This window comes from Lycorma delicatula, chromosome 7, assembly GCF_047948215.1.
Source record: "Lycorma delicatula isolate Av1 chromosome 7, ASM4794821v1, whole genome shotgun sequence".
NCBI classification, from domain to species: Eukaryota; Metazoa; Arthropoda; class Insecta; order Hemiptera; family Fulgoridae; genus Lycorma; species Lycorma delicatula.
This window is the reverse complement of record NC_134461.1, coordinates 19,880,658-20,793,481: the sequence shown is the minus strand read 5'-3', so window position 1 is coordinate 20,793,481 and position 912,824 is coordinate 19,880,658. Positions and strand designations below refer to the sequence as shown.

General features: G+C 31.0%; 5 protein-coding genes and 1 long non-coding RNA gene across 32 annotated transcripts; 3 read left to right on the top strand and 3 right to left on the bottom strand.

Moving 5' to 3' along the window:
• Nucleotides 1-57,036: 57,036 nt before the first annotated feature.
• On the top strand, nt 57,037-98,516 carry PpV (Protein phosphatase V). 3 transcript variants are annotated; one of them, XM_075370382.1, is made up of 7 exons: nt 57,037-57,139; nt 85,402-85,497; nt 87,229-87,436; nt 91,254-91,333; nt 95,311-95,416; nt 96,668-96,829; nt 98,140-98,516. In XM_075370382.1, the coding sequence occupies exons 2-7, from the start codon at nt 85,450-85,452 to the stop codon at nt 98,328-98,330; spliced, it is 795 nt and encodes a 264-aa protein (XP_075226497.1). In that variant the 5' UTR covers nt 57,037-57,139; nt 85,402-85,449; the 3' UTR covers nt 98,331-98,516. The 3 variants fall into 3 exon arrangements, with proteins under 3 accessions (XP_075226497.1, XP_075226495.1, XP_075226496.1); XM_075370380.1 differs by lacking the exon at nt 57,037-57,139 and adding an exon at nt 83,182-83,280; XM_075370381.1 differs by lacking the exon at nt 57,037-57,139 and adding an exon at nt 83,309-83,462.
• Nucleotides 98,517-143,997: 45,481 nt separating this feature from the next.
• Nucleotides 143,998-181,601, bottom strand: Mps1 (dual specificity protein kinase monopolar spindle 1). Its single transcript, XM_075371417.1, has 10 exons — nt 181,368-181,601; nt 175,526-175,630; nt 171,271-173,083; nt 166,007-166,155; nt 158,671-158,837; nt 155,008-155,201; nt 152,811-153,194; nt 149,603-149,698; nt 145,950-146,084; nt 143,998-144,461 (listed from the first exon to the last, which is right to left on the bottom strand). Exons 2-9 carry the CDS (start codon nt 175,621-175,623, stop codon nt 146,040-146,042), a joined length of 2,946 nt encoding a protein of 981 aa, XP_075227532.1. The 5' UTR covers nt 175,624-175,630; nt 181,368-181,601; the 3' UTR covers nt 143,998-144,461; nt 145,950-146,039.
• Nucleotides 181,602-182,044: 443 nt separating this feature from the next.
• LOC142328124 (EEIG family member 2) lies at nt 182,045-710,983 on the top strand. Of its 9 annotated transcripts, XM_075371645.1 has the most exons (11): nt 182,045-182,192; nt 195,076-195,948; nt 639,942-640,062; nt 643,696-643,886; nt 645,396-645,547; nt 653,237-653,531; nt 664,075-664,242; nt 677,916-678,269; nt 681,892-682,116; nt 698,865-699,064; nt 700,906-710,979. In XM_075371645.1, the coding sequence occupies exons 2-11, from the start codon at nt 195,806-195,808 to the stop codon at nt 701,019-701,021; spliced, it is 1,965 nt and encodes a 654-aa protein (XP_075227760.1). In that variant the 5' UTR covers nt 182,045-182,192; nt 195,076-195,805; the 3' UTR covers nt 701,022-710,979. The 9 variants fall into 9 exon arrangements, with proteins under 9 accessions (XP_075227760.1, XP_075227764.1, XP_075227765.1 ...); XM_075371649.1 differs by lacking the exon at nt 677,916-678,269 and having other exon boundaries at nt 700,906-710,982; XM_075371650.1 differs by lacking the exon at nt 677,916-678,269 and having other exon boundaries at nt 681,985-682,116; nt 700,906-710,981.
• An 18,548-nt stretch (nt 710,984-729,531) lies between these two features.
• On the bottom strand, nt 729,532-770,520 carry Xrcc2 (X-ray repair cross complementing 2). 7 transcript variants are annotated; one of them, XM_075370856.1, is made up of 3 exons: nt 770,382-770,520; nt 768,902-768,971; nt 729,532-731,852 (listed from the first exon to the last, which is right to left on the bottom strand). In XM_075370856.1, the coding sequence occupies exon 3, from the start codon at nt 731,849-731,851 to the stop codon at nt 730,994-730,996; it is 858 nt and encodes a 285-aa protein (XP_075226971.1). In that variant the 5' UTR covers nt 731,852; nt 768,902-768,971; nt 770,382-770,520; the 3' UTR covers nt 729,532-730,993. The 7 variants fall into 7 exon arrangements, with proteins under 7 accessions (XP_075226971.1, XP_075226975.1, XP_075226968.1 ...); XM_075370860.1 differs by lacking the exon at nt 768,902-768,971; XM_075370853.1 differs by lacking the exons at nt 768,902-768,971; nt 770,382-770,520 and adding an exon at nt 750,529-750,790.
• Nucleotides 770,521-773,489: 2,969 nt separating this feature from the next.
• LOC142327764 (uncharacterized) lies at nt 773,490-903,480 on the top strand. Of its 11 annotated transcripts, none has more exons than XR_012757080.1 (8): nt 773,536-773,665; nt 793,418-793,545; nt 801,011-801,149; nt 820,854-820,917; nt 824,272-824,392; nt 854,985-855,088; nt 895,503-895,628; nt 903,249-903,480. XR_012757080.1 is itself a non-coding variant. In XM_075371075.1 (7 exons), the coding sequence occupies exon 7, from the start codon at nt 882,631-882,633 to the stop codon at nt 883,537-883,539; it is 909 nt and encodes a 302-aa protein (XP_075227190.1). In that variant the 5' UTR covers nt 773,516-773,665; nt 793,418-793,545; nt 801,011-801,149; nt 820,854-820,917; nt 824,272-824,392; nt 854,985-855,088; nt 882,169-882,630; the 3' UTR covers nt 883,540-883,885. The 11 variants fall into 11 exon arrangements, 5 of the variants coding, with proteins under 5 accessions (XP_075227191.1, XP_075227190.1, XP_075227192.1 ...); XR_012757079.1 differs by having other exon boundaries at nt 773,537-773,665; nt 895,503-895,624; XM_075371075.1 differs by lacking the exons at nt 895,503-895,628; nt 903,249-903,480 and adding an exon at nt 882,169-883,885 and having other exon boundaries at nt 773,516-773,665.
• LOC142327744 (uncharacterized) lies at nt 780,809-788,917 on the bottom strand. The gene is made up of 2 exons (XR_012757075.1): nt 788,627-788,917; nt 780,809-781,111 (listed from the first exon to the last, which is right to left on the bottom strand). It is a non-coding gene; the product is annotated as an uncharacterized LOC142327744 (long non-coding RNA).
• Nucleotides 903,481-912,824: the final 9,344 nt, after the last annotated feature.

The window sequence follows — 912,824 nt, the reverse complement described above, 5'->3', positions numbered from 1 at the left end:
TCTAATTTTAGATAAATTGTAATTTAATATCTTTCGAATATAAATAATACGATGTAAAAAACAGTTTCCCTAATTCAATGTAATCCTAAATTCTAATATTATACCAAGTTGTTTTACAAACATAAGCAATGTAGATTGCAGTTCATTTATTTTCGATAAGATTTATATTTTTTCATACCACCAAAAAAATGTTTGTTTCCTCTACGAGAGATATTCAAATACCTGTTTGTTATTAAGGAACCAATCATTAAAGATTTATAAAAGGATTCCGTTTTAAATTATATTAATTTTGTAATAAATAAAATGCACAAATTTGAAAATAGAGAAAAACAGCTTAAAGGAACATAAAAAAAAATACGTAAATAATTATTTAATACATTATTTATTTTTTTGTGTATTTCATTATTTTATTTACGCTAAATGATTTAGTTTTTTTTCAGAAGGAAAAATTTGATAGTCAAGATTTACAATAAGTTGATAAATATAACGAGTTTACTTTACAATTATTATGTATAACCTTTTTCCTTTCACTTTCTAATAACTAAATACATACAGTATTAGAATGCAATCAATCCATTTACAAGACTGTTACTAAGATTTCGTGTTCTAATATATGTATATATATATATATATATATATATATGTGTGTGTGTGTGTGTGTGTGTGTATATGAAACAAATGTAAAGAAATTGAAAAAGAAAAATCATTTATTAAATACCCATACGATGTTGTTTTCAATTTTTTTTTCTATAATTAATATTTTTATTGTAACTTTTATCAAAATTACATGAATATTGAATATATATAAAAAAGAGAAGAAAATAGGCCACATTGTACGCACAATTTTGGCTGTCTTTTAATGCGCAAACTCCATTGACAATAAGACGTAGATTGGTGGTGGTGATGTTGAATCCATCCTTGTACTGCACGCGTTTGCGCTTCTCGTTAAGGAATTTTATAGATGTTTGAACATTTCTTTATCATTATGTTTTTAGCAAAATGACAGTTCTAAAAAAATTATTTTTCTTTTAAATTTAATTGATCGTAAATTTATAAAATGAAAGAGGTTTAACAAAAAAACTAAGCCTGAATCTAACAAATATTTAATTACGTTTCTACACTACTCATATCATTATAAAAATAATCCTAAACCTTGAATTTACATTCCAGTTTTTTGGGAAAAAATTAATAGCGAAAATTTGGGCATTTTTAAATACTTCAGATAAGCATATGGTCCTCAATTCGATCCGTATCGGTTGAAAAAAATTCACCGAATTTCACAATTTTTTCTTTTTTTAATTTATAGAGGGACTTTTTCTACTGGTCTCGTTGTAAGTCTTTCCTTACAAGTGAATTTTTTTTTTCATAGATAATTAAAAATTTATTTTTGTTTATTCTTTTTTTTAGGATAGAATTTTTATAGTATCATCATATATAACCTGTTCCATTTAATTATTCAACATATTTTCGCAATAATTCAAAGAAACTTTTTAAAATAATTTATGTGTAAACTCTGATGTGGACACCACATTACTACCTTGTACACCTATTAAATTACCTATCATTAAAAAAACACTTTTTTTTAATGAAAAGTACATAAAAATCTTATTTCATTAATAACTTTTTATATTTTTTTTTATTGTTACTATTGAATTATTATTTATCATAATTTTTTTTTAGAAAGGTTAGTAATTATTAATAAATCAATATGTTTAAATTTTAAAAAAATTAAAAAAAGAAAAAGGAGATGAAGTCTCATTCGAACCGATGTCCCTTTCCCTTGTAAGATCCAAATATTTCAATAATAAAATTTTATTTGGCTATAACTCTGGAACCAATGAAAATAAGTACACTTAAAAATATCCTTGAAAATCTCTCAATGAGGGCTTATTACTGCAGTTAAGAAAAAGTCCAAGAATCAATTTTTTTTATTTTGGGCTTTTTGGACATTTTTGGTTAGTCGATTGCATTCCAACGGAGAGGTGAACAACTAGATGTTATAACAGTCCTAAATTCGAAATTTCAACATCCAACGGCTAATAGTTTTTGAGTTATGCGAGATACATACGTACAGACGTCACGCCGAAACTAGTAAAAATGGATTCAGGGATGGTCAAAATGGATATTTCCCTTGAAATCTGAAAACCGAAATTTTTCGTTATCACAATACTTCCTTTACTTCTCAAAAGAAAGTAAAAAAAATACAAAATATTCTATATTTTAGAGAACCTTAACTACGTTAGTAGTTTCTTTATATTTCTGCATCCCTTTCCCTTATTTTTTTCAAGACGTAAGTTTCATATTTTTGTATTTCTTGCGAAATCAAGTAACGATTATTTTTTCCAAGTCCCTTCCACATTTTTAATAAAAATATAAACAAAAATAAAATTAAGTTAAAAATAAATAAAGTAAAAGTTATTTTTAAAAAAATATTTAAATTTTCTAAACTTCGATATTTTGAAGTCGACACCAAGTTAAGTTTATTTGCTTGTTTTGAGTTCACCCGACTTTTTAAAAATTAAAATTTAAAGAAGTTATAAATGTTACTTTATTTAGTAATGAATATTTAAATTAAATAATTGATTATAATTTAATTAATAAAGATATTTTCATTTTTCAGGCTACAATTATATACGCTGCGACAACTATAATAAAAGGAAATTTTGGTAAAAACTATGGTTTTTTTTATTTTGTACCTCAAAGAGACAGTTTTTTAGAAATTAACAAAAAAAAACAGATTTAAATATATTGTAAATAATCTGCGAAAAAGAATTTTCTTATTTCAATACTCCCAAGTCGAAAAAATCTATATTTGTCAGGAACGGAATAAAATGCAAGGATAGCAGGAGAATTTGTATCGCCCTACTAATCCCTGAACCTGGACATTCATTTATCGGGCGGGTAATTATTTATTTAAAGGCGATTATGTTTATTTTGTTTTATTTATGGACAGAATTATTTACTGCGTTCCAATCCTTTAGAACGGGAAGAAATAGTTTGATCGGGGCTGACCTTGGCAGACTATCTATATAAGCGCTCTTCCGGCGTGATTCCACTTCAGTCCGTCCCCTAAAGTCCTTTCGGTACTAGAGCCTTCCGACCTAGCAGGAATGCGCCTTTCGGGGGCCATAGTGTTTGGAGGATGCAATGCGTTCCCCTTTCCGAAGGGAGTCGCATGTGCTGGCGGTAACATAATTGTAGGAATTAGGATGGTTGGTAAATATTTGTCAGACGGACGTTTGTACGTATGTTTGTTGGCCTGTATTCAGTCTTATTACTGTGGAATCCCGTTGACGATTTTCTTCAAACTTGGTAGACAGGTTCTACCTTCGGAGGCCAAAGAATGTATTAAATTTTTACAAAAATTTGAAAAAGAGGGGGAGTGTTTTAACCGAAACAAAATTTTAAATCTTTACTGGGGCTCTTTAACAAAAAGATTTTCTTACAAAATTTGAAGTATTTTGTATTAAGATCACAAATTATCAAAAAATTTTATTTAATATTCACCCCCAAAAAATGATTTCATGTATATATATTTTAGCTACATGTTGTTTCAAAACAGGTAATGAAAGTGTTTTGTATATATATTTTTTACATCAATAGGCCTTTAAACCGTTACAAAAATTTGTTATGGTAAAAAAAGATTTGTAGTAACAAAAAAATATTTTTTTTATAATTAAAAAAAATGTTTAATTTAAATATATCTTTTTTCTGTTAAGCCTCCGGAATCATCGTAACTTATTTCTTCAGAGGATGAATGAGGATGATATGAATGAAGGTAAATGAAGTGTAGTCTTGTACAATGTCAGGTCGACCGTTCCTGAGACGTGTGGATAATTGAAACCCAACCACCAAAGAACACCGGTACCCCCACGATCTAGTATTCAAAGCCGTATAAAATTAACTGCCTTTACTAGGATTTGAACCTTACTACTCTCGATTTCGAAATCAGCTGATTTGCGAAGACGAGTTCACCATTAGACCAACCCGGTAGGTTCCTTAAATGCATCTCGTAAGTTACCCGTTGCATTTAAAATGTAAAAATCTTAATTTATTTTATAACCCTTACTCTTCAGTATTACTTGAAAATAAGAAATTAGCCAATAATGTTCAGCCCTTTCTAGAAAATTACAACTTTGTTTATTTAGAATTGTGACTGTATCTTTGTATTTTTTAAACAATAGAAAGATCTTTTTTAAATTTATTATCACACTTGAAGATTATTTTCTTAAAAGTTAATTTTACCCAATGCTTCCCCTTGAGTATGGGAACTCCCAAAATGAAAAAAATATTTTTCGTAATTTCAAATTTTTTATGCTCAGAACGTATTTTTTTAAACAGTAGTCACTAAAATAATTTAACACCCCTCCCCTGATGGGAAAGCTATCAAATTTTTAAAAAATCAAAAAAAATTTTAATTTCAATTCTAATTTATTTAAATCAATTTTAGTGAATAATATCATCATGAAAGATAACATGAGCCTCAAATTTTCAAAACGTCGAAAACATATTTTTAGAAATTAAGTTGCCAATATTCTAATATTAAAAATTGATCATCGTAGCCGGGAAAATTATCAGATTATTTTCATTGCCGGTTTTTCTTTATCTAATAAAACATGTTCAAATAAACAATTTTTAATTTAAAAATATTTAGTGTTTATTTCAGAAACTTTTTGAATTAATGATCATCAGAATGCTTCTAGATTTAAATCCAAATCAATCTACGCCATTCGCATAAAAACTACAAATTGTAAGCCTTAGACGATAAATATTTTTATTGATGATTTTCTCAAAACGGTACGGGTTAGTTTTTCTAGCTGTTTAGTAACTTTGGTCGTATTTTTTTACTCCTGAGTACAATTTACAGAAAGCTACTGAAAAATAAGCACTTCTTTAAAATACCCAAGTACAAAATTTAATTTTTACCGCATCGTTGGCACAGATGATAGCGTGATTGCTTGCTACACTTGAAGTTACGGGTATGATTCCTGGCTACGGTCAGGAAAATATTTAAGTCAATTCCAACTTAGATTCTAATGACCTTAAAATAAAAGAGATTAAAAATAAAAATAAAAAATAAATTTCGGTGTTTCAATTATGTTCGCCTAAGCTTTTACTTTATTTTCGGTGTTATTAAATTGTCTTGCGTTTCCGAAATTTATTTTTATTTGTAATATGATTTGTTTAATTAATTTTTTTATTAACTTGATTTGTTGCAGTTAAAAGACGAACTTCAAGGCTGCTGCTGATTTTGGCGTTTAATATACAGAACAAGAATGAATTTTTATGCTTCAGTATTGGTGAAAAGATAATAACGATACTGCTATAATCCTCGAAGAATTCTACAGATTTCCTAATTTTCTTCCGATACAAACCCGTCAGTATTTCTTTTAGATGAACAAGAAATTTGAAAGTAATGAAAACGTTGGAGATGCTCCACGATCAGAGACCTAAAAAAATATTTATACTTCAGAAAGCAATTTTTTTGCGGGTATATTTAATAAAGAGCTTTCAAATGTTTCCGTTTGGCTGGAGTTACCCACAACAAATTTATGAAAAATTTTAAATTATTGTTATCAGACAAAATTACTTTAAGCCTTTCGTGAAGATGATTTCGACAAAAGGGTGGAATTTTGCGAAGAATTTATCATTCATAATGAAGTAGATCCTCATTTCTCTCGTTCAATCGTAAAGTTTGATGAACGATACTTCAAATTGAATTTTCTAGTTGTCTTTATCGGCTGATGGCTAGACGTCTAGAGATTTTTCATTTTGGGGAATCGTCAAAGATATGGTATTTTCTTTAAATCCAAATGATCCGAACCGTCTCAAGCTATCAATTAAAAACTCAGTTGATCTTATAAATTGGAAAAATATTTTTTGGGAAATTTATTTTTATATATAAAATTTAAACGACTTCATAAATGTGGTGGTGGTGGCACTCACTTGCACGGTAGAGTTTTCTCAGTTTACCAGTCAAAAATTATAAAATTTTCTTCAGCCATGGTTAGGTTAAAAAACAAGAAACGTTGGCTTACCTAAATTCTAATAAATCAATATTTGTATAAAAAATATTAGAATTGCAGAGTAAGACAAAAATTGAAATATATACATTACTGAAAATGTTGAATGTAATATAATAAATAATAACGATAAAAGTTAGCTCAGAATAGAAGGAACTAGCTCAATCCACCGGGTTGGTCTAGTGGTGAACCCGTCTTCGCAAATCAGCTGATTTCGAAGTCGAGAGCTATAAAATTCAAATCCTAAAAAAGGCAGTTACTTTTATACGGATTTGAATACTAGATCGTGGATACCGGTTTTCTTTGGTGGTTGGGTTTCAATTAACCACACAATTCAGGAATAGTCAACCTGAGCTGTACAACACTACACTTCATTTACACTCATATATATCTTCCTCATTCATCCACTAACTAGAACTAATACCTGAATGGAAATTCCCGGAGGCTAAACAGCAAAAGAAGGAAATACCTCAAATCAATCAAATGACGTTTCTCCCAAAAAATAATTATTAAATTATATTTAATAAAAGTATTTTTACTATCCGTTTAGATAGTGCTATAATAGAGCTATAACTGTAGAAGGGAAAGTATTATAATCGGTCCAATTTGGGTATATGCGGTTTTCACCAGATATTGACACCTAAGGAACCCAAAAACCGGATGGAAATTTTCCGGATGTTCGTATGTGCATGTGTGTGTTCGGTGTCACAGTCTAAATCACCTTATATTTCCAGAACTACTCGACCGATTTAGATCAGATTAGTTGGGCAGATTACTTCAATATATGGGGGAATTGATGCCATTAAATTTTCAACTTAAAAGGTCAAAGGAGTGAAGTTGAAGTGGAAGGTCATTCACACTCAGTATCTCAAGAATTCGCCTAAATGTCTTGTTTTTCTTAGGCACATTTTTGCTTTCTAATAGTAACACAAAGTATTTTTTTATATTCAATAGTTCTTAAAAGCTTCCAGTCTAATATTATGATATCTTATCTTCTGTAGTGATACGAATAAGAGAAAAAATCTACAAAAAATCCGATTTTTCTTGATTAAATCAAGAAATTTTCGTTAATTCAGGAATTTTCAAACTCGAACTAAATAATCATTTATAAAATAATATTATTTTGCATATTTTATGAAAATTTGATGAGAATTTATGAAATTATCATTAAGACATAACTTACCTACTCTTTAAGATTGTTCTCCGTTATTGTAGAAATTATATTTCAGATAAATATATTTCAAATTTTTTTTTTTCTGTGTTCTTTGTTCTAATGAAAATATAATCAAACCTATTTTAATCAGATTTATACGATTAGAATTCTATTTCATAAATTTTTCTTTGGAATCTCAGTCCTTTCTCTTAATGAATCAGTTTTCTCACTCAGGATGCATTTCATTAAAAATACAAAAAAAAAAAATGTATTTAAAAATATTTCTTTTTATTATTTTAAATTTTCTGTTAAATTCTTAAGGAAGGCTTTGCCTCTTCCAACCTAGAAAATGGTTTTTATATTGTCGCGTGCTCGCGGTTCAACAAGAATACTGATAGACCAAAAATACGTAAAACATTCTTATAAATACTACATATTACTCTAAAGATATATAAAATAAGATAAATAACAATAAATACATGTAACACAGAAAGTAGTAAGTCAAATAAAAAGACAAAATTGATTTAATGACAATTAAATTATAAATACCAAAATACAGTCCAGTTTACTAAAAATGTTATAATGACTGATAGAAACTAATACTGCATTAACAATAAGATAACAGAAGAAAAATGTAAAATTCATACAATTCACTTTCTGCAAGTATTCACTTTACTGTTTACAAGAGAGCTAGCCTACACTTTATGAATGAATAGAATAATTTCACTCCGGTTCAGAAATAACTAGCCGAACAGCTTCTTGTTTTTAACAACTGTCCAAAATTAAATGCTCGTGACGCACTCTTCAGTCGTTGTTATCGAACATTTATTGTTATCGCTTTTATCGCCCGCTGCACCGAACTCGAGTTTGTCAAATTACTAACGTTGTCCGCTGGTCCCCGGCAGTACCCCTGGCCTGCAGAACCAGTACCCGCACGTCCTTTTTATTTTTCAAGCGTAATAATTTCCATTGTCCACACCTTTACGATTTTCTATAAGTTCTTTTTTCGGTCCAGTAGCCCTGGTAATCCGTCTGGGATAGAAGCTTTTGAAGATGCCACTGTCTGTATTACAAAGAACAAGTTGTTAAACGAACCAGTTATTCTAAATAAGTAATCCCTTTTAGTTCCTTCTAGATTGTTTTTTCTTTATACACTTTCTCTTTCTTCTTAACTGGAAGAAACCCGTTACACTGTCCTTGTTACAATATATTTGTTTTTTTACAAAATTAATATTCTATGCTGCTGAATTTTTCCGGTATTTTTAATTTGTTGAACTCCCTTAATATTTTATTTATTTATTACTTTCCTATTAACAAAAAACCTGATGTGGACACCACATGACTTCCTTTTACGCCTATTAAATTACATATACGCATTTTTTTAAAAATAAAAAATACTTAAAAATTTATTCCATTAATAACTTCTGATATTTTTTCGTGTATTTTCTTTTTTTATTGTTATTATTGTATTATTATTTATCGTAAAAATCTTTTTACAATCAGAGGTTAATAATAATTAATAAATCAATACGTTTAATTTTAAAAAAAAGGAGATAAAGTCTGATTCGAACCGATGGTCCTTTCCCTTGTATGACCTAAATATATCATTAATTAAAATTTTATCTGTCTATAACTCTGGAACCAATGAAAATAAGTACCATTCATGATATATCATTGAAAAGCTCTCAATGAGGGCTTATTACTGCAGTTAAAAAATAATCCAAAATCCAATTTTTTGGGGATTTTGGGTTTTTTTGGACACTTTTGGTTCAGTTGATTGGTATCAAAAGGAGAGGTGCAAAACTAGATGTTGCAGCAGTCCTAAATCCGAAATTTCAACATCCTATGGCTAATCGTTTTTGAGTTATGCGAGATACATACGTACAGAAGTCACGCCGAAACTAGTCAAAATGGATTCAGGGATGATCAAAATGGATATTTCCCTTGAAATCTGAAAACCGAAATTTTTCGTTATCACAATACTTCCTTTACTTGGTACAAGAAAGTAAAAAAATGTTGCAAAGAACAAATAAATTTGGTTAAAGTAAGGTTAAACAAATTAGTTTTTTCCAATTAACCCCATTTGACTAGATTCAAGAAGGGGCTGTGCATCCTCCGATTTCTCCGTAACTCTTTTTATTGAAAATATTGAACAATTTTTAAAAAAAACTCAAAAACTAGTTCAATATTTCTTTTGGGAGTGGAAAAGAAAGTTATGAGGATTTTTCAAATTTTTTTTCTCTAGCATTAATAATCTTTAGAAAGTGTTCCTGTAGAGTTTTCACTAAATTTTACCTCAATTGAGACAATAGTTGTGGGTTTCATACGGACACCCCAATGTTTTGACTAGTTTTTTAGATTCTTTTTTTTTTAATTTATTTATTTTGAGCGGAGGTAGAAGAGAATAAAATTAAACTATTTTTTTTTCTTGATAGTCTTCGGAAGTTACTTGAAGATTTCACCAGAATGCACCTAACTAAAAATAATAGGTAAACTTATAATCAAAGTTAAAGGGGAACTTCTACTACAAGACCTTGATCAATTTTCATTAAAATTTAATAACATCATTGCCCTGTATATAGTCACAACCTACTACAAATATTTCATGTTATGGTAGAAAATTGATGTAATTTTTTGTCAAAATTATTAGGTCTATAATTGTGAAAAAATTATTAATTAAGTTGATACTAATTTACAATACTAGAATTAACAATTAATGAAAACAATTAATATTTCGTCGAATTGAACGTAAAGTGGAGGACATGAAAACAGACAAATTACATAAATTTTTTGCCATAACTCTGCTATTTGTTAACCCATTTTCAAAAATAAAATGTCATTTTGTTCAAAATGAAAGGCTTAATATTTTATCAACATAAATTTTGATAAACTTAATATTTATGGAGATATAACGGATTGAAAAATAAAGATGGCCGTCATTTTGTAATTTGCAAAGGTATTTAAGTCGTGAATTTTTGCTAATTTTAAAACTTTATTACCAAGACGCTTACTAAATATTAATCTGATTCGTCTATCCGAACTTGAGATATAAATTATTATATAAAAATAACAAAATGGGGGACAGGGTATTTTTTGTTTAGTTTTACAAGTAGAATCCGAAAAAGTATAGCCAGCCCACTATTTTAGAAACACTCTGTATAAATATATATATAGCATAATTTCAATATATATTTTAGAGGTAATATTCATGAAGTAATATTCGTGTAAGAAGATGCAAACGCAAGCGTCTGTATTGCATGTAGCACCTAACAAAGTTAGATACAATAAATAATATTACACAGTATAAATACAATGTACTGTATTTTTTTTTTTTTTTTAGAGATTCCTGCAGAAATAGAACATCGCCTACAATATACAGGAAAGTACATTCATTGACCGTTATGAAAGTCCAGCTACGGGAGAACGATTGCGTCTCCCGTTTTTTATCATCTTTACTTTTTCTCTCTTTCTCTCTCTCGTTCTCCGATTCCCTTTCCCATTTTTTCTTACTCCCTCCGATTTATCTTCTAGCAAGATTCTTGATCTATTTTTCTATTACTACGTGCGTCTTTTAAAACCTTTTCTAATGAGAACCACATGCATCAACGAATTAAAAAGTAAAAGTAATATTATCTGTCACAACGTATTTAATTTATTTGAATTCAACCGTAAAATACAGTATAGTTGTAAATATAATAATAATAAAATTAAAATAAATAAAACTAATTAGTTATACAAACTGCCCTATACATAAATCCAAATCTATCACCAAAATTTCGTCCAAAGTTATAAAAATACCCAAATTAACATGATAGTAACTCCCACTCTTTACAGTTTTTACTAGAATAAGAAACAAAACAATAATATAATTTAAAATGTTTGCTTCAAAGTACTAATCGAAAACGAGCATAAAAAGCCTAGATGATGTACTATTAACCGATCTACAAACATTAGTTTCAGCCGCTTTGCGAATTTATATTATTCTTAGCGTAATTTTCACATTAAAAATATATAAATTAGAAACATTTAGTAATTAAAAACAAACACAGTGCATTTTTATAAAAAAAAACCATTCTAATTATACAAACCTCCGAATAAAATTAAGAAAAATCGGATAAAACAACGAGATATATTTTTTTTTAAATTGTAACATTGGCTTTCTGTTGAAGAAATTCGGTTCTATCCTTGAAAATATTAAAGATAAAACTAAATCTATTAAAACAAGCGTCTATGAATTGACTCACACTGACAATAATTCAAATTTTAGTTAAACATTCAAATTAAACAAAGTAAACATTGAAACCAGAATAAAGAACTATTTGATTATCATAAGTATGACGATCAGAGAAATCGGCCGTTGCCAAAACTTACTTGGAAATCGGTTATAAAATAAATTTATTACAAAAGAAAGTTTAAGAAAAACATTTTCATAACAAGAAAGATTTAAATAATTGGGAAACTTACTTCATCAATATCGTTTCAAAAACGTTATTGTTGAAAACGGTCAAGGACCATTAACTAGCAATAATTTTACAATTTTTGTAAACTTTTCTATCATAAGAACATTAATATTTATCTTCCCTAAAATTTGTTTAAAAAAGGGAATACTTTATAACGAATAAAGAATCATGATATCTTTGTCATTCTTGAGATAAATTATTATTTCATCCTAGACTACTTAAGATGCGTGGATTAAGTAATGTGAATACTTAAGTGGTGAGTCCGGTGGAGATTTTAAGTAATTTACAATGTATTTTAAGCTAACATCATACTTTCGACTTGAACGACTTGTGTCGGGATATCTAAAATTATTTTTTATCGGTTTATTTTTTATTTATATTTATATATACATTTTTTTCGCCGAATGGGTTCGACGGTACGTAGTTCATAACCTTGTGATGGCCCTGAAAAGGGCCGTTTTTTTGCGTTAGCTCTGAGAAGAGGTGTTGGGTCCGGAAGCTGGTCTCCGGCGAAATTGGGGAGTTGCGGCTCGCCATTGAAGTCCGACCGAGCTTTCCCTCAGCGGCAGTTGGGTCCCCAATACAGCGTGGCAGAAGTGACTACCAGACCCTTGCAGTGTCGAGTCGGCGTCGTTCGTCCTTCGCCGCCACGGCCGAGGCGGTTTTCCCCGAGCGATCCCACGCTGGGCCGGCTCCTGCTGCTGAGTCCACCGGCCAGGGCGATTGAAGTCCGTCGAGCTGGAGCTGGTGCGGGAAGGTAGCTTCCGCGTCCAGCGGCTCCCTCGGCGGGCCGGCCAGGCCTGCTGCTCCGGCAGGGATGTTGGTATCCGCCGGGAGCTCCTACGTTGAGCAGGTCAGGGAACTTCTTCTGTCTTCTTCCATCTTCTTCTTCTTGGTCTTCTCCAGGTGGTCGTCGACGATGTATTGAAAATTCACTCTCGTGCACGCTGTTTTATTGTAGTCAGAGAGTGGTGGGGCTGCAGCGCCGCTACGATGGGAGAACTGCGCGGTGGTAGTGATGCTTGTATCAGCGCGTCTGTGTACTGTACGCTAGCTCACATCTGTGTTGCTACATCGTGTTCGTCCACCGATATTAAATTAGGCGGCATATATGTTGTAACAATATATATACGAGGTCTGTAAATAAAGTAATGAGACTAGTTTTTTTTGGCAGCCCAGGTGGTAACACTGTAAAGTTACTAGTATACATATGGTTATATGATCAGCTGATTTATATTAGATATTAATATTTTTAGTCTATTGTTGCCACGTGAGACGTAAACAAACTTTTCGTGAAAATAGTTTTTGTTGTGCGTTACAAAAACGAGTGTTATTAATTAGCAATGTTGTGCGATCAAGTTGTGTGTTAAACTCGGTGAGAATGCTACTGAAACTTTTTCAAAACTGAAACGGGCGTATGGAGATGACGCTCTGTCACGAGCCCAAGTTTTTAGGTGGTTTAAAGCATTTTCAGTTGGCCGGGAATCAGTTGCGTACGATTCACGCTTTGGAGAACCGTTAACGTCAAAAAGTGGCGTTTAGCGAATCAAAGACTTGATAAGGTACGACCGGCGATAAACTATCAGAATGATTGCAGAACAATTGAATTTGAACCGTATCATAGTCCATAAAATTTTGATAAACGAATTGGACATGGAAAAAGCTTGTGCAAAATTGGTCCCAAAAAACCTCACTGTTGAATAGAAAAACAATAGGTGGAAGTGTGTCGCGATCTTTTAGGGCGAATTGAAACCGATCCTGATTTTCTAAAAAATGTTATTACTGGTGATGAATCTTGGATATTTGAGTACGACCCAGAAACAAAACGCCAGAGCAAGGAGTGGCACTCTTCAAATCACGAATCATGTAAACCACTTTGGAATTAATCTTTTCGATAACAGCAGAGACGTCCGACGGTTGAAACGTGCCCATGTTCTCTACTTAGGGTCTGCGTAATAGTTTGGAATCTATCACCGTCAACTTTAGTGGTGTCGTATCTAATTTCTTGTTTCTTCTCTTTCTTTTTCTTTTTTATTTGTTATTGAAGTTTGTTTTGTAGACCATATGGTGCTGAAATTAAAGGTTTGTAATTTATAACTGAGCTTGAAATTTCATATTGGACTTGCAACTATTTATTGTGTATTACTTATTTTGGGGGTTCCTTAAGGACCTCCTTATCACGTGATTTTGTCAGGAAACTTACTTATGGCTCTGCAAGGCAGCCGATTGTAATTATAATTGTTATTGAGCAAAAAAAAGAGGTTAATTATTAACCTTAAATAAATCAAAAAATTATTTAAATTAAAAAAAGGAGATGAAAAGTCTGATTTGAACCGATGTGCCATCCCCTTCTAAGATCCAAATATTTCATTAATTAAAATTTCATGTGGGTATAACTCTGGAACCAATGAAAATAAGTACCACTTATGAATATCGTTGAAAAGCTCTCAAATGGGCTTATTACTGCAGTTAAGAAAAAGTCCAAAATCCAGTTTTGGATTTTGATTATTTTAGATACTTTTGGTCAAGGCGATTGCAATCAAAAGAGGAGGTGCACAACTAGATGTTACAACAGTCCTAAATCCAAAATTTCAACATCCTACGGTAATAGTTTTTGAGTTATGCTAGATACATACTGGTACGTACAGACGTCACGCCGAAACTAGTCAAAATGGATATTTCCGTTGAAATCTGAAAACTGAAATTTTTCGCGATCATAATTCTTCCTTTACTTCGTACAACGAAATAATTAATCCTTTTGCTTCATATTACATTTCTGTCACCATGGTAACAGTTAGGTTACGAATTTTTCGTCGTCAAAGGTGTGCGTACTTTAGTTATCATAGTTACTACTACTCTGTCTTTTGTAATTTAGTTTCTTTTTCAGGTTTTTATAAGTCCTGAATACTTTAACTGTTATTTAATAGTATTATTCTCACAAGCATTAAGGTAACGAACACTGCGGGAAACCAGATGCAAATGGAAGTGGTAAGCAGATGGAAATAGTAAGCGGAGCGAGCTCTGCGGCCCTGTGATTAGCCCCGTGTCTCCGGGGTTCGCGTGGGCCGACCTGGGCTCCGGGGCCAGGGGACGGAGCACCGTGGCTAGACGGTCGGGTGAATGAAGCAAACCCCGACCGTAATATTAATTGCTATTATCTTTTTTCTCATTAAAAATTTAATGTAACAAACTTAACGACCAACTTACAATTTTTTTAATTATTTTTTTTATAGACAATTTAAATGTGTGTGAGTGTGTGTGTGTGTGTGTGTGTGTGTGTGTGTGTCTCTTTTTTAATCAACTCAATAGCCTGAAAAACAGTTTATTGATAGGGGTTTTTCGTATTGCACTAAATCCTTCTATAAAAAAAAAGTTGAAATATGATTCATAATTCTATGTATGATATCATCCATTCCCCGGGGTAAAATATAACGAAAGTAGAATAGTCTTCCCCTTTGTAATTGACTGTTGAAGTATACTCTTTACGGAAGTAAAGGTTAATAAACTTTATAAACGCGTATTGCGTACAGAATATTATAGGAAAGAAAAAATATTAGAAAAGTTGTATGGGGAAATACCATGTAAAAATAAACTAAGATATAATTCGTTAAATATAGGAGATTTATATTTTTTTACTCTAATCCTTCGAATCCCTGTCATAAAAAAAAAATATTTAATATTGAGTTGAACTATTTTACCTTCATTAATAATTAAAATTAGGATCAATTAAAGTATGATAATCTTAATTTTGGACAACGTATCCAACTGTTAAACGTAATAAGGATTTTAATTTTAAACCTTTGGTTAAACATGCATACTATATATTAAATTACATCTACGAGTAATTAGCAATTTATTTATTTTTTTCATATAATTGGAAAAAACATGAAACAATCTAGAACGCTTACCAGTTTGAATGAATATCAGAATGAATTAATAATTAATATTTTACATTTAAATTAATTTAAATACTAATAAAGAATAATGGATGGCAGTCGTTGAGTATCAAAAAATCTGATGTGGACATCAAATGACTTCCTTGAACGCCTATTGAATTAAATATACACATTTTATTCAAATGAAACGTACATAAATTTTATTTCATTACTAACTTATTATATTTTTTCATACTCTTTTTTTATTGTTATTATTGCATTATTATTTATTGTATTTTTTTTTTACAGTTGGAAGTTAATAATTATTAATAAATCAACATTTAAATTCAAAAAAAGAGATGAAGTTGGATTTGAACCGATGTGCCTTCCCCTTGATCCAAATATTTCATTAATTAAAATTGTATTTGGCTATAACTCTTGAACCAATAAAAATAAGTACCACTTATGATATTTCGTTGAAAAGCTTTCAATGAGGGCTTATTACTTATTAATGCAGTTAAGAAAAACTCAAAAATCCAAATTTTCCTTGATTTTGGGCTTTTTTGGAAACTTTTGGTCCAGTCGATTGCAATCAAAAGGGGAGGTGCACAACTAGATGCTACAACAGTCCTAAATCCAAAATTTCAACATCCTATATCTAATCGTTTTTTAGTTATGCGAGATATATACGTAAATACGTTACGCCGAAACTACTCAAAATGGATTCAGGTATGGTCAATATTTCCTTTAAAATCTGAAAACCGAAATTTTTCGCGATCACAATACTTCCTTTACTTCGTACAAGGAAGTAAAAATCAATAATTAAAATTGTTTGTTCGTATACAGTGTTATTGAAGGATTAAAAATTTCATTACTTCTCTAAATCAGCAACAAGGTTTGATACTACATTTTGAAGATGAAGAACATTTTTTTTAAAATGGTTCTTATTGTGTCACAGCTAAAAATTTGTATTCCTTCCGTATCAGACATCAGCTGTCTACATTTTTCTGACGTAACCGATTTTTTTTTAACCTCCGGGACCACCGTTAGATATTATTTTAGAGGATGAGATGAATGACAATTTTTGTAGCGTGTGAAACTGCCATGCCTGACTGGGATTCGAACCCCGAACCTCCGGATGAAAGGCCGAGACGCTATCACTCGCGCCACGGAGGCCGGCTATAATGGAATTGATCATTATCTAGTAATTCTGATAGAAAAATTATATATTGTTTCTTACACCAAACATTAATCACAACCTTTTATTCCCCTGTTTTTTGAAGTTGAAGTCATGGTGAGAACGTAGTTGCCGGACTTGTAATGCGTATATATATATATATATAAAATTCTTTCGCTCAATCACTGTGTTTTACATTGAGAACAGCCAGAATATAGCAGTTACCATGTTAATTGATACGATGAGCAGTTTAGGCCGCATTATATGGTTATCCGTGCGTGACGAATTGGTTACACATGATGGTGCAGAGAAACGGGAAATTTTGAATCTGATGTTGGCACCCCTACAGGTGTACCATAAGTGGGAGAAAGACGTTAAACTGTAGAGCAGTAATGGGCATTTAGATGTGATGGAGCAGTGGAATAGTTTAGAGTGTTCGGTTGCCATAACAGGGTTTTACAGACATGGTGACAGTGTGACCGCTGCACAAACAGTGTTTTGGCGACACTGAGACCCCGTCCCACGGTCAAGTTCCTTCTTCACACGCAATCAAAATTTAGGTTCCTAACTTTGAAGAGACTAGTATAAACTGAAGAGACAGTTATATATAATCAGGTAGTAATAACATACCGGTGTTCTTTGGTGGTTGGGTTTCAATTAACCACACATCTCAGGAATGGTCGAACTGAGAATGTACAAGACTACACTTCATTTACACTCATACATATCATCCTCATTCATCCTCTGAAGTATTATCTAAACGGTAGTTACCGGAGGCTAAACAGGAAAAGAAAGAAAGAAAGGTAGTAATAACATGTGATTGCATCCGATGCATATGTCGTAGCTAAATTGCTTTCCAGCAAAATCTTGCTTCCTTCTTCTTTGCTATGTCCTCATCCCATTTCTTATGAGATCAGTTCTCCTAGTTCTCTTTCGCCCTTTCTATCTTATTTTTAACAACCTCAGGATTTATTTACATTGTCAACATATATTTCTCTATACTTCTGGTCTAAGTTTTCGGGGGAATATGGCCTCTTCTCTTACAAAAACCAGTCTTTCAATTTTTATTCGTACAGTCTGATCATACGGTCATCATCTAGACTAACGAAATGGCCGTACTAGCTTATTCTCTAAGTTTTTTTACTTCCTTGTACGAAGTAAAGAAAGTATTGTGATCGCGAAAAATTTCGGTTTCCAGATTTCAACGGAAATATCCATTTTAACGATCCCTGAATCCATTTTAACTAGTTTCGGCGTGACGTCTGTATGTACGTATTTATCTCGCATAACTGAAAAACGATTAGCCGTAGGATGTTGAAATTTTGGATTTATGACTGTTGTAACATCTTGTTGTGCACCTCTCCTTTTGATTGCAATCGACTGAACCAAAGGTGTCCAAGAAATCCCAAAATCAAAAAAAATTGGATTTTGGAATGTTTCTTAACTGCAGTAATAAGCCGTCATTGAAAGCTTTTCAACGATATAAAAATAAGTACCACTTATGAGTAGTACTTATTTTCATTGGTTACTGAGTTATAGTCAAATAAAATTTTATGTACATTTCATTTTTAAAAAAATGTGTAAATGTAATTTAATATACGTACAAGGAAGTCATGTATGAATTGTCCACATCAGATTTTTTGTATTAGGGCATTTTTGAAAGATCAATGAAACTATTAAATTCTGGTTTTGTCCGACTCTTTTTTTACTCTTCCGGCCCATTTCAATAGACGCTTCTCTTTGGTATGCAATTTTTATTCATCAGCTTTTCGTATTACCCAAAAACCTGTACAGAAGAGCTGGTCATTCTGTTTGTTTATATATAATTTCCTTAACTGGAATAGGAGTTAAAAGTAAAAGTTAGAGTTCAAATTTATTTTATTACACCTCTGAATTTTATTCAGAGATTTAAGAAAATTAATCAAACTGTAGTTGTAGTATTGATGAGACTCAAACCAGACTACAGAGTAATTCATAAATAATAATAAAAAATAAGCCTCGCTGTGATGCAGCCATATCGGAAAGAATTTTTCTCGATATTCCAGAAATTTAAAACTAGACTGAAGTATAGCTGTTGATTCAAATAGTTGAAATAACGAGAACAACCCAACAATTTCCCACTAAAATTCCAAACAAATTATGTTAACAAAAAAAAAAGCCTAAATTCTCTGAAATCAAATTAATCTTGTTTTCCGACTAACTCATATTTCCAGTTAATTCAGAATCTGTCCTTAATTCTCATATTCAAATCTGTTAGAGAATTCAAAAATAAATAAAAAATTGTGAAGTAATACTATTTTAAAAATTTGGAAAAGTTGGATTTACTAAACTGTATAATGTCAATGATTAATCAGCAGGTAATATATTTTAAGAAAAAGGTATGAAAAAATTTCATATTTTTTTCCTATTTTTTTTCTAGTTCACCTCTCATTCTACTTCTCCACCATCATCTTTCCCTATAATCTTTACTCCCTCTTCCTCTTCCATCATCATCTCCTTCTCTATCTTAATCTCTTCCACACGCCTCTTAGTTCCTTTTCTTCTTCTCCTTAACGTCTTCCTCTTCATCATTCTTCTCCTTCGTCCACTTCCATCCTTCGTTTCCTCCTTCTTCTTCCCTGTTCTTTTTCTTCAAGTTTTTGGATGGAATAGCTCACTGCTAGATTTTATTTAAAAAATTCTTTAATTCAAAAAGCGGTCGATATTTCGCATTTACATATATGAACAGTTAAAATTATTAAAAATGATTTTTTTTTTGTAATTTTAATCCCTTCTTTAAATATAGAATTTAAATTATTTGATAAATTAATTATTATAATTTGTTTTATAAATAATTTAAATTTAAAAAAACTATTTTATTTTTTAATTTATTTTTTATTATTATTTTTAGTTGTAGTTTAAATTTTGAGAAAAATCGTTAAAAGAAAACATTTAACTGCTGGTGGCCAAGAAAGTATTTATTTATTTATTTGAAGTTATTTCGTTGAATGTTTTAAAAGGCAGAATGAATGCCGCATATGCGGGCTTCAGTTAAAGCTTTATAGTACTAAAGGAATAACTAAGCCGACTGCTGATTATTTCAGCCATCAATAACTTGTGGTGGTTCGAATACACTACACTACTGTACTATGTAGAAGTAGTAATAGTAATAATAATAACAGTAGTACCGTACTCTGCTATATGTTACGTTGGAACATTAGGAACACAGCATTGTTAGCATCTTTTATTCCCTCTACTCTAATTTCCAACACCCTCCCACCCTTAGTTTCCTACAATACTGCAATTTCGCGCCATAATTATACGACCTTGAATTTAAGAAATTATTTCTAACCTTTCCATATTCTTATTATTCATTTAATAAGTGAGTATATACCTTACAAAGTAATAGGAAAGTATTATTTAATTATATTTATTTTTAAATCGAAGTAAACCTATTCAAAACAAATTAAATAGCAACACGGGAATTATCCACCTGTCTTCTAGTTATCAACTTTTTTCAAAATTATTTTATAAATGTTTTCCCAGAAAAAATAAGTCGTTCGTCACAAAATCGATTTTGTATTTAATTTCCAACTTAATTCGTTAAACATCATTCAGTAAGTTCTTTTAACCGGGGTATTTATTCTATGGAACTTATCTGATCCTTACCCTTTCCACGAAAATCTACCTTTTATGAATGTTTATTTTTATTTAAAAATTCCAAAGAAAAATTATTGAAAATCTTTTTGTCAAGATAATTCTAGAACGACGGTACATAATTTCATGAGATAGGTATCAAATTACAATATGTTCGAGAACGTAACCCTCCTTGCAAATAACATGTCGCCGCTGTTTTGAAAATAAAAAATAATTTCTTTGCCGCGGTTGGTATACCTACTCTCAACATCACACAGTATATTCACATCCTTTCATTCACTCTTATTTCAGTTGTTCAAGGCACGGCTAATGTGAGCGGATATAACTAGTGTTGAGTGGTTGTAAGTGTGTTTGATTGCATGAACGACGACACAAGGTAACAATACCACATAATTAATGCAGTTTGTGGACACTTTAAGAAGGATCCGCCTCAAAAATAAACACTGCTCAATCAAATTTAAAAAAAAAAAACATTCAATCGAAATCATTTCGAGCAACTTTTATGAATGAATTATCGGGTGGAAGCATGGAACCGCCCAAGAATATTATTTTCAGATAAATGTGCATTTCATCGCAGTTCACGAGCCAGGAATCTTTGTCTATAATCGTCACTTTGTGGGTGAGTTACATGTCATGATGTGGATCGTGATGACATCGCAATACTTGTTCGGATCATTTTTTTTTTTAAATATATGAATGGTGGTTCTTATTTGCAAATTTTGGAAAGATGTTAACACTTCGAACTCAAGAAACGTGTCTGTTTACAACAACATGGTGATCCAGCTAATTTTCCTCTACTAGTGCGCGATTTCCTAAATGAACAACTTCCAGGCCGCTGGAAATTGATCGTCTGTGGTTCACAAACATCACCAGCCTCATTCCAGTAGCACTATAAAGCCCCCATTTTACAATGCCTGACAACTCATTGTATTAAATAATCAAGGTCGATAGAAAAAAAAATGAAGAATTGCATAACAATGTAGAGGAAGTCTTTCGAACCATAACACCGGAGATGCTTCGTAAGATGTCAAGGAGGTCGTGGAAACGCATGGCTCTGTGCAAACCATTTTGCCAGAAAAATCTACACAAAATTTACTGGATCACTAATTCGTAAGTGCAAATATATATAACAAATCCACAACGTACATTTGCCTAGAGATACACGGACTTCTCGGACGTAGATTTCATCTTAATATTTGCAAGTAACTCTGGTTACATAAAGATTTGAAGTAACGATAGAGGGTAAATAAATTAAGTACAAAAATGGTAGACAGATAAGGTAAATAAATAAATGATTTGAACATTAATTTTTTTTTAGAGCGCTTAAAAATCTTGAATTTTTACGAGTGTGGTATCAAATGTTTCTTCTAAGTCCTGTAAACGACAGTGGATACAAGCTATATAAAAAAACCAAGCTAGCTAGAATATATAAAGAACTATTAACAGCCATATGCGAACAGTTGTATAGTTTATTCCCTAGACCAGCGTTTCTCAACCTGGGGGTCGCGGTGATACGAAAGGGAAGTCGCGAAATTATCCTATAACTTTACACGTAAACAATCATGAAATCACTTTATGAGGAAAAAAATCATTCAATTTAAAAATTTTACTTACATTTATAAGTAGAAATGTAAAGAAAATAAATTAATGAGACAGTTTCGTTTGTTTTTCACTTAAAAGTTTCTCCATACGTTCATCTATGTTAAAAACACACAAAAGAAAATTGTTTTCAAGCGATAAAAGACGATTGCTATATTTAGTTTTTAGCGCAACCGTAGAAGAAAACCCATTTTTAAAGAGGTAAGACGTGGCGAAAGGGATTAATATTTTCAATGCTTCTGTAACAAAATTTCCATATTCACTTCAACGAGCAAGCAGAACTAATCTAAATCTTTAGATGTGAATTGTAGTTGTTCCGTTTTATCGACAGACATTTCAATGAACCGGTCGTGAATCTCAACCGATAACTTAGCAGCTGCAACAACATTTTCACTAAGTGGATTCAGTACCCATCTCTTCGAGAAATTATTTTTATCTTTCGGGAAATACTCCGCCGACTGAATTTTTTTTATGTTCGAACATGACCTTTACAAAGCGATATTATGCAAGCAGACCAAATTACAACGAGCACGTACACAAGATGGAACCTGTAAATTGCTAATGTTTGTACACTTCATACATGCATGTTCATATCCGTCGCTACAACGCAGCTAAACAGTTTTAACTAGGTTTCATTGCGTTGGTGGGTCAACCCAATGAAACCTTATAATATCTTATTTTCAAGAAATACTGAAGAGTTATAAAAAAAATTAAGATTTTTACATTTTAAATGCAACGAATAACTTACGAGATGCATTTAAGAAACCTACGGGGTTGGTCTAGTGGTGAACTCGTCTTCGCAAATCAGCTGATTTCGAAGTCGAGAGTTCCAAAGTTCAAATCCTAGTGAAGGAAGTTACTTTTATACGGATTTGAATTCTAGATCGTGGATACCGGTGTTCTTTGTTGGCTAGGTTTCATTAACCACACATCTCAGAAATAGTTGACCTGAGACTGTACAAGACTTCACTTACACTCATACATATCATCCTCTGAAGTAATACCTGACGGTGATTCCCGGAAGCTAAACAGGAAAAAAAAGGTTTCATTGAGTTGGGGTTGGGGAGTCGTGAAATGTTGATTTATATATATATTTTTTTTTTACTTTTTGGGAGTCGTAGAGCTAAAAAGGTTGAGAATCACTATCCTAGAGTAAGATTTGGTCTAATGATTAATTTGATATTTCCACATACCACAAAAATTTTAAGTACAATTTTTATTATTTTTACTTCCTTGTACGAAGTAAAGGAAGTATTGTGATCGCGAAAAATTTCGGTTTTCAGTTTTCGACGGAAATATTCATTTTGATCATTCATAAATCCATTTTGACTAGTTTCGGCGTGACGTCTGTACGTACGTATGTATCTCACATAACTCAAAAACGATTAGCCGTAGGATGTTGGAATTTTGGATTTAGAACTGTTGTAATATCTAGTTGACTTCCTCCCCTTTTTATTGCAATGGACTGAACCAAAAGTGTCCAAAAAAAGCCCAAAAAAAAACAAATTGGATTTTGGAATTTTTCTTAACTGCAGTAATAAGTCCTCATTGAGATCATTTCAACGATATTTCATAAGTAGTACTTATTTTCATTGGTTCCAGAGTTATAGCCAAATGAAATTTTAATTAATGAAATATTTGGATCTTACAAGGGGAAGGCACATTGTTTCGAATCAGACTTCATCTCCTTTTTGTAACTTTTTTTTCAATTTAAATATATTGATTTATTAATAATAATTAACCTCTGATTGTAAAAAAAAATTTACAATAAATAATAATTCAATATTAAAATTTAAAAAAAAATGAAAAAATATTAGAAGTTATTAATGAAATAATATTTTACGTAGTTTTCATTAAAAAAAAAAAAAATGTGTATGTGTAATTTAATAAGCGTACAAGGAAGTCATATGGTATCCACATCAGATTTTTTTTTTTTTGTTAAGACACAATTGTACGAGTGGGTGTAGATATTCTTAAGGTAGCTGAGACTGTTTTTGGGCAGCTCTTTAGAACCTAGTGATAAAAATCTCTGTTGGTTGACACAATATTTAATCATTAATTAAATTCAATCATGAGAATCTCTTAATAATAATCTTTTAAATAATTTCTCTTAAATATCTCTTAAATAATTTTGTGTGGACTGAATACTCACTACCCGTATGGATTGTTGTACATAGTTTCTCTCTGGATGACATTAATTTTCTAGTTTCACGTTTGTATTACTGTTCCTTTCTCAATGTTTGTACCCCTCCTCATTATCGTTAATCCCTTTCTCTCTAGTGATGTTCTAAGGGTTTTGACTCGATGTCGACTGAATTCGTGCAGAGAATGTGAGAAGTTTATTTACAACGTTTTTGGCATTCGCATACTTCAATGAAAACGGCTCTACCGGTAGATCTTTTTTTTGGGTTAGCCTCCGGAACCACCGTAAGGTATTACTTCAGTGGATGATATGTATGAACGTAAATGAAGTGTCGTGTACAGTCTCAGGTCGTCCGTTCCTGAGATGTGTTGTTAAAAGAAACTCAACCACCAAAGAACACCGTATCTACGATCTAGTATTCAAATCCGTATAAAACTAATTGCCTTTACCAGGATTGAACGTTAGAACTCTCGACTTCAGAATCAGCTGATTTGCGATGATGAATTCATCACTAGACCAACCCGGTGGGTTTCTACCGGTGGATCTATCTGGTCCTACTTGAAGCTGAGGTGCTGACTTGAGAAAATCAGAACTTCTAATCTCTCCTATTACATACAAACATAATATGGACGTCTTCCCGCTTCTTTATAATAAGAAGTAATCTATTTAGAACATTTTTCTATATATTTTTTGACATTATTTAATAAAAATCGACTGTAATGTGAGTTTTTTCATAGTCCACATGGATTCATTGTTTAATTTTCAATACTTTACTTATTGGTTTAATTTTTTTTTAAATTATTTTGTAAAATTAATCCCGAAGGACAAGCGCCGAAAAAATTCAATCTTGCTTATCTAAACTCATCTTGAATTTCTTTTTTTTAATTTATTTGTTTCTTCAGGTCGTGTTTTATCTTTCCCGATGAGAGTCTAAAGCTTGATGATTCACTCCATAATCCTGGTAAAACCTTTATAATCAATCCTATTTATAATAGTCAATATTTTTATCCCCCCTCCCATTAATATAACTTTTAAAATTCCCAACTTCATTTGTTATCTGTAATTTGTCTTTAATTAATTTTACTACTTTAATTTGTATGATTAAATGATTGACAATATACAATCACTTTCGTAAGAAAATGATTACTGGAGTTTTGCCTTATGACCAACAGTGTGTTTCAAAATGAATATCGGGGTTTTAAAGCTATGTATTATGGTTTAAAGCTGTACGTGAAATTTCTCAAATTTCACGTACAGGGATTAATTACACATGTAATGAAAGAGCAACTCAAAATATTTTAATTGTTCACAAGCTCAAACTATTTCCTGCACCTTCCGCTTGAAAGTGCTAGTAGCAAAGATGGCGGCCCACCACAAAGAAAGCATTCTATGTTTTGCAGTGTGCAGTGCGACTCTGTGACTACCGTTCTACGTGCGTTACGTTGTAATCCCCCGAGTGACAATAACATTTATAGATGGTATAAACAATTTGAAACCACTAGCTGTATTTGTAAAGGGAAAAAAGAGTTCAGGACGACCGAGTGTGTCCGAAGACAATGTCGAGCGTATAAGATAGTCTGTATTGAGGGTTTTAAGGAAACACTGACAACTGCGCCCATATCGTTTACAGTTGTTAGAAGCTATAAAGCCTACAGATTGCGTGCTAGCTTCGCAAATGAAATGATGCACTGTGACAATTAAAAAATTCTTTTTTCGGGTCGTATTCAGTGACGAATCAACATTTCATGTCAATGGAAAAGTAAATACTCATAATGTGCGAACCTGGAAATCAGAAAATCCTCACGAAATATTGCAGTGGGAACAAGACATCCCAAACTGAATGTTTTTTCTGCCGTATCCCGACAGCGAGTTTACGGGCCATTCTTTTTCGCGGAATCAAGTTTGACTGGAATAAACTATTTTGATATACTCCAACTACAATTGCAATTCCTCAATTGCAATACGAACCGCAGAACTTTATTTGCCAACAAAATGGTGCGTCTCCTTACTGGCATAACGCTGTACGTGACTGGTTGAATGAAATCTAACAAAAAATAAATTGGTTACCGTGGCCTCCACGTTTGCTCGATCTGACCCCGTACAATTTTTTTGGGGGGGATTTATAAAAGATCAAGTGTATGTGTCATCGTTACCAGCTTACCTAACCGACTTGAGAAACAGGACTGAAGTAGCTGTCGTATCAATTACTTCAGATTTGCCGATTAAAGTACAGGATGAACTCTCCTACCGGCTCGATGTGTGCCGTGTGACGAATGGTGCACACATTGAACACATAGGAAATACTGTTTGACTTGCTCTTTCTTTCATTTATAATTTATCAATGTAAGTAAAACTTAGTAAGTATTACATAACTTTAAAAACCCGATATTCATTTTGAAACCCACGGTATTTAATATAAAGCCTACTTTATAACGTGATTTCTACAGTAATTTCCTTTCTGTGTAACTCAAACTACCAACTACTTTAAAAAATATTTTTTTCAGATATCATTTCGTCCACGTCTTAGTTACGGCAACTTTAATATCTTTTGTTATTTATCTTATCAAAATGAATCATGCATGTATTTAAATTTACAGAAATATTTATTACTGGTCGATAACTAGTAAAGTTTTAGTTCAGAGGCGCCCATACTAGGCGAGAACAATGAGAAAAGATTCGTTACTAAGTAATTTATTTATTTATTTTTGTATACCACGTTAAGAGTAACAGCACAATGTAGCATGATGTCAACAGTACTGTGTAGAGATGCCAAGGCATCTGTTCACAGTTTGGCATTTAAGTGTAAATGTACCGGTAAATGTGTAGTTAACAGACTTATACCGACAACTCCTAAGACGTGTGTGATTAATTGAAAACCAACCACCATAGAATGCCGGTGGTATCCAAAGTCTAGCATTCAAACCCATATAAAAGCAATTGCCTATACAAGGATTCAAACCTTAGAACTTTCTTTTTCGAAAATCAACTGATTTTGCAATGACGAGTTTAACCACTGGACTTGAAAAGATATATATTTTTATAACGCTTTTGCATATGTCATTCAAGAGTACAGTCCTGCTACATTAAAGTATAATAAAATAAGGCTATATTTCTTCAGTCATATAAAAATAAATTTCAGTTTTGAATGAAATTTTCAATTTAACAGAAAAATGTTCGGGGATTAAATTAAAACTACCCTGGATTTTTTTAACGTAATTATGAAACACATTATTAATATTAAAAATTATCAGAAAAGATACAATTATTTTTCAATAATGCCGTGGAAAATTGCTCTAAATATCTATCTATTTTAATTATTTTGTATAACAGGTAGTCATGTAAAAAAATTGCCTAATTTCGAGTTCTAACAACTTGATGATTGGGACACAAATTTCAGAATAATTTGCTACAATTTAGAGTTAAATGAAAATAATATAATGGCAGAAGCATAACTAACAAAAAAAAAAAAAAAATATATATATATATATATATAGAAAGAGAGAGAGAGAGAGAGAGACAGAAAAAGCGAAAATGACAAAACAGAAAGATAATATTCGGTTGCAGTTTGCCTGCGTAGGATAAATATGAGTAAAAGGAAATGATAACAGTGAATGAATGTTCATGATAAGGTAGAAAAATCTCATACGCCTAAAATAATAAATTTTATGTAAATAATTTTCAGTGAACAAAAAAATCGATTAGTGACGTAATGGTATTAGATAATATAAATTTATATTACTATAATTCAAATCTATTGATACATCACATCACTCTGAAGTAGATCGGATATGTATTATTTATCTCATATTTACTGAATAAAAACATTTCATGACAGATGAAAACCAGACATGAAACAGCAAAACTGACATTTAATCAATAATAAAAAAAAAATCAGACGTAAAATTTAAACAAAACATTGACTTTTTTCTGATAAATCTTAATATACATTTATGAAAGAAATGTAATTAATTTTTAAATCTATTTTAATATATAAAAATAGATGTAGGATGTAGGATGTAGGGGGTATACCGAAATGAAACGACTAGAAATAAATATGGAATCTTGGAGAGCTGCATCAAGCCAGTCAAATGACAGAGACAAAAAAAATTGAATCAATGTAATAAAACTTATTATCAGGAGCAATTTAGACATAAGTAAAATGATAGCTGTCCGGAGGGAAAAAATTCGGCGGGAAATTCGGGGAGAAAAAATGATTTTCTTTAAAAGTAGCTTATTTTGATTTTAATAAAACTAAATATAATGAAATTATTTTATAACAAACTCGAGAATTGGGTAAGGATATGGTTAATACTTATGATGTAATAACAAAACTGTAGTAGCTGCTATTTTAACTAACTCCATCAGCTTTCATATGAATCACACATTTTTTTTTTAAATTTACATCACACCAATACATTTACGTGGTGTGTTTAAGCAGACATTTTATTAAGTTATTATCTAATAATACTAAAAAATATTATCTGTAGTGGCATTTTTTTATTTATTCGGTTAAATCGAATACGGATTTTAACCGCAATGTACTTAAAAACGTGTCTATATTCTTGAATGTGACAAAAGTGTAGAATTATATTATTATCCTGCTTCCAGCTATTCTATTTGATTCATTTTTTCGGTTCTTTTATTTTACAGAAAACTTTAACCAAAAAGGCCCAGAAAAATATTTTCTGGAGCAACACCTCCACTAATTTTAGCTACGAGCCACCACTGTTTACAATTCTTCTTTACCCTGTTCTTATTCCATTTCATTTCAGGTAGACCATCGACGTTCTTGTCATACGATCATAATCTCGACGCACGACATTGCCATACCGGCGCAGGCGGTGTTCTCAAAGTTTATTACAAAGGATGAATTAATTTCTAAAGTCATCCGACCTGTTTACTCCTCCGACTCATCACAACACATTCCTATGTTGTGCAATTTTTATTCATCAGCTTTTCACATCGTCCAACATTCCGATCCACAGAGATCTACTGCTGATCGTACTGCTCGTCTATATGCATTTTCCTTAACTTAGACAAGTAACCTTGAGTCACAGAATAATCCACTTTAGAGATCGCCATTTCACCTAACCTGTTACTTATTTTTGTATCCCAATTCGTTTATTTAAAATCGGTGCCAAGAAGAAACCATCAGTAAATAGAATTAAAATAAGCGCTTGATAAGGGTTTTCCAATAAATCCCCTCAATAAAATATATTCCCCTCAATATATATATATATATAAAAGACATTATTTCGAATATAATATAAATGTTAAGACAATATATAAATTCAAAAGACAATCGTTGATTTTGTATAAATGCACTTAAACAGATTTACTTCATAAAAAGTGCAAAAGTCCGTAAATCCTAAAAAAATCAAATAATATTACAAGACAAAGGAAAATAAAAATAAAACTCACGGCATACAGAAGATACTCATCATTTAAGGGATGTCGTCCCAGCCTAAGAACTCAGACTCCCTCAGATCCAACACGTGAAGGCGTTTGAGTCGCCGGACATCCTCACTGTTGCACACCTCTTGAAGATTCAGCGCTAGATAGTTCACAGGATTACTTAACCGTTGTTTGTAAGGTGAACCGAATCGCTTGATTTCCTCACGGACATAAGGCAATTCCAGATAGTTATGAATTTCTTCGTTCTGTACAAACTACGGCGTTTCTGTACTGATTTTCACCAACTTATTATTTAGCGTTGTATAACCTCAATGTGGCTCAATCTCGTCGTACCTTTTAGCTGTATACCATAGTCCAAATGGGTTTCAGAATACCTTGTATATTAAAAGTTTATTGGACAGTTACAAAAGTGAATTGCTGCTTAGTAACCGATAAAGATCCTAACACCTGATGTTTAGCTGTCTGTCTTCTCATTCACATGGTTCTTCTATGTTAAGCGACGATCAAGGTGGAGCCCAAGGTACCGTACTCGGTTAGAATGCGGGATGAAAACGCCGTCTAGGTTGACTCGAGGACAGTCACCCCTCCTTAAGGCAAACGTGACATAACTCGATTTATTGTGATTTACTTTTATTCTCCACTTTGCTGAACACTCGCCGATCAGGTTTAACGCCGATCGAAGCCTCCCGAAGGCCAGACGAGGATCTTCAACAACAGTCAGGATCATTGTGTCATCAATAAATGAGATGATGGTTTCAGAACCGAAAGGGCCGCAATGGAGCAAGGTCCACTTTTTTTGAGCACTGTACCTTCAATGTGAGGGCGTTCACTAACGCTGGGAATTGATCCGAGAAATTGCAATGCTTGTATTGAGTATTCTGTTTGCTTACCGGAAAGTCTTCTGTGGTCCAATATATTTCACCATTTGGTTAAATTGTTTTTTATCTCAGTTAGAAATTGTGCTATAAGATCTATGTCGTCGACATATAATCTCCATAATATTTTTCTATTTTTTTAAAATTTATATACTAGAAACATGCTCGAAACGGCTTATTCTAGATTACTATTTAATTACCTCTTAAAAGGGCGGAAGCGTTTTCATAAAATATTCCTGCTGAAATTCGAACGCTAATTAAATCAATATAACGGCATTATGTAATATTTATTAAATAATGTGGTTCTTTTCTTTATTTTTCGTATTAAATTTCTAATGAAGGACTATAAAAAGAAAATATTCATTTTAATTTTAGACTCGTAGAATATTTCAATAGATATTTTTTTTAAATTGGTCGTTTAGCTTTCAACTACTATCATTTTGTTACGAATGTTGAGTATTTATCAATTTACAGAGAGGCTTTCGATTAAAATTTTTTTGTAATTATTTCCCTGAGTTATATATGTATAATTCGTTAACGTTAGAAAGAGTAAAAAAAACAAACAGATGTGCTCTAGTTCTACCTGGAGTAGAAATAGTAATGGCATTGTAGAGGGATGGTCTCCAGCGATACGCCGTATGTAGCCAAAAGCCAGTCACCGGTCCAATAATCCATCCTCACCTTGCGCTTTAACTGAGCTTTCTAAACATTGACGCGTAATGACTGACTAACAAACTGTATAGTTTTCCCCAGGGGTCCTCTTGTATCTTTTGAAGTACTTTCTAACATTCTGTCTTCCTAGCTTTAATCATCCTGGGTAGCTCCTTCTTCTTTGCCTAGTATACAGCCATGTATATTAACCTAGCTGAGCTGTAGTGCGTTCTCACAGATGCCCGCCTAGCCGATAAGCAAATAAGTTTATCCGCGATTTCGACCGTCCACCAATAAATTACCGGGCGGCCTCTCATGATATATTTTATAGGGAGCTGCCTTTCAGACGCACTTACCAACGAGTCAGCTAAACAATCGGCTTTGTTTTCAGCGTTACGTGCCTCGTTTACCATCCGAAAATTCAGGCTCTCGACAAAGGCAGTCAAGTCCCTGGCTTTAACACTCTAGCCTAACAAAGCAAACGTATCCCGTTTCGGCTATCGCCATGGTTATCGCCGAGTGGTCGCTCCAAAATTTCAACATCCTACGGCTAATCGTTTTTGAGTTATGCGAGATACATACGTACAGACGTCACGCCGAAACTAGTCAAAATGGATTCAGAGATGGTCAAAATGGATATTTCCGTTGAAATCTGAAAACCGAAATTTTTCGCTATCATAATACTTTCTTTACTTCGCATAAGGAAGTAAAAATCGATTATAAGCGTTATTTCTTATAATTATAAATATAATCTAACCAAACTTAACCTACGCTGGCTTCGCTCGCTAACCTTGAATAATTAACTAATAGTAATGTGTTGATTATTTAAATAATATAATAAATAATTGTAATAATTACTGAATTTATTGAACCGAGCTTAGGTTAAGTTTGGTTAGATTATATTTATAATTTCTCTGCAAATATCTGTGCAAGTACCTGCTGATTTGAAAGAATTCTGCCTCTATTTTACTTTATTTTTGAAAATGAAGACTCGTCTATTTGAACCGTCATTTCTGGACCACTTACCTTTTTTAAGTTTTTTAGTAAACGATCAGCACAAACACCTTTCTCAGGTACATTTTCCAATCCGTTATTACTTCACTTGACATTAACCCACGCTCGCTAACCTTGACTAATATGTTAATATCTAAAATATGTTAATAGGTTGAAAATGACCGCTATAAAACGGAATGTTAAATGTGTTTTATCTAACGTTTTCTTCATCAATTATTATAAATAATATTACATTAAGTAACTTTTATGCAAAAGAATGCGAAAAAACGTTGGGAACGTAAAACGAAAAAGTATCGAATTGTTTTTTCTGTACTTGTTTCCATCGCGATATTTTTTACTTTCTTGTACGACGAAAAGGAAGCATTGTGATCACGAAAAATTTCGGTTATCAGATTTCAACGGAAATATCCATTTTGACCATCCCTGAATTCATTTTGTCTAACTAGTCAAATTGGCGTGACGTCTGTACGTATCTTTCTCGCATAACTCAAAAACGATTAGCCGTAGGATGTTGAAATTTTGTATTTAAGACTATTGTAACATCTAGTTGTGCACTTCCCCTTTTGATTGCAATTGACTGGACCAAAAGTGTCCAAAAAATCCCGAAATCCAAAAATTTGGATTTTGGAATTTTTCCCTATTGAGAGTTTTTCAACGATATGTCATAAGTGATACTTATTTTCATTGGTTCCAGATTTATAGCCAAATAAAATTTTAATTAATGAAATATTTGGTTCTTATAAGGGGAAGGAGAATCCGTTATACGTTCGAATCCGATTTCACCTCCTTTTTTTAAATTTTTTTTCTATTTAAATACATTGATTTATTAATAATTATTAACCTCCGATTGTAAAAAAAATGTACAATAAATAATATTCAATAATAACAATATATATCTATATATGAAAAAATTATAGAAGTTATTAATGAAATAAAATTTTACGTACTATTCATTTTATAAAATGTGTATATGTAATTTAATAGGCGTACAAGGAAGTCATGTAGTATCCACATCAGATTCACATCAGAAGAAGTGCAAAAAAAGAGAATATTAAAAATTAAATTCAGTTAATTTGTTCTTTTACGTTTCATTCAGTGGAATAATATTTTCTTGACATCTTAAAGGGGTTATAGATAGCGGTGAAGATTTCACAGGGCATAGCAACCGTGTGAAGAATATAAAGCAACCAGTTTATAAAATATAATTTACTTTAACACCGGGTACGTTTAATAAATAAGTTTCATATATGAAATGTTAAAATATATGCGAGGTTTGTGACTTTATAAACAATAGCGAATCGACTTTGGAGACAATGCCTTTCTTAAGAGCTTAACCTAAATACAGAACTTCTTTGTTAAAATTCCTCGATAAAAGACATACATTTGTTTCTTTATAGATAGCAGTCACTATATCGGTAACAACTGTGAAAGTGGGCCTTTCCTGCTTTCCCACTTTCCACACAGCAATGTACTGTTAGCAGAATATGCGTGCTCGGCACGCAAAACATTACAATCTTGAATTGAAATGCATTAAGTTATTTCTTTTCACTTCTTTCTCTATCTTACCGTAGCGTATTGCGACGTTGTTCTATGCGATAGCGAACAATAAATCAACAGATGCATCAGTATTTATCATACAGTCAAACCTGTGGAGTGCAACGATTATAACATCCTAACTGCGCCGCCGTTGCCACCGCTAGTTAACACTGTACATAACTAACAACAAAATCGAGTGAGGCCTACCGCACCGGTCACAGTGACTGAACAACAGTGAAAACAGTACGTCATTGAATTATATATTAAAGGAAAAAAGTGAACGATAAAAATCTGTATATAAATATCTTATTACGGAAAAAATTCATTATAATTATCGATCTTTATCAAATTGTCTAAAAATACTTTCTTTTTTTTTAAAAGAAAGTAAATAATTTTTAAATAAGTAGGAAGAGAAAAAAGAAAATCGTATTTTTTTTTAAGTGGAATTATTTTAGTTCGTAATGACCGAAGTGGGTGTTCTTAGATAATTTTATTTGTTTACTTATTTGTTTATTTGGCTCTCCGAGCGGGATGCCCTGGTGGGTGACGTCTCGGAATGGGATTATTAGGTATACAAAATTGATTACCTCTTGTGTAAAAATATTTTTTTTTAATGATGAAAATTGATAAAACGAAAGTTAAATTAGATTTTCAACTGTAGAAATTGATGCTAATGAATCGAGATTTTCCGCTAGTGATCGTTACATTCTGGTTACTACTACATTTTGGTTATAGTTCATTATTTTATGAAGAAAAACAATCACATAAATAAATAAAAATTATGTAAAAATATTTTCAAAACACCACTCTTAAACTAAACGCACTAAAAGGTAAAAAATAATTTTAGGTCGGCATCTCAGAATGGATTTGACAAAAATCTTTCATGGTGACATGTAAAATTTCGTAAATTCATAGCTTCAAATTAAAAATTTGATGTTTTTGCTAATTTTTTCTTCAACGTGTTTGCACCCCACTCTTTAACCCAGTTCAACATAAGAAAAGATTGGAAAGAACATAAAATTTTTAATTTGAAGCTGTGACTTTCACATTATCTTACATATCACCATCAAAGCTTGTCAAATCCATTGTGAGATACCGCCCTAAAAATATTTTTTACATTTTATTGTATTTAATTTGAGTGGTATTTTAATTTTTTTTTTTACATGTTTATTTTCTACTTTTCAGTGCATTTAATATAAGAGTGGTTTTTAAAAAGTTTTTTCTATATTTTTTATTTTCTACTTTTTAATCTTCATAAGTTTATACTTTACAGCTGCCCTAGCGCAGCTGTAAAGGTTTGAGCATATTTGGCGAAAAATCGGATCGGTATGTTTCACGGTGTGAGAGTGCGATCGGAACGTAGGGCTAAACGATTTAATTTCCGGATAACCAAGATCCGATCGATCAAAAGTGTATCCGATGCGTTAAACAGTCAGCGGTTGACCTGCTGATACTTACGCCGTTTGAATCGTGAAAATCGGACATGTGGTTGCCGAAATATTACGGTGGGACCCCATTGCACCCCTTCACCTTTTCTCGAACGGCGTCCCGGGGGCACTTGAAAATATTATCATCCGACAGGTACAACTGTGGACAGGTACAACAGAAGGAATTACCTCCTAGGGAGATCGAAAAAATTTTCAGAGCGCTAGGACTGACCGTTTTCCAAATATTTGCGATTTTCCTCCGAAAATTCCCATCGTGTTAAAAAGTACTAAATTTTCCCTACTTCGATATATACGGTAATAATATCGATAAATAATAATACAACCAGTATACACCTGATAACCATGAGGCATGTACTAACGAGTCGGAATTTTCCGCTAGTGATCGGTACATTCCGGTGCTAAGTTACGGGGGACGCACACACAGACACACATTACATACAAATGCCGTTTAGTAGAGTAGGATTAGTGCTCGCAATTACAGGCTAATTTTCAATTAAAATTGGCGTACTTTTTTTTGAAGAGATAAATTTTGAAGCGTATGAAAAATCCCTAGCCTAACCGAGATAGGAACCCGTAAACAAATGAATGAAAAACAAAACACTACACCTCCGCCACGGAGGTCGATGAATACTAAATTATATTTTTTAATTTATTTCTTGATATCGTCAACCCATTAACTTGGCGTACCTTATTAATTAAAATTAATAATGTTTTAGTTAGTATAAAATTAATTATGAAACTGTATTTATTAATTATAATATGCGATCTTTTTACATTAATTTGTACTTCCTTGTACGAAGTAAAGGAAATATTGTGATCGCGAAAAATTTCGGTTTTCAGATTTAAACGGAAATATCCATTTTGACTAGTTTCGGCGTGACGTCTGTACGTACGTACGTTACGAAAAGTCGTGACTTTTTGATTAGCTGTAAAATATAATTATGAATTTTATATAAGAGTATTTGCAGGTATACTGTTACAAATTACCTCAATCGGGTTGATAACACAATGATAGGGAGGTAATCGAGCACGGTTTTGCCACTGGATCTTACTAACTCATCAAATTTATAGACAATAAAATTACTTTTAACACGCGAAACCTTTTGCAATAATTGGATCTGAAGTTCGTCCTCTTCAAAATTCACCCATTTTGACTTTTTTTTTCGAGAGGATATGAAAAAATAGTGCACTATTATCAGCTGAATCGATATCAGACATAGTGTCAAAATAATGGTATAACTCAAGTCAAAAAGGTAGAGGTTGCCACTACGCCTGCGACAGGAAGAGGCGGCTGGAGGCTCCACGTTGTTGTTCAGGACGTGGACGTGATCACTACGAAGGACAAGTTCCTAAAGGAACTTCGTCAGGTTACAGGGAAGTCGGTCTCATTAGATGTACTATCCATGCGACCGGCATTTGGGGCGACACCTTGGCAGTGCCGCCCATCTTGGTAGACAAGCTTCTGTCCGATGGGCGAATTCGAATTGGGTGGCCGGCCTCGCACAAGACTCCATGGTGGAACCGGATGGGAGTGCGGGGTGTCCCCGGCTCCTGTTCGGACCGGAATGAGGTTACATTCCCCTTGTTAGAGAACCTAATTTGGTCGACTTATTTGGGTGTAGATATGAATTTCTAGGTTGCGTAAAACAAACCCACCGGGTTGGTCTAGTGGTAAGCGCGTCTTCCCAAATCAGCTGATTTGGAAGCCGAGAGTTCCAGGGTTCAAGTCCTAGTAAAGCCAGTTATTTTTACATGGATTTGAATGCTAGATCGTGGATACCGGTGTTCTTTGGTATTTGGGTTTCAATTAACCACACATCTCAGGATTGGTCGAACTGAGAATGTACAAGACTACACTTCATTTACACTCATACATATCATCCTCATTCATCCTCTGAAGTATTATTTAAACGGTAGTTACCGGAGGCTAAACAGGAAAAATAAAGGTTGCGTAAAACATAATTTTGATTGGTACAGGTGTAGCACTGATTTAACGTACAACTCGTTCGTTTTCTGAGGCATTCACAGTCACGAACAGTGTTATCAAATTTGGACTAGTCACGGGGTCCGCGCTTCCGTGATCTCGGTTAGTTAGTTTGAGGGAATCATGCTAGGTTGGAGGTGAAGATGTCCGTTTTAGACCTACTGAAGGCAAAATTTGATTTATATTTTAATGATACAAATGTCTGCCGAGGCATTTACATCGGTGGCATCCCGACTGAGGCCTGACTGATATCTGAGATGTAATCAGTTAGAGGGTCTAAGACGATATCCGGTAAAGCCCCTCAGGGCTCGGAACGCAGGGGGTTGTGTGGCGACCGGTAACGTCACAAGGTGGGTCCTTCCCCACGGGATTGGGATGGGTGGGTGGCCTGCCAGGTGATGAGGCTCAGCTTTGATGACTTATGTTTTCGGTGCTGGAAGCCAGTTCACAGGACCAAATTGCGTCTTGGACCAGATCGCAGCGACCACTGCTTTACTTGTGGTGAGCCTAGCTAATTGCGATAAGACTGTATGCAGGAGCCTCGGTGTTTCACGTACAAATTACATGGACGTGCATCTGGAGGCCGTGGATGTAAGACGACTTCGCTCATGTCATGAATCCGCTGAAGTTTGCACAATGAAGACGCGGTGTCTGTAGGGGACAGCCCCATCCTGGAGGAGTAGGAGGCTCCGGCGTCCCACAACCAATGATCGGATGGGGACTACCTTGCAGACGCCATTGGCGGAAATCGCCTTATCGCCTTATTGATAGTCGACTAGAGATAATAGTCCCAAACATCTTACAAACATGACGTTACTGTCTTATTGACGTACGAATTAATTTTATTCTCGACGACCGACTATTATGAACATAACAGTTTAATTTAAAAACGATTGTTGATTTGAATTTAAATTAACATTTTTTTTAGAAAATCCCTGAAGATAGAGTAACAGCTTCAAAAGTACTAGGATTTACACTTTTTAAATTGTTGGTAAGTGGAAACTTAATTTTTACAACTGGTTATCTAATCTCTTAATAATTAGGTTTCTAATTAAAAGCCTAATTCTTCAGGTTTGTAATTCTAATAAACCTGAATTTTCTGCATCCTTATTAAAAGCGAACTTGAATACGTCTTCAAATATTTTTTAATTAACACCTGCCTCATATTGCTGTACTCCAAATTGATTTTATTTTATTATTTTCAAACATTTGCATCACTTTTATTTTATGTAATTATTTACCTATTTAAAATAATAAAAGATTGACACTCAATAATAGTTATTTATGGATAATAATGAATGTTGTAGCATGTGAAAAATTCCATTCCTGATCAACACTCGAACCCGGAACCTCTGGGTGAATGACAGAGACGCTACTGCTCCGACACGGAGATCGGCATTATTTTAATTAATTAGCGTAACATATGAAGCCGTTTCTTTTTGTTATTCATGAAATAACGCATCTACATCCCTGATGAGATGTTAAATTATGTATAACTTTGTAATCTGATAAAGATATTTAAAATTTTAAATTATTTTTCATTATATCCTAATATCATTCATTAAATGAAATTTAAATTTATTTTAATTATTACTGTTTGTAATATTTCCATGAATATATTTACTCAAAGATTATTTATATATACTCAAAAATATAATTTTTAAATTGATGCGAATAATTCACTGATAGTAAAATCTATAATACAAATTAAAAATTTTATTAATACCTCAGTTTAATTAATGAGCCCCTTAAATATTTAGTAAATATGTGATTAGTATGTGATGAAATTAGTATAAAAAAATAGGATGGCTGAAAAAATGCATTCAACCGATTAGATTTTATGATGTTTTATCAATAATTTGATAACGATGCGAGATAAGCGAATCTAGCCAATCACCAGTCAAGAGGTATAAAACCTTTCTTTCATTTGGTATTCTCCTTTCTTTTTTCTTTAAATTCAATAACCATAGAATAGAATTTTTGTTAGTATAAAGTAAATGGTATTCTATAAATAAATAAACATAACTTTTTCGGTTATTTAAGACGCAAGAAACGATCAATAAATTTTCTGATAATGATAAGATTGATGAAAAATACAAGAATCTTGGTTGTACGTAAACTCATGGCAAATGGCTTTAGAATAGACTTACACTTCGTATTGTTCACTTAAACTTCACATAAAACCTATATTTAAAAAGTTTAGAATTCAATGCGTTTTTCGATTAACAGCCTCAGAAAACTTTATTACGATTCAACATAGTTGATTTTGTCGATTTTCTATTCTGCGGACTTTAAATTAATCATAAAAACCAATTATATATTAATTTTCATAATGAGAGGTTAATTGATTGCTATGAATTTCCCATTTTTTACAGAGTAGAATCTTTACAGTTACGAAGAACGCAATTTTTAATGATTTGAATAGTATTGCAAGATATTTCAGGTATCTAGAACAGCTGTGTCAGGATTCGGACAGAAGCGTCCCTGGTCCATCTTGAAAGCAAAGAGATCGTTACATTTTTGGATAGTCAGGCAAGTTATGTTGCTTAGGTTAACTGCAACCTAACAACAGAATAAGGTCGTAAAAATGATCGAAGACCCGATGACGTTGAAATATATTTGGTCCTGCTGAACTTTGAATTGCATACCTCCCAAATAGGAAAGCAAGCGCTAGTTCTCTGCCTCACTCCGGAACAAAAGAAAGCATTGGAACGTCATAAAATATATTCAAAAAATATAAATATATATAAAATATATTCATATGGAACAAATTTCACATTTTGGTAGATATTTCACACCTTTTAAAACCCCAAGAAAATAATAAATTCTGTATTTATAATCACCTACTCGGCTCTTCTTAAAATAATAACAATGGAGAACAAACTAAATTCGCCTCAATTGTGAGAAGTTACATACGCATACGCTACGTAAGTAAACGTTTATAAATAGCCATCGTATATTTATGTCACTATATCTGCAAAACACGCGCACTGATTTTCATTAAGATATCAAACGATTCGTCTCAATCCTGCAATCAGTATCGATTACATACTTACTAACTTAAAACAAAAAAATAACTGACTATGTTCGTTATTTTATTTTTTATGAAAGTCACATAATTTGTTGAATGATCTCGTGATGGATTTCCATTGATAATTCTAAAATTCAGTTTACAAATAATAATATTTATGAATTTTAACAACAAAAAATTATAAATTAATATTTTGCTATGTATTGTTAAATTATATTTTGCAATCAATAAATTCATAATTTCATCAAAATCGAAAGAAATAAAATAATTTTAATAAGAAAGTCTTCCTTCACCAATAAATCTAAATTAAAATAATTACATAGTTTCTACACTTAAAAAATAATAAAAATTAAAACGTCATTGTTTTTAAAAATTACTATTAATAAAAATTCTGCTCCATTAACTATTTCATAAATTTAAAACATAAACGCACGCTTCATTCTTCTTCTTTACTAGTAATATTTATAAAGTGGAAACGAATAGATATTCAGCAGTTCTGCCTGGATTGTCTGAAATAGTGTTGGCACTACTAATAGTACACTGCAAGCGGATATATAATGTAACGCGAAAAAATATTTTAGGTAGCAAGAAATCGTCGGTCGATCCATCCCTCACTCTGCGCGTCAGCTGAGCTTGATAAACGTTGATGAGTAAGGCTTATACGAGGTATATCCAGAAAGTAAGTTTCGTTTCTAAATATTCTCGCTGCAGAGTTACGATCGCGATTCTACGCATGTGTCGCTTTGGGGCTTCCGCTGATGGGGGTGGCTTCCGCTGGGGTATGTTTACAACCGGGGGCGTGACTTCCCTCCGCCGAAGGTGGTCGTGATCGTAACTTGGTAATGCCATCCGAGACACCATGATTGGACCGGGTGGGGTGCGGGGTTTATACCCGGTTCCTGCGCGGACCGGAATGAAGTTGCGTTCCTCTTGTTAGGTGACCTAAAATTGGTCGACTTAATTGGGCGTAGGTCTGAATTTCTATGTTGCGTAAAACATAATTTTGATTGGTATGAATGTAGCACTGATTTAACTTTAAACTCACTTGTTCTCTGAGGCATTCACAATCACGAACGATGTTGTCAAATCTTTACTAGACGCGGGGTTCGCGCTTCCGCGGTTTCGGTCAGTTAGTTTGAGGGAATCATGTTAGGTTGGATGTGAAGATGTCCGTTTGAAGCCAATGTGAAGGCGAAATTCGATATGTATTTTACTGAGCAAATGAATGTCTGCTGAGGCATTTACATCGGTGGCATCCCGACCGAGACCTGGCTGATGACTGTGAGATGTAATCAATAGAGTCTAAAGACGACCTCGGCAAAGCCCTTCAGGGCTTTGAACGGAGGGGGTGGTGTGGCGACCGGTAACGTCACAAGGTGGGTGTCTTTCCCCTACGAGGTTGGGATGTGTCGTCTGATATTTTAGGAAGGGATTAAAGGCATAATTTTAGTCGATTGTATATAGGCTAGCTATACGCTTGTTAGTTTGTGTTAATAAATGTTTAAAAAAGTCGAGATAACAGCCAAACATGAAGTTTGGTCTGTAATGTGTTTCTTGAACCGCTTGAAATTCACTGCCAGATTTTCAAAGATTATGAAGAAAATACAATGAGTGATTCCATGGTATGGAGATGGGTGTGATAAGGTGATTAAGCGATAAGGTAAACAATTTTGAACGAATCAGGCGATCGTCTTTAATTACGGAAAATCGGGGTATAATTAATGACAAAAGCAGAGAGAACAAACGATTCACCATCACATCTCTTTACGTGCATTCTCCAAAAATTTCACGTTCTATAAAAAATTGTGGCTGAGACATTTTAGTATCGGAAACAGCGTGAACGCTGGGTGCCACAAAATGCTTGCGGCGCAGGCGGCATCATTTCATGATGAATAGATACAATTCATGGTGCCCAGCTAAATTCCTCAAAAATGGCAGGAAAATTTTACGAAAGTATTTCTTGACTTTTTTACTTTCCCGTCTAGATAACGCTGTAGAAAAGCTATAGCTCTAGAAGGGAAAGTATTGTAATCGGTCCAATTTGGGCATATGTGGTTTTCACCGGATCTTGACTTTTGATACCTAAGGAGCCAAAAAACCGGATGGAAATTTTCCGTATGTTAATGTTCGTATGTACGTGTGTGTGTGTGTGTGTGTGTGTGTGTGTGTGTGTGTGTGTGTTCGATGTTGGCCTCTAAATTACCTTATATCTCCAGAACTAATGGATCGATTTTGACCAAACGATTACTTCTATATATATATAGGGCATTATGCCGTTAAATTTTCAACTTAAAAGGATAAGGGAGAGAGGCTATAGAGCAAGGTTAACCCAAGTATCTAGAGATTTCGCCTAATTAAGGTCATATTTTTCTTAGGCCTATTTGTTAACAATTAAAAAATAACAATATTTGCAAAAAGGATCATTTTTTCAAAATCGTACCCCCATCCCAAAAAATGCTGTTGTGTCGTCTGCTATATTGTAATGTCACAGTTGAGGGGTAGAGTTAAATAAATATTCGAATAATATTTAAACTGTAAAAAAGTAAATCGGTCTGGCTGGGTCTCAAATCGAACGCTCGGTTGACTCGGTACTGGTGCGTTAAGCCTCGCGGCTACACCAGTCTGCCGACCGTACAATTGAAATTTTTCTATGGAAGTTTTGAAATTACATTAGTTTAGTTAGGACTGACGGTCGCCGCTAGTACTGCCACGCCTGTGCCAATTAAATACGGTAAGCGCGCGCACGCTTTAGTTACAATCATAGAATTAAATAAACGAAAAAATATTATATTTAAATAAAATTATAAATACTTTAAATTAAGTTGTGTGTGTTAGCCGTGCATCAGAAACAACTCTCAGTTGTAGGACTTTCCCGGAATGTCGCTTTAGCCGCGTGACGGGAAAGTTCTACAACTGTGTTGTCAGCTTTTCGGAAGTGCAAATTAGTTGATTTCGAAGTCGAGAGTTCAAATGTTAGTAAAGGCAGTTATTTTTATACGAATTTGAATACTAGATCGTAGATAACGGTGTTCTTTGGTGGTTGGGCTTCAATTGATCGTACATCTCAGGAATGGTTGACCTGAGACTGTACAAGACTACATTTCATTTACATTCATACATATAATCCTCATTCACCCTCTGAAGTAATACCTTCCAACGGTTCCGAAGGCTAAACGGAAAAAGAGAGTCCTTCGGAACTTACTTTCTGGATAACTCGTATATACTTCTACGTATGAATGATTAATTTCTTCCTCTTTCTCTAACCGAGAGTTTTCCTTTTTGTTTAGTCTTTCTTTGTATTCTTAAAATTTATCAGTTATTTTTTTAGTCTGTAACTGGTTTTCCATTCGCACTTCTGATACTAATACAAAGAAAATCTATTAGAATTGTTTTTCTATTAATTTCACATTTATTATACGGACCTTCCCGAAAATTATTTTCTTATCTTTAGCCTAATATTTGTATGAATCTTTCTTCAATGCTATTTCTGATAGATTTAGTATAAAATAACCGAGATGCCTGTCGAGTCACAGAAAATAATTTACGTTGTACTGTATCACGCATCTATTATGGTAAGCCCGAGGATGCATTTATGAACCTAATGTTACTTACAAACTTCGGAACACTAGTAATATCTCTCAGACTTTGCTTTGAAATCTTCTTAATATTTTTTTAGGTTGCTGTTGGAATTATATTCCATAATTCCGGATTGTTTTTTACAGCAGTACGTTGATATTTAAAGGCAGGGCCCTTTTTCTTCCCATAATTTCTAAAAATAAATATTTTATCTAAATTTTTCCCAAATACTTTACGTCTTATTTTTTAAGTAAGTCTTCATTACTTAATTATAAGTAAGGATAATTTATCTATTTACTGAAATCATCATTTGTTCGAATTAATTCCAACAATTAATTTCTTGGAATTTGATTAATTTTAATTTTCCATACTTATAACCCGATTGCAACTAATTAAATAATTATTTTTTAGTTTTCTTTCTTTGAGAAGTTATATATTTAGATTTACTCTTCTTAAATAACTGAATAAGTGTACTGCTAACAAACGTGGTTATTTTTATTCTATCGGTTTCCGAATGAAATAAAATAAATAACTGCAAAAGAAAAAATGTTATAAATAAATACACAATCTTCTTATAACAATGTATTAACTTCACAACCGTAATAAATTTAAATAATAAAAAAATTTAGTTCTTTATTTAATCGTAGATTATTAATAACAAAAAAGAAGAAAGGTTGTAGAGGCGTTTTGTCATCTGCATAATTATTCTACTGTAAAGTGTACTTAATTAAATGGAAATAAAATATATCTCTTTGATTCAAAATATAAAATGTCGATAATAAATAATACTGATAAAATATTCATAATACAAATTAGTAGTATAATGAAATCGTTCTTATCAATAACTGAAATCATTTTCGCTCTTCAGTTAATAAAATGAAAATATTTTGTTTAGAAAAATATTATTAAATAATTTATTCCAATAATAATTATATTCATCAGTATTTGTTATCTATAACCGATTTAATTATATGTTTTAAAACAACACATTTTCAACAGAACGAGTCCTAACAAAGTATTTTTATACACAATACTTCCAAAATATTTGTGTTTTGCAATTCAATATTACCAGCTATTATTAAAAAAGAATACGCTTACAAAATTATTTTCTATGCTTCATTTACCTACCATAAATAATTTATTTTTATCCTATTTAAAACTGCACGATAATAAAATTCATAACATTAATATAAATAAATATTATACAAACATTTTCGTAAACGCTTTGTTTACAAATTATTGACAGGAAATATTTCGTCCTGATTTCTAATGAAAAGATAAAATGAACCCTATACTGATATTCTTTGGATCCCTGATTAAAGCGTTTTGGTAATTTTATGTTTTTTGACTTAAAAAATTTAATAAAAAGGTTCTGGAATTTTTTTATTGATTTTTTAAATTGAATTTTCTAGTAGTTTCCAAGAAAACTGTTTCAAAGTCAAAAAAAATTAGAATTGAAAAAAATCTGTTTTTATTGTTTTATAAATTTGTTTAATTATAAATAAATAAATATTGCTAATAATATTTTTTAGAGAGCACAATGCGAAATAAATTACTGTCAAAAAAAGTGTCAATAAAAAACAAATACAAGTTTCAGAAATTCAACTTTAATTCAAAACAAAACAGATCAAGATGTAGCAGAAAACGTCGTAATTTTAAACAGAATAAAATAATATTAAAAAAAAGGTTTACCAAAAACCAACGTAAGATTTGATATTTTATTTTGTTTACTGAAAATTAATAAGAGAAATAATTTCTCTTATTAATAATTACCTCAACTAATTTTAAGAAATGGGGTTCATTCTGTTCACAATAAAAGGCTTAAAATTTTATTTAATAATAAATAATTCTATAAAGATAACATTTACGAAGCTATTAATGACTTTAAAAAATTAACTGCTACCATTTATGAATTTTCAAATGTAAAATTTTCAATATTATTATTTATTTTGTAGAACACTCCTACATTTTTGAGTACATACACACCAATTTGATTAAAATATTTCTATCAACTGGTCTAAAGATATAAATTTTTATTGAAAAAAATCTGAAGTGGGCATAACACCTTTTACGCCTATAACACATATTTATACATACGAGGTGCATGAGAACAGTAATGAGATTGGTAACACTGCGAGCGATCTGGCAACGCTGTGTCTACCGGTCTGAGCTAGACCGGTTTGTTCATCTCTTCCACGTGCTCAGTACGAGTTTCAAATCCGTTCAAATAACACATTATTTTTGACAGTACCATCAGTAAAGTTGTGTTTTTGTTGTGAGTTACGAAAATGGAGCATCGGAATTTAGAGCAACGTTGTGCAATCAAGTTTTGTGTTAAACTTGGGGAATCCGCGAGTGTGATCTTTGAAAAGTTGAAACAGGCCTATGGGGAACATTGCTTATCAAGAGCACAAGTTTTCCGCTGGTACAAATTATTTTTGGAAGGCTGAGAACACGTTGAAGATCAACCTCGCTCAGGGAGACCTTCAACTTCAAAATCTGACGAAAAAGTTGAGCGTTTAAGGGTTCTTGTGAGATCAGACTGTCGTTTAACAATAAGGATGATGAATGAACAGTTAAATTTAAACACTTTCACCGTACATGAAATTTTGACAGACAATTTGGACATGCGAAAAGTTTGTGTAAAATTGGTGCACAGAAACTTCACAACGGAACAGAAGGACAATCGAAGAAACGTGTGCGTTGATCTTCTTGAGAGGATTGACAATGACCAAGAATTCTTCAATCGTGTGATCACAGGTGATGAATCCTGGATATTTGATTACGATCCTGAAACAAAGCGGCAAAGCGAAGAGTGACACACTCCGTCATCTCCTCGACCGAAAAAATGTCGAATGAGCAAATCAAAAATCAAAACCATGCTGATTTCCTTTTTGATACCAGGGGTATCATGCATAAAGAATTTATACATGATACCCCTGCATGATATCCAAGACAAACTGTCAACCAAGTGTTTTACAAAGGTGTCCTTGAAAGGCTCAGGAAAAGAGTGATTCGCTTGAGACCAGACATTGCAGACAAGTGGATGCTTCATCATGACAATGCCCTGTGTCACACAGCCATTTCCATTAGAGAATTTTTGACTTCAAAACGCATTCTTACGGTTCCTCAATCCACCTATTCACCTAATTTGAGTTCTTATGACTTTTTCCTTTTCCCGAAATTGAAACATGTCTTTTTGAAACATTGAAACACACAAATTTTTATAACAAGTTTTTTAAAATCTCAAAATGTAGATGTAAAAGTCTAGGGACGGGAACATTTTTCGTTAAAAATTTTATATTTATTCATATTCATTTTCATTATAAACAAAAATTCGGAAAGCTTTCAGCAATGGTTTTTTTGTACTCCAATCAGCTTTTGATAAAACAAATCCTTTCCTGGAATGTATATTAGCAAAATTACAAGTATCTAAGAAAAACGTAGTCCATGTAATTAGTAACCGTTTTTGTACTTTTATAAAAAAAAATCACGAAAAATTTCGGTTTTCAGATTTCAACGGAAATATCCATTTTGACAATCCCTAAATCAATTTTCATGTATCTATCCATTTGTATGTACGTATGAATCCATTTTTATGTATGTGCGTATGTATCTCGCATAACTCAAAAACTATTAACAGTAGGATGTTAATCTGCTGTTGTAACATTTAGTTGTGCACCTGCCTTTTGATGCAATCGACTGAACCAAAAGTGTTCAAAATCCAAAAAATTTGAATTTTGGACTTTTTCTTAACTGCAGTAATAAGCCCACATTGAGAACTTCTCAACGATATATCATATGTTGTACTTATTTTCATTGGTTCCAGAGTTACAGCCCAATAAAATTTTAATTAATGAAATATTTGGATCTTTCAAGGGGAAGGCACATCGGTTCGAATCCGACTTCATTTCCTTTTTTTAATTTAAATATATTGATTTATTAATAATTAATTATTAACCTCTGATTGTAAAAAAAATTACAATCAATAATAATTAAAAAAATCAGAAGTTATTAGTGAAATAAAATTTTTACGTACTTTTAAAAATGTGTATATGTAATTTTAATAGGCGTAAAGGAAGTCTTGTGGTGTCCACATCATTTTTTTGTATCAAGAAGCTTCCACTCTTCTCTTACCAAGAATTGATTTTTTACAGTCTAGGTTGAAAAATATAAGAGTCTATTCAGTGTTCGAAACATTGAACAGGCAGTAATAGTATGAGTAGTAGTAGTAGATGAAGAAGACATTGCGCGTGCGTGTGTGCCGCTGTATGTGTGTTTTATCTTTGTTAATAAAATAATAAATACAACCTATAGACATACTTAATGTATAAAGATTTTAAAAAGGTATCATTCTTGTTACTTTCTCCACATTTTCCTCGTTTCTTTTTCATTTTTACTATTTTTTTTATTTGTATTTTATTTATACAAAACCTATACATTCATATTTTTTTAAATATTAAAATTCATAAGTATTGATTCTTCCTTATATACCATCTTTGAAAAAATTGGCAAATTGTCAAATAATGAGTACTTGAACAAATATTAAATATGCTTAATGTAAACATCAATATGACGAGACTAACTAATACAACACGACCCGCTATTCGTTTTGTTACCATTTATATTTTAGAAAAGGAACAATCGATAAAAATATAACCAAAAAAAAAATCTGATGTGGCCCCACATGACTTCCTTGTACGCTTATTAAATTACACATATGCATCTTTTTTTAAATGAAAAGTACATAAAATTTTATTTCATTAATATCTGACATTTTTTTCATTTTTCTTTTTGTTATTATTGAATTATTATTTACTGTAAAACTTTTCTTTCTTATCAGAGGTTAATAATTATTAATAAATCAATACATTTTCAAAGATGGTCTTTTCAATGTATTTTCAAAGATGGTATATAAGGAAAGAATCAATACTTATGAATTTTAATATTTAAAAAAATATGAATGTGTAGATTTTGTATAAATAAAATACGATATGCCTTCCCCTTGTAAGATCGAGATATTTCAATAATTAATATTTTATTGGGCTATAACTCTGGGACCGAAGAAAACAAGTACCACATGATATATTGTTGAAAAACTCTCGATTTATCTGTTATTATTTATTTGTAGAGTTTTTACTGCAGTTACGAAAAAGTCCAAAATCCACATTTTTGGATTTTGGGCTTTTTTGGACACTTTTGATTCAGTCGATTGCAACCAATAGAGAAGGTGCATAACTAGATGTTACAACAGTCCTAAATCAAAAATTTCAACATCCTACGGCTAATCATTTTTGAATTGTGCGAGATAGATACGTACGTACAGATGTCAAGCCGAAACTAGTCAAAATGGATTCAGGGATGGTCAAAATAAATATTTCCCTTGAAATCTGAAAACCAGAATTTTTCGCGATCACAATACTTTCTTTACTTCGTACAAGGAAGTAAAATTTATTTAAGCGACATTTTTAAAATCTATTTGCTTTAATAAATATTCTGCATCATTCCCTTTATTTCAGTAATACTATTTTTTATTATTATTATTATTTATTATTATTATTATGTCATTTTCCAACGAGGAACGCACTCGCACGTTCCTCGCATGGCAAGAGACCTGGAACCACGAAACCAGAGGACGATGGACCGCAAGGCTTATCCCTCTGGTCAGACCGTGGACGGAGCGACGGCATGGAGAAGTGGAGTAGTACATGACCCAATTTTTAACGGGTCACGGGCACTTCCGCGTTTACCTCTATGTCGTAGAGAAAGCGTTGTCCCCCGACTGCATGTATTGCCCCAGTGTACGGGACGACGCTGAGCACACCTTTTTCAAATGTGCTCGGTGGGCGGCAGATCGAGGGACACTAGATGCGGATCACGGAGCACTGAGACCCCACAACGTGGTAGCGATGATGCTCTGTAACCTGAGCAGCTGGGAAAGTGTCGCCCCATTCGTCGGCAACATTCTCAGGGCCAAAAAGGTTGATCTGGATAGTCCTGAAAATTAGGTAGCACCTAATCACGCTAGTATAGGAGGACTCGACCGGAAGTAATGTGTTAAACGGTTCCGGATCGAGTCCTGGTAGAAAGGGGGGTGATTTTAGTCGGTAGTCCTGATAGTGATTGGATAATACCATCAGCGGGAGCCCGACACTCCGTGCGTAAATGCATTTCCACCTCCCTTCTCAAAAAAAAATTAAAATTAAAAATTACAAAAAATATTATTATTATTATTATTATTATAATGCTTTCTTAGTAAGTAAATGATCTTTTTAATCGATTATTTCACCCAATGGAACTTCCTTTTGAAATTAAAAAAAATTTTCCGGCTTTGTTCTTGACCGATTTTTATTTCAAATACTCCGTAGAGTTTTTAAATATTAATGAATTAAATACGCAATTAAAAAATATCAAAGTTAAACCTCTGGGTCCGATTTGACCCCCTTGATCAAATGACGTTTTTACTTTAAAATTTGCAATATTATAAGTATCGGATTTGCATATTAGATCATGGATACCGGTGTTCTTTGGTGATAGGGTTTCAAAGTAACCACACACCTCCGGAATGTCGACCACAGACTGGAAGACTACACTTCATTTACATTCATACACATCATCCTCTGAAGTATCCTTCTGTTTGGCCTCCGGAACCACCGTTTTTCAATCATCGAAAAAGAAAGAAGTACTATAAGTATAATTGAGAAAAAAAATAAAAATTCTTAGTTTAAAATGTTGACTCTCAGTTGATCCAATATCTTTTTTTGTTTATTTATTTAGTTAAGGTAGATAGCTCGACAGCCAGTTCATACAACAGTCATTACTTGAAAAACAAAGTATTGAAATCAAATAAATTCAAAAAAAAATCTTTTATCTTAAATCGGATCCCATGAAAACCTCGTTTTTCAAAAAGCTCCCATTTCGTCCTCAAATTTACAGAATAAAGTTGGATTTTCAATTTTGAAAATTGAAGTTTAAAAGTTTATTTAATAGAATATAATTATTTACTTCATTAAGTCGGGCCAATTTTGTGTAGTGTTATTCAACAAGGTTAACAAAAGGTTATAGTTTGCTAAAAAAAAATAATATGCACACCCTGATGCCCCTTCTCCGATAGAGTAGAAAATCAAATTTCAGCTTTTTTAGTCAACAGATAAAAAGGAAAAATATAAGATCGAGACTTATGAGATGCGGGTCTTGAGGAGGATGGAAAAGTTAAAATGGGTAGACAGAGTATTAAGAAGAATAAATGAAGGTAGAACAGAAGGAGGATCGGGCGTATAAATAGGGGAAAAGGAATTATAAATACAGTTCTTGAAGGCTCCGTTGAAAGTTAAAAAAGAAGAAGAAGGAAAAGAACCCTTTATTTCTTCCTCTTCTTTTTTGAAGGTTATGATGAGACGAAAAGAAACGCATGGGACAAAAACAGATGGAGACAACAGTGATGCCAGGGACCTGCCAGCAGGCAATACACCACATCATGACAAAAAAATTTTTTGAGTCATTTTCGAGGAATCTACTTTTGAGGCATTGAGAGATTAATAAAAAAACAGGCCAACACACATAAGTCTTCTAGAAATTTCTTTAACTTTTTTTTGTTTTTGAACAAAGGTCGTCAAACGTCAACGTTTACAAAAACTCCGATAACCAAAATATTGGCCGATCGCTATACTTTCCATTTAAATCTGTGCTATTTCAGAAGCAATAGAGCTATAGTCAGGAAGGTAAAAATGTTTCATAAAAAAAATTATTTAATATTTTATGTAATTAAAATTTGTTCCCAAAATATTATTGTTAAAATACAGCCTTATTAAAAAATTAAAAAAATAAAATTTTTAAGAGAAGGCGGTTGCTCGTATTAATAAGTTTCCAATAAACATGCTTCCCAGATCGATTCCCGGTCAAACAAATAAATGTTTAAATGATCTGAAGTTCAATCATTGAATTTTCAATGATATCTCAAGTATCATCATAATCTCATGAAATAAAGAATTAATTATTAAAAATAAAAATAAAATGTTTATTTTTTGTATAATACTTATTTTTGTTTTTATATAGGTTACATCCATTTTATACATGAATGAAATAAAAAAGAGAAGATATTTCCTTCGAGAGATCGCATATCCGTTAAAGATAAATAAAAATAATAATATTAATAAGAGATACACAGAGGAAAAACTAGCTGCAATATAGGAATCAAGACAAGGATATAGCCTAATTCCGTTGCATTTTAATTCATTAAAAAGATAATCCATGAAAGAATTTGGATATTTTGAGCAGAAAATAACAAAATCTTAAGATTCGTTTATGATATTGTAGCGTGTTAGCGGTTCGAAAAGGATATTGAGAAATTAACGACCATACAAATTTCTATATATACAATATATAAAATGATATATAAAAATAAGTAGTAATAATAATAAATATATATATCATACAATATAGTAATTCAAATAAAAAGACAAAATTGATTTAATGACAGTTAAATTAATAAATACTAAAATATAATACAATTTATTAAAAACGTTATAATGACTGATAGAAACTAATACGACATTAACAAGATAATAGAACAGTAAAAATTTCATACCATTCACTTTCCGCAAGTATTACTACTTTTACTGTTTATAAAAGAACTACCCTACACTATATGAATGAATATAATACTGTTTCTTTCATTACTGTTCACAAATAACTTTCTTTCTTTTCTTTTCTTTTCCTGTTTAGCCTCCGGTAACTACCGTTTTTAGATAATACTTCAGGGGATGAATGAGGATGATATGTATGAGTGTAAAAGAAGTGTACATTCTTGTACATTCTCAGTTCAACCAATCCTGAGATGTTGTGGTTAATTGAAACCCAACCACCAAAGAACACCGGTATCCACGACCTAGCATTCAAATCCATGTAAAAATAACTGGCTTTACTAGGACTTGAACGCTGGAACTGTCGACTTCCAAATCAGCTGATTTGATAAGACGCGTTCACCACTAGACCAACCCGGTGGGTTGTTCACAAATAACTTATCGAACAATTTCTTGTATTCGCCAATTCTCCACACTGATATACCCGTGACGTACTCTTCACTCGTAGTTATCATAAGCTTACTGATATCGCTGTTATCACGAATGCGCCGATCACGGCCTCGCAGAACTACTGACTCTTATCGCTTGTTATCACGACTGCGCTGAACTCAACCTCGCCGAACTACTCGTTTTGCTAGTCCCTGGGAGTATTTATATCCTCTGGCCTGCAGAACCAGTACCCAACTCGTCTCTTTAATGGTTGAAGCGTAATAATTTCCGTTGTCCGTGTCTTTACGTTTTTCTATAATTCTTATTCCGGTCCGGTAACTCTTCTGGTCGAACAGCAGCTTTCGGAGGTGTCGTTGCCTGTATTACCGAGAACAGACTGTTAAACAGACCTGTTAATCTGAGAAAATATTCCCTTTTAGTTCCTTCTGGATTCTTCTTTTCATTATTATTTTCTATTTAATTGGAAGAAATCTGTTCCCCTGGTTCTGTTACATTATTTTGCCTTAAACTAGCAACAAATTAACGAACGAATGAATTAATTAATTAATTAATTGAATGAATGAATGGAAAATAAACTTAATTTGTATATAAACAAATTTAAAACAAAGAAATGAAATGCAACAGGACAAAGAATAAGGAATAGTTAAATATTAGAATAAGAAAACATAATACACTAAGAAGTTATTACATTTAGTTATTTAGGTAGAAAAAATTTAAAAATTAACGAAGTAAAAAAAAAATATCAAAAGCACGCTTACCCAAACCAGAAGAGATTTTGTGCAGAAAAGAAATCTCAAACATACAGTTACAAAGAAATTCTTAAAATTATTTCTATGAAATGATAACTAAATAAAAATAAGAACAGAGAACTAATACGAAGAACAGAGAAGGCAAAAAAAAATAAAGAAAGGTTTTAAAATTTACTGATGTAGATGAAGTTGAGTATTTTATGGATTAATATATTTTGGAAAATTTTTAAGACAAATTTTTGCAGAATCTGTGGCAAAATTTGAATTTTATTAAAAGAATTGACGGAGGCTTTTAGTCATATACTTATCATTCCTGGTCAGTGAATTTTGTTCTAAAATAAAATAAATGTAGAAGGTAAAAAAAAAAATTGAAAGTATAATACAACAAACAAATAATTTATCTGAAGATGTGCCTCACGAAATTATGCTCTGAAATTCAGGACGTGTTCTGCAAGTGGAAATAAACAGAAACGATCATATAAAATGGGTCCGGAAACGTTTGGTTTTCGAATTATAGCCTGTGTAAAACTTCGCCCTGACTTCTGTTATCCAAAATTAAAACGAAGCCACACTAGAATTCTTAGAACTTAAATTAAAGGATTTCATAAGATTTTGGACCTGAAAAGTCTAATAAAACAGATCCTATAAAATTTTCTAGTAATTTTTGAAAAAAAATTTGGCAAAAGACAAAAAAATGGTGTCACAAAACACTTGATACATTAAGAGGCATCCAAAGAAATTTAATTGAGCGATTTTTTCCTAAATAAAGGAGAAGAATATTTTTAATAATTATGGTAATAGCAAGTTTGTAATTATTTATTAATTTTTAATAATTAATTTTGTTTCTAGATATTTTCACATTATAATAATTAATTTTCAATTTAAAATTATAATAAAGCATTTTTCTTCCAGTCTCATTCGGTACGTTTTTAATCATCTGCCGCCAAGGATTAAGTTTTAGATCTGATCCGCTCATCGTAACCTCGGTCTTCCAATCTTTCGTCTTCCTCTTGGAATGAAGTCCGATGCACGTTTAGGTAACCTACTACCCTCTATTTTATAGACATGAACCAGCCAGTTACCTCTGAGCTGTTTAATTGTTTCATTGACAGCCATCACCTGGAGTTCGTCCGGAATTCTGTTATTTCTGTATCTGTCGAACCTAGTCATTCCCGCAAGCCGGTTCCAACATTGCTGCAACCGGTCCCAAGCACGGTTCCATCACTCAATAAGATGGGAAAATGTGGAAGAGAAGGAGTAGCATTCTCGTTAAAAAAAACCTGGGTCCATCTGACTCCGGTTCGGGATACAGGTGGAAACTGGTCAACGACCTCGAAAGCGGATGAGGAAGAAAGTTCCAACGGTGAAGAGGGTGGAAGAATCTAGAGGAGAAGACCCCGAAACTATTATACTCATACATATCCTCTGAGTAATACCTGAACGGTAATTCCCGGAGGCTAAACAGGAAAAAAAAGAAAGACTCAGAAACTACAGCCTGCAAGTTTAAAAGCAGTGAGGTGGCAACCCTACCATCAAGCTCTCCTTGCGCAGCGTTTGTGCCCCTACCAGGGAAGATTTTCTTACTGGCAAACCCGAGAGAAGCCCGAGAGAAACATTGATATGTTTTTAATAAAAGGCAAATTTTTTTAACTTCTCTTTGTGTTCAGTTGATGGTATTTATATAAATTTTCTCAGAATTAAGTATCTACAAATTTTGTTACAAAAATTTATTCGTTTGCCGGCAGTTTAATGAAATTATTTACATAAAACCTAAATAATTTTATTGCTACACCAATTTTTATTTTTTTACTATTATTTTTTCAAAACTTATTAGAGATATTGTTGTGAGGCCTGATTAATTCAAATTTCCGGTTAAAAACCATACGATCTCGTCGAATTTACCACTTGGAACTTAAATTAAGTTCCTAAAATATCAGTATGGCTTCATTTTCTCTTGAAAAAGAAATTTGGGATAAATTTTTCGCGAGTTACAACTAGAAAACGAAGCGTTTTAGGACCCAAGTTCATATTAATTATTTTCTTTATTTTTTCTTGTAAAACAAGTCCTGAAAAATGTTTCCGTTTCTTCATGAAACACTCTGTATAGTGAAGGTAAGAGCTTAGCACATCATAGAAAGGATTACAGAATTGTAGAAAACTAAACCGCTAATGACTAACAATGATATTTTTTACTTCCTTGTACGATGTAAAGGAATTATTGTGATCGCGAAATATTTCGGTTTTCAGATTTAACAGAAATATCTATTTTGACCATCTCTGAATCCATTATGACTAGTTTCGGCGTGACGTCTGTACGTACGTATATCTCGCGTAACTCAAAACCGATTAGCCGTAGGATGTTGAAATTTTGGATTTAGGACTGTTATAACATCTAGTTGTGCACCTCCCCTTTTGATTGCAATCGACTGAACCAAAAGTGTTCAAAAAAGCCCAAATAAAAAAAAAATGTATTTTGGACTTTTTCTAACTGCAGTAATAACGCCTCATTGAGAGATTTTCAGCAATATATCATAAGCGGTACTTATTTTTATTGGTTCCAAAGTTATAGCCAAATAAAGTCTTAATTAATGAAATATTTGGATCTTAAAAGAGGAAGGCATATAGATTCGAATCAGACTTCTACTTTTTTTTAAATTTAAATGTCTTGATTTATTAATAATTATTAACCTCTGATAAGTAAGAACAATTTTACAATAAATAATAATTCAATAATAACAATAAATAAAAAAAATATGAAAAAATATCACAAGTTATTAATGAAATAAAATTTTATGTACTTTTCATTAAAAAAAAATATATGTATATGTAATTTAATAGGCGTACAAAGTTATGTAGTGTCCACATCAGATTTTTTAAACGTCAAAAAATGATCATATGTTATTATGTTGCCTCTGTGAACAATATTTTGTGACGTATCATAGATTACAGTCAATGATAAAATAAATAAATTAATATTAATAATTTTTATTAAAATCATTTCAGCTGTTCGTGCGTTAAAAGCAAATAAATCGAGATAATAACCTAATTTCCTTCAGTTTGTATAAAACGCAAATACGCTATAAAAACAGTTTAAGCTAAGCTAAGCAATATAGGCCAACAAATAAAACATTAGTTTTATATAAACCAGGCTATAGATGTTTAAAGAGTCCGTCAGTGTACATACTAATTCATAATCATACCATTGCATAACCGAAGTAGTGTATAAGTGACTACAAGCTGACGTATACATTTCAAGTAATAAAAAGTATAATTAAATTATTTTTTTTAAATCGCTTAAAAGATAACTCATACTTTATAATCTGAAAATTTAATTGCGAATTCTACTGACAATATTTATTTCTGTAGTTCTTCAAAATAAGTGGAAAATTCGATATTACATAAGCATAAAACAATATAAAAATGGGTTTCTTTAATTTCTCCACGATTCCAAGTAAATTTACTTGGAATCGTAATATGAATTTTCAAATTGCAGTTAATTAAGATTGCTTTATCTATAATTTAAACTATTTTTTTTTCTTTAATTACATATTTATTTTTATTTATTCTTTCCTTCTTTAACTCCCTCGTTCTTACTTCGATCTCTCTTTCTAATGTTCAACATTATATAATGTACGTCGACTGCTCGCGTTCTTGAATCGTTTCACCGTTACATACTGTCTTATACGTCATGAAAAAGGTGCAACATAACACATACTTTTAATCCTTACATAGAATGTTGTATTCCAATGTACAACAGTCAAGGTATGTATAATTGGCAAACAAACGTTTTTCCTTTATTCTATTTACATAAACATTTTATTTATATTTATTGAAAAGAAATTAAACAATAAATTTTATAATATTGTAAAAATAATATTATAATAAATTAAGAATATATAATAACTGTAGATTTAGAAAATGTTAAAATTAGATTGCACCTCTCAAGGAAACATTAGAAAAAGTTGGTCTACAGATTTCATTAGAAAAAACATAATACAGCATATATCAAAAAGAACTACCCGATTTCAAAACAGTACATCTGTGTAACTTCGCGTTGCCAGCGAATGAAATTCGCACCATTTGAAAGTGCGCGTCCTAGTTTCAAATACCGGCCGCCAAATTGCAATACTAGCGCTCAAACGTACGCTAATAATCTCAGTTGTAAACAACACGGTGTTTACGCAAACAGAAGGCGTTTTGTGTTCTACAGTTAAGCAAGAAAGAGTCAATAATAACGGTTCAGCGTGCGTTTCAACAGAATTTCAGGATCAATCCACCGTCGGCTAAGAACATTCGTCCCCGGGATAAACATTTCAAAAATCGGGATGTTGATGTAAGCGGAAGAGTTCAGGGCGACCACACACTTTAGAGGAAAATGTACAACAAATTTAAAAGGGTCTTCAATGTGTGAAGCGCGAAAAAGTTCATTTTTCAAGGTAGTCAAGAACTTGCGATACCATATACGACTCTTTGGCATGTGTTAAAACGATGCTTGCATTTCAGGCCGCACCGATTGCAACCGACCACAAGCTCTTCGTGTAATTGACAAAAGAAGAAATAAAGATTTCTGTGATACGTTCTAAGTCGATCTGGAAGACGATATGTTCTTACCGATAATTTTCAATGATGAACCAACATTTCATTTAAGCGGTAAAGTTTCACGTCACATTGTTCGCATATGAAGATTTGAGAATTCGTACGAGATTGTACTGCAAGAATGAGATTCACCAAAAGTTATTATTTTGTGCGGTTGCGTTTTACAAAAATGTATGGCATTTTTCATTTATTTTTGAAGGAGACACAATAACAAAGCTCAACAACAACAGAGCTGACGACGTCTCATAGGTGGGTGACAAGAAGGTAAGAAAAGCATAATTTTTATGAAACATAAGGTATGAACGGCCCCTTTTTAAATTGTAAATTTTTACTTTTCCGACTACAACTCTGTTGCTGCAGCAACGTATAACTAATGTACAGCAATGGCTAAAATTATGGATATTGAGGTTTTTGCAAATTTCTACATTTCAAGACCATTACTCAAGGCTGAATAGGGTGTACGGTAGCCCAAGACTTGGCATTTCATTCTTGGCCTTCAAGATGTTCAGGCATAGACCTTGTGACTTTTTTCTTGTATATGTGAAACAAAACGTTTATGTTCCACCATTACCTGCTGATTTGGATGAGCTCAAAACCAAGGTGGGAGATAACTGAAAAAAATATAAAATATTAGACTTCCACCACTAAAATGGAATAGCCCAAATACATAACTACAGTAACGTACTAATGTTATGAAACCATCTAATTACCACAAGAATGTGACTTTGGGGTTTGAGTAAAACCAAAAGCCATCAGGAAATTTCTTAACTACGTAAGGGGCATTAAATTATTTGAAAAAAATATCTACTCTTTGATAAAATTTTGATGCACTGAAACAATAATGTCCGTACTCTTTGCTTCCCTTGACCGATTGTAAGGCAAAATTAAATGACATTACACAGAAATATCACGCCGTATACAGAAATTATCGTGAAAACTTTTATCCGATTCGATTCATAACACGGAAGAAATATGAAGCAAAAAACTGGCCTACATATTCGCAACGTACGTGGTACCACAATATTTTATTAAAATTTTGTTTTTTTGGTTGGACTGGATCATGAAACGTCAAAATCTGCAAAAATTTCGATATGAAAAATTTGACCCGATTAACAACTTTTTTTGTATAGTATAATTCATAGCCGGAAAAATAAAAAAAGACCATTGCCAACAACAGCACGTAGTTTTTTTTTATTAAATTGGGAGAAAAAGGTAATAAATACATTTTTTCCTGTTGTACTATTTTTAGCCTGAAAAAATTAAGATAATGTTTATAATGATAGATAAAACAGATTAAAAAATTTAAAAAAGTCTGAAATCTTAAAAGAATTCTATTCATTATTTTTTTTTTGTAAAAAAAAAACAATTTTTTTGTTTTTTTAAATATTATTCTTGAACTAAGTGTTACATAAAAAATGGAAGAAGAAAGGAAGAGTCTTCTAAATACCTGACGACGTCTCATAGGTGGATGAGAAGAAGGTATGAAAAGCATAATTTTTATGAAACATAAGGTATAAATGGCCTCTTTTTAAATTGTCAATTTTTACTTTTCCGACTACAACTCTGTTGCTGCTGCAATGTACAACGGTGGCTAAGATTTTGAGTATCGAGGTTTTTGCAAATTTCTACATTTCAAGACCCCCTAGTCAAAAAAAAAAAAAAAACGAAAAAGGTTATAGAAATTTCCAGAAGATAGTTACTTTGTTGTACCTTTCCTTTTCTGTTCAGCTTCCGGAACCCCGCAAGGAATTACTTCAGAGGATGACTGAGGATGATATTTATGTAAATCAATATGTATTCTATGTAAATAAAGTGAGTCTTGTACAGTCTGAGGTCGACCATTCCTGAGGTTATTGTACCTGAACTTTGATTAACATCTCCGGACTGGCACAACGAATTTCGAAATTCTCTGAAAAAAATTCGATTTAGGAATATTGATGGCACTAAATTATGGCCAAAATTAAAAAAAGGAAGACGTAGTATTCGCCACTAGTTATTTTTAACTTTTTATGTAGAGTCGTAGAAACTTAAACTTCAGTACTATGGAATTTCTTTAGAATTCCAAAGTTTTGAGTCGAAGTAATCTAGGAGTGGGGGTTATAAAACATTATTTTTAAACAGTTTTTACCTCTCATTTTGAAATGCTGTTGACCAAAAAAGTCGAAATTTGTCATAAATATTTGACTATTTATTTTGTATTAATATAGTTTGGCCTGATTTTCGACCTCGTAGGAAAAGAGGACATCAATATCTATATTTTTTTTTAAAAATAAACTATTTTTACTTTCCCGTTTAGATAGCGCTACAGTAGAGTTATAGTTTTAGAAGGGAAAGTATTGTAATCGGTCCAATTTGGGCATATGCGGCTTCCTCTGGATCTTCACTTTTTCACACCTAAGGAACCAAAAAATCGAATGGAAATTTCCGGATGTTAATGTTCGTATGTACGTGTGTGTGTTTGGTGTTGGCCTCTAAATCATCTTATATCTCCAGAACTACTGGGCCGATTTTGACCAAACTTGATCAGATTACTTCAATATATGGGGCACCGAAGCCATTAAATTTATAACTTAAAAGGTCAAGGGGTGGGGCTGTAAAGCAAGCTCATTCTCAGTATCTCGAGATTTCGCCTAATTAAGATCACATTATTTTTAGACACATTTAATAACGATTAATATTTGCAAAACAAATTTTGGAAAATCGCACCCCATCCCAAAAAATTGCTGTTGCAATCGACTGCTATGTTATGACGTCAAAGGAGAGCGGCAGAATTAAATAAATGAATAATATTTAAAGTGTAAAAGGTCTGGTTGGCTGGGTCTCGAACTCGATCGCCCGGTTGACCCGGGACCTGGTGAGTTAAGCCTCCCGGTTACATCAGTTTGGCGACCGTACAAGCGAAATTTGTTCTATGTAAGTTGTGAAATTACATTAGTTTAGTACCGACCGTCGCCGCTAGTACCGCCACAACCGCGCGAATTAAATACGGTATGCGCGCGCGCTTTTGTTAAAATCATTGAATTAAATGAATAAAAAAATATTATATTTAAATTAAATGATAAATATTTAAAATTTAAGTTGTGTGTGTGTGTGTGTGTAAGCCGTGCATCAGTAAAAACTAACAGTTGTAGGACTTTCCGGGAACGCAAAGCCGCGTTCCGAGAAAGTCCAACAACTGTGTTATCAGCTTTTTATTTTCGGTACCTATTGAATAACATACATCAAATTGGGAGAACTTATTGAAAGTATATAATTAAAAGTAAAATGTTTCAATAATAAATAAATGTTTAAGCCTCAAGCAAACAAGGTGAATGGAACCCGTATTTAAAGCAAAACTTTAATTGTCAAATCTAACTGAATCAAGTATGACTTTTTTTTTTTAATTTCTGATACTTTATCTGTTTTTTATTAAAAAAGTTACATGAAGTAGTTGTCCAGCAAAGGGGTCAAATGGGATCCAAAATTTGGCAAATGTTTTTTTTTAACTATTATATTCTAAATGCGACATAACTGTGATGATAAAAACGTCATTTTGGTCATCTTCGCAATTTAACGTTAAATATTGCATAACTAAGTCATTAATATTTAAAAACCCTATGAATTATTTGAAATAAAAACTGTCAAGGACAAAACTTCGGAAGTTATTTGATATTTTGCCGGCTTTTTCAAGCCGGTGTCAAATTTAAAACAAAAAACTAATGACATGTTATTAATCTTTAAGTTTTTGCCGACTTAAAAAAATGGAAAAATTTGAAAATTTGAAAAAATTGTTTATCTTTAGAACTATTCACAACAATTTGTTTTATTTTTATTGTTATCGATTTACACCAATATTGTCAGAAATAACATTTTATAATTATCAAAATACATTACAAACCATTTGTTTCTGGAATAATAAAATTACTCCAGAAAATTCATGTCATTTAATTATAAATAAGTCTACCTTTGATGATAAAATAATACGCAAATTATATTATCACTTATTTAGCGGCTCTATATTTGTGCGTCGACAAGTAAAAAATAACGATAAACGGGTTAAAATGATAACCTCTGGTATTTTGGAAGAATTATTAATGAAAATAATAAGCTAATATATATTATTACACGACTGCCCGAAAAGGAGTGTAATGTATTTACGGTGTATGTATGTATGTATGTTTGTTCTACCATAGCAGCTCATCGGCTGAACCGATTTAGATGTATACCCCGCGTTGGAATCCTTACGTTACCGGGAGTGTCATAGGTTATATAAATATTTATGTAATAGTGGAGATTTGGCGGTTAAAGCGCAAACTTTAATGAAAAAAATTAATGAACTGTGAGCCTCGATTACTGTATGAGCTGGATTTGAACTACATGATTCGAATCAATTGAATGAATAATATTACAAAAATAAGATAATTAAATTTACGTTAAATAAAGTTTAATAATAATGGACTTCCTGAGAGGACTGCCTGTGAGGCTAGAGTGGTAAGGTGATAAGAGCACTTAGTACGAGACTTGCACATCAACACCATCAACTGGCAACAAACGTGGTGCCCCTAGGCCGCTGTTTTCGGAGGTGAAATAGGATCCTCTTATAACATATCTGCAAAAAATCGTCCGATTTTCAAAATTAAAACGTAATATTTGTTATTAGGTTGAAGGCTAACTTTTGCATGCATCAGGTATACGCTCGATCTAATAGATCACGGTTATTCGGAAATGTTGTTATATCTTCGGAATCGATCTTTCGATTTTCAATATTCAAACGGGGTATTTTTCCTAGTATAATACAAAATCATGACGGAACCAAACCAAAATAAAAATTAAATGATATACTCAGAAATGAACCTTATTTAAACGACTGCCCTAAAAGGAATGTAATGTGTTTAGGGTGTATGTTTGTATATTTGTTCCACCGTAGCAGCTCAACGGTTGAACCGATTTAGATGTATAACCCTGCCTTAGAATCCTTAGTTACGAGAATGTCACAGGCTCCATAAATATGTGTGTATATATGTGCATATACGAGGTGCGACAATAAAGTAATGAGACTGATGTGAAAAAAAAAATGTTGCTTACCGTTTTAGTCATGTTTAGTGTTGTCTCGTTCAAAGTAGTTCCCCTCTGATTGCACACACTTATTTCAGCGCTTCTGCCATTGACGGTAACATTTCTGGAACTCATCTTCTGTAATATCCTCCAAAGACCCTCGTCACAGCTTTTTGGACATCTTGTGTTGTTTGAAAATGGTGTCCCTTGACCGCCATTTTGACTCTTGGAAATAGAAAAAAGTCGCACGGAGCGATAGCTGGTGAATAAGGTGGCTGTGATAGTACTGAAATTTGTTTTGAGGTTAAAAATCGCTGTACTGACAGAGCAGTATGGGATGGCGCATTATCCATATATGGCGGATTCCAATTATCAGCAATGTTGGCACGGACACGACGAATTCGTTTACGAAGTCTTTCTAAAGTTTCTTTGTAGAAATATCGGTTAACTGTTTGTCCAGGAGGCACCCACTCTTTATGAACGATTCCCTTGGAATCGAAGAAGCACACAAGCATGCGTTTCACTTTTGACTTTGACATGCGAGTTTTTTTGGCCTGGGTGATCCCTTTGAGCACCATTGCGAACTTTGGCGTTTTGTCTCTGGATCGTATTGAAAAAACCAACCTTCATCACCAGTGATACGTGTTATCACAACACTCAACAAATCTGGATTGATTTCCGTTTGCTCTAACAGATCGGCTGCCACATTTTTCCGTGTTTCTCGCTGTTGTGTGAGATTTTTGGGGACCATTTTTGCACAAATCTTTCTCATACCAAGATCTTCAGTTAATATTAGACGAACCGTTTCTCGATCGATGTTGAGTTCTTCTGCGATCATTTTCACGGATAATCTTCGATCAGATTGTACGATTTCACGCACCCTGGTCAAGTTGACATCTATCCGTGAGGTTGATGGTCGTCCACTGCGGTCTTCATCTTCAACATTCGTTCTGCCTTCCCTAAAAATTGTATGCCACCGAAAAACTTGAGCTCTTGACATAACCTCCTCTCCAAAAGCCTTCTGAAGCTTACCGTAAGTTGTCGTCGCGTTTTCACCCGATTTAACGCAAAAAGAAATGGCATACCGTTGCGCAATATTTTGCGGTTTCATTTCTGTGACGAGAGACACAAACACGTGTTCACTTATTACGGCACAACTCACGACTGAGCAGTTGCATCAATGTGCCGCTTGGACTAGAAGTAGCTTATAGACCAAGGTCAAAGATGGTGTGCCTACGCAAGCTGCAGGGTTGCCACATCTTGCAAAGAAAAATCAGTCTCATTACTTTATTGTCGCACCTCGTATGTATGTATATGTTTAAATAAATTTTTAAAATTTGAAAAAAAATCATACTATATAGAAAATTGTCACCCACCCTCTCTTTATCTTATATAAAAGAGCAATTTTTTTTTTTGGCAGTCGTCTTTTTTAATCTTTAATACTTATCTCTTGTATTAAGTAATTATTTTTTTATAAGTAAGATAATTACAAATTAACAAAATCGATTTATTAAATGTCATAAATAATATTGAAATCTCTTTTATACCTGGACTTCTTAAGTTAATAAGTTGATAAGTTCTAGAACTCCAGAGGATTAACCTCACGTCTTTCAAATAATTGTTCTCAAAATAAGTTAAGATATATTACCATTTTGGAAACTAAATTTTTTTCTACTGATTTTTAAAAAAATAACCATCACAAATTTTAACTTTTCGTTCAAACCGTGTGTATTCATTATCTGTTATGAAATGCCTTAATCTTTATGAAATGCATTGATTTTTTCCCAGTTAAGCCGATTAAGGAGATATATCACAAATGTTTACTGTTTTGGCTTTTGATCTTACGCCAATATTGTTTCAATCAGTAGGAATGTTGTTTTTATCGCTTTTCTGTCCACGTTTTCCCTGTTTTTAGTTTATGTTTTTCTTGGAATTTTGGAGTTTGTATTATATTTCTGGCTTTTATTCCCGCCTCTCTTCAATTTTTACTTTATTTCCAAATTTTATCTTCTTTTCAAACAATCGGCTGAATATTTTCTTTGTCAATTTGTTATCCGTTCGATAAATTTGATTAAAAACTAAATAAAATTTTCTTTTTCATTGTCGATGTGATTTTTCTATTTTTTTATCAATTTCCTTTCATTTTCTTTTAGCCGAGCATTTTTCCAGAATTCTTCTTTCTGTTGTTTCAATTTTTTTAAGTACTTATGTCGCTAAGTATTCAGATGCATAGAAACATTCCAATTGAATTACTGTTTTACAGCTTCTTATTTATTAATTTTTATTGTACTCAACTTAACTTTAACAAAGTTTGTAGGTTATTTTAATTTTTTATATCATCCTTCGATAGCTAATTTTTTAAAAGTAATTCTGTCGGTTAATTTCATCCGAGAATTAATTTTTTCAACTTAATTCATTTTTTCAGTCTCTAATTCAATTATTTTCAAGGATTTTTAATATTTATTATAAACTCCTTTTTTTAAGTAAAGTTGTAGGTCTGTTTACATAGTAATTTATCTAATTTTTTTTAAATAATATTTTATATAAATATGATTTTTATTTTTTCTATGGGAAGTTTTTCTTTCTCTGTTTTTTTAGAAACTTACTACCACTTTCTTAGTAAGAAAAACTGAACACATTTATTTTCTTTATCTTTATTAATACGAATTTATTTTTTTTATATAATAACTGTAAGGGTTTTTTTGTTTAAATTACGAGTATTTTTAAAAGTGGTACAAGTATTAAATTTATTATTTATTGTGTTTTTAGTTTAATTTAGTTGCCTTATACATGAGTGTGCATGCGTGTCTTTTGAAAAAAAATTATTTTTTACACACGATATAAAAAAAAGTTAAATCGTTTATAAATTTGACGGTAACAGTTTGCGTAATTTATAAGATTATTTTGTATCAAATAAAGAAATTTCCCTAGTCTTACAAACAAGAAAATTATACGTATTATACAGGCTTAAATAAATGACCGTGTATTTCTTCATTTAAAATAATAATAGTTAATTATTATGTTTTGACGCAGCAATAATCACTGGTTAACATTGGTTATCAAGGTAATGAGGGAATCCTATCCATTGTGTTTAGCCTATTATTTATTTCAATAATATGACGTAATGCCCGGTTAGGTTAAAAAACATCAGTTCTATGAAATCATACCCTATATAAACAACGTTATTACATAAATTAATTTCTTCGAGCTGTATCAGCCAAATTATTTCATTTTTTTTTTATAACGTTTTGTTTAAATCCGTTTACAATCGTATTAGTCAACTCCGTTTTCACCACGACAATCGACTAATACACTGAGTGTATCTTTTCCTTTAAGTAATAGTTTTTCGATATTACAAGCATAACTTTAAAAAACAATTAAATCAAAAAAAAATATATATATATACATTAAAAAGAATAATCTGCAGCATATTCAGATTGTATTTAAATATCTGACTCGAATGGATCCTCATTTTGAACATTTTATTATTAAATCTACACTAAAAAACAAAAAAAATAATATTTTATTTTACTCAAAAATGGTCTACTTTTTGGAGTCGACACCAAATTAAAATTTAACTATCAAATACTAATAATCTTAGATTTGGCGTTGGTTTAAAAGAAGAGAAAATGTATTATTTATTAGATTAAGATTTAGATTAGATTAGATTAAGATTTTTAGAAAAAGTAGACAACACATTGTAGGACTTTCCCCTAAGGAAAAGTGGATTGTTTCTGATGCACACACAACTTAATTTTAAATTTTATCATTTTATTTAGATATAATATTTTTTCGTTTATTTAATGCAATGATTCTGACTAAAGCGCGCGCGCATACCGTATTTAATTCGTGCGGTTGTGGCAATACTAATGGCGACGGTCGGCACTAACTAAACTACTACTTTAGTTTCACAACTTAGAACAAATTCGCTTATTAGTCAGCAGACTGGTGTAACGCTAGGCTTAACGCACCAGGTACCGAATCAACGGGCGATCTAGTTCGAGACCCAGCCTAACCTGTGACGTCACAACATAACAGTAGTTTACAGCGTTTTTTGGAGTAGGAGTGCGATTTTGCAAAAATACTTTTTGCAAATCTTGTTATTTTTTAATTGTTAACAAATATGCCTAAGAAAAATATGGCCTTAATTAGACGAAATCTCGAGATACTGAGGGCGACCTTGCTCTATGCCTCATCCTTGACCTTTTAAGTTGAAAATCTATGGCGTCATATATAGAAGTAATCTGACCAAGTTTGGTCAAAATCGGTCCAGTAGTTCTGGAGATAAAAGGTGATCTAAAGGCCAACATAAAAGACATGTGCATACAAACATTAATATCCGGAAATTTCCATCCGGTTTTTGGATTTTTTTGGGTTCATAAGGTGTCAAAACGTCAAGATCCATTGAAAACAGCATGTGCCCAAATTGGACCGATTACAATACTTTCCCTTCTACAGGTATAACTCTGCTATAGCGCTATCTAGACGGGAAAGTAATAATAAAAATAAAAATTTTATTTTAGTTTTATTTAGAATAGTAATAGGCCTACAAGATACAATTAACCGTATGAAAAAACCCATTCGCAAGAAATACAAACGGCAAAAAAATCTGCTCTTTGTATAAATCAAAAAAAGAATGCTAATTATCAACATAAAGAAATTACTACAAGGTGTGGTATGTATGCCCTCTAGAATGTGCAGTATTAGCAGATTTCATTAGAAAAAGGTTTTTAATTGAACCCATTTTTTTCCACTCCTTGTTCTTCAATAAACGCATATATGAAATAAATTGTGATGTTTTCGCATGAAAATTGGAAGAAAATAAAATAAAAATAATAATACTTTAGGAAACTTTGGATAAAAAATAATACCTAATCCCGGATACCAAAGTCTTATCTGACACTGAGTAGCAGTCTCTACGTTGTTTCTATTCCTTTTATTAATTTTTATAAAAATAAAATTATACTGAGTGATCGTAAAATCGTGCAACCCAAATTTTTCTGCTTTGTAGGAATGATAGTTAAATTTGTAAAAGATATTTTAATTGGGTAATTTTTTGTGTGACAGAATAGTGTATGGTAGCACTGCTAGATCACGCTTCCGGGCTGGCATCAAGCAGCAGTTTAGTCCGAGCAGCAATATCTTTTGCGCAAGTACAACACGTCTTTATTGTTGTGAGTTGCTGCGATGGAAATCGTACGCGAAGTGTCAAGAAGATTTTTAAATGCTTTTCCTGTTGATAATGTGCCAAACAAATCCACTATATGTCCTTTATTTAATCGTCTTCGGGATACGGGTAGTGTGCATAACCGTAAGCGTACCAGTCGTCCAAGTGTTTTAATTGACGGCATTCTGGAGACGATAAATGAAACACTTCGTTCTCCAAAAAAGTCTCTTCGAAAACTTTCTAACCAGATTGGACTATCTTACGGAAGTATTCATGAGGCTACTAAAGTTCTGAGATTACATCCGCACTGGTTTAACGTAATTCATCGGCTCCAAGAACCAGATAAGGAGAAACGAATACAGAATTGTCGGTGGTTTGGAAGTTTCATTCGAAATGACATATCTGTTCTAGGCAAGGTTTTTCACGATGAGTCTTGGTTTCATCTTAGCGGATATGTTAAAAGTCAAAATTACAGAATATGATCCTCAGAGAACCCACATGTGTTCCATGAACAGCCATTACATTTGCAAAAAATTGGGGTGTGGTGTATCTCGTCGGACAACTGTCAGGCCTATCTTTTTTCGGAGACCATCACAGCTGAACGGTGTCAAGAAATAATCATGCAGTTTATAGCTTTGCTATATACTGATGAACGTGATTGTTGGCTACAACAAGACGAAGCAATTGCACACGGCGAACGGTAGTATGCAATTTCTTCGATGACCGGATGGCCTCCTCGTTCACCGGACCTAAGTCCTCCCGATTTTTATTTGTGAGGCTTTTTGAAACAACCCGCATACATCTGATGAACGAAATACTGAGGACTGTTTATCAGATATCACTGCTGCTACATTGAAAAAGATCGCATACAATGTATGAAAACAAGTTGATGCACGCATTGAAAATCATAATGAACATTTCCAGCACTTGTAAGTAATACATTTGTAAATGTTAATATTATTTTGTAAATTAATAAAACGACTTTCAAAAAAACAATTTGTTGTCATTTGGATTACGCGACTTTACGATCGCCCGTTAACCATACCCTGGTATTCCAGATAGTTATAGTCCAAAGTTAGATATAGCAGTATCTTTCATGCCATCTCTTTGCATACCTTTTTACATACGGGTTTCTCATCTTAGCGTTTCTTGCAAGTAGTTTTTGTTTTTATTAAGGGAGAGTTTTTTATAGGCAACTCTTATTTTAAATAAAAATGGAAGTAAAGAAATGTAAAAAAAATATTTGAAAAAAATTAAAATAAAATTTTCTTCTAAAAAATTACATCATCTGCTGCCAAAGATTAGGTACTAGACCTGTTTTGCCGAACGTAACCTCGGTCTTCCAGTCTTTCACCTTCTTCCTGGAATACAGTCTGATGCATGTTCAGGTAAACTACTACCTTCCATTCTCTGGGAATAACCAGCCAGATATCTCTGTGCTGTTTAATTGTTTCATTGACATCCATCACTGGGAGTTCATCCCTAATTCTGTAATTTCTGTATCTGTCCAACCTGTTATTCCCTTCACTCTTCTTAAAAATTTCATTTCAATTGTCTGGATATTTATTTTTCTTTTTTTGATATCATCCAGTTTCACTCCCATAAGGAAGAGTAGGCAATGCTAATGTTTTTTAAAACTTCATACTGGTATCGATACGAGATATATTTTTTCAAATTTCGTATAACTGTTCCACAAACTTGTTGAAATCTATGAGTCTTATTATCTACATTATTACTTTTTAATTAAGAAATATCACATCCTAAGTAAGTAAGTAAGATGTGTCACTTATTCCAAAATCTGTTTGTTCATGACTATTTTAGATCAAACAAGTTTATTGCTAAAAAAAGCCATGACTTTGGTTTTCATGGTGGAAACTTTACAGTTGTATTTTCCAGCTATCCTAGTAAATTTGAAATCAAGCAACTGGGGTTTGTCTTCTGATTCCCTAACATAACCAAATTATCAGCAAACAGGAGGGAATTTATAAAACAATTATTACTAACTTGCATACCCAAAGGTATGGCCTTGGCAGTGGACGAGGAAATTCCCAACAGTGAAGAAGGCAGAAGAACCTAGGCAAGCAAACTCTGAAACTAAAGCCTGCAAGTTTGAAGGCAGTGAGGTGGCAGTCCTACCATAAAGCTTTCCTGCAATCCTTTCACTCTATTTACAACTAAAACACACCAGGGAAAAGCAACCTAGAAATTGAAGGATATGGATTAAAAATAGGATGCTGCTAGTAGTTGAAGCTGTATTTAAAAACCAGTTAGTTCCTGTTAATTATTAAGGTTAAAAATAGAACTGGAAAATAATTATATATAAAACCAACTTTAAGTACCTAACTAAATCTGGATGTCTTAATAAATTACACAAAAACTTATTTACAAAATTTACTCTTCTCTTAAATAAAGGACTTCGTATAGTTTATTTATATTCACTAGTTTTGATGTTGGTTTTATTAAATATATATATTACTTATGTATTATTAATGTTGAAATTAATTTATCAACATAAGAATAAGTTCATCATTTCTCAGACAAGAACAATATTAAAAAAACACTGTTGAAAATTTATGTCAACATCAGTAATACTTATTTTCTAAAATTTATAAAATTATTTTCATAAATATAATGCTAATCGTAGCATTAAATAATTTATTAGATTTGTTACTAAAGTACTGTAATTAATTGTATTCTCATTTGAAGCTACATCCTGTCTGTCCAGTATAAAATTTTAAACAATGCATTTAACAGTTTTGTTTGAACATTCCTGGAACACTGTGTTGGATGAACTGAGGATTACTTTCTGAAACCTTCAACAGATCTCTTAACCTTAATTATATAAATTAAAATAAACTATATAAATCCATAATTATAAAAATAACCTTGAAATTTAGATAAAAATAAACATTATTTAAAGAACAAACTGAATATAATAATTATAATTATTTTCAAAAAATACATCATAAAACTTAATCAATTTTTATTATATCTTCAATGATTCTGAATTTTCAGCTGGAAAGCAACAAAATTCATTGACATAAATTTTAGAAATATTTTAACATTGCTTTAGTCATATAAAAATTGATAATTGGATTGATATTTCATTTGATTTTATACTGTTCTTCGTTACTTAATATTTTGTGCTAAACCTTTGATATTAACATATTTAACGGTACCTTTTATCTTCATATATGTTACACAGTACATGAATTCTAAATGTAACACAAGAGGTCAGCATTCTCCATGGATTGTAGCAGCATCAAATAAGTAAATAAACAATATATCTTTAGTTATCTGTTTTAAATATTCCAATATTTGTTTCCTCTACAATTCTTATCCTTTACATATCCCTCTATTATGAAATTAACTAAAACTGGATCTTATTATATAGTCTATCAACCTAAATTACCTCTACAAAGTTCTGCCTAAATTTCTTTTATTTTACTTGATCTATTAATTTCAACTTCATCCATCAACCTAACTTTCAAATTCCCCTTATTAATAACAGATATCAGACTATATTCTTTCCATGTCTGTTTTTCCTATTGTTTCATTATTTTACTACCATAAAATGCTACATTCCACACAAATATTTTCAAAAAGTTTCTTTTCTAATTAGATTTAAATTTGATACTGGCAGACTATCATTTGTAGCCAGCTTTGCTTTTGCCAGTCTGGTTTTGATGTCTAGCTTAGTTTTCTATCCTTTATTTTAGTACCTAAAAAACAAAATTCAAAACAAAACAATTCTGTAACTTCTTTTAGAACATATTATTAATTTTAAAACAGAAATTGCTCCATGGAATGGTAGATAAAATTAGCATTACAAGTAGAATGAAAAGCATGAAAGTAGAATGAATCCAGTAGAAGCATAGACTAGCATGGAAGTAGAACGAATCCATCTATTATAAAAAAAAAAAAAATAATAATTACAATTTATTTTACTTTAATGGAAACAAAATGTGAGGTGTTAAGACCATAAGGAAGAAGAAATGTAGAGTGGTTTGTGATCAGGAAAATTTTGAGCTGGGAGCAATCAAAGTGAAAAAGATAAAATTTGTTTTTAAAATTTTCTAAACATTAAATAGTAATTAAGTATACTTTTATATAATTTCAGTAAAACAGAGAAGCATGTATAATCTTTAAATTAAATTAATTGATCATTTTAAATAATATTTCTATAATTTTTACACTCTTGATCTAAAGTCAAATTCTGTTTTTACTGTAGATTAATAATATCGGATTGACAAATTCATATCAAACATAATAGAACTTTTAAATATTTATTTAAAAGTTATTTTTTTAAATATTGTTTACTACTAAGATTTATTATTATTCTACCTAACCATAACAGTTTACTAAATACATTATTGTCATTGAATATTATTTGTTGCTTATAAAATGTTTGCAAACAATCATTTTATAAGCAACAAATAAATTGTAGCAGTATTTTAGTATAAAATCTTTTATATAAGAATTTTCAAAGGATTATAGAAAAGAAATGAATTCTAAATGTAAAGGTCATGAGTTCAACTTTTCAGACAGTAATTTTTTTATGTAAAGTATAAATTCTGTATATAATCTGATTTATTTATTTAAAGTGATAAATGAAAAAGTTATTGCTGATATGCCAATTATTTATAATACTGTACACTAATAAGATTAATCAATTTGTCTTTGAAATAAATCAATTAACTAATAAAATAGATATCATGGAATAAACATATTGTCATTATCTCTTTTACTACATGACAATATGATAAAAAGAATAAATAAATATATCAGTTCTGATGATTATCAATAACAACTCTAGAGTCATTTTATTAAATTATAGATTCCTTGAAAATTTTTAATCGTTAGTTTTCTTCTTTTTTTCTGGTCACTTTTACCTTTACTAACTCAACATTTAATTTTTTTCCTAAATGCATTCTGAGCCAAAAGTAATCTCATCTTGTGAATAAGTTTTCTTTTTATATCTTTTTCATTATTAGGCAGTAGTTTCTATCACTGAAAAGTGAAAGCGTGCTTTTTAGTTAGAATTCTTAGAACTAAGTGTCATAGAAATTTCAACAGTATAATCAGTTTAACCACAGCTCATATTACTAATTCATTATTTATATTTTTATTTTGGTTTTAATTTCATTTATCTGTTTTTTTTAATTTTATTAACATAAATTTTAATCATTCTACATATTTTATTTTAATATTCACGTAATTAATTAACTTAAATAAGGAATTACATAAGCAATATTGGTATTATTCTGTCTGAAAAATCAGCCTTATTGTACTATCACTGCCATTTAGATAGTAATCAGTTATTTTTTGATGTGCTCCATTGTGCTGCACTACACATTTTCCTTTTAATTGTGATTGAAGAGTGGGTGTAAAAAATCAATTTTCAGAAGAGTGGAAGTAGAAGTATGGGAGGCACCTCAGGCTGGTGACTGTAGAGTTGAACAGGCATTTTTATACTTTGTATATAGTTTTAAAAAAAATGTTATGAGTGAACAGAAAATATTTCTTCTTAGTATTTAGCAACATAATTTTTCTCAAAAGATGTGAAGCAATAACCACCCAACCATGGTGGTACAACCATGATGTGTATAATTGGAATGCACCTTGCTAAGTCGGTTGCAACAGTTTGTTACATGGGTAATTAGAGTTCACTATGCTATAATGACTGCTCTTGAGAAAAACTGCATTTACAAATTTAAAAAAAATATTTTTTTACTAAGGATCAGCATTTCATTTTTTATGTTTTGATTATAATAGTATTCTAGTAATTTCATATAACAATATTTATCGTGAAATATATTTATATTAATATATTACAAATCCCCTATATATTTAGGGATGTTTTATAAAATTCACCTGAAAGATAAAATAAATTTAAAAGTGTTTAATATTATCTTAACCAGTACTTTAAAATAATCACTATGTTATATAACTTTTTAAAATATATTTTATTAAAAATGATTAAACAATTATAGTTTTTCTTTTGCACTCGTACCATTTCCGAAGGTATAAAACATCTATATCACTAATGAGTTTTACACTATTTCAGTCACCAGTATAGATAAAAAAATTATACATATATTTCTACGAGATGACACATGAATGAACGATACAAAAACAGAAACAGAAGAATAAGAAAATAAGCAAACATTATTAAATTTTCTTTTGTTGATTAAATCAAAGAAATAGTTTATTTCTGTTTTGCAGCTGAAGAATTGTCGTCATACATACCTCCAACGATAACAGAAAATTTTCAAGAAGATAGAAGGATATTATGTTATATACTACATTTGTTAAAATAAGGTAGTCAGTTATTCATAAAAATATATTCATTTCTACCGAACCAGACAACAGAAAAAATATTTTCATACAACTTAGCACAATACTTTGGTGTTCAAGAAAAACCCTTATTTTACTAGCATAATCATTTTTAATAAATTACTTTTAAAATATCTTTTCACTGATTGATTTTTTAATAAAATTTAAAAAAAATTATTTTAAAGAATCAGTATTACTCTGTTAATGATTTTTCAACTAAAATTAATTTTTTAGATATCTCAATTTTCTGCTTTTTCATTTACATTTATAAATAATATGTTCTTACTTGAATAATTATCATCAGAAACTTTTTAATTGTTATTTTTTATACTCATTCTATTTATAAAATATCTTCTTATATTTCATTTAGTTTTACTTCATTACTTATTATTTTGATGAATTAATAGACTTTTATTTATTTATTTTTAATTAAATGTATATTATTTTAGAATTGTCTAGAGCTAAAGTTAATTATTGTTGAATACAGATAAGAGTGTTTAAAACATTTGTAATTTTTTTTTTAATTTCTGCAGTCTTTAAAAATTAAAATTCTTTTTTCTATTTCATAATTGATTAGAATACCTCGACTCCGTATGACAGTTTGAATTTGTGCTGCAATGCCATCTTATACAAGCAGCCTTTCATGATTTGATAAATGTGATAAAATAACATTTATATACAATTTTTGTGATAAGTTCCAGATCAGACATTTTAATTAAAACAAAGCTTTTCAAATTGAAAAACAATTTATTACAATACTAAAATTATATTATGTTTATTACTTTTTATTGCTGTAACAAATCAGGTAGAAGAGATAAAGTGTTAACTGTAAAATTAATTTGATTGCATTTACTTAGTCAAGCAAACATCATAAAAAAAATATTACTCTATTAAATTCAATATATAGAGCATTCATTTTATTTTTTAAATAGATGTGAAGTTTTTCAACTTATATTGATAATAAAAATATAATGATTAATTTAATTAATCATTAGTTGATAAATGATGTAAACTAAGTGTACACATATGTGAAACAATCTTTAAATCAATTTTATTACATAACAACTTAAGAAAATTATAAAAGTTCTACCAGACTGAGCTAGCTTTCATTCTAAATCAAACTTTTTCAATCTGTCCCTGGTAGCACTGATTATTTTTGTAGATGAATATGTTTGTGTAAGTTATGTAGCACTGGAATTTGGATTAGGTTTAGAAAAGTCTTAGTTGTTAGTGATAAGTGAAATTTAATTATGTTTCTTCTTTTAGAATGTAGTTTTAATGGTTTTTTTATCTATGCTAATATATTCCTGAAACTCTAATAAGCTCTCACAATACCAACAGAGCACATCTTTGCACGATAATATAAAAAACACATATAGATACCGCTCACTCCAACACAGAATTCACTTCTGCAAACCACCTCATTCATACACAAACAGCAATAAGTTGCTGTGAAAGACTTGCAGCTCCGCAGAGCAAAGACTAGATACTTTCATAGCATTAGGTCCTACAACCGTAATTCCTGGCGTTCCTTTGTTCAGGAGCAAGGGAATAGAGACCCTTGGGCCTAAGCGCAGGAAAGATGTCCTCCTGTCAGCTTTGTCAACCCGCGAGGGTGTGGTAATTGATAAGGACCATGTCCTTAATATTTTGCTGAATGATTTGCTCCTGGATGACACTATGGTGGGTGAGGTTTCATACCACCGGTGTGTCAGGCGGAAAGTTGCAATTTTCGAGACCAACATACAATCTTCTGAGATCACTGAGGTGGAAGTGCGCCAGGTGATCTGTAGCATGGCACGGCACAAGCCCCCAGATATGATTGTATCACAGTGGAGTTCCTCGTCTGAGCGCTCTCAGTGGTCCTTATTTCTCTAACTAGAATATACCGTGATGGTGCGGTGCGGTAGCCGAAAATCGACAAACCAGGCTTAGGGGCCTCCATATCGCATGAGCCATAAACGGAATAGTGCGTCAGACGCGTTTCCGGGGTCGCGAGTGAAAAGTTTTCGCGAGTTATATAGTTTGAAGACGTCAAACACGGTAAGTCGCGCATAAAACAAAAACGCGGTCTAAATTTAAAAAAACTTACAGTAAAACAAAATATCCCAGCAATTGCGACTCCTCCGGAAAAGGGGACGCATTGCTCCCTCCTTATAGCTAGTGCCCCGTTGTGGCGTATTCCTGCTAGCCTATTAAAGAGTTAGCACCGAAAGGACTTCAGTGGACGGTCTGAAGGGGAATTACGTCGGGAGGACAGGCTTTATAAGCCTAGCCTTCCGCGGTCGGCCCATGAAATGGGTTCGATAACGCTGGTTTAACAACGGATTGGAATGCAATTAAATCCGTCTTAAATTCACTAAAATAATAATAGACAAAACTTGAAAAATTAGATCCGAGATTAAAAAAAAATAACCCTTTTAAAAACAAGCCCGATTAGAATGATCCAGCAGCAAGGGACTCTGTCCAGGTTCTGCGATAAAGTAGGGAGTAATAGACTCCTGCCAACTTTGCATTCCAACTAGAATATATAATAGGTTGCTCTTCGTCAGCCACTTTCCAGCGTGTTGGAAGCGTGGAGACTTGGTGTTCAAAGGTGGTGACAAAGATTCTACTGTTAGTTCTTCTTACCGTCCACTAATGCTCTTGCCCGTGATTGGTAAGGTTTTTAAGATGGGCCTATATTTACGTATTAATGTTAGAGAAGCCACTGGATCATTTGCTAATGTACAATCAATATGGTTTCCGACCAGGCAAGAACACTGATGATGCCATACTAAAGGTGATAGATATAGCTTCCTCCAGTCCATGTAAACATGTATTAGGGATTTTTCTGGACATATCCGGGGCATTAAACAACTTATGGTGGCCCTCAGCCCTGTTTCAGATGCAGAAGAGTAAGTGTACACGAAATGAAGTAGAAAGTGCTCTCAAGCTCTTTAAGCCGTAGGACCGTTTCCCTGCGTGATGGCGGCTCAGAGGTTCGTAAGATCTTAACTAAAGGATGCCCTCGGGGCAGTGTTCTGAGTTCCCTTCTTTGGATCATAGAATTCGATTCGATGTTGCATTTAAGGTTGTCATGTGGTTGTCGTGTCATCGCTTATGCTGACGACGCGCTGCTACTGATTGAAGGGGAGTCGCGTAACGAGGTAGAGTTCCGAATTGCTCGTGATTGTGAGACACTCCGACAGTGGAGCCTTCAACAAAAAATGATTTTCAGCCCAGAGAAAACCACAATGACGTTGCTTAAGGGCCGATTGACTGCTTCCCGACAAATCCGGTTTCGGATGACTAGTCTCCTCATTTTGTACGTTTCGACTCAAAAATGCCTGGGTGTTATAGTTGAGAATTTTCGGTTCAAGGAACATCTACAGTATGTAGCAAAAATGATGCTTTTTGTGGAATCCATTCATCCCGATTGGGAGTTGAAATACCGTACCATGCGTATCCTTCACAAAGGTGTCAGCGAAGCTATTATGCTGTATGCTGTGCCTGTCTGGGCTCACCGTATGGCTTTTAGGTATTGCGCGGACATTTTGCTGCGGGCCCGGCGACTCCTCTTGCTAGCTGTTTTAGACGGTTACAGAACAGTCTCGCGGGAGGCAGTCTGTGTTATAACCGGAGTCAAACCAATAGATATCTTGGCTAATGAGCGTAAGGATCGCTTTATTTCTAAGTTAAATAACCTATTGACGTCAGAACGAAAGCAGGAGATTGAAGACCGGGGCCTTGCGTCTTGGTAGGTCAGCTGGGGCGAATTCCCCACAGGTCGATATACGCATGGTATATTTCCTATAGTGTCTGATTTAGGTGCGATTGGATGGATCTCCCCAATAGGTATATCACAGTTTCTTTCCGGGCATGGTGCCTTTCGGACGAGTTTGGCTAGGTTTTGTTTGGTGGATTCGAGTCAATGCCCGGATTTTGGGACTGATGATACAGTGGACCACGTCCTCTACGTCTGTCCCCGATACGAGGTCGAACGTACACGAGCTATTAGGGAACTTGAGAGAATACATTCTTCCTTTCTGGATCTCCGTATTAACTGGATGATCCGTGAGGAGTGGAGTATAGTGGCTAGTTTTCTTCGCGTCCTTGGGGTGTGTAGGTCTGTAGAGGGAGTTTAATCAAGGTACTCGTCGTGGTAGGATCCCGGGCGGTTAAGGTTTCGGCTTAGGCATTAGACTGGTTGGAGATAGGCCCATTGGCATCATGCCACGGTTATATTGGTATTGTTTGTAATTCGCTTTGGGGCTTCCACTGGTGGGGGTGGCCGCGCCGCCGGGGTATGTTAACCCGTGCGACCGGGGGCGTGGCCTCCTTCCGCCGGTGGCGGTCGTGAACGTGACTTGGTAATACCACGCGAGACATCATGATGTGACCGGGTGGGGGTTGCGGGGTTTGTCCCTGCTACTGCGCGGACCGGAATGAGGTTGCGTTCCCCTTGTTAGGTGACCTAGACTGGTTGACTTAATTGGGTGTAGGTCTGAATTTCTATATTGCATAAAACATAACGTTAATTGGTATGAGTGTAGCACTGATTTAACTTTAAACTCGTTCGTTCTCTGAGGCATTCACAGTCACATCAGTTGTCAAATCTTTACTAGGCGCCGGGTTCGTGCTTCCGCGGTTTCGTTCAGTTAGTTTGAGGGAATAATGTTAGGTTGGATGTGAACATATCCATTTGAGGCCTACGTGAAGGCAAAATTTGATTTGTATTTTACTGTCAATGTCTGCAAATGTCTGCCAAGGCATTTACATCGTGGCATTCCGATCAAAGCCTGGCTGATGACTGTGAGATGTAATCAGTTAGAGGGTCTAAAGATGACCTCCAGTAAAGCCCCTCAGGGCTTGGAACGGAGGGGGTGGTGTGGCAACTGGTAACGTCAGAAGGTGGGTGTCTTCCCTTTATGGGGTTGGGCTAGATTAAGGTCTATTTCATATATAATTATATTAATTTCTAAAGGGTAATTTTAAGAACATTAAAAACAATTTATTTTGAAAGTTGATGAATTTTTATTTCTATAAATTATCTTTTTATCATTTATTTGTAAATTACTACTCCATTTATTCATTAACCCATTCAACCATCAGTCTTTGTTAACTGTCACAGCTGAGGAAATAACCTTTCATGTGAAACTGCTTATCCTCTACCACAATGCCACATTATTTGAGTTACAGCGCACAAGACACATTACTCTCTCTGTACTAGTCACACTGTAGCTTTACAAAAACTCATATCTTTTTAAAAACTGAACAAACGCATAATTTTTGGATTATATTATAATTTTAACTCAATTTCACACTTAGGTAAAATGTTAGAAAAAAAATTAAATATGGGTTAATAATTTCCTAATAATTATTTTTTCTCATTGTGTTCAGCAAATATGAACATTTTTGTATTTTTATAGAAACAAATAGAACCATCTATGTAGTACACTTGTTCATTTGGTTTTTTATTTATTTTTTATTGATAGAGCTACTAAATGTACTGCCATTATAAAACAATGCAATTGTTTTAAATTCTCTTCTGTGTTATTTTACCAAATTATTAGTATATGTATATTACAGTGCATTATTTTAAAATTGTTTACTAGTATATAAATGCAAAGGTTTGTGGCACATTTACCACATTTACCATAGCATCACGTGTGAACTAACTGATTACTTTCAAATTTTCAGGATATATTCATGTTATCCCAGGGAGGGAAACATAAAGTTGTGAATTTTTCCTTTTGGATGACAATCTAATGACATTTTTGATTTTGTTTTTAGTGTAAAAATAATAGACGATGAATTTTATAATATATCAGATTTTCAGTTCTCTACGATGACCCCTTCCCAAGATATAAGGTATTCTAGGGTAATGGAAAGGGGAACCAAAAGGAATATGTTTCCTTTCCTTCTGATGGATAATAGAAGTTCAACTGTATACTGTGACTGTTATGTATTAGTTTACAATATTTATTAGTTCATATCTTGAATGAAAAAGTAAGTCTTTTTGTTCAAAATAAGCTAATCTGCTATATGATGAAAACCTTTCATGATTTAATCATGAAAATGTTTGAGTTATATTAAAGACTCAGTGAAAAGTTAAAATGTTACTTATAATAAAAAAAAATCACATATAATAATATTTAACAAACAAAATGTTAAATTTAATCCATTGTGGAAAAGTAGATGATATGCTGTTAATGTGTAACTGAATTAGAAGAAGAAAACTGGATTTATGATTGTATTTTTTTAAATTTATATGAAAATGAATCAATTGCTTATTTATTTTTAAAAATTTTTATTGATCTAGAGATTTCATAGCGGTGAAGATAAAACAAAAATCAAAAGTAAAGGTGTTACTTCATCTGGTTGACTACGCATTAAAGAGACAATTCCATTATAAGATAACATATTAACATAAACAAAAGTAAATAACAAAACTTGACTTGTTTCTTTAGACATTTTAATTAATGAACATATATTTGCAAATTCAAACTTCTATGTTCACAAATATAAAAAAATAGTAAAAATTTTAGTTTAAACTAACAGAATGTAAATTGAACTATAATATAAATAAGTACATTTGAAATTGTTGTCTACCAAATTAAAATAATAATTTATTATATATATTGTATGATTGTGCCAGATTAAACAAAATATTTTGGCAAAAGAAATATGTTAGTCAATAAAATTATTTTCAACATTTCTACATTTAGCACAATAGATAAATGTGTTATGTGATATATAAAAAAATTAATTTAAAAGATTTTTTAGGGTTTCATAATTAAATGGATAAAAGTTTTTATATTATATGAGAAAATGAAAGCTTAACAATTTTTGAGGTGTCGAAACAATTTATAAAATTACAGATTCCAGTACGGTTTACCTATCCAAGTAATTATTTATAAATATTTAATTTATCTAAAAGAGCAACAAAAAATATCAAACAATATATTCAAAATTTCAAGGTTCATTTTATACAAACTCATTCAAAGAAATTTCAGTCCTTATCGAGTCATAGGGTCAACAGTGTATAAGGTGTACCCTCAGCAAGATCTATTTTTGGACTCCCAAAAATATAAATATGCATGCGCATCCACTTGTAACACAGCATATTCTTACAGTAAGTATTCGTATCTGGTTCTGTCCACTTATCTGTTCTGTGTGCATTTAACGTAAAAAAAATTTTGAATTAAGTTCCCTTGGCCTTCAGACACCTTTAGTCTACAGACCTTCCTGCAATATAGGGTCTGTAGAAATTTAACTTATACCTCTGATATCATATAATAAATTAAACTCTAGATTGTCTGACAAGATTTCTTCATGTAAAAAAATCATTAAAACTGATAAAAGTTTTATTTACATCTAAAAAAAAGATTTATTAAAAATAAACTAATTACGTCAATAAAATTTAGTTTACAGAGGACAAAGCAATGATATGAAATAGAAGTATATCATCAATAAATATTGATGACAATAAATGTAATAAGTTTATTTTAATTCAGTGGAATGACATAATTAAATCCTTCTTTCAAATATATTTTCTACACTTTAATTATTTATTCAAATAAGTATTCCAAAATTGGACTGTCAGTCCAGTTAATTGCTATTAAGAATTTGCTAGTGATTGTCAGCTTAATCAATGTCCACTTTTAAGGTAAATAAAGAGAAGTTGAAATTTTTTTAAAAATTGTTAAAAATTCTGTGGCAACAAAATTAATTTTTTCTATTAAATAAAAATACCATAAAGTAAATAATAAATCAATGCTTTTTCCTTGTTTTACTTTTCTTAAATAAATTTTAAAAAGTTTTTCTTTTGAATCTGTTAAAAAGTTAAGATAAAATTTAATTTCATCTAAAAGAAATTTCAGAGATTTGAACCCGTACAAGCTAATTAGGAGATCATCATGCTGATCTAACCATTAACCATATCATCTTTTTGGAATTTTTTTATTCTATCATATTTCTCAATGATCTTACTTTTAAATAAAAAAGTACCTACACGGTATATTGGCAGGTTATTTATTTTTTTTTTTTGTGGCTTACATTAGCCATTTATTGGTGAATGTGTATTATGTCATATGAGCACATTGCAATGTTTTAATACGTTTACTAGAAAAATAGTATTATTGTTTAATCATGTAAATTTTAGAAATATACAGTTTTTCAAGTGTTTATCTAGTTATAATATAAATTAAACTAAATCGTAAATTTTTAGTTTATTATCATTTTACACTTATTATAATTAATTTATAAATTAAATGTAGTTAATTTGTAAATTTAATGGCAAAAAAATTGTTTTTTAAACAGTTAATAGTGCAACAAATTGTTTCATATAAGAATTCCAAGATAAAAGCTCAGATGTTTTAATAGTAAAATCGATACAAAAGCGCGATTGCGCGTGTTGGGACCTCCTTTATCCTCAAGTGACTGACCCAGATTGAAATCAAAAATTCTGGAAAGCGAAACAATGAATTCAACAAAATGAAAACAGTTCCTTTGAAAAGTTTAGTTTTTAATCTAATTGGTTGAGTACACTTTAACTAATATTAATAATGAACTGAACGATCAGTTTCAAAATTACTACCAAATAATATTTATTTTTTTCTATCTATTTTACTTGAAATAACCGCTTTTAACATCTGAATGAATCGTATGAACATCGTGCCTGTAGAGGCGCTATGCTTCAGCTGTTAACGTGTTCAAGATGGCTGACCTAGACAAATGGATTGAGATAGCAAAGGAGTGTAAATATTTACCTGAAAATGATTTGAAGGTATTTATCTGTTTCACTTGACGTTTTAAAGCACACCAGAAATATTTTTCTCTAACTTCTACCGCTATGATCAACGTTTTACGTATTAGTATCTAAATTTATTGTTAAAATACAATGTTAACCTAAACGACGGATCTGCGCCGATTGCCTTTGTGTTGTGTACTGTCGACTTAGAGGTTAAGGTGCATTTAAAATTAATAGCTTTTTAATGTTTTAGATTAATTATCCGGTATTTAATTATATTAGCATAAACTTTTCCACCCAGATTTAGTTATTTGCATTATTTATTACCTTGTTAATTGTAGGTTTTAAATTCTCAGTAAGTGGTTTATAAAACTTCATGTTAAATTGGCATAATAATTTATAGCTTTTACTGACGTTTCGTGATATAAGATTTACAAGGATATTTCCTGAACAAGTGACAAATCCGTGTATAGGTGTGAATTGTGAAAGTTGAATATTTATTACAATTACGTAAAGAAATTTGTTTATTTTTGGTTTTTGAGTTAAGAAGGGGAAAATTTTTCTTAAAATGTGTTTACTCTCTTAAATTCTACATTAAAATGTGTTTGTGTACCTTTTGTATGTCAGTTTTTTGACTGGCTCAGGAGTTGATTTGTTGAATGTTTATATTCATGCTGCAGTAGTATAAAATTGTTTACTGGTTTTATGTTATTTATTACAACCTGCACACACTGACATAAACCTGATTAAATACCAAGGTGAATACATTTTTCCAAACATGTAAACTTAAGTATGCAAGTACAGGGATGAAAGGTTTTGTGTAAAAGATGTTAAAAAAATATTTTATTCAAATTCACAATTATACATTATATTAATCACTTCTGGAAAGAATAAGTATGCTAATTCATAGATAATAAAAAGAACTACTCTACTAATTTACCTAGAATGATGGAGAAAAGTCATGGCAAAACCTTGATCAGAATATTATCACAAAATACAAATTTTATTAATCTGTAAAAGTAATAAATGTATGAAATAATTTTTAAGTAAATATCTGAAGATAAAAAGTAAAAGCAGTACAAAATGAAATTTAGGAGGAATTAATTAGTTCAGTCTGTACTACTTACAAGTTTTAAAATAAGGATACAGAAAATTCAGTTTTTTGTAGTATTATTTAAAACACACCAAAAAAATAAGTTAATTTTGTAAAAGAAGATTCTTTAATTTAGTTTTAAATGATTCTCCGAAAGATCATTTTGATGGGTTAGTAATTTAATAAAGATTAAAAGTGAAGCGCCTAACAGGTTGAAGCAATGTGCTGCATAAAAATAATTTTGTAATCTGGTTTGACATAAATGTTTTTGTGGCAAAGAACCATTTTCATAAAATTTGTAATTAAAATATAGTTATGTGAGAAAATTAAAATTTGCTAAATTCAGTCTTCCTGATTCTTAGGTGCCTCAGAGTGATTAGAAATCCAGTATTTTGTATTCCAAAAACTGTCACATTTTTAACGAGTCCCAAGATATATTTTGGATGGGAATGTATGTAGATAATAAATATCTAATAATTATGATAAGCTTAGCACTTCATTTAAGATTTTGTTACAAACAAAATGTCCTAGCAGAATTTATCATGTTAAAACATGCAAAAAAATTTCATATTATTGTAAATGATATGATAAACTGCTATTATAAGTACTTGCCATAAATGCTGTATGCATATATATATATATATTTTTTTTTTATAACTTCCAGCATAGAATTTTCGAATCTTTTCTGATATAGTTTCAGTATTATGATACATAAAGAATGATCAAATATTTTAAGAATAACCCTTCTAAAAAAGATATTTAGTCTGAAAAAGTGTTTCATAGAATTGTTATAGAGAAATGAAATTTCAACTGTTTGTTTACAAACTTTTAATGGTATACTAATTTCAACTGCTGTTAAGGTACGGTTAACCAGCTTCTCTAATACCATAGTAGTAGAAGTTACAAACACATTAAAATAGTATAAATTAGAAATTATATATAAAACAGCTGTTTTTTGTTAATTAGAATTGTAAATTTTAGATCTTGTTAGAACTTTTAAGTTACAGTAGAAATTTTTATTTTATTTTTATGTAATTAATCCTGGCTTCATTTATATTTTACAGAAATTATGTGATATAGTGTGTGATTTGGTTCTAGAAGAACCAAACATTATGCCCGTATCAACACCTGTAACTGTATGTGGTGATATTCATGGACAGGTTTGTTTATTTATTTTTTTAATAAATTGCATTACTTCATTTTAAAAAACCACTTTGTTTTAGTAGACACTTAAAAATTTATTTGTTTACTTATGTCTTCTCAGTTGCAGATATCTTCCAAATAGCCATCTTGTGGCTTTTTTAATAAAAATAAGGGTTCTTTTCCATTATTTTCTCCTCAACCTTCTAAACTCATTTCCATGAAAAATATTAACTAGCATATAAGCAAAACAATCATATAATAAGACATTTAAAAAACCATAATAATAATTATGATATTAACAGTTTATGTGGTATCTATAAAATAATATGCAGTGACTGATAAAATTTATGATGGGAAAACGTAACAGATCATTTAGAGCAAGATTTTCAGAACATTTTAGTTATTATAAAAACAATAAAGTAGGATTCTCTAATGTTGCTGACCATCTAATAATAAATAAACATTCCATTACTGACTTAAAAACTAATTTGAAAATGATTGAAATCACAAAGGAAAATGATTATAATAATAAAAAACTGAACATTTCAGAAAAATATATACAAATACAAACGGAAATCCAGCTTGATTAATCTGCAGACAGAGTTTGATAATGATTCTCTTATCAAGTGCTGTATTTAGTGGCTGGCCATAAACATGTGTAATAAATTAAAGAATTTTTAATTTTTAAAAAATTTTAATTTTTTACTGCATACAACAAAATTTTATTGTGTGATTTTGATATTTTTACAAAATTTTAAAAGTAAAGATTTTTTAATTTTAACCAACTGATGAGGAATTCCTCAAAAGTATTGGTGTATAAATGAAAAAATAAAAATAAATGAGGTAATAAATTTTATTTGATTCTGTACTGTTGTGGATTGTGCTGAATTTTGTTTTTCCTTTTAATCATTTGGTACAAAGGAAGATATGGACAATAAAAGAATTGATTTTACTAAAATATTACATTAAATAAAAGCCTGTTATTTATTGAAAAAAATTAAATTTGATCAGAATATAAAACAAGAATATTTAGTATTGTATAGCATATATAATTTAATGTTCAAATTAAACTAGTACTGCCATGCAAGATGTCAAATTATGCAGGTTTCAACATGTCTATATTATCAGTCTCTCTGGTCATTCACTACTTAAAAGTATGCAGTTGCCCATTAAATTGCAGAATGAAAGTTGGCTTGCCTTTTAAAATTTTTTAAGCAGCTAGTTGGAGTTTTTTTAAATCTAACAGATTCATTTTCAGAAAATTACAAAATGAACTTCCATCTTAGAGCAATCTCATTTCATTCTCATAAATTTTATATTATATAAAATTCTTTGATTAAATTAATCCCGTAGATTTCACAGTTGCTTAAACACGTTTTTCTTTCAAATTTTTCCTAAGTCTTAACTTATAACAATATTAAATAGCAGAGACTGTACTAGCTGTGAGTGGTTCTATAGTAAGTACAGGACTGCTAGAAATATTACTGCCAGTGTAAACATGAAATATTAGTATTATGTGCAAGCAAGCAAGTTGCTTTAAATGATGTCAAACTGTGGGATTTCATTGCTGGTGATTGTTGTCCAGTCTGTACATAGCTTTATAAATTTACATTGTTTGCTTTTATTACCTACTTTTCAAACCTTTTTCTTTTTCATGTCATATATATATATATTAAGATTGAGACCTGTTATTTATCATTTTGATTTATTTTATTTTATTATTATTATAATACATATTTTTGTTCTAGTTTTATGATTTAGAAGAATTGTTCAGGAGTGGAGGCCAAGTACCTGATACAAATTATATATTTATGGGAGATTTTGTTGATCGTGGTTATTATAGTCTCGAAACTTTTACAAGGTTATTAACTTTAAAAGCCCGATGGCCTGATAGAATTACACTACTTAGAGGAAATCATGAATCTAGACAAATTACTCAAGTTTATGGTTTTTATGGTGAGTCGATAGTATTTCCTATTTTATTTACCTGAAGGTAAATTATTTATAAATAAAAGTCACTTTCTAAATATTTGGAAATATCACCTTTTCTGAACTATGTGGTTCCTTTTTCAGTAGTGTTGCAGATGATTGTTTATAGTTTAATACAAAGTGAGCAACTTGAAACAACTGCTATAGTCTAAACAATGTCATGTCATATAACATTAAAATTATGTAACAATAAAACGTAAATTAAATTAAATTTTATATTTACATTAGCAAAAGTTGACATATTTACCATATTTTTAGAAGAAATGTACAAAGTGAGCACCCTGTGCAGCATTGCATCTTTGTGCTCGAGTGATCATACCTAGCACTTGTTGCAAAACATTTTCTTGTTGAATGTATGCCTTCAGTTCATTGATAATGTGGTGATTTTATTTGTAAACTTATCCTTTAAGTATCTCCAAAAAAAAGAGAAATCTGGGGAACAGGGAAACCACCACTTTTTGCTGACAGTTCATTCTTTTGTCGGTCAGAATTGTACAGTATACTACTGTAATGACAATCCGATCAAAAAATATTAGCCCCCCCATTATACAATTACCAAAAACAGCACATCATACACCAATTTTCTTGTCATGAGGTGGACATTCAAACAACTGGTGAGAATTTTCAGTCATCCAATACCTGATGCTCTGCAAAGCTGTACATATCCAGATAAATGAAACATTCCTTGTCTGAGATAAAATACAGCTTTGGCTCTATCTGTCTCTCAACATTGTTTTTGAGAAGCCTGTCACAATAATTAAAATGTTTCAACTCCTCTGTTCTCTCAAGTTGTTGCACAATACGGTTTCAAATTTAAATTATGAAAAATTTTGAAACTGGTATTCTATACCACTCTGTTGGTATAAAATTTAGCATTCAGAGATTTTTCTGCCGAATATTTGAAGTGTTTCTTGAAAGGATCCACAACGTGTATAAGCTTCCACTATATCAATCTGCTGCTCGATTGAATAAGGCATTTTAGAAAATGCAACTACAAAGAATGAAACTATACTGCACTGAAGGATGAACAGTTTACAATTGACAACAGCAGATGAGAGTAGTAGCATACACAACCAGTAATGGCGCTAGTAGTAGCATAATTTAAGGTAAGACTCAAATAGCTGCAATTTAATCTGACTTCTTCGGTTTTAAGTTGCTTACCTGGTATTAAACATTAAGAAATCTTATCGATCAAAAATACTTCATAAAAGTACTTATTTAATTTGTAATTAAATTTTATAAAAAGTACTAAACAAACAGAGATGGTGCAGATCAATATACTTGTTGACTTTATAGATTGTGTATCCATTAACTTAGGTAATCACTGTAAAGCAAGTGCTATCTATTATACCATCGAGGAAGAAACTACTCATAATCTTGAAAAGATTTTCTGTAAGTATATTACATATGTAGAAAACAAATCAAAGTTTGATAATAAAAGAAGCGTGATTATAAGAGGTTTTCTAATAAAAGCTTCAGGGCATTGTTAGTTTATGCCTGTCAGATGACAGCACTGTTTGATTGTAATCTTTAAAAACTGTTCGATTTTGATCATTGTTATTTCAGTTATGAAGTAATGTTCAGTAGAATAAATATGTTTTAATAAATATGATTTTTATTTCAGTCTAATAACTGCCCAGTATACATTAGTTAAACAAAACAGATTTTTGATAAATTCAAAGAAATTTGAGCTGTAAAAGATATACAATTATATGAATAGGTTTTTCAGGTTCACAGCTGTTAGACAATATAAGGTAATTTTAAGTAAAGCTTTAGCTGTACATCCATATGACTCAGTTAATATTGAAATTGAAGCCACTACAACAATCTTGAAAAAACTAGTTCACAACAAATCTTGCAAGAAAATAATTTTCGGTGATGAAGCCCATTTTTATTGTAATGGGAACATACTAAGCTAAATTGCTACATCAGGAGTGATGAATATCCAAAAGAAACCATGTTTCATCCCCGTGTCACTATTTGGTGTGGGTTATTGGCTGGTGGTGTTATTGGGTCCATGTTTGTGAAAATGATAATGGCCAATTACTTAAAATGAATGAAAAATGTTAGATATGAATTTGGACAACAACTGTGCAGACAGCCACGTAGCCAATGAAATGATGATATTTTATTAACAAAGTTCAGATATAGATTTTTTCATGAAACGATGTCAACTGTCCTCCTGAGATTAAGCACAGATGTCATTCAAAATTTCAATATGCCTAAATGACTTTTTGTCTGAGAGTAAGTTTATACATTATTGTAACAATTTCCACTTTTTATTGATATAAAGATGTTAAATGTTTTTTTAAATAAAGTGTCTAAAAGAATTTAGTACTATTGGAAAACTCTGTATAACATGTGAAATTAGTTTTATTAATAATATTGAGAAATTAATTTCATTTCTGTTATTTTAAATTGGTGGCTACAAATTTTTTTCCTTATTTTTGCTTGATGATGATATCGCCACATACGCTTGAAGCTTGCACATGATTCTATAGAAATGGAATTTTTGCAATATATGAAAAATGCCATGCCTGACTGGGATTTAAACCCAGGACCTCTGATAAAGGCTTAGACATTATAATTTTTTCTAGATTTCATATTGTTCAAATTCATAGTTTTTACTATCAACATCAGTGTCGGGTAACATTGATATATAATTTATAGAAATTTATTAAGTATAAATAAACAAATTTAAATTTTGAGTTCATTTTTCATCCAAATTTCTTATAAGTTTGTACTGAAGCTTAGAAGGATTTTCACAGATTGCAGATGTTATATGATATATTTATAGAAAGGCAAGTAAAAAAATTATCTACCTTTCGCTATAACACATCTTCATGGTTGTCATACTGCCTTCTGTGTGTATGTGCTTAGAGTTTGTACAAGTGTGGTGACATGTGTGAAATTTTATCCCGATCATGTCATCTGCTTTGTGGCTATCACAGCGTAATGTCCCATCCATACTAGTAGTTTGCACCAAGGAGGAACAATGAGCAGTGATCTGGTTTCTCTGGTCAGAGGGTTTGAAAAGGGCTGAAATTCATTGTAGTCTTTTATCACAATATTGAGACAATGCTTCATCATGTAAAAATGTTTTTTCATGGATTGAGAATTATTAAAAGTGGCTGAATTTGTGTGACGCATGAAGAGGGAGCAAGACACCTGTCATCCTTTACCACAGATGATGAGATTCAGGCTCGAGAGATTATTCTGGGGATTAGGCGAGTTGTCATTGATGAGTTAGTGTCTTCTTAGAACATCAGTCATACTCCTGTTCATCAAATCATCCAAGATGAGCTCAGCTTATGTAAAGTCTGTGCATTATGGGTACCAAGACAGTGTTGTTGTTGCATGACAACGCCCGCTCACCACCCCATTCAAACCATCATAAAATTGAATTTTCAGGATTGGAACATCTTCCCTACAGCTCAGACCTTGCTCTGTCTGACTTTCATCTATTAGGGCCGGTTAGGATGATTCATGAGGTCGTCATTTTCCGCAGAGTTAGACATGCAGGAAGTGGTGCAAGAGTGGATTCTTGACAAACCAAAAACCTTCTTGGAAGGAATACGTAAGCTTGTAGACTGCTGGACCAAGTGCATTCCCAAGGGAGATGATTGTGTAGAAAAATTATGTACATGTTGATCCCCTCCTACCTTTGTGTAAGTAAATTGTAGAACAAAGAGTGTAGATAATTTTTTACTCATCCTTGTATAAACTATCTTGATCGTTTGTTATTTATTCATAAAGTTAAAATATTCTCTTTTACCATTTTTAGATGAATGTCAGAAAAAGTATGGTAATGCAAATGCATGGAGGTATTGCTGCAGAGTGTTTGATTTACTTACAGTAGCTGCTGTAAGTATTAAAAAATATTTAGTTACTATTATGTAGGAATTTTAAATTAGGTAAATGTTTCATTACCAGTCTGTATGTCATTTAACTGTAAAAGGTAGCATCATTTGATTTTCTGACAGTTTATTTCAGTTGTAAAGCAGAACTGTTGGTTTTTTATCCCAAAATTTGCATGCATAGTAAACTTTTCAAAACTTAAATAAGGGAGCTGGATCTCATTTTGGAAGAACACAGTTTTAGATAGTTTATTGATATTCCTATTTTTAGATTTAGAAGTGAAAAAAAAATATGTAGCATTGTTACTTGCTGCTATTAGGAAGAAAAATATGAAAATATGGAACTGGCTGTTGCTTGAGTTTTTGGGATGATCACAGGAACTATTTTACAACAATCCAGTTTGAGCAGCTGTTGATAATTCCAATATGGGTCAAAAACCGCACTTAATCAAAAATTTATGTCATAATTGCTTTTAAAAATATAACCCCAACATAATTTTAAAAACAAATATAATTGTATAATGGTAAAAAAAACCTTGTCCATGATGAAAGTAAAACTTGCAAAAATGTTCAGAAAAAACCTTGTCTATTATAAAGTAGAAGTTGTAAAATACACAGAACAAAAATTGACCCATGTTTTTATTATACATACAGTAGAATCCTAATATAATGCAGTTCTTGGTGGACATGATTTACCTCCATGTTGTAAACTTACTGCAGTATATCAAAATATGAATGTAAATGCGACAAAAATTGATCAAAATGTTTGATGGAATTAAGTTTTGTTTAACAGACTAATGCACTATATTTTTTCTCCCTGCATTTTTTGATTGTATCAAGGTGGAGGAGATGAATGCTGTTTGATTCATTTTGCTCCTCTATCCATAAAATCACCTTGTTCATATGAGTTATCACTTCACAATCATCCGGAATGTCTTCTTCCGCCAAATATCATTTTCATCACTATCATCTTCTTATTGTTGTGGACAACATCAGTTATATCTTTATGAGATCTACTCTGAAATTAGCTCAATCTTGTTAATACCTACCCAGTTATTCAAATTGTCAATTGTGATTTATTAGTGCAGAACACTACATGTTGACTGGATGTCACTGCTCAAGAATTCTGCAACTGAACAGTTTCTGCTGATGACAGTCATCTTCACCTGGAACATTTCTTCCAGTACTTCTGAATTATAGCCAGAGTAATTCCTTTCCCGTGCAACTGTTAAATTGAATATGCAACTGTTTTGAGATTGATGAATTTAAGGAAAGTTTCCATTTCCTCATTACAGTTCACTAGAACACTGAGCAGTTCATTGTGGTAATGTAATGAACAATTTCCATCTTGTGTTGTAGCATATCAGTGGTGGATACTCTGGACAGTAGTCAAGACTAAGGACAGCTCTCTCTCAAGTTTAAGTGACCACAGATATTTCCTCACTAATGAAACAAATTCCTCATGAAACCTGTTTGTGAATATTTCAGTAGACATTTGTACAGAAATGGTAGTGAAGTCATATTAACATGCTTAAAACAATTTTTAAGTAAGACTTTCCCTATCCAGACTTGTTTAAGTTCATGACTTTCTAATTTGTTTACTGCTAAAAGGAGAGTCACTCTATCCTTGCTTATCTCTATTTCTGATTTATTAACAGCGTTCCTCACGTCCAGAGTTTTTGAAGGAAAAAGTTGTTAATAGATGCAGTTATACACTTGTTGGTTGTTATCAATCTTAACTTAGTTTAATTCTTGAGGAAAACATTCTGCAGATTTTTCTATCACGTGATCAAGCTTCTCCCTCATGCTGGTTTGACTTGTACTGTGATGAGATTTCCACCGCAAAAACAAGCCATCAGATGCATTAAAATCATCAGTCCCATGCAAATCTTTATAGAATTTTATAGCTTGAGCTCCAGGGATGATCTGGGTCTAGGGAGTGGGACTTAATTATTTTAAGAACTCCCTATATAGGCACTCATCAAGATTGCACCATTTTTGTTTAACCATTTAATTATGTTGATGATTAATAGCCCCCCCACCCTAACAATTTCCCAGTAGTAATAGTAATAGAATTTAGTGTTACTCTACATGTGGCTAGACTTTATTGTATGGATTATTTTATTAATTCACAGCTGATCGTGCTCTTGAACTGTAACTGCATGTATTTTACTTTATATTCATGATACTAGTAGAAAAATTTCAATATAATTACATAATATAACTGTGTAATATTACGGCAAAACGTGTTAAAGGGTTTATAATAAATAACTATTTTATAACCTTAAACCATAAACTAAAACAAGAAAATAATTCACATATAGAAACATCTGTTGTAAACGGAAACAAAATTTAAGCTTTATTACCACATCTTCAGAAAAAACCAAACTAAAATAATATAACACGAACTTTGAAAATCAGTAAAAAAATCACTAAAACACCTCGTATATGATAATATAACCAATAAACTACAAATCAAATGCATAGGAGAGTCAAACTACAGAACAGCTGATTGGGAGAAACATGGAATGAATAAGAAAAATTTTGTTCCTTTCAGACTTGATTATTATTCATTGTATAATAGTAATTATAGAGAAAAAACATTTTAAACCATATTACATTTAGTCTAACACCTTTTAGTACAAATTGCAGTTGCTAGAGTGTAGAATCTGATGGCATGACAGAATGCATAATATTACGGCAAAATTCATTGGAATGCAATACTTGACTGTGTAATATTCAGCAGAACACGTTAAAGGGTTAAAGTTTTCCTTATTTGCAGTTCGATTTCACTTTCAATTGTGTTCACAAAATTTTTTAATTTATCCTCCTTTATCGATCCCCTAATTGTTCTGTCTGTGATAAATTTGATAAACTTGTTTGGTTTCCCCGTTTTTTTATATTGCTGATAGTTTTCAGTATTAACTTCAGTAGGTTTTAAGAGTTTATGGTAAGTCCAGAAATGTTGAATATATGTTGAAGTAAACTATTGATTCCATATCCTGATCCTTTTGTGAAATCCTTTGGAATTCATGGATGACTAACTAGTGGGGGTGTGGTGAAGGCGAGACTAACGGTAAAATTGTACTGCACAATCACTGTCTACAAATTTTTTACTATTTTAATTCATCTTTCAAAATTAAAAATTTTATTTAAAAAAACTGTGGTATTTTTTATTGGAGGACTTACCTCCATGTTACATTCAAATCCACAGTATTTCAGGCTTCTATATTTGATTTTCCTTCATCACTTTATTTAAGATCAAAACCAATCAGAGGCAGATTATTTATGTTTAGTTCAGTTAAATTAACAGGATATTTGTTCTATATTTAGATTATATGACTAAAGAACAAAATGCATTGGTAAAAAATGGTTTACAATTATAGGCAATATGATATATATTGTAAACATTCTAATAGTAGGAAATGATTTTTTCTTAAAACCATAAAATTTGAAATTTTAACTACTGCTTTCAAGATAAAAGAATTTCCCAATAGTAATAGTAATAGAATTTAGTGTTACTCTACATCTGGCTAGACTTTATTGTATCCTCACCAAGTGGATTAAATTTTGTTGTAAAATGTGTTTGGAAGTTTGAAAGCAGGATGGGAGCAAGTGCAGAGTATAGGTTTGCTGAATATGTATTTTTTTTAGTGTTTGTAGCAATTTGTTTGTTTTGTAATTGTTAAGGGTACATATATTTTACTTAATTTTAATTGTGTCTGTTGCATAACATTCCTAAGTTTTATGTCTGTATTTCTGGTTTCATGTTATTGTGAGATGTTCAGGAGAATCAGATTAATGTTTTGATGATGTAAGTTTTTTATTTTCTGGTTTTATAAAAAGTAGTTTGTGTTAAAATTAAGATTAATCAAATATGTTTGATGGTTTATATGTGTTGATCATATTTTCGATATACAGAATAAATAAAATATCAATATTTATAGTAAAATTCTTTTAATGGCCAATAAATTTTTTTTTTAGTTAATAGATGAACAGGTGTTTTGTGTTCATGGTGGTTTGTCGCCTGATATCCAAACATTAGATCAAATAAGAGTCATTGAAAGAAATCAAGAAATTCCATATAAAGGTAAAATGTTTAACTTTCATACATACATATATATATATATATACTTATACATGCTTTCTACATGTTTACTGACGATTATTTAATGATTTTTAACATTTGATTTTAGTTACTATTTTTATTTACCATTGTAAGATATTACATTTTTTAAAGTATAATAAAAATTTATGTTATAAATTAGAGTATCACAATTTTCTTAAATGTAAGGTGGACTTTTTTTATACTAAGAACTTCAAACATTTGAGTATGCCTTATTGTAAAAGATATAAACATTTTTATTACTTAGTATTGTAGACCCTTCAAATCAAAATGTTTAATCAAAACTAAATAAAATGAAATAATTTGTGACTATGTTACATTATTAAGATCAGAACAAAAAATGAAATTTAGAATTTTTCTTTTTATATCTTATTGCTGCAAGAGCACTTGCCTTGACTCTACAGTTGATCTCTAATTGGGTAAATTTTGTGATTGAAAATTTAAGTTGGTAAAGTATGATGTGGCTACATGTTTTACTTTATGGAAAGAATAGTTACTTAGTTAAAAATTAATTGCTACTTTACTGTTATCCATACTTCAGCCGATTGTGTCCAAAACAAGAACTGCCATATTTGTTTTATTGCCAATTATGTAATTTTGTCAGTTTTAAATTTTCTTTGTTGTATGCTACGCATATGTTAGAATTAGATTTTATTTTGAACGGAGCTTTTCAACAGGTGTGAGAAGATGATATCTTTATATTAAAAATTTATAAAGAAAGCAGAAGGGAAAACCTTCAAAGATCAGCTGATTTTTGCCAGTCACAGTTTCAAAGAGAACATAATTTTTTTATTAGATTTTATTAACTTATTTTTACTATACTATTGCAAAATTATGTTTTTCAGAAAATAATTACCTCCCTGATTGTTTGCCTAAAATAACTATTTCTGTCATTCAAAGGTCAGATAGTTCAGCTTTCCATTACAAAAACTTCTAGTCTGTTTTATCTTTGTGTTTTTTCCTTTATATTTCATTATTCCTAATTCTTAGCATTACCTGACATTTCATAAAGTAATATTTACTTCGTTTAGAATTTTTAATTGTTACATTTTGTTCCTGAATACATGAACTTCAGTTTTAATAAGGTTGATAAGAAGTGAACTCCGCAATTAATTTTTTGTGTATTAAAAACAACTAATACAGAAGTACTAATACACATACAGAAGTATGTGTGAAATAACATTTAGTGTTAACATAAATTTTTCCTGTTTTTAGGTGCATTCTGTGATTTGGTGTGGTCTGATCCAGATGAAGTTGAAACCTGGACAGTTAGTCCAAGAGGTGCTGGTTGGATATTTGGTTCAAAAGTTACTGAAGAATTTATGGACATAAATAAATTAAGCCTTATCTGTAGAGCTCATCAGTTAGTTCATGAAGGTAGCAGTATTTTTCATGCTTGGTCATGTATGCTATAATTTTTCATGAATTAATATTTTTCTATTTTGTTATATTCAGATGTCATAAGAAAGTTAATGTCATTCAGGAATGTAGAGGTGGAATAAAAAAGCGTTTGTTAAATATATGGTTAGGAACATTTTGTTTTGTTTGTTGAAAAACAAACTCTGCAAACATCATGCAGCGAAATTTCAGAATAAAAAGTGACCTCCAACAAGATAATTCATCTTCGATTGAACAAAATAATAGAAAACACAGGATGTGTAAAAATAAAAATAAGGAAGGCCTCCTGCATCAGAAAAACAATGATGTAGGTAATCAACTAGATTTAGGTCTCACTAGATCTAGGTCTCACCGCATTTAGAAGTAAAAATTTATTAGCTGGAGTAAATTTTGCAGAAATAGTTGAAAAGAAGGCCTTAGAAATTACAGTTTAAGTAATTCTAATAAAATCTTAGTAAGAGATTTCTATATGGGCATGCAGGAATGTGTTGACAAAGAAAATCCTTTCATTTGCCTAATTTTTGATGATAAGTATACACTTTACATTAGTAGAGATACAAATAAGTAGAAATAACAACATATAAATATGAGAAAACCTTAGAGAAACTGTGAAATATATATTCAATTCACCTAAAGTAAATTTATTTTGACATTAAAAAATTAACTTAATTAAATCTCAACCTAAGATAAACACAGAGAAATTCATTCCGGTACAGAATGGAGCTCCACTTCTCTGGTACATGGAGGTTAAAATTATCTGGATAAACACGTTCCAAGAGGTCAGATTGGCTATGCTACTGACAAATCCGTGACATTGATCACCAAGAAATCCAAACTATACACCTTATGACTGACTACTTTTTGTGGGTTTTTATAAGAGACAAAGTTATTGTTTCTGTCTGTCTTGTAGATGTAAAAGATTTTAAAACTACATATTACAAATGCTGTTGCTAGTGTTGATTGGGATACGCTTTCACATGTTTGGAATGAACTGATTACAGTGTTGATGATGTCTGTTGTGTAATTCGCAGCACTTATATGGAACACTATTATAGATACAAACTTTAAGAAATTTCCTGTAAAACCATGTAAGTCATCTCCATATTTAAAAAATAAGTATTTTACAAATATTCAAAAGTACTTATTTCATTTGTAATTGTCCTTTATAATTCAAATATTATATAATTTAATTAACCTATGGTTTACATAAGCTGTACTTTTGACACATTGTATTTAGATAATTTATGGATTTATTTGTTTATACTGACATCTATAATCTCTTTTTACAGGTATCAAATACATGTTTAATGAAAAATTGGTTACAGTATGGTCAGCACCAAATTATTGTTACCGATGTGGAAATGTAGCATCTATTTTACAATTTAATACTGTTGATAAAAGAGAACCATTAATTTTCAGTGCTGTTCCTGATTCAGGTAGAGTAATACCATCAGCACTTACTACTCCATATTTCCTGTGATCATGAAAATCTGGTTAAAAAACATTCATTCTGCTACTTTTTTCTTTTTTTTTTTTTTAATTGACTGTGATTATTTATTGATCTATTTATGAACAAAGAGTGAATCAATTTATGTACAGTTTTTACTTCAGGTATTTTCTGTTGGTAAAATATTCTAAATAAAAAAAAATCGGATTTAGTAATCTATTTTATGGTTTTTAAGTACTTCAGTTTCCCATTTCAGTGAGAATAAAATTAGTGTATATTTTCAACAGTACTCTGGTTTTCAAAACTTTTAGAAAGATTTTATTTTATTTCAGGTTTTTGTTCCTTTTTTAACATGATTACCTCATTATTTTATAGGGTAGAATGCATGTTATTTTGTACTATTGAAAGTAAAATGTATACAGTAATTAATAAATGCCTTATATCATTGTATTTTTCTTTTTTAAATTGTAATGTTTATCATATTATAGAATAGTTTCATTGAACCATAAAAAAGTTTTAATACTTATTGTTTCCTCTGTGAAATACATGAAAAAATATATGCGATTGAGATTTAATAAATCAAGAACTTGATTAGAAAAATGTGTGGCCTATAACAGAAAGTTAGATGATCAAACTTGAACTATTGATAATAAGGTACAAATATTGAAAGAGATAAATAACCTTCTCATTCATTTCATGGTTTTGAAGTTTGCAGTAAGGAAGATGCAAAAGTAATAGCATAATCAAAAAATAATACTCACAAAACAGGGTTCCTACTTTTGAACAAAGATGCAATTGAAATTTTGTAATAATTTTAAAAATTATTCCTGTACTGATAACGCTGAGATTACTCATGCTTTCAACTGCCTTTTGATGTGGCATCTTGAAATTAGCATCAATCAACTTACAACTGATGGACTATTTTTGCTAATGTAAAATAAACTTACAAAAAAGAAATTAAATTGACAAAAATACATCCAAAAAATAAAAAAAGAATACTTTTCAACTCTTCTTTATGCTTAATATTTTACAGGTTTTCACTAAATAAAAAATTATTTTATACTTATTTTATTTAAAATATTGATACGCCTATTAAAAGTGCTGCCCACACAAGTTATTCAATGAAATTCAAAGGTGAGAAAGCCTTTTTTTTTGTCTTCAGTCATTTGACTGGTTTGATGCAGCTCTCCAAGATTCCCTATCTAGTGCTAGTCGTTTCATTTCAGTATACCCTCTACATCCTACATCCCTAACAATTTGTTTTACATATTCCAAACGTGGCCTGCCTACACAATTTTTTCCTTCTACTTGTCCTTCCAATATTAAAGCAACTATTCCAGGATGCCTTAGTATGTGGTCTATAAGTCTGTCTCTTCTTTTAACTATATTTTTCCAAATGCTTCTTTCTTCATCTATTTGCCGCAATACCTCTTTATTTGTCACTTTATCCACCCATCTGATTTTTAACATTCTCCTATAGCACCACATTTCAAAAGCTTCTAATCTTTTCTTCTCAGATACTCCAATTGTCCAAGTTTCACTTCCATATAAAGCGACACTCCAAACATATAGAAAGCCTTATACTAATAAAAATACCAAAAAAAAAGAAATGGAAAGAAACATGCACACTTCTATAGTTGCCCCAGAAAATCTACGAGCTTGTGACGTCATCTGATGACATCTCATTATATTATTATTGTTTTCTAAAACATTATTTTTGCACATAATTATTATTTTATTTCATTTTTTGATTTACAAACAATATGAGTGCCCAAACAATACATTATGTTGTTGTGTGTTCAATTCTTTTCACTTGAGTTGATTACGTATATAAAAATGCTTAATGACTTGATCTTGTAAAGAATAACAATTCCTTAATCAATGACTACTGCTCTGATTAATATGTACGTGCAGTTAGAAATGATGTCTTTCATCATGATTATAATTAGATCTGTCATATGTAATACACAATGTGTGTACAAAGAAATAAACTTTAGTCCAGTTTATATCGTGTTCAGTGAAAGTATTTGAATAGCAGTTTTGTGCAGTCATGTTATTTTATAATTATTCATTGTTTTTCACAAATCTTTTGTAATATATTATTCTTTGTTTTATTTTTGTTTGTATATTATTAGTGCAGTTTGTTATGGCAGAATTTAAATCTGTAGTTAAGAAATAAAACTTAGGAGTCAAGCACATGAAATTATTATTAATGTTTATGATTTTATGAAATAAGAAGCTCTAAAAGTAAGTAAATTAACTGATGACAAACATATAATTGGCAATCTAAAATGCAAAGAAACAACTGCTGATGCTTGTAGGATATCAAGAACACAGGTTCAAAAACTCAGAAGAGAAAAAAGACATGATTCTTCAATCAACATCCCAATTGTGTTCTTTCAGCATGCCGAAAAAGTATAAACGACATTCGAAACTTGTCAGTGGACTGCACAGTTTTGATTTAAAAATTGTTGTTTGATTTAAAATCAGTTTTGATATAATTAAAAAAAGAGTTAATTTCATTCAAAGAAGAATGAATTACCTACTTCAAAAAAAAATAAATCAAGAACTTCAGTCATCTATTGATTTTAAAGGCAATGCCTTACAATTTTCCTTTTTTGTATATTTATCTCTTGGGAAATCGTGATTAGAAAAAACGCGGCTAAGACAAGATTAATCTTCATTGAATCGGTTGTAGTTAACACTCATATTTCCCAATACAATTACTGGTATAAATTTAAACGCGTTTGTACTGTACAGTTTGACAGTTGACAAAAAAGAAAAACAAAAGAAATATAATATTTTTTAATAATTTATCTTAGCATTGTTTATCAAAGTTTTTAACTGATCGAATGATTTTTAAATCATTAAAGTCGCTTTAGTTGTTTCAACTGCGATGCATGTGTACTACTTTCTATGACAAATGCAACATTTTTTAATCCATTTTTATAATAATATGGCATGCTTTCTGATAAAATCTAACAATCACTAAAGAACGCAAAACATAAGATATAACAAAAATTTATGAATAATGAGTGTATAATTTTCTTAATAGTATGAAAAAGTACATATGTGTATAAACCAAAAACTTATAAATGTTATAATTGACAGATGTTTTCAGAGAAGACATTCATTATTTCTACTACTAGTCGAATTCAGCTCATAAAATTAAAATTCAACAGGTTGGAGAAAAAGGATTTAAATTCAACATTTCAGAAAGTTGTATCTTACTGTATTTCAGCCGTTTAAAAGGAACTGCAATGTTAAAAAACCAAAAAGCCCGTAATGCAACTTATCTTTACTAAATAATGTGAATGTATGGTAAACAAACAGATGTATCATAAAATAAACAGAAAGAAAAAGAAAAAATTTGAGTTCAAATTACGAGATTCTCCAATTTAAAAATAACTGTTGGAGCTTCACGAACGCTGAATAACATTTCAAAAATATTTTTAAATCCGGCTACACTCAATATTATTTAAAAAAGCAAGTCCTAAAAATGATGAGTCTTATACGTTACTTGTAAAAGTAATATAAAATGTGATAATACTTTTATAAAATCAATTAAATTATGTGTTATTACCACTTCCAGCTGGACGGTTAGTTAAATAAGCTACTTTTACTAGAAAAAAACTGATTTCGGGAATGAGCAGGAGGTTGATTCTTAAGCAAGCAGTACCTATTCTAAGGTCCTGTTGAATTTCAAAGGAAAAAAAATTTCCTAAAAAAAATTTGATAGCAAATTGCTCATCCCAAAATCATTATTCAGTAACATGTGATGATCCCTGCCGGGGAAAGTATCCCAGTAGATTGTAGATGAGATAGAACATTTTGTTTTTCTGGATGACGTTCTTCGTCTCTTACTACTCCTCCAAAATTACATGTACTTTCTCTACTACAATTTTTCATTCTCTAACTGTTGGGAAGGAGGAGTTGAATATAATATTTGACAGATTTAAGTATTAATACTGGAATGTGTTCCTGGAAATTAGTTCTAAGAATAATTATTATGTTGAAACCTTTGTTCTTCACGTAATTTTAATTGTTCACTCATTAACATGTACACCTAACGTTTTATAATAGTTTATTAGAAGGAATATCTAATAATATAAATAGATTTCTGTAATTTTATGTAAAATAAAATGTTTTTCTATAAATTCAATATCGTTAAGAAATAACTTGTATAAATTGTGTATTGGTGCTCCATAAAGCCAAGCAAGCCAAATGTAATTAATAACACTTATAAAATATTTACCAAATGTAATTAATAACACTTATAAAATATTTACTGATTTTAATATACTATTTTAATTTTTTTTAATTGTTTAATTTTATTGAAAATGTTTTACATCTTCTTCCAACAAGCTTTTACTCCTTTAATTATATTTGTGAATACCGTTTGTAATTTAATCCAGTAGAAGCTCACAATTCTATTACGGTGGTTCATTTGCGAAATAACACACTGAATCTCACAGACAACGTGATTATAAAGACTACACATCATTAATTGCCTGTAAGGCATTCCTGGAATCATGGGAGGCAAACATGTATGTTCTATGTCAACCACAAAAGCACAGTCCGCAGAATTAACATTTTTAGAGCCATCCGTATAAACTGAAAAAAAATTTGTATAGAAATCAAGTAAAATGGAATAACATATCAATTGACAAGAAATCTGATCACATCAGGATTTATAATATTATAAAATTTGTTTCACAAAATAATCAGATTTGTGTTCTTGTTATTGTACTGACAAAGATCAAAGAAGTAATTAACAAGAGAAGATCACCAAGGGATTTCTTTTCTTTAGAGCTGAGGAAAGCTGAGCTCTGATGTCTAGCAGAACAGTAGATCTAGGCTGTTCCTGTAACGATTAAGATACTGGTTTGAGATACCACAACAAAGATTGGATGATTTGGTTGCGCTTTATTGTCTCCCACATAGGAGCATATCATTTGCTTCCATCTATTACAAAGAGATGGCTTAACACTATCCACCAGCAGACTTACCACGGGGCTTGACCAAAATGCATCCATGGTACTATGGATGAATAAATGATGGACTGTATTGAGAATTTTTAGAGCAATGGCCCGTGCCGATGAATAAGCTACACAACTGTAGTCTAAGCGGGAACGAATAGAGCTCAATTGAAGCGCAACATGCATATATGATCAGCTCCCCAACAAGTATTAGGCAGAACTTTCACCATGTCTAACATTTTTAGCCATTCTACCTTCAATGCCTTCAAATGTATTACCCACATCAGTTGTTGGTCAAACCCGCTTGTATGCCTCAAATTGTTCACCATGTAAATATAGTTAAGGGTTAACATGTTCCCTCAACTGGGAAAAGTAAATGCACTTTGCTTTTCCGGAGAACCATTCATTCCAATACCTTTCATAGAGTACTGGTCAAGGAAAGAGGACGATGCAGGTTTCAGTAAGAAGGGGGTCATCAGTGCCTCTGACCAAGAATCTGGAAACACCTGGTCAAAGAATATTCTATTATAGATGCACAAAAAATGTAATAGTGCAGCACTATCTGGGAGGTATGATAACATATTGAGCCTGATATTTTTGGGGGAAGTGTCATGAAAATTATTATTCAAGACATACCTTAGCTCATTATAAGAAAAAGTATGTTAAATTCATTTTGTCTATCCCCAATCACCAATGGGATATTTTCTACCTGGAACTTATATCTCACAAACTCAAGACAGTATAATGAGGTAAGTGAAACTACCCTGAAGGACGTTCCAAATGGTGTTCAAGGATGTAACAAGGTGTTCAAACTCATGTATCATTTCCTCCTTATTATTTTATAAATAAGAAAACTAACAAACAGCCTTCTTCTTATTCATGTAAAGTATATTGTTAACAGTGATATTGTTTAGTCCAAATTTACAATTCAAACAGTACGTGCAGCAAATTACATATAATACATTCTTCAACAATGTAATACAAATTAAATTAAAATGTGAAACATATAATTATCATTATAAACTATGAAAATATATTCTTTAAACATAACTGAACAATGTATTTTATTTAGTGCTAAATATGAACCAGTAAGGTTAATAGACAGAATAAATATACCTAACCAAGATGTGGCACCAAGGCGGTTTTTATTTGACATATTTAGTCATCTGTCTGCGGATAGAGAAAGGAATTATTGAAATTCAGACATTATTCAATATTGGAACTGGGTTCGCAACAATTAATATTATTATATCATTTTAATTTAATTATATTTCATTTATCTTTGTTAATATTATCATCAAAGAGCAATTGCTATATAGAAAGGTATATTTCAAAACTTTAATTAATATTTAAATATAATGAGGAATGATACTGTAAAACTTAACATTATTTCAACTATTTTATCCAACTGTTTTTTAGTTACTGAATATAATATTAATAAACTAATTTATAACAATACAGGAGCAATGCCACCATCAAAAGGATATTTTAAATTAACTTTCCTTTCTATAGTAGTAATTTATACCATCGTAATTATCATCATGTCAGACATTGTAAAACAGAAGCAAATATTTCTTGTTATAATCACATTAAACAGTGACTCAAAACAAACTTATAGTAACTTATTGAGACAGATTTTCTTGCATGAAATAGAAAAAAATCTTGCATTAAAATGAAACCAGGTGTATTAAGAATGAACCATATACGACGTCCTCATATATTATTTGCAAACAAGTTTTCTTCAGACAAGTTTATTTCCTTCAAATATTCCATATTATAATCCTACAACTATTTCAGAATTAAAAACATGATTCAAACATTGTTTAAATAAAGAGAATAGTTTAGAATTTAAATATTTTGATCAAAATAGAAGAACAAATTTTAATTACAGAGAAGATATCTAAAAATGTTAATGTTGATTTATTGATTTATACATATAAATTGTCTAATCTGGGTAGTGAGCACAACCATGTATTTGATATTGACTGAAATGACTATCAAATTCCATTGGTTTAAACAGTGGTGGTTCGTAGCTAATATTAGTGGGGGTGCACTGCTCCAGAAAATTTTTTATTGGGTCTTTTCAAGTCCATGGTTAAAGTTTTATGTAAAATAAAAGAACCAAAGAAAAAGAAATGAATCAAATAGAATAGCTGGAAGAAGAATAATAATCTAATTCTACATTTTATCACATTCTAGATATGGTACACTAAAATAAATAATATGGAATAAATGTCAATACAGATAATATTTTTATTATTATTAGATAATAACTTAATAAAATGTCCGCTTAAAAAACTGTAGTCCAATGCTTAATTTAAATTTCTGTGTACACAGAAACAAATATAATTAGTTTTTATTAATTACCTTCTCTTTCGTCCTTCCAGACAGTAGGTAGTGTTGATCGTTTATTGTATGTCGTAAGGTCAAAAATAAAATTTATAAGATTTATTCCTCACGGAGGATATGAGCACGGATACTATGGAAAGAATGACGGTGTGTCGACATTTATATGCTGCAGCAGACGTCGGGTACGGACACCTACAGGTGCAGTACAACGTGGACGGTCCTCATACTTTCCTAAATTAGGATTTCTAAGGACTGAGTCAAAAGCCGGGTAATTTGCCAGTCCTTTGAGACGAGCAAAATAAGATAATAAAAGTTGGTCTCGTCTATCCTAAAGTGATGGTTCACCACAGTCTACAAGTAAGCTCGCGACAAGGCTTGACTTAAACGCGCCTTGGCAAGCCGAAGGAAAGCATTATGTACACCAATCAGCATTTTAAGCACGGTTTGACGAGCTTAAAAGTAGGCGACACAACCATAATCTAAACGAAAACGAACAAGGGAATAGTAAAAAGTACCATACATGACCGATCGGCTCCCCAGTTGGTGTTACTAAGGACTCGCATCATATCTAAAAGTTTGGAACATTTTGTTTTTAATTCTTTTGTATGTTTGACCCGGGTAAGACGGCTATCAAAAAATAAACCTAAAAACTTGACGTAAAGAGAGATAGCAATAAACTCTCCGTTCAGAAAAACTTGCGTAATAGAAGGGTTTCGTAGCCGAGAAAAGACTACTTATTTTGTTTTGTCGGATGAAAATGTGAAACCAGTAATCCTGGACCAAGCTTCAAGGTGAAATATAGTGTTCAGTAGTAGTCTCTCTGCTTGAGGTTCTGCTTCCTTGAGGGTGTTAAGAATACCACGTCGTCAGGCCGTGTCGTACGCCTTTTGTATATCAAAAAAGATAGCAACGAGGTGCTGGCGGTTTAGGAAAGCGTTTTGCATGGCTGTTTCGATTGACACTAAATGGTCAATGGAAGATCGTCCTTGTCAGAAACCACACTGTTCTGAAGATAGAAAGCCATGTCTCTCCAAGTACCATGTAAGTCTACAGTTTACCATTCTCTCCATTATTTTACATAAAACGCTTGTTAAAGAAATAGGGCGGTAGCTTGAGGGGTTGGTTTTGTCTTTACCAGGTTTTAGTACTAGTATAATAAATGCTTCTGACCAGCCGGGTGGGAAGACTTGTTCGGAGAATAAACCATTGTAAATATTCAAATGATGTTGTAGTGACGAATTAGGAAGGTGTAAAAGCATACAAAGGCGAATGTTGTCCGGTCCAGGGGAAGTGTCACGTGCGTTTTTAAGCGCGTGTAACAATTCCTTAAATACAAATGTGAAGTTTAATTCACCAACCGAATCGCCAATGTTTAACGATAATACTTCTATTTGTATCTTGTACCTTTGAAAGTCATTATACGATGAAGTGAGAGACACCGAGCGGAAAGATTTTGCTAAAGTATTTGCCACAGCCGAATATGATGAAAGGAGTTCTCCTTCATCAATAAGACCGAGAATAGATTGTTTCGGTGACCCGAAAATTACGCGGATATTTTCCACACGGTAGACGTGGGAGTAGTGCGTGAGATAGTGTTCACGTATTTCGTCCATGAATTCCTCTTAGCGTTCAAGAGTACCCGACGGCATACCGCTCTAGCCCTGCGGTATAAATTTAGTGTTCAGCTGTAGGCCTACGATTAAATCTGCGTAGTGTTTGCCGTCGATTCCTAATGGTATACTTGCAATCATCATTCCACCATGGAACGGAAGGACGTCTAACATTACCCGATGTTTGTAGAATATATCTGTTGGCATTCTCAAGTATCATGGACGTAAAAGAGGAACATTGGTCAAGGATGTTTGCATCATCGTCATACTGTGATTGGAAGGCTTTATGATATCCATTCCAACTCGCCTTTTCAACAATCCATCTGCGTGGCCTTCTTTTAACCTCACGGTCTACACCGAAACCAATAATGATTGGTCTGTGAAAACTGCCGTGAAAGTCATTGCAAACAGACATCAAACAAAGTCATTGCAAGTAAAATGAAGGAGTAAATTCGGTGAGCATATGGAGAGATCAATGTTAGATACAGTACCAGATGATAAAGACATCAATGTGTGTGATCCATTATTCAGTAGGCAAAGGTCCAAGTCTTGTATCACTCCGTTTATCATATTTCCTCAAGTTAGGCAGAAGGTTGAGCCCCAAGAAATATGGTGGGCATTGAAGTCTCCTAATATTAACAATGGAGATGGTATTTGCGCGAGGTGATTTGAGATATCTAGAGCACTGAACTCAGTGTTCGGTGAGAGATACAGATTTAGAGATACTGCAAGTGATACAGTGAGAGATACTACACTATCATTGATAGAATGTTGCTGTTTTCTCAGAACGTTATGACAATAATTATTGTCAGCAATAACAATGATAACAATAATAATATTTTATTCAATTAAGCAATGATTTTTTTAAATCAAATGTTTTATGGTACTTGATACATTTAATTTTTTAAAGTTTGTTAGTCGACTTCACAGTAGTAATCGATCGATATAATAACATAACCATCATCAAATTTAAGTATCTAATGTAATTGACCCAACCTCCTCTGCATAGTCATACAAAAACTTCCATAATTGAGAATTTGAAAAATACCTGGTGATACAATAACTATTGGATGAAAGAATTATGTAGCCAATGGTCGATTATGAAATCAGTTTGAAGGTATATTCTTCTACAACCTCAAAATGTTCAACTTTGTTCAAAATTTATGTGTAATCATGATCTCAGTAAGACATAAAGCATATAGATAATAGCACAGCCTATTATTGGAATAAAAATTCATTTAACTTAATGTACAAAACCTTTTTACACTGGTAAATGAGTTTTTAGTAATTTCATGAGCTGAATAAATATTTTTGAAGATAGTAAATCTACAGTTATGAAATGTCTAATTTTTAGTATCTGGAATGTACACTATTCCACCAAGTCTTTAAGTCTATCACATCAATTTCAGTGGATTTAAACATTCATCAAATCTAAAGAAGTAATTTTCAACATATCAACAACAGTATTCTAAAGAATCAAAATTTAAATATAAATAATATTATTTTAACAAAACACAAATGAATTTACACTATATTCTTAGATTAATGCATATTTTTAAGTTACTTAATTTGTAAATGGTTTTTACATTAAATACCTTGTAAACAACTTTTTAGTTAATCATTAAGACCTTTGATATTTACAAACCAATGAAGGTAACAAAAATAATTTGATGTAGTTTATGACTCATATGAAACAAATAAATAGATGTTATATGACGATTTGTCTCCTTAATTTCTGAACCTGATCATCATTTGATGAGATCTTAAATTATAAGTGCTGTACTCCTTCTATCTTTGTGATCATACATTTGATGAAATCTGCAAAGATATAAATGGGCTTTAAAATACTTTAGTTAAAAAAAAAAAAACTGATAAAATAAATAAACCTAATGGATAATGTATCCATCATTTCGCTGAGAAATGGATCAGTTGTGGAGGTCCACCTTTCTGGCCACCAAGAACACTTGATGTAATACCTTTAGAATTTTCCAACTGGGGACGCATGAAAAATATTGTATATAAGACAAAAATACATTCTCATGAGAAATTAATTGTTTGCATTAGGGATGCTGCTGAGAAACTTAAGGATAGCCCTGAAGTACTATAAAGAGCTACAAAAGCAGTACAGTACAGAAGGGAAGTTATGAAACTGGTGGGCTTGGTTTTGAATATTTATTATAAACTGGTAGGTACGATTTACTGTATTGTTTCTAAACTGAATTCTAATTTTTCTAAACTTTCTTGGTTTATTCGACTTACCTTGCACTATTATGTTCAGAATTATATTCTCTACAAGTCTTATTTAAAGGTTTTACATGTTTATTACCCATTTAACAAAGTTATTGTAGATCAAACATAATAACGAGTTTTTTACTCTTAAATTATTGATTTTCATCCCAGATTTCTTAAAACCTACTGCAGATACTGTTTTGGTAGCTATTTTATTCAATTTTAAAGGTAAAAACCCACAGAAATCACTAATTCTTCCCCTTGATTATTGTCCTATAAATTTTCGGTACCCCCACTTTCACCGGGGTTGCTGAAACCCGAGCGAAATCTTTCATTAACCATTAGTTACAAACGAAGCATTTTAGCCTTTTTTAATAAAATATTTTATTTTTTTTTCATTTCAGAAGCAGAATAGGTTATGAAAATCACGGAAAAAACTTTGATATACACGATCTATATAACGTGATCTCAATTTCTATTTTTTTTTCTGTAATCTCCGTGAATCACCGAGGGTATTACGTCTGAAATAATAGTAATACAAAGTAATACTGAGTAATACAACTTTCAGAACGTATTAATATGATTTGATTTGAACTCGCGACTACGAAATCAGCTGATTTGCAAAGACACGATCACCACTACCAACCCGGTTGGTATAATCTCAATTTAAAGAAAAAAAAATAACATAAATAGTTATATTTAAAGTTCTATTACTTTTTAAGTTGTTAACTTTTTAAAAACATATAAATTTTATACACAATAGATAGACAAGATGGGTATAGTTTAAAACGCGAAAACTGCCGTCTACAATATATTGTTATGACCAACCGTTCTTTTTCTATTAGAGCTAAACAACATAATAATAGTATAAAGAAAGGCTGTTTCGATAAATCCAGTTATGCTAAACACATTTTATAAAATAAACATAATTACAGCCCGGATAATTTCATTTAAATATTAGATTTTCCAACAATTTTTATAAAACCAGGAATCTCAACAAAAAAATTATATATATATCGTGATTTTCTATTTAAATTAATCATTTTCAAGTTGTCTAACTCGATTAAATTCTGTACTGCCAAGAAGACCTGTTCTGTTAATATATAATTTCTTATTTACGTTTTAAGTTTTAAATTACAAAAAAATCTCTCTACTGTGGATAGTCAAATGATCCAAAGCGTTTGAAATATAATATAAACTGTTGGTAAGATAGATTTTTGTAACATTATTTAACCTAACTTTCTACTTTATAAATAAATGGTTTTTCTGATCGGAACAGAGTATAAAATTTGTAAAACGAAATAGATGTATTTAAAGTTCATATTAATTATTTAATCAAACACATGAAATCACGTTAAGGTAAATAAATTAATTATGAATTTAGTGAAAAATTTTTAAAGCTGCAATTGTGAAAGTTTCTATCCATTTTTGTAATTATCTTTAGAAATGATTACAGCGGTATCATCTGTGAAAAGAGATGTAATGAAGATCAAGATTTTGTGCAGATCATTAATAAACAATAAAGAAAACAAAAAATTTTCCCCGAGGCGCACCAGCATACTCTACATCTTGAAGCGAGGACCTAAATTTACACGTTTATTCTTGGCAAATGATAAAATTTCTACTACTCGTATACAATTTGTGAAGTACGGCTTGAAAAGCAAGTTTCTTTTCAGATACTGATACCACAGCTACTAAGTTTTATTGGTATAACTAAATGTTTTAGAAATATTCTAGAAAATAGAAAATGAAATTTTTTATCTTAAAGAATTTAAAACATTTTCCAGAAACTGGGAAATGGCGACGTCTTGTTAGACGTGTTTGCTAATATAAAAATTAAATTACCTTATAAATATAATAGTACACTTGCTGTTAAGCTGTCCTGTCAGTACACTGCACAGTAATATCTATCCAGAATAAACATAGTAATATAAGTATACACTTTCTTTCAATTATCATGGATTTGAGTATGATATTTTAAGTACGTTATAATACACATCTTACTCTGATCAAGTAGCATTTGGATAGGTAATGCAGAACACTGTAAGAACAGATTCTGTGTATGAAAAACAGAGTAAAAGTCCATTTATTACCATCAACTGCTCTATCTAACAATCAATTTTTTCTCTTCTTTTTTTTGTTTTTTAAAAATTTATTTCTCATTAGTAAGTTCTGAGGTATCTTGATAATATGTGATGTACTTGTTACATTTGATGAACTAGTAGATCTATGACAAATACAGCTTCATTTTGTAGTAAATTTAAAAATAAATAAGCTCTAAAAAGAGATAGAATAAGTACAGTGAAAATTATAAAGTGTAAAATGGGATTATAGTTTGCGATAGTATTATAATTTACATATAAATTTATAGTAACAATATTTTAAAAATAACAACCACTATATCCCCATTTTTTTGGTTTTGTTCACAAAAGATATTTATAGGTATGAAAAATAATAAATTTATAAGATTAGGGATTTAATGTAGTACTAAGAACAAAGTAATGCTGTATTATAACAGAATGATCTCAAAGACAAATGTTACATTTGAAGGTGTAACAAATCATGAAAGTGTATTTTCTAAATATTGCTGAGAATAGATTGGCAGTGACATGTCGATGGTAGGCTACATCAACAGCTGCTGTAAGGCGAGTTAATTTTTTTTTTAGAAATTATGGTATAATAACAGAAACTTTCCCACCACTGTACCTCTCCTGAACAACATTACAAAATGCCAAATGTTTGGTTTAAAATTGAATTTTTCTTTACTAGTTAATAAGTAAACTGTGATGATTACGTTAATTTTCAAATCATTATTACCTCTTCATCTCATATGTTCTATTAAAATTATATTTTTGGGCTTAACTGTTAAAAATTCTCTAATGACAGAATGACATCATTTATTAAAATATAATTTTAAATTAAGGCAGGTACAGAAATTTTTAGTGGATAACAATGTAAATTATTTACTACCATAATTTACAGGTTACAAATAAAATTCATGCCTGAAAGTGAATTAATGATTTAAAGGTGTTTTCATTTGACGAGCTTTATTCTCTTAACACTTATTAAAAAAAAATAAGTGATTTTTTAGTTTTAGTTTGAAAATTATAATATTCCAGCAAATTTTGTAAATTCTGTTAAAGAATATCGGTGGTTATAAATATAATTTCCCAACAGTGAAAGTGTAAATGTCACTCATCCCAAAAAACTTAAAAATTTTCCCTTTAAAATTAAGCAGATCGTTTGTTTCTCTCTTTGGTAGATACATTGAAACCCGCCAGGATATGCTTCATCTCTTATATGAACTAATCTAAAAGACTTGGAACTTTTGATGTTATCCAAATTAATCGCTTCGTTACTAATATTGTATTGATCTTCAAGACAAATTATTTTTCATATATTGTAATTTAATTACATTCATAAGCTTCAATATAGAGCAAAACCTTTAAATATTATAATAAAATAAACAAAGATTTATAGAATCAAGAAGCGATGAGTTAATCTCAAGTTTTCGTAATCCTTTTAAATGTTTCCTCTGAACTTAAAAAACCTGTGAAATATTTGTTTTTCTTAAGAGCCCATCTAATCTTTTGTTACAACTGTCTTTCCAGACACTTAATGTACGTTGATGTTACCACTTTTCTACATAAACTTTTTAAAGGTTTTTACTTTTTGCATTGCACATTTTATATATTATAATAATTAAATTAAAAACTCACCGATTTGCTGTTTCTTCACCAATCTAATTTAGTGAAAATGAAGATTCTATTTCTGATTAAATTCTGGGATAAAAGTCCTCCATATCAGTACTCCTTCTGACATTGCTGAAAAAGAAAACTTACCTGTTTAGTTATTATTGAATTATTGCAAATAATTAACAAACAAATCTACAAGTTGTACTAGTATAATTATTTGTTTAATGACATACAGTTCACGCGTAAGTCAATCCACAAATAAATAATATAAAATTTATCTTTATGCTTTCTGTTATGAAGAAATTCGGTGAATTAAATTATAAGAAATGTAAATTAATTCATCAAGATATCAAAGTCTAGTATGTTGTGCTTTCAGTATAATAATTTTCCTGGGAAATAAGTTTCATAAGCAGACAGATATCACTCTGTTAAGGGGAAATTAAGAAAGTAGCTATTGCCTCAGTCTAAGAGATAAATCCAGAATTATATCAAGGACAAAGCTCAAAAATGTAATTGATATTCACGGAATCTATTTGAGGAAAAGGGATTCCAATCGACTCAAGAAGTCTAATTCACAATAATAATAATAATAATAATAATAATTAATATTTATATGTCTCTGAAGGTATCACAACTTAACAGATAACCTGACATGACACATATCTATTCCCAAAAAAACGCTGAGCCAGTCTTAATAAAAACTCAACATCACGAGTTACGCTTGCTGAGGAAAATGGATATTTCAATTGTTTTTCTGATGCTGTTGCCTCAAAATTATTGCATACCAGAACAATGTTGACTAAACTGTAGCTGATATTCAGCCCTGAAATTGGTCCTTTTACTCTGTTCATCACATTGAATGGTTATATTGTGTCATAATAAATGTAAAGAAATCAACTTTATATGGTATCACTTGTATCTTGTGTGACTTGTATAACACAGAAGTCACAGATCAGGAATTTATAATGTAATCACTTGTTCAACCACTTCTTCATTCTGTTTAGTGCTGGTAAAGCAGCAATTGATGAAAGACATGATGATATCGCTGTTTCCAACTTGTAATTCTGTGTTTTGTAATTCATTTTTTGTGAGCAAGCGTACAGTGAAACTAAAATCTGTAGATGATAATCTCATATTTATACTAATATTACGAGCGACATAGTCATGATGCCAGAAAATCAGAGAGAAGTGACCCATACAGATTCAGATGATATTATTGAACTGAAAAATGATTGTCACAACATTTTGGGAACAAAAGAATCTACTAGCAGAATTGATGGAGCTTGGGACGGCAGCCATATCAGTCTTATTATGAATTGAAGTATGTTAGACAACTCAAACTGTGCAGGCTGCTCTCAATGGCTGTTATTCTTCTGAATGAAAATGCATAACCTTACACTTTAAGCCACTCAAAGGCTTTAGTTGTTGGTTCACGATGGAGATTTTTATTGTTACTCCTACTGTTTGGATACTGCTTGAATACCTTCTCTTTATTAAGATAGATTTGTCTGTTAATCGGTATAATGAAACTAATAAGGGGCTCAGAAATGGATGGGTGGTGGATTTTAAAAATCATTTCTACAAAAGTTGGTATTGTGTTGCAAGTGCCCGAGAGTGGAAATCGACTAGAGGAAACTCTAGTGCAGATATGTTTTTAAGATACAGCGATACAAATAACAAAATATTTAGACACTGTTTTTTTTTTCTTACCAGAATTCATGTACAAGCCATATTTGTCTATACATTGTGGAGAATGCACTTTTCACAATAGCTTTAGATTTTTACTAATGTAAAACTTGCCAGTTTTTGTCCATTTGTCCTAGCATTGCATAAGGAGATCTGAACAATTTTTTGTAATTAAGAAATTAAATCTGATTGAAGTTTAGATATTTATTTTAGAACATGATAGAGGCACCACAGCTATTACGGTAATTTTTTTTTTATTTCTACTTACCTAGGAAGAAATTGTAGTTTGAAAAAGTCAATAAAATAATTATGACATTTATATATGTCATTTGCGATAAACAAAGTATTGAATGCGACAAGATATGAGATACAAGTCCCTCAAAACAGCACTGCCGTTCTCAAGAAAAAAGCATTTCATGCCGGGCTTAATAAGGAAAACGAGGGCTGAAGCAATTACCCATTGTCTTCTACCCAGAGTAGGCCAAGCCCACTAAAACACAGGAAATCTTTCACCTGTTCAAGCGACATCTTCACTCTTCAACACTGGGACTGGTCGCGTATGTAAATCAATATTCTTAATGAAAGCAAAAGCAATTGTTATCTCTTGCATCTGTTGTGCTTATTTGCATCTACGCATTATGATTGCGACAGATTATGTAATTAAACCACTTAAGATACAACTTCTGCTAGGTCACAGAGAATGAATCGCTAAACATTCCTCACAGATGGGAACAGTAGCATCGATTACTCTTTTACCAGCATTAAATCGAATGAAGTGAATGAACATGTAATTAGATTATGCGTAGCCGATTGGTGTTAGCACATTATATACTTTGCTTCTACTTACTAACAATGTAATTAATTCTTATGATCTACTATCACTGCAGATGTAAAATAGTTAATTAAAATTATTTGTTTTAAATAATTAAATGTTTTATAAAATTTAAATAAAACATTGTTTAAATTTAAACATATTGTCAAATGTTGAAATAACACTGTCGACGCAAAATTTGTATCTAACATGTTACACAACTTTCCTCACTGTAATCTGGTCCCACCGATGACTGTTGTTGATTTTTATTTAGAGAAACTGATAAAACATCATACGAGAAAACATTTGTCAGCTTATTTTAAAAATTTAATTCCAATGATTTAATAGTTTAAAAACTGTATTGAATATATTTCAATTCATCTGTATTTTAATAACGAAAACTTAGCTGATTTAAACAAATTATAAATGAATACACATAAATAATATTTTTTTTGAAATATTGGTATGACACTGATTATGCATTTATTGGTAAATAAATCGTATGTATCTAAAAAATGCAATATATTACACAGAATTTTGTAAGTTTTTAATTCAGCAACCAATATTTGTTAAAATCATCATGCCCAATTCTAAGTGTTTTTTTATATTTTGCTGCGTTTTAAAAATTCTATTAGACATTTACAATACTTACTTTTTATTCAATCCAGATTTGAAACTACAGTTTATAGTCACTTTAACTAAAATTTTCTTTATCTTCCATAATCATTTTCCGCTTTCAATATTACATTTGAGAATCAGTAACCATTTTTTTTTGTCACTGCTTCCATGAATTTAAACGTACTCCCGGTACAGCACCTACAACTCAAAATCACTTGGCAAAAAGATTAGTAATGCACTTAATATGAACTGTTTTTTTTTGTGTAGGAGGAGGAAAAGCTCTACCAGCCACCGTCTGCGCCCGCAACAGACGGTAGTGTCGGGCTCTCACCGACTAAAAACCTCCCCCTTAGGGAGGAGAACCCTATTAGGGATTGGGATCGCGGACGCGACTTAACTAACTAATAATAAAATAATATCTACGTTGTACCTGAAAAAAAAAATACACAGCATATACAAAATTTAAATCTATTTTCATAAAACTTAATTTACACTGCTTATCTAAGTAATTTTAATGTAAAATTTACATTGAACCTGAAACAGAAACATACACAAAAATAGACATAAAAATTCCCTACAGGAAAGTTCCTATCAGGGGACCCTAGTGGGACTAGGCATTGGGATCGCAGACGCGACTTAACTAATAATAATATCTACGTTGTACCTGAAAAAACATACACAGCATATACAAAATTTAAATCTATTTTCATAAAACTTAATTTACACTGCTTATCTAAGTAATTTTAATATAAAAATATGTTGAACCTGAAACAGAAACATACACAAAAGTAGACATAAAAAATTCCCTACAGGAAAGTTCCTATCAGGGGACCCTACTGGGACTAGGGACCTACCGCGATTTTACCAGAATATTATATTATCAACTTAAAAACTACACAACTTATTTTTAACATGCAAATTTATAATATTAAACAATAATAACAAAAGTAAGTACCTTTAGTAGAAAATTATCCTACAATAAAAGGGAGTACCACAATGTAAGGAGGGCCACTTACATGGCAGCTCTCCCTTAGAATATTAAATGAACCGTTGAGTTACCTGAAACAAAAGAAAATAAGACAGATTCAATTAACGGTTGTGAAATTAATATAGTTTTGTTTTAGTTATTAAATTCATTTCATTTATGATAACATTGAACTTTTTCTAACAAAAATATTTATTAGGAATCATTAGGTGGTCTGTAAATATTTAACCTGACGTAGAACTATTTATATAGACATTTTTTACATAAATAGAGTCGCTGGCTAGGTAGGTACATAAGAAAAGCTATACCCTCCTCCAGACTAGATAGATACCAAGAACACTGAATTTTTTACGTCCCCCACATCATTAGATATCCAGCAAGATATCATTGAAAAACACCCTTTTAGCAGATCAAGGTGGAAGAAAATAAAGGAAAAAAGTGGAGGTTAGAAAGGAGTAATCCACAGAAGATTGCTAAACAAGACAACTCGCTCAAAAAAATTCTAAGCCCCTTTTAAGGCAGCAAGGATTCCTCTCATACAAGATCAGAGTGCTTTACCAAGAATAGAAGCAAAAAATTATTCTGAAGTAAGGTTCACTGATATAGATGGTAACAGATCTATATTGCATCCAGGAATGTGTGTTATGTGAACTTACTTGGCCGAGCTAAAATTTTCAGCTAAGAATAATTGTAACAAAAATCGATACAGGATATCTGTATACCACCTGATGCTTTTAATAATTTTTATAATTCTTTTTTTTTAAATCATACTTAATATTTTTAAAGAATGAAATGCATCATTTATTTTCTTATTATTTTTTACAATTTTATGTAGGTTTCCACTTGCTTGGATTGCTCTGGTATTTAAAATTCTTGAAATATTTATGTACAATCTACTTTGTAAGTATATTCTACAAATTTTGACAAAGAGGTGCAAGCATGGTTTCATTAAATTTTCAAACTGTCTGGCAAGAGATTCATTGCCAAAGCAAGCAAAACAATAAAGGACCAAACAAAATTTACATGTCAAAAAAGAAAAAACTTGTGAAACCACTTCTAAATTTTCACACAGTATATCTTCTATTACAATAATACGTTAAATGAAGATATTGCTTTGTTTCATCTATCAAAACCCATCTCTATCTGTAAACATACACAAAATTCATTTTTATTATCATTAAAAGTTTGGGGGTATCTAAATGAAAAGATGACTATCACTACAATAATTTGATTCTTATTTAATTTATTTTACACGATGAAATTAAACAAAATCATTTGCCTTTCATGGCTATTCTTTACATTATAAAAGAATAATTGAGTTAAATTATAAGTGCATGTTGCATTGAAACATAAGCCAAGAAATGCACATAATAATATTATGAAGTTTCATTGCTGTAAGTAACAAAATTCATAAAAATTTGTATATATGAAATATAAACCACCTAAACATAGTAATTAGATTATTTATACTTACCTTATTTATTTACAATAACCGGTTTGTGCAGTATCTTGCACCTTCAGTTGCTATTAAATTCTATCTTATTCTTTATAATTTATTTTTATTATTTTTGTGTAAATTATAAATTTTTTCACAAGTGCATTTATGTTCATTTTTTTGTCTTCGGTCATTTGACTAGTTTAATGCAGCTCTCAAAGATTCCCTATCTAGTGCTAGTCCTTTCATTTCGGTACACGTTGTACCTATTTATGTTCATAATATCATTTAAAATTTCACAATAGATAACATTATAATTTATCATAAAAAAAGAGATATCATTAAAAAGAATAAGTTTTAATGTAATAAAAATAGAATTTAATACATACTGGAGATGCAGGGTACTGCAAAAAACAGTCGGTGGAAATTAATATGGCAAGTTTAACTTATCTAATTTCTGTGTTTTGGTGGTTTATATTTCAAATAAAATATTTATCAGAGACAAATTAGGCATTGACCAAATACTGGCATTTCTTGATATGTAACGCAATTAAGTTTCTTTTCTTTATTATACTGTTGTTTCCTTTATTGCATTTATTTTGTAATTTGCCACACAAAATTTCTTTGTTTCGCATGACATTTAATGCCAGATCTACCTAAAATTTTAAAAAAATTTAGAAATAAAAGTAACTGCAGTATCAAAAGAGAAAGTTACCTATCAATGATGTAAACTGGAGTCTAAACTAATGGCCCTGACCCTCTCTTTTTCTATTTAGCCTCTGGAACCACCATGAGGTATTACTTCAGAGGATGGTATGTATGAATGCAAATTAAGTGTAGTTTTGTTCAGTCTCACGTCGACCATTCCTGAAGTGTGTGGTTAATCGAAACAACCCTACCATGAAAGAAAACTAATATCCACAATCTAGTATTCAAATCCATTTAAACGTCTTTACTAGGATTTGTACCTTAGAACTCTTGACTTGCAATTATGAGTTAACCACTAGACTATAGTCTTAATAGATACTAGTATTATCATGAAATTATATGATATAGTAAAGAATTAGTAGTACCTTAATATTTTACCATTTGGCAACACAGCTTTACATTTATCGCCACAGCTAATCCAAAGATCAAATCCATCGAGCAGCTGAAAGGGTCGGTCGATCTGGTAGTCTGAAGAAATAGGATGCAGGATGAAGTGAAGAGTTGATGAGATGTGGAATGTAATCTGGTAATCTGTATTATTTCTAGTCTCATTTTTATATTTATAGTTTGTAAATTTGTGTAGTGAGGAAGATAATGTTAATTTCACACTTTGATCTTGATCGCACTTCAATTTCACACTTTATTTACACCAATCACTTATTTCCCCCACAATTTCAAAAATATGTAAAAAAGATAAAATAATTACACACTAAAAACCAGGGTCAGTTCATGTCTTTTTAATATGCAAGGCAAATATATTACATATAAAAATGATTAAATTTTGAAGTAATTTGGATTTCTGTGTTATGCTAGATGGATTTTTTCACATTCTACTTAGGATTTTACCACAAAAAATGGTTAATTTTCCAAGTAAGTAAAAAATTAGCGAATAAAATGAAATAATTTATTATGGCACCTCTAAAATCAGCTGACCCTGGTTTGAAAAAATTAAACTACCATGCAAGCATGCATCTTCTTTGAAGCAGGTGGCTGAACGCTGATTGGGGTAAGCAAAGGGTTATTCAAAATTTAAAATATTTCAAATAAAAGAAAAAAAGAAAATTTTTAAAACTGTAGTTAGATATAAAAATGCTAAACCTTCAATTAAACACCTACCAAAAAAATTTAGGAAAAAGCTTATGTCAAATAATAAATATCAAATAAAAAAAATATATTTTTAAAAATAAACATATTATATCCTACATGAAACAGATTTAAAAGCTGAATTTAATTAAGAAATTGTCTCTATATATTTACTTATTTTTTTAATTTCATGAACTTATTTAAATGATTAATTTTGTCAATCAAATGAATAAAATTTAAATAATTTATAAGAAAGGGAATTTAAAAACTCGCTCATTAATATTTCAAATTAAATTTTATAAAGCAATTTAAAAACTACACAAAGGAATTTTTATGTGATTAAATTTAAAATTAAAATATAAATTTAAATTATAAAATTAAATTTTTTATGAATTTAAATTGATTTATAAGGAGGACTTCAGCCTCTGGTAGCGAAGTGATGAGCTGAAAAGACAAAGAAACATAATAAACATACAATAATTATAAATATTATGAATAAAATATTTCTATATATCACCCCCCCAATATAAAGACACATTTATATACACAGCAACCCCCAACCGGAACCCGATCAACGATATCGGGTTGATGAAATACGGTCGCGACGCGGTTGACGCGGTACGAATGCTTTATGTACCAAGCAATCGCGAAAACTATTCATTGCATACAACATAGATATTTACAATTTCAATATGTAATCAAGAACTATATTAAAAATAATTGTGCATCATATTTGGTACCTAATAATCTAAGATGTGAATAATACACCCTGATCTGTGTAAGAGCACATCGAATTTACTATCCGTTAAGGAAAAAGTTGTAATATACCGTGAACTGTGTCAGCAATTTGCGTTTTGTGAAGCAAAAATCTAAAATAATACACCCTGAACTGTTTCAGAGCATATCAGATTTGCTATCTGTTTAGCAAAAATCTAAAATAATACACCCTGAACTGTTTCAGAGCATATCAGATTTGCTATCTGTTGATAAAAAATCTAAAATAATACACCCTGAACTGTTTCAGAGCATATAAGATTTGCTATATTTGAGCAAAAGTCTAAAATAATACACCGTGAACTGTTTCAGAGCATATCAGATTTGCTGGGTTGATAAAAATCTAAAATAATACACCCTGAACTGTTTCAGAGCATATCAGACTTGCTATGTGTTGATAAAAAATCTAAAATAATACACCCTGAACTGTTTCAGAGCATATGATTTGCTATATGTTGAGCAAAAGTCTAAAATAATACACCCTGAACTGTTTCAGAGCATATCAGATTTGCTGTGTTGATAAAAATCTAAAATAATACACCCTGAACTATTTCAGAGCATATCAGATTTGCTATCTGTTGAGCAAAAATCTAAAATAATACAGCATGAACTGTTTCAGAGCATATCAGATTTGCTATATGTTGAGCAAAAGTCTAAAATAATACACCCTGAACTGTTTCAGAGCATATAAGATTTGCTACATTTGAGCAAAAGTCTAAAATAATACACCGTGAACTGTTTCAGAGCATATCAGATTTGCTGGGTTGATAAAAATCTAAAATAATACACCCTGAACTGTTTCAGAGCATATCAGACTTGCTATGTGTTGATAAAAAATCTAAAATAATACACCCTGAACTGTTTCAGAGCATATAAGATTTGCTATATGTTGAGCAAAAGTCTAAAATAATACACCCTGAACTGTTTCAGAGCATATCAGATTTGCTGTGTTGATAAAAATCTAAAATAATACACCCTGAACTATTTCAGAGCATATCAGATTTGCTATCTGTTGAGCAAAAATCTAAAATAATACACCCTGAACTGTTTCAGAGCATATCAGATTTGCTGTGTTGATAAAAAATCTAAAATAATACACCCTGAACTATTTCAGAGCATATCAGATTTGCTATCTGTTTAGCAAAAATCTAAAATAATACACCCTGAACTATTTCAGAGCATATCAGATTTGCTATCTGTTTAGCAAAAATCTAAAATAATACACCCTGAACTGTTTCAGAGCATATCAGATTTGCTATCTGTTGATAAAAAATCTAAAATAATACACCCTGAACTGTATCAGAGCATATCAGATTTGCTGTGTTGATAAAAATCTAAAATAATACACCCTGAACTATTTCAGAGCATATCAGATTTGCTGGGTTGATAAAAATCTAAAATAATACACCCTGAACTGTTTCAGAGCATATCAGACTTGCTATGTGTTGATAAAAAATCTAAAATAATACACCCTGAACTGTTTCAGAGCATATAAGATTTGCTATATGTTGAGCAAAAGTCTAAAATAATACACCCTGAACTATTTCAGAGCATATCAGATTTGCTATCTGTTGAGCAAAAGTCTAAAATAATACAGCATGAACTGTTTCAGAGCATATCAGATTTGCTATATGTTGAGCAAAAGTCTAAAATAATACACCCTGAACTGTTTCAGAGCATATCAGATTTGCTATCTGTTGATAAAAAATCGAAAATAATACACCCTGAACTGTTTCAGAGCATATCAGACTTGCTATGTGTTGATAAAAAATCTAAAATAATACACCCTGAACTGTTTCAGAGCATATCAGACTTGCTATGTGTTGATAAAAAATCTAAAATAATACACCCTGAACTGTTTGAGAGCATATAAGATTTGCTATATGTTGAGCAAAAGTCTAAAATAATACACCCTGAACTATTTCAGAGCATATCAGATTTGCTATCTGTTGAGCAAAAATCTAAAATAATACACCCTGAACTGTTTCAGAGCATATCAGATTTGCTATCTGTTGATAAAAAATCTAAAATAATACACCCTGAACTGTTTCAGAGCATATCAGATTTGCTATCTGTTGATAAAAAATCTAAAATAATACACCCTGAACTGTATCAGAGCATATCAGATTTGCTGTGTTGATAAAAATCTAAAATAATACACCCTGAACTATTTCAGAGCATATCAGATTTGCTGGGTTGATAAAAATCTAAAATAATACACCCTGAACTGTTTCAGAGCATATCAGACTTGCTATGTGTTGATAAAAAATCTAAAATAATACACCCTGAACTGTTTCAGAGCATATAAGATTTGCTATATGTTGAGCAAAAGTCTAAAATAATACACCCTGAACTATTTCAGAGCATATCAGATTTGCTATCTGTTGAGCAAAAGTCTAAAATAATACAGCATGAACTGTTTCAGAGCATATCAGATTTGCTATATGTTGAGCAAAAGTCTAAAATAATACACCCTGAACTGTTTCAGAGCATATCAGATTTGCTATCTGTTGATAAAAAATCTAAAATAATACACCCTGAACTGTTTCAGAGCATATCAGACTTGCTATGTGTTGATAAAAAATCTAAAATAATACACCCTGAACTGTTTCAGAGCATATCAGACTTGCTATGTGTTGATAAAAAATCTAAAATAATACACCCTGAACTGTTTGAGAGCATATAAGATTTGCTATATGTTGAGCAAAAGTCTAAAATAATACACCCTGAACTATTTCAGAGCATATCAGATTTGCTATCTGTTGAGCAAAAATCTAAAATAATACACCCTGAACTGTTTCAGAGCATATCAGATTTGCTATCTGTTGATAAAAAATCTAAAATAATACACCCTGAACTGTTTCAGAGCATATCAGATTTGCTGTGTTGATAAAAAATCTAAAATAATACACCCTGAACTATTTCAGAGCATATCAGATTTGCTATCTGTTTAGCAAAAATCTAAAATAATACACCCTGAACTGTTTCAGAGCATATCAGATTTGCTATCTGTTGATAAAAAATCTAAAATAATACACCCTGAACTGTTTCAGAGCATATAAGATTTGCTATATTTGAGCAAAAGTCTAAAATAATACACCGTGAACTGTTTCAGAGCATATCAGATTTGCTATCTGTTGATAAAAAATCTAAAATAATACACCCTGAACTGTTTCAGAGCATATAAGATTTGCTATATGTTGAGCAAAAGTCTAAAATAATACACCCTGAACTGTTTCAGAGCATATCAGATTTGCTGTGTTGATAAAAATCTAAAATAATACACCCTGAACTATTTCAGAGCATATCAGGTTTGCTATCTGTTGAGCAAAAATCTAAAATAATACACCCTGAACTGTTTCAGAGCATATCAGATTTGCTATCTGTTGATAAAAAATCTAAAATAATACACCCTGAACTGTTTCAGTGCATATAAGATTTGCTATATTTGAGCAAAAGTCTAAAATAATACACCCTGAACTGTTTCAGAGCATATCAGATTTGCTGTGTTGATAAAAATCTAAAATAATACACCCTGAACTGTTTCAGAGCATATCAGACTTGCTATGTGTTGATAAAAAATCTAAAATAATACACCCTGAACTGTTTCAGAGCATATAAGATTTGCTATATGTTGAGCAAAAGTCTAAAATAATACACCCTGAACTATTTCAGAGCATATCAGATTTGCTATCTGTTGAGCAAAAATCTAAAATAATACACCCTGAACTGTTTCAGAGCATATCAGATTTGCTATCTGTTGATAAAAAATCTAAAATAATACACCCTGAACTATTTCAGAGCATATCAGATTTGCTATCTGTTTAGCAAAAATCTAAAATAATACACCCTGAACTGTTTCAGAGCATATCAGATTTGCTATCTGTTGATAAAAAATCTAAAATAATACACCCTGAACTGTTTCAGAGCATATAAGATTTGCTATATGTTGAGCAAAAGTCTAAAATAATACACCCTGAACTGTTTCAGAGCATATCAGATTTGCTGTGTTGATAAAAAATCTAAAATGATACACCTTGAACTGTGTCAGAGAATATAAAATTTTCTGTCTGTATAATACAGTCTAATCTATGTGTTTTTACAGTTACATAATTTGAAGCTGTATTTCTAAAAATGAAACCAAATTAGAAGATTGAACTAGGGAAATATTAATCAGAAGATGTTTGTTTTATAATTTTAATAGAAAAATGTTATGGATTTGAAGAAACATAACTTAAGGGATTTTTCTATTATTTTCAATATTAAAAATAGAAGATTTTTCAATCAGTTACTCAGAGAGTATTTAATAATAATGAATTTACTTGTATTTTACATATTTCTTTTTTTCCCTTTTGTACTTGGCAGGTGTATGCATTACTATCCAGACCTCTTAATTACCCCTTTTAAGATTCTCTTAAGATTGCATTTTCACAGCATAATATGGCCAATCCTGGCTGGAATTAAAAAAAAGTCTATAATTTATATTATTGAAAAAAAGGTAAGTTGCTAATGATAGCAAATGGAATCAAGTTGTGATTGATGACAATGCAAGTGAAAAGGGGGTATTATATAATGCAAATACTAAACGTAATATTGAAGCTACCTTTATCTGTCTGATGAAAGAAAAAAATTAAATTTTATTATTCAGTAATCCATAAGGAGGTCTTTTTTCATCAAAAATATGAAATATAATTACAAAGAAATTCTATATGTGAACAGTGGGAGGTGCAGAATGATTAATAGCAGGCGACAGGTACCGATTAAATTACAAATTCTAATCTCGTATAAGAAAGAGAATGTGCTCAATTTCAGTGTTACATGGTTTTGGAAAATGGTTTATAAAAAATATACATTTATAGAAATAAACTAATAATTTCAGTGGATAACCACCAGGCAGCATATGGCATATACTACTCTAGAAGACTAAAACCAGGGGGTTTATATATATAGTTTGCTCATACGAAAGGTTTAATATAGTGTATTTTTAGGTTGTAAAAATTATCAAAGGTAACACTGACTGATTCCTGATGGATATACTGTAATAGTTCCTTGATGGTTCTCTGCAGAAGTCCAGTATACTTTCAAATACTGTTTGATGGTGTCAAAAATAGATTTATGAAATGTTAGATGGTTAGGGTGAAAAGTTTTTTTAAATTAATGCCAAAAAACTGATGTGTTGTATTCTTAAATTTGTTTACAATTATATTATAATTTAACCTCTTTGAAGACACAGTTATAATTTAATAATTGATAATCGATTTATATTACATTTAAATTTAGATATTCAACTCAAATGCAGCAGAATGAATGATATACATAAAATACCCATAAACTAAACTTAAATTAGTGTGATTAATGTTAGTAAGTTACTCAATGTTAGTAAAACAATTTTTTATGATAAAACAGTTATATTTCTAAGCTACATAAAAAGAACCTGGAATTACAAGCCACATGAAATTACTAGCTACATAACAAGTACATGCAATTACAAGCTACCTAATTATTTTATGTATATTATTAAAATTACTGTATTTGAGCCAACAAAACCGTGTAAACATAATTTGTATACAAAATATACATAGTAAAAACATTTATCTCTCTCCAAAGAGGTTAAATTTAAATATTTGATTAAAAGGTTAGGAAACTAATGCTTATTAATATTTTTGAAAAAATTGTATTGTTTGCATTACATTAAAAAACAGAGAATTCACATAAAGAACAAGATTATAGTGTACTACTTGTTATTATGAAAATAAATGGAACCTTTACAGTACATGGTCATTTCACTATTTTCTTAAAGGTATGCATATAAACTGGGATTGCATTTTTCTTCCTGTATGAAGTTTTACAAACGGCTATATATAATTAAATTCAGTAAAGTAATTGTAACTGAAAAGAAAAAGCAGAGTAAAAAATTGTAAATGATTTCAATGAAGAAATTATTTGAAATAATTGGCTAACTTTTTGATATGAATGTAGTGACAAAGGAGGTATATGACATCAGTAACTTAACCACCAAAGTACCTAATCAAACAAAGTTAAGAATTACATAAAAAATATATTAAAGCGTAGACTAAAATTCATTTAGAAGAAAAATGAGTAATTAAAAAAATGATGTCCTTATTTTTTTTTCTACCTAGTCATCTGTATAATCAGAATAAATAAAAAAATTGCACCTGCTTGAAAATAATTAAAAAATACGATAAAACCTTTTTGATTGTATTACAGTATTCAGAAATTTGTGTGCTGGTTGGCAATTCACTACAAATGATAATGGATCAAATGAAAATATTGAAAATGGATTAAGTATTACTTGGATGGATACTTATTAAGTATATTAATGGATAAGTATTACTTGGATTTGAATATTCTGTTTTTATTTATTAGTGAGCTGAAAAAAATTAAAATAAATTTAGCTTAAACAGGTTTGGTTGATTACACAATAAAACAGCTTTACAAAAGATTTCTTTTTCAGGTTACAATCGAGAGACCCAGGAATGAATGCAGTTAACTACAACTGACGTCCAGGAAAAATTTAGAAATATGGGAAACAAAAATAAATTTTAAATTATCTTTAATCAAGATAAAAGATAATTTCTTATTATTATAAACTCTTGATAAAGGAAGAATACCTCTGCAATAATGGGAAATATTTGTACAAGTGATAATTGGCTTTTATTTCTAAAATTTTCTAGAGAATTACAGAAAAAAGAAATTGAACAACATAGATGTGAAAATGTGAGGATGTCCAATAAGATTTGGTTCAATGATTTTGTATGAAAGAAAATTAAGATTGTTCAAGTGGGGAAATAACACAATTATTATGATCTGAAAAAAACTAAAAAAGAATAAGAGTATTTTAAATATGATACATAACTGCACATTATTGTTTTTTAATTCAAACTACAATCTTATCTTAATACAGTTTCTAAAAAATATTTCCTAATAATTAAAGTGTTCGATACATCAAACAATAAAATTTGATAGTTCCTGCAAGATATTCATCGTACTAAGGTATTGTACTTCTTTTCAGTAGACATTAAAGGTAGCCAAGCGCAAGAAAAAACATGCCTATTCAGTACATATAAATTACACTTAATTATTTATACAAGTAATGTATCCTGTAATATAAAAATTAGGCAATTTCTATAAAATTATTGAAAATATTCATACATTTTATAGCATTTTCTTGAATAAAATTCATTTTAGTTCCTACACAAAATTCATCGGTAATTAATTTTATAAAAATTTTGCCATGTTGATGAATCCATTTCAAAAAAAGATTACATCACCCCAATTTTTTTTTGAATAAAACAGATTTTGTAAAATGGAAGATTATTATTTATCTAGAATAGATTTTAAATTTTAAAAAAAAATTTCATAAAAAAAGAAAATCTTTTTTTCGTAAAAAAGATCATTTAAACTGTAGCAACGTGCTTTAAAAAATCTACGTTAAATTTAATTTTCATTAAACTGTAATTAAGAAAAAAAAGTTTAATTTAAAACCGATATATTAAAAAAAAATAAAACTATGTTGTATGCAATAAAATAAATGTCCCTCACTTTAAAATAATGTCCTAAATTATGTGGTTATCTAGTCTAGAAGATTGTTCAGGTTACCACAGCAGATGTACACAGTTCAACGTTTTCGGCGATACTGCCTTTTACTTCGTATGAGGTTACAAGATATTGAAAAACAACTAAATTATGTTCTGCGTCTCTGATTGGTCAATCATATCGGAGTGTTTCGTTACAGACCCGAGCGACTCCCTCGTGACATATCTTATCCGTCCAACGTTAACATTTTGACAAACAACTGTGTTTGTTATAAGAGTTGAAAAACAAGTTAATTACTTTTCTGTGTGTCTGATTGGTCAATTGTATTACAGTTGTTTAATTGTTCTAATGAATCCCTCCTGACTTAACTTAGTAATCTTCAATATATATATATAATCGCTTTAAAATATATATTTGAATTTAAAATAAAAGAAGGAAGCAATTTCAAAACGTTTTTTTTTTTTTACTTTTACCTGTATTAAAATATTACTTAATAAAAACAAATTACGTCATCACAATTGCCGATGTAGTCGAAAATTAACAGACATTTTTTTTCAATAGTAATTTACAGAACTGAACTTTTGTTTTTTGCACCGATATATTTTTTCAGAAAAAAAATTGGTAATATTATGTTCTCTAAGACAGAATAAGCTATTAATTTTATCAGCGAAAATTGCTAAATATAAAATGAATTTTGTTATAATTTCCAGACATAATATTTTTTATTAAATGGGATATATTTGGTCCCGCCTTTGCTAACAGCAAAGGTTTCACACAAAAATTATTCCTATACCTAACTTCAATTAGACGATGCACTCAAATCATTTTTGATTGTGTCTTTAAACGCCAAAAATACTATCCTCATGCCAACAAAACAAGTGTTGCCTGCAACAACCTCGGTTTTGTCCTACAGTTTAATTTACTCAGAGTCCTCGAAACAGACTTACAAAGTAAAGACGCTTAGTAAGCGTCTGATAAAAACATACCCTTCTCTCTTTGCTCTGATCCGTATTTGGGAGTTAGGTCAATGCCTTATCACAGACAATGACTCGAGGCCTCCTTGTACATTTCTGATGCACCTTGACCTTCAGCGTTTTACTAACGACAGATTCTGAAATGACTGTCATTTCTGACTGAAAGCTCGTTTCGTCTGTGCTATTCGGTATTTTATATCGCTCCTGCTTCATCCATCTTTAGTAATTCTACTTCCCAAATAACAGAATTCTTCTACCTCCGTAATCTTTTCTCTTCCTATTTTTTAAATTCAGTGGTCCCATCTTCGTTATTTCTACTACATTTCATTATTTTCGCTTTGTTCTTTTTTATTTTCTTGCGTAGGACTTCATCCACGCTGTTCATTGTTTCTTCTAATATTTGTTACTCTCGGCTAGAATTACTATATCATCAGCAAATCGTAGCATCTTTTTCTTTATCTTTTTCTTTTGCACTGTTACTCCGGATCTAAATCGTTCTTTAACATCATTAAGTGCTAGTTCCATGTAAAGATTAAAAAGTAACGGGGATAGGGAACATCCTTGTCGGACTCCCTTTTTTATTACGGCTTCTTTCTTATGTTCTTCAATTATTACTGTTGCAGTTTGGTTCCTGTAAATGTCAGCAATTGTTCTTTTATCTCTACACTTCAACCTTAACTTTTTTAAAATGATGAACATTGCATTTATACCTGGCGATTATGTTCGGTACTTTCGTTATATGCCACCCAAAAATTCTTTCCCAAATCACTCAATAATAATTATCATGTTAAAAACCAATTTTAAGGATTTTCCGCTAGAATCAGGATTTTCCGCTAGTGATCGGTACATTCTGGTGCCTACATTTTGGTTAGAGTTCATTACTTTATGAACATAAATAATCACATAAATAAATAAATAAAAAGTATGTAAAAAAAATGTTAAAAAAACACCACTCTTAAATTAAACGCACTAAAAAGACGGTATCTCAGAATGAATTTGACTACAAGACTTGATGCTGATATCTAAGATTATGTGAAATCATAGCTTCCAATTAAAAATTTGATGTTTTTGCCAATCTTTTCTTATGCGTGTTTCAACCCCACTCTTTAGGCCATTCATCACGCATAAGAAAAAAATTGTCAAAAACATCAAATTTTGAATCTGAAGCTATGACTTTCACATAATCTTGCATATCACCATCAAACCTTGTTGTCAAATCCATTCTGAGATAGCGTCCTTTTAGTGCGTTTAATCTAAAGTGTTGGTTAAAAATATTTTTTTTTATTTTCTAATTTTTAGTCTTTATAAGTTTATACTTTACAGCTTCGCTAGCGCACATGTTTGAGCGTATTTAGCGAAACATCGGATCAGTACGTTTTACGTCGGGTGAGTGCAATCAAAACATAGGGCTATACGAATTAATTTCCGGATAACCAAGATCCGGTCGATCAAGAGTGTACCCGATGAGTTAAACAGTTAGCGCTCGATCTACTGATATTTACGCCGTTTGAATCATAATAATCGGACTAGCGGTTGCCGAGATATTACGATGGCACCCCATGCACCCCCTCCCCAATTTCCGAACGGCGCCCCAGGGGCACTTGAAAATATTATCGTCTGTCGGGAACCACTGGGAGCCGATGGGGTTAGCGTCCAGGGGGGTTGAGAAAATTTTTCAGAGCGCTAGGACCGACCGTTTTTGAGATATTTGCGATTTTCGTCCGAAAATTCGGATCCGGTTAAAAAGTACTAAATTTATCAAAAACTTTGATATATATGTATATCGATATACCGCATATATATCGACATATATATAATATAGCAAGTATACATCTGACCACCACGAGACAAGTACTAACGAATCGGGGTTTTCCGCTAGTGATCGGTATTTTCCGGTCAGATAAGCGGGACACATAAACCCACATACAAATGCTCTTTATTACGACAGCATAGAGTAAACAATAAATGTTACTGCTCGATCTTTAATCGATTAAAGATACTCTGTTTCGAAATTGAATACATATAATAACGATTTAAAAAAACTTTCATTTATCTAAAACATCGACCTAGATAAGCTCGATTATAGATTGTTTGAACACAGATCACAGTACTTGATAATGGTTAAAGCCGTCAACATAACCAAAAAATTCCCTTTCGGCAATCCCGAAGTAGATTTTACCGGTGCTAAGTAGGGGATAATAAGATTTCCCCCTTAAACTTAAGAAAAACTTCAAATTTGCTCAATACGACAATGGTTGCATGTGAAAAAAGTTTCACGTGCTGAGCATACGACAAGCCCCATCTTCTTACAATTTCAGCAATATTTTGGTCATCCCTTGCCGTAAGGGTTGGTCATATCAAAACGTTTTACGTAATGTTTGGAGAACTAACGACCACTTTAAACCGATTCGATACTGTGCCTATTACGGAAGGAATGATTTTTTGTCTTCGAACTCCATTTCTTCCATCCCCTGGGTCAGTGGTTGGTGATATCAAAAAACTTTACTTAAATAAATTTTAGGTACATACAACGTCAATTTTATATCACTATGTGCACTGTAATGATAGGTCTGTAATACAAACAATTTAAGCAAAGGGCAATCAACAAAGGAATATTTTAATAAAAATACCAATAACGAAAGAAAAAATTAAAGACGTGAATTTAAGGTTCAACTTTTCATTTAATGAATTTATTTCACTGTAAAATTTGTTGTATATTTCGAATCGGTTAGAAAATTTATAAAAGCCTTTATTTTAATTTTTACCCTCAATTATACGAATATATACAAAATAAATTGAGAGGGAGTCGAATCATATTATTATTATTTCTACGGCAATAGGGTATACTTTTGATTTACTACAGTTTGTTTTGTTATTATTTTTGTACAGCGAAAAGTAAATGCCTTGTGATACGATAAAATAATTTGAACTTCTAAAAAGAGGTTTTATTTCAATTTTCCCAACAATTATGCATTCTTGACCCAATTATATTGAATTACGTTAAAAATGAAGTAAATTTTCGTCGTTAATTTATTTCGATGTTACAAGTTCTTTTCATCTAGGTCTTATTCAGTTAGCTTATAGAGTTCAAGCAAAAAAACTGCGAATATGAGTGTTCAGGTGACCGATTCACAAACATCTCTTGTAAATCCTGATGGATATAAATAAAAACTACGCGACCAAAATATTCATTAACAACGCGCTCAGTGGCGGCTCGCGTATAAGCACTGTGGAACTGCAGCACCTCGTATTTCCACTTGATATTATCGATAACATATAATATAATGAGTCTTTTTTTTAATTCTTTTTTTATACTTGTACAGTATACAATCCTCAAGTTTAATGACAGTAGCCATCCCCCAGCTTATGAAAAAGATATGAAATCTTTGTATGGAACTGTGCAATTCACAGTTCCAGCGGCGTGGTGTTTGGCTGTTGTGCGCATGCGCACTTACGAATGTGAGGCTACGAGAATGAGATAGCACTGTTGTTCCCGCAGTGACGATTCCGGCGTACTAGAAGGTTTTTTTTTTTTACTTTGCGTGCGTGTGGAACGTTCCTATTTCTATTTTTAGTGGAAGGAATATGAAAGCGGTTTAACTGTTTTTTCAGTAGCGATCAGAAGATGGCGAAAAGCAAGGGCTCTTTGATCTCAAAATCTGTCCGAAAACACGCTGGAAGGGCGAAAGAGAAGGTTATTAGAAAAAACTAATTATGTATTTGTTTCTGTGTACATAGAAATTTAAATTAAGCACCGTTGGACTGTGGTGTTTTTAAGAGGACATTTTATTAAGTTATTATCTAATAATACTAAAAAATATTATTTGAATTGACATTTTATTATTTATTCGGTTAATCCGAATACGGGTTTTAAGGACAATACGCTTGAAAACCGTGTACTATATTCTTGAATGCGATAAAGTGTAGAATTAGATTATTTTCCTGCTTCCAGCTATTCTATTTGATTCATTTTTTCGGTTCTTTTATTTTACAGAAAACTTAAAAACCTTGGCAATGAAAAAGCCCTGAAAAAAATTTCTGGAACGAAATCCCCACTAATTTTAGTTACGAGTCCCACTGAACTAAAGAGCCTCAAACACGACCCGATTTAAAGAAATAGAAACAGATCTAAAAATATTAAACATTTCTAACGATTTATGTAAAGACAGAGATAAATTTCGAAAACCGATATGAAAATCTAAGTTTCCGGTGAAAAAGAAAAAGAAGGTTATAAGCCTGAATAGATGGACCAAAGAAATTGGCGACCCAAATAGATGGACGGCGACCCCCCAACTCCCCCAGTTTAGAGATTTAATTAAATATTTTTTTAACTTCAAAGTAGTTTTCTTGTATTCCTCTAAGTTACGATACTCTTTCCATTGTCTTTCATGATGACCTCCTTGATGTACTTGCCTCAATACTGAAAAAATCTGATATGGACACCACATGATTTCTTGAGGAATTGAATATTTTTTCTAGTCAAATTGTGGTCTGGTTTTCTTGATTTATTTGCTTAAATGTTAAAATAATTTGGCATAAAAAAATTGTTTTTTTTTTGGTTTTTTTTTGCAAAACAGTTGATGAAATAATGTACGCCCCTTACATATTTTGGCGTTTCCTTTAGAGGTACTGACTTTGTCTTGTTCACTGTCAATTCGATCTTTTATATTTTTTTTTTGTTTTCATCTCACTTGGGTCTCCGCTGCGATATTTGACATTAAAGCTTATTCGATCGCAATTAAACTTGGCAGCTCCTGTGCAAAAGGTTTTTCCTTTTCCTGCACACCTACGAAAAATAGCCTAACTTACCTTTTATTGGGGTGACTGTTTTCGCTTTCAAAAAATATAACTGTTGTCACGTCGCTGGAACTGTGAAGCGCACACTTCTATACAAATATTTCTATATCTTTTTCATAAACTGGGGGATGGCTACTGACATTAAACTTAAGGATTATATTGTTCAAGTACAAAAAAACAATTAAAGAAACAAGGACGCATTATATCAAATGTAATCGATAATATCAAGTGGAAATGGGAGTGCTGCAGTTACACAGTGCCTATACACCAGCCGCCAGTGATCAAAAACGATTACCCGTAGAATGTTGAAATTTTGGATTTAGGACTGCTGTAACATCTAGTTGTGCACCTTTCTTTTTGATTGCGATCGACTGGATCAAAAATGTTCAAAAAAGCCCAAAATCCAAAACATTTAGACTTTCTCTTAACTGCAGAAATAAGCCCTCATCGAGAGCTTTTTAACGATATATCATAAGTGGTACTTATTTTCATCGGTTCCACAGTTATAGGCAATGAAATTTTTGATAAATGAAATATTTGTATCTTACAGGAAGAAGGCACATCGGTTCGAATCCGATTTCATTTTCTTCCTTTTTTTTATTGAAATATATTGATTTATTAATAATAATTATTAACCTCCGATTGTAAAAAAATGTATACGATAAATAATAATTTAATAATCTTAAAATACTTAATTTTAAGCTTATATTTTAAATCATTTGTTCTTCGTACGAGTGTTTTGTAGTCCTACTGAGGTGAGATTTCACTCTAAAAAAAATCTCAACGCGCCGTTCCGGTTGCTACCTCTTGGGTGGTATGGAAATGCAACAACAGTCTAAACCCCATACAATAGTGTAAGACTATTTTTTTAGAAATAAAATTTTGTCGATCGGCATTACTGGATGAAGGTTCCAAGGACTGCGGTGTAATCCGACGTCAGATTCACCATCTGTTATCAAATTACACTCGTGAACGGTGAGGAGAGTGTTTAACACATATATGCATTTATTTGGGTGCGGTAGTTTTTGCGCGTAAAATTTAACGGTTTTCTTTCTTTTACAGAATGGATGAGGGTGCGCGCGCAATCACACGCAGTCATCGCACACTCTGGTTCACAAAATGGTGGAATCTTTAAAAAAAATTTCGCAATCGTCGCCTCCCGGTGCAAACGCCACGACGACCAGGGTTATCCTCGAGGTACCTCCGCGACGGTCGGTCGATCTTCAGATCTTCTTCGGGATCCTGGAGTGGCGGGTAGCGCCTCCCGGTGTATACGTCACGACGACCAGGAACATTCTCGACGTACGTCTAAATTTTTATTCACATACACTCGCACATTGACATTCAAATATATATATATAAATATTGGACGGTAGGTGTGCCGTCACATACTAACAGCGGGACTATAATAATTAAAGAAGAAAATTTAACGACATTGTCATCGATCAATTTAATTTTTATTGCCATAGAGGCAGCATTTCCTTCCTTGTGTTGGAGTTCTGTCCTCTATGAGGGAACGCCGCAATTTTCCCGTAGCCCTGCAGGCCGTAGTAAGAGACTATCTAATCGCTCGGCTCTGTATCAAGATGCGCACCTAGTTGTAACAAGGTCCGTCACCAGAGGAAGCCCGCAGGGTTCCGTAATCGGCCCTCTGCTCTGGAACCTGGTTTTTGAAGGATTTCTGGGTTTGACATTCCCAGAAGGGGTCACGGCCCAGGCTTTCGCCGATGACTGTCTCCAATTAGTTCGTGGTCAGATCGAGTATTTCAATAGCTCTAAACCTTCTCCGCGGACCATTTGCAAAAATCCTTTCCGAAAATCGTTCCAGTAGTTTTTAAGTCTATAGCGAACACATACGAACGTTGCCTTTTATATATATATATATATATGTAGAAGAAGAAAGTCTGTATATTTGTTTGTTCCGTAAATATCTCGACACCGGCGCCAGCTAGCGGGATAGTTTTTGCAAAAATGTTTCTTTTCACGTAACTAATGTACATCCTGAATATGAGCCAAATCGGTCCATAAATACATTTTTTCTAAACATCACGATCCCAGCGCCACTTAGCAGGTCTAAACTAATTCAGAAATTTTCGCGGGCATGCGCACAACTCAAATCATCGCAATCGTATGAGTGGTACAGGAACACAAACAAATATTCATTTTTATATATACGAGTGTATACAGCATTTAAATGATATCTATATACTTATAATAAATTAAATTATTAACAGTAATTAGGCCAATTTTAGAATAACTCAAATTTTTAAAGAAATCACCTCGAGTCGATATTTCTAATAAAATTTTTATATTCTATTAATCGATCCTAAATATGTGCTTTTAATGACCGCATGGAATCATTAGTTCTGTTAAACTAAAGTTAAAATAATTTTAATTAAATAATGTTACGTTTACAGAAAGGTATACATGAAATTTTAAATTTACATTACTCGTTTCGATCTTTCTAATTACAGTGATACATAATAAAGGACTTGAGGTAAAATGGGCACCGATATGAGTCGCTTTCTCTGAAAGTAATGCCGTTCGTTTTTCGGACAATCTCGTGTGTCGATGTAGAACGAAAGTGCTACTCAAAGGGTTGAATATTATTAGCATTCTAGCGGTCAGGCATATCAATATACAATCATATAATTGGCTCCACGAAGAAGGTAACGACAGACTGCTCTTCATCTTCATTTTTAAGCCCGGTATGGTACGCTTGTTATTCATAATGATGCCTTTGCGATAGCCAGGGGTTACTTAATTCATTTCAGGTCATCTCCAGACATTACGGTTATGATGTACTATTTGATTAAAATATTGTAGTGTGTTCGCAATTCACTCAGGACATTCAGAGATTGACAATTTAGAATGTTTATATAATTACAGTTTATCAGTTTGTAAGCATAATTACAAGTTATTCCGAATGCATTACTAACTTGGAAATGCCAGCTTGAAAAGTGGCGACTACCATGACAACATGAATACAGACAAATTCATGAAATGGGTGTAAAAAACTGATCTTTCACCAGTGTCAGTAGTAGTTGTTGATAATGCTCCTTATCACAATACAAGTATTGATAAAGTACCAAATTCTAATTTCAGAAGAAAAGATATCACCGATTGGCTGGAGAAAACTCATATATTGTATAGTTCAAAAATGCTGAAACCATAGTTATATGAAATAGTTGTTACATAAAACAAAAGTACAAAAATATCACTTTAAATTTTTTAAAAACCATGGACATCATGTTCTTAGACTCCCACCGTACCATCCTGATTTGAATCTGATCGAGATGGTATGGTGAGCTGTAAAAAGACATGTGGCGAGTCATAACAACATTTTCCTTCTCAAATGTTGAAAAATTAACTGCAGAGAAAAGTAATTTCACGAATAAAGATGACTGGAACCCCTATAGTGAAAAAGAAAAAATTTTGAAAAAATATGAAAAACTGATAGATGAAATGACAAAACATTATATTATTTGTGTAGACTTAGATAGTGAAAATGACAGTAATAGTGATTTGTATAGCGAGGATGAAGAACTTGCTGGACGTTTGAATTAGATGCATGAAGAAAATTCAAGTAAGCTTTTGTTTATTATTAAATATTAATAATTTAGTACAAATAAAAGCTATAAAAGAATTAATTACGTATTATTTATAATTAGTAAATGTAAATATGATAGTTATTACCATGTACAATATGATAATAAGTAATATTTTGATTTTATATGCGGAGTTGATGTTTTCAGGCAGAGTATAATATATGCAGTCTGCTTGTGGTGTCACAAGCTCATAGATTGGCTGGCCTAGTATACCTTGCAAGAGCTAAAGCTCTCTGGATTGCCATATATGTATTACTTGTTTTATGCTGTTTTCAGTTAACTTTCTTGATTTTCATTCAATAATAAACACTGTACATCAGGATATTTTAGTATCATACTTTGACAATCCAATATTAAGTAATGATGACAAAAACGTCATCTGAATAACTTTTTATTTTAAAAAATTGTTCCTAATTACCTGAAAATACGGAGCTGGAAGATGAATCCTCTGGTGGTAAAAAAAAAAAAAAAAATATTTTTTAATCTGTGGAAAATTAAGAGATCTTTCACTAGCAAAACATATTTAGAAATGTAACAATTATTTCTAATAATTTATTGTTTTAACTTTTTTTTGTATAATCTTTTTCTCACTAAAATCTGTAATTTAATTTTTTTATTTATATACTTTGGCTTTACTGATAACATAATTATGTACAACACCAACACTGAATAAATTGAAACAAAAAATTAAGATTTTTGTAAAAAAATTCAGTGAAATACATGTATACTACTAGGTACCATTGTCATCTTAGCTTTGTCTTGTTATAAGATAGCTTATCTTCTTAAGTCCTTTAATCATATTTGAATGACCATGCACTGTTCAAAACTGGTTCACTCAACATGAAGATATATTGCTAACTTGTAACTGAGCATAGAGCCTCTTTTGAAATGACATATTCTTAAAATAAGAACTTCATGATTAACAATCTGTATTTTCTCCTTATTTATTTATCTCTTGCACAATAAACTATTAAAATCATAATGCATTGAAACAAAAATATCATGAAAAACTTGATAAAAATAAAAACTGCAGTTTTAATAATTTTATTACAAATTATATATTGTATAAGAATACATCAAGAAGGAAAGTTAGATTTAAAACCCATTGTTTTTATTTACATAAATAAAATATTTTGCCCCTACTTCTGTGTACAATTTCACTTGTTCCAACTTTTAACAAGCTTTTTGACCACCTTATAGAAAAAAACTTTATCTAATTTAGGCAATTTTGTGTTATTTACATAATATCACCAGGATGAAGAAAACTTCCTCATAGCTCTTCTTTCAGTGAGCAAAAAAAAAAATTGCTTGGAGTAAGTCAAGATTATATGGTGGTTGGTCCAGCAGCTCAAAATCGATATCAGTGAGGCCAGTTGTTATCCTGAAGCAAAATCATACCTTTTGAAAGCTTACCGTGCTTTTACGATTTAATTTTTCCCTTGATTCTTATTATTCTCAGTATTCAAAGAAAGTCAGGTGAATAGAAACTGGTCCTTATGTATCCCAGAATATTATCTACTTTCTTGCAGGTGTGATTTTGAATCTTTTTTATCAGAGGTGAGTGTATCTAGACTGAACTTATCTGTTGCTCTCAGGTTCAGTTATGGTACTGTGTTCATCAGTGGTTATTAGGTGCTTCAGAGATGAAGTGGAATGTGCACACTTTCCATTATTCATTACAGACAAAAAACTTACCTTTTTTAAAGCGATAAGTTTTTTTGTAGTTCTTGTACTCACTCGAACAACTCTTTCAGTATTTTTGCTGCATTTTGTAAATAATATTGATTTCGTATACTTTTGATATTGAGAAAATTTATCATTGCTTGCATTTTATCCTTTATGCAATTTAATAGAACGATCATTTTAAATTGACTTTTAAATACAACCACAAACAGCTAATAATGAAACAATTTTGCTTCTGGTGAACAGATATTACGAGGTATGAATTATAGCAGACCAGTAACTACTGTGAGGCAAATAAGAATGTCCCTTTACTTTTTCTGACTTTAAAACACTTTTACTTTCTGCAGAACTTCCTCTTAAAGCAATACCATGAGATAGAATAACTGTCTCCAACAAAAATTTTGTAAGAATCTAGTCAAACTATAAAAACAGACAATTTTGATTTATATAATTTTAATGAATGAGTATTAAGAAATAGATAATTTTATTATAATGACAAAAATTTGTTGATACCCGTAACGAAACGAAATGGTGTCTTCAACTAATAAGTATTGATCATTTTCCCTATCGTTCTAATATTAAATGAAAGAGGAAGTTGCAAAAAATTCAAATTTTGTACAGTCCGTTTGAAATTGTGATCAAATGTGTTTTTAAATACATTTAGATAAAATAATTGACCATTTTCAAACTGGAAAATTTTATTTTGAAGCAGTCATGAAAACTATAATGAAACTTGTTTGAAAAGCAAGGAATTATAAACATTAAAAAGAGAACACTTAAAAACAAAATGTATTAACTCAAATCATCTTGCATTACTAAAACCTTTTTACACATTTTTCAGTAAGTTTGCTGTAGTGGATTGTGATGATGTGAGTTTTATTCTGGTATTAAAATTAAATCTTGAAGGATACAAAGCATTGTTTAAACATTGTTCTTCCTTTGTATTCTAAAGTGCACTTTCAGAGCCTTTCAAAAAGGGCAGAAGTGTAATTTTGGTATTAATGAAGAAGCAATTGCAGATAACCTCAAAGCCCAAAAATTAAATTATTGGGAATGTTGTTTGAAGAAATGAATGAAGAACATCTTTGAGTACCTGCAATTAAATATTTGTCAACTATGATGAATATATCGCAGAAAAGTCTAAAGTAGCAAACTATACATTAGAATTTTGTTCATTTCTTTTCTAAAAATTTTGATACAAGGAATAAGCTATGTATGGTTTGTTCAATGCTTCACAAATGTTGGTAAGTAAAATATAATACATCATTTTACATCTTGAAAATAATGCAAAAATTATTGCTATTACATCAGATGGAAGCCAATCAAACAAAACCATTCGATTAACATTAGGTAACAGTAGAAGAAGAATTTTGTATTTTATAGCTGTCGTTTTAACTAATAAGGTGTGATAGTTGTATATGGGTGTTTACTAATGTCATGCATTTATTACAAAAGTTATGAGATTATTTTCTTTGAAAAAGACACAAGTATAAAAATGAAATTATTGATCACTATTAGGGAAACTCATTTCTTGCAGACAAATCAAAATATCCAGTTTAGCAAAGTGACAATAAATTAATGTTGGCTCACATTAAGCCTAGCCAAAACCTCTGAACGATAAACATTTCTGTTATTCAGGTGAAATGCTGGTACTGCTTTATACAATTAACGAACTCTGCATCCAGAAAATCTTTTTAATTATATAAAGCCACTGAAAAGTTTTTTCTTGAAAAAAAAATACAATAATTAATGACCATAAAACATACTTTTGATTTTTTTATCTTTTCAACTATGCTATAGGAAAATTCAGTCTAAATCCTTTGAAGATTTTGGAATTATCCAATTAAGAATAATGATCATTTGTCAATAGCTGATTTTACGCAGCTGCTTACATTGCAAGCAATACACATACCAATAAAATAATATTTTATTTTCTGCTGAAATGTATCTTCTGGTTGATCATTTATCTTCAAAATGAGAATAATAAAGTGGGACTCTTAAAAATATAATTGAAACATTTTATTTGGAAGTAAGGAAAAATTTAAACTACGATTCCATAGCATTTGAAAGAAATGAAAATTATTTAAAAAAATGTCTGCTATGTTAGAAAATTTTTCTTATTTAGTAATTTAAAGCTCTATTTGTATCTTTATGATAAAATAATTTCTTTTTATTGAAAATGAATAACCAAAATTTTTTCTAAAAATATTTATTTCTAATTTTAAGATATGTAGTTAAATAAATAGAAAAAAATTATTATTTCTATACTTGTTAAACATAAAATTACTTCTTTGAATTTATTTAAAGCTTTTAATTTTTGAAGCCAAAATGCTCAACAAAACAGATAAATAACCAAAATTTTTAATATTACTATATTAATTAGCATCACAATTTCAACAAAAATATGTTTTCAACTTTTTGAAAATTTAGGGGCACCAGGTTTTTTTTTAATGATTAAATATAAAATATCACTAAAATTGATTTTAAATTAAAAAAATTAATTTTTGGTTTTCCTTTTAATTTAAGAGCTCCCCATTTGAGGAAGGCAATTCAGTGAATATTATTAAAAGAGTATGTTGTGAGATTAAAAATTAGAAATTGTAACAACATTTTTTAATTTTTTTGTGTAAAATTAATTTAAAAGAAAATTATCCTTAAGTGGTGATAATATAGCCATAATTCTAAAAAAACGAAGTTGTAATTTTCTAGTAAGGGCATGAAAGTTTCTGGTTAATTTTTTTTTCAAGACATACTAAAGAGTAAAGGGCTATCAAAAAATTAAGATTTCTACATTTTAAATGAAACGGGTAACTTGTGAGATGAATTTAAAGTTAAAATAAATTTATTATTTTTCTTTCTTTGTGTTATTCATCTACCTTAAACCATCTGTTCAAAATTAAATTCTCTACAAGTTTTGTTTAAAAGTTTTATGTGTATTATTCATTTAACAATTTATTGTACGTCAGCATAAAAAACAGGGATTTTTACTCAAATTTATTACTTTTCACCCCAGATTTATTAAAAACTAACTAAATACGTTTCTGGGACATATTTTATTCAATTTTTCATGTCAAAAACCTTAAGACATTACTAATTCTACTGCTAAGTTAATCTCCTAAAAATTTCAGTAAGACCACATTTCACCAGGGTAGCTGAAATGAAAGCGAACTCTTTTATTAGCTGTTACTCTCAAATGAAGCATTTTAGGACATATCTTTATATCAGTTTTTTCCATTATTTTCATGATTAGAATAAGTTATGAAAGTTCACAGAAAATTTGTTTATACAAAAACCTGTATGTATATATATATATATATATATATATATATATAAATTGTTTTAAATTGTATCACAAAATTTTCTATGATACTTGTATAAAACTGTAATATAAAACCATATAAAAAAATGTAATATAGAAAATATATATATAATTAACAGATAAAATTTGTATACAGCTTAAAAATATAATATAAAACATCTCCATGCCCAAGTGGTAGTATCTCTAATCAATAATTAAAAAGGATATAACTTGTTGTAAACTCTTCAAAGATTTAAAATTTTATCACATTCAAATTTTTAAAAGTTAATTTGCCAGTCATTCAATTATGTCAGTTTAAAAAAGAAATTACCAAGAAATTTCATGGGGTGAAAGGGCTTTTTGTAATTGTTGATTTTTGTTAAGTGTTCCTTCTTAGTTGCAAATTCGATTATTACAAATTAAAATTTTGGTATTCTTCCAATCAGTGGTGTAATATATTTGATTTATAAAAATTACTTTGAAAGAATTTTCTGAAAGGTCTTGTAAAAACCAATGAGTGAGTAATTATGCCTTATTTATTTATATAAATAGTTTGATTATTAAAAACATTAATAAATTATAAAATTTAATAGCTCATATAGAACAAACTGAAGCCCAAGTATGTAAACATATCAAAAGAGCACAGATGTTTATGCTCACTGCTATTGTGATTTCAGTATTCTTCAGGCTGATAATAATATTAAAAATAATCTTTCCAATAATATTAAAAATCATTATCAGTGATACAGGAAAAACAGTATAAAATTTAATCTATAAATACTATCACATTTGTGAATCTACTACAATAATTCCTATTGTATTGCATTTGCTACCTTTTGCCACTCTCAAAGCAGCACAAAAGATCATTAAAAACTGCTTGACCCATGATCCCCAAATGTTAAAACCAAACATATTTAATGAGTGTACATTTATTAATATTTAGACATTACAAATAAATATTTTAAATTATAAAACATACAATAGAAGTCTTATTTTAAGAATAAAAAAATGAAAATTGTAAAAATGAAGTAAAAAGTCAGTCTAGTAATTCTATTTGATCTGATTAATTAAAAAATTAGTTTAAAATAAAAATATTTCTTTAAAATGCCATTAATGTAAACTATACAAATTACATAATTAAATACAGAAGTAAACCTTATTTTACTAATAATAATAATAATAAAAAATATCTACAAATAATGTTCAAACTATAATCCTCAGGAAATTAAAATTTCGTGGAACATTTTCAAAATTGAATTGAAACTTCTTTTACGTTGTTGGTTATCTGAAATACAGAAAGAAAAAATAATAAATTCAGTATTGAAGGATAATACTTCATAATAGGTAATATTCCTTATACTCAATCCAAGTTTGACTCCTGCAACCAATTGGAAGCTGGACTGCCATGATAGCAGATTTAAAAAATGATAGTTTAGACTAATTCACAGCAGTTTGTAAGATTGGTTTGTAACAGGTTAAGATTCAATTATAGTATGGTACTTAATTTTCCCAGCTTACTGCAATATTTTTGAGACTGTCGTACACTGAACCCCTATGACAAAAGTAAATGTTAACAGTGTACAAATCTGGTAAAAAAAAAATATACGAAACATTACAGAAAAGTTGGTAAACAATGTACACTTGTCTCACAGACAGGTTAAATTTTATAATAAAAAGGACTTCCTTTTTCATTAAAAACCATATTGCGCATTCTTATTATGGTAAACACTGTTTTGTATCAATACATAAAACTTTAGTGGCTTCACTGTTTCTATTTCATTTCAACTGTCAAATTATTTTAATTTTAACATTATAATTCAGTTTACTGATAAGAGTTATTGACTAGATATTTAATTTCCGGTTCATCATTAACTTACGTATTTCATTTATTCATTGCCAACTGATTTTTTCTAAGATTAATATAGTATTTTATTTACGCCACTTTAAATTCAAATTAAAGAAAAACTTTCTCTTCAATTAAGAATTTGTTCACATTGGTCCAACAAAAAATCCTTCAGTAAACACTAATTTGAGCTAATTAATTTAAAAACTTCGGTGTAGAAATAAGAAAAACTAACACAAGCTTTGTGGTATATATTTAATAAAATTATTTATAAGAACAAGTTCCTGAAAAATTCTTAACAGCCCTTTTAGTGCAGAAAAATCTGTTGTGTATAGCACTAGTTAAAGTGTACCTTGACCACTTCTTTAAACAATACTTTTTCTTTAGTACAGATCAAGATATGTCACTAAGAATACCATGATTTATACCATCCATATAAATGTTTTAATTTATATTCAAGTAAATAAAACAAACTAAATGTCATCAAATGATACAGAATCACATTTCCAATATCATTAATTAAAGTAAGGCTAGCTTTAAATAGCATCAGAGCTATTGTATAAGTAGAAATAACTATTTTTATATACATCTGTTACAAAAACAGCATTTTAAGCTCATGAAAGAAATTTCAACTCATCATATAAAGTCCAAAACCCTTACCGTAAATTAAAAAATAAAACCTGTTATTTATCACTAACATTAATGATATACACCAAAAAGGTTCAACACTGAACATTCTAAATGATGTACAGTGTTAAAGTTTTATTTCTTTCAAGCACATTATAAAGTTAATTTATTCTTTATGCAAACTGACAGTAATGGCTCTACTTTAGTTAAAAAAATAGTTATATTTTCTTAAAACAAACATTAATTTTTACTGTTTTATCAAAATTATTTATGTAAAACTCAAGCTAACAAATAATTACTGACCAATGTGTTTAAAATATTTCATAGTTATGCAAAGTGCTGTTGTATGAAATAAGAAAAATTATTCTGGCTTCAAATAACATCATAAAATTATTATGCTGAAATTTTAGAAAATACCATTTGTGATTCTTCAAAAATCTGCAACACATATATATTTTTTATCAATTTTCTGAAATACATAAGCAATTAGAATAAAACAAATTTTTAAACAGATTATTAAAATAAAAATAGACGAGTACATTTTAAAATAATCCAAACACAGCATTCACTTCATTTTATTGATTATCAATATCAATAAATGAACCACCTAATAAAACAAATTTTACAAATAATTTTGATCCTCTTCAATTTCTGCAAATAGTAAATTATGTTTAAATCATAACTTTCATGTTTTAGAAAATATTTGTGAGCAAGTTTCTTTTTTTCATATTATTTTTAGTTACATGTATCAACAAACTGAGAACTGAATGTAATAAGTAAATTATTTTAAAATATATATTTTTTCATCACTTCCATTAGAAAAAAATTCTAAATATGTGTTTTATTCCTCTATATTAATTAATATTAAGAAAAACTTTGAAAAAGGAAAAAACACAAACTGTATATCATAAACTTAGAAATGTAATACGTCACCAAATAATGAAATTCAAATTACGGTTCACAAACATTATACATAAAACATCAATGTTGTAAATGTACAAGAATTCAGATGACTGTTTGCATCAATGACAGGATAACATGAAAATTACTATATTCATTAATAGCAATGGGAAATGACAACTTATTCAATCAAAGTTAAGAGCAGATAATACCTTGATGATAAATAAAATCTTTCAAACCATATAAACAGACTAAATATTTATTTTTGTCTATCTATTTACAGATTCTAATTTAAGTTATCTGAAAGAAACGTACTAATGGGCCACTAAAGGAACTTCAACTACAAAAGAAAATTGAGAATCTTTTACTTTGTGAGCATATGGAAGGACTATTTTCATATCTGAGGGTTCAACAATAAACTGATTTAGTATCTGTAGTGAAAATATATTACACCACTTTAAATTAAATAAAACTAGAATTTGTTTAACTGGGCACTAATGTAAGAGATCATGAAAAGTAACAATCAGTTTAAGCTGAGTTTACAAAAAGTTAGGGGGTTAAAAAATATCCTCCCTGAATAAAATCAGTGTACCTAGCAAAATTAACACCAGTATCTTTGAAAAGTAAATTATTCTAGATTTGTGGTTCAGGGGTTATTAGTATTTAACCCCCCCCCCACAAAAAAATATGTGAGCTATCTAAATACTGAATAACAGAATTTCCATATTCATCCATAATAAATTTCAAAATTTCCAAAAAACAGTTTCCACAAATCATAAATAAATATGTTTTAATTATAGAATTCAACAACTGAAGATGTAGGATCTATTGAAAATTGATTCTTGGAATTAATATAGTAAGTTTAACTTTATTTATTGTATTTTGGTGATTTATATTTCATTTAATATTAAATTTTATTAGCACAGTGTGGTAAATACACACGTGCGCGTGTACACACACACAGATGTTCATACATAGAATACATAAAAGTAAATAATAATAAATAAATAAAAAACTGGTTTTCATAAAAAAATATTTTGCTATATATGGAAACTTATGAGATACCTGTATACACTAGTCGGTTAGGGTTCACTTTGTTTGCCCTTTCCTTCTAGTTGGCCAAATTTGTTCATTATCCTCAACCCCAAAGAAGCTGGGGCCTCAATGTATGTATGAAAACATGAATGTGCTCGACAAATTTTAAAGCAATCAGTCGGTTGGTTCTTGCACGATACTGTTGCAAACGATTAGAACTGCCATAAACTTTTATATTATCAATATATTATTATACTACCTATATATTAGATAAATATATATAAACTAAAACTAAATACATTTGTCTACAAACATTAAAGACATATACTTTGTAATCAAAAAACTTCAAAGTACCCTTATCAGGTACTTTTTCTATCAACCTTTGCTTGATCACTCATAAATCACATGCTATGGAAAATTTTTCAAGAGATAGAAGTTTTTTTATGTTTAGCCTCTAGAACCATCGTAAAGTATTCAGAGGATGAATGAGGATGGCGTGTATAAATGTACAGTATCAGGTTAACCATTCCTGAGATGTGTGGTTAATTGAAACCCAATCTCACCAAAGAATACCAGTATCCATAAAAAAGTAACTGACTCTACTAGGATTTGAACCTTAAAATTTTCAACTCAAAATCAGCTGTTTTGCAATGACAAGTTTACCACTAGACCAACCAGTGGGTTTCTTAAACGCATCTCGTAAGTTACCCGTTGCATCTAAAATGTAAAAATCTTAATTATTTTTATAACCCTTACTCTTCAGTGTTTCTTGAAAATAAGAAATTAGTCAATAATGTTCACCCCTTCCTAGAAATTACAACGTTGTTTATTTAGAATTGACTGTATATTTATATTTTTTTAAACAATTCTAAAAAGGTCGTTTTAAATTTATTACCACAGTTAGAGATTATTTTCTTAAAAGTTAATTGTACCCAATGCTGACCCTTGAGTATGGGAACCCCCAAAATTGAAAAAATTTGACCAACTCTGTGGGCTATTACTCATAATGTCATAAGTAATATTACACTTTTCCTACAAAGAATTAGCAACAGATAGCTTAGCTGTAACAGATTTTTGGTAGCACATAGAAACTTCCAAGGCATTTCACAGTAACTTGGGCATTTCCTTGTGTATAAAGCCACATCAATTTTCTTTATCCATTATAAAAATATTCCTTCAAGTTTTTTGAGATAAATATCACTACAAATGTTCTTCTTCATGTACATTCATTCTGCCGTTCCAAAACATATTAGACTGTTCACACCAACTTGTTTACTTTCAACTGGTATTATAATTTAAATTAAAAAAAAAATATCACTGCCTAAATTTCAGTCAGCAGTGACACCAATTGTTACTTATTTTAAAATTTCCTCATGTTTAAGTCACCTCCTGTTCTAAATAAATTAATGAAAGGTAATCTCATCTTTTAGAAAAGTCGCAAAATAATAAATTAGTATATTCTTATAAAAAAAGTAATGAAAATACAAAATAGTATAAGTGCATAAGTGAATGTCTATTGGTGAACGTGTCTTCCCAAATCATCTGATTTGGGAGTCGAGAGTTCCAGCGTTCAAGTCCTAGTAAAATCAGTTATTTTTACACAGATTTGAATACTAGATCGTGGATATTGGTATTTTTTCGTGGTTGTGTTTCAATTAACCACACATCTCAGGAATGGTCGAACTGAAACTATACAAGGCTACACTTCATTTACACTCATACATATCATCCTTTGAAGTATTATCTGAATGGTAATTACCAGAGGCTAAACAGAAAAAAGAAAGTATAAGTGAATTATACATTATTAGTAGAGACTAGTAATCAAAGCAGTTAACGTGACTTAAAAATTATTTAAAAATAAATAAACAAGATGAATAATAACAGTCCCTTAATTAACAAATTAAAGAAATACAAAAGTAAGTTAAAAATTTGGGAAGAGTCTCAAATTCTATTTAAGCATTTATGTACTAAATAACAGCACTAGTGTTGTAAATCTTAATAATTATAATTTATTAACTTACACCAGCAATTTTTTCCCAATGTGATGGCAAAATGAATTTTATTTCTTCAACAACCTCATTGATTATTCTGTCTATACCATCCAATCTAACTAATATCTGAAAAAGATAAAAATTTTTTTTGGGTTCTGAAAACAAGTAAATCTTGGTTTACATTGTCATAAAAACAATACAATTGCAAAAGTGAGGCAAATATATTACTTGAAACTGAAATTATGCTGCTCTATTTATGGTCAGCGAGACTGATGACTAATCAGTCTTTGTTAATGTATTGTTCAAATGGTGTAGTGGTTAGCATGCTAGCTCCTAAATCATTTGATCTTGAGTTCAATTCTGGACATGAGTGTGGCATTTTTTCACCTATAATATCATCTTTGAAATTAAAATATATGCAAAGCATGTTCAAGGTCGTGTAGTACAAAAAAGGTGTACATTTAAATATAATTAAAACAATTTTAGATTAATTTGAATTTCAAATGGATTGTGATATTTAGTTAATCATTTAGAAAGTACTAATCAACATCAATACTCCTAACATACTTCTATATAAAAATACATGAACTATAGGAATATTAAACACAAACAGTTGGAAAATGGAGATGCAAATAAACTTGTGGAAAAAGTAAGAGAAACATAGCTACCACTACCACACTGGCAGTCACACTTCACTTATATATACAAAGTATTCTTTGATCACTGGTGTTAAGGGTGTGGTAACAGTTAATTCTCTGAAGTAAATTTACCCTCAGAATAAATAGAAAATATTGAAAAGTAAATTAGTTATACTATACAATGTACATTTGTAAAAAATACAAATAAAGTTATTTTCCAAGTAAATATGCCCAGAAAGCATACAAATGACTTCAACAAAGTTATTAAAATCTGATAAATGTCATAATATTTATAACAAAAGATAAAGTTTTTCTATTACATAGTTATATCATATAATCTACTCAATAAAAAAAATTGAATTTTACAACACTAAAAAACATGATATTTTTTGCATTATTCTTATTCATTACAATTTATTTGATGATAACCAGTAGAAATTATGATAAATTGTTTTCCCACTAGTGTTATTTCAATGTTCCATAGTTTCATCTATAGATTTTATGAAAAATCTAATGTTTAGGTATATTTCATAACTTTTTACTTTTGTCAAAGGATAAAAAAAAAATCTTTTCTGATGGTCGGTTCAATATTACAGCCATTAAAAAAAAGTGCCATCAACTCTTACTGAAGACAGGATTTTTTTCACTGAATTGTATATTTTATCAACATTATAACAGTTTTATACTTTACATAGTTTCACGATTTTAATTAACAATTTGCTGGTAAAATGGCTGTTCAGGAAAGAATTTTCAATTAAACTATTGTTTAATTATTTTTAATTATTCAATTAAAATCTTGATCATTTGTTTATTTAAAGAACACTGTTGCTTCAATTAAGTGTGCAATATATTACAAAAAGCTTAGCTTGTCTGAACATTGTTACATCATGCAGAATTTGTCATGCGACTATTTGTTAGATCTTCATGACAGATCCAGCGGATTAGAAATTATAACACCAGTGTCCTGGCACGGTTATGTGGTTATGCACATACAGAGTGAGCTATTTAATACTATGCTTGACATTAGAGAATAAACACAAATGAGACATGTAACATTTTATGAATGGAATGAATATGTCAATTTAATTAAATTCTGTATTTACATTAGAAATAGTTTACATATTTACAATATTTAAAAAAAAGATGTTTGAAGTGAGCATCCTATGCAGCAATGCACTTATGCGATTTAGTGACCAAATTTATAATCACCTGATGCAAAATGTTGTTGACAATGCTGTCAGTTTCTTGCTGAATTTTCACCTTCAGTTCATTGATAGTTTGGGTATTTGATTCATAAACTTTATCCTTCAAACAGCGCAAAGGAAAGAATTGCAACTAACCATATCTGGGGAACAAAAAGGCCAGCATCCTCTACTGACAATTCGCCCTTTTGTAAAAGTCACACAAACACATGCTTGTGAATCGCTTGATGAAGCTGTACTCTTTTTCAAGATCTGTTAACTAAAGGTAGAATTCTTAAAAAATTGTATGCTACACTTCTATATTGACAGTGCAGTCAAAAAAGATCAGCCAATATATAAATAGAAGAAATAATACACTGTACACAGATTTTCTCACTGTGGAGTAGACACTAAAAAAATCAGAGAGGATTTTCACTCAACCGACCCCTGATAATGTGTGAATTACATCTCCAGTTAAACTATGAAAAACATGCCTCATCTGACATGAAATACAGCATCGAGGCTGTCTGTCCATTGAAAATGTTGTTGAAAACAAGTTGCAATAATTATAACATTTTGGTTTGTCGGTTAAATAAGTTGTTGCACAGTCATTTCAAATTTAAATCATAAAGAATTTTACGGCAAGATATTTATTTACACCCCTTTACTGTGATAACTAATGTACTTTATTTTTGATCAGCAGGTATTCTTTATTGGCTATAGCCTCTTGAGTCCTAATGGAGGTTGCCTATTTTGTTTTCTGTTTGAAACAGATGACTGTTTGTCAGATGCAGATGACTGCATTGCCAATTTTTAACCAAGCCATGTTACATTACTCGTGGCTGTGATACTGGCATTCAAAAGTTTAACATGTTTCTTGAAAGAATCTCTAAAGCACATAAGTTACCGCAAAGAATGAAAGAATACTGCACTGAACAATGAATAGTTTACAACTGACAATAGACTAAAAGTAGTAAAAAAATAGTAGGGCTAATAGTAGCAGTAACAGAAACAACATTAAAGGTGACATTCTAATAAGTGCTATAAAAGCTAGGTCGGTCAGGTTTTTATAACTTAAAATCTAACTCTTAAGTACACACAAAAATGTTTTAGTAACTTTACATTCGCATTCACATTATAATGACAAATTTATATTTGTAAATAACCAAAAGTACTTTTTTTCATCTTGTAATGAAATGAAGTTCATAGAAAAAGGCTATAGTGAAAGACAAGCATGTACATATTATTTTTACAATTTAGAAGTCTAGAAGAGATTTGAAATAAGCATATTTAATATGGCAACTGCAGCACTGTTTCATTCAAATTTCATTTAGTACGTTAAATAGGCTGAGCATTATAATGTTTATAACAGATGTTTAAAAAATAGAATAAAATAAAGAACTTAAATTATTTACTTACATGAGTAATTTTTTCTAAATCTTCAGGTGATAAAATATTTACTAATTTTTTTATAACATTATCTTTTACTGATCTACATAATGTATTTTCAATGTTATCTTTGGTCAAGTTATGTGATGGTTCATAACATTCGCTCTCTAATAATTCTTTTACTGAAGGACGCCGTTTAGGATCTCTTACCAAACAGTTTTTCAGCGTTTTTAATATAAAAGCAGGTATAAATTCACCTCCTTCTGTTTTTTCTGGAAATTTTATTACATGCGATTCATCAACAATTGCTGTTAACTTACCCCATGTACTTGTTATATGGGAAAATGGTGTTTTTTTATAAACTAAATTATACAAGATACAACCAAGAGACCAGACATCCGATTTGTAATTGATCTGAAATAAATAGAATTTTATTAAACAATTCTTATATTCAAAATAAATTGCTTATCATATTTTTACAGTTATACACAGTCATAGATTTATTTTTAAACACAGAGAAGTGAAGCTATTGGATGAGTTAATAGGCGATAGGAGCCTTAGAGAGCAATAACATTCAAACATGAAACCAAAACAAAAGTTTATGAAAAATAGATCACAATAAAATAAAATTCGAAATAGCACAGTTGTCGTTTTATTCATAATTAAAACTACCTTTGTTGTTTTTTTTAGCATTAGCATAGTAAAATTCCAACTCAAGCATAAGCAAAATTTTTCAATTTTATTTAAACTATCTTTTTGCAGGTTCATTCTAAATTTCAAAAATTATCCATTTTGACTTTACTATTTATTTGGTCACAATAGTAATCAAAATTACACAATCTTTTACGATGTCTGAAGAAGCTAATAAAATCAATCCTCTTTCAAAAGGACTCGCAAAACATTTATTACTAAGAGGGAAGTAAAGAGAATTATGAGTATACTCAGATGGTATTTGAGGAGACAACAAGTGATAAAATTAAAAACTTTAAAATCCCATGAAGCCGTTTTGAAGAAACAGCTGCAGCATCCCCTAGTGGCTTATAAGCATAAAAGTAATCTAAGAACCTGCTCTGAGGTGATATCTATGTAATGCAACAAAAAAAACTGCAGCGAAATCGGTCCAGTAGTTTTTGAGGAAAATGGTAACAGACATACACACACAACCTCTTATCCCAAACACATATACTGTCTGGGGCATATTTGTTAATTAAAATAACAATATTTGCAAAAAAAAACTTTTTGCAAAATCACACCCCCTACCCCAAAAAAAATTCTCTAAATTACTGCTATGTTGCGACGTCACAGGTGAGCAATATAATTAAAACAATCAATAATATTTAAGTGTAAAAAAGGAACTCAATCTGGCTGAGTTTTGAACTCGATCACCCGGTCGACTTGGTACTTGGTGCATTAAGCCTCATGACTACAACAGTCTGCCAACTGTACAAACAAAATTTGTTCTATGCATGTTGTGAAATTACATTAGTTTAGTTAGTGCCAACTGTTGCTGCATGTACCACTACACCAGTGCGAATTAAATACAGAATGCATGCATGCTTTAGTTAGAATCACTGAATTAAATAAACAGAAAAATATTAATTAAAATAAAATGATAAATATTTTAAATTAAGTTGTGTGTGTAAGCCATGCATCAGAAACAACTGACAGTTGTACGAATTTCTCGGACCATGGTTTTAGCCACATGACGGGAAAGTCCTACAACTGTGTTGTTAGCTTTTTTTCTTGAAGATGAAAAATTAATTTTTTAGCATATGAAAAATGCCAAACCTAACAGATGTAACTCAGAACTTTCTAGATGAAACACACAATGATGCTAAAACAGTAAACCTTGGAGATCAGCAACTGATAATTAAATAATTTTTTGAAGTTAAATCATTAACTTTCCAAATTTGTAGCAGATGTGATTGTGTAATGCAAAGTATTTTTGTATGTGGAAGTAATGCTTAATAAATTTGCTCTGATTAAACATATTAAACAGACAAAAAGTACAATTTCATCAAAGCATAATTTCTAAGGCCAAAATTATTTAATACTATTTATTTTTTTTTTATAAAAATTTGGAAGAACGATTATTTTTCTCAAAAACATTAGAAAAAAACAAAAATATTTTTTAGGAGGGTCAGAAATTATTCATGGACCATGCAAATCTTATTTTTTCTTAGTCAAGATTTTATAATGAATGATCACATAAATAAAATAAAATTACCTTGTGTCCATGACCAGAATTCCCATTATTTCTTATTGCTTCTGGGCTCATGTAGTTCCAAGTACCAGTAGTCACATCCTTTAAAACACTAGTCATATCACCTTGCAATGATGATGCAATACCAAAATCAATTAATTTTAATCTACCACATACCAACAAAAAATTAGCCGGTTTTAGATCAGAATGTATGATACCTGAAAAGTTCATTAAGAAACAATACATATATAAAACAATAATATTTCTGTTTGAATAATTACCATTTTTTATTTCATACATAAATAACAGACTGTAAATGGACTGTAAATAACAGACTGTCATAAGTACCTAGGTGTACTGTTTGATGAAAAGTTACTGTTTAGCAACCACATTAGGCAAGTAGCAGCAACGCCATCTCTGTGATGCACAAGCTTAGGAGGATTGCTCCAAAAGATTACAGACTGTTGGGCCATCATTTGTACATGGTGTACTGGGGTGTCTTCAAAACTATGACCTCTTATGCTGTGTCCATTTGAGAGCATAAGTTGGACAGAAATCAAGCACTTACTCAAAATTTAAGGAGTGCCAAGCGCAGAGCTTTAATTGTATGCACTGGTGTTTTTAAAATCTCCTATGAGGCTACCACCATATTGGGAAAGGCTCTCCCAGTTGATTCAGTGGTGAAAGTTTGGGTAGCCATGTAAAAGTTGCAAAGAGGTAGGGAGGCCAAGGCATATGGGATGTGGTTTCAAGCTGGCCAGTACCAGAGCAGAATGGTGATCGGTTCTAAATTTCAAACAGTTGCCCATCTCCCACCTGTGGAGAAGGCTTTACAGCTTCATGATGGATGCATGGCAGCAAGAATAGAACGCCATGACTAAGGTTAGGTCCTTGTATAGATTTATACAGGACTTGGGGGGATGGTACACCTCTAGCTCATTTTTTAGGGCAACAGGAGCTCAAGCGTTCTCCAACCATGTGAACTAAAACCAATATTTGTTTCAGTTCCACCTAGCAGCTGATGAGCTGTGCACCTGTGGGGAGGTCCAATCAAACGAACACATGATGTTCGACTGCCCAGCTCTTGGGAGGGCTAGAACTCAGGCTACCTGAAACTTAGAGGTCAAGGGGAAAATTGGCCACTCACAAGTGGCGAGAGCCGCACTGTCGGACCATGTGGGTGTTCCTTGATGCCGCTGCTTTGTACAACTGGCATCAGTAGTTTATCTAGGTAAAATCTCCTACCTCGCTGCTGTGAGAAGCTACCCGAGAATTACAGCTAGCCACCAGTTTAAAGCTCCAAGCGCTTTAAAATGATGGGCAGATACTTGCTAACATTCAGCATCCTAGGCGTAGCAGCGCGAATTGCTGTCTTGACGATATAAATTTATTTATTGAAGTCATATATATTGCTAGTAATTCACAAAATGCACCTACCCATTTTAGTTATATAAGACAAGTGAGCGGTTGGGACACATGCTGGTGGTGTATGGCACCACACTTACTCCGCTCATGCTGTTAAGAAAGCTCTAGAAGCTATTAGGATACTTGATAATGCCGTGCAAGCTCCATAATGGGATCAGGTGGGAGTGTGGGGTTTGTCCCCGGCTCCTGCATGGACTGGAATGAGGTTACATTCCCCTTGTTAGGTGATCTAAATCAGTGTAGCACTGATTTAACTTACAACTAATTCACTTTCTGAGGCAATCACAGTCACGAATGGTGTTGTCAAATTTGGACTCGGCGCGGGGTCCACGGTCTCGGTTAGTTAGTTAGAGGGAATCACGCTAGGTAGGATGAAAGATGTCTGTTTGAGACCTACATGAAGGCAAAATTTTATTTATATTTTACTGATGAAAATGTCTGCCGAGACATTTACATTGGTGGCATCCCGACCGAGGCTCGACGTTGTCCCGATGATGATGAGGCATGAGGACTCTTGACCTCCCGAGCCCAAAGGCACCTTCGGAGTTGTGTCATGCTTAATTGCTGATCCAACTCCGGGGAGGAAGAACTGTGAACTAGGAGTTTTAGTCAGTACGGTGCGAGCACACAAAGGTAAATCTAGCAGAACCCGTGCAAGTCTGACAGTCCCCCATTTGTGTGGGGAGTGTCTCTGCAACATCGATAACAAAAAAAAAAGTTAGGTTAGTTGTGACCGTCACGAGAATTTAATTGGGGATCAAAGATCAAGGTTAAGCCAGAAGGAACATACCCTAACTACTAGTCTCCAATATAAATAGAACACACCTTCCATAGTTCTTTATATAACATTTAGATCAACAATGACATTAAAAAATGAAGAAAAAAGAAACATCCTACTTTCTCTTAAAAAAGTTTGAGTTAATTTAAGATTTCCAACAGATTATAGTAAAAATTACATAGATAATTTTGTTTCTGAATTAGTTTTAAATGGAAATATTTATATAAAATAACTTTTTCTATTCATTTTGGAAGTAAATTATTACAATAGGAACAATTCAATACTAAATAAAATCAGTTAAATTTTATTTAATACACAACTTTTTTACTTAGTATAAAAAAAGTGGAAGAAAACACTTTTAATATAAAAAAGTAATATTTTATTTTTTATTTTATTCACTTAATAAAGGCTCATTAAAAGTTACCAATTAAAGCTACTCTATCCTATTTTCTTTGATGATCAGAAACATTTTTTGAAGAAATGAAAAATGTCAAGCCTGACTGGGATTCAAAATTTCCAGATGAAAAGCAGACACAAACGTCCTGTTACAGAGATTCTTAATACAGCAGACTTAATTTCTCTAACTAATAAGTATCACACAAAAATATACTGTAACATAATTAGATATTACTGGGCTGAAATAATGTGATGAGCATTCACAAAATGTATGCTGACAATTATATATACATAAATAAATATAATTACAACCTACACACACACACACACACACACATACACACCACAATATACATTTTTAAGAAAGATGCACCTAAATCTTTTATTTGGATTTCAATGTAAAGACATGTATACAATAAATCTATTTTTTTTATTTTTTCAGCATTTTACACAAGGATATACATTACTAGGAGAAACAGTACTAGGAGAAACAGAATACATTATCCACTTTTTAGTAATTTAAACAAATAGAGCAAAGAAAGATTTTCAAAAAATTCTCTGACATTTTACATATTTATTTAGACCTAGAAATTCTTATAAAATTGTTTAAAAGTTGTTTTATTCTGATTTAGTTAGTACCTACAAAAGGTGGCTATTCTACAAATGTCCATCAGGGATCTCATATAAGAATACTTAAGACATCTCATCCATGCATGTAAGATTTAGTAACCTCGTTCTTTCATGCTTATATAATCAAACCCCTATGGTAAGAATTACCTCAGGTTTGATTATACCTGAAGTAATCAAACCTCAGGTTTGTCAGGTTAGTAATAAATGGGGGTTTTTATTTATTACTAATAAGCAATCTATTTTTAAAATAATCTTAGATCATTAAAGTTATTGTAAAATAAAAACCCAACATACACAGTTACCCAGCCAGCCAAATATAAATAGCATCCAGTGTATAACAGTCTCTTGTGTTGGCTGTGGCTGTAACTATATTTTGTTTCACATCTTTTTATTTTAAAGAGCTTTTTGACAACATGTTTTATGAGTTACAATTAAAATAATTAAGATTTTTAAAAAACCTCTATGATGTATTTCTTTAACAGCATTCAACATCTCTGTCCAATAATATATGATCATTGACATGGAAATCTTCTTTTTTCTTTGAATATCACGTAATAATTTTGATAAATCTGTATCACCCTTTTCCATAACTACATACAACAATTTCTCATCTTCAATATATTCACTGAAAAAATAAAAAAACAACATATATTTGAATAATGAGAAAAAGATGAGTATTTAGAAATACCAATTAAATATAACAAATACTGTAATAATATAATTAAAAATATACAGGACTGTACATACAGAATGTATCACAAAGTTCACTGAGATATTCATAACCTATTCTACTCGTGAAAATAATGAAAAAAATTCATAAAAATATTTGTCCTAAAATGCTTTGGTTGAAAGTTACGACTCTGATTTCAGCAACCTCAGTGAAATGAGATAGTACTGAAATTTTTTGGACATTAATTCGGGAGCAGAATTAGTAATTTTTTATGGTTTTTGATCTGAAAAGTCAAATAAAATAGATACCACAACCGTACCTGCCGTAGTATTTGAGAAATCTGTGGTTAAAACCAATAAGTTAGAATTAAAAATCCTGTTTTTGTTTTTTTTGTTTCATGTACAATATTGTTAAATGGGTAATAAACATATAAAACATTTAAACAAAACTTTTAGAGAATTTAATTTTGAACAAAATTGTTTAAAATAAGTTGAATGAAACAAAGAAAAGATAGAAAATTTTGAATTTTATTTAGTAACAGTACATTAGACCAAGGTGCAATATACATACCAGTTTATAATACACGTTAAAAAATGAGCCCATCATTTTCAACACATTTTGTGGCACGCTTTTGTTGCTGTTTTAGTTCTTCAGGAATGTCCTTAACTTGCTGAGTCACATCCATAATGCAGACAATTAATTCTTCACAAGAATAAATTTTTGTTTTGTATATATTTTTTATCCATCCTTAGATGCAAAAATCTAAAGGTGTTTAGCAAGTGATCTTGATGGTCAGGAATATAGACCTCCAGAACCAATCCATTTCTCAGGGAAATGATGATTTAACTGAGTGAAACTGACACAAGAGAAATGGGGAGGCGTGCCATCATGCTGGAAGTATACTTTGCGTCTCAACACTAGAGGAACATCTTCAAGCAGCTGCAGCAATTCTTGAAGAAAGTGTAAGTAGACATAAGCATTTAAGCGGCTAATATGAATGGTCCAAACAGGTGATTGTGAAAAAGATCACACCATACATTAATGTTGAAAATTACCTTTCACCATTTCATGAGAATTTACTTCTCCCATGTACGCTCACTGCGCAAATTATTGACACAATCTCTAGTGAAATTTGCCTTGTCACTAAACAAAACATACTTGCAGAGTTGTCGATTTGTATTCCATCAGTTGTAGAACTCCAAGCAAAGTGGACCATCTCCTGGGTGTAGATGTTGAATTGGCTGTTAATGATAAGGATAAAACTTGTTTTGTTTAAGTGTCCTCTAAACCATAGAATGCGAAACTCTGATCCGCTTAGAAAGACATTATGTACTGACGCCCGGACTGCACTGAACTGTATTGATAATTATTTCATTGATAGCAGCGTAGTATTGGACAGATTGTTTGTAGCTGGTGAAAAAATAGTGAACCTACTTTCCAAAAATTGTGAAAAATCATGCTTATTGTTTTGGGTCTGGAATCATGCGATTTGGAAAACATACTTCATATTCTATCGCTGCAGCTGCAGCATTACCATTGTACACACCCAAAATGAATACCATATCAGCATATTCTTCTGTTATACATAAGTATGGCATTACTTCAATGACGAACCAATCACGTTCAAACTAAACTTCAGAAAAAACCTTCACTGACAATAGCACAGTTCACAGTACCCAATATACTTAATGTACCTTATAGAATGATTTAAACACTAATACAGTATTGTGAATTAATGATCAGCTGTTGTTATTTTACTGCAAACTTTGAAATAATACTTTTTCACTAAACTTCAGAAAAAACCTTCACTGACAATAGCACAGTTCACAGTACCCAATATACTTAATGTACCTTATAGAATGATTTAAACACTAATACAGTATTGTGAATTAATGATCAGCTGTTATTTTACTGAAAACTTTGAAATAATACTTTTTCAAATAATTTATTATATTTCTGTCAACAATAAAAAAATTATTATCCCATTAATTTTTATTTATTTGTTTTTATTTTACAATTGCGATTTTTAACAGTAAATTTTATTTTTACAAATTTTTCACATCACCAAAAAAGAATTTAATTTTTGTTTACATTAAATAAGTACTTTTCTGAAAAATGTAATAATGTACTGTTTCTAAATAAAATTCAAATTTATCTAGTTTTTCTTTGCTTTATCTTATAACATTTTGTTCAGAATTAAATTCTCTATAAGTTTTATGTATTTATTACCCATTTAATAAAGTACATCAAACAAACTCGTTTTTTACCCCAGTATTGGTTTACACCCAAAATGTCTAAAAAAAAAATTGCTACAGGTATGGTTCTGGGACCAACTTTATTCAATTTTTCAGGTCTAAAACTGTAAGAAATCATTAATTTTGCCCCTTAAATGACATTCTAAAAATTTCTGTACGACCTCATTTCACCGGGGTAGCTGAATTGCGGTTGAGCAAAATCTTTCAATAGCTGTAACTTGCAAACGAATCATTTTAGAACATATGTTTATATGAACTTTTTTCATTATTTTCATTAGTAGAATAGGTTATGAATGCACTGGAGAACATCATGATACACTCTGTGTATAATTGGTTAACAACAAGAACCTGTATGAAAAACTAGTGTTACTGGATGTCAACTACAAAACTTACTGGGTTGAGAACACAAACTGAATCACAGCATACAGACAAGATAAAATTCACTTCAATGATGTGATAAAGAGCCATGAATAATGCGTAAAATTCAGCAGTGAACATAGCTCAACACACATGGTAATTTAAACCAAATGTATAAAGTTTGACCACAGATGAATAAATGATGTAAAAATTCCAAATTAAAGCCACAAAAATAAGATTAATTATCATACTATACTCAAGATTAATTATCTTTTACGTAATTTTAATTGGGTACTTTTTTTACATGTAGTGGCACACTGACAAATAAAACACTAGTAGTAAGTTGGGACCACACAACTGTAAATTAAAAAAAATAAAATAATTTAAATAAATTTAATAATTAAACAAATACGAGTATGAATTTACTTGAATACAAACTTCATGTAACTACATAATGTAACAATTGATTGTTTGTATCCACAAACAATCAAGTCTAATTTACATTAGACAATAATAGAAATATCAAAATTTGGAAAAGCAAATCTAGTAACGTGGAGCTATTAAAATGAATTGGTGAAAACCAGTGTTGTAAAATGTAGTTTAAACTCATAAATTGGTATTGCATAAATGCTTGCAAAATGTTCAACAACAATAGACAGCACTGTGCGTGTCATTCCTAAAAAAATATTTCAGCACAACTTTGATTTCTACAAAAGACGATAGTAATTATACAGCACTCAATATTTGTTATCAACTTTACTTCGGCATTTTGAGGCTACTCACAGAAATTTGAAAATATCTAGTTGCAGAACCTGCTTAAGGGAGAAATAACAAGTGGCTATTTCAACTTTCTCATTACTAGAAACCTGTGGCTAGAAACCCAATAGAAATTGATAGGTGTATTCCAGTAACTGAGATATACACAAAATGTCCACAATTACTGGACGTGCAGCGAGTGTGTAAGAGTGTTTAGAACACAAACATAATCTCAGCAAACAGACAAGATAAAATTCATGGAATGATGTGATAAAGAACCATGAATAATAATGCATAAAATTCAGCAGTGAACATAGCTCAATTCACAATGGTAATTTAAACTAAATGTATAAAGTTTGACCACAGATGAACAACTGATGGAACCATCCAGATTAATTCATAAGTGTAATGAAAATTTATGTTTGTGCTCACTCTGCAATGAAAACAATTATTTTAAGAACAGTTTTCTTATGATTATTTAGTTGAAGATGACAATTAAGTGGTAGAAATCTCAAGAATGAAAAAGAATTAACAATAAAGTAAGACGGCATAGAAAATATACAGATTTCAAATACTGATCACAATTGTACAATAATAGTTTCTCAATAGGAATACTGAAGAAACTGACATTTAGCATACTTAAGCATTATCTTGGAGAATGCTGATATATACATATAAGTCATTATTAGCTGATTTCTTTGTTGCCAGATATTGAATATTTAAATGCACTTTCGTTATCATTGTGCTATAATATAATAGGAAATCTTGCTTTACCCAATGAGCATTTCAATCCCAGGTTGTGCTTTTTATACTGCCACAGTAAAGATCGGTAGCCAGAGACATTCTCCCCTATCAGATCACTTCAAACAAGAAAAACAACCCTGTAAAAGTTCTCTGCAGGCTTTGAGCACCTGTTTGCAATTCCTTAAGAGAATAAGACATCTTATTCGAATGAGATCATATCAGCATACTACTTATCAATAATTTTCTTTCAACCACCTTGAACACAACAAATAACTTTCTTCCGGATATTGAAGAATCTCCAAAGAACAGCTACAGGCTTCCTAAGGAAATAATTTTGTCTATTCTTTGAATTGTGTGGCATGCAGAAGTATCCAACTGAACTATAAACATCTCAACCAGACCCTACCCTACTGGAGTATGTTCATTATTCAAGATTTACACTTATCTCAATATAATAGAGATCACAACAGAAACTCATAGTAAATCTGTTTTTGAGTGGGATGTTAATAACTTATTTTTTATAACAATAACTCTATATGAGGTCTGTTCAGAAAATAACTGAACATTTTTAATTACGCGCCAACAAAGATATTTAGTGACGTGTGATTGGCAGCATTGAGTTCCACATAAACTCCACTGTAACCACATGTTCTTGGACTTTTGATATCTCATTTGGTTTTTGTGTTATTGTTATTTCGGTGCAACGTGTTTTAAGTGTTAGTAGCAATTTTTGGGAGTAATGGTACAACATAAAAAATTGCATGAAACTGGGGAAAACTTTCACAGAAACGTTTCAACTTTTGAAACAAGCTTACAGAGATGATGATGATTTGGGTCATACACAATGCTATGAACGGTTCTCACAATTTAAAAGTGGTTGTCAGTCAACTGATGATGACTCTCGACCAGGAAGGCCTTCGATATCAACACCCACATTAAAAAAATCAATGATTTTACAGAAATTCAACAATCTTGTGCATGCAAATCACCGATTGACTGTCAAGAGAACTTGCAGAAGAGGTTAGCATCTCAACTGGATCATGCCATGGCATTTTGACTGAAAAATTGAGCATGCATTTAGTTGCAGCAAAGTTTGTTTGTCGTTTGATAACTGAACAGCAGAAAGAACTTCAAATGGACATTTCTCGGAAACTTCTTGAACAAGTCAAGGACAATAAAAAATTCACGCATAATATAATAACGAGAGACAAAAGCTGGTTTACAGCTACAACATTGAGACAAAAGTTCAATCATCACAATAATTGGTAAAAGATCTCCACACTTCAAGAAAGCCCTTCAGTCTCGATCCAATATTAATATGATGGTATGTCTTTTGTTTCAATTTTAACTGAATTGTGCATTTTGAATTCTTGCCTCACAGTGTACCATATCAAGGTGTATATACTATCTAGGTGTTTTACAACGGTTACGTGAAAAAATCCACAAAAAGAGACCATAGTTGTGGTGAGACAACTCATGGTTTCTTCACTATGACAATGTGCCCACACACTCAGATTTATTAATTCGTCAGTTTTGTGCCAAAAGTCAGATGACTGACATCTGACCCTGCTCCTTGTGATTTTTTCTTATTTCCGAAATTAAAATCAGTGATGAAAGGACACTGATTTTGAGACTATTGTGACATTAAAGCAAATTTTTCAAGGACCTTAAAGGCCAATTCAAATGAAGATAACCAGAATTTCTTCGCGAAGTGGAAACACAACTGGGAAAAGTGTGTGAATAGGGGGGGGGGGGACAAGGACCAATGATCTGTAAAATTAATAATAAAGTTTAAAAAAATAAAGTTTGGTTATTTTCTGAACAGACGTCACAAACAATTATAGAAAGGAATTGTAACAAAGGCAACAGGATCTAATCCTTACATAAAACACAGACTTGGCTGAATAATATTCACTATAAGAAATAATATTTTCAAAGAGAAAATATTCAGATCGTTCAATTTAATGATTGCTTTATGATTTTCCAAACAGATAATTAATTTAAAAAATGGCGCTAATGACAAAATATAAATTTAAAAAAATACTATTTTTTTAAATCATAAACTAATCTTTTGCAGGGAAAACATAACTAAAAATGAGTGATTTTTAAACTAGTGCACCCATATTACTAGTGTATAAAAAAAATTCAAACAAAATTCACTTTTTATTAAATATATAGAAATAAGCTTTCGGAAGATTTGGAATTATTTTCAACTTCGTTTGAGAAATAGGCATTCAAGTTGAAGGAACAAAACAATAGTAATGAAAAGACTTCTGGGTGCTTTTTTTTCCATTTACAATTCCTGATATAAATCTGTTATGTGTTTTATAACCCCCTCATAGAATCTTTAATATGAATCCAGTTTTACTATCGAATTTAAGATACAGTATTTTCTTCTTGCCTAATCTGCTTGGTGAACTGTTTTTAAATTAAGTATTTCAAAATGTTTGTTTAAGATTTCTGTTGCCAATCTTTTACACTGTGTTGTCTGCTACAGCATTATTTTACACTTTTCTGTTATTAAATATTCCTTATAATTCTTAGCTTTATTAAAATAAACTACAGATAAAAATAATCAAAATAACAAAATTCATGCTTCTTCGAAAGGTTTCCTAGCAAAAAATATAAAATTCAAGCTTTTCTAAGATTTTAAGGGAATATAACAGACTCAACAACCAGAAAATGATGTAATTTAAAGCAAACTCTCAATTATTTTACATTTTGATTAAAAACAATTGTCAATCTCTTTTGAAGCAATGAGGACTGTAAATAATGAATGTTTCACCTTGACAACAACCAAATATGTGGAGAAAATGTTGCGTCAATTAGATGTCTGTTTACGATCAAAATTTTTTTTTCTACTAAGTCCATTTCAAATATTCAGTCCCCTATAATTAAATGTTGTTCCTAAGAGTTCAATAAAATAATGCTAATTTAAAACAAGTACTAAAATAGCAGTTAATTAATTTTTTTTAAATTATTTAAGTGAAAAGTGTTTTTAAAAATACTTACTGATCGTACATATGAATAACACTATCACATCCTTGTAATTTTAGTAGCAGTTCAACTTCATTTAAATAGCCATTAGCAATTGTTGTTTCAACAGATTTCAAATTTACACATTTAACAGCCATCAATTTTGATGAGTGAGATTCTAAAACCTACAACAATAATAATATATAATTAAGACAACTTCAAATATTATCTATGAATGATATGAATTATATCTTACGGTGATCCCTAGGGATAATGAGAAAAGGGACAGAAAATTAAAAAAAAAATTTCTCCTTCACAATATACTTTTTTAATTATAATGAGAAATACTGTGGATACCTTTTAAAGTAATCACATCAGAAAAATTTGTAATTTGGGACTGATTTTTTACATTTTTACTTTAAATACATAAATAAAAGCAATTTCATGCAAAGTACAGCAAAAATATAACATGTTAAAAATAGGGTGTAACTCTATTTATTTAGAGTTATTTTCAATCAGACTTTCAGCTGTTGTGAAGTCAGATGAAAAAAAAAATTATATGACGTAAACATACAAGGAGAAAAAAAGATTATCTAATGACACAGGTCTCTTGGCCAACCTAAAAATGTATTAAAAGATATTTTTAAAGGTGTGGCTTTATCAACAGAAGAGAGACTATTTGAAAATAAGTAAAAGAAAGATAATGAAATGCAACTGAAAGTTGGATAATGACAAATTCTGAGGTAGCAGATCAGGATATACTAAAGATCCAGAATTTTATTTATTTAGGTAGTAAAATTATAAAGGATGCATGAAAATGGATGATGTTGGAAACTGGATGGTTTGATCAAATTCAAAATGAAATTTGTGACAGAAGCCTGCAGACCAATAATTCTTAAGCTTTTTAGCTTCACGACCCCCCCCCCCAAAAAAAAAAATATACAATATTAATCTGATACTTGGAAACTAAACATCCAGATCATAAAAGCAAACCCTTGAAACCTTTTGAAAGATTACATACTTTGAGAAATCAAAAAGTTTTTTTTTGTAAATCAAGCCATACTGACAAAAGTGCATCTTATTTTGTAGCATTAAGAATAGTTAAAATTTCCAAATCCCATACAATTGCAGAAAACTTTGTATTGCCCACTGAAATTGGTATGGTAGATAAGCATGGAAGAAGCTAAAAAACTGAAAAAAAAAAAGCCGCTTTCCCTTCCTAATAGCACAGGATCAAGGCAAATTGATTACATGGCTGCTGACATTCGTGATCAGATAATTCAAGTTAATATTTAATTTGATGAATCAACAGAAGTGGCAAACAATCTCAGTTCTTATGTTTTGTGAGATATCAATCTGACAGGGACAGATCAATCAAAGAAAACATGTTGTTTTGCAAATCAATAGTTGGTCATGCAACAGGACAGTCTTTTTGACGTTTCTTATGAAGTTACTAAAAACTATAACATAGATGGGACAAAATGTACTGCAGCTATGTAATGATGGTGCAAAGGTGAGAACAGGAAAGAACAGTGAATTTCTGAAAAAATTACAAGATTGTCTTATACCAAGGGCAGAAATGGACAAACTGCTTTCTTCACAGACACGCTACATTCTTGCACAAAAAATATGCCAGGAAATCTCAAACAAATTCTTTGTAAAGCTGTAAAAATGGTTAATTTTATTAAACATCATCATTATAGAATATGCTGTTTGCTAAAATAAGCAATAAAATGGGCAAAAACAACTGACTGACACTTAAACATTGGACTTCTTTTCTACACAGAAGTCCAATGTTTATCACCAGGGAAAGTGTTAATCCAGTAACTGAAATTGCACAATTAATTAATAATAGTTTTCCAGGATAAACAAACGCCATTCTCAATGTTTTTACAGAATTATGAATATATGTTGCTTTTTACTTACTTAGCTGATGTATTTTTGCATTGAAACGACTTGAATGTGAATTTATAAGGATATAATTTAAAAAATGTATTAATGACAAAGTTCATGCTTTCGTTAAGAAGCAAAACAGAAATTTTGATATGTTTCCACTCACTTCTGATTATATTGAGAGAAATTTAGATGAAGACACTATTATTCACCACAGTTTGGATAGCATGGAGACGCAATTGTGTGAGCTACAAATTCAGTTGGTGAGTGTTTCCTGGAAGATAAAAATGATTTCTAGAAAGATGGGTAATGAATCTATTTAGTGAAAACATTGTTGCAGCTGCTAAGTTACCAGTTGAGATTCACGACCAGCTCATCAAAAAGTCTGTTGAATGTTACAACCAGAATTCACATCTGAAAATTCAGATACATTCTGGCTTACTCGTCGAAGTGAATAAGGAAATTTAATCACAGAAACATTAAAAATATTAATCCCTTTCGCCACATTTTACCTCTGTGAAAGGGTTTTTCATCTATGACTGCACTAAAAGTTAAATATAGGAATCATCTATTATCACTTGCTTTTGTGTGTTTAACATAGATTCATGTATGGAGTAACTTTTAAACGAAAAACATATGCAACAATCTCATTAATTTATTTTCTTTACAAGTATACTTATAGTATACTTGTTAGTACTTATAGTAAGTAAAATGTTTATAATAAATGCATCTTTCTCTCATAAAACGATCACATTGTTGTTTACACGTAAAGTTGTAGGCTAATTTCACAACCCCCCTTTCATATCATCGCAACCCCCAAGTTGAGAAACACTGCTGTAGAAAACCAAATTAGGCTCATCAACCTTATAATAAAAATTCATATTTGGTTAATTGGCAATAGAGAAATCTGTAGAAGGTAAAAAGTGTACCTAGAAACAAATAGTGAAATTTATAAAACCTGTAACTGAAGGTGTGAGTAATTAAGTTGAGGTTAAAATAGTAGCAAACAACTGAAAGTAGTGAAAATACTTTCAATCAATAAAATATATCATGATTGAAATAATTCTGTTATTGTATAAAAAATTGAAAAATAAACATATTAAAATTGCATATTAATTTACATGAGTACTGCTACCTGTTGGAGTTTTTATAAGGCCGTCTCCCTCAAATACTGATGGTTTAGCGAATTCTATTTGTATTTATGAGTATGTAATATTTTTATAATATATTTAATTTTATGTCATCTTTATTAATTCTAACATTTCTAAATTAGTGTTTTCATGTCAGAGATAGAATGTTTATTGTTTATTAAGATGTCTGCCATATTAGATAAAACCTAATTTATTATTTGTGTCATTTCTATAATTTCAAGAAATCTAGTTTTAAAGGATGTATTTGTGTCACCTATATAAATACAATCACAATCATCACATTTAATTCTACAAATTCCACACAGATTGTGTATTTTATTATTATGTTGTTTTTTAAACATTTTATTATCAGGTTATTATAGGTTTGTATACTGGTTTAAATATTTCTTTATTTTAAGTTTTATTAATGTTTTCAATGATATTATTAGTGTAAATACTTCATGTATATTTTTTCACTCTTTTATGCCTTATAATGGATTGCTTGTATGGTAGTTATTTTGTTACTGTTTGAAAGGTTTTTTTTTTTTTTAATAAATATTGTGTACATTATACATACATTGTTTGTAATAAGTTGGAGGTAAATAATGACCCAAACAACAAATTTCTAACAGTGAACAAAAAGTTTAATATAAAGATTCAGATCAATTTCTAATTATAATAATAATAATTTAAAATATCATTCTAGATTATATCCTTTTGAACTGATTGCCCCTAAATTAAGTGGACTGCTACAAATTTATAAATTAAACTTCCTAATGCAATCTTTAATCAATTTTAAATCTGTCCCCTGTTATATTATATCTAAAATAATAAATAAAATTGTTCGGAATAAAATTAATTTAACTAATACATTTAATATAAAAATAATTATGAATTAAACATCTTAAATGTAAATAAAGACACTAGAATGGTTAGCTATAATATATACTACTATATATATCCTAAATTACCTATAGACCATACCATAAAAATGAAAAATAAATTAAAAGTAACTAAGAAGATCCAAAATTTATTAAAGGTATCATCACTATTATAAAAAATATATTTAATCTAATTTATTTATTTATACAATATTCAGCATAATAACTACCCTAGCTGTTGCTTTGTAGTAATGAGATTTTACTGCAACATGTGTAATTGCATTAATGCAATATGTATACATGACTAAATTTGTTAGTCCTCACCAGTATTTATGTAACACTTTATCATCAACAATGATTAGGGGTCATGTAATTAATCTGTAAATAACTCGATTCAGTCTAAGCCAAATGAAAATATCAAACATAAAACATCAAAACACATAAATTTATATGCATGCTTTTGAGACAATGTCACGTGGTTTGTTTACAAGATGATAGCTCTTAAAGTGAATCGAGTATACACTATTCCATTCCTCAGAAATCATTCATGCAAGTTGAAGCCTTCATTCACTGTTGTTTTTATTTTTATAAAAACCTAATTTTTATTTGCTAAAATGAATTTATTGCAATTGACTGCTCACATTCACAACGAAACAGCTATTCAATTCTTGCAAAAGAAAGGTGTTCTCAGTCTACACTTATGGGCTAATAAGCGTGAAATGAAATTATACACTCGAGGTAAAAAGCATTAAGTTTGTTCCAGAAATGACCATTGTGAGCCTAAACAATTAAGACATTGTATGCTACAATGGTGTCATTCCAGCTCATACCATGGTGCATTTATATTATTCCCAACAAAATGCAAATGCCGCCACTTAACGGAATAGATTAGAATAAAATATAATTTAACAAGAGGAATAATATGAATCTTAAAAGGATTAATTTCAGTACAATAATATGTCGAGAGTAATTTATAATCAATGCTCAGCAAAAACTACTGAAAATAAACTGATGTGAATTTATACACATTCTTTTTACAGTTTAAGTGCACACTAAGAAAGGATTTTTTTGAAATTTGTTTAAAGAGTTAATACTGAATAACAATGAAATTTACTAATGCTAGTATACAAAAATATAAATAATTTTTTTTCACATATTTATATTCATACATATTACATAATATTTTATCTAATTTTTAAAATATAATTTTAACTATTACTAACTGTTTCACATCTTTCAGTCATTACAACAATCACTCATAAGAATGAGGTCATCAAATTTTCACTTAATTGTCTACCATTTAACAGTCTCTACTAAACAAAGATGTTACCTGTTAAACATTTGTTAGTAACAATTTTCTATAAAAATTAAAAAAATAAATTAAGTCATTACTTACCAAAAAAACTTCACTGGAACCACCTTTACCCAATGTGCTTAAAATAACATACGGTGTATTATTAATATATAACGTTTCACGAGATGAAACCACTTCTGACTTAAAACCTGGATTAGACCTATTATTTGAACGAGTTCTTAATAAACTAGATTTAGATGTTTTACTGATTCCACGAGTCTGTTTAATCAATGTATTAGTTGATGGTGGAGCCATAAGCTGTTTCTCTTGTGTACTAGACTGCACCGAAGTAGATACTGAAGGTGGTTTCAGAGGAAGTGCAGAACCATTACTACTTGGTACCTTAAATTCTTCATTTTGAATCTCTGGTGTCACACTCATATTTTTATTTTGTTTTTTGTTATTACTATCAGAAAACATTTGTTCTTTAATATTATTTATACCTGATGATATTTTATTATCATTCAATTGTATTTCTTCACTTTTTGTACACTTCTTTATTTTTTTGCCATCTCCATTAGAAGCATCGTTACAGGTTATAGGTTTTAATGCTGTTGTAACTTTCGGTTCACTTATTGTATTGCTCCTATCTTTAAATGATGAGGGAGGAGGTGATATAATAATAGAAGGTATAACATTTTCTCTGTGTTTATTCTGAATGCAATGTTCATTAAATGTTTTGTTTGGTGGATTACATTCATTCAATATACTTGGAATGAATTGAAAATCAAAAGGGTTTGCTTCTATATTATTCAAAGATTTATTATTAGATGGTACAAAACCAGGATTCTTACTATCTGAAGTAAAACAATTAAAATGAACTGGTTCTTGCAATTTACTTTCTCCCCTTTCTTCACAGACACGTTCAGTTGAACAACCAGAAAATAAATTACTTACATCAGAATTTTGGAATGAAGAAGTCACACCAGATTGGCCGATTTGATTTTGTTCGATAGGTAAATGATCTTTGTCATTATTAATCTTAAGATCCTTAACTTCATGTTTATTATCAGAAGATATTTTAAGTTGATTTTCAGATAAATTTAAAGGATTAACATCATTTGATATGATATTATCAAATAATTTATAATCTGGTCCAAGATTACATTTATTCAAGGCATCGATGTGACTTTGTCTTTTCTCGTGAAACATTTTTTCAAATGGCAATTTATAACCAAATTTGTTGAATGTGTTTGCATTATTGGATGTAAATCGAAAATTCAAAGACTGAGAAACAAAATGTTCATTTTTGGCTTCTGTATCAAAAAGATTGCATATGTTTGGCGTTTGAAATAGCTGAGATATACAATTTTCTTTATCTTTAACCAGTTCACTTTTCTTATTTTCTTTTTCTGAGCGATTTGAAAACCCCATTTTTGAGCCAGGTGTTTTATGGATGAATTCAGTACTTTTTTTATTGGCAACATCCTGTAAAACATTTGACTTTTGTTCACAACTTTTAAACGTTAAGCTTCGTTTACATTCAGAAATGAAGACAGGATTTTCAGATCCATTAGGTTTGATTTCTGAAAACTGATCGTAATTTCCCGATATAGGCGCAATCCCTTCAATATAATTTACTATAGAAGATTTTTCAGCATGAGTCTCCGAAAAATGATTTACAGAATCACTCGTTTTTTGTGCAAAAGGCGTATTTGAATTGTTTCCTGATTGTAATTCATCTTTAAGTGGAATTTCATGTAACCAACTTAATACTGAACTGCTTGCTGGCCCTGAATAACTGTTTGAATCATCATTAGTATGTTCTTGAACTTCATCATTCTCTGATAGGGAGAGTTGATTCCTATCTGGGTGTTTTGGAAGAGGAAGTCCTCCCCTTCCAAGTCGTCTCACTCTGTAATTAAAAAATATAGATTATTAATTAAGGAAAAATTATTATCTTAATATCATAGCCTGATGCATGCAGACATTTTCTGGGCATTCTTTATAACATTCTAATAATATAACTGGCTTAGTAATTTTCAGAGGGTGCACAGAAGAAATTAAGTTCTGGGAATAGAAGTTAAAAGAATAAATTTACAAAAAGGGAAAAACAGATTACTGAAAAAAAGCTGAAAAATTCAGCATAATCTATTTTGCATAACCATTAATTTTATCTCAGAAAAACCTTGAATCTTGTTAATTCAAATAAATTTATTTATTCCACTGTAGTTGTAGATTACAAACAAGTTAAATAATCAAATCAAATACAGTTGAGGCGACACTGACAGCAATGCATAAGTGAACTTCAACTAGGGTGGCAAGGGTAATATGTAACTTGCAATTTTAATTAAAATGATACACTGATCTAAACAGATTTACCATGAAGTATTCTTAGGTGAAATGTTCTAAGCAATGAAATATTCTTATGTAGAAGCTTAAGGCTTTTTACAGTCAAACTTAGGATTTTTTGTACGGCAATATTTCAAACTACAACACGATTAAAAACTTTTCGACCCCAGTAAAACGAAAACGCTACATAGGTTTCAGTGTTTAATGTATGTACCACAAATTACTTGCAAAGCTGCGATGTTTTTCATGATATTTCATGCCAATAGATGTCTTTCATCTGTACTTCCATGGATATCTGTTAAATTTATGTATCCATGTCTAAAAATTGTTATTTTTCATAAATTACAAACTCAAAATAAACCAATTCATTTGAACTTTAGTCGGCATTGTTAGAACTTACTGAAAGGTGAATATGTCAACAGAAGATCACTGTCAAGTGCACTGTAGGTTAGTTAATTACTTTTTTCAAGAAAATAAATAGCAATTATGTGACATTGTAGCAATATTGAAATTTTGTTAAAATCCGAAGCGGATATATTAGAAGTTCAATTATGGTTCCAACAAAATAATGCAACTAAATATACAGCTACACAGAATATGGCTATTTTAAACCTTTGAGAGCTCACTAGGACAGCATGAGGTGGATATAGTTCATATTACATGAGGTTGATGTATCAGTTACACCTTGATAAAATATAAATGTACAGATAGACCAGTCTGTTTTGCATATTCAGTGTAAACGCTTTTTTTCTTCATCCCTTTAAATTTCCTGTGTTTTTCTTTAAAAATTATGAATAATCTGTTTTACAATGAAAAATCTGTATTCTTTTCAAATTTGTATAAATGATAAAGATAAGGTTAATGTATCTATTCAAAATAGATACATTAACCTTAATAATTAAAATATTTATTATTTTAATTAATACTATATTAAGACTAGCTTGGATTATATTATTTTTCAACATTCAATATTCGTTTGGTATATTTAAAAATACCTTTTGAACAAACAAAATGTATAAACTGCTCAGGAGATGAAAACGATGAAGTCTGTGGATAGGGACTTTATTATGACAATGATAATGATACTTCATAAATTGATTAATATTATTGCTGTTATATAACAAAATTTTTTCTTTGATTGACAGATCTATTAATGCTCTTAGTTTTTCACATCTTTAATTAATAAGAAGTAGAAAAAATATATACCTTCAAAAAGATGTTAAAATATAAAACACTACCATTCATTAACATAACAGCATTCGTGGAATCATTTTTACCACAAGCATAAAATAAATACAAAAAACAAAGAGTAAAAAATAAGAAAAGAAGTCTGCTAGAATTAGATGTAGATCTAAGAATTTGAGAGATATTCTTAAAAATATATTACGGAGTAGCACTTTATGATAGTGAAAAATGGATAACTAAGGATATAAGGAACAATAATTATGTTGAGCTTAAAAGAAAAACATATAAAAGAAAGTATAGAGATTATCATCAAGTCATTACCTATTTGTGATTTATATATCATCTTTAGTTAGCAGGATAAGATAACAATTCTACTTCTAAAATTACATTGGACATGTCTCTTGTGTAATTTACATTGCAACAAAAATTACAAATTTCAGTAAAAATACCTGTCTTTCAGCTATTTTTACTTAGTTTTAATATTGAAGGAACTGCAGCACGAAACAAACACCATGAAAGCCCCTTCCAGTTTTACATCATAACTATTTTGTCATATAAAGCTAAGGTGAAGCTCACCTGGTATCCAGTTTGAAAATCTTCTTTCTTACAGATAAACAGCTCTCTGAACAATTTTATACTACTGTACTTTTGGAGAGGGGAAAGGTTTTGTTTTACATGCCTTCCTTTATTTAAAAGCCACTCTACTGTCTGCTGCATTTCATATTTTATAGACTGTAGGAAGTGACACAAACAGTTTAGGCGTGCTTAACTGCTGCAAATACCATTATTGTAATGACAAAAATGTTTAAAACAATCGTACCGTTTTTGTTTTCCTGACTGAGATAAGTTAGGAAAACTTCCAGAATCTTCATCTTGAGTAGAAGCTTGAGCTCGAACCATATATGTCCCATACATCATTCAAAATCTAAAAAAAAGAAAAATAGATTTTAATCATAGTCTGTTATTAAATTCATTTTTTGATAACATTTTATTGAAACATCACCAAGCACAGTTATATACTGTAATTTTTCAGCTTATCATTAATTTCTACAATTAACATTAACCATCACAATAGTTAATTTTAATACCACGTCAATACAATATCAGTCACTAAAGTTGTTTTAATGATTTATGCTCAGAAACATTTAGTTATTTGTACAATTTTATAAGCTATTACAACATGACCAAGTTAGCATTGTATATAGAAACAATCTGAACAAAAACCTACTAAACCACCAGTTGATTCAACAGTTATGGTTACATGCATAGATGAGTTCCAAGTGTCTCATCAGTTATTCTCATATTGCATAGTTATTCTTTTTAATTATTACTAAAAAAATATAACAATTTTTTCTATTATTTCTGTTTTACTCATTACAAGTATTAATATTTAATTTTGCATATTTATTTACACGATTTTAAATTATTATATTTAATCTAAGTTCTTCTATAATTTTATCATGTATCTCATTGTCTTTTCAGCATTTAATTTGCAATGTTTAAGACTGAAAAAAAGGTCTAATCCACAAATATGAGAAAATCATATATTCATAGCAAAGGTAAAAATATTATTACCGATGTTACTAAATATGTAGAAAACGAGAAAAAACAGATAAATTACTTCATCTACTTCAATTTCAAGCCTTTATCTCAAAATTTTCTTGCACATGAAGTTAAGCTCATTGCTCTGTATATTGATGATTAGAGTGCAGTGTCAATCAACTCCAGATGCAATGTTAATTTGATCTACTATTAAATTATTTTTATTTTTAATTAATTTTTGTTTTGTGCGACTCCTATTTTACCAGGACAAATCAAACAGTGAAGAATGAAATTGACAGGTACATAAGAAATGAAATACTAAATTTGAAAGGGTCTTAAAAACAAATATCCATCAGGATATAATGCATACCATTTAATATTTTAAACAATATTTAATTCAGTAACTAACACACATTATAAGCAGTTTATCTTTAGAAAGATACTTCCCATATAAAAGGGGAAAAAGAGTCGCCAATGAATTGCATAACTTTTCTGGCTACGCAGGTCAAGCTATGCAACCCATATTTTAGCTTGAAAAAAGCTAAAAAGAAAAAAATATTTTTCCATTTTGGGGGTTTCATATTCAAGAGAAAGTATTCAGGTGAAATTATTATTTAAGAAACTAATCCCACTGGTGATAATACATTTTAAAAAATAACTTTTAAAACTGTTTAAAAAATAAAAAGATACTGCCATAATTCTAAATAAACAAAGCTGTAATTTTCTAGGAAGGGGGTTAAAATTGTTGGATAATATTTTTTCTAGAAATACTGAAGAGTAAGGGCTATCAAACAATTAAGATTTTTACATTTTAAATGCAACTGGTAACTTGTAAGATAAATTTCAAATTTAAAAATTTTTTCTTAAAAATTAAAAAAATAATTTGTTACCACAGATCATTGGGGTGGAATGGGAAAAAAGCTTTACAGCAGTTTGAGATGTATAAAAAATATATAAATACAAAAGATCCCATTAACTCCTTTTTTGAAGCAAGATATAGCTAGCTAAAAAAGAAAAATATAGTAATTTTTTGGGAAGGTGAATATTAAATAAAAGTTTTTTGGTAAATTGTGATCTCATAAAAAAACTTCCCACTTTGTCAGAAAAACATTTTGCTAAAGTGCCACTGTAAAGATTGAAAATTTATTCTGGCCAAAACCACCACCAATTTTTGCAAAAATTTAACATTCTTTTCCCTTGAAGATAATGTATGTATGTATGTCTACCAAGTTTGAAGAAAGTTGGTCATGAGGTTGAGAGTTAAGACCAAATACAGGCCAATATACATACGTACTTACAGATGTAAATCCACACAAACTTCCATCTGACAAAAATAAATTTTTTTTTTGGACTTGGGAGCACTGGAATAAATTTTTTTACAGATTAATTACAATATATATTTTTTTTCTTAAAAGTTTGTTTTTAAACTTCTATTTAAAACATAAAAAATTCAATTTTCTACATTTTATTTTTTTACCAATCTTTACACTTTCCTGTTAGCTATTAGCTGCATATACTGCTATAGATGGAAAGTAACAAAAATTAAATCTGTTTTAAAAGAATATGACCATATTTTAATGTATAAAAACTATTGGCTGTAGTTGTTAATGCCAGTTTTCTAAATATTTTAAAAGTGTGTTTCAAACAGGTTTTCACAACATATGGTAGATAATAACATTGCCAATCAATGATAAAATATTATAAAAGAGACGTATATTATATACCTCAATAATAATATTTAATCTGTTATATATTAGAAGATAAAAACTTATATTAATGGATTTAAAAACAGCATTTGACTAGGGTGGCTGTTGGAAATACTAATATGTGAAGTTGATGATGAGGTTTTGTTGTAGCTAAACAACTACCTAGAGATAAGGAAAAATGAAGACTTTTGGGAGCTAATATATAGATAGTACTTTCATGGGAACAGCCCATAGATAGTCCCTTTAAAATATTTAATTCATTCATATTTATATTAAGAAATATATCAAAGACTGATCTACTATACTTTCAAGGACTGTGTACTTTAGATTGTTTGATAAAAATTTACAAGATGATATAAATTTTTGGAAACTCTTTGGGTAATACTTCTAAATAACAAATGAAAAAATTTCACAGTTCAAAAGAAGGTAATCCAAGCCACAGTTCACAAAAAAAAATTGGATTCAAGCCAGCTATTTCAAATAGTTTGATGTATTAATTTTTCCATCAATATATATTTTACACTACATCATCTACGCTAAATTTAAAACAAGAATATCTTGTTAATAAACAACCACGAATGCAACACAAGCCCAGTAAACATCTTCATTGTATTCCGTAGTTTATCAATTAAAAAAAAGAATACAAAACCACATCCGTGGCTGGTACTATTTCTCACAAAGTCTGCAAAAATATATTAACTTAACACCAGAGAAGTAAAGATTTAAGAAACCAGACATAAAAGTTTTAAAGGACCAGGTGTTTACCTTCAGGAATTTTTGATCACGTGGAATAATTTTTCACCTAACTCAATGTCAAAGATAAACCACTCTTTATTTTGAGTATTTCATTCCTCAAGATGGTTGTAATTACATAAAATATCTCAGACTATCTAAACAACAGCTGAAAACAGATAATTAAAATTAAATGACTAATTGTCCGGTAATTTTCTTGAAAATCTAAAATCCAAATAAGTAAAACTTTCAAGGGTTTAATTTTTTTTTTTTAATTTCACTAACAATTGCAAAAAAGTGAACGTATTTAAAAAATCTTTCTTCATTGAAAGTTAAGAAAACTATCCACTTTTACATGTAAAAAAAAAAAGTATAAAAAAAACCATTACACAAAACCTTCTAATATTATTTGTAAAACACATCGCAACAAACTCAATATCAAGAATTTATCATCTTATCCTGGTGCCAAATTCTTGTACAACGGTAAAACAAAGAGGTTATTAACAATGTTATAAACATCAATACACACACCAATTATACAAGCAAAATATGTTCATTATTTATTTCCATTTCAGTCAAAATTTATTTCCATTAATGAAACTTTATCTAGATCAAACAAATCAAATAATGTAAAAACCTACAAGAGTAAACAAGAATGGGGGATAGACTGAAGTTAAATGACAATTTTACAATAGTTTATCAGCTGTTTATTTCAGAGGATTCACTCCTAAAATTTAACATATTCAGAATAAAATTAGTTCAGTAAAGAACCTAATACTCTCAACATTCTAACAGAATATCCATTTTATTAATAAAGAATTTTAAGATCCTTAATTTTATACAAATAAAATTACTTCATATGGTTAGGGTATAAGTTTTCACAGCCAGCAGCTGCACATTAAAAAAGTATTAAGATACTCATGTGCACACAGGCTTCTATACTTTATATGACTTTAGTTGTGAAGGACACGAGTAAACAAATTAATTTGGTCTTATGATTTTTTCATAAAATAATAAAGAAAGATATTGAGATTAAAGTTTAACAAAAAAATGTCTTGAAAATTTGGCAGCTTTAAAACTGGAGTTCTATAGGCTTTTTTCCTACTGGGAATCCACAACTCTTATTGAAATATATGTGGTTAGTACATTTAATCATTTCACATCCACACAATTCCTAGACATTACCAAATGTATCAAATATTTTTTTCACATTTCTTGTTATGTACACATTAATTCTTACCTAAAAAAAATATTATTTAAAACAAACTATTTTACAATAAATAGCACACACACACCACAGTAAATATGGATGGATTAATTAAATATAACTATTTAAAAAAGACTAGATCACACAAATAATTCTGTAGGCTGCATTTATTAGATTGCGTAAAACAAGTTTTATTTCATAGATGAGGAAAATAAAAGCATAAGAACAGATGTACACAATATGATCCTTACAGAAAAAAGTAATAATTTTGGTTGAAGCCTTTATATATTTTGTACATGTCTAAATGTGGAGAATAATTTTAAAAGAAGTGTACATATTGGAAATCCTATTTATGCTTGTATTAAATGTATTCCTATTTCAACCCTAAAGTAATAAATTTTAGGTTTATATCTGATTACAGTCTGAGAGATCTATCTTTAGCCAAGCTACATAACTACAATAAATGAATAAAAATGTTTATATAGAAAAAGACAATTACTAAAGCAACCAATAAGCAGAAGGTACCATTATACTAATCTCCCCTCAGAGCACTGATGTTCAAGAGAATCCCTTTTTCTTAAAAAGTACTAAATATAAATAAATACCAATGATACATGAAAAGAGAACAGGAAACAATGTAGATAAAAAGAATAGAAGCCTTTAAAATGCAGTGTTACAGAAGAATCCTGAAAATTAAGCATTGGAAGGTAATCAAATTTTAAATTAAGAGGTCTTTAGATCAATACTAATAACCAAATCTTCATTCATAACCAGCCATGGTTGGATAGGATGAGAGAAATTTATGGCAGTCTTGTAAAAGGGAAAAACTAGAGTGCTAGACTACACATTATTACATCTGACGTTTAGTTAATCTGATGCAGGAGGAATATGTGGAAGGTAAAGCAAATACTCTTGTAGTGGAAAACAAATACTTGTAAATGAAATAGATAACAAAAGATTTAGGATGTAAAAAATACATAAAATTAAAAGATTGGCATAAATGAGACAGGAAAGGAGAGTAGAGTAGTAACAAAACAGTAAACTGACATAACTTCAAAAAGAAAGTGTAAGTGATGTTAATGCACTTTATATATGTATGTATGTATATATTTTACAACAAAATTTCAATTTACTATATTATCTCAAATTCCAATAAAATAATTTACATAACGAGGAACCTTTCAGTACTAAAAATGTACTAAAATTAGGCTCGGAGTAATCTGTTGCCTAAAGACATATCTAATTTATACGGCTTAAGGTAATCAGCCCGACAATAAATTTCAAGTTACAAAACTGAAGTTGTAATTCTTTTATATTCGTGACCATTAATAATTAAATAATATAGCGTTCATTTTTACACAACCAGTAAAATTGTTAAGTCAAATAAAAAGGTTTGTCACCCATATAAACATGAATAAACAAACTTTAACATAAAAAAAATCACTTCAAATACAATATACCACAACTGTTCTTACCTATCACTACACAGTGCCCACAATGTATAATATACAATTTATATTAATGCCGTAATCAATTTATATTACATTAAACTTTTGCACTTAAATTAATCACTTCAACACTACAAATTCAGCACTCGCATTCAGTTCTAAAGAAAAACGGTTACACAAACAGGCTTGCAACATTAACATCAGCCAGTAATATAAAAACTGTGCAGTCTGACTTTGCGTAAAAACTGAACTTTTACTAATATTTGAAGATAAAACATATTATAACTGCGTCTAAAAATTATGCATGAGTTTCTTTCATTTTACTATGTTTAACCTCTTAAAATAATAACATATTATTATTAATAATATTGTAAAGAAGAACCATAATGCTTGATAATAAATTTTATGTTTAGCGAATAGATTATTAGAATATTTGAATACAGTATAATAATCCTTTTCTAATTAATCTGATTACAGTAAAATACCAATGTTTTACTATTGGAAAAACTTAAAATAGATCCATCACAGAAAAATAAATACACTTATTGCTCATTTCTGAAATCTAATGAATTTCGCAACATAGCTTTTATTTTCTCCAGCCTTTTAGGCTAACAAATTTTATTAGGGAATGTTTCAGTAGGGTTGAGAAATTTATTTCTACTGCACAAACTTGTTTTCGTCCCGTTGTCGAGCAATATGTCCGACGGTAGTGAGATGTCTTATGACGGTCGTGTTGTGTCTAGTGAACTTAATTGTTGTTACCTAGCCTAAGCTTAAAATTTCAAGTTATGATATTTGTGTTTTAAATAGACTGTGCAAAATTTTTGTTCATTTGTATATTCTAAAATACATGTAAGTAACTTGCAGTATTAATTTATCTTTCGTGTTTTTATTTTTGTTTGCTTGCATTCTTTTGCTTTTAGTATATTTTTTATATATAAAAACAATTTTTTTTTGTTATATGTTAATGTTTTTAAAAAATGAACCGTGTTACCAGTATCGTTTGATATTTAAGTTTTTGTTTTGTTGAATATACATTAAATTTTAAGTGCATTTTTTTATTTATTCGTAAATACTATTTACACGTTAACGTCTTGTATTCTTATTTATTTTTAAAGTATTTTTTACTCTGCGAATTAAATTATACGTTCATATCGTAGTTAGTTCTACGATTATCCATTGACTAAAACTTCAGTCTTATTATTATTTTTTTTTTTTTTGCCAACAGATTAAGTTTTTAGGTTAAGGACTAATTCCACGAATTTAAGATAAACTCTCGTCTACAGATTTCAATAGATTTATGTATAATTATTGTGAATGAAATTATATATTTACGTTGGGAAACCAGGGTTTTACTGACTTATTAGTATCAAACATTTATTTTATAATAATACGTTTTATATATAAATATAAACTAAAAATATTCATTATGTACAGACTTTATTATACTATAGGTAAAAACAGTTATTCCTTTTATAGTAAATGTCTGTATATATTGTTTTTATCATTTGACAGATTTTAATATTATGTTTACACAAATTTTAAATCAATTTCAATTCTGACACAGAATTGTATTGCTATCTTGTGGTTGTTTTATTTATATTTATTAGTTCTGTTGATTCACTGTGTCTGTAAATACACTTACCTTTGTGATTTGTCCATAAAAAATGTATTACGTTTTTTTTTTCATTTTTCTCATTTAATCCACCAATTTACATTTTTACTTAACATGATTAGGATCTCATACTTCCTATTTGTGTAGATTCATTTGTTGTAAGTTTCATAAAGTTATTATTTTTTTTGAGATTGTGAAAATTAAACAAAAAGAAGGCATTCAGATAAAATTTAGAATTTCTTTTCCCTTCAGTTATAGAAATTATATCATAGTAAATTAATAAATGTCCATGCTTTTTGTATTTTAACAGCATTATGTGATTTAGATGAAGTTAATATAATCATTTAATGTAACATGTAAACACAATTTATTGTAAATGACAGTAATATTTAATTAATAAATCATGTGAAGAGTGTCTTTTATGTTAATTTTAAGCTTTGTGTTTTATTCCATTACATACATTATATAAATTATTAAGTAGTAGTTTATTTGCATTTATATTTTTTGTTATTTTGTAAAATATATTTTGTTATACTTATTTATTTTAAACATATTTTTTTATTTCATTGAAGATAAATATATACATAAATATCCATAATATTAGTATTATATATAATATACATATCTATATAAGTATGTAGTTTATATTTTGCTATTCTGTTTTTATTGAATCATTTTTTAAAACTATTATTCATTGCTGTGTTTTCAATTCATTTTAAATAATCTTAAGTCTATAATTTCAGTATTATGTTCAATTTTTTTTTTATTGAAAATAGATGTGAATGTAACAGTGAAGTAATTAATGTTACCAGTATCATTTTGTTGCCAGATTTTTTTTATATTGATAGAATGATGTATAATTTTATTATTTTTACAATTTTTTAATGCAAATTATTTTACTTAATGACAAAATCAAATCGTAATGTTTTGCTTTAAAACTTGTTAATGAAATACTAAGTTTATAATTGTTTCTAGATATCTATTTGATATTGTTAGTACTCTTTTAAAATCTCACATTGGAAAAATGAGTAATCAATCATCTTTCGTTCTGATTAATATGAATTATTTAAACCAATGTGTAAGTAATTAAAAGTATTATTATTTACATGGGTTTATACTTATGAACATGATTCATAATAAAAAAGTAATCTTTATTTCTGAAGAAGAAAAAACCAGCATTCAAACAGCATAACTATATTTGTATTTTACATTATAATGTTTCTGAGAAAGAACAGTTTATATTAGGAAAAAAAAATACTTACCATTACTCTGCCAATCACTCTTTTAATAATATTAAATTTTATGATCTATTGATTTTAATATTTAAAACATTAATTTTGGGAAGTAGTAGTTCCTCTGGTGCTCATATTGAGGTTCCAAGTTTTAGTCCCTCTCAGACATGGCATTTTTTATATGACACTGAACTTGGTTTCAATAAACAAGGTGCATCAGCCTCTTACTGTGTAAATAAATCTTCAAAATTGGTCATTTCTGTTACCTTTTTTAAACTCTCCTCACATTCTTTGCATTGTTTCATATTTTAATGATTATTATTTTTGATTATTTTTCCCAATTAATTGAACTAGTTAGTATCTACAGTGCATTGTTTCATAAAAAAAGGGATAGATTAATTTGTTGGATTGCTCTATTTGTCCCAGTATTTATGTGACATGTAAAATACCAGAGGTACAAGAAGTAGAGTCTGAATTGATATCTCTGAAAGTAGCGATGTTCATTATATAACCAGTCTTTGGTGAAAAAAGTGAAGGAATCACTTTTTGAGCTAAATATTATTTGCATTTCAGTGAGCTTGGAGTGCTGATATGCAACAGATATTTATCTCAGTAGTAAAGACAATGGAAATTATTTCACTTTTCCCTGTCATCCTTGAGGGGAGCTTGTTATACATGAGAATAGGTTTTTTTTTTGGGAGCATCTTGTGATGTGTATCTGGTTACTTACAGCCATTACAGTTATGACACATACATCACATATTAACCATATATTTTTCTTTTCAATTTATTAATTTTGTATTTGCATTGCTGCAATTGAAGTTTTCCCAAAGTTTTCCTTGGTTCCACTGGGCAAATGTTGAAGCAATTTATTAATTAATTATTTATTTATTTTGTGTATGGAGGATTGCAGCTAATCTGTCCAATATTTGGCATATAATACTAGCATGCCCGTTGCAACTTCATCCGATCTATATAGTTACTTTCTTTTCCCATCCTGGTCAGGAGATATTAAGCCGGTCACAGCCTGCCTTTCTTACTCTTCTCATCTAACCAGGAGGTTCTGCCCTTTGGCCCCCCCCCCCCCACTGTGTACATTACACTCGTGATTTTGAGAGTAATAATAATAAAAATTAAAGCCTGTCCATTTGTAAAAACTATCAGTGTATTGTAATTTCTTCAGAACAACAGTTTAGTCAGTACATGACCTGAAACTTTGAGTGATCTGAAGTATGCGGGCTTCAAAATAGTCACCCTCCATCTTAAAAATAGTAGTTGTAGCTCATTACCCATCCTTCATATGGGTAAAAATGTATTTTCTCAGTTCTTAGCATTAGCCAACAAACATGTGGTTAATTGAAACCCAACCACCAAAGAACACCAGTATCCACAATCTAGTATTCAAATCTGTATAAAAGAAATAAGGCCTGATTACACAATTTTTCATTAAAAATTACATGTTGGTGTTTTCAGCTCTTCATATTTGTGAATTGTTTTTATTAACACATTCATTAAGGTGAAAATTAGCTTCATCCATAAAAATTATATCGTTTAAAAACAATTCATTTTCATTAATTTTGTCTAAAATTTCAACAACGAACAGGAAATGTTTTTCCGTATCAAAAGGTTTTATTTCTTGCGTATTTTTCATATCCATACAAATGGAACCTCTTATGCAGAATTATATGAGAACAATTGTTTTTGGAATCTGTTCCAAAACAGACTTCAATGTGCAGTGGGTTTAATATTAGGCCTTATGATTTCAAATTGCCTTATTCATTCAACCTTTTCTTCTGATAAAATGGAATTGGAGTCATTTACATTTGAAAACAATCTTGTTTCTTTGAACCAGAGGAACTTGCATTTTTATGTGGTGACTCTTTTTCATACATTCATCAAAATGGGCATTTAACTAAAATTATTGTTTTCAATTCAGCATGTCTCAAAATACGATATACTCCTTTTTGAAAAGAAAAAATAGTAAACAAAAATACACATTTCAGCAATAATTCAGAGAATGATGTATTTTTAAAATGGCTTACACAAACCTTTCAGGTGGAGGCTTTCTTTCAGTGCTACCAACATTAAGCTTATGAAACCCCATCGTTCTACTCTCTTGTGATGACTCATTGTTTCTCTTATTGTGGCTCCGTATATTAACAGTACAATAAGTAACCTTTCATTCCATTTCCTGATGAAATCAAATCTTTGAAATTAAATTTCTTTAAATGAAATAAGATTACATATACATTTGATTAAAAGGTTAACGTCATTACTTTACCAGTAGATTCTCTAATAGTGCTGGGTAAAATTTTAAATGCAAGTAGTTACAAATATTTTAAAATTTATTTTCTAGGAGTGTTCCAAATTTCACTTATGATTTGTTGGTTAAAAGAATATAAATAAATATCTTACTCTGTCAATACACAATAATAAATTATATATATTAAATCAGGTGTGGGTAAATATGTTGTACTGTGGATATAAAATTGGAGCTGCCTCAGTATTTTGGCTGGATGGTTCAAAGGAAACTGCTAAAATCTTTATCGCTGCAGCATCCTTTTAATTTTAAAATTAATTAATCTTATATGTGAAGCTAAAAGTTTATTTATCAGTATTATTCTCACAACTGTTAAAGGTAACAAATACTGCAGGGGGGTCTCTTTGCCAAACAGGAATGGTGAGCAAAGCGGGCTCCAGATTATGGGACCCTGACTAGATGGAAAGGGTAAGCGAAACAAGTACCGTGACCGGAACTCAATCTCCAATGACCTGGGCCACAGTGGTCCACCCTGGCTGTAAGGTCAGGCGAACGAAGCGAGTGAGTCCTGACCGACCAAAAAATTAAAAAAATAGATTTGTTTGTTTGTACAGGTAGACAACGAAAAAGTAGCCTCGTCAGTGTCTACAGTTACGTATGTAAAATCAATATTGGAAGTAATACCTGTACTAATCTCTAGAGTAAATTTTGAAAACTATCTCCACAACAGCTAAACACTTGTGTTCATATTTTAACAAATGCAGGTATACCTGTGATATTCTCTTCGGGATAATACTGCTAATATACATCTTGATATTCTTCTTCAGTTCATCGATTTTGTGTGGATTGTTTTGATACACTCGTCCTTATCAACATTCCCCATACATAAAAATCACATGTTGACAAGTAATTCAAACTCCCCCTCTGAAAAATCAAGAGGAAACGATTAGTTTCAGCTAAAATGCAAGAAAGAAAAATTAGAAATAAAGGAAAAGAAAAAAATCAGTGGTGACCACGGGGGCCTTAAGCCTCTACTCATTGTACCCTCAGCAGTAAAGAATTCATGAACATAGGCAAGTGACCTCTTAGACATGTGACAGGTAGTCCCATCCTGCTGGAAATTCAGTATTGATGTTCTTGTGTCAGTTATTGAGTAAAGTCATCTAAAATGGTCAGATAGATATTTGTTTTGACTGTGGTGTTGAAAAATATTGGAGTGGTAACACACTTGGCAAGCCCAGCACTACAGAGCTATTTTCTGGTCAAATATGGGTACTTTATCTATTGTGTGTGAATTTTCTGACACCCAATACCTGCTGTTCTGGTCGTTTACGTATCCTGATAAATGAAATCATGCCTCATCTGACATAAACAGGTCCAGTCAACCATATTCAACAAAAAGTTGTATGTTTTCCCTTGTCCAGTTCCTTCAGTTGTTGCACAACTGTGATGTGATATGGTTTCATCTTCAAACTCTTCAGACACATCTGCAGGTTGTTCTACTCACCTTGACCAGATGCAATAATTTTCTGATAGACTTCCAAGACTACGACGAATCACTTTGGAAATGTATGCATGAGGTATAGGAGTGTGGGCAGATGACACCCTGTTCTGTGATGCATTACAGTAGATCCCGTTTGGTACCATTTCTTCACCGATTGCTGAATGCTTTAGTTGGGATTAAGAAACGCTAACAGGAATAACTTCTGTGTTTCCCTCAAAGAACTGATTCTACCTCACCTTGATCTCAGCAGATAACTGATGGCCAGAGAATGGTAGAAAAGGGAGGGAGGGATTATCAAGTAACTCACAGGAAAGGAGTTCTTATGTAGGAATGTATGTCTCCCTTTTTCCAATTTTCCATGTCGGTGTCCCGTGCATGAAGTTAATGATGTTTATGTTCTATTCAGTATTATAAATTTCGGGCGGGGATACTTTTTCGTGGCCCACTATGTACTTGAAGATACTTATGTAAAAAATATCTTCAAAATAAATTGCAATTCACAAAGTGTTAATGAAAGTTTTTATGAGCATATAATTATATATATATATATATATATATATATATATATATATATATATATATATATATATACATTGTACAGCGATGCAAAACATTTTTGATTTTTTTATTAAATTTTTAATTTATTTAAAAATTCATTGACAGTATAATATTGTTTCTGTTAAAAAAAGATCTTTTAATAATTGTGTTTTAAATAAATTGATTATAAAGATTTTTAAATTCTTTGATAATTTTTTATAAATGGCAATGAAAACGTAATATCTGATAGCCCATTTTTGTATCTTGAAAACTCATTTTAATTTTTTGAGATAACCGTATGAGATCATTGTACTTTTTAGACTGGAGTAAACATAAACATAAGTATTTAATAATGACGATAAGCTTAGCCTTTTATTGAAGTAATTTATATAGTGAGAAAAAATGAAATATATACATGTCACCTTTATATGTTGCTTATTTTTTTTATATTCATTCACTAGCCTTATCCCTTAATCTTATTATGTCAATTTCTACATACTCTTGTTGATTAACTTTGCCCAGCAGGGCAGTAATGTTTATAATAGATAATAGTTACTCCCATTTATAGGCTTCTCATAGATTTTAAACTATTGTTCAATTTTGTGTAACCTCTCTGGAATTTCCAGTGGCATTTTATCACAGCATTATCAGTAGCTGTCATTATACAAGGAACATTCATTTAATACAATAGTGTATTCAATTTGCAAAAAATTACATCTTAACTGGTTAGCAGGAGCAGTGGTGATTGGTTCTGTTTCATTGGCTTCAATTTTACACCTGGAACAAAATGCTCAGTAGATATGCATGTAATGAGATTATTATGTTGCTGATGGGTATTTTGCTTGTGCTATACAGTTGTCTATGACAAAGTTTATTTTCAACAGCCAATTGGAACCCAGTTGTGGAATACCATTTGTATTTTCAGAGGAGAGAATCTTCTACAGTATTAAGACCTGTACCAGATTTCCTATTGGAGCCAACTAAATGTTTATTATTGGATTTGATTATCTTTCTCTGTGTATCTAGGTAATTGGATATTAAAATCACACATCGCCTCCTTGGGATTATATTAGCAAAACATCAGTCAAATTTATAAATGATGAATTATTTTTTTGTCTGATATTTACTAATTAATTTTGTAATTTTACTTAATTTATCATAACAAACTGATCAGTCTTTTCTTAATGATGGTAATGGATTATCTGATGTTTTAAAATAAAAAGTTGGGTCCATCTGATGAATCAGCGAGTACAAGACCTTATTGAGGTAACCGATTGAAATTTTTTTTATTAATCGTCGCATTACAAAATTGTTTCCCCCATTGGGGTTCTGACGAGCAGTGTATAGTTTAGTTGGAACAATTTTCATGTCGAAAGAGTACCTGGGATGAGTGAGTTTATTCCTTAACAAACGCTGTACATCCTTACACATAGCTGTTTAATTTTTAAAGGAAAAGAAATTTCTGTTAATAGGGTATATTTAGGTTGATTAACTTAGTCACATACTGCTTGGGATAAAGATGTACCAATCTCTGAGGAAGAGTGTTAAGTTGGGTGCTCACTGCCTGGAGCTTTCTTCTGACTGGGATAGTTTTCCTCGTACTGTACTTGCTTTGAGGCTGGTTCGTACTTTCTCATCAACCCATTCCTTTTTCCACATGTGTAAGGATGATGCCGAGTCCCATGAGCAGCTCCATTCTTTATGTAATTTTTTTTTTTTGGGCGGTGGGTCACCTGGAGACTATCCAGATTAGTAAAAAAATATAGGGCGTTTCATAATGTTCTTAGGAGTTACAAAAATTCAGTACAAAAATGTGTTTCACTTACCTAAATGAAATTTGTACGAGGTGATGCAGGGAATCAAACAGTTTTTGTTAAAATATATAAATGTTCAATATGTGCCCCCTCTGGTGACACGGCACACATCAACACAAAAGTCTAGCTCTTGCCAAACTCGTTCTAACATGTCATTTTCGATTGCATTGATTATGCGATCCTTTAGCTCAGCGATATCTTGTGGCATCGGTGGGATAAACACCTTATCTTTCACGTAACCCCAGAGAAAGAAACCACATGGCGTCAGGTCTGGTGATCTTGGTGGCCACAGCATAATGTGTTGGTCTTCTTCAGACGCAATCCCATCCAGCGCCGAGGGCAGGACAACCATCTTGCTGGAAAATGAAGTCGTTGAGTAGCTGAGGCGTAAGCCATAATTGTAACATATCCAGGTATATCATGCCGGTTGCTGTCGTTTCCATAAAAAAGAACGGCCCATACACCGCCCTACGAGAGATCGCACAAAACTTTCGAGAATCCCGAATGTGTTCCACATAAGCGTGCGGGTTTTCAGTTCCCCAAACTCGCACGTTATGACAGTTTACTTTGCCGCTAATATAGAAAGTAGCTACATCTTGTTTAGAAAGCCTTCATCTAACAACATCTTTTCCTGCAACTGTAAACAAAAATCGAGCCTACGTGTTTTATCTCCATCAATAAGACGCTGGATTAATTGAAGATGGTACGGTTTGTATAATAAACGTTTACGGAGAATTCTCTACACTGTTGTTTTCGGAATTCCTAATTCTCTTCCTGCAGCCGCAGTCGATTTTGACTGGTTGCGAATGAAACTTGCAGGACCACGTTCGACATTGACTTCTGAGGTTGACGGACGACCGGTTGATTTTCGCTTGCACAAGCAATCGGTTTCACTGAATTTTTTATACCGTGCACGAATTGAATTGTCACTTGATGGCTCCTTGTGAAATTTCAACCGAAACGCACGTTGCACAGAAATTACTGACTTTGACAAGTGAAATTCTAACACACAAAACGACTTCTCGCTTCCCGTGGAATCCATTTCCTCTACTGTCGACGCCTAGCGAGCCAATAGTTTACTAACTGCCGAAAAAAAAAAATATTATTTGAAGTACTCTTTCGTACAGTACTTGTTTTATTCTTGTGAAATAGTTTTTTGTTAATGAATTTTCGAAACTCCGAAGAACATTATGAAACGCCCTGTATATACATGTTAAAAACAAAGCAGTGCCCTTTAATTCAAATTCAAATGTGTGTGGACAATACTTAGTCCTCTGTGTCAGTTCATCCTTGTGGAATATTTTTTGGGAGGTGGATCGCCTTGAGACTTAATCCAGAAAAAATGTATGTATTAAAAATGAAACAGTTCCCTTTAATTGAAATTCAAATGTCAACATAATGTAGTTACACTGGTAACTGGATATTTTTCAGTATTAACCGAATACCTATCGTTCAGTTAAAAGTAATTACACAACTTAAATTAGAATTCAATCCAGGCCCCATACAAAATATTTGATCAATATACATATATATATATATATATGTATGGTTTTTCAAAATGTGGATTTAATTTATCAGTACTTATGAATTATCCTAATAGTTTATTTGAACCATTCAGTAATTACAGGAACAACCTTTTTCTATTTTCATTGTACTATAGCCATAGAATTTTTTTCTTTCTTTAATGGATTAGTCTTCACCATGGAAAGGTTTTTGTTAGAATTTGTTAGAAAAACATTTCATCTGTTTGTTTTTTTAATGAAATTGGTTGTATTTTTTCTGAAAATTATAAATATTTAATTTGAAATTTAACTAGTATTAACTTGTGTTAAATAATTAAATCATTTTTTAATCTATTCATAGTAGCATTTAATTTAATCAACATTGAATGAATTTAATTCCTGCAATCTTGTATAGAGTTAATTTGTTTGGTTTTATGTTTATAATTTCCCAGAGTTCTATTTTTGAATTTACCGCCCATAAATTTATTATTAACTGTATTATCCTCATTTTATAATTATTATTGACATATTTGTAATCATTTCTGTTGCTGTAATTATATTGTACCTACAGAGTTAAAGTTTGAAAAATAAAATCTTTATTTTTCATATGTATAGACTTGGGTAAAGTTTCTGTAATTTCCTTACTTCATTTTACCTGTGTTAGTATTATGAGATCCATCCAGAATGTCTTGAATTTCAAACATTCACTTTTGTCTTGAAATTCACTTTTCACTGAAGAGCCTGGTTATTGTTTAATTAAAGAATAATACACAATGCAAATATTAAGTCTTTATTATGCAAATTAGATATTACAATAACATATTCATCATTATGAATAACATCATTGTATATTCATTATTTTTCCTTAAAAAAATTGATATAGTGAAAAATATTGATAGTGAAAAATTTAATTATGTTTTTAATGTATTTTAATATTTTCTCACTTTTATTTGAAGATATTCTAAATATCTATTTTTGTAATTATTTTTAAACCTTTAGGAAGGAGGCTTACTGAATGGTTTGTAGTTCACTTACATACTCCTGCATACCACAAAATTCAGGATTAGTGAGGTTATTCGTTTAAGAAGACTAAGTGTACTTTTCATGGACAGATCTTTAATTAATGTAGAAAGGTGTTTTTTGTTGTTTTTTTATACATATATATATTTATTTATCTCGATGCCAAATTATTAATCAGTAGTAGACTGCTTCTATACAGGATAAAGGTACTGTGGAAAGATTACTTTTTCTTACTGTCCATAATTTCTCCTCATCCTTTAACCCTTTTCCCCATTTAAGTTTGAGAGTACAGGTAAAATTCTGTCTGATCTTTCCTGAGAATACTGAGATCGATTTAATTTATTGTATTAAGAAAGGTAAATTGTCCTTTATTGCTCTACTATTTTTTATTTTATTTTGGGTTTTCTTCATTTTCATTTTTGTGCTGTAGCTCTGTTCTAGATTCATATGAAGAATACTGGGATACAGAGAACTGGAACATCCTTGTGGTTGTCAAGGACTTTTTAGGGAATTTATTCCCTGCCCAAAGCCTTCACAATATGTGTAATAGCTGGCTGATCTTGACTATTAGTTATAGCTGGATCTTCTAATCTCACCTAAAATATTAACCTAAGTAATCCTTTGTAGAAAACCCATAATAAATACATTGGTTTTATATCACTCTTAAAGTGTAATTATTAAGTTGTGTGTTCTAAAAATTAAAAAATTTTGATTAAATCTACTACAACCATATAGCAATTTCTTCGCTACCCATTTCATGTAGATGTGATATTTTTATATGGAAAAATTTGTGAACTTCAAAAATAAAATAGGCTACCATCTCATGTTTTATTCAGTGGAGCAACCAGTTTATATACTGAAGGTCCTGGGTTTGATTTGCAACTTAGATTTGACAATTTTCTATTAATTTTCTTTACTTGCATATTGCTTGTCGTTATTGATGCTTTGCAAAACCTTACATATTTATTATTATTAGTCTCCTTATTAACACAGTAGTATCCAATATATGACAATCTCAAAATAGTTCTTTATCTTCTACACCGAATTCTACATCATTTTTATTTGTTTTTGACCCTTATGTTAATTACTGTTGTCGACTTATCTCCTTTAATCGTTCAATCCTTCTAATATCTCATCCAGGGAACACTTACTTTTTCTAATAAGTTCCTTCCTTCAGTTTTATAATTTTAAATTTATTCTTCTTCCTTGAATCTTTTTAGCCTTTTTACTTTCTTGTACAAAGTAAAGAAAGTATTGTGATCGCCAAAAATTTCAGATTTCAACGGAAATATTCATTTTGACCATCCCTGAATTTTTAATAGCTTCTGCATGATGTCTGTACATACATGTGTATTTCACACAACTCAAAAACGATTAGCCATAGGATATTGAAGTTTTGGATATAGGACTGTTGTGACATCTAGTTGTGCACCTCCCCTTTTGATTTTAATCAACTGAACCAAAGTGTCCAAAAAAGCCCAAAATCCAAAAAATTTAGATTTTGGAATTTTTCTTAATTGCAATAAGCCCCCGTTGAGAGCTTTTCAACTATATAAGTGGTACTTATTTTCATCGGTTTCAGAGTTATAAGCAAATAAAATTTTAATTAACAAAATTTGGATCTTACAATGCATATCGGTTCGAATCGGACTTCATGTCCTTTTTTTTTATTAATTTATTAATAAAAATTATATATTATTTTTGTATTGATTTATTAATAATTATGAACTTCTGTTGGAAAAAAATTTTTACAATAAATAATAATTCAATAATAACAATAAAAAAAAAATATATATATGAAAAAATATTAGAAGTTATTAATGAAATAAAATTTTATATACTTTTAATTTTAAAAAATATGTATATGTAATTTAATAGGCGTACAAGTAAGTCATTTCGCTTCACATTAGATGTTTTATTTCTCACTGTATATTACAATTTCTTGCTTTATTCTCTTCATTTGTGACAAAATTTTAATTTTATTATTTCAAACACAGTAAAATGTCCATACATTCAGAACTAAATAACTTAATAATTCATTTTATAGATGATATTTGTCTCATTCTAAGTGTTTGAAAACTGTTCAGTGGTAATACTAGAAGGATGTTTTTAATTATATTAATTTTTATTTATATGATTGACTTTTAATTAATTAGACTTGATTGTATAAGTTATTTCATTTTCATTAAGCTGTTAATATATGTTTATCTACATCCGTTTACTAACAGTTAGTGTCATCTTTTGTTTTCAGATGTTTGCTGTGATTTATTGTGAAAGGCTAGTCAAAACATTTTATTTGAAGAAAGAAGATTTTTTGAACCTACATATTTAAAAAAGAAAGGGGATAAAGGAATAAAATATTTGTAAAAAGTGTTGTGATAAATTTTGTGTTCATAAAAATTATTGCTTTTGAAAATATTATTTGAAGTGTATATTTGTATTTATATAGTAAATATATAGGGGTCACTGATGTACGGTATTTATTATAATAATTATAGATAAGAATTATTACATTTAATTTATAAATTGTTCAAAATTATTGGTGCAGTTAATAATTGTATGAAATTTTAAAATTTTGGCAAAAGATATTAGTTAGCGTATGTGGCCTTTTTAAAAAGAAAAAAATGGTCGAGAAATTTTATTTTATTTTTGACAATATTTAAAAAAAGTTATTGAACATTATTTTGAAAATTTAAGCTGTAAGTTGCATATCAGTGGGAAAACGATTTAATATCTATTTTGTATGGTTCTTTCTTTCAATCTGATGTGATATTGAAATGAGATGGGTATTTTTATATTATTATTTTATTATTATATTTCCTATAATGAAATAAATACCAGTGTTACAAAGTACAGAATTCTACAGCAAATGTAATGCTTCTACTTATTATAAACTTAATGGTTTTTAATAATTATTTTTCAAAGTGTATCGCCACCGTGTTGTAATTTTTCTTGTGATAAAAATAGTTTGGTCGTTTATAATGGCCTTTATGATGAAAAAAAAGAAGTATAAGTTCACGGTTGAATTATGCATTGAAGAATTAACGGCTGTTCCTTTTGTTAATGCTGTTCTCTTCGCTAAAGTTCGTCTATTGGATGGAAATTTCAGCGATACATCTAGCAGGTAAAATTATTATTTTATGTTATGCTTTTTTAATTGAAAAAATTATGGCTGGTAGTTTTTTTTTTGTTTTAATTTTGAAAATCTGTAATTCTATACCATGATTCTACCTTAAAAAAGATGAGTCTAGCAAAATTGATTGTAGCATTGTTTAGTCTTCTGAGAAATTGAAAGTTTTTCTTTCTTCAATTTAAACATCTTTATATATAAATCAAAATATACTTATTTATCGATGTCAGCTTAAAATTCAAGAATCATTTGGCTGATCTGAATGATTTTGATTTTATTGGACTTAAAGGCTGGGGTTTTTATTCATACATTTCTCCGCATAATTCCATTATTTAGTTAACATTAAAGCTTAAATAGATGGCATATCATATTTTACAATGTCATTTTGCATTTAGTAATTTAGCTGGTGGTTAAATTAACTTGTATAAGCGATAGGTTTTGTATGCTTCTCGCAAGTGAAATTTAGAGAAAAATTAATTTTATGTTACTAAATGTAATATTAACTTTTCACAACACTTCATGAAACAGAGATTTCTTTGTAATTTTGAACAGGTTCTCCACCTGATTTTGTATGGATAGATTTTTGTGATTTGCCTGCTGTTGAAAGAGTTCAGGAGAGAAGAATGAAAGTTTTAATTTTAAATATTTTTTTGCACAGTTATTTTTTGGAGTTTTGATGGAGGCTTCCCTTCCGTGCAATAAATAAGATTTGGTACCAGGAAGAACACCGGGGTTTGTTCAGCTTATATAATAAAGACGAAATGAATTGAAACTAGTTGTAAATGGATTAATGTAATGTTGGGGTCAGTTTTATCTTAGTACACGCTTTTATATCTTTGTACGACTGTCTCCAAGTTGAGTTATTTATGACTTATTTTGACTAAAGACTGTACACTTAAAATGTTTGCTGTAAAGGTTTTTGGTTTGGTCATTTAAGAAGTTTACGGTAGGACGTGTCGCAATTGATAAGAGTTCTGTAGATTTGTTAAAATTTATCATATTTGAATTTGTCTGAGTATTTGTAAAGTTACAATAACTGCAATAGCAATCTAACTGTTCGCATAGTCTATTTGATGCGCAGTTACTACTGCGTAGTCTATAAAGCTAAGTGTTGTAAAAAATTAAATGTTTTAAAAATGTGCATTTAACAATAAGCTTACTAAATATTTTGCATTAAAATCTAATGACATTGACAATTACACATTTACTCTGTAAAAGTATGGTGACTGAAATCATACTATGAGTTGGTAAAATGCAAGTAATCAGTTGGTAAACGGCAGTAACACTTGTTTCTTTCATTCTTTAATATACAGGTTAATTTCTATACTGTTAATGTCTTACGTAGGTCAATTTCCTCTCTCACTCTCTCTCTCTCTCTCTGTGTGTGTGTGTGTGTGTTTTCTTTTTTTACATCGTCACTGTAGAACCATATTTAATAGTTCATTTCTGGATGGTCTCCTATTTTTCCAACTCCTTCATTTGCAAACTATGTTATTTCTATCTCTCTTCTGACTATTTCTTATTACTGTACTCTCTATTTCATTTCTGGGTCTCTTCTTAGTCTTTTACCTTTCTGAACGTGTTTCTATTATCTGTGTTGTGTATGTTTTATACCTGCAATTCTGAGAAATCTTTGATTTGTTGAAACTATATGACATTAGTTTTGTTTCCATTATGTCGTCCGCCTTGGTTAGTCTGTTAGGGCTCATTTTTGTTAATGTCCATAAAAAGCTAGTGTTCGTTTTTGTATCTTCTGTTTGTCTGTCTGTTTGAATTACAATTTATTGTACTTCCGCATTTTCCAACTCTTATCCATGTGTGTTTTATATTTATACATACACCTTTGCTGTTCATGGAGTAAATTATTTTGATAAAAATTTTTATTGTGAATAGGAAATTCTCCTCATTTTTAAAAAAGTCTACCTACGTTAATATTTGCATTTTTTCTTATTTTTATCACAACTTACTTTTCTTATATAAGCATTTTTTTGCAAATTATTTTCATTTGGGTAGCATTCTTACAGGTGTACCAGTATTTAAATGTAACCACTTAAAATAGCAGAATAATTTAAAGTAAAGAAGTATCATTTTTCATATTTTTTGAAATCATCTTTTGTTTAGATTTCTTGCAGAAAGAATTTTTCATTATTTTTTTGTTACTGCAAGTGTAAAAATAAAAATTATAAAGGAATGTTTGTCTGTCATTTAGCTTTCTTTAACATTTTCTTACTTCATATAAATTAAGTATGTATTTATAAAAGATTTATATAGACTAATACAATGGAGCGGTGATGATATGATATTAAGTAAAGGTGGGTTCAACAAAAGTAAAATACAAAAATGTGTTGTTTATTTTTGCTTTCTTTAATCTGTATTTAGTAGGTGTAGGAGAGTCCATCATAATTGATTCTATATTATCATAACTATCTTTAATTGTAAATGCTATATTTTGTGTAATTTTTTGTTTGTTTTTTCGTTTACTGTATTTGATAAGTAATTATGTTATTTTTATTATTTTTTAATTGCTATTTTTCATAGTTATTGATGATATTTATTTACAAAAGTTTAAATGTGTTCAAAAGAAAATATTATACTTTTTATTATTATTACTATAAAGTAATTATTGACCTTTGAAAACTAAAGATAACAATTTAATAGTTTTATTACAATAATTACATACTTTTATCTTTACTTATTTATTTATTTATTTACATTAATAAATATTGATTTGAAGAAATAGAACATAATTTTTTACTTATTAAAATTTTTTCGGTAAGTAATCTAAATAGATTACTTTTTATTTAAATTATATTAACTCTCATTAATAATTTTTAAATGGTTAATTTTTTCTACACAAATTTTTTTCAATTATCTATCGTAGTTTTTTTATTGTCTGCGAAAACATGTAATCCTTTTTTAGTTACACTAGGAATAGTGGTCCCTGGCTAATTTTACTTGATATCAACAATATTTATTACACAGTCGGTCATTCAATTTGTTGTTGAACGGTATAAAGATGTCACTTATATGACTTGATTGGTCGTGCTATTCAGTGGACTTAATTACTATTTTCAGGTCATTAAAGAAGGTAAACCCACTTCACCCCTCATGTTCTTTAGTAGGCCTGGCATTGTATGTTTATTTTTCTTGAAAATAATATAATATATTCACACACCCACACAAGGTGTGGCTATTAAATAACGAGACTAATAATGCTGCAGAAGAACGGCGCATGCGCCAAATTCATACGACCGACAGCTGTGTAGTGTGAAGCCTTCTCTTTCGATTGTTGCTACTCCAGTTTCTATAGTAATATTAGTCTGGCCGTGGTCTTCGTTGTTTGGATAACATATGTTTTTTTGTTTTGCCGAAAAAATGATAAGTGTTTTATTAGAGCAAAGAATTATGAAATTTCATATGAAACTTTGAAAAACCGCTACTGAAACTTATCTTTTATTAAAAAAAAAGTATATGACAATGAATGTTTAGTATGTGTGCGGGTTTTTGAATGGTTTAAACGTTTTCAAGTTGTCGAGAAGCCGTTGAAGATGATTTTCGCCCTTCCACGTCAAAAAAGGATAAAAATATTGAAAAAATTGGAAATCTGATCCGATTTGACCGTCGATTAACTAAAGGCAAATTTTTCATAACAATTTTAACATGCAAAAGATGTGCGCGAAAGTGGTGTTTGTTTTGTCTCTTTGAATGCCGTTGAAAGTGACCCAAACGTCTTTGAAAGAGTGATAACATGTGATCAGTCTTGGGTTTTCACTTGTGATCCAGAAACTATGCGTCAGTCCACGCATTGGAAGGCTAGAGCAAATAAAAATTCAAAACTATGATTGCCTTTTTTCAATATCATGGGATTCTGTACCTTCACTGGGTTCCTGTAGGTCAACTATTAATCGACAATACTACCTTGACATCCTTGCTCAATTATGTGAAAAAAATAAGAAAAAAACGACCCCGCTTGTGGAAAAACAAGTCGTGGATTCTTCATCAGGACAACAAACCGGCTCACACTGCATTGTCTGTCAAGAAATTTCTAGCCAAATGTAACATCCCAGTGTTAGACCATCCGTCTTATTCGCCTGAACTGGCACCATGTGACTTTTATCTGTTGCTCGAGGTCAAATCTGCGTTAAAAGGAACAAGATTTCAGACCGTTGATATTGTGAAAGAATAAGCGGCACTAGTCATGAAAGCGCTCACAGAAGACTTCCAGCACTGTTTTGAACAATGGAAAATTTGCATGGAGCGTTGTAGGGTCAGAGGGGGGTGTATATTGAAAGGGATAATAACGAAATATGTAAGAATTTAAAATAAAATATTTTACAGCATTAGTCTCGTTATTTAATAACTACATCTCGTATATTAAGCTTATCCGTTTATACCACGTTTGCAATATATATATATATGTATATTAGCTGTGATTATAAGTTAAATTATTCTTCTGAACATACTCCAACATCAATAGTGATTATTTCAGTTTTATATGGGGACACCTTTATTAAAAAAAAATATTGATGTGTACGGTAATTTGTTTCTCGACACGCCATCAAACGGTTTTGCAATTAAATATAAAAGCTGATGCAATAATAATATTATTTCTTAAAATCAAGAGAAACGTAGTTTTGTTACATTTTTAGTTTAAGGATCTTTTTTCTGCGATTGTGAGGAAAATACAATTTTTTTTAGGAAAGAGTTGCACAATAATTCTACTTTGTTGAGAGGGTGTTTTATAGTAACGATTAAAGTACTGCGAGGTCGATATTTTCGCGTGATCCTGGCTGTGTAAAAATGATTTTACCTTCAACGTTATTTCCGTCAGCTTTTTTTTTTATTCTTTAATTTTATAGTTGTGTAATTGTTAAGTTTTATCATTTATTATTTAATGTTGCCATTTTTAATATTTGCTCTTAATATTGTATTAAATAACGGAATTATTATAGCGCAACATGCGTGACTCCTGTAACCTTTCACGTAGGCCATAAGACAACATGCAACAGTTGACGTTAAGTATAATATAAATTTTGTTTATTTTCAAGTGACACGAATGATATACTGCATGTGTTAAGAATACATCCGTACAGGATATATGTATGTCCTTGATAAATTCTATATAAATTTTAGTTTTACGATACCCGTCGCATCGGGATACAAATTTAATAATATACTCTGATGTATTTATAAAAAAAAAATTATTTTTTCTAATTGAGGTTCGTTCAGAATGGTATCACGCTTAGAGAAGTTCGTTGACCGAATCCTGTAAAATTTCTATTTTGACCTACTCGTATACTGAATTACATACTTAGGATCATTTATTAAGCGAGTCGTATTGACATAAGAGTTTTGATAGCAGTCTATTACAACTCAAAATCCATGCTTTTAGCATGAAAATAATTCTTTAATCTATTTTTCGTTATTATCCCCGTTGACATCTAAGAATATTTAAACTATGAAAACGAGCTTGATAAGCCCTACGTTGAAAAACTGTGCCGTCTAATTTTTTGAAACAGCTAATTTTTTGACAGTTCTAAGATGTCGTTATCGGTTTTGCACGAGTTTTCCGCTCAAGAATTTATTTAATTTCAGGAGAAAGTTAAAGGTAGATGGCGCAGGATCCGGATTGTACAAAGGTTATTTTCCTTTAAAGCTTTTCCTACGTGTTTTGGACGACATGAGGAAGCGTCTTTTAACGTGGAACAGTTCTTTAATGAGCAGGCTACGAAAACAGTTGGGTATGCAGCGCGGAACTTTTTTTTATCGAAAAGTAGATAATTAATCAAAAGAATGCCTTACCAGTCCGAATTTCTTTACGACTACTTCTGTAGTTTTAAAGATATTACAAAATTCGTTGTCGAAAAAAAGTTTTTTTTTTAGGTTTGTAAGTACAATAGCTTTGTTAAATGACTAATAAATGGGGAAGATTTAGAAAAAAAACTTTGAGAGAATTTAATTCTGAGAAGATTAATGTAAATCCAGTCAATAAAAATATATAAAAACATTTAAGATTCGGTTTTTTATTGAAGCAACGAATTATGTTTTACGTCGAATATGTTAAAAACTGCTGGGTACTTGCGTATTAACGCCACCGCAGCTACAGCTTTATTTTAAAAACAAAGTAGTAGGATTTCGGTGGAAAATGAACAGTCTCTTTATTAATTTTAATAAATGGTTATATTTATTTTATAAATATAATTTAACCAAACTTAACCTACGCTCGCTTCGCTCGCTAACCTTGACTAATTAACACCGTAATTTTTTGAGTATTTATTTAATAAATTCTATAATTATTGCAATTATTTATTATTTAATTAATCAAAACACTCCTGTTAATTAGTCAAGGTTAGCGAGCGTAGGTTAAGTTTGGTTATATATTTATAAAAGAAATAAATTATAACCATTTATTAAAATTAAAATTAATAAAGGGACGAGATTGTTTTGAATCTATGTTAAACTCTATATCGGCGCATTTTCCACCGAAATCCGATTGACTACTTTGTTTTTAAATAAAGCTGTAGCTGCGGTGGCGTTAATACGTAAGTACCAACTGCTGGAGTTACAGTTCTAGAATCTGTTATAATCTATTTCCCAGCTCAAATTACATAAGAGACCATCAACTTTACTCCTTAATTTGGATCCCAAAAATTACAGTAGGGCTACTTATTTTTAGAAGAGCTAAAATTCTGGGGAAATCTTTCGCTAGCCGTTAACTCGAAAACAAAGCGTTTCCAGACCTATGTTTATATGAACGTTTTTTTTTTTTCATTTTTTCACCCTAGAACATGTCCTAAAATTTTCTCAGTTTCTTCGTAGGACACTGTGTATATTAGTTTTTTAGGTATATTTTAAATAGATCTTAAAATCGTCATAGAAATTAGCAGAGAAACAAAATGAATTAAATATAAACGGATTGCTTACGAGAACACCGGAAAAATAAAAAAAACCCTTTCAATTACGCAACACAAAAGTGATTAAAACCAAATCAGTTTTGTGTTATGATACGTGGATTAAGTTAGGTTATTTGGATTTCCGGCGTTCTCGTAAATTACCCGTAAAATAATTAAATTATTAAATATAAGGAAAAATATTCCTTTAAATTTCGAATTCTTTAGATCTGTGCCAAATTAGGAGTATAAGTAATGGAAGTAGCCTTTAACTTGAAGTCTGAGTCTAAAAATCAAAATTTAAACGGTGTTATTTTTTAAAAAGATTTTCTTTATTTTATATTTTTAAGGTTGTGAATTAGCTCATTTAGGACTACGCAAAAGTACGTTGAGGCGTTTTTTATTTTTATTCTGTCATGCCCGTATTTCTTTCGTTCTTCTGCTGCGAGTCTCCTCTCTCTCTCTCTTTAGACCAGATTGTTTCGGACTTCTTCTTTGGTGTGTACTTTTGGTCAACTTATCACTTCTGAATTTTGAATGCAACTGTTATTCAGTTTCGAATCTCTGCTTGAGTTATTCCTATCATCTTTAGGTCATTTTTTTATTTCACCGATCCATTTTATCGTGTCTGTATTTTTGTTTTCATAGAATTCTACATTTTCGTATGTGTCTGGATTTATTCTTTCGATGAATCCATAAAATTTTAATCTTAGTTTTCTAATGTCCATGTAAATGTTGTGTAATGCGTGATTTCCTGATACTTTTGAGTCTGTATTGTTTACCAGAACGGTTTGGTCCTAGAATCTTTCTCATTATTTTGCTTTCCTTCTTCTCAATGTTTTATATGTTCGATTTTATATTAAAAACAAGCTTTTCTCACCCGTTGAGATATTCCGGTTTCATTTTATTATTATTTACATTTTTTAAAGTTTATTTAACTTCTCTTGGGTTGTTAACTCTACTTCACTCGAAAGGTTTTCCGAGATTTTTTTTTAAACAATGTTTTTATAATTTTATTCACCTTGACATACAAACTTACTGTACGAAATAATATTATAGTACAAAAATAAACAACGATTTGTATATCCCTTTATTTTTAATTGACATTGGATTTGCTACAGACTATATTTTATTTAAATAGAAAAACTGATTCTGTTCAGTACAGTACGATTAGTTCCATTATACAGATTTTTTTTCACTTAAGTTTTGTAGCAGCTGCTGTACGAATATATTCGTTCCGTTTTATTTTTTAGATTATTTAAATTGTATTATTTAATTATTAATGCGATGTTTATTTTGGTATTTACGTATAATTTTTTTTTTAACCAAATGTTAATATCTACTAAATTGAAATTTTCCGGTAATTATTAATAAATATACATTTATATTGGTATATTTTTTATGCGTATAATTCCTGTTGAAATTGATAGATTTTTATTGTGTTCTGAAGAATAAATTAATTGATACGAAGTAGTTGGACTTTCTATTAGTTAGCGACCTCGGCCAAGGTGATTATTATGTATTATTTATTATTTTTATTAGCTATATTAACGGTAGTTAATATACGATAACCGGTCATTATTTTATAATCTATAATTTAGTCATAAAGCGAGATAGATAGAATATTATTACTATATCGATACTAAAATATTATTAGCGTTATTTTATTTATTAATTTTATTTCTCTTGACTTTGTTGTAACAGGTCGTAATAGTAATTATACCTTTGTACCAATATTATCCAGATTAAGGCCAACCAATCCTGTAACATTTGGTTTTATTAATTATTCGATCAGATTAGACTGTAAACCTGAATATTCAAATCCAGTTAATGAGAATGCATTTTTTTCAAGAATCGTATTATCGAATAAGCCTAAGAATTATATATATATATATATATATATATATATATATATATATATATATACATACGTGGATTTGTTGTAAGCATACTTACAATATACGTTTCAATTTCCTGTAGGGTTTAAGTCGTATAGCAAATTCGGACAGTAACCGAACAGATGTAGCCGTGAAAAGAATCTACATATGCTTAACCCAATCTTTGTAGACTATGTAGTTAATTCTGATTATACGTTTCCTTTCTGAAAAGTCAGTTCAGTGAATGATTGACCGTTTTCGATTATTGCAAAGACTACCGTTTTCGATTATTGCAAAGACTTTACTGGACCGCCTCAAAGAATTACGGATTTCTCATATCATCTAGCTCCCACCATATAGATAAATGTCGTTAATGTTATGTCCCATCCTCCTTGATTTGTATACTATGCCACAAAATTCTGACAAAGTGTTTTTAACAAGATAAGCGTTCCAAGTAGGTGTGGTTGTTATAGCCGATCTACACAGCGGGTGCTGACCCCAAAGATTAACGCCAAAAATAGTAACCCCAAAGATTATACGACTAAAATGTGTAAGCAGCCTGCTGATGATTACCGCACGGCTGCTTTTTTGTGCCTAGGTAGAAGGTTAGAGCAAGTGTCCATTTTCGCATCCCAAACAGCTTTCGTCGAAAGAAGAAAATGTACGTAGTAAGACACTTCATTGATTAAATGCATTTCAGTATTCAACCGGTTTATTAATCTGATGATCGGATCAAAATAGGAGGAAAACTACTTAAATTATTGAAAACTGTTAGGCTTCTGTATGAAATATACAATGTTCAACTTAAAAAGAGGCCTAGCCACTTAGTTTATTCTAATAATAGTTTATTGACAGCACTTAACATAATATTTTACAGATGGCGTTGAAAAAGATTTCCGTCCAAATTCGGTTAAACGTGTTGACAAAACACGTTTAACCGTATTTCTGGCTACTCTTGTTAGCTGAACCCTGTCTATTTCCTGGATAGCATTAATAATATTTACCTTCTAGTTTCGGCAGGGTGTGTGGATTGCTCCTATAAACAATTTCTTTTAAGCAACTCCACAGAATGAAGTCTGAAATAGTCAGATCAGGGGATCTTGAAGGCCATAATACTTAGAAAAGATTCTGTAGCATCTCTAAAGTAAAGCGAGTTGTATGACAAGTGGCGCTGTCCTATTACAACCAGCGGTCTCGCTCATCCTCTTGCAGTAAGGATATGAACTGTTGGATAATGTCTTGGTAGACGGCAGAATCCACATTTAAAAAAAAAACAAGGGTCCTGTTATTCTTCGCCTTGAAAATCGCCTCACGTATGTGGGTGTAGGGGAGATTTGAAGAAAATATGCCGGTTTTCAGTACTGTAGGTCCGATAGTTCTGACTATTAACATACACATCGAGGTGAAACCTAGCTTTATCTGTGAAAAACACTTGAACAAAAATGCCAGTATTTCCTCTAATAAATATCTTGAACCGCTGACAGTAGTGAACCCTTTAACATAATCAGCATTAGTTAGTTCATGGAAAACCTGCATTCGATACACATAACATTTCAGCATTCTCCTCTTGGGCTGAACTTAGTGAAATGTTTTTTCCCGTCTTAGTTTCCGCAAAGATTTATGAGAAGACCTTTTAACTGCCGTTTTAATGTCCTGTACGACCTGCCACGTTAAAATTGACCTGAGTCGGGCACGTTTGTGGTCGGTCTAACACCGAACCTGCTCTACGAAATTGTTAGCTGACTTCTTAATTACACTTTTCACTGGTACTTTCTTTGCTAATTTCTTCTTAAATTTTCACCGACACACATCATGAAATTTCGTCTCTAAATAAGTTTCCTTCACGAATACTCAATCTTCAACAGTTAAACGCATTTTAAAACCAACACACGGTTACGCAACCTTATTCAAAAACCAGTGCTCGACCTAGACTGACAAAACTCAAATGTACAGGCTATAAACAGTCCTGTCCACTCCAGCTCCAGTCGTACCAACATTTTTCACATTATTTTACACTTCACCTCACATCATTATATGCATTTAGTATAAACTTCTGAGTGATGAGGCCTCTTTTAAGCTAAACAATATTTTTTACAGTTTTATCTTCGCTTAATTCTGATGTGAATTCTAATTTACTTTCCGATTTGATTACTTATTGAATTTACTCATTATTGTTTATTTTAAATACCGGTATAACTTTATATTGTTTTTACTAAGTTTTGCAACTTTTTCTTAATTCAATTTATTTTTGATATTTTTTTTATTCCCATCTTGACTAACGTGAATTTTGTTTCGATTCCGTGGAGTTTCATTATAATCTATTAGTATGGTATTTTTGTTTTATTTTTCCGCTTTCAAATTTTTTTTGTAATCAGTTTAAATGTGTTTTTAAAAGATTTTTTTTCTCTTCTGTTTATACAAAATTAAGTTGAACTGTAATCCATCATACTTTTGTTCTGTGACATTCAGGCGATAATAGAATTTCTGGTTGGTCGCCAATGAAAATTGAAAAAAAATTTGTCTTTTAAGATATTATTTATGAATAGTTTGTGAAATGCGCTGCGGTATTCATATCATTTATTTCTTTTTCTTTTTTTTGACAGAAGTTTAGATGCAATTTTTGCTACTTCGTTTCTTTTTTTTTAATAGAAATCGTGTATTTTTACCTTCGCACATAAGGGTATTTAATTCAAAAACCTGGCCAATATTATTTTTTGTTACAAAACATTGTAGGACAGACTGATTAACTATTTCTTAGTTAAAAAGTGTTGAGAAACACACTAGGTTTGAAAATAATATCAAATAGGTACTTTAATTATAATGAAATTTATTATATATTAAATAACAAACAAAAAATGGCATTAATCATATGATGACATCATGGTTTTCTGAAAATTCTTGTGCCCCTTCTGCGAGGTCTTTATCATCAAACAAATCTGATTGACGTCTAGTTTTCAGAATTCTCTGCTGAATTTTTGAGAAAAATATTGATGGTAAGAGCCTCAGCAGCCTCTTCTGAAATCATTCCTGTTGTGTAATAAATCCTTTTCAATTACGATAAATGCAAGGATTAATATTTTATGAAGATTAGATGTCATTGGATGCCGTGAATATAACTCGACGTGCAATTTCGCCGTGTCTAAACAAAAGACTTTGAATTTATCAGTGTCTATTTTACGACCACTAGATATAGCCCTTAAAATTACTCGTTGACAATATGTTAGTCTATAATCTATGACAGTTATTGCAGCTGATATCTCACAGTCCATAAGCAAATCTTCTACTCGTGTTTATCATTACTATTTTCAAATCCTGCTTTAGAAGTATCTACTATTAAACCCAATTGTGTTTTAAATTCCTCTTGTATCTCCGTATTTCTTTGTTGAACGATTTGATTAACATATTGAGTTCTTATTTTCCATTTTTTTACTGGCAGTTTATATGCAAGATAAAAGCAATCATTCATAAAATATTATTCTGGCATGGAGTATCGATAAGCCGAATTTCAAAGAATCTTCATTTATCTACTTTGTCATTGCCAAATTTTCGTCCCTTGGACGAAGCACCACAGGTGTAGTATTTCATCGTTGATCTAGTGTTTGTCGCGGCATTGGATACTTAAGCGTCAAACATTGTCAGCATCAGGACATGTTTTACCAAAAACGGATTGTTTGTTTTGTGATTCGGGTTGCTTCCAGTGAACTTATTTTATTTTGTACAAAATTAATTTCTTCTTTCGTGATATCTGCTGGTTCTTGTACAAATCTTATTCGAATTGGTCTACACAATCGCGGAGATGAAGACAATGGATTGCGTCCTATTATCTTATTTTCTTCGCTACAAGACAATTACAATGGGGCAAACGAACTTTAAAAAATGTTGGCATCTGAATGTGAATTTTTTTAAAATTTTGCTTGTGTTGCTTGCTGTGACCCGTCGCATCCACACTTTTGCACTACAGTTAATGTGGTTTTTTCTTCAATATTCAAATGCTGAACAACGTCAGTCAAATAGAACAAAAGCCGCGAACAGTATAATTTAAAAGCTTGGAGACTGACTTTAGCACAAGTATCTGTAATTCTTGATGATTTTTGCACAGGATTAACAGTCTTTTTTGGCCTTTTCTAGAGATGTATAGCACGGACAGAATTTTTTATTGGAGTTCCTTATAATTTCACACTGTTTCGTTGATAGCCCTGCTTCAGCGAACAGGAACAATGCTTCTAATGATCTTAATAGCTACTTTTGTTCCTTGTTTTTTGAAGTTTCAATGAATGATTTTCTATATTTTTTTGCGCGCGTTGGAAATTGTGTTAATGTTTTATCCCATTTGAAGCATCCGTCTTGCCCTCAGCGTAACTTCATATAAGGTTAGAGTTAACTCCGGATAGCTCACTTCATTACGAAGAGCTTCTGTTTTTCTTCTTTTGCTTCGTTCACTGGCTTCACCAAAAGACTTCTGTGGACGTCCCGGTCGAGTTCTCGTTTGTGGTATTTCAAATATCCCTTGAAGCCAACTATAATTTCTTTTAAGAAAAGGATTTCCGTAATGTGAAGCGATCCATCAACGTTTTATTTGTTTATTTATTTATTTATTTTATTTTTTTTTTGTATAATAATTTGTACTTAATTTCTTTTAATCGGTCCTTTGTGTAATCCTGAAAATCCAACAAAGAAGATTCAGCATGCTCCAATTTATTGTTTATCTTCACCCGGGTGCTCTCTCATTTTTTCGTAGAAACGTTTTCGAGTCGTAATTTTGACTCTGAAGGGTCCTACAAAGAAAAAAGTTGTGTGTTATACAATAATTATTTTTTTTAATTTTGCTGAGTATATACTAATTAAAGCGATTACTTTGGAAGTTGGAAACATTTTTAAGTAGGATGATTAAAGGATATCTGTTTCTACATTATGAGATATAAATCATGACCAGGACTTATCCAAAAGTATAATAAAACCCTTAAAGTTTAAAAAGAAAAGGTCAGACAAAAATATTAAAAACTGGTTTTTTAATATTCTATCTTTCAAAATACATATGTATTACTACCAAAATTAGTAAAGTTTGTTGTACATACCTGTCCTGATACAACAATAATCAATAACTGGTTAACACTTCATTAAAACTTCAAAAATCACTTGATATATTTGCTATTGCAATAAACGCCGAGACAGACACGTATACAATGAGTAACAATGGAATTCCGAAAGAGAGCGCCACGAAATAAGGAGGGACGAAAAAGGATCGGCTCTTTGTTTACCAATTATTCAAGTATCTCAGGTAAAAGGTTATTTTATGATACGGATAATTCTATAAAATAGACTTTGGCTAGGTTTTTGAATCATATATCCGTATGTGCGTTGTTAACGTAAATTTAATTCTGAGTTTATATATCGAATCTAAACTGCAGTTTTATTTTATAATACATTGTAACGTGATGTTTGTAATTGTTTTATATGTATTTTATTTTATTTATATATTTTGAGCCCAAAATATATTTCACTGGATAATCAAACTGAATAGTATAACTTTTACTTCAGTATTACTGACAGAAAAGTTCTTCCGTTGTGACGAATAATAATCACCATTGCTTCGTTTTGAAGACATCCATTCAAAAGTACTATCATATATTGTAATCAAGCGTAATCATGTCTTAATTTACCTTTTTACCGTTACGCTTTTTGGTTAGTAGGTCTTAGAATGATTTGTTCAAACGTATCAATAATTAGATAAAGCGAACTGTCTTATAAGATAGATCATGTAAGATTTTTTGTCGTCTGAAGTGTAATATAATTTATACATAATATTCAAGAAGTTGTAAAACAGAAATACGTTTTGTTATTTAAGACTTTAAAATTGTTGTAATTTTATTAACTTTACTCGGCACGGTAACTCGTAAAATCCGTTTGGAATTATGATGTTAAACTCGCATTAATTGAACGTTTAAGTTCTATTAATTAGTACGAAAAGATCAATTGAAAGAACAAGTTTCATTAATTTGAAAGCGAGTCGTTCAATATATTCAATAATTGTAATATTGTATCGCGTTTTTTATTACATCGATTGCGTTTAAATCGTTTTGTGTACAAATTTATCGAAACGTAATTAGCGTTATATTTTCTTACGTTGTACGTACAGGTGTGTCGATACCCTATATAAGTCTAAAGTCTTTCATCAGTCCTATGAATGATTGGGAAATTAACAATATATCCTAGCATGGCGATCCGGAGAAGTAATAAAAACAATACACTTATTTCAGAGAAGTGTGCGGGCTTTGAATGAATAAAACGGCTCTAGATATTCGGGGACTTTCGGTAGATCTTACGAATAAATAAATCAGATGGAAAATTTCATTTCTTTTGGGGTTTTACATTCTATAAAAACTTCCGGCAAACCGAGGACCGATTCAAGATTTTAAAAGAGTTATAAGTGGATTCAAGCAGTATAAATTAAAAATAATTTATTATAAAATTTAAGATAAAAAGATTTATTATTTACTTTTAGTTTTTAATAAATAAACATGCAATTACATTATCTAACTCTCTATTTTTAAGGACATTCTGAATTTAAATAAATGCGCGTAATTCTTTTACGACGTAAAATGTTAAAATAACTTGTTTTGGGAAGATTCAAATTTACTTTCAGAAATTAAATCGTATCGAATATGGTATACCCTTCTCAAGCATAAAAATAATTACATATCAGACTTTTACTGTTGGAAATGAGGAATGAAGTGGTTTCCCCAAGAAATAAGTCGTGGCATATTTTTATACCAGCCCACCGAAAAGCTGGTGATATTCACTTCTGTAAGTCATTTTCAGTCTGTACGAAAAAGACTGACGATATAAAGAAATAAATCTTTTATTCTAATCTGTATATAAAAATACACTATATAGATTACGTTAGGAATGATTAGATGTACTGCTGTACGGATAATATGAACTATTCCAGTAAGCTGGATCGATCAAGGGAAATCGTGTTAAAACTGGAAAACCGGCATATTTTCTTCCAATCTCCCCTACACCACAAAAAATAGGCTTACGGTGAGCGGTTTAAAGCGACGAGTAATAGGACCCTTGTTTTTTTTTTTAAACTGGATGCTGCCGTCTATCAAGAAATTATCCAACAGTTCATAGCTTTACTGCAGGAGGATTAGCGTGATCGCTGGTTGCAAAAGGACGGCGCCACATGCCATACAACTTACTCTACTATGGAGACGCTACAGGATTTGTTCAGTGGAAGAATCATTTCTAAAGGATTATGGCCACCGTGACCGCTGATTTGATTAATCCAGACTTCTTTCTGTGGACTTACTTAAACGAAACTGTTTATAAGAGCAATCCACGAATCCTGGAGTAATTAAAGACAAGTATTACCGTTGCCATCCAGGAAATAAGACGAGGTTCAGGTAACAAGAGTAGCCAGGAATATGGTTAAACGTGTTGACGACTGCATAGAATTGGATGGACATCGTTTTCAACACCTTCTATATATTATTATGTAAATGTTCGTTAATTAATAGTTATTAATAATCACTAAAACTAAGTGATGGGGGCCTCTTTTAAGTGGAACACCTTGTATTATGGGCAAACGACAATGATCTTAGAGCCCATTTTTGTATCTTGAAAACTCACTCTGAATTTTTGAGCTCTGAAATTATAAATAACCCCAAAAGATGATAGAGATATTTCAAGCGAGATAATACGTAGGTATAATAACTATTTAATAATGATGATGAGCTTGGCTTTTTATTTATTAATTCGCTGGAAAGCAAAACTTTTCATTGAAATTTGTCATCTAACCAAAATCCAGAAGTTCCAAACTATGCGCATTAAACCGTTATAATAGCTCCGTAAACTGTTATTATATCTCTGTGAATTCTATCCACGCGATTAGCATGTTACTTTGCATGTTAACACGCATATTACCTGTGTTATAAATATTACTGCTCTCACAAAAAGCAATTTTTTTGTATGTTCGGTAGCATACGTTCGAATGCCGTAGAGAGTTATCAGATGAGAACATTTAGTTCCATTTTTTTTTTTTTTTTTTTTTTTTTTTTTGTAATATAAGAGTACATTTATTCCATCATTTATATCTATTGCTAAACGAAACTAAATAATATTGTTTTTGTTTATGAGTTTTTGGTTTTAACCTTTAATAATAAATAAATGAGAATCTTTGTAAATTTTCGTTCCGTGGCCTTGTTATTTTAAAATTATTGAAGGAAGTTATATCGCCATATTTAGATTTATTTTAATTATAAAAGACTTACACTGTTAATCGAGCGTAGTTTTAACTTATATTAATGTAAATGAATTAATATTATTCAGTACAATTATCGTCTTCAGTTGTGTTTGAAATTGCGAAACTGTTAATTAAAAGTACATGCAGCATTATAATTATACGACAGACACGTGATTCTATCGTGAACATCTGGCTTACCGTACTTAAATGTTTTATTTTATGACTAATAAACATGTTACTTAAACAACGAATAATGTACCGTTTAATTTAAGCTATTTGCAAACACAGCGCGTTACTTTTGTCTTCATTTTACGAGTTATCTGTTGTTTTATGAATACATCAATCTAATTATTACCGATATAAAGATTTATAATAATTAGAGTCATAATCGTAATTGTTGTAGGCGACATGTCAAAAGTCACTAATCCCGTTTCTAAAACGTAGCCGTGTTAAAGGATAACAAGCATCCCGTGCTTGTTATTCTTCAGTGATTTCTCGTTGTCTCCTTCAGTCTGCAAAATAAGTCGTTTGCATATCAACATGGCGTGTCCATCGAATTGTAGGTGATAGATAGGTGTCACTTGTAGAGCTAAATATCTCTGTTCGCTGTAGCATCGTCTTGTCAACAGGGTCTAGTATAATGAACATTGTTACATTAAACTCGAGTGTTTAATATAAATCCATTCGTAAGAAATATTATGACAATGTACGCCTGTCTTTTTGTAGAGGATGCATTTATATACCCGGTTTCCATTCACTAAAGTAAAATTAGCGGTCTGCCCACGAAACGTAAATAGCTTAGCTTCTTTGTAACGGAATCTTTTAATCGAGTAATTTATTGGTAGCGACTGAAAAGAAACATATGGAAGTGGTAAAGGGAAAATAACAAGGAAACTTTGCGCGTTCCAACATACCCTGCACTAATTACTTTTCTAACAGAAAATATTTATTATGAAGAAACATCTAAATCCATAAATAGAAATCGGTTCCAAATTATTTTATTATCTTTTGTTGTTTTTTTATTTTGCGGACGTTTATTGGGATGACTACTTATAATTAATCTTATCAGCGGAAAAAGTACAAACAAATTTGCTATCATTGATTATACACTAAAATATTCTGATTATTTTTTTATACTAGGTAATAAAACTAAAGCTAACCTACAGCACGAAGTGAGTTACTATAAACACCCATTACGTAATAAAAATGGTAAATTATAAGTGGTATTAAAATTAAACTTAAGCTATAAATTCAGATAAATGTCTTAATATTAGGTGATTATATAATCGGTATTTAAAGTGTTTTTATTTTATAATTTTATATATATATATATATATATATATATATATATATATATAATAACTATAAATATATTTGTTAATTCTCACAAGGACCCAAACATCTAATTTAAAAATTCTGAAATATGGAATTTATGAAAATTTAGTGTGATCGCTGATCATCTCAGCATCCGTGCTGATTCAGCAACCGAAAATTCATTAATTATCGTCAAATTTTATTACAGATTGAACAGCCAATGTTATTATGTAATTTTTGCTCTCGTAATAAATTAGATTCAAATCTGAATAATATATACTAAAATCGTGCAGCGTAGAATTTTTGTACTTGTTAAATGATAAATTTTCACGAGGCAATCAAATCGATTTCGTAAGCAACAAAATTAAATTATACAGTTTCCTTAACAATCGTAATAGCACGGTAAGGTTATATTCAATATTTACTATTTTAACGTACATTATCGTGTTTGAGATTCCCTCAATAGCTCGGAATGAATATTCATCGAACAAAGCCTAGTTGTCAGATCATTGATTTCAACTCGTAAATAAGAATCATAACACAGATTTTCAATAAGTTATTGTTTAAATCAATTATCTCAACGTTAATCGTCGATATATCTATATCATAAACTATATATACAGTAGCCACCACGTAACGATGAGTTTGGATGAACAGCTTGTCACTGCTATACTATTTTTCTCTGAAAGATGGCACACCATGATTAAGTCACCTCGTGGTTGCATGAACATGATGCAACTATTTTTTACGGAGCAATTTATTTTCGTGTATTTACGAAATGTAAATACACAATAATAAACGTAAGTAATAAATAGGGGCTGGTCCTATTTATTCATGGAGTAGCGCATCACATCCTTTCGTACATGTGATAAAATTATATGTTGATTAAGAATATTTTTTTTTTTAATATATAAAAATTCTCTTAAATGTTAAGTGCAGTTAATTTTTTTTTTTTTTTGTTTCTCTATAATGAATTCTTAATTTTTTTACCCCTTTTTTCTTTTTCACAACGTTACTGCTTTTACTAATGTATTTTAATTGAAATTATTTTCCCATTAAGAAAGTTACTTAAAGATTGGCTTTCATTTGTTACTAAAGTTAACGATGTAAAACTTTTTTTTAACTTTTGTTACTTGTTTTATTTTATTAATTTTATTGTTCTACAATGTAATTTTCTACTTATTGTTTTTCTAAACTTAAATTCCTTTATGTATAACTGTAAAATTAAGTTTGATACAGAATAGATTATGTATTTACCAACGCTGATAGATTATGATTAATAAATGCAGAATTTAGATTATGAACTGTTTAAAACTTTCGATTTGGGTGAAAATGATAGATTTATATCGTATTAAATTTTTAAATGTTTTTTTTTTCTATTACGGTATAAAAAGGTATACGAAGTAACGTACTATGTATATAGAAGGTTCAGTAATTCAATAATAAAATGTTTTTGTCTTATATTCTATTTTCTTCCTTTTTCATTGTAACGTATCAGCGTACATGAGGTTCAGAATGACGTTGCGAATGAAGTATAAAGAAATTCTTAACACTTGAGTGATCCTATTGAAACGATCTGGTCCGGTGAATTTAGCCCACACAGCATTTGTGTCTGATAGCATTACTTTTGCTTGCTTTTCATTTATTTCAGACTGTCCTCGCGCTTTATTTCCCATCACGTTAAAATGTATTTGACGTTGTTTTTTTCTCTAAACGTCAGTCGATTGAAAACTTATCGTTTTTATTTCTTTAAATATTGACAATTCGTTCTTTTTGGTTAATATTCAGCATTTTCTGACAGTACAAGAGAGTCTTTTGAGTTAAAACTTAAAATTATACATTATTGCAAATTTAATATTGCAATCGCCAGCTCGATTTACTAATTTACTTTTTGTATTTTATTTTAAGTTTCATTCGTTAATTTTATTTGTTTTTATTAAAATTTACTAAATTTTTCATTTACACATCTAACATTTTTTTATTATTAAATTCGTTAATTTATTTAAGATTACGTTATATAACTGATTATTTATTTTAATATGAATAAACTTATTAAGTAGGTATGAATTACGAGGGGTGTGTTTAAAGTAAGATTCATTGGTTTTGAATTTTCTCCTTACATACGCGGTGGAAATAGATGGCCACTTGCGTAGATCAGTTATTTCGATCGTTAATCAGATATTAGCAATAATAGTTCAGTCATTTTGTTTAGTTGTTTATATTCATTCATTTATAATGTACGCTACAATTCGTGATTCCGACGAGTATGAAGTACGGTAATAATCCTATTTGTGTTTGTTATAGTAAAAAACAAAATTCTGCGGCCAAAATTCACAGGCTGATTTTTTTTACCTTTACGGGCCGAATATTATAAGTGAAATTAAAGTAAGACGGTGATGCCGTTCATTTCTGCTGGCCCTCGATGATTGAAGAGTTTTGACGAAAAAATTCCAGACGACCGGCGTTCATCGTGTCGCAATTGTCTTTGTGTTTCTCGATGTTAGACTTATGAAGTTTTCACTGAAAAATTGGATTAAAATAAAAGTGCGTGCCACGTCAGGTGACGATGACACGCACAAAGAAAAACGTCTTCCTGCAGTGCACGAATCTTTTCGGCGTTACGAAAATGAAGGTGGTGAATTAATTGACAACGCTACCGGAGATGAAACCTTGATTTCGTGTGTGAAAGTCGAGATAAAACGGCTGTCGATTCGCGGGCGGCATTCATCATCCCCTACGCCGAATAATTTTAACTTTAAAATAGCTTACGGCCGTTGTATTTCGGGACAAAACGGGAGTTTTGCTTGTCAAGTTAGTGATCGCATAACTACTGTAAATGTCAATAGATATTACGAAACGTTAAAAAAAATACTAGAAAAGTTGTAAAAAAAAACCGTGGTAGCTATCCCGTGGGATGTTGTTTGTGCATGATGATGTCAAAACACAGACGGCAAATCCTACAGTAAGGCGATTAGAAAAAATCGTTTGAACATTTTCAATCATCCACTCTATAACCGCGACCTAGCTCCCAGGGATTATTTTCTCTTTCTTCACCGTAATCGTTGACTTGCATCAGAAAGGTTTGACCATGACGAATTGAAAAATGGAGATACTGCGTGGTTTTATTCACCAGAGGCGGAATTTCTTGAAGAGGAAATGAAGAAGCTAGCAACGCTATGAAAAATCAATTGAAGGCAGGTGTGTAGAAAATTAGTAAATAAGTTTTTTTATGCGTAAATGTTAAAGTTTTTCATATTTTTTAATTTATTTTTATTTCAAAATGGATCTTATTTTAAAAACACCCTCGTATATTATATATATATAAAAAATTAAAGCTGATGCTTTGTTGTATCGTATTTACTACATAAATATAACCGGTGAGTATTAACAATTTGGCATCATTTGCCCCTTTTTAATGCAATTCACCACCCCGCATAATGTTTTATTTAAAAAAAAAAATTGTACGGGAATAAAAAGAAAATTACGGCGGTGCAGGAATGGAAGTATAGGAGACATGGTGTGGTGATTCCGTGGTTCAACGGGCATGTTTGCACACTTTTTACGTATTTTTAGAAATGTTGCTTAACAGAACAAAAAAATTAGCTACTAAAATATGTGTAAATAGTTGTTATTCATAAGATAAGAATTTTTTTCTGATTATAAAATTTTCCATAAGGAATGTTTAATCGGTTACTCGTTATCCTTTCTTTAATTGTTGAACACGGAAGCCATTAAAATTGTTGTCTGTAAGGTACAACGAAATAATAAAATTAGTTAGGCTTTTTGCCATCCAAGTAATTCTTTAACAGAAAACTGTAATTCGATTGTTACATACAATTACGTGCAAAATGTTACCCTGTTACTTTTAATACAAATCAAAACCCTGATATATAGTTTTCATCGCTTTTTAATTGCTTCTTTTTACTTCCTTGTAAAAAAAAAAATCGGTTTTCACATTTCAACGGAAATATCCATTTTGACCATCCCTGAATCCATTTTGACTTAATTTCTTCGTGACGTCTGTACGTATGTATCGCATAACTCAAAAACGAATGGCCGTAGGATGTTGGAATTTTAGATTTAGGACTGTTGTCATATCTTGTTGTGCACCTTCCCTTTTGATTGCAGTCGACTGAACCAAAAGTGTCCAAAAAAGCCCAAAATAAAAAAAATTGGATTTTGGACTTTTTCTTTACTACAGTAATAAGCCCTCATTGAGAGATTTTCAACAATATATCATAAGTGGTACTTATCTTCATTGGTTCCAAAGTTATAGAGAAATAAAATTTTAATTAATGAAATATTTGGATCTTACAAGGGGAAGGCACATCGGTTCGAATCAGACTTCGTTTTCTTTTTTTTTAATTTTTTTATTTATTTAGGTATATTGATTTATTAACAATTATTAACCTCTGATTATAAAAAACGTTTTACGATATATTTAATAATTCAATAATAATAATAATAAAAGAAAATATGAAAAAATATCAGTTATTAACGAAATAAAATTTTATGTACTTTTTAACAATGTTTATATGTAATTTAATAGGCGTAAAAGGAAGTCATGTGGTGTCCACATCAGATGTTTTTTCTAATTTTACAAATTGTTTCCTCGCAACACTACAGTAGTTATTTGTTCTTATAGTTAATTGCTTACCGTGCTTCAGGTTGATCATTTTCTGTGAAAATGACGTTATTGAATCCTACGAACCTAATACAGGTGTAACATGAGCAGTTAAATTAAATAAATTTTAACTGTACTTTTAATTAAACTGTTAAATGGAGGACGCATTCGAAATTCAAAAGCTGAAAAAACACTGTTTATCGATTGATTGGTCTTTATTCTGTTTTAACAGTTTTAAATGAAGAATTTTTTAAAGCGATTTACACAATATTGTACATAACACATCCTGGTAAAAATTGAATGCACCTTCTTTTTTAGGTAAAAATAGAAAAAGATTTAATTTTAAGTACATTTTACTTAGTTTTTCTTTTAATATTAGATATTTACTGTAAAATTATCCGATTTCGTTTTTGTCATTACAAGGATGATTATCCTAAAATTAAGAAATTAATCCTAAATTAATTCCTGTTAAATTTCTAACAGGAGTTTTACTTTTGAATCGTTTAGACGGTTCATACGTACGAGGATATGTTGAATAATTAAAAATCGACGACAAGATTATTATTCATTCAATTAGGATGAATCTTAACACTAATTTTCAACAAAATACCCGATTATATTTAGGCGCTTGTACGATATTTCTTATTTCAGTAGTAAAAAATTGTTCCCTTCGGTGTGTGAACCGTTCTTATATAACATTCTTTATCCGCTCACTGTTTCGGACCTTTGAGAGGACTAAACTAAAGAAAAATATTAGTCGTCGCAACACATTCCTATCCGACTTTTGAATAGATTCCCGTGTCTTTTGAGCGGTAGGAGACGGCCGTGACGTAGAAGATTTTTACCCGTTTTGATCGAAAACCTTAAGCGGTTCATTACTTCGTTGTCGCTTATTTCATTTTATTTTCTAGCGTGTCACAATAGTACTAACTGTTGATTGTACGTTGTTCTTCCAAATAATCGCGATAATTTGGGCTTTTATAGCGCTAAAAAACCCGTTAGACCACTTTAACGGATATCACGTAGTTTTTGAATATTTTTCCTTTCGGGGAAATTTGGAGTTTCCATTCCGTATTCTAACGTTTGAATTGCGGCTCAAAATAAAAAATATGAGTTTAATCTCCGCTTATGCGATCAAAAAAAATCATTAGCTTCCATTGAAAACCGTCGTTTAAGTTCCGTACTAAGTTAAGTTCCGTTTAAGTGTGAATTCAGGTATCTTTGTGAATTCGAGTCGACAGTCTGAGAACCCTCCTGGAACACGTGTTGCTGTAATTCAGCTTATTGTGGATAATGGAATGGAGACAGCATCGATACTCGCACTACAAACTTCAGCGATTTCCAAAGTTTTTATGCGTCTCTCCTCGCGAATAAAATCGTTAATACGATTTTGCAAAGTTTCAGATGAAATTTCTGCAGCTCTTCTATTCCGATGAAAACCGGTGGCTTTTGTTCTGGCCGATTTAAACCGTTCGATCCTTTTAGAAAAGGGCTTTCACGTTATTACACTTTTTACCGTGCGGTTTTATTTTCCGCGAATGGATTTTGGTCGGATTAACACATTCAGAAAATAGAAATTTTACCACAGCTCGCTGTTCTTCCACGGTTCACGTTTTAAGCGGAGCCGAAATTTTGAAGTAACCAGAAGAGGTTGTAATGGAACTTTTTTTTCAAACTGCTGATATTCTCTATGTCATGGGTGCCAACTTGAACGTCTAGACAGTTTCAGTTTATTTTAGTGAATAGTTTTTCCGCTGTTATCATTTGCCTTTTTAATTATTGAACCATCTCCTAGACGGTACAATATTTGTTAAATACCCATCCCCTTACTGCTTTTCTAATTAATGAAGAGCAGCCCCCTATTCCTATAACATTATTTGTATACTGTTGCAATTTAAAAACATTAGACAGATAGGTTTACAGAATTCTTTTGCCAAACATCATAAATATTGGGGTTGTGATCAGTTTGTTTTTTTTATAAACTACCGTTTCCGACGTTACGAGGAAAAGATAAGTTACTGTTCCGTTATTATATTTTTCTAATATTGACTATTTTCAATGCCGGTCCACACGTTTGCGAACAAAAATGACAAAACGTGTGTATGTATAAATTTTTTTTGTACAAATCAGCTGATTTCTAGTCGAGAGTTCTCAGATTCGAATCCTGATAAAGGTATTTGATTTTATTCGGATTTGAATACTAGATTGTGGACACCGGTGTTGTTTGGTGGTAGGATTTCAATTAACAGTATGTCACGGGTACTGTTGGCCTAATTCTGTACAAGATTACACCTCACTCCACGTCCGAACAATCGACGCGGCTGCCTACGGGCTCTGAATTCAGAAAGCTTCATGGGATCTAGTGACCTCCGAGATAATTATGAAAAAATAAATAATAAATTTTTGTCAGTAATTTTGGTTCTTCACAAACAGTATATAAGCCACAAAAATTCGTTTCTAAGTTGCTTTTAAGTAGCGGATCGACCGTAACGTAATTATGAATAATTTTCTTTTTCCTCTTCTCGTATCGGCACAAAAATTATGTTTATGTGAGATTATGTATGAATTAGAACAAGGAAAAGGAAACGTTGAGAATTTTCTGATGTTGACATAAAAAAAGGAAAATTTAATATATAAATAATTGAAAATAATGTTGAATATTTTATTGGTTTATCCTGTTGATGAAACTTAAGAAACTATATATATATATATATATATATATATATATATATATATATATCTTAGTTTCTTTAAAACAATTCATCTAATTCCGTTGTATTTTTTTTCTAGCGCTGATAAATAATTATTTCTCTTCAATTTGTTTGTTCAGTAGAAAAAAGATTGTTTATAATAATTATTATCGCAGGTCCTCTTATCTACTTATTTCACAATAACTATTTAAAGTTTATGCTGATGGTGAAAATATATATATATATATATATATATATATATATATATATATATATATATATATATATATATATATATATATATATGTGTGTGTATATTTTAATCTTATTGCTCGTTATAAATATTTATATTTTTTTTTACTTTTGAACAAGGTTAGTATAGTAAGCCTAAATATTTTATGGACTGTTTTTTAGTCTTTAATGAACTTTGTATTCTAGCGAATGATTTTTCCTTCCATGTGTTATGTCTGATGATATCATGCTTATTTTTTTATTAATACGTTTATTATTTGCTTTAATGCGTCTGTTTTAATCTTTATCTGAATTATCAATAGTAGTGATACAAAGAAATTAGTCGGATTTCGGTTAATTTTGTAAACCGACATTTAGTATTGTATTCAACGAAAGTATTTTGTACGTTTCTCTTTTACGTTTTGTATTATTTATATGTAAAAGTAAATAATCTATTTTGCATTTTTTTAATTGTATTTCGGTCTGTTTACTCGTATGTAATAAAAGAAAATTTATTACTTATTTTTAATTTTACCTTTTTTGTGTTAGGTTTATTTCAAATAATTTTTGAATTTTGACCGGTTTATCGAGTTCAAAACAAATTATCGATTTGTTTTAATATTAAATTGATATTGATATATAGAAACGTGTTCGAGTCGGGTGTCTATACATCAAAAACGGAATCGACATGCAATTTTGATCTATTGGATGAATATTTAAAATAATTGATAAAGTAGGTAACTAATTAGAAATAATTTTCTGCATTCTGTGGAAGGTATATTAATATTTAACCGTTAATCGATCGTCCTAAGGTTTGAAATATGCATAAGAAGTGCACGTACAAATCCTGTGTTTATTCGAGCGGCTTCCGTGTCTTCTACGGAAATGAGGTAAAATGTTCAAACGCTAACTACAAAGAAAAGAGTATTTTATTTTTAAATATATATATATATATATATATATATAGTCGTTAATATATATATACTATATATATATAGTCGTTAAACTTGGACGAACTTGACTTATCTTTGGTATAATTTCGATTTAACTTCGAACTTGACCGTGATGTTGGTGAGATAATGTTCTCTCCAAACAATTTGTTGCGTCATCAAATGGTATCTGACAAGTTGATACGATTCAACTAGTATAATCCAATCCACTTGCACGTAAAAAAGAACTACTGAAGTTATTGCTTTAAATAACCTACGTTTTCCTACGGCTGTTCTTAATAGCTAGTTTTAATTCAGGTTTTAAATTTATCGGACAGAGAAAAAACCAATAGAAAATCTTCGGTGAAATATGGGACATCTTAAAAGGATGGAGGTGATAAATTTCCATCTATCAATAGAAAAGCCTATAATTTTACACAAAAGAGAGCTAGACTGGCAGCGGTTTTCATCCCGCTCACAATTTGTATCGACATTTGAGATCTTGGCATTACGGGAGCATCAGAATACCGATGAACAATTCTATGTGAAACATATCAGCTGCAACAAATTATTATTCTTGCAAGATTAAAGAACGATCTGAAAATACTGTTAGCCTTCTTTAATGAATATTCTTTCCCGTTCTTAGAATTGTGGGCGTTTGTAGAGGTTTCCGACTGAAATCCATAAGCCTTCACCTAGTTCCCAATTGGAATTACCGTAAAAAATGTTGTACAAATACGAAAACCGGATTGGAAACGAGTTCTTAAAATTATCAGTGTCTTAGGAGTACATAATTCTGTATCTTATTGTTAATTCGGAATTTATCTTCGCTTTCTTCATTAAATATATAGTTTTTTTTTTTGAACGGCAGTCTTCTGAATTTTTCTTATACGTTATTCTAGTAATTTTCTTGTAGTTTCTTATACGTAATTTTAAGGTTAGAATCTGTTAGTGTAGTGCCTGTATTTGTATCTACAGGTGAATATGTTTGTCCGATGTAATATTTAAATAATATTGCATCGGACAGACAGGACGCTCTTGTACACAAACATATTCAAAGAACATAGAGGCACCATACAAACAAAATTTACTGATGGGCACGTAAAAGCGTACATAAATATACAAAGACATTAATCGCAACGTACAGATTTTATACGCAGCCCATAAAAACCAAGATTCACTTCTCTTGAACAATATGAGATTAACTCAGTTACAAAACAATAAACTCGTATCAAAAATATATATGTTATCGTGTTTCTGTCGCGAATTTATTTTTATCAATATCTTCTAACTCATTTTTGTAGTAAATGTAACAGTGGAAATAATAACGACGATTTAATATTCAGTTAAAATATTCGAGTATTGCTTTTCGGATTAATCATGATTTTTTAATTATGAAAAGTCTAAATGATATTAGCAAATCGATTTGGATTTGTTGCGAGATGGTAGTAGATGAATTTTTATTACAGATATAGTTTTACTGACGCTGACTATATATATATTTTTTAATTTAAAATCTTTTTTTTTAGATTGTTTCAGTGTTGTTTTAATCGTAATAATAATCCTTGTTATATAGTACATTTTAATACAAAGTATCGTTTGCTACAGTTAGGGGGAGGTGTTGGGTAGATGTTTTTTGCCTAGAGGAAAAGTATATAGCATCTTAAGTTTGATGTCGTTTAACTCCAAACCACGTACTGCATTGTGGTTTGTCTTCTCTTCATTCCTGTTTGTTTTTTCTTGACTTTTTTCTTTGTTCTACTTTTTTTTGTATTAATGTCTCTATTTCTTACTATTGAAGTAAGTGGTTTGACGAACATCTGATCAAATCAGCTTTATCTTCATTCTATTTATATATATAATACTACCACAGTATCTGATGTTTTCTTTTAAAAAGGTTATTTTTTATACATGTTGTGGTTAAAAACGGGACTTTTTTTTGTAAAATGATTAAGAATTTGCTTTTCTTTATAAAGTGACAACCGCAGGGCGTGCCTATGGCCGTTGTCCTGGCTGGCGGCGTCTCGGAATGGGATTATTAGGTTTCCAAAATTGATTACCTCTTGTTTTTTTTTTGAATGATGAAAATTGAAAAAGTTAAATTAGAAATTTAACTCTAGAAATTGATACTAACAAATCGGGATTTTCCGCGAGTGATCGGTACATTCCGGTGCCTAAATTTTGGTTATTCTTCATTATTTTATGAAGAAAAACAATCGCATACCAAATAAAAAAAGGAAAAAATTGTTTTAAAAATCACTTAAATTAAACACCACTCTTAAATTAAACGCACTAAAAGGTAAAAAATAATTTTAGGATGGTATCTCAAAATCGATTTGACAAACTTTGATGGTGATTGTAAGATTATGTGAAAGTCATAGGCTTTCACATAGTGTGAACAAGTGTCTCAAGGTATCTCAAGGTTATCACGCATAAGAAAAAATAGGCAAAAACATTTAATTTTTAATTTGAAGCTATGACTTTAACATAATCTTACAATCACCATCAAAGCTTGTCAAATCCTTTCTAAGATACCGTCCTAAAATTGTTTTTTTACATTTTAGTGCGTTTAATTTAAGAGTGGTGTTTTAAAAATGTTTTTACATATATTTTATTATCTACTTTTTAGTACATTATTATAAGAATGGTTTTTAAAACGTTTTTTTTTTCTACTTTTTAGTCTTCGTAAATGTATAGTTTACAGCTGCGCACAGTTTTGAGCGTATTTAGCAAAAGATCGGATCGGTAAGTTTTACGGTGGGTTAGTGCAGTCAAAACATAAGACTAAACGATTTAATTTCCGGATAACCAAGATCCGGTCGATCAAGAGTGTACCTGATGTGTTAAACAATTGTCGCTCGACCTGCTGATACATACGCCGTTTGAATTTTGAAAATCGGAGTGGATGCCGAGATATTACGGCGGCACCCCATGACACAACCTCCCCAGTTTCCGAACGGCTCCCCGGGGGCATTTGAAAATATTATCAACCGACTGGTACCACTGAGAGCGGATAGGGTACCGTCGGGGGGGGGGGGGGGGGGGGTCGACAATTTTTTCATTGTACCAAGAACCGACCATTTTCGAGATATTTGCAATTTTCGTCCGAAAATCCGGATCCGGTTAAAAGTACTAAATTTTCCCAAAACTTCCATATATATATATATATATATATCGATATATATATATATATATATATATATCGATATATATATATATCGATATATAATAATATGACAAGTTTACACCTGACCACCACGAGACATGTAGTAACGAATCGGGATTTTCCGCCACTGATCGGTACATTCCGGTGCTATACTAAGGGGAGGGCGCGCACACACGCACAATGCCGTTTAGTAGAGTAGGATTGATTTTGGTTTTCCCATTTTATCAAACAATTTTTTCATTTTGTTAGAGAATTGAATTATGCAGTATTTTTTCCTGATAATATTATGACCTAATTTATAAAAATTTTATCGTAACGCGGAGATAAACTTAAAAAAATTATAGATTTACGTATCTTGAAATAATAATTTAGAAGTACAAAATATGTGTAACACTTATATATGCTTGAATTAAATTATTTTTTGTCGATTCTTAAAAAACGTTATCTTCTTCAGAATAAGTTACCGCTACTGGAAAAGTACTGTGTGTTTAAGTACTTTTGATTACATAGAGTTTAATCTTTTAAAAGGGAAATGTCTTGTGTTAGTTTTTTTATTATAAGTAAAATTGGTAGCCGTAAATACATAACAGTTTGAAACATTTTGCCTGCCAAAAAGATTATATTTGCTATGAAAACAGTTGCTGAATAGGTAAGCAAGTGTTGATAGACATCTCACGATATTAACATACCAGCAGCAGCTTTTGCTCGTTTTCCCTCTTTGAAACGCCGCAGATAAGGGTATTTTTTTTTTCAAAAACCCGGTCAATATTATTTTGAGTTGCGAATCACACTAAGTTTGAAAATAATATCAAATAGGTACTTTAATTATAACTGGAATTTATTACATATAAAATAACAAAAAAAATTAAATTAATCCTGTGTTGACATCCATTGTTCATCTGATGATTCTTGTGCTCCTTCTGCAAGGTCTTCATCATCAGATGAATCTGATTGATCCTCGGTTTCAGCGGGAAGAAGCATTTCGACAGTTTCTTAGAGGAACGGTTTTGTGAAATTTTTCGGAGTAGGTCGCATGGCTGTAATTACGGAATCCGAGCTAAGCAACAATATATTTATAACGTATAGCTTGCAGAACTCTCAGCTGAACTTTCGAGCAAAATCTTGATGATACGAGTGAGTGTTTGTTTCAATCTTCATAGATTCACGGGTTGATATTTTATGAAAAATAGATATGTCATGATTATAATTCTACGTACAATTTCTCCGTGTCTAAACAAAAGACTGAATTTATCAGTGTCTATTTTATGACCACTAGATATAGCCCCTAAAATTACTCGTTGACAATATGTTAGTCTATAATCTATGCCAGTTATTGCCGCTGATAGCTCACAATCCATAAAAAAATCTTCTACTCGTGTTTATCATTACTATTTTCAAATCCTGCTTTAGAAGTATCTACTATTAAACCCAATTGTGATTTAAATTCCTCTTGTATCTCCATTTTTCGTTGTTGAACGATTTGATTAACATATTGAGTTCTTATTTGCCATTTTTTACTGGCAGTTTATATGCAAGAGTGTTTGTCGCGGCATTGGATACTTAAGCGTCAACCATTGTCAGCATCAGGACATGTTTTACCAAAAACGTATTGTTTGTTTTATGATTCGAGTTGCTTCCAGCGAACTTATTTTATTTTATACATAATTAATTTCTCCTTTCGTGATATTTATTTTATAAATCTTATTCGAATTGGTCTGCAAAATCGTGGAGATGAAGGTAATGGATTGCGCCTATTATCTTATTTTCTTATAAAGACAACTACAACACAATTGCAATGGAACAAATGAACTTCGAAAAATGTTGGCATCTGAATCTGAATTGTTTTAAAATTGTTGCTTAAATTTTGTTTGCCGGGGATCCATCACATCTCCACTTGTGCACTAAAATTAATGTGGTCCTTTCTTCAATATTCAAATGTTGAAAAACTTCAGTCAAGTAGAACAAAGCCGAGAAGCAGTGTGATTTAAAAGATCTTGGAGATTTACTTCAGCACAAGTATCTGTAATTCTAAATGATTCTTGCACTGGATAAGTCTTTTTTGGCCTTCTGTGGAGCTGTAGAACACGGATAGAATTTTTTACGGCAGCTCCTTATAATTTCATACCGTTTCCTTGATAGGACAGCTTCAAAACATGAACAGTGCTTCTAACGATGTTAATCGCTGCTATATTTCTTCTTTTTTGAAGTTTTAATGAACGATTTTCTATATTTTTTTGCGCGCGTTGGAGATTGTGTTAAATCTTTTATCACATTTCTGGCATCCGTCTTGCCCTCATAGCGTAATTTCATACAACTGGCCACAGTTAACTCTGGAGAGCTCACTTCATTTCGAAGAGCTTCTGTTTTTCATCTTTTGCTTCGTTCTCTGGCTTCTGTGGAGGTCCCGGTCGAGTTCTCGTTTGTGAAGCCAACTATAATTTCTTTTAAGAAAAAGATCTTCGTAATGTGAAGCGATCCATCTACGTTTTATTTGAGCTTTTTCTCTATGATAATTTGTGCTTAATTTCTTTCAATCGGTCCTTTGTGTAATCCTGAAAATCCAACAAAGAAGCTTCAGCATGCTCCAATTTATTGTTTATCTTCACCCGGGTGCTCTTTCATTTTGTCGTAGAAACGTTTTCGAGTAGTAATTTTGGCTCCGGAACGTCCTACAAAGAAAAACGTTATGCGTTATACAATTATTATTTTTTTAATTTTTCTGAGTATGTAGTAGTTAGAGCGATTATTTAGAAGTTGGAAACATTTTTAAGTAGGATGATTGAAGGATATCTGTTTCCACATATGAAATAAAAATCATAACCGGGACATATTCAGAAGTGTAATAAAATCCTTAGAGTCTAAAAATGAAAGGTCAGACAAAAATATTAAAATCTTTCGTAATACATTACGATTTATTACTACCAAAATTAGTAAAAATGTGGTGTTCGTACCTGACACATCTGTAATCCATAATTGGTTATCACCTCCTTGAAACTTCAAAAATCTGTTTGATATATTTAATACTACATTAAACACCGAGAACATACACTTATACAATTAAGGATGGAATTCCGACTGAGAACGCTATGAATGAGTTAGGGTGGCAGTGAAAAAGGGTCGGCTCTTTGTTTCCCATGTATTCAAGTATCTCAGGTATAATGTTATTTTATGATACTGGTAATTTGCGAAATCGACTATTTGCCAGGTTTTTGAATCAAATACCCTTACGTGCTCCGCCTCATTTCTCCAGTTAGTTAACTCTGACAAAACCTTTCTTCCGCTTCACTTGTTCACGAGATTTCCTCGCTACGTAATCTACATATTAACCATATTCTACCTGTTTATTGTTGTTTGTGAGTTTGCAGTCCTTTTTTTTAAAGCACACTGAAAAGTTATTTTGCATTTACGAGTACTATCATTTACATCAGTCCCCGCCAACCCAAATGATTTATTATTGATGACGCGTTGCGTTACAGCGGGCCGTACTTTAGGTAAACAGGCTTTTAACAAATTAAATACAAATACAAAACGAATAAAACTTTATTGTTATACTACGATTCAATATAATTAACTCTCGAGTCTTTATTAAGGAGATGTTTGTTTATTCTTTCTTTCGCTTAATTTATGTAAATCTATATATATATGTTTAAGCAGAGGAGCACCTGCTTTGGTAGGTAAAAATAAGGGAGCTGTAAAATTACTTATAGATAAGCTGTATTGCAGAAGCACTAAAACCAATGATATTTTTATCAGTCACTGGTTTTTATACATCAACAAAATTTATGTGGTCGAGTATTATCCGCGAATCACATTATGAACGTAGTTATAAAGATAGTAAATTACATTCGTTCACATGTCCTTCAGCATCGGCAATTCAAAGAATTCCTTAGCGAATTATCTTTTGAATATGGTGATAATAATATTTTACTCGTTTGTAGCTTGCATTTTGATTTTTACATTGGTTAATTAAAAAAAAAAAAATTATAAATAGAGGAGGCAATGAATTCTACAAGAAACATTTACTACGATATACATTATACCATTCGTTCTGAAAGTGGACTCTAACGCCCCCTAGTTGACGCTAGAAGACCCAAAGAAAATTGGGTGCATTCAGGCGGTCTGGGAAGGCAATGGCTGATTAAAAAAAAGGCAGAAATTATGTTTTCCTGATATTTCAAACTGAAAATAAATAACTACTACTAGTACAGAAAATTAAAGGGAATATATTACGATAAAAAAATGATTTATTCAAAGTACTTTAACTTTGCAACCAAGACGCTTGAAAACAAAAAAATTAAAACTCGAATACTCTGCGTTTCATCAAAAATCTTCAAATTACAAAAAACAAATCGGTGGGAAAATTATTAAAATTTTTCTTCGTGTCTCATCGAGCGCATGAGGAAACGAAATTTTTTCAGTAAACTATATTAAAATCGTTTAAAAGCTTAAGATTTGAGCTTTAATTTCTTTTTTGGACGTCTCTCTACGATTTTTCAGAACCGAAATTTTCCACTTTAAAAGGCCACTTTTGTCTTTAAAAACAATAACTGCAATTTCTGTTTTTAAGAGCGCATCTTAAAAACGCAATTATTATTTTTAACGGATTGTAAGTTTAAACATTTTGGGAGCGCTAGAAAATGTTTGATTCTCAGGCGGTGGGGAAAAAAGTGAGAATCAATGCATTATACAGAAGTAAAACTGTTATGTTAATAAGAGTAGTGTTTTTAATGAACTCATACTATGCAGCTTTTCTAAAGTAAAAATTTTTAAGAAATTGTATTCTTTATGGGGAATAAAAACATCTGCGACAGGAACACACAATTTTTATATTTTATATAAGTAGATAATACTGAAGAAAAGTATTTAATCAGTGAATACGCTTAACCTACATCGGTGATCAAATGTCACAGACATACAGGACGTAACTCTAAAAACCATTTTCAAGTAATTACCTTCCAATACCGTCTGAATATAGAACTGTCACATGCTTTTTCAACAATAATTTCCTTATAAGATAATGATGAACCGATAAAGTTTATTAATACTGCAATTAAGCACCTTATATCGTAAAAATTATAAATATTAACTGATAAAATGAAATTAAAAAAAGGAATATTATTATTACTTTTATATTTAGTAAAGTGCAATAAAAATCTGAAGATAAATTATAACAACCTAACAAAAAATATCTCTCGAGAGATACTGTTCATGCATCCAAACGCGTGCGTAGGTATATATCAAACAGATAATAAATACAGTGCAAATAAAAAATGTAAAGCGACAATGTAACAGGTGATAAAAAAACAAACACAAATGTATTTATTAATGCTTCTATATTGTAATATTGCAAGTTAGTAACAGTCTTAAGCAAACCGTAATTTCACGGTAGTTAAATTATTAATTAACGCAAAGTTAACCACCGAATTTATAGTTAACCAAATCGTTATAATAATTACTTCGATAATTAAAAACAAATTTATTAAAAGAAAAAGAAAACATAATAAACGTTGAGGCGTAATTTTTTAAAACTAAGATTAAAAAGAGAAATATTTTTACGTTATATGTACACCTCGTTTTATTTAATCGATTATATGACGAAAATAGTTTAAAATAATAAAATAAATATCATCGACCCAACAGATTATTTCTCTAAAATTCAAAATTCTACTTCTTTAAATTAACTATACATGATAACTGTACTTAATAAACTTTTTCCATTTTAAAATCAAGCAAAAAATATCCTAACTCCCGTAGAGCCTCAGAAATTTTATTTCTAAATATTTTGAAATATTGAAATTATTCTTGTTTCAATCTAAAATTATATAGCACAGTATTTTTCTGCCACGTTTTGATCTGTTTTGTTTTCAATTAAAGTTGAATATATTAAATTCTTCTTCTTATTCAGTTACTTTACATTTACGTATTTAGATTTTTACAGAATTAAATTTTCCACAAAGTTTACTGCAAAATTTTATTTCTCTACCGAAATTTAACGAAGTTATACGTCAAAGCTAAAAATGGTAGAGTATTTTAAAAATAAAGTACATTTAAAATACACTAAACAGAACACAAATTTATGAATGGATATATGCGTTTTCTGGGAACTGTCGATAATGATATCCGTTTTAGACACCTGTTTACCGTTACGGAAATTTTGAGCCAGTTTGAAGTAGAAATAAATCCTTTGAGAAAATGACATCAGAAGTTTGAGTATCTGTGGGAAGTTGCCAAACGTTTCGAAAATCTTACCGGTTGAGAAAAAAATATTAATGTCAATGGTACATCTTACCGCTTTACTGATATTGATGGAATATATATATTTTTTTAATACGTATTTAATCAAGAGAGACAAGAAAGTTTTTTTTTTTTAATAACTCTTAGACAAAGGGATGACTATAATCCCCTCGGAAACAGTTAAAGGAACTTTATAAGAATGACTTCCAGTAATGTTACGAAAAGTTTATTAATTTTGATGGAAATGTTTAAGGGGCTTTAAACTACACTAAGGTAAATACGGTCAGTTTTTGTAGTAAACCTATACTGGGGCCGTTTAGAAATTATTTAATAGCCTTTTGACTTAGTTTTTTCGGTGTCATTAATTATAATTATAATTATGATTAATACACGGCTGTGGTCATTAGCTCGGTGGAAATTGGTAATGTATAAAAAGATGCCACGCGTGACCGGGATATGAACCCGGGACCTTCGCACGAAAAAGTATAGTATTAAAAAATGTCTTATCGATTAAAGTGTGTCATTCGCTGTCTTTTTTCTTTATTTTTTAAAATATCAACTTTATATCTTAGCGTATAACATTCATAACGTTTAATTTGTGGTAATTATTATAGATTCTGATGAATCTGACACCGTAAAAAAGATAAATGGTATGTTGACACGACGTCAGGTTGTTACCATAGTAACCGAAGTTTTGCGGTTTTCAAACGCTATTAAATTTCTGTCGCTCCTTTTTCTCTGTGTGCGTGTATAATGCCGAAACTTTTGTTATATCGGGAAAAAGAACACGGTTCTTGTTTTACTTTTTATCCACGCACCCACGTTAAACATCTACACCATTACATTTAAGTTCTATCTTTTTTCCACGTTAAGTTACAGATTAGTCGGTTATATCGATTTTGTGGATCGATAGTTTATCTTCTCTCTCTTTTTCTTGTTTAGCCTCCGGTAACTACCGTTTAGATAATTCTTCAGAGAATGAATGAGGATGATATGTATGAGTGTAAATGAAGTGTAGTCTTGTACATTCTCAGTTCGACCGTTCCTGAGATGTGTGGTTAATTGAAACCCAACCACCAAAGAACACCGGTATCCACGATAGTTTATCTTGCAAATATAAAACTGTTTTCAGTTTATGTATGCGAATTTGTAAGCGAAGCAAATTTATCTTACACGACTAAATTCTGTGCTATGTGTTAACTTAAATATTGACTTAACTTTTCGTGTTGATCTCATTTTCCTCGACAAAAAAAAAATTATTTCGTGTTTCGCTTAGGAATATATGCGATTCACTTATAAAGCGTTTATTTTCATTTAAGTACTTTTCTATCAAATCTTTAGAAATGTTTTTTGACAGTTCCAAAATGTTACTCGGAACTTCTCCGTCTAGACGTAATGTTATTTTACGAATCGTATGTTTAATTTTTAAGCGGTCAAGGTGTAGAATTTGTAAAATATTTGAAGGTTAACTATCATGTTAACTGATAACCGTTAGAAGATTAGAAGTTAATAACAGATTAGCGGTAAGAGTGGGAGAGGATTTATCTCTTAGCAACAGCCTTCGTTGGAACAAGAAAAGCAATGAAAATGGAATGAAATTTGGTTATTAATTCGATATGAAAAAGAATCGAACAGAATTCAAAAACAGAAAATTAGATTCTTGAAAAGGATTTTGTCGAAGGCAGGAGGAAAAATTGTTATCACCGTGTTCAGGCTAAATTTTACTTTAGAATTGAAACGCAACAGATACGGGAGGTCGAATGGGTGTTACGCCAGATTTCCTAAGCCTTAGACGCTAGACGGAGAGGATCAGAACTGTAGGACTGTAGATTTAATTAAATTTACACAATTTACTTTTAAGCTATAAAAAGACGGTTCAAACGTACTAATGTAAAATTTAATAAAATATATAAATATCAATTTTGTAAATGAAGTACAACCGATTTCTTTGAATAGGCCTACGTTTATCTGTCTGTTAAAAAACGGATGATTATCTTTGCTTTGCGAAGTACAACTGTTTTGTATTCACCTAAATGTAATATCTTTTAACGCGTATTTTTTTTTCTATTAATTGTTAAATTATATCAGAAATAAATTGCGTTTACCTCGTGACATTAATAATAGTGAAGTACATTTTATAGTCTTAACTATAAGTAAAATTGTCGTCATGTAAAGATATAAATTTGCGATAAGACTATCTGCAGTTCTTTACATCGACTTTAAAGTGATAATTTAACTGCACTTAATTAAAAATATAGTTTTAATTTAAGTACTGCGCCGCATAATAAGTGCTGTTTTATGACAGCGCTTATGCGTGATCATATTAATTACGTATTGTGTGTTATACGTATATTTCTTTTTCTTACAACGAGATATAAAAGTTATACGTTTTAACATTGCAATTCTATTCTCATATTATACTAATTGTGTTAATAGATACAATATTTCAAGTATGAATTAAAGGTTACGTACACTTTATTTCCTTTAGTCATCGGGCAAGGATTTTTATATGCAGCAGGCGTAACGACTGTTCGTAAAATGTACATTTAATATTATTTTTAATGTAGACAATGAATAACGTTAGATATCCATCTATATATAGAATGCTCGGTAAGGAAATACTTTTCATAAATGCTGTACATTCTGCAGGTAAAGAAAAAAAGGTTTCATATAAATAACAATCAGGAAACTATTTTTAGGATTAATCCTACCTATGTTAGCCATATTTAATTACAGTGAACGTAAATAATCGATTAAAATCTGCAATTTTAAATTTAATTTGGTTTGAAAAAAAAGAGATTCTAAAAATGTATTTCAATTCTTACTTTTTTTTTTATTAAACCTGGATAAATGAATGAAAATACACTGTTGTTTACATTTCACGACAAATTTTGTTAAATTACTAAAACATAAAATAAATTTTTAAAGAGATAAAATCTACGTAAAAAACACCATAAAAAGTAAAATAAAAATAAGCACAAACAACTTATTACTTTTAATTTGACACATTCGTAAAAAATAGAAATTTAAAGAATTGTTATATCCCATAATAACCCCGTAGTTATTAATTGTTTTGCTCTTTTTATTCTTCCCGGCTGTATAGTTTATATAGTATAGCTATACAGTATAATGGAAGATATGCTAATCGGGTAAAAGTTTGCATCTCGGGGTTTTTAACTGTAAACCTTGGCATTTAAAATAGCCGCTTCTAACCAATATACACAATTTTAGCATTGAATTCTGGAAAGATATCTGTATGTATAATATTTCTTTTTTGCTTATTATCTGTAGACCGGATGGAGCGATACGGAAGAAATTTAACAGGACTTGATCGGGGCATTTTGCTCTTCAATTTTATTCGCATTCGATCGACGAGGACGAGTGATATATAGGCCTAGACCTACAGATCTCGTATCTCAAAATTTTACTTAAACGGTAGTTAATTTTTCTCACACAATTTAATGCCCGTTAGGTTAAATAATTTCAGATCGTATTGGGTCTAATTCAAACCCCCATAATTGGGTGGGGAGAGCAAAAAATTATTTTTTGTTGTCGTTTTTGGACTCCGTGGTGTCACATTCTTGTACTAATTAGACGATTCGGTTACATTAGTATGTCACTTCATATGTATTTGGGCCATTTTATTCAAGAGTGGGAGGGGATAATAAGCTTAAATTTTTGCTTTCAATCCCCGGCTACAGTGATTTATGCTGCTATAGCTGTAAGGGGAAAATATATTGATCAGTCAAAAAAAAACAACATTTTTTTAAGTTTTGTGCCATAAGGAGACATAAAGAAATAGATTTAATTGTATATAATCTCCGAAAAAGAATTTTTAGTTTTCTGCTTCCAAGATCAAAAAATCTATTTTTGTCAGAAGACTGTTGTGCATATGTATGTTGGCCTGTATTCGATCTTATAACTCCTGACACCGGTGACCGATTTTCTTCAAACTTGGTAGACAAGTACTACCTTCGGGGGGAAAGAATTTATTATTAAATTTTTATAAAAATTGGAAAGTGGGGGGTGTTTTGATCAAAATTTCAACATCACAAATTACCAAAAAATTTTATTTAGTATATTCCCCGTCCTCCCCAAAAAATGATTTTTTTTCTTTTCTAGCAATATCTTGCTTCAGAAAAAGAGTTTTTGACATCTATATTTTCTACATCAGCATGCTTTGAAACCACTATAAAAATATTTTTCCCATCCCACTGCAACGGTCTGTAACAAAAATATTTATTTAATTAAAAGGTTTTTAAAAATTAATTTTAAATTTAAATCCATCTCGCTATTGGTTACCCATTGTATTTAAAATGTAGAAGTCTTAATTTCTGAATAGCCCGTACTCTAATACTGGTATTTCTTGAAAAAAATTAGCCAAAAATTTTCACCTCTTCCTAGAAAATTACAACTTAGTTTATTGGTTGTAACTTTATATTTTCTAAAAATTTTAAATCTTCCTTTTTTATTTATTATCATCATCCATAGATTATCTTCTTCTTAAAAATTAACTTTACCCTAATGCTTCCCCTTGAGTATGAGAACCCGAAAATGAAAAAAAAATGTTTGCAATAAAAAATTTTTTTAACGCTCAAACGTATTTTGTTGCACAATATTCAGAAAAATAATTTAATATCCCTCACCTGATGGAGAGCTCCCAAATTAAAAAAAAAAAAAATCGAAAAAATTTAATTTATTTAAAATCAATTTTAATGAGCATTTTAATCGCTAAAAACACCCTCTGATGCATGAACATCCAAATTTTCTAAAAGTATTATATTTCGAAATTGTGATGCTAATATACTGATGTTAAAGCCTGGTTATTTCTTTATTTTATTGAAAATCTTTGCTTCAAAAATTGAAATTAGAAGATTTAATTATATAATCAAACAAGTCATTTTATATTAAAGAAATTTTTTTTTTAATCAGTAGCATTAAAGTTTTTTCGATAAGTTTTATAACTGGGGAAAAATAAAAAAAAAACAGAACAGTCTCACCGTTCAACTTTCATTAATCCTCTTCAAGTAGACATAATCTTTTTTTTGCATTTATTTAACAATGTTTCATAAAATAAGAAATAAATATTTTTACATAAAAATGTGGAAAAACATTAATAATTTTGGTAATTAACTTGACCAGCGACGCCGGAAATTTTGATTAATATCCACAGAATGAATTATCCAATTTTTATGAAACTTTCTATAACTTTAGAATACGATTGATTATTACAATCGGTCTAGGGGTTCTGATAAGATAGTCACCGTGGATCTGGTATTTAAAACATCTAACCAAAGAGAAGAAATTTTTTTTTTACATACTCTAATGTTCCGCTTAATTTTTCTGCTAAGCAGTAGAATATCGAAGTGAAAGCCCTTGGCAGGCAGAATTGTATAACTAAGTTGACTTTATTTATTTCTGTAAATTCTATTTATTCTGATATTTAATAGAAACTTACGTTTTGAAAATATTTTGAACTTCAGAGTGATATCCATCTGTCTGTATCTCATTACGCTATTACGATGTAATACAAAAAAATGGCCAATAAATGAAACATAAATTTTCTATGTAATCAATATAATTTATGTATTTATACAAAAAAATCCTACAATCAGGTTATTTAAAAATTAAAAACACGATTGCCAAAAAAAAACATTGCTGACAAACATTACTCTTTAATAAAGGATAATTAAAGAGCGTGCGGGTGACAGTTTTGTTGTTTATAGTATAATTTTTGTGTAAATTTATTTAAACGTGTGTGTGTGTGTGTGTGTGTGTGTGTGTGTGTGTGTGTGTGTGTGTGTGTGTGTGTATTGCCTGTGACGCTCACGATAACGTAAGGATTCCAACGCGGGTTCATACGAGGTCTGTATATAAACTATAACCAGGCTAGTAATGAGACTAGTTTTTTTGGCAGCTAGAGTGGCAACACTGTAACGTTACTAGTAAACATATGGTTATATGAACAGCTGATTTATACTAGGTATTAATATTTTTAGTCCATTGTTGCCACGTGAGACGTAAACAAACTTTTCGTGAAACGAATTTTTGTTGTGCGTTACAAAAATGAATGACACTAATTATCAGCAACGTTGTGCAATCATGTTTTGTGTTAAACTCGGTGAGAATTCTACTGAAACTTTTTCAAAATTTAAAAGGGCGTATGGAGATGACGCTCTGTCACGTGCCCAAGTTTTTAGGTGATTTAAAGCATTTTCAGATGGCCGGGAATTATTTGCGGACGATCCACGCTCTGGAAGACCGTTAATGTCAAAAAGTGACGACAATGTTGAGCGAATCAGAGACTTTTGGTATTTTTGTCTACAGGACAACATCAAAGACAACTGGATGCTGCATCATGGCAATACACCTTCTCACACTGCACTTTCAATGAGTTTTTAGCAAAAAAAAACATTCCTTTAGTTCCTCAACCACTTTATTCACCTGACTTGAGTCCATGCGACGTTTTCCTGTTCCCGACTTTAAAAAAAAAAAAAAAACACCTCAAAGGACACCATTTTGGAACAGTACTAAACATAAAATAAAATGTAACCAACATCTGAAGGATATTCCAGTTTCTGAGTTCCAGCACTGCTATGAAGAGTGGTAAAACCGTTTGAAGCGTTGCGTGGATTCCCAAGGGAACTCTTTCGAAGGTAGATTCTATACATAACTGTATTATAAATAAAAAGTTTTTCTGAACCGGTCTCATTACTTTATTTATAGACCTCGTACTTCTCAATCGGTTCAGCCGTTGAGCTGCTATGGGTGGAATAAACATACATACATATACCTTAAAAACATTACACTCCTTTTTGGGCAGTCGTGTACAAATAATTCAGACGGAATTACAAGAAAAAACTTGCTTTACAAATTAAAATAAGGAATCTTGGGAATTTATAATTTTGGTGAAGATTAATTTTTCAACATATTTATCTGTAAAATAAAAACACTAGGGGAATTGAGAACCCCTAAGATTGTTTTCGAAATCTATTAAAAATAATTTGTATTAAAAACTGAATTAATTTTGAGTAAATTGTGTGTATCAGATCTTCAGCAGCCGGCTTAAAAAGCTTGGATCCGGACACTTTGCAGAAGTCGTCTTGATTAATCTTGCATTGATCATTACTGAAAGATTTTCATTAATTGAATCCTGTTTTTTCTTTTAATAAAATAGTGAAATCTGATCCCAAGCTGCAAAAATAATGAATGCTGATAAGTTACAAAAATATTTTATATTAAATTATCTGTCAACTTAATTATTTAAATGAAGTACTGGTCCAGTTGAATCTTTTTCCTTCATAGAAAAAAACTGAGTATTTTAGATGAAGTGTATTAAAAAAAAGTTTGATCCATTGATTTCTTAGATTTTGTATTTTTAACTGCGTCTAAATATTGAGAGCTATAATGGATTTTAAATGCTGTATATAAATTTTACTATTTAATGTCAGTTTAGACTTAAATTTCTCTATTTGTTCCAATTTTGCTTTTTATTCGTGAATTTTCAGCTGCCATCTCCCCTTGTATACTATATAAATTGATTATAACAATACATAAATAATGAAAAGTCATTATTTATTGGGTTTTTCTTTCATTGTTACGGCTTCTTTCAAAAATATCGTATTTTAAATGAGAAATTTCGGAAAATCGTTTGTTATAATATACGGTTTTTATTAAAAATAGTTTTGCTTCTTTTTTTTTTGGTAGATGTTTCTCAGTTTCTTCGTTTGTTTTTATTTACGTTTTCCTATTTCCATTATATAGCTGCTATTTTTTTCTTTTATATTTTTCTATTCTTGTAGTTATTTTCTTTTTTATTCCTGCCGAGTAACCAATTCCGTTTCTTCAACGGCAACATTATTTTCCGGTACATTTGTTTGATTATATATGTGTTGCACTGACTATTTCCTCCCCTTAATCATATTCCCACTTCACAATTTTTATTTTCCATATTCACGTTCTCTATATTTTTTCTTTTGTACATTTTTATATTTATTTTCTTTTTAGGGTTTTCAATTATTATTCCATTACGTATTTTCCCTTATTTGAATAACAGATAACAAGGCAAAGTGGTTCTTTCTTTGAATTGTCTATAAATAAGCTTGATTATATATTGAATTTTATTATTTTCAATAATTAATAGAATTCAATACGTTAAGTATATGTTAAAAGATAACCGATATCTTTTGTCAGCTCGTGTACAACCCCTTTTTTCTTCCTTGTACGAAGTAAAGGAAGTATTGTGATGTTGAAAAATTTCGATTTTCAGATTTCAGCGAAAATATTTATTTTGACCACCTCTGGATCCATTTTGACTAGTTCGGCTGTACGTACGCATCCCGCATAACTCAAAACCGGTAAGCCGTAGAATGTTGAAATTTTGGAGTTAGGACTGTTGTAACATCTAGTTGTACGCTTCCTCTTTTGATTGCTATTGACTGGATCCAAAAAACTATGGATTTTGGACTTCTTCTTAACTGCAGTAATAAGCCTTCATTGATAGATTTTCAACGATATATCATAAGTGGTACTTTTTTCATTGGTTCTAGAGTTATACCCAAATAAAATTTTAATTAATGAAATATTTGGATCTTATTAGTGCCGGGGTCAAGCAACCTGCGGCTACTTTGGTTCCAGTCAGACTTCATCTCCTTTTCTTTTCTTTTTTTTTAATTTTAATATTGATTTATTAATAATTATTAACATCTGATTGTAAAAAAAATTTGCGGTAAATAATAATTCAATAATAACAATAAAAACAATCAATTATTAGTGAGATAAAATTTTATGTACTTTAAAAATGTATATATGAAATTTAATAGGCGTACAAGGAAATCATGTGGGGTCCACATCAGATTTTTTTTATATACTTAACATACATTCACAAAATAAAACAAATATTGTAAAAATAACTTTTTTTAAATTTCAAATGGGTCTTCGTTCCCTCTCTTTCGGAAACTTAGTATTTTGTTCTCAGTATCCATTAAGTGGTGTAGTTCTCTACTTAGAGGACACCGGTTTAATTTACAATTTAAATGATTCGGTTTAAAATTTACACGAGTATAATACGTACCGTGGTATTAGTTTTAGGAAATTGCACTTTCGGTGTTTACAGAACGGTTACTAGCAACGAGTGATATGGTTAGGGCGTGCGATATCTGGGTCATGTGTTTAGATTGAACTTTTATTATTTTTTATGTCGTAAATATCTCGTGTTGCGGTTTTTAAAAAAATGTTTTATTTATTTTGTTTTGTTTGAACTATAATGGAGGATTATTGTGTTCTGACAGTATTTCGATAGGTTTGTTGTGTAACGTGTATTAAATCTTGTTCAGTCGTTTTATTATTATTACTATTCATTAACTTTAGTTCTAGTAAACTCTAATTGGAAATCCTTTAAAATAAACTTTACTCAACTTAGTTCGAGAAAGTTTGATGAGATCGTATTTGTGAATTTTCTTTTGTAATTGACTATTTTAGCACTGAGCTGTTTTGAGAATTAGTTGAAAAACTAGATTTTTTTCATTTATTGATTATTTTTCACGTAGTAACGTTTGTTTTTGTAATAAGAAGCGTTTCTTCTTATAAGATTTTTATTATCCGATTACGAGTGGCTGAAGCATTTGTCGAAGTATTCCAATTTTGTAATTTGTCCGTAGTCAATATGCAAATATTCAGCTCAAACAATGGAAGTTCGTTTCTAAAATTAGTGGGGATGCTGCACCAGAAAATGTTTTTCTGGGCCTTTTGAAGGCCACGGTTAAAGTTTTCTGCTAAGTAAAAGAACAAAAAAAAATGACTCAAATAGAATAGCTGAAAGCCGGGTAATAATCTAATTCTACACTTTATCACAAGAATACGGTATTCGGTTTAACTGAATAAGAATAAAATATCAATACAGAAAATATTTTTTCGTATTATTAGATAATAATTTAATAAAATGCCCTCTTAAAAACACTATAGTTCAGCGGTGCTTAATTTAAATTTTCATGTACACAGAAACAAATACGTAATTAGTTTTTACTAATTACCTTCTCTTTCATCCTTCCAGCGTGTTTTTGGACATATTTGGCAATCAAAGAGCCCTTGCATTTCGCCATCTTCTGATCGCTACTGAAAAAACAACTAAACCGTTTTTTTATGTTCCTTCCACCGACTAAACTTGAACAAGTAACTATCCATACACAGGCGGAGTAAAAAGAAACTATCTTCCACCAGCACACCAGGGTCGGCACTGCGGGAGCGACAGTGTTCTCTCTTCCTCGCAGCCTCGCGTTCAGCAACTTACGTGCGCTTTCGCACAACAGCCAAATACCACGCCTCTGGAACTGTGAAGCGCACGGTTACATACAATGATTTTTGTATCTTTCATAAACTGGGGAATGGCTACTGACATTAAGCTCAAGGATTATATGTTGTACAAGTATAAAGAAAGAATTAAAGAAAAGAGGACTCATATTAATTGTTATCGATAATATCAAGTGGAAATAAGGGGTGCTCTAGTTCCACAGTGCTTATACGCGAGCCGCCACTGAGCTCAGAGGTAGGTATGAACAGGTTTTTTTTATGAACATTCATAATCAAAGGGTTTCATCGAATTAGTCTACGCGCGTGAAGTCGGTGTTACTGCACGATCACCATTATAGTCAGTACTGGGTCTGATTATGTAAACATTCCATTATTCTTATTGTATAGTACAAAGTAGAGCAGCCAGTATCAGATTTCGTTTGTCATTTATTGCCCTAGGTAGATGTTCTATTTACAAGTTTTTTTTTTTCATATAATGTGGGTTATTAAATTAAAAAAAGGATGAAAGCAGGTACTTGAAGTACGTACCACAGAGAGAGAAAGAGAGAACGCAGAATACTGTAATCTTTTCATCTACTGAAACCACGCCCTTGCAAGTTCTTTAGTATATAGAATATTTCTGAGTACATTCAGTTTTAAAACGTAAAAAACATTACTCCCTGCCAAATAGTTTGTTGGAGTTAGGTTTTCTGTCATGGAGCTCTACGGTTCGATATCCATTTAGGCTGTTCTTTATATACTTCTAAAAATCAAACCGAGCTGTTTCTTCTGCAGTTTCACCGCAACGCTTTGTATGCACGATTATTTCAACTGGTGTTCATCATACCAGTATTTTACTGTATTACATATTATTTTATTTGCATTGTACTGTAGTATTTTACTGGTGTTCTTAATACGTATTTGTTTCAGTCGCGATCCTGTCAGCGTATCTTAGCGCAACCAAAAACAATTCTGACTACTAATGTGTCTTGTATGTTAAGGTGTCGTGCCTTAAAATATAACTATTTTATCCTTTTTATGAAAGATAAAAATCTTTTATAATTCTTTATTAAAGAAAAAAAAACTTGGTGATTTTTGAGTCCTCATAAATTAAAAAAAAAAATTACCTCGGGATGTGATTAACACTTTTTTCTTATTTAATTTTGGTGTGTGTAATTTTCATGTAAATATCTAAAAACCAACTTGTAAATTTTTCATAATTTAACCTTGAATGGGAGAAAGAAAGGTAACAAATTTTAAACAATGTTTGAAAATTTTCCCCATTTTCGTCTATATTAAACGAGATATTCACTAGATTGGGGCTTTCAGTTACTCTTCATATAAATATCTAAAAACGGTTTTTTCTTTTTTTTTTAATTTCGATTTTTTAAGAGGTGCAACGGTGTACGGCGCGGCGGCTCAACCAACATACACGTTTTCTGTACGTACGACGCGACTTTCTGCATCTGTTTCACTAAATAAACAAAAAAAAGTTTAAAAAAAAAAAGAAAGAGAAACGAAGTCAATTTTCCTACTGGTGTTTGTTTCCAACTTTAAGAACCGATCAAAATACATTTTTACCCGTGCGAAGGACGGATAACCAGCTACAGCGACTATTTTGAAACCCGCATACTTGATCACCCAAAGTTAAGGCCTGTACTGACCAAACTGTTGCTGTGAAGAAATTACAATACACTGATAGTTTTTATAAATTGAACGGCTAATTTTTATTTATCATTATTATTCTTAAGAGCACTTGTTCAGAGAGCGCAGGAGGGTGCGGGGTGTAGAGTCCCGTGGCCAGGCGGGGAGGGCTCGCTTCACTCGCCCTGACCGCGACGGGAAACGCAAGTAAGCATACAGCGCGGGTGAAGCCGCGTATATAGTATATACTCGTTTCTGTGTGTATAAATATATATATATCTTTTGATTAACCTTTTTTAATTGTCAATTTAATACTTTATTGTAGGAGTTGTTTAATCGAAATTAGTCGGTCAATATTGTCGTAACAACTACTCCACCTCTTCTCAAGCGTGGAACGGAGCCGGTGGAAATCAACTAAGTGTCCAACTGGTATTAGATCGGTGTATTAGTGGAACGGGCTTTTAGAGAATAGTCGGGGAGAATGAAGAGCGAGAGAGAGTTTCCTCTCCCCCTTCTCCTGTATTCGATAAAGGGATAGGATCTTCCGGCCGGCTCTTTACAGTGCTGGTCGTGGCAGGAAGGTGGAAATCATCAGTTTAACCCTTCTCCTGCTTCCCTTCACTTATTTTATATAAATGACACAATTAATTAAAATGTGCTTTTTAACTATTATGTTTCATCAAACCGAACCGTTATGTTAAATTAGCTTAAGCGATTTTAAATTTTTATGCTGCACTTTTTTTTAATACTGACCTTTCTTACTTTTCACATCCCCTGTAACCCTAAATATATCAGCGTATATTTTTAACAGGAAGCACTGCAGTAATGGAAAAACCCATTTCCCTAATCTAAAAATCGTCGATTTATGTTCTTTCAAGCAAAGAGTCTTATTCGGTAGTGGATTATTAAAAAAAGTATATATTTTAATAGATTATCGTATGAACGGCATGACGTCCATGTTTTTTTATACAGTTTTAAAAATAAGCTAGCGAGTTGTCTGTTGAATTTTTTTCCAGTATAAGGATCTCTCTCTACCATTCCGAATTCGTTTAACTTCTGTCCAACTAGCGTTTCGGTCGTAGCTCTTGTATAAATGATAATAAATATAGGAAAGTTTGTTGGAGCGAGAACTTTGCTTCATAAATATTTTGAGTTTTTCAAATCCGGTCCGCTGAGTGTAGACATATATAATTACGGACGTTTTTTTATCGGTTTATTACGGACGCTTTATAATTGCGTTTTTATCGGTATAAGAGTTTCGAGAGAAACTAGAGTAGATAATTTTTGTAGAACGGCATAACGTTGAAATGACGTGTTATATTATCGGTTCTTAGAAATTTCGTTATTTTATTTCATTTACATGACAATAAAACTTAAATTTAAAGGAAGAAAATTTTTGTCGTGGATGTATATGTATATAAATTTATAAAATTGTTAAAACAGGACCGGATTTTTTACATTTTAGATACTGCTGCTGTACCTGATGTTTTTATGTACTGCACGCTCTAAAGAATTTAAAGTTAGGATTATTGTAACCGAGAGATAGTATCATGTAATATGTTTCTATAAACACAAGCACTCGCCCTTAGTTCATCCTCCCACATCAGGGATAAACGGAACGTGACGTAGAATTACGTATACTGTACGGCTTCAGGATTACGGGGTTTTTTTTAACGCTAAAGTGTGTTCTTATACGTACAACCGTACAGTTATTTGTTCTTGATTCGTTTTGCTACTTTATACTGTTGCACGTGTTGCCAGTTGCGATTTAAAATAAAATTATAATGTTTATTCTGAGAATTTTTTAGACTTATGTGTGTGTGTGTGTGTGTTTTTTTTAATCCGTGAGTTTTTGTAGAATATTTTGAAAAAAAGTACGTGTACTCTTTATGTATATATAAAATGGCATGTGAGTTATCAACCCCTAGAAAAAACTGCTGAAGATAAATCGATGAAAATTTGTACACACGTTTTTCTTACTGTGTAAGTGCACAGTCATAACGGATTTTTTGTAATTCCGAGTTTAAAGGATTAAATGAATTTTTTATTTTTCTTTGAAACCCCCGATTGTTTATTTAATTTTTTGGTTTCAAATGGAGATATCACTTGATTTTTGAATGTGTACTCTTCATCTGTACATCTAAAAATCAATTTCTAGATTTTCTGAAATTCGATCGTGAAAGAGTAAAGAAAGGTAAAAAGATTTTGAACAGTGATTGTAACTTTGCCCTGTTTCCGAGTATACTAAACGAGATATTCATTAGATTTGGGCTTGCAAATATTCTTCAGATAAAAATCGAAAAATAATTTTCTGGTATTTTTGAATTTCTATTTTTTAAGAGGTGCAACGGTGTACGATGGCATAACCGTAACACCCACTGTTACTATATGTGCAACGGGGCTGGCTGCACCTGCCTACTGACCGCGCTAGGAAACGCAAGTAACTGTGTAGAATGAGCGAAGCCGCTCTAGTATATATATATATATATTTTTTTTTTTTTTTTTTGTCCAGTCATTTGACTGGTTTGATGCAGCTCTCCAAGATTCCCTATTTAGTGTTAGTCGTTTCATTACAGTATACCCTCTACATCCTACATCCCTAACAATTTGTTTTACATATTCCAAACGTGGCCTGCCTACACAATTTTTCCCTTCTACCTGTCCTTCCAATATTAAAGCGACTATTCCAGGATGCCTTAGTATGTGGCCTATAAGTCTGTCTCTTCTTTTAACTATATTTTTCCAAACGCTTCTTTTTCATCTATTTGCCGCAATACCTCTTCATTTGTCACTTTATCCACCCGCCTGATTTTTAACATTCTCCTACAGCACCGCATTTCAAAAGCTTCTAATCTTTTCTTCTCAGATACTCCGATCGTCCAAGTTTCACTTCCATATAAAGCGACACTCCAAACATACACTTTCAAACATTTTTTCCTGACATTTAAATTAATTTTTGATGTAAACAAATTATATTTCTTACTGAAGGCTCGTTTAGCTTGTGCTATTCCGCATTTTATATCGCTCCTGCTTCGTCCATCTTTAGTAATTCTACTTCCCAAATAACAAAATTCTTCTACCTCCATAATCTTTTCTCCTCCTATTTTCACATTCAGTGGTCCATCTTTATTATTTTTACTACATTTCATTACTTTTGTTTTGTTCTTGTTTATTTTCATGCGATAGTTGCCGTTCATTGTTTCTTCTAAATCCTTTTTACTCTCGGCTAGAATTACTATATCATCAGCAAATCGTAGCATCTTTATCTTTTCACCTTGTACTGTTACTCCGAATCTAAATTGTTCTTTAACATCATTAACTGCTAGTTCCATGTAAAGATTAAAAAGTAACAGGGATAGGGAACATCCTTGTCGGACTCCCTTTCGGTATGTCGGTTTGTTTTTCTTTAATCTTCCTTCTACTATTAATCTGAGGCCTAAAATTGCTTCCCTTGTCCCTATACTTTTCCTGAAACCAAATTGGTCTTCTCCTAACACTTCCTCCACTTTCCTCAATTCTTCTGTATAGAATTCTAGTTAAGATTTTTGATGCACAACTAGTTAAACTAATTGTTCTGTATTCTTCACATTTATCTGCCCCTGCTTTCTTTGGTATCATTACTACAACACTTTTTTTGAAGTCTGACGGAAATTCCCCTTTTTCATAAATATTACACACTAGTTTGTATAATCTATCCTTCCTTACCTGGACTGCGCAGTAATTCTACAGGTATTCCGTCTATTCCAGGAGCCAAGTATATATATATATATATACTGATTATTCTTGTCGTATAACATATCTTTCCTGAGAGTTTGAAGATTATTGATTTGATTCTATAACAAAAATCAAAAGTAGTCATGTTTTATTCCCTAACCAATTTTCTAATAATCAATTATAGACTACCATTATAGAATACCAATTATATTACTACAATTGTGTAAAAAAAAGTGCAAAAAAGCAAAAACAAACAAGAGTCCTTTTTTGACTACGTTTCTACCTATATCGAATTTACATCCGCTTACAAAACTATAAAAAAATCTCCAAAAACATACCTTATAAATATTGTAAACAAATAAGATTACACAATTTAAGTTGTTTTTTTTTTTATGAGCGGTTTTCCATTATTATGTCATTTTTCAAGTAAAATCAAAAATGATTGCTTTGAAAATCAAAAAGAAAAAACTTAATTTATTAGTTTTAATTTTTGAAATAAATTGTAAGTAATTTACAAAAGACATTTATTACTTTACGGATGAAATTGTATATCGAAAAAATATCGTTAAAAACAACTAGTTGAGAAAAAAAATTGCTTAATAACCAGTCATATATTCTTACTTAATATAAATTAACATCCAATAACAATCGATTGATGTTAATTCATTTTATAGCTCATGACTGGGACTCAAACCCGGAACCTCCGAATGTAAGGAAGAGACGCTACCTCTCTACCGTGCAGATTGGAATTGTAATAAGTTTTTTTTATGTATTCTTTGTTTTACTGTGAAAGGTGTGTCATTATTTTTACTTCCTCGTACGAAGTAAAGGAAGTATTGATATCACGAAAAATTAAGGTTTTCAGATTTTAACGGAAATATCCATTTTGACCATCTCTCAATCCATTTTGTCTAGTTTTGGCGTGGCGTTATACGTATGTATCTCGCATAACGCGAAAACTATCATCCGTAGGATGTTGAAATTTTGTATTTGGGACTGCTGAAACATCTAGTTGTGCACCTCCCCTTTCGATTGCAAACTTTGATCTAAAATATTTTGATTTTGAACGTTTTCTTAACTGCAGTAATAAGCCCTCATTGAGAACTTTCAACGATATATCGTAAGTGGTACTTAGTTTCATCGGTTCCAGAGTTATAGCCAGATAAAATTTTAATTAAAAAAATATTTGGATCTTACAAGGGAAAGGCACATCGGTTTGAATCGGACTTCATATACGTATATTTTTTTTTAACTTTCTTTTTGTAATTTAAATATATTGATTTATTAATAATTATTCACCTCTTATTGTAAAAAAAGGGTTTTACAGTAAGTAATAATTCAGTAATAACAATTTTAAAAAAATCAGAAGTTATCGAAATAAAATTTTATGTACTTTTCATTTTAATTCAACAATTTTCAAAGGTTAATAATTATTGAATAAATTAATATATTTTAATTTTAAAAAAAGTGAAAAAGAAATATATATATATATATTACACACATATATATATGTGTGTGTGCATGAAGTCCAATTCGAACCGATGTCTGCATGGTTACAGATTCGAAACGTTCTCATTTACACCACATAACTACGTGAGCGGCGTGAAACAAATTTAATTTATCAACAAATATAAAATGCTGATATGGACACCACAAAAAAATGTGATGAAATGTGGTGTTCACCACATTGCAATTGGGTAATTGTCCATTTTATTAAAGAATTGGAGGTTCGTATCTCACTTTAAAATGAAATAAGTTTAAATTAAGTGCAACAAAAAATGCTTATATGTAATTTAATAGGCGTACAAGGAAGTCATATGGTGTCCACATCAGATTTTTTTTTTATTTACCAAAATTATCTATTTTTATCGGGAATAGGTGGTTTTAATAATTGATCGGTAACTGGATAGGATAACCTTTGGCTTAAAACATATACAGATTGGGCGAGGGGAGTGAGAAAATGTTTGGTGTTAATAATTTTAGGACAATTTAATAGTTTTTTATGCGTTTCAGTTAGGCGTATAGTTGAAATAAATTAAAAAATAGTAAAAAAAAATGTATTTTTTTTAAGAATTGAGTTTTTATTATGAAGGAATTGAGCTTTCAGGCAAAGATGTTTGTGAGTAATGCAGGGTTTACACTCCACACAGTACGTAGTATTGTAAAATTCTCAAAGTTTTAATGCATTGTTTTTTGTTTTTTTTTTTTTTTGTATTGATTAATCTGAATATTATACCGTCAGAATGTATCGAATTGATATTATTTCATTCATGGTTTCTTTTATTATATTTGTACGTATTTGTTTCATATTTATTACATGTTGAATTATTACTAAAATTTGTTTAATCTATTTAGAATTAACACGCGTTTTTTTTTATTTAGTTTTTTTGTGTATAAATTTGTTCTGCTCAAACTTTCTGTTTGAGTGATCATTTTGTTTTTTTTTTCAGTATTTGTGTTGCTGTATTTGTTACGGTAACTTACTTTTTAAAAAGGCATTATAAGTTCAAGTATGCATATTGAAAGAATCGTACACGCAACATATAATTGATTTTATTAATTCGATTAAATATGAAAATCAAAATATTTTGACATTTATCTGTCCAGAAGTACTATTACTTCTTGACGAATTCGAAGTACTATAACTTCTGGAGAGATAAGTGTGTATAAATATTTTGATATACACATTTAATCGAAATAATAAAATCATGTATGTGTTGTGTGTACATAAAATATAATTACGTACACACAATCGTATTATGTGATAAGATCTAGTTTTGTTTTAGAATCTCCATTGCGATTTGTTTTTAGCGGAATAGTTCGGGTTATTTACTTATTATTTTTCTAGGTTATTAGTTTGACTGATGTTGGGAAGCGTTTGGACATTATGTATTAGTAAGGATAGTTTTCTCTGAGGATATTGATATTTATTGTAGTCAGTTCCTGCGATGAATCAGTTGAAGACGTCGCTTTTAAGGCTAAGTACTGGGCTAATTTCAGTGGGTTTGATGCACTACAATATATTTATAGTGTGTGACGATCAGATCAACGAATCTAGTCGACAGCGTTGATGAGTAGGCGGGCTGAGGATGGCAATCAGTATATATCTACTATATTTAGTTAAAAGAACGTATTAGCTAACAGTACTATAAAATATAGTGCGGTCGAAATGTCCCTCATGTTAATGGCGTAGTACAGTTAGACATGTAGATAAGTATTGTTATGTATACAAAACAATACAAAAAACGGTATATTTTTTTACTATTGTTGAACAGATTGACTGTTTATTATTTTCCGCCATAAGCTGAGTCCTGCGCATGTCACTTCGCTTAGTGTGGGAAGGTCGTGACAGTCTCGAATTAAACCGTGGTGGATACAAGTGCTTTCTTTCACTGTTGAGGAGCGTTTGGTGGCTTCTACGTTGGTTCACGAACGTCAGAACACAAAGAAAACAGTGACATACATTTTGAGGAACTTCGCTGTGCGGTTTGGAAAACCACCGCCATCACGACCAACGTTATTCGTATGAAAGAAGAAAACGTTTGCGACGGGATATTTTCTCGATGCACCATGTAGCGGAAGGACCACGACTCGCAGAAACTCGTGCGTGTTGCTGTGACGGAATCAATTAAACGATCGGCGATGAAGTCATCTCTGACGAGTCTGCGATTGATCGTAGCTCGATTGACGTTACGAAATCGTAACGTCTTTTTTTTGGGGCAAAAGACGATCCGCACTTTTATGAGGAAATCGAGTGCAATACGCCGCATATTATGATTTGGGCAGGGATAACGGCAGACCATCTGCTTGGATCGTATTTCTTTGGTGGTTTGTGAACCAGCACAGCTATCTTCACATGAGGAATAGCTGACATCGTTACACTTCAACAATACGGCGCTCCGCCACATTTTGCTGCGAGTGTCCGCACACGGCTTAATGAACTGTTTCGAAGCAAATAAATGAACCTTGAATCTTTGTAACAATGTTATTCACAATAAATGTTAATGTTAACCGGACATAAATGTTGGAATATATTGTTTTTTCTATTCAGAACAATGTTCATCTACATACGTAACTGTGCTATGCTCGTTTTTTTTCCCAAGACCATTTAGGATGGTTCAGCAGTTACGCATTGCGCATCCTCAGTGGTTGCTTGGCCTCTAACCTCCCGGGTCCCCACAGGATACGGCGATGCCGTTCCTTGTGGGGGTCGCTTACGCAGTAGGCCGGGACTCGGTCTTTTCTTTGTGCCGCGCCTCAAACCAGTTCCCCTCCAAGGAGGGGATCTAGCCGGGCCTCCGGTTTTTCAACTTTCCTCCAACTCAAAGGGTCCCCGTTCAATCATCAAGAGCGGCCCACCTCAGCGAACCACCCTCTCATGCGCAGGGCTGCCTCTGCTACCTCCAGTAACCAGTACCTTCAGTAGGTAGGGTATTTCCCTACCTTCAGTATCTGACCCCATCCCTCTCATTAGCATCTCTCTCCTTGATTTCTATTATTCTGGTTACCGTAGAGGCTACGTTATCCCATTCGTGTTTACCTTTTAGCGTGTATTGCAGGATGCAATTGACTTATCCCAAACGAGTGCCTAATCTCGTCTCATCTATAACATTTCTATATCGAGTGCGCTACCGAATCAATTTCGTTAGAGTATTGGCAACTGTGCTGTGCTATCAACATATAAAAGGGACTTTTCGCTCTCGCTGTACAACTAAACGGCAACTAACATGTTTTCACAAAAGCATTACTGCATTTGTTGATCGTTATTGTATAATGACCGTTCGATGATGGTCATTATACTCGATGACATCACGCACACTCCCCAACCAAGTTGGTAGTTGACTACCCAAATTCACGGAGCTTTACGCCACACAATACCTGGCTCGGTAAAAAAGACCACGAAAAATACCTTCACGTTTCATTTTTTATAACGAGCCTGGGATGAGATGATTATTCTTGTGAACTCCTCTGTCGTTGTTTTCGGTTGTGATTTACGTATTATATCATTAAGTTTACAAATTCTGCCGTAGCGTGTTGGAATGAAAATACCTAATTGTTTTGCAATTAAATTATAATTTATTACACTTTATCCTACATACATGATTATCTTACTTTAATTTACGTGTAGTTTATTTAACGAATGAAATTTCGTTATTAATATTGTACGCGTGGATCATCAATTCGGTTTTTAATTTATATATGAACTCATTCTTGAGCCCTCAACTTTTAATTATTCTGAGTGGATTTTTTTTTATTCTTGTTTCAAGATATACTGTTATTATTTGCGTCAATTAAAAATCATTATACAAAATTAAATATTTAAAAAAATTACATTTAAAATTATACGGTGAAGAGATATGTGTTTTTATATGGCGTTCGCGTCTAAAGGGTTTTAATTAACATTTGAATAAATTTAGGAATTAGGTGGATGGAAAGAAGTTTAAAATATATGTGTGGTTTTTTCGTCTGTAAGACACTTATTATATAGCAGACTTGAAAAAAAAATTTGAATAATCATAATAATAAGACTACCTTCGATTAAGATCGGGGTTTTCCCTTAACGCATACTGTATTTTTATTGTAATGCAGAAATCGAATGGGGAGCTGTTGGTTGTGTTGAATGAAAGGAGGGCGGATAAAAGATTCTACTTTTAACCTTGTATAGGGGATTGTAGGGGTGAAATGTCGCAAGTAGACTCTATAACACGCCCTCATATATAAAATGTATAGCTCTGCTAGTGTTGATGGTAGAATTAATCGTAAAGCTTAATAGCAGGGAGATTTTATTGATGTGATGGGGAAGGAGTTGTTCACTGTTATGCATGTGTGTATGTATATATATATATATATATATATATATATATACATATAAGTTAATGTGAGTGAATCTATTTGTGTGTGATGTTTGTTCGTATGTAGGTAATATTATTTGACGTGAAAGGATCCATTAGACCATTAGACTTCCATTCATGCGCTTGTTTCACCATGTGGAGTTTATTTTCCCAAAGAGGAATGGTGTGAGTTAATGAGACTTGTACACAATTTTACGACTGAGATTTATATTCTGTGTTTTCTGTTAAAAATATATCTAAGTTTTGTTTTAAAAAAACCTCTACTCCAAGAATGTAATTTTGGTTTTATTAATTACTGGTCGCAAGATTCATTGCCGTTTCTAATGGAGTAATAATTATAATAATAATAAATTGTATGACGTCTATACTCAGAAATTGATTGCTTACGTGTAAGTACAGATTTCTTCTCATCGTTTGTTTTAACTGTTTTTAGTTTGTTAACCCTTTATTAGATTTATTTTGAATTTCTTGTAAGAAAACGTTGGGTCATCATAATTTTTTTATGATGACCCCCTTATGAGATCCCCTTAACCAGAACCTTGCAGCCAATCTGTCCTCATTTTCTTATGTTTCCTGCTAAATTTTTAAGTTTTTGATAATTCAGATTTCCTTAATCGTCGATCTATTTGTATTCATTTCCTATCTCTTTTATCACTTGCTGATTTTTCTGCCACGGTATTAACTAACTCTTCTTCTTTGAAGATTCGTTCTAACCAAAGTTCCCTTTAATTTTTTTTCAGAGCTACGCGCACAAAAATCATTTGTGGCCAAAACATATTATTCAAAAATCAATTTTTACAACAATTTTTATTTTTATTGTGTAAATATATATATATCAGTTACACAACAAATTCATATATGTATACATATATGAATAAACGAAAACAAGTAGGTAACTTGATTTATTTTAGATTAACTTTTTAAACTTTTTGTCTTCTGTTTTTCGTAGAAATCCATTCTTTGTAAATTTCTTTCGTATTTATTTCTTGACCGTTGGTGAAATTTAATTTAATTGTCATAAGGTCATCCAAGTGTTCATTTTCATGTCTCTTTCGGTATGTTGTTTTTATGGAATTCATAACAGAAAATCCACATTCGCAATTTGCGCCGGATACTTGAAAAGTTCCCATAATGTTATATAGAATGGAAAGAATTCTAACCTTTCGTTTAAACTAACCTTTAGTTTGGTTAAAGGTCAATAAATCGCTAAAGTTTTGAACAATCCTGGTTTAGTTTTCTCTAGAATTTTAAATTTCAATTCTGAATATTCGTTTCATATTTTATCTATATCAACGTGTTTATTTGCTATAAATTCGGAATATTTTTTTGAAAAGTGTATTATATTTTGCTTTCTAAAATCAAAATTGTTTCCTGAATTTATAATAATTTCATCATCCAGTGTTTGCCAATCTTTTAATTTTTAATCTGGAAATCTGCTCTCTAAGTGAACATTCACGTTCAATAAATCGAATTATAGCCGATGTATCAGTATCATTTTGACGTTCCGATAATACTCATCTTTCTCTTACATTGTCGCTTCAAAATATTTGTGTCACAAATCTTGAGTTTAGAAATATTGAACGGTTGAGTTTAAATATTAAATAAGAAAAATATTAAGTTTTTAGTTTGTTAATTGTAATTTTTGCATACCGATAAGCATCAGTAATTATTTAATCGCTTTTTTGTAGATATTTACATAGCTATGTAAGATCGTCTAACACATCTTTCAGAGTAAATATTGCTACTCGATATTGTGCATTAGTCAGAATCTTTTCATATTATTTGCAAATGGGGTCATTGCATTCTGCTATCTGACTAGTGGATGATGAGTTTTCTGTACTGAAAACAAGAGCATTTCGTATACTATTGCCGTTTTCAACATCCTACCTTTGCGAAACCATATTTTCTGCGGTGGCTACTTTGAAGACAAAATATACGAGGTACGACAATAAAGTAATGAGACTGATTTTTCTTTGCAAGATGTGGCAACCCTGCAGCAGCTTGCGTAGGCACACCATCTTTGACCTTGGTCTATAAGCTACTTCTAGTCCAAGCGGCACATTGATGCAACTGCTAAGTCGTGAGTTGTGCTGTAATAAGTGAACACATGTTTGTGACTCTAGTCACAGAAATGAAACCGCAAAATATTGCGCAACGGTATGCCATTTCTTTTTGCGTTAAATCGGGTGAAAACGCGACGACAACTTACGGTAAGCTTCAGAAGACTTTTGGAGAGGAGGTTATGTCAAGAGCTCAAGTTTTTCAGCGGTATAAAATTTTTAGTGAATACAGAACGAATGTCGAAGATGAAGTCCGCAGTGGACGACCATCAACCTCACGGACAGATGTCAACTTGAGCAGGGTGCGTGAAATCGTACGATCTGATCGAAGATTATCCGTGAAAATGATCGCAGAAGAACTCAACATCGATCGAGAAACGGTTCGTCTAATATTAACTAAAGATCTTGGTACGAGAAAGATTTGTGCAAAAATGGTCGCCAAAAATCTCACACAATAACAGCGAGAAACACGGAAAAATGTGGCAGCCGATCTGTTAGAGCAAACGGAAATAAATCCAGATTTGTTGAGCCGTGTTATCACTGGTGATGAAGGTTGGTTTTTTCAATACGATCCAGAAACAAAACGCCAAAGTTCGCGATGGTGCTCAAAGGGATCACTCAGACAAAAAAAAGCTCGCATGTCAAACTCAAAAGTAAGATGCATGCTTGTGTGCTTCTTCGATTCCAAGGGAATCGTTCATAAAGAGTGGGTGCCTCCTGGACAAACAGTTAACCGATATTTCTACAAAGAAATTTTAGAAAGACTTCGTAAATGAGTTCTTCGTGTCCGTGCCGACATTGCTGATAATTGGATTCTGCATCACGATAATGCGCCATCCCATACTGCTCTGTCAGTACAGCAATTTTTAACCTCAAAACAAATTTCAGTACTACCACAGCCACCTTATTCACCAGATATTCCTCCGTGCGACTTTTTTCTATTTCCAAGAGTCAAAATGGCGGTCAAGGGACACCATTTTCAAACAACACAAGATGTCCAAAAAGCTGTGACGAGGGTTTTGGAGGATATTACAGAAGATGAGTTCCAAAAATGTTACCGTCAATGGCAGAAACGCTGAAATAAGTGTGTGCAATCAGAGGGGAACTACTTTGAAGGAGACAACACTAAACATGACTAAACCGGTAAGCAACATTTTTTTCACATCAGTCTCATTACTTTATTGTCGCACCTCGTATATTTCGGCTAAATGTAGAAAAAGAACGCAGAGTATATATTTCCAATATTAAACCTTCGTTTGAAAAACTTTGATCTGCAAGACAGGCATTAATAAATATAACAGTCATTAATAATTATTAAACGTGTTTTTAAATTAGTATTGATAAGTTAATTATTAAATATATTGTGAAGTACTGATACAATCCTATTTATAAGTGTATTTTATCACACTAAATGTATGTTTTATTATTTATCACATCAGATTGTATTTTGTTTTGCTTTCCTTTAAGTAAATTATTAAGTTTTTTTAATAATATTTTCTTTTTTATATGCCCCCCTGTATTTTTTTCACGCTTCCCTAGGGGGGCGTGACAGGTTGGTGAACACTGCAGTTGCTGATTGTGGGTGCGAGGAGAAAATATTTATCTCTGTAATTTATGGCAATACCCCTGATAAGATAGAGCGGCCGCGCAGCTTAGAGGGAACTATGGTTCCAACCGGTTTAATTTTTTGTTCTGAATTTTTCTTTTATTATATAATATTTATCATCATTTTCACATTTTTCAGTCCGTTTTTTAGTCATTTTTATTCTCATCCATTTTCACATTTCATTTGCCTGTTACCTTTTTAAATCCATCCTTTATTCATACGGAATGACTTTCGTAAGAGCTTATTCAAGTTTAATTCTTCTAACTGCAAAACCGTTTCATTTTATTTCATGCTTCCTTTCGCCATTGCTGTTCTATTTATGATTATTTATTACTTTTATAGTTTTCTGTTAACGTGCTTCCGAAATATCTTTATTGATTTTATTTATTCATTTTTCTTATATCTAAAAAAAACCATTAGCTGATCGTCTTCTTTTAGTTTTTATATTTATTTTCATGTTTTCAAAACATCTGTTCGATATCTATGCTTCCTAATCTGTGTTAATTTTAAATGGAAATTCCATGTTAACGTATAAATAATTTCTCCTGGTATTTTTATTACCGACCTTTATTGTGAAATATTTCATCAGTAATCGTACTTTTTTATAATTTTTTTCCATTTATTTTATATATATTTACTAAAGAAGGAATTTAAAAGGATTTTATATTATTTTTTTAAATCTTAAACGAGTTTACTTAGGATTGGCATCCTTACGTTGAGATTGTTTTAAAACTTTAATAATAATTTGCCTTAAAACCAAGTTAAACAGTATTAAAAGTGAATAAATCACAAAGCGATGAGCACCATGGAGTGCTCGCACGGCGGGATATTGAACTTGGGGGAATGCTTATTTCCCTTAAAGGGAAGTTTATTTGTGTTAAAAGATTTCTAAAGAATAAACCGCTTAAGGTTAAAATATTTCTTGAAAATAAAGTTTGTCATGAACGCAGAACCCTTTTAGGGGTTTAGAAAATAGCTACTTTTTTTAAAAACTAATTTAATAACTTTTTACTGCTGGAATGAATATTAAGGTTATTATGCCATTATTTTAATTATTATGAGAATGTAGTTTACTGGTAACAAATTTTTTCTTATCAAAACTATTTTGAGAAAGAGAGATGAAACTATTTCTGTTATTTTCTAATTATTTTGGTTCGACTTCCGACTGGAAATCATGACAGTTTTAATTAAATCATTGTTCAGTTCATTTTTAAAGGAAGATAACAAAATACCATTTGTGTTGCTTTTATAAAATCTCTCCGCCTATCCCCGTGGTAGAATAGTAGTCATCCGTATCCGGGTTCGAATCCCGGTCAGGCATGTCATTTTCTACACGCTACAAACTCATTTATCATCCATCCTATAACTGTTAGAAGACGTAAAACCTGTTGTTACTATGTAAATATATAATTCTATTTTTCCTAAATTGTTTAATCCTATCTATAAAATAAGATTAAAAATAAAGTGATTAGAAATTATCTGTTATCCTCTTAAACCCAGTGAAGTAAATAAACTTCTTTAAAAGAAAAATATAGGTTTTTTGGAATATAGGAATTTGGAAGTAATTAAACGATTGTTCATAGGGAAATGAATACTACGGCTCTAAGTTTTGTACCGTTTCCGGTGTATCAGTCTCCTACCATCAAAATAACCCTTTTTAATAAATTATCCTTCTGATATAGATGGACTCAAATATTATTAAATGGTTATTGGTTACACAAAAATATGAACAGCTGTATGGAAATAATTATCGGAAAGACGATTTCTCGTATCGAGGTAAAGATGGTATGCAGATAAATACTTAAACAAAAAAATGTGGACACCACATAACTTCTGATAAGATCTCTTTTGACGCCTATTAAATTGCATATATTTTTTATTACATTTTTTTTCACTTTTTTTGGTATATTATTATTTATTGTAAAACTATTATTTTACAATCACAGGTTAATAATTAATTTTTAATAAATCAATATATTAAAATTTAAAAAAAGGAAATTAAGTCGGATTCGAACCGATGTGCCTTCCCCTTATAAAATCCAAATATTTCATTAATTAAAATTTCATTTGGCTATAACTCTGCAACCAATTAAAATAAGTACCACTTATGATATACCTTTGAAAAGCTGTTAATGAGGGCTTAGTACTGCGGTTAAGAAAAAGTCCTATATTCAAATTTTTTGGTCTAGTCGATTGCAATCAAAAGGGGGGTGCACAACTAGATGTTACGACAGTCATAAATCCAAAATTTCAACATTCTACGGCTAATCGTTTTTGAGTTATGCGAGATACGTACGTACGTACAGATGTCACGCCGAAACTAGTCAAAATGGACTCAGGGATGGTCAAAATTAATATTTCCGTTGAAATCTGAAAACCGAAATTTTTCGCAATTACAATACTTCCTTGTACTTCGTAATAGGAATTAATAAGGATACGCCAATAGAAACTTGGAAAATGCGTGCAATCTCAATGAAAAAGTTACTAGCATCAGTGTTGAGTGGCCCAGAATCGTTCTCGATGCCAGAATTTAGAGACGCAGTCCAGGAGGATATTTATAATTTCACGGCATGAAAGAGCTGTGAGATCCGGGCTACGGAATATCATCCCGTTCAAACATCCTGCTGGATTTTTTATTTTTCGATTTGAAATTTATTCAGTTTCATTTTTGTTATATAACTTATTTAAAGCTTTGCTAATTTCCGTTTTATCTTCCTCCATCAGAATATTATTGTTCTGTTCTTTGTACTCTTCAGTACCAAAGCTGCTATCGGAAATGCTGCAAAGAACCAAAGAAAGTTGCAAGGATTTTCTTCTTCTTTTGATAGCTTAAGAAACTTTTTTCTCATCTTCTAGTCTATTTCCCGTTAAAATAGTTAGTTTCTTCTTAACACTATTTATCATTTTAATAGCATGACATTACTGCTCGGTTTTTCAAATTTTTCCACAATTTTGTTTTTATCATTTAAAACGCAGGCATTTAAAATTTTTGTAAAATAAACTGGTCGTTCGCAAGTAATCTTTAGAAACAAATCCCGAAACATATTACATTTTATTATGAAACGTATTACATTATGGCGGCTCGAAGCTACAATTAGTGGGGTTGTTGCTCCAGAAACCTTTTTCCTGGGCCTTTTCAAGGTCATTGTTAAAGTTTTCTGTAAAATAAAAAAGAACTGAAAAAAAATTAATCAAATAGATGGAAGTAGGATAATAATCTAATTCTACATTTCATCACATTCAAGAGTATTCTGTTTAACCGAATAATAAATAATAAAATGTCCGCTTATAAACACTATAGTCTAGCGGTGCTTTATTTATATTTCTATGTACCTACAAACAAATACGTAATTAGTTTTTACCAATTACCTTCTCGTTCGCCCTTCCAGCGTGTTTTTAGACAGATTTGACGATCAAAGGGCTGTTGCTTTCCGCCATCCCTATTGAAACAACAACTAAACCGCTTTCATATTCCTTCCACCGACTAAATTAGAAAAGGGAACGAACAAGGAACGTTCCATACAAACGCGCAGTAACAAAAAACTTCCTTCCATCAGCACGCCAGGGTCGACACTGCGGGAGCAACAGTGCTCTCTCCACCTCGCAGCTTCCTATGTGCGCTTGCGCACAACAGCCAAATACCACGCCGCTGGAACTGTGAAGCGCACAGTTCCATACAAAGATTTTTGTATTTATTTCATAAGCTTAAGGATTTTATATTGTTGTACAAGTATAAAGAAAAAAGGACTCCATTATATTAAATGTTATCCATATTATCAAGTGAAAATAGGAGGTTGCGACAGTTCACTGTGCCTATACGCCAGCCGCCTGTGCTTAAACCGAATAATTTAATGCCTACTAATTACTACTGTTTTAGACATCGTCTAGTACTTGCGAGTAAAATTACTTCGTTTTATTCATTTCACTCAACGATTGATTTATTTATCGGACATACTGTACATATTAATTTAATATCCCTCCATCGTATTTAAATAACAAGTATTTATGAATTGGTTGAATGCTCGAAAAGTTTTTTTTGTAATTTCAATGTTTACAAGTGTCTGATCTCTGAATACTACATTTTGTGGTCGATCATTGTTAGATCGTTTGTTTTCGAATGTTACTAGTTGCTTTAAAAAAAGAAAAATATCTATAATCACGAAAACATTCGATTCTAAAGAATTTTTGTATGGAAATGTTTATTATGCTGTGTATCACATTTTATACCCCAAATATGCCGGCATATGCGTTCGTTTTGTAACGTAATAGAAATGAATTTAATTTATGGTTTTATTCAAGTATCATTCGTCTTCTGTGGAGCGGCAAAGATTGTTGTAAAAGAAGAGAGAGACGGTAAAGAAAAAGAAGTTATGGTAGGGGCTCGAGCGAGGGAGGACGAAGTGAATTGAATTGGTTCCATTCATTTTTAATTTTAACTCTTCTGTATTCCGTCTGCGCCGGAACATGTTATTCTAAGATTAACTTTTTAAGTCATTCGCTTTTAACTTCCGCATACCATATCTAACAAACTCTGTTATGCCTTCATCGCTCTAACTGTTATAGTGTTTGTCGCTGATTAGGACCTTGTATTCATTCAACTCGTTAAATTTAATTGTGGGCTTTATTCCCGTTTTTACTTTGAAAAGAATTTGTTTGTTTTTTTTTTTTGTTAATTTTATATTTGCATTATTCTGTATTGAATATTTTTTTTAACTGAATATTTGCCGTGTCTCGGCTTTTCATCCGGAGGTCCCGGGTTCGAATCCCGGTCAGGCATAGCATTTTTACAAACGCTACATATCATTCATCTCATCCTCTGAAGCAATACCTAATGGTGATCCCGGAGGTTAAACAAAAAAAAAAAAAAAAAAAATATATATATATATATATATATATATATATAAATAAAAAGGCTATTCTGTTTATGTATTTCTCGGAATACTATTTATACTTTGCCCGGCTGTTATAACGTATACACACATGCGCGCTGTCACACATACACACACACACACACACACACTCAGAGAGAGAGAGAGAGAGAGAGAGAGAGAGAGAGCGAGAGCGATGGAGAGAGAATGATTGTGTATGTGTTTCTGGAAGTTTGTGCCGTACTTACTTTATGATTTACCTGTTATTTCCAGTAGTGTGAGAGAAAATTGTATAATCCAAAACATTTGAGTAAAAAATTACTCTTTTTTTGAAATTTGGCCGAAACTTTATTAAATAAAATAAATTAAAATTTTAAGAAAAAATTTGTAAAGAATTTAATTTTGAGAAAATTTATTCAATTAAAATCAATAAATACCGAATATTTGTAAAAGTATAAATATTTTTATTGAAAACTAAACAAATTCTGAAAATATTGCACTATGAATGAGCAAATTCTGTGTACTACTAGACTGTATTTAATTTTTTTCTATTGGTAAAGCGTTTCCAGACCTATGTTTATGTGCATTTTTCCCTTATTTTTTTCATGAATAATAACAGAAATTTAATGGCTACTCTATAAGTATAAGTAGTTGAGAACTTCCACAACACTGTAAGTGTATGAACATTTTGTATGCATATATATTTTTTTTTCTCTGTCAAAAAATTACCCACCTCCTTTTTTATTTCTACTAGTGGACCTGAATGTTTACAACAGTTCAAAACTCACCAACATCATTTATATATAAATAATAAATAAAAAACGTATAAATAAATAAATAAATAACCTAAAATTTATTTTAATGTCGTTGTACAGATCGAGAGATGTCGTCTGAATCGATCGTTATCTATGTAAATATCGACTCCCTCATACAATTATGTGATTAAACATTACGTTATTAAATATTATGGAACATGCAAACACTCTGGACAAGTAATAATAATAATAAAAAATTGTGAAAATTAATTTCTGCGAAATCGGTTAAGTAGTTTATGAGTTACTAGGGGACACACACAACGAAGATTGTCTTTTATATAGATGTTCAAACTTAATCGCCCATCACCTACACTGGGAATCAAAAATTTTCTAGCAACCCCAAAATGTTTAAACTTATCATCTGTTAAAAATAATAATTACAATTGCTGTTTTTAAGATGCATTCTTAAAAACAGCAATTGTAATTATTGTTTTTAGACGTGTCATATCCTATATCTGAGTTAAGAGTTAAATTTTCAATTAGAGCAATTTCTCACTGATATACTGTCAAAAAGTAGAGTATTCAAGCTTTAATTTTTATGCCTCTTGGTTGAAATGTTACATTTAGTTTGAATATAATAATTTTTTATCATAAATAAGGTGTCCCTTTATTTTTTTGTACTAGTGTAGTAGATATGTAATTTCTTTATTAAACATCAGAAAAACATAATTTTTGCCTTTTTTTTAATAAGCCTAGACCGCCCGAACGCCCCTAATTTTCTGTGGTCCTTCTATCGCTTTCCTGAAGGCCTCCAGAACCCAGAAGGGGGCATTTTCGCCCACTTTGAGAACGAATGATATAGATACGAGGGTTATTTTTTTTCAAGGTCCGAACGGTCACGAAATTAAAACCACAGTGAAAATAAAAAATTTCTTATTTGTAACAAGTACTTACATAGTTACGCTACCAACTTTACAATACCCTCGTCACAGAACGGAGCGGCCTGTGTTTACAGCCATGTTTCTACGCTGGTCTGCAGCTCGATGTCTGTGCCAAAATGTTGTCCTCCTAGCCAGCGTTTCATGTGAGCAAAGAAAATGATAATGACGAGCAAATAATTTTTTTTTTTTTCACTGGTTTTAATTTCGTGACCGATGGGACCTTGAAATATAAATAACCCTCCTAATTCTTATCATTATCGGGCACAAAATTCCAACCAATCGTATTCTTTGTTTTCTACCCAATCATAAGGTGAGATTAATTCTTATCATTAACACATACAAAATTCGAACCAATCGTATTCTATGTTTTTTAACCAATCATAAGCAGAGAGCAATTCTTATCATTATCAGACATAAAATTCCAACCAATCGTATTCATTGTTTTTTAACCAATCATAAGGTGAGAGTAATTTTTATCATTATCGGCAGGAAATTCCAACCAATCGTATTCTTTGTCATTATCAGGCACAGAATTTCAACCAATCGTATTCTTTTCTTTTTTAACCAATCATAAGGTGAGAGTAATTCTTATCATTATCAGGCAACAAATTGCAACCAATCATGACAATTGGTATGACTTTTTTAATTAGTTGCAATTGTTTAAACAATTCTAACAACTCCATACTACCCTGCGATGTGTGCTACGGAGTTTATATATATATATATCTCAGGGTGTTCAAAGAAATTTACGGTATGTTTTTTTTTGGTTATAATTTCAATAAAAATAATTGACAGTTAGTTTAATCTTCTAAAATATTGTTGCCTATTGTATTTTTACATGTATTTATAATACTTTTGATAGATAATCTTAGTTAAGAATTTAATTTATTCGAATTTTTGTAACTTATCAATACAATTTTGGTTTTTCCATCTATCGATAAAAATATTCCCTGCTAAATAAAAAAAATGTGTATAACGCAAACATTATTTCCCATAACATAATGTACACTCATTTGTTGATTTAAATGCATGCAGCCTTTCTTTTGGCTGAAATGTATACGAAGTAGAAGAGATATCAGATAAAATTGCTTTCTTTGAATTTAATGGTGTAAGCAATACCTATATTAAACGGAATTAAGGTAGATAAGATCACCACTATCGTTTCGGTGGAGTTGCCGTACCGAATTGCTATCGAGTATTTTGTTGAAAGAAGAAAGGAAACCGTATTGTTTCTCACTTTGTTTTACGCAGGATACCGTTTGTCTTTAGAATGATATTGGTTTTACCGGTTTTAGAAGGGATTTGTATCTGAAGTCAGGTCGCCTACGAAATTTACAAGTAAAATCAATAACCAAGAAAATTAATTATGTTATAAGGGTAATAATGTTTTTCAGTTTATCAGTTTGTGGAGAAGTTAAATATTACGCTTTAGGTGAATAACGGGGAAAATTCATCGTCGTAGTTGCCAGTTTTTTTACTTCTTGGTGTACATACTATTAAACAACTGGATGTTATTTTATTGATATCTGTTATTTTATACTTAACGGTAATATTTTTTATTCTATATCCATAAAGGAATGTATTGCACAAGGCATTTTTTTAATCGACAAACGATTTAATAAATTATTTTCATAAGAAATATTTAATTTACTATCGTTTTCAATCGGTAACGAAATTATTACTTGTCTTTTTTGTTAATATTGAAAATAAATAGCTGCTTGACAGGTTTTAAAACAGTTTATTTAATGTGGCTTTTGACAGATGACAACTTATATTCTGAGATTAAATTATTTAATCTTGTTAATAAATATTAAGGAAGGACAATTTATTTTGTAAATGATTGTTTACTAAAAAATTACTGGTTGTTTAAATTTTATGTCTGTTTATAATTAAATACAGTTAATAAGTAATTTAATTAGATTTTATTTACATACGAATAAAACATTCAAGTGGAATTTAATTCAGATGGTTCTTTTTTCCTGTAATACTACAGAAATTGTTATTAACAAGACTAGGATTATGCCGTTCTGCGATATGATATACGAGACAAACGATATACACCCACAACTTCCGGTGATACTGATACGATTGAATAAAATACCCGAAAAAAACTGTCAACACGTCTTTCAGAAGACCTACTTTTTATTTTCTTTGTGGGAACGACGAACAGATGAGATAATTCTCATTTAACAAACCACAGTACAACACTTGACATTTAAATCGTACACATCTGGTAATGTATTTTGGCAGTTATTCGTTACGGTTTTATTAATAATATGTACAGATGTTCAGTACATCTTGGGTGACGATGGATGTACATCAAAACAGTGAAAGTGATTAAGATTGAAAAAACTTGAAAAAAAGTAAACCACGATTTCATATTATAGAAAGGAAACATATTAATTGTAATGTACGGGACGTTTTGTACCTGTCCATGAATTTTAAACTTAGTTACTTACTACATATTAACTGTAACGGTTATAAAAATTGAGGGTGGTTTTATATTTTAACCTACCCCCGGAGGCTAAATTTAATTATAGGAGGCTAAACAGGAAAAAGAAAGCTATAATGAGAAAGCGATCGGCCAAAATTTTCGGTTTCGGAATTTTCGCAAATGTCGATGTTTCAAGAATAGAAATTTTCGGTATGTAGTACATGTGTTGGACTGTATTTTTATTAATATCTCTGGAATAGCTCAAGATTATTTTTTCGAAAAACCTCAAAACATTTCTGTATATGGGGCATTGTAGGCAGTGAGTTTTGGACAAAATTAAAAAAACTGGGAAGGGTAATTTTCGTCATTTTTAATTTTTGACCAATAGTACGATGAAAGTGCTTAATAATTTACTAAAAATTGCAAACCTTTAAATCGATGGGATTTAGAGTGTCGTCGGAGAATATTCAACGTGATATCTAAACAGTTTTTGCCTCTCATTTCGTAAACCCGTGATCAAAAAACCTGATGTTTGGCACAGTATTTAGCTATATATATTATTTACCTATCATAATTTCGGCTTGACTTTTAATTCCATTCGATTAGAGGGTATCACAGTACCGGTAGCTTTTTTTAGTAACTTTTTTTTTAGAGTAAAATTCCACCAAACTTATTGAACTAAATAATTCTTACAGTAAAAAAAATTTAAGTCCAAAAAATTAAGATTGCGAAATGGAATCTCTACTTAATACATCAATTTTTTAAATTTTCACTTTAAAAATTGAAAATCAAACTGTGTGTAGTATTAATAATGTGGACAAAATGGGTACTTTTTTTAAAAAGTTTGTGAAATTAAATTTTTTTTTAATATTTTATTATAGTTTCTAATAAAGTACCTGTTTTTCAAGTTGTGACTTATTTAATTGTTATCTCAGGTAGTTGTCGAGCAAGAGGGTCAAATGGGACTCAAAATTTTAACTAAACATCATATGAACACCACATGACTTCCTTGTACGCCTATGAAATTACATATACGCATTTTTAAAAGTGCATAAAACTTCATTTCATTAATAATTTCTGATATTTTTTCATATATTTTTTTTATTATTGAATTTATCGTAAAAATCTGTTTACAATCGGAGGTTAATAACTATTAGTAAATCAATATATTTAAATTAAAAAAATAAACTTAAAAAAAAAAGGATGAAGTCTGATTCATGAACCGATGTGCCTTGTAAGATTCAAATATTTCATTAATTAAATTTTTATTTGGCTATAACTCCGGAACCAATGAAAATAAGTACCACTTATCGTTGAAAATCTCTCAATGATGATTTATTACTGCAGTTAAAAAAAGTCCAAAATCCAAATTTCTTTGGATTTTGGGTTTTTTTGGGCATTTTTGGTCCAGTCGATTGTAATCAATAGTGGAGGTGCACAACTAGATGTTACAATAGTCCTAAATCCAAAATTTCAACTTTCTACGGCTAATCGTTTTTGAGTTATGCGAGATCCGCACGTACGTATAGACGTCACGCCGAAACTAATCAAAATGGTTTCAGGGGTGGTCAAAATGGATATTTCCGTTGAAATCTGAAAACCGTAAATTTTCGCGATCACAATACTTCGTACAAGGAAGTAAAAATTTTAATTTTTTTAAGTAACTATATTCTAAATACAGTATAATTTAATGATAAAAACACATTTAATTAAGGGAATCGACTGAGTTTTTTACTTTGAATTTTTATTTTTTTCTCAATTATAGTTTTAATATACATAATCTAATCTTTAAGGTAAAAACGTAATTTGATCAAGGTGATCAGATCGGACCTAAATTTGTTTACTGAACATTTTATCTTTCGTTATTGAATTCTAAATATTGCATAATTAGGTACTAATATTTAAAAACCCTGTAACTTATTTGAAATAAAAATCTATCAAGGGCAAAGCCGGGATGTAATTCTTTCCCGGATTTTATGCTTAAATCCAGTTTACGCTCGTATGCCAAGTAAAAAGATTATAAAAGTACACACTTTTAATCGCGTTATAGATAAGCCTTTTCTATTACTTTTAGACGATTTAAGAATTTTTGGGCGAACAGTTTTCCAGTTCTTTTTCAAGAAATTGGTATTTCAGTACACTAAGCGTGGTTTCACAACAAAGATGTGCATGAATTTATTCCTTTACATTATTCGTCAAGTCTTTATTACGACTGCATGAAAAGCGCCAGAGTTATAACATGACACCGCTCAGGTTTGCTTTCTGTTAGAGTAATGATGTACATTATACAATTAACCGCTGTGGTGAACACATTTATACGTAAAAATGTAAAAATATAACTTCTATTTCGGTAGAGTTGCATAATATTAATGGTATGTTGATTTGAAACATGTTATTATTGAGAATGACTTTACCATTTTCAGAAATGACTCGATCTCAGGTCAGATCGCCTGCGTCCAGTATATTTGTATTATTTAACATGAAAGTTTTAGTCGGGTATAATTATATTTAACAATTAAAAAAGAAAATTGGTGCGCTCATTTTTATAAGTTGAATGAGTAATAAAAAAAAATATATATGTAATCTTATAACGGGGAAGGAAGTGGTATTTAAACAAAAATATTTTCTTAAATAACTGCCACATTAATTGTTGCAGAGTAGAAATAACTATATTATAAAACGGTGTTAGTAACATAATTACTGTTCTAGCTGCTCCTTGAAAAAAAGTCGCATAACCATTAGTTACTGAAGAGCGTTGTATTACATCGTCTGCTCTAACGCGAAATATTTAATTACTTGTTTTTTTTGTTTTTATAAATATCTCGCTTCATTCACTTCACAATAACGGTTGTTCATATTTTCAGTTTATTGGAATGAACGTAAGTTTATTTTTAATTTTTCTAAACAACTGTTACTGAATGTAATAGCTGCTATCTTTGATAAATGGAAAATCATCGGTCGAAAAACGTCCAAATTGTACAAACATAATTAGGTTAGATCAGCTGTTTTGCGGTTAACGGGTCATATTTTTAGAATTTTTTTCCGATTCTACTAGGATGTAAATTTCAGTTGGATTAAAGAATATTCATAAAATTGGATTTTTTTTTATTTTGTTAAAGAAAAATTTCGGTTGTAGAGATTAATTAAAATTTCGGTCGGAGAGTAAAGTAAGGAGACAACAGATTTTTAAAATTTTATTATGAAGCTTCAGATTCATCAGCAAAATTGCAAGGGGTACTCAAAATGTTATCTACCTACCTTAGAAAAAGCGGTGGTGGAGAGGTACTCATTTTTATTTTTTAATATAGGTACCTTGCACATCCACACACTTGCTCCATTTGACCTGCACCGAGGTTATGTTAGTGTAAAAAAATTTTTATCTTGCTCCTCAAAATACCCTGAAACATCTGATTTCAATTCATCATCGTCGTGAAAACGTTTACCCCGAAGGCTTTTCTTGAGGTTTCTGAACAGGAAAAAAATCACTGGGGCCAGACCTGAACTGTAGGATGGGTGAGAAAGTTCTTGAAAAACACGCTTCCTCAAAGTTGCTTTGCAACGTGTGACGAATGGACTGGAGCATTGTCATGCAAGAGCAAGATACCTTTGGTTAGATTCCTTCGCTGTTTTTCCTTTATTGCTACCCGTAGCTTCTAAAGATACTCAGCGTAGATATTACCAATGATAGTCTGCTTGTGTTTCATGTATTCAGTCGAAAAAATTACCTCATTATCCCAAAAAATTGTGGCCGTGATGGGAAGATCACGGCCACCGATGGCTGGGTCTTGAATTTTTGGGTGTTGGGGATACTTTGTGTTATCACTGCGTGGATTCTTGTTTGGTCTTGGATCCCAGTTGAAACCCAACCACCAAAGAAAATCAGTATCCACGATGTAGTATTCAAATCCGTATAAAAGTAACTGCCTTTACTAGGACTTAGACGCTCGAAGTCTCGAATTCCAAATCAGAAACCCAACCCCTAACATTAACTTAACCTAACCCTCGACCATATTCAAAGAAATTTTTATTTTGGCAACAAAATTACAATCTGCGGTCTAGAGTACAAAGTTTAAAAGTATATTATCGCAAGAATTTTTTTTTAATTATAGAAATTTACTTAGAAGTTGTTAACATTAAAAAAAATTAAATATTTTTAAAAAAGCTCGACGGTAAATGCTACAGTACATATGAGTTGGTGTGTATGCGCGTGCTGTAAAGATTGCTTCCTAGCCGCATGGCTGATTTCCATTTTTGTATGAGGATCTCCTATAAAAATTAAATCGCGTAAATAATTAATTCGGTAGAAATACGGTACCCGATTTAAAATATTCCTTGGGGAATAAAAAAAATTAGTTTCAATAAAACCGAATTGGAATCGGTTATTAAATAATTATAGAAGAAAGAACGTAGTTTCTGGCTGAAAAAAACATAAATCCCTTACAGCGGTCCGTCGCGGGTCGAGAATAAATATCTATTTTGAATATAGCGTTTACGATAGTGAAAAAAGGGAATTAGGAAAGCTAGAAAATTAAAAGATAAATGCTTTTAAAGTACTGTTTACCGGAACATAATTGTTTTCTGTGTGTTTAATGATATTTTTATAATCCCCGAGTTGCAGTCGATAAAATTAAGGCTTGGTTGACCGATTAAACACTAACCGAAAACACTAACTTTGTTAGTGAATTTTTTCAGTTTCCTTTAAATTAGTTCCTGGTACGGTGTGCTTGTTGCTCTTTAGAATGATTTTATAAGTTTGATGAGTTACTTTTGTATCAAATAGTACGTTAATGAGCACTGTTGTACACTAAGACAAAAATAAATTTTTTCATTGTCATTTTGTCATGATATAATAAAATGATATATACGTACATCGCTTTTACATATATGTACATTTTTTCCTTTATGTTGGTGGATAAATTGTCGATTATTATCTTTTAATAATTCAGTTTGTATTGTTGCAGTAAAATTTATACGTTTATGTTTTCAAGGTTTTCTGTCTGCATATTTTATCATCTCGTATTTTCTCGTAATTCATTCTTTTATATATAGTATTTCATAAAAACAACTATATAACATATATTATATATTTGAACGTTTTTTAAGAATAAATAAAAGTTTTTGAAAAGAAAAAATTAATCTCGGTACGATGACCTAAAAATGTCACAACCGATGTAGAGAGGTAAATGAATAACCGAACTCACAGTATATGAAATCCTGTACCATCTCTTATCCTTCCTTCTATCTTCTGTCTGCTTATATACTCCGCTTAGTATCCCTCTCTCTCCCACGTTTCTCACAACATTGTATTTCTTCTTTCGTTCCCTTTCCCTGTTAGTCCGCCTCCTTTTCAATGAGTGTTTCGTGTTATTCAATTTATAAGTTTTATTTTTACTATATTTTTAGCAATTTTTTTTTACCTTTAAAATTGCAGAGAATTAAGGTTATTTATTTGTGTACTCGTAAGTTATTATGCAGGTTGTGCAAAGTGTCTTTTGTTTTTAACAAAACAAAACAGATTGAGGTGTTTTTATCGTATTCTGTTATTAAATCCCTTTTATTTATTACGTCCTTACTTTCTTGTTACTTGCACAATGTTTTTAGAATGGTAACTTAAATTTATTAATTTAAAATGAAAAAGATTCGTTCTATTTTCTCTGGATGTTCTAATATATAACGGTAGGAAAAAAACAGTGTCTAAAAATAATCCCGGTCATTTTTTTTCGACAGTGAGTAAGTAAATAATTTTATTTTAATATTTTTTTGCTAAATATTTTTAAATTTTGGTTTTTTTATTTTTTTGGGGATCTTTATTTTACTTTATATTTCAGGAAGAATTTAACCTACAAGCATGAAATAATTTGGTGTGATATATTGCGGATTTCGGGGATTGATAATTTTCGGATGAGGGAAATAATGAGTAAGCTGTTCACCTCGTTAGAATACACATATAACATTTTCTAGGAGAATGCATTTTCAAACAATGAAGAAAATATAAGTCAAAACTGCCGGGTTCACTTCATCAATACGAAGTGTATTTAACTAATATACTGTATGTAGAATAAAAACCTTTCTTTTCCTGTTTAGCCTCCGGTAACTACCGTTTAGATAATTCTTCAGAGGATGAATGAGGATGATATGTATGAGTGTAAATAAAGTGTAGTCTTGTACATTCTCAGTTCGACCGTTCCTGAGATGTGTGGTTAATTGAAACCCAACCACCAAAGAACACCGGTATCCACGATCTAGTATTCAAATCCGTGTAAAAATAACTGGCTTTACTAGGACTTGAACGCTGTAACTCTCGACTTCCAAATCAGCTGATTTGGGAAGACGCGTTAACCACTAGACCAACCCGGTGGGTTATGTAGAATAAAAACCAGGTAAGAGTTTCATAACTCTTGCTACCGATACAGAGACTTACTACTTTTGAAAAAAATTAAGTAGAAACTTAAATTATGTGAGAATGCTAGTAAAGAATTAAAATTTTCTAATTTTTAAGTAAATGTTTGAAATACGGGACCCATGTTGATCGTATTACACCACCTCCTTGATTGATTATGACCAAAATTGTACCAAGCAGCCGTATTGAGAAGTCATCATACAGAATTTAATAAAAATTGGTTAATCCGGTCTGAAGATATCAACCAAAACGTTAACTGACGATAAAAGCAAAAAAATTAAGCTTCCCCATCCGTGAGTGAAATTGCTCAAATGCATACCCAAAAAGACATGCCAATGTAATAGAATCATCTACTTAGTAGAAGAATGTGACTTTGAATCCAGAAAAAGAAAATACTTTTTTGTCCCTACCCCGTTATGGGGGTTTGAATTAGACCAAACGTCATCAGAAAATATATTAGATATCTAAGAGGGATTAAATTGTGTGAGAATAATTATTAAAAGAAAAAAAAAGAAAAATTAAGATAATCAAAATGAAAAAATGACTCTAGACCGTGTAATTTAATGCGCTTATATAGAATTATAAGATTACCAACGCCCATACCGATGCTGTATATTATATATAATATATATCGGGTCAGAAAGGTTTAAGACGAGGTATCTCGATTTTATTAACGATGCTAGATATCTTTGCAGAAACTCACGTTAACTACCCTACTGAAAACCATATATCATCTAACGCGACGCACACACATAAAGAATATCAGGATTCCCATTGTCGCCCACTGGACGGCGAAAAATTTTTTTTATCAATTTTCAGACCGATTTTTTGTGTCTAAAAAACGTTTTTCAACATCACGGTATCACCACGAAAAACAGCTGCGTCGATTGCAATAAGATTTATTTCGATCGGATTAACAGAAAAAACGTTATGCGCGAACAAACATAAAAGAAATATATGGGTGGAATATTTAACCTCCAGTCGGTTAAAAATGTACCTATTCTTTGAGTAGAATTTTGAAATACGAAACCCATAAGTCTGAATTTCATCTAAATTTCATTTTGCAAAATTTTATTCGAACAGATCCGTATATTTTAAAGATATCAATAAAAAAAGCAGGCTAACATACATACTGTTATATACTTACGTATTTTGGCTGAAAAATTATGTTTGTTTTTTTTATGAAGGGTGTCATGATAGGTCAAAATCTGGATAAATCTCGTCGTGTAAAATTTGAACCGATTAGAATTTTATCTCTTATGTAGTTAAATTTTAATTTAGCAAGTAAAGTAAAAACACAGAGAACAAATGGATCATTTAAATAGAAATTATGTCGTGAAATAACTTATATTTAACTTAGTTAATCCTTACGGATAACCGTAATATTGTTACTTGTGCCTTTGATTACTGAATGCCTGTCGTATTTCATTAGTTGTATAAAAACGATTAGAAGGAACGTTTGCTTCATATTAAAATATAAAATTTTTAAAATTATGTTTAATGAAATTGAAAGTTAGTTCATTATTGCACTGTACATCGGTAATTATTGATAAAAATAAATATAGGAAGTGAACGGTGATAATGGATTTTATTTTAATGAATGAAATAACATTTAACCTTTTAACGATAGACTACAGGCGGCTATGTAATCTGTAATCACACAGTAATATTTTTCCTTCTTTAATCAAGTTATTCGTAAATTATGTAATCTTTTTTTATTATTTTCACGATTTTTTGTTATAATTCTTATCGTCTTCATTGTACTAATTTTTTTTTTTTTACTTTTTTGGGGTCATCATCAGTAAATTTTCTTGACTAGTTTGATGCACTTCTCCCATTTCCTTTGTCTTATGAGTTATCTCTTTTAACATCTTATCACGTATACATCTTTCGTATATTTTCTCTTTTCGCAAACTGATGGCCACATTTTTTTGGGATCGGTTTGGCATACTGCTGAGTGATTTCATGCCACATGGAACGACTGTAAAAGCAGAAGCCTTCTGCGAAACTGTACGTAAGTTATAGCGCGCCATTCAAAATTGGCGACGTCATCCATATGTGGACGTGCACGATAATGCACGCCCACCTGTTACGAGTCCAGCACGTGATTTGGATGGGAAATTTACAGTCGCCCACCATATAGTCCGGACTTAGCTCCTTCTGATTACCATTTTTGGGGGAGATTGAAAGAATTTTGAGCGGTAAGCGATTTTCACTTAAGTGAAAAAACTTTTCATTTTCATTTTTGCAAGACATATTTTCACCTAATTAATGTACAAACGGTCTATATAAATGCATTAATTTAACGAGTTTATATTATATGACATACTTAAAACATAGGGCAAGTAAAATGTCTTCATTTTTAGTTACGTATAAATTGTATTAGTTGATTGATTGGTACCTTTTAGAGAATTCTACATGTAATTTTTTTTTATTTTTAATTATTTCTATTCTTAAAATAAGGGTTGAAATGTAAGAATTAGTTTCCAAGAAAAAAATCATAGCCTTTTTCAAATTAATTTATTGATTTTAAACAAAGTGAAGTGAAAGAGGAGGATTATTTTATCCATTTTTTTTTTAAATGAATTTTTTCGTAATTAAAAATTAATTGATTTCTTTTTATCTTTCTGAGTTTGATTAATTTTGTGACGTTCTTATCTTGCCGATGTATCCTGGAGCCCCTTTATAATAAAGCTTAATACGAGTATTTTATAAAAATACCATTTAGTAATTTTGTGTCTACAGCAAAACAGAAGTTATGATTTTTTTTCTGTTTAACAAATTTATGAAAAAGTAAATTTACGAAAATTCTCAAAAATCGTTGACAACAATTTTACATATAGCCTAAAAAATAGTCGTTTATATTTTTAAAAATTTATCATCAGCAGATACTAAAGAAGAGTATATAATAAAAATTAATGAAACAAATTGAAGATAAACTAATAAATATTAACTAATAATCGATTAACTCCATATAAACGAGTATTTCTAATTGTGATTGTTTTAAGAGATACAAGCAAGCTGATTTTGTTTTAGTCGATCATAAGCTTACGTTTAAACTGAACACTTGAAACTTCAAATAAATCGCCTTTTTTCTTTCTTTTTCCTGTTTAGATAATACTTCAGAGGATGAATGAGGATGATATGTATGAGTGTGAATGAAGTGTAGTCTTGTACAATCTCAGTTCGACCATTCCTGAGATGTGTGGTTAATTGAAAACCCAACCATCAAAGAACACCGGTATCCACGATCTAGTATTCAAATCCATGTAAAAATAACTGGCTTTACTAAGACTTGAACGCTGGAACTCTCGACTTCCAGATCAGCTGATTTGGGAAGACGCGTTCACCACTAGACCAACCCGGTGGGTTTCAAATAAATGGCCTACCACCAGTTAATGCACGCTCCTTATATAGAGTCAGATAAGACGAAAATTTATCTCTAGAAAAATAGAGAGATAACATGAATTATAAACCAATCGGAATAGATTCCCTACTTGTAAACAAAAATTAATGGTGGGGATAATTATTTAATGTTCTTATAATAGATAACTTTCACGAAAGAAAAACCACCGTAAAATATTTAATAAATGTAAAATTCTAGTATACAATTAATTGGTAATTAAAAAATGTATATACTTTGCTACTTATTTTCAGATCTACCTATCAAAATGAAGAAAAAAGGTTATATGACGAAATGATGATTTCCAACAACATTCGATTTTCCCTTCTCCACCATTTTATGAAGTGATTATCAAAAATAAATTGTCATTTTGTTTACAATGATAGGCTTATAATCTTAGTTTTAGCTAATCAAATATGCTTTTTAAAACTGACGATTTTCAAGATAATTTTGACGTGGCCGCCTTTTTGAAATTTGTTCACACCGAAATTTTTTATTTATTAGTAAAGTTAATATAAATATGTCTACCAAATATTATAATGATTCCTCAGTCCGATCTTGAGATATAAATTTTCTTTAAAAATACAAAATAGTGAAAAGTAGGGAAACGAAAGGAAAATTGTCATTGTTTATATTTTTTTATTAATTTTTTTTTCATTTATATATGTAGATATCAAAAGAAGTTTCCCATCATTATTCAACAATAAATTTTCAACGTCATTATTGATAATTAAGTTTGCCAACCATCCAATTTCTATTTATTACGGACATTTTCGCTGTTCTAAAATAATAAATTTCGATTTATTTCATTCTTTTTTCCGTTTTATTTTAAATTAATTTTTTAAATTTTAAAGTTCGATTAAATGCATCTATAATAATTTGTTTTTCCTGTTTGTAGTAGTCTGTTAGCATTATTTTTTTAATTTTTCTCCGGTGAGCGTGTCGTAGTACTTTGAATATCTGATTTTCCCAGTTGATGAATGAGTTCTTTTCATTGATGAAAAGGTAACGTCAAAATTATATTAATTTTCAGTCTTTGAAAAAGGGTTTCAATTTTTCGTTTCAGTAATAGGATTCTGGTTTACTTTCATTCATTTTTTGATCGAAAACCATTTAGAATCTTATCAATAAATTGGAATGTACCACGTTAAAAATGAAAATACACTGTAGGGGTCTTGCTATTTTCTTTTTTTATTATCTGTAGTCTTTATATACTAGTATATAAAGTAACCGGGAAGTCACCGTACCCCTAAAGTTAGAACTTGAAATTTGCAATGAGTTATGAATGAAAAATCCGATATAATAATGAACTACGTATTAATACATAGTATTAATTTTAACGGTCCAGTGGGTCTGTGTATTTGTCCTCATGTTGCACGCACAATTCTATACGTTGCCACGTCATCTGTGACATGCGACGGTCCATTTCTGGTGTTTGTTACGGAAGGCGACCTCTACAGCGTCACGCAATTCTTCATTTATGGTGTAGCGACGTGCAGATACGTGTGCCTTGATAATTCCCCGTAATGAATTGTCTGGTACGGTGAGATCAGGACTTCGAGGCGGCCATGATAACGGAGCTGGTGTCGGTGGAGTACCGCGGCCAATCCAATGTCCTGGAAATTTTTCATCCGGAAACGCGCGGACTGGTAGAGCAAAATTTGCAGGTACTCCATCCTGCTGCAACCATTCTGCTTCAAGAGAAGGATACTCGTTCCACGAGATCCTTCTCCTGAAGCTGTATTATTAACCATGCACCCAACATCTCTAAATAAGTTTGTACAGTCACTGGCTCGTCAAAAAAAAAGAAAGGACGAAACAAATGACGAGCTGTCATTTCAGCCCATATCATGACGTCCGGTGGATTTCTTTCCAACGCTGCCGTGTAATGAGTTTCTTTCGCCCCAAAAAACACCTTTCCATGTTGCACTGCAGCGGAGAAGTTCTGTAATAAAGCCCGGCAGGATGTAGCTCGACGTTCCATGTCTGCATCTGACAGTTGATTAATGAACATCAGACGATATGGCCTAACTTTCAAGTCCTTTTTCATATGGTCTTGTGTTGTTGTCCGCGGTATACGAGTTCAGTTGACCGTTTACGAGTTTATTTCAATGGGCATTGTTCAACGGAAACCGCAACAGCAGCACATCTTTCTAATCGCGTTAACTTTCGTCCACTTCGCGGCTTTGCCTAATTCAAACGCAACTTTTTCCCAAGCCAACATTGTTGGTTTTCGTTGTGGCGGCTTATTAAAGCGTTGCCGAGACATATCACTAATTAGCTTCATTGTTGGATTCGTTTGTTGTTAATGAACCTATACACGTGACTAACCGCTTCTCGACGCTGTAACTACTCTTGTCAATTATTTTAGCATAACTGTATTTTACCCAGAGGGTATGAATCGATTCGGTAAATAATTTTTTGCATCGAATGGTCACATATGTGGACACGGGTCCATCACTACAATACCGAGTCAGCAAGTATGGAATGGAGAGGTTTGCCCTGTAAAGGCGAAAACGCGTCATAAATTAGGTTATAAAGAATAAGTTATATAAAGAAATATTTCTTATTTCTAGCGTAATAAAGTATAAAATAACAATATTTTATTTAAATTGCGATATGTATCATTTTTTATACCGTTTTAACAAAATTAAAATTCTTCGAATTTATATGTTGTCTTTTGTAAGCCAACTGTAATGCGTATATATTTTCTGTGCTTAAATAAGTGGTTTGAATTACGAAATGTTCTGTGTACTTTAATAATTCACAGTATGTAATTAATTTTAATTTACAAATTTTAATCGGTCTCAACGTTGTTATAGTTAGTATTAGAGTAGTAATTTATGTATTCTATTTATAGTAACAGGAAAATTGATCGTATTTCCATATGTTGTGTGGATAACATTATAGTAAATCATTACTAGTACGGTGTAGGGTTGCAAAGCCTTTGTCAATAGGTTATACATGACCTGAATTGTGTTACTATCTGTTGTAAAATATGATTAACCTGTACCAATTTATATGCAGGTAAATAAATTATAGGCTTTTTTTATTAAATTATCTGGCGATATCTGTCGATTCTTTTTTTATAAAATAAGTTAAGAATTTTTCGTACAAAAAAAATTGTTCCTTATTGTATTTTATAAAATTAATTTTCTCTATTGTACTGTATGATCTTTTGTTTTTATCAGTTTTAAGCTTAATAATTTTTTTTCATGATAGCGGTAAAAGCGAGGATAATATTTTTTTTATTCTAACCTCTGTTAGTACTGTCTTTGGCTACCGGTTAACCTAACATGAATTTTATCGTATGTGAAAAAAAAATCAGTTAATATACTCTGTTAATCGCTTAATAACTTTATTATTTATTGTTGCTGAACATTTTAGACGTTTTCAAGACCAACAGTTGTCTGGTTATTTGTTTTTTATCAGGTAATAGCCATTTCAGTCTCGAGTTGCTGTTCTTAAAAATAAAATTAACAAAATCTGGTACGGTTATATAGATAAGCTACAGAAACAAATGTCTATAATAATACAAATATAATACACATTTCCTTAAATATCTCCTCTGTTAATTTCGATATACATTAACTTTACTATTGAAGTATTACTTGACGTCTACTTCACGAAAAGCTAACTGCAATATTCGATGTGTTGTTTATTTATTACATAATCGTTGCTATTCTTTCCTCTCCGCAGAAGTCATTTAAAAGTTTTTTTTTTGTTTTCAGTACTTTAGCTTTAGTTTCCTTGAATATCGGCACCGCAATCTGATACCGTAATCTGATGGTGTATCATAAAAAGCGTTTGTTTTTATTAAATGGCAGTGATATATCTTAGAAAGCGGTAAACGCTACTGTCACATAACGAGACGGTAACGGTATAGTTTTCCATTCGCCGATATACGATTGTTTTTTTAGCGGCTTTCCAAAGATTTGTAGAAATCGGTATTGCGATCGGTCACATTTTTTAAGTATGGTAAGGGGTCAACGACTTTACTTTACGTTTTTGGAGTCTGCTGAGCACGTTTCTCAATGTTTATATACGTATGTATGTATAAGATTATTTCGTTCGCTCTTCCGGACGCAAACCTTAACAGATTTTGACAAAACTTGGTAGGGTGATGTAAACGTTTTGGGAATAAATCCGTATTAATTTTCAAGTGAATCAATTCACGGAAACCCACAGGCGGCTCGTAATTAAAATTAGTGGGGGTGCTGCTTCAGAAAATGTTTTGTGCTTAAAAACCGAATTCGGTTTAACCGAATGAGTAAATAAAATGTCAATTCAGATAATAATTTTTAGTGTTATTAGATAATAACTTAATAAAATGTCCGCTTAAAAACAATATAGTCCAACGGTGCTTAATTTAAATTTGTATGTACACAAAAATAAATACATAATTAGTTTTTACTAATTACCTTCTCTTTCGCCCTTGGACAGATTTGGCAATCAAAGAGCCCTTGCTTTCCGTTATCTTCTGATCGCTACTTAAAAAACAACTAAACCGCTTTCATTTTCTTTCCACCGGCTAAACTAGAAAAGAGAACGAACAAGGAACGTTCCATACACACGCGGAGTTAAAAAAAAACTACCTTCCATCAGCACGTCAGGGTCGGCACTACAGGAGCGACAGTGCTCTGTCTTCCTCGCAGCCTGGCTTGCAGCTTCCTATGTGCGCATACGCACCACAGCCAAACACCACGCCGCTGGAACTGTGTAGCGCACAATTCCGTACAAAGATTTTTGTATCTTTTTCATAAAATGGAGGATGGCTGCTGACATTAGGCTTAAATATTACATATTGTATAAGTATAAAGAAAGAATAAAAGAAAAAAGGACTCGTTATATTAAATGATATCGATAATATCAAGTGGAAATAGCGGATGCTGCAGTTCCACAGTCCCTATACGCTAACCGCCACTATGGAAACCGCAGTTAGAGCCAAAAAACGGGGTTTTAGGTACATTTTCAGCTTCTTTTCGTTCTAGTAAGCGCAATTTTTAACCGATACTGATGAAACTTGTTATGTTGGTATAAAGCTATTAAAAATAGAACCCTATTGATTGTCAAGCGAATCGGTTCACAGGAACCGAAGTTAGAGCCAAAAAAATAGGTTTTTTGGTGCGTTTTCAAGATTTTCATGTGGGAAACTTGATACTAATATGTTGCAGCATATACAGTATTATTTAAAGAACACTTGATAATAAAATAACATGAAATACAAAAAAAAATCGAAATCAGTATTATTTTCAAAAAACAGGCATCTTTTCTTTCTTAACTCAAAACCGGAAATCCGCCCTTCTGACGTACTTACGGCGATAGAATTTTTCCTTTCTTTAGGCATTACAGTTTATAGATATTGACAATCATTTATTGTTCGTCAAAATTTATAAAACTTTCTTGTCGCGTAGGTCGACGACAAATTGATTGCTGGTCCAGTAATTGGTTTCTTGTAACCTACGACGATCTGTCGAGGAGAGAGCACTATCCTCTCCATTGTGCTATTAGCATTACCACCAACCGTTCTTCAATAACCCGGGTAAAAGAACTGCGCACCTACGCTTTCCAGTTCCATACTGACAAGTAACACTTAACTGGTTTATATTTAAAGGTTATGTGTAAATCGTTTCCGTTTGCGTAATAAGATTAACTGTATCGTTTAGTAGGGATCAGGACGACCTACTTATAGAATGTAGGAGTAACCTGAAATAAATTATAATGTAAAATTTAAGGACTACTGAAATATTTAATAAATGATTATTACGTTGCGATGACCGATTGATCGTCATCTAAAAATAATAATTTAATTCAAGCTTCTTCGTTTTGAACGTACTAATGCTTTCAGAATGTACTATTTTTGAACGTACTAATGCTGCAGTCATGTTTTTTTTTTTTGTTTTTTTAGACAAAGTCGTTATTCACTATCATACTACGGCCACCTTATTACTATCCTGCTATCTAGGAAATCAAAGCTTTCGTAATGCCATCCAGTTCTTTCATAAACATGGCGGAGTGATAGCGTTTCAGCCTTTCATCTGGAAGGTCCTAGGTTTGAATCCCGGACTGGTATGTGCATATTACGTAAACTAAAAATTTAGTTCCATATTCCCACGCACAAGCTTCAAACTTACGTCATAAATTAGTCATAAAAAAAAATAATAGTTACGTTCAATTAAATACGCGTTTTCTTAATCAGTTTTTATGAAATAAAAGAGCCTTTATCCTAAATGAAGTAGCTTTTATTTTTTTTTAAATCTGAAAACACAACTGTGGGTTGTTTCTGATGCACTGCTTATACACACATTTTTTTAAGTTAAAATATTTATCATATTAATTAAATATAATATTTGTTTATTATTTAATTAAATGATTCTGACTAAAGCGCGCGCGCATACTGTAATAAATTCACGCAGGTGTGGTGGTACTACCGGCATCGGTCAGCGCTAACTACACTAATGTAATTTCACAACTTAATAGAACAAAGTTCATTTGTACAGTCGGCAGACGTGTAGCCGCAAGGCTTTACGCATCAGGTACCGAGTCGACCACGAAATCGAGTTCGAGATTAGGCCAGACCGTTTACTTTTTTACACTTTAAATATTGTTCATTTATTTAATTCTACCGCTCAGCTGTGACGTCAAAACATGACAGACGACTACAACACTAATTTTTGGGGTGAGGGTGGGATTTTTCAATTAATTTTTTTGCAGATATTGTTATTTTTTAATCGTTAACAAATGTGTTTAAGAAATATATGACCTTAAGATACTGAGGGCGATCTTGCTCTACAGCCTCACCCCTTGACCTTTTAAATTGAAAATTTAATGGCATCAATGCCTCATATACAGAAGTAATTTTATCCAAGTTTGGTCAAAATCGGACCGGCAGTTCTGGAAATGCCAGAACTGCCGGTGTTATTTAGAGGCCAACACCGAACACAAGTACATACGAACATTTAACATTCGGAAAATGTCCAGTTAGATTTTTTGGTGTTTTGGGTTTCTTAGGTGTCAATACGTCAAGATCGATGAAAATCGCATTTGCCCAAATTGGACTGATTACAATACTTTCCTTTCTAGAGCAATAGCTCTGCTATGGCACTATCTAGACGGGAAAGTAATAACTGAAAATCAGAGAATGGTTTGGTCTAGGAATATCAATCATTAATGATCCGGTATTAGGATAGTCGGAAATATTTCTATAATTTTTTTTTTTGTTTTACACAAGAGTAAATTCAATTTAAGTTAAAAATCGATCAAAGAAAGGCACCTTTGAAATTATCTTCAATATTCCTTGGTTTAACAGAATAGTAATTGAGAAATAAAATAAAATCATAATTAATTTTTTAACGTTTAAGTGAGTTATTAAGCTTGAAACTTATCGGCAAGCATGTAACATGACTGGTATAATTTTATTTGATTTTATATATATATATATATATATATGTAAAATTATTTTCATTTTGTAATAAAATATCTGAAATAAACGACATTTGTTCAGTTGTCTTACAATATGAAGGACGTTGGTACGGTCTTTACGTGCGGTATTTTGAGCACGTCACTTTGATATTAATAATACGCAGTTGTACTTGTACATGGTGGGGTAGTCCCATACGGTCTATCTGTCATACAGCATTAGGCTGGTCATTTTAATACAATGTACATCTCATCGGTTGACGGATATTTCTCTGGGGATTTAAGTTTGATTTCATCTCTCCCGTATATTTAACTTAGCGGTATAAATAATGTGTGTGATGTGTTTGGGTATGTTTTACGATTTCAAAACTATATTATCATATCTATTTTAAACCGCGTAAAAAAAAGGGTTAAAAATTCTATTTAAACCGCATAAAAAGGATACACTGGCGTGTGTTTAAACCATAGTACAGTTTATTTTATGGTTATACAACTGAATTGGTGGTAGTACATAAAATCTGCGTTTTTTTATTTTTCCGGTTATTGTTAATAATGAATATTATAAGAAAATATTTATAATAGGTCGACTTTTTCAATACCCATTCTTTATTTTCTTTTGTCCTTCTTGACATACACAGTAAATCCGAAAAGTTCCCGAACTAAATTAAATAAAAATACAGATTTAAAGATAAAAGATTTACTCACATCAGTACCTCCATATAGAACCCTTCTGTAGTTGTATACTCGTTGCAGCGTCGGTAGAGCCCGTCAAACGCTCTGGAGAAATCACTTTGTGGGATCGTCTTCAACTGTTCGGTGCAAGTCCTTTGGATGGCCGGAATGTCGTCGAAAAACGGCCTTTCATCTTCAACTTGAGTTTCGGGAATAGAAAATAGTCCGCTAGAGCCAAATCAGGCGTTTAATTACTTCCAAATAGAATTTAGAATTCACGGTTTGACCGGTTGATACAAATTCATGATGAATCAGACCCTTTGAGTCGAAAAAGCAATCAACATCGTTTTCACTTTTGATTTTTGCTGCCTGACTTTCGCCGGTCTTTGTGCTCCAGGACTCAACCAAGCAGCGGATTGACGTTTCGTTTACGGATCGTACATGAATCACCAGATTTTATCCCCTGTTACAATTGTTTGCAAAATATTCGGGTCACTATCGGCAGTTTCAACGAAGTCTTGAGCGCAAGAAAGACGCATCCGTTTTTGTTCTCCGGTCAAGAAGAGTGGAACGAAACGAGAGCACACCTTTTGGCGGTTCATTTTTTTCTGTTAGAAGTACGTACCGCGTCTTTACCGATGTTTAGCTCTTCTGCTATGGGTCGAATGGTAAGATGAGGTTGTTCGAGCAGGAGCGCGCACTTTCGCAACGTTTTCGTCGTGAACAACTGTTGACGGCCTCCCGCTTTGTTCGTCGTCATCCGACTCTCTAGCGTCTTTAAACCGCTTCCATCACGTGTACGTTGTAGCACGAGATGCGGCTTCATCACCGAATGATGTATCATAGAATAAGTTTCGACGAAAGATTTTTGTACACAAAATTTTATCGCGCTTCTCTGTTCCATGCCTCCAGCTCGCACAAGTTCACATGAACACAGTGTACGCGACCAAATATAACTCAAGACTGGAGTGACGAAACGCGATTTAATTTTGTACACACATTCGGCAGACATCGTACTACATAGTTCCTTGGTTGCTCGAGAGATGGTGCTACTTGTATCGACTGTAAAAATTTAGATCGGGAACTTTTCAGACCTACTGTGTATTGAACTGCCTAAAGACCTAAAGCGGGGACTCAGTTCTACATGTCTCTTTTGAATTTTCTTCTGCACTCTTATATCAGGAACAGGTCAGCGTACAATTTAATGAGGATCATTAGTACAGTCTTGTGCAAATTAATGTGAAAAAGAGTACATTTCCAAAAATATTGAAAGTTATTACATATGAAGAATGTACAGTGTTTATTTTTGAGTATTTATTATGTCCTCGTCTTTAATAACCATTTCGATCCTTTTAGGCATTGAATCGGAAAGTTTTTTACATATTTATATAATTTCTTGATCGTGAAATCGTTATTACCTTTATTACAACACAAATCATCTTCTTCTTTGTAGTGCAGTCTTTTATTCAGTCTTTCTTCGCAATTGCCCACAGATTATCAGCCGGGTTCAGGTCTGGTGAATTTCCAGGCCGGTGCAAACATTGAGTTCCTTTTTCACTTTTTGAGATATGAAAAGCTTAACTTTCTTTGATGAGTGGCAAGAGGCCAAGTTTTTTTGAAAAACAGCGTTTTCTACTCCAAGTAAATCTACAAGTTTGTGAAGTTCTGGTAGAGCCCTATTTTCCAATAAAATGGTGTGTACTTTTCCCTGTTCATCTTCCCAGAGACGGGTACTAAAGCTTTAAAGCATCCCCAAAACATCATCTTTGAAGAATGCTTTACGAATTGTTTGATGTGTTTTGGCGAAACCCGCTCATCATCGCTTCTTCGCACATATGACACGCTTACGTCCTGAACTAGAATATGACTGTCGTCAGAGAAAAAGAATCTTTTCCAAGTCTCGTGATCCCTGGCAGCTCGCAAAGACTTGTTACAATCCGAAGGCATTGCACGTGTTGTCCAGTGTTCGGTGCGGGTTTGGTGGTCGTGACCACACATTAACATCTGTGGCGACTTACCAGGCGTACCTGGATACTCTGTTTCCAGATGCTCCGGAGAGTGAAGCGGAAATCGGCGTTAGGGCGGGTGAAACACCATTCCCTGGCGTTCGGACCGTGGAACCCGAAGATATAGACCGAGTGGTTTCTCGAATGGCATTGAAGAAAGCACCGGGGATTGACCAACTTGACCCGGATATTTTTTACCATCTGCTGCCTGTCATAAGAGAGCCGCTTGACAGATTGTTCTCGGGGTGCCTAAGCTGGGGCTGCTTTTCGGCTTGCTGGAAGGTGGCTTTGGTGAGGGTGCTCTTAAAACCTGGAAAGGATCCTGGTGAGGTCAGCAATTATCAGCTCATCAGTCTCTTGCCGGTCCTCGGCAAGTTGCTGGAAAGGCTGGTTGTGGAACGGCTCTGGGAAAACATCGATATGAACTGTTTGAACTGATTGAACTGTTTAGGATTGCATCTTAAATGCTCTTGCCGAGGTGGAAAGCGCCGATTGCAAATAATTTGGTAACTTTATTGACATAGAGGCAGCATTTCCTTCCTTGTGTTGGAGTTCTGTCCTCTATCAATTGGAACGCTGCAATGTTCCCGAAGCCCTGCAGGCCGTGGTAAGAGACTATTTGTCTCTTACAGAGCCGCACGGCTCTGTTTAAGGATGCGCACCTAGTTGTGGAAAAATCCGTCACCAGGGGAAGCCCGCAGGGTTCCGTTCTCGGTCCCCTGCTGTGGAACCTGGTGTTTGATGGATTTCTGGGGTTGACATTCCCAGAAGAGGTCACTGCCCAGGCTTTCGGCGATGACTGTCTCTTTTTAGTTCGTGAATGTGGATGTACGTATGTATATATCTTGCATAACTAAAAAAACGATTAGCCGTAGGACGTTGAAATTTTGGACTTAGAACTGTTGTAATATTTATCCAAAGAATTTGGATTTTGGACTTTTTCTTAACTGCAGTAATGAGCCCTCATTGAGAGCTTTTCAACGATATATCATAAGTGGTACTTAATTTCATCGGTTCCAGAGTTATAGCCGAATAAAATTTTTTTTCTATAAATTTGTGTGACTATTCAGTTTTTTTTCTTATTCATATTTCTTTTAACTTTTTTTTCATACATTAGAATATATAATCGTTCGACTAAGTAGAGACTGTTCTTCAGTATATTTTTCAATGCGGTGTTACAGAACCGATTTTGAATCAGGGCCAAGTTCAGATCAACCTGCTGTTTTAATTAGACATACAAATTGTTGATAAGTTGATTGCCTTATTCGTTAGATTTATTTTATAGTTACATTACTTCTGAATAATTTATTATTAAATTTTTTTACTATAAAAAACAACTTTAATACGAGTTGTAACAACAATAACGATCAACTTGTAAAAATCTAGTTTTCTTAAATTAATTAACATTAAGGAAAGTAATAATTTATGTTAGTTAACATAAAGATTTCTCCTTCAATAATAAAATATAAATTTATATTGAAATAAATTTAATTTCTATAAAAATTTAAGAAATTAAATATTGATTTTTTTGGTTAATTTTCCTCATTTTTTTATTCATAAAAAAATCAGATGACGATGATGATGCTGATAATAGTATGGAAATGTTGACTGACTAGGTCGTGTGGTATGAGCAGATTTTCTGTCCGTGTAGTAGTAACCTATAAGAGAATAAAGTTGGGTAGACGGCTGGTTATAACCCGTCCGAACTTGTATTTCTTCGAACATAGAACAAGACCGATATTGGCATTTTACCAAGTTAACTTAAATCGATGTTATTATTGAACATACAACACTTCTATATCGGTGTACTGTATTCTATCGTAAAATTGAACTAGTCTTCCCAACGGCATGATACGTAGACTACTTTACTATTATTACTATCGCTTCTACTACTGATGCAAGTAACTCATGATAGAGTATGTTATAAGTAGAGTGTACTTTACTATATAGGCTTGTAAATTGGCTAATTCATTCGGTAGGCTGAATAGTTAGCATTCGTGCCTCCGGTCAAGGTTTCCCTTTTTACCTTGAAGAAGTTTTGCACTTTTATTATGTCTCTTGTTTTTATTATCTGTTCTATTTATCATTATTTGAAGGTAATTTATTACAGATATTATTTTTTTTTTATATATAAAATATTGCTTAATTCTTTTTTTCATCGATTTTAAAAAAACCTTTGCCAGTTATATTGCTGAACTTTCTTGGCAGCATTTTTAGTCTTTCGCCCAATAATACGTAATATTGTTATTATCGTTATAACATTATTAATATTCTGATGTATTTGCATATTTATTTTATTTTTATCCGAAGAAAAAAAATTCCAGAATGATTTCTAAAACGGGTAAGAAAAGCCGGTAAACGATTACACACAAATTTTCCTGGCTTCGCCCTTGGTAGATTTTTATTTCAATAAAATGTTTAAAAAATTCCCAGATCGATTTTATGAAACAGTAAAAAGTTATAAAATCGCCCTTTTTAGGGTTGCTGGTATATTACTTCTCAAAGTTACTTTAAATTCTTGGATTATCAGGAGATTATGAGGTCATTGTTCCTACTTTGATTAATTAAAACCATATTTAAAGAAAAACCGCGAACATTTATTTTCCGTACAGAATGATTAAGAAACAAAGCTAAATAATTGGGAAGTGATTCTATAGTTTAAAATAAGGAAAAGAATTCACACAAACATATGTCCGAAAACACTTTGTTGTTAAGTTATGGTAGCGAAATATTTCGCCCGGATTTCAGTTCCCCCGGTGAAATAAGGTCATACTAAAATTTTAAGGCGTTATATAAGGGGTACACTTGATGATTTCTTATGTTTTTTGACCTGAAAAATCGAATAAAACAAGTCCCAGAAGTCCAACGCAAAACAGGAAACTTCAGTGACAAAAAACATTGTTTTTTTTTTAGGTTTAAGTAGAAAGTACTGCAGAAGTACTTCCCACATTTGAAAACGTCATTGTGCCTTACGTGGTGGGGATACCGAGACGGGCGGATCACGTTAGTTAAGGGCGGTCCTGCCATTTTTAGTCGCTACCTTGGCTTGGACGGTAGAACATCGTGGTTTTGTTAAAAAGTATATCAAAAACGATGAATCTGTAATCGCGACTCAACGATACGCTTCAGTTTCGGTCAACGTGCCGCCATTCTGGATAAGTAACGATTTTGCAATGGGTTTCTTATCTCCGTGCGACTGGATCATGATTAAAAATAAAACCATCTGGCAAACCTCGGATTGTTGGATCAGAAAATGTACGGGCGATAAAAGCATACATCGAGCAATGTCCATCACGTTCCGCACGTAAACAGGCGACTGCACTCGGGATTTTTGATCGGAATGTAAGAAGAATTTCCACACGGAGCTTAAAATGCATCCCTATAAAGTGTTAGTCGCGCAAGAATTAATTGAGAGGGACTGCATCAATCGTAAACGTTATTGTAACGAATTTCGGCAGTAGATCCAACCTAGATCGTGGATACCGGTGTTCTTTGGTGGTTGGATTTCAATTAACCACACTACTCAGGAATGATCGACCTTTCTTTTTACTGCAGAGGATGAATGTGGATGATATTTCTGAATGTAAATGAAGTGTACAAGACAAGTGTCAACCTGAGACTGTACAAGACAGTCTCAGGTTGACCGTTCCTAAAATATGTGGATAATTGAAACCCAACCACCAAAGAATACCGGTATCCACCGATCTAGTATTCAAATCCGTATAAAAGTAACTGCCTTTACAAGGATTTGAACCTTAGAACTCTCGACTTCGAAATCAGCTGATTTGCGAAGACGCTTTCACCACTACACCAACCCAGTGGACTAGGAATGGTCGACCTGAGACTCTGCAAGACTGCACTTCATTTACATTCATACATATCATCTTCAGTCATCCTCTGAAGTAATACGTTACGGTGGTGACAGTTCCGGAGGCTAAACAGAAAAAGAGAGATCCCCCTACATCTGTTGTGTTGTTTCGCCAAGAAACATATTTTTACTCGTATCTGTATAAAAACAAAACTTTCGTTACTTGGCCGCGAAGAACCCTCATGAACTACCAAAAACCGCTGCACAGTCCTGGTGTTACTGTTTACCGTGCAATAGTACAAATTGGCGTACAGGGCCCTATTATTTGTTTTTTTGAAGACAACATTGTCACAGTTACTGTGACCTCAGATCGATACTAGGAGATGCTACAGAACTTTCTGCGGCCTAGATTAGACGATCTGCAGATGCTTGGTTCCAACTGGACGGAGCCGTAGCTCACACTTCTCGACATTCGTTCGCAGTTTTGAGATACATATTTCCTGGTCGTCTAATCTCTTTACATGCTGACATCGGGTGGCCCGCACGATCACCAGATTTGACCTCTGGTGATTTCTTTCTTTGGGGATACTAAAAAGAAAATGTTTTTCGACATCGTCTCGAAGTCTAGAACAGGGGTCGGCAATGGGACACCCGCGGATGCTATGGTGCCCTCGATTTGATTTTTATACGCCTTCACTATATTACACATCTAAGCCCAATAACAGTATCGACGTTGCGCGTAAATAACAATACAATTGCGCAAGCTCAGAGTCAGCAAATAGCAATCAAGGTCGTACACTGACACACTTGCTACTTAGCACGTTGGAATATTCCCGCTTTTTATAAATTTGGTAGTACTTTACCGTATTCTGAGTGCCACGTATTAAGAGTGTTATTATTGATATATTTTATTATTTACGTTTTATTAGTAACCATATCACGCAAGATAGTCGCGCTTTTCACTATCAAAACTTATCGCCCTGGTTAAACGGATTTTATAAATAAACCATCATAAATAATTGTAAAAGAAAAAGAATTTATTGTTTTAATGTGTACTGGGAAAAAACTTTGTTTTATTGACTTTAAAGTCAAATGTATCTGCTTATTGTGAATAATAGTGTGGCGCCCCCAATAACCTTTGAATTTATTTTGCGCCCTTACTAACAAAAAAGTTATAAAACATCTGCTATAAAACATTTAAAGGACGCAAGAAATTGCCGCCATTCCTCTCGCGTGCCGGATAGTTTTGAATAACTTACAAGAAAGGTATCGCCAATTTTAGTCGACATTTTAGTGACGTAGTTAAAAAACTGCATTATTAGTACTTTTTATGATAATAAAAAAATGATTTTTTTTACCTTATTTAGTTTTCCTTACATTAACCTTTAAAATGTGGGAGTTACTTCTGCCGCTCCTTAACTAAAAAAAACTTGTGTTTTTCGTCACGGGAGTTATCGGTTTTACATTAGATATCATGAAAATATGGGAGATATAGTTCTAGGAATTGTTTTATTAGATTTTTTAGGTCAAAAAACATAAGAAACACTCAAGTTTACCCTTATGTTAAACGTCTTAAAAATTTTAATATGACCTCAATTCACCGGGGAACTGAAATCCAGGCGAAATTTTTCGCTAGTCGTAACTCGATAATAAAGCGTTTTTCGGACATATATTTGTATGGACTATTTTACTTATTCAGGCAAATTTTCCCTTTCTTTCTGAATTTCTATGTTTTTTTGCTTTGTTTTATATATATTTGATTAAAACAGTAACAGTATTAAATACTTACATGAAAAAAAAAAATAAAAAAGTGTGTTTTAAAGAACCCTTTATATAAAGTAAAGAATTACAATTGAGTTTAAATTTCGGTTGTTAAAACAATCATCATTTGTAATTATGATGGAAACAAAATAGAAATTCTTTAATGTATAAAAATTAAGTTTAATACATTTATGAATTTTATTTATTTTTTTTGTGGTAATTGCTTAAAGCGCAATTAGTTGTAAATTTTCACCTTTAATGAAATGTTCTTGAACGATTACAAAAACAAAAAAAAAAATAGCACTTTGCCTTTTTGTTATCTTATAACACGTTTGTCGATTTTTTTTTAAAATAGGAAAATATTAAAATACAAGTTATGAATAACTATGTCGCCGCGTGTCTTATTAACAATTTGGTGTTATTAAAATAAGATAAGGAATAAAATATTATCGGTTTCAAATGTCGTGTAGGACACTTCTTTCTCCCTTAATTTGATAAACGGTAAATTAGTTGCTCTGCTGCAGTAGTTGCGTAAAATTACGTAAGCTATTCAAATCCAACGATGAAGAGTGAAATTTTAAAATATTAACAGGCGGACCAGTATCCTCGTAATTTGGCCCTAAGGTGGACCAGATAACGTAAAATAATAAATTATCTTTATTTTTTAAACATGTTACACAGAATTAATTTTACTAAAACAGAGGAGAGAAAAATGAAAGCCCTTACAATTTTCAACAATTTCTGAGTGAAATATTTATTTGTTTTAGTGTTTGAATTTTTTATTTATTTTAACGTGAAAATTCAACCTTTTTTTTATACGGCATATAAAACAGTTTTTTTTCAAGGATTGTAAACTATGTTAGCGATAAATTTATATCTAGTTTTCAAAAATCAAAATATTAATATTATTGTTAAGCGCCTGAATAAAATAAATAAAAGTAAAATCTTTTATGTAGTTTAATGAATAATTAATGAAATTTAATGATGAATAGATTTCATTACATTGTTTCCGTTTCTAAATTTAGCTGCATTATATTAAATGAACATGATTGATTTAATTCTGAAAGGGATAAATTGAGATGACATTTTAATTTAGGTCTGTGCTATTAATGTAACTCGATAGGATTTTAATCGTCGCTTGTTTTGTACGTATAATCCTACGCCTATATCAATTTAATTACTACGGTGTATGATTTTTGTTTGACGATGGATTACAAATATTTTTTTATAAAAACTTTTCCTTATTATTTTACTAAAACAATGTTCTCTTTTGTCCATTAAATTGGATTTATGGATAATTTCTTTATTTTATCTAATAAAATAAAATAATAAATTATTTATCTCGTGTTATGTACGTATGATTGTAGGTGTAGCCTGATCACTGAATTGATCTATTTTCACCGATTGTAAAATCGTAGATATCATTAATAAAAAGATGGTCACGCAGAAGTTTCGCGGTATCGAACTGCTCCTTTCCTTTTCGACCTCTCTTTTTTCTGTTTAGCCTCCGGAATCACCGTAAGGTACTTGAAAGGATGATATGTTTGAATGTAAATGAAGCGTAGTCTTGTACAGTCTCAGGTCGACCGTTCCTGAAATGTGCGGTTAATTGAATTCCAACTACCAAAGAACACTGGTGCCACTATCTAGTATTCAAATCCGTAAAAAACATATTCTCTATTCCCATGATTATTCTTGATTTGTATTGTACGATTTAATGTTCTTAAGGTTTTCAAGGCCGTAGATAAATTAAAAGATACAAAGAATTAAAAAGAAATTATTTTTAATTGCGATTCATTAAGGTGAATTATTCAAATCGTGAATCAGCATTTATTTTTTTTTATTTCATTTACTATTCTGACATCATAGTCTAAAGCTATTATGCAAGAAGGAAAGTATGAATCGGTCAAAAAACGGGATTTGGTTTTTTCTGAATTTCTCGATGTTTTATGACCCAGGGACCCAAAAACACAAAAGAAAAAAATTGGTGGCATCGTTCGTAGTTATCTACGTGTGCTGGCATTTTTGAAGCATAATAACTTTTGACTGGATAAACCGATTTTATGAAATATTTGACAGACACTTGTGTACATGGGGCAATTTTTTGTTAAAATTTTGGAGTCTATATCTTCAGAAGGTAGATAGTTATTTGGGGTCAATTTTCTTAAAATTTTGTGAATATAAATCTACTTTATATTAAGCTCAGTACATGCGTGCATGTTTATCTTACCATTTAAAAAAAAGTTCCCCCAAAATTACTCCCTTTCCCAAAAATCGAAAAAGCTTTCTTTTTATTTATTGCAAATTTATTTAACAATTTTTTTTATGCGTGACTTTTTAAACTTTTTTCGATTATTAAACATATTAAATAATATTACATGAAAAGTTTCATCATAATTCATCGCACAAAAAACAATCTTAGGTAACTTTTTTCGTACATTTTCAGTGAAATTTTTAAAAAAGATTTTTCATTTAATAGAATAAACGTAGAAAAATCAAAAACAATTCTCGGAAGGTGATTTTGGAATAGGGAGAGCAGAAAAAACTGTTTTAAATATAATTTTTTTTTGGTTTATTTAAACATAGATTTTACAATAAAACTTTATCATAAAGTATCCCCACTCCATTAAATAAATTATACGTAACTTTTCACCTGTATCATTATTTTTCCACTATTTAATAATGTATTAAATAGTTATATTAATCAATGCCAGTAAAGTATTTTTGCATTTCTCGATGTTTCATCAATACAAAAAGAAAAAAAAGGGTTGCAAGTTCGTACGTGTGTTGGGCGTGTTGGAAGCTTAATAATTTTTACTGGATAAACCTATTTTGATGAAATTTGGCACAGTGACTCTTATATATGGGGCAAAAGTTTTTTTTTTTTTTTTTTTGTAAAAGTTTGGTAGTCAATATGTTTAGGGGAAGAGGTAAGATTATTTCTTTGGAGTCAGTTTTTTCAAAATTTTACAGACGTAACCCCGCTGTACACATGCTTTACACATGAGTACATGCTTATCTTACCTTTTTAAAAAACCTTGCTCTCAAAATCATCCCCTTCCCTTAAAATTGAATAAAACTATCTTTTTATTTATTGCATATTTCTTAACCGAAAATTTTTTTTATGTGTTCCTAAGTATTGGAGTGAAAGTGGCTCAAAACGAATACTTTGAGAGAAATATTGGATGTAGGGGAGTAGAAAAATTAAAAAAATACCGATTTAAAAATATGTTTTTCATGTTTCATCATTTTTCATAAATATAAGAATAAATAATCAATGCCAGGAGGGTATCCTTAAAACCAAGTATTCTTGTTTAAATTTAATCTAGTGTAATAGTCGTTAACGAATAGTTTGTTATATAAAACAGATTAGAAGTGAATATTTGTTTATTTATTTTGTTTGAATAACTGGATAAGAATAGTTATAGAAAAAAACTTACTGAAATCACATAATAGAAAATACGTGGTTGCGAAGAAATCTTAGTTATAATGTTGTTCCTGAACGTAACAAACTTAAGAAAGAAATGCTTACACTTATGTGAAGTACATTTATAATAATATATTCTATCAATTAGTTATTAATTAAAAGTAACATACATAATCAAAAATTCAAGAACAACTGTACCGATCTGGTAGCTGTTCTATAGCAATTTTTTGAGATACTAAATAAATTAAATTAGCATGAATTTATTTAAATTAGACATGGACAAATAAAAGTATCATCTTAAACATGTCTAAAATGTTTTAATGAAACATAAAAATTTATATAATATTACAAATAAGATGTAACCCTGTAATTGGATGTAATTTGTGACGTTTTTCAAGCTGTTACTTAGAAATATAATATATACTTATGACTATTAACGTTTTAATTTCTTCTTATTAATTTTTTATGTTTTTAAATCGAAAAATGTTTTTCAAAAAGAGATTTTGGTATTCATGTATTTCATCTTCCGTGCACCATTCTCCTCTGTACAAAAAGAGATAAATATTAAAAATTTAAAACATTGCTGTTTAATGTAAAATAGTTAAATAGGGTGCAGGTGGACAATTTTGTTTATAGTATAATTTTTTTAAATTTATTTAAATATATATATATATATATATATTGTATAAAGAGAAAGAGGGTTTTTGTTTGTTCTGGATAAACAAAAAATTATTCGATCAATTGCAACCAAATTTTTACCCATGTTTTTGGCATAACGGAGAAGGTTTTTAGATGTATTCTCGAGAAAAAAAAATATATGTGTCGTAATGGAGATTTGCCGGTTGAGGCACAAACTTTAATGAATTGAATTAATGAACTGTGAATTTTTATCACTGTGTGAGTTGGGTTTGAACTGAATTATTAGAATGAATAATTTTACAAAAAAATAGAATTTAATTCACGTTAAATAAAATAATAAGAAATTTTTGTGTAACAATAATGGGCTTGCCGTGGAGACTGCGTGCGTGTGAGGCTAAAGTGGTGAGGTGTGCGAGCACTTCGCGGAAGATTAGACCAATCATCACTATCAGCTGGTAACAAATGGGGGTGTCGCAGGGCGCTGTTTTGGGAGATGCAATGGGGTGTTTTTATAATTTCTGCAAACAATCGTCCGATTTAAAAAATTCAATCTGGGTCTGGGTTTGTAGGTTGAAGGCTAACTTTTGCACGTACCAGGTACACTCTCGATATAACAGATCACGGTTATTCGGAAATATATATATATATATATATATTCACTTGTTCGCGGCTCGATCAGGATATTGAGATATTAACAATTTAGAATGTTTATATGATTACAGTTTATTGGTTTCAAAATATAAGTAAAACAATAGTGATCAATAATATTGATAACGGTGATAATAATAATAAACGACAATAATAAAGCAATTAATGAAAAATAGTAAACAAACAAATATTATTCATAGTAATTACAACCACAGTAATAATCAGAATAATAAACAATAAATGGTAATGGTAAACAATAATAATATTACACGTCAATATCAACAAATAATCATATTAATAATTTTATTAATAAAATAAGTGTCAATAGTAATAATAAACAGAGATTATACAGAAAACAGAATTTAAAGTAATCGTCAGGATTTATTTACAGATAGATAAATAGAATGGAAAAACAGAATTCAGTCCCGCAGCATGACTGCTAGTCTAAACACTTATAACCACTGGTGTTGTATTAAAAGCAGTATACTATATAAGACAAGTATAAAGTTCTTTTACTGCAAATACCTTTGTTGTTCACAAATAAAACTACCCTAACAATTTATGAATGAAATTTAGTACATTATCTCTTTCAGATATAATCTTACAGTAACTCACCGATAGTATTTCTTGTTTTCGTGTACTTGTAATTATTCGTGGCGTCATCTCGATTGTATCGAACTTAATTCACATTGGAAATTCGCTTCTTCGCTGTCCTCCTCGCAGAATGCTCTCGGTGACTGACGTCTCGCTAGACTGGTTTGCAAAACTGATTTTTAACTGGTTTACCCGGGAGTATTTATACTCTTATCTTCTTTACCTGCCGGACCGGACCCAACCGTGAGAACGATCGACCGAGCCTTTTCGTTCCCATGCATTCCTTAACCTGGTCCGGTAACTCTTCTCACGGAAGAACATTGTTTATTCCTTTCCCTCTTTATCTGTTTATATTGCCTGTTGTCACAGCGGACAATATTACAAAAGACGATTGTTAAACGGAGTTTTTACCTTTAGTAAAAGGGTTTCGTTTAACCTCTTTCTGGATTTCTCCCGTTATTATATTTTCTACTATTTAATACATAAAGTTTGTTTGTTATCGCATGCATCACGCGAGAACCACAACCGACCGATTACTTTCAAATTTGCAGGATACATTCGTGTTATCCCCCGGGAGGTTTTAAGCCATCGACCAGGTCCTAGCTGCCTTGAAGTTTAAGATATTAAAAATATTTATTTCTTCGCCCCCAAGGAGGGTGAAGTTGTGAATTAAAGATATTCGTTAAGGAAAAGTAGATTAGTTCTTTTACTTCGTTATTATATTTCTGCCATCATGAGAAATAAGTTATGAATTTATCGTCGTCAAATATGTGTATACTTTAGTTCCATAGTTTCTTTTCTGTAATTTAGTTTCCTTTTCGGGTTTTTATAAAGACGGAATACTATAATTATTATTTATCGGTATTATTCTCACAGGGGGTGGAGCCGTCTGGGTAGATCGGAATGACGACTGAAGTAAGCTTTGCGGATGTCCACGGCACTATCTAGTATTTTTGCATTTTTTATTCTCAATTTCCTTGGTAAATTGAGAATGGCCAGCTCTACGGGCATGAGGTAGGCCCCTTGGCCCCGGGAAGTCCCGAGGTACCCCTGAGTTGGCTCCGAGATTCGCCTGGGCTGACCTGAGCCCCGAGAGTCCAGATCCTGGCTGGACGGGTTGGTTACTTATGTACGTTGAACTGGTTGCAAAAATTCTGTTTTTTTATTTTAAATATTTCAAATTTAATCACATAATAATATTATTTCTGAAAAGGAAAATCTGTTAATTCTGTTTTAAATAAATTTATGGGAATATCGGGAATATCTTCTATATGTTTTAATATATGTTATATGTAATATGTTATATGTAAGCCGAAGTGTTGCATTGAGTTATACGAGAACAGTTTTGTTGTTTAGTTTGACAGAAATAGATATTATGTTTTTTTTTTTAATAAGTGGCTATCGTTATATAAAATATTGCACTTTCAAAAATATAAGCGCAAAGGTACGATAACAACATTATTAATTTTTTCAGATATCGGTCAACATAATTCTTACTTTGGACGCTAAAAAATGATCTGTTAGCCCATTTTTATGTCTTGATAATTCCTTATGACTTGTTGAGGAAATCCCAAGAGATGAAAATTATAGTTAAATGGGAATACAAGAGTATGTAAGCGTTAAGGCATTATATCGATGATATATAGCACATGCTGGTCTTCATTACACGTGTAAAATTCCAAGGTAGCTTATTTTTTATTTTTTAACTGCAGTAATAAGCCCTCGTTGAGAGCCTTTCAACGATATATCCTGCAATATATATGAAAATAAGTGGTACTTATTTCATTGATTCCAGAACTATAACTAAATAAAATTTTAATTAATGAAATATTTTAATCTTACAAGGGGAAGGCACATCGGTTCTAACAACTTCATCTCTTTTTTTTTTATTTAAATATATTGATACATTAATAAATTATTAACGTCCGGTAGTAAAAAAAACTTTTACGATAAATAATAATTTAAAAAAAGAAGTTATTAAAAAATCTTACTAACCTGTATGGTGTTATAGAGATTAGGGTGACTTGTAAAAAAAAAACATACTAAAAATGCGTTCTTTCGAATCTCAGTACTTATTGTTTTTATTGTATTATTTTTATAGTATGTATATTACTGTTTCTACAGTTGGTTTTTTTGTTGTTTTTTTTATATACAAAACGCACGCTGAATCGGGAAATGTTATTTTTTATAGGTTTTATCTTTATGGGTGAAAAAACTGTTCATATGAAAAAAAAACGTGTTTGCATAAAACTTGTAAAACTGAAAAAACTGATGTGACCACATAACTTCCTTGATGTACACCTCTTAAATTACTTACACACAATTTTTTTTAAATGAAAAGTAAATAAAATTTTATATTATTAATAACTTCTTTTTTTTAATTATTATTTATCGTAAAAGTTTTTTTTACTATCGGACGTTAATAATTTATTAATGTATCAATATATTTAAATTTAAAAAAAGAGATGAAGTTGTTAGAACCGCCTTCCCCTTGTAAGATCCAAATATTTCATTAATTAAAATTTTATTTAGTTATAGTTCTGGAATCAATGAAATAAGTACCACTTATTTTCATATATATTGCTGGACATATCGTTGAAAGGTTCCCAACGAGGGCTTATTACTGCAGTTAAAAAAAGTCCAAAATCCCAATTATTTTGGATTTTGGACTTTTTTAGGATACTTTGATCCAGTCCATTGCAGTCAAAAGGGGAGATGCACAACTAGGTGTTGCAACAGGCCTAAATCCAAAATTTCAACATCCTATGGCTAATCGTTTTTGAGTTATGCGAGATACATACATACTTACGTACAGACGTTACGCCGGAACTATTCAAAATAGATTCAGAAGTGGTCAAAATGGATATTTCCGTTGAAATCTGAAAAAAACCGAAATTTTTCGCGATCACAAGACTTCGTACAAGGAAGTAAAACTAAGATTTCGGGGGAAAATAACATAAATAATCTAATATGGAACTTAAGTTAAAGTTATCAAGAATTCAGGTATATGTATTTCTTTTTATCCTAAGTTTTCAGAATTAAGTTTCTTCAATTTCACTTAAAAATGTTTTTATTTTCAATTATTATGGCATTAATATTTATGTCATTTTGATATAAGAGTACAATACTACGCAATAATGATATAAAAATATATTTCATATTCAAGAAGAAAAACACGGGTAAAGGTTTCACGAACTACGAACTTTTTTTTTTTAGCTAAAAACATTTTTCTCTTTGTAAATAGGTAAGCTGCATTTATTTCTGTATTTTCTTGTATATATTTTTGCCAAATTTATATTATGGTACAATATTACAAATACAATATTCATTAGGTATGAACGGGCTTACGGCGGATGTAAACCGCTAATTTATATACGATTATGAATTTGTTGATTATATCCGATTATACGGCATCATTTATCAGACTATAATAATGATCGATTTTACATACAATCAGCGGTAACGGTTCGTTGTAATTAATTACAAGTACATTTATGGTTATTTTCTTTAATTATTTAATATCGCATTATTAATGCGTGCCGATTTGATTCTCGTAATTCGTGATTAATTATTCTGTTCTCTGTCTGCTCCTGTAAAGTTGAATTAGGCTAATCGTTGTGATACGAATGGGGATTTGGCGGAACGGTTTATCTGTTTACACAAGCTACGTAATATTCAGAACGTTGCTGTTTCCGTGACGGGTTTTTTACTCTAAAACACAAACAAACGTGTTCTTTGGTGGCTCTTTAAATTTCTCTCGAGCAAAAACAGTTTTTTATATTTTAATGATTCAGTGAAAAAATATCGATCGGTAACATATGCTGCTTTTATCGGGCGAATGTACCCCGAGGAATTGCGAGTGAAATGGGAATTCACTATATGAAAGTGGAATTTGTTGATCTCTTTTAGCTGAGTCTGTTCGCCGCATTTTATGATATTTCAGTAATAGTTAACTGTCCTTGTTTAGTATCTTCCTCTGGATATTCTGTTAATTATTGGAAATCATTCGCAGGATTTGCTGTAAAGATGTGAGAAAATTGAAATTCTAAACATCTTGTGGTATATAAGACGGGTGGAAGCTGCTTAGTTGCCTACACAAAATACCCGACTTAATAATTTTTGTAATTCCAAACGCCTCATAATCTTCCTTTACGTTTATATATATATATATATACACATATGTTTGAGGTTAGAAAAACGTTTCTTCGTATTCTCCCGATAAATGGGTTTAGAATCGCATAACTCTGGTAATACTGTTAAAAAGATCTGATGTGGACACCACATGAGTTCCTTGTACGCCTAATTAAATTATATATATACACATTTTTGCTGCACTTCATTTAAATTTATTTCATTTGAATGTGAGATACGATCCTCCAATTCTTTAATAAAAGTGGACAGTTACACGATTGCTAAAATATTAGATTTTATTAATATCAAATATTTATAAAATTATTAATTCAACATACTTACCTGAAATATTAGGTAAAAGTCCATATATTACTCTTTGAATAAATTTAAGTCTTATATCTGATAACTATGTTTTTTTTTTAATTTTTATGATGTAACCATCAACAAAATGAAAACAAAAACGAAACAGGAGAAGGTTACTAAATTTTACAGGGATATTTACGAGTATTATCAAGTAGACTGAAACAAATGCATAAATAAAATAATCGGATGTTTCACCAAATCTGATGTGAACATCGCATGACTTTTTTTGTATACTTATTAAAATACAAATACTCATTTTTAAAAGTACATAAAATTTTATTTCACTTAATAACTTCTGATTTTTTTTATTTTTTTTTATTACTGTTATTGAATTATTATTTATTGTAAAACTTTTACAATGAGAAGTTAATAATTATTAGTAAATCAATATATTTAAATTTAAAAAAAAGTCGGAAATAAGGACGGATTCAAATCGCTGTGCCTTCCCCTTGTAAGATCTAATTATTTCATTAATTAAAATTTTATTGACTATAATCTCTGGAACCGATGAAAATAAGTACCACTAAGGATATTTCGTTGAAAAGCTCTCGGTGGGGGCTTATTACTGCAGCTAAGAAAAAGTTCAAAATCCAAAACTATTGGATTTTGGACACTTTTGGTGCAGTTGATTGCAATAAAAAGGGGAGATGCACAACTAGATGTTACAACAGTCCTAGATCCAGAATTTCAACACGCTACAGCTATTCGATTTTTTGTGATGTCAAAATCACCAGTAGAAAAAATGCCACCCTTGATGTGTGGCAAAATTAGAAAAAAAAACACTTTTATTACCGATCAAATCTGATATGAATTTACGATTAAGATATATATTTGTACCAAATATGTTGAAAATAATAGTTACATCAGTGTTGTACAGCAGTTACCTTTGCACAAAAACCTTGCACGTAGTTTTATAATTATTAGAAATTGTACTGTGGTTTCTTTATTTTTTTATTTGAATTAAAATACTGTATTTACAACATTTTTGAAAATATTAAAAAAAAACCAATAATTTAATGAATTTTCTTTGTTTATTTTCAGGTGAGTTAATCGGCGAGGCTTCTGTACGCAGAATTTATTGTTATCGTGAGTTGAGATTGACATAACATTTATTATTTCCCAGAATTAATTTACTTACGATTTAATTTAAATGTTAGTTTTAGTGGGTTATTTGCGTATCGAACGGCTGTAATTAACTGTCTATGTATTTACCGTCTATAAATAGCTTGTTTTAGAAAATGTATAAAAGGTGTAATACGTTTAGAAGAAGGCCTTCCTAAAATAACTGTGTTTCACCTTAAAATTATCATCTCTCATATATGCTTCTTTCTCTCCGTTGAAAAAAAAGGATCGAAAACTATTAATGTAGAATTTAAAAAATTAACAATAAATGGAAGCCGTTAATTTTAAACCCCGGTTTTAAAATATGAATTATATTTAAAGAAAATGATTAGTATTAATTATTATTACTGTAGATATATGGATTCCAGAATTCACCTTAACGTATTGTAATTTGTGAACGATATTTTTATCGAATTTAACAAAAAAATAGGGGTTGTCAATTTAAAAATAGAGGTTGTCAATTTAACCTCTTATGGTTTTTTTAGTCTAGATACCCTAAATCGACTGATAACAATTTACGGGGTATAGAAAGTTCATTCTATATTATAATATTATTATCTGTCTGATATTTTGACTAGTAAGATTTTTATTTCAAATATTCATAGAGTTTAAGTATTTGTTATGCAGTATTTTGAGTACAATTGCAAAAAAAGAATGGGTTTTATTTGATCTTGTTCAAATCTGTTTTTATTAGTAAAATTCCATTGTATTCAAATGTTTCAAAGGATCCCGTTCCTATATCGACTACATTAAAAATCCGTATCAAAAGTATAGTTTGTTTTTCAAACTTGAAAATCAAAGATAAAAACAATCGATTTTATAATTACGGGTCCCATTCACTTTCCTTGGAATTTTTTGGGGGGAACTTAAAAGTTTATTTATTAGAATAATTATGTACTACAGTAGGTCGACCCGATTTTGTACAGTGATATTCAACATGACTAAAAAAAGTTATATTTGCTAAAGAAAAAATTTGATGTGGACATCACCTAACTTGTACGCCTATTTAATTACATATACACATTATTTTAAAATCAAAGAACATAAAATTTTATTTCATTAATAACTTCTGATAATTTTTCTTTTTTTTACTGTTATTATTGAATTATTATTTATCGTAAAATTTATTTACAATCAGAGGTTAACCATTATTAATAAATCAATGTATTTAACTTTAAAAAAAAGTTTAAAAAAATATATGTATATGAAGTCGGATTCGAAATGATGTGCCTTCCCCTTGGAAGATCCAAATATTTCATTAATTAAATTTTAATTTGGCTATAATTCTAGAACCAATGAAAATAAGTACCCCTTATCATATATCGTTGAAAAGCTGTCAACAAAGGCTTATTACTGCAATTAAGAAAAAGTCTAAAATCCAAACGTTTCAAAATTGAAACACCGCCTTATTTAGAGGTCTGACTGTATACACATTTTTGGTCCAGTCTATTGTAATCAAAAGGGAGATGCACAACGAGATGTTACAGAAGTCGTAAATATAAAATTTCAAAATTCTACGGCGAATCGTTTTTTAGTTATCCGAGATACGTATGTACGTACAGTCACGCCAAAACTAGTCAAAATAGATTCAAGGATGGTCAAAATGGATATTTCCGTTGAAATCTGAAAACCGAAATTTTTCGCGATCGCAATACTTCCTTTACTTCATACAAGGAAGTAAAAAATTGGAGTCTGTGATTCCCCCCCATTCATCGACGGGGTAGAAAATCAAGCCGAAATCCAATCATTTAAAACATTGTAATTTTAAATAACTCAATTATTATGTACTAAAGGTCAGTTTTCTACGATCGCTTTATAAAAAGTGAAAAATTAAAAAATGGCTAATTTATCGCTCCTTTTTTTAATTTTGCCCAAAATTTATACCATCAAAGCTCTAATATAATTTTGATATATATTAAAGATTCAAATATATTTAAATTTCAATACATTGAAATTTTTGGAACATTCTTCGTTGAATTTATGTTGATCCAGTCTGGAAATATTAATCAAAATATAGACCAACCACACATGTGCATTATTCAGAATAGTTTTATACGTTTTTGTGTTGTTTTCACTGTGGGGTTCGTGAAACATCAATATTTTCAACAAAAAAAAAAAACCGATATCAGAAATTTGGACCGATGGCTATAGTAGTTTCCCTTTATGGTTATGCTGCTGTATGAACAATAGAGCTGTAACTGGGGAAATAAAAAAATTGTGAAAATGTACGTGATGTGTGTTTTCTTTTTAAATATATTCTATTCTTATTTTTGAGGTATTTTATGAGAAAACTCAATAAAAAAATAATTGGATTGATTAAATTTCACGTAAATTAATTTTTTCCAGATTTTGACTTGTTTTTGTGTTTACTAAATTAATGAAATGAAGAAGTTAGTTTGAACGTCGTCGGTAACAGTCCGCAGAACTGGACGGCACGGCGAAGTCAACGAACTATGTTTACAGTTTAAACATCATCTAACCTAAAAGTGAAATGAAAATGAGGAAAAAATAAAAAAAATAAGCGTGAAAACATTATATTTCAGTTCAATTAGATTTGTAATAAAGAATACTTTCAAAAAAATAACCTAGAATTTTGTTAGACAACATGTTTTCTTCCATTTGATGAACGCGAGACTCGAATATGTCACTTATCCTCAAAAGGGTGGGTTTACGAATTGCGCCGCTAGGTAGCAGTACTTGATAGTATTAGGTAGCGTACAAAAACTTGATAATGTACTTCAAATAATAATATTTCAAAGAAAATATACTACAGCTTGTTTTAATAGTAAATGCTCTTATGTAAATGAAAGTAATGAATATGAAACAGTGTTTTTAATTCCCATTACTTTATTAAAAAAAATAAAAGTATTAGTTTACGAAATATTATAGCTTCAAATAAAACACAAAAAACACGAACAGTAGGAAAGTGTTGCAATTGTGCCGACAAAGATTTGTTACATAAAACAGAAATAAATTCGATCGGTAAAAGTTTTATTCTACTATTAGAACTATATGAACTAATCGATGGAGAAATAAAAAAAGTTCAGTTAATAATATAAAAAGTGTGTCCACGGATACGATAAAAATCGGGGGCTTACAAAGTAATAAGTGCAATATTACGTCACGGATCTTCGATTCATGAAGGTCGTTATACTAGTTTTATTAAAAAAGGAAAAATATGGTGAAAAAAGTGAATCATATAACTAACTATCGACAAAAAAAATTGGCCGAGAAATTCAAAAAGATGTATATATGTTTGTTCTAGAAAGGCAATAAATTATTAATAAAAAATCCATAAGATAACAATTAGTAATTCAGAAAAAATAAAAGAATAATTTAACAAAAAGCAGTGATATCCAAAAAAAATTACATTGAAATTGTAAACCGTACGAAGAGTCTCGCAGTTATTTCTTCCGCTCAAAAAATAAAAATTTCTGTCATTTAAATAAAACTGTTATAAATAAATGTGAAATATCTGTTATAGACAATAGATATACAATAATAGATAACAAACAATGTTTAAGCGTTCCATATAATAAGGAAAAAAAAAATACCGGCCCGATTTCATTTATTAAACAACGAATAATCATAATAATTGTATTATTTTTGTAAATGTGATGGGTATTACATATAAATGAAATCGGGCCGGTAAGAGTTTTATTTAACATGTATTTTTTTTTAAACATAATTCTAAATTATTAACAGAGTTTCATAATAGAAATATAGTGTCTTACCTTTTTTTATATCAATATCATTTTGTTAAAAACAGCTTTACTTATATTACAGATTTTTTTTTTTTTGAGCGAAAGAAATGATATTTGCGAAACTCCGTACGATTTATAATTTCATTGGATAGATATTAACGATTTTCTAATAGTATCCAAAATCTATTAACGGTACCATAATTACGTCACTACTTTTTAACGCTTATTTATATAACGCATTTAAATGTATAATTTTTATGAAATAAACTGTTAGTTATATTTCAAGTATTTTTAATGTTTAAATAACTAAAGCAGTAACAACCCGTCTTATGATAATAATATCTCATAACAACTATATTTACAGCTCAAACTTCGTCTTCTGCTAATAACGTCATACGCAAATGAATTTAGTCTTGCATGACATGAAACAATCTTCGTCTTAATATGTATTATTTATTATATATAATTTTTTGTTTTGTCCGATTAATAAATTAATTAAACGATGACGTAAGTAATTAAAAATAAAGTTATTTTCCATTGAATATTGTAAATGAGGTGGTCTCAATGCATAATTTCTATGTACGTTCAATCTCATACCTATTTACCAATGTAAGTAGAAGACTACTCTAGGAAGGATTTTTTTTTTTTGAATAGGATATTTCTATGATTGTGCCGTTAGTAAATTTCTCTTCTAGATAATTTAAAGCAAAGAAACAAAAACTTTTTAAACTGAAAGATTGTACACGATCCACATTAGGCGATTTGAAAATACTTTTTATTTGTTAACAATATTGCATATTTATATGCAAATTATTTTCGTTATCGACTTCAACTAATTGGTTGTAAAATTTACTTTCATATATTCATATCTTGAAAGTTATAGCGATATTTTATTTTTTAAAAAAAGCCCCGCATTTCAAATGGGCTTTTTAGAAAAAACAAATTATTCCTTTAACTTTTTTATTAAGTAAAATATCCAATTCCTTTAAAGTTCCTACTATTCTGCAGATAAGGGCCTAAAACTTATCTAAGTAAAGTGTTTTGATATCACCACATTGGCACAGGGGGTGGGAAAAATGGGGTTTCGAAGAAAGAAAAAATCATACCTTCCTTAATAGGCGCAGTATCGAATCGGTTTAAAGTAGTTAGTCCTCTAAACATCACCTAAATCCTTTGCCCGAAAGAAGTTTTGATATCACCAACCCTTACGGCAAGGGGTCATCCCTTGCCGTAAGGGTGGCTAGGATTGTAAGAAGATGGGGCTTGTTGTATGCTACACATGTGAAACTTTTTTCACATGCAACCGTTGTCGTATTGAGTAAATTTGAAGTTTTTCTTAATTTTAAAGTGGATCTTTTTTTCTCTCCTACTTAGCACCGGTGAAATCTACCTCCGCGTTCCGGTGAAAGGGATTTATTTAAATAATGAAATCGCTTCGATTTTTTGTCGTTTTTCTTTCGCTGATACTTACATTTGTTTATTTTTTATAGTGTTTATTTATTTATGTATTATTTTCACACGCAAACAATTACATATTTAATCTTTAATAATAATAAAAATAAAATTCAATAAAACAATTTCTGCAATATAATATAAAATGTATAATTTTTTATGAAAATTGAGGTACCATCTGTAAATAAATCAGTGTCAAAGGTTAAAATCACAACATTTTATAAAGTGAAACAGAAATTCTGAGATTTATTTAATCTTTTGTTCTCTATTTTTCAAAAGGCGATGTTTGCTCAAATTTTCCGCTTGAAGTTTTTCCCTTTTTTTAAATGGCGTTGTTCATCTAAATCTTTTACGTTGTTTTTCACTCTTTTTTTGTTGTAATAAAATATTCTTCAATCAAATCTTTCACTTTAATTTTTCTTAACTCATATTTTCATAATTTTTAACTCGGCGTACTTAACTCAAATTTTATACGTGAATTTATTTCTGTTACGAGTATAAATGCTATTCTCCTAATTGTTTAAGGGATGTTTTTATTTAGACATTGTGTTTCTGTGAGATTTGGAGATTCTTCGTGTAATACTCTTTATATTATTTATGCAAATTTGTATTAGTTGATATATATTGAATTGCAGTAGTAAGAAATTCAACGTTAGGTGGATTGTTCAGAAAGGTTCTAAATACCCTTTAATCTGTCTACGTTACTGTAGTGACGATGGTGTACGATTCATTCAATTATTTTACCAAAAGTACAGAAGAGTAACCCGATACGTTAATCTTTTTTAATTAATTTAATCTTTTTTACAGTACGCACTCCAATATCATATAATCATGGAGTTCCAAGCGATTACTTGTGTGCCTCCGTTTGGGTTTTTATAAAGAGTAAAACACAATTTTTTTTTAATTTTGCGCGTAGATAAAGCGACTGTAACGTACGGCCGTGATTCCGGGAAATTTTAATGGAAAGTTTTTTTTTTTACTTCACAAAGCTTTTCCATTTTATTGTTTGTTTCGATTATGAAACGGCTAAAAGGTATTAAAAAAAAAAAATGTGTTTATTGATCTGCGTAAACACGAATTTTTCCATACGATTTCTTAAAAGTTACGGAACTTTAAAAACGCGGTACAAGGAAAATTGACAATTAAAACAGTGTACGTTTTAAGCACAAATTTCAGTAATTTTTTTATTATCTTTTGTATAGTAAATTTATGCTCATCACGACAACAAAACGAGATAAAAATTAAATATTAAAAAGACTGCAAAAAAAAAACATTCCTGATAAAACTTTTATATATGATAATTAAAGAGCGTGCGGGTTACAATTTTGTATATAGTATAATTTTGTTTTCAATTTTTTTTAAATTGTTTTCGTACCCAATGACACTCCCGGTGACGTAAGGATTCCAACTCGGGGTCACACATCTAAGTCGGTTCGGTCGTTAAGTTGCTACGAGGAACAAACATTTTTACTAACATACACCCTAAATACATTGCACTTTTTTTTGGGCAATCGTGTAATAAGAAGATAAAAATCTGATACGGGCACCAGATGACTTCCTTGTACGCCTATTAAATTACATATACATATTTTTTTTTTACGGTCAAAGGTTAATAATTATTAATAATCAATATATTTAAATTAAAATTAAAAGGAAATGAAGTTGTATTCGAATCAATGTGCCTTCCCCTTGTGCTTTTCCAAATATTTTATCAATTAAATTGTTATTTGGCTATAACTCTGGAACCAATGAAAATAAGTACCACTCATCATGTATCGTTGAAAAGCTCTCAACGAGGTAACTGCAGTTAAGAAAGTCCAAAATTAAAAAAAAAAATTAGATATTGGGCACTTTTGATCCAGTCGATTGCAGTCAAAAGGGGAGATGCACAACTAGATGGTAAAACAGTCCTGAATTCAAAATTTCAACATCCTAGGGTAATCGTTTTTGAGCTATGCAAGATACGAACGTACGTACAGACGTCACGCAGAAACTGGTCAAAATGGATATTTTCGTTGAAAACTGAAAACCGAAATTTTTCGCGATTTCACTACTTGTTTACTTCTTACAAGGAAGTAATAACGAAATGATCGAATTTTAATGCGGTATAAAGCTTTTTTTTTTACATCATTGTACGAAGTAAAGGAAGTATTGTGATCGCGATAAATTTCGTTTGTCAGATTTTAACAGAAATATCCATTTTGACCATCCCTGAATCCATTTTGACTAGTTTCGGCGTGACGTCTGTACATATGTTCCTATCTCGCATAATTAAAAAAAAAATAGCCGTAGGATGTTGAAATTTTGGATTTACGATTGTTGTAACATCTAGTTCTGCACCTCCTCTTTTGAATGCAGTCGACTGAACCAAGAGTGTCTAAAAAAGGTGAAAATCTAAAAAAAAGGATTTTGGACATTTTCTTAACTGCAGTAATCAGCCCTCATTGAATGCTTTTCAACGATATATCATAAGTGTTACTTATTTTCATTGGTTCCAGAATTAGAACGAAATAAAATTTTAATTAATGAAATTTTTTTTCTTACGAGAGGAAGGCACATCAGTTCGATTCCGACTTTATATACATATATATTTTTTAACTTCTTTTTGTTTTAATTTAAATATATTATTTTATTAATAATTATGAACCTGTGATTATAAACAAATTTTTACAATAAATAATAATTCAGTTACAAAAAAAATGCAATAAAAAATAACTGTTAATTATTAGGCGTACATGGGAGTTATGTGGTGTCCACATCAAATTTTTTTAATCACGTGGTTATAAAGATATGTTTCAAAGAAAAGTTTGATACTATATTTGTAATTATTAATTAAAACTATGTTATTTTATTTTTCTATGATTATATAATGCGGAGTGTTCATTTAATCGTTCTGTAATTGATTAAATTTGAGATACCATTAGTTCCTTGTGCTATTTGACTTTTTTCTTTTAAGACTGCTGTTTTTCTTGAATTTTGAGTAAGGTTATTTGTTTAAATATATTTGAGCAAATTGAAATTTGGGCGAGAACTAAATTTCTTGTTCTCATACAACCGCAGTATATTATTTCTTATAGACCAAATAAAGAAGGCAATAATTTTTCTTTTCTAAAATATTAAAGTCTGAAATATTTTAGACAAGATATGTGTATGTGTGAAATATTGTAATAATTTTCTCGAAAGGTTTTCATTTTTTCCCACGATTAATGGCTTTGTGTACCTTAAAAACATTACCAATAATTACAGATGAATTTTGTAATAACCGGTAACCCGATGAAATGGGCGATTTAAAAAAAAAAAAAATTTTTTTAATTTATATTTAAAAGATACATTTTTCTTTAAATCTGTAGTTAATTTAGTGTCATCTAATTTTACCTTAAAATAAATTTTAAATTCTGAATGTTGTATCCTGAAGACGGGGCCCCTCATTTTTTGTTTTTCTCTTTTCCATCGCTCTGTATAACATACCCGTCGGAATTCGGTAATTTCTTAACCTTTCTCTTTGATTTTTTTCAATGTTTTATGAGACTGGATCGATGAAAATGGTAATCTTCAAGTAACCCGGCAAGAAATAATAACGGCATACCGTTGTTCAAGTAGCCGAAATAATGACGGATAGATCGTTTGCGGCTTCGTAAAGTTGCAGGTCTTACGGTGTCTGTTATTTTAATTACATATATTACTTTGTTTACTAGGAGTTTTGTAGATCGACGCTGAAATAACAGTTTTGTGACTGTAAAACTATCGTAATTTTTGTAAAATCTTTTAATTGAAATGCACGTACGCCGATCCCATTCGATTTTGTTTAGGTTTAGTTCTTTTTTTTTTTTTGAACTTATTAAAATGATTTTTGACAACTTAATCCAGAATTTAACGAATAATCGATTTCTTGTGAATAAAATGTTAGTTTGGGGTGAGTAAAATCGTCTACGTTTAGCAGTTTAATAAGTTAGTATAACTAACCACCTATTAGATGTTATTAACATTTTACTATAGAATATATTAATTTATGTTAACAAAGTTTATACCTACGTGTACAGTCATCTAAATGTGTAATAGAGGCCATAAATTTGTACATTATTAAGCAATGTCGATAACATTGTTGTAATAGCTAATTTTGTATAGCAGTTACGTTATCCATATTAATTCTGGTTATTACTGAATGAATACGTAAGATGTAAACGTTTATGTGGGACGATGCATTCGTTATTTTTACCTTGAAACTTGCAACATATCAATTATAAAAAAAAAGTTGATGTGGACACTACATGACTTCCTTGTATGCCTATTAAGTTACATATACACGTATTTTTAAAATGAAAAGTAAATAAAATTTTATTTCATTAATAACCTTTGATATTTCTTCATATTTTTTCTTTTTTATTGTTGAATTATTAATTATCGTAATTTTTTTTAAAATCAGAGGTTAATATCTATTAATAAATCAATATATATATAAATTTAAAAAAAAGGAGATGAAGTCGGATTAGAACCGATGTGCCTTCCCCTTATAAGATCCAAATATTTCATTAATTAAAATTTTATTTGGCTATAATTCGGGAACCAATGAAAATAAGTATAACTTATGATTTATCGTTGAAAAGCTCTCAATGCAGTTAAGAAAAGTCCAAAATCCAATTTTTTTTTTGATTTGTGGTTTTTTGGACACTTTTGATTCAGTCGATTGCGATAAAAATGGGAGGTGCACAACTAGATGTTACAACAATTCTAAATCCAAAATTTCAACATCCTACGCCTAACCATTTTTTAATTATGCGAGATATATACATGCGTACGTACAGACGTCACGCCGAAACTAATCAAAATGCATATTTTCGTTGAAATCCGAAAGCCAAAATTTTTCGCAATTACAGTACTTCGTTTACATCGTTATTGGAAGTAATAATATGTATCATAATCCGTGGACCACAAAGAAATTATAATTTAATCTGTGATTAGAAATGATAATGTGAACATTTTAATTATTTATAAAATATTAAATATAAAAGACTTTTTAAAAATTTCGACAAAATAACATCAAAGTTTTTATGTAAGAACTAGATATTAGAAAAAATTGATCTCGCTACTTTTTACTTTACCGTCTAGATAACGCTATGGCAGCTATAGCTCTAAAAGGGAAAGTATTGTAATCGGTCCAATTTGTGCATGTACGGTTTTCACCGTATCTTGACGATTTGACACCTAGGAACCCCAAAAAACAGATGGAAATTTTCGGGTTGTTAATGTTCGTATATACGTGTGTGTTCGGTGTTGGCCCCTAAATTACCTTATATCTCTAGAACTGCTGGGCCGATTTTGACTAAACTTGGTCAGATTACTTGTATGTATTAGTCATTGATGTCATTAAATTTTCAACTTAAAAGGTCGAAGAGGCGAGGCTGTAGAGCAAGGTCAACCAAAGTATCTCGAGATTTCGCCTAATAAGGTCATATTTTTCTTAGGCGCATTTGTTAAGGATTATAAAATAACAATTTTTGCGAAATCGCATTTCCACCTCAAAAAAGATCTGAACTATTGCTATGTTGTGACATTACAGGTGAGCGGAAGAATTAAATAAGCGAATAATATTTAAAGTGTAAAAAAGTATAACTCGGTCTGGCCGGGTCTCGAAATCGATTGCCCGGTCGACTTGGTGGCTGGTGCGTTCCGATCATCGCCGTTAGTTCTGTCACACCCCCGCGAATTAAATACGGTATTCGCGCGCGCGTTAATTAGAATCATTGAATTAAATAAACGAAAAAATGTTATATTTATATAAAATGATAAATATTTTAAATTAAGTTATGTTTGTACGCCGTGTAGCAGAAACAACCCACAGTTGTAGGACTTTCGTGGAGCGCGGCTTTAGGCGCTTGACGGGAAAGTCCTATAACTGTGTTAGCTTTTTTCTTAGTTTTGATGGCAGTGAAAAATTAAAAAGTGTTTAAAAAAAATTATATATATATATATGTTGTTGGAATGTCGTTTTAAATGTTTGAAATGGATAAAACTGCTTCTCTTAATTATTCCTCGTTCGGTATTTGTTTTCATTATTTAGGATTAGGCACCAAGCAATTTTACAATACCTTATAGTGGTACTGAAATACACGTATATGTTACTTGTTATAAAACTTCTGTGTTGTCATTCTTTTATGTAACGTTGTACAGGTATTGTTTTTCTTTGTAGTAAACCATATAAACGTAATTTCAAGTTCGTTGTATTTGTAATATTTACATTTTTTTCTTTTTTGTGTATTTTAAAGGTAAATATTAATTTCATATGAATTTTTACATATAAACTATTCTCTTTTGTTTTGTTTTTGTGATACAGCTTTAATTTTGGTGTATTTTAAGTAAAAAATCATGTTATTTTTTTAATTCATATTTTACCGTAAATAACTATTACACTACTACTGTTATTATTGTGTGGTTTTTTCTTTTAAGAAAGTATGAGAATTATTGATAAAATTCAATGGAAACAATGATACTTCATCTTAAATGTTTATAGAAATGAAATCCTTACGTTAAAGCGCAGACTATTGTGTTCGATAAACACAATTTCGAACATCCTGACAGTATTATAAATGGAATAAGCCAATTTATTGTTATAATAATAAAGGAAAGAATACGAGTTACTTGCAAGATATCATTTCTTGCTGAGCTTATAACACTGAGAAACGTCTCTCGCATATACACACTAACCATTTTTATTAACCAAATACAAATTTTTATTTCTATCGAACGTTGTTTTATTTTTAAAGAGACATATATATATAATCCTCGTTATTCATCTCGTATACTTTTCATGTACAGTGTGGGGCAGCATAATTTGCTGATTTGAAGGGTCAATAAACACTAAGAAATTATAGTTATGGTTATAATTATTTTTTCACCATTTAATACTACATCGGACATTTTTTTTACACCGTTTTGAAAATAGTATCCAATAAGTGGCGCCTCCCATTAGCGATACACTGATTTACCCGAATTCTGAAGCGTCGGTCGACCTTTCCAACATAGCAAGGAGTATTTTGACTATTGCTTGGCGAATATTCCTCATCAGTTCAGCAAGGGTCCTTGGAGGATCGGTGTACATGAGGGATTTCAGATAAGAAATAGTCACAAGGGTCAAAATCGGGTGAGCGCGTGGGCCATTGAGGATCACCCCTCAAAAAGATCAGGCGCCCAGGGAAGTTTTCCCTCAAAACACGCATTGCAGTTCGCGCCGTGTGTGCCGTGGCTCCATCCTACTGAAACCACACGTCCGCAACATCCATTTCGTCAAGCGTTGGAATAAAAAATTCTGTGATCATTGTCACATACCGATCGGAATTCACTATAACTGCAACGTCATTCTTTTTACAAAAGTAAGGGCCAATAATCCCTATTCTCGACAGTGCACATCAAACAGTTACACGTTCACTATGAAGGAGCCTCTCTTGATGTTTTCTGGGATTGTTATCGCTCCAGTAACGCATGTTCTGCTTGTTCACACATCCAGGAAGATGGAAATGAGCCTCGCGTTAAAGAACACAGGCGCATCATCGGGTAAAGTTTCAAGGACGCTTCATCTGCATGTTGCCGAGCTGCACGATCGCGATCAGCGAGTTCTTGCACCACAGCCAACTTGTAAGGATGCAAGTGGAAGTCATCGTGAAGAATTCTCTCAGAACAATCAAAAATTCCAAGGGCAGCTGCATGTGTGCGTGCCGAGCGCCGAGGAAACCGCAAAAAAGACTTCCTTACCGCCTCGATGTTTTGGAGTGATTTCACAGACCGTTCTCTTTTCAACACTGCCAGTTCTTCTGAACGTGTTTGCCCACGTAACAATCTTGAAGTGTGCGCGGTATGCTTGCAGTGGCATGAAGCGTGGCAACGATCGAGCGACCATTAGAAAAGTAAGCCTCTACGGCAAATGCGGTCCGTTCCTTCGTCCACTGCATTCTCGGTACTGAAGTGGAAGGGAGAAAAAACTTCCCGACGCACCCGTTCAAATGAGACCATCCGCTTTCTCTAACGGCCAAACCTCGCTTCCTGGCGCCTAATTCAAACCGTCAAAGTATGCTGCCGCACCCGGTATACTCAAATTTTATTCTTTATCGACTGGACGGTCTTCAATGAGTCTTTTTTTTATTTTTTTTTATAAAGGAAATTCATCAAAAAATTACATTGTCTATATAGGCAACGATTGGAAGTTATTCAAAAATTCATTTTTCGTAATCATTAATCCTTATTATCAGATTTTTAGCATAGTGATATGTATATTAATCATTTTTTTGTCTAAATTCACGCTACAAAAATGAGGAATCAGAGTTAAATCGAAAAACAAAAAATTAAGTATTAAATTACCTTTTTCTTCTCTATCCCTTTTTTAAATTTAACTTAAATTTTAGTTCGATCATTAACTGTATATAAAGCTCATAATTAAATATTGGATAATCATAACTTCCTAAAGATGGTGATTAGAAAAATATTTTGATTCAATTCTCTTATGGATAACAATTTAGCATTTATCTAATAAATTTATCGGTTGAATTTGTTTTTTTTTTTCATTATGAGAATCCTTTGATATCAGTATTTATACAAATTATAATTAGAAAGCACTGAAAAAAACAGCCAGTAATGTGAAACTAAAAACTGGAAAATTTTTGTAGCGATGATACATGGTGTATATGGTACATTTATTTGTATATTCTATATACTGCAATATTAATAGAAATTTCCAAAATAAAGATTAACATTATGTCAAAATTATTTGGGCTTTTTTTAGTTGAAAAAACAAATTAAAAACTTGCATCTAAGAATTTCTCAGAAATATTTATTTTGTGAAGTGCAGGTGCCAAAAATCTGTAAAAAAGGAAAGACTTTTTTAATAAATATGAATATATACAAAAAAAAGAAATTTTATTAGATATTGAGAATCTCAAATTTGAAATTTCGTGTAATTAAAATTTACATGTAATAAATCAACGCTTTGTATCAACCTTAGCAAAAATTGAACCTGGTTGGGGCATCTTGAATAGTCCAACTTTTTAAAAACTAGGTTTGCCAAAATAGAAAAGTAAAATAGTTTAAATACCTCGGATACAGTAAACATGAAAGGGCGAAGAGAGTATAAGAACTAGGGTAAACAAATTGGATTCGGCTTGTCGTCTAACACGAAACATGTACTGCATCAAAATTATTCTATAGATGGAAAATTAAGGTGTTTGAATACGGTGATCCGTCCAGAAGCATTGTACGCTACAGAATGGTTTGTGGATGATCAGCACAGGTTCTTTAAAAGAAATCCAAAAGAACGAAAAAGATTTTTAAAGGAAAAAATATTGCCCCATGAAGGACAGCACGTACGTAAACTCTATCCCGCCACAAAAGAAAGCTATTCCAGAAATTTAAAGAGATAATGAATGAGATGAGATTGGCTTTCATCGCCTGCATTTTAAGGATAAGTGATATGGAATTTATAAGAAAATCTTCTTTAATTTAGAAAGAAAAACTGAAAGTATATTATATTTTAATAAATTTAAGAAATATTTTAACAAAAGCAGGAATGAGATTCCGGAAATCCGGAATTATTGAAATTAAATAAATTTTAGGAAAGAGGGTTTTCTACGAAAAACAGGAATCTCCAAAACAAAAAAGAATAGTTGCAGAAAGACAGATAAGACTTAAAACTTATTTGACTTATAAGACTTATTTGGCTGATACGAAATAAAAAATCTGATGTGGACACCACATGACTTCCTTGTACGCCTATTTAATTACATATACACATTTTTAAAAGTACATAAAAATTTTATGTCACATTTTTATTAAGTCGGATTTGAACCGATGTGCTTTCCTCTTGTAAAACCAAGTATTTCATTAATTAAAATGTTATGGCTATAACTCTGGAAACGATGAAAATAAGTACCGCTTATGATATATCGAAAAGCTGTCGTTTACGGCTTGTTACTGGGCTAAGAAAAAGTCCAAAATCCAAAAAAATTGGACTTTTGGTCCAGTGGATTGCAATCAAAAGGCGAGGTGCACAACTATATGTTACAACAGTCCTAAACCCTAAATTTCAACATACTACGCTAATCGTTTTTTAGTTATGCGAGATACGTACGTACGTACAAACGTCACGCCGAAACTAGTCGAAATAGATTCAAGGATGGTCAAAATGGATATTTCCATTGAAATAGGAAAACCGAAATTTTTTCGCGATCACAATACTTCCTTTACTTCGTACAAGGAAATAAAAAGTAGAACCCGTTCTAATAACTTTCGCATTACTTTAACCAAGTTGTGAAATGAAAAGTATTCAAAAATTTCTTCAAGTTTAAATTCTTTTAATAGATTGAATGGTATTTTGTTTGACTACCATTATTTATATGTAATATACTTTTGGAAGATTGATGGATACCCTTGTTGTTTCTTTTCCATTTTTTCCTTTTTCTTTCAGAAACAGGTGAGAATTTTTTACCAGTTTTTAGAAGAAATACCTGGTTTCCTATAAAACATTGACTTACATTTTTTGTTTCTTGTGCTACATGGATTTTTGTTTATTTACTACAAGCGTGTTTATATTATTTTGTTTTTATAAAAGCCTGAAATTCTTTACAAAGTTGTTTGTTTTTAGAGATTGCCCGCTGAAGTACACATCGCTTCGATTTTATTTTAATTTAATTATCGGTGTATTTTTATGTTCAAGGTTAGGTATTTGTTAACATTCAAATTAGACTGGTTTGCAAAAAATGTAAAATTAAAGTTTTTCTTACGATTGTATTGTAAAAAACGAATCTAAAAAATAAATAAAATGTTAACTCGATATAAAATTACGATTTAATTTTTATTTAATGGTTTTATTAAATAAAAGCTGTACTGACATGACTTATAACACTGTTTATTTTATCTTTTGATTTTTAACCTTGCATTTTATATATAAATGGAATCACATTTCATTATTGTTCTACGATTGTAAAATCAAAACTGTCCTTGCTTAATTGTATAAACAGTGATAATTGATTTATAGTTATTGTTAGTTTATCCTTGTTTTATTTATTTGTTATTTTTTTCGTTTTTTTTATTGTATTGTTTTAATTCGTATAAAAGAAAGGAAAGTATTTTCCACTTTCTCTCTTTTTTTTTGTTAATCACTTGACTGATAACTTCTCTATACCTTTTCTATCTGAACAAATCGTATAATCTTAACGTATTAGTTACATCTTACTTTATCTGCCGCTATCTTTGCCGTCCGTTACCAGTTTTTACTCGTTAGGTTTCTTTTATCAAATTAATTGCACTTGATAAAATGAAGTAATTTTGTCTCTCTCTCTCTCTCTCTCTCTCTCTCTCTCTGTGCGCGCGCGCGCTTCATTAAAGTAAAAATATTAATCTTTTAGCAGGTAAAAATCTGAAAAGTTTTAACAAACGTCTGAAAGGTCCGTTACTGGTCGGAAAATAAACACATTAAAACAAACTCATTTTAACCATAATTACCTGAGAAATGATGATATAGTGTTCATTGCTTGCTGTGTGACGTGCCAATATATACAGTACCCGATGCCAGAGTAGCGCTAATTCTGTCAAGTTTTGGACGTTGCAAGGTATTCTTAATCTTTTCTTATACATCTGTAAAACTATATATACCTTTTGTACAAACATTCTTATTCTCTGTATATTTAATAATAAATAATCTGCCTCTCCAATAAAAATGTGGATAGTTAATAGTAAAATAAATTTGATTTTTACCCTTTATGAAATTTGTCGATAGTCAAATATTATTAACTTCTAAATCGCATCTACCGAAAATGACGACTAGCCTTTATGAATAAACTATTTTAGTTTCTTATAATATGTATTTCAGTTTTTTTTTTTGTGAAGTGAAGCAGAACAGAATTATTAACAAAGTACCGATTTTGAAAAATCAAATTTTTTATCTGAAATGTTATATAATTGCAGTTTCTTTCAATTTTGTGGGGATCTCTTTACACCCCCTATTCTGAATTATTACGAATTAAATGTTTTGTGTGTGTGTGCGCGCGCGCTTGTATACTTGTTAATATACTCGTGTAAAGGGTGCCTGAAGAAAAAAAAAATATAATAACTTCGGGATATATTTTACTGACGTTATTAAAGAAAAAGAATTTCATAAAACGTAGGGCTTGAAACTAATTGTTTTCAAATCAGGGCTAGCCCTGATTTTTGCTTCAGTATTAATATGAGGCTTTGCTAAAATTCTTACAAAAATAATGGGGTATAGTTTTTGTTTTTATTTGTTTTTTGACCTGTAAAATTGTAAAAGTAGGTACGACAGCCGTATACTCGGTAGTTTTCAAGTAAATATTATATAAAGCCATAATATTTCCACACATTTGTGTCTAATATACACTTTGGCGTAAATTTTCTTTGTTAAATTGGCGATGAAATGTGTGGAGAATTTAATTTAGATTTTGTTTAAAATTCTATATTGATTGTATCAAAAAATTGAAAAAAATCGAGAAAATATTGTTAGTTGGTAATTTTACGAAGTAAATTAAGGGCAAAATTAAAAAAAAAATATTTTTTGACTCCAGCACTTTCAGCTTCACTACAGTTTTCTCGGAAATTACTGGAAGTTACCGTTCATGAACCTGTTTTTCATTTAAGTCAAAAATATTTTTAATATATCCTACTGATTATTTCTCGTAATTTGTGTTCCAAAATTTTCATTATTGTCTTATTTTTTAGATTAAACGTTAATCAAAGCGAAATTTTTCTCAAGCTGTAACCCGTAGGCAACTCGTTTCCAGATCTATGTTTAATTTCTTTTAGCTGTTTTTCGTCGGTAAACGAATCTCGAACTTCCAATTCTTCGTAAAACGTTTGTATATAATTATTATTTGTTATTTATTTAAATTGTTTTTTCGACTTTATTTTTATATTTGTTCAATTTTACCGCACAATTTGTGTCGTTAGAATTTCAACATAGCCTCATATTACCGTTGGAACAGAAGTTATTGCTGGCCGTAACTCGAGAACAAAGCTTTTCAAGTCTTATGTTTTATGAAATTATTTTTTTAATTACATCAGTAAAATATATCCTGAAATTAACTTCTTTTTTCTTCAGACACCATTATATGAATATATTTATAAGCAAATATATATAAATAAATGCGAATGTTTGTGGCAGAGTTCTGTTTCTGCCACATCACGCGAGAACCAAACGACCGATTGCTTTCAAATCTTAGGATACACTCCAGGTGGGTTTTGATCCATATTTCAAGGCCGTAGTCTTTTTGAGGGTTAAGATATTAAATGTTTTACAGGTATTCATTAAAGAAAAATAAATTACTCATTTCTGTTGTCACGGTAACATAAATATAATAAAGTAAAATTACTACTTTTTTCTTTAATGAATATGTGTAAAATATTTAATTTTCTCACAACCATGAGGGTAACGAACACATTGTGGGTCCGTGGGGCTTCGCCCTCTAGATACATGGGAAAGGATGAGCAAGGCGAGCCCTGACCGCTTAGTGTGTATGTGTATGTGAATGTATATATATATATATATATATATATATATATATATATATATATGTATATATGTATACACAATAACAGAACCCACTTTGAATCCAGATTCAAAATGGAATAAAATCACCCAAATTGAAATAAGAAATTTTTTAATCTATAGAAAATTAATCAATGTCTGAAGTATATTTATCGAATGTCAAGTATTTAATTTAAAATATTAGTTAAATAGCTGGATTTCAATTAAAATCAATTTCTAGTACTAATTTAGGAATTTATACTTAAGTCTGAAGGTGGACGCAATGTTGAATAAATTAAAAAAAAAAAAAAAAAATTTAGGGAATATCTTAGAGAAGTATTTCTAAAGAATGTAACGCAATTTACGGAGAAGTTGTGTTTTTCAGGTATTAATTGTATACAGCTATTAAATAATCGGTTTTCCATGATCATGTTTTACGCCCCAATTCCGTAATTTTGATTTCAATACTGTAATATCGTTACGAATTGAAATTTTTATTTTTCCATATTTACTTGTGTCGGTAATGTATTATTGCTCCGCACGACACCTGTTTATATGTAGATTTATTTCTATCCAGAAATTGACCTGGGAAAACGTGGCGCTAAGTTATGTTTTATCCAAACAGATATAAAAATAATACTTTTAATTCAACCGAACGAGGCGATGTATCTATCATCCGATCAAGGAAAACTGATAAATGGTAGTAAAGAAACACCCGTTTCTATCAGAGACAAATAGTTTGTTGCTGTGCTGTGTTAGATATATTTATTAGTCGTAAAAATGTTGTGGTAGGGGTGGATGATGTCATCGATACGGCCACCATATTTCTCTCTATTTCAAGTCGTTTTAAGTGGCAGTAATATTTTCCTCGTTCGTTTTAAAGTAATTTTATAATTACTTATCGCAAGGTAATGATAACAAAGCCTTAATATCTGCTTCTTAATTTAAAAAATATTCAGCATCTTGCGTAACTTATTGCAGAAAATCAATTTTTTTTTGTACACCTAATAAATTTTTAGTTTATTATTCGTATTGCAAAGAAAAATAAGAGCGGACCTCTACCGTTAATTCTTTTTTTTTTATTAAGATTCTATGTCTGTTCGCAATCAGTAATGTGAATTCAAGTTGACTCTTACAGCGGTAGTTTGCTCCTGTTTGTGAAATCTTATTGTGATGCTATCATATTACGAATCGCTTAACAATTTACGCAGAGTATATGTGAATGACAGATTTTTAAAGCCTCTTTCCTTTTTTCCTATTATTTTCTTTTTCTCTAGGATTAAGAGAATTTAAATTTGTAAATTACGTCGATAAGTTTTAATATGAAATCATCTGTAAGACTTTGCTTTTAATAAATAAAATAAATAAAAGCATTATCGATCACTGTAATATGGAGCTATTGATTTTCAAAATATCGATGCGATAATTTATTTTTAATAATAGGCCTTAAGTTGAAATGTACTCGCTTATTGATAGATGAATATTGTAGCGGTATGATTAACGCAGAGTCCGGCCTGGATTTAAACTCAGAACCTTGAGGACTGAAAGGATATACGGTACAACTCCGTTATGGAGGTCAATTCTAGTTTTCTAATTTGTATGCTCTTTTCCCAAAATTCTTTAGCTGTTTTTATTTTATTTATTTATTTTTTTTAATGATAATGGAAAAATACAACATTCAAAAACATTTACCGCATGGAAATTACAAAACAGATAAAATCTGTTATTAATTTTATGAGGAAAACATATTTTTAAAAAAATGTTAAACTTTTTACATGTGGTTGTTTTTGTTGAAACCCCTGATCGATTACAATTAACAGATATTAAATTGTCCTAATTAAAAAATGGTTGCAATACCAGCTTCGTAATATTGTATGTAGTACACTACTAAATGTCAGTAATATTTCTTGATAAATATTGGAGAAAAGTATTGTACTATAATTTTATTTTGGTAAACAAGAAAATCTGATGTGGACACCGCATGACTTCCTTGTACACCTACTAAATAACATATAAAATTTTTTACTGCACTTCATTTAAACTTATTTCATTTGAAAGTGAGATACGAATCCTCCAATTCTTTAATAAAGTGGACAGTTGCACAGAAAAATGGCCCTGAAAATTTCCTTAGCATTTTGTATTAGTTTTTTATACTTCTTTGTACGAAATAAAGGAAGTATTGTGATAGCGAAAAATTTTAGTTTTAAGATTTCAACGGGCATTTCCATTTTGACCATTCCTGAATCCACTTTGACTAGTTTCGGCGTGACTTCTGTACGCAAGTACGTGTATATATTTCGCATAACTCAAAAACGATTAGCCGTAGTATGTTGAAATTTTGAATTTAGGACTGTTGTAACATCTAGTTGTTCACCTCCCCGTTTGATTGCAATCGACTGAACCAAAGTCTCCAAGAAAGCTCAAAATCCAAAAAACTTGGATTTTGTATTTTTATTAACTGCAGAAATAAGCCCTCATTGAAAGTTTTTCAAAGATATATCATAAGTGGTACTTATTTTCATCGGTTTTAGAGTTATAGCCAAATAAAATTTTATTTGATAAAATATTTGGATCTTAGAAGGGAAGGCATATCGGTTCGAATCAAACGAATCAAATTTAATTATTATTTACTTTTATTTATACGACACCCCAGAAATTTAAAACTTCTGTAATCAGCTACTCACGAAGATACGAATAATACTGATCTAGTTATACGAGTATTAAAAGGACTTTGACTCTATCCTAATATTTCATGTAAGATCGTTGAATTAATAATCGTGTAAATATTTTTTGTTAATAAAAACGAATATTTCAGTGATTGTGTTACTGTCCACCATATTAAAGAATTGGAGGATCGTATCTCACTTTCAAATGAAATAAGTTTAAATGAAGTGCAGCAGATGTATATGGGTAATTTAATAGGTGTGCAAGGAAGTCATATGGTGTCCACATAAGATTTTATATTTATTTTGTTTCACGTCGCTCAGGTAGGTATGTGATGTAAGTGAGAACGTGTCGGATCCGTAACCATGTACTCATCGGTTCGAATCCGATTTCATATACATATATTTCTTTAACTTTTTTTTTTTTAATTTAAATATATTAATTATTAACCTCTGATTGTAAACATTTTTGAATTAAAATTAAAAGTACATCAAATTTTACTTCACTAATAACGTCTGATTTCTTTTCATATTTTATTTTTAGTTTGTTATTATTGAACTATTATATATTTTTAATCTTTTTTTAAATAGGAGGTTAATAATTATCAATAAATCAATATATAAAAAGAAAATGGTTAAAAAAATATATGTATATGATGTCGTATTTGAACCGATGTTCCCCTTTCCATTGTAAGAACCAAATATTTCATTAAAATTTTATTTGTTGTTCCTCTGGAACCAATGAAGTACCACTTGCGATACATCGTTGAAAAGCTCTCAGCGAGGGCTGATTATTGCAGTTAAGAAAAGTCCAAAATCCAAACGTTTTAAAATTGAAACCCCGATGTATTTAGAGGTCAGATTGTAAACACATTTTCGGCTCAGTCGATTGCAATCAAAGAGGGAGGTGCAAAGTAGATTTTACTACAGTCCTAAATACAAAATTTCAACATTCTACGGCTAATCGTTTTTGAGTTATGCGAGATACATACGTACAGACGTCACGTCGAAACTAGTCAAAATGAATTCAGGGATGGTCAAAATATATATTTCCATTGAAATCTGAAAATTGAAATTTTTCGTAATTACAATACTTCCTTTACTTCTACAAGGAAGTAAAAAGGTTCTCGAAATGTACTTACAGCCCACTTATTTTTGGACAAATACTAATAATTAAAATTCGGAAAAGCTTCTTAATTTAAATACCTCTTTCAAAATAGGCTGACAGTTTTTCTTAATAAGATTTGATAATTTTTTTTTTTATATGAGGATGGAATTAAATTTTATATATATATATATATATTTGTAACTGTGGTGGATGTTGTAATTCATATAGGTCCTTGTTGAAGATTACTTTTCTTGGCTGATCCATCGATTGCTGAAAGAAATTACTTGACCAAACAACGGTGGCTTTTAATTTGACAGTGTGCCAAAGCCATCTTTGTTTTAACTCTGATCAAACTTTGAACAGGTAAACTTTTCGGGAAATTAAATCTCGCTAGCTATCACTGAGCTAAAACTCACTAGCTCACTATTATCGACCGGCTTAAGGCAAAAAAAAAATATTTCAATTTTTATCAGATATTACATTTAAATAATCTTTAATTAAAAATGTAGAAATAAATTTCACCTTTTTTATCATATTGATTTAATAAATATTGTTTTAAATTACTACCACCGGACTCTAGTTGGATAGAATCTATTCCAATTAAGAAAGGTTGTGAGGTAAGGAAAAATTTCAATTAAAACTGCTGAGATTTTTAGTTGTGTGTTAGAAAAAATACAACCGCTTCATATTGCTATCCAGCGAAAAAGCTGTAAAAATATGAAGTCGTTACCTTATTATATTACATGCGTCTGTACTCTAACTAATTGACGATCGTGGTTCTCGGCAGTTTTAATCGAAATTCTTTGCTTCGCAATCTTTTTCGCATACCTTGCTAATTTAAATTATGAAACTATATATAAATAATATTGGACGTAATAATTGTAAATAACAAGATTTAATGAAAAAAAATTCCTGTCATTTTTGAGAAGTCAAATAAATTTTTAAAAATTGTTTGCCACATTAGAAACCGACTGTATGAAAAATATTGTTAAATACTTGAACCCCAGATAAAATATATTTATTAAGCGTAGTTAAACTGTTTACTTTTTTAATATAATTATTTAAAGAAATTATGGAATTTAATATTAGATTTACCTTAATGGAGGAAAGTGGGATGTTTCATATGCATAATTAACGAAATATCTATGGATTCTGTTCACATAAATTTACGAGTTTTAATTCACAACAATAACGCAGGAAAGAACTAGTAATATTGAATAAAGCTCTACTTTATTTTCATTTAGTGGATCGTATGATACAGATTCTTTCATGTCAAAAATTTTTTTTTAGTGATTAGTTCTGCAATATTTCTTAGTAAAAATATATTATAGGAGTACGTAAATGAAATATAGAAACGTGAACCGTATGTTGTATGAGTTTCTTGCAGTTTCCTAAAATATGTCACACGATGAAAATTGAATCTGCTAGAATGGTAGTTATTAATATGAGTTTAATATTAAAAAATAAAATTTAAAGTATCATCTTTACGGGTAGGATAAAAAGTTAACCAAACCAAAAAAATTATTCTGTATGCAACTGGAAACTACTCTGTAAAGCTAGTCAGAGATAGAGCTTTAACAGTTGTATGGTGTAAAATCTGTAGAAAAACCGTGATTACTTCAGATTATTAATTCATTTAGAAAGTCCTTTATTAGCTTTTTCTGTTATATATATAAAATAATAAATGTTTTAGCTTTGCTACAACTTATCTCTGATAATTGGAGCGCTATGATGTAAAATATATAATAATCACTAAAATTTTAATTCGAAAATATAATTCAAAGACATGAAATTTAAAACGTAAAATTATCCACTAATTATAATTTGATAATTAAATAGACCAAAACGTTTACAAAACTGGGGTATGATGTGTAATGGGGAATATTTGTTTGATTAGCTCAGCAATTCACGATTGAATTTCTTCTCAAATTATAATTATGAAATTATTCACACACAATACGCGAATTTATTTAAAATATATGGAATTATCGATAAAGTAAGGTAAAATATAGTGCATTGACGTAATCAACAACTGTCTATAAATAAAAAGTACCTGTTTCTATCTGAATCAGCATTTTGATTGTTAAATATCACTACTTTTCCGAAAGTATAAGAAAACTAAATAAATACAAAAACAGAATTAAACAAAATAAATAACGAGTGGCAAAAAAATAAACCACCTTGTATTTTAAATAAAATCTGAAAAATATATACCAATCTCTATCAGCGGCTGCTTGCACTGCATTCAGAACTGCAGCACTCCATATTTCCACTTGATATTTTCGATAACATTTAATATAACGAGTCCTTTTTTCTTTAATTCTTTCTTTATGATTATACAACATACAATCCTTAAGCTTAATGTCAGTAGCCATCTCCCAGCTTATGAAAAAGATACAAAAATCTTTGCATCGAACTGTGCGCTTCACAGTTCTAGAGGCGCGGTGTTTGGCTGTTGTGCGCATGCGCACATAGGAAACTGCACGCGAGGCTGCGAGGGAGAGAGAGCACTATCGGTCCCGCAGTGGCGACCCTGACGTGCTGGTAGAAGGTAGTTTTTGTTTTTTTTTTTTATTCCGCGTGCGTATGGAACGTACCTTGTTCGTTCCCTTTTCTGGTTTAGTCGGTGGAAGGAACAGGTAAATTGTTTAGTTGTATTTTATTTCAGTAATGATCAGAAGATGGCGGAAAGCAAGGGCCCTTTAATTGGCAAATCTGTACAAAAACACGCTGGAAGGGCGAAGGAGAAGGTAATCGGTAAAAACTAATATATTTATTTCTGTGTACATAGAAATTTAAATTAAATACCGTTGGAATGTAGTGTTTTAAGCGGACATTTTATTAAGCTATTATGTAATAATACTAAAAAATATTATCTGTATTTACATTTTATTATTTATTCGGTTTAACCGAATACCGTGTACCATATTCTTGAATTGGATAAAGCGTAGAATTATATTATTATTCTTCTCCAGCTATTCTGTTTGATTCGTTTTTTCGGTTCTTTTATTTTACAGAAAACTTTAACCACGGCCTTGAAAAGTCTCAGAAAACATTTTCTGGAGCAGCACCCCCCACTGATTTTAGCTACGAGCCGTCACTGCTTATATTATTAATGTGAACGCTGGAAAAGTGCGGCTAAATAATGCACGTTTATATTTTATCGTTAAACGTCGCAAAAAAGTATTTAATAATTGTAGTAGTATTCGTGTTTTTCATAGTTATATTTAAAAAATAGATTATCATAATTATTCATAACTTATCGAGCTTATTAGAGGGTTATTCAAAAAATAAAGAGATAAACTCTTCAGTAGAATAAACTGTGTGTGACAGAAAATAACAGCTGTTCGAAAAGAATCTCCATTATTATAATCCTTTTTTTTATTTCAAAATGTCGGCTGTGCTTACCGTAAAATAACAGTATGCTGTGATAAGATTTTTATTTTCTGATGTAGTAAAACCGACCAAAATTTCCTCTTGGATGTTAAAACGGAACGGTAAACGGTGTATAACCCGTGCGAAATCCTTATAAGTGGATCGAACAGTTAAAATCTAGCAGAACAAGTCTCACCTGTTTTCATCATTGCGGAAAATCTGTTGAAGTGTACTGACGCTTTGAAAAATCACATTAATGATCTTATTAGCAAGAAAAGACTAATAAAATTTGGTAAATTTCTGATATTTTTAATGCGAGTATCGCATTGTCCGTTTGATTATGGTGAATATGGCATTATCCGTTTCATTATCCAAGATAAGCTAAATTATCGTAAAACGTGTTCAAAGTGGGTTCCAAGACTCTCGATTGAAAATTACAGACACCCGAATTCAGATTTATAGGGAACTGAAAGGACGATTTTTAGCGAAAGGTAATGCTTGTTTAGATAGCATAACAACACGTGATGAACTTTGATTCATCATTTTGAGCCAGAATGGGGAACGTCAGATTACAAGGGAAACTACGAATTTTGTCCCCAGGAAAATCAAAACTTACAAGTGAGCCGATAAAGTGATGAAAATGGTATTAAAAGCCCAATTTATTGTAATTATTTGGAGAACAAGTACAATCAAAAGTGAGTACTAGTGGGACATGTTAGAAAGTAAAGTAAAACTCCCAGTAAGTAGGAAATGTTCCGTTTCTCTTTCAAAAGGTATAATTCTTGTGCCTGATAACGCACGGTAAGCTATACGTTTGATAAAAGACAGGAAGTTATACTTTAGATTCGTATAGCTTCTCGCCCTCATACCGTTCAAAATACACGGGAAGCTATTCAAAAGTCTGGTCGGGAGGTGTCGCCACATCCACCTTACAGTCTCGATCTCGAACCACCAAATTTTTTTTTCCCTTCTTATAATTTTTTCTTGTACCGAGTTTGTTTTTCTGTAATGAACAGGTTCAAGAATGGCTCAGACATCGAGGTGAATAATAATTTATTACTTTAATAAAAATCATCATGATGTATTCTGCCTGTAGGCAGATCCCTGGCATCCGTTTCTGTCCCGCGCTTTTCTTTTCGTCTCATCATAACCTTCAAACTCTTTATGTAATTTATTAACTTCAGCCCCTTCCTTCCTCTTTTTTTTTTCACCTTCAACGGAACCTTCAAGAACTGTATTTGTTATTATTTTTTTCTTAATTATATGCTCGATCCAGTTTCTTTTCCTCCTTCTGATAATTTATTTACTCTGTCCACCCATTTAATCTTCCCCATCCTCCTCCACCACACCCTCGTTTCAAAAGCCTTGATCTTTTTTCCCCAGCGTCCATGTTTCAGTACCGTACAAAAGTATATTCCAAACATAGCAATTAATCAATCTCTCTTCCTCAGGTCCATGTTGTTGTAGAACAGGTTTTTGTTTCTAAAAAAGGGTTCTCTTACTAATGCGATTCTCGTCTTAATCTCTTCTTTACTCCTCCGGTCTTCAGTTAGTAGTGTCCCAAGATATCTGTATCTTTTTATTCTGTTCTGGTGTTAATTTTCTTCTGCTGTTACAACATCCATGTCTTCCCTCTCATTCACCTTCGTAAATGCAGCCGTTCGGTCCTTTCATTTGTTAGCCGCTTGTATATACCAACCGACTTTAACCCGTCCAGCATTGCAGGCCACGGTGTTCTGTCCGTGCACTCTGATCTTGTATCGGGTAAGTTGTCCTTGTACTCTCGTGTCCTGCATAGCGGGCCACAGTTAAACGTCTCTACAGCTCTTGTTTAATTTAATCTAGTTCAGCCATACAATTCTGATTTATTTTTGCAACGTATAACAAAACCGGTGTTAAATGCCAAACTTTAAATCCGCGTCATTTATTTATATTATAATTTCGTTAATTTTCATAAAACTAATATTTTTTATTTGATTAATGCGTTCGCAGAAAACGACTGTGACTTGTTGCGGTGTAGGACAGGAGAGCTATAAACACAAGTTATGTTGAATGGAATCAGACTTGTTGGAGGAATGATTGTGGATTCGTCGCTGGCAACAAGAGTGATGGACAATTTAGCAGAATACATACACAGCCGCTAAGGGTTAATGTATACAATCGTTGCCCCTTGTCTACTGCACACAGGTGAATTTCAGGATTTCCCTTTCACGAAAGGTAAAAGACCTAATTGGTATTTCTTAGATTCTCTACTAATTTTAGAGAGGTGTCCGTGTTTACGTGCAAAATTTACAACTTGCTTAAGGAAAAATTGACCGATCTCTGTCTCTTAATTGTTTAATTAAATTTTTTAAATTATAAGGTTATTAGTATTTTTATCTTTAAAAGAATACTTTAATCCATTCGTTGAAAACTTCAGAGTTAAAAATCGTAATAATCGATAAAATTGCATTAACTTCACGGAGTGCGATTTGAATGAAATTATTGTTTTATATCGTAGCATATAATTTAAAATGTGAAAGAATGATTCGTATGAATAAAAGATGGCCGATCTTTATTTCCCTTTTCCCCTCCATCATTTCTTATAAAAACTTCTTAACAGTTTCATACTGTTTCTTTTTCTTTTAACTTTGGCCATTTGGGTGAAGTACAGTTCACAAACAGTAATTATGCAAATAATTTTATGTAATCTTTTCATCGAGTGTTTTATTTATTTTTTCTGTGTTGGCGTTTAAGTTTTGTAATTTTTTACAATGAATTTAATATATTGCAAATAATACTAGTTTCTTTATGTAGGTCACAGATAATGGTTTTTATTATTTGGCGTTGTATCAAGTGTGGTAAGGTTATTATTATTAGATTAATAAAAAAAAAAAAAAAACAATTTTTTTTTACTGTTTAAAAATCATTATTAATTTTTATATGGTATTTTATATTTTTAATCTTATCTTCCCAGTCTGTACACGAAGTAATTTTCGTGCACACCTACTTTGCATGTAAATATCTAGGTACAATCGTTAAAGGCTGAATGGTTGGTTTCTGTCTAAAGCGTTGATGATCAGCATGTACTGAACCGAGTCCCTCCCTCTTAATGTGTGTTTATATTCACAACATGGTGTCGGTATAGTTTTCCATTTTGTAACAATTATCGTAAGTTTTTTTTGGAGTGGGATTATATAAACTAGAAGTTTATGTAATTAACTTTCTTTTTTTTTTTACTTTTAAGAATTGTATGAAATAACAGTAAACGGAAAAAATGGAGATTCCTCGTGACAATAAACTATTAAAATTTTAGAAATTTTTGACAGATTTATCTCTAAAATTTTAAAAAATAATGTTCGGGCGAACATAATACATAATTTGTATTTGAATTAGGTTAGTTAAATTATTTAATAAATTACCTTTATTAACCTTTTATTTTTCTTTCGTTTGTAATTTTGCCTATTACATTTTGCTATAGTTCTCTTTGTGGTTATATTTTATTCCAGTTCAAAAAGAGAAAAGTTCTCAGTTCGACTCCTTTTTTCTCCTTTTATGTTTTACGTACAAATCTTATTACTGATAAAATGGGGGACTGATTTCGATCATTCTTTTTTATTTTTAGAAAAAAATTTCTTAACGGTCCGTAGTTTTTCCAAATAACATTGATGTATTTTTTAAACGATTTAAAGACGATATTTTTATTGTAAAGTCAATTTTATTTCTTAAGTATTGAACTTTTACAGCGTAATTGATATGCAGCCTGAAATCATTCTGGTTTTCAAAGAATTTTCTCGCGATATTTTCAGGAAAATTACTTGATAAACAATTTAAGGTAAAAATAAAAAAAAATAAGTCTGAAGATAATCCTACCTTCCGAACTGTCATATAAACTGTACATGCTCTTAGGCACCATCCGCTTTGTGGTAAATCCAAAACGGTTTTTTTAAGAACCTGTCTTGGTTTTGACTCCTGCGCCGGCCAGCCGATCCTTTATCGACCCCGGAAGCTCACAGACGAAGATTTTAAAAGCTGTATCGTTTTACAGAGGTAGTATTTGGCATTTATCTAGTTGCATGAAATAAAAAAAGTGATGATTTTTTTTTCGGTTATCGAATATATAACTAAAATTTATAAATATAACATTTTATCTTAGAGCTTTTGTTATATATATCCAATTGTATTTACAGATTTTGATATTCCATGTCGTTTACGGTTAAGTGGGTATTAATCATTTTCAGCTTGTGGTACACCATCGGATGATTTGATTAATCCTACATCTGACAACCTTTTAAATTTGTCATTGTTAAACATTTCTATTGTTTATTCAAGCAATAGAAGTTGTTGTTAAAGCGATTGCGATTAGGTATCGAATTTTGGATTACTAAATCTTAAAATTTTGAGCTGAATTTCAAGTATTTAATAATACGATTTTGAATTTAAGAGTTCTGATATACGAAAAAAGTCTGTTAAGTTAAAAAGAGGTGGTAATATATATATATTTATTAAATATATTATTTGAATTCTTATTAAACTTAATTTTTGTAACTTAAATTTTTAAAAATAAATATTTTTAATCCTTTTAACGATTACTTAGTTTTATTTTTATATAAAATAAATTCAATTTGTTGTTGCAGAATGCGTTCGTAGAATTTATAAATTTTAAGGTCTATAAAATTGTTTTAGTAAGGATAGGCATGGCGGTGAAGAAATTGATATCTTAGTCATCGAAAAATGTCACGTGTCTTCATCGATTTAGCAACTCTGATGTCGTAAATATTGCTCAATTTTTTCCACTATTGTATTATAATATAAAGTTTATGCTTAAAAGTTTTTACTAAACCGTAATAAATATTTTTTTTATAATGACATTTTTTATATAGGTACAACGAATAATTTTACGCAAAATAAGTACGTAGATAAATTGATGCCGTCGTTTCGTTTTTTTCTACTTGAAAGTAATAAAATTCAATTTATCTACGTATGCACTTGTATTATGCGTCGTTGAAATTTTGCACTTTGCAATATGATAAGTACAATATTCTTGAACTCCTTTTTAGCCGAACAAGCGAAGCCAGCAACATCCTGCGCAAAACAGCTGAAAGTTTCTCTGTAGGTCGGTTAAAATTGCTGTCAAAGATGTTGCAGTACTACCCTAGCATTTACATAGACTGTAAAACTTTTGTAATTTATTTTAGGGATAAAGTTTAAGTTAACATTGTTAATTACTTTCCCGGCGAATGAGCTGGAATATCTATATTAAAGGGAAAAGTTTGGTGATCGTGTCAAAAATTGGTTATCCGCTTTTTTTTTAGCAAACATTCTAGGGTTCATCTAGTTCATCTAGACCAAAATAAACATATGCATGTGTATGTATATGCATACTTATGTGTGCCGCACTGACTTAATACCTCTGAATTGACCGAACCGATTTTCTTCAAATTTGGCTCAAATATTTCTTTACATATTGTAGATTATCGATGATATTAATTTTTTTCAAAATTTGTTAAGGAGTTCTGGAGTTAAGGATATTGTTTACCTGTGTATCGCCGATTTAGATTTTCTTTAGAGTTATTTTAGATAAAACTTTATTAAAGCAAATCTGTTACCTACAATGCACATAAACACAAAAATCTTTTTAAAAAAATCTATTCCCACCTCCAAAAAATGAAATATGTTTTGTTCTTTCGCTCTACCTCACTGCGTTTAAAATATTTTTCAGAATTTTTTTTTCTTTAATTGATACTCCGTATATAGTATCAAGAAATATCTACAATTCTTTTTAAATTATAAACCCTGGACCTAAAATGCAGAAAGGTGTTTTGAAAATTTTATTTTTCTTATTTTAGGCTTATTGAAGTAGATTTTAATTTAAAGAAAACTTTTCTTGAGCAGGTTTGATAAGTTTAACCTACATATGAATATTTTTAGAAAAAAATTTCTGAACATTTATTCCCTACACCTAAAAAAATATATTCTGTTTTTTTTCTGGGTCAACTCTTTTAATTTTTAGTTCTCTTTTGAAACAAGCCTTTCCCGGAATTTTTTTATTTGTCTTAAAAAAAAAATTGTGCAGGGAATGATTTTTAATTCGTACCTCTGTAAACTGTAGGCCTGACTCATCTTGTACTGATAACTAAATTGGCCTCTATAATGAAATTTAATTATTAATTTTAATATAAATAAAAAAAACGATATTTTTGATAGTAATCAATTGTATGGTTGTTGGACGATAATTTAGTGCGAACGAAAAATAATCTTTCTATATTTGAAGTACCGTAATCGCTATTTCCAAGGAACAGTATATAACTGACTGCTGGCTGTCGAGAAGATTACTTCCCTACTTGTTTATTTTTGTCTGTAAGTATAATGTTCGAGGAATTATGGTAAAAAAAAAGAAAAAAAGTTAATTGAAACCGGTGTAAGATTAAGTATTAATAATGGTGTAAAAAGGATGGCATTAAGTTATCTGTAATAGGAACAACGGTCACAATTTTTTTTTTTAATGAAAAAAAATGTTAATAGTGAGTTATTATTAAACTTCTAACCAACGAAAATCAGATCGGAAATGGTGAGTAACATAAGTGAATGGTGACTATGAGATTTGGCGGTGGAAAATTCTCCTCCGTCAAGCATCTTTCCAACTATGTTCAACATAAACTACAGTCTTCATTCTGAAATTGAGATTTTACGAAAAATCATTTTATGTACTTATGTAGTATACTTATAGTATCTTGGAACTTTAGTACAGAATTTCTAAAAAATAGGAGAAACATCGCCTCGTTCGGTCAAAAAGTAGTATAGATAAAATCTGATGTTTGTCTTTCGTAAGATATAAATAAATCACTTAAAATCATAATTTTGACTTACTTTAATACAGAAATTGTTTTTAATTGTAAATTAACAATTGTATAAAGTACTATTATAAGAGAAATGGAAAACTATTTCTCCTTCGACCATAGTTCACCAATAAAAAATATAATTAAAAAAAAAAAATTAAAAGACAAAACAAATTTATTGAACAGTTATTTTTGGGCTAGAAAATGTATTACACTACCGTTATAATTATGAATGAAAAATGTCCTCATCCTGAAAACGCCGTAAAGAAAAATAAAATATAAAATAATATGTTGAAAATTTTAATAAAATTTATTATGATTTCAAAAAAAAATGTTATTTCAAATTGTGTTTTCGATATTATTATTTTTAATAAGCTAAAAACCACGACTATAAATGTTTAATAAATGTTAACACCTGTAGTTATGTCAAATTGTCATAATTTTCTACCAGCTTATCCAGGTTTTTCAAAACTTTAATGTAAATAACATTAAAGTTTTGAAAAACCTTTTCAAGGTTAGCATGTCAGGTGTAATGATTTTTAGCTCGTTCCTAATATTTATAAGCCCTATAAAATCACGATGTACTTCGTTAAATATCGTTGTGCGTGAAAAGGACAATCCAACTCTATCTTATAAACCGTAACGTGTAGGATGTCACCGCTGTAGAACATTGAAGTTCCGGAAAAAAAATCGTTCGAAATAATTTACGCTTAAGAAGACGAAATATAATTATTAGGACTGGAGACAACTTGCGGAAAAGGTCAAAATTATGCAAAATATTGTTGTGCTATTTTAAACGTAATTTTTTTTACAGGTGTAAACTGCTGTGGTCATTAGCCCTATGGAAATTTGTTACGTATGAAAAAATGCCAATAAATATTTTTATTTTAGAAAAAAATTACCCAAATTAAAAAGTAAGCGGGGTTTACTTTTTGTAGATAAAACAACCCGACCTCCGGGACGCGAGTGGTAGCGTCTCGGCCTTTTATCCGGAGATCCCGGGTTCGAATCCTTGTCAGGCATGGCATTTTCACACGCTACTAAAATTGTCATTCATCCCATCCTCTGAAGTAATACCTAACGGTGGTCCCGGAGATTAAAAAAAAATAAATAAAAAATTGATAAAATAACAAGATGAGACATTTTAAAAGCCGATTAAATTAAAAGGATTGTATCATGCGGTTCGGTGCTATTTAATAACGATTATGCGACAGTTCCGCCCATGTTGATGTTTATAACACTTACACACAGATACGTAGGTTTGACCTTGCTTGTATCATTCAAACGCTTTAAAAATACTGCTTATTTTATAAGTATAATATTGTTAAGGAGATTTGGATTTCGTTAAATTAATTTAAAATTAAATTATAGTAACAATAAGTAAGAGCGACTCTAAATAGAAACTAAAAAATAGATCTTTTAATTATTTGGTAAGCCTGCTGAGGTATACTGTTACATCATTGTGCGCAATTGACACGATATATTATAAAACGAGCAAAGACCACCTTGTGTTTACATAATTTCTTAAAAGATATGGTGAAAGGGATAAAACAATTTAAAAAAAAAAATTTATATCGATGAATCAATTTCTAGTACATTGGCGCAGTTTTTACGAAAACTATTTTTAAAGAAACTACAACCACGGGTATCTGCTGAAAATTAAAACTACATCCGATCAGAACGGATTAAATGCTAGACGTAAATCAAATTTATATGAATATAAATTCCTGAAAAATATTTCTTCGATTCGATTTATATTTTTGTATAATATCTACCGATATTTTCCAAGGTCGTTTGAAAAATTCACGGTCTGAACAGAGGTATTTGATCAAGTACGACTAAATGACTACGATATTTGTCAAGTATGATGACTGCTGCGAAATTTTAGAAGCATGTGTTCGTTTGTTTACGGCGATCGAGAAAAGCAAACGAGATTTGATATTTTCTAAAAAATGTATAAAATTGAAAGTCAAGCTACTTTAATGTATTTTGTTTTCAACGGTTTAACCCTGTAGAACACACAGAAAGAGTTAGAATCCATTTTAAAAGATTCTTCCCCTTCGTTTTCGACCGTAAATAGGTGGACTACTGAATTTAAACGTGGTCGCGTATCCATTCAAAATGATGAACGATCGGTATCTCCAGATCCGCTACGATTGACGAAATCGTCAGAAAAATTCACAGTGCCATATTAAATGATCGCCGACTGAAGATAAGCGAACTTGTTGAAATTTTAAACATCTCCATAGATCATTTTACATGAGGTTTACGATATGGAAAAGCCTTCTGCTCGATGGGAGTGCATTTATTAGCAGCAGTTGACCGAATACGCATTCAAGTGAACATTTTTCGACGGTGTTTGGACTTATTTAAACACGATTCCTCTGAATTTCTTTGATGTTTTATAACAGTAGATGAAACACGGATTCACCGTATATAAGTCGTAGGTCTAATTGTATCGAATTGCAAGGCGACCTGCATTGAAAAATAAAAATATAAATTTCTGAAAACTCTCTTTTATTTTGTCAGATCGAGAACTTTCCTAACGGTCCTCGTACCCTCGTTTTTTGCAGTATTAAAAATCGCTTATTCATTTTTGTAGTAGGAAATCTTCTTACGGATCGAATACAGATAAGATACGCCTTCAAGAAAAATCTTATATTTTTTTCAATTTTGTTGAATGAAAATCAAATTCTACCGTATAATTTATAAAATTGTATTGTGTAATTATATTATTTATAAAAAGAAGTTTTGTTAATAAGACTTGTATGATTGAAATATTCAATTAAGGAAATCATTTTATTTCAACCTTATTTATCTATATTTAACCCCTTTTATTTTCGATGTCAAAAAATGAAGTACAGGCCTTACAATAAATAAGGGCAGGCGAGGGTATTCCAGTTAATACGGATTTTTTTTCTATGTGGGTAGATTAAATGTGCTGTCTGGTACCAATTAATCCTCTTAGATATCTTCATATGAGAATTTATTTGTTTTATCTGTCTCACACTTTTCCCTTTAAAAAACCTTCATGAGTTGATTTTTGAATTTTTTGAATAAATTAAAATTTTAAGTAGTTTGTATATAAAGTTTTTAATTCTACCGATTCGTTTTTAAAAAAATAGATTACACCGCTGAACATAAAGGATAATATTTTTATTTTTAATTGAATCGCTCTAATCATACTGAAGTGGGTACAGAAGATTATTAAAAGATGTAATTTGTAAATATGTTCGTATTGATATTGATTCTCATCCGTAGCAATCTATAAAATCTTTTAAGAAGATAATGTTTCCACGTGAAACCGAATCTGTAATATATTAGCATACAGAAAGAGAAGTTCAGATAGATTTATATTCAGTAAACTAATTACTAATACCATCTGTTACGTACTGTAATATAAGGAGAAATGATAGTGAATATTAAGTGTTTATAGTGTTTCTCTATCAAAATATTGTCTGTCGGATGTTGATTTGTATTTTATTTTTTTACTTACGAAACTGATTATGCGTTCTTTATTTTGTTTATTATTGAGTTAAAAATTTTTTACTTTAGGATTAAAATAAGTCGTGAAGAAAATCCCGTATATACGAGGGTAAGTCAATTATTATCCGCAATTCAGTTATATTTTTGTTTATGTTGGTAGTACTGTCTTGATGTGTAGATGACGCATGCGTGGTTTAATTGTTGTTACGTCTGTGCAGGTTTCATGGTGCTAGGTTAGTTCCATTATCGCTGCTCAGCCGTTAACCGTGGCTGCTCCGCTTTCTGTTTGCACCAAAGAAGAGCAACGTTCAGCGATCCGTTTTTTGTGGTCGGAAGGTGTATCAGGGGCCGAAATTCATCGAAGACTTTCGGTACAGTACGCGTACAGTGTGTTGCCGCAACGGAGTGTCTACGAACGGATTGAAAAATTCAAAAACTGTCGCACAAGTGTTACACACGACATGGGTAATCTTAGACAGACGAGTAACTATCGATGAAGTGGCATATCGTCTGTAGATTAGTCACGGTTCAGCCTACGAAATCATCCACAACAGACTTGGTGGGTTTCATAAAGTCTGTGCAAGATGAGTCCCAGAACAAGTCACAGTTGCATAAACAAACGCACCTGGACATCTGTCAAAAACATTTGGATCGCTACGGTAACGAACGGGCATCTTCTTAGACAGAATCATCACCGGTGACGAAACACGGATCCATCATTACGAGCCGGTGAGTAAACGGCAGAGTATGGAATGGAAACATCCAAATTCGCCCTGCAAAAAAACGTTCAAGACCTATCCGTCCGCAGGAAAACTGATGCTTACGGTTTTTTGGGACTCACAAGGCCCAGTACTGGAACATTATGAGGAAAGGGGCACGACAATAAACAGTGGGCGTTACAGTGAGATGCTTACTGCCAAGCTGAAGTCTGCAATTCGAAGCAAACGCCGAGGACTGTTGTCGAAAAGTGTTATGTTGTTGCGCGACAATGCCCGTCCACATACTGCTGAAACGCTCCAGAAACTCAACTTTGAAGTACTGGCTCATCCTCCGTGTAGTCCTGATCTTGCCCCTTTTGACTACCCCTTGTTTGGCCCATTCAAAGAGGCACTAAGGGGCCGTCGATTTATCTCGGACGAAACAATAAAAGAAGCGGTGCATTCCTGGCTCGCAGCTCAACCGAACCTTCTTTTATGAGGGCATCAGGAAGCTTGTGCAACGATGGACCAAGTGTGTTGAATTGCAAGGGGACTGTGTTGTAAAAATGATGTACATGTAAGTTTCCACTTTGTCTTGCAATAAAATTTATAACTACATTGCTGATAATAATTGACATACCCTCGTAGATTGTGCCAAGTCAGTATATTATTGTTGGGTTTTGTGCATCTTTGAGCTACAGTAATTCCATAAATCTTGTTGATGAATGGTTTTACAAAAAAGTTCCGAGTTTACTGTTGCAGTGGTCGGATTCAAATATTTAAGCCACCAGCTTTAAAATACTGGTTAGTTGATTTTAGAGATAGGTGAATTTTTCATCGATCAATATTTTATTAAAATTTTTATTACTACCAAAAATATGCTTTTCCATCTTTTTTAAGCAGGAGGACAAGGTGGTGAAATTATTGGTGACAAATCGACTCTTTGGCGGGAAAAACGGGATAGTGCCTTGTCGGTATGGTGACTTTGAAAAATGTTTCCAACAATGGAAACATCACAGATATAAGTGTGTTACATCAAAAGGGGTCAAATCATTTAGTCGAAATCATGAAGTCGCTGATGGAGGACTAGCATTATCTTAAGTCACATCTGATATATTAAACGGTTCTCTAATTTTTATCGGTTCTATTTATTTCTCTTTACAGTGTTTTAGTTGAACGTATTTTTCTGGCATTCCCAAATTTACAGATGAAATTTGCATTAGAAATTATTAGAAATCTCTACTTACTCTAAAGTACTTAAGGCCCATCTCGGTTGGAGTCATAGATAGAACCTATTTTTTTTCCATCATCAAACCGCCTAAATAAGGACGGATTATAACTAAAATGTCCTTAGCTTGGATCTGTTTAGTGTTTCTTCACAATCTAATGAACATTACTAGCGATCCAAAAAGTAAGGGAAAGAATGGAAATTGTAAACGGGACTTTCGTCGGAAGGACCGTAAAACCAAGCCAAAAATCGATACTAGAAAAAAGCGTTCCTAAGCGCTTTTCATGTGGTGGGCATCCTTACATTTATAATCTCCCGAAAGATCTAGGTATCTTTACCCATTAATGCGGTTGCATATTCTTGATCACCAACTAATTTGTAACAGCGTTTAACCGACGATTTTACGTCTGTTATACCTGCATACAAATTATTATTTTCCAGATATTAAAACCCGAGAATATTCTCAGGATTTTTCAAGGATATGCAATTTTCCCATATGCAGGATTATCTGTCATATGGAAATTTAAAACTGAACTAAATAAACCTGTTCGAGAGAGCGGAAGGTTAATTAAGATCGATTGGACAAAGCGTTTGGAAATACTGGAGGGAAATTAAATTATCCGTATCAGATTACGTTAAAAGTTAATTTTATGTTTTAATGAGCGAATAAATTCACTCTGTCTAAACGATATTTATTTTGATAACTTGTAATTTTAGAAGAATTTTTATCGGTTTTCTGTTTGATTAAATTTGAAAAATTAATTTTGTTATTGTCGATCATGGAAGTTTTAAATATAATTTCTATGAAAATCTTTTTATTAGTCGACCTTCTCGGCTGTTGTACAGAATAGCCAGGAAGTCACCATACTCCCTAAAGTTAGAACTAAAAATTTGTAATGAGTTATAAATGAAAAATGCGAAATAATAATGAATTATTTTCTTTTCTCACTTGATGCATAGTATTGATTTTAATGGTCCAGTAGGTCTATGTGGTTCACCCTCACGTTACATTGTAAAAAACTGTTGTTAACCGTACTCAATGAAAATACTGTATGTTCTAAACACATATCCTAACTCGTATTTTTCGTTAACTTTTGGGGGTACGGTGACTTCCCGGCTACACTATAGTATCTCACCCAAAAATATGACAAGTATTGCTATCAGTAATAAAATACCTCCCTGTCCCTGCGAGATGTTTTTATTTTACAATATTTTAAGTTTCAAAAACTTTAAAAAAAATGTTTTCTCTATCAATGTGAGTATTATACTTTCTCTCTACAGAAAAGACTAGAATTATTATCATTATATTTAATAGTACAATTTTTATATACAAGGATTCGATAAATTATAGAAAAAGTACGGATGAAAAAAGTTGGAGGTGTGTTATACATCAAAAGTGTTTAATTAGATGAAAATATTTTTTCGTGTTATTCTACGCATCGAAAAATGATTAACAATTTAATCAGTTTAAAAATTATGACTCGTAGATAAAATTATTTTTTTAAATATTGTATCAAGATGGAAAGGAATGTGAATGATTATCGAATGAATACTTTTTATCTTTTTCTGTTTAGCCTCCGGAATCACAGTAAGGTATTTCAGAGGATGATATGTATGAATGTAAATGAACTGTAGTCTTATACAGTCTCAGGTCGACCATTCCTGAGTGTGTGGTTAATTGAGGCCCGACCACCAAAGAACACCGGTATCCGTGATCTAATATTCAAATCCGTATAAAAGTAACTGACTTTACTAGGGTTTGAACCTTAGAATTCTCGACTTCGAAATCAGCTGATTTGCGATGACGAGTTTAACCACTAGACTACCCGGTGGGTTTATCGAATAAATACTAGATTGTTTAAAAAAATACCGTACTTTTTGTGATGCAATTAAAATACATTTTTTGATTTCTTAAGACGGAATACCGTAGTAGCAAGTACGTCATTTTGTATATTTTTTGACTAGTTTAACAAGTCTGTGTAGTATTATATATATATATATATATATATATGTTATTTTATATAATTTTTTTTTTCATTGGATAAGGAGGTAAAGAATGAATTAAAGATTAAAATTATATTTAACTTTTTATTATTAAAAAGGCAAGGGAAATTTTAAGCCGTACATAAATCTCGGGAAAGTTCACTGTTGCTAGATATTTTTTTATCTAATGACGGCTAGAGGTAAATTATACGTATATGCTTATGTAAAGAAAAGACGTATATTTTTGTTCCCTATTCATAGAGGTGTTAGCGAATGATTGCCTTAATAGCTCTCAAGGGCCTATATTATTACAGTACGATTAATTCTGGGAGTAGGCATCTTTTGACGCCTGCAATTTATAGATACTGTATTACAGACCAAAGGCGATCGAACTCTGGTCTTAATTGAGTTATTTAAACTCGGATGGGGGTGCATTGATATCGTTGGAGCTATATTCTTATTACATAAAAATGTTTATTTTGTTATCCTGAACGTCTTTGTTTAGCAGTTGCTAATTGAATCGGTTAATTATATTTGTTTTAATTAATATAATAAATTACTGCGCTTATTTTTATTTACGTGTAATAAATTAAATAAACAGTTTAGCAAAGTATTGATAGTTACTCATTCACCGTAACATAATTACAATAATACTGTTTACTTTGATGAGATTAACAAAATGTGTAAAGCGGGTGGAGAAAAAAGTGAAAAAGGAAGTTTAAATTTCGAAAATTTAGTTTATTTGCTTTAGAATTATTTTTCTAAAGGTTTTGTGAAGTTACGTTACCGGTTATGTTTTACCGGTCACACGAACGGTAACTATGGTCTATATAATGATAGTTGGTTTCCTATTGTAAAGGTTACAAATAAGTGATATCATTATTACCACAGACGCTATTGTTACCTGTTCGTATAACTGTAACACAATGAATGAATCGTCAAATTAAGTCGCGAGATCATTGGAATTGAACATATAGGAAACTGAAAAAATAAATTTATTAATAAGTCAAATTAAGCAATTTTATTTACTATTTGCTTGTTTTGTTAACTCTTGTCACCGGTTGTTCAACACGTGGTTATATTATTTGTCACATGGAAAATGATTTTCTATAATTCCTCTTATTACTGTATACTATTCCTCTATTACTCTGTTGTACTATTGTCCTCTGAAACATTGGCACACCGTGATTAGTCATCTCTTACTAGCGTAAACATGATGAAACAGTTGTTTATAAATCGATGTATTTTTGGTTCTTTACAGTACTAAGAAAGTGACATTATGTTTCAAATACAAAACATTTATTTTAATTTTTTGTTTCTCTTGCTTTTCCATATATATAAATTTCAATTCTGTGGCTCTGCCTTTCGGTACGGTTATTTTGGCATGTGTCCTGTATTTTGTTACGTTGTCAATTAATGTGCGATACGATATTTTGTAAAACGTTTTTATGGTGGTTTACGGTTCAAAGTTTTTGAAGTAATTTGTTCGCGTGCATATATTTATGACTGAAATTAAGTTTGTTGTGAAAGATAAAAAAATTTCGAAGACAGGCGTGCGAAATTGTAAACAGCGTGATGCATGATTTCATGAAGAAAGGATCTTCAGCTATAGAAAAATTAAAAAATGACAAGCAATTAATCGCTTCACAGAAGTGTGAATAGAAAACTACAGCTGCCTGTAGCGTTTCCAGGGCTCGTTCAAAGCCTAAGAAAAGAAAAAATAGAACTTCTTCGATCCGACGGGCCAGAATTTTCGTTCATCACCCCGAAAAAGAAAAAGAAACGTTTTAAACCGGATTAGATGATTTTGATAAAAGTGTGGTTAGGCTGAATTAATTTCACTCAAAAATAGGGGAGCTGCCAGCAGTTAACAAATTCTGTAAAGAATTGAAATTAAAATTAATTTTAAAGGCAGTAAAACTAGCTTAAGAAGAATTTTGAAAGATTAGATTAGTTGAAAAACATGATATTAGGCAGAAAAGGATTTCATATTTTCAGGCGATCAGTGATTTTAGAAAATGTAATCCTGTATTCGTATACTTAAATGAATCCTATCTTTTATCATCTCGTTCGACTGCAATCATGGGCTGACGACAGCGGTGCAGGACTTCATTTACCAATAAATAAATATAATTCACGCCGGAGGTGAAACGGGCTTTATTCCAAACGCAGTGTTAACTTGGTCAGCCAAATCAAAAAGTGGCGATTACCTTGATGGGTTGAACACTAAAAATTATATGAAACGGGATAAAGAAAAATTAGTTGTTAACCTTACTCCTGAGTCTGTAGTAGTTATTGATAATGCTCCGTATCATAATACCCTTTATGAAAAACTTCCATTGTCATCAAGCAAGAAACAAGACGTGACTGTTTGGCTACAGAAACATATTCCATTTTTGTCTCGGTTGTATGAACTAATTAGTATAACAAAAGTAACAGAAAACGATACCAATTTGACGAATTGTCGGAAAGAAGTGGACATCAAGTTCTATGGCTTCCACCTTATCATCTTGATTTAAATCCAATTGAGATTGTACGGTCAAAGGTAAAACGACGTGTTGCGAGGCACAACACAACGTTAAAGATGTCAGAAGTGCAGAAAGTGTGTGGAGATAAAATGAATTCGATGAGTGAGCGACGAACGAAACTTACTGTGAAAAAGTTAAAAAAAATCGACGGTGTATTGAATCCTCTGACAGAATATTTTAGTCTCTATGTAGTGAGAGTGATAATAGTGATATACTGAAGATAGTGATGACAGCGAGGAGAGCGTTCCAGCGGAGGAATTAAATGGATAATTCACTTTCCAGTAAGTAATTAAAGTTACAATAATAACCATTTATCGCAATATTTACCGTGTAGGAACTAATAGCTAATATTTTATCATCCGTTAATACATCCAAGCTCGCCGTTACTTGGCGGTTACTATAAATAGTGTGCGTTTCGTTTAATAATAATTCTATTCCATAGATACTTAAAAACTTTTTTCTCTGTAATTATGTGCGGTAGAACGTCAATAATCCGTCAAATTCTCAATTTGTTGGTTTTTTTTTTTAACAGTACAGTATAAATACAGGAGTACTATAAATTATAAAGTATCAACAAGTAAAGCGATAATTTTTTGGTAGAAAAATTTAAAACTACCGTAGGAGAGCTGCTTAACCCTTTTAATAAAGCTTTTTTTAGTCCAAAAAATAATAATTTTTTGTTCTAATGAAAGGTTATTTCAAAAAGATTGTTATATTTTTTCCGCATCACTTTTTACTAGGTTTTACTGCTTCAATATCTCTGTTGCTTCAGATATTGCAGTCGAATCAACACGATTTAAGTTAATTCTTCATCAAGCTAGTTCGGTTGTTTTTTATTCATTGAAAATTCTACTATGTGAAAACCCGATGCTGATAACATTTAACTGCTTGTCACCATCAGAATCATTCTCATGAGCGCAAATCTTTTATGGTTTTACAATTTCAGTCCGTTTAATATCGGGATCCCTCACTCGTCAGTATTATTTTCGAATTATTTTTTTTTACATCATTCTTTAATCAAAATTAATTATTAAATTTGTCAGTAGTAAGAGAAAAATCTTAATATTTACTTTTCATCATCTTTAATCCGGGTTTGATTTTCTCTGCGATAGACCACATTTTTTCCAAATATGTCTAATTTAAGACTTGTTTAATGTAAAACGACGTAAAAATCTTTATTGTTAAAAGTTCAATCGTAAGTCCATTTTTTTATGAGTTTCAACAAGGAAACATGTTCCTGTTTTATATATATGTATACTCTTATGTAAAGAGGAAGAGGGTTTTTTTGTTCAGTATGGACAAAATACTACCCGATCTATCGCTGCTAAATTTTTACTCAAGTTTTTCGGCATAACTGAAAAGGTTTTTGGATATATTTCATCTCGAAAACATAATTTTTTTTTATATATAGTAGAGGAAGTTTACCGATTGAAGCACCAACCTAATGAATTGAATTAATGAACTGTGACTTAATGATTCGAAACAATTGAATGAATAATATTACGTAATAATTGAACTAAATTTACATTAAATAATCAATCTATACTGTTATATAAAGAGGAAAGAGGGTTTTTGTTTGTTCGGGATAAAAAAAAAAACACTACTCCAGTAATCGCATCCAAACGTTTACCGTATTTCATGGCATAACTGAGAAGGTTTTTAGATATATTTTTATCTCGGAAAAATTCGAATATATTTATATGTTGATTCAGTAGTGGAGATTTTTTGGTTGTAGCACAAATTTTAATGTATTAAATTTACGAATTGTGAACTGTGAGTGTCTATCACTGTGTGAGCTGGGTTTGAAGTGAATGATTATGAGTATTTAAAAATCAATTTCTAGATATTATGAAATTCCGAATTTCAAGGAGTAATGGATTTTTGAAACGCATTTGTTTTTTAATTTCTCGCTAAGAAGATGAAGAAATCAACCTGATTTTTGGTGAGTTTTATCTTCATGTCAATAAATCAATTTCTAGATTTTTTTAAATCGGCTTTGAAAGAGGATGAAGAATTGTAAAACAAATTTTGAACAATGATTGTAAATTTTCCCTATCCCGACTGTAGTAAACGAGATATTCAGTAGATTTGGGCTTGAAAATACTCTTCAGATAAATATTTAAAAACTGTTTTCGGGCTTTTTTAATTCCGATTTTTTTTTTAAGGAGTTCTTAAGTCATGTGACTCAACCACCACAACCACTGCCACCGTTACTGTATCTGTGACTAGCGGCACCTGCTTCCGGTTGACTAAAAACATAAAATAAAAAGATTGACCGCCGCGGCAAACGTAAGTAACCATATACTCACCCGGTTAGTCTACTGTGAACACGTCTTAGTACATCAGCTGATCTCGAAGTCGAGAGTTCCAACGTTCAAGTCCTAGTAAAGGCAGTTAGTTACTTTTATACGGATTTGAATACTAGATCGTGGATACCGGTGTACTTTGGTGATTGGGTTTCAATTAACCACACATCAGAAATGGTCGACCTGGGACTGTACAAGACTACACTTCACTTACGCTCATACACATCATCCTCATTCATCCTTTTAGTACCTGACGGTGATTTCCGTAGGCTAAAAGCACGGGAGAAGGTGCGACGGGGAGCTCTAGTATATATATATATGTATATGTATAAACCGAATATACATAGGTACTATAAATCTATAGTTTACAGGCAGATTTTTGTAATTCCAATTATTGATGCTGTCGTGCGATACGTAGGTATGATATTCTTTTCAAGAAAATTATACACATAATTTTATTCAAGGGGCTTGTTTCAAAGAGAAAAAAATATATATATTTCGTTTTATTTCTTTTCAGTACCTATTAACGAAAATTATAAAGGTATTTTCTGGTTGTCACTAATATCGTTGATAAAAGTTGTTATTTTCTGAGAGAATTTATATTGATTTTAAAATCCATATACTACTATAAGTCGATGTTAGGATATCATTTGGTATAAATATTATTTCTAAAACGGTAATCATTAATACGAAGCACTTTAACTGAAAAAGTCCAGAAAATATGAGTTAAAACGTAATCTATGCAACAATGAACTTTTGAGATGTCGGAATAATATGACCCCTTTTTTTTAGAAATTCAGTTTTACAATAAAAAAATTTAAGGTTTAGTAAAAAAAATTTATTTTTAAAGAAATTAAAGAAATGTTTATATAAAAGTATATAGCAAGTTCCCTACGCTAATTATTATTTATATAAATTTATTAATATTTAATTATACTAAATATTTTTTTTTAAATTGTTGTTTAAAAATCGTCCACACTATTTTTAAGATATTTAACTTTTAAATTTGTAACTTTAACAGTAGAAGTTTTTAAGACATTTGGAGTACTTTACAATCTTTTTATTACTAAAATGAAGTGACTTAATAATTCATAGGGGGTTCGATGGAGTCTGTGACGCAAGTTTCCATCATATGGTAGTTTTTTTTTTAAATCAATTGAAAAACGTTTTATTGAATTGTCTCTTATTTGTTGTTCTATATACGATCAAGTATATATACTTTATATGCTTTACTTTACTTTTACTTTATATTATCAACTATATACTTTATATTTGTATACACTGAGTTCCATCATTTTTTAATTTTATTTTATTGAGTAACTTCAGATTTTCTCTGAGGGTTTTCCACATCTCTTTCATAAACTTGTATATCGGTAATGAAAATGTTTTTTACACATAGTACTTTATATTCGTAGATTATCTTAATCTGTTATCGTTGTTATTGCTTTGTATTAATGAACTGTTATAAATTAATGAAAATAATTATAAGTTATATAATTGTGATCATTTTTGCATAAAATTCAAGTTGTAATATAAAGGGTACAAATTACTCGTAATTTATGCTTAATGATTATTACTAGAGTCTTAGATTGCATTCCTTTTCATTTTGTATTTTGAAATTACACGTTTTCCTCTTAGTAATTATCAAATGTATTTTTTATGTAAGGACATCGATATTTATTCAGTAAACCCAATTTTTTTTTAATTTAAAATCAAATTTTTAGATAAAAATATAACAATTTATTTCAAACCTTTTTTTTAAGTTTTGATTAATGTACTTGAAATATAGTAATTTTTTTTGTACTTGAATTGTAGTAATTGTAAAGGGAATTTTTTAAATTTAATTAAATTAATTATTTGTAGTAGGAAAAGTTCATTCTTTTTTTTACTTTCTTGTACGAAGTAAAGAACGTATAGTGTTCGCGAAAACTTTCAGATTTCAACGGAAATATCCATTTTGATTAATTTTGGAGTGACGTCTCTACGTACGTATGCATCTCGCAGAACTAAACAACGATTAACCCTAGGATGTTGAAATTTTGGATTTAGGATTTTTGTAACATCTAGTTTTGCACCTCCCCTTTTTATTGCAATCGACTGAAACAAAAGTGTCCAACAAAAAAGCCCAAAATCAAGAAAAAATTGGATTTTGGATTTTTTCTTAACTGCAGTATTTATCTTAGAGGTATCCTGGTAGAGGTATTTATCTTAGAGATCCCTGGTTCTAAATCCTTATTGAGAGCCTTTCAAAGACATATCATAAGTGGTACTTTAATTGGTTCCAGAGTTATAGCCAAATGAAATTTTAATTTATGAAATATTTGGATCTTAAAATGGGAAGGCACACTCGGCTCGATTAAGACTTATCTTCTTTTTTTTTTTAAATATAACTGGTAACTTTTATTTACGTTTTTTAATTTAAATATGTCGATTTATTAAATTATTAACCTCCGATTGTACAAACATTTACGATAAATAATAATTCAATTATAACAGTAAAAAAAAAAAAAAATATGAAAAAATATCAGAAGTTATTAATAAAATAAAATTCTAAAGTACAATAAAATGTACTTGTCGTTTTAAAAAAAAATGTGTATATGTAACTTAATAGGTGGTGTACGAGGAAGTCATGTGATGTCCACATCAGATTTTTATTTATGGGGATCGAATTATAAACCCAAACCCAAATTTTTTTTATTAATTTAAAATAAAATTTTTAGGTAAAAATATATTCAATTTTTTTAAATTTTTACTAAGTGTATTCGAAATAAAGCAGTTTTAAAAAAAATTGTTAAACATATTTTTTTTAATTTCATTTAATTAAAATATGTATGTGCATAATTTAACTTTATAAAAACCTTTCGATAAATTTTTTTAACGCCAGAACATAACGTGAAGTATTGAGCTGTACTTATAGCAGGAAAAGTTTCTTCTTTTTTTTAAAAATAATTTTCTGAAATTGTCTGGATTTTCCAAAATACACTATTCTGTTAAAAAAGAAGTATAATAGAATTTTATTTAACATTTTTCAGATTTGTTTTTGTGAAATTTAACAGGTTAATATCCATGAAGGCAAATAACTAAACCCTTCGCTGTATTACCTTAAACCACCCAGAGAATTATCGTCTGGAAGTCCAATCTTGCTAACTTCTTTTCTTTTTTTGCTGTTACTAAAAGTATTATGATGTTACTTTATGGGAACCATCCAGAAATACAAAATTTTTCATACCTGAGCAGTAATGACTGAAAACCTATATGAGGAATCAGTAGACCCATCTTAGCGGTGGAGTTGACAAAACAGACTTGATATTTAAAAAATAAGAAATAAAATTCGCTACAACTTTTATAAGCTTATGAGCATCATAATATTTTGTATTTACTTTCCCAGGCAACATTATCATTACAAATTTGTATCTGCTGATCAGTTCATGAGGCTATAACTGAATGTACTTTTATTATATTTAAAGTATTTTTTTTATATCACAGTCTATAATTTCACTAACAAAATACGCTGTAAAACATTAAATGTAAAATACACTTTAACACACATCTCATTTAGTTTTGCTTTTGTGTCTATTTAGGTTTTGTGTTTTGATAAAGCATATTGGTAATAAGATTACCAAAATTTGTAATTACCGTAGACGTTTATTTATAACCCTATTTTGTAACTAATCAAATAAACAACAATAACTCACAAGCCACAACAGAAAACATACAGTTTGACCTGTTACAAATCTTACAAATTAAAATTACGTTGTCACTTTAACCTACAAAATAAAAAAAAATTATGAATACGTTATTTTTTATTAGCCTACTTTTTAACTGCATTAACTAAACAGTTCACAAACCGTAACAGTAAACATTCATTTTGACCAGTTACCAGTTTTGCAAACTACAATTATGTTCTCTCTTTAACCAACAAAATAAAAAATTAACGCAAACATTATCGTATAATAAGTTGTTCCTAGGGAATAAGTAAGATTTTATTACTCTTATTTAGTGGGTTGTAAAATTTACTAAAATCATGCTTTCATAATGCTAACGTCATTCTCAGATTCTTTGGAATTTTTTACGCAGCTTGATATACATATGTGCTGGTTGGTGCAATATGGATATCTGAACACGTGCAATCTATTTCTGTTATTAGCTTATGCGAGGGGTTGTATAACCCTCACAGCAGTAGCGGCAGTTTTACGTGAGGGAGATGATAAACCCCACGTAGCAGAAATGGCACTAACATAACTTTAGGTGTGGCTGTCCACCTGTTATTATAATCAGTGGCAGCTCGTTGCTAAAATTAGTGGGAGTGCTGCTCAAGAAAATTATTTTCTGGGCCTTTTCAAGGCCATGGTTAAATTTTTTTGTAAAATAAAAGAACTGAAAAAAAATGAATGAAGTAGAATAGCTGGAGAAGAATAATAATATAATTCTACGCTTGATCACATTCAAGAATATGGTACACGGTATTCGGTTTAACCAAATAAATAATAAAATTTCATACAGATTTTTTAGTATTATTAGATAATAGCTTAATGAAATGTCCGCTTAGAAACACTATAGTCCCAGGCTGCTTAAAAAGGCTGCTTAATTTTAATTTCTATATATAGAAAAACAATTAGTTTTTACTAATTACTTTCTATTTCGCCCTTCCAGCGTGTTTTTGAGCAGATTTGGCAATCAAAGAGCCCTTGCTTTTCGCCATCGTCTGTTCACTTCTGAAAAAACAACTAAACCGCTTTCATATTTTTTCCACCGACTAAAATAGAAAAGAGAACGAACAGTGAACGTTCCATATGCACGCGGAATAAAACAAACAACTACCTTCCACCAGTACGCCAGGGTCGGCACTGCGGGAGCGACAGTGCTCTATCCCCCCCGTGCGTGCAGCTTCCTATGTGCGCATGCGCAAAACAGCTAAATACCACGCCGCTGGAACTGTGAAGCGCACAGTTCCACATAATGATTTTTGTATCTTTTTCATAAATTGATGGATGGCTACTGGCATTAAGCTTAAGGTTTATATATTGTACAAGTGTAAAGAAAGAATTAAAGAAAAAAATACTCGTTATATTAAATGCTATCGATAATATCAAGTGGAAATAGGGGGTGCAGCAGTTCCACAGTGTCTATATGCGAGCCGCCACTGCTGTTGATAGCATGTATGAAGTCTCTTTTATCATCTCTGCGTAGGAACACGACCTTTTTTTGGTAAAGCAGTAGAAACACTTTACCTAACCTCTTATGAATTGCCTAAGAATTTTGAAAATTAATTTCCAATATTTTTAGATATGTTGTTTCAATACTCCTAGTTTCTTCTGTTGAGAGCGAAGTTATGTTTTATCGATGTATTTTTTTGTTCACTTTCTTTGAGCTAGTGAATTATCGTAAGTTAATTTTGTGATTGTTTTTTTTTTTAACTGATTGTTATTATCTATGAGATTATGTCATTTCTTTTATTAACTCTGATATTTTCTATAAATCAGAATTACGTAAATATTATTAAGTAATACTTAGCACACTTTTTCGTCTTCTATTAAACAACTTAAATCAGTTTTATATTTATTATTGCTATTAATTGATTATATTTACTAATAATTTTTTTTTTTAATTCTTATCTTCCTCTTTTCACCTATATTTTTCTGTTATCTTATATCGGTAATTTATTCTTTTTGAAGTACGTTTTATTTTTTATTTATTATTATTTGTTAAAAAAAAACGTGTTCGGTTTATTGAACACTAGCTGTTTTTACATTACGTGTATGTCAGCACGATTATACAGTAACATTTTTTTAGGCCAATGTCAACGCCTGTAGCACGCGGTCACTTACTGGTTACTTAGTTATTCGTATTTATTTGTCCTCGAATTTATATTTTATTGCTGTCTTTATTTTATTTATATTACTATTACTTGTTTATTACAGTACACTTGTTGAACGTATTCTAATCGCAGACAAATTAAAAAGTGTAACAGAAAAATTAAAATTATAAATTGATTTCTGGTTTTTAATCGATTGTTATCCGTTAAATTTACCCTACTTCTTAGATTATTTATCCTACATCATTAATATCGTTCTCCTAATGTTAATATTTTCGAAGGGTGTATTTGAAAGTAATTCTTTCCATTTCGCCATTTATTCTCAATTTTATATTAATGTGAGTAGACCGTGTAAAAATTTTACGGTCGTCTGTTCAAAAATAGGTGTATTCTGTTACGCAGCAACGGCGGCGAAGGTCTACGAAGCGGTGGTGAAGCGTAATAAGTAAAAGAAAAAATAATGTGATAATGGTCAGATCCTTTCTATTTCGTTACTAAAATTATATGATCAATGTTAAGATTTAAGAGAGATCATTCATTAGGTTGTTATTTTGTTTTAAATCCCTGTTAAGTTTTTATGTTATATTTCGTGTATAAAAAAAAGTATATATAAAGGTTTATTTTATCTGTTGATCCATATAACTTCTATCAATAAATTTTTTAATGTGAAATACAATAAATAATACATTGACTTTAAAATATCAGGAAAAGTTTTTTGAAAGTGTATGTTTGGAGTGTCGCTTTATATGGAAGTGAAACTTGGACAATCGGAGTATCTGTAAAGAAAAGATTAGAAGCTTTTGAAATGTGGTGCTACAGGAGAATGTTAAAAATCAGATGGGTGGATAAAGTGACAAATGAAGAGGTATTGCGGCAAATAGATGAAGAAAGAAGCATTTGGAAAAAAAATAGTTAAAAGAAGAGACAGACTTATAGGCCACATACTAAGGCATCCTGGAATAGTCGCTTTAATATTGGAAGGACAGGTAGAAGGGAAAAATTGTGTAGGCAGGCCACGTTTGGAGTATGTAAAACAAATTGTTGGGGATGTAGGATGTAGAGGGTATACTGAAATGAAACGACTAGCACTAGATAGGGAATCTTGGAGAGCTGCATCAAACCAGTCAAATGACTGAAGACAAAAAAAAAAAAAATGACTTTAAAAAAAAAAGTATGTTGACACCACATGACTTCCTTGTATGCCTATTAAATTACATGTACACATTTTTTTAAAATGAAAAGTACATAAAATTTTATTTCATTAATAACTTTGGTAATTTTTCTTTTTTTTTATTGTTATTTATTATTTATTGTAATTTTTTTTACAATCTGAGGTTAATAATTATTAATAAATCAGTATATTTAAATTAAAAAAAAAAAGGAGATGAAATCTGATTCGAACCGATGTGCCTTCCCCGTGTAAGATTCAAATATTTCATTAATTAAAAAAATTTATTTGGTTATAACTGGAACCAATGAAAATAAGTACCACTTAACATATATCGTTGAAAAGGTCTCAATGAGGGCTTATTACTGCAGTTAAGAAAAAGGCCAAAATCCAATTTTTTCTTGATTTTGGGCTTTTTTGTTGGACACTTTTGTTTCAGTCGATTGCAATAAAAAGGGGAGGTGCGCAACTAGATGTTACAACAGTCCTAAATCCAAAATTTCAACATCTTAAGGCTAATGGTTTTTGAGTTAGGCGAGATGCATACGTACGTACGTACATACATCACGCTGAAACTAGTCAAAGTGGATTCAGGAATGGTCAAAATGGATATTTCCGTTGATATCTAAAAAACGAAATTTTTGCGAAGAAAGGAAACAAAAAGTGTATAAATCTTTTTTTTTTTGTCTGTAGATCCATATAACTACTATCAATAAAAGTTTGTATGTGATACAGTAAAACACATTGACTATATAATAATAATAATTATATATATATATATATATATATATATATATATATGTGTGTGTATATCAAGGAAGAACTTCAGTCTCCATAATCTTAACTTACCGTCGTAATGTTGTTTCGGTGTTTTGTATGAAGTTTTATGTTTTTGGGTCGAACAAAATCCACTGGATACGTCGATGAGTAAGTAATTAAGGATAAACGACGGTGTGTATTATAATAATGACGATTTACCCTTTAGATGACTGAAAATCGTGGCAAATAACCGACCCAAAGAATGTTTTAAGATCCTCCTTCTGCCCGTGGACACTATTCCGCCAAAAATTCTCGGAAAATGACGGTGTCATTACCCGCGGTTGAAGTAAAACATCAACAAATTTACGTGGAATGACCCAACATGTATGCCTGTTGTGTTCCGTTAATATATGGTTAAGGCGACCCGGTGAAATAAACCATCCTCAAAAATGTTTTTTTTTGTCATCTACCATCTAATTATTCGATGTATTTCTCCTTTCTATTTTTTTTTTGCTGATCAACGTCAACATAAATACGGTATCTTACGTTCGTAGTTATTTGTTTTACATGTGCCGATCTTTGTCTTTCTGTACATTTTTCTCCTTTGTTATTAACCTACTGAATCCGTCTCTTTATATCTTAAAAAAATAATTTTCGCTATTCTTTTTTTAAGAATTTTATCCTATTTTATAAAAAGACGTCTTTCTTTTCTTTTTTGTTTGTGCTCATACTTTCTCAACTCACCTTATTTCGAATGTCCACTTTTTTATTCTGTTTTTTCCTATTATTCACGGTTCGTTATGTAGCGCTACACTGCAATCAACTATTTCTAAGATTACCATTCTAATTGTTACATTCGTATTTGATGCTAGTGTAATACGAGTCCATGGCGATTCCTTAGCGTTACAATAATCCCTTGTCAGGCTTATTAATAAAAATAAGGTGTGAAATGGTTCCCCGTTGTCTTTTTCTTTGAGCCGATTAAACTGTTGCGTATCATCGTGCCAAGTCTTCCGCAGTCAAAATAACGTTGAGCTCTACAAGTATACCCTTCACTATTGTTCACCACGGTGACATCGTTACTCTTAAAGAATGAAAACTTCCGTTCGGTTTCACTTCTACACCGATTTAAGTTCGTCACGGTCACAATAGACATCGGAGTAGTTTAAAGCGATTACTCGCAGTGTAGGATTATTTTTTTCTTCGGGAATCCATGTAATATATTAAGTTATCACTTAGGACCGGATGGCACAAACTTATAATTCAACAGATCGTTTTCCGTTTGGTAATAAAGAAAGATGTAGAAACTGAAAAAATATTTTTTTAAGAGACCCTCCTCCAACGTCTGATAGAAATTACATGGCGTCTGGATATATTCAACTAAACTTTAAATGGTTCATGTAGATCTCCATTGATTTATATGTGAAATGCTTAATTTTTTTTGATTTTTTGTCCTTTTTTACGCGACTGCCCAAAAAGGAGTGCAGTGTATTTAGAGTGTATGTATGTATGTATGTTTAGGGTGTATGCAGCAAAACGACTGAAACGATTTAGATGTATCACCCCGCGTTGGAATCCTATATATATATATATATATATATATATGTTTAAATAAATTTAAAAAACTAGAAAAAAAACAACATACTATATAGAAAATTGTCCCCCGCATGCTCTTTAATTATCCTGTATTAAAGGGCAGTGTTTCTTTTTGGCAGTCGTGTTTTTATTTTTTTTTTAATTTTTAATTACTTTTTTTTTATTCTTTAGTAGACATAGATGGATTTTTTGTACGTTCTAATTGATTTGATTATTTCTTTGTTTATAGGGCTATTTAATATCATTATTGTTATTATTTCCTACTTCCCATCCATAAAATGTTCTTTTATTCGTCCGAGTCAACTACCTTACTCCTTTTCTGAAATTATACGAAGCCACTCAGCGGTTTACTTCTTTTGTTGGTTATGGCTTAGGAAAATTATGAAACGGTTTTTTTGTTTTCTAAATTGTCACGGATTTTAATACTAGATCGTGGATACCGGTGTTCTTTGGTGGTTTGGTTTCAATTAACCACACATCTCAGGAACGGTCTACGTGAGAACGTATAAGACATCGTTCACTTATATTCATACATATCATCTTCTGAAGTAATACCTTACGGTGGTGCCGGAGGCTAAATAGAAAAAGAAACGTTGTCACATACGTAAGTAATTTTTTTTATCATTTTTATTTTAATAAGAGATCACCAATATTTTTTGAAATTTTACAAACACACGTTTCGTTTTCCCCTCCCCAAAAAAATTTAATACTACAAATAGCTTTGATGTTTCTACACGTCGGCTTGAAATTTTTTCGTAATTTATTTTTTCTAAATGATTCATTCCAGAATATATATAATTTTAAAGGTTTACCAGATGAAAGAGAATATTCTTCATACATTTAATTTTAATTATTTTAACCCGTAATTTGTTTGTCTGTAACTTTAATTCATACACGGTGAGGAAATTTCTCAAAAATTATTTTTTTTTACACCATTATTTCGTTTATATTGATCTGTAGAACAATAAGTATTTGTACGGAATATTTTTATTGGTTTGATAAGAAAACGTCTTATTGGTACCTCACTTATGTGTATTTATCGGTGAATTGTGGTTGTTTATTTGCTAAAATATGTCCTTAGAATTTATAGTCTTCTCGTTGTTATATGTCGCTTTATTTTTCTGACGCATTATTTCAAATAATTTTTAATTTTTTTGGAAAAATCGATTAATATATTCTATTTAATTGGTAGATAGTTCGTTTATTTCTTGAACTACGTCAATAGTATTATTTCTGTAGATTATATTCGGATTGATATGATAACAATTGTAAAATTGTAATTATACTGTACTATAATTGTATAACTAATTATTATTATTTTATACAAAAATATATATATATATATATATACTTTCTTGAAATCCTTAGAAGCTTTATTAACGATATTTATTTTTTTCAGCAGTTAATAATAGTCTTAACGTAATTGGTCACATTATTTCATCGTCCGTTAATAACATATTGTGTTAATTTATATATCTGCGTAATATTAAAACATTATGATTTTTTTTTTTTCGTTTTTTGCGTCGTCGGTCACTATGTTGTTTCATATCTTTAAAAAGCGGTGATCACATACTGCTGGAATTAGCAATAGTCTATATTAATTATATGACCTTTGTATCGCATTGACCGCTCCCATGTTGGTACTATATGATCATCTGTGGGCTTAAAGATGTGGTCGTTTGTTCCGTTGACTTTTACTTTTTTTATCGGTTAATTATCTTTCCTTTTTTTTAATTTTATCTTTTAATATTAAAAGAAATTAGACGATTATTAGTTGATTAACTTTTATTTTTTATATATGTATGTTGACATACATTATTTACACTTAAGTGATGTAGTGATGTGATTTTTGTGCGTATGTATTATGGTATAAAGTTGTCTCCTCTTTGCTTTTGCATAAATGTACTTCACGCTTTTTTCTCTGATAGGAGTAGGGATAAATCATCAGTGGGATGTAGCAAGTTGGGTGGTATATATGATATTTATCGTGTATTCTGGTGTAATCAGTACAATATTTTTAACAATATATAAGTAATCGGTCGGTCAATAAAGAAATTAAAAAAAAAAATTAAATTAAATATTCTTACTATTAAAGGATATTAAATGGCAATAATATAAAAATATTGCCGAATATATTAATAAAGAACTATATTTTAAAAAGAAACCCCTAAAATATTACAATAACCCAATTCTAATGAATTTCATAATTATGTATATTTTTGTTAAGACAAAAGTTTTTCCGTGTAAAAATTTCTAAACCTTTTTCACTCTTAGACTTACCTACACGAGGTCTGTTTAGAAAATAACCGAACATTATTTATTTAATTTTGATTAATTCATTTAAAGATTAATGGTCATTGTTCCCTTCAAAATACTCCCCTCCCCTATTCATATACTTTTCCCAGCGGTGTTTCCACTTCGCGGTGAATTCCCCGATAGCTTCATTTAAAAATGGCCTTTAAGGTCCGTGACAAATTTGCTTTAATGTCGTCAATAGTCTCAAAAAAGCGTCTTTTCATCACTGATTTTAATTTTTGAAATAAAAAAAAGTCGCTAGGAAACAGGTCTGGCAAGTAGAAAGGGGAGAGAGAGGACATTCATCCGATTTTTGCCACAAAATTGATGAATTGACAAAGCTAAGTGTGCGGGCGCATCGTCGTGGTGATGGAACTGTGAGTTGTCTCGCTACAACTCCAGTCTCTTTTTGCGTAATTTTTCACGCGACCGTTGTAAAACGCTTTGATAGTACGCACGGTTCATTGTTTCTCCTCGAGGCGAGAATTAAAAATGCACAATTCCATTAAAATCGAAAGAAACAAAGAACATCACTTTGACATCGGTTCGAAACTTACGCGTTTTCTTGAGGCGTGGAGATCCTTTGCCGATTCATTCTGATGATTAATTGTCTCGATGTGGTAGCCGTAAACCCGGCTTTCGTCTCCCGTTATGATCCTTTATTTGAATGTTTCATCGTCATCGACCGGTTCAAGAAGTTGCCGACAAACTTCCATTCGATGTTCTTTCTGCTGTTCGATCATCAAACTAAGAACAAAGTTTGCTGCAATTCGATGCACGTTCAATTTTTCAGTCAGAATGTCACGGCATGATCCAGTCGAAATGTTAATCTCTTCTGCAAGTTCTCCTACAGTCGATCGGCGATTTGCACGTACCAGATTTTTGATTTTCTGAACGCGGATGTCATCGATTGAAGTCAAAGGCCTTCCTGGTCGAGGGTCGTCTTTGATTGACTGTCGACTACTTTTAAATCGTGAAAACCATTCGTAAGATGGCGTACGACCCAAAGCATCATCTCCGTAAGCTTGTTTCAAAATTTGAAAAGTTTTCCCCAGTTTCACGCAAAACTTTACGTTGAATCGTTGCTCATGAAACTCGCACATTACAAAAATCGCTACTAACACTTTAACACGTTGCACTCAAATAAAAATAACACCAAAACTAAACGAAATATCAATAATCCAAGAACATGTGGTTACAGAGGAGGTTATGCGGAACACAATTCTTCCAACCGCACGTCACTAAATATATCCGTTGGCGCGTAATTAAATATGTTAGATTATTTTCTGAACAGACCTCGTATATACCTAAATAAAATCTCTCGGCAAAAGAGTGTAAAAAGTGTACTCTTAAACAAAGCAGATTTATTGAATTAATTCATTATTCTTACTGAAGTAGTCGACTTACAGAGATTTGACGTTACCGTGGTTGACAAGAAAAAGGGATTTTATTGTTAATTACAGTCGTAATTTCTGGACGATCTTTAGCTTAGAAACGGCTTCTTTTGATAAAATTTAAGGGATAATTTCATATTAACTGGGATTTATTTTCATATTTTCGCATCGGATTTCATCATTTTAGCGGTATTCATTATTTTAAAACAATTCTTTTTACATTAATAATCTAAAGATTGCTTCGAAGTAATCGACTTTCACATAAACTTAAGGCTGCTCTAATAACTTACTCTTTTACATATTTTAAACCGTTATTATTTTATTCACTTGATTCATCCATAATCTCCGATTTTTTTCTTTTACAAAATACTCCATCGAGTATTTTAGTAAATGTAACGGAATAAAAATTAGCCCTTTAAATGCGAGACGATTTTAATCTTTTTTTTTTTAATTCACTGCTTAATCGCTCTTCAACATTGTGTTAATGATTTAATTTGTTTTTTTTTTTACTTAATTTTATATCTTTGATTTCATTCTAACCAAGAAATTATAGGGGAAATTTGAAAAGAGATTTGCTTGTTATAATCCTTAAACAAAATGTGAACGGCATTATTCTTTATATCGGCGAATAATTTTCTTAAATGTTAAAATTTTTTAGGTAAGTATCATTTTAAAGTAAAATCTAAAGTTCTGTATTTTATTGTATCAGGAGGGATTACAAGGACCTCGGGTTAACCTTCCATTAATTCCTCAGTGTCAGGTCGGGTATTTTTGACAGCTTCCGAGCAGGAAATTAGATTTCGTTGCTAGACTCGTAGGCAAAACCGTCAACAAAAAATCACACAAATATGAAGAACGCAAAAAACATCACAGGTTGCTGTGTTCTTAGCACTGATCATGCAAGCATCGGCGAAAAACCCACATAAAGACATTAACGTTTCTTCTAACCGTGCAGAAAGGATTAAAATATATAGGAACAGGGTGAATAGTGAGAAAGGGACGATCTGCCCGCAAAGGAATCGAACAATCTTATCTAAAGGAGTGTTTCAAGACATCCTTCAGCTAGTAGGCACTTTTTACCCAGGATAGATGCAGCACATTAATGATAACGGTTTTACATTGACCGGTTCAGATGTAACAAATCGCCTTTTTTTTTTCTTTGTGTGATAAAGACTCATCTAATAAAAGAAAGCGTCTTTAATGATTTTAAATGCATCCATTTTACTCACGGCTATTTCTTTTTGTAAATATAAAATTGTTATTTAACAAAAAATAAAATTAGTAGTGCGCTCTTGTGCTTTTTTCTCTAAGATTTACGTATAGAGTTTCGTTTTCCGGTTGCAGTATGACCGGAAATGACAAATCAAGACCGACAGTTTTAACTTCGAGAGTTGAATATTAAAAAAAGACTTTCTTAAAAGTATAATATTATTATATTAGTTAATAATAAACAGGGTTTAGTGTTTATTACAGTTATACATTTTACTTTTCCCCGTTATTTTCGCCTCACTTCTCTACCGTAAATGTATTCACTTTTTACTTATACCAGCAGGTGTAAAGGAAAATAATTTCCTGTGTCATCTCCATGTAACCGCTTTTAACCGTACTCATCGATCAATCTTATAGACGTCTCTCTTAACGTTCTCCCTGAGTTTCAATCACGTTCGTTGTCAGAGTCTAGAGCCGTTCGTTCATTCTTGTTTCCCCACAGTTTTATTCGAATCTTAACAAGTAGAAAAACTGCCCTACTTACGTTTAATACTACTTATTATGTTATAAATATACATTTATTAATATTACATATGTTATAATATAAAAGATTATTACAAATGTCATACTAATTGTTACGTTTCATCAGACAAAAAGATTAAAATTATGAATCGCAAATTCTTATTTTTAGTCGCTCCTCAAATTACATCCTATTCTTAAAGTACTGGTTTATTAAGGAAAATAAAGGTTAAGTACTTTCACGTTATACTTGGTCCTTTTCACCGAGCCGAATATACTCGTACAGTTGAAAAATCAATAATTTCTCCAGAGGACTATATATAAAAATCACATAGATTATCTGTTAATTGAACATCATTACTCTCAGTGAAAGTAATTATGATCGGTGCCTCTTATATCTCACCTGCTTTACTCTCGATAAACCGTAAAAAAGAACTAGGATAGATAGGGTAAATCTATACCTTATTACCCCTTTGTTGTGAAAGATATTGTATTATATGAATTTCTTCAACTTTGCAAAGGAGTTTGAGCGTGTATTTTCGTTCTTAATGTTTTTCGTTAGAATAAGGATATTTTACTAAGTATTTGAATAAATGACTTGCCATTTCGTGTATGATTACAGTCTTATAATTTTAATGAATAAAACATATTTACCTGGACTATTTCCGAGTAATTAACGATTTAACATTTACATATGAATTTTAAAAGTCAGATTTATTTCTATTACTGATGCTTTTAATTTAATTATATTTTTAATATACCAAATTTTATTCTTTACTGCTATTCCTTCTATTATGAATTAATGTTAAAATTCAGTTTATTACTTGGCAAACGATAAACCTGTATTAAAAATTATGTATTTTTCCTTTTATTTGAATGAAGTTATTAATTTATTGATCTAATACTGTTAATAATATTTTAATTAAAAATGGTATAAAATACATACTATTAAACTCGTTTATATACATATCTCATAATACTTTAATGTCTCTGCTGCAGTGGTTTGGAACGACTATGTGTGGGGGAAAATTCATTATCTTGCCAACTGAGTACTACTTTATAATAAATACCCTTACTCCTTTTTTTATTTTTTATTTTTTTTTACCGACTCAAATTGTATGAAAGAAATAAGTTAATTCTTTATTAAAGATTTATCGTTCTGGTGGCCGGCTTTATCCAGGTATTGCTTGTATCGATAACGTAATAAAATGTTATAGATCGTCGTTTTCGGACGTAATATATATATATTACTCTAATATTATTTTATGTTATATTAGTAAAAATATCTTAACTACATTACGATTTTATTATTTATAATTATTATATATGTTTACACACACACACACACACACACACACACACACACACACACACACACACACACACACACACACACACACACACACACACACACACACACACACACACACACACACACACACACACACACACACACACACACACACACACACACACACACACACACACACACACACACACACACACACACACACACACACATAAAATGTTTTTACTGTATATCAATACAGTAGTATAGAGTTAAAAAGTAATAAATAATATTGAAATTTTAACGTGGTAAAAAATACTTCATAACCTCTTTCTTTAAAACAGATTGTTTTCAGATCAACGAATAACTAAATTAAAATTATCTTATTTTTAATATTTTTTAGTTTTGAGTTTCAATTTTTTAATTTTAATCGACTTCTCCATTATATAAAAATAAGGTAAAGTATGATTCCTACGTAATATTTCAGATTCTCTGATTTTTTTCTAGATAAGCAAGATGTCTAGGTGTATTTATTGTATACCATGCAGATAGATTATTTTCCGATTAGGTCTACATATTCACTCCCATTGGTTCACACAGATACAAAGGATTGAGTTATTTTACAGTCCTTTTAAAGTCTCATACGTAACCCAGAAGATGCTGAAATCCACAGAATACCTCCGGAATGAAGAATAACAAATAAAGGAAAGAAATTTCACTAAATAAGATAGATAAATCCTGTAAAGGCTGCTTCAGGGTTCCTAACGGTAGTAGATCCTGATCTCGGGTAAAATTTCTAGGGAAGGTCGGAGCATCTAACTGAACGGCCTAATTTTACGTCTCATAAAGTTTGTTCTTTATTTTACAGTCTTCTGTCACAAGCATCTGTCTTCGACCTCTTTAATTTCGAGGTTATCAGCCCGTTTAGTATTTTTTTTTTCTACGCGGCATTTCAAAATACTCAATTCTACTCTTTTTTCGCTTTCTTCTCGTACATATTTCTCTGCTTCCATTTGATTTTTGGTATCAGCGTTATCGTGTTTATCCTTCGGTCGTCATTCGTTCGACCGGCTCGATGCAATTCTCAATTTGATTCTATTCTACGGTAATATTAACGTTAACCATTATTCTGCATCCACAGTTATGTGTTTATATGAACTAATCTTAGAGTTTCTTCATTCTTTGTACCCTTTCGCTTATTTTCACAACTAAAATAACTTCTTTCTTTTCCTTTTTAGCCTCCAGGAATTACAGTTCAGATATTACTTTAGAGGATATTTATGAATGTAAATGAAATATAGTCTTGTACAGTTTCAGTTCGACCGTTCCTGAGATATACGGTTAAGTGAAACCCAACCGCCAAAGAACACCGGTATCCACGATCTAGTATTCAAATCCGTATAATGGAATGGAATGCAAAGTTGGCGGGAGTTTATTTCTCCCTACTTATCGCAGAACCTGGACAGAGTCCCTTGCTGCTGGATGATTCTAATCGGGCGTGTTTTTTTAAAAGGTTTATTTTAATTGGCGGGTCTAATTTTTCAAGTTTTGTTTATTATTTAGTATTTTTAAGACGGATTTAGTTGCCTTCCAATCCGTTGTTGAACCAGCGTTATCGAACCCATTTTATGGGCCGACCGCGGAAGGCTAGGCTTATGAAGCCTGTCCTCCCGACGTAATTCCCCTTAATCCGTATAAAATAAAAGTAATTGCCTTTATTAGGACTTGAACGCTGCAACTCTTCACTTCCAAATCAGCTGATTTGGGAAGACGCGATCATTACTAGACCAACCCGGTGGGTTCACAACTAAAATATTATTTCTAGATACCTTAATGTATTGCCTAAAACATTTTTTCGAAGGATTTACTTTCCTTATTCATCCTTATTTGAATGAATTCATTCTCCTTCATTGGCATATATAATATAGCCCTTTATTCTTTTTTTTCTTTCTTAATTGTTTGTGCTTTGTTGCCGTACACACTACATTTCTTACAAGTATTTAAGAGATATTCATTCTCATTCATCAATTTATACTTTTCTGTAGGATTTTTGTTATTTTTTATTCTCTTTTTATGTTTTCCTTATTTTTATCGAGCCTTTTTTTTAACATTAGTACCTAAAATACATTAATCTTCCATTTTAATATTTAATTTCTTTTTATTTTTTTTTTTTAGATTTTAATTATCTTTATTACAATTAAAAAAAACAAACAAAAAATCATCTGCATGTAAGAATAGCGTGAGGAGAATACCACAATGACTCCTAACATAAGAGTTATCTTCTGAAGTAGTAGTCCACTTTATTTTTCAGTCTTGAAATAAAAGGGAAAACCTTATTAAATATGCAGCTGACGAAGCCGTCATGTGCGAGGACTATCTTTTTACCTGGCCGACTACTGTGTGCGGCTAATTAATTACGTACGTAGTGCGTGTATATTTTGCTTTCTGTGTGGAAAAATATATTAGAATTTGTATAAGCAGTCGTGATGTATAATTTACATTACCAGTAAATTTACGAGCTGTATAATTGCACATTACTAGTGCTTCTTTTTGTGTGCGCGCGTGTGCTCGGTCACTCGCTGTTTAATAACATTTTTAAAACTTTTGTATACTATCCTGTTTCCCCTAGACGCTTTTGTTTTCTTTATATCCAAATTATAAAGGATATATTAATTATTAATACGTAAAAAATTGTAGAAAAAGATAAAAAATGGTCCTGCGAGTTTATTTAAAATTTTAATCAGAATCTTTTTGAGAAAGTTAACTAGCGCTTCTTGATGTTTGTTCGTAAATTAATCTCCCAGTTTGTAAATAAATATATTTTCATATAATTCAATGTTTATTTTTAATTTTGTAAACCCTTTTAATTAATCTATCATAAGCTTTTGATGGACATTTACGACTATAAATTTAACAGTATGTCGCGCTAGATTGGATTTATATTATACATTAGGCTTTTCGTACGCTTTCTGATGTTGCAATTATCTAGTATTAATGAAAATTTAGTTCAAACTATAAAGTGCGTGTTTGTTAGAATCAAAACATTTTGATTCCGGTTATTATTAAAAGGTTTTCGGTTTATTCCCTGCCGTTTTTTTTATATACGAGGGTTATTTTTTTTTCAAGGTCCGATCGGCCACGAAATTAAAACCACAGCGAAAATAAATTTTTTTTATTTGTAACAAGTACTTATATAGTTACGCTATTTCTCTACATAGCCGCCACTCCGATTTAGACATTTGTCTTAGCGTGGTACCATCTTTCCAATACCCTCGTCATAGTTTCTACGAACCCAGCTCGCACACAGTTTGCGGTACTGAAGACTCTCACTCACAACGGTGTAGAGAGCTGACCTTGAAATTTCAGGGAACGAATCGCTCAATACAGAAATCGTGAACCGACGATTTTCTCGAATCGCCTCATCCACTCGCTCAACGAGATCATCGGTTGACACTCGCTTCCTTCCCCGACCGTCTGCATCATGAACATCTGTACGTCCTGTTTTAAAGTTCCTGCACCATTGTCGCACTTTGCTGTCACTCATTGAAGTTTCACCGTACACATTACTTATTCGTCGATGAATTTCAGCCGTTTTACACCCCTCAGCCTGAAGAAATCGAATTACCGCACGCACTTTACATTTGGCGGGAGATGCTATTGTTTTAGACATGTTTACGTGCTAGCTGCGTGTTCAGAACTAAATGAAGTGACGCGGCGTGATTGAAGGCCATACTAGAGACGCTGCGCAACACATACGCGCAAAGGTTCATCCGATTTTTGCGCGGGTTTTTATTTCGCGACCGATCGGACCTTGAAAAAAAAATAACCCTCATATATGTATATATATATATATATATATATATATATATATATATATATATATACTTATTTAAATCGTTTTATATTGTTGATTTTTTAATGTCTCGACCGGGACACGTTTCGCTTAAATAAAATAAAGTTTTTTTTTATGAATATGCTTTTAAGAAAAAATAAGATGGTTGTAAGGTATTATGATATTATGTTTTGTCAAATCAGATTTGCAATTTCTACCCGGTTGCCAACCCAATATAGTTTTTCACTGTTAATAATAATAATTATTCATCATATTAATATAATGATTAATTATTATGATATCAATTAACGTAAGGTTAGTTTAATAACTAATATTTTATAGTAGTTTAATAGTTTTTATTTTATTTTATTTTAATAAAATTATAAACCTCATGGTGTTAAATAATTGTTCGATTTTTGCTTTCTTGAAAGCCTGATAATAATTATGATTTTTTTTAATTTAAAATTAAATAAAACTTATTTAACAGCTTAATGTTATTGTTCATTACCAATTTAGAATTTTGTTGAAAATAAGGTATAGCGTAAAGAAGGTTTTGTAATCCTTTGCCGGGTGTATATATATATGTATATGCTCGCGCATGTGTATGTGTGCATAGTATATTATCCTTTTAAAACCGAAAATTTTGTTTATAAATTTTACATTTAGGTCACAAAACCTTCCCAAAATTCTATTTTTAATTCTAAGTTGTGAACCTGTTTAGTACACTATTTCTTAAACCGTTATTAAATGTAATATTCGAAGTAACCTTCGTGAATAATTGTGTAAGTTGCGCTGTTGTATGTACGTACATAATTACATAGAAAGTATGTGAAGGATGAAATGTCTTAAGTTTTCTTATTTCGTTTATATATACATAAGTGTGTATGTTTTGAGTGAAGTACTTTTTTTTTATTTCATTTTTACGTCAAATTTTATTTTTGTTTGGTTTACTCTAATTTTATTTTTAGAAATTTTATAATATACAAACGATTCGTTTAGGAAAGAAGCATCCAGTTTAAAGAATGCTTTGTTGTTTTTTTGTTTTTGTTTTTAAGATAATTTTGCATAACGAAACATCTTGTTTGAATTTATTTTAGATTACATGAAAGAATTTAATTATATTTCAAAGATATTTTCTGAATACAAAGTAAACGCTTAATTCAATTTATTTATTAATTATTGAAAAACAACTAACTATATTGGAGTATTGTATACTCAAACCCACGGCATAGATTGTTGTTGTAGTTACAGCAAAGCGATCTGTAGCTCCTTCCGCTATAGTACACAAAATAAAATATTCCAATTTAACTGATACTAATTGAGCTAAAATAAACCTGTTGTAGGTATACGTGTGTATATGTATACAGTAGAACCTCTATATAACGAACCTTGATTTTACAAAGCTTTACTGCACCGTGACATTTTAATAAAACTACGTGTAAATTTACCTATATTTAACGTATTCATACCTCTATATAATGAAATTGTGACATATTGCATATTAACATATGTATTTTAACATACTGTATACTACATACAGTATTTTTTACGAAATTTTTTTTTTTAATAATGACATTAAATTTATTTTCGACATCAAAAAATTATGTACTAGAAATAAAAATACTGAGTGTTAACCTAAAGCCGAGTACAACAAGCTTTTAAGTAACCTACATCCATTCTAAGTAAAGGTAAGACCTTACCTGAGATTTTCATACAGTACGTATAATATAATTTCTTTCTTTTTCCTGTTTAGCCTCCGGTAACTACCGGTTACATAATACTTCAGAGGATGAATGAGGATGATATGTATGAGTGTGAATGAAGTGTAGTCTTGTACATTCTCAATTCTGAGATGTGTGGTTAATTGAAACCCAACCACCAAAGAACACCGATATTCACGATCTTGTATTCAAATCCGTGTAAAAATAACTAACTGGTTTTACTAGGACTTGAACGCTGGAACTCTCGACTTCCAAATCAGCAAGATTTGGGAAGACGCGTTCACCACTAGACCAACCCGGTGGGTTACGTATAATATACTTTTTTTTTTTTTTTTTTATATATATATATATAACCCACGACATAAAAAAATGCATTTACATTTTTTTTTCTATAGTGCTATTATGAAAAAAAAACTGTACTTAACTTTAATTCATCATAAACGGAATTAAACGTTCGTAAAAAAAAAAAAAGAAAAAAAAAAGAAAAGAAAACTGGGAATACTTGTTACATCTATGTAACGAAAACCTCTATTTAACGAATGTTTTTTACCGGGATTCTCAATTTTGTTACGTAGAAGTTCGACTGTATATATTTGTGTACAGCTTTAAAAATGTACAAATTATAACACATTGATTTTTTTTTTTGAGGATCGTTGTTTTGTATATATATAAATATATATGAAGTTCAAACACTGTCGTTTTTTTTGTGAATGAAATATTAATAAAATTGGCTTTATTCCTTGTTTAGTGAAAGGTTCTTTATTTATTACTTTAGTTTGGCTACCTTGTTTATTTTGTTTTGTTAATACAGAATACCCATCTGTACGAGCCACCCCTCCTCATCACAAAAAAAAAACAAAAAAAACTGTTATTGGACCATTTTGCAGGCGATTGTTTTAAACTAATCATCTTAACAATAAAAAGGGAACAATTCGATTTTTAAAACAGTTTCTTTCTCGTTGTTGTTATTATCATGCGAACAAAAATTTATAGCTAGAGTATCATTTTTAAAACCGGTCGTACACAGATTTTAGAATAAAATAGAATTTCTCTATTTCGAAAAAATCGACATAAAATTTAGTTCTTATAAATAATTACCACTATTTATTTATATATTTATTAATAAGTACAAATAAGTAAATTTTCCGGGATTCGAGTCCTTAAATAATAATTATTTAGAATCAATTAATGGCACTAGAGGATTGTAGTTGTTTCGTTTTTAACGAATGAATTGAAATGATTTTATTTTTTAAGTTAGAAATGAATCTGTATTTTTTGCTTGTCCATTTTCCTGTGAATTACAAAATAAAGGTTTTTCTAATTTTGTCTAAACGTCAAAGTTTTTCAGTTTAAAAATTTTTAATTCTTACCGAACTACGAGGTCTGTTCAAAAAATACGTAGGCTAACATCAAAAAACAAAATGTACTTTATTTAGAAGTTACTTGTCTGGGTCCCCTTCAAAGTACTTTCCTCCCCGACGCACACACTTATCCCAACGGTGTTTCCACTTTTGGAAATAGCCCTGGAACGCTTCTTTTGTTCTGGAGCGCTTCAGTTCCTTCGTCGCATTTGCCTCAATCTCGGGAATCGTCTCAAATCTTCCTTTCAAAGGTTTTTTGAGTTTGGGGAACAAGAAGAAGTCACAAGGAGCGAGGACAGGTGAGTAGGGTGGGTGGGGAAGAATAGTGATCGAGTGTTTGGCTAAAAACTCACCAGTTCTTAGAGCTGAATGGGCTGGAGCGTTGTCGTGATGAAAAAACCAATCGCCACTCTTCCACATTTCTGGCCTTTTCCGCTGGATAGCGTACCGCAGACGTTTGAGAACTTCACTGAAGTTCTCATTGTCTGGTTCACTGTGGAGCCTTGGGGGAGGTACTCGTAGTGGACTACGACCCGAGCATAAAAAAAAACTGTCAACATTACGTTCACATTGGAACCAACTTGGCGAGTTTTTTTTTGTCTGGGAGATGTTTCACCCATCCACTGGGACGATTGAACCTTTCTTTCGACTGTCATAACCGTACACCCAAGACTCATCACCTGTTATGATCCTCGACATGAACTTTTCATCTTCTTCTGAAATTTCAAGCAATTCTTGACAAGCATGGACGCGATGGGATTTTTGGTCGTCCGTCATCAGACGTGGAGCAAATTTCGCAGCAACACGGTGCATCTTCAGTTACTCGGTCAAAATCTTGTAACATGATCCCATTGATATCCCACACGTCAGCAAGCTCTCTAATGCTCAGACGTCGATTTGCCCGAACCAGGATGTTGATTTTGTCTACGTGTGAGTCGTCAGTTGACGTGGAAGGACGTCCAGGACGCTCATCGTCCTCAATCGACTGACGACCATCTTTAAAACGTCCATGCCACATAAAACATGTCGCACCCTTCATAGCAACGTCGCCATAAGCCGTCTTGAGCATATCAAAAGTTTCACTCGTAGATTTTCCGAGTTAAACACAAAATTTTACGCAACTCTTTGCTCGTTCAAGTCACTCATTCTAAAATCCGCCAAACGAAAAAACACACTTCACAAACAACCGCGTTGCTAAGCAACCAATAATGATATCTGCAATCAAAAAAGTACGTTGTAATCAGGTGATCTGTACGAGCATGGCGACGCCAAACGGATTTGACTTGAACCAACTCGACCCGAGCAATTCAAACAGTCTACGTATTTCTTGAACAGATCTCGTGCTTTTAAAAATGCTTGTTATCATTACTTAATATGATTGTTTTAGAATACTAATATATAAAATGGTTTCATTTTTGTATTTAACATATCTTCTTATCCGAAACTTAATGAAAATTTGTTTAGACATTTGACGTAAATAAATGAACGTATGTTCCGGAATTTTCTGCTGCCTGCGGCTTCGCTCGCGTGGAGTTTTACCTAGAATGAGTTTTAAAAAAAAATAACCATTAGATTTTTGTTGAAATTCTACCACAATTTAAACTTTGGTGTTTTAGTTTACATTTTGGAAAACTGGGCTCCTTACTTTGGCAAAGATTTAAGTCTCCGGTGTGCTCGCTGATATTAACTTTGTGAGTTTTTGAAAACTTCTGACGTATCTCGTACGCCATTAGTTCCATGCGTTTAAAATATTACTTACTTTTAACATTAATCAAATTTTGTAATCGTGAGTAATATTATTAATAATAATTTTTGTGTTATATATGGAAAAGTTGAATAAATTAATTGAATTATATGGTATTTTTATCTATTTAATATGCTGAACCAAAAAAAATTTAATCATATATACGAAATTAAATTTACTTCAAATTATCTTTTGTCTTCGATTTTGCAGTTTTCGAATTCGTCAATAGATGACACAGCGTGTAACTTATCGAATGTAATTTATTTCGTTCACGTGTGTAAATCTTTACGACGCACCGTGGAATTTTACAGACATTGAAAACATTAAATGGAAAAACAAGCGCAGATAATAAACTGAAACTCACTAACACGCACAAGTTAGTTGACCTGAAAAGTAACAGTATTTCCTATATAATTAAAACGATAAAAGGATGGTGATATTGGATAGGAGTTGTCGTCTTTTTTAAAAACACAGGCATTATTCATTAGATACTAGTATTGTTGAGTTTGGAATGATTTTTGTTAAAGGTAGTTGATTCTAAAGCCCGGCGAATTTTTTTTTTGCTGTACGCGGTTTACTCTTTAGTTAGAAAAGAAAGTATATATTATGATGAAAAATGCAATCGAATCTGTTTTATTGTTAATTTAAAATAATATAAATGCTACCAACGTACTTTTTTATGAAATCATTTCCAGTGATTTCTTTAAAGATGATGTGTGATTATTTAACACACTTTTATGTCAAGCATATTTATATATATTATCTTTGTTTATTTTTTATTCATTGTAGGTTGTATTTTAATTCTTAAATAATTCCGTGAAAGTAGTAAGTCAAGCCAACGTATAAACTGCGCGTGTATATATATATATATATATATATATATATATATATATATATATATATAGATAGATAGATAGACACACACACACATCATAATGAAAATTGTTTCATTTAATGTAATTTTGTTTAATTTATTGTTCAACGCCTTTTGTTATCACTGTTGTTTATGGATATTTGTACTTTCTCTAACAAAAGAAAGTTTTTTGTGATTTGTACTTCTTAGATGTTGATTTTAATTTTTGTTTATTTATCTGAAAATTATAATTTTATGTTTATTGAGATTTTTATACGTTTAATTTTATTATATATTTCTTTATGGATTTAATTTTATTTATTTTTATTGTTATTTATATTTAGTAAATTTAATTCGAAATCGAGTGTGTGGTTCTGTTTAACTTTAATATAATGTAAATCGTGTTATTATTTTTATGGTAAGGTTGTTTGTAGAGTATAAAATCTGAAAAAAATTTTCGGTGCATTCTTAAAACCTTTTCTGATATTTGTTGGTTTCAAACAAAACTGACGAGACAAATTTTAAGCGGTTCGTTGCCATTTTTACCAAAAAATTAATTTCTCGCTTTTTTTTATAGTGTAATATTTATAAATAACAAAATGAAAGTGCACAGTATTTCAAACGCCCTTTAAGAGATTCTTTTGAAATGTTTATTGATGGCTACCGATTCCTTTTTGTTAAAATTTATTTCATGATCTCTTACAAATCATTCCAAAGATTATAAAAATTTATGTCGATACAATTTGAAAAAATTGTTGAAAGAAAATTTTTTGAACCTATCAACAGTGGGAGTTCGTAGCTAAAATTAGAGTTAGTTAAAGTTTTCTGCAAAATAAAATAACCGGAAAAAAGTGAATCAAATAGAATAGCTGGAACCAGGGTAATAATCTAATTTTACAATTTATCACATTCAAGAATATGGTACACGGTTTTTAACCACATTAACCGAATAAATAATAAAATGTCAATACAAATAATATTTTTTAGTATTATTAGATAATCGCTTAATAAAATGTCCGCTTAAAAACACTATAGTCCAACGGTGCGTAATTTAAATTTCTATGTACACAGAAACAAATACATAATTAGTTTTTACTATTTACCTACCTTCTCTTTCGCCCTTCCAACATGTTTTCGGACACATTTGGCAATCAAAGAGCCCAAAAAAAAAACTACCTTCCACTAGCACAGCTGGGTCGGCACTGCGGAAGCAACAGTGCTACCTCTCCCTCTCAGCCTCACGTGTAGCTTCCTAAGGATTTATTTTTTAATGAATTTCAACGAACAGTAGTAAAGTAATATATTTTTAAATCTGTGATGTTTTCAAAATTCAGACCTTATTCTTCCTTGGGTACAACTTTTTATTATATTAACCTGTTTTTTACTTATTATTTTAATGTCTGTGTGTATATATATATATATATATATATATATATATACACATATATATATGTATATATATATATACAAAAATGTATATATATATATATATATATACATTTTTTCTTTTTAATTTCTTCCCCGAAATTTTAACATAATTTTTAAAAACTCTAACAATGTAGAAATTTTTATAGTTTATTCAACTAACCGAATGATGCTTACGTTCAAAGATAAGCATGTATAGTCTTACGGTCACGTCTTACTAAAGGGTTTATAGTGTAGTTGGATCTCTCCATCCTGTACACAATTTTAAGGCTGATTGAGATTTTTTTGTGGAAAATCTGAGCCCTATCTAGGACGGATGTTTAATTTTAGAGAAAACTTAATTATTGTTGCGTACTTATAATTTGCAGTGTCAGTGCAAAAATTATTGAAGAATATCTTGCTTTTCTTTCGGAATAAAAGGAAATTTGAGCGATATAAATTTCATTCTGTCTTTAAGGAGATTTGATTAATTCTCTGTGAAGGAATTGGAGAACCCAATTCCACCGTGGATGTAGTACTTTTTTCACCATATTCTCAGTAACTTATCCTTACCCGTTTTGGGTTCTGTGGCCGATGTCAGTTCTGAGGATTCCGGAACTCTTATCTCAGAGTAATGTCTGTATGATACGGGACCGATACGGTTGTTTGTGTTTTAATAGCTGCACTATAAGTCCGTTAGTTCAGTCAGCCTATGGGTGAAATCCCTTTAGAAATACTCGTACTTTATACACTATTCCGGAACATAGCATCTCCAGTTTGGAGTTCAGTCTACAGAAGAGATTTAGTAACCTTTTTCTTCGGTTCTTCAATAAGACGACTTTAAAATTTACCGGATGTTTGTTGAAATGAAGAAAAAGGTTATTTTTATTTTTTAAACGGCTTATATTTTGCGTGTAGCGTATATCTATTATTTCAGTGTGGCTGAAAGTAATACTGTATTTTTTCGTTAAATTTTTTGTAATTGTATTTTTGAAAATATATTGCAACCGGTTTTGGTACTTTCTGATCATTATTACATCATCGTACTTAAAAAGTATTATCTCTTTCCATTTTTTAAATTAAAGTATTTTTTGAATTTTTTTCAAATGTTGTAGGGGAGATAATCTTTTATTTCTTTTAAATTTACGGGAGGAATTCATTATAGAGAAAAGATTTTGCGGATAAATAATATTAAAGTAAATATAAATTGAATCAACTGACCGGAGATTTCTTTTGAGTAATTCAATTCGGTCGGTTTTTAAATTCCGTTCGCGTACTCTCCAATATCGATTCGTTTAAACTTATTGAATGTAATCTTGGGGTTAGAACGTTGACTTTTATCGGCTCTTGATTTAAAATTGACAATCGAAGTCGGTCTGAATCTATACAAATAAGATAAGTTATTTTAGTCTTTTAGAATTACTGTATTGACAACCGGTTTGCCTTCGGCGATGCAATTAACTGAAGTATATTTTCTTAGGACTTATCAATTCATATTAGTTACAGTCATTGAACATTGATATTGCTTATACCCGTCGTGACCGTTCTGTATTGGTTATTTACAAAAACCTATTCCAAATTGTATAAGAAAAAGTTTTGGAGAAGAAAAGTAAACTGACTTCTTGTGGAATTTAATATATAAAAAACTTTTTTTGGGGTTATTTTCATTAATGAGAATCATAGTTAGAGATATTGCACAAGTTTTAATCTAATTTCTAAGCTAAAACTTAGAGACAAGTAAATTAGGCTAAAATTTACGATTCATTAAAAGAAAAATTGTTTGTTTTATAGTTTTTATTATTAAAATTAGACGTAATGTAATTTAAACCGAAACGAACATTTTTCATTTGCAATTAAAAGACAAGGAAATAACGTTTTTTCTTTTTTTAATTATAGTACAGTAAAACAGTTTGTTGAAAATGAAAAATATAATAAAGAAAATAAATAATAATTAAAACAAAAACCCAAGAGTCTAGAAAATAAAATAGTAGATTGATTTTCGTTTTAATTATTCTTTATCGTGTTTAAAAATAAAATATTCTGTAAAATATGATAATTAAAATTTCCAACGTCTCGTCTCTTTAAAGTTTGTACAATTAAATTTAATTTCGTAGCAGTTATTCTCTCTACTCGTTTATTCCACTGTAAATTACATTTCTTCGTATTTCGTAATAGTTTACTAGAATTTATTTAGCTCATGTATGTTGTACGTGTAGGCTTGCCTTTAGTGTATAAAATAACATTTTGTACTTTCTGTTGTTTACTATAACTTATAGATACTTAAACTTAACAATAATTTAATTTTACGTAAAGAAATAAAAAATATTTCCTTCCCTCTTGAGTAAAGAGTAATGCCCTCCGTTCAGTCTTTCAATAAAGACTATTATGTTTCTTTTATTTCAGTTTTATTCCTATTATTATCTTAGTTTTCATCGTAATTTTTCACCCTATTTTACTAATATTTTAATATCCGAGAAGGATATTGTTATTATTTTCACTCGGGCGATGATAATGCGAAACCATTCCCCCCCCAAAAAAAAACTTCTTTTGGAACGCCGGAAGGCGAAGGCAGATTTCACCGGTGCTAAGTAGGGGATAAAATAGATTTCCTCCTTAAAGTTAAGAAAAACTTCAAATTTACTCAATACGACAACGGTTGCGTGTGAAAAAAGTTTCACTTGTTTCACATCTTTTACAATTCAGCAACATTTTGGTCATCCCTTGCCGTAAGGGTTGGTCATATCAAAAAACTTTACTTATATACGTTTTAGTGCCTTATCCAAAAAATAGTAGGAACTTTAAACGAAGTCGATATTTCACTTATTAAGAAATTTATAGCAATTTTTTTTCGGAAAAGACCCCCGATTTCCACCCCACATGGTCCGATTTTGTCCATTAACGAAGTCGACGGAGATTTTGGGTTAATTTCGTTAAAGTTCGTGGGGGAAGCTATAGGGTTATTGTTATAGGATTTTAACTTAGATAATATGATACTTAAGAATCCAGTATTGAAATAATTTATGAATCAATTTCTGTTTATTGAATAATAATTTTAAATCGTATAATATGCTCTAAAATACAGTTGTAAAATCGGTGTAATCCATCTCCAGTGCGAAACTTTATGTAACCAACCAGTTTGATATGCTATAGATCAGGTGTCGGCAACGCAGCGCTCGCGGGTGCCATGACGCCCTCACTATACATTACACACCTACTATGCCCAAAACCCCTCTCGGCGTCGCGCGTATATAAGACAATATAATTGTGCAATCTCAGTGTCGGCAAACAGCAAAGTCATACACTGACACACTTGCTACTTAGCACGTAGGAGGAGGAATATTCTCGCTTCTGATAAATTTGGTAGTATGTTACCGTATTTTGAGTGTTATTATCGACTATATTTTATTATTTACTTATTATTAGTAACCATATCGCGCTTTTTACTATCAAATACGTACTGGTTAAACGGATTTTATAAATAACTCATCGTGAATAATTATAAAAGAAAAATAATTTATTTTTTTAATGTTGACTGGGAAGTACAATTTTTTTTTATTAACTTTAAAGGCAAATGTATCTGCTTATTGTGTAATAAATTGTGTCGCCTTCAATAACTTTTGAATTTATTTTGCGCTTTTACTGACAAAAAGGTTGCCGACCTCTGTTATAGATTATTTTAGTATCTAATAAAAATGTGAACATTATTTGTATCCGTTTTATAAATTAATTTATACATCATTTTTTCTTTGATTTTTTAGTATATTTATAATTTCAGAAGGGTGAAAATATTATTTTTTATTTATACTGTTCATTGCTCAACTGATGTTAGGGAAAACACGGTTAAGTGAGATGGAAAAAGGATCAGTCAAGTGAACTAATTGCCTATTACGTAACCGATCTTTATTACTGTATTCAGACACGTTTTCTCGTCTTATTGTTGTTACTAATTATGTACATATTTAATGAGACAGCTTTGTAAGTGAAAAATATATCATTTACCTTAGTACACCTACTTTAATGGTAGTAATAAAATATTTTATTTTCTTATTAGGTGAAGTATAAAAATGGGGAATTTATTTATTGTTAATATTATTACTATTGTTTATATTTTCTTTCATTAAAATATTGAAATTATATAATAGTATATTTGAATTTTCTAACCTAATAAATAATTATTTTGAAAAATAAACAATTACTTTTTTTATGTAGCTTACATCTTATGCAGTAGAATAATAAAATATCGGGTGGGTTGAAAGTCATTTTTGTCCAAATAAGAAAAGTTAAAAAAAAAAATTAGGTGTTTTGTTTAATACACACCAGAAGAAATGTTTATACTTCACCCCACCCATTCTTGTCATCTTTTGATCCCTGAATGCGATATTCCCCGATAAAGGTTTGTCTCGATTTATAAAATCAAGCGAGTTCTTAATCGATTGCTTGAGACTATTCCGCTTCAAAAATGAACCGATTAAATTGATCGATCCGTAATAGCCATTCGACGATTGTTCTCTGTATCCTATTCGTTCAGGAAATATTTGATAGTGGTAATCTCTTACTTGAAGGAATTAATGAGGAGGTGCCCTATCTTGGTGATAAGCATAGAGATTGCCAGTTTCAAAAAGAAGGTTGCTCGGGAATTACATTTCAATATGTGAATCGCCTGTTATTCTTCGCCGAAGCAAAAAAAACCCAACATATCATCCTACACGACAATTGAACTTGGCAAATATGTGTAACATATCATCCTACACGACAATTGAACTTAGGGTAGACCTATTATTCATTTTCCGTAATTCCGTGGAATTTTTATCGGTTTAATAAATACAATTATGATGGTTTACTGGATCAATTCGATTCAATCTAATTCGAAAGCTAGCTACAAAAATTCGGGATTGTATTACAATAAATAATAAATTCTTTCAAGAAATCGCAAGTTTCACTGCGAAGATGATTTTTCTTTAAAAGAAACGGGACCCCCTGTCAAAATCATGTTATCTTTTGTCGTACCTTTGTGTCTGGTTTCAGACAAGCCTACTACTGTAACATATATATTTAAAGATATCGTACTTTTACTGGCTTGTTATTAAAATTTTCTGCTTTTTTATTAAAGTTTTTCGATAAGAATAGACAACTAGTTACTACTCATAAAAAAATGAACATTTTTCTATTTCCTATTTCAAATTTTTTTATTTCTCTTAAAATCTTTTGATCGGACATGAAACAGATACTTAGATGCAGAATTGCCTTCCACTAAATCATTAAAATTACAAGAATGAGAAATCGCGTTCTTAACATTCATTTTGTGAGTATTTAATCAAAAAACTGACGGAATACTACAGAGGTACAAAGACATGAATGGATAGTGAAGTAGGTTATATCTTCACACAGACAGATCCAGAAACGGGTTAAGCAACCTCACCCAAATGAATAATTCAAGCATTTTCCGGGTAATTGGCATCCATGCTGCCATGAATGCCTCTAATATATTTATCCAGAATGGATCTGCTACATTTAATTATCGATCAGTGATTTTGCATTGACCAGTTTTAGTACAGGTGTATAAAAAACGAAAATCGGGGCTTTAAAGTTTTCCCTACAAGTCTTAAGTGTGAGCCCCGTCACGCGGCACACATCCATCCGATAGAAGACTTCGTCCCGTACTTTATCCAACGTGTCTGGATTAATGGAAGCGATATCTGCTTTAATCCTGTGCCTCAAACCAAGTAGATCAGTAGGTAGCGGATACACAATATCCTTTATAAAATCCCAAAGGAAAAATTTACGTGGAATCAAATCGGATGATCTTGGAGGCCACCTCAAACAAGGGTTTCATCTATTCTACAGCGACTGATTCGGGGAAAATGTCGTTCAGTTTATCTTATACAGAGCTATGCCAGTGAGAGGTGCACCATCTTGTTTCCAAATAAAATTCTCTGGTCCATCTTGCAGTTGACAGAATAAGCAAAGCAACATATCCAAGTAAGCAACACCTGTTATGCTTGCATCAGCGGAAAAGAACGGCTCGTATATATCCCGCCTGAATATCGCACACAAAAATTTAATTCACAGTCCCTTTTGGATTGTAAGAATTCATGGAGATATTCTGACCTCGCGATACAGATATTGTGTGTTTTAACTTGTTCGCAAAGATAAAATTTCGATTCATTTCTAAACACAGTACCGTCAAGAAAGTCACCACCATCTTCGTGCTACAACATTTCGATTGCGAAGTTGGCAGGCTTCAAAGCCTGTAACAGCTGTGAACGTATGGAGGCGCATTTAAACGTTTCCTTAAAACATTTCACCCTGCCGTCATTAACATCTCTAGTTCACGGCTGGCCTTCCTAACAGATTTTTTAGATTATGCAGGAAAGACTCCTTGACAATTTCATTTTTTTTTCAGATACCCACAGTCGCCGCCCCGTATTGTTCTCTTTTAACAGACATCAGGTTCTTTCAAACCGATTACGCCATCCATGAATTTATTGTCGCTAATTTTCTACGGAACGCACGTTGAACTGTAACAACAGATTCACAGTTAACAAACGGCTAAACATAGAAGGGTTCAGGAGTTGCCGTCTTTACTTGTGGCGCTGTCTAAGGGAAAGATAGGAAATCAATCGACGGTCAAGCACGCAACTAAAACTTCTTTTTGCTCTGTGATTCTATCCTTAAATTAATACTGGACACCTCATCCAAGAGATATTATATCGGGGTTAAATTAAAACCCCCATATTCTTGTACACTCGGCATATGCTGCAGATGTTTGCAGCAAAAAATATTCTTTTACAAAACCATCGTCGGTTATCCCTAAAATTATGTTGCGTGTAGAAGTATCCATCCGAACAGTAGTAGAAACTGTTCCATTTGTCTTTTTTTCTTCTTTTGATTGTGTGAGTGCATGTGCGCGCTGTAGCATCCACAAGAGAAAAAAAAATTTCCTGGAACGATAAACAGCAGAGGACAATTTGAAAAATTAGAAAAGAAAGAAAGAGAAATCATCAGAAAAATTCTCGAGCCGAAATTCCAAAACCGATACCAAACAGAGAAGTGTATAGGAAAATTGGAAAACTCTCCGATACGATGAGGAGAAGAAGAATCATGTGCTATTGCCGTGGCAAAAAGATGAACTAAAACAGCCTGATTAAACAAATTTTCGATTCATGAACAAAAAAAAAATCAAACAAGTTATTTCAGACGCATTCAAGAAGACATGAAATACTGAAGATACACGAAATAATATCACCGACTGAGAAAACATCACAACGACACTGAAAAATAAAGACCTAAAATTTCAATAAAAACTCTCAGCCAAAATGGGATCAAGATGTTGGAAAAAAGGAGGAAAGCAACCTCAGTAAGAATGAAAGAATATATACGGAAAGAATTTGATCTAACGGTATCCCTAGACTGGTGAATTCGAAACAAAAGAGAAAAAAAACAAACTTGATTATCTACATCTGTCGGTACCAAATTTGTCAGATAGTCGTCGTTCTGTAATCACTTTTACGTAGTTAGTAAATTCTCAAACCGCGATGCTAGTTTTGTTGATTAACAACTAAAAATGGTATCGCAATTAATTTGTTTTACAGTATAAGGATGGAACAAATTTAATTTTGATGGCGTATCAGCTATACGTATACGATATAAGGAATGTGTATGTGTTTGTACTTTTACACGATACATTTATAACTTGTGTTTTTGTTTTGTAATTATGTAAAAAGAGAAGACGTGATTTATGGATGGTTGTTTTTGGCGTATGCTGTAAATAAATTTAGTTTACAGTTCATTTATTTTCTAAATTAATTATTATCGAAGTTAAATATTTTTATTAATTTCGGTTTAAATAATTATTTTCAATCATTTTCTAGTTATTATTTTTTTTAATGTAATTTTAAGTTCATTAAATTTTTTAATTTATTTTTTTTTTGTTTTACGATTCTCAGTAAGATTCAGATTTTTTCCATCTATTTTACTAAATCAAATGAGAAATGGATGACGAAACGAAATTCTTTAAACTAGCGTTGGATTGTGTGATGTCATTTTCCACCCTAAGACTTGTTATCGATAAAATACTTTTTAAAGGGGAAGGGGAATGTTTTTTGGTAAAAAAATAGTGTTGGTCTTCATCATAATAAATAGTATTGGTTTCATTACACGTATAAAATAATGTTTTCTAAGGATGAGGGTGTAAAGATAAAAAGAACTTATTTCTACGTTAAGAAACTAATTTTTGCAATTCTAAATTTTTTTTTTCATTTTGTTTCTATATCCTAGATTTCTTTAGATAAACTCTTAAATTCGAAAATAGTCGGTTTATATTTTTGTTTACTTTGGAAAAAAGTAGAAAAAAGTTCTGTCTTTTAGTTTTTAATATGTGCAGTGGCGGTTCGCGTATAGGCACTCTGGAACCGCAGCACCCCCTACATACACTTAATATTAAATATAATACCAGTCCTTTTTCTTTACTTCTTACTTTATACTTGTACAACATATAATCCTTAAACTTAATTTCAGTTGTCTCCCAGTTTATGAAAAAGATACAAATAACGTTGTATAGAACTGTACGCTTCACAGTTCCAGTGGCGTGATGTTTGGCTGTTGTGCCATTGCGCATATAGGAAGCTGCACGCGTATCTGCTGAAGAGAAAGAGAGAGAGAGAGAGCACTGCCAACCCTGGCGTACTGATGGAAACAATTTTTTTTTGACTCCTTGTGTATAAGGAACGTTCCTTATTCGTTCCCTTTTCTAGTTTAGTCGGTGGAAGGAATTAGTCGGTTTAGTTGTTCATTAGTGATCAGAAAATGGCGGGTAGCAAGGGCTCTTTGATTGCCAAATTTGTCCAAGGGCGAAAGAGAAGATAATTAGTAAAAACTAATTATGTTTTTGTTTCTGTGTAGATAGAAATTTAAATTAAGCACCGTTGGACTATAATTTTTTAAGCGGCCATTTCATTAAGTTATTATTTGTTTTGACGTTTTATTATTTATTCGGTTAAACCGAATACGGTTTTTAAATACAAGGTGCTTAAAAACCGTATACCGTATTCTTGAATGCGATAAAGTGTACTTAGATTATTATCTTGCTTCCAAATATTCTTTTTGATACATTTTTTCAGTTCTTTTGTTTTACAGAAAACTTTAACCGTGGCCTTGAAAAGGCCCACTATAAACAGTGTGTGGGGTTGCTGCTCTGGAACAGTACCCCCACTAAATTTAGCTACGAGCTGCCACTGAATATGCGTTATAAGAAACGAATTTTTGATTATAAAATCTTGTACCTATAAAACCTCGAATGTTTTATATTAGAATGTAAATTAAGGTCATCAACCTTTCTTTAATTTGTTTAAAAATATGACGTCACTAGCAAAGTAATCCGATCGTCTGTTGTTTTAAAACAAAGAAATTATATTACGTACGTGTTGTTTGTTATTTGTGTATATCGTTAAATATACTTTTAATATTTTTCATACAAAAGATGAGTTTAATTTATTTTCATGAAATGAAAGCAGTGTGTTTTGTTTCTCGAGTATTAGTGTACTAGGGAAGGAAAATGTAAAATAATATACGTTTATGTTCACAAAATCAGCAATTGGGAATTTTGCGTTATTATTGTACAAAACGTAAATATATTAAGCGTTCTTATTATATTATAAACTGATTTTTTATTTATTTTAGTATACAAAATATTTCCACATTTTTTATATTTTATCATAGGCTATTTATATTCTGTACAGTTCCGTTTCACTCTGTGTAACGTACAGTGTAGGCGGGTTTTAATTTTGTCTGAGCTACCTGAAAACTCGTTTCTAACCGACAAGTTAATTTATTTTTGTATCTCCATAGCAACTATTACACTCACCAAATAATATCCATCCACTTTTAAAGATGTAATACATAATTTTTTAAAAATTTTTAGGAGGATTGAACGATAAAATTATTAGGATCGAAAACCATTAAGTAATAATTTTATTTATTAATGATGTAGTAAAAAACAATTACTTAGTTTTATGGAAAAGTTGAAAATGAAATAACTATAAAGAAAAGAGAAATGTCAGTAGCGGCTTACATACAGAAGTAAACAACATTAAGGTCTACTAGACTGACCTCTATTAGTAAACTTGAAAAATAAAACAAGATTGTTCAAGGGAGGTTTTTTTTTTTTTTTTTTGTCTTCAGTCATTTGACTGGTTTGATGCAGCTCTCCAAGATTCCCTATCTAGTGCTAGTCGTTTCATTTCAGTATACCCTCTACATCCTACATCCCCAACAATTTGTTTTTTTGTTTTACATACTCCAAACGTGGCCTGCCTACACAATTTTTCCCTTCTACCTGTCCTTCCAATATTAAAGCGACTATTCCAGGATGCCTTAGTATGTGGCCTATAAGTCTGTCTCTTCTTTTAACTATATTTTTCCAAATGCTACTTTCTTCATCTATTTGCCGCTATACCTCTTCATTTGTCACTTTATCCACCCATCTGATTTTTATCATTCTCCTATAGCACCAGATTTCAAAAGCTTCTAATCTTTTCTTCTCAGATACTCCGATCGTCCAAGTTTCACTTCCATATAAAGCGACACTCCAAACATACACTTTCAAAAATCTTTTCCTGACATTTAAATTCATTTTTGATGTAAACAAATTATATTTCTTACTGAAGGCTCGTTTAGCTTGTGCTATTCGGCATTTTATATCGCTCCTGCTTCGTCCATCTTTAGTAATTTTACTTCCCAAATAACAAAATTCTTCTACCTCCATAATCTTTTCTCCTCCTATTTTCACATTCAGTGGTCCATCTTTGTTATTTCTACTACATTTCATTACTTTTGTTTTGTTCTTGTTTATTTTCATGCGATAGTTCTTGCGTAGGACTTCATCTATGCCGTTCATTGTTTCTTCTAAATCCTTTTTACTCTCGGCTAGAATTACTATATCATCAGCAAATCGTAGCATCTTTATCTTTTCACCTTGTACTGTTACTCCGAATCTAAATTGTTCTTTAACATCATTAACTGCTAGTTCCATGTAAAGATTAAAAAGTAACGGCGATAGGGAACATCCTTGTCGGACTCTTCAAGGGAGTAGTCAACCCAAATTTTGACGAAAAAAACTTTTTTTTTCGATTTATTGATTCTTTAAAATCTGCTTTTTAATGTGATATATTTATTTATTTTTTTTATATTTTATTTCTTACATATTAAAAAAAAAACCTAATAGTTCGTTTTATTTTATTTTAAAGAAAAAGTTTGTCGATTTAAAAAAATTATTTCTCGTCTTTCAGTGTAGTGATAAGCAGTTCACTTAGGACTCATTTTAAAGCTTATTTTGTTTTCTTTTGGTAAAATTTTTCCCCACCTGATAGTAGCACTGTACTTTGACTAGTGTAGTTATTTGTTTCAGTCGTGCACTTTTGTTTACTGTGTGTAATATTTCGACAAATGCTTTTGGATTTTTCGGATTTGTGAGTAAATTATTCACATTAATCATTAATTACTGTTTTCTTATTTCACTTTCTGTATAGGTAATATAATATGTAGATATTTCTGGTTATAGGTACAGACATTTACTTTCTTTTTTTTTTGTTTACAGTGTAATTTTTATGTGATTCGTTTGTAAGTGTATAAAGTAAATTATAATATGGAACCGACAAAACCACGTGCTTCCCAAAAACAAAATGTAAGAAAACGAAAATAAAAAATTCAAATTTGGAACGAAAAATTTTGGCAAAAAATCTTGTTGCCCTGGTAGCTCCTGAGTTTCAAGATAATGAACCGAAGGTTGGCCTTTCCCATAAAACTACAAGTGACATTAGCACAGAAAATATTAGTATACAGTTGTCTGATTTTCAAAAATCGGAACTTTCAGAAATTCATGATGTCGGACTTGAAATTTATCAATTATATGCTAGAAATGCTTTTTACATTTCCGAAATCGTTTTTTTAATGAACTAAAGGCCCTTTTCATGTAAGTATACGTGACAGCACAGAAAATGTTAGTATACGTTTGCCTGATTTTAAAAAATCTGAACTTTTAGAAATTCATGTTGATCAGACCTTAATTATCAATTATGCATTAAAACTATTTTTTCCAGGATTTAAAAAAAAAACTAGAAACGTGTTATAACTAAACTTTTACGCGTGATATTTTGATGATTTTTTTTTAAAAATTGCACATAAATTCTTATCTCTGATTTGTAAAGAGGTTATCTTAAAATAATTCTCATGAAATTAAATAAAAAATAAAGTAGCAAGGAAACTTTATAGTTTTTGTTATTTTCGTAAAAAAGTCTTTTTTAACATAGTGAAAACAAGCAAACAAAAACTAAATACCTCGCAGAGCAAAACGCTCTGTTTATTTTGGTTAAAGGATTACGTATCTAGGATAAATCATATCTGAGATAAAGTGTTTGTCGTAAATGTCGATTTACCCCCACCCACAATTTTAATGTTTGAAAATGAAAAATGGATAGAATTTTTTGTAACAATTTCAATTTAGATACTAGTTCATTTCCAGACCAAAATAGCAGTAGAATCCCAAAAAATAAGGAAATAAATTTGGGTCGACTACCCCTTTAAAACTCATAGAAAAATGAATTAAAAATCATCTAAAATGCCGTTAATTCTGGGTAAAATTTGAATCTTCGGCGCGGTACCAATTTTTGTGGATTGGCACTGTTTCTGCCCTTCATCCGCAAGGGATCTGGATTTGAATTTCGCTTGGGAAAGCGAAATTTCAACGCTACAAAAATTCATTTCTCATCACAAAAAAAAGAAAAATTAACCGATTGCGGGTCAACGTGTTGTTTTTATAAATAAATAAATATATATTGAATCAAGGTAAAAATGATCGTTGATTGCATTACGCGGCACTTTTTCAAAAGGAATATGTATAACGTCAAATGACGTGAAGAACCTCAGTGTGGTTGTTTAACGTGCTAAATTTTAATTATTATTTAATAGAATTAAACATAAATACAGTTGTGGTTTAATGAACTTTAATACAATCAGCACACGTTATTGTAGTGAAATTAAGTTTTCTTTTCTCTCTGTTTCAGGTAAATAGATCATTAATCGCGGAGCGTTGCGTCGATTTTATTTCTGCATATTTGTAAGGTACTGACTTACATTATTTTATTTACATATGTAACGTAGACTTGTATATTTAAAAACTTAGGTACATGCAATAAATATGGTAATTTGTTTTTTTCATATTTTACCCCGATTATACTCTTTGGGTTTAAGCAGGATTTTTCGGCCGGTTTTCCTTTTTCTGCCAAACCAGTAGTGATCATTATACTTTCTTTTTGCTGTTTAGCCTCCGGTAACTACCGTTTAGATAATTCTTCAGAGGATGAATGAGGATGATATGTATGAGTGTAAATGAAGTGTAGTCTTGTACATTCTCAGTTTGACCGTTCCTGAGATGTGTGGTTAATTGAAACCCAACCGCCAAAGAACACCGGTATCCACGATCTGATCATCATTATACTGGTATCGTATAAATGAACAGAATAATGATTTATTTGTTAACAAATTATTAAAAAAAATTGGCATTCATGTAGGAAGCTGGTATTAATATGGTTTAAGCCGTTGGTTTTTTTTTGGATTGAAATTGTTCAACCGCTTCTAAGCCAATCTCCATTTCAGTTGTTTTTTAATCGACTATACTGAGATTCCTGGGGATCCAGTAATAAAATCTGTTAATGGCAGTTTAATTGAAATTTGGGTAATTATTTAATTGAAGTACACTGATAACACAATAATTAAAATTGAATGCGGTCGCTTGATTTTGAACCCCAGACCTGTTTAATTATGTGCCGTAATCGATGTTCTATGTAATTGTTGGAATTATGCGGATCTCTTACAACGATATGTATGGAATGAAGATTTTGGAGACTCATTTGATATGTACAAGATGGGGTCTCACCGATTGGAATCAAGGGTCTTCGGGTAAGCAGTGGGCAGAGTTTTCCTGTTCAAACCGTATAATTAAAAGGGGTGCAAGACCTTCATGGCCCTCACTTCCCTACCGTAGAACTAATAGGTATGTAGCCAAAACCGACGATGTGGGAAAAGATAGATTGTGATAAAATTGGATGATCTAAGCGTATAAGGAGAGGTCGCGAAAGTATAACAATCCTTTCCTAAAATATTATTTTAGGACGTTGCACCAGGTGGTGCTATCTGGTCCAGAATTGTCGCGAAGGTGGAAAGTTCTTACGCTAACCATATCTTTTCGAACGTTGGGATTAGAGCTAGCTCATTATCGAACAACGATTTTGCGTTGATCTGCTCAGATATTTATCGGAACAAATTTCTTTTCCTTTCAGATACTAAAGATTCTAAAACATTTCTGCTTTTCCTTAGGAAAATCGTCATTCTATACTCAAAAAAAAAAAAACAACCTTCCTAACGGAGTATCTCTGGCTCAAACCAAATAGGCGTCCAGCCACCCATATACCATCGGGATATTCGGATGTGTTTATCAGAAAGGTACATGTAAATTAATATTCTAATTAGCTCAAATATTAGTGTAATAAATGTATTTTCTTAATAAGTTTTGAAAAGCCACCAGAAAGCAGGCTCAGTTCTGTTAGAGAAAATCATCGTCCATCCCCAACATTTGATGGTGTGCGGAAATTTCAAACTAAATTTTAAAGGTTTCGGTTGTCAAGTAATTTACGATGCTAACAACTCTAATGGATTTCATCGATTCAGTCTCATATTGTAATGTCGAATCTGTTTGAAGAGCTTCATATTAATTTTAAAATACTGGCGTAAAAAACATATTTTGTATAATTAGTTTATAGCTTTTTATTATCATATGTTTTGTAACCGGTTCTGCTTTTGAGTAATTAATTTTTTTATTGGATTTTTAAACGATTAGGTTAACAATTTATTTTTATACATGTAGGCTAATAAATATGAAGTTACTCCTACTTCATTATGTTTTGATTACACACACTTATGTATATAATTAATTTTGAAAATTTAATTTGATTCGTGTGTATGTGTTTATATTAGAAATACACCACAGTATGAAACGTAAATTATATTTAATCGATTTATTTAATATTTCAACTTTTTTGCTTTTGACTAATTCATTTTTTTTGCCTGCAATTATTCAGTAGCAGTAATACGATAATTAAAATAATTATTTTGCAGTTTTCCTCTTTTTTCTTCTGTATTGTTAATTTCTATTCAAGGTACTTTTTTTTATTTATATTGTGTTAATTGGTTTCTTGTGATTTAATACTCTAGAATTATTTAAGCGTAGAATTTATTTCTTTTAATAAGAGTTATTTTTTTCTGTAAAAATGTATAAACAATCCGGTTGGATTGTGATACAATTCGTGTATACGGTTGTATACACAGGTGTATCGCGAAGTTCTCTCTGGACTTTATAATCTATTCTACTCATGAAAATAGCAGAAAAAGTTCATATAAATGTGTCCTAAAATTCTTGTTTGTGAATTACGGCTGGGGAAAGATTTCAGCTATCCCGGTGTTTTTAGGATGTCAATTAAGGGACAGAATTAGTTATTTCTTATGGTTTTTGACCTGTCTAGTGTACTGTTTCTATATAAAATTTGAATTTTTCCTACCGTTGTTTTATTCAACTTATCTTACACCATTTTGTTCAGAATTAGATTATCTACAAGTTTTTTTTTGTGTTAAAGTTAAAACCCATTTAATACAGATATTGTACGTAAAATATAAAAAAACAGTGTTTTACCTCAGTTTATTGGTTTCATCCCAGATTTCTCAAAAACTACTGCAGTTACAGTACTGGGACCTATTTTATTAGATTTTTCAGATCAGAAACCATAAGAAATCACTGATTTTGTCCCTTTACGTCCTAAAACTTTCACCGAGGTAGCTGAAATCTTTCACTAGCCGCAAATGAAACATTTTAGGATATAACGTTGAGTTTTAATGTAAACTTTAATTCGTTGGTGGAATTATAAATCTTCAGCAAAAAAGTATATCGGTTGATTTAACCGAGAAATATGTATAATATAATCGAAAATCGAAATGAGGTTTTTTATTTTAAAGAATCTTTAGAAACATAATAATGAGATGCGATTCTCAAGAGGAACTGAAGAGATTTAAAAGGAACACCGATGAACCCGTATATTATCATTTATTCATTTAAAACATTCTTCACCTAACCGTTCGCTGTTCTTCATTTCCTTTCCTGCGATTTTTGTTTTCATATTTTTTCTCCACCTTTTTGTTATTAAGCGAATTATGTTACAGCGAAACAAATGTTATTAAGCTAAATATGTTAACATATATGCTTATTTCTACATCCTTGCTCGTTGAGAGGGATCGTTTGTAGAATCAAGTGTTTTTATCATAGTTGTTGCGGTTGAACATCATTAAAAATACGTTTAACCGATTCGCGTCAAACCGATTCTGGTATTAAAATATAACGTTTGTAAAGTACAGTAACGCGATTGTTTGTACTTAAAAAAAAATATTTGTCTATGCAATTACGTACGCAAGAATAGTTGGCGTAAGATACAGAATGATTTGTTTGAATCGTACATGTAATTATGCCTATATCATAAATAAATTATTTGTATTTCACCAAAATAAAAGGTTATCGAGTATATAAATGTAGCTCACTGAGCTGGTTTAGTGGTTAACTAGTCCTCGCAAATTAGTTGTTTAAGAGCTGCATTTCGAAGTCAAACTTTCTGAGGATCAAACCCTAATAAAGGTTAGTTGTTTTTATACGGGTTTGAATACTAGACAGTGGATACCAGTGTACTTTGGTGGTTGGGATTCAATTAACTGCACATCCTAGGAATAATCGGCCTGCATTTGTACTAGACCACCTCGTTTACGTATCGTACATATCATTTAGTCGTAGCGAGTGTGGTTGCTTATTCACTAGTTGAACAAATTCGAACGAAGATTAGGAAAATTAAAAAAAAAGTACATAAATATGCCGATGACCAAGTGAAAAATGACCCTTAACTGGAAAACCGTTGCTCCAAAAACGGCGAAATGGGGTGAGAAGAGGACAGTTATTATACATTTAATAGGGCATATTGTTTTTTTATTTGCAGCTTACGTGAAGTGAAACGTTAAGATTAAAAAAAAATTATTTTTTTCAGTAATTAAATAAAATTCTACCGGTTTAACAGAACGGTTGTTAAGGAACAAAATAAAGGATTACCGTCGATTACTTACATGTGTTGTGAAACGATTTTATTAACTTTCAAATTTCTCGGCAAAGTTATAGTACACATGCACGTACAATATTTTTAAGTGATCTTTAAATATTTTCTTCGATTCTGTCTTATTCGTTATGCAATAGTTATTTTTACGAACACGAAATGTTAATAATTTTGTTTTATTTTTTTTATTTTTATATTATTATTATTATATTGTTGTAAAATTGTTACATTGTAAATAATATGTATTGTTTTTACTTTATTACGAAAGAACAGCAAATTACAATTTTCGATTAAAAAAGAAAATTACTATAATATCAAGCCAATTTGTGTATGATTTATTGATTTTATTTGAATAATTTAGGTAGTCCTGTATGTTAATGATTTAAAGCTTATCATATACGTGTAGTAAAAGTGACTGTACCACTCAACAATGTAAATAGAACTGCTGCTTTTGTCTTGTCTGGATGAACACTTCGATTAGTCTGGTGTTATTTACAGTAAGCGAATCGTTTATAATCACGTTCGCAGTTGCGTAAAAGTTTGTTGTTAGGTTCATAACAGTAGACGGGAAGTATTTCTTATAGTGTAATTTAATTTTCATCATGCAATACATATTTTTTCAAGGTTAGATGTACAATAAATAATAAATTGGATAATTTGAATATTGTGTTACGTTGTGTACATTACGCATTTATTATAGTTCATGGCTTATTGTTTTGTTTTTATTTAAAAAAGAAAAAATTAAGAGAAAAAACCGCGTGTAGTAATTCTTTTTTACTACGTCCTTGGTAGCATCCTTTGTTTTAAAGAAAAGTTGAGTGTATACTTTCATCAATAGGCGATTTTATTGTTGTTTAATTATAATATTTTATTAAATTTATATATACATGCAATTATTACTCTCCCGTTACATAAACGAAATTCGTTTATTCTATTCTGTAATATTGTTGAAGTGTTTACACCATTTACCCCTCTCTTTATCCTTCAGAACCATCGTAAGACATTGCAGAGGATGAGTGAAGATGATATGTATGAATGTAAATGAAGTTTAGTGTAGCGCAGTCTCAGGTCGACCGTTCCTGAGATGTGTGGTTAATTGAAACCCGACCACCAAAGAACACCGTTATCCACTATCTAGTATTCACACTATTTACCCCTGGGAAAGTTTAGGGATACGGCTTAATTTGCAAATTTTATACGGCGCTATACTCTTTTAAACGCAGTTTATGAAAAATTTCGTAGCGAGGATGTATTTTTAAATGAGAGACGGTACATCTTTTTTTGAAGGAAGTAGAATATTTTTACTCGATTTCTTAATTAAATTTTATCAGATTGAGTTTACAGTTAGATGTAAATACGTTAACTTAGTGTACTACCGTTTCATAAATAAAAAGTATTATTAGCGATCAATATCAACTGTTTATTTCGATCGTAAAAACGACTTAAAATTGTTTAAATCAGTGTTAGATACGGCAAATATTAACGATATTATAATTAATATATAGAAATAGGAAAATGTGGCGATTAGTCTACAAATGATTCCATGCCGGATTTCTGTGTTTTTCGAAGTTTCGATGTTATATTCTTGTATTTTTGTAATGCCGAGTCGTGTTTGAATACCTGCATTTATACGTGTTTGCTTTTTATCTTGGGAATGATTTAATCATGACAATGTTGACTTTACAAACGATGCCTTTTAGTGTTTAGGGATTGTGAACGATTTTATTTATTATTCTTTTACGAGAAGTGTTCAGATCAATCCGATACTATTCATTTTTAATAAATGTAGAACACGTTTATGATAGTAAAAAATACTTTTATTTCTCGATGAAATTCCTTACTACATTTATCCCAGCGTCCTGGATACCTGCATCGTAGAAAGATTTGTCGTTTCGTCAAAACAAAGATAAGACTGACTGCTTCACTTCATCGTTGTTGAAATTCTGGTCTCCCAGAAAAAATTTCAAGGGCCCGAACAGGTGAAATCGCTGGGAGAGCTGGGTTTGGACTGTAGGGGGGTGTGTGACAATAACTCCCAGCCAAGTTCTTGTAGCGTGCAAGTCCGGTCGTGCATTGTCCTGCAGAAACGGGACGTCTTTAGTGATCGCATCGGGCCAGTTTTTGCACCGAACATTGTGCACAACTTGAAGAATATTGCAGTAGTACTCGCTGTTAATATTGATTCCACAAGGTAGAAAATCGATATGAACTATGGCATTTTTATCCCAAAAAAACATAGGCCATAACTGGTTGCTCCGAACCGCTTCACCGGGATCATCACTGTACGGCCTTCTTTGCAATAAATGTTTTAGTGCTGCTAAGTCTCATCACCGTACTGTGAAAGGTGTCGCGAATAAATCTCACCGGGTTTTAGCCGTCATTCACGAGAAATTTCATTACAACGCGCTGTTCCACATATCCATTCGTTACATTGGACGCTATGCTCTCTACGACCGACTCTTGTTAAAATTTAACGTTGCTTCACGCCAGCACACCTTGCGATAATAACTAAAACTTTTATCTTATGCGTAAAATCAACAGAATGCGGAGGAATTTCCATTTACACTCTAGTCTAACAAAAGTCTCGGATTGACGTGAACGTCCCTCGTTATCGTTGAGTCGGGGTATATCGAACGGGTTATAACTTTAAAAAAAATTAAAAAAATAATATTTTACCATTTATTCATTAAATTTCGAATTTTAGAAGTCAGCACAAAGTCAAAACAATAAAACTAGCATTAAATATTTTTTTAATTTTGCACAGACTCTAATATGTCTAATTTAAAAAATAGGTTAGAAAGGAGTTAGTTACTATTGTCTCGTTTATATAGCACTTTTTTGAAACGGCTTTTATTTATTTATTTTATGTTAGACTGTTTAGTTATAATTTTATTTAAAATTTTGTCAACAAAAACTATTCTATGTAAAATCTTAGTATATCCTATGTAAAAAGTGGTATTGCATTAATCGCAAAAAACAAGAAATTTGTGTCTTGTAAAATTGAAAAAAGCAGTTCAGTTAAATACTAACATAGAGATTAGTGATCTGAGATTCACTAACATTAGCGAGATATATCGCTTCTTTACCCTAGTTTTTTGGAATTTTTTTTATTAAAAAATATTATGAGTATCAGAATGATATCAGAGTATAGATAGATATTAACGAATAGACAAAAAATAAAAAAATTCCCAAATCGCCTGTGAAGAAACTTAATTTTTTGTCAGAAAATATTTCCATCGGGATCAGCAGTTCAATAAAATAATTTCAAAAGAACTGCGAATCCTAATCGTTTACCTTGATCATCCACCGTTCTTTTTCATGTCGGCCGAACAATCTTTAAAAAGAAACTTATTCTAGAAGAAACTTTTATAAAATGCATTAAATTTTTTTTGTTACAGTCAAAGTGAATTTTTTATTTTATTATTTATTCTAAATAAGATATGGAAAGAGTTAGATTAGCTTTGAAGCCTTATCGGAGGATTAAATGTGCATACCATCCCTAAAAATGAGGATTTTAATTAATTTAAAAAAAAATTATTTTACAAATTTTTTTTAAAGACTTCTTACGAATACATACATATAAGGTTTTTAGTATTAGAACAGTTTTTATTTTAGCTTTATCAATTCGATGAGGGTTATAAAAATTAATGTTCAAATACCATAAAAATTTTGTTTTTAACTTTATTTCACAATATCTGATTTGTAATAGAGGATTCCTTATATTAGAAACAAGGTTGAATTTATGCAAATTTAAAAAAAAAAAGGTTATTGTATTTCTTTGTATTAGAAAATTAATAATAAAAATAAGTGAAGTCGTAAGAGTAGAAATAATTTACATTTTTTTCTGCTGAAGGGGTTTAATTATTAAACTGTATGTAAATTACGAAAAAAAAAATTCAAAATTGTCGTTGTGAGTTTTTCTTTCATTAAAAACAGCAACAAAAAAGTTGAAAAAATAAAAGCTATTGAGAACGAGGCTCTTTGTTGATAAGTTTAAAATCAAGAGATTTTTTTTTTATGTTGCATCAAAACCGCTCGATAGTATGTTTGTAGAATGTAGTAACATTCCTGCGGTAACGAAAATACTTTTAACCCGTTTAAATAAATGTAATTTTGCTGGATGTAAACATCTTATTAAAGATTATTCATTCTGTTAATTACCGAAACCCGGTCTGGATCGGAATTTTTATAACATTTACATTTATTACACAAAAACTTGAGATTAATTAGCGAATTAATCATCTAAAAGGGTTATTAGTTTATCATTTTCCTAATTAAATTTAAAATGTACTTTATTTTATTTTTTTAATCGTAGTTTTTTGAGAAAAAACCTTTGATTGCATATATTATTAACTGCGCTTACTAAGTAAAATTTCAAGTCTGTTAAACTTTTACAAAGTTTTAATTTCCTTTGTCAGGAAATCTTATTGATAAATATCGTACTGTACTGTACTAGTTAAGTTTCCGTTTATTATTGAACTAATCGTATTTTTCGGTTTTCATTTGTTTCGGTGACATATATATATCAAAGTGAAGTAAATTTAACTTTATATATATATATATATATATATATATATAAAGTTAAATTGAAAACTTCTCTTTCTTTGTTCTGTTTCTTTTCCTTTCTTTTCGCTGTTTTTTGTTCACTGTAAATTAATTTATTGGTTACTTTTTAATTTCCGATTGTTGTGAAATAGGGTAAAACTTTACATTTTATTTTCTTGGGTATTATAATAAAATAATGTATTATTATCGATTAAAAATATCCTTACCCGGATTTTTGTATTAATCGATGATTTAATATCTTCTGGGTACAAACGTAATTGTACTATTGGGTTTCAAAAAGTATTTTATACGTATGTTCTCTTTGTTTTACCACTATTTGGTTTATATATCAAGAATATTTTAACTTAAAGTCGTTTTGTCTTAAGACTATTGATTGTATTAAATTTAGACGAATCTGACTTTGTGCTTTAGTAGGTACTTTGATAGTGCTGTATCTCGAAATAGCTAAATTTGATTAACATAAAATTTAAAGTTTTTTAGGTTTCAAATAACCTGAAATACCTTAGGAAATAATAAAATATAAATCAGTTTCATAAATAAAATTCCTATTTTTGAACATTTGATTTTTTAACAACTTTTCTATCTTGATGTTTCAATCTATAAGTTTGAATCAATTTTGAAGTCACTTTTCTGTAAATGGAAGGCTATCAGGATAGAAACAAGTTTCTCAAGTTTATAATAGCAATAGGTTTGTAATATATCTCCTCCCGTAAACAACATTTTATTAGATAACTGTTTAGAAAGGCACAATTTATTTTACTTTTTGAACGAAAATAATCACTTAGTCGATATCATGATGGGAGTCATGACTCCTGTTTGGGAGTAAAGTGAATCTTTGCAAAAAAAAACAAGAGTGAATAAAAGCACAAAAGAACGTCAAACTGCTGTTGTTCACAGTAGCTTCTTATGAAAGGTCGCGACTTTTCGTTCAGTAAAAAACCATACACTAACATAATAACCTGTAATACCTCTTTGTTATGCATTTTTCATTATGTAAAAAAGCTATTTTCACTATTAAATATTCATCAATCGACGTATTTTACATATTTTTAATATTTCTCATCACGCAAAATGAATTCGTCATTTTTATACTTCACCGACAGCAAGCCAACATAAGTTAGTTGGCTTTATAAAAAATAAATTATTTTTCGTCTATATGTAGTCGGATGGCGCAGGCTACATTTTTTATTCTTTTCTAATCAAGAAAAATCTAATGTGGACAACACGACTTACTTGTAAAAATTTCATTCATTGTGAAATTTTTATTACAATGATGCTAATAATTATTTTTAATAAATAATGTATTTAAATTAGAAAAAAAAGTTAAAAGAAGAAGATGGAGTCTTGATTCGAACTGATGTGGCTACCCCTAAGATCCAGATATTTCATTAATTAAAATTTCATACGACTATAACTCTGGAAACAATAAAAATAAGTACCATTTACGATATATCGTTGAAAAGCTCTCAATGAGGATTTATTGCTGGAATTAAAAAGTCCAAAATCCAAATTGGATTTTGGGCTTTTTTGGTCACTTTTGGTTCAGTCGATTGCAATCAAAAGGGGAGATGCACAACTAGATGTTACAACAGTCCTAAATCCAAAATTTGAACATCCTACGGCTAATCGTTTTTGAGTTATGCGAGATACATACGTACGTACAGAAGTCACGCCGAAACTAGTCAAAATGGATTCAGGGATGGTCAGAATGGATATTTCCGTTGAAATGTGAAAGCCGAAATTTTTCGCGATCACAGTAGTTCCTTTACTTTGTTAAATTATTTTTCGTCTATTTTAGTTAAATTGCGCAGTGTACATTTTTAACTCTTTTCTCAGCAAGAAAAATTTAAAGCTTCGTTTTTACATCAGATGGCGCAAGCTATCGAGGTTCAGAAAATACTAGGTTGTATCAAAACTTTATTATGAAAATTTTTTAATAAATTATACTAATAAATAGTGTAATTAATAATTAAATTAATTATAGCTACTGAAAGACTGAATGATGTAAAACAAAATTAACTTTTTTAAAGACATGTTTTTTTGTTTAGTTTTTTTTAATTTTATTTGGAAATATAATTAATGGATTTGTTCGTATTATGTGGGAAAAACAACCTTCTTAAATGACCCCCATTTTCTTACTCACAAATACAGGCTCTTTCCGCAGTATTTTCCATGATCGTACGCAAGGTTTTTGGTCCTAAAGGTAGAATTTCGGTTCAAATGTTCTCCTTAAGTTCTTGAATTGTTCGATGTTTATTTATATAAACCCGTAAGAATGTCAAGTAGCCCCACAAAAAGAAGTCTGGTACCGTCAAAATAAGGTGAACGCGGAGACCAAACAAATTCAGCACTTTTTAAAATTATTCTCTAACCGAAAAATGTTTACAGGAAAATCATCGTCGCCTTGGCAGTATGCGCAGTAGCTTTATCCTATTAGAACCAAGCCTTCTGATTATCTTCGACCGCTAGGTGTAAAGAATTTTCAAGCATTGTCCTACACAGGGCCCCGTTGATTCTTCATGGCTGATCTTCATTTTCAAAGAAATACGGGCCGATAACTCTTTCAGGCATAATACCGCACCTAATAGTGAGTTTTTGGAGACACATTTGATGCTTTTGTAATTCCCTGGGATTTTCATTACCCCAAAATCTGCAGTATTATTTGTTCCACCTGTTTAAACGAAAATCGTCTCGTCACTGATTATCAAATTGTAATCTCTGGCTAGTTGTTGAAATCGAATTGAGTACTGCAGACGCTGCTGAGTATATTGAGATAGTAAAGCTTTCATTTCCTTTTTGTATGAAAAAAGTTTTAAATACAGCTTTCGAATCTTTTGAAGCGATGTTCTGGCGATGCCTAGTTGAGCAGAGCGACGACGGGTAGAGACAGATGGACCTCAGGGACGCTCTGCCGTACAGCTTCCACCGCTGCGTCAGTACCCACAGTGCGCTTAGGTTCTGAATCGTGTTATCGTTAGGAAATAACATTATTAAAATTTTGCCGTTATTTTTTCCGAGTTTAAATAATTGATCTTTTATTGGAATAAAGTCATAACGTCGACGTTCATAACGTCATTGAAAATTCAATGACGTTTACTTGTTGCTGGACATCATACGTAGCCAATTTAATCTCCAAGGGATGCTCTGTAACCTAAAAAAAAAATTAAAAAAATTATTGAAAAAATTTACAAACCCTTCAGTTTTTCTCTGTGGTCACCATGAACATTTCAAATATAATAAACTGCTTTAGGAAAAATATGAAAAAACAAACAAGCTACTCGATCGTTAAAACCAACATCTATTTAGAGTAACATTATTTTTCTATTTATTATTTTGTAATTGAAACAGTCTCGTGGCGAGTGAACCTTTGTAATTTTAAAAATATAAATTTTTTCGAGGAATACATTCTAAGTAATGGTTTTTTATTTGGGGGGGGGGGTATTTATATTATTCACGGTTGGTTTTTTATTTCATAATGTTTTTGTCATAACGAGGTTCGCTAAACCTTTACAATGAAATTGTTTTTTTGGTAGTTGTGATAGTATTTAACGTTTACCTCAGCGGTAGTGAGATTCAGATTTAGTGACTTTTTTTATTCAAATCAGTCCCGAAATCGTGTGAGGTATTTAGGAGATCTTACATTTTAGCCAATTGAATCTTTGATGGGGTTTCCCAGATTCGTTTTTTTTTGTTTGTAAAATTTTTTTTTACACCATCAAGGTTTATATAAAACGTGCGTTGTAAAGATTAAAATCTATTTTGAGAAAACCTTTCTTTTGAAACTAACTACGTGTTCGAATGTTTTGTTGTTTCATATTTTTTTTTTTTTTAGTTGTTAAATTTAGCTTTTCTTATTCGGTTCAGATTGTCCAATATAATTTTGTGATCACTAAGCTGAGACAGGAATGTACTGCCAATAATCACACAGCTGCTCTTCCATTGGTTCGACCTAATTTATTCTACTTCATTTTTATTATTTTTTTTAATTAAAAATATATATAAAACTGTAGAAGTAATATGTGCATAAAAATTCATGTTCTTATGTTGTTTATAGAAAGATTTAAATTTTAAGCACATTTCAAATATTTGAAAAGTTAAACATTTTTGCTAGTTTTTTTTTTTTATTGAACTTTTACTGAAGAGTAATATTTTTTTATAGTAATAATTTAAGATTTTTTTTGTTTTATTTCTTTTTTATTGTTTGAACGTATTATTTTTTTTTGGAAGTTTTCCAAATCATAAAAAAAATTTAATTATGTTTATTTGATTTCATAGTTTACCTCTATAATATGTTCGTTTACGTACTGTGAAAATAAATAAATAATTTATTCTTTTAGAATTTAGAACAAAATTATAATAATTGTGTTAGAATTAGATTATGTTATTTTGTATTGCGTGGTAATTGATTAAAAGTTTTTTTTTATGATGGATTTTATGTATATTTAAATTTTATTTTATTTTTTTTTTTATTGCACACAGTTGACCTTGTTGAATGTCGTTTATTAAACTGACAACTTAAAACCTAACCTTGGTTTTTGTTCTTTTTTCATTTTAAGATGCGTTATTTCTCTGTGAAGTTTCTTTTTATGTCCGTAAATTATAGTTATAGCAAGCTTTAGGTTTTTTCTTTGCGGAACTTATTTTATATATTTTCCTTTGTTTTTATGTGTACCATTCGGTATGCATTTTTTTCTCGTTTAATGTATGTTTTTATTTTTTTTTTTTCGAAATTAATATACGGATGCACGCTTCATGTTTTTATATCGTACTTATATTTTTTTTTGTTGCATTTAATAAAACGTATTATATAAGTGGGATAAGATTGGGTCGATGGCGTAAAGGAATTTAAAGTAATATTCATTTTTAGGCATTTTCAGTATTGCATACTTGTTTAATAAATATTGTAAGAAATTATAATGATATTACGTAATGCGGAATTGAAATGAAACTGGCGATATCGTTTTTCAATCTAGCCAGTTTTAACTTTCAATTAAAAATTTGAAGTTTAATTTTTACTAGGACATTGATATTTTACATTTGTAGATTTTGAGAATGCATACGATGATGTATAGAATAAAATTTTAAAGAAACGGGGTTAAAGTATAGAGAAAAAATCAAATGGGCTAAAAAGGGTATCCATTCATATTGAAGAAATTAGACAAGAATGTAATCTACCCTGTTGCCTTTCTCCTGGTTTAATTGAAAAGGGAATAAACAATCTCGATGGAAAATATCAAAACGGGCTAACAATCCGATTAAAAAATACGCGATATATTTTGTTTGCCGTGATTTTATTAATTTGTGTCGGTGAGAGATCATCATCCTGTTACATGTAAAAGGTCAGTTGAATGTAGATCCAGTAGAACACATGATGTTGCTTACGCGTATGAATTCAATTATTCGATATCAAGGACTGATTTGGACGAGTTATATCTCGTGATGTGGTTGTTATGTTCATAACTCGATTAACAGTTGAAGAATGCCGATTGCTTTTTCTACCGAGATAGATTCTTTGTTCATTTTAGACGAAAACCTTATTCAGTATATCTATAATAAAAAGTACCGGTGATTTAAAGGTGATGAACAAACAAACAAACACGTACCCTTGCCTTTTTTAAGCCGTAGAACGCTAAAGCCTACCGTGAAATTACCAAATGCTGTCTTGCTACAAGAATCTCACTGTGGTTGGTTCCAGCGGGTCAGAGTAACTGGTTGTGCTATGGCCAACCAAGTCTCCTGAGCTTACTAATTTAGGCTTCTCTTTTGGCGATCGGCTAAAGTATATCGTGTACGAAAACGATCCAAACTCAATGGGACAGTTAAATAAAGAACTTTTCCAACAAACAAGGGAAATTTCCTTTAAAAAAAAATGCATTAAAATGGGGTGTTCATTATTTCCAAATCTTGCCGTAAGTAAATTATTTAGATTAATGGTAGATCTATGTTTAAGTTGATCAAATTGTATTAAGGAGGATTTGTTATTTAAAAATAAATTAAAAAAAAAAAAGGTAATGAAATTCAACAGTTAGGAGCGTAAACTATGAACTTAGTATTCTTTACACGTATAATATTTGATGAAATTAATTTTGTACAAAATTTAGTCATTTTGACATATTATGTCATTTTGGTTTGCAAACATACCCAAAAATCTTTAATTCTCGACTAATATGCAAAAGGTATTTATTTGAAATTTTATTTTTACTATTATTTGTCTCAATCGGAATTTTATTGGTTTTATTTTTATTAATAAATTCATTACCTTGACACCGGTCATAACTCATTTAATCTTTACAAAAATGTCATTAACATTATTTTTAATAAGATTAATATAATTTTATATCGGTAGGAATTCGTTGTGACAAATGATTAAACTCATGCAAAAAAAGAAAACAAAAAACATAAGATCCATAATGGAACTCTGAAGGACACCTTAACTTACTGTTTTCCCTAATACAAGTGTTGAAAAAAATACCCTGTAATTACGAGTTAGAAAAAGATTTTTTATATTTATATAATTACAGAATGGACGATGATTTAAACAAGTCGTGATAAGGAAAGTAGGTTAACAAAAGGAACGAGGATAATTTTCATCCAAAAAATTAATAAATGTGTATTAAATATAGATTTAGAAAATCCAAATAACATTTTTTTTTTTTAATATTTGAGTGAAGCGTAGTGTTTTCTGATGGGGTTACTTGGATAATACGAAAAAAACAGAAACAGTGTGTTTAAACAGTCTTTTTTTTCGAAAAGGAAAAAACTTTTTGACTTAAACAAGCCAGCAAAGCACCGTGCCAGAACCGCTGGGCAAAACTGAGCGGATAATGTTTGACACCGCCGGCTGGCGTGTGGGGATTGAACCCACCAAAAACCTCTCGCTCCGTTTATGACGTCCGAGAGCAATTCAGTTAAGAAGAGCATGCGCGTACTCCCGAATGGGTCTCCTCTTCAGGCGTCTTCGTGTTCGTCATTGCTTCAGGAAACCAAAAGAAGCTTCAGGAACAAAAGAATAGATTATTAAGTGTAACCCACAGGGTTGGTCTATTAGTGAACGCGTCTTCCCAAATCAACTGATTTGGAAGTCGAGAGTTCCAGCGTTCAAGTCCTAGTAAAGTCAGTCATTTTTACACGGATTTGAATACTAGATCGTGGATACCGGTGTTCTTTGGCGGTTGGGTTTCAATTAACCACACATCTAAGGAATGGTCGAACTGAGACTGTACAAGACTACACTTCATTTACACTCATCCATATCATCCTTATTCATCCTCTGAAGTATTATCTGAAAGGTAATTACCGGAGACTAAACAGGAAAAAGAGAGAGATTAGCAAGTGCATTAAACATTAAAAGGCATGGATACTCGTGGTGCCTCTCTTGACCCGCACGGGAGGTCTGATGTCCCAGGAGCGTCATTATCGCCGTCCACCCGCGCTTGTGCTGCAGACGACGGTTCCGCTGTCAGGCTGACCTCACCCCCGAGTCCATCGGACCCACGACGGCGTTCTTCATTACCCGGATCTTCTACGGAAGGTTCAGCCTTCCGGTCTCCTCATCCTTATTCCTGACGACGTCAGTAACAAGCTAAAATCGTACCTTAAACAGTCTAAACATAATCTGATCACGTTTTAAATCTTTAAAGTTGAATTATTAATTATTAAAGCGACTATATTCTTATAGTAATCGGGGAGCATACTTGCATCTTTATTTCTTTTTTCAGATAGTAAAAGTAGCGTGCAGTAGTTTGTGTGTGCGCGCGCGCGCGTTTGTATATAGCTATAATGTTTTTTTCTTATGATCGTTAGCTTATTTTTTCGGATAATCTGATACGGTTATTTCAGTTAAAGAAAAGATTAACTAAGTGTTATTTTTATTTCTTTTTTTTTGTTATGGAACATCTGTAAAAGGATCAGTGGCATTTATGAAAGAACCTACTTTTATGAATAGAACGTCTTTTTATCTAATAAATAGCTTGTGTCATCTTTACGTTAGTTATTTACACACACACACACATATATATATATATATATATATATAATCAACAGAATGTTACGAGCTGTTGAATTCTTACTAACGTTTCTAATATATTGCGATTAATCTGTTAAAGTATTATATGAAAGTTAAATGTTAGTTACTAAGGTGTTGAATTATGGTTTTCATAAACGGTTTTGTTATCGCTTTAATCTTTTAAAATTAAAGTGAAGGAGATTGAGAAGGAGGTTTATTATTTTCGGTTGAAAAATTAATCTGCTAACCTTCGTCCGAAAGGAAAATTTGAACGTTCGTTTTTCAACAAGATTTATCCTTATTTATTACTGGCTGAATCGCCCGGCTCTATCAGTTCTTTTCTCTTATAAATAAAAAAATCCTTCGTCAACATTTCCTCGAATTTTTTTTAATATGCTACGATGAGTTAACTATAAATAAACTGTAAATAAATTAAGTCAATAAACATGTTACTTGATTTTATTAGCACGTATTTTAAGTTTAGAATTATATCTAAGTAATAAAGTTGAAAATTATTTTCCCCTTTACGAGCGAACTTAATTAATAAAGGACGTATTTATTTATTTGCTTTTTTATCCTAGTAAAAAATTAAAGTTAAATACCTATATTAGATTATTCTGTTACTCCTTTATGACGTTTTAAACATTCGCATAGATTTAACAATGTCTAACATAAATCTTTTAAAATGTATCTCTCGATTAGGAATCTGACTGAACGGTTTGTACTTAAGTTAGATACTACTACACATTCCGTATAGAAATTTCTGGGAATCGGTGAGAGGTTTATATATGTGAAGGTTGAGTTTCACCAAGTTTAATATGTGGGGAAATAGCCGATCGTTCAGCTTTTATTTTAAACTGTTCGAAGGAAAATTGTTAATAGTTATAACCGTCTTGGATAGAGGTACTAGAATCTCCCGAGGGATTGTATATGATGATGCCTACTGCCTCAGATACTCCGAGCGTTGTTTATCTTGTTTCTCTGAGGGTAGACTGTACCGTTTTTACCACAGATAGTAAAGATCTCTTTCCGTTATCCTTTCCTTCCTGGCATTTTTCTTTCCTTTTGGATCTCTTTCCTTTACCCTTGATCCTTTCCTTTCTGGTATTTTTGCCAGTTGCCCGTTCGATCCTTGTTCAAGGATATGGGACGTCTTTCAATCGATTGTGGTTATGAAAGTTTTCAGAAATTCTCGTTTTCTAATTGGCAGCTGACTGACCTGGTGTTTATAGGGTCTCATAATCATTCCTAAATATAGTACAATAATAAATTAATAAAAGGCAGTTAAAAACTCGAGAATGATAATATTTTGGTTATTTGTAAATAAAAAAGTTACGTTAAAATAATTTGGACCCAAAACTATTACCGTCATGGAAACGCCTTATTTAAAAAAATTTCAAATCGGTAGTAAAGAGAGAAAGTTTTTATAAAATTTAAATTTTTAGAGGTTTCATCACTTTACTAAAAATGTTTTCATTCCGTTTATATTATATTTTGAGAAGTCAAAATATTTTTAATTTAATCTTGAAATTTTTATTCCCCTTTGGGGTACATCATCCTTATATCTCGTTATTCAAAATTTGTAAAAAGAGGATTTATCTTTCTAAAACAAGGATCACACCGGATCATATGATATCAGTCAAAAGTTGTCTAAGGTATAAAATAAATAATCACCGTTAACACACAAATTTTGTATTTAATATACGTATACCAAGATTTAGACGCATTGAAATTTAATTTGAATGTACTGCAACAATCAGAAATATAAAAATTGTTTATGAAAGCACAATACCGTGTCTCTGTTTAAAAAAAAATATAAAAAAAAGGGTTATCTACAGAATTTGTTTCAGATTTAATCCGTTCAGTTACCGGTCCTTTGAAAATATTTTGTTACAATGTATTGTCCGTGAGAAAAAACAAAAACCTATTTCCATATCGTGTGGAGGGAATATCATCCTGAACGGTTGAGAGAAAAAATATATTTTTGAATTAGTGCGCAAGCTATTTTTGTTTAAATAAAGGCTTTATGATCACAGAAAAAAATTTTCGACTGGAGTATTTCTTTTATCAGTTTAATCAATAAAAGTTATTAATTTAAGTTATATGAGAAAAATATTCCATTGATACATACTGAGATAATCGGTATTTTTGATTAGTTTTGTAGGGCATTCAAAGATAAACAAAATTAGAGAATTTTGAACAATATATAGATAGAACTTCAATTTTATGCAAATATAAAATTACAATTAACCAGTCGAAAAGTTTTTTATTTGTTTACATATGCTTTCTTTATTAAAAAGAAAAATGCTACGTAGTATGTATATATGTTTTGTCCATGCAAAAGAGGGACTTGTAATCTATAGAATAGAATGAAATCAGAAAGCTCTGGCTTCAGTAGTATTTTTTAAATTTGTATAATTATTAGAATTGCTTTCTTAAAAAGTAATTGCTGTTCACTGAACCTTGGACGATCACCTGTTTTTCGGTCGGCATAATACTTCCCGTGTGGAAGGTACTAGATACTTTTCTTGCGAACGGCTCTGCCGTTCTGTATGTAATTTGTTTTGCGCCGATTATGGAAACATAGAAGTATTACACTGTAAAAAAGGTAAACGGTATCAAATTTCCATTAAGTTTTAATGTTCTTCTTTTGTGGTTCTACAGCCCGGTATGGGCTTTGGCTTCCCATTAATTTTAACAGTCGAACGTTCCTGTCATGTGCTTTTTCTCCTTCTCCTCGCCTCCATTCTTACCATATCATTAATCCATCCGTCCATCTACCCCTGTTGTGTACTTCTTTCACCTCCTGTCTTTATTTATTTACAGATTTCGAAATTTTTGATACGTCCATTCTTTTAATACGACCTAACCGTTTAATTCTTTGGACGTTAAATAATCTTACATGATCTTACCTCCTATAAATTCATCATTTTTCGAATATACTGATTGACCATTTCTCTCTGTTAACAGAGAATCTATGTTTGCTTTGAGAAATGTTCAGATCTAGTGGTAGTGCATTTAAAAATAAATACACAGTAGATCTGAAAATATCCTGAACTAAATTTCTGTAGTCGATACAAGTAGCGCCATCTCTCGGACAACCAAGGAACTATGTATTAGTACAATGTCGTGACGAGTGTGTGCAAAATTTCATCACGCTTTGTCACTCCTGTCTCGAGTTATATTCGCATATGTTGTGTTCACGTACCTTGTGAACCCGCGACATGGAATAGAGAAGCGCGATAAAATTTGTGTTCGACTTCAAAAATCTTTCGTTGAAACTTATTCTATGATACATCAAGCATTCAGTGATGATCGTACTACAACATACACGTGGTGGAAGCGAGTTAAAAACTGTAGATACTCGTCGGATTACGTCGAACGAAGCGGGAGGTCCTCAGCAGCTGTTCACGAAGAAAATGTTGCGAGAGTGCGCTCACTGCTGCTCGAACATCCCAACCCCGTAGGAAAGACATCCGCCTTGTGACGATTCCGGTCGCCACAACCCCCTCCCCAACCACCGATTCTAGCCCTGATGGGCTTTAACGGGATTCGTCTTTTGCCTTCTAACTTTTTACATCTTACAGTAATAAGCCAGTTTTACAGATTACACAGTATTATCAGTACACAGTGTTATGCCTATCGAGTGATAGAAATTAACTGGATGTGCCTATTTTAGGTTTGTATATATTGTTAAAGTACCGATTTAATTCGTATGCATAGTCTTTCATGGGAAATTATCATTTATACCATGGAAATACTGCATTTCTTTCAATTTGAATTTCGAACATTAGAGCTTAATTCTATATCAAATTTTGGCATGACGTGTAATGCTTTTGTAAATGACTTACTTGAATCTTTTATGCGTAGATGAATTTTTTTAATGTATTTAAGAGCTGTAAAATAATGTTCAATCTTTAATGTATAAATTATTTTTATAATTTTATACATTAATTAATTTTTAATAATCGTTTAATTTTTGTAAAATCATTCGTTTATTTAAAAATCATTACTGATTTTCAAATTATTGTGTATAAATATGCAATATAACCGCACGAGATAGTATTTTAGATTGTTCTGTTTTATGTTTATTGCTAGTTAATCGGATTTCAGTTTATTCTGTAGTTACTGTATTATATAGTATAGTATATATGTCTGTGGCGTGATTTAAATATTGCTTCTAAAGCACATCTCTGTATATAGTATTTTATACGTGGTGCGCGCGCGCGCTTGTATGTGTTAGATAAAATAATCTGGCTGGCAGTTGCTTATTATAGCAGTAAAAGTGATAAAGATTGAGAAATACAAGTCTGAAAATATTTATATAAAATAAAAAAAAACTTTCTGGCAGAAAATTGCTCAGAATTGACTTTTTACGTGATATCTTTGCGTTTACCGTAAAATTGCACCGAGGTTAGCTTATTATCTTGATTTATTTATTTCTTGATTCATGCATTACCCATGAACGGTGATCGTACCTATTCTAACAAAACTTCTCGGTCCGGATAATTTTCCAGAACATTATGAACAAACTAACGAGCGAGTCAAATAGAAACAATTTTCTTTTAAAGTTGTTTTAAACCATTTAGATATCATTATTTTGCATAGAAATAGCAAGATATTATAAACTTAATACAAATTGTAATACTTTTAAATAATGTAGTGCCGGAAATATTTGGAAACTGTTTCATACTAAGAAACTAGAATGCGATTGGACGTTTAAAATCAATTCAAGATTGAATTATCTATAAAAATATTATTTCACAAATAATGTTTAATTTCCGAGTCTTGAATCCAAATTTTATTTTTTAAATATCAAGCAGATCATGGATTACGTGATATTAGCGTAAAGGTTAGCGAGAGAAAAAGTCTGGTGAAATTGGTTTTTGAATAACTGCTTTTAGTTTTCAGATACCAGCAACTACAAAAGAAAAAATTACGTAAAAAACGTCGGAGGGATATGCCACGTAGAAAGTTTCTTATTGTTCATTCGTTAACGTTCTAGTTCTAATTGATGATTGTTTCAATTTCATCGAGTTACTTACCAACATTCTATAAAATTACTGCAAGATTTATACTCGGATTTGATATACCCGCTTTATGCCCGAAATTTTGTCTCCTACCTACTCACAGTACTTCCATCAACAGTTTTATCATTATAAAGTACTTTTAAACGACGATGAATGTCACTGGAGTTCAATTATTTTCCCGTTGTTAAAAATTCATCAATCGCACGTTGTTTCAGACGCGTTGATATAGCAGGCGTACTCGATTCCATAACAATGGTCACCATAACTGTGGTGAAAATGAGAGGGTGTAGGTCAAAATGTTTTGAGTACTAGATCGTGGATACCGGTGTTCTTTGGTGGTTGGGCTTCAATTAACCACACATCTCAGGAACGGTCTACATGAGATTTTATAAGACTACACTTCATTTACATTAATATATATCATCCTCTAAAGTGTAATACCTTGCGGTGGTTCTAGAAATTAACAGAAAAAGAAGAAAGAAGGTCAAACAGTTTTGTAATGTTAGTAGTAGGAGAGCGTAACTACAAGATGACAGCACCTGTCGTTTTGTATGACATTTTGTTCTCCCGTTCGTTGCAGTGGTGCATTACATTTCAGCCGCCTCTCGTGCTTCGATACTGTTGTAAAGTTAAACGACGTACTCCTATAATAGACAAACTGATATTTTTTTTGTTCTAAACTTACGAAAAAATATTTAACTTTATAATAGTGATGTAAAATATGTTTATTTTTGTTTGCTGATACAAAATAACACCGATGTTTTTAAAAATAAAACTGGGTTTATGTGTCGTCAAATTCTACACAAAAATTCTACATCACTTGGCCATATTGTTATAGTACGTACTTCAGAGCCTGACATATGTGCGTCCATATCTATCGTCCAATCATGCCTATTTTTCTAGTATGAAACTTTTTCCAGACTTGTTACATTACATAGACAATAATATATTGTTTTAATAAAACATTGCCTGGTTTCAAAAATTCATTATTAGATATACAAGCGTATTTTTTTAACGTATTCTGACCAAACTCAAATTTTATATCTTATAAATTTGCAATTTATTTAACAGAAGGTTCCTTTAAGAAAAACCTCTTGAATGAGTGTTGTTTATGAGCTATAGACCAATTTTATTAATTAAAGCTAACTGTTTTTACGGTTCAATAAATTTTTTTTTATGAATTCAGCTATTTGGTAACGGCTTAGATAGAGCTATATATATTAACGGATTGAAGAAAAAAGTGTTTTAAAAACGATATCGTCGACCGGGCTGCTGTTATCATAAGATTAAGTGTAAATAGTGTGAGCTTCGTGTAATGTAGTGTTTGTCTTTCAGTACTTTAACGATAGTGAGAGAGATATAGAAAATGGATTTCCAACAGGACGGTTGATCCGATATATCCCGTTACAGTAAACGCACTCGAGCCGAGTTACACGTTGATTTTCAAACTGTTGTGCTGGGAATATAGAGATAACCATCTCTAAAGTAAAGACAGTTTCATTGCAAAAAAGATTTATTCTGAAAGCATTATAAATATTTTTTATTTCTCTTAAATTACATACCTTGTACTACTTCTCTATATAATCGCCACATGAATTAAGACATTTATCGTAGCGATACACCAGCTTTTGTCTATCCTCGTCATATTCTTTTGCCGCCATCCATTTAACCACTGATTAACAGCATTTTTAAGTTCATCGTCACCCGTGAATCGCTTACCGCTCAAAAATTCCTTCAATTTCACAAACAAATTGTGATCAGAAGGAGCTAAGTCCGGACTGTATGATGGGTGATTGTAAATTTCCCATCCAAATCTTCTCGGTAAATAACGTGTCGGACCCGCAACATGTGGACGTGCATTATCGTGCGGCAGGACCACGCCGTCGGTCAGCTGTTCACGTTGTCGATGTTGAATGGCGCGCCGTAACTTACGTAGAGTTTCGCAGAAGGCTTCTGCATTTATAGTCGTTTCACGTGTTATGAAATCAATTAGCAGTTTGCCAAACCGATCCCAAAAGACTGTGGCTTGACCTTTCTCGGTCTGGTAGTCGATTGAGTGGCGTCACTTGACTGCCGTTTTCTCTTTGGCGTGTCACACAAAATTCACGTTTCTTTGCCGGTAATAATCGAATTAAGGAACTTATCACTCTTTTCTATGTAGCGCATCAAAAATTCCAAAGCAGATCCCATTCGAATTTTTTTGTGACGTTCGGTTAAGATGTGCAGCACCCGATGTGCACAAACCTTTTTGGAGCCTAAATGGTCACGAACAATGCGACAGATAAAACAACTCTAGAAACATCAGGAAAAAGAAGGGCCAGGTCGGAAATCGTTGAGCGACAATCTTTTCTGATTTCATAATCGACGCGTTTCAACTTGTCTTCTGTGATTATCGAGGACCTTACCAAACGTTCTTTATATTAATTGTGTTATTTCTAAACCTTTCACACTATTTTCGGACGTTTCTTTCATTCATTACATTATCACCGTTCACAGCAACCAACTGCCTATGAATTTCAGCCGGCTTAACGTTTTGATGATTTAAAATGTGACTTCACGTTCACGTACTTCAGAGTCGGCAGCAATATCGATTTTCTATTCATTTTATAACGTAATAACTCAGACGTAATCAAATGTACTCAATGCGACAAGTTACAGATAACAATGCAGTGTGTACATTCCTAGCGTGACCATGAACGACACAGGTTCGCCAACCTTTAGGAGAGAAATTTCTCACCGGTCTTTACTATTACGAGGTATCCCTCGCATGTCTTCTCGGGTGCCTTTTGTTAAGTCCATACAATGCGTTGCTAATTCGGTTATTTGGGGAAAACATGGTATACTTGAAAAAATTGTTTACCTTTATCGTATACCGGAGAAAATAACGACAGTTGTTGTGGCCGTTATACCTGTCCTGATCGTGAGAATGTAGTAATAAATCGAATATCGTTTGGACCTGCAAGCCGGGATAAGGTATACATCTAAACTTATTAAAAGTCAGGAAAACGTTTGAGTGATATTTTATATTTTTATTTCTAGAATTACGTTTGATATTCGTGTTCTTTTACAAATACCGTTTATTTACCGGTTAGTTGCATACTATCACAGTGTTACCCGGTATTTCCCGTTAATTACTCCCGTCAGTGTAATCGTATGGCGTATGCTGATAGCAGATAACCATAAAAATTAAGCGATTAGATTGATGCGTCGTTGCTCGAAGTTAATATACCACATTGAATTTCCTCATTTCGCGAATGAGACTTGGCTTTTAAAGTTAATAAATAGATTTAAAGTAAGATCCTGAAGCATCAAAGTAGCATGATAACCGTTTCTCCGACCTCATTTTTTTTCTTTTTAAATTCATGATTATTAAGTTTATTTATCTACTTTTTTTTAATTATTTATAAATAGATAGAATATTATACAAAAATTAATTTTTTTTTAAGTTGAAAAAATTAAGGAAACTGTAAAAAAATCAAGTCTTCACGTAATACTATTCATTGGATTTGTTAATTTGAATCATGTGTACTATCTTTGTTTGCATGACAAAAGTTAGTGGTTCGATATAAATATTGAAAATATGTTTTACGTTCTGTTTCTTATATCTGTAATAAATTTGATTAGTTCATCGGAATAAAAATGTCTCTTCTTTTTTTGCCGAGTATTAATATTTTTCGATATTATTTATTTTCCTTATTGATCTCTAGATGTTTGCAATATATTTTATTTGTTCGTGTTTTCCTCCTTTTTTCCCCATTTATTTTAGCTTTACTTTGCACAGATATACGTTATCTGTTGTTTGTTTTTTGCTTCATAAATTTAAAATAATTTATTTGTCTTCTTTTTTATTTGTTTTCAAATACACTAGCTTTAACAATTTAATATATTGAAAGCATCATGTACATGCAATACATTTTCTGATTTTATAATCAATATGTGTCCCGCAAAAGGTTACACGATTTCCGATTCTTTTTCTTGTAAGTCGTATGACCTTATATTCTTTTATGATGTAAATGTATGCATACCTCAAGAACGGAATTAATATATTTTTACATATAATTAAGACTAAATGTTCACGTTAGCAGTATTAAATAAATAATTACAATGATTTTATGTTTTTAAATTTCAAAATAGCAGTCGATTTTATTGATTAAATCGCTCGACATATGGACTCGATCTATAAGTTTAAAATCTAATTTGTTAACAGTTTTATTATAAAAAGATTTATTACTTAACTTATTCGAATATGATTTCACGAGTCGATGTCGATCAATTTTTAACTTATTTTTTAAGGTACAGTAATTATTTTTACCTGACAAACTTTTGTCATTATTAAATGCTTTTTTTCTGTTTATTAAGTAATTAAGAAACTTCCTTTTATCGCTTACGGATAAAATATCTGTCTAAAGTATTCTTTATAAAATTTGTAATTACGCAACTTCTTTTTAATTCCTTGTACGAAGTAATGGAAGTATTGTAATCGCAAAAAATATCGGTTTTTAGATTTCTACGGAAATAACCATTTTGACCATCCCTGAATCCATTTTGACTAGCTTCGGCGTGACGTCTGTACGTACGTAGGTATCTCGCATAAAAAAACGATTAAAGTAGAAAAACGATTAGCGTAGAATGTTGAAATTTTGGATTTAGGACTGTTGTAATATCTAGTTGTACACCTCCCCTTTTGATTGCAATCTACTGGACCAAATTGTTCAAAAGATTTAATCCAGATTTTTTGGATTTTGAATTTTTCTTAATTGCTGTAATAAGAGCCCTCATTGAGAGATTTTCAACGATATATCATAAGCGGTACTTATTTTCTTTGGTTCCAGAATTATAGCCAAATAAAATATGAATTAATGAAATATTTGGATCTTACAAGGGGTAGGCACATCGGTTCAAATCCGACTTCGTTTCCTTTTTTTAACTTTTTTTTGTAATTTAAATATATTCATTTATTTAAAATTATTAACCTATGATTAAAAAAAAAAAGTGAAAAAATCAGAAGTTATGTGAAATAGTTTTATGTACTTTTCATTTCAATTCAGAATTTTTTATAGATGTTGATAAATTATTAATTAATCAATATATTTCATTTAAAAATTTTTTTTTAAATATACATATATGAAGTCGGATTCGAACCGATGTGTGCATGGTTACGGATCTGTTACGTTCCCACATACACCACGTAACTACTTCAGCGACGTGTAACAGAATTAATATATAAACTGATATAAAATGCTGATACGGACACCACAAAAAAAATTGGATGCGTGTGATGTCCACCACAATGCAATTGTGTAACTGTCCAGTTTATTAAAGAATTGCAGGATTGTATTTCATTTCAAATGAAGTGCAGCAAAAAATGTGTATTTGTAATTTAATAAGCGTACAAGGAAGTCATGTGGCGTGTACATCAATTTTTTTTAGTTGGAGCAGTATATTATTAGTCTTGAAAACAAACAGCCGATGCCATAATTGAATACATTTTACTGTATCCTTTTGAAGTCGATCGTACTACCGAGTATAATTATGAAATATTTCATATTGTATTTCCACTAATAAATGTTAATACCTTGCAGTGAAACCGCTCTCAGTTTTAGTATAACTTCTGTGATCTACGGGAATCGGTTTATATTAATCGGCGGTTGGCATTTTATACTTATTTTACATACGTTAATTTCCGGAATGCAACTTAATCAGGTTGTAACGGTCGCATTTAATCGTGTTAACCGGTATTGCATTTTTGTTTCGTGCACTGTACTATTTTAGAGATGATATGATTATACAAGTATAATATGTGAGGGTCGGAATAAGTTTGCTTCTCTTGTATTATAGATTGTAATCGTGATAGAAACTGAGTTCGGTAGTTCTCAGTTACAGCTAAAAGCAATAATAGCACAGAGTCGGTTTCACGATCACGAGTCGGGATTATTGCTTCCACTTTTATTCTTCCTATCTTCAACCGTACATGCATACATTTATCCTTCCTCTTTCTGCCACTCGTTCTCTTTCTCTCTCTCTCTCTCTCTTCCTGCTTTCCTTCTCTTTTTCTTTTTGTTCCAACCCTTACACCGAATATTACCTCCTGTGTTTTGCCTTGGTATACCCCTTTGAATAACGTCTAATACGCTCATCTAATACCTTTCCTCTGTGAAATTTAATTCCACCTATTCTTGATCCTTCTTCCTATTTTCTTTTTCTTATTTTCGCACGTTTACTTTTCCCTATTTACGCCTACGTCGTTCTGTGAAATTGAAAAGGATGTGGTTTGTTTGCGATTCGTTCTTTTATATTTAAAAGTTTGAAGAAATTTGCAATGTTAATAATTTTTATTTTTTTTAAAAATGATTGTTTACGTGTATTATTATTTTTTTTTAATTTACTCTTCTTCCTAAGTATAAATTTATTTATTTTTTTATCAAGAATATTTGTGAGATATTGATTAACGGGAATGCTATACGCTCCTCGTGATAAAATAATATTACAAAAATCTTTCAAAACTTGCATTATACTTTTTAGTCATACGTTAATCAAGTTATTATCATACATTGCGTGAGTTTAATTAGTAGGTTAATTTGAATTTCAAAAGATTATATCGAATATTGAAATTTTTAATATATTTACTATTACACTTTTGTGATATTTAATTGTATTATATCACTATATTGTATATGTTAAATTATTACACCTGCACCCTTAATTTACCCCTCGTACGGGGGGTAAAAGTAAGGGTGGAATATTGTATTGTCAGCCGATCTTTGTAACTGTGCGAAATTTCATCAATAGGCAACGTCAGGAAGTATGTTAAATTATTAAATCTGCACCCTTAACTTACCCCCGTACGAGGGAATGTTTGTAAAAGTAATGGTGGAATATTGAATTTTCACCCGACTTTATAACTCTGCAAAATTTCATGAGTAGGCAATGCCAGGAAGTATGTTAAATTAAGGATGCAAGATTTGAGGAAAAACATGAAGAAAAAACATTGTGAGTTAAAGAAAGCCAAGTAATATAATAATTTATAAGCTCAAACCTCGTGACGTATTTTGAATAATCCTTTAACATAATTTTTTTTGTAGTAGGTTACAAAATTGGAATAACTATAGAATCGGTTTCTGTTTCGTCCGTCGGTATTAATCAGAGTATTTGAAAAAATAATGGAATCGAATCGTGAATTTATTTTTTCAGAAGTAATTTAACGTATGGCTTAATTTGTAACCACCGAACAGGAAACAGCTCCCCAATCGTTCCGCAGGCACCGGATGACAATAATGATGCGCCACATCTAACCCGTAAAACCGAAAATGGGAAGGAATTAAAGAAAACGGATAGGTGAAGTAAAAGGAATATTTATTCTTCGGAGATTGACTTTACGAAATTAATAACTCGCTCTGCGAAAAGCTCAAAGCCATCTACAGGCAGCGGTCGAGTCCCGTCCGTAAATAAACTTACCGAATAGTAAATTACTTAAAGTATTTTTGTACTTTATTTAACACTTCGAGCGATTGATAAACCGAAAGTCTGCGGTTCGATTCCCGGTGTAGACTTGACATTTTTTCCACCAGGAATAATTTTCTTTGTCACCTATCCAAAAGAAAACCTTTTTTAAGAATTACAGCAACAAAAAAATCAATTAATTAAATTTCATAAAATTGATATTTTCAAACCGCGATAAACGTAACAAACACATATCGTTCCAGTTTCCGTAATATTAGAAATATTACTCTTAGCCAAGTTAAAATGCGAGTTTCACAAAATGTATTTCTTTATTAAATCACATTTAATAAAATAGATTTAAAAACGTGTTTTAATCTAAAACTAAAAAGAAAACTTGTGATTTAATCTAGACTCTGAAGATTGGAATATATTTTTAACTTTTTTTTTTTGTTTAATTGTAGTATCAAAATATATTATACTTACATTTTCTTTCTTAGAATTTAATTTGGACTGAATTCAGTATGAATAAATTACGTGAAATGTAGAACAATAAATATTGTAACAACAAATCAAATCAAATTATTTTCTTTTGCAATCAATTTTTGTGTCCTAGTTTTATTATTCCTTAACTTATTTACCCCCGGGGTTTTTTTCTTTTTGAATTACTTTAATTTATATAATTTACTGTAATAAAAAATTAGTTCTTTTTAATTTGATTATAAAATACATTTGTCAATTAATTATGCGATATTTTTCTTTCGTTGAGATTAATTTTATTTTTAGAATTCGTAACAGAGTGATAATTTATTATAAAAGTTTTTACCTTTTTCATAATTTTTTTATTTCTTTAAATAAATTAAAACTAATTTATTTTTCCTATTGACCTGAATTTTTTAAAGTTTAAATATTGATTATTTAAATTTATCATCTTTTTTTACTTTAAATTGAATAAAATATTTTACAATTACGATAAATTATTAAATAAAATTGGTATTGCATTAATTTAACTTGTTGCGTGGTACTTTTTATTAACGTATACATAACGATTGTGGTACTATTTATTGCAGTAACCCTATAATCAAATCATATTAGGAAAAGGAACCGGTCTCCGTTTCGAAATGATTTTATGAATTTCCTTTTTTTCAGCTTAATCTGTTTAGTTCCTTTATATTATATCTGTTACGGTGGCAGGATTTATTGTGCATTTTCCGTAAATTTCTTTAAAAATTTAATTTTTAAAATAATTAATTATAGTTGATTATCACTCATTTTGTTTTGAAAGGTGCGTAGAAAATTACTGTAGCAGTAAAAAAATTTACTATTTCCCTTATGATTTTTTTTTTATAGATTGAGAGAAGGGAATAAATTTTTCTCTTTTTTATTATGTTGCTCTTAGTCGTTTTCAAAATATTACAAAACTAAATTATACAAAAGCAGCTTTTTATGCTGTATCTGATTTTTATATTTTATCATATATATATATATATATATATATATATTATGGAGCAATAGATTCAAAATATGAATATAGGGGCAAAGTTTTCCGATCGGTCAGACCAGGTGGAAAAGGTTCCTAAGCATACCTCAATTAACATACTAGACGTCGAAAAAATTACAAAAAAATATTTGGAAATATTCGGCTGGATCTAGTAAAATGACCCATTCTATATCGACGTAAACTGGTCGTAGTCCCATTTTCCGGTTGTAACTAGTTAAATATTGAATCTATCGAAAAATGTTTCAAACAAATGTAGAACGGAAAACATAAAATAACATTTTCATAAGATCATAAATAAACATGAGAATGATCTGTTACATCAAAAACAATAAAATAACATGTTTTTATCTTAAACAGTTATGTATTTTAAACTTAAAGTTTTTGAAATTTTAAAAACAAATTATGAAATCGAAGGTTAATACTCAATAAAATACATACTTCTGGTATATTTTAATAAAGTACATATAAACATTTATTTTATATGCTATTTTCACTGTTTGGTGCGCACTGACGTATTTTACAAACATTACGCTCACACAACTTAAAATGACATAAACCTGATATTCTAAAAGTAAATATTTTTCCCCGGCTATTGCTATTGTTTAATATTTAATTTCGTAAAATTTCAGGAAATTATGATTGGTTTGTACTTAGTGACCCAAATGTTATGTGTTTTGAATTATAATAATTTTAGAATTACCCATATTAAAAAACGACAATATATTTTGCTACGAAACTTATTACATTCATCATAATCTTATCAGCAATTTTAGGCCTTAGATTAATAGTAGAAGGAAGATTAAAGAAAAACAAACCAACATACTTGGCGTTGATAGACCTAGAAAAGGCATTCGATAACGTAGACTGGAATAAAATGTTCAGCATTTAAAAATAATTAGGGTTCAAATACAGAGATAGAAGAACAATTGCTAACATGTACAGGAACCAAACAGCAACAGTAACAATTGAAGAACATAAAAAAGAAGCCGTAATAAGAAAGGGAGTCCGACAAGGATGTTCCCTATCTCCGTTACTTTTTAATCTTTACATGGAACTAGCAGTTAATGATGTTAAAGAACAATTTAGATTCGGAGTAACAGTACAAGGTGAAAAGATAAAGATGCTACGATTTGCTGATGATATAGTAATTCTAGCCGAGAGTAAAAAGGATTTAGAAGAAACAATGAACGGCATAGATGAAGTCCTACGCAAGAACTATCGCATGAAAATAAACAAGAACAAAACAAAAGTAATGAAATGTAGTAGAAATAACAAAGATGGACCGCTGAATGTGAAAATAGGAGGAGAAAAGATTATGGAGGTAGAAGAATTTTGTTATTTGGGAAGTAAAATTACTAAAGATGGACGAAGCAGGAGCGATATAAAATGCCGAATAGCACAAGCTAAACGAGCCTTCAGTAAGAAATATAATTTGTTTACATCAAAAATTAATTATAAATGTCAGGAAAAGATTTTTGAAAGTGTATGTTTGGAGTGTCGCTTTATATGGAAGTGAAACTTGGACGATCGGAGTATCTGAGAAGAAAAGATTAGAAGCTTTTGAAATGCGGTGCTATAGGAGAATGTTAAAAATCAGACGGGTGGATAAAGTGACAAATGAAGAGGTATTGCGGCAAATGGATGAAGAATGAAGCATTTGGAAAAATATAGTTAAAAGAAGAGACAGACTTATAGGCCATATCTTAAGGCATCCTTAAATAGTCGCTTTGATATTGGAGGGATAGATGTAAGGGAAAAATTGTGTAGGCAGGCCACGTTTGGAATATGTAAAACAAATTGTTAGGGATGTAGGATGTAGAGGGTATACTGAAATGAAACGACTAGCACTAGATAGGGAATCTTGGAGAGCTCCATCAAACCAGTCAAATGATTGAAGACAAAAAAAATAATAATCTTAATAATATATTCGCATAGTTGTTTTTCGATTTTTTGAATTTGGTTTTTATTTGCTGGCCTCTGATGAACAAATTTTAAAATACTACGACCTGACAACATTATACTATAACGTTTTATTCCTAAATTAACCAAAAGTTATTCCTTTAGATATCATTACCGATGACATTTTGATTTTTTGCATTATTAATCTTAGGTCAAAAGTTGTAATAGGTATTTGTTTATCGCACGCGCGTGTTGAAACGCTGCCGCCGGCTACCTTATACCTCTCCGAATAGGCAGTTAATGGATCGCCGGTTCCATTACGGGTAAATTGCGGGAAATTTTTTTAGAACTGCTTATTGCATTAGCTCGTTTATTTTTCAATTTAATTGGAATGTCTCCATAGACGTTTTTGTGGAGAATTTTCCGCTCAACATTTGTGATAAAAATGATTTTTTCTGCAAAATCAGTATTTAACGACCTACTACAAAAATATTGAAAAACATGGTTCTTACATTTTTTTCTTTATAAACAAATGTCGGATTGGTATTGAAGCTCTCGACTTTTACTATGTTAATTGAGACGTGCTTAGGGACTTTTCCAACTGATCTGATCGACAGGAAAATGTTACCCCTACTTTCATTTTGAATCTAATGCTCCTGCTCTAATATTCGTAATATGAATGTATATGTCATGTTTATTATGAATGAAAATAAAAACAACCGCGCAGTAACAGCAAAATCAATCCTTAAACAATCAGTTGATTTCTGTTTGTAATATAATATCGACGACTATCATCATTTCAAAGAATTTCGTTTTGTGTTGAAATACTTCACGTCTATGTATAAAAGCCTAGTAGTTTCATTAGACTGTTGGAGTAATCTGCCGATAGAGTTATCTTTTTATAGCTCCATAATTTAATGTTCCCTGAACATGTAAGTTAGAACATCTATGTTAGAATACCAGAAAATTGTCAAAAACCATTTACAAAACTTTCACGTAAAATGTCGACGTCCAGTTCTATTTTCTCATTCGGCAATTAGATCATCATCAGTAATTAGTGAAGAAATATTGTATATTACAATTTAAATTGAAATTTATAAAAAAAAAAAATGGATTTTTACGACAGCGGGAAGCTCACGCAGACAGTCTTTTATTATTATCAAGGCAAGGTTCATCACGAGTTTGCTCCTCAAGAACAAGCTGCTACTAGAGAATGCTTCATAACTCGAGATGCTGTTCGACACAAAAGATCACAGCTTTGGGAAATTGGCGTTTGGAAAATTCATCATGTCAACGCTTTAGCCCGTGCATTTAAACGTATCCAGAGATTCTTTACTCAACCCATCGGGTTGGTCTAGTGGTTAACGCGTCTTCCCAAATCAGCTGATTTGGAAAGTCGAGAGTTACAGCGTTCAAGTCCTAGTAAAGCCAGTTATTTTTACACGGATTTGAATACTAGATCGTGGATACCGGTGTTCTTTGGTGGTTGGGTTTCAATTAACCACACATCTCAGGAATGGTCGAACTGAGAATGTACAAGACTACACTTCATTTTCACTCATACATATCATCCTCTGAAGTAATACCTGAACGATAATTCCCGGAGGCTAAACCGGAAAAAGAAAAAAGGTAGTAAAGCAGAGACTGTTTTATTATCAAATTGTAAAATATGTTTTCCTTTACCGTAATTTCGGTATCTGGTAAACATAGCTGTCATTCATTCTCTTGGATATCATGTTATTTTTTATTTTTAAATTTATCGCTCTTTAATCTTTTTACAAAATTTAAAAAAAGTATTTTTATAAAGATCAATTTTCTACTAATTTTCTCCATTTATAAAATAATTATTGAAATCAAAGTAGCGGTTGAAAAATTAAATGAAATATAAACGGTTTTGTTAATAATATTTTGAACAATATACAGGATTTTAAAAACTACGTTGTAGGACTTATAAAAAGAAATTAACTAACATTCATGCATTATTAGTAATAAAAAAAAATATATATATATATATACTATCAACAAGGTAGTACAGAATTTGCTAATTTTAGTTAACGAACGTAATATTTAATAAACAGCAATATTAGTAAATTAAATTATTGCGTAATTCTTCAAAATAAATAGAAACCGTAGTATTAGTAGAAGTAATGCAAATTCATGAAAACATGAATAAACTTGCCGATTTTATTGATTTTCAATCAATTTGTCTTTCAATCTGGAAGGTTTTTCTGATAGCTAGTATTTCATCCACAATACCTCTCCTCTTCAAACTCGGCGTTATGTCTAATTCATTCGTTCAGCTAATATCTGATAACTGTATTTAGACTTTCGCAGAACATGCGATCGTTTTTGTATTTCGCATTTATAAGATTTAATTGAATGCAGTAAGGCAAAGCGAGTAATCATACCGGTTTTGAGAAAAAGCTACGACCCATTAAACATACGGTATTGACGTGGAATTTCTCAATATGAGTTAATCACCATGAATAAGATATCTTGTTTTTTTCTTCTTAATTTATGTTGTTTCTAGTTTTTAAGTGAGCGCTATTTTCCTCCTTTTATTCGAGTATGGATTGGATCTTTAGATCCACTATGTTAGAGAAAGTATTCAGGCAACTTCAGACAAAAATGGAATCTATGAACTATGGAAGCATATTTGTCAGAACGTGATTGAAGTGATACTTTCATCACACTTTTTAATCTCTTTAGACCACGAGTAACAAACCCCGGATTATTTTGCGAAGCCCGAATCCCTTACTCTTTCCCGATAACCTGAAATTTTTATAAATATATTTTAAAATGTAATTTTTTAATTGTTAGATATAGATTTTTTTTATTTGTAATATCACATTTTGTTTAATAATGAAAAATGTAATGTCAAAATTAAGCGGACAAAAACAGTTAATTGGGAATTTTGTAGCGGATGAAAAATGCTATGCCTGACCGGGATTCGAACCTGGGGCCTCCGGATGAAAGGCGGAGACGCTACCACTCGCGCCACGGAGGCCGGCATTGAGATAAATTTATTTATAATCCAGGTGACTGGAATTTGATTGCGGCATTCTTCCTTGTAACGAGGGGCTACTTCAATGAATGTGTCACTCTTTTTGATTTTTGGGCGGTGGGGGTTGCCTTAACCGCTTTTAGTAACCTAATTTAATGGAATAATAAGCAGACTGGTAGATTGGTTGTAGCTGGTCTGGCACCGTAGCAGACGATGTAATGGTAACAACAGAAGGGAGATGATAAAATCGCAGGAAAGTGGGCGAGACGTCTCATTAAAGTTCCGATACTTTGGATGAGTCAGTACACGGTAAGATGAATTTTTATCTCGCTCATTTCCTCCCATGATACAGTTGCTTCTGCAATTATCACCACCATATGGGGATGGTTAGCACCCCGTAGTGCTGGTACTACGAAAGAGAGAAAGCGACGACGGGTGCGTACCTTTTTTTTGGCGGGGCCCATTTTGCCCCGGTGCGAGGAGCGCTTTCTTTGCTGTCGTGTGTGAAATGTAAATCTCTCTTGACATTAACCAGGCAATATTAACGAATAAGGAGGCTTGGACTTTGTCTCGACTTATGTCGAACGGGTCCTGAAATGTTTTGTGGAGGGACGCTTAGCGGACATTAGATTTATAGGAAGCTGGTTAGAATAGGAAAACTCCTCATAAATAAGGTAACAGAGAGCACGCTTCGGACTGAAGTAATGCGAAAGCGAACCGGCCCGAGTAAAACTTTGGTAAAAATCCTACATGATCAGGCGATAGCTCCCCGCATGGTGATTTTAGAAGGTTCTTCCTTTCAAAAAAAAAAAAAAAAAAAATTATAATAATTTAATCGCACAATAAACTGAAATCACAATTATTATTTTAAAATTGGATTTTAACTTTGTAATGCATTTAAAAGATTAGTTATTTACAGTATGGTTTGATGTACCATAACGCACAGTCGGTGGTGAGCTGAGTTATTTGCTACAGAACGAGACCACGCATACATAAAATCGCATTTTTGTAGTTAACGAAGCCAAAAAATATTGATGACGGCTGGTATATTAAACTAAATTACAATTACAAAATAATTAAATACTGCATAGTACGTAATACGTACTTTTTTTTAATACTTTTGTGGGCGTTTAAAAAACCGCAAGCTATAGTCCTTTCCTTAATGACTCGATAACCTATACACAATACTTCCTTAATGACTCAATAGATCCTTATAACATTTCGCCACGGAGTTATCCCGTCAGAATTTTCGGTCGATTTAAAATATTAACTGAATCAATCCAGAATATATTCGTTTTTAGATAGTATGCAGATTTTCGGTTGGTTTTATGCAGTTTTAATCTGTAATGATATTTGTTCTTAAACAAAAGATTTTGTCGTAATGAGAATGAAACGTCAGTCGTAATTTATCAATTGATATTGTATTTATGGTTGCAATGTTGTACTAAAATTGTAACGGTAATAATAATCTTTTGCTTAAAACCTATTTTTTTCATCAAACTTTTGGGGACTCATTATTATTTAATTCATGTTGAATCTGGTTAAATTTAAAGTAAAGTACGTATTCAATTTTTTATGAAGAAAACAAAATATTTATACATTATGTTGAATTTTTTACACGTATTTTTCTTGTATTAAATATAATAGTACATAGCAGTAGCGTTCATGTGATTGATTAACGCCGGCTAGTAGCTGCTGATGTGTACGGAACGGTAGGGTGGGGGATTGTAGCACTGTTCCGCCCTCCGCCCACCCTTTCACTTACAGCACTTCACAGTCCTCCAAACTGAAACCCAACTTAATTACATTCACTAGTGTTCACTCTATTTGCTCGGTCGCTTCATGCAGCTTTACTATTTCTCTCATCAGTTCACGTACAGAAACGTAGCACCAACCTGTCTCGTCTCTTTACAACACAGTTATATTAAATTACTTATATAGTTCGACGTATATATAAATACAATGTTATTAATTTAAACTAGAACGTAGAATTCTTGTTTAGTCTTAATTAAACGTAATTAATTCAGCCTTGTACAATTCTCTCAATTTTCTTGTAAAAAAAAAAAAAGTTGATTTATTTTAATGTCGACTGAATTTAATTTTTTAGAATTGATGTCATTTTTTAGCGACCTCTTCTACATAGTAGGATTTACAAAAGGGATTCGGTGGTGAAAAAGACGATATCCCCCCTCGGAAGGATTGGACTGCACGATTCGAACTACTACACCCGGCTTAAGGCCCTCTGTAACCGATAGGCGTTTATTCTTCCCGTAATATTTGAGATATCGGGGCGGTTTTCTCCGGGTGGGAACAGCACGTGACGATTTTCTGGCAGTCGGTTTAAAATTATTTGGTTATAAAAATTCAAAGGCAAAATCCGTGAACAAATGCGATTTCATTTACATTTCTCGGAACGTGTGATGCTAGGAAGTATCCGAAGAGTTGTAAACCGTACAGGCCGATTCTCTTTGGAGGTTAGAACCGTAGTTTTGTCTTCAAATATTTTTAATGGAAGATATAAGGGACTGTCGGGCAATAAATTAAACTTCCTTTCATCAGTCTTGCGATCTTATTTTGACTTGTTGCACTCTATTTCACTGATATGGAATTTCCTTTTAGTCGGATTTTTGTGAACCGATGAACAGTTTTTCTTAATAATACCCGATTACTGCAGGGTTCCACAAGTTTCAATCCTACGGCTAATATGTACGTGTATAACTTCTGAATCGGCGGTATTCCGATCTCTTGTTACTTTAACTTGTATTGCAGTCGATGCAATAATAATTTCCATAAAAAAATAACCTCGTTGATTCGATACAAATAGTCCAAGCACATCTTAATATAATAAATACCAGGCTCATTAATCGGAAAATAAGAAATAGATTTCACCGACTCGACGATAATTACTTTCTCTCTGAGGCCTATAATTTGCCCGTTAGTAGTTATCAAAATAGCTTTTTGTTGACTTCCACCTAATCCGTTCGTTATTTAGGTCAAATTTTAAACAGAAATTCTTAATTTGGAAAAACACGTAATAGATGTTCGATAGCTCGCCTTAGCTAATTCCTTTGTTAGATTTTGATAGGGTCGCAAATCGATACTTCTTTCACACTTACCGCACATAAATCGTTTACGGACGTCCGCCGGGTCGGTATTTGGTAATTGTGTATCTAACAAAGACATTTTACAAAGATACCGATCATTGAGTTTTGAATTATTGAGAACGCACTCTTTTACGTCACTAACTGAATAGTACACAAAGATATAAAATTTTCAACCTTAATATACTATAGTAAACAAAACTACCCAAAAATCTACAATAAAACTATTATAACCTTCGCAAACGAGCTCTATGTGTAGATTTATTACTGAAAAATAATTCAAACGTAATTAGAATTTATTAATTTGGACCTTCTTCGTTTGGCTTAACATGTTACACATATTTTTCTGATAAACTTGAAAAGCTCGAACTTTTTTTCTCCCATACCTAAGAGGGTTGACCAGCTAATGCATTGCACACCCTCAGAGGTTGCCTTTGCCTCTAACCTACCGAGACCTCCGCGGGGGTCGTTCACCCAGTAGGCCGTGACTGAGTCTTTTATATGCCTGCCTCTAACCAATTTAAATTTAAGTTAACCGGTTTAAGTTGGAGCTTCAAAGCTCGAACTTAAAATACTTCGACCGCAATAAACATTTTCGTTAATCCTAAATCTAAAAATTTAAATAGGTTCTAAAATCTAAGTTTCACATATATTAGTCAATAATTGTTGATAAAAATATCCTATCTCGTTTCAAAATTTTCAAATTTCATTTCTACTCGATCGATTTTGAATTATGTTGTAACCGATTCATTCAGTTTATTTTTTTGCTATTGTTGCTTTATAAGATTCAGTTGTAGAAATGTAACTAACCGAAATTTAACCAAAAAAAAAAAAAAGGGTCGGGCTTATAATTCATAACCATCCTATCTATATGAGCCTAAACGAACCCCGCATTTTTATATTCTTCTGTTTTGGAGTTTTTTGGACGCCCAGATCTGGGCTTATTCGTTACAGTTATTCGAATTCGCCTCCCCAGTTGTACAATAACTAACGGAAAGAGGGTTTTTGAATTTAAAATATTCATCCCGCTTATTAATAACAGCATCAATACCAGTTTTTTGATAAGTATTTTTATAAAGAATTATTCGACCTTTTTCGATCAATATCGTGTCTGATAAAATCATATTTATTCGATTAAATAAATATTTAAAACATTGTTAAATAAATAAATTATCAATTAATATAATCCACCTTACCAGCACATTGATACGTTCTCTAGACCTTTCGGCTTACTTGGAAGCCATCATCAGGAATTAAAATTTACGCATTAAAGTTAAAGTTTAAAAATCGTAGTTAAATTGTAAAAACGGTATACTCGAGTACGTAGGACCGGGACAGTCATGACTTTTTAAACTTTGACTTTAATGCATTTATTTTAACTGCTCATAATGGCTTCCAAGTAGCCAAAAGATCTAGAGAACGTATCAATGTGCTGCTAAGGTGGATTATATTAATTGTTAATTTATTTATTTAACGTATCAGCGATACCGTGTTTGAGAAATTAACATTGTTTATTTTAATAATTATTTATTATGAGATTTATTTATTAATACTAATAAAATAATTTTTATAGTATCCACTACCCATTAAGAGACGTATGACCTGGGTAATACAAATTATAAAAACAGAAATTATTGTGCAACTTAAATTATGTTATGTTTGTTAATATTATCAAATTAAATTGGCTTATTTTACTTTTGGTCAGTTAAGCTTTGCGCCATTCTGCATCTGCGGTAGATGGTGAGGAAATGAATAATCTTTTCTATTAAAACATATGTTTAATCCGCGTCATGTATGTTTTGAATCTATATAAAAAAAATCTTTGCAGCGCAAGGGCGGATTAGTAAAAACTATTATTAACAGTTAAATATGTTTTATTGAAGTTTGAATTTCTAAATTGAATTTTTGTTTCTTCTTTAGGTTCCTTAATAGTTAAAAATAGTTAAGCATTCTGAAGAGATGACGTAAGAAATGTGTTTGTTGATTTAAAAATAATAATTCTGATATCAGAATTATTATTTTTAAATCAACAATATTATTCGAGTATCAGGATTATATATTACGAATATGACGGCGACTAGCGCAACAGGTGTGAGAAAAAATATTATATTTGATATGTTAAGAAAAATTTAATCTCGAACAGTAAAATCCAGTATATTAAGTCGTAATTTTAATTAAAATACCGTTTGAGGACATAGTATTTAAAAGCGCTTTCTTTCTAAGCTATTAAAAAGGGATCTGTCAAATTGGACAGATCTTTTAAGAAACCGAAATTCTCTTAATATATTTAGAAAGAGAAATTAATTTTTAGTTAAACGAAAAATATGACAATTTTATTCGAGTGCAAATAAACGTGGTATATTGGATGTGCTGTGATATACATTTTCATTAAACCCGCTAATGAGGTAGTTATGATGTTGTAGTACCAAAAATGGTAAAAGGTTTGTTTACATCTTAAACAACCCGTTTTTAAGTACAGTACTTAAAAACATGGAGCTTCTTTCCAACTCGTAAATCCACGAGCTCTGCGGTAGCTTTTATAAATGTATGAATGTTCTGTTTTTTAAGCATTTTTATTTTCAACTTTTAATTATTACATTTTGAGTCGAAATTTTTAATGAATACTACTTTAAGTTGAAGTCAATTAAAGTAAGCCAAGTTCCTTTGTAATTTTCTACTTTAATTAGTTATGTAATAAACTTTTATTCTAGTTATGTTTATTTTGAATTCCATTTTATGTTATGAATAATATTATTTCAGTGTAATATTATAGTTTTGCCTTCGTGTAAATTTTGTTATAACGTAATAAATTATGTTGACGACTGTATCGTTTATTCCTTTGAATGTTCGCCTGTTGTAATAATACACACGCATATATATATTTCTTTTTTTAAAATTATATACTGAATTTTTCATATAATACGGCAATCCTTAAATAATCTTTCAATAGTTAATCATAGAAAAATCAAATTTACCAAATGTTCCTACCTTGAAAGATCAATTTTTTGGCAAGGGAGCATAGACGGCAACTCACACATTTTAAACGGAAATACTTGTGAACACCACTTAAAAAAGGTGTTGGAGAACAGACATTTTAATAAGAAATACAGAGTTCGGTATAGATTCTTTAAAATCTGTAAGCCAATTTGACAAGGGGTGGGATTTTGTGGAGTTACTTGCGGAATGGGGGAAAAATGTTTGCCATAAGTTATGCTGAAATAGGTTCCATCTGAGGGAAAAAATGGAAAGAAGAAGCCGTTAAGATGACATTAACGGCTCGGGATATGTAATTCTACGGTAGACGGGAAACAAATGCTGTTGCGGTGTTTAATAAATGCTGTAAGATGCCTGGTCGGCACAAATCGCTACCGACATTCTACGTTAGTCGAGTACTCTGGAAGAATGTTTATCTGTGTGGATTATTAGTCACACGAAAAACTTTAGCCGATTTTTGCAAAAAGGTTAGTAGTAAAGACAGCTCATCGTTGCGATAAATCTTACCTTGATGATGCTTTTAATAAGTATGTATCTCAGAATTAACGTCTGTATGAATATTAATAACTCGCGCGTAAATGTTCTTATCAGTCGGCTTGAAAGGAATCTTATCCTGTTCATAAATGTTTAGACGGAGCTTAATTTACGGATGCTGTTTTTATACGTGGTATGAATTCGTTTAAATTGTTTAGTTACATTTCGGTAGTAATCCAGACGGAATGTAGACACCGCAACAGAGATATGTATTTTTTGAAATTAATTTTATTTTTATTTTATATAAATTAATATGGTTCAATTGATGACCATTTTTTTCCAAAAAAAAAATAAAAAATAAAAATTTGATGTTGACACCACATGACTTTCTTGTACGCCTATTAAATTACAATACACTTTCTTTTTTTTTACAATCTGAGATTAATAATTAATAAATCAAAATATTTAAATTTAATTTCCCAAACATTTGGCACCGTTGGTATTAATACAATACCAACGGTATTTATTTATACAGTAGTCGTATAAATTAAAGTTTCCACTTACCAACAGTTTTACATACATTTTTATATACGTACGTACGTGCAGACGTCACGCCGAAACTAGTCAAAATGGATTCAGGGATGGTCAAAATGGATATTTCCGTTGAAATCTGAAAACCGAGATTTTTCGCGATCGCAATAATTCCTTTACTTCGTACAAGCAAGTAAAAAGAATTTCGTTTTCCGTGTATCTGTTTTTGAACATTATTTAATTTAGTATTGAATTACTCGGTTATTTACTAGTAAAACACTGAAATGCTCCAACTTGTGTAATTCATTTTAATTTCGGTTATTAGCCAGTAATATTTTTTATCGTCTACGTCATTCGGTATTTTTTTTTTGCTGCAACACTGCTACTTCTGCAGTTTATTAATAGAGTTTTTTGTGAGGGATTATAAACGCATTGCGTTTAAATAAAGTTGTTACTGTTTGTGAGTGAAGGTCGGTTAATATTAATTATAGATTTCTTTTGTGTAATTTTTTTTCTTCTTATATATCATTTCTTGTTGCGCAATTCGACGGTAGTTCTCTAATTTATGTTATTTTAGGATTTTCCTTTAATTATTTTAATGTACAGTATATATATTAACACATCTGCATTCATTTATAGAGAAATCACGACAAAGAAACGTTGTTTTATTTTATCAAATGTTTCATTCGAGTTAAATGTTTCAACAAAATTGACTAAAACGATGAACAAAAGTGATTTTATGTTTGTTTTTTTTTTTTGTTTTCTGATGAGGCGTAAAAGTTGAAAACGTTCGTTCTATACTTGGATTTTATTATTATTATTATTATTGAAGTTTGAATAGCTAATTGCTTTTTTTGTAATTTTTTCAATAAAATTGATTAAGTTTACTTTGTACGGTTTGTTTCTTTGTCGTCAGCACTTGGAATTAATCTACAGAAAAAATAGACGTCAAATTTATTCTACTATTTAAAAACTTTTTGTCTGACCATCTGATATAAAATCTACTTTTGGTTTATCAAAAACTTATAATCGTGTTATCAAAAACATAAAGACAAAAAATACCCTTTTAAAAAAAAAAAAAATAGATATCTTGTGATAAATAAAAACGGATGTTTTCGAATCTGAGATCAACATTTTTTTATTAATTTTGCTGATCTAATGGAATCGCTGAAGTAAGACATTTTTCATGCAGTAATCACAGAAATAACCTTTTTTGATTTCAAATTTCCTAGTCCGAATATCCATCAAATATAGGGCTGTGACGATAATGTTGTTATATTAACGGGTACCTTTTGAGCGAGTAGTCGAGTAACGTTTGCGTAGTTTAACTGATGTATATACAATCGTATCTGCTGCCGTGCCAACATCACATGAATAGAGGTCTACGTGGCGACGACTCAACTATTTTCCTGTAATAATTTTTTCATGTTATATCTTTTTTTCTCTTAATACCGATTCAGTACACGGTTTTATTTTGTAGTAAAGTTTTTATATATTTTCAGCAACGGATCGCAAATGAAGTTTGAATAATTATCGGATGCGGGGAGCTTTATTCATTCTAAATCATACCTTAATCGTGTTAACTATTTTTTATTTTTACTTATTCTAGTTCCCGAGCTTTCTAATTTCAAATACATTCATTAATTTCTCGGTTAATGATCCGAAGGTATTAAATTTTCCAGCTCGTTAGCTTTTACGGGGGATTGCGTATAACTAGCCGCGCGCTCTTCCTCCCCATTCTTGTATGTGAAAAGTTGTTAATATTTCTGATAAACATTTATTTCACAGAAATATTATTTTTCTTTCCTGTTTGTAGTAGCAAATATATGTGTAATAGAAAATAGAAGTGCAATCCTCGAGTAATTCGACATTTTGCGATACAGTTAGGTGAACGCTGTTGTAAAATCTATGTTAAAAGTTTTTACCTGTGTGTTGGCATCTGTTAGCCTGTTTATATCAGAATTTGTTTAACTTAACTTAGAAATTTTTAAGTGGAAAGTCTTATATTATCGAGATGTGAGTCTACTACTTTTACTTTTACTTCAAAATTTTACTCTTCAGTTTATGAAAATGTCATCAGAAGAACCTTAAAACTTTTTTTATTAGTTTTTTTGTTTTTTACTTCCTTGTTCAAAGTAAAGGAGTATTCTGATCGTGAAAATTTAGGTTTTTCAGATTTCAATGGAAATGTCCATTTTGACCATCCCTGAATACATTTTGACTAGTTTCGGTGTGACGTTGTACGTACGAATGAATCTCGCATAACTCGGAAACGATTAGCCGTAGGATGTTGGAATTTTTGATTTAGAACTGTTATCATCTAGTTGTGCACCTCCCCTTTTAATTGCAGTAAACTGGACCAAAAGTGTCCAAAAAGCCCAACGTCTAAAAAAATATGGATTTTGGACTTTTTCTTAACCGGAGTAATAAGTCCTCATTGATAGCGTTTCAACGATGTGTCATAAGTGGTACATATTTTCATCGGTTCTAGAGTTACAGCCAAATAAAATTTCAATTAATGAAATTTTTGGATCTTACAAGGTAAAGGCATTCGGTTCGAATCAGACTTCAGCCCCTTTTTTTAAAATTTAAATATGTTGATTTATTAAAAATTATTAACTCTTGATTATAAAAATAATTTACGATAAATAATTATTCAATATTAAAAATATAAAAAAATACCAGAAGTTAGTTATGAAATAAAATTTTATGTAGTTCTCAATTTAAAAAAATGTGTATATCTAATTTAATAGGCGTACAAGGAAGTCAAGTGGTGTCCACACAGGATGTTTTGATCTTAGAGGATTTTGTAACGTTGACATTTGCAAAATCTCAGATAACCTAAATTTGACCGATTTTATATTTCCCTTTACAGATATTCTGGTGCAGCAGCAATAGAATTTTAGCCGGGAAAATAAAAACGACTTAATTTATTGCTATTATAATACTGGCTGCTGCACTTTTATTATGTGTTTGTAGGTTAATTTGTTTCTTCATGTGTAAACAAATACGATAAACAGGCAGTACATGTATAATTTTTAACCAGTATTTATTATTTTTGAATTCTTTATTCAAGATAATCAAGAAAATCTGATCGACAGCAATATTTTGGTTCACTACATAGTAAAAATTCCAAAAGTTTTAATTATTAAGAAAGATTAGTTGAGTTTAGGTTTAAAAATGAATATATATATATATATATATATATATATATATATATATATATATATATATATATATTTAATTAATTAATATTTAGGCGTTATCGAAACTTTCATATTTTTAATAGTAACGTTAAAAAAAAATACAACAAATCTAAGGGATTTGGTAAACGTAATGTTTTAATATCTTTAATTAAATAATTAGATTTAATTTAATTTTACAATGTCAGTATTTACGGAGTAGTAACTGCAAATAATCCGATCGCAGAGATCTCGTATGTATATATATATATATATATAAACCGCTAATATTATAAAATACTGATTTTAATTAAAGAGCATGATGTAGGCCAGAGTTTACATTGCGAAAGGTTTCTTCCTAAAATTCTCGTTATACAGACAACTAATGTTTTAATTATCTTCTAAGTTAATTTTATTTTATAATTAAAAGCAGGTACATAAAATCTTGTTGCGTAGGTATTCTGTTACACCACTATATTTACGAGTAGTTTGATTTTATTACTTTCAGTTATTTTAATTTCAAAAACAGCTGTCACCTTGAAAACGTTCGTCTTTAAAAAAAATACTGCTTTGTTTTCAGAAAATTCCTGTAAAGTTAATTATGAAAGGGAATTTTTAATTTCCTTTTTACTGAACATGTTTAAAAAAATTTCTCTTGTAGTTGAATAATTTAGTTTCAAATTCTGCTATAAGCACAAGAAAACTAACGATTATTATCGTAAGTTTTCTTCTGCTTATCGTTTCTTAAATAAAACTATTGAATATTTCTTGATTAAACGGTCAGATTTTGCTGACAGTTATATAAAAATAATATACTTTGATCAGTATTACTACAAAATGTTCCCGACAGTACGACTCGTACATTAAGCTGAAGCAAAAAAATTTTGTAAAACTCGTTCGCTACTGCTTAAAAGTATATATTAGGCATTTATATACAATACATTATTATAATTTTTTTCTTCCTTGTATGACGTAAAGAAAGTATTGCGATCGCGAAAAATTTCGATTTTGAGATTTCAACGGAAATAACCATTTTGACCTACCCGGAATCCATTTTCACTAGTTCGGTTGACGTCCGTACGTACGTACGTATGTATCTCGCTTAACTCAAAAACGATTAGCCGTAGGATGTTGGAATTATGGATTTAGAACTGTTGTAACATCTAATTGTGCACCTCCCCTTTTGACTGTAATCGACAAGACCAAAGGTGTCCAAAAAAGCCCAAAATCCAAATAGTTTGGATTTTGTACTTTTTGTTAACTGCAGTAATAAGCCCTCATTGAGAGCTTTTCAGCGATAAGTGGTACTTATTTTCATTGGTTCCAGAGTTACAGTCAAATAAAATTTTAATTAATGAAATATTTGGGTCTTACAAGGGGTACATCGGTTCAAATCCGATTTCATATCCTGTATTTTTTAAATTTTTTTTAAATATATTTATATTGATTTATTAATAATTATTAACCTCCGATTGTAAATTTTTTTTTACAATGAATAATAATTTATAGTAATAAAAAAATCAAAAGTTAATGTTATTTGTACATTTAAAAATGTGAATATGTCATACAAGCAAGTCATGTGGTGTCCACAACAGATTTGGTGAAACATTTGATTATTTAATATTAAATGAAAATTATAATTTCGAATCATATTATTTTTATGTATGCATTTTTGTTTCAGTCTGCTTGATAATAAATATCGCTATAAACTTTAGTAGCCTTCTCCTGTTTCGTTTTTGTTGTTGGCTACATCAGAATAATTTAAAAACATAGTGTTAGACAGATATAAGACTTAAATTTATTTAAAGAGTAATAAGGGGACTTTTCCTCTATCCTAATATTTCATGTAAGCTTGTTGAATTAATAATTTTATAAATATTTGATGTTAATAAAAATTAATATTTTAGCAATCGTGTAACTGTCTACTTTTATTAAAGAATTGGAGGATCGTATCTTACTTTAAAATGAAATAAATTTACGTGAAGTACAGCAAAAATGTGTATATGTAATTTAATAAGTGTACAAGGAAGTCATGTGGTGTACGCATCAGATTTTTACTATATTGTTTGTTTATAAATGATTTTTTAAGAAATTGAGTTTGCAAACTTTGCTAAATAGTGCGAGGGCGGATCGTAAAATTAGATTTGTTGAGAATTTAGTCTAATTTTATGTATTTTAATAAATTTTATTTTAACATTTTATTTCAATCCTTAATAAAATTTGAAAATAATTGCGATTCATTCTTATGCTTTAGTAACAGTAATAATTATTGTAAAATTGAAAAATAATTTTTTTTCACGGCAGAGTAGTTTGTTTACTCGAATTTTCCAGAACAATCTTCTTCCTACGTAAAACCGGTTAATTGCTTTTCATTTTACATTATATATTAAAGAATGTATTGCTAAAAAAATATATGTCCTGTAATTATCAGCGTTGGTTATTTGCTATTATTTGCAATGTTATATATTATTCTGGAAGTTCGGTTCGGTTAACAGATTTTTTTATTAAATGAACAGAGGTGTGATAATTTTTATGTGACAAATGAAGTGTAGAAAGCGATAACGTTAAATTTTACTCCTTTTTTTAATATAAATTTTTACAAATATTTTTAATCTTTAATAAAATTATTTTACATGAAGTAATATTTTGTAAAATTTCGTTGTTAGTAATTATTTTTTTAACTTTTCCTGTAAATTGGTAAATTTTTTGCTGGATAGAGCGTCATCATGTGTGATCATACGAAGAAAAGCAAAAGAAGTCATTTTAATTGAAATAATCCAGCGATTAATACATTTCTTTCTACGTGATACACGTAGAAATGCTGTAAGATCCGTCGATCTACGACCAAGTATATTGCTTTTTCAGTAGAAAACGTGCCATGGGACCGCCATACACTACCACCGCCGTGGTTTATTTTTTATGAAAGGTATCTCACTATCAGGCATTATTTCGGTTATGCTGTGTAAAATAACGGTTACCCATTGAAACGGGCGATTATAAACATACTAAGCAAAAAATATATACATACGCCTGAAAACACGGATACCTTATGAAATGTAATGTAATTTCCCCGTGTCGTCCTTTTAGGGCGACGGGACAATTCAAGGTTTACGGTTTGTAAATTATTTACAGCCCGTTTACAAAGAGGGAGGCTAAAGGAGAAACGAAGGAGGAAGAATTAAAGGACGAACCGCTCCAACGAACTGGAATCCGACCCGATCGAATCCAGTCGAGATGCAATAATGAAGACTGGCCGAGTGGAGAAAGTTTCCTGACTTTATTTTGCCGACCGTCCCATCTTCCTTCCCTAAATCTTACAATTATTTCGTCCCCAGCACATGCGACTTCCTCCCGAAAGGGGAGCGCATTGCATCCTCCAAACACTAGACCCTGCAAGGCCGGAAGGGCTCTAGCACCGTAAGGACTTCAGGGAACGACTGAAGTGCAATCAAGCCGGGAGAACGGAGGTCATACGCGGCTAGTCTCCCACGGCCAGCCCCTGTCAAACAATTACTTACCGGTCTAAAGGATCAAAACGCAGCAAATAATTCTGCCCGTAAATAAAAAACAAAAAATATAACCGTCTTTAAGTAAATAATTACCCGCCCGATAAAAAGAAGGATACTTCTGACAAGTGACTTCTGTCCAGTTCAGCGATTAGTAGGGAGATACATAAATCTCACGCTATCCTTGCTTTCCGTTCCGAAATATAATGTTAAGAAGCTTCACTGATGTGCCCCTAGTCACTAATTTCATTCGGATTATCGAAAGAATTTTTTTCTAAGGATTCTTCATAAGGATTTATACATGTATCCATATAAATCTCAAGCGGTACAAGAATTAAAAAAGGACGCTGATCGAATTAACCTGACTTTTTTTTGGCGCCAACTTTTGGATTCTACAGACGTAAATGTTATTCATAATATGCTAACGAGTCATAAATCACGTTTCCGTTTATGTGAATATTTAAATAAACAAAATTTCCAGAATCTTCAGTAACCACTCTACAGTGCAATCCTTTGGAATAATCATTTCATATTTATTTCAGGACAGCGATGGGAATGCTGTTATAACGATTTAATCTAAAGACTTTTTTTATCTTATGAAGTAACGGAGAAACGGTATCCGGTCACGCGGTTTCAAGAGGATACGAAGACCGGTCATATAACTAGGCACTAGTGAATTTAGTTATTGGATTGTTTCCAGATCTCGTAATCTACTGAAAAAACGATAACTTGATCCTCCAGATGGACGTATCTTACAGTACGCGAGAGTTTTCGTCTGGTGTTATATAAAGAATAACGTAGTCAGTGTTCCACACCAAACATGGATAAACTCAAAGAAAAATAAGTTTACTGGAATTCTTTTGATCTGTTACATCGTTGAATGAAAAACGTAAAAATTAAGACTTGAAAATTATGAAAAATGATGGCCGTAATCAGGGTAAATATATAGAAAGTTTCAAGTTTCACTAATGCGATTAGATAAACGGCATATTTTTATAAATAAAAATTATTTTTTAAATATATAAATGAAAAAAAAGATTGAAATTTTTTAAACCCCTTAAAATTGGCTTCCCCATTATTTACAACTCACAATGCAAAGCGAGAAAGAGCATTCATGCGTGAATAGTGTATGTCGTTCATCATTTTGAGCCCTGCAGAATTATTTATTGTAAAGCGAGTTTCTTTTACCGATGCGGGTCGCGTATATGCGGTGATATTTTGTCATATAGTATTATTCAGAATCCCGTATGCCAAAACAGATAAGTTTTCGTTTCCAGTGTGAACGTATGCGAGTGATATAACATAGACTGACTTGAGATAAAAAGGTCCTTTTCTTAATATTGGGCCTAATTCCGGGATAAATGGTAGAGATTTGTTTCAGAGAATTTAGAAGTAGTGGATATTGTGCTCTTAAATATCGAATAATTCTCAGCGAATGATGAAATGCGAGTCCGATGATCATTTGTCATCAAAGTGTACGAATAATTGGGGCATGTTTAAAAGAAAATGTTTTTTAACTCTTGTATTAAATATTTTTCCATTTTTTAGGACATAATTTATTCCTTATTTATTAATAGTCAGTTACCTTTACGGTATGCAGTACAAATTAGGTATAAAATTGTAGTTTAATAGAAAAGTACATTTTTATTTAAAATTTGAAATAATATAAAACTAGAGTTGGAGTATAAAAACAGGAAAAATTTAATTTAGTTGCGGCATGGAAACTGGATTATACAAGTTTAAATTTGTTATTTTGCCAGTGTTGGATTGCGCTATAATAAGCAAGTGGCATTTTACTGTAGTTGTATGCATTGATGCACTTTCCACCCAGACGTTCTGCTTTCTGCCGCAGTGTAATATATTTCCTAGTTTCATTTCATTTGTTGATTTAAAAAAAAAACTGCATTAAAAAAGTAAAAAAGTGATGTTGCTTTATATTTATTTTTTTATTTTTTGTAGTTTACGCTATTATTTTTAGATAATTTTTTTTTATTACAAGTTAATTATTTAATACGGTTTCTGTATTATTTTTGTTGTAATTCTTATTTAGATCGTTTTGTTTCAGCCAGTGAGAGGAGGAGCAATTACTTCTAATATTGTTTTTGTTAGTTTATTTTACTGACTGATGGATTTTTAAATCGACCTTAGTTTGATTATTCTTTGTTTGTGGGATGCATTCCCTATTATTGATTGTTTGCTATCTGTTTTACATAACAAAATTGTATTCCTATTCGTTTTTGTCATTTCCATTACAATTTTATGGAAATTTATTTTAAAATGATTGCGGTACATTGCAGATTATCTTTGCGCGGTAATTTTTTTTGTTGTGGCTTCCAAAGCTAGTAGTAACCCTATAACCCTCTCAAGTGAAACCCTCATTCGTCTAAACTCGGGCGAGCCGAATCTAGCCGAGCGCGGGGAGCAGTTTACTGATTAGGGAATAAGTCTTATGTCAGGTTCCGAGGTGAAACGTCATTCAGGTAAACTCGGGGGAAACAGTCCAGCTGGGTTATGAATGTGAATCAGTATGATCGGTAAGGCGTTGTTGTGACACTCATTCGGGTAAAGTGTCAACTTTGTCCGAGCGAGAGAGAAGCGGTGAGTTGTGAGTGGCTTTTGTGTTTGTCTATTTTTGGGCACAACCAAACACATTAATTAAATATACCGTGCTCAAAAGTAAGACCCCCTTTTTAACGCAATTATACCCCAAAATTTTTGGGGTCTTATATTCGAGGCGGGTCCTACAAACGAGTATTTCGGAAAATGAAAATAAAAATAACTCTATTACCGAACCTTGAATTTAGTATGTTTTGTTAAACACTAACTGTTGTAAGTTAGTGTAGTTATACGAGGATTCTGACGACATAAATGACGGAAAGACATCGATGACGGTGAAGACGAGTATGGTGATGAAAGCAGCAATGACTCCGAGTTAACAACTGTGTTCCAGATATTTAAAACACAATACCGCATTTTTTGCATCGTTAAGATAACGGCAATCGGTTCAAACTATAAATTCGTAAGTCATTCATTTCTGTTTTCAGACATACCGATACCTGTAAACCTGAACAAAGCCATTCCTCTGATGTCAAATAGCACGGATCCTCAAATAACAAGACCCCTTCTTATGTATATATCACCATACTCGTCTTCACCGTCATCGATGTCTTTCCGTCAGTTATGTCGTCAGAATCCTGGTATATGAGGTGATCTTCCGTTCCATCCGTCTTCTTGAAACTTTTGATTATCATTTTCGGAATAATTTCCTCTCAGGCTCTGACAGTCCACTTGCAAAGAAGCTCTATTGAAGGTTTCTGCATTTGTCCCCTCTTCGTGAATGTGTGATCTCCATCTACCATCCATTTAGCGTGCAACTTCTTAACGGAGTCCTTGAACGGCTTATTGATGCTCACGTACGTCTAAGGGTTGCATCACAGAAGTAAGACCTTTCGGAATAACTGCAGCATCTGCGTGCATTTCATCGATTCGATTCTTCACAGAATCTTCAAGATGGCTGTGGAAACTATCTAAAACGAGAAGTCCTCGTTTCTTTAATATTGCTCCAGGGCGGCGATTCCAAACTACTTCTAGCCAGTCACGCATTTGTTTCGCGTCCATCCACCCCTTTTCTTGTAGGCGAACGTATAAACCTCTTGGTAGTTCCCCTTCGGCAGGGGTGTTTTTGTTTTAAATGACATGAGGCAATTTTTTTCCATTTGCAAAAATGGCTAACATTACTGTGAATCTCAATTTTTTTCTGCTCCAGCTGTTTTCACCAGTACACTGGATTCGCTCACTTTGTTAACATTTGTGTTCCGCAGCATTTCAAAAAAGACGTGTTTCATCGGCGTTTCCAATCTGAGATATAAGGTACTGACTTTTTTCCTTTTTCACGTAGTAAATATCGTAAAAATTCCAAAACTTTATCGGTATATTCTGCCGGTAGTCGTTGGTACAAAAAAGTTGTCCGCCTCAAAGTGAATTACTTTCTTCTCATTAATCGCATCACCCACCCACGACTAGATTTAAAGGCACTCGCATTTACATGGTGTTTTGCTACTTCGCGCCCTTTCATTTGTATCATTTCACAGGTTACTACGCAGCACTCTCTTCTTTTCTCTTCCATCCACTCGATCACTGTATCATCCACTGCGGGATGGCGTCCTTTTTTAGGACCACGAAAAGATCGAGTTCCTTTTTTCGCGGCTTTAATTTTATCTCGATTTCTCCAGTAACGAATCACGTTTGATTTTACCGAATACTCTCGACCCGCTGCTTGTATACCATTTTTTTCAGCTAATTCCAAAACATTTAATTAAAAGCCCGCAGTGAAACTTTTCCGTGAATTAATTTAACCGGTAACACAGACGAAATACAACAGAAACTCGCTTTCATAAAGTTGCTACTGTTGTAATCAAAGGTCTTGTTTTACTAGTGAAAAAAAAAAGCAAGTAGTAGGATTGAAGCGGCTACTGTGTGGAGGTCAATAGGCTCACCCCTTTCCCCTCCGACACTTACCGTGGCATTGTTTCGCAAACATTTGAAAGGGTAAAATTTGTTCTTGGCCAACAACTGACTGTATATACAGTAACAAAGAAATGCCCGAAGAACTGTTTTTCCTGGAATTACAGCCTGTCAAACAGACGGGTCTAACATTTGCAAATTTTATTTTTTCTGAAATTTACCTGCAAAACTTACAATCAAGGGCTCGTATTTTCAAATAAATACGGTATTTATAATTGTAGTTAATTAATTAACTACAATTACGTGTAATTAATTAATCGTGTAACTACTAAAGTTATCTTTCATTGTATACGTTTAGTGTATCATCGTTGTAATGCTGCAAAATGTTACGGAATGAATAATTCAGGCATAGTTTATGTAAGGTTAGTTTATGTGTTTATCATTTATGTGGACGCGATAGTATAATATTTCAATGCATAGTTTTCATTGCGCGCATAGCTGATTTCGTACACAACGTGCATTTTACACATTTACACAGACTTCAGTCAAAAAGTATCCATCTAATATTTTAGTTATCAGAAGCCCGTTGTTTCATTCATAGATTATGATAATATTTTTAAAAAACTGATTTACAAAATCAACCACAATTGATAGATAGTTATAAGTTCACACATTTAGATCTAATGATTATACGAATGAAAGATAATAATTAATTTTATCTCTCACTCTCTTTCTATATGTATTCGTATATCTTCGAAAAGATTACGATCGTCATAGAAGGTTTCATTTCGGCCGTGAGATCTTAAGCAAACGTTTTTGAATTTCCCTCTTCCCCTCCATAGATGGATTAAGGTGTGGTCTCATAGAAATTACTGTTTGAAGATAGGAGCATTTATTAGATTTCATTTTTCTATCTTTCACTGTTGAAGAGCTATTTAAGGGTTACCATATATTATAAACAAACTGTATGTAGGTATATGTTTATATTTTATACAATTGCTTCTTAATATTTTGATAAGTTTTACGTATGATGCGCTTTTTTTCACAAGAATAATGTTTATATGGTTCTTTTTCAACAGTTGTTTTTTCAGTTTTTTTTAGGAAATACCCGAATATGATTTAATAAAACAAATACGAAAAACTAAGTTAATTTTGAACTTTTTTGTTACAGCTAGAAAAGTTTTTATATTTCCATACATTAATATCCGTTATAACCTTTCAAACATCAATAGAGCAAGAGATTTAAATTTTTATGAAAAGAAAAATTCGTCAACTACTTAAGCATATTTTTTAATATATATATATATTTTTTTTTCCTTTTGATATTCTGCAAAACAGGTTACTCGGCGAGAAAGAAAATTTCTAATGTTTTATATTGTATGTTTTAAAATTATTTTACTCTTTTACTCGACTTAACAATAAATTTTTTTACAGATCATTTCTCTTATTATGTTCTTCACGTGTGTGTGCCTTTACATTTATTAACGGATGTGGATGGCGTAATGGTTTTTTCCTATACACTGTTATGAAGACTCATTTTTTTAAAATTACTAACAAAAGAAAAAAGTATTTGTTTGCAATTTTAATGAATTTGTTGAATGAATATATCATGTAAATTTACATATATTATTGAGTTTTTCTTTTATTGTAATGTTACTAGGTTATGCAATTTATTGCTATGCTGTTCATATGATACGTGTTTTCCTTCTACTTAAATGATTTCTGTATTTATGATCTGGATTTGTTATTGGAATTTTTTTCTTAAAAAAAAAAATAATAAAATTTAGGTGTAAGTATCTTTAAATTCTCACAGACTTACGCTTAAAACTTAATGAACTACTTTGCTGCGGTAAAGAAATACTTAGTGTAAAATGGAGTTCAAAATTCCCTTTACGTACGGCTAATGATAGAATTTGATTTTGCTATTTTGATTTTGTAACCCACACTTTAAAAAAACATTTAAATACCAAATTAAAGACTTCTGTTTTACATTATTTTGTTAACGTACTAGCTGCAGGGCGTGCCTATGGCACGCCTCCGCCTCCTGGCGGATGGCGTCTCGGAATGGGATTATTATTAGGTGTCCAAAATTGATAACTTTTTGTGTAAAAATATTTTTTTTTTGAATGATCAAAATTGATATAATGAAAGTTAAATTAGAAATTTAAATCTAGAAATTGATACTAACGAATCGGGATTTTCCACTAGTGATCGGTACATTGGGGTGTGTACGTTTTTGTTACAGTTCATTATTTTATGAATAAAAAACAATCACACAAATAAATTAAAAATATGTAAAAATAATTTTATGATAGTTTCTCAGAATGAATTTGACAACAAGCTTTGATGGTGATGTAAGATTACGTGAAAGTCTTAGCTTAAAATTAAAAAAATTGATGTTTATGCCAATTTTTTCATACGCGTGATGAATGGCCTAAGAGTGAGGTGCCGCGGCATCCCACTAGTGCATTTAGTATTATAGTGGTTTTTAAAAAGTTTTTCTTTATATATTTTTTTTGTCTACTTTGTAGTCTTCATAAGTTTATACTTTACAGCTACGCTAGCGCACAGCTTTGAGCGTATTTAGCGATGAGTGCAATCATAAAATATGGCTAAACGATTTAATTTCCGGATAATCAAAGATCCGGTCGATCAAGAGTGTTCCTGATGCGCTAAACAGTTAGCGCTCAACCTGCTGCTACATACGCCGTTTGAATCGTAAAAATCGGACCGACCGTTGCCGGATATTATGGTGGCACCCCATTTTACGAACGGCGTCCCGCGGATGCTTGAAATCGTTTGAGGAGTACCATTGTGAGTGAATGGGGTTATCGTCGTGGAGGGTCGAACAAATTTTTCAGAGCGCTAGAACCGACCGTTTTCGAGATATTTGCGATTTTCTTCCGAAAATTCGGATCCGTTTAAAAGTACTAAATTTGCCCAATACTTTCAGATATATATACAATAATATAAAAAATATACACATGACCACCACGAGACATGTACTAACGGATCGGAATTTTCCGCTAGTGATCGGTACGTTCCGGTGCTAAGCTACGGGGGCGCGCGCACACAGAGACAGAGAGAGAGAGTGAGCGAGAGAGACAGAGGGAGATTGTGTGAGAGAGATACATACACATACAAATGCATAGTAGGGTAGCATTAAGAAACATGTTTTATTCATTTAAGAAAAAAACATAGTTTTTTCGCTCATTTTTAGGTGCATCAATCTTAGAAGTGTAATGTGAGTCGACAACTCTTTAAAAATTTCCTAAAGAGAATTTGTAGAGTTATTGTAAAGCTATTTAACATAAAGAGTTTTAGTTAAATAGTTATATAAAATATTAAAAAGTGTTCTCTATTTTGTACCTTCATCATCAAACTTCAGATTGTTTCGGTGATAGTGCATCTTAACAAACAAAAAATGATATCTGAACTAACAGAATGGCAACCATTTAAGGTTTTGTTTTTTCATCGATTGATTCTAAAGTGCCTCTTAAAAAACTGCTCGAAAGTGAAACATTAAAAAAAAAATATTCACCAAATTCTCCTAGATCAAACGATCTATCTTTCGGTGGGATATATTGCAAGCCAGTTTAGAATATAGCTGTGAAAAAATAAATAAATGGCCGTCTCTTTGTGTAGCGTTCTCGTAGCCTGAAGTTTTTCATGTCAAACTCTTTGTTTTTATTGCTATTTAAAATAATGTTCTCTGACCATACTCTTTCCATTTAAATGTTTTTAATTGTAAGATAGGGCTTTCCGGTCTCTGTGTACTATCATAGCGAAAACTCCTGTTTTGAGGTGTACCTTTGTTTATTTTATTTAAATATACTGAATAATTAATACACAAATGAATAATTATATTTTGTGTAAAATAATATTTCTACTAACCAACAATTTTTAATGTAAGTATCCGAGCGCTTTCGGAGTCACTTCTCCATCATCAGGGATTATTTGAAGTTACTAATTTAATATTCATGTATATCATTTTTTTTATATATAATTAAATTGAAGTTAAAATTGTTACGTTCATAATAGTCGATTGTCAGTTAATAAAATAATACGTTAATAAAAATGTAACGTCATGTCTGTAAGATGTTTACAACTATTATCCATCTATTTATAATTTTATATATATATATATATATATATATATATATATATATGAAAAGCTGCAATTTTCGCTAATAGAGTGGAATGTATTTTTATTACTTCAGCTTGTAATAAAAATTCATTTTTATTTTGGAGTTTTTAAAATATGAAACGTACATTTTTTGCTAAAAACCTTTTAATGAATCGTAATAGTTAAATCTGAATAAAATATTCCTTTTCGTATTTTAGATATAAATTTTGTTTGAAATGATAAAAAAAGGCGACTGAAGGAATACTAAGCTTATTGAACGCTTATCTATCGCAATTATTTTGTTTACTTTAATTCTCCGAATCGATTCTCGAAATTATTGTTTTTAAAAAGGTTACTATCTGTATAATTTTATAGTTTAAAAATTTACATTTACAAAACAGAAATAAATAAACCATTAGCTACCGAAAATATTTCTCCAGGATGTACGTGAATTAGGAAATTTTTTTTTCATTGGACGGTCTCAAGTATACAACATAAATCCCTTTTGTTGTGTTGCTTATGATTAATAAACGTGTTAGTTAATTATTGAAGAAACGTAGCTTAGCTAATAGCTGTTCGTCTGGCATCGTGTATAGTGATAATAATTATGTCTGCTCTGATAACATTACAGTATTTCCTGGGCAACGTTATATCTAATCAAAGCGAGTATAATACAATAATATTATTGCGTTATTGAACATGATGTTCGTTACAATTGTATTGTGTTAATTAACGGGAGATTATGTGGATCGAATGTCCCATATATTGTAGAATCGAAATGGATTATATAATATTGGAAAAAACGTTTTGAATTGTAATCTCGATATTCAGTTACCGTAGATGGATGACCGCTATAGAAATATTATTTTATTTATTCAAATTACAAATTTTATCGTATACCGATAATATTTTTCGATATCTTAGTTTTTACGATCACGGTATGGCGTAATTTCTGTAAATCATTCTCGGCCAAAAGATTACAGTTTTAGTTCAACAGCTGTAGGCTTTGTAGAGAAAAAACAAATCTATTTTTATACATCTCATTCTTCTGTTTGGTTATTTTTTTATTCTTTGCCCTTGATAATTCCAAGATATTTTTGAAAACGGTTCGCAAGTTAGAGTCTTTATTTTATATCTACGTAAAGATGTCGGAATTTTAGTTCTGTTTCTGATGTCTGTTTCGTTTAATTATGCACAGATGTATTATGTGTATATTCCAATTTTAAACTTTTAAGTTTATATTGCGCATTTTAATTAAAATTGAATAGGAAAAAAATTGTAATTAATTCTTCTTATATTGGGTGAAAAATAAATTGTATAATTATTTAAATTATTAATTTAATATTAACTTATATTTTTAATTTTACCAGTATGTAAATATCTGAAGTTATTTATTTTATCCAAGCTGTTTATTTTTTTTTGTATACGCATCAACAATTAAAGTCATTAGTTCGGTTATTTATATGTATTATATACTCGTAAATACTTATTGCAGTTTAATTTTTAAATTTATTAATATTTTACAAATGAATTTACTGACTGTTAGTGAAATACTTTACAGTTCGAATGTTACTATAGCTGACAGCTCGGATGGTATAGAAGTGGGGTAGGATGCAAAGGTGGATTTTTTTGTACAGTGTTTTTTCGTTATGTATGAAAAGCATACAGATTATTTGGTTTTCATAGGTATCCCGTAATAATAAAATTATTTATTTTTTGTGCAAAAAAGTAAATAAACATTTGATTCACTGGAGCGATGCAAAATTGTTTTTTGTAACAGATGCATTGCATTTTATAAAAGTATAATCTTTTTGTAAAATATTTTCCAGCTATCCAGAATTTAGTAACTTCATAAAATAAAAAAAATAATAAATTTACACGCATCGTTGGTATTATAGAACAGCTTTTTACGTTCTTGTTCATTCTTTACACATTCTCTGTAAATTTAATTCGAGTATATTTTAATAGCGGAACAAAACTGAATGCTGTAGAATTTTTCAGAAGCTATATTTTAACGAATGTAAAATTTTAGTTGGAATAAATTGCGGTTTGTATCTTGGCTCAATAAATCACGATGTTTTATTACAGTGGTCCGTTGTAACACGCGGGTCGTTCAGCAATGACAAACAGTAACTATGGAAAGACTATGCAATACAATAAAACTGAAACCGTCTGACGTTCAAGTCGCTATGCTTATAGAGAATATCAGGTGTACTAAAAGAATTTTCATAATAATCCCTTTTGTCTTTTTCAAAACGACTAAACTTGTACCGTGGAAGTAAAGCATGTTGTGATAAAATTTTTATTTCCTGAAGATGTAAAACCGGCGAAATTCTGTCGCCGGTGTTAGACGATATGGTATTAACCGAGCAAATTTTTATAAGTGCTTCGAACAATTTTAATCGGGCAGTAGAAGTACTACCGATTTTATCGTAGCGGAAAACCGGTGGAAGTTTTGACTGACGACTTGCATCGCATTAATGATCTTATTCACAAGAATAGACGTATAAAAATTTGCGAAAGTTTTTTAATTTCTAATGCTAGTATCGTCACTGTCGATTCTGTTGTCCGTATTACGCTGAACTACCGCAAAAGGTATTCAATGTTGGTCAGAGTAGTCTACGCAAAACAAAAAAAATCAAATTTGTCGGTAACTTGAATGATGGTTTTTACCGAAAGTTTTAATGGTTTTTTTTTTAGATCGCATTATGATTAATGATGAAATTGGGATTCATCATTTTGAGCAGGAATCAAACGTCAGAAGTACGGAATGGAAGGATTAGAGTTCCGTCAGGAAACAATTGAAGACTTACGTGTCAGCCCGGTGAAGTGATGATAATGACTATAAAGATCCAATTTAATGCGATTATTTGGAAGAGCAGCGTTCCCATGAGTGAATACTACCGTGAGATGCTAGAAAGTAAAGTGAAACCCGCATATAAGGAGGAAATGTCCCGGTCCTCTCTCAAAAGGCGTAATTCTTGTGCATTATAACGTTCAAAAGCACCCATACCGCTCAAAAAACAAGGTAACTATTTAAAAGTTGGTTTGGAGGTGTTGCGGCATTCACGTTGCAGTGCCGATCTCGCACCATCAGAATTTTTTTTAGTTTGGTCTTCTTAAGTGTTTTTTATTTATTACCAAGTTTGGCAGTAATGAGGGGGTCAAGAATGCGATACAAGAATAGTTCACACACAGAAGTGAACAATCCTTTACTAGTGGAATAACGGAACGGAACGCAGTATTTCTCCCTGCTCATCGCAGAACCTGTACAATGTCCCTTGCTGCTGTATCTAGTGGAATAAGAAATCTCACAGGTAGATGGGATAAGTGCCTAAACATAGACGGGGATTATGTTCAAAAGTAGTGTTAGTTTTACCGTTATTGAATAAATAATCTTTATTTGGTAATTTGTCTATTTATAGAATGATCTTTGTATTAATTATATTTTGATAATTCTCTATATTTATACGTACTTGGTCTACTAGTTACAACCTACGTAGTTCGGATGTAATATCGAAGATGTCTTATTAAAACTACGAAGTCGATTTTTGCCGAGCGTTAAACGGGTTGAATGGGAAAGTTTCGTGGAATACAAATAACGTTTCTTGTCAAGTAAGCTAAAATTAAAATAAGAGCTGCATTTATAACTGTATCTACTTTCAGCTAGACTAATGGACAGAAGTGCAGTGTTTTTATCGTGAAATATTCCTCACTTCGCCAATACCTTCATGCCACAGCTACACAAAGCCTCGACTCGTGGATTCATCGTGACGTTTGCACACTGCACCGAAGGGAGATAATTTGGGCTTCATTTTTCCTTAAATTTCTTGCACTTTGTTTTCATCTTATCTGGATATGTGAAAAAAAATTATTCCTGATGGTAATATATCGGCCGAATTTCAAATTTCCACCTCTTGTAATCAAAATAATATTTTCTAGTAACCCGCTTGATAATAACGATCCAAAATTTCAACTTTTTAAGCGTTTGGGAAATAAGAAAATTAGTGATGAATCGGTGAGAGCTTTCGTATTTATATGTTGTCAGATTAGTTTGATTTATAACTTACGAACAGGAATTTTTTGAGTAATGGGAATTTTATTATAAAAATTTATAGGAAATTTTTGGACTACGCAGAATAGCGAGGACCGAAGACGTGCGTTAAACCAAATGAGAAAATAAAAATATTTATAAACTTTTACTAGAGTGACGTAAATTATGAAGCACATGTAGGTTGGATCAGATGATTCCGGCACGCCAAAAGGTTTTACACGATTATATTTTTGCGTGTTCCCAGCTCGATCAGGATATTGAGAGATTGACAATTGAAAATGTTTATATAATTACAATTTATTGATGTAAAACATAAGCAAAACAAGACAAATCATTAATAATAATAGTGACAATGGTAATAATAGTAGTAAACGACAATAATAAAAAAATATAGTAATCACAACCATAAAAATTAGAAAAATGATAATAATAAACAATAAAAAAAACTCGCAATAATAATCAGAATAACGACAATAGTAAACTATAATAATATTAAATGTCAATAACAAACAACTATAAATGTCAATAATAATAAAAAATTCCCTTTCGGCACGCCAGAAGGCGGAAAAGATTTCGCCGGTGCTAAGTGGGGCTAAAAAAAGTGTCCTCCGTAAAGTTAAGAAAACTTCAAATTTACTCAATACGACAGTGGTTGCATGTGAAAAATAGTTTCACATGTTTAGCATACGACAAGCCTCATCTTGCAATTTCAGCAACGTTTTGTTCATCCCTTGCCGTAAGGGTTGGCCATATCAAAAATTGTTTTGACAAAAGTTTTAGGTAATGTTTAGAGGACTAACGATCACTTTAAATCGATTCGATAATGTGCCTATTAAGGGAGGGATAATATTTTTTGTCTTCGAAAACCCATTTTTTCCACCCCCTTGGGCCAATGGTCGGTGATATCACCGACCAGGCCCAAGTTTTAGGCCCTTATCCAAAAAATAGTAGGAACTTTAAAAGTATTCCATATTTTATTTAATAGGAAAGTTATAGCGATATTTTGTTTTTTCGAAAAAGCCTTCCCATTTCCACCCCTATAGTGCGATTCTGCCGTTAACGAACTAGACCAAGATTTTGGGTCGTTATATTTTATGAATAAATTTGAAAGTGATTGGCGGAAAATTACGGCAGTTATCGTGTCCACAGTAAAGTGAAATATATATGTATAAATGTATTTATAAACTTTGGAACTGACGGTGGCTTTGGGATCTGGGATGTGAAACGCGAAGATATGTCGAAATTTTCCGGAAGTCGAATCATGGTACCCATTATAATGGCTTTCTTATGAAATCTACCTAAAAACAAGAGATTACATACACAACAGAATTTAAAGTAATCAGGTAGATAAATAATGGAAACCAGAATTCAGTTCCAAGACATTAGCATGACCACTATTCTTAATACTTTTAACCATTAGTTTTGTACTAACAGCAATTCTACAATAGATAAGACAAGTATAAAATTCTTTCATAACAAATACCTTTACTATTCACAAATAAAACTACCCTAACAGTAAATAGGCAGTATTACAAAGTATCATTGTTAAACGGATCTGCTACCTTTACTAAAAGGATTTCTTTTAGCCCCTTTCTGGATTTCTCTCATTAGTGTATTTTCTACTACTTTCTTCTTAATTTTTAGGAGAAATCCGTTACTCAGATCCGTTATACAGATCTTTTTACGTTGTTATATTAAGATATCTGTAATTTATTGAATTTGGAAAAACTGTAATAAATATAACGTATAAAAACATTTTTGGAATATAAACCTTTAAACATTTATAAACATATAAATATAAACATAAACATAGGAATATAAACATTTTTGGAATATTTATATATTTTTTTTTTGCAAAGAAATTAATATTTTTGATCGTTAGCTAAACTTTATTGGTCGATTTAAACTTGATAAAAGAAAGTTCAAAAACTTTTTTTGTAATAGCTTTTTGTTTAAGCTGCTTAAATTGAGAGATTGTGAAATGGAATTTTGTTTTCTCCGCAAGAAATTTGTACTGTTAAAAAACCATTTTCAGTATTTCGTTTCATTAATTTTTTATTATCTTTTCTTGTTCATTTGTTTTCCAAGATTGCAGTAAACTTGGGTATTTTTCCTTTTTCCTGTTTAGCCTTCCGGAATTACCGTCAGGTATTACTTCAGAGGATGAATGAGGATGATATGTGTAAGTGTAAATGAAGTGTAGTCTTGTACATTCTCAGTTCGACCATTCCTGAGATGTGTGGTTAGTTGAAACCCAACCACCAAAGAACACTGGTATCCACGATCTAGTATTCAAATCCGTGTAAAAATAAATGGCTTTACTAGGACTTGAACGCTGGGACTCTTTACTTCCATACAGCTGATTTCCGAAGACGCGTTCACCAGTAGACCAACCCGTAGGGTTAGACTTTAGTATCTTTCTTTCTTTTTCCTGTTTAGCCTCCGGTAACTACAGTTTAGATAATACTTCAGAGGATGATATGTATGAGTGTGAATGAAGTGTAGTCTTGTACATTCTCAGTTCGACCATTCCTGAGATGTGTGGTTAAACTTTAGTATCTGGACTTTCTGTAACTTACTTTCATTACGGTGTATTTAAAATTTGATTAACCGGATTCACCAGTTAATTATTATCTTTTTTTTAATTATCTGTAGCTAAAATCGCAATGTAATAATAAATTAATATTTAAAACTACTGTGTATTTAAAATATTTACTTCCAGATATCGGTGTAGTCATTTTGGTCCGTAGTAAGAGTTATTAATATCCGTGATATTCGAGTATTACAGAAATAAAGAATTCACAATTCGCATTATATAACTAATATATAATATCACCTTTCTTAATTTATTAATGTTTATTTTTTATCTATTTTTTCGTTCTTTTTTCTTTTACTACTATTTCTTTTTTTAACATAACTCCGAATTAATATAGAATAAACATTGAGGCTAGTGATAAAAAAATTAAATTTTTTTTGTATTTAACTTTTTTATTTTTGTACCAAACCATTATAGCAAAGCTTATTACAAACTACAATGATCTCGCAAGTTAATGAAGTATTCGTCTTATTTTTCGGGATTTTTGTGTAACAGAATTATACGAGGCTTGTGTTAAAATAGTACCGTCCACCAAAGAACCCACCAAAGAACACCGGTATCCACGATCTAGTATTCAAATCCGTGTAAAAATAACTGGCTTTACTAGGACTTGAACGCTGTAACTCTCGACTTCCAAATCAGCTGATTTGGGAAGACGCGTTAACAACTGGACCAACCCGGTGGGTTAATGTATGAGACAACTGTCAGATTTCGACGTAGAAATTTATATTTCTGACTATTTATATTCGGTTTTTTATTGATCATTTTCAATCAAATTTATACACAGCCGAAGTTAAAATAATACTGAATTCGTATAACCGTAAAAGTTGGCATTAAAGAATTTCGTTAAATGAAATCGTAAAATTAAAAAAAAAAAAAAAATATTTACTTTTTTCAGCTTACAAATCGTTAGTGCAACGATTATTCTTATTTGTTTAATAATAACCTTGGAAATCGAAATTAATTTAAATAGATGTTTTATATGTGTATCTTTAATTTGGTATCACGTTCAAGTTAACTAAAATAAATTTTTGTTAAAAACGGTTTTTATTCTATACTTATTAATTGTACTGCAAATCAAAAACAAATTACGCTTTCTTCCCGTTAGCAAGAAATACATTTTGAATTTATCTTAGACCGAACTATTGTAGAATCTTTTGACTAAAAAAAAATTATCAGTTTTTTGTTATAATCCCAATTTACGTCGACTCCAGATTATAAAAACGAAACAGAGTGAGCTATCATCAGTCTCGTGTATAAATTAATTAAACACCTAAACATAGTTATAGAATTGATTTATTAACTTTCCAAAAGTACTTTCGCGAACTATTCGCGTCATCTGTTGGTGACGTTCATCAATTTGAATGACCAAATGATTAAATCATTAATATCATTTCTCATATAACCATAACGTCACCGACTGATACAACTAATGATGCGAGTAGTTCGCATCGAAAGTACTTTTGAAAAGTTAATAAATCAATTCTATAACTGTGCTTTGTTATTTATTTAATTTATATGTGTATATGTATGTTCAATTACGTAATATATATGTGTAAGGTTATATATGTAATCAAAACACTTAAAGTACATGTAAAGCAATTTGTCCTGACTGACCGATTCATCAATGCCCAGCAAAAACTACGGAAGAATTGATAAAAATTTGTAAACATGTTCAGTGTAAATGCACACTAAGAAAGGATTTTTTGACATTCAGAGTGAAAGGTTTAAATTGAACAGGCTTTAATTGTTATTTATCATTATTAATCTCACCAGCATGAATTTAATGAACACAGCCGGGTTCAAGGGCCTGAGCCCTCTGGCTAGACGGGAAGGGCGAGCTGAGCGAACCATGACCGGTTAAATAACCCCCCTGACCGCAATGGGAAACGCAAGTAATCATACAGCGCGGGCGAAGCTGGGACGGGATTGCTAGTATATGTATATACGAGTGGTTGGTGAACTATAATGCAACAATCTCTCATGACTCGCAAATGAAAAGTAACGGTCAAATGAAACAAACAGGGCGTAAATGTACATTTTATTTGCTACAAAAACGTGCGTTAATTTTTATCCATAGTTACTATGTATATAACAGATTTCTTTCGGTTGTGAACCAGTCTTCTCATTAAGTCAATTAAGAATGCTGGCGGTCTTTCCTTGAACCACAAACTCGCTTCGTCCTTAGTTCATCATCCTTGGTGAAATGAATACTCTTCAATTGCTGAAAGAAGTGAAAAATCGCAGGGTGTAAAATCAGGGAGGGTGTGGAATATGTTCATATTTAACTTTAGAATAGCTTCGGCGGTGGCACGCGGTGTACGTGGCGGAGCATTATCATGTAGCAGCTCCGTGGGTTGTCAAATACGTTACATGCAAACACGTACATATTTCTAAGGTGTAGTAGAATTTGATTTAGTAGCAAAAGGTGTCTTCACCTACTTTTGGGACTTTGTATCAGCCACAAAAAAGATTTACCATTGAGATATTCGCTTGCCAGCTTCTGATGCACGAAATTTTATTATCTATGTACTCACAGATATTCGATATACAGTTTCGTCACCAAAGACGTCGATGAATATCACTATCGAATGATATCGTTCACGTTTTCTGCTGTTAAAAATTGTTTTAGATGCATTGACGTAGCAGTCGTATTCGACTCCATTACATTGGCGACTATCATAAAACAAGAGGGTGTGGGTTAATTTTTGGAATGCTAGCAGTAGGGAATTGAACTACAAGATAGCAGCACCTGTCGCTTTGTGCGACATTTTGTTCTCGTCACTTTCCTGTGCGCATTACATTTCAGCCGCCCCCGTACAATTAAACTCACGAATTTGTTTTTTGTATAGTGTGAAAGAAATCCTAAAATATTTTGTTTTTTTTTTAATAACACTATTCATATTATATTAGCAACAGTTCTGTTCTTGCCTGGATAATGTTATATTATAATTAAAAGCCGGTTGATGTATGAAGAAGCTTAAGTAAAGGTAGAGGTGAAATTTAAACGGGTGGAGAGATGTGTAAAGTAATGCTAGTGGATTATATTACTGTCCTATCGCTATAGGAATACTCCAGCTTTTACTTAAAAATATAGGAATTAACTTTGAATTACTTCCTGTATTATAAACTTGCAAAACACAGTTGTTAACTGCAGTTAAGTACTGAAGGTCATGCTTTACGGTATAGTAAAAGATCTATTCTCACATATACTCTTCCAAGTTTATATGGTATCTCTCTGGATGATGAAACGGTTCTGTTTGGTAATTTGGTATACTTTCCGGGTAATTATAATAATTTTCGTCGTCGTTCAGTTTTCAACATTGATTTTAATGTTTCATTCAAATTTTTCCGGTTACTTTGGTCTTTAATTTTAACGTTTCAATGTATTTATGTTGAGGATTCTATTAATTGTAGTCTGATAAATTTATCAGCGGTGAAGGTTTATCGGTCGGAAACGTTTAGATATTCATTACTTGAAATATTAAATATTTTGTTACATAGTTGAATTAAACAGGAAATGGATTTTAGGTCGACCTTCGAAGTACCATTTCTCTTATTATACGTAATGTGTTATGCATCGTTGCAATTGTGATTGTTTTTGCCGATGGAGTTTTGACCGGTATAAACTGTATTAACTTTATATGTTTAACTGAGTTGGGTTTAACTACCATTTCTCGAATACGATATCGAAATTTTTTTCGCTTATTGAGTTGATTCCTGTTGTATTGAGTTACTCTTATTAATAATACGGTTTAATTATTTAGTATTTCACTTATGTATTCTCTTGTCCTTTTTTCTTTCATTAATATTTAACTCTAATCTGTACTAAACTGTACTAAATTGTATTACCGGAAAAATTTACGATTAACTGTAATTTTTATTTCCTTGTACGAAGTAAAGGAAGTATTGTGATCGCGAAAAATGTTGGTCTTCAGATTTCATCGGAAATATTCATTTTGTTGACCATTCCTGAATCCATTTTGACTAGTTTCAGCGTGACATCTGCACGTATTTATCTCGGATAACTAAAAAACGATTTGTCGTAGGAAGTTGAAATTTTGGATTTACGACTGTTACAGCATCTGGTTGTGCAGCTCCTCTTTTGATTGCAATCGATTGGACCAAAAGTGTCCAAAAAAGCCCAAAATTCAAAATATTTGGATTTTGAACCTTTTGTTAAAAAAAAGGCCCTAATTGAGAGCTTTTCAACGATATGTCATAAGTGATACTTATTTTCATTGGTTCCAGAGTTGTAGCCAAATAAAACTTTAATTAATGAAATATTTGGATCTTACAAGGGGAAGGGCACATCAGTTCAAATCCGACTTCACTTCCTTTTTTTTTTTTAATTTGAATATATTGATTTATTAACCTCTGATTGTAAAAAAAATTGCGATAAATAATAATATTCAATAATAACAATAAAATATGAAATGTTATGTACTTTTCATTTTAAAAAAAATGTGTATATATAATTTAATAGGCGTACAAGAAAAAGTCATGTGGTGTCCTCATCAGATTTTTTTTAATAAATAATATTCGATAATTCCTGCAGATTTCTTTTATATAAATTATAACTCGCTAAAGTTATATTAAAAAGAATATGTTTAAATATGGCGAAAAACTTAACTTTTTCTCACACGTTGTTCATAAGATGTAACGTTTCAATGACACGCTTTTTCTTTCGTGATTAATTATATAATTGTTGATTTTTTTAAACGAATGAATTAAAAGGTTATTAATGAAAGATTTTCTATTAAATCTAAATAAATAACGAATTTTATTATTCATAAATAATACGATTGGATTCTTATTGTTCGAGTATAATATCGACATGATTTTATAATTTATATTTATAATTTTAGTTGAAAATAAAAAAAAGCCTTAAATAAAAGTAATAAAAAAAAACCTTCAAAGCCTAAGGTTCTTAAGTTTAAATCTTACTAAAGGTTAGTTGTTTTTTTAACGAATTTGAATACTAGACAGTGGATACCGATATACTATGATGGTTGGTGTTCAATTAACTACACATCTCAGGAACGGTCAACAAAATTACACCTCATTTACACGTTGTACATATGTATGATCTTCATCAAATCGGGCCGTGTGGGAGTTCCTTTTTTGTTCACTAGTTGAACATATTGCAACGAACGCATTAGGAAAATAATAAAAAGTAAAAAAAGAAAAGTTAATGAAAAAAAGAAATTCATTTCAAAAGGCTTTAATGAATTACTTGCTTCCTACTCAGATGTAATGTAACAGCATAGTGTACGCCGTAGTTGTTTTCTTGCTTGTTGATAAAAAAACGTTTACAATTACTTTTAAAAATGCAACATGAGAGTTTTTTTTAATTAATTTTTTTTTTAAGGAACTATCTTTTCTTTCTTTTTCGTGTTTAGCCTCCGGTAACTACCGTTTAGATAATACTTCAGAGGATGAATGAAGATGATATGTATGAGTGTGAATGAAGTGTAGTCTTGTACATTCTCAGTTCGACCGTTCCTGAGATGTGTGGTTAATTGAAACCCAACCACCAAAGAACACCGGTATCCACGATCTAGTATTCAAATCCGTGTAAAAATAACTGGCTTTACTGGGACTTGAACGCTGGAACTCTCGACTTCCAAATCAGCTGATTTGGGAAGACGCGTTCACCACTAGACCAACCCGGTGGGTCTTTAAGGAATTATCTGCTTTTGATTATGTTCACACCGTGTATATTTGTTTTCTTTGTTGGTATGAATCTCCCATAATATGGACAAAAAGTTGTAATTTTTTTTTAAAGATTTACCATTGTCAAAATAGAGAACGGAATGATATAAAATTTGATGATGTGATTTAAAGTAGATAAATACTTCGAAATCGTACACATAATAAAAGTAAAATCATATTTTTCCTTTTTTCAATGAAATTTATTCATGTAATAATGTACTTTAGAACGTTAGGTAACATCCTTTTGTTTGAATATATATTGTTTTTTTTTTTTTTTTTTTTTTTTTTTTTTTTTTTTTTTTTTTTTTTTTTTTTTTTAATGGGTTTAACAAAACTTCTCTAAACAAAATATATAAAGGATATTTATTTTATGACTCCTGCCAACTTTGCATTCCATATTTATTTTATGTATTTCTAATAGTGAAATCCTTTATGTCCCTTGTTATCTGACTCGGCCAGCATCAATGGATAGTCGATTAAACAGAAATCAGATTAAACTTTGATGTTATGTCAAAAATATGACTATTGATAACCGTTACAGCTTTAACGTGTTTGACGTCGTATACGTTAAGATTAAATTAATTACAAACACAAATAGCAAATTAATTGTGTTATTTTTGTTTAAAAATAGTGTGACCTTTGCTGCTTATGACCCTGCAGTATTTTACTTTTTTTGCAATTAATAATTTGTTGTTTGTTGTCAATTTTTTAATTTATATGACATGTTAGTACTTTCAATTAGACTGCTGTTTCAAGTAATCCATCGCATGTCTAAAGTCTTTAAGCTACGCTTAAGTTACCATTACTCTTTCATCCTTTTTTTTCTCATCCGATTCGCACTTGTCATAGATTCAATGATTTTATCGTCGTTTGTATAAAAGTCCATTATTGCAGATCGATTTATTGAGGTCATCCGTATTAATAGCGTGATGCCTTTCCTGTCTAGTTCGTTTAAATTATTTAGTAAACACTTATGTATAATCTTTTATTATTTCGAGTTTAACTACTACCTGATCTAGTGGTTAACTCATCACAAATCAGCTGATTTCAAAGTCGAGAATTGTAATGTTCAAATCCTAGTAAAGGCAGTTACTTTTATAAGGAATTCAATAATACTAGATTGTGGGTGTTCTTTGGTGGTTGGGGTTCAGTTAACTACACATCTCAGGAATGGTCAACTGTACAAGACGACACTTCATTTACATTCATAGATATTATTCTCTGAAGTAATACCATAGGGTGGTTCCGGAGGGTAAACAGGAAAAGAAAGAAAAATTACTTCGATTTTACATTTCATCTTCAATATTGTTGTAATCCTCTGGTTGCATATTTTTACAACACGCTATTTTTTGAGATTAAGATACCGTCTCATGTTTGGTGCATCAATAAAAAAATTAATTCGTGATTAAATTAATACGTACAATAGTTAAAACTTTTATAATAATATTGGAAGTAGCAGTTAATGATATTAAAGAACAATTTAGATTCGGAGTAACAGTACAAAGTGAAAAGTTAAAGATGCTACGATTTGCTGATGATATAGTAATTCTAGCTGAGAGTAAAAAGGATTTACAAGAAATAATGAATGGCATGGATGGAGTCCTACGCAAGAACTACCGCATGAAAATAAACAAGAACAAAACGAAAGTACTGAAATGTAATAGAAATAACAAAGATGGACCACTGAATGTGAAAATAGGAGGAGAAAAGATTATGGAGGTAGAAGAATTTTGTTATTTGGGAAGTAGAATTAATAAAGATGGACGAAGCAGGAGCGATATAAAATGCCGAATAGCTCAGGCGAAACAAGCCTTCAATCAGAAATATAATTTGTTTACATCAAAAATTAATTATAAATGTCAGGAAAAGATGTTTGAAAGTATATGTTTGGAAGGTCGCTTTATGTGGAAGTGAAACTTGGACGATCGGAGTATCTGAGAAGAAAAGATTAGAAGCTTTTGAAATGCGGTGCTATAGGAGAATGTTAAAAATCAAACGGGTGGATAAAGTGACAAACGAAGAGATATTGCGGCAAATAGATGAAGAAAGAAGCATTTGGAAAAATGTAGCTAAAAGAAGAGACAGACTTATAGGCCACATATTAAGGTATCCTGGAATAGTCGCTTTAATATTGGAAGGACAGGTAGAAGGAAAAAATTGTGTAGGCAGGCAACGTTTGGAATATGTAAAACAAATTGTTAGGGATGTAGGATCTACGGGGTGTACCGAAACGAAACGACCAGCACTAGATAGGGAATCTTGGAGAGCTGCATCAAACCAGTCAAATGACTGAAGACAAAAAAATAATATTAATGATCGTGCGTTGTTCTACTCGATTTATTTCCCTAGTTTGATCGGTGAACGCAAGTCTGTTGATGTAGCCGCGAGGCTTAACGCACGCGGTACCGAGTTAACCGAGCGATCATGTTCGAGACCCGGCCAGACCGAATTACTTTTTTTTTTTACATTTTAAATATTATTTATTTATTTAATTCTACGGATCACCTGTGAAGTCACAATATAGCAGACGACTCAACAGCATTTTTTGGGTTGGGGATTGATTTTGCAAATATTGTTCCTTTTTAATTGTTAATAAATGCGCATTAGAAAAATATAATCTTTATTAGGCGAAATCTCGAAATTCTCAGCTTGACTTTTTAAGTTGAAAATTTAATGGCATCAATTTCCCATAAATAGAAGTAATCTGACCTAGTTTGGTCAAAATCGGTACGGTAGTTCTGAAGATATAAGGTAATTTAGAGGTCAACGTCAAACACACGTATGTATCATACACATCTGGAAAATTTCCAACAGGTTTTTTGGGTTCCGTAGTGTCAAAAATCCACATCCGGTGTAAACTGCATATGTCCAAATGGGATCGATTGCAATACTTTCTCTTCTGGAGCTATAGCGCTATCTAGACGGGAAAGTATAAATAATAATCCTTGACATTTGCAATGAAATATATGTAGGACATATATATTGGTTTTTTTTAAAAATGTAATATAATTTTTTATATAATAAAATAATTGGGGCTTAATTTTCTTCGTAAGAGCTAATCGGTTCGGGCGGATAAAGTTTAAGCTTGATTATTTATAACCCTACCGATATTTTTTTGTTGTTTAATTGTGAATTGTTTTTAAATAAGTAGCTTTGAATAATTATTTAGTAATATAATTTTATTACGTAACAATTTTGATATACAATCAGTTCTAATTTTTATTTTATTTTTCAGGTAAATATACCGTTGGAAGTGATTGATTGATTATATTAGTTGCGAATTTGCTGTAAGTATATTGTTAAACATACCGTCAAAAATTTGTATGATTAAATGAGTATTTTTAAAAAAGGATTCTTGGCCTTAATAAAACTCTTTTATTGATGTAGCCAGATATCTGATAACAACAACGGAAGTTGATTTAAAAATACATTTTTTACGGATTACATCTTTATTATCGTTGGCTTACGTACAGTATTATAATTTTATATGTAGTTTTGGAATCGCCATATAATTTTAGTTTGATCATAATCTTTCCTTGCCTTTCTATTCTACGCTAACTTTCTTTATCTCTAAGTAATTACTGTATCCTAAATATTAATTTATCTGTTATATATACAGTCCACTCTTTGTCTCCCGCTACAGTTTTTACCTTCTACACATCTTTTATTATAAAATTAACTAAACGAACGTCTTAATATGTGTCACGTAAACGAGTTCGTTTCGTTACAAAATCTCCCCCAATTTTCGTCTGTTTATCTTAAGATCTCTTCAGTTCGAATTTTATCGGTTCAGCATCCTTCTGCAACATCGCATTTGAAATGCCTGTACTTCTTTCTTTTTGTTTTTCTTAGTTCTCGGTGTTTGTCTCTCTACCTTAATATTCATTTATTATTCTTTATTATCCTTCTTCTTTCTAATACCGTTCATGCATGTATGTCTGTATATACGTATATATATATATATATGTATAAACTAAAATAAGCGGTTCTTCTTCAAGAAGGATTCTTAACTTTAAAATAAACAAAACTGTTTACTGTAAATATAAAACAGAAAGTACTTCGTTTTTTTAGACGAAATAGTTTACATTTTATTGAAATCTTTATGCAGTTTTAATCGATATTTTCTTTCAAAGTTAATAAATTTCACTTATTTACATTTTCAAAATTTCAAAGTAGCTATCATTTCAATTTTTAATCTTAAAAAACACATTTTAGGTTATTTTAATAGATAATGTGTTATTGCGATTAAATAAAAACCGAATAATATTATTTTATTTAAAATTAAACCTTATACAGAATGCGATTTCATATAATCGAGGTATTTAATAATACAATGTACTATTAGAAATTTGGGTTTATTGGAATTTCTCCCGCCGCCACCTCCATTCGGTTGTCCTAAAGCATGAGACTGAATCTCTATGCCTTGAAGGACTACTGCGCCTCAAAACAGTCATGCGACTAAGTTTCTAATAGCTTCTAGAGCTAACCTAATTGCGTGAATGGTATAAAGCAAGGCCTATTTCACCGGTTGCTTTCGTGTCCGGCCGTTCACATGTCATATATTTTCTAAACGTGTAGGCGCACCCCGTCTATTATTAAAATATATGAAAAGTCATAAATATAAAATTATTCGTCAAAGTTTAACTAGAAAATGAGTAATTCGCTGCGACGCTTACGTCGCTATATGCCAGTACCTGTCCATCCTTTAGAGACGTTTAGAGCTATAGACCGATAGCCGATCGTTAAAACTCGAAGGTAGCTTCTTCCCACAATGCGGTGAGAGTCTTCCCTGAAGTAGACTACTGATGTCGGTTGAACAACGCAATCGCATCAAGCAACTCCTACACGGTCCGACAGAGCGGCTCACGCCACATTGACTAGCCGTTTAAGATTGGCCGATTTTCCTTTTGACCTCTAAGCTCCAGGGTGGCCGAGTTCTGAGCCCCCCAACAGCGAGGCTCGTACAACATATCCGCATTTGACTGGACTTCCCCTCAGACACACAGCTCATCTGTCGCCAGGCGGAACCTGAACAGATATCGCTTCACATTGATGCGGTTGTTGAGCACCTGGGTCCCCGTTGCCCTTAGAAAGGATTTCGAGGCGTATAATTCCCCAAGTCTTGTATAAAATTATACAAGGATCTTCCCTTAGTCGTGGCGTTCCATTCGTGCTGCCGTGCTTCCATCACGAGGCTTTAAAGCCACGTTCGCAAGCGGGAGATTGGCTATTCTACGAAATTCGGATCCGGTGCATTGTGACGGCTCGAAACCGCATTCCGACTACCTCGGCCTTCGGTCTCTTTGCGACTTTTACATGGCCGGTCGAACTTTTACCACTAAATCGATCGGGAGAGCCTTTCCCAATACGGTAGTAGCATCGTAGGAGGTTGTTTTAAAAACACCAGTGCGTACAATTAGAGCTCTGCCCTGGGCACTCTTAAATTTAGAATAAGTGCTCGATTCCGATCCAGCCTATGCACCCATACGGGTGCTGTGTAAGCGGTTATTACTCTCGAAGACTCTACGGTACACCGTGTACAATTGACGGCCCGACAGCCCATAGTCCTTCCGAGCAACCCTCCTAAGTTTGTACTATTAGAAATGTGAAATTTATTTTTTATATAAAGATTAATTTTTATTACTATAATAAATGTTTATATTGCTTGTTAATATACAATATTACTTTATGCACAGAGAAATAAACGAAATCTAACTGGAAATTCGGTTTTTTCGTAGAGGACGATTGCCATGTTTAAAAGAATTCATCTTGACACGATACATAATAAATTTATATAATAGTCTTATTTTCACACTATTACTATGTCGCTTCCAACAGTCGAAAATTATCAGTTTAAATTGTAACTGAAAAAAATCAAAGTGGAAGTTAAAATATTTGAATACAGAATTATTAATCGTGTATAAAAAACTAAGAAAGAAGATAGGTCTTCCTATTTATTGACGAATGATATACATAATCTCCGTTGATGATATTAATGCACACTGTGTGTCGGTATTGAGTTGGGAGTTCTAAAGCATATTATGCAAACGATATGAAGGAATGGTTTTATTGTATTTTTAAGTGATTACATGCTTTTTTTTATTAATGTTTAATTTTTTTTTTAATGAAAATATAACGTAGTTCGTTGAAAGTTTTCTTTTATAACGGTTATTATGTTTTGATTCTTTTTTCTTTTAAATAAAATTTCTTTGTGCAGTTGAAAAGCTTACTTTTATGGATGTGTGTGAGTGTGCGGGCGCGCGTTTGTGTAATTTTTAAAATTGTTAGTACTAATGATGGAATGAGTTCTTTTCTTTTTCCTTTACTATTTTTATCTCGTTATATTCAGTCATATTTATTGTAAAATAAATAAAAATACATTAATAATAGCAGCACGTTGCAATTAAGCATAAAATCATGAAATCATTCCTTGAAATTTTCTTTTGACACGCCGTTTTTATCTGTACCATTGAACTTATTCAACACAGACACGCACGTGCGCGCGCAAGTATAAAATGTTAAAGAACCGTATTAATGGTATTCCACTGCAACAAGAAGATTGCTTAGTTAGTTGTATGTTGGGTCAGCGGGTCACATCTATTTCCGTGATTCATTTTGTCAATTTTATACGGAGTAGAATATTCATTATTATATTTACTCTGTTTTCTCTTAATTTCTATTTCAGTCTCTTCTACTCTTTTATCTTTTTGTTATGATTTTCCTTTAGAGATCTAAAAGTGATTTTTTATAATAAAATAAAATTTATAAAAATACAGTGACCCATTTGAAATGCATTATTAATATTTAACTATATCTTCCAAAATATTTCATATATAGACATGAAACAAAAATTAAATTAATGACTGTCTCATCAAGTAATAACAAAAATTACATTACATTACATCACATCTCTTCCATATCTGCCCCATTAGCCGCACGAAAAATATCCAGCCGATAGGCGATTTCTTAAAGCATTTTTGATGTAGTGATTGAAATTGTATTCCGAACGTTCTCAACAGCTCCTGGATGTTTGCTACTTTTGTCGTACACATCCTGTCTTTAACATAACCCCAGAAGAAGGAGAAGTCTAGAGCGGTTATGTCTGGAGATCTGGGTGGCCAGGGAATTGACCTTCTCTTCCAATCCACCTACCAGGAATCTTGACATGTTGGAACAGTTTGCGTTCCCACAAATTGAGCATAGGCATCTTGGTAGACCTCAAATTAATAGACCTCTTCCAATAAGATGGAGCTACTCACACTGGCTCCTTGAGATAATTGAAAGGCTGGATGAGACCTTTCCTGGTTCTTGAAGAACATTACTTTATCATTCCTTTTTTATCACGTCTTGGTTAATCCCCACCCACCCCTAAAACAGAGCCAAGAAGAAAATATTTTTTTGTTTAATTTTATATATATACTGTATCCGCCACGCTTCGCTGTGGCACATTGTGATTGCATGGATGAGAAATGAGAAACAAAACAAAGCATACGTTTCATAGAAGTTTAATTTTGAAATACTTGTAGATATACAATATTTTTTGTTTTTCCACTGTCTGCGTAGATATAAAGGTTATCTGGTTTGCCGACTCGGGAACACGCACATACATGTGAGAAGCAATCCGCATCTAAATCTAAACCACACAATTCTAAAGATTGACCTTGAGCTTTATCGATTGTGATTGCAAATGCCAGTCGAATTGGGAATTGCAATCTTTTAAATTGAAACGGTGTATCGGTCGGGATCATGGGTATTCGAGGAATGAGGACATCTTCACCTTTGAAAGGCCCCGTTAAAATCGTTGCTTCCACTACGTTATTCATAAATTTCTTAACTGCAAGTCGCGTGCCGTTGCAGAGTTTTGGCTGATTAATATTCCGCAATAGGATAATTGGCACACCTATTTTCAATTTTAATATGTGTGGTGGCATCCCTGGCAGATCAAGTGAGTTTAAAAATTCCGTTGGATAATTAACTACTTCATCTGCTTCCACAACGGTGTCTATCGACTTATATGTAATTTCCTCACTTTGAATAACATTATTAAGTTGAAAGACATCTTTATTCTTTGCCGCAAGGATAGCTCGTTCACTGAGCCAATCGAGATTTCTATCATTAATTTGAATATCAGGAAATACTTTTTCGATCAGTTCTTCTTTCGATGTTACTAAATTACAAAAATTAGGAAATTATATTCGTCTAGACGTCTCATCGACTGGCAGCTGTCCGTTTTCAATGTCCAGTAACTGTCGTGAGAATACCTCAGCTGATGGATCATTCTGCAACTGGACACGCATATTCGTAGTCAACTGCAATGTACGTACGTGTCGCCACAGTGTTGAATATTTCAGGCAAGCATTTATTTCGTCTGCTGGTGTCGATCGAGAAATTACAGGCAATGTTTGCCTAAAATCTCCTGCGAGCAATATTAAAGCATTCCCGAACGGTTGAACGTTTCCACGCAAATCTCGTAACGATCGATCTTTAAGCGATTTTTTATGTGCCATAGTGCATTCATCCCAAACAATGAGTTTACATTTTTGTAATACTTTTCCCATACTGGATGCTTTGGAAATATTGCATGTGGGATTCTCGATGATTTGCAAGTTTAATGGCAACTTCAGAGCTGAATGCGCAGTCCTTCCACCTGGTAACAATGTCGCAGTTATTCCAGAAGAAGCAAGAGCTAAGGCTATGTCATTTTTTGATCGAACCGTTGCTAGAATCAATCTAATAAGGAATGGTTTCCCAGTTCCTCCTGGCGCATCTAAGAAGAAGGTCCCCCCCAACTCAGTCATTTATCATTTGCATTATGCGATCATAAATGCCTTTCTGTTCACGCGTTAATTTGGGAATGTTTGATTGGAGATATCACTGAAGATCACCAATGTTGTAACTCTGTTCACGGCGTAAATCCACATCAAATGAAGCAATCGCAGCTCTGGTGGGTGCTGGCATTCCCAATTGACTAAGAACTTTATTTACATTAGTTAAGCACTTACTTCAATATTTATCAATGCTTCGTTGTAAATGCCTTCTGTAAATTCAGACAAAAGTGAATATTTATCATAACAAATGATTTTTTGGTCATTATGTAGTGATATTATTTTCTGTGTATTTGGTTATTTCGACTTTTTTTGTTTGCATAGTCTTAAGTCTATCTGGGCTATAAGAAAGTCGGGTGTTTTAATTTATTTACCGTAAGTCATCCTTCTTGGTGGCTTTTGTTTTTTGTTTTGGGTTTTTTTTTTTTTTAATAAAATACAGATTTTTAGCTGTCAAATATAATTCAAAGAAATTTGTTACTTAGTCAGTTGTGATTTTGTTTACATAAGCAACGGCCATACGGGCTCTTTGTGATTGGTCGTTGTGTTTGACAGCGGCCATCTTGCATTGATCTGATTGGTTTTCCTTTGTTTACATTTCCATCTGATTTATTAGCCTCTTATTTATTAAAAAACTGTACAAATTAAAAATAGATAGATTTATTAAAAATAGGTGAAAACAATCTTTGATGCGGGTTATATATCGTGCTAAAATTTGAGATCAATCGGTGCAGAACATTTTGAGTTTTTGAAGCGTACACAAACGAACTTAACATTTTTATATATATAGATTTATATTTATATCTAGGAAAGAAAAAATCTGCAATTGTGAATATTTAGTCTTTTGGAAAAAATTAATTTAGACCTGTTTGAGATATAACCTCTTGTTATTGTAGAAACTAATGAAACTACAATTTTTTACATTTTAAAAATTATCATAATAATGCACCACAAATCTGTAAAAATATATGGTTTAATTTTGGATATAATATTTACAAACTTTTGATTGTTTGACTTTTTTTTGATTGTTTTTTTTTTTTGTCTGTGTGACTTTTACTATATTATCAGAATGAATTATTACCCGTGAATATGAAAATGAACCCCAAATATAATCTTACAAAACAAAATCATGATTTAACTGGCGTAGTTTTATTTCTTCGTAATATAAAATGTTTGATCACGTTCTATAAATCCTGTAGATTGTCCTTGTCATTGAAGGAAAGTGAGATGTTGGGGTGACTTGTAGTAACTTGAAATCGGTTTAAGATATGTTAAACTTAGTAATTGTCAACTCGTTAAGGAAAGTTTGTTATTTGGGAAGTAGAATTACTAAAGATGGACGAAGCAGGAGCGATATAAAATGCCGAATAGCACAAGCTAAACGAGCCTTCAGTAAGAAATATAAGTTGTTTACATCAAAAATTAATTTAAATGTCAGGAAAAGATTTTTGAAAGTGTATGTTTGGAGTGTCGCTTTATATGGAAGTGAAACTTGGACAATCGGAGTATCTGAGAAGAAAAGGTTAGAAGCTTTTGAAATGTGGTGCTATAGGAGAATGTTAAAAATCAGATGGGTGGATAAAGTGACAAATGAGGAGGTATTGCGGCAAATAGATGAAGAAAGAAGCATTTGGAAAAATATAGTTAAAAGAAGAGACAGACTTATAGGCCACATACTAAGGCATCCTGGAATAGTCGCTTTAATTTTGGAAGGACAGGTAGAAGGGAAAAATTGTGTAGGCAGGCCACGTTTGGAATATGTAAAACAAATTGTTAGGGATGTAGGATGTAGAGGGTATACTGAAATGAAACGACTAGCACTAGATAGGGAATCTTGGAGAGCTGCATCAAACCAGTCAAATGACTGAAGACAAAAAAAAAAAAAGGAAAGTTTTATATTTGTGATTGTAAATCAGTTATTTATGTAGTTTAATTTAAGATAGTACTTTTACAGCTAAACTGTTTAGTCTTAATTTTTGTTTAAAATTTTATTAAACGCTTTTAAACATCTAAATTGTGAAAAAAAAATATTTTGGAATTTTTGTAATAAAATTACAATATATGACATTATTGTATTATTTTGAAATATTTCTGTTATTCTGTGGTAATATCTTCAAATTTTGTTTCCCTATAATAATTTTTTTTTAAATTACTAACATATTGATTATATTATTTGTTAATAGTAATAAAAATAATTGTACTGTAGTAATAATAATATGATTTGTTATTGTATTACATTAGGAAGACAATATTGAATATCAGCAAAATACAAACTAAATTTAAACCATCCAAGGAATGTTGTTCAGTACTCGAAGCACTGTTTCTCCAATTAGTTCTAATAATCTCTGCTTCCAATTGATATTGTGGGATAAGGAAAGAAACATATATATTCTTCTTTCGATCTTTTCCTTTTGTCTATCTCTTTCGCTCTCCCTCCCTCTCTCTCTCACACACACACACGCACATTCACTCACTTACTTTAAAAAAATATATATATATTTTAGCTTGGAACTAATACGCTAAAAGGATATGATAGATGGGTATCAAATATTAGCACTGCTGTGGCAAGCTTTATGAATTCAAGCAGAATTGTAATCGTCAATATTCGAATTCAATTCGGCCGTGTGAATTGATACTTATTTAAAGATTTTCTGCAGTACGATTTTAACGGCATTTGGCTAGATAAGAATCTCTTCACGTAAATAAAAATACGCTACAAAGTTACCATGTCTGTACAGCGAAACAGCTGCAACGGGAAACGAGTGTATTCCAACAAACGTAGAGATTGCACTCTTGTTTTAATTGAACGGTGCAAATTTACTGAGAACTGATACGGCTGCCATATTGAAACCGACTATGGGAAACTTTTTAAAAATATTTTTTAAACAATAGGTAAATATCTTTTTTAATATTCCTAAACGTCAGTTTGTTTTTTGTATAATCTTCTAACGTGGTTAGAGAACGTTTCAAGTGCACTAAACGGAATATGCAAAAAAGAATGCTACTTTTTTAAGCGTAAAGTTTCGTAATTCTTAGCATCTCTTCTAATAAATTAATTATCAAAAAGATTATTCTAGAAGAGTAAGCTTTTAATGCGACTTAAGATCCTTTGTTTTCAGTAAGAGAGATCCGTAAGATAAGATATAACTAACTCTGCAAACACAAGATGATTCATTGATGCTTCAAGATTTATATTTCTCTCTACCTAACTAAGCGACTTCCTTTATTTTTGTTTTATCTTTAATACAAATCGGCAATATATTTTCGTCTTCAACTTACGTTAGACGGGATAATCAAGAACTCTTGTAATAACTTTGATTTTATCCGCCGTTTTTTTTCATAACCAGTAAAAATTAAACGGTGTTTTAAGCATTTGAAGTAATTTGAAACGAATGTTCTTTATTTTAGATTATACTGCTAGCGCGAAATTGTTTCTAAGATTTGGTTTAAATATTTCTATACATTTATATCGTAATTTTTAAAAGGATACATTCCTACATCGTATTATGAAAATAAAAATATTATTAGCTATAAAGAAATGTTTCGATTCTTTGCTTTCATTATATCGTAATTTGTTTATTAATTTTTTGTAATTTACGCTGCTTATTTTAAAGGAATAACGATTGTATTCCGACACGTCGTCGACGTTAAACATGTACACCGTGTTCACTGAAACCGCAAAATAAAACCGGTTACATTTCAAATCCTATCCCTGACACGATATCGTGTATCGGTGACCGTTTTCAACAAGTATTTCAAAATTATTGAGGTCATAACCACCGAGAGTCGAGTCGTATGTTGGATCACATTATTTTACCCTTATTTTAATAACTCTGATCCCTTTCGTCTAGTGTCATTGAGGTGCGACCGCTATCCCAGATATTATTGTGTGTGATATAGATGTATCATATACATATCACTGTCCCGTTATTTATGTTTATTGTATTGCGTCGATGTCGATCCGTGTTATCATCTGCTGTATCACTGATAGAAACGAGGATGATCAGGAAACGACGGAATACTTATCTTTCCTGTTTCCCTCGATTAATTGTTAGTAAAAAATAGAAAAACCGGTTCTATTATTCTCACTTATTTAATTATCAGGTATTTAATTGAGATGTGAAATAATTAATTTCATATTTGAAAAATCAATTGCAAAGTCAAATATTTTTATTTCGATTCAGTTATGAAAACCAAAAATTGATTCAAATTACCTAGAAATTGATAGTTACTAAATAAATTGGATAATTACTGAAATGTTACTTTTGTTGTAGTGTTAGATTTACTTTCGACCAGTTCTCTTTTATTAAGATGTATAATGTATGGAAAAGACTATTTTTACATGCGATATGATGGAATCCATGTTGAAAAACAATATTTAAATAAAAAAATGTCGTATTTCGGTTAGGTTAGACGGAATGTATCTAATTGACAATCTTCAGACTTAATTAGTTGTGTGTCTGGGTCTTAGTCAGATTATAAAAACATAAAATTTTCCTTGGAAAATTTCGTAGTAAATGTTAGGCTACGATAAAATTCGGCAAACTTGTGTGATATAGAAATATAGTATTGGAAATAATAACTTATATTAAATTACGCTGACAGGAGAACATATAATTCACATCAAAGTATGTCTGTTATATTTCGAAACGTTATGTATTACTTAAAAAAAGAAAAACGATCGGGTGTGATAAGATTAAATTAAAATCTCGATCCACGTATTTGAATTGAAATTTGTTGGCTCTAATTAGATTTAACAGTAAGGTCGCTTTATTGAAAATCACTACTTAACTCCTCAAGCCAATTAAAACCGGCATTCGCAATCAAGATACAATATGTTGAGACTGCTTTCTTAACTTTTAATTCTCTTCGGATCTGAAATTTACATGAAAACATTATTTTTGGGTGGGAATTTATAGAATGGAATAAATTAATAAAGCATTTCCACTTTTTTTTTATTCGATTAAAATTCCAAAATTTGGAATATTGGATATTAAAAGACGATCTCCACAGTTCGTTTTTATTACTTGGTAGATTATAAATCCGTAATGAAAAATCTTGCCCGATTGAAAAGATGTATTATTTTTGCACTAAATCTATAGTAGATGATTCGCTATGATAAAATGAGGAAAACCAACAAGATTTTAAGACAATCTTATCGAAAATTATGACTTAAAGGTGCACAAACTAGACATCCAGAAGTATGCGATGAATACAGCGTATGACTGGCTCTACTTGATTTTGTAACGTTATTTTTTCTTACCGTTTACTTAGTTTGGTAATAGAAGGACGTATAGAAGAGAAAAACTATAGAAGACAAAAGATTGACGTATATAACACATATAAATAGAATGTAGTATTTTGTCGAAGATAAAATACTAACGTAGGACAGAAAGAAATGAATAATATCAAAATCATCCTGACTGATGCAAAAACAAATTCTCTAAAATGTTATTATTACGTTGGTTATTCTTATTAATGTCTGCATTTCTCTGCCGATACTTAATTTATTGCCGTTTTACAATTTATATATAAAAAAGTGAGGAAATACCGTAATATTATGATTTGTTTTATCGTGAAATAATTTATTTTTGTTTACTCTAAATGAAAGAAAAACATTTTATTTATTTAATTGTATTCGATAAACTACTCGTTTATGAATTAAATAGATTAAATTCGGAACTGGAATGATTGCTGGATGGTCGATAGATTGAAATAGATTTCATGATTCAGTTAAAAAATTACTTGAAAATTTAATTAAAATCGTACTTGTTGGAATTTTGGTAGTCTGTGTTTGTATATACGGATTTTACTTTATACACGTTTCGTTTTAATTATTTAGTTTAGATATAACGCGACAATAAATGAAACGGATCACTTTTATGTTTTGAAAACCCATTATTCCATCCCGTAAATATGTGTATTAAACATTTATTTAATTGTAACATTTTAAATATAGGTAACACAGAGCCGGACCGATTGCCTTGTGACGAATGACGAATCGAATATCGTAATATAGTATTTCGTTAAAACAATTTCATTTTAATTACATTATTTAAATTTTTGTTTTCTATGCTTATTGCGACTCAGTTTATAGTATATGCATTAAAATATTTGAGTCTTTTTTATTATATTTAAGCTAACAAAAAAATAATCTGCAAAGTATATATTGGTACCGCTCAGTAGTTTTTAATTCCTTGTACGAAGTAAAGGAAGTATTTTGATGGCGAAAAATTTCGGTATTCAAATTTCAACGGAAATATTCGTTTTGTTGACCATTCCTGAATCCGTTTTGTCTAGTTTCGGCGTGACGTCTGTACGTACGTTTATATCTCGCATAACTCAAAAGCGATTAGCCTTAGGATGTTGAAATTTTGGATTTAGGACTGTTATAATATGTGTGTATACACCTCCCCTTTTGATTGCAATCCACTGGACCAAAAGTGTTCAAAGAAGCCCAAAATCCAAAACTTTTGGATTTTAGACGTTTTCTTAACTGCAGTAATAAACCCTCATTAAGAGATTTACAACAATATATCATAAAGTGGTACTGATTTTTATTGGTTCCAGAGTTATAACCAAATAAAATTTTAATTAATGAAATATTTGGATCTTACAAGAGGAAGGCACGTCGGTTCGAATCAGAGTTCATCCCCTTTTTTTTAATTTAAATATATTGATCTATTAATAATTTATTAACCTCTGATTGTAAAAAAAATTACGATAAATAATAATTCAAGATGATAATAAAAAAATATATATATGAAAAAATACCAGAAATTATTAATGAAATAAAATTTTATATAATTTTCATTTAAAAAAAAAAACGTGAATATGTAATTGAATTGGCGTAAAGAAAGTCATGTGGTGTTCACATACGATTTTTTGTTAATACTTTAGTTCATTGAAGTAGATTTAAAGAAGGAAAATCTGCTAAAGCGAAATAATTTTTAGGATAAGTTATCTGTGTTTCCTTGTTATTATTGTGTTAATAATGTTGATAGTAAAATTGAATAGAAACAGAAATTATGTGAAACTGAATTGAGATTATCAAAGTACTGCTTAAAATGCTAGCGAGTACAAAGTACCGTCCTTTATTTATGTTACCTGTTAAATTTATATTTTTTTAATTTAATATCGGCTTATTATCTTTGATTGTTCAATTAATCAGAATTAATTTTTTTATTTTATGCGGTAAATAAAATAGTTGAATTTTATAATTCATTTTTAGCAGAGAAATGTTAATTTGAAAATTACGAGCGAAACGTACGTAATGAAAAGTAACAAATAGGGCGATAATGACAGGGCTTAATATTAAAATAAGTTCTTGATCGGGAACAGTCTCGATTAGAGACTTAGATTCGCAACAAATCTAATATAATTATATTCTGGTCAGTTTTAAAATCTACTTAGACGGCCAAATTTTGAGGTGCATTTGTAACTCTCGTAGTGAAATTTTATAACTTTGCCGAACGAAGTATCTAAGCGCAGTTTTAAAAATAACGTAGTTCGTAAAAAACTCTTTTATATACAACAACATTCGGCTTAAATCAATGACGAAATAAATAAAAGCGCTTATTATGATAAATGAACATCCGAATCGTTTGGCGCTAAGTCTTTTGTATAATAACGATAATGGCTTAACAGCGTTGTTTTGGATTTATCAGAGATTTTTAAAAAGATTAGCTTTCACATTTCCAGATTTGAGATTTCGTTTATTAGCGGTCGGTGTAGGTCAATGTAATGATTTCATTTGTAATATCTATTAAACAAATAAATATCGTTTTATATATTTTATATTACAAATAGATTATAGTTTTCATATTTGTTGCAGATGTGGAATGTAAAGCTTTGTAGCAGGAATCATGAAAGTATGAAAACCAAAAATAAAATGTGTAGTCGTGTAGAAGCGTGTAGAAAATTAATTGGTTTGAAATAGTTCAAAACGATGAGATTTAAGAGCGGAGATAACATTACTGTATAGCTTTTGGGGCGTTTTATATTGTGATCTTTGCTTCATATGACCAAAATTGCTTACGAAAGTTATACATAAATGTATATTATGTAAAGTTATTAATGTATATTACTTATATTAATTTCATGCATTGTTCTACTACGTAAAATTCTGAATCGGACTGTACACGCTTTATAAGGGGGTATGTCATTTATTCATGGTGTGTAAATCGGTGATAAGCGCTTCAGCGGGGTAAACAATGCAAAGTGCATGGGAGAGATTAAATAAAAAATATTTCCAGGATTTATTTGCGAATTATTTTTCGTTACTTTATTTATTTTAATTATTTTTATGTTACATATGTAAAATAATGTTTCTTTTTCCGCTAAATTACATAAATCTCTATATACTTATTATTTTATGATAGTTACATGTTTAAAATGTTCAATGAAACATTTTTTGTTGTTTTAGTTCTGAAATTTATATTTATTTTTTTTTGTACATCCTGTGATTTATATTTTTATGTTAAATCGTAAGTTGTAATTGTGGTAAAAAATTATTGCGGGGTTTTGTATTACAGAGATTAAAAGACATAATATTTTAACGGTAAAATTATATACGTAAATGTTTTTTACTCGCATTAAATATAGGTACTATAAACAACGCCTTATTGTAGTTTACATACACTTTATCGTTTTGTTTTATTGTATTTATTACTACGTGTCTTAATGAGTATACGGTTTTATGCTTAAAGTAAACTTATTGTGAATTAGTCTTTAGCACGCACCGCAAAGGAATTTACGTATTAAATCTAATTTAAATTTATCAACGTGGAATACGAGGGTTGTACTGTGAAGGAGGTTATTATTTGGCGTAAATATATTGTTCTGTATTAACATTAAGTATAATTTTGATTAGTGTAAGCTACGCGCTTTCGAAGTTATTATTAAAATGATTTTAGAGATAAATTACTTAAGAGATGGAAGTAAGTGGAATAGGGTTGAAGTTACTATTGTACTGTTTGTTGTACTGTATGTTGATCGCTTACTATAAATCTATACGATATCAAAAGGAAGTATTCGTAGAATTTTACAAGTTTTCTATCACCGATCAATAATACCAGTTTCAACAAAATATTTCATTTTTTTTATTGCATTTCTCTTTGTATGTGTACGTACGGGCAAATTAAACCCAAGTGAGCTCTGATACTGATGTCGCAATCAATTCAGGAGTCTAAACATTACGTAACGGGTGGTGTCGACCGCCGGAATACATATGCGCCGATTCTTTAACACGGGTGAATGTCAGCTAGAAAAGAGTTGACAAAACTTTCGTTAAAATGAGAGATGGATTTATCAAGTAGACGGTGTTATCGTATTTGTGAGAGGAAGAGAGGATAGGTTATTTTCCATTAATTAGAGAAGCTTTAAACTCTCTTCTTAGGTTTACATTTGATTAACCTTAGCAAGTGTACCACAGGGAATAATCCCTGTGTTGTTTAGCCCCAGATTGTTTTCAAATCACCAGATAAGGACATCATTTGCTAGATCTGTAGGCAGTGGCGGCTCGTAGCTAAAATTAGTGGGGCTACTTCTCCAAAATAATTTTTCTGGGCCTTTTCAAGGCCATAGTTAAAGTTTTCTGTAAAATAAAAGAACAAAAAAAAATTGAATCAAATAGAATAGCTGGTAGCAGGATAATAATATAATTCTACACTTAATTACATTCAAGAATATGGTACACAGTTTAACCGAATAAATAATAAAATGTCAATACAGATAATATTTTTTAGTATTATTAGATAATAGCTTAATAAAATGTCCGCTTAAAAACATTACAGTCCAACGTTGCTTAATTTAAATTTCTATTTACACAATCAGTTTTTACTATTTACCTTCTCCTCCGCCCTTCAAGCCTGTTTTTGGCAATCAAAGAGCCCTTGCTTTCCGCCATATTCTGATCACTACTGAAAAAACAACTAAACCGCTTTCATATTCCTTCCACTGACGAAACTAGAAAAGGTACCGAACAAGGGACTTTCCATACGCACGCGGAGTAAAAAAATCTACCAGCAAGCCAGGGTCAGCACTGCAGCCTCGCTTACAACTTCCTATGTGTGTATGCGCACAACTGCCAAACACCACGCCGCTGGAACTGTGAAGCGCACAGTTCCGCGCAAAGAATTTTGTATCTTTTTCATAAACTGGGGGATGTCTACTGATATTAGGCTTTAGGGTCATATATTGTACAGGTATAAAGAAAGAATTAAAGAGAAAGAGGACTCATTATATTAAAGGTTATCGATCATTTCAAGAGGAAATAGGTGGTTCTGCAGTTCCACAGTGTCTGTACGCGAGTCGCCACTCTCTGCAGGCAACCTCAAGAAAACCATACAAATACTAAGACTACAATAGTTTTAAAGATATACGAGTTTTTAGCAAGATTCCAATGAGTTATTAAAATCTTTGAGAAACAAGAGATTGCGTTTAAAAAAAGAAATTGACGAGAGATAGCGGCGATCTATTTACAGATAATTGAAGAAACAGGCATATAACCTTTCTCAAAGGTAGTCTGCTTCAGGCCCTTTCGAAGAATTGAGCATCCATTCCGCACGCAGTTTACCGAGAATTCGTGCATCTTTTACGTAAAATCGCAGCAGCATATTAACTACTAACAATTTTGTATTGACCTACTCAAATATATGCTGGAATAAACCGTTATTTTTAAGACTAAAGATCCTCTTGAAATTCATTCAAGCTATTTTAAGGTAAATCCTTCTTTATCTGTACAATTCTGTATTGTCTTGTATCTACAAGTCAATAAATAATCTATTGACCCGAGCCTCAGTATTATACTTTCCCTTATGGAATTCGATCTCCCAAAATAAAAATTTTTTTCCAGTTTATAAAATGGAGAGAATTCGGGTTTTATTTATAAATTATGTTCTCAAATAAAACTTAGGATGAGCTGATTTAGACTTCAGGTAGCTTGTATTCAGGTGAGTATTAGATTCCTATGAATTCGGTAAACATGGTGGCCATACTTTCCATCCAGCTTTTAGAAATATATCCAGAAACTTATAATAATGTTGCCGTATTACATTTTCTTTAAATATCGAATTTTTTCTCCATAATTTGGTGCAATACAACATACCGTAGATTTTAACTGAGTGCAATAGATTCCAAAAATAAAAATTCAATATATTAATCTTATCACGGTAAACCTTCACTTCGGTGCTGTCACGTTCGTGTATTTTACGTAGACATCTCCATTATGCAGATTAATATTGACGAATAACTGAAACTTCCTCGTCGTCACTGAACGCTAAATCGTTTAAAAATTGTTGGTCATCATCTGTCTCAGTAAGTGTGCCTACAACAAAATTATATCTTTTCATCTGGGCACAGTGCCTCTAACAACTGAAGTTAGTACCCGTGTGAAGTACGGTTTTGTTAAGGCCTTGTCCTTCATTACAGGTCCACTACGATTTCTTTACAATTCTCTTACTTCGCTATCTCGTACAGCACCAATCGGTTCGTCATTAACAGGACGTTTAATTCTTAATTTTACGTGGATTTTAAATCCGGATTGTTGAATATTCCATTGTTTCATTGCTCTGGAAAGGTTGATGCAACATCTTAAGACGGAACGGGTTCCGAATTAGCTTAAAAATGCGTCAGGTTGTTTGTAAATGTCCTCTCCTTACAATTCTTTTATTCCTGTTGGACCTCGTAAACTTTGATAGAATATTCCAGGAAATGAAGAAGAAAAGGAACAATGAAATTACTTCATCTTATTGATGGTATTTTATTAAGAATTTAACATCTTAAAAGAAAAACGATTTAAAGGCATTTTATTGGTTATTTATTCTATTTCCTTATAAATTATTACTTTGTTTTATGTTATTTAATTGTTAAAGGAAGTAAAAGTATTTCTTTTAGATTTATTAACTTACATCGTTTTTATACGACACTTGACCATTTATGAAGGTGATTGACTGTAATAAAGATCGCTTTCTCTCTGGTTTTTTCATCCTTTCTTGTTATTATTTGTTTATTTTTTTTATTATGTTATATTAAATAATATATTTTGTACTACCTGTTAACTATATTTTTCTTTGTTAACTATAGGAATTTTAAATGTTTGTTGTTACGTATTGTATTATTCAGTTACACTTTCTAATTAGTTATGTTTGCCACACGTATAATTAACACTGATTTGAATTTTTCATTGAAATGACAGATACAGAAAAAAAAATTCTTGTAAAAAAATTAATACTTAAATTAAGTGTGTAATGCAAGTGTTTGTTGTTGCCGTTTTGGAATCTGATTTTATCAATTGCTCGTAATTTAATTTACGTATATTTATATATTTATTGTGTGGATGTATTCGGTTTATTTAATAATAATAATTATTCTTAGCAGACCTTTTTTTTTGTTGTTGCTTGACGTTTTCAGATGCTTTTACCAAAAGTCTTATAATTATGAATTACCGTTATATATATATATAAAACGGCAATTCATATATATATATATATATATATCTCCACTGATTCTGTAATGAAATTTAGTGTAGACCTATTAGCAGCATGTGTTCACAGTACTCTGCTTTATTAATTTTTATTAAAAAAATAACTGATTGAGGATAGGGAAATATTTAGAGGTACTTTATCTAAAAAAGGATTAGATTTTTTTTATACAAGAAAATCAGATGAACTACTGAGATAACAATCATTATTTTTTTTAAATTCGTTTACTAAATTTACTCGGCAATTTGAAAAGTAGTTGGTATTAATATTCTCCAGCAAAATTGATGTACCGTTACGCTGTAGTTAGAAGGGACAGATTGGAAGATCCCCGGGTGACATGAGATATTCGTCCGTTAAAGTGTGTGCTCCGATCGCAAATGATAAAAGGACAATTTCTCCAATACATCTCGTTCAGATGATTTCCACGGCATTATTATGTCTTAATAGGACTCTGTTATTTTCGTTATTTGTTGAAGGACCTTTCTGTTAAGTTGTTTTCATTCTACGTTTCACATAGCATTCGTAATCAGAACGGATAATATCGTAAATATACATTTTGCGGTTACGCCAGATAACCTGAAATTTTTATGCGGCTGTTAATCTATCAGAAAATAACACGTTTATTGCAATTTATAACAGTACAGACATGCTGGAATATCTGCAATTGTTGGATGTGCATTCAGTTTCTTCTATTCTCTCTTAGTGGCTAAAGAGCATTCTTTGCAAAATACACACACAAATTATGGTATGTACTTCGGTAGCTAATTTACTAACCCTACGTGGCAGATCAAACACGTTCGCTTTGACGACGAACATATATTACAGTTACCTTCATAGACTCATTGTAAACTGCGAAAAATTTCGGTTTTCAGATTTCAACGGAAATATCCATTTTGACTAATTTCGGCGTGACGTCCGTACGTATGTATCTCGGTTAACTCAAAAACGATTAGTCGTAGGATGTTGAAATTTTGGATTTAGAACTGTTGTAACATCTAGTTGTGCACCTTCCCTGGTGCACTTTTGGACCAAAAAAGCCCAAAATCCAAAAACATTGGATTTTGGAGTTTTTCCTAACTGCAGTTATAATCCCTCATTGAGGGATATAACGATATATCATAATTGGTACTTATTTTCATTGGTTCCAGAGTTTCAGCCAAATAGAATTTTAATTAATGAAATATTTGGATCTTACAACGCGAAGGCACGTAGGTTCGAATTAGACTTCATCTCTAATTTATTTATAATTTTTTTTTCTAATTTAAATATATTGATTTATTAATAATTTTTAACCTCTCATTGTAAACAAATTTTTTCGATGAATAACAAACAATTCAATAATAATAAGAAAAAAAATATCAGAAGTTTTTAATGAAATAAAATTTTATATATTTTTGTTTTAAAAAAATGTGTAAATGTAATTTAATAGGCGTATAAGGAAGTCATTTGTTGTCCACATCAGATTTTGTTTTTTTTAGTTTTTTTAATAATTAAAATTATTTGTTATTTTCCATTCATTCTATTTTTTATCATTTTCATTTCATGTTGGTGTGAAATCAATTCTGTTAATGTATTATTTTTTTTGTTGAAATTTATACTTTATTGGTTAATGTATTGTTAATTAACATACTGTAAAATTACGTGATGAATTAAAAGTAAAAGTTATTTATATAAAAGTAATAAAAGATTATTAGATTACTTTAGTTGTATAATTTCAATTCAATTATTTTAAAATGCATATTAAAATAATGTAATGTGATTCATTACACTTTTGTGTGTGAGTAGTATGCACGCTAGCCCATTTTTTTTTTGTTTCTTTTCGTATGGATTTGCAATTTTATGAATGTCGTGTAATCTCGAACAGTTGTCGTGTTGGACGTTGATAAGGTTAGTAGTCACGATATTTATGATTATTGCGTGTGTTCGAAGCGGAATTTGTCGGTGTATGCTTGTGTATAACCTGTGTTCAAGTTATGTAATCTATTTCAGTTGACCGTTTTGTGTTTTATTTTTATTTGGTTTTCGTCCAGTTCCGTATTTTGCAAAATGAAATAGACAGACGATTTATGTTTTCTGTATAGATTCATGATTGAGTTCGGCTGTGATTGTTTATGTTATTTATCTGGTATTCCGAATAATATGTGTAAAATTAGTATACAAATAATCTACATATACAATAGGTAATACATTTTACGCATGTATTAGTCATTTAACAAGGTTTTTTTTATTACAGACGTAAAAAAATTGTTTTTAGACGACACTTTTTCCTGTTTTATGTCGGATATTATGAAAATGACCAATTATGGAAATTGTGGTTCTGGAACCTGTTTTATTCCATTTATAATACCAAAAACCGTAAGAAAACATCAAGTTAGTACCTTAATTTGGGTTCTCAGAATTTCAGTATGATTTTATTTCACTCTTTACCGAGGAAGCAGGGAAAAATTTTTCGTAGCTCGCCTACGAAGCGAAGTTCATGTAAACGTGGGTTCTGGACCCACGTTTACATGAAATTTTTTTTCTTTAGTGGAATGAGCTGCACCGGTAACACTTCGTGAATCACGCTGTATACGATGGTCATTCAATAATAATTAGACACAAAGTGCAGTGGAGCTAAAAACGGTTTATTTAATCAAGGTGACTTTTTGTATTCCGTGTTATTTATATATATATATATATATATAAAATAAACACACACAAGAGAGAATAAAGATGGGAAAAGCTCTCAGTTCGAACAGGCCTTTTATATTACTCGTATTATGTTTAAGTTGCTGGTGCATTATCAGTAGACAGATTTTGACAGAAATTATTTTGTTAGATGTTCATTTGGTTTTCACCTAGATAATTTTTAAGATATTTAAGATAATATATAACAAGCATTGTAACGAAACTATGTTTCGTCACAATGGTTGTTATATTATATAATTTGTTGAAATTTGTAAAGCGTAAAATATGTGCAGTAGCTCTACCCGAACCTTAGTCTAGTTGTGAATGCGTCTTCGCAGATCAGCTAATTTCGATGTCGACAGTTCTAAGATTTAAATCCTAGTAATGGTAATTACTTTTATACGGATTTGAATATTAGATCGTGGATACCGGTGTTCTTTGGTGGTCGGGTTTCAATTAACCACACATCTCGGAAATGGTAGACCTGAGACTGTACAAGATTACACTTCAGTTACACTCATACATGTCATCCTTATTCATCCTCTGAAGTAATACCTACGGTAATTCCCGGAGGCTAAACAGGAAAAAAGGAAGGAGTACTACCCGAGTTGTCTGAACTAGTGTTGATACTGTTAATAGTAGAATGATGGAGTACAGCGATCAGGTCGCGTGGTAGGTAGCAAGAAGCCAATTGCCGCTCCAGAAATACATCCCCACCCGGCGTATTAACTTAAACATTTTCAACTTTGACGAGTATTTTATTATACAGTATATGTATAGTTTGCGGTAATTTTGTTGTTTTAAAGCATTTTATCAAAAATATCTGGAAAAAAGGTTAAAAATTAAATTTTTTGTTTTTTTTAGGTTTTTTCATTTTTCAAACGGTTGTTTTTATACGGCTTGAGTTTTTTATTCATATTTTAAGAGAAAATAAAGTTAAAAATGTTGCGATAACATTTTTCGTAACACTTGCATCTACTCTATTAACGCCTATTAATAGATTTTATACATCACTTAACGTAAATGTTGTGTAACCTACATAACCCCAATGTAGCCTTTGACTTGTGCCCATATCAATTCTATCTGGTCAAGACTGCAAAGGTATGGAGGAAGACGGAACAAGACAAAATTGTTTAATTTCGCTATTTCATCTACTTTACAGTGAATATATTTTTGTTTTAGCTGATTTTACTAATCTTATAAGTTCTACTTTTAACATGTCTTCGGTTTACGCGATTGTCTTCGATTTTAATCATTTTAACCGCGTCGGAGAGTTTGGATTTTTTTTCAGTTTTTAGGCAATGGTACGGCGTATTATCAGTCACTATGACAGATCCTTTAGTTAAAGTTTTGACATTCTTTTTAAACCACTTCATAAAATTGTCACTGTTCTTTTCATCGTGATACTCTTGGGAAGATCTGGATTCAAATACCCGTAAACTACCGTTCAAAACCCATTTTCACTTCCTACGTGCGTTACTATTAATCGTATTCTTTTCCAGCTGTGGTTTTCGCTTCAGTTGACAAACCTTTCATAAAAGCGTCTTTTGCGCTCTTTATTTCTTTATCACCCGTACTTTTTCTGTACGAGTACCCCATTAACCCAGGTTTCATCTAGGTAATAAAGTATTTTACCCTCTTCAAGAAATCGCTTAATTTCTCTTAAATATTCCTTACTTCATGAAATAATATCTTCGCGTTAAATCGACGAAGAATTTTTTTTTTTTGGATATGAAACGAAAATTCATTGATTTTAAAACACGATGTAATGTACTTGTAGAAAAATTCGGCAGTTCAGAATCAGAATTCACTGGATTTAATATTTTCTTCAAGTAACGAAGCACGTTATTGAAATAAAACGAATGAACCTTTTATCATATAGTGGTTTTAGTAAAATTGTCAAACTTTTCAATCGTTTTTACTCGCTTTCGAGTTTTTTTAGGGCTAACGGGTTTACCATCAATTTTGTGTTTTTGTATTATATTAAAAATTGTTCTTTCGCCAACGCCTGTTGCACTACTTGCTTTCCGAGCAACGTCTCTGATTGCAGTTTCAGGGTTATCTTGTTTTAAGGATATATATAAGTTGCTCGTTATTTTTTTGGAGCTACTTAAGGGTTTTCCCGGATTATATTTTACGACAAATCACTCATTGTTAAAACTGACTGGCACAAAAACACAGGGTAAATTAAAATTAATGAAAATAATACTGAATAAAACTGTTATAAAAATGATCTATAAAACTGTACCGTACCATACGGAGTAACACGATATTATTGAAATACTTTTTTTGATTGAACGGAATAATGGTGTGAAGAAGCATTACAAATGATGTTACTCTTATTAAACTTCGATAAACAAAGACTCAACAAAATTTTTAATTGCTCATCATCAGCTACCCACGGCGCCAGACAATTGTACTTGCACGTGGGAGTGACAGAATAATTCAGCCTAAACTACTGATAAATGTATAACTCTTACATGCTGAATTTATATATATATATATATATATATCTGCTGCATCGTTCCGTGATACAAGAATTGGCTAGATCACCGAAAGCAACCCACCGGGTTAGTGATGAATTCCTCATCGCAAATCAGCTAATTTTGAAGTCGAGAGTTCTGAGGTTGAAATCCTAGCAAAGGTAGTTGGTTACTTTTGTAGCGATTTGAATACTAGATTGTGAATATCGGTCGGTGTTCTTTGGTGGTTGGGTTTCAATTAACCACACATCTCAGGAACGGTCGACTTGAGACTGTACAAGACTACGTTTCATTTACAGTCATATATATCATCCTCTGAAGTAATACGTTACGACGGTGGTTCCGAAGGCTAAACAGAAAAAGAAACAAAAAAGAATCCTGAAAGCAATATTAATTTCAAAAATGTTTGCAACCGAGCAACACGCTTTATTTTTTAACTAAAACCGGAAATCCGCTCTTCCGATGCGCTTAATGCGACAGGTTTTTTGGCAATTAGTGTAGCTCAAAACATGGAATTTAGGTCTGTGCTAAGCTAATTATTAAATAACTTCGGGAAAGATTGATGGAAACTCATTATTGGTCGAGCATGAACTATTACGTAATGATGTAATGACTTGCATCCAGGACCGTCACAGGAAGAAGCTCATCAATTCTTGCTATTTCACTATTGACTGTTTAGAACGATTTATTTTTTTATATTTTTGTGATTTTATTAAGTGCGATACCTATTAAACATTCGAATCTTAATTCCAGTTGTTATGATAAATGTTTTTTTCCCACATATCGCTAATTATCGGCGTTCAGCTGTATAAATAACGTGCCTTTAAATTATAGTGGAATTTTAAAGTAAAAATTAAAAGAATTAAATATTGAATTAGAATATTTTTCTTTATTTCAACGCGTCTTTTAATATATATGTACATTCATTTTGCGTTGTGACAAAACGAAATTTATTATTCGTTTACGTTATGAATACTTTTTATTTATTTATAATGCGTTTAATAAATAAATAATTGGGTAAATATGAAGCAGTATAAATAAATAAAAGTTACATTTGTAGCAATTTGTGTTTGAAGAAATAGGATAAACTGCTAGGATTTCCCTATATATTCAAAATTGATATTATACTTAGGGGAAACGTTGAACGCAATGTTACAGTAAATATTCCTTTAGATGGTAGCTTGGATATACGCTGTGTACATATATATATATATATATATATACACATGCACATATAAACACGGTTAATACGATGCTTGTAAGCCGTGCGAAAAAAATATCATGAATATTATATGTCACTTTATTTATATCAAGAATTCAGTATTAATACTTTACTATTGGTTTAGTATTATTGTCTATTCCAACATATATTTTTTCTTAGTATTATCGATAAGAGGATGTATTTATCGATATTATCCTTTTTTGTACTTTTATCAGTTTAAATGATTTCTTAGTAGATAATTTTTATTTTTATATAATCTATTATTTCCGAGTTGGAGTATCCGGTTTTCGCACGGACAAATACTTAATCTCTTAAGCTGTCTCTTTAATATGTTCGGGTTTTCGAGCTCAAGTTAATATATTTAGTCTTGTAAGTCAAGAATTTAAATTTAATCAAAAATGTTAAATTTCTCTTGACCTAGTATATAATTGATGAAAAATTCCCGAATTGTATTATGATTTCTAGAAATGTTTTATTTACCGCTTAGTAGAATTTTCGTTTTTATTTGATAAAATATCACTCGGATTTTTGAATTCCACTTTTCAGGAGTCACTCTTTTTGATGTAATTAAAAGAGTAGTCTAATTTCTTTTTAGATGTTGCTGAATTTATTTTCCTTGACGAATTCTATGTTCTATCCCAACCGTATCACAAAATATTTGATAATCCTGAAATCCATTATTAATCATTCATTCATCTTTTGAGGGGAAATTTAAAAAGAATTTTTTTGTGTTTAATTTTTACGTTCTGTTACAAAATAAATTGAGGTTTAATCCCGTTTAACCTTTTTAAAGGGTGCTTTTAATTTTCTGAACTCGGAGTAAATATTAGTCTTGGTACAACATCTTCAAAATGTTCAGTCTTTTATAACAACATCTCGATCGATATACTATGGTTTTGAAAGATCGCTTCACACTCATTTTTTCCCCTTTGTGGGCGATTGAAAAAATATCTCATTTTAATATTAGCTTTCCACTTAAGAGAACTCCCTATCATATGTATAGATTGTAGCTCTTTAGCGCTTGTAATCTCTTTTTAATTTAACATCTTAGAGGGTTGTTAAAATTAATTTTTTTTTAATTTTCCTTTCTACATCATTATGGTTAGTTGTGCCAAACCAATAATGCTTCCAATTTATTAGGGAAATGGGAGAATTAGAGAGATGGCTTAATTAGCGAGAGCTTTTCCATTTATATAATACGTAGATTTATTTTACGATAAGTGGATCGCATCGTAAAAAAAAATTAGATGTTTTTTCTTAGATATATTAGGCCTTCATTTTTAATTTAATTTAAAAAAATATTTGTTTATGCGGGAAGATTTTAAAATCCTATGTAATAAGTAATTCGTACTATAAGAATAATAGTTTGAAAGAAATGAGGATTCTGTATTTTTACTTCCACGTACGAAGTAAAGAAAGTATTGCGATCGCGAAAAATGTAGGTTTTCAGATTTCAACGGAATTATCCATTTTGACTAGTTTCGGCGTGATGTACCTACGTATGTATCTCGCCTAACTCAAAAACCATTAGCCGCAGGATGTTAAAATTTTGTATTTAGGACTGCTGTAACATCTAGTTATGTACCTCTCTTTTTGATTACAATCGACTGAACTAAAAATGCCCAATAAGCCCAAAATCTAAAGTTGCAATACTTGTGGATATACAATATTTTTTTGTTTTTCCACTGTCTGTGTAGATATAAAGGCTATCTGGTTTGCCGACTCGGGAACACGCACATACAGTTGTCCATGTGAGAAGCAATCCGCATCTAAACCTAAACCACACAATTTTAAAGATTGACCCTGAGCTTTATTGATTGTGATTGCAAATGCCAATCGAATTGAGAATTGCAATCTTTTAAATTAAAATGGTGTATCGGTCGGGATTATGGGTATTCGAGGAATGAGGACATCTTCTCCTTTGAAAGGCCCCGTTAAAATCGTTGCTTACACTACGTTATTCATCAATTTCTTAACTGCAAGTCGCGTGGCGTTGCAGAGTTTTGGCTGATTAATATTCCGCAACAGGATCATTGTCATTTTTTGATCGAACCGTTGCTAGAATCAATCTAATGAGGAATGTTTTCCCAGTTCCTCCTGGCGCATCCAAGAAGAAGGTCCCCCAACTCAGTCATTTATCATTTGCATTATGCGATCATAAATGCCTTTCTGTTCACGCGTTAATTTGGGAATGTTTGATTGGAGATATGACTGAAGATCACCAATGTTGTAACTCTGTTCACGGCGTAAATCCACATCAAATGAAGCAATCGCAGCTCGGGTGGGTGCTGGCATTCCCGATTGACTAAGAACTTTATTTGCATTAGTTAAGCAATTGTCTTCAATATTTATCAATGCTTCGTTGTAAATGCCTTCTGTAAATTCCACGGTCATATTGGTATTTTCTAGGCGTACTCTATGCAAAATATCCTCAGCCATATGCGATCTTTCCCATAACCTTATGGGAGATGAAGGGAAGCAAGCGGTCAATATAATTGCGAATAATGCGCGAATTTGGTTTGGATGTGCAGTTTTGCACGCGTCATTAATAGATGTATCCCACTGTTGGTCGTTTTTTAATAAATTCAGTTTGGTGAAAGGCGCAGCTCAATCACGACACGATCACACAAAAGTACCTCGATTAAAGTGAATATTTAATTCAGATTGTATAATAATCTGAATCAGATGCAAGTGGATACGTTTTTTTTTTTTGTTAATAAACAATGTAATTGGGAACAGGTATTTTTTCAGATGTGACTGCGGTTGTCGTTAGCTAGTATGGCGAGTGTTCCCCTAGCTTCCGGCAGATTGCGCGGTCACTGGTACACAGCTAACCGTTAAAAAAACTGTTTTCTCGCGGTCGCGGGTATGTGACTGATGCGAAAAATAGATACAAACAATCTTTGATGCGGGTTATATATCGTTCTAAAATTTGAGCTCAATCGGTGCAGAACATTTTGAGTTTTTGAAGCCGTACACAAACGAATTTAACATTTTTATATATATATAGATATTCGTAAAATATAGATTATCTTAGTTTTTGCGTACTTCATTAATTTTAACAATATTGTTAATCTGGTTAGGTGCTTAATATTTTTTTCTAAATCTTGTTTTACATATTTATTTAAACGGGCAATTATCTAAAAAAAAAAAAAAAAAAAAAAAAAAATAGTAAAATTAATGACGTTGAATTTTAAATGATAGCTATCTTGTAAAAAGGTTCCATTTTTTTATTAAAAAGTAAAATTTTTTCAGTAGGTGATGCTTATGGATATATAAAGTGGATGTCAATTATTCTGTTTTAACCCGCTCCGATTTCTTCAGTTATCAATTGTTACACCGTATACTTTTCAGTATATTTAAGACCGTAATTCTGTCTGAGTATTCCTCGGTGCATTTCTTTAGAAGATTTAAATAAATATTCTTTCGCTAACTTTAATTTACGTTTTGAATCTTTTAAGGTTATAAAAGTTTAACGTCCTTTCCTGTGCTTCTTTCATACCATCTTCCGACGACTGTTTAACATAGACATTTTATACAAAATAAATTTACGGCTAGACGTTATTATATAAGAATAACGAGTACAGCGTATTAATTCGCTTACGTTTTAAATTCCTGAGAGTTAAGTTAGCGGATATGAAGTTTAAGTTATTATAAAGCTAATGAATAGAGAGAATTAATGGTGTACGGCTAATTGATAAAATGTTTCCTCCCTGTAGTAGTAAATAAATAAAAAGATGTTAGTGCAGTATCGCTATACTTCATCGGATTAAATTTCAAAAGATTTACTCTAGGTTTCACCGTTACAAAATAAGATGTTATTTCTGATCGATCTAGTCTTTTAAGAACTCCTCTTTCTTTTACATACCGCTTGCTTTACGGTAATATAACTTATAAGAAGAATTATTTCTGTACTAAAACAATAAATTATTTTTTATTTAATTTTATTTATATTAATGAGTTGAGGTTTATCGATGTAGTATTCCTCGGCTGTAGTTTGGAAAAAGAATATTTCAGTTAAATGAGAAATATTTACAAATTATTATATATATATATATAAAAGCACCTAAGTTAGAAAGAAGGTACCGGTTAGATGTTCTTTCGCTTAGATACGCATGTTATAATTTACTCGCCGACGTGTTGAATCGATTTTTCGATTCGATGTACACCGATTTTTTTTTTACCTAATTGTGATCCCTTCGGGACTACCGTTAGGTATTATTTTCAGAGGATGAGATGAATGACAAATTTTGTAGCGTGTGAAATTGCCGTGCCTGACCGGGATTCGAACCCGGGACATGCGACACTTATCGTAAAATAAATTTACGTATTGTATAAATGTATAACCCTCGCTGACTAAGCCATCTTTAATTCTCCCGTTTCCGTAATAAATTGGAAGCTGAAATTTGTCACAACTAACCATAATGAAGTAGTTAGGAAAATTAAAAAAAATTATTAACAACCCTTTTTTAAATCTGGAGTCCTTTCCGGTACGATCAACGATTTTCCATTCTACCTCTTGGGATAAAGGCAATTAGATTGAAACTAAAAAGATTACCGACAGAATGAACCAAATGTAAACGATTTGTCTGGTAGTTTGATGTGAAATTAGGTTTTTTTTTCATAAGATGATTGACAACGATGTAGACAATTTGGCTAGTTAAATACGTTAACTATTTGTACTATTTTTTGAAGCCCACGTGGTTATCCTTAAAAGTCTTTAATTTTTTCGTCTTCAGTTTCTGAAATTATTAAATTAAAAAATAAATTATTCTTCCTCTTAGATCCTATAATTAGATACAATAATTATAAGTTCCACAACCGTAAAATCATAGGAAACGATGCGTATTTTGTAATTACGTAAAAAAGGATGATTAACACATTTTTTTAAAAATAAATATGTATGTATGTTATCACCGAATTTACTGATGCGGTTTGGATGGACCTTGGCTTATTGTAAACGATATTTTTGTAGATTATTTGGCTTAGATTATAAAAATTTACTATCTGCCAAAACAGCATTGTAGACATATATGATATTGGCATATCTAATAACAGCAATCAAGAACGTTTTAAGCCTTATAGGGTTTTTTTTTTTTACCGAGAAAGAACAGACATATATATGAGGGCGAGTAATTTTTGGATTCGTGCCGACCCAGAACTGGGACACTGCCGCTGCAGTCTCTTCTCAGGATGGTAGGAAATTATTTGTACGTTTACAAATACAATAACATCATGAATTTATTCATACGAGTACAAGATTTTTTTTTTTTTTAAATATGGTAGTTACGTTATGGGTTTTATCGAAATTGATTAATATACTCGGGTTTACTAAGTATAGTAACAGTACATCAACCACCTGACAAGAAACATATCCGCGCGATCGATCGGGGAAACTCGCTCAGCTGGATCACTCTGTTGACGGATTAGTTCCAAACGTTCCCCGTCATCAACTCCTACAGACGGGGTAAATCTCTGAGCTCAACCTAAACAAAAAAGAAGAACCGATCAAGTTTAGTGAAAAACTATGCGAGCTAAACAAGGACTATCCGTGTGGAATAACGGCACCGGAGGTTAGTTCCGCGCCGTATTTAATCCTCGGAAAGGTCTTGGCGATTTTTTTATCCTCGTTGGGAGTAGAACATTTTTGATTTTTCTCCCAAAATTTAAGAATAGTCTTTCAGGAAGAATAGGATCAGGATTCCCAATGGAACACCTCAGAATTGGGAATTCATCCTCAGAATTGTGTGTTTTATAAAAATACTTACCTGAACTACTAACCCTTCTGTCTGACGTTGATTTTTTTCCGTGTTGCTGGGGGTAAGAAGGATTTACTACCTATGCGAGTAGGTGACCCGTACTGGTAGAACTCATAATAAAAAAAAAAAACTAGTCGTCATTTGATTTGCCGTATATTAGCAATACTTTCCGTGTGGTAGTCTTCCTAATTGCTTTTTTTTTAAGCTGGTTATTGGCAGTTACCGTTACAAAGACGGTCAAGTAAAACAGTACAAATGCAGATAAATGCACTCTGCTACTACTGTTTAACTTTTGTATTCGTTGGTTTTAACATTTTCGCTGTCTCTAATAATATGATTTATTTATATTTCGTTTAGTTTAATCAGTTTTCTTTCGTTTTGTATTTCGATTTAGTATTATTTCATCTGGGCCTATTTGTAGAATGCTGGCAGTAGTGTTGTTGGTAAATCGATTCGGCATTTTAAGTTTGAAATTTAATCCTTTCGCTTCTGATGTGATTGAAAATATTTCGTATTGTTTACTTTATCGGATCTTAAAAACGGCAGTTTTATATGACCCCAGTAAAATAATGGAGAACGGTTTTTAGTAGGATAATGCCTAATGCTTCCGTATTTGGATAATGCGGCGGTGATATCTACCATTACTTAAATAATGATAATTAAAATTCAGTTCATTAATTAAATTAGTTTTATAGTCGTAAAGATTTTACGTAATGATGTAATTATAATGCGTAATTTATCTCTCGGAAGTAACGATTTTCGTGTCGTTTGATATAGTAGCTTTTAACTTAATTGCGTTAATGAAATTTTTATTAGCTAACGAAATTACTTTGTCTATTTTAAATGCGGTATAACATAAATTAAATCTGTAAATTGCGGTACTATTTTTACGTACTATTTATGTTTAATAATCTACTGCTATCACATTTATCTGTCAAATGTCGCTTTTATTTAAATTAATCGGTTACTTTTTTTGATTTTATGTACTTTTTTCTATTTTCGGCGTATTTTTATGTAGTAATTACCTTATAGTTTATTGGAAAGTGTTGTCTGTAATTTATTTTTTGTTAGTTAGGCAAATTAATTATTTGTTAGTTTCATCAGTTTTGTAATATATAAAGGTTAGAAGGAATTCTTTATAGAAATTGAAGAAAAAAATTTTTATTTTTACCCTTTATGAAAAATAAAAATATTATAATTAAATTTAATGTAAAATAGAACGATGGTAAGGAGGTGATTGTACTACGTCGATTCAGGTTTTAAATAAAAGTATAAAATAAAACGTACTTTTTAAAAAACTGCCTACTATGTTTATGCTAGAGTAAAAGAATAATGCTATTTTATTTATTCTAACCTTTCGATACCTACTTTTTGAAGTCTGTATTAAATCAATGGTTAGTAAGCTATAGTTATTGTTCATGAATTATCGCAGGATTCTAAAACATTGAATTAAAAAAAAAAATAATCAAAAAAGTTAACTTTTTACGGTGATGTATATTTTAAGTTGATTTTTTTATTATTAATAATATAATATTTATTTTTGGGCGTATTTATCGTTGATTTCCCAGTAGAGCATGTTTCAAGAGAAAAAGTATTGGTGCCGTTCAAAAAATTATCCGTTAGAATTTGCGATCCGTACGTCCAGTAACACAAACATATCGCTTAACAATTATATTTATATGTGTGTGTATCGGGATATGTGTCGCTTCATATTTCAAGAACCTGTAGTTGTGAATATCAGATACGAGTTATCGAGCTATTAAGGATTTTGTAAGAGTATATTATATTATATTAGCCGGCCCGTCTAGCCAGAACCTGAACCCTCGGGGCCCAGGCAAACTCCGGAGACAACTCAGGGACTCCCTGGGATCATCCCTAGGGCCGCAGAGTTCGCTTCGCTCGCCAATCCCGTGTTGTAGGAGAACGGCGCCTTGGAGACCCGCAGAGTTCGCTTCGTTCACCGTTCCCGTCTACCCGGAGAGCTCCGCCCCCTGGATCCCTGCACTATTCGTTATCTTAATGATTGTGAGAATAATACTGATAAATAACATTTAAAGTATTTATAGAAAGCTGAACGTTATAAAAGACAGAGCTATGATATTTGACACACACAACGTTGATGACGAAAAATCGAAACTTTCTTCTTTGCCGTAGAGGCAAAAATATTATAATGAAGTAAAAGGCTTAATCTCTTTTTCCTGAATGCATATTTTAATTTAAAAGTTCATCCTCCTTGGGGGGCGAAGAAATAATGAATATTTTAAACTTCCAGGGACCTAGGACTACAGTCTGTATCTTAAAACTTTCCATGGTGTAATACGAATGTAACCTGAAAATTTGAAAGCAAATGATCGGTTGGTTCTTGTAGATTTTTCGAGATGAAATATATCTAAAAACCTTCTCAGGAATATCAAGGAACACGGGTAAAACTTTGGTTGCCTTTGATCTAGTAGTTTTTTTTTGTTTATCCCGAAAAAAACACAAACCCTTTTCGTCTTTATATAATGATATAGATTTTTATTATATCGTCCAGTGTAACAACAGAAATACAGCCTGATTACAGTTACTTAGATGAAATTTTTAACGTATAAAAAATGTAAGACTGACAGGATTTTATACTCGTGTGCTCCTGGATAACGCAACGACGCTACACTTTGAACTATGAGTCATTGTCCCTTTTTCGATGGAGGTTGAACTTATTTAAAAATTTACTCGACTTCAGCTTATGAAAAAACCTAATACTGTTACAACGATGTATTTAATTCTACTTTGATTCGCTATAAATTAATTTTTGAAAGACTCATTTATTGAAACTTCCGGTTGCTTTTGCGGCTACTTTTATTTATTTATTCTGGTATCGGCTGATATTCTCCGGCTGATGACGGTTCTAAATCAGATGATCTCTGGTTCGATTCCCGGTAAGGATTTGGCGTTTTCACTTATCATTTCATCTGCTTCGTCTTTCTTTTTAAAGTACGTGTGTATCATGATCGAGCTTGTAATAATAAAAAAAAGCAATATCAATAATAATTATAAATTATTATTAATGTATTTATTATTATTTAGAATGTACTTAAGAAGATAGTTACTTGAACTGTGTCATTTTAATTTTGTGTGGTGATCGGCAACCCGATCGTTGATGTGTATTTGTGTGTTTCATAGCGTTCAAGTATGTTAAAATGTAGTCCGTTTGAGTGTTACTGAAGGCATGAAGATTGTTCATATTGTTTTTTGGACTTTCGTCCCTGAAGTTGTTAGCAAATATTGAATCTGTTGTAGAATGTTTTTTTACGGTTTTATTGTAATTTTCTTTGAAGTTGCATCATGATTGTTCCATGCAGATCATTTTACGGTGGTAATAGTTCTATATATATATACACCAGTGTATTGTGTTTTATGATTCCTTTTTTTAAAGCTACGTTTTAACTGAACTTTTGTTTAAATCTACAGACTGTTTTTCTTTTTCCATGACTAAGTGTTTCATAATGTTAACTTCTTATGTGATCTTCAAGCGACATGGGCATGTTAGGTATAGATTTTTTCTTTTTTATTTATGTAGAATATTTTTCTAAACGTCATACGTAACCGCAATTTTTTTTGTTAGTGTAAGTGCGCTTTTGGTGGCTATCACAACACTTATCACATCCTTAGTTTTGAGAGCGCCTCTTACACAATGTATTTTTTTACTCTAAAGTTATTTTTTTCATTGTATCTTTTTATATTTTAACAATAAACTATTTTTACTATTTAATATGATCGGTTGTTATTGTTGTTTTAATAAAACTCATTATTAGTGTAGGAAAAATTTGAACCTTAAAATACAGGTTCGGATAAGTGCTTTTTTTTTTAAATATTTTCAGTGATGTATGATAATTTTACTTATTTTTACAGTATAGCATTCTAGCATCGGGTTGAATATGTACAAAACTTTTAATGTTTTATTATTTTTTATTTAGATTAGTGTTTACAACGTGTAAAATAATTTTTTTAACACTATAGTGGAGAGGGGTTAAATGTAACCTCTACAAATTACAGAAAATCTAGCACCGTCTCTGATCGAATTTTCTTGATGTCCGATTCATAGTAATTCGTTTCTACGTTGGAAATTTAATTTTTAATTTCCTTATTGGAGAGAGAAAAGAGACTAGCATGTTTTTTTACACGGTTCCGACAATTCTTCTTGCTAAAATCAATTTTTATTTACCGTTATACTATTTGATCAAGATTTATTAGGTCTCGAAAACTATTTATAATTTGACTGTTATTTTTTTATTTTTGAAGAAAATCAAAACAGCTTTATAGCTTCTTACTTTCTAATAATAAATTATTTCAAACAATTTAGTTTATAAAATTAATCTTCAATTAGGTTTAAAGATATCTTATAAATTGTTTTATCTGCTTGTTCATTTTTTTAAATTTATTTTTCTTTTTCTGAAATGTTAAATTTTTTTCTAATAATTGAACATTTTGTTTCGTTTAATACGCAGTTAAAATCTGCCATATTTTATTTTTAATAAACTCAAAATTCTTATTTTTGTATTTAGTTTCTGTTGATTATGTTAATACCGTTTATTCAGAATTAAATTATTCTCTAACAAAACTTCTAGAGAATAAAATATTGGAAAAAAAGAACATGTTTATTTCCCATTTAACAAAATTATTTTACGACAGAAATAAAGTGCATTTTACTCGAAATTTTTCTTATTTAACTGCGGACCCGGAAGTTAAAAAAAAATTATTTTCGCCCATTGGGTTGGTGTAGTGGTTAACTTTTCGCAAATCACTTTTTTTCAGCTGATTTTTGAAGTCGAAGATTCTGAGTTTAAATCGTAATCAAAGCTAATTGCTTTTATACGGATTTGTATACTAGACAGTGGATACCGTATACTTTAGTGGTTGCGGTTTAACTAAATATAACCCACCGGGTTGGTCTAGTGGTGAACGCGTCTTCCCAAATAGGTTGATTTGGAAGTCGAGAGTTCCAGCGTTCAAGTCCTAGTAAAGTCAGTCGTTTTTACACGGATTTGAATACTAGATCGTGGATACCGGTGTTCTTTGGCGGTTGGGTTTCAATTAACCACACATCTCAGGAACGGTCGAACTGAGAATGAACAAGACTACACTTCATTTACACTCATACATATCATCCTCATTCATCCTCTGAAGTATTATCTGAACGGTAGTTACCGGAGGCTAAACAGGAAAGAAAGTATAAAGGTTTAACTAAATATATCTATCAGGAATGGTCGGACTGAGCCTATACAAGACAACATCTCATTTACACGTGTCATACTTATATATAATCCTCTTCTCATTGGAACATGGTGGGAGGGGGGTTTGCTTATTGTTCACTAGTTGAACAGATTGCAACATACACATTAAATAATTTTTTTTTTTTATTTACTAAATATAATTGTTTTGTATGCTTTAAAACTTCAAAGTTTTATCAAATGATATAATTGGAGTTATTGTTTTATTTTAATGTATTTGTTTTAATTTTTTTTCAGGTATGTATTTCGATGAACTCATTTATTTTATTTTTTATAACCGTGTAAGTAAAAATTTAATATTAATTTTTATTCCTCTTATTTTGTTAACGATTTATTTATTTTTTTATAAATAAAACTTATTTTTGTTTTATTATTTAATTTCGTCTTGTTTTAAAAATACATTTTCCGCTGTCTAGATGTACTGAAAGAATTTCTTTGTTCTTACGACCTTGTACATTAATATAAAATTACTGCGGTTTGTAAAAATTCTGTTTTTCGTTTTTCTTTTTTTGTGTGTTGTATACATCATGCTAGTGGTTGTTATTAAAAAGTCGTTTGTGTTCAGTATTAAAATTTTCCAGTGTAGTTTAATCGTTTTAAAGAAAATTCATATTATGATTTTAACATTATAATAAATTTGGTTTTATTTTTATATTTTATTAATAATTTTTTATTTTAATTTTAATAAATACAATAACGTTATTGTGTTAAAATCTTACACTTAATTTTGATCGATTGATTCGTAAGATTTTTCAGATTTCTTGATTAACCTCCTTTATACAAAGGAGGTTCTAATTGGACTAGTGCATTGATAAATTATTAGTTTCTGTCCACTTTTAGAATATTTTTAGAATTACTTTCTTTGCACGTTTTTATAATACATTTATAATATCGACTTTACATACGAGTAAATTTTTTTTAGTTTTCCATTCATGTTTTGTATACATCTGCAGTGAAATTGCTTAATTTAACTTAATTACAGTGGAGTGGAAATAAAAACACGCTTAATTCTCCTTAATATGAATCAAATTATAAGTTTTAAACTCATAGGCAATGATATAGAGCACCTAATTTAGATTAAGATGTTCGCTTTATTTGTGGTTACGACTTTAACCGGTGCATATTAAACAGCCGATATATTTATGAGTTTAACATTCGAAAATTGTCTTTTTATTGTAATTAAATAATAATTAAAAGAAAAATTAATTAAAATAATTTATTTAAACAAGTTTAATCTTGTTTCTTTAATTATAATATCGCTATTAATTTTATAGTGCTATCTTTAAAAAGGTTTTCTTCTTGAACCGATTTATAAATCGCATTCTGATTTTCTTTTAATTCTTGATTGCAGCTTTAAAATTTTACTTTGTTTTTAATATGTTATAGATTTTTTATCGCTTCTGTTTTATTTCATTTTATCTCGTTATAACTATTTATTTTATTTCCTATCTAAATTTTACAACTTTAAATAAGACAAGATTTGTTGAAATGCTTCCTTCCTTTTTTAACTTCTTGAGTTGTTGCCACTTTTTTCTTACTGTGTATAAGAAATATGATCTCCTATAAAGTGTGATATTTCTAAAAAGTAACTAAAACAGCTTACTTTTTTAAAGTTTGATTTATATACTTTCAGAAGTATAAAAAGTTAGTGTTTCTTTTTGCTTTAGTTTTGGTTCTAACCTTATATTTATTTTAAAATAAATTTATAATCTTTTATATATATTACATCTATTACTTTTTTGTTGTATTGATTTTGGGAGAATAACATTTTATAATATCTTTTTTAAATATTACTATGTTATCGGATTACCATAAAAGCACTTCCTTTACATCTTCTACATTTAAGGAAAAAATCCGTGTGAGTAAAGAGTGTGAAAATCAATTCGTTATATTGAAGAAAGAATTTTTTTTATAGACTTCTGTGCGATAGGAAAACGATTAAAATTAAGTTTGTCGAAGACCAACGTAAGATTAAGTATTCAACAATGCTTTGAAAAAACCTAATTCTGTACAGTAGTAGTACGGTTTCCAAGTAAAATTATAAGCTTAAACTATCTAACGCGTACCCAGACAGACCGGTAATAGCGGATGACGTCTGGAATGAAAGGAATTCTAAAGTCTGCAGCAGCGGTGGTTTAGCGATACGATCATTTTCCTCCCACACACACCTCTCTTCTTACTCCTGTCTTGGGTGATAGCACTTCCTTTTTTAAACGGGGAATAATCGGTTGTTTCATAAATGTCGTTTCTCCGGATAGTAAAGAAACTTATTACAAAATGCTTAATAAAAATGGGAATATCTGTATAGTCGTAACTGCATTACAAACGATTAACGCAGTTCCTGTTTTAACACTAGTTATTTAAATGACTAGTGTTAAAACAGGACCTCTGTTCCCTCGGTTAAACGTAGTCCTCTCTTCAATCGTTTAAAGGTCACTGGCACTCTGTTTTTGAGTCATTTGTGTGTGCTGGGACAGAGCAACAATTTTTGACCGCTTTCGCGGGGTTGTATCCATTGTATTAACTATAGAAACGAATAACAAACTTATAACAGAAACTCACAACGTCACCGAAAACTAATTCACAATGAATTATAAAAGTACAAAAACCACTATTTCTGTTTGTATATGAACTAACAACATAACCTGAAACACCAAACGGCAAGCAGTCTACCGCAGAAAGAAAATTCCCTTTGTTCGGATTAATTTGTTGATTTATGTATATTGTCGTTGAAAAAGAAAATGTATTATTCTTGCCCGTGTGGTTAAATTTGCAATATTGAATTGTTTCCTTTCTACTCCTTCTGCCGTCGGTTCAACTTATAAAATCCACTTATATCCCCAAACAGAAAATAATTGAAGAACTTATAATAATTATTTCCACGTTCACAAATTCTCGCTAACAAAGAAGACATAACTAATTCTGGATGAATAAAACCAGAGATTGTTATGCGTTTCTCTCTTTTTTTTACGAATAAATAAAATTAACATTTTCCCTGGACGAATTGTAATTTGCACTTAATTTAGAAAATCTTCTTAGAAAATTAATATTATAAAAAGTCCGTAAAATCGGTAGTAAGTAATTAGTTGTTTAAATTTCATTAATTATTATTAAAAAACCGTAAATAATAACGTAGTACGTCAATTCTTTAATTGAACAGGGTTGGATAACAGATGGGTTATTTCTCCCGTTTTTCTATCATGCTATCCTTGAATTTGGTTTACAGAATTCTTCACCGATATTCGCATCGTACGAAATCTCTTAAGATATATATATTTTTTTACATCCGGATAAATAAAGCTTAACTTATCTTCCATGAATGAATCTAAAAGATTTGCGCAGTACCGATTTCCTTCTTGGCTGTCCTGTACTTTATCTCCGGTTAGTTTACACCTGTAAGTTTGTCGAGGTAACCATTTAACAGTCTAGATCTGTCGACCTCGTCATTGACGGTGAAATGCCAATACTTTTTTAAAAATTCTAATCTGTCGTAAAAATGTTGTTTCATCGGTTTTTTTTTTGTTATTAATAGTTAGATGGCTTCTAGAGTATGATGTCTTGTTTTTATATAGTCCCGTACAGTATATTGTAGGAAAATTTATTATATGTAGGAAGTCGTAGAGTGACCGGGCGAAGCATATTATAGGCACTAATAAGCATCTTAGTAACATTATTTTAAATTTCGGTGCCTATGTCTGTCAGATGTTTTCTTAATTAACTTTTTTTTAAAAGTTCTTTACATACTTTATTTTTTGCCTTTAACTTTATTTTTACTGGAGTGTGTGTATTTGTTTTGATTTTTAAAGACTGCTTTTTTTATCTTTTTTCCCGTTTTGGTACGGTTTTCTTTCATCGGACTTTGTTGTTTTCTGTTATTTACAAACGAGAACACTCTTAAGTTTTCTTGTTTGTGAAAAACACAGTTAACTTCAATTAATTTAAGTCTTTTTGATTTGTTTGTTCGTGTGTGTGTGTGTGTGCGCGCGCGCGCGTTTGTGTAAAATCGAAACGTTTTCCCCATACTTTATAGAATCGCTTACTGTAAATGTACAACATAAATTTTAGGGAAATAATTTAGTAACAATTGTTAAAAAACAAACCCTTTTCTAAAACTTATGTTACTACGATGGTTTTTTACCCTGTTAATAATACATAATCATTAAATAAAAGTAAAAAAATTAGAAAGCTTTTTCGAAGTTAGTTTTGCTTGGTATTTGAATAATGTAATTTTATTAATCGTCATATTGATATAGTGTTACTAATATTTTTCAAAAATTTTGTTTTCTACTTTCACAAAGAAAACCAGGATGGTTTTTATTACAGTAATAATTATAATTATTATTTTATTGTAATTTTGACTTGGCCGAATGTTTATTTTATATTTATTTTTTTTTATTGTGGAGCTGTTTATATATATTTTATTTTTTAATTTAAAAGGTTTTCCCACGTTTTCATATCTTTTTCTTTATTTATACATTTCAATATTGTCATTTTATTATCTACAGTTCTGCATTGTTTTTATTGATTAAATGTTTAACCGCGTTAGATAAATTTAGCTGTTTTCCCAAACTTTATAATTTCGTCAATATCTTTGCATATGTTATCGCATTTTCATAATTATATTTAAGAGGTCAAACCGTTTTAGTCTTTAAAAAGATAATAATTGATGTTTGGGTAGACTTCACATAAAAATCAAATAAATTAACATTATTGAGTGTCAGTTTTATAATAATAATTATAATTATCACCCACGTATCATGCGCATCCAGCTTTGGAAAACGAAAAAGTAAAAAAAAAATTTTTTATTTTATTTTATTAAAAAAATCGCCATAGAAGATTGAACGTATAAACAGCGTTTGTTATTTGCATAACGTCATAAAGCAGTCTATACTGTAAATATTTAATTAAATTATAGTAGGTATTTACCTTAATTACTGTCATCGGTGCTCAAGTTCCCGTCAACCGTAGAATTGCAATTACCTTCTTAATCACTTGAACCGCAAATAATCATCCTCACTTCCATCGAGAGCGTTCGAAATACAAGATTTCTATAATCAAATCGATCTATAATCATTTCTATAATCCACTCGCAGATCTGTATGACTGTTTCTTTATTTTACCAGATTACGTTGTCTCGTTTGTCGTGTTGGGTATCGAGTTTGTGTAATATTTACCGGTTTTCTTAAACGGTTGTTTTACCTAGATATCTTGATATCGAAGAATTAATGTCGTTCCACCGTGAATATATCTGATCACGCTTTCCGGCAATCAGTCTTCAGTTTTACGGGTTGTGTAGCATAAGCCTTAAAATTATTTCCGTTACAAGTATGAATGGTTTTCGTAGTAAAGCGCCTGGTCGACGCTCCCAGACGCATTTACTTCGGTCCATTACTAATTTTATTCATCCATCCCTTTTCTTGTGCTCGTATGAGAATATCGGGTGAAAACTTTTCACCTTTCGGTAGATATTTTTCTTTTAATAATTACATGCAGGAGTAATTAATTACCGTCGGAAAATAGTATCGCCGAGCAACGTTGTTTTCGTAAACGGCAGTTTGCGTCTGAGCACTCTTTGCACCTACACGTTCAGTTGATTTTTCGATGGCATTCCGAAAGTCACGGTGTTCTTTTTTCTGGCCCGTATTTCCGATTTGATGTAGGGAGTAGTGTTCCTTTTTCGTAAATTTATGATATCTTTGAAACCGTCAATTTTTCTTCATACGCTTCTGGTAGCCCCTGTACTGTTTTCGTCCTTTTTCGGTTAGAAAAACTGTGTCTGCAAAGAAATCGGCGTACACGGTTAAGATTAGCATTAAGCTTATATCTGCCTAGTATTTAATTTTTCGACGATTTCGAGGGTTTTCATCCTACATATTTCTGTAGAAATTTCCCGTATCCAAACCGTCATAAATTCCATATATGCGCTGCATATAAATTTTCTTCTATTTACGGATGTACTGTCTCTCCGCTCTCCGAATTACTATCTTGATTTTATTTCTTACGTCTCTCACGAATGCAGGACTGCCATCTAATGTTTTCTGCCTGTATCACGATTTATATGTACCTTTGCGTAAGTGAATGCTATCTATTCTGCAATATCTAACGAACGTAGTTTTTATCTTTCACTTATTCAGTAGTTTTACTGCACACGAAGTATTTACGTACCGAATGGTCCTTGCCGTAATGAAAACCGATTGTAAAATGATTAAAACGTTACCGATAAAAAGGTTTTCGTATGAAATAGTATACTCTGTGTGTGAGAAAAATGAAAAGCACGCTCTGTTTTGATAAATATCCCGGACGGTTTGAATATAAAACTTGAAATTTTGCTCAAATATTTTTATATATTCTATACATTGATGCAATTAATTGTGCTCTTAATCAGACAAGCGGTGGGATATTTACTGCCGTTATAACATTTCAATTTTTGTGAGGGCGTCGTAGGAACTTGATGTTCGGTTTAATTTAAAATTAACATTTATTTAATTTGAATAAAGATGATTTTAAATTTAAAGTATTAGTAGTAGTCCTACATGAGTTGTTTCTGTTCACAGAGCTGACATTTTAAGTCTCTCGGATTTAGGGATGGATATGTAATTAGATTGATTGTTTTAGAGTTTTGGCGCTTATTTCCAAAGCGGATTGTTAAAACCTCATAAAAATTTGAAAAAAACTTAGTGTCTGTTTTGTTTTTAACTACTGTAAATTTTAGTCCCGATCTGACAAGGAGGTATTTTTATTTTTCATAGTTTGAACGAATTTAAGTAATAATAAAGTCGTAACATTTTTAAATTTCTCTATGGTGCATTTGAAAAAAAAATTTCATGGTCATCGCCCTTGACAAATAATTATGTCAAATTCTATAATTTAAATAATTAAAATTTAAATAAGTTTTATTAATTTTTATTTCACAGTAGATAGATATATTTACTTTAAAAAATTCTTACCGCAGAAATGTAAACAATTGATTTTTAAAATTAATAATGTTACTAAATCGTTGTGGATTTTTCTAGATGATTTATCTTTCCGTAACAGTATATTTACCCTGTCTTTGTAGTGCAAACACCGTTTGTTTTAGAACATGAAATCTTTAGTATTTTGAACTATTACGCCATAACGTTTTGTTAGTAATAATTTCGTCGCATACTTTTAATAAATTTTATCGAATAGTTTCCTATATCTGTTACAATTAACACTTTTTTTTTAAAATATATATTCTTTACAATTGTTTGTAAAACAAATAGTATTCAGTTGCGATAAAAAGAAAGTTTTAATCCCGTTTTAAAAAATTTAGACCAGTTATTTTTCATGAGATTCTCATCATATATTTAACATAATCGTTACGTTTGCTGCAAATACATATGGATTTGTCCATAAAATATATGGATTTCTGGTAAATCTAAAGTCCTCTCCGTGGAAAACTCATGTTATCATCGCCTTTTACGGTGTGCCTACCGATGGCTCTTTCCTTTATCGGTCTATTAAATTTAAAATTAAGTCTTATCAATTTCTCTTTCAATTATTTTACATCGCTCATTTAAGTACCTATATTGATTTTTATAGTTTTATCGTTTAATATTATTTTTTATAACTTTAAGACCCGTTGTCTCAGGACACGAGAGGAATTCAGCAGGGAAATTTTGCACAATTGTTTCAAGGTCTATATTTTAGCTACTGTTTTTTCATACTTTTACTACAAAAGTTGTTTCGCTTACAATTTTCATTCAATTTTCCTGTTTTTTGAAGTTAATTTTTTGCGCAAAAAGTTATCTTAGAAAATATAAATCATCGGGTCTTAACCCTATGGGTTCCATGTCTTGCATACGCAAACACATTGTAAAAATTTCATTTTCCTACTTAAGCGGTTCATAAGATAACGGGTTTTTTATTTAAAAAACATGCAATTTTAGGAAAACGATTAAAACACCATTTACTGCAGGTCATGGCATCCCAGCACCGTATTCTGCATTGCTTGGGTTTTCTTCCTCATCATCCTTATATTCGAGTCGAATATTTTTTTTTTTGTTTTTCTTAGTTCAATGTTAATAAACTATTTTTGCTTCCTTATCAGCATGATAGTCCATCATGTTCCACGGACAAAGCCCATGTGAAGGGTTTTCATCTGGGGCGATTTTCTGAAAATAAATAGCTCATATTGCACGCTACATATCTTTTCTACTATGTGTATTTTTTTGTTATAGCGACACCATACTAACCCCTGAATTTCATCGATAAGTTTATCTGTCAGTTGTTCCTTTCCTGAAATTTTTTTACCATTTTTTAATAAAACATTCTTCAAGTCTTCGCGGAGATTTCACAATCGTGAGCCCATCCGCTTCTAAATATGACTAAAATTTCAAATTTAACCAAAACTGACAAAATTCCCTTATTTAAACACTAAATTTTCCTTTCATAATAACTAAATAGTGCCAATAAAAAAAATAATATGTAATAAAACTTCGAACTTGGGATTTTTCAGTGAGTAGTGCTAATAAAAAATTTGCTTAATTTGTTTTATATGTGTAAATTAACATTTGAAATAAGGAAAAATGTAAAAATATTTTTTAAAAAATACAAGGTACCAGGTGCCCTTAACCCGATCGGTTTATTTTTCTTCTAATTACAGAATTTATCTATCTTTTAGTCAGATTTTTTCAGAATTTATTTTAGTTTTATTTTTGCAACGAAAAAGGCGTTTTAATTAGTAAATGGTTCCCGGTATGTGTATCATGTGACTGTTCTGCTTGAAAACGAAAACTTGTGCGTTAGATTTCGGGAAACGTAATTTGTTAAACGTGTTTAAGCGATCGTTTGTTTCTTAAAACTCACTCGATATATTTGTGACGAATATTATTTTAAAATTTTCATAATTTGTTTAGAAAATGTTTTACCGATCCGCTTAATTCGGTGTTATAAAGAGGTACTGTGTCCCAGTATCAGAAAAACGATTCTTTGTTAATCATCCTTATTTTGATACTTCATGCGTTGTTTTCCCACGCTCTGCACTTTAAATCTGACATAATGCTGTCCCTGAAATTAAGATTATGCATTATAAATGCGGTGCCTTCTTAACATTTATTATTTACTCAACAACCTGGACTTTCGGCTGAATTATAACTACGATTATAAACAAAATGAAATCTATTAATAAATACAAGAGTGAACCAGACGTAATGAAATCTGACGTAAAGAAATATAACGCGGTTTTATTTATTTATTTTTGTTTAACCTCCGGGATCACTATTAGGTGTATTGCTTAAGAGGATGATATGAATTATTTGTAGCGGGTGTGGAAATGCCATACCTGACCGGGATTCGAAACCGGGACCTCCCGATTTTATTTATTTACTTCATTTTTTCCTGTTTAGCCCCCGGAATTACCGTCAGTTATTACTTCAGAGGATGATATGTATGGGTGTAAATTAAGTGTAGGCTTGTACAGTCTCGGTTCGACCGTCCCTGAGATGTGTGGTTAATTGAAATCCAACCACCACAGAACACCGGTATCCACGATTAGCGTTCAAATCCGCGATTTTATTTATTGTAATAGGTGAACGTTACGTATCGAAAGTGTTGCGGAATTGGTATATCGATTCACTAGAAAATGAAAATTTAATTTATATTAAAAACTAAATTAATTTTTATTTATACTCGTATGATTATTATAATACTCGGCGAATGCTTTCGACAGACACGATGTGTAATAAATAAATATAATAATAAAATACAACGAATTTTTAGTAAATAGAGTGAAGTTAATTTTTTTTTGTTTTTCAATATTCAGTGAGTTTAGTTAAAATATTAGTTGTTTAAATGCCGACCTATTTAAAGTTGAAATGATTTTCTGATGATCCATGTTGTAGGCGAAATATTTTTCAGCAACATTTATTTTCTTTGTATTTATCGAATTCTTTTCAAAAACCCTTAACGTCACGGATATGTGTTTTAATATATATATATATATATATATATATGGTATTAATTTCCGTCCTTTTTTTAAATAGATAATCATTTTATTTACTGGATCAGAAAGTCACATTATCTTATTTTTTTAAATAATTTTATTTCTTTAAGTCGTTTCGTTAATTTCAATAACGGTCATCTAATTTATAAAAATATATAACTAATAATTATAAAATTAAAGTTAACACTATGTAATAAGCATACATACAGTGAGTGTGAGTGTGTCCATCAAAATTTTAAACTTTTTTTGCTGTACGCGTTAAAAAAAAATAGAAATTTACCTACTTTTTTTTATGTAATTTAATTGATGTTACCTTTTTTTAGAGGTTTATTGTGGATGTAAGTTTATGGGATGACATTCCTCGTGTTCAGTCTCTTATTTTATTATTTTCGTAACTTTTTTTTATTACCAAAATAATTTCATCTTGTTATTGAACTATACTTTCATAAAATATAAAATTACCTGCCCAGCTGTACATAATTAGTTGGAATTGTTTTTATATTTGTAGAACAGGGATTTTTCTTTTTTTAGAATCACGCCAATTTTTCTTCTAGAAAAATTTGATGTTTTTTCTGATTGCTTGTTTATAGTTTGTAGTACTTTTTATGGATGCACTTGAGTTCTATAATATTTATTAACTGTATGTAAAAGATACATCCCTCATAAAATTTACGTTTTGTTTTACAAGTTGTGCGGAATACATTAAATGTAAAATTATATTATTTGGTCGGTGTCATTTTTTTTAGTTGTTTATTCCTTTTTTTAAAGGTTAAATGTACTTTTTTGGTGTTTATTATTTTATACCTTTTATTTTCATTTTTTTTCTCTAATGGGCGTGTTTCATTTTTTATGTTTACGGCAGTGACCCTCATTTTTTAAAGGTAGCAATAAGTTTTTGATATTACTGTGCAACATTGCAGAAACAAAATTCAATATAATAAACTTTTACACCAACGGCCGCGCTTTTTTCTTCAACGTAATAAAATTTAATTGACTGTGAAAAGATTTATTTACTTATTTTGTTTTCTTACATTCTTTCTTTTAAAGCTATTTTAGTTTAAACATTTTAGGTTTTCTTGTTATTTTATTTTCATATTACTTCGTAGTTTTATTTTTCTATTCGTTTCTGTACTAAATTAAAAATTTCCATGAAAATACATTAAATTAATTATTTACTGAAAATTTCTTTGTTTATTTAAACCAAGTTTCATTTATGTAAAAAATTGTTTTTAAATATTACTTTTTAATTGATCGCTTCTATATTAGTCGCGTTGTGTATTCATCCATGATTTCGAAACTTAATAATTTGTTTCGTAACGACAGTTGAAATAATAGTGTATTTTAATTTTATTCCCTCTTTTTTTTTTTAGAGTAGTTCACTTTTAAATCAGGTAATCTTTTTTTTTCTGACAGTCCAAGGGTGGTAGGTCACCCTTGGAGGAACTGCAGTAATGATGTCAAACAATACCATCCGAAGGGAAGTCCAAGACTCTCTCCAAATATCGGACGCTTATTCTGCTCTCAATGTATTTGATTATCAGAGCACTTTTCCTCCGGATGAGTCGCACATTACTGATTACGATTTTACGTATAATATATTTTTTAAAAATAAATAATTTGCCTTCACACATTAGAAACCCATCCGTGAAAACTACGGGGATAAATGAAGTGTAGTAAAAAGATTGAATTATTTTCTTCCGGTAGAATAATTCAAATCTGCTGTCCGTTCATAGATAAGGTTCCAAAATGTCCTACTTCTTGATTCAGGAAATACAGAATGGAGGATATTTCCTGTTCCATTTCTTTATTCGTGATTTTATTGTGTAATTGTAAAATTGTTTCATTTAATTTACCTGTAACTTTAATAAGAAAGAAAAAGACCGAGTCATTTGAACCGTGATGAATTTGTTTTGGTCGAGAGGAAAGATATTTTTTTTGATTCGCTCATTATTAGTTTTTTATTTAATACTGCAGATATGATTCTGGGACCTATTTTATTCGAATTTTTTTCAGGTTAAAAACCATAAGAAATCACCAATTCTGTCTCTTAATTAACGTCCTAAAAATTTCAGTACGACCTCATTTCACCTGCGCAGCTGAAAATCCGAGAGAAATCTTTCACCAGCCGTAACTCGCAAACGAAGCATTTTAGGACATATGTTTATATGAACGTTTGTCATTATTTTCACGAGTAGAATAGGTTATGAAAGTCCCAGTAGAAATTCGTGATACACTCTGTGTATATATATATATATATATATAAACCAAAAAAGTTAAAAAATTATCCAAATTAATAGAAAATTTTCTAAACAATTCATTAGGTTTAGTTATTATTATTTTTTATATATATATATATATATATATATATATATATATATAAAAGGATAAGATTTTGTTTTATCTTAGGTAAATAAACGATTGTTAATATTTAATTTTATTTATACAGTAATAATATATATGCAATTTGATGTTTCAAGAACTAAAACATCATCTATAAAAACAGTATGATTTTATCTCAAAATGAACGGGGAAAAAATTCATCTTTGTAGTTGTATATTTCTTGTTACTTTCGATGCCGATAAGTAGTCGGCCTAATCCTCGACCCTTTTCATAATTATCTGTAAATTATCGGTGTAATTATTCTTATTTGTTTTCATAATATTATAAATAGAGTTTATGTTGCGGAAGGGGATCGATATTGTGTACAGTATTACAAAAAATATACGATCAGTAACGCTCCGATTGTTTAATAAAACATTATGTAGGTCACGTGATGCCACGCTTAAATAACTTTGAGTGTTGTTATATCACGCTACTTTTTATAACAAATGTATGCTTATGTTAGCAGATATTCATTTATCTACGGGTTATTTATTGTTTACAATATTTTCTGCGGGTTATCGGTTACTTCTTAACCGGTGTAGATAAAAAATGTTTTTATTTCAAATATTCTGTAGGTTTTTTGTTTTGTATGAAAATTCATAAAAAAATTTCATTTTGAAATATTCTGTTTCTTATAGCTTGCACAAGTATGGTCGGTATGAAAGAACGCTATGTCGCGGGCCCTATTCGGTAAAATATTGTTTATTTCTTCCAGTTTTTAATTATAAGTTGAACCATTTTTACTATAAACGAGGGGAGCTGTGCTACTTTATTTATAAACTGTTAGTATTTATTTCAAAAATTCATATTTTAAGAAATATCTATCGTTAATTACCTACGAATACTGTATTCCCAGAATCTGGGAATACACTATGCTAGTAATTTTTTTTATTTCATTTTAGCTTTAAATAACTGTACGTAGTATCTAGTTTGTAACATTTAATTTTATGAAATATTACAAAAACATTTAAGGTTGTAATTGATATTTCATACTTATCGAGTGAAACATTTTTTTTTTCATTTTATGTGTAATAGTTTTTATTCACTATGCGTATGGTACTTTTTATTGCGTAATTTCTTTAGGGTTTCGTCAAATGAATTGAAATTCACAACAACGAAAAACAGTGAGGCTTTATACTGTTTAAAAATATCTTTCTTTTTTTCTATCAAGTATTTCGGCTTTATACTGTTTAAAAATATCTTCTTTTTTTTCTATCAAGTATTTCTTAAGATATAACTTCTAACACAAGTTATTTCGTTTAGAAATTTTTTTCAACGAACGTAGAATTTCTGCAGTTATACAGAAATTAAAAAGAGATAGAAACTTTCAGGTTGTGTTAACAATTAAACCAGACTTATTCATGCATGTGAAGGTAAATATTACGATATTTACTTTTTTAGCATCATACCTCTAGAATTACGCTGCAAGAAGGAAAGTATGGTAATCAGTCGAAGAATGAAGTATGGTTTTTTTTTGCATTTCTCGATGTTTCGCAGGACCCACGGACCCCCAAAAAACAAAAAAAAAAGTGGTGGGGGCTAATCTTCATACATACTTTCGGGTATTGGCACGGTTGAAGCTTAATAACTTTTGACTGGATTAACCGATTTTGATGAAATTTGACACAGCGATTCTGGAATATGGGGTGATTTGTTGGTAAAGCTTTGGGGTTATTATCTCGAGTAGGTAGGATAGATAGTTTTTTGGAATCAATTTTCTCAGTTTTGTAAACATAACTCTACTATATTAATCTCAGCACATGCCTGCATTTTTATTTTACAATCTAAAAAAGAAATTTGCCCCAAAATTTCCCGTACCCCAAAATCGAAAAAAGCTATATTTCTATTTATTGCATACTTAACATAATTTTTTTTATGTCTTCTAGGCATAGTAGTAGTGGTGCAAGTGACCCAAAATAAATACTTTGGGGGGGCAATATTGGAAATGAAAGGGCCCGATCATAGTTTAAAGATATAGATTTTTTGAATTTTTTAAACTTTTTTCATTATTATTTTTTCACTGTGTATAGGAAACCAATAAGAGGAAGTATAACAAATTTGTTTTACATTAAGTTAAAAAAATAAATTTAATGAAATTTATCAATATATGTGTCGAGACACTCGTGCATTCTTTTATTCTGAGAAAGAATGATGTAGGTTACTGACAAATTTTCTGGACTACTGTCCATAAATAAACGCGGTGTTGCAAGGAATACGATCGGAGGGCAAACATTTTTTAAATTTACATTAAAAACATATTCATATTATATTCAAATTTTGCTCAGATATATCCTAAATAATTAAAAGTATTTGATGCAATGTCATTAGTAACCTATAAAATGAAAATTTATTAATATCTCTTAGAAACTAGATAACATGATCTCTAATCCACCGGGTTGGTCTAGTGGTGAATGTATTTTCCCAAATCAGCCGATTTGGAAATCTAGAGTTCCAGCGTTCAATTCCTAGTGAAGTCAGTTGTTTTTACACGGATTTGAATACTAGATCGTGGGTACCGGTGTTCTTTGGTGGTTGGGTTTCAATTAACCACCACACATCTCAGGAACGATCGACCTGAGACTGTACAAGACTGCACTTCATTTACACTCATACATATCATCCTCATTCATCCTCTGAACTATTATCTGAACGGTATTTACCAGAGGCTAAACAGGAGAAAGAAAGAATATGATCTTCTCTGAATACAGGCATTAAAAAGTAAAATTGTGTACGCTTTAATAATGATGTAATCAGCGACCAGGATGTTTTAACGCTTTGTATTTGTACAATGTATCTACTTGAATTTTGTGACTGTTAAGTAATGAGTAATTTATAATGTAGCTTTCTATCAATAGGGGCAAGTATCTTACAATAACTCTTCATATTATTATATTTATATTACCTATATCGCTGAAATGTATTACATTTGTAACTATTATAATTTTGTTATATGATTTGTTATGATTATAAATGTAATTACGTACAGCTATTCGTATAGGATTCCTACTAAAGCATGTGCCACTTGGCATATTTAAGAAGTAATTGCGTGTTAGTTAATTAGTTTTATAAAATTACAACTTAAAGTTAACGATTTGATACCTATGAAGATAAAATTAATTAGTTTACATTGATGAGAATTATGATGTAAATTTCGGTTTAATTTAATGGAATAAATTTGATTTGTTTCTTGATACCATGGCCTGAGGTTAGAATTATTATGAAAGAGTAGTTAATCTCAAATAACGCTTGTTTTTTTATCCATTTTATCCTCTCTCTTTCTCACCCCTCTCTATCTAACATCAATAATTTCATTACAAAATTTAAATTACATTATATTCATAAATTTTTTTTTATGAAAGTAATTTTTTATCTTCATAATATCGCTAATAATTATTTGTTAAATCCTGTTGAAGAAATGGTAAATTTGTATTAAATTAGTACGAATAATTTGTTTTGATTCATTTATGCGTAACCGGGTATATTCAACAAAAGGGTAAGTTCATGCGATAAATACGCTTTTGCATACTTATACATCGTAATGTGGTCTTTGTAGGTTTAACGTACCTATCTTAATTAATGTTTACGTAGCGTTGTTAGTCTACCGCTGAATACAATCGCTTTTATTACGTACGTTCTCTCTATTATAATTTGTCGCCAAGTATAAGTTAGTAAGTTAGCTATTGTATGAGAATCTTTTATTTATTCATTCTGTTACGATAAGGTGTGTTACATTATTACGTCTCGTTCAATTATTTCAATGTATTCATGGAGGGTGAAAGACAAAGAAAAACACCCTTTGCATATTAATTATTTTATTAATTCTATTCGTAATGTGTGTTCGAAATGTTTTAGATTTTTGGATTAATAAATAATATTTTTTCTTTCAGCGAGCTTATTTAATGTATATGGTGTGTATATATAACGTACAAAATTATGTAAAACAAAATTTCTTTACAAATTTTGTAAAAAATTGTACGTTTAATACCGTTTATTTTTGAAGTGAAACGTCTTTAAAATCACACTAAAACATACATACGGGTAACAGAACAGAAATTTAAAGCGTAACGGAGGGTAAAGGTGTTTATCGTCCTGCCTTAATAACGTCCTAACTGTTAGTCTCAGAGACTTAAATGGATGTCCTTTTTTTAACTTACACGGTCAACTCGCCGATACGACTTTGAGTTTGCGTCGCTGGCGAGCGGGTTGGCGAGGAGGGGGCACGGCGTAGATCGGCCAAAACGGGCGATCTCGCTCATTTCCATACAGTGTAGCTCACGACATTTAGACGTGATAGCGCGGCGATTGGTGCGTTTGTCGACATATATTGATTTAAGTAATAATAAGTTTATTTTGGACAATATTTACGGGTAAAAAATTAAACGTGTAAAAAGTATACAAATTTAATATGTCAGCCTCGGCCCGCGTAAAAGCCAGCCGAAAATATAAATTAGTTGGATAGGGGAGGTTATGAGCCACGCACAAGTATCCCGTGCCGAGCAGCGACCCTGTTTCGGGAGCGTCGCAAAGCTGTTACGGCGCGCTCAGTGAACGATACCGACGGCGCGAGGACCTCTACCGCTGCTTTTCATATTAACGTATAACAGACGCTAAATGGTACATGATATTTATTTTGAATAATGTTTGACGAAAATTTTGTTCAACATAGATCTGTGATATGAGAAGTAAAAGACATAAGGTATAATAAGCATTATACCTTAAGTATCATACCTTATGTCTTTTACTTCTCATATCACAGATCTATGTTGAACAAAATTTTCGTCAAACATTATTCAAAATAAATATCATGTACCATTTAGCGTCTGTTATACGTTAATATGAAATTTAGTACGCAGTCGGTGTCTTTTTTTATTTCAATCCGATACACCAAAACTGACTAGCTTACATACAGACCGACCAATTTATCTGTAAAGTTGCTAAGTGAAGAAAATAAAATTTTCCATCAGAGGCTTTCATTTTGTTAAAAAAAATACAATGTTGGCTCTTCCGTTTAACTCTACAGATAATTTGGACGGTCTGTAACCCGGAGGAACTTCATCCAAGGTCTGTAACGTTTTACGTTAAACCAACAGCCGTGCGCCCCGACATAGCCCCGCCCTATTTTTTTTTGATGATTCGTATTTGTGGAATGCATTTTCACGTTGCGGTACACTCGTTATAAAATCGCACTCATGAATTGCAGCAGAGACCGAACCGATCATAATCATAATTGTATAACATGTGGGCTACAGTTAGTTTTCCAAAATAAATATGTATAACTTAAAGACTCAGTACTTTTAAAATAGTTTGCCTTTTCACCGGTAGAGTATAAAGTAGCTTGTTTTTCAGATCGTAATTGTGCTATATTTTATTTGACAAATTAATAGCGATTATATATTAATATAAAACAGGTTAAAACAATAATACTATTTTTTAAATAAATTATTGTGCCACCGTTAGGAAAACCAAAACTTAGTGTCAGCGTTAGGAGATTTTTGTTTTACCGACGTTGTGTCACATTGTTCATCGATCTAAACAAATTACAATATCAATAAATTATTTAATGCATCGTATTACCGAATAGTTTCAGAAATTACTTTCATTTTCCTCCCGCTCCTAATTATTTAACCGTTGAAGTTAAAACATTTTGATTTTCGTAGCGCTTAACTTGACCGTAAGTCGTAATAAGTATCTATTTACTCCGGTTTTTGGGAGGGCTACTGGGATGAGGGGATCAAGAATTTTAAATTCAAAGATTAGTGTATGCGATATACTTTTTGCAGACGGATTTAGAGAGATACTAAATTGTTTGCACCGGAACTCGATTAATTGATCCTTAATATAATGGTGGCCGTTAAAATTTAAAATGATAATGAAAAGGAAAACTAGTGAGTTATTGATAAACTAAACTGATGTTTCCGGCATTGTTTATATTTGGATTAGATAATGAGAAAACTAATTTTTTTTATCGAATTCTAATCTATTAATTTTTATTTGTTGTTAATTGTTGAACGACCGTAACGGCTACTTATAACGATATGCCGTCTCGCACTTTTATTTTTAATTACATTAGGTCGACTTTATTATTTCAAAAAAATTGAAATAAGAATTTTTTTTTAATATCTTTAGTATTAACAGGTTTTTTAAAAGACAGATTTTATGCTATCTCCCATAAATAAATATGCGGGTTTTTTTTTCAACTGCGAACTCCTTACTAAAATATTGTTTTAATTTCGCTAATTATTTGCATGATGTAAATAATGACTTAAGGTTATTATTTTTTTTTTTTTACTGCAAATGAATCTGAAAAATTTCACGATGAATAATTTGTAGTCGACAAAATATTTATTATAACATTAGATTAGGTTAGATTTGATTAGATTAGATTAGATTTGATTTTAATTTTTTTAAGATAAACCGGTTGAACAATTTATTATTATGTAGTGGTAAACAGATAAAACTTTGATGTTTATTTTTAATGCCTAATTCAATTTTAATTTTTAAATCGTATCAGATTGGTGCTATATTTCCTCATAATTAATTGACATTTATCGTTTAAGCTCCGATGGTTATTCTATATTAAACGTACATCAGACATTTTTATTTTGTGCAATTTTATTAAAGTATATACTCTTGTATATTTATGTTTTAATTAGGAAGAACAATCTTTTTTTGAAACACAAACGAATTACAAAGCGTTTCGAAAAACTTTCGTATCGCTCTAGTGACATGATGGAATCTATTCTCTTTTCGGATTACCACTTTAATGTTTGGTTTATAAAAATGTAATTATCGAGTTAATATATATATATATATGTATGAGAGGATGAATTCATGAAACGAAGATAAACATTCTTTGCGCGTACGTCCAAAGTAGTGAAATTAATCAGGTCTAAAGACGTGCTGTCTGTGTCGTATACGGCTTTTGTTTTCTCTTTCATTCTGTTTGTCTGTCAGTCAGTCAGGTCTCGCTACTGTTTCCTTGTAGAAGGTCAACCGGTTATCGTATCTTGTCGGATAGAAAAGAAAAGGTTTTTGCGAGTAGACATTTAGTTGTTGTCTGGAGGCTGTTATATTTGTTATTTCTTTTTTATTCATTAGTTAAAATTGAAAAACGTTTGATCCGATATTCATATAATTCGTGACTTTATTACGGCGACATTATATCAGATTTTTTTTTTCATAAAAAAATAATTTATTTTTGTTTTTATAATATTCCTAAGGTGCGCACTATGTTACTGTATGTGCTGCGCGTACACACTTATTTTAACGGATCTTTTCCGTTATTAATTTATATAAGAAAGTATATATCATAAATCTCTCTCTTCTTAGCTGTTTTTTTTATTTCGAAAAAAAATATCATCCAAAGTTGCTTGAAGTTCTGAATTCATAAATTGTATAAAATTGTTTACCAACGGAAACATTCATTAACTGTACTAGCCGAAGCGCACGAGGCGAGTGACATTTGTACATCAGCAAATTACGATTTACTCAAGACAGATTTTTTTTTATAACCAAAATTTTTAGCATTTAAAATTGATTGAAATAACATTATCTAATTTATTATCTATCAGAGGGTTATATTTATTTTATAATCCATCTGATATATATTTTTACATCGTGTTTTGATTTAATATAGTTATTTTTAGGGGATTCCAATTCATAAGGTTGTTTTCTTGGTTACATATTATACAGTTTGGAAAAAGACAGGTATAAAATTTATGAAGGTTGTTAACGAGAAAGTCGTAACCTTTTATTTTTCTGAAAATCGTCATCGTTTTACTTCTTGGTTTGTTAAATTGAATAAGGTAAAACGTATGAATACGGTGGAAATCATTAGAAAAACATTCACTTTTAAATTGTAACTGTTATTAAAAAAAAGAAGAATAAACATTTATAAACTTTAGTTACCAAAAAATTTACAAATTGAGAAATATATTATTTCTCCCTCCATCCGATATAACTTGTGAATTAAATCTACACTTGTGAAGTGTAATTTTCCCGTTTACGATTATCAATTAGTTTTGTAAACGTTATCTCCTATGTAAAGATGTTATTACTCTGCTTTAATTACTAATGGACAAGTTTGTAATAGCGGTAAATATTTTGTTTTTAATGCCGTAATTAAGTAATCGATTAATCAATCTTGTAATGTGAAGATAAATCTCCTTTTAGCGTCCATTTCCGTTTCAGTTAGAATCGATTCGTGAACTTTGTATATAATAATAGGTAATAACCTCTATCTAGGAATAGTATACGTAAATTCTATTAAAAGTTTTAGTAGGGATGTTTAATTTATTTTAATTTTTAGATTACATGTCGTGGTGAACTATTAGTGGTCTGTTTTGAAAATATAAGAATTGCGAGATGTAGATAATTTGTATACTTTTTGTATTTAAGAAAAATAATTCTTTAATTTAAATTTTTAATTTTTACGTGTAGATTTATTCGGAAAATTTTCGTGTACATGAATTTATTCTTCTCGTTTATTTTTAACGCCTGGAAATATAATACACATTGTAACTATAATTACATCTATTGAAGTAAAATTAAAAATATCCTGGTAAAATGATTATAACGAATAATGTTTTCACTGCGAGTATATTTCGTAATATTAACTAAATTTTCCTTCCCAAAAAAAATGTAAAAAAATTTGATAAAAAAAAGTTCATTGTAAAAGCAAATAAGGAAAATATTTATTTAAATTTTGCTTTAATTTTTTAAGCTTATTTTTTATTTATCTATTTTTTTCTTAAGTACATTCCGGTGTTAAATAACAAAAACATTTTTCTTCAAGGGCTCATTTGAAATTTCAAAATTGTTTCGTTTAAATCTAGTCTCCAATTCTATTTTCTTTAGTTTTTATCTTGAAATTTTCCACTAAAATATTTCGCCAGTATGAAATATATTATCTGTGACGAGAAGGTTGAGCCGAAATGAAATTAAAAAAATAATTTATAAGTTGTACGAAAATTTTGGAGATTCAAATAACAATTTAATATGAACATTGTTGTTATCCATTTCTACGACTTCGAAGGTTCGAAATCAAGTATGTTTGTGCTCTCATCCGGTTCGGTTTATTGTGTAACGTAGATTTTATTGATAAAAATTAATTAAATTAATGGTATCCATTGCATTGAATACTCTGTTATTAAAATTTATTCGGTAGTTAACAGTTATTTAAGCGACAAACTTGTCTTTGCATGATATAGCCTGTTCGGTCGACGAGTTAACATGTTAATATAGTATTTTGTTTCTGTGATTACAACCTGTTTATTTTCAAGAATCTTTATAGTATTTCGAAATAGAGAATTTAACTATATATTTTTGAACCGATCAGTTAAAAACTGTTGTGAAACATCCTTTTGAATGGAGATAATATTTCGCTATGTCATGGCCCTTTCAGATACCCATTTTCAACATCCTTTGACCTTTCTTAGTGTCCTTAGTTAAAAGTTTTGAGAATCTATTTGAATTACTACGTCCTTGACGTTTATATGGCTGAGTGGGAACTCAGAAATATATTATATTTCTATAATATATTATTATAGAAATATAAAAAATAAAATAAACAATAATAATAAAAATTCCTTTCGGTACGCCTGAAGGCGGAGATAGATTTCACCGGGACAAAATAGGGGTAGGCGAACTTGGATTGTACGAGCTCGTATCAAACATTAGTTTCCATGTTTTACGAACTCTACGTTTTCTGCTTAGATTATAAGCTATTGCTAAATTTATAAAAAATTCCCTATGATTTTTCTCCATTCAAAAGGATGTTTCACAACAGCTTTTAACTGATTGGTTCAAAAATATATACGTTAAATTCTCTATTTCGAAATACTATAAAGATTCTTAAAAATAAACAGGTTGTAATCACAGAAACCAAATACTATATTAACATGCTAACTCATCGACAACACACCTATTTGAGGGTTAGTGGAAGATTCCATGTTGTCTCTATGTATCGATAAAAAAAGACTATGTTTTCAGAAAGTTTTATTTAGAAACGTGTATAATTGTAACAACAGTGATGTTGGGAAGATGATTTGAAAGTACAATAGGCCTACATTACCCGCATAAAATATTGTCACTTGCAAAAATTTAAATATGCACAGTACTAAGTCACGGCAATTTAAATGCGTTCGCTTCAAATTCACTCAATACGACAATGGTTTCACATGTTTAGCATATGGGAAGCTTCTTATAATTCCAACAATATTTTGGTCATCCCTTGCCGTAAGGGTTGGTCATATCAAAAACCGTTTCAGACAAAATTTTTAGGTAATATTTAGAGGACAAACGACCACTTCAAACGGATTCGATCCTGTCCCTATAAAGGGAGCTATGACTTTTTCTTGTTCCTGAAATCCATTTTTTCCACCCGTTGGCCCTTATCCAAAGAGTAGTAGGATCTTTAAACGAATTTCTTATTTTTCTTAAAAAAGTTATTGCAATATTGTGTTTTTTCGAAAAAGCCCTTCCATTTCCACCCCCATGGTCCGATTTTGCCCATTAACGAAGTCGACCGAGATTTTTGGTCGTTATATTTTATGTATTATTTGAAAGTGATTGGCGCAAAATTACGGCAGTTAATCGTGTCCACAAGAAAGTGAAATATATAGATATATAAATGTATATATAAACTTTTGGACTGACTGTGGTTTTTGGGGCCTGAGGGATGTGAAACGCGAAGATATGTCGAAATTTTCCGGGTGGAATCATGGTACCCATTACAATAGGTAGCTTTCTTATGAAATCTGCCTAATAAGTACGTATAACATAGAGAATATTAATTCAAATAAAAAGATAAAATTGATTTAAAGACAATTAAATTATAAATACCATCCGATTTACTAACAAATTTATAATGAACAATAGAACCAATATTAAATTAACAGTGATAACAATAGAAAATCTACAATTTGTACAATTCAGTTTATGCAAGTATTATTAATTTTTATTGTTTACAAAAGAGCTACCCTACACTTAACGAATGAATAGAATACTGTCTTTTACACTCCTGTTCACAAATAACTTACGTACAGCATCTTTATTTCAACCACTGTCCAAAATTAAATACTCGTGACGCACTCTTCAGTCATTATCGAACATTTATTATTATCGCTTTTGTCGTACGCTGCACCAAACTCGATTTTGCCAAATTAATGCCCTTATCCGCTGGTTCCTAGCAGTATTTATATCTCCTGGCCTGCAGAACTACTACCCGGTCCGTTAATCCATCCGGTCAAACAGGAGGTTTTAGATGTTTCATTTTCTCAACATATTGTTAAACGGACCAGTTATTCTGAATTAATAATCCCTTTTGGTTCCTTCTGGATTCTTCTTTATTTATTCTCTCTCTCTCTCAATCTCTTTTGCTCTCTCCTTTTCTCTCACTGTGTGGGTATGTCTGTTTTCTAGTCATATTTTTAAAAATAGATTTTTTTTTTTTAATCAATAAAAGTAAATTTTATTTATTCATTAAAAGTGGAATGCATTAAAATAAAGTGAGATAAAAAAAATCACGTCATTTATGTAAGAGTAAAAATAAGTCGTCTACCGTATATGAAGTAATGGTGTGACCGTTTAGTTATAAATGATGTTTCTTTTATTTTCGTAAGTGAATACGTGACTTTCATTTCCTTTTCTGCTCTTTTCCTCTTTTATTCGTCGGTTGTTTGTGATGCGATTCCTTCAGAAAAACGTATAAAAGCAAAAGATATTAACTGCGTTCAGATTTTATTTTCGTCTTTTCTTATCTTTTAGAAGTCGAATGAAATACGTTTCTTTTTAAGAATTTTAAATTCTTCTTTTTGATTAAATTTTTTTCTTTATCAATTTACGTCATTTTTTCAATTCTGAAGTATTTTTTCGAATTGAATTATTATCTTTTACTTATTTCAACATTTCTGGGAAGTATTTCTTTTTATTTATTGGATATATTAAAACTAATTTTCCCTTCTTTCAGTCGTTCAAATTGTAGTTTCTTTTTTTATTTCTTTTAGTTCAGCGTAGTTTCAATTTAAGTATTTATACCGTTAATTGGATTTAAAATTTGTTCTTGCAGCGAAATTTTGATCGATGATTCTTAGATTGATTTCAATTCGGTCGATATAAGATTTTGTCGATCGGATTATCAACTAACTACATAAAATCCATATTTCGATTTTATTTGTAATTTCTTAAAAATGTTTATAACGTCCATTATAAATTAGAAAATATTCTCAGTTTAGAAAATTAACTGTTTCGTATGAGTTTTTTTAACAATTACGTATTTTTTTTATTTCCGTACACACCTTTATAATTAAACAGTTTTACTTGTATTCTTTGCAAGTTTTATTTGTTTGTATTAGTTCAACTTTCGTACTGTATTACTACTTTACCAGAATATGTTAGATTCTTTATTTCTTAAAACCCATTACAAGTTTTTATATTAGCAGAGCGAACATGTATGTTATATCAGTCATATTATACCGCATTCCACATTAGTTGATAACTCTGTCAGAACATTTACATGGAGATATTTTAGTTTGGATCACACAGTTTTGTTTCCCAATATTTTTCTTAAACAAGTAGTTAAAAATATATGTTACTATAATTCAAGTTAAATGGTAATCATACTTTATTAAAAATATATAATTTAAATAATATTTTTTTTGTATAACTTGTTTTGCTAAAGTTAACGCTTTATTATGCAATATTGCTTTCTATATTTTTAAATATTTGATAGAATTTTTATAATCTTAATTAATTAATATAAAAATGTTTGTATTAAATTTTTATTGTTGTTAATAATAATAATAATATATGTTTTATGAAAATGAATGAAATTTATAAGAAACATTTAAACGGATAGAAACAGTAAAACATCATTCAGATTTTTAATTTGTAAAAAGAAATAGGTTAAGTTAAGTGTATATTACGTACTTTCTGCCCGCAAGATTATTTTTCTTAGAATAATAACATATTGTTATCGATTATGTGCGGATTTCCGCGCATCGATCGTTGAGATCGTTTATGCGCGGATTTCCTCACATAATCGATCTCAACGTTTTTACGGACTATCTATGTTATACTCATGTTATCTCACACGTCATATAGTGTGTCATATATAGTAAAACCTGTTATCTAAACACGTATGTGTATAAAACATGTACATATGTTTATATATTTTGAAATAGATATATGCTTTGAAAAATGACTGTATATATGATTTTAAATCTTCATAATTTTTTTCTTAAATTTGCTCTTTTAAGTTTTTTTACTTAATGCAGAATTTGTTCAGTATTTCTTTTTGCGTTATTTTGTTTTTTAAGAATAATTAACACATAGATACAATCTACTTCATCCAAATTTATGTTTAAAAACTGTTTAAATGAAGAGAAAGGCGAGTACGTCAATAGATTTTTCCCGTGTTAGGATCGGAAATGTCTGTTAATACACTTAGTTAAAATATTTTGAAGTCAGAAAGTCCATCGTGCGAGTTTATTAGTCTACAATATAAAATTGAATCGTCAGTATTTAAATAGATTAACAGGTGCCAACTTAATACTTTAAAGTCAATTCAAGCCGTTGAATAGATGAAGCGTGTTGGTTTATCTACGATCATGAGAATTTCAGTTATTTAATTTTTCTTCAAATTTATATCTCGTCAATCAAACCGCTTGATATACTAAATGATTGAGAAATGTCTCTGGATTTATCCAGTTATAAGCAGTTAGTATAGCCTTGAAACGTGAACTTGTTAATTAGTACTGTATTTCACGAGCTCGCTTGTGATCTATCACCGATCGCCATCGATTATCTCTTCTTAAATTTTTTGTCATAAAGCATTTAGATGGTTACATGTATTTCTGGTCGGCTTACAAGAAGATTCGTCCCGCTTAGTTGACAGATCGCGAAACAAAATACGATATGCGTAATCTATATATTGTTAAAATAATTAAAATTTTGTTAAGTACATAACATTGTCGTTTTTTCGTTTAAATGTAAATTATAATTTAAATTTGAAGTAAAATTTTCTGAACGGATTTGACGTTATTACAAAGTTATGATTACTAGGTGCCGCTAAAATACGAGTTTTTTCAACGTTAATGTGTTGCGGTTGGACCGGAACTTAAGTAAAACAACGTCGTTACGTTCGAGATGAATATCAGGCGTAACGAAGTTCAATAAATTGTATTTCAGTGTTAGAAGCTTATCGTGATTACGCTCGGATGCATTTAAAATCAATATTTTAAGTATTCACTTCTGTTATTGTTATAGGATTTTCTGTCGTGGTTATTACCACGATGGTGATGCGTCAGTTATTTCGATTTAACTGATATTCAAATTTTAAAATTTTAATTGACGTCGAATCTTAGGATGCAAAGTGAAAACGAACTAACCTAATTTTTACACTAATTATAACACAGGTTATTGAAATTTAGATCGTCTGTGCCGATTGATTTTGTTTTTGAAAGTTTCTTTTTGAATGTTTTAATCGCATAAGGCAGTAAAGATCTTGATTTATTCTTGATAAATTTATGGAAAAGAGTATTAGCTGTAGAAATGCGATTAAATAGAAAGTTTGTTTGTTTTTACGTTGTTTGCTTTAAACTCAGACTCCGCTTTAACATATAGAACGACTCTTTTTTGACAGTATATATTGAAAATGTAGAGGGAAATTATCGTTAGACGGTGACGTATTTTGCATTATTATTTTTCATTTAGTAATATTTTAAGTTTCATATAAAATAATGTTCTATAAAAGACGGTTAATTCCTGATAGTGACGTTTAGAAAATGCACTGAATTTTATTTTTATATTTCATTTATCAGAATCGGATAAACCGCTCCCGAGATGTCTGAGATTTAGTAAAAAATAATATTATTCTGTCGCAAATTTCCTGAATAGACGAAGTAAATTTTTCTAATGAACTGTTATTATTTAATCAGAATTCCAGGAAACTCTTTCCAACCGTTATATTAAATAAAAACATTTTTCAGATTATTTTGAGAAAGATTTAGACGTTTTCTTAAAAGCTATTAAAAGAATATTATTTTTAAACTCGTATGAGAAAGACCTCACCTGTATCCGCCTACATTTTTGTATACAACACTTTTATCTGTATATATGTATAAAATAACATGCCTTGAGTCATACTTAATGAACGCCCAGCAAAAACTACACAAAATAAATTGATGAAAATTTGTATACACGTTTTTCTTGTGGTATAAGTGCTCACGTAGAAATTTTTTTTTGAAATAACTAGTTTAAAGGGTTAGATTGGAGTTCAGTTTTGTTTGAAACAGACTACTTTTTTTTTTGGTAACAAATGAAGATAGATATCAGTTTGATTTTTGGTGTGTGTAATCATATGAATATCTAAAATCCAATTTCTAGATTTTTTGAAATTCGACCGTGAAGAAAGGTAAAACAATTTTGAACAATGATTTTCTCAATTTCTAACCGTACTAAACTTGATATTCAGTAGACTTGAGCTTGCAAATAATCTTCAGATAAATACCTAAAAACCTTTTTTTCGGGTTTTTTGAATTTCGGGTTTTCAGGGGTGAGACGTTGTACAGCCCAGTGGCTCAATCAACAGGGCCATTGTTACTTACTGTATGTGGGACGCGAGTGGCTGCAGCTGCTTCCGGTTACTTGACTAAAAAACATAAAATCAAAAAAGATTGACCGCGACGGTAAGTGCAACTAACCATATAGAGCGAGTGAAGCCGCGATGGGGATGGGTATTTATTTATTTTCTATAAATAAAAACCGCTAAGAAAACTTTTCATCAGTTTCCTGTCGACAAAAAAATATGAAATAAATATTCCATTAATAGGTAGAAACAATACTGAGATCTGAATTTAAGAGAGCATTAAAAGATTTAAATGGCAGAAAGGCTCATGGAATAGACAGAATACCTGTAGAATTACTGCGCCGTGCAGGTGAGGAAGCGATTGATAGATTATACAAACTGGTGTGTAATATTTATGAAAAATGGGAATTTCCGTCAGACTTCAAAAAAAGTGTTGTAGTAATGATACCAAAGAAAGCAGGGGCAGATAAATGTGAAGAATACACAACAATTAGTTTAACTAGTCATGCATCAAAAATCTTAACTAGAATTCTATACAGAAGAATTGAGAGGAAAAGTATAGGGACAAGGGAAGCAATTTTAGGCCTCAGATTAATAGTAGAAGGAAGATTAAAGAAAAACAGACCGACATACTTGGCGTTTATAGACCTAGAAAAGGCATTCGATAACGTAGACTGGAATAAAATGTTCAGCATTTAAAAAAAATTAGGGTTCAAATACAGAGATAGAAGAACAATTGCTAACATGTACAGAAACCAAACAGGAACAGTAACAATTGAAGAACATAAGAAAGAAGCCGTAATAAGAAACGGAGTCCGACAAGGATGTTCCCTATCTCCGTTACTTTTTAATCTTTACATGGAACTAGCAGTTAATGATGTTAAAGAACAATTTAGATTCGGAGTAACAGTACCAGGGGAAAAGATAAAGATGCTACGATTTGCTGATGATATAGTAATTCTAGCCGAGAGTAAAAAGGATTTAGAAACAATGAACGGCATAGATGAAGTCCTACGCAAGAACTATCGCATGAAAATAAACAAGAAGAAAACAAAAGTAATGAAATGTAGTAGAAATAACAAAGATGGACCACTGAATGTGAAAATAGGAGGAGAAAAGATTATGGAGGTAGAAGAATTTTGTTATTTCGGAGGTAGAATTACTAAAGATGGACGAAGCAGGAGCTATATAAAATGCCGAACAGCACAAGCTAAACGAGCCTTCAGTAAGAAATATAATTTGTTTACATCAAAAATTAATTTAAATGTCAGGAAAAGATGTTTGGAGTGTCGCTTTATATGGAAGTGAAACTTGGACGATCGGAGTATCTGAGAAGAAAAGATTAGAAGCTTTTGAAATGCGGTGCTATAGGAGAATGTTAAAAATCAGACGGGTGGATAAAGTGACAAACGAAGAGATATTGCGGCAAATAGATGAAGAAAGAAGCATTTGGAAAAATATAGTTAAAAGAAGAGACAGACTTATAGGCCACATACTAAGGCATCCTGGAATAGTCGCTTTAATATTGGAAGGACAGGTAGAAGGGAAAAATTGTGTAGGCAGGCCACGTTTGGAATATGTAAAACAAATTGTTAGGGATGTAGGGTGTAGAGGTATACTGAAATGAAACGGCTAGCACTAGATAGGGAATCTCGGAGAGCTGCATCAAACCAATCAAATGACTGAAGACAAAAAAAAAAAATTCCATTAATCTCTGATATCTGTAGAACGGATTACTTGATTATGATGACGATAAGTGAAAACAAAATTATATTATCCTTTAAAACATTGCTTGCAGTAGTTTTTTTTTTAATTTACATTTTGGTGATGATTAAAGGATGAAAATAGAATTTAAATAGTATCCTTGGATGTTTTATATTTTCGTTTTTAATTTGGAAATGGGAGTTTTACATTCTTTTATTAACTGTTATTAATATATATACTTTTCTGAGATTGTAATTTAGCCCGAATTTTCACGCGATAAAGGTTAAGGTACACTATCTGTTTTTTTCTGAGAGTTGCCTTCCAGCTTATTGATAGAAATATTACTTCCACCGCCGGAAGAATAGCCTTTAACTTAGAGTATCTTGGATAAAACAATTTAAAATGCTAATAAATTTGATACGGTATTTTATCAGTATTAATAATAATAATAATAATAATAATGATGACGGCGACGGTGATGATGATGATGATGATGATAATAATACTTACGTTTAAAATTAAATGTAATGAAATAATGCAGGGTGCGGTAAATTCATTGCAATACTGAATAGAACATAAGTCATGACATAAAGAAGTATATTTATTTTTCAAATTTTAAGGAAGCGCACTTCCTTGCTTTAGATTTAATTCCATTATGCCATTTTTTTATTGATAAAGTCGTTTTCATGATTGTTTTTTTAAAAATAAGTAGATAATTTAAAAAAAAAAAAAGTATAATATTTTTTTGAAGAATTTATAAATTAGTACTCACGAATTAAAAGAAGAAATATTAATAGTTAGTTATTTTCTATTTATTTATTCCCTTATTTATTATTATTTTTAAAAAAATGTATTTAATTGAATTATTTTGTATTCCGAACTGAAATTTCAAAATATTTGCTTTTAATTATTTTACCGCCTTGAATTTTTTTTTACGTTAATATGCATATTGAGAGTTTATAAAGTAATACCTTTCAATAGCAGACATCATTGAGGTTTAAACAATTGTGTATATTGGCAATATTCACATTTGAGAGGTGGTGTGTAGTCTTTACTCCGTATGCTTTCAGTTAAATTTTAACTGCTGTAAATTAAAAAGTGTATTTTAGCGCTGTAGAGTTTTTATTTTACACAAAAAAGGAAAGTTAAAAGCCTACATGTTTGTTTTAAACAAATTATTATATCGATTATTTGGATTGAGGTTTCTAGTGAATATGAAGTAAGTTTAAATAAAATATAAGCTAATTTAGTGTGAATAACCGATCTTGTGAATGATTTTTTGTTAGACTGAAAAAAAAAATCAGGAAAAAGAGAGAAGCCAAGGCAAGGAAAAAACTAAAACGTTGATTTGAGATTTAGCTATGAATATAATAAAGTGGATGGACAGAGCGAAACGGTAGAAAGTGCTTAGAAAAATTGCTAAAAATAGAGCACACCTACATAAGATACACGTAAGAAGATTAATGTCAGCGTTGTAGAAAACAGTTGGAAGGCGTAAGAGGATAAAGGAAGAGATTTAAGGTCATAAACGAAATCAGGTATGGAGGATATAACAAGAAAAGGAACATGTATAGGACTAAAACGATTTGGAGAAGACCTGTTGTCCCCAAGAAATCTGCAACTGGTTAGAATACTACAAGTGATGGTTTTAAAATACGTTCAAAATTAAATGGAATAAAAAAGTGTTACTGAAATGATAAATGCATTACTATTGTACACGAGTAACGCTGCGAACAGTAATACTACTGCCCGAAATTATTTTTCCAGTATTAAGTAAACGGAGCTCATATTTATGTTACTGTGAAAGCAAAAAAACTATTAAGTTTTCTTATATTGAAGTATTTTCACTACAAATGACCTTCTTTCCAGTACTGTTTCTTGTGTCACTTTCAGTTTTTTTATTCATAAAAAATATGTTTCCAGCTTCTTTTGTATCAAGTACAATAGATTGTTATTAAAAGAAAGGACCTGAGTTATACTAAAAGGAAATTAAATCTTTAGTTTGAGGAGTTTATAGTATATTTTGGAAATTCTACTCTCAACAAACCAAAATCAGGAATGTAATTTACTACAAAGCTCCACTCTTGCTTCACAAAAGCTGAAAAATTGTTCAATACGACAACGCAGTCCACAAACCTGTTGATTAAAGTAACGTTTTCCTTACCTTTCTTCCGTGTAGGGCTTGGACTGATCTTGGATTAGGACTGGAATAAAATGTTCAGTATTTTAAAATATTTAGGGTTCGAGTATAGTGATAGAAGAACAATTGCTAACATTTACAGGAGCCAAACTGCAACAATAGTAATCGAAAAGGATAAGAAAAAAGCAGTAATAAAAAAGGGAGTCGGACAAAGATGTTTCCTATCCCTGTTACTTTTTAATCTTTACACAGAATTAGCAGTTAATAATGTTAAAGAACAATTTAAATCAGGAGTAAGAGTGCAATGTGAAAAGATAAAGAAACTACTATTTTCTGATGATAATAATAATTTTAACCGAGAGTAGAAAAGAATTAGAAGAAACAACGAATGGCATAGATGAAGTCCTACGCAAGAACTACCGCATGAAAAAAAAACCAAGAACAAAACGAAAGTAATGAAAGTAAAGTATCCGAAGTAGTAGAAATAAAGCAGTTGGACCACTGAATATAAAAATAGGACGAGAAAAGAATACGGAGGTAGAAGAATTTTGTTATTGGGAAGTAGAATTACTAAAGATGGACGAATAAGGAGCAATATAAAATTCTGAATAGCACACGGGAAACGAGCTTTCAGTCAGAAATATAATTTGCTTACGTCAAAGATTTATTTAAACACCAGGAAAATTTTTTGAAAGTATATGTTTGGAGTGTAGTTTTTTATGGAAGTGAAACTTGAACGATCGGAGTACCTGAGAAGAAAAGATTTAGAAGCTTTTGAAATGCGGTGCTGAAGGAGAATGTTAAAAATCATATGGGTGGATGAAGTGACAAATTCATCGACTTGCCGCAACAAATCGATGAAGAAAGAAGCATTTGGAAAAATATAGCTAAAAGAAGAGATAGACTTATAGGCCACATTTTAAGGCATCCTGGAATAGTCGCTTCGATATCGATGTAACAGGTAGATGGGAAACATTGTGCAAGCAGGCAACGTTTGGAATATGTAAAACAAATTGTTAGGAATGTAGGCTGTAGGGGGTGTAGCGAAATGAAACGACTGGCACTAGATAGGGAATCTTGGAGATCTGCATCAAACCATTCGAGTCACTGAAATAAAAAAAAAACCTTTCTTAAAGAGATCCTAAAGAACTCGTACGGCAATTTTTAAATATTCTCAAATGAGAGAATTGGAGAAGAGCAAATAAATTAGGGTTTTCTCATTCAAATGTAGAATGTACATTAAATACAATAACAGATGGTAATTTATTATACATGCCACGGTCTCTATATGGAAAAATTCCGTTTTAAATGTAAAACAGCTCGTACAGTATGAAAATTATCACTTATTTCAGTTCTTAGAGTATTTAAAATTTTTGTAAAATAAATTTGATTTTACATAAATTCAAACTGAAGAGCTTTTCTAAACGGTTACTGAAGTAAGTTAGGAAAAAACTTACTCTCAAAAATAGTTATAAAAAATCTATTTAAATTCTAAATCTAGATAGTCATTTTGATCGTAAAACAATCATCATTAGAAGACGCTGAGGAAAGGTTACGAGTGAAAAGAAATAAATATATTTAATAAATAAATGAATATAAACTACCTTAACAATGTTTTATAGACTAAAAATAAAAAAATATAAACTTTTGTCGTCCAAATATTTAGACAGTACAAATTAAGTTTAAAAATATAAAAACCACTGTAATTTGGAACTCGTATAAGTATTGCATAGATAAAAATTCTATCTCAAGAAAAATAGATAGCATGAGCCAAAACCATTCGAAGAGAAATCTCCCGTGTAAACATTTAAAGCAGGAGGCGACCGTTTAATGTTCTTTTGATTGAAAACTCACTTAAAGATTGTATTTTTTGTCTTTAAATTCAAAAGAATTGTAAGATATCGTTGTCGATCGATGAAGTTTCTCCATTAATATTTATAAAGTAAATTTCATAAATCTAATTTTCGTAATTCGTAAATTTTTTTGAGGTTAGTTTTAAATAAACTAATTTTGTGATCAATTTTAAAGTAATATTGTCCTACAATCGATTTCTGTTATCTTCTATATTTATAAACCAAATCCTCATTTATTCCAGTTTCAATATTTTTTTTTTTAAATTTATTTTAGTCGGTCCTTCTTATCTTAAATTGCAATTATTCTCTTGACAAGACAATTTATTAAAGCCCGTTCTTTCGACGAATCTTAGTTTTATCTTTGGCGTTGTCAAGGACAGTACAATTTCCTAGACTTAAGTAATTTAGAGTTGTGATTTTTTAAAATATTTTTACTTGGTTCCTGTCTTGAAACGAAATGCGATTTTTGTTCATTATTTTCTCTTTTTTGTAGTTTACTATTTCTTTACTAAAATGCATTTTTCTGCTATAAGCCACCGCACCAAATAACACCCGCCGGAACGGAACGGAAAGCAAAAGTGGCGGGAGTTTCATTTCTCCCTTCGGAAACGCAGAGCCTGGACAGTGTCCCTTGCTGCTGAATCAATCTACTCATCGGGCGGGTTTAGTGGTTTATTTTAATGTCGGGTATGATTTTAACGATTTCTTTTAGTTTTATGGACGAATTTTTGTATAACGTTCCATATCCGTATGAGTCCAGCGTTCTCAAACCCGTCTCTGAGTCCGAATGCAGGAGGCTAGGCTTTTTTAAAACCCGTGCTCCCGACGTGATTCCCCTTCAGTCCGTCCACTGAAGTCCTTTCGGTGCTAACGCTGTATTGGCTAGCAGGAATTACACCTTGCGTTTATTTGTTTTCTTTCTACTCACGTAGTTAATTTTTTTTTCTGTGAGATGTGTTCTATAAGTTTTATAGTATTAATTTATAATTTCTGAAACTTTACTTCTGGAATTGCAGAAATAGCGATTTTTTTACCTAAAATTTTCCAACAATTGTTTTAATTTTCATGCGAAATACGGTGGATATGGCGGTATGACTTTAGGCGTATCGTAGTGATATTACATTGTAATAATTCAATTTTAAAGAGTACGATTACAAAGTAAAAGATTAAATTAAAAATATCTTCGAATCTTTTATATTAGCTAGTATAATATTTCGTTAAAAAAAAGATCATTTAAGTTTTATCGATAACATACAAAAGATTCATCCCCCCTGGCGGAACTTTTATCAAATAAAAAAAATAATAAAACGAATCGATGTATTTAACAGTGAATGAGGCTTATAAAAAAATTACACGCGGGTCGAATCGAGTTCCTCCTTATTTTGTGATGTCGGTTAAAAAAATAGTAATGAAGTCGTGTTTCATGTGTGTGCGTATACGTACGTTAGTATATGTGACTTGTTTATAATTTTATGAAACCTTTGTTATGTCGCCGTGTCTTTCTAAAATGGTTTTTACCTACTCGTTTCTCAGGTCATTCTTTAATCGTAAAATCAAGGGTGAGTTTATTAAAACTCAAAAAGAAAAGAGAATAATAAAAGTAGAATTACTACAGTGATTTTTGAATATTAAGAGATTTTTCAGGACTGTGACGTAACGAAGGTCGTGTAAAATTACAAATTGTTTAAATACATGCCTACACAGTGGTTACTTTTGTTTCTTAAATTTTTTATTTTTACCACTTTTTTTAATTTTCTCAAATTTTTGTCAGTACTTTCACCCGTTTAAATCACCTTTATCTTCAGTTAATTTTTTTTTGTCCCCTTATTTACTCTAAAAAAGTGATTAAAACAAATAATTGCAGATGTTAGATGATTCCTTTTTACATGCCGATCAAAGATTTTATCCGAACAAGAGTACTGGGAAATCATATTATCAAGAATATTTGATTCTGTCAGTTGTAAAACTAACCGTTGCCATATCTATTATAGATTTATGACGAGATGAAGACACGCAAATCAATCCTTTTATGTCGATCGCATCGGTTAGGATTGAGAATTAAAAAATCGATCGCGGAACGTTGCTTTTCTCATAAGGGTAACCGTTTTAATAAACAAATTATAGAAATATTGTCGGATATATAATTTTTTTACTGTCCTTTTAAATCGTATTTGGAATTATTTAAAAGCGAGTTGTAATATAATTATTTTTTCCGTTTTGGTGTTACAAAATAAATTATTAAAGCTACTGTAACCGTATAAATTAACCTGCTATAAACGTCTTCGATCGATAAGTTATAAAATTTTCAACGAACGCAGACGAATGCAGTTTTATTCTAAAGTAGCTTTTAGTGTATATTTTCGTATTTAATAATTTTGCTTTTATTGTGTGCATTTTTATTATTATTTAAACATTTTTGTAATATTTTTTTAGTAAATTATAAATACATTATTTTTTTATATCTTTTGATTTCACATGCGTATAAAATATCCCGATTAGAATTATAATAATTTTTAACATATTAATAAATCTCTTGTTTTATAAATAACAGCCTACCTTTTTACATTCTTTTTTTAACCTTTTTAAGGTATGAAGAAAAATATTATTCTGGTGGATAAGTGCTTATTGATTTCAGTATACATATTTATTTTAAGACTGTTCTATGTAAGTATTATATTATAAGAAATAGCAAGACGATGTATACTTCTAAATTATATTTCTGAAGTTAAAACAAACTTTAGAAAATCGATTTCAACTGTGATTACTCTTGGCTCGACGTCTGTTTTAATTTTAAAAATAAAAATATGATCCTAGGAAATCTTATTTATAGAAGTGAATACTTGAGGAAAAAAATCTGGATCATGTAAACAATTTAATTCAAGTCGGACTTTATTTAGATTTGTACTCCGTAAACTGATTTACACTTAAAATTTATTTAATTTTTCAAATTCCGTAATTATATAGTTTGAAGTTGTACTACTTACGAATTGTTTTAAATAAGGCGTCTGTGACCTGTATCAGTGACGCAGTGAAGGTGTAAATTAAAAAAGAATTTCATTGCAGTTGTATATTTATGAAAAAAAAAAGAAATGGAATCGATATTAAGACCGTGTAGTGCGATGTGCGTATATAGAATTATAAAATTCCCACTGTCCCTACCGCTGCTGTATATTATAAATAATGTATATCGGGTCTGAAAGGTTTAAGACGAGTATCTCGATTTTTGATGATTTTATTAACCTTACTACATATCTTGTGCAGAAACTCACACATTACCTGCCTTCTCATCTTTTCTGTTTAACCTCCGGAACCACCGTAAGGTATTACTTCAGAAGATGATATGTATGAATATGAATGTTGTACAGTCTCAGGTCGACCACCCCTGAGGTGTGGTTAGTTGAAACCCAGCCACCAAAGAACACCGGTATCCATGATCTAGTATTCAAAACCGTATAAAAATAACTACCTTTCTGGGATTTAAAACTTACAACTGTAGCCTTCGAAATCAGGTGATTTTTGATGACGAGTTAACCATTAGACCAGCCCGGTGAGCTACACTACCTGCTTTACAGAAAACCATATAATATCATCTAACGTGCCGCATACATATAAAGAATATCAGAATTCCCGCTGTCCCTTCCTCTCACCCGCGGAACGGCGAAAATATTTTTTTTTGCCAATATTCAGACCCATTTTTTGCGTCTAAAAAATTTTTCAACATTATGGTACCACCGCGAAGAGCAGCTGCTTCGATCGCAACAAGATTTATTTCAATTGGATTAATAAGGAAAAAGTTATGCGCGAACAAACATTAACAAAAACATATACGGGTAGAATACATAATCTCCGTTTTTGAAGTCGATTAAAAATGAACTTTAAAATAACGCACCAATACCTTAATTAAAAATTAATACTTTTTAAAATTCCCCTTTAAATTTGGACTTTTTTAATATTTGCTAAATGTGGAAAACCTTCCGACAACCGCTTAATATTTGGCGTCAGCTTGAAAAAGAGAAATTGAAAGAAGTTTGTAGTACACTTTCTCGTGTAATTGAAGTCGGTTAAAAATTTAAAAAACAATATTTAAAATTTATTATGCCTTTTTTTAGCATTTTGTAGCTAGAAAATACTATCAACATCGACATGGTTTTTTCATCCATTTCATGTCTATTAAAAATATTTACTCGTTCGATAGTTTTGTTGACATTATTTACTAAATAGAGATAGATTTTGATGTGCGTTTTTTTTGTACATCGTATTTAATTCTTAACATGGTAATTTTGATATTTACATAGGTGGTTCATTATGCTGAAAATTTTTATTTCGTTCCCCATATTTTTTTCAGTTTGTATAATACCTGTCGACAAAATGGAGAATTCATCAGACTGCGATTGGGGTCTCCTCTTAATGAATATTATCATTTTATCTTTTGAAGAGGAAAAACGGTTATTTCAGAAGAATGTTTTTCAATAAATTACAATTACCATTTAGATATAATTGTAATATTAAGTAGTGACTTATTAAATCTCTAAATTAAAAATCTATTTTCACTCGTAGTAATGGTATATACAAAAATTTGTTTCTTAATACAATTTAAAGAAAGTTTTCGTGTAAGTTAATCTATTTCCATAATTCCATTTTGCATTTATATGCTAATATAATAATAAGTTTGTATTTACCTCTGTTGCTGGTAGGTAGAGGTGAACATTACTACCACTACTCCTACGCTACTGATCGAAGTTTACGGATTAAATTTGACACCGTCGGCAAATTTGCTAATATCGTTAGGGAAATTTAATATTAAATCAATTTTCACGGAAATCTGATGAATTATCTCTTATATTGTATCTATCTGTTGAAATCCAGCATTATATTACTAATATAATTACTAAATTTATATCAGATAAATACTCGGGTGTACACATATATATATATAGAGAGAGAGACATATATATATATATATATATATATAGAGAGAGAGAGAGAGAGAGAGAGAGAGCTACGACTAAGATAAATTATATAATTAATTAATTAAGTAAATTAATTTACACTGTCTCAGTCTTACCTAAGATAAAACAAACATACATCAAGGTTACTTTCTATGAGAGTAGTGATGTTCATTATACAGTCACTCCCGTCGGTGAACAGAATGAAGGTGTCACTTATAGTTCTTACATCAGTTGATATTGGTGGGTTCATAGTATGATGATGTGCAATAATGTATTGTTAAATGAAGACTGCAAACATGATTCACTTTTATTCCCCTTTCCATTCTTTAGCAAACATAGTAAAGGATGTATGTAGTTTATGAGGGGGAAAATTAATTTACGTTACGGGTTATATTTAATTGTAAATTATTTCATTTAAGCGGAGTGAAGTAAAATGAGGAACGATTAAAAATATTTGGGGGTCAGATCTCCGTCGTGCATTGTTTGTAACTATGAAAGTAAAATAAATTTAAAATAATAAAAGTAATTTTTGTTTTACTGATTATTAGAGGTTTTGCTTTAAGAATTTTTAAACGAAAACTGAAAAATAGGGAGCAAATTCACGAATTTAATGTTTGGTAGCAGATGAGGCCTTACCTCTAATAAAAATCAGTTTGATAGCGACGATCTACATTTTATTGTTAGCACCCAGTCATCGGCGTAGCCATGCTTTTTAGATCTTGTCTTTGACATGTCCGCAACATAAAGGCTGAAAAGGAGAGGCGCAAGTACCGACCCTTGTGGGAGGCCGTTCTTGAGTTTCCTCGGTGAGCTTATATCGGACCCATGATAACTTGGAGCATTCTGTCGTTCAACATGTTATTGAGGAGGCGAGCTGTTAGTTGGCATGGGATTACATGGAGGACCTTATAAATCATGCCTTATCTCCAGACAGTGTCCTAAGCGGCTGATAAATCAACGAATGCAGCAGAGGTTTTAAGATTTCTTTGGAACTTCGCTTTGGCCTAAAACCTGCTTGTTCATCGGTATAACATCATATATCCTCTGACAGATTCTGTTGTAGATAAACTTTTCTAGAAATTCATATGTCACTGATAGCAACGCTATAGACCTGTAGCTCTTCGGTAAGTTTGCTGGTTTTCCAGGTTTTAGAACGGCTACTACCTTCGATCGCTTGAACTCTCTAGGTACGCTATCGGTCTGCATTATGTCAGTGAAGAATCTGGCCAGCCAAAGTTTTGCGTATTTTCCGCAGTTTAATAAAAATTCCGGATTGATATCATCGAACCCCGGTGCTTTCCCTGGAGCAACATCTTTGAGCGCCGTCTCAATCTCTTTCAGCGTAAAAGGGTGAGCGTACTCAGTCTCTCCTGCCTTCCCTTCATTCTCAAGTTTCTTAGTTCGCGTTTTATCTAAATTGTATGCGCCCTGTCTCTTGGTGCTCTGGATGTTGCCATTATGTGGGATGCCACGGCGTTTGGGGAGACACCTGCTTTTGGTCTCTGAATAGGAGATCCGTTTCCTAATTTTCTTAGCAGAGTCTCTGCATGACGATTCGAGGTCTGAAATTTCAGGCTTCCCAACGTTTCTAACCATTTCTGTTGTCTTGCAGCATCGAGGCTATGGAGAAGCTCATCTGCTACCTCTTGATTGATTCGGTAGAGAACTTCGCTGTTTTGGGACCACCCTGGGATATATTCTCTGCGAAACCCTCTAGGGGATGCACTTCTTAGCAGTACTTGTTACTTCTCCAATAAATCTACTATAGTTTTTGCTGATTGGTGGTATCCAGCCTAGGCATTTATCCAGATCCCTAGAAAACTTTTCCCAATTAGCCTTATTGAAGTTCCATCTTGGGCGGGGTACAGAGGACAGGAGAGAAATTCGGCTACCTGCCTCTATAATAACTGGACGGTGCTGGCTGCAGGGAAAGTCGCAAATAACTTTTCAGGTGACTAGCAGCGGCTGACGTTTGCTGTCAGTTGAGGTAAAACATAGATCCGGGTCATACTCCCGCCTCCAAGCCGCTGATTTAAAAGTAAATCTGTTTTTAGCATCGAAGACAAGACTAAGATTGTCAACCTCAGCCCATCTCACCAGAGCCTCACCTTTCGCATCACAATCCTTATATTTCCATTGCTCATAGTGGCTATTAAAATCACCCAAGTAGACCGCAGGATGAAGTTGTATTTGGATTACTGATTGGCCATGATACAGCTGGTGGTTTAGAGATATTGGACGCTGTTATACTTTCGATTTTAACTACAACATTATGAATTTCATTGTTCATGGAGGTGAAGATGAGAGTGGCGTTTTCTATATCGCGCCTAACGTAAGTAGGGACGGCGTACGCATCATGGTATGTGGCACCAAGTAATTCATATCCAGGTATTTTGCCTCTTCTCCGCAATTGTTCCTCAGTGTTACAATGTGTTTCCTGGATTGCAGCCAGATCAATATTGTCGTTCTTCAGTAGTTTCGATAAATACTGGCTTTTAGAATAACTTACGCTTTCCATATTTATTTGGCAAATTCGGTCCAAGATTTCGGATCGAAGAAATTCGGAAGGTCCAAGATTTCTTGTTGGCAAGTCCTGAAAAGGACTGTTGGTATATCTAGCGACATTGTCTGCAGTTCGTAACACTGTAGGCTTGTGTCTGCGTGGTCAGGAGAACCACGCTGACTTCTTGGCTTATCTGACTGCCAGTATCTGCTACCTCATTTAGCCTTACCCAGGGTGCACCACGTAGAGGCGAACTAGCTTTACACCCTTGTATATTATGTGCTATATAATATAAACGTAACAATATTTGTGCAGTATTGGACGTTTCACATTATATTCAGTAATCTCAATTGATGACACCATATTACATCATTTTCCTCAAAGAAATGGCAATTTTTGTACTTTGTACTCATTTTACTGCCGTTACGAAATATCTCTGCGTCGGCCTTCTTGATTTAGCATTTTGACTTATAACCTTATCTTACACGTATAACTGGAACAAAATAATATGTTTTAATTAAATTTATTGATTTTGATTAATTAAAAAGTAATATTTTCTTCTTAATCATAGGTATTAGTCTTTTGTTATATTAATTTGATTTAAACGTATCAAATTAACTTCTATTTGCAAATTTTTTCAGAAAAAAAACTTTTGATTGATCTACGTAGTAGTAGAAAGAGTAGGTTTGAAAGTTTCGATTAACATCGCTAGAGTGCATGTAGCTGACTAAACGACCGCTAGAGTGAGTGCTTGCATCGCCATTATGTGTCGGTTGTGAGTAAGATGGCTACAGTGCAACGTAGGGGTTTCTGTGTTGTTGAGTACGGCAAATCTCAGTCGGCAACTGCAGTGCAGCGTGCGTTTCGTCTCCGATTTAACCCCTCCAACAAGGAAGATCGTATGTCATTCATTTCACCGGTTCGAACAAACTTGGGTGTCTCTGTAAAGGCAAGAGCACGGGCCGATCACGTGTGGCAGAGGAGAACGTGAGACGAATCGAAGAAAGTGTTGTACGTAATTTTATAAAGCGAGCACAGATCTTGGAATATCTGAACCGGCTGTCTGGCGTGTTTTGAAGCGTCGTTTACTTTTCAAGCCGTACCGCCTACAACTTTTACAGGCTCTTCGCAAAGATGACATACCAAAGCGTGTTGAATTTTGTGATCAAATGCTTGAAAACATGGAGGAAGGTTTTACTTCCGCGTTTATTTTTTAGCGGGGAAGCGAAGTTCCATCTCAGTGGAAAAGTGATTAACACAATTTTCGCGTATGAAGGTATACAAAATCCCCATGACACACCGCAACATGAGAAATACTTCCTCAAGGTTAATGTGTTTTACGCCGTATCGCAAATAAAGGTTTATGAACCTAAGGTTTACGGATTTTATTTGCCGAACATACGGTACCGGCATAACGTACCAGGGCGTGCTGGATAACTGGTGGCTTTTTCCTTAACTAACGCAGTTTCATAAGACTTTATATTTTAACAGGTCGGAGTTCCGCCCTATCGGAACCTAGACGTTCGACTCTATCCGAATGAATCTCTACCTCAACAACGGGTAGGACGCATAGGGAATAAAGGACTTGGCTCTTCTGGCCTCCAAGATCACCTAATCTCACGCCATGTGACTTTTTCTTGTGGGGGTTTGTGAAAGATTAATTTTAGGTACCGAACTGCAGTACTCGCATACGGGACAAGTTCAGCTACCGCTTAGATGTGTGCCGTGTAGCCGGAGGAGGCTTCATTGATAATTTAAGAATTGTATTTCTAAACTTTGAGTATTGCTGTTTACTTCGCGTTTGACATTAGTTGTTCGAAGTAAAAAGTATTACACTTCGAAGTGTACTATGTTGAATCGGGTATATAACCTTAGTTTTCTCCGTGTAATTTTATTAATGCACCTCGTAGAGGAAAACAGGAGAAATTAAAATAACTGTGGAGGAGGGGGTTATAATGCGGAAAATATAGTAAACAGAATAATTTATTGTTTTAAAAAAAAAAAATTGTCTCAATTAGTTATAGAGCGTATTGCGTTTAAACATAACATTTTAACATATGGTTCAATGAGGCATATATTTCAAATGCAGATCCCTTCTGTTAAATGAAATTTAATAATAGCGATCAATTGACACGAAAGAAATCATTTTTTTTTTTTATTTTATTATTTTGTCTGTTATATTAAGATTAGTATTTTCGTTATGTTTCATAATCGGTCGTATAATTCTTAATGATACCAATATTCAGTACAACAACGTAAAGTAAAAGTTAGCTAATTATTGTTGGAACTACCTTGTTGTTAGGTGATGTAGCAGGCTTAGCCTGCTGCTCGTCTGGCTCCCGTAGCGTGTAGTGGTGTGTCTGCGAGTATTGATTGGTCTCTCTTGCCGATCCTCCCGGCAACGCCACTACAAATTGACAATTTTCAAACGAGGAAAGAAGCAAAAAAGGAAATAAAGATAGGATCACCGGTCCTGTTTCGCTTCTCTCTCTCTCTCTCTCTATCTATCTTTTTCTATCGCGTTGGGATACGTATTGCACGCACAGTACCACACCCTTCATTTAATTCACCCTTTGCTATGGTGATACTATCCGATCATAATCTATCTGTGTATACGTTTGCATTGCGGAATTCAATTTTGTCATCCTGTGTTATTCTGGTCAGCTAATGAAATGAAATATAAACACGCCTAAATGTACTTTTTTGCTTGGGGGGGGGGGGGGGGGAATTGAATGGTATTTCTGCTGTGCTTATCTACCTGTTCCTTTTTTTACATTTCGTAATAATTGAAAGATTTCAAGTTTTATATTATTTATTATTGTTTCCACTTTTCCGAGTAATAATTATTTTTGTTTTGCTCTGTTTCACGAAATAGTGAATTAATTTTTTTTTTACCGTTTAAAAGTAATAATTTTTGGTTTTTTCCTATCGTCATTGAAAATGTGTTTTGCTGTAGTAATAACGTTGTAAATTTTGCTGTAAAAATAATACGTGAAATCTTGAATTGCTAATGTGTGGAAGTACTAAAATATTGGCGAACAGATTACAATACCGGAAGTAGAAAGATTTTTTTTTTTTTGTAAATTTCAATTAGATATTGCGTCTAATCGATAAAAATAAAATGTTTAATTCAAAGAGAAATTATTGAAACGGGACATTCTTTTATACGCCTGTGAAAAAATACGGATTAATAAGCGGGGAACATTAGGGTACGGAAATCATCGACGAAAATTAAACGCTTATGCCATTTAAAATTGATTTTACGTTTTTATAATCAAACTATCATACTTGATGTTGTAAAATCGTATAAGTTAAATCGATCAGATTTTAAAAATAATTATCGTCAACAAAATTGTTGTTTTCTTAAATTTGACATATTTTAGAGTTAATCAGCGCTGCTCTTATAGTAATTTGTAACCTGGGTTACGATAAGCATTCGGTACGATTTTTATTTTAAAAATATTTTTGGTTTTTTTAGATTTTTTGTTTTCTTTATCATTAGAATCATGAAAATTATTAAATCCATGCTGTGTCCTTCTGTTCAATGACGTTCGAGTGTTGAAAATTTAATAACACTCGAAAAATTAGGCTGTGCCAAGTTTCAATTTATTCGAAAAAAAATCGAGTTGTTATAAAAAAGTAACAATTTTTTTCGTGTACACGTATATTGTATGAAGTCTTATATTTTATAAAATTTCAGAAATTCGTATTGAAATTAATTAGACAATTTATTACTTTTGTTTTTGCATGTGAACATTTGATACTCTTTCTTCGATTAAAGGATTAATTTTCCTCTTACACGTGAGATTCAAAGGAGAATAAACCTTATTTTCTGAATTAATTGTAATTAATAAAATATACCTCGGTTAAAATTCGTAATAGAGATTTTATTAAATTGTATGTAATCTGATTATTTTATTTCCCTTTATGAAAATTAAGCTTCTTATGGTTTAGACTTAACTTTTATTCATCTAATGATAGCTCCGTTATAAGGAATAATCTTGCAAAGATCATCAATTAAAAAAAGAAGTTGATTTTATGAAGAAAATTTTTTTTAATAAATTAATTTGTTTGTTAATAACGTCAGAATTTTGTAATTTTTCCCCATTTTTATAGCATCTTCTAGTTATCGGTGGAAAAATTCCAACGGTATGGAACTCCTGCCGTTATTCAACTATGAAAATCACATTAATAGATTTATTGAATAAAGCTTCAAAGCTTTATTCAATGAAGAGGTGCAGTTGTAATCTTGTTCTTTATTTGTTTTAGTTTCTGTGTCTTAAGAAAACTTAATCAAGAGTTACAAATCATTTCCAAAAACAAAATAACTATTTTCAGTAATTACAACAATCTTAGACATACTTACTGTAAACGTAAGTACGAAGTGGTTTTGGAAGTGTTTTTCAACGAACTTAATATACTGTTTTGAGTATGCGTATATCAGCCTCGACGACATACAGGTGATATTCTGCTTTACAGGCTCACTCTGTTTACCACACGGTTGATTGTTTCAAAAAGGATGCAGCTCCTTTGTTTGACAATGTGAATTTATTACAAAAATATTACTATTAATAAAATATTTATACAACAATGTTCAAATTACCTTTAATTACTTTAGATGTTCAATATGATTTCATGCGATCCGGATGCAGGTTCGTACACATTTCATTACATTTGCAGCCACTTTTCGTAATGTTTGCTCAGTAATGTTTGAAATCTCACTTTCAGTTATACCCTTTTAATTCATCAAGTGTATGAGGATTATTTTTAAAAACTATATTTTATACATTTATAGTATATTGCTAAAAGATTAGTTTAATCCCTAATTATAAAGTAATATCTTGAGATATTAAACTTCTTCTTTTCTTTTTCCTGTTTAGCCACCGGTAATTACCGTTCAAAAAATTACTTCAGAGGATGAGTGTAAATGAGGTGTAGTCGTGTACAGTCTCAGTTCGACGATTCCTGAGATGTGTGGTTAATTGAAACCCAACCATCAAAGAACACCGGTATCCACGATCTAGTGTTCAAATCCGTATAAAATTAACTGACTTTACTAGGACGTGAACGCTGGAACTCTCTACTTCCAAATCAGCTGATTTGGGAATACGCGTTCACTTCTAGACCAACCCGGTAGGTTTGAGATATTAAACTGCATATCAAAGGTTTTACGATCCAACATAACTTTTATTACTTTTATTCAATTCCGTTTCTTCTACATAATACAAGAGCAAGTAATTTAAAACCCCCAAAGGAAAAAGTCTGCCGATGTAAGATCTGGGGTTCTTGGAGGCGACAAACCGATGACAAAAATAGTAAAAAAATAGTTTTCTGCATTCTTTATGAACTTGATACTTAACATCGTTTTCCTGCAAATCCTTTCTTATTTTACCAAAACATGTTTCTTACCTTTGCGTTGGAATTTTTGAAATCGATTGGAATTTCAAAACACCACCTAACAACTTATTAAACCTTTACGTTGGTGCAGACTTAAAAAATTACAAAATTTAAAAATGTGATTAATAAGAAGTATAATCCTTTTTTTATTTATTTTTTTCTTGATGGTAATCACCACATTAGCTTGAAGCTTGTGCGTGGGATATGGAAATGGAATTTCCATATGAAAAAATACCATGCCTGACTGGGATTCGAACCCGGAACCTCTGGATGAAAGGCCAAGACGCTACTACTCGTGCCACGGACGCCGGCTTTTGTAGTTAATTTTTTGAAATTGATTTTATTGTCGCTGAAGTGTTAATTTCTGATGTTTACATTGTACAGTTTAATTATGAAATAAGAGAAACAATCTCAATAACAAAAAACTACCTCGCTGTTGATTTAAATTATACTATAAATAGTTATATTATGAAGTCCCTGTTCCAATAGCTAATGGTGTAAAATTCATCTCTTTTGTAACTAGCTATTAAGTAGTTTGATTCTCTTGGGAAAAAACACGTAAATGTAAATTATTGTATGTTGTCATACAACTGAAATGCACTATTCAAAAGTTTTGATTCGGTTTTTCTGTCCCTACTCTTTTACGTTAGATGAATTTTATTGAAATAAATATATTGATGTATGGTCGTACTATAATCTTGTATCTATATGTTTTTTTCTTCTTTACATTAATTAGAAATTTAAGAATATATAATTGCAGTAATCATTAGCCAATTTATTTGAACCTCGATTGTGTCAATCATTACGACGTACTGTAGCATGTAATTTAAATTACACTGTGCTTTTAACAAAATCGTTAATTGAATGCCTAAGGGTGCTACTACCCACCCTTATAATACACCCTTCTTTTTGTAATTGCTTTGAAATTTGATTAGGAAGAATCTTTTACGCTATCTTTTTCCTTGTGTTTGATTTATTTTTAATTTCAGTTATAAATTTGACTACTATGACGTATTCAGCGGGCTTGGCGTACAATATATTATCCAATATATGCAGCTATATGTTCTGTAAAGAGAAAAACGGGAACTACCTAAGTATCAATCTATCTGGCAAACCTGGTATGGAATTTTTCCTGTTTTTACTTCTTTGTGTGAAGTAAAGGAAGGATTGTGATCGCGAAAAATTTCGTTTTTCAGATTTCAACGGAGATATCCATTTTGATCATCCCTGAATCCATTTTTGAATCCATGTGACGCCTGTACGTTACGTACGTCCGTATATACGTATGTATCTCGCATAACTCAAAAACTATTAGCCGTAGAATATACAAATTTTGGATTTAGGACTATTGTAACATTTAGTTGTCCACCTCCCCTTTTGATTGCAATCGACTGAACCAAAAGTGTCCATAAAAGCCCAAAATCAAAAACAATTTGGATTTTTTACTTTTTCTTAACTGCAGTAATAAGCCCTCGTTGAGAGCTTTTCAACTATATATAAATAGAACTTTTTTTCATCGGTTTCAGAGTTATAGCTGAATAAAACTTTAGTTAATGAAATATTTGGATCTTGCAAGGATAAGGCACATCAGTTCGAATCAGACTTCATCTTTTTTTCTTTAATTTAAATATATTGATTTATTAATCTCTGATTGTAAAAAGATTTTTACGATAAATAATAATAAATTTGTACGATATTATTATTCAATAATAATATTAAAAAAAAAAAAAAAACAGAAGTAATTAGTGAATAAAAATTTTATGTACTTTTAAAAAATATATATATATATATGTAATTTAATAGGCGTACAAGGAAGTCATGTAGCTTCTACATCAGATTTTTATTAATAGCCATCGCATTGTTGAAATAATTTATATCCTATTTTAAGGGTTAATTATAACTTTATGGAATCTGACGTACATTCATCAACAAACCGTTGAATAAATAAACCATTACGTTACTAGCATGATGTTTATACGGACGTGAACTTATATAGATAGGCACGATCAAAAAACTGTTGCGAAAAAATTACTCGCTATCTAACTATCGGTTTCAATACAAATTTTAAACGTGTGAAGATAAGAGTAAATCCTTCGGGAATATTTTTTTTGGGAATTTATAAAAACCATGCCGGTAATCTGCGTTGATCAATAATAAAAGCAGTTTTTTTTTTTGTGAATTTTTTTATTAATAAAAAATGTCTGTGGTTCATACCTTACGAACTGATATCTGATACACTTATAACAATTAAAACGTATCGTTTAATTCATATTGAATAACTAAAAAAGAAAAAAAAAACGAAGTATTTTTAGATTCTCTTATTGAATTAAAATTGTTTGCCTTATCTTAATTTTTTAGTGAGCTTCTATTTATTTTCTATAGTAACGTATTCTCCGTAATCGGAAATTTTATGTATCATCGACGTTAAATGTTCGATTTAGTCTCGGTATCCTAAAGTATTTTCTCCAATACTTTCTTAACTGTCGATTGAATTTTTGAACCGCTTATAGAATTTTAATTTCCCTTATTCAGTTTCGAACATTCGAAACACGGAATATAAAAAATATTTGATAGTTGTACAATATATGTTATAGTAGCTTGTAGAATTGGCTTGCTCTAATTCGATAGACGGCGCATGCGTGACCGCTCTTCATTCAAATGTACCGGCGTCATCTCTAGAACTGTTTTAAACTATTAATAGTTTAATTTAATTTCTTTTAATATATATAACATCATAAAAGAAGCTATACGTTTAACTTGTTTACATATTGGACACATATTCTTTATCTTTTTACGTTAAAATAAAAAATATTACTTTTATATTTTATTTCTGTGAGTTGATTTAATAAAAAAGTTATTGTATTGTGATAATTTGAACTCATTTTGTTTAGTAGACATGAGGTTTTTTTTTTTAATTTTGACTAGGATCGTTTTCTTTTCGTAAGATTATTTGTAACATTTTAATTTTTTCAATCGATTTCATTTATTATACATGTGGACGTTTAAATATTTTCGTAATATTATAAGCTGAACTTGTGAAAAAGAACATGTGCGGTTTTTACCCAGCAGCCGGTTGAAGTTTCTTGATAACGTGATAGTTTTAATTGAAATTAAAAAGAAAATCTTATCTAATCAAAATTATTGAATTAAAGAATACATTAAAATATATTCTTTAATAAAACGAAAAGTTTGTTAAATATTTTTCGTTATTTTATTAAAACTTTACAAACTAGACTTACAAATGAATTGTTTAACTAAATTACCGGTGTATGGTAATGTTTCGCTCGATTAGATTCTAACTTCTTCAAACCTACTTTACTGAAAAGAAGTCACAGATGTAATAATTGAAGGAAGAAAGGCTTTTCTCTGGTATTTTGTAGCGCTTAACTGGATTAGTTTCTTTTATATTGGTTCTTCTATTTTTCCTTTTTCCTTATTTTCTGTTTTGTTCTCTTCTTATTGCCTTTTACCTCTGTTTTTGTTTACTTATTTTTTTGTTTTTATGCTGTCTTTAATTTTTATTTTCAAACTTTTTTTATTTTATGTGCTGTAAAAGTGAGAATATTTTAGTTAGTTTTGAATTTATTGAAATAATCACGAAATATTCATATACTTTTTAGATCTACTTCATAAAGAATTGTAAAAAAAAAAATGCTTTTTTTTCTTTTTGAAGAGGACTTGAATAGTAAAGGAAGGGAATAATTTCTTCAAATGTATGTTGGCTGGAAATTTTTTTAGAAAGAAAGCTTATCGTTGAAGTTAGATATCTTTTTATTGGTAAAATTGAGCGTATTCAAAACGTATTGTAAGATAGAAAGTTAAAGGACGAACGAAATTGGGAAGTTTATTGGAAGCGGTTGATAAAAAACAGCCGCAAAGTAGGCATTTAGGAAAAAGAAGAATAGAAAAGCCTTTGGTATTTCATGGGATGATGCTTTTATAGTGATGATGTACTTTTTAACGAAAACACGAAAGTTTAATCAACAATATTTTAGTATTTTATTTTTAATATCGCTAAATAGTAGGATTAATATTTTTTTTCAATTTGAAACCAGTTCGGATTGAATATTTCATTGTTTCCGCATAACGATGGTTACGCAAATTTAAAGATTGTCGGCTACATTTTCCCTCTCTAAATCACCATTAGTATACATCATGAAATTTTAGTCGTAACCAGTGAAAAAGTTGAAATTTATTACGGGTTACCAACTTAAAAAACCGAACCGCTACAGACTAAACACAGTTGTTAGTGTAACATTTTGCGAATGAAATGAAAAAATTAAAAGGTAAATTAAATACTGTTTTTACAATAAAGTTTACATATTATTGTTACAAAACATGTTTGAAGTGAGCGCCCTGCCTTTTGTGTTCAAGCGATTGTATTGAAAGTCACTTTATGCAAAACGTAGTCAATTTCGTAGTTATGTTGAATTTTTGTTTGTCCTCAGTTCAATAATTTGGGGAATCGATTCGTAAATTCTACCCTTAAAAAAATAGCCATGAAGGAAAATATCTCAACTAGACAAATTTAGGGAACGTGCAACCCCATAGTGAAAGACACCGCCTAGTGACATTCCAGTCGCCACATTCCCTTCCTTTCCAGCCCTCTGCTGACAGTTCGTTGTTCTGGTAAAAGAATGCATGTTAGTGAATCGTTCGATGTGCGATACGTTGCTTCGTCTTCTTGGAAGAAGCCGTATTTTTACGATCTGATAATCGAGCGTAGAATTCTTCGAAAATTGTACAGTATATTTCCGTGTTGACCGTTCGATCGAAAAAAAATAGGCGACCCCTCTGCACCAGAACACCGCACCATATAACGATTTTCTTGTGAATTGGAAGCTCAAACAACCGGTGAGGATTATGAGTCTTCCGGTAACTGATATTATCTGATAACCAGTCACCGGTGCGATTGATAATCCTCACCGGATGTTTGAGCCTACAATTCACGATGAGAAAATCGATGTACGTTGTAGTATTTTTGGCAGTCATACAGGTCATCCGATACCTGGTGTTATCGTTTGACTGAAAATTAACATCCACAAGTAAATGAAACCGTCTGACATGAAATACAGAGTCGGTTTTATTTGTCCATCGAAAATGTTTTCGAGAAGCCAGTTGCAATAATTAAGATGTTTCTGTTGTCCGTTCTCGTAAGTCCTCTTGAGTCCTAACGGAAGGTTGCCTTTTCGTTTTTTTTTTTGTTTAAAATCAATTCCTTTGTACGCCATTTATTCACCAAATCGTGTATCTTCCATTTTTGCTGTGAGGCTGGCTTTCGAAAATATTTCAGCGATATTTGACGCGGTTCTTGAAAGGATCCAGAACACACATAAGCTCCCGTTATAGCGACCCTTTCCTAGATCGAATAAGGCATTTTAGAAGAACGCAACTGCAAAAAACGAAACTAATCGTGTGTTGTATTGAGGCACGAACAGTTTACAAGTCACAACAATGGACTTGAGTATTAACATACACTTCCGCTAGTGGCTTGTAGTAGCAGCATTAAAGGTGACCTCAAATCGGTGCAGTTCGAGAGGGATCGGTTCGGTTGCTTACCCAGTGTTACTCTTACGTCCTTATAAATCTTTTAATTTATTACTTATTTTCTTAACTAAAGAAAATAATAAAAGTTCTAAAAGGTTTGATTAATTGATAAAATTTATACGGTTATTTTTAGGGTACGGGTCAATTATTCCTGACCTTATTTAAAGTATGACCAAATTTTTTACACTAATATCATATCATAAGAACAATTTTCAGGTCAATTACGTGGAAAAATTATAGTTAATAGGATTTTTACTTAATTTTTATCCTGTTATTAATTTGTTACTTTACAGTATTTATCACACTCTTGAACATGGTTTGATTCATGTAAAACGCCGAGGTATAAGTGGCATTTACTGGGAGTTTCTTTCTCTAAGAGTAATGATGTTTATTTTTATTTAACTTTTTTTACGGATAGAGTGAAGGTTGGACTAAATATTATCTGGATTTAAATAGATCGGCATGTTGGCATGTCCCTTCAGTGAAAAAGGTAACGTAAAATATTTCTTAACCTTTATAATCCTCGGGATGAGATGTTTCTTATTTTTGGGAACGGTTACCCCAGCACTGGGAGTGATTTGGTCTCGTCTACAACCATTATATGGCATGTAGTTATGTCAAAAATTAAAAAAATCTTTTTAGATAATTTTTATCGGGATGGTTAGTAATATTCTAATGATTTTTATTTTATAACCTAAAAGAAATGCGTAAGTAAAATTTTCATGAAATCCTCCAACGCTTTGTGAACTCATTTTCCCAGCAATTTTCATCAAATTAAAAAAAAAAATTAATAATAATAATGAATTTTTGTGAAAAGAGGATAACCCGTTTTGTTATAAAACGAAAAATGGAGTACCCGTTTGCTTTTGTAAACTTTTTTTTTAATATCGACGTCTGACAGGCGTTATTCTAAAAAATATAATTATCTTGGAGATTTAAATTTCATACGCTTTGATCCGTTGTAATAGCAGAGAAAGTAAAAACACGGCATTTGAACTTGTTTAAAAGATTAAATGTGTCAATTTGTTCGATAAGTTATTTAGATTTATAGTAATTACAACACATTAATTAAAAAAATATATAAAAATATATATTTCAGATTATCGTTTTATATGTTTCGATAATTTACTTTTATACTAATTATTATTATTTCCTGTTAGTTTGATAAAATCTTTTCACGACCTTTTACGGTTTATTATTTTAGTTGTCACATTGAAGTATACAGGATAATAAAAAATTTGAATGTATACGTAGTTTGATTATATCACTGGTTCTGAAACCTTCCCGAGCCCTTTTTTAATTAAAGTCTTTCCATGGCACCCTACCCTAAGTAAAAGTACTACTCGTAAGCAACAGGTAAAATTAAATAAAACTCGTGTATTTGCATTATTTTTTTACTTAATTAACATTAAATTAATAATTATAAATATGTTGGTTCAATTAATTATGAAGCTTTTACAATATTTCGCGGCGCCCCTGTGAAGAAGCCGCGGCACACAGTTTGGGAATCGCTGGATTATATGGTATTATAAAACAAAACTTAGATGGTAATAATTTTATTATTTATAAGTACAACAAATATAAATGGAAAAGTAGTCGGGAAAAAAACAGTTTAATGACTCAATTTCTTATAAAAAAAAAAGAGTAAAAGTTGCTTCCTTTCATTTCTTTTATTTTTTGTAGGCTATTTAGTTACTTATTTGTAAGTGTATGCGCTATAAATAATTATATTATATTAGATATAAAGTTTTAGCTATAAATATAATATCTGTCGACGAAATAATACTTTTTGAATGGTTTCTGTTATTGGCTTTTTCATAATTTTTTTTATTTATAACATCGTAGCCTGAAAGAAAAATGACAAATCGGGTTTTTTCTAATGTAGTCTACTTACGTTATCTGGTTGTAACTAGTTGGCATTATCGATTACATCTAATTGGATTTAATTATACTTTGAAATAATGGTGTTGTACGATGCACTGCATTTTTAATGCCTTACTTTACGTTCATGTGCGATGAAACGTGATGTTATGAAAATATTAAGCTCTTCCATCCTAAGTAGTTATGTATTTACAGAGAGAGTGTGTGTGTATGTGTTCGCGCGCGCGCGCGCGCGCGCGCGCGGGTGTGTGTTTATAAAATACATTTATTGAGTTCGACGATCTCGAAAATAGATAAGGTGATATTTTTGCGAAATATTTTTATTATCGTTATAGATTTATATGTAGATACGAATACTTTTAAAAAGTATAATGCTGTTACTGCTTGTTTGTACGACTTAAGTTATTAGAATTTCAAATACACCATATTTATATTTTTTTTTTTTTCTTGATGATATTGCCACACAAGCTTGAAGGTTGTGCGTGGGATATGGAAATGTAGCGTATGAAAAATGCCATGCTTGACCGGGATTCGAACCCAGGACCTCCAGATGAAAGGCCGAGACGCTACCACTCGCCCCACAGGGGTTGGATTTTTTTCTTTGTTCAGTGAACCATTGACGTAAACTGTTTGGATGAACCGATTTTAGTTTGAACTCTCATACATTACATTCTCAGTTATCCGAAATATTGAAGGCGGACGATTTTTTGTAACTAACCTCTAAGCTATAAAAGGTTAATTCATTGTTAAAAAACAATACTTTTTGTCCCGGAAAACAGTTTATTTAAACGTTAAAAAAAATATTATCAAACCAATTCCAAATACTATTTATAACTGAAAAATACGGAATCTTTCTTTTTGATTGTTTATTTTTCCGTTATCTTACGGTTATAACATACCCCATCGTTTAAATTATTAATTTAAATAGAACGTAACAGGACGATGAATTATCATTTTGTTTAACGAACCGTAACGAAACCTCAAATGAGTTTAAGTATGAACCCGGGAGGTCCCGAGTTCAAATCCTGGCCAGGCATGGAATTTTCACACACGCTACAAATCATTTATCTAATCCTCCGAAGCAATACCGTGTGGATAGGGTAGTCCCGGAGGTTATTAAAAAAAATAAAATAAAAATGAACGGGTGAAATTTCAACGCGTAACATTATTTGAAGCACCTGTAAAATATCTAAGGGTAAATAAAATGTATCTTGTTAAAGAATAAAGAAGAAATTTAAAAAAAAAAAAAAAAATTAAAAAGTCTTTTCAACTGTCACATTGTTCTCGTCTGGAACTTTTTGATTCGCGTCCGCATCAACTTCATCTTCTGGTTTTACTGAATACTGCATCATTTGTTTTTTTTCTTATCGGTGAGTTCATCGTAAGAAACTAACTAGTCCTTTATTTCTTTATTTTTCTCTGTTGTCACGCCCAGAAATGTATTTTAATTATTTTAAAATACTGAAACATTATATCGCTGGTAGCATTGTAAAAACAAGTTCTTTCTTCTTTATATTTTATTTATAATCGCATCAACAATTGAAGTCATTAGCGACTCATCAAGATTATATTTGCGAGTGTAAACGTATCGGTTTGTGTAATGTTTGATATTGTGGTGAAGTTTCAACAGTTATTTTTTCCCTATTTAGTAAATGTTGCATTTGGTATAATTTGTTTTACCATTTTAGCATCGTGTAAAAACGTTTCGGTCGTTTCCCTAACCCGGTGTTACGGTTAAGGGTAGTAAGAATAATCAGGAGTAAAATATAATTGAATCTTTCATATAATAATGAAATATCATCGGGGTTTATCGGAATCGTACTAACTTTTATGTCTACGTTTGATTTCTTCAGACAGTTTGTTACAGTTAAAAGGATTAAAACAAAAATGAATAATACAAGTAATATTTCATCAAGTTTCCAGTAAATATATATCCCAATACGGAATACGAATTCCGTATTGGAATTTTATAATGACGGGGTCATTATAAATAATGAATTTATTAAGATTTGTTTAATAAAATAAATTCATTCAGTAAAAATGTAATTGAAATTAATTATTGAAACAGAGGAAAAACTGTATTAATAAACCGTTAATAATAATCAACTTAGGTAAAATAAAATTAGATATATCCTTGAAGTAAGACTAAATAGTTTTTACGTGAAAGTTTTAATATAAACAGGAGAATTTCATCACTGTAATTTATTTATTGAGTACAATGACATCATTTTATTGATGTACTCTCCGGTCAGTGCGTGCAAGTGTTACAGCGCTCATAAAGTTCCTTAATATTTGCACGTTGACCCGATATTGCATGTTATTAATTTCTTTCCAGTAAAATTCCTTAACTCGATTCACTTGATGATGAGCCAGCAATAATGCTTATTCACAACTTTTTTTTTATGCAAGATGGGGTTCCACATCCTTTATGAACATTCCATCAGGCGGCAATCTGAAGATGAACACGCCTCTTGAAACGAACAGAAGATTTACGTGATTCTACTTCAGAAGGCTTCATGGTATCGTTTAAAATATGAGTAGTGGTACTATTTTTTTTTTTTGTAAGAAAGTCGAGGTAGTGTAGTGCGTTCTTGTCAGTCCGAAAAGAAGATGTCCTTTATTTATAATAACAAAACCATTGTTTTCAATATTTTTTTTTTATTATTTAGTGAATTTTTTATCACAGTGAAAAAAATTAACTTTTTATTTATTGGTTTATTTTTAATCTACCGGGTTTGTCTAAAGGAGAACTCATCATTGTAAATCAGCTGACTTCGAAGTTGAAAGTTCTAAGGTTCAAATCCTAGTAAACGTAACTACTTTTATACGGATTTGGATGCTAGATCGTGGATACCGACGATGTTCTTCGGTGGTTGGGGTTCAATTAACCACAAATCACGGGAATGGTCGGTTCAAGTCTTCATATTTAATGATACGTACAGATGTAATCTTGATGATTCGCTAATTTCTTTAATTGTTGAAGCGACTATAAATAAAAATATTAAAAGAAGAATCACCTTATTTTTATGTCTTTTATATCGCTATCAGAAGATATACAATATCAATCAATTTTCTATCTTTGTGCGCGTGCCGACGACTAGGAACCCACCAACTGTTACTTAGTTAGCTAAATTTAACATTATGTGTTACAATCGCTTCTATATTCCCAACACTTATTTAAATCTTTTCATACATTTTTTCATCTTTTTAATTCGCTGATATTCTCAAATACATATTTAAGCTTCCTTTTTTCTTTTTTATGTAAGCCGACTGGATTCGTGGTTGACGACCGTGTGGATTATTTGTTAACTCCCTACTATATACTCTCTTCGTAATTTTATACGTTCGTATTCTCTGACCTTATCTAAAAAATTAAACCTGTGTGAAAAATTTATTAAGTAAATTGTAAACAGACAAGAAAAAACAAAATAATTGTTATTTTAAAAAAATTACAAAATGAGAATTAATACGATTGATAATTAATATATAAGCGAATTAAAAACAGTTCATATTTATTTAAAATCTTATTCAAAAAGAACATCAGTACTGCATGCACTAATAATAAAGCTCTCACATTAATTAATATAAACAATAAGGAAATATAGTCGTAGCTTCAAAATGGAACTTGTATGGAACAAATGGAAAATGGAACTCGTACATTTATACGTATTCCAATGGAAGATGTAAAATAAAAAGTAATCGTTACGACAGAATTTACACTGGAAACAAATAAATTATTCTAACAGAAATTTTTCTAACATTTCAAATAAAATATTTTTCACAAATAATATCAGCAAAATTTAAATATTTATGAAGTACTGATACACAAGAAAGAGTTCCCATAAAAATATAATATGAATAGTGTATTTAAATTAAAAGAGTGAGTTACAACTAGGTTAGTTTTGAGTATGGACTGTACCTGTTGTCCTCTTTGCGGGGTAGGCTTTGTGGCTTTGGTAGTTATCTTTATTGTATTGTTATTTTGTTTTTTGTCTTTATTGCACTGTCATTTCCTTTTATATTTTTTGTTGTGTTTATTACTCTGCAAGTGTGTATCATTCAGGGTCATCAGACTGGACCGGGTAAAAGGCCTCAAAATGAGTTTTCAAATACTTAAGCCCTTTGCTCCTAGGCTGAGATGGACAGGTGCAGTTTTAATTTTGTCTTCTTTTAGGAAGCGCGCTTAGTTAGATAAATCTCTTTATTTAGAGTATTGTTCATGTAGTCCTGCCGAGCAGGCACGGTCAGTTTAGTCTAGTGCGGTACGTTTTATTTATATATCGTAATTTTTGTATATGTGCTTATTAATTTGTATCCTTGTCAAAGATTGTGCAGATCCTAACGTGAAGGCTCCTAATTCTTATGCCTTTCTTTTAGGGCAACGGGAAAAGGGCGGGGTTTTGCTAGTGATTATTCCTTTTGTTTATGTTTACTTATATTGTGTTTACACGTGTCAGTTCAAGAATATAAGCGCGGTTGTGGAAGCTGCAGGTTTAGGCCTGACGTTTAAGGTAAAAAGGGTTAACTTATATCTAGGGCAGTGGAAGCCTCCTATAATAAATGCTGGACTTGGAGGGATGAGGACCATTTTACGGTTTCATTGTAAATCCAAAAAGGGGAAAATTAGCGGAAAATAACTATATAATAAAAAATAAAGGTACCTGCTAAAAGAATAATGTAGCCAGAGGGGTCGAAACGCGGAACCGTGAAGGGCCAGGGAGGTAGCCTTCTTGCGGAGGATGTTTTTCGCCTGGTCACACGCAAGAGTAACTAGGTCGAAGCAGTCTGATGAGGCATGAAGAACCCTCGAGGTATTAGGGGTTGGCGCGCGAATCTCGGGGGGGGGGGAATGTGTGGGAGCATACTCGGACCCCGACTAGAGGTAGGAATGGGAAGGGTAACTCTTCTGGGGAGGGGCATTATGGCATCCAGAAGCGGAAGTCATAATGCCTTGATGAACCAGAAGGGACCCCGCTGGGAAAGTGTCCGACCGGCGGACAATGTTGATGGGTGGTGGTTAGACATCGCCGCGTCACATTAGGTCAATTGAGGCAACGTCTTCTAGGCGGTTACCGGTTGATCTAGTTTGGTTAAAAAAGGATTAAAAAAAAAGAAGTTTTGAGTATGGATAATCGAAATAAAATTTTATGTTATACAACAGAAAAATTGTTAAATCTGGACGTTGACGTACTGGACGAAAATTTTAATTATATAAGAAATTATTAATCGTTATTTAAATTTTTATATATATTTTAAAAATTTTGTTTTGAGCTGACGATGCTGGTATCAAAAATTCACTGAAAGTATTCTCTAGCAGATGAATTGAATTATTCAATCGCTCACTTTTTTCTGGGTGGAATTTTTAAATTATATTAATAAATGAATTGTACATATAATTTATTTTTATAAATTTAAATTTATAATAATTCGCTTTATATTTATGTATATTTCGTTTATAGCTTTAAAAGAAATTAAAAAAAAAACTGTAATTATTAGTTTGTAATTAAAATGGCTATTATAGATCTATAAAAAAAATGTTTAATCGACTGTCAAAAAAGAAGATGCTTCTCAATTCGACTAGTACAGATTTATTTTTAATTTTATTTTTATCGCGCATGTTAAAGCCTTACTCATGACCAAATTAATCGATTTCGTAGATTAATTTTTATATTTTATATAAGAAATTCTTCTGGTAGTACCGTTGTCAATTTCTTCTGGATAACAAGTGCAAAAGAGTTTTTTGTAACAAAGAATTCCACGGTCACGTATTTCAAGATAGTTTTTGTACGTTTGTTAGTCATCATTAAGTTTTAGGGATACGTAATGCCTTTTATCATTCTGACATTCGAACTACTTCCACGATAATTAGTTAGATAACAAAAATTAAAATTTCCCATTTCTCGTAGACTTTCCTCATATTTGATAATAGTTGCTTAACTGTGTTTCTTTTTTTTCCTTTCTTTATTCTTATCACTGGTTTTCCCCTTGGCGTTTCGTGAAAGGTTTTTTTTTCATAAGGGCAACGGTTTTTTTACTAGCGTACCCATTATATTTAAAGAAAAACAAAAAAAAAAAAAACAGTTCGAAAATGCAATAAAAACGAAATAAAATTAATTAAATAAATTATTCGTTAAAATTAGTTTTTTGATATTGGCGTAGTTAAAAAGAAAATTAGTTTTAAATTTACCGACGTCTTCTAAAACTCGGAATTCAAAGAAATTATTATTAAATGCGATTTTTTAACTTTTTTTTTGTTAATTTTTTAATGTATTGTTTTCTTTAAATTTTTTATAATTTGAAATACTTTTACATTTATTTTATATTTGAAAATAATTTCTACGTAACGAACATTAATTTTTTCAATTTGTACATAAATACTGAGAACTTAAAATTTTGTAATACCATTTAACACGGTATGAATTAAATCTCATAGAATTACAGCTCTAAGGCTTCTGTGTGGTCGTATTTATCTGTTCATCATCGACTGACGTATATGTACATTCATTATTATTGACAGTCGAAACTACATTTCAATCATTTATTTTTGGAAATTCTGTTATGTTATTTAACCGTATATACTAAAGTGCGTATAATTTTTTTTATTCGTGTATAGAATTTTCTGTAAATTTGTCATGTTATTAATTTTTGTTTTACTGTGCGAATAAAAGTGATTTATTTCAGTTGAATTTCATAGAATTAAAAAGAGACGAATATACGGGCGTCCACATGAAACGTGTAATTGAACTGATTTCAATTATATGTTTTTTGTTTCGATATTTTTGTCTTTATTTTACGATTAATTTTAATTCTTTTTGGTATTTCATTCTCTTTGTCCATCTAAGCTTGCTCACATAGATTGTGTAACCGATATGATTCTTAGGATCTAAAACTAATACAGAATAATCTTTTAATCTCGGGAAATATTTTTAAATTTAATCCGTCAAAGCGATACCTTAACACAAAATATCAAATTCTTAAATAATTAATCGCCATTAAAATGATTAATGTTGGATTGATAACGAACTGGGTGGGTCTTTGATCCGGAGGTACAGCGTTTGAATCTCGGTCAGGCATTTTTCATACACTAAAAATTTTCAATTTCATTTCCTCACGAGACGAGCTTAGAGCTTCTGCGGCAAATTAATCATAAAAAAGATAAATATTTCAGATAATAATTAGTAAATGTGAGCCTCCAATAATTAACAATCGGGTAATATTTAGCGAGTACTTATTATTATAAAAATGTACATCCTGTTTCAGTGGAAACAGGCACCCGCATAATAAAACTAACCTATGAGTGTATCCACTTCAGTAATCTTTAATATAATTCAAAGATTATAAGGTTATAGGTATCAATATTTATATTTTATTGAGGAAATTCTTCTTGTAGTTTTTTCCAGATAACATTAGTGAAATGATTTTTTTAACTAAAATTTGCATAGTCTATTTGGACGATTTGTAAATATGTTTTTAAGAGCTAAAGTTTTTTTCTTTTTAAATGTGTCTTTTTCCAATTATTAAAATCTAGATTTTTTTAAATCGGTAAGTCTTAAGCGTTGGTGATTTTTTTATGCGCGGACTGCAAAAATTGTATTAATTAAATTATTCAAACATTAAATTAACAAAAGTTATGTAGTAAAATAACAAGTTTATGTACAGTTTTCTATCGTGCTAACGAATCCTCATAAAGTATGACTAAAATATTTCAGAACGGTTAAATAACATTTAAATAGTAATAAAAATGAGATTTTATAAATGTAAAAATGAAAGAAATGACGTTTTAATATGGAGTTAGTGATTCTTCATCTACTGGAAGGAGTATTTGATTTTAACTGTAAATCTCCAACGAATAAATATCCCATATTTAAAGTTTTGTGTGTCCTATTGGAGAAATTCCATTAACAAAAAGGCTGTTTTTAAACGCGTTTAATTTTTTTTTCAGAATTTAATGGCGTAAAACACTTCGTATAATTATTTCAGATAAATAGGAAAATAATTCGATCGAATGCATAATTTGATCGTCTTTACATTTTAAATAATTGGAACATACGAAGTTAATATAAGTCGGTATATCTTAAAGATTATTATATTACATTAAAAATATTCCTGGAGTGGAACGGAAATCTATCGGGTGGTGGATTGCCCCCTACGTACCGTTGATCCTGACTTTTACTGTGCGTTTCCTACGGTAATGACGGTACGTGATTCAGTCGATGGGTATTCATGTTGTTTGAGTGGATGGGTAGTAAAATTGCGTTCCGATCCTTTTTTTGATCGTAGATAATTATGAAAAGACCATAGATCATTTTATATATTAAGAGTTGTTTAACAATTCTTAATAGGTCGGAAACGTTGTACGTCCTTCTTCTGGTACTATTCTCTTTTAGCTCATCTCCTGAAAGCCATTTCGCTACTAAAACTTCGGACGGTCTAGCAAGATTGCTAAGCGGTTGTTGCAGGTCGAATAGGAAACGGGAACCCGGTTGTAGGCGGTGCTTCTTGGTTATTCGTCTTCTGTTCTGCCTTGTCATAGGGGCTTCTTTGCCGGTTTTCTTCTACGTATCTCTTCACGCCTGACTGTACGTGTGCAATGCTTATGTTATTTTGACGATCGGTAATTCTTTCTTCTGTCTAGCTTCCGGGATTCACCGTCAGGTATTATTTCAGAGGATGGTATGTATGGGTGTAAGTGAAGTGTAGTCTTGTGCAGTCTCAAGTCGACCGTTTCTGAGATGTGTAGTTAATTGAAATTCAACCGCCAAAGAACACCGGTATCCACGATCTAATATTCAAATTCGTATAAAAGTAACCGCTTTTACTACGTTTTGAACGTTGGAACTCGCGACTTCCAACGTTCAAATCGTAGTAAAGGCGGTCGGTTACTTTTATACGGATTTGAATACTAGATCTTGTAATGAAGTACAAAACATTCCTACGTTTATTTTGAAGCAATAATAGAAATGGTAGGATGTAAGTTCGGTGAGGAATAAAATTAATTCAGTATTTTCTTTTCTTCGGTAAAATTGCAAGCATGTTATTATTGTTAATGTACTTAATCTTTCGTACAATATCTGGTTAAATATGTTTTCAGCTCTTATCTCCTGACAATTTGCTATTAATTTTTTTTTCTTATTTGTATAAAAAGGAGGAGTTGGTTCTAGTTTTTGGTTGCGTTATCATAGATGAGCCTTTTTAACTTTTTCTTAAGTTTTTGTTGTAATTTTTGATTTTTCATTGTAATGAGTTTAAAAATGTTTTAAATCCTTTTTATTATTAATGTGTTGTAGGTTAAAATAACATAATCGATGCAAAGCTATTAAGCTTTGCATCGTAACGTATTATGTTACGCCTCCTAAATCTTATCAAGCTACATTATAACTTAATGGATTATGTCTTACCAGAAAAGGACGTAAATTAATACCGTGCACAGTATTAAATACTAGCTTAAATTTCGGTACGTACAAGCTTTTATATTTCATCATTTAATAAACTGTTAAAACCTTTCATGAAGTCGATAACTTTGTTCTACTTTTTTATTCTGTTAGCTATGTTGTAGTTTATAGAGCATATATAATATAAAGGTTTATTTTTTACATTTCTGTTGTTTTGAAGTTCTTCTAGTCAAAATATGAAAAAACAAACGGGGTGTAGTTCTGTACATGCGGTTGTATTTGTGTCTGTTGGCGTATATTTATTTTAATTAATGTCTCTGGTAAAATATATCATGAGATTTGGTTAGTCGACTTGTTTATACAGGAAATTTATGATATATAATTTTTATGAAATCCGCAGGAGGAAGTAAGTCCAATGTGTAACCCGTGACTATTTTCTTGATTAAGGACATTTGTATGGATACGTCAGACTGTGATCAAAACACTGAATATTGTTATTAGTTAAGGTAAATTTTTTAATTCATCTCTTCTAAAAAAAATTTTAAAAAGCGACCATAAATTTGGGGTGATCATTTTTGAATCGGGGACTACTGTCTCGATTCTGATTCAATTTGATATTGCAATTTTTGGGACGCTTTTAAAAACAATTATGTTAAAGAAATATTGATAAAACTTTTTTCGCTTCGCAAAAATAATTGAAATGTTCAAGATTTTAAATTTGTTGGCATTTTAAAGTGCGTATAAGAAGTAGGAGAGGCGAAGCCTTCTGTTTGTGTTGTGAAGGAATCGGCTGAATTCTAAGAATTTTTTATATTAACAGCCATTTTTAAAGTGTATTTATTTATTTTAAATTATTTTTTACTTGTTAAGAAAAATTATTAAATAAGTAAGGTCTAATTTATAATAATTTTTAAAAGTATTTCCAGAGAAGGATTAAATTTTAACCGGTTAAAGAATATAGGGGACGGGAACAGATCAGAATATTGTACTCATTTGCTTTTATTCTTCTTATACGGGTAAAAAATTAATTTTTCTTTGGGTGCAAAAAAAATTCTTTATTTTTTAGCACATGCCGTTGTTGATCCCGCGGATTAGATCTCATGGAAGCTTTTTTTTGGATGATTAAATTCAACATACATGTTCAAAGCTTATGTGGAAATATGAATACTACCACTCCACCACGAAGTTCGCCAAATCATTGATCTCTAAACAATTGCTTTGATTTCTTTTATTTTTTATAAGTAGATGTAATATATTTCTCTTATTTCGGAGAGTGACATCGTTTTAAATTCCACTGATTTAACCCGGTGTAATCTTCTAGAATACTGTTACCGAGATAAAGTTAATCTGAAAAGTCCGGGTTGTTTCGTACAGGCTTTGTATTACAAGTTGCAAATTATTTTGGTCTCGTTCGTTTTAAATCCGTTGTTAATTTCATACGGTTTAGATTTCGCTATATTATTAATGAATTTTAGTTATTTTTAAATTATCAGTCTGTGAAAAATATTATACATCAGTTGTTTTTCGTTGGGTTCACGAATTCAAGATTGCTAGATTATTTTGTAAATGCTTACAACGCGACCTTCTTTAAAGGTTATTGTGAAAAAAATTAAAATTAATTATATTTTTATGTTAATTATCGCTTATTATAAGTTAATTTAAGAAAACTAATGAATGTCATTATAGGGAAGTTATCGGTGAAACAAAAACGTTTTGTCCTCTAGATCAATAGATAACAATGTTTGTTTTTGTCTGAACAACATTGTAAGTCTCTCTAGTAGTAGCTATTAAATTCAGTGTATAATATCGAATTTGGATCGTAAAAATCATTCTTACTTAACGTTATTTTATAACAAATATTTTTTTAAATATTTTGATTCTGTGTTATTTTTTGACGCGTGGCGTAAGTTTGTTACCTCCAGTTGTTAGAATATTTATCGTATGATGTTCTTTTCGCTTAGGGATGGATATACTATTTTAGAGAAGATTGTAAACCAAGTTATTGTTTGATAATTAATCTAGCCCAATGTTACAGCTGCAAATTCATGAAACAATGACATTTATTGAACGTAGCGACTAAGAAATGCGGGGTATTAGGAAGCCAGGCTGTACTGGAGGAACGATAATTCCAGATAGGTGTGTTTGTACAACCATCGGATAAGAAACAGAGTCCCGAGACAGGTTTACAACCGAAGCCCTAGTTAACCTACTCAAATACTTAGTGTATAGTAGTAGATCAAATAGGTTCTCAATTCCTTAGTAAGGATCCAACAGAGTTTGTTAAAAACTCAATAAAAAAGGCTGAGGAGCTAAAGATAAGGAGCAAGAAAGGAAGAAGTAAATGGTGATTAGAGATGATTTAGCGCAGACCCCACTCAACGGGTGGGGGTTAGGTTCCCTCCAAGGAGTGGCAGTCATCCCTCCAATAATTTCTTGGAAAATCGGAGTCTCATTTCAGTTTTGGACTAAATGTTTACTGATGAATCCCGACTTAAATACATCCTGCTGCAAATAGTTTTTCCGTTGCATTAAAAATTCCCATCTGAGGCGAGGTTTGATCTTCCGTAAGGGAAATCCTCGCCCACCCCCGGAATTTGTGATGATTCAGTAAGTCACTCAGAAAATATTTTTTCTGAGTGACCCCCGGAATTATGCGGCACGCTTTATCGAACCGAACTACATAAACCTTTTAGCCAGATCTCTACAAGAACAGGAAAAAATACGGCAAGGGAAACATTCAAATCCAGTGAAAAGTAACATTTTGAGGGATTTTATTTTACGATCCTAACACAGATTTATTTTTTGACGAAGAGGAAAACTTAAAGAATTAATTTTTCTGAAAAACTTCACCAAAGATTTTGATTTTACTTTCAGTAAAAGTTAAAAATACTATGTACTATTTCTCTATAGGGAAAAAAAAGAATTTCGCGAGAGGAGAGAGCAAAAACAACCCTAGAATACAATTTTAAAGTAATATAATTAATCTCTTAACGTGTTTTCTTAATAAATTACCTTAATCAAAATTATGTACTCGTATAATACGAGAAAAATCCATTTTTTCTCTTTATTAAAATTTTACCTTCTTGATACCATTTTGACATCTGATGGAAGATCAGATAATTATATCTTGGAAAAGGTTGGAATAGGTAGATCGATTATTAAAATTTTGCACCCAGTTTTTTGACACGATCGAATATTAAAAAACACTAAGCAGAGGATATTCCTTTGTTGAAAGTATATCCACTAGGAACAGAATTGTGGACTCTCCAGACCAGACTGAAAAGTAGAGTGTCGGCAGTGGAAATGAGTTTTTGGAGGAGGAGTTGTCGGTTAACCGTTTAGGATCGAGTTCGAAACGATGAGATCTTGAGGAAGATGGAGAGGACAATTTTATTAGTTGATAAAATCGAAGAAGGACTAGGTACAGTCGTGTGAAACGATCGGAGGAAAACTATAGTATCGTGGATTCCAGCTAGACGAAGGAAGGGCGTGAATGTATGAATGGAATTGTGGAGGCCACGGATAAGAGGCCTACTGGACGACGATGTGTTTGACAGAGGGGCAAGTGGCCTTTTGTGGTTGCAGTAAATAGCTGCGAACGAAATCCACTAAATAGTAATTTAATAATATTAATAATAATAATATATATCAAGGTAGTTTGATGAGGAATTTTAAAAATATTTTTCGTTTTAACTTCGTTTACTTACGTATTAATTATTTAATACAAGTTAATAATATAACGAATTAACAGTGGTGTTCGTTTCTTGGTATTACGTCTGGCATAACAAATGACGAGAAATGTTTCGGCCGTACGTAATTTTTGTGTGTAGATGATTGTTATAAATTTTATGTATTTAAAATCAGTTTGTACGAGTATGTAGCCAGCCATTATTTAGTTATATTTTATCGTCTGGATTATTGTAATTTTTAATCCGATTAAAATAGGACAGACGGCGTGTTGGTAATTGATGCGATTCGTGGTTTGGGACGTAAGCCTCATAAATTTTATACGCGTACAAACATTCAAATTCTGTGCACCAAATTAATGTCGATTTAATGTAAATTAAATCGGGAACAATTGTCCCATGATTAATAAATATAAGTAAATAATGTACGGCTGCATAATAACAACTGTTAGATAAATTTAAAAAAAAAGATAGGATACTACCGTGGAGCTATTTTAGAAATATTTTAATGTAACCAGACTTTAAAGTAGATATTTTTAAAAAAAATATTAATATTTTAAGAAAACATCTTGTGTCCATTATTCTCAGTTTGATAAATTTATTCCCATTAAAATGTAATTTTAATGGGTACCAAAATTTTTATTGATATGGCACTGCAATTGTCGACATGGAAATACGTATTATTTACGTGAAAATATAACGGGTGTTATTTATGCAAATTCACTGTAGATTTGATTTTTGGGTAGTATGCAATACGTGACGGGTTTATTCTTTTTTATAGCTTGTTTCATCTCATTTTCTTGATTAAAATCAGGAGACCAACCCGCGCGACACGATCACTCTTGTCACGCTAACATTCGGGACAACTGTTTTTAGCAAAGTATCATGTTTTCATCGTACGTTATCCTAATGTCATTTCATTACTTTCTGTGTTCTTTTTTTAACGTTTTGTATTTTCATAATGATTTCTCTCTTAAGTAACGGAATTTTTATTATTTTTTTAATTAAAAGGTTTACCGTATTGAAATTAATTTTATGTTTTCCTCTAATATCAAAATATTCGAATATCGGGCGTATTTTATGAACATCAAGAAGTGAAGATGGATATATCAATCTGTCAGTGGGGGATGTGTTTGCGACGGAAAATTGAGTATTCCGTTTAACTGCAGTTTGGTATGATATTGATATTTGTTTAGTTATTCAAATTCCTCCCTCCAATAAAGTTGGGAGTATATTATTGGACAAAATGAACTACTGGATAATATTTTTGAAATACTTCTCTCGTTAGATATTTTTTCTATCCGATAAGAACATTACTATTCTATTTATTTATTTGCTTGTTCCTACAAGTAATTTGTAATAAATTTAATTAATACTAAAATTAAAATATTGGACAGTAGTATAAAAATTAATCCGTTCCCCACGATTATTTTGTTTAGATTTTGTTACTTTAATAATCTGCTTACAGTTTCAACTTGTTTTCTTCTAAGAGGAAACAATTGTTTTTCCTATTTTCCCTTTCTATCTCCCACGATTTCCTGTTTATTTCCAAGGTATTTTCTTTTTTCCTGTTTTTTTTTAATTTTATGTTTTCCTCTAATTTCTTATATCGTCTAACGATGCAATTTTTGTGGAAAATGATTTACCTTTCTTAAAAAATATCTCTGACGTAAACTGACACGATAATTTTTATTAACGGTGCAGATGGTGTGTGTGTGTGTGTGTGTGTGTGTGTGTGTGTGTGTGTGTGTGTGTGTGTGTGTGTGTGTGTGTGTGTGTGTGTGTGTGTGTGTGTGTGCAGTCGTGCTGAAAATGAATTGATTAGATATCACTTATCTTATAACTTGAACATCAATTTCTCAAACATGGTTACTGCTGATATATTAATAAATTATTAAATATTATTAAAAAGTACAAATCTACCTTATCAGCAATTAATTTTGAACTTCTCAAGATCTTTAAATCCTTAGACCATCGTCAGAAGATTAAAATATCATTGTAAAATAAAGTTAAAAAATTAAAATATTAAGTAGTCATTACTGATTGCTACTTATCAGTATATTTATACTTATACTATTTACTTTGTACTTATACTGTATTCTTTAGTCTAAGGACTAAGGACTAACGGTCTAAGGACTGAAAGATCTCGAGAAGTTCAAAATTAATTGCTGGTAAAGTGGATTTCTACTTTTTAATAATATAGTATATTATGAATTAAAAATATTATTTCGTTTAAATTTTTAAATAAAAATGGAAGAAAACCAAGAGTAAAATCACCCAGGAGGTGGATTGAACAAGTCGGGTTAAATCGATAGACCAAGTGATAGTCGAATGGAGATCACGTATTTGCCTTCAAGTAACGTTATATTAGAGGTAGATAACTAAAGACGGTCCCACTGGTGGATATTCGGTTTTTTTATGTATTTATGCAGAGAATAGAGTAAATACGTTAGTAAAAAATTACAATTAAGCTTTATATACACCGTATTCAGGTATTAGTAGTTACTGTAATAATTTGTGAATTTTTTAATCGATAAAATTAAAGTAAAACAAAAAAAAACTTTGATTCGAATTTTATTACCGAACTTTGCAAATATTTCGATGAAACAGATAGTTGTTTAATATTATTCGAAAACTGTATACGCCCTTTACTTTATTGATTTACTCGACAAAACGTGATCCTGTTTCGACTCGACCTAATGGCACTTGACCTGTTTGTGTGACGCAGTTACGACCGAACGAGTTATCCGAAATTTATGAAATTTTATATTGAAAATTATTGGTATTAGGCGGAACTTCGTACGCGGAATGATTCTTCATAAAATTTTCTGTTTGGAAATAGCGGATGCTATTTTTTCTTAGATTGGGTTAAAGGGGAGATGCAGTGGAGGGAAAGTTCCTGTAGCAGAGCCCATGTTAGCTCACAGACTGGACACGCCTTCTGATATCACATCTTTCTTTTTCCTGTTTAGCCTCCGGTAACTACCGTTTAGATAATACTTCAGAGGATGAATGAGGATGATATGTATGAGTGTAAATGAAGTGTAGTCTTTGTACATTCTCAGTTCGACCATACATGAGATGTGTGGTTAATTGAAACCCAACCGCCAAAGAACACCGGTATCCACGATCTAGTATTCAAGTCCGTGTAAAAATAGCTGGCTTTACTAGGACTTGAATGCTGGAACTCTCGACTTCCAAATCAGCTGATTTGGGAAGACGCGTTCACCACTAGACCAACCCGGTGGGTTCTGATATCACATCTAATATCATTTAATCCTACGTCACCCACCATTTTCAGTCAACTCTTCGGCGGCTACGTGTTAGCTGATTCTCTGTATCACGTTTTATTCATCTTCATGCCTACATTTATTTATGTAACACTCTCTACTATTCTACAGTATTGGTACATTTCAATTCTTAATTTTATGTTGGTATTTGATAAATTGATTTTGTATTGTTTTCCCTTTCGAACACGCTTTTTGCAAAACAGATATGATTAATATTTAAAAATGCAAAAAACAGGGATATAATGGAAGTACCTTCTCACACGCTATTTGATTCTGATTTTCTAAAAAAAAAAAATGTTATTACTGGTGAAGAATCTTGGATATTCGAGTACGGCTCAGAAACAAGACACCAGATCAAGGAGTGGCACATTTCAAACTCACCACGTCTCAAAAAATCAAAAATGAGCAAACCAAAACCGTGCTAATTTGTTTCTTCGATAGTAATGGCATTGTCCATAAGTTCTTTGCGTACAGGACAGACTGTAAATCAATATGTTTACCGATAAATTCTTGAAAGACTGCGGAAAAGAGTTGCCCGCGTGAGACCAGCCATCAAAAACAATGCTGCATCATGACATTGCACTTTGTCATACTGGATTCTCAATTAATGAGTTTTAGGCAAAGAAAAACATTCCTGTAGTTTTTCAACCACCTTATTCACCTTACTTGAGTCCCTGCGACATTTTTCTATTCCCGACTTTAAAAAAACACCTTAAAGGACACCATTTTGGAACAATAGAAAACATTAAAAAAAAATGTATCCGATCATCTAAAGAATATTCCGGTTTATGAGTTCCAACACTGCTATGAAGAGTGGGAAAACCGTTTGTTTTGGAGTTTATAATTCTTTCAAGTAATTTTGCATAAGCCGTAGCTTGCTACGATAAGTAATCTAATCTAAAAACTAACTAATCTTACAGGGTATCCTGTAACTTTCCATACACAGGAAAAATAAACATTTTTGTTTTGAAAACCATGGCATCAGGAAGAGATGCAAAACCTAAATTATCTCAAGAACCAACGTCATTGCAAGCATAACTCCAGCTCTGCTTAGCATAATAAGTCAAGTACAGCTGTGCTAAGCTCTTTTAAGTTGTGCTAAACGCAGCTGGAGTTATGCTTGAATTTTGCTGATACGTTCCTTGAGATGATCTACGGTTTATGTATTTTCTGATACTCCATAGCCTTAATAAAAAAAGATGTTTACTTTTCCTACGTATGGAAACTAACTGTTCAGTAGTGGAGGAAACGCATCGAAATGTGTTTTCAGAACAGTGGTAGGTATGTAGAGCATATTATATAAATAAAAATGGTTTTCATAAAAAAATGTTTATTTTTCTGTTTGTAAACGTATGGAACGTCCTTTAATTTAAAAGTACAGTCGTATTTGGTTATAGATTCAGAACTATGGTAATTTATAATTTTTATATCTCGGAAGTGTTCAGATGAGTTGTTTGAATGGTGTGCGAGCAAGTTGAATGACAGCCTAACTAAAATTGCAATCTACGAAATATAAACAGGGATTAAGAAAAATTAAACTTGTAGTAAGTTATATATTTTTTAAAAATGAATATTATTGCCAGGATTAAAATTTATCGACAGATGTTTGGACAGCTATTTATTTATTGAATTGTATGTTAAGATATAAATTGTATCTAATAAATTAACAATATTTTAATAAAATAATTTCAAAAATCGCAGTAAAATCTAAAATACTGTAAATTATTATTTTAATTTCGACTATTAGAAGCCAAATTATAATTATGTATATAATCTATCAATCCTTAATTTCGTGACTGTTTTCAAAAAGTCAGAATTAAAAGAACGATTGTAAAAGTTTAGTTGTTAAAACTAATTTTTTTTAAATTTTTATTTTTATTATTTAATACATGGTAGCCCTAAAAAAATGCTAGACTTGTGTAAAACAAACACTGTATGGAAGAAGCGAAATAATGAGGTACCTGCTTTTTAATAAAAATAATAAAGGACTACAATGTTCTTTACAGTCCTTAAAGACGTTGTTTTCAAGTCATGTTCGTGTCCTTATTGCTTCCAAGTGTGAATTAAGAAATTTTGTGTAAAAATTCTTTGCTTTATCAAACTGATATCCGGCCGTATACCATTACGCGATAACAATCCGCTCCTTAGGATCGATGACGAAAAAATTTAAAGCATATTTATGATGTATTCAAATATGTGGAAGAAGACGTTGTAATTTTTCGTTTAAAAATCTCTTGCTTAAATTGTATAGAAAACATTTATAACGTGATTCCAGAGCTATAATCCTAAAAAAATAAAAAGTAATCGAAATCGGTCCAATCGATGAAGATTAAGTCGAACATACAACCGGGTCAATTTTTATAAATTCAGTTTCAAATATTCTGTAATTTCGCATATTGATTTTAAACTGTTTGTAATAATGTAGTATTACTGACAAGGTTAGGAAATAAAATAGGTTCTTATTTTACATGTAGGATTTACCTTAAAATAACAAAACTTTTAACACAAAAGAAACCCCGCTGGTGATGAATATTAGCGGTTGCTGTGGCGCAGTTAATCACCGCTACAACACGTCTCAAAGATAACGGAAAAGTTCCGTTTACAGATTAATAGTACAGCTTTTGAAAGACGTTGAAAGGGATTTAGCGTACAGTTCAGAGTACGTTTGTGTTTATATGGAAACATGTTAATCAGTCGATTTGTTTGTAAATAGTTAATCGAGATTTCTGTTATTCGAGAGATCCCGATCGGTTGCGGTACACACTTTGCTTTGCCGATCTCTATAGAAATTAATCCGATGAACTGAAATCCATCGATGAAAGCCTTTCTAGATAATCCGATTTACAAACATATCACGTGAGATGCAGTGTTACTTGGGACGACTATCTTGTTGCCGGGCTCGTCCTTAATTGATTTCTACTTTTGTTGTATCGGACGTTGAAGTTAATTAATAATTCCAGAATAACGATTAGTATTAAAATTATATTTAAAAAAATATTTAAAAATTAAATGTGAAGAATACAGAACAATTAGTTTAACTAGTCATGCATTAAAATCTTAACTAGAATTTTATACAGAAGAATTGAGAGGAGAGTGGAAGAAGTGTTAGGAGAAGACCAATTTGGTTTCAGGAAAAGTATAGGGACAAGGGAAGCAATTTTAGGCCTCAGATTAATAGTAGAAGGAAGATTAAAGAAAAACAAACCAACATACTTGGCGTTTATAGACCTAGAAAAGGCTTTCGATAACGTAGACTGGAATAAAATGTTCAGCATTTTAAAAAAATTAGGGTTCAAATACAGAGATAGAAGAACAATTGCTAACATGTACAGGAACCAAACAGCAACAATGACAATTGAAGAACATAAGAAAGAAGCCCTAATAAGAAAGGGAGTCCGACAAGGATGTTCCCTATCTCCGTTACTTTTTAATCTTTACATGGAACTAGCAGTTAATGATGTTAAAGAACAATTTAGATTCGGAGTAACAGTACAAGGTGAAAAGATAAAGATGCTACGATTTGCTGATGATATAGTAATTCTAGCCGAGAGTAAAAAGGATTTAGAAGAAACAATGAACGGCATAGATGAAGTCCTACGCAAGAACTATCGCATGAAAATAAACAAAAGTAATGAAATGTAGTAGAAATAACAAAGATGGACCGCTGAATGTGAAAATAGGAGGAGAAAAGATTATGGAGGTAGAAGAATTTTGTTATTTGGGAAGTAAAATTACTAAAGATGGACGAAGCAGGAGCGATATAAAATGCCAAATAGCACAAGCTAAACGAGCCTGCAGTAAGAAATATAATTTGTTTACATCAAAAATTAATTTAAATGTCAGGAAAAGATTTTTGAAAGTATATGTTTGGAGTGTCGCTTTATGTGGAAGTGAAACTTGGACGATCGGAGTATCTGAGAATAAAAGATTAGAAGCTTTTGAAATGCGGTGCTATAGGAGAATGTTAAAAATCAGATGGGTGGATAAAGTGACAAACGAAGAGGTATTGCGGCAAATAGATGAAGAAAGAAGCATTTGGAAAAATATAGATAAAAGAAGAGACAGACTTATAGGCCACATACTAAGGCATCCTGGAATAGTCGCTTTAATATTGGAAGGACAGGTAGAAGGGAAAAATTGTGTAGGCAGGCCACGTTTGGAGTATGTAAAACAAATTGTTGGGGATGTAGGATGTAGAGGATATACTGAAATGAAACGACTAGCACTAGATAGGGAATCTTGGAGAGCTGCATCAAACCAGTCAAATGACTGCAGACAAAAAAATAAAAAATAAAAAAAAATATTAGTACCAAGATTTAATTCTCGGAATGTTCATCTTATATTCCAATTTTTAGATAAAAAATCGAATTATCAACTGCGATGTTTAAATGATTACAGTCGTATAATTTGGGAAACCACGCAAATGGAATTTCCTGGAGAAGGTATAAAAAGAACGTGTAATTTTTTTGGAGAATAAGGAGTTTTTACTAGGAAAATTGATTTTTTTTTAATATTATACGATAACTTTTTGTTCGCATTATATGAAATAAAAAATCATTATAGGACTTCGACAATTAACAAGTAAAACAAAGGATTATTCTTCTTTCTTCGGAACCACGGCAATAGGAGAAATACTCTGAAGTTAATGTTTAATTTTCATAAGATTTCTTTCTTTTTTTTTTAATCTTGTTTATATTTTATTATTACGTTATTACTTAAGCGGCTGTTCCTGAGCAAACGGTTCGTGTTCTTATATAATAAAATAATAGTAACGAATAGGGTTTAGCAGCACGGATGTTCAAACGTTAGGTTGTTGCATCTAGCGGTTATCTGGAGTAATCCGGTTACTAAATGCGAGTGTTATCATCTTATAGTGCGTGCGATTATTTAATACGGGAAGTCGTTGGAACATATTGAATACAATTGCAAAATATACGTAATTTATGTCGGTTAAGTTTAGAATCCTTATAAAATTTCAACCGTTTCTGAAGTAATTTATAACCTCGTTTGAGTTGATAATAATAGCGTATTTATTGTAAGTGCACGCACTTATGTAATAAATAAAAAAAAACCTTCTTCGGAATATCTGAGGATTGTGAAGGGTTGGTTTATTAAAAAAAAAAATAATAATCATGAAAATTACCTTATAGAATTTGTTTCACGAGATAATGTATCTTTTCAAAAAGAAAAGGAAAAACATTGTTTTTGTGCTTAGAAAAATATCTTAACCGATCCATCATGAAAGTTTGAAAAGGATTGTATGTTTTACAGCTCCTACGAAAAGATGACAGGTTACGCATGATTGAATCTCATCCTCGCTACACGACCTTGTCGATTTACAGTATTCTGTAATAAATTAAAGTTGATTACTCGTAAAAGTTTTAGATAGGACTTATAACATAATTGAAAAATAGGAAAAGTTTTTGATGTTTATTAAGAATATGTATATCAATTGCCCTTTTTAAACGTTTTGATGTTTTATCAAAATTGATATAAATTGATTTTTTTCTTGAATTTTTAATTATACGAAATTATTATTAGTTTCTGAATCTAACACGGACTGACTAGGCAAATATCACTTCTTTATAGCTTTTTTCTTTTTCCATGCGTTTTGAATTTCTTCGGCACGGCTTCGTTTTTGTTCATCTGTCCATTTTCTTCCTATTGTTATTTTTCTGGTACAAGAATTTTTATATGGAAAATTATTCTTCGGAAGTCATCTCTGTCGTAATAGCTCTCTTCTTTCAAGCCTATCTTTTGGAGGTCCTCTTCCATCATTATTTAATTTTCTTTTCGTGTTCCACAGCTTATCAAATAATTGTTAATTTAATCTGTTTGGGTCCTTTACCAGAAATTGCTGGACGTGTTATAAGATGATTTAATGAAATCAGTTAGTGCTAATTTCACCCTCGGATTCATCTTTTCTTCCTTCTTTACCTTCTGAAACTTTCTTTCCCGTATATATATATATATATATATATATATATATATACACATTCTCTGCTTCTTTCTTTCAATACATTTTCCTTTTGCTACCTTCCTTTTCAAGTCGGCAAACTATCCAAATATTTAAATGGCAGTTTTTATAATCTTTCCTTCTAAGGATCTATTAACATAAAATGTTCTCAATTAATTCACAACAGTATACCGCGTACAAAAGTTTTACTTTTGAAAATTTTACTCTTTCACAACAAACATTAGTTATTTATAATAATTATGTATATTCTAATAACATTAGGATAATGTTACTCATTAACGTTATTATTTATAATGATCTCCAACATCTTAAAAATATATTAGTTATATACATATATTTACAAAAATATCCGCAGTAAGATCGCTTAAAAATCCTTTTATCGTATGCAATGGTTAAAAAAACGTGTATTTTATAATTAATACGTTGTTTTTAGTGCTAATTATTAGAATAAAGTGCTTGGTTTTTAAATTATGATATTCCATTAGGTGAAGGTTATCCTTAATAGACGTTCTTGTGTATTATAAGTAAAATTAACTTCACGTATTTTTATTGGTGTATTAGCGTGCGTGCGTAAGAGCTTGTCTATTTTATACAAAGTAAAATCTGTCTCGGTATTAAATTACATTGTTTTTTGTTTATTATTAACTTTCCCGGATTAAGTTTACTTTTTCTTTATTATCAGTTTATTTATGATACAGCCTCTGAACAGTAGTGGTTTTTTGTCTTCGGTTCTCTTACTTTTATTTAGCCATTAATGCGAGTATAAGATCGTTAAATGTAATTTTTTTTTGCTCCTATTAAATTATTATTAATAAATTTTGCTTATAAATTACGTTTGTTAATGTAATAATAAAAGTAAATCTTGTTTTGTTTTTTTTTCAGGTAAATTATCCACGTCAGATCTTAACTGATGTATACTGTTTATTTTAATTTTACACGAATCAGAAAAGTTGGTTACTGAAGAGTATAAAATGTTTAGCGATAAGGTAAGATTTGATATTAGTTTTTTCCTCATACTTAAGTAATAATTTTTCTTTTAAATTACCCTTCTTTGTTTGTTTTTTATATGAACATTATATTTTTAATACGTATTCCTTTATCTCTTTTTTCGGTCGTTCAAAGGTTTATCTCAGAATTAATTTTATTTTTGAAGTATCGATTTAATACTTTTTTTAAGAGTATGACGATAAATTTCCGTTAGGTTAATAGAATCTATAATCCATTTTCCTTTTAGATATTGCTTTTAAGTATTTCATTTTACTATCTTCGTTATTTTTTTCCTTTTATTTTGTAAGCGCTTAAAGTACATCGCGTGTATGATGTAAATTTTTGTTATAAAAATCTGGATGGTAAAATATATTGAATATAAATATAAAACAAATGTTCTCGAGTAGATGTTTTTTTTTGCTTTCTTGTACGAAGTAAAGGATGTGTGATCGCGAAGAATTTCGGTTTTCAGATTTCAACGGAAATATCTATTTTGACCATCCTTGAATCCGTTTTGACTAGTTTTGGCGTGACGTCTGTACGTACATACGTATGTATCTTGCATAACTCAAAAACGATTAGCCGTAGGATGTTGAAATTTTGGATTTAGAACTGCTGTAACATCTAGTTGTGCCTCTCCTTTTGATTTCAATCGACTGGATCAAAAGTGTCTAAAAAAAGCCCAAAATAGAAAAAATTCGGGTTTTGGACTTTTTCTTAACTACAGTAAACCCTTATTGAGAGCTTTTCAACAATATATTTCATAAGTGGTACTTATTTTCATCGGTTCCAGAGTTATTATTTTTTTTTTTGTCTTCAGTCATTTGACTGGTTTGATGCAGCTCTCCAAGATTCCCTGTCTAGCGCTAGTCGTTTCATTTCAGTATACCCTCTACATCCTACATCCCTAACAATTTGTTTTACATATTCCAAACGTGGCCTGCCTACACAATTTTTCCCTTCTACCTGTCCTTCCAATATTAAAGCGACTATTCCAGGATGCCTTAGTATGTGGCCTATAAGTCTTACTTATCCAGAGTTATAGCCAAATAAAATTTTAATTAATGAAATATTTGGATCTTACAAGGGGAAGGTACATCGCATCGGTTCGAATCCAACTTCATTTCCGACTTTTATTTTAATTAATTTAAATATATTGATTTTCTAATAATTATTAACCTGAGATTGTAAAAAAATTACAATAAATAATAATTCAATAATAGCAATAAAAAAATTAAAAAAATATGAAAAAATCAGAAATTATTAGCGGGATAAAATTTTATGTACTTTTAAAAATGTGTATGTGTAATTTAATAGGCTTACAAAGAAGTCATATGTTGTCCACATCAGATTTGGTGAAACATCTACCTGTTTTATTTATGCATTTGTTTTAGTCCACTTCATTATAAATATCGCTGTAAAATTTAGTAGCCTTCTCCTGTTTCGTTTTTGTTTTCATTTTGTTGATGGTTACACCATAATAATTTTTAAAAAAACAACATAGTATTAGATAGATATAAGACATATATTTATTTAAAGAGTAATAAAGGACTTTTACTCTAAACTAATATTTCAGGTAAGATTGCTGAATTAATAATTATATAAATATCTGATGTTAATAAAAACTAATAATTTAGCAATTGTGTAACTGTCCATTTTATTAAAGAATTGGAGGATCGTATCTCACTTTCAAATGAATTAAGTTTAACTGAAGCAAAAAATGTGTATACCTATGTAATGTAATAGGCATACTAGGAAGTAATTTGGTGTCCACATCAGATTTTTTTAATAAAAGGTTTATTTTAAATTAGTATTTAATGATAATTTTCATAACGATCGTATTTTTTTTGTAAATATTATCTACGACTTTGTCTTAGTTGAAGATTATTTATTTATTTAGATAAAATTGACTAGGAGTCCCAGATTTTCAAAGTTCTCGCCTGACAAAGAAAATAATTAAATAAAAAAATTATTAACTTTTCAACCAATCCTTGTAATTCTGTACGTTTAGACCGACGACTTTCTAACTTTTTAATACCCCTAAATTGATGCGATTTATGTTACCATAGTGTCTTTCATTGATGATACAGCTTTGGTATTTTCGTGGTATGAAGTACATAAAAGCGCTAACCGTGGATTACTTATGGTAAAAGTATCGGTTTGAAACCCGTATTCTTACGCTCGACAAATAAGACGAAATATTTTCTCGCTTACTGAAATCGGCAAACTCCCTCGTGAATTTCAACTAAAACTACGTACATGTTCAGTAAACAAGAGCGAATCGATAAACAGTAACTGACGTTGTCAGTCAATAGACGAAGTCGAGTCATTAAAATATATCGGAATATTGGACGATCATATGAATTAGAATGTACAGTATTTAACATCAAGACTAAAATATTATTCATATATTTTACAAAATAAACAGAATTAAAAATCTTTAAATAATTTGAATTTTATATTTTGGATATACTTTCATTCTCTTACATATAATACCCAATTCCTTACAGGAACATATAATACCCATCTTAAAAATATATTTAATTAATATAAATTAAATAGTTTTTACGTATCTTGTTACAAAAATCATATATTTTTATTTAGTTAAATATTGTATTTTTAATTAGTTCTTTTATTAATCATCCTGTTACAATTATATAACTCGCGGCTAGCGTTCAAGGTTTCTTTTGCTACCTGCGTCAAGGATAAATACGTTGAATAAAATTGTATTTTTCAATTGACAATAAGTATTACATACTACATATTTATCCGACACTGTAAAATAAGCGGCTGTCTCTCTATAATAAGCAGCTTTGACATCTTCATTTCAAATCAATCGTCGTCTAGTGAGCCGTTTCTTCAGGTGTGGGAAGGGGAAGTAACCTATGAGAGCCGAATACGGCGTTTTGGGAAGCACTTCGAATCGTACAAAACTGAGTTTTGCAGCAACTACCAGAGATTTGTGTGCAGGTGTATTATTGTGGCGAAAAAGCACTTTATTTTTGGGCAGATGTGGACGTCCTAGCTTTTAAAGTACTCGTTCGTAGGTCCAGTAGTGAAGCCTAGTACTCCCTTTTACCATGTAGTTTATGACCACCGAATGGAACCGTTTTCGGAATCTTTGGCGGCACTTTCAATTCTTCTCATACTCTGGTCTCTGCGTGTAATGGTGAATCCATATTTCATCTATGTTTCATACGTGTTTCTACACGTGTAAAACGTCGAAGAAACTCACACTGCGTAATTCCGTTTAAATAATTCTAAACACCGTCTAGAAGTGTTCGGTCGACTGTTACAACATGCGGTACCCATCGAGCGGAAAGCGTTTTCGTATCCAAAAAACGGTGTAAAATTTGGTGGACACGGTCTATCTAGATGGTTACGATGTCAACAAGCTCGCATATCATCAGTCGGCGTTCATTTAATAAGGTATTGTGGATTTTTGTAACAATTTACCGGTCGTAACGGGTTTTGGCCGTCTCGAACGTTCTCATTTTGGGTGGATGTACGACCACGTTTAAATTCATTAGTTTATCGTCGAAAAAAACGGGTTTGTTTTCGCCAAAACGTGGTTAATGTCGAAACCTAGGGGGAGATTCTTTTAAAGTGGATGTCTAACTCTTTCTGTATCTACGTGGGGGTTAAACCTTGTAAAACAAAGTGCTGTTAACAACTCGAATCAATTTTTCTGGAAATGTCAAAACTTTTTCCCTTTATTCGGTCGCCAGAACCAAGCAACTAACGCATGAGTTTGAAACTTCGCAGAACGTAGTATCTAAAAGATTTTTCTTTAATATTTTGGTTATTTGGTCATAATTGCGGCTTCTCTATGTCAATTCGAGAAATTTCTGGATGACTAGAATAAAATCAGCTGTTCGGCTTATCGGTTAAACTCTCTCTCTGTTTCTGTTTAGCCTCCGGAACAACCGCAAGGTATTACTTCAGAGGATGAATGAGTATGGTTTTAAATGAACCTCAGTCTTGTTCAGTCTCAGGTCAACCATTCCTGAGATGTGTGGTTAACTGAATCCCAACCACCAAAGAACCCGGTATATACAATCTAGTATTCAAATCCGTATAAAAGTAACTAACTGCCTTTACTAGGATTTGAACCTTAGAACTCTCGACTTCGAAATCAGCTGATTTGCGATGACGAGTTCACACTAGACCGACCCGGTGGGTTAACTTTAAATATTTGTTGCAACAAAAATTTTTTTCCTCTTTAAAATCGATGATTTATGCAAGAAAAGTTAAAATATTCATTAAGGAACAATTTCAGTTAAATCTGAACTGAACGCTACGTATACATTCATGTATACTTTAAAAGAAATAAAAATTGTGTAATTTGTTTCCTAAATAAATAATATCTAATTAAATTGCCATAAAATGAATGAAGATATAAAAAACAAATTTTAATCGGTCAGTAACATGTATGCACCGATTAAGTAATTAGTTTTTAAAATCAGGTTTATTTTAAATAGATTTAATCATAAAATTCATAAATAATAATTAAATTCATCTTGTATCTTCGTTTTGTCTAATGGTATGTTTCAGGAAGAAATTCCGATCATAAGATATATGATTCATTACATTCCAGTGCTTTAATGAATACGAAGCCGTTAATAAATAATCAGCGGTAAACAAATAATTTTTTTACACACCTTGACTACGGCACGTAGTTAATACGAGCGTCACTGCCCGGTAGTTGCATATTTCACTGTCGGCGTTTGAGATTTTTTGGAGGTTAAACAATTACTTTTAGGCTATCAGCCGTTGCCCGCTTCATTCGCTCCGAAAAATAAAGGTAAAAAATATTTTACCTGGTTTCCATTTCCATCGATTATTAGTTTATAATTTCCCAAAGCTCTGCATCCATTATCAACGTTGACGATACGTTTAAATCTGGATACTGGAAACGAACGACTCCGCTCTGTAGAAAAACCTTAAATACCTTAATTTTCTAAAATCTTAAGTAATTAGCAGTTATTATCCAGCAATGACGAATTTTAACTTAATTTGCAGTGTGCAGATTTTACTTGATACATATATATGTTAACAGAATATTATTGCATTTTCACGTCCATACATTTATTTTTTGTTTAACCTCCGGGACCACCGTCAAATATTGCTTCAGAGCATGAGATGAATGATTAGTAGCGTGTGAAAATGCCATGCCTAACTGGGATTCGAACCCGGGACCTCCGTATGAAAGGCTTATATCCATACAATTATATGATCTGTTGTTGTTGCTTAACGCAAAAATTGTAAAATTAGTCGTGTGAAGTTAATTTAGAGGAATGTAAGTCGATTAATTCTGTATGATTAAACGCGAGTATGAATATTTTTGAAAAAGAAAAAGCATTAAGTAAGTATTTAAGTTTATTTTTCAGATCGTTATTTAAAGATTACACATTATACGATATGTCCTGTCATGAACTACGAGTATTAGTTGTTCTAATCACGCATAACAAAAGGAGCTCTTCCAGCAACTTAAAATTTATAATTAATTATAAAAATGATTAACGCCCTATATTAATATTTATAAATTATAAACCCGTGTAATAAATAAAATAAACATAAAACTTTATGAAGCGTTAATGAAAATTGTTTGAGCACATATTTGTACATGGTCAACGGTGATGCAAAATATTTAAGCTTTTTTTAATTTATTTTGGTAGGAAATAATACACTATAAAAAAAGTTCAAATAAGGAAAAAAAGAATCAGAAAAAAATAAATAATTAAGCAAAGGAAAACTATAAAAGAAAGTTAAACATCAATTTTTTATATATATTTTTTTAAGATACTTACATTTAGGCATATGTGCTGTTTTGTGTTCGACGAAAATAATTTTCTCGTTTGATAATAGAGGTGACTTACATTTTAAGAATAAATGACTTAGATGTGGTTTATCAAGTAACACGCACAAGATTGATTTGATTTTCAGTTTTCTTTACTTAAGTTGAAGTTTGAATAAGGTGGATGCGTACGAACGCCGATTGGTAATTTCTGCAACACAACTGCTAAAGCAGAAAGAGAGAAAAAACAGAGTTAAGTTGATAGTTTATTCTTTGTGATTTTTCATCAATCGCAGAATTTTACTTGTATCGCTTAGGTTTTTCTGGAAACTTATTAATAATAAACGATTTTGAGTAAATAGGTAAACATCTCATTTTATATTCAAGTTATTTTTATTTAACGTAAAATTTTAAAAGTTACCGAACTAGTTATAGTACACTCTTCTTTTACATTAAAATCTTTTACAAAAGATACATCATGTTCATAAAAGTTTTATGCAGAACTAGCCGAGATTACTTTTAAGAAAGTTATTATTTATTTTATAATTTTCTCGTTTGTAAACTGTAGGATTATTTTTTAAATAAAAAGTAAATAAATAAAGGTATAATCGAGTTTGTATGCGGGCTATTGAATTTCCTACATCCTATATTGTTACTTTAGGCCGTTGCGGCTTTCACCTCATAATTTCCAGTCCTACAACCAATCGCTACTCAGCAATACCAATTTCACGTACTACTGATCGAGACTTCCGGCGACCACTAATCACATTACGAGCGCCTTTCCCACTACCGCTACCGTAACCGCCAATCGGGTTAATGTAGTCTCATTTAAAATAGTACTATACAAAATGTAATTTTTCCTTGTTATTATTATTATTTAGGTATTGATGATTATATTAGTAATAATAATAATTATAGTTTTTTGATCAATCATGTCTTTAAATTCAATTGTTTTTTCGACAACGATTGATATACGTTTTGTTTGTGTAGAAACTATACCGGTTTCTAGTCTTCGGTATTGAACCTTTCTTTATCTCAGTGTGGATTACGAAAGTTTTCCGTCGATTAATACAAAATTTTACCAGTAATAAAGTGTCAATAATATGCGAACTGGACGATTACATAATCGCCAGGTTTTATTTTTGTCTATCACGAAAATTAAAACTAACTACTTCACGTTTTTTCTTGTATCTTAGATATTTTTTTATTTAGATTTGAACTTGAGTAACGAGAATAAAAAAAAAAACACGCAGCAGACGTATAAACCAACTATGATCGTGTCAACCGTGAGCTGTATAATGATATTAGTAATCACAAGATTTAACTAAGCTTGAATGATACCTACTTTAAACAGATTTACAAGATAGCCTTGGCTTGCCGTTATTCATTAATACATTCGGCTAATAAAAAAGGAGACCGAAAACATTTTCATTTTTGTAACGCTGTGCCTGGGATATATGTTTTATTTTTGTTTGTGGTTAATAATAAAATTGGATGTATTCGATAACAGTTGACGGTGATAATAATAAGATTATTATTTTCTGTTAATGCAAACACCACAGACATTGTCGAACACTGCAGTTTTCTTAGCACTATTAGGAGGAGATAAAAATTACAGTTGAACTTTTTCATTTATCTAGCTTTTGTTTTTTTTTTTAAAATAAGAATCAAATTCGACTGGAATTTTTTACGCAAATTCGTCAAAATGTTTCGTTTTTTTTTTGTTTTAGATGAAGTTCCTATGGTGATTCTGTAGCAAATTACTTACAAATTACATAAGTGAAGATTTTTTTTAAATGAAAAATTATTTGTTCTCGTAAACAATTTGAAGGAGTTTTATTTAATTATCTGATATAGTAAGAAATAATTAAGATAATTGAGTATTTTCACACTAAACTTCAAACTAATCGGAAAGTTATAGATAAAAAATATCCTGCATTCCAGCTAAGTTAGCTCACGTTCGGTTATAGTCATTTAACGTAGTTTTTCCGAGTTCCTGTTTTTATTTTTATCAAAATAGTTTATTTTTAGTTAATTATGAACAGTTTTTTAATGGCTCCCTGAATTTTAAATAGAAATAATAACTAATGAACTTTAAATAAAATACTAAATAAACTCTCTCATATCCTGTAATATTCCCTATAATACTAAATTACACTCCCCATTATCTATACCCGACGGGGATGACCGATTGAACAGGTGTAATCGTAGTTAAAGTACCCCTACATTACCTTTCTTTCTTTTTCTGTTTAGCCTGTAGAACCACCGTAAGGTATTACTTCAGAGGATGAATGAGAATGATATATATGAACGCAATCTTGTACAGTCTCAGGTTGACGGTTGCTGAGACGTGTTAGTTGCAAAACCCATTTGTGGAACCCAAATTGTGTGAAATTGCGTTGTGTTGTGTGTTAATAGCAAAACCCAACTACCAAAGAACGCCGGTATCCGCCGACTAGTATTCAAATTCGTATAAAAGAAACTAAATTTACTAGGATTTGAATCTTAGAACTTTGGATTTCAAAATCAGCTGATTTGCGATGACGAGTTCACCGCTTGACCGACCGGTGGGTTACTCCTATCTCAGTAATCAGATACACATCTGACATTCATCGCTACGATGAATGAACGTTGATTCATTAAGGACGTCGATGGGATTCCAATCTGTACCGGCAACAATAGAAACAAAAGAATGTATCCATTACTTCTCGATAATTATACTACTCTTACGTCCAGCGCTTCGTTCTAAAGATATATATTCGACGTAAACTTAATATGAAACGTTTTGCAGGAACCAAAAAACAACAGTTATTAAAATACTTAAACCGTTGTGTGTTTGCCGATAATGCCCGATGCATAAGCACATTATATAATAGTAAAAATAAAACTGTTCGATTCTTTTATAAATACCAAATTTTTGGAAGCCGGCTTCTCCAGTCAAAAAATCGATATTTAAAGAATTTGATAGTTATTATTCTTTTTCTTTTTAGTGCATTTTTTTACGTGGATTTAAAAAAAAATTATTACTTTTATTAAACAATTTAAGTTAATATTAGATAAACTTAATAAGTTATTTTTTTTAGATTACATAGCAATATTCTATTTTACCAATCTAAAAAGTTCACGTACTTAGTAGAGAACTGTGAATCCTCTGCCATTTTATTAATAATAATAGATACCATTCTCATAAGTTTTATTAGTTTACTAGCAGACCCAACAATGTTTCGCTATTGTTGGATTTGAGTACATATATATACATTAAATAAACACAATTGAAAGTTTGAAAACATTAAAAAACTGAACATTACGGAACTTCGCAAAATTTAACCTTTCACTATCTTCCTTTTTCCATTTTTCCCTTTACCCCACATTTTCCCTTTTTATTTTTTCACTTTCCGCTTTTCTCTATTCACGTTTTCCCTTTCCCCCGCGTGTAAATCGATTCAGTAGTTTGTTTGTCTACAGCGAACACTTACGAACATTGCCTTTTATATATATATATATATATATATATATATAGAAGAAGAAAGTCTGTTTGTGTATTTGTTTGTCTGTTTCCGTAAATATCTCGACACCTGCGCCACCTAGTAGGTATAGTTTTAGCAAACTTTTTCTTTTCACGTAACTAATACATATTTTGAATGTGAGCCAAATCGCACCATAAATACAATTTTTCCAAATATCTTGACTCCAGCGCCACCTTTCTTTCTTTCTTTTTCTTGTTTAGCCTCCGGTAATTACCGTTTAGATAATACTTCAGAGGATGAATGATGATGATATGTATGAGTGTAAATGAAGTGTAGTCTTGTACATTCTCAATTCGACCCTACCTGAGATGTGTGGTTAATTGAAACCCAACCGCCAAAGAACACCGGTATCCACGATCTAGTATTCAAGTCCGTGTAAAAATAGCTGGCTTTACTTAGGGCTTAACGTTGGAACTCTCGACTTCCAAATCAGCTGATTTGGGAAGACGCGTTCACCACTAGACCAACCCGGTGGGTGACCCCAGCGCCACCTAGCTGGTCCAAACTAATTCAGAAATCTTCGGGGACGTGCGCACAACTCACTTAAGTTTCATCGCATTCGGATGAAAGGTAAAGAAACAAACAAACATTCATTTTTATATACATATATATAAATATAAGGTAAGATTATTATATTTTATGCAGATGCTTCTCAGAATAGAAAACGAGTATGAAATCGTAAGCTGTTTTTATTTTGCAGATCAGAAAATGGTTTCAAAAAATATTGGATTTTATTTTATTAAAGAAGAAAATACATCGAATTAATAAAAAGAAAAGACTTACATAAAAGTTCCCCGCAGTTCAGTCGGGGAAGAAATTAAATTTACGGCTAAATATAACGGTCCTGGAGCTAACGCACTTTTCTTAACTAATTTACATCAAATTCGAAGCGTTAAAATTTTTAACAAAAAGGTCGATAGGAAATGCTGTGGGTTGCTTTTATAAGTAATAACATGACACATTTTTGTTTTTATTTATTTGTTACTAGTAATTTTTTTAAACAAATTATTGACTCGCAACTAACATAATGAACCGATCGGCATTTTACCAATGCCGATTATGATCCGATCATTTTGGTTATAGATAACATCCCAACCCCGTAGGGGAAGACACCCGCCTAGTGACGTTCCGGTCGACTCCTCCACCCCCCCCCCATCGTTACTTGCCCTGTTGGGCTTTAACCTGGAATCGTCTATCGCCTTCGACTTTTACATCTCATATTAATAAGCCTGGCCTCGTTGGGATGCCATCGATGTAAATGCCTCGGTAGACATTTGCATCGGTGATTTAATAACTCGGCTTATCGCCTTCGCTGTAGGCCTCGTCCGGACATCTTGAATGTCCTACATCGTCTCCCTCTGAACCAGCTAACAGAGTTCGCGAAAGCGCGAACCCCGCGCCTAATTCTACTTGTTATGAGCCAATTTCGTGAATGTCTCGTAATTCGAGGCAAAATAACACAACATACCACCAAACATGTTGATCGCAACAATGAAATTTAGTCCTAGTTTCCTTAGTGAACTCAGCATAGGCTTTAAATAAACGGCCTCCGGTCTGGTCTACCAGGGAGAGGCGGATTGATCGCCTACTCCCACTCAGCTCCACCGCAGAGTCCCGCGTGACATTCACCACTATAAACGTCGTCGCGGTGCCGCTACACCTCACGGTTGCCTATGGACCATTGGGTCCCATGGCCTTCGGCAGTGCAGCCGCATCCCGCCGACAGTGTCGTTTGCTCGTTTTAAAATGCCCTCGTCTACACCTCACGGCTGCACGGCAACCCATGCCCATCGTCAGTGCAGTCGCCGTTCCGCCGACAGCTTAACAATTAACAATTGACACCTCGGTTATAGATAACAGGAAGATCCTATAGTTTTGTTAGTTTTTAAGGTAACTCTCTGTATACCTTTTGAATTTTAAACAAGGTATTTGTACTGTTTAAGCCTAGATTTCTACCGCAACAAATAATTCCATTTCGGAAAATTTTTTTTATTTTTAAGCAAGCTTTTTTCAATCTCAACTTGTTTATTTATCTATTTATTTGTATTCTATTTGTTCTGATTATTGTAGGTTTTTTTTATTGTTAAATGACATTAGGGTTCAGAATTAGATCGCTTGATATTCTAATCGCTTCAGGAGATTCTGATATATCTATTATCACTTAACTCTAATATTGAAACATTTTCTATGCATGTTGTTAATTGTTTGTTTCATAAGTAATTATTTAGTTTTTATTTCATTATATATTAAAATATCGCTTAATCTATTGTATTATATCCGTTAAATTTAAATAAATTTAAACCGTCTGAATTTTGTTTACTTGCAGTATTAGTAAACGAAAAAACATTCGTGTATTACACCTTTTATTGTTATATACGTACAAAACGTAATAAATAAAAATAACGCGTGATATTTAAGGTCGGTGTTTTAAACTTTTCTTTTTTTTAACGGTGTGAAATATTTTGTGATTTATTTCACTCGATAAGAGGAATAAAGGCTGATAAAACGGTCAGTAACCCTTTTATCAGTCTTTTATGAGCCGGTAAATGTTTTTAAAAATTTACAGCTATTTGAAGTTTAAAGGAAATTTTCACTTGCTTTAAAGCCAACGATTGTTGAACAGTGCAAAACTATTAAAATGATAACGTTTTTAATAGCTTTGAAAACTAACCTTTTGTTTAGCAAATACAAGTAGCGTATTTCATTGCTCCTTACCTATTTATTTTTTTCATTTTGATAGGTAGTATAATTTTTAATTTTATAAATTTTTTGCGTACATAAATACTTGTTTCCAAAGAGTGCGTTTCTGTATGTGCATGTCAATTAGCACACAGTCGTTTTAATTTGATGATAAATGTTGAGTATTAATCGTTTATACTATTACAAGTGTATCATCATCTAATTTTCACTCCGAATATTTTCAATACTTTTGCTTTAAAAAAAAATCTGATGTGGACACTACATGACTTCCTTGTATGCCTATTAAATTACATATACACATTTTTTTTTTTAAATGAAAAGTACATAACATTTTATTTCATTTCTGATATTTTTCATATTTTTTTTTATTGTTATTATTGAATTATTATTTACTGTAAAGATTTTTTTTAACAATTAGTGGTTAATCAATATATTTAGATTAAGAAAAAAAGTTAAAAAATATATGTATTTGAAGTCAGTCGGATTCAAACTGATGTGCGTTTCCCTTGTAAGATCCAGATATTTCATTAATTAAAATTGTATTTGGCCATAACTCTGGAACCGATGAAAATAACTACCTTTTATGATATAACGCTGAAAAGCTCAGAATGAGGGCTTATAACTGCAGTTAGGAAAAATTCCAAAATCCGAATTTTTTTGCATTTTGGGCTTTTTTGGACACTATTAGTTCAGTCGATTGCAATGAAACGGGGAGGTTCACTAGATGTTACAATAGTCCTATATCCAAAATGCCAACATCCTGCAGCTAATCGTTTTTGAGTTATTCGAGACGTTCATACGTACAGACCTCACGCCGAAACTAGTCGAATTGGATTCAGGGATGGTCGAAATGGATATTTCCGTTGAAATCTGAAATCCGAAATTATTCGCGATCACAGTACTTCCTTTACTTCGTAAAAGGAAGTAAAATTAATCGGTATTAATTATTTCACATTAAAACCATCCTAACCTAAATGAAAAACGATGAGTGATAATAATAATAATAATTATTATTACGATTTTGATGAGATGCGGATTCAAATTTAAATCCTATTTTAACGACCGCATTATAATACCTGTTTAATGTTCAAGGGATAATTTTAATTGCATCTTACACGGGTTTTAGGTCGCTTAATTTTATTCTACGGCCACCAGACAAGAAACAAATTCTTCGGGTCGGTCGATAGTATGAATAACCCTATATAATTAATTAATAACTGTAATTCAATTACTATGTATTTAAGTCGTCTGTTGGATGGATGGGATTTATTTTAAACTAGCATAAAGTATACTGGTCGTCAAATAGGCATTATTATATTATTTGTTTTTACTAACTTATTAAATTTGTTAGTATTTATTGTGTATGCCGTTAGATAATCTGCTTAGAAGTTTTATAACAAGTATAATTTATTTTTTGAAGAAGGACGTTTGTTATATAATTTTAACTGATTGACTAGCTGCTCAGCCAGACATAGCTTCGCTCTGCTCTTTCGGGCGTCAAAGGAGATTCAGTTTTTGAAAACCGATTTATTTATCGTAATCATGTAAAAATACATAACTTTAACGTTATAAAATTCACTAAAACTTCACAACATAATTGTAACTGTTTTCCACACAACCCACGAGGTACAGCCAAATGTGCGTTTTTTTTAGAGTCTAGAAAATCTTTTCAAGACGATTAATTTTTGCGTGCCTCACATTAACTGTGTATTACGAAAAATTACTGTAGTTAGAAGATTTTTACTATTTGTTTTTCCGGTACATTAATTATTCATTTCGATTTCCTATTTATATTTGATAATTTTAGCGTAACCCCTTGTTCTGCTATCAAATACGCTGTTTGAATGTTAAAAATTGATCATACCGTCTCGTAGTTATAAGTGGATTTCGGAATAAGATAATTTCCGGATAATCGGGACCTAAAAACCACCCTTGCAATAAATTGAAAAGTTTTGCCGAATTAGATTTTTTTGTATATCTGTGGGATCCTTAATCTTGCATTTCAAAGAAATCAACTCCTTTTTAATATATGTAGATTAGCGATCATTCTTTTTTTTATAAAAAAGATTATTTAGGAGCAAGTATGACTTTATCATCCACGTGGAACGCCATGGACAATTCTATCTTCAATTCTACGAAAAAAAAAAAATCAAAACACATTCCGACAAGCTTAAATTTTGTTCGATCATTTTCCTACTACGTGAAGTTCTTTTATATTTCAATATAGACATTATTGTCTACATACGACTGTATGCCTAAACATATTTATATTGAGCTAAAGTTTTTGCAAACCATTTATATATTAGATATCAACGAAAGAGATGCGATGAACAAAATGTATCGCAATTTATTTTTATATAGAATTCTTAATAGTGTTTCGTATCTTACTGAATTCATCCTGTAGAATTCGTTGGTTAAAAACAACATATCTCGTATTAAAATGGGATCCCTATAGAAAAAAAGGAATCGACCAAGTAACCCATTTCGTTAGTCGATTTATTTTCAATCGAAAACACACGGGACTTTGACCATACTTGATCGGTCTTATTTATTATTTAACAAGTTTAGTTTTTAACCTGACCACCACGATACATGTACTAACGAATGGGGATTTTCCGATAGTGATCAGTACATTCCGGTGCTTACGTTTTGATTATAGTTCATTATTTTATGAAGAAAGACAATCAAATAAATAAAAAACAACATATTATTAATATATATTTCGCATATATATCGATTAAAGAAATAAAGAAATATTACAAGTATAAATAGTAACAATAAGTGCAAGTAATAAATATATAATAATATAACAAGTATACATCTGACCATCACCAGATATGTACTAACGAACTGGGTTTTTACGTTAGTGATCGTACATTACGGTGCTAAGCCAAGAGGGACAGACACACACACATACAAATTCCGTTTAGTAGGCGAGGATAATAGTAAAATGAAACCCGTTTTTCATTTTCTTATTACAAGTATTTTTCAAAACTTTAGTAATTAATTAATAAATTGCTCATATAATCGCCGTAAAAAGCTTCCTTAACTTAATTGGATTCAACTTTTTAATCAAATAAGCTCGATAAGATATATATATATCTACTATTATTAACTTATTTATTTTTACAATTTATGTACGGTTTTATTTTTAATGATATTGAGTCTTTGTAGCTTGTTACTTTAAAGTTTTGTTTTGAAGAGTAATTTTGTTTTCGAAATTCATCAATGAAATGTACAAGTTTTACTTAGTCGACGTCATTTCGCGTTAATCTAATTTATGCGAAAAGTATATATGAAACTTTTTTAACTTTTTAACTTATTTTTTTAAAGTAAATTATTCATTACAAGTAAATTTAATTTTATATATTCGTATATAAAAATATAAAACCGTACGAGGCGAGGCTGTAAGGTATTTTCGATCACGTACTTTGGTATTTCTCTCGATACAGACTTTGCATATATAAAATTACAAAAATATCCCCGTTGGCGTCTCTGCTTCGTTTGTTCAAAAATGATTTATAACTATATTTTTGCACGATAAAATTAATAAGAAGAAAAATTAAAAAAATCTGCATAGAATATTTAACGAGTTATTTCGGTAAACATTTTACATCATTCTCCACCATTTGTAAAATAGTTTTCTTTTTTATTACTCGACCCTTCGTTTATCGATTAAGTTATTATACTTTTCTCTCATTTATTTTATTTATGTATATATATTTTCTCTCTCTTTATTGAACCGTTAAAATGTGTATCCTATCTGTACTAACTTATGATGACACGCCTGTGGGGGAACCATGTTTGTAACCCCAACCCGGCTTTATCCATGTTTCCTAAACTTTTAGGACTAGGTGCTTCAGTATATATATATTTGTACACTATATCTTTATTAAACCTTTATTATAATTGAGATTATTTGAATGAATAAATATTTAATAGTTCTTTATTTCCTGTTACTACCAAACTGGATTACAGTGTTCTAATCAGTTTTAAAAAAATATAAATAGTCTCTAATGTCAAGGAAAATACGAGACAGGACCGTTGAAATGTTTCAAAACAGTCAAGGCAAGGCGTACGCCGATTGGGTAAGCGGTGGGCATACGTGTGTTGTCTTTTAGGCAATGCGTTTCTGACCGTCGAGAACGTATGCGCTGTTTGTGAGGCGCAAGGTAACTAGTTAACGGTATCACACGGGTTGTGCTGTGTGCAGTATCGTTTATTATATTAACCTCATTATATTATTAATGAAAGATAAAAATATAATCGAAATTTTAATTGCGATATAATTCCAATTTAATCAGCAATACTGATCTCGGACACAAAATTTAGACGTTTAAAAAAAAAACATTGACAACTCTTGTTAGTCCAATTCATAAAAAAAAAAACAATCTACGTTGTGGCGCACAGCTTGGTGGTAATTGCTGACCTATAAAAATGAATTCTTGGGCCCGTTTATTTGTCAATCTATTCTCCTGTTTCGTGTTACATTCGTACTACGTCTGAATTACTTATCCAATTTTGACTTAACTTACTGATAAAGTAAATATGATCCTCATTTAACCACCGTTGAAATTTAAATAGAATAATTTAAGATCATACAGAAAGATTTTTGATCGTCTGTCTTTTTGAGACGAGACATTAACCGATAGAAAGCAGAGATTAAATCTATTATTGAATACATAAATATTTTGTTTATAGTATTGCTTTGTGGTCTTTTTTTGTAATGTTCTCGTAATGTGTTAAACTATTTCTAATGCCGTAATCTAATATACATTCATCTGCTAGGATGTATGTACAGTACTATATCTTGAAGCATTTGTTCATTCAGGTTCACACTATTGTGATGGATTTTCCATGTACGTTCGCATAAATAGGAATCTTATCATCGCCCTGTTAATCCCATATTCTCGATCTTTCTACGTTTTGCAGTAGCCTAAAGCGGTCCATTATTTTGAATACGCGCACCCGTAATGAGAACAAAATTCTCTGAATGACTGATACTGTAGTGTTCGTACCACTGAAATATAGAAATACTGGAATGGGCACTGCCTATGTACAACGTGAGCGGAAAACGAACGTGAGACAGATAGATTTAGAGGTGTAGTTTTCATTGTCGCACAGTGCAGCGCGTGCGCATTGTACCTAACGTACCGTCCCTTCAGAAAGTGATTCCATAAAACTATTTATTGGTTGCTTATTTAGAAGTTAATATTAAGTGATAAAGTCTCATAATTCTATTTAATTAATAGAAAAATTTCAAAGCTTATGAATATTAAATAAATGTTGAGTTAATCATTGTATCGTATAAATGTTTTTATCAAAACTTTCTATAATAACTTGAATTATGAAAGATAACTTGTGATTTGTGATGAGAGGGATCGTCACAAACCTTTTGAACGGACTGTTAACAAAGAGAGGTATACCTCTAAATCAGCTATCTTTGTTGGCACGGATTTCTAACGCTAGTGCCCATTCCAGTATTTCTATATTTCAGTGGTTCTTACCCGTATTCAGGGATTTCTCTCGTGCGTCCAGTTTCGCCGATTACATCCGGTTTAATGATTAAGGAATGAACGACACTGATCTCTTGCAGATAACATTTTCGATCTGCGATCGCTTCTGTTCCCGTGCCGAATTCATCGGCGCAGAATTTGGTCTTGGCGTATTCCTTACATCAATAATAAATAAATAATGGAATCTTATCGAACAGTAACTAACAACTCTCCAGCTCTGTTTCCATGCGTAGTCCGATTTCCGTTCTGCATGTTGTTCTATCGCCTCGCCAACTACCGTTAACTTAAGGTCACCCTTAAGTTAGGGTGGCCTTTAGGCCACCCTAAAGGTCCGTTAACTTAAATAAATAACCGTTTGTTGGCTGTTAGCACACAACCTTGAATTTCCCTAGAAAGCTGCGGGATTATTGTTATTCTTGAGAATTGTTATGACATTTTACCTACGACTGTTTAATTGCGTACTTAAGATACATCTTAAAAATGTAATACGGTTATTTAATTTTATACCCGATTACAAAAATTATGCTGTAATCCTGGGATCACTAGAAATAGGTCCTTTCTTCGATTTGTAAGTTAAATAAATAAGATTAATTTCTAGTGAACCGGCTCATTCTTCTTGGATATTTCTATGGAGCTTGTGCGTATGCGTCCACTATTTATTCATTTTTTGTTGGTTTTGCGGACCGATTTTCTTTTTCCTTACGGATCTATAGATTTGAAGTCCCACCGATAATTTTTTAAACGTTTTTGAACAATATTTTATTTATTCTCACCCTTTGGATGTTGCTTAAAACTGCTAAAAATAAATGAATTTTTCATATATTTTTAGCAGTTTTAAAATCCATAAAAATATGATTTACACAAACTTTATAAAATTTAAAAAAAAATAATTTTCATTAGAAAATAAATGAATTTCATATATTTTCTAATGAAAATTATTTTTTTTTTAATTTTATAAAGTTTGTGTAAATCATATTTTTCTGGATTTTAAAATTTAGTTGTAAATGTTTTCGTTTTTTTTTAATGTAAATAATTATTTTTCGCTAGTCTTTTGAAAACTGCCTGCGGCTGTAAAATAATAATAAGGGAATAAGTAAGTTTGTTCTATAGTATAAAGTAAACGATGAAAAATTTTATCGGAATTTAAGAATTGTTTATGAGAAAAACCTTTGAAATTTTACAATTTTAATGGAAAAAAAAATAAACGCTTTTTTTAATCGTTTTAACCTTGTTAAAAAACATGATTTTATATGTTTTGACGGCATAATCGGTTAGTATTGATTTGTTTTTGCGTAATTATTTACGATCCAAATTATTTTTACATACCAGCAAGAAAATTGGTTGAAAAATTTCTTTCATGCCATAAACTAAAAAAATAAATTCGTTAAAAATTTTAAAAAATCTTGTGATTATATGAAAAATATAATTTTAATTATGTAAAAAAATATGTTTGTAAAGTTAAGAGAAATATTGCCAATTTCTCGCATTATTGAAATCCTAGCTCGTATCACGAAAATCGTTTCTCTACATTTCTTTTATTTTTATTAAAGCACACGTTTCTATTCTTTTCCGTTTATTGTGAATAGTTTTTTTTAGACTGGAAAAACTTTTGTAGGCCTACCCATATTTAAACTTCACAGTGAAATAATAAAAAGTTAAATGCAATAGTAAATAAAATTTGATGATTTTTAAGTTCTGTCAATTTTTTATTTTTAAACTTTTCACTAAATTAAAGATTTAATTTATTATATACAGACCCGGCAATGCTTCATTATTGCTAGATTTAATTATATCAATTATATATATATATATATATATATATAAGTTTGATAAAAAATTAACAAAATGAACATTACGGAACTTCACAAAAAATACGAAACTTTCCCTTTCCCTCTTTCCTCGTTTTCCTTTTCCTTTTTTAATTTTTACCATATCCCCTTTCCCCATTTTCCTCCTCCTTTCCATTTCCTTTCTCATTTCTCTTTCCCCTATGATATTTTCCACTTCCTATTTTCCCCTTTCGCCTTTTCTTTTATCCTTTCCCATTTCCATTTATATTTCCCCTTTTTCCCCTTTTTTTCATTTCTCCCTTCTTCCCTTTTACCTTATTTGATTTTTCCGTTTCTTTTTCCTCGCGCATAAATCGGTCCAGTAGTTTTTTAGTCTATAGCAGACACATATAGCGGAAACATTGAACTGGAATAGTAAAATATTTATTATAGCATGTGTTGCTTTTACGTCCAACAGATAGCGCTGTTTTTAAAAAAAAAGAATGTTTTTACCTGTCAGGTGTGACATCTTAGTTATATAAATAGTAGGTATATAAAAACCCGTTAATTCGAATGCATCGTTGTGTCAAAATTTCAAAGCAATCGGTGAAGAACTTCCGGAAATTTAAGAGTCTTGACAAAGTAACATACATTTTTATTTATGTAGATGTAATAAAAATTTAAAAAAAAAAAATTTTTTTACATCTTAATGCGGTTTTTATTTTTACGTTTTTCTGGTTAAATTTTTGGTTTAGTTTGCCATTTGGTCACTACTTAATCATTTCGGTACTTATAAGAAACCCTGGTCGATTATTAATTTTTGTTCGCATAAACTGAAATTTTCCTTTAAATGCTTTTTATAATAATAAGTAAATGACATTTCATGATTATTAATTAAGTTTTATAAGAAAAAAAGAAATATATATATATATATATATATATATATATATATTTTAATAGTGATTGTGTACGTTATGCGTAAGTAAAAATACGCTTGTGTACACGTATGTTTTTCGTTTCTTGTAAATATATTTAGTCTAGCATTTTATTTTTTTGCAGTTACCATTATACTTGTAAGTTATATCCAGTGCAGAATGTTTTACGAACGGAGACTGTTGATCTATTTTTGATAGAGTGCGACCGTGTAAGCGAAAGAACATCGGAATGTTCCAGTGGTGTTTTTAACAATACTTTATTTTCCAAATAGTACGACAACATTTCCACTTTTTAAACCGGGAATACGTAGTAACCAAATAGTAGACGTTTTTAAAATCGTGCTGCCATTAACTGTTGGATTTTTTATTATTATATAACTCTTGTCTGTCCACCCGTTAGACGTATATTTTATCCGGGTATCTGTTTAAAAGAAATATATTCGACTTGCTATTCGAATAATATAGTAATTGTAACATTAACGGCCGGACAGAACCTTGTTATAAATTCGTTACGATTGCAGATGCTTTGATTTATTCCCGCACGCGAACATTTTGAATCGGTGCCAATATTCGGCCGGTTAAGTAAGAATTTCTGGCAGTCCGTCTGTTTGTCTGTCTGTCCGCCTGACTCTATTACTAATTATTTTTGTTTAACTTTCTCTGAATTCATTGCAAACGCGCTGTAGCGTATGTCATTCACGTTTCTGTTAACGTTAGTCTATAATAAATGCATTCCTACAGAATTCAACCTCTTCGTTTTAACTTGTTTGATTAACGCGTATGAATAAATAAATTTTACTCTGTTACATCAGATATTTTTTTAAATAACATTATTTGCGGTCGAAACCTTTCGTATTAGTTTTCTTCTTTTTTTCGTAATAATTTTACGATTCATAAATATTTTAACCAGAACTTAAATTAAATATCCATTTATTACATTAACTACCTGTATAATACGTTTAATTAATATCTTGGTTTTGCCAAATTGCGTTTTTATTTTGCGCAATAAAAGTTTATGTTCGCCTGCTTGGAGCGGTAAGTAAATTAAACGCAATTTAAATGATCGCATTAAATTATTTTAACGGTTATTAAGTGTTTTTCTTTTGAGTCAGCAGTCGTCTGATTAGTTTGTTGCTGTTCTCTCTGTTCCTTTCCGTTCTGCGTTAATATTTTATCTTAACATAATTTACTACATCCTATGTACATTATTTTATCGCAGAATCATTTAAACTTAAACCTAGATCTTGAACTAAGTTGTTCGTTTTAGCTACGTAGTTTTCCTCGATGTAAGATTCGACCCAAAAACTTCATTTCTCTTTTGTCCGGTTGAAGATGATTTCATTTTTTTTTTCAGTCCATTTAATTGTGAAATCCTTCCGTACACTACATTTCAAAGGCTTCTATTCTTTCTTTTTTTGATTTTCCGATTGCCATATATTTCACTAATACAAAATACTATGCTTCACATAAATATCTTCAACATTTTTCTTTTCTAATTCTTAGAGCTACATTCGTTACTCGCTGACTTCTTTCTTGTATGAAAGCTGTCCTTCCATTTGTCAGTTTGCTTTTTTACTGTACCTGATTTGTTCATCCTTTATTATTTTACTATGTAAATAACAAATTCTGCATATTATATGATTTATCTCGATATTCAATTCCTTATTATTTTTATTTTCTCTATTAATTATATTTGGTTTAATATTAATCTCATTTGAAACTAAATTTTTACTCTGGTAATGAATGCATTACACTTAATATATTTTCATTTAACCCATTTTTTACTTCCTTGTACGAAGTAAAGGAAGTATTGTGATCGCGAAAAATCTCTGTTTTCAAATTTCAACGGAAATATCTATTTTTGACCATCTCTGAATCTGAATCCATTTTGACTAGTTTCGGCGTGACATCTGTACGTTATCTCGCATAACTCAAAAACTATTAGCCGTAGGATGTTGAAATTTTGGATCTAGGACTTTTGTAACATCTAGTTGTGCACCTCCCCTTTTGATTGCAATCGACTGGACCAAAAGTGTCCAAAAAAAAGTCCAAAACCCAAAACATTTGAATTTTTCTTAACTGCAGTAATAAACCCTCATTGAGAGGTTTCAACGAAATGTCATAAATGGTACTTATTTTTTATCGGTTCCAGAGTTATAGGCAAATAGAATTTTAATTAATGAAATATCTGGATGTTACAAGTGGAAGACGCATCGGTTCAAATCCGACTTCATTTCCTTTTTTTGAACTTTTTTTTTAATTTAAATATATTGACGTATTAATAATTATTAACCTCTGATTGTCAAAAAATTGACTGATAACGAATTGTAAATCGGTACAAAGAATATTAGTTATATGGAGCCTTTTACCGGAGAGAAACGCGCTTTTTGCGTACGGGCATTTTACCACAATAATAATTCTATCGTAACAGCACGCCGTCAGTATCGCGCGTATTACCAGTTGCGAGATATTTTGTTGTCACTTGGCCCTGATGTTATTAGAGAATGGATCCGAATGTTTGAAGCTACTGATTCTGCGGTTCTTCGACTGCCCAGCCCCAAGGTGGTCGTATGGGCTGCTTTGTCGTCTGATGCTATCATCGGACCGTACTGTTTTGAGGATCAAGATGAACGAGCACTTACCGTTAATACCCAGCGATATTGCGCAATGTTGCGAGATTTCCTTGCCCCCATTTCTACAACAGTTTCAAGGCTTTAATTTAGAAACTTGATTTCAGCAAGATGATACCACATGCCACACATCAAATCAGGCAATCGAAGCTGTTCTGCGATTATTTCCCAATAAAGTGATTTCAAGAAGAGGTAATATTAACTGGCTCCCCTAGGAGCCCTGACTTATCGCTTCTTAATTATTTCCTGTGAGTTACGTTAAAAGTAAAGTCTACGAGAATAATCCGGCTGATACAAATCTATTAAAGAAAAATATCAAGGCGCAAATAAGATTGATCTCGAGGTCTTCCTTCAGGATTTTTTGAAATGTGTAATACGAGTCAGAATCAAGGTCATAACTGAATAATTTCGGAGTTTCTTCAAAAACGGATTAGTCTTTTGGGATTGAGCCTGAATAGATAGATTAGACTTTGACTGATTTTTTTGTTTTTCTTATAAAAACTGTGTTCTTAAAAGGTGCACACACGGGGGGCGCGCGCGTACACGCACATGTGTACGTTTAATGATGTAATATCGAATTCGACTTTTTCCTTGAAATATTGTAGTAATGGTTTTTTTTTTATTTTGGTATATGCCTCTTACACTGAAATGTATGCAGATTCTGTTATAGAACATTCCTTTAGAAAAGAATTCGATATCGGCGAGTAACCTTGCCTGTCGACGTCAAGAAATGGAGCTCAATTGAATTTAAGGAATTTGATGCGTTTACGGTCGGATCTTTTTCCTATTTATGTCGTATATATTTCAATGATTTCTTTTACCGCTTTTCTTATAGGCGTATATTCATTATATTTTTTCTTTCTTCGTGTATTTATCGATATAAATTTTTTATTAAGTAAGAATCAACTTTTTTTTTTCGGTAGCGTTTAATTTTATATTTTTTATTAGTTTCAGTTCATAAAAATCATAATAGAATCGTAAAATGATTTTATAATTTTATTTAATTTTTTAACGATTTATTTTTTCATAAAAATAAATTATTTCAATTTTTCTATCGTCAAAGTTGATTACATTTTTATTTTTTTTATTGTTTTATTTTTGCAATTGTACCAGGTGGAGACCGGACCCGCTTTTTAAGCATAACTCAGTCCCCACCCTGCAAGAGGTCACCGACTCTCCAACAAACGAGCACCCCGAATAATTTTCGGTCCCACAATGCCAAATAATTGCTCAATACAATTTTCATATACTGTACATTGTTATGCTCCACACGTTTTCCTTCTTACATGGAGTAATGAAGCACGAGAAGCAGAAACATTAAAACTGATGAAACCTCATATGCATATTTTACATCCATTACAATCTTACACAATTGCACTACCACAACACGAATTACTGTAACACTCGAAGTACACATCACATTTTTTTTTGTCGTACGATAAAACGAACACGCACGATACGATACGACACGATACGCACAATAGCACCACCGAAACGCGAATTACAGTAGCACCCGAATTATACATCACATCTTTTAATTTTTTAACATAGGACGATAAAACGAACCCGCAGAAGCATTAGATTACATAATACAACCAACACCAAAAAAAAAAGAAAAAAAGATTATCTCCCTAGGCCATCTCCCTGCCTCGGCCGCAACCTCATCGATGAATCTTTCGTATTCCTCCAAACTCGAGTTTGGAGAGATGTAGCCAACTATCAATGTAACCTCCCTTGAGCGCTACAACGACGAAGCCCCTCCTAAGAGCTATACTGACGATTGGAAGGACTCGGGACACTTACGTAACGTCTACGTCCGCGTCCCTGATCCAACCTTTCTCCTCAGCCAGCTTCTTATTCGGCTCACTTAGCAGGATGAAGTCCGCACGGCTTCTCACCGCCAGCTCCCATGTAGCATCATATGCCAACCTATTTGCATTAAATTGGTGGAATCTAGCCATTTCTCTCTTTGCAAACGCCTAGTTTATGCCCTTCGTCTCCGCACTTGAGAAATTTCACGGCCTGCTTGCATTCCCGACGTTCTACCCCTTTGCATTTAGAGGCAAGGTGACCGTTCTCGCAACACCGGAGAGTCGATTAACTGACGTGTAATATTGCTTACGACGATCGTTTAATAACTGGAGAAAAGTGGCAATAGCGAAAAAATTATTTAATCGAAAAAACTGAAACCGTCTGACTTTCAAATCAGTCCTCCCGAAGCGCGGTGCCATACACCACCGACTTACGTGCCCAACCGCTCATTTGTTGAAATGAGTAGGCGTACCCTGTCAACTACTAAAAATTTATTTCGGCTAGAGCAATTCGCTGCCACGCCTTAGTCGATCCAATCGCTTGGAGCTATAATTGGCTGGTGATCAGCCATGTATATATATCTAGGTTAGCTTCACACAGCAGTGCGGTAGGAGTCTTTTCCGTTAGGTAAACTACTGATATCGGTTGAACAAAGCAACTGCATCAAGTAACTCCCACGGTCCGACAATGTGGCTCTCGCCACATTGACTCGCCGCTTGTGAGTGGCCAATTTTTCCCTTAACCTCATGTTCCAGGGTGGTCCGGTTTCTGCCCCCCCCCCCTCAAGAGCAGGCAGTCAAACATCAAAAGTACACCGGTATCCATTGTCTGATTTTGAGATCCGTATAAAAATACTAGAACTTGAACTTCAGAACCTATGACTTCGAAGAAAATCGCTGTTAAACAGGTGATTCGCGACGAGTTTTACCGCTAGGCCAGCCCGGTTGGCTAAATTTTCTTAATATTTAAGTCTTTTATTTTTATATACATTTCGTTATTCTTATAATCCAAAATAAAGAAAACAGTAAGGCAGTGGTTTTTTTTTCTTTTAGCCTCCGGAACCATCGTAAGGTATCTTCAGAGATGCGTATGAAAGTAAATCCGTATAAAACTTTTATAAACATCTCCCCGGGGGTAAACCGTCACTATTTCGTTACTTTGTAAAGCAAATGTTTGATTGAAAATTTGTTTGATGTTTTATAATAAATATATTAGAAATTTCAATATATGATGTTATCTTTCGAAACCCAAATTAACCTACTAATTCAACTCGTGCAACGTATGATAATAATTCGATTTAAGTATGACTAAAAAATATAAAGCAAGTTTTTAAAAATGTTGAAAAATCTTTGTAATATTAAACATTTTCAAGTTTTTTTTCTTTTTCAAAAGTTCTTAGTTCTTTGTGTAAATTGTAAAGCGGAATTTTTTTTTTGTTAAAATTCAAAAGAAAAAACAATTTGAAATAATATAATTAAAATTGAAGTTTAAATAATTAAAATTGTACATAAGAAAAGTTAGAAGTAGGTGAGACGTTAGTATATTTTATTTAAAGGAGTTGGGAATGCTAGGCAGTAAAAAACCGACCGCGAACAGTGTAAGTTAGTGGACTGGTATTTACCGCGGGAAACTTTTCATTTCATCATGAAACATTCCTTCCTATCTTCCTTTTCAACATTCCTTTCATATTCCTTTTAACTTAGTTGTGAATGTTTTTGGTTTATTTAACTTACGGTATTTACGGTTACTCTTTTCTAACATCGCACGGTTTTTTTTAAATGACCGTACTTAAATGTTTATTTAACGTTTTTCTTTATTAAAACAAAAAAAGAGAAAATTGTTGCGAAATAAGTTTACAATAACTTTTCTTTATTTTTTTGTAAGGAATTAAAGTTTTAGTACTTTTATTACTGATTTAGTACGGTTTATTTTTTTTTTACATTACCAATTTTTTAACTTTTTAATTTTCCTTTCCTGTGAAGATTCCGGGTTCTAATTTTGGTCGTCATTGAGATACTTATACTTATATATGGTACGATAAAGTGTGTTCATCCCTAATTTAAAAAATTTATGTCGGCTGTGATTTAGGTGTTAGCATGTAGTTGTTACAAAGATGAATTAAAAAACGAAAGAAAAAAAAAATTTATAATTGTCTTTGTACGCACATAATCCGTTGTAAGTCCAATTAAACGGTTTACAGTTCAGTTTAATACTTCAAAAATACGCAGTTGTAAGGGGTAGACGAAGGTTTTATTTAAGGAAAACTTCGTTTTTTATAGGCGATCTTTTAATATTTATATGAAACAGTTTGTCGCGATATACAATCGTATTTGAGGGTTATGAACGAAAAATGTTCATTCAGAATCGAGTAAAGATATCTCTATCGTCCGGGAGTTCTGGGTATATTTCTAATAAATATAGGCTTTGAGTCAGAGTTATCGAGATTTATTTAAAACATTTTGGGATCTGTGTTAATGTATTACCGGTTCTAAGGACGGCGGGGGTCATTTTTTGTCGTAAAGTGGTCCCTGAAAAATCGGTTCGGTAAAAATTTGCGCTTCACCGAAACTATCTAGATAAAAATCTTTCTTTTTTAATTTATCGCTGAAATACGCGGTTTAGTTGAATATCAAAGCACAGATTAAGTTTTCCAGAACTTCGATTTGTTAACAAAATAAAATCGAACCGCATAAACAATTAGGTGATATAAGAATAGAAGTTCCAGAACAATATTAAGTGTAGTGCGGTGTTAATCCTCTGAATTAATCAAGTAAGAGGAAGTAGACGTAAGGGTGGTCTGAGAGAATGGAAAACATCGAGGTAGAAACGAAATTTGAGACCCTAATATTGGGAGAAGCCAACGTAACGATTTTTGATAAAAATCCTTATACGTGAAGTCCCTTTTTTACTGTTCCTTTAACTTTTTGAATATACATCTTCCATTATCATTATTATTTTTCTAAAAATTTTTGTGGGTTTTAACTGTACACACAGTTCTGTGTCTAAGTTGTAAAGACGTTTGATTTACTGCATTTTTTATATTTGTGGAGTGGCGGCTTATCGTATAAATTATTCCGAAGGGCGGGTGTAAAAAAGAAAAAAAAAAGGAAAAAAAAAAGCTAACGCCGTATATAATCTAATTCCTTCTAATATGTATGCATTAGTATGTACCGACGGCTGAGTTTACTCGTTTGAAAAGGAAATATCTCACTTCTTCGCTGACCTTAATCAAGGTTACAGTGTCAGTTAATGAGAATTCTGATTATCCGTGATGTTTACGATGTTCTTTAACGTAATTATTGTTATGATTAGTATTAGATTATTGCATAAGTATTTGTAAATTTATTATTTTGTTTTCTAAAACGTGATTTAAGTTTCCTCGTAGTTTATCTTCACAGTGTTAATTCTCTGTACTGGGCGATATTAATGAATGCCTATGATATTGTAATTTACTACTTTATTTACGATTATGATGGAATTATTGATATAAGTATAATCGCTTACTACAGTTCGTTTGAGGAAAACAGATAAAATATTGTTAATTTATGAATCATCTTTGTAACGAACAATTGGCAAGTATCCTATTTTTTTTTTGTTCGCTTTTTTCTTGGCTAGTTATAACAAATTATCGTTAACCGAGCGTATTTTTATTTATTAACTATCTCTTGCGTGTATTTTCGTGTAACAATGTTATTTCGCGATTTCTTTTCTAGTTATAAGTTTACGTTTGATCAGTTCGACGAAATGGGCTTTTAAGAAATACAGAAATACGATTATTACTTGTAAAATTTCTAAGCCATTTTTTTTCACAATGAGGCTTTTCTTTTACGGATTGTAATCGTGTTTAATAATCTCCTCGAAAGTACACGTATAAAAGTTTTTGTAATTTGTAAAATTGTACATCGTAAATGCGCAGCTTCTTGTAAGATATTTTAATAATTCTTGTGTTTATAATTAATTATATTTGAACCATAATTTATTTAATTAAAAACGTAATAAGCAAACTAAAAAGAATTGAAATAAATTAGTAAGTACCTCCACTTGAATGGCACGGTTATTTGCCGTTGCTAAGTTAGTAGAAATTGGGAAATAAAAAATTAAAATAAATATGAACTTAAAAAAAACTTCTACGTAAGTTATATTAATAAAAAATGTACTTCTATGTAGTAATAAATACGTGTAAAACGGTTTTATACGTACTAGTCTCCAGAGTATACATAACTACATCATTCATTCCAGTTTTCGCCATTATTTAAATGTAATATTTTTTATTTCATTCAATGATTTAACAAAGAGCGCGCGCGCGCATACCGTATTTCATTCGCGCGAGTGTGGTGGTGCTAGCAGACACTTTATTATTCATTTTTTTAATTCTACCGCTCACCTGTGACGTCACAACATAGGCGACTACAACAGCTGTACGACAGTGCGCCACTAGCTCTCCTTGTGGTGAAACGGAGTACTGCTGACGCAGTATTCCCACTTAGCTGGGTAGTTTATTTAGAGGATTTTTTGGGATAGGGGTGCGATTTTTCAAAAACCTTTATCCAAATATTTTTTTTTTTATTGTTAACAAATGAGCCTAAGAAAAATAAGACCTTAATTAGGCGAAATATCGAGATGATGACCTTGCTGTACATCTCACCCCCTTAACCTTTTAAGTTGAAAATTTAATGGTATCATTGCCCCATATATATATATAGAAGTAATCTGACCAAGTTTGATCAAAATCGGTCCAGACTTTCTGGAAATATAAGGTGATTTAGAGAGCGACACCGAACACACGTACATACGAACATTAACATATGGAAAATTTCCGTCCAGTTTTTTGGGTTCCTTAGGTGTCAAAATTCCAAGATCCGGTTAAAATTGCACATGCCCAAATTAGACCGATTACAGTATTTTCCCTTTTAAAGCTATAGCTCTGCTATAGCGCTAAACGGGAAAGTTAAAGTCTACAACTTCCTCTTTACTCAAATTGAAACTAGCCAAACATACGAGGTGCTACCCAAAAGTTCGGGGAATTTTACCATAAAAATAAAATAGCTTACCATAACTTATAATTTCCACTGTCTCCTTCAAAGTAATCCCCTTGGGAATTGATACAGTGATCCCAGCGTTTTTCCCATGCTTCCATGCAGCCCTGGAATTCTGCAGATGTAAGTATTCGAAGCACGTTCTGCGTTTCTTCCTGAATCTTCTCAGTTGTGTTAAAACGACGGCCTTTCAATTGAAATTTTATTTTCGGAAAGAGAAAAAAGTCGCACGGAGCAAGGTCAGGCGAATAGGGTGGGTGGGGAATCAGTACCGTCTTTTTGGAAGCTAAGAAATTTCGAACGGCTAGCGATGTGTGCGCGGGCGCGTTGTCATGGTGCAGAACCCAGCTGTTGTTACCCCACAGATCTGAACTTTTGCGCCTAATGCGTTCACGTAACCGCCTCAAAACTTCACAATAGAACATCCCATTGACAGTTTGGCTAAGAGGAATAAATTCCTTATGGATAATGCCTTCGATGTCGAAAAGAACAATCATCATGGAGTTCATGTTGCTGCGAACTTGGCGTGCTTTTTTTGGGCGCGGTGAACTTGGCGACTTCTACTGAGACGACTGCTGCTTAGTTTCAGGATCATACCGGTACACCCATGTCTCATCACCGGTTATGAGGGTTGGTGATGAAGTTAGGGTCATCTCTTGCTGAATTTTTCAATTCACTACAGATAGCTTCGCGATGTTGTTTCTGGTCGCTGTTCAACATTCTCGGTACGAATTTTGCAACAATGCGTCTCACGTTCAAATATTGTTCGACAAGATGCGTTGCACGGACCCATATGACATTTGTATGCTTGCACAAACATCATGGATTGTTTGTCTACGATCTGCAACAATAGCCTCTCTCGCACTTTTGCGATGTTTTCCGGTGTTGCGCTTGTCGATGGTCTTCCTGAACGCTCATCGTCATCGACTGTCGTTCGTCCATCTTTGAATAGTTTGTACCACAAAAAAGTTTTACTTTTACCCATAGCATTTTCACCAAATGCTTCCACAAGCATGCGATGGGTTTCTGCACCGGTTTTTTTAACCGTGAAACAAAATTTGATGCAGGTTCTTTGCTCTTTAAAATCTGCCATTTAGAACTTCGCCGAAGCAGCAAAAAACACAACGTTACACAACCGCACGAAAGTGAACAATAAAGCCTCTCACCGTCACAGCTGTTGGAACACTGATTCACAAAGAGTATTGTTAGCTACAGCAGGTCTAGCGTCAGCAGGTCGTACCAGCAATGGTTACACCGTAATAAAGTATAGACATTCTTAAATAACTTTTCAATAATTAAACGTAGAAAAATTAAATTTAGAAACATCGGACTTCAATAAAAAATGGCGGTCATTCAATGTTTTTCACAGCTAGTTTCAAAAGCCGCCGACACAGTACTTCCCAAGTGGCGGTCTCGTACCGAAAAATAGATCGTTTTGAGGTAGGAGGATTTGCTAAATTTAATCGTTCTACGTTTAACGTTTGAAAAGTTATATAAGGGCTGCCGTACTTTGTTATTTAAAACACCTGTATAGTATAACAGTAAGTTATACTATATAAGTACTATAAGTTTGGTAATTGTGCCAGAATTCAACTTTAATCTGTTTTTTATTCTGGGGATCACGAAAGATCGGGAAATGGAAAAAGGGCCTGCGTGTATGCGTTTGCGTTCACTCGGATTAATAACTGGATGGGTAGGACCAAAAAATCTTCAAATTCGGAACGGTGTCTTCTGTTTCACGAGTCACATGATGCTATTAAGATATGCATCTCAAAGAGGCGGTAAGATAAGGGGTGTATTAGGGTTTCCTAGCGACGCCACTGCTAATTTTTTTTATCCTTTAAAACAAAACATTTTCCCTTTCTCCCCGCCCACATTCTGAACACAGGCCTCCGTTCAAAAGTGTCAAGAAGTAATCATCAAAGCGAACAAGGGCACTGTTTATCTTGAGGACTAGTATTCAATATTAGCATTAAAAAAACTGCTTATAAACATTACTATCGTTATCTATGTACATTTTCATCTCGACGTTTAAATTTAGTTTTTCATATATATTTTCAAATTTTGATTTCTCCGCTCTATTTGTAAATCTTCGCTTTGTATTTTCTGGTTCTACTTATATGTCATTTAATCATTCGTTTACATTCCTTTCTATTCCCGACATTAGATTCAGAATTTAAGTTATAAGTTTCTTTTCATATATAATCCCGATTAATTTGTTTTGTAACTCGTGTTACTTTGTTTGTTATTGTTTTAGTTAATATTGTTAAGATTAAACATCTTAATTGCGTACATTATGTTTACTTTTAAAATAAGAATAAATTTTCCATCGATCTCGGACAAAATATTATAATTCGGCTTATTTTGTGGAACGCTTTTAATATTTTAGGAATCCATTGCTTCCTCGGCCTGCCTCATAATCTTCAACCTGTCAGAAGCTTCTCTTTCTTTAATTCATTTGATAACAGTCGGCCTTGCTCATTCTTGTTTATCTAGGTTACTGATTTCTTTTTACAGTCGATTTTTTTTTTACTTTCGACGAATCCTACTTCTCAGTAAACTTGATTATTATTTGTAGGATTTATTCATCGACCTATATTCTATGTCTGTTCGTTAAAATGCATATTTAGGGTGTAGTGTAAAATGGGAAAAGTTTTATAGCGGTAAGTTGCGCACTTTTTTTTTTAGACGTTAATACGTATTATTTGCAGAATTTTGTCATAATTTTTGCTCCAGTTTGTTCAAAAAATGAAAAACCATTTGAAGAAAAACCTGTTTTTTCCAAGTTTACTGTTTGTGACAAATTTTTGGTTAGGACAGTATAATCTGTGTTATAGAAAGCATAGCTCTTATAATGTACAACTTTTAAGTTAAGCAATTTAATGTTCGCCGCAAAACGAATTTCAGGATAGCAATTTATTCATTTTAGGAAGAAATGGATAAATTAATTTAAAAAAAGTTTTTTTTTTTACTAACTTTTCTAAAAATTCAAATTAGTAAACAATTACAATAGGTTACTTTGAAGGTATGTATATGCCAGTCGGCTCTAATGTACACATAGTAAGTGTTAAATTCGTTACATTTTATACACATCGTGTCATCGTGTTTATTACGGCTGTATACATGTTTGAAATGATATTAAAAGTTGGTAAAAGGAAATAAATGAACGCGCACCTGTCATCCTTTCTGATACGAGACAGTTTCACGTTGATGATGAAAGGTATAGACGAATATATTTTGTTACGCGGGATTTTTGCCAATATTGTATGTAAGACTTATGTTATTTCTGATTTTTTAAATAACTCTGCGATATATATCGTCTGTACTATCTAAACTTAACTCAAAAACAGAATAGAATTAAAAACTCCGGTAAGTTATCTTACTAAAGCGATGTATTTAGACTGAATGTTTGCCAACCGAACTTTTCGTCCAATATAAACTAAATTTTTATACTTTTAGTACATGTTAAACGTCTTTGGCAGTTTACCATTTTATTAGGTAGCGTATGTTTTCCGATGGAAAAAGTATATATTTGCTGTAAAATTTTTATTTTTATCTTCTTTGTGCTCGTTTTATTCTTATTTTATTTAAATATTTTTAAGTGTTTGGGTTTTTTTTACTTAGCGAGTGATTGAGTCGATAAACAAAACAAATACAGTTGTTTTTATATTAACATTTCTTAAAATTTATGTAGTAGAATGTAATTTATCGCTTCACGTGTTTGTTCCAATTGTAATACACGTGCGACACATCTGTAAATTTCCTTTCTATTAGAACTTAAATTTTTAAACGTAGCAAACTTTCAGGTGTTTAATTGAAAATTGATTAATCGCTCGTTACCGTAATAAGCGCGTTAGAAAATGTTACTTTCCTTGCTAATGATTAATCATCTAGTTCAAATTCTAATAAACATTAACAGCTCATGAGTTATAAATTCACCTTTTCAATAACGTGCGAATTTATTTTAATAATTATTATTGAAAATAATACTTTTTAATTTTTACTTCGTACTTCGGCGAGTTCTTTAGGTAACGGTTTTTCCTGTTCAGTACACGTATTTCAATTTTGTTATTGTCTAATCGTGTGTAGCTTGCTTGATGCGACAAGAATCATATCCTTGGTAGTTATTATATAATACAGTCGTTGGAGTATTATATTTGAATTCACCGTTAAATAACAACGTAAACTTTTATAATGCTCTCTCTCTTCGCTCTCTTTATCTTTTTCTCTTCTTTTCTAAAAAAATTATCAACAATACCTCTCCCTTATAGCTTCATCCCGGATAAGGGCTGTGTGTGTATATACACTCGCCGTATACATAAATAAAATTGATTGTTTTAAATTACAACTTATTCAATTAATATAACTTACTGATAATTATTATAATCTGTTAAACTGAAGATGCGAGGTAGCTTAGAAAACGTTCTTCGTACAAATAAAGATAAAGAAGATTATAAAATTGTTCATACATTGTTCATACAATCTAGACGCTCATTTAGATTTCTTACTTTTATATTTTGTTCTTATTTTAAAATCTCGACTAAAAATATTTGTTTTATTTCTGAGTTAATATTTTTCATTTGTTTTTTTTTATATTTGTTATTAATTTTTTCCTCAGAGTCTGTTGATGATTGTTTAACAATTGAAATTGGTTTTTAGGTTTACTTATTAAATAATTTTAATATTGTAAACAGTCTTTATAGGATAATCTTTTTTTCTAATTAAAAAAAAAATTGATAAAATTTCGTAAACTAGAAAGAATCTCGTAGAAAGTTTAATTTTTAGAAATTCTTGTAAATAAAACAAATCAAAAGTTTTTATAATGTAACAAAAGTAAATTTTAACAAGTTAGGTTTTATTAAAAAGAAAAAACAAGAAATAGTAAAAAAAAATATGTAATTTTTATTTGCTAAAAATGGTAACTGATATTTAAAAGCAATTAATAATTATTTAAATTAGCAATCTTTGAAGACACTATTCAAAATGTACTTCTTGATTGCTTATGCAAACCGTAGAGCGAAGTACATTAACAAAGAATCTTTATTAATTATGTCAAGGTTCTTCTCGAGCTGTAATGCATTCAACAATAAAATAAAACGAAAAAATCAAAATCCTTTCGAATAATTGTTCTTTTCATTAAGTTTTATTTTGTAAAAGGAACAGAAATGTTTTAACAGACGTAAAGAGACTGCTGCCGAGTTAAGACTCTCTGGAATGCAGGTGTAAGAATTGATTTTTAACCGTAAATTTATAAAAGTGCATTCATTTAAAACAAAATGAGGTTATCGCATATTTTCTTGTAGCTTATGGGTTATTTTTTTACTTAATTCTTTTAAACAAATTTTCGTGAAAACACTTTGAACATGAATACGCTTACACTTGACTCCTTGATAGAGAATGTAGGGAGATCGACTTAAGAATATACTTTTCTAAGTTATTACTTCGAGCGTTTAAATTCCCTCCAGTTCAAATATCTATTTTAGTATATAAGAAAAAATCGTTGTGATAATGTCGTTTTCGCTTTAGGGCAGCTGTTCGTTATTTCACTAAAAATTAAAACATCCGTCGAGAAAATCATAAGCAGATTTTCTCTTGCTTATACCGTAACCAATTTTATAAATAGGGGAAGGGAAATATTCATTATTTCAATTTGAAAAAATTGGCACGAATGAATTTTAAAAACCGTTTCAGGCGATTAACAATACTCTGGCTCGGGATCAGAATATATCTGTGAGATCGGTAGTTACCTTCAAATTAATTATTTCGATTTTACTTCTTTTTTTTAAATATTGCATGATAAGTTGTGTGCGTGCTTGTTGGAGCTTGTCCTATCGAGAACGTAAAAAAAAAAACTTACGTTTTTTCCTGCTTAAAAAGAATCGTAAGCAAAATAACGTATGAGGCTGTGCTGTTTTAAATATAATGCGAACGTAAGCTTTAGGGGATTTTTCATGTTATTGTAATAAGTACTGATGTTATATCTCGTCGTTATTACAATTCTTGTGGAAGGGTGACCCAGTTTCTTGACATGACTGATATTATCACAATACGTTAAAAGAAAATGGAAATACAAGTAGTAGACTTGACATGACGGGTGTTACAAAGAATATTTTTGTATAAAGAAAAATACTTCTGTAAATTTTTTTTCTTCAGTAAAGATTTTTATATTTTGTATAACATTTCAATTCGGTATTAAAAAAAAAACCTTGTAAAAATATTTATTTATTTTAACATACGGAATATCCTCGCTTGATTGAATAAACAATGTATGGAATATAGGTACACGTACGGTAGCAGCTTAATGTTATAATTGGATGAGTTATAAAAAACTCAGAACTCGAATTACATTTCCATTAAGCGTTCTTTTATTTTGTGAACATTTTTGTTCTTTTATTATATTTATTTTTTATTTGTATTCTGTTATGTTAATTCAAAAATATCGATATAGTCTTAAATTAAATTTATTTTCATATTCTAATGTTAAGTGATCGATTAAGCTTTTACCGGTTATGGGATAGCATTTGTCAGACCGTCCTTTCTACTCGATCTGTTAGCCGATCCCGGTATGTATTATTTCTTCTGTTAAAAACAAAATTGTTGCCGAGTTATTATTTACTGATTTGTTTCAGTTCCTTTTATGTTAATCGACTAACAAAACAGTTTTTGTCATAATCTTTTTTCATCTGGGACGGTTACTAATTAATGCATTATAATCTTGTGATCATCAAAATAGCGTTTTGAAATCGGTTAATTAAGAAAAAAATAATACTAGAAACCGTTACGTGCTCGTTTATGTATCCATATAATTGTTTGTAGACCGGTTCAGAAATTTTTTAATTTTTTCTTTCGTAATTTCTAAATAATTGTCATAAATAATCTGTATTGTATTAATAGGACGGTATTTAAATTGGCAGCCGTTATACATAGCGTTATTGGAAACATTTTTAAATTATATTATTTTATATAGCAATAGATATTAAAAACGAACCAAAATTAATAGAGACTGAACATCGTCTAGAACGGGAAAGTAGTGAAATCAGTGAGGAGGTGAACCGTATAATAACCGCAAACGGGTTATCTCTTTTCTCCGTTGAGAAATATAATAATGAGAAGATCGAAGATCAGGGAAGAAAGGCAAAAAAGTCTGTACCTCTTGTATTCAATATAATTTTAATCGTCTACACGATTGTACGAAGTTGGGAATTCTCTTGTTCGGTGGAGTATCGTGGGTAAATTAACAGCAGCAGAAATCAAGTATAGGAGGACAGTTGAAAAGGAGAAGAAATAAGAAAGACTGTCGAAAAAATAAGAGAGGATCAGAAATAATAGGCAAATCAGATCAGAAATAAAAGTCTTGCATTTAAGAATTTGAAAAGGTACTTTTTGACGCAGGGATATTTAAGGGAGATTATTGTTATGTTGTTCGTAACACAGAATTCTTTTCATCGTGTGGCTGGCCTTCCTTTAATATACAATCACCTTTAAATAAAGCGAAGTGTTTGTTTCACAGAAATTTAAAATGAGATTTTTACTAGAGAAAAATGTAATTTAATAAGATTGTCTGCGAACGAATTCGTATATGCATAGGCAGGAATTGATTTCTGAATACGTTTCCTGATGTTCGTGTGACGTTCGAATAGAATTAAATATTTGCCGATGGTTGTCATAAAAATGGTGGTGTAGGAATCGATGCATTTCCTGATCGTTCGTCAATGCTAACGGTAGAAGTTGTGGACAACATTAAAAACCGACTGTTGCGCTTTTGTGTTTTGTACGTATATATGTATTTTTTTAAGATTGATAGGATATAAAAAGTTTCATCTTAACTCCGTAGGGAGATCCTGCCTTCGATCCAAACAAATATTTAAAACGCAGTAACTGTATGCATCCTCAACCCTGGAGAAAATAGCAAACCGTTACAATATTCTCGGGAAATATTGGATCGGGGGTAAGAAATAATGGTGAGCGAAACAAAACCGGATTCCCATGTAAAAAAGTTATTCAAGGCTCCTTTTAGACTGGTAATCCATTCCTCCCGTAATTTCTAGGAAGATAAGTAGACAAGTCCGATTAGGTATCACGAAAACATGGTTTTTCCAGATGTATCGAAAATGTAATAAGTAAAAATCGCCAACACCTTGGGTGTAGTCCGGCATAAAAACTAAACCGTTCATAATTGGAAAATTAAGTAGAAAAAATTCATTATATAATAGTCGAAAATAGAAACAATTATATATACAAAACGTAGCAATATTTACATTTATACTATAGTTTATACAGCATAAAAGAGTAGGAGTGACCTCCGAGTTAACGCGGAGCTGGATGGCGAGTCTATATACAATCGTCGCACTTCATCTGCGCAGTAATATTTTTCGATTCCTCGACACAAGTTAATGTTTTAGAGGAGAGGGCGTTTGTTATTTTATGAAAAGTATAGACTTTGTTGCACGTCAAGTAGGGCGCATCGTGCGCCCTTAGAGGCGGGATCGTATCTGCGCGAGGAAGGGGAGAATAGGTTGTTATCTATGATGTGGAGACGTCTTTAAGATTCACTTCTAAGTATAAATGTAATTAGTCTAGATACCACATGGAAACGATCTGGGTAATCACTGTTAACAGTTACGGTGTAGGGAAACTGTTGTTTGATAGTACAGTACACTTTAACTTCGAGGCGGCTAGGTAACCTGCATAATATCACGGTTTAAAAGATCTCGGCGTTTGTTTTGCTGGGCTAGGTGATCTATTGCCACCAGTCGGTGTTTAAATAAGTCTATATTGTGTAAGGTTATGTTATATGTTATTCCCATTTGTCTGTAACTTCCTCCCGCGTCTTCAGCAATTATACAACATTAACCGTAGAAAAATCGAATAGTTAAATTTAAAAAAAGTTTTAAATTTTCTTTTTAAATACAGCTATACAATTTTGTTTACTGTTTACAAGGAATAACTGTAAAAATAAAATTCACTTCTTATTTGTCATTTAAAATACTTATTTTAATAAAAATCTGATGTGGACACCACATGACTTCCTTGTACGTTTATTAAATTACATATAAACATTTTTTAAAATGAAAAGTACATAAAATTTTATTTCATTAATAACTTCTGATATTTTTTCATATTTTTTTTTTTTATTGTTACTGAATTATTATCGTATAAATTTTTTAGTCGTACGTTAATAATTATTAATTTATCAATATATATTTAAATTAAAAAAAAAAGAAAAAAGTTAAAAAAGGAGACTAAATCGGATTTGAACCGATGTGCCTTCCCCTTGTAACATCCAATATTTCATTAGTTAAAATTTTATTTGGTTATAACTTTGGAATCAATGAAAATAAGAACCACTTATGATATATCATTGAAAAGCTCTCAATGAGGGCTTATTACTGCAGTTAAGAAAAAGTCCAAAATCCAATTTTTTTAAATTTTATTTTGGGCTTTTTTGTTGGACACTTGTTTCAGTCGATTGCAATAAAAAGGGGAGGTGCGCAACTATATGTTACAACAGCCCTAAATCCAAAATTTCAACATCCTACGGCCAATACGTTTTGAGTTATGCGAGATACATATGTACGTGCAGATGTCACGTCGAAACTAGTCAAAATGGATTCAGGTATGGTCAAAATTGATATTTCCATAGAAATCTGAAAAACGAAAACTTTTCGCGATCACAATACTTCCTTTACGTCGTGCAAGGAAGCAAAAAAACACGAAAATTAATGGAATAATTTCTTCGGTAAATTTTTTCACGTAGCCTTGTTATTTTTATATTTTAAATAATTTAAAAAATTGCAAAAAAATGTTTAAAAAAAACATATAATTGCGTTATATTAACGGCTTTTTCTTTTCCTGTTATCTTTAAACAGTTAAGTTCATTAAATAAAAATGTAGTCGTGTTATTTTTATTTAGTTCATTTTTTTCTTAACTGTAAACTTTCACAACTTTTCTTTTGTTTTATTTTAAAGAATTACACGCATCTTTAAATTATTTGTTTGCCTTTACTTTTATTTGTTTGTTGTAAAGGTTTTATGTTTTATTTCTGTTAAAAAAGAAATTCTATGCAATTTAACTGACTTTTCAAACAAGATTTTGATGATCTAAAAAGATGTAAATATAATAAGAATTTCTTACTGTCAGTTATTTTTCTTGTAAGTCAGTGAATCATCGGTAAGTCGGTTTCATCATATCTTTTTAACGGTACGACATAATAATCTGCCTCTTCCCACCTTCTTCAGTTTTCTATTTTGGAACTTTTTCAATTTTCTGGCAAACACGATGCGCTGTTTGCATATGTTTTGCCGTATTTCTTTTTGTTTCCTACCGTATTATTATAAATGAAATTAGTTTTTTTTACTCTGTTTTTTTGTTTGTATATGTTTTTAGCAATTTTTCTCCTTTTGTGTATTTATTTTAGTCATAACTTTGGTAAGAGATTATTATTTTTAGAAATTAAAAAATAAACTTGTATGTCCGTTATGTTAAGAAAATATATATTTTTTACTTTGTGTGAGTTATTTTGTAACATTTTGTTTTTAAATATCAATTTATTCGCTAAATAATAATGGTTATTTGACATTCGTAAGCACAATTTCTCTTTCGACCTGTAAATATCAGTTTTTCATATTTTAAAAAGAATTTAAATTGGATTCGGAAAGTAGACAATAATCGGCTTAAATTGCGCGAGAACAAAATTTGAAAAAGTTATGCAATAATAAATATATTACAAACATTTTTTAAAACTTACTTTATACTTTTTAGTCGTACTTTAATCAATTTATCATACATTGCGTGAGTTTAATTAGTAAGTTTTTAAAACCCCGCACAGTTTTTTGCAGATTTTGCAATCTTTTATTCTCTTATCCTTAATTTACTTCCGTACGGGGGATATTTGCAAACGTATTGGTGGAATATTGCATTGTCACCCTACTTTAGTAACTGTGCAAAATTTCATCAATAGGGAATATCAGGAAGTTTGTTAAATCATTACACTTGCATCCTTAATTTACCCCCGTACACGGGGATGTTTGTAAAAGTAATGGTTGAATATTGTATTGTCACCCGTCCTTAGTAACTGTGCAAAATTTCATCGATAGGCAATATCAGGAAGTATGTTAAATTAGGGATGCAAGATTTGAGAACAAACATGAATAGAATATTGAGAATTGAAAACGCATTGTGAGATAAAATAAAACAAGTAAAAAGGGTTAAAAAACAAATAATAAAAAATTTATTTAATTTCTTTTTTGTTCTTTTGAATAAAAGTTTCAGTAATGAAATGAAAATTGTAAATGGTAAAATTATTGAGAAATAATACAAGAGTGCCCTCGACTGTTAAAAATAAATAAATCTGTATTCTGATCGGAATACCATATACAGATCACGTCAATATACGATAAATAATTAATAAAATATATAAAATAAAAAATAGTTCTGTTTAAACTTTATATTAATTATTATTTAAATGCAAACCTAAAAAAATACTTCAAAATAAATCACAATTCAGAAACCGTCAGACTCAACGGCGAAGATATAATACGACTAGTGTATGTAGTTAATTTTAAGTAATTAATTAATCTTGAAAATAATTTGAAGCAAATTCGTATTTTATTAATTTTTTTAATACAAATTTATGATAGTATATTTTCCATGAATCTGCTTTCATATTGATTTGCTTCTTTTTTTTTGTTTCTTTTACTCTAGTCGTTTCTTTGTTTATTTTCTACTATTTATTTTTCAATTCAGTCTTAATTTTTTTTTCTGTTTAATAGCTGTCAATGAGTTAGACTGAGCCAATTGCTTAGGTATATACTGATAATAAGTCTTAGTGAAGTAGGACATTTAAAAATTAAATTTTTTAGAAAAAATATTTTTAAAAATATGTAATTATTCGTGATATATAATAGTTAAGAAAGAAACTCCTAGCTGTTTTTTTTTTTAGCATCTGCAACAATTCTGAATATTCCTCTCCAGATTATTTCTTTGACGCGGTGTAACATTTCAAATGCATTTTTTTTTCAATTTGTTAAAATCCATTCAGCAGCACGGTGTAAATCACAAAGTACAATCTCCGCATTATGAAAAGGATATCTAGTTTGAAATTTCAACATTATTTCTATGAAAGTAGTATACCGTTCAATTTGGATAATTTTAATCGTTTGGAATTTTTTGTTTAATACTTCATGAAGATGTAAGTTAAAAAAATATATATTTAACAAAAGGAAAACGGATTTATCATAATTTTTTTTTCTATCTTTTTTTAAAAAAAAATTATAAAAAAAAATATCGCGTCCTGAGCGAGTAAATGCCAAAATCTATTTTTCGTGTAGAGGTTAATGCTTCAAATTAAGAAACGGTAAACTTTATTTATATTTCATACCTTTAAATTATTATTATCTAGTCGATATTACTTCATCCTTCAAATCAAATTAACAGAGGTACGTTGTTAATCCGTAAGCCCGTGCGTAACAGTACAACGCGTACAAATCGAGGTAAAAGACAAACTGAAATAAACAAAACAATTCAAACAAAAATCTTTTGTTGTTATGGAACGCAGTAATAATATGAAATTGAAACGCATCTTATGAGTTATTCGTAAATTAACTTTTAATAAACAGTACGTAGATAGCGCTCGTTAAGAAAAATGAGTGAATGGCTTTGTAAATAGTTGTATTCAGAACGGTTGACCGGAATTTCCGAATTAAAAACCAAATAAATTTGTTATTTTTTAAATTCTTCATGGAGAAAACCGTATTGCTTTCAATTACAGAACGTGATTTAATCAGCGACTTAAAATATTAATACGTGAAAAAATTACTGTATAAAATACGGCACGCTATCTGTTTTTAAGTTTTAATTATCGTTTGATGTAATGATGTTTATGTCCAAATCCGCCCTCAAATTTAACAAAAAAAAATAAGATCGCTCCAGCAGTTCTTGGGGTTTAAGGGGGTATCCTTTAAAAACATGGATACATAGACATGATTGTTTGGAGAGTGGAATGATTAGCTGGAAGAGCGAATAATAAATTCACAATAAACCAAATGCTCTTCAGCCTGTCTAAGGTCGACTAATAAATATTACTAATACCACGTTTCGCTCAGCGGTAGGCAAGGATTGTACGGTTAGTCGTTCAATCGACCACATCTAATCGTATTTACTATATGAGAACTACGAACGAGTATAGTTAACGAATGATGAACTATATTTGTATATTAAATTCGAGTATATTACTTTCTAATATTAACTGCTTTAAATCTCAGTAACTATTTTAATCCTTTATATACAAATCGCCGTTCTCTACAGTACTATTCTAATCCGCTTGAAAATAATAAGTGAATTATAAATTTATATTATAAATTACAATATTTTTGGTTTAATACTTCCGGTAAATGCGTCAACGTATCCATCAACCGTTTGCCCTATTTGGAATAGTTCCATATCAATAACTTTAAAATAAAACGCGCATTATTTACTATACTTTGACAATCCATAAATTATTGTAAATATAATATTAAAAACAGCTTACCAATTAATTGATTTCCTCAAACGTTTTCGGTTATTCTGTCATCTTCAGGAGGGATTTATAATAATTCAGAATTAAAATAAAGGAAATTATAAAATTGACGAAGTAATATTAGAGACATAACAATTGATCATCGTAAGATAGAATTTTTGTAAATTTAAAGTCATAAGTTAAATTAAAATAATTGTGTCTAATTTTATGTTATGAATTTTATACTTTTTATATATTTTAATTCTAAATTATTAATTCCTGCTGAAGATGACAACGTTTAGGAAGATGACAATAGCCGAAAACGTTTGAGGAAATCAAATAATATATTGGTAAGTTGTTTTTAATATTATATTTTATCAACGGTACCGTGTTTGAAAAACTTAATACATAAATTACAAATACAGTTATTCTATTTAAAAAAAAAAACAACAGTTTTATAATTTCTTCTTACTTTTTTTTACACAACAGTGAGAAGGAGGACGATCTGTTAATGTGATGTGTTTATTTGTTTTACCTCTATTATTACAAAACGGCTTTACCCGATCCCATAAATCCGTCTTAAATGATTTGTCTCAAATCATGCAAATGGAACCGGGCTTATGAGAATAAACTAATGAAATCATGACGTTAGAAATCCAATTCTAAAAGAAAAACAAAACGATTTGAAAATTCATCGAGTGAAATGTGAAATAATATTCTTGATAAGCGGATTTTATTTAAAAGGAAACATATTTATAGTTTATACATGTTTCATTTTGCATGTAAAAAAACGTTAAAAGTACAGGACGATTTATTTATTAGAAACAATCATGAAAATATAAAAAGAACAGGTAAAAAAAGATTGTCTTTTGTTTTTCTATCTTTCCTAGTGTACGTGTTTTGCTGTCGTAAATTTCTTCACTTCTTGAAGTATTTTCAAGAATTTCTTAAATCGGTATTTAATACCAAGAGATTTATTTTTCTGCACAAAAGCTGTCGGTTCGTTTATGGTATCTTTACTTCGTCCATCCTTCGTAATTTTTTTAACCGAATAACACATTACTTTAATTACTACTTTTTTTTTATTTTCAAATTTCATTTTTACGTGTTAGAGAATTCTTAATTTCATTTTTGTTCTTATTCTTAATTGTAACCAAATTAGTATTTTAATATTAGGAAAATTTATTATGATTATTTTATCTCTGGACTTGGATCGAATAATCTCTAGAATCGTTACAACAATCTCTGTTGTGCTTATTAACTCTGTTGGCTAATATTAAAAGAAGCTTTGTCTATCGATAAAATACGGATGTAGTAAGTAAGTCTTGTTTCGTCTCGCAGAAAATAAAAAAAAAATATTTCGCATCAGTCGATCAAAGTCGTTGTTTGTAAGGATTTTCAATAGATAAATGCGATGTAATTTAAAGTTCAGCTCCTTTAAAATTCGATACACTAGTAGTGGATTTTACAGGGCATTGAACCGTGCCTTGGGCAACTGTCAATAATGACGTGAGGGAGATCTTTCCAGGAAAACATTTTTTTTTTCAAAAATTTTTAAAACTGGTTCACTACTTTTATTTATTCTGCAACTGACAACTAATGTTAGGAATCTTGGCGGTAATCGAGAATGTTGCCGACCTTTACATAAATGATTATTATACTAATTAAACAGTTTTTAATATTTATAAATAATTTTTTAAATCATTTACTTCAATTTCCCATCGATGAATTGAATTATGATACTCCAAAGTATTACAGTATTTATTTGAAAAAAGTGCTTTTTAGTAGCGTTTTTATTTTGTTTTAAAATTTATAATTATGTTTTCTGAATGAAATATATTGATTTGATATTATTACTGTCGCCTGGAACTCGTCTTCGTCGAATGGTAACAAACGTGCGAAGGGTTAATCTGTTTTGTCATGAATAGTTAAGCTTTTAATCTGAATGGTATGATCCCCCTCTACACATGCTACTCCTGAAAGTAGTGAATATTAAAACACATTTACATCGTATTTTTTTTCAAACGAATAATGTATTATATATCTGCTACACTTAATATCTCTCTTTCGCTCTACTTGTCCTTTTCTTTCGTTTTATTAATTTCACTAGCTGCAGGGCGTGCCTATGGCACGCCTCAGCAGCTAGGCCCTCCGGCGTCTTGGAATGGGATTTTTAGGTGTCCAAAACTGATTATCTCTTGTATAAAAAAAATTTTTTTCAATGATGAAAATTGATGTAACGAAAGTTAAATTAGAAATTTAACTCTAGAAATTGATATTAACGAATCGGAATTTTCCGCTAGTGATCGGCACATTCAAGTGCCTAATTTTTGGTTATAGTTCATTATTTTTTGAAGAAAAACAATCACATAAATAAATAAAGAATATGTAAAAAAAATTTTAAATATCACTCTTAAATTAAACGCATTAAAATGTAAAAAATCATTTTAGGACGAATGGATTTCTCAACAAGCTTTGATGGTGATATATAAAATTATGTGAAACTTATAGCTTCAAATTAAAAATTTGAAGTTTTTTCCAATTTTTTCTTATGCGTGTTTGCACCCCACTCTTTAGGCCATTCATCACGCAAAATAAAAATTGGCAGAAACATCAAATTTTTAATTTGAAGCTATGACTTTCACATAATCTTACTACATATCACCATCAAAGTTTCTTCTTAAATCCATTCATCCTAAAATTATTTTTTACATTTTAATGCGTTTAATTTAAGAGTATTGTTTAAAAAACTTTTTTTTACATATTATTTATTTTCTACTTTTTAGTGCATTTAATATAAGAGTGGTTAATAAGAGTTGTTTTTATAAATTTTTTATTTTCTGCTTTTTTGTCATCATAAGTTTATACTTTTCAGTTGCGCTAGCGCGCAGGTTTGAGCGTATTTGGCTAAAGGTCGGTTCAGTACGTTTTATGGTGGGCGAATGCAATCAAAACATGTGGGATCAAGAATGTACCCGATGCGGTAAATAGTTAGCGCTCAACCTGCCGATACGTACGCCGTTTGAATAGTGAAAATCGGACGAGCGGTTGCCCGGGTATCACGGTGGCACCCTATAGCACCTCCTCCCCAATTTCCGAACGGCACCTCGGAGGCACTTGAATATATTATCATCCGACCGCTTTTACTGGGAGCTGATTAGTTTTTGATGAGGGGACGAAAAAATTTTTCAGACCGCTAGGACCAACCGTATTCGAGATATTTGCGATTTTCTTCCGAAAATTAGGATCCGGTTAATCAGTACTCAAATTTCCCAAAACTTTGATATACGTATATCGATACATATTTCGCGCATATATATATACACGGTATATAATAATATAACAAGTATACATCTAACTACCACGAGAAATGTACTAACGAATCGCGATTTTCCGCTAGTGATCGGTACATTCCGGTGCTAAGCTAAGGGGGACGCACATACAGCCACACGTACAAATGCCGTTTAGCAGGGCAGGATGTGACGGTTGATATCTTTCTTTATGTTTTGGATTCATATCTTTGGATATTTAGACTTCATGTTATCGATTAGTTACTTCTTATTTCACTAACTTATTACTGTTGCAATTTGGTTATACAAATATGTTTTAAAATTAGTTTCATTTTGAGTATTATTTCAGTTTCGGTGTGTATTAGAAGGCGCAACATATGCAGTAAGAGAATATATTCTGATTCCTTAATGTGATTCTGTTATGTTAAACGTCTGTTTTTACTTAGTATTATTTATGATACTTTGTTTATTTTAGCATTGATATTTGTAGTATAATAATGAAATTTGCTTTTGATACATACAGTACCGTTATAAATTGACAATTATCACCGATATAATCTTCACAGATAAGTTCTTTAATACAATTGTTAATCCCTTGACTTCTACTAATATGTGACTAGAGAATATATTATAATTTAAAACTTCCTTTCAACTGCTCTGCCTTTGTTGTATGCGTAGGACTAATATCACTCTAAACCATACGGTTTATGTCAACATTTGCGGATGAGGTGGAGCACACATCAGAATTAATTCTTGCATTAAAATTTTTCTTGGAATTACATTTTTATATTTTTTAGTAATAACTTCCTGCGGATGTAAACGGATTATCGTTTAGTTTGTTATACGATTCTAGGAACGGGCGAAAGTTTTCTCTAAACAAAATTCGGCTCGCTCTTTTATTTAAAGGAGAAGCAGTTTGCTGTGGCATACGAGCTCTGTAAATAAAGTTATCAGACTGGTTCAGAAAACGTTTGTATTTACGACTGTAAATACAATTGTACATGGATTCTATCACCTTCGAAATAGTTCCCTTGGGAAGCCACGCAACGGTTCAAACGGTTTTCCCACTCTTTATAGCAGTGTTGGAACTCAGAAACCGGAATCCTTCAGATGGTCGGTTACATTTTTTTTATGTTTTCTACTGTTTCAAAACGGTGTCCTCTGAGGTGTTTTTTTTTTTTTTTTTATAAAGTTGGGAACAGGAAAAAGTCGCAGGGACTCAAGTCAGGTGAATAAGATGGTTGAAGAACTTCAAGAATGATTTTCTTCGTCAAAAACTCATTAATTGAGAGTGCAGTGTGACAAGGTGCATTGTCATGATGCAGCATCATGAATGAAATCAAAACCGTGCTAATTTTTTTTCGATGGTAATGGCATTGTCTATTGGGAGTTTTTGCCTACAGGAAAGACTGTAAATCAATATGTTTACCGATAAATTCTTGAAAGACTGCGGAAAAGAGTTGCTCGTGTGATACCAGCCATCAAAGACAACCGGATGCTGCATCATGACAATGCACCTTGTCACACTGCACTCTCAATTAATGAGTTTTAGGCAAAGAAAAACATTCCTGTAGTTCTTCAAACACCTTATTCACCTGACTCGAATCCATGCGACTTTTAAAAAAACACCTTAAAGATTTTTAAAAAAAATACAGTTTTAGTATAAACTCACAGTTTTAGTATTAAAAAAGCTCTTGCACTCGCGATTAGAAAGAGAGAAAATGTCTGATAAGCTGTAGAAAGAGTAAAGGCTTAATATTATCTATTTTCCTACATAAAAATGTCTTCGAAAGAGATGTTATGTAATACAAAATTTATATCGGGTAAAATTTAATCGTGGTTTATGTATTTTATTTTAACAATAGAATTTCTTCTGATGTAATCAGAACACGCACGGTTTATATTGACCCTTTTAATAAACACACTTCAGTACACAGTGTCAGTTGTATATACACTGCATATGTATTGTGTTCGGTTATAATCTAATCCTTGGTTAAATTTATTCTTAGTAGGTTACTAGCACCGTTTAATTATTCGGTGTTAAAAAGTTTAAAATGAAAACGGTCGTTCAGATTGTACCTTGTAGATTAGAAATAATTAAGCTTTGAACTGATGTATACAAAGACGGCGGGGTGGCCACCGTTCGGTCTAGCTTGAGATTGTAACCTATAATTCAAAACTGGCGGTGTTGATGTATTCTATGTTACAACAAGAGAATGACCGAGCCTGTTCTACTTACTTGTTAGTTAATATTCTACGAGATTGTTTTTTCCTCTTTACAGTAGCGTTCTTTATTCATATCTTTTATAATCGGTAACTTCCCCGTTATTGAATTAACAAATTAATAAACGTTATTTGTTTGTTAAATATGCATTCGTTGTATTCTTTTCTTTTACTGTAATATAAGCTTATTTGAGTCCTGTTACTAAATTATTTAATTAAAAATGTCGTTATTTTCTACATGTCATTTGCGTTATATTTAATTAATAAATCGATTATTAAATGGGGTTTGAGTAGAAGAATATAAGATCGATTTTTAATTTAAGAACAGATTTAAAAACGTTGTCCGTAATTGATGATTTTCAAGTCATTTCGGATATATTAACTGGGCTTAGATCATTCGTTTAGTACAATGTACATTGCAGCTATCGGTGATTTTTATATGCGACATTTGTTAGCCTTGTTTGTATATTTTTACTTCACGAGGTAAACGTATCGATCCAAAAACTTGCATTTTGACACGATGTTAATATAATTAAATTTAAATAATTACAACAAATTACTTACAGTTATATAATATAGTAATCTAAACAGTATTATGGATATTATTTTTTTTTTTCTTTTAATCGAGTATTATTACGTGTAATTATACTTGTGTTATTTATGCACGAAAAGTTAAAGAATTATTAGAAGAAAAAAAATTGTCGTGATTTCATACACCGATTTACAATTTGAAAATTGAAACTTCATTTAAAATCGATCTTTTCTAAATTATACCAGTATGTCCATCAAAAGACTAAACAAATAATATTTAACTGACGTAAAAAATAAAAGAATTTTAATTTGATCATAGTGTAAGTTCGTTACGCGTTTTCAAGCCATACATTAACCACCGATAGTCCAATATAGCTAGTTTATTCTTTTTTATTGTGCGGAGGAATCCTCTCTTTCTTTTTCCTGTTTAGCCTCCGGTAATTACCGTTAAATAATACTACCGTTAATAGATAATAATTACCGTTTAAATAATACTTCAAAGGATGAGTGTAAATGAAGTGTAGTGTAGTCTTGTACATTCTCAGTTCGACCGTTCCTGAGATGTTTAATTGAAACCCAACCACCAAAGAACACCGGTATCCACGATCTAGTATTCAAATCCGTGTAAAAATAACTGACTTTACCGGGACTTGAACGCTTGAACTCTCGACTTCCAAATCAGCTGATTTGAGAGACGCGTTCACCAGTAGACCAACCCGGTAGGTTGTGCGGAGTCCTACGATCGTCTCGTAGCACGTCTATTTCGCATGACATTTTTCAAAAAAATTTCTTTAGGGAAAATTTACTGGTAGGCGAATCGAAGAAGTTTATAACTGATTTCAAAAAAAGAAAGAGGACGTTTCAATTAGAACCGTGTAAATATTTTTGCGCTTGTTTTATATTTCTTCTATATATTTACTGTATTTTATTTTAATCGCCCCAGCCGATTTTCTCGTAAACTACGTACAAGACAGAAAAATAACCTAGACAAAAGTTACTCAGATTGGATCTTAAAATAACCTTATTTGAAGGTTGACGTAATTTTTCAAATGGAATGTTCTATTTTTGATCCCACCAATGAAAAGAGCAGAAATTTTTACTTCGGAAGTACCAATAAAAATAAATTATTAAATCGGTCTTTAAATTTTGACTATTTGAATTCGATGTGCAAAATTAAGAATAAGTTGTTGTATAGTTGCGCTGATTTAATGAAGTGATATTCAAAGAATTAAGTAATATCAGTTTCAAATTTTTAGTGATTTTTAAAAAAAATCTGCTTTGTAGTACTATTATTTAAAGTTTATTTGCATCTGACTGTTTGTGTAAAGGTTAAACAATGAATGATGAGCCGAAGACGGGATTCGAACACTGGAGACTCTAGTAACCTGTATATCTCATGTCTGTAATGGAACCTGCGTAGCCATTTTCTGTTTTTACCATTTTAAAACACTTATTGTCGGTAAAATTTATATTTGTATAAAATAAACCGGGATTATGTAAGTATGACAGTTTTGAAAATACGACTCAAAACATTATTTATGATGCTGTTTAGGCTGAAGATTTAATTTTAAATTAATTTAATCGGTTTTTTTTTCAGGATCTACTTTATAAATATAAATTGTTCTTTGTTTATATCTTGTTTTATCATAATTATTTTAAATTGATGCTTGTATATTTATGAAGTTATTAAAAGAATGAAGAGTTTTTCCGGAACGAGAGTGTTTGAATAAACTGATTTAACGATTACATATGACTCTAAAACCGGTATTATGAATTATGTTTATTATTAATACATGAATACATTGTAGAGGAGTGCTCTGAGACTTTCAATCGATAGTTTCTATCTTTTTATCGCTGAACTCAACAGAAAGGATAAAGAAGCAGTGCTCCATTCAAAAGTATCACGTTTCAGTAAATAGATTCTTCGACATACACACACACTCATATACTCTCTCTCTCTCTCTCTCTCTATATATATATGTATATATATATATATATATATATATATATATATATATGAAACAAACCACACGTTAACAGGTATTAACGGGAATGATTTTTTCCGAATGAAAGATTTGAGTATGAATTAACCAGAGAGTTGAATTGTAACTTGTCTTGAAACATATACTATTGATAAATTAACATACCGGTCCGTGAAATACATACCACTGAACAAAATTATTTTCGGAAACAATTGTATCATCTTATAGTGGAAAATATAGGGTGATTACAAATGAAATAAACACTTGATGATTTATTAAAAAAATGTATCTTTTATTTAAAGACCGTAACGTATGGTTTTACAAGGAATGTTTTTAAGTTGGCACAACTGTTGTTGATGACGTAAATATTGTTTATTGCATCGTATAACCGGTCTGGAACTGCGACCGCTATTCCTTCGGAGATAGCTTTTGTGCGTTCGAATTTTAGCCAAAATAAGCTCCGTTACTAACGTGCGTGATGTTTCAGAACAAAGTTCGGTAAACGACCGAAATTCATCTACTAAAAAAGAATTAGAAAAACAGGGTGTCTAAAGAGAAAACTTTTGGAAGAACTCCCGTGTCAGAAGAACAGGTTGACTGTGGTCGTGTGGTTTACCGACGTAGTCCAGATAAACGGTTAGATCAGCAAATTTACAAATACGACAACCGACTGCGTGTAACATTTTGCGGAAACTGTTGTAAATGATGCCAAATAAATAACTAGTACAAACTTTAACTGACGACGATAGTTTTACGTAAAGATCTCTATGTGGATGTCAGGAAGTTATTGACGAAAAAGATAATTTCTTTCATCGTCTAATTCTTGCTAACGAGTGTACGTTTCATATTAGTGGAAAGAAACGACGTTGAGGCATGAATATGGGGAACGGAAACCCTTAGAGAAACTACGAAAGATTAAGAGAGGATGATGAATATAAAGAGAGAAAATTTGTAAACTAGAGAACTTGTACACAAATTAAGATCAGAAGAATTATATCATTATTATAACTCCGACTTAGGAAGAATATTGTCCGATAATATCAGAGGAGTAATGAACTAAAATATATGAATTTTTTTGCAATTTATCAGTGATCGGGCATGTATGCCTCAGTGTATATGTTGTTCTTGCGATGATCTATTTTTCAGTCACTATTTAGTTAACTTTAATGTAGATAAAATTCCAGAATAATTAAATAAAATTAAACCGCAGTTAAACTAGAAAATCCAAAACTAATACGATTCTAAATTATAATTTTCAGTTAATATAATCAGATGTTTCACCAAATCTATTACATATACACATTTGTAATAATGCCTATTAAATTACATATACTCATTTTTATTAAAAGTCCATAAAATTTTATTTCACTAATAACTTCCGATTTTCTCATATTTTTTTTTTTTGTTGTTATTGAAGAATTAATATTTATTGTAAAAGTTTTTTACAATCACGGGTTAATAATTATTAATAAATCAATATATTTAAATTAAAAATAATAAATTTAAAAAAAAGGAGATGAAGTGTGATTCGAACCGGTGTGACTTCTTTTGTAAGATCCAAATCTATCATTAATTAAACTTTTATTTCGCTATAACTGTGGAACCAATGAAAATAAGTACCACTTATGATATATCGTTGAAAATTTTCCAATGAAGGCTTATTGCTGTAGTTAAGGAAAGTCCAAAATCCAAATGTTTTGGGATTTGGGCTTTTTCGGACACTTTTTGTTCAGTCGATTGCAATCAAAAGGGGAGATGCACAACTAGATATTGTAAAAGTCCTAAATCCAAAATTTCAACATACTACAGCTAGTCGTTTTTGAGTTATGCGAGATACGTACGTAAATACATACTTATGTACAGACGTCACGCCGAAACTAGTCAAAATGGATATAGGGATAGTCAACATGGATATTTCCGTTTAAATCTGAAAACCATAATTTTTCGAGATCACAATACTTTACTTCGTACAAGGAAGTAAAAATCGGTCAAAGATTAGGGGCATATTTTTAGAATATTGTTAGGGCTATTTAGAAGGGAATGGTAATTGTGAATCGTACTTTTATTTACGCGTCCGTTTGTTTTTTTTTCTTTTTAGTGTATCAAAACATATTGAACTGAAATAATACCTTTAGAAACATTTTGAAAAGTCCTACTTATAAAAATATGAAATTTGTAAATTTTTCTAAACTTATTCTGTTTTACCATATTGAGTTGATTGTTTTTTACTGAAATAATCGAATTTTTTTAAGAAGGACTAGTCTGTAATGTTATAAGTAGGTTACGGTATAATTTTAATTATAAGGCAGTTAAAAGTTATGTTTCTAATGTTAAATTAATTGCTCCAGGCGCAAAGGTTGGAACACTAAACTTGAAATTTTTTTTATTACTTTTTTCTTAAATGAGCTGTCATCAACATCAGAACATTTTTCAAACCTTTTCTTGGGATAGGGGCAGTAAATCCCTGACCAATAAAAACAGAAGTTTCATAAATTTTTCTTTTTACTACTTCAATTTATCGGCTTTTTTTAATAAGAATTTCTGAATTAGTCTTTATTAAGTTGGATATAGTTTTTTCACCTTTTTTCATAAAGTTTGTTTGAAAATGTTGTTTTAAAGTAGAAATACTTAAATTTATGGTTGTACTTTTGTTAAATTTACTGCTGATGTAACCAAAATTTACATAAACGTTATTTATTTATTAATTTTTTCTTTATCGTATTCTCTTTTTGTTAGAAAATAGGTAAAATAATAAGTTTCGTTATAAGGGTAAATTATTGATGGGAATAATTTTTTCTTTCACAGTTACGTCATCTTCCCTGTCAGAGTGGTTTTGTAAATGTTAAGAAATTCATTTTTTTTAAAATAAAAAATAAAAATTTATATAATAAATTAGGAGTATGGCAGTGGTGTAGTGTTAGTATTTTATTGGTATTATTATTATTATTATTAATATTCATATTATGAATACGGTAAAGTATTTGAAGTATAATATTTGGGAATCGGTCTCTAGTTACTGGAGAGAATAAATAATAATTTTTCAATTGTCACTATGAGAAGAATTTATTTTGAAGCTCTATGCAACCGGCAGAACATGCAGCAACATCGTTACCAACGTTTTCATTTATCGACTGTTTTTATTAACTAGTTATTTTTGTTATTGTTGACTTACCGATCGGGGGTATTTTCACGCTATTTGAATCTGCGAGTATAGAAAATACTTCCCGTTCGTGTAATAGAATTATTTTGTAACATTTCAGATTAATGTCGTTACATTGCGTTATAATGCGGGTAATTAAAGAAAAAGCAACCGACCCGTTAACGATTAAACACAATCGGACGTTTAGAAAATGTAAGGTGCAGTAACCGAAAAATAAATAAAATTAGCTTACGGCAGAGATGATGAGGGGACTAGTAAATTATTTTACAGGAAGCATTCACTTAGTCGACTAGCAAATTGTTGAAGTAGCTGTCATTCACATTATATCATTATCATCATCATCGTCGTTATAATCATGAAAGCGAAGGACAATAACAATTTGCAATGAATGAATTACAACGGTTTAGAGTTTATACTGTTAATACGTTAGTGTCGTAAACTACACGTTACAAATACTTAAGTATTCTGTTAATTAGATTAGCTTTTAATTAATCGTCATTTCATTACTTATGAATTTTTTGTTTTATTCATTTATATGTTTTTTAAACGCAACGTTTTTTTTTCTTGTAATGTAAATGTTAAAATTGTTGTTACTAATTCGTTACAAATTGACTTCAAAAAATTCCCGAGATAAGATTTATTTTACAAAACGTGTAAAATATTATACACTAAACTTTTTACATTGATTTTTAATTACTTTCCGTAAACAGCTTTCAACCTTTGTCAAAATTCAATAAATGGAAATATTCCTGGTCACCGTTCTTATTAATCTTCAGGGCTTTGTCGAATCAGTACTGACATCATCGGCGTTTTCCTAACTCTTTCCTTTAAAGATACAATTTCAAACCGGTGCAAGTTGTGATTATTTAGTCGTATACTTCAGATACAATAACTATATTGATATAAATCAAAGGAGTTTAACAATTTTGTTATAACTTAATTTCGTTGTAAAAAAAATATAAAATTGTAACCCTCGTTCCAAAATCCTAATGTAATATTTTAGAAACCAAGTTTTTCAAACATTATTACAGAACTTCTTAATGTTAATATTAATAATTTTTTTTTAATAATAAAATAAAAGGAAATCAATCTATTTGTATAAAATTGCAGTAAATTTTCCTTTCATGCAAACATAAAACTTCCTTACAGTAGTATTTATCCTAGAACATGAGCATACAAATAGTGTAACGGCACAAAAAAAAGGAAGTAAAACGTCTTTACAGTTTAAATTGATAGGTTTATAATGTAATAAAATGTATTGTTTTTTTTTTAATATCCGAAGTATTAAAAGAAAAGAATTTGATTACTAATTGATTTTTATTTACGAAGACAACTTGATTTTTTTAGATCTACTGTTGTACACTGGTGATTAGTATTTATTATATTTTTTTGTTAGCACAAAATAAAAAAAGTATTTTTTTCAATCTTAATGATAGCTAAAAAAATGAAACAATAAATTAAATAAAAGATTATAACAAACAGACAACGGTACATTTGTATCGTGTCGCTCAATATAATACTTGGGCTGAAGAGTAAGCTGCTGATTACACTAAAAATTGCAATTTTTAATTTGTTTAAAATAGGATTAAAGTATTTTCTTTGCAGAAATACTACTGATGAGTTTTTAAGTGACTTAAATTTGAAAAAAAAACTCGAATTTTCAACATCTTCATTTACCTGTACGTAAGAATGTGCTCAAATAGTATTTATTATGCCTTCTGATTGTTTATTTTGTTACGGTATTACTAATTTAGTATCTTCACACAGTTTATTTACTATTATTTCACGTATTTATTTATTGCTGTTAATTACTAATGCGCTGCTGTAATCAAGGTGTTTTATCAAGTTTTCCTTTGTTCCATTCAGGCAAACGCTAGGACAGTTCGTTTTTTAAATCCGTGAAATAAGCATACCCACCTGCCCGTTTCTAAGTGCTCGCATAAATTGTATAACGATCAGAATAAGATATTTATTTTTAGTTCTCTGGCCACCATTTTCTTTTTAATTATAATTTTAATACATTATTCTGGTCTAGTTATCGTAGGATATAACACATCTATACGTACTTTCGTCACTTTACGAACAAAAGATGCAGCTTTCTACAGGTTCCAAAAACAAAATTCATAAAATAACCGGAAATTTACGGATTATTATTATACGCTCAGTAGTTCTTCCATTTCAAACGCGTTAATTTTAAATGAATTATTTTTTTATTGCCCGTATTTAATTAAGAAATTAAAAAAAATTATGTTAAATAAAAGAAGGCTTGGAAAATAAATATGTATTTTATTTACATCGCTACATAATTATATAGATGATGGAGATTTTATGTGCAGATTATGATAAGAAAAGTAAAGATACGGAGGAAATGAAAATAAATCGTCATCAAAACGTGGTAACAACGGTGTTCAGGTGCTTTGTAATGCTGAAAGAAAGCACAGTTTTTTGGATTCGAGTAGACGTATTTTTATACAAAGCGTATTAATGTAAAGGCATTTTTTTAAATGATCGGTCGGTCTTAAAGTGAATAAAACCGATTTGTAAGTACGCTATATGACGTCAGTGAAATAGTGTAATCGTACGATTTAAATTATTTCCTTAGAAAATATGGCGCTATACGTAGTCTGTAAAGTAATAGATAAAATAGGATGTAAATGACTTTTATTATATTTTAAATTGTTACGTAAAGAAATATAATTATTAAGTAAATTATTACACTCGAGTTATTATTTCAAGTAGTTGTTTGTAATAGTTGTGCAACATAGCAAAAAGAACAAATAGTTATTTACTTTTGCGTAATTATTAGCAACCTTTGGTACATTATCGTGTTTCGTAGATAATCATATGCTATAAATTATAACAGATAACAAAAAAGAGTTTTCTTTAGCTGTACAATAAATTATTCGTTTCGTTACTTTGTTGGCCGATTATAAATTTCTGTGTTATAATTAAAGCTTCGTGCTCTGTTTTTTTTTCTAAATTACAAGGACTTTTGTATTCAAGTTTTACGTTGACGTAGGTCTATTTCTTCTTTTACTTTCATCGGTTTTTATTTATTTTTATATCGTGTTCTGTTTGTAACTTTTGTTAATTTTTTTTTGTGTTTATTGATACGCTAAAATTATAGGAATACAATTATCCCTTTACAAATTGATACATGCAGTTTAGCCGATTAGGCTCGCTTCGCTCGTTAGACCGTCTAGGCAGGAGGCTGTGTCCCTTGGACTCTCGACGCGTTTGTATCCTCATGTTTTTGAGAATTTTAAGTATTTTACAGAAATATTTTAATAAAAGAAATATTAGTGTGTATAGAATATTTTGCTATTTTTATTTTTTAAATAGGCTTACGGAGTGTGTAGATATAAGATTTAATAGTTTTTAATACGAATATAATGTTTATCGATAGCCAAATTGATAACATGGAATCGGCTTGTGTGAGGTTGTTTAATTGCCAGTCCAGCTGCTGCTATTGCCGGAGAGCGGACGACGTGATGCGCCGGCCGGATGCGCACTAACGACTCTCTCCCGCTAAATATTTTGACTGCTAAATATTAACTAATAATTCCTTTCTTTTATTAATAAAATTAAATAAATAATAAGTATATAAAAATACAAATATAAGTTAAAATAATGTACGCTTAGAAATTAAAAAAATAATCCGTGTCATTCATCTCATCCTCTGAAGCAATACCTAACTGTGGTTCCGGAAGTTAAAAAAAAAATTTGACAACGACTGCCTCTAGCGGGAGAGAGCCGTGTGAACCCGCCCGGCGCACCACCATTGGTCCGCTCTGCGTCAATAGCAGCTAAAATAAAGATATGAGCACACGAAAAACAAACCCGTGCACCATAATTTTTTACAGAGAGTGATATATTGATGGCACAACTTTTAACATCGAAATATGTTTTTCTTCGGTTTAGAAAAACTTAAAACGTAAAAATTAAATTATAGAGGAAACAAGGTGTAATTAAATTTTAATTCTTTTTTACGTTGTGAGATTTTTTTATGGACGAATTCTACTGATATGAATCGGTAGTATTAGTTAACCTTAACTTTAGAAGAGTATCTGGCTGAACAGCTGATATATTCAGTCAGACATTTCCACTTACAATAATACACAAATTTGTCGGGGACAATTTTCGTTACGGAAGACTAACTCGGCCTCGGGTAACGCTTTCGGTCATGAAGGGAAGAGTTTGTTGCGGCTTACATGTAAGCTGTTGTATACCGCTCCTCTTAGATATAGATACCACGATCTCTGGAAGGATTCATGTGGATTTGATGAGTTCGTACTAAATGGAGGGCGCTTGAATCTCTTCTTTAGATGATACTTTTTCTCGTTTCGAGGACTCGGAGAACGGGTTGTATCTTTATCGCTATATAACCCGTTTGCTTGACCTTTGATACTTTATACCCGGTAGCTTTTTAGGAAATTTTGAGGAAGATGTTTTGTTTGTTCTGGATGGCATAAAATAAGCCTGAAACTATTCCGGGTAATATCAAGAAGTAATATTTTCTTTAATCTTTAAATAGGTTGTAAAATATTGTTAGGAAAATTAAAAAAAATAGTTTTTTTCTTAGATATTTAATTAACATCTAAAAGAATCGGTTCAGGTGTTAAATTTCATTTGCTTTAAACGGTAGTGTAAATGAAACATTGTGGAAAGCGTAGTAATACAAATATTGTGCAAGAGAAATCTGTCCCGTCTAAAGTCGATTTGGTTTCTGCATTATAAGAATAATTTTCACCCGTGTTATTCATACAATACGTACAAGCAATTTAAAATGCAAAATAAAATTAACATTATACTAAACTTTACAGATTGAACGCTTAAAATTATTTTTAAAAAAGTCGTTATTGTATTTATTAAAATTGTGAATTAGGTAACCTTGAGGATCAACCTGATTTGGATTTACCATGACAAAATGTTTAATGTATTCCGGACGTTGTGCCATTGTATGCCTAGGCCATTTTAACTCTATATAGCTAGCTAATGAAGTAAAATTAAAACACCATTTTCTTCCTAGTTATTTTTTGATAAAAACAACAACATAATTTCGTTTTAAAAATTTACATCATAACCTAAAGGACAGGAATTATTTAATATTTTTTTTAGACATTAGTTTTTATTTTATTACAACAATTTCAAAATTATGGTTTTTTCTTAGCACAAATTTTATGGTTAGAAAACTGAATGCCTTTTTGGATCGTTTTAATGTTGTAAAAAATAAAATATTTACCTCTTTAAGGCTAAAAGATAAACATATAATAGAAAACGAAGTTTATTCGCAGTAAAATTGGTTATTATGAAAATCATTGTTATATATATTGCGTTCTTCAAATGGATAAGGAATTAGCGTAGCCGCTTGGCACAGCTAATAAAATTACACGTAATTTTTTATTGTTGGTATTTGAGTTTTGAAAACTTATATAGTTTCCCATGACACTATCTATTTAAGAGTGGTGCGTATGTAACAGTTCATGTATGAACTCGCATATAAGATTTTTGACTAACACCCGGTGGATGTAGTTTTATGCTCTCCCTTGGGTGTATTTGGCATTGTTCTCCACCTCTTGCCGAAGATAATTTATCAAAATTCAAGTAGTACCACTTATATCAAAATATAAAATTGTAATATCCGTCATTGAAGGTAAGTGTTCCATGAGATACCGATTAAATAAATTCTGGTGCAATATTTTCCCCTATATCATTTTTCCTCATTATTCTTCTTTATCTTATTTTCAAACTGAATTTCTTTCTGAGTAGTAAACAATTTAGGTGGAAAGAAGTTGGATAGTGTCGTTTAAATATTGCATAAAAAAAGTTTTATCTTAGAGTACTTTCACATTTTATGGGCTTTAATGTTTGTCTGTTACTTTCGTTTTTATTGAATTATATTCAAGTCCGTTAAGATTATTTTATCTTGAATGTTTTATTGTTCACGTGATTCATCAATAAAGCCCAGATCGCAATATCTTTAAGTTTGTATGAAACCTTATATATCTTGAAAAAGATAAATTAAAAAGATATAAAGATTTTGTTATCCTTTAATTTTATTTATGCGTTCCAGGTTGTGGGAATATTACGAACGCTTTTAGTCGGGCTATCGGAAGCCATCGAGAACGAGTATTATATTCCTGTTCGAACCTGTTAAAACCATTACTTACTAAGTCAAACGATACCTCGTCTGACTTCCGGCTATCCGTAACTCCCGGTACATCATCATTTGCTCCCACACTCGTGACTTTTGTAATGTTTCAGACACTTAAATCGACTTCAATTAGAAAATGCGATCGCATATCTCAAAGGTATACCCTTAATAAGCGGTGATACATGAACTTAGGTTTAAAAAATTCAAATCCTGATTTCGATTTTGAAGGATACCATAAAGAATACATTTTATTTTTACGCTTTATTATGTTGCGTATTTATTTTACGGATGTAGGTATGTATTAGGAATGTTGTAGAGTATCAGACAATTAGTAACTATCATTTTTGATTCTTTGTGTTGTACTATGAAGGCGTTGGTTAATAGGCTCGTTTTTTTCGAATACCTCGGTCTAAGGTGGGTTTTCCATTCCGTCTAATAGAAAACAAATAAAACTTCCGGTTTGGTCCGTAGGTGGAGCCGTTTCCGCCAAAACCAGAGAAATAGAACAGAAATGATAGTACGTACCTCTAAAATCACCGCATCCTTATAAATCCGGCGAGCGTTTAGCGAAAACCCACTGAACAGCTCATAGGGAAACGGATGAAGGAAAAGAAAAGTATTGGAAATAGAGAAAGAGGTATTCTACCCACGAGATAAAGAGTCCTGTTTGAAGGAGTGCCTCAAGACCTTTCCCTGTAGAGGCCACCACCTCTATAGAACCTGTAATCCGAGTATCCTTTCCTAGGTGGGAGCGGCACATTACTGAACAACGATTTACGTTGAGCTCATCCCAACCCCCGGAGGGGAAGACAGTTCTGCAGTTTTTTTGCCTTGTGACAATTCCGGTCGTCACCCCCACCCTCTTTGAGCTCAGTGAAAAGGTGCTGTAAAATTGCTTTTCCTCTATAACAGAGTCATCTGAAAACAGATTCAGGCTTCCTTAAGGAAATTTACTTGAGCGGCATTAAGGAAAACCATCTCTTTCTCTGTTTCTCTCATCCGTTACCAGATTTGTGTGTAAATATCCGACTGACCTACATAAACCTGTTTATATCGATCATATTTAATAGTAAACAAATTTTAAAAAATGACGATACAATGATGTAGGATTTAGCAAGAAAATCTTTTGAATTATTAGAATATTTCAGTTTGGTTCTGAATTCTGGTTAATTGTTATAAATTATGTATTTATATGTAAATTATATGTACAATAATTTATCAATTGTTTTATTTAAGTGAATATTTCCTGTTAAGATTCCTTTCGTCCCTGCTACAAAATAAATTTAAATTATTAAATTATTTAAATTTAGACTATAAATATGTACATACTCGTTCACGGTTATTGAAGTTCTGCTTAGTGTAAATGTATGTTTTACATAAGAATTGATTATTATTTTGTTAAGGTTTGTGAAGCTTTTATACGGTGCTTGTTGCGAACAGTAAACAATTTATATGTACAGCAGAGTGCGTACAAGCGTTTCATAGCCAGACTGATTAATAAAAATAAGTGTGTGTGTTGCACAAGAACGAATAGGAAGTCAGAGTGTTTCGGTGTTAACGAAACGAATGAAGTGACCTAGCCAGGAGCAGTTAGATGTGTTTGACCTTGACACGATGTTTCTCCCCCTTCTCGCTAATGCTTTGTGGTTAATAGTCGTTTTCTTCTTTTCACGCTTCGGGTCGTCGACCTCTGTGCAATAATTTTCTTTTGAAGCTTTTAATTTATTTTTGATACCGTATAACGAGCCGTTTAATTTTTAAACAGGTTATCCTTCGTTTTTCTTTGTCGTAGTTTTTTTTCATGACTTTTTTACTTACGCATTGAAACCGGTGATGTTAAATAATTTTATCTATCTAAAAATTTCTCGTTGATATATCTTACTCTTTCGTAGTCGTTCATTCATTCTCGTTCTGTATTTCTCTACTTTCCGTTCATGCTATTGTGTGCATCTACGAATAAGAAGCTTAGGCGCGCCTTTAACAGAAAAAAGCACTTCGCTCTTTACCCTAAGAAAATCCTTGACGCATCAAAGAAGCGCAGGGAGAATTCTAAAAATTAACGCGCTCATTCTTCCTAATAATTATACCTTAAGGTCCAAAAATTTTTAATTTTAATTTCCAGTTATCTGGAAAAGGAATTTATTGATCGAATAGTATTGTTAACAAAAATCTATTTAATGATTTTATAAATACGTTGTAGATTTTTTTCAATCTGTCATGTAATTTAGAACCTTTTTTAATGATAGCGGATGGTCCAAAAGTCATTTACCCAGGAAAAACTAAATTAATTATCTAATAAAATAGATAAATAATTTAAACACGTATGTTATTTAATGAAATTTTAAAATAATTATTTTTTAGTGCAGAACTTTTTTTATTACCGGCTAAAAATCGGCTAAAAAATTCATTTGCTTTTTTGAAGCCCTTATAACCAATAACGGCGTAGAGAATCCTGACGAAAGAAATAATTTTTTTTAATCGTAGTTTACTTCTTTTTTATTCATTTATATGTAAAAAAAAAGGTATTTATGTAACGTTTATATATATATATATACACAAATATACTTTATTCCTTTCTGTAGATGCATGTTAACATAATATTGCTAGCAGGCAGTGTTGTATGTTTATTTATATATTGTACCGTTTTGCCAAAGCAAAATACTGGTAAACTCGCAAAAATTCCTTAAAACAAAAATTGTTAAAAGTTTATGAATACTACATTTATTATGTTAACTTTTTTTACCAAAGTAATAATAAAGTTGTAAATTACGAAAAATGTTTCTGTTTAAGAGAGAAGTGGCAATTTTATAATGTAATGTTGCGTACATTTGAACCACAGGTAAGACAATATTTCGTTTTTGATCCGAACGTTACCTGTTCGAATTGTTGAATAAGGTTTTGAAATTTACTCAAATTTTTTTATGTTCAGTTTTATTATTATAATTTCTCTTTAGTGGGAGTTTGACTAATCGATTTATGATTCAGTCGGATGGTATTACACGGTACTAAATTAAGCGGATGAGCAATGTTGAGTAATGCGCTACTCCCGGTCAGACAGAGACATTTAGATTACGTGAGGTATTTGTGGGCGGGATGGATACTCCTCACTATGAGAGAGAACTTGAAAAAAATCCTTTAAAAAATTTTATTTTTATCTCGTTATGCAGTCTCTCTACGAGTAGTTCAGTTTTTATCCGCTTTTTTCCGGCGTATTTGATCCCTTCCCAGCCGTGGGTTTTTTTGGGAGCGGTTTTGGGTAAAAAGAAAATGTCACCCGATCTATAACAAGGACGTGGGACCTTTATCCAGGAGAATTGCGTGCCTACATGCGGACGTACTTAGGTGGGAAATGGGTTAACCTATGGTCTCAGTAGGACTGTGTTTCTTCTTGAGTGGCTGTACAGAGAGCCCGAGTAACAGTTTTTTCACATTGGGCGTAGCCCGAGCCTTCTAGTACATACATATACCGTAATCATCTTTCAATGACTGAATATATTTTTAAATGTTTTAATTTTTAGAATCGTGTGAAATGTGTTTTTGGGAATGAATATCGTATAGATTTACCTAATTTTTTTTGTTTTCTGACTGTGTAATGAATATAATTAGTAGTTTAGACTACATACATTTAAAGCATTAATTAAATAAGGATTTTTTCGCTTGAAGTGTTTTACTGTTGAATTTAAACCTTTTACGAAGAAAAAAGTATTCTTAAATTTTACTGTGTAGGAAAAAAGAAAACCATTTTACTAGAAAAGTGCAGTACAAGTACGTTGTTAATGGAACATAAATTCTAAATAGTTCTCTTAAGAGTTTTCTTTGTGCAATTATTACTGTTTAACATTTATACGAGTTCTAATGTGAAAAAATGTATTTCTATTGCATATATTTATTTATTAATGAAAGCGGACGTATATGTTGTTTTATATATATATATATATATATATATTTACTTTTCGCATATCAACACACACACAAACACACAAATACAAGTATATTATTTAGTGCAATTATAACCAACAAAACAAAATTAAAAAGCCGATTTTGTTAGAAAATAATAACAGGAACTTAATTTTTTTTAATTGGACGGCTGTTCTAACAAAAATAGTTTTGTGTGTGCGCGTGTAATTAGTTGTTAATTCAACCGCTATGATTCCAACAATTGCATCAGCAATACATTTAGTTTAAATTACATGACGTACTTACGTTAATTATAAAGTTCCGTCATTTTGTTGTATAGGCAACTGTTTTGACGTGTTATATGTCCTTATTGCCTATTCGCGCCCTCTCTTTTTAATGAGCATTAGTCATTACTTCTTACACGTTAACTACAACAGTGAATTACCTCGTGTGTCTCGGTATTGTTTTAATCCATTAAAATTATTATACAGGCGATAATCTCTTCTGCTACGGTCAAAATAATGAAAAAACATTTGCCTACCAATGTAGTAGCAAATATTATATTCTTTAGAAGCCCTATCCCGTTTAAATTTCATTTTTTCGAGCATAAATTATTGCACAATTTCTATTTTTTGTTCGATCTTAATTATAATTATACAACGGTTTTATTTCCTCTGCTTGCTATTTTCACAATTTTAATAATTCATCACAATTGTTACTTACTTGTACGAAGTAAAGGAAGTATGATCGCGAAAAATTTCGGTTTGCAGATTTCAACGGAAATATCTATTTTGACCATCCTTGAATCCATTTTGACTAGTTTCGGCGTGACGTCTGTACGTACGTATGTATCTCGCATAACTCAAAAACGATTAGCCGTAGGATGTTGAAATTTTGGATTTAGAACTGTTGTGCACCTCTCCTTTTGATTGCAATCGACTGAATCAATAGTGTCTAAAAAGCTCAAAATCAAAAATATTTGGATTTTGGACTTTTTCTTAACTGTAGTAATAAGGCCTCATTGAGAGCTATTCAACGATGTATCTTAAGCGGTACTTATTTTCATTGTTTCCAGAGTTATAGCAAAAAAGAATTTTAATTAATGAGATATTTGGATCTTAAAAGGGGAAGGCACATCGGTTCGATCAGACTTCTTCTCCTTTTTTTTTAATTTAAATATTCTGATTTATTAATAATTTATTAACCTCTGATTATAAAAAATTGCAATAAAAATTTATTAATAACAATAAAAAAGAATATATGAAAAGATATCAGAAGTTACGAAATAAAATTTATGTACTTATCGTTTTAAAAAAACTGTGTATATGTAATTTAATAGGCATACAAGGAAGTCATGTAATATCCACATCAGATCTTTTATTCAAATGCTAATTTCAATTTTATTTTATTTTCGTCCCTTTGTGTTTGTTATAATATTATCTTAATTAATTTTTTTTATTATTTGTAATAGTTATTGCTGCAAGTAGTATAGTAGTACAATTGTGTAGTAACATTATTATTATTGTTGTTATTATTAAAATGTACATTACAATAACATTTAGCTATTATTTTTTGTTATAATTTAATGTTATTTGTATTCAATTTCTTATATATTTGTTTTTTTTTTAGAGAGGAAGTAACTGAGCACACAGTAAGATGGGATGCAAAATTTGCATTTGTTTGTAAAATGAGTGCTAATGCGTCAACTGGTGTACTCGACCCTTGTATTTTACGAATTTCTGTTAGAAAGGTAAATTAACTTTTCATAATTTTTTTGTAGATAATAATAATAATTTAGTATATAGTTTTGTTTTATAAATATTTTCTTAAAAAGATATTATGTATTGGTTTTTTCTCACTTCATATTTTCCTTATCCATTTTTCTTTTGTCTGTCATTTTAAGAGATAAATCAAGTAATTAGTATTTGTAATTGGTCAATTGTGAGAAATAACGTTTAAATTGAACTTTAAATGGTACTTGTCCATGATATTGGTATCCCTTAGAACTTTTTCTCTTGAAAGTTGAAATATGAAAAAAGAATATCTCAAACCTCTGCATTTTTAATAATCAGTAAGTACTGTGTTTAATAATATTCAGATTATTTTGGAAAGCTCATGCGATGTAGTTAGCATATCATATATGCTTTTTAATCATAACTTCATCTTTGAAAGATGGAAACACATAGATGGATAACAACATTTTTTGTATCTTTGAAAGAGATAGAAAAAATATGGCTGTTTTTTGATGCTATTATTTCTTTTGCTTAGTTAATATTTTTTGATTTAATGATTAAAATTAAAATAAGAATCTTAGTTATTGTTCTAAAAAAATCATTTTAAATTTTTTTCCATTTTGTATGACATTTATTTTTATTTTTTAATTTCTTTGTCATATATTAGGAATAAGGCCTCTTCTTTGCGTTACTTGATATGCATTTTAGCTATTAGGCTTGTTGAGTTGCCATCGGACATGAAGCAGAATCCCTTGATCACTCTTTAGACAACTATCTCTACCAGATTACATCAAAAATGATCAAATTTCTGTTATGTAGGTCCTAGAATCTTCAGAACTGTAGCTGTAATTGGGTCAGATGAATCATAATTTCATGGAGGCTCATTTATCGGTTTATGTTGAATAACATCTAATTTTATGTACATGTCCGCTATTTAAGTCTTTTGCTCCAGAAAATACATATTGCCTCTCACAAATTACCCGGTTTGAGAATATTATGATGTAATAAATTGGATAAACAAAGTAAAAAGCATATTGAAAGTTGTCAGTTAATTTCTTTCAAATAGAAAAGTATTTGAAAGTGCCATAAGATGTACAAGTACTGTTTTATCTTTTTGTTCTTCTGATTTTTTTTAAATTATTTTGTCATGTGAATTTTTTACATAACTATTTTTATTTCACTGTTTTTATCTTATCGCATAAGTAGTCCTATTTAAAATTGCTTTATGCTTCTTCTGTAATGGTTTGTTTATATTTGTGAAATTTCTAAACATATTTCTACAATGTTTCTGAAATTTTGTTTCAAACTGATCATGTATACAGATGTATTGAATTCATGAATAAATATATTTCCAAAAGAAATAAAAGCAATTAGCACTTGCAGTGATTTCCACAAGACGTTTTTAAATTGCTGGAGGTATTTTATAATTTGTGAATTTATAAAGTAATGAACGTTTTTTGAGGTACTGAGATAATAATAATAATATAACATCAAAGATTTAATTATTTAAAAGTAGCTTCTTACATTTGTTAGTAGAAAAAAATATTCAAACTGGTGTGCAAATAAACTACCAGAAATACAGTAAGTTTTAATTGTGAACAGTCATAAATAAGTTTATTTCCCGGCAAGAGCAAAACATATCTTTTTCTTGTTCATATTCAATGGATTTGTAACAAAAAGGTTACATCCCTAGACTGAAGGTGTATAATTTAACATGAGTAAATTTTATTTCATCTGTAATTGTCAGATGAAACAAATGTATTCGAGATTAACTGCATAAGTGCACGTAGTAACCCTTCATGCTCTGGTTTCTTGCATTATACGAGGCACATTCATAAAGTAAGGGCCGTCGGCTTATATTTAAATATTAGCGGGTCTGCAAACAGTTTCACGTATGCGGCCATTTACGAAGCCACTGTAGTTGTTTTGATCAGTAGTCGTTCGCCTGCCGGTGAATGAAGATCGCATTTGTTTCTCCCGCCAGTTGTGAAATACGCGCTGTGATTAGATTTTTATGTACAAAAGGAACTTCAGCTGCTGAGAATCATTGGGAGTTGTGCCTAGTGTATGGACCTACAGTAATAAGTGAAGGAAATTTTAGTCAATGATGTCGCGACTTTAAAAATGGCCGCACAAATGTGCATGACGAAGAACGGAGTGGCAGCCCCAGTATTCAGACAGACGAAATCGTTGAACAAATGAACTGAAAACTGCGATGTGATCGGCGATTGACGATTAGTGGTCTGGGTGATGTATTTCTGTTCTTGGACGCTTTTCTGTCTACACGCTTGTCACAGAAAAGCTGGGATATCACAAATTGTGTGCAAGATGGGTACCGAAAATGCTCACCGACCAACAAAAAGAGCAAAGAATGTGCAGTGAGCAAGCGTTTTTGGACTGCTATCGACTAGATGGAGATGATTTGTTTTCTCTCATTATTACAGACGACGAGACGTGGATATCCTACCAATGCGTTATCGAAATAATCGTCAATGCAGTGGCGCCATTCAAGTTCCCCAAAACTGAAAAAGTTTAAGCAATCTCTGTACTCAAGGCAAAAAATGATTGCTAACGTTTTTTGTGACGAAAAGGGGTTTATTTTATGGAATGTGTATCAACATTTACAAACGACATGTACTGCGAAATGCTCACCAAACTGAAACGTGTTAACCAAAATCGACGACGCGGGAAACTGTCGTCCGGCGTAATCCACCTTCACGACAATGCACGTCTTCACATTGCTGCCTTAACCAAGAAGAAGATTCAAGATTTTCTGGTGGACAACGGTTTGAAAACTACAAGGAACACACAGTGTTGAGTTCGGCAGTAGTTGTCAACCAGTTCAATTTCCAGATTGCAAACGTGTATGCTGAGGAGTTGAAGAAACTGGTGCAGCATTACGGAAAGTGCTTTGAACTGAATGGCAATTATGTGGAAAAGTGAAGTTGATATGTAGTATACTAAAACTGTAAGTAAAAACCTTTTCTCATGAGGACCAAATGGCCGTACTTCATGAATTTGTCTCGTATATTCCTATTTATTATGTTAGCTATGACATTTTCCAAGAATAAGGTGTATTTATTATTGTCTTATTTGACATATAAATCTTTACAATCGGTAAAAGGTTGGTGAAATGTTCATAATCTGCAGTTTCCAATAACTCCTATTACCAGTAACTAGTATTACCTTTTATATTTAGATATTTTTTGGGACCATGAGCGTCCAAAATCAAAAATATCTAGGTTAACCATCATGTTAACATAGCATAGTTATTGAGGATCTAATCAATAAATATCTTAGAAAAATGAAGTAATGGATTTGATTGTCAATATGCTTAAGAAGTCATGAAACAAAAACCATTTACCAGGTTAGAGAAAGTTACATGTGATATGAAAATTTTCCTACTTTGTTCTTAATTTCATAAAAAAATTTGTTTGATTTCAAAATATGTCACTTTTAAAAAAAATGCTTTATAATTATATTTTGTGAGAATCATCAAATACATTTTTCTATTTCCTTTATTTCACACAATTTATAACTAGAATGAAAAATTGATGATTTGTTTGCAGTTTAAATGCTTCTCTAAAAAAGAATAAGTTTTATATAATGTTTGAACTGTTGTCATAATTATATTTTTTATTTTTTTACAGGAGTTGAAAGGAGGACGCTCATTCCAAAAATTAGGATTCTGTGATCTAAATCTGGCTGAATTTGCAGGATCAGGGCAAACAGTTAGACGATGCTTATTAGAAGGTTATGATACCAGACATCGACAGGACAACTCGATGCTCAGGGTCTCTATACACATGAATATGTTATCTGGTGATGTTTTGTTTAAGGTGTAAGTATATATGCTTTTTCCTTTTTTTTTTATTAATTCATTATTGTTTATTTGACTATTGATAACAAATCTTTTTTTACATCATGTAACCTTAATTTATTATTCTGTTTTCTTTATCATGAATGATGAGAAATGTGGTTCTAGAAGAATTCGCATTTGTAATCAGTGTTTGTTACACAAGAATGAATTGGAATAAAAAGAAAAAATTAATATTATAAACATATTTTTAATTATGTTTATAATATTAATTTTTCATGTGCACACACACACACACACACATATATATATATATATATATATATATAGTATGTATGGGAATGTTCTTTGTGTGTGTTTTAAAAAAATGTAAATTTCAATTACTAATAATCTTACTATAAAATAATTAAGTAAACAAGTTAACAAAACAATGATGGTTCTACACAAATGTACAATACAAACAAACTGTTCAAGTATTACAGACTTTTTCCCAGGATGGTGAACAGTTTACTGGGAAATTCAAAGTAACCTTTTCTTGTTATTAGAAATTATTGAAATTTAATAACTAGAAAATTTTAGTACAATTCTTTTGGATACTAATAGAAATGTGAGATAAAACTAAAAATTTCTCTTAGGAAAACTGAGAAAAATTGTTGGTGGCCTCATTTTAACCCTCAATAATTAGGGTTTTTTTTTATTTAAAAAATGTTATGTGACCTAAATGTGTTACAACAAAATTAAATATAAAGAAGTAAAAGTAAATGCAACAGGAAAAATCATTGATTATAACCTTGGAAAATAAAACGTGAAAATAGCCTTATTAACAATAAGTTATTACAAAATAACATGTTAGTAGTATAGTTGTTTCTAGAGATCATTAGACATTACTGATAGAAACTGAAGGAGATTCTTCCATGTAACAGATTTTTTCAATTTTTAATTTTTTTAATAAGATGCCTTAGGGTAATACAGCAGTAAAGAAAGTTTATTAGTTTATTTTAAACCAATATAAGAACAAGTATTCAGCAGTGTACTAAAAGAGGCTTATAGTACACATTAACAGAAGTATGGTCTAAGAGACTAACAATTGAGGAAAACATGTGATAGTGAGATATCTAATGCATAGTCACTGAGATACAGACTGGAAATGGAGGATGAAATGAAGGGGTGGAAAAGGAGTAATGTGTTGGTGGTGGTGGTGATAGAAACTTCCCCCGCCCACTTATCATTCCTTTTAAAGAAAAATAGCAGTCATCATTTTAAAATAAAGATGTTTTCTAAAAATCATTACATGTGTGTTGTTGCAACTAATAACAAGGAATTTTTCTGCTTGGAATGTTTCATAAAGTTAGGAAAATTCATTTGACCATAACTGCATTACTATTTATTTTTGACCAATATTTATTTTTGAATAATGTCCAAAATAGACAAAAATAAATAGACAAAATTGTAATATTGTGAAAGACATAATTTTATTAATAAATCTAATTTTAAGTTAATGTTTTTAAAAAAAAAAATTTTTTTTCTTAACAGGCCATCACCTTCTCTGAAACAGAAACAACAAGCTGTAGTTAATGAAGAAACAGTTGATAGACATAGAGAAGACTTTTCTGGTGGTTCCATTGCAAGTGCCAGTTCTGGTTTTGGTAGCTTAACAAAAAAGAGGCCAGCATTATTCAATTCAGGTAAAAACAAGGAATATTTTATTTTTTAAGTTAGGCTTTCAGTATTAACTGTTTTTTTCTTATTTTCATTTATAATGAAACCAGTTTTTGCAACCGATTCATAAGAGAGATTTGAGTTTTGTTTCTGAATATGTTTGTCTGTTTATACTTGCAGAAGAGTTGGATTGATTGACATTTAACTTTTTGAATATTCATAATTTAACCGGGTACTTTCTAGTACAATAGATTTCCTGGGTTTATTTTGGTGTACACAAAAATTTTTTTCAGACTCCAAAGTGAATATTAAATTAAAATTGGTGCTTTTGTAGGGAAACGCTTCAAAAATGATAACAGCCGGCTAGAGAGTAAGACTCTTTTGATAAGGTTCTTATCAAAATTATTATTTAACATTTGTCTTTATAATTAATTAGTCGTATCAGTTTGCAGTTCTGACTTATAATTAGGAAGACATATAAGTGATATGGATGAAACCCATCTCAAGATAAAATAAAATAAAAAAAATATAAATGTAGTCTAAAAAGAAATCTGCACTAAAAACTAAAAAAAAATGATTTATTTAATTCTTTATATTTGATTTGCTTGTGAAATGAAAATTTAATGATCGTCAACAATTTTTTTAATCTGTAATTTAACAACAACTTCAAATTATCAAGATTTAAATAACAATTAAATAAGAAGTATTAAATTTATTCTTTAATGGAGAGTTTTTTGAAGTCAGTTTTGTTATTTTTTAAAAATCTCTTTTATTTTATACAAAATTAACAAGTTTCTTGAAATTTGCATTAAAATAATTTTATTATTAGAATACATCAGATTTATTTCTTCTCCTTTTATTGTTATTAAAAAAAGAAAAAGTAGTGGTTTTGGTGGTAGGAGAGCAAAAACAAGTAAAAATATTAATTTTTTTAAAAATTTTACACACATCATTATTTTTTCACTACACAAAAATAAATACCTATCTCAGGAAAGGATAACAACTTACCAGCTACCAAGATACCAGCTTTGTGTAAAGAGTAACAGATAAGTATAAATATTGTTTTTTTGTTTCAGTAGAAAAAATATTTTTCACTAAGAACATAATTCATTTAAAAATCATAAAAGCACCAGAAGTAGTTAATATGTTACATCTGTTATTTTTACTTACATTTATTATTTTTTAGAATAATACTTGTAATGAGTTTTTAATTTTTTTTTAGAACATATTCTTTATCATCCGTGAAACTTTAGAGGCCCAAACAAGTAGATTTCTGATTATATTTGAAAAAAATTACTGTTGTGCATTATTTCAATTACTGTCAACATTTTTCAGTTCATAGAAAACTAAGAAATAACTTGTAAATTATAAGTAATGTCAAATAAATAAAACACACTTAGTAGTGCAGTTATCTTTATTACTCTTTTACATGTACTTCTTTGCCTTGGGAAAAAACATTGTTTTTATAGTCTTATAAATTTTAACATTATTAAAATGTTTGTTAATTGCTGCAACTAAATGTTAAATGTTATAATAAGACACAAACTACCTGAAAATTTCTATTTAAAGGGAATGTTAAAGATATCCTGGACTAAGAATACAATGGACTAAGTAACTAAATATATAGGGAGGAACACATAATACCCATCTTAATAAAATATTTTTGCTCCAGAAATATTTAATTAGAGCAGCTCTTAGTAGACCAAGGTTATATCCTGGTACCCGCTTATTTGAGGAATTTAAGTACCTACTTTGAGACAAATGTATGTCAAGAAAATAATACTACACATAAACAAATATATAAATGATTTTGAATGTACAAATACACCGTGCAATACTCATTCAGCAGTAACAAATATTTATACCTCATTCTTTTCAAAATTAACTGTTTGCAAACGTCAATTTTCTTATTATCCCAGTATGTTTTCTAACAAAGTCCCCAATCATTTTAACATCCAAATAATAAATTGTAATCTATTCAAAGAAATAGATGAATGGGTGAAACACAATATATATTTTATATTACCAAATTGAAATACAAAAATAACTCACAGTAATAAAAATATATTTAACATTAAAAATCTACATATCAGGTGCTACCCAAAAGTTCAGGGAATTTTGCCATAAAAATAAAATAGCTTACTATAACTTATAATTTCCACTGTCTCCTTCAAAGTATTCCCCTTGGGCATTGATACAGTGATCCCAGCATTTTTCCCATGATTCCATGCATCCCTGGAAGTCTGCAGGTGTAAGTGTTCGAAACACATTCTTTGTTTCTTCCTGAATCTCCTCAGTTCTGTTAAAACGATCGCCTTTCAATTCAAATTTTATTTTCGGAAAGAGAAAAAAGTCACACGGGGCAAGCTCAGGCAAATAGGGTGGGTGGGGAATCACTACGATCTTTTTGTCAAGAAATTCCAAATGGCTAGCGATGTGTGCGCGGGCATGTTGTCATGGTGCAGGTCCCAGCTGTTGTTACCTCACAGATCTGAACGTTTGCGCCTATTGCTTTCACATAACCGCTTCAAAACTTCACAATAGAACATCCCATTGACAGTTTGACCAAGAGGAACAAATTCCTTATGGATAATGCCTTTGATGCCGAAAAAAAACAATCATCATGGACTTCATGTTGCTGCGAACTTGGCGTGCTTTTTTTGGCCGCGGTGAACTTGGCGACTTCCACTGCAATGACTGCTGCTTAGTTTCAGGGTCATACCCATACACCCATGTCTCATCACCGGTTATGATGTTGGAGATGAAGTTAGGGTCATCTCTTGCTGAATTTTTCAATTAACTACAGATAGCTACGCGATTTTGTTTCTGGTCGCTGTTCAACAGTCTCTGTATAAATTTTGTAGCAATGCTTCTCATGTTCAAATTGTCCGACAAGATGCGTTGCACGAACCCATATGACATTTGTACGATTGCACAAACATCATGGATTGTTTGTCTATGATCTGCAACAATAGCCTCTTGCACTTTCACGATGTTTTCCGGTGTTGCGCTTGTTGATGGTCTTCCTGAACGCTCATCGTCATCGACTGTCGTTCGTCCAAATTTGAATCGTTTGTACCACAAAAAATTTTTACTTTTACTCATAGCATTGTCACCAAATACTTCCACAAGCATGCGATGGGTTTTTAAGCATGAAACAAAATTTGATGTAGGTTCTTTGCTCTTTAAAATCTACCATTTACAACTTCGCTGAAGCAGTAAAACACAATGTTATACAACCGCATGAAAGTCAACAATGCAGCCTCTCACAGTCACAGCTGTTGGAACACTGATTCACAAAGAGTACTGTTAGCCACATCTAGCGGCAGCAGGTCGTACCAGCAATGGTTCCCGCGTGAAATTCAAATTCCCCAAACTTTTGGGTAGCACCTCGTATGTAAAACTGTGAATGTTTAGCTTAATGCTAAGGAAGTATAAATTTGTAATATTATTGAGTTGTCTTATCTTATGAATGTTTCTTGTTGTCTTATCATATGTTTTCTTATAACAAATTTTTTTATTTCTCCATTATAAAATTATCTTTTTTCTCAGTTTTTATTTCACCAATGTATTGTATTTTATTTTATTTCAGTGTCAGTTTAAATAATTTTACATTCTGATTCTAGGTATTTTTCTTTTAAGTCTATTTATTTAACTTAATTTTTCAATTAAAATTTTTTATGGTTTTTTATTTATTTTTATGTATCATGTTACAAAAATCATGTATTTTCATTTAGTTAAATATTGTATTTTTAATTAGTTATTTTAATAATCATCCTGTTATTATGATATGAACTTATGCTAGTGCTCGAGGTTTCTTTTGCTAGCTGCGCCAAGGATAAATGTATTGAATAAAATTGTATATGTAATTTTCAATTGACAACAAATTAATAATTAAAGAAATGCCCATACCAATGAAACATAGATTTTCATCAACGTGTAAACAGCTGTCGTATAACATTTTTTATTAATCTGTAAAGTAATAAATTTTATTAAGATTAACATTTGTCATATCGCTTATCGCATTATTCAAGTATTTCTTTTAGATAAGGTTATATGCACTACAGACAGCTTTACTAAAAGCTTAGTGAAATATTCTATAGTGTAACAAAAACTTTTATAATTAATTTTCTAGCAGATATACTCATTACATCTTATATCTTTTATGATTATCATAATTTTTATCTTATTTTGAGTTATGCCCAACAGTTTTATACAACAATAATTGACAACAATGTATGTATAATGTTTTCCAGACAATAATGGGCAAGTTTACAATTTATGAGAAAGAAGGTTTCATGGTTGTTAAATAGGGTAAAATATTTTTAACGTACTTTATTTTATTTGCTCCAGTAAACTTTTTTCTGTTTGTTTTGGTCTTAAACAAAAGTGTAGTGCCGTGAACAGTAGGCATTCAGTTTTGGCCTCTTAAAAATCTTGTAGCATAATAAATGATGTTAGTAAGTCTTGTATTAGTTAATTATAAAAAAATATTACAATATATTTGGACTAGAAAAAATATATGGTAAAATTTTGACATTTTACAATGATTAGGATTTTAATCCTACTCATCCTATTATTAAATTATTAAATAAACATAAAAAATTATTAAATTTAAACATTCTAACGGAATAAGAAATCTTAAAATAATATTACCAATTATGGTAGTTTACATAACCAATAAAGATAGTACTTAACAGTAATCTTAAAAATATAATGCTACAAGCAGTATTGCATCAACAAGGAATCAAGATTATAGTTATCAGTATACATAACCTGATTTTATGTTTGATTATTAAGTCCAACTCCTAATAAGAAAAGCAGCCTCAAAAAAAAATGCATATTTATATATATATAATGTTTTTTAATTCCCCTGGCTTGGTCTCAAACCATGCCAAAATAATTTTATACCCCTTTTGAGGGAAGGGGTAATATTATATCAAGGGTAATATGATGTCAAAATAGAATTGATAAAGAATTACAATTCAAACATAAAAATGCATCAGCAGAGTTCTACATACAATCATCTAATTTAAATAAATATCGACTGAAAACCAGGGCCTTGTGTCTTGGCAGGTCAGATGGGATGAATCTCCCACAGGTCGCTACATGCATGGGATATATCCTATAATGTCTGATTTAGGTGTGATTAGATGGGTCTTCCCCTAACTGGAATCGCACAGTTTCTCTCCGAGTGAGTTTTGCTAGGTTTCGTTTGGTGGATTGTGGGACTGATGTTACAGTGGACTATGTCCTCTATGTCTGTCCCTGATATGAGGTCAAACATGTTCACGAGCTGTTACAGAACTTGAGAGAATACATTCCTTTCTGGATCTCCGTATTAACTGGATGATCCGCGAGAAGTGGTTTATAGTGTCTGGTTTTCTTCGTGCCCTTGCAGTGTGTAGGTCTGCTGAGGGAGTTTAATCGAGGTATCTGTTCCTGGTAGGATCCAGGTGGCTAGGGTTCTGGCCTAGCCATTGGATTGGTTGGAGATAGGCGCATTGGCATTATGCCACAGTTATATTGGTATCATTTGTGATTAGATTTGGGGCTCCCATTGGCGGGGTGGCTATGCTGCCGGGGTATGGTAGCCTGTGTGACTGGTGCTTCATTCCACTGGTGGCAGTCCCTGATTGTGACTTGGTCACAATGTCGTGTGAGACTTCATGATGGGACCGGGTGGGAGTTTGGGGTTTGTCCCCAGCTCCTGTGTGGACTAGAATGAGGTTACGTTCCCCTTTTTAGATTACCTAATTTGGGTGTAGGTCTGAATTTCTATGTTGCGTAAAACATAATTTTGATTGGTGTGAGTGTTAGCACTGATTTGACTTACAATTCGCTCGTTTTCTGAGAGATTCACAATCATGAATGGTGTTGTCAAATTTAGACTAGGCGCGGGGTCTGTGCTTCCGCAGTCTCTGTTTGAGGGAATCATGTTAGGTTGGATGTGAAGATGTCCATTTCAGGCCTACGTAAAGGCAAAATTTGATTTGTATTTTACTGATGCAAATGTCTGCCGAGGCATTTACATTGGTAGCATCCTGACCGAGGTTTGGCTGATGACTGTGAGATGTAATCAGTTAGAATAAATGCCATCAGGACTTGGAACGGAGAGGGTGATGTGGCGACCAGTAATTTCAGAAGGAAGGGTCTTTTCCTTCAGGGTTGGGATACCCCTTTTGAGGAAAAAGTGTTATACATGGTTAGATTTTGATTAGCTGTCAAGATTGCATGAAGTAATTTTGTTTAGTATTTATTTAAATTAGATGATTGTAGGAAGTCTGCTGGTTGTATTTTTATGTTTGAATTGTAATTCTTTATTAATTCTATTTTGACATTATATCACATAAATTTTTCCTCAAACTGAAGTCATTTACAGTATAAATTTGCTAATCAGATGTAATATTACTAAAGTAGAATACGGGGAAAGTTATTTGAATTTAAAAAAAAAATTAAAATTTTTCTTTATGATTTTAAATGAATTTATCTTATAATTTCTACACATTATTACTTTTACTAAAGTTCATGTAAAGTATATTAAATTGCTTGTTTTCTTTTTGTGTACATCATTCATAAAGTAAACAAAAAAATAAAGATTTGGTGATGAAAAAAGGCTGCTAAAAATAGAAAAATTTATAATTATTTGTTATTGACTTACTTTCTCCCATAATGAGTTGAGAAATTCTATATAGTGGATTAATTTACAACAGAAGAAGAAAGTTAATTTTTATCCATTAAAGTATCTGCTCTAATTACGCTTATGACTTCAAGCTTGTAAAGGTACAAGTAGCAAGTCAGAGCTGTTTTCTTTGAGAGTAATGTTGTTCACTGATGAACAACATTAGTCTCGACAGACTAACCCCTTGATGAACAGAGTGAAGGTGTCATAACTGAGACTGATTACCTTCAGGATATTCAGGATAGTCTTAGTATCTGTTGCAGTATATTTGGCTTTGTTAAGGAAACCGATTTATTCTCCGCTTTCTTTGGAAAGTGTGACATTTCATTCTGTTTATTGTTGAGAATGCTACATCATTTTTGTGAATGACTTGTGACTCATTTCATGTTGCCTGCATTTTTGTTTGTGAGATCTAACAGTTGATCTAAATTTTTGGTGATTTCGTTACAAACGTTGTGAATCTGGGCACTGCACCACCAGTATATGCTCTTGTAATGCCATATGTTGAAGGAATCTCCTTAAATTTGCTTTAGATTTTTATTTTGATTCCTATACCACACATGCAGTTGAAGTCAGCATAACTTACCTAGAAGTAAATCATCACATTGTAAGCATTATTTCACAGTATGCATTCAAATATTGAAGAATGTGTTTTTAGTTTTAATACTGATTTAACAACCTAATAATAATAATATGTTTCAATTGAAATTTCAACTATGGTTTTCAGATGCTAATGTTCTGTAATTGACTAATAACTACTTGACTGTAACAAGTGCTTTTCCAGGGAAATACTTGTCTTCAAGTGGCTTCAAGTATTTCCATGTAGTAACACTTAAAATGTTAGCTGGTGTGTGAAGACTTGTTTTAAGACTTAATTTAGTCAGTATTATTTGTTTCTTAAATTCAGATTCAGATACATACTCCTGTGATCAGTTACTTATAATGTTTTACATCCTTGATATATGAGTGCAATTAATGTTAACTTTGTATTGATTTTGTTTTATTTAATGAGTTTATTATTTTTTTTTGACAGAACTACTTTCTGGGGTCGAAGCTGGCGGAGGAGGAGGAGGTGGTGGTGGTGGTGGAGGAGTTGGTAGTGGAGGAGGGAGTTGTGGCATCGGTTCTGGAGGAGGTTTATTGGAACCAGCTGATCTAGGTATAGTAGCCGTTGTACCGGAACCTTCTAATGATGAGTCACACGAGCCAGGTCATTCTAGGAATTCATCAAATACAAGTCAAATGAGTAAAGCTTCTGGCTATAGCTCATTAAACAGCCAATCACAGCATTCCCGACAGAGTAGTTCAGGCGATTCAGGACATAATAGGTAATTACTAGATATCATTTTTATATTTTGTACTTTGTATATGTTTTTTTAAATTTAATCATTAATAATTTAGTTACCTTTTTTATATTATTATTTTTATTGCTAACATAATTATATTTTCTTAAATAAATAAAAAATTGATGGAAAAATAATTTTCCAACATAATTGTTATCTCTATTTTGTAAATGGTATTTTTAAATGATATTTTTCTTTGACTGGAAGAAACATTAAATGAATTTGGTAAGTTTGTTATATTGTTTCTATTATATTTTTTATTACTATTGCTAATACTATTACTAGTTGAATAGCGTTAATCATTGTTGATTGGAATAATTTTATTTGTAAAATGTTATTATATAATTATAACTATTTTGTTATCTTCTAATATAACCATTTCTTGTCACAGTTTTTCTTATGGCAACAACAAAATTCTTCATTTATTTTTTTTGTAATTAAATTAAACGGTGGTATAATTGACATAAGAGAGATTTAATAAATTGATAGCTGTCTGTTGAGAATTTTTCATAAAATTAACAATTTACCATTGAAAAAAATCATATGCACAATTTTTTTCACAAATATTTATAAATATTGACATTAATATTTAAAATGAAAAAATTATTGTAATGTTTTTTAATAATTATATCATCTGCCTATCGTTTTTCTGTATAGCTTTTGGATGTGGTGGCAGATTTCACCTCATTGGCAGGTGGTTTCTTCAAGATATACTAGCTTTTGGCAAGTAAACTTTTTGTGATCGTTGTGTACATCTGTTTCTCTGCATACTTATATTAGTCTTTTCCTTACTAAATCTTTTACATAATACAAATTATTAATTAATTCATGGTTTATTTAATCATCTTTAATTCTAACAGATCGTTTAATTATTCAAATGTAATATTCATAATATTATATTTTTTGTCTTGTAAATTAATGTTTTTTTTATTTGATTCATTATTTTTTTAAATTTATGCTTATTTTTTGTGACTTGTTGCATAAAACTAATTGTGCTGTATAAATACTTGGTTAATGAAGGATTTCTTGGGAGCGTGATTACAAATATTTCTTTGTTCAGGGAAGGAATTGATGTTATTATGTAAAGAATGAGGTATGTCAAGTAGTTAAAGAGAAAATTAATAAAAACCATTTATTTAAAAAAAAAAATCTGATACTAGAGGTAGATTTTGATTTTTAAAAATCATCATCAGTGATTAAACATTTATTGCAAAATTAAATTATAAATACTTTGCCGCTCTGCCAATCTCTTTGGTGCAGTGTTCCAATTTCAGCCTTTCTTTCTGAGGGTCCTGGGTTAGGCATGTCAGTGTTAGAAAATTTTAATTCCATATTCCCACCACCATTGTATGTGGTGAATTAATCATCTCCAAAAAATAATTCATTATGTCAAGAAATTATAATAAAATAATTAAATAAATAAAAAACTATTAATACTTTATAAAACTATTAATGAAAACAGTGCAGATCATTTTGTTTTATTATTATATCTATTTTTTATTGTTTTATTTATTAATTAACCGATTTCACAATTGAGAAGTTTCTCAATTTGACGTACACACACATACGTCTTTTTTTCCTAGGTATAGTTTTTCACCAAGTGAACCAATTTGAATACTTTGTTTTTATTTTTAAAATGTTTATTTTACTTTCTTTTTTTTTAAGTGTTGTATTTAAGTCTTGATTTACTAATTCCCCTTTATCTTTTGATGATGTTTAATAATAGATTTGCAACTAGTTTTAAACTTATTTTTCAAGCACTTTTTTACTATTTCAGATCGTTTTGATATGTTAATGTTTAAAAATCTTTCAATCCAGTAACGTTATTAAACCTTTTTTTTATATTATCACCTATAATGAAGTTTTTTATTACTATTTTTTGAACTTCTAATTTTAATTGTATCAGCTTAATTGAAATTAATGTGCAATTTGTATTGTTTTACAGTAATTGTTTCCCTTGGAATTGAACCAACCAGTAAAAACATACCTATAATGAGCCTTGATTATTATGTTATTAATTGTTCATTTTCAAAAAAAAATATAGTAAGTGGTAGAAAATCTTTTTTAATGTTTCTTCCAAAATTATTCATATTGTGTACAGTTATTAATAGAGTATGTCCTACATTTTAAATTAAATATATATTTTTTATATTGTAATGCCATACGTTGCAATTTCTTCGATGTTTTTGTTTGTAAAAGAAAAAAGAACATTAATTGATTAACCCATTTTGAAATCATTAAGGTTTATCTGTTTGTGGATTAAAAATGTTATATGAATTAATTCTAATCTCCTAGAGGAAAATGATTGGACAGTATATAACACAGCTTCAGCTTGTTATATTTTTTACCTAGTTTCATTATTTTCCAGAATTCTGGAGACAAGAAGTTCCAGGTCTTTTGGAACCAATACGTATGAAATTTGTGCTATAGCCCAGCACCCTGATAACCAATATTAATGCGTATCACTTGACATAAAATTGGCCTCTTTGTATAATTATAATTATTAAATAGTTCAGAAATTTAAATGTAGCTTGAGCTACCATTTTTGAAATTAATTTATCTCATGTTCCTTACGTTTGATTTTTGTGTGGTAGTTTTAATACTATTAAAACTTGTATAATTGAACTAACTTGTACTACTTGTAGAAATTTGGTTTTTTGCAATTATTTTTCACAATTGACTAATATTCTTGGACAGATTAACTGATTTTATTGGATGAATTTTTTTATATTTAAGTTTCATCTTATTTATACCATTATTATTTATTTAGCAATGTAATAATTACAGTTTTAAATATTGTTCTGATCATAAAGTAATTTAAAAACTTTTAAATTTTGCCGTTCTATTTTTTCTTCTCATAAGAATATTACTATTTATATAGTTTTATTTTTTCCATATTTGAAGTATGAAATAAAATTTACTAATACACCAAAATAAATTACCACTTAAATTTTATAAATATACAAAAAAGAACCAATACACTTGATTGTTATGAAAATATAAAACATATATATTTAATTGTTATGAGACATAAAATACATATAACAAATTAAAAGTCTCAGTTCAAATCTTATAAACACATGTCTACCACTTCTTAGATATGTGTTTTTTACAAAATCAAAAAGCTGGAACTACTGTACAAAATATAGTGCTGGCAAGGTGAAAGTATTCTAACTTAAATTCAATATTGGTTAATTAAAAAATTGATTGAGTCTGTTTTTGAAAATGTAATAGTCCATGTTATTAGTTTATTTCATTTTTATATTTTTATTTATCTTTGAAAGATTTTTTTATTATGATTAGCATCAAATTTGTGGTTATGCCAAAGGGATTTGGTTTACTGAACACATGCTTAGGTTTTGGAGTTTTAGTTTACTTGAAAATCCTCCAATTTCCTTAAGCTATTTCCTGATATGTTCCAACTATTTCAGAACTATCAGGTCGTAAGGGATTACGACTTAGAGAAAGGATTACCAAAATTGCTCCCCTATTCCTGTCCCTGTCATACTGACTCTTATCTTTTGTAAGCAATGAAATCATTGAAACTGTACTTTATCATTTCTCTAAGTCAATCTATATTTAGATATAGATTGACTTAGATTGATTTGTAACTAGTTTCTTACCTGTCATGCCTTTTTTATTTTCTATTCACAGAGTAGTTATCTACTCTATTGTAAAAATTCTCTTAATGTTTTGCATTCCTATTTGTTTTCAATTAATATTTTTTATTTTTTCTGTCTTCTTTTTTTATTTAACTTATTTTTATGAATGTGTTTTCTGCAGTTTCTATCGATGATTATTGTTTAACAATCAAAATGGCCATCTTGATTTTGATTTTAAGTAATATTTTTGTAAACATTTTTTAAAAAATATTGTTGGAAAGAAAGCATAATTTTTTCCACATCTATAAATAAGCTGTTACAGATTGTATTTTTAAATGAAATATCTTTTTCTAATTTTATATATTTCTAAATTGTTCTCATATCAAAGTATTGTAATGTTGTTGTACTGCTAAGAAGGTAAACTCAAGAGCCTATAATATATACCAGTAATACAGTTCAAAAACTTTGGAGATCTTTTAGAAGCTTCTGTTAAAATTCAGCTTTCATAACCCCTTGTGATGAAACTTTTTAATCGGTTCCTTTTCATACTTCAGTTACTTTTAATAATTTCATTTTTCATTCTGGTTTCATTTCTAATAAATGATTGCTTTCTCTTGTATTAAAGTATTAGCATTCATAACTAAGAGTTATGAATAGTACTTTGAATGATTATTATCAGTTAATTTTTTTTTTTTTTACTTTTAACTTAGCATTGTAACATTAGGTACAGATTGATGTAGAATCTCTTCAGTCTGCTTTTGCTGTAAAAATCAAAACATAATCTTCCATAGTTGTTATTCACCTAGAGAGAGAAAGAGAAAGAGAGATATGGTGAAATCTGTATTCGTGTATATCATTGGTATAACAGCCAAAGCAATTTCTGCAGTCCACTGTAGAGATTGATTTTCCTTATTTTTTAATAAGTGTAGGCTATTTTTTGTACTGACAAATCCCATATGTTGCTAAAAATGTGTTTTTACTTGAAATTGCTATAAGAAGGCATAAATGAACTACATATTAATATTTTACAGTGATATCTGATTCTCTTCTTAAGAAAATAATGATAACAACTCTGCAGTTCTGAAATAAAAAGATTAATTAGATTTCTCATTACATTTTTTATAAAAATATGTTTCAGAAATAAAAATAAATGTACTTAAACGTCAAAAATGTTATATATAGATTTGATGACGCTAGAGAATATGTTACATTTGCAACAAAAAGATGTTAATTTTCTTTCAGTAGACTGGATTTTAAACTCTATTAATATTATTTAAACACTTTAAAAAGGTCTGTTATTTATAATTGTTTCTTTTTTTTTTAGTTTACCCTGAAAATCTGATTTTTGATGCGATTAAGACATAACACTTTCACTAATCAATGAGCTTTCTTTAAGCTTTGAACCACATGGCTCCCATTTCTATTCTCTTTCTATTTCTTGGAGTGAAGGAATATTAGTTGTTTCATTGTTGTCACCATCTTTGTCATAGACAATGTGTCAGCCTTGTTTTCTTGAACTGCATCTATTTAATTCTTTATCAATTGATATTTAACGCTTTATTTGTCACTGTCTGGAATCCACCCCAGTGTACCAAAGAGATTCATGTTACACTTTATATTTTAGTTCTTCTTTAAGTTAATTAAAACTGTTATTCATTGCCAATTGTCCATTGTTCATTTTTTGTTTCCATATTTTCCTTAGTAGCAGGAAATATTTATTACAGATGAAATAAATTTTTTGTGTTAATTGGTAGGAGGATCTACTATTTATGTATAGTATAGCAGAGTGTGATGTAACATGGAACTACTGTACTAGATCAGTTTCTTAAATATAAAAGTAGGTGATGTAGAGTAAAAATTTGTGGTGCTCTATGAATGGAAATAATTACTTTAAATTTACTGGTTTATTCTCTTTTAAATTTTGATAAAAAAAATTATTTTTTTTTAATTTGTGTAAACAAATAGAATTTATTCATAGTGTATTAATAACCTTTTTTTTAATATTTAATTAAAATGTTTGTTTGTGTCTAATGCTAGTTTTTAGAAGGATGTTGTAAACTTTGGTTAAGACTTGATATTACACTTCTTATAATTTCATCATTTAAGGCCATGTTAAAGGCATTTTTCTATACAATAACTTAAAGGTTTTTTTGTTGCCTTAAGAAGAATATGACAAGAATTTTTTTAATTTACTATGTTTAATTTTTGTGCATTGTTTTATAAATTTGAATTATTTAGAATAATAATCTTTTATATTTTGCTACTATTTTGAGTAATTTAAATAAATCCTTTATGATTATCAGCCATTAAATGAATAATAGGACTTTTATTTTGTTAAGGTAGTGTTAGATATCCTTACTATTTTTTTTTTTTTAATTATTAATTAATTAGTTTAATATTTTTGTAAATATCCGTATATTTTTATTGTATAGTTCTATTGCTTTCGCTTCTGAACATTCTATAGCTTATTTTTTGCAAGATTTTACTAACATAAATCTTTTTCTATAATTTCAATTGCTGTTTCTATTTTCTTTTAATTACTGCATATTAATTTTTTATCGCTTGATTTTATCGTTCGTTGGAGTTGGTTCTTTCCTTTTATCTTTCAGTGCATTTTTCAGATGAAAATGTTAATTAAAGCCTTGATAATCTTCAAAATGAATTTCCCATAAATACACCTGCACATCGTTATAAATGAATAATATTTCAAATTAGATAAAATAAAATTGAAAACTTATTATGTGTGAACACTAAAAATATTTGCTATATTACTCTTGATAATTATCACTATTAGGAAAGCAATATTTTTTTTATAAATTATGATTTACTATGATATTTTATTGAATAATAAAAGTGACTGCATTATCGGGATGGGTAAAAGTGAAGAAATCATTTCATAACATCATTATGTAAGATGTGTTCTTAGTAGGGAATTCGATCACTCTTAACTTCTTATTGAACCAAATATACAATCTGCAATTGGTTAGGCTAAGGCATATTTTTTTAATGGTTAGAGCTAAATTTGAACATATCGGTTAACAAATTAGTATACTCAGCTGAATTTCAAAATCTCTGTTGAAGTAAAGTGTAGGGTTGTAGAATGTGCTTGGCTCTTTATAATTCATGATAAAATTTCTGCTGTATAAAATACCACAATGCTTAATACATAAACTGGTTAAAAAGTAACTTCTCAAAAAAAAGAAGAAAGAAATTAAATTTTACCTGGATTCCTAAAAGAAACACTTAGTACTTATTATGTGCAAGTAGTTGCATTAAGGTTTTTCTTGCCTTTGTGATCTTTAAAAATAATTTTTTCAGTTGGAAGGATATTAATTTTTCACATAAACATGTATGGATAATAGATAGATTGACATTTTATTATGACCTTAAGGAAGTTTTAGTGGTTTTTTTTTTGGTCAAAACTTAATACATCATTTATTAATGCTGGTTAATGTAAGTAGGTATAGATTCTCATGTAACTTACATTTTATCCGTGTCAAGATTTTTGTATAATTTAAAAAATATTAGAAACATAGATATGTTTTCAACTTAAACAGTATTTTATCTGCGAACAAATTTTAAATTAAACATTTGACGTCTTGATTAAATGTTTATTTTAACCTTATCTCTGATAATTATTACCCTTTTGAAGTTGTGTTTCTTGTTTTGTGTAATTTTGACTCTATAATGTCAGTATATGCAGTAACATGTCTTGAATCTTGTTAGAGAATATTTTCCAAGTTTTCATTTTTTACCTGAATATGATAATTTCATTTTTTATTATTTGAAATTGACTTCAAATATTTATTTGCAAAGTTATTTGTTTTTTTAAATTTTATTATGATATTCCATGTTTCATTGATTATGTTACAATGTTCTTAAAGTCTCATACATATAATTGTTTTTAGTGAAATATTGAAAAATCTTTAGTAATGTTATTTAAGTGTTACAGTTAATAAATATAAGTCTAAATTTTTCACTAAAAAGATAAGTCTAGATTTTACAGTAAATTTGGATATTGATATTATTGATGATGGCCTCAGTAAGTAATGAAGAAAAAAATAGTAGTTTTGTAAACACTTTCCATTCAGAGACTTATATTTAGTAAAATTTAAAAAACTATTAGTGAAGTAATATTTTTAACTACTCTATAGTTTTGGTCTGCTGGGTTCTAGAGACTATTAATTGCAGGACTAGAAATATTGGGCTCCAGGATCAGTAATAAATAATATCACCTCCTTAGAATTATTTTGAAGTAGTAAATAGTGCTTAATTATTGTGACTATTCTAAGATATCAATTTTATTACCTTTCAAGACGGTTTAATTAATTGAAAATCAATCCAAACCTTATCCATTTATTTCACATCACATGATGGAATTTGACTTATTTGTAGGAATTCTGTAGTTTTCTGTAAATTCACAAATATTATCTTATTTTTCCAACTCGAAAATGTATAAAATTGAGATTTTATCGGTTCGTTTTATACCACCTGAACAAATTTCCAGATTTGTGATTTATATTTTTAACTTGCAGTATAACAAATGTACAAGGTATATTCATAAAGTAAGGGTCATTTGGTCATTAAAAAAAATTAACTCATGAGAAAAATTGTAAGTAAAAACCTTAATTTTAGATACTACATGTCTACTTCACTTTTCCATTTAATCACCATTCAGTTCTAAGCACTTTTCATAATGCTGCATCAGTTTCTTTAACCCCTCTGCATAGAAGTTTCCCGCCTGGGAACTGAACCAGTTGACAATGGCAGTCTTGAGTTCCTTGTTGTTTTCAAACCGTTGTCCACAAAGCCACTTTTTCAAATTCAAGAAGAGGAAGTAATCACTAGGTGCAAGGTCGGGACTATGTGGAGGGTGGTCAAAAAGTTCTGAAATAAAATCTTGAATTTTCTTCTTGGTTAAGGCAGCAGTATGAGGATGCGCGTTGTCGTGAAGGAGGATTATGCTGGATGACAGTTTCCCACATTTGTCGATTATGAATTTCCGCATGTTGGACGCACCTCTATCTACATGAATGTCACAGAAAAGCTCTGATATCATAAATTGTGTGCAAGGTGGATACAGAAAATTCTCACTGACCAACACAAAGAACAAAGAATGTGCAATGGACTACCATTTTTGGACCACTATCGACAAGATGGAGATGATCTGTTTTTCCTCATTGTTATGGGTGACGAGATGTGGATATCCTACACCTACACTTTTTCACTTCTCCAGAAGTGAAAAAGTTAAGCAATCTCTGTACTAGAGTCGAGAAATGTTGGCTACTGTTTTTTGGGATGAAAAGAGCATCATTTTAGTTGATTTCATAGAACATGGACGAATAATTACAGCCAACGTGTACTGCGTAATGCTCACAAAACTGAGACATATGATCCAAAATCAACAACGTAGAAAACTATCATCCAGCATAATTCCCTTCATGACAACGCGCATCCTCATACCGCTGCCTTAACCAAGAAGAAGATTCAAGATTTTTGTTGGGAACTTTCGTTGGATCATACGTCTCAGGTTGGTGAGTATTATGCATTACATGTCGGCTGTAATTTTTGATCCACGTTCCATGAAATCAACCAAATTGATCCCAAAAAACGGTAGCCAACATTTTTTGACTCAAGTACGGAGACTGCTTACTAATAAAATAACGTGTGTTCTCATTTGTATAGTTATATGTGTTGTGACTAACATTATAACATATTCACTTTACAAAATCACTTTTCTTAAGCTTAATTTCAAAGGTTCAGCCCAAATTTTCTTGTAAATGTTCATCGTGCAAGACAATCAATTGCCACAAGTATTTTTGTATCGTTACCTATTGGAGACAAAAACTGAAATTTTAATGTATTTCATTGTTAACAGCCCATTTTATCTTGTTTGTGTTCATCTATTCATCATTGATTATGATGTGTTTAATGATTCTCATTTAAATCTTAAAATGTTGTGATTTTAAGATTTGTTGTGATTCATTTCTTAAAATGAAGTGATTTTATTTTATGAATTAGGGAATTTGCTGATTTTTTTTCTGGATCTAGTAAATTAATGTATGACAGTACATTTTTAAATAAAAAAAAATAGTGTATTTTTGTGATAAGATATCCAGTTATTTATGTTTGAACTAATATTTGTATTTTTTTAATCATCAAGAACACAATATCCCTAAAGGTTTTTATAAAATTATTGTAATTATAAATTGTTATTTCCTTTTGCCAGGTATCTTGAATCTCCCTATAAATTCACTTAAGCTTGAAAACACTTCATTTTGTCTACCTAGTCAAAAAACAGTAATCTAAAAATTCCAACTGCAATAAAGAATCACACCTTACATTTCAGCAGTACAAAACATAAAATATAACAGATTACAGCAGTACACTGAATATGCACACTGCTTATGAATTTTTGGTGATATACCTTCATAAAGAACAAACAGTCAGTCTATCCGTACATGCTACAAAATGTTTAAGCTTTTTTTTAAAAATATTTACAAATGTTTAGTTTAATTGTCTGCATTGATGAATTGTTCGTTCTCATTAAAGATAACAAATTTTCGGTGTTTGTTTTGGTTCCATGAAGTTTAATGTTACCTATTAATAATTTATTTGTGTTATTACGGTGGAAGATATATATATTTCGCATGATTCAAATACTAATCATTTATTCTCCATTATTTGTTTTTATGTGAACTTAATAGTTTGTTAAACATAAATGTAGTAACATGGACCTGGTTATTTTTAAAACTATCTTCTGTAGGATTTTTATAAATCCTTATTTACCGTTTAACGATAATAACAACATTGAAATGTTTCAGATATTAATTATCGCACACTTTTGCATTCAAAAACAGAATTTTTTTTTAAGAAAACATAAATCTTTTTAATTTTATTTTGCATTGTGGGTGAAATTTTTACAGATTAAGCACCGTTAATTGGATATCTGAACTTAATACTTTAGTATGTTGCTACAACATTGATAATAAAATGCAGAATAAAAAAAGTACATCAGATTATTCGTTTCAGAAGATATTAAAAAATAACAATCAAGTAAAAGGTCTACATTTTTTTGGTCTCAACTTTAGAAGGTTTGTTAATAATGATAATAATAGTAAATTATAAAATTACATATAAAAAATATTTCTTATATAAAAGCACATTTAGTTTTAATTAATAATTATTATTACTTTCACACATTTCTATAATATAATTAATCGCGACAAAATGCGTTATTAAATAATTTTATTTAGATACTATTTAAAAAGTTAAATATGTTAAAAATATTGTTCTAAAAAAAGTAATTAAATGATAGTAAAGTGTCAGAAAATTTTGACTTAAATTTTTTTAAATTATAACAATCAAAAATAATCTTCACTGCGTTTTGATGTAGAACATTAGTTTTATTAATATGTAAACCTATAGTATTACAATATCTGTGCTAATTTTTCAAAAATTTTTAGATTAGATTCAGACTTTTTAATTTAGACACTAACATTTTTTGTTATTGTTTTGGGGGTTATTAGATGATAAAGATAATATAAAGAAGGATATAATATGAACTGAAAATCAAATCTAAAATCTGCTGTTTAACAATTGATATCCTATCAATTCCTCTCTGCCCTTCTCTGAAGAAGAGAGTATGATACAAGACCTTGTGATCATCTAGTATGCTCATAATATCATCCCAGTTCATACTATGAAATGTGATGGATTCCTTTTTAACTCGCACACAAAATGGGATTCTCCTTAGCCCATTTAATCATTTTTCCAGCTTGTGAATTACGATAAATTGAACATTCATCAGAAAAAAAATATTTATGCCAGACATCACATTTGGAAATCATTCTAATAAAAGCTGCAAGCATACTGTTCAAGACTCCATCTGATAATTCATTCACTAAAGTTGCTCAAAATGATTTTATATTCATGTCTTTTATAATATGATTATGCACTGTTGACTGTAGTTGTTGACTGACAGTCGCCATTTACAAAGAAGTTTGATTATTGGAGCCTGCTCAAATGAATCGGTGATAGTGACATATGTCTTCTTTAACTCAGGACATAATGGGTCAGGTCTTCTTTCATCCACTATGCAGCCTGTCTTTTAACACCGACAGAAGAAAATGCACATTTTTTAAAAAATCAACCATTCTTGTTTTTGAGGTGGGTCCTTACTAAAGTGTTCTTGAAATGTATTTATTATTTGTGGCATTTCCCCTGTGCATTGTCATTCATACACTCAAATATATGTTACTAGCAACTCAACAGCAACCAACTCCTCAACCTTGCAACTGTTTTCGCTCTCATCAGCCATGGTTTGCTACTGAAAAAAGTGTGAATGACTGTCATGTATGACCTTGAGAGCAAGGATGCCAATTATGGTAAAGAAATTATGTCTTAGAAATCAAATGTTTTCAAAACAGTAGCAACATATTAATTAATTGCCGGGAGGGGTACACGAGCTTGGATGTACTGTATAAAGTAGTTATAAATTGAATTATTAAGGGCATTTTTAAAAGAAATTTGAATTTGGGACGAATCTTTTTCTCTTTTGCATTAATATTTTATCTAGTATTCTTGTATATTCAATGCCTTAACCAAGTTTTAACTTATTGTGTGATTTTTCATCTTTACATTATTTGGTATTTCTGTGGTTTCTACTACTCTAGTTTTTTTTTGGGATTGACCAATTTAAAATTTCTTGCAGGTCTTCCCGTAACCTTATGCTTGTTTTTGTAAAATTTTTCTTCTACTCTTTTCTTCAATTCATTTTAAAGTTGTTATTACATTTTTAACATCTACAACAATTTAATAATCCTCCTGCATTGCAATGTTTTATATCTATTTATTGTTTTTTTATGTTTTGACAGGTATCTTTAAACATGCCTTTCTATTCTTCAATTTTATATTTTATGTTATTTCTAATGGATGCTTGTTAGATTGAAAAAAAAAAACGTTTTTTGTTATTTTTATTTATTTGTGTGTGTGCGCGCGCACTTGTGTAAAATACTTAGAATTCTTAGGCCAATATCTGTGCTGGATTGATAGCATCCTCATCTTTCTTGTGGAATTTCCTTGTTTGAATCTTATAAGTATGCTGTTTTCTACATATTACAAATCATTATATTATTTCTAACAGTAATTACTACTACATTTAGTATTATCAGATTCCTTGTATTAAGTTTGTTTTCAGACAAGGTTCATCCACTGTAAAAATCCTGTTAAATTTCATTTGCTTAGCTCAAAAAAACAATAATAATGAATGGTTGTTAACTGTTGTGTTCCAGTTTAATTTTTGAATGTTTTTTCCTGTTGGTGTTTGATCAATAGTCCATAAATGCAAACAGTTCTTGACATTTTTTTTTAACTTTGCTGATATAAGAGAACCTACACAGATGTAATGTCAAGAGTCAGTTGCCCCTTTAAATAATTAGAATGAAGAGGTCTGGTTACAAAAATTTTCATTTTCACTTCTTGAATTATTTGAAGGCTTTCTTATTAGAAAAACAAAATAAATGCATTTCCTACTCTGCATAATACTAAAAAAATATCTATGAAAACTATGACAGAATTTTATGTTTAATTTTTTCTTGTATTTCCTTTTGTTGTTTATTTGTTTTGTTTATTTATTATTTTTTTTAGAGAAAATGTTACCAACATCAACTGGTACAGTATTAATAATGTTATCAGAAATGAGACAATGTATTAATAGATATAATGTATAATGGTCCTCTAATTTATGAAACTTGTACTACTTTTCGACATAGTCTCCAGCAAAACATTTAGACACTTGTCCCATAGTTCTGTAAGCTTTCTGATTTCCGCAGCATAGAAATCTCTACTTTGCTATTTGAGTAATTCATGTATTGTCTGCTTTGTTGTCGTTAAACTTGTTGCAACGTAAAAAGTCTCTAAGTAGACTGAACAGTTAAAAATTGGATGGAGCTAGGTCTGAGCTGTAAGGAGGATGTGGCAAAATCTCCCAACCCAACCTGAGCGTTTCTCCCGTTCTCTGAGCAATTCCGAGTCGACTGTCTTGGAACGCACCTTGAACATGTTTTGTGATAATTTAACACATCATGAATGATTGAATGCACAGTTTCACCACTAAAATTACACAAACTAGCAATTTGGGAAATTTTGACTCGCCTGTCTTTGCAAGTAGTATCATTTATGCGATTATGCAGCACGGTAGTTGAAACTTTAACTGGTCTTCCAGAGCAATGGAGATCAGTCACACTTGTTCTCCCGAATTAAACTGTTCCACCCACTTATACATGTTACCCGGGTTTAAATACTTTTCACCATACTTTTTCAACATTCCTGAGTAAATTTCCGCTGTTTTCACACCTTCTGATAGCAAAAGTCTTACCATTGAATGTTGCTCTTCCAGTGTATATGTTTGAAGCAGAACTGACATTTTGAAATCAACAAAAGAAATTATGTTAAGATTAATTATGATCAAATAACTGATTAAATGTATCCTGAGGTTGCCAACTTAACCCTCAAAAGGTTTCATTGTTATTGAATGGACTGTTTTTTTTCTCTATCAATTTGTCTTGTTAATTACTGAACGTCCCTCGTATAATTACACTTATTAGTCTGTTACTCAAGCCTCAAAATATAGGTTCAATTTTTAAGAACATTCTTGTACAAAACATTTTTCTCCTTTATTATCATATTTAGGGAGGAGTGGTCTGAAAATTTCATTGCTTCTAAAGTTGTATTTCTTCATTTATCTTTTGTTTTAAATTTTATCAGTTGGCTTGTTCCATACATTATTTACTTGCTTATTTTTCTTATTTTTGGGGCAATATCAAGTGCATCATCAGAAATTAAGTAATAGTAACTAATAATAAAGTTGTCTGGAATCCAAAATCTTTGCTTTTTTTTAGAATTAGTATGTACATCATTTAAAATTTTTATGGTTACAAAAAAAAATTTGTATAAATAGTAAATACTATCTGAATTTACACAAAAGTAACAACTGCCTTATAAAATGCAATGTAATATCTAAAAAAATGTTTATATTCTACATATATTAATATCAGATAGGGGTTGAATTAAGAAGAAAGTAAGAGAAAGCTAAAATTAACTATTATCTTCTTAATTGAATTACTCATTGATTGACGCCATCTGAGTTTTCCTATAATATTGAAAAAATTGAATGCAAAATCTGTTGCATTTTATATCTCTCCTGAAAAAACTAAAAAGAAAGAAATTCTATATATATATCTTCTTCCCATTATGATAAATATTTCAGTGCTAGAAGTATGAGAAATGGGTGGCTTTTTTCAAATATTTCTACTGCATTTAAAAAAAGCAAACTACCCAATTGTAATTTTCTGAATTACCTTTTTATTATCAGATAACCAAAACTCTCATTTAAGTTTGAAAATAATAACGGGTGACAAATGTAAATAATAGAGTAACAAACTAATTATGAAATAATTAGAAATTGGATTTTGTGAATGAAATTGTATTGTTTTTATTAAAGAATTCATACAGTGAAGCAAACATTTTTTTTTTTTTAATTGAATTGTATTCTATAAAGATAAAGAAAAGTAGTACTCTAACAACTGAAATAGTTAAAAATAAAGTAAAGGTATAAAACGCCCAGGCGTTTTTCGCCCACAAACAACAAAAAAAAAATTTTAACGTGTAGAAGTTAAATTATGTAATGTTATTAATACAAGATATTTTCAAAATGTTTCTATGATATGTTTGTCCAGTACGTATTACAAAGCTTTACTTCTGCCGAAGTCGTTACATTGGGCACCCATATTTTTGTCAACATTCATAAAGTGTTGGCAAACAATGTTGAAAATTATTATTTTTTTAGAAAGCTCCTTCAACTGGGATCACTGAATTGCTTTCCTTTTTAATTCAATTTCAGTTCTGTATTAAGTAAAGTCAGCTGATGTTGAGATATTATAGTGAATGCCTCAGACATTCATTAAGCTTTACAAAATGTTTCTTAAACAACATCGATTAATGTACCGGAAACATTTTTTTTGAACAATTTGATAAACAAAACCCATTTCTTTTAATATTGTGAATTTTGATACTATTTTTTCATAGATTTGATTTCCTTGTACCATTCTGAACATTATCGATTGCATTTAAAATTTTATGAAAATGCATTTGCAATGAGTAAACTTGGTTTTTCCATTACTGAATTTGAAGCAAAATACAAAATGTAACATTTTTATACTATTCAGTGATGGGAATTCTGTATGCTTCAATATACAGGGTCCGGCATATAAACCTGACGATTTTTGAGGGATAATAATTAAACTGTGTTTATTACTATTAAAACATTTAATATATCAAATTAAGATCAATTTTTGCAATTTATAGTGAATTACTTACATAGATTTTTTTTATTTGAATATTATGTTGTCCAAATGTTTTCCATTACTCCTGACACACTCACTTAACCTCATTCTAAAATTTGACATTGCTCGCTCAATCATCACTTGTGGAACCGATTCAGTTTCTCGTTGAATGGCCTCCTTGAGTTCTGCAATTGACTGTGGTCGATTACTGAAGACTTTATGTTTGAGATACCCCCACAGAAAAAATCACAAACAGCCAGATCAGGAGAATGCGCTGGCCAAGGAATGTCGCCAAATCAGGAAATCAAACGTCCAGGAAAGGTCTCTGGCAGAACATCCATTGCGATTCTTGCCGTATGAGTGAGTTGAAACCAAATTTCATGCCCTTGAAAGTCATTCAGTTTCTGTTGCAAAAATTCATTCAACATGTTTACGTATTGATGAGATGTTACGGTTACTCTGCGATTTAGCTCCTCAAAAAAAAATGGGCCAATTTTTTTTTTTTGTTTGTGGGTGAAAAATGCCTGGGTGTTATCATGGGCCAATTATGCCGAACTTTGAAACCGCACACCACACGGTAACATATTGATCGTGAAGTGTTTTTCAAGAATTTGCCGTGGATTATGCTAAGCCCAATAACGGTAATTTTGTTTATTCACAAATCCTGACAGATGAAAATGTGCCTCGTCACTTAAAAGAATAATGGCATCCTGGTGGACATTTTCGAAGATGACCTCGCAAGCTGCTTTGCGAGACACCCATTCATTTGCATCAAATTGCTGCACTAACATCATCTTATACGGATGGAATTTCAGGTCGGCATGAAGAATTCGTCGTACACTTCGATCAGAAATGGCTAGCACAGCAGCATGTCTTGCTGCTGAACATTGTGGAGACCGCATAACAGCTAACCTTACAGCGTTAATGTTTTCAGGCGTTCTCACAGTCCGTTTTCGTCCTGTTGGTTTCATTTTTGAAGCAGACCATGTGTTCCTATTCTTCACCCACAACAATGTCATATTCCTACCAGGAACAGACGCGTGTCGATTTAAATTGAAATGTCTGCAAAATAAATGCTGTGTTACAATAACCAAGTCATTATTTTTAAAATAGGCTTTATTCACAAACGCTGTTGTTCACCCGACCACGACATACTGGCTACTGAAATAGCATGAATAGATCTGTTGATGTACAACAGTCTCGTGTGGTGCCAACATAACAATTACTACAAAATCGTCAGATTTATATGCCGAACCCTTTACATATACATTACAGTATTGCATAGCTGTTGCTGTTGGAGAGGAGAGAACAATGTGTTCCTTTCAATGTTGTGATTGTGTTATGAATGCTACCGATGTAAAACATTCATTTCTGTATTATAATTTCTATTTCAAATTAAAAGTACAAATTTAGGTAACTTTTGAAGTTATCTTGTACAATTGTTTTCATATAAATTTGGTTTTCTGGTTTATTTCCTTTTTATAACAATCCTACTGTAGCTATTGCTAAAACATAAATAACATTCATAACTGTTAACATCAAACTAATTGTTCAGTATAGTCCAATATCCCTCAAGAATTTTTATATCTGCTTTTACTCAATACTCTGTATTTCTTGTACCCCATAATCGTTGTCATTAACTAATACCGCAATGGTTAATCACTTATTTACAGTGTATTGAGTAAGTAAATATATAAAACAATTTTGAATGTATGATTGTCACTTTGTAACTGGTTAGGTACATTTCGGTCAATTTTTGTGACTATTTCAAATGAAATGGAATGTTGGATAATTACCGATAGAATATTTAGAATTATTACTGACCTTTGGATAATTATGACCCATCTTGTTGTTTGCCCAAAAAAAAGTGTAAGTTCTTTTTTTATATTATTCTTTTTCATTCTTATTGTTTATCTCTTAAATATGATTTGATTTTTGGGCCAGTAGCCTTGTTAGCATTTTATATTTGTCCGCCCTAGATAATAATAGTAGTTTTATACATAATGGTAAATTTTTTATATAAAACCTAAATTAAATTTGATCGTTATTCTTGGACTGCATTTATATTTTTATTTATAATATAAACATGTCTTATTAAACCTGACTTATTAGTTATTCTGTCAGCGATAAATTTGCTTACTGTTGTGTTCTACTGTTAAAATATTTCAAACTATTACTACTACTACTACTACTAATGCTTGAAAGTAAATTTCTTCAGTTGCCTACATTTTTAAAATTATCTGTTTTTCTTCTTAAGTCTCTATTTTAGATAGTTTAGTTAACACTGTTGAATTAGTTTTACTAATTACTGTAATTTTAAACTCTGAAATATATTTTGCTGAATTTAATGTTATTTTTAAGTCTTCTAGTATAAACTTTATGTAATTATCTTTTCAAAATCTATAACCCCTTCTCTTTTTTTTATTAATTCTTTATTACAATATTGTTAAGAATCTTCTTCCTTTTTAAGTGTGGTTCAAACCTTTTATAAAATCTTTTACTTTATTTTTTTCTCTATTATAATTAATAGTGATTAGATAATTATAAAATTTTCTTCTATTATTTAAAAGAGTGTTATTTATTTAATTTTATTACTATTAGTTCTTTAAAATTTAATCTTTAGTTTTAAAATAATCAATTAGTTATAAATAACCCTTTATTATTGAACGTTTCCTAAAATTATTTTTTTATGATCATTAATACGAGGTCTGTTCAGAAAACAATTGAACTTTATTTTTTTAATCCTTATTACTAATTTTACAGAATATTAGTCCTTGTCTCCTTCAAAGTACTCCCCTCCCCTATCCACACACTTTTCCCAGCGGTGTTTCCACTTCGCAAAGCAGTCCTGGATAGCTTCATTTGAAAATTTCCATTAAAGTCCATGATGAATTTGCTTTAATGTCATCAATAGTCTCAAAAGCAGCGTCCTTTCATCAATGATTTTAATTTTGGAACTAAGAAAAAATTGCAAGGAGCCAGGTCTGACGAATGACGGCTGGGGGAGGACTGATTTTTGGCACAAAACTGATGAATTGATTGTGCGGGCGCATCGTCATGGTGAAGGAACAATGAGTTGTCTCGCCATAACTCTGGTCTTTGTGGATTTTTCATGTAACCGTTGTAAAACACCTTGATAGTACACACGTTCAATATTTCACCTTGAGGCAAGAATTCAGAATACACAATTCCATTAAAATCAAAAAAAACAGAGGGTATCTGACATTGGATTGAAACTGACATGCTTTCTTGGAGCGTGGAGATCTTTTGCCAATCCATTGTGATGATTGAACTTTTGTCTCGATTTTGTAGCCGTAAACCTGGCCTTTGTCTCCTGTTATGATCCTTTGCATGAATGTTTCATCGTCAGTTGCATGTTTAAGAAGTTGCCGACAAATGTCCACTCAATATTCCAATATTCTTTTTGCTGTTCGGTCATCAAACGAGAAACAAACTTGCTGGTAACATTGCGTAGAACCCGGAGCATCATCTCTGTAATCTTGTTTTAAAAGTTGAAATGTTTCCATGAAAGTTTTCCCCCATTTCACACAAAATTTTACATTGTTTCGTTGTTCCCAAAAATTGCTACAAACACTTAAACATGTTGCACTCATATAACAATAACGCGAAAAATAAAAGAGATATCAACAATCCAAGAAAATATGTGGCTATAGAGTAGGTTATGCAGAAAACAATGGTGCCAACCGCATGTCAATAAAATATCTCTTTTGGCATGTAATTAAAAATATTCAGTTATTTTCTGAACAAGCCTCTTGTTTTATAATAGATTCTATTACATAAATATTGAATTAATAGTTTTGGTTATTCATTACTATTTATGCCTAATTATTTCTTAAGATTTTTGTTTTATTAACCTAAGAATGCTAAACATTTACAATTTGTTAATAATTTATTTTTTAATTATTTAAAATAACTTCCAGTTTAGTTCAATTTCTTTGATATTTATTCGAAGTTAAACATTTTTATTATTTCATATTTTAAATTAGTGGTAGAAGTGACTGTCATACTTTGTCAAGCTTTTATAATAGAAGTGAAACAATAGGGATGGTAGAACAATTTCTTGTCTACAATAAGCATGTCAAATACATATTATGTTCTTTTTTTGAACTTCAGTTTTATTAAAGATAAATGGAATAAATGAAAACTCTAAAATATATGAGTCAAAGGAGGCTGAGATATAGAAGACTTCTTCTAAATTATTAAAATATCACATTGATGAAGTTAATAAGTTATTTTATTTTACCCCTCACAGCTGTTAACACAATCGCCTCTTGTTGCCTTGAGTATCTTGTTTAGTTATTTTTTCGTTTTGACACTCGGTGGAATTAATTCACAAGCTTGAACAGGTATGTGATAAAAGCATAACCATGTTCTACATTTTTCTTTTAAATTTTTATTGGGGAGTAAACAAAGGGATCCAATCTCTCTCTATTTGAAAGCCCACTTTTCCCTGATAAGCACCTTGTTAAAAAGGTGCTTCTGCCAAAGTCTTCAGAAGAACAACCCCTCTCCCATTGACTACTTAAATACAAAGGATACTATTACTGATTAGTTACCCATATATCCTCAACCTTAACACAGATTCAGGGGGTGTCTAGGCAATTGCACATACCCTGGCAAAGAATGGCTCAAAAATAAGGAAAAAGATGGATAGTGAGAAGAAAATTTGCTGTTAGATTGACTTCAAAAAAAGAAAATTATAGCTACCCAAAGGTGGCAATAAAGCCCCTTCAGGTAGTGGATCCTACTTTGATAGAGATTTCAAGCTTCACTCGTGTAAATTCCCATAAATCTATTTTTGGTGTGGGAACCTACAAATCATTCAGTCAGATTTCTGCTGGAGGATTTGTCCCATCATTTTCATGAATTTAGCAATATTTCTTTTTATAAATAAAAAATACTTGTAATAAATTAATTTATTTTATACTTTCTACTTCAGTATTTCATTTGGTCAGAGGTGACATTAGATAAATAATTAACATTTTTATTGGCTTTAGGCCAAAATTTTCAATAAGATTTATGTCCTATTTGAAAAGGACTTGTATTAGTTTTAGTTGAGTTGTTAATCAGTTTTACAAAACCGGGTTGTTAGAATTTTTTAGGAAGTTGTGCAATGTATCCTTATTACTAATAATAGTAATAATTAATACTGAAAAAATTAGACAGTGATATATGCTTTTATCTTTAGTACAATTTTAATTGATGTTAAACATGAATGGTTCAAGTAATCATAGATTCTTGATGTTATTTTCATATTTAAAAAAAACTTATTGGTGTGGCATTGTAACTTGGGTCAGAAACTTATATTCTTGTTCCATTGGGTGAGAGCTATTACACAGGAGTGTAACAGCTTGAACCTAAGGGGTATCCTCACATCTTTTAATCCCCTATAGTAAACCATAAAGTTTGACATATTTTGTCCTGCAATACGAAAAACTGTAAATATAGTAATAAAATAAATGCATTTATAGCTGTTTGAATCAAATATTGACTGTTTTAAATTTTTGTTATTGTGTACATTTAAAACTGTACCGTATATTATCTTAAAAAAAAGTTGCTCTTAATTTCAGGAGAAACAAAAGGAAACTTTTTTTTGTTGTTTATGAATTAATCCTTCGTCCTTTACCTACTTACACTTACTGAGGGATCAAATGTATTTGTGTTTGTTTCATTACAGATGTAGTTGCTCCTTTTTTTTTATAGTCAAATAATCATTATTAAACTGAGTAGTAGATCAGTAATCTTTAACCTCTTTTCAAGGTTTCATTTCAGAATTTTTGATTTGTAATTCAGGATGGTCTGACTTTCCTGCATAAACTTTACAACTTTTACACTATAAATCCACATTTTATGGGATGTAATATACTGAAAATACTTTTAAATATTAATGTCTTAATGTTAAAAAATTGTGTCTACAAGGCCAACTGACTTTCAATTCTGTTCTAATAATTATAATAATTTTTTTATTTTTTACACTAGTTTATAATGGTTTTAAATTATGCTCTTTTCTATTGCTGTTATTTTAGAATTTTACTTTTCATTTAGAATTAAAGAAAGAAAAAACTTTTCATATTTTTAACAATATATTGCATTATTTATAAATACAATAACGTTTTTAATTACATTTTAAATTATTGATTATTTAATGAAACGTTTGATTATTTTTCACTTTACACAATAAATCAAGATCTTTTTGCTTTACATTATTTCTTTCAGTCTTTCTTTTGGCTGAATCGTTAAAACATCAGATTACAAGTAGTATTAGTCAGAGATGTTTTCTCTGATAGTAATGATATTCATTATTCATCTAATTCCTATGGTGGTGCTTGGAAGGCTGAATATCTTTTGCATTTTAAAAACTTTGAAGCTACATATACATTTTGGTGATAAAGGCAATAAGAGAACACGTCACTCTTTACTTTTTCTGATAATTCTGATGAGTTTCCCTGAATTTTAATGAGATGTATATGCCATTTTTGTTTGTGACACGTGAAGTTATCTAGAACTATTAAGGTTATGATGCTCATTACGCATATACTGCAGATTGCAGTATTTTAATAGTGTGAAAATGTTTAGCATTCTTAAAGTTAAATTTTCAAAATTAATCAGTACTAGATTTATCAGTACAAATACAATCTGTTTAATGGTATTTATTATAAATTATTGATATTTCTTAATTATATGCTGTAAACTCTTCACTATTTTTGGTCTAAAACCAAATAACTAAATAAAGCTTATTAGGGTTTTTCATCGTAAATTTTACATTTTTTATTTACAAATAATTTTTTTGAGAAATATTCCACTACTAAGATATTATTATTAAATTACCAGTTTATGTGATTTAAAAACAGGAGTAACATTATTTCAGTTTAATTGAGCCCTTCATTTTAATGTTGACAATAAATTGCTCAATAAGTATGGTAATTTAAAAGTAAATGAATATCTTTTAGGGAAATTTCTTAATACGTTACTCCTAACGTTACTGTTTAACATTTTATGGGCTTGTTTTATTTTGACTAAGTTATTTTTATTTTGTCTTTGTAATGTATAATTCCTTTTAATAAAATTGGAAGTGTGTATTTTGACATATGTGAGAGTTTTTCTTTTAGCACATTGAGATGATTTTTTTTGAAAATTTTGTATCTGTTTATTTGTTAGTGTAAGTTTAGAACTGATGATTCATTTTGAATGAAACCTTCACCACTGAAAAGCTTTGATTACCTGAAGGAATTTTTCCAAAATTGTTGTCCAGGTGTTACCCAGCTCTTAGTTTTAAAAATTGTTATCGGTTAAATAAATTAGCATAATATTTTGAAAAAAAATTGATGCTTATGGTTAAAGTTAACATTTTTCTATATTCTGCATATAAAACAATTTCTCTTTGAAACAACACATATGCTCACAAACTTTAAATTAAACTAAAAAAGGATTAAATAAATATATGGGAATGTAAGATCAGACTTTTGCCATTTACATTTAAAAAGAGTGTTTGTGTTGATTTTTTATTTTAGTTTGTTTTGTAATCATAACCTGCTTGACTAGTAATTGGTTAACATAAGCTTTATTGGTCATCGGTTGTGTGATGTAAAAAAACAGAGTTCAAATCCAAATGAGGGTAAAGATGTATTTTTTATCACAGCCCACAATTTGTTCATTTGAGTTTTTCGAAGATTTTTCTACTGTCCTAATCAGGCTAGTAGCATGTTTCGTGAAATAGTGTAATTACAGGGAATTTTCTTTTCTGAAATAATTTGGGAAAAATACCTCGCAATCCTGCCTCAGTCAAAATCACGCGACACATACACAAATACAGTGAGTGTGTGTTGGTTGAACTACCAACTGAATAAATAGGTTGCTTAGTTTATTACAAATTTTTCAGAAGCACCATCTGCATTAGCCTGGTTTTTTATGTTATTGAGAAATTTACTTTATAGAAATAGAAAAAACAAGCGATTTGACCATTTGGTAATATGTGGTTGGACAACAAATTTAAATTTAGTCAAGAGTAACTTGAAGTGTTCAAATTGTAAAAATTTTATTCTGATTGTTTGGATATTTTTATTATTTAAAGTAAAGAGTTTACTGCATATTATTAAATTAATTTTATTATTGTATAATTATTAATGTTCTAGTGATTGGTTATTGTTTAATTATTAATTTTTGTTTTATATATTTATCAATATGTTTGTATTGACTTAAATTATTCTGTGGTTAATTGTAGAGTATTGTCATAAACTAACAGTTGATACTTTGCAGGTAGTTGATTCAGTATTTTTTTTATAAATTACGATATAATTATTAATTTTTACATTTTTAGCTAATTTATTTTAATCGTTTTATGTTTATTTTACTGTATAATGTTTTATTTGATTGTTCAGTTTTCTTGGTATCTTGTTGTTTAGGTCACCCTCTTGGCCAGTGTGGGCCCCTCGTTTGCCCCCTCTCCCATCAGTATCTCCCCCTTCTCCTATGAATAATATACCTGATGAATTGAGACCATCGACACCAACTGGACGTTTTCTATCTGTTAACAGTCCGTTAACAAGGCATCGATCTCCTAAAAGTCCTTCTACACCTATCCGTCAGACCGGAGGAGCGACTAGTGGTACTTTTAGGTTTCCTCCTTGGTCAGGACCCTCTCCACGTGCAGCTTCCTCTCCCGGTCTGTTACATCCTTCCCCGGCTCCTAATCAAAATTCAAATCATACGTTATCACCGTTAGCATCACCCACTTTATCAGAGAACTGCGTCCCAAGGTAAAGTACTGTATTAAAATCCTCCACTTTGATTAATTCATTTCTTGAATTTTGAATCTTTCATTGCATACCATTTTTATGCCTTGCTGAGTCTTTTTATCTTATATACATATAAGGTTGCAGGTCCTGCATTTTTCCTACCTTCATTGGTGGTGGATGAATTAATATTGTGAATTCCTTTATTAGTATTTTCCTCATTCCTTTGTTGCTTTTATTAATGTAATATTTTTAATTTTGTTTATGTTAATATATTTTAGTTAATTGATAAATTATTTCAATTTTTGTAAATTGAACCCACCAAAATTATATCTGTACAGCTCATTACTTACAACATTTTATACAGAATATAAGTCAGTTCCTTAAATATATATATTTATTCTATTTGGCTAAAAGGGATGCATTCAGATGGATTACTAACTCTTAGCATAGGTGGACAAGTAAACGACGAGCTTGCTACTTGCCTATTAGATAAATTTCCTCACACCAGAGGCTTAAGGGGTGTGTAATAAACAAGCAGATAATCTATGTTCATTCTCATTATATTTAATATTAGAAGGTTTTTTTTACATTAAAAGTGTTTGTTTTTAAAATTAAAGAAGTAAATGAGCCATTATTGTTACACATGTTTACATCTGGGCATGCATCCACAGTGTTATATATGGATATACATTTGATGAATTAACATTAAAGCATGAATATATTATTTTTTAGAATAACAGAAAATGTGTCAGTAATTATGAAAAAAAAGAAATATATAAATAATTAAATAATTTTTAATAAAAAAATTTGAAATTTTTCATCTATTTGATCGATTGAATGTGTGTTTCCAGTAATTTAGTAACTGTGATCTAATCTGATTGGAAATGCTACAGTAGGTCATAAGTATAGTTTACTCTTTTGCTCACATAAAAAATAAAAATAATAAAATTAATTGCAAATGATAGTTCATTTGCAGTTAAACTCTTTAAAATCTTTATCCTGATATTCACGTATAAAGATTGAAGATAGAAAAATATATTGTTATAAAATTTATATTAAATTAAAGGTAAAAAGACGAGTTAGGCAGGGGGATGAATGTCTCTTTAGTTTAGTAAGGAAAGGTCATAAGAGAATGGAGGAAAACTTGTCAAGATAAAAGTCAGAACAGAAGCAAGTTAAATTGGGATGTATGAGGGAGAATCTGAACATTGATTGTTTGGCCTTTGTGGATGATCTCGTCCTCTTGGCAGAATATATAGAAATGCCAGAACAGTTAATGTTCTACACAGAATGGCCAAAAAGGCAGGCTTACAAATTTCCATAGAAAAAGCAAGGTATATGGCAAATATTAAGAACGCATCAAAATTATTATGGACAGAGCTCGAAAAGAATTAAGATGATAAGCAAATTTAGTTACTTGGGTGAAGTTATCCAATCAAATGGCATGGACAAGGAAGCAAACATCATCAGGATCAATAAGATTCTAAAATCGTATGGCCTAACAAAGGATGTATGCAATAAGAAACGGATCTCAAGAATGGACAAGAACAGGCACTATACAATGATAATCTGGCCAGGAGTTTTATATGTGGCAGAATGCGTAACTTTGAACCAAGGGGAGATAGATAATCTGGAACTCGTTGAAAGATAGATATTAAGGAAAATAAAAATTAATGGTGGTTGGAAATTAAGGAAGAATGAGGAACTTTACTGGGAGTTAGATAGAATCACGGAAGCTATACATAAGAGATGACTGGCATTTTACGGACTTGTGAATAGAATGGTGACAATTCAACTTATGATGCTGACAAGACAAATGTTAAATGGCTCAAGAAAGTTGAAGAGGACCTGTAACAAACATAAATGTGATGGATTTAAAAGACAGAAGGGTGCTTAGGTAAAAACTTAAGAATTGAAAGGGTACCAGAAGGAGAAGAAAGAATTTGCAACCTGAAGTGGTTGAAGATTGAAGGAAACAGCACAGTGAAAGAATGGAGTATCGAAAAACTAAAAAACTAGCCAGAAATTAACTATTTTATGTGGTCCTACAGTGACCGGTGTCAAAAAAATGATAAAAAGTAAATTACAAAGCTATGAAGTAAATGATTAAAAAGGATATTATTAGTTATTTTAGAATAGATGATGAAAAAAAGGCTGTAAATTTGTATTGAATTGAATTTTTAATGCCTTTTTACCTTATGGACTTTTGGCTTTTATTACTGTCTTGCTCTTATAGTTTGTGAAGCTCAGTTTTTACTGAAATAAAGTCAAATGATGGCATTTTTTTTTATCTTGAAGTCATCAGCTTCATAGTACAAGTATATTGTCATGTGTTTGGTTCAAATATCTGGTGATGTACCTAAATCTTTTGCATATTGGTTTATAATTAAAAATTATACTGAAATACTCAGTTTATTATTATTCTAGTTGATTTGTATAATTATTTAGTTTAGATCTGTGATAGTGAAAAATAGACTGATTCTACTCTTAATGCCTCATTTCTAATGTAGTTTAAAGTTGATTGGCTCCCATAATGGTTTCTAGGGTAAAATATAATAAATTATCTAAAAAAATGTTACTAGTTTCTAACTTTGCTTTTATTTTTAAAAGGCGATTAGAAAAAGACTTATTCTTCTCTGGTGAGGTTAGAGGCAGATAATTCTTAATGTTTGCCTCCACATCTAAATATAATCCCTTTTAGCCAATTTAAATGACATAAAACATATAAAAAATTACTGCTAATTAGTGAACTTAATCCCTTTGTTTATAGAAATTCAAAACATTTACTTAACTATTTGAATTTACAGAGGTAGTAAAACCTCTGTATTACATTAATGCAATGTAGTTTCTACATAAAATTTAAAAAAATAATTAAATTAATTAGTAATGTTTTATAATTAATGAATTTTAATCTTAAGAAAAAAATTACGCTTTACTTTTACATTTACTGTGACATTTCTTTTTCTAGTGGAAAACTCATTTGTATACAATAATAAAATTGTAGTTTAAATAGAAAGAGACTTTCTTTACTACTGTAATTAATTGTATTTTCTTCTTAAACTTTTCTTTTTGCTGATATTTCTAATTCCTTTGTACTTTATTCTTTTTCTATTTATATACAAAGATTTTTAATTTTGATATTTTACATTAAAAATATTTTATGTGATTAATTATACCACGATAATTTTATAACAATATAGATGGCTTTTTTTTTTTAATAATATTGTAAAATATAATTTAATTAGTAGATTGTGCCTTTCCTTTGAAATACAAAATTAAAATTACCTCCCATTTGTTTTCTAATATACTATGTAAAAATTAAAATTCTATTTGTGTATTATTTTGTGTTGTATAAATTCTCATGTTTGCTTATTTGAATCATTTGTAGGCGTTGAAATTTATTGGGGTTGATTTTTTAGTTAATTGCTATTATTTTGGTTGACACGATTGCTTATATTTAAATTTATTTGGACGTATTAAAACTGTAGGTAGTATCGTTCTTCTGAATTGTTTTCCAGTATATTATACACTAGGTCATGTCTTTTCAAAAATATTCAATAATAGTAGATCACTCAGTAGAGTGATCTCGTAATAAGGCAGACGGAGAATAGGTTTCGATTTTTTTTTTTCGTTTTCGTACCAGGGAATTAATGAGCAGAAACATGAATACAACTGACGTTTTGGCTTCTAAACGAAGATTATGGATGCACGTTAAAACAATATTGTGGGCTTATAGGAGTGTACATCGGAAGCTGTTGGAGAGTAACTCAAAACTGCCGACTGTTACTACTAGTCCTGACGATGTTCCAGAAGAAGCAGCTGATTCATTACCACCTGTCACGCTTCTCATTCGGAGAAGTAGCCAAGTGTTAGTTTAATTGTGCTTCTGTATCTGTATATTCTTTTATTATTTTTTTTTTCATTTAAATTAAAATTTTCACTTAATACACTGCTTTGTCATGTAGTTATTTGCTGCACTTAAATTTCATTTGTCTGTGTTTTATTTATTTTTCAAATTTTATTAATATTAATTAATTTCTTGTTTTTGAATTAATATTTTATTTTATTTATGTATGAACTAATTCCTCCCTTATTTTTTTTAAACTATTGATTATCTGTTATATATACCTGCCAGCTTCTCTGATTTTCCCAAGATTCAATAAATAAGCTTTCTTTTATGATTTTTCAAAATACATACCTTTTCTTTTGGATAAGCCAAAGAAAACTTTAAATAAAATTATTTTTTCTCTTTTTTTATTCTTTTTTATGAGAAGTGTTTTTAGTTGGTTATAATTTTTACCAGTGACTAGTCCTAATTGTTGCTTTATGATTCAGCCTGAAGTTACTGCCAGCTTTTTTTTGTATTTGGCTGTATTTAGAATGTTGTACAATTGAGTATTAGATTTGAATTATATGTGCTTGTATATGTTAGTGTTCTGCATTTTTGTGTGTTTATTCAGTTGTTTTTTTATATGTTGTATATGTTAAATTTCAGCAGAATTATTACATATTTTTCACAATATAATATATATATATATATATAGTGTGTGTGTGTGTGTGTGTGTGTGTACATACTGCTTTTTTAAATATTTTACATATTAATGTAGTAAGTCTCCCTTCTTTGGATGATTTTGTCCATAGAATGGAAGGAAATGATTGATTTTACTAGTGATGAATTCATTGGATGGAAATTGATGAGTAAATTCCTAGGGTGGCTTGAGTTAGTTTTATGATATAAAAATCCCATTCTACGATAAGAACTAATTCTACAAAAAAACAAAAAAAAGTACTAATAAAGTACTTTTAAAAAGTATATTGTACTATCAAAGTAAATGTCTTGAAAACAATAATAAAACAATAAATTAAGTCCATAAAATAATAAATTAAGTCCAATACTGTATGCATAGCATAAGTAGAAACAACTGAAATAATTTTTCCTATTTTATAAATTATATTTATTGAAGTACTGTATTGATTAATATTTTTTAGAATTATTTATTTTCTAAATAATAATAATCAATGATAATGATAAGATAAATAATAATTGACTGTTAATAATAAAATAAATAATCTGTGTACTTGCAAAATTGCAAGTATGTAGATTACAAACTAACAGATAATTTGTTGAAAGTTAAATTTGTAGTTTTTAGGTTAATGTTGAATTGATTAAACCATTAGATTTGCGTTTAGTTGCTGCTGCTGCTATTTACACTTTTGATTGTATTACTTGTTAATGTGTAGATATTGGTTGTAAGAAGAATAAGCCCTTTAACCGATAGGCACCTCAGCTGTTAATTTGTTAGTGTATTTTTTATAACTCTCAGTAGGAAAAGTAGTGGTAAAAAACAAGAACACTGAATGTGTAAAGTTATAATCATCATCATCAGTATTTCCAGTCTATAAATTCTCACTGAAGAATGTATAATTATTGATTCCAGATGATATTAAACGCCTTCATTGTTATGGCTTATACAGTTTCCTTGGTAATTTTTTTTGGGAAGAAAGAGGCTCTTTCATCTACCTTATATTAAAGGGCCCTTTCAGTTCACAGAAGACTACCTTTGAAGATTAGGGTGAATTATTCTCTTGTTCAAAGCGAAAATTTTTCCATATTTACATTGTAAAGAATGGTTATCAGTTGCTAAATGCAACAAATGAGCAATGTCATCAGCTCGTGCAATGATATCATGGCTTATCATATTTACCAGTGAAGTAAATAAGTTAATATTTGTGACAAGAACCACATATTCTGGAACCAATGTGATAGCATCTAAAATCATTGAGGTTCTGATAGCACTGGTAGTTTTCATTATGTTGAACTCATACTGGTAGTAGACTATGAGCTGTTATTCACATTTATGTTTCACTTCTTGAAGGAAAACAAGTTGTCGTTAAAATTAGCCGTTTCTATTGTGTAAAGTCTCATCAGATACAATAATTTTCCTGACTGATTCTTAAACATATTCATAAGTTTGCATTGATATATATGATAAAATGGATTGATTATCTCTCATTTTTATTTTTATTCTTTGCTTTTCATTAATGGAATTTTAGACAATAAATTGTATTGTTAGTAGATTTTTTTAAACTTTCTCATTGATGATGATTTACCACCTAATTAAACAGCTATTTGTCTTGAACATATTCATACTCTGTTATAAATAAAAATGAAATTAAAAAAAAAGTAAAGCAGGACATATGAAGTCATTTTTTTCATCTATTTTGAAAAATATTTTATGTTATTTTAATTAAAGGACCTTGGCAGGTATATAATTATTAAAATTTAACCAAATGTCACACTATCGACTTTGAAACAAATGTATTGCTTATGTTTTTATTTTCTGTTTTGGAAGCACATGGATGAATACATGTTACATTATGAGTATGTGTTTACACTGTACGGTGTGATATTTAAATCCGTACTAAATTAAAAAATAAAATCAATTATACATTCAAAAAACAATTTTTGTTGTATAATTCTGTGTATTATAAATTTTTTGGGTAATTTTTCATCTTTTACAACTATATAATTAGAATGATTTATCTAAAATTAAAATCTACATATACTATTTCATTATTATGATTATTTCAACTGATGATTTGATAATGTTGGAATTATTTGATATCAGAAATTTGAATGATTATTGGTTATTTAAATTAAATGTTTGTTGACTTTATTGATACATAAGAAAATTTTTAAGAGAAATGTTTTAGTTTTGTATTTTTAATTTAGGATAAAGAAAATCGGTGATTACTGATTATTTCTTTTAATAGTAATAATTATATTAAAAAAGTATGTCGTTAAACAATGAGAATGAAAATTATTCAAGATTTACCTCTTTATTTATGAAAGTTACTAAACATTAAATAAATAAATGTGGAAAAATTAAATTAAATAATTGATAAAATATTACATATTAAATATTAAGATTACATTTAATGGTGTATTAAAAACTGATAAAGAGATATTTTAAATCTTCTGAAAAAATGAACAATAAAAGATCATGTAATTAGTAAAAGTAAAGATATATATAAAGATTGCTAAGTTACTGTACAGGATAATTCAAATTGATAGACTTAATTTTGTAACTCTCTATTCCAAATTAAAAGCTAATGATAAATATGAAGTAAATTAGATCTGATGATACTCACAATAAAGTTTAAAGATACAATTTATAAATGTTTAACGTGGCCCCCTCCAGCTGCACAGCACAACCTAAGTAACAACTGAACTCACCCCATATTCAAGGAAGCATATCTTGTGTTACTGAGTTCACTGCAGCTGTGATACAGTTCCGCAGGTTGGCCAGATTTGTTGGTAGAGGTGGTACATAAACTGCATCTTTCACAAATCATCACAAGAAAAAGTCACATGGTGTGAAATAGGTGATCTTGGAGGCCAAAACTGAAGACCCAGGTCTTCATTTCCAATGTATTCTATTCATTGTTGAGATAGAGATTCATTCAACTTGTGTTGAACATCTAGGTGCCAATGGGGTGGAGCTTCGTCCTGTTGAAAAATGAAGTCGTATGAATATTCATTTAGTTGAGGCAAAAGCCAGTTTTCTAGTACATACTGGTACATTATCCCACTAACTGTTTTGCAAAAAAAGAATGGTCCATAAACCTTTGTTTGTGATAGGACTTAAAATGCAATAACCTCAGGGGGAATCTTTCTCATGTTGCAGTATGTCATGGGGATTTTGTAGACCCCATATGCAAAAATTGCATCTATTCATTTTTGGACTGAAATGGAACATCACTTCATCACTAAAAATTAATCGTGGAAGAAAGTCTCATCCCCCATGTTTTAAGCATTTGATCACAAAATTCAACACGCTTTGGTTTGTCATCTCTGCAAAGAGCCTGTAAAAATTGTAGGTGGTTTGGCTTGAAAAGTAAATGATGCCTGAAAACATGCCATGGTTGAGCTATTCAAAGTTCTTTGCTCGCTTTATAAGTTGACTTTCTTGGGTTTCATACAAAACTTTCTTCAATTTGTCTAGCATTTTCCTCTGCCACACATGGTCGGCCAGTGCTCTTGCCTTTACAATTTATATGTTGTTGTTGAAACCAACATTTTCTCTTCCTTATTGGATGGTCAGTGTTAAACTGGAGATGAAATGCATGCTGCACTGCAGTTTCCAACTGAGATTTACCGTACTCAGAAATACAGAAAAACTTGTGTTACACAGTAGCCATTTTAATCACAACTGACGCATGATGGCGGTGCAAGCACTGTAGTGGTAATTTTTGCAACTACATGTGCTCTAGTGATGTTATTTGAAACCTTCGCACTTACTCTAGATCATTCAGATACAATATATAGTTCAGGAAATATAGAGTTACTAAATTGAGTCCATTATTTAGAACTTCCCTTTATTTAGATGGTAAATGCTGAAAAGAAAGCTTTATATGATCTACCTACAAAAAACCCTCATTTCTTTAATAAACTAAAGTATTTTACTTTTATCTGTAAATTAATTGTTAGATGATGTCTAATGGTTACTTAAATTTTATTAACGTCTAATTAATATGATGGAACTGTTATGGGTACTGGATTGGCTCCTGTTCAGGACTGGTATTTTTCATATACTACAAATTCATCTCTTTGCTAAAAAAAAAAAGAGTGATGTAATTGATCATTAGGCTGTTGCTGCAAGTAAGAGTATGAAAATATTATAGTAGAATAAATTAAAAATATTAACTTATCTGTACTCTTTACTCTTTCTAGGAACAAACAATCAAATTTCTTATATATAATTTTTTATATATTAATATCTATATATACTTATGAAAAAAAAATTACAAACAAAAAGTTGATAATTCTGTTTGTGATTTATTCACTGTATTTATCTGTTTTTTATAAATTCTCTCAATTACTGTTGAATTTTATACAACTGTTTAAATTTTGTACAACATAGAATAATGGCAGATAGCTACTGTAATTGACGTAAAAAACCATATAAAAAAATCAGTAATATTTTTTTGAAAAACAGTATATGGCAATAGAACCAGGATTTTATTAATTACAACCCCAATAAAATTATATAAACTCATCAGTGTATACTGAATGCAGTAGATATGTCATAGAATGCTATCAAATTTATTCTAAATTATTTCTCAGAAATAATTTCTCAGAAATTTATTTAATAAATTATTTCATTAATAATAAAAAAGATTATTAAGCAATGTGTGTGCTACGTATGTTGACATACAACTTATGTACGGCGTACTATGTATGTTGTGTTAAAGCATTTTTTGGAAGTAGAATTAGGATCACTTTTCTTTTAGAAGCCAGGTTGTGTTAATCTTTTCATCAGTCAGCCAGCCATATACTTTATATATATATATATATATATATATATATCATTGCCCTAAATAACTAAAATTTGGAAGATATAAATGAAGCATACTAGAAATTTAGAATGACAATAAAAAGTATGGTTGAACATCAAGGGAAGGAAAATAGTGATTAAGATGGACCAATAAAGAATAAAAAAACTTATTCAAGAACTAAGAGCTGGGTAATGAAGGAACATTTCTGCTTGAAGGTAAAAAAAAACATCTGATATCAGTAAATGAAGTGTAAGCTGGGAATGGTACATGGAAATCTAGAAAAAATAATGTAGAAAAGGCTGGACAATTGTTATATACTGAGTGTGGAGGTTATTGGATAAAGATTTTGATTCTGAGGAGGATATATAAAAGAAGGTGAGAAGTTTTTTTTAGACATGGGCCTATTGAAAAATCATGAAAATTAGGCTGAATAAATAGAATAAGGATGTGTAACATACATTTTTGTGGTACGTTAGTGAAAGAATAGAAATTAACTGAATTGGGCAGCGGTTGAGCAGTTCATTGATAAATGCTTTGGAAGAATTGATAAATAAAAAAAAAATTTCAGTGTATATCCAGTAATAGATGAAGCTATGAAATAATGAGGAGGCTAGTAAAAGAGAGGTGATCTGCTACTATGTGAATCTACTCTTTGATTTTTCTCTGTAAACATGTTTAATAAGCATTTTTATTTATCAATTTAATTACCAGGTAACTTTAAAAACTTCCTGAGTTTAAAAACTATATTCTCCAAAAAAAATTGTACATTATATTTATTCAAAGTAGTTTTTTTTGGGTAGCTACACAGTTTTTGGAACATTTATATAAATTTTGGAAGTATTCATGGAACACATTCTTTGAAACCTTCAGCTGTTTTATTGCATTAGTGATGTCATCAATAAAATCCTTTTATAACTTTCCATCCAGCGTTGATTTAAAGTAAGGAAACAGCTAAGATTCAGACTGTATCAAGACAGGAAAGTTTGTTGGATGCTCCAGAGGTGTTACATTGTGTTGTACAAATTACTTCTTTACCAGCACAGGTAAATGAGCTGGTAGTATTTTTCTGATTTTTTTCTTTTACAATGTCTACATTTTTAGATCATTGTGAAAAATATTGTGGTAACTTCCCAATAATAAATTATAGAACATGTAAATACAATTATATTTAATATATTTTGCGTCTAAAATGAATAATGAATTGTAATAACTCATCTTCTTTTAAGTGATAATGTATATTAATTTTTCCATTCTTTGCAACACTGCTTGAAAAAATTTATTAAAACTCTCCTTCAGTATCTTGAACAGTGGTGATTCTCTTGTTTTATTTTTTTAAACATAAGTGCTTAAAAATTAATTATTTATAAAAATACTTGACCACCATTCTTGAGCAGAATGAAGAATTCATTTTGACACAGTGTTGTCACATTGTTTTAGTTGAATTTCTCTACATTTGCTAATTAACTGCATATTCAACTTTTTTATGTTATAATAATGTATTTAACCCACCAGGCCGGGTCTAGTGGTTAATTTGTCATCGCAAATCAGTTGTTTAATAGCTGATTTTCAAAGTCAAAGGTTCTGAGGTTCAAATCCTAGTAAAAGTTAGTTGCTTTTATATGGATTTGAATACTAGATAGTAGATGATACTGGTGTACTTTGGTGGTTGGATTCAATTAATCATACGTCTTAACAGTGGTCATCATGATCTGTACAAGACTACATCTCATTTACATATAATGATCATCCTCATCTCATTGATCTGTACTCATTGGGTGTTACTAGTTGAATAGATTGTAATGTACACATTAGGAAAATAAAAGTATAGTGTATTCAACTGAAGAACATCAATTTCTATTTTAAACTTACATAAATCGATGTGGTATTTTGTTGGTCATTAATTTTGGGTGACTGACCCACAGCTTGTTTAATAAAATGTTAATCTAGTGATTAAATTATCACTAGATATTTATTTAAGTTACTTTAAAATTCCTTCCAAAAAAAAAAGCCTAAAAAAATTTCTAAAATTACACCTATGGAGTTGATTGTACTTTCTGGAAGATATTGTATGGTGGATGTTTATCTAATTTCCATGTATGCACTGCTTTCATACACTTGTATACTTTCTAGAGGCTTACTGGGCTGAGATTACCAAACCCACCGGGTTGGTCTAGTGGTGAACGCGTCTTCCCAAATCAACTGATTTGGAAGCCGAGAGTTCCAGCGTTCAAGTCCCAGTAAAGCCAGTTATTTTTACACGGATTTGAATACTAGATCGTGGATACCGGTGTTCTTTGGTGGTTGGGTTTCAATTAACCACACATCTCAGGAATGGTCGAACTGAGAATGTACAAGACTACACTTCATTTACACTCATTACATATCATCCTCATTCATCCTCTGAAGAATTATCTAAACGGTAGTTACCGGAGGCTAAACAGGAAAAGAAAGGGCTGAGATTACCAACATTAAATAAATGTATAGAAACGTGTGCATTATATTATTATTTCTGCCTGTTGAACCTTCAATAATCTCCAAAATGGGCTCTTGATTCTCAGAATTTGTGTTGGAAAACTTAAAATTTTGATCAGTTTGTTTTTATTTATTGTAAACTTTTTATAATTTTTGAATTAGAAAATGTTATTATAAAGATGAATTTTTATTTTACTGGCAGGAGGAAAGAAATCCTTTAGAATGGAAAACTTCTATGATTAAATTATTAGCACTAATTAACTGCCAATAGCATGCCCTTTCTGAAACATCAGTTAATTGCCTACAGGGAATAATCATAATTTGACTTTGGGTATTGATATTTTATGCTCTTATGTATCCCAAACAGGAGCATTTTTATAAGTAAGGTCTTAATAAAAATAACTAAAGAAGAAATGTTTGTATTGTTTCTCTAACTTCTTTAGTTTCCTTTAAAAATATTCAAGTTAATGATCTCATATATCTAACTTCATTGTTTTCTAACCTCTATGTTGTTAACTATTGAGAAGAAAGGATTCAGAATTTAGGCAAAGTGATCAAGGATTCTTTGTGAAATTGCTGCAATTCTTCGGACTGTTTGACATTAAGCATAATGGTTCAAAAAGATAATCCTTTTAGATAAAATTGAGTTTTTTTATTTTAAATAGCATGTATAAATTTTCTTAAGTTTTATAGTATTTACACAGCCACAATATTTACACAAGATCAAGAAATGTGAAAAATAAAATCCCATTCAAGTCCCACAATGTTGATCAACTTTTTTCTGGTTGAACATTCTTATTTAAACATCTTTATTCTCAGGAATGTTGAACTGCATTGTAATCGGTATTTACATCGAAAATGAAATGCTCTCATTGCATTGACTGCTGCTTGGATATGGTTATGTTGTAACAGCAATAAAATATGATTACCCAGATCTGATCTCTTATGATTCAATAAAACAGTTTATCTTCTTCATGTAGTGCTGTAAAGATATTTGGTATGAAATTTAATATTTTTAAGTTAGTGCCTCAGTTAATTCTGGCAAAAAAAGTTGTTTAAACCAGCTTATCATTCATAATGTCATAAATTAATGATTGTAACATATTATGAAGTTGGAAAGTAACTGTAAAACTGTCAAGCAGAGATTTACATAAATTATTTGTTAAATATTTTCATTAAATCATCTTTTGTTATTGCACATTGTAACTCCTATGTTCAGCATGAATACATCCTCTCAAAAAAGACTTTGTCGTCTAGCTTTACTATCACTCATAAATTTTACCCATAAATCTTACAAATTTGCCTGGAATTTCTCCAGTTTTTCTTTGCAGTCAGAGAGGTTATTTTTTAGCATGCAACTAAATAAATTTTGTTGATCAAAAACCGACAAAATTACAATTTTACCTCTAGCAGCCAGCTATTGATGTTAAAATTGTATAATGCATCTTTCCTTCTTGATCACAATAAATTGGTGGTACATTTACAATAAACTTTAAAATTTTTACATTTTACAGGATGTGTTACTCCTTGAGATGTTCAGTCATTATGAAACTATCAGATCATAAACTTATATTAAAAAAATTAGATTTTTATTAAAAATTTCATTAACATTTTTTTTTTTAATTAGAAATTCTTGTTAAAAAAATTAAGAAGTTAGGCTATCTATTTTTTAATTAATCTGGTTTTTGTGGGAAAGACAGTCATACAGCTTCCATCTGTTTCTTACTATTCCATAAACATCTGATGAGAATCTGCCCCAACTGCTTTGTGTAATTTTGTTTTTTTAATGTCTCCATTTTATATTTGGATACATTGCAATTGTTTCAAGCACTTTATGTTGTCAGATTACATTGAAATGTTATTTAAGATGTACTTTACTAACAGAAAACAAATCAGCATGTATTTTTATACTAACATTATGCATTTAATAATTTAATATATATTGGTTTTTTTTTTTTTGCTGCATGCTTGATATTTTTCCTTGTTCCTAAATTATTTTGTTGCTTTAACTGAATGTATGATTGAATTTCTGTTTCATTTTATTTCTTGTTCTATATTTATGAATGGATTTTGTGTAATTCTATTTGTCTTGCAATGTAAGTGGTATATGGTGGATTTTTAATATTTCATTGTGCAAATTATGTATGAAAATGCTTCTGCTTTAATTTTCTTTGCTTATGAACATGTTAAATTGTTTAGACTTGTTTTATTTTAAAATTATTTTTTATGTTAAATTATATTTCTCGTGACTATTTTGTATTGAATATTTACATTAATAAAACAGTCTTTTGTGGGTGTTCTGTTTTTTTAAAACAGTAAAAAAAGAACGAATAGTTTTTTCTACTTGAAAATGAATAAGTTAGAATAAACATTGATGACGAGATATAAGATTAGACACTCTCCAAAGTATAGTCTCCTCTTCATTGCACACCTCACAAGGCTGTGCAATGTGTATTATTTCTTTTCAGAAAGCATTCCCGTTCATTATTATTGCTTCATCTTACCTACATGTTTCCATTTGCCAACACTGTGAATGTTGGTAAAAAACTATGAAGCGGATAAAAATCTGCGCCATTAAGTTGACAACATTGCTGTGAGCTGACTAGCTTTTTTTTAGTTGCAGGTGGTAATGATGGTATACATTCACGGAGCCATTTATTCTCACTGAAAATGTAAACATTATGACCTCAGAAAAAAATAGGTAGCAATAAGAAGTAACTCTTTCTTGAGACTTATTGCATTATGCGCCTAAGATCTACCTTATTGTTCTCACACTAATTGTTGTTCAAAAGAACTTTATTTGTAATTCTTACTAATTTTATTAATAAATGCAGTCTTTATCTACCCCCTTTTGCTGCTATAAAAAAATTAGAGAACCAGGCCTCAGTCTTCCCCTCCACTTCCCCTACTCTATTAAGCCAGTATCTTCAGTTCCATCTAGACATTTTCTTTTTTGTTTTTCCAGTATTCAGTAGATCCAGCTATCAGAAGTGTACTAATGTTTTGTAATGCACACTCTTTATACACTCTTTATATTATCTTATCTCGTCATCAGAAGAAAGAAGGAAAGGTCATTCATTAATTTACATAAAGATTTATGTTTAAGTAAACTGCTGGATAGATTTTGTTTAAAAATTCTGATTAAAACCGAGGTACATCTAAAAGAGAAATAGTTATTAATTATTAAAATCTTTACAAGACTTTGAAAAAAATATGAAGAGAACTTTTATATTGAGCACTAATTATTTCACATTTAGATACCAATTATTTTATTGTAATAAATGAAGTACACCCCCAAAAGAAAAAGTTATAAGCAATTATTATTCAAAATTACAAATAACTTATTTCAAATTCAAATTAAATGGAAGTACAGTATCCATGTAATTTGAAAATTGGTTATCTATAATCTTTATTAATGTTTAAGTAGCCTTTTCTTGTAAAAAGTTACCTTTTTTGTTTAATACAGCACATAAAAACTGTGTTTCATAGTTTCAGAATAATGTAAATTATGTTCAGAATTTAAAGAGATAACCAGATATTTTTTTAAGTTGTTTTGTATGATATAGGCCTGTTGAGAAATATTGATAAGAGCTTGAAATAAGTGTGCTCTAATTAAACAGTACAACCCTGTGTATTTGTAACTTGAAATCCAGTTTATCTGAAATAATAAGTATTATTGTTTAGCTGTATTAATTATTGATTTGAAATTAATTTTAAACGTATAAAACACCTTAAGATTACTTTAGCTATTGAATGTAATGTCGTGTTAGAAAAAAAGAAAGAAAAAGATATAAAAAAAAGAAATAGAAAAGAAGATTTAAGCCTACGATTAAATTACTTCATTTGAAATTTTGTGTCACTAGCATTTAAGTTAAATGAAAACACCCATTTTTATTAGATCAGCTGCAGATGAGAGTCTAAAATCGGTGCTGCTATTATTCTTCCAGTTTTCTCCTAATACAGATTGTCATTTTGTTATATGCTGTTTAGATTCTACACAAATGTATAAAAATATGTACGTTATTCATTTTATTAACCGACTTAAAAAAAGAGGTTATATATTCAACCTGTATTTCTTTTTATGTTTGTTCTTGCATAAACAAAGTTTCCTATTAATCTGATTGAAATAAAAATTATTTAAATCGATGCAGCTGCTTTTCACGATGTTACTATCATGTTTTACACAATATATGTAGCACCGTTAATAAAATGATCAAATATTGTTTTAAACCGTTCAGACCCAATATGCATTTTATATAATAAGCATCAGCATCAGTAGGGACAGTGGGAATCTTATAATTATATATACGTGCATCATATTACGTGGTGTTGATGTAAGTTCCATTTTAAAAAAAATTAATTATACTATATGTTTTGTAAGTAAATAATTGTTAATTCTTGTTTCATTTGTTCTTCCCGTTTAGCTGTGATATTGTATGTTAAGGACCTACCTCTGTAGATTCTTAATTTTTTTCTATGACCATTTATGAGCAAATCTGAAAATTTTGAGTCCTGTATCTACTTAACTGAATATCTACATAAAAAAAAGGAAGAATTAAAGTTAAAAATATGGATACTTATAATTTGTTTCGTGAAAGTGTGCAGCAAAGCAAAATGTAACAGTATGATAATTCTAATTAATTTAATTTAGCGCAATTCATCTGAGAAAAAAAACATTTCTCTTTATTTTTAACATAAAAATGAAGTAAAAATAACTTGTAATACAAAAATTAGAAAATTGTGATAAAATTATATATTTATCTTAAAAATAAAAGATTTTATTTAAGAAAATACGTTACAGCTACATTAAATATCAAGTAAAACAGAAAAAGATGTTTATTTTATCTATACTGATAAAATGCTGTTCTGTTGAACTATTGTCATTGTTTACCATATATTATCTTCAATAATATTTTCACATATACCGTCTGCTTCTCGTGCCTTCTTTCGTATTTAATTACATGTTGAATACAATTTTTCCAAGCATTTGCATTTACTCAATTAACGCCTTTTATCAGTAGATTTTCTACATCGCGTAAGTTAAATGTTGTGTTATTATTCCCAATTTTTTTTAATTATTCCCAGCCTTTGACTTCTGCTCATATCGATTCTATCTGTTTAAAATTGCAGTGGTATGGAGGAGATGCAACACGACACGATTTTTTAACCTTGTTATTTCATCTACTTAATAATAAATATAGTTTTAACTGATTTTTTTAATCTTATAAGTAAATTCTACTTTTAATATGTCTTTGGTGTACGCAATTTTCTTCAATTTTAACCGTTCGGCAATTTCCGATTTTCGAGTCGAAGCGTTTGGAATTTTTTCATTTTTCAGATAAGGGTGTGGCGCATTATCCATTAGTATGACAGATCCTTCAGCCTCAGTTCTGACATCCTTTTTAAACCGCTTCATAAAATTGTCACTATTTATTTCATCGTAATACTCTAGGTAAGATCATCTGGATTCAAATATCCTTAAACCATCGTTCAAAAACCCCTTTTCAATCCTACATGTATAGCTAATAATCATTTTTTATTTTCCAGCCTGGGTTTTCACTTCAGTTGACAAAGCTTTCATAAAAGCTCTTTTGCGCTCTTTATTTTTTTTCCAACCGTACTTTTTATCCTTGCATGTCCCGCATTAAACTAAGTTTCATCTAGGTAATAAATTGGGTTACCCTCTTCACGAAATCGCTTAATTTCTCTTAAATATTCCCTATGCCATGAAATAATATCTTTGCGTTCTATGTGTAATATCTTTGTTTTCTATGTGGAGAAAAATTAAGCAGTTCAGAATCTATATTCGTTGCCTTTAATTTTTTGTTCGAGTTAGGAAGCTCGTTATTGAAATAAAACAAATTTTTTCAGATAGTGGTTTTAGTAAATTCGTCCAACTTTTCAACTGTTTTCACACGATTTTAATTTTTTTACGGCTAAAATGTTTACTATTGGTTTTGTGTTTATTTATTATATTAAAAATTGTTCTTTCGTTAACGTCTGTTGCACCACTTGCTTTCCGAGCAATGTCTCTGACTCCATTTTCAGGGTTATTTTGTGTTATGTTTATTTATACATTACTGATTTTTTTTTTTGGAGCTGCTTCAGGATATTCCCAGTTTATGTTTCACAACGGAATCACTCGCTTGTTAAAACTGATTGGCACAAAAACACAGCGTAAAAAAAATTAATGAAATAAAACCGTTATAAAAATGAATTATAAAACTGTATTGTAACATATATGGAGTAACACAATACACAAACTGTCATATTTTGTTTCTGAACTGAATAATGGTGTGAAGCATTAAAATGATGTTACCGTTATTAAACGTCAACAGACTCAACAAGGCTTATCATTGGCAAGCCACGCCACCAGACAAGTGATGGCTTACAGTACATTATTATAACCTCTTCTGCCGCCAGTCCATTTAATCACTGATTAATAGCATTTTTAAGTTCATCGTCACCCGTGAATTGCTTACCGCTCAAAAATTCGTTCGATTTCCAAACAAACGATAATCAGTAGGAGCTAAGTCCGGACCGTATGGTGGGTGATCGCAAATTTCCCTTCCAAATGTTCTCAGTAAATCACGATCGAACCGTAACTTGTGGACGTGCAGTATTGTGCAGCAGGAAGACGCCGTTGATCAGCCGCAAACATCGCCGATTTTGAATGGTGCGCCGTAACTTACGTAGAGTTTCGCAGTAGGCTTTTGCATTTACAGTCGTTCAACGCGGCATGAAATCATTCGGCAGTATGCCAGACCGATCCCAGTAGACTGTGGCTATCAGTTTGCGTCCAAATGGCTGTGGCTTGACCTTTGTTGGTCTGGTTGGTGATTGAGGATGACGCCATTCACTTGACTGCCGTTTTCTGTCTGACGTGTAATACGAAATCCACGTTTCACCGTCGGTTACAATGGAATTAAGGAACTCGTTACCTTTTTTTGTGTAATGCATCAAAAATTCCAAAGCAGATCTCATTCGGATTTTTTTGTGACTTTCCGTTAAGACGTGCGGCACCCGACGTGCACAAACCTTTCTGAAGCCTGAATAGTCATGAACCGTCTGATCGATAACAGCTCTTGAAACATCAGGAAAAAATGGCCGAGACGGAAATCGTTGGGCGACGATCTTTTCCGATTTCATCATCGACGCGTTTCAACAAGTCTTCGGTGATTATCGAGGGCCTCCCCGAGCGTTCTTCATCATGCGCATTAATTATGTTATTTCTAAACATTTTACACCATTGTCGGACGTTTCTTTCATTCATTACATTATAACCGTACATATCAACCAACCGCCTATGAATTTCAGCCGGCTTATCGTTTTGATGGTTTTAAAAACGTATGACCACATATTTCACAGTCGTCGGCAGCATCGATTTTCCTATCCATTTTATAACGTAACAACTCACACGAAATCAAAGATACTACAACGCGACAACAATGCAGTGTGTACATTTCTAGCGTGGCCATGCACATTACACAGGTCCGCCAAACTTAAGCAGAAAAATTTCCCAGTGGTCTTTACTTATCCCTCATATATCTGCTACACCATTTCATGATGCAAGGATTAGTATAACATTAATGAAAAAAAAAATAAAAACAAAAATAGCAATGGCTGAGGAAACATTTCATAGAAAGAATAAGAACAATAGAAGCTTGATCAGAATGGTTGAGAGGAGGAAATCTAATTGGCTGAGCTGTTTCATTAAAGGAGAAGGATAGATTAAAACAGTGCTAGAAGAATCAGTAAAAAGTTCAAAAAAGAGAGGCCATAAAAAGATTAAAAGTTATTGTCAAAAAGAAATTAGAGCTATTAGGAATTTCAAATGACTTGTAACAGAGAAGAATAGAGATAGAGATGGTGCAAGAGAGACCTGCTTCAGGAAAAAATCATTTGACCAACCTACCTACAGTTCAAAAAATAAAAAGATTTTATAATAAGAGATTTAAATTTTATTTAGTGGTCTTTAGGAAAAATACTGAGTCTAAAGTTTCTTTATGTAATCCTAAGGAGAAAACCGTGCTAACTTTTAACAGCTTAAATTGTCAGGAAATGGAAGAATGATGTTCATTCAGACATTTAGTATAGTGAGAGCTCTTTCCTTTAAATGTAAGTTAAATGTTAGTGTAGAAAATTCATTATTAAACAGGTTTCAGCTTAACAAGTAGATATTTTGCAGTAGTCTTATGCTTTTTTTTTTTTTTTGGTGTCTTCTCAAATCAACCAAATGTGTCAAAGGAACATGGGCTTTTAAAAATTCCCAATGCAATTTTTAGCAGTTAAAATTTTAAGATTTTCTCATAAATGCTTATTTTAAGTGGATGTACTTTTTTTAAGTTATTCTTCATATTGAGTTACCACCACTTGACTTGGGTTGGATAAGAATAAAATTGAGATTAAAAACAATATTCAGAATTATAAAGAAACTCTGTGCGCTGTTTTACCTTGCAATATTTAAACACGTTTCACAATTTATTTTCTAATTTTTTTGTTAAGGCTGAAATTTCATTTCACTTTTTAGAAATCAGTTTATCCCAGTGGAACGCATAAACAGGGTTGTATTGTTAATATTGAAATCATATACAGTAAATTGAATTCTTTAATACTGTTAAGAATTCACAATTTTTTTTTAATTTTATGATAAATTACAATTTTTTTCATTAAATTTTAACTATTAAGAAAAAAAAAATTTGTGTTTTGAAATCTTAACGGTTATTATTCGTGTAAATGAATGTATGTTTCCTACACACATGTTTATTTTAAACACTCACAAATTTTTATTATTTTTTTATTCAGGAATCCGAGTAGTGGATCAGGGCTTAGTGAAACAGGATCTCTTGATCGAGGTAAAGCAGCTTTAGAAAGGCGAAAAAAAGCTGCTGAGGAAGGTTGTAGTGTGGCTGGCCGTGTTGAAATTACCAGGGTGAATCCGGATTCTTTAATAGATCAGATAATTCGAGCTACTAATTTGGAACAGACCGATGACCTTGTGGAAAGTACGTTATTTCATTATGATTACATATTTTTATTCTTGATCTATTCTGTAATTTGTATTTCTTTTATTAATTGTTATGGTTTTAATAATAGTTTAAAACTAAATTACCTGTATAATTGACAGTCATTTCTAGTATAATAATAAAACTGTAGTTTTGTAGGATGGTATATTTCTTAGTGTTTTGTATTCAGCATGTCCAAAAAATTCTAGAACAGTTAAATAATTTTCAATTTTTTGATTAGGATTTCACCTCCTTCCCTTCACCTAGTATTTTTCAAGACAAGATATGTCTGTTAAAGAAAATAGACCGCTTTACTGCTGTGAATATATTCCAGTTATTTGGATTGTATTTTTCATATACTAGGCTAACAAATTAAAAATAAACATGTTTGTTTATAATGAATGTAAAAGTTTTACATTTACCTCACTTAAGCCTGTGAGATGATAAATTGGACTTTTATTAATTGTTCAGTCTTTTGTCTAGTATGGGGCAGAAAAATATTGATTTAAAATGTGTTGCATATAATATGTAGCCAATAGTAGTAATGTATTTAAAAGAGTGAATGCAAAAGGTTTCTTGCCGTGCAAGATGTGAGTGAAGGCAAGAAGAAGGAAATAAAATGATAATTTAAAAAATCAGAATTGGAAGGTTGAATATTTGACCGGTTTCTGTATTGTATAGGGGGAAATAGCAACCTCTCATTTCTTTCGTTAAATGAGACCTTTAAAAAATGTACTTCTTAGTTGGTGTTTACATTTAAAATTACATAGTTGAATCTAAAAAACGGTCATAAAGGGAAAAAGAGAATTTACCTGTTATGTGAAAGTTATTTTTATAATGTCAGTAAACATCCATAAAATAAAAATTTTCTGTATTTGATTTAAAGATTATTTAACAGTTTTAGGTTGTTTCGGTACACTAATATTTTCCTGGTCAATATATTTTGCATTTTATAACTGAAATAATTTAGCTGTTTATATAGATAGTTGTGTCTGTCAAATTTGTTCGATTGTTTTGTATATTATAATAAAATTTATAAATAAAAATAATTAAGTAATTAAATAAGACTTTAAATAAAGTATCAAGGATTGCTGCTTGATTAGCAAGCAAACAGAATAAAGACAGAGCCAAAAAAACAGATATGTAACCATATCAAAAAGGTTGCAACTTGGATTTTTATGATTACTTCTTTCATTAGAAGTATGAAAGGTAACATTTTGCTGACTAATATTCATGTGCAGTGCAATTAACTACTGGATATTTTTTATTATTCATGCAGTAATTATATAGTCCTCAACTTCTAATTATATAATTAATTGGATAGCCATCCTGATTAGCCTTTTCACCTAGATACATGTTCTACCACGATCCCATTTTCAATTAAAGTTCATACCGTACAATACTACTAACATTTTCTGTAGTTTGCATCCTTTAATGCAATTCTAACTTTTTTCTAACTCTGAAAGCAGTAGCTCTTGACAATCTAATTGGAGAAGATAACTTTCTAAGAAATTTTTGGATGAATGTGTTAAATACCCTTCACGTCCTCAAGCATTTCTGTGATTAATAGTAATGATAGCTTGGTCCCTTTTTATTTTATTTTGTAACTCGATCCCACAAACATAGTAAACCCAAAGAAATGGATATTGAAATGATGCTAGCACTTAAGTTATTTCAACTGTTAACCTTGAGGACACTTTTATCATCTCCCAAATTTAAACTATACACTCTCATTATAAGGATCTCCTTTTTGAGAAATCTGTTACTTTTGACAAAGGCCGATTATCCTAGATGTATTTATAGGTTGTAATTTTTATTTATGTTTTTATTTCTCTATTTAGATTCTGGTCTTCAGTTGTTTATTGCAAAAGATGGTACGACAGCATTGGGAACACCTGAAGTAAAAAGTCAAATATCAACAGGTGGTTTTAAACAAGTTGTTATGGAAGACAGGTAACATTGGCTGCATTCAACGGCTCATAAACGATCCAGTGTTTCCAGTCTTCCAGATTGAATTGAATTTTATATACAATATAAAGCTCAGTTAAGTGATTAGAAGATATGTGTAATGTATACATCACATATACAATATCATTTTTTTGATTGTATTATCTAAAGAAAACATTTAAACAAAAATAATGAAGTCTTAACAGGAAATACATCTTTTTTATAGATAAAGAAAATAGTGACTATTATTTTCTTCAATTTGTGTTTTTTTTTTAAAAATAAAACATGTAATTATACACAAGTCTGTATATGGAAAAGTGTATTTATAATATTTATTTATTTGTTATAATATATGTTTCTATGCAGTTATAACTATATTTGTTATATTTTTGACCAAACGCTTGTAATATATTTAATAATGTTAAATATTTATTTAAAAAGAAAATTTGTATAATTAAATATACTACTTCAATTAGCATAGATATATTTATATCAAGACAGATGATATGTCAGTTTTTTTATTCTGTTTTTTTTTTTTTTTTTTATGAATCTGCAGCAGTTTATGTAATAATGTTACAAATAAGCAGGAATAGCGTTCTACTCTAATGTGATACAGAATTAAAATTTTCACTATTTCAAATTATAATAAATATATTAAAAATTTGTGTCCATAATTTGCAAAAAGAATAAATAAAAGCAATTTTTCTAATTAAAGTTATTTTAGAAGAACCAAGAGAATATTCCACTAATCTTTTTCTTAAACCTTTATCAGTCATCTTTATTTGGGGTATGAATTTTTTATATACAGTGTAAAGCTGAATTGAGTGATTAAAAAATTTGTGCATCATCACATGCGAGTTGCTCGTACATATGTTATCTGTAATCACCATCCTTCATAACTTTTATTTTTTGCAGAAAGTGGTTTTTATGATTAAAGTTAGAAAATTCATAAAGAACAAAGGTATTTTTTAAAAAATAAAGTGCATTAGATCTCTTATTCGTTCTGTATTATAAAAAAAAAAAAAAAAAAAATATGTTAAAGTTAAGACTCGTATGATTTTGATTTTTTTTTCAAATTATACCCAGTTTTCAAATTGTACATCCTGGTAGAAATTTTTATGTTACCTTTTTGTAGTTAAAAATCAAATCAAAGAAAATGATTTTTAAATAAATTTGTAAATGCTTTGAAGTTTAGGTACATTTTACCTATTTTTTTAATGTGCTAAAATTGTTTAAAATTTGTCTTATTTTGATTCAGTTTTATTTACAAAAGCTAGTCTAAATAAATTTCTATCTGGGATGATATTTAAGTTATTTTAAATATCTCCCTGCAAATAAAATAAGCCCTTTATCATAGAATTAGGGTATATTAATCCTTGTTCTGTTCTTTATTTTTAAGTATACTTTTCGTTATAGATTTTTCTGCTTAATTTTTTTTACACGTTCTATTACCAGTTGCTGTAGCTATTAGTTACAAGCACGGTTTGAGTCATTTGCCAATTTTTTTTGTCACTTTTAAATCTTACGGGACAATAACCAGCTGCTAAAACATTTTCATGTTTTGTTTTCTGGGTCTGTTCTTATTTGTGCAGAACTTTTCCATGAATAATTTATACAGAATTCATACATAAATTAATGTGTGTTTGCATACATAAAATGTTGTATAATTTATCTAATCCTTGATCAATCTGCTATATAAAGTCTAAACAACATTAAGAGTTGAACTATATGTAATATTCATGTAAAATTCATTTTTATTTTTTTACTCAAATTCTGAAAGTCATTCACGTTTACTTTGTATGATATGAAGTCAGAATCATACAGATATAAGGGAGGAAGATCTGTTCTGAAAATGACTGAACTTTATTTTTTAATCTTTATTAATTGTAAAGAATATTGGTCCTTGTCCCCTTCAAAGTACTCCCCGTTTTTATTCACACACTTTTCCCAGCGGTGTTTCCACTTGGTGAAGCAGTCCTGGATAGCTTCATTTGAAATGGCCTTTAAGGTCTGTGATTAATTTGCTTTAATGTCAAATTTTGAACCAGAAATCTACTACATAATGAGTTATCAGTTTAATTTTTGATCAATTCACTACTGAAATCAGTTTAAGAATTTCTAGGTATTGTTTATAAGCTGATAAATTTTACTAGACAATCATAGAATACAGCACTTGTGATTATAAAAAATGGTAAAATCTGTAAGTAGCTAGAAGATTTTTAAACTTGCTTCTTCGATCAGATGTAAAGAAATTTTAATACATTACTTTTTTTGTAGTGGTAATTTTTCATTTTGTTACATTAATACTTAAGGACGTTTGGGTATTTGCTAGAAACATGTAAAAAATATATATATCTATTACAGTTTTCTAATTATGAGTAACTACACTTTATTTATGCTTTATCAGTCATCTATTTGTCTGTTAATATATTTTAAAATTTTCTATATTTTGTAAGAAATTTTTTTATGAATACAAAAAAAGAATTATTTTTTCAAATTCATTTTTTCTATTCCACCTTTATAGCAAAGATTACATCTTGTATGAAATGGAAGTATAAATAAAGTAATGTATCATACTTCAATAGTGAAATTAAGGAAGATTATAAATTAATATTTTCTATAAATTACTGAAATTAAATAGAATAAACTCCTGATTATTCAGGGTTGACTGTTGTCAACCCTAAGTTTGTGGCTTATCTGGGCTTGATATATTTTTTTTTTGTCTTCAGTCATTTGACTGCTTTGATGCAGCTTTCCAAGATTGCCTATCTAGTAACAATCGTTTCATTTCAGTATAAACTATACAGCCTACATCCCTAACACAATTTGTTTTATACATCCCAAACATTGCCTGCCTGGCCAATTTTTCCTATCTACCTATCCCTCCAATATCAAAGCGACTATTCCAGGATGCCTTAATATGTGGCCTATCTTCTTTTAACTATATTTTTCCAAATCATTCTTTCTTCATCAGTTTGTTACAATACCTCTTCATTTGTTACTTTATCCACCCATCTGACTTTCAATTCTTCTATAGCACCATATTTCAAAAGCCTCTAATCTTTTCTTCTCAGGTGCTCTGATTGTCTTAAGTTTCACTTCCATATAAAGCTATGCTCCAAATATATACTTTCAAAAATGTTTTCCTGACGTTTAAATTAATTTTTGATATAAGCAAATTATATTTTTGACTAAAAGCTCGTTTCGCCTGTGCTATTCGGCATTTTATATTGCTTCTGCTTCATCCATATTTAGTAATTCTACTTCCCAAATAACAAAGTTCTTTTATCTCCATAATCTTTTCTATTCCTATTTTTATATTCAGTGGTCCATCTTCATTATTTCTACTACATTTCATTACTTTCGTTTGGTTCTTGTTTATTTCCTTGTGGTAATTCTTGGCGTATGACTTCATCCATGCAATTCATTGTTTCTTCTAAATCTTTTTTACTGCCAGGTAGAGTTACTATATCATCAGCAATCTTTATATTTTCACCATGCATTGTTACTCCAGATTTAGATTGTTCTTTAACATCCTTGCTGGAGTCCCTTTTTTATTACAGCTTCTTTTTTGTATGTTCCTCAATTATTACTGTTGCAGTTTGGTTCCTGTACATGTTAGCAATTGTTCTCCTTTCTCTATACTTAAATCTTAAATTTTTTAAAATGCTGAACATCTTATTCCAGTTTACGTTATCAAATGCCATGTATGTTGGTTTGTTTTACTTTAATCTTCCTTCTACTATTAATCTGAGTGTTGAATTTGTTTCCCTTGTCCCTATACATTTCCTGAAACCAAATTGGTCTTCTAACACTTCTTACACTCTCCTCTCAATTCTTCTGTACAGGATACTAATTAAGATTTTTGATGTGTGAATAGTTGAAGCTAATTGTTCTGTATTCTTCACATTTTTCTGTTCCTGCTTTCTTTGGTATCATGACAAATAACACACTTTTTGAAGTCTGATGGAACTTCCCCTTTTTCATAAATATTACACACCAGATAATCTATCGCTTCTAACCTGCACTGCACAGTAATTCTGCAGTTCTATCTCAGGAGCCTTTCTGCCGTTCAAATCTTTTATTAATGCTCTATTAAATTAAGATCTCAGTATGGTATCTCCCTTTTCATCCTCTTCAACTACCTGTTTAACACCAGTTTCTAATTCATTTCCTCTGTATAACTCTTCAATATATCCCACTCACCTATTGACCTTTTCTTTTGTATTAAAATTGGTTTACCATTTTTATTTAATACATTATTAGATTTTAATTTATGTACCACAAAATTCTCCTTAACTTTCCTGTATGCTCTGTTTATTTTATTAATGATCATTTCTCTTTCTACTTCTGAACACTTTTCTTTAATTCCCTCTTCTTTTGCTAATTTGCACTTTCTATTTATAGTATTTCGTAACTGTTGATAGTTACTTTTACCTTCTTCATCACTAGCATTCTTATACTTTCTATGTTCATCCATCAGCTGCAATATATCCTCCGACATCCAAGGTTTTCTACCAGTTCCCTTTGTTCTGTCTAAGATCGTTTCTGCTATTATAAGAATTACCTTTTAAACATTCTCCCTTTCTTCTATGTTTTCTACCTTATTGTTTTACTCAGACCTCTTGCGATGTCCTCCTTAAAAATCTTCTTTACCTCCTCTTTCTCAAGCTTTTCTAAATTCCATCAATTCATAACACCTCTTCTTCAGGTTTTTAAACCCCCAATCTACATTTCATTGTCACTAAATTATTGTCACTATCAATGTCTGCTTTAAAATATTCTTTGCAATCGATGAGTTGATTTCTAAATCTTTGTTTAACCATGATATAATCTACCTGGTATCTTGCAGTGTCACCAGGCTTTTTCCATATGTATTTTCTTCTATTATGATTTTGGGTGTTGCCAACTAGGTGTTGGCAGTTACTAAATTATACTTCATGCAAAACTCTGTAAGTCGGTCCCCTCTTTCATTCCTTTTGCCCAGCCCGTATTCACCCACTATATTTCCTTCCTTGCCTTTTCCAATGCTTGCATTCCAATCTCCAACTATTATTAAATTTTCATCTCTTAATATGTGTTTAATTGCTTCATCAATTTCTTCGTATACACCTCATCAATTTCTACCTCATCATCATGGGCACTTGTAGACGTATAGGTGTTAACAGTCATTGTCAAATTAAGTTTTGACTTTATCTTTATTACAATGATTCTGTCTCTTAAGCTTTTGAAATACTCTACTCTCTTCCCTGTCTTCTTTTTCACTATGATACTTGCTTCTGCCTGCCCTTTGTTTGATGCTAAATTAATTATCCTAAAATCAGTTGACCAAAAGTTATTTTCCTCTTCCCACCGAAACTTGCTAATTCCTACTATAAAATTGGTCCATCAGTTTAATCTGCATTAAACTGTCCATTTCCTGTTTAAATTTTCTAACCTACCAACCCTTTTTAGACTTCTAACATTCCATACTCCGACTTGTAGAATGTTATTTTTTAATTTTCTAATGATTCCTTTCTTAATAGTTCCCACCTGGAGAAAAGGGAACTAGTTTACCTCCAGAATATTTTACCAAGGGAGGTGTAACTCTGCATGAAAATGCAGAGAGCTACATCTTCTTGTGGAAAAAAACAGCTGTAATTTTCCATTGCTTTCACCTGCACAGTCCTCAGAGGATTGAGTCATGTTGATCTGGCCTTTTAAGTCATCCTGACCTACACCCTTAATAACTACTGAAAGAGCTCCTGCCCTCTTTCAGGTATCATTCCTTAGTCTGGCTCTCAACAGATACCTCTCCAATATGGTTGCACCTTTGGTTCAGCTACTCTGTATCACTGAGCACTTGAGCCCTCTTTCCATTGGCAAGGTGTCATAATTTATTGAGGGAGAATTAAAAATAAATTTTAATAGATACCTAAGTATGCTATACAATAATATTCTATGCTAAAAATGTTACAAATATATGTTATTAATAAAGAAAAGGGAAAATATTTCATATTATATTAGAAAGTAGACCAATGTAATGTATGTTTTATTATTATACTATAAAAATATAAAATCTTGAGTACTAAAAATTCAAAATTATGTTAGTTAAAGTACATTTACTTTTAAACAACACTCCTGTCATCTAATTTAATGTAATTAGTTACAGCCTAATGTTTTAGTTATAAAACTATTTATAATGTAAATATTATAAATTAACATGTATTTACTGACACACATGAATGGTTGGATATACATCCATTTAGCAAAAGAGTTAATATGTTATATTAAACAATTAGAATTTGTAAACTCAAATTTGTTAAAGAAACAACTAAAAAGAAAAATCTGTAATCATTTATCAAAATATTTTTACTATTTATAATAAAAATTTAAACCTGTCGCATAGTAAAAAAAGTTTACAAATTATAATATTGATAAGTATGATATGCAGTCAATTAATGAACCTCTTTCAAATAAAGTTATAGAGCTTTATTTAATGCAGATTTAGTTTTGGGTGAAGAATAAGTTGATGAATGGTTTGATGGTGGTGAACCTGGTTATGAATTTCTAAATGGCCAAGATTAGGCCAGAAAAAAGAGACTGCTTGGAGACCCACAAATGAAAGAATCTGATTTAAAGAAACAAAATATATTTATCAATTATTTTAAGCAAGCTTAATTTTAATGTAATTCTCTTGTCAAAATTTTATTTTTAAACAAATGTTCGTTACCTAATTTTTAAAATATTAATAATGTTTTCAATTTATTTGTTGTTAATGAAAAGTTTAAATTTCAGTATTTTTAACGAATTGGGTTTATCTATTATATGATAAGATTACTTATTTTTCTTTATATATTTACATGTTAGGTAAATTTTGTGGGATTTTGTGTTATCAATGAACCCTACCTCAACACATTACTGTAGTTAATAGAAATTGTTTTGTAAAACTGCCTACTTAGTAATCAATTGGTTTTTAAAAACAATATATTTAAGTAGTTTAATGTATCAGAACCAACTGAGGAGACTACAAAAGAACTTCTAGTCATATCTGCAAGCGTTGTTGAGAAGAGCCAATCTAAATCAGGTAAGTGTATGAAATCTTGTGCATATGAAATGTTCAGAGGAAAAGGGGGTTTAGCCACATTCAGTTTTATGGGAAAACTAGTTTTCTTGTAAAACTGCTCTAGGTTAACAAATTTATTATTTAATACTTCTTTAATGGTAATTTGTTTCTATAATATGTTTTATAATGACAGCTACTTCACATAAATGTAAATAAAACAGAAAAAAATTGAAATAAAGCTATTTTTTGATGATGCGTGGACTCTTTAGTATATTAAGTAGACTAATCCCTTTTTTCCTGTACAAGGTTTAACAATTCATTTTATCTATTTATTATGACTGAACTGGTTTCTCCTATAATGAATGAATTGAAAAATCCTTATTGCTTTTAAGATTGTCATGATGAAATTAAACAAAAATTATAAAAATGGTGGAAAGCCTTTTTTCTCAGGATTTTTTTATATATTATGTTAATTATCCATAAGATTCTTCTTCTTTCTAGTATACATCCAAGGAGAAATTATTTTGATAGTTCCTAATTATGAAACTGGAAGTATTCTTTTTCTCTAATGTTTCTGTTTTCCTTCTGGACCTTCATTCAAAATTCAATAGTTTTTATAACAGAGAAAAAATGTTTAGTGCATTTAATTTGTGGAATTCAGGAGCCACTGAAAATTTTTTATATGAAAATGTCATCCACGCTGTGAATCAAATTAAGATCACACCTTCACCACATTAACCAACAAAGATTTACTGTATCTCAGTAGGTAACAATTTAAATAATGTAGTAAAAATGCTGATTAGTGTATCTTTTACCATACAAAACAATAAAAAATATTTTTTGCTTTATTTTACTGAAAAATGTGGTTTAAAAAGCAATTTTACTTGGTAATTACAAATAATACGTACATGGTTATTAGAAAAAAATTTTATACTTATCAGTTTTTATAATTTAATGAAAAAAATTATTTATTTATAAATTTAATTCACATTTTTTTTGATTAACAAATTTATTAGAAAAAGGTCTTTTATAATTCCTTTTGAAAACCATACTATTTGTTTACAATGCAAATTAAAATTAAATGCATGTTGTAATAAATTTAATTCAGTATCACTTTAGAGACATTTTGTATAAAGTGAGATTCAAACAGGTGGGAAAAATTCTTGTCACTATATTGCTGAACAGGCCAGCCACTTTAAAGGAGTTTCACTTGTTTTTTTTTTTAATAATTATTGAATAATCTTTTTTTAATAATTACATGTGAGTTGAACTGTAAACTATAATTAATTAAAATAATAATAATAATTTTATAATGTGAAGAACATTTAGAGAAAATTAATTGTGTATTAATGTTCACATATAAATGTTTTAAGCTTTATTTTATAATGTTTTAGTTATGTATGATCTTCCGAATTGAACTTTTATGCTTCCAAAATATGTGCTTCTTATTTTTAAGTAAATTCATAAGGACATAATTAAAAATCATTAATCCAAAATTAATATTAATGTGCTCTTTTAAGCTTATTTGTGTTTTTCTAACCATTAAATTTAATTTTAATTCACTTAAACTTAAAAATTTGTATTGCTGAAATTCGAATAAGTATTACATAGTATTTATTTTTTTATAATACCATTAAAGTGTATTTTAATGATTTTTTTAAGCTATTGATTTTTTAAGCTTTAAACAAAAATACACTTCATCATATTCTGCAGTATGTTTACTGTTTGATAAAATAATTATAAAATTGTTTCATTATACAGTGTGAGGCATGGGAAGTTACCTATTTTGAAGTTGGCAGCATTAGATATCTAAGAGGAATTGAGGTAGGTTTGTTTACTACTTAATTTGAATAGATTTCTATTAAGAGTACGACTGCAAAGTCCTGCTTGTTAAAAAGAAGAGATATATATGTACATTAAGTTTATCAAAATTGCAATATACATACTTAATTTAGAATTTACTTTTCATTTGTACAAAATAAAAATTTATAAATTAAACTGTTTTACATTTTTGTCAAAATTGTAGATAATTTTTATTAATTGTCAGTGTCTGCTGATGGATTTCAGCAGTGTAACTTTGTTAATAGCTGGTTTCAATAACATGATACTAATCTTTTGGGTAAAGGATAGTAGTTCTGTATGAAATCACACAGCAATTACAGAAATGTTTAGTGATTTTCTTAGTTTTTTCATTATGTTATACCTGTAAGATCCCTAAATTTTGTAATTTGCTGTCTTTCTTTTGTGGATATATTTTTTTTAAGGGTGAATTGGAGGCTAGCTTTGTCCAATGGCCACCACTCCAGCCAGTAGGCTTATACAATTACCAAACTTTCCAGTTTGGTGAAATCCTTGAATCAAGTCCCCTACCAGGTATGCCAAGGATGCATTATCAATAATTACAATCAAGGTTTTGTCATCCTCAACAATGATGGGACATTTTATAGTCATAACTACACACATATTACCAGTAGTGGATCATACAAAAGGATGAGTGTGAGGAAAAGGGTAGGCGATGAGAAAGGATTTCTACCCATTGGAGTAGTTTAGTGGTTTGCCCAGTACCCGTGGTATTATCTTAAAGGAAATATGTAAACACAGTACCAAATAATGAAATTAAAGATACCACACCAGAAGTGATCCAAAAAGTAAAAAAAATCTTTGTTTTTTTTTTTTTTTTTATTACAATAGTGTATAGAAGGAAATTACGGAACATTGAGATCAATATATTGAAAACAAATTGAATATACAATATCATAATCCAACACAAACTATTTTATGTTATTAAAGTAAGTGTTTTGAGCTTTAAAAAATAAAGTTATTTTATTTTTAATGTAGGTACTTTCCAAGCCTCACCCAGAACATACTTATTCATATACATATATTTTTATGTGTGTTCATTTATAATTACAATCTATTTATCTTGCCAAATTAATTATTATTGTACAATAAAAAAAAGGCCAAATTAAAAGTTTTTAAATTACTTTTTAATTTCTGTTGAAATTGCATGTCATTAATTTTTTCTGTAGTATTTTTATATTGAGATAAAAACATAACATGATATATTTGATAAGACTGTTTTAAAGTGGAGTTTAATTAATTAATTAATTGTTTGTATCTGTTTGAAGTTGTATTAGAATATTGTCCAGTCATTTAACTAATAATTATGCAGAATATAATTACAAAATGTATTAAATGAATTTTTGTAAGAATGTTGATATAAAAGCAGCTTAAGCAAATCAGTGTTTCTAGTACGTAAAATATATACGTACTTATATACATACTTGAGGTATGTTTTTTAATTCTACAAAAAATTTATGTGTTAAAAAGAATATTGTTAAAAAAAACTGAAGTGGTAAGCATTTTTTGTAGAGTGAGCTAAATTGAAAAGTATATATATAACTTAGGTTAATATTTTTTCTCTTTACACCTTTTCTTTCTTTCTTTCTTTTTCCTGTGTAGCCTCCGGTAACTACCGTTTAGATAATTCTTCAGAGGATGAATGAGGATGATATGTATGAGTGTAAATGAAGTGTAGTCTTGTACATTCTCAGTTCGACCATTCCTGAGATGTGTGGTTAATTGAAACCCAACCACCAAAGAACACCGGTATCCACGATCTAGTATTCAAATCCATGTAAAAATTCTCTTTACACCTGCTTTTCTTGGTTTATGTGGTAGAGGTTTGACAGGAGTTTTACAACACGCCCGTCTTGAGCCAACTTAATGGTAGTTGCCAGCAGCATATGATACAAATAAACAATCATATCCAATTTACTAGTACTGTACAGTTTATCTTGATTTTTCAAAATATGTTTATTAACTGGGTTAAACCTGCTGCGGCTATATTTCCATAATGCAGCAAAAAGATTTATTTAAATGAGAAAAGAAGTACATAAGATGGTAATTCAAAATCATCATTATTACAAAGTTTAATTTTATGAAATGGAAAGATATTGCTTTATATCGTAGCTAACTCTTCATATATGGATACTTTATACTTCAAATAAAAAGAACTATCCACATTAATGACTTTATTATTAAATAAGTATTATGAAAAACATCATTATTAATCCCTTTCATTCATCTTGCTTGAGAGCTAAATTGCACATCGTATCTATTTACTAAATATTGACCAAAGTTAAATACTAAACATTAAAGAACGTGGTTGTTATATAAATAACTAAATTTTTATTTCTTAAATATCTACATATAATCTTGACTCCGTTGGGGAAGACACCTTCCATGATGGTTTCAGTCACCACCCCCTCCAAACTTAGCCCTTGTGGGCTTTACCGGAGCTCATCTTCAGTACCTCACATTGACATCTTGTAGTCTAGCCTAAGCCAACTGCCACCAATGCGAATGCCACAAGTGACATTCCCATCAATGTATTACTATCATGAACTCGTAAACAAAACACATCATTTGAAGTTTTATATAATACTGAAAGGAATACACGTAATGAAGGAACTGAACTACCTACCTGAAATAGAAAAAGTGAGTTCAGCACACAGCATGAAACATAAAGCATAAAACAAGAACACTAAAATACAATAACAATAACAACGCTAACAATAAACTCAAAACAAAACCAACAGCAAAACTTAAAGCGGGAAAACCCAAGCAGAACCCTAAGCCCCCCTCAGCAATTCTTTCCTTTGCAAGATAAGTTATAAAATTTTCCAGTATCACACATTTGGCCTGGTTCCTCCAATTAGCACGGAGATCTAACGCTGACCTGATGATGTCGAGCGACAAATAGTCTCCGTACGCATCAGCTCGTATTTTGCACACGTGGTAAGCGTCATCTAGTTGTCCGCATTGTGGACACATTCCAGAGTTGACCAGGCCAAATTTCTTTAGTCTGTTCCAAAAAGTGCCGTGGCCAGAAAGAAATTGTGTGTCACATACTTATTATGTGATATACCCAAGAGGCATCCCGCAAACCAACAATTGGGAGATCATGTGCATAGTGCCCACCCTCTACCACATCCCATCTGGCCAGCCACAAGGCATTGCCATGTTGTTCAGTCTCTCCAATTTTCTCCAAAGTCAGCTCACTGGAGCTTTTTGCAACATAACACTGTATATACATAAATAAATAAAAGAAGATTCTTTTTACCATTTTCATAAACAAAAATATATACAATTTATTTCTCAGAGCTTGCATAATTAGTAAATATCATCCTAGCTACTACTTACTAGATTAATTACCGTTGTATAAACTTAATAATGTATGTTGTTGTTCAGTGTGCTACCTTTGATAAAATTCGATGCAAAAAAAATAAATGTAATGACTAATTTATAAGTGCTATAATTGTGAATTATTCTGGTTAAAATTCTCAGTGAATTACATTCACCAAATGATTAATTTTTAAAATTTCTATTATGATACAATAAAACTTCATAATTTTTAATTAAAAAAATATATATCTATAAATATTGTGTTAAAAAAAATACTGCTTATTACTGGAAATTTAACATACCTCCATGCAATTAAAATCTTTTACCCAAATACACACACATCTGCAAGTTATACATTGTTTACAGGTTTTATTTACTACATATTCAAAGATTTCTTATAGTAGAATAATTTAACTGTCCTCTGTCTCTTTTTTTAATAGGTTGCTGAAATTTTTAACGTTTAGTTATCTGCATTTAGCTTGGGAAGACAACAGAAAATTTATTATTAAAATAAAATAAAGTGGAATCATGAAAATGATATTCATTGACTACAATGAAGAAACTTGTAGAGAATCAATAGTTAGTTGAATCTTGATTTTTCAATATTGATAGGAAAATCAAAAAGACCTCACTATATGTGTATCTAATTATTTGTGTATACTAATTTATGTATATAGTATATTACGTATTAAAATTATTTTTTAATAACATGGAAGCAATAGAGTTTACAGTGATAGAGAAATTATTATTTTTTAAATTGACCTCAGATTTTTATCTTCATTAAAAAACCTGTCTTAGAGCATGGAATAAAAAATTGAAGAGTATATCTTGTAAGAAACTATGTTTTTATATTAGTTGCTTTTCATAGTTATTGTCTAAAATTGGTTCTTCAGATCTGTCACGAAGACAGTATAAAATCAGTAAAGTACTTAACATTTCACAAACAAAATCAGAGTAGATTTGTATTTTTTGTTGAAGGGGTGAAAAAAAACTTCACCATTATCATTGCTCATTGAGTAGTTCAGGCTTTACACAACTTTCATATCCTTTTTCATTTCTCTGATTATTCCAAATCCAGTTATATAGGGTATATACATTGACATAAGTTTGTATAACTAGAGATTTTGTTGCATATAAATTACTCGGGTTCAATTCCCAGGAGGGTGAGACATTTTTTCATCAATCATTCCATACCATCACATGTAAAGCATTTCAAAGGTTGTAATACTAAGAAGAAAATGTGTCAGATCAGTTCGTTTCACTGTAATCATTGAATTCATTAATTACTACTTTTTATTCAACTCATATTTTTTAATATGATTGTTTGACGTATTAGTATATTTTTATTAAATATATTAAAATTAATAGATACCATTATAAAAATTACAAATAATACTAATCTAAATATCTGATTTTAAGGTTTTGTAACCTTAAACACTGTCAGATTTATAAATTTAAATGAGAAAATAGGGAGATTGTTACAGAAAAAAATAAATATCTAAAAGTGACAAATCTTTTTACCTCTGTTGTTAAATAAGGCTCGTGAAATGATGTAATGAATCTTAAGTGTTGGTGTATGAAAATTTATGTGTAATATTTATAAACTATTTATAGTAAATCTATTATTAATTTGTGTATAGATTTAATAATTTTCATTTACAGTTTTCATCCGAATCACACGCTACTGTAAAAAGAAAATTGTTGCACAGTTTATACTGGCCTCTGGCAATTGCAGTAAAATTGTTATGGCTAAAACCGATATAACTATTTACAAAATTCTTAATATTATCTCTATTGCAATTTGACATCCCAGTACCACCTGATGATTCATCTATTTGTTATTTTTCTACTTTTATTTGTTGGGGTTTAAGTATTTGATGCAGATTATATTAATTTTATCTTTGCAAATATCAGAAATTGAACTTCATGGCATTGATGGATCTGACAAAATTATCTGATAAATTGCTGCTGTATGGCTTTTCTCTATATAGACATGATTAAAACTGTCTTTTGTGGAGCAAATTTCTCATTTATTGTAACTGTATTAAGATTTTATGTACGTTTATTGGTTACATTGCATTTAAAAATGTATAGAAAGTTACAATTTTGTAATTGGTGTCAATTATGACTATATATTCAAAACATTAAATCTGTACAAGAGATTTATTTGATTGTTGCTTTACCTGGCAGACAGATGAAGTAAGTTGTATATTGTTTTTTCAGAAATAAAAGTAAAAATGTACTAAAAACTTATCATTAAGTTTAAATACTGATATTTGTGACGAAGTGGTAGCATCTTTGCCTTTTATCTGGAGGTTCGAAGTTTGAGACCCAATTAAGAATGACATTTTTTCATATCCTTCAAAAATTCAATCCATCCATCCATCTTTTATGGTGCCAAGCAGAATAAAATGGAATGTAGAGTAGTAACTTGAGGGGTTTTTCTCCTTCACCTCAATTTTTGACATTCAAGACATATATTCATTTTTTTCAAGGGAACAGAATTTAGATATTTAATTGTGTCAAAAAAAGTTTAAATAAAATAAATTCAATTTGATTTTAATGTAATTAATAAAATTTAATTTAAGAAATATATAAGTTAGTATTTTTATAATAAAAAATAATAAAGTGTAAAACTTATAAATAAATTCTCATCATGCAGACTGAATTATCAAAAAATTCAATTTACTTGCAACTAAAGGTGACAAAGTTGCGAAGTTTATAAAATAAAATTGTAATTATTTTATATTTTATTAATATATTTATTCACAATCGTTAAGAATAACAAAACATAGGTCAAAGTGTATTTCAAGCATATCAGGATACCTTTTTTTTTTTTTTGTTTCTGTCAGAGGAGGGAAAATCTGCAACCAGACGTCCAGTAGCCTGTACTACTGGGTGTTTGGGGTTTCCTGCTGAACAAGGACCCACTAAAAACTCTTCCCCTCACACAACATGGGGATGGGATCACCTAAGCAGGCACACATCATCCCCACAAGTGTCTCGGGTTCTACCTGTGTCCTCAAGCAGTGGCTTCCAAGTGTCCCCTGAGGGCATCGAGCAGTGACGATCCTGTAGGACCCCGCTACCCACCCCTGAGGGCTGGCCCTCCCACCACTACTTTTGGACTAAACACCACCCTACCTTGGTACCTCTTCTTCCATTTTCTTGTACAGTACTTCCTGGAACCAGCAAGAACAATGACTCCAACCATCATTGGAGCTAAGTATAATGTTCATAATTTCTTCTGGGGAGATCTCTCCCCCAAATGGTCTATTTGGAGCCCATCTTGGGCACCGTAGGAAGGTGTGCTCTGCATTATCTTCAAGACCACAATACAGGCACCCTGGTGACACCCGTCTCCCTCTTTTATATAAGTATGCGTCATATGATCTGTGGCCAGGCAGCCACTGAACCGTACAAAAACCTATCTCACCATACTTCCTAGAGATCCATTTCTCAATACAAGGTATCAGTATCAAGGTAAGTCCATCAGCCTGTTAGGGCACTACACCATCTCTCCTCCCAATGGCCCATTAGGGAGACCCTGGCCACAGACCTGTCTGTGCCTTGGTATCTTTCAAATCTCTCCTCTGCCAGGAGATCCACTGGTGGCATCCCAGCAATAACCAGAACTGCCTCTAGTGAGACAGTGCAGTATGCCTGAGCCACTCTCAGTGCCAATCTCCAGTATATCCTGTTTGCTCTCATCTTAATCCTTAAGATGTCTAGAGGTCGCCCCCATATCGGTGCTGCATAGAGAATAATGGAGGTCGTCGTCGAAGCTATTACTCATCTTTTTGAAGCTCTAGGTCCAGCGGCATTAATAATCAGTCTAATGACCTCCAATGCTACCCTTTCTGTCTTCTTGAGTGTTTCTTCAATGTAAGCTGTAAACCTCCTTGACCTGTCTAACCACATACTCAGGTATTTGGTTTCCTTGAGGGGATCAAGTTGGCACCATCCATTCTAATGGAGAACCTAGGGATTCCGTAGCCTTCCAGTCATCAAAATCATGTCAATCTTTTGGACAGAAACTGAGAGTCCTCTGTCCGCCATCCATCTAATACGCTTTAATGTATTGTTAGCCACCAGGGTCACCTCTTGAAGACACCTCGCTGTCACTACAGCGGTGAGGTCATTCACATAGGCTACCATATCCACACTGGGTGGCAAATTCATTCTCAATAGGCCGTCATAAGCCACGTTCCAAAGTAGGGGCCCAATATTGACCCCTGGGGCACCCATCTTTCCACGGGCATGATGACCTCCTCACCCTCTTCCAGAAGAGGGTGACCTCTTCCGGGAGGTCTCTTCTGAAATTTCCAGGAGAAATGACCTCCTCACCCTCTTCCTGTCAGAAGAGGGTGAGGAGGTCATTAAACTGGATTCCCTACTGATTGTTCTATAACTGTTTCTCTAATTTAAGTAAGATATTGTTGATTTCATAAACTAATGATTTGAAAAGAAATATTAATTGAAAAGTATACATACCAAATTTTCTTTTATTGCCGAGATATTTTTTTCTCAATTACAGTTATAGTTTCAATATTTGTCATAGGGATTTTCATATTTGATTGGAAGGGGGTATATCTAAAAACATGAAAGGACAGTTTTTTATTATTGGAAAAAGGTAGTCATTGGGAAAATAAGGACAAGAAAAGGATAATGGCAGCACTATAAGAGATGTGACCTCTTTAACAATAGTAACCATAACAAAAGTGTTTTTATTGTATACAAACACATACAGGACAGTAAAACAGATTTGAACATGAAACACAGTAAGGTAATTTAAACATTTGATGGTCTCTTTGTTTTTCTCATCATTTCTTACCTTACACTACTTTAGATTCTGTATTTTCATAATTTGGGTTCAGGTCTCTAGAATGCATGTACGTTTCCCATTTACAGTGGAGACCGTATGTGCTTCAAATTTCCACTTTTTTTGTTGTTAAAGTTAGCCTCTTTTTCTAAAACAGAATGTCCTAAAGGGGCTAAAATTCAAAGGTCCTGATGTTCCAAGGTGAAAGTAGAAAATGCTTGGTCTTTGAACATCTTCAGACGTGACCCGAAAATCTGTATTTACATTATAAATTTTCTTTTAGACATTCTTAATCAAAATTAACATACTACATTGTTCAATTTTTACAGAGATAAAGCAAATAGTATATATCTTTATTTAACATAGTTGTGTGAAAATAGATTATTACATAAAATTTTATAATATACACTAATGAGTAATTTATTTAAAGTATTGATAATTTATATTTTCATTTACTCAAACAATTAGGGGAAAATTGATAATGTGATATACACATTATTTGTAAATTAATTTTTTCACTATTGTATGACAAAAAACCAAAAAAACTAAATAATTAAACTATCTCAGAAAAGTCAGATCAAACAACTATCACATCATAAAGACAAAAACTTCCATTTGGATCAAATCTAAGGTAATAATGAAATTTTAATATATCACTGAGCCTGCATAAGCTATATTCATACACGATTCAAAGATGACATTATCCAGTTGACTGTTAGGCTCCATTCTGCATGTTTGACAAAAAAATAACTATGTGTAACATTTACAGTATGTGACCAAAAATTTGTGGTTTTTCTGTTGTCCAGCAACAGGTTATAAGGGTATTGGGCTAATCAGTTGATTTTATGAAAAGTGGCACAGTAAATAATATATGTTTAAAATCAACTGCTCGCATTCATTATTCCCTTAGTGTTCATTGTAGCATTTGTTTTTAATTCATAAATACCTTCATGAAGATTCTTGAGAAAATCAGAAGCATTGATGGTCCAAACTACTGCTATTTATTTGTTATAAATTTCTGATAATGGGAATTTTACTGCTTACAAAAAAAAATTTGATATACAATATTGGTAACCAATTCAGTTCCTGTAACCTTAGTTCCTGTAACCAATTCAGAAATTTCATAATTGTGTTTAACACAACAATGGATGGAAAAAAAATAAATTTCAGATTTCCCATTTTCTCCACCACTAGAAAAATGATTTTTTGGCTAAATAGTTGTATATTTTTAGATGCAGAATTATTGAAGTAAAAATATTATTTGAATAAATGTTTAATAATTCTTATATTTAACTTTTTAGTGTAATTAAAACCTCTCTATTTAAAAAAAATTGTTACCGAGTCATAATCATTCACTATACATCCTAGGGTTTAAAAAAAAAATCTTGCTGGTTGGATTAGCAATTAGTGTCATTGCTTATCAGGTGTTACTTCAGCAGTTCTGTACATTACCCAGATTTATATTCAATTAAAGATGCAAACACTTCAATTTTAATTCCAGTTATATTCTGTTGGTTGAATTAGTAATATTGCCTAGGAACTGGTCGACCTAAGACTTAAACAATCAAATTATTGTTTTATTTAATCTCAAATAGTGAATTACAGTTTCTCTTTCTTGATCTGTAAATTTTTATGAAAGAGTAGAATGTAATAAAAAACAGTTTGTCTCGCAGTAATGAGGCAGACGCAGTTTGTGCTCTTTCAAGGACAAATATACTTGGTATTAAATTAGAAGGAATTAATAGTCATTGTTAAAAAAATTTTAAATTGAAAGGCCAGTAATAAGTATTAAGAATATGTCTTGTTGAGATTCCCAGTACCTCTGACCAAGAAAAACTTTATTATATTATTAAAAGCGTTTATAAATGAACAGCTGTAAGTAAATGTATAAATATGTTTACTATTCAAAAAATTTATTAAAATGAAACACTTAGGAACACTGATATATATTATTAAAATAACTTTTATTACAGCTTTTTATATATATTTAATGGTCTTAATTTTGGATTTATTAATTTAATAAATAGGCGGTAAAAGATTATATTTTTATTTAAATACGTAATTGTTATATTTTATTGACATATCTTCTTGAATGAAATGAATATAAAAAAATAAATAATCCCTATGAAAATTGAAAAGCAGTGAAATATACTCATTGTAGAATAATTGTTTATATAGATATTACTTAATAAGAGTGTGTAAGTAACTTGTGTATTTGTTGTATTATACTAATTGTGATATATATTAAAAAATGTTTATATTCCTTAAGTGATATATCAAATATAATAAATTGAAAAAAGTTTTTAATTTGTGTTGTATTTTTTACTGTATAAATTAATGGTGTAAAGAGGCTTGTTTACAGACATTTTCTATTTTGAAAAAACTGGAATTTTTGGGAACAGGTGTAATTTCTTGAATATTTTATTATAATTATACATTATACATGAATGTATTTGTAAATGTCTGTTTATATATTGTATGCATGTATATTGGTGCTTTATTTAAAGTAAATATATTAGTAAATAAAAAATAATTATATTATACAGTTGAATCTCAAATGTTAAAACTCTATAATTTAAAATAAAATAGGAGATTAGAATAGTGATTTTTCAAGGCCTTATCAGCATAGTATCTCTGATATTATGGAATTATCATTTACTGTAGTAAAATGAATAAAACGTCTGTCTTTTTAAATATTATATTATATAGTTACTTTGAACATGAACTTTTGGGGATGCATGAGATTTTGCACTTACACTTTCTTGTTTTGAATCCTTTTTATGTTTTTTTTATTTTTTATTTTATGAATTGTAAAAGATTCTTTTGTATTATCACTTAGTCATACTTTACTGAAATTTATTATACACAAGTGTACAATTAGATTAGATTTATGAAGAAAAGCAGACCTGGGCCTTTACTCATAAGACATACTGTCTGCTACTTTGATCTTTGTTCATTTCTCAGATAGGAAACACTCTCCTTGGATAGTTGAACAGCAGAGAAGGTTGCTATTCCGCTTAGTCCCGATATAGAACCAGCTGCCTTTCCGACATCATGCTACAGATGGAATCAGAAAAGCAACTGAACCGATTACCATCGCACCATCCAAGAACAAGTAATAGAGAGAACTAGGAAGAAGAGGTATCAGCTTACAGAGATTTATTTCTTTCATTGGAATAATTTACTGTCTTCGCCAAGGTCACGCTAATGTGTAAATGTTCGTGCCATTGTACCTTTACATATGACTGCATACTATTTCATTACAGTAAGTAGATGAGCAAGTAACTTATTCAAAATATTAAAAAAGGAAAATTATAACTGGAATGAAAAAAGAAGAAGACTTTCAATAATAAAGAAAATTATGATTTCATATTTTTATTTGGAATGTAAAGTTTTTTTATGTGAATAATCTAAATTGAGGAAGATGAGAGGATGAGTTAGGAAATATTAATCCCTCAAAAATTTTAATCCCCAGGCCACATAATATAGAAGTCATTATGCTAACCTCTATACCATCTAACCAATCATTGAACCATTTCACAAAATCTGTTGAAAATTTCTTGTAAAAAAAAAAAAATAAATAAATAAATAATGTATATTTCTGATTTCTATAATTTAAAAAAACTTGGTAAATCAAAAGTTGTAAAATTTAAGCAGTTTTTCTTTCCTCGATATTCAACTTGGTAGTTAGATTCAACTGTTATAAAAATAATATAATTATTAAAAAAAAATGTTATAAAACATTTGTACTAAGAATTATAGAATTTTTTATATATACATATGTATGTAGTCTGTCAATGTAAAAATTGTTTTTGTTTATAAAATTAATTATAATGTATTGTAATAATAAACATAATTAAATATTAATAAAAATATTGTTTACTAGTCATGAAAGCAGATAAAAATGTTTGAAAGTATTGTAATTTATTATTACGCATTAAAATTATTATTACTATTATTTATTTATCTCCTTTTCTGTAGCATTTGCAGTTTTTAATTTTGGAAGGATGTTTGGCCTATATTTGTAAAATTCATCTATTCCGAATTAACTGATTTAGTTAATATGACTATTTAACTTTTAATAAGCTATTATTTTATTATTAGTTTTAATTTATAATAATAAATTGTTCCATTTTATTTTAAAAAAGATAATTGACTTTTCTTTTTTTTTGTTATTTTATAATTTTTTTTTTACAAATAAAAATATTCAAATGTTTTATTGGTGTATAATTTTTTACTCCTTTTTTTTATAGTTCTTGTAAACTGAGTTTGTATTTATCATACATGCCGCATCATCTGAAGTAATTGCCAGTTTTATCTATAACCCAAAATTTAATGGGTTTTTGTAACAACATACTAATTTAATACAGAACATTGATTATGTATAAAAATGTTTATTTAACTCTCAAAATTACAGGTGATGAATGTAGTTGTTATATATTTTAGACTATGATTTCTAATCATTGTGAAATTAATCTAGATGATTAATTCGGTAGTTACCTAAACAGGAAAAAAAGAAAAAGAAAAAAGAAGGTAGGATAAGAGAAATGACTACATTTTAAGCACAAAACATCAATTTGAAGAAGGTTGAAACTGGAAAAGTAAATAGAAGTGAGGAAAGAGTAAGAAAGCCAGCTGCAATAATAGAATATAACACCGGTAAACAAGACATTGACTTGTCGGATCAGATACTTTACTCCATTACGTCGAACAATCAGATGGTACCACAATGTAGCTTTTGAAGTGCAGAGAACACATCAGTTGTTAATTCTTGGATAATTTTTAATAAGTTTTCTAATAAAAAAATGCAAATTACAGAATTTAGAGAACAATTAGTTTTACAAACGTTAAAAATAAATAAACATGGTGAGAAACAGTTAACCCAGAAATGCCTAACCTTTTCTTCTTTCTTTTTCCTGTTTAGCCTCCGGTAACTACCGTTTAGATAATTCTTCAGAGGATGAAATGTATGAGTGTAAATGAAGTGTAGTCTTGTACATTCTCAGTTCGACCGTTCCTGAGATGTGTGGTTAATTGAAACCCAACCACCAAAGAACACCGGTATCCACGATCTAGTATTCAAATCCATGTAAAAATATCTGGCTTTACTAGAACTTGAACGCTGTAACTCTCGACTTCCAAATCAGCTGATTTGTTAACCACTAGACCAACCCGGTGGGGTTAGAAATGCCTAACCTCGTTCCTACTAACCCAACTCAGAATACAGTACAGCAACATTTATTACAGATAACGGAAGAAAGAGATAATCGCAATAAGAAGAAGATGTACAAAGTGTTACATGGAAGCTGCAAAATCACAAGGTCGACAGTACGCCCCAAAAAATGCAAAAATGGTCAAAATGTGGGTGCAGTGCATGTCAAAAAGTTATGTGCATAGGTTGTTTTTCTAAACATATTGAACTGCTGAACAAGAAAAAATAAAAACAAACTTTCATTGATAAAACTATTTCAGATTTATCCAGTTTATTAGTAAAAATGAGAATCGCTGATATTACACACGGCCTATGGAAAATCGTTGATTCTTGAGAGGCTGTGAGAATCGCCAGTGATTCTCGCTTTTTTTATATATATTTGACTTTGTATGCATTTTTATTTTCTATATACTCAATAAAACATACATTTAGAACCATATTTTGTGTTTTTCTTTTTCATCCTCTGAAGTATTATCTGAAAGGTAATTACAGAAGGCTAAACAGAAAAAATAAAAAGGAAGTGAATAATTAAAAGGAATGATCTAACAGAAAGATCACAAAACAAGACAAATACTCCACCCTGCTCAATGGAGTACTTCAGGCCATTACCTTCAAAAACTGTTTATCCATCTTGTCCACAATCCCTTAAAAGATTAAAGTATCTTTACCCTGGATGGAAGAAGTACATTTCTGATCAAGAATTATGCATTGATAATTTTTGTGTATGCTTCAACAAACTGGTTGAAAAACACACACAAATAAATTTTGTTTTGGGTGTTTTAGAAGGTTTTATGTATGTATCTGATCCTCATTAGTTGTGCTCATGATATAAATATTGTTTATGATGTATACATATACATAATAACTTAATTTTTCTTTACTTCTTTGAATTGTTTTATTAGATGTTTTTTAGTTATATGGGATATGATAAGGGATATTCATATATTTAAGAATCACCTCATAAATTAGGATGGTGGGAAATTATTTACAGAAAATATATTATTTAGTTTTCTGTTAAACCTTTATTTTTATTTACCTCATTAGTTTTGTAGATGCAGATTGACCGAGCCTTGCCCACCGGGTTGGTCTAGTGGTTAACGCGTCTTCCCAAATCAGCTGATTTGGAAGTCGAGAGTTACAGCGTTCAAGTCCTAGTAAAGCCAGTTATTTTTACACGGATTTGAATACTAGATCGTGGATACCGGTGTTCTTTGGTGGTTGGGTTTCAATTAACCACACATCTCAGGAATGGTCGAACTGAGAATGTACAAGACTACACTTCATTTACACTCATACATATCATCCTCTGAAGAATTATCTAAACGGTAGTTACCAGAGGCTAAACAGGAAAGAAAGAAGAAGAAGATTGACCGAGCCTATTAGGTTTTTGTGGCGAGTTTACTGATCATACTATAATTTTGTTGCATTCTCTTCTCTCATTCATTCTGTGAAGTAGTGATATAAATATTATTTTGTTGTATACGAGAGATGGATCAAAAAATAAGTTACACTCTATTCTTGTTCTTGAACTGAAAGGGATATATTAATGTTTTGTGGTGGCAGCACGGGTTGTGTTATTGTCTTCACACTCCCCCAGCAGCAATTCTGCATGACATTCGGTACGGTGTAATGTTGTCAATGTGGCATGTCCTCTAGAATTTTCGTTCAGCATAGAAATGCATTCAATAGTCTGATTTTTGTGGGCAAAAAATTACAATTATGAAATTCATTGCCAAATTGTTGAGGTATATGGTGAGAAAGTAGTGTCATGCCCCATGATCACAAAATGGTGCCAAATGTTTAGAAACAAGAACAAATGTGAATGATGAACTGCATGCTGGGCGTCCTTCAACTGCAAACATGACAGGTAATGCGAAACACGTGAATGAAATGATCTTGAGTAAACGACACATTAAAATTAGAGAGATTGCAAAAGAACTTAACACCAGTTATGGTAGTGTGTTGTGATTATTCACGATCAGCTTGGTTACTGTAACATGTGTGCATGTTGGGTGCCACATCTGTTGACCAACATCTACAAACATCGTTTTGCATCTGCTCTTTCTTTTCTTCAACATTATTTCACGATTGATCCATAGTTTTTGAAACAAATCATCACAGAGGATGAGAGCTGGGTGCTTCATTACACTCCTGAGACTAAACAAGCATCACGTGAATGGAGATACAAAAATTCGCCAAAACAAGTGAAAACATCCCCACATGTTTGAAACGTTATACTGACAGTCTTTTTCAATTCTGAGGGAGTTTTTTTACAGTGAATTTATGCCCCGATGAATGACAATCAATCCAAATCTTTCTGTGAGACTTTATTGAGCGATGGGATCGTTTCTCTTCACGAGAATGCTACTTACTCCTCATTCAGTTAATGTGACAAAGGAGTTACTGTAAAAATTCAAGTGGGAAGTGTGGTCTCATCCCCCTTACAGCCCTAACCTAGAACCCTGCAACTACCACCTGTTTGGTCCTCTCAATTGATAACTGGGAGGGGAATGTTTGGCTACTGATGATGGACTGAAGGAAGTGGTCCTTAAACAGTTAAAGTAAATTGGATGAAGTATTTATGAGAGTGGAATTGAAAAACTTGTCACAAGGTGTTATGAAAAGTGTTAAGAAAAACTTGGTGATTATGTCGAAAAATAAATAAAAATATGTAGTTTTTTGTTCAATAAAAAAAAATTGTCATAAAATATGTGTTTGTTTCATAGTGCGGGTGTTACTTTCTTTCTGATCGTCCCTTGTACATGTTCATAATAACTTAAAACTCTTAATTCAGAACTAAACATATTTATATATTTCACATAAATTAATTACAAATCCAAACCTATCATGTTTGCTAGGTGTTCTATTACATGAATAAGAAAAAAGGAAGTGCTTCAGCATATGTCTAGAGAGATCAAGGAAAAATATGGATGAATCTTGATCAGAGTAGCATTACAAAATTACAAGGCAGTTATTTTTATACACAATTGAATACTAGATTGTGGATACCAGTGTTCTTTGGTGGTCAAGTATCAATTCAGGAACATCAACATCTCAGGAATGGTTGACCTGAGACTGTTCAAGACTACACTTTGATTACATTCATACATATCATCCCTCACCCATTCACTGAAGTAATACCTTATGGTGGTTCCAGAGGTTAAACAGAAAAAGAGAAAGCATTACAAAATAGGTAAAAAATGTACATTTTAATTTGAGGCGGGTTTTTCTCAGAAAGTCTGTTAAGAAATTCTTCTCTTCTTCACAGTCTTCAACATCAACTCTTCTGAGAGTGCTTCATTTTTTTTTTTAGGAGGAGAAAAAGCTCTTCCAGCTACTGTTTGCTCGTATAAGGTGGTAGAGTTGGGCTCTTACTATTAAAGAAACCGCATCACATAGGAACTGGCCCTGGCAGTGAGGCATGAACACAGTCCCTATGTTGTTATTACGAGCATCTCTAGTTAACTGACTTCTGAGCAGTAGGATCAGGTGTTCCCTGAGGGTCATCAGCAGACAGCAACCATGGAAGCCTCTGCTGCCCACCCACGAGGACTGCCAGCTTCCCTTTGATGATACTCATATTCACACATTGACTTGCTTGCTTGTCAATGACAAGCAAGCAAGTCAATCAGCGAAATGGCTGCAACAACCACACTGTGTCCATGAATACAGTTCTATATCCACAATAGACCATAGTGCTAGCCTATTCTGCATACTGTCCAGCTTGGCTGGCACGTGCTTCACCATCAGCCCACATGACCAAACAGAGACCGCATATAGGATGATGGAGTGTACTACATATGCATATAATCTTCGTTTAAAATATCTTGGACTAAAGGTTTTGGCAAGAATGCTACACAGTGCTTTGACTACCCTTTCCGCCTTACTTACTGTTTCCTGAATATGGAACTGGAAAGAACGTCTCTGGTCTAGTCAGACTCCCAAATATTTTACAGCAGGAGAGGGAAAGATTTCCTTTCCATCCAGGACAAAGGAAACCACCCAAATTTTCCTCCTTCCTGCCATAACTATGCCTTTGGTTTTCTCTGTTGCCACCTGTAAACCTTTATCTTCCATTCACATTTTGACCATAGTAAGTGACTCATTACCCCAGCTGTCATGACCTCTTCTGTCTTCCTAAAAATGACCAATGCCAAATCATCAGCAAAGATGTTTGGATGTATACCCTCTGGATAATCAAGTCCCAGAACCCCATCATATCAGATGTTCCACAACAAGAGAGTCCAAGGACCAATCTCTGAGGCACTCATCAGGTGATCTTAATTTTTTTTTTGTTATCGGTGTTGCGGAGAAATACTATTTACGTACTCCCTACAAGTGGAGGAGTGTCGAACTCGCACGGGTTCAGCTAGATGTTTTTGTAAGAGCCTACGTGTGCCGCGTCCTACTGACTATAACTACTATTTCACCATTCTTCCACACCAGGGTCGGATCAGCAGTTAAGAATAGCTCAACCCCGGCGGTACCTTTAAACTCAGGGCATCTTATCTAAAAAAAATCAAAACAGGGCAATATGTTAGATATATGGAATTTATTTCCAACCAACTTGGAGTTTGTTCTTCTGGTGTTCTTTAGGGTCAATTTTTATTTTCAGGGTTTATAAATGTCATTGGTGAACCTTAAGCATTCTCAATAGTTACTATTTGCAGATGACTTAAGGAATTTTTTTTTAATTTCACCTCTAACTATGAGCAAACGTACATTAATATTGACAAACTGATGGATACAAAGCAATGAAAATAAATTAACTTTTTTATTATAGTATTTTGTTGTCAGTTTCATTAAAACAAACAGATGATTTCATATGATTATTACTCACTTTGTGATGTAGAGTTACAGGTTAAAAACTTGATAACAGATTTAGAACAAAGTGAACTTCAACGATTATATTATATTAATTTCATTGTCAGTTAATCATATGATTTACTGATGGTGTTTCTGTCTATAATGTGACAAAAACAATTTTTGTAGTGAAATCAACACAATTTACTTCACTGAATTAATTAAAACTTTATGTATGTCACCACTCTTTCAATCTAAGTTTAGTGTTCAGAGCTGGCAACCAAGTAACTTAAAATTTCACTTCAATTTGAATTACATATTTATTTTTAAATTTGAAATTATGTGATTACCAAAACTGAATTTAAAAAATTCAATACAACATTAGCGGTATGAGGGGTTGAACCATCTAGCAACTCAATATCTATGAAGTCGAACCAGTATCTATGGGCAACTCAGTATATAGGCAACTCAGTAACAAGTAGTTTGGGTAGACAATCATGCCTTAACATCCAAATAGCATTGACGATTAACTATATCGTCGAAAAACACTGGCTCTATTAATTGATGACTGGATAAAGCTGCCCAAACGGTTACTTTACGCCCTTGTTGTTTTTCATGCACAATTTGCAGTGCTGCTATCACCCAAAAGCAGACACTTTGTTTGTTAACAGTCCCATTAATATGAAAATAGACCTTATCTGAAAACCAAGTGTTGAACAGAACGTTATCTTTCTCTCCTGACCACTGCGCACAAACTCTTAATATTTGTTGCTTGTTAGCTTAAGTTAACTTATGCAGAGCAGTCAATTTGTATGTAAACAGCTTGAAATCACTATGTAACATTCTTTGTACTATATGACTAGATTTTCTCATTTCTTGTGAAGCTCACTGTGTTGACTTTCACGGACTACGTTACACGGCAAATCAAAGTACTTCAACATTTTCTGGAGAATGAAGGGTAGATGTTTTAGGTTGTTTTTCTTTTATGCTGCCTTCTTCCTCAAATTTACGGTATAAACATAGAATGGTGTTTCTTGCTGGAGTCCATCGAGTGTTAGATTAAGCAACTCTATCAGTATTTGCAAGAAATATTAACTTGTACTCAGCATAAAAATATCCTTGTGTCCTTTGTATGTTACTTTTCATGAATTCTGATTAATGAGGCTGAAATATAAGTGATAACAGGAAGATATTAGCAATGGAAATGAAGGAATGTAGGAGAATGTAATAATGAACAGCTAGCGAGATAGATTAAAAAAAAGATGAGAATTTTAAAATAATGGATGAAAAATGCAATGGTTTAAAGTGGTAGAGAAAGTTGGTAGAAGATTACATAATGTTTGTAGGATAATTGAATACAAGAGGTGAGTTGAAAGAGGATAAAAATTCACTGCCCAATAATGACTGGTTAAAAGGGTTAAATTTTAAATGTATTGACAAACAAACACAGCTTTTGTGAGAACATTAATTTTATTACATACATCAGTTTTAAATAAACATAAATGAAAACAATATAAAAAATGGTAGTTGTGTATTATAATGGTGCCACCATCATTGGGAGGTTATAACCAGCATGACTGGTGGCGAGTTAAATAACTATGTTCTACTTCTTATGAGTAAGACAATAAATTAAAAATATTTATTAAAGTTAACGTGAACTTATAAGTAAAATGTGTGCACTTTGGAATCTCCCACATTATGAAGAAGAAGCTGTTAGATTTTTGCAGGAAAAGGGTATTCTTCTGAAGAGACAAAAATGTGCCAAAGAATATATGACTATGTATTTTAGTAAAGGAGTCATTTGCCAATGCAACAAGAGAAGTTGCCGCAGTAAAATAGGTATGCACACAGGTAATTGGATGAAAGGCAGTAAAATAAAATTTCTGAATGCAGTCCGTTTTATTTATGCCTGGGCATATGAAATGATTTCTTTCAAATGGTGTTCATGTGAGCTGGACATGAACATTCATATGTGTACAGACTGGAACAACTACCTTCGTGAGGTAGGCATTTCACAATTAATAAATCAGCCTGGAAAAATAGAAGGTCCAGGTAAAATAGTTGAAGTAGATGAAACTCTATTCAGTTGAAGAAAAAAAATCAGGTGGATAAGTGTTTTCCCAACAGTGGGTTTTTGGGGGAATTTGTCGGGAGGCGGGGAAATATTTTATAGTTGAGGTTCCCGACAGATCCTTCAATACTGCTCGAATAAAATCCTAAAGCATGTGTAATATAGTACAACTCAGTATTCTGACTGGAGAGCATATAGGACAAATGAAATTGAGAAGCATTGGTTACTAACACTTCACTTTCAATCACAACTATAATTTCATTGATCCTGAAATAAATTCTGGGTGTACACACACAAAATATGAAAAAAATTATGGGGTTCTTTGAAATGGAGAAATAAAAAACATAGAGGTACTGTCACCATATAGAGTCGTATTTTGCTAAGTTTATGAGGCACCGAAAACATACATCGAACTATATATTTCAAGAAATATAACAAGTATTATCTAATTTTGGCCACCAGAAATTTGAATAAATGATTCAATTTCTAGTTTTGTGTTTCTACTTTATTCCTAACATCATAAATTTAGAGACCTATTACATATATAACTTTCCAAACATAGTGGTGCCGTTATAATACAAAAGTATCAAATAAATATATAGTATTAATATTTCTAATTGCTTCTAATGCAATTTTTTTTATAGTTTTTAAAATCAGTTCTGAAATTCACTTAATAGAAAATATTAAACATATAAATGCAAAAGTAGAAAACTGGTAACTAAGAAATATATAATTTTTAATTAAAGTAACAAAAAATTAATCACAGGATAAATTGTAAAAGCTTATTCCCAATGAAAATCTATTACAACTAAAAGAAAAAAATTCTTTGAAAAGATATTTCTTTATTCATTCAATGTAATCCATTCAAAACCTGAGGAATTAATGGAATAAAATTTAATTTCCTTTGATGATGTAGTAGAAATAATACATCTGTAACAAATTTTACCGTTTTTTAAAAATTGAAATGTTTGTAAATAAATTTTACGTGTAACATTATCATTGTCTAAACCAAAATTAATTTCATCAATCTTTCTAATAGATGCTGCAGACTTAAAATTTGATTGGCATGTATATATTAAACACATATTAAAATCATTGATACAATTTTTTAAAGATTTTAAAATTCTTTTTGCATATGCATCCATTTTCCTAATATTACCATAAAAACCAGTCTGTATATCTTGCCAGTAATTAGAACTAATACTGTCTAAAATAACTAAACTAATCTTTGAATTATCAGCTATTAATTGTTTCAATGAATGTAATGTCACTTGTAATTGAAAACCATTATAAATATTAAATAAAATTAAATTTTTTAATGAATATTTTATAATATTTTCTTTATTAACAAAATCCATATTATTACTTGACTGATTATCTGAAGTATTTACAATGCATTTATCTAAATACTGTTCCATTAATTCAGTCAATTTAAATATTTGAAAGTGATGATCGATATTTATAAGTATAACAGTACAATCAAGTCCATTAATAATTATATTATTCACAGCCTTTGGAAGTATACATTTAATTATTAGTTTTATAAGTAATAATGTTTTACCACAATTTATATCACCACAAATTTCAATCACTTCTTTTGATTTCAATCCATCAGGAAATAATGCATCACTGAGTTCACTTAGACTAGGTCTTGTTGTCAAGCGTCCCAGTAGTTGTAATCCAGTTTCAGCAGCACACATCCTGTTAAAAATAGAACATAAAATTTTGTATTAAAAATAATTAAATAAGTATATGGTGTAACTCCTCTAGTTATGAATCTTTAAATGTGAATTTTTTAAAGGCTCAAAATATAATTAAAAACTGCTATCAATAATATTAATCTATAAATAGTCTAAAAAAAATTATAGTTTTAGTGACAAAGTTACCCAATAAATTAATAATATTTTACCGTAGCGTTACCTAATGTTACGCTACAATTTTTTTTATTAATTGGTGGCATTAACTGCAATGGAGAATGCACGGAATCTGCACAACTGCACAATAACTCCAGCTAAATTGTAATAACTGTTTATTAAACATTAGCAGATTAGCATATCTTCCGCCGAACAATTTTCAGTACAATACTCCTTGAAATATTCCAAGTGCTGCAAAACTAACAGTTTTAAGTTAAAAAACTAAATATTACTGTATTAATAGTCTATTCTCAAAATCTCATTTGTACTTAATATAACAATGCTAGAGAGTTAATTTAAACATTCAATATGAATTAGTAATTATAATTTGTATAAAAATGTACAAAAATTATATAGATTTTTTTTCTAATCATTAGTGTCAGTTCCTAAACTAGTGAGGTTAGGGATATACTTTAAAATGTATTAATTTTTTTATTGGTATGTAAGTAAAAACACTATTTTATGCCCATGTAACATGTATAACAAACAATATCCAATGGTAGTTGTAACCTATCATTGGATGAGGCCCTTTTCCAATTTTTATCACATTTTTTTATATGACATACAAAAATTAGCAGGACCACTGCTAAGTTTTCTCAGAAAATAGACTTCTTGTGTCCTCTATTTTCCAGCACTTCCAGTTCAAACACAAATTTTAACAGCATCATTCATTGAAAACATCCCATATGTAAGTCACCATGCCAAATTCAGATTTTTTGTCCAACCAATCCCAACTTATTAACCCAAAAACATTATAACAAAACATGTGTATATATGTAAACACACATGAACATAATTTAGCCATTTTATATGGCGTATTTCAATATTTCATGACATAAAAGTGACTTTCAGGCACAATTGACATAGCTTGTTGTAACTTATAATGAACAGTAACTGGCAGGAAAATTTTAATTATAGAAATACATTAATTCCCAATGACATAAGACCATTTATGTGTAGGAAATAAGCAGTTTTCTTAACCAATGAAAATAAATATGAAGCATAATATGTAGCATAATTGTACTAGTATAAATGTATTTGTCCCACCGGATTCGTTTAGTGGTGAACACCTTTTCCCAAATCAGCTGATTTAGAAGTAAAGAGTTCCAGCATTCAAATCCTAGTAAAGGCAGTTACTTTTATATGGATTTGAATACTAAATCGTGCATACCGGTGTTCTTTGGTGGTTGGGTTTTAATTAACCAACACATCTCAGCAATGGTCAAACTGAGACTGTACAAGACTACACTCATACATATGAGTGTGTTCATGTACACTCATACATATCATCCTCATTCATCCTCTGAAGTAATACCTGAATGGTAATTCCTGGAGGCTAAACAGGAAAAAGAAAAGTATAAATGTATATAATTATAGGAATCAACTTGAAATTAAATCTGACAAAGATGTAATTATCAAGAAATTATAAGAAAAGTTTCAGAAAAAATAAAAATGAAATCATTAAGTTTATAAGGTATAACTGGTTTGGTTAAGATTAAAATCAACCAACCAGAAAGGCAATGCCATCAAATTAATCATAAAGATAAAAATTCACTAACAGCAAGAACATTCTTATCATAATAAAATATTCGAAAAATAAGTAGTCTACTATATATTCAATTATTGCATGAATTTTTTTCTTAATTAACTTACCCAAACAAAAAAAAAATGTTGCAGATAATCAAACAGTCTCACACGGATAAATGCATATAAACAATATGAATGGTGGTAAAAGAAATAAGTAAGATTTTATCAACAAAACTATTAGTACACAAAAACGTTCATTTCACGTTCTTTAACTTCATAATTAGTTTGCGTTTAAAAATATGGTTTCACAACATAATTTAACTTGTTTCACATATTTAGTATTTAAGACAGTAATAATACTACATTAATAATAATACTTAATTAGTTAGAGAGGTTAGAAATTAAAATAATTAGTCAAAAAGATTATAACCTTTTTTTATATTAACAGGTTATATTAAAAAGTTACCAACATTTGATAACTTTGCAAATTAAAATTCATAGATTATACAAAGCTGGTAACATACATTACAAAACTATTGAAGCACTACCTCGATTACAAAGTTCATGAGAAAATGTTAAGAGTTTGATCTATGTAGTTATTCGATATTTAAAAATAATTAAATTTAATAACAAACACATTTAAAAATTACTTAAACATCGATAAAAATTGTCGATGTATTAATCGATACACATTGTACATTACCTTATTAATACATCGACAAATTAATATTTGGTATCTGATTTTTAAAAGAAAAAAGTTGAAATTCTACACCACCTTGAATGGATTTTATATTCAGGCCATTATAGGGAGAAATGTTTCAAGCTTGGGTACTATCGGTTATACGGACCCCTACTGAAATCCAATTGATTTAACTGGCGCTGATACTTTTGAGGCATTCTTACACGAAATTCGTGTTTACTAGCTACCTAAATAGGTAAAATAGATTTAATTTGTATATTTAACGTTAATTAGATGAGGTTAGCGAGCGTAAATAATGTTGATATACGTGCGCGATTCGACATTACACGGAATCAACGTAATCTAATCAAACAAAAACCTACGCTCGCTAACTTCATCTGATTAATGTTAAAAATAAAAAATTATGTACGAGTTATACGTATATAAGTTTAATTGTGTCGACTTGCTTACAAAGGTTATAACTTCTCAGTAGGGGTCCTGTATAACCGATAAATACCGAAGTTCGTAATTGAATCCCTCACAAGAAAGATGAATTATCATTTTATTTTTAACTACACGCGTTTTGATTTGTAGTCATCACGGACTCTCCTCTAATAGATAGTTGGCAGGCACCTGGATCACATGGTTGCTATTTATATAAGTTTGCAAATTTTCACTAACCACGTTTTGTTCAATTGTTAGTGTTTTTGTTTTATTTTAGTTTCTATTAATTTTCATTAATAGAATTATTTTGAATTTAATTTTTGTTGATAAGGCTTGTTTATTTTTGAACAGCTGTTTGTTTATATACTGGAAAAATTTATTTGTTTATGTTTAATTTTTTTTTTTGTTCACCTTCATTTACCCTGTACCCTGGAGCCGGAACAAGCAACTAAGCATAACTCAACTCCGGAGGGTACCTTTGCCTCAAACTATCTCGGCACAACAAAAGGTCCTGCCCAGGTAGCCGGGACTCGGACTTGCAGTACAATCCACGTCTCTAATGAGAGGACTCTAAAGGGGTCCCCTCACCGGGACTTCAGTATTAATGCCCTGCCTCTAATGGGGAACTCCCAAGGGGATCCCCCACCGGGACTACGGTCATACATTCCCTCCCGCAGAGCTGCTGCGAAGGAGTCGGTGTCCAGTCATTAATGATGGACGCCAGAACCTCCCACCCTCCTGGACGGGTCTGTCTCCCACAGACATCCATCAGTACCAAGCGGATGCCGCTTCTTCATGTCGCAGATAAAGCTTTGCATCCCCTACCTCCGAGTGCGTGCCTTTGCAACCGACAGGAAGGAGACCTAGCCTCTCGCCGGCAGTCCTTCCGTAGATGACCAGCCTCACCACAGATGAAACACGATAGTACTTGCACTTTCCGTGCCCTGCTGCCTTCTAACACCAATTTTCGAGGCCTCTGCCTCCTCAAAATATACAGCCATTTTATTATCTGTCCTTCTATCCATATACTCCAGCAATCTCCTGCATATTATACCAATGTTATCCTCTACCGCCCCGTACTTGGCAGTAACTTTCAACTCCTCTAGCTTCTTCAACGCACGATAAGTCCTCTGCGACCACCTTCTCTCCTTCTACAGAATTAATCACAAATGTGTACACCCGGCCTAGGTTTTGTTTTTTTTTTTTACAAATATTTATTCATATTTCAATAAATATTTACATTTACCTTTCAATAAAGTTATCTTTAGTTTGAAATTACAATTTTTATTATGAGAAATATATTTAGTTTTTTTTTCAGTGATTTTTATACACAATTACATTACCACCTAGCACATGCAAGGTGTATCACGAAGATCTCCTGGGACTTTCACACCTGTTCTACTTGCAAAAATAATGAAAAAAGTACACAAATATATGTGTTAAAATGTTTTGTTCGTGAGTTAGGGCTAGTCAAAGATTTTGCTCGGATTTCAGCTATCCCGGTGAAATGAGTTTGAGTGAATTTGTTGAGGAATTAACTGTCGCATTATGGATGCAGCTGAGCAACTAAAGGACAACCCTGAAAAACTAAAAAGAGCAACAAAAGCAAGAAATGTGTTGAAAATGACAGGGTAATTTTTGAATATTTTTTATAAACTTGTGTATACATAATTCACTTTTCTTTGTTTATTCAACTTATCTTACAACATTTTTATTCAGAATTAAATTTTCTACAGGTTTTGTTTAAAAGTTTTATGTGTTTATTACCCATTTAAAACGGTTACTGTCAAATATAAAAAAACAGGATTTTTTATTCTAATTAATGGTTTTCACCCCATATTTCTCAAAAACTACTGCAGGTATGGTTCTGGGGCATATTTTATTTTATTTTTTGGGTCAAAAAACATAAGAAATCACTATTTCTGTCCCTTAATTAACATCCCAAAAATTTCAGTATGACCTCATTTACCAGGGTAGCTGAATTCTGAGTATCTTTCATTAACCATAACTCGCAAACAAAGTATTTTAGAACTTATGTTTACATGAACTTTTTTCATTATTTTCACAAGTAGAATAGGTTATCATAGTCCAGGGAGAACTTAGTCATAGATCCTGTATACGTTACTCTGGTTAATCTAGTACTGATCAATTTGATTATTTATATATATATATATATATATATATATATATATATATATAAGAGAGAGAGAGAGAGAGAGAGAGAGAGAGAGGGAGCGAGAGTGCATGTTATTATCATTTAACAAAAAATACAATAAATTAAATTCAACAATGTAAATGTGGACTAAAAAATATTTTTTAACACTTTTTAATAAATTACAATGAGCACTAGGGGTTAAGGAATAATTAACAAAGTAAAGACAATACTTTTCTTACTTTTAAGGTACAACTGTGTGTCAAATGTACCTCAAATACCAGGTAAACAGTACTTAATTGTATAATTATTTATAAGTGACTTTTTTCTAAAGGAACAAGAAATATACAAAATAACAAAAAAATAAAACAACTTCCAAAAAATACTTGTAAAATTTAATAACACTTCAATTTTGACTTTTTAAAATCAGCAACAAATTAAAAATAAATTATCTATAAATGACAAAAAATTAATTTAGTCATAAATTTAGAGTGTAAAAAATTGAAGAAGAAATGAAAAAGTATTATTTTTATGTAGCATACATATATTATTTTTCATTAAGTATTATACTATTTTAAAACAGTTTTACGGATTAGATTTATTATTTCTAAAAAGTTTAGTCTACATCTCCTAATTTCATTATTATTTAAACTGTGAAAGGTCTACAAAAAGAATGCATGCTTTTTGTAGGCTCACCTCAAAAGACATACATGTAGAAGCCAAAAAACTTGAATACGGATAAAACTAGAAAAAGAAATGTAGAGAAAAACAGCATTAAGTAATTACTAATGAGAGTAAGGTAAAGTTGTATGTACGTATTATTTTTTTACCTCAATCTTGTCAAATAATTTTCTTGACATTCTGTATAAAAATACTATGAATATCAGGATGACTTCAACTTACATATTATCAAGTTTTAACAATCCAATACTAAAAGCGATGACAACAAATAAAGAGTAATTTAAAAGTGTTTATGAAAGTAATATAATTTCTTATTTTAAAACAAATCATTTAGAAAATCTTCAATGGGATACTTACAGAGAAATTTCTAGAAAAAAAAAATCATTACAAGCAATCCATTATATGAAGATCAAGGCTTGTATGCAGAGAAAATAAAGTTACATAGAAATAGAGTTGAAAAATTCCTATTTTTTCAAAAGTTGGTTAAATAATAGTTATAATCCTGAAAATGTTTTAACTTCTATAGCATTAACCATACAGCAAAAATGAAAATAAAATGCATACAATATCACTACTTCTATAAGAATCCTGGCAATCTATAAAGGCATTTCATTTTATACATTGTCAAGCAAGTAGTACAGACAACCTGAAAATCAAGAAGATTTTAATAAAGAAGAATTTACTTACAACATAAATAAATACATCCAATATAGATGCAACATCATTCATATAAGCTTTTGGTGTAAAAAACACTCCATCAGCTAATATTTTTAAGGCAAGTTCCAAACTCATAAAAATGACGAACCCATATTCTGCAATTTGTAAAACAGGAGTTGACATCACTCTATAATCAGGTGTCTCAAACATCATTTAAATACATGAAAGAGTGGTTACACATATCATAACCTGGTCCAGATATGTGACTAAACTGAGAAAATTGCTGTAAAAAAGAAGAAATTATCAAAATGATAAAAATAAGAAGCAAAAAGATATCTATCGCTCTTTCTATTAAAAAAAATCAAACTATTTTGCAACTTATTTCTAGCAGCAAGCTAAAATCTTAATGTTCACTGGTTTGGCCTTATGTACAAAATTTTCCTACAAGGTGTAACAAAGCTGTAATAGCAAGGCACTTTCCCCTCTACTTAGAGTAATAGCCAAAGCCATTTATCGTAGTGTAGGGCACGATTGCTTAATTTTCAGTTTGACATTGACGAGTTCAATTCAAAGTACAAATGAAAGTTAAAAACATAAGCTGCAGTACAATGATTGTACATGCGTAATGTGCAATGCCACATTAAAAATTTTTTTTGTGTAATTTTTTATACTGTACCGTAAAATTTTTAAATAAATTCATTCATCGGTTATTTATCGAAAATGTACAAATTGTTTGTACATTGTTTTTTTGTTGCTTGTATAAATTTTTTTTATAAGCATCAATTTGCATTCATTAATGTTTTTGTAAACAAATTCATGGCTGTCTCACTGCTAGCTACGAACATTTGAAATAGTCTAAACATATTAATCATCGAGCTTGGTCTTACTTCCTTCCAATCAATTATTGGTTTCTTAAAATTGAATTATGTATGAGTCATTTGTTTAGCAGTAATCACCTTTACCAACAAAAGCAAATATTTTAATCCATCAATAAAAACAAAGAAACATATTCTGTATAGTATAGAAAACACTAAGCACAGTCATTACTTTAAATCATGTGAATTTATGTAAAAATTATTATGAGAATAAGTTTTTACACATTCATTTTTATTTTATTATTTTTGGTTTTATTTATTTGATTTACATTATGCATATTTGTATAATACCGGATATATTTCAGTGTTTTTTATCATTAGCAGTTTTACATTTGTAGTTATGGAAATTCCAAAACAGGTAGTCATAAAGTTTAACTTAGCCAGATTTGTGATGTCATTTTCATTGTTCATTCTTTTATGAAAAAAGAAGGTTCATGGTAACTAACAAAAGTTCAGGAAAGGGTTCCTGAAACAACAGGAGTTCTTGCTGTAGTGTTCTGCGAATAATTGAGGAAATACCTCAATTATTCGCAGAAAAAAAAGGCAGCATCCGCTAGTGGATTTTCTATTCCAAACAAAAAACATTTACAAAATAAACTAAAAACAGAAATTGATAACTTTGACAAGTGTGTTATTAGATGAACTATAAATGAATTTAATGTTTCACAAAGTACACAATCTATTATAAAAAGTTTATTAACAGTGGTAAAGAACAAAATACACTTCAAGGGTGGAAAATTGGCTTTGCGGGAAGTTAATAAGACAATTAAGATTTAGATGGAAAAAGATGTGTAATAATAGAAGATTTTTAATAAGAAAAAAAAATGATGTTTAGGAGAAACAAATACTATACCTACGAACATTAGAAAAACACAGAGCTGAAGTATGGCCAGTCATTTTTACGGATGAAACGTATGTGCATTCAACACACACAAGGCCATATTGTAGGACGAATGATTCTGATGAAACATCTGGCTTACTTGTTCTGATTTCAAAGGTCAAAGAGTAATTATCATTCATGCTGGGGGGGAAAATGCTTTTGTAAAAGATGAGTTATTGATTTTCAAATCTGAACAAACATGTGGCGATTACCATGATACTAAGAATTATAGAAATTATAAAAAATGGGTTACAAATCAACTCATAAAAAATTTATAAACTTAAACAACATTTAGTGTTAAGTCATTGATTATGCACCAAATCACAATCTGGAGTTGAATGGTGCACCGAAATCAACCTCTGAGAAATGACTGAATGGTTACTGAAAAGAACTATTGTTCGATGAAAACCTGTTAAAACCCAAGCTATATAAATTAATTTCAGCCGCTAAATCATGATTTAAAATGTATAAAATAGATGCTTTATTTGCTGAAAAGGGTCACAGTGTATTACGGCTTCCACCGTATCATCTGCATCTCAGTCTGACTGTGATGAAATGGGCTGATATAAAAAATTATGTTGTTGATAAAAATGTGACTTTCAAATTGGATGATTGTATAGAATTAGTACAAGGTAAAATAGGTGTAATTAATAAAGATGACTGGATGCAAAAATGTTAGCTTGTGCAACAATTAGAAAAAAAATTATTAGACTGATCATGTGATTGACCAGGTATCGGAAATTATACTGAACACAGCAAACAATTGTGAAAACCATACAGATGGTAATAGTGAAAGTGAATTCAGTGACAATGATGATTCAGATGGTGAAATTAGCGGTTTGAAGAGTTACAGTAATTATGGTAAGTAAATAATGTTACGTTTAATGTTTTTTGCATAAGTTAGTACACTGATTCCTGCCATGAATAAGTTCTTCCATGCATTTGTTGTGTACCTCCCAGAGCTGTACATCTACTTCCCCCTGCAAGCACCTTGCTACAACTGTTCAGCTATAGATTTAAAAATGAAGTACATATTTAAAAAAAAATTATTTTCCTCAAAGAATCTGACAGAAAATTAAATTATTTATATGAAATATGTTAAATCATTCATTTATTTTACTATTAAAGGTTTTGTTTTGTTCTTTTTCAGTTAAAATTATAAAACTAGAAAGATTTAAAACTGAAAATTCACTGCTCTGTCTTCTTTTTATAACTGCATTTGTCAAAATTTTCTGAAAATAGATTCGGTCATAATTACGGTATTAAAAGTTTTTTTTGAAAAAATAAAATTTTTATGACTTAGCATTTTATACATTTTAATATTTTTTATACAGGTTGTATCATAAAGTTCTTCCAGGACTTTCATAACCTTTTCTACTCATGAAAGTATTGGAAAAAGTCCTAAAATACTTTGTTAGTGAGTTATGGCTAGTGAAAGATTTTGCTCGGCTTTCAGCTACCCTGGTGAGATGGGGTCCTACTGGAATTTTTAGGGCATTAATTAAGGGTCAGAGTTAATGAATTCTTATGGTTTTTGATCTGAAAAATCAAATAAAAATAGGTCCCAGAACCATACCTGCAATACATTTTGAGAAATCTGGGGTGAAAACCAATAAACAGGGGTGAAAAATCCTGCTCTTTATGTTTTGATGTATGATAACTTTGTTAAATGGGTAATAAAGACATAAAACTTTTAAACAAATGTTTCAGACAATTTAATTCTGAACAAAATGGTGTAAGATAGGTTAAATAAAAAAGAAGAAAGTTAGAAAAATTACAGCACTAGAGTACTGTATAATTTTTGTGAAGAAGACCGCATCACACATTGATATTAAATCAGTGTTGAAAATTGCCTCCATCATTTCATGAGTATTTATGATATGTATGAGTGTAAATAAAGTGTAGTCTTGTACATTCTCAGTTCGACTATTCCTGAGATGTGTGGTTAATTGAAACTCATCCACCAAAGAACACCGGTATCCACGATCTAGTATTCAAATCCATGTAAAAATAACTGACTTTACTAGGACTTGAACGCTGGAACCCTCAACTTCCAAATCAGCTGATTTGGGAAGATGCGTTCACAACTACACCAACCCGATGGGTTATTTCATATTCTACTACAGCATTATCATTACACACACCCAAAATGAATACTATATCAGCATATTCTTCTGTTGTAAATAAACATGACATTACTTCAATGGCAGAGATCATATTTAAACTAACACTCACAGAAACCCTTCTCTAACAACAGCACAGTTCACAGTACCTGGTAATATTTAATGTACCTAACAGAATGATTTAAACACTAATACAGTATTGCGCATTGTTGATCAGCTGCTGTTACTGACAAGTTTGAAATAATAATTTTTCATTTATTTTATTTCTGTCATTAATAAAAAAATTATTATATAAGGAATTTTTATTTTACAATTGTTGTGTAATTTCCAGTTTTTTAAATATTTTAACAGTAAGTTTTGTTTTTACAAAACCTTTTTTTCAGATCTCCAAAAAAGATTTGGTTTTTTTTCATTAAATAAGTACATTCTAATAAATGTAGTAACATACTGTTTCTAAATAAAATTCAAATTTTTATAACTTTTCATTGTTTTATTCAACTTATCTTAGACAATTTTCTTCAGAATTAAATTTTCTACAAGTTTTGTTTGTTTATTGCCAATTTAACAAAGTTATTATACATCAAACATAAAAAACAGGGTTTTTTATCCTAATTTATTGTTTCCCCCCAGATTTCTCAAAATCTACTCCAGATAATTTTGGGAATATTTTATTTAATCTTCAGGTCAAAAACCATACAAAACCCCTAATTTTGTCCTTTCATTAACATCCTAAATGTTTCATTACGATCTCATTTCACTGGGATAGCTGAAATCAGAATGGAATCTTTCACTAGTCATAACTCGCAAACTAAGCATTTTAGCACATATGTACTTTTTCCATTATTTTCACATGTACAATATGTTATGAAAGTCCTGAAGGAATTTGTGATACACTTGTATTCACAAATATTTTGAGAATATACAAATTTTCAGTACATCAAAACATATTTCATTTATATTTCCTCAATAAATGGCAATTTAAAAAAAAATCAGCCAGAAAATTCTTGTTAAGGAGAAACTGGTTTAACCAGGTAATGTCATTATTTATTTCACAAATCCTATTTACACAATTCATATTTTATAGTCTGCATTGTGTGTGTGATTTATAATATCATTGCAGAAGATTTACTTGTTTTTATTGTTGTCAGTTAATTAATTTTACATAAATAATTTTCTAAATGTACTTTTTCTAAAAAAAATACCAAAAGTAATAATTTCAACCATTTTTTTCATAAATGCGGTGTACACTTTTGGCCACTGATTGTGAATTTATTTTGTACATATAAGTGAATGGGGGTTGTTGGAAATTAATGGATGATACACTGAGTTTACGTTGTATTAAGGATTTTAGTCTAAAAATTCCTACTCTAAATAATATTGAATTATGATTAAAATATCACAGATTTTATCCAATAATTATAAAATCTGAATGGAAACAGCATGAATAATTTAATCAGTTTTAAAATTGAAGTATTAAAGAGAACTTAGATAATAAATTATCCGCTTCTTTCTTAAAAGATAAAAATTTAATTATTATTAAATCACTATTAAGTTTATTAATACGATAAAAAAAGATTGCATACATAGTAACAGACTAGGCACGCTAATTATAAGTATTGTAGATATACATGAACTTGATAAACAATTATTACTGATGATATTTTTAATTTTTCTGTCAGTGTAAAATTTATATGCACTCAAGATGTTTTTTTTTTATAAAAAAATCAAATTATCCACCCAATTTTAAAACAAGTCGCATCAAAATTTTTACCAAAAATACCAAAAGTAATAATTTCAACCATTTTTTTCATAAATGCGGTGTACACTTTTGGCCACTGATTGTGAATTTATTTTGTACATATAAGTGAATGGGGGTTGTTGGAAATTAATGGATGATACACTGAGTTTACGTTGTATTAAGGATTTTAGTCTAAAAATTCCTATACTCTAAATAATATTGAATTATGATTAAAATATCACAGATTTTATCCAATAATTATAAAATCTGAATGGAAACAGCATGAATAATTTAATCAGTTTTAAAATTGAAGTATTAAAGAGAACTTAGATAATAAATTATCCGCTTCTTTCTTAAAAGATAAAAATTTAATTATTATTAAATCACTATTAAGTTTATTAATACGATAAAAAAAGATTGCATACATAGTAACAGACTAGGCACGCTAATTATAAGTATTGTAGATATACATGAACTTGATAAACAATTATTACTGATGATATTTTAAATTTTTCTGTCAGTGTAAAATTTATATGCACTCAAGATGTTTTTTTTTTATAAAAAAATCAAATTATCCACCCAATTTTAAAACAAGTCGCATCAAAATTTTTACCTAATTTTGACTATGAAAATTTTATTTTTATTAATTTTTCAATGTATGTTTTGGATGCCATTTTTTTTTTTTGTCTTTTTTGTGAAGCTTGACTTTGATTGCTTTCCATTAAATTATTACTGCACAATCCTACTCAGATTTTTACATAAGGTAGTCTGTTTTATTAACCTATTACTCATTAAATTTCAGATCAGCACCCTTTTAACAATTTACAAGTTGCTATTAATTTTATAAAATCTTTTTATCTTTGGGACTATGAGACATATATATATATATATATATAGTTCAAGGCTCTAGTATCTTCACCATTATTTTAAATTAACAAATATCATATTTTATAAAAATTATTGCTAACCTGAGTTTTTTCAGATTTTTTACAGTTTAATAATAATTGCTGTGCCAGGTGTGATTGAGGTAAAACAAATATATTCTTTTATTGTAGGCAGAGTAAATTATCATCACCATCACTGAATCACTATCAAGCTTGTCTACATTATGCAAGAGTACACAAAGTATATATAAAAAATTTTGAATAATTAATCCAACATCTCTCTGATTAGTTTAAATATATTATTTATTGCCAAGTACAAAATAAAATTGAAATATACAGATGAATAAGTTATTGCTTATAAATGTGAATTATTCATAATAATTAATACCTTTTAAAGAAAAGTGAACTTTTAAAACACATCATTGACTGACCAGTTACGATGTTCACTATAATGATTTCTGTTAAATTTCCAGTATATATATGTTAGATGTTAGAAACCGATCTAACTCCTGCAGAAAATACATGATTGTCATTCAGTAATTTCTCTGAAGCCTATTTGAAATTAGAAGCTTTAGTTTTTATTTTGTCACTGCCTCACAAAATGTGCACTATGTTTTTGCATTTTAAGATTTCTTTCCTTTTTGATAAGATTTTCATCCATTTGGAGTATTCTCTCTTTACAACACTGATTTGTTGTAAAGAGAGAATATTGAAAAATATTAAAATGAAATTATTTGACTGAAATTATTTAATAAGTTAAATTAAAAATAATTAATATTGAAAAAATATTAACTACTGTTAGTATTTTTGAACACCCTTTTCAAATCTCTTTTACAATAAAATAACACCTGGTATTTGTTTTCTAAACCACAGTCGCTATCACTGTCATTTGTGCGGCCTTTTTTTTAATAAATCTGAACGCATGCTTATTTTGTCATTGTATGTCAACGCAGTTCCTTTTATACTTTTCATTTCCATGATTCTTTCACAAATTTTATGCTACTGCCTATCAGTTTTAACATTTACCTTTACACACTTATTTCTGTTGTACTTTTCTAATAAACTTTCTACTTGGTTGTTGGATACGGTAGGCTTCAGTAGGTTCCTTCAGAACATAATGAGAAAACAACTCAAATATCTCAATTTCAAAAACATTTTTGTTTTTCCTTTTTTTATTCGTGTTCCATTGATTAATGTAAACCCGGTTCTAAAATAAATATTCAATTCAGTTGCTGATTTTTCAATAATTGAACAAGGGTATGATGATCTGCTAGGTCTTTTAAATCTTTCTATTTTATCCTGCATTTATCATCTATCTAATTGCATACAGCATTATGCACCTTTATATTCTAATAGTTTACTTAGCCCATTCCTTTAAATCAAAATTCCGTATCACAATTTCCTTTTTTTAAAACAAATATTTAACATCATCTGATAATGAAAATGTTTGTATTGTCAAACCCATATATTTTTTTCTCTAATTATTGAAATAAACAATTTTTAATTCTCTAACATGAGCAATTTTTTTCATACATATCAAATGTCTTTAAAAAACTCATAATTTTTTGATGACACACATCATAACAGTAACTGCAATAAATATTTGCAAATACAAGTAAATATGTATCTTATGTATTGCTGATATCTTTTGTGAAATTGTCTTTTTTGTGAAATTCTGTTGTTATAATAATAAACTGTTTATTAACCATTTAAAATGTATTAAGTCCTGTAGCTAAATTACTATTTTCATAAAATATTTTTCTGAAGTAATTGTTAAGATAGAATTATTCATGATTTCCTAACTGGATTTTTAAAAATTTTTGTTTACGTTTGCTTACTTATAAGTTTAACTTCAATTCCAAATTCCAAAGAAAACCACAAAATAAATCACCTTTATTTTTTATATTATTATATCGATTTAACAGTTGAGTACTAGTCATGCAGTCAACATGACACATGGAAGACCTCAGTTCTCAGAGGCAAAGATAAATATAGATTTAAGCGCTATTTGTTTTTTCAAGCTAGAAGAGAGAGAAAATGTGCAATGACAAAAGATAAACAGTATACAAGTATGCATCATAATGCTTTAGTGTTAGTTTAGATTCAGTCAAGAAAATTTGAGCAAGAAAAAAAACTTCAGAATGTTGAAAACACTTTACCTTATTGAAAATGCATTTCTTATAAAAAGAAAAAGAAAAGAGAAAGAAAACAAGAAAGTGCATTTCTTATACAAAGAAATGCATTTTGTTACTGTCAATCGGAAAAAGACAGTAATTAACAACTTCACAATTAGTGTGCTATTTGGCAAACAATACAAAATTTTTACATCAATAAACGGTTTCTGACTATAGAAAACTCAGGTAGAAACTTCAAGACAGCATACTCAGCTAACAATTTTTAACCTATAGAAAATCGTGAAAAACACTGAATTTCTGTTTAAAAAACACAATAGGAAGTCAGTACTATTTGAATCTGCAAATACTGAAGCAACTCGCCACAATTTCCTTAGAAGAATATGCAATCTGGAAGCTTCTAATACAAAATATTTCAACAGATGAGATGTGGTATAACCAGATCATATGCTGTCATGAATGGCAAAATGCTGTAAAGGCAACTTCAGCAATTATAATTTATATCGTGGTTTTATATAAGTATATGGATGGAGAGGAGAATTCTGTTGCAGTTGGGTACAAGGCAACAAATTATTTAAATATTGAAAATGAAAATGAATTTATAGAAGAGGCTGAATGTTATTTTGTTGGAAAACAGAGCAGTATGATTAACCACACAGAGATAAATTGTATGTGCTTTGAAGGGTGAATCAGGAAAATGTTAACCTTTCTTCCACACAAATTGATTATTGTTTTAGACTAGGTCCTATATCGTGCAATGCTTGATTATGAAACCAAACATGTAACGGAGAAAAATGACATTATTCTGTGATTACAGAAAAAAAATTTGAATTTTCTATTGTCATCTCAAATTTTAAATCTTTCATAAAAGCTATGCTTATTAATCACTATAAAGTTTTTAGAACACCATAAATGAAATTATACAAATTACTAAAATTTTGCAGTGAGATGTTAGATTACTATAGTTGCCAGTTGCCTGCTGTCAATTAAATGCCTCAGAGTTAATTTGGTCAGCTTCTTAAAGGAGAATAACAAAAGTCAATATAGCCAACATGCATGAAAAAGAAATTTGTGCTAATGTAACCTGTGAGCTATGCAAGATCAAGTTGGGTCATGTTGAAGCTGTGAAAGAAATGTGTGCAACACGTAAAGGAACTGAAGACTATTCCTGGGAAAATAATAATTTGTTAAACAGTTCCAGAGGAACAGTTATTGGTAATGGCTGTACCTCTACACAGCACCAATTCATTCAGTGCCAGTAGTGATAACTGAGACACCAATTTATCCTAATAATACAATGTTTTTACTTCTGCACATCTGCATGTTGTTTTAAAAAGCTTTACAACAAAATTCATCTTTCTGAGTTCACCATTTTTTGATTTATAGGATGTACGCAATTATAAAAGGATTATAAAATCTAAATGATAGGCTTCTATTATCTTACTAAATACTTTTGTTTTATTATCTTACTAAATACTTTTCAGCAGACTTTTTCCTATAACCATTTGATTTTGTTATCTCTTTCTTTCTTTTGATTTTAACTCTCTTTTCAGCTCCTAATGCCATGATTGCATCAGCTTCCTTGTTCAAAATTCCTAATGATTTTTCCATTGCAGATTTTTCTTTTATAGCGTTTTTATTTTTTTCTTGAATCTATTTTTTCATCTTCAGTTTTTTATTTCTTCTGGTCATGTAAACAATGAACGCTAGCCTAAGGTGCTTTACTTAAAACATAATCACAATTTCTTTCTCTGAATATATCGTAAATGATACTCGATGGAATTAAACTTTCTTCCTTCAGATTTGCCACAATAATCGTTTTAAATCTGAATAGCTTCATTCTACAGTTGCTTGTCCATAAGATATTAAGATAAGTTGTACCATGTTCCAAATATCACGATACTCTTTTTTAAAAATTAATTACCAAAAAAAGCATCCAGCTTTTATTTATCCCTCTGAAATTCATTGAAATTAATTGGGCATTCCAACATTTCCTTCAAGAAACAATTTAAATTGCTGTAATGCTGTATTATAGATATTTGAATCGATTATGTACGGTGTACGTATTTTAAAACTTGCTTCAAAAATTTGCAAGCCATCAACGCAAAATAGATAAATTTTTATCTAAAATGATTCATGAAAAATATTTTGAATGGATTTTTCTCAAAACTTTATTTAAATAAAATCTTGCTCCATTTACCCAAATATTACGGTTAACTTAGCATTCAAAAACCCTTGTATTTGAATAGATGCATGAAGTCACGTGAAAAACTGCAACTCAAATCACATATGCAGGAACCTATGGAGGCACAGTTTATAATTTAAACTACTTCGGGAAAGAGTTGCATGTAAATTTCATTTTAATAAAGAAGAAAGTTAAATACCTAAGAGCCTATGCTCATCCTGGTATAAAAAGTAGGGGGTTTTTATCAATTCACATATTATTTCTACATCGTGCAAACCAAAGTGATTCAAGCATTCGCAATAAAGCCTTATGCTCCTGAAAACATATGATATTCCCGACATGAATTCACCACAGAAACCTATAATATGTCATAAAAATAATAACACAGTGAAAATCAATTGAAATAGTTATCATAATATTATAATACGATTTGACAGAAGTTTTTTCAATATTTCTCAAATCACAGTGGAAACTAAACAAGAACATTATGAAATGATGAAAATTACACATGGAATCAATTGTTTTCTTTCTTAGACTTTTAGTGGATATAGTATACCTTACTATTCACTATTCAACCACCCACTTCAGTTCAAGTGTCTGTGGATAATTTAAATTATATAAAAAATATAGGGTGATTATTTTTATAAGGCAAATTGTAATGTTATTTTCACGAGTATACAAAAAATTAAAAATTCTCTGGAACACAAATAAATTGGAGGGAACCAGGATTTTTGTTACGGAAGAGTGCAATAAGGAAGTAAATATGATAAGAAAGAAGGTAATTAAGATATAAGTTAAGCAGCAGGAATCAAACAAAACGGTAAACTTAGAGGGAACAACTTCTTTAATAGATAGAAAACTGCATTATACATAAATATTGAAGGTACATGGAGAATATATGCAAGTGAAGAATCAGAAGAGGGAGCAAGGAAGCGATCGACAAGAGTTCTGAAGAATGTTAAGAAGCACAAGAGATCATCAGGGCAGTCAACCTCACCATCCACTGGTGAGATTAAGAATTTTTTTCATGCGGATTCTGCATCTTTATCAAACAGAAAGTAGAATGATTTTATGATGATAAAGCATGTTTTATAACTTCTTAGAATACGGAGGAGTTTTGCAATATACTGTATTAATTTCAGTACTAATGAAACAATGTGCATGCCACTAAAACATTAAATAATTTATTTTTTAGAAACTTTCTCATTTCTGTGGTAGTAAAGTATTCTGTGCCCCAATATGACTGATACATTATGACCGTTTGCAAATATTGCTGTCAAAATAAACAAATGGGTAAGGTAAATAGGAATAAGTCAATTTTTGGTTAAAAAAAAATTTCATAACAGAAACCAATAATTAGTACAACAAATTTATGGCTAAATTACATTTCAGGTAAGCCAGTTTATGATACTATATATGTGTATTTCTATTAGTAGTAATGTTGGATTAGATCTAATGCATTGTAATGATAGTATTAAAAACAGTTCTAAAGCAAAAATATTAATACCTACTTTCCAAATCAGAATGATTGGATGAATTTATGACCGATAACATATCACAAATATGTTTTGTAATTGCTGTATTATAAATATCACCATTTAAAAAAAACGCACACAGCTAATACAATAAAATAAACTAATAAATGAAACTTTTACATAAAATAATAGTCTCATAAACACACCAAACTTTAAAGGCAACGTAAACGACATACATAACCTGAATATACACGTATTTTGTTTTCAAAAAATATCCAGTAGAATGCGGTAAAAAATTACCGGGATTTATAATAATCGAGCACACTATTTATAATAATGGGCACATGACATATAAAATAACTAGTTCCGTTCTTTTAAGGTTACCTCAATACAATGAAATATTTAATTATTTTTACAATAATGGAACATTGAAACGGTACAACATTCTTAATAAAGAAAATTCATCCCAAACGGGTATAAAAATTATTTTGTAAATGTATGTAATTTATTTAATCTGATTATCTTTTCTTCTATTGCCGATTGAAATTTTGCAAAACAAATCTGTGTACATAATATGTAATTAATGGGAAATGGAATCATGATTGTTTTAAGAAAATCTGACTACATCCCATCGTTGTAGATCCCATTACATAATTTTGTTATCTTCTGAAATCCTATTTAATTCTTAAGCAGTTCTGTTGATGCTGATAAAACTTCCAATTTTGGTTTTGCTGGTCCTACTTCAAGTTTTAATTTTATTCCAGCCTTTATAAGATCATTTGGCTTCCTTTTGAGCAATGTTGTTACTTTATACACTTATTCCACCTTTCAAATATCTTTCCCTCTTCCTATAACACTTTACCATTTTTACTGGCAATTTCTTTAGTGTGTGTACCATTCCTATGCTTATCTCATGTTACTGTTTTTACGTTTTATCACATTAGTTCATACCAAAATGTTTTTTTCTGAATTTTTCACACATGGTGAGACAAAGTGTACAATGATAAACATTGGAGTCATGTTTGAAGCAAATTTGAGACCAATGTTGGACACATTGTAAGGCACTCAATGTTGGACACATTGTAAGGCAGTGCCTTGATCATGACATGGATTCTAAATCTCAGAGCTATATACAATCACAATTTGTATACAGAGGGGTTGTTATAAAAGTATACTAATGTATATTCCCGTTTAAAAATTGACCCTTCCTTCTATTGAAGCCTAGACATCTGTAAATGAATAATGAAATAAATTTCAAAATAAATCCAAAATCTCTTGCATTATCAACATGGGTTAGATCATTGTTATTAGTCGTACAGCTATGGTAAGGAGGATTCATTTTACTGATTGAAGAAGAGGAATTATTCTCTTCTTCAAAAAAAAATATAATTATTACATTTTCCCTTATTCATATCTAGATCACTTTAAATTCACCAATTAAATACACAATCTGCATGTTCTCAAAACATAATGTAGTCATTCAGTTCAAAAATGTGTATATCATTCACAAACATTAAAAACTTTAATTTTTGATAACTGATGACAATTATTTGCAATTAATAAAAACAATGGAGTAATGATTTACTGTGATGTATTATTTTCAATCAGGTAACTATGACAGAATCTCTTGGTGCATAATTTATACACAAAGATTTTGATTTATCTTCAATTAATGATATGGTAGTGTACTAGCTGGAATCCTATTCTAAATTGATTTATTTTGTCAGTGTCATATTAACAAAATTATGAGGTGGCAGTGTACATATCTCATGAGCAAAGTCGAGGTCCTAAATTTTCTTGAATGAATCCTACCACTTTTTTTATCTTCAATTCCCTACCTCGACAAATTATCAATTACCATCAGAAATATTTAAAATGATAGTACTCAGTGCAATCTGACACCTTTATTTACTCTTAACCTCTTGGTCAAATTTCCTGGGTGAATGACTTGAGATTTATATTTCTCTTTAGCTATGTTTATTATGTTTGTTGGTAAATTATATTTTTCATGGTTTTCCAGATATTAAAATTTTCTTAAATTAAATATTTAACCATGATTTTCCTTCTACCTTCACATTCATAAAGCCTATTCTAAATCTCACATCGGCCAACTCTGACTTTCTCACCCACTACATCCAACTTTTTATCTCAATTACTGAAAATTATAATTGTACTGAAAAATGAAGAGATAATAATAAGATTTTACAAGAATAGAAGCTTAATCAGAAAAAAAATAAGAAAGCTAACTGGCTAGGATACATTCTGAAAGAAAAAAAAATTGGTTAAAACAGCACTTTATGTTCTTGGATGTCTGTAGCTGGAATAAGCAAACGATTTGAAAGGCCTTGAATACCTTCCTATGATTCCAATATATCTTTTTTTTTAGTAGGAGACATAAATATTAATTAAAGAATAAACAGTATTTGTAAGCATTATCTAAAAATATTTGGTATGAATGAGTACAACTCCTTAGTTAATATTGATAATAGAGGTACTGATGATGATAGGCCATCCTGTATTGATCACGTTTTCTATAAATCAATTTTATATAAACACAACGTTTCTAGTGCTGTCATTCTGGTACATTTTAAGGATCATAGGGCTTTTGCTATAGTTATTTCTAAGGATGGAGCTCAAAGTAATTCATAAAATGAACATAAAGTACCCTTATGAGTGCTAAAAATTAGGAAATTGTTAATTCTGAGATAATGCAAAAATTTAAATGCAAGATAATATTTCCAGGGACAAAAATCACTAACTGTGATCTCAAAGCTGTAATTTAGGTTTTACCTGAAAATTTACTTGAATTAGTGGAAAATATGAAAATCAAAATAAATTACCAAACTTTGTATACCACCTCCCCTTAACCCACTATAAATTACTTTGAGGCACAAGGTAAATTTGAAAGGATACATTGTTTATAAAACTGCTTGACTTCTTATGAAGCAGTATACTAATTTCATGTTGTAAATCTATTCCATGGATAAACTTGCCTAATTATTTTCAGTATCTAAAATATTAAAAATCACAACTGCCAAAAAAAAAAAACATTGCTCTTTAATATGAGGGTAATTAGTGTGTGGATGATAATTTTGTATATATAGTCTATGACATTCCTAGTAATATAAGGATAACAACTCAGGGTCTAGTACATCTAAATCACTTAATGACTTAAGCCGTTGAGCTGCTACGGTGGAACATACATATACCTGAAGTACATTACACTCCTTTTTGGGCAGTTGTGTAAAAATTGAGATTCAGCAATATTCTTTCTCAAAATGGACTTTATTGAAAAAAATAAAAATACCATCTCATCTAGTAGAAGGAGATTAAAATCCCTTCTTGCCCGCAAATCTGTAGCCTACCACCTTCAACAAAAATCATAGTATTGCACTGTTAAAACTTTGTTTTCCCAAAATACAATCTACCTTCAAAAAAAAAAAAAAAAATGAAATTATGTAAGGGAAGTTCACATATTGAGGTCTAGTAAGGAGGTCAACAGGATTTCCAAGTTCTGTAGCAGTAGAAACAAACCTGCAAATTGTTTTTTAATATTTTACTTCCAACGCCGCTTTCTAATTTGATACTTATGCTTAATCGTAGACCTGAACACAGGGCAAGCAGGCTTCAATCAATAAAACTTCACAAGTAATTATTTTTTTCAACAAACATTTGTAGTATACATTGCAAAACTGCTTGACTTCTTACTAAGCAGTATACATATTTTATTTTATAATGTAAATCTATGCGTGCATAAACTTACTCTCAATTATTTGCAGAGTTTCAAATATTAAAAAAACCATTGTTCTTTCATACAGAATAATTGAAAGAGCATGCAGGTGACAATTTTATACATCGTATAATTACTACTACCTATATATACTATCTGCCTTCAAAAAACTACACAATATGTAAGGAAAGTTCATATATTGACTAATGAATCTTGTGCTCTAAAGAGAACAAAGGAGTCAGTCAACAGGAACTCTGAGATCTGTAGCGATAGAAACAAACCTGCAAATCTACTTAATATTTTACATTAATCATGTTTCCAATTTGATATTTATGCTTAACAATAAACCTGAAGAATAAGCGTTCTAGCCATTTTCAATAGAACTACAAATATCAAAGTAATGATCTTTTTTGATGAACAATTGTAATATAAATTCTAAAAATGCTGGACTACTTAGTAAGCGGTATACTATGATTTATTTTATAATGTTGTAAATCTACTCCAAGGATAAATTTTCATCAAAGAATTAACTGTTACAATAGGCAGAAAATAACTGGAATCAAAAGATACGAGTGTGCAAGAGGAGTTTAGTTCTATGAGATCAAATTATCATTAGAGCTGAATTTAAAAAAATTCTTTTACATCATGTATGCCACTTTGATAATGGTTTTATTGATGATCACTTGCATGCCCGTTCAATTTATAATTAGTACAAGTAACTTTGAACCACCAGCATGGGGGTATAAATAATGTCATATTAGAATATTTTTGGAAATTTATGTAAACTTTTATAATTATGTTAATATAACAATAGAAACAAACCTGCAATTCCACTTACAATAAATATTGTACTCATACGTCCAGTTTTCCTTTATAATTAGATACTTCTACTTAACTGTACACCTGAATAATACGTGTGTTGTTGCTGCTTTTCGAGGTCACAAATCAAATATTAAATGTAATCTTACAACAATCCTTCCCTTAAACCTACTGATGGACAGTTGGACCATGAATTTGTGTAGACTGCACTAGTGATCATATACTACCATATTGTAGAATTAACAAGTTTTGTAATGCATTCTGATATTAGTTTTATTGTTGATGATGATGATGATTGATGATCGCTGAACAATGACTGATCTGTGACCCAATCGGTACCCATTGAACGTGATCTGTGATCTAATCGGTGCTCACTGAACAGGGATCAACTGTACAATGAACGGTGATTTATGACCTGATCGGTGCTCAATGAATAATGGTGATCGTGATCTGATCCATGTCAATGACAGCTGATTTATGATGGTGGTGAATACTTATTATTATGTTTCTGTTATGTAATGCACAAATCAAACTACCCTAGTTTTATTTTGACACCTTAGGAACCCAAAAAACCAGATGCAAATATTCCATATGTACATGTATGTGTGTTCGGTATTCACTGCCCACTCTGTAGCACCTCAACATGAGGTTTCTCCCGTCGGGGTCCCCCAAAGCATCCTCGAAGGAGGCCGACTACCTATCCTGGAAGCCAGCAACCTCCTCTGCTAGAGGGCTACCCTTCCCGGCCCTAACCTAATGGATCCAGGCATGCATTTCGCATGCCCTTCACACACCTCAAGGGTCCCTGATACCATCATCGGGAAATCCCGGGGTATAGTGACTTGTTAGTACCCACTGTCACCCCAAGGAGCACTAGTGTAGCACTGATGTACAGCTGCTGTAGTTTTTTGGTATGTTGTAACATTATAATTAAATAAATGAATATTTAAAGTGGCCGCTAGTACCCAACACCCACATGAATGAAATACAGTATGTGAGCGCGCTTTAGTTGGAATCTTTGAATTAAATAAACAAAAAATATTATATTTAAATGATAAATATTTTAAATCGTTGCATGTGTAAGCTGTGCATCAGAAAAAAAGCAGTGTCTTTTTGGTTGGCTGATTTTTCAAATCTTGGGAGTGTAATTTGTTTTAAGGGTGCCTGTTTTGAGTTGGAACACAGTAAATTAGAGGAAATTGTATTAATAGTGTATACCCTCCTCTATGAATCATGAGACCTTGCCGTTGGTGAGGGGGCTTGAGTGCTCAGGGATACAGAGTAGCTGGACCGAAGGTGCAACCATATCGGAGAGGTATCTGTTGAGAGCCAGACTAAGGAATGATTCCTGAAAGAGGGCAGCAGCTCTTTCAGTAGTTGTTAGGGGCGTAAGTCACAATGACTTAAACGGCCATATCAGCATCACTCAGTCCTCTGAGTACTGCGCAGCTGAAAGCAATGGAAAACTACAGCTGTTTTTTTTTCCAAGAAAATGTGGCTCTGCATTTTCAAAAGCAATAATGGAGGCGCCTTCCTTGGTAAAATATTCCGGAGGTAAAATAGTCCCCCGTTCGGATCTCCGGGTGGGGACTACTAAGGAAGGGGTCACCAGAAAAGTAAAAAATAACATTCTACGAGTCGGAGCGTGGAATGTTAGAAGCTTAAAAAAGGTTGGTAGGCTAGAGAATTTGAAAAGGGAAATGGATAGGGTAAATGTGGATATAGTAGGAATTAGTGAGGTTCGGTGGGAAGAGGAAGGCGACTTTTGGTCGGGTGACTTTAGAGTAATTAACTCAGCGTCAAATAATGGGCAGGCAGGAGTAGGTTTCGTGATGAACAAGAAAATAGGGAGGAGAGTGGAGTATTTCAAGACGCATAGCGATAGAGTCATTGTAATAAGGATAAATTCAAAACCTAAACCGACAACGATTGTTAACGTCTATATGCCTACAAGCGCCCATGATGATGATGAGGTAGAATGTGTATACGAAGAGATTTATGAAGCAATTAAACACGTAAAAGGAGATGAAAATTTAATAATAGTTGGAGATTGGAATGCAAGCATTGGAAAAGGGAAGGAAGGAAATATAGTGGGTGAATACGGGCTGGGCAAAAGGAATGAAAGAGGGGACCGACTTACAGAGTTTTGCACGAAGTATAATTTAGTAATTGCCAACACCCAATTTAAAAATCATAATAGAAGAATATACACTTGGAAAAAGCCAGGCGATACTGCAAGGTATCAGATAGATTATATCATGGTTAAGCAAAGATTTAGAAATCAACTCGTGGACTGCAAAACTTACCCTGGAGCAGACATTGATAGCGACCATAATTTGGTGATAATGAAATGTAGATTGGGGTTTAAAAACCTGAAGAAAAGGTGTCAGATGAATCGGTGGAATTTAGAGAAGCTTGAGGAAGAGGAGGTAAAGAAGATTTTTGAGGAAGACATCGCAAGAGGTCTGAGTAAAAAAGATAAGATAGAAAATGTAGAAGAAGAATGGGAGAATGTTAAAAAGGAAATTCTTAAATCAGCAGAAGCAAACTTAGGCGGAATAAAGAGAACTGGTAGAAAACCTTGGGTTTCAGACGATATATTGCAGCTGATGGATGAACGTAGAAAATATAAGAATGCTAATGATGAAGAAAGTAAAAGGAACTATCGGCAATTAAGAAATGCTATAAACAGGAAGTGCAAACTGGCGAAAGAAGAGTGGATTAAAGAAAAGTGTTCAGAAGTGGAAAGAGAAATGAATATTGGTAAAATAGACGGAGCATACAGGAAAGTTAAGGAAAATTTTGGGGTACATAAATTAAAATCTAATAATGTGTTAAACAAAGATGGTACACCTATATATAATACGAAAGGTAAAGTCGATAGATGGGTGGAATATATTGAAGAGTTATACGGAGGAAATGAATTAGAAAATGGTTTTATAGAGGAAGAAGAGGAAGTTGAGGAGGATGAAATGGGAGAAACAATACTGAGATCTGAATTTAAGAGAGCATTAAAAGATTTAAATGGCAGAAAGGCTCCTGGAATAGACGGAATACCTGTAGAATTACTGCGCAGTGCAGGGGAGGAGGCGATTGATAGATTATACAAACTGGTGTGTAATATTTATGAAAAAGGGGAATTTCCGTCAGACTTCAAAAAAAGTGTTATAGTAATGATACCAAAGAAATCAGGGGCAGATAAATGTGAAGAATACAGAACAATTAGTTTAACTAGTCATGCATCAAAAATCTTAACTAGAATTCTATACAGAAGAATTGAGAGGAGAGTGGAGGAAGTGTTAGAAGACCAATTTGGTTTCAGGAAAAGTATAGGGACAAGGGAAGCAATTTTAGGCCTCAGATTAATAGTAGAAGGAAGATTAAAGAAAAACAAACCAACATACTTGGCGTTTATAGACCTAGAAAAGGCATTCGATAACGTAGACTGGAATAAAATGTTCAGCATTTTAAAAAAATTAGGGTTCAAATACAGAGATAGAAGAACAATTGCTAACATGTACAGGAACCAAACAGCAACAGTAGCAATTGAAGAACATAAGAAAGAAGCCATAATAAGAAAGGGAGTCCAACAAGGATGTTCTCTATCTCCGTTACTTTTTAATCTTTACATGGAACTAGCAGTTAATGAGGTTAAAGAACAATTTAGATTCGGAGTAACAGTACAAGGTGAAAAGATAGAGATGCTACGATTTGCTGATGATATAGTAATTCTAGCCGAGAATAAAAAGGATTTAGAAGAAACAATGAACGGCATAGATGAAGTCCTACGCAAGAACTATCGCATGAAAATAAACAAGAACAAAACAAAAGTAATGAAATGTAGTAGAAATAACAAAGATGGACCGCTGAATGTGAAAATAGGAGGAGAAAAGATTATGGAGGTAGAAGAATTTTGTTATTTGGGAAGTAGAATTACTAAAGATGGACGAAGCAGGAGCGATATAAAATGCCGAATAGCGCAAGCTAAACGAGCCTTCAGTAAGAAATATAAGTTGTTTACATCAAAAATTAATTTAAATGTCAGGAAAAGATTTTTGAAAGTGTATGTTTGGAGTGTCGCTTTATATGGAAGTGAAACTTGGACAATCGGAGTATCTGAGAAGAAAAGGTTAGAAGCTTTTGAAATGTGGTGCTATAGGAGAATGTTAAAAATCAGACGGGTGGATAAAGTGACAAATGAGGAGGTATTGCGGCAAATAGATGAAGAAAGAAGCATTTGGAAAAATATAGTTAAAAGAAGAGACAGACTTATAGGCCACATACTAAGGCATCCTGGAATAGTCGCTTTAATTTTGGAAGGACAGGTAGAAGGGAAAAATTGTGTAGGCAGGCCACGTTTGGAATATGGAAAACAAATTGTTAGGGATGTAGGATGTAGAGGGTATACTGAAATGAAACGACTAGCACTAGATAGGGAATCTTGGAGAGCTGCATCAAACCAGTCAAATGACTGAAGACAAAAAAAAAAAAAAGTGTATACAGTTACTACAGCTACTGCCCTTTATAGAGACATCAGAGAATCCCATGTATTTCAATAGAAACAATTCTACTACCAATGTTGGATTTCATGAAATTACCTATTTTAATGGATTTAATCAAATGCTACTCTTTAAAACCATTAGCATGAACAGTTTGGTAGCTTATCTGAGGAATTATTCCATAGAACTCCTAAAGTACATAACTTCTTTTTTTGATTTAAAGGAAAGGAAGTATTGATTTCAAAAGAAGAAATGACATTATTGTTTGAAAACCATTTATGGAGTGGAAAACCATATTGTTGAATAATTTAGAAATATCAATTTTTAACTGAATAACTTCTTCAAAGTTGTCTGAACCTGTTATTAGATCATCAACATAAAAATCTTTTTGAATGGCCTTGCATACAAGTGGAGATTCATTTTAATTAAATACCGTGTGGCCAAATATGAAACTCAAGTGGTTCCATACTGTTACCACACATAATGAGAAGGGTTTTATCTCCTGATCTGGAGAATCACGCCAAAGTATACATTGTAAATTGGAATCGCTAGATTTAACTAATATCTGACTATACATTTTAGCTATGTTAGAAGTAATGATGTAATTATTGATTTTGAATCTAAGCAATATGGAAATTAAGTTTTATTGAACTACAGGTCTAACTAAGAGAGTATCGTTGACGGATAAACCGTCAGTGGTTTTCGCTGAACAGTCAGATAGCTCGAATGTTAGTAGTTAAACTTGATGGTTTAAATAATGGATGGTGAGGTAAATAACATACATTCGATTTGTTTATTAATAAATCATTGGAGTTGAGTAGTGATAAATGATATAAATCTAAATATTTTTGTTTGAAAGCGGAATATTTAAGTTTGGAAAAGTTGTTTAGCGTTCTTTCCAAAGATAAAAATCTATTTTTAGTATAGACAAAGGAAGAAGAGACAGACTTATAGGCCACATATTAAGGCATCCTGGAATAGTCGCTTTAATATTGGAAGGACAGGTAGAAGGGAAAAATTGTGTAGACAGGCCACGTTTGGAGTATGTAAAACAAATTGTTGGGGATGTAGGATGTAGAGGGTATACTGAAATGAAACGACTAGCACTAGATAGGGAATCTTGGAGAGCTGCATCAAACCAGTCAAATGACTGAAGACAAAAAAAAAAAAAAAAGACAAAGGAATCGCCTAGTTGAATGTTAATACTCTTGCATGGTAATGACACAACAAATTTGCTGTGATTATTTCGAATAGTATTGGTTTGAAAATGTTTTTCACATGTTGAGGTTTCATTGCCTGAAGTATCAGTATTAATTTCTTCAAGTTTCCAGAAATTCTTGAGTGTAGTAGATCATCACATAAAATTTTTATGAGCGTTACGTACAAGAAAAGATGCAACATTATTGTTGCCCTCACTGTTATTAGGAAGACTACCGTTAATTACATATCCTAATTTAGTTTCCTATATAATAGGATATCTGAAAATATAAATGAATTTCTCAGGAAGAATAAATAGAATTGAGCTACAATTAGTACATCAATGTTATTTGGTATTTTAAAATTGGGATCAGCCAGAAATATATTATGAGGTAATTTGAAGTGAGAAATGTCAAATGCAGATGAATGCAATGTCAGTAATATCTGGTAAAACAACGCATTTTACTTGAACAAAATGTTTCTATAATGTGAGTGTAACACTGTATTTGGACTAAACTAATAAATTATTTATGCCTGAAATGAGTAGATTATTTTTATTAAGTTTAAGATTCAATTTGCGGGCAAAACTAAATGAAAAAAATTTGCTTGTGAACCAGAATCTAACAGTAATCTACATGAAAACGTATTACCACGTATATCAGTAGTATTACATACAGCTGTTGACAGAATTACATTTTCTTTTGACTGATTTTTAAACAAACAATAGGTTATACTTTCAGGTTTATTGCCATCAACCTTAGAATGTTAATTTTATCCATATGAACAAGCATATTGGGTTTCTTATCACAAATCTTACAGAACAACATTAATTAATACAATGACCTTTACATAAACAATTAAACAACAATTATTTGCCAAAAAGTTTTTACAATTATCTACGGACAAATTTAAAAATTCTTTACATCGATATAAGTAATGATTCGATTAACAAAATGAAAATCGATACAAATTGGATTTTACATAACTAACATTATGAATTTTGTGTTGTTCATTAGGATTTAAATTAAAACGTTTGGTTAAAGATCTGGTTGTATTTTATGATGTATTCACTTGCGTGTTTGAAATGGATAAATTAATATTTTCTAAAAGTTTTCATCTAGAATAAAGAAATTCAATGAAGTCTGTAAAGGTGGGAAACCTCTCATTTGACAACCTTTCTTTCCATAATCTTGAGGTGTTATGATCCAATTTAGATGTTAAAAACTGAACTACGATAAATAAATTATGAAAGCATTATGAAAAGCAATTACATATTTATTGTCAAACCGTACCTTTAATAATTCTAGAGCAACAAGATAATTTTCATTTGTTATTGGAAGATCTTTAATTTTTAAAGAATTTAATTTTTTAAAGAATGTAAACAGTGTCATTTTTGAATGTTAGTTAAATCATCGCTATTACGAATTAAATTAATAAATACAAGATATATTAATATAACACTGTCATTCTAAGACATTACCTTTAAATATTGGTATATTTATAGGTTGTAATTGAGTTTGTTTAAATGATGTATTTGTACTAACTTCTTGATTAGATGATTTTTGATTAATATTATTTATTAAATGTTGCAATTTCCATTCTACAGTACACTAGTTTTCCTTGACCTGTTCATGATGGAATGATAAAACATCATAGTCATAATCTAATTCAAGTTTTGATTGAACGAGGTCATATTTGCATTGTAAATCAAGATTCCTTAATTTAATTTACAAGGCATGACTATCACCTTGTGATGGATCAAATTTGTCAGTAAATGTGGCAATTCTAGTTATAGAGGCCTTTATTGACCCCCTTTGTTTAATTAATTGTTCCTTTTCCATAATAGTGATTTAAATTAATATAAATTATTGATAATGTAAATTAAATGTGAAATAATTTAAGAAAGATCTTACATAAATGATATAAAATTAAGACACTGTGAATCCCTTTATGCAGTAGATTTTTGAATATGAAGATTCTTAAATAATTTTTGAGTTCTTTTGATTATAATTATATTGTAATTGTAAATATCATTTATACGTATAACATTAATAACTTATAAATCTTTATGTATGTTTATCGTATTAATAAATGTAATCAATGATATAAGACTAGATGAGTCCTTTGAGACTTGTAATAGTCTCTTAGAAGACTGGAATAGGACCGAATGAAGCGAGGAGATTGCTTATATACTGTGTATGGAACCGCTGAATCGTCAGGAGCCGAGTGTATCTGAAAGGAGCTGTGTAAACTGTAAAGAACCGAGCGATGCTGACAGGAGCTGAGTGCATCGGAAAGGAAATGCGTGAACTGTATGGAGCCGCTGAATCATCAGGAGCCGGATGCGACCGAAAGAAGCCAAAGATCTTTAAATTTTAAAAGTCTTCATGAATGAAACCTAAGACTATGAGTTAATTTTCAACATTACTATGAGTTAATTTTTCTTCTTAATTTTTAAACTTCTGTTTTTTAATTAGAACAAAAGAATATTCCATAATAATTTTACTTTAAGATGAAAGAGAATAATGAAAATACAAGATATATTGTAATTCCGATGAGTGACGTTAGAAATCGGTTTGACCAGGAATTGTGATTTACCGTTTACATAAATTTATACAGAATGTTTATACGATGGTGAGCCGGCTATACGTTTTTGATTCTACTTTAAAAACTAAACAAAAAATATCCATAGGAAAAATGGTAATTTCTTCTTTGTTCTTCCCCATCTGTAATTTTGTTTCTTTTATAAAAAAATTTATATCTCAAGTTCAGATCTAAGAATCACATCGTTATTTGGTAAAAGTCTTGGTAATAAAAGTTTTAAAATTAGCAAAATATCAGGACTTAAATACCTTAACAAATTACAAAATGTTACAAAATCAAAAAATGTTAATTTTTTGATCCGTTACATAAATATAAGGTTCTCCATAAATATAAGTTTTATCAAAATGTATGTTATTAAGCCTTTTATTATTTTTAAATCGGTTAATAGCCGAGTTATGGCAGATAATTGAAGTTGTAATTTTGTGTCTGTTTTCATGTCCTCCACTTTATGTTCAATTCGATTAAATATTAATTGTTTTTATATATTGTTAATTCTAGTATTGTAAATTAGTATCAAATTAAATAATAATTTTACGATAGACCTATTATCTTTTCACGAGCACGGTATATGTATATCATACGCATTATAATACAGGGAATATTTATTTAGACGTGCTACAAATGTACGTTTACCCGGAAATCGACCGAATCGAACAACAAAGTAACGTTGCTGTAATGTTTCAACAAGATGATGCGCTCTCACACTTTACCTAGGCGTTCGACGGGGCCTTTCGATGAAAGATTTCCTAATCGTTGAGTCGGTCGAGCCGGTCTTATGCTTTGGCCTGCGAGAAACCCGTATTTGACACTCCTAGACTTTTTTCTACGGGGATACGTTAAAAACAATCGTCTTCTTTGGGGTGGGGTTGCGATTTTGCAATTATTGTTATTTTTTAATCGTTAACAAATGCGCCTAAGAAAAATATGGCGAAATTCCCTATAAAGTGACGAAATCGCCTGTGATTAGACAGAATCTGGAGATATTGAGGGCAACCTTGTTCTACAGACTCATCCCGCTGACCTTTTACGCTGAAAATGTAATGCCATCAATGCTCAATATATAAAAGTAATCTGACCACGTTTGGTCAAAATCGGTTCAGTAGTTCTTGATATAAAGTGATTTAGAGGCCAACCCCAAACACACACACACACACACACACACACACACACACACACACACACACACACACACACAGAGAGAGAGAGAGAGAGAGAGAGAGAGAGAGAGAGAGAGAGGGGGGGGGGGGAGAGAGGGGAGGGGGGGAGAGAGAGAGAGATTGTGTGTGTGTGTGTGTGTGTGACACAGAGAGAGAGAGAACCTTAACCTTAACATCCGAAAAATTTCCAGGGTGTCAAAACGTCAAGATCCGGTGAAAACCACATATGCCCAAATTGGACCGATACAATACTTTCCCTTCTATACCTATAGCGCTACCTAGACGGGAAAGTAAAAATGGAGATATATATGATTTATTGGATATCTTTCTTTGAAGAAATGATATCACGCTGATTTTCCTGATGGTAGGTAGCAAGACTGCCTTTTAACCAGAGATTTCGAGTTTTAATTATAGATACTAAATTTTTTAACAGTATTCGTCAGTCAGATCTTGCGATAACGACCTCAGAAGCGGTGTAAACGATTCCTGTTGGCGCGTTAAAATATCGACTTTTTGAAATATAAATTTTCTTTTGTTATTTATTAATTAGCTTTTATCTCGATTAATTTTTAATTATTATTCTTGCATTTTATATGAGAATAAAGTTAACGCGTCAAATTAAAACAGATATCACGCAAGGCTAACCCTAGCGTTTTTGCCGCCGTAGGCAAACCCCAAAAATCCCGCCACCGCCAAGCTTCAAAAAAAGTTTAAAATTAAAAAAAAAAAAACAGAATTATAAAAGAACTATGTTAACCAGAAAAATGACATATAATTGAATTAAGACAATAATACTAATACAGATTTACGGAAAATTGTTTTATTGAAAAAAAAATTACATTTTTAACGAGTTAACAACTAAAACAAGTACCTACTATGTTCAGAGATGATTTAAATATACTTTTAAAAAAATAAACAAAACTACTAATAAATAGTAAATAATATTATTTTCTACATAGAAGTAATCGAAATATATTTTTGCGGGTAGTTATTTTTTTTGCGATCTAATTCAGGCGGCTTTGTCGCTACTATATTTTGCCGCCGTAGGCATCGCCTACCTTGCCTACCGCCAAGGGCCGGCCCTGAAACGTGAAAAAATATTAATTTTACCGTTTATCGAAGAACAGAATGAATTTTTCCAAACGTAGTTTACAGAAGTATACTTACAAAAAACAACTTTTTTTTCAGAACTTTGAAAGTTTGCTTAGTGATATTACAGATATTACTATAGAAAATAACTCTCACTGTTTGAAAACCTACTTAAATATACGCCGTCACAAATTTGAGTATACAATTAAATTGTAGTCTGTTCTACATTTCACTGTATCAAGCAAGTTGGACATGTTCGACAAACAAAAACAACACAAAAAAGAATAAACCTTTGTAAACCATCTCGTGGAAACTGAATTCTTACATAAAGTTACCGACACGCCGTGCAAACTAACTAACTTTTTTAAATACGGATAAAGTTTGCGTGATCCACTTCTTAGTAAGAAATATATAAATATAAATGTCAAAAATAGTAAAATTTCTGTTATACATAATGTAAAATGTTTGGACCGTCTAATTAGATAATAACCCGATTTCATTTACAGTGGGTCAAATCACACTGTGTCGCTTTGAAATATTTTATTAAACGCTAATCTTTCATCATCGTTATCTAAACGATAACGATGATAGGGTATACGTAAACGTAAACGTAATTTATCATTACGTTTATGTATACCCTATCTAAAATATAATACTATGTTTTGTGATTACTTGAAAAAGTAAAAAAAAAAAAATATACTAAAATAGACTATCAGAACTTCGTCTTGTACCGGTAAATGTGATTCGTGTAAATTATTTCGTAAATTAAAAATTCTGATGTTTCCGTGCATTTATATTTATGAATGTATAACATTTGCTAAGAAGTAAATGTTATTTATTATTTTAATAAAAATTAAAAAGCGAAAATTGTAATTATCCGGTAACAGATTAACAAGCTATTTTCCCTTTGCAAGCGTGCATTTACGTGTGAATTCTTGTATTACTGATGAACCTATGTTGTACACATGTAGTTCTATCAAGACGGAACATCAGATTTGATTAAATTAAATAAAAATATCAACCCCTCGTGTACCGTCGGTATATTAATTTAATCTAGTTTTGAAGGTACAGTTTTATTTAATTTATTGTAAATACATCGATTGCGATATATTATTAAAATCCATTTAAAAAAATCCAGATTGCGATTAAAACAAAATGTTTATAAATAAATGTAATAAAATATTTTTTTTATACTAATAAATAAAATAAAATAATAGTTCAATAGCCGATGACAAATATAATTTGTAAAATTCTATCGGTCATAGCTCATAGAGGACTATTTTACTAAGACGAATTTTAGAGATAATTTTTTTTTTGTTTGATTTTTTGATGACGCGCCAAAAGAAAAGAATTGTCAGTCGGTTACTAATGCCAGGGTGGAGAGATACAGTGAGGGGAATCACCCCCTTCACTGACCCGCTGCGCCTCTGTCCCACTGTTAATCACGAACAACAGAACGGCCAGCTGTCTTCCTTCGCGTCTGATTGGCTACCGTCGGGCAGTACTGATCACGCCATGGTACAATTCAAATACAACCGCTAACGTAACGGTCATCACTTCTAAACGAGTAACAAAGTTAATAACAGCATCACTATATCTTATATAGATGTTCGATATAATTAAATTAAATCAAGATTAGTCCATTATTTTATATCGATTACATTTTATTTAAAATAATATTAATAATTTCCTTTAATTTTAATAAATACATTAAAAATATTACGATAAACTATATTCGTTTTGTAAAGTAAAAAAAATTTAACAATAAATTATAACAGATCAAATTTCTCCTGTTTTATTTACAATACGACCTCGTAATATCCTACACGTGTAGTTTAACGAGCGAGGAATAATAGAATCAAACCCGAGCCCAGCTTTTTTAGAAGCTAACTATATCGACTGAACGGCCAGTTTTTAATATGATTGTTATAAACTTACTTTAAAATAAAGCATTAAAGGATAAAAAAAAATAATCAGTAAAATTTATAATTAAATCGATTATTTATGTTTCTAATAAATAACGTAAAAGACGGCCAGATAAATACAATATTGCGTTACACGCTATAAACAACCTACATTCCTACATTTATGCAATTCTTTAATGTTTATAAGAACATAAAATATAATGTTATTTAATAGATCAACAAACATCAAAACCGTTTGCCGACCGACCTCAATATAAAATTTTCAATATAAAATGATTTTCATTATTATTACTATTATCTCATCATCATCAGCCCCCTTAGCCTCCCCCGAAAAAACTCCTAGCTACGTGCCTTTCTGTCTGTGTGTGTGTGTGTGTAAAATCTCTCAGTCACTCTCTCTCTCTCTCTCGCTGTGTGTGCGTGTGTGTGTGTGATCGTTATTTTTCTCATCACGGTCTGTCCTTTCAAACAGAAAGAAAAGAAAATTCGGTAACCTAACTTGTGTATATTAAGACAAAAATAAAGCAAATTTTTTAATTAATTTAAATGGGTTAATTGAGTATTTGTTTTCTAACGCGAAAGATAGTAACAATTTTTTTCAAAAAAAAAAAAAAAAAAATTAAAATGAGACACGATAATATTTAGTTGCATGCCAGTTAATGAACACTAACATTTTAGCCGAGCGGTAGCGTCTCGGTCTTTCCTACGAAGGTCCCGGGTTGGAATCCCGGTCAGGCATGGCATTTTCACAGTCTACAAAATTCAAATTTGTATCATTTTATTCTATCCTCTGAAGCAATACCTAATGTTGGTCTCAGAGGCTAAAAAAAATCTGATGAGGACATCACTGTCTTCATTTTTTACGCCTATTAAATTACATATACGCATTTTTTTTTTAATGAAAAGTACATAAAATTTTATTTCATTAACTTCTGATATTTTTTCATTTAAAAAATGTTTTTTTATTGTTATTGAATTATAATTTATTGTAATTTTTTTTTTTAAACAGATGTTAATAATTATTAATAAATCAATATATTTAAATTAAAAAAAAAAGAGATGAAGTCTGATTCGAACCTAGGTGCCTTCCTCTTGTAAGATCCAAATAATTCATTAATTAAAATTTTATTTGGCTATAACTCTGGAACCGATGAAAATAATTATCACTTATATCGTTGAAAAACTCTCAATGAGGATTTATTATTGCGATTAAGAAAAAGTCCAGGATCCAAATTTTTTTGGATTTTGGGCTGTTTTGGACACTTTTAGCCCGGTCGATTGCAATCAAAAGGGAGGTGCAAAACTAGATGTTATAACAGTCTTAAATCCAAAATTTCAACATGCTACGGCTAATCGTTATTAAGTTATGAGAGATATATACGTACGTAAAGACGTCATGCCGAAACTATTCAAAATGGATTCAGGAACGGTCAAGATGGATATTTCCGTTGAAATCTGAAAAACGAAATTTTTCGCGATCACAATACTTACTTTACTTCGTACAATTAAGTTTAAAAAAAAAAAATTAAATTTGTTGTGCTATATGACAGCTAATTGGTATATAAGAAAAAAGTTTAACTTAAAATGTCTAAACGAAGGTAGATTAGTTCACACATTACTTAATCTTAGTATTATTAATAAATAAATAGATCTCATCTCTCTCTCACTCTGTGTGTGTGTGTGTGTGTGTGTTTGGGCGCGTGCGTATTTGTATTGTAGATTTGCTTACAGTAAACGTTGTAATCGGCTAAGTTAGATAAATTTATAATTAGTGTAATCATATCATTACCCCCTTACATACCACTTGTTAATCTTTTTTATAATCTATAATAATTTGCGGTTCAGTTTAGTTGTGGAAAATTTTTCAGATACTAATCTGGAAATCGAACCCAAGACTTTGGTTTAAGATTTAGTAAGCAAAGCACGTTTTCTGTGGCACTGAAGCGGCAACATTACATTTTTTATTGTTAATTATATTTACCAAAAAAAAAGTATAAAAGCAAGCACGCGAATGTGCTTTTGTATACATGCAATCATTATGTGTACGTGCGCGGTTGTAATTATATATAATAAATTGAATATTAGATAAAATTAAATAATTGAAAGCCTCATAATTACCCGTTTATGTACCGTTAGCTATGTTTTTTAGCTAACACATACAGGCGAATTTTAAAAGTCGTTTTCATTTATTATGTTGTACAATTTGTAAGTTATCACGGTGAAAAAAAAGTCAGAACAAAAATTTTGGCTAAATTTTGTCGAATAAAAAAATTAATAATAAATCTGACCGTCTAACGTAAAAACCGACCGTTTCGATCTGCAGAACACATCAATATAAATTTCAAGAAAAGTGTGAAAATATTTGTAAAGTATTTCACGGTGACAATAAAAGGAAATTTACCTTCCTAAAATAGATAGCTAAATTATTAATCACCAAATGCAGACACAGGTAAAACAATTTGTTAACAGAAACGTAAATTTTTTAAAACAAAAAACAGAACTTCAATAAAATATTGATATCCGAATTAATAAGTAGCAATTATTAGAGCACATTAAATAAAAATAAATTTAGTATACAAAAAAATGAGCAACCCCTTTTCTAGTGTAACGGTACTTACTTGAAAGCAAATTATTTTTATAAAGTAATCTACGTATATAAATTTTATTTAATTTAAATTAAAATAACAAGAATAAAAATATATTTCGCTAAGCTAAAAATAATCATTTTTGCCAAACAAAATTTGCAAATGATGAAACGTTCATTAAATTCCCATAATTCCTGCTAATGAGTTAACCTTTTGTAATTAATCACATTATTTGTGTACTATTTTGCTTATTACAAAATATTTTATTGAAAGAACTTACCTAATTTACATGTAGAATTCTTCTCTAAATGGTCGTTTAGATTCGTGTAAAACACTACTATATATACTGAAAACAAATAACGTATAAGTAAACAAAATTTGATACGGTTTTAAAAACACCATTAGATCGGAAAGAAATAAATATCGTTTATTGTACATGACAACGTTAATCGTACGTTAATAGTACTTATATATTAGATTAATAAGTTATCAGAAAGAAAATATTAGATAATATTACAATCTAAGTTTTCTTTATTTTTACTACATCGCTGTATATAATGGAAGCAGCTAATAAATAATATAAACAAATATAATTTTTCATGAACGTAAAAAATATTTTGACACACGCAGTTGTTTTGACTAATTGTAGCCGAACCAAGTTGAAGGACGAAATAGTCGGATACAGTCACAGCAATTACGCTTCCTGATCAATTCTATCTGTACACTCCCTTTTACATACACCAACACGTACAAGTTACCGCAGTTAGTAAATTTTTTTCTCCGCTCTATCCGTAGTTCAGAACCCATCTTTTTATTTTATTCTGTTAGGTTTTTTTACTATTATTTTCTTATTAATCTGCATAATTAATTTTAATTTTCTAATTAATGTTTTTATATTAAAATATTTTTAAACTTTTTTTAATATAATATATTTAAAAATGTATTTTTTAAATGTAATTAATAATTTTTTCACAAAAAAAAAACAAAAGGATTGATTTCTAACAGACATTCGATTTGGTTTGCTTTAATTCTTATTTTCAATTAGAATCGCATTATCTTAACTGAATTTCAATGGTTTTCTGAGAAAAAGAAATTTTGACTATAAAAAAGTAATCGGGTTTATTTAACTATGTTGCTTTCCAACCTGTTAACTGCCATCTGTGATCGGAATTAAGTAACGTTTAATGATTTTACAGTCTAGGAACTCTATAACCGTATTTAAAAATATATAAAGTTTCATATCATTAGTAAATGTGCTCGATGAATCGGGAGCTAAATTAGACGGTTCTGAAACTTCTTCAAGGTTTGTTGTTTCAAAAACAAAACGTTAAATTTTTCAACGAATAAAACCTATCTATATTTAATTTATTCTGTAGTAAAAAGATTACGTACATATGACAATCTGCCATCGTTTAAAACACACACATACACGCACACAAGATTTTATTAACCTCCCTTTAGAGACTATTGAGTGCGATATTAAACTCGAAAATCGTCTTTTTCCTTTCCTTATTTATACAAAATAAACAAACTACGTATCATTGTATTTAATAAATCATTGTCTACTCAAATATTCCATTTTAACAAATACAATTGTTACATTTTAAAATGCGTACAATAAGATAGATTAATAAATAAATTATACTGTTGATTCTTGTATTAAAAAAACCGTTTGAAAATAAAGATATGTTGCAAAAGGTTCTGGTTTCGAATCCCTAATCTCAATATTCTTACACCCTAAAAATTCATTTCATAATTAAAGAAAAAAAAATAACCGGATATTAATTTGTTGGCAGTTTAGATTAATAAATTGTTTAATATAAAATAGATTATGAATATTTGTTTTAATAATGCGTATTAAGATCACAAGTTCCTTCCCGCGATGTCTGGCCAGCTCCGGTTGTTGAACACAGTTATGTAATATTACTCACTCCAGCCGACTACAAAGGTTCAAGGTTAACAGTCTGACGCGCTTTAATAAATAAATCCCTTATGCGATAGAGCTGAACTGTAGGAAGAATAAATCGATTCCGTATCTAATATTTATATGAATATAAGCGATCTGAGACAGAAGCATTACGCAAGTAATTCTGTGCGGCAACTAACAATCAATTACAGTGTCTTAACGTTATGAATAATTTTTTTTTTTTTTTTTTAATTATAAGCATATTACGCTGCTGTAAACCCTCTCCAAGCTGAGAAAAAACCTTAGATCTTCAGACTACGAGTAACGTTCTTTTAACTGGCAATACCCAGATAGGCATTAAACATGTGAGCTTAAGTCCAAGCCAAGAATCGAACCCAAAACCCTCAGTATATCATTCGGTTGTTCTATTACGGAGGTGACAAAATAGATTACAAAAATCCGACATCCGACAAAATTTAATTCCATGTCACTCAAAGAACTTTCAATATAATTTTTGGATTAAACTGTTTCGTTCATTGAGAGCCAGGTATTAGTTAAAAACGACGAAATATATTTTAAAAGATCTAAATAAAATAAAATTAGGCTTTATACGTATAATAAAGTGAACTAATAAATAGATCTACGGGTGTATGTACGCTCTTACACACCCATTCGATTTGGATATTGTAGACGGGCCGAACCGTGAAATTTAGAGATAATACTAATCATTCATTACCTCCTTGCGTACTGTTCGTGGTTTCTATAATCTACATCGTAAAAGATGCGGTTCTGTTATTTTTCTTTTTGAGAAGATGACTGTTCGTCTTCTCAAAAAGAAGGAAATCTTTTGTTCATCTTCTCAAAAAAAACTGCAGTTCCAGATATCGATCGAATCTGGAACTTTTAGTCTAGCAGGTAAGGTAGCTAGCGCTACCTTTTCTCTAATAGCATGTAGGTCATGTTACATCTAAAAAAGAAAAGATTAATAATACAATTTTTTTTAATTCCAGATTGATATTTAAAAAAATATAGTAACACTTAATAACAAAATTGTACGTGCGCGCGCGTGGGGTCCGTATTTACATGTAGTATATATATATTTTTTTTTTTTTTGAGGGCGAAAAACGGTTGAACGTTATCATCGCCCGGATGTAATATATATTGAGCTTGATTACGTATATAAACTGATTATACGTATTTAAATAATAAGTAAAAATCTCGTTATAACCCCTTTGTGTACGGTTGGCTGTTGTAATATGTCCATTTATAGTTTTAAGCGAAAATTTTTTCTCTTTAATATTTTATCTAATTATAAGTTGGGCAAGACCGATAGTCAATTTTAAAAACAATTTAATATTAGACGACATGTAATGGATGGTCTGATGTTAAAAAAATTGATGGCGAATGACAGTTTGCGAACCAAATTTTAGATATAATAATTTTGTTGTTAAACTAGCGGCTGTCTTTCGATGACGTCGATTCCGTAGTGGGGGGAAGATGAGTCTAACTAAAGAAATTCACCGAGATGCTTTGTTTTGTGGTTAGTTATTGGCGGGAATTATCGGTAGATAGCCGACTGAATACGTAATGCTTCCAGTTAACATTGACGTCATCCAATTTACATCTTTTTACTGAGATATTTCTTATTACTGATTAAGGTGAGTTGTATTTATTTTTTTAATATTATTGGCAGTTGTTTTATTCTGTGTATGTGTTATTCAAATTATTTATTAGATTAAAAATGTTAGAACCCAATTTACTCTCGTCTATTTTTACAAAATAAATTTAATAATAATAAATTTGTTTATTTATCTCTTAATAGCGGCTAAACAGTATCGAAAAAATAAACAAGTTATATGTTTGTAAGAGTATTTCGTGAGTGATATATTAGATGTATTTCGTGTTAAATATATTATGTTTTAAGTCGGGTAACGAGAATGAAGCTAAGAAAATAATTGGCATCTGTATCGTTATAAAGAATATACCGGAGAATATATTTAAGAATAATATATAATAAATAATATATAAGAATAATATATAATAATATATTTACTGGAGTCCTGGGTTCGACACCTAAATAGCTTACTGTTTATTCACCGATCTCAATTAATGTCGTTAAATATTCATAAATGAATGTCTCGGGAATAACACAAAAATTTGAAAAAAAATATTTTTTGATAGGAAAGAAAGTAACAAATAATGGTTTTAATAAATTTGTAAAAATATTTTTAGAAATTTATCGGCGTAGTTTTTATTTAACTTATATATATTTAATAATATAAGTAAGAAAGGAAAAAAAACATAGGTAGTGAGTTTGTAGAAGGCAACCAATATTTTATAATATGAGTCGACACCCGGTAAGGACTCTGTATAATCGTGTATCATCTTAATAATTATGCGTACATAATATTTAAAGCAGAAATTATTCGTAAACAGTACAACGAGATATATACAACAAATAGTTCATTACAGATTTTTATATTTAACATTTCCCGTGTTTAATTTATATTTTTTAAGCTAAATTAAAAAAAAAAAAATCACAAAATTGTTGAAATGTATAGTCGATCATTCTTTTAGAGGAAAACTATTTGTAAGAAAGTTTTAATGACCCTCAGATCGATCGGTTGGTAAATTAACCGACTGATATACCGAAAATCCTGGGTTTGATTTCGGCATTCCTTATAGGTTACAATTCATCTAATTCATTACGTACAATAATAAACGACGCGAAATAAATAAATTACAAAAAAACTATGTTTGTTTAGCTGATCAAAGGAGCGCTGAAATTTAAAAACAATTGAAGTAACATAATTTAACGGTGTACTCGTATTTTCGAAATAAAATTCTATACGCGTAATTTTTTATTACTACAAACGACGTTGTAACTTTTCTTCTCGTCGGCAAAAACCTTAACGGTCAATTTTTTTTATTACAAAGTTTTTGTAAAAATGCACTTTGAGTGAGAAAATTGAAAAAATACAAACATGTTTAAGTAGCCCACCGCATACAGCGAGAGAGATTGACGGAGGGGGAGAGTGAGAGAGTGACTGGGAGAGAGAGTGGTCGAGTGAGAGACAGAGCGGGTAGTGTGAGAGAGATTTGGTGGGAGAGGGTGCGAGGGCGATGGAGAGAAATTGAGAGATGGGTTGGTAGGGGGATCAGTGATGGAGAGGAAGCGAGACAGAGGGTCTCTCTCTCACTCTCTCTTACTTCTCTTCTCTTCTAATACTATTCTTAATACGGAGTGGTATTATATTAACACAGCTCTAACATTGTGACTACAACAGGTGCTGCTATGTTGCCAATTTACCTGTCTTTTCCTTCCCCCCTGGCCCTTTGGCCGCCAAGATCGGCATCAGGTAAATCACTGCGTTTGAGTTATTCAACACTTTTACATAGAATATCTTCCAAGCTAACCAGTAAGGAAGATGAATGAAAAAAATAATTTTTAATATTTTTCTTAAAATTTTTATTATTTATTTTTTTTTTAATTTAATAATGAATCATATTATTATTTTACTATTATTTATATTTATATATTAAAAAAATAAAAAAATTAAATCGTGTTAAATTCTTTGTTTGACAACAAGGTCAATGAACTTATAAGGTCAATGAACTTTGATATTTATCGTTTATGTATTAGTGTTAAAAACTTAAAAATCATATTTGATAACTTTTTGTTTATTTTAATTTTTTTTATGTTGTTATAATACAATTAGTAAAATAATCACTGATCTTATACATCCGACTCTTGGTTAACCGGACTTACATATTTTATTTATCCGTAAAATTTACATAAACTATTGCTTGTTTAAGTACTCGAATTATCAGAGATTTTCTTGTTACAAAATTGTGATTCAAATTAAATATAATCTGAGATTAATGTTTGTTAAAACATCGATTATTCGGACCTCCATATCTCAAACATTTTTCGACTAATTGCGGGGCCTTTTATCCGGAGGTCCCGGGTTCGAATAAAAGGAAATAACTGAAAACCTTAACATTACAGTTTAACGTTGGTTACGTTCCTTTGTTAACTTTGTATACATAGGTTTAAGCGAAAATTTGGTTTCAGTTATTATTTTGTAAAATTAAAAGTTTTCAAATCTGTAAAACATTAATGCTATACTGTCGGTTGTTATTATGATAGGAGAAACAGTACAGTGTAGGTAATACATTTTAGTTGGCGCGCCAATTTTCATAATTTATTTTGCAGATTTGTTCGGACGTTGTTTGAAGCGACAGAGAAATAACGTGCGTGGCAGAGAACGAAAGCTTATGGAATCTAGCGACATTACAGATGGCCTGTGATATGCAGTTCAATTTGGATCCTCGTGTCTGCGGTCATTCTTGTTTAACTATTTCTTATACGTTGTTTATTTTGTTTTGGTGTTTAATGACCTTCATTATTAATCGAGGTAAGTTTCTTTATATTAATATTATTTTAATATAGCTTAAAATAAGTGTTATTATTTTTGTTTTCTTATCACGTACTGCATATATATATATAACTGCGTATATAATTTCGTACCAAATTCTTACGGTATTTTGTATTTCACTTTTAGTCGTTTCTGAAATATTAAATTTCGTATTTTAAAATGTTTGAAAATTATCGGTGATAAATTATAATTTTAAACTTGTATTTACGAGAATAAAGAATAAAAACAAAAATAATAGTAATGTAAACATTGGCAAAAGATACCAGAATTACAGGTAGACAGAAAGTTCTGTGTTCAAATTTCGGTCAGAATTGGCTTTTTTATACGCTTTATTAAAATTTGAAATAAAAGTAAGCGACGAACTGAATGTCGGTCTATTGCCCGTACAAATAAATAAATAGAAAGATTACTAGGTCGAATTGTAAATAAAACTGGAAAAATTTTATCTGTTATTATGTAATATTAGAATCTTTTTTTTTTTGTAAATTACTTTACAAAACTGATAAATTTAATCGTAATATTTTTAAAAAATTATTAAAATTAAGGGAGATTAATTATTATTTTAAATAAAATGTAATAATAGATATAAAATGATCAACAAATCTTGATTTAATTTAATTATATCGAACGTTTATATAAGAAATATAACAGGGATATTAACTTTGTTATTAGACAGAAATACACACACACGTACGCACATTTACGGTTGTATTTGAATTGTTGTACCATCGCGTGACCAATACTGTACGTGGGTAGCCAATCAGAGTGAAGTTAGCCACCTGCTGCATTTGTTTCATCTCCCCTCTCACCCCGCACCATCAACGTATAGTCACAGACTGACAGTTTTTATTTATGCGTCATCCCAAAAAAATAAAACAAAAAAATAATTACCTCTGAGAGCGTATGAACCATACAATTTTATAAATTATTGTTTTATTTTATCATTGCCTATCGAACTATTGTTTTTCTATTAAAGCATTTATTACTATAAGGAATTTACTTATTACATTTATTTTATTTATATTTAATTTTTTTTATTAAACACTTCGCTTTTATTATAATCTGAATTTTTTTTAATCTAGCACAAATTATGTATTACAGTAAATAAATTTGTACCTTCAAAACTAGATTTAACTAACATACAATCTAGTTTTGAAGGTACAAATTTATTTACAAGAGGTTGTTGATGAAGATTTCTATTATTTAATAAAATCTAATGTTACAGCTTGATAAAACTATAAGTGTATATGTCTTTATCAGTAATGCAAGAGTTCGCACGCACGCACACCCGCGTCTAATGTTTGACGTAGCAGAACTGCGGTTCAAATTTAGTCTCTCTAGAGAGATATTCAACATTTATAGTGAATCAATGTAGATGTTGATCATATGATAAAAAATGTCACACCCTTACCGTGAATCGAACTGACTATATATAAAATAACAGCTACACACCACCGCACTACACTATTTGATTGTTCTGTCGCCTAAAGTTATTCATCTACTTTCAATCGAGACGTGAAAGTAAAAGATACCTCTATAAATTTTTCTTTTGGGGTTTAATTAAGTTAATAAATAATTTTTTTATTCCGATTAGTGTAGAATAATATATTATATACTTATAATATTATACGCGTTCCCGAGTATATAATACTCGGGAACGCGTAAATACGCTATTTCATTAATAAAAAAAAGGAACTGTCCCGGAATTTGTGCGGATGGATCAAGGGAAACCGTGGTAAAACCTTAATCAGGTCGGCATGACAAATTTCACTATCGATTAAAAAATAAAGTTAGGTTCGATTAAAGTCCATAAATATAAAAACAGATGAAATAATATCGAGATAACTAAATTAAGCGACTAAATATATAATAATTCACAATTCAAAAGGCGTTAATGAAAATGATTTATATTTATTTACACGGTTAACAGGATACAGGAAACTGAGTTTTTTTTTTTACTTTTTAATCGGTATAATTTAAAATTTTATCGACACAGTAATATTGTTTATGTAGAATGAAATAATTTAATTGTTTTTAAATAAACAACCGATGATGTTAAATTTTTTTTTGAAACGGTTCAGTAACGGAAGTATAATGCGGGTACACATCTTTTGTCTTTTAACCCGTGATTTCTCAGAAACTACTAAAAATACAGTTCTCAAACCAATTTCTTTCGATTTTTCACTTCAGATTTTATAAAGAAAAGAAAAACCATCGCGTTTACTCTTTTATTTGGATCTACAGTCTGGCTGAATTTTACCAAACTGGCAAGAATTAAGGCAAAACATTTTACCTTACCAGACAAGACTTACTTAATTTTACCTGGCCAGCCAACTATTTGAATTTAAGCATATCTAAATTTTAATTGAAGAAACATATTTTCTTCTTGAGGTTTTTTTTTGTAATTTCAAGTAATCCTCATTACAGCTTTATATATATATTTTTAAAATTATAAATAATCTAAAGCAGTATAATTTGATAAAGGGGAGATCGACTAGGAAACAAAATGTTTTACTAAGAAATTTGATTTTTTCCTCGATATACTTTCAATACTGCATAATTTTTATAGTAAAAACGTAATTTGACAAAGGGGTTCAAATCTGACTCAAATTTTATTACTCGATATTTAAAAATATTTCGCGATTGTACTCTAAATATCAATGGCGTATTTGAAATAAAAATCAGTCAAGAGGAAATCTGGGGAAGTTATGTAACCGTAAACTAGTTTTGATTTTACTCAAAAAAAAAAAAAAAAAATACAAAAATATATAAATAAAATATAATTTTTTATAGAAATAGAATAAAATAAATGGACTGTGAATTTTTTATTCTGTAGTCTTCAATTAGCCATTATTTCTAATTCTGATGCACGGCTTACACACACAACTTAATTTAAAATATTTATTATTTTATTTAAATACATTTATTCGTTTACTTAATTCAATGATTCTAACTAAAGCGCGCGCGCATACCGTATTTAATTCGCATACCGTCATGTGTGACGGGACTAGCGACAACAGTCGGCATTAACTAATGTAATTTCACAAGTTACACAGAACAAATTTCGCTTACACCGTCGGCAGATTGTTGCAGCTGTGAGGCTTAACGCACCGCACCGGCCAGTCCGAATTATTTTTTTACACTTTAAATATTATTCATTTATTTAATTTTACCGCTCACCTGTGACGTCACAATATACTCGTATAACAGTAGTTTAGAGCATTTTTTGGGGTGGAGGTGCGATTTCGTAAATATTTTTATTTTTAAGAAAAATACGACTTTAATTAGGTGAAATCTCGAGATACTGAGGGTGCCCTTGTCCTACAGCCTCGCCCCCTTGAGTTTTTAAGTTGAAAATTTAACGCATCAATGCCCCGTATATAGAAGTAATCTGACCGTGTTTGGTCAAAATAGGTCCGGTTGATCTGGTGATATAAGACGATTTAGAGGCTAACACCGAACTCGCACACTCGTACATACGAACATTAACATTCGGAAAATTTCCATCCGGTTTTTTGGGTTCCGTAGAGGCGAAAACCGCGTATGCCCAAATTGGACAGATTACGGATACTTTTTCCTTCTAGAGCTACAGCTGTACTATAGCGTTATTTAGACAGGAAAATAAAAGAACCGCTCAACATTTTTCTGGATGGATCAAGGGAAATCATGATAAATACATAACCGTGATAAATTCATGACAATGAGTGTCAAAATATTTAATTAAATGAAAAAAAAAATTAAAATCAGTTAAAAATTGTATTAATACTAAAAAAAAACACAACCACAGCCGATTTAGTACAATTTACAACTCGGCATCGAATTGTATTTACTATACATAACCTATCGGAAAAATGAGTTTTTATATAAGAACTGTTTGATTTCAAGTACGATTTAAACGGCATTATATTTAAGGTAGTATAACTTACTGTACATTAGTGTCTATCCTTAACGGGTAGATTTTGAAGTTTTTCTTGGTGTACTTCGATATATGTACCGTTCGTTGCCCTGCAAATGTCCAGACGGTAATCCGGCTCTTCCCACGTACTTGTCGCACTGCAACAACCCTCTCCTGTAGATGGTTGATGTCGAGGATTTTCTCCGAATAATGATTTTTATATGCCTCCTAAAAAGAAATCTAATGGGGTTTAGGTTCCTTGCTGGCCGTGCGATCAGCCCTCCTCTTCCATTCCGCTTGTTTTGAAACCGATGTATAATGCAGCACGGACACGGTTGCTGTAACACGGCGGAGCGCCATCTAGCCGATAGAAAATTATGTATTTCAGCTAAATTTCAACTTTTAGTGGTTAATGGGGGTCACATTAATTCGGCATTAAGCAGGTAATGAAAAAAAAATACAAAAAATAAAATTATAAATAAATATTTATTTTCATTATTTTAGGTAAGAATAAGGATATCAAAGATTAAATTCCACGGAAAACTAAACGAACTGTTCCGGCATTTGCCCTATTGTATCGAGGGAAACCGTGGCAAAACCTTGATAAGAACAGCCTAACAATATTTATGTCTACGATACGTTTCACATTACAGGCTTATAACATAGTAAAAAAAATAATTATACATTACGATAATATTACAATTTTAATTATAATAAATCTTTATGATTTATAAATTTCTTCCACATCTGGTGATATCCATCCTTTTTCCCTGCAAAAAGAAATAAAAGTTATATAATAATAACAATCTACAATCTCTTATCAATAAAATGTATCGAAAGGTTTTCACCTGTTACACCCGTCTTCAGGAGAATATAGAAAGAATGGAGTAAAAAAAAACACATTATGTGTTACGGTGGTTCATTAAAAGCACTAGTATATTACTTCAATTCTAACGATCGATTATGAATACATTTTTGATAAAATATTAAAAAAGTCTTATATAATATAAGGAAAATTACAATGAATGTAATCGATATGTGGATTAACAGAATAAAAGTTCTTTGAACAATGAACTCAAACATAGAAATTTACAATTATGTAATCTATTCTGATCGGTTCCAGATAAAAATCTAAACAGTATTTTGATCCTGTGTACTGATATTTGTCATATATATATGTATTTCTGGGTTTTGCAACAAAAAAAAAACACATCAGTTATTTTCCAGTTATAAATAAATCAAAAAATTATTGTGCTTTAATGAGCAAATATCGTTTACTATGCTTAATTTACAAAATGTATGAACAGAATATTGCCTTTCATACGAGTGACGTAAACAAACAAATCGTTTTCAACTCTGGATGAGGGAGATTAAAATTTAATGAATCAATTTTTATTTTTTAACTAATTTTTCTTCTGCTACCTCTTTAGGCTACCTAATGATGGCATAGAGACCTGCAGTCTGGTCTTTGGAACTGTTGCTAATTGTAATCTTAGTTAGCAGTCAATTTACTGTTAAAGCTAAATATTTAAAACTTATATTGAGGTATAAAATAGATAATAGCGTAGATAGGGCTATTAGTCCCTTAGTCAAATGTATGTAGCATACACTCTTGCATCGATTTAAAATACCAAATTTGGCCTTATAATTGGTAAAATAAAATAAAGTTAAACGAAGTCAGGGATGGACTCCCCTTTTATGACTAGACTAATTTACTGTAACAACTCTTCTTTTAGCTGCGCGATTACAATTGCGGTCGATGTCTATACACCGTTATGGTCACAAGCAAGAATTTAGCCATCGAAAGTATCTACCTTCACAAAAAATAGACTTGTTGGCTGTAGTTGAATGAATCGACAGATTCTTGTACATTCAATCCACCTTATGGCTTACACCATAAGGGCTCACCGTTAATGAAAGATCATTTTTCCTCTTGGCATTGAAGTTTTAAGATGTTACTTTAGCATCCAAGAAAGTTTATTTAAATGAGTTAATTAAATCTTGTATTCTGATGAGTAAATAATAATAATATATTATATACTTTATATACATCGCATCTCTTTTCCGTTAGATTCCAAAATGTGTGTTATAGTTATGATACCGAAGAAAGCAGGAGCAGATAAACGTGAAGAATACAGTAAAATTAGCTTAACTAGTCATGCATCAAAAATCTTAACTAGAATTCTGTGCATAAGAATTGAAAGGAGAGTGGAAGCAGTGTTAGCAGAAAACCAGTTTGGTTTCAGGAAAAGTATGGGGACAAGGGAAGCAATTTTAGCATTCAGATTAACAGTAGAAGGAAGATTAAAGAAAAACAAACCTGCATACGTGGCATTTATAGACTTGGAAAACGCATTTGATAATGTAAACTGGAATAAAATGTTCTGCATTTTAAAAAATTTAGGTTTCAATTACAGAGATAGAAGAAAAATTGCTAACATTTATAGGAACCAAACAACAACAGTAATAATTGAAGAACATAAGAAAGAAGCTGTAATAAAAAAGGGAGTTCGACAAGGATGTTCCCTATTCCTGTTACTTTTTAATCTTTACATAGAACTAGCAGTAAATAATATTAAAGAACAATTTAGATCCGGAGTAACAGTACAAGGTGAAAACATAAAGATACTACGATTTGTTGATGACATGGTAATTATGGCCGAGAGTAAAAAAGATTTAGAAGAAACAATGAATGATTTGGAAGAAGTTTTACACAAGAACTAGCACATGAACATAACAAGAGCAAAACAAAAGTAATGAAATGTAGTAGAAATATTGTAGATCGACCACTGAATATGGAAGAGAAAATATTATGGACGTAGAAGAATTTTGTTATCTGGGAAGTAGAATTACTAAAGATGGGCAAAGCAGGAGCGATATAAAATGCCGAATAGCACAGATGAAATGAGCCTTTATTCAGAAATATAATTTGTTTACATCAAAAATTAATTTCAACGTCAGGAAAAGATTTTTGAAAGTATATGTTTGGAGCATAGCTTTATATGGAAGTGAAACTTGGACAATCGGAGTACCTGAAAAGAAAAGATTAGAAGATTTTGAAATGTTGTGCTATAGGAGAATGTTAAAAATCAGATTTTTCTGGCGAGTGTGAAGCAGGCGTCTTTGTTTTTGATTTTCTTGTTTAATTTTATCTTAATGTGTGGTGTCTTCTGGTGTAAGACAGTTTCCTTAAGATCCTATCTTATTCCTCCAATCCACCTGCATCCTGTTATGGTGTTTTTCTAGTAGAGATTGTACTATACTAGCTGTCTCAGAAGACTTGAATCTTCTGATTCAAGAAGATTACTACAGTTAAATTTCGGAGTAATAAATTGTAAAGTAATGATACATAAAAAAATTAGCAAAATTTCTCATAACTTTTCATTTGTTAAAAATAAATATTTTGTTAATAGTCTATTAATTATGATTCTGGCCATTTAAAAATATTCTGCTGTTGCTTGCTGTAAGGTATTTCTATGCAATTTATTCAACTTCCACAATAAAAATATATAAATGACATTGAGTATTTATCGTTTTCCATAATTTATTTTAGTGTTCTATTATAATGTTAGTTAATAATAATATACTGAATGTTCAAAAATTTGAACGTATTGAGAATTCAAATTATCTATGTCCTGATTTGTTTGATTTATTAACTGTACATAATTTTTTGTTTTTAATTAAACATTAATGTCTTTTTTCTTTTTCCTTTTTTGAAAGTATTATGTATTATTTTTAAATTTATCTATTAGGTTAAATCGATTACATTTATTATCAAATTATTGAATTTGTAACAAAATTATTGAAAATAATGAATGGTATAATAAAAAATAATGTTAATTCCTGAATTTAAAAATTATAAAATTCATTTACAAACATAAAAAATACCTAATTATTAGTCAGAAGTGATCCATTAGTGAAAAAAAACCTTTTGGCATGCCGAAAGGTGGAGGTAGATTTCACCGGTGCTAAGTAAGGGATAAAAAAGATTTCTACCTTAAAGTTAAGAAAAACTTTAAATTTACTTAATACAACAATGGTTGCATGTGAAATAAAGTTTCACACGTTTAGCCTACAACAAGCCCCATCTTCTTACAATTTCAGCAATGTTTCAGTCATCCCTTGCTGTAAGGGTTGGTCATATCAAACATTGTTTCAGACAAAGGTTTTAAGGTCATGTTTAGAGGACTAACGACCACTTTAAACATATTTGATACTGTGCCTATTGAGGAAGGTATGATTTTTTGTCTTCATACTTTATTTTTTCCACCCCTTGGACTGATAGTTGGTGATATCAAAAATTTTACTTAGATAAGTCTTAGGCCCTTATCCAAAGAATAGTAGGAACTTTAAAGAAATTTGATATTTTACTTACGAAAGTTATAGGGATATTTTGATTTTTGAAAAAATCCCCCCATGGTCTGATTTTGCCCATTAATGAATTCAACTGAGATTTTGGGTTGTTATATTTTATGTATAATTTGAAAGTGATTGGCGAAAAATTATGGCAGTTATCGTGTCCACAAGAAAGTGAAATATATATATAGATATATCAAAAGATTATATTTAAATAATCTTTTGAGCTGATGGTGGTTTTGGGGTCCTGGGGGACGTGAAACTCAAAGATATGTCAAAATTTTCTAGAAGGCAAATCATGGTACCCATTACAATAGATAACTTTCGTATGAAATTTAATTCATTACTTTCTTTTTTCCTGTTCAGCCTCTGGTAACTACCGTTTAGATAATTCTTCAGAGGATGAATGAGGATGATATGTATGAGTGTAAATGAAGTGTAGTCTTGTACATTCTCAGTTCGACCATTCCTGAGATGTGTGGTTAATTGAAACCCAACCACCAAAGAACACAGGTATCCACGATCTAGTATTCAAATCCGTGTAAAAATAACTGGCTTTACTAGGACTTGAACGCTGTAACTCTCGACTTTCCAAATCAGCTGATTTGGGAAGAACCACTAGACCAACCCAATGGGTAGATATAAGAACCTATTTTAGTGTTGATGAAAGAGTCACCTAACAGGAGTTTATCGGATTTACATGGTAATGAAACGATAAATCTACCTTGATTGTTTCTAGTGGTATTAAGTTTGAAGTGTGTTTCACATGTAAGAAGATTCATTAACTGAAACATCAGAATTAGTTGCATGAAGTTTCCAAAAGTTTTCAAATATAGTTCAATGATCTAAGGTATTATTGCTTGTAAAAAGGAATGTAACAGTATTCTTATGTTTAAAGTTAGATCTAGAATAGTAACTAACATTATATAGTTTATAAATCTTGCTAACCTTGGAAGTAGGATGTTTGCGATAAGATTTAAATGCATTGTTGTACTTTAACATTTGCATTTCCAATACTGAATTCCATAATTTGGCAGTATTATAATCTAGCTTTGTTGTTAGAAATTGAATTACAATAAATTCAAATATGTTAACTGGAAGTTGTATTCCTTCAAGCGAGTTGACAAATGAAGAAATGTCATTAATGAATTTAGATAGAAGATCTAACGATTCTTTTCACAGAAATTAATTTTAAAATGCAATCTACATTAAAATATTCAATCATAAATTTATTATCAAGTTGTATTATCAATAAATCTAATGCGATTTTATAATTTTCATCAATTATTGGAAGATTTTTAATAATGGCTAAGGCTTCATCTCTAATTGTTGAATGTCAATAATGTAATTTTTGAATATTTGTTAAATCTTGTGGATTAAATCATTAAATATATTAAAAAAGTGAGGCCATTCAAGAATTTCACCTTTAAACGATGGTAAATTATGGTAAGTTGCAATTGTAATTGTTTAATAGTTGTGCCTACAGAATGTTTTTGATTATTTACTTTATGCTGACTATTTATCTGCGAATAATCCAATTCTTGTAATACAGTCCTTAATTGATTTTCTTTAACATAATTTTGTTCTTTATCCATAATGATTACAATAACGAATATGGCCAAAAAACAAAGTAAAACTAAATTACACAAATATTATATAGATATTAGTGTTAATGTAAATTACGAATCCAGTTTCAATGTAGTGAAGAAAGCACCAAAATAATATTTTTGTTCATTTATAATTTAATTATTATTGAAGATCAGATGGAAATTGAATTTTCCAAGCTGCAATTTTATATGTATATAAAACAATATTAGAACTTCACATATAGCAGATATTTCACATAATTATTTAATTATCTGGTCTTATCCATTTTTTGGTCTGCCAGGCTGGATCATTTAATCGGAGCCCAATTTTATTTAGATCTTATTTTATCTTGTTAATTTATTCAAGATACAAGATATCCTATTATTCAGGAGACTAAGCTAGAATATACTCTCACCGGTTATCTTCCTATTATTTAAACATAAAAATACTGTTACATCCCCTTTTACAAGCAACAATAACTTAGATCATTGAACTATATTTGAAAATTTTTGGAAACTTCATGCAACTGATTCTGATGTTTCAGTTAATGAAAGTTCTACATGTGAAACACACTTCTAATTTCATACCACTAGGAACAATCAAGGCAGATTTATTGTTTCACTACCACATAAATCTGATAAAATCCAGCCCGGAGGACGAAAAATAATGTACAACAATTCCAGCCATAGAGTAATTTGTTGGTTGTGTAAACTGTATATATTAAGTAATTGTCAGATAACCAAGTATTGTTAAGCACTTCCTTTATTTATTTTAAACTTACATTGAATTAATCATTACACTGTGTTTCAATAGTTTCATGCTTTTAATTATGTTCACATTTTTAAATATATATTAAATATGCTGTCTAACTAGAACAGATATAGAATTTAGTAATGTTATCTGTTCAACATTTTAAAGGAAAGGTGAAAATTCAGACATTAATAGTTCTAACAAAAATTAGATGAGCTGGTTCATTAACAAATAAGAAGAGAAAAAAATGACAGATGTTTACATTCAGCAAAACGGCAAAGAAAACAGATGAATCTGAACAATACTGAGCATTATTACCATCAAAGAAAGTAATTCTTATTAGTACTACCTACACTGCAGATGGTTTACAATTATCACAATCATAAGAAAGAATGCAACAAATTAATGAGCTCTTTCATTCAGGAAACTATGTATTACACACAGTTTCCAGTCTGTGTGGAATGTACAGTAATTAAGACTATACCAGACTCTTAACAGTTTTATAAAATTAAAAATAAAAGTTATCGTAATATTTTTCCCCCTAAAATGATCAACAATTTTGTAGAAAAAATTAAACTAGCAAGTTACAAATTAAAGATTTCAAGTATGTAAAATGAATTACTGGTAAAATGTGTACTATTTTTATGAGTAATTCCAGCATAAAAGTTTCTTTATAGTTTGATAATGATTTTTTTTCTTTATAAATTGTTTTATGAATTAAAAAATTATAGTTTTTATGAATCAAAGAAAAAAATTAACGAAAAGGGCAAAAAGAGGTTTGATATTTGCTGCAACAGTAACAGAATAACAAAAATGTATCGCTGTCTCTCTACTTTGAACTATTGTGTCGGGTTACATGAAATCAGTCTGGTTTCATTAAGGTGGATTTGTTCTTTTTTTAGTAGTATCTTTGTAAATAAAAAAATAATAGTTTCTGTATTCTATTGTACAGTTTAATTAAAAAGTTGTAATGGCATGAACCTGACATTATTTTTGAATAAATTATTTTTCTAGGTTAGATGTACAATATTATTTTATAAACTAAAAATATGGCTCCGTAATTGAAATCAGTAAAACTACAAATTAATTTAATTTAATTTATCACCCCATCGATGGCACAGGCGAACTTGTCTGTTCGCCTGTCAAAGATCTGAGATTCGATTCTCGGCTTCGGTCCAGAAAGTGTGTAACCAATAGGCCCCTGACTGATTACTTGGGACTAGATTTTAAATTATCTAAAATAATTGTTTTTAACACATTAACCATATTTTGCTTACCCCACGAATACAGTACGTTTAGATTGTACAATAATTTTATTTCCTTGGTTAATTATGTATTGCCCATTTAACCTAAAATTTACAACCATGCATGTAACTTGTTTCATATCTGTATATGTTTGGGATACCATTTCGCCGGTATTATAAATAGAAAACAATGTTAGAAATGTTTGGATATGATATTAAGAAATAGTTATGTATTTTGTAAAAATAGGACAGTGCACATTGTATTCTAAAATGCATTACGTAAGTATGGATACACCAGGAAAAGCAATAATTTTAAATTCTATTAAAATAATAATATAAAAAACTTACCCCAATCAATGAGGGTCGCTATCTAAAATGAACAATGCATAAGAAATAGTAATAGTTAATAATATATCAAGTGTGATCACAGACGCAAAGATCCAAATTGAACAGCGTATCGCAGGCCATCAATAACCACTTTATAATCAACCCGAGTCTGACCGCTGGGTTTCATATTCTGTCTACGTAATTCACTGTCGTTCCCCACCCTGCAACTTCTGTCGCGTTAAGAGAAACAAATCTCTTTAACCGCCAGAGCAAAATAAATTATGAAAATTTATTTCCTGCACCGCACTGTTTCACCTCTGATAATAACAACCGACCGTTCTCAAAGTTCTCCGATATTAGTTCTCGATAGTTCTCTTATATTTGTCATCGCTTTTAAGTCGATATACAAATATCATTAATAGTACAACCAACCGTATTGTCCATTGGAGAATTTAACACGATTTTAAATATTTTATGAAATTTTTTTTTTATACATATATATATATATATATATAAAATAGTAAAATTATACTATATTGATTCGTTATTAAATTTAAAAAAATAAATAATAAAAATGTTATCTAAATATTAAAAATGAGTTTTTTTATTCATCTTCCTTACAGCTTGGAAGAATTTTTCTATCTAAACGTATTGAATAAGGCAAACTCAACAAAGGGATTTATCTGATGCCAAACTTGGCGGTTACGGGGCCAAGGAAGAAGAAAAATCTGTTTAAATGGCAACATAACATCTATCAATCACTAAATGTTAGAACTGTGTTCATATACAAGCTCTCCCTATTAAGAATAAATAGTATTCGCTGTATATTAACCAAAGCGAACGGGTGTCTTAAATAATTTTGAAGTAATTTTCAGTTTCAGTAAACCTTATTATTATCTCTTAATAAATAATATACTAAGTTATTTATTTATTTGTATACTCACACACGCGCGCACAATTTTTATACACATTTATTATTAAAAAAAAAAAAAAAACAATTAAGATGACAAACTTTCTTTCTGCGTAATTAATGACATCCAGTGTTGCGAATGAATACGTTGGAGGTCTCCGGTTCGTTTTTCAATTTAGACGTAAGATTACAAATCTACAGGTTAACCGGATTAAAAAAACTGAAGATTCTGGGCTGAGCTGTTTGAATTAGCGGTTTTTTTTTAATACTTCATTCTTAATTTGCGTATAAAAATAATTTTAAAGGCGACAACAAATTCAAAAATAAATAAATAAAACCCATCAGACGCTGAAAGGGAACGTAAAGCGTAAATTTGCATGTTTTATTTTTGACTTATTTAATTGTTTCATAAGATGACATACTCAATCTTGCTATTGCGTAAGGATTGTAAAAAAGCGGTAAGCTGTCTTAACCTTGAACTTTCGTAGATGGTTGGAGTGGGGAAGGGTTACATAACAACTGTGTATAACAAAACGCTGGCCAGACAGGGCGGCAAGGAACCTTTATCGTCTTCATCACTCACTCATTACTAAAACAAATATTCATTATCTATTTATCTCAAACAATTTATTAATTTGATTTGACAACATATCAATATACAGTTATTTTTTCCTTTAATTTTGACATGAATTTTTAGGGTGTAAAAACATTGATCCAGACTGGAGGATTCGAAGCCAGAACCCTTCTGCAACATACTTTTATTTTCAAACGGTTTTTTAAACACACAAATCAGTACTATAATTTATTTATTAATCAGTCGTATTGTTAGCGTTTTAAAATTTAACGGTTGTATTAGTTAAAATGGAATATTTAAATAGGCACTAATTTAGTAAATGCAATGACAGGTAGTTTATTTAATAAATAAGTTTTAAATAAATAAGGAAAGAAAAAAATACGGTTTTCGGGAGTAATATCGCACTCAATAGTCTCAAATGGAAGGGTTAATAAAATCTTGTTGTATGTGTGTGTGTCTGCGCGCGCGCATGTTTATGTGAGATTTTATTTAAGGTAGCTTTAGGTACATTACATTATACTGAAGTATGTTCCTCTTCAGTAATTTTAAAATTTCTACGAAAGAATTTCTGTTAAAAAGATTATTTAATTTATTTGTATTTTAACTAAAATAATGATTAAATATTTCCATCAAAATAAGTACCGTGTACTTCGAAAATAATATTTGTGGTGTAGTCGATTATCCGGTTCTTCATTCGTAATTTATTTTCAAATGTAATTATATGCATATGTTAATATTTTTATTTCAAGTATTTTATAAAAATAATTATTTTTCAAATGTCATTACTTGATAGAATCATGGTAAATAGTATGTATTTTGTGAAATACTTATTATTGCTAAATAAATTAAAAAAATATAAATATTTTAACTAGATAAATAAATGAAAAACACATAGCGATAACTTTTGCAATGGAACATACAGTAGATGACTCCTTTCTTTTTCTGTTTAGCCTCCGGGAATTACCGTTCAGGTATTACTTCAGAGGATGAATGAGGACGATATGTATGAGTGTAATTGAGGTGTAGTCTTGTACAGTTTCAGTTTGACCATTCCTGAGATGCGTGGTTAATTAAAACCCAACCACCAAAGAATACCGTACTTAGGGATGGGAATATTCCCACCCCTAAGTTGGATCAACTGACAAATTTGTACCAAATTTTTAGATCCTATGATGCCTCTACAAAAATTAAAAATTTTTGAACGGCGATACGTACCCCACTCCTTTAAATAAATTCAAAATTTTATGTTATCAAATTCCTCATATTCTTATATGTAGACATACCGCAATATTTGAGCTAAATTTCAACTTTTAATGGTTAATGGGGACACAATAATTCAGCATTAAGCAGGTAATGAAAAAATTACAAGAAATAAAATTATAAATAAATAATATTTATTTTTATTATTTTAAGTGTGAATAAGTATATCAAAGATTAAATTCCACGGAAAACTAAATGAACTGTTCTGGCATTTTCCCTATTGTATCAAGGGAAACTGTGGCAAAACCTTGCTAAGAACAGCCTAACAATATTTATGTCTATGGTATATTATCAGATTACAGGCATATAAAATAGTAAAAACAACTTATACATTATGATAATATTACAATTTTAATTATAATAAATCTTTACGATTTATAAATTTCTTCCACATCTGATATCCATCCTTTTTCCCTGAAAAAAAGAAATAAAAATTATTATAGTAACGATCTACAATCTCTTATCAATAAAATATATCGAAAAAAGTTTCATCTGTTACACCCATCTTCAGGATAATGTAGAAAGAATCGAGTGAAAAAAAAAACATTATGTGTCACGATGGTTTATTACAAGTAATGAGTATATTACTTCAGCTAACAATCGAATATGAATACATTTTTGATAAAATATTAAAAAAGGCTTATATAATATGAAGAAAATTATATAGAATGTAATCGATATATGAATTAACAGAATAAAAGTTCTGAAATTACTTTGAGAAATGAACTCAAACATAGAAATTTACAATTATGTAATCTATTCTGATCGTTTTAGATAAAAATCTAAACAGTATTCTGGTCCTGTGTACTGATATTTGCCATATATAAAAAAACACAAATCAGTTATTTTTCCATTATAAATAAATTAAAAAATTATTGTGCTTTAATGAGCAAAGATCGTTAGTATGCTTAATTTACAAAATGTATAAACAAAATTGCACCTTTCATACGAATGACGTAAACAAATAAATCGATTTCAACTTTTGATGAGGGAGATAACATTTAATGAATCAATAGTTTTTTAACTAATATTAATTCTGTTACCCCTTTAGGCTATCTAATGATGGCATGTAGACCCCAGTCTGGTCTTTGAAACTCTTGCTGATTGCAGTCTTAGTTAGCAGTAATTTTACTGTTAAAGCTAAATATTTAAAACTTATATTTAGGTATAAAATAAATAATAGGGTACATAGGGCTATTAGTCCCTAGTCAAATGTAGGTAGACTACTCTCGCATCGTTTAAAATACCACATTTGGCCTTATAATTGGTACAAAAAAATGAAGTTAAAAGAAGTCAGACCTTTTTATAACTAGACTGATATGCCCCTAACAACTCCGTTTTTGTCTGTGTGACAATCGATGCGGTCGATGTCTGTACATAGTTATGGTCACAAGTATGAATTTAGCCGATGGCAGGATTTACCTTCACAAAAAATCTACTTGGTTGGCTATAGTTGAATGAGTCGACTCCCATACATTCAATCCATCACAAAATCATATTTTTATAAAATAAAAAAATTATGTAATTAAACATACATATAGATATATATATATATATATATATATATATATATATATATATATATATTTATACAAAATAAATTACAATTAAAAAATTATTTGATTACATATTTTTATACATATCATTGAGATAAAAAAAACCAGGGTTGTTTTTTAATTTTTTTATTAGTATTGTTTAAAAATCTACAGTTATATTGTTAAATTTATAATTGTATTTTTAATTTAAAAAAAATGTTAATTGTATTTTAAATAAATTGTTAAAAAGGATATTTTTAAATGTTAGGTAATCTATTAAAAATAGCAAAGAAAACACAATAAAGTCCCTCCTCTTAAGCCAAAATATCATTGAGTTACAAGATTAAATATATCTATTATGTTTATTCAACCCTTTATAGGTCCTTCGTACCTATTTGTACCACCAGACATTAGAGGTCATATTGTATACAAAATTATATATAAATTAATTATTATTGTTCATTTAGATTGTATAAACGCCCTTTGGTACAGTCACATACCAGATTTTAATTTTCCCGCTTCTATGGTAACAGATCGCTGTTGACTTAAAAGCGGTTTGCGACTACAGCACCAGCGGTTTGTTGGGAGGGAGAATTACGTCCGTTTTGTGGGACAGTTTTATTTTTGATTGTACGTCTACAATATCTTATATTTTAACAAGGTAAGTTACTAGATGATAAAATAATATATTTTAATTATTGTGTATTACTTTTTAAGGATTCAAGACATTATTTTAATTACGGATGAATAAATATAGCATCATCAGCTAACCTATAAATAAGGTACTGCTTACATGCTTTTGAAATGCAATTTACAGAAAGTACTAACAATTTGAGTGTTGTAAATTAGTTCAAAAGAATCCTTGAATATTCTAGTTTGAAGTGATATAAGCAAATATATGGAGTTTTTTGTTGAGAAGATGTTATAAAACTTAAATCATGAATCTGTACAAAACTTAGGTTATGTTACTTCTTTTATGACGGTCAATAAAATCAGTGCTTCTGCGTTTTGCGATTACTGAAAGAATTTATAGAAACTTAATAAAGTGGAACCTATATTGTAATATTCTTTTTTAATTTGATCTGATTCAGGTTTAAAAATTTATTATATTAAATTATATCCATAAATTAAATCATTACATGATGCTTATAGGCCTTCAAAAATTATACCTCTATTTTGTTCTTATTGTAAGTGAAATGTTACTAGCAACTGTTTATGCTAATAAAAAGCTATTTTATTTTAATTTAATATACAACAATTCAAAATGTAATTTTGTAAAATATGAAATCAGAAATATACTACTTATTTCTTAATGAATGATGAAGTTTAAGGAGAGAAGCTTCTTGTAACAATACATGCCAATGAAGCTGATAAAAAGGTGGTTCAAGATGTGGGTTATAGCCTCTGGCACAACCAGTATTAACTATTATTTTATTTCATAATAATATACTGTACTTTCAAAAATTTGAATGTATTAAGAATTGAAATTATCTACGTCCCGATTTGTTTGAATTTGTAATGTTTAATTATATATAATTTTTTGTTTTTAATTAAATGTGAATGTCTTCTTTTTTTGAAAGCGTTATGTATTATTTTTTAAATTTATCCATTAGGTTGAATGGATTACATTTATTACCAAATTACAGTTGATTGCAAACATATTTGAGGTGATGGGTTACTGCCTCTTTGACAATTTCTTTTCAAATATTGAAATGATTAAACAATTATTACAAAAAAATATATTTATCTGCGCTACAATTAGACAGACTAGAAAGCTATTCCCTAAAAATCTTTGCTATGTGGGGACATTGTGGTTTCAAAATGGAAAGATGGAGGAAGAAAATTTGTATGTGTTTTTTGCACAATGTCTATGAGAAAAATCAAGTGTTATGTATAAACAAACAGGGAGTACGAGTCAACAGATATGTGGCTGACATTGATCAGTTTGTTCAGCTTCACTCTGCGTATAATATAGGTTGGGTTGTAAATCTCATTGATGATGGATGAAGTTATTTTACTACTTTAATTTATCATATCTTATCTTGTATACCATCTTAAATGATTTTAATAAGAATGTTCCCATCAAATTCTGTTTGCAGATTTATATGTCTAAATTTACATATATATACACACATATATGTATAAATATATATACAATTTTTCTAAATATCCAGTTTCCAAAAAAAAAAATGGGTTTCTCAACCCTGACGATCTCTTGCTGACCATTTGATAAATAATAATCATGATATGACTAATTTAGAAGATAATTTGGAAATAGTTGGAAAAATAAATATTGAAGATGAAAATAGTAATAAAAAATTGGAAATTTTAGAAAAATTGTATATATATTATACACATACAATTATATATATACAGTTGTAAACATGAATTCTTGTTTTATTTTTAAACAAACAATTTTTTTACAAAATGTAAAAAGCTAAAAATTTTATTGTGTGGCTGTAAACAGTTTTACAAATTATAAAAAAAGCATCACTGAGGATGGGCTTAGGCCCGAAAGCGCTTAGATGGAATAAAATATTAAAGGTAAGAATGTTTCTCTAATTCTGTGCTTCATGGAGACTGAAAGAATATTATATTGTACATATAGATATTTAAATATAGAGAAAGAAAAAATGGACTATAAAAAGGTTAACCTAAATAAATTAATAATATTTTTATGGGTAAGAGTCATTTTGTATTAGCAATTTTCTTGTTGTTATTTTATTTTTAAAATAAAAAAAAAATGTTTGATAAAAAATTTTGTATGATATGTACCACTGCCCACATGGTAAGTGATACATATATGTATATAACAGGGCCTAACTGCCACAGATTTGGTAATGGATGTCTAATTTTGATGGAAATACATTATTAATGCCTAAGTCCACCAGCCAAGTAAAAAAAATATTTTTTTTAGGCCCCAGAGTGTTATATATATATATATAGAGAGAGCTAAAGTGTTAAAAGAGATGAATGAATCTGTCATTTAATTCTTGTTTGAGATATAATGATAATCAAAATGAAAAAAAATGATGTTATTGGAAAATCCGTAAAATAAATTTATGCTAGTGAAAATGATTCTGATGAAGATGACATCAACATTGAGTCTTAAAGACTCATTATAAATCTTATTAAAGATCTTGTATGGATACTCGTGATATAAAAAAGTTAAAATCTTGCAGTAATAAAATGTAAATTAATGATGCATCAAAAAATTTGTGGATATTTCAAATAATTTTTCATTTGTTAAAAATGAAGTCTATTAATTATGATTCTGGCCATCAAAAAATATTCCGCTGTTGCCTGCTGTAAGGTATTTCTAATTTATTAATTTATATCATTCAAGCTGTAACTTTCTTCTACCCACAATAAAAATGTATAAATGATTTTTGTATTTATTGTTTTTCCATAATTTATTTTAGTGTTCTATTATAATGTTATTTTATAATAATATACTGTACGTTCAAAAATTTTAATGTATTAAGAATTGAAATTATGTATGTCCCGATTTGTTTGAATTTTTAATGTTTAATTATATATAATTTTTTGTTTTTAATTAAATGTGAATGTTTTTTTCTTTTTTTGAAAGCGTTATGTATTATTTTTTTAATTTATCTATTAGGTTGAATGGATTACATTTATTACCAAATTACAGTTGAATTCATAATGAAAGGGTTTCTATAAAAATAATAACTATAAATAAAATTATTGAAAATAATGATTGCTATAATAAAAGATAATGTTATTTCTTGAATTTAAAAATCAGAAAATCTGTTTACAAACATAAAAAATATGTAATTATTGTTCAGAAGTGATTCATTAGAAAAAAAACTAGAATTTTTAGGTTTCTTAGTACTAGTTTATAAAACTGGAAATGAAACTCTAAAGAACATGAAAACTGCAAAGAAAGAAAGAGAGGGATAGTATAAAATATGGAACAAAAGAACTAAAATTTGAAAAGGATTCAGAAAAAATTCTAACTTAAGTGATTATTAACCTGAGCAAAAAATATAATAAACGCAATTAAGTTTACTCGTTTTTACAACTAATAATGACTTCTAATTAAAAATATAAATACTCTTAATATATGAAAAATTAAAAAAAATCAATTTAATATATGATTTTTTATTCTATTGAAATAGTACTGCAAAAGAAACTTGACTAATTTAGACCGGTTCTAAGCCATGCCATCAGACAGGTGAAAATAAATTATAGTATTTCATAAATTATATTTTACAAACCAGGAATAAATACTAAATTTGTGATATAATTCATTATATTTATTCTTTTGTGCGTATTTATTGTTGTTGAAGTTTGAAGAGTATCTTTAGGAATTCTGAAAATTACACATTCATAATTATTATATAAACATTTAGTCTTACATAGCTGTAAGATTTCAATTAAAATAAAGATGAAAAAGGACTATTTTTAACAAGAATTTCTGTTACAATTGTTGGCCATCTTGGTCATCATTTCATAATTCTGGGCAGAAAAAAAGATTTGCGTTAATAAGCATAATGTTTCTAGTGTACAGCTATTCTACACAAATATGGAGAGTACTTATTTTTAACCAATGACCGAGATCGACAAGGGTTTCAAAGAGAACCTTTTTCTTTTGCAATACTATTAAAAAATTTTACTGAAAAATAAAACTTTTTTCTACTAAAATTTAAATAATATGTACTTACTTAAGATCGCAGAAAGATACACTTATCTCGTACAAAAACTTGTACAACATAAAATAATTTAACTATAATCTGGTGAAAATTTCTTGTTCATTGTTTCAGATTCCTTTCTCTAAAGTTAATGAACAAGAAATGCTGAAATCATGGCAAACAGGGCTGTAAATAAGAAAGAAGTATATTAAACTTCTTAGCATAAGAGCAACAAAAATTATTTTTTATCAGAATAAATTTTATCTTAATATTGGGAAATTTAATAATAGATATCAATCACCTTACCTGACAAAGTCAAATAATCATTACAAAAAAAAAATCACACATTTGGTTTAAATAAACAACATTTTATATTTACCTTCCTGATCAAAAAAAAAAATTGCTTTCTTCACCATTATGTAGAATAAAAAAAATATTACCATGAATTACACTACAGAAAAATGGTTTTAATACTATATGTTTTTTGTGTGATTCAAACAATTTTTATCCTAGCATTCAATAAAGGTGTTACAGACTTGATTTTATATGAAATTTACTTTTATAAATCATTTAAATACATATACCCCTCTTGTAGTGGTTATACAAAATAAAAAATAAAAATATTTAAATAAAATTTTTAAAAACATAATACTGTTAAATTTAAAGAAATATTTTAACCTTTTGAAGTCGGCGCAAATCACAAACAAATAATCGTCAACAACTTGCTGATTCCCAACATTTAAAAAAAAAATGTTATTCCAATTGTATGTATTTAATAAAGTGAATACTACTTTTTGCATGATTTCAAATCTGTAAACCAAAATTAAATCGGTGGGTAGGGTATTTAGTAACGCAAATTTAAAGAAAACCTGACTTATGAATTATATAGCCTAAGTATGAAATTACCTTACCTAATATCTGTTTTTCTTTAGTTTTCTTCTAATTCATCCTTAGGAATATCCCTTTTCATTCTCCAGCAGTAACCGGCAAGTATCTTTAAGCACCATTTTCCCTGAAAGCATGTTTCCATCGCTGATGCATCCTGAGGAAATTGTTTTTTGTGCTTATCAGTTACATCGCTAAAGTTAAGTGGAAAAAATTTCAAACGTAAATGTAAAATACGTAATTTTCTTTAGACATATTACTATTTGAAATCACTTTCTTGCTTATAATTATTTGTTAATTTTATCTATCCATTTTTTGCAAAATCTTTTTTGTAATAGTTATGAACTTATGTTTGTTCCAATTTTTATTTCATATCATTATTTTTTTTTTGGTCTTTATTATCCCTTTTTTTCTTTGGTCTTTATTATCCCTTTTTTTCTTTTGTTTTCTGTACCTCACCTTGCATTTAGATATAACTATGTTGTAGTAAGAATCGATGTCTTTTCCTGGATGTAATTTACATTACATAATTTAGTTTGGAAATCTCTCCTAATAATTACATTAGCCTTGTTATAGATGGATTTCACTAATATATATAAAACTTATTTTATGATTACCAGTTTACTTTCTTTTTTTTTTTTGCGCAGGACACGCTGCAGCTCGCATCACTGGGTGTGTGAGGTTTCCCATCAGAGATGATAAGGACTCTCTAAACAACCTCCCCTAAGGCATGTTGCCTTAGGGGAGGTACCCTTACCCACCTATTGGCATTACTCAGGACATGCTGTTTTTCCCGTGGGACACACAGGGCGGTGTTGGGAGTCCTACACATATCACCAGTAGCAGCGACCCAAGAGCCCCTAACCACCTCCATACATAGGCTATCACTATCCCTATCTCGCTTACCCTGCATACTCCGGCAAAACACATGGTCGTTGGACCCTTTATTCACAGTTGAACTTCTTCCTGTCTATGTCTATTCACTCATGGAGCAACCAGTCCAGTAGGGGTCTGGGGTTTGATCTACACCACAACTGTGAGGGGGGGGGGGAGTCGCTGTCTACATCCAATGCTAGTAACGCTACAGATCTGTTGGAAACAAGCACAGGTCATCGTCGGCCCCATGCTGGTGGGTTGGAGAGTCCTGCACATCTTGACAGTAGTGACGACCCGAATGGGACCCCCAACCACCTCCTTGTACAGGCTGTCCCCTCATCATCCACCATGTGAAGGCTAGCCCTGGCGCAATAATTCTTCTGCCATCTTGGTTTTGAGGGATATCCTCTGTCAAGGCGACCAACCTTATGATTTGAAAGTAGCACATATCTATTTTTCTTTTTCTTTTTATTTGCAAATGTACTTACTGAGGACCAGACCCACTTTTGAAGCATTACTCAGTCCCCACCCAACGAGAGGTCACCACCTCTGCAAAACAGCCATACTGACATTATCGGCCACACAATTGTAGTTAATTGTTCAGCGCAGTTTCATACACTGAAGTAGTTTCATCCACATTATTTTAAGAGCAGTATATGTATATATATATTTTAAAAAATAAAATAACTACTAAACTTACTCCCGAATGTAATTTCTTAGTGATGCCATCCAGTCCAGGGCTCTTCCTCAGGCTAACGCGCATAGCGGCCGCTGTTCATTCACTCCGGTTAAACAGAGGCACTGTACCTTCTGCAGTGATATCCTGCCAAGGCATCCAATCAGCCTTTGGGAATAGTTTTTTGAAACAATCCACCAGGTACTCTGTCAACAGAATGGGGAGGGAACGAACAAACTTCTTCATCACTATTTTGTAGCTGCTCCTCCACATGTCAACAACCCTGACTGCCTTCAACACCTCAGTGTCAGATCTATACCCCATAGGATCCACCATCTTCTTCCCCAGATGCTGATTCCCTAATTCAATTAGACCACCCTCCTCAGCAGGTGCCTCTGCAACCTGACCACAAACGGGGGACCTAGACAGGCTTGCATGTAGCCTAAAGCCATCTTCCTGCGACATTTCACTGCAAAATACCCACTGGTCACACACGAACCACAATCACGTTGAAGAACCGACCAATATGTCCCACCTAACCTCAACTAAGAAGACACATCTATTTAGATATATTTTTAACTAAAGATGTTTGTCTCTATATATTGAACGATTCTTTATTATAATTCACTATATTTCTTACTCTTAATTTATAATATTTAAATAAAGTGTGATGTCAATAATGAAAAAAAAATTAATGATTGGCTGCTTCTTCCTAAGTTTTGTTTATCTACACTATTCTTTTTTTTTCTCATGCGATCTTTGTTCTTTGGTACATATATTGCATTTTACCATCAGTAGTATATTTTTTCAAATTACAAAAGAATTCTTCATTAAGTTTAAATAACTTTCATAGAGAAATACCAAATTGATTGTATAAAATATTATAATTCAGTTAATTAAAATTCTGAAAAAAAAGAACAATTTCTTAGTGTATTATGATTTTTTTTTTGTTTTAATAAATTACAGTACTAAATATTGTATTTGTATTATAAAGTTTGTTATTAATTATTATTATTATTATTATTCTGTTTCAGAGGATTTGAACTAATTTAGTAAAAAAAAAAAAGCTTCATAGTATTTTGGGAGAGAGGAAAATAGAAAATTAATTTTTGACATTGCCAGGGGAATCCAACAACCTGGTAGATTTTCCAAGTCAGTGTGGGGTAAGGCATGGTAAGGAAAATTTCTTTAATGGATATTGAATGCACAGTTGATACTAAAATAAGTTTATTTCCATTGAGAGAATATCTTTTAGACTACTTTGAGTCAATAAACAAACATAGTGTGTTGATCATAAGTATTTCTAGATGACCGACAGATTAAGACAAGGATCTGCTGAATAATTAGAATTTTTCCTGTTATCTCTGTATTAGTAAAATTTCATCCAGAAATTAGAATATTTTTCCATTCAATATTGATCCTAAAAGTTTTTTAATTTTTTTAGCAAGACCCAAATTGTGAACAAAATCCTTCATCTTTGGGTGGCTATAGATTCTAATCTTCGAAGGCCAGTGAAGAAATTGTATCAACTTTTTCTATATGCTAGATGGATGAAATTTTATTGCCTGGTAACACAGATTGAAGTCTTAAATAGAAGTATCCTGTCCATGAAGTACAGGTCTTAATGTCAATGGTAGATTAATGAAATGAATAGCAACTTTTTTTTAACTACACATATTTTGCAAACAAAGAATTGAAATGATTTTGTTTTTCACACTATACCATTCGAATACCAAACAGCCCTTGTATTACTGTATTAAATTTTCTGCTCAAGATATGCAGAAGACATGCATAGATATGCAAAGATAGAGCCCATGGTTTTTTTTTATTTCCTAAGTTAATTTTAAAATATGTCAATCAAAAATTCATAACAAGAGGGACAATGCTATTTTTCTTTTTGCTTTATCTCATTAACAACCACTTACACTGTCTGGTATTAAGTTTGTTACACTGTCCAAAGTATTTCCTCAGCCTTCTGTTCAGATTAGCAATTTTTAATGTCATATAACCAAATTTGTGTAACAATGCAAATAAAGATCGATTACTTATAAGAGAAGGTCCAGTGAGTTTGCTAAATAACAATCAACTTACCAGGTTAGCAGTGCTGTTGGTAGAAAGCAGCACATCTTTAATAGCCCGCCGAGCTGGTCTAGTGGTTAACTTGTTATTGCAAATCAGCTGATTTCAAAGTCGAGAATTCTAAGATTCAAATCCTAGTAACTTTTATATGGATTTGAATACTAGATTGTGGATACCAGTGTTTGGTGGTTAGGTCTCAATTAATCATACATCTTAGGAATGGTTGATGTGAGACTGTACCAGACTACAATACTTCATTTACATTCATACATGTCATCCTCTAAAGTAATACCTCAAAGTGGTTCTGAAAGCTAAACAGAAAAAGTGAGTGCCTATCTTTAATGTGATGTAAAATAAAACTGCTAATGAAGATTTATAATGCTTACATGATTAATATAATGTGTCTATAGTGAATGCAGAAGTTCTTTTATTGTTAAAAATAGGTAACAGCAACAACATCTTACAACTATTTAAACTCAAATGCAGCATTCCATGAAATGTTTTACCATTTATGGAGTCAAAAATTAAAACTTTCTTTTACAAAAAAAAACTTTTCAATTATTTTATAAAAGAAATTAGATCATGAGGTTTTACATAGTTTTCCTATAATCTAATTAAATTTAAAATTATACTCACTTATGCCATCTAGATGTTGACTGTCTTCTTCTTAATCTGATCATTATTTGAACTCTTTTCAAATTGGCCTTTTCATCTTATATTTTGTTATACATTCATCATCACATGTTCAATTTTCTAAGCATCACTTTAGTGTGTTGTTCCAGCATTAGTTAGTTAAAATATCACAATTTTCTGTACCTAAAACACACTTGAAATACTCTGGAGAAAAATTAGTATAAAAATAGTAAAACAAATTAATACAAATTAACAAGTTATTAATATTTAAATTCTTTTGGAATCCATTTTTCCTTTTTTATTCTTTATCACACTATTTTTTTCACCATCGATTAGTTAAAATATTACAATCATTTATTCCTGAAACAAACTTAAATTTTCTGAAACAAAATTAGTAAAAATATCAAGACGATTAATAGAAATACAATTTGATGTACTTGAAATATATATATACATAATAAATAAAACAGTACTTAGGGAAAATTCCCTTCAGGTTAACATGGCTTAACAGCATGCACTTAATCTAATCTTAAATAAATATAACAAAGCATTTTTAAAATGATATCTCACTTAATAATTGGTCCTACTGTGGATGGGGTATGGAACGCGAACGCGACTTAACATAATTAATTCTAACTTAAAATACACTAAACTGTAAAAAAATACAACATATATAACATAATTAAAAAACAATTATAACCTACTGAGGGGCCTACTGGGGAAACACAATTTTTCCTTAATTCTAACATGCAAATTTACTCTAACATGCACATGTTTACAAAACAAAACAAAAATATATAATTACCTAAAAAAAACTTAATCCTACTGGGAAAGAAGCACCAGTTACAAAGTAAGTAGTCCTCCCTTTAATTGTTATTATAAAACTAATTAGCTAGCCACATTAAGACTGTTCACTCTTAACCTATGTAAGTAATCGTTGTCGTACCTGCAACAAAAGATAAAAAGAACAATGTTAGTATTATATATGTACTCTTAGTAACAAAAATTTATTTATTTACTCGCATTAAGAAAAAAACACTATCTAATTCATAGCTGTTCTATAACAGTGTTATAATTCAGTTTTATGATTTAAAAGAGTGGATAGGAGTGACTTAAAAGTGCTTGTGTATCTATTTATTTATTGATCTAAGAAAACAAGACCATTTATCAAAAATACTTAATTAAAAAGAACATTGTTAATCGTTATAATAGAACTATTAGTTAAACTGTAACTTAACAGTTCAAGAAACTCATTATATAAAGAACTTAAACTAACTTATTGACAAAATTAGCAAGTAAATTTTCAGATAAAAGTTTACATTTGCTCACTAAATACTATCAGAGAGATTTATAAGCAGCCCATGAATGCCTAAGTAAATGTGGATTAGAATTAAATAATGTGCCAGAGCGGTGCATATGGTTAATAATATCTTTTCATACAGAAGGTGTGAGATATGCATCATAGGATAAATATGTTGACAACTTATACAGTAATGTAGTAGTATGTTGTATAGTTTAACGTTTGCCAGAATGATGAATAAAAAAAATCAAATATTGCGTTCAGTTTAGCATGATCTAATTACACTAATAAACACAGTTTCATTAAATGAAAGTTTTATTGTTTTTGTGATTTAACTTTTTATGCTGAATTAAAAAAATGCAGTCAGGATTTTTCCATAATCTACATGTGATAACATATTTTGAAGTACATTTTTTATGTATTTTTAAATAATATATTTCTACATATTTTTAAGTGGAATTCGATGTATTTTTTTTAGGGATAACTTACGTACATAAAAGAATATTTAAAATGATTTCTAATTGAGAGTGGATACAATTATAATATTATGTAGCCAACATCTGCAATTGTATGATTGATTCATGTACAGTAGGTTCTAACACGTCAGTACAGAGTAGAGTTATTCATTGAACACACCAATATTGTATAAAAATTCACTGTGTATGCACATACAGTGGTTTCATTCTGTTTTGTGATATACAGTTACTGTGTCGGGTTTGTTGGGTTAAGAGAATAAATTTGCCAAGAAATGCGTAATTGAGCCAAACTTCTGTTACAAGTGTGGGGATTCGATGCTTGAAGAACAACTATTAAGTTTGACTGCACTAATTAAAAAATCTATGAAGTAAATTCCGGCATTAAGGTTTGAGATCAAAGTTAGAATTGATCCCATCACATCTACTGTTCAACCTGTGTGAAACATCTCACTGTCTGGGCTAGGGATAATTAGCACATGAGTTTTACCATATCAATATGTGGCATGAACTACAAGATCATTGAACTATTATTTCTGTATTACAGAAACAAAAGAATAGCTAATATCCAAACGTACACCATCTGCTATTAGGAGAGTGCCTCGTGGTGAGGATTTAACTTTAGAAAATTCATCAGAATATGAGGTAGCCATTGAATTCTGACAAGAAGAGCAAGAAGGTCCTACTTTTGAAGCAGAATCCTCTTCCCATGAATCTTATTAGGTAATTCAAAGTGAATTATGACCTTGTTCAGGATTTGAATTTGTGAAAGGCTGGAAACTACTCCAAACTGATATGAAATATATTTTTTTCATTATTATTAGGAAGAGTTTCAAGATTGATATTCTGAAAAAAATAAATTAGTGTTTTGTAACAATATTTGTGCTGTGATGGATTCACTGCATAATGAACATAACTTTACAGAAAGAAGATTGCTCGATTCTTTGAAAATTAGTTTAAAAATTGTCCTTTTGCACAACGGAAAAAAATTTTCTTCTGTGCCATTAGCAAATGCAACTAGCATAAAAGAAAAATATGAAAATCCGATTAGAAAAAATTCAGTACAAGTACTAGTGAACTGCCGTTTACACAGAGGTAGCAGATTACAAGTACCATTGAACTATATGTTGTGTAATTTATTGCGTTTTTAATGGTTTGCAATTCAGCTGCGTTAAATTTTGTTACTTTCTGTGCAAATGGGGCAGCAGGGGCAAAACAAATCATTATAAATAAGGAATTAATAACCAAAGCGTGAAACATTTATGCCTTTTCATGTTAGGAACAGATATACTTAGAATTTAATCAAATACTGTATTGTATTTAATTGTGCTTATTCATTTAATATGTCATTTTGTGTTCTACTGAACACAATTCCTTACAGTGTGTATACAATATCAACACTATTTTCTATTTTAGTGGATTTATAACTCATATCTACGAGATGCTTGGAGAGTATTGAATATATTCCTACAAAGAGATTTTAGTTGTTCAGTTGTTGAGAATTTATTTGTATTTCTTAAAAACTATAAGCAAAGTTCCAAGCAACTCACATTGTTATCAAGATGATTATGCATATTATATGTAAAGTTAATTAATTGCCTGTATGATAAACAATTTGTTATTATTTATTTAATTTTTTTCTGTTATTATTAAATTATTTTTATTATTCAGTTAAATCTGATATTCCAATTTTTTTATTTCGTAAGTTAAACATTTTTTCTCTTAAGAAAAATATCGATGAAGCAATATATAATGGAGCTGCTTCCTGCTGTAGATCTTTTAGTTTTTCATTAAGTCACTGATGTCTAGAGATTACCACAATTATTGCTGTAGAGTTTAAAAGGGTAATGCAGCAACAATGATATTCCTTTTTTATTTAGCTGTCAATTCTGCATTCTAATTTGAATAATACCAACATATTTATATTTTTCCATTTGGTCTTAAAGTTTTGCTTGAAATTATATAAATTTGTCCAAAGTACAAGAAGAGAGATCATGCCAGAAATCAAGTTCAAGAAATTTGGATAGAACAGATTGTAGTTAGGAAGCAAGAAAATAATAAGCAAGAAGGAATCCGGTTGTATAAAACTTGCCATAAATAAAGAGCGTGATTATCTACCTCCCTACCTCCTTCCCCCCCCTCCCACCCTACCACACTCCCTACCTCCCTCACAGTCTTATGTGCAGCTTCCTTTGTGTGTACGCACATAGGAAGATGGTGTTTGATCTGTGAAGCGCCACAGTTCCATACAAAGATTTTTGTATGAAAAAAAGATCATTTTCATAAACTGTGGGTGGGAGATAGCTATTGACATTAAGCTAAGGATTATATATTGTACAAGTGTAAAGAAAGAAGGACTCATTATATTAAATGCTATCAATAATATCAAGTAGAAATAGGGGGTGCCCCACATTTCATTAATATGTAACTTTAATGTCATTTTTATTGATATAGTTTTGAAGTTTGCTTTGTTATTACAAAATGCAAATCTATGTAAACTGCAATCTAGTGGTAGAAATATATATATAGGTTACCCTAGTTGAATTTTAATTTTATAATTTTTACCGTAATCTTCTTTTGTATTATAATATACTTTTTTTTGTTTAGCTTATTGTTTTTCAGTTTTCAATACAAGCCAGTTTTGGTTAATTAATTCGTGTAGGATGTTTGTATATTTTTTAACTTCATCATTGTAATTTAAAATACAATATCTTTTATTAAAATGGGAATGCAAGGAAATCTCATTTTTACTTCCTTGTACAAAGTAAAGGAAATATTGTGATCATAAAAAATTTCGCTTTTAAGACTAACAGAAATATCCATTTGACCATCCCTGGATCCATTTTGATTAGTTTCGGTGTGACATTGTATGTTTTTACATACATATGTATGTAAAATACATAACTCAAAACAATTAGCCATAGGATGTTGAAATTTTGGATTTACAATTGTTATAAGATCTAGTTGTGCCCTACCCCTTTTGATTGCAATTGACTGGACCAAAAGTATCTAAAAAAGCCCAAAATACAAAAAATCTGGAGTTTGTGTATTTTCTTAACTGCAATAATAAGCTCTCATTTAGAGCATTTCAATGATATGCCATAAGTGGTATTTACTTTCATCGGTTCCAGAGTTATAGCCAAAATATTTGAATCTTACAAGGGGGAGGCACATCGGTTTAAATCTGACTTCATCTTTTTTTTTTTTTTTTTTTTTTTAACTTTTTTTCAATATATTGATTAATAATTATTAATCTCTGATTGTAAAAAAAATTACAATAAATAATAATTCAATAATACCAATAAAAAATATCATAACTTATTAATGAAATAAAAATTTATGTATTTCTCATTTAAAAAAAAAAAATGTGTATGTAATTTAATATGCGTGCAAGGAAGTCATGTGATGTTCACTTAAGATTTTTTGTTTTAATAGGAAGACTTTGATAATAAACACAAAACAAATTGATTTATAAATCAATTAATCGGTCTGTAAAGTTTATTGTTACACAATGTAACATTTAATCTATACAAATCACCTCGATAAAGTTATACATTTCTCACTAAAGTACTTTTTTCATGTACTGCTTTGTATCCTAACCAGTATTATTTTTCAATAATTTAAAATTTTTTATAAATTAACAAAAAAAATTTTACATTCTAAATTTAGATTAGTCTGAAAAAATCGTGATGGAGGACGGAGGAAGTAGGAAGTTAAATCCTACTGGAAGAGAATTTGTTTGTCTTTACATATAGGTTGTTTAATATTTAAAATTTGGGATAACAGAATGGTAGAACACTGGTTTTCTAATCAAAGGATTACTAATTATTTCAAATAAAATTATGTATTAACCGCAGCTATGTGTACTTCCTGATTTTCAATCGCTATGTATTTCTTTGTGAGAAAAGTCTGAGTGCTGTCGAATGTAATCAAATAATATTTGGTCTTTTTTACTTGTCTGGTATGTTGGGGAACTTTATCTCCCAAAATTGCTGAATTTCTGGTGACATATAAGCAATAGAAATTTTCCTACCCATTTTAGATCTTACAAGATGTTTACGAAGTACAGCATCGTACTTTGTGATTAAGTGCAGCAATTCTAAAACGTTGCCTCGATTAACGCTGATATTGTTTACTCTGTGACCACCTTGTTTGGATTCACATGTTTTCTTCATACTTTTGCTTGATGTAAACATGGCCTATCATTTTTTATTTTTTATTAATGAACCAGCTGAGCTTAGGTATTGTTAAGCAATTATTAACTATAATTTCACTTTTCTTTACAATGTCATTCAATTATGAATGAACAAAAATATTACATAGTAGTTTTTTTCACTACATTGAAACTGGGTTCGTAACTTATGTTAACACCTTTATTTACATAATATTAGTGTAATTTAATTTTACTTTGTTTTTTGGCCATATTAGTTAATTGTAATCATTGTGGATAAAGTACAATTAAGACAAATAAAATAAATTAAGGCTTTCATTGCAAGAATTAGAACACTCAAAAAGATTTAACACATTCAAAAATTACAGTATTTACATATGGCACTAAGAGACGAAGCCTTAGCCATTATTAAAAATCTTCCAATAAACAATGAAAATTAAATCGCATTAGATTTATTGATGAAACAATTTGATAACAAATGTATGATTGCATATTATTTTAATACAGATCGCATTTTAAAAATATTTTTTAAAAGATAATCATTAGATCCTATTGACATTTCATTTGTCAACTCATTTGAGGCATTGAAACTCCCAGTTAACAAGGTTAGAATATAATACTGCCAGATTATGGAACGAAAGATTATCAAATAAGGGGTTTTCAAAAAGTATTACAACTCAGTTCAGTATTGGAAATGTTAAAGGACAAGATTACAACAATGCATTTGTCTCATCGCAAACATCATCCTACTTCAAACATTAACAAGATTCATAAACAACATAATGTTATTATTCTAGATCTAACTTTAAGCATTGTTTATTTTGTAAGTTCAGTCATCAGTTACAAAAGTGCTATAAGTTTTTCCAATGATGAATGAAGATACTTTTTAAAAAATAACTGTCTCATATGTTTTCACAGAGGTCATAGTAACAATCAGTGTTGCTCAAATAACTTATGTGATTTATGTGAACGACACTACACACTCGTTCATACTGATAAGATAAGTAATGATAAATTTAATAATAATGACTTGTTTACAATTAAACAAAAATGTAATTTTGTATACTGCTCTATGTAATGTAGACAATGTTTTTGGTCATTCTTATTTGTGTAGTCTTGTTAGACTTAGGCATATACGTTTGTTTGCAAATTGGGATTTCAATTCAATAAACATTTGCCTATTTCAGGCTTAAATAATGCATTAGTCAAATCTGATTATGGTGTGGTACTTCATTGCATTCATGATAAAAAAACGTTTCATTCAAGGTGTATTGTGCTGTTTTGCCAGACATAAACTAACCTTCCATTACATAGAGTTGAAAATTCTTATCTTAATCTATCTTATATTAACTAATATCGATATTTTAATTGAGCCCAATTTTATTTAGATATTATATTACCTTGTCCTAATTTATTCGAGATTTAAGATATCCTGTTATTCAAGAGACTAAGCTAGGATGTATTCTTAGCGGTTGTCTTCCTACTAAATTTAAACATAAGAATTTAAACTATTACATCCCATTTTACAACCAACAATAACTCAGAACATTCAACTATATTTGAAAATTTTTGGAAAATTCTTGAAACTGATTCTGATGTTTGTTAATGAAACTTCTACATGTCAAACACACTTGCAACTTAATACCTCTAGGAACAATCAAGGCAGATTTATCTTCTCATTACCACGTAAATCTGATAAACCCCAGCTAGGTGAATCGTTCATTAAAGCTAAAAGTAGGCTCTTAATCTGGAATGAAGATTATGAAACAAATCTTAAAAGGGAATATTCTGCCTTTATGCAAGAATACTTAAGATTAGGTCATTTGTCATTACTTAATTCTGATAATTTATCAACTAATGATTCAGATGTATATTACCTCAACATCCAATATTTAAGCCCACAAGTCTAACAACTAAAATTATTTATTTGTGCTCATGAACTCAATTACGTTTTATTATTAATGCTTTTTGTTAGTTCTAACTTCCATGTTAATAATTATTTTTAATATTACTAAGGCATACTGCTTATTGCTGAATAAGAAGTATAAGATTTACCCAATCTAGCTATGTATATATATATATATATATTAATGGTTTGCTTAAAGTGTTTAATACTAGTACTTAAAGAAATGTAAGAACATTTTCTTCCTCGCACAAATGATTTAAATGTAATCCTCAAAAATGTATGTTTATAAACCCAAATTTATAATAATGCTATTGTGAAATGCATAATGTATTTATTTATTGAACATTATTACAAAAAAATGACAAAACTACTAAAGTTATTAATAATTGAGTTTCAGATTAACGTAATTTTTCTTCCACGTCATGTATAGCTAATTATTGGCTCCTTCCTGTAGTAAATAGGAATGAAATAAAATTAGCTGTATATGGCATTTTGGAAGAAACAGTTTCATTAATATGAGACTGGTAGTCAAACTTTAAACCTAATATGGATTCAATTAAAAGTAAAACAAATGAATTTAGAGAATTAAAACTACATTCAGATTTTTAAAGGAAGACAAAATGGAAGAAGTTAATGAATAAATTTTTCTCCAAGGGAAGTAATTTCGTTAAATCATTTTAAAACAAATTTTAACTTTTCCCTTTTACTAAACAATTCAAAATTTCTTTTTATTTGTTATTATAAGCTCAAGTTATGTCACTTGAACATTCTCCAAAATTCTACTTATCTTTTGATCTCAATATGTTTAATAAGTACTACAGGTTAATTAATTCTTCTTAACATTATATCTTCTCATATTTTTTATAGAAGATCGGTGCTTTGGCACCGTTGTTGTCTGTTACTACCTTGGGTTTCATGTTGTCCTTCCCTCTCTTCTATTTTGTTACCGTTTCATCTCTGTGTTTTGTTGAAATCATTAACACATCCCTGTTATATTTCCATTTCAATATTTCTTTTTTTGTACCTGAACATTGGGGTATAGACTATATCACCTTTTTTCAATTTGATTTCTGTTAATTGTTTTGGATTTCTATTTTCATTAACCCTTAAGGTACTAACAAGATGTGTATAACAATCGAGTAACGAAACCAACGATACACTTTTGTATCAACTGTCACAATAAAATGATCGTCCAGCATCAAGTAATGGTCCAGAAAGCTCCAACAAATATGTTTCTGGAACTGCTCTATTCTTTTCCAGCATATATAATGAGATTCCTTGTGAAGCCAAAGACAAGGAATTAATTTGGAATGTTTCATCCCATGCTGTTTTTTACCCTGAAAGGCATTATTTTTTATTGATACACCTTTCTTAATGGGAAGCAAGTCGATGAGTTGTTGAACTTTGTACAGTGTGTCACCTTCTGATGCATTTCCATTATTTGAACCATGGAACATTCTCAGAAGAATCTGAAATCTGTTTACTAACATGGTTAGAATACAACAGACTTGCTTTATACTCACCATTGTATAAAGACCAATCCACAAAATATCCCAAAGAAATTTTCATTTTATTTGTACTGGTTGGATGAATCTTTTATTCTGCATAATGATTTGTCTCGTCGACTAATAAATTAAAAATGGCATCATTGATGAACAGTACATAAATAGCTTTCTTGGGAGTTGGTGCCTGTACCTTCACTATTATTTCATCATTAACTAATAGGGAAAAACTGGTCTTCACACTGGAAGGTCCCCATAAGATATCATCTTGTATCTAAGTTATTAATGCAGTTAGGTTAGATTCAGTATCTCCATTGTTTTCATGTCCTAGTGCCTTGTTGAATACCTGGAGCGTTGGAGGCTCCAGTGATGCACACTTCATAACACTGAGATCAGAAATACAAGAAATCGAAGTATTGTTGCCGTTACTTATATCAGCGGAATTACTAACAGAATCAGACAAATTCATAGTTCCATCATAACCTTTGCTTGGCCCACTCTCTATAAACCTTTTGATTTTTTGTTGTGTCATTTACAGCTGGTTTGTCAAATTTTGATCTGTATTCAGGATTTTCATCAAAATAGTTGCCAAAATCAGCATTATCACTAGAATCATTTAAAAATAAATTATCATTCAATATACAAATTGCATGGCAGTCTCTCGGGAGATGATTTTATTGCCAAACGTATGAAAAAATGTTCATAAAAACATAGGTCAGAAAACTGTTTACTTGTGAGATTTGCCTCGTAAAACATTTAGCTCTGCTTTCTACTCCCTTTGTGAAATTAAACTATACAAAAACTTCAGTGTATAATCGTTTTTGGTGCTTCCTTATGGTGTTTGATCTAAGAAATTGAATTAAAGTATTCCCAGACCTCTCTTTCACTTAGTTTTTAATAAGTGTGGTAAAAAAGAAACATTTTTATTAGAAAATATACTTTTTTTTAAAATTTGGAATAAAATAACTTTACCATGAAACAAAGAAAAATTTCTTGTTAACTTAGCAGAGAATTTACTTCCGTGAAAACTTTTGTAAATATGTCTTAAATTTAAAGACAAATCTGATAAGTTCAACTTTAATTAGAAACAGAACGCACAATCTGGATTGGAAAAGTGATGTGATTTTAAACTGAACAATTTTCAGCAGTGTTTGAGCAAATAATGTAAATGAAAAAAAAGAAGAAAACATATCAATAACAGAAAAAAGAATAAAAAATATATTTCAAAAAATACCAACCACATACCTTTTGGTTTTTTCTAAAAATTATTAAACATCAAAACTCTTCTTATTTGATAAATTTGCAAATATTTCTTCAAAGCAGTACCTCAGTGTGGCTGTCATTCTGTTCAATGCATAGTTCAGCTCGGCAAATCCATGCTAGTCAGGCACGTCTAATATCAAAATTATTATTCCCAATAGTAGCTCCTGCTTTTATCTCTAAGCACAGAGCTCAACTCTTTGAAGTAACTGAATATCAGCTACAATTGTAATGGACATAAACTATTTCATATCATTGGCAAGTAAAAAAAAATGCAAATAACTTATTAAACTGTCATTTATAAGTAGTAGGAAAATTGTTGAACCAAAATGCATGCCGTGTCTTACTCCAGATCAAACATAAATAGGCTTAGAGATAAAATTATCGTTTTTAACACAGAGAATTCTGTTTGAGTGAAATTAATGTATCCAAGAGAATTTATTAAATCCACACGCAGCACGTTTTCTAATAAGTAATTTTATGTTAACTACATCAAACGCACAACGAAAATCTTTATAAATTGCATCAAGATAATAACTGTCATTTAGCACATCAACAATATCTTCCAAATATGCACTTAAGTTCATTTGTCTAATTTACTTTCCAAAAAAACCATGTTGTTCAGAACTGTAAGTTACTGTATTCAAGGTCTAATTTTTTCTAACAAACTAACTTATCCAAGAGTTTAGCGAAAAAATTGCATTTGCTGATAGGACAATCATTATTTATATCTGAATGTCACAACTAGGAAAAACACCAGTATTTAAATAACGATTGAAGAGCTTAGTTAAAAGTGAAGCGATCATTATTGTTAAATCTAATTTCAATCTAGGAAAAATCAGTGTAGATACTTCCAAATTTTTTAGCAAAAACTTCTACAATATCAGCACCTTTATCAGCATACTTATTTTCAAAACTAATAAGAGATGGATAAGATCTACTGTTGTCATTTTTATTAGCAAATTTTAAAAAATCTTTGGGATCAGTATATAAAGATTCCTCAAGTTTAACAATATAACTTGATAATAAATCTTTACGACTAAGAGTATTACGTACAATTTGTTCTTAAATAATTCATAATAAGTAGATCTACTTTGTTTTTGAAGCTTATTAATAATTCTGGTAATAAGTTCACTAGAAAATCACTTATTCTTTTATGTTTACTATTATTTATTAGTATTTTCACTAGAGAAAATTAATTTTTTTTATAAGTACTTTTGGTATATATGTATTAATATATGGTTGCAATTCCTCAGCAAAAATTTCTATATCATGATCAATATAAATCCCAGTCAGCATGGTATTTTTTCATACACTACAAAATCAATTTCCATGTTCCACACACAAGCTTCAGACTTATATGTTGATATATAAAAAATAAAATAATAATAAATAAATATTGTTTAGAATCAAACTCTCATTTAGTAAATGTTGACTCTTACAAAATTAATATTTTTATAATCTGATATGTATTTATCACTTATAAGTAGAATTCAAAATTTTAGGTTAGATTATCTCTAAAATATTATCATATGAAATATGAATGCTGTCTGTAAAATTGGAAAAACTAAATGAAGTGAATTACCGCAGCAGTTTATCAGTTTATTTGATTGTAAATGATTAGCTTTTTTTGGGGTTCATTGATACCGCGTAACCCTATGCCCGAAAATTGATCCGGCGTCGCTTTTCAACCGCTGGCTTTTTTTGGGGTCTTTTGAAATTACGCGTAAAATTTTTCGCGAAAATTGAACTGGCGGCGCTTTTTCGGCCGCGGGCTTTTTTCGGGTTCTTTGTATCCTGCTTAACGTTTTTTGCGAAAATTGATCCGGCGGCGTTTTCAGCCGCTGGCTTTTTTCGTGTCCGTTGAATTCCGCGTAAGCCTATTCGCGAAAATTGATCCGGCGGCGCTTTTTCAGCCGCTGGCTGTTTTTCGGGGTCCTTTGTGTTCCGCGTAACCATATGCCCGAAAAATGATCCGGCGTCGCTTTTTCAGCCGCTGGCTTTTTTTGGGGACTTTTTGAATTACGCGTAAACTTTTTCGCGAAAATTGAACCGGCGGCGCCTTTTCAGCCGCGGACTTTTTTTCGGGTTCTTTGTATTCCGCTTAACGCTTTTTGCGAAAATTGATCCGGCTGCGTTTTCAGCCGCTGGCTTTTTTCGGGGTCCTTTGAATTCCGCGTAACCCTATTCGCGAAAATTGAACCGGCGGCGTTTTCAGCCGCTGGCATTATTCGGTGTCCTTTGAATTCCGCGTAACCCTATTCGTGAAACTTCATCCGGCAGCACTTTTTCAGCCGCGTGCTTTTTTTGGGGTTCTTTGTATTCCGCGTAACGCTTTTAGCGAAAATTAAGCCGGCGGTGCTTTTTCAGCCGCTGGCATTTTTCGGGTTCCTTTGAATTCCGCGTAACCTTATTTGCGAAAATTGGTCCGGCGGCGCTTTTTCAACCGCTGGCTTTTTTTGGGGTTCTTTGAATTACGCATAACGCTTTTTGCGAAAATTGAGCCGGCGGCGTTTTTTCAGTCGCTGGTTTTTTTCGGGGTTCTTTGATTTCGGCGTAACCTTTTTCGCGAATGATTCTTATTAAATGTTAATATTAAGTAGAAATAGGGGGTGCTGCAGTTTAAGTCTTATGCAAAAATTCCAGAAGTTTGCAATTTTGAGAAAATGCATTTAGATTTTTTGAAATCCAGATGTAGAGTAAACAAGTACATGATTTTCAGCCCTACCAGCAACACAACCTGATCGGTGCTGGTGGTAGGGCTGAAAATCATTACTTTTTCAAAAAGCAATTCCGACTGTGCTTTACATGCAACACAACCATATGTTTCATCTCAATTAAAACATTAATCGCAAGAAAACTACAGACTAAGTTACCTGTTATCAAATTATAGTTTGCACGTTTACTTTCGAGAATCATATTCCCAAGAGGACATCCTTCTGTTTTGTCTTACCGCGTTTTAACATTTGTACCGAATAACTTTTACGTAATTTAAAAGATTACTTTTTTATTAAATTGTAACCGCTAAAACAAAGATAAAGACTGATAACAGGGTTTATTAATACCCGCCAGCTACCGATGGTTTATTCTGATACCTTACGGTGGTTCTGGCAACTAACAAAGAAAGCTCTTGTGAATAGGAATAGCATGAAACGTGTTAACCGTGTTGGAATAAAATTTACAGTATGATATACAAAATCTTCAAATTTTAATGTCAGCAATGTTAATGAATCGTTGAAAAACACGGCTTTCCTTTCTTAGATAACGCTGTAGCAAAGCTATAGGCTACTTTTCGTATAGGGAAAGTATTCGGGTATAAAGTATAGTATTTTCGGTCCGATTTGGGCATTTTGACATTTTCACACCTAAGAAATCCAAAAATGTTAATATCTTTAGCCAAACTTGGTCAGATTACTTCTATTCGTAGAACTGACGCCATTAAATTTTTCAACTTTAAACGTAGATGTGAGGCTGTAGAGCAAAATCCACCCTCTTGTTAATCTTGAGATTAACAGTTAATTTAATATTTGCAAAATATTTAATAAGTTGGACCTGTACCCCAAAAAAATGCTACAACTACTGCGTTGTGAAGTCAGGTAAAGCGATAACCAATAACGAACTAAATAGAAAATAAGATGCGGGTCATCGTCATCCGCGAATCGTTTACCATTCAAAAATTATTTTGAGCGGTAAAAAATTATTTTTTTCACACTCAAAATTCTTTTGACTGTGTGGTGGGTGATCGTCAGTTAATCACGTGTCGTAGCCGCAACAAGCGGACCTGCATTATCGTACATTAAGACGACGCCGTCGGTGAGCCGCTCACGTCGCCGATTTCGTTACTTACGAATCGTTTCACGTGGCATGAATTCGAACAGCAGCATGTCAGATGACTCGTAAGTTGCTGTGGCTACACCTTTGTCGGTCGAGCACCTTTTTCTGTGTAGCGCATCAAAAAGTCTAACGCAGATCCCATTGGGATTTTTTCGTGCGGTATTTAACGTGGACAAACCTATCCGACGGATAATAGTTTCAAGAACTGTTATCAGTCCCGATTTCTAAGGGCGAGGTTAGAAATCGTTGAGCGACGATATTTTATGTTTTCATCATCGACCCGTTTCACAAGTCCTCTATCGAGAGCCTCCCCGAACGTTTTCGGGGAGGGCCTTTATTACTTTTATGTTTTTTATATTACTGTACATAGCAACCAAACAGCCTATGAATTTCAGTAGGCTTAACAGGTTTTGACGAGCAATTATTTCACAGGCGACGGCAACATCGATTTTCCTGTTCATTTTGTTTTACGTAATAACTCATACGTAATCAAAGATACTACAACGCTCCAACTTACAAATAATACAGCGTGTGCATTATTAGCGTGACCATTAACGACAGACACGTTCGCCAACCTTTATTTTAAATTCTCTCAATAACTCGTTTAAAGATTCAGTAACATTTTTCCTGTGAAAGAAAAATATATGTAAAGAAATATATTTGGAATATATATACGGATTTAAATTTAAGACGACTAATGTCTCTGCATAAATTAACGAAAAGTGTGTTAAATACTTAATAAAATGAAATAAAACAGGCGTAATATAAACTACAATTATACATATTTCGAATTTTATGTATATAAAATTCTACATTGTCATATCACATGCAACACGACGGTCGCATGTGAAAATATTGCAAGACAATCTTGCAATTTGTCATCCCATCTTACAATTTGTCATTTTGGTCATCCCTAGCCGTAAGATTTGGGTCTCATCAAAAATTGGTTTCAAAAGAAGGTTTTAGGTCATCACCATCTCTAAAGGTGGTGATTTTGGCGCAAATTTACGTAGTTATCGTGTCCACAATAAAGTTTAAAAAAGCCAAAATATGAGGTTGTCTTTCCTAACATTTAACATGCCTTAATACTAGTATGCAAGTCTTGTTATCGATTTGCCGCAACACCTCTTGTATTTGTCACTATTTTATTTATCACCCATCTGGTTTTTCACATTCTCTTCTAGCACCGCGTTTCAAAAGCTTCCAATCTTTTCTTTTCAAACATACTTATATGAAAAATATTCGCTAAGACACGTGTTGGGAGCTTGGTGGGGGAAATTTTCTCTTTACCAGATTACTCATACACGGTTATCTAAAGAACATAAGTCTGAGAAATAGAAAATTCATGAAAAAATTTTTATTCTACTTTCATAACGATCCGGAAAATGGGTTAGGTATTGTTTTTTACAAACTCAAAAGCAGACGAAATGTTTTATGTAGAAATTGTAATTTTGCTACAATAATAGCTTATAGAGTAGCACTACGATTTATTATATTTTCTTTTCTTTTTCCTGCTTAACCTCCGGTAACTACCGTTTAGATAATTCTTCAGAGGATGAATGAGGATGATATGTATAAGTGTGAATGAAGTGTAGTCTTTGTACATTCTCAGTTCGACCGCTCCTGAGATGTGTGGTTAATTGAAACCCAACCACCAAAGAACACCGGTATCCACGATTTATTATCTATAAGTCAAGAAAATCCTCCATTACAAGATTAAAATTTTATTCCGGTTTCAACCCAGCCCGCTACGAACAACCAAAAGTCACTGTGGTTTATTTTCCTAGAAAATATAAAGTCTCATCAGCATTAAACCTGATGTGACTTGCATGGAGGATGTTACCGGCAGCTTACATTTTACTTCAAAGTAAATAAAACGTTTTTAAAGTCATTTTTCTTTCAAATATCTTTATTCATCTCTCGTGTCGATTATATAAACTTATAAACTAAGTTCACAACGTTTCACTTACAATTCTCAAAGTTTACAAAGAAATTAATCTTATCTAGAAAATTTTGTGTCCACCCTTGCTGTAATAAGGGTGAACACATACATGATCTACTCGTGCACGTGTAGAGGGCCCTTTTACGTGTTTTGTATTTTGTTCTCCGCTCTATGTTTTGTGAGTTCTGTCACTTCCTTTTTCTATATTTACGGGCTTCTATTCTTTTTTTAATTGAGATGTTTACCCGATGTACACAACGTTACAATCTACATGGAATGCTGTTCACTACGTTGGCTTGATTTTTTATCGGCCATTTTAATTTAGAAAACATACAATTGTGATACTGTGAATTGTGTTTTTACATTTTATTTGTGATATTTTTGGATTTTATTTATTAAAATTATTGTTAAATCCAAAAAGTTTATAAAATTGTTAATCTCAAATTTAAATAGGTAGTCATGAAATAGGTTAAATGACGTTGATATTAAATTCATTTAATATTAAATACTGGAGTGTCATCTGTTAATGAGACCTCAGTATTAAGTTACTTTAGCTTAATATTGGTGATTAAAGTTACTTTAATCACAAAATTCTTCGGAATTGTGGTATATATGAAATTTCATTCATTGAAATTAATTTGTGGTGAGCAAAAAGCATTTGATTCAAATAATACCCACGCACCACAAATTAATTTCAATGAATGAAATTTCATATATACCACAATTCCGAAAAACGTGGGTATTATTTGAATCAAATGCTTTTTTCCTGTTTGAATATTTTAACCGAACATTTGGATAGCTTGTACGTCGGTTTTCTATGCAGTTTACAAAGTCTTATAATAATTTTTATGTAATTTTATTAGACCGTGAATTCTTGGTAGTATCGCGTTAATTTCACTTCTGTTGGATGAAAAGTTGTGCAGTCTGATCCCTTCTTTCTTTTTATGTTCAACATATTTTCCATTTTTGGTGAATAATCATTGTCCATGATGTTTTATAACTACTACTTCAGCATTAAGGATTATGCTTTTATCTGTATTACGCGTATGATTTTTGTTTTTGATGCGTTAGAATTTGTTACGGTTTGTGTGCAACTGTCTCTCGCTTGTACCTATTTATGTGTTTGCTGTACCTACTTCCTAAGCGTTGAATTTTCTAAATTTTTTTCTATGATAATATTATTATTATAGGTCAATTTTTATAATTGACCTTCAATAGGGTCAATTTGAATTGACCCTATTTGTAAGGGTCAATTCAAATTTGACCCTTACAAATTTGAATTTGTAAATTTTTAAATACAAATTCAAATCTGTGAATTTGTAAGGGTGTTACAAATTCAAAGATGAATTTGTAAGACCCTTTTTCAATTTCAGAATTAGAATGTGTATTGTAAAAAAACAAACATTAGTAAAGCGCGAAATCGGCAATAAATAACCTTCGAAAGTTCAAGCTAAGTAGAAAACTGCATTCGTTTTTTTCAGCAACTAGTTTAAATAGAAGATTTATTTTTTTCTATGTAACAAAATACAAAACTTAAATCGAAAAAAAATTTGTCAAAAAATGAAACTGTTCCGATTAAGTTTTTTTATCACAAAGCTTGTGTAGATTCTTCTATTCAATATACTGTCGTCACAAACTACATTTAACACTAAATTTTTTTGATATTAAATTTCATAATGAAACTTATAATGTCAAATTTCAATTTTTTTTTTAAATTTAGCTAAATGTATATTAATATTCTAATTTTTTCAAACTTACCTTTAACTTTTTACTTTAGGGTTGAGTGACCTACGTACAGACAAACTGGACTGGAATGAACTACCGGAGGCTGGATCTGGAAGGTAAGTTATACATATATCACATATACATACATATATATATATACATAAACCACTAAATTAAACATTAAATAAATTTCATAATGAATAACTTATTTTAGCTAAATTGCTTACCCAAGTAATTAAGTTTTCTGAAGGGTTGAAAACTATACGTACAGACACGGATTGGAGTGGACCGGACCGGACCGGACTGGACTGGATCTGAACCTGCGAAGTTAAGTACATGTTCCATCAGAAAATGATGGAGAGGACTGCACGCTTGTATAATGCATTTTGTATATATATATATATATATATATATATGAGAATAAAAGAACTAAATTTCTTAATTTTAGTCACTTAATTTTACTGATTTAAATATAATTGAAATTTGACATTGAAATAATATTTTAGCTAAATGTGTATTAATATTCTAATTTTTTTAACTTACCTAGTAATGTTATGCGGGGTTATGTTGTATGTCGTACATGACGTACAATAACATGCATTAATGCCCTGAGGTAGATAATCCCCACGTCCGGAACACAACATCTACGTTCACGTCCAGGGCGGCAACAGCTGTACTCACGGGGCTAACGGGGTTCCGAGTATTGTTTCTCGGATATACTTTTATCGGCCGATTTTCATCTGCAGGCGGAATTAGAGGACTGGATTTCGCGGCCACCTGCAGATACGAAATTTTTACTGATTATGGAAATGGATTGATACTGCTTTTAGAGCTGGCGATATGGCGGCCACGGTCGAAGTTATTTGCAGGTGTAACGGAGACCTTTCGTTGTCCACATGCCCCCCGCGATGGCAAGCATGTAAGGTGCCCATGTTGTTCGGGGCATGGGAGCCCTGAAAGCCTCGGTGTGTAAGGGCCTGGAGTCAGTGCAGAGACTGCGCATCCGCTCTCTGCCAGGACATATGCCGGTTCCACCGGAGTACCGGAACGGACCTCTAGGATTGGTAGCCCTGGAATGGGGGTGTACCCTGTCGGCTAGCCTTACTACAGAAGGGATTAATTGTTCATGCAAACTGAACAACTGAACGTGGCAGAGGGTTCACGTAAACACCCACGTCTAGAACCAGCCGTTTCGCCTGAGGCAAAACGGAGAAAAAGTGCAGTCAAGAAAGATTGAGATTGACGCTAGGAAAAGCTTACAAAAAGCTTTTTTTAAAAGTAGTAATGTACCGAAACCCAAATATTTGGCCGTTACAAAGGAGGATGGAAATTTCTCGAGGGTGAGTCCTTTTCTCATCGCTCGGGAGATAACCAAATGCGCTGGTGGCCCTGTAAAAGAAATAAGGAAGACTTTCATGGGACTTCATGTTGAGACTGTAAATGATGTCCAGTCTCAAAAGATTTTAGGGCTTAAAAAGATTGGATAACTGGCTGTACATGTCGATCCCCACGGTACGCTCAACACCTCAAGGGGTGTGGTCGTCTGTCGGGATCTTCTAAATTGCACGGAGCAAGAAATTGTTGAGGAGTTGTCATCGCAGTAAGTAACAGAGTGTCGCCGATTGAGCACGAGGGGGAGTGGCGAAGTCCTACCTTCAGCCTCTCATGTTCTCACATTTAACCGGCCTACCTTGCCAGAGAAGATTAGAGTGGGGATACATCGATACACAGATTTTTGAAAGTGTATGTTTGGAGTGTTGCTTTATATGGAAGTGAAACTTGGACGATCGGAGTATCTGAGAAGAAAAGATTAGAAGCTTTTGAAATGCGGTGCTATAGGAGAATGTTAAAAATCAGACGGGTGGATAAAGCGACAAATGAAGAGGTATTGCGGTAAATAGATGAAGAAAGAAGCATTTGGAAAAATATAGTTAAAAGAAGAGACAGACTTAGAGGCTACATATTAAGACATCCTGAAATAGTCGCTTTAATATTGGAGGGACAGGTAGAAGGAAAAAATTGTGTAGGCAGGCCACGTTTGGAATATGTAAAACAAATTGTTAGGCATGTAGGATGTAGAGGGTATACTGAAATGAAACGACTAGCACTAGAAAGGGAATCTTGGAGAGTTGCATCAAACCAGTCAAATGACTGAAGACAAAAAAAATACATATCATTATGTACAAATTGATTTATTTTTAGTTTTTTTCTATTAAAACGGTTACTCAAAAAATAACACTATTATTAAACATATTATTTTTTACTACATGTAATGCAGAAACTTTTTGTAGGATATTCGTATAAGCAAAATATTAAATAAATTTGCCATATCCTTTGTTACCTCAATTTAAAAATTTTCCATTTATTTTATAAAATAAAAAATGGAAATATTGGAATTATTTCTATATATATTATATAATTAAATATATTTTTTATAAAAATATATTATATAAAAAAAATAGTCGTATGAGGTGATGAAAAGTGTATGGAAATTGAAAATAAATTTAGAAATTATCAAAATAAAATTCGTTTTTACTCCCTTGTACAAAGTAAAGGAAGTATTGTGACCGTGAAAGATTTCGCTTTTCAGATTTCAACGGAAATATTCATTTTTACAATCCCTGAATCCATTCTGACTAGTTCAGGCATGACTGTTTGAATGCATCTCGCATAACTCAAAAACGATTAACCGTAGAATATTGAAATTTTGTATTTAGGACTGCAGTAACATCTAGTTGTGCACTTACCCTTTTTATTGCAATCAACTGGGCCAAAAATAGTCAGACTTCTAAATAAAGCTGGGTTTTAATGTTAGGATTTTTCTTCAACTGCAGTAATAAGCCCTCGTTGAGAGTATTAATTAATGAATGGATCGTAAAAGGGGAAGGAATAATTTTATTTCTTTTTAATTTAAATATTATTAAATAATCAATATATTATTAATATCAATATAAATAATCTGCTATTCATATATCTAATATGAACTGAGATGATTACGTATCAGCACTGCAGCAGTATGCGTTTAGAACCCCAAACACAGACTGATTTTCCATAATTACAACATTAGCATTAATAGTAATTATTCACGTTTTTAAGAGTTTAAAAGCCTGTATTTATTTTTTTAAATGCACCGTAGTTATAGCTTTACATATGCATGGTATTTATTACATTACAGGAGATTCATTGTTTTGTTTGATCTGTTCTGTCTGTGGTTTGTGAAAAATTTCAGAATTCAATAAGATTTAAAAATTGTTCGTGGCACATCTGGTCAACCTCGCGTCTTTTGATGTTAGACTTAAAAGGAAAGGCGTTTTTAGTGATGTTTTACCTATGAGTATGCCAAAGACTGTTAAAAGCTACGTAAGTGCCGACTGATAGTTTTGTCCAATTTAATTTTTGTTAGAATAATTAAAAAAATTGTTATATACATACTAGTAGTAAACATTTAATTTACGGTTTACTTTTTACAGCACTACACACTTCACATACAAAGAACGTCAAACAAAATCTCGTTTGAAGAGTGGGGACAACACGTATGCCGTCATGTAATCGTAAAAAATTTGCACTCGCAATACAATATTTTTAATTCAGGTATTTTCAAATAACATTATATACGATAACATTATATACGTTAATCCATGTTGTTATTTTTTTCTTGAATTTTTATGGGCATCGACTGTCACATTCTTTAAAAGAAATTATTATCTCCATCAGGATCGTCATATGTAAGGGTGTAAAGGGCCCGTACATTTTATTTAAAAACACAAACTTCACAATAAACATTAAGACATAAAAGACAAGGACAATCACAAACACTTACGGGGTGTAAAGGGCCCCGATATTAAAATTTGAGATAAGGTTCTCAAAAGACCATGAAATTAAAATTTCAACTTATCAATACCGTTTCTTTCTTTATATATATATAAAACTACCGCTTAGAGATTCTTTTATCACAGCTTTAAACTTTCATTTTATAGACTTTTAAGAAGTCCACTGGCGTGTAAAAATGCAACTATATTTTCTTCATTTCCATTATCCAGATCAGCACTAATATCATTTCTAAGACGGAACCTCTTTCTGAGGTCCTCATGTATGGTACACTCTTCTATTAGATGCTTGATTGTCAGTGTTTTATTACAAACACCGCACATTGGTCTCACTTCAAATTTATATTTGTAACAAATATAAATTTGTTAATCGCGTGTGACCGATTCTAAGTCTGGTCACCGCTACTTGTTCACGGCGAGTCAACTTAAAGTCGCTTTTCCATTTATAAGCAGAAGTTTTTGCTGAGTTTAATTTTGTATTTAAACTCCTCCATTCAGCATTCCATTTGTTTTTTACTATATTTGTTAGACGGTTTTTAACATCTGCCACTCTTACAGGAAATGCATCCAAATCATCGCAGACTGTTGCCTTTCTGGCAGCTTCGTCTGCGATTTCATTACCTGTAATACCAGCATGCCCCGGAGTCCATACAAATACGCATCGCTGTCCTCGTTTTTTTAGAACGTATAAAATGGACAGGATGTTTGCAATTAGGACATCCTTAATGTTCTTGTTCCGAATTGCGACAAGTGCACTTAAAGAATCGGAACATATTAGCACTCTCTCTTCGCAATAGTGTTCAGTGTAGCGAAGAGCTTGCTGAATTGCAGTGAGTTCTGCCGTGTAGACACTGGCCACATCTGACAGTTTCCAAAAGTGGGCTTCTCCATTTACATATATTGAGCATCCAACACCATGTTCGGTTTTAGAACCGTCAGTATAAATTCTAATATGTTCTTCGTAACTACTGACGGTTGCCAAAAATTCCCGTTGGATCATCACTGCTGGTTTCTTTTTTATTTCTCCTTGAGAGAGATCCAAACTTGTATTTACCGCTGGCAAGAGCCATGGCGGTATTTCTCTAGTAGAAATTGCCAATGTATCTGGAAAGGCAATTTCGTATTTACTTCTTAATTCGTGGTACCTAATTCCGGCTGGTCTGGAATAGGTAGCACGACGTTCGTATAATGCAGCCATAGGATCGTTATTGAAAAGTTTATTATTTATATGGGCAGGATAAGCCCATATATTTGCTGCGTATCTTAGTAAAAGGATCTCTCTTCTATAATGTAGTGGCATTATTCCGGCTTCAGACATCAGACTAGCCGCCGGACTTGTGCGGAAAGCACCAGTTCCATATCTTATTCCGCTGTTATGAACTACGTCTAACTTTTTTAAATGCGGCTTTCTAGCGGATGAATATACGATACATCCGTAGTCTAGTTTAGATTGAACCAATGCTTTATACAATCTCAATAATGTCTCTTTGTCTGAGCCCCAATTTAAGTTCGATAGACATTTTATATTGTTTAGGGCTCTTTTACATCTATCACTCAAGTCCTGTATATGTAATCCCCATGTAAGGGATTTATCCAATACTAGTCCTAAATATCTTACATTGTCTTTATATTGTATTGGATTATCATCAGTTGTCAACGCAGGACTTTGATGAGGAATTCTCTTCCTACAAAAGTGTACACAGCACGTTTTTTCTGGTGAGAATTGGAATCCGTTATTCCTTGCAACTTCATTTAGAGCATTGATCGCTCGTTGCAATTTGTACCTCACCATAGCAGTTTTGTTGCTGGCATACACAATTGCCAGATCATCAACATAGACCGCTTTTGCTGATTTTTGCAGGAATGGCTAATATCAATTTATTAATGGCAATGGTAAACAAGGTACCGCTCAACGGCGAACCATGCGGTATGCCATTTTCCAAGATTCTTTCACATGAATATTCATTGTTGACGCGTACTTGGAAGGTACGGCCATTCATATAGTTGCTGAGCAGTATAGGCAGATTGCCACGAATGCCCCATTCATGTATCTGGAGCATTATACCATGACGCCAGGTCATATCGAAAGCTTTCTGAAGATCAAAGAAGACTCCGACACAATGTTTCCTTTTAATGAAGCTGTTATATATAACGTCCTCTAAGCTGATCATTTGATCAGTGGTAGAATGGTATTGCCGAAAACCTGCTTGATACGGTAACATCAGGTTTTCTTTTTCCAAAACCCAGACGAGTTGATTATTAATCATTTTTTCAAATATTTTTCCCATAGCTCACGTTAAAGAAATAGGACGGTAGCTATTGGGATCTGTTAAATTTTTCTTTTTCTTTGGTACTGGAACAACATGAGCTTTTTTCCACTGCTGCGGGTACGTTTCATCCCGCCATATTTGATTATAAAGTTCTAATAATCTGCGTTTTGCAGTGGTATTCAGCTGCCTGATCATATTATAATGGATTTCATCCGGACCAGCAGCTGTGTTACCTGCTTTTTCCAACGCTTTCACGTATGTAACTTTCAGTAATGTAACTCGGTCTGGTCGGGTTTCGAACTAGATCGCCCGGTTTACTCGGTACCTGGTGCGTTAAGTCTCGCGACTACACCAGTCTTACGAAATTTGTTTATGTAAGTTGTAAAATTACATTAGTTTAGTTCGTGCTGACGGTCACCGATAGTACCGCCAAACCCGTGCGAAATAAATACGATGTGCGCGCGCGCATTAGTTAGAATCATTGAATTAAATAAACGAAAAAATATTGTAGAGTGTCCCATATAAAACGCAACCCAACCTTATATTGGTAGGTATTGAAATAATAAAAAGGCACGCGTAAATGTAAATGTAATTTTTATTATTACCATCCATTACCTTACATTTACATTAAATGTTGGAAGTGGCCGCCATCTTCTTGAATACAAGCTTCAATTCTTTTTACAGCGTTTCTTACAACTTTTTTCAAAGTTTGTGGCCGGATATTTAATACAGCTTGTTCAATATTGACGTTCAATTAATTGTTCAAGTGTTCGTCGTTTGTTGCTGTAGGCTTTTTCTTTGAGGTAACCCCGTAGAAAAAAATCCGCCGCAGTCAAATCTGGAGATCTTGGTGGCCACAAGCCTCGACCGATAACACGATTACCAAAGAATTCCTCGACGAAATCACAAGTTGAACCTGCGTAGTGCGATGTCGCACCGTCATGTTGTAGCCGGCAGCGTCTGTCTTCCTCTTCATCGCAAGAGTGCGATGAACCGAAATAAAATATCCTGATATCTTTCTGCATTAATGGTGTACTCGGAAAAAATAGGACCGATTATTTTCTTCTGCGATTTCGCGCACTACACGCCCGACTTCTGCGGGTGTAATTGTTTTCCGTGATAAACGTGCGGATTTTCAGCGCTCCAAATTCTACTGTTTTGGCTGTTTACGTAGCCAACCGAATGAAACCGTGCTTCATCTGTGAAAATTAACGAATCCGTAACGTTAATTCCCTCGCGCAGAAATCGACGGAACCGTTGACAATATTGTAGCCGTTTTTCTTTGTCGGGCTCTAATCGGTCGTTGATTTCAGCGACTGTATCTGTATTCAACACTGACGCAGATCTTTTGTGTTCCTTATTATTAACAGAACCGGTCTGTCTAAATTTTGCTACTAACCTTAATACTGATGTTTTGTTAGGAGCCGGTTTATTCGGGTACTTACGGCGAAACAAATCTTGCTCTGTAACCGCTGATTTCGTACTGAAGAACGACTCGACAATGAAAACACGTTCATCTAGCGAAAACACCATCTTGTCTCTAGCGATACGCTGAACGTTATGATTGCATTGTTGTTACTATCGGTAGTGTTCTACTGCGTCTCCGCGATGTTCAGATGTTGGACGAGTCCATTTCAGTAACGAGTAGGGGAGTAAGATTGACTTTTGAAATTTCATGGATGAGTGATTGATGGGTTACGTTTTATATGGGACACTCTGTATTTAAATAAAATAATAGATGTTTTAAATTAAGTTATGTGTGTCAGCCGTGCGTCAGAAACAATTGTGTTGTAAGATTTTTTAAAAAAATCTTTTATTACTGGTGACTATTACAAATCCTTCTACTCTAATTTTGATTAAAAACAAAATTCAAGAAATTTTGTTAGTTTTCTCAAACTAGTTTTCCAACTACTGCCGATTGTGGATGTTTGTATATAGATTAGCTAGTGTAATCACCAGGCTTGCCAGGCCTGAAGTAACTGTAGATGTAATCACTACCCTGTAGGGAGAAAACGCCCACCTTGTCATCTTACCGGTTGCCACCTCCCTCCATTCTAAGCCCTGAAGGGCTTTACCGGAGGTCGTCTTTAGACCTGATTACATCTCACAGTCATCAGCCAGGCCTCGGTCGGGATGCCACCGATGTAAATGCCTTGGCAGACATTTACATCAGTAAAATATAAATCAAATTTTGCGTTCACGTAGGCCTCAAACGGACATCTTCACATCCAATCTAACATGATTCCCTCAAACTAACTGACCGAAACCGCAGAATCGCGGATCCCGCGCGTATTCTAAATTTTACAACACCGTTCGTGACTGTAAGTGTCTCATAAAACGAACGAGTTGTAAGTTACATCAGTGCTGCACTCGTACCGATGAAAATGATGTTTTACGCAACATAGAAATTCAGACCTACACCCAAATAAATCGACCAAATTAGATCACCTAACAAGGGGAACGTAACCTCATTCCTGTCCGCGCAGAAGCCGGGGACAAACCCAGCACTCCCACCATCGAGTCTGGCGCGGCATTATCAAGTCATAATCAGGGACCGCCACCGGCGTAACGAAGCCACGCCCTCGGTCGTACGGGCTACTTTAACCCGGCAGCGGAGCCACCCCCTCCAGCGGGAGCCCCAAATCGAATTATAAACAATACCAACAAAACCGTGGCACGATGCCAATGCGCCTACCTCCAACCGATCCGATGTCTAGGCCGGAACCCTAGCCACCCGGGATCCTACCACGATTAAACTCCCTCTGCAGTTTCACATCGCAAGGGCGCGAAGAAAACCATCCATTATAAACACTCCTCGCGGATTATCCAGTTAATACGTAAATACAGGAAGGAATGCATTCTCTCAAGTCGCCTAACAGCTCGTGAACGTTCGACCACGTTTTGAAGGCAGACATAGACGTGGTTCACTATATCATGTCCCACAATCCGGACATCGACTCGAATCCACCAAACGAAACCTAGCCAAAATCGCCCGATAGGCACCATGCCCGGAGAGAAACTGTGTGATATACCGATTGGGGGACACCCATCTAATCGCACCTAAAATCAGATACTATAGGAAATATACCGTGCGTACAGCGACCTGTGGAGGATTCGTTCCACCTGACCTGCCAAGACGCAACGCCCCGGTCTTCGATCTCCTGCTTTCGTCCTGACATCAATAGGTTATTTACGTTGGAAATGGAACGTTTTTTACGTTCATTAACCAAGATATCTATTGATTTTACTCCGGTTATAACACAGACTGTCTCCCGCGAGACTGTTCTTTAACCGCCTATAACAGCCAGCAAGAGGAGTCGCTGAGCCCGCAGCAAAAAGCTAAGCGATGAGCCCAGACAGGTGCAGCATATAGCATAATAGCCTTACTGACACCTTTGTAAAGTATACGCACGGTACGGTAATTCAACCTCCTAATCGGGATCAATGACTACGATTCCATAAAAAGCATCAGCGGCCTTTTTTGCTACATACTGTAGATGTTCCTTGAACCGAAAATTCTCTCAAGGAAACACCCAGGTACTTTTAAGCCGTAACGTACCGAACGGGGAGACCGGCCATCCGAACCCGGGTTCGTCGGAAAACGGCCAATCGGCCCTTAAGCAACATCATTGTGGTTTTCTCGGGTGAAAATCATCTTATGTTGAGGACTCCACAGCCGGAGTGTCTCACAAGCACGAACAGATCGGAATTCTAATTCGTTACGCGAATCCCCTTCAAAGCGGTAGCAGCGCGTCGTCAACATAAACGATGAGACGACAACCATATGGCAACCTCAAACGCAACATGGAATCAAATTCTATAATCCAAAGAACGGGATTCAGAACACTGCCCTGAGGGCATCCTTTAGTTAGAGTCTTACTAACCTCCGAGCCGCCATCACGCAGGAAAACAGTCAGATTGCTGAAATAACTTGAGAGTATTTCTAATTCATTTTGTGTACATTTACGCTTCTGCATCTGAAACAGGGAAGAGGGCCACCATAAGTTATTAAATACCCCGGATATGTCCAGAAAAATCCCTAACACATATTTTCATGAACTAGAGGAAGATCCATCACCTTTAGTACGGCATCCTTAATGCTCTTACCCGGTCAGAAACCATACTAGTTGTCCATTAGCAAATCAATAGTGACCAATCTAGTAAATATAGGACCATCTCAAAAACCTTACCGACTGCAGATGTAATGCAATCCAAGTGTAAACTTACCGGTAAACATGTAGTTTTGAACAGATTCAGGTCGACCACTCCTGAATCGTATAGTTAATTGAATGCCAACCAGGAAAAAACAAAGGATTCTACTGTCTAACATTCAAATCCATATAAAAGCATCTGCCTTTACAAGGACTCGCACCTTAGAACTCTTGACTTCAAACATCAGCTGATTTTACGATGACCATTTCTTCTTTTTTCTTTCTTTTTCCTGTTTAGCCTCCGGTAACTACCGTTTACATAATTCTTCAGAGGATGAATGAGGATGATATGTATGAGTGTAAATGAAGTGTAGTCTTGTACATTCTCAGTTCGACCGTTCCTGAGATGTGTGGTTAATTGAAACCCAACCACCACCAAAGAACACCGATATCCACGATCTAGTATTCAAGTCCGTGTAAAAATATCTGGCTTTACTAGGACTTGAACGCTGTAACTCCCGACTTCCAAATCAGCTGATTTGGGAAGACGCGTTAACCACTAGACCATCCCGGTGGGTTTACAATGACCATTTAATCAAGTTTAATAAAAAAAAAAAAAATTATTAATGTACTTTAACTAAATTATGTTTTATTATGTAAATAATTTACATTAATTATTTATTGTAATTATTAAATAATTTCAAATATAATGAAACTTTTTCATTCAATTATCCTTAAGAAACTAATTATCAATCAATACCTTTTTCAGTTTAGTTATCTAGTAACAGCTGAAAAAATGTTCTGTTAATTAATTAGCTTTTAAAAGATCCTTTGGAAGAAAAGATTCCATTATTTTTTACGCGAATCATTTAAGTGTAAAACTGTTATCACGCTTCGTCATACTGTTCAATGAATTTCCTTTTATTGACTTTGCGGATTTCATAATGCGTTAATTATTAATTCAGTTAAATAAAAAAAATACTAACAACATTTCTGTACGGTATATATCTACTTAATATTAAAAAAAAATTAATAATTTTGGTAATTCTTGGTTTGTAATGATTAAGAAATATTGTAATCGTACACATACAGTAAAATAAATATACCTCCTTTATAACGCTATTTATCCTGTGAGTTCCATCGTTTGATTATACAGTTTGTTTTTTCAAGTACTATAAATACTATTTAATGAACTTTTACTCACGTTATAGAAGTACTAAAAAAAAAACATCTTGTCGTGTGTTTTTGTGCACGCACACGCGTATGTACGAGTATATGTGTAATCGAGACTTTGTATTTGTTACCCGTACTAAAATATTCGAGTTCGATAATACAGTTTCCATTAATTGTTCCCCTAGGAGAAACGAAACCCAATACAATATGATAACTTATATTTAACGTGGCCGGTTGGTGTATATAAAAACAGTAATTATTTAGAGTTTTATACATGTTGTGGTGGTTCGTAAAGGTAAGCCTATTTAACCATACAAGCAACGTCTGTTATGGCCCAGTGCTCGCAGCAGTAACTATATGGATGTTATATGTGTGTGTATACGTAGACACATACACACACACACACACACACACGCACGCGCGCGCGCGCGTCCGCGCGTATAACCAGTTTAATCTCGTTTTTCAATATTGTAACACGTCTAACGAAAACTAATTTTATTTTTTTTTAAATACTGATTTCTTTCCTTTTACAAAAAAAAAAATTCTGACTATTATAACATTATATTATTCAAACTAAAATAATAATTACACAATCATGATGATTGTTACAAGAAATATTTTTTAACTAAATATTTTCAATTTCATTGTTTTAGCCATAAATATTTTACCTTTTTTCAAATTATTTCTATAGCTGAATGTTTTACGTTTATAAAATTTGTTAACTTATTACTTTTTTTTTTATTATGCAACTCAAATGTAATAAAAACAAATTAAAAACATTTTTATAAAAATGGAGTTTTTATTTTGAAAAATATTTCTAGGCATTTAATATTAGTAGATTTAGATGAAATTTAAAAAAATATATAAATAAGATTAATTTTTTAATTTATATTTTTTTGTTTTACCACGTACGTGTATTCATTTTTATGATAAAAACAGTTTTGTAAAAGTAAAAATATTGCATTATAATATGTTTCGATCAAAAAATTGTGTTTTGACTCATTTTTATTGCATATATATATATAGCTGTAGTTCTTTTTGTTTTTTTAAAGCACTAAGCCAAAATATGTTTAAAGAAATTTCAATGTTTTCAACTTTTTGATGATAATCTGTAATCTTTTTTTTTGTCTTCAGTCATTTGACTGGTTTGATGCAGCTCTCCAAGATTCCCTATCTAGTGCTAGACGTTTCATTTCAGTATACCCTCTACATCCTACATCCCTAACAATTTGTTTTACATATTCCAAACGTGGCCTGCCTACACAATTTTTTCCTTCTACCTGTCCTTCCAATATTAAAGCGACTATTCCAGGATGCCTTAGTATGTGGCCTATAAGTCCACATCTCATTTTTAACATTCTCCTATAGCACCGCATTTCAAAAGCTTCTAATCTTTTCTTCTCAGATACTCCGATCGTCCAAGTTTCACTTCCATATAAAGCGACGCTCCAAACATATACTTTCAAAAATCTTTTGCTCACATTTAAATTAATTTTTGACGTAAACAAATTATATTTCTTACTGAAGGCTAGTTTCGCGTGTGCTATTCGGCATTTTATATCGCTCCTGCTTCGTCCATCTTTAGTAATTCTACTTCCCAAATAACAAAATTCTTCTACCTCCGTAATATTTTCTCCTCCTATTTTCACATTCAGTGGTCCATTTCTACTGCATTTCATTACTTTTGTTTTGTTCTTGTTTATTATCATGCGATAGTTCTTGCGTACGACTTCATCTATGCCGTTCATTTTTTCTTCTAAATCCTTTTTACTCTCGGCTAGAATTACTATATCATCAGCAAATCGTAGCATCTTTATCTTTTCACCTTGTACTGTTACTCCGAATCTAAATTGTTCTTTAACAGCATTAGCTGCTAGTTCCATGTAAAGATTAAAAAGTAACGGAGATAGGGAACATCCTTGTCGGACTCCCTTTCTTATTATGGCTTCTTTCTTATGTTCTTCAATTATTACTGTTGCCGTTTGGTTCCTGTACATATTAGCAATTGTTCTTCTATCTCTGTATTTGAACCCTAATTTTTTTAAAATGCTGAACACTTTATTCCAGTCTACGTTATCGAATTCCTTTTCTAGGTCTATAAACGCCAAGTATAATCTATAATCTATATATATAAAAATGAATATCTGTCTGTCTGTATGTGTCTTACGCCTTCCTAAACCGTTTATCCGATTACGATGAAACTTGTTGTGGGCACGCCCCTGAAGATTTCTGAATTAGTTTGAACCCGCTAGGTGGCGCTGGCGTCGAGATATTTCGAAAAATTGTATTTATGGTCAGATTTGGCTTATATTCAAAATATGCGTTACTTACATGGAAAGAAATACCTCAACAAAAAACGGACCCATTACATAGCGTTGGGAGTGGACATATTTGGAAAAATTTCATTTATGGTCCGATTTCGCTTATATTTAGAATATATATTAGTTACGTGAAAATTAATATTTTTGCGAAAACTATACCCGCTAGGTGGCGCCGTAGTCGAGATATTTACGAAACAAACAACTAAATACACAAACTTTCTTCTTTTATATATTATATATATATAAAAGGCAATGTTCGTATGTGCGTTCGCTATATAAAAAACTACTGGACAGATTTACGCGTGGGAAAAAGGAAATTTTGGAAAAGGGTGAAAGGGAAAAAGATAAAACGGAAAAAAGGGAATATAGGGGAAAATTTAAAAAGAAAAAACCTAAAAAAGGGAAAATGTAAATAGGGGAAAGGAGAAAAAACAAAAAAGGGATAAAGTGAAAGGTTAAATTTAGTGAAGTTTCCGTGATGTTAATTTTGTTAATGTTTTATGAAACTTTCAATCGTGTTCATTTAATCTATATATATATATATAGATATATAGATTTGAGTATATATATATATATACTCAAATCTAGCAATAGCAAAGCATTGCCGGGTCTGCTAGTATTATATAAAGAGCAAAAGGGTTTTTGTTTGTTCGGGATAAACAAAAAAAAATCATTCCATCAATCGCAACCAAATTTTTACCCATGTTTCTCGGCGTAATTGAGAAGTTTTAGAATTATTTCATCTCAAAAAATAATATATATATATATATATATAGCATCTCCCATATAAAACGCAACCCAACCTTATGTTGGTAGGTATTGAAATAATAAAAAGGCATGTGTAAATGTAAATGTAATTTTTATTAGTACCATCCATTACCTTACATATAGAGTAAATGTTGGAAGTGGCCGCCATATTCTTGAATACAAGCTTCAATTCTTTTTACAGCGTTTCTTGCAACTTTTTCAAAGTTTTTTGGCTGGGTATTTAATACAGCTTGTTCAATATTGACTTTCAATCGTTCAAATGTTCGTAGTTTGTCGCTGTAGGCATTTTCTTTGAGGTAACCCCGTAGAAAAAAATCCGCCGCAGTCAAATCTGGAGATCTTGGTGGCCACAAGCCTCGACCGATAACACGATTACCAAAGAATTCCTCGACGAAATCACAAGTTGAACCTGCGTAGTGCGATGTAGCACCGTCATGTTGTAGCCGGCAGTGGTTACTCAGAGGTACTCTTCCTCTACCAAGAGTGCGACGAACTGAAATAAAATACCCTGATATCGTTCTGCATTAATGATGTACTCGAAAAAATACGACCGATTATTTTCTTCCGCGATATCGCGCACCACACGCCCGACTTCTGCGGGTGTAATTGTTTTTTCGTGATAAACGTGGTGATTTTCAACGCTCCAAATTCTACTGTTTGGGCTGTTTACGTAGCCATCCAAATGAAACCGTGCTTCATCTGTGAAAAATAACGAATCCGTAACGTTAATTCCCTCGCGCAGAAATCGACGGAACCGTTGACAATATTGTAGCCGTTTTTCTTTGTCGGGCTCAAGAAGTAGATGAACCGTTTGAACGCGATAAGGTCGTAATCGTAATCGTTTGGTCGCCCGATGAACGGTCGATTTAGACAAATTAATTTCAGCAGATAAACGTCTGATCGATTTATTTGGCGAGGCGAGTAATCGGTCTTTGATTTCAGCGACTGTATCTGTATTCAACACTGACGCAGATCTTTTGCGTTCCTTGTTATTAACAGAACCGGTCTCTCCAAATTTTGCGACTAACCTTAATACTGATGTTTTGTTAGGAGCCGGTTTATCCGGGTACTTATGGCGAAACAAATCTTGCACTGCGACCGCTGATTTCGTACTGAAGTACGACTCGACAATGAAAACACGTTCGTCTAGCGAAAACACCATCTTGTCTCTAGCGATACACTGAACGTTATGATTGCACTGTTGTTACTATCGGTAGTGTTCTACTGCGTCGCCGCGATGTTCAGATGTTGGACGAGTCCATTTCAGTAACGAGTAGGGGAGTAATCTTGACTTTTGAAATTTCATGGATGAGTGATTGATGGGTTGCGTTTTATATGGGACACTCTGTATTTAAAAAAAAATTGTTTTTGCCATCATTTTTCTCATAACATTTTACATTAAAATCATGTATCACATGTTCACCTTCAAGAAGTGAACAATAATTTCAAACCATTTTAAGTAATAATACAACCATGTAGATCTGCACCAGTACTGCATACTAGTACGTACTAGTATGCTTCATTTTTTAAGTATGAACACGTTTACATAATTTTAATATCACTGCGAATGTTGATCAATATATGAAATTTATTGGTTAACCAGAAAAATAAGTGGTTTGATAAAACATATGCGATTGAAATTGGAAAGTTCTCATAATTCCCAAGCTAGCTCAGTTTTATAATCTGTTACAACTCTTTGTGATTTTGATTAGAATGAACATTTATTATCTAAGTGTTCAACTAATCCAAGTATTCAGAAGTCTGAAATTTATTTAAAGAGCTTATAATGGTTGTTTAATATTCTTGACTTATTTAGATATGTAATCAAAAGATATCAGATTTTTTTTATATATTAATTTTGCCACCTTTTCCATAATTACTATATGAATAGACTACAAAACCTTGATTTATTTTACAGTAAAATTTATTAGCGATTATAAAATTAGATAAATTATTTAAGGAAAATTATCTAATTTTCAATTTCTATCTTATACTTTTCAAAACGCTAGCTGAATCTCCATAACCGGAGGAAACATATGTAAATTATAATTTTACCTAAAAATAAACTAAAATTTTTCATTAAAAGCTTGCACTTTACATTAATTATACAGAGTAATTCATGAGAACCGGATATTTTTTAAAATAATGATAAAAAATTTAATATTTACTTTAAAAAAAGTTTTATTGGTAATGAAACACTTGTTAAATCAAAGCATTTGTTACTCATGAACGAAAAATTATGACCGGCAAGTGATGTCCATTTTGGGTAATACATTGTTGTAGCCTTTCACAGTAACCGGCCTCAATTCTTTGCAGCATGTCTACATCAATCTGGGTGACGTGATGACGAATTGCGATCTTTAGGTCCTCCAATGTACGCGGTTTATCGCTGTACACACGCGATTTCAGAAACCCCCACACAAAAAAATCACAACTACTCAAGTCGGGGGACCGAGGGGGCCAAGGAATGTTGCCGAATCTGGAAACGATCCGTCCCGGAAACAAGTTACGGAGAACAGCCATCGTTGCCCTCGCTGTGTGCGCTGTAGCTCCATCCTGCTGGAATAACCCATTTTGAAAAACGATTTCCCGGTTTCGTAACTCGGGCATGAAAAACGTATTCAACATCGCAACGTAACGATCAGCTGTTACAGTTACGGCAGCGTCATTTTCTTCAAAAAAATATGGTCCAATAACACCGACTTTTCCTATTGCACACCAGACGGACTATGAAGTGGTCTCTCGTGAAGCTGATGCGGGTTTCTTTCTGCCCGATACCGGCGATTCTGTTTGTTGACGAAACCATTCAGATGAAAATGGGTTTCGTCACTCATTAGCGATAACAAATTATCATTTTCTTCAAAAACGGTAGGCATTTGTCGACAAAATTGTAATCGCTGCGTGAAATCTTGCTCGTTTAACTGCCGCACGACGGCTATCTTGTAAGGATGGAAATGCAGGTCTGTATGCACAATTCGTCTTACCGTACTTGTGCTCATTTAAAGCGCTGCTGAATGCCTTTGAATAGAGCGGCGTGGGCTTCTGACAACGGCTTTCCTTACTCGTTCGATGTTCTCCGGAGTGTTAGCAGTTCGTCGGGGATCCGGTGTTTTTTTCTTCAATATTGAACCGCTTGTTCGAAGGTTGTTTACCCGTCGCGATATTGTGTTACGAGAAGGGACGCTTGCATTACGATGGATATTAAACTGACGGCGGAAATCTCGCTGAACAGCAGTTACGGATTCGTCATTTCGCACAAAACTGTCATACGCGTACAGGCGTTGGTCTAGCGTCCACGGCTCCATCTCGACTAAAATGTAAATTCTATGAACAAAGGAAACGTCAGACACCAGCCACGTACCCCTCCCACCACGAACGCTCGAGTACAACCCACTTCAAAAACATTCGGTTCCCGTGAATGACTGTATAATAAAAAATAGTATCATACCGTTTCATTTTTAATTTTAAAATATTCGGTTTTAATTAATTAAGCCTCATCAACCCCAAGAGGATCTGTTGGAAAGTTACTATAACCAACATCAAATCTATTGTTCTTCAGTTGCTCTGTATCAATTTCCTTTCTTTCTTCCGTTTAGCCTCCGAAAACACCGTAAGGCATTACTTCAGAGGATGAATCAGAGTTTAATAGAAACGACCAGTGCATCCGACGAACCGGGAACTACGGAAAGTACACAGGTATTAAGCAGGATCCCAACAGAAAATTTCCACAGCAGAGAAAACAGACCGAACAAAAAGACGAGGAAGCAGAACGAACAAAAAGACGGAGGATCCTGAGTAACGCCAAACATAACGAAACAGTCTTGGAAATGAAGAATAGAAAAGTCTAACTATTAGAAAAGGTATTTACAAAATCCAAGCCTGTAAATGACGATGAGCTATTTTTTCGTAGCCTACTTCCTCATGTTGCCAAAATTCCGACGACATTAAATCGTCCTTCAGAAGTCAAATACAGGAAATTGTTCAGCAATTTACCTACCGTTCAGCTCCTTCGAGTCATCAAATCAGGTAGAGTTCCACAGGTAACTGCACCGAAAAACTTCATTCGCATACCTATCGTTATCTTCGTGTTCCACAGCCTCCAATCAATCTAGCTAGTAGAAAAGATGCTGGCTGGCCGCATCATCAAAGAACTAGAAGAGGGAGCCGGAATCAGTCCTAACCATTACGGGTTTATGCAGGGGCGATCCACCGTGCAGGCTATCTGCCGAATTTCGGGATGGGCCGACGAGGTGAAGAGAGGCTCTTGGCGAACCAGGAGAATTCCACTGATGCTGTCACTAGACATAAAAAACGAGTTCGGGGCTATCGGTTGGGGTCACATTAATGACGCAATTGCGGCTAGGGGCCTCAGCCCGTACCTGCGTAAGCAAATTGAATGTTACTTGTCCAACAGAGGATGTCTGGTAGAAGCACAGGAAGAAACAGTACATTTTCAAATGCACGGTGGAGTTCCGCAGGGCTCTGTTCTGGGGCCGTTGTTGTGGCTGGTGATTATAGATGAACTCCTTCAGAAGGAGTTTCCTGTCGGCGTCCAGGTCCTGGCTTATGCAGATGACCTTGCAGTCCTCGTAGAGGGAAGGACGGTCTTGGAGGTGCGGGAGAGGGTGTATGCGGCTATCGACACTATACAGGAGCGGTTGAGGTCCAGGGGTCTGCAACTGTCTACGGAAAAATGCCGGTGTACTGCCTTTACGGGTAGAAGAGTGCTAGAACCGTTCAATATTTCCATCAACGGTCATGCTATAGAAGAAGCGAATAACATCAAGTACTTAGGAGTTATCCTCCAGAAAAACGGTAGATACACCGGCCACATAGTCGATGTATGCAACAAGGCAGAAAGGACGATAAAAAGTCTAAACATCATTATGTCATCGCAGAATGCCCCTCGGGCCTCAAAGCGCCGTTTACTGGCGACCACCGTCGTGTCTTCGCTTATGTATGCCGTTCCGGCCTGGTGGCGCTCTATCGCCATCAGGCGCAACAAAGAGAGACTGGCGAGGACACACAGGTGTGTGCTCCTAGGTGTTGTGTCCGCATACAGGACAGTGTCCTATGCCGCCCTGTCCGTGTTATCGGGTACACCTCCTATTGACCTAATCGCAAAAAAGAGGGTGGAGTGGGCACAAGGCAAGACAGAACAAGAGGTCAGGGATGCCGTTTATAATATCTGGCAGGAAAGATGGTCGCAGGAAGCTGCGGGTCGATGGACGAGAACCCTTATCCCCGACATCAAGCCACGGTCGTCGAGAAGATTTGGTGAGGTTGATCATCACCTATCGCAGTTTTTTACAGGACACGGTTCCTTCAATAACTACCTGCACAAAATAGGCAAGAGAGAAGAGCCGATTTGCAACTACTGCAACGAGATTGATGATGCTGAGCACACCTTTTTTGAGTGCAATAGGTGGGACACACTTAGACATAGTAAGGCACTCACAGGTATAACTCCAGAGACAACAATCGACTACATGCTAAGAAGCGAGTCAAACCGGAATAATTTTGCTAGTTTTGTTAGACAAGTTGTTCTACAGAAATACTCCGATGAGAGAAGACAAGGTGTTGGCTAGAAGAGGACCGGGTGGACAGCCTTGCTGGTGAGGTCCAGCATGCTGCGGTGTGTTGGCACTGATGAGCCACCAAGGACTCCACGGGTAACAGTCAGGTAACAGCACACTGAATACTGAAGGGACCCGGCGCCGCGTCGCGGCGAACTGGGTCTGGCGTGGTGTCCAAAAGGCCATTTTAATAAAGAAATCTCAAAAAGAGCTAACCGGTAGGCCGACCTGCCATGCCGGTATATAGCCGGTAGGTGGGGAGGCCTATTTGAGTTTAAAGACACTCCCCTGGGCGGCGTAATACCAACAAGTCGGTCCGGCCCAGGGGAGCTGAAAAAAAAAAAGCCTCCAATCAATCTGCTCTGAGCCTGCAAGTGGACGATACTTACACCAACTATGGATATTTTACATCAACATCTCAAGCTCAACAATAATTATCCAACAATGATCAATCTCCTCAATAATTTACGTTTTTAATCGCTTTTCCTTTTATGAAAACATTAATTTTTATCAACTAACCGTAAGGTTAACATTAACCGTTCTTCTGCAAAAATTTCCTTCTTTTGAAAATTGCACCAACCCTTAACTAACCGGTGTTCAATTTTCTCTAAAATATAGTAAAAAGTTTCAATTTCCATCCGAAAATAACTAAAAAACTGTTGCAGATTGTTTTTTAAATTATGAAAAAGGTAATTCGGGTCTGGCCTTAATAATTTCACGAACCCCACGTTCCTCTGGTTTCAATTTCAAACTTACATTATCATAACAAAGTTGCTTCTTCAGTACTGAACTCCATGTTGGCAACTAAATAAATAAGTTTTTGTCCTGAAGGAAGCGCTTATAAATCGGACTTTACTGTGTGCACCCACGTCGAAACGCCAGTACGCAGATTGTCGGCGCCGGTTACCTGAATCTCAAATCGTCTTGCACTGAGCGCGTACCCTATGTTTGTATGACCCCTTCTTCTTAATTTCAAGCTCTAAAATCGGTTCCCAAATTATTTCTCTTTCCTCCTAAATCATCTTGTGTGTGTGTGTGTGTATATATATATATATATATATATATATACATACGAGGTGCGACAATAAAGTAATGAGACTGATTTTTCTTTGCAAGATGTAGCAACCCTGCAGCTTGCGTAGGCACACCATCTTTGATCTTGGTCTATAAGCTACTTCTAGTCCAAGCGGCACATTGATGCAACTGCTCAGTCGTGAGTTGTGCTGTAATAAGTGAAAAGGTGTTCGTGTCTCTCGTCATAGAAATGAAACCGTAAAATATTGCGCGACGGTATGCCGTTTCTTTTTGCGTTAAATCGGGTGAAGATGCGACGAAAACTTATGGTAAGCTTCAGAAGGCTTTTGGAGAGGAGGTTATGTCAAGAGCTCAAGTTTTTCGGTGGCATAAAATATTTAGTGAAGGCAGGACGAATATTGAAAATGAAGACCGCAGTGGACGACCATCAACCTCACGGACAGATGTCGACTTGACCGGGGTGCGTGAAATCGTACGATCTGATCGAATATTATCCGTGAAAATGATCGCAGAAGAACTCAACATCGATCGAGAAACGGTTCGTCTAATATTAACTGAAGATCGATTCAGTACGAGAAAGATTTGTGCAAAAATGGTCCCCAAAAATCTCACACAACAACAACGAGAAACACGGAAAAATGTGGCAGCCGATCTGTTAGAGCAAACGGAAATCGATCCAGATTTGTTGAGCCGTGTTATCGCTGGTGATGAAGGTTGGTTTTTTCAATACGATCCAGAGACAAAACGCCAAAGTTCGCGATGGTGCTCAAAGGGATCACCCGGACCAAAAAAAGCTCGCATGTCAAAGTCAAAAGTGAAATACATGCTTGTGTGCTTCTTCGATTCCAAGGAAATGTTCATAAAGAGCGGGGTGCCTCCTGGACAAACAGTTAACCGATATTTCTACAAAGAAATTTTAGAAAGACTTCGTAAATGAGTTCTTCGTGTCCGTGCCAACATTGCTGATAATTGGGTTCTGCATCACGATAATGCGCCATCCCATACTGCTCTGTCAGTACAGCAATTTTTAATCTCAAAACAAATTTCAGTACTACCACAGCCATCTTATTCACCAGAGCGACTTTTTTCTATTTCCAAGAGTCAAAATGGCGGTCAAGGGACACCATTTTCAAACAACACAAGATGTCCAAAAAGCTGTGACGAGAGACAGAAACACGTATTCACTTATTACAGCACAACTCACGACTGAGCAGTTGCATCAATGTGCCGCTTGGACTAGAAGTAGCTTATAGACCAAGGTCAAAGATGGTGTGCCTACGCAAGCTGCAGGGTTGCCACATCTTGCAAAGAAAAATCAGTCTCATTACTTTATTGTCGCACCTCGTATATATATATATATTTAATTACACAAATTAAAATATAAAATAAAAATACGCAAATATAAAACGTATAGTTTACATTTTATAAAATTATCTTTTAAAAACATCATTCATGATAAAATAATTTCTTCACTACAAGTTTTAATAAAGTTTATAAATTCGATGCGACGATGAACTTGAATGTTTAAAAAATCTAGACGGGATTACTCTCCTCTCACAGTGAGAAATATAATTATTGTACTTATGAAATAATTTCATAGAATCGTTATACAGTACATAAAGAAAATATGTCTGAGATTATAATTAAATTTGATTTGGCTATATTTATTCCTTATAATATTTAACAGAACTACGATTAGGCATAAATATCGTGAAGGTTGGAAATTGAAAGCACCCTTGAGAAGTTAGATCCGATAACGAAATTATTACTATAGTCCATCTTCGGTAAGGAATTAAATTATCTTTATACCCCTCAAAATTTGCGCGCGCGCACGAACCCAAAGAGAATGAGAGAGAGAGAGTGTGTGTGTTAGAGAATTTTCGCGCTCTCAGTGACAGAGTGAGGTTTAAGAGACGGGGTGATGATAGTGATTGTGATGTTAAATTACTTTCCAAGAGCGACTCTTATTTTGATAATCGTATTCTCTAAATATGTATATAATTTCGTACCAAATTCTTACGGTATTTTGTATTTCACTTTTATTCGTTTCTGGAATATTAAATTTTGTATTTTAATATGTTTGAAATTTACCAATGATAAATTATAATGTTAAACTTGTATTTACGAGAATAAAGAATAAAAACAAAAATAATAGTAATATAAAACATTATGGCAAAAGATACCAGAATTGTAGGAAGTACTGGTAGACAGAAAGTTCTGGGTTCAAATTCCGGTCAGAACAGGCTTTTTTATACGCATTATTAAAATTTAAAATAAAAGTAAGTGACGAACTGGATGTCGATCTATTGCCGATACAAATAAATAAATAAATGTATTGAATATTAATACGTGTTAGGAGTACATTAATAAAGATAATGTGAAGCTACTATCAACCGTTGGTAGCCGCGATGCTGTGGAGATAACACCGTCCTTCCTCTCCGACAGATTAATCGCTGAACGTTAAACGCTTCACTAAACACATATCTTACACGCTGCAACATAAATCATATTCTGATAAATAATTAAACAAATCTATAATATACATTATATTAAATTAAATTAAAAATTCCAACGGCGAATGAAATTCGAACCCGGGACCTTCCGGAAGATTCCATCTAGGAGATCGATCGGCAAACGGTTTAGTTGATGCTTATTGAAGTATTAAATAACATTACATTTTCTGTTCTTATAAACTTAAAGGATTACGTAAATGTAGGTTGCTTAGCTTCTAAAGCAACATTGTTGTATTTATCTGGTCGTCTCTTACTTTTATTATTAGAACCTTAAATATAATCGAGTTAATTACAAGTTTTACATATTCATTTTTTTACCCTTTAATGCTATATTTCATTTTATAACATTTTATCATATTAAAAACGATCAGTCGATGTATTTGTTAGCATGTTGCCTTCTAAATGTGCCAGTCTCGGGTTTGATTCTGGACAAAAATTTGGTTTTTATTTAAAATCTTATTAATTTCATTTATTGCATATTCTTCGCTCGTTAATATACACGTGTAGGATATTACAAGGTCGAATTATAAATAAAACTGGAAAATTTTTATCTGTTATTACGTAATATTAGAATATATATTTTTTTTTGTAAATTACTTTACAAAACGGATAAACTTTATCGTAATATTTTTAATAAATTTATTAAAATTAAGGAGATTAATTATTATTTTAAATAAAATGTAATAAATATAAAATAATCGACAAGTCTTGATTTTATTTAATTATATCGAACGTCTATATTAGAAATAGAGATATTAATGTTGTTGCTCGACAGGAATACACACACGTACGCAAGTTTACGAATCGACGGAAGAGCTCGGCGACGTGCTGTCTACAATCCTGTTGCTATGAGAGGTCATCAACCCTCTCTATCAAACAACAGCTGTGTCCAAGGTTAAACTGCAGCTGCCGTCCCGTACACGCGGATGTGCGTAAAGCGCATTTTAACAAATATCATAATTAACGAATTTACAATACTGAATAAAATAAAGCCGTTCGGTTCATTACTTTCTCACACCCTCCGGCCATTTTATTTTAATTCTTTTTTATTTTTTTATTTTATGCACAGTACTTTTGAACGAAACTGTTAAGTAATATAAAACTGTGTTCTGAGTGTTCAAGTATATTGTTAACGTTTTTTAATATTTATTAACATTAAGTACGTAATTTTGTGCTGAAACCGAGAATCGAAATCGCGACTTTCAACTTGTCATTCTTTTTTTAATAGGTGATACCTAAATAAAACCGAGAATCGAACCCCACAAACTTTCATTACATCAATATTTTTGATGTAATGTCTAAATTTATTAATTTATTTTTTTATAAGGATTATGCGTGCAATTAATAACATTTTTATAATCGAATCTTCAATTTATGATTATTTTTTTAATGCACAAAACTCATACAAGTATTACACATATGGACTGATGCACTAACTGTAATCAAACCATAAAAATTAAATATAAATTTAATACAAAAAATTAAACTTCTTTAAAAATTATTCCAAAATATTTTTGAACAAAGAACGGTTAAGAAGTTGTAACGATATAAGAACTGGAAATTAATTAACGAAATTTTAAATTAATTATCCAAATTAATTTCGTCTTGAGCTCGACGAGTACAAAACCAGACTTGTTCTGCTCGCAGAAACGATAATACTATTTTAATTCGATAATTTATTATTGTTAAATATTCACAATATTAGGTTGGAGGTTGCGTATGGAAGTATGGAACTGAAATTTTGAAGTGAATTAGAATTTCAGCACTGACCGGGATACGAACCTCCGGACCTTTCGGATAAGAGAGTAAATATTACTACTCTTCCTCGGCGACCGGCGAGGTGATTAGTTGATGCGAGCTAAAGTAGTAATAACATTAACTTATAAATTTAAAAGAATCGAAATAAAAAAACACACGCGATAGAAAGTGAAAAGTGTGAAATTTTATAGGATGTGATTTTTAGTAAATTAACAAAATAATTAAACAATTTAAAAATAATTTTAAAAAATGCAACTTTACGTTTTCTCATAAGCATTATACGTATGTAATTATTGAGAAAATACTAATTCTAAACCGAGAACTGAACCCGAGACTCTCAGTTTACTCTTATTTTTAAAATGTGAAACCTGTCTAAACAAACTGTGATCCGGTGTCCAAATCGAGAATCAAACCCGTGACTTTCAGTATATCAGTCGGTCTACTGCGTTACCGAGGTGACAAAATCGATTATAAAAATGAAATGAGACGCGAAAAATTATAACTATAAATTACTTTGTGTCCTCTAAATATAATTTTTGAATTAAATTTATACTAAATGTATGTTAGCGTGTTTGTGTTCACCCGCGTATTTGTATAATAGACGGGCCGGGCTGTGTTGTGAAATACGGTAGTCTGCTTTTTATTACCTATATTAAAACAGATGTTCCTGTTTTTTTTCTCTCTTTTCTTTGCTAATTAGTTACTAAATACGATATGATCTAAGTTGTAAAATTGCCAGATCCCCTAACAGGGAATCGAACCCGACACCTTTGGTGTAGCAAGCAAGCACGCTACTTTCTATGACACTAATCTGTTGACATAAGATTTTTATTTTTAATTACACTATTACGTATTTTAAACTGTTGTTGTTATATTAAAAGATATAATAGCAGTATTTAGTAAAAAGAAAAAATTATAAACGGAGTTTCACTATTTTTTTTTTTTTTTTTTTTTTTTTTTTTATGTCCAAGTGCAGTTATAAATATGTGCAAATGTAAATTGTATCCGTAAATTGAATATTAGGTAAAACGAAATAACGGAAAACTTATCATTACCGTTCGGGTATCGTTGGTTACGTTACTTTGTTAACATATACTTAGGTTTATGCGAAAATTTGGTTTCAATTATTATTTTGTATAATTATAAAACTAAAAAAAATGAATATCAACCTGAAAAAAATTAATGAAAAAACTTAAAAATTCAACTGTCGGTGTCGGTCGGTTATTATGAGAAGTGAAGGGTGCAGTGTAGGAAATACTTTTTCATAATTTATTTTCTCTGGCAGTTGAAGATATTGTTGTTTGTCTAGACTCTAGTGGTGGGGAGCGAAAAATTACGTGAGACAGAATGAGATTATGAAATGTAACGGTCAGTCCGGGTTTGTTAGAAAAAGATTTCAGATGGCGCTGCTGTACGCAATTCAATTTTGATCCTTGCGTCTGCGGTCACTTGATTTATTATAAAACTATTATTATTTCTTATACAGTTTATTTTAGATAGATGACCCACATTATAGATTGAGGTAAGTGTTTTTTTATATTATTATTTTAATATAATTTAAAATAAGTGTTTTTTTTTGTTTTCCTGGTGTATACTTATGTAATGCATTCTACAAAATACAGTATGGAGGATATTACACGCTCAAGGACTGAATCCTTGTCATGTCCAGTGTAATATGCTTAAGCATATTACGCTGCGACTTTTTCCAAGCTGAGAAAACCCTTAAATATTCAGTCTAAGAGTAATCTTTTTAGGTAGATTTCATAAGAAAGCTACATATTGTACAGTACCGTGATTCGATTTCCGGAAAATTTTGACATATCTTCGCGTTTCACATTCCCAAGTCCTAGTAAAGCCAGATATTTTTACACGGATTTGAATAGTAGATCGTGGATACCGGTGTTCTTTGGTGGTTGGGTTTCAATTAACCACACATCTCAGGAATGGTCGAACTGAGAATGTACAAGACTACACTTCATTTACACTCATACATATCAATCCTCATTCATCCTCTGAAGAATTATCTAAACGGTAGTTACCGGAGGCTAAACAGGAAGAAGAAGAAGAAGAAGATTATAGTACTGCCAGATTAGGGAATTCCATTTAGGAAATGGAAATGTTAAAATACGACAATACATTTAAATTTCATCACAAATATCCTACTTCAAACGTTAACAAGATTCATAAACTACATAATGGTAGTTACTGTTCTAGATTTAACTTTAAACATAAGAATACTGTTACATTTCTTTTTAGAAGCAATAATACCTTAGATCATTGAACTATACTTGAAAAGGTTTGGAAAATTTATGAAACTGATTCTAATGTTTCACTTAATGAAACTTCTTACATGTGAAACACACTTCAAACTTAATACCACTAGAAACAAGCAAGGCAGCTTTATTGTTTCATTACCATGTAAATCCGATAAACTCCGGCTTGGTGATTCTTTCATTAACACCAAAAATAGGTTCTTATATCTGGAACAGAGATTATGCAACAATTTTAATCATAAAAATATTTCACCTTTATGCAACAATACTTAAGATTAGGCCATATACTATTACTTAATTCTGACGATTTATTAACTAATGCTTCAGATGTACATTATTTACCTACCACTCAATATTTAAGCCTACAAGTCTAGCTGCTAAAATGCGACTTGTCTTTGATGGCTCAGCTGAAACCTTTAATGGTTTATCTCTTAATGATACACTATTAGTTGGGCCTGTTGTCCGACAGGTTTTATTCTCAATAATATTAGGTTTAGAATTTATAACTATGTCATTACATCAGACATAGCGAAAATGTGTTGTCAAATACTAATTAAACCTTATGACACTAATTTACAACACATTTTGTGGTGTGAATCTCCAGATCAAAACATTTTGCACTTAAAACTATAACATATGGAACCGCCACTAGATGCCTAATTCAAATATCAAATGAAAACCAAAGAGATTTCCCATCAGCATGCAATGCTGTTAGAAATGATTTTATTTCAGGCTCTGACCATCTAGATGAAGCTATCCAACTAAAGGTTGATGTTTTTAATCTACTCCAATGTTGTGGATTACCATTTCATAGATGATTTTTTAATAATCATAATATTGCTACTCCTGAGCATAATTGTTCTATTCCTTTAGCTCACCAACATCAGTTAACGTGCCTTAGGCATTTTATGGAACAATTCTATAGACACATTATCATTTCAAATTACTCAATCTATTGATACTAAAATTTATACTAAAAGAATTATTCTTTCTATTATTGCAGTTGTATTTGACCCATTAGATTTTATTGGTCTTATTGTTTTCTATCATAAATGTTTTATACTATCTTTATAGCAACTTAAAATTAATCAGGATGATAGATTACCCACAACGTTATCTCAATGGTATAAATTATACAATCAATTGCATTTAATTGAATTAATTAAGATGATAAGTCCAGTTAAATTCAACAATGGCAATGAGGTTAACTCATCCCAAATACATGGATTTTCAGACGCCTCCATAAAGGGTTATGGCTGTTGTATCTACATTCAAACTTTATTAGCTAAGCAAACAATTTCATGTAATTTGCTTTAAAGCAAATAATGCTACCTAGGCTTGAATTATCGGGTTGTTTACTACTCTCATGTTTATTAGTGAAGTTAATAAATGCTCTGAATATACATATTGATGAAATTCATTTGTATTCAGATTCAACAAGAGCATTGTCCTGGATTCACTTGGACATCCATCTGTTTGGATGAATGACCAAGAATATTTCAGCAATAGAACTACTGAAATTCAAAGAGATACCTCAAATGCTAAACGGCACTTATTAAGTCTTTGAAAAATCCAACTGATGTATTGCGCAGAGGTTGTAATCGAAGTAATTAATTGATATTTCACTCTGGTGGCATGTCCTCCTTGGCTCTTTACAATTTTCATTTCATTCACCAAATACTCATATTAACTTTAATAATTATAATAAGGATCTGAAATGTCATATAGAAAAACGTAAAACTATATCATCATCTTTAGTAAATATTGTTTTAGTTGACAATAATTCTCATTTTTATATAAGCTAATTCGTACATTTAGCTTTTCTTTATGATTTAATGCACAATCTTAAATTAAATCGATCCAAACAAATCACTGATCATTTAACTATAAGAGAAAGGTAAAGGTCAGACCCTTACCTTTTTCATAAATTAGTCTCAACATGTACATTTTAGTAATAAATTAAATAAACTTAAGAAACATCAAATTATTTCTAACTTGAATATTTCACTTGACCTATTTCTGGATGATTGAGGATTATTACGAGTGGGAGGTAAATTATAACACACTATTATATTATGAAGCTAAACATCCTATTATCGTACACTCAAAGGCAAATATAACTAAATTATTTATTACTGTTGAGCATTTATGTCTTTTACAATCTGGTATACGATTGACACATCATTCATTATGCCAGAAATATTGGGTCTTAAATGCCAAAACAAGCATTTCATCAGTCATTAATAAATGTTTGAATTGTTTTTGTTTTCTCGCGAAAACTCAAATCCAACAGCTAGGTCAGTTTACCCCCTTTCAGACTAGTATCTTCTCATCCATTCTCTGTCATTGCAATATACTAAGGAGGTCCACTTATGATTTGTCATGGCGGGCAGCGGTTCAAAGACTTAAGAAACTCTTATATCGGACTTTTTTATATGTCTCAGTACTAAGGCAGTTTGTTTAGAATTAGTCTTGGACTTGACTACACAGTCATTCATAGCAATGCTCAAGAAATTTATTTCACAAAGAGGTATTCCTACCTAAATATTTTCAGATAATGGTTCCAACTTCCGTTCTGCCAAGAATTTTTTGTACGACTTATTTAAATTCTTAAATCAGAAAATCTAAACATTCAAGCCTTTTCAGCCAAACAATCACGGTCATTTATTCCACCTTATTCACAATTTGGTGGCTTATGGGAGAGCACAATTAAAAGCGTAAAATATCATCTATGTCATGCAGTAGGACAAACGATCTTGAACATTGAAGAATTGTGTACAGTTTTAACTCAGGTTGATGTTTGTCTTAATTTTCGTCCCATTTTTAGCATTTCTACAGATCATAGGAACCCATAACCAATATCGCCTGGACATTTTCTTATCGGTTGTCCACTTATGTCTACCTGAACCCAATTATAAAGAAATTAAAATTAACCGCCTAAATCATTGGTATTTACTCCAGAAATTCGTCCAATCCACCTGAAAACAGTGGTGTGTGGACTGTCTTCATTATCTACAACAGAGAAATAAATTGCATTTCCCTTCGTATAATCTGCCTATTGGAGACTTAGTATTAATCTCAAAGGAGAACTGTTAATCAGTGCAATGGAAATTCAGAATTATCACTAAAGTTTATCCAGGTGCTGACCAATTAGTTCGAGTCGTCGATTTAAAGACTACTAATGGTCAGCTTCAAAGACCTGTACATAAGTTGTGTTTGCCTGCCAGTGTCTGATAATTTAAAATTATTTATTTTTAAAAAAAACTTCACACGTTACTAATTGAGAATATTGTTAAAATAATAATTTTGATTGATATTATACTTTATTATTGTAACTTATTAATATGATTTATATTGTTATTATAATGTAATATTCTGCATATTTATATCTTACTTATATGCTCTTCTAACCCTCTACTGTACGGACTATTATACTACATTTGCTTGTACATATATACTGCATGCATGCACATACACAGACACAGATATCATATGTTAGATGTGGATAAGTCACTAAATGTGCACATCATTATTTATACTTTCTATCCAATGGCACCATGGTTATTTGCACCATTGGACACATCTTCTGTTCTGTCATGAACAACATATTTATAGAAATCCTAGTCGCTATAAGATTATAGGTACAAGTTTCCAAGAATATATATATTTACATATATTATTAATATTATGAGCATTATGATTATTCTTATTATTGTTACATTTTTATGATTATTACATCAAGATTAATGAAACCATGAGCATTACAATTACCATTCTTATTGTATTACTATTATTATTACTTCTATACATTATCATTGATTTTTGTGATCACTATTATACATTATATTGATAAAAAAAATTGTAAATTAAATATTCTTGGTTTATCTTGTATTACTAAATCATATTAATGATTGTATTAGTATAACATTTATGTACCTTATTACTTATTAATATTACTTATGTACCTTATTCTCATTTTATTATAAGAAAAGAGCTTTTTTTGACGGACAGTATGTTCAGATTCAATTGTTTTATTTGCCCTCTTGCTTAAATGTAAACATATGTCATTTTCTTCTTAATTTTTAATGAACCAGCTGATCTTAATTATTGTTAAAACTATTAATGTATGAATCTTCACTTTCCTTTAAAATGTTGAAGAGATAACATTAATAAATCTAGCTTGACAGTATATTTAATATATAATTAAAAAATGTGAACTTAATTAAAAGTATGAAACTATTGTAACATAATGTAATCATTAATTCAATGTAAATTTAAAGTAAATAAAGGATGTGCTTAACAATATTTGGTTATCCGGCAATTACTTAATGTATACAGTTTACGCAACCAATGAATTACCCTGCAGTTGGATTGTACAGGTATATACAACCTTCCCTGTGGTGAAAGAAGTGAAGGTGTCATTTGTATGACTGAACATATTTCCGGTTTCAAAAGGTTACATTGTTACACGACAACATTAAGTAAAGAATCTAATGTGAAATGGCTGTTTCCTAATTCCCCTAGCGAATGCGCTAGCTGTAACGCAATAAAAAACTGTTTTTGGACATATGTTTGTAGAACTTTTCTTCTTATGTTCAAGCTCTAGAACTTGAACACAAAAATCATTTTTTGTATATATATATATATATATGTATATCTAATAACATAAATTAAGATATAAAATGTTTAGTTTACATTTTATAAAATTATCTTTTAAAAACATCATTTATGATAAGATATTTACTTAATAAATTATATAAATTGGTAAATTATGTTACTTAATAAATCAACATCACAAAAGATTGAATAAAGTTTATAAATTCGATCCAACAGTGAACTCATTCATTGGGATTACAATACATCTTGTCTTTTCATTATTCTCTTTCATGTTAACGTAAAATTATTACGGAATTATTTTTTTTGTTCTAAGTAAAAAAAAAGCCAATTTATTAGTGTAGATTAATTTGTTAGTCCAAATAATCTTACTTGAATGCTTTCTAAGATAAATAATTTGATAGGTCTACTGATTAATTTTTGCAAAATACCAAAGTAAATAAATAAAATGAATAATGAAATACTATTTTCCGCCGTGGTCCTTTACTACAAGTAAGTAATGACGTATAATTTTCTTTATTGTTTTTAATATGAATGTGTTTTTGAAACCCCGTTACTTATTTACGATTGTTAATTCATACTAATTGTGTTATCTAGATAATATAAAACTATATTTTAAGACGTCATGTTTGTAGTTAATTTTGACGTATCTTTTATCCGTAACTTTTATACTGTTTTAATATTATTTTTTGGCTCGTGAACAAAATTACTTTTTATTATTCATTCTTGCTGTTAGGTCTAACTTCCATGGTAATAATTATTTTTAATATTAGTAAGGCATACTGCTTATTGCTGAATAAGAATTATCAGATTTATCCAGCCTAGCTAACTATTTACTTCCGAACACAAATGATTTAAATATAAACCTCAAAAATTTTTGTTTTTACACTCAAATTTGTAATAATGCTATTGTGAAATGCATAGTGCATTTATTCATTGAACATTATCAGAAACAAATGACAAAATTACTAAAGTTATTAATAATTGAGTTTCAGATTAATGTAATTTTTCTTCCAAGTCATGTGTAGCTAATTATTGGCTCCTCCTGGAGTAAATAGGAATGAAATAGTAATTAGCAGCATAAGGCATTTTGGAAGAAAGAGTTTCATTAATCTGAAATTGGTAGTCAAACTTTAAACCTAATATGGATTCAATTCAATGTAAATGTAAAACAAATGTATTTAGAGAATTAAAGCTAGAATTCAGATTTTTAAAGAAAGACAAAATCAGTTTTTTCCAAGGGAAGTAATTTTGTTAAATCGTTTTAAAACAAATTTTAATTTTTCCCTTTTACAAAACAATTCAGAATTTATTTTTATTTGTGATTATAAGGTCAAGTTATATCACTTGAACCCTTCTCTAAAATTCTACTTATCTTTTGATCTCAATGTGTGTAATAAGTACTACATGTTAATTAATTCTTAACATTTTATCTTCTCATATTTTTTATGGTAGATCATTCTTTTTATAACTAAATTATAATCAACTCAGCGGTCAGAGTTAGGCTTGGGTAAGATGATGATTCCACAACATTGTGTAGAGTAAGATTCTGGCAATTGAAGATTAAACTAAAATGTTAATGGCCAAATGATGAAGGGCTTAACAAACTTCAGTCAAACCCCTGGCTAGCCTAGTTGTACAGTGAAAATATTCATGATGCTTCTTTTATATATAATAATGTTCTTTTAAACCATTGATTATCAAATTGTACCAAATTGGATGCCTATAAAGAAAGGATGGAGAATAACACCAATAGGCAATTATACTTGTATACTAGTTATATTTTTTCATAAATCTTAATTTTATTGAAAAACTTAAAATGTAATTACACACTATAATTTTCTGCAAAGTTTTCTTCTATTTATCATTAATTATTGTAAGTTTTAATTTTTCATATTTTTCAGAGAGAAATGTTGGACCAACAAAGATTAAAATAATGCTCAGGTATCAAAGGATTTAAATAATTAATGATGATGAAAAAAAATCAGTATCTGCCTAAACATTAAAGGTAAGAAGAACATTTATTAATTGCATAGGTGAAATTAACGAAGATACTTTAAAAATTTCCTAGAGAATCCTTAGTTTTATTCAATAAAATTGATTTGATTGAATTGATTTGATTTGATTGTTTTTTGTTCCCTGAGTCATGGTGGGAAAGTTGGGCCTAGAATGTAATTTTTTAGTTGATGTTTGAAAAATTGTCTAATCAATTTGATATACTGAAGAATCATAAAAAAAAATTATTAAGAAATTGTGGGTACTTAACATATTAACGCCACTGCAGCTACAGCTTTATTTAAAAACAAAGTAGTCAATCGGATTTCGGTGGAAAATGGGCCGATATAGAGTTTAACATAGATTCAAAACAGTCTCTTTATTAATTTTAATAAATGGTTATTTATATTTATTTATTTTATAAATATAATTTAACCAAACTTAACCTGATTATTAAATATAAATAACCATTTATTATAATTAATAAAGAGACTGTTCATTTTCCACCGAAATCCGATTGACTACTTTGTTTTTAAATAAAGCTTTAGTTGCGGTGGCGTTAATACGTAAGTACCAAATTGTGTTTACCACACACTGAAATATAGAAATACTGGAATGGGCACTGCCTATGTCCAAAGTGAGCGGAAAACGAACGTGAGACAGATAGATTTAGAGGTATAGTTTTCATTGTCGCACAGTGCAGCTCATGCGCATTGTACCTAACGTACCTTCCCTTCAGAAAGTGGTTCCATAAAACTTAATTGTAGTTAATATTAAGTGATAAAATCTCATAATTCTATTTAATTAATAGATAAAATTTCAATGCTTATGAATATTAAATAAATGTTGAGTTAATCATTGTATCGTATAAATGTTTTTATAAAAACTTTCTACAATAACTTGAATTATGAAAGATAACTTGTGATTTGTGATGAGAGAGATCGTCACAAACTTTTTGAACGGACTATAGACAAAGAGAGATATACCTCTAAATCAGCTATCTTTGTTGGCACGGATTCTTCATCATCATCAACAATAAAACCATTATCATAATGGTTGCAAAACTTGTAAACCCTACAATATGGTAGTATATGACCATTTGTGTGGTCTACACACAAATTCTTGGTCCTACTGTCCATTATTAAATCAGTGAGTTTAAGGAAGGGATTGCTGTAAGATTACATTTATTATTTGATGACAAAATTTGATTTGTGACTTCAAAAAGCTGCCAACACAGTTATAGGACTTTCCTGCCATGTGACATTTTTCTTCTAAAGCACAGCATACACACGCAACTTGATTTAAAATATTTATGATTTTATTTAGATATATTTTTGTTTATTTAATTCAATGATTCCAACTAAAGCGCGCGCACATACTGTATTTCATTCATGTGGGTGTTGGGGTAATAGCGGTCACTTTAAATAATCATTTATTTAATTCTAATGTTACAACATACCAAAACCCCTACATCAGTGCTACACTAGTGCTCCTTGGGGTGACAGTGGGTACTAACAAGTCACTATACCCCAGGACTTCCCAAAGATGGTATCAGGGACCCTTGAGGTGTGTGAAGGGCATGCGAAATGCATGCCTGGATCCATTAGATTAGGGCCGGGAAGGGTAGCCCTCTAGCAGAGGAGGTTGCTGGCTTTCAGGATAGGTGGTCGGCCTCCTTCAAGGATGGTTGGGGGACCCCGACGCGAGAAACCTCATGGTGAGGTGCTACAGGGTGGACAGTAAGAACCGAACACACACACATGTACATATGGAATATTTGCAACTGGTTTTTTTGGGTTCCTAAGTTGTCAAAACAAAACTAGTTTAGTTCGATTTGTGTATTACATAAGTTAACAAAAATATAATAATTAGTATTCACCGCCATCATAAATCAGCTGTCATTGACATGGATCAGATCACGATCACCATTAGTCATTGAGCACCAATCAGGTCATAAATCACCATTCATTGTGCAGTTGATCCCTGTTCAGTGAGCACCGATTAGATCGCAGATCACGTTCAATGGGTACCGATTGGGTCACAGATCAGTCATTGTTCAGCGATCATCAATCATCATCATCAACAATAAAACTAATATCGGTATGCATTACAAAACTTGTTAATCATACAATATGGTAGTATATGATCACTAGTGTAGTCTACACAGAAATTCTTGGTCCTACTGTCCATTATTATATCAGTAATTTTAAGAAAAAGATTGTTATAAGATTGCATTTATTATTTGATGACAAAATTTGGTATGCGACTTCAAAAATCTGCCAACACAGTTATAAAACTTTCCTGCCATGCGGCTTTTTTTTGAAGCACAGCATACACACGCAACTTGATTTAAAATATTTATGATTTTATTTAGATATATTTTTTGTTTATTTAATTCAATGATGACAACTAAATCGCGCGCACATACTGTATTTCATTCATGTGGGTGTTGGGTTCTAGCCGCCACTTTAAATATTCATTTATTTAATTATAATGTTACAAAATACCAAAACGACTACAGCAGCTGTACATCAGTTCTACACTAGTGCTCCTTTGGGTGACAGTGGGTACTAATAAGTCACTATACCCCGGGACTTCCCGATGGTGGTATATTAGGGACCCTCGAGGTGTGTGAGGGACGCGTTGGGGTGAAGCGCATGCGAAATGCATGCCTGGATCCATTAGGTTAGGGCCGAGAAGAGTAGCCCTCTAGCAGAGGAGGTTGCTGGTTTCCAGGATAGGTGGTCCGCCTCCTACGAGGATGCTTGGGAGACCCGGATGGGAGAATCCTCATGTTGAGGTGCTACAGGGTGGGCAGTCTGCTGCCACAACACTATAGGTCGACTGAGTTTTGCTTCATGGCGAGGACAAGTTGCCCTGGGATGTTTAATAAGGTTGAAAAAAAAAAGTCACTATACCCACTTAGCCACTAATTTAGTTATAGAAGTAATCTGACCAAGTTTGGTCAAAATTGGTTAAGTAATTTGGAGATATACTGTGATTTAGGTTGAGAACCCGAACACATACACATATGAACATATAGAATATTTGCATCTGGTTTTTTGGGTTCTTAAGGTGCCAAAACAAAACTAGTTTACTTCGATTTGTGCATTACCTACCTTAAAAGAAACAATAATAATTAGTATTCACCACCATCATAAATCAGCTGTCATTGACATCGATCAGATCACGATCACCATTATTCATTGAGCACCGATCAGGTCATAAATCACCGTTCATTGTGCACTTGATCCCTGTTCAGTGAGCACCGATTAGATCACAGATCACGTTCAATGGGTACCGATTGGGTCACAGATCAGTCATTGTTCAGCGATCATCAATCATCATCATTAACAATAAAACTAATATCGGTATGCATTACAAAACTTGTTAATTCTACAATTTGGTAGTATATGATCACTAGTGTAGTCTACACAAATTCATGGTCCAACTGTCCATCAGTAGGTTTAAGGGAATGATTGTTATAAGATTACATTTAATATTTGATTTGTGACCTCGAAAAGCAGCAACAACACACGTATTATTCAGGTGTACAGTTAAGTGGAAGTATCTAATTACAAGGGAAAACTGGACGTATGAGTACAATATTAATTGTAAGTGGAATTGCAGGTTTGTTTCTATTTTATATTAACATAATTATAAAAGTTCACATAATTTTCCAAAAATATTCTAATATGACATTATTTATACCCCCATGCTGGTGGTTCAAACTTACTTGTACTAATTATAAATTGAAGGGGCATGCAAGTGATCATCAATAAAACCATTATCAAAGTGGCATACATGATGTAAAAGAATTTTTAAAAATTCAGCTCTAATGATGGTTTGATCTCATAGAACTAAACTCCTCTTGCACACTCATTTTTTTGATTCCAGTTATTTTCTGCCTATTGTAACAGTTAATTCTTTGATGAAAATTTATCCTCGGAGTAGAGATTTAACATTATAAAATAAATCATAGTATACCGCTTACTAAGTAGTTCAGCATTTTTAGAATTTATATTACAATTGTTCATCAAAAAAGATCATTACTTTGATATTTGTAGTTCTATTGAAAACGGCTAGAACGCGTATTCTTCAGGTTTATTGTTAAGCATAAATATCAAATTAGAAACATCATAAGATGTAAAATATTAAGTAGATTTTCAGGTTTGTTTCTATCGCTACAGACCTCAGAGTTCCTGTTGACTGACTCCTTTGTTCTCTTTAGAGCACAAGATTCATTAGTCAATATATGAACTTTCCTTACATATTGTGTAGTATTTTGAAGGCAGATAGTATTTTCCAAAAAAAAAGTTAAAACTTTTTTTTGTGCTAAAAAGAGTGCTAAAAATCCTCTGATTTTTACCACTGTTGAAGCTCAACAGTTGAACTGATTTAGATATGTGCCCATGTTGGTATCCTTACGTTTCTGAGAGTGTTGCTGAAATGTAGGCTATACATTTAATGTTTGTTTTGAAAAACTTGAAAAAAATTATACGATGTACAAAATTGTCACCTGCATGCTCTTTTAATTATCCTGTATGAAAGAACAATGGTTTTTTTAATATTTGAAACGCTGCAAATAATTGAGAGTAAGTTTATGCACGCATAGATTTACATTATAAAATAAAATATGTATATTGCTTAGTAAGAAGTCAAGCAGTTTTGCAACTTTTTGTAAAAAATGACTAATATCATTACTTGTGAAGTTTTATTGATGAAAAACTGCTTGCGATGTGTTCAGGTCTACGATTAAGCGTAAGTATCAAATTAGAAAGCGTCGTTGGAAGTAAAATATTAAAAAAACAATTTGCTGGTTTGTTTCTACTGCTACAGAACTTGGAAATCCTGTTGACCTCCTTACTAGACCTCAATATGTGAACTTCCCTTACATAATTTAAGTTTTTTTTTTTTTTGAAGGTAGATTGTATTTTGGGAAAACAAAGTTTTAACAGTACAATACTATGATTTTTGTTGAAGGTGGTAGGCTACAGACTTGCGGGCAAGAAGGGATTTGAATCTCCCTCTACTAGATGGTATTTTTATTTTTTTTTAATAAAGTCCATTTGAGAAAGAATATTGCTGAATCTCAATTTTTACACAACTGCCCAAAAAGGAGTGTAATGTACTTCGGGTATATGTATGTTCCACCATAGCAGCTCAACGGCTTAAGTCATTAAGTGATTTAGATGTACTAGACCCTGAGTTGTTATCCTTGTGTTACTAGGAATGTCATAGACTATATATACAAAATTATCATTCACACACTAATTACCCTTATATTAAAAAGCAATGTTTTTTTTTTGACAGTTGTGATTTTTAATATTTTAGATACTGAAAATAATTAGGCAAGTTTATCCTTGGAATAGATTTACAACATGAAATTAGTATACTGCTTCGTAAGAAGTCGAGCAGTTTTATAACCAACCTTTCAAATTTACCTTGTGCTTCAAAGTAATTTATAGTGTGTTAAGGGGGGAGGTGGTATACAAAGTTTGGTAATTTATTTTGATTTTCATATTTTCCCCTAATTCAAGTAAATTTTCAGGTAAAACCTAAATTACAGCTTTGAGATCACAGTTAGTGATTTTTGTCCCTGGAAATATTATCTTGCATTTAAATTTTTGCATTATCTCAGAATTAACAATTTCCTAGTTTTTAGCACTCATAAGGGTATTTTATGTTCATTTTTTGGCTTCATTGCTAGAATTATTGATCTTCTTCTTGCTAGGTACTTCTTGCACACCCAGCTGACAGTTAAAGAACTTAGGTGTAAAAAAAGAAAGGTTTTTGAAACCATGTACGATAAGGCCTTGGAACAGTAACATTTTCTGTAAAAAATCTGTTTAGTAATAGCTTTCTATCTTAGCTATCATCACCCTGATGTTACCACTTCATTTGTAAAAGATTAGAAGACCTTATAAACAAAGAGATCTAATGAAAATACAGATATTTACTGAAAAAAAGGGAAAGGCTTTCCCTACTTGCACCACACATCACATTACAATAGTTTGCTAAATTCATTTACAATAGCATTTTGCAAAATTATCAGATGAAGTTAGCCAATAAGTTGATGCCCAGCAATGCAATCCATAGTCTAATTTTGAATGAACTAGACCAAAGTAGATTTGACAAACATCTACTGAAAAAACTTATAACAGTTTTTAATGCATGTAAACAAATCTCTTGAAAACTGTACACGTATATGTAAATTCCTTGATAATATACAATCTACCTTCAACTTTACGTATTTAATACAATTCACCCAAGATATGTTTGAAAAGTGGCATTGTAGTTTAATATGAGCACAATCAACACTAGGGTATATAAATGGAGCTAATAACCTGGAGGCAGATAATAAGGAAAAAATTAGATAATTTGATTTTTAAAGCAGTCCAGACCAGCCTGCTACCTATTGATATTCTTAGATGAATGTACTACAGCAACCTCTACCATAGCTTCCTCTTGGCATAAAATTTATGCGAAATAGGTCATTAATAGAAATTATAAATAGAATAGGTCCTTAATAACCGGGCCCTGGGAATTAAACAGTTCACCTGAAGGTTATTGCTCATACAGTCTCCCATAATTATGGTCTTATTTCTGCATTCCAGATAATACGCAAACCATTTTAAAGCTAGACCTCTAATTTCAGTACTGTACATTTTAAATAAAAGCAAATTTGATGGTTAACTATATCAAATTCTTCATAAATATCAAGAAATAATAACAAACTTGCATTGCAAATATAGTATTCACCCTCCTGAAACCCAAATTGACACGAATATAAAATTTATTTTTGGATAAAAACTAATCAACATTTTTTGATTGCTTTTTCTAGCAATTTAAAAAACTGAAAGAAAATAAACAAAATGAAAGTAATGAAATCTAGTAGAAATAATGAAGATGGACCACTTACAGAGGTAGAATTACTAAAGATGGATGAAACGGGAACGATATAAAATGCAGAATAGCGCAGGTGAAACTAGCTTTCAGTCAGAAACATAATTTGTTTACATAAAAAATTAATTTAAATGTCAGGAAACTATTTTTGAGTATCTGTTCACTTCCATATAAAGCCTCGCTTTATATGGAAATGAACAGGCTTGGACAATCTGAGTACATGAGAAGAAAAGATTAGAAGCTTTTGAAATGTGGTGCTGTAGGAGAATGTTAAAAATCAGATGGGTGGATAAAGTGACCAATGAAAAGGTGTTGCTACAAATCGATGAAGAAAGAAGCATTTCAAAAATATAGCTAAAAGAAGAGACGGACTTATAGGCCACATATTAAGGCATCCTACAATAGTCACATTAATATTAGAGGGTCAGGTAGAAGGAAAAAATTGTGCAGGCAAGCCATGTTTGGAATATATAAAACAAATTTTTAGGAATGTAGGATGTAGGGGGTATACCGAAATGAAACGACTAGCACTAGATAGAGAATCTTGGAGAGCTTTGACGCAGCTCTCCACTGACAGACCTGTCAAATGACTGAAAAAAAATAAATTGACATCAGATCAGCAACACATGTAATGATTTATAATTCTCCACTGTCTTTTGGCAGGTAATTCCCTCATTTTTAGAATATTGTTTTTTAACTGCCATAATCCACACATTTATTTTTTCTTAGGCCAATCCCCAGCAGTGCAATCTATAATTGAATTTTGAATGAACTAAAAACAAAGTAGTTCTGGCAAAGAACAACTAGTGGAAAAAACTTCCTTATATGATAAAATTGTTTTAATTCATATAAATAAATATTTCTTCAAACTCTGTATATGCAAATCCCATAAATTTGTCATTACCATCAAGCCAAGTATTTAATAAAATTCATCTGGTATATGACTTAACATTTGCACTGTATACAAGCACAGTCACCATTCTAATATATTAATGAAACTAATAAGCTGGTAGCAGATGATAAAGTAAAAATTATATATTTGATTTTTAAAGCATTATGATTTAATTTATTGGCAAAACTATAAGCCTAAATTATCCAAATCACTGTGCATTACGGTTTTCAACCTATCAAGATAGGTTAAGTAGAGCAGTATCATCCGAAAAAGAAGTAGCTTTACTATAAAATTTATGCAAAAGTAGGACATTAATAGAACTTATAAGAGTAGATCCAAGAACCATATTCATTAAAAATATTAGCAATTTTACCATATCAGATACAACATTTATATATATTTTATATTTAATAGTAGGCATAGAAGTACACTGGTTTTTTAATTCAGTGATTCTTTGCAGGTAATTCCCTCACATTTTTAAAATGTTTTTTAGCTGCCATAATCCATACATCTATCTTGTTCTTAAACTTAAGGATTCAGTATAACAGATTTTGATTGATTAATATACCCTGATATAATATGTAAAAAGTTATTAAACTGAAAATTAACATCGTCATTACAAGAATTTCCCTCCAGTCATGTTCATATAAATATGATCTTAATTTACCTTATCCTAACCTCTTTAAAATCCTTTATGAATTACTTTGAGCTCCATTCTTAGAAATAACTATAGCAAAAGCCCTATGATCCTTAAAATGTGCCAGAATGACAGCACTAGAAACATTGTGTTTATATAAAATTGATTTATAGAGAATGTGATCAATACAGTATGCCCTATCATCAGTACCTCTACTATCAATATAGGAGTTGTACACATTCATACAAAGTATTTTTAGATAATGCTTAAAAATACTGTTTATTCTCTCATTAATATTTATGTTAACATCCTATTAAAAAAAAGGTATCATATTTTGGAATCATAGGAAGTTCTTCAAGGCCTTTCAAATCGTTTTATTTTGCTTATTCCAGCTACAGACATCCAAGAACATAAAATGCTGTTTTAACCAATCTTTTTTCTTTCAGAATGTATCCCAGCCAGTTAGCTTTCTTTTTTTTCTGATTAAGCTTCTATTCTTGTAAAATCTTATTATTATCTCTTCATTTTTCAGTACAATTATAATTTTCAGTAATTGTTAATTTAATATTTCAGTAAGTGTTAGGAGATAAAAAGTTGGATGTAGCGGGTGAGAAAGTCAGAGTTGGCTGATGTGAGATGTAGAATAGGCTTAATGAATGTGAAGATAGAAGGAAAATCTTGGTTAAATATTTAATTTAAGAAAATTTTAACATCTGGAAAACCATGAAAGATATAATTTACCAACAAACATAATAAACATTGCTAAAGAGAAATATAAATCTCAAGTCATTCACCCAGGAAAGTTGACCAAGAGGTTAAGATTAAATAAAGGTCTCAGATTGCACTGAGTACTATCATTTTAAATATTTCTGGTGGTAATTGATAATTTGTCGAGGTAGGCAGTTGAAGATAAAAAAACTGGTAGGATTCATTCAAGAAAATTTAGGACCTCGACTTTGCTCATGAGATATGTACACTGCCACCTCATAATTTTGTTAATATGACACTGACAAAATAAATCAATTTAGAATAGGATTCCAGCTAGTACAGCTACCATATCATTAATTGAAGATAAATCAAAATCTTTGTGTATAAATTTTGCACCAGGAGATTCTGTCATAGTTACCTGATTGAAAATAATACATCACAGTAAATTATTACTCCATTATTTTTATTAATTGCAAATAATTGTCATCAGTTATCAAAAATTAAAGTTATTTAATGTTTGTGAATGTATACACATTTTTGAACTGAATGACTACATTATGTTTTGAGATCATGCATATTGTGTATTTAATTGGTGAATTTAAAGTGATCTAGATATGAATAAGGGAAAATGTAATAATTATATTTTTTTTTGAAGAAGAGAATAATTCCTCTTCTTCAATCAGTAAAATGAATCCTCCTTACCATAGCTGTACGACTAATAACAATGATATAACCCATGTTGATAATGCAAGAGATTTTGGATTTATTTCATTATTCATTTACAGATGTCTAGGCTTCAATAGAAGAAGGGGTCAATTTTTAAAAGGGAATATACATTAGTATACTTTTATAACAACCCCTCTGTATACAAAATGTGATTGTATATAGCTCTGAGATTTAGAATTCATGTCATGATCAAGGCACTGCCATACAATGTGTCCAACATTGGTCTCAAATTTGCTTCAAACATTGACTCCAATGTTTATCATTGTACACTCTGCTCACCATGTGTTTAATATTGGAAACAATGCAGTCTCTTTTTCAAATACGATAGTCTTTGTAATGAAAATTATACACTGGCTTCTTACATTTTTCGTCGTCTTATAAGAAATATGATGAAGACATGAGATCATGGAGAAAACTGAATAATGAGGTTAGTAGAGGAACACTAAAAGTAAAGAAGAAATAGCCTTTTGAGACCGCTCATATGTAGAATATTCAGAAAAAAATATTTTGGTATGAACTAATGTGATAAAATGTAAAAACAGTAACATGAGATAAGTATAGGAATGGTACACACACTAAAGAAATTACCAGTAAAAATGGTAAAGTGTTATAGGAAGAGGGAAAGATATTTGAAAGGTGGAATAAGTGTATAAAGTAACAACACTGCTCAAAAGGAAGCCAAATGATCTTATAAAGGCTGGAATAAAATGAATAACCTGAAGTAGGACAAGCAAAACCAAAATTGGAAGTTTTATCAGGATCAACAGAACTGCTTAAGAATTAAATAGGATTTCAGGAGATAACAAAATTATGTAATGGGATCTACAACGATGGGATGTAGTCAGATTTTCTTGAAACAATCATGATTCCATTTCCCAAGAAGCATGGTGTTAGGTTTTAATCTTCTCTTCAGATTGGTATGTTGTTTATAACTCTATTTTCTGATTTGCTGACAAATTCTAGCCCTGTATTGCGAAATCGACAAAACTGTTGGCTCTCGACCAACGTTGTGTCTGCGACCTTGACAAAAAACTGAACAGGTTTCAACTAACCATACATCTCAGGGGTGGTCGACCTGCGACTGTACAAAACTACAACTTCATTTACTTTAATACATATCCTCCGAAGTAATATCTACGGTGATTCCGGAGGCTAAACAGAAAAAGAAAGAAAGATGAATAATGACTCAGCTGTCAACTTAACCAACGATATTTCCATTATTAAGATGAATGTTGACCGTTACACTGATATGCCATTCAGTTTATTTTTGTTTGTGAAAATTCTACCATGCAAAGTTATGTACGGCAACCATATTTATACAGTTTAACTAGTTGCACATCAACCTCTTGATAGTCGCTCGGTACTAATAACAAAATTACACTACTGGGCTATTATCCGAATTCAAGTCCTGTCAGAATTTATTCTACCTTTAACACTTTGAATCCTAAGCCCGTGGATGTCGTGGGCTATCGACATTTTCGTGGTGACTGGAACCAATGAAATCCACAGGCATTCGTATTTAATTCTTTTATAAATTTCATACAGATTGAATTCGTTGTTACGCTTTAACGGTGGTTCTTTAGTTCATTGGAATGATTCTTTTGTTTTATTCCGCACTCTGCCGGATATTTTTGAAAGTATCGAGTATCAAGTATAAAGTTTCCTTACATGTTTGAGTTAGATAAGATGTTTGTGCCGTAGAATTGAGTGTAATCAATGTAGTTACGTTTTTGTGTGTAATTTTTTTTTTATTCGTAAGTAAAAATAATAATTATTAGTGCATACTTTAGTGCCAAGTTATATAGTTTTCTCTCCAAATATGTATATTCACGATCTCAAAACATAGATTAATTTGTGAAACGTTACCTGAATCCCATTTTTGTGAAGATTCGGACTTTGACCCCAGGTTTTTTTTTTGAACCATTTGATCTCTGAATAGCCACATCCTTTTCTCAAAGGGAAAATTTGACAGTTAATGATGGGGTATGTGGATTTAGAGGCAGGATACGATTTCTTGTTTATGGCATAAAACTATATATTGTTTGATTCCCCAACCGTATATGTACTTCAGTTTGAAATTTTCACTGGTAAAAAAAAACAACAACAAAAATTCCATAAGTTTTATTTTCCAAAAACTATTTCTGATTATCTTGACAAAGGACATACAATATTCACGGACCGGTTTTACAGTTACCAGCTGTTTTTGATTTGTTTATGGCAGTGACAGACTAATGCTGAATGTCCTATTGGAAAGAGTTGCCAAAAATAAATTTAGTAAAAAAAAAAAAAAAAAAAGCTAAAAAGAAACGAGTCTACACGAGAAGAAATCATCTCTTGTGTGTCAAATTGAAGACACTAGAGATGTATTTAAGTTATCGTCAGTTCATAGAATGACAAAGTGAAGTACATATACGCTCTTGGGGCACATGTTAGTTTTTGATTTCAAAAACAAAAAACCGTATATGATTATCAATTATAATAAAAATAAAACGGATGGATAAAAAATATTGTTTGCAAAACTTATAAGTGCTAGTAGTTTCTTTTTGGTACACACCCTACATTCTACATCCCTAACAATTTGTTTTACATACACCAAACGTTGCCTGCCTGCACAATTGTTTCCTTCTACCTGTCCATCCAATATTAAAGGGACTATTCCAGGATGCTTTATGTGACCTAAAAGTCCGTCTCTTCTTTTAACTATATTTTTTCAAATGCTTATTTCTTCATCTATTTGCCACAACACCTCTTCATTTGTCACTTTATCCATCCATTTGATTTTTAACATTCTTCTATAGCACCACATTTCAAAAGCTTCTAATCTTTTCATCTCATGTACTCTGATTGGCCAAGTTTTGCTTCCATATAAAGCTATACTCCAAACATATACTTTCAAAAATGATGTTTAAATTAATTTTTGATGTAAAAAAATTGTATTTCTTACTGAAGGTTGGTTTTGCCAGTGCTATTTGGCATTTTATATCTCCTACTTCGTCAATCTTCAGTAATTCTACTTCCCAAATAACAAAATTCTTTTACCTCCATAGTCTTTTCTCTACCTATTTTTAGATTTAGTGGTCCACCTTCTTTATTTCTGCTACATCTCATTACTTTTATTTTGTTCCTGTTTATTTTTACATAGTTCTTGCATAGGACTTCATCCATGCTGTTCATTGTTCCTTCTAAATCCATTTTACTCTCAGTTAGAATTACTATATCATCAGCAAATTGTAGCATATTTATCTTTTCAGCTTGTGCTGTTACTCCAGATCTAAATTGTTCTTTAACATCATTAACTGCTAGTTCTCTGTAAAGATTAAAAAGTACCAGGGATAGGGAACAACCTTGTCAAACTCCCTTTCTTATTACGGCTTCTTTCTAATGTTCTTCAATTATTACTGTTGCTGTTTTTCCTGCAAATGTTAGCAATTTTTCTTTTATCTCTGTATTTGAATCCTAATTTTTCTAAAATGCTGAACATTTTATTCCAGTCTAAGTTATTGAATGCCTTTTGTAGGTCTATAAACCCCAAGTATGTTGGTTTCTTTTCGTTAATCTTCTTTCCATTATTCATCTGAGCGCTGAAATTGCTTCCCTTGTCCCTTTACTTTTCCTGAAACCAAATTGGTCTTCTCCTAACACTTTCCTCTCAATTCTTCTGTACAGAGTTCTAGGTTGCTACCCTGAGTGATAATTGTCTTTAACTGATAATCTACCAGTGTTTAAACAATAATATCACTCAAAATACTTCATTCAACCAAAAGAATACTTTTTAAAAATCTGAAAAATCTTTTTAGTGTTGGTAGTCAATTTAAATACACATATGAAATTTGATGCAGTGTAGTTCAAATTTATAAGCCCTCATGACTTGAATCGATACTAACACAAGGTTATAAAATCATTCAGTACTGACTGAACACAACATTCAATGTAACAATATTTGGCAGACTGACCAAACAGACTGTGGGTGTAACAACCTTCAATATTTTCTGCATGATAAATATTATTAAATATTCTGCATGACTCAATATCCTTCATCAGAAAAGTGCAATCAGTGTAAGGATAGTTTGAAATGTTCTGATAACTCATAAACAACTACATTATTCATAACAGTCACTGTATTTACTTATATTTATTTATAACAGTCACTGAAGTGATCCAACCAAAATATTTTTGGTTGCTTCACCATGTTTTTTATATTTCCATATACAATGGCTGCCCAAAACAGGTATTTTTATCCCTTTCAAACTTTTAAAAACAGTTTAATTTTTTCAAACTGTACTTTTTATTTCACTTTTAGTTTTTATTCCGTTAATTAACTTTTCAATTATATTTTAATTTATTTACTTTTCATTTTTATTTGTTAAATTAGATATGTAGTAGACTAATTCTAAACCTTACTCGATACTAAAAATGAAATATCACATTTAAGAATAAAGTATTCTATTATTTTAGTTTTTTTTTGTTTTTTTAAAACACCCCCAACATCCCCGGCCACCGCCGTTAGGCTATGCGCAGGAATCTCGAAGTGTCGTGGTAGTCGACTGCCCCCCTGTCTTGCCTTTCCCGTGGCATCCCATCGGGGTCCTCTCAGTTTCATCAAGATGCAGCAGCCCTCCCTTCTGGACGACCACTACATCCCTCCACTGAGAGGCTACCCTTCCCGTCCCTAATATTATTTTAGTTGGTAAAATTCACATTTCTTAAATTTCAGAGTACTTAATAATGGCGTAAATGCACATGATTTGTGCAGAATTTGAAAATTCATAACTTTGTTCAGAATTGAATTTTGAAGCAAACTCTGAGGACTGCTATCAAAAGGTGTGTTGTTGCACGATAATGCCCATCCACATACTGCCACCCACACTGCTGAAACGCTCCAGAAACTCAGCTTTGAAGTACTGGCTCGTCCTCCGTGTAGTCCTGATCGTGCCCCTTCTGGCTACCACTTGTTTGTGTTCCACTCACAGAGGCATTAAAGAACGCGTGAAAACGCCACACCCTACCGACCAATCGCAACGTCGGATCCAAAGCGACCGGCGCATGCGCAACACGGATACAAGGCCTTCGTATGTTCTCCTACAATGCCTACGCATCCAGTCGACCTCGAACATGTTTGAACACGAAACTACCATACACAAACCGAAGTTGAAGCCACGTGCGTGATGTGTACAATAAAGTGGTATCAGTTACGAGCAACCTTGAACATTTCTGAACAGAAATTCAGAGAAATCAAAAAATTTCTCCAATTTTAAAGATTGTGAAGCAAACTGGTTTATTAAACACTCTCCTCACAATTTGTCATATGGGGGTTTAAAGTGATTTTTGATTTGTGTATAATTTGAATAAAAATTCCCTATTTTTAAAGATTGTATCTTCCCCGAAAAAAAAGTTAATTTATTAAACACTCCTCACCATTTACCACATAACCTGATAGTAGATAAATCTATTGCCAGATCATATAACGGGCCTTGGAACCACTACATATATCAATTGTAAAAACTATCATTATAAATAAAACAATAGCACACACACATTTGCTGTGTGGGGGTTTAAAGTGTTTTTTTGTGTATAATAAATTGATTGTGTTGAAGTTTGTGATGTGCGTGTTATGTGTTATTGTAGTCCTGAAAAGGACTGTTTTCCTATACCTCTATCGTCTTCTTTTGAATTAAATACCTATTCGAAAACGACATTGTGCTTAACAGATATCAATTAATTGTTGCAAACTTTGTATTCATTTAATTCCTGGGTGTATTTTACTGGTTTATTTGTAATAATACAAAGTAAGAGTTTAGTGTGTTGCGTGACGCTACTGTCGATCGTGGGAATCTTTTAAAACACACACACCTCCTAGATATTTTTTTTTATATACGGACATCATATAAATAATGTCTTAATGCTGAATGAATGTTTACGCGATATATTAGTGGAAGTTTACGAACACACACACACACACACACACACACACACACATACACACACACACATACACACACACACAGAGGGTTTTGCATTACGATAATTTATCACATTCCTATGTTTGTGATCAGTGTTAAGTTTTAATTTACTGTAGGCTCGTGTCTTCAGCGACCGTGTTGCGCATGCGCTGCCGCTTGGCGCTATCGCGCTTACTGTTGTAACGGACGTTCAAAATAGGACGCTCAACCTTAGGCCATGTTCGTCAGCTGTTCTTCAGTCGCGCGCCAAAAATAGCACTTTCAACAACTCCGCGCCGCTACGTTAACGCACGCACGCGAACAAACACAAGCCGCCACCGCCTTTTGGTGCACGAACCATGTCCGGGTCCTGGAGTGGCGGGTGACGTCTCCTGTTGCAACGGCCACGACGACCAGGATCATCCTCGAGGTACGTCTAAATTTTTATTCATAAAAACACAATATATTTTCTCACACACACACGCACACAGTATATTTTCATACACACACACACACACACACAGACCCACACATGTAATATTTTTCATTTTTCTCACGCGCGCAACTTATATACAACATTTTTCACTCAATCCATCAGGGAGCCGCTGTAGCCGATTGGTTTAAGGCGTCAGCCAGTCCCGTCCCGTCATGACACAGTTCGAGTCCTAGCCGATCAGGTTTTTTTCACTTTAAATATTTAATTCAAACCGAACGCTACAGCTTTACAGAGTGTGCGGCCGGCGCATGCAGGTACCATTGAGGTTCCGTAAGAATCGTACGTAGAACAAGGGGGGCTTTATGTCGCACGGCCTGTACCAATATAACGGCGGTCTTTTGCCGCCTACAATGCATGTTGGCGTATTGCCAAATAATTCTTATATTAATGATATGAACGACGCTCATATACAATCCTCCGTATGTATTTGGAAAATAGATACGGAAATAGATATTAAATACAGTTTTGATTTACTGTATAATAACGAAACATACGGTCGACCTCAGGGCCAATGTCTCGGAGATAAGTCGTTCATTAAGACGTCAGCCGATACATTCAGACGTTGCGGTTCGGTGCGAGGCTGGATCTGGTTCCGGAACGGAATCCAGATCCGAACAAGCGACCGGTTGGCGACCTTACAGCGGTGGGGCGGTGAGCTGTGGTATATAAATCCGGCGACGTGCGAGCGGCGATCAGTTGTTTGTATGAATTTACCCGGGCACAATTACTTAGGCCCTGGCAACCCGATCGATAACGGGCCCCCGGTGGACATCGATGATCAGATCGCGCTTGAGCACGATCGCAGATACGAATCGGCCACAGAACATCATCATATACGTGCAGCTGATAGATCTGCGAATCGGGGATTTTGCTGGCGATTTCGTTAGGACTGGGAATCGGCACAGCCTGGTGGGTGCCGCAGGTCTTTCAATCAAATACGGAGTGAAATCGGTTACCGGAGTACTTTATCCCCGAATGTCAGGCAGTCGTACAGCGGATACACCTATGGCTGATGAACCTCCTGCAAAGGTAGCGAAAAAGGACGGCGGCGGCCGGCGCTACAGACTTTGTACACCGGCCGATCGCTAACTTCAACCACCACCGTTTCATGTGGACCTGCGGTTACCAGTTTAAGCACCTGTCCGGCAAAACACAGTGGACCGAGGCGTTGCCTGCGGCTAATAGGAAGCCCGCTGTTGCGGCCACCTACATGAACGTCGGGTACGTGACGATGCCGTTGGCCTATATTCCTGTCGATATACTGCCTTGGTACCTGTCTCCGGCCGAATTCAAGAATCTACCGTTAACATCCGAAGTGAAACGTGTACAGCGTAGTGTGAAACCTATCGGCTTTCGTTTACCGTTTATAACAAACAGTGCGCAAATAAGTAACGCCAATAGTGAACAGTTTATGTTAGTCGGAGCCGCATACGGGCTTTGCAACAAGTACCAGGGCGTTAATTGTAAGTACACATACGCTGCCGATAATCCTATGATACCGACAGAGCTTCATCTGCACAATCCGTGCGATGAGGTATCAAACCGGTACGGTGGTACAGCCACCGGGTCCTCTATAGACTATTCTGCGATACCGTGTTCATTCGGTAATCAGATTTAAAACAGTATTATGTACAGCATTATTATAATCAGACAGGGGCGGATACATTACCTGAAATTATGAAAGATATGCAGGTTTTTCCGATAACAAACTCCGCAACAGCGGAACCGTTATTATATGAACACAGGCCGCAAGTATGTGTACTTAAGCCGATGAAACCGTATCCTCCGTTGAAAACGTGTAATACTAAATTAAGATACGGTATTAAAAGTTTTTGTATATCAGATATGTTGTTTGATGCCGGCTTAAAGACCGGTATAAAATTACAGAGTGTAAGATCGGCGCATGCAGGTACCGTTGAGGTTCCGTACGAATTGTACGTAGAACAGGGGGGCTTTATGCAGCACGGCCTGTATCAGTATAACGACGGTCTTTTGCCGCCTACAATGCATGTTGGCGTATTGCCAAATAATTTTTATAATTATGATATGAACGACGCTCATATACAATCCTCCGTATGTATTTGGAAAATAGATACGGAAATAGATATTAAATACAGTTTTTATTTACCGTATAATAACGAAACATACGGCCGACCTCAGGGCCAATGTCTCGGAGATAAGTCGTTCATTAAGACGTCAGCCGACATCTCCAACGCGTTCGGCTATCGGTCAAACCTGGACGGCGATAACCTTGTTACGGAGGACTATAAACTCACATGACTAGAACGTGAGAGCGTCATGCCGTCAACGTCAGATACTGTTGCAAGCTGCGTATCAGGCGATTTTGTTAATAAACAAAATGCCAAATATAGACTCAATTATATCTTAAATAATAAGTTTAGTGTGACCTCAAAAGTGAAATCTGTTATAAAACATTTATCGTACAGATACAGACGGTTTTAATGTTATTTTAATGTCAACAAATGATATTTGTGACATTACTACAAACTTTGAGTCTTATCTGTCCGCAAAACATAACATTTATATTTAATCTGTAAATAAAATTGTGAATATTAAGGTAATTTGTATAAATAAAAGATAAATGTGTATTATCGACTAACATGTTTATTTTCAATTATACCTTACAATACATTGCGACTACATATTCTATTTAATTACAATAATTCCGATCTATCTGTAAAAAAAAAGCTTAATTGTATTTTCAATATATTTAAAGCGTACGTACGTTCGTGTCCCGTCCTTCAGTTTCCTAACATCCGCTCCCCAACATAACAGCAGTTCTACAGCCACAGGGTTGGGCTTACTACGGCATCGAGCTAAAAAGCACACGTACGCCATTCATATTTACGCATCCTTATAAAAAAGGCTCGGTCGTTCGGGAACACCTCTATTGCTTAAAACAATAAGGGATGTTTTCTCGAATCGGATGGATTCTAGGAGGATGGTTTTTAACCTGCACCTCTAACTGATCCCCGGCCATAATTTGTTTTATATCCTCATAATAGTAGAGATCGAGGCGGGCTTCATTCCAAATATTTACACGCCGTGCCAGGCCGCCCGTAAACGGAAATTGTTCGTTGCCACTGGGGCTGATAATATATCCCGGGTTTAAGAAGAACGACCCTAGAGCGTCAAAGAAATAGTTTTTACCCGAATTCGGCGGACCCAATATATATATTGTATTGCACTTGTTCAGGCCTTTATTACAAACCGTATATACGTCGTTAAGAAACATCTTCATTTTTGTAACATCGAAATCGAACTGATACATTAGGAGGCCGACCAACGCATACACGCTATCAACAGCGTCGTAATACATTTTATCGTAGTCGGCCTTACTGGGTGCGTTAAATAATGGAGGATTATTATTAAAATGCAACATAAAGTCTAAGACATCAAAGCTGTTATATAAATGTTTTACCTTTCTCAATGCCGGTTTAACAATTCTATCGGAGTCGTCTAATTCCTCTGTAACGGTCGAATCCGTTACGGAATCTGTTTCGGAGGTTGCTCCGAAACCTCCGATACATTCAGACGTTGCGGTTCGGTGCGAGGCTGGATCTGGTTCCGGAACGGAATCCAGATCCGAACAAGTGACCGGTCGGCGACCTTACAGCGGTGGGGCGGTGAGATGTGGTATGATATACGGAGTAGTGGAGCTTTGATACAGCAATTAAAACCCGCCTCACAGCCTTCGTTTCTAACCCACCGTTGCAGTCTCCAATACATGATTGCCTATCCAGCCCCTTCCCTTTTTACACTCTCCCTGGTCGCTCTCTTTATAGATACGCGGTATAAATACAGGCTGTGCGACGCGATTAAATCCGTACTTTTGCCCGACACACGTATGCGTCAGTTACATATCGGCGTGAGACTGTCAGACCGAAAATTAGTATTAACTTAACACCATCTGTCGAGTATGTAATCTGTGGAAGATCTTTTCCGTGCCAGGAAGCAAAAGTCAAAAAAGCAAGAATACCGCTCGCTACAGCTGGGGGATCCTGGCACAACCTTCAGAGACGAGGACGATTGTGTGACCACTGTGTTTGAACGGTCGCAGATCATATCAAGTTCGGAGGAGGACGAACAGTCGACGCAGCTTCCCGACAACGAGTTAGAATGCGAGGAGTTGCAGGACGGTGAATACTCGTTCAAGGAAAATGTGGAGGTAGCGGCACTGACACCACTGAGCCGCCCATCGATATGTTGCAGCGGATCGTCCAACAGACGGATGAATCGTTGTCGAAGGGGACGGCCTCAGCGACGACTGCGGGGAATCGTCGCGGCAAGAAGAGGGTGCGGTTCCAGGAGCAGACGACGACGAGCTCAACAGAGCGTTCGAAGCAGCATACGGACGACGACCATCAAGCAGCGGCGACGAAAGCGACACCGTCGACGAAGAGGCAGAAGAAGAACCCGGCTGCGACAATAAACGACCCAGACTCATTGACGTTAGTCGCAATCAACAATTAAACAATTCATCAGTGCTACCAACACTCCTTCAACAGTGCTTCTTCCTTTGAAATATTACTTCAATAATGTAATACAAAATATATAACCTGGTTGGCAACACTGACAGACTACGAGCGCCACTGACGTTACAATGCAAGATGGCCGACCACCGCCATCTTGAATTCGTGACCTCATTCAGCCAGGCGCCCGTATCCCCATTTTCGTACTAACAGAAATGATCATATTAAAAAATATATTTTTAATCATTATGTTTAGTAAAAGGAGTGATTGTTAGGTTAAAAAATTGTAATAAATTTAAATGATGTTTCAACACTTATAATTCACGGGCTATATGATTTTGGTGCGATTAAAACTTTCAATGCCAATAATGAGAATTGATTCTGATTGCCTGTGATGAAGTTCTGATGTGTGAACACATTCTTAATACTAGATAATTAAATGGGTAAATCTCAGAGTTGATGCTAGCATTTGTAAATCGCTGTTGGGCTCATATCCTTACACTCCCTACTTGAGTTTTGTCCCTTTTCCTTTTGATATTGACCTCAATTCTTGTCACTTGCTTCAACATATTTTACTCTTCTTGGTTCTTGAACCCGCCCATCCATATGCTGCTGTCTCATCTTGTCCAAAATATTTCCATTTTTCATTTCAGCTTATTCAACAAAATATTACAATAATACCTCCAAAGACTGCATTTACATTACATGTGCCGTTCTTCCCTCACACTTGCACTCCAATGCAACAGTTTATATTCTCTGCTTTTGACTTCTTTACAACAAATTTTTGTTCTTCAAAGAAACTAATGTTTCTAGAAAACTATGTTTTACTAGTCATCTGGTGTTAATTCAACATCTGATATCCTTTGTAAATATATTGTTATTCTTTCTCCAATAAGAAAGCAGAGTAATGTACACAAGTTAAGGACCATTATTTTTGTTAATTTTTTTAATTTAAATTGTCTATATTGTATCCTGTATTTTCTCAAAATCTAAAATTATTCCAAATGAAGTGATAAGATCTTTATTGTTTTCCTGCAAGACCTTTATAAATATGATTATTTTTCTGCTTTTCATGAACCTTGACTGATTTAATATATATCCTTCGTGTGGGTAGTCCCTCATCATTGATTCCAATGTTTTGTCAATTCTTTAAACTTGTGGTTTCCACCATTCTGAACTAACTTATTTTTATTTACTGGTGGGGGACCAAGTAAGCATTTTGTATGATATATGTCAGTTTTATATATTATATGTTAGTTATTTTGATAGAGATAATAATTTTAGTAGCTTACATCCTTTTTTTTTTATAAATTATTTTTATTTACTGGTGGGGGACCAAGTAAGCATTTTGTATGATATATGTCAGTTTTATATATTATATGTTAGTTATTTTGATAGAGATAATAATTTTAGTAGCTTACATCCTTTTTTTTTTATAAAATTAATTTATCTGCTATTATGTATTGGTTGCTTAATTTTAGGCACTTGTTATTGAATGGGCTGACAGGTTTAAAAAGTATGAAAACTCGTTTCTTGAGATTATTTCTTATATATATTTCTGCTAGTGTAAAAGTATACAATTTTACTGAAGATGACCAGAAATCTGCTTCACTTTTATTCACTTATATAAGTACTTGAGAATAAATACCCTCAAAGAAATGCAAAAATGAGAAAAATAAGAAAAAATTGCAGAGAAATAATGTAACGAGATGCTATCAAGTATAAGATAAGGTTCTCAGAAATTAAAATATATATTATTTTTTACAATTTTCATGCAATTAATAATTCAGTACTGAATTATTTTATTTTTAATAATTATTTAAAAAATAAACAAATAAAATTATATATATATGCATTTTCTGCATCTGAAAAAGCATCTCAAAGAAACTGCAACATTGGGAAAACTCCCCCGGGAATGTTATTCTGGTAGACATCAATAATTGTGGTGGCTTGTTATAATATATTATATGTTATTGTATATTATATGTATATAATATACACCCTCCTCTATGAATCATGAGACCTTGCTGTTGGTGAGGGGGCTTGAGTGCTCAGGGATACAGAGTAGCTGGACCGAAGGTGCAACCATATCGGAGAGGTATCTGTTGAGAGCCAGACTAAGGAATGATTCCTGAAAGAGGGCAGCAGCTCTTTCAGTAGTTGTTAGGGGCGTGAGTCAGGACGACTTAAACGGCCGTATCAACATCACTCAGTCCTCTGAGTACTGCGCAGCTGAAAGCAATGGAAAACTACAGCTGCTTTTTTTTCCAAGAAAATGTGGCTCTGCATTTTCACATAACAATAATGGAGGCGCCTTCCTTGGTAAAATATTATTCCGGAGGTAAAATAGTCCCCCGTTCGGATCTCCGGGTGGGGACTACTAAGGAAGGGGTCACCAGAAAATTAAAAAATAACATTCTACGAGTCGGAGCGTGGAATGTTAGAAGCTTAAAAAAGGTTGGTAGGCTAGAAAATTTAAAAAGGGAAATGGATAGGGTGAATGTGGATATAGTAGGAATTAGTGAGGTTCGGTGGGAAGAGGAAGGCGACTTTTGGTCAGGTGATTTTAGAGTAATTAACTCAGCGTCAAATAATGGGCAGGCAGGAGTAGGTTTCGTGATGAACAAGAAGATAGGGAGGAGAGTGGAGTATTTCAAAACGCATAGCGATAGAATCATTGTAATAAGGATAAAATCAAAACCTAAACCGACAACGATTGTTAACGTTTATATGCCTACAAGCGCCCATGATGATGATGAGGTAGAGTGTGTATACGAAGAGATTGATGAAGCAATTAAACACGTAAAAGGAGATGAAAATTTAATAATAGTTGGAGATTGGAATGCAAGCATTGGAAAAGGCAAGGAAGGAAATATAGTGGGTGAATACGGGCTGGACAAAAGGAATGAAAGAGGGGACCGACTTATAGAGTTTTGCACGAAGTATAATTTATTAATTGCCAATACCCAATTTAAAAATCATAATAGAAGAATATACACTTGGAAAAAGCCAGGCGATACTGCAAGGTATCAGATAGATTATATCATGGTTAAGCAAAGATTTAGAAATCAACTCGTTGACTGCAAAACTTACCCTGGAGCAGACATTGATAGCGACCATAATTTGGTGATAATGAAATGTAGATTGGGGTTTAAAAACCTGAAGAAAAGGTGTCAGATGAATCGGTGGAATTTAGAGAAGCTTGAGGAAGAGGAGGTAAAGAAGATTTTTGAGGAGGACATCGCAAGAGGTCTGAGTAAAAAAGATAAGGTAGAAAATGTAGAAGAAGAATGGGAGAATGTTAAAAAGGAAATTCTTAAATCAGCAGAAGCAAACTTAGGCGGAATAAAGAGAACTGGTAGAAAACCTTGGGTTTCAGACGATATATTGCAGCTGATGGATGAACGTAGAAAATATAAGAATGCTAGTGATGAAGAAAGTAAAAGGAACTATCGGCAATTAAGAAATGCTATAAACAGGAAGTGCAAACTGGTGAAAGAAGAGTGGATTAAAGAAAAGTGTTCAGAAGTGGAAAGAGAAATGAACATTGGTAAAATAGACGGAGCATACAGGAAAGTTAAGGAAAATTTTGGGGTACATAAATTAAAATGTAATAATGTGTTAAACAAAGATGGTACACCAATATATAATACGAAAGGTAAAGTCGATAGATGGGTGGAATATATTGAAGAGTTATACGGAGGAAATGAATTAGAAAATGGTGTTATAGAGGAAGAAGAGGAAGTTGAGGAGGATGAAATGGGAGAAACAATACTGAGATCTGAATTTAAGAGAGCATTAAAAGATTTAAATGGCAGAAAGGCTCCTGGAATAGACGGAATACCTGTAGAATTACTGCGCAGTGCAGGTGAGGAAGCGATTGATAGATTATACAAACTGGTGTGTAATATTTATGAAAATGGGGAATTTCCATCAGACTTCAAAAAAAGTGTTATAGTTATGATACCAAAGAAAGCAGGGGCAGATAAATGTGAAGAATACAGAACAATTAGTTTAACTAGTCATGCATCAAAAATCTTAACTAGAATTTTATACAGAAGAATTGAGAGGAGAGTGGAAGAAGTGTTAGGAGAAGACCAATTTGGTTTCAGGAAAAGTATAGGGACAAGGGAAGCAATTTTAGGCCTCAGATTAATAGTAGAAGGAAGATTAAAGAAAAACAAACCAACATACTTGGCGTTTATAGACCTAGAAAAGGCTTTCGATAACGTAGACTGGAATAAAATGTTCAGCATTTTAAAAAAATTAGGGTTCAAATACAGAGATAGAAGAACAATTGCTAACATGTACAGGAACCAAACAGCAACAATAACAATTGAAGAACATAAGAAAGAAGCCCTAATAAGAAAGGGAGTCCGACAAGGATGTTCCCTATCGCCGTTACTTTTTAATCTTTACATGGAACTAGCAGTTAATGATGTTAAAGAACAATTTAGATTCGGAGTAACAGTACAAGGTGAAAAGATAAAGATGCTACGATTTGCTGATGATATAGTAATTCTAGCCGAGAGTAAAAAGGATTTAGAAGAAACAATGAACGGCATAGATGAAGTCCTACGCAAAAACTATCGCATGAAAATAAACAAGAACAAAACAAAAGTAATGAAATGTAGTAGAAATAACAAAGATGGACCACTGAATGTGAAAATAGGAGGAGAAAAGATTATGGAGGTAGAAGAATTTTGTTATTTGGGAAGTAAAATTACTAAAGATGGACGAAGCAGGAGCGATATAAAATGCCGAATAGCACAAGCTAAACGAGCCTTCAGTAAGAAATATAATTTGTTTACATCAAAAATGAATTTAAATGTCAGGAAAAGATTTTTGAAAGTGTATGTTTGGAGTGTCGCTTTATATGGAAGTGAAACTTGGACAATCGGAGTATCTGAGAAGAAAAGATTAGAAGCTTTTGAAATGTGGTGCTATAGGAGAATGTTAAAAATCAGATGGGTGGATAAAGTGACAAATGAAGAGGTATTGCGGCAAATAGATGAAGAAAGTAGCATTTGGAAAAATATAGTTAAAAGAAGAAACAGACTTATAGGCCACATACTAAGGCATCCTGGAATAGTCGCTTTAATATTGGAAGGACAGGTAGAAGGGAAAAATTGTGTAGGCAGGCCACGTTTGGAGTATGTAAAACAAATTGTTGGGGATGTAGGATGTAGAGGGTATACTGAAATGAAACGACTAGCACTAGATAGGGAATCTTGGAGAGCTGCATCAAACCAGTCAAATGACTGAAGACAAAAAAAAAAAAAAAAAAAATAATATACAAGCGCAGAGGGTTCAAGAGTTATGTTACAGTGTAGTATATTAAGTTCTGGTAGTTTAGTTAATAGCTCTATGGGAATTGTGAAGAAATTCAAATGCCCTGCCTTACAAAGGGACCAACTGCAAAGGGATGAGTTAACAGAAGCTGTGTTACTAAATTCAATGACGAACCAATAGGTAAAAAAATGAAAGATAAAGATGGTTGTGTACCTATTACAGTAGTTAAGTACAATGTTTGAAGCTACTAAATGGTACGGAGCTGTAGAAAGACGTATGCTACCTTTAATTTTAAGTTTGGCTGCAGCAGTGCACAAATTGCAAGGTACAACATGAAATGGAGCTGTAGTAGATTTAGGTAAAAAAGTATTTGCAAAAGGACAAGTTTATATTGCTCTAAGTCAGAAGCTTGGATGGTTTAACTTTAAGTGATTTAGATCCACGTAAAGTCCTTAATAGCCCACACAATAAAAAAGCACTTGCTAAGACGGAATGATTGGAAACCTTGTACAGAATTGAATATGTCCTACACTTCACTCATGCCATCGATATGTTGATTACTAATAATGTATCAACAGTGTGTTACAAATATTATGAAGAAATTTAGTTGTCCAACCTTAGGAGACTCCACAAAAGTTCATGTGATGCAGCATATATAGAAATACAATAATATAAGATGTAATAAATACTATGTTTATTTTTCCCGGGGTATTTGGTGCTCTATTAGTCATCATCATACTTTTGTGATCAACATTGCACTGATTTGATAATAATAATAAATTTATATTCTGTTGATTTACTTTCAAAAAATATTTAACAATATGAATGATTTACATTGTATTATCTAACATTACTTATTCTATTGTTATATTTTAATTGTAACAGTGGGATTTTTTGCATATACTTGGAGAAAAAAATGAAATATTTTATAATAAACAATTTTTAGTTTTAAATCGTACATAGAATAAATTTGAATTATAAATATTTTTAATTTCATTTTTTAGATTGAAAAATCTTTAGTAAAATCAAATCAGAAGTAAAGAAGTTTCAAAAGTTTTCGAAAGAATATTAAAGATGTTTCCAGGTCCTTCAAAATATAACATAACGAACTGTTACGATAATATTGTTGAAGTAATCGTTTATGACGACGTCGTTAAAGTTGTTGAAATATTGGAAAGGAATACGAATGAAATCAAAAGGATAATGACAAATTTTTAATTATATTATTTATTTTATAAGACAAAAAGTAAAGAAATGTTGATAATCTTATTAGATTATTTTGATGATAAAAATATTTTTGATATTACCAATAATTTACCATCAATTATTACTGCTGCTGTAAGGCTTGGTATGGATATCAAAATGATACAACGATTGATTGACAGAGGTGAAATATTAACAATACAGATGCAAGACATGATTCACCATTATTACAATCTGTAAAGAGTAAAAGAAATGTTAATTTCATGAAAGAAATATTAGAAATGGGTGCAGATGTTAATGAAATATGTGACCGTTTAGGAAATACAATATTGCATATAGCAGTAAGTAACTTTTGTAGCGGTGATATCGAAGTGATTAAATTGTTGATAGATTCAGGTGCAGATGTCAATCCTCAGAATTATTCCGGGGAAACACCTTTCATGAAATTTCCACTGAATGCAGATGAAGATTTGTGGTTGGAACTTATAAAGAGAGGATTATACATTGATGAAAGCTCAGGAAGCTATTTGTTAAGTGATACCTTCCTAACTAATGTAGTGTCTAAAACAAGTAGAATTAAACAGTTTTTACATGTACTAAATTATAATCAATTCACTATAAACACAATGAATAAAATATGTAATCGTCTTTTATATTTGGCACTGAATCATAATAGTTGTGTTGATTGTATTACAGAAATCATTAATAATGGTGTAAACGTTAATGAAATGAGATACCTTAACCTTGATGTAAATGATAAAGCATTATTAATAGCTTTAAAGCTTAATAGAGATAAGGAAATTATATCAGCACTTATTGATAACGGTGCAGATGTTAATGCGATTGATAGATACGGATTAACACCTTTAGTATATGCAATAAATAACAATTATACGGTAGAAATAATCAATAAATTGATAAATATAGGTGCAAATGTTAATAAATGTGATTTTGTTGGAGTTACACCTTTAATGTATGCAATTAAGAATAACAGTAATGAAATTATTGGTGGATTGATTAATGCAGGAGCCGATGTAAATGCAGTAGATAAATCTGGAAGAACAATTTTACAGTATGCTGTTATATTTTGTAATAATCAAGACGTCTTTAATTTACTTATTACAAAAGGAGCTGATTTAAGTAAAATAAATGGTAAGTATGATAATTTTTGATCATTGTGGAAGTTGTGAAGAAAAGCAATGATAAATTTATTGCAGAAATTATTCAAAATGGAAACAATGTTAAGAAAAATGAATATGGTAAAACATTTTTAATGTTTGCAATAGAGTTAAATATGAACAAAAATATTATTTTTAATATCATACATAATGGAGCCGACATTAATGCGGCAGATAACAAAGGATATTCACCTCTAATTTATGCTATAAAGTATGAGTGTGATATGGATGTCATTATTAAACTCATAGAACATGGAGCTGATGTGTATGTAATCGATAACAATGGATTAACACCTTTAAAGCGTGCTGTTCATTCCCGTATGTTTAAAGAAATAATAGAAATATTTATTGATGATTATGTGAATATAAACATTCATAATGAAAATAATAATATGCTTTCATTGTATATATTAAAAAAATGTTAATAATAATAAAGAGCATGTGAGTTTTGTGATTCAGAAAGGTGCTGATGTATAACGCCAATAATGTATGTCATATTATTTGATAAACATGTTCAGTATGGTAAAAAAAGTATTAAAACAGAAATTATGTCTACATTAATTGAAAATGGTGCCTATATAGATGCTTTAGATAAAGATGGTCGTACAGCTTTATGCCATGCATTTCAAAGGGACAATGATAATGACGATATTCTGGTTTTACTATTAGATAGTGGAGCGAGTGTTCATAAATATCTGACAAATCTTCGTGAAAGTAAAACACCTTTAATTTCTGTTTGTAATAATTTTTTAGATGTTAAAATTTTAATTGAAGTTTTATATGGTAAAGAAGATATTAATGAGAATGATGATGCAGTTCATACATCATTTTTATTTCAATTATATTGTCATCATGTTGAACTTGCCATTTTACTTATCTTTGATCATTCAGATTTAGTAAAGAAAGATAATAAACTAATTTTCCAACTAATTTTCAATACATTTCAAGTCGTCAATCGATTTATGCTGAAAAAATATTTCATTGCATTGTCTTAGATATAAACTATTTTGATTTCTATAGATCATTATTTATGGATATACATAAAAAAACATCAGTTAAAATGATGAAAACAGTTTTAGAAAAACGTGTTTTTGCAAAATTGGTTGATTGTGAATCGAATACACTACTTCATTACACTATTGGTCCTGAACTTATAAATGCATTAATTAGATGTGGTAATGCTGATGTTACTGCAAGAAATAATGATGGAGAAACAACATGCCACCAAGTATTTTTAGATACTGGTGGCTTTCCTCATGATGCAGCTAAATCATTTATAAAACATTTACTTTTAGTTCTTCCTTAAGAGTTGGATAGATACACTGAAGTAAAATTACAATATTCTAATTTTATATATTTTGTAATGCTGAATTAATAAAGATGCAATCTATAAACATAGTAGATAATTTATCATTTTATAAATTTTGTTGTAAATTATCTAAATATGAGATGAATCCAATATCAGAATCTGATAATTTTTGTGTTTATAACGATGAGCAAATTAAACAACTATTTCCAATTTATTGTGATATAATTATTATGAAATTAAAGAAATGTAAGATCGATTTAAGTAAAAGGCAATTAATAAATGCTTTAGAGAGTTTAATTATATCAAATAGAACTATTAAATCGTATAACCCTAACCAATATGAAGCTGATTTGAATAATTGTAGTGTTGAACATTCTGATCAATTATGTGAATGTGTTTTTATTAATTATGACATTATGTATTTTATTACTAAATATTTATATAATAAGCAAATTGTTAATTTATTGCTTGCTTCATTTTAGATTTTATTTGAAATAATTATTCTGTTATGTTATGATTACAATTTGGGTAACAACTGATATTGTTGATTTATTTTATTTTTTATTGTAGATATTGATTTCAGAGGAACAACAAGATACTACTATTTCAATGTAGCTAAATTTTAGTAAAACCCGTACAATTAATGGTTTGTTTTGCTTAACTTTCTGAAACATTATTAAATTATTTGTTAAATAAGAAATATCTACTTTAGTGGCCGTAAAAGTAAATATCCTCTTGTAATTTTGTGTGTAAAATAGATTGATAATGCTATTTAAAGAAAATGTCTTAATATTGTTATTATTAATAAAATATATTTTTATATTCACTTGTAACTAAAATTATTTTTACAACTACTAGAAGTTTGTTAGGACTCATTAATTAGTAAAAACGATTATTATTTTAAATAAAATGTTGTGTTTATTAACCAACTTTATATTGATCAATTTTTCGTATTGATAGCACTGTAGAACAATGATTTTGCTTTCTGAAATACTGCCACTGAAATAATTAAAATGTAACTGCTAAATGGTAAAAATCCTTAAATTCTATTCACCCTCAATTTTCAAGAAATACTTTTTTATAGGTTTTTTGTTGTAATTCATACCTGTATGAATTCATACCAGTAACAGTAATGTTTTTTGTTATATTTGTTGAAAATTTAGGAGGACAATAACTTCATTAATTAAGAAAGGTTATAAACTTAATTTTGGCAGTCACTCAATTTTGATAAAAATTGGAGTGTGAATTTTGCTTCTATAAGTAGGGGCTTAATAAAATACATTTTTTTTTAATACAGATTTAACAGTTAATTCTACTTTCAAACTATACAACAAAACTGTTTTCTTAAAACTGCACGCTTCAACTTACGAGAAATATTATGCTTCCACTGTCATTTTAGTTTTTTTTACAAAATTAGAAAATCTTTCCACCAATTTATTTAAGATGCCTGAAGGATTTTCTTTTGTGTAAATAAATATTATTCTATAGATTCATTTTTAAATAATACTAATTAAAAGATAATTAAAAAGAAATTGATTTATCTGCATCTTGTTCAACATGTACGTAAATTAATTTCCAATTGCGACTTCTGAATTGTGAATCAATTTGTGGTAATTTTTTGTTTAAAATATTTACCTTAACATTTTTCATATATTTAAATAATTAACACGGACTTAAATCAAATCTTTCTTATTATAATCTGGTTATATTAATATAACCAGATATAATATATTATATTATATTAATTATCTTACACTGATTTCTTATAATCTGGTTTTATATTAATTTATTGATCTGTATAATGTACTATTCTGTTCTGATGAGAATAAAGATTAATTTATTTTACTTAGTGGAAATGAAATAAAATATTTTTATATGGTTAGGATAAACTAAATGACAATAATTATTTTCAAACTTGGATAACCGTTGCATTATCCTAACATTGTTACTTGTATGAGCAGAATTCCCATTAAATAATAATGATAATATTTATCATAGCCCATAAAGTGAAATTTCTGGTTGTTATATTAGATGGCAAATCCTCTTAGGATCAAATTGATTTTTTCCTATTCTTTTGCTTTAAAACACCTCAATAAAACTTGTAACCATGACAAACTACTATATTATGTTTATGAATATACTTATCTGAAATATGTCATCTGTTTTTGAAGGAGGCTCCTTCAAAAAGTCAAAACAAGTTTCTAGTATATGGAAATGGGTTGTTAGATAGTCATTTAAAAATCATAAGTATAAACTTTAAACCATTGTTAGTTAGTTCATAAGAATATTGTTGACAGAAAACAACAAAAATCGAAATCGAGTGGTCCCCGTTAACACAGAAGTACAAATTTTATTATTTGTTATTATCTTCCTTTTTTATAAAAATATTAAATATTAAAAAAAAAATAAGCAAATTGTAACAGTGGAGGATTACAGAAAAAATTGATTAAAAATGTAATGCGATGTATTACAAAATTAATCTCTTATAAAATATTTTCAAAATAACCCAGAAAATCATGTACGTTATATAGTAAGAGATAAAGATCTTATATTAATCTATGAATGGTTGAACAGAAAAACTGAGAATAATTAAATGAACAATTTCAAGTATTATCTACAAGTGATTTCTCGATATGCAAGTGAAAGGCTTGCTTGGCTAATTTTATTGTAAAACAATTGTCAACAATAAGAACTGTTCTGATCAAGGCCAGGAGAACAATTAACGACTTATTTCATTAGTTCTACCCGCTAAAATCATGGACTTAATATTCAACTGTTATTATATACAATGTAATATGTATGTGTGTAGTCTTAGACGACTTAATGTCAGTTTATATGATAATTATTATGTTTTGGTTAACATGAATAAATTATTTATATAATTTATAATTAAAAAGTCAACAGAATAAAATACATAGTACATGTTAATAATAGCTAAACTAGACTTATGACTTGTAGTAATAATAATAATAATAATAATAATAATAATAATAATAATAATAATAATAATAATAATAATAATAATAATAATAATATACATCTAATATTTATAACAAAATTGCTCACATTTTCAAAAGGAAATAAAGTTAAGCTTTCAAAACCACAGACAAAAGTATACAAGATCATACAACATAAAAAAGTACAAATAGAAAAGAATAGCAATCAGATAGTAAAAAAATAAAAATTTAGTGACTGTTTAAACATTATATCAGGCAAAAAGGATGTATATTCTCATCAACAAATTCTGAGAACAAAAACAAGACTACATCAGTTTAAAAGGAACATGATTGCGACAGTAACTGTGAATGTGTAATTTTTTTTAGTGACATTCTATTGTCCAGTGTGACAATAGCAGTTGAGTATAAATTGATCAGACCATCAGACTAGTCATAAACATATATCTTATTAAACATACGGTAAATAACATGAACGGTATTTATCATCGGTGAAAAGTTTCCAGACTGTTGCCATGGATGTAACCTACGAACAATTGATCTAAAAACCAAGCATACTAACCGCATGCAGCAGATCAGCTGCTTTTGATTAATTGTTTATGTAGGTAGGTTTTTTAAACATAAAAACATTTTATTTTTTTTTTACTATTTGACCTGGTTTTTTCTTTCTGGTATTCTCTGCTTTGGCGATGAAAGGCCAACAACATGCGATTAAACTAAAGCTGGTGTTATTTAAATTTTGAATGTTAATATTTCATTTATAATCTTTTCTACAGCTTCATAAGTTTTTTATCATAAATATTTTAAAAGCGGATAGGATTTATTAATTTTTTAAATAAAATATTTCATTCTCACATTTTATAAGCGGAATATGTAAAAAAGAAAATAACAAAACAGTTTTCCTATAGTTAAATATAGAAAGATTTAATTTATAAAATGCTCCTACCTCAAAACAATCTATTTTGGGGTGCAAGACCACTACTTGTGTACTGAACACTACTTTTGAAACTAGCTGTGAAAAGAAATAAATAAATGACAGTGATGTTAATTAGGCTATAGTCAAAAGTTTTATATCAAATTTTTGTCTTTTTATACCTTTTAAATTGATCACCCATCCAAATCCTTTCGACTAAAAATGTTTTAGTTGTCCTCCAGGTGCTTAAGGATATAGTAGTCTCATAACTCAAAATAAATAATTTTAAAGTAAAAATATTTGTTAAATTTTCTTCTATGTTTCACTGTTGAGAAGTTATATAAGAGGTACTATGCACAGTTTTTGAAGTTAGCTGTTAAAGACATTAAATGGCCGTTATTATGGTTAAGACTGTTGTAACTTTAAGTTTTGTATGTCAAAAAATTTTCTGTTTAGTGTCCTTTTGAAGTCTCATACCAAAAAAATAATCATTTTGAGGTCAAAAAATTAGCTAATTTCTTTTTGAATACTAAATTATTGAAAACTTATTATAGTTTTGAGCAATATTACTAGACAACATGTTTTTGTTTGGTTTTGATTAACAGAATTGTACAGGAGAGATTTACTTTCATCTAGACAAGACAAACTTCAGTAAACACTAAATAGATATAGTGTACTGCTCAATTGAAATCCAGCAAAAAAACATTTTCAAGTAACATTAGTCAAATCTAAATAAAACATAAAAGGTATTATACCTTTAGGATTTAGGTAAGACAGAAATCTACCTCCATATAATTTGATATTCTACAACACTTTGGTCATCTCAAGTGCAACATCATGTAAACTGAAGAGTAATAAATAAGGATGCAATGAAAACGGTCAATTATATTCAATTATCGGCATAATATACATTTAATCTATTTCACCTAAAGACCATAAAAGTAGAATTCCACATAAAATTTTTGAAGCGCTACATAAATATTTTAATTTTGAAATTACTTACATCAATAAAAATTTTCTATATATTACTTTTTTCTATTATTTCTGGAAGTAAATAATAACAGGAAACATTTAATTGTTAATTAAAATAAAAGGTCTTTATAAAAGACCTGAAATCATTATAGAGACAGGCCCTTTCACAATAAATCTAAGCAAATTTTGAAACATTTTATTTTATAATCATTCATGACAACTAAGAGATGCTGGCAACCCACCAGGTTGGTCTAGTGGTGAAAGCGTCTTCCCAAATCAGCTGATTTGGAAGTCGAGAGTTCCAGCGTTCAAGTCCAAAGGTACTCTTCTGGCAATCCTATTAACATTTCTAGTCTGAGCCAGCCTCTTAGCAGTCAAACCTACATTTTTACTTCACACTTTTTTTTATCTCACATTAACCTTCATTATCTCAACCAATGACCATTAAAATATACTTCGATAGGTTAAAAAATATTATTTAAAAACTGAATACAAATAAAAATTAGATTTGACTTACTTCTCTAGAATGCATAAGAATCACTTTCTTCAACAGGATCATCAGAATTTCTAAGACTTCGTAAACCAAAATCTGCGATTTACAGAACAAAACGGGAATCAACTACACAATTAGATGACTTTAGGGAACCATGTGATCTTATTTCACTGCTATATAAAAATGACATCCCCTATAAAATAACAAAAAATAAATAAATTATGTCAATATAAGTCGACAAAAATACAAAATTGTTTGGGGATGCTAAAAGACATTCAGTGGAGCATTATCAATTCATTATACCTTGAACAATGGGCAGGGTAATACCTGAAAACAGAATTTGAATTAAGGATAAACTACCTCAGTAATAATAATGTCAATTAAATGAACTAACATCTTTACTTTATTGAAGTTGAGTATGAGTATGCTTGGGTATTTTTCCTACAGAAGAAAAAGATGGTTATATAATATTTTAATATAGTGGCTAATGACCATAACAGTACAAATTGTGTAAAAAAAACAATAACAGTACAGAAAAAAACAATAACTAATCAGATGTTTGTTTATTATTAATCATTTTTATTGTTTATATTTTACACACTTAATGCTTACTTAGAAAAGAGTTTGCATGCAATTGAAATCATTTATAATGAATACATAAATTTAATAACTTCACTTCAAGCGTTTTTTAATACAAATTAGAGTAACATCTGCAGTTGCATAAATAAATTTCAAATTTTTTAGAATTTTTCGCGTAACTGTTAACATTGATCTGCTTAGTCCTCTCCTAGTTTTTAATATTTATTATTTCTTAATTACTGTAATTTGAATAGAATTAGTTAATTTTGGTTCATAAATTATAAAAGATTTAATAATAAAAATTGTTTTCTGGTTTATTTGTAACATATACTAACAAACGACAAATATCTTTCATATATATCTTTTAATGCATCATAAACTGCTGGAATACTGTACCATACAGAACATCTTTTTTAAAGAACAAACTCTCCCAATAGTTTTATAGTGTTGTGGATCACTGAAACTGTCAGTTCATGAAAAGGAAATTTTCCTTTATGATTGAAATTCAATTCCTTTGGTACACTGAAATTTAAGACTACAGTAGATTGTAAAATTTGAGTCTGCAATATTGTTAGGAAAACACTACTCATATGAAATTTCAATATTCTATGCTACAAAATTACAATTAAAAAAAAAAACTTGAGCACAAACAATTTTATACATTTCTCTGATTAATCAGAAATCATAGTGCCAAAAACTCCTCCCACAAGTGAAATATAATATCTATGAGCAACCTTTCTTCTAAATTATGCACTAATGTTACACACATTACCAGAAACATCTGTTTTTTTTTTATTTTGTAAACAAATCATATTGTTGAAAATATAAACATGCAGAACATGTTTTTATTCTTTAGATGTAATGTTATAGTCATTGTTGACTGTAATTCTTCTTGTTTTAAAATAACATGTTTTTATTGTAAATGACATGTTAAAAATGAATCATTAACATGCATCAGAATGATTTCACATTGCTATAATTTTTCTGATACTAAAATTTGGTTGACCAAAAAATTCTGTAACTAACCTCAATTTTCTGAAAATTATTTTCCATAATGTTTTTTTCATTTATTGTAAAGTTTATTTTGGCCTATTTCTGTGGTTATTACTTTCCCATCTAGATAGCACTTTAGCAGAGCTAGCTATAACTCTTTTTAAGGAAAGTATTGTAATTGTTCCAATTTGGGCATATGCAGTTTTCACCAGATCTTGACATTTTGACACCTAAGGAACCCAAAAAAATCAGAAAACTGGATGGAAATTTTCTGGTTGTTAATGTTAATATCTATGTCTGTAAGTTCAGTGTTTCCAGAACTACTGGACTGATTTTGTCTAAACTTGGTCAGATTACTTCTATATATGGGGCATTGATGGCTTACATTTTCAACTTAAAAGGTCAAGGGAGTTAGGCTGTAGAGCAAGATCACCTGGTTGACTCAGTACCTCGTGAGTACACCTGGTGTGTAGCCTTCTGTGAAACTTGTTCGATGTAAGTTCTGTTATTATATAGTTTAGTTAACAACAACAGTCAAAATTTGTTCTATGTAAATTGTGGGATTATATTAGTTTAGTTAATAACAACTGTCACTGCTAGTACCACCACACCCGTGCAAATAAAATACAATATGCGTGTGCGCTTAATAAACAAAAAATATTATATTTAAATAAAATTATAAATATTTTTAATTATCATTTAAAATATGTTATGTGTAAGCCGTGCATCAGTAACAATCTAGAACTGTGTCAGCTGTTATCATAAACTGTTTCTTTTGACATAAAACAGTAACTAAAGTTTCTTCAAGATCAGGAAATTGCAATATTTACTCCGAAAAGAATATCAATTCTTGTTTGCAGCAGTAAGCTTCTTTCATTTTTCTTCAATACAGTCATTCATAAATGAATTGTAAATAATTTTTATCGCCAACAATTATGGACAAATATATTTGCATACTTATACTTAATGCTTTAACTTCTATGAGCAGTGGAATAATTTTTGTTATTATACAAAAACAACAAGAATCTGTATATGTTTAGTTTTCAATATTGTGTATACTTTAAAAACTTATTTTCTTTTAATTAAAATAAAGATTAAGACTAACAGATAACCTGTAAAAATACATAATATTTTACTTAAATATTATGTACATAATATACACAAAATTTAATACATAATATTTAATTATCATAGATTTTAAATTTTAAACAATTTCATTTTCTATAACAGCAAATTTTTTTTAATAATGAGCATTTTTTAAATTTATACTTTTTAAACGTTTTATACATAATTTGTTAATTTATTATTAAGTAAAAGATTTCATAAATTATTTAAAATATATTTTACATCTTTTCTAATTTCCTAATATGCATATATATATATCTTAATGAAAAATAAAAAGAAAATTTATATTGGTAAATTTTCATTTCTTTAATCTTAAGTATACAGAGAAATAATTTATACTCTCAAGTTACAGAGTAAGTAACTTACAGATTAAAGAATGCATGCATCTTATTTTCCTGTTAATATTTTTATAAAATAACATACCACACAAATTACATAAATGAATGATTAATAAGAATAAAATTTGTTTATTAATCTGTTTCAATGGGTAAATGAACTCACGGTACAAATTAAGGACTAAACGTTTGATTTCTAAATTTTGTAATGTTTCATGGAAAACCAGAATAAATTATTTTACTTTTAAAATACCTAAGGTAATTAAAATAAACAAGACTACAATAATAAATCATTCATTAATTTTGTTTAAAATGTTGTAAAATTTACCACCAATCAAATGGACATCAAGGTGAGTATGTATACAAATTATGTTGCAAATAGAATATGACAGTTAATGGACTGAGATCAGGACAGTACGCTGATGTATAATTATTGATGTTCATCGATGTCAGAAATTATTAATCACTATCCTGTGGAATGTCAGTAGAATGTCAGTAGTCTCTTTGTTTGTAGGAGAGCAGTCCATTAATTATAAGTCTAATAATGAATTATATTATGAACTTTCATGTTTTGTTCGTAGGAGACCACTTTATGTTAATGAAAGTATAATAAAAAAATGTTAAAATCAATCTGATTTTTCCAATATCATAGCATAATACAAATTGCAAAAGTAACAAATTATAGAAATTTAAATAAAAATTTTATTAGTATTAAGATTTTGTAAAATAGTGTTGTTTTATTAAAAATTAAAATATCAAATTCCTTGAAAATAATAAGAATTAAATTTTTTCTGTTCTATTAAGGATGAAACATTAATACTATTTATTATTAATAATAATAAATGTAAATGACCAGCTAAATTAAATTACAATTAAAATTACTTTAATGTAAAACAAAAATGCGAGAAATCAAAATTTATAAAAATTAATAACTGTTAATAGATGGGGTACTTTCTTTTCAATATTTTTCAGAATAACTATAAAATTAGAATTTAATTGAATTGAATTTAATAAAACTTTTTTTTGTAATTAGAATTTGAAATGGAGGAATAAATTTGGAAGTTGCCTAGGTGTTGGTTAAGATAATCGCTGATTTTTACTGAAGAAACAAGTTCATGAGGGACCAAATTAATAACAAAGAAATATTCTGGCTATAAGAAAAATGAAGAAGAATTGAAAACTAATATTACACAGTTCATTGTTATTTCAATGCTACCATAACTACTAAAAAATGTATTTTATTTCTGTATTATCAATCCTAAAAATGTAAACTAATTTTTACCGTTTCCTCTTTTTGCTTTATTGTTTCCTTCATGTACGGTCATAGCCAAGGTAGAATACGGCATGTTTATCGTTATGAAAAGCAGCCTCTTAATAAGTGGATCATCTCTTCTACCTCTTTCCATTACTCTATTATTTTTCTCCTTGGATTAGTGTTATGAGAATTGATTGTTCTGGTTTTCATCTGCGATGTCATTTTGGCCCCTTTTAATAACTGGTAGGGCAACTATTTCTTTACTAAGCTCACTGGGATGGTGACCCCTCCAATATCAAATGACTGAAAAGTTCATAGTTCCACTTGGATACGGTTCAGTATTGAAAATAGGTGAAGGGTGTTTGCTTAGGGAAGCCTAAGTTTGTTGTCAGTGGTCAATTTGTATTTAGAGGAAAAGAAATTTGTTGTTGTGCATGTTTGAACTCCAAAACTGCTGATCAGTAATGTTACTGCTCCTGTCCTGGGTAAAGATATTCCAATCTTTTAAGGAATTGTGTGCAGAATAGATATTCCTACCAAGGGGAGGGGGAACTTGATTCATTTTCTGGATGGGTTTGTATGCAGACTTTGAAGTCCCACTGAGGATAATTATCTTTTTGTGAGTGTTGTTCCTTTTCCATGTCCATGAATCCTTCAATTTCAGAACTTTTATTCCGATACTCGTTGAAGAGGATGTAGAGACCTGTAAGTTACTTGAGTGCCCCAGCATCCTATTTGCCGTGGGGGCGGGGGGTCTGTTTAAGAACATGCGTTCCCTAATCCTGTGGCTATTATTATTATTGGCTGTGTATATTATATATATATATATATATTCTAATGGGGCAGAACAAAGTAGTATTAAAAGTTTGCATGTTTCTGTATTTACATATTTGATGAATGCAAGTTTGTTTATCCCAACACTAAAATAGAATTTTTGACTTTGTAAAGTGAGGTCCCAATGTAAATGCATTAAGTAAAAATATTAAGCATTAAAATGCCTTAATATTGCTTATCAACAAAATATTTCAGAGGCCATTTGTTAAAGGAAGAATCTGAAGGAAGACCATATATCAGATAGAAGAAAGAGATGAGATAAGGAGAGTGGGTGAAGCAATGTTGGGTGACATTTCTGTCATCCTCAGTACCACAAGGTAGGTAAATAGGACAAATAAAGAAACTCAAAATATTATTATAATATGCTATTCACTGTAGGTGACTGAACTGTGTTCAATTATGATGAAAATCAGGTTATTCAATAAAGTAGGAGTTAAAACTGTAAACCCACTTGATTAAAATTTGAATGATTTTAAATTAAAATTCAAAGTGAGTTTAAGAGTTTAAATTTTGCTTGCTTACATTAAATAAAGCAAATTTTGTTTCTCCATGAAAATATGTAAATATATATTACTAATAATCTAAAAGAAAAGAATACGCAAATTTTTGTTGGATAAAATTTTCAAAAACACGTAAAAATTTCTAAGGCTAAGGGTTCTGAGAGAGGTTTGATTAATAAAAAAGAATGTTAATAGTGTTGATAATATTGAAAGAGTTATAAAAGTTATAAGATACCATTATTCTTTACCCCTGAAATATTACAAATGACTTCAAAATTTTTCTATACTAGAGTTAATTACGTTAAATCATTTTTCTTGGAATTTAGATATAAAACTAAGATTGTTTAATGTTTACAATAATAATTATAGTTACAAAAATTATTCTTGTAATACTTTATTTTGACGTTAAAAATGATGTTAAGGAGTATTTTATGAAAATATGACAATTAAGTAATAATAGTTGAGCAGTTTTACGCCCATTACTTTTCTAGGGACTGTGTAAAGAAATGTAAGTACAAGTCTAGTTGTTATAAATATTTTTATTTGGTTTGAAAATTCTATTAAGAGTTATTTTATTATAAAAATATATTAGTAAGCAATCTATGATAATGTCAATAAAAAAAAATTATTTCTATAATATCCTTACACAGGAAATTGTAATTATTTCATCTGAGACAACATCTACAATATCTCATAACTTTCTTTCTTTTTAAATTTTATATAAAAGGGTATAAATACAGAAAGAGAAGTAAAACATTGGGTGTGGAGTTACATTGCAAAGAAAGAGAATAAAGATTTTAAGATTCACTGAGATGTTCATTTTTAAGTGAAAATAAATAGTTTGAAGAAATCTTGAATTATATATATATTCACCTGTATGATATAGAAAGTCATAAAAAAATAAATAAAATAAAAAAAATTAATGGAGATGTGAAAAAATAAAGATAAAAATGAGATAAAAGAAAATGAATGTAAGGTAAATTAATTTAATTTGCTAATTTGGCAGCAAAATCATGAATAACGTAAATAATGTAGGAAGACAGGTAGTAAGTTAGACAAGAAATTAAAGATTTCATTGCAAAAACTCTAAACATCAAACAAAACTAATTGAATATAACAAGATGAAAAATGATATTAAAAAATTATTAATTCATATCTGTTGAGACAAATGTTGATCCTCCTTCTCCTGGACAAATTTTCTGTTGGACTCACTTAAGATATTTTTGTTGAATTTCGGAGTTGATGTAATATCTTTTGTCAGAACAGAAGATATTCTATGTGAAGGAGGAATGAAACTGGTCTCAAAAGTATAATAAAAGTTAAAATCATTATTATTAACCCTGTGAAGCCAAGTAATAAAGTACAAACAATTACAATATGAATAAACATATTTATACTTGTTAACCTCAACATAAAAAGTTATAACTAAAATTCACACCAGTAAGTAATACTTATATGTGCAACAATTAGAGCAAATGTAATAAATGGATTTTCCGGTCCTATAAAGAAAAAGAAGCACGAGTCAGTTTATTTAACACAGAAGATTGCATGATATAAAATAAACACAAATGTAAAATCATTAAGTTGCAAAATAAAATATTACTCATTTTCAATGACAAAATAAATTTAACCTCAAAACTACAAATGATTTTTTTTATTAACAGTTTTGGTTATTTGTTTTATTTTCTTACCTACAATATCTGATGATTTTTTCAGAATTATTTTTATGTACAGTTCTCACTGTTTGTGAGAACAAACAGCAAACAGCATGCAGCACTGATTTACAGTGTTCTGTAAATCACAACTTTTTCTTGACTCACTAAATTCTCTTCTCTTTATAGCTATGAACTGAATGCTTTAAGAAAGGCTGACACAGTTGTCCATTGTACTTTCTAATTGAAAGGAATTTTTAATAGATCATATTATTGCAAAAAAACAAAAAACAAAATTACAGCAAAGTTATTATTATTAATCAATCAATAGTAATGTTGCCTCTGAATAGGTGCTCTTCTGGCAACCCACCAGGTTGGTCTAATGGTGAAAGCGTCTTCCCAAATCAGCTGACGCCTACAGCACTGAATCGCGTGAGATGATTGGAGAGTTTAGTCATTTGAATCCCAGAAAATTGCTGTATGATCCACATGATAAAAAGTCTGTCACAGAACTCAGTTGGGGGGCTCTGAATAGTAATTATTTTATATATTAATGAGCTCCCCAACTGCATTAAATATTTTCATCGGATAAAATATTTTAATCAATGCAAGCAAGACCTGATGAGAACGTAACCATTAGACAATCGTAAATCTCTGCTATTTCTACAAGAAAAATATATTTAAATAAATTAAAGCTGTCTGAAAGTTGACTGGTCACCAATTATTTTACTTAATTAAATACTGCATAATGATGTTAAGTCCATACCTTAGTATGGACATAAAGGACTAAACATCCTATTATTTTAGTTCAATTTATTATTTTTTATTTTTTGGCAGTCACATTATTTTAATTTTTATAATTATTTTTATTATTTAATACTTTTTAGTGATCATTGAGAAAAATTTACAATTCAAAAATTTATGGATATAATGTAATTAATGTATGGAGCCAAATGAGGAAACTGTAAACATTACAATCTATTTATTTGATGATAAAAAGTCTCTTGTGACTTTTTATCATGCGGATCATACAAGGGATTCAAACAAGCTAAACTCTCCAACCGTCTCATGCGACACAATGCTACTTTGGCCTGCCTTGGCAAAAATGTGAGTGCTCAAATATTTAGTTCTATCTAGTTCAGTCCCTTATAGTTCATGCACAGTCAGAACGCAGCACAATATTAGTGACTGTATTCGCTGTTTCACTTTGCCCTGTCTCCCTAAAACATAAAATTCATCAATAGCGAGCTTGATCCTCAATCCAATGCCAGCAGAATTACCTCTAATCATACTATCATCAAACTCTACAACGACTGTTTGTGGGAGCTCACCGGGTTCAAGTTGGTCTTGGTGTAGCATTAGCCACTTGATTTATCAGTGTACATTAGTTAATTTTTGTTTTGATTTAGTTCCATCGTGATTTTGTATTATACTAGCAAATACCCAGTTTGAATTTTGAAAATTAGAAGATATAACATTTCCCAATAACCAAAATCTGTTAGATTGAGAGGGTACCTGATGCGTGCAAAAGTTAGCCTTTAACCTAACAAATACCCTGTTTGAATTTTGAAAATCAGACGACTGTTTGCAGAGATATTATAATTCCATTGCACCACCAACAGCACCTCATTTCTTACCGGCAGATTGATACCCTCACACAAGGTGCTCACATCATCTCACCACTTTAGCCTCACACGCAGTTTCCACAGGAAGCCCATTATTATTAAACAGAATTTTTTTAATTTATTTATTTTAACATAAATTTAATTCTATTATTTTTGTAATATTATCCATTCGATTGATTTGAATCATTCAGTTTGTGCTTCACAGACAAATCTCCACTATTACAAATCTGGGTGACGATAACGTGAAAACATTTTTCACCCCCTCCAAAAGAAACTACTATATATGTTGTTCATAAGTTGTATCACCAGAATCTGTTTATTTTTATTTCTTACTTCCACCAGACTTTGAGCTCCTTTCATCTAACATCACATGTTCTGGAAGCTTTGGTACGGTCAATTCTTCGGAGTGTGGATCTGGTCTCATTGCAGATTGTGAGTTATATTACACCACTGGATGTTCTCATTTTGATGTAATCCGTTTAATCTTTGTTAAGCAGAAATAACAGTCAGAGTAGTGATTTTTGGGTTCCCTCCAAATCATAGGGATAGCAATGGCATGTGGCATTTTTCCACACAGTTAGAAGCATAGAACATGATAAACAACAGATATATGGGACCCAGGCCCGTTTGATCCTGACTTTACACCCAAATAAAGTTCATTACATTTTTTTACTACTGGAGTAGGGCTTTGCCTTTGGGACTAGAGTGTTACTTCACCAGATACATAAAAAAAAAGCGGTTTGAGTTTCACTTGCACAAGCAACCGGTTTCACTGAATTGTTTATAGCATGCACGAATTGAATTGTCACTTGGTGGCTCCTTATGAAATTTCAACCGAAACACACATTGCATAGAAATTACTGACTTTGACAAGTGAAATTCTAACACACAAAACGACTTCTCGCTTCCCGTGGCAGCCATTTTCTCTACTGTCGACGCCTATCGAGCAAATGGTTTACTAACTGCCTGGTATATGTGGTAAAAACTACTTGAATTACTCTTTCGTACAGAACTTGTTTTATTCTTATGAGTGAAATAGTTTTTTGTTAATGAATTTTGAAACTCTGAAGGACATTATGAAACGCCCTGTATACATTTGTCATTTTCCTTTGATCCTCTCTACTACAATTTTGCATTCCTCTTCTGTGTACTGGTCCTGATGAATAAATTTTTGATACAATGTACTGTCTTTTCATATCCCAAGACTTGTCTTAAAATTTATCAAATATTTTTCCTTTCAACCTCACTTATCAACGAGAACGTTTCATTCTGCAATCCTGTTTACAGCCAGGGCCCGTAACACGACTTGCTCCTAGCTTTCCCGTTGAAGAACATTACCTCACAAACATTACCTTTTCTGACATTTTAATCCAAAAAGTAGCATTTCTTTCTCTCTTTCATATTGTCCTACATTTTTCTTTAGGTTCATGACCTACATGATGACTCATATCAGAATTGGAATATGGTACAAATTTCTTAACGTTTTCAATCTTTTCATTAACCTTTTTTTAACCTTTTTTTTTTTACATGAGACACCACAAGCTCTTCATGGCCTTCACATGGTAAACACTTTTAATTTTCAATAAAAGAGATATCAGAGCCTGGCAGTAGATTAAAGCTACTGCAAGGCAAATAATTGAGATCACCAATCGAATCATCCTCTGAAGTGAATGATTGTATTTCTTGAATACCTTTTAATTCATAGCCAATAACCTGCGACCCATTTTGTCATATGTGAAATACATCAGACTTCAGTGGTATTTGGATTACTATCAAACTGAATTGTAATTATTGTTAATAGCCTATTTTTGTTTCCAGAATCATTAAAGTAGTTGCTATTATCTGTCTTCAAAAATGCATATACCTTTTTCTCTTCATCACCTTCATCAGTAGAAGAATGTACTAAAGGGAAATGCAGCTATTTTCCCAATTTTTTCCCCCATTTTCCCTAGTCTTTGCAATAAAACGTAAACTAAAACTAATCAACTGCTGAAAGATTAATACATTATTTGATCGTGAAGCCCAATTAACCGACTGCATGATTCTAGCTGTTTTTTCTTGCATAAAGTAGTTCTTGAATTGATGAAGTTCAATTTTAAATTCATTAGAAGAGAACACTATCTCTCATTTAGAATTTACAGCTATGTATGAGGTGTTATTGTTTTTAATGGTATTTTTATCACTAATGCCTTGCATTAACTTAATATGATTACGAATTCTAACTAATTTTATTTATCCTTATTATTAGTTTTGTAAAAATTATTTATAATTAAGACCCCTGGTAGTAAGACATACAAATAAGAAAATGTAAGGTTACGGTTAAAAGAAAATTAAATCGATATGATATAAATATTCTGTGTCTACAAAAGTTCATGTTAATATTACCACTAAATAATTAAAACTTAGGTCGATCAAATCTTTTAATAGCTTATAAAAAGCTTCTCATCAGCCTGAAGACTGTGTTAGGTTAGAATGTTTACTCATTAACATTTTAATAATTAAAGACGATAGTAATAACCTTACCTTTTGTCCAAAGCAGTTCAGATAAGAACTAAATTCATCATAATTTGACGTCTATTCATGACTAATTATATACATAAACAGCTAGGTTAGACACTGCATTAATTCAAACATAAATGCAATAGTGGTGGACATAACACAACCCCTGTTTAGTACAAAAGTGATATCCCTAGTGGGAACTGGACTTAGGAAAGGAATATTATATATTGCTTTGAACCAAACAAACCTAACATATCATAGGATGGTTCTGTTTATCTTACTGAATGGACATAAGATATTTTTATGCTTTCTACTTTTAGTTAAGTACTTTTTAACACACAAAAAGTACTTTGCTTCCAAATAGGGCCAATGAACAATACTAATCATGAAAAATAGACCTACATATCCTCGTTCAGAGGTACAGATATATCAAATGATGAACAAACTTAAAACACATAATATTAAAAATGTTTTTAATTTTATAAATACATTTAAATGGAAAGTGACGTTTAACAATTTTCTAACACCGTTTGCTGCAAATTTGATGACATTCTACCATAAATATACAATAATATTGAAGTGCCAACTTGTACAAGTGTTATTTTTTGACGATTTGTTTAACTTATATCGAAACATAAAACTTATATGTTTTCAAAACTAAAAAAAAATTATATAGACTGTTCTGTGTTTCTGATATGTTTATTATTGTTATTGATGTCATAATAGAATTATTATTGATTCTATAAAATGTAGAACGGTTATTTTGTACTTATTTTTTAAAAAAGACTGGGCTGTGTGATGAAATTAAACCAGTGAAGTGGAGATTAATATTAATGTAAAAAATCCTTTATGGCATATTTTCTTGGATACAGATTTTATGTATTTGTCTTACTGGTGCAAGGATGCAATAAATCTTTCAAAAAAATATATATACTGTAGTTTGAAATAAGCTCTACTTGAGAACGTTGATACAAACATATATCTAAAAAACATTTTGTTATCGAGTTACAGCTTGTGAAAGATTTTTCCTGTATTTCAGTTTTCCTGGTGAAATGAGTTCATACTGAAACTTTCTGGCGTTAAACCGGATGGTTTTGTATGACTTTTAACCTCAAAAATCAAATAAAATTGATCACAGAACTGCAATTCCTGCAGTTTTCATAATATTTAACATAAAACAGAAAAAATAGCTCTATATACATGCATGTATCTTCTTAGAGCCATCTCTTAACCTAAGTAGACCGTCGTAAACTATTCTTAATTTTAGGTGGTTGCTGTAAATAAATAAATGGAGAACTTAAATCTTCAGTCGTTAAAACTTTTCTGAAATATATTGACGGAAAAAATATGTTGCTGTTAAAATATCTTAACAAATTTTAAGAAATTTGAAGGAAACTAATTGGAAAACAGTTATTTACTTTAGTTCTAGAAGTACCGTTATTCAAATATCAGTTTGATAAACATAATTGGTTTGTTATAAATTTTATGTGTGTGTGTGTGTTGTTTCTTACACAATTATTTATTTTTTAGTATAATTTAGTATTTAGTACGATTCAGTATAATTATTTATTTTATTTACTTATATATCTATTGTTCTGTACCTACTTTTATTATAACTTATGTTGTGTTCATGAATTGGCTTTAACTTAATGGTTTTATTTACAGGAATATCAAGCATGCCATTATTGTTAACTGCTAATCTGCTGGAGAATTCAACTTTACTACAGTACCTGTATTAGCACCACCAATAATTACAGATATTTTTAATGAAACTTAGTTGTTCAAAGGTTTTTATTGTAAATTCAAATAATGCATTTAGCGACATGAAGTGTAAAACAATTTTGAATGTAATTATACATAATGGTGTCTCAGTACAATTATATAATTTTTTAAATGATTTTGCCTATATTTTTTAAATATAAACACACACACTTGTATATTTCTTGTATATTTTAAACATTTAATATTTTTAAGTAGAAGTGATTCTGTCAGAAAAGAATATGTATACAATCTTAAGTTAAAATTTATTTTTCATATCATGATAAAGACAGATTACTTGTGTTAATTCATATTTATCTTAAACTATTTCAGTGACATATTGTAGAGGTTATGATAATGATAAAGTTATTAAGCGGTAAATGTTATCTATGTATGATTTATTTTCTTCTCTGGAAATTTACATAATGCTTGTAATGTATATTGCATTTATGTTGTATAGTAAATTACGTTCGCTTAATCTTTATTATAATTATTGAAACTAACCTATAAAAATATTTTTAAAGTTACATTTGTTCCATGCAAGAACTAGGACCGTCGCCTGCACTTTTAAACTTTACTTAGAAAGATGTACAAAGATTTTCAAGATATTTCTCAATTAAATATATTGTGTTACAACAGAAAATTAAGTCGGGACTATATACCAATACTTTTGTATACTTTTGATTTTTTAGCGGTCCTGATTTTCAGGGCTTAAAAACTGATGCGCATTAATTTCATTTGTGCGATTCATCTGGAAAGGGTCATTATCAGGTATTATTATTTTCTCATCAGATTTCCTACCAAAATGTGAAAGTTCCTACCAGTCAGTGGCTTACTGAATCTTTATAGACAAGAAAAAAAAACATTCCTACTGCACCTTTTGCTCTATGTTAAGCTAATTCAGAGACTGCCACTGGATTGTTCCAGCTCTGCTTCTAGACAAGGCACTAGTGTTCTAATTAGGTTTTAAAAGATCTTTACTTAATTAAATGAACGCAAACAATTAAAATCATGCATGCTGTTCGTACTTGTTGTAAATAAATATTACCTTTCAAAACCCGATTTGAACACCTACATTGAAACCAGTGGTAGCAACACAACATTCAGAAATCCCAGCATCAATCTCTAAAAAAACAGAGTTCCACCCCTCAGTCATAACTTTAGCAGAAGCTAAATTTTAACTCGCTGTATAATTTTTCCAGTCGGTTCTCCATTTGTGCAAACAGTTGGGTGGCTGCAAACTAACTAGATTACAACTGATCTGGCCAACAATTTTGAGAGTTTTTAAGGTAAGGTACGTCTTGCAGAAATGTTTTTACTAGTTCTCTCTCTATTACCTCACATTCAAATACTGTTTGGGAGGATTAGGTAGAGTAGAGGGCTCAAAGCTTGAATTATAGAATTTATTAAATACCACATATTACAACCGCATAATTTAAAACACGTGTATAGAATTTTAATCATAGGGAGCAATAAAATTATTTTTTTTCATTGCTAATCCTCTGTTAAAATTTGTGTGTATATATTCGAACATTTAAAAAAATGTTTGGAACTATATCAGTCAATTTTTTGATTTTTTTTTCTTTTGTTTACTTTTGCGTATAACAAAACGTTTTTACAGTTTTTGTGATTGGTTTCTGTTTTTATAAAACAATTACAAGAAACTGAGCTGTCTGAGTATTCTCATCATAACCATAATTTTCTATTTTCTTTTTACCCAAAGAGTGCTACGCTGTCATATAACTGTGCTATACGGTCAAATCTTTATATAATGAAATCGAGAATCCCCAGGAAAAATTTGTTAGAGATTTTCATTAGAAGTAATACAAATTCTGTCTAATTTTTTTATAAATGTTTTATCCCGTTTTATAATGAATTAAAATTGAATAGTTTTTATGTCATGTATTACATATAAACGAATAAAGGTTTGCACAGTAATCTTAGTGAGTGCTCTGCATTAGTTAATGGATTTCAGGAAATTCTGCTACTTTAATATGTAGACAGGTTTTATTGTTAATGGCTTATAAGATAATCTTGGAAATTTTTGCTTTACCATTTCAGTAAAAATAACTTGTCATTCTTGACTGTTGTCAAGAATACTTTGTGTTTGTATACATTTATAATTTCAGTGCAGAAATTAAAAGAATATCTTAAACTCACAGAGATGTCCAAAATATTAAATTTAGTGTCACTGTTAAAAAACATTTCATAAAAGTTACTGATGTTACTACATTATCATTTTAATATGCAGTATGTCACCATTTTGTTATATAGAGGTATGAATACGTTAAATAGAGGTAAATTTATACTTAGTCTTATTAAAATGTCAGTGCAGAAAAACAATTTGTAAAATCAAAGTTTTTGTAATATCAAAGTTCGTTATATATAGAGGTTCAAATGTATTTCAGTTTTATACTTAGGTGGTAAATCAGTTTTGGTGGGCTCCCCCTCCCCTCAAAATTAACACAGCTTGATAAGGTAATCAGGTTCAAGAATGCCAAGACATGTATGCCTAGAAGGTTTTGGTTTTTCATTTCTCAAAAAAAAAAAAAACTTTAGTTGCCAGTACCGCCTGATAATGTCATATCCCTAATTTGTAATTCCTTTTAGTTTCAAGTGGTGTTAAACAAAACAGATTCGTATGTTATTTATTTTCCAAGGCCTCCTTTCTTAAGTTTGATATATTTTGTATCTTAAAAAATAATTAGGGTGTTAGGCCTCCCATTCACCAGCAATTTGATTCTGTCTTTTATTTTGTTCTCGTTTTACCTTACACCTTAAATGATCAATTCCTATAATTTTTTTTGACTACATTCACTCCATTGATGAAAAAACAGTTTTGGAGTAGTGCAACCTCAAGATAAGAGTGCAATTCAGGTTAGCTATGGTTCTATAAATTTTGAGACTAGTGAAATGAAAAGGTTCCTATACTTTTTCACAAATATTGATTTCCACTAAGTACCAAGCAAATATTTGCATGGACTATGCTCCTTGCAGAAATCATACCACCCTAATATCTAATCGGTTTTGATCATGGTGAACAAGAACAATGTAATTTAATTTAATGGCAATTTAAACTTTTCCATTATGCATCTATTTTTAAACATAAGTATTACAGAGGGCTGCACCGCCTAATAATTATGAACTAATTGAGATTTTCATCTTCCCCTTTCATGCAGTGGATTGAGTGATGTATTAAGATTATTTTTCAAGGTTTTTTTATGTTTAATAATAATTTTGTAGAGCAGAATTCCATGACCAGTGGTTCCAAGAATTCTTGGATAAATCCAACAAAAGTCTTCCAATTTTTAATTCTTCAAAGCCTTCTTCTGTGTTCATAAGAAACCCTTACTCAATGAATTTATGATCAGCGAGTATTTATTGTTTGACACCTTTTCTTATTTTATAGATTTATCCTGATGCTTAATAACAAATTGGAAAGTGAAAATTATTTGATGTTTTTTTTTTTTTTTTGTAGGATCTTCAAATTATTTTTTAAAACCAATTTAATTAATTTATAGCATTATTATATAAACTGCAGTAGAACATTGCTCAGTCAAGTTTATTAAACGGACCATACCTTGGATAACTAAACGCTCAGGTAATACAGTATGGCCCCATTAATTCTGGTTTAAAAATAAATCTATGCTTAACATTTCCACAACTTATACTTATATTTTAAAATATTCTATTAGGCCAATAAAATAGCATTTTTAAGAAAATCATATATATATATATATATATATATATATATATATAGTTAATAGAGTATGACATTTAAGTGAATATTTGAAAGTAAAAGTAAAAAAATTACTCTAAATAAAAGTAACAAAAATTTATTATTTTACATTAAATAACTTTATAAATCATTTTAAACGTTGAAAGAAGTCCTTTTACGACCTTGTTCTGCCATTATTCAATGCTTCTATGCTGCAACATTACGCAGCTACCATAGTGTCAATGAAGAATCTTACTCCTTTTAATGGCTTTTTCAGTTGACCCTCAGTAGTTTGTAGATTACTGCAAGTCATAAAAGAGGTTTTGATGACTTTTTGACTCGCTCAGTTTCTTGTTGATGTGGAGCTAAAATATTATCCAGACTTTAAACTGTCATTCATCGGTTTTGACAGCTTCTCAAAATTCTGGCAGTTATTAAAGTATATCTTTTACATTAATAACATTGAAAAGAGCGTGAATATTCCCACTAACCGACTTAATTTTATCTGACAAAATTATCCAACATCATGAATGATTTATATAGATTATCTTCACACATTCAAAAAAAAAGATCTTCATAAAACCATTTTGTAAATCCATCCGTACACTTTTTTTTAGTATACTTCACAGGAAGGAAGTTAATGTTTTTAAAAGCTCTCAGTTGTTAGGCTTCATCAATGAGAACAAACTTACTAAACCCCAATTTATTTGAACGGTAAGCATGATGGTTAAACCTCTTTTTGCTTCACTGTCGCCAAGAGCTAACTTCTTATTTAAAAACAGAGTTCTGATGATAGTATTTGTAATTTAAACCGGTTTCATCACATTTGAAAATGTGATAAAATAAAACTTTACTGAAATTTCAAGATTTCAGCATCGGTTATTTTCTTAATTTTGTAGTGTTTTCACCGACAAAATCTTACTAATTGTCTAGGACTTCAGTCGATCAAGCCAACCCTGATTAAATGTAAATTTCTCTTCCCCCATATTTAAAAATTCCAAAGCATTGACATAGAATCGGGCCTGATAGCGAGCTACTTTATTTCAAATTTGGTTGAACAGCAAAAGTAGAATTTACATTTTTTCACATTTGTTTGTTTGATGGCTCTAATTTGTGTATCACTACCAACCTTTGCAAAATCGATCTTTCAATTTCTGTTCCGAGTTGGATCTAAAGCCTCTTCAATTGTCCCCAGTCCAACAATGATGAAATAAATAGCCTCTAATTTTTCTTCTGTAGTAACCGACTTGTTTTATAAACTTCCAAGTCTCTATGGAGATAATCAAAAGTTTCTGTGGAGAACTAGCAAATCACACTTACAATATGACAGTAACCGGTCCTTTACTATCTACTCTCGTTCTGATTACTGTAAAGAATTATTTTAATTACAATGTGTTAATTACACTCAGTTGGATAATCGATATCTTCTATATCTGTTTTTATATAAATAAATTAGCATACACTGTGAACTGATTTATTCATTATTATTTATTGAAAGATAACAAGTTTTAATTTGTGGCCGTTCTTGTTTATTTCTCGCCATCTTTTAAAAATATGTTGACTTGCACAAAAGTGATGCTAGACTAAATACTATATATTTCTGTTTCCTTTCAAAACTGTCTCAAAAAAACTAAAAGGGCGTTTTTGCAAACCGATTCATAATAATGAAATAATTTACGGGTCTTGAAAACAACCATATGTTTTAAGACTAAACTCTCATTATGTAATTTTTTTCTGTTATTTTGATAACATACAAACAAAATTAATAGCGATCACATACTTCATTCTATAGCCCCATATAAGCCATCACCAAGCATTGGCAGTAATGAAAGTACTGACTAATTTGTTGGATTTTCACTTAATGAAATAAAAATTCATCAAATCAATAAATCTAATAAAATCTTAAGGTAAACAGACTATCTCAATAACGAATTTATTAAGTTATTATTTTGAACAATGAATCATGTATGTAATAATGAAATTACTCTTAAAAATGCAATTGATAAAAAATACACGGAATCAGAGCTACTTTACTAGCAGCTGTAGTGGAGGCCTGAACTTGTTTGTAACAAACCCTATAGAAATTCATTGTAATGAATGGGTAAATTTCTTAACCCTATATATATATATATATATAGGCAACCCAAGAAAAAAACACCAATGGTGGAATGAAGAATGTGACAAAGCAGTCAAAGACCGACACCGGGCTTGGATCAACCACCAAACCCAGAAAACTGAAGAATCTAACCATGAATTCACCAAACAAAGGAAAATAACTCAGAAAATTATAAGAGGAACCAAACGACAAGCCCAAAAAAACTTGATTCAGCAAATAGAAGAAAGTTCCAAGAAAACTAACTTCCGAGACTATTATAAAATTTTTGGTCAGGCTCTTCAAAGATATGAACCACCCACCCTTATGCTGAGAGGAAAAAAAGGAAATATGGCCCACACCAATAAAGAAAATGCTGAAATTTTGGCAGAAACCTTCAATAGACTCCTCAGCTGTGACGACCCCCCAGAGCTTTTTGAGATTGACACTGAAACTCCAGTTAAAACTTCACCAGTAAATATCAACCCGCCAACAATTCAAGAAGTTCTCGCAGCCTTAAATGAAATAAAAAACTACAAAGCAAGCGGAGAAGACCAGCTTTTCGCAGAACTCTGGAAACACTCATCAGTTTATTCAGTCAAAACTTCCCTACATCTATGCCTCGTGAAAATATGGAACGAAGAAAAACTTCCAGAACACTGGACCACAGCCCTCATTCATCCATTACATAAAAAAGGGGATAAAACTAATCCGGAAAACTACAGAGGCATATCTCTCCTGGATTGCACATACAAAATCCTGTCGAGAATCATATACAACCGATGCAAAGACCAACTTGAACTGGAACTTGGGGAATACCAAGGGGGATTTAGGCCATGGAGAGGTTGCCCGGAGCAAATAATATCCCTAAAACTTATGATGGACTTATATAAAAGACGGAAAAAACAACTAATAATCACCTTCGTCGACTTTAAAAGGGCCTATGATTGTATACACCGACCATCCATGCTGAATATTCTGAGAAACCTGGGCCTTCACCCTAAACTCGTAAACATGATAAAATTAACTTTAACCAATACCCAGTCCAGAGTGAAATTCAGAGCTGAACTCTCTCAACCCTTCTACATAAAAACTGGGTTGAGGCAAGGAGACGGCCTCTCACCAATCCTTTTTAACTGCGCCCTCGAATTTGTCATGAGAAAATGGTATGAAATAAATCCCAAAAATATAAAAATGGGTACTAAGAAAAACTCCATCACACTAAATTGCCTAGGATTTGCAGATGACCTCGCTCTTTTAGCAAATAATATTCAAGAAGCCAAAACACAAATCATGAGCCTTCAAAACCTAGCACAAAAGATAGGGCTTCATATCTCTTTCGAAAAAACTGAACTAATGGCCATAGATCCTCTGGTAATAGAGCACATTACGGTAAACAATCAGAAAATTAAAATAGTAAAACAATTTAAATATCTAGGGGAAATAATAACTTATAATTTAAATGAAAAAGTGACATGGCAAAACAGGACAAATAAAATGATTAAATCCCAAAAATTAACTTGGTCAACATATAACAAAAAATGCCTTTCTGCTAAAACAAAACTTAAACATTATAAAACTGTAGTACAGCCAGAAGTCACTTACGGAAGCGAGACCCTTTTCAAAATCACTCAGAAAAACCGAATTGAAAAAATTCTGAAAATAGGGAGGAGAATTGTCAGCAGAACGTGTATCAATAAAAAACACCAAAAAGAAGGCCAATAGTGGATTGTGCCAAATGAGGTGGTGTATCGAGAAATAGAGCCTGTTACTGATACTATGCGGAAAAAAAGAATCTCTTTCTTTGGTCATCTCATAAGGACACCGGAAACAAGACTGTCAAGAAATATCATTGAAAAGCTCTGGTTCCAAAAGCTAGAAGTAGGATGGATCAAAGAAATTAGAGAAGATATGAAAGAATTGGGGATTTCCCTGACTGACCTACAGAATAAAACTGGAAAAATTACAAAGCTAAAAGATAAAAGCATTAGATTTAAACAAAAGACAGACAAATGACAAAATACAACAAAGAGGGTGTTTACGGATGAAGAAAAGAAAGAAAGATCTGAACGGATGAAGAAATACTGGGCAGCTCGAAAGAGTAAAATAACACGCTTTTCTCAGAAAAGATCCAACTAAAATTGACTTAAGTGGTCCCATGTTGGCCGTAAAAGCATAATAATAATAATAATAATATATATAGGCAGGGTGTCCCTGCCTATGGAGGTATGGAGAAACTTTCAGGAAATTTCTACTGGTGAAAATAATGGAAAAAAATTCATATAAACATAGCTAGATTTCACCCTGATTTCAGCTCTATATCTATGCTAAATAAGATTGATTTTCATTAATACTAAAATAAAAATAAATTTTTAAATTGAGAGGAATGTTTAATGAAATTAAAAATGAATAGTAATTGTGTAATAAACATTTTAATATTTTATTTTTGAAACACTATTTTTTACATTTTACAACATTATCAATAATAATAAATAAATAACAATAAGTATATTAAAAGCATACATGATATTCAATTATCAGTATAATTAATTTTTAAGGTCACCACACCAACCATCTCAACAAAATAAACAGAAAGACTCATAATTAAATCTTAAATAAATATAACCAGTAATATATATTACACATTTTCATCAAATTCAATGCAATAATAGCATTATTAACAAACTTGATAACTATATTTATATAACTATATTTTTGTTAAGTCTAATCATGTTTATGTATTATAGTAAAAATATCACAATTACGAGGGTTTTTTTTTCAAGTTCCGATCGGTCACGAAATTAAAACCACAATGAAAATAAAAAAATTTTTTATTTGTAACAAGTACTTACATTGTTACGCTTTCTCTCTACATAGTCGCCACTCCGATTTAGACATTTGTCATAGCGTGGTACCAACTTTCCAATACCCTCGTCATAGAACGGAGCCGCCTGTGTTTTCAGCCATGTTTCTACGCTAGTCTGCAGCTCGATGTCTGTGCCAAAATGTTGTCCTCCTAGCTGGCGTTTCATGTGAACAAAGAGGTGAAAATCTGATGGAGCAGTGTCCGGGCTGTACGGTGGGTGATCAAACACTTCCCAACGACAACGCTGCAGGAAATTGTTTGTTACAGCTGCAGTGTGTGGCCGAGCATTGTCATAGAGAAAGACAATGCCTGATGACAACATTCCTCTCCGCTTATTCTGAATCGCCCTTCGTAGACATTGAAGTCACGCAGTATGAGGCTGCAGTGATGGTTGTGCCATGTTTCATGAATTCCACCAAGAGAACTCCATTCTGGTCCCAGAACACAGTAGCCATATACTTTCTGTTGGAGAAGGTTCGCTTGAACTTAATTTTCTGGGAGAATGAGAATGCGAATACACTGTTTGGATTGTTCTTTTGTTTCTTCAGTTTTGAAATGGACCTGTGTCTCGCCTATGAAAATTTTGTTCAAAAAATCTTCTCCTTCACTGGAGACACGTTAGGGAGGTGTCCATTCTCATTGTTTTGTGATGGTCAGACAGCATCTTGGGAACCCATCTTGCACACAGTTTGCGGTACTGAAGTCTCTCACTAACAACGGTGTAGAGAGCTGACCTTGAAATTTCAGGAAACGAATCACTCAATACAGAAATTGTGAACTGACGATTTTCTCGAATTGCCACATCCA

Coding starts and splice junctions, on each gene's coding strand:
- PpV (XM_075370380.1), top strand. CDS start 83,212: ATGGCTGACCTAGACAAATGGATTGAGATAGCAAAGGAGTGTAAATAT. Junction 83,281..85,401: donor TACCTGAAAATGATTTGAAG/GTATTTATCTGT, acceptor TATATTTTACAG/AAATTATGTGATATAGTGTG. Junction 96,830..98,139: donor TCATCAGTTAGTTCATGAAG/GTAGCAGTATTT, acceptor CTCTTTTTACAG/GTATCAAATACATGTTTAAT.
- Mps1 (XM_075371417.1), bottom strand. CDS start 175,623: ATGATGTATGGGACATATATGGTTCGAGCTCAAGCTTCTACTCAAGAT. Junction 158,838..166,006: donor GTTATTCATATGTACGATCA/GTAAGTATTTTT, acceptor TTATTTTTTCAG/TGAATATATTGAAGATGAGA. Junction 153,195..155,007: donor ATTCTGGTCATGGACACAAG/GTAATTTTATTT, acceptor TATTTATTTCAG/ATCAATTACAAATCGGATGT.
- LOC142328124 (XM_075371645.1), top strand. CDS start 195,806: ATGGCCTTTATGATGAAAAAAAAGAAGTATAAGTTCACGGTTGAATTA. Junction 643,887..645,395: donor GGTGATGTTTTGTTTAAGGT/GTAAGTATATAT, acceptor TTTTCTTAACAG/GCCATCACCTTCTCTGAAAC. Junction 699,065..700,905: donor GACCGATGACCTTGTGGAAA/GTACGTTATTTC, acceptor TTCTCTATTTAG/ATTCTGGTCTTCAGTTGTTT.
- Xrcc2 (XM_075370853.1), bottom strand. CDS start 750,575: ATGTTATCGGTCATAAATTCATCCAATCATTCTGATTTGGAAAGTAG. Junction 731,853..750,528: donor CATTCTGATTTGGAAAGTAG/GTATTAATATTT, acceptor TATTTTTAACAG/GATGTGTGCTGCTGAAACTG.
- LOC142327764 (XM_075371076.1), top strand. CDS start 882,631: ATGAAAGAAATATTAGAAATGGGTGCAGATGTTAATGAAATATGTGAC.